Source organism: Odocoileus virginianus, chromosome 33 (assembly GCF_023699985.2).
Source record: "Odocoileus virginianus isolate 20LAN1187 ecotype Illinois chromosome 33, Ovbor_1.2, whole genome shotgun sequence".
Lineage (NCBI taxonomy): Eukaryota > Metazoa > Chordata > Mammalia > Artiodactyla > Cervidae > Odocoileus > Odocoileus virginianus.
The window spans coordinates 27,002,376-27,934,014 of record NC_069706.1 but is presented as its reverse complement, the minus strand read 5'-3'; the positions used below and the strand labels follow the sequence as shown (position 1 = coordinate 27,934,014).

Genomic DNA, 931,639 nt, shown 5'->3' with positions numbered 1-931,639 from the left:
CTGCAGCCAGTGTCCAATCAGCGTCCTCTTCACCCCACAGCATCCCCCATGGACCTGAAGGCTTGGGGGTGGCTGCCCAGTGGCCAAGGCAGAGAAAGGGATTTAGCTGTAGCCAGAGGAGGAGGAGAGAAAAGACAAGCAGGGTCCCTGGGGAGCCTTGGGTCTCAGTGCTTTGGGGGAATATGGAAGTTCCAGAGACCCACATCTCTGCATGATGACAGCAGGCTGCAAGCATCAGACCTGAGTTCTGACAATACTTGTGCATCTCCCTCCATCCACACAGTCCCCTCACATGGGTGCTGCCCACTCTCCTGTCTGGTGGCCAATTCCTTCTCTTTCATTGTTTCCCCTCGATTTATATGGGAAAAAAGTAACAGAGATGGTATTCCTGATCCAGGCCCAAGCCATCAAAGCTGATGCCTTTGAATGTGTTACTTCTCAAGTGTGTTAGTCGCTTAGTCATGTCCGACTCTTTGCAACCCCATGGGCTGTAGCACATCAAACTCCTATGTCCATGGAATTCTCCAGGCAAGAATGCTGGAATGGGTAGCCATTTTCTTCAGGGGAACTTCCTGATCTACGGATTAAACCTGGGTCTCCTGCATTATAGGCAGAGTCTTCACCATCTGAAGAATTGATGCTTTTGAACTGTGGTGTTAGAGAAGACTCTTGAGAGTCCCTTGGACAGCAAGAAGATCCAGCCAGTCCTTCCTAAAGGAAATCAGTCCTTAATATTCATTGGAAGGACTGATGATGAAGCTGAAACTCCAATACTTTGGCCACCTGATGCGAAGAACTGACTCATTTGAAAAGACCCTGATGCTGGGAAATACTGAAGGCAGGAGAAGGGGACAACAGAGGATAAGATGGCTGGATGGCATCACTGACTTGATGGGCATGAGTTTGAGTAAGCTCCGGGAGTTGGTGATGGACAGGGAAGCCTGGCGTGCTGAGGTCCATGGGGCTGCAAAGAGTCGGACAACACTAAGCAACTAAACTGAACCTACCATCTGAGTCGCCAGGGAACTGATTCAGGGGGCTAGAGAAGGAGAAGAAACAGGACAGAGACACCTCAGTTTGGGCCAGAAGCCACCATCATTAAGCCACAGCTCCAAGCCCTTTGACTTGGGTTTCTGAAGCCATGTTTTTTCAGCTGTATTTTTTTCATTAATCCTGAAAAGTAACCCTTTTTCACAAAGGACAAAAGTCAGGTCTGGGCAGAGCAGGCAATTCCCCAAGGCTGTCCAGTGATCAGTTGTCCCTGATTTGCATGCAATTTCGACTCCTTCCACTTCACTTTCGAGGGCTGCTCTGAGAGTGGCTGAGTGCCAGCAGCCCAGTGTGGACTGGGGAGGAGCTCAGGGTGCATGAGGAGCCAGCTGGTCCAGGGAGTCTGGAAACTGCCAGGTGGCCAGACTCAGGTTCCGGATCCCCACTCACTGCCAGCATGTCCGCCTCCTGCTTTGATTTGAGCTCCACAAGAGCAGCTGGGCTGGCTGATCACTGGCTCCTTATCCGCTGCCCCTTCCTCTCATCCGGAATGCAGATCTCTTGAGTCTCTCAGCACTCTGCTTCCTCACTCAAGTAAGTTTCAGAGAGCTCCATAGAGGGACCGGTTATTGTTGTTGTTCAGTCACTAAGTCGTGTCCAAGTCTTTACAACCGCATGGACTGCAGCACGCCAGCCTTCCCTGTCCTTCACCATCTCCCGGAGTTTGCTCAGATTCATATCCATCCAGTCGGTGATGTCATCCAACTGTTTCATCCTCTGTCGTCCCCTTCTCCTCCTGCCCTCAATCCTTCCCAGCATCAGAGTCTTTTCCAACGAGCCGGCTCTTCGCATCAGGCAGCCAACATGTTGGAGCTTCAGCATCAGTCCTTCCAGTGAATATTCAGGGTTGATTTCCTTTAGGATTGACTGGTTTGATTGCCTTGCTGTCCAAGGAACTCTCAAAGACTCCTCTCCAGCACCATAATTCGAAAGCATCAATTATTTGGCTCTCAGCCTTCTTTGTGGTCCAACTCTCACATCGGTACATGACTACTGGGAAAACCATAGCTTTGACTGTATGGACCTTTGTCAGCAAGGTGATGTCTCTGCTTTCTAACATGCTCTCTAGGTTTGTCATAGCTTTTCCGGGCCCCAAACTCTGGTTCAGTTCAACAAATATATTTGGACACCTATTCTGTGTCCTTTTTAAGACTACTTGGAGGGAGGGAAGAAGAAAGGGAAGGAAGCAGGGAGGGAGGGAGAGAGGAACAGAGGGAGGAAGGAAGAAAGAGAGGGAGGGAGCAAAAGAAGCAGCAGCTGAAAGATACTGAGCAAGTGGAAGGCACTGTGATGAATGATGACGGTCATGGTCTTTACCCTTTAAAGCTTATATCTGAAAGAAGAAAGCAGACAAAGGATATTGGGCCTCGCCACCCCTGGAGCTGGGGCGGTCATGAGACAGGATCTATGCCTATTGGCATAAATGGGTTCTTGGCATGTTAGCAGATTCCAGTGTTCTTTCCCCAAAGAGGCTCCAGCTGATGGAGGGACCTTACAGGTGTGGCTCTCACTTCTCTTCATCTGCTGCCTGCTGATGAGGGCCCCCAGCCCCATTCAAGGAAGAGGATGTGAGAAAGCCAGACAGGCATCACTGAGGCCACTGCTGGTTCCAGGACCCCGGAGGCTGTCAGGCTTGCCAGTCAGCATCACCCTTAGTAAATGGTTGGGCTTTCTTGTTACTCCAGGGTCAAAATACCATCTAATTCACTCTCCCATTGGATGTCCACCTACCTATCCAGGTAATTACTCAGCATCAGCTTGATAAACTCTAGAGTCAGCTCATCCCAGGGCGAAAAACTCTGACAGTGAACCAAGCAAAGTCTGAGTCTCACTAACCACTTCCCACTGTTCTGAAAACAAGTTCTGAAAACAAGATCAGGTATGAGAGAGGTGTGTGTGTATAAGCTCAGTCATGTCTGACTCTTTGCAACCCCATGGACCATAGCCCACCAGGCTCCTCTGTCCATGGAATTTTCCAGGCAAGAACACTGGAGCAGGTTGCCATTTCCTCCTCCAGGGGATCTTCCCAGTCCGGGGATTGAAGTCACATCTGTTGCACCTTCTGCATTGGCAGGCAGATTCTTTACCACTGAGCCACCTGGGAAGGTGGCTCATTCCCCTTTAACATCTGCCTGGCACCTTAAGTCAGGGCCCGCTTGGAGCTGTCATACTGCCGGTTGTCTCTGAGAGAGAAGCAACTGGTATTCTCCTGGCGGCAACTTTATCACGGACAGAACTCATCTCTGCCACCTGGTGAAGTGGTTCCCTTTCTTGGCTGGGAAGCCACGTTCCATGGGCCACAGACTGAAACTGCAATAGCACCAAACCCTGTGTTAGACTATATTTTCCCTATCCATACATACCTGTGACAAAGTTTATACATTAGACACAGTGAGAGATCAACAACAATAACTAGTAGTAACATAGAACAGGGTAAACGTCCCTGGTGGACCAGTGGTTAAGACTTTGCCTTCCAGTGCAGAGGGTATGAGTTTGATCCCTGGTTGGGGAGTTAGGATCCCACATGCCTCCTGGCCAAACAACCAAAACATAAAAACAGAAGGAGTGTTGTAATAAATGTCCAGGTTTTTATTAAATGTACAGGCTGCTCTGCTTAAAACATTCTTGCCAGACTTTTTTGCCCTAAAAAACACACAAAGAAAAGAATGCAACTTCCCCATGCTGGCCCAAGTCACCAAACCAAGCTTCTGGTGCCCAAATTCACATCTCCAGGTTTCTCCGCATCATTCCAGTCCTGACCTCTCTAATTCAGGATTCCAGATACTTGAGTCTATGTTTGCCTGGACATTTACTCTTATGAGCGAAGCTTAGAAAATGAAGGCTATTTAGCTGCATGGCTGCAGAATGCCCCCCGAGACTGCTTTGGATATATGTCCCACCACTCTGATATTTATACACATTTCTTGGATGTTCTGTGAAGCGTGTCCCCTATCCAGTGCCAAGGTGGAAACCAGAAAGAAGTTCTGGTTCCCATGTGGACTAAGAATTTATCTCCTTTCCACTGTATCACAATTCAGGGTCCCTTGGCCCCCAGAAGCCCAATCCTAATCTACTATGAATTTGCCCAAATAAGTGAGATTCTTAATTTGTCTTGGGACTGTTTCTAGAATTCGTTTCAAGGATGGAATTGTTGCCCCAGCCCCTGGAGTGAACCTGCATTTTTTCTGGAGCATTTTCCACGAGTTCCCATCAGTAACCAGCACAGCACTTGGAAGCAGGCAGGGAGCAGAGGAAACTGGTTCTCTGGACCAGCCTGGGTGAGAAAAGGCCAGAAACTTCCGCTTCCCATCCACCCTGCGCTCAGGAGGTCCCCCGCCTGACCCTGACCCTGACTGTGACCCCGAGGGGTCTCAGTTCTGGTGGCTCTCCCTGTGCCCATGGCAGTCTCCCAAAGTGGCAGACAGGTCCAGCACTTGGCAGCTGCGGGGCAAACGTCTCTGCGGAGATGCGGAGGAAGTAGCCTGCGCTTTCGGTCATCGCGGTGGGAAGTTTGTCATTGTTGCCGTTCTTTGGTTTTCTTCGGGGCTGAAGTTCTGGGGTTTAGTTTTAAATTTGCTGCTGAAAAACCTTTCTTATCCCCAAAAGAATTATCCAGAAGGATGAGGAGGTCTCCCACCGGTAGCTAAATTGGGCAAAGTTGAGCGTGGGGGAGAGTCTCTTTCAAGCACAAAGAGTGTTTGCTTTTGCTTTAGTTTTGCTATTTTTTGTTTGTTTGTTTCTACTGCTTTCCCTGGATTTTCACTGTTGCTGGGCTGGTTTCCTCACCAGTCTAGTGCTAATTGCTGATTCTGGGGTGAGGGTCGGGGAGGGGGTGGTATTTGCTGGCAGGAGAGGGCCGGCCATGTGCCTGTGAGTGGGGCACGAAAAATGTCATTGTCACCGTAACTATAATGGCCACCTTTATTTAAGCACGTGCTGTGTGCAGGCTGCAGACCAAGGCTTTTTTTTTTAACTGGAGAATGATTACTTTACAGCATTGTGATGGCTTCTGCCGCACATCAACATGGATCAGCCACAGGTATACATATGTCCGTTCCCTCTTGAACCTCCCTCCCCATCTACCCCTCTAGGTTGTCACAGAGCACCGGCGTTGGATTCCCTGCATCATCCAGCAAAGACTTTTACAAACACCCCCTCTCTTGATCGTCCCAGCGCCCTCCTGGCCAGGGCGATTGTTGTCTATTTACAGGTGAGGACACTAGGGCTCAGAGAGGTCCATTCCCAAAGTCACGGAGTCTGGAAGGAGCAGGTTTGCAATTCAAATTCACTCAAAAGCACTTGTTCCTAACCAATAGGCCACACTACCTGCCCAGCAGCTTTGCTCCAAGGCCTCTCCTCTAACACGAAAGCCTCTGAGAAGAGAAGAGGAGGAATGATGCAAATTAACTTATTTACAAAACAGAAACAGACTCTCAGACTTGGAGAACCAACCTACGTTGCCAGCGGGGGAAGGGCGGGGGGAAAGGGACAGTCAGGGCGTTTTCGATGAACATGTACACACTGCTACATTTAAAGTGGATAACCAACAAAGTCCTTCTGTATAGCACAGGGAACTATATTCCATATCTTATGATAAACCATAATGGAAAAAAATATAAGAAAGTGTATATATATATATATAACTGAGTCATTTTTCTGTACAGTAGAAATTAACACAGCATTGTAGATCAACTATACGTCAATAAAATAATTTAAAAACAAAAAAGAAAAAAAAAGAATCTCACCATCCAGAGAGACCCCCTCAAGCTACTGTTTTTTAAAAAACTTTTAATTTTGAACTGGGGTATAACTGATTAACAAACCATGTTGTGATAGTTTCAGGTGGAGAGTAAAGGGACCCAGCCATACAATTCATGGATCCTTTCCCCATTGCATTCACGAACATACTTTCCTACCTTTTCCTTGCATATGGGTAGCTATAGCTTCATGGATATCACACACAATGGGGTCATGACACAACGAAATATAATGGGATAAGTTGACGTTCCTGTACTTTGGTCTAAAAAGCCAGCTGGACCAATGTGTGCTGGGGGAGATAGAGCTTAGCAAGCATCAAGTATAAAACGAAACGGGCTTTATAAAATAGCTGCCTCGGTAGGGGTCAGCAGTCTCCAGAAGAAGTCAATGGGATCTTAGGATCTTAGGAAAATCCAGGAGGAGCGGGGGTCCTGCCACCTTGGAGTCCAATGAAAGGAGGGAAGCCGGGGGAGAATAGAGCCTGGACAGCATGCCTCATTAAGGAAGAAACCAAGTGTGTTGAACTTGGAGGAGACGGTCATTTCTTTGAAGACTCAGTGCTACGGGGGCGGGAGGAGGCGAATACCCATGGGAGACAGCTTGGAATTGTTTCTTTTTATGACCTGGAGACTCAGAATGGGGCCAAATGGATGGAAGCCAGGCTACAGCTTTGAGCTCATGGTAAGAATCTGCCTTTTTTTTTAGAATCTGCCTTTTTAACAGAGCCGTCCACCCAGAGCTGGGATCAGGTCTCAGGAGGGAGCGAGTCGTGTTCCTGGAGAAGTTCAAGCAGAATAGGTGCCCTTTAATGTTACTGCCAGTCCTGCGCTTATGTGAGTCCACTGGGGAACCTTCTGATGGCTCCCCATCGCAGCTTCCAGCGCTGGTAAGAAGGTGAGCTGTGTGCTGGCTGACAGAGGAGGGTGTCAGAAGAACGTCTTTTCGTGAAGATACACATGACAGCTGAGAGATCAAAGTGATCCTTGTCACATGTCACTTTTGACGAGAAGAACGCCTTGACAGTTCATAGTTTATTTAACAGGCTGGCTCACAAAGAAGAAAATAAAACATCATTTTTTTTTTCCAAAAGACATTGCTACATATTTAATGATGGGCCAAGTCAAAATGTGCATTCCTAAGTTTTTGCTTTCAAAAAATGAAACAGGCTTATTTTAGGTCTAGCAGTGAAAAGAAGAAATGATCACAGACTCATAGTCTTAAAATTTCTCCATGGGAAGAGACAAATCTCATGTACAGAAGAATTCCAAATAAATTATGGAGATTCTTCACTCTAAGAAGAGGGAGCCTAACTCCCCACTCCGTATTACTTGTGACATCCTTCCAAAGAACACAGTTTGGAAAGCAGAGCGGGGAGAAAAACTTCATGGTGGAGGAAACTGACAAACACTGCAGTAGGCAGGCGCTCAAGGTCAACGTGAGCAGAATAGATCCTATTGACCACAGAATGAGAAGGGCACTTTACCTCTCTGGTCTTCACCCAAAAAACCCACAACCACAGTCAAATCATTACTTAAAAAAAAAAAAAAAACTTTAGATGCATTGCACTAAAGAAGCATCTGAAAAATACCGGCCCAGCCCTCCTCAGAAACTATCAAGGTCATCCAGGAAGAAGATTGTCCGAGGAACTGTCAGTCAAGAGGCACTCAGGAGACATGAAAACTAAATGTAATGTGATGTCCTGGATGGGCTCCTAGAACAATAAAAAAGACATTGGGTTAAAAAAAAATTAAGGAAATCTGAATAAATTATGGACTGCAGTGAATAATGATATCAATATTGATTCATTAGTTATAACAAATATAATAATGTAAGGTGTTAAGAATAGGGGGAACTGTGTGTTTGGCGGTATATTATGAGAATTCTGTACTATCTGTTTCATTTTTCTGTAAATCTAAAACTGTTTTAAAATAAGTCTCCTGCTACTAAAATAAAATTTTAAAAAATGTGTTCCATAACTGGAGTATCAGGAGTAGAGAAGAGTCTTTGGGAACATTAAACTTTGGGAACAAATCAAATGTTGGTTGCAGATTTCCTTGATGTTATCTTTCTAACAAAAAGTGGTAATATCATAAGTCATCTTCCTTATTTTACAACAGGATCATAATGAATAAGCTTTACAAAATATTCAGTGGCTTCATCACTTTTCCCAAGGACCCTTCTGGATTCCTGATATTCCAGTTACGGAACACTTTTGTCTTAATAGAGAACAGACTTGGGATTGTGGAGGTGGAGGGGGGTGGGCGAGGGATGGATAGGGAGCTTGAGATTAGCAGATACAAGCTATTATATACAGGGTAGATAAACAACAAGGTCCTACTGTATAGCCCTGGGGACTATATTCAATATCCTGGGATAAACCATTATGGAAAAGAATATTAAAAAGAATGTATATACATGTATAACTGACTCCATTTGCTATACAGCAGAAATTAACACAACATTGAAAATCAATTATACATCAACAAGAAAATGAATTTTAAAAATTTAAAAAGACATGAGCATGGTCTTTTCCAATCATCTCAGGCATTGGATGCCAGAGTCTGGGAAGTGACTGTCCATCTGCCCGGGATAAGGCACTGCCACTCTCTTATACTTGGCCACTGTTAGCTGTAATAAAGACACAGTGGCCTGGGGATATCCTTCAACAGAGCCATAAAAGTGCAATGATACAGACAGTTTAGTCAATACCATTAACGGCTATTACAAAACAGCCACCTGGGATTTGGGTCTGTGGGAATGTATCGTTCTGCCCCTGGAGGCAGGGAGAGGATGTATTAGAGACTGCCATCTGCCTCCTCAATGTCCCGTCTTCTTCAATAATAGAACCTCAGGATTGCTGTGTAGAACAAGGCGCCCAGCTAGGAAACCACATTTTCCAGTCTCCTTTGAAGACAGAAAATATTCTTTAAAGAAGCCCATTCAGGTTGGAGAGGTACCTTTTGGTCCTCGCCCCTTTCTCTGCTGCTCAGAACATGGATGTGATGGCTGGAGCTGCAGCAACCATTTTAAATTAGAAGGTGACTTTGGGGGTACTGTGGCAAAAAATAATGGTACCTGGGCTACTAGTGAAGTCATCATCCTAACCCCAGGTTGCATACTTAAAGGTTTCTTTACATGAGAGAAAAATAAAGTGAAAAAATAAACCTCCTGTTTAAGTTCAGTTCAGTTGCTCAGTCGTGTCCAACTCTTTGCAACCCCATGGACTGCAGCATGCCAGGCTTCCCTGTCCATCACCAACTCCCAGAGCCTACTCAAACTCATGTCCATCATGTCAGTGATGCCATCCAACCATCTCATCCTCTGTCATCTCCTTCTCCTCCTGTCTTCAGTCTTTCCCAGCATCAGGGTTTTTTCCAATGAGTCCGTGCGAATCAGGTAGCCAAAATATTGGAGTTTCAACTTCAGCACCAGTCCTTCCAATGAATATTCAGGACTGATTTCCTTTAGGATTGACTGGTTTGATCTCCTTGTAGTCCAAGGGACTCTCAAGGAGTCTTCTCCAACACCACAGTTCAAAAGCATCAATTCTTTGGTGCTCAGCTTTCTTTATGGCCCTACTCTCACATCCATACATGACTACTGGAAAAACCATAGCCTTGACTAGATGGACCTTTATTGGCAAAGTAATGTCTCTGCTTTTTAATATGCTGTCTAGGTTGGTCATAGCTTTTCTTCCAAGGAGCAAGTGTTTATGCCACAGTTATTTGGCTTCTTGATATATGAATCCAATCTTTACTAATTTTGAAACAAAATCTCTGCTGATTCAGGAAACCTGGTTTAGATGGGTCTAAAATCTCCGGTGCTCAGGCTGCTCTTTGCAGCGGCTTCTCTCGTTGCAGAGCAGGTTCTAAGGTGCGCGAGGCTTCAGTAGCTGTGGCTCATGGGCTCAGCAGTTGCTGCTCCTGGGCCTTGGAGCACAGGCTCCGTAGTTGTGGCTCACGGTGTAGTTGCTCCTCAGCATGTGGGATCTTCCTGGATCAGAGACCCAATCCGTGTCTTTTGCTTTGGCAGGCAGATTCTTTACCACTGAACCACCAGGGAATCGCCCTGCCTTCACCAATCCTCCTTTCCATTTCTGGGCTGGACGCAGACAACAGTGGGGTCTCAAGGAACAGTGGAACCTTAAAGTGGAAGGACTCTCAGGCCCTGAAGAATTACATGAGACACCCTCTCATTGACCTGAATACTGACATAGAATTGTTTCACTGAACCATTGCGTGTTTAGGTCTATTTGTTATTGCACTTTAGCCTACCCTAGCTGATACAAGATCTTTCATGTACTATGTTAGTTATTTACTGCTGCATAGGAAACAGTCCTAAAACTCAGTCACATAAGATCATACATCCGTGATCCCACGGCTCCTGTGGCTCAGCTTCTGAAGGCAGTTGAGCTGGTCCCCTGCTTCAGGACCTTCAGGCTTCAATGAAGATGCTGGCTTCTGCTGGAATCATCTCAAAACTCAGCTGGTGGACAAGATCCTTCCAAGATCCATGGTTATTGGAAGGATTCAGTTGGACTGAAGGCCTCAGCTCTTTGCTGGCCGAGTTATTTGCCCTGTGGTCATCTTTATATGAAGTTCATGACCTGGCAGCTTCATCTGGGCAAGCAAGCAAGAGCACCAGAGAGAAAAAGAGTCAGTAAGATGGAAATCACAGTCTGGTGTAGCCCAGCCTCAGAAGTGAAAGCTCATCACTTCTGCCATTTTCCATTTGCTAGAAGCACTCACTAGGTCCAGTCCACCCTCAGGGAGGGGGTACACAGGGCCTGGGTGTCAAGAAGCAGTGATCACTGAAGCTGCCCACCAGGCATATTTAGGCCTCCCAAGAATCCTACTTAAATCCACTATTTACTCCGACTTGGTGAGGGCATTGAAATGAGGAAGCTGAGCCCCAGAGAGGTTCTGTAGCTAGTCCAGGATACCTGTCCTCAGTGGTAGACAGAGAGCCAGATGTGGGCGGCCAGCACCCGTGTTTGTCTTCCCACGGCCCCAGCCAGGGTGCAAGTGTATCAACCCCAGTGTGAGGCCGCCAGGAAACAGAAATCACTCACCTAGGAAAAGAGCGACTGCCCACCCACCCCCACCCCCAGCATAGACTCTGCTTTTATGAGCTTCAGGGTTGGCCCCAGCCCCAAAGAGCTGCCTGCAGCCTTAGGGGGGAATCGTGAGGGGGTGTGTGTGTGTGAGAGAGAGAGAGAAAGACAGAGAGAAGGAGGAAGGGAGAAGAAAGGAGAGAGGCAGAAAGAGACATATATAAGGAGAAAAAGAAACAGGCTCAGAATGACAGGGAGAAATAAGCAGAGTATTAGAAACGGCCACGAGAGAGACATTCCTACAGTAAAGTGACAAAGAGAAGAAGAAAAAACAAAAAGATGGAAGAGAAAGAGTGAGATAAGCAGAGAGTGTGATGGACAGGCAGATATTAAAAAAAAAAAAAAATAGGAGACAGCAGGCTGGCCACCTCCGATCTTTCAGGGCACATCTTTTCGGGGAAGGAGAAACGCAGGCGGCTCTCCTCGCACCTGCACGCCCAGCGCCCCCTGGTGGAAATTCGAGTTCCGTTCCTCCGCCTCAGGGACCCCGCGTCCCCCCCACCTGTTGAAAGGACAGAGAACGGTGGGGTCGGAAGGAACAGAGGATTGTAAGCCGGTTCCGGTTGCGGTGGCTCGGTCTGGCCCGTGGCTCGGTCTGGTGTGAGGTGGTTGCCATGGCTGCCAAGGACGGCGGCGCGCTGCGCAGCGTGGGAGGCGGGGAGTTGGTGGGTGGACGTGTGAAAAGATGCGGTCGGGCTCAGAGGCTGTCCTGCCTCCGTGCAGGCGCTCGGAGCGATGCGGCTGCACCCCCTGCCGGCGCCCGGCATTGATTTCCACGGCTCCTTTCCTCTGAAATGAGTTAAAGGGAACCAGGGGAAGTTGTGTCCCTTGAGAGATTCCCCGGGAGGTGGGAAGGAGGAGCGAGTCAAGGAGACCAGCATTCTCTGGGACCTTCGTGTGCCCTGGCCTCTGGTCTGATAGGTGGTACCAGCCTTCGCTGACCTTGTCCCTTCTGGCATTGTAGGGCTTGCCAGGGGCGGTTAACCTTTTCCATGCCACAGACCCTTTCGGCAGTCCATGGAAGTTTACAGACCCCTTCTTAGAATAACGTTTTAGAAATGTGTGAAATAACATACATAGGATTACCAATAAACCCTCTTAGATAGAAATATACAAATGTCATGATATAAAAATTTATACCATTTTAGGTATATGACATCACTGTAACTTATATACTTATAAAGTTGTATGGATTTAAGTATTATAAGATTTCTGCAACAACTAATTTGACATGAAACTATCTGTGATTTCTATTGGTGATTGAGGTACAGGTTCTTATCACCTATTGTGATTTGTTATCTCCTTTCACACTTGATTAGCAGTGTTAATTGCTCAGTCATTTACGACTCTTTGTGACCCCATGGTCTGTAGCCCACCAGGCTCCTCTGTCGGTGGAATTCTCAGGCAAGAATAGTGGAGTAGGTTGCCATTCCCTTCTCCAGGGGATCTTCCCGACCCGGGGATAGAACCCAGGTCTCCTGCATTGCAGGTAGATTCACAATTGAAGGAAATGGTAAATTTCATTTAGAGGTAAAAGAAACCAAGAGCATCATTCTCCTCTTATCTGAGTTCACAGGCTCCTGAATCCTACATATGGAACCCTTGGGAGTCCATGAACCTGAACTTAAGAAGCTGCATAGACAGGGATCTTGTTCATATCTCATCTCACCAAGGTACCACATGGTACAAGACAGGTTTTTTTGGAGTCATAACTCCCAAGTAAGTTAAAGGCACGCAGTGTTTCAGTGAATGGACCCCCTGGTCACTGACAATAAAGTATCAGCGTACACCTAAGGGGAAAAATGGCAACCAGAATGTCTTCTGTGCCAATACCATGCAGAAGCCTTCATCTCATTCAATCTGCCCACCCCAAGCTCTGTCACCAGTCCAGATAATCTGACAATATCCCAGCTGATTTCCTGGGTCATCATGGCCAGCCCCCAGCCCCAGGTCCCTAGAGGATGCAGGCCAGAAGGGAGTGTCTCAGCCACTGCAAGAGGGTCTCAGCCTAGAATTTGTTCTGGCAACTGACACTCCCCTGTTCTTTGCTCCCAGCCTTCTGGGTTCAAAATCCCACTTTGCCACACACTGGACCCCAGAGGGTGGCATATGTCATCTGATTCGATGACAGCTTTCAGCACGTTGGCCTCTGTCCCCCGGCTGCTCAGTTGTGCCCAACTCTTTGCGACCCCGTGAACTGTAGCCTGCCAGGCTCCTCTGTCCGTGGAATTCCCCAGGCAAGAATACTGGAGCGAACTGCCACTTCCTATTCCAGGGGACCTTCCTGACCCAAGAATCGGACCCGGGTCCCCTGCATTGCAGGCAGGTTCTTCACCACTGAGCCCCCTGGGAAGCCCCCGGATGTGAGAGCCCACCTTGCCAGGATGGTGACGCAAACACTGCAGCAGTGTCATCTAGTGGACAAGAGAGGAAGTGCCACAGTTCTCGGATGCGACTCGAATTGGTCCCTGAACTTCAGCGGCCAGAAAATGCTGACCTAGTCCACCTTCCCAGTCCCCTCAGCTCCACTAAACTTCAGAAAAAGTCCTTCCTGACTCTAAGCCCCTGACCTCCCTTTTCTTTTTCAGCCTCAGGATCACAACTGACATCATGGATGGTTTCAGCTCTGATAATCAGAGGCACCTTCTGGGCACAAAGGGGCCATCTCTGTGGCCACCTTATCCTGCCCCCAGACTCCTTCTGTACCATCCATCAGTCCCTTCGCTGATTCTGGGTCCCCACAAGGGTGCCTGCAGAGACTTCTGGGCTTCCTACAGACCTCACCGAGGCCATGGGGAAGAAGCCTTATCTCCCTTGCTGGGCTGGGGACTGATTCCACAGTGCTCTGGTCACATGCGGGGCTTCCGTGGTGGCTCAGTGGTAAAAAATTCACTTGCCAATGCAGGAGACTGAGGTTTGACCCCTGGGTGGGGAAGATCCCCCAGAGAAGGGAATGGTTACCCACTCCAGTATTCTTGCCAGGACAATCCCATGGACAGAGGAGCCTGGTGGGCTACAGTCCGTGAGGTCGCATAGTCAGATACAACTGAGCACATTGTCACTGGCCACGTGCTGATCCAGGGCATCCTGTGGGTAGTCTGTTCCCCAGGAAATTCCCCACGAAATTCCAAAGCCCTGTCTTCTTTGGCTTCTTCCTATTCTTCCTCCATCGCCAAATCTCCCCAGCACAACTCCATACTTGAAAGAGAAAGGGGGCTGCTGTCCTTCCAGGGTGGGGAAAGGGGAGCAGACAGGACCTCCGTGTACCGGAAACCACATGAAAGGCTAAATTCAGACCACCCAGCTTTGCCCTTGCTTTGTGAAGGGAGGCTGTTGGAGCCTAGGTATCCTCTTCTCTGTCAACAAAGCCTACAACTGTGAGCTTCCTATCGACCCAGAAAAGTGTAATTTGAAATACAGAACTAAACGAGGATGTGTCTGTCCCAGGCTTCACTAACCTCGCTTTGAAGCAATGACCCCTCTTATTTAATATGTGAGGGAGAGACCGGTGCAAGCAAGAATTAGGGGTTACTGAGAATGAAAACACAGTGGTTTATTATCTAAGAAAATGTGAGCCCTGGTTAAGCGCAATTTTGCATGTGTGTCCATTTGGGGGCGGTGGGGGGACAGGGAAAGGAGTTCAAAGTGTTTATTAAATTCTCAAAATATCAAATTGCCAAAAAGTTAAGAGCTTCTGTTTTAAGGCATCTATCTGGCTGGTCTTGAAGGTGTACTTTGCCCCACACGTTTGTAAAGGCTGTTACAGTTTCGATTTATAAAAATTAATTATAATTACCTTCTTGCACATTGGAGCCCCCCAGCATCTCTTCGTGGTGCTCAAGGCAGTATTATCCCCTCCCCCCAGCTTTACAGGTGAGAGAGCCAAAGCACTAATTTCCTCATTCTGGTCCAGCAAGTAGGGCCGTTGGCTAACTTCAGAAAAGGTATCAGAATCTAGAACATCAGACCGGGAAGGACCTTGGGGTATATCTCGGCCAATCATTTTTGTTTTTGGAGGAGAAAATGAAGTTCCATAAGAGAAAGGGACCTGTGTCCCTACCCTGTCACGACCAGTGACCACACAGACTGGCAGCCTCATAAATGGATCAGTCCTAGAAACGGGGCCCAGAGAAACAGAAACTCTAGCATCCTGGAAACAGAAGACCTTCTTGACAGTTTCTGTACCTGGAAACGTTGTTGCCAGCCGTAATTGGCAAGATCAAGGTTGGAAGGGGATTAAAAATAGCATTAAATACATTAAAAAAAACACAGTTAATAAAAGTTTTGTAAGGAATCTTGTCTCAAAACAAGTCAAAGTCCTTGGCATTAAAGACAGTCTTGCAGATAATCCTTTTCCTGAATCACTATCTTTAATGGCTCGGTAAATGCCAACGGCATCATGATCTGCTAAGGCAAATTTTCCTACAAGTATTATATAATGCAGAGCAAACTCTCCCCCCCCCCACTTAAAAAAAAATGTTTTTGTAACAGTCCCTGGGGCTTCCCAGCTGGTGCAGTGGTAAAGAATCCACCTGCCAATGCAGGAGATGCAAGAGACGCGGGTTCAATTCCTGGGTTGGGAAGATGCCTTGCAGTAGGAAGTAGCAACCCGCTCTAGCATTCTTGCCTGGGAAATCTCACGGACAGAGGCGCCATGGGGCCAAAAAGAGTGGAACACGACTGACCACAACAGTCGGTGCTGGCCTGAAAGTGAGTGTTTCTTCTATTGCACTCCTCTTTCCTCTCTCTTCCTTCCTACCTCTCTCCTTTCTCCCATCTCCTCCTTTTTATCCTCCTTGTTACTTTTTCCCTACAGGCCACTGCTCAAGGTTGTGATCCCGTGGGTGGCTTTTCATGACTGCAGCGTGTAGGTTCATGTCGCTGACTTGGTCTTGTCCTGGAACTTGTAACCCAGCACAGCCTTCTTGTCCCTGATGCCTAGTCCTTCCAGCAAGCTCCACAAGGTGGCGCACTGCCTTGATCTTGAATGCTTCTTTCCCACCGGGGCTGAACGGAGCTGTCTACAGTACTACAGGTTAAAAAAAAAGATTTAAAATATTTGGGGTAGGCATGAAACCGAGTTATTTCAAAATTTCCTTTGGAGAAGGCTTGTGCCTCCGGCTTGGTCTAACAGGGCCATTGGTAGATCCCATTGCTGCCCCTGGGGTGCTATTATTAATAACAATTCCTGTTCCTGGGCCCTACCCCAGCCCTACTGGGGAGAATCCCCGGGACACAGGCCCGAGCAACTGCTTTTATCAAGTTCCCCAGTGATTCCTAGGGGCTTCCCAGGTGGCGCTAGAAGTAAAGAACCCACCTGCCCACTCCAGTATTCTTGCCTGATTCGTATACAAGAAACCTCGAGAGCAAGCTGGTGAGAGGCAATCAGAGAAAGCATTGTGGGTTGCCACGGTTCCGGTGGTGCCTGAATATGTGTGTAAGGTTGGGCGGAGGGGAGGAGGGGGTGGAGACAGCGGGTGGAGTGGGGGAGAAAATGGGGGGAGGGGACCCGGAGCAGGTGTTTCCTCCAGGCTCCATTTCAGCCCCTCAGGCAATCGGCCTGGATACCAGGATTTGAGCCCTGTTCTCTAAATGCACCACTTGGTCTGACCACCCCGGTGGCTTCAGAGGGCGTGTCCCGGACACTTGGGGCTCGGGCTCCCATCAGTTTGATGAATGGAGTTCTGGCAGCAGGTCAGAGAGCTTATTGGAGGCCAAGTGCCTCCGCGGCTTTCGCCTTAGCCGGCCGCCTGCTTACTGGGTGGGTGACCACAAAACAGCTCTTTTCTCTTCAAGTGCTTTGTATAAACCTGATCGGCCTCACCCTCACCCCATAGAACAGTGTGTTGGGAACCCCCAGATCGCCCTTGAGTTCGATAACTCACAAGATAGGCTTTCAGAATCCAGAAGACGATTGTCGCCGCCCCCCCCCCCCACCCCCAACCACCAATGAAAAGACACAGATGGAAATCAGCAACAGAAAGAACGCCCAGAGGGCAGAGACCCGGAGAGATCAGGCCAGGGTCAGGGTTCACCTTAGCCGGGAGGCTGGCCTGAACACGGCCCAGGGCACAGGCGTGCGCCAGCCTGGTGCCAGGCAGTGCGTGTGGCTGTGTACACACACAGGCCTGAGGGCACAGGGTCGCGCTCTGCGAGGCTGGCGGCAGCAGAGGTGGGCCGAAGGTCCTCCTTCTTCCGTTTTGCCTGCGGTATTGTTAATTCCTGCTGTGATAACTGCTGCCTCAGTCCATCTTGTTCGTTTTTTAAATTTTTCAGATTTTTTGTAAAGGATATGTGTTATTATTTAATAAAGACAAAAATCTTTCACAGCGCAGGGTCCCAGGGAGTGCAACCCCGCGACAGCAGTCAATGGGAGCAGGGCCAGCGGCCGCTCAGTGATGGGCTGGGGGTCAGGGGTGTGTGCGGGGCGGAAACGCAGAGCTGCCGGCTGCGGGCGGCAGGGAGCACTGCTGGCCGCTAGAGGGCGCCGGCGGCCGCCGCGGGAAGCTGCTCAGAGCAGCCGGATCCCAGGGGGCGGCGGGAACGCCCTACTCCCAGCAGTGTGGTCCTCCCCGCCCACCACCCCCCTGGCTTCCCACCAGCCCTCGCGCTCTGGGCCACTCTGGCCGACCCGGCCCGGCCCCTCCTGAGGTCGCAGTAGGCGGGCGGTGGGCCCCGACTCGTTCAGGCTGGAGCACCTCCCCCGTGCAGCCCTCCTAGTCACACTCCGGACCTCTCTTTTGAGGTTGATCCCAGGGGCTCCTTACTGGGTCGGTCGGGCCATCTGCCTGATTCTGTGCCCAGCCATGGGTTCACACCTTTAGGGTTGACACCTGGCAGAATTGGGCACCCATGGCTCACAGGATGGCTCAGAGAGTTAATTGCATCCCCCGATGCGCCCACGCTGCTGGTGGGCAGAAATCTGTGCCAGTAGACACGGAGGGCCCCTGCCAGCCCCAGTCTGCCTTCCATCCTCTAGCTGCTCAATGTCACAGAAGAACGGAGCAAGCCTCTTAAGTTAAGGCCAGTGTCCTTAACTCCCGGCTAAGAAGGCAAAGAGAGGATGCTGGCTAAGAACCCCTTCTGCCGCAGAAATACCTGGAAGTCCACCCACCAGCCCTGAGAGAGGCCTGCTGTGTCCCCATGGGCGGGTACCCCTCTCCCCCCTCCCCCCTGCAGTCGTTGTCTTTGTGTACCTCAGACCCCATCTGTAAAGTCTTAATTTTAGTATATGATTTTCTAGGGCACTGGAGGGGGGAATCTCTATGAGGGCAAGCTTTGAATAAAGGCCATATAGGAAGAAAGGGAAGGAAGAAAGAAAGAAGCAAGGGAGAGAGAGAGGAAGCCTTGTGCCAGAAGCCCCGGCTTTGGGGACTTCGTGCCGGGACCTTGGGGACAGAATGGTGAATCTGGCCGTTCACCTTGGTGCCAACAAGTGTCTCATCCCCCCAGTGCCTCTCCACTGCCTTCTCGGGACTTCTAGAGGCAGCCTCCCTCGGTGGAGGAGCCAGCAGAGTGACCCTCCCAGCCTGGTGTCTGCCACGGATTCCCCAACCCGCCCTTCTCTGGGCCTCAGTTTCCCCGACCTGCCAAAAAGTTTCTGCTGATTTCTAAGTCCCTTTCTGCTGACATTTCAGGCATTCAAATGGTCCATGTTCTCGGCTTCCCCTGGTCCAGATGAAAACTCCCCAGGGAGCTTTAAACTCATGGCCAGGGCACTCCCCACCTCTTCCCACACCCAACCCCCAGTCACCTTTCTGATGTAACTGGTCTGTGGTGGAGTGCAGCATCTATATTTTTTCAGAGTTCCCCGGATGCTTTGAATGTGCAGCCAGGGCCGGGAAACCTCTGGCATCTAATTCCTGCCAAGAAATGTCTGCATTCTCATAAGAGACTCATCTGAAATCACTGTGGACAGTGACTATAGTCATGAAATTAAAAGATGCTTGCTCTCGGAAGGAAAGCTATGACAAACCTAGACAGTGTATTAAAAAGCAAAGACATCACTTTACCCACAAAGTATAGTCAAAGCTATGGTCTTTTCAGTAATCATGTACAGTTGTGAGAGTTGGACCATAAAGAAGGCAGAACGCTGAAGAACTGATGCTTTCGGAACATGGTGCTGGAGAAGACTATTGAAGAGTCCCTTAGACTGCAAGGAGATCAAACCAGTTAGTCCTAAAGGAAATCAAGCGTGAATACTCTTTGGAAGGACTAAGGCTGAAGCTGAGGCTCCAATACGTTGGCCACCTGTGCAAAGAACCGACTCATTGGAAAAGATCCTGATTCTGGGAAAGACTGAAGGCAGAAGGAGAAGAGGGTGACAGAGGATGAGATGGTTGGATGGCATCACCGATTCAATGGACATGAACTTGGGTAAACTCCAGGAGATGGTGAAGGGCAGGGAGGGAGGCCTGGCCTGATGCAGTCCATGGGGTCGGACGTGACTTAGTGACTCAACAACAACAACAAGGAGACTCCTGGAAACAGAAAAGTCTCCACTCCACTCAGCCATAGTGGTGGAATAACAGGCATCGTCACGACAGGGAGCAGCCACCCTGAAAGGCTCGAGCCTGTTGAACCTCCAAAAACTTTGGGTGGACAGCGGGCAGGACAGCAGTTTGAATATGCCATCCTACTGGCTTTGAGTCTTCAGGATCTCTCCTAAGGCATCAGCCGTTAGGTCCTAGTTTCTGTTTCCCCTGATGAGTTCAAGGAGAGAATAGTCGATGTCTCTAGGGTGCAGAGTTTCTGGCTCCCTGAAAAGGTGTAGGAAGTAGTGGCTAGTAGGGGACCCTTATTAGGTCAGAGAGGTGCCTCTATGCTGTAAGCTGGCTGAGGAGTCTCTACCAGTTGTAGCGTGGCAGAGTTGTCACGGCCCGGAATGTAGGATGTTAGTTGATTTCATCTGTTGTATTTCTTTATTCAATCTCACTGGTTCTGTGATTATTAGAAACTTCCCTTTAAACTCTTTGGTTTTCAGTGCTGTATTTTTCCACTTTTCCATCTTCATGATTATTTGAATGGAAATGGGGAGTAGGAAAATGCAGCATTATCTTTTAACCACACTTATAACTTCTTGAGTGGCTTTGACACCTGAGGTTGCAAAGAGTCGGACAAGACTAAGCGACTAACAACTGGAGAAGTAACGCAGCAATGAAATAAAGAAAAACGTGGAGAAAACGGCCATGACAAGAAACTGGAAGGTGGCTCCCTGTGAACGGCTGCCTTTCTTTGCTTCGTGGAATGGCCAACGGGAGGCTTGTCAGGCAGGGCCTGGTCCAATCTCTATGGGCGTCTATATCTCACAGTTGAGCTAAAATATATTTGAAAACTAAGGAACAGCCATATAAAGCCAGAAGACATTCCAATTATCAAGTTGTTCTGTGAGGTCTCAAATTTTTATATCAGCTCTTCCTAAAGGTTTCTGTCCTGACAGGTGAGTGTAGGGACTTCCCTGGTGGTCTAAGTGGTTGAGAGTCACTCTGTTCAACTCAGGGGACATGGGTTCAATCCCTGGTCTGGGAACTAGTATCCCACATGTCACAGGGCAACTGAGCCCATACACCTAGAGCCCACGCTCCACAATGAGAGAAGCCCCTGCAGGGAGAAACCCGTGCACCAGAACTAGACAAAGTGTGTGAGCCACAGTGAAGACAGAGAGCGGCCAAAAATAAATTAATTAGTTAATAAAAGCCAAACATGCCTTTAAAAAAAAGTAGGTGTAAAGTGATTCTCAGGGTCTTTAATATGCAGTTGTAGTGACAATGCTTGGGAAATGGCTCAGCGCTTACACTCTCATAAAAATTCTGAAGTCTCCCAACTGGCGGAGAGACGAAGACAGGGACAGCGGTCTTGCCAAAATGACTCAAACAAAGAACTTTCACTCTTTTATTTTTACCTCTGGGAAGGGAGTCCAAAGCATATTTTCTTGTGAAATCCGAGCGAGGGAAATTTGCTCCCATGCGATGGAGATTTGATTTTTCTACTTCTCGGGCAAGATAAACTCTTCTTCTGTGTGGGCTGATGCTCAGACTTTTTTTTACTTGCCAACATTCTATTTGAGTTTAATAGGATAGATTACCTCGGAGCTTCCTGGAGTCAAAACAAGCAACCCGCAGTGGTTATGGAAGGCAGAGCTGTGAGACCATCCAGGAATCACAGAGGAAGCTCACGTTAAAGAGCAAAACCGCACAAGTTCAACTTGATTTCAACCTTCCCATTTCCTGGAAATCATTTATGAAAACCCCGGTTTGGCAAGGAATCTGTTCAACAATAGAGCAAAGGTCAAGATGAATCAAGTGTGTGGCGGGACAGTGGGGTGGTGGGCCTGGGTGTGATTGACCAGCCGCGTAGGTGTCTACATTGTGAAAGGGCTTCCAGGCGTCTGTGCCCTCTGTTCGCCTGAATGGAGCAGAGCAGGGCTCTGAGTGTGACCATCTGACCCGACATCCACCACCTCTGCCTATTCAGACCCTAGGAAATCCCTGCAGCGTTTCTCCCCCATTTAGACCCTAGGAAATCCCTGCAGTTTCTCCCCCATTTTTTTTTTTTCTGCAAAGCTGTCAGTGATTGCAAAGAAACAATGACAAAGTCAGCAGCGGGGTCTCTTGCCATGTGGGCAATTGAGACGCCTTGCTGTGTCCCCATGGCACCAGCCTGCTTAGCACAGCTCAAAGGCTTTCTTCCCACCTTCTAGCCGGCCACTCACATGAAACTGTCTCATCTTCATAATCCCTGAAGAGCCAGTGCGTACCAGGTCTCCACGATACCAAAGAACTGAAGGGAAAGTGAGGAATCGCTTCACAAGAGGCATGGATGGATACAACTGAACATTTCAACTGTGGAAACCGCCCAAGGCAGGCTGCGGTTTTCTCTCTGGCCACAAGGTGGAGAAGGAAGGACTGGATGGGAGCGGTTTGAAAACAAACTTTTCTAGTTGGCTGCCTTTCTCCTCTAGAGGGACAGACAGACCAAATGGTCGCTTGTGTTTTGTTTTGAGAGTTGCAAGTTAAACTTTATTTGGGGCAAAATGAGGACTGCAGCCCAGAGACAGCCTCTCAGAGAGCTCTGAGAGGCTGCTCCCTGCTTTGTTTTCTGCAGCAAAAGTGATATAGCCCATACAGATCATCTGATCATCCGTAGGATACCCTAAAGGTAGCCCCAGTGAATCACGATCAATTAAATCTATGTCTCCCCCAACCCTTCTCAAACCAGAAAGTCGTGTCATCCCTGAGCCATTCTTCTCCGTCACACCACACACCAAATCAGTCCCCAAGTCCTACCGACTCTCTTTCCTCAATCTTCCCGGGTCCTGCCCTCTTTCTCCACTCCCGCTCTCCCCGTCCAAGCTTAAGTCACCATCGTTTCTCCTCTGGATTAGTAAAAGGCTTCACAACTGGTTTCTCAGCCAAGTGTGCCAGGCCTCTGGGCCTTTGCACATGCTGACTCTCTAGCTGCAAGTTGCTGTCCCCACTGCTCTGCGGACTTGTTTGTCCTTCAGTTCAGTCGCTCAGTTGTGTCCGACTCTTTGCAACCCCATGGACTGCAACGTGCCTGTCCATCACCAGCTCCCAGAGCTTCCTCAGACTCATCTCCATCTAGTCAGTGATGCCATCCAACCATCTCATCCTGTTGTCCCCTTCTCCTCCTGCCTTTGATCTTTCCCAGCATCAGGGTCTTTTCAAATGAGTCAGCTCTTCGCATCAGGTGGCCAAAGTATTGGAGTTTCATCTTCAGCATCAGTCCTTTCAATGAATATTCAGGATTGATTTCCTTTAGGATGGACTGGTTGAATCTCCTTGCAGTCCAAGGGACTCTCAAGAATCTTCTCCAACACCACAGTTCAAAAGCATCAATTCTTCAGTGCTCAGCTTTCTTTATGGTCCAACTCTCACATCCATACATGACTACTGCAAAAAACCATAGCTTTGACTAGATGGACCTTTGTTGGCAAAGTAATGTCTCTGCTTTTTAATATGCTGATCTAGGTTGGTCATAACTTTTCTTCTAAGGAGCAAGCGTCTTTTAATTTCATGGCTGCAGTCGCCATCTGCAGTGATTTTGGAGCCCCAAAAATAAAGTCTCTCACTGTTTCTACTGTTCCCTATTTATTTGCCGTGAAATGATGGAACCAGATGCCATGATCTTAGTTTTCTGAATGTTGAGTTTTAAGCCAACTTTTTCACTCTCCTCTTTCACTTTCATCAAGAGGCTCTTTAGTTCTCCTTCGCTTTCTGCCATAAGGGTGGTGTCATTTGCATATCTGAGGTTATTGATATTTCTCCTGGCTATCTTGATTCCAACTTGTGCTTCATCCAGTCCAGCATCTCGCATGATGTACTCTGCATATTAGTTAAATAAGCAGGGTGACAATATACAGACTTGACATACTCCTTTCCTGATTTGGAACCAGTCTATTGTTCCATGTCCAGTTCTACCTGTTGCTTCCTGACCTGCATACAGATTTCTCAGGAGGCAGGTCAGATGCTCTGGTATTCCCATCTCTTGAAGAATTTTCCAGAGTTGTTGTGATCCACACAGTCAGAGGCTTTGGCAAAGTCAATAAAGCGGAAGTAGATGTTTTTCTGCAACTCTCTTCCCTTTTTGATAATCCAACAGATGTTGGCAATTTGATCTCTGGTTCCTCTGCTTTTTCTAAATCCAGCTTGAACATCTGGAAGTACACGGTTCACGTACTGTTGAAGCCTGGCTTGGAGAATTTTGAGCATTATTTTGCCAGCATGTGAGATGAGTGCAATTGTGCAGTAGTTTGAACATTCTTTGGCATGGCCTCTCTTTGGGATTGGAATGAAAACTGACCTTTTCCAGTCCTGTGGCCACTGCTGAGTTTTCCAAATTTGCTGGCATATTGAGTGCAGCACTTTCACAGCATCATCTTTTAGGATTTGAAATAGCTCAATGGGAATTCCATCACCTCCACTAGCTTTGTTCGAAGTGATGCTTTCTAAGGCCCACTTGACTTCGCATTCCAGAGTGTCTGGCTCTAGCTGAGTGATCACCTGGGTGATTATCTGGGTCATGAAGATCTTTTTTGTACAGTTCCTCTGTGTAATCTTGCCACCTCTTCCTAGTATCTTCTTCTTCTGTTAGGTCTATATGATTTCTGTCCTTTATTGTGCCCATCTTTGCATGAAAAGTTCCCTTGGTATCTGTAATTTTCTTGAAGAAATCTCTAGTCTTTCCCATTCTATTGTTTTCCTCTATTTCTTTGCATTGATCACTGAGGAAGGCTTTCTTATCCCTCGTGGCTATTCTTTGGAACTCTACATTCAAATGGGTGTATCTTTCCTTTCCTCCTTTGCCTTTTGCTTCTCTTCTTTTCATAGCTGTTTGTAAAGCCTCCTCATACAATCATTTTTGCCTTTTTGCGTTTCTTTTCCTTGAGGATGGTCTTGATCACTGCCTCCTGTACAATGTCATGAACCTCCATCCATAGTTCATCAGGCACTCTGTCTATCAGATCTAGTCCCTTAAATCTATTTCTCACTTCCACTGCATAGTCATAAGGGATATGATTTAGGTCCTACCTGAATGGTCTAGTGGTTTTCCCTACTTTCTTCAATTTAAATCTGAATTTGGCACTAAGGAGTTCATGATCTGAGCCACAGTCTGCTCCTGGTCTTATTTTTGCTGACTGTATAGAGCTTCTCCATCTTTGGCTGCAAAGAATATAATCAATCTGATTTTGGTCTTGACGGTCTGGTGATGTCCGTGTAGAGTCTTCTGTTGTGTTGTTGGAAGAGGGTGTGTGCTGTGACCAGTGTGTTTTCTTGACAAAACTCTATTAGCCTTTGCCCTGCTTCAGTCTGTACTCCAAGGCCAAATTTGCCCATTACCCCAGGTGTTTGTTGACTTCCTACTTTTGCATTCCAGTCCGCTACAATGAAAAGGACATCTTTTTTGGGTGTTAGCTCTAGAAGGTCTTGTAGGTCTTCATAGAACTGTGCAACTTCTTTAGCATTATTGGTTGGGGCATAGACTTGGATTACTGTGATGTTGAATGGTTTGCCTTGGAGACAAACAGATCATTCTGTTGGTTTTGAGATTGCACCCAAGTACTTCATTTCAGACTCTTTTGTTGACTATTATGGCTACTCCATTTCTTCTAAGGGATTCTTGCCCACAGTAGTAGATATAATGGTCATCTGAGTTAAATTCACCCATTCTGGTCCATTTTAGTTCGCTGATTCCTAAAATGTTGATGTCACTCTTGCCATCTGTTTGACCACTTCCAATTTGCCTCGATTCATGCACACAACATTCCAGGTTCCTTTGTCCTACCCCTCCAAAAATCCCTCTACAGAAAAATACAGATAGGAATGATCAATTTCAGGAAGGTGGTCACATCAAATGAAGAAGGGGGAGGAAAAATGATAGGACCAGGCCAGAACATTAGCCATATCTCTAAGGTTTTAGTTCTTAAAAGAGAAACATGTCTCAGTGAAAACATTCATGGCTGTTACATGTGGGTGATGAATGTACTATTGTCTGTTATTTTGTGTGTTTGAGATATTTCATCATTAGATTCTTTTAAGTTTTAAAATGAGCAAAGCTCATTTTACCTCCTTTGTATCACTATGATGTTCTGTAGTGAATTTTTCCCCAGGCCTTCTGACCCTGGGCTGTGATTGCAGGATTACTTGTCTGTCTTTTCTGCTAGACTAGAAACTTGCGGTGCTTTGCTTATGTTTCTCTTTGAATCCCATCAGTACCTGGTAGACATTTGCTAGTCTCTTAAAGGAGCATCAGCCAGATAGTGAAAGCTGGTGCCCCACAGTGGGGCTGGCAGTTGACAGGTGTGATTCCGACCCCAGAGATGAGAGAGAGTTGAATAGAGCAGTTGGCAGGACCACATTCATCCCAGCCCGGGAGGGTGGTGTGTTTGAGGCTTGAAGACCTTAAGATCCCAGCATCAAACCAAACCAAGGGGACTGATGCTGTGGCTTTCAGGAAAGGTGATGGGCTTGTCTTCCAGCCAGAGGGAAGTCAAGCTCTGTGGCACCAAAGGCCAGTTGGGAGTGCCCTTAAGAAGAAACTGAAGGGGCTGAACTTGGTTCTTTAAAAAAAAAAATATTTATTTATGTGTTTGGTTGCATGGAACCTTAGTCGTGGCACGCAGGATCTTCGCTGCACCTTGTGGTTTTGTTGCAGCCTGCAGGCTTCTCTCTAGCTTGGTGCACAGGCCGCAGAGCGTGCAGGCTTAGCAGTTGTGGCATCCAGGCTTAGCTGCCCGAGGCATGTGGGGTCTTAATCCCTCTACCAGGGATGGAACCTGTGTCCCCTGCATCACAACATGGATTCCTAACCGCTGGACCACCAGGAAATTCCCTGAACTTGGTTCTTCAAAGAGGATAAAGAATTCCTGGATTGACTGCAGGAACTAAAAGCAAATAAGCCCTGTAAAGACAGGGCATACCTGGTTTTGACAAAGGCGGGGAACCAGGGGCATGAGAGGACAGGAGATAGAGGAATGCAGCTGAGAGAAAGAGGGCCCGGGAGCTTTGAGCCACTGGAGAGTCTGAGGATCTGAACACGGTGAGCTAATCTGCTGTTTATTCCTTTAGCAAAGATTTACTGAGCACCCACTATGTGATCAGTGCAATGCCAGGTGCTGGGAATCCAAAGATGAGCAGAATAAACCATCCTGCGGCTCAATAACCTTATGTTAGTGGCATGACTGAGGTCATTGTCCTTCCAGGGTCCCGGATAAACTGGAGTCTCGGCACAGCCTATCCCTGCCCTGTACACACAGCCCCATCTCCTCCCTTTGGGTGGCACTGCAGACACCTCCAGGGCCTCCTAACCCCCACATTCTCTTTCCAGAGTGGACACGTCATCCTTAGAGGAAACGGCTGGCGGAGGGATGGAGGGCTAGCCTTGGAGTGACACAGACCAAGGAAAAAGCAGTCCATGTGGTTCCTGGACCCTCACGAGGCTCAGGCCGGGTCCTCTTCCTTCTGACGGGGCTGGGGAGAGCTGAGGCTGAAGGATGGGGTGCTCGTGCCTGGCCGCATCGCTTCTGAGATGCAGGACTTTCTGCCTGAAGCAGTAGGGAAGCGCATGCCAGCTGTCCCAGGTGGTGACCCGAGGCTGCCAGACCCACAGGCGGCTCTGCGCCATCCCCAGCCTTCCAGCTCTGGCTTCTCTTCCTCTTTCAAAGCTGCACGTGTGCTCACGTTTTATAACAGCTTTAGAGAGATGTAATTCACACCCCAGACAATTCACTCCTTCTTTGTGCTCAGTTTTATCCTGCTCTCATCCCGGTGAATCTTAGGGGAACGTGGGAGGACGTCACTCATCCTGCGTGCTCCACCCCCACCCCCCGGCCTCCTAGCGACAAGCCTGGTGGCTGTGGCTTTGACGTCGTAAAGTCACTGAGAGTCTCCGGTTTATAACCAATGGAGAGCAGAGGTCTCTGCAGTCCACATGGGTCTCAGCTCTGTCCTGAGGGGATGTGGGCTACACTGCAGGTGATGACCTGGGGACCATGCCCAGGGAGTTCCTCCTGAGACCCGGGTGCTGGGAGCATTCCTGCAGGGCCACCAAAGAACATGAGGTGGTTGGACAGCATCACCGATTCAATGGGCATGAGTTTGAGCAAACCCCGGGAGACTGTGAAGGACAGGAAAGCCTGGCATGCCGCAGCCTGTGGGGTCGTAAAGAGTCGGACACGACTGAGTGACTGAACTGGCTCCTGATCTTGGCTTTCTGCGTCTAGTTGATGAGTTGACTCAAGCTCAAACCTCCGTTCCAAATATACCGGAGGGTTCCTGAAAGACCCCCACCCACAACCGTTTCTCCTGAGGTTCTGATCCCATAGATGTGCAGTGAGAGGCTCCGGCATTTCAACATCTATAAAGCACCCAGTGACTCTGATTATAATCATAATATATATTGATTCTGCCGTCCATCATTGTGAAAAAAGTGTCACTAAGAAGGAGGTGACACTGTTGGGGAGCATCACCCTCCAAGTCGCCTGCAGGGCTTGTTGTCTGTTTCACCCCCAGAATCTCAGATTCCATAGTCTGAGGTGTGTAGACCTAAAAAAATATTCACAACCTAAAATCGAGTTGTTGTTGTTTAGTTGCTAAGTCATGCCCGACTCTATTGCAGCCCCGTGGACTGTAGCCCGCCAGGCTCCTCTGTCCATAGGATTCCCCAGGCAAGCACACTGGAGCCGGTCACCACTTTCTTCCCAACCCAAGGATCGAACTGGCGTCTCCTGCACTGGCTGGCAGATTCTTTACCACTGAGCAACCAGGGAAGCCATAGTTGTGTTTTACTCAGTGGAAATTTTTAGGACTTCAAGCTTGGGAGGCAGCATCTCAAGTAACCCTGAGAGAATTGCTTGGAGGAGGCTAGGGGAGGAGCCAGGTTATATAGAATTTTTGTGACAAAGGGCAGATAGTCTGAATATCAAAAGATGATTGTTAATTAAAGAAACTCAGGTAGTCCAGATTAAGGAATTTAGGACTTTTATATATACGGGAAGATGCAAGAGTTTGGGCTCACTGAAATCATTCCTTTGATATGCACCTCAGCTGTCTGGGGCCAGTATCCTGCGTTCTCTTAGGGCTCACGGTAGGGAGTGGCTGCAGTCTGATGGCTGTTGACGGCAGGTGTTTTTTCCTTCCCAAGTGTCTCAGAGCTCACCGGCTCACGCTGGAGGGTCACAATTGCTGATGATTGTGACATCCTTGTTCACTGATAAAGTGAAAGTGAAAGTCGCTCAGTCGTGTCCAACTCTTTGCGAACCCGTGGACTGTATTCTCCAGGCCAGAATACTGGAGTGGGTAGCTGTTCCCATCTCCAGAGGATCTTCCTGACCCAGGGATGGAACCCAGGTCTCCCGCATTGCAGATAGATTCTTTACCAGCTGAGCTGCAGGGGAAACCCAAGAATACTGGAGTGGATAGCCTATCCCTTCTCCAGTGGCTCTTCCCAATCCAGGAATAGAACCAGTGTCTTCTGCACTGTAGGCAGATTCTTTACCACCTGAGATATCAGGGAAGCCTCCTGCCCTCTAGGGCAGGAAATGTTTCATGCAGCCTGAGGATTTGCCTTTCTAACAAGTTTCCAGGTTCTAGTTGAGGGACCACAGCTTGAAGGCCGTTGTGCCAACAGGTGGCACTAGGAGCACAGAATCTGCCTCCCAATGCAGGAGACACAAGACAGGCGGGTTCCATCCCTGGGTCGGGAAGATCCCCTGGAGGAGAAAATGGCAACCTGCCCCTATTTGTTTGGGGAATCCCATGCACAGAGGAGCCTGGTGGGCTACAGTCCATGGGGTCAGAGAGAGTCGAACATCACTGAGTGACTGAGCATAGCACAGTGCTAAGAGGACTGACCTGTTTCTCTGGAAATGACCCAAATCAGAAAGAGTAGGAACCTACTGCCTTGGTGCTTCACCCTGATGACAGTCACTTGGAGAGCGAGCATCCCTGAGCGCAGGCTGCATCCCAGAGCGATGGAATCATGGTATCTGGGGCTGGTGCCAAGACTTTGAATTTTTTTTTTAAAGTTCCCCAGGCAATTCCCATGTGCAACCAGGGTTGGGAACCACTGCCATGTTTAAAGCTCAGTTAACTTCAAACTCTCTTGACAGCATAGAAAAAAAAAAAATGGGGACAAAGGTTATGAGAGCCAGAGTGGGGCACCAAGCCCCAAAGTGTCTACCAGCCTGTCACCTTGGCACAGCCCTGTAGCATCAGTGGTACCTTTACTTCCTCATTCTAGGAAATTCAGAAGTGAGAGTGGGGCCTTGCTGCCTCTGAGCACTGCTACAGGGCTGGAGATGTCCCACGTCAAAAGAGTCTTGTGGCTACACACTGGCCTGTGTTTGGGGGCTAGAGCATGGCCCCACACACGATGGATGCCCCAGGACCTGGGGACGATTAGCCAGTGGGCTGGAGGACAGCCGCGTCCTCTCTTGGACCATCGCCATGAGTGAAGCACATGTGTACTGGGTTGAAGTAGAATCAGGGAGGGTGAGATCAACCTGGAAACATGGCCTCGGGTCCTCCATCAGGGTGGTCACTCATCCTTTGTCGTTCAAGGCCAGGCAACCTGCTACAGGTAGACCTTCCAGAACTGGCAGGAGAAGCGATGGGCACGGCTTTCTAGATTTTTTTTTTTTTAAAGACTTCTGACTTGGACCATTTTTAAAGTCTTTATTGAATTTGCTACAACATTGTTCCTGCTTTTTTAGATTTGGGGGTTTTTTGGCCACAAGGCATGCAGGATCCTAGCTCCCTGACTGTGGATTGAACCTGCTCCCCCTGCATTGGAAGATGAAGTCCCAACTACTGAACCACCAGGGAAGTCCCCAGCACGGCTTTAATTGTGCAGAGGGCCGCAGACATACCTTTGTTTGAAAGAAAAGCCTTTGAAATTCACTTACCTTAAAAAAAAGAAAAAGACAAAGGCATTCACTTATCACCAGAAGTATGGAAAAATCCCAATAAATTCAAAGATACTTTACCTTCTAAGGGATAGCTTTGTTTTGCACTGGATATTATCTCTGAGCCTTCAGGCTTCATGATCTCCATGGTCATGGGTCAGACTGGAGTTCTGTTCTCAGCCCTCTGGTGGGTCTTTTGTCCTGCAGGACACCCCCTGCTGGGTTCGGTACCCAGGAGAATGAATATTCATCACTAACTATTCCCTTATAATAAAAAATAATTCTTAAAACCCAGATCAGAGACTATAAAACCCAAGTTATTATCTCAGTGGAATTTGCCAGAGGCCCCCTTTAACAGAAGGGGAGGGGAAAAAAAAAAACATGTGCTTTTTGTAGAATGCTCTATATTTAGAATTTTTAAACAAAAAGCAAAGCTTAGTGATTTTACCTTGTTAAGTTTCCCCTGAGAAGGTATATAAGTTGCAGTACTCAGAACAGAGGGCCCTGAGACACTGGGAGATTCTACCCACAGGAAACTCAAGATTTTTTACTTAAGACATTTAGGAAGATCTCCTGGAGTAGGAAATGGCAACCCACTCCAGTATTCTTGCCTGGAAAATCCCATGGCCAGAGGAGCCTGGGGGGCTATAGTCCTTGAGGTTGCAAAGAGTCGGACATGACCGACAAAGTATAGCACAGCACATTCCCTTATATATATTATAAGGGAATGTGTGGTTTCTTTTCGTATGCCCAAGAAGCTTAACTAACATTAAAAATTCCAAATGTTTAAGCAAAAGTTAAGCAGTGCCTGAATACTAATATTGAGAAGGGTTTGGCAAATGGAATCCCAGAGGCTGACACCATTAGCTTGGGTGTCTGCAAAGGTTTCTTAATGAGACTGTCTGCTCCCCAGCCGGAAGCTGGTTCCTATTTCTCACCATATGCTCCGTAGCCGGCTTCCTGCCCCTGCTGTCAATCATTTCCCCTCGGAAGCCCCGCCAAAGACTAGATCCCCGGCAGCTTTGTCGCAGGCTCCTTGCTTCTTGGAAGGGGGTGATGTTGCTGGCCGGTCATCAGACAGATCTGCTTACCCTTCAGGGTCATGGAAATGAATTTCACGACCCTTTTGCAAATCACAGCCCCAGATAACAAGCTGAATCTCTCATCAAAAGAAAAAAAACTTTTATTTTTTTCTATTGCATAAATAATGGTAAATTAGACTCTTTTTTATACAGATTATATATTTACAGACAAGTTGGTTAGAGAAAACATCTGGTAAATATGGCAGTCAGGTTTCCTTTATACACTAAGATAACATAATAATAATATGTACTTCATGAGATCAGTAAGTTGCATGCCAAGTTAATTTATATTAATATTTACATTTTATATAAAGATTTTCATCTGACTAATCTGCTGACTCTCTCATTATTTAATAGCAGAAATCACCAATGAATACTGAATGGAAAAATAAAAGAGATGGAATATGAATGAGGTAAATGGGAAGATTGTGACCCAGGATTGCAGTCTTAGTGGCCCATTCTGGATAGGAGATCTGCGAAACTCTGGTCATTCTGCTTGTAATAATCCTCATCTGTGCTCCGATTTGCATCCCGCCATTTACCACTGTGCTTTGGAAAAAAACTCATGTCTCAATTCTAAGGACTCCTAGGATCACAACAACCCCCACCCCCAGCAGATGATAGCTTGCCAACTCATTCCCCAGCAAGATTTTGGGGCTGATTTTCCTCCAAAGGCATTGTCTTTGGTGAGTCCTTAGACAAATAGCTCCTTCCTAGATTTACAATTGAGGAAGAAAATCAAACCCCACTAAGAAGTCATTCAAAGACCCCCGAAGCCTGACTTCCAGATTAGAAAGAGCATTCTTTGATTTTTCTTGGAGACAGCTGACGGTGACTTGTGTCAGTTTCCACCAGGAGCTGAGAGGACCCTTCCCTGGCCAATCTGGGACTTTGCAGGAAAGAGCAGTTGGGGCTCACTAGAAAAACAATGACTGGGACCTCCATTTACTTCAGGAAAAGAAAAAAAAAATAGGAGAGAGACATAGAATTTTAGGTTGTCATGGGCAGAAGGGCCGGAGACTTGTGTGGACCCTCTGGCCGCCCTCTCTCTGCCCTTTATCCTTCATCATGGGTGGATCGCTTCTAACGCAGGCACCTGTTCTCAGCATCACATCAGCCATCTAAGGACCGCTGCCGGTGCCTGTCTCTCCAGACGGTTAATCGGATTTCTAACAATCCCCAGAGATCGTGACTCTCTCCCTTCTGCAGTGGTACAAATAATTACAAGCCACTATCACACGTACAGGATCTGCGGTTCCAAGGGTCAGAAAAATAAGCAAAGAAAGAAATGATCAGAAGTTGTGCTCTTTATATCTAGTAACTTCCAGTCAGGCTTTTTCAGATGGGGAAACTGCATCTTTTCCCGGAATCTGGCTTTCTTTTACCCTCCTTAGTCAGGAATTCTGATCCACGTGACCTGTGGTACAGTGACCCCATGCCCTTCATTTTGACACTGGCTCAGACAGGACACAAAGCCCTTCTTGGATGTTCCCTTGAATCAGCAAGTCCTCAGGGAACAAACAAAGCCTCCTGCCTACAAGACACACTTGACAGAGGCCTATTTGCATTGTTTCATCTACAGACAAAGGACACCAGGAGAGATGCTTTATTACAACAGCCTCTGGGGATTTGTATTTTAAAAAAAAGTTAATACAATTCATAGGGGACATAGGGACCCTATCAAGTGTGGGCATTCACTTTGATTTGTTTCAGATAGTCACAGGAGGAGGGCTCTTCTGAGTCATCAGGTTGACCTTTCCTCTTGTTTTAGAGATGAGAAGACTGAGGCTGGGAGGGGAAATCGCTAAGAATTATCTGACGGGTGGGTTGGCAGGGGCCACAGGGGCCACAGGGGCCACAGGGGCCCTGCCTCCTGTGATCTTTCTGGCTGACAGAGTTGCTTACATATCCAGTGCTAATGTCTTCTCTCCTAGCCTCAGTTCAACAGGTCTGAGCCCAGACAGAGCACTCTGGAAAAGGCATTTTGGGGTTTGGCAAATCAGCATCCCCCAAGGAAAGGTGAGCTACCAGTCCTCTCTTGAAGTTCCCAGTGCATGTGGTTGGGATCAGGTTGGTAGGCAACAGCCCTATGGCACTCAAGCCCATCTAGGCTCCCAGGGTAGACCAGATGTACATGGAAAATGTTCAGAGATCAGCCACAGCCACCTTTTAAAAACTTTGTCTCTCCCAGGTATAGAGATGAAGAAACATCATACTTAAATTTTGCATTCCCTGGAATATTCCTTCCTAATTATCCTACTGCTCTACTCCCCTGGAAAATTCCAGCTTTTGCCTCTGTTTCACTTGGACAATAATGTGTAATAATGAGAGATGCATGGGTTTGAAAGCCAAGCCAGCTTTCTCAAGGAAAAGAGGCAGATGAGAGCTACGCCCAGTATGGGGGGCACAGAATTGTGGCGGGGTGGGGAGGGGGGAGAATGTGCTCAATGGATAAGCTACCCAAGGCAGGGGCAGGAAGGCAGGATACTTGGCAAGTTTTTCCCAACTTCAGAGGACTGTCTTTGGGGGACTGGCAGAACCTGATTCTTTTGTGACTATATTTCAAGTCAACTGAATCAAATTAATTTTGCCTCCAAGGCTTTTTGAGTATTGTTATCTGGTCTCTTGAGACCTTATAAAGAGGGTCCTAAACCAATATTCACTAGAAACCATGGCTATTTCAGTGCCCATGTACTTAGCACAGAGCATAGGACACCAAGAGAAGTGCTTGCTGGTTTGCATGCCTGACCTTTCCCCTCCAAACCAAGTGTCTATGACAAGGCCACATAACGGAGGACAGCCCCCTGAGTGGCTTAGTCAAAGGAAGGAAGAAGTGAAGCTGAATAGTTCTGACATTTCAATTGTCATGGAGACAGGGTGCATAAGAGGCAGCCTGAACCCTGCTCTATTTTTCCATTGCTTTAAATAATTCAAATTGAAGACCTTAGCTGTGGAATAATGCTTCTTTTCTGTTCCTGATGGATATTTTTCCCCTTCTGGGGGAGTTGAGGTGGTGGTGAGGATGGCTAGAACCAGATCTTTAGGTTATGAACTCTTCGCCCTGGCGTGACTGCAGAAGAGGCCAAGGAGAAATCTGAGCTCATTTCAGATAAATGATCTCCAGGGAAGATGGCTCCACAGTCCTCCTGGCAACACAACCAGTATATTGCCCAAGTTTAGAAGCCCAAGTCCGTCTGTATCATCATGGTATTACAGAAAAAGGGGTCCCTTCTTTTTGCAGTCGGGTTCCAGACCTTCTGGGTATCTTAGTGGAATAGAATGAATAACACGATCACTGCAGGCTTTTGGACAAAGAGTCAGTGCAGTAAAATGACCCAATATGGTTTGAGGAGCAGAACTCAGTAGCTTCCATGGGGATAGAGCACAGAGCACAGCAGAACGGGGCTTCAAGGCGTGCAGCCACACACGGCCACGCCAGCCATGCCGAGGAGCTTGGTGGTCACACCCTGCATTTCTGGTCATGCCCTCAAACTGTCCCAGGGAGGCTGCTAGCTATTGGTTAAGAGCAAAGCTCTCATTGATTTATGACCTGAGTCTGGACTTAAGCCGAGAGAAGGCGTTTGGAATAAAGGATAAATTTCTCTCTCCCAGCTCTTCGGTACATCACTTTGTGATTCTGTGGATGGGAGGTTGGGATGGGGACATGATTATCAAAATAAGCGTGCAATCTTTCATTAGGTTGTTTTGGCTTAACGGCAGACAGGAGACCATTTGTCAGGTGCAAACTGAGACAGGAAGCAGGTTTCAAGACAGAAGACATGTTGTACAAATCTTGTTCTTGGCAAATCAAACACCTAGAAACTTCTGAAACCACTGGACTAGCCGAGGACCACATATAAACCTCAGTTCACTTTAGTTCACGTTTCTGGCTTGTGGGAAAGCTTCTCAACAGGCAAACAGATGCTTTTAAAGATGGGCTTAAAATATTTTTGTTTTCCAGATGGCATTCCTGCCTTTTTGCCCAGATTCATGGGGTCTTTGCTCTGGGTTCTCGGAGATGGGGAAGGTACCACCTGGCTCCTGTTCTCCTGAGCAAATAGAAGGACAGGTCCAAACAGAAGAGCAAAAGGCAGAGCTTCTTTCAGGCTAATTTCTCCCACCAGCGGGCTACGGAATCAGGGAGTCAGGATGCAAGCAGGCTGAGCCCAAGTGTTTGTTCTTTAAGGAAATGTTCCCTATTTTTGTGTGCCTTGGCACACTCAGGGTGGAATGCAAGGGTTGTCATGGCAACACCTTTTTTTTTTTTAACAGATTGGTGGTCATGTGGGACCCACGCACATGCTGGAAGCCACGGTTAATAGTTCCCGGGGCCGGGTCCTCTCTGGGGGCTCTGGGAGTGATGGGAGACAGCTTCTTTGGGGATCAGGGTCTGCACCCCTTGTCTCTCAAGCAAGTGACTCCCGAATCATCACTCGTGTGGTCGGAAGAGGTGGTGTAGAGGGCAAGAGTGAGCCAAGCTTGGTTTGGTTTCACTCAGCCACCCCACAGGAGACTCCTAAGTCTGCTCACCGGGAGGACAGTGTGAGAGGTGGGTTACTCCCTCTCAGTTTCTGCAGAGGTCCCCTCCATCAGGGGCCACATGGCACACTCGAGGACCGGGAACTCCTAGAGTCTTCGTTTGGGCACCCAGGCACTCCCACCGTGTGGAAGGTGTTGACTGGCTGGGAGTAGCATGGGCGTGGACAGGACTTGGAGTGGGACAGTGGGAAGCCAACAGCTTACACTCAATACCGTTGACAGGCCATCCAGGCAAAGCTGCCAGGGTGCAAGCTCTTAGCACCCAGAGCCTGCGGGTTGCCACTGCCTCTGGGCTGCTCCCACACACTCAGGTCCTGGCACAGTGTGTGAGGTTACCACGGTAGGAGGCTAACTTCAAGCCCATCAAAGAGAAGTCTACGGCTTCTTTCTTGTCCTCTCTCCTTAGCAACGTCGTTAGAAGTCATCCTCTCTAGGACACCTTCTCCTAGACTTTCTCCTGGGTAGGATGAACTTACTTCCTGGTCACTAGGAGAGATGAAAATGATCCTCTTTAGGAAGAGGATGCTGAGGACTTGTTGGGAAACAGGCTGTCGGTGTCTTTCTAGATTTCCTTGCTTACACAGCAGCTAATTTCTCTTCTAATTCCTCTAAGGTTTAACCCTCATATCCTTAAAGGTCACTTCCCCCCAGGAGGAGGCAGAAGAACTTGTACTTTACAGAAGTACTCTTTTTTTTTGCCCTGAAGTCCAGCATCACCTGCAGCACTGCCCTCTCATAGGGCAGGGTCCTTTAAGAATCATCCCTGGGGTCTTGATCCAGTCTACCTGGTGTCTCTCATACCCCTTTCCCCAGAAGGACATGGCTGAGTCATTCATAGAGTCCCTTTTACTTAAGTCCAGTTTAAAGAGAGAGAGAAGGAGCAAACTGCTTAGGGTGGAAACTAATGATGAACTTGTCCTGCACATTCATATTCTGCATTTGCACCTGTTCTTGTTCTGAAGTCTGGTCCTGAGGGATGGAGGTGAGTCAGGCAAGAGGGGAGAGAGGAGAGGCAGGCAGACAGACACACAGTGTCTGGCAGGGCTGGGCGAGCAGGAGGGATGGGCAGGTCACTGCCTTACTTGGCCTGGATGTGGGGGACCCCAGGCATTTTCACAGAGGGACTCACTCACAACCTCCCAGGCTCCAGGGAGCTGACTCCTGCTCCCCCCTCCATGCTATGGCTCAAACCCTATTTCTACTTGTGCTCATTGTGGATATTTGCAGTGGGGAAATTTTGAGAGCTGCTCCCGGGCTGTTGTCCAAAGTGCTTGCAGGGGTAATTTGGAAGAAGACCCCAAGCTGACAGCTTGGACACTCCAAGTCTGAGAAGACGAGAGGAAGAGGGCAGAAAGGGACAAGAGGCTTGAGGAGGGATTCCAAAACACACACCGCACCCCCAAAACCACTTGGTGCGGCAAAAGAGGAGCCTGGCACTTCCATACTGAATGAAAAGGGAAAAGGGAGGGAGGATAAGCTTGTAGCTCTAGGATGCAATGGAAAGAAAGAGGAGCAAGACAATCCCACCACAGAAATCAAGACCTGAGCTTGGAAACGTACAAAGGAAAGTACTACTACGAAAGATTACTGGCTAATCAGACTACTCGAGCTTGGGTGAGTGACGGCGGTGGATATGGCAACTAGGGAAAGTCCAGAAATCAGAGACTTGAGATGGGGTTGACTTCACTTCCCTTCCCCAACAGAAGTGTTTTACTTGTGGAGTCGGCTGAGCTTTATTAGCATCTTTTTGTTTTCTCGTGAAAATGAGTCAGTTGTAGAATCCAACTGCAGGACCACGTTACATAAAATACAATGGTTGGATCCTTCCATCTTTCCCATTGGGATGGTGTTTCTCTCTCTATCTGGGAAAGACAGACTAACAAAGCAAATCTGAAGATGAGAGAAAGGTGAGAGGCACAAGGACCTTGACTTACAGAGGTCTCTTACACATGGTGATGTGTTCAGACTCCATCACTCTGGACAGCTGGGGCGTGACTTGCAACAAACACCTCTTTCACCACCAGCCGCGGCCCCTCCCCGTCCCCACACGACCCACCCCAAGAGGCAGGGATGTGTGTCGGAGGACAGGCTTCTATCAGCAGTAAAGCGATGAGGGACGATGGATGGATGTCACACCTGAAGAAGCCCGATAGATACGTCTGTCTGTGTGTCTAGGTTATAGAGATGCCCACGGCTATGCTTCTCTGTTGTCTAAATGGCAGCACAGGCGGCAAAGCTGGGAGAGAGGCTCTCTGCAGATTCCAAAATGCTGGTGCGCGATGTGCTCTAGGAACAGAAAGCCAAGTGCCGACGGAAACCGAGAGCTCCCCAACTCTGCCAACAAGAGTCCCGTAGAAAAGGCAGTAGACCGGAAGCGGAGGGGGTGCACCCTGCAGACCGCCGGGGCGATGCACCCCCTTCAATGGCTTTCCCCTCACGTCTGGGCGGGGAGAGGGCTCCACTGGGTGGAGGAAGGAAGCCAGGGTGGGATGGGAACGTCCACTTCTGCAGCAACCCCGAAGCCAGCCTCTTGGGACTTGAGGGTCGCCCTAGGGTGGGGGTGGAGGTGGGGGGAGTCTCCAGTTGACCCCTGGGGAGAACGAAGGGGGCGCCGTGGTGACTACGTGGTCAGCCTCTCTCTTGCTCCCTCACACCGCCAACCTGGATGGCCATGGGAATTCCGAGATGAACGTTAAGTTTCTCTTTAGGAGGTCCTACCGGTGTTTGAAGCGGTCGTCCGGAACTCCTGGCTATTTATTGCATTTGGAAACAAGCCCATTAAAGCATTGAAGACAGCCCTTTTGTGTACCTGCCAAGGGGATGGAGTGGGTTTGCCACGACACGGGTTGCACTGCAACCTTGGGTTCTGCGCCGGACGGTGCGGCGTCTGCACCGTCCGCATCCGCTTGTGTGGAGGACGAGTCTGCCCGCGGGGCAAGCACATGCGCGGAGCCGGGAGCGCAGCTGCTGGGGAGGCGGCTACTCCATGCCGCTCCGGAGGATCTGGTTGGCCGCGATCAGCATGACGCTTATGATGAAGGCCATGGCGAAGGCGCAAATGAGGCTCTTCCGGACACAGGTCTGTCTGTTCTGCTTCTGAGAATGCACTGCGGGGAGGAGAGGAGAGAGGGGAACAGCGGGTCAGGAGGCGTGGAGGGAGGGTGGGGAGGGGAGAGAGAAATGACACCGTGAGAAGGGGTTGGGGACCCGGCACCTCTTCCCCAACAAACCCAGGGGCCAGCCCCCAGCATGAAGACTGGTCACTTCCATCAAAGCATCTCCAGGTCAGCTCTGGGAGGACACTGGGCATCCTGTGTCCTGGCAGGTGGTAGGAGGTGGCAAAACTTCTAGAACAAAAATCAACAGATGTGATGTTCAGAGTGAGGCACAGGCTTCTGGATGTGATAATGGAGCTACAGCGATTTCAGAGCGAGAAAATGGGCAACCTTTTAGAGTGAGTCTCACCAAAAGTCTCATTCAGGCTGGCTGTGCCCGATTTTTGCAGAGTGCCTGCCTCCCGTGTCTGAGGCAGCTGGTACAGACAGAACCAGGTTCCAGTGCTTCGCCGCAGACTCCTGCGGGGCTGGAAGCCACTTACCTTCCCTAGGATTGTTCCTAGGGTGGCTGGTGGTTGAAATGACTCTAAGCGACTTACAGCATTATGGCAGATACACATGTCAGTGTCTCAAGAACAGGGTTCCTGGGTGAGCAGCATGGCATCATCAGGAGCTTATTCAAATGCAGATTCTCAAGCCACCCCTGCATCCCGCAGATCTACTGAATGGGCAACTCTGGGAGTGGGTTCTTCCTAGATGGTGATAGTGGTAAAAAGAACCCGTCTGCCAATGCCGGAGACATAAGGGACTTGGTTCGATCCTTGGGTCAGGAAGATCCCCTGGAGTAGGAAATGGCAACCCACTTCAGAATTCTTGCCTGGAGAATCTCATGGCCCAAGGAGCCTGGCAGGCTACAGTCCATAGGGTCGCAAAGAGTCTGACACGACTGACGTGACTTAGCATGCACGCATGAGAGTTGGGCCAGTGATCATCCGTGTTTAACCAGGTGACCTGGTGCCTGATGAAATCTGAGACATGCAGACCACGAGCACTGTGGACAGCATGAAGCAGGGAGGCACAAACTCCTCTCAGACTTTTCAGAGGCAGGGTGTCCCTGCCCCCAGATTCTGTGGCCCCAAGGGTCTAACCTTGAATCCTGGGGTGGCACTCTCTTAATCTTTTTGTTGGGCTAGGTCTGTGTCACCATTTTTATAAGACCCACAATAAACCGTTAGTTGGTCTCGATCAGGAAGCATTAACGAATATGGGTTACGAACATGGGCCAGAAATAGGGAAATGGAAATAACAAGAAAGGAAAAGCTTTTTTTTTTTTTTTCTTGGCTGCTCAGCACATGGGGTCCTAGTGCCCCAACTAGGGATAGAACTCATACCCCCTGCATTGGAGGCATAGAGTCTTAACCACTGGACTGCCAGGGAAGTCCCGAGAAAGGAAAAGCTTTGAAAAAGAGAGGGACAGGTCTCTCCTCCAGGCCTTGTTTCCCATGACAGAATTTCTTTTCCTCCTTTTTCCTCTTTTCATCTCCACCTCCTTCTCTGTCCATTCCTGGTCCTGCAGTGACCTTTATACACAGTTTCCCACCTACCTTGAGGCAGAAATCCCTTCCTGCGAGGCTGGTGGGAAGGCTGCCTACCTCAGGGCTACTCACTGGATTAGCAGCATCAGCACCATCTGGGAATTTGTTATCAATGTGAATTCTCTGGCCCCTCCATAGAATGACTGAATCCAATCTGACTGATCCAATGACTGAATCCAGTGTGTGTGTGTGAGTGTGTGTGTGTATGTGCGTACGTGCACATGCATGCATATGCATACAAGCATTAGGGACATGGGGATGGGGGTGGGGTATTGTGGAAACCCAAGACCAGGACATTTTCAGATTATCTTCCATTTTGCAAAGGAGTCCTTCTGCTAGACATTCTATTGTACCTTGGTTTTTCTTTAGGCCAAATTAAGTGGAGAAAAGAAATATAATTTCCCTTAAAATTGTTCTCTGCTGGAAAGAAGCGTGGCAAAAGAAAACGGTCAAAGTAGGGTCCACATACCTTTTAAAAAAAACCTAAAAAAAAGTTCAAGTTCCTCTCCTCCTTGACATTCAATGGTTCATCTAAAGCCCTAGAAATAGCAGAGAAGAAGCAGGTAGCGTGTGATGTTTCTAGCTTCCCCTGAGACAAGGCGTCAAGGGGCCTCTAAAAATTACATCCACCAGAAAGCTCCTCTAGCAAGCCATACTTCACAGAGACCCAGCGCCCCCAGCACAGCTTCTGTCACCCTCCCCAAGACTTGTTGGATATTTCTGCCTTCGCCTATTAGGCCTCGTCTTGTTATCTTTAATCCTTCTGGGCCCACTGGTCTTCTGCTTCCCTCGGGTGATTGGAAGTATTTTTGGCTCTGTTCTCTACCACTTGCTCATCATGCCTGGGTCTTAGAATCTTATAAGTTCTTACCTGGAGGAAGAACATTTCCTTGGTGCGGAGATATGCCTGCCCCCAGGAATGGGCAAAACGTGAAAGATAGCAGTCCTCAGGAGGGAAAGGGGAGGTAGCGTTTGGGAAGGAAAGGACCCAGGCAGAAAATAAGATGAGGATGTGGAAGTGGCGTAGCTCACACTTTCTGAGGACTAGCTAATTTATTCTGAGCTGCTCCTCAGCACAGAAATGCTTCTGAAGGCAGACTTCTACCTTCCTATCCTGAGGGCTGGCGAAGGCTTAAGGGAAAGAAAAACTGTGATTGGGCTGAGGGGGGCATTTTTTGCCGAAGCCCTTCTTGGTGAAGGACACGCAGAAAACAAGGTTACAGGCAATAGGATTACCCCCCAGGATAGCGGCTGCACCTTTGATCTAAAAATCCTTCAAAGCGGTGGGAGAGGAAAGATAAGAAAGGAGGGAAGGCCTGGGGACCTAATAGTTGGTTCCTGAGGCCTTGTGAGTCTGGATCCAGACCCGAGCTCTGTGAGCAGAGGGAAGCCTCCAGCTCACACCTGGGTCGTTCTGAAACCCCTCATCATTGGAGTCTGTTTTTCAGACTCTGGACAAGAAGGAGACTCCTTTCACATTCAGCTTTGTTTTTTTAATATAATTGCTTTACTCTCTTTAAAAACACGTATTTATCCGTCTGTGTCAGGTCTTAGCTGCAGTGTGCAGGATCGTCATTGCATACCACAGGATCTTTCCTGGAGGCACACGGATCCTCCCGTCGTGGCGTCCGGGCTCAGCAGCTGTGGCATGTGGGCTCCGTGGCTCCACCGCTTCTGAGACCTTAGTTCCCAGACCAGGAACCAAACCTGTGTCTCCTGCACTGCAAGGCAGATCCTTAACCACTGGACCATCAGGGAAGTCACTCACAGGGAAGTGGCGTGGCAGAGTGAAAAAGTCATGACTTCTGGAGCCAGACCCAAATCTGAACCATGATTGTATTATCCCACACAGTAGCTGTGTGACCTTGGGCAAGCCAAGTTCTGTGGGCCTCGGTTTCCTCATCTGTAAAATGGGGCTTAATAAGACCTACCTTGTGGTGAGGACTAAGAACATAGGGAGGTACTGGGATGTCGTCTGCGCCCAGTGAGTTCTAATTCCCCTTTGTAAACCTTGAAAAAACTCTTTAGTTAGTGAACACCCACATCAGTGGGCAAGGTACACATTAGGTGCTTTATAGACGTCCTGGCAGAATTGATAGCGATAGTCCTTCATGAGTTGGGTACATCATCCTCATTCAGTAGGTGAGGGCTCTGAAGCTCAGGGAAGTAGAGTCCAGGATCATTTGACAAATGAAAAAGTGGGATTTGGACTCAGGTCTGATTTTAACATGCAGGTTCAAAAGTTCTATACAAACTCTTGATTGTTTTTTAGCAATAGAAAAGTATACCCATAGAAAGATATAAAGAAAATGCTTCAGTCTTCCCCAAAAGAGAATGTTAACTACACGCTGCTTTCATTTGTCTCAATTTTTAAACTTTAATTAAAAGGAAATGTACTTCAAACACTTGGTCAGCAGTTTAACCTGGCACTAATTAATATGCTTGTTGATAATAATTGAGTGCCTGTCTTTGGCTATCACATATTTGCCTTGCATTATACTTTGGTGTATTTATTCTCCATGTCTACGCATGGTTTCCCCAGCAGGATGGCAGGTCAGCCCAGGATGCACTGGGAGCTGGAGACGTGACTTCTCCTTACTGCACTGAGGAAGAACCCTGGGCAAAGAGGCTGAGCTTCTTTGAGGCTCAGTTTTTCTCTCTGTAAAAGGAGCCAATGATAACTGTTCTGCTAATGTCAAGAATTAGTTCTGAGATCAACCAGCTCATAATAAAGTAAAAGCTAGGTGCAACCATAACTTGAAATGCACACAGTTTCCTCCCTGTATCCTCTGAGGATCAGAGAAAAGAGGTGTTTCCCCCCCTGTTTCCTGCAGCCTTGAGTCCCCTGAGCCTACAGCAATGCTCCCAGAACTTTGCCTTGGTCTCGTCCCTGATTCATCCTGCACTGCCGCCAGACTCACCGTCTTGGAGCCATGCTTGCTATGCGTCACCATGCCCTGCAATCTCCCTGCAAAGCTCCCCCACCCCCTGCCTAGCTGGGGGAAGCAGTTCTGTCTAGCTCTTGAGCTCGACAGGTAGGACCATAGATCACCTCTTCTCTCCTTCTGTTTTGAGACCATGGCTCCTTCCCTCCCCCAGTAACCTCTGTCTCAGCCTAGAAGATTCTTCTCTACCTAAGACTCTGCAGCACCGTTCATACCTTTGCCTCTGCTAATGGTGCTTACCTACCTTCCCTCTCATTTCTTCCAGGCCTATCCCCAACTTTACTTTTCCATGAGACGTCTCCTGAACATCTGTCCTACTCTTAAAGTGCCTTATATTTAAATTTTTAAAAAAATAATGGAGCTCTTAATCTCTGAGCTAAGAGACTACCAATGCAGGAGGCTCTCGATGCAGGTTTGATCCTCGGGTCAGGAAGATCCCCTGGAGAAGGAAATGGCAACCTGTTCCAGTATTCTTGCCTGGAAAATTCCATGGACAAAGGAGGCTGGCAGGCTACAGTCCATGGGGTTGCAAAGAGTTGGACACAACAGGCAGGAGTGTTCTTCTTTGTACCAGCTCTTAATATTTACTTACTTTTAATTAAGGTAGAATCTATGGCATAAAATTCACCCCTCATCACTTTAAAAAGAAACACCAAACACATTAGAAGTCACTCCTCATCCCCTAGTCTCCCCAGCCCCTGGCAATTGCTGACCCACTTTCTGTTTCTATGGATTTGCCTTTTCTGGGCATTTCATATACACTGAACCATACACTCTGTGACCTTTTGTGTCTGGCTTCTATCACTTAACATCCTTTCCAGGTACATCCATGCTGTAGCACTGATGAGTACTTCATTCCTTTTTGTGGCTGAATAATATTCCATTGAATGGATGTGCCACATTCTGCTTATCCATTCACTGACATTTGGGTTGTTTCTGTTTTTTTGGATATTTTAAATAATGCTGCTATGAACATTCATGTACTGATACAAGTGTTTGTGTGGACGTGTTTTCAGTTCTCTTGGGTACAAATTTAGGAGCCAAATTGCTGGGTCATATGGTAACTCTGTGTTTAACTTCTCAAGGAATCTATTCCTTCTTGGATCTTATCGAACACTGAAAATGGCAAGAATGCATCATGCTGCTGGTGATATTTTCCATGTCTTTCTCCTGAGTGTGTGTGTGTGTGTGTGTATACATATATATAATTTTTTGGCTGTGTTGGGTCTTAATTGCAGCACGTAGGCTTAATTGCAGCATGTAGGGGCTTCTCATGTTGCAGAGCATGGACTCTAGAGCCCGTGGGCTTCAGTAGTTGTGGCATGTGGGCTTAGTCACCCTGCGGCACATGGGATCATAGCTCCTGGACTTAGTATGGGATTGAACTTCGGTCCCTGGCATTGGAGAGTATACTCTTAACCACTGGATCACCAGGGAGGTCCCCCAGGTGGATTTTGACCTCTTTCTACACAGTACATAGATGTCACAGTAGGAGTCCGGAAAATACATAGGGATGAAATGTGCACTGGGGGAGGCTGACACAGGAGGACATAGAAGCAAGGTGTCCTGTTTTCTTGAAAGCTCATTAATGAGTCTGTGCACCTCAGCAGACTCCTGACTGCTGTGACAGGACCTGGGTGTGTAAAGGTCTAGGGATAGACTGTTCCTTCCCCTTCTTATTTTAACAGAGATTCACGCAGCTCCACTGGACAAATGCCAGGCAGTGGCTCTTGAAGTTTTTCCCAGAGACAGGAGTCTACACCAATTTTGCCACTGATCAGCTGGGTGATCCTAGATAGAATGGGTTCAAAATCTTTCTGGCTTCAGTTTTCAGAGACACAGGCTCCCAAGTAAGGCAAATCAGGATCATAACAATTCTGACTAATTGCCCCAACATAGATCTACGTAAGTGATAGCCCTGGCAGGGAGTTTGGGGCCCAAGAAAATGGTAAAACAATATAAAACCCAGCTCAGGTGATTCTCACTCATAAACCAGACCTAGCAGGTCTGGGAGCTATTAGAGGTCTGTGATCCTTCCAAGTCTGACACTTTATGATTGTATGAAATTGGATAGTTCCACAGCCTAGAGTGGAGCTAATTAAGAGCTCATGAAAGACATTTTTCTATACGTCAGTGATAACAGAAATGGCCAGGCACCCACATAAGACCTGAAGTTAGAGGTGGAGGATGTGGCCTCTATGGAAACAGGACTGTGCATTTCACGATGCTTTTGTAGGAGGAGGACAGGCCATCTGTAATTGTGTGGGTGTGAGCTGGTCTCTTCTCCACAAAATCTTCTTGGGTTTCTAGAGGTCAGACAGCTGTGTCTGGCTTTGTGGGTCCTCCAGGGATCCTTGGCATGGTGTGGCCACGTGTTATTGTGGCCTTTCCAGTCGCCCTTCCCCCTCATGTAGCAAAATCCATCTTTTGGTTTAGGGGTCTCTGCCTTCACACCTGGTGGAATTCTCAATTCAGGCCCTCACCTTTCCCCCATAACAAACCAGACTGGCTAGTAGAGTACCCTGAGCTCTTAGCTTAGTCCAGAGGTAGGCACACAGGCCATGCAGATTTGATTGGAGTCCCTTTTTGGAATGGAACTGACTCTTAACAGTGAGAATCCTGTTGACCTTGGGGAGAGAGAGCCTGCCCAAGAATGATGCCCAGAGAGAGGACAGAACAAAGAGAGAGAGAGAGAGAGACAGTAAGACGAAGGGAGGGAGAGAATGTTGCTTGAACTCTTTGGGTCCAAGTCAGCCAAAGCTCATCCCTTTGACTTCCCCTATTATTTGAGCCAGTGCCTTTTAGTTTGCGGGGGTCTGGGTTGAGTTTCTGTTACTTACAAGCAAAAGTGTCTTGACCAATATTCATGGGAACTCCAATGTTGGCAAGGACTTGACTTTACACATCAAGAGGATATGGTTCAAGCCCTGTAAATTTGGTCCCTGGACCATTTTTCAAAGATGTGGTGTTCCAGCATTGCATACTCTGCAATGTCTCCAGGTTGAAAAATGCAAACAAGAAGAGAACTGGGGCCAGGGACTGGCCAGGTTTTTTTGGTTGTTTGTTTTGAGTGCTTTTGTTTGTCTGTTTCTTTTCAATCGTGCTCATGTTCAGTCATGTCTGCTTGTGACCCTTTGGACTGTAGCCTGCCAGGCTCTTCTGTCCATGGGACTTTTCAGGCAAGAATACCGGAGTGGGTTGCCATTTCCTTCTCCAGGGGATCTTCCTGACCCAGTGACTGAACTCTCGTCTCCTGTGTCTCCTCCACTGCAGGTGGATTCTTTATCGGCTGAGCCATGTGTCAGGCACTGTACTAGATACTTTCATGTGGAGAATAGCATTGAGACATATACATTACCATATGTAAAATAGATGACCGGTGTGAGTTTGATGCATGAAGTTGGGCACCCAAAGCCACTGCTCTGGGACAACTTTGAGGGAGAGAGTGGGGAGGAAGGTGAGAGGGGGTTTCAGGATGCGCAGGACACACGTATACCTATGTTGATTCATGTTGGTGTATGGCAAAAACCACCACAATATTGTAAAGGAATTGTCCTCCAATTAAAATAAATTATATGCTCATAACAACCATGTGAAGAAGGTCATGATATTCCCATTTCATAGATGAAAATAATTCAGTTCTTAGTATTTATTTAAGTGATTTGCTCATGTAACCTGTATGTGGTGAGGCAAGATTTTAAGAAAGCCAGGTCCAGAGCTCAGAGCAGGAGTTCTTAACCATCATACCAATTTATCAGAAATAAAGAGAGCATGCGGAGGGTAGAGACTGCCCCAGGACTCTATCGTGTATCTCAGAATCTCCTCACGCTTCACTCACGGCTCCAGAAAAACCTCCCTACAGGTTTGCTTTGATAGGTCCCCAAATAGTAGAAGAAAAATCCTTTTTTTTTTTTTTTCCCAAAGCCCCAACTTTCTTTCAAACTGTCTCCTGTCTCACTACCTGCCATGGACCTCACCTACCCCTTAACCTCCGACACCTACCCCAGGAGAACAGGTTTTATTTTAGTAAAGTTATCACCCCTGCTGAGCTGGGAGCAGATGCTGTCGATGACATGTCATGCCCTTTTCAGCTGGATGGGCATGCGATACCCAAGGTGCATGGCCAGGTCTCCAAATCCAGATGTCCATCTGACATCCAACAGAGACACTGTGACTTCAGCAGGGACGACTTGAGGAGACACAGCTGCAAAATTCTTTCTGACCTTTCAAGGAGCCCAGAAGTATTTGAATCTAGTTGTGACCACCATTGTCCAATCTTTCCATGGGATGGATGGAAAAAAAAAAAAAAGACTCAGAGAGTTGTTTTTTTTTTTCAGTCATTCAGCAAACATTTATTGAGCACCTGCTATGTGCATCATTGTGCTAATTGCAGGGGATTTTATTTTTTTTAATTTTATTTTTCATTGGAGGATAATTACTTTACAATATTATGTTGGTTTCTGCCATACATCAAAATGAACCAGCCATAGGTATACATATGTCCTCTCCTTCTTGAATCTCTTTCCCATCTCCCACCCTATCACACCCCTCTAGGTTGTCACCAAGCACCGGATTTGGGTTCCTTGCATCATAAAGCCAATTCCCACCAGCTACCTATTTTACAAATGGTAATGTATATGTTGGGCTTCCCTTGTGATCAGCTGGTAAAGAATCTGTCTGCAATGTGGGAGACCTGGGTTCGATCCCTGGGTTGGGAAGATACCCCGGAGAAGGGAAAGGCTACCCACTCCAGTATTCTGGCCGGGAGAATTCCATGGACTGTATAGTCCAAGGGGTCTCAAAGAGTCAGACATGACTGAGTGACTTTCACTTTCAATGTATGTTTCAATGCTACTCTCTCAAATTGTCCCAGCCTCTCCTTCCCCCACTGTGTCCAAAACTCTGTTCTTCATGTAGGCACAACTCAAGAGAGTTTTAAAATAAGTTCCCTGGATCACACAACTAGTCTACACAGGCCAGAGAAGAGAACCCAAATGACTGCATAGGAATCCTCTGGGGCTGCCTGGCCTGGGTCACCCCTCTGACAGTTGTTTCTCCTGTCCATCATGTTGAATGGTGTGGAAGAGCTCTGCTGTGGCTTTCAGAGAAACTATTGATTCCCCAAGTTGATGACTTTTGCTTGATTTCCCTCTCCCGTGCATGTTGTCAGAATGTCTACAAAACCCTGACAGCTGGTATTCCATTTAGGGACAACACTTGGGGATGTGCCTTGAAAGGGCTCAAACACAGATCCTGCTGCGTGCACTTCTGCTCAACTTCCAGATCTGTTAATAATATGATTTCATTTGAAGAAATGGAAAAGGAGTAAGGATGGTGAAGAGCCATTCTGTAAAGTGTCTTTGAAATGCCTAAGCTTGGGGAAATGACCCAGGACCACGAATGGAGAGCCAGGGCATGGTTTGGTCAGGTGGACCCAGATTCAGATCCATACTCGCTGTTAGACTTTGGATAAATGGCCACCTTGCTGAGCCTCGGTTTCCTCATCTGTTGCTTGGGGGCCACAGAACTGATCCCTCAGTCCCTGCCTACAGGTCAGTCCAGTGTGTTAACAAATGAACAGCACTTGGCAGGCATGCCAGCAGGCATCCCTCATCCCAATCCTCCTGGACTGGTCCATGTGAATGAAGCAGTAAACATTCTGGAAGCAAACACTACTGAACTTAACATTCAACATGATTTATTATAAGAACTCTGAAAAAGGTGTCAGTGATGGGAGAATAGACGATTCAAACACAAGGCCACTTAATTCCATATATGTCAGGTGACTGGAACCCAATAATAAAATGTGAAATTTGTCTCTTAGTATCACCAAGCGTATGTTCTCCAGAGTCAAAATAGCCAGTGATTACAGGTGGTCCAACCAAAGCAAACCATCTTAGACCTCCCTTATTAGCATGAATGGGTTTCCCGGCGGCTCAGTGGATAAAGAATCTGCCTCCAATGCAGGATATGCAGGAGATGAGGGTTTGATCCCTGGGTCGGGAAGATCCGCTGGAGTAGGCCAGAGCAACCCACTCCAATATTCTTGCCTGGAGAGTCCCATGGACAGAGGAGCCTGGCGGGCTGCAGTCTATAGGGTCACAAAGAGTTGGGCATGACTGAGTGACTGAGTGCGCACAATTGGGATGGATGGTGAGTGGGCACTGAGAGTGGCCACGGAGTCTCATATCTGACCTGTGTTGGCAGATGCTGACCTATTTATTCCACCAAATAACTGGGACACAAATACTGACAACACATTAGTACATTGGTTTATTCTATCTTAGTAAAGGAATTTTAAAAATGAGGGGTTGAGAGGGCCTGGAAGTTCAACTTTTAGTGACATAGTCTCCTTGGATTGCGGACACAGAGACTGCCAACTCTGGGTAACATCAGGGGGGCCCTGAACTTGGTGGGGTTAATGACCTGTTACCCAAAGCACCCAGGGTATGGATTGACACCTGGTCAAGTGTCTGTCTCAAGTTGATGATTTTCTCTCTATAAACCAGGTGTGGATGATGGGAAGTCCACATCAGAATCTTTGTGTTAGATTCTTCTAGAGTCTTCTAGTCTCTTCTCTGTCTTCCTGGGGTTTTCTGTAAATGACTTCTTCTGGGGCTCTAGGAAAATCACCCATGCTGTGAGGCCCTAATTCAGGACTTCCTGAAGATGTGAGGGAAACTTTCCTTATATGTAACTGGGAATTTCATCCTGTTTCCCTTGTCCTTTCTGTGGGAGAAGATGAGAAAAGTAATGCTTACCTAATGATCGCAGAGCCCTACCTACCATGACGATGAGGCAGATTGGATTGTGCGAAGGGCTGTGTGTGCATGAGGTGGGGTGGAGTGGGTTTGTTGTTTGTGTTGACCTAAAAATCCAACAAATAAAATGAAACTAAAGCAAAATGAAACCTAAAAAGTAGACAACTGTCCCCCTGAAACTTCTCCCATCAGAGGCACCTCACCCTTCGGACTCCTGACCTGTTTCTCCAAATTTTTCCATTCGTGTGGAATAATCAATACTTCCTAACTTAAGGATCAGAATCTGAACACATTTGTGAAAGTATCAGACCCAAGATTCATGAAAGTGAAAAATATAGCAACTGAGGGACTTCTCTGGTGGTTCAGTGACTAAGACCCCAGGCTCCCGATGTAGGGAGCCTGGGTTTGATCCCTGGTCAGGGAACTAGATCCCACATGCCACAACTAAAGATCCTGCATGCCTCAACTAAGACCTGTCACAGCCAAATAAACACACAAATATATATATTTTAAAAGCCTTCAGTGTTAAATGGGCTTCCCTGGTAGCTCAGATGGTAAAGAGTCTGCCTGCAATGCAAGGGACCTGGGTTTGATCCCTGGGTCAGAAAAATTCTCTGGAGAAGGGAGTGGCTACCTACTCCAGTATTCTTGCCTGGAGAATCCCATGGACAGAGGAGCCTGGTGGGCTACAGCCCACACAGCTGCAAAGAGTCGGACACGACTGAGTGACTGACACATTTTCACTGTTAAATAAATAAATAAAACGCTAGTGCCCTTTAAAAAAATACAGTCACTGACATAAAATGATGCTGACAGTCTTTGAAAACCCTCCTGTTAATTTCTAAGGGACTCACACTACAGCATTTTCAAACTTCCTTCACACTCCAGAAGCTCCAGTGTTGCTGAGCTCCAAGACATCTGACGTGGGCTTCTTCAGATTCTGACTCTGCTGCAAAATGCCTTTCCTTGGCTATCTTCTCCTTCTTTGCTCTGAGGCAGATGTACCCTTTCACCTTTTTAAGGCAAAGACTTCCTGCATCTTTAGGTTTTTATTCCTCCCTGATTCCTTCCTCTGATACCAAATAGAGCAGAATTTCCAAGCACCATGGATCACCCAGCTTTACAGGCGAGCTGATCGGCATGGGAATCTGCTGGCTTCAGCAAAGCTCTAAAAAGAGGAGGAGGAGAGAGCGTCCTGGGTGGGAGCAGCAAGAGGGGAGGTGGCCTGGGAGCAGGGCCCTGGGGTCTGGGGGAATGTCCCAGCTCCCTTTCTCCATCGGTCACTTGGGGTTGCTGAGAACATAAAATTTGGAGGGAGAAGAGTTCCATCGCGGGACTTCCCTGGCACTCCAGTGGTTAAGAATCCACCTGCCAGTGCAGGGGACAAGGGTTTGATCCCTGGTCCAGGAAGAGTCCGCATGCCACGGAGCAACTAAGCCCATGTGCCTCAACTACTGCACCTGTGCTCTAGAGCTCGGGAGCCGCAACTACTGAAGCCTGTGTCACCCAGAGCCCATGTTCTGTAACAAGAGAGGCCATTGAAATGAGAAGCCCATGCACTGCAACTAGAGAGTAGCCCCCACTCGCTGCAACTAGAGAAAGCCCTTGAGCAGCAACGAAGACCCAGCGCAGTCAAAAATAAACAAAGAGGTCCATCACTGAAAGAAAGGAAACCACCATGTCCCTTCAGAGTTAGATGCTGCATGTACCAGCCAAGACGTGTGGTGGTGGATACTGCCAGGTTGGTGGGGGATTCTGAGATGTTAGCTGCAGGCTCGCCTGTCCAGTCACTTCACCTGTAACGTGGATCAAGGGTGAGAGCAGACAGGAAGAGGTTGACTGCCGGCGGGATGCATCAGCCCAAACAGCTGCAGGTCAAGAATATTCAGGAAGCACAAGCCATGCAATTAGGCCATCAGACGGTGGTAGAAGCAGGGAGAAGCTCAAACTGCCAACAGGCCCCTGTTTGTGGGCAGCAGGCATAGGGGAAAGATGGAAGGGAGAAGGCCAAGGTCACCACAAGGTCTCAAATGGACTCTCTCAGTCCTAGGGCACCAGGGTGAATTCTGTGTCTGTGTGTCCATCTCTTTCCAGACACCTTTGCCCAGAGTAAAATCGGGGAGGCTCCTTCCTGAATCTGGGGAGAGCTGCAGGCATTATATAAATGTACTGGTGACACGGATCACATCCCAGGTTGGAAAAATCTTACCACTAAACACATGAGGTTGTGTTTGGAGCCAAAAAGCGCTGACGTACTTTAAAAACCCTCTCTGCCATGAAAATATATAAAAGGGATTGTGTAATCAAGGTCACATAGGTCACTCAAGAAAGCAAGGTGCTAATTACAAATAATATTTCTTTTATTAAATAAGACCATGAATTTCAAAGCACAGTTTCCCGGTCCTTATCAATCACCCCTAAATGGGAAACGTGGCTAATCCTATATGTACTAATCATTAAAGCAGACCCAGGAAACCCCTAAGTCAGCCATTTATTTTATTAATAGATGAGCTTTTGGGTAATAAAAAGACAGTGCTTAGAGTTCAGATGATTTCCCAGGGCAGTCTGACCTTTCTCAAATTACTAAGACTTATGACATTTCTCTGAATAAAACACCGATCCATAAACAAAGGCTCTTGTGGAAAAAAGCAGTGCCCAGAAATACTCTTCCTACCCGTCTCAAGAGTGTGTCTGACAGCTGGGGCCCACCCCCCAATGCTTCTACTGTTTGAGCACCGAGTCTATCAGCTAAGAACCAGATGGAACGGAGAAGCCAGGCCTGCTGTTATCCGAAATTTTAATCCAATCCCTGTCCTCCTCACCCTTGTTCGTCCTCCCTCTTCCCCTGCCTGCCCAGCTGTAAATGGCATTGGCTCTGACCTTCCTGCCCTGGTGTGGTCTATGTGGCTCCAACTCCAAATGTAGTCACTGATGCTATGGCCCAGGTCCCAAGCGGGGTGACCAAGCCACCTTCTGAACCACAAGTGGGTTTTGTTTGCTCTACGCAGCATGCATGCATGCCAAGTCCCTTCAGTCGTGTCTGGCTCATAGCAACCCTATGCGCTGTAGCCCGCCAGGCTCCTCTGTCCATGGGATTCTCCAGGCAAAAATACTGGCGTGGGTTGCCATGCCCTCTCCAAGGGGATCTTCCTGACCTAGGGATTGAACCTACGTCTCCTGCATTGGCAGATGGGTTCTTTACCTCTGGCACCACCTGGGAAGCCAGCACTTTTGAAATCTTTAAATGTGAACACCTTTAACAAGGATGCATTGCTCCTAAGTTTACCCCAGTCTCCTGCCTAGTTCCCAGACTTCGGTTAATTTTGCCATCGTGGAGAATAAGCCATTTCCTGCAACAGTTCAGCCCAGACAGGGCCCACAGGTGCCCAGGACTAACTCAGCCCCATGCTGTCTGCCTGTTGTGGGGTTCAGCCGGTTCTAATGCAGCAACTCCAAGACCAGGGAACCAAATTGCATTCTGGACTTTCTATGACAGCTTACCATCTGCACATATTGGCTTGTTGCAATATGTTCAGAAAAAAAAAAAAATAGAAGAAAGTAGTAGACCTTTTTAAAAAGTCTCAACCTTAAGTTAAAAATTGCTGGTAGCATGCTATGCTGTTTTAAGGTAATTTTTAAAAATATCTGTACATCAGAGTTTTAACAGCTCTGACTTTCAAAGTTGGAAAGAGGGACTCAATTATTTAACTTCCCTGGAACTCTTTACTGATTAGGGAATAAAGTAGGCTTTATTTTCCTTTCATGAACCCAAGAGAAATGACCTCTCATGATCTCATTTTTGGCCCTAGGAGAACCTATTTCTTCTGTAACTACTTGGTGGGGTTCATCAAAGTTATTCTCATGAGCATGGCTTTTTTTTTTTTTTTTTTTTTGCAAGTGTGTTCAGAGACCATAGTATAAAAAGTAATCCATTTCTAAGGATCTTGTGAAGTAGATGTAACTATCCTGATGTTTATGGGTGAGGATACACACTCAGAGAAGCTACACCCCTTGCCCAAGGTCACACAATTAGCCACTGGACTTGATCCAGTGGCTTGATCCAGGTTCACCAATAGCTGAAACAGGCTCTTTGCACCACCCAAGTGGCCTCCACTAACTAAAGGCCCACACCACTAAGCCCCTCAGCAAGTCACAGACCTCAGAGTCACCAAAGGAAGGAAGGGTCAACACAAGTCTTGCAAAAATGCAGAGTTTGAAGAAAAAATAGAAACCTACTACATATTTCCACAAAGGAGCTTTTAGCTTTGGTCCTGGACTTGTGGGTCCCATCCACGGCCACTTCACCCCAGGAGTCTGTAAACACATTTTTCATCCAGAGGATGTGGAGGCATTGGCCTCTTCCAAAGCAGGCAGAGAACAGAAGAAAAGGTACTTACCGGGAACTTCCCCAGTGGTCCAGTGGTTAGGAATCTGCCTTGCAATGTAGGGGATGTGGGTTCAACCCCTGGTCAGGAACTAAGTTGCTCCCATATGCTGTGGAGCAACCAAGCCCAAGCACCTCAACTACGGAGCCTGTGTACCACAACAGAAGATCCTGCATGATGCAACTAAGATCCCGTGTATGTTCTTCATTGTTCAATCATGTCCGACTCTTTGTGACCCCATGGACTGTACCCCACCAGGCTCCTCTGTCCATGGGGATTCTCCAGGCAAGAATACTGGAATGGATTGCCCTCCTCCAGGGGATCTTCCCAACCCAGGAATCGAACCCAGGTCTTCCACATTGCGGGCATATTCTTTACCATCTGAGCTACCAGGGAAGCTCAAGACCCTATGCAGTCAAATAAATAAATAAATATAAAAAATAAAATAAACATTTGCTTTTTAAATGAAGTACTGATGATTTTTAAAAAAGGGTACTTACCACCCTCAAACTCTGTCTGGCAGTTTCCCGAGGTCTCATTCAGGCTCTCCTCCTCATTGATGATGATGTTCTCAATGTCCTTCATCGTTAAGTGGTCCCGGAAGGCATGATAGAGAATGTGCTTCAACTCTTCCAGAGTTATCCTCTGCATGTCGAACTGTGGAGATAAAAGAGGCCTGAGCAGGTCTGGGCGCACGGGGCTGAGAACTCAGCGTGGGACATGACTGTGTATGACGCGTCGTTGCTTCAGACTGTGACCCCGTGGACTGTAGCCTGCCAGGCTCCTCTGTCCTGGGATTTTCCAGGCAAGAATCCTGGAGGGGGTTGCCCTGCCCTCCTCCAGGAGACCTTCCCCAAAATGTGTCCTGCAATTCAATCTTCTAGATCTTACATCTCCTGCCTTGGCAGATGGGTTCTTCATCACTAGCGCCACCTGGGACATGACTAGCAAGTCCCAAGCCTCCTCTATGCAAACTTGTCCCAGCTTTTCAAGACATCAGATGAGCAGTTTTCCGCCACACTCAGCTCCAAGCACACTTGTGAACTTGCAGGAACTTCTCAGAATTCAGGGAGTGCGACATTCCCCCCTCCGTCGAGACTCCTGGTGAAAAACACGCCACCTGCTCGTTTGGCTTCTTCCTGCTCATCCAGCCATCTGCTGTCACCCCTCCACACCTCACGTACTTTGGAGCTGTGTCACACTTCAGACAATGCATATGTCTCTAGAAAGTTTTAAACCTTCCAAGAAACCAGCAACTCTCATCTTACTCTAAGTATGTATCTTGTTCTAACAAGATAAAATGCACATTTGCACATTCAAAGTCATGCTCATGAAGAACAGCTGAGAAAAAGGTGTAACGTTTCCACTTATGTTCTTCCCCTATAAGGGAGATTAACCTTTCCACTCCATTTCTATCAGATTTGGTTCTATCACTTTTTTGGCCAATGAAATGAGAGTAGAACTCACATAGGGTATTATCGATTAGACGCCTTAAGGGCCGTCATGTGGTTCTAGTCTGTGACCTTTTCCTTCTGCAATGAGAACAGCATGCCCTAAAAAGAACAGGTCCCAGAATGAGGATAAAGTGGAGAAGACAGTCCATAAAGGAAAAGTAATGTGAGTAAGAAATGTCCTTTGTCATTATTAGCCACAGAGGTTTGGGGCTTCTTTATTACCATGGTATAACTTGGCTTGAGTCAACAATACAGAAATAAGTACATAGAACTGAGAAGCTACCATAACAAAAATTCTAAAATATGATGTGTGGATTCCTGGGTCAGGCAGGCAATGGGAAATAAGAAAGCAGTATTGGGGGCTTCCCTGGTGGTCCAGTGGTTAAGAGTCTACCTTGCAATGCAGGGGATACCAGTTTGATCCCTCGTCCAAGAAGATCCCACATGCCTCGGGGCAACTAAGCCCGTATTCTACAACTAGAGAGTGGCCCCTGCTCTCCGTAACTGGAGAAAGCCGGCACATAGTGACAAAGACCCAGTGCAACCACAATTAAAGAAAAAAAAAGAAAATGGTATTGGTGGCTGGGAAGGTAACAACCCATGTTACGCAGTAGCAAAACATTTGGTAAAATTGTTGCCTGTGATAACTCAGAGGGTAGATACATAATGAATGAGTCTCTGGCTTTAGGTAAAAAGTTTGGGAGGCAGCAGGGTCTGCTTGCAAGTTGCAACGGGTTGCTCATCTATAAGAAATAAATGAACTCAGAGTGAAATAAATCAGAGATGATACCTCACTGTAGTTTTGATTTGCAATTCTCTAATAGTAATGTGGAGCATCTTTTCATGTGTTTATTGGACATCTGTATGTCTTTTCTGGAGAAATGTCTGTTTAGGTCTTCTGCCCATTTTTTGATTAGACACTTTGTTTTCCTGATATTGAGCTGTATGAGCTACTTATATATTATGGAGATTAGCCCTTTGTCATATTGTTTCATTTGCAATTATTTTCTTCCATTCTGAGGATTGTCTTTTAATCTTATTTATTGTTTCCTTTGCTGTGCAAAAGCTTTGTCACCTCACACCAGTCAGAATGGCCATCATCAAAAAATCAACAAACAATAAATGCTGGACAGGATGTGGAGAAAAGGGAACCCTCCTACACGACTTACACACTTGTGTCTGAGTCTTCATGACCCCATGGACTGTGCCCTGACAGGCTCCTCTGTCCATGAAATATTCCAGGCAAGAATACTGGAGTGGGTAGCTATTCCCTTCTCCAGGGATCTTCCCAGCCCAGGGAGTGAACCCAGGTCTCCTGCATTGTAGGCAGATTCTTTATCATCTGAGCCACCAGGGAGACCCTCCAAAAAGTGGAAGCTGCTGTCATGTCCGACTTTGAGACCCCATGGACTGTGGCCCACCACGCTCCTCTGTCCATGGAATTCTCCAGGGAAGAACACTGGAGTGGGTAGCCATTCCCTGCTCTAGGAGAGCTTCTTGACCCAGGGAGCAAACCCAGGTTTCCTGCATTGCAGGCAGACTCTTCACCACCTGAGCCACCAGAAAGCAGAACTAGGGTCTAATCTAATCAAGTAACATCCTTCACCCCAAGGTCTGTTCAACAGGATTTCAGAATTGCTCTGAGGCTTTGACTGACGTGTATCTCCCACTGTTTGTTTTCTGGATGAGAATGTTCTTGGTGGTTAGCCCAGCTCTGCCATTATTATACGTGTTTGTACATGGTGGCAGGGGTGGGTAATTTGTGTCCGTAAGTTCATTTGTCTCCAGATCAAGAGAAGTCATGTACTTCTTGAGATTCTAGATCTTAAGTCTTCTGTTGTCATCAGGTGGGACTTCTGAGTGTCTTCCTTGGGGAGGGGATGAATACATTTTGTGGCCGAAGGGAGGGAAGTGAATATTTAGGAGCAAGATGTGGGCTGTAACAGGTTATATTATTTCCAATGATTTCTTCCCCTTTCCTGTCAGAGGCTCTACCCCTGCCCATTAGCACCAGGCTTTGGCCAATAAAATGAGAGTGAAATTTGTATATGAAAGTGATGGAATTCCAAGGAAAAGTTTCAAACCCATCAATGCGTCCTGCCGTTTCTCTTTTTCTTCTGCTACAAAAGCACATAAATAGGGGGTGTTCCTTCATCCTGGCTCCCAGAATGAATGCAACATGGAGCTAATCCACAAGGGGCGTGTAATTTGAGTGAGAAATAAACCCTGGTTGTCAGCCACTACGCCTTTGGGATTTTTGCAGTATAACTCACCCAAGACTGAATACAGAAGTCAATGATTGAAGTTAGTCTGGATCATAATGAAAGGAAGTTAGAGGCATTTTTTGAAAATGTCTTTTAAATTGTCTTTTTAAAAAAGACATTTTTTTTTTCTCCTTGATTTCTTGTAAAGTGATTGCCACCTTGCTTTCAATAATTTAATTGACAAATTAAATTGGGTTACTGGAACTTGCTGGAAACCTAAATGACTCAAGCTTAAAGCCATTTATAAGAGTGAGAATAATTGAAGGGGGAGTGTGTGTTTCAGTGGATTTGTTTTCTGCATCACAGTTTAATTGACTGTGAAAGTGAATTCCGAGATACACTTAGGGTTGACCCATGACATCATCTCCCTTTAGATTTGAGAGGAGAACGTGTGGTTGTTAGTCTGGATGTTGAGAGAAGCCTGGAAAAATGTATGGTGAGAATGATGGACCTCACAGATGGGAAATTTGGGGTCCTTCTGCCACGGTTAGAGACTAAGAATGACAACATCAAAGAGACTCTGAGAAAATGAGCAGCCAGTTCCTGGAAGACCAATCAAAGGACTGCAGTGTCTGAAAAATTCTCCCCAGCTGAGAATTTGCTGAAATTTAGGTATTAGGTGAAAAGAACTTCAATGACTGTAAAAAGAGAAGGAAAAATGGAGATTCCAGAAATCTATAGTTTTCCTTTTATTTGGTTCTCTGGGTCAGGTTGAATGTTAGAATACTATGATTTAAGCAAAATCAGTTGAGTAGAATTCCATGTTTTCTATATTGTCATAATAGATCTTTTACAAGTTTGAAAGAAGTCACTATAAAACAGTATGGGCACAGTGCCAACAAGTATTTTTTCCATCACAGGCAATCCATTTTTCCTGAGTCAATTTTGAAATTATGTCTTTTCTCAGAAAACCAGCAGAAAGGTTTTCATTATTGTTGGCATGGAACTATGCACAAAAGTACCACAATTTAAAATTTCTCTCAATACTTCTTATATCTCATTTTGTATTTTTAACCCTATTTGTCTTCCTTCTAGGTTTGATTTTTGTTGTTTCTTCTGTTTTTAGTGGATCGTGGTTAAAGAATGTAACCTGAACATCTGTTATTTTTAGTACTCTAGGGAGTTTCCCATTATGGTAAAGTCTCTGTAGAGTTAATTACACAAATATAATTGCCCTTGTTAATTATATTATGTAGCCTTATAATTATAATCTGTATCTCCTGTAACCTTATTTTCTTTGACTTGATTTGTCAAAGACCATGAGTAACGCATTACAGTCCGTAGAAAAGAATCACATCTCCAGATATTGTTTTCTTAGTCCTAATATTTTTTAAATGAGGCCTTCTTTTTGTAAGAAGACTGACTTCCTAATTCAACAAATGTTTATGGAGGCTAGCTCCACACCAGACACTGTGTGGAGACACAAAGATGAGTAAGACGTTGATCCTGCTCTCAAAAGACAAGCAAACGAGCAAGTTCAATTCAGTGGGATGACTGGCTGTGACAAGGGCGGCCCAGGATGGCTTGGAAACCCCTGGAAAATGTCCGTCAAACAGCCATATGTTGAGTTCGTCTAAGGACTTGGAGCAGAAGGTTTTTGGGGATGAGGTCAGAGTTGTGGTTGAGGTGCTAGTTGATAAATACCTGTATGCCATGATGAGGAGCTTGGTTGTTGCTGTTGTTTCTATTGAAGTCTGGTTGATTTACAGTGCTGTGTTAGTTTCAGGTGTAGGGCAAAGTGGTATAGTTATACACATATATCCATATACATATACATGTGTGAGTGTGTGTATATATATGTTCTTTCTCAGATCCTTTTTCATTATAGGTTATTATAAGACACTGAATATAGTTCCCAGTGCTATACAGTACGTCCTTGTTGTTTATTTTATATATAGCAGTATGCATCTTGTAATTCCAAATTCCTAATTTATCCCTCCCTCCCGCTCCCCTTTAGTACCTGTAAGTTTGTTTTCAATGTCTGTGAGTTTGTTTCTATTTTGTAAATAAGTTTGTTTGTATCTTTTTTTTAAAGATTCTACATATAAGTGACATCATAGGATATTTGTCTTTCACTGTCTGACTCATTTCACTTAGTAGGATAATCTAGGTCGATCCATAGCTTGTTGTTTGTTTGTCTTCCTGACTCCAGGGATTGAACCCGCATCTCCCATGACCGCATCTCCCGGATTCTTTACTGGTGAGCCACTGGGGAAGCTGCGAGGCCCAAGGTGAAGCCACTTCTACCTGAGGCATCACATTAACAAAGCAAAACCTACATAACTTTCATGTCCCTGTAAACACTTCTCTTGACCAGAAACCCAGGATGTCCAGTCAGCCAATTCCCAAATGCTAACCCAACTCTGGGCCTTCTCATCCCAAACAAGGGTGACCTTGTGACCCCAGCCAATCAGCTATTTCCTATGTTTCTCTTCCTTGTTCTTTATTCGTATCTTACAAAAGCTTCCTGCCTTCTGCCCCATGGTGTTGTTCTTAGAATGGAGACTGTCTGCTTCCTGAAGCATTAAATAAAGTTTGCTGATATCACTGGAACTGTCTTCTTTAATCATTTTTTAACCATGGGCTATGGCGACAGAGAGCATGCAAGAGCTGTGTAAGAAGGAGGTGGACAAGGTGAGTCACTGTGTGTGGAATCTGAAGCTGAATGAACCGGTCAGGATAACACCGGGTTTTATGTTCAGCTGAATGGGAACAGAGGGAGAACAGGCTTGAAGAGAAAGGTGACATGTGAACTTGTGGATGTGGGCATTGGAGGTTCCAGAGGGACAACCCAACAGAATAGCCCAAGAGGCAGTAGGTTGCACAGATATGGGCTGATGACCTGGAAGTCATTCACATACAGATGAAAGTAAAAGTCATCAGAAAGGATGGTAACACCTGGGAAGAGTGTACTGAATACGAAAAAGCCCAGGCACTGGGGGGATATCAAGATAAACAGACAGGCAGCCTCCATTACAGAATGGGCAAAGTGTGCACGATATTAGGAATTATAATAAGTATATATTTTGGTCTTCTGTCCATTGTTCCTGGCTCACAGCTCCTCAGACACTTGGAATTTCTTAAGTGAGAAGAGCAATGAAGTATCTTTGTTACCATATTTGGTCTCTTGTCCTCAGTTCCTGAGAAACATAAATGGGTATCTGGTTATTCGTAACAAGCCCCTGTCATCCACAACGGAGTTTATGTTACTGAGGTGACTTTTGGTGCCTCAGACGGTAAAGAATCTGTCTGCAATGTGGGAGACCAAGGTTCAATTGCTGGTTCGGGAAGATCCCCTGAAGAAAGGAATGGCAACCCACTCCAGTATTCTTGCCTGGAGAATTCCATGGACAGAGGAGCCTGTAGGCTACAGTCTGTGGGGTTGCAAAGAGTTGGACATGACTGAGCAAATCTCTGACTGACCAACGAAAGATGGAGATGGTCACCGGGAGAATCAGTCATAAATAGCTGGAACCCTCAGTCTTATCTCCTGCTATGCAGGGAAAGGAGAAGGACTGGATGTTGAATCACTCACTCATGGCCAATGATTTAATAAATCATGTTTATGTCATGAAACCTCATAATAATTCAAAAGGAAGGGGTTCAGAGAGCCTCTCAGTTAGTGAACCAGGAATGCATCCATACTCTGCCATCCCAGGTGCCCAGCTCCATAAGGATAGATGCTTCTTTGTTCCATATATCACCCTATGCATCAGGCCATCAATCTGTATCCTTTAACAGCCTTGTAATAAACTGGTAATCTAGCAAGTCATGAGAAATCCTGGGCTGGATGAATCACAAGCTGGAATCAAGATTGCCAGGAGAAATATCAACAAACTGAGATATGCAGGTGATACCACTCTAATGGCAGAAAGTGAACAGGAACTAAAAAGCCTCTTGATGAGGATGAAAGAGGAGAGTGAAAAAAACTGGCTTAAAACTCAACATTCAAACAACGATGATCATGGCATCCAGTCCCATCACTTCATGCCAAATTGAAGGGGAAAAAGTATAAACAGTGACAGATTTTATTTCCTTGGGCTCCAAAATTACTGGATGGTGGATTAGTGGATGGTGACTGAAACTATGAAATTAAAAGATGCTTGCTCTTTGGAAGGAAAGCTATGACAAACCTAGACAGTGTACTAAAAAACAGAGACACCACTTTGCCAACAAAGCTCCATATAGTCAAAACTATAGTTTTTCCAGTAGTCATGTACAGATGTGAGAGTTGGCCCATAAAGAAGGCTGAGCACTGAAAAACCGATGCTTTATAATTGTGGTGCTGGAGAAGACTCTTGAGAGTCTCTTGCACAGCAAGGAGATCCAACCAGTCCATCCTAAAGGAAATCAACCCCGAATATTCACTGGAAGGACTGATGCTGAAGCTGAAGCTCCAATACTTTGGCCACTGGATGCAAAGAACCAACTCATTGGAAAAGACCCTGATGCTGGGAAAGATTGAAGGCAGGAGGATAAGGGGATGACAGAGGATGAGATGGTTGGTTGGCATCACCGACTCAATGGACATGGGTTTGAGCAAACTCTGGGAGACAGTGAAGGACAGGGAAGCCTGGTGTGCTGCAGTCCACTGGGTCTCAGAGTTGGACACAACTTAGTGACTGAACAAGTAAGTAAACTGGTTTCCTGAGTTTTGTGAGCTGCTCTAGCAAATTAATAGAACCAAGGAGTGGGTTGTGGGAACATTTGATTTATAGCCAGTCAGTTAGAAGCACAGGTGACAATCTGGACTTATGACTGGCATCTGAGGTAGTGGAGTGGTGGGCAGTCTTGTGGGATTGGAATCTGATACTTCTGGAATCTGATACTGTCTTTGGGTAGATAGTGTCAGAATTGAGTTGAATGGTATGACACCCAGCTAATGATGGAGAATTGCTTGGTGGTGGGGGAAAAATCCACACATTGGAAATGGGTATAAAATTGTGGTGTGCCTTGTTATCAATATACCCAATCCATTATTAAAAAATATTTGAGTGCTGTTTGAAAAAAGTCAATTTTTACATCAACGTGGCTATGCTTGTTTTCTCTCTGTGTGCATTTTCTTTCTTTTTTAATTTTTTTTTCATTTATTTTATTAGTTGGAGGCTAATTAATTTACAATATTGTAGTGGTTTTTGCCATACATTGACATGAATCAGCCATGGATTTACATGTGTTCCCCATCCCAATCCCCCCTCCCGCCTCCCTCCCCATCCCATCCCTCCGGGTCTTCCCAGCGCACCAGCCCTGAGCACTTGTCTCATGCATCCAACCTGGGTTGGTGATCTGTTTCACCCTTGATAGTATACTTGTTTCAATGCTATTCTCTCAGAACATCCCACCCTCGCCTTCTCCCACAGAGTCCCAAAGTCTGTTCTGTAATCTGTGTCTCTTTTTCTGTTTTGCATATTGGGTTATCGTTACCATCTTTTAAAATTCCATATATATGCGTTAGTGTACTGTATTGGTCTTTATCTTTCTGGCTTACTTCACTCTGTATAATGGGCTCCAGTTTCATCCATCTCATTAGAACTTATTCAAATGAATTCTTTTTAATGGCTGAGTAATATTCCATTGTGTATATGTACCACAGCTTCATTATCCATTCATCTGCTGATGGGCATCTAGGTTGCTCCCATGTCCTGGCAATTATAAACAGTGCTGTGATGAACATTGGGGTGCACGTGTCTCTTTCAGATCTAGTTTCCTCGGTGTGTATGCCCAGAAGTGGTATTGCTGAGTCATATGGCAGTTCTATTTCCAGTTTTTTTAAGGAATCGCCACACTGTTCTCCACAGTGTCTGTACTAGGTTGCATTCCCACCAACAGTGTAAGAGGGTTCCCCCTTCTCCACACTCTCTCCAGCATTTATTGCTTGTAGACTTTTGGATAGCAGTCATGCTGACTGGCGTGTAATGGTACCTCATTGTGGTTTTGATTTGCATTTCTCTGATAATGAGTGATGTTGAGCATCTTTTCATGTGTTTTTTAGCCATCTGTATGTCTGCTTTGGAGAAATGTCTGTTTAGTTTTTGGCCCATTTTTTGATTAGGTCACTTATTTTTCTGGAATTGAGCTTCAGGAGCTTAAAGTCAGGAACAAGACAAGGGTGTCCACTCTCACCACTACTATTCAACATAGTTTTGGAAGTGTTAGCCACAGCAATCAGAGCAGAAAAAGAAATAAAAGGAATCCAGATAGGAAAAGAAGAAGTAAAACTCTCACTGTTTGCAGACGACATGATCCTCTACATAGAAAACCCTAAAGACTCTACCAGAAAATTACTATAGCTAATCAATGAATACAGTAATGTTGCAGGATATGCATTCCTATATGCTATCAATGAGAAAACAGAAAGAGAAATTAAGGAAACACTACCATTCATCATTGCAACAAAAAGAATAAAATACTTAGGAGTATATCTACCTAAAGAAATGAAAGACCTATATATAGAAAACTATAAAACACTGATGAAAGAAATCAAAAAGGACACAAATAGATAGAGAAATATACCATGTTCATGGATTGGAAGATTCAATATTGTCAAAATGGCTATACTACCCAAAGCAATCTATAGATTCAATGCAATCCCTATCAAGATACCAATGGTATTTTTCACAGAACTAGAACAAATAATTTCACAATTTGTATGGAAATACAAAAAAACCTCGAATAGTCAAAGCTATCTTGAGAAAGAAGAATGGAACTGGAGGAATCAACCTGCCTGACTTCAGGCTCTACTACAAAGCCACAGTCATCAAGACAGTAATATAGAAAAAAGACAGAAATATAGATCAATGGAACAGAATTGAAAGCCCAGAGATAAATCCACATACCTATGGACACCTTATCTTCGACAAAGGAGGCAAGGATATACAATGGAAAAAAGACAACCTCTTTAACAAGTGGTGCTGGGAAAACTGGTCAACCACTTGTAAAAGAATGAAACTAGAACACCTAACACCATACACAAAAATAAACTCAAAATGGATTAAAGATCTAAATGTAAGACCAGAAACTATAAAACTCCTAGAGGAGAACATAGGCAAAACACTCTCTGACATAAATCACAGCAGGATCCTCTATGACCCACCTCCCAGAATATTGGAAATAAAAGCAAAAATACACAAATGGGACCTAATGAAACTTAAAAGCTTTTGCACAACAAAGGAAACTATAAGCAAGGTGAAAAGACAGCCCTCAGATTGGGAGAAAATAATAGTAAATGAAGCAACAGACAAAGGATTTATCTCAAAAATATACATGCATTTTCTATTAAACATCTCTCTTCAGTTCAGTTGCTCAGTTGTGTCTGACTCTTTGCAAACCCCATGGACTGTAGCACACCAGGCTTCCCTGTCCTTTACCATCTCCTGAAGCTTGCTGAAACTCACATCTACTGAATCAGTGATGCCATCCAACCATCTCATCCTCTGTCATCCCCTTCTCCTCCTGCCTTCAATCTTTCCCAGCATCAGGGTCTTTTCCAATGAGTTGGCTCTTTGTATCAGGAGACCAAAGAACTTTGGCTTCAGCGTCAGTCCTTCAATGAATATTTAGAGTTGATTTCCTTTAGGATTGACTGGTTTGATCTCCTTATAATCCAAGGAACTCTCAAGAGTCTTCTCCAACACCACAGTCCAAAAGCATCAATTCTTCGGTTTTCAGCTTTCTTTATGGTCCAACTCTCACATCCATACATGACTACTGGAAAAACCATATCTTTGACTAGATGGACCTTTGTTGGCAAAGTAATGTCTGCTTTTTAATACACTGTCTAGGTTTGTCATAGCTTTTCTTCCAAGGAGCAAGCGTCTTTTAATTTCATGGCTGCAGTCACCATCTGCAGTGATTTTGGAGCCCAAGAAAATGAAGTCCGTCACTGTTCCCATTGTTTCCCCATCTATTTGCCATGAAGTGAGGGGACTGGATTCCATGATCTTAGTTTTTCGAATGTTGAGTTTCAAGTCAGCTTTTTCACTCTCCTCTTTCACTTTCATCAAGAGACTCTTTAATTCCTCTTTGCTTTCTGCCATAAGGGTGGTGTCATCTGCATATCTGAGGCTATTGATAGAAATGCCTCCTGTGTTATATTAAATACATTTCTTTAAAATGGTATGATTCTTGGCACAGACAGAACAAATGCATGAATACCAAGGGGAGAAGAGAGGGTGAGATGAATTAGGATATTGGGATTGACACATATACAGTACTGATACTGTGTATAAAATAGGTAACTGTGTATAAAATAGGTAACTAATGAGAACATACTGTGTAGCACAGGGATCTCTACTAGATGCTCTGGTGACTTAATAGAGAAGGAAGTCCAAAAAAGAGGGGATACATGTAAATGCATAAATGCATAGATGATTCATTTTGCCATACAGCAGAAACTTAACACAACATTGTAAAACAACTATATGCCAATAAAATTTTTTAAAATTCAAGTTCCACATATTAAATTATAAGAAACATGTTAATAAAAATAAAACATTTTTTATTTTCATAAAAACCAGGAAACAATTTACAATCAATGAGGACAACATACAAGGAACACCTAACTTACTAGGTAACAGGTATTATCCTAAACATTGAAGGAAATAAAGAACTCATGAGAATTAAGCTGAAAAATAAAAAGTATGACTCTTGGGAGGGATAAATTAGGAGTCTGGGATTAAAACATATACACTACTATATATAAAATAGATAACCAACAAAGACCTACTGTAGAGCACAGGGAACTATACTCAATATCTTGTAATAACCTATAATGGAAAAGAATCCAAAAAGGAATAAATATATAGAATAAATAAATAAATAAATAAATATATATATATATATATAAAACCAAGTCATTTTCTGTACACTTGAAACTGACCCAACATTGTAAATTAACTGTTTCAATAAAAATGTTTTTAAAACGTCAAAAAAGGCATGTTTCTTATAAAGACAATAGAGTTGGATTTAAAAAAAAATCTAACGAGATTCTTTGCCTTTAATGGTGGAGTCAAGTTACATTTTCATCTATTGTTTAAACAAATTTGACTATACTTTCGTTGTTTTATTTCCTGCTTTCTAGCCTTCAGATCTTCCTTATGCTTTCCTTGCCTTTTGTCTTTTAAAAAAGAAAACCTACAGTTTTCCTCATTTTGATTATAGTGGTGGATATCTTTCCATCTATCAAATGCGTTACTTAACTCATAATTTCTTATATTATCAAATTCAAGAAATTGAATTGCATTTTCTCATCTTTCTTTACATATGATAAGAAAATTAAAAAACCTTCATGTTCCTATCTCTTACCCTACACTTTAAACTCTTTGAGAGTTTAATTTGAGATTTATCATGGCACGTTTTCTACTATTTTCATCTTGTTCTAGAACAGTATTTGGCATCCGCATTTAATTTTGTAACAACATTTCTAACAGCTACTGCTGCTTCATTGTATCTTAATTGACTTCAATGCTCAGTTGCACTTTTCTATGACTTTCTTAACCCAGAGTACCTGATTTCCATCCAATTATCTGCTAAAAAACTTTAAAAAATAGTTTGACATTGAAACATTTGTGAACATTACCTTTTCTGAGTTCTTATAATCTGAAAATACTTAGCTCCGTTCTCCAATTCCCATGACAGACCACTTAAGTCTCGTAGAAAATTCTAGAATTGCACAAAATTTCCCCTCCAAGCTCCTTTGGAATATCTCCAGTTCCAGTGTTATTTATTGTGGGGGAGGAGCAAAGACATTGGCCTAACTCTTCACTTTGAAGATAATTTTTTTTTCTATCTAGATACTAGTAGGAATATTTTATTATCTGTGAAACTAAAAATAAATGTTTTCCATACTCTGCTAAATGATGTCTTTGCATTAATCTTGGCTGGAGTTTTGTGAGCAGGCTTTTATTAATAATTTTTACACTCATGCCATTTTCTGCCTCCTGTTTCCTGACAACCACTTTAGATCTTGTCTTTCTCCTGTTCTGATACCTTCCTTTCTTCAGAACACAAATGCTTCTTAGATTTCTTTGTTTCCAAAGTTTTCACCTTTTCTCTAATAATTTTCATCACTTTGTTTTGTATTTCATATAACTCTTTTTTTTTCTTTTGCACTGTTAATTCTGTTCCTACTATCTCTAGGGAAGATTTTAATTCTGCAGTGTAATTTTGTTTCCTTCCCTAATCTTATTACTTTATATCATTTATTGTATTATATATTATATTATTATTTTATTTATCCATTCCTTTTGTGCCCCACCCCCCATGGTTATAGTTACTGCTCCGAAAAATAAAAAAGCTCTAAAAGTCTCTTGCATCACTTTTTTTTTTAATTGGGGTACAGTTGCTTTACAATGTTGCGTTAGCTTCTGTTGTACAATGTATTGAGTCAGTTATGTATATACATACACCTTCTCCCTCTTGAGCCTCCCTCCCATCCCAACCCTATCCCAGTAGGGTCCTCTGTGATAAACCAGAGGATCAAGCTGAGATCCCTGACTATAGACAGCAGCTACCCACTAGCTATCTGTTTTACACATGGCAGGTGCACATAAATTAATCCCAATCTCCCAATTCATCCCACCCCCCCTTGTATCACTTTTAAAGATTAAAATATTAAGGAACATGGGACAGACCTCTTCTACAATTCTCACATGATTAACTCCTTCTCAGCGCTCCTTTCCTTAGACTTGCTAAACTGTAATGAATCCAGTGCTATGGTTATTATTGTTTCTAAATACACAAATGAGAAGATGGCGACCCAAATGCTGGATTTGCCAATGGAGAAAGTGATGAGGATGTTTTGGGGCCCTTACTGCCCAGACGGTTGTGGGGATTCTGACTGAGCATCAGGCACTGTGTGTGTGTCTGTGAGCTCAGTGCACAAGTTTCACAACCATTCCTCAGCTGCAGCTTTGTCATACAGATCATCTCTTGCTCAGGAAGTCTGGTTCTCTTTAAGCAGGAAGATGGCTGTTCACCCCTGATTCATCTAGCCCAGTGATTCTAAAGTGTGTTCCCTGGACCAGCAATCATCTGGAAACCAGTTGGAAATGCAAACTTCCAGCCCCATCCCTATTCCAGGGTTGAATCCTAAAGAAAATCAATCCAGAGTATTGATTGGAAAGACTGATGCTGAAGCTCCAATACAATCAGTCCTGGCTGTTCATTGGAAGGACTGATGTTGAGGCTGAAACTCCAATACTTTAGCCACCTGATGCGAAGAACTGACTCATTTGAAAAGACCCTGATGCTGGGAAAGATTGAAGGCAGGAGAAGGGGACAACAGAGGATGAGATGGTTGGATGGCATCACCGACTTGATGGACATGAGTTTGAGCAAGCTCCAGGAGACGGTGAAAGACAGGGAAGCCTGGCGTGCTGCAGTCCATGGGGTTGTGAAGAGTTGGATCCAACTGAGTGATTGAACAACAAAGCCCCATCCCAGACCTGCTGAATCACAGGCTCTAGGGGTGGGTCCCAGGAACCTATATCTAACAAGCTCTCCAGAAGATTCTGATGTTCACTCAAGGTAAAGAGGTAAATGTATTCACTCACATATACCTATGTTTGTACAAAGGTATATAAAGTTCTAGTTCAAAAAGGAGACCCTTCTCCCACCATGTGACTGCCCACCATGGTGGTGAAACATCCAAGCCTTCTGTGCTCTCCCCCTCATCATATGCTGGGAATCATCATCTCCAAATAGATGCATTGGGTGATTGTGATTGACATATACACATAATTGATACTACGTATAAAAGAGATAACTAACGAGAACCTACTATATAACCACAGGGAACTCGACTCAGTACTCTGTGGAGACCTGAATGGAAAAGAAATCCAAAAAGAAGGGATATATGTGTATGTATAGCTGATCCACTCTGCAGTAAAACCACAACCTTGCACAGAAATTATGTTCCAATAAAAATTAATTAAAAAAAATAAATAGATGCATAAACAGAGGAATTGATGGGTCATAGAAGACAGGCAGCTCCGGGCTCCAACAAAGATCCTTCTCTCAGGATCCCTTTTGTTTTTCTCTTCTGGGAAATTGATGTAGATGGTAGGGTGAGTCAAAGGATTCCCCTGGCCTTTTGGGGGGGTCATCTCTCTTGGTTGGACTCAGAAGAAGGAGCACGCAGTATCGGCTGGAAGCTGGACCCTCTAGACTCCCCCCTCCCTCCACCAGTTCAGAGCGTTAGAAGGCGGGCAGCCCTGGAGCCTCGGAACTCTTTATCGCTGTTCTTCCACTGGGAGTTACTTCTGTCTGCTTATTGGCCTCCGCCAGTAGCTGGTGAGGCCTCCGAGAGCATGCACGGTGCCCTACACAGCATTTATACCCCATCCTCTCACAGAGCCTGGTCCCAGCTGGATGTAGGACATGTGCTTGCTGAATGAATAACTGTGACTCTTCTACCGGCTCCAAAGCAGAGACTTCCCTGCAAGCCTTCGCTCACCCGCCCAGTACCGCCCCCACTACATCCATGAGAAGCCCAGGAAGAGCTCTCAGGGCAATGAAACCTCCCATGATCAGATCTCTATCTTTTCAAGGTGAAAAAGCCGAGAAATTGAATGCATTTTCCTGCTGAGAGAGGAACCTCAGGGGGGCCCTGCGCCTCTAGGCAAGTCCTGAATCCTTGATCAGATAAAATGCCAGACAGACCGCTGAAAGGAGGAGCCTCTGCTCTCTGCTGGGTGCTCTGGTCTCCAGATCTTCGGCCCCAGGTCCCACCCCTGCCTCAAGCTGGAGACCTGCACAGCTGGAGGCCACATCTTCCCCGACCAGCTTTTGGGTGAATCCTAACTCATTTCAACTTTCACAGAAGGTGTGAAATGAATTTGATGACACAGCCCTTTCTCCTCTGGGGGGAAGCAGTGGGACAGGCCCACATCTATTCTTTCCTCTGCTCATCTTCAGGAGGCATCATGCCCCCCAGACAGAGGGCTGCCGGGAAGGCCAGTGGGTCAGCGCTTCTCATCCAGGCATGGAAATGGTTACATTTGTCATGGTGGCGACCCCTGTAGTCTGGTCCCACCCACACGGCTCATCCATTTATCTCCGTGCAGCATAAAAGTATCAGTTCAGTTCAGTCACTCAGTCATGTCTGACTCTGCAACCCCATGGACTGCAGCACGCCAGGCCTCACAGTCCATCACCAACTCCCAGAGTTTACTCAAACTCATGCGCATTGAGTCGGTGATGCCATCCAACCATCTCATCCTCTGTTGTCCCCTTCTCCTCCTGCCTTCAATCTTTCCCAGCATCAGGGTCTTTTCAAGTGAGTCAGCTCTTCGCATCAGGTGGCTAAAGTATTGGAATTTCAGCCTCAACATCAGTCCTTCCAATGAACACCCAGGACTGATCTCCTTTAGGATGACTGGTTAGATCTCCTTGCAGTCCAAGGGACTCTCGAGTCTTCTCCAGCACCACAGTTCAAAAACATCAGTTCTTTGGCATTCAGCTTTCCTTATAGTTCAACTCTCACATCCATACATAAAAGTATAGCCATTTACTAAGTGTGCCCTGAGCCTCATGTGGCAAGGTCATGCAAGGTCATTAGAGCTACAGACCTTCCTGCCTGCACCTTTTGTTTCATGGCTGGCCCTGTATCATGGGCAACACAGCTTCCTCTGTCTAAGAAGGAGACCTTCCTGGGACTTCCTCATTGGTTCAGTGGTTAAGACTCCATCTCCCAATGCAGGGGATACAGGTTCGATGCCTGGCCGGGGAACTAAGATCCCATATGCGGTAGAATATGGTCAAAAATTAAAATAATAATAAAAAAATATAAAACTTGTTTAAAAAAATTTTTTAAAGATTTATTTTTTTAAAAAAGGAGAACTTCCCAGGTGTGTCCCACCATCAGCCTGCCAATGGTACCCAGATGTGAAGTGTAGGCAATGCCAGCATAACCAGGGAAACTCATAAAGTCCTTCCTGCTCCAAGATTTTTTCCATATGAAGAATTAAACAGTGAGACTGAAACGAAAGGCTTCAGGAGTCCCCTGCACGAACCATAAACAAAGAGGCAGGTACACCTGGAGCCTTGAACAAGGTGCACAGGTTGGGCACGGAATGGGAGGCTGGTAAAAGCACTGGGAAAAAAACCAAACAAACCAACAGTGGGTGCCAAGCTGGGATGGCACCATCTGGACTCAGGCATGTGTCCCTGCGCTTGGGACAGAGGCCATGAGGACACGGAGAGAAGGAAAGCACTGTGCTCTTTAGTTCTGTAAGGAATTGTTCAAATCAGCTCCTGGATTGGGTTGTAACACAGGATTCAGCCTCTGCGAACTCCCCCTGGAATGCAGTGGTGACTCAGAAGAAAGATGAAAACCCACAGTCACACCCAAACTGAGATTGAGCACCTATTTACCACCAAGGTCTGGAAGGAATTTTCCACTTCCTGCCAGCCCTGTGGGGCAGACATGTGACTCAGAGTCCGTAGCTGACACTGACACGCTTTGCCCTCTGGAAACGTCTCCATTCTGAATGAAGGCAAGAAGGGGGTGACACCCCCACGGCAGGGTCCCCTCCCCTGCCTCTGCTCCTGAAGCAGCTCAGATCCCAGCCCTACTGGTGAGCAATTCTCCCTCTGCTCCTCTTTGGAGCTCATGGACCACAGGGCCGCTGCAGGGGGTGCTGAGGAGGCCCATTTCTCCCCACCGCCCGTCCAGCACCTGAGGTGGGCTTTTGCTGTTCCCTCAGCTCTCATTTCCACGCCAGGCGGCTCTGCCCACTTGAGGCCGCAGTAGTGCCTCCAACTCCAAATTTCTTATATAGCGTGGCCCTGAACAAAAGACGGCCACATCAGTGATGCTCAGATGGAGGAATGACCTCCAAGCCCTGGAGGAAACTGTGCATGTACTGACACGCTATTGCCAAGAGTGCAGGGTCAGGTTGACTCTCTGTGACTGTTGCCCTGTGACAGAATTAGGCTCCACAGAAGATGTGTTTGACCACAGTGTGGGTAAGGGGAGGCTGCATTTCAACTGGCAAGTGCCATTCCAGATGAAGATCCGTAATATAGAGAACTGGCCTGGGAGCTGAGCTCATCAATGGGTCCTCTGGCTGCAGATCTGAGAAGGGATGTCCCCCAAGACTGGACTGTTTGGATACCAAACGCTCAGCATCCAGCTGGCCTGTCTGCTAGCAGGTAGGAGGAAAGGCTGGGGGCAGGGCAAGCTTCCTCTGTGCCAGGTGCATGGTAGACCTCATTTAAGCCTCACAGGGGTTAATGTATTCAAGGGCTGGACCTCACACTACACCCATCTTACAGATAAAGAGGGTGGAGCTCAGAGAGGTTAAACAATGTGGTGGAAGATAAGGAGCAAAGGGGTGGGATATATGATTTCAGATATGAACTGTCTGTGTGCACATGTGTAAACTTATGAGAGTTTGAGTTAGCCCTACTCCTGAAAAGTAGGTTTTATGGTGGATTGAATAATTGTTCTAAAGATACCCACATACTAGTCCCAGGAATTTATACATCTGCTCTTTTATGTGATAAAAGGGACTCTGCAGATGTGACTAAGTTAAGGACCTTGCAATGTGGGGTGGAGGTGGGCATTACCTTGGCTTATCTGGGTGGGCCCTAAGTATTATGCTTACTAGGGTCCTTCTGAGAGGAAGGCAGAGGGAGAAATGGCTAAAGAGGAGAGGCAGTATAACGAAGGAAGCAGAGACTGGAGTGATGCTCTTTTTATTTTTTTAAGTTTTACTTTCTGGCCACGCCATGCAGCATGTGAGATCTTAGTTCCCTGACCAGATTGAATCCGGTCAATTGGATGCACGGAGTCTTCACCAGACTGCCAGAGAAGTCCCTGGAGTGATGCCCTTGAAGATGGAGGAAGGGACCACAAGTCACAGGATGCAGGCAGTCATCAAAAGCTGGAAATGATGGGAAACAGAGTCTTCCCTCGGAGGCTTCAGAAAGAACACAGCCCTTTGGTTTCAGACCAGTGAAACTGATTTCAGACTTTTGGTCTCCAGAACTCTAGGAGAATAAATCTGTGTTGTTTTAAATCACAAAGCATGTGGTCTTTTGTTACAGCAGCAATAAGAATCTAATACAGGCATACATTTGTTTTTGTTTATAAAGTAAAACATTTAGGGATGGAAAGAAGTCATCTCATGTCTGTGAGTTTGGACGCAGGGTACGCTGTGGTTTGTTGGGTGAGGTGTCACAATTCCTGGATGCATAGTTTGGGGGCACAGGATAAACTGTGAGTGCTTTCCTGAAGACCTTGTTCCTCTGAGACACAGGAAGAGGGTCCTAATGGGGAGCTCACTCTGGCCAACTCCTGGGAGATGTTTGCAGAGTCTGTGGAGTCTGAGGATGATGCAATGGTGCCGGGAGCCGTTATAGGGGGTCCCGCCCATGACGAGGTCATGAAGAAAATACCAGGCAGGCAAGGCTGTCCAGGACCCCATCCATGATGAGGTCACGAGGGAAAAACCGGACAGGCAAGGCCGTCTAGATAAGGGACCCTCCAGGTTGGCCTCAGCCTCTACCCCACCCTGTATCCTCCCCCCTTATTTCTGCTGCTGTTCTTGTTTGCCCTGCTGCCGATTCTTGTGTTGCCTGCTGAAAGCTCTCCTGCTCCTCTTTCACTGAATAAAGACCAACTTAAAATCCTAATTAATAAATCTCCTGGACGCTGGTACCCTGTGAAGGGGCCAGGGATGAAGGAAATGCTTCAATTCAAACCCTTTTGCTGGCATTCTGGCTTGTGTGATATGTGCTCTCATTGCAAAAAATGCTCTTGATTGTTCTAAACATCCTAAGCACAGCACGCTAACAAAAGAAACTATTAAACATAGGCCCCTTCACAGGGTGAGAAAAGCTCCACAAATATGATAGCCACAAATGTGCCTAATAGAAAATACTTTAGATAGAGATTAGCTAGCGACTTCTTGCAGGTGGTTAACTTTTAGACTAAGAGCCTGTTTTGTGCCATATCTGCTGTTTCTGCAGTCCTTTACATTTCTGTAATCCCATCTAGTCCCATAGAGATGACGCTTATTAGAAAGAAAATAGATTACTTGTAAGAAAAACAGGGTCGGCTACTGATGTTGCTTAAGTCACACCAGGTGCAAGCCATAAAATGTTAGCAGGCCTGAAGGCCAAATGATAAGAAAGACTCTTGTGAACGAAAAAGTATGTGGGTGACATCCAGTTTCTGTTGAAGGTCAAGTTGCTGTAATGTTTTGAGATGCCCTGTGTGTAAGCAATATGCACTTCCCCCAAAGATGCTGTTAAGGGTATAAAGGAGCCGTGCAAAAATAAACTTCAGACTTAGCCCCGAGCTTTGTCTCACTCTCTCTCTCATTCACCGACGCCGTTCATCCTGAGGGTTCCCCTGGATCCTGCTGGGGCTGGACCCCGGCAGCGATGGGAAGATGGGAAACATGCAGGAGAGGATGGGAATAATATTCATTTCCTCATAGCAACTCTTGAGAATAAAAAACATACAAAATTCCCCTCTGCATGTCTAAAAGGATGTGCTGATGAGCCCAAGGGGTTCATGCTATTAATGTGAGATAGGGTGTTAATGCAAGACAGATATGACTGAAAGGGAAGGAAGGCATAATAAAGAAGCCTGTGTGTGTGTGTGCGCGCGCGCATGTGTTCTTGGTAGGAATAAATTGTGAAAAAGTCTGTAACCTTGATTTCTGTGTAGATTATGAAGATTACGTAGTTCTGTGGAGACTGTCACATACTGACTGTTATGATCCAGGGAAAGCTACTGAACTTTTCTATTCCTCAGTTTTCCCTATGAAAAACAGAGATAGGGACTTTCCAGCAGTCCGGTGGTTAAGACTCCGCGCTTCCACTGCAGGGGGCATGGGTTCGATTCCTGGTGGGGGAACTGAGATCCTGAACCCTGCATGCTAGAGTGGTGCAGCCAAAAAAAAAAAAAAAAAAAAAAGACAAAGGAAAATAGAGAGAATGTTATTCAAGTCATTGGGTTGCTATCTGGATAAAGGTCTTTTTATTCTAAAAGGCACAGTTCCTTGGACTTCATACATTTTGCTTCTCCAACCCTTTGTTTTGCTGTGGCTCACACATGAAAAGTTACATAGAACCTGAGTCACTGGGTAAGTTATCACAGATGGAACACTCAACTGATGCCTGCATGCCACGTCAAGTCCCTTCCGCACACTTTAGCTGGCAGTGGTGGCAGTTTCAGAAAATAAGGTTAATCAGCTGAGTTATCTGCACCATCACACAAATAAATACAAAAAGAGGTTCAGAGTATTTGGGGGGATTGATGGAAATGTCCTATGTGCAAAGACTCAACTCACTGCCTAGAATAGGTTCTGCCACTAGCTGAGTGTCCTTAGGCAGGTCACTTAATAGCTTGGACTCTATTTCTTCATCTGTTGAATAGATAATAGCAATAATAAAAATATAAGAATAGTAAAATGAGATACTAACAATAATAAAAGCAAGAAGAAGATCTGCCTTATCCACCTCATAGAGATTTTGTGAATATCCAATCAAATAAGAAAGGTTAAATCTTTTTAATGAAAACTGAAAGGCAACAGGAATATAAGGCAGAATTGTGATAGCCTGTTAATGATGGGCTATCCAATCTCATCTCTAATTTAGGCTCGTAGTATCCACATCTGCTCCAGGTTGGAGGTTGAAGTTGGCCAACACATAATTCTGTCTGAGAAGAGTGAGACTTAAGTTCCTCGTGGCCAGAGCACACCAGCTTTTCTTTCTCATTTTAGGAATGTCATTTAGGCTTTCAGGAAGCTCCTGACAGCCCCCATCTGGCTTTCAGCAAAGCAGTAAGATGATAGTCACTGTATCACTTGTCTCACTCTGGAACATTCCTTTGACTACACCCGTGACCCCAGACAAGTCATTCTTGGTGAGTACCTTCAGAGAGAGAAGAGAGCCATTTCTGAAAAGGGTGGGGGTGGGGTGGGGGAGCAGGGAGAGCCATACAGCAACCCCACTGCAAATATAGATAAGAAAATGTGGATCTTTGAGACTTCACTGATGGTCCAGGGGTTAAGATTCCGAGCTTCCAATGCAGGGGGTGAACATTTGACCCCTGTTCAGGGAACTAAGATCCCACATGCTATGCTGCACGACCAAATAAATGAACGTGTCTGTTAGAAAAAGAGAAAGTGTAGACCTTCTCAGGCTGTTCAAATAAATGAGGTTTGGATTTACCTTGATGCTGTCTGCATGAACTGTGACCATTCTAGACATGAATACTTATTCTGAAACAAGGTCAAGAAGTCAAGTTGACCTACTGAAAACCCTTCCATGACCCCCCTGGCACCTTCACCGTGGAGTCCAAAGTCTACAATGCAGCTTTCCACGTGCTTCTAGCATCTGGCCTTGCCATCCGCCCTGCCTCATCCAACCCCCTATACCTGAATCTTTCACTTGCCAACCATCCTAAGCTCCTCCAAGGCTGCCATATGCATTGGATACTCTTTCATCTCTGGGTTTTTGTCTATTCCCTCTCTCGAGAACAAACTCTCTACCCCATGTCCTCCTCTAAACAAATTCTTCCTTAAGGCCTCAACTTCTTTGACATTGCCATGGTCCGTCTTTTGGTGTTGCAAGAGGTTGAATGCTCTTCAACACCTACAACAATGTATGAAGATCACCAGCTGATGTTTCTGCTTTGTCCGCTAGACTACAAGATACTTTGGAATAAACCTGTTGGCAGTTTTATCTCCAAAGTACCTAGCAGAAGTTAGCCCTTGATCAGTATTTGTTAAATGAGAGAATGAATGCTTGTTGTCTTGAAAAATGGGTTAAATGCATTAATAACCAATGCATTGAGGAAAACCCCCATGCATGAAGAGAAATACATGGCAAATGAAAATATTCAACAAAAGGGGCCTTGAATGGATAGGACCATTGAACAAAAAGAGGAATGGGACAAGATCTAGTGACAATGAAGGGAGCTAGAGTATGGAAAATACAGGATGCAAATTGTATGAAGAAAAGATGACCAAATACGAGGCTAAAAAATCAGAAGACCCAAACCAAATGGGTCTAGGCTAAGTGGAGTGTAATAAACAAAAGGAGTATGTAGAAGTGAGCGAAAGCATGGCAGGGTAGGGCGGTGTGTCCCTTCCATGCCATAGAAATACTAGTATCAACTGTTAAAAATTAAGAGAACTAAGATACTTTGTTCTGAGATTGAGAAGTGAAACTAAGGTAGTTATTTTTTTCCTTAGAACCCGTAATTAGTTAGACTATCCTTGACCCAATTTTATTTCCCAGAGGAAACCCTGTGCAGTTCAGAGACCTCCTTCTTCCTCCAGGAAAGAGCCAGACAGGAGTTCAAGGTTAGGTCCATGGTCCTCTGTTCATCAACCAAATCACAAAGGTAGGCTGGGTTAAGCCATGTGCCTCTTTATTTCAGTAACTGGAACCCAAATATGGTGTGTGGGTATGTAGGAGGCACTCTGTTTTACTAACCAGACCACAGTCAAGGCACTTGGTTAAGCCCCTGGCCTTCTGTTTTAGAACAGATCACAAATGCAACAATGTGGTCAAGCTGCATGGTCACTTGTTCAGTAACCAGATCACAAACATGGCCCTTGGGTTAAATCATGCTTCCTTCTGTTTTCCTCACCAGATCACAAATGAGGCATGCGGTTACAAGTGACAACTCTGTTTTAGTAACCAGATCACAAACAGAGCATGTGGGTAACTGGTAGGACTTTTCAACTCAGGAACCAAAAGACAACCTCAGACCATGGTTAAGCAGTGGCCTCTCCCTGTTAATAAACAGATCACGCGGCTGGAGGGAAGCATTAACTCTCAGATCACAAATTGAGAGCCGGGCTAGGCTGCCGCAGTGCTGCCTTTATTGGATTCAATTATACATCCCAGTCTCATTTTTTAAAACTTTATTTGTTGCCTGTGAAACTCCAATTAGCTAAAGAAAAACAAACATTTTATAGAAATGAAATAACTGGGATCATAAAATCACCAGCTCCATAAAAGCACTAAAAAGCCAGGTGGAGATCGTTCGGAGGAAGTTACGGGGTTGAGGCAAAGGATTCCGGGAGAAACACACCAACTGCAGCAGACTGGGTGATGTGAGGACATCTAAGCAGCAGTGAGATAGGCTGTGGACAGTCCATTTGAAGCTCTTTTGAAATTGTGAATCACAGCATTGAAGAAGAGAGCCATATTATAATTTGAATTATTGCAAAGCAAATATTTACCCCTCCTCCCATTTCTACCATTGACTGGAGAATATTCCTGCCCCATTGGTGTTAGACTTGGTCAGGTGATTTGCTTTGGCCAATGAGACGGTAGTGGGTGTGGCATGAGCAGAGACAGTTGGGTACACCCTCCCAAACAATGACATACCCATGAGAAAAACTTCCCTGAGTTTCTGCTGCCTGGGCTCAGAATGAGCACATGTGGGGAAGACTTGAACCCAGTTACATGAGAAGCAGAGCCTCCCAGCTGAGGCTCAGCTGCCATACAGAGACATGAACATCTGTATCAGTGCTTCTTTTTTAGTCACTGAGTTTAGAGTCGGGGTGGGGGGCAGGCTTGTTGTGTAGCATCACTGTGAAACATTAATTGATATGCTTGGGATTTCCAAGGGCAAGAGACGCCCCATGACAGGAGTAGAAAGCAGCACAAAGGAAAAGGCCACTCAACTGGATGTGGCTCTGGAGTGGAGGTCAACCCCAAGAGAGACAGAGTCTTTCTCTGTCGGAAACACGTCCCCTGGCTTTACCCCGCTGGAGAAGCAGCCCCAAAGTGATGCACTTCCTTTAATGGATCAGCTCATGGTGTTGGCGCTCCCAAGAAATGTTGCTCCCTTACTGTTCATCGTAGCCAGGACGTGGAGACAACCTAAATGTCCATCAACAGAGGAATGGATACAGAAGATATAGTGTATGTATACAATGGACTACTCCTTAGTCATAAAAAAGAATGAAATAATGCCATCTGTAGCAACATGGATGGACCTAGACATTATCATACTAAGTGAAGTCAGAAAGAGAAACACAAGTACCATATGCTATCACTTATATGTGGAATCTAAAATACGACACAAATGAACTTATCTATGAAACAGAAACAGAATCATGGACATAGAGAACAGACCTGTGGTTGCCATGGGGAAAGAGGTGGGAGTTTGGGATTAGTAGATGCAAACTATTATATAGAGAGTAGGTAAACACAAGGTCCTACTGTGTAGCATAAAGAACTGTATTCAATATCCTGTGGTAAAACATAATGGAAAAGAATATGAAAAAGAAGACATATATATGTAACTGAAAAATGTTTTAAATAGATGGGGAGACAATGGAAACAGTGACATACTTGACTCCAAAATCACAGTAGATGGTGACTGCAGCCATGAAATTCAAAGACGCTTGCTCTTTGGAAGAAAAGCTATGACAAACCTAGACAGTGGATTAAAAAGCAGAGACGTTACTCTGCTGATAAAGGTCCATATAGTCAAAGCTATGGTTTTCCCAGTGGTCATGTATGGATGTGAGAGTTGGACCATAAAGAAGGCTGAACACCGAAGAATTGATGCTTTTGAGCTGTGGTGTTGGAGAAGACTCTTGAGAGTCCCTTGGACTGCAAGGAGATCAAACCAGTCCATCCTAAAGGAGATCAGTCCTGGGTGTTCATTAGAAGGACAGATGCTGAAGCTGAAACTCCCATACTTTGACCACCTGCTGCGGAGAGCTGACCCATTAGAAAACACCCTGATGCCGGGAAAGATTGAGGTCTGGAGGAGAAGGGGACAACAGAGGATGAAATGGTTGGATGGCATCACTGACTCAATGGATATGAGTTTGAGCAAGTTTTGGGAGATGGTAAAGGACAGGGAAGCCTGGTGTGCTGCAGCCTGTGGGGTCACAAAGAGTCGGACACGACTGAGTGGCTGAACAACAACAATAACTGAATCACTCTGCTGCGCAGCAGAAACGAACACAACACTATAAATCAATTGTACTTCAATAAAATAAGTTTTAAAAAGCAAAAAAAAAAAAAAAGTTGCTGCCTTAATGAGACTTATACTATTTTATGGCAAATTCTCTTCCATTACTTATCTTTCTTTCTTTATGCAAAAGATGTTTGTACTGAAGGAAATGAGAACAGACAAAATTTGCAATCTGTGAAAGGGATTCAAGACATAAAAATTGCAGGAGAACTGAACAAAATACAGACTGAAGAAAACATACTTTTGAAAAATGTTTATAGGGAATAAAAGTAAACTTTGTCTAGCCATTGTGTTATGCTTCCTGAAGTAGTCATAGGTTGGCCAAAAGTTTGTTTGAGTTTCCCAAATCATCTTCCAGAGACTCTGAATGAACTTTTTGGCCAACCCAATATATACACAAATTTGTTGATCAGAAGAAAACTGGTTACTATAAAAGAGGTAATATTTTAAGAGGGCTTCCTTGGTGACTCAAATGGTAAAGAATCTGCCTGCAGTGCAGGAGACCCAGGTTTGATGCTTGGGTTGAGAAGATCCACTGGAGTAGGTAATGGCAGCCCACTGCAGTATCCTTCCCTGGAGAATCCCATGGACAGAGGAGGCTGGTGGGCTACAGTCCATGGGGTCGCAAAGAGTCAGACATGACTGAGTGACTAACACTTTCACTTTTCAGTGTTTTAAGAATCTAATAACACCATAGCAGAAAGGAAAGAGAAGCAGTAAAGAGCAAGATTTACAGAAGAGAAAATGGACTCAGTGATTCAGATGGCAAAATAAATATCATTAGCTCTGACCTACAGAGAGAAGGATTCAGTGATGAAAAACATGTAAGAGATGGTAAACATGAAGAACGTAAAATAGAGATATACAGAAAATCATTATTTCTAAAGAAGAGCCAAGTAGCAGCAGAACAGAAGCAAGAACCAAAAGAAAAAAGAAAAAAAACAACCCACCCACTTCCTAAAAATTTAGTTCTCTGGATCTTTAGGACTTATTGTTAAGCAGGTAACATCATTTAAAACTGCCAACACAAATAGATGTATCTCAATGATGTGTTTGAAATGCAAGAATAAAGAGTAAAATTCTGCAAACATTTTGGCATGAAATGTGGGTGAACAGTAGGGTAAGAGAATCATGTCCTCTGCAACTCTTAACTCCAGGAGACAGTGGTGAGATGCAACAGAGATTTAGAGGAAAGAACTTTTCGAATTTGACACCTGGTGGGGTTATGGTTCATCTACAAAGGCAACAGAGCATAAATCAGCTATGCAAGCGCTCAGAAAGCAAAAAATTCAACACCCTTCATAAATAAATTATTGAAAATCCTATCAGCCCACTGAGAGATGAATCAAAAAAAGGAATCCAAGAAGGTAGAAATCATGGTATAATGGAAACTTTTCTGAGAACTGAAACCATTCAAATCTAAAATGTAATGAAATAAATGTACAGACTTGACTACAGAACCAAATGCAAATGAGGTGGCTACCTCTTAAAAGGGAAGATATAATACAAAACCCTAACAATTTAACCATAATCCATTGGATTTAAATCCCATACTCCGTAAACAGCTCTTTTAAAAAGTAGAAACTAGAGGAATAAAGAGGAGGGGAAAAAAAGTTCTATGTAATTTCTTTAAATAGGGGCAGAGTTCTTACTTAATTGCACTGGTTACTAGATGAATGTTAAATGACAATTTTGGTAATGGGCACATTTGTCATGTTTCTGATTTTAACAGAAATACCTTTAGAAGTTGTATATAATTGTACTGTTTTTTTCCAATTTTTTTTCTGTATAAAATAGTTCCAGGAAGCAAAATATTCTTCAACTGTACTCCACCTCTAAATTAAAAAAAAAATCTTTCATGGTGAATTTGAATGAGAAATGTGGCATATGATTTCCCTTACTGGAAATTAAAACTATAATTAGTATAAATGTTTCTGAGCTGTCTTGTACTGATAGTTAAAGAGATCAGTTTAACCTTTTATAGTGCAGTGTTTGCCATTAGTTAACCAGAGAAGCACAACATGGAATCAAGATTGCTGGGAGAAATATCAATAACCTCAGATATGCAGATGACACCACCCTTATGGCAGAAAGTGAAGAGGAACTAAAAAGCCTCTTGATGAAAGAGGAGAGTGAAAAAGTTGGCTTAAAACTCAACATTCAGAAAACTAAGATCATGGCATCTGGTCCCATCACCTCATGGGAAATAGATGGAGAAACAGTGGAAACAGTGTCAGACTTTATTTTTGGGGGCTCCAAAATCACTGCAGATGGTGATTGCAGCCATGAAATTAAAAGACCGCTTACTCCTTGGAAGGAGAGTTATGACCAACCTAGATAGCATATTAAAAAGCAGAGACATTACTTTGCCAATAAAGGTCCGTCTGGTCAAGGCTATGGTTTTTCTAGAGGTCATGTATGGATGTGAGAGTTGGACTGTGAACAAAGCTGAGTGCCAAAAAATTGATGCTTTTGAACTGTGGTGTTGGAGAAGACTCTTGAGAGTCCCTTGGACTGCAAGAAGATCCAACCAGTCCATCCTAAAGGAGATCAGTCCCGGGTATTCATTGGAAGGACTGACACTGAAGCTGAAACTCCAGTACTTTGGCCACTGATGCAAAGAGCTGACTCATTGGAAAAGACCCTGAGGCTGGGAGGGATTGGGGGCAGGAGGAGAAGGGGACGACAGAGGATGAGATGGCTGGATGGCATCACTGACTCGATGGGCATGAGTTTGAGTAAACTCCGGGAGTTTGTGATGGACAGGGAGGCCTGGCGTCTGCGATTCATGGGGTCGCAAAGAGTTGGACACGACTGAGCGACTGAACTGAACTGAACTGAACCAGAGAAATGTTTTCTTGGGTAATATTGTAGGTGACATTGTGTTTGACATGTAGCTGACATGTCCACTAACAACCATCCTGTTCCAGGTGGGCATGTGACCCATTTAAAAAACAACAACAACAACTGTATTTATTTATTTTTGGCTGTACTGAGTCTTGGTTGCTGCGCAGGCTTTTCTCTAGTTGTGAGTGGGGCTACTCTCTAGTTGCAGTGTGTGGGCTTCTCATTCCAGTGGCTTCTCTCGTTGCAGAGCACAGGCTCTAGGGCTCCTGGGCTTCACAGGTGCAGCCCCCGGACTCTAGAGAGCACAGGCTCAATAGCTGTGGCACACGGGCTTAGCTGCTCCACTGCATGTGGGATCTTCTTGGCCCAGGGATCGAACATGTGTCTCCTGCATTGGCAGGTGGATTCTTTACTACTGAGCCACCAGGAAGCCCTCATGTGACCCATTTTTAAAGACACATGCTGTGATGCCTGCTGAAGGTCTTTGGGAAGCATTATGTCCTTGTGGAGAGAGACAGAGTCACAGAAAGAGATGGCTCCTCTTTAATCTCTGCATACTGTCATGTCTACCTGTGATGTCATCTTGTTACCAGCGTGAAAGTGACCTTGTTCTGGGATCACAGTTTGTCTATGTTCTCTGGGACCTCATTTGCAAAGACTCAAAAACTGGAGCGACTCGACTACTGCTAAGTCACTTCAGTCGTGTCCGACTCTGTGTGACCCCGTAGATGGCAGCCCACCAGGCTCCGCTGTCCCTGGGATTCTCCAGGCAAGAACACTGGAGTGGGTTGCCATTTCCTTCAATGCATGAAAGTGAAAAGTGAAAGTGAAGTCATTCAGTTGTGTCTGACTCTTTGCCACCCCATGGACTACAGCCTATCAGGCTCCTCCGTCCATGGGGTTTTCCAGGCAAGAGTACTGGAGTGGGGTGCCATTGCCTTCTCCAGAGCGATTCGACAGTTGGGGCTAAATTACCTGAAGATTCGTTCACCCACGAGGCTGGCGGCAGGGTTAGGATTCCAGACCAGGATGGCCAACAACCTCCTCGTGGGGCTTAGCTTCCTCGCATCACGGCAGCCACAGGTGGCTGGACCTCTCACATGGCAACTCAGGGCTCCAAATGCAAGTGTCCCGGTACGCAGACAACACAGGCCTTAGCTGACCTAGCGTCAGCGGACCTGGAGGCATCACTTCCACTGCATTCTACTGGTTAAAAGAAGCCCGCCCAGACACAAAGGGCTGGGAGGTGGACTCCTCTATCAGTGCGAAGTCTGCCAAGGTCACATCACAGAAGAACAGAGCACGGAGGCAATATTTTGAGAATACAGTCTCCCCAGGTGTCACCATGAAGGAGGAGGAAGCGGAGCAAACCCATTGCCTCATCCAACTCTGAAGCTCATTCGGCTCTGAAGTTCTGTTTTCTGTGATAATTCCTTACCCTTTAAGCCAATTCGAATGGCTGTTTTTGCTACTTGCATCAAAAGCATTCTAACAGAAACAAACAGCTATTAACACCCCACAGAGCCAAGAGTGTGGAGAAAATTGCCTCGACAGTGTTTGTGTGCTTGTAAAGAATGCAGACATTTGAGGAAGACGGATGTGGAGATTTAGTTGCTGGGTCTTCTTGGGCATTTACAGAACCTCTCAGGGCTAAGCCTCAGTGTCCTTATCTGTAAAATGGGAACGTAGAGTTGTGAGGATGAAATGAACTGCATTTGTGACATGCTTAGTGCTGTGCCAGGACAGAGAACACAATAAATGATAGCCTTCACCGGCATTCATTTACCATGAAATATATGACATTTGGAGGAAAGAAGCATGTTTAGGATATATATCCTTTCTATATTTACTAGGATATGTCCATGTGTTTTAGGTGTTTATTAGACTAATCTTCTTTCCCCTCTGAAAGAGTGTGTTTTTGAACATAAAAAACTGTTGCTGGATCTGTCATAAAATGATAGCCGAGGGATCTTCAATGTCTTAGTGGAGAAATTTGGCAAAAACCCGGAAATCCATCCAAACGGAGTGAAGTAACAAACAAGGGCTGTTTTGGAAGGATAAGTGGGTGGGGAGATAGAGAATTACAAGGGAGGGGCTTCCCTGGTGGTCCAGTGGATAAGAATCCTCTTGCCAATGCAGGGAACACAGGTTCGAGCCTGGTCTGAGAAGACCCCACATGCTGTGGGGCAACTAAGCCCATGTGTTGCTGATCCTGAAGCCTGCATGGAGCCCGTGCTCCTCAGTGAGAAGCCTGCACGCCTCAACTAGAGTAGCCTCTGCTCGCCACGACTAGAGACAGCCTGCACGTGGCAATGAAGATCCAGCAGAGTCAAAAATAAATATATAAAATAAAGTTTAAAAAAGAATTATAAGAGAGAGAGTGAAGGATACAATTCTCAGGATCCAAGGGCAATCGAGACATCCACGATCCATAGAAAATGTGAACACAGAGCAAGAGGACCCCAGGAAGTCTGCTCCCTGTCCCCAGTCTGGGATTCTAAGACCCTCAACACTTCCTACTTCTCTGTGTCCACGACAGGAAAGGGCCCTGCACCTTTCAGTTCATGCCAACAAAGACTGACTAAGATCACTGAGGCTCAACTCCAAGAAGACAAGCATCTCCCAGTCCATGTCGGTCAAAGGCCCACCCGGGTTCTGGCTGTGACAGGAGGGAGACATGCGTTGCTTTGACCTCACTTGGAGAGGCAGGGGCAGGAGGTATATGGAGTCACATGTCTGCCTCAGAAGGACAGGGGTCACTGGGTGTGACATTTGGAGAATCACAGCGTGAGCATGGAACTCAGATGATTCAAGAAGGAAATGCCATGTTGCTTTGCTGGGGCTGTTTGTGGCTCCTCTGAGAGGAGTGGGGGTCCACCTTGAGGGCTTGGCACTGTTCTCCAGCCGACTCCAACTTGCCTGGTGTCCTTTCCAAATATCTCTTCTGATGTTGATAGCTGCTACCTTGTGTGGGTTCCCAGAGACTCAAAATCCATCTTTGGGGGATTCGACTCTTGTTTCAGAAAAATCAAAGATGATTCAGAGCTCTCAGTATTTTGTCCCTGTGGCTCAGCTGATCCTTCCTGGGACGTGGTGGCAGGGTCGGCGGCACAAGAGCAAGACATCCAAGTTTACAGTCAATTCTAAGTTCAGCAAACTTGCGTGCAGCTTGGAATCCAGCCAGTGAAATGCACTGGTACATTAGCTTCTGTTTCCATTTGCAGTCTTTACAGATGCCAACAAGCTGTGCTTTGATAACATGGTAATACACTTAGTGAAGTAAAAAAGAAACAATAGGGCCTCTTGGAGCTTTCCAGGGTTTGAACCCCAATAACTATAAGTACTTCTATAAGGAATTATCCGAAAGAGCCTACGGGTCTTTCCCTGAACCCTAGCACTGCCCAATTCCTTGGAATTCAGCTAGATTGTATTATAACTACTTTAGAATGAAATACTGTATTTTATCCAACCATAATTTATTTTGCATTTTTCTGCTGTCAGTGCTTCTTGGAAAATCAGTGAAGGAAAGTCCTGGACACCCAGAATTCTAGAGGGGTAAGAGGTTGTTAATTTTTTCTCTACTAGGCTTTAACAGACAGAAATACAAGGACTGGACATCCTCAAAGCAAGAAATGTAGGTAGTGACTTCCCTAGTGGTCTGGGGATTAGGACTCTGCATTTTCACTGCCCAGGGCACAGGTTCAATTCCTGGTCGGGGAACTAAGGGCACAAGCTGCACTGTGTGGCCAAAAAAGAAAGAAATGTGGGCAACAAACATAGTTTATAGCCATCTGATACATGTCTTAGGCTTATTCTCCCTCAGCCTTGATGAACACGGGGATATCAGGTCTTCCCTGGTGGTCCAGTAATTAAGATTCCAAGCTTCCAATGTGGGAGAAATAGGCCTGATCCCTGCTCAGGGAAATAAGATCCCTTATCCTGCACAGCATGGCCAAAAAAATAAAAATTTAAAAACAAACAAAAAAACAAAACAAGGGGATAGTCATATGCTCCTCTTTTCTATGTTTTTTCTATGGTTCCTGAAGATCTCTTAAAAGCTGAGGCAGCTGGTAGATGCACTGGGCCACCATCCTGACTCACAAGTACGGCTGTCAACTACACCAACACACCAATCACAAGTAAGAGCAAAAACTTAAAAAAAAAATTTTTAGGGGTTCTTTCTCCATTTAAAAACTGAATGCTTTAGAAATATAGATTGTCTTCATTTTGATCTGTCACAGTTTGAAATGCACTGGGCTCTTCGAATCCTAGAATCTTGGTCCAAGCCAGTTGGAGTGCTGAAGCAGGCCATTGTTTGTTCCTATGGCTTCTGTAGTGGGCAGCAGATACTTGGAGACTGATAATGGAATTGATGATTGCCTAGTCCTGGGCCTTGGCAGTGGGCAGCAGAGGCTTGGAGATTGATGCTGGAGTTGATGATTGTCTAATCCTGGGCCAACAGGACCTTGTTGCAGAGATCGTTTGTTGCCTAATCAAACCCTGCTCTCCCCTTTGTTCTATATCAGTCACTGCTATGACTAGGTGCCTACCCTCCCTCACAGTTCAGTTCAGTCCAGTCACTCAGTTGTGTCCGACTCTTTGCGACCCCATGAACCACAGCACTCCAGGCCTCCTTGTCCATCACCACCTCCCGGAGTCCACCCAAACCCATGTCCATCGAGTTGGTGATGCCATCCAACCATCTCATCCTCTGTCGTCCCCTTCTCCTCCTGCCCCCAATCCCTCCCAGCATCAGGGTCTTATCCAATGAGTCAGTTCTTTGCATCAGGTGGCCAAAGTATTGGAATTCCAGCTTCAACATCAGTCCCTCCAATGAACACCCAGGACTGATCTCCTTTAGGATAGACTGGTTGAATCTCCTTGCAGTCCAAGGGACTCTCAAGAGTCTTCTCCAACACCCCTACAGTTCAAAACCATCAGTTCTTCGGTGCTCAGCTTTCTTTATCATCCAACTCTCACATCCACACATGACCACTGGAAAAACCATAGCCTTGACTAGATGGACCTTTGTTGACAAAGTGATGTCTCTGCTTTTTAATAAGCTGTCTAGGTTGGTCATAACTTTTCTCCCAAGGAGCAAGTGTCTTTTAATTTCATGGCTGCAATCACCATCTGCAGTGATTTTGGAGCCCAGAAAAATAAAGTCAGCCACTGTTTCCACTGTTTCCCCATCTATTTGCCTTGAAGTGATGGGACCAGATGGCATGATCTTAGTTTTCTGAATGTTGAGTTTTAAGCCAACTTTTTCACTCTCCTCTTTTACTTTCATCAAGAGGCTTTCATTAAGAGGCCTCCCTCACAAATACAAAAGTAGTGAGTAGAGCTTGGAGTAACAGGAGGTGACTGTCGATGGGCAACCCTTTCCTCCCTCCTTCCACTTTCATCCTGCCTAGCCTTGATGGCTGGAGCAGCCATCTTAAGACAATGAAGAAGAAAGCAAGCAAATTACGGAGACCTCGACCTTGACTGTAACCCACAAGGCTCCCCTCTCCAGGGGATTTCCCAGGCAAGAATACTGGAGTGGGTTGCCATTTCCTTCTCCAGGGGATCTTCCCGACCCAGGGATCGAACCTGGGTCTCTGGCACTGCAGGCAGATTCTTTACTGTCTGGGCCACCAGGTACCCTCCTGCATGAATGTTGTGAGGGTTAAGTAAACAGTCCCTGACAACAGTATATAATAAGCAGTACAAGTTCCACATTCTTTTTGTTTATAAAGAGAGCTAAGCAAGGTTCTTCATGGTGAAGCTAAGCATTGGTGTCCTCATTTGCCAACTGCGGCTGATAGATGAAACTGACCTGTTATGCTCACTTCATGGGCCCCTGGGACATGAGATATGTTAAATTGCCTAGTCGTGTAGCAGCAGGCCCTCAGTAAATGTTCATTTCTTTCCCCGTGAGTCCCCTTTCTTCTTGTGTGGTGACTGAAGCCCACACAACAGATGCCCTGAGTAGCTCTACAGAGTGTAATTTATTTTCTGGACTCACAGACAAGAGAGAAGAAGTGGGGTCAGGGAAGCAGAACAGACACTAAAATGCAGGTGACTTAGGAATTATTTCAGCAGCCATGTAGTCAATGGGATGCCCTGGGCCTTCTGGCTTTGTAGAGATGGACCCTCAAGGCAGGAGAGTTATGTTTTATCTGTACAAGAAGCACATTGTGATGCATCTTCTATTCCTTTGGAGGGCCAGCCACTAAAAGAGGAGGCCTGATTTTCCAGGGGTGGAAAAGCTGTATTTCAGAAGCCTCAGGCTTGGGGGTGGAATCCTTTTCACATGGGATCCACTTCCTTCCTGATCAGATGTCACTTTGATCACCATACCACTCTTCCCAGGGAAATATGTTCCAGCAAGGCCCATATTCTTCTGATTCAGTCTTACTTCTTTATATTGGCTCAAAAACGGGTTGCTAGGGACTTCCCTGGTGGTCCAGTGGCCAAGAATCTATGCTCCCAATGCAAGGAGCCTGGGTTTGATCCCTGGTTAGGGATCAAGATCCCACGTGCCACAACTAAGACCCAGCACAGCCAAAAACATAAAAATAAATTTAAAATAAATATAAAAAATTGTATTGCTGTAGGATACAATGCAGGTTCTCAGTCTTTGCTCCACTTACCCTAGAAAAAGCTTGCTTACAGAGAACCAGCTTCTCAAGTATAAATTTGGTATTGAGCCTTTGAATATCTGTAAGCAGATAAATAACAAATGGGGAAATAATTCTGTCACTTAAATTGGAACAAATTCCCCAAATAATTTCTTGTTATCACTTTGATGAATCAGACTTCAGAGTTCCTAGGGAATATATCAAAATAGCTAATTAAAGTTTTTAAGGTGATGGAAAAGGATTAATATTGAATGGGCTGGAGGGAATTAAAGCACTGTGGGAAGGGTGGAAGAGAAAAGGAAGAAAATCTGGATAAACTAAGAATAACTTAGTTTATCCAGAATAACTGGATTAACTTACAGGTTCAAGGCTGCTAAATATGTTGGAAGAAGGGAAGAAATAGCATTGTAGAGTAAATTCCACCTTAAACTGAGGATCTATGACTTATTGAAAATATTACATTTTTAAAATTAATTAATTAATTAATTTGATGGCACCAGGTCTTTAGTTGTGGCACACAGTATCTTCCATCTTTGTTGAGGCATACAGGATCTTTAGTTGCAGCATGTGAACTCTTAGTTGTGGCATGTGGGATCTAGTTCCCTGACCAGGGATCAAACCCAGGCCCCCTGCATTGGGAGCATGGAGTCTTGCCCACTGGACCACCAGGGAAGTTCTGAAAATTTTACACGTTACAAACAAGAGAGAACATACTCCCCTATCCGTGCTCTCTAATTGTGTCTCATCAGTTAAGCTTCACATGGCTCGGCTCCCATCTCCTAAGTCTGAATATCAGTGTCAATTGAGCATTTCATACTTGACATCTATATTGACAGAACGCATTGCTCTTTCCAATTTGGCATACATGCTACCTGCCACAAGGACTGAGGCAGGAAGGCTTGGGTGGGTTCACACTTGTGTTCTCTTTAGGTGTGGTCTGGCCCTGTGTGTTTCAATAACCCACCCCATCTCCACTGTTAGAGGCCAGCATCCAATGTAAAAAATCTCTTGGCAACTTGGTGTGGTCCCTGGCCCATGTCCTGGTCTTCCTCTTGCTCACCCTTTGATGCCTGACTTCTGTGTGAAGCTTCTGACTTCCTGCCCTTTTCCCCAGCCCTGAGCTCTAATGCAGAGGTTCATCAGTATTGCCAGGAAACTTATTAGAAATGAACATTCTCAGGCCCCAGAGACTCTGGGGGCAGAGTGGGGTCCAGCATGAAGAATCTGGGTGATTCTGACACATCACTTCTGGTGCTGACCTGGGTTTTTCTGCTGGGTTGAGGCACTCTCTTCCTGGGTGCCCCCTGCTTCCAACCACACATGAGGAGGGCTGGATGTCAGGCACTGAGTGGGGCATTATGGGTATGCCAACAAAGAATCTCCCTGGGAGGTTAGATACACTTCATACTGGGCATATATTTAGGTCAAGGACTGTGGAGGTTGAACCCTCTCAGATGGTGTATCATTTGCAATTCTGATTCTCTTATTTAAGAGAGATTAGAGGACCTTTGGGAGATGTCAGAACTGGAGGTTAAGGCCAGAACAAGGCCCTGTCCGTGGTTACGAAAGTAACATGACTGATCCTTCATGATGAAAGAAGGGCTTTTGGTTGTCTGCTGACAGGAAAGGCACCAAGCATTGATCTTTGGCAAACTGCATTAGTGAGGGTTCTGGATTCTCCAGAGAAACAGAAGAAACAGGAGACAAAACGTTTATGCATTTGCCACAACTGTGTTTATCCATTCTCTTGTTGGTGGACATGTAGTTGGTGTCTAGTTTGTCAGTCTTTTCATCTTCAACTTTCTTTGTGGGCATGGAGTGGGTAATTCATGGCTGTTTTAATTTGCAATTTCTCTGAGATAGTCAATGTTGTACATCTTTCCACTTATTGTGCTTGTTGGCCATTTGTATGTTTCCCTTTGTGAAGTGACCAAATATTATGTACGTTGCTTATTGGGTTGTTTGTCTGCACCTTTCAGTTGTAAGTTTATACATACATATATCTGTGTGTGTATTTTCTCAGATATAGATATTAAAAATATTTTTTTCCTAATCTGTGACTTTCTTTTTCATACCCTTTAGTGGTTTTTGTTAAGGAACATAAGTTTTAAATTTTAATGAAGTTGAATGATTCAGGTTTTTCATGTTTAGAGATTTTTGTGTTCTGTCCAGAAAACTTTTTGCCTATCCCCAGGTTGAAAAGATATGCTCCTATTTCCTTCTTGTCTCTTTATAGTTCTGGCCTTTTGGATCTATGAATCACCCTAAATTAATTTATGTGTATGTGTGTAGGGTGTGAGGTAGGGGCCAAGCAGATGGTAGAATTTTAACTTAAATCTGGATCCTAGATTTTTGCTTAAAAAATATCTCCACAAAACATAGTCTAGAAGAAAACACTCCAAACCGATGACAGTGGTTTCTCCTGAAATGGCATGGAGTGGGGAGAGATACTTCTAGGGTAGGCTACGGTCTATGGCCTCTGTCCAGCAGGAAGAAGATTCAGAAGAAGAGACCTTTGGCCCCTTCTCTGTAAGAATAAGGATGTAGAGTCTTTCAGGGAGAATGAAACAGTTTGGGACCTGGGACCCCTTGCTGCAGTGCTGCAAAACTTGTATCTGGACACACCTCTCCTCGAACAACAGAATACAAAGAAACTATAGGGACTAAAAATAACCTTATGCCCATGCAGTTGGGGCAAATTCTGGACAAATGATACAAAAAGACCGAAAAAGCCAACTGCCACTTCTGAAAGGCCTGGAGCAAAAACAGAGTGTCCAGAGCAAAATCAGGGTACTACACATGCCCCCTGCACTCAACACCACCTAAGGGGTGGGCAAATCACCTAGCCACCCCTCCAGACTGACCCCTGGACACACCCCTATCCTCACCCTGTAAAAGGAACAAGCTCACCCCCCTTAGCGAGTCAGCAAGCAAGAGAACCTGTTGTTTGTTCTTGCTCCCCCACTGCTGCAGCAGGGGCCCAAATAAAGCCTTGCCTGAAAGAAAAGGAAGAGCATATAAAAGATGTATCAACTAGATCAGCAATGTATCACTTTTTTTAAGAGGAAAGAAAAGGTCAGAAGCAATTGTAGGAAGTTGGTGATGTTTTGCACAGTAACTACATTGTGTTTTTTGGAAAGGCATGCTCTTTTCCTTATTTAAAATTTTTTTTTTTTTTCATAATTAAAAGGAGGAAAAGTACATTATGATATAGCAATAAAGAAGTTATTTTGAACAATTAAGATTGGCAGCTTTATGTTAGACATTGCCAAATCTCTCAGGAAGGAGTACAGAAATTTTGAGACTTGGAGAAGCTATGTGGTTGACTCATTCTTTATGAATGTCTGTCACTCAGGAGGTGATATCTGTCAAGATACCAAGAGAAACTATTTAATATGAAGCTAAACATAATTCAGTTAAGCAAAGCAAAGAAACTATGGCTCTTCATAAATATGAATAGCAGGAAACCTCAGAATTCTTTGATACATCTCAAACTCAAAACAATACCTAAGTTGTCATAATGAGGGATATATATTGTAAAAAGCTGGCTGGTGTTCTGAGGTTCTGTCTAAAGAAATGTTGATGGCCAAAAGTGATTTAGGATTTAGGACAGAAAGTGATTCTCCATACCAAATATGAATACAGCTAAAACATAAACTTTGTGCTAATAAAAAAGAAAGTATCACATAATTGCTGCATCAATGTTGTATGTACCATGGTCAGTCAAAAATTAATATGTGTAATATTTGTTTTTCTCTTTCTGACTTACTTCACTCTGTATGACACTAGGTTCATCCACATCACTACAAATAACCCAGTTTTGTTTCTTTTCATGGCTGAATAATATTCAACCGTGTATTTGTACCAAATCTTCTTTATCCACTCATCTATTGATGGACATTTAGGTTACTTCCACACCTTAGCTATTGTAAATAGTGCTGAAATGAACATCAGGGTGCATACGTCTTTTTGAATTATGGCTTTCTCAGGGTAGAAGCCCAGTAGTGGAATTGTTGGGTCATGTGTGTGTGTGTGTGTGTGTGTGTGTGTGTGTGCGTGCCTGCATGCATGTGCACACGCACTCAGTCTGACTGTTTGCGACTCTATGAACTGGAACCTGCCAGGCTCTTCTGTCCATGGGATTCTTTAGGCAAGAATACTGGGAGTAGGTTGCCATGCCCTCCTCTAGGGGATCTTCCTAACCCAGGGATCGAACCTGCATCTTTTGTGTCTCCTACATTGCAAGTGGATTCTTCACCCACTGAACCACCTGGGAAGCCCTTGCTGGGTCATATGGTAGTTCTATTTTTAGTTTTTTAAGGAATCTCCTAAAATCTAGAAAGATGGAACAGATGAGCCTGTTTGCAGGGCAGGAATAGAGATGGAGACGTAGAAAATGAACATGTGGACACAGGGGAGGGGAGGGTGAGTCAAATTGGGAAAGTAGGATTAACATATATATACTGTGTGTATAAAATAGATGGCGAGTGGGAAGCTGCTGTATTGCCCAGGGAGCTCAGCTCAGGGCTCTGTGATGACCTAGGGGGTGGGATGGAGGGGAGTGGAGGGGAGGGGGGGATATATGTATACAGATAGCTGATTTGCTTTGTTGGACAGCAGAAACTAACATTGTAAAGCAATTATACTCCAATAAAAAATTTTAAAATAAACCAAAAAAATTAGGGTATGCTCGAGTGAAGTGTTTAAAGTGAGGTGTTTGGAAGGGCAGGATCAACATTACCTGAGTGCTCACTACGGATGCCAATCCACAAGTTTCACACCTGACCCACACAGTCTCAACTGGTGCTGCCAGGAATCCACGATTTATGAAGCTCTCCTGGGAATTCTTTTCTACTGTTGGAAAATTACTGCTATAGTGGAGATCTGACAATTTGTTTTTTGACAGAGGGCACCTATGATGGTTCATTTTCTGTATCAGCTTGACTTGGCTAAGGGATGCCTGGATAGCTGGTCAAAGCTTATTTCTGGGTGTGTCTGTGACAGTGTTTCTGGAAGAGATTAGCGTTTCAGCTGGTAGACTGAGCAAAGTTCACCCTCACCAACGTGGACATCATGCAACCTGCTGAGTGCCTGAATAGATCAAAAAGGTGCAGGAAGAGGGATTTGCTCTCTGCTTGAGCTGGGACATCCACCTCTTCCTCTCCTCAGACATCAGAGCTCCTAGTTCTTGGACATTTGGATTCAGAAAGAATTATACCACTGCTTTCCTGGGTTTCCAGCTTGCAGGTAGCAGATCGCAGGACATCTTAGCTTTTGTAATCACGTGAGCCAACTTCAATAATAAGTCTCCTCTTGTATATGTGTATTTGTGTGCATGCATATGCGTGCATGCATGCTAAGTTGCTTCAGTTGTGTCCAACTCTTTGAGATCTCATGGCCTGTAACCTGCCAAACTCCTCTGTTCATGGGATTCTCCAAGCAAGAAAACTGGAGTGGGTTGCCATGCCTTCCTCCAGGGGATCTTCCTGACCCAGGAATCAAACCTGTGTCTCCTGCAACTCCTGCATTGCAGGTGGATTCTTCACTGCTGAGCCACTGGGGAATCCCACATGTGTCGTATACACACATACATAAGGGGAGATTTATTATATCATATACATCTCTTATTGGTTCTGTTTCTCTGGAGAGCCCTCATACAGCACCTAAGCTTCCTTTCTGTGTTTGGAGCATCCTCCACCCTATGAGCCACGGGAAATATATCATCCATCACCTGAGAAATGCCAAAGACCATAAATGCCACCAGCTTCCCATGCAACTGCAATTCAGGCGTGTGACCCAGGCTTGGCCAGTCAGATGTACCACCCCAGACATCGGATCTGGAGCTAGAGCTGCAAAGAAGCCCGCTGGAGTCCTGTCTGACTTTGGGCGGTGCCGCTGTGACATAGAGTGGGACTGTGAGTCTAGGGCTGACTGGAGCAGTTCTACAGTGGTATCTGGGCTCTGGTGCCAGCTACACAGTCTCACTTATTTTGTTTACCTTCCCCAAGCCTGGTCCGCCAGCCTTCTTATCAATTCTATCAGATACCCAACATATGAAAATAAAATTACTTTATTTAAATTAGCTAGAGTTGGACTTCCCTGGTGGTCCAGTGGTTAAGAATCTGCCTGCTAATGCAGAGGACCTGGTCCAGGAAGGTTCCATATGCCATGGGGAAACTAAGCCCATGTGCCACAATCACTGAAGCCTGTGCACCCTAGAGCCTGTGCTCCGCAACAAGAGAAGCCGCTGCAGTGAGACGCCCATGCACTGCATCTAGAGAGTAGACCCCACTCACCACAACTAGAGAAAGCCCACACACAGCAATGTAGATCCAGTGCAGCCAAAAATAAATCAATAATAACAAATTTTAAATTAGCCAGGGTTGATTTCTGCGGCTGGCGCATAGCATCCTAACAACATGTGCATTTAATGCAGTGCTTAGTGATTTGTTTTACTTGTTTTTTCCCTCTAAAGGCTCTTTTTACTTTGATGGTATATTTTGGAGACAAAGGCATTTTAGAATGTTTTTAAAAAGTCATATATATGAAGAGACCCAATCTATATATGGAAGTAAAAAATCTGGAAAAAAGGAAACAGATTGCTCTGTTTTATTTTACATTTTACTGTATTTTATTATTTGTTTCCCCAGGAATATACATTAAGGTCCAAATAAAAAAATTAGAAACAGTTCTTATTTTTGGACAGGATCATAATGCCTGAATGCGTGTGGCATGTGATGTGAACTTCAAACTTATCAAGGCTTAGGTAGTGGAATCATGTTATTCAAATGGACCAGCCTTTTATCTTAAAAATATCAGAAAATCACACAAAGATTTATGTCAGTAATATCTAGTATAGTTATTTGTAATTAGCACAAAGGAAATGAGTTAAATCACCTCACAAATGGGCAAGAGCTACATAAATTTTGCTGTGTCCTTATTTAGAATCTTTTTTTTTTCTTATTTAGAATCTTATATGGCTATGAGATATTAGAATTTTGAAATGTTCCTTCCATGTCTTCACGCTTTCTGGCGCCATCAAAGCAAATGCCATCTTTCTGAGTTAAGAATTCAATATAAGGGACTCATAAGAAATTTGTGAAATGGGAATTCAGTCTGTGAATCAAAGAAAGTTAAAACGCTGGCTGGGACTGTGGCTCATCCATCCTGGCTGAGAGCTGTTGCCCGGGGCATCTCAAAGAGATGATCCCCTTGGAAAGCATCGGAGGAGGTCTGCACCCATCCATTCCTTCCTTCTAGACTCCAGCCAATTGGAGGTCTCACTGACTCGTTTGCCCTCCCCTGTCGTGCTCTCTGAGCTGCTCAGTTGCCCACGCTCATTTCATCAGACCAGCAGCCCAGGCCTCTGATCGCCCCAGGCAGAGAATCTGCAATACCTCGTGAATTCTAATGTAAAGTAAATTGTTTAATTTACTCCTTCCACTGGAGAAGGATCCAAGGACTGAGGTATCTTTAACCAAGATGATTTTTGAAAATATAAAACAATAAGTAGAAAAGGAACGGGCAGAATAAGTAATAGCTGAGTTTCTCATAGTTCAGAAGCTCCACAGACCACACAGCGTTCATAGGAACATCGCTCATTCTATTGTCAAGGAAGGAAAGGGAAAAAGTTGGACAGTAATAAAAATGTTACAGAAGATTTAAACTGATCAAGCGTCCCTAAACTCAGAGTGCCAGGGTTCCTCTCCTCAGGGGCAGTTTTCCCTTTCTCGATTCCTCCCATGACACCCAGTCAGCCAACGATCTGTGTGGTTGTGTTCCTATTACCCAATGCTGTCTTTGAAAGGAAGGTTTGTGGGTTTTTCCAATCAGAGGCGCCTATGAATTTTGATTTCTCCTTCAACTTCTAACTCCCAATTTACATCGTGACCCTTGGCTATATGAACCGATACTGGTGACAAGAATTCACTGTGGATAGAACGTGCTTCAATATGAGATTTATAAAGAAAAAAGAAAAACTAACTTGATGTCATAGAAAATATACTGCCAAACAAGGGGGTCACTTACGGGAAGACTCCAGGCAAGAGTCTATCTGTGCAACTGATTATAAAACTATGAATTTAGGAAATTGTGGCATCTGTAGCAATCTGCATCATCTAAATCTCCCCCTAGTGTTTTCATCAAGTCTCTGGAATTTACATTCCACCCCAGATAATGATTTCTCAATGTACATTTCCAGCTCTGATCTCTCCTTTGGGCTCCATGTATGTGTATCTAGCTGTGAACTCTGTTGGATGTCTAAACAGAATAGGAATCTAAAATTTAGCATGTCCCAAGTTAAGTTCTTCATTTCCACCTCCACGCTCTTTTTGGTCTCAGAAAATGTTACCGTCTTCCTTCTAATGACACCCAAATCCAATGACACCCAAATCCTATTCCATTGTCCACATAGCATAATCCTGAAAGATTGAGGGCAGGAGGAGAAGAGGGTGGCAGAGAATGAGATGGTTGGAGGGCATCACTGACTCCAAGGACATGAGTTTGGTCAAGCTCTGGGAGATAGTGAAGAACAGGGAAACCTGGCATGCTGCAGGCTATGGGATCGCAGAGTTGGACATGACTTAGCGACTGAACAACGGACAACAAATGCTAGTTTTATTTAAACTTAAATCAGATCTCCAACCCTGTAACTATGATCCTTCAAATAGCTTTTCATTGCAACAACAAAAAAGTACATTTTTCTCCATTTATGGCAAATAAAATTCTAAGATAATCCCCAATGACCCCCACCCTTCTATAATTCCCTTTTTAGTGCAGGATACCACTTCTATGATTAAGTTTCTAGCCAGTACATTTTGAATTCATCAGAGTCAATTACACTGGGAGACCCTGACCAAATCAGAGGATCCTTTAAAAGAAGGTGAAGTCAGAGAGCCAGCTGGCCTGGCAGAAAGCAAACATCCATGCTGTGAAATGACTATGTGGTCCACACGGCAAAACTGTGGGCAGACTCCAGGAGCTGAGAGTGGTTGCTGGCCCACAGCTAGGGAAAAAACAGGAACATCATTTCTGGAGCCACAAGAACAGAATTCTGACAACAAACCACAATGAGCCTGGCTGAGCCTGAATTCAAAATGAGCACCACACTGCAGCTGACACCTTGTGAAGCCCTGAGCAGAGAATCCAGCTGAGCCTTGCTCAGACTCCTGAGCAATGGGAACTGGGAGATAATAAATTTGTATTGTTTTAAGCCACTTAGTTTGGAGCAATCTCTTATGTGGCAATAGAAACTGAATATAGTGCGGTTCTCAAAGTCTTAATTTATTTGGTTCTTCCCTGCCTCTCTGGCTTTGTCTGCTATTACTCACCCTCCTCACTCATCATGCAGCTATTAAAACATAATTTCATCACATGGTTAACCTTGGAGGACACATAGAGGGCTTCCGGTGTATTGAAATATTCCATTTCTTGATCTGGATACTGTTTGGTCAGGTGTTTCATTTATAAAAATTCATTCAGAATTTCAATGTGCATTAAGATTTGTACACTTTTATTTATGTATGATAGATTCAATATAAAACTTATTTAAAGTTACTTTTTAGATTATTTAATGACATGACAAATGCTTATTTTTAATATTTAAGTGAAAAAAGTCCAAATAAAATTACCAATTTAGGAAAGAATAGCAAACAGAACTTAAAAATATATTAATAGCAGAGTTTATGAGGAATGCAAAAATTGTTTAATAGTAGGAAATTTGAGGTATTGATTACATACATTATGTATATTATGCAATACACACATTACATATGTGTATTATATATGTATATGCAATACACACATGTATTATATATAATATATGTAACTATGAAATAACACATATTACAGACATTTACCCCTACTTTTGCTATTTATTTTATATTAATTAACATAAACATGTAATAGGTTGAAAAATGCGAATAACTGATAAATTCTGGAAAGAGATTTGAAAAAAGGCAATGTTCAGTTCTGATTTTTAAACCTCTTACCAAGCTAATAATGGGGTGAACGGAGCCCTTAACATGACTGGGATTATCTAATTGAAACCACTAGTTAACATCCTACTGGATGTGGAAGCCTAGAAGTGGTGCAGTTCAAATCAAGGATAATACAGGATACCTTTCAACTTCAAAATACTCTAGAATTTCATTACTCTAGAATTTCAAACTAATATAGTATAGGCATAAAGTAGAAAAAAAAGATTTGTTATCAAAGTAAAGAGGAAGGATTACATTTAATTTTTAAAATAAATACATTTAATTAATATTTGCAGATATTTTGTCTACTAGAAAATCTAAGAGCACTTATAGTAACACTGAACTAGTAGAGAATGGTCTGAAATGAAAATAAACATACAAAATCAATAGCTATCTTACACATCAGAAGTCTATTAGAAAATACGAGGAAAAGATCCCATTGACAATAACATAAAAACTACAAAACACATCAAAATATCTTTAGAAGCATAAAAGACACTTAAGTCCACTAGCATTAGACCACATTTGACTCTGTTTGATGGTGGATTTTGGGAAAGATATCCTTTGGTGTTTTGCCATATGTCATATAAAACAAAACAGGCATTCAGTAGGTTTTGAATGTGAATTTGAAGTCAAGAAAGAGCAATTCAAGCTACTTTGCCACCATTTTAACCTGGGAATAATTTTACTCTTGTAACATATTGCATATATTTTAAAGTTTGTATGAGTAGTCTATGCCATACCCCATTCTTTCAGTTACTATGAAGGTAAAAAGGAATCTTATAATACAGTTGGAAAATGTCATAGAAAAGTAAGTGAGTGAAACTGATGACTGCTCCTATAGTGTACTGAGGATGGGGAGGTGGGGTCACCATCTCTGTGGGCTGGGCCTCAGCCTTGCTGAACAGACACCTAAGGTTTCTTCCTAGTGCCCAGGTGGCCAAACCCAGGTGACCACTGGTAAATGCATTGTAGGCAATAGCCAAGGACAGTAGTTATCTCTGAGGAGGGAGGGTGGGACAAGGGGTGGGCATGGGCTTTACCTGGATGTATAATATGATATTTGTTAAAAAAATAAAGAGGGACTTCCCTGGTGGCCTAGTGGTGAAGACTTCCTTCCATTGTGGGGGGTGCAGGTTCATCCCTGGTCAGGGAGCTGAGACCCCATATGCCTCCCAGCCAAAAAAACAAACAAACAAACAAAAAAACCCCAAACATAAAACAGAAGCAATACTGTAACAAATTCAATCAATACTTTTAAAATGGCCTACATAAAAAAAAAAGAAAAGAAAATCTTAAAAAAAGAATGCTCTAAAGCACATATAGCAAAATGTTAACATCTGCTAATCCGAGTTGCTTGTTTTTCTTTTCATACTTGTCTGTATGTTTGAAATGATTCATAAGTAGAGATTACTTTTTAAGAAAAAAAGCTGAAAAGAAAGACAAAATACTGTTAGCAGCTGTCTTTGAAAATGGATTTCCCCCCTTTTAAAATTTTCTGTATTTTCCAAAAATTTTACATTGAGTCTTTGTTACTTTTATAATTAGGAAAACAGTGCTCACTTCGGCAGCACATATACTAAAAAAATGGAATGATATAATTAGGAACACATAAATTCTGAAACAACTACTTTTATAATTAAGAAAAGCTTAAGTCATGTAACTCATCAACTGAGATAACTAGGAATGTACTGAGGAGTAAAATGAATCAAGGATGATGCTGATAACATAGCAAATGAAAAAGGCAGTGACAAAGCACAAAATGTGCCTAAATCTCATGAATCTGTCCTTTACTTATTCTGAATTAATTAGTGGACAATTGGGTTGGATCTTGCACAACTGGTGAGGAATGACTTTGCTTATCAGGACCAGGTGGCATTCTGTACTTGATTCGTACTCTCCTGTAGTCCAACCACACAGTTCCTCCACGCAGGGGATGTGTCTCCTACAAGTTTGGTTTCTCTTTCCATTCCAGAGATGTCTGGGCCCTAGACTGGCTGATGTGGAGGCGGCTTCCCAGTGGCTCACAGTAAAGAGTCCACCTGCAATGCACGAGACCCAGGTTTGACTCCTGGGTTGAGAAGATGCCCTGCAGAAGGAAATGGCTACCCACTCCAGTATTCTTGCCTGGAGAATCCACGGTATCCATGGACAGAGGAGCCTGGCGAGATACAGTTCATGTGGTCGCAAAGAGTCAGACATGACTGAGCAACTAACACTTAACACTGGACTGGCTGACAACCCACCCCTGGAAAGGAATGATTCAGCACAAAAGGGGAGCAAAATTGAAGGGAGATTCTCAACATACTTATGAGAACAAACTCTTCATAGCTGTTAGCTCATTAAGTGTTGAAATGTAAATATTGTAGCTAATTAAATACAGCTTTATTTATTCATTTTAGCAAGATCCAGTGGAACTTCAATTATAGAATAAATTTTTAATGAATAAAAGAGCTTTTCAAAAAACTATGTATTTGCCAACACTGACTGACCTCTTTTTTTTTAATCACTGGGAATGATTATAAAGCCTCATTTCCCCGGTATGTATGGCCTGTTGGACTCGCTCAGACAAAAATGGGGCACATTCAGATCACCCCCTACTCCAGGTCTGCACTCACACAGTTGGCTCTGGCTGGAGGAGAACACCCACTTGGGTTGCCTGGACTCACCAGAAATTCACCACCTCCATTCTCAATCCAGCCCTGGCTGGAGGGCAACCATGATTTCCTGTCCACCCTCTCCTCCTTCCCGAGACAAGGGATCACACCTTCTCTTCCCCTGCCCTCGCTCCCATTCCCCGCTCCATCCTCTGCTGATGACTGCACCTTCTACTTAACGAGAAAGCTTCAAACAGGCAGACCAGCACTTCGCCCAGATTCTACCCCTCCTCATTTCCCTGCACCAGAGCCAGCACACTGGCCTCCCTTCTGTGCCCTGCCAGGGCCCCCTTTCCTCTTGCCGGGCAGCTCAGCCCCGCTCATTTCTCCAGAAGTCTCCCTCCCCTCTGTCCCGCATCATCAATTTTCCTCTCTACTGGATCTTTCCCATCAGCATACAAATGAGCTATTATTTTTCTTACAAGAACAAAAACTCAAACCAAAGCCCGTTTTGACCCCATTTTCCCTCCAGCTACCTCTCTATTTCTTGTCTCAGCAACTCCTCTAAAGCTGATGCTGCTGAGCAACCACTTGTCCTCCATTCACTCAACCTCCCATCCCACCATGCCACTCCAATCCCCTGTCAAGGTCAGCGATGACCTCCACACTGTTAAATCCAATGATGCAATTTTTTAACTTGATCTAATCAGCAAGTTTTCAACATACATCGTATCTTGTAACGTGAATGTTGAGAATGAAGAAGGACACTATTAATAACTGTGACAGGATAACAGGTGGACTGTGAAATGTGTCTGGCAAATCAGGAAGGGGGTATGATTATCTGATGTAACAAAGTTTTGGACAGCTTGAAACATTTTCTTTTGTTTTCCAGGATGCCACACTCCTGGACCCCTTCCCTCTCTACCTCCTTTTCTGGTCCCTCCCTATCATTCAGACCTCATCACAGTCAAGTGCCCAGGAGGGTTCTTGGAACTTTTCTCAACCTACCATTACTTGTTGGTGACCTCATCCAGGTCTCATGGCCAAGACACAGTGATTATCAGAGATGTGCCTCTGGCTTGGACCTTCCTTCTAGACTCCAGATCCATGAATCCCATCGTCTCCTCCTCTTCTCCACCTTGATGTCTAACTGGCATTCCCATCTTACATGCTCTACATTAAACATGGGATTGTTTTCACCATGTCTTCTGGCTTCACAGTCTTGCACATCTCAGTAAATGGCAAGTCCATTCTGCCAGTTGCTCAGATCTCAAGCTTTAACACCAGTTGGCTCGGTCCTGACTCCGTTCCCTTATAGCCAGAAAATCTTGTCTCTACTTTCAAAGCATACTCAGAATCTCACCATCTTCCCACCTCATTGCTACCAAGCCAGTCACCATCATCCCTCATGTAGACTGGTAATTCTCCTAACTGGTCCTTGCTTCAGCCCTTGCCCTCTTTCTGTCTGTGCATCACACAACAGCAGGATGAACAAGAAGGGACGTCTTCCCTGTGGCAGTAAGATGGCACTTCCCACCTTACATCTCTGACTTCATCCCTACCATTCCCCACTTGGCGTGGGACTCCTCCTGTTCCTGAAGCACCCCAGATTTGGCTCCTCCTCTGGGCACTTATGCTTTCTGTTCCCTCTCCTAGAATGCTCTTCCCCATGATTTCCATGCTTTACTCTCCTCTTTTAGGTCCTTCCTCCCATGTCACCTTCTTAAGAGACATTCTCCAGATCAATTTAAATGACAACTACCCTACTCCTCACATGGCCTGTCACCCTGTCCCACTTTATTACCCACCAGAATATATTCCATCATATATCATAGTACAGATCATTATTGCCCAATAGAACTTTCTGCAATTGGACAATTTTCAGTGATATGTGGGATCTTAGTTCTCCAACCAGGGATTGAACCCTTGCCCCCTTCGATGGAAGCAAGGAGTCTTAACCACTGGGGCACCAGAGAAATCCTTAATGGTATTTGATTTTAAACAACTTAAGTTTAGGTAGCCAAGTGTGGCTTGTGGCTACTGTACTGCACAGAGTAAATCTATAATTTATTATACTTTACTGTAGCTTACTTATCTCCCTGCTAGTTTGTTCAAAGGTTGGTTACCTATAAATATGACCTTCATGACTATAACATCCATAATCTGCTCCACTACAATGTAATCTCTGCAAGAGCAGCTTTCTTCTATGCCTGCCCAGAATGGTTGTTAAATAAATATTTGCCGAAAGAGCAATTGTTACCTCAAGTTTATCATTTTTAAGTGCCAAAGTTTGTTTCTACTTTAAATATTTTTTAGCAACCATTCTAAGATCTAGCGAGTATGTCCTTTCCCTAACTTAGTACCAAAATATATGGTTTCCTTGCAATTTCAATGTCACTTTCTGTACAGAAATCATGATGTTGCAATAAATTGTGTCCTTAGAGACCATTAATGTCATCCTTTCATTAACTGCACCGGAGTGCTGGGTTTTTATAGTCTTTCTACTAACTGACTGTTTATCAGTAAGTAGTCCTGCTGCTGTCTCTAATATGCAGCTTATTTATTTTTCAACAGAAATAACTGGAAAAAAGGCTTGAGGGTGCTTCTCATCCTACAGAGTCAAATGCATAAGATTTGTGACTTTTGCTGTGGTTACACTCACGGCCTATTCGGAGAGGCTGGTTGCCTGCAAAAACAACCTTTGTGAAAATAATATCTATAATAACATAGACGGTTATGGCTGGTTCCCTTTGATAGACTGGAAAACAAAAATCAAAGGATTGAAACCTAAGGCCTCTGAGCTGGAATTAACACCCAAGTGCTTTCCTCTGAATCCAAAATTCTCTCATTGAATCCAGTTCTTCTCAAAAGTGCAGTTCACAACCATCTACTAAAAATCACTTGCCCTGGACTCTCCACTAGAGCAAATGGATCGATCTTGGGGGTGGGACCCAGAGATCAATAGATTTGATGCCTCACAGACTTTGAGGTCCTCTGTGCTAAGTTTACGTTCTGAACAGAAGTATAAGCCACCTTAAGTTTTTATTCTATAGGGGAAAGACTGGTACTCCTTTTATGATCTCCCTACTGATAAACTTGTAACAGCTCCTGTTTTACAAACCACACAAGCATTGATATGTAGGTTCAACTAATTTGCTGGTTGACGTTGTTGTTCATTTGCTAAGTCGTGTCCGACTCTTTGCAACCCCAAGGACTGCAGCATGTCAGGTTTCTCTGTCCTCCACTATCTCCTGGAGTTTGCTAAAGTTCAGGTCCACTGAGTCGGTGATGCTACCTAACCATCTTATTCTCTGCTATACTCTTCTCCTTTTGTTTTCAATCTTTCCCAGCATCAGGGTCTTTTCCAATGAGTCGGCTCTTTGAATCAGGTGGCCCAAGTATTGGAGCTTCAGCTTCAGCATCAGTCCTTCCAGTGAATATTCAGAGTTGATTTCCTTTAGGATTGACTGATTTGATCTCCTGGCAGTCCAAAGGACTCTCAAGAGCCTTCTCCAACACCACAGTTCGAAAGCATTAATTCTTTGTTGTTCAGCCTTTTAATTTGCCTGTACTGTACAGTAAGGACAGAAGTGATCAATAGAAAATGTGTTTCCATGACAGATTATACATCAGGAAATATTTCTAGATTCTTTCAGCACCTTCTGGGGAAGAGAGAGATCCATTTGTCAAGAATGAAGACCTAAGAGGATATCACTGACATCAAGACTAATAACAGGATTCTGAAAGGCGATTCTTCCTCGAGATAAACAAGGTCATGTATCGCAGAAGCAAGTACATGCACACCGCAGTTAAGTTCCCATTCTCCAGCTTGGTTTACAGAACAGGCGATAACTTTGCAATTCAAAGACAGTGTATATATGAAGTGGTGGTGACTTGTGTATGATCACCAGCCACTGCAGGTCAACCAGGTCTGGAGGACAAGAGAACAACTCTTTTTCTGTGACTCCCCTGGAATATTTTTATTTTTTAAGGGTTTTTTTTTTTTTTTTGATGTGGACCATTTTTAAGGTCTTTGTGCAATTTGTTACAACATTGCTTCTGTTTTATGTTTTGATTTTTTGGCCAAGAGACATGTGAGATCTTAGCATGTGGCATCTTCTTGACCAAGGATTGAACCTGCATGCCCTGCATTGGAAGGCAGAGTCTTAACCACTGGACTTCCAGGGACGTCCAACCCCTGAAACATTTCTAACAAGAAGAGTTTCCTGGCAATGCTTTTGGCTTTTACCGTGACTCTGAGTGGTGGAAGACAGGTCTGGAGGAGACCAGGGTTCAGTAAGGAGTTTAAATATATAAAGGCCCAGAGTGGAAAGCGAAGTCAAGGAGCTAAGACAAACAAGGTGGCATGCACAATCAGGAGAGCTGTGTGTGTTTTGGGATGGGGTTGGGGGTTGGTAGGGCTTCCCCAGTGGCGTTAGTGGTAAAGAATCCATCTGCCAATGCAGGAGACAAAAGAGACGTGGGTTTGATCACTGGGTCGGGAAGATCCCCTAGAGAAGGGCATGGCAAACAATACAGTATACTTGCCTGGAGAACCCCAAGGGCCGAAGAGCCTGGTGGGCTACAGTCCTTAGGGTCGCAAAGAGTTGGACACGACTGAAGCAACTTAGCACAAACGAGGGGTTGGTGATATGAGACGGTGGCAGGGACACAGTCAGAGAGATGAGATGGGAAGTACCACCTTACCGCCATGGGAGGATGTCCTTGCTCATTTGGAGTGGGACGGCAAGGCACAAATCTTATGCATTTGACTGACTGACTGGTTAGGCATCCAACTGTTGTGGGGTGCACAGACAGAACGGGGGCAAGGGCTGAAACAGGGACCAGTTAGATTTACCAGTCGTCTAAATAAGCGATGATGGTGACTTGGACCAGCATAGTAGCAATGAGGTGGGAAGATGGTTAAATTCTGGATGTGCTTCAAAAGTAGTGACAAGAGGATTTTCTGGATGTAAAGGAGCAGAATCAGGGCTGAGCCAGCTGGAGTTAAGGCTTGGGTGTGAGCAGTTGGCAGGACGGACCAGCCATTTGCTGAGGGCACCAGCTGTGCTACCGAGGTGCGAGTTCAAGGAATGATGCAGGAGTCGCTCTGTTTCCACAGATACTGGGAAGAGAGGATGAAGAGTGTGCCCCAAGTCCTCTGCTCAGCCACTGACCAAGCAGCTGCCTCCAGGGCACTCGGAGAATGATCTGGAGTGTGGGTCAGCAAGGAGCTGCTTGTCCTGCCCTGGAAGGAGAGAAAGGGGTGGGCTCATGGAGTCCATGTAAGTTCTCACCACACAGAAGAGGCTCAAGTTCCAGGGGCCCCTATACGTTTCTGTCCCTAGGAGATTCCACAGGGAGAATGAGGTCTGTTGGTACTTTCATCACTTCCTACTCAGTCCACTGCCATGGGGAAAAGGTCACGCCCATGGACCAGGGTCAACAGGAAGGGTGTGCTTGACTGTGAGCGCAGGCTCAAGGTCAACAGTCCAAAGGAAGCTTTCAACCTCCACCCAATGGGAACCTATTTATCAGAGGAGAGGTTGGGGCTGTTTGGCCAAGAAACCACACAAGTGACTTCCTCTGCTTCATGGTAGGTTAATTTTTGGCAGTTATCAAGGAAAAAGAAAAGCTTTTTTAATAAGAAAGTCCACAACTGAGAGCATGGAGCTAACTTTTTGCAATTCCCTGCAATTCTTTTTCCAATAACCCTATAATGAAGTAGATACACTATTCTCTGTTTAGTAAGAGGAAGCACGTGATTTAGAGAGAGGAAGCATGTAAGCAAAATGAATCCATATAAAATGGTTAGAAAAACACAGTAAAAATTCCAAAAAGGCTAGCCATTTTTACTGCCCAAAGCTGTCCAGGTTGCGAGTGGCAGAACTAAGAGCTGGACCCAGATCTGTCAGGCTCTGACCCTCTACACGATTACTGTTTCCAATTATTTTCTTTTTTACTTATTTTTTTTTTTAAGTTGAGCTGGTCAAAGAGGAAAGTGCTCCAAGAGTCATTTGCATACCTACATTTGTAGCTCATGTACAATAGAGGAGCCTAGCGGGCCCCAGTCCCTGGGGTCACAGAGTCGCACATGACTTACCAACTAAACAACAATTTGTATTTCAGCTTATCAGATTCATGTTGCTTTCCTCCCAGCCTCTTAGCTTCAGATAATTTACCCAAGTAAGTAATTAGAATCCCTTTTCTTCAGTGAAACTATTGAGACAGGAAAATTGATGGAGACAGTAACTTTTGTTTTATTCTTCCTATAGAAGGACACTCAAAAGAATGAGAAGAACACATTAAAAGGGAAAAAAAACATTAAAACATATAATAGATGTTGAAAAGACATTTGATCGAAATCAACAGCCATTCCTAATAAAACTCCAGATTAAAACTTGACTAGAGGGAAACCACTTAAATATAAATGCATAGGGTTCCATAAGATGTTACAGAAAAACTGGAATGAATGCTTTGGCGAACTCAATATTAATGACCACCAGAACCCAGCAATAAATATTATTCTAAGTGTTGAAACAGTAAAGCTATTTCAAATTAAATCAGGAACTAGACAGATACATTTGCTTTTGCTATTACTTTTTCAATGTTGTTCTATAGGTCCTAGTAAAAGCAGAAAACAAAATCAAGAAGGGTATACACATGGGAGAAAAAGAAATATGATCATCGTTTTGTTGACAATGTCATTGCTGGAAATGACAGACTATTGGAACTAAAGAGAGATTTTTAATAAAGTGACTATGTATAAGATAAAGATTTAGCTATCTTATAGTTTCCTTTCTAGTACAGAAATGGAATGGGAACAGTATTTAACCCCATGTAATTATCTCAAACTGTAATTATTTATATATAAATTTGATAAGCCAGGAAACAATTATTAAAAATGATAAAATCTAATGGATGACAAATGAAAAGACAGTTGTTTTCTCAAATATAAACACTTAATGCTATATAAATGCCAATTATCCCAACACTGATACTTTGGGTTGGCCAAAAATTTCATTTGGATTTTTCCATAAGATGTTAGGAAACATCTCTGGCCGACAAAACTTTGGCCATACAGACTTTTCTACCAACTGAATACAACTGACTGAAATTTTCCATTGGAAACACAAGTTGCTTTTTTTTTTTAATTGGATGAACTTATCTTAACATTCCTCTCCCAACTTTGAACCATGCAGATGACACATCCACTTATGGCAGAAAGAGAAGAAGAACTAAAGAGCCTCTTTCTGAAGATGAAAGAAGAGAGTGAAAAAGCTGACTTAAAACTAAACATGCAGAAAACGAAGATCATGGCATCTGGTCCCATCACTTCATGGCAGATAGATGGGGAAACAATGGAAACTGACAGACTTTATTTTCTTGGGCTCCAAAATCACTGCAGATGGTGACTGCAACCATGAAATTAAAAGATGCTTGCTCCTGAGAAGAAAAGCTATGACCAACCTAGACAGCATATTAAATAGCAGAGACATTACTTTGCTGACAAAGGTCCATCTAGTCAAAGCTATGGTTTTTCCAGTAGTCATGTATGGATATGAGAGTTGGATCATAAAGAAAGCTGAGCACCAAAGAATGGGTGCTTTTGAACTGTGGTGTTGGAAAAGACTCTTGAGAGTCCCTTGGACTTCAAGGAGATCCAACCAGTTATTCCTAAAGGAAATCAGTCCTGAATATTCATTGGAAGGACTGATGTTGAAGCTGAAACTCCAATACTGTGGCCACCTGATGTGAAAAGTCGACTTATTAGAAAAGACCGTGAGGCTGGAAAAGATTGAAGGCGGGAGGAGAAGGGGATGACAGAGGATGAGATGGTTGGATGGCATCACCAACTCAATGGCCATGAGCTTGAGAAAGCTCTGGGAGATGGTGAAGGATAGGGAAGCCTGGCGTGCTGCAGTCCATGGGGTCACACAGGGTCGGACACGACTGAGCAACTGAACAACAACAATCTTAATGTTCATTTGAAAGAACAAACACTCAAGAAGAGCCAAGAAAGTCTGAAATAAAAGACTATGAGGGAGGACTTCCCTTGTGGTTCTGTGGTTAAGAATCCACCTGTCAATGCAGGGCACATGGGCTTCATCCCTGGTCGGGGTGGATTCCACGTGCTGCAGAGCAACTAAGCCCATGAGCCACAGCTACTGAGCCCATGTGCCTCGAGCCTGTGCTCCACAACAAGAGAATTCACAGCAATGAGAAGCTAGAGCATGGCAGTGAGAGAGGAGCTCCTATTCGCAGCAACTAGAGAAAAGGCCCGCGTGCAGCAGCGAAGACCCAGTGCAGCCAGAAAAACAAGACTACATGGTGGGGTTTTGCTTTAAGAGAGAGTGCAACATAACCAGCCTATCTGAGAAAGCACATTTTAACGTTAGCTTGCACCAGAATCTGCTGGAGGGGAAAAAAAAAAAAAAGAACCTGCTGGAGGGCTTGTTAAAGTACAGATTCCCAGGCCCTTTCCAGAGTTTCCCATCCATTAAGTCTGGGGGTGGGGCCCAATTATTGGTATTTGTAGCAAGTTCCCAGGTGATGCAGCCTCTGCTGGGGTAGGGAATATTCTTTGAGAACTGTTACTGTAACAAATCTACATAATAATTAGCAATTAAATTAAATTAAAAAAAAAACCCAGTAGAATAGACTAGAGAAGCCAGAAACTAGCCTAATGTACATGAAAGTGAAAGTCGCTCAGTCGTGTCTGACTCTTTGTGAGCCCATGGACTATACAGACCATGGAATTCTCCAGAATACTGGAGTGGGTAGCCTATTCCTTTTCCAGCAGATCTTTCTGACCCAGGGTCTCTTGCATTGCAGAAGGATTCTTTACCAACTGAGCTATCAGGGAAGCTCTATACATGAATATTTAATAAATGGCAAAGGATATCTATGAGGTGTGACTGAATAAAAGTATGATGCATGAAAGTTTGTATAGTGTGGTCTCTAGAAAAAGGCAATACTCTGTGTGTGTAAATGTATGTGTTATGTGTATACATGGTTAACAGGAGTTGAGGGAAATGAAGATGGGAGAGAAGAGGAGGAGTAGGAGAGGCTGAAAGGAGAAGGAGTCCGAAAGGAAAAGAAAAAATAGCAGCGTCAAAAAGCTACCAACATATATGACATTATCACATTGACATATTTGCATAAAATTACACATGGCCATGATTAATGGTGTGTTTATGGCTATGGAGTTTGAACTGTGATCTAAAGACAACAGCAACTATGTTCCCAAGTGAGATGCCAGGCACTCCCATCCATCATTCACTCCACAAATAAATATTACATGGCTACGATGTATGAGGCTCTGATCTAGACAGCAAACACAATAAAGCCCTCTTTCATGGAGTTCACATTCTAGTGAATCTGTGCTATGGAGAATTTATCAAAAAGAAAGTAAGAGAAGCTTGTTACTGGGCCCACATTACAGGGGTTGGCACTGCTGGGAAGACAATGCTCAGAAACAGTCCCTCCCATTGGAAGAGGGAGGCACCTGCCCCTCCTCTTAAGCCTTGAGAAGGGTCTCCAGTGGGATTCCTGCAGCTCAGAAGCAGAGTGGACTGTGGTCTGATTTCCGCCTGGGAATCTAGCAGGCTTGCTAAGTGGCAGAGGAGGCTAGAGCGAAGGAAAGAGGGCTGTGTCGGGTATTCTCCACACCCAGAAGTTGTGGAAATAGTAGAGTGGCCACATAATTTTTTCATCCAAAACAGGACACTTTTAAGTGTGAAAATATTATGCTCAGAAAAGAGGCATAAATAGGATTGTCCTAGGCCAATGGGGTATACAGGTCCCTGTAGACACTGGATGAGTTTCTCATGGACCAGATGGGCCATGTGAGACAGAGTTGGTATGGGGCTGTCCACAGGGCCACTGTAAAATAATAGAATATATATGTATATAATATGTTGAATATATATTGATCTCTGATCCTGGCTCCTGGCACTGAGCTCCTGGAACCCTTATAATTTCCCAAGTGACAAGAACACTAAGATCATCTCTTATTCTAATATTTGGTCTTTGATCCTGGTTCCTGACACAGAGCTCCTAGCACCCTTGGAATGTCCTGTGTGATAGGACTGAGTTTTGTTCTATGAGGCGACTCTTGGTTGGCTCCGGGTAGCTTCAGAATTGGGGCTGGTCGCCAGAAAGACTATGCCATCAAAACTCAATGACATATCATCTCACAGTTGCTCAGTTCAGTTCAGTCACTTAGTCGCGTCTGACTCTTTGTGACCCCATGAATCGCAGCATGCCAGGCCTCCCTGTCCATCACCAACTCCCAGAGTCTACCCAAACCCATGTCCAACAAGTTGGTGGTGCCATCCAGCCATCTCATCCTCTGTCATCCCCTTTTCCTCCTGCCTCCAATCCCTCCCAGCATCAGGGTCTTTTCCAATGAGTCAGCTCTTCACATCAGGTGGCCAAAGTATTGGAGTTTCAGCTTCAGCATCAGTCCTTCCAATGAACACCCAGGACTGATCTCCTTTAGGAGGGACTGGTTGGATCTTCTTGCAGTCCAAGGGACTCTCAAGAGTCTTCTCCAACACCACAGTTCAAAAGCATCAATTCTTCAGTGCTCAGCTTTCTTCACCGTCCAACTCTCACATCCATACATGACTACTGGAAAAACCATAGCTTTGACTAGACGGACCTTTGTTGGCAATATCTCTGCTTTTAAGTATGCTATCTAGGTTGGTCATAACTTTCCTTCCAAGGAGTAAGCATCTTTTAATTTCATGGCTGCAATCACCATCTGCAGTGATTTTGGAGCCCCCCAAAATAAAGTCTGACACTGTTTCCACTGTTTCCCCATCTATTTCCCATGAAGTGATGGGACCAGATGCCATGATCTTAGTTTTCTGAATGTTAGGATGGCTATTATAAAAAATATAAGTGATAAACAAGGGACTTCCCTGGTGGCTAAGACTCTACACTCCCCTTGCAGGGGGCCTGGGTTCAATCCCTGGTCAGGAAACTAGATCCTATATGCTGCAACTAAGAGTTTGCATGCTGCAACTAAAGATTCTGCATATACATTACCACATGTAAAATATATAGCCAGTGGCATTTGCTATATGACGCAAAGAACCAAATCTGGTGCTCTGTGACAACCTAGGGAGGTGGGGTGGAATGGGAGGTAGGAGGGAGGTTCAAGAGGAAGAGGACGTATGTACACCTATGACCTATTCATGCTGATGTATGGCAGAAACCATCACAATATTCGAAAGTAATTATCATCCGATTAAAAATGAAGCAAAAAAAGATCCCACATTCCATAACAAAGATGTGAAGATACTGCATGCTTCACCTAACACCTGGCACAGACAAATAAATACATGAAATAAACAAATATTTATCAAAAAAGGAGAAAACAAGTGTTGGTGAGGATGTGAAGAAAAGAACCCTGCCTGGTGCACTGCTGGTGGGAATGTTAACTGGTACAGCCACTACAAAAAACAGTATGGAGGTTCCTCAAGAGATTAAAAACAATGATCACATGACTCAGTATTCTGGTATTCATCTATAGAAAATAAAATCACTATCTTGAAGAGGTATCTGTACCTATGAGTTCTTTGTGGCACTATTCCCAGTAGCCAAGATATGCAAACAAGCTAAGTGTCCATCAATTGATGAATGGATAAAGAATATGTGGTATGTGTATATAATGGCATTATTATTCAGCCCATAAGGAGAAGGAAATATGAAGCATTATGAATGAAGCATCATGAATGAAATTAGGCGGCACTATGCTAAGTGACCTGCCTGCCAATGCAGGAGACTAAGAAACAAGGTTTCAATCGTTGGGTCGGGAAGATCCCCTGGAGGAGGGCATAGCAACCCACTCCAGTATTCTTGTCTGGAGAATGTCATGGATAGAGGAGCCTGGTGGGCTACAGGCCACAGGGTCGCAGAGCTGGACACGACTGAAGTGACTCTGCACACATGCACAGGCTATGTGAGGAGGTTTTAACCCACTGGCAAGCCTGGAGAGCTGAGATGCCAGATCACCACAATGGTGCCAGTCAATAGAAACACCCCCTCCCCTTCCCTGCATTCCGGCCCTGCCTGGTCCCTGACGGCTCAGAAGCCACAGCTATGGGGCTGAAGGAGGAGCAGGAGAACCCGGTGGGAAGAGAGAGACATGTCACCTGAGCCTCTTCCCTAACAGTTGATTTCCTCCCAGCAACCCAGGAGAATGGTGACTTTAAATCAAATTTGCAATTTTGGTCAGACATGTTCACGACTAAATGGAGACTGTGTTACGTGACTTAAAGTGACGATAGCACAGAGCGTCCTTATTGTCTGAGAGGGACAGGAAAAATCTGCCCGAGTTTTCCCCTTATGTCAAGGGATAAAGCGGAAAGGACACTGAGAGATGAAAAAAGAATTGCTTTATTTCAAGAGAGCATTTGTTCAATCTAAGAGTTACATCAACTCACAAAATACGTAAATGAATTTCAATAGATAAAAACTGAGATGTACTTTTCTCTCCCCATTAGAAGAAGGTTACCTCTGCTCTGAGTTGGGGACACCATATCTTGGGGTCATTAATAGCTGAAGAGTTTCAACACCAAGAAATGGAAAGATCTGGTGTATGGAAGATAACCTCATCCACATTCCTATCTGAATGTTCTGTGGTGGATAGGCACTTCCTTTCCAGAGGCTGAGAAACGGCGTTTCTGAGAGTTGTAGAGATCTGACCTTTCTTGAAGAGGTGAGTGCAAGATAACTGTCAGGCTGGTCAATCTTTCCTCAGGCTCAGAGAATGATGTCCAAAAATTAAGGATACTCTGATGGGTCCAAGAGATGGCAGAGAGGAAGTTTCCAAGTATCATTCCACAGCAAAGGGCAAGAAGGTAACCATGGCAACCTTCATAGAAGGGCCAGAGGATCCTCCCAGGGCTTTGGGTACCACTTGGATTCTCACAGGCCTCTGGGAATGAGGAGGCACTCCTAGAACATGGCAGAGATTGAATTTCCTGACACTCTGGTGAAGGAAACTTAGAGCCAGATTAAATTTGATTGTGAGGTGAGTTAATAGATAATTGGGAACACAGTGGATTTTGGCTATATTCTTCGAGGCGCCGAACATGCACTATAAATGAAAGTCACAGAAAGCAGAAGAGTTTCACATTTTCCAACAATTACTCAAGGATGATTAGTTTGATCCTTAAATTGAGCTCATCAACCTAAGGTGAGGCTGGGAAAGAAATTAACCTGACACAGCGCTATTTCTACATTGGATGGCATTCTCCTAGGGTTGATTCTATTTTCTGGAGCAGCTTGGATGCCACCACAGGAGGAATGTAATTACTTCATCACTATCGTCGAGTGAACTTTGCTCTGCCTTTCTGTGGTTGCATGGCACAGGCTGGCCTCTAAATTCAGGAATGACCCTAAGCTCAGACCACCTCTACTCACCCCCTTTCCATCCCCTCCCTTTTCCCATCTGGTTCTCTGTGGATGACTCTTATACTTATTTCTCTGGTACAATCTCTTCCCTGATGAGATGGATAAGGCATGCCCTTCTTGTATTTTTCCTTTACTCTCACTCTATTTCCACACTCAAGATACTCCTGACATTAGATGTGCAGGTTTTTCCCACATCAAACAATTCCCTGTAGGACATCAGGAAAGTGTGTGGCACAAAATAGGGACTCTAAAGCACTTGATGCTGAATGAATAAATGAATGAACCTCCGTTTACCTAACAATGTAGAATGAAAACGGAATGAGAAGCTGCCTTTAAGAGCCCTCAGAACTCAGAAGCATAAGGTTCCTAAATTGTCAATTCCTCCTTTCCCCTTCCTCCTATTTCTTCTTAGGAATACGACGAGCAAGAGGTAACAGCCTAAGCAGCTTCCACACCTCAGGAGATTCGAGATGCCTCCCTCCCCTGTAGCAAGGCATTAGACAGGGCTGAAGAATCACCCTATCAAGCCCCAGAATTCCATGAAAATCAATGGAATGGGAAATGGGACAAAGGCTACAGGTCCTGGGGAAGGAGGAGGTGGGTAGTGGGCCATGAAGTCATCAAACTCCGTACTTGGGCGATGCTGGTCCATCAGTGGTGGGAGAATATGTTGGGGACAGATTCTTTAAAAAAAAAAAAAATAACACAGTCTCTTAGAAAGTGAGTTCTGTCTGGGCAGAGTGAGTAAACTCAGGGAAGTGCTGAGCTTAGCACATTTAACTACAAATGAAACAAATAAACAAGAGTGAGATGCGCTGACCTGAAGCAAAGAGACTTGCCAAATGTTTCTGACTATCACAGATCCCTGGTTCTCCATCCCTACGATTCTATTTTCATCCTTGCCCCTCTTTGGGGAGAAATTCACAGGAGTATTGCAAAGGTTGCCATACAGCCTGAAAATCAGGAAGGAACCACAGAAGTAATAAATTCATTTCCATAGTAACAGGCTCCAAACCATCCCTGCTGCCAGTAGAATGAACCGATCTGATTCATTCTAGCAAACGTATCCACAGGAATAGTGCAAAGAAGTCAGTCTGCGAGTCCAGAGAAATAGCTTGCTCAGAAATTCAGGGTGGGTTCCAAGTCCTAACAAACAATCTGACACAATTTTAACACAAATATGAAAGGAAGTAGCAAGTTTTCTCCACTTTGAAGGGAGTGATTCATCATCTCACTGTAACCCACAAAGCCCTCACCCCCTGAGGCAAATGTCCCTTTGAAAGCTTCATTATTAAATCCAGCTGAGAATTCAAAGTCACGGCACCCCAAGTGGCCCGAAGTGACCCAGAAGAGATTTCAGAGCCAGCCCTTCCTTTCAATGTCCAACATTTTCACCACTTCTGCTTCACCTAGCAGTCAAGTCCTTGTGTTGAAAGGGATGGAGACATAGGTTCACCTGCTCATTCATTCATTCAACAGTTCTTACATATCTTCTATTCTATGGGTGTGGTATTAAGCACTGAGGATCCCAACGGGCTGAGAAAGGGCACTTGTTCTTAAAGAACTCATATTCTGCTGGGGCACAGGGACATGTCACAAAGCCATAACAATGTGGAAATGTCAAAATAGGATCAGGAACTTAGAGGAGAGAATCTACCTCAACCTGAGGTGATGGAGTTGCATCTTACAGAATGGATGAGATTCTGCAAAGGGGAAATTCTTTTCTTTAAAAATTTTTTAATTGGATGATAATTGCTCTACAATATTGTGTTAGTTTCTGCTGTATAACAATGTGAATAAGCTCTTAATATATATATACATACATCCAAGGGCTTCCCAGTTGGTGCTAGTGGTAAAGAACTCGTTTGCCAATGCAGGAGACCTAAGAGATGCAGGTTCAATCCCAGGGTCAGGAAGATACCCTGGAGAAGGTATGGCAGCCCACTCCAGTATTCTTGCCTGGAGAATCCCACAGATAGAGGAGCCTGGTGGGCTAGCGTCCATAGGGTCACAAACAGTTGGACACAGCTAAAGTGATTTAGCATACACGCATGCATACATACATCCCCTCCCTCTTGAGTTTCCTTCTCCCCTTCCAATCCATCCCTCTAGTTCATCACAGAGCAATGAGCTGAGCTCCAAAGGGAAAATTCTTAACAGAGGAAATTCTAAAGTTTCAAACATGAAGACATAACTATAGGGAGTGGTGAGGATTGTGTGTGGTGGGATGGGGGTGTTGAAGGAGAGCTGTGTGAGGGTGGCTAGGCAGGTTAGGCTCTTCTCAGGCAGGATCCTGCAACTCTACTCAAGTCTGTGGGCTTGATCCATTAGGGCAAAAGTGCACTGGACAAACACTGCTGATGGTCTTTGGCCAGCAAGTTCGTGATGACGTCTGCAGTTTAGGAAGAGAGGCTGGACAGCAACTGTGGAGGCAGGGAGACTAGATGGCGGGGCTGGGGGTGGGTTCTAATCTGTAGGAGTCAAAGCAAGAGGTGATAAATGTGTGAACTAGGACAGTTGCCGCTGTCCAGAAAGAGAGATGGGATGCAGACAAGACACGTTTAGGAATTTAAAATCATCAGAACTAGGTGACAGGATGGAGTTGGAGGATGAGGGAGGAGGAGTACAGGATGCCATGGCTTACCCTCAGTGACAGAGTGAACAATGCTACCGAAAATGGATGTGCAGAACAAGCTGCATCGGAGGAAGCGCACCTCTGATGGTGGAAGAGGTGAGTGAGCTTGAAGCCTGAGCATCCTTCACTGCCCAGGACAGCCTCCCACTACAAAGAATTATCTGGCCTCCAAATGTCATGATGAAGCTGAACAAACTTCTTTTAACCTGATGGCTACAATCTAGGTAAAATGAGATCAAAATTAAATTGAGATTAAAACTAAAATAAGTTAAAATGAGATGTTTCTGGGATGTCTGAGGTTATGTTCAGAATTTCTTTCTTTAAACGTATTTCATTTCATTTCATTATTCATTGTTTCAGAAAATATTTATTTGACTGTGCTAGGTCTTAGTTGTGGCATGCCGGTGGCATGCACAATCTTCAGCTGTGACATGCAGTATCTTTTTTAGTTATGGCATGTGGGATCCAGTTCCTGGACTAGGGGTTGAACCTGGGCTCCCCTGCATTGAGAGCACAGAGTCTGAGCCACTGGAACCCAGGGAAGTCCCTATTATTCATCTATTATTATTTTTTTTGACCACACCACATGGCATGTGTGATCTTAATTCTCTGACTAGGGATCAAACCCGCGCCCTCTGCAGTGGAAGTGCAGAGTCTACCACTGGACCACGAAGGAAGTCCCAGCTTAGAATTTCAAAAATACAGTACTGTGAGATGCAGCCTTAGAATTCCCTCTGAGCCCTCTTCATTCTTCTCGAGATTTGAATCTTTGTGTGAATGGAAGGAAAGACTTAAGGAGAGGCTAAGGAAATAATACTGGGTCAAAGGTCATCTTGGAGCGCTCTGTGGATGCTTCCTCTGCCAATCAGCGTAGGGCTGCCTCCCATGGTGCTGCCCAGCAAGATATTATGAAGTTGATAAAACCTCCTAAGATTTATCAAGCTTGGAAAATTTGGTCTCTTCTACTTTGTCAAGTTGCCCAGGATTCAAAAATCCCATCACTACTGAAAATGGGTCCTGGCACCTTAATGCCCTAACCAGATTTCAAGTCCTACTCCTTCATCACATCCTCTGGTTGAATTTATATAGGGGTTTATTTCTGGACTAGCCCATCATTCTGTTGATTTCACTGATTTAAATCCTGTAGTGTTATAAAATGTTTTATTATCCTGTTGAAAACGTTAATTATTCTTTCCAGCAACACTCAACCCAAAGTTTCTTTTCCTCTTCATATTCTCAAGATTTTATCCTTCTAGATAGAATTAGAATACATCTGTCATTTCACTAAAAGTTCCATTGGTATTTTAATTCAGATTGCATTAAATTGTGCATTAACTTGAAAAAATAACCTCATATATTTACTATATTTATTTTGCTCTCTGAGAGATAGATATGCTTCTTTATTTAATCAAATCTTATTTTAACTGTTGGTAGTTAATTTATATTATTATTGTATATTTCTTATTAAGGTTATTCTTCTGTGCTTTATGTTTCTTTGTTCTTAGGAATGAGGTCATATTCCACATTTCTCATTGGTTTTTTCTAAATAAGGAAAACTGACTTTGTAATATTCATGTTGTATTGCGCTATATTGATGAATTCTAATTTTATTTCTAGCATTATATCTAGTGATTCTCTTGACAGTTTTATCACATTTTAATTGTTCTGCTTGTTTTTAGTTCATTGGATTGCCTAGAACTTTTAGATGAATGTCAAGTAATTATGATGATCATTATTTTTTATTCAGTCAACTAATGATTTATTTTGTTTCTGGTTTTGGTGGAAATGTTTCCCGTGCATCATCTTTAGCTGGGTTGATTTCTCCTCTTCCCTGGTGGGTGAAATTTCTGATTTGGTCTCATGGGGACTGAATTCTGATATAAATATTGCACTCATGCCAGGAGGCCACCAGAGTTGCCTCTAAGAGTTATGATAGAATAACAAAGTAATACGAAGGGGAACAAAATTACCTTGAAAAGAAAGAAATTGAGAGGAAGAATTAGGCCTTCCAGAAATGCACCCACTGGTTACAGCCAGCCAGAGTGTTCATGCTTGACTCCAGCCGAGTACAAAGCAACACGTAAATACTTCCGCAACATCGTTATCTTAGATGCTGAACTAGTTGGAGGGCTGTTACAAATTTCAATTGTTAATAAGCTTGGAACCATGCTGGCCATAAAAATATCTTGATATGCTTATTTCCTGAAAATAATGATCTCAGTAAGCCATCTAAAATAGGAGTCGAAAGCCTATATAATGCCTGCTGTGTCTCAGAAGTCAATTGAATTCTGCAAAGGGCACTGGTTATTGTGAAAATAACACATACAATGTCTTTCAGTTTCAATAATATATGCTTAATTTTTTAAAACAGTCTGTTCATGTGGAGGCATTACCCAGACGTGAGAAAGGGTGTGACTTGACTGGTAATGTCACATTTCTTTGCAGGACATGAAACCTCACAGACAACATGAATACTTAAAACTCTGGGACTCTATAAACTCGATAGTTGATGGCTGATTTGTCACAAACGATCATCTCTTTTTATTAAGTCAGCGTGTCCTGGGAGAATTTGGTTCCCTCTTGCAAGCTCAGCATTTTCTAATGTTTAATAAAAGATTAGGTTTCTAAGAAATAGCTGAGCTGGTTAAAATGGGATCCACTTACAAGTTCTGATGCAACAGTTTCCAAACTCTCACTAAAATACGTGTGAAAGAAAAAGAAACAATAAATGCTGTAATTAGACCAGAATCTTGAAGGAATCCACAGCTGAAGGCTTGTGGAGATGGATTAACAAACCTAAAAGGAGGCCTTGTGTAGGTCCATGAAATTTCTTCCTCTAGTATATGAACAGCAGGAGAAAAAGGTTTTGGAAAACCATCAGCATCTCCTTCAGGCCCTGAGAGCCAGAGACTAAATCAACAACAAAGCTGTTGAGGGTGGAAGAGATACGGGGAGGCTATTAGCCCCTCCCTATCTTCCCTTCCACCATCATCTCTCTCTCTGCCCTTGTGGAGTCTGCAACCCTCAAATAACACTCTGCTCCCAAGTTCAGGACTGGAGAGCTTCATGCAAGAAAGGTCCTCACCTGCAAAGCCCTACATGTGGACCAATCTGGAGACTGGAATGTGCTGAGGTAGAGGTTTTCCTGTACTTTACCTTTTCTCTGTTTCAGGAAACCAGAAAATAAGGCCATGAAAGTGAAAGTCGCTCAGTCATGTCCCACTGTTTGTGACCCCATGGATTATACACTCCATGGAATTCTCCAGGCCAGAATACTGGAGTGGGTAGCCTTTCCCTTGTCCAGGGGATCTTCCCAAACCAGGGTTTGAACCCAGGTCTCCTGCGTTGCAGGCAGGTTCTTTACCAGCTGAGCTACAAGGGAAGCCCAAATAAGGCCACAGGAAGACCTCATCTCAGTCCAATAGAAACTTACTAGATGAACACTGGTGAAAAACAAACAAAACACAAGTCCCTGGAAACCTGCAAGCAGCTCTGCAGACTTTGTGTCTGCATCCTCCAGACACAGATATGTCAGGGTTTTTCTACCAGCAGCCAAAGGGGCTTCCCTGGTAGCTTGGTGGTTAAGAATCCACTTGTCAATGTAGGAGACTTGGGTTCAATCTCTGGATTAGGAAGATCCCCTGGAGAAGGAAATGGCAACCCACTCCAGCATTCTTGCCTGGGAACTTCCATGGACAGAGGAGCCGGGTGGGCTATGGTCCGTGGGGTCACAAAGAGTCAGACATGACTTAGCAACTGAGGATGCACACACCAGCACCCAAAGTGTCAGTGAGCAGAGCCACGGATTTGCCGCCCGGGCCGTGTGTTGGTAAATACTAACTCTGCATACATGTCTTCTTGTTCAAGATCCAAAAAAAAAAAAAAAAAAAACCATTTTAAACTTACAATGAACCTATGGAAAGCTACTCTAACCCAAAGTAAAGGGGATATAACCATGAGTACTCAGGGTAAGTATGTATCTTTGATATATATATTTCCTAGAGATACAGAAGGCAATAAATCAAGTATTTGTTCAATATCAACAGGATACAAGGAGACCTTGTTCTGGGAAAGGAAAAGATGAGCTGGAGAAAGATAACATCTTTCCAGGCTTCAAAATATTTCAATACATAGTGTTCAAAGCCAAGGTCCAGCAAACATTCAAAAATAGTGTGGCAAATGAAGACAACACACCATGAGCCAGGACCAACAGAAATAAAAGAGAATATAAACAGACCTGCAGGGATTTCAACGTTGAGGTTATAGATACAGACTGTAAAACAATGAGACTTACAACACTCATGATGAAATAAACCAGGCCTGACAATTTTGCCAATGAATTGGAAACTGTCAATAAGAACACAGACATTGCAAATTTTAAGAAGAAACAGAGAACTAAAAGTCATAATCAGCAAACATTAAAAAGTCAATGGACGGGTTCAGGAGCAGATTTTACAGAGCTGATAGAAGGATTTATGAATTGAAATATAGGCCAGACAAATACTCCAGAATGAAATAGATAGAGGTAGAGGAGTATAAGAGACATAAAGGATACAGGGAGCAGATCTGACATAAGATAATTTGAGTGGCAGAAGGAGGGGAGAGAATGTGGCAGAGGTACTATGTGAGGATTTAAAGGCTCATATCGCAATCCATGGTTTGAAGAAGCCCAGTAGAGTTCAAGGAAGACACATAAAAAGAAATCTATGGGACTTCCCTGGTTTCCCTGGTGGTCCAGTGGCTAAGACTCTAAGCTCCCAATGCTGGGGGTTCAGATTCAACCCCTGGTCACGGAACTAGATTCCACATGCCACAGCTGAGAGTTTGAATGTTACAGTGAAGACCCAACAGCCAAATAAATAAATATTAAAAAAAAAAAAAAGAACCTGCCTTGCAATGCAGGGGACCTGGTTCAATCCCTGGTCAGGGAACTAAGATCCCACATCCTGCAGAGCAACTAAGCCCATGCACCGCGACTGCTGATCCCAAGCAATGAAATAACACTGCAATAGCCAGGAAATAGATAAATATGTACAAGCATATTTTTTTGTCTAAAGAAAGAAATCCACAACTAGGGACTTCCCTGGTGGTCCACTGGTTAAGAGTCAGCACTTTCAATGCAAGGGACCTAGGTTCAATCCTTGATCAGGGAACTAGATCCCACAAGCTGCAATTAAGAGTTCGCCTGATGAAGTATGGATGGAGGTTCATGACATTGTGCAGGAGACAGGGATTAAGACCATCCCCATGGAAAAGAAATGCAAAAAAGCAAAATGACTGTCTGAGGAGGCCTTACAAATAGCTGTGAAAAGAAGAGAAGTGAAAAGCAAAGGAGAAAAGGAAACTTATTCCCATTTGAATGCAGAGTTCCAAAGAATAGCCAGGAGAGATAAAAAAAAAAGCCTTCTTCAGCGATCAATGCAAAGAAATAGAGGAAAACAACAGAGTGGGAAAGACTAGAGATCTCTTCAAAAAAATGAGAGATACCAAGGGAACATTTCAGGCAAAGATGGGCTCGATAAAGGACAGAAATGGTATGGACCTAACAGAAGCAGAAGATATTAAGAAGAGGTGGCAAGACTACACAGAAGAACTGTACAAAAAAGATCTTCATGACCCAGATAATCATGATGGTGTGATCACTCACCTAGAGCCAGACATCCTGGAATGTGAAGTCAAGTGGGCCTTAGAAAGCATCAGTACGAACAAAGCTAGTGGAGGTGATGGAATTCTTGTTGAGCTATTTCAAACCCTGAAAGACGATGCTATGAAAGTGCTGCACTCAATATACCAGCAAATTTGGAGAACTCAGCAGTGGCCACAGGACTGGAAAAGGTCAGTTTTCATTCCAATCCCTAAGAAAGGCAATACCAAAGAATGCTTGAACTACCGTACAATTGCACTCATCTCACACACTAGTAAAGTAATGCTCAAAATTCTCCACCAGGCTTCAGCAATACGTGAACCGTGAATTTCCAGATGTTCAAGCTGGATTTAGAAAAGGCAGAGGAACCAGAGATCAAATTGTCAATATCCACTGGATCATAGAAAAAGAAAGAGTTCCAGAAAAACTTCTCTTCCTGCTTTATTGACTATGCCAAAGACTTTGACTGTGTGGATCACAATAAACTGTGGAAAATTCTTAAAGAGATGGGAATACCAGACCATCTGACCTGCCTCTTGAGAAACCTGTATGCAGGTCAGGAAGCAACAGTTAGAACTGGACATGGAACAACAGATTGATTCCAAATAGGAAAAGGAGTATGTCAAGGCTGTATATTGTCACCCTGCTTATTTAACTTATATGCAGAGTACATCATGAGAAACACTGGGCTGGAAGAAGCACAAGCTGGAATCAAGATTGCCAGAAGAACTATCAATAACCTCAGATATGCAGACAACACCACCCTTATGGCAGAAAGTGAAGGGGAACTAAAAAGCCTGTTGATGAAAGTGAAGGAGGAGAGTGAAAAAGTTGACTTAAAGCTCAACATTCAGAAAACTAAGATCAAGCCATCTGGTCCCATCACTTCATGGGAAATAGATGGGGAAACAGTGGAAACAGTGTCAGACTTTATTTTTTGGGGCTCCAAAATCACTGCAGATGGTGATTGCAGCCATGAAATTAAAAGATGCTTACTCCTTGGAAGGAAAGTTATGACCAACCTAGATAGCATATTTAAAAGCAGAGACATTACTTTGCCAACAAAGTTCCATCTAGTCAAAGCTATGGGTTTTCCAGTAGTCATCTATGGATGCAAGAGTTGGACGGTGAAGAAAGCTGAGCGCCAAAGAATTGATGCTTTTGAACTGTGGTGTTGGAGAAGACTCTTGAGAGTCCCTTGGACTGCGAGAAGATCCAACCAGTCCATCCTAAATGAAATCAGTCTTGGGTGTTCATTGGAAGGACTGATGCTGAAGCTGAAACTCCAATACTTTGGCCACCTCATGCTAACAGTTGACTCATTGGAAAAGACCCTGATGCTGGGAGGGACTGGGGGCAGAGGAGAAGGGGATGACAGAGGATGAGATGGCTGGATGGCATCACAGACTTGATGGAAGTGGGTTTGAGTAGACTCCGGGAGTTGGTGATGGACAGGGAGACCTGGCGTGCTGTGATTCATGGGGTTGCAAAGAATCAGACACGACTGAGTGACTGAACTGAACTGAATTGAACTGATGCTGCCACGAAAGATCCTGCATGCCACAAATAAGATGGAAGATCCTGTGTGCTGCAACTAAGATCTGGTCCAGTCAAATAAATATTTTTTAAAAATCCACAGCTAGACAAGTCATAGTAAAACTGCAAAATGCAAAGAGAGAGCATAACCCCCCAAAGCAGCCAGAAAAAATAATAATAGACAATCCTTAGAGAAGTAAAAAATAGAGAGCTGACAGATTACCCTCACAGAAATAATATTCATTGTCTTTTCAGCAACAACCGAAGCAAGAAGATGGAAGGAGCTATTTGCCTCGAAATTTATTTCAGAAATAAGGGGCACAACTATCAGAAATTTGAAGGCCAAAGTATAATTGCTGCTGCTGCTGCCAATTTGCTTCAGTCATGTCTGACTCTATGTGACCCCACAGATGGCAGCCCACGAGGCTCCCCTGTCCCTGGGATTTTCCAGGCAAGAACACTGGAGTGGGCTGCCATTTCCTTCTCCAATGCATGAAAGTGAAAAGTGAAGGTGAAGTCGCTCAGTCATGTCCGACTCTTTGTGACCCCATGGACTGCAGCCCACCAGGCTCCTCTGTTCGTGGGATTTTCCAGGTAAGAGTACTGGAGTGGGTTGCCATTGCCTTCTCCGATAATTGCTGAACTCTATATAATCATATATCTATGAAACCAAAAAGAATCAGATTCAATAGGATTAATGAAATTCAGTAAAATCCTGTAACTTCTCTAGAGCAATATGATAAAGAAAAGAATTCCACTCACCACACACAAACACACACACACACATACAAAAAAACTTCCCTCTTCTATCGGTGCTTCCCCTCCCAGACCTCCATCCACACACACACCCTTTATAAAATGTCAAGAAATAAAGCTAACAAGAAATATATGAGACTTTCATGGGAAATAGTGAAAATCTCTAATGAAATTTATAAAGGAAAAATACACATTTAGAGAGCCATCCACATTCTTGAACGGCAAAAGCCTATATCTTAAAGGTGCCAGCTCTTAGAGTAATTTAATAAACATGCCAATGATATTTACTTGGGAATTAGAAAAAGCATCCTAAAGTTGATATGAAAAATAAACATGGAATAATAATGTGAAAGGACTGAATCTCCAGGTATTAAAGCATAAAATATATTTCAGAATAATTGACAAGCTATGGTGATGATGGAGTAACCAACATATGTGTCCGTGGCCCAGAATATGCCTCAATGTATATAATGTATTCGGATATTTGGTTCTCTTGGGAAAAACTCAAGTGAAATACTCATCATGTAAATAAAAGTAAATTCTAGAAAGATTTAAGAATTTAATGTTTCTAAACCAAGCTATACAAAATAGACTTTCATGACCCAAATAACCATGATGGTGTGATCACTCACCTAGAGCCAGACATCCTGGAATGTGAAGTCGAGTGGGCCATAGGAAGCATCACTAACAAGCAAAGCTAGAGGAGGTGAAGGAATTCCAGTTGAGCTATTTCAAATCCTAAAAGATGCTGTGAAAGGGCTGCACTCAATATGCCAGCAAATTTGGAAAACTCAGCAGTGGCCACAGGACTGGAAAAGGTCAGTTTTCATTCCAATCTCAAAGAGAGACAATGCCAAAGAATGCTTAAACTACCATACAATTACACTCATCTCACATGCTAGCAAAGGAATGCTCAAAATTCTCCAAGCCAGGCTTCAACAGTATGTGAACCGAGAACTTCCAGATGTTCAAGCTGGATTTAGAAAAGGCAGAGGAACCAGAGATCAAATTGCCAACATCAGTTGGATCATCGAAAAAGGAAGAGAACTCCAGAAAAACATCTATTTCTGTTTTATTGACTATGCCAAAGCCTTTGACTGTGTGGATCACAATAAACTGTGGAAAATTCTGAAAGAGATGGGAATACCAGACCACCTGACCTACCTCTTCAAAAATCTGTATGCAGGTTAGAAAGCAACAATTAGAACTGGACATGAAACAACAGACTCATTCCAAATGGGGAAAGGAGTACATCAAGGCTGTATATTGTCACCCTGCTTATTTAACTTATATGCAGAGTACATCATGAGAAATGCTGGGCTGGATGAAGCACAAGCTGGAATCAAGATTGCCGGGAGAAATATCAATAACCTCAGATATGCAGATGATACCACCCTTACGGCAAAAAGCGTAGAACTAAAGAGCCTCTTGGTGAAAATGAAAGAGGAGAGTGAAAAAGTTACTTAAAGCTCAACATTCAGAACACTAAGATCATGGTATCCAGTCCCATCACTTCATGGCAAACAGATGGGAAAAAAATGGAAACAGTGAGAGACTTTTGGGGGGGGGGCTTCAAAATCATTGCAGATGGTGACTGCAGCCATGAAATTAAAAGATTCTTGCTCCTTGGAAGAAAAGCTATGACAAACCTAGACAGCATATTAAAAAGCAGAGACATCACTTTTCCAACAAAGGTCCATGTAGTCAAAGCTATGGTTTTTTCCAGTAGTCATGTATGGATGTGAGAGTTGGACTATGAAGAAAGCTGAGTGTCAAAGAATTGATGCTTTTGAACTGTGATGTTGGAGAAGACTCTTGAGAGTCCCTTGGACTGCAAGGAGATCTAAACAGTCAATCCTTAAGGAAATCAGTCTTGAATATTCATTGGAAGGACTGATTCTGAAGCTGAAACTCCAATACTTTGGCTCTCTGATGCGAAGAACTAACTCATTTGAAAAGACCCTGATGCTGGGAAAGATTGAAGGTGGGAGGAGAAGGAGACAACAGAGGATGAGATGGTTGAATGGCATCACTGACTCAATGGACATGAGTTTGAGCAAGCTCCAGGAGTTGGTGATGGACAGGGAAGCCTGGTGTGCTGCAGTCCATGGGGTCACGAAGAATCAGACACAACTGAGCAACTGAACTGAACTGAGCTAAACTGCAACCAAGCTATGGCAGGCTTCCATGGTGGGTCAGCTGTAAAGAATTCACCTGCAATGTGGGTTCCATCCCTGGGTAAGGAAGATCCCTTGGAGAAGGAAATGGCAGCCCACTGCAGTTTTCTTGCCTGGGAAATCGCATGGCTACAGGAGCCTAGTGAGCTACAGTCCATAGGGTCACAAAGAGTTGGACACGACTTAGTGACTGAAAAACAGTAACAACAAACCAAGCTATAAATCATAAAAGTTAGAAGGATAGCTATCTAAAAAAAAAAAAAAAAAAAAGAAGGATAGCTATCTAACTCATGACTAAATGGGGAAAGCATTTTTAATCATAAACACAATGGAGTAAATAACAAAATTAAATATTCCTGGTTCTGTCAACTTCAAATTTTTAAAACTTTACCATGACAAGAAATGAGAAACAAAACAACACCACAAAGGAAACTTGTAAAATATTCTCCATGATTGTGATAGCCATTTAACATCCTGAATCTTGGAGCTTTTGTACATTAATAAGTAAAACAGTTGCTCTTAAGAGATTAATAAGGAAAACAGTTTGGGTCACAGAAAAGAAAATGCAAGTAGCTCTGATTATCTTTTGAAATGGTGTATTTAAATGAGAAACTTAAAAAAAAATCAAATTGGTAAAACTTAAAATACATACACATATGCACATATATGTATTATTTTGACGTATATATTAACGCCGAGAGTGTTTAATGTTGTGAAATGGACACCCTCATGGCTCTTCTGGGGGCAGTGTGCTTGGTGTAACGTCTCCAACATGTTCTGTCGGTCATTACTATAAACACTTTTTGCTGTGGAGTTTGGCATCAGTTAAACATAACCGTCCATTCTCCAGGCTTTGGAAAGTGCAGTCCAGTTATAGACAATGTATTTCCGGGGCCAGGAGCTAGCAGGCAGTGAGGGAAACTAAGACACTGAGCCAGAGGCTTGGAATGTGTGGGGAACTGTTTACGGGGTTCAGAATTCAGGGCGGAATACAAAGCCCAGGACAGCAGGCACAGGTCCCAGTGAGGTTAAAATCAATGGGCATCTAGTTTCAGTTAAACAAGATGAATAAGCTTTAAAGACATGCTTCACAACAATGATCTTGGAGTCAACAATCAAGTACTGTACACTTGAAATCTGTTAAGAGGGTAAATCTCATGCTGTCTTTTTAACCACAATAAAATTAAAAACAAAAAATCATAAAATAATCTTGGGAGCCAAGAAGACAGCACGTAACGATGGCAGTTCAGCTGGATGGAAGAGCTTTGACTCAGCAAATAATAGAGAACAGGAGCTCTAGGCCAGGCCCTGCATCAGTGCTGTGAATCCAGTGGTAACAAGATTGATGCATTCTAGCACCAGGGAGCTGACAGCGCAGCAAGGGAGGCTGGAAACAAGATAAAAGTACCCCATCTGCCCCTTAAAGCAGGCAAACGGATAAAATAATGCAAGTTTCCATTGAGTGTGGTGAAGGAAACACATATGACACGGAGACAGAGGTAGGGTGTGGGCTCTAACTACAGAGTAAAAAAGAAGGGACAGAGGTGAGCCTGGCTGCAGCCCAGGTGCCAGTTGTGTTGTTCAGGAGGTAAACAGGTGCATGGCATCTCTCTTGGAGGAAGGACATGGCTGCCTGTATCTTCTTTTTCTTTTTTTTTTTTTAGTATAGTCAATCTACAATGTTGTGCCAGTTTCAGGTGGACAGCAAAGTGACTCAGTTATACATACACATATCTTCTTTCTTTTTAAGATTCTTTTCTCATATAAGTTATCACAGAATGTTGAGTTGAGTTCCCTGTGCTATAGAGTAGCTCCTTGTTGGTTATCTATCTTATGTATAGTAGTGTGCGTGTATTCATCCCCGGCTCATGATTTATTCCTCCCCTCTCCACTTTGGTCACCGTAAGTTTGTTTTTTATATCTGTAAGTCTTTCTTAAATAAGTGTTTAAATAAGCTCATCAGCTTCCTTTCTTTCTACTTTTTTCAATTAGATTTCACAAACGTGTGATACCTATGGTGTTCGTCTTTCCCTGTCTGACTGACTTAGGACGATCATCTCTAGGTCCATCTATGCTGCTGCAAACGACATTATCTCATTCTTCTTATGCTTGAGTAATAGTCCATTGTATATATGGACCGCATCTGCTTTACCCGCTCCTCCATCCATGGACGTTTAGGTTGCTCTCATGTCCTGGCTGTTGTGAGTAGTGCTGCTGGGAACAATGGGTGCGTGTATCCTTTCAGATTGTGGTTTTCTCTGGATATAGGCTGCATGGACTGTTGAGGCCCATAGCTCTGCTCCACTTACTGCCTTCAGGCATTTGGACGGGGAGGTGTCCTGCCTGGTTCGGGTGGTGGAGCTGGAGGGGAGGGCCTGAGGCTCCCACCCTGGGCGGGGCCCTGCTGGCTACGGAGCAGGAGCCGTGCTCTGGATGTGGTTTTGTGTGTGCTTCCTCAGGCCTTTGCTGCGTAGACTAATTGAACATTTAAGTGATTGTTCCACTTCATAAAGTATGGTCCAGGGAGGCACTGTGCAAAATGCTAAATCAATTTATTTCTAAACAGAAATGAGGTTTTTAAAAAAACCCAGCTACATGAAGTCTTGGTGTATTTCATCACAAGGGTCCACAGAACAGTGCACTTTCCTCCCTGTAAAGTCATGTTCACACATTCTTGCAGGGAAAAGCAAAATGATAAATTGGGGGAGGTGGGGTTTGAATGGTAACATTCTTTTTTCTCGCTTTCAAAGGTCAGTGATTCTCCATGCATAAACTATGAAGAACACCAGGCGGGGCTTCAATATCAGCAGAATAATATAGTGGGTAAGAACCTGGTTTGGAATCAGGAAAAAGAGACCTGAACTCTAATTTCAGTTCTTACATCGTGTGATTTTGAGGGCAAAATGCTTAACTTCTGGGCCTCAGTTTCCTCATGTCTGAAAAGCAGTAACACTTACTTTACCAGGTCTTGCTGAGAATTAGACGATTCATAATAACAGTAGTAATCAACCCATATTAAGCCCTTATTATGTGAGAGGCATAAAGGTTAGCACTCTGTGGATTCTCAGATGCAGATATCTCTGAAAGGTGAAAACAGTTCAATTCCTATTTTAGAGCTGGTATTTGTAATGCATAGAGCTGGTATTTGTAATGCATAGAGTTGGTATTTGTAATGCATAGGCTAGTTCTCCTACCAGTCTGTAAGATGACTAGTCATGCTCATATTTTGTATTCAAAAGTGTTAGGTTTGATGATATCTTGTCCCCAGAGATAAAAGACTAACAAAAAATGTATGTGTATGAGTATGTTTGCGCGTGAAAGATTATCGAATCAGAAAAGTTCCCACAGCAGATTACTATGGATTTCAGATATAGACTTCAAACTATTATTCTAATCATCTTTTGACATCTATTTTACTTTTTTTGGCCACCCGTGTGGCATGTGAAATCTTAAGTTCCCCTACCAGGGATCAAACCAGCACTCACTGCATTGGGAGCAAGTAGTCTTAACCACTGAACCTCCAGGGAAGTCCCTGTCCCAGTCATTTTTACTTGGTTCTGTAACCCTTAGGACACAAGATTTTTCTTGACTTCTCACTTTACATCTGCAATGAACTCATATTTAATCCTCCCTCTCATTCACTGACTCCCATTGCTCTCAACCTCCACCCCAAATTACCCCATTTTGGGTCCTTGCCTCCCACTAATTTAAGCTTCAAATGTTGCAAACTGGGACACTTCTATACTTACACCCTATAATTTTTTTTAAAAATCACATTGTTTTATTTTGGAATTATCTTTCTTCCAATTGAGACTCAATCACAGAGTGTAAGAGAATAGCTATTTCCAATGCCAAAGGAAGACAGAACATAAATCAAAAAGTTCATATCGAAAAGATACTGAGGTTCCTGGAGAAAGACCAAACCTAAAGGTGACCTGGGAAGTAGGGAAGCTCCAGGGATGGAAGACAAAAATTACTTGGCTTTAATTTTCAACATTCTCAAATTTAAGGGAAGAGCAGACAATAGTAAAGGACGCCGTGAAATGCACTGAACAACGCGTAACTAGGCTGCTTTGATCCAAAACTCTACTCTCTCTCCTGTCCCTGTTTGGTGTCTTGACCACATCCTTAAGATGGAGGGTTAGGCCCTTTTACCTTAAGAATAAAGCTGTAGAGTCTCTCTGTGGGGAATGAGTCCAACTGGGACTAGAACCCTGTGCTGCGGTGTCTGCACCTGGACACATTTCTCCAGCAACTCTCCTCCAGCAACAAAACACAAAGAAACTATATGGAACTAAAAATAGTTGTGTGCACACAGTTGCAGCAAATTCTGGACAAAAGATACAAAAAGACCAAAAAAAAAAGCTGAACTGCTACTTCTAAAGAGCCAGGAGCAAAAGCGGGGTACTGTGCCTGCCCCCTGCACCCAACATCACCTAAGGGGTGGGCAAACCACCTAAGCCACCCCTCTGGCCAGACCCCTCCCCTCCCCACCCCCATAAAGAACAAGCTTGCCCCCCTCAGGGAGCAAGTGAGCAAGGGAACCTGTTGCTTGTTCTCACTCCCCTCCTGCTGCAGCAGGGGCCCCCATAAAGTCTTGCCTGAATTTCTTTAAAAAAGAAAAGTGGGTAAGACAAGCGCAGAAATGTCTTCCTCGTTCAGCATTCAGAAAGGAAATGGAAACAGGGGCTCTAACAAGTGGTCAAACCGGCCTGCATACATCAGGAAAATCCATATCTGTATCATCCAGGGATGTCCATTAGGGGATCCAGCAACTTCGTTTTTTCTAACTTTTATTTTACATTGGGATATAGTTGATTAACAAAGATGTGTAGAATGGGCATCATCAAAGCATCTACAAACAATAAATGCTGGAGAGTTTGGAGAAAAGGGAACCCTTCTACACTGTTGGTAGGAATGTAAATTGGTACAGCCACTATGGAAAACAGGATGGAGGCTCCTTAAAAAACTAAGAACAGCGCTACCATAGGATCCAGCAATTCCACTCCTAGGTATGTGTCTGCAGAACACCACGGTTCAAAAGGACACACGCACCCCAATGTTCATCACAGCACTGTTTACAACAGTCAAGACATGGAAGCAACCTAAATGTCCGTTGACAGAAGAATGGATAACAACTTCTAGTCATACTTTTATGCTTCTTTCTGTTTCCTTTCTGGACATAAAACCTTAGGGTTATATAATCAATATCTTATTTTTATATGATATTTAATTTTGAGGTTCCCATTGTGTTAAACTAGATTTACCTGTCAGATCTAACTTCCTTGAGATGAAGTCATATTGTAAGGACAGGCGAAGGCTTCTCATACAAACACACCGTTGATTCCTCCTTTACACAAACACTTGCTGATTAAAAAACAAAGAACAAAACAAAAACAAAAACAAAAAAAACCTGTGCTGGCTGCTCCGGGAGGTATTTTGTGCCTGATATCTTAGACACATTACCTTCATTGCCCCATAGCAATCTCAATCTGTGCATCTCAGACTGAAGGGATGAAGTTGGCAGACACTCATCAGAACAGGATTGGGATGAAACACAGGCCACCCCATCTCTATGTCATACTGACGTCACCTCAAGCTGCAAGTCAGATTTCTCCCCAAGTTATATGGTGGACCTTTGATATCACTGGGTTCCCTTTATATGAACGCCCTTTATACCTCGTAAGTGGATGCATTGTTTAGGAGAATCTGGGTTATGCTGCTGTAACATGCCAAAGACCATCGATGACTGTCCCTCAGAGGCAGAGGTTCCATCAATTTATGATGCTGTCATGTGGACACAAGGCCCAAGGGTTTGCCTTGATTGGGGGAACATGTGCTGAGTCATCTAATGACTCTTAAATGTGTTCATCCCAGAGGCAACACACACTGATTCTGCTGAAGTTCATTTGCTAAATCAAGCCATATGGCCATGCCTAACTTCCAGGGGATGGGAAAGGTAATCCTCTCATGTGCTGAAATTCAAGATCAGGAAATCTTCATGAACACTAGGCATGTCTACATGCAAGACATTTGCTGGTGTGGGCCATTCAGCATCCTCACCTAACAGGGCAGGTAATCCAAGCTGGACCAGCTGGACCCTCCCTCCAGGGTTTCCAATCCACCAAATGCCTGAGCTGGCTCATCCCAATATTTATTTAGCCTGAAATACCAGTGAATGAGCTGAATCTGGAGATCAGAGTCTCTCCAGAAAACTTTGAGTGGAGTTCAAAAACAACAGGAACAAAAATGGGCTCGTTCATTCTAGCTGCCTCCCTCAGCTAATACTGTCAATTATGCTCTGTTATCTAGCCCGCCTTCCCCCAGAAGCTACCCTTGCTTTCTGCAAGGGTAGTATTTATTTATATATTTGACTGTGCCAGGTCTTAGTCGTGGCATGCGGTATCTTTAGTTGAGACCTGCAAACTTTTAGTTGTGACATGTGGGATCTACTTCCCTGATCAGGGATTGAATCCAGGCCCCCTCCACTAGATGCATGGAGTCTTAGCCACTGGATCACCAGGAAAGTCCCATTTTCTTCCCCTTTTCACTCAGCCTGTTTCATTAGCTTTTCTATGAATTTTGAACCCTACCAATAGCCCGTTCCAGTATTCTTGCCTGGAAAATTCCATGGACAGAGGAGCCTGGAGGGCTATAGTCCATGGGGTTGCAAAGAGCTGGACACGACTGAGTGAATAAACAACAAAACTTTCCCAATATATTCCCCTTCTGCTTAGTAACACAGGATTTTTGTTACCTCCATCTAAAATTTTCCAAACAGAAAAAAAGCTGAAAACAGAATGCCCAGCTGATGTGATCTGGGCATGACAGGATATACTGATGGGTATGTATTGGCTGGGAGATGCAGGAAAGAAAATCAGACTTGAAGCCAGGAAAATCGGGTCCCAGTTTCGGCTTTGTCATTTGTCCTGCTGAGCAAACCTGAGCGAACCCCAAAACTCATCTATATAATGAAGGTCTGGGACAAGTTGATCTTCAAAGCTCTTCCTGGCTCCAGTGAACCATGACTGTGTCATTTGGGGATTGCAAGCACAAACTCTATATTTTGGTTCCTGATTGAAACTAAAACCAGGCCCCACACTTTGATAAATAACTTGTCTACTCCACACGTTTGCCTGGAATCGCATTAGCCAAGGAATTCATGGATTGCTTATATTTTACATTTCAAATGCACAGACATCCTGACATCACTCTGGGGACAAGCCATCCTCCCTGGGAATTCACCTCAGCATCAGGGATGACATTCAATCCAAGTGATGATGCTCATCACTCACCTGATTCCTACTCAGCGTCAGTCACATACTTTAGGTTTTCAAGATAGAGTTGGGGGTGTCCTTCATGTCTATATCACCTTAGTAGCCATTCCCAAGAGGCAGAAGAACCTGATATTTCCAGAACATTGAGATGTATTAATAAAAGTAACGATTATAAAACTTTCAGGTCTTCGTCTCTGATTAGAAGAGCCCCAGGCACTGGGCAGAGAGAAAATCCCAAGTATTTCTCAGCAGGTGGGTGCACAGATGAAAAATGAGATGACTTTTCCTGTGAATAAGTACCACCTCTGATTAAAATTCTGCCTAGAAGAAAAGGATGATGTTACTGAGATATGAATGACTCACTAAATCAGAGGGGCCTTTCTGTACACATTATCCTTCCTGCCTTTAGCCAAAGTAGACTCTTCCCTCGCTCTTAGATTTATAAAAAGGGATTTTTCAAGATATTCAGCCCTGGCGAAGTAAGAATGAAGTCCAGGCATTACTGGGCATTGATGATGTTCGGTCTTGCACACACATGAAGGGGCTTCACCAAATCACAGCAGACGGTGGTTGGTGGAACCTCTGAGCTGTTGGTTCCGCATGCTGTGGTCAAAGACAACCTCTGGTAATGAGATTTTTTTTTGCCTCTCTGAAAAGCTATCCGAGTTGAAAGGGCTCAATCTAAAGGCTTGAGTGGTTGAGCAGAAGAAGCATTGGTTACCCATAGATTCCACAAGGTCCTGACAAGCCAGGGCCCCTTGTGTGAAACTTGAGACTTTCTGCTGGGCGCAAAATCCTGATGGAATTTGCCCAGCAAACACTCTCAGTTCATAATTTGAATGTCTGGTTGCTCTAGGAGCTCAGGTTCTCAAGTGTTTCAAAAAAGCTGTTTTTCTTTTTAATGTGTTTGCAACCTGCGGTCACTTATGAATAGAGAAACCACCCACGCAAAAGAGGTGCCTGTTTGTGTTTGATGTCGGAAATGTGGCTTGAAGCGTTTCCGTCTGTAATGCAGGGTAGGGGATTTTTTAAATGATTTGCTTCCCTCTCCACCCCCCTGTTCTGGCTACTTCCCAGCTAGGACTCACCCAGCAGATTAACTGAGTTCCTGCTGACCTTGGCAGGAAAGTACGAACCCAAGAATTTGGCAGAACGGAAGCTGTGTCGGTGCAACCCAAGAAGCAAGGAGTCCGGCTGGGGATGCAGTGCCTTGGGGTGGGGATTACCCTCTGGGCCTGGGAATCCAGTGTCCAATGATTCTGTCATGGCCTTCACCCTGGATCTGGCAGCTCTGAGGTGTGTTTTGCAGCATTGGGTTCCAGGACACCACCTTGTAAAAACAATCCACAAGTGGGATTCTCACAGACTCAGCACTTTCGGCTCAGACGGGCCTGACGAGCTGAGCCAAGGGTGCAACCGTGCCAGAAGCCCTCAGAGCGAAGGCTTGGGGTGCTGAGCTGGTAACAAGCCAGCCCTATAAAGTGGAGGCTGGGTGCAGCGTCCAGCACAAACATTCGCAGATGAGGCTCGAAAGAGTATTTCCCATTAAAGCCTGATGCTTGGACCAGATGTGCACCCGATCCCCAGGGCTACCTGCTCACCCCGGCTGGTTGCTGCTTCCCACCAAGAGGAAGAAGTGAAGTGATGAAGAAAAAAGAGCAATGGAGGGCTTGCCTGGCCGGGCATGGAGGCTGGCTTCCATTAGCTCCGACTTCCAGCAGTAAGGCACTCAGGGGTACTCTTTGCCTTGCTAGGCTGTCTTACAGCAACTCTTAAAGATTCTGCCATCTAGCTTCTGAAAACTCCTCTGGCTGGGGAATTACTCAAAATATCAGAGGGTCAGGAAGGACCTAGGGCCAGGGTTTCAGCTGAGGAAATAAACAGTCCATTCCTTGGGAGCAAATGCATTTTAGGTTAATGGTATGTGTTGCAAAAGGTTTCCCTTTGAGTTCTCCTCTGGCTCCAGATTCTTCACTTACAAAATGTGGATAATAATCTCTAATTTATTTAGAAAATAGGGTTAGCATAAGAACCAAATTGAATAATGTGTAGATGAGTGCTTTGTAAGGTGTACAGACATGGGTGCCTACCATTCATCCTTAACCAATAATGAAATACTAAAGATGCCCATATGTGCTGCCTGGCTGAATCATTTTCATGAAGGTCTGTGAGAAAAAAATGTCTCTGGTCATCCTTGTCCAGCTGAAGACTTCCCAAAGTGTCAGTCTGCTCTCCATGAAATGGCACATCTGGGTGTATCAGGGGTGTGAATCGGGGCTTCTCAATATTAAGCTGATCCAAGACTGAAATTGAACAGATATTAACATCTATGAGCCCCAAGTTGTTTCATCTCCAAAATGGGAACACGAACTCAGTCCTTTAGAATTTCTGATGATTAAAGGAAATAGTGTGGGACTTCTCTGGTGGTCTAGTGGTTGAGAATCTGCCTGCCAATGCAGGGGACATGGGTTTGATCCCTGGTCTGGGAAGAACTCACATGCCTCAGGCAACTATACCCACAACTAAGCTGATGCACGACAGCTACTGAAGCCTGCAGGCCTAGAGCCAGTGCTCCACAACAGGAGAAGCCACCACAATGAGAAGCCCCCTGCTCACTGCAACTAGAGAAAGCCAGCGTGCATCAATGAAGACCCAGTGCAGCCAAGAAAAGGCAGTGGTGAGTGCAGGCTGCTTTCTCACCAGGAGAGTGAGGCATGTTGAAGTTTTTGGTCCTTTGTTTGGTTTTGCATACAGGCACCAGAATGGGGAAACCCGGAGGGAAAGTTGGCCCTAGGCCTGAAATTCTTGAAGAAGAAGGTGTGGGGGACAAAGACACCCCTCACCTTCCCAGGCAGAAAGTACATGTCCCCGGGAGGGTGAGAACCAGCCTGGTCCATGAACACTGAGAGTCACCAGTTAGGGGCCCTTCTCGGTGTCCACCAGGTGCTAGATCCAGCCCCCACTTCCTTGGAATTCCATCCACCTCTTGAGGCCATTCTCAAGTCCTCCCTTCCTTTGTTAGATATTCCCAGACTTCCTCACTTAGAATTTCCATGATTTCTCTAATTCTCCCACCTTTCTTGGTCCTACTACCTTGAGAGCATCCTTATAGTTTTCATAGTTTATTATTTGTGTGCATCTTGGATTATCTCCCCTATGAGATTCCTGAGAGCAAGGAGTATGTATTTTTCATCTCTGTGTCCCTTACATTGCTCCATAATGATATCTGCTTTTTGAAATATATTTCAAACTCTCACCTCATCATCTGTCTTGAGCCAGTCCTATAAATAAGCAATGAGAGCTATCTTTCCCTCATCACATAATGCCTGGGATATTGCAGCACTTCTTTACAGACCTCTTGTCTTCAGACTGGCCTCCCCGATTCATCTTATTTGAATGCCATTTTAATATCGTATTTAAATTTTCCACTCAAAATATTTTAAAGGCTTCGCACTGCCTACATGAAAAAGTAAAAAACTTCAAAGCCTGGAGGGAAGACTTTCCACCAGCTGGCTCTAGTCCAGAGAGTAAAACTCTTCTAATGCATATATTCCCAAACCAGTGAGGCTGGTCAGATCGTTCACTTGCTCACTTTCCTGTCCATCCATCCATCCATCCATCCAACATGAGTTAAGTGCCTGCTCTACACCATCACTGTGTTAGATTGCAGAGATTTATATATAAAAAGGCACCATCCCTGATACCAATGTAATTACGATCCAGTGGATTGGCAGAAAGTAAATAAAATATTACAATTCTAAGGGATAAGAGATCCCAGCAGTGTAGAAAAGCCAGTGCCCAGGTTGGCCTAAGGGAGTCAGGGAAAACTCAGCAGAAAAGGGACCAAGTCAAAGTAGTTTTCCAGGAAGATCCGCTAAGGTGGGGTAAAGAGAGGGAATTCGATACATGGAGAAACGAACATGGAAGAAAACCATGGACATTAAGAGAACATGGTGTAAATTTATAGGTGGTTCAGGAAGACATATTTGGAGCTGAACTCAAACTAAAAAGGATCCTTGAGGTGTGTGAAGTAGTATTGATTATTTATGTTAGTATTGCTCAACTCGTGTTCCTGAACCCAATTCTGAGAAGCTATCAGGAAGACTGCCATCAGGATAAAAAACATTTTTAAGTGTCCTATGGTTAAAAATTTTGCAAAGTATTGGATTTGTCAGAAAGTTCATTCCAATTTGTCTGTAAGAGCTAGTGGCTAAACCTGAAGGAACATTTTGGCCATCCCAATAAATACATGCTGTCTTCCACTTTGGGAAGTTACAATGTTCCTAAGCAGATGAAAGGTTCTGCTAAGTCTTGCAGGAAAACATGCTGTTTAAAGTGTCTCAAATTTATCTATCCAAAGAAAATACCACCACTATGTATTCCCTGCAGGATGGGATCCAAGGATTGCCAACAGTATGGAAACACTGCTCTATACTCTACCCTCCACAAGGGCTTCAGGAACAAACACATTGGTTTTGAACATTATCTCCATCATTTCCTTACTGTTTGATCTTGGACAAGTTACTTAAATCTTTGATGGACAGTTTCCTCATCTGTAAAATGGACATAAAACATACTTTCTCTATAGGGTGGTTTCATTAAGCTCATCTGCCTGACTCATAACCTGAGCTTAAAGATGTCCCTTTCATTATCATTGGCTCAAGATTATGAATCAAAGACATTAGCTGAAACTTCTGAGTTATATAGCTAGTTTCTTGCCTTCAAATTCTAGTGCCATTTCTTTACAGTGGTTCTCAAATGGTTCTTGTTTACTGATACCCAAACGTCAGTCTAAAAGAATTCCCTGAAATATTTCAATTATAAAAATTATAATAGAAGAAAAACTAACCTTAATACATGTGTGATCAGGAACATACCCATCTTCTTACATAAGGTACCATAATGTTGGAGTAACCTGATGCTCTATAGTGACTGAAAAATAAGCTATATAAAATGTAGTCATGGAAACAGAAATATTTACCATGTTCAGTTCAGTCACTCAGTTGTGTCCGATTCTTTGCGACCCCATGAACCATAGCATGCCAGGCCTCCGTGTCCATCACCAGCTCCCAGAGTCCACCCAAACCCAAGCCCATCGTGTCGTGTTAGGATCAAGATTATGGTATGTTAGCGTTGGAAAGAATCTTAAACAGCAGATTTTGAAAAGTAGGTGAGGCAGCACTCTTTTCCATATATGGCCTAGAACACATGCTCTATCATTGACCTTGAAAAAACCCTTTCTCACTTTGCCTCACTGGGAAACTCCCACACATCCTTGAAGATACAGCCCAAGCAACATTTCTTTTGAACATCATCCTTGACTCCCCAGGTTGACTTATGTAAAAGCCTCTGGGCTTTCTGAGCACTTCCATTAGGCAACATTTAATGCTTTCTTACTATGTTGGGTGGCGCTAGTGGCAAAAAAGCTGTCTGCCAATGCAGGAGATATAAGACATGGGTTCAATCCCTGGGTCAGGAAGATCCCCTGGAGAAGGACATGGCAACCCGCTCCTGTATTCTTGCCTGGATAATCCCATGGACAGAGAAGTCTGGCAGGCTACGGTCCATAGGGTCGCAAAGAGTTGGACATAACTGAAGCAGCTTAGTACATATGCACACCATGTTGAAAAAAATTTTTTTCACAATGTGAGAGTGGCAAGTTAAGTTTTATTTGGGGCAAAATGAGGACTGCAGCCTGCGAGACAGCATTTCAGATAGCTCTGGGAAACTGCTCTGAGGAGGCAAGTGGGGAGCTAGGTTATACAGAAGGTGTTTTTTTTTTTTTTTCAAACTTCTTATTTTGTATTGGGGTATAGTCAATTAACAATATTGTGGTAGTTTTAGGTGAACAGCTAAGGGACTCAGCCATACATAGGCATGTATCCATTCTCTTCTAACTCCCACTCCCATCCAGGCTGGCACATAACATTGAGTAGAGTTCCATGTGCTATACAGTAGGCCCTTGTAGGTTATCTGTTTTGAATACAGCACTGTGTATATGACCTTCCCAAACTCCCTAACTATTCCTTCCCCTCGAGAAGTTTTGCAACAAAGAGCAGGTAGTCTGAACATCAAACGATTATTGTTAATTGAAGAAAACCAGATAACCCAAGTTAAGGAATTTAGCACTTTTCTGTATATGGGAAGACGCAAGAGTCTGGTCTCCCTGAGATCGCTCCTGTGATATGCACCTCAGCAATCTGGGGTCAGTATCCTGTTTGTTATTATTTTTTTTTTTTTTAGTATCTTGTTTTGTATTCTGAATTCCTTCAGAGCTCACTGTAGCAAGTGGCTGCAGTCTGATGGCTGCTAAATGGCAGATATTCTCTCCTTCCTGAACTTCCTCAGGGCTCACCAACTCACCATGCTTGTTGGCTATAATTGTTTATGACTGTGACATACTTGTTTACTAATATGGCAGGACGTTTTCATTTCTCTGCAAGTGGCTACTATGGCAGGGGATCCAAAGATGCAACTGAAGGCCAAACAGAGGTGGTCCTGCCCTCTGAGAGCTTCGAGCCTGATGGGACAACAGACACCAAACAGGTAAACAGCCAGGTAAAAGTATGTTGCACATTGAGAAAGTGCTATGAAGGAATAAAAGAGATGTGAGAATCAAGGCATTCTGTTTTAATGGTTTACCTTGCTGTCTTCTCTGCTGGTTGTGAAGTATCTGAGCATAATATCCGGTTCCCATTTGTATAATTTGGCATAGCATTGTACACACATCTATTGAGCATGCATCACCTCTGTACTGAGTAAGTGACTGCTGAATTCAATACGTGAAAACCGTGATATGTAGGTCTTGCCTGAGGTGACAACAAATTAGTGACAATTTAGGGCATTACTCTTGTTTAAAGTAGAAGAACACTTGTAAGTTCACAGCCAACCTCAGAATAATGACTTCGGTGTTCTGTTGATATTTGGGTTTATTTGACTGTTTGGTTCTCTCAGGCCCTGTAAAAACACAATCAATGGCTTCAAACTAGAATGGGCTCGAAGGAAGAATGCATTTTATTTAGGACATGGTGGCTTCCCCCCTGCACTTGTGATTAAAGACAGGAAGAAAATATGTATGATTCATCCAATTAACCTCAAAGGTGTGCCATTCAAGCGAGGTTCAGACAGTAGACTCACTCCATTATTCCAAAATCCTTCATTAAACCAGTTCTATCTGTAGCCCACACCTTCCTGCCTTCCATATGATTCCAAGGGCCAGACAGTGTGATCACCTAATTTAAATAAAGAGCTAGCTGCTTGTTTCCTCTGGGTGCCAAGAAGATTTAGAGCAATGACCTGGCTCAGGGATAATATCCTCATATACAATTTTCAGATTCTACGAAAAATTAGAAAGTGTACATAAAGACGTTCTCATCCCTCCAGGAGAGACATAGACAGACATGCGCACATTTTTTAAAGCATCACAAGAGACAACACAGCCCTCTCCCCCAAGGCCACTTGGTTTTTAAAAGCTATTGGTGTCAGCATCATCTCTGATGAGTCTGTAACCAGACACTCACAGCCTGAGACTAGGATTTCAGGTTTTTTTTGCTTTTTGCAGTGGCTGATAGAACTAACCCCACCTTTCTCAGAATCTACTTTTCCAGATACAGATTATATTTTATTGGTAGGAAATATGAAATTAAATAATTTCCAAAATTTTAATATAATAGCTAATATATATAAAAGAATGCAGGTATATTTCTTGTGACACTATGAAGCATTATAGACGTATGAGGCCATTGTCCACCTTAAGGCCCAGAAAATAACCAATACTCTTACCTTTATCTATACAGTCTTCCTCATTCCATCCTTTTGCATACTAGCTCAGATAAAATAATATTTGAATCCTGGAGAGAGCGTGAGGAAAAGGGAACCCTCCTACACTGTTGGTGGTAATGTAAACTGGTGCAGCCACTATGAACAGTATGGAGGTTCCTTAAAAACCTAAAAATAGAGTTACCATATGATCCAGCAATCCTGCTCCTGGGCACATATACAGAGAAAACTCTGATTCTAGTTTATGCACCATTATGTTCAGAGCAGCACTATTTACAAGAGTCAAGATATGGATACAACCTAAATGACCATCGATAGATAAATGGATAAAGAAGATGTGGCATATTTTTACAGTGGAATACTACTCAGTCATAAAAAAGAATAAATAATGCCATTTGCAGCAACCCAGATGGACTTAGTATCGTACTAAGTGAAGTAAGTCAGACAAAGACAAATACCATATGATATCACTTATATGTGGAATCTAAAATATGACACCCGTGAATTTGCCTATGAAACAGAAACAGACTCACAGGCATAGAGAACAAAGAAGAAGGGAGTAGGTGAAGGTTGGTTTGGGAGTTTGGGTTAGTAGATGTAAACTCTTACATATAGATAGAATGTATAAACAACAAAGTCCTACTGTTTAGTACAGGGAACTGTATTTAATACCCTGTGATAGAGCATAATGGAAAAGAATATTAAAAAAGAATATATATATGCATATATATATATACGCATATATATACTGAGCCTGGTGACTCAGTGGAAAATAATTCGCCTGCCAATGCAGGAGACGTGGGTTCAATCCCTGGGTCAGAAAGATCCCCGGGGAAGGAAATGACAACCCACTTCAGTATTCTTGCCTTTGAAATCCCATGGAGAGAGGAGCCTGGCCAGCTACAGACCATGGGGGTCACAAGAGAGTGTAACACAACTTAGAAACTAAACAACGATATGTATAACTGAGTCACTTTGCTGTACACCAAAAACTAACATAGCACTACAAATCAACTATACTTCAATTTTTTAAAAAAATCACCTGAGGGGTAGGAAACAATATTTGAAGATTGTATTTCTAATTTTTGTTTTTAAATGGCTGTTTTTTTTTCTTTGTCTGTATAAGATTTCCTTTTTTTCTGTCTGCCTTCCTGATTTCTCTTTACCTTGAAATTTCAGCATTTTGACTATGATTTCCCAAATTTCTAAGAATTCAATGCAACATCACACAGACTATAACCACCTGAAAACAGCCCTCATCCAAACTCTTCCCTCCCATCTTTTATTCTACTGTTGCTATGCATCTAACCTTACAAGTGCTACAAACACGCAAAACCTTACAACTATTTTTTCTGTAAAAGGCCAGTAGAGAATTCCCTGGTTGTCCAGGCATTAGGGCTTGACTCTTTCACTGCCCATTCCACAAGCTGTAGTGTGGCCAAAAATCAACAAAGGTCAACAAATCAACAAATTTTTAGAGTGATTAAAAATTAAATTTATATTGCCCTACATTTCAACTATTGCTAGAAATCTTCATTTTTACACATAGGTCCATGTTTCCCTCATTATCTTATCTGTTCTGCTTTAAGAACGTCCTTTTCATTTCTTGTCATACAGTTTCGCTGGTAATAATGTACATTCCTTTATGCTGAGAGACTTTTTAGAGTAAACATTCTAAGTCACACTGCTAGGCTCACAGAGATGTTAATAATTATGAGCCTTGGAGGAGTTGACGGGTGTCAGCTCCAGGGCCAGAGAACACAAGTGGGTGAAATACAGTGGGTGCGGGACACTCGAGTCAGCAAAGATGTAGGAAACTAGAAATGGATCTCAGTCCAAAGGTAGCAGCTATGCTCAGCTTCATTGAGGCTGCCATGTGGGAATGCAGGCCTGCTCTTTCCAGAACAGTTCATCTGAGTTGTTATATGAAACCACCCTATATTACAGAGCAAACAAATAAAATAACAAAAGAGAAGCAGACTCTCAGATACAGAATACAAACTAGTGGTCATCGGTGGGAAGAGGGGTCAGGGAGGGGCAAGTTGGGGTAGAGGATTAAGAAGTACAAAGTCCTACTTATAAAATAAACAGGATACAAGGACATATTGTACAGCACAGGGAATATAGCCAATATTTTGTAATAACTTTAAATGGAGTATAATCTATAAAAATATTGAATCACTATGCTGTACACCTGCAACTAATATAATATTATGCATCAACGATACTTTGATTTAAAACATAAAAAAGAAGTCACTCTATTTTAAAATGTTGGCAACCAATTAAAAAAATTTAACTTGTATTTGCCAGACTAAATAGGGCTTCAGGTTAGGTCTGGATCACGGGTCAGCGGTTTGCAGCCTCTGTCTGCAACAGTTTTCATGACAACCCAAAAGAAATGAATTACCAAAGAGAGATCATGTTTGATGAGAACTGTTCTTTTTTCTATCTCATATCTGAAAACGTTCTATCAAGAACGCCAAGTCCTAACCACTAGATCACCAGGAATGGTAAAAAAAACATTCTATTGACTGGACTTGATGGACATCCCAGGGAAAGTTGTTAGTATCCATGGGATATGTAAAGCTGAGGTCACCAGCGTAAACTGAGTCATCTCTGGGTCTGGGCTAGATGCAAATGCTTGGGAGGTCCAAGACAAGGCAGTGGTGGGGACTTTACCAGAGAACAACTAGACAGAGATCCACTAGCATTTATATCCATCCAGCAAAGGAGTAGTTTCAGATATCTGTAGACCAGAGAGGGTTGCAATGAAGAAAAGAGCAGGGGACAGAATAGAAATTATTTACAAGACTGAAAGAAAGACAAGGTAGGGACTTTCCTGGTTGTCCAGGAGTTAGGAATCTGCCTGCCAATGCAGAAGATGCAGGTTCGACCCCTGGTCTGGGAACTAACATCCCACATGCCATGGAACAACTAAGCCCATGCACCACAACTGCTGAAGCCTGCACCTCTGGGACTCGTGTGCTGCAGCTACTGAGGCTGCGACTTAACCCTAACCCTAACCCTAACTGAGAGGACGATCCAGATTAATAACGATGATTACGTTGTCAGACTTAGCTGGTGGTTCAGTGGTTAAGAATCCACGAGTTCTATATCTGGTCTGGGAAGATTCCACATGTCATGGGGCAACAAAGCCCAAGTGTTCCAACTACTGAAGCCCACACACCCTGGAACCCACGCCCTACAAGAAGAGAAGCCGCCACAATGAGAAGCCCATGCACCGCAACTAGAGTAGCTCCCACTCACTACAACTAGAGAAAGTCTGTGCACAGCAATGAAGACCCAGCGCAGCCAAAATAAAGAAATAAAATTTAAGAAAGAAAGACAAGGCAGTCACGGCCCCAGCAAGGAATGGAGAGATCTGTCTGCTAGGAGCTAGGCTGTCTGGTCATTGCACCACCAGCTGGCGAGGAGTGAATGAAAATGCACCCCTCCTGTCACTGTACACAGCACTGCTTTCCCTTCTCCCTCCTTTAGCTATGAGTGGAATGAACATGCTCATCTGGCCAGTGGTAACAGAGGACACTTGGTCACAAAAGGCAACCTACAGGAGAAAGGTGCATCCGGTTTTTGCTCTTCTCGGAACCTTTGCCTATAACCTCACTTCGACAACACAGGCAGAGCGGGAGTGCTGACTTGTCAGCGTAGTATAGACTCCCAGGTGTGCGGGGTGAAGTTGTGCAGAGGATTGGGAGATTCTTAAAATAATACCCTGGAAATTCTTCTCTGCACGACTCGAAACCATGTCAAGCCTCTAATGGCATAGCCTGCTGAGTTAGAAAAAGGCTTCTAGAAACCACAGTTTTAATCTAACAATAAACAGTCTCCCAGGGCCTCTTAGGCATGGCTGCATAAATCTGACTGCTTAAAAATAGAGGTGCACGGAACTCTGTTTCACTTCACTGGCATTGAACACTGAGCCAGAAGAGCCACTGAGACTACCCAACCACTCTCTGGGTCTGTGGGAACTTCTGGTGGGAGGTAAACGCTCACTCAGGGATCCAGGACACAGAACCCTCCATGTCGGATGCTGGACTGCAACAAAGACTCCACGTGGACATCTAGGTCTTGTCTGCCAAGCTGCTCTCATTTCCTTCATTGACCTTCATGAAAGCCATGCTCAGTATTGTTCTCCAGTCCCAAACTCCACTAGGCAGCTCTTTAAATATTCGAAGGCTGTGTCTAAGTCTCCTTCCTACTTGCTATTTTTTTAACAGAAAAAAAAAAAAAATCCAGGTCCCATCAACCACTACTCAAGTGAAGCAGAGACCATGGTTCCACCAGTCTGGTTGCCCTTTTTCAGAAGCACACACTTATTTTTATCCATGTCCATATTTATCCAACACAGATCCGTGCAGCACTCTGAGTGGTCCCTTGAAGGAGTCAGGGAAGGTTTGACATTGTAGGCGACATCAGACTTGAGGCTTGTAGAAGGAGGAGTTCAGCAGATAGAGTAGGCAATGAGCCCAAGAGATAAAAATCTGGAAGCATCATAGGGATGAGGGTTGCATGCTTTCCTGGTGCCAGAGTTCCCATTTACCATCCACCAAAAATGCTGGACCTTTATGCTCTACAGATAATTTCCAGACAGAGATAAGTAGCTGTCCCTACCCTGTCTAGAAAAAGAGTGTTTGTTGCTGTTCAGTGTTATATCCTCAGGGCCTGGAAGACAGAAGACACTCAACAAACATTTGGTAAATAAATGAGCAAATCAATGGAGTGAGGTAGGTGATAAGAAAGGCAGGAATCAGGGCAGGGTCATTCATCAACCCTCCAAGAACTTCCTATCAGGGAATACACTAGCCATAGAGTGTGTGTGGGTGGTGGGGGACAGGGGAGGGTGGATGAATGCGAATGTGAGGGATCTGAGAATGAAACCTAGCAGGATCCTGTGGGGCTCCTGGCACTGAAGTCTTTCCATGTCCCTCATTCCTTGTTTGCAGGGAACTAACTCCAGCCTCTATTTCTTTGCATTGATTGCTGAGGAAAGCTTTCTTATCTTTCCTTGCTATTCTTTGGAACTCCACATTCAAATGGGAATATCTTTCCTTTTCTCCTTTGCTTTTCACTTCTCTTCTTTTCACAACTAATTGTAAGGCCACCTCGGACAACCATTTTGCCTTTTTGCATTTCTTTTCCATGGGGATGATCTTGATCCCTGTCTCCTGTACAATGTCACGAACCTCCGTCCATAGTTCATTAGGCACTCTGTCTATCAGATCTAGTCCCTTAAATCTATTTCTCACTTCCACTGTATAGTCATATGGGATTTGATTTAGGTCATACCTGAATGGTCTAGTGGTTTTCCCTACTTTCTTCAATTTAAGTCTGAATTTGGCAATAAGGAGTTCATGATCTGAGCCACAGTCAGCTCCCAGTCTTGTTTTTGCTGATTGTATAGAGCTTCTCCATCCTTGGCTGCAAAGAATATAATCAATCTGATTTCCGTGTTGACCATCTGGTGATGTCCATGTGTAGAGTCTTCTCTTGTGTTGTTGGAAGAGGGTGTTTGCTATGACCAGTGTGTTCTCTTGGCAAAACTCTATTAGCCTTTGCCCTGCTTCATTCTGTACTCCAAGGCCAAATTTGCCTGTTACTCCAGGTGTGTCTTGACTTCCTACTTTTGCATTCCAGTCCCCTATAATGAAAAGGACATCTTTATTGGGTGTTAGTTCTAAAAGGTCTTGTAGGTCTTCATAGAACCATTCAACTTCAGCTTCTTCAGTGTTACTGGTTGGGGCATAGACTTGGATTACCGTGATACTGAATGGTTTGCCTTCGAAACGAAGAGAGATCATTCTGTCATTTTTGAGATTGCACCCAAGTACTACATTTTGGACTCTTTTGTTGACCATGATGGCTACTCCATTTCTTCTAAGGGATTCCTGCCCACAGTAGTAGATATAATGGTCATCTGAGTTAAATTCACCCATTCCAGTCCATTTTAGTTCACTGATTTCTAGAATGTCAACATTCACTCTTGCCACCTCCTGTTTAACCACTTCCAATTTGCCTTGATTCATGGACCTAACATTCCAGGTTCCTATGCAATATTGCTCTTTACAGCATTGGAAATACTAGAGATCTCTTCAAGAAAATTAGACATACTAAAGGAACATTTCACGCAAAGATGGGCTCAATAAAGGACAGAAATGGTATGGACCTAACAGAAGCAGAAGATATTAAGAAGAGGTGGCAAGAATACACAGAAGAACTGTACAAAAAAGATCTTCACGACCCAGATAATCATGATGGTGTGATAACTCACCTAGAGCCAGACATCCTGGAATGTGAAGTCAAGTGGGCCTTAGAAAGCATCAGTATGAACAAAGCTAGTGGAGGTGATGGAATTCCTGTCGAGCTATTTCAAATCCTAAAAGATGATGCTATGAAAGTGCTGCACTCAATATGCCAGCAAATTTGGAAAACTCAGCAGTGGCCACAGGACTGGAAAAGGTCAGTTTTCATTCCAATCCCTAAGAAAGGTAATCCCAAAGAATGTTCAAACTACTGCACAATTGCACTCATCTCATACACTAGTAAAGTAATGCTCAAAATTCTCCAAGCCAGGCTTCAGCAATACGTGAACCATGAACTTCCAGATGTTCAAGCTGGTTTTAGAAAAGGCAGAGGAACCAGAGACCAAATTGCCCACATCCGCTGGATCATAGAAAAAGCAAGAGTTCCAGAAAAACATCTCTTTCTGCTTTATTGACTATGCCAAAGCCTTTGACTGTGTGGATCGCAATAAACTGTGGGAAATTCTTTAAGAGATGGGAATACCAGACCACCTGACCTGTCTCTTGAGAAACCTATATGCAGGTCAGGAAGCAACAGTTAGAACTGGACATGGAACAACAGACTGGTTCCAAATAGGGAAAGGGGTACGTCAAGACTGTATATTGTCACCCTGCTTATTTAACTTATATGCAGAGTATATCATGAGAAATGCTGGGCTGGAGGAAGCACAAGTTGGAATCAGGATAGCCAGGAGAAATATCAATAACCTCAGATGATACCACCCTTATGGCAGAAAGTGAAGAGGAATTAAGAAGCCTCTTGATGAAAGTGAAGGAGGAGAGTGAAAAAGTTGGCTTAAAGCTCAACATTCAGAAAACTAAGATCATGCCACCTGGTCCCATCACTTCATGGGAAATAGATGGGGAAGCAGTGGAAACAGTGTCAGACTTTATTTTTGGGGGGCTCCAAAATCACTGCAGATGGTGACTGCAGCCATGAAATTAAAAGACGCTTACTCCTTGGAGGGAAAGTTATGACCAACCTAGACAGCATATTAAAAAGCAGAGACATTACTTTGCCAACAAAGGTCCGTCTAGTCAAGGCTATGGTTTTTCCAGTGGTCATGAATGGATGGGAGAGTTGGACGGTGAAGAAAGCTGAGCACCAAAGAATTGATGATTTTGAACTGCAGTGTTGGAGAAGACTCATGAGAGTCCCTTGGACTGCAAGGAGATCCAACCAGTCCATCCTAAAGGAGATCAGTCCTGGGTGTTCATTGGAAGGACTGATGTTGAAGCTGAAACTCCAGTACTTTGGCCACGTGATGCAAAGAGTTGACTCATTGGAAAAGACCCTGATGCTGGGAGGGATTGGGGGCAGGAGGAGAAGGGATGAGATGGCTGGATGGCATCACCAACTCAATGGACATGAGTTTGGGTAAACTCCGGGAGCTGGTGATGGACAGGGAGGCCTGGCGTGCTGTGATTCACGGGGTCGCAAAGAGTCAGACACGACTGAGCGACTGAACTGAATTAAACTGAACTGAACTCCAGCCTCTATGACCTTCCCTGAGTCCCAGTGGGCAGATTTAAACAGTTTCTAATCAGCAAAGGGAGGGGATGCAGAGACAAGTGAGGACAGCCAAGAAACAACAGTAGCCTTGGGGCAGGGTCCTGGTTCCATCTCAAGGGATACACCTAACAGAATCTCTGAGCTCTTTACAGAACTAAACACTCCTACAAATGGAAGATGTCAGCATTCTTCATTCCAGAGAAGACCACTTAATGCCAGGTTAAAGGAACCAGAGAAGCTCATCAAGAGATTACCTGAGACCAGATTAAAGCAGTGCAGGCCCTGCACACACCCTGAACCCTACCCTTGAACTATTACTATAAAACTCCTCACCAAATCCTCCTGAGTTGGGGCCACAATTTTCCAGGACAGGGGCCTACTGTGTCCCCTTTTTCCTGGAAAGGCAATAAAGCTATTCTTTTCTACTTCACCAAAACTGTCTCTGAGATTTGATTCAGCACCAGTGCCCAGAGGCCAAGTTTTTGGCATCAAGAGGAACAGTATGGGGACTTCCCTGGTGGTCCAGTGGCTAAGATGCCATGCTTCCAGTGTAGCGGGCCTGAGTTTAATCCCTGGTTGGTGAACTAGCTCCCACATGCCACAACTAAAGTTTCTGCGTGCTGCAAGTAAGATCTGGCATAGCCAAATGAATAAATAAATAAATATTAAACACAAAAAGATGAACAACATAAAGATGGTGCCTGCATATAGATCCATCTCGAGTCTAGAGAGGTGTGGTGGAATGGTAGGAGGGGAGAGAAGGCTTAGAAGAGCAAGAGACAGTCCAATACTTGCACTTACTGCTTTCAGGACAAGTGAATAAATGAATGCCTGAATCTTAAATGGAATGTTGGAAGGAAGCAAAATGATACCAGAAAAAAAAAAAAAGACTTTCAGCAAAGTGTTAATAAAAGAATAAGAGGGCAGAGTAAAAAGCAGGTATAAATATCAAGCTTCTTGCTACACAAATGGTAGGCAGGGGCAAGTCAGGTCAGGAAGCAACAATATTGGGCAATAGATAGGATTTAATCTGTGCTTACCACATGCTGGAGATGGTACTAGACATACAGTAGTGACCACAGTATTAATATACTTAGTGCTTGTAGATGATAGTTACAGTAGTGATGACGTGATAGAAGCTTCAGTTGTGTCTGACTGTCTGGGACCCCATGGACTGTAGCCCACCAGGCTCCTCTGTCCGTGGAATGAATTCTCCGGGCAAGAATACTGGAGTGGGTTGCCATTCCCTTCTCCAGGGGATCTTCCTAACCCAGGAATCAAACCTGGGTCTTCTGCATTGCAGGCGGATTCTTTACCATCTGAGCCATAATTCCTCCTATTCTATAGGTGGAGAAACTGGGGCAGGAGGAGGCAGTAAGATGCCCAGTTACACTGTGTGGAAGTGATGGAGCTGACTCTGGGACTCACAGACACTGTCCACCATATCACCCAGTGGGCTGCACTAGAAAACAACATGCTGAGATCCCAGGGTGGGGTTCTGGCTGCTGCTAAGGTGGAAATCTAACACAGACTGCTGGCCTCCTTCTTGAACCCATCATAGAGAGTTCCCAGGAGCAAGGATTGTATTGGCATTATACCTCTTAAGAGAAACACTGGATTTAAATTATAAATGGACATATGCTTTGACCTAGCAAATTCACCTCTACAAATGTATCCCTCTGTATACTTATATGTATATAAATGATAATCTACAAGGTTAATTGTTTTAAAGAACGTGTAGTAGCAAAATCCTGGAAACTCTGTCCATCAACAGAAGTTGATAATGAGATAAAAAGACTGTTGTCTCTAAAAAAATACCGAATCCACATCTCACACCATATGCTAGCATAAATTCCAAATGAATGTATATCTAAATGTAAAATATATATACTATAAGTACTAGAAAAACATGGAGTGAGGATGAATTTTTAACTATGACACAAAAGCCAAAAACCACGAAAGAAAAATTCATAAATTTGATTATATAAAAATTTTTAATAAAAACTTTTGCTTTGTCTTTAAAACCGTAAAATCCAACTGACACATACCAGAAAAATTGTTGTAGCTTAAATAACACAAAAAGCCCTAATTTACTTATTATATTAAAAGCTCCTATAAATTCATAAGACTGTATTTTCACATAAAAGACAGGTTTATATATTTTCAATAGAAACATCCAAATTAACAGCTAACAGAAAAAGAAAAAACTGGCATTTAAATATATAGATTCCATGTATTTTGATATGGCCTATTTTCATTTTCATTCAGTTCAAAACATTTTAAATTCTATTGTGGTTTCTTTTTGACCCATGGCTAATTTAGGAGTGTACTGGGGATTTCAAATTTCTCTTTTATTTATTGTTTTCTAACTTAAAGCCATTATGATCAGGGAATATACTTTATTATTTCACTTTTGAAATTTGTTGAAACTTGTTTTAAATTCCACCATCTGGTCTATATTGGTAAATGTTCCATATGCACTTGAAAACAATGTATAATCTGCAGTTGTTCAAAGAAATATTTTTATACATCGATTAAGTCATTAATTTGTTATTCATCATGCTGAAAGCTCCTGTGTCCTCACTGATTAATTGCTTGCTTCTTTTACCAGTTACTAAAAAGTATGTTGAAGTTTAGAAATATAACTGTGGATTTGTCTATTTCTCTTTTAGTTGAGTCAGATTTTATTTTCTGAATTTTGAAACTGCTATTAGGATGCATATAAATTTAGAACTGTGACATCCTTTTGTTGAATTGACCCTTTTATCTTTAGTAAGGCTTGTCTTAGTATACTTTGATATTGATATAACTACACCACTTTTTTTTTTGGTTCATGCTGGCTGAGTGCGTATGTTTCTGCCTTTATATTTGCAACATTTCTGCATCTTTATATTTAATTGTGTCCCTTGTAAGCTGCTTACTGTTGGATTTTGATTATTTTTAATTTTGAAAATCTTTATCTTTTATTAGAATACTTAGTCCACTTATTACTAGTGTAATTATTGACATATTTGGGCTTAAGTATACCTTGGTATTTGCATCCTGGAGTTATAAAAAATGATTTTGAATTAGTATACTCAGCACTTATGAGAAAAATGCAAAGACCTTACAATAGTTTAACCCAATCTACTTCCTTTCCTTTTTGTACTACTGGTGCCATGCTTTTAATTATGCATATTTAAAATCCTCTGTGATAAATGTTTAATCTTACACAAAGTTTCTCCATTATATTCAGAAGCATATGTCTAGAAGAATAGTAAGACCCCAAAGCTCAAATAACAAGTCAAAAAAAAAAAAAACCCATGGACATACTTATATCAATACTATAACTCTATTCAACAAAGGACACCATAGACAAAGTTAACCGATGCAGGGAAGACTGAGAGGCCATATCTGCAATCTCTAAAAGTAACCAACAGTTAGTACCCAGGACAAAACAAGATAGGAGATCCAGCATTAAAAATGGGCAAAAATCATGAATAGGCAATTCATGTAAAGGTAAAATAAATCACAAGTTTACAAAGAGATGTTCAATTTCATGAGTGAATAGAGAAATGCAAACAAGCAACAGAGATGTACCACTTTACAATTATCAGATTGGTAAAAATCAAAAAGTCAGATAAATATTATGAGAATAAAGAAGAGAGAACCTTCTACACTGACATCACCATTGAGACCAAGTTGGTATCACCATCTCATTAATCAATCTGACAGGCAGTATATACTTTATAACCCAGCAATCCTGTCCCAAGGGCTTTCCAGGTGGCTCAGTGGTAAAGAATCTGACTTCCAGGAAGAGAAGGAGATGCCACTTCAGTCCACTGGTTGAGAAGATCCCCTGTATAAGGAAGTGGCAACCCACTCCAGCATTCTTGCCTGGGAAATCCTATGGACAGAGGAGCCTGGAGGGCTACGGTCCGTGGGGTCGCAAAAGAGTTGGACACGGTTTAGCAACTAAACAACAATGATCCTGTTCCAAATGATGTTCCAGGTCTGTAAGGGGGCTTTTATGGGGATATTTATGTCAACAGGATTAGGGATCGGAAGACATTCTAAGTGTCTATCACTAAAGAAATTAAAGAGTAAACTGTGGTGGGCGGGGGGAGAGTAAACTGGGATGGATGTGTATGAGGGAATGCTATGTGGCAAACATGGACTAGAGGTACATTAAATTTAATTAACGAAATCATGTTAATTTAATTAACAAAATTAAAAGACGCGTGCTCCTTGGAAGAAAAGCTATGACCAACCTAGACAGCATATTAAAAAGCAGAAACATTGCCTACAAAGGTCCGTCTAGTCAAAGCTATGGTTTTTCCAGTAGTCATGTATGGACGTGAGAGTTGGACTATAAAGAAAGTTGAGCATCGAAGAATTGATGCTTTTGAACTGCAGTGTTGGAGAAGACTCTTGAGGGCCCCTTGGACTGCAAGGAGATTCAACCAGTCAATCCTAAAGGAAATCAGTCCTGAATATTCATTGGAAGGACTGATGCTGAAGCTAAAGCTCTAATACTTTGCCTGCCTGATGCAAAAAACTGACTCACTGGAAAAGACCCTTATGCTGGGAAAGACTGAAGGCAGGAGGAGAAGGGGACCACAGAGGATAAGATGGTTGGATGGTATCGCTGACTCAATGGACAGGAGTTTGAGCAAGCTCCAAGAGTTAATGATGGACAGGGAATCCTGGCATGCTGCAGTGTATAGGGTCACAAAGAGTCAGACACGACTGAGTGACTGAACTGAACTGAGAGGTACATTTAGCAATTGTTGAGATCTTAAAAACACAATGTAGAATTAAAAAAAGTAAGATATAGAAGGAGATCTATAGCAGTATAATATTCAAATACACTTTAAAAACATCAATACACAAAACAACACACAATTTTAAAATATATAGTAGATACGGTCTTGCAGAGTGCTTAGAGCTCAGGCTCCCAGCGTAAGTTGCCTGAGTGAATTCTCCCTCTGTGATGTGCTACATGGGAAAGTTACTTAATATATCTGTGTCTCAGTTTCCTCATCTGGTAAGGGAGAACAACAAAAAAATTTTGCTCTGGGGCTTCGCTGTTGGTCCAGTGGTTAAGAATTCACCTTGCAATACAGGGGTCCGTGGGTTCCATCTGTGGTCGGGGAATTAAGAGCCTACCTGCCTCGGAGCAATTAAACACGACTGCCACAACTACTGAGCCCATGTGCCACAACTAGAGAATCTGTGTGCTGCAATAAATGACTCTGCGTGACGCAACAGAGATCCCATGTGCCCCAGCTAAGACCCAAAGCAGCCAAATAGTTAAAAAAAGAATTTTTCTCACAGTGCCGTTGAGAGGATTAAAAGGGATAGAGTATGTAAAAGATGTTTAGGACAGGGCCCTGGTAAATTGCTTAAAGTTATCAATAATTATTGTTTTCAAAGACATTGACTAAAACTTTTAGAGTGGGTATGTAAAGGTAGGATGAAAACAAGGGAGTAAAGATGAAGATAAAAACAATAATGAAATAAATCAATGGCAGGGATGACAGTCTCTCATGTGCTGAAGGTATTATAGTGTGTCCTGAACCAAATAATAGTAATTAACTCAGCTTTCTGAGCCTGAGATGCCCCCAAACCTGAAAGAATTAAAACCAAGTCCTGTTCCTGAGTACTAAAGTGTTACCACCTTCTTCAGAGGTGTTCAGTGGTCTAAACTAAAATCTGACTTATATGACATGTCTGTGGGGTTGAACAAGACTGCTGAGTAAATTCATGAATAATTTTTCTACCGTGGCTGATTAAGTTATTTAAAAAGCTAATTTCTGTTTAACGAGTTAATAAATAATTATGAATTAGTCAATTACTTAATAAAAGTCTCACACCAAGGATCTGTTATGTTTACAAACACTTGCTAGCCTCCCTCTGATCTTTGAACTGTGTTCGTGAAGAAACTGGGTACTGATTTGGTACCTGTTGCTCAACATCTCCGGAAAAGAAGGGGGAGAAAACACACTAATGGTATCTCTTAGAGGCGACCACACTGAAATCCAGCAAAGTTAGCCAGACGCGAATGGCACAGTTCAGCCCTGAGACGAGGCAGAACCCGGGGAGTGCCAACAGACCAGAAGTGCCCCAGGAGCTCAGTCAGTAGTGGAGTGATGCCCTGGGAAGGTTTCTAAAGGATGTATCCACAAAACCGTCTTCTGCTGAGGAGAGGCAGGGGTCAAGGCCACTCTGGGGATGGCTCCTGGCAGAAGCCTGAAAGCCTGCTTTGTAGACCCAGCAGGCATCAGATTCCAAAATCATTTCTGGAAATAGTAGTCTCCAGGGAAATGGTAGACTCTGGGTTCATTTTCTTTTAATTAACTGAATCACATAACAAGAAAAAAAGTTCCTCCAAAGGAGGGAAATCAGGGTGTCTTCATACATTTCTATTTCTGTCTGTTTCCAAAGACCTTGAGTAACAAAATCCAATTCACATAAATAGAGCAGTGATGATAAAGGTAGCCTGAATTTATTTATTATCTTACATCCCGAGGGCTCCAAGAACTTTTAATACAAACACATACTTTTCCACACCTGTCTGACCGAGACAAGCACTGCACAGCCTTTTTTTCCGGAGATGGAAAATAGAGTTTGTGGCCTGTGGGTGATACCTGCCACACTAGAACGAGGCATCCTGCTTTTGAATCCCTGGTGAGGTCTGATGGCAGGGAAAACTCTAGTTTGCAGGAATCTGAAACCCGAAGGGAGTGGCTGCAGTTGCAAGTGATAACTGCCACCTACTATGCGCTAGCTCTTTGCTGGGAGTTTTCTGTTCATCTCAGTTGATGTGACCACACCATGAACCAAGGCAATTTTACTGAGAGGTCAGAATGGTAAAGCATTAAGTTACAATTTACAATACAGTTACAATACTTACAATAAGAACGAGACCAGGAATTTAATCCTAAAGACTCTCTTACCGCACAATTTCCCTGTGTTTGTTTTGGAATTTCTGAAAATATTATTGGACTTAAAAGTTTTTTTTATTGTACTGGAGTTATTTTTTTCCCCTAAGAATTTCCACATAAATCGGCTTGCTTTGTAATCCTCTTGCTGCAATGCAGCTACGATTAAGAAAATTATCAATTGTAAATGGCCATTTGTTGTTCAGGCGCTCTTTGCGATCCCATGGACTGTAGCATGCCAGGATTTCCTGTCCTTCACCATCTCCCGAAGCTTGCTCAGACTCATGTCCATTGAGTTGATGATGTCATCCCACCCTCTCATCCTCTGTCGCTCCCTTCTTTTGCCCTCAATCTTTCCCAGCATCAGGTTCTTTTCCAATGAGTCAGTTCTTCAGATCAGGTGGCCAAAGTATTGAAGCTTCAGCTTCAGCATCAGTCCTTCCAATGAATATTCGGGGTTGATTTCCCTTAAGATTGACTGATTTGATCTCCTTGCATTCCAAGGGACCCTCAAGAGTCTTCTCCAGCACCACATTTCAAAAGCATCAGTTCTTTGGTACTCAGCCTTACTTATTTAAATTCACCTCTTTGGGTGACCTTTGGTATCACCAACCTCTTGCTGTTGAAATACCCTTTGTTCTAAGGACCAATATTTAGAGATATTAAAGCTAGTGTTTCCCAATGATTCTAGAACCCACTGCTGCAGTCATAGGTCAGCCCTCTCTATTCCCTCAATACCTCAGAATCAGACCACCTTTAAGTTTGGGCTCAAGAAATCCTTCCTCCAAGAAAATGTCCATGCCACCTATGGGATTCTTGCTTCCTCTCTATTTAGGACTGGTTTATAGGAATACAGAAAGGGTAGATGTAGGGATGACTTTAAGACATCTAGTCCTGGGAACTCCCTGGTAGCCCAGTGGTTAGGGCCCAGGTTCAATCCCTGGTTGGGAAATTGAGATCATACAAGCCTTGAAGCAGAGCTAAAACAAACAAAAAATCATCTAGTTCCAAAGAAAGACATCTGATCCGACAAGAGGAAGGCCAACAGCATCATAGACAATAGAGATGAAGAAGCTTCCTAAGACAGCCGCCTCTTCCTTTCCTCCTGTCCAGGGAGGAAGGGATGAGGGTAAATCCAGTGATACATTCCCCGGGAGCCTGACTCCCAGCTTTTGTTCAGGTGATAACACATCTGCCAGGCTTGCAGAGGATGGGCTAGTGGAGCATGATGGGAAGGGGCTCACTGAGCAAGCACCTGCGGAAGAGGGTAGGAATTAGGTGACTCAGCGCCGGCTCTGGGTATGGTGTGTCTGCAGAGAAGGGGTTGTTCTGCATGGACTCTGCTCTGAGTTGGGGGCGGGGGTCCTGGTAACCCCTCCCCGAAAAAGAAAGTGAAGGTGTTAGTCACTTAGTTGTGTCTGACTCTTTGCGACCCCATGAACTGTTTAGCCTAGCCTGCCAGGCTCTTCTGTCCATGGGATATCCCAGGCAAGAATACTGGAGTGGGTTGCCATTTCCCTTCTCCAGGGGATTTTCCTAACCCAGGAATTGAACCCAGGTCTCTTGAATTGCCCACAGATTCTTTGCTGTCTGAGCCCCCCAAAAATATTGCTCCCAGGGCACATGGCAAATGAAAGCTGACTTGATGGGTCTTCAAAATGCTCCAGCTCCATGAAACTTGTATTTTACAAGGGTGCCATGACTACCGGGATGGAAGTAGCAAACACACGTGCGTCTGGACACCAATAGATTTTGTTTCCTATGCTGCCAGTTCGTCATTATTACAGTGCGATAATGATGGACATTCAGGACTGGCCATGAAGATGATGGACATTCAGAGGAAGGACACTGTTCCTTGACTGCCTGGAGAGGAGGCTCTTAAGGGATACTTGCTCACACTGGTTTTATCCTGCAGCTCAGACCTGGGTGAGTGACAAGAGATCCTGGATATAACCTGCTCCAACTCCATCATTTTACAGATGAGGAAACTGGAATGGGGGCGGGCGTCTAGTCCATGGTCACAGATGGACAGGTAGAAGGATTGAGAGTAGGATCTACATCTCTGGCTGTCACTGCCGTGCTTTTTGAAACTCTAGACTATTTCTTGCTCAAAGAATCTACTCCCTGAATCCCTCATACCCCAACCCCCAAAGCCACCAGAGTCAGCCTTTGGATGGATGGATTGGAAACCATGGATTCAATCAGGACAAACCTTTGTTTAAAGTCACAATGGCGTCCCACCAGAGGAAGAATAAAATCCAGACTCCTTGGTGGCCGGGACATTCCCTCTGAGTTGCCCTGTCCATCTGCTGCCTCACTGTGCTCGAGCCAGACAGGGTGTCTTGCTGTTCCAGGTACATGCCAAGTTCCCATCTTAGGACTTTGTGTTTGCTGTTTCTTCTTTGTTTTATAATTTAATTTTATTATTTGATTACACACAGGATCTTTAGTTGGGGCATGTGAACTCTTAGCTGCAGCATTTGAGATCTAGTTCCCTGTCCAGGGATCAAACCAGGGGCCCCTGCATTGGGAGCCTGGCGTCTTAGCCACTGGACCCCCAGGGAAGTCGAAGTACTTGCAGTTCCTTCTGCACAGAATGCCATTCCCACTGTTCTCCGGAAAGTTGGCTCCTTGATTCCTTTCCCAGTTACTCCACCTCCTTGGAGAAGCCTGCCCTGATCAGCTAATCCCAAGGAGCCCCGTTCTCTATCACCCTGCTTTATTTTCACCCTAGCACTTCTAAGTAAATTACAAGTTTATTGTTAGCTGTCTCTCCCTCTGTTCCATTCACCACTGGTGCTGAAGCCTACCTGGCAAACTGTGGGCTCTTAAGAGCTATGGGTTTAATGACTCTATTAAAGGATGACTACCGCGGCCACCCTTAGGACACAACACACTTTTTTGGATGGCATCCTGGAATTTGATCTAGCATCCAGTAGTTTCAGGAAAACACTTCAGTGAAGAAGTAAATAAGAGGAACAAGGCTTTCCAGCTTCCAAGAGAGCTCAGAGAGGAGTTTGGCTTGTTATAGCATCTCAAAATATGCTCTTTGGACTTGAAGGTGTCACATTCCATACAAGACCACACAGATAACAACCAGAAAACCAGCAGCTTTGGCTCGACGGCTTGTTCTGCTTGGTTCATCCAGCAGTTGAAATCATAGTCCTTGACTCTGAAATGCAGTCAAGTGACCTGAACAATTGCGGATCTTCTTTCTTGTTTTTTTTTCTGTGCTCTAGTTTGTCAAAACTGCTGCAGCCTTCCCCTCTCCACCCCCGCCCCAGGAGGCAGCCTCAGCCATCAATCACTTGCCCAAACTAACAGATGCAGCTGCTGATTGCAAAGTGAGAACGGGGGCAGGACCACCCCAGAATGGAGTCTGCTTTCTAGGGCATCTCGAAGGGAAACAATTGCTTGCTGAAGCATGAAAAATGAACAGCCTCGCCTTTGCAGCAACTTCCTTCTTGTGTCTCAATCAAGTCACTGATCTGGTGAATTAGATACGCTGAGTGCAACTGCTAAATGGAAGAAATCAGAGGCCGCTTGGCAGCACTTTCCTGAGCCATGACATCCTCGTGCTCATGCCCTCATATTTCTGGATCCACCCTGAGGCCTCAACTTCCTCCCCGTGGCCTCCTACATGTAACTGAGATCATTTCTTCCTCTACGACCTCTGTACCTGTCCTTCTCTGCCCTCCATCTACACGAGACCCTCTTAGTCCTTACCTGGATTCTTACAGGAGTATCCTTACTGATGCCCTAGGCTTTGGACCAGTCTTCCTTGCACAATCTGCTAGGATCATTCTTTCTGAAACTAAGTTCTCAACCTGCTCTTGTCAGCTCAGCACTGTGGGCCCCCTGCCTCCTTCTCACCTTCACATTCAAAATCCATCAGGAAAACCTGTCCAGCTTGTACTCAGCCCTCAAGTCACCTCCATAAAATCTGCTTTGCTTCGCTTAGTGGTAGGAAGTGTGTCCCCCCCTAAATGTTATAAATGCCTCTGCACTTCTTGTGCAGAGTCTCAGTCCTCCACCCTCTCTACCTTGACTTGTTGGTGCCCAAAGATTATTTCCTCCATTCTGTTCTTCTCTACATTCTCCACACAGCCGTGTGCCTTGCATTGTAGATGCGATCAGCACACATTTCTGTTAAGAGAATGGATTTATTATTTAGAGGGGTTAAATGATCACTTTAGGCAAATAAAATGGCTATATCACTGACAGAGGACAGATGCAATTACCTCTTTTTCTCCTTTACACATTATTAAGGCATTTCTGAAAGGTCTATTTCATTTTTAATATATATGGTTTTCATAGCGCTTTTAGCTTTCTAAGATGTTTTCACATCTGTTGTGGCATTTTATTTGCATACAATTCTTCCAAGATATGTGGGAAAGTGTTTTGAATAATTGTAAATAAAATTTCCTGAGAAAGAACTATGTACTGAGTGTCATTTATGTGTTAGGTATTGTGCTAGATATTAGGATTCCAATGGGTTAGGAGGGCCTGCAGGCTAATGACAGAGACTGACAAATACAGGAACAAATTCCGTATCATGTGGTCAGTGCTCTGATGGTGCAGATGTATGTTTCTAGGGACACACACGAAGGACCCCTCTCCCAGTGGAATATAACTAGGGACAACCTTGAAAAAGAGGGAGAATATGGTCTGGCAAGATGGGATTGGAGTCAACAGTGCGAAAAAGCCACAACTCATCTCCAGAGGAGAGAGGACCTGGCTTTTTGGAACAATTGCCATCAAATTATGATTGTTAGTAAAGCAAATATGAGAGGGGAATAGAGAATGACTGCTATTGTTTTTAGGGCAGTTATTATTACTCTCAAATTCACAATGCGGAAACTGAGACTCCGCAAAGGGAAGACACTCGGAAGAAATCCTCTAAAGAGCTGATGATTGCCCTCAAATCCCCTTGGGAAAGACCCCCATGAGATGCAGTTTCAATCACAGTCTGGGTGCAAACCAAGCTCGGCTCACATGCCCTTCCTATTATCTCTCACTTTACACCAGAGACTTCTTGAATCTTCTGATTTCTGTCACTCATTCTTTACTAAGAGAATTATCAAAAGACATCAGAAGAATTCTAAAAGACTGAGAGTGAAGTCTTTTATATATAAATTTGACTTTGGTTATTAAATGTCTCTTTAAAATGCTCTTAGTGGGTAGTTAGGATTCAATAAATGTGTAAAGAAAGTTTCCTTAGTCCTTTAAATCACTTTTCACTGGCCTCCAGATAATAAGAATATACAGTAACATAAAAACAATATTTTTTTTGGACTGGCACTTCATACTTTACAAATAATAATATAATAATTATAAAGATAGGCAACATTTATTGGTACCACCAAATACAGCTATAAGTGCTGGTGAGTTAACCACACTACAATCCTAAGAGATGGGTTCTATTAGCATCTTGCTTTACACTTGAAGAAACAGAGGCACAGAGGAGTAAGATAAGACACCCAAGGTCACAGGTTATACAACCAGAACACGTCCACATTAGCACCCTGCACCTCGTCACTATCCTAGATCTTTTATATAGAGCAAGCAATTGCATAACTATTACTTTTTGAACTTATCAACTCTGAGATCTTATATGTACCTCATTTGGGGCATATTTTGGAAATTAAGGTTCTGAAGCACAATGTGGCTTGTCCAGGGCCACTCATCCCATTCCTTAGCCTAGATGGCCCCCTCATCACCAGCTGTCCTTTCTGTTACAGTTGAGGAAAGATTTAGGCTGCCTCTCTAATTGCAAAAAAGAAGGAAAACCTTCCCAGAAGATAGCTATCCAGAGAGGGTAGAAGCAGGAATAACCTGGAACCTTCATTAATAATGATGATGATAGAATTAATGCCTTACACCTAGATAGCAATTTTAATGTTACTAAACACCTCCCACAATGTCCTTGGGAGGTGGCCATGAAAACTGGGCTTTTCCTCCATTTGGTTAGATGAGAAAACTGAGGCACTGCTTTCCTAACCTGCTGAACGAACTTATATTTCGGTGAAGGAAGACCGACGATGCATTAAGAAAAAGGCTTCACATTTTATGAAAGAATGTGAGGCATGCTTTGGGGAAAACGAAGGCAGGACAAGGGGGATAAGCAAGGCCAAGGAACGGACAGGAGGAAAGGAGATTCTACTGTAGATGGTGTGGTCAATGAAGGCCTCTCAGCCCCTGAAGAGAACAAGAACCTTTAGGTGTTTGGGGGAAGGATTTTCCACCCAGAGGAAATGGCAAATGCAAAGGTCCTGAGGTAGGTACCTGCTTATGGGAGAAGCAGCAAGGAAGCTGGCCTGGCTGCGGTAGGTGAAGGTGAAAATAGAAGGAAAGGCAGCATAGGCATACTGGGGAGGGTTTTTTTTTTTTTCTTTTATTTTTTAACATTTAAAAAATTGTATTATGTTGTGTTAGTTTCTGCTGTACCACAAAGTGAATCAGCTAGAAGTATACATTTATTCCCTCCCTCTTGAGCCTCTCCCCACACCCATCCCACCTCTCTAGGTCATCACAGAGCTCTGAGATGAGCTCCCTGAGTTACACTGCAGGTTCCCACTGGCTATCTATTTTACACCTGGTAATGTGTCAGTCCTAATCTCCCAATTCATCCCACCCTCTTCCTCCCCCACGGTATCTACATGTCCATTCCCTACATCTACAGCTCTATTCCTGCCCTAGAAATAGGTTCAAACAGATGAAGGGGGAGCAAAAGAGGGAAAAAGTCTGTCTCACATTGTAACATGATAACTCTGGTTGTGTTGGTCAAGCGGGGCAAGCAGGACCAGAAGCAGGACATCAGTGAAGAAACTCTTGCACTAATCCAGGCAAGAGATAATGGTGTTTTGAACCAGGAGGAGAGGGGAGAAGGAACCAGATTCTGAATTTGTTTTGAGAGGATTTGCTGGCAGATTGGATGTGGGGTGTGAAGACACAGTGGCAATAACAAAGTGAGGATGGGACTTCCCTCGTGGTCCAGTGGTTAAGAATCTGCTTGCCAATGGAGGGGACACAGGTTCGATTCCTGGTCTGGGAAGATTTTACATGCTGTGGGGCAACTAAGCCTGTGTGCCACTACTACTGAATCCATGTGCCACTACTACTGAGCCCACACACAACAAATACTGAAGCCTGTGTGCCTAGAGCCTGTGCTGCACAATGAGAGAAGCCACCACAATGAGAAACCCTTGCACCATAACTAGAGAAAGCACGCTTGTAACAATGAAGACTGAACACGGTCAAAAATAAAAATAAACAAATAAATAACCAAGTGCTGATGTCAGAGGAGTCTGGAGTTCAGGGCAGACGTCGGATGCACACATTTGGGGGTCTTTAGCATAAAGAGGTATTTAAATCCAAGGGCATGGGTAATTCCAGCAGCAAGAAGAATCAAGGCCCTCCAGGTTTAGCAGCAGGGGTGAGCAGGGCTCAGCAAAGGAGACAGAGAAGGAGGAGACAGAATGGGAGCACAAGCAATCCTGGAAGCCGAGTGAAGGGGGCATTTCAAGGACAGCATGGCTGACAGTGTTGGGCGCTGGAAGGTCAAGAATATAAGGATCAGACTTGACCTTTGGATTTAGCAACGTGAAGGTCATCCGTGACCTTCACTAGAGCCGTTTATGGAACAGTAGGAATGGAACTCTGGTCGATCAGAGGGGATTCAGGAGTCAGTGCAAGAAGGGAACTGGTGGCAGTGAGTGAGGCTAGACTACTCTCTGGAGGGTTTTCTGTGGAAAGAAGAGATAAGAGTTATAAGTCAGAGGGGGTGGGGTGTGAACAGAGTTTGTTTTGCTTGGTTTTCTTTTGTTTTTTTCCTTCTGGAGTTCAGTTGCTTTACAGTGTTATGCTTCTACTGTACAGTAAAGTAAATGAGCTACATGTATACATATATCCCCTCTATGCCATCACAGAGCATCGTGTAGAGTTCCTATGCTATATAGTAGATTCTCACTAATTATCTATTTTATACATAGTAGTGTAACTATTTTAATCCCAATCTACTAATTCATCCCACCCCCCAATTTCCCTCCCCTTGGTGTCCACACATTTGTTCTCTACATCTGAATCTCTATTTCTGCTTTGCAAATAGGTTCATCTGTATCATTTTTCTAGATTTCACATATATGTGTTCATATACAGTATTTGTTTTTCACTTTCTGACTTACTTCACTCTGTCTGAGTCTTGCTTGTTGCTTTTTAGGGTGAGGGTTGTCTTAAGATGTTTGTATCATCAAGCCAATGAATCTATTTGTTCTTTTCTTTCAGCCTCAAGATGCTCAGTGAGGTAGGCATGCTTCCCACTTTGTAAGTGAGCTCTGAAAACGAGTGAATTTAAAGATGACATAGTAAATGGCACAGCTGGAGTTCAAACCCAGGTCTGATAAGCTCCAACATGAGTGCTTTCCCACTGTTCCAAGTAGGACCTGGAACAGGCCACATGTCTCAGTTTTCTTCAAGTCAAAAACCAACGAATCCTACACTGCCGTGTGGAGAATAAACAGCTAGTGGGAAGCTGCTGTGGAGTTCTGGGAGCTCAGCTCAGTGCTTGTGGTGACCTGGGGGCCGGGATGGTGGGGGGTGGGAAGTCTAAGAGGGTGGGGTATATACATGTAGCTAATTCACTTCATTACGCAGCAGAAACTAACACAATATTGTAAAGCAATTATATTCCCAAACGAAACAAACAAATCAATATCAGGTCAGGATATGGGACAGACCTAAGGGTCCGGGGGATCCAAGCTCAATGGGCCTATGATTCCCTGGAACTCAGGGGAGCCACACAGGCCGGAGACAGATTCTAGCAGACCTGACTAGGATGTATTTAATGAGTGGATGATTGCCCCTAGGTGGAAGATCAGAAAAATAACATATTTCAAGAGGACCTGGGTGCTTGAGACTAAAGTCAGCTTGTACAGTCTGGCAGCCTGGTGGTCCCTCAGAATCCTAGAGCTGCAGTTTCACTGAAAGCCCCCAATCTGGAATGTGAAGAGCGAGCAGTCTGCATCTCTGACTTTTCAGTAGCAGAAAAGAACCCCTTTTGTGATGGCTGGGGTGACTGTGTTATGCTGTGGGGGAGGAGGAGCCAGCAAGGCAAAGCCTGCAGACACGGGTGTCTGGAAATTTTATGATTCTGTGTTATTTCAATTCAAAGTCTTGATTGAACTTAGCAATGCAGACACGGCGAGCCAGGAGCATTTATATTTTTTATTTTTTGATAGCCGGGCCCTTCATCTCCCTTTGCGGGAGCTTTATGAATCGGTGGAGAGTGGGGAAAGTTAAATGAGACACCGAGAGAGACTCTGAAATTAATCATCTTGTTTTTATCTCAGAGGAAGTCATGGTTTAAACACCCAAGCAATCTAACAGCCACTCAGGTTAGACTGACAATCCTCTTCCATTTTCTGTGAAAGGATTCTGATTTACCCTTTGGAGAAGGTTGATAGAAAGTGGGTGGGACTGTGACTCTTTGATTCATAGTTAAACCCAATACTTTTCTTGACTCCAAGACATTTATCATTATTGTTTCTGGAAAGATGAAAACATCAAGAAATCTGATATCAGAGCATTAAAAAGTAAAACAAAAAGGTTTGAAGAATAAAACAAAGACAGTCTTTTGCTGTAGAAAACTCAGGAAAGAAATAGTTCAAAAACGCAAAGACACTGCTCCCCAAACTTAGCTCCCTTCCTACCCCCTTGTAAAGGCCTCAGCCTACTGTCACCCATACAGATCACAGACAACCTAGGATGCTCTGCTCAGCTTTACAAATCGCAAGTCACTGATTAAGTAACTTCAGTTCTCAGCATACAGAGGCAATTTCCAGGAGGTGAGTGAGACAGAAATGAGTGGTTGATACTCTGGATTTTGTTGGTGGTGGTTTTATAAACAAAGGGGGTAGAAATGGAGTGTTTTTATTTTAAGACTGGGAAATTCTTCTTTGAATCTACTATGGTACATTTGGTGTTTGGGAAGTTTGCTGAGGTTACACTGACTGTTGTCTGTACCACTATCCCTTGTACAGCCTGCAGTAGCCTGTCTTCTTTCTTTTTTAATATTTCATTTATTTATTTGGCTGTGCTGACTCAGTTGCAGCACATGAGATCTTTGATCTTTGTTGTGGCATATGGAATCTTTAGTTGCAGCATGTGGGATCTAGTTCTCTGACCAGGAATTAAGCTCGGGCCCCCTGCACTGGAAGTGCAGAGTCTTAGCCACTGGACCACTAGGAAAGTCCCAGATCTTTTACTTTCGCTGAGACTCAATTGATCTTTCTACTTGTTTTCCTTTATGGGTTGTGCTTTTGTTGTCATGTCTAAGAACTCTTTGCCTAACCCAAGGTCATGAAGGTCTTCGCCTAACACCAAGGCCACAAATTCTTATCCACCCGTTGTATCTCCAACACTGGGTTCAGGTGACAAAGCCTCTGCAGTGCTATTTAGATCTGTCCCATGTGTGTGTGCCATCTGCCAGCCAGTCTGGAACCCGGGTGAAGGTCTATACTATGAATCAGTTCTCCAAGACTTTGGTTCAGGGTGAGATCCATGGCTGTGTAACCTGGGGGTGAACCTGGAAGTCCATACAAGTTCATCAGGTTGCTTTTCCGGGTCTCTCCTCTCCGTAGGTGCCCCGCAGCCCCCACCTTTCCTGCCCCTCTGGCTGAAAGGTAGAGCTTCAGCTTGTCCACTCTGCTATAATAGGTCCTACAACAGGTTCTGGGGGCCACTGGCCAGTGGAGGAGAGTTGGGGTGAGGAGAGCCCATCAGGAGGACACTAGTGGGCTGGGAGTTGGGCGCCCTGTCCTGTCCTCATCCTGACCCATCTGAAACGAGCTCATTGTTGATTGGATCTGCTCCCCTCTCAGAAGAACCTTGACTCTTGGCTTCCTCAGTTCCTGTTAGTCATTACAGAGACACATCAGACTATCTCAGTGTGGCCCCTGTGGATGGTCTTGCCGTTTGTTAAGGGCCTCATTGGTTGGCCCAAGACACTTGGATTACCCAGTTCTGGGCAGAAGGGAAGACCCTTTTCCTTCTTCTCTAAGGGACTTGACTCTCCCATCCATCTTAGGAAAGCTCTCTGAATTACACAAAAACAACAGAGTCTGCATTCTCCAGTCCTGTGTCTGTGATCCCCAAGAAAGGACAGGATACACAGGACAACTTGCTCACACTCTGTAATTGATCACAGAGTAACAGCCGCATTATGAAGTTCCCTCCATTAGACGTTGTCTGGCCATGTCTGTAAGACCCAGTAAAAGGGCAGCTCCTTCCCCACCAAGGGACCTGACCCATCACTGCCCACATTGACAGGCTCTATCTCCCACCCAGCCTCACAACAGACATCTCCCATAGCACTTTCCTGACTGAGAGATTAGACCCTTGGGTCACTTCCATACACATTAACTGGCCTCTCCAATTGGCTTTCTCCCTGATGGGTGACCTGGAGTGTCAAGCCCCACAGATGCTTCTACTTTGGGATACTTGTTAGTCACAACAGATAATCACAGACTGTTTCATCTACAGCAAACCACTCTACGGGAGGCTGTGGCATTATCAGAGGTTAGGACAAACTGTAAACTCAATGGTTCCCCTCCTCCAACTCCCTTTCAATCATGTTTAGTTGCATCCTCAGAATGTCTACCAAAATGACTAAGAATCTTTTCCCAGAACATGGAGAATTGAGGCATACCAATATTCCCAGTGAGTTTGAATACTATGTGTGCAGAAGAAACTTGGGAGTTTAGGACACCTCTATATATTTCAGGTATTTGATTTTTTTAACCCTTCTAGCTCTGGGGGAGGTGATGGATATGTGCAGGGAATATTCGCAGCAAAGGTAAGAGATGATTGCCACCCCACCCCTATCTCTACTGGTACAGGGGACCACAGCCAGACTCCATGGCTTATAATACCAGCATCTATTGCCACTCCTTGGCATACTGAATATAGTATGCCTTCACAGTTATATCCCTTAACTTTACCATCAAGGTGCAAACACCTGTATTTCTATCTGTCCAAGATACTAAGATCATTTATTTGAGTTTTACATAATAAGCAAAGTCACCTTAATTACCTCTGTAGTGGATGTGAATCCATTGAGTCCATACGAGAATATTTAAGACGCAGAAAGATCACTTCCAGTAAGCTCATTCACAATGGGAGGCACTGTGCTGGCTGCTGGGTATACAACGGCAAAGAAGACAGACGGGGTCAGAAATGGAGCCTGCATTCCCTCTCCTCTAAAGGGACCTCTCCTCTAAAGACAGACATTTAAATCGCAATAGAAATTTGCCTTTCAAATGTATTTATAAATAGCACCCAGTTGTGCTCAATGATAGCACATGAGATTTATCTGAGGAAAATGTTACTTATATTTCTACCTTGGGAGTCAGCCTCAGAGCCCAGCAATTCCCAATCTCTTTTCTGACATAAAACGCTTAGTAGATTATGTTCACACTTGTACCACATTCCCACGGGTACTGTTTAATGAAATTCTCAAACTTCTTTCTCTCCTTGTTAAAAAAAAAAAAATGAAATGAAAATGAATGCTGAAAATTCTCTATCTACCATCCCTCCAATCCATTTTCTGCACCTTCCTGTCCTAGGCCCTGGGAAGCTGGGTTAAGTCCTATTGTGGCATCTCCTACACAGCCTTGCTTCTTGGCTTCTGGCTGGGTTAGGCCAATGGGAAACAATGATGGAACTCTCAAGGAGAAGTGGGGATATTTCTCCTCTGTTTACGTCCTACTAGGGCTGTGTTGGAGGAGACTCTTGAGAGTCCCTTGGACTGCAAGGAAATCAAACCAGTCAAACCTAAAGGAAATCAACCCTGAATTTTCATTGGAAAAAACTGATGCTGAAGCTGAAGCTCCAATACTTCAGTCACCTGATGTGAAGAACTGACTCATTGGAAAAGACCCTGACTGATGCTGGGAAAGATAGAAAGCAGGAGGAGAAGGGGATGACAGAGGCCTAGATGGTTGGATGGCATCACTGACTCAATTGACATGAGTTTGACCAAGCTTCTGGAGATAGTGAAGGACAGGGAAGCCTGGTGTGCTGCAGTCCACGGGGAAGCAAAAATTCAGACACGACTGAGCGTCTGAAGGAAGGAAGGGCTGTGTTACCCTGGCAGAGGCTGTGTCCCTGGATGACCCCAGTTCCCACTGGGTGGCACTCTTCCAACTCTAATGGGGTTCCAGTAACCCTTTCCCTTCAGTCCTTGGTGGGATACGAATATCTTCCAGCTATATTAGTCCCTTAATCTCTTATTTCTTCCATCAACCTGCCTACACTATGTAAACAATCTCTTCATTAACACCTCCTCATTTGTATCTGAGTGTATTCTATTTCCTCATGAAATTCTGATACAAAATGCAAATGATGGAGGTAAATTATTATAGGAATAACCTGAATCCACTCACATATGCACACAAAAAAAATTGATGTAGTAGGAGTGAATAACTTGTAACAAACCTCACTCCACGTTGAGGAATGGCTGGCCATGACCCAGCTGTATTTGGTCCCTCTATGCTTGCTACCAATGTTTGGATGGACATTCTGCACTATACAAAGACTATTTCCCCTCCTTTTAACCCTTTATATTGTGAGATCGGGGACTCAAAACAGTGAGATTGACCAGGAAGATTTTAAATTCCACTAGAAGCCTTTGATTATTCAAAGACCTTTGAAAATTCCATCTTGGCTGCCTTGAGGAAAAGATTTCTCTTCTAAATCTTATCTACAAATGGCTGAAAATGTAAAACCAATTTTATTTATATGATGTCACAGCAAATGTTGATCACCAATGCCTGATTTGTTGGAAAAATAAAAAATGAGGTTAACAGTGACAAGAAAAGTGAAATCAGAAGCAATTGGCAGAGATTTCATCAATTCAACACAATGTCTAGGAACCTTGGAAGATTCAGGTACAATAAAGTCTTCCATAAGGATCTAAGTTTGGCTTTCAAATACTACAATGAGGGCAAACCCAGACATGGGTATTCAAGATTTGAAACTGTTATTGAAGTTTTAGAATATCTGATACCATGGAAACCTGGAAAGTGTGTTCTTACCAGTGTCGCAAATTAAAGTCACCTGCTCCTCATAGTAATCTCTAAGTAACTTTCTTCTTCCCTTTCTTATTTTTCCTCCTCCCTTCTTCTCCGAATCCCACTCCCTTCCCTCACCTCTTGATCATACACTCTAATGTGTTTGACACGTCTTTATTCATATTCTTTTGTAATAACAGTTATAATAGATAACACCTGTGGGTCACTTATGTTCTAGATGCTTCACTTACATTAGCTCATCTAACTGGGATGACAACACAGTTAGATACTGACATAACTGAGGCACAAAGAAACTAAGTAATTCACCTAAGCTGAGATTCAGACACAAGAAGTCTGGCCCCAGAATCCATAACCTTAAACTGTCCCTGGAACACTGCCTCAAAATACGTGTTAAGGGCCCACAGGCTTGACACTACATGAATGTAGCATGCTACGAACCCCACTGTTCTGTATACTTCTGAGATTCATCCTCATGGCTATATAAGTACACCTGAATTGTTGCAAGTGTTTCATATTATAAAAATGAACTAAACCATTCTGCTAGGGATGGACATAGGCTATCTCCAACTCAGTATCTCAAACAGACCGTGATTAGCATCCTTCTATATGTCCTGTGTGAGGACATCTGTAGGACAAATATCCAGCCTGGGATTTCTGGGCATATGCATACTTAATACCATTAAGCTCTTACAGATTGCTCAGGGAATTTTTTAACTCAGTCCAGGAAGTACTCTTTCAATCACCCATCTATGCATTCATTCATTGCCTACTGTGTGACAGCCATTAAGCAAGGACTGGAGGACATAAACAAGAAGACGTGGATTCTCATCAGACTGAGCTCAGGATCTGCATGCTAAGTCACTTCAGTGGTGTCTGACTCTTTGTGACTCCACGGGCTTCCCAGGTGGCACTAGTGGTAAAGAACCTACCTGCCAACGCAGGAGACGTAAGAGACGTGGGTTCAATCCCTGGGTCGAGAAGATTCCCTGGAGGAGGGCACAGCTACCCACTCCAGTATTCTTGCCTGGAGAATCCCATGGACAGAGGAGCTCAGGGTCTAGTCCTTGACAAATTAAAAGGGTTTCCATCAAAGGAAAAAAAGACAAACACTGTGCGATCTCCCTGAAATATAGATGTATTCAACTGATTGAATATTTCATTAATGCTTGTTTTCTTCTATATGAATCACAAGTCTGGGCTCCTCAGACAATATTCTAAATGAGGTAGGTGGTCTTTAGGTATGACTTCTCCAGTATTGAACAATACAATATTCTATCACCCTAAAGAGAACTCTCTATAGAATAACATGGTTTTATTGACGGGTTGACCTCTGAATCAGCACCCTAGCAGCGCTGCTGAATCTGAGTTGGTAGAAATAGTTTTTGAGATTCAGGGGAAAAAAGAATGGATTCTGGCTCACATTTTTCTAAAAGTGAGCTGTTAATTGCTTGGATATTACTTTTGGAAAAGCTCAGTCCTCTGTGTGTGCCCTTTCCTCCAACCTTCTGAAAGGAAAACTAAAAGCCTTTCTGTTTGCAGACAGCATGATTTTACCATCAGGAATTAGGATTAGTTTTTAACAGACACTGAATTCATTTTAGAAAGAAGGGCTTCCAACCTGCTATTAAAAAACAGTAACAACAAATAAACATTAAGTGCTTTTAAATGGCTTATAGTTAACTTCTTATGAAGCAAATCACCTTGCTCATTTCCCAGAGACTCATTTTCAATCACGACCACAGCCAAAAGCCATGCTGCTCAAAGTTCAGAGCTGGGTGTATGGGAATGACCATTTGTAGTATTTCCCAATTTTAAAATTATTGCAGCCTCGTTCTGAGACACAAAAGGGAACACCAGGATCACTCCATTGATCTCCAAATAACTTTGCAAAGATAACTTGATATTGACAAGCCTAGAAGATCTTCTTTTCTCTTTGAGGGAAAAGAGGGTAGCTTTCAGGTCAAGATCGTGGGCTTCTTAGAGCTTTCAACTGTTAAAGATACAGAGTTCTGCATATAACCATCAACAGTGTATATCTGCTCATACATCAGGGAGTGTAGCATTGAATTCCAACAAACACAATGGTCAACAGAAACCTACTGAGACAATGTTCATTTTTTCAGGTTATCCTGAAGGATATGTAATCCATCCCTTCTGCTGTAAAGGGTCAAGTGATAAATATTTTGTTCTGTGAGCCTCATGAGGTCTGTCCTAACTACTTTACTATTATGATGAAAAAGTATCCTTAGACAATACACACTAGTGTGGCTACATTGCCCTTACTAACAAAACAGGTGACAGGCTGGACTTGGCCTCTGGGCTATACTTTGTGGACTCCTGCTTTAGGAAAATTGTTCTTAACATTTCAGCAGGTGGGTGGGGCAAACAGTGGTCACTGTCTCCTTTGAAAGTCAGATGAAACTTATAGTTCTCCTCAAAACAATTCAACTGGATTAATTTTATGTGCAACTTCATAAATTTTAAAACCTCTAAGAACCTTCCCCTAGACACTCTAATCTATCACTGAATTCTGTCAGAACAAGAGAATAGAAGAGAGATATGCCCTTGGTTCAGCTTCCCCAATAGAAGGTGTTTCTTGAATATTCTTTGATACGATGTCATTGACTTTCACTAAGAAATGTTTGGGGAAAAATATCTTTGGAACTCATTTACATGTTTACTCTGATAATATAATATGTAAGCAATTAAAAATGGATTCAACCCAAATATTAAACCTAGAACAATTAAATGTATAGAAGAAAACATGAGATCCTGAGTTAGGCATAGATTTCTTAGCTAGAACACATAAAACATGAATCATAAAATAAATAGCAAATTCGACTTCACAAAAATTAAAGGCTTCTTTTTAAAAAGACACTGTTGAGACAATGAAAACAGCCATAATCTTGCATAAAATACTTGGAAAATAATACTTTCGGGTTTTTTTGCTTTTAAAAAACAAACAACAACAAAAAAACTGTGCAGAATATATAAAGAACTTCCCAAACTCGATCATAAGAAAATAGTCAGTACAGTAAAAAAACGGGTACAAGATTTGAACATACATATCACTAAGAAGATTAAGCAAATGAAAATCATAATGAGGTGACACTATATACCTACTAGAGTGGCTAAAAGGTAAGAAAAAAATCAAAGCTGAGAGATCAAGTGCTAGCAAGGATATCAAGCAACTGAAATGTTCATATACTGCTGATGGGAATTTAAGATGGTACAGCCATTTTGGAAAATATTCTGGTGCATATATATCAAGTGTATAAAAACAAATGGTCTTACTTAATGTGGTTTATGTACTTTTCACAGAATAATTATTTTTTAATCAAGGTATAGTGCACATAACAAAATAAACACATACATCCTAGAATATGTAATAAATCATAGCAATGTCTCCTCCTGGCACAGAAGAATAAAAGTGAAGGCCAAAAAAAATCATAATTCCATACCATCATGCAGGACCTAACATGTTTTATTCATTTCTGGATGCTCGCCTTTATGAAGATTGAGGAAACATGTTTTATTCATTTCTGGAGGCTTATTTTCACAAGAAATGAGAATCAAAGATAGCATTATTGGAAAAAAGTAAACAGAATGGTACACAGGAAACAGAGGAACAGAAAAGTTTATCTTGGAGAAGAAAAAAGACAGGGCAAATAAAAAAGCTGTCTCTAAATATTTTACACATTGTCAGGTAGAAGAGAGGATAATTAATTCTGACTTGTCCTTTTGAATTAGAAGTGAGACCAATGAGTATAGGCTGTACCAGGATCAATTGGAGTTTAATGTAAGAAATATGTATATTGAAAAAAAATTTTATTGAAGTCTAGTTGATTTAAAATATTCTGTTAGAGTCTGCTGTACAGCAAAGTGAATCAGTTATATGTACACCAACATCCACTCTTTTAAAAATTATTTTCCCACATAGGTCATTACAGAGTATTGAGATGAGTTGCCTGTGCTATACAGTAAGTCCTTATTACTTATCTATATTATATTGTATATGTGCATTCTGTGTGCTCAGTCATGTCCAACTCTTTACGACTCCATGGACTGTAGCCCTCCAGATCCCTCTATCCATGCGATTTTCCCAGCAAGAATACTGCAGTGGGTTGCCATGCCCTCCTCCAGGGGATCTTCCCAACCCAGGGATCGAGCCCATGTCTCCTGCATGGCAGGCAGATTCTTTACTGCTGAGCCACCCAGGGAAGCCCATTTTATATATAGTAGTGTGTATATTTCAATCCCAGTCTCCCAATTTATCCCTTTTCCTCTCTTTTCCCTCCCGGGAAACTTAAGTTTGTTTTCTACATCTGTGACTCTATTTTGTAAATAAGTTCATTTGTATAACTTTTATAGATTCCACATATAAGTGATATCATAAGGTATTTGTTTTTCCCTGACTTACTTCACTCAGTATGACAATCTCAAGGTCCATTCGTGTTAAGTAGTTTGCTTATTTATAGCATGTTTCTTTTTGAAAAATTAGTGGTGGACACATTTGGATCACATTTATACAGTTATAAAAAATAAAGATTTGATTTTGGTCATTCTTCAGAAAAAAAAAAAAAAAGAAATACATTTCTAGTGTAGAGAAAGAGTTTCTGGCAGTGGATACAACCAAACATAGGCTGGATAATCACTTGGCTAGGATCTCACATAAAGATTCATTTAGACACGTGTTTGCTCCCTTATAATCCCAGGATTCAACATTTATTTACTCCTCTGAGAAAACAATACCCTTACAATATGAAACAAACTTATTTTGACTCAGCAAAAACCATTATTTTCTTCCTCATCAATTTGTTTTGTTCCATTAAGTTGTATCATAACCCCAATATTTCAGGACAAGTTAAAAGGTTGTAGCAAGCAGATGTTCTTCCAGGCTCTTAAAAAACAAAATACAAAATTGTAACTAGAGTTTTACGACACATATTTGCAAAATACACCCTTTTCTTGCACAGCCAGCTGCCCTTTATTGCCCTCTGGAATCAGGCAGGCAAGACAGCACTCTCTGAATGGAAGTTAAAGTGATTTCCCACTTTGTCCTCCTGCTTTAACACTTAGGCAATAAAGCTCATGACATTTTCAATAAAAACCCAAGAAAAAGAAGCGCTACTTGTTCACGGAAGACCCCGAGCCAGCATCATCTGGCATTTTCCCATTTGAGGAAGCCCAGTCTTTGCCGAGCAGTCAGATCTACAATTTAAAACTCATGTCCATCAGCTCAAGGGACTGAGGGTTATGAGTTCTGAAAAACTGAGAGCTAATTTCAGGCTGGCTTGAATGCTTAGGTCCCAAGGCAGCGGAAGCCACTCCTCCCCATTCCCAGCAAACACAAGTAACTAGTGAAAAACATCCTGAAGGCAATTTAGGTCTGATAACAAAACTAGTAACTGAGCAAAAGAAAGAGTAAAAGCAACAGTAGGAGTGGGAATTGTAGGCACAGCTATAAAAAAAGACATGTAAGTGGGAGAATAGTATATTTTCCTAAAAGGCATAGTATAAAAGGGCTTCACAAGTGGTGCAGTGGTAAAGAATCCTCCTGCCAGTGCAGGAGATGCAGGATACACGGGTTCGACTCTTGGGCCAGGAAGATCTCCTGGAGAAGGAAATGGCAACCCACTCCAGTATTCTTGCCTGGGAAATCCCATGGACAGAGAAGCCTGGCGGGCTACAGTTGATGGTGTCGCAAAGAGTCTGACATGACCGAGTGCGCGCGTGCACACACACACACACACACACACACACAGTATAAAAGAGGCCAAAAACAAATGACTTGGATAGACATTTTTCCAAAGAAGACACACAGATGTATATGAAAAGGTAATGGACATCATTAATCCTCAGGGAAATGCAAATCAAAACCTCAGTGAGGTATTACCTCACACCTGTTAGTGTGGCCATTATCAAAAAGGCAAGAGATAACGAGTGTTGGAGAGGATGAGGAGAAAAGGGAACGCTGTACCCTGTTGGTGGAAATGTAAATTGGTGCAGCCACCATAGAAGACAGCAGGGAGGTTCCTCCAGAAATTAAAAATAGAATTTTCTCCAAATAAAGAGACCTACCATTAAAGATATCAACCCCACTTGGGGGGGTCTATATCTCATTGTTATTGCTATTGAGTCGCTAAGCCATGTGACTCTTTGTGACCCCCATGGGCTGCAGCCCTCCACACTCCTCTCTCCATGGGATTTCCCACGCAAGAATACTGGAGTGAGGATGCCATTTCCTTCTCCAGGGGATCTTCCCAACCCAGGGAGGAAACCCATGTCTCCGGCATTGGCAGGTAGATTCTTTATCATTGAGCTACCAGGGAAGCCCCCATATCTCATATACAGACATAATGGAATATTATTCAGCCATGAAAGAAGCAAATCCTGCCATTGGGGACAACATGGATGGATCTTGAGGGCAGGTCAGATAAAAATGAGTTAGAGAAAGACAAAGATGGTATGACCTAACTTATATGTGGAATCTGGAAAAGCTGAACTCTTAGAAATGGAGAGTGGATTTGTGGTTGCCAAGGAAAGGGGGAAATGGGGAGATGTCAGTCAAAGGGTACAAACTTCCGGTTATCAGATGACTAAGTTCTGGGGTTCTAAAGTATAGTATGTTGACTAAGGTTAACAACATAGTATTGTATACTTAAACATTGCTAAGAGAGTAGATCTTAAATGTTATCACAAAAACAACAATATTAAAAAGGTAACTATGAGAGGTGATGATGGAGGTCTTACTGAACCTTACTGTGAGAATCATTTCCCAATATATATGTGCATCAAATCATTGTGCTATACACCTTATGCGTACATATAGCATGAGGTGTCAGTCGGGGGACAAAGAAGCCAAAAAGAGGAGACAATTGATGATGTCAAAATGTACCTAACTCTCCACCCCAGGATTAACATCCTCCCAAAAACCAAAGCAAATCCTTCATAGCAAAGACTGCCAATACTTGCACAGATCTTAAGTTAGAAAGTTCCACAGAAGTATTAGCACATTAGAGGAGAAGTGGGAAGGACTCAAAACAAGAAACAAATATTCACTGAGCACCCACTATGCACTGAGGACCAAACTAGATATTTTATGTACCTTATTCATTTGATCTTCACAACGATTGCAAGAAACAGTATCATACTACTCTCCCCATTGTACAAGTGAAGAAACAAGAGCAAGGGAGTATTTAATCTAGCTGTCCAAGTTCAACCCAAATAAAAAGAGCAGAATACAGGCTCAATACCCACAGATGGAACCAGCAAATGGACACAGAAGGGCCTCCAGATATCTGGACCCTAATTATTAGAATTTCTGTAGCCCTCTGAAACTTTCAGCCTTCCAGGGCTACACAGGCCCAAAGCTCAACAATGACATCCAGCTAGTTCTGAATTCCCCATAGGATGCTTTAACAATGAGTATTTGCTTTCTGTTGCATGTGTGTGGAAAAGAAACTTAGTGTGTATCTGATGTCAAAGTTACTTTGCCCAGGGACTCCTCTGGCGGTCCAGTGGTTAAGAATCTGTCTTCCACGTAGAGAACAGACTTATGGACCGGGGAGGAAAAGGTGAGGTGTATGGAGAGAATAACATGGAAACTTAATTACCATATGTAAAATAGATAGCCAATGGGAATTTGCTGTGTGTCTCAGGGAACTCAATCAAGGTCTCTGTATCAACTTAGAGGGGTGGGATGGGCGAGGGATGGGAGGGAGATTCAAGAGGAAGGGGCACATGTATAACTATGGCTGATTCATGTTGAGGTTTGACAGAAAACAACAAAATTGTGTACAATTATCCTTCAATTTAAAAAAAACATAAAAGAATCTGTCTTCCAATGCAGGGCATGTGGGTTTGACCTCTAGTTGGGGAACTAAGATCCCACATGCTGCAACTACTGAGCCCTCAAGCCATAATTAGAAAGTCTGAACACCACAATGAAAAATCCCACATGATGCCATGAAGATCCTGTGTGCCTCAACCAAGACCTGATGCAGCCAAATTAATTAAGTTTTAAAAACTTACTTTGCCCAAAAGATATCAAGTTATGGGGGCTTCGCTGGAGAATCATGATATGGAAGTCCAATCCATTTTTTTTAATTGCTTTAGTTCATATCTGAAAGGAGAATGCTTTAATCTTTGTTTGTTTTTGTTTGCTAGGAGAGTTCAGTCACCTCTCCATAAGCAGAAGAGAAAAACAACAGAACCAAAGTGTGATCATTTGGCCAAAGGCGTGTCCACATCTCCATTCATAGTTTGTCCCAAGTGATAAATGGTGTCAGACAAAGCTGTCAGATGAGATTTAGAAGGTGTGCCGGGTAGGAGCAATCAATTTCCAGATCAGGGGAAGTTAGCTGGTTTTAATGAGCTCTTTGCCGCTGATTACCATACAGCTTTTGACGTCAAGCCTCACTGGCACATGTGCTTGGCCGTGATTGATAGGTGTTTTAATGCTTCTAATTTGATTCCTATAAAGCCATCAAGCATCTGCTGTTTCGGGCTGCAATCAGGAGAGGCTGGTTGGAGACCTGCAATGCACGTGGTTAGAGTATGATCTCAGATTCTGCAGTTCACAAAAAGGCCAGGTGTCCAGCGCCAAGTACCAGGAGATGCCCAGCAGGTCACAACCATGCTTACCCTTTGCCCTGCCATCATCCCCAGACTGGGTGGTGGATTCCTTGAGGGTAGTCTCATAGCAACCGACACAGGAAGGTACTCAACACAATTCTGAAAAAATTATCCTGCACTGCTTAACAGACACATTTCCTAAAATCTGAATTTTGCTTCAAGGATCGGTTTCTGATGCTCACACCACAGGAAAAAATGCATAAACTGGTAGATAAGGGTCTGTGAGCCAACAGACAGCAGACTCACTGTGTCGTCAGAACAGAAATGTGTCTTCTTTTTCTTTGCTTAAGACATAGGTTTTTAAAACCAAGGACACACTTATACACTGTAAACCTCCGTTAAGAATTTTAGACTTGGCAAATTTAGAATTTATGATAATTTGGTGCAAGTGTGGCTAAGTCTTCCCCTTCATTATCACTGGAAAAAAAAAAAAAGAGCTGCCTGGGCAAACAAATTGGGTAAACAAAATTACAGAGTTATGTTTAAGTAACTTGAGAAAAAAGAAAACTGCTAGGGACTTTGGCAGTTTAATTGAGGGGATAAGATGATGCTAATTACCAATGTCTCTCAGAGCTTCCACTTAAAAACACTTTTTAAAAAGTCTCAGTTAATTCCAATTACCTTCGATATTCAAAACTGTGGAGAAATGCCATGGTGAAACTCCATTTCTTAAAAATGCCTAAGTAATGAGCTATCACTAATGAGTGCAGGACGACTTTCCCTATACAGTCTGAAATGATGCAGTTCAAATATGTAGTCAACAACATAATCATCTTTTAAAAAAATATTTACTTATTTATTTGGCTGCACCGGGTCTTCACTGCTGCATGCAGGCTTTCTCTAGTTGCGGCAAGCGGGCTTCTCGTTGCTGTGGCTTCTCTTGTGGAGCGTGGGCTCTAGGGCGGGGGCTCAGTAGTTGTGGCACACCAGCTGAGTTGCCCTGTGGCATACATATGGAATCTTCCCGGAGCAGGAATTGAACCCGTATCCCCTATGTTGGCAGGTGGATTCTTAAGCACTGGACCACCAGGGAAGCCCAACAGCATAATCATGTTTATTAATTTGAATCATCCTTGCAGTCATCGTTCAGTGACTCAGTCGTGTCCGACTCTGTGACCCCATGGACTGCAGCACGCCAGGCTTCCCTGTCCTTCACTATCTCCCTGAGTTTGCTCAAACTCATGTCCATTGAGTCAGTGATGCCATCCAACCATCTCATCCTCTGTTGCCCCCTTCTCCTCTTGCCCTCAATCTTTCCCAGCATCAGTGTCTTTTCCAATGAGTTGGCTCTTCGCATCAGGTGGCCAAAGTATCGGAGCTTCAGCTTCAGCATCAGTCCTTCCAATGAATATTCAGGGTTGATTTCCTTTAAGATGGACTAGTTTGATCTCCTTGCTGCCCAAGGGACTCTCAAGAGTCTTCTCCAGCCGGTTAGGGTTAAGGTTAAGGCAGAACTACCATGCAGTCTGCTCGACTCCTGGGAAGGAATAAATGATCAGGTTCTGCCTGACTTTCAGGCCCTTGCTCCACTGATCCCTTGGGGGTTTTTTCCTGCTACTCTATTGACTGATCATTCCATCCCTAAGGGTTCTTGGATGGAATCTGTGGACAACAGTCACAGCTGTGATCCTCTGTGACCTGGATGAGTTGGCAAGAATAAGTGGGCAGTTATTCTGGCAAATTCTAAGAAATGAGCCAGCAGCAGAAACAGCTGTGACTCAGAAAATGTAGGAGCAGATGTTGTATTCTCCAGTCCTGCTGTCAATGGGAAGCAACCTCCCCAGCCCTGGGGGAGGAGAGCTGGTCACAGCCTGGTCCTGGCTCGGCTCACGGCCCTGTGGTCCCCACCAGGACCAGGCAGAGATGATCAGATTAGCAATTTGGTTGGAGGCCAGCACGGGCTCCAACTGGACAGCAGTTGTGGGAGCTGGGACGAAGGCTCCTGATATATTTTGTTCTGTGTTCTCATTAACCTTCGGTCTGGGGGAAGAAGGTCCTGTCCTCCAGCCAGGAGCCACAGTCGGGCTTCACATCTGCAGAGCCTTCCTCTTAACCCAATCAGTGCCTGGCTCAGTGCCTCTCCTCAGGAAGGAGGTGCTGTACACATAGACGTGTTTCTCTGTGCAGACGCACCCCAGGTAGACAGGCCCAGGAGAGGTGCTGTGGCTGGGGTGCACGTTTATGAGAGGAACTGAGGATATTTTAGCTTCTTTCCCACTTGGGCCCTGACTTTCATACCCTCTTATTCCTTCATCTTCTGCTCCTATCAGTTCCAGTATGAAACACAGTATTATCAGCTGTATTAAGGTGTTTCTATTTGAGATCTCAAGTACACTCTATACCAGACTTAGGGTTCCATGAGAGATAATTTCCAGCTACATACAACTGATTTAGAGGGTTCTTGAGATAAATATCTTTTTTTTTTTCTTTTTGGTACTTGGACTTAAGTCATCTCTTGATTTTGGACAGTGATTTCAGTCAAGAATAAAAAAGTGTCATGGGACAGAGGAGTGTGAAACATATGAGGGTGAAGAAAAAGCTGCCCAGCTGGTCATGCAGTGACTAAAGAGTCATGGACAAATAGTGTCCCCGGGTGGGGTAGACTAAGAAACCAGAGGAAGAGGCAAATTTGGCAGCTGGACTGGACACCCTAGGCAGTCCTTCCTTTACAGAGATGAGTGGCGAGGATGGTCTGGAACCACAAGCTCCCAGTGCTGAGTTCTGCTCATTCTCCCAGAGCAGTCCCCTCCCCAAACAGATACCAGGGGACTTTGTCTTCAAGCAATAGTATCCTCTACAGATTTCTTCATGGAACCTAGCTCAGGTTCATATCAACTGGAAAAAGAGAGCCAGGTGAGGAATGACTGAGATGTCCCCAGAGGTGGGAAGTGAACTGGGACACTTATCCTATTTGACAACACTTGTGCTTGGTGGTGAGGGCTTAAAGCCACAGAGAGGTTACCGGCTTCCTCCCACCAGATTTTACAGTCACAGGGACAGGTGTATGATACTCAGCTGACAGGCCTGTCCCATGGGTGATGGAACCTTCGGGGGTTTACCTGATACATATCTATACCATGGTGCTTACGAAAAGCAATGCAAAGGAAACATCACCTGTCTTCATGTCTACCAGCTCCTGAATCAAAGCCAAGCAGACTAATACACATAGTGGCTGCTATACACATATGTGTGCTAAAGCAAACAGGCTTAAAATCTGAATTTCCTTCTTTAAGTCTGGAAACTTCCCTACCATGAGTGTCTTGGTGGGAATCTGAACTCACTTCTCAGAATAAACCCTCAAAAATCAGCGTCTATGGCTAAGCCTCATTCAACCAGATGCAGTCATGCATCTCCAGCCCATGTTGAATCTTGAGACCTTGCTGCACAACATCAAGGACTCTTGAAAGCTCTTTACGGAGCTGGCAGAGGAGAAGCAGAGGACAATACCGAGGATGGAGGGAGCACCAGCGATGAGACTGGGCTCCTACTCAGGAGAGGAGGCCACGAGTTTCCAGCCATCCCTGGGGTTGAGAGAGCGCTAATTCTAGGGAGGCAAGAGAATGCAGGCACACCAGGGTATGGGCCAAGGCGCCCTTGGTGATGATCAGCATCACCCAAATTCTAGACAACAATCGTCAAGGATAGGAAAGAGACGGCCATGGTCTAACTTATTAGGATCCTGTAGATGCTAAGTAATTCTGAATTTTGTTGAAAATTCTTAAGCATATATTTTATATGTGAAATAACACAAATACAACTTATACAGGTGGCTCAGTGGTAAAGAATTTGCCTGCAATGCAGGAGACCTGGGTTTGATCCCTGGGTTGGGAAGATCCCCTGGAGGAGGGCATGGCAACCCACTCCAGTAATTTTTCCTGGAGAATCGCATGGACAGAGGAGCCTGACAGGCTACAGTCCATGGGGTTGCACAGAGCTGGACATGACTGAGCGCCTAAGCAGCAGCACTGCACAATGTATAGCTTTCAAGCAGGCAAGAAGAAAGGGAGTAACCTGTTCAATGGGTGACAATGTCATTGACCCAATGGTAAACAGAAAACACAAGATAAGGATTGTACAAATAAGTCCAAAATCATCTATAGTCCTTAAACATACACAAGCACACATGCCACATATGCAGAGAAAGTAGGCTAAACTTATCTATTTACAGACAGACAAACTGGTTGGGTTTTTTAAAATCCAGCTATATGCTACTTATAAAAACAAATCCAAGAAAAAATACACAGAAATGTTGAAAATACATAGACAGGAGCTATGTTAAAAGAGCAGACATTAATACATAAGAATCTAAAAAGTTGGAAAGATAATAAACCAAATCAAAAGATAACAGTAGCTAATCTTCTCTAAAAAAGTCTATATACTATTAAGCATCAAAAATTAATCAGAAGAAACTCTGTTGTGATGAGGTCAAGAAAAACATTATGTGAAGTCAGTGAAGTTATTAGGTTCAGGGAAAAGAGAACAAAACACATCCTCCGGGCCTTGCAGGAAAGTCAGAGCTCATTGGAGGATGCAGGGAAGAGCAAAAAAGAACAGACAGAAGTGTGAAATGGTTGGGATTCTTATGATCAATCATATAGTAGGAGGCTGAGAAAATAGTAGGAGTCCAACCAAGCAGGTTTAAATGCTCGATTAAGGCTGCAAGGTGTATAATCCATGCTAGGTTACCACAGCATTGGGAACACTCACCCCATGAAATAAACAGTAATTTGAAAAAAGATTTAGTGAGTCCCCCTTAAAGAATTACAATGGCAAAAATAGCAAAAGATAGTATTATGAAGGTAAACACTTTGAATTATATACGGAAGGGTTAATTTGTCCTCCCAGATTCAGAAAAGCATCTGGGAAATGCAGACCAGTTCCAACATACAGTGACATTGGCTATACCAGTGTAAGAAATAAACCATGGAGCTACCCATCCAGCAGTTACCGAGCCAGGCTATCTTGATTGTTTTACTCATTTCATCTAGATTCTGCTACCGAGGGAAAAATGGAAATTCTCTCTCTCCAGGGGATGTGGTGATTTGGTTTGAGTTTGTTATAATACAGGCTGAAATTATTCTACCTTTACTAGTACTCAGGAGAACTGAGTCACCCAGAAGTGGGAGTAGAAGAATGAGTCAAACAAATCAATAAGAAAAAAGACACACCACCAAATTGAAAATTTGGCAAAGAATATGAATGGGCAAAATGAAGGAACAAACTAGAAACATAGAAGTCCAAATAAATGAAAAGGAAATAGGCAAACTACCTGAAAAAGAATTCAGAATAATGATAGTAAAGATGATCAGAAACTTTGAGAGCAAAATGGAGAAAATGCAAGAATCAATTAACAAAGACCTAGAAGAATTAAAGAATAAACATGCAGAGACAAACAACACAATTACTGAAATTAAAAATACTCTAGAAGGAATCAATAGCAGAATATCTGAAGCACAAGAACAAATCAGTTAATCAGTTCAGAAATAACTTCTGAAGAGCAGAATAAAGCAAAAATAATGAAAAGAAATGAGGATAGTCTCAGAGACCTCTGGGACAATATCAAATGCACCAACATTTGAATAATAGGGGTCCCAGAAGAAGAGAAAAAGAATGGGTATGAGAAATTTTTTGAAGAGATTATAGTTGAAAATTTCCCCAACACAGAAAAGGAAATAGTCAATCAAGTCCAAGAGGCACAAAGAGTCCCATACAGGAAAAACCCAAGGAGAAACATGCCAAGACACATACTAATCAAACTAATTAAGACTAAACACAAAGAAAGAATATTAAAAGCAGCAAGGGAGAAGCAACAAGTAATATATCCATATGCTTAACAGCTGATCTTCCAGCAGAAACTCTGCAGGCCAGAAGGAAATGGCAGAATATATTTAAAGTACTGAAAGGGAAAAATCTACAACCAAGATTACTGTATCTGGCAAGGATCTCATTCAAAATTGATGGAGAAATCAAAAGCTTTTCAGACAAGCAAAAGTTAAGAGAATTCAGTACCACCAAACTAGCTTTACATCAAATGTTAAAGGGACTTACATAGTCAAGAAATACAAGAGAAGAAAAAAGATCTACAAAATCAACCCCAAACAATTAAGAAAACAGCAATAGGAACATATATTACTTTAAATGTAAATGGATTAAATGCTCTAACCAAAAGACATAGACTGGCTGGATGCATACAAAAACAAGACCCATATATATGCTGGCTACAAGAAACCCACTTTAAGCCTCAGGACACATATAAACTGAAAGTGAGAGGATGGAAAAATATATTTCACACAAATGGGAAGAAAAGAAAGCTGGACTAGCAATCCTCATATCAGACAAAATAGATCTTAAAATAAAGAAGATTATAAGAAATAAGGAAGGACACTACATAATGATCAAGGGATCAATCCAAGAGGAAGACATAACAATTGTAAATATCTATGCACCCAACATAGGAGCACCTCAATACATAAGACAAACACTAACAGACATAAAAGGAGAAATTGACAGTAACACAATAATAGTAGGAGACTTTAACACCCCACTCACACCAATGGACAGATCATCAAAACAGAAAATTAATAAGGAAACACAAGTCTTAAATGATACATTAGATGAGATGGATCTCATTGATATCTTCAAGACATTTCATCCAAATGCAGAAGAATACACCTTCTTCTCAAGTGCACATGGAACATTCTCCAGGATAGACTACATCTTGGGTCACAAATCAAACCTCAGTAAATTTAAGAAAACTGAAATCATATCAAGCATCTTCTCTGACCACAATGCTATGAGACTAGATATCAATTACAAGAAAAAAAACTGCAAGAAACAAAAACACATGGAGATTAAACATGTTTCTAAATAACCAGCAGGTTACTGAAGAAATCAAAAGGGAAATAAAAAAATTTCTAGAAACAAATGACAATGAAAACACAACTCAAAACCTATGGGATGCAGAAAAAGCAGTTCTAAGAGGTAAGTTTATAGCAATACAATCCTACTTTACGAAACAACAAAAACATCAAATAGACAGCCTAACTTTACACCTTGTAAAACAACTGGAAAAAGAAGAGCAAAAACCCCCCAAAATTAGTAGAGGGAAATAAATCATAAAGATCTGAACAGAAATAAATGAAAAGTAAATGAAATAAAAATAGCAAAGATTAATAAAACTAAAACCTGGTTCTTTGAGAAGATTAAAAAAATTGGCAAACCTTTAGCCAGACTCATCAAGAAAAAGAGAGAAGAATCAAATCGACAAAATTAGAAATGAAAAAGGAGAGGTTACAACAGACAATGAAGAAATACAAAGGACTATGAGACTATTATGAACAACTATATGGCAACAAAATGGATAACCTGGAAGAAATGGACAGATTCTTAGAAAAGTTCAATCTTCCAAGATGGAACCAGGAAGAGGCAAAAATTATGAACAACCCAATTACAAGCACTGAAATGGAAGCTGTGATCAAAAATCTCCCCAAAAAACAAAAGCCCAGGACCAGATGGCTTCACAGGAAAATTCTATCAAACATTTAGAGAAGAGCTGATGACTATCCTTCTAAAAACTCTTTCAAAAAATTGCAGAGGAAGGAACACTTCCAAACTCATTCTGCGAGGCCACCATCACCCTGATACCAAAACCAGACAAAGACAACACAAAAAAGAAAACTACAGGCCAATATCACTGATGAACATAGATGCAAAGACCCCTAACAAAATTTTAGCAAACAGAATTCAGCAACACATCAAAAAGTTCATACAGCATGATCAAGTTGGCTTTATTCCAGGAATGCAAGGATTCTTCAATATATGCAAATCAATCAATGTGATACACCATATTAACAAATTGAAAGATAAAAACCATATGATCATTTCAGTAGAAGCAGAAAAAGCCTTTGACAAAATTCAGCACCCATTTATGATTAAAACTCTTCAAAAGATGGGCATAGAAGGAATCTACCTCAACATAGTAAAGGCCATATATGATAAGCCTACAGCAAATATTGTTCTCAATGGTGAGAAACTGAAAGTATTCCCCCTAAGATGAGGAACAAGACAAGGGTATCCACCTTCACCACTATTATTCAACATAGTTCTGGAAGTCCAAGCTACAGCAATCAGAGAAGAACAAGAAACAAAAGGAATCCAGATCGGAAAAGAAGTAAAACTCTCAGTTTGTGGATGACATGATACTGTACATAGAAAACCCTAAAAAGAGTATCAGAAAATTACTGGAGCTAATTAGCAAACTTAGCAAAGTTGCAGGATACAAAATCAATACATAGAAATCACTTGCATTTCTATACACTAACAATGAAAACTCATGAAGAGAAATTAAGGAATCAATCCCATTCACCATTGCAACAAAAAGAATTAAAGATCTAGGAATAAACTTACCTAAGGAGACAAAAGAACTGTACATAGAAAATTATAAGACACTGATGAAAGACATTAAAGATGACATAAACAGATGTAGAGATATTCCATGTTCCTGGGTAGGAAGAATTAGTATTGTGAAAATGGTTATACTACCAAATGCAATCTACAGATTCAACACAATCACTTATCAAATTATCAATGGCATTTTTCACAGAACTAGAACAAAAACTTTCACAATTCATATGGAAACACAAAAGACCCTGAATAGCCAAAGCAGTCTTGAGAAAGAAGAATGGAACTGAAAGAATAAAACTTTTTGCCTTCAGATTATACTACAAAGCTACAGCCATCAAGACAGTATGGTACTGGCACAAAAACAGAAATACAGACCAATGGAACAAGATAGAAAGCCCAGAAATAAACCCACACACCTCTGGGTACCTTATTTTTGACAAAGGAGGCAAGAATATACAATGGGGCAAAGACAGCTTCTTTAATAAATGGTGCTGGGAAAACTGGACAGCTACATGTAAAAGAATGAAATTAGAATACTTCCTAACACCATACACAAAGATAAATTCAAAATGGATTAAAGGCCTAAAGACCAGAAACTATAAAACTCTTAGAGGAAAACATAGGCAGAACACTCGATGACATAAATCAAAGAAAGGTCCTCTATGACCCACCTCCTAGAGTAATGGAAATAAAAACCAAAGTAAACAAGTGGGACCTGACTAAACTTAAAAACTTTTGCACAGTAAAGGAAACTATAAGCAAGGTGAAAAGACAACCCTCAGAATGGGAGAAAATAATAGCAAATGAAACAACTGACAAAGGATTAATTTCCAAAATATACAAGCAGCTTATACAACTCAATACCAGGAAAACAAACAACCCAATCAAAAAGTGGGAAAAATACCTAAGCAGACATTTCTCCAAAGAAGACATACAGATGGCTAACAAACACATGAAAAGATGCTCAACATCACTTATTATTAGAGAAAGGCAAATTAAAACCACAATGAGATATCACGTCATACCAGTCAGAATGGCCATCATCAAAAAGTCTATAAACAATAAATACTGGAGAGGGAGTGGATAAAAGGGAAAGCTCTTTTACTACAGGTGGGAATGTTAATTGATACAGCCACTATGTAAGATGGTATGGAGGTTCCTTAAAAAACTAGGAATAAAACCACCATATGACCCAGCAATCCCACTCCTAGGCATATACCCTGAGGAAACCAGGGTTTAAAAAGACACATGTATCCCAATGTTCACTGCAGCGCTATTTACAATAGCTAGAACATGGAAGCAACCTAGATGCCCATCGACAGATGAATGGATAAAGAAGTTGTGGTACATATATACAATGGAATATTACTCAGTCACAAAAAGAACACATTTGAGTCAGGTCTGATGAGGTGGATGAAACTAGAACCTATAATACAGAGTGAAGTGAGTCAGAAAGAGAAAGACAAATATTATATTCTAACACACATATACCAAATCTAGAAAATGATTCTGAAGAATTTACTTACAGTGCAGCAGTGGAGAAACAGATATAGAGAATAGGCTTACAGACATGGGGAGAGGGGAGGAGAGGGCGAGATGTATGGAAAGAGTAACACGGAAACTTACATTACCATATGTAAAATAGATCACCAATGGGAATTTGCTGTATGGCTCAGGAAACTCAAGAATGGGCTCTGTATCAACCTAGAGGGGTGGGATGGGGAGGGAGGTGGGAGGGAGGTTCAAAAGGGAGGGGATATATGTGTACCTATGGCTGATTCATGTTGAGGTTTGACAGAAAACAGCAAAATTCTGCAAAGCAATTATCCTTCAATTAAAAAAAAAAAGGAATATGAACAGGAAAATCACAAAGGAGAAAACCCAAATGGCCAATATTCATAGGGGGAAAATGGTCATCCTCTCCTGTGTTACAGGCAGAACAAACTAAGACAACTATGAAATTACTATCTCACATGCTGCATGTTGGCAAAGATTGTTTCCAAGGATGAAGATAAGCAGGGCCAAATGAAATATGGGTAGGGTTGTGAATTGAAACAAGGTCTTAGAAAACAGTTGGAAAATTATTAACGGAGCTGACGATTTGTACCCCCAGAACACAGCAATTCTAATCCCAGGTATAAATCCTAGAGAAACTCATGCACAGGTACTTAAGGAGATTTTAATAGCAGCACTACCTTATAATAACAAAAACCTGGAAATAATCTAAGTGAGGAGGGTATGAGATGGATGACCTCACTGATGGTAAAATGGACTACTTCGCAGCATTTAAAATCATCTAGGTCTATACACATCAACATGGGTAAACCTTGAAAAGCATCTTGCATGAAAACAAAATCCCAGCTAGTTACAATACTACACCATTTAGATGAAACATTAAGATGAGATCTTGTTCTAGACACACACAGAGTGTGTAGGAAACTGGTTGAATAGAGATGAAAGTCTATGTGGGCTCCACCTCCATTTGATACCTTTTATGTAAAGCTATAAAATAAATGATTGTTTACAGAGCATACATACATAGTAAAAGTCTAAAAATATGAATAGAAAAGATAAAAATCAACTTTGGTATAATGGGCAAAAGGATGGAACATGACCCTGCGTCTATATTTAATTTCTTAAGAAATTCTGGAGCAAATATTGTATCATGTTACCATTTCTTCAGTATGGGTAATGTATTATTTAACATCATATTTGTTCTATTTGCTCTATGCTATCCATATCAGCAAAATATTTAATTCTTAAGACTTAAGAGTCTTGTCAACAAAAAGTCATGGGCTACCAGGGTTTTCTTCTAGGGCCAGTGAATGGGACCACTCTGAACATTTTAAAGGAGCAACAGAGGACAAAAAGCTATGCTTTGGTGATGTTTCAAGTGATGCTTACTCAGCATCCTGTTACCACAAGAAACCACTGCTTCAAGCAGATGGCCCACATGATGCCACATAAGCAGAGGCTGTGGGGACTGGGGAGCAGGTCCCCAAGGCTGGGCATGTCATTTGTTTCCCCAGTGGGGGCTGAAGGACATGCAGGCTATTCCCTTGGGTGGGGGGCCCAAGGGATTCCCCAAGTTTAGGGAGGCAGGCGGGAAGGGAGAGGCTATCTGGGCCAAGGGGAGCCCCAGTGGGAAGGCGTGGAGGCACAAGGAAGTGGTGTGTGTTTGGGACTCAGTAGTTTTGGAGTCTCACTGGTAGCTTGAACCCAGCCAGGGGCACTGGGTTCAAGGGGTTAGCAGGACAGATCAGAAGAAGCTTTGGAATCTGGACTCTGTCCTGAGGGAGAAGTACAGCCTTTGGAAGATTTTTGAGCACAGTCATGACCTTGAAGGATCACCTGTTCAGTTTCTTGCCTTTAGGCAGATAAATGTCTAAATCTTTCCACATGGCGGGCTTGTCTTTTTTGCAACGTCTCCAAGGACAGAGACTCTGCAGCCTCCATCCTTCATCTCTCACAGTGTTGGGGCAAATATAGCTGGAAATGGAGAAGGTGACTGCTGGAGGGCAAGGCAGACAGGGAAGGGAATCAGGTGCAATTCCAGGAGCCAAGAGGAACAGGGATGGGGGAGGGGAGGGTGATACAGCCATGAAGACTGCACTGGGCTGGACAGAAAGGGGTATGCCCAGAAGCAGGTCTGTAGCAGGAGGGTCTGATGTAGTGATGGTGGCGGCTACCATCAGCAGCAGCATCGTCACGGCAGCAAACACTGATACCTTGCTTGTCCTGTGTCAGGAAGTGATCTAAGAGCACCACACAATTCAGTTAACCCTATGAGGCAGGTACATCACTATCCTCATCTTAAATACAAGGAAAATGAAGCAGAGAGGAGGACATGAAATCTGATTTTGGTCCCACAGCTCATCAGAGGCAGATCTAGAATTCACAAGCAGCCTGTGATCCTAACCATTACACTACACTGCCTCTCAAAAAGGAACACTGAGAGAGTCCTGGTGGACACAGAAAAGTTGGCAGAGGGTGTATCTCAGGAGGATATTCAGTATCTCAAACCCACTGTCCACGTGGAAAGGGTCTCTCAAGATGAAGAGAATGGGGTCCAGGCACAGGACAGTGCCTGGGCCATGAGAGAAGGGATGACTGCAAGAAGTTTGTCTGAATGCTTGCTATTTCACTGTGGAGTATCAGAAACAGGAGGGGACTGAACTTACAAGCTCCTCAGAGGTGATTTCCATTTTATTCTCAATATCCCTGATGAACTGTGGTGCTGGAGAAGACTCTTGGGAATCCCTTGGACTGCAAAGAGATGAAACCAGTCAATCCTAAAGGAAATCTACCCTGAATATTCATTGGAAGGACTGATGCTGAAGCTGAAGCTCTAATACTTTGGCTACCTGATACAAAGAGCAGACTCATCAGAAAAGGCACTGATGCTAGGAAAGACAGAAGGCAGGAGGAGAATGGGACAACAGAGGATGAGATGGTTGGATGAACTCAGCGGACCAACTCAGCGGACATGAGTTTGAGCAAACTCCGGGAGATGGTGAAGGACAGGCAAGGTTGGTGTGCTGTAGTCCATGGGGTCACAAAGAGTGGGACACGACTGAGCGACTGGACAACAGCAACACCCCTGTCACGTGGATATTCCTATTACAGCTAAGGAAGCAGAGGCTCTGAGAGGTTGAGTAACGGGCTTACCATCACACAGCAAGCAAGAGGCAGATCTGGAGGAAGGCAGATTGCTCAAACCTCCTGGGCTTTTTTCTATTACTGCCTACTGCCTCTCTGGGAATTTCCCAAGTCTCCACCAACTGGATATAAGTGCTGGCCCAGAGTCAAACTACATTTGCTTGCTAATTTCCCCAAAGAATACACACAGGAGTAAATAAAAAGGAAAGCCAGCCCAGTACCAACTGTGAACTAAAGATAAGACCACAGGCCAAAATCTGGGAGGAATTTCCCCTAATTGCCATGGTCCTGGATATGAATGTGGAAAGAAACCACAAGATATACATACCCTTGAGCCACAAGAGGAAAACACAGTCCTGAAGAAGTTGGGAAACCACACTAAATAGCCTCTGTGTCCTGTGACCAATACCAGGACACTGTGGAAAATGGATTAGAGAAAAATGTTAGCACAGTACTTTTGAAAAGATAATGAAGATCAAGGGAAAATAAACATTATTCTGACTGGGGCAGTAAGGTGGGGGGTGGATAACTGAAAAAAAAAAATCATTGTTCAAAAATGATACCTTAAAATATCCAAGAGGATATGGTCACTATGAAATAGAAATAGGAAGCTATAGGAGAAAAATGTTGAAATAAAGAAACAGAAAAGAAAACAAAATGTTAAGAAACTCAAAAGCTAAGCGCAAAATTAAAATTACATTGAAGGTCACACAGGATTAATATGCAGAGGACCAACTTTAGATTTTCTCAGAGTTAGGATGGAAAAGGAATGAAACAGGAAGAGAGAAAGTGACAAACAAGAAGAAAGAGAACAGAAGTTCATCTTAAGAATTTTATGTTGCACAGTGAGGAAAACAAAACAATAAGAGAAGAAGCAATAATTAAAAAGATAGTAATAGCAAACAGTACTGGATGGAAGAAAGGCCTAAGCTCGCATATTAGACGAGCTCCCTGAAAGCCAGGCAAGGTAATAAAAAGACTCATTCTGCGCAATATATGATTTTAAATAAATAAGAAAGATTATAAGCACTGGGCAAAACAAAGCAGGTTCTCTGTGAGGGATATAATCATGCTATCCTCCAAATTTTTCCCTACAAAGTACAAAACACAATGGACAGACACCTAAAAGTATATCCAGTGATGCATTCTGCCCACCATTTTACGTAGAGGAAGATTGTGGTGGGCACCATTTGTAGTGTACCCAGCAGCCACTTACCTGCCACCCTACTTTCTTAAAGAAACCTGATTTAATTCAGGAGAACAATAAGTTGAACCCTGAGGGTAGATCATTACAGATTTAAGCTATTATATTCATCTCTGTCAGGTAGGTACCCATCTTCTCAGCCTCCTTTGCAGCTAGCAGTGATTTTGTTTAGTTGATGAGATTTAAAGGGAAAACTTTCCAGAGCCTTCTGAGAAAGTCTTTTCTTTGTAAGAAAGGGAATCATTCTCAGAAAAAGAGAGCTTTTACTGCCATCTCCACCCGATTCCTCATATAGTTATGGTGTGCAAAGCTGTAGCAGCCATCTTACAACCAGCAGGCAACATGGATGAAGATGTGCTTTCAACAGTCTGAGGATGACAGAAAGGAAGACTGAGGCTCAGAGACCTGGGCTGACATTACTGAGCCTCTGTCCCATCCTGACAGCCCACTCCAGACTTCTTACTTCTTACCATTGTCTACTATTTAATCTAGGGTTAGGTTTCCTATTCCTTATAACCGAAAACATTGTGAATATGTGTTAATAGGAAAAGCACAAAATGGAAGTCTACCATCATCAGTACATCAATAGGCTAAACAAAATTAAACAAGTTTCTCAAATGAAGGCAATAACAGAGTTTTTACTAAACTAATGGACATTCAGAAAACTAAGATCATGGCATTCAGTCCCATCACTTCATGGCAAATAGATGGGGAAACAGTGAAAACAATGACAGACTTTATTTTTGGGGGCTCCAAAATAACTGCAGATGGTGACTGAAGCCATGAAATTAAAATTGCTTACTCCTTGGAAGAAAAGTTATGACCAACCTGGACAGCATATTAAAAAGCAGAGACATTACTTTGCCAACAAAGGTCCACCTAGTCAAGTCTATGGTTTTCCCAGTAGTCATGTATGGATGTGAGAGTTGGACTATAAAGAAAGCTGTGTGCTGAAGAATTGATGCTTTTGAACTGTGGTGCTGGAGAAGGCTCTTGAGAGTCCCTTAGACTGCAAGAAGATCCAACCAGTCCATCCTAAAGGAATCAGTCTTGAATATTCATTGGAAGGACTGATGTTGAAGCTGAAACTCCAATAATTTGGCCACCTGATGCAAAGAACTGACTCATTTGAAAAGACCCTGATGCTGGGAAAGATTGAAGGGGACGACAGAGGATGAGATGGTTGGATGGCATCACCAACTCAACGGACATGAGTTTGAGTAAACTCCGAGAGTTGGTGATGGACAGGGAGGCCTCGCGTGCTGCAGTCCATGAGGTCACAAGGAGTCAGACACGACTGAGTGACTGACCTGAACTGAATGGATATTATGAATCTCCTAGAGGTGATCTGCTTGAAATAGGAAGCATTTCTATAATTTATTTGACAAAGGAACTTTCATTTTCCTTCTAGGAAACATCTGGAAAAGTTGAGTTCTATGTAAAACACTATGGAAAAGTATTAATAGGATATTGAGGTTAACATTTTATCACCCAAGAACTGTATATTCAACAATTTTTCTTTCATGGGCAAAGTTAACAAAAGGATATCTTTAAGTTTGCAGAGGGCTTGGAAAACACTTCTCTTCAGTAACTCTCTGATCCCCAGTATGAAAAATTACAAAGTTCTTCAGTCAACTGAGAAATGAATTACAATTAACAATTCAAATATAAGAATTTTAAAGGATAAAGAAATGACAATGTAAATAAAACCATTTAGAAAAATTAACTGTTATAAATGTAGTTACAAAAGTAAACACCAGACTTTAAAGGATCTATTTAATAATAATGGGATTTTAGCATAGGCAGGATTTTGAGATTTGTTTCTCCCTGCTATTCCCTGCCAGGTACAACTATAACCTGTGGAAATAATCTAAGATATAACCAAAGGAGACCTCCCAAAGGTGCTAAGAGGAAGGTGAACAAGCTTGGGAGCCAGCACTGGAGGAAAACCACAGTGGCAGAATATTTCAACCTTTACTCAATGGAAGAAAGCAACCCATATCTGACATTTTCTCTCCCGAAATCTAGCAACAGAAGGTAGGCTCATTCCTCCCCCAGACTGCATGGCTGAACGGGAGTCCCTTAGACCAGACCAAGGAAGCCCACAAAGGGCCATGGGGATCCACTGGGGGCCCCACTAGATAAGCAGCCAAGGGAAGTGCTTTCCTTCCCTGGCAGGCTTGAAATTGCCCTCAGTCATGGTGATTAACAAGGGAGCCCCAGCAAGAAGGATCTCCACCCAAATAAGGGCAGGACCCAGGAAACCTGTGTCTTCATGGGTTGGAGATTCTTTACTTCTGCCCAGAGATTGAGGGCAACAGCAAAATGGATCTCATTGTAGATTCACTGGATTAAATGGATCACAACAAGCACATGGCCTGGGAAACACCGTTTGACCCCCAGAGGCAGAGGAGATTCCCACCACAAGACATACTTAGCTAATGGAGCCTCTCCTTTCCTGCCTGAAGGTCTCATTCCCCAAGAAATGATACTTGTCAACCTGGCCTAAGGACATCTCCTTTCCGCCTCTTGAGTGACACAAGGAGGGCCCAAATGGGGGCCCTGCAGCATCAGATAGACTAAGTTGAACCAAGTATCATCCCAAATGCTCTGAAATAAAGGTGTCATTGGAGTCATGGTCCAAAAAAATGTAAGACAGGATCTACATGTTAAGCCCAAAAAGGATTGTTGTTTTTGTTTAGTTGCTAAATTGTGTCCAACCCTTTTGTGATCCATTGGACTGAAGCCCACCCGGCTCCTCTGTCCATGGGATTTCCCAGGCCAGAATACTGGAGTGGGTTCCATTTCCTTCTCCAGGGGATCTTCCTGACCCAGGGATCAAACCCACATCTTCTGCACTGGCAATTGTATTATCTGCCACTGAACCACCAGGGAAGCCTAAAGAGTATGATTATCTACTAAATAAATCTTTAAATACTAAAATCCATTAACATATAAGGCACAAATTCTAGCTTATAATAGAAAACCCCCTATCATATCAAAAACCAAGAAAATCACAACCTAAGTGAGAAAAGACACTCAACAGACACAAACACTGAGATGAATCAGATGTTGGAATTACCTGACAAGGATTTTAAAGGAGACATCATAAAAATCCTTCAATGATCAATCACAAGCTTTCTTAAAACAAATTAAAAATGAGGAAATCTCAACAAGGAAATAGAAGTTATTAAAAAAAAAGAACCCAATGAAAAGAATAGAACTGAAAAATATAACTGCAGAAATAAAAAATCTGCTAAACAGGAGAGTAAATTAGAGATGGCAGAGGTTAGAATCAATGAACTTGAGGATAGGTCAATAGAGTTCATACAATATGAACAGTAGAAAAAAATAGACTAAATGAAAAAAATAAAAGAAACTCAGGGACCTGTGCAACAATAAAAAAGTTACAACACTCATCTGTGTCCCAGGAGAGGGATCACAGAATGATAAACAAAGAATGATCGAAGAAGTGGCTAAAATTTTCCAAATTTGGTAAAAAAAAAAAGAAAGAAAAAAAATGAACCTACAAATTGAAGAAATTAATCATACCTCAAACTGGATGAACCCAAATAATTCCATTCTAAGACATTTCAGAATTAAAGTTTAAAAAATTAAAAACTCAGAAAAATTCTGGAAAGCAGCCAGAGAGAGATGCTGCATTACCTACAGTGAGAAAACAATTCAGATAACAACAGATTGCTTCTCTGAAATCATGGCAACCAGAAAGAAGTGGTGTAATGTTTTTCAAGTTCTGAGAAAGAAAGGAAAACAACTATCATCTGCAGGACACAACTGACAAAGTTATCCTCTAGGAATGAGGGCAAATCAAGACAGTCTCAGATGAATAAAAAGTAAAAGAATTTGCTGCTCGCAAATTTATCTTTGAAGACTGCCTAAAGGAAGTTCTTCAGACAAGAAAAGAAATGATGAAATAAAGAATCTTGAAGAATCAAAAAGGAAGATGGGATATTAAAAAGAATAAAAATATCCTAGGTCAATACAATAGACTGTTCTTTTATTCATGAATTTTATAAGCCATATTTAATGGTTGGGACAAAATTATAATACCATCTGATATTCATATTTCAAAGTAGAAAGGCAAAAGAAGTTAAACGTAAGTACTGTCTTCACAGTCCACTCAAAGAGGCAAAATGTTGATACCAGTAGATTGTGAAGACACAAATATGTACTGTAATGCCCAAATCAACAACTATGAAAACTATACAGAGATACACTCAAAACGACTATAAATAAATCAAGATGGGATTCTTTTAAGTGTTCAAGCAACCTGCAGAAAGATAAGAAAAACAGAGGAACAAGGACTAGAACAAACAAAAAGAAAACAAATAATAAAATGGCAAACATATACTTCAATAATTAAATAGGAATGGTCAAATTACAGCAATCAAGAAACAGAGATTGACAGAGTAGGTAAAAATACAGCCTCTTTCCTTTAAAAAATTCTTTTTCAGGTGTCCCTCTGTTTATAAGAATCATAGTGTCAGACTTGTCTTTATAAGCTGATCTGAGAGAATGTGTCTTTAAATAAAGTGGTTTAATCCACTGGTTTATAACTGATGTATATTCACAGTTCAGTTGTCATATTGTTTTGTTTTTTAGCTCTGTCCTTTGTTTTCTGTCTTTTGCTATATTGTTTTGTATGCTTTATCCTCTAAATTAAACATAAAGATAGCTCTCCTTGTTAAATTCCTACTCCTGATTTTTTACCTTTATGAAATATGCATTTTAAATTATATTTTCTGAATATTAAAGTGAAAGGAATAAAGAATTTCTGACATTCCCTTAAAGAAAAAATTGGCTTATATTTATTCTCTCATTTCTCTTCTCAATGTCTGTTAATATAATTTGGTATTATATATTCTGATTTTGTAACATTTTTATTGAAATGGTTGTAGATTCACATGTGGTGTTAAAAAATAATTCAGAAAGATCCACCCAATTTCCCCCAATGGCAACATTTTGCAAAGTCACAGTACATTATCATAAATGGGATTTTGACATTCATAAAATTCACCAGTATTCCTCATATTTCCCTTATTTTATGTGCACTCATATTCATGTATCTGTAGGTTCACTCCTCTACAGTTTTTTTCAGATGTGGAGGTTTCGTGTATCCAACACCACATTCAAGATAGTGAACAGTTTCATCATATTCTCATACGCCTACCCTCAATCCCTAACTGTAGCTAACCACTATTCAGTTTTTAGCTCATAAGATTTTGTCATTTTAAAATATTTTTATAAGTAGAATCATACAGTATGCTTTACCAACTGAGCTATCAGGGAAGCCCAATAGCAACAAAACCCTCAATTTAAAAATCTGGGACCATGGCTGTCCAAGAGAAAGACTACCATTTCCCAACATGCCTTGCTGCTGGGTGTGGCAGCATGACCGACTTCTGGTCAACCACGTGACTAGCTTCTGGCCAGTTAGACACAAATAGAAGCCCTGTATGCAGCTTCTTCAAAGACTTGTGCTCCATTTCCCTTTGTTGCCTTTCTGATGTGTGGGTGCAGATGTGGACGTAAGCTACCTGGATACGGTGATATTGCAGGATTTCAGAGCAACGAATCAGAGGGCAACAGAGAATTGAGTAAGAGTGATTTCTATTTGCTTCTATTCTGGTTGTACCACTGTTAATTTGGTTTCAATCACATTCTGCTGAATGTATATCCCAACATAGGACCTATAGTGTCTCACAAAAGCTGACCTTTACAGACATCCCCAACCTCATCTCCGACCACTTGCCCACCAAGCTCTAGTCAAGCTTGCCCCTCTTCAGGGTCCTAGAGTTTGCTGTTGCCTCCCCTTGGAGAACATTTACCCCGGAGGTTGCACGGCTGGTACTTTCTCATGATTTAAGTGTAAGTTCAAACGTCACCTCCTCAGAGAAGTCTTTTTTTCACCCTCTATTTAAAGTTGTGTAGTACCTACCCTGGGGATTCGCTGGTGAAATAAAAAAAAAAATAAACCCCTATCAATGCAGGAGACCTGGGTTTGAACCCTGGGTCAGGAAGATCCCCTGGAGAAGGAAATGGCAACCCACTCCAGTATTCTTGCTTCGAGAACCCTATGAACAGTATGAAAAGGCAGAAAGATAGAACACTGAAAGATGAACGCCCCAGGTCGGTAGGTGTGCAATATGCTACTGGAGATCAGGGGAGAAATAACTCCAGAAAGAATGAAGATACGGAGCCAAAGCAAAAACAACACTCAGCTGTGGATGTGACTGGTGATGGAGTAAAGTTCGATGCTGTAAAGAGCAAGACTGTATAGGAACCTGGAATGTTAGGTCCATGAAAAAAGGCAAATTGGAAGTCCTCAAACAGGCGATGGCAAGTGTGAACATCGACATTTTAGGAATCAGCGAACTAAAATGGACTGGAATGGGTGAATTTAACAGGGATGATCATGATATCTACTACTGTGGGCAAGAATCCCTTAGAAGAAATGAAATAGGCATCAAAGTCAACAAAAGAGTCAAAAATGCAGTACTTGGGTGCAATCTCAAAAATGACAGAATGATCTCTGTTCCTTTCCAAGGCAAACCATTCAATATCACAGTAATCCAAGTCTATGCCCCAATCAATCATGCTGAAGAAGCTGAAGTTGAACAGTTCTATGAAGACCCATAAGACCTTCTAGAACTAACACCCCCAAAAAGATGTCCTTTTCATTATAGGGGACTGGAATGCAAAAGTATGGAGTCAAGAGATACTTGGAATAACAGGTAAATTTGGCCTTAGAGTACAGAATAAAGCAAGGCAAAGGTTAATAGAGTTTTGCCAAGAGAACGCACTAATCATAGAAAATACCCTCTTCCAACAACACAAGAGAAGAATCTACACATGGACATTACCAGATGGTCAATACTGAAATCAGATTGATTATATTCTTTGCAGCCGAAGATGGAAAAGCTCTACACAGTCAGCAAAAACGAGATCGGGAGCAGACTGGCTTAGACCATGAACTCCTATTGCCAAATTCAGACTTAAATTGAAGAAAGTAGGGAAAACCACTAGACCATTCAGGTATGACCTAAATCAAATCCCTTATGATTATACAGTGGAAATGACAAATAGATTCAAGAGATTAGATCTGATAGAGTGCCTGAAGAACTATGGATGGAGGTTCATGACATTGTACAGGAGGCAGTGATCAAGACCATCCCCAAGAAAAAGAAATGCAAAAAGGCAAAATGGTTCTCTAAGGAGGCCTTAAAAATAGCTGTGAAAAGAGAAGCAAAAGAGAAAGGAGAAAAGGAAAGTTATTCCCATTTGAATGCAGAGTTCCAAAGAATAGCAAGGGGAGATAAGAAAGCTTTCCTCAGTAATCAGTGCAAAGAAATAGAGGAAAACAATAGAATGGGAAAGACTAGAGATCTCTTCAAGAAAATTAGAGATACCAAGGGAATAGTTCATGCAAAGGTAGGCTTAAAAGGGACAGAAATGATATGGACCTAACAGAAGCAGAAGATATTAAGAAGAGGTGGCAAGAATACACAGAAGAACTGTACAAAAAAGATCTTCACGACCCAGATAATCACGATGGTGTGATCACTCACCTAGAGCCAGACATCCTGGAATGCGAAGTCAATTGGGCTTTAGGAAGCGTCTCTATGAACAAAGCTAGTGGAGGTGATGGAATTCCAGTTGAGCTATTTCAAATCCTAAAAGATGATGCTGTGAAAGTGCTGCACTCAGTATGCCAGCAAATTTGGAAAACTCAGCATTGGCCACAGGACTGGAAAAGGTCAGTTTTCATTCCAATCCCAAAGAAAGGCAATGCCAAAGAATGTTCAAACTACTGCACAATTGCACTCATCTCACATGCTGGCAAAATAATGCTCAAGAGTCTCCAAGCCAGGCTTCAAGAGTACGTGAACCGTGAATGTGCAGATGTTCAAGCTAGATTTAGAAAAGGCAGAGGAACCAGAGAACAAACTGCCAACATCCGCTGGATCATTGAAAAAGGAAGAGAGCCCCAGAAAAACATCTACTCCTGCTTTATTGATTAGGCCAAAGCCTTTAACTCTGTGGATCACAAAAAACTGTGGAAAATTCTTTAAGAGAGTAATACCAGAACACCTGACCTGCCTCCTGAGAAATCTGTATGCAGGTCAAGAAGCAACAGTTAGAACTGGACATGGAACAACAGACTGGTTCCAAATTAGGAAAGGACTATGTCAAGGCTGTATATTGCCACCCTGTTTATTTAACTTATATGCAGAGTATATCATGAGAAATGCTGGACTGGATGAAGCACAAGCTAGAAACAAGATTGCCAGGAGAAATATCAATAACCCCAGATATGCAGATGACACCACCCTTATGGCAGAAAGTGAAGAAGAACAAAAGAGCCTCTTGATGAAAGTGAAAGAGGAGAGTGAAAAAGCTTAAAACTCAACATTCAGAAAACTAAGATCATGGCACCTGGTCCCATCACCTCATGGCAAATAGATGGGGAAACAATGCAAACAGTGACAGACTTTATTTTCTTGGGTGCCAAAATCACTGTAGATGGTGACTGCAGCCATGAAATTAAAAGACGCTTTCTCCTTTGAAGAAAAGTTATGACCAACCTAGACAGCAATATAACAGCATATATTAAAAAGCAAAGACATTACTTTGCCGACAATGGTCCGTCTAGTTGAAGTTATGGTTTTTCCATTGGTCATGTATGGGTGTGTGCCTAAAGAAGGCTGAGTGCCAAAGAATTGATGCTTTTGAACTGTGGTGCAGGAAAAGACTCTTAAGAGTCCCTTGGACAGCAAGGAGATCCAACCAGTCCATCCTAAAGGAAATCACTTCTGAATATTCATTGGAAGGACTGATGCTGAAGCTGAAACTCCAATACTTTGGCCACTTGATCCGAAGAAATGACTCATTTGAAAAGACCCTGATGCTGGGAAAGATTGAAGGCAGGAGGAGAAGGGGATGACAGAGGATAAGATTTTGGATGGCATCACAGATTCAATGAACATGAGTCTGAGTAAGCTCTGGGAGTTGTGATGGACAGGGAAGCCTGACATGCTGCATTCCATGGGGTCACAGAGTTGGAGATGACTGAGTGACTGAAGTGAACTGAACTGGCATTGTCTTTCTTTGGGATTGGAATGAAAACTGACCTTTTCCAGTCCTGTGGCCACTGTTGAATTTTCCAAATTTGCTGGCATATTAAGTGCAGCACTTTCACAGCATCATCTTTTAGGATTTGAAATAATTCACCTGGAGTTCTATTGCCTTCACTAGCTCTGTTCGTAGGGATGCTTCCTAAGGCCCGCTTGACTTAGCATTCCAGGATGTCTGACTCTAGGTGAGTGATCACACCATCATGGTTATCTAGGTCATGAAGATCTCTTTTGTATAGTTCTTCTGTGTATTCTTGCCACCTCTTCTTAATATCTTCTTGTGTTAGGTCCATACCATTTCTGTCCTTTCTTGTGTTCATCTTTGCATGAAATGTTCCCTTGGTATCTGTAATTTTCTTGAAGAGATCTCTCGTCTTTCCCATTCTATGCTTTCCTCTATTCCTTTGCATTGATCACTGAGGAAGGCTTTCTTATCTCTCCTTGCTATACTTTGGAACTCTGCATTCAAATGGGTATATCTTTCCTTTTCTCCTTTGCCTTTAGCTTCTCTTTTCACAGCTATTTGTAAGGCTTCCTCAGAGAACCATTTTGCCTTTTTGCATTTCTTTTTCTTGGGGATGGTCTTGATCACTGCCTCCTGTACAATGTCACAAACCGCCGTCCATAGTTCTTCAGGCACTCTATCAGATCTAATCCCTTGAATCTATTTGTCATTTCCACTGTATAATCATAAGGGATTTGATTTAGGTCAGACCTGAATGGTCTAGTGGTTTTCCCTAGATGGTTGGATGGCATCACCGACACGAGGGACGTGAGTTTGAGTAGGCTCTGGGAGTTGGTGTTGGACAGGGAAGCCTAGTGTGCTGCTGTCCATGGGTTGCAAAGGGTCAGACACGAGTGACTGACTGAACTGATCTGAACTGTGGATTTTAGAGGATTCATCAGCCTGATCCCAAGAGGTCTCCACCAGCTCCACACCTGCCTTGTTTCTTTCTCTCTTCCCTCTGAACTTGAATGGAAGATATTACTCTTACTAGACCTAGTCCCCATTTAGATAACTTTGAATGAAAATTCTATGCTTTCCTGAGGTCTACAGTATATTCACATTACACACAGACCCTGTGTGTTAGACTTTTAAGTAGATTAAATAAAGAAAATAACTTTACATGAAACATGGGAAAATTCCACTGGACATAAGAATTAAGTCACTGGTGCCATGACTTTTGGAGAAGGCAATGGCAACCCACTCCAGTACTCTTGCCTGGAAAATCCCATGGATGGAGGAGCCTGGTAGGCTGCAGTCCATGGAGTCGCTAGGAGTCGGACATGACTGAGTGACTTCACTTTCACTTTTCACTTTCATGCATTGGAGAAGGAAACGGCAACCCACTCCAGTGTTCTTGCCTGGAGAATCCCAGGGATGGGGGACCTGGTGGGCTGCCATCTATGGGGTTGCACAGAGTCGGACACGACTGAAGAGACTTAGCAGCAGCAGCAGCAGCAGCAGCCAGGACTTTCCTGGGTAATATGACCAGTGACGTTTTCTTCTTTTTGGCTGAAGTCACCTGTCAGCCCAACCCAACCACAAAGCTGAGAACCCATCATGAATTTATTTAGAAGGGATATTTAAAATTACTTTCAACTTATTATTTTTCTTCTGATTATGAAATCAATGCAGACATTGTTCTAAAGGGTGAGTTTTCGAAATACTAACTGGATATAAGGTGACTGATACATTGGGGAACTGCAGCTGGCCTCAGGCCTCCTGTGGCTTCTGCAACAAGTGGCCACCCAGCTGCTTGGGGTGACCACTGCTTCTCAGAGGTTTTGCCTGAATTCTTTTCCTCCAGGCAGCTGGCGGTCACCATTTTGATTGTAAACTTAAACTCTCACATAAATTTTGTGTGCTTTATTTACCATAGCAATGGACACATGTATTAGAAAGTCCAATTACTTTTTTTTTTTGCCACTGAAAACAGTTGTTTTACAATGTGATTTTGTTAACTTCATTGAATAATAACAGAATAGATCCTATGGCCTAATCGCAAAAATTTCAGAAACTACATACAAGGATAAAGAAAATTTACATTCACATTTATTCCAAGTCATAATAAACAGTATTGTCGGAATTACTACATTTTCCCCAGTTTTTGTCTTTGTATGAATATAAATGGATATATAATAGTTGTAGGACAAGGATGTAATTATACTGTAAATTAAAATCTCTAGATTTTAGAGTGAAAATATTATTTTAAAAAATTGCACAATATCCCATCTTTGTGAGCGCATTTTTCTACACCTCTAACTAATTTCATATGACAGAGTCTTAGACGTAGAATTATTTTTAATTATAGGGTTTAACATTGGAAAAGTTCTAGAAAACTATCTCCAAATAGTTTTCAGAAAAGTTTTAAAATTTACATTTCTACTGGTAGTATATGAGTTTGCCCATTTCCTCTCACTCTTGACAGTTTTATTCTTTTCCAACTTGATAGGTGAAAACTGTTATCCAATTTCTAATTTAGTAGATATTCCTTAGATTTCTAGTGAGGTTGAGAACTGTTTTAATGTTTGTTTAAAGTAAAGTATCCATCGAATGCTATTTCTTATCCCATTCATCTATTATCATTTCTAGAGGTTTCCATATTGTTTTAGAAATGCTCTCCGCATATACCTTAGTCTATTCCTGTATTTTTTCCTATTACTTTTTAAACTATTTATTTCTTTATTTATTTGGCTGTGTTGGGTCTTAGTCGCAGCATGCAGGATCTTTAGTTGTGGCATCTGGGAGCTAGTTCCCTGACCACTGAGAGAACCCAGCGCCACAGGATTGAGAGCACAGAGTCTTAACAAATCCCTGGACTGCCAGAGAAGTCTCCCAATTATTTTCAGAAACATCCTTTCAATAGTTTAATAGTTTTTATTTATGATTCTTTTGTTGCTTTAATGCTTAGAAAGGCATTTCCTACTTAGAAGATTAGCTACATATTGACATGTAATTCCTCCGTCTTTTAAAACAGTTAAAACATATACTGTTATATGGACTAAAGACCAATGATACTTATAAATATGGGTAAATGAGGGAAAACCCCAAATGACCAAGGTCTGAATCAGACCAGTAAGCCTTATTGGGTGCCTGCCCCATGTGCCAGGATCGCTGAAATCTCAGTGGCTCTCAATCTTGGGCGAGCATCAGAGCCACCTGGAGGGCAGATTGAACCCAAAAGCTCCAAAACCCAAAATCTCCAAAACCCAAAAGCTCCAAAATTCAAAAGCTCCAAAACCCAAAAGCTCCAAAACCCAGAAAGCTCCAAAACCCAAAAAGCTCCAAAACCCAAAAGCTCCAAAACCCAAAAGCTCCAAACCCAGAAAGCTCCAAAACCCCAAAGCTCCAAAACCCCAAAGCTCCAAAACCCAAAAGCTCCAAAACCCAGAAAGCCCCAAAACTCCAAAGCTCCAAAACCCAAAAGCTCCAAACCCAGAAAGCTCCAAAACCCAAAAGCTCCAAAACCCAAAAGCTCCAAATCCCGAAAGCTCCTAAACCCAAAAGCTCCAAACCCAGAAAGCTCCAAACCCAAAAGCTCCAAAACCCAGAAAGCTCCAAAATCCAGAAAGCTCCAAAACCCAAAAGCTCCAAACCCAGGAAGCTCCAAAACCCAGAAAGCTCCAAAGCCAGAAAGCTCCAAAACCCAGAAAGCTCCAAAACCCAGAAAGCTCCAAAATCCAGAAAGCTCCAAAACCCAAAAGCTCCAAACCCAGGAAGCTCCAAAACCCAGAAAGCTCCAAACCCAGAAAGCTCCAAAACCCAGAAAGCTCCAAAACCCAAAAGCTCCAAAACCCAGAAAGCTCCAAAACCCAAAAGCTCCAAACCCAGAAAGCTCCAAAACCCAAAAGCTCCAAACCCAGAAAGCTCCAAACCCAAAAGCTCCAAAACCCAGAAAGCTCCAAAATCCAGAAAGCTCCAAAACCCAAAAGCTCCAAACCCAGGAAGCTCCAAAACCCAGAAAGCTCCAAACCCAGAAAGCTCCAAAACCCAGAAAGCTCCAAAACCCAAAAGCTCCAAAACCCAGAAAGCTCCAAAACCCAAAAGCTCCAAACCCAGAAAGCTCCAAAACCCAAAAGCTCCACCCTGGAGCTTTTGATTCAATATTTCTGGGGTGGGGTCCAGGTGTTTGCATATCTAACAAGTCCCAGACAATGCTGCTGCTGCTGGTTCAGGAACAAGACTCTGAGAACCTCTGCTGAGTTTTCCATACTCCATATTTCACAGGCAGTAAAATCACTTTGGGGATTCAAGCATTCGCTGTCAATCTAACAGGCCTCGTGATGGGCATGGCTGCTGAAAGCTATTTAGGTTCCTAAGATGATTAAGAACAGCAGCTTTGATCCCAAACTTCGATAGAGTGGCACGTTGACAAAATATTGAGGAGAGAACCATTCTGTTGGTGCCAGATTTGATGTAAGAAGAGACTCTGCCTGCTGGAATGCAAGTTATCCTTAAAAGAACAAAAGTCAAAATCCTGGTATTTTCTAGGTCTTGGTCACATGCAACAAACACCTCATGTGAATGAATATAATTTCTTCTGTCTCACTTGCTTTCCCTGCAAGTTTTATCCAAGGTCGACCTCACAGGGCAGATAATTTACAATTTCACAGATGAACACATTGTAGATACATCATAGTTATTTGACTAGCTGGGGACTATATTTACTTTCCTTTCATCTTCTTTTTCTAATTATACAAATAATGCATGCCCATTGTCAAGCTATTGAAAAATATAGAAAGATATGATCACTCATCATGCTATCACATATGGAACGTCACTGTCAATATTCTGACGTATTTTTTCCAGTTCTTTTATGCATAACAGATTTGGCATCATATTGTACCTGGAGCTTTCTGGAGTGTTTCTTTTCTGAGCACACAGCTGTGAGATAAACTAGACCTATTTGTAAACAGGAAAGCAAAAGCTCACTCTGGAGCATGCACAAAGAGCAGGAAGCCCTGTGAGTTTCTTTGTTCTCAACCTCCAGCCCCAAACCTGTTTCCACACATCCAATGCCATCCATTGAACAGATCCATTTGCTTAAATATTGATGTGTTTCATTTCTTAAATCAGAAACTGTAAATTAGGCACTTCCCTGGTGATCCAGTAGTTAAAGATCCGCCTTGCAAATGCAGGGGATTCGGGTTTGATCCCTGATCAGGGAACCATGATCAGGGAACCCACATGCCGCAGGCCAACTAAGGCCCATGTGCTTACAACTACTGAGTCCACGCGCTTCAGAACTTGTGCTCTTCAACAAAAAAAGCCAATGAGCTACAATAAAGACCGAGCACAGCAAAAACAAACAAACAAACAAATAAACCTGTAAATTAGTCTTTTTTTTTTAATCCTTATGTATATTTGTTTTTATTCACTTTTCTGTTTCTATATTTTTTTACAATGAAACCTTTATAATAAAGAGACATACAAATATATCTTTTGCAGTTGTTGGAAACAGAAGAATGCTGTATATCCCCTCTGAAAGTGTTTATATGAAATACATGAAGCATCACAGCATGTAAAATACAAGTCAAAATTACATACTGTAAGGTAATAGATTCCTTTTAAAAACTGCAGTGTACCATAATGCCCATAAAAGTGACCCATCATCAGAAAGAAATACTGTGAGAAATTTCAACTAGCCATATACACTATGCAAATATTCATAATAACTAAAATGTTTAGTCAAGTCTTAATGAAGTTTGACTATACATAAGATAAAATGTGAGCCAAGGAGCCAAGGTGTTCCACCCGCACAGGTACAGATAAGTCCCAATGGCAAGACACCACTGGCTCCTCTCCTAGCTAATGGTGGGACTCATCTCTCTCTCTCTCTTCAAAGCGAGAAGAGTTTAACAGAAGTGCTGGTTGGACCTAGATCACCAGAGCAGCATGATCTCCTGCGATGCTGGTCATGACCAATGCCACTGGTCATGACCACTTCCTGGCAGGGAAGCATCTGTTGCAGCAGATACCTTCTTGGGTACAAGTGGCCTCGTGGTGTGTGGTGCGAGTGACTGGCAGAATAAAGTGACTCTGAGGACCCCGCTGCTCTGCAGTCGCATGGAGCTGAAGTGTTGAGCATGAAAGCCCTCCCCCGCCCCCACCCTGCATCTGGTCCTCTCACCCCTCCCTCCCCTGCTCTCCACCACTAACGTACACCAAGTTCTGCTCGACTACATCACAGCAATAACAGCCAACACACGGGACTTTGATGAATAAAGGGGAAAAATACAATAAAAATTCCACAAGTTATTATTTGCTACATAAGAGAGAGGTTCTGAACTGGCAGCCAAGAAATCTGTGAGCCTCACACCCAGAGGACTAAGTATCCAGGGAGGACAGAGACTCTGGGGCATGGCCCTCGTGTTAGTAGCCAATCAATTCCATCTTCACTGACACCAGTTTCCTGCAAAGAGCCAGGGGCTCAAAACTTTGGGGATGAGCACCAACTGATAAAGAGCCCTTTTTGCAGAATCTCATTTGATTTTCTTCTCCCCTTGGCCCTGCAGGCTAGAATGCCAGAAATGAGTGAGCCCTGGAGAGCAGACTTAATTTGCAAGGTGAGCCTAGGGCCTGGTGGGATCACTTAGAACACAGAGAACATCCATGGTCAGTTTTCCTCTAAGGTAGGGAGAAACCAAAACCTGAAAAAAATGAAAGGCCGTGACAGCAGTGTCAGGCCAGGAAGCTGAAGCCAACTTACAACCCCATTCCCCTTTGTGGTCGGCAGTCTCCGAGGTGGTCCTCAATGATCCCTCCTCTGTGTATTCACTGGGAGGAGTCCTCTCCCTCCACTGAATGCGGATGCCCTTTGTAACCAATAGGATCGAGGTATAGTTGAATTACAATGTTGCGTCAATTTCTGCTATAGAGCAAAGTGACTCCGTTACACATATATATACATTCTTTTTCATATTCTTTTCTACTGTGGTTTATCATAGAGTATTGAATATAGTTCCCTGTGCTATACAGTAGGACCTTGTTGTTTATCCTTTCTCCACATACCAGTTTGCATCTGCTAATCCCAAACTTCCAACTCAACTCTCCCCCACCCTCCTTCCCCTTACAACAACCACTTTATTCTCTATGAAGGACTGTCTTAAAAGTCTTTTGTAAAACCCATAGTGACTGTTAGACTACGGGATAAGTAACAAGTTCTTACTAAGTACTTGTTGGTTTTATGCAAGATGATAGCAGATTAAGACTAGAGACACACTCCCAGCTGCAGTCCTTAACTAGACGAGAAAAGCACCTTTGGTTAAGGAAGAAAAGCACATCAAGGAGTCAAAGAAACCACCCTGTGTTGGAACGGTATTTTACATGTCTAAACCATAATTCAATTTAACTTGACAAATCATACTCAAATTTTTAAAATAATTATTGATGAGCCATTCCCCAAATTCCATAATCACAAAGTAACATTCGTATTTTAAAATTAAAGAATATAAAGAAATGACTTATAGCACATCAAAATAATTCGAAGGTCATTGTTACTTGGAATTTCTAAGACAGCGTGCAGATAGAAACAGAAGCAAATTGAGACGTATCAAATACAAATTTTGAGCTAAAACCATTCTGTCCTCTTGAGAGATGGGATCCAAACACACAAGGCAATCATATCATCCTCTCAGCAAGGACCTCCTGAACCAGGAATGGCAGTGAGCACAGGTAATACCAATATGTCCTTCCTAAGTGTCTCCAGGAAAAAGGTTTTTATGAACCAGAAGAGGGGAAATCTCATTTCTCCAAAATGCAAAACTATTTTTGAAATAGGGAATAAATAGGGAGATATTTCACTCTTCTAAGACTTAAATGAGTATAGTTTTGATACTTGTTTTCAGGGGACCTAGTATGATCTCAACTTAGTTGTCCAGTTCAAGGAATGTATGTCAGTTGCGCCCAGAAGAGAGCTTCACATGCTGAACAGAAGCCCCAAATTCACAGCCAAATGTTAGTCCCAAACCCATGTTTACTATCAAATCTAATCTTTAAACAAAGTCTTAACTCACCTGCCAGAATATGCTGTCTATTGTGTTTCCAAGAAAACCATCGCGACCTTCTGAAGACACCAGTTTGGGGCCAAGAATGGTCATGAATTCATCAAAATCCACCTGGCCGTCCCCTGGAAGGAGAAGAAATAAATATGAGTTGAAAAGTAGCTGAAATTGACCTACCCAATGTTTATTTCATTATTTCACTGGAAATATGAAATAAACATCTCCATGAAATAAAATCATGGAATAACTTGAAATAATGAAATAAACATGAAATAAACATCTACATGCTTTTCTCCATGGCATGACCTTGATTAATGAAGAGCTGGAACCATTTCTGAAAATTGTGCAACATTCTTAAAATACTAGAAGACAACCAAGAAACTGGCAACAATTAGTACCTCCAATACCACCTATCCCTAATCATTTGTTAGTATTTATATCTAAATCCCAACCAACACCTCCCACAACCTCACAGGTGCTGTATTTCCTGGACCCCAAGTTGCCTAGCTATACAGGAGAGAAATCACATCTTCATCCCAATCTCTTCCTTCATACTGGTCAATCACACATAAATTTAGTCATCAACTCTTACTGATTTCATTTCTTAAATAGCTGTAGCTGCTTTACCTTCTTCATTAATTCAGTTGCTAATTCAGTTCCAAAAACACTGTGGTAGGAAAATGCTTCCAAGAATGTTCTAATAATAATTACAGTGTTACTAGTAAAATGACTTCAGTCCTCATATTCTCACCTCCACACTCCCTTCCACACAGTTGAGTTTACTTCTCCCAAAGCATATCTGATCCTGCTTTATAAACTTCAATGGCATCTCTGACCAAAAATAAGGAAGCCACCTCAGAACCCACCCACCTCAAGTCCCACTATGCCCTTTGACACCTTTTGCTCCCTACCTCAGCACAAGACGCCATGCTATTTCAGAGCTCCAGACCTCTGTACACGCTGTTCCCTCCATTTGTCTGCTGGGTGATCTCTAACTTGTTTCATAAGATGGAGCTGAAATATCATGTTCTCTTTTGGTATTTTTCCTGACCCTTTCTCATCTCACTAGACAGAGCTGGGCAAACTTCTGTCTCTCCTACTAACTTAACGTGCACCTGTTTAGAACTGATCACCCTCTATCTCAGCCACTAATGTGCATGCCTGTCTCCCACCTAGATTGTGAGCTCTGTAAGGCCAGGGACCCAGTCTGAAATGTCTCTATATTTGATACCATGGTAGGCACTCAATATGCCCTTAGAGAATGAATGATGTCTCTTGCTTGTATTTTCTTTGCTCAGTTCAACATGTGTTGGAACTTTCATGCTAGAGCTGACACTGGCCAGTTGGTGAACTTGGGCCAACTTAGACAAAAGTGGACCTTCAGGGTATTGCCTGAGCCCCCATGATTGATCAATGCGGCATTCTGCACCCTTAGGACTGCTTGGGAGGGTGTCTCCACCAACAGTCACCACACCTTGGCCCCAGGTGACAAAGACAGCCCAGGTGGCTGCATACAAACTTGCCAAAGTGCAGACACGTCAATCCACTCCCCAAGTGCAATAGCCTTCCATGAGCCTTTGCTGAAAACCTGCTTCCAAAATTCAGGCAGATGTCATCATCAAGATGTCAATAATTCATAAAAAGACAGTCCAGGAACAGATCCCAGTGTAGATTAAACTTCGAAGAGGATAGGAGAGGCATGACAAGTCAGTGGGAAAGGGAAGACTGAGCCACCAAATAGGGCGGGGCAGTCCAAGGACTACTGAGAAAGGGATGTACCTCTTACCGTTCAACAAGATGAAAGGATCTAAAACTTCACCCTGGCTGGTCATCATCAGTCAACAATAAGTTAGCATCTTGCCTTTCAAACTAGCAAATACTTCTAAAAAGAGTATTGTTCGATGCTGGCAGAGATGTGGAGAAGACATGAGCTCTCTTCTGCATCCCTGGTGTGCTCACCCTGAATACTGACTAGCAGGATTCAAGATGCTGTGTCCTGCTGGTTCCTTTTCACTTGATAACTTCACTTTTAAAGAAAAAGACAAAGCGAGGAAACTACCTTAAATGCAGTCCAGGAGGTTTACCCAAAGATGAATCATCCAGTATTTGTGAAAGTAGAAAGCTGGATGAAGCTGAGAATGGCCCAGTCTTGCTGGTATTCACACTGAGTGAGCACCACATGGCTCCCAGTCTAGGACAGTCACACTTGCTATATTCATGCACTAACCCGCTGCTCACCCCAAGTTGCTCCTGCTAGTCAAAGCTGGCACTGGGGACTTCCCTGGTGGCCCAGAGGTTAAGAATCAGCCTGCCAGTGCAGGGGACATGGGATCCTTGCTCTGGGGACTAACATGCTATAAGCCACAGGGCAGCTAAGCCCCTGAGCCAACTACTGAAGCCCAAGTGTCCTAGAGTCCATGCTCTGCAACAAGAGAAGCCACCATAATGAGAAGCCTGCATGCTGCAACTAGAGAGTAGCTTCTGCTCACCACAACTAGAGAAAGCCTCCATGTATCAGTGAAGAGCCTGTGTGCTGCAATGAAGACCCAGTGCAGCCATAAAAAAATAAACAAAAAGCTGGTGCTGGATGGCCAAAAAGTCTCAGACCAGAAGATGCATTCTCAAGAGAGAAAGTGTCACCTTCAGTGAGATGAAAAGTGATTCTTAGGGGACAAAAAATACCTTAGGCATTACAATGGTTAGTGGCCCTCCTAAGGTCGCAGTATGTAAAGAGACATATGCGCACTATATCTGTGCTTTTAAAATGTCATGGGGTTGGAGCAAGTAGAGAAACAAGTGTCTTAAAAGGCACCTGAGCAGGTGAGTGGCAGTACAAGAAGGAGGAGCAGGACAAGAGGAAGAAGAAGAGAAGGAAGAGGAAGTAGTTTGAGAAACACTAGATTAGATAGTGTCTCAAGTACAGTAAGTCCCCTTCATGCCAATCGTCAAGTTGTGAACATTCAAAGATGCAAACGTGCATCTGGTTCCAGCAAGGAACCAGAATCTGTGCCATCAACGTCAGGCGAGAGTGAAACGCAGCTTGCCCTCCATCTCCTATTGCTGACAGTCCTTCAGTCCCACCATCTCCCACCTCCTCTCCCTCCTCCAGCTGGTAACCCTGGATGCCAGCCCCTGGATGCCAGCCCCTGGACCCCAGCTGTTGTGCTGTACTAGTGTAAGATGAGAAATGTTTCCTTTATTTTTTGTGTTTGTTTTTTATGTATTAGTTGTGTGCAAAGTATTATAAACCTATTACAGTACAGTATGATATAGCTGATTGTGTTAGTTGGGTACCTATGAACAAATTAGACTTAAGAACAAATTGGACTTACTAATGAAACCTGTTCATATGCAGAGGACTTATTGTACTATGGTTCTCCTTCTGGGACCTCCTTATGGGACCTCCTTCTGAGGTGCTGGTCTAGTAACAGTGGGCATCGTCCCAACTGTCTGTCACCCAGGGCAACATCCAACAGTTCATAAAGGTTTAGAAGCTCGAGGGTGTGGATAATTTTTTTATAAAGAACTCATGAGACCCTATCTAAAATACATCCACTGGGCTGGGTCATACAAGCTCCTGGCCAGGTTATAGTAGGCACTACTTTCACTTGGGAGTGGAATAGAATGGGGATGGGGGGGTCCGGAGCATGTGCAATATATATATATTCTCAGTATATTAGGCACCTGAGCACCAGGAGGATGAGGCTGTTTTTAAACGATCTATCTTTCAGGTAAGGGGAGAGTGATCACCCACCTCTCTGAAACTTGCCCCTCAACCCAGGTGTTGGGAGAGCAGCATGTGGAACTGGGGTCCACATGGAACCCTAGTCAAAGTCATCAGGGAACACTCACAGATGGTGCCCTTGGCTGAGAACATCAGCCTCAAAGTTGACAAGTGGAAGAGACGCTTCCAACCACATCCTGACCTCAGCGAAGGGAGCAGCTTTTTTGCTACTGAAACCCTTGACTGCAAGGGAAGTGCTTGGGTCATGGTGGGCAACCCCAGGGGGGTGCTAGCTATAGCGCAGGGGCACAAGGGACTTGGCAGAGCCTTTCTGCTAGTTGGAGGAGAGGTCTGGTTCATGGAAGGATTTGTTTCGAGCTATTAAGCAGGAGACATTTGGAACCTCAGATTTTTTATTGGTCAAAATGTGATTCTCCACTGCCTTCCTCCATTTTTTTCCCCCACTATCAATGAGCCAAGGGAGATTCCTGTAGGCCCATAGTTGGAGAAATAAGAGGGATGCCTCTTTGACTTTATGTCTCTTGGAATCTTCTCAGCTCTGGCTCCTGAGCATGTATATATTGCACATTTTCTGCAGACTCTCAGTACACAAAGACTTCTCCCTCACATACACAGCTCAGCACTGGTCTTGCCAGGAGTACAAGATTCTATTCAGCTAGAGACTGAATAAAAATCCCCTTCAGCAGATCCTAGTTTAAAGGACAGGCAGGACTGGGAACACCCCCCATAAGCTATCAAAGCTGCTCCTAGCAGTCTTCCCCATGTCTCCCCACCCCACCCCACCCCACCCTGCATCCATCCCAGGAGTACTGAGATGAGTACAATTTCAGAGATATCTCCCTAAGTTCCTTATAAAAAAAACCAGCCACTGGCCAAGGCAAAGTCTGGGAAGTCTGGTGATGATCTTAACACCTAACATACTGAGAGATACCATGGCATCATTGAAAGACATTGCACAGCCTAGTTCATTGAAGTCTACCAGTGGCCCATTTTACAGATGAGAAAACTCATGCACAGAGAGGCTCAGTAACTTGCAGAAGCTCACACAGGGGAGCAGAGCAGTGATTCCCAACCCAGCAGTTTGCCTATGCTTTTGCTGCCTCTCAGGAGGCTGGGTGATGTATGACTCTGTCAGCAACACTCATTCATCTGACCCCAGCGTTCCCTGGCTGGGGAGTGCTGTGGCTCCTGGCACAAAGAGGCAAATTGAAATCTAAGTTGTCTTTTTGCCTAGATAGCGAGTCTCAGGTCAGCTGCTGGAGGCCTTTCTTAAGCATTTAAAAGAGTCATAAGTAATAGGAAATATTGATTTAACATTTACTATACACCAGACACTGAACTCAAGGTCTGACATATATTATTGTGTTTGATTCCATCCCAACCCTGTGAATAGGTTCTGCCCTTCCACATTCTACCCTTGAGAAAACTTCAGCAAGAAGAGGTTAAAAGGAGCTAGGTCAAGGCTCGGCAGCTAGCATATGCCTGCAGAGGGATCAGCTTGGAACTCTTGATATTAACTCCCATGTTGCAAAGCTTATGTCAGAGGTCCCAGTATGATTCCTGTCCCAGGTTCACACCTCTCTGCAACATCTGAGAGTATAATATGTTTTCCTACCTGAACTTTTAGGAAGGAATTTAGTGGGAACTGGGAAAATGGCCTTTAGAGGCTTTAACACAAATGACCACTGTCTGAAAGCTCTTTGTTCCCCAAATTGCCATTCTGCCTGCAATGAGGGTCTCAGTAATTCTCCTTGGAGGGTCAGTTCTCAGAGGACCCAGGTCTCTCCCATACAATCCTACAGGCACCCTATTCCACCACGCCTGGCAGGGTGACATCAGGCTAGCATTCTGGATTCACGTGTCCCCTAAAGACAAACTGGGCATCCTCCCAGACCACCCTCCCCTGACCCTTCACAGAATGCAGCGAACTCCGAATGCAAAAACTTCATTAGGTTAAATCATTTTACAAATCTTTAACAGTAAAGTAAGTGCAGAGGGAAACAATGAAACTCACTTCAACAAGGACTCATTCCTAACCTCCTCCATGCTTCCAATATCATGATCCACTTAGCAAGACAGGCAGGAAGCTAACCTGCCCAGGACCACATCTGATTGCTTCCCACTGCTATGTAAGTCAGAGTAATGAACTTGAACGAGGGCAAGAAGCGGCGGGAGGGCCAGAACTGCACGACATTCGTTAAGACCAACCAGCTGAAACTTTCACCGAGAGGTAAAATAACAACAAAAATCCCTGTGAAATAAAAGGAAGGAAAGTCATATACAGAAAAAATAATGGGTAAAGAAGGGTAATGAGGAGATAGCTTGGGAGGAAGAAGAAATGTCTGCTTGAGGCTCGGTTCCAATCAACCGACTCAATTCCAAAAGCACGGAGATGTGAGGTGTATGGTGGGGCAAGAGAGGGGTGAATAGACACAGGCTTACCCTCCAGGAGGTTGCAATCCATCACCCAGGGCAGAATCAAGTAGGGGCTGGGACTGACCTAAAAGCATTGAGCTAGGGCAGCTCCACGGTAGGAGCGAAGGCTCTAATTTGGAAATTCTCAATGGCTCAGGAGTGAGCTGAGAAATGGAATATTTCCTGCCATATCAGTAAACAAGGATATCACAGTCATCAGCAGTTGCAGCCCTCCAACATGAGCCGGTGAGCCCTGAGGAAATTCAGGACTGAAAAAAACATTTGCCATCTAGCAGCCATCAGATTGCAGGCACTCCCTGTGGTGAGCCCTGAGGGAACACAGGATGTGAAAATACAGGATTCTGGCCCCAGATAGCTCAGGTACATACTGAGGAATGATTTCAGTGAGCTTAGACTCTTGCATTTTCCCTACTTAGAAAAGTGCTAAATTCCTTAACTCAAGATATCTGGTTTTCTCCAATTATTAATAATCTTTTGATGTTCTTGATTACCTACCCTTTATTGAAATACTGTTGTTGTTGTTGTTGTTGTTTAGATGCTAAGTCAAGTCAGACTCTTTGTGACCCCACAGATTGTAACCCACCAGGCCCCTCTGTCCATGGGATTTCCCAGGAAAGAATACTGGAGTAGGTTGCCATTTCCTTCTCCAGGGGATCTTCCCAACCCAGAATCAAACCCATCTCCTGCCTTGGCAGGCAGATTCTTTACTGCTGAGCCACCAGGGAAGCCCCTTATTGCAAAATATCCTAGCTATATAGCCTATGTATTTAGTTCTTGCCCTGGTCTCCTCACAGTGGTTTCTCAGGGCTCTCTTTAATGCTGTCTCCTGGGCTATAGTCCTCATTTTGCCCCAAATAAAACTTGACTTGCAGCTCTCATGGTGTGCACATTCTTAAAAGTCAGTAGAACCCTTAACCCATAAGGGAGGGGAGGTTCTAACAAGCTGAAAGAGGAGATGAGCACCTTGACTACCTTGTGGACCCCAGGAAGGATGTCGTGTGACTGGAGCAGTAACCACCCTCCCTTCAGGCTGGAACAAGGACTCCTATGGGAAGAGAACAGGAGAAGATAAGCCCTGCTTGTCCCTGATGCAGTCAGTGGGAAGTGTCCAAGTGGGGAGTGAGAGCATCACCCCATCCACCAACTCCATCCAGTGAAATTTTTATTCCTAATGCTTCCACATCAACCTCTTACAATGTGTTAGGGACTGAATTGTGTCCTTCCAGAATTCATTGGTTGAAGCCCTAACTCCAAGTGTGACTATATTTGGAGACAGAGACTTGAAGGAAGTGATTAAGGTTAAGTGAGGTCATAAGGGTGGGGCCCTAATCCAATAGGATTGGTGTCCTTTTAAGAAGAGAAACAGGGACTTCCCTGCAGTCCAGTGGTTGGGACTCATGTGTCCACTATAGGGATCATGGGTTTGATCCCTGGTTAGGGATCTAATTTAGACTTCAAAGAGGCTGGTGACACAAGCAAGGGTCTTCCTTGTGAAGGCTTGACTGAGGGCAGCAGGCCAACTCAGCCACTATTTGGAAAGGACTAGCATGTTCTCTCCATCCTCTGCCTCTGCGCTCAGAATTTTACATACTTAAGTGCTCCTACTTCCCAAACTGCCCCATCCTCAACCTGCCTGTCAAAGCAGCACCAAGGCCCAGACAACCCCAAGCAATGCACCTGCCTCCAGCAAGCCAGCATGCTGGAAAGTCTGTTTCTCATGGAAGCTGGACATTAAGCTGAGCTTTAACATCTCTCATGTATCCTACAGTAACAGAAAAGATGCTTTTACTTCTGCTTTATATCCAAATGGGAAATTGCAGTTGACCACAGTAGAATGTGGGCTTCCCAGGTAGCACAAGTAGTAAAGAACCCACCTGCCAATGCAGGAGATGTAAGAGACATGGGTCTAATCTGTGGGTGGGGAAGATCCCCGGAGGAAGGCATGGAAACCCACTCCAGTATTCTTGCCTGAAGAATATTCTTGAAGAGTATTCTTGCCTCAGTCCCCTCCGTGGGGACTGAGGAGCCCTGAGGGTGGGCTACAGTCCACAGGGTCACAAAGAGTCGGGCACGACTGAAGCAACTTAGCATGCACACATGGACAATAGAAAGCTGAGGGATAGTGAGGATAAAGAAAGGAGCTGGTGGAGAGTGGAGGCATGTCCTAGCCTTGGCACTGCTCACTCTCACTCCCCTTCCAAATACGACCAGGAAGTAATCAATAAGGCTGGCTCTCAGGAAGTGTGCAAAGTTTGTGCTCACAGCTGGGGCCCATACTCCTTTGGTATTGTTGTTCATCTATGCTAGGGGTCCATCCAAGCCTGATCTGCTGAGAGTTAGCCCAGCTATCCTACCTCCTCTCTTATTTTCTACATAGGGATACAGACCATGAGCAAGCCTGAATATACATGGGCACTTTATTCCTTATTCCTACTGCTCTTATGCACATCTTCCTCAGGGATCCATGCAGAAGAGAAACTGCCAAGACAGACCATGCATCTTACTAGCACCAAACTCGACTTCTACTCCAATAGTTGCAAAGTCATTTCTAACCTTCAGAGAATAGTGTAGACTAGGAAGTCTTGGATCTGAAATACATTAGGGTGTAAGTTATGAGAAAATGGATTCAGTGACTTCAGAATAATCTTGACTTTAGGATCACAAAGAACAGATATTGAGCACCGTTTTATGGACTTGTTGGCTCTTTGGATAAATGTCTATTTAGTTCCTCTGCCCATTATTTGAAAATTTTTTCTACTTTATTTTTTACAGATGTTTTGGTGTGGACCATTTTAAACGTCTTTATTTAATTTGTTACAATACTACTTCTATTTTATGTTTTGTGCTTTTGGCTGCAAGGCACATAATGGATTTAAGCTCCCTGACCATAGAGGTAAGTCAGTCTCTCCTATCAGGAAGCTTCCATAAACCTCTTATCCTTATCCATCAGAGGGCAGACAAAATTAAAACCACAATCACAGAAAACTAATCAAACTGATCACATGGACCACAGTCTTGTTTAACTCAATGAAACTATGAGCCATGCCACATAGGACCACCCAAGACGGACAGGTCATGGTGGAGAGTTGTGACAAAACGTGATCCACTGGGGAAGGGAACAGCAAACCACTTTAGTATTCTTGCCTTGAGAACCCTATGAACAGTATGAAAAAGCAAAAAGATAGGACACTGAAAGATGAACTCCCTAGGTTGGTAGGTGCCCAATATGCTACTGGAGATCAGTGGAGAAATAACTCCAGAAAGAATGAAGAGGCAGGGCCAAAGCGAAAACAACACCCAGTTGTGGATGTGACTGGTAATGGAAGTAAAGTCCTATGCTGTAAAGAATAATATTGCATAGGAACCTGGAATGTTAGGTCCATGAATCGAGGCAAATTGGAAGTACTCAAACAGAGGATGGCAATAGTAAACATTGACATTTTAGGAATCAGCAAACTAAAATGGACTAGAATGGGTGACTGTAATTCAGATAACCATTATATCTACTACTGTGGGCAAGAACGCATTAGAAGCAATGGAGTAGCCACCATAGTCAACAAAAGAGTCTGAAATGCAGTACTTGGGTGCAATCTCAAAAATGACAGCATGATCTCTGTTCGTTTCAAAGTGAAACCATTCAATATCACAGTAATCCAAGTCTATGCCCTGACCAGTAACCCAGAAAAAACTGAAATTGAATGGTTCTATAAAGACCTATAAGACCTTCTAGAACTAACATCCCAAAAAGATGTCCTTTTCATTATAGGGGACTGGAATGCAAAAGTAGGACGTCAAGAGATACCTGGAGTAACAGGCAAATTTGGCCTTGGAATACAAAAAGAAGCAGGGTAAAGGCTAATAGAGTTTTGCCAAGAGAACACACTGGTCATAGCAAACACCCACTTCCAACAACACAAGAGAAGACTCTACACATGGACGTCACCAGATGGTCAATACTGAAATCAGATTGATTATATTCTTTGCAGACAAAGATGGAAAAGCTCTACACAGTCAGAAAAAAATGAGATCAGGAGCTGACTGTGGCTCAGACCATGAACTCCTTATTGCCAAATTCAGACTTAAATTGAAGAAAGTAGGGAAAACAATTAGACCATTCAGGTATGACCTAAATCAAATCCCTTATGATTATAAAGCAGAAGTGACAAATAGATTCAAGGGATTAGATCTGATAGACAGAGTGCCTGAAGAACTATGGATGGAGGTTCATGACACTGTACAGGAGGCAGTGATCAAGACCATCCCCAAGAAAAAGAAATGCAAAAAGGCAAAATGGTTGTCTGAGGAGGCCTTACAAAGAGCTGAGAAAAGACGAGAAGCAAAAGGCAAAGGAGAAAAGGAAAGATATTCCTATTCGAATGCAGAGTTCCAAAGAATAGCAAGGGGAGATAAGAAAGCCTTCCTCAGTGATCAATGCAAAGAAATAGAGGAAAACAATAGAATGGGAAAGACTAGAGATCTCTTCAAGAAAATTACAGATACCAAGGGAATAGTTCATGCAAAGATGGGAACTAGTAAAGGACAGAAATGGTATGGACCTAATAGAAGCAGAAGATATTAGGAAGAGGTGGCAAGAATACACAGAAGAACTATACAAAAAAGATCTTCCCGACCCAGATAATCACCCAGGTGATCACTCACCTAGAGCCAGACATCCTGGAATGCGAAGTCAAGTGGGCTTTAGGAAGCATCATTATGAACAAAGCTAGTGGGGGTGATGGAATTCCCGTTGAGCTATTTCAAATCCTAAAAGATGATGCTGTGAAAGTGCTGCACTCAACACAGAGTCAATATGCCAGCAAATCTGGAAAACTCAGCAGTGGCCACAGGACTGGAAAAGGTCAGTTTTCATTCCAATCCCAAAGAGAGGCAATACCAAAGAATGTTCAAACTACCACATAATTGCAGTCACCTCACACACTAGCAAAATAATGCTCAAGAGTCTCCAAGCCAGGCTTCCACAGTACATGAAACCGTGAACTTTCAGATGTTCAAGCTGGATTTAGAAAAGGCAGAGGAACCAGAGATCAAACTTGCCAACATCTGTTGGATCATTGAAAAAGCAAGAGAGTTCCAGAAAAACATCTACTTCTGCTTTATTGATAATGCTAAAGCCTTTGACTCTGTGGATCTCAACAAACTCTGGAAAATTCTTTAAGAGATGGGAATACCAGACCACCTGATCTGCCTCCTGAGAAATCTGTATGCAGGTCAAGAAGCAACAGTTAGAACTGGACGTGGAACAACAGACTGGTTCCAAATTGGGAAAGGAGTATGTCAAGGCTGTATATTGTCACTCTGCTTATTTAACTTATATGCAGAGTATATCATGCAAAATGCAGGGCTGGATGAAGCACAAGCTGGAATCAAGGTTGCCAGGAGAAATATCAATAACCTCAGATATGCAGATGACACCACCCTTATGGCAGAAAGTGAAGAGGAACTAAAGAGCCTCCTGATGAAAGTGAAAGAGGAGAGTGAAAAAGTTGGGTTAAAACTCAACATTCAAAAACTAAGATCATGGCACCTGGTCCCATCACTCCATTGGAAATAGATGGAAAAAGAATGGAAACAGTGACAGACTTTATTTTCTTGGGCTCCAAAATCACTGCAGGTGGTGACTGCGGCCATGAAATTAAAAGGCGCTTGCTCATTTGAAGAAAAGTTACGACCAACCTAGACATCATATGAAGAAGCAGAAACATTACTTTGCCAACAAAGGTCCATCTAGTCAAAGCTATGGTTTTTCCAGTAGTCACATATGGATATGAGAGTTAGACCATAAAGAATGCTGAGCACTGAAGCATTGATGCTTTTGAACTGTGGTGTTGGAGAAGACTCTCTAGAGTCCCTTGGACTGCAAGGAGAACAAACCAGTGAGTCCTAAAGGAAATCAGTCCTGAATATTCATTGGAAGGACTGATGCTGAAGCTGAAGCCACTTTGGCCACCTGATGCAAAGAACTGACTCATTTGAAAAAACCCTGATGCTGGGAAAGATTGAAGGCAGGAGGAGAAGGGGACGACAGAGGATGAGATGGTTGGATGGCATAACCAACTCAATGGACATGAGTCTGAGCAAGCTCTGGGAGTTGGTGATGGACAGGAAAGCCTGGTGTGCTGCAATCCACGGGGTGGCAAAGAGTCAGACACAATGAGCGACTGAACTGAACTGAACTGACCAGGGATTGAACTTGCATTTCCTTCACTGGAAGGTGATATCTTGACTACTGGATCCCCAAGGAAGTTCCCATTTTTCAATCCGATTATTTGGGTGTTTTGGTTAATGTGTTGGACAATATTGTTTAAGGATACAGACTTGCAACTAGTGGAGAAATAAGTCCCAGAAGTCTTATACACACTACAGTGATGGTAGCCAAAAAAGCTGTATTATAAACATTAAACTTGCTAAGAGACTAGATCTTAATTGTTCCCAAAACTGGACAAATAATTGTACGACATGACAGGTGTCAGCTAACACTACTCTAGTATATTCCATACTCCAGTAAAAGTGAATGTTGCTCAGTTGTGTCTGACTCTTTGCGACCCCATGAACTACATAGTCCATGGAATTCTCTAGGCCAGAATACTGGAGTGGATAGCCTTTCCCTTCTCCAGGGGATCTTCCCAATCCAGGGATTGAACCCAGGTCTCCCACATTTCCAGTATAAGTATATCGAATAAAAAAGAATGAGGATAATCTCTAATGTGTCTTCATTCAACTTTCTGTAAAAAAGTCCATGAAAGTAGAAAAAGACCAAAAAAAAAAAAAAATCACAGAAGTTCTAAAAGCTGAGGATAACCATCAACCACTTGAAAAAAATCTAAGGAAATGTTTGCCAGCCACAGTGCGAGTGAAGCAGATGGAGAAATAAAACGGGTCGTCTGTGCAGGCTGTGCTCTTGGAAAGGGAGCTGCAGCACCTGCCAAGAAGTGATAGGAAGAGGCATGAGCATCATTCTTGGTCCTCGCCAAGCTCGGAGACCCAGACTCTGCAAAACCTAGAGACCCAGGCAACCAGCTCCCAAGTGTGTGTGCCCAGTCTGCTAGGAAGTCTGACACCTTGCTCTTGTTTCTTGTCATCCCTTTTCTCTCCTTGTCTGCTGCCTCCATTTGTAGGTACAACCCCAGCATATCACACGAGGAGAAGTTCCAGCACTGGCCAGCATCGTGCTACAGGCTGCAGTCTCCACCTGTAAGTAGGGGGGAGCCTGTGGGAACCCAGAGCGTAATAAGTGTCCAGAATGGTTATCATTGTTTAATATGCTGCTGCTTCATCATGATTCTTATCTTTTAACTTTTTGCGGGGGCTGCATCCCAAAGCATGTGGGATATTAGTTCCATGCCCCCTGCATTGGAAGAGCAGAGTCTTAACCACTGGATCAAGGGAGGCCCTTTGATCATGATTCTTTAACCATAAATGCTTCTTAGATTTAAAGAAGTTGTGAGTGTAAGCATGAAAACAAACCCTGTCCAGTATTCTTTCATTGAATACTTACTAGTCACCAAAAACTACACGAGGTATGGCACACTTCCTCCCCATAAGTGGATATTCTGAAACTCAAGTGGGAAAAGAAGGTGGTCAGTGACACCCACACAAATGATAGTTGGCTAATTCCAGGAACCAGGTCTCCACATTAAGAACTGAAAACGAAGGGAAAAAATAGGGTTGAGTCCAAAAAGAGAGAAGAAACATTATCCTGACTACCCAAAGAAAAATTTACTCCTGAAACTCATTCACTATTAGAAAGAGAAGAAGGCTTAAGGAACACCTGCTTGTATTCCCAGTGTGATAGATGAAAGCAGCCCTGTGCAGGACTTCCCTGGTGGTCCGGTAGTTAAGACTCCTCGCTGCCAATTCAGGGGGCCCAGGCAGGGGGCCCAGGTTTGATCCCTGATCAGGGAACAAGATCCCACATGCTGTGACTAGAGATGAGGCATGCCACAACTAAGATCCTACATGCAGCAACAAAGATCACACATGCCCCAACTCGGCACAACCAAAGGGAAAAAAAGCAAAAAAAGAAAACAGTCCTATGCAATTAAGAGATTGTACAAACATATGAGGATGAGGTGAAGTGTATGAGTGGAAGGAAGAGGGACCCAGCTTCAGGGAGGAGAAAAGGTGAGGACATCATCAATGCTCTAGCAAAGTCAAGGTCTACTTGGGATCCATTGGCAGAAAACTATGACTTCTAACTCAAGCCAACAAATAGGTTCCCAGACCCACTGTGTAGAGTCATTGCGCTAGACCTGGGGATGCTACATGAACATGGAGGACATCAACACTATGATCTAGGAAATTCGAGTTCAGCTGGGAAGAGAGACAAACAAGGCATCACAAGTGTGTGTTGACTACAAAAGAAGTGTTACAGAGGCAAAAATCAGAGAAACTTGATATGATCTAGGACAGTAGATCCAAGGTAGGAGGAAGGAGAAAGGACACTCAAGAACACTCATTGTGGTGCCAGAAAAGAATATCACTCCCTCCTTATCTTTTTAATTTTTGGTATGTGTTAGAAGGTCCTTGTGGCTCATCTGGTAGAGAATCTGCCTGCAATGCAGGAGACCTGGGTTTGATCCCTGGGCTGGGAAGATCCCCTGGAGAAGGGAACGGCTCCTCACTCCAGTGGGTATCCACTGGGTTCCCACAGTCTCCCCCCTGCTTACGGGTGGAGACTGCAGCCTGTAGCACGATGCTGGCCAGTGCTGGAACTTCTCCTCGTGTGATATGCTGGGGTTGTACCTACAAATGGAGGTACCAGACAAGGAGAGAAAAGGGATAACAAGAAACAAGGCTATCCACTCCAGAATTCCATGGACTGTATAATCCATGGGGTCGCAAAGGGAATGAGCGACTTTTTCTTCACTTCACTTCACTTCAGAAGGTCCAAAATGTATTTGTAGAGTGGTGCCTGGATATAATATGATCAACAGGGAGGGGGCAAGGATGCATGAACTGAAAAGGGCAGAAAAGAGAGGTCATAGTATACTGGGAAAGCCAAAACCTGCACATAACAACTTGCTACTTATATGCTTCTTCTTGGTATATTCCTCTGTCTGTTACTTAAAGCAGTGTATTAGTATATTAATTTTACGTAGGCAAACATAAGTGTTATTTGGAAAATGTCATATTATGTGGGAGGGGAGAAGAGCAATTGAAGCAGCAGTAATAAAGTTAGCTGCAGCAGCAGCAGAAATAGTTGTAGGAATAACCTACAACCCTAAGTTACTCTAAATAAAGACGGAGGAAAATAAGAGAGAAAAGAAATAATGAAAGAGAAGACAATGGGAACTTCCCTGGTGATCCAGTAGCTAAGACTCCATACACCTAATGCAGGGGGTCCAGGTTCAATCCCTAATCAGGCAACTAGATTGAACATGCTGCAACTAAAGGTCCTGCATACTACCATGAAGATCCCACACACAGCAACTAAGATATGGTGCAGTCAAATAAGTAAAGATAGAAATTTTTTTTAAGTGGTGATCTCTATAGATATCACAAAGAAGCTGAATTAAATATAATATCTCATCAGGACTTTTTAAAACTGGGAAAAGAATGTGTGTTAGTTGTTCAGTCATGTCCGACTCTTTGCAACTCCATGGACTAGGGCCTGCCAGGCTCCTCTGGCCATGGAATTCTCCAGGCAAGAATACTGGAGTGGGTTGCCATTTCCTTCTCCATGGTAAAAGTAAGAGTGATCTTCTTAAAAAAGTAAGAGTGATCAGATTTAAGACAAGAACAGATATCCTCATACAGGGAGGAATCCCCATTCAGATAAGCAAGACCTAGGACACTTGCTATCATTTTCATTCAGTATTATTCTCAACGTGCTGGTCAATATCATGATGTGAAATGGAAGTGAGAAATAACCACCTCAGAAATGGAGAAGACAAGATTATCACTATTCAGAGGGCAGTATGATTGTCTAGAAAGAACAACAGTCATTCTGGGAAATTTAGTAACAGGGGCTGTGCACCAGACACACATTTAAAAATCAATAATTTTCTTGTGTGACAGCAATAACCATTTAGAAAACTTAACGGAAAAGAGCCCAGAGACTTCTGAGCCTGCAGCTATATCCCAACTGGCTCTCCCTCCCATCCTCCTGGCAGGTCTCCTCTGCTGTGGGCACAGACCCAGGTAGGCAGGGCTCCCAGAGATGATGGAGCACAGGTGGAGGGATGGTACAGAGAAGGTAGAGAGGGTCCTCAGTGCCCAGGGGCCGGCAGAAATGGGGCCGGCTTCACCTGGGAGTCTCCTGGAGAAAGGACCTCCCCTGTGTACATGAGCTGGATGGGTGGCAGGGGGCTCCTGAACCACTGACTCCCAGCATTTGGAGAAAAATTTGCTCTGTGGGCTAGGGTCTCCATGGTTCTGAGTAGGGAAACCGCCAGAGGGAGGGCTTCCCCTTGCATCCTCTCTGCTCAGCTACAAGATGGAAACTGAGACTTCTCTCTCCCTGTAGCTTTTTTATTGTAATTTAATTTTTATTTTATATTGCAGTGTAGTTGATCTACAGTGTTGTTAGTTTCAGGTGGACAGCTAGGTGACTCAGTTGTACAAATACATGGGTCTATTTTTTTTTTAAGATTCTTTGCCCAAATAGGTTATTACAGAATATTGAGTACCTTTCCCTGTGCTATACAGTAGGTCCTTGTTGGTTATTTATCTTATATATGTGTGTGTGTGTGTGTGTTCATCCCAAGTTTCCGATTAATCCTTCCCTCACAATGTTTACTCTTTGGTAACCATAAATTTATTTTTAATATCTATAAGTCTGTTTCTCTTTCGTGAATAAGTTCACTTGTTTCTTTTCTTTCTTATTTTTTCTAAATTAGATTCTATATATGAGTGATATCATATGGTATTTGTCTTTCTCTGTCTGACTTACTTCACTTAGTATGAAATCTCCAGGTCCATCCATATTGCTGCAAATGGCATTATTTCAATCTTTTGTATGGAAGAGTAATATTTCATTGTAGGGCTTCCCAGGTGTCTCAGTGGTAAAGAATCTGTCTACCAATGCAGGAGATGTGGGTTCGATCCCCAGGTCTGGAAGATCCCCCGCAGAAGGAAATGGCAACCCACTCTAGTATCCTTGCCTAGAAAATCCCACGGACAGAGGAGCCTGGAGGGCCACAGTCCATGGGGTCACAAAGAGTCAGACATGACTGAGCTCGCACACACACACATATGGTTTCCCAAGTGGTGAGTGGTAAAGAATCTGCCTGCTAATGCAGGAGATGTGGGCTTGATCCCTGGGTCAAGAAGACCCCTTGGAGTAGGAAATGGCAACCCACTCCAGTATTCTTGGTTGGAAAATTCCATGGACAGTGGAACCTGGTGGGCTACAGTCCATAGGGTCACAAAGAGTTGGACTACTTCACACATACATACATATGAATAAAGTGATTTCCTCATATGGATCCTAAATGCCATTTTCAAGTTTGCATGCACGATCAGTCGTGTCCAACCCTTTGTGACCCCATGGACTATAGTGCTCTATCCATGGGATTATCCTGGCAAGAATTCTGGAGTGGGTTGTCATTTCCTCCTCCAGAGGATCTTTCTGAGCCAGGGATGGAAATACATATGTGTGGGTATATATATATATATATTTATGTATACACACGTACAATTTTAGTGAAATATTTTAAAAGTCTTTAAAGACAATGGCAAATAATACCATGACTCTTGATGGAAAGATTATTGTAAGGATATTAATTTTTTCCAAGTTAATTTATATGTTTGAAGCAATTCCAGTAAGAGTCCCTGTGGAATTTTTCTGAAGCCTTCCCAGTGACTCTTAAGGTTATTTGGAAGAATAAGCAGGCAAGAAAAGCTTTAAAAGTAATTAAGAGCAATAATGCTGTATCAAATAATAAAATGTATTACAAAGCTACAGTAATGAAAAAAGGACTGGTGTAAGAATGAATAGGAGGTACAGGGTTACTGAGAAATAAGCTACAGGAAATATAGATAATAAACAGAAATAACTGAATAGAAAATAGGTTTATTTGACTAAAGGTGTTGGGAAGATAAGTTAAGAATTTAGAAAGAAAAATCAATTTTTGCTCCTAACATTCTATTTTACTCTAAAACCCTAAAGATATGTAGAGGAAATATATATGTGAAATAGGGAAAAACTTTTCTAAGCTTCAAATCAATACAAGAAAAAGCAGAAAAGATTCACAGACTTGATAACATACTCGTCATGTTAAAAAAATTCAGAGATGAAATTAATTATTTAGCAAAAAATGAGGAAAATTCTAAGTCATGAACTTGACAAAAGGGTAATACTGCTCAAATACAAAGAAATTCATTTAAAAGACATAAATGCTAAAGGATGTGAATAGATAATTCACAAAAGAAAATATGATTGTTAAACATGTGGGAATGTTCAACTTCAATAGTATGAAAATAAATGCAAATTAAAGCAATAATAAGATGGCATTTCCCACATCCCCAGTGCGTGAAGATTTTATTTTTAAGTGAGAAGACAGTGTGCAGTCTGCCGAGACTCCTCATCCCCCGTGATGGGAACAGGTCTTGGCAGAGCCTTTCTGGATATTAATTTGGCAATGCCATTTAGATAAAAAGTTCCTCTTTAATGTTTTTCTCTTTCATTCCATAATTTCTTTTCTGGAACCTGTCCTAAGGAATTAATCAGAAATTTGGATAACTATCTCTGCACTATGTAATTTATCAAGGCATTATTTATACTAACGAAAAATAGAAAAGAATAAAGAATACAAACAGGAAATGAAAAATCAACACACCACTCAGAAACAACATATGAGTCTTTTCTTCTAAGCAAATAAATAAAATAATTGAAATAATATTTTCCTGTCCTTTCTACTTGACACTCAATTGTGAACATTTCTCATGTTATTAAAAAATCTTTATAATATTGGTCATGTAACACCTTACAGGAATCCATAGTTTTTTCAATAAGTCTCACATTTTTGGAAAGTCTGAAAGTTTATATATGAGACTGTAATTGGGTTATAATAAAACAGGAAGCCATTTCTCTTGTTTAAAGCTTTTAAAAGGTCCATACAAAATAGTTCTTTTTTAATTTTTACTTTATATTGGGGGTATAGTTGATTTACAATGTTGTATTAGTTTCAGGTGTATAGCAAAGTGGTTTAGTTAGTTATGTATATACATATATCCATTCGTTTTCAGATTCTTTTCCCATAAAGGTTATTATAGAATATTGAGTAGAGTCTCATGTGCTATACGGTAGGTCCCTGTTGATTATCTATTTTATATACGTTGTTGTTTAGTCACTAAGTTGTGTCCAACTCTTTCAGACCCCATGGACTGTAGACCGCCAGGCTCCTCTATCCATGGGATTTCCCAGGCAAGAATACTGGAGTGGGTTGCGATTTCCTTCTCCAGGGGATCTTCCCATCTCCTGCATGGCAGATGGATTCTTTACCACTGAGCCACCTGGGAAGCCCATTTTATATACAGTAGTGTATATATGTTAATCCCAAACCCTATGTTAGGAACTATCTTATATATGTGTTATACATAGGATAGTTCTAAAGAGTTAATGGTTCTCCTGGAACAAGCATGCAGCTGAATCTTGAGGATTTCCTGTGTGGATCATGCACCACAGCTTTCTAAGTTGTGCAGAAGTAAGCTGTCCCTTGGCACCAACCTATCTTATATAGAATGCTACACAACCACCACCCAGATCATTTCATGCAAAATTAGAATTGTATAGAAAAATGTTCTTCTGGGGCCCCATCATTACACGACATATAAAAAAAAATTACAGCACATTAAATATCTCTATATGCTGCACATCTCATTGCAACGAGTCCCTTGATGATAATAAGTTCAATTGTTCTACCTCCAGAAGTTATTAGCTTGATTCAGTACAAAATAGGAGTAAATACTGTGGGGTGGCTGCTGGAGCTGATAAAGGCTGCAACCACCTGGACGCTTTAGCCCACAGCCAGGGGTGTCTCCAAAGAATGTGTCCACACACGGAGCAGAAGGCCAAGCAACAGTCCAGGACTCTGGAAGAGGGTGACTTCTGAACTGAAATAGCTGAGGAAAAGAACTTTACCAAATTCTCTATGAAAACTATGCCTTTGCCCCATGTAGATCACAGGCATTGGTCACAGTGAGAGACGAGGCAATACCAAAGGACAGTAATATGCAAAAGAACCTAAGACAGACTGCACTAAACAAAAAGAGTTAAAAATAATCAATTACTGGAATTGTCTGACTTTAAAATATGGTCATCAACAAGGGGACATATAACCATTTTGACATGTTTCCATTTCATTGAAGATTCAAGGTTTTAAATTTGGACTTAAAACCTAGATGTTATGCTTCCTGGATTGGGAACATCCAATTTCATATACATTTTTAAATGGAAACTTCAGAAGTATATGAAACAGTTCAGAAAATTCCAGGATATATAAGAGATATGCAGAATTTATCTCTTTTAAATGAACCCTTAAGAAATATTTATCAAGGAAAATTAACAAACCACTCTTCAGAATGTCACCCAATCTATGGATTTCAGAGTCTTTCTTTGTTCCTGTATTTCCAAGATTTGATATCCTAACCAAGGTCAGCAGGGATTACTTCCTCCCAACACCAACCCTTTCTCTTCCTTAGCAACACTACTGCAGGAATGGAGTATGAGAGCAACACTCAAGTGGGAATAGTAGAGATGAAGGTTTCTTCAAAAACACATGCCAAGGAAAGATGGACAGATTGAACCCAAAATCCTGACACTCCTCATACTTAGGGTGCTCTCTTAAGTATTCTGCACTGACAGAAGTTTCCTGAAGGAAAAATCCAGTATGTCAGTACTTAAATTAAATTTAATAGAAACTACGTATTTGGGAATGAGTTTGCTTTGAAATCTTATTATAAGCACAAAATTTACTCCGGAAAGAAATTGAATTATAATAGATTTCAGACAATGGCTGTCAATCATAGACCCAGGTGTTCACAGTGTACCAAAAGGGAAAGACTCATGAGAGCTGATATTCCTATTTCTGGTGGTCCTGGGGCATCACTCAGCATTTCATAGACCCCTGACTCTCCATTGCTCAGATATAGTGACTTCATTTGTGATGGAACACTCAATTCACCATGTAGGCTGAAGAGAATGTTTGTGAAAATTTTCCAAGTGTTTCTGGCTATGGGTAGATAGATTCCACCCGTATCTTGCACTGAACACAGCTATAAAATCTGGATAGCATGCCTGCAGCAGCAATTTGAAGATTCGGAGAAGTAAGCAATAGAAGAGGAATTAGGGAAGAAGACCTGAATTTGAAGTACCACCAAACCAGCAAAGAGTTTACTGTCTTTTTCCTGTGATGTTTCCAGGCAAGAGGCACTATGGTGGGAAGCCTGGAAGTGGACCTTGGCGTGGACAGTGAGAGCCCCAGAAGGCTCCCTACTGTTGGCTTTGGGTGTGGAAAGGGGGTCTGTCAGTGCTCAGAAAGTGTGGGGGAAATACTGAATGTTATTTCACTTCCCCATTTCCTCATGCCCCAATCTGTAGGTTCCAAAAATCTTTGAAGGGGATTAAAAAAAAAACAAAAAAACAAAAAACCTTCTGCTTTGATCAAAGGAGTCATTGTTTCAAGGAAGGAAAAATCCCTGATGATTTTCTCTTTCTGCTTTTCCACCATTTGAATCAAGTGGCTGCGCACGCAAAGTGCACAGTAAAATGGGACAAATAAAGATCCCAGTTTCTGACTGTAGGAATAAAAAAACAAAAGAATTGAAAAGTGTCAGGAAGGTCTGGGAGAGTGAAGAGCATGGCAAAGCTCCTCCATAGTATTAGTTATGAAACCCAGGCTTATTCACACACTGCTCATGCAGCAGACCCTGAACAGCTTACCATAAACTGAACTGGAAGATTGACCACTATTCAGATACCAGAAGGGCCAGTGGGGTGTGCACAAGCAGACAGATCTGAAGAGCTATGCAAAGGCGTTGGAAGCTGGTCAGTGGAACCACAATCCCAAGAAAATTGGTTAGAATTAGTGGCCTAAACCCAATCAAATCAACTCCCTTCTTAAACAAAAGTATCAACATTCTCCATAGGATGTAAATAAGCTCAGAGTCTCACAGGTAATATTCAAAATGTCTAGAAAATAATACAAACTTACACAACATATGAAGAATAACTTTCTATCCACACAAGAAAATACAAATAGCAGATGCCAATGACACATGTATTGGAATTATCTGAAAGAAGCTTGAACCAAACCATTATAGAAATACTGCAACAAGTGAGAGCAAATCCTAGAGAGAAAAAAAGACATAAAATTTCAACAAAGAAACAGATGATATAAATAAGAACCTAAATGATATTTTAGAGCTGGACAAAAAGCACCAATAACAAAACACCTCTATAGATAAGCTCAATTACAAAATGGAAATGATAGAAGAAAGAGTTAATGAACTTAATTAGTATCAGTAAAAATGATGGATCCTTCTCCTCTCCTGTGATTAATGTCAATTCTATCTGAGTCACACAAGGAGATGAGAAAAACTACAGAGAATAAAAAACATTTAAGGAAATAATGATTGAGAACTTTCCAAATTGGTTAGCCAAAATAAACCACTAGAGTTAAGAAACTCCATGAACCACAAATAGGGTAAACTTAAAGAAATACAAGCCCAGAGACATCATAATCAAATTGCTGATGAGTAAAGACAAAAAAAAAATTTAATTTTTGCCATAAGAATGCACTGGTCACAGCAAACACCCTCTTCCAACAACACAAGAGAAGACTCTACACATGGACATCACCAGATGGTCAACAGTGAAATCAGATTGATTATATTCTTTGCAGCCAAAGATGGAGAAGCTCTATACAGTCAGCAAAAACAAGACTGGGAGCAGACTGTGGCTCAGATCATGAACTCCTTATTGCCAAATTCAGACTTAAATTGAAGAAAGTAGGGAAAACCATCAGACCATTCAGGTAGCACCTAGATCAAATCCCTTATGATTATACAGTGGAAGTGAGAAATAAATTTAAGGGACTAGATCTGATAGAGTACCTGAGGAACTATGAACTATGTTCATGACATTGTACAGGAGACAGGGATCAAGACCATCCCCATGGAAAAGAAATGCAAAAAGGCAAAATGGTTGTCTGAGGAGGCCTTACAAATAGCTGTGAAAAGAAGAGAACCCGAAAAGCAAAGGAGAAAAGGAAAGATATTCCCATTTGAATGCAGAGTTCCAAAGAATAGCAAGGAGAGATAAGAAAGCCTTCCTCAGTGATCAATGAAAAGAAATAGAGGAAAACAATAGAATGGGAAAGACTAGAGATCTCTTCAAAAAAATTACAGATACCAAGGGAACATTTCATGCAAAGATGGGCACTATAAAGGACAGAAATGGTATGTACCTAACAGAAGCAGAAGATATTAAGAAGAGGCGGCAAGAATACACAGAAGAACTGTACAAAAAAGATCTTCACGACCCAGATAATCACGATGGTGTGATCACTCACCTAGAGCCAGACATCCTGGAATGCGAAGTCAATTGGGCTTTAGGAAGTGTCTCTATGAACAAAGCTAGTGGAGGTGATGGAATTCCCGTTGAGCTATTTCAAATCCTAAAAGATGATGCTGTGAAAGTGCTGCACTCAATATGCCAGCAAATCTGGAAAACTCAGCATTGGCCACAGGACTGGAAAAGGTCAGTTTTCATTCCAATCCCAAAGAAAGGCAATGCCAAAAATGCTCAAACTACTGCACAATTGTACTCATCTCTATTAAAGTAATGCTAGTAAAGTAATGCTCAAAATTCTCCAAGCCAGGCTTCAGCAATACATGAACCGAGAACTTCCAGATGTTCAAGCTGGTTTTAGAAAAGGCAGAGGAACCAGAGATCAAATTGTCAATATCCACTGGATCATCAAAAAAAGCAAGAGAGTTCCAGAAAAATATCTATTTCTGCTTTATTGACTATGCCAAAGCCTTTGACTGTGTGGATCACAATAAACTGTGGAAAATTCTTTAAGAGATGGGAATACCAAACCACCTGACCTGCCTCTTGAGAAACCTATATGCAGGTCAGGAAGCAACAGTTAGAACTGGACATGGAACAACAGACTGGTTCCAAATAGGAAAAGGAGTAGGTCAAGGATGTATAATGTCACCCTACTTATTTAACTTATATGCAGAGTACATCATGAGAAATGCTGGGCTGGAAGAAGCACAAGCTGGAATCAAGATTACCGGGAGAAATATCAATAACCTCAGATATGCAGATGACACCACCCTTATGGCAGAAAGTGAAGAGGAACTAAAAAGCCTCTTGATGAAAGTGAAAGAGGAGAGTGAAAAAGTTGGCTTAAAGCTCAACATTCAGAAAACTAAGATCATGGCATCCGGTCCCATCACTTCATGGGAAATAAATGGGGAAACAGTGGAAACAGTGTCAGACTTCATTTTGGGGGGCTCCAAAATCAATGCAGATGGTAATTGCAACCATGAAATTAAAAGATGCTTACTCCTTGGAAGGAAAGTTATGACCAACCTACATAGCATATTAAAAAGCAGAGACATTACTTTGCCAACAAAGGTCCATCTAGTCAAGGCTATAGTTTTTCCAGTGATCATGTATGGATGTGAGAGTTGGATGATAAAGAAAGCTGAGTGCCGAAGAATTGATGCTTTTGAACTGTGGTGTTGGAGAAGACTCTTGAGAGTCCCTTGGACTGCAAGGAGATCCAACCAGTCCATCCTAAAGGAGATAAGTCTTGGGTGTTCATTGGAAGGACTGATGCTGAAGCTGAAACTCCAATACTTTGGCCACCTCATGCAAAGAGCTGACTCATTGGAAAAGACTCTGATGCTGGGAGGGATTGGGGGCAGGAGGAGAAGGGGATGACAGAGGATGAGATGGCTGGATGGCATCACCGACTCAATGGACATGAGTTTGAGTAAACTCCAGGAGTTAGTGATGGACAGGGAGGCCTGGCATGCTGAAATTCATGGGGTCGCAAAGAGTCGGACACGACTGAGCGACTGAACTGAACTGAACTGAAAAGACAAAAAAGTCTAAAAATCAGCCAGAGTGAAAGGACGCATTCACCAACAGGGAAAAATGAAAGTTGCTCAGTCGTGTCCGACTCTTCGCGATCCCATGGACTACAGTCCATGATCCAGGCAAGAATACTGAAGTGGGTGGCCGTTCCCTTCTCCAGGGGATCTTCCCAACCCAGGGATCAAACCCAGGTCTCCCACATTGCAGGCAGATTCTCTACCAGCTGAGCCACAGGGAAACAACAAGTCAAATGTTGGTGAACTTCTCATCATGAAACATGGAGGTCTGCAGAAGAGGAACAGAGTATTTGCTAAGAGATGGACTTCCCAGTGATCCAGTGGTTCCATCTCTGGAATTAGGAGCTCCCAATTAGGAGGGGCAGGTTCCATCTCTCATTGGGGAACTAAGATCTCACATAGCACATGGCCAAAAATTTAAAAAGAAATCAATATGCTAGGAGAAAAGAATTGTCAATTCAGAATTCTACATCTATTGAAAATATCTTTCAGGGATGGAGGCAAAACAAAGACATTTTGGATGAAGGAAAACAGAGAAATTCATTGTCAGCAGACAAAGAAACTTCCTGAGAGAGAAAGAAAATTATATCAGAGGAGAACTTAGAACATCCAAAGTGAAGGAATGGTAATATCTGGGTAAAGGTGATAGACTATCCTTATCCCATTCTATTCTTTTAAAAAATGCTTGGGCCTGGTGCACTGGGAAGACCCAGAGGGATCGGGTAGAGAGGGAGGTGGGAGGGGGGATCGGGATGGGGAATACATGTAAATCCATGGCTGATTCATGTCAATGTATGACAAAAACCACTACAATATTGTAAAGTAATTAGCCTCCAACTAATAAAAACAAATGGAAAAAAAATTTTTTTAATAAATAAAATAAAATAAAAAATGCTTGCTGATTGAAAACCAAAAATTACAACATGTCCGGTGGAGTTTTCAATGTCAGTAGATACAATATATAAGCTCCAAGCAAGTAAGACAAAAGAAATGGATTGATTCCTTAGATAATACAGAACTCACCAAAAATGAATATAATGACATAAGCGGAATAGTCCTACTGAGGTAACTGCATTCATAATTTGAAATTTTCTGAAAAAGAAATCTCGAGGCCCAGATGGCTGCATTGGCAAATTCTACCAAGCATTTATGGAGAATAGTATCAATTCTACGCAATCTCTTCCAGAAAAATAAAAGAGGAAGGAACATTTCTCAGCTTATTTTATGAGGCTAACATTACCCTGAAACCAAACCCAGCCAAAGACATTACAAGGAAAACACACAAAAAACCAACAAACAATCTGGAGTCCAGTATCTCTCAGGAACTTAGATACAAAGGATTTGGGGGGCATGATCAAGCAGTTCTGTACTTTGAATGTGTTCATGGTTCGAAGAGCTGACTCATTGGAAAAGACCCTGATGTTGGGAAAGATTGAAGGCAGGAGGAGAAGGGGAAGACAGAGGATGAGATGGTTGGATGGCATCACAGACTCAATGGACATGAATTTGGGTAAACTCCGGGAGTTGGTGATGGACAGGGAGGCCTGGTGTGCTGTGGTTCATGGGGCCGCAAAGAGTCAGACATGACTGAGCATCTGAACTGAACTGATGGTTATGTGAATCTACACATATGTGTTAAAATTCACAGAACTGTACATCCAAAAGAAGTCATACTGTATGTTAATTTAAAAATCAAAATTAAAAAGATTAAATCTTCTAAGGCTGTAACTCTCAGACTGCATGACTTAGCAGGCTTTAACATCTGCAAAACCATGTAAAATCTTTCAAAATGGTACAAGGTGATGCAATGTAAGAAAAGGGAGTTGGTGGTCTTTTGGGAAAGGACTCGTCTGGAAAACTTTTGGAGAGAGGAGCCTGGTGGGCTACAGTCCATGCGGTCACAAAGAATCAGACACATCTGAGCACGCACACATGCCAGCCTTGAGTAGCTAAACTAAACCAGCCAGAAATTCTTATTATCTCCAGACTTATCGTGAGTGCTAATAAAAAGTTATATTATTCCATGTTCTGGCAGCTGAAAATGTCTAACTTGAAGAGTAAGCCTGGATGTATATTTGAACTACTCTGAACAGCTTTTATCGATGAATTGAATACACACCTTCTTGTTAACAGAAAATCAGGGAAAACCATGTTTTTCTCTATAAAGATTCTATAAACCATCAAGGTGTAATTGAACCTTTAACTGAGAAAACTATTCAAAGCCAATTAAGGTAACATAAAACGAATGACTTTTGGCAGACACTTTTGTTGTCCAGATGGACAATTCTAAACAATCCAATTAGATTGGGAAACTCACTGAATTAGGTAGGGAAGGGTTTGGGAGCCAGCTATGCTACGATGGTATAAACCTACTGAAAACTATATTTTGCAATAAATGTATGATTTTAATGTAGGAAGAGGTGTTTGTAAATCCTGGCATCAAATCTTCAGACTCAAGGTCATTTCCTTCATGCTCCTTGATGTAGGAACCCTACACGTCCAGTGAGTGCTTGCTCAGGCATTTAGCTGATTCCAAAGTCATCTTTGAAAGAAAATTCTGACCTTGGTTTTAGGTGGTTCTAGGGCTACTATTCTCCAATGATCTTTCCTGGAGAATCCCAGGGACGGGGGAGCCTGGTGGGCTGCCGTCTGTGGGGTCGCACAGAGTCGGACACGACTGAAGCAACTTAGCAGCAGCAGCAGCAGGGCTACTATTATGTGTGTGGGCATGTCAGGCTATTACATCAGGCTATTACATCTCAACGACCTTGGTCACTTACACATCTAGAATCTTAAAAAAAAAAAATCCACGAGCTACCTTCAAATCAACAACACAACCTATTCTTAAATCTTGGCCAACAATTTCAACTCCTAATTCTAAAAAACGTGTAGTGTGACTCACTCAATCGTGTCTGACTCTTTGTGACCTCATGGACTATAGCCTGCCAGGCTCCTCTGTCCATGGAATTCTCCAGGCAAAAACACTAGAGTGGGTAGCCCTTCCATTCTCCAGGGGATCTTCCCAACCCAGGGATAGAACCTGGTCTCCTTCATTGCAGGCAGAACCTTTACTGGCTGAGCCACTGAGAGGTGACTCTGAGGCACTGTTCTAAAGCGTGTTCCCACTATAATTCAGTTGTCCATGGATTGCTGGAAATGTTAGTATTGAAGAGTTATGGCACTTCTTCCTCTACATCAAACTTTGCTTTCCCAGAAGCGGCTTTCATCCATTGACTTTTGTTCTAGTCCTGAGGAGTCCCCCAGAAATCATTTAATTCTTCAATCATGACAGCCCTTTGACTATCAAATGCCAACCTAAAATATTTGAAGACAATTCTCATGACCTCCCGGAATCTTCTCGACAAAGCAAGCATTCCCAATTCCATCTGATGCATAAGAGAACATGATCTGGAGTCCAGCTAGCATCCTGGTCCTCCCCGCCACATGTGCTGTACGGGATCTTAAAATTAGGAGGCCAGGACTGAAACCCATACTTCATCTGTCCAAACAGTCAGGGGAGAGGCGGGTAATGACTTCTCTTGTTGTGACACAATACCTCTAATTGCACAGCCTGGAAGTACCATTCCATCGTTCTATGGATCCATGTCTAAGCCAGTGCCAAGCATCTGCACCTGTGCTGAGAGCTGTCCCTCTCTTGTCATGCTTTTTGCTTCCTATTCTTGTATCGCTGCTTGTTCGGAGGCAAGGGCAAGGCCTTACAATTGTTTCTGCTCAGTCTCAGCTTGTTGGATTCAGCCTAATTATTCCAGCCTGTCAAGACCTTTTTGGATCCTAATCCCATCATGCACTGGCTTCAGCAAATCACTGCAAAGATTTTTGAACAAAATAAAGTTGGTGGCAAAGCCCCACGGCGTGTTGCTGGGAACCTTCCCTTGAGCACAATTATTCATCCAGTTACAATTTACCTAATTTTAGTTTAGCATTCAGCCTATCCTTTTCTAGCTTGTCCATTAGTACTTTTCCATATAAAAATTAACTGGATGAATTTAGTGAAACTCAAATACACTCTTTCTAAGGCAGTCATTTCACATACTATTCAGGACATACATTTTTTTCAATAAAAGCAAATGCTTCCAAGATCAAGCATCCTTTTCTGTTTATTGCTGTTTGACCAAATTCAACCATACGTGAACTGATCTGCCTTTGGAGACAATCTCGCTGTGAATTTTAAAAAGGTTTCAAACCTTCACCAACAACAATAATACAATTATGATGGAATTCTGTGTGATTTGACTTCTACAAAGGCCAGTGGAAGTGTCAGAAGTCAGTAGGGACCAACCTTTGAGAACTCCCCACTCTAGGACACCTGTTTGTCCTGGGGTATCTGATGATACATGGAAACTATCTAAAGACTCCTGAGGGTCATTATGGACATTGCACACCATAGTGGAAAGAGACAAGCGCCCAGTGTCAGGGGAGCTCAGGTTCAGTGTGATCCAGGCACATGTTCCAGAAGAGGGCACCCCGCCAGACTGAAGGAGTTAAGAAGCACTAGATCCACACCTTTACTGAGCACTTTGACAACAGCAATGATAAAATGAGCTTACACCTTTGATCACTTATTATGTGACAGACACATAAGAAATTGAAACATCCAATTAATTTAATTCTCACAACAACCCTAGGAGGTTTATAGATAAGAAAGTGAGGCACAGAGCAGTCAAGAGTCACTGAAAAGGACTTACTCCGTATGTACTTACTCCTTCAAGTAGGCTGAGCTGAAATACTGGTTTGGCCAAAAGGTTTGTTCAGGTTTTCTGTAACACCCTAAGGAAAAACCTGAACAGACCTTTTGGCCAACCTAATAGAAAGACAGGCTACTTCGATGTTTTGGTCCAGTGATGGGAAGATGAGAAAACAGAGGCAGAAATTCAAGCTGTCTGAGGTCTACAGAACCAAAACGGGTCCTTCACATCTTCCAAGCTTCCAAAACACTTTAGAGAGCAACATTTTGTAGGGGAAAATTTATCTGTATCGGGTATCTCTCAAAAAAAAAAAAAAAAGGATAGAGAATTGGTCAATAAAGCCGCTTTGCTAAGGAGGAGTGGGCATGGGCTGCCCAGTGATGTACTGAACAGCCCACCCTGTCACGTGTCCATGCATCACATGATGTGGGCAGTGGTCCATCAAGGGTTGGCCTCAGTCCACCTCTGCCAATTCTCTCATTTTCATAAAGTGGTTGATACAAATCACAGGTCAAGGGAGAGGAAATTCAGCCAGTTCCATTCCACCTCCCAAACTTTGTGGAGTATCTTTATTTTTCAAAATTTAATCCCTCCATCTCTCTTTATGTCTAAGTGTGTTGTCTATTAGTCATTGTTTACACGTCTGGCTCCCCTACTAGACGATGAGTTAACTAGACTAATTCAGTCATCTCATTAGCACCTACTAATTTGTGTCCACACGTTCATGCATAAATATCATCCTGAATCAAACCTCAAATCATCTATTTTGAAAAAAAAATTCAGTGGAAATTTAAAAAAACAACAACATGTTTTGGCTAAAAAGGACAAGGATCGTGGAGAATAGCAATCTCTCTGCTCTTTAAAAAGTATGCACTTCCATCAGTAGAGGATTTGAAAACACACAGGACATTCAGTTACTCACAGATTAGATGCATGGACTGTTGTCAAATATTAACAAAGTTCAATGTTCTTCTTGATTTTAGATTAAAAATACATATGAGGAAGTCCTAGTACTTTCTTCCCACAACACAGTGGATTTTTTTCCACACCCCCTGGACTGCCTTCACACCACTTGGATTCCAGTGGTACAGACTGTGATGAACTTGAAGGGATCCTGGATGATAATCATGACTTTCCATTAATTACTTGTTGACCTGGGCCCAGTCATTCCTCCTCTTTTCACATCATTTTCCATATTTTTCTATTGGATTAATGCTCACTTAGATACCTTACTCAAGATAGTTAAAGAAAAAAAAATTCTGAAAAGGTTAAACCATACAATGATGCAAAATAATGCTATTTTAAAAAAATTTTTTAATGTGAACTATTCTCTAAAGTCTTTATTGAATTTGTTACAATATTACTTCAGTTTTATGTTTTGGTTTTTTGGCCTCAATGCATATGGGATCCTAGTTCCCAACCAGGGATGGAACCCACATTTCCTGCACTGGAAGTTCAAAGTCTTAACCACTGGTCCAGGGAAGTTCCAAATGCTATTTTTATGATCGTAATTTTTATATTGATAATTGCAGGAAAACTGAGGAGGAGGGGGAAGGCACATGGAGAACTCTCAGAAGTAGAAGTAGACTTATTCTAAGCTGCAATAGAGTTCAGAACAATTTTTGAGAACAGTGAAAATCACTTTCCCATTAAGGACAATTTGACTGGTCAAGCAGAACATCAGGTATCAAAGCACATGGGGAGCACAGGTGACATTGAGTGGCTGAGGGCCCATGGGGTGAATTAGACTTCACCGGAACCAGCCTGATCACCCTATCAGAACCCTCTGACTGTGGAACGGGTGGCCACAGAAGGTACTAGGTTCAAGCAGCTGCTGCTCGGGCAGACATCAATCAAGGCCAAGTGGGACGGTTGCCTGTAGGGAGTAGCTTCCTGTATAAGCTTCCTGTGGCGGCTATAACAAGTCATCACACACTTGGGGGCTTACAACAATAACAACTTCTCTGACAGTTCTGGAGGCCAGACACCCAAAGTCAGCATCACTGGGTCCAAATCAAGATCACTTCCTCCAGAAGCACTTCCAGGTTCTGGTGTCTGCCCGAGTTCCTCGGTGTGTGGCTCCATCGCTCTCATCTCCGTCTCTGTCTCCACGTGGCTTTCTACTCTGTATGTGCCAAATCTGAACTCTGCTTTCCTCTAACAACCCCATGCTCTGTGACAACCTAGAGGGGTGGGACGGGGTGGGAGGTGGGAGGGAGCTCAAGAAGGAGGCGACATATGTATACCTATGGCTGATACGTGTTGATGTACAGCAGAAACCAACATAATATTGTAAAGCAATTATCCTCCAATTAAAAATAAATGAATTTATTTTTTAAAAAAACTCCACCCCCCAACACAAAAACATAAGAATAGATGTGGGAGTTCCCTGGTGGCCCAGTGGTTGAGAATCTGCCTGTCAGTGCAGGGGACATGGGTTCCATCCCTGGGCCAGGAAGATCCCATGTACCGCAGAGCAACTAAACCCGGGCACTGCAACTCCTGGCCCCACGTGCTCTAGGGCCAGTGCTCCTCAGCAAGAGAAGTCATCTCGATGAGAAGCCTGAGCACCCCAAGGAAGGGCAATGCCTACTCGCCGCAACTAGAGAAAGTCTGCACGCAGCAACAAAGACCCAGCACAGACAAAAATAAGTAAATAAAATTTTTAAAAAGACGTTGATCTTTAAAAAGAAAAAAGGAATTGATGTGCAGGCACTTAGGGTCCAATCTGATCATATAGGATTATCTCCTCAGCTCAAGATTCTTCACTTAATCACATCTTTGAAGATCCTTTCCCCAAATAAGGTAACATTTTTCAAGTTTCAAGGCTTAGAACCTGCTGTCTTTGGAGGACCGCTTTTCTGTGTGCATTCTGCTCCCCAGTTCTCCTTAGCCTTTGTTAGGGAAATTAAATAAATAGTCTTGTTTAGGCTTCAGAGACAGAAGCAGAGCAGCCTCTGACCTTGCTTCTAACCTGCCTGGACATTGCCCTGACTGGCAGTGACCGGAGTGACTGCCTGCTGTGAGTGCAAGGCTGGACGCACCATATATAAGATGGGGGAGGACTCTTGAGATCGCGGAGACCCTGGAGGGGGTCTAGTCAATCAAGCCCCAGGCTTAGCAACATTCCAACTTTTACACAACAAAACAAACAGCATTATCAGGAAACCAGGCTTGCAGTTTGGTCACAGACTGATGATGATATCAGTTTGCTTCTGTGTGGGATTATAAACGGGAACTGGAACTGCAATCTGAGGTCTACCCACGAAGTGGATGTGCTGCCTGGGACCCTTTTCCCAACTGAGACTCCAAATGTGCTGTGACACAGGACTTCTCAACGCTAATTAAGTCTGGATGTTGGTTAAAACCCAATTTGGTGATGTATTCTCTGCTCTTTCTATTTCTCTTTTCTGTTAAGGTTAGTATGTTGAAAGGAATCTAGATAATTCTCTAATAAATATCTGTATTATTTATTTGTATATAATGAGTGGCTTATTTTGTTAACAAATCCTTTGAACCTGAGACGAAAGTGAAAACTTTCGGCAAAACACCCTGAGGTTCTATGATCGAATGGTTAATGCATATGCAACAGCACAAAAAAGTAGGGTGTTACATAAATGGCATAATGAGTTTAAAGCTGTCAGAGATGGAGGCAGAGCCGGACCGTGGCCTCCTGGGGGTGTACAGAGGTCCCCATAATGTCCTTCCCATGAACAGAGCATATGTCACTAAACCCCGTGGGGCACAGAGGACAGTCTTGATGCCTGACCGTTCTCAAGCAACTCCCTCCAGCCCTGGGCTGTCCCAACCTCTTCTCCCTTCCACCTGATCTTTTCTAATTGCTTGAGGAAAAACTCTTGTCACTAAAAAGCAAGAGGCCTCTCTGTCAAGACCAGTTTGGTCAGCCAACCACAATGACACATATGAAGGGAGACGGCAGATGAAGGTGAAATGCTGTCAGAAATGCCGAATACTCACTACATTCTCCATCTCTTTTCTTTCCAAAAAGTTAGAAGAAAACTTGCACTAGGTCATCATTTTCACACTGCTTCCTGAGGATTCCAGGCAAGAATAGGTGAGGTCTGCTCTGGGCCATAGAATTTGTCCAACTGTCCTAGGCTCCCTTTGAGGCTTCCCCTGGCCCAGGCTTCCCTCTGCAGGGAGGCCTCTGGGACCCAGTTGGGTTCCTTTCCATGATGGGGACCTCAAACACGGACTATATTCCTCCCACTCTGGATCACTGTGATTCATGAATCTCCTTTACCACTTTGGAATCCGCTTACATCTCTCCCTTCTCTCTTCTTCAAGAGGGAGGAGTTTCCTGAATATATTATGGGTCTATGAAGCAGGACTTACTTCTTGTATACAAAACTTCTCATTTGAGATCAAAGGGACCCCAAGGCACCAGTTTCAAAATCTGATGTATAATCCTGGGTTATAGATCTTAATTGTGTCCCCTCTTAGCTTTTGCAGCTTCTTTCTAAGAGGACCAGACTCTCATGTGGTTTTGTAAAATACACTCCCGCCCCACCCTGATGACTGTTTCTTAACTCTGACTGAAGGTTTGGTTCAATAAACCTTGTTGTGAAATTAAGCAGAAGTGCTTCCAATCCCAAGGCCTGATTGAACTCAGCTGGAAAGTCAAAACAAGCAGGTGGAGAGCCTCCCATCAGTCCTGATTTCTTTCTAGTTCCCCATGGCTCCAAGAATCTATAATTCCAGGCTATAAGTGTGGGTGTTAAACTTTAGCCTGGGGGGATGGGTATCATAAGATTATAACAGTGTTTCTCTGGGAAAAGAAGAGGTAGGATTAGAGTTTCATTTAGTCTCTCTTTCAAAAGTTTTTGTTTAGCACCTCCCAGGTAACCAAGGGAATCAAATGTCAATATGCCAGGTGCATGCATGCATGCTAAGTCGCTTCACTCGTGTTTGACTCTTGGCGACTCCATGGACTGCAGCCCACCAGGCTCCTCTGTCCATGGGATTCTCCAGGCAAGAATACTGGAGTGAGTTGCCATGCCCTCCTCCAGGGGATCTTCCTGACCCAGGGATCGAACCTGCGTCTTTTATGTCTCCTGCATTGATAGGTAGGTTCTTTACCACTACACCCACCTGGGAAGCCCTAATATGCCAGAACCCTATGCTTAAGATGCTGACCATACCAAATGGATAGAGAAAACATGTATACATATAAATATAGAAGTATGATTCAGCCTTAAAAGAGGAAATTTTGCCATTTGTGACAATATAAATGCTATTATGCTAAGTGAAATAAATCAAAGTCAAATACTATACAATCTCTTTATATGCAGAATTTAAAAGAAATCAAATGCATAGATAAATGAAACTCTAATCCTACCTCTTCTTTTCCCAGAGAACACTCTTATGATCTTATGATACCCATCCCCCCAGGCTAAAGTGGGTAAAAATTTACCATGTGGGTAAAATGGTGAAGGTAATCAAAAAGTACAAACTTCCTGAAGATAAATAGGTCCTGGGGAATCTAATGGACAGCATGGTGACTATAGTTAACAATACGGTATTGCATATTTGAAAGTTGCTAAGAGAGTAAATCTTAAAAGTTCTCATCACAAGGAAAAAAATGTAACTGCATATGGCGATGGATGGTAACCAAGCTTATTGTGGTAATCACATCACACTACATATCAAATCATTACACTGTACACCAAAAGCTCAATGTTATGTGCCAATTATAGCTTCATAAAAATTAATATATAAGAAAAGAAGCTGATTATCCCACAGAGGGCAATAAACATGAGTCCAACTTCCACATCAGTCTTTCTTAATGAGACAGGTAAGACCAGCCTTTGGCCAGTTAATTGAGAAGGTAAACCAGAGAGGTTACATCAAGTCATGCTAAGAGTTCAGAGAAAGAAAATATCACATTTGGACTCATGACTAAAACCACTTCTAGAGAGAAGATGCAGTCCAAGCTGGGCTGCGGAGGTGAGCTGGCGCCCTAGTGATACATGCAGGACCCCTCGGGGCCCACCTTGATGACCCTGTGTGGCCAGCTCCCCACCATAAAATGAATTGCACAGCTTCCCATTTTATGGGAAACCTGGCATCAGATATGGTTTCCTCACACATTGCTTGCCAAGTGCACAGACATTCATTTATTCTACTAATCAACAAATATTTACAGAGTATCTATCACATGTCAGGCACCATGCTAGGAGCCAGGGGTGCCAAATGTAAATTTGAGTAGATCATGCTTAGGAGAAGGTTAAAGTTTCATGAGACAAGACCTACTTAAAAAAAGATTTATTGGGGGCAGAAGGGACACATATATATGGATGGCTGAGTCTCTTTGGCATCCATCTGAAACTATCACAACACTTTTAATTGGCTATTGTTGTTCAGTAGCTAAGTTGCGTCCAAATCTTTTAGACTGTAGCCCAGCAGGCTCCTGTCTGCGGAATCTCCAAGGCAAGAATACTGGAATGGGTTGCCAGTTCCATTCTTCAGGGGATCTTCCCAACCCAGGAATCAAACCTGTGTCTCCTGCATTGGCAGGTGGATTCTTCACCACTGAGCCACCAGGAAATCCATAATTGGCTATGCTCTGATATAAAATAAAGAGTTTAAAGAAAGATATAAGGGTTACAGTTAGGTGCTATAAAAATTAAAGGAAGGAGACATTACTTCTAGCCAGGCAGGAAGGAATTAGAGAAGACTGTGGAGGAGAAAGCATCTGAAGATGTGAACTCACAGACATGGGAAAGAAAGATGCTTCAGGCAGAGGTAACAGTGATGTATTAGTCAAGGTTCTCCAGACAAGAAGGAAACTCCAGGACTGGAGATGTGCTGGAATAGGGAGGCACGGGGCATGCTGTGTGACCTGATTTGGACAGAGAATAGGGCAAGGGTACCCGAAGCAAGAAAGATGCCCACTCAATCTGGTGGGACACTCTGGATGAGTTCTGACCAGTCCTAGGATGAAAGGAGGGTTGTGCTCAGCACATCTGTGACATCAGGAAGGCAGCATCGGGCAGCTGTGAGCCGCTTGCTATGCTGTGGAAAGGTCTCATTGGCAAAGCTGGAGAACCACTTCCCCATTGACTGAAAGAGGCTTCGATGTCCCTGGACTGGACCAGGATCCTGGACCAGACAAAGGCAGGGAAAAGTTTAGAACCCACCTCAAAACGTCTCTAGTACTCTCTCTCTTTCGCACAAACCCTCAATTCCCAAATTCCCTTTCCTTAACAGGGATCTTGCCTTCCTTGGAAAAAAGTCTATAGGGATGAGTATGTGCGTGTGTTTATATCCCAGGGTCTCAAATAGACAGGCATGTGTCCAAGGAGACAAATGACACAGGTAAAATAGGAGCTCATTCACTGTGTTTGTATTTGACTGTCTTGCACCCAGTGACTGGAAGCCAGAGAACACCCAGAGCACTGCAGACTGTTTTCCAGTAAAATACTGTTCTTCCTATGTCCCTGGTGGCCCAGATGGTAGAATCTGCCTGCAATTTGGGAGACCCAGGTTCAATCCTTGGATCAAGAAGATCCCCTGAGAAGGGAAAGGCTACGCACTCCAGTACTCTTGCCTGGAGAATTCCATGGACAGAGGTTACAGTCCATGGGGTTGCAAAGAGCTGGACACAACTTAGCAACTAACACTTTCACTTTCCTATATCTACTTACCTGGTAATTATAACCTGCAGATGACTGGAAACCTCTAGGCCCCTTCTTGCCTAAAACCACCCTCCCTGTCAAGCTCCAGGAAGATCTTACAGGCTTCCAGACAGTTTCCAAAATGAAGTTGTGCAGGGCCCACAGGTCTGTGTCTGGAAGGCACCGTTACCATGGCAACCCTAGCTAATGAATAGGTATGTAAATGAGGGGGAAATTTATTCATCTTTTGCCAGTTGTGCTAAGTGCCTGCCCTTTCTGAGGCTTGGGGGAGTGAGGGGTGGAATGTGAGAAAAGCATATGTTTCCTAAAATTTTGGTGAAATGTTTGCGTTCAGAGTGTACCAGGAGAAATGATTATTTTTGGTGGTGCCCTCGTCAAGCAATTTATCTACAGCTACCTACTCGGAGAAGGGAACCAGGATTAAATAAAAACACATGGAACAGGCCACCTGTACTTAAGGCCACTCAGAAAAAAATGGCAGCAAGCATTTAAATCACAAGCAGTGAGCCCAAATTTTGATCCACGTGGGTGATTTGTGTCATAAGTAAGGCTTAAGAGACTCCAAGCTGTCCCGGCAGCCAGACTAACAGGGATTGCCTTCCCTCCCCTGATTCCTAATTAAAATGCCCTGAAAATCCACAAACACACAAAAACTGGCAACAGCAACTTATACGAGTGAAATCCAGAGGCCAAATCTGCAGAGTATCAAGTAAGCACGCTGCCTGGAGGTGGATCCGCTGGGTAAGAATATTTCAATCCTTGTGACAACTGGGAAGGAAACAGCCCCTCCTGCCCTGCAAATAAATTATGTTCCTGCAAGAATCCTCACCCGTATATTTTGGGAGACCTTAGGCAATTTATTTAGTATCTCTGTGCTTTTACTTTCTCACCTGGAAAATAACATCAGTGAAAGAACCTACTTCATAAGGTTGTGAGGATTGAAGAAGTTCAGATGGGTAAACTATTTCCCCACTGGATGGAAGCTCCACATAGGTGAGGATGTGGCTTGTTCAGTATCCCCACAGTTCAATGCCAAGTGCCTAGAATGCTGTGTGACACATACAGGAGGTATGGACAAAGAAGGTCACCTGTTACATCAGCAAACAAAGGATGTTGGGGACCATCAAGCCATCAACCTGTAGCTGCCCTGACTGTGCGACCTGAGGGGATTCAGGATGGAGAAAGACAAGACACTAGCCCTAGATAGGTAAGGTGAATATCAAAGGAATGATTTCAATGAGCCCAGACCCCTGTATTTTCCCACCCATAGAAAAGCACTAAGTTCATTAACTTGAGATGTCTGGTTTTCTTTGACAGTAATCTTTCAATGTTCTGACTTATCTGTTTTTTTTTTTTTTTTTTAACTCCTATTAATATATAACCTGGCTCCTCCCTTACCTCTTCAGAAGAGCCCCTCAAAGCTATCAGAGAGGCTGTTTCCCGGCTTAAGTCCTCAGCAAGTCCACTGAATAAAACACAATCCTCAACTTTTAGGTTGTGCTTTTTTTTGGTCAACAGGGGTTTCATAAGTGTCTAGGGAATGAATGAACCGACTGTTTACTAACATTGAATGCAACGGGGAAAGGGTGTGAGGCATGTACCAGGGGGAGTCCCCTGGGGTACTATGCCCTTGGGCCTTTGGCACAGGAGAGATGCCTGCACAGAGGTGAGGAAGTACCCGCAGAGCAGGGCACACCGGATGGAGATGTTCTGGAACAGAGAGGCACTTGTCATGGTGTTTGCTCTGATTTGACAGAGAACAGAGCAGGGGTACCTGGAGCAGGAATGAGGCCCACTCAATCCAGTGGGACACTCTGGATGAGCTCTGGCTAGTCTGGGGACAGGAAGAGGGCTGTGCTCAGTAGATCTGAGACACTGTCAGTGTGGGCCACAGGCAATCCATGGGGCCTCTCTTTTGGCAAATGTACAGCCTTCTTATTTGTTTCTCATTCGAGAACAGTGTTATGGCAGCTATAGTGTTCTATCTCTAGGAGTGGCTGAAAGAATTTTGCTTTAGGGTGGAAAAAGCAAATTTTACTGCAGAAACCACAAGAAATGTTTTTTAAAAAGGATTTACTTGTTCTCAGAGACGCCTAGAAATCATGGATGCTAAAACACAAAGCAAAAGAAACTAGAAGGATTGCATTTATGGTTGGAAAGTGGAAAGTCACAGAGACCACCCTCCTCACTTGTAATAAGAACAAACAGGATAAGTCAGAACGTCATAGTCTCTTTCTTTTTTTTAATTCCATCAGAGAGCTGAGGGATCAAAGAAACTTAAATGAACTAAATTCCAGGAAGTGATGAGCCCTTCCAAGCAGAGAAGCACAACTGTCTGCTTTCATTCATGGTGCATACTGGGTTGAGGAGGAATCAGCCTGACTTCTAACAAACTTGCAGGGGTCGTGTGTGGGCTGCTGCGACAGATTCGAATCCCAAGGAGCCCAGATGCAGAGCACTTACTCTCTACCACTTACCATCTGCATCCTCGGGGCCTTCACTGAGTGACTGAAGCAAATGAGGTGAAGGCTGGGGGGAGGGGGCAGGAGAGCTGAGAGAAATCCTTCTGAGGTCCCCAGGCTTCACAGAGTGTCTGCACTTGTTCTCCAAGGACCAGGAACAGGCAGCAGAACGAGGACAGAGCTCCTGCACATCTCAGAAAACCAGGCGAGCGAAGATAACTCCCCTTAAGCTGCAGAAGACCTGGCAGCTCAGCTCTGAAGCAAAAAGAGATCTGTGGGGTTCCATCAGGGCTCAGATCGCAGGCCCTGCGACAGGAAAGTCCTGACACTCACCTCAGAACCTTTGAGACCCTAGACTGGGAGTTCCCAGAGGTGGCAGTAATGGAATAATGGGGAGTTACTGCTTAAAGGCTACAGAGTTTCTGTTTGGGGTGATGGAAAAGTTTTAGAAATAGAGATTGGTGATGGCTATACCACATGGTGGACGTATTTAATGCTGCTGAATTGTACACTTAAAATGTCTAAAAAGGCAAATTTTATATTATATATATTTAATTACAATTTAAAAATTCAAAAATAAAGGACATTTCCTGTCAGTCAAAACCTAAGATTATTCTTCTCTTGTAGATGTATATAGTCAAAGACATGCTAGAAGACTTTTAGGTTGAAAGGAAATGAAACCAGAAGAAAGTTCAGATACACAAGAAGGAATAAAAAACACCAGAAGAGGTGAAAAGGTGATAAATACAATATAAAATATGGAGGTAAAATACACGACAACATTCATTTATATGTTGTAAGATTCTTAGATTGTTCAGGAAGTAGCATAAGATTATTCAAAGAAAGGTGTGATTAGTTAAAACGCACTTGTAATCTCTAAAGCAACCACTAGATATATATATATAAAATAATATGGCTAAAAAGGAAGTAAGAGGAATGAAATAAAATACTGAAACACTCTCACTTAACCCAAAGATGGCAGAAAAGGAGGAAGAGAAGAAAACAAGAATACATGGTTCTAACAGAAAATATAAATCCAGTCTTATCAACAAGTACATAAATTGTAAAGAGACACAATTTTTTTTTTTTAAATGGCTAGCTGGATAAAAAGGAAATCCAATTATTTGAAACTCCTAATAAACAGGTTTTAAATATAAAGGTGCTAATAACTGAGAAGTAAAACAGTTGAAAAAGCCTGCCAGACGCACGCTAAAGCAATAGAGCTAGTATGGCAGTATTTATATCATACAAAGTTGACTTCAAGACAAAGAGTATTATTAGACATTTCATAACAACAAAAATGTCAATTTATTAAAAAAACATAATTTTAAATGCATGTGCATCTAATAATAGACCATCAAAATATACACAAGAAAAAAATTATAGAACTAAAGGGAAAAACAGACAAGCCCACACAGAAAATTTAACACCTCTTGACAGTAATGATAGAAGAAAAAAAGTTTCAAGGAAATTATAGAAGATCTGAACTACTAAGTGTAAGGCTAGTGCAGAGAAAAAGAGAGCGAGCTGGGCAGTCAGGCAAGAAAAGGGAAATTTATTAGAGGGAAAAGAGAGGGTGACTGGCCCTTAAGGAGAACCAGCATCCTCCCTTTCTGTCGGGGTCTTTGTTATACTCTACCAATGAAAAACTCTCTGAAGGGATGGTCACATAGCCAGAGGTCTGGAATCTGGTGGTCTTGCAGCTTTGAGAAGATAGGCGCCAGTGAGATAACAGGATGTCATTTGGGTAATTTGGTCAGTCTCAAGGATCACTGTGATCTATTCTTTGTTTGCAAGGTCGACATAATGAACCATCTTATCAGTGAGACTCCATGTGGACCCTATCACTAAGCAGTGTAACCTAATAGACATTTATAGAATACTATATCCAAGAATGCAAAATATACATTCTCTTTAAGTGCATAAGGAAACACATGCTAGGCTGCAAAACAAGACATGGTAAATTTCAAAGGGTCTAATTCATACAAGGTATGTTTTCTGATGGCAATGATAATCAAATGATAATAGTAAAGATACTCTGATGACATTTTTTAACAATCGCAGTAAGATATCTATAAAACCTTCTATTGGTTAGAAATTAAGCATGGTATCTCTAACCCATTCAGGAGTCAGAGGCAAAAATAAAAAAGGAAACAACACAGGAAAGAAATTAGAAAAGATTTCAGGGACTTCCCTAGTGGTCCAGTGGTTAAGACTTTCAATGCAGGGGGTGTGGGTTTGATCCCTAGCTGGGGAGCTAAGATCCCATATGCCCTGCAGTCAAAAAACCAAAACATAAAACAGAAACAGTATTGTAACAAATTTAATAAAGACTTTTAAAACAGTCCACATCAAAAAAAAAATCTTTAACGAAAGACTGCAAGCTGAAAATTAAAAAAAATAAAACATCATATCAAGATTTATGGAATACAAAAGATGTTGAATGCCCGGAAAAGAGAATGCAGCATTCCTTATGCAGCCTGGAAGACTAGGCATGGTCTCTTCTGTCTCCATTTCCTCTTTCTCCCAAAACACATCTTTCCTGTGTGCAGCACACGCATGCACGCGCACACACACACACCTGATCATTACAGGAATACTGGAAAAACAGGTGAGAGGAAAGAAGTGAAGACAATTTCCAAACTTTAAAATATTCTTGTAGAAGCAAATAATTACTACCATTGTCATTCACGTGATTACAACATTCCAGGATCTGTCTTTTCTGGATAGCAGCAGGGAGGAGTGAGAATCCAGAAAGGATAGCAGTGAAGCCGCAGTCCCATTATTCTTCCAGGTCTGCAGTTTCCTGTGAGGTGTGTGAGTCACTGATTTGACTTCTGGTGTCCTCATCTGTAAAATGGGTGTGTGCTTACCCACTTACCATGTGAAGGAAGTCTTCAATCAATGTTAGTCTAACAGACTTCTTTTCTCTATTCAAATCAAACCTAATTCTCTGAACATGTAATAAAATTTACTATAATTTTCAAAAAAGGATTTATAGAATATGTCTAAAGTTTTAAATACTTGTATTAGAAAACAAAGGTCTAAAATCAATGATCTAAGTTTCCATTTGAACAAGCTGGATAAAGAAGATGAAATTAAACCCCTGTAAATCAGAAATCTGCCAGCAAACAAAAGCCCAGGACCAGATGGCTTCACAGCAGAATTCTACCAAAAATTTAGAGAAGAGCTAACACCTATCTTACTCAAACTCTTCCAGAAAATTGCAGAAGAAGGTAAACTTCCAAACTCATTCTATGAGGCCACCATCACCCTAATTCCAAAACCAGACAAAGATGCCACAGAAAAAGAAAACTACAGGCCAATATCACTGATGAACATAGATGCAAAAATCCTTAACAAAATTCTAGCAAACAGAATCCAACAACATATTAAAAAAAATCATACACCATGACTAAGTGGGCTTTATCCCAGGAATGCAAGGATTCTTTAATATCCACAAATCGATCAATGTAATACACCACATTAACAAACTGAAAGATAAAAACCATATGATTATCTCAATAGATGCAGAAAAAGCCTTTGACAAAATTCAACATCCATTTATGATTAAAACTCTCCAGAAAGCAGGAATAGAAGGAACATACCTCAACATAATAAAAGCTATATATGACAAACCCACAGCAAGCATTACCCTCAATGGTGAAAAGTTGAAAGCATTTCCCCTAAAATCAGGAACAAGACAAGGGTGCCCACTCTCACCACTACTATTTGACATAGTTTTGGAAGTGTTGGCCACAGCAATCAGGGCAGAAAAAGAAGTAAAAGGAATCCAGATAGGAAAAGAAGAAGTGAAACTCTCTCTGTTTGCAGATGACATGATCCTCTACATAGAAAACCCTAAAGACTCTATCAGAAAATTACTAGAGCTAATCAACAAATATAGTGAAGTTGCAGGATATAAAATTAACACACAGAAATCTCTTGCATTCCTATACACTAACAATGAGAAAACAGAAAGAGAAATTAAGGAAACAATACCATTCACCATTGCAACAAAAAGAATAAAATACTTAGGAGTATATCTACCTAAAGAAACAAAAGACTTATACATAGAAAACTATAAAGCACTGATGAAAGAAATCAAAGAGGACACAAACAGATGGAGAAATATACCGTGTTCATGGATTGGAAGAATCAATATTGTCAAAATGGCTATACTACCCAAAGCAATCTATAGATTCAATGCAATCCCTATCAAACTACCAACAGTATTTTTCACAGAACTAGAACAAATAATTTCACAATTTGTATGGAAATACAAAAAACCTCGAATAGCCAAAGTAATCCTGAGAAAGAAGAATGGAACTGGAGGAATCAATCTGCCTGACTTCAGACTCTACTACAAAGCCACAGTCATCAAGACAGTATGGTACTGGCACAAAGACAGAAATATAGATCAATGGAACAGAATAGAAAGCCCAGAGATAAATCCACGAACCTATGGTCACCTTATCTTCGACAAAGGAGGCAAGGATATACAATGGAAAAAAGACAACCTCTTTAACAAGTGGTGCTGGGAAAACTGGTCAACCACCTGTAAAAGAATGAAACTAGAACATTTTCTAACACCATGCACAAAAATAAACTCAAAATGGATTAAAGATCTAAATGTAAGACCAGAAACTATAAAACTCCTAGAGGAGAACATAGGCAAAACACTCTCCGACATAAATCACAGCAGGATCCTCTATGACCCACATCCCAGAATATTAGAAACAAAAGCAAAAATAAACAAATGGGACCTAATGAAACTTAAAAGCTTTTGCACAACAAAGGAAATTGAAAAAAAATAATTTTAAACTAAAAGCAGAAACCAATGAAATAAAAACAAACAGTAGAGAAAATTGTCAAGGTCAAAGTTAGTTTATAAAATGATTAAAAATTACTTTAAGAAAGTTTACGAGGAAAAAACAAAGTAAAAATAACTAACAATGTTAGGAATTAAAGGGTGGATCAGTGGTAAAAAATCCGCCTGCCAATACAGGAGACACAGGCAATGTGGGTTCAATCCCTGGGTCAAAAGGATCCCCTGGAGAAGGCAATGGTAACCCACTCCAGTATTCTTGCCTGAAAAATCCCATGCACAGAGGAGCCTGGCAGGCTACCATCCATGGGCCCGCAAAGAGTTGGATATAAGTGAGCAACAGAGTGTGCACGCACAGACATTAAAAAGATAATTAGAATATATTAAGAAACATCTGTGTCAATAAATTTGACAATTCACGAAAAGGAACAAACATCTTGAAACACAGAGGTGACAAAAATTAATGCAAGAAGAAACAGAAAATCTGAATAGCTCTATGACTTTGAAGAAAGTGTTTCATAATCAAAAAGCTTCTCACATAGAGATATGAATCAAAAATGATACAGCAAATATATCATTGTAAAATCAGTGTGACGAGTATATAGGTGCTCGTCACTGTACAAATTCATTCAACATTTCTGCATAATTGAAAAATTTTATCATATAAAAAATCCTTTCAACAAGGAAAATTCCAGGTCTAGAGAGCTTCAAATAAACACTTAAGGAAGCAAAATGCCAATTTTAAACAAACTCTTTCAGAACTTAAAAGAGAAAAAAATACTTTCCAACTCATTTTATAGGACCAGCATATACTTGATATCTTGGCAAAGAAAGTACAAGAAGATTATAGACCAATATGCCTCATAAACATAGAATCAAAAAGCCTTAGCAAAATATTAGCAAATCTAATTCAGAAATATCAGAAAAGGAAAATATATTATGAATCAATCTGGTATATGCTAGGAATATAGAGTTGGCTTAATGTGAAAATATATCAATGTAATTCCATATATTAGCAGAATATAAGAAAAAACATGATTGTTTTGATAGATGCAGAAAAAGAATTGAAAAATTCAATGCCTGTTCAAGATGAAAACTCAACAATCTGGATAGGGAAAAGGAAATCTGATAAAAGCATCAACAAAAAGCTTAATGGTGAAATATTTTCCCTAAGATCAAGAAAGAAATAAAAATGTCTCCTCTTATCACTTTAATCAATCCTAGCTGGTGTGGCAAGGCAAGAAAAGAAATACAGAAGACATAAAACTTAGATGGGAAGAATTAAAACTACTAGTCACGAACAACACCTTTGTGAATGTAAAAAAGCCCATGGAAGCTATTAAAAATTACTAGAACTAGCAAGACAACAGAATACAAATTCAATTTTAAAAGCCACTCTATTTCTACATACCAGAAGCAAACAAACTGAAAGTGAAATTTTGAAACAATACAATTTACAATGATATCAAAAATCATCAGTACCTAGGAATAAATCTAGGGTCTTCCTTGATGGCTCAGTCAGTAAAGAAACCGCTTGCAATACAAAAGACCCAGGTTTGATCCCTAGGTCAGGAAGATCCCCTGGAGAAGGGAATGGCAACCAACTCCAGTATTCTTGCCTGGAGAATCCCTTGGACAGAAGAGCCAGGTGAACTACAGTAGTCCAAGGAGTGGCAAAGAGTCACACATGACTGAGAGACTAACAGGAATAAATCTAACAAAAGATATGCAAGTCATTCAAAGCAAAACATATAGAATACCGTCAAGAGAAGTTCAATATGATCTAAAGATGTGGAGAGACAGATCCTTCTTATAGACTTACTGTTGTTAGTATATCTATTCTATTAAAATTCATCTACAGATTTAATACAATCAGTATCAAATCCCAGATAGCTCTGTTGACAAAACAGACAAGCTGATTTTAAAATCTGTGCAAAATGAAAAAGATCTAGAATAACCATAACAATTTTGGAAAAGATGAACAGTTTTAGGACCTATGTGATTTCAAGACTTGACATAAGGAACTTCCCTGGTGGTCCAGTGGTTAAGAGTCCAGTCTTTCAACACAGGGGGAGCAGATCTGATCCCTGATAGGGCAACTAAGATACCATGTACCCTTTGGCACGGCAAAAAAAAAGAGACAACATGAAACTAGAGAAATCGGGACAGTATGTTAGTGCAGAAAACAGAGCAAACAGATAAAGAGAGGAGAAGACAGATCCAGAAATAGACTGTCACATTTATGGTCAATCAATACCAAACCAAGGTTCCAAGTCAATTCAGTGACTTGGACAGAAAATTTGTTTTTAAAAAACAAATTGTGTTTAAAATAACCAAAAATTAGTACAGGGCAAACTGAACCGCAACTTCTACCACACTCCATACAAAAAAACGAATTTCACATGGATTGCAGACCTAAATTTAAAAGCTAGAATCATAAATCTTCTTGAAGAAAATGTAATGAAGTATTTTATAACATTATTGATGTAAGCAAAAGTTTTAGACAGGAATCAAAAAGCACTGAACATGAAAAAAGTGATAAACTGGATTTAATCAAAACAAAGTATCTGCTAATCAAAAGACTCTATCGAGAAATCAATATATAAACCACAGAGTAGGAAAATGTATTTCTCAAGGAACTAAAGACATTTTCTATATTTTATATTAGGGTATGAGTTATATAGCTGTCTAAACCCCTTAACTCACACACTCAAGAAACATGCATTTTAGATTATTTGAATTATGAATCAATTAAAAATTAGAAATCAGTTAGTAAAGGTGAAGTTGAAAAAGAAGCTGGAGAAAATAAAGAAAGAATACAGCAAAACTAAAAAACTACTAGCAGAAGTAAAATTCAAAATATAACCCCCCCCCCCCCCCCCCCCCCCGCCCCGGAAACTAAACTAATACCACTAAACAGTGATTCAGTTCTCTGAGAAAAAAAAAAATATATATATATATATATATATATATATTTATAAGGAAAATTATCCAGATGTCAAATTAAGAAAAAGAAAAGAAGTACTTATAAAACTAGAAATCACAAAGATGATGTATTTATAGATTAAAAGACATCAGAATATAAAGAATGACAAGTACACATTTACATTAACATTTTAAAACAAAAAGAAATGTGTGATTTTGGGGAACAAATAATCAAATTCACTAAAGAAAATGATAATTTGAATAATTAGTAAACATAATATAAACTAAATACTGATACAGAATACTCCCAAACTTTTGTTTACATATTTCACAGGAATATGTGTAAGAATATTGAGAAACAGTTATTTTATAATCGCTTCTAGTGCATAAAAAGATGGAAGTCTCCAATACCTTTATAAGTTCAGCAAAACCCTGATACAAAAACCTGCCAAATGGAAAGAAAAGGTAAAGGATCAATTACTTCTCATGGGTATACATACAAAAGCCTAAATAAAAGCCCAAAACAATAGTTAGTCAAACACAACAGGATGCTGTGACAGAAACTCATCTTGAAGAATCATGCCTGAACCATAGGAGATTTTTTAATGTTAGTAAATTCAATTGAATCATACATAGGATCAACAGGTGAAATAATAAAAGCTATATAATTACCTCAATAGATGTCAAAAAGTTACCTAATAGCCACAATTGCTTTAAAAGAGAAAAAGGTAAACCAAGAATAGGATATATTAGCTTAACATTATAACTAACATTCATATCAAACAGCAAGCAGTTCCATTTGCAAATTTAAGTTTAAACTCTGGGGCCTTTTCCATTAAAGTCAAAAACAAGAAAAAAATGTCTGAAATTATCGTTATTATTTGATCTAAAATTTCTAGCCACAGAAATTAGGCAAAAAAGAAAAACGCGATGGACCCACATAGCACAGACTCAGAAACTTCAGGGAGCATTTTTTTTTTTACAGGGATTCTAGGGATACTGGGCCAATCAGGGACACCTGCTTGGATTCTTCTTCTATTTTCCTAGGTTGCTAAGTACCGCCTATAATTCCCTTACACCACTTATTCTTTGCATAGCGCTAGAAGTGGATTTGCCTACTATCCTGTTCATCTCTGCTGAAGCCTAGTCCAACCTGATCCTGAGTCAGAATGAGGCGCTGGATCTGCCTCTGCTGGAAAACCAAGAGTTAGGCGCTGGATCTCCTCTACTGTGAAGGGATGCTGTGGCTCAAAAGTCACCAGCAGTTACTCAGAACTCAACAACTACCTCACCCTGAAATAGATGTGCCAAAGAATGTTGGAAAAGTATTCACTGTATTTCCTCAACAACATTGAGAAGATGTCTTATCAATCCAATTAGAAAATTGGCAAGAAAATAATCACAGAGATGAGAAGGCAGTGTCATAGAAACAAAAACCCAGTATAATTTTCAGCAGAAAACCTGAGTAGAAAAAAAATACACACATACACACACACACACACACACACACACACACACACATATATACATATACACACATACAAGAAATGCAGAAGACTGAAGAAAAAGAAGAAAAAACAAAAACTGTTGGAAGGGGAAATGCAGAGATCACCGTCCAGGATCTAAACTACCTAAGGCTAGAAAATTGAAAGTTGCCCAGTCATGTCCAAATCTCTGTGACCCTATGGACTATACAGTCCATGGAATTCTCCAGGCCAGAATATTGGAGTGGGTAGCCATTCCCTTCTCCAGGGGATCTTCCCAACCGAGGGATTGAACCCAGGTCTCCCACAGTGCAGGTGGATTCTTTACCAGCTAAGCCACAAGGGAACTCCAAGAATACTGGAGTGGGTAGCCTATCCCTTCTTCAGCAGCTCTTTCCAACCCAGGAATCGAACCGGGATCTCCTGCATTGCAGGTGGATTCTTTACCAACTGAGCTATCACGGAAGGCTAGAAAAAGAGACTGAAATCTGTGGAGCGAAAAGGGTGTAAAACAAAAAGGGTGAGAAAAAATATCTTCTAGGAAAAAACTTGAGAAAATGGAAAGAGTGACTCATTCCACAAGGATCCCTAACAGCAACAAAGCACCAACCTCTGTTAGCAACCATAACAGAGGGGAGTAAACAGATTGGTGAGGTGTTCATACTTCACAGATAATAACCACAACCTAAAAAAAGTAGATTTTTCACAATGAATAAACAGCAGGTTGGTCACGAACCTCTTGACAATATGTAAAACCAAAAATAATGGAGCACCGATTGTAGAACTTGAAAAGCAAAAGGCTGAAATCCAAGAATTCTATACCTAAAGCAACTTGTAATCTGTGCAGGTATCAAGAGAAAGATATTCTCAGATTTTAAACACTCAGCAGATTTCAAATTAAGGTAAACCTCCTCAAAAAAAAAATAACAATGAAATTTTAGAAAGTTTATGCAGGAACAAATGTATGTTAATTAAAATAAGAAGCAGAAAATGAGTTAAATATGGCTGTCTCTAAGCACTCAAACCAGTTAAATGTACAGGCAAAATAAGTGTTTCAAATATGATTATAAAATTGATAATATTCTTTAAATTGAAAATAATAAAAATTTTTTAAAAAAGAGGGAGGCATATTTGTAACGGCCATATATTGAAATTAAAAAAAGAATAGAAAAGAGAAAAAGTGAAAACAGTTAATTTCTCATCTTCCACAGGAGCAAATATTATCAATTTGTAACTGACGTTAGGAGTTAAATTCACAAAAATTTATGGCCATTACTAGAAAAATTGAAAGCAAGATATCTAACTTTCAAGCAACTGAGAGAGTACTATTTAAAAAAACAAAACAAAAGCACCCTTTCTATATGAAAAGGCAACCTACTGAATGGAAAAAAATACTTGGAAATCACATATTTGATAAGGGGTTAATTTTCCAAAATATATAGAGAGCTCATAAAAGTCAATCGCAAAAAAAAAAAAAAAAAAAGGAAGAAGAAAAGAAGTCTTATTTAAAAATGGACAGAGGATCTGCATAGACATTTTTCCAAAGAAGACACGCATTTTTCCAAAGATGGCCGACAGGGTCATGAAAAGATGCTCAAAATCACTAATTACCAGGGCAATACAAATCAATACCATAGTGAGATATCACTTTACACCGGTTTTAACGGCTATCATTAAAAAGATAAGAAATAAGAAGTGTTAGTGAGGGTTTCTCTTGTGGCTCAGATGGTAAAGAGTCTGCCTGCAGTGCGGGAGACCTGGGTTCAGTCCCTGGGTTGGGAAGATCCCCGGGAGGAGGGCATGGCAGCCCACTCCAGTATTCTTGCCTGGAGAATCCCCATGGACAGAGGAGCCTGGCGGGCTTCAGTCCATGGGGTCTCAAAGGGTCGGACACGACTGAGTGGCTAAGCACAGCACAGGGAGGGTGTGGAGAAAAGGAAACGCTTGTGCACTACTTGCGATAATGTAAAACTGGTGCGGCCACTAGGGAAGGCAGTATAGAAGTGCCTCAAAAAACAAAAATAGAAATATCATGTGATTCATCTGGATCCACTTCTGAGTATTTATCCGCAGAAAATGAAAACACTAACTCAGAAAGATACCTGCAATCCCTTTGTTTACTGCAGCATTGTTTAGAAGAGCCAAGATATGGAAACAAACTGTCCATCGACAGATGAATGGATAAAGAAAATGCAGTCTGCACACACACACACACACACACACACACACACACACACACACACACACAGGAATATTATTTAGCCATGAAAAAGAAAACCTTGCTATTTGTGACATCATGGATGGAACTTGAGGGCATCGGTGAAATAAGTCAGAGAAAGACAAATACCATATGATCTCATTCATATATGGAATCTTTAAAAACAAAAAAAAGTCAAGCTCATGAATACAGAGAACAGAGGTTCTCTGGTTGGTGGTTGCCAGAGGCAGGGGATGGGGAGGTGAAATGGGTGAAGGTAGTCAAAAGTTACAAACTTCCAATTATAAAAAAAACAAATCACTGGAATGTACTGTACAGCCTGGTGACTATGTGTGTGTGTGCTAAGTCACCTGAGTAGTGTCCAGCTGTTTGCCACCCTACGAAACGTAGCCTGCCAGGCTTCTCTGTCCAAGGGATTCTCTAGGCAAGAATAATGGACTGAGTTGCTGTTTCTTCCTCCAGGGGATTTTCCTGACCCAGGAATTGAACCCACCTCTCTTTATGTCTCCTGCATTGGCAGGTGGGTTCTTGACTACCAGTGCCACTGGGGAAGCCCCCATGGTGACTACAGTTAATAATAGTTCTGTATTGCATAACTGAAAGTTGCTAAGTATCTAAGAGAATAGATCTTAAAAGTTCTTATCAGGAGAAAAAATTCACTATGTACAGAGAATGGATGTTAACTAGACTTACTGTGGTGATCATTATGCAAAATAAATAAATATCAAATCATTACATTGTATAGCCAAAACTCAGTTGTATGTCAAATATCTTTCAATTTTAAAAAACCCACTGTAGTCAAAAAAAAGAAGACAAATTAAATACATTAATTTGCACATCAATTTAGTTCAGTCACGCCCGACTCTTTGCAACCCCATGAACTGCAGCACGCCAGGCCTCCCTGTCCATCACCAACTCCCAGAGCCTACCCAAACTCAGGTCCATTGAGTCAGTGATGCCATCCAACCATCTCATCCTCTGTTGCCCCCTTCTCCTCTTGCCCTCAATCTTTCTCAGCATCAGGGTCTTTTCAAATGAGTTAGCTCTTTGCATCAGGTGGCAAAAGTACTGGAGTGTCACCTTCAACATCAGTCCTTCCAATGAACACCCAGAACTGATCTCCTTTAGGATGGACTGGTTGGATCTCCTTGCAATCCAAGGGACTCTCAAGAGTCTTCTCCAACACCACAGTTCAAAACCATCAATTCTTCGGTGCTCAGCTTTCTTCAACATCCAACTCTCACATCCATACATGACTACTGGAAAAACCATAGCCTTAACTAGACAGATCTTTGTTGGCAAAGTAATGTCTCTGCTTTTTAATATGCTATCTAGTCTAAGTTGGTCACATGGTAACCAGCATAAAGCAAAATGATAGAAATTAAGACCCAGCTGAAAAGTTTGGAAATAAATGATAGGTTAAACTTTCTGACAAGAAGGCTTTCAGAATAATTATTATTTTTTTATTATTTTTTTTTTTCAGAAAAATTGAAACATAGTGGTACATATTGGTTTATACACCTAACAAAATCACACAGAAAGGGCATGAGTGCAGTATACCATGTTCCTGGAAGAAGTTCAATAACTGAGTATTCCCCAATGACCACACGTAACAATAAATGTTATGCAAACACAAGCGGAAAGGTTACATTGCAAAAATCAACAGAAAGCAAAAGCATAACTCAAAAGTGTTTCAAGAATATTTACATTGATAAGAGGTAAAATCCACTGTGAAGACAGACAGAGCATTGAAAATTAAAATGAAAGCTGTTGAAAGTAAACTGAGGAAGCAAGGTAACAGCAGTGGGAGATTTCAATACATGACAGTAACTTATCTTGGATAAAATAACTAAAAACAAAGGTGGAAGGGATATAGGTAATATGAAGATAACTTCTATGCATATATAAAGTCTTATACCATAGAGGCAACACCTTCATAAAAGTTCATCTTATTCTCACTTATAAGGAATATCCTAGTAAAGAGCAGGTGATATTAATTTTCCAATGTACAGCAAAAATAGAAGATTTAAATGTAAATTAGAAATTAAAAACCCTACTCACTTGGAAATTATAAAATACTTCTCTCAAAAAATTGTAGAAGAGCAGAGGAAGTTAAAAACTACAACAAAATATTATAAAGAAAACAATGGAACAATTAAAACTATCTATCAAGATTCTGAGATACTAGTAGTGTCTTCTCAGTGGAAAATTTATTGTCTTGGCTGCCTTAATTATTAAATAATGAAGAATTAAAATAAGTCATCTACCAAAGTTGCTAGAAATGTCAACAAATAAGTGGCACAGAAATAAAAACAGAAAATCAAAACATCTTATGATGAAAACTAAAGGAAATGAAGAACTGATTGTCACAGCAGTGAACAATGCCCACATCACACACTGGTCCATTTAGGTAGAATTGTGAACTCCCAAGTTGATAGTGACCAAGCTTGTCCATCAAGAGAGCAGGCAAGTGTAAGACAATAAGGACTGTTGGAGACTGTGGCATTTGCCCTTCCTAGAAAGGACAGCTACTCAACTTCACCAAATTATTGCAATGAAAGAATGCAAGTCCAGACTTGCCAAATTATCTGATATTTTTAAGAGGGAGAAATGCAGATTTTTAATATGATATTTTTTCTGCTTTATAAAATGACGTGTGAGCCAAATAAAACATGGCTAAGAGCTGAATTTGGCTGGTAGGCTATAAGTATGCAACTTCTGATTTAGACTACTTATTTCAGCTTGAATCAGTTTCAACAACTTATATTTTTCCAGAAATCTCCATTTCATGTAGACGTTCAAATGTATTTGCACAAAACTGCATCGCATATTCTTTTTTAAAAACTTCCATTTTTTTTCTCTTCTAGTTTAGTGATAACTCTCTTAATTCTTAATTAAATATTCTTTATTTGTCAATGTATTGCATTTTTCCCCCAAAAATCAGCTCTTGGATCTGTTTATTGAAAAAATTTTGGTTTTTCATTTAAAAATTTTCAAGTAGGTGGGATTCTTATTCAAACGTTTGTTATTATTTTTCAGTTTATTGCACTATAGTCAAAGAATGTGCCTATAATATTTGTCCTTTGGAATTTAATTAGGTTGTCTTTGTGGCCTAATACACAGCCATGTTTGTTAACCTTCCAGAATCATTTCAAAAGAAGAGTATTCTCTTTTCAAGGGAACAAAATTTATTGATATATTACATATATACACAGGCACACACTCACATACACACAGGTTCAGTGCCATTCAAATTTTGTTCCTAAGTTTTATCTACAGGATCAAGCTGAAAGGAATGTGTAAAACCTCTCATAATCATTTTTGCCCCTATTCATAATATTTCTAAAATTTTTTCCTGAGATAAAATTTTTGCAATAAATATTACATCCTAATGAAAAAAGAAAAGCCTAAAATCCTTACATCATCATTAGTGTTGTTCACCAAACATTTCCAGTTCATTCCATTCTAGTCCTGGAGTCAGATTTAATTTCCCAATAGCCCTTGATATGAGGCATGGCCACAGGACTTGCTGTAGCCAATGAGATGTGAACAGAAGTGACAGAAACTTTAAATAAGAGTCATCATGTAATTCACTCAGTCTCTTTCCCTTGCCACAGCTGTCATGGAAGCACAGACAGAAGCCTCCCTCTGCCAGGATTCCTGAGTGAGGATGACTAAGAGGAAACACCCAGCCAACCTTCAGTGGACACACAGCATGAGTGAGATGTTTTACTTTGTGATATTGAGCCACTGATATTCGGAGAGGATTATTTATTACTGCAGCATAACTTAGCCTGTCCTTACTGAAACAGATCAACAACAACAACAACAACAACAAAAATAGACAATCTGGAAAAGGAAAAAACAGAAAACTAATCAACATATTGAAAATACATAAAAAAAAAAAAAAAAGAAAATATATCATCTCACTTGTGAGTGAAAACTAAGTCCCCATTTTTTACCAACCACATTAGTAAAGATTTGTTAAATAATACTCAATACTGGTCAGGGTGTTCTGAGATAGGCATTTTCTTATATTCCTTTTAGTAAATTCTGTCTGAGTGAAATATTATTTATGTATAAAGGATTTCAGCAGGTTCTTCTCTTTCACATAAAACTCTCTCTCCTAGGAATTCAGCACAATCTCTGTTTTCACGATGACACAGTACATGGTACCAGGAGGAAACAAACTTTGCAACTGGGATTCTGAGATTGTCTTGCTTATCTATGATCTTAAATGAAGTAATGACTTTCTTCCTAACGAAAAATGGTATACTGTTATCTATGGCATGACCAGCATCATAATTAATTAAATGTCATCTGTGGTTTCTGGGGTAAAATAAGCATTGAAAGCAAGGCTTTCAAAGGCCTGTAGTTCCTAGGTTTGACCTTTATAGTAGCAATGATGACTACAGGGCTGTAGGGTGTAACGGCTGCTCTAACAAGCTCAGGCCTTGAAACTCTCAGCTAGGTTACAGTCAGAGAACTAGAGTGCTTCTAGGGTAAACCCCAAATCATCACTTACTTCTTACAACCTAAGGGAAGACCTCAAATTTAACTGGGTGGCCCATAGAATGATAATGAAATCACAGACTCATCAAGTCACTCAGGTGAAATTTAGGGTACTGGTTGGAAAGAAGTGGGACCTGAGACTTAGAATGGGGATTTCTGTGTGGATTCAGAAAATTGAATGATCAAGTCTCCCTGATGTCCACTCTGATATTTCTCTGAGGTCAGACAAGATCAGTCTGAAGAACTTGTGGATCATGAAGACTGGAAATAAACACAACTTCTGTGTTTGCCTTGAACAGAGATGCCCACTTTCAAGATCTATTCCTACCAAGTTTCACTGACTCTAAATCCATGGCTCCAATCAGATCAGCACATTCCAGGAGAAGTCTCAAGTCTGCCATGGGAGAGGAACACAGAGTCTCAAGATATTGCTAATTTGTATTGTTGTAAACCAGGGGTACCAGTGTAGCCATGAGTCCTAAGGTATTAAAATAAGAGAGACAGAATATAATACTGGATGCTCTTAATGAAATGGGTGCATGAACCAGAAATTCTGTTTTCATTATGTTGGATCGAGTGGCAGGAAATGGGTTGAACAGTTTAATCTTTAGCAGAAACTTAGGTTCATTGTGCACAACTGTCAATACAATTGAAACAGCAGAGTCTTCTTAGAAAAATGCAGAGGGAGGAGCTGCTTTGGGAGATAGGGATGTTGGAGTGGATTTGTCACAAATATCCACCATCACTACTTATCCCTAGAGGCCTGAAAGGACGCCCCTTTGCTAAAGCAACAAGAAACCCAAAGACACCATCTTCAGTTCATAAACTCCGCTCTAGAATCAGGCTTGACTCATTCAAGAATAACCTGGGGAGTGGCTGGAATTTATCATCCATCCAAAGCTGATGGCAGGAGACTATCTGGAACAGCAACTGATAACCAAAACACTCACATAGGTTTGAAATACCTACATGACATCGTGACTGAGTGTGTGTGCATGTGTGTCTGTGTCCTGTTAAGTCACTGCTTCAATGCCTCATTGTCAGCCTAAGTGACCTATATCCACTAAATCACAAAAAGAAAAACAACACATTGACAAGATATGTTGTCAAACAGTCGGACGTGACTGAGAGACTAAGCACACACACGCATAGTCTAAGGCGTACCGTCAGAAACAGGAAGCAACCCAATCGTGTTTCCTCGTTTGACAATCTCTCCCATGGAGTTCAGGCTAGATTCATGGAGCTCTTACTAGCAGTGTGACCTGGGCAAGTAACTTGAAACCTCTGTACTTCATTTTTCTCATCTATAAAATGAGAATCATATGAGTACCTATGACTCTTCTCATAACAGCTTATTAGTTAACTTATTAGTTAACTTCTTAACTTAAGTAAAGTGCCAGAATAGAAGTCTACAATGAAGACTCCACTGTGTTAGCTACTACTAATCATCACTCTAAGTTATTATTGGGAGCATGGTGAGCACTGCATAAGTAGTAGTTATCACTGTCATTACCTAGCTAAGATTTACCGTAATGAAGTCAAAATAAATTCAGCAGTAATTCCCTAACAGAATGAAATATGAAACAGTTTGATGCCAATCATGCTTATTCACAAATACAAACACAAAAAGAGAGAATTTCCTGTGACTGACCTTCACCAGGACTTTGTGAATTACTTCCAGCTTTTAAAGTTACACATCTTCCCCAAGGGTTAGTGGCAGGAGATTAAGGAAGGACTGCACTCCATGGAAAAGACTGTCAAACAAGAAATCATGGTTGGGTTGCTTCCTGTTTCTGACGGTATGCCTTAGACTCTGTGTGTGTGTGTGTGTGCGCGCGTTCAGTCATGTCGGACTCTTTTCAACTCCACAGACTGTAGCCCGACAGACTTCTCTGTCCATGGGATTTCCCAGGCAAGAATACTGGAGTGGGTTTCCATCTCCTTCTCCAGGCAATCTTCCCGACCCAGGGATTGAGCCTTCTCTCCTGTGTCTCCTGCACTGCAGGTGGATTCTTTACCTGCTGAGCCATCAGGAAAGCCCTTAGACTAGCACCTCTCAAACTCAACCATGCACATAAGTTCTTGTTAAAACGTAAGCTCTGAATCAGCAGGTCTCGGGTGGGCCTGAGGGTCAGCACTGCAAGTAAGCTCCCAGGATACGGTGATTCTGTGGGTCCCTGGACCACAGCTGGAGAAGGGAGGAAGCCAAGGCCCCAGCATACACAAGCATTGGGAAGGCCCCCACTTTCAAGCAGGACTGACTGACCAGTCCTGCTTCATCATATCTCCAGAGGAAATATATCCTTATTTGCTTTTCAGGCATTTACTCCCCCTCAGACCTTCTTGTTCATAAAAATACACAGGCTTGAAGATTTCCCTTCAGCCAAAAGTTTTCTTTTAACCAAAAGTCACCCAATGATGTTGATGGACACACTACTGTCCATAACCTGGCTAGATTGTTAAAGGATGAAGGTTCTTGTGCCTCACCCTGGGGATTCTGACTCGACGCATCTGTTTAGCATGTTTCCTTTTTTTCTTTTTTTCATGTGCACTCAAGTTCATGTACCTCTGCTTAATGCTAAAACCCCAGCTACTTCCACCAGATCATCCCCCTTCATGAAGTCTGTGGGTGAGCATCTTCCCTCACTACAGAAAGAAGTGTGAATATAGACGATGGAATATTACTCAGCCATAAAAAGAATGAAGTAATGCCATTTGCAGCAACATGGATGGACCTAGAGATTATCATACTAAGTGAAGTTAAGTCAGACAGAGAAAGACAAATATTATATGATATCACTTAGATGTGGAATCTAAAGAAATGATACCAATGAACTTATTCACAAAACAAAAACACATTCACGGCCATCAAAAGCAAACTTAAGAGTTACCAAAGGGGAAAGGGTGGGGGAAGGATGAATTAGAAGCCTAGGATTAACATATACACACTGCTATGTATAAAATAGGTAAACAGCAAGGTCTTACTGTTTAGCACAGGAAAATATATCAATATCTTGTTATAACCTATAATGGAAAAGAATTTTAAAAGGAATAGCTGTATGTGAATGTATAACTGAATCACTTTGCTGTGCACTTGAAACTAAATGCAACATTGCAAATCAACTATACTTCAACACAAAGAGAGAAAGAGAGAAGAAAGAAAGAAAAACAAGAGACACAAAAAAGAAAGGAAGGAATCATGTATTTGAAATCACAAAATAGACCTAGGCCTGTTCCAGAGCATCCACATGAGTACACTGACATGTTTGAATGTGAAGTGGAAATGAGCTGTACTGGGAATTAAGCATAGACTTTTCTGTCTTCTAGAAGATCACAAATGAAAATAGGAAAGTCATAATCATATGACTGATCAGCAAAGTGTCAACACATGTAATGAATGGGTAGGCAAAGAGGGAAGATACAGACACACAGGCTAACAATGCGGACCCTGCCAACTCTTTCATGTGACTCTGGCCATAATTTCATTCTTTGCAGCTCAGTGGTTTGCCTCAAAATGAAGCAAAAAGGCATCTTGCCAACTATAAAGTTAAGCAAATTCACACATAATGGACACCAGAAAAATCTTTTCTAAATGGGACAAAGCTGAATCATACTCACCATCCAGACAGTGGTGAACCTAAAAAAAAAAAAAGAAAAACAAACACAAAAAACCCTATAAACCTGCTGAGGGATAAGAATTCATTTCAAAACTCCAAATTTGTTAGAATTTCATAAGATTCTGCACCTTTGAGGCACAGAAGGAAAATTAAGAATGCAGAGGGCAAGGGCTGCATTTGTTTTGTTCCTTGAGTGCAGGAGAGGTGGAGACAGCTGGGAAAGGAAGATTGCATTAAGAAATATGAGCGGGGACCCAGGCATAAACCATGGGCTTCTGAAAGCATCTCCTGGCTTGATGGTTTCAGGAAACTACTTACAAAGCTGGCTGGGTTCACTCCAGATGCCCACAGTGGTGTAGTTGGTGAAACCATTACGATGCAGAAAAGAGTCAAAAATGTCCCTTTGGTCTTAAAGATACCAACCCCCTTTTCCCCAGAGGACAGTACAGGTGGCTCCGAGGGGCCCCAGGAACTGTTGTGGGAACCGCAGAGCTAATGAGAGCAGCAGGGGCATGGCAGAGCCCACAGTCACTTTCTCAACTTGCTTCTATAAAAGATTTAAGCTTTGGAGACGCTTTTGTAAGGTGACTATTTTATCATTTCTAAGGACGGTACATAACTGGTACTGCAATGCGCTGGAGAGAAATGGATTTCCCGATGCAAGGATTGCCTTAGGTCACTGAGCTTAAATGTTTCTAGAAAGCTGAGGAAGAGAGCCTCAGACTTCCAGAATCTGGGCTGAAGGTGAGAGGCTGGCAAAAGCATCTGGGAAACATGAGTCCTAGTCCCCAACTGATGTCAGGTCAGAAGCCACCTCAGCTGCAGAGGCTGAAAGAACCTTTGCAGCCATAAAGGAAGCACTGGGCAACTGGGCAGGAATTTGGGTTTTCTGTTTATTTAACTCGGGGCAGTTCAGCCTATGCAGTGTACACACACACAGGGTCAGTCCCAGCTCTTAAGTCAAATAGGCTATGGTCAGGAGAGCAATTCCAGACACTGCTACTGCCTGCCTTCCATTCTGCCCTCTGGAAAACCGGCTCCCCACAACACACACACACTGGAACTGTCTGGCTCCCACAGGCTCTGTGTCCAGGAAACCAACGAGCTCCCTAATCCAGGGAGATTACTGCTACACACAGAGTCGGCAAAGCACCCCACTCCCCGGGAACCACCTAATGAAAGCCTCATGGAGAGACTAAGGTTGTACAGACTTGGTCTAATTCCATCTGGGCCTCGTGCCGAAGGTATGACCTCACCAGCAGACAAACCGGCAGGGACCCCAGAGAGAATGGATCGGTGTGTGGGCCAGACCAGCCTCAAATCACAGCCAGCTGGGATGCACGGAGGCACTGCCATCTCTCCTGATGCCCTTGGATCCCAGGACCAGGGTCTGTCAGGAGGCACGGTCATCTTACAGAGAAGAATCCTAAGTTCTGGCCCAAAACCTTTGTGTGAGTGTGTGTGCGTGTGCGCGCATGCGGCATTATCCTCACAAAAATCTCTGCCGTTCCACAAGTTTCACACCAAAGAGAAGCTTAATTAGGTAGGGCCAAACGTCTGCAGAGAATCTCCAGTTACAGAAGCTGGGAGGAAGGATATAATTAGAACCTGACTTTAAAAAAAAAAACAAAAAAAACAGAATAGCTCAAAAGACCCCACTAAGAAAGGGACACTGAAAAACAGTCAATCCATGCATATGCAGAACTCAGAACCCAGAAATTTCACTTACCAGTGTCACTGACAAATCACATAAAGACGTTTCAGCCTCAGCCTGGGTATTTTTCCCTTAGCTCTTTTCATACTTAAGCATTTATTACATCGCAAAAGGCAATTCTTTTTGCCTGCACTGCTGCATTGTCTTCATTTGTTGTGTACTGATTCTTTTGTAGGCAACAAAATAAAAGTTTGAGGAAGCTGCATTTCAGATATATATGATTATGGCTGATTTGCATTGTTGTATGGCAGAAATTTTTTAAAAAACAAAAATTAATATATTTAAATAAATGAAGAAAAGTAAATAACTGTGCTTTCACCTGATGGGGTCACCATGAAAAAGCGGATGATTTAGGCTTCTGTTAAAGGAACTAATAGAAATTCTCTATACGCTTTGCTTGGAAGTCATGCCCTTGGCATTGGTCACTAAGGATGATGTTGCAAATGAATGGCTGAAATCGGGCATCTCTTAAGCTTCATCCCATTGGCTGCTTGAGTCCTAATGGGCTCCTGGAACAGCACCATCACCCGAGGGCCCCAGGGGACTCCAAGCCCTCCTGCAATCAAGGAGGATTTGCAATAATGTAAAAATTCCCCATGAGCCGGGGTCTGATGAGTGAATAGACAGGGAGCAAAGATGTACTTGGATGAAGACCCACAAAACTTCCATGGAAGTAACTCTCCCATGATAGCCCCCAGCTCATTTTGACTAAATGTTGCTAAGTCCATTTGCTTTTAGTCCATTTGACCATGTTTTATTTTGTTACGCTATGAGAGGAGACTCAAAGGCATTAAAAAAAAAAAAAAAAAAAACCTTCTTAATTCTACAAAGAGGGTAGGTTAAGATTTCTATTATTTTAAGGAAGAAACTCTTTTTTTCTGGAAGTGTTTCTCTGAAATGATGATGGGAATCCAGGGAAGAGATTTTGCTATACAACATGTGCTTTGCTCCAGTTTTTCAGAAATATTGGGTTAGCCAAAAGTTCATCTGGGTTTTCCCATAGGATGATGAAGAAAACCCAAAAGAATTTTTTGGCCAACCCAGTACCTCTAACTACAAAGCAAGGTCGCATCAGGCCTGCAAAGACCCAGAGAGTCACAATCAATCAGAGACATAAGGACAGGGCCAGCACTCCACGTACTACTGAACATCCCTGATAGAACATCTCTTTCCTGAACCAGAAGATAAATGCCACAGCTGCCCTTGGTGGTTGGCACTGGGGTCCAGTCACCATACGGTCACCATTAAATTATCATCTTTCCAACAAGCCTGGCAAGACAACAGGACACAGCTCTGTTCAGCTAGTCTGCAGGCCAAGCAAACCTCCCCCTACCAGGGTCTTCATCTGTCTCTCCCAAAAGACCCCCTGCCCCCATCCTCTGTTTCCTTTTACTTGGTCTTTCTAGAGGGGGAGGGTGTGTGTTGAAAAAACCAAATTAGGGGACTTTCCTGGCAGTCCGGCTGTTAAGACTTCACCTTCCAATGCAAGGGATGCAGGTTCAATCTCTGGCTGGGGAGCTAAGATCCCACATGACTTGTAACCAAAAACCCAAAACATAAAACAGAAGCAATATGATAACAAATTCAATAAAGATTTTTTAAACATGGTCCGCATTAAAAAAAAAAAAAAAACTAAAATAAGAAAGCTTCTTTCTGGACCTTTGGCCAAGGCAGGAAGGTCACAGCCAGTTTGGGATAAACTCCTAGGGTTTTAGAGCAGGAAAGAATCTTAAGGATCAGTAAATGCAGTCGTTTTCCAGAATTGTTTAAGGATAGTGAAACACTTTCCCCCATTGAGACTGTATGTAGAAACCAGTATGTAAAACAGAGAGAAAAGAAGCTGTTATAGCCAAAAAATGGAATGTGATTTGGCAATAAAATGCAAAGAAATAGTGATACATGCTACACTACGGATGAACCTTTCAAATATTATGGTAAGTGAAGGAAGTCAGTCACAAAGGACCGTGTATCCCATGATCCAGAAGAGCTAAGCCCATAGAGACAGAAAGTTGATTAGTGGTTGTCCAGGACTTGGTGGGGGATAGAGGGATAGCTTGGAGAATTCCATGGACAGAGGAGCCTGGTGGGCGACAGTCCATGGGGTCACCAAGAGTTGGACACGACTGAGCAACTAACATTTTCACTTTCAGAGGGAATGCAGGTGATAAATAAGAGGTACAGGGTTTCTTTTAGGGTGATGAAAATGTTATAAAATTGATAATGCTATTGGTTGCGCAAACCTGTGATACACACAAAGCCACTGAATTACACAGGTTGCACAGGTGAATCTTAGGGTGTGTGGATGCTGTCTCAACAAAGCTGTTTTGAAAATGAAACAGAATCATTCTCACTGCTCCACCAGCCAGGCCTCTCCGCCCGCCGCCCCCCCCCCCCCCCCAGCTCCCTCTAGTGGCCCCAGAGCCACCTCTGCAGACCCCTGGAGGTCTGTGCAATGTGGTTTGAAAAACCCAGACCTGGTTCAAGTTTCCAAGTTGCCTGGTCCAAGTTGCCTGAAATGTAAGCCAGGACATGAATCCAAGTTTTTTGACTCCAAGTCTTTTGACTCTTTTGAAAGGCCCTTCAAACGCAAGATCTCTGATGAGTCCTGGCTCATCCCAGGGGATGGGGTGGGGGGTGGGGATGCTGTGGGCCCCAGTCTTACCGTCCATGTCCAGGCGCTGCATGATGATGGCCAGCTCCACCTCGCTCGGCATGTACCCCAGGGAGCGCATGGCCATGCCCAGCTCCTGCTTGGAGATGAAGCCATTCCCATCTCGGTCCAGAACCCGGAAGGCCTCTCGGATCTCTACAACAGGAAAGCAGAGAAAGTCCAATGGTCACAAAGCGTGGTTGACTGCAGGGGTCCCCAGCCCCTGGTAGGAACTGGGCTGCACAACTGGACGTGAGCGGTGGGCTAGCAAGTGAAGTTTTATCTGTTGCTCCACATCCCTCATGTTACCACCTGAACCATACCTGCCCCCCACCCCACCATCCATGGAAAAACTGTCTTCTGTTGTCAAAAAGACTGGGGGCCACTGCTCTACTGCATTGAAATGATTGGCAACTGTCTGCAGAAAACTCCTAATTACTTTACAAAGAGTGATGTGTCAAAACCCTTTAACGCCACCCCCCCCCCCAAAAAAAAAGGTGGACAAAAGAGGAAGAAAAAAAGAAAGAAAAGAGAATGGGAGGAAAAGAGAGGGAGGGAAGGGGATTAAAAAAAAAACAAAACACCAAAAACAGAAAAACAGCTTTGGAAGGAGGAGATAACTAGTTCTGAGCAGCTAACACAACATAGCGTTGTGTTAGTCACTCAGTCGTGTCTGACTCTTTGCGACCCCATGGACTGTAGCCCGCCAGGCTCCTCTGTTCATGGAATTCTCCAGGCAAGAATACTGGAGTGGGTTGCCATTCCCTTCTCCGAGGGATCTTCCAACTCAGGGATCAAACCTGGGTCTACTGAATTGCAGGCAGATTCTTTGCCATCTGAGTCACCAGGGACACCCACACAAAGTGGGGGTGCACAGTTAGATAGTGGTCCCAGCTGGGAATCACATTAGCCATGGACACTTCCCAGTAAGGCTGAGGTTTTGCTTTCAGCAGGGAGAAGACAGGAAGGCAGCGACCTCTCAGCTTGGGCTAGGGAGGGAAGGAGAATGAGAGTCCCCCTTGTGGATGTACATTCAGCTCCCTGCTGCCACAGAGCTGTGCAGAAAGCTTTCTCAACCTCCTAGGAGGACAGGAGTTAAGTATCCTGCTGTTTTTACTTCATTCCTCTAATTTACAGCTGTTTTACGGCTATAAACAACCTCAGATCAATAAGAGTGTCATAAAAGCCCCAGAGGCATCTTTAATCACATTCTCTGGGGCTGGCAGAGAACTTGACTCTACCATCAAGAAGGCCATTTCCCCCAGCAGGGGGACGCCCATCCTCTTACCCCCGCCAGAGCTGCTCTGCTTTCCACCCAGAGTCCCTCCCTCCAGAGCCCTGATCTCTTTTCGCCTTCTGTTCATCATGGGTTGGCTGAGCACTTCCTAACACCTCACACTCCTGTGAGGCATGGGAATTCGATTTGAGATCACAGTCTGGAGATGAGAGGTACGTCAGTTGTATCTGAGCACCAGACATGGACAGCTTTGATTTTTCATCAATAAATTCAGTGTGAGCTCAGCTGCAGCAGCTGCCAGCATGCATCGGTCCATTCAACAAGCTGCCTTTACCTGAGGAGCACGGGAGTTAGGACTGCGGAGGATAAAGACAGTGATCTGCCAGGCATCGTGGTTCCCCGCCAGAGACCCACACTCCAGGTGGGAAGATAAGATCCAGTCAGAAACTTGCAGGAACTCTGAACTAATGCAAGACATCAGCCCTAGCCATTTACAGTTTCCCCCATATATCGGTAGGGGATTGGTTCCAGTACCCTGTGGATACCAAAATCCACATATATTCAAGTCCCCTAATAAAAAATGTATAAAATGGAATTGGGCAGCTAGACCTTGTAGCCACGGATTCAGCATCCACAAAGGGCTAACTGTAGTTACCACATCTCTAAATATCTAACTATCCTCCCAGCAAGCACATTGAACCCTGACCCAGGCAGGCTTTTCCTTTCCTCTTTGCATTAATTTCCTGTGGTTGCTTTAATCAATCACACAAATGTAGTAGCTTAAAACAACAGAAATTTATTCTCTCACAATATGGAGGCTAGAAATCTGAAACCAGGTGGAAAGAACCCTCCTGCCAAAGCCGGAAACGTAAGAGAGACACAGGTTCAATTCCTGGGTCAGGAAGATCCCTCGGAGGAGGGCATGGCAACCCATTCCAGTATTCTTGCCTGGAGAATCCTATGGACAGAGGAGCCTGGCAGGCTACAGTCCAAAGGGTACAAAGAGTCAGACAAGACTGAGTGATTTAATATGCATGCTCAGACCAAAATCAAGATGAGGACAGAACTGCCCTCCCCCAGAGGCTCCAGGTAAGATTCTTTTCCCATTTTTTCCTACAAGTCTACTTTCCTTAGCTTGTGGCCGCAAGGCTCCAGTCTCTGCCCTGGGGTTACCTTCTCTTCATCTGTCTGTGATCTCCCTTTGCCTGCCTCTTACAAGGACACTTGTGCTTGCATTTAGAGACCACCATATAATCCAGGATAAACTCCTCATCTCAAGATCCTTAATTTACTGGCAGCTACAAAGACCATTTTTCCCAAGTAACATTTATAAGTTTCTAGCCTTGGGGATCTGAATCCTTTGGGAATTGTTTTTCAGACCTCTGCACTCTCCCAGCCAGTGTTTCCATCTGAAACACCTTGCCATCCTCTTTACCTGCCCAAATCACATTAGTCCTCCCAGGCCAGGTCAGAGGTCGTGTGTTTCACAGCAATGCCCTCACTCACCACAGCCAAGTTACCTCCCTCACTGCTGACTGGCCAGCAGGACAGTTACCCCTGCCTCATGACATCCAGCCCACACCACCTAGAAATACAAAGAGAGCAAGGTGCCGAAATCATGGCTTCTGTGAGCTACAAGTGCCTTGTACATTTCATTCAAGGCTGTATGTTCCCACCTATGTGCTGAAGGAGGCACTAGACAGACAGCTAGCTGTTCAATGGATGCTGATTCTGAACAAGTAAGCACCAGATATCAGCAGCAGATTCATTATCAATACTAATTCAGCATGCTGGATGCGTTCCATGGATAAATGTGTGCTCCAGCAGAAGGAAGGCTAGTCTGGGAGTCAGGACCTTGGGCTCCTGGCCAGGCGTATTAGCGAATTAGGTCTGCAGCCAAACCCTGAGGCCTTGGTTTGTTCATGTGTAAAATGAGCCAGGTTGGCCAAGAGAATCCGTGAGGTCCTTTGAGCCCCTTTCTAAGGATCTGTGGACATCGTTACAGTATTTAAAAGAAGAATAGGAAGCCTGTGTTCTTTTTCATACCCTATTAATCTGCTGTTCAAACACCCCTCTTTTTTTCCACTGATGATACAGAAAACATTTTAGCCCTTTCCAAATTCTGAATTAAGGGGTTTGTCTGCATATTTAGACTTTTCTCATCAATGAAACATGCCCAAGATTATCTAAAGCAGCCATGTTTTCCAAGCACATGTCGGGTGGACCTAGATCAGCTTACAGCCAGTACTCAGCTTGAGATCCTGGCACACGGCACTCAAGGACACCAGGGCAGAGGTCATGCCTCACTCGGCCCAAGTCCAGACACTGAGGGTAGGGGATGCAGACAGAGGGTCTCCTGAGATGGGAATCAGCTCACAAAGAAGTCCATCCAGTCCCCATGATCGGGGAAGGCCTGTCCCTCAGCCTCAATGTCCCCATCTGAAAACTGGGTTGGGCTGGGTCTCCTTCCAGCCTCTGTGACGGGGTTTTACAACAGGTCTGACACAAACCGTGCAACAGTAGAAAATGTCAGATGATGACAGGGTCCCTGCTGGGGTCCCAGGTGGGCCAGCCTGATGGCCAGCTGCAGGCTGAGCCCTGCCCCTGCTCTCTGGACCACTTCCTTCCCAAGGCACCATCTCCTCTTCCTATCCCTCTGACTCCATCCTCAACCCTGGGCTGAGGCTGTCACACTGAAGGATGATCCCCTTCTGTTGACAGCGCCTAGCCTCACCCCTGTGGTCCCTCTGCATGCCCTAGATCTTAGCAGTGAAAGAGCCTACATCCTGACATTAGCTACTCCAGAGGGCTTGGTTAGGGATGTTTGAGAACTCGACCTGGAAATGAGGGCCTTGGTGGGTGTGCCTCCCGACCTTGACCTGGCTGCCTGGGCTACGCCCTAAGCTGCCTCACCTCTGGACTGTTGGATCTGGTAACTCAGACCCCAGACAGGGGTCCCTTCGGTGCCCTGCTTAAAGGAACATGCTCCTTCGAGGCCCCAAATCCCCATGGTTTTCCTGTTTGCAGTATGCATCCAGGCTGGCCCTGCTTCAGCCCAGGACAGGATGGAGAAGAAACAGCTCAGCTCAGAGTTCTGTTTTCTTTGGCCCCAGGTCAGTGGGACAAAGTCATCCTTCTCTGTTTGCTCCCAAGGGGACTTTCCCGGCAGTTCAGTGGTTAGGACTCCGAGCTTCCACTGCAGGGGATGCAGGTTTGATCTGTGATTGGGGAACTAAGATCCCACGTGCCATGTAATGCCACCAAAAAAAAAAAAAAAAAAGCTGGAGCTTTGGGGAAAAATCAACAAAATTGATAACTCTTAAGAAAGAATCAAGCAATAAGTTTTTTTTTTTTAAAGAATATCTACTTCTGTGTTGTGAGTGTGTGTGTGCGTGCGTGTGTGCGTGCACAGAGGCAGACAAAGCTCACTAACTTCTTTTTCTTTCAAAATAACAGAAGGGGTGAGGGGGAAAGTACAAAACTAGAAATCCATAATGGGAGCCTCTGGAGATTCAATCTTTCCAGTGAAGGGAAAGCCCAGGAAACGAGAAGCTTATTAGAAGGAAATGGGTCTTGCAGTCTGAGACATGTGATGTGTGCCTCATTTTGTTTTTAATAGCAGAACAGGGTGTGAGAAATATGCCCATAAAACGGCGGAGACATGGGAGCAGGCCGGATCTTTCTGCCTCCGGCTACAGACAGCCAGGGTGCAGCACGAAGGGGCTCTGGCCACCTTCCACATCCTCGGGAAGTGGAGACCACAGATCAAGTTTTCAGGAACAACTCAGTCATGTGGTGTGCTTTCCACTGGAACGTATCCCCTCTTTAGGCTAAAGTCCCTTATGCTTCAGAGTTATATAACCGTGCTTTTGGTCTTTGATTTCATTGCAGTCTCACACAACACGTGAACACCAGGCACCAGCATGGCCAATTCTACCCCCTCCAAGATGCCTGTGTGGGCCATAGGAGGGACATCTATGATGGTCACAGGAGCCTGTCCAGCTGTCATTGTGCAGAGTACAAAAGGTAACATGGTAAGACACATCTTCCAAAAAAAGGAATCCACTCTCTGCCTGTGGAATCTTCTAGAATCAAAGTCTGCACTCCCACATGGATCTCGGCCTCTCCTCCCTGGAATGAGGCTGATGTTCTGAAGCCAAGCAAGACCTGGGATAGAAATGGTCCTGCTCTAGAGACCGAGAGATGTATAGCGCATGATGCCAGCAAATCTATTTTCTTAGAAATATCTGGAGCCACCACTGGTACCCGCTACATTCTGACCCAATGCCCTCTGAGAACCATGCTTTGGATCCATGATGCTCTCTAGGGTCATAGCCAATTCAGGCAGGAACAATGGCGGAGGCACAGTGATCATACAGAACAGCCTCCTCAGTCAAGCCACCTAAACAGAGTATGTATCAGATGAAATCCAGATAGCAGGCAGAGTCAGTATTTATCTGCTAATGGTCTAGCTCTGAAGAATCAGCTGAAATTCTTTGTGCTAACTGGCAAACTCAAATTAGTAATGAAGAACAATGTTTCCTATCTGAGTCCTCATTAGCTTGAAATCTGTTTATTATCCACAGAAAGGTAAGTTTGGGAAGCACTGAGGTTTTAACCACAAAATGTGAAGGCTTTACAAATGAACAAGATGCCTTCTTTTGATTTGCATCATTGAGAAACTGCAAAACTGGAGAGATACAGCTCAGTAAGGCTAGGCAAGCAATTATTAACTAGTCACACAAACACCAAAGAATTGGTACTTTTGAACTGTGGTGTTGGAGAAGGTTCCTGAGAGTTCCCTGGACTGCAAGGAGATCAAACCAGTCAATACTAAAGGAAATCAGTCCTGAATATTCATTGGAAGCACTGATGCTGAAGCTGAAACTCCAATACTTTGGCCACCTGATGCGAAGAACTGACTCATTGGGAAAGACCCTGACGCTGGGAAAGACTGAAGGCAGGAGAAGGGGCAACAGAGGATGAGTTGATTGGATGGCATCACCAACTCGATGGACATGAGTTTGGGCAAGTTCCAGGAGTTGGTGATGGACAGGGAGGCCTGGTGTGATGCAGTCTACGGGGTCACAAAGAGTCGGACATGACTGAGTGACTGAACTGAACTGACTGAACTGACACAAACGCACCAGAAAATATAAGATACAAGTCTGGAGGTCTTTATTTGGGAGAAATAATAGGACAGGGGCTGAGCCAATGACAAAAGAGATTTAGAAAAGTTTCCCCCTTTTCGATGAAAAACAACAAATGCATATGTAGAAATGATTAATACAGTCATTTATTCACTGAAGAGTTGCTGCATAATTATTATATGCCAGATGCAATCCTAAGATACACAAGGAACCAAATAAACTTTCCAGGCTCTGAGAAGCTTACATTCTAGTTGGAGAGACAGAGGGTGACCAGATATTCAAAACAGAGAATGACAAGCACAATAATACAAGTCTACATAAATCTCATGGAAGTCCTTCCTTAGGACAGAGACAGCTCTGTGAAATCTTTTTAATCTTAAGGCCATGGAGAGAAGGGAAAGGAGACTGAGTGGGGAAAATGTACCAAGATGGGTATGTCGAACATCCTGGCTGCACAGTGGATATAGAAACATTGAGAGACAAAGGGGAAGAAGTGTGCCAAGATGTGCCAAGACAAGACTGAAAGAGCCTTAGAAGCCACCCAAGCTTTACCTTGCAGGCCAGGGGCTGGCAAATCTGTCTGTGTCCAAATCTGGTCTACCACCCTGTTTGTCAATAAAGCTTTATTGGAACACAGTCATGCCCATTTTCTGACATACAGCTGTCCATGGTCGACTGCTTTGGGACCACACAAACAGAACTAAGTCACTGGGATGGGGAAGGTTTGGCTCACAAAGCCTAAATGTTGACTTTGGCTTTTTAAAGTTTGTGGACACCTGCTGTAGGTCACAGAGAGTTCTCAGCAGTTCTAAATTTAAAAAGAGAGAGAGAGAGAGAAAGGATCAGATTAGTTTGTAAACCGAGGGCTGGCAAAGACTATGGTGACAAGGAATGAGAAGCAGAGCCCTCACCTGAGGCTGTCGCAGAGACCAAGTGGGGATACAGAACCTAGAGATGCCCCTAGAGCTGCTGGGAGGGGCAGAGAGACTTGTGAGTGGTCAGGTCAGGGCACCTGAGTGTCCCCAGGTTACGAGAGGGATGAGTTGAGGACGATGCTGAGGATTCTAGTATGCCTGATGGAGTGAGCAGTGACGATATTAACTGCGAGAATTCAGGAGGAAGCACAGGGTTTCAGAGAGGGGAGGAACATGGTATTTGGCCACCTGAAGTCCAGGGCCCTGAGAGATACCCAAGCAGTCAGGTCTGGTGAATACACAGGAATACACAACTAGCCTTTGGAGATGGTGATACTAAAAATATGATGAAGATGGAAAATAGGAATAGAATGACCATAATTGCATATAAAACGCTAGTTCAATCCCAGTGCAGGCTTTATGCGATTGAGTTCCAATTTAATCACAATCAATCAATCTGCAAATACAACTAATTGGTTTCAGTAATTAGGGAACGACAGAGGTGAGAGCTGAGACAGCAAGGTGGTAGGGCTCTGAAGGAAGAGGGAAACATGCTGGGAGGAGGCAGGGATGCAATGAGGAGTGTCCTGCATTGAATAGTGCTGATGCCAACAGATGGGAGCAAGATGGGGGTTATGCTGCTGCTTTTTTTAATTCACTTTTTAACCTGACTTTCTTGGTACATTTTAAAGTCGGTTAAAGGAGACTCCTGGTGGCTTGGAAGGTAAGGAATCTACCTGCAATGCAGGAGACCAGGGTTTGATTCCTGGGTCGGGAAGATCCCTGGGTCAGGAAGATCCCCTGGAGAAGGAAATGCCAAACCTATTCCAGTATTCTTGTCTGGGAAATCCCACGGACAGAAAAGCCTGGCGGGCTACAGCGCATGGGTTGCAAAGTGTTGGACACAACTTAGCGATTAAACAACGAAGGATCCTCACTCCTAGTTATTTGCTATTTGAGATGTGATTGCATTCATTTCAATAAATGCTCATTTATTGACTGTTCCTCCCTGAGACTATAACAGTATCTGGGATCTACAGTTAGAATTCAGGGTTGAGCACAGCTACTGTAGGTTCCCTGGCCACCCCCACTGGCTCCGGCTCATCAGGAATCACTGTTAACCCTGGGGGCAGGCAAGAGGCAGTGTTGGAAAAAAAAAAAAAAACAGTTCAAAGGCTCAGTGCTTGAGGCTGGTGGGACAGTGGTTCAAGGTTCATTCTGTGGATCCCTGGTGTCACCACGCTCCTGGCCTTTCTCCTTACCTCAGGGCTCAAATGGTACCTTGAATTCAAAAATCAAGCCAACTCCTTCCCTAGCTAGCATTTGGAAAGAAAAGCTTATTAGTAATTTACTAGGTGGAGAAATTACAGACCGAATAGGTCATGAAAAGTAATCATTCTTTCCTAACATAGGGCAGCAGAAAGCCAGGGGCATCTCTAAGTGTTTAGTAGCTAGATCAGAGTTTATTTGTCCCCAAAGTTTACATCTCCATAGATTAAGCTGAATTCATTTTAGCATGCCAGGTCTGTTGAAGCTAATTCCCCAACAGCAAAAGAACAAAGCAAATGAGAACTGAAAGCAACAATGAAAGCCCATCTGGACCATGGGCACCCAGTGATGGACTGACTGCCCAGCTCGGATGAAAGGAGAGCCATTAAAATGATCTGAATAAGGATGAGAGTGAGCATTGTCAGAGGGTCTCTGTATGGAAAAACAGGGTGATGAATGAAGAGAAGGGAAGAGGACATCAAGCAAGGCGGTAGTTTTCTTTGTCTTGAGAGGCTCTGGACTTGACCTCTGAGAAGGGGATAAGCCCGTCAGAAGACTGGAGCCAGGCCTTCAGAGGAATGCTACATTTTCTAGTAGCATTCCAGGTGCTAGTAGCCATCTACTAGCCATCTAGTAGCCATCCCAGGTGGCTGAGTGGTAAAGAAACTACCTGCCAATGCAGAAGACACAAGAGACACGGGTTCGATCTCTGGTTTGGGAAGATCCCCTGAAGTAGGAAATGGCAACCCACTCCAATATTTTTGCCTGGAAAATTCCATGGACAGAGGAGCCTGGCAGGCTACAGTCCTTGAGGTCACAAAAGAATCAGACATGACTGAGTGCAATATATTAATTGATATTTTTTACAAAAAAAGCCTCCAAAATGTATAAAGGAAAAAAATCTATAATTCACTGGCAAGCAATAACCATTGTTAATATATATTAGGGTGCTTTATTCCAAACTTTTTAACGTATATTCTTAATTAAATTGGGATCAAGCTCTCTCTAGAGCTTTATTTTTTTTCATTTAACACACTATCATTTCAATTTTCCATATTGTTGAGTAGTCTTTAAAATATCATTTTTGATGGCTGTGTAGCATTCCATTAAATCATGATAGCCAAATTGATATCACCAAACTCCTAGTGTGGGTCATTTAGATAATTTCTGATTTTAAATAATGCTGCAGTGGAAATCTTTTTACATAAATTTTCATGCATTTTGATGATTATCTCCTTCAGATGATATCCTAGGAACAGAACTATTAGGTCAAAGGCAAAAACTCTTTTAAGGTATTTAATATATATTGCCAAGTTGCCCTCTATGATTCGTTTCTACTCATACCACTTCTGACATCAAATGTGTCAGAGTTTTCCCCACACCAACTAATTCTCCAGTTCTCTAGATACTAATCTGTTGTCCAATGATTTAATCCAATTCTGACACTAACTACTTAGAGTCAGTGCAGACCCTGAAGTTTAACCCCCCAAAAACTGTCCTCATTTTAAATGCCAGTCACAAGTCTAGGTCATCTGGACTTATGACCAGCTGGCTATAATGTCAAGGGTTCCCACGAGTCCTCTTTGGATTTAATAATTTGCTAGAATAGCTCCCAGAATTCAGAAAAGCTGTTTATTTACATTGACTGGTTTATTATAAAAGGTAGAACTCAGGAACAGCCAAATGGAAGACACGCATAGGACCAGGTAAGGGAGGGAAGGCGGGGGTAGTGGTTGCAGAGCTTCCATATCCTTTCTGGGCTCACCACCCTCCCAGCACCTTGATGTACTCACCAACCTGAAAGCTCTCCAAACCCCATCATCTAGGGTTTTTATTGGAGGTCCCATTAGGTAAGCATAGTTGATTGAATCTTTGGCCACTGGCAACAGAATTCAATCTCCAGACCCTCTTCTCTCCCTGGAGGTCACTGAGTGAGTGAAAGATGCTCAGTCATGTCCAACTCTTTGCAACCCCATGGACTGTTGCCCACCAGGCTCCTCTGTCCATGGAATTCTCCAGGCAAGAATACTGGAGTGAGTTACCATTCCTTTCTCCAGGGGACTGTCACTTGATGGGGTTAAAAGTTCCAACCTTCCAATCATGCCTTGGTCTTTCTGTTCACTAGCCCCCATCCTAAAGCTATCTAGGGACCCCAGCCACCAGTCATTTCCTTAGCATACAAATTACACTCTCATCACTTCAGAGGTTCCAAGGGTTTCAGGAGTTTTGGGCTAGGAACTAGGGAGGAAGACCAAATACATATTTCTTATTATATCATCATATCACACTCTCCAAAAAAGGCAGTATCAGTCCTTACCATCCTCCATTTTCATCATTCCTATGCATAGAAACCCATCCTACCATTCTGAAGCTCAATATCCAGATGATTATAAAGGGAAGCTTCATGAAAAAGGAGACAATTCAGATACTGCCTCAAAAAGACCTGCAGGGTAACTGCAGGACCCCGTGTGGGCCCCATACTCAGCACAGAGCCCGGCCCAAAGGATGTCCCCAGAAAACACACTCATGGTTGAGATGAGGAAACTGAGGCTCAGAGAGAAGAAAGGGGCTCCCCTAACATGGGAGGAGCAGGGATCAGAGGGGAGAGAGCTGCCCTCCTGGCTTCAGGTCAGGACTGTTTCCAGGGTAGGATGCTGGGTCGTTCCTCTACGAGGAGATGGACCAACTCCCACAGCCCAGCAGACTAGCTGCATCCTGGGAACGAGCCTGGTGCTTCTCTCCCCAGAAGGAGTTATTTTTCACAAGGACCCATTTCTCCCACAGCAACAAGCACCTTCTCAGGGAAATAGCCCAAGGCAGAAAATAGGCATCGTTACCATTTGGCACATAAGGCAGTATTGCATGGATCTGCAAGCAGCAAATTGAGTGGAATTTATCTGTGAGCAACACGGTAATAATCAATAAATTTAATTTTTCATTAAGTCACACTGTTCCTAAGCTGAGTATCCTGAGATCAGAGACTAATAAGCATCTGAGAAAACAAGATCACTCTGTGGATTTAGCACCGATATGGTAGCCAGAAGAGCAAGATCCAAGCTCCAGAAATAAACCTGAAGCAAATTGAATGGAGGGAAGGAGAAGGCCTCTCAGGCACGGCTCAACCTTCCCCTCCCCGAGGTCTTGAAAATCCTCTGGAAAAACTAAGTTTATCTTCGTGTTCTTCAATTCAACTCAACCCAACAAATATTTCTTGGGCACCGACTGTGTCAGGCACCCTTCTGAGTGCCGCTGGAGACCAGGCCCCAGGAGACCAAGGTATAATAGCACACAGGGGACTTCCCTGGTGGCCCAGTGCTTGAGAATCCGTCTGCCAATGTGGAGGACACAGGTTCAATCCTTGGTCAGGGAACTAGGATCCCACATACTGCAGGGCATCTAAGCTCGTGTGCCACAACTACTGAACCCGAATGCTCTAGAGCCCATGCTCTGTAACAAGAGAAGCCACCACAATGAGAAGCCCCAGCACTGAGCACTGCAGCTAGAGAAAGCCCACACGCAGCAACAAACACCCAACACAACCAAATAAATAAATCTTTTAAAAAAATAATAATAGAAAACAGGACATCGGTCAGGCAGTGGTGGGGCCCTGACCGAGGCCCCCAGCAGGAAGGAACTATGTTGGATAGCTTAGTGGCTGGAACTCTGATTCTTTTTCTGGCTCTCACAAAGCATTATTCTAGAAACCAAGTCTTTCCCCTGACCTCTGGAATCTCTCCTAGGCTGAAAACAGAAAACAACTTTCCAACAGAAAACTAACAACTAAACCCAAGAAGCTGAAGCTCCAGTGCTTTGGCCACCTGATGCAAGGAGCCAACTAATCAGAAAAGACCCTGATGTTGGGAAAGACTGAGGTCAGGAGGAGAAGGGGATGACAGAGGATGAGGTGGTTGGATGGCATCACTGATACAATGGACGTGAGTTTGAGCAAACTCCAGAAGATGGTGAAGGACAGGGAAGCCTGACATGCTGCAGTCCATGGGGTCATAAAGAGTCAGACATGACTTAGCAACTGAACAACAACAAAATCTAAGAAAACAAAAGGGGCTCGCCTTTGGTTTTGTTTTTTAATGAGGCAAAAATTATTTTTAAATGAAATACAGCTTTGAATTTTTTGTGTGTTTTTATTTATTTATTTTCTTTTTTGTGTTTTATTTTTGTTTTTTAAATTTTGTTGGAGTATAGATGATTTACAATTTTGTTTTAGTTTCAGGTGTAAAGTGACTCAGTTATACATATACATATATCCACTCTTTCTTAGATTCTTTTTCCATATAGGCCATTAAAGAGTATTGAGTATAGTTCCCTGTGCTATACAGTAGGTCCTTGGTGGTTATCTATCTTATAGGAATACATAGTAGTGTGTACATGTATGTTAACACATTATTGATTGGACATGTACTATGTCTGTCAATAAATGCCACAGGTATTAGTTTCTGCAAAACCCCCTGGTCAATAATGTGCTAACTGCAGGCTCCTGATTTATCCCTCCCTCCTTTTGTTTCCCCTTTGGGAACCATAAGTTTGTTTTCAATGTAAGTTCTATTTCTGTTTTGTAAATAAGCTAATCTGTATCATTTCTAATTCGATTCCACATGAGTGATATTATATGATATTTGTGTTTGGCTTCCCTTAGTATGATAATCTCTAGGTCCATCCATGTTGTAATACAGCTTTGTTTTGATTCTATCACTCCAGGCTTAATGAAAAGACTTACAGCAGCCAGTGCACAGACTCAGGGAGCCAAGAAGGAGGCCTGGGGTGGCTCAGGAAGTGGACTCAGGACCTCCCTTGGAGCCCAGATGCTTCTGTGCACCACGAGGTAAGGGGGACCTCTAGGAAGACCAGCACCCAGTCCACTCTTCAGTGACACATGGAAGTGGGCTACAAAAAGACAGTCAAAGAGCATGTCATGGACCTTCAGAGCAAAACACCTATGGCAATATCACACTTGGTTATTAAAACTGATGCCTCATAGCCACTCCCTAGCCAGGGAAAGCCAAGACAGCACATAGCCTTTTTAATTCCAATTCACAGTAACAAATGCATTGTACATCATGACAGATGTGTAATATAGTTGTAATATACACAGGGGAGGTGTATGAGTATATTAGGTTGAACCATACAAAATTGCTTTTATATAGGCAAAAAAAAAAAAAAGGGGGGGGTGTCAAACAGCAGCAGTTTATTCTGGCTCCAACTACTATGTAAAAGCTAAATCTACTGTGTGTTTACTAGTACCAGGTACTGCTCTGAATGATCCTTGTCTATCAGCTCATTTATTCCTGGCAACAACCCATGGATGACTGCCCTTCATCTCAGGCCATGTGGTTCTAAGTGTCAGGACAGCGATTTGAGTGCACTCCTAAAGTTCATTGTTGCTCAGTTGCACAGTCGTGTCTGGCTCTTTGCAACCCCATGGACTGCAGCATGCCAGGCTTCCCTAAACTTCATAGTCTACCTCTTTAAACACATACTTCCCGAAAAAGACACACCCTTCCCACCTGTGACATATTTTATTTTCTAGTCTATTTATTTCTTCCCTTTTTTTCATGCATACCCCAATCAGCAAGTTTGATCTCCCTCCTCATGCATTGTTTAGGCCCCACACTTTGAGAAGCTCTGCCCTTGCCCTTGTCTGGGTTCCCCACAGCAGTCTCTATGACTCTCTGGTATGATTTCAGACTCTCCCGAGCAGCCTCCCAAGCTCTTCCTAGGATGCTCCGGGCATCTCTCTGTCTCCCCCGAATCAGTGCCCTCCTCCCTCACGGCTGCTGTCTTGGGACCATGTCATTTCCCACTTCTGCACTGACCAGTAAGCTCTCACTACTGCCCAGCTTTGTACCCCTGTTCACTTAACAGACATCTTTCTTGGGTCCCAGAGGGATGTTACATTCTAGAGACTCAGAGGAAAGTCTTTGTTTTTAGAACCCCCACAGGCTTACCAATCTTAAGACTCAAGACTTCCCCAGTGACAGGTTTAGTTTTAAGTCTAAAACCTCCCAATTGTGCCTCCAACCCAAATCTACTGCCTGCCCCTGCCCTCTGCCCCACCTGTAACAACCTCGGCCACAGGGTGTGAGCAACTTTTGGCAGGAAGAAGCTCTTTGCAGGAGGCCTCTTTGTCTTGTCACCAACCTCAAACCAGGCTCTTGTCATCTCCAGGCTCTAGCATTCCTTTCAAATCTCACTTTGCTTTTTCTTTTTTGGCCAAATCTATTGGCATATGAGATCTTAGTTCCCCAACCAGGGATCAAATCCAAGGCCCTTTCAGTAGAAGTTTGGAGTCTTAACCACTGGACTACTGGGAAAATTCCTCAGATCTTTTGATCACACAATACCTTGCCTAACTCATAGGTTCTTTCCATAGATCAAAGAAGTAGAAATGAAGAATAAGTAATTAACAGATGATCAGAGAGTTTCCCCTTCAATAATCTAATGAACAAATTATGTGAACAGGATAGGATCTAAAGAATACTCACAAGAAATCCACAGGCCTGTACACAGTGGGGGTGACCATGACTCTGACCTCCCCCATCCCAATGATTGACTCAGATTACCTCCCTTTTTCCTTTTAAAAGTTTTCACGGCAGAGCAGACTCTACAGAGATGGTTTTGGGGGACACTGAGTCCACCATCTCCCCAGATTGCCAGCATTCTGATTAAAAGCAACTTCCCTTTATACCAACATTTATCTCTCTCACGAGTATTGATTTTTTGAGAATCGAGCAGCCAGACCTGAGTTCAATACCAACTTTAGGGATGAGGCAGAAGCAGGCAGATTCTGCCAGTCATGGGGATTTACCAGTTTTACAGACCAAACCTGACAAAACAAGAGGACAGTGATGGTCACACGTGTGTAGCCTGACTTGCTTGCTCCTAATTATCCATATTCAGTGTCTTGGGCCAGAGCATCTCCAGCACCTAAAACATGGCCCCAAAGACAGGCTCAGCCCATGAAATAAAAATCCTCATACAGTCATCTTCCAAACAATTCATGGCACTAAGACTCAGGGCAAAATGACAAATGGTGGAAGTTGTAGGGATTGACTTGAATACAGGAAAGAATTCCTTTTCTGTTGTGAACTTTTTCAATTTTAACTCTTGTCAAACCTGTCCTTCCTTTGCGCACTGGCAAGGGTGCACGTAAGCACAGCCCAGTCTTGTTTCTCATGTGAAAACTCCAGCTGCCCCGGACTTGTTGCCTAGAGAGAGGCTGTTACGGTCACTCAGTTGCTAAGTCACATCCAACTCTGTGTGACCCCATGGACTGCAGCCCGCCAGGCTCCGCTGTCCATGGGATTGCCCAAGCAAGAATACTGGAGTGGGTTGCCAGTTCCTTCTCCAGGGGATCTTCCTAGAGCAGGGATCGAATCCGAATCTCTGGAATTCAAGACAACGTGAGGGACTTCCCATGTGGTCCAGTGGTTAAGAATCCTTCCAATGCAAAGGACATGGGTTCAATCCCTAGTTGGGAAACTAAGATCCCACATGCCACAGGACAGCTAAGATGGAGGGCCACAACTAGAGAGTCTGTGCACTCTAGAGCCAGCATGCTGCAACTGCTGAACCCATGCACCTCTACCAGAGAGCCTGTGTGACACAATGAAAGATCCCGCATGACACAACGAAGATCCTGATGCAGCCACTTAAATAAATAAACATGAAAAAAAAAAAACCCAAAAAAGATAAAGTGAGCCCAAGCCCCGCACTGAACTGTGCAAAGAAAAAGACAGGTTTGGACTGATTCAGACACTTGTGAGACGTCTGAGGAGCAACCCCCTCCAATAGCTCACCAAGCTCCTGCACACCTGTCCATCCCACTGCTTCCTACTCCACTGTGCCTTCCTGAGCGTGGATAAAGGGCCTGGGTATGAAAGGAATTGTTCTCCACTGCAGGTGACCCATTATCAATAGGAAGCAATTTATTGGCTTAAAATTTCCAACTTGCTCATTTTGTTTTAATGTGCTGCTTCTCTATCAAATTAAGTCTGCACCTCTGAAAAGACTATTTGCAAAGCCTGGCACTGGCCCCGGCTTGGGAAATAAAACTGAAATCCGCTGAGGCAGACTGATCCTGCGCCAACCTTCCAATATTACAAGGGCAGCTCAGGAAAGGGGAGAAATTGCTTTAGGAATTCTACCCAGATGCTAAATCCTAAGGGAGTCACAAAAGAATAAGCCAACCATTCCAGAACACACAAGTGCACCCACATGCACACACAGATCATTCCAGATTTCTCTTAAAGAAAGAGGTAACCTGGCTGGCAGTCAAGGCGGAAGCTGAGGGCCACGTCTGGCCGTGTGGCTATTTGGATCATGGAAGCGGACAGTGTGATAAAGGAAACATTTCAATCCGTGGAGGAAGAGAAAGAGGGCTTCATGCAGAGTGCTATAACAATCAGCTGAGAACTTGGAAAATACTAAGTTATAGACAAACTTCACACCATCTACCCAAACCTGCTTTTGAGAAATTAAAATACAGAGGGAATGAAAACTATAATAACTAAACAGCAAAAGAAGTTTTTTCTAAAGAACTGAAGGTTGGGAATTCCTAGCGGTCTGGTGGTTAGGACACTATGCTTTTACTAGTGAGGGCCTCGGTTCTAATCCCTGGTGGAAGAACTAAGATCCCACGAGTTGTGCAGCACAGTCAGAAAAAAAAACCAAAGGAAGCAGATTGATACATTAAGAAACCGGTAACTCAAATAAATAACCTAAAAAATAAACCAGGATGAATTGACATATGGCGAACAAAGGAATCATCATGGATATGTAAAAGGTTTTACTGGAAGGTTCCAACAGAACAATGGAAAAACACAAATGACTTGTTTCCAAGGGAAAAAATACAGACAGCCCCAAATCATATAAAATCAAGTTCCATCTCATTATTACTTTTTTTCATTTGTGGTACTTGTTACTATTAATTTTTTAGCACGAGTAGAACCATAATACACCATGCTTTGTCTCCTGGATTTATACTCAGCCAGTAAGGATTTGTTGGTGTCCACCATGTGCCAGCTATGTTCTAGAAGCTAGGCTTTGACAGGACCACAGGAAGATCCTCAATACTGTGTACTTATATTCCAAGGGAGCAGGGAGGAGACAGAATAAGCAACAGGCCTTTTGTAAAATGAATAACACCAGGTGTAGGAAGGTGATAAATGATAAAAGGTAGAGGGAACAGCGCTGCGGAACTGGGCAGGGAGGGGGACAGGGGGCTGCAAGGAACAGGTTCCTGAGTAAACAGAGGGAGGGTAATTGAGGTGCAACAAGAAGACATTTGAGCCAAGGCTTCAAAGCAAGGGCTGTAGCCATGGGCTTTGGGCAGAAGTGTTTCAGACAGAGGAAACAGTCAGGACTAAACCCCTAGGCGCCTGGAATGCTGGGAGGCTGGCCAGGGGGTCAAGTGACAGAGGTGGGATGGAGTGTCGGGGGGCATGGGATGCAGGGAGAAGCAGCAGGGATACTGGAGAGAGGAGGCGGGAAGGCAGATCATCAGGGCCTTGTAAGCCGTTATCAACACTTTGGATTTTACTTTGAGTGAGAAGGGAGCCACGGAGATTGTTGAACTGAGGTGTGACGTGGTCTCGCTTGTGTGTTAAAGGGATGCCTCTGTCCAAAGAAGACATAGAGGTGGCCAACGGCCACATAAAAGCAGCTCAACATCACTAATCATCGGGGACATGCAAATCTAAACCACAGTGAGGTATCACCTTGTACCTGTTAGGCTGGCTCTTATCACAAAGACAAGGGATAACAAGTGTCGGCAAGGATGTGGAGAAAAGGGACCCTTGTGCACTGCCAATGGGAATGTAAACTGGTGCAGTCACTATGGAAGACAGTAGGGGGGTTCCTCCAAAACTTAAAGGGAATGGGAGTTTGGGGTTTGTAGATGCAATCGACTACCTTTAGAATGGGTAAACAACAAGGTCCTACTGTATAGCATAGCGAACTATACTCAATATGCTATGATAGACCATAATGGAAAAGAATATGAAAAAAATGCATATTTGTGTATAACTGAGTCACTACGTTGTACAGCAGAGATTGGAACAACATTGTAAATCAACTATACTTCAAAAAATTGTGTGTGTATATAAATAATTATATTATATATATACATAATTTTTAAGTCTTTTTTAAAAAATCCTTAAAAATAGAACCACTGTATGAAATAGCAATTCTACTTCTATCGGCAAACCAATGTTCACTGTAGCATTAGGCACAAAAGTCAAGATATGGAAACAATCTAAGTGTCCATCAATGAAAGAATGGATACAGACAATGTGGCATATATATATACACAACAGACTATTATTCAGCCATAAAAAAGAAATCATGCCAATTGTGACAACATAGGTGGACCTTAAGAGCATTATGCTAAGTGAAATGTCAGAGAGAGAAAGGCAAATACTATATGATCTCACTTAGATGTGTAATTTAAAAATAAAAGCAATCAACTTGAATTCATAGATACAGAGAACAAATTGGTGGTTGCCACAGTCAGGTGGGGTGGGGGCAAAATGTGTAAAGGTGGTCAAAGAGGAAAAATTTCCAGTTATTAAGAAAATAACTCATAGGGATGTAACACATGGCATGATGGCTATAGTCAATAATGCTGAATTGCATATTTGGAAGTTGCTAAGAGCATAGATTTTAAAAGTACTCTTCACAAGGAAGAAAATTTTGTAACTATGGTGACAGATGTTTTCTAGACTTATTGTGGTGATCATTTTGCAATATATACAAATATCAAATCATTATGGTGTGCATCTGAAACAAATATAATGTTATACGTCAATTATATCTCAGTTTTTATAAAGGATGCCTCTGGCTGCTGGGTTGATAACAGACTATGGGGATAACATGAGAGCAGAGAGAGGATGTTGCAGTGATTCAGCTGGGAGAGCAAGCCAGGAGGGAGAAGAGGTTCTGGATGGATTTGAAGGTTGAGTCTGCACCAGAATGTCCTGAAAGATGGACAGAGTATGGGATGGAAAAGGAGAGGAGTGAGAGGATCCAAGGTTTCTGGCTGCAGCAACTGGAAGATCAGCTTCTGATCTTGGTGCTCAGATCTGATGACGTGCCCAGAATTAGCAAGACAAGATGGTGAAAGCAACTCCGCATCCTGCTGGTGGGAGTGCAATCTGGCTGCCTCTGTCTGCAGGGCAACCAGGCAGCAAGTGAAAGAGTTGCAGACCTAGAGAACAGACTTAAGGACACAGTGGGGGAAAGAGAGGGTGGAACGAACTGAGAGAGTAGCGTTGACTTATATACAGTGTACGTGTGTGTGCAGTCACATCAGTCGTGTCTGACTTTTTGCAATACATATATATACTGCCACCGTTTGGACGATTCAGTCGTGCCGACTCTATGCTACCCTATGGACTGCAGCCCACCAGGCTCCTGTGTCCATGGGATTCTCTAGGCAAGAGTCCTTGGGTGTGTGGCCATGCCCTCCTCCAGGGGATCTTCCTGACCAGGGGATCGAACCCTCTTCTCTTATGTCTCTTGCATTGGCAGGCGGATTCGTTACCGCTGAGCCAGCGGGGAAGCCCCATACACACACTCCCATTTGTTAAGTAGATAGCTAGTGGGAAGTTGCGGTATCACACCTGGAACTCAGCCCTGGTGCTCTGTGATGACCTAAAGGATGGGATGAGGGGGATGGGAGGGATATTGAACAGGAAGGGGATATACACACACACACCTATGGCTGATTTGCATTGTTGTATAGAAGAAACCAATCCAACATTGTAAAGCAATTATCCTCCAATTACAAAATCTAAACATGGACCTTGCTTGGATCCTAAATAGAGCAAATCTTAAATGGCCATTTTTGAGATACATAATATAGAAGTAAATGGATTTAAGTTAGAGAGCTATACTGATGGGATTATGGATGAAATGATTATGGATGTTCCTCTAAAATACTCCAGGAAAAGATGCAGGGGACAAGGGTGACAGAATAAAGACGACTGGTAAAATGTTGAAAATTCACTGAAGCCCAGTGGGGGCTATTTCAGGGTTTACACTCACCTATCTGTATTTCACTAACATTGATGATTTCCATAATAGAACTATCTTAAAGGCATACATATCTTTAGACCCAGCAATTCCTTTTGTGGAAATTTATTATGAAAAATATTTTAGGGTATTTGTGTATATAAAGATTTATTTACAGAGTTACTTATCACAGCCTTATTTTTATTTATTTTTATTTTTTAGCCTTATTTTTAATAATAAAAGTGGGAAATGACAAAAAATAGAGGTAACCTATTTAAACAAATGAAAAGAAATCATTCAATTGGAAGCAGTAGAAGGAACAGAAATTTGTCTGGATATGGACAGAAATTTAGTATATAATAAGAGTGACATTTCAAATAAAAGGAAAAGGTGGATTTAATAAGTAATTTTAGGACCAGTAAGTAGATATATGGAAAAAATAAAAAATGAGACTATACTCCACACTTTATACTGAGATATAGTTCCAAAGAACCAAAGACTAAATATGTTAAGATGAAGCCATAATTATAAGAGGAAACAAAACATGATGAAATTTTTTTTATAATATGAGTGAATAACACTACTTCTTAGGAAACAAACACCAAAAGCCATTAACTAAAAGACTGACAAATTCTAAGTAAAAATTTAAAACTTCCACATGGCAAAAATCGCTGTAAACTAAGTAAAAAATCAGAAACAAAATAAAAGTATTTGCAATTTATATTACATATTTTAAAAAGCTGGTATATATCAATTGAGAGGGCTGTGATTCCATACACAAGGAGGGCACCTGGTGGCTCAGATATAAAGAATCTGCCTGTAGTACAGGAGACCTGGGTTTGATCCCTGGGTCGGGAAGATCCCCTGGAGAAGGAAATGGTAACCCACTCCAGCATTCTTGCCTATGAAATTCCATGGACAGAAGAAGCTGGAGTGCTACAGTCCATGGGGTCTCAAAAGAGCTGGACAAGACTGATCGACTAACACTTTCACTTATATATCAATAAGAAAAAGAGCCAACCAAAAGAAAAATGTTCAAAGAATCTAGGCAGACAGTTAGTCCCCAGGAAAGAATTACAAATGGCTCTTAAACATACAAAACAAGGTTCAACCCAACTCAGAAAAAGAGGAATGCAAATTAAAATCACATTTGTATATTTTCACCTGTGAGGCAAGTAAAGATCAAGAAATGTGATAACATCCTGTATAGATAAAGCCATAAAGCCGAGAGGAAGCAGATCCTCTGAATCTTTGGTGGTAGAAGTGTAAATTAGTACAGTCTCTTTGAAGTGCAAAATGGCAATGTCTATTCTAGTCCATTCTGTCTATTCTATTAAAAAGGCGTGCTTTAGCTCAACAAACCGCTAGAAATGTATGTTACAGCTCCATTCACACATGTGGAATGAACCATGAACCAGGCTGTTGGTTGCAACAGGGATTATATATATGCTTTCTTTTTTAATTGGTTTATCTGCTGCTGCTAAGTTGCTACAGTTGTGTCCGACTCTGTGTGACCCCATAGACGGCAGCCCACCAGACTCCCCCGTCCCTAGGATTCTCTAGGCAAGAACACTGGAGTGGGTTGTCACTTCCTTCTCCAATGCATGAAAGTGAAAAGTGAAAGAGAAGTCGCTCAGTCGTGTCCAACTCTTTGGGACCCCATGGACTGTAGCCTGCCAGGCTCCTCTGTCCATGCGGATTCTCCAGGTAATCTATACTTAAACAATTCCAGGTGAAATGATAAGATATCTGGGATTTGCTTTAAAATAATACAGGGAAGAGGAGGGTTGGCAGAGGGGGTACAGTCAAAACAAGCTTGGTCCAAAATTATAGTTGGGTGATCAGCCCACAGGTGTTCATTACACTTGAATTTTCCATAATAAAACATCACAGCTTTAAAAGATCAGAATCAACTCAAATGCCCATAAAAAGAAAAGAAGTTCAATAAACCAGAGTACACCCAAGCAATGGAAGAGTATGCAGTTGTAAAAAGAGTAAGAATGTTCTTTATATCCTAATGTGGAATGATAGGCAAGATGAATTATTCAATGAGAAAAGCAAGATGCAGAAAGGTGTGTGTCACATGCTACCATTTGTGTAAAAAGAAGAAAGAAGAAAAAAAAAAAAGAGGACACAAACTTTCTTGTAAACATCCAGGATCTCACTGGATAAACATGTAGGATTCAAGAAAGCCTGGTTCCCCTGGGGAAGAGAACTAGGTGCGGAGGAAGGACAGGACAGACACTTTCACTATATACATTCTTCTTCCTTTTGAAATGTGTCTTACTAATGTATTATATATTCAAATAAAAAATAAAATGTATGATTGTTAAAATATTCAGTAAATCATTAATGGTAGCTGCTGTTGCGGGTTAAGGTTATAGGTTATTATTTTTCTTTTCCAAATATTCTACGTATCTCTGAAGTAATTTGGGGGAGAGATTAAGGTTATATTTGAAAAAGCAAAACCAGGAAATGACTTAATCAAAGAGCTTGACTCAACCATCAGACAGAAGGTGACCCACAGACTCCCCATGCCTGATGTTGCCACTGCCCTCTTTCTTCCCCCCCAATCCAGGGCCGTGCATTGAGCAGCCACAGGTCAGCAGGGACCAGCCTGGGTGAGGACCTAATGCTGATGAGATCTGGCTCTGCCCTTTAAGCTCTCATGATGGGGCAGCTGAGGAAAGAGGCAGAAACACAAACAGGCAATCACAGCACTGTGAGATAAGTGCTATGTTGTTGTTGTTCAGCCGCTAAGTTGTGTCTGACTCTTTACGACCCCCATGGACTGCATGCAGCATGCCAAGTGCTATAATAATCACAACTTAAGAAAGCTGCGGGTCAGGGCAGGGGAGTTTCCCAGTGTCATGGGAGGAAACTGATTCCTCAGTGGGGAAAATGCATAAGATTTTTTAAGATGGATGGTAATTGGATTCAGGATTATATGGTGATGATTCAGTCTAGGGTCAACGATGCAACGGCTGACCCTATTTGTTATTATAATTGGCCTCCCTTGGTGACTCAGCACTGAAACAGTTCCTAATCATCTACTTAGGTTCTCCAATGCAGAGCTGAGCTGAATCCACTCATCACTCCTCTTCAAGCTTTTTCACCTTGACCAGGTTAAAGAACAACAATCTCTCTACATTCCCAGACTTGCTCTTCTAAGTAAACTCACTATCCTTAGCCACTGCTTCTCGAATGTCTTTTACTTCTACTCCGCTCAAGAAACCCAACACCTGGCCACATTCTGGTCCTCGGCCTCATCCAACATCATCCAACTCTGAAACACGAAGCACTCACATTTCTTTCTCATACCACAACCTCATATTTTTCCCAACAGTCACTGCCACAAGCATGCTCTTTTACCTTTTTAAGACCTTAATTCCTCAGCATTTCTCCAGACTGTCAGCCCGCCCTTGTATTTCTTTCCTGTTCAGCCCCACTAGACAAACTACCTAGAGCCCCATTCAATTCATCCACTCTCTTCCCAATACTCTTACCATCACCTCCTAATTTCCTGTGAAGCCTGTTCTGTGCACCTCAAGCAGCCTCCCCATCTCCACAGTCAGACACAATACTTTCCCCATCATTCTATTCAAGATCTTCATCATTCTCTTCCAAATCCTATCCCATTTCCTAAAGCCATCCCCAAAGTTGCTCTTCAGAAAAGAAAGGAATTATCAGTCCAGAATGGTTCTAATTTTTCGCCGTTTTCCCCCTGTAAACTTACCTACCACAAAATACATTCTCATTCCCTCTCTTGTTTTAGATAAGAGGTATCCCATTCCATTCTACTGGACTATTCACTCCAGTAGTCATGTACGGATGTGAGAGTTGGACCACAAAAAAGGCTGAAAGCCAAAGAATTGATGCTTTCGAACTATGGTGCTGAAGAAGATTCTTGAGAGTCCCTTGGACTGCAAGGAGATCAAACCAGTCAATCTAAAGGAAATCAACCCTGAATATTCATTAGAAGGACTGATGCTGAAGCTAAAGCTCCAATACTTTGGCCACCTGATACAGAGAGCCAACTCATTAGAAAAGACCCTGATGCTGGGAAAGACTGAAGGCAAAAGGAGAAGAGGGCAGCAGAGGTTGAGATGGTTAGATAGCAATACCAACTCAACAGAAAGGAACTTCAGCAAACTCAGGGAGATGGTGGAGGACAGGGAAGCCTGGCGTGCTGCAGTCCATGGGACTGCAAAGAGTCAGACATGACTTGGCAACTGAACAACAACAATCCCATCCCATCTGTGTCGGCCTCATCTAATGGGATTCCCCAGGGTCTCTTGACCTCATCCCTCCTCCAAACTCTTGGCCACTTGCTTTGCTGTAGCTGTTGCCAGTATGGACTCAAATCAGAGTCCTTTAGGGCTCTGTGACCCCAGGCCTAAAGCCATGGCCAGGGTCTCTCATTCCACTGTGGTTTCTACATTTGGATGAAGCAACACAGAGTGTATGCAATCTGTCCTCCAAGGGGTGGCCAAATGGGTTTGATGACACTCCAGAAGTACAAGAGCATTCACTTCCTAAAAATTCAATTTTGACCAATTTAAAGAGAAGAAAGGAAAGAGCCAGGAAATAAACCTCCTCTCCATTCCTCTCTCTACTGGACTGTTTCCAAACAGTATTTCTCTACACTATCTGGAGACATAGCTGAGACATCTGCTATAGCTGAGACCTCATGACACAGTGGTCAACCTAGCAATGCATCCCTTGGTGTTTACTTTCCATTCTTCTTTCTCTCACTTCTCTTTTCCCATTCTTGCTACCCTATGTTTGCACCTCCCCGAAGACCTTCGTACTTAACCCTTGCTTCAGGCTCTGCCTTTTGGAGCTAATGTGCCATGCAGCTTATGAGTTCCATTACTTCCTTCTTACCAATGATGCACTGGCTAACCTCATTACTACCTTCTTGTTCAGAAACTTTGAACCTTAGTTACCCCCTTACTTCTATAGCATATCTTTTTGTAAATACAGAAAAGCCCAGGGAATGATATAAGCAAATCCTTAAAATCCCACAACCAAACTCTATCAAACCTTAACACTTTGCCATCTGGTTTAATTTCTTTAGAAAAACACAATGAAATTAGACATCACAGATACAAATGAAGCTCTCCATATCTCTCTCCTTGTTTTCCCATTTCTCTCATACTCAGATATAATCACTGTCTTGGTTTTGGTATTTATCATTCCCATTCATGTTTTCTAAAAATCTTTATTTCTTATAAAATGTTTCAAATGTAAGCACAAAAAAGGAAAATAAAATAGCAAAGGTTTACCTAATCCAGGCTAATCAAGTTTATATGAGATGTTTATTTCAGAGCTTGCTTTTTTTTTAAATGGTTTCATGGAAGTATAATTTACATTCAGTAGCTTGAAACCCCTTCCCTATAGACCACTTCCCAATTTTATTCCTTTCCTTTCAACCCAATAGTAATGGCCATAATGACTTCAGTAATTACTGTTGCTCAGGAGCACAGTGGTAAAAGAATTTGCCATCAAATGCAGGAGACGCAGGTTCAATTCATGGGTCAGGAAGATCCCCTGAAGCAGGAAATGGCAACCCACTCCAGTATTCTTGCCTGGAAGATTCCATGGACAGAGGAGCCTGGCAGGCTACAGTCCATGGGGTCCCAAAGAGTCAGACAAGACTGAGCACACAGCACACAGGACTTATTCCCCTTTATTCTGAATGTATACGCATTCGCGAGTGTGTGCCTGTGTATGGGGGTGGGTGGGTATGCATATCCAATATAAAGGACACACACACACACACACATATACATGTTGATTCATATAATGCTTATTCCCCTTTATTCTGAATGTATACGCATTCGCGAGTGTGTGCCTGTGTATGGGGGTGGGTGGGTATGAATATCCAATATAAAGGACACACACACACACACACATATACATGTTGATTCATATAATGCTTATTCCCCTTTATTCTGAATGTATATGCATTCGCGAGTGTGTGTATGTGTATGGGGTGGGTGGGTATGCATATCCAATATAAAGGACACACACACACACACATACATGTTGATTCATATAATGCTAGTTTAATGATTATGTAGTATTCCATCTCCAGTTGATTGGTATATATTAATAGGTTGCTAAAATTTTTTTATATGAAAGGTATCATCACAATGAATATTCTTGCATCCTGTGTAGACACTGCCTCTACTCTTAGCAGCTGCACAAAAGTTTCCGGTTGGGGACCAGGAAATGATTATGCCCAAATAATGCTGAGCTTGCTTCCACTTTTTGCGCCAGCTCTGTTTCTGATAATATTCTGTGTCCCTGCCTAATGAAATAAAGGCATTAGCATATGGGAGGGGTCTCTCTCAGACCACATCAGCCACCAGGAAGGCTGAAGCATCAAGCACATTTGATGGACACTGTGCAATTACTAAAACAATGTTGTAGATTCTTAGTTACATAAAAAACGTTCATAATTTATTGTCAAGTAGAAAAAATTTCCAAACTTCATGTGTTATGTGATCATCATATTGAATGACGAGATTATACCAAGAAGATCCAGGAATTAGTCTGAAGGGGGACTATTGGTAGCATCAAAATAAACACTCACAGAAAGAGATTGATGATCTATTACATAAAACATTCTGATATAAATGAAAGAATGAATGTGAATAAGAAAAGGCTCTTGCTTACAGTGTAATGCCTACAAATCTATAAGCAATGATGGACTTGGAAAAACCATCATTTGATAACTAGCACAATAATAATTGATTCAGGCAAGAATCAGTAATGGATACTAAACTAGTGGGTGTAAGTTTAATGAGGATCAGATATCTGAAGGGAAAGTCACTTTGCAGTGAGAAGCCTGGCAGACTAGCTTAATTCAGTGATCAAAGTTAATATCATCAGTAATGGGACAAACCATCATTATGTGTCACCTGGTCAGATGCCGTGAGAAAGACACATCATCATCACCTCTGTGACATTTCTGCCAAAGCCGCACAACTTAAATCTAACCACAAGGAAACATCAGACAAACCCAACATGAAGGTATGTTACAAAGTAATATCTTCAAAGATGTCCAGGTAGTGAAAATAAAATAACACAAAACCTGAGGGGCCTATTGAGACTGCAGAAAACTGAAAAGACATCATAGAGAAGTGCTAAATATGATCCTAGATGGCATGATTTAGCTATAAACAGCAGCACTTGAATAACTGGGAACACCTGAATGGAGACTATAGATTAGATGATGGTATTACACTATGTTTCCTGATTCTGATGATTATGTCATGGTTATGCAGGAAAGTGTGAAAAATATGCACAGAGAATTCAAGACTCATTGGAGCATCATATCTGCTGCTCACTCTAAAAACTGTATAGATTTAGAAGGGAGCAACACTGATAAAATAAATGTATTCAAATGTCATTAATCAGGGAACCTGGGTGAAGGACATACATACAATAGCTCGTTGTACTATTCTTGAAATTTTCCTCTCAATTTGAAGTTATCAAAAATAAAACAGTAAAAACAAAAAAGACTATGCAACATCAATTTCATTACATCCCTGTGATAGAATTTACACGTAATCAAGAAACACATTTATTAAGTGACACAAGAAAGCCTTTTTTCTTAAAACAACATTTGGATAAGAACTTATAAAGGCAACATGATTTTAAAATTATTTTTATTAATTTTTATTGGAGTATAGTTGCTTTACCGTGTTGTGTTAGCTTCTACTGCACAGCAAAGTGAATCAGCTACACATACACATGTTCCCTCTTTTCTGAGTTTCCTTCCCATTTAGGTCAGCACAGAGCACTGAGGAGAGTTCCCTGCACTAGACAGTAGGTTCGCATTAGTTATCCATTTTATACATAGTATCAACAGTGAAAATATGTCAATCCCAATCTCATAATTCATCCCACCCTCCCTTCCCCCTTGGTATCCATATGTTTGATCGCTAAGTCTGTGTCTCTATTTCTGATTTGCAAATAAGATCATCTATACCATTTTTCTACAGTCCACTATGATTTTAACAATTAAAACATTCCTAAGGATAAAAAGACAGAAAGGAAATACAACTGAATGTATAGGTAAATGATCGTGGAATGGCAGTATTCCAGATGATTGCAGGTAGTTGGGAGGGGTCATTAAATTTTCCTTTACGTGCCCATGTGTCTGATTTTTATAAGCACCATACGTGATTTTTAAAAACAAACCAAAGCCATGAATGCACTGAGGGCTGGAGGACAAACACTCTCTCCCTTCCGGGATCCGTTTTTCCTGGGACTCTATGAAATCTCCAACAGGAAACCACAAAACTCAAGGCATCTGTTTCATACCTGATTCCTTTGGAAACTCCTTTTTTCCTTCCAATTCATATTCATCAATTCAGCTGTGAGGAGCAAACTGGTCACAGACTCTGCCCTTTGAGGGGCTTCCAAGGTGCGTATTTTAGCATAGGCTGACAACTGAGTTAGCTAATCTCCAAAGAGGACGCCTGCCATCCCATTCAACAACATAAAAAGCAATTTGTATGTGGGGAGAAAAGCCATTTCAACATGAAAATTGGTTCACAACAATATACCTGATAAAAAAACATGACACGGAGGGGAATTGTTGGCAGCCCCACCTCCCCGCCTGCATCCTCCCTGTTTAACTCATCATCTTTTCTTTCAGATATGTCACCTCGAATAGAAAATGAAGGTCTCTCAATGGAGAAACAAGTTGGGACAATTTTTTAAATTCTAGAGCAGTGAACCGGGACTGTTCACACATTCTATGAGGAAAAAAAATATACATATACAAAAAACATTTCATTATTCTGCTCTTTCTCCCGAACACATTCTAAAAGTTTCAATGTCATTATCCACAATTCGACCTCAGAAACACTCCCTCGGCCCCTCCCCACTTGGCGACTGTACCCCCAACCATCCAGGGTGTTGGGTGTAAAACAAACAGCACATCCAACCACAGCTTGCTTGGCATCAGACTCCTCACTGCCTCCCTCCCGCTCATTCACTTAACAAGTATTGTTGCTGTTTTGTCCCTCAGCCGTGTCCCACTCTTCTGCGACCCCATGGACTGTAGGCCGCCAGGCTCCTCTGTTCATGGGATTTCACAGGCGAGAATACTGGAGTGGGTTGCCATTCCCTTCTCCAACCCAGGGATCAAACCCATGTCTCCTGCATGGGCAGGCAGATTCTTTACCACTGTAGCAAGTATTGGGTTGGCAAAAAAGTTCTTTAGGGTTTTTCTGGAACATCTTATGGAAAAACCCAAATGCACCTTTTGGCCAACCCGGTATTTATGGGGCTGCTGTCCAATGCCAGGCCAGAGCTCACTGTGATGGAGAAAGGCAGACCGCCCCCCACCCCAGCTTTGATGTGCCAGGTTCTTGCCAAACTGGGTCTCTTCCCACATCTCAGCATCCCTCACCCACTCCACACCAGATACTGCTTTTTGCTGTATCAGAACCAGATCTTTTCTTTCTAGACTACAGGCTATTTTGCTATTCAGAATACCCTCTTCCATTCGTCTTCTCCAAATGACAAATACCTATCGAATCTTTAGGATTTATAGCCGAAGTCAGGTTTCTTACCAAGCTCTCCTTGGGAAGGGAGAGGTGAGCTCTGACTCTCTCTGGAATCCTGTGGACTATTCCACGAGGGCAGCTAGGAAGTGTGCTCAGAAGTGCCCTGGGCTCAGCCCTGCCCCCCTCACCCCGGAACTTCCTGCTGGAGCTGTCCCAGTGCTTCTGCACAGGGGGCAATATAGGGGGACCTGCTCAGAGGAAATCCTGAGGACGGCATTTCCCCCGGCCCTTTGTCAAAGGATGGTAGACAAAGCAAGAAGGCCCCTCGGGGATGAAACCCCAGCCCTGCAGGTGTGATGCCGTTAGTCTGGGAGCAGTCAGTTCTGCCCAGGGAAGGAGCTCGGGGCACCCAAGGCCAGCCACCTGCCCGACGGCACTTCGGGAACACGTCCCCATAAGAGATGAAATATCGTCTCTTGCAACTGCTCCTGTGGCTACCGGCCCTCCCTCTGCTCCCCCACACGGAGGAGCTCAATAACTGTCTGTCTGTGGCAGAATAAGTGAATGACCGGGCAGCACTGGGTAGATCTCAAGTGGCATGAGCTGACCCCATGTGGGAATAGTAGGGTAGCCTCGGCAGGGCCCGGAAGCTGCATGCGGTGTCCTAGGTGGCAGGCTGCTGGAGCTCATGGACTCACAGAACAGGCTAGAATGTGGCTCTGACTCTGCACACACAGTCCTGGGGGCCCTGACTCCTGGGATGAGAAAGGGAGGATGTGTTGAGGCCAAGCACTGCTGCCCATCTCGGGGCACTGGGGCCTCGCCTGACAACCCTATGGCAGCTGGTGTTCAGGTGAGAGGAGGCAGGTGGCAGCCTTCTGAATCTCCCTCTAACAGAGGGTAGAGGATACCCACCTCCCAGTGGGGAACATGACAGACTCGGGCTACAGCAGCCCTGGGGAGTGAGCCTAACCTGGCACAGTATCATTTGACTGACCCAAGGCCACAGTCACTGACTCCAGCCTCTCTGCCTCCTGGGAAGGGTGGCAACAACTACCCAGTGGGAAAGTCAATTTCCCTGCCTCTCTTTTCCACTTACAGGCCCTCAGGAGGGAAGGCCTAGTATTACAGACTCCTTCAGTTTGTTGATACTGCAAAAGGGTTATAAGGACAGACAGTAGCTACTTTTTGTTTAGCAGAATATCTTCCCAAATCTGTTACCTATGCAAGATGGGGCCCAAGCTCCAATCAAGTTGTCAAAGTGAAAGTGTTAGTCGCTCAGTCATATACAACTCTTTGCCACCCCATGGACTGTGGCCCACCAGACTCCTCAGTCCATGGAATTCTCCAGGCAAGAATACTGGAGTGAGTAACCATTCCCTTCTCCAGGGGATCTTCCCAACCTAGGGATTGAAACCAGGTCTCCTGCATTGCAGGCAGATTCTTTACCATCTGAGCCACTTAGGGAAGCCTCCAGTCAGGTTGAGAAGGCCCCAATTATTTGATTCATTAAGTAAAGGGAACTGAGTTATTGAACATTGGGATAGAGGATTGAAGAAGCCAGGCAAGGTCCCTGTTCTCTTAAAACTTACATTCCAGTGGGTTAAGACAGGTGACTCATGAGTAAGCAAGAAGGAAGTTTCAGACAGTGGCGAGGGCTATAAAAAATAAAGTAAAACATGCAGTGTGTTGCCGGGAGCCGTTATGGGGGGTCCCGCCCGTGACGAGGTCATGAAGAAAATACCGGGCAGGCAAGGCCGTCTAGGATAAGGGACCCTCCAGGTTGGCCCCGGCCTCTACCCCACCCTGTATCCTCCCCTCTTTTCTGCTGTTGTTCTTGTTTGCCCTGCTGCGGATTCTTGTGTTGCCTGCCGAGAGCTCTCCTGCTCCTCTTTCACTGAATAAAGACCAACTTAAAACCCTAATTAATAAACCTCCTGGACGCTGGTACCCTATGAAGGGGCCAGGGATGAAGGAAATGCTTCAATTCAAACCCTTTTGCTGGCATTCTGGCTTGTGTAATAAATATGTGCTCTCATTGCAAAAAATGCTCTTGATTGTTCTAAACATCCTAAGCACAATACGCTAACAAAAGAAACTATTAAGCATAGGCCCCTTCACAGGGTGAGAAAAGCTCCACAAATATTATAGCCACAAATGTGCCTAATAGAAAATAGTTTAGATAGAGATTAGCTGGCGACTTCTTGCAGGTAGTTAACTTTTAGACTAAGAGCCTGTTTTGTGCCATATCTGCTGTTTCTGCAGTCCTTCGCATTTCTGTTCTGTAAAAATGTAATCCTATCTAGTTCCCATAGAGATGAGCTTATTAGAAAGAAAATAGATTAATTATAAGAAAAACAGGGTCAGGTACTGAAGTTGCTTAAGTCACACCAGGTGCAAGCCATAAAATGTTAGCAGGCCTGAAGGCCAAATGATAAGAAAGACTCTTGTGAACAGAAAAGTATGTGGGTGACATCCAGTTTCTGCTGAAGGTCCAGTTGTTGTAATGTTTTGAGATGACCTGTGTGTAAGCAATATGCACTTCCCCCAAAGATGCTGTTAAGGGTATAAAGGGGCCGTGCGAAAATAAACTTCAGACTTAGCCCCGAGCTTTGTCTCACTCTCTCTCTCATTCGCTGACGCCGTTCATCCTGAGGGTTCCCCTGGATCCTGCTGGGGCTGGACCCCGGCAGTGTGCGGAGATGACTAGGAGGAGAGTGAGAGGCCCTCACCAAAGACAAAGCATCAGGGCTGAGACCCAAAGAGATAAAGGAGCCCGCCATTCGGAAAGCTGGTGGGGCAGCAACCTAGGCAGGGGAGCAGCCAAGGCAAAGATCCTGAAAGGGTGAGCCTGATACTGAGAGAAGAGAAGGAAGGCGCGTAGACTGGAGACAGCGAGTGGCACTCACAGTGGCCACATTAACGAAACACTCAGGAACCATGGTTGCAAGAGTCCAGGAGCCCAATCACAGGAATAACTCAGAGAAATCCACAGTTATGTTCCTGGAAGCAGAAATCTGAGATGCTGCCAAGGCAAGCACAGGATTCCCTGGAGGAAGACTGGTCCTCAGACTTAACTGCCTGCCACCAACCAAGGGAGAGGGGCCCAGACAGGACTGGAGACTTTGCAAGTTCTCCTTAAGGCTCTGAATGTGATGGGAGCTTCCCCCAGGCTATGGACAAGTTCCCCTTAGGCTGTACATAAGATGACTCAGGTCTTCGCCAGCTGGGGAAGGTTAGCCAAGGTCATCCCATAGGGGAGAGATATAGGAAGCATAAACAACTCCAAATGAGGCACTGTTTGTCCCCAAACTGTCCCTGGTCACTTGGACAAATAAACCCAAATACACAGCTGTTTTCTCAGTGCCTGAAGCTATGTCCCTTCAGAACTGAGTATAAATCAAAACTCTCATCAGAGGAAGATAAAAACTCAGGGCTTACACTGGGCTCTCCAGGCAAGCAAATTGAGTCCCTTTGCCTACACATCAGTCTAAGATGGTGACTGTTAAGACTGACACTTTTAGCTTGCAGATCTGTATTCACTTCCAAGCAATGTATTTAAGGATCTGCCTCTAACACCTTTGGGCTGCAGCGGACCCACCAGCCAGTGTGACATCTACATGTGGGCTTCTACACCAGGAAGCGTGCCCATTGTGCCAACATGTCCTTCTGCACCCTGCTCTTTGGGAACATCTGGGGTGGGCATAGGGGTGGCTGAATCTTTAATCAGAATTGTCTGCCTGCTGCCAGCACTGGATTTCCAGAAAGTTGCCAGACAAGAGACTCTCAGGGTAGGAAGGTCTCCATTGTTCCCTGGGCCTGTGGCTTCCATCACAGGACATCATCTTTAGAACACTCTGAAGGCTTTGGTGTCCACAAACCACTTTCACAGTGTCTGTCTGGCTCTCTTGAGATGAGGCTCCCCTGTTTACTGGGTAGCCTAAGCCACTAACAATTCATATTCTAGCACAGTGGAGTGGACTTGGCCAGAAGTCACTTTTTTGAGACTTAGACCTTAGGATGGAAGTCCCTAGGACTGGGTGCTATGATGAGATGCCCTGGGATGGAGTTAGAAGCACCCTTTGAACAGTATAGCATCAGGCTGGATTGGAGAAAGCTGGCATGGGAAGATATAAAATGATTTTAACTTCTAGAAAGATGAAATCATGGCCAGGGACCTAACAAACTGCTTCCTTTACTAAAGACAGCAGTGGCTGGCGGGGATTAAGGGGGTGGGAGAAGAGGCAGTCTACCAGATTGCCTTAACCAAATGGAACTTCACCTAAGAACTTTGTACTTTTAACTCCCAACACTATCAGTATACTTTTCTGATGATTATCCCAGAGGGGTCACACTTGCCAACAGCAGACTGCCCAAACAAGTTCAGTGAAAAAACCCTCAACACCCCAGGTTAGTCTATGAAGCCCTGGATGACAGAAGCACGAGGTGAGTTCACATAGGGATTGCCTTAAGGACACTGTCACGAGGGCACCCATATTGCACTCTTATTTGCAAAGGTTACTGAGATCCCAGGCCATAAATGGCCTGAGGAACCTTTGCTCCTTCTGCTGATATAGGTAACTGCAGAGGGCCTGTATCATAGACTGAACTGCATCCCCACAAAACTCATATGTTAAATCCTTAGCCTCCCATGTGACTGAGAGATAACACTTTTAAAGAGGTACTTAGGGTTAACTGAGTTCATAAGGGTGGACCCTAATCCCATGTCCTTATAAGAAGAAGAGACATCAGCACACTCTCTCTTTCTATGCACGCACAGAGGAAAGGCCAGGACACAGCAAGAAGGTGGCCATCAGCAAGCTAAGAAGAGAGCCCTCACCAAAAGCCAACCTTGCTGGTACCTGAACTTGACCTTTCAGCCTCCAGAACAGTCAGAAAACACATTTCTGTTCTTTAAGCCACTCAGTCTGTGGTCTTCTGTTCTGGTAGCCCAAGTTGAATAACAGCCTCATTTGGGGTTCAAAAACTGAGTATCTCCTATTTGGCCAGACATAAACCCTTTGTACTAGGCCTGCTGCAACACCACAGTAGGGACAATATATTCATTTCCTATTTCGACTGTAGCAAATGACCATTAGCTTCGTGGCTTAATACAACACAAATTTATTCTCATACAGTTCTGGAGGTCAGAGGTTTGGTGTCTTTCAGGACTAAAATGAAGGTGTTGGGAGGGATGGCTGCTTCTGAAAACTCCAGGAAGAAGCCTTGCTTTTTCTAGCTTCTAGAGAATGTTCAGGGCCCCTTCCCTCCACCCTCAAAGCCAGTTGTGTAGCATCTTTTTTCTCTGAGCTCCTGCCTCCCTCTTCTAAGGGCCCTTGTGATTACATTGGACCCACCCAGATAATCCAGGAAAACCTCTTAATCACAACGGCAAAGTCCCTTTGCCATATAAGGTAACACAATTACAGGTCTCAGGGCCAGGATGTGAGTACTTTTGGGGGGCTGGCATTCAGCCTACCACAGACAACAGCTGGTCTATAAGCATTTGGGGGGGCGGGCAGGATTCTCCAGAAGAAGCCAAAGTCCAGAGGAATAGAGTCCTGTGAGGCCACCAGTGTTCAGCAGTGGCCTCTGAGTTTATGTGCAGGGCAGTTATGGGTTACCAGCCAATGGCTGGTCATTCCCCAGGGAAACCAGGAACAGAGGCACTGAAGGCAAAACTGTGGACAGGCCAGGACTGGCTGCTCCTCTCGAGAGGAACCCTGTGGGCAGCATGCCGGAAAGAGCCCCTTTGTCCTCAGGCTGTGCTGCAGGAGATGCTCCCTAGCAGCATCATGGGAAGCTGGACACACAGAGCCAAGACCCAGGCCACCAGGCATGGCTATAGCCCCGCACTGACAGGCCAGGAGGTCTGGCTCTGAAAGCGAAGAGGAACTAAAGAGCCTCTTGATAAAGGTGAAAGAGGAGAGTGAAAAACCTGGCTTAAATCCCAACATTCAAAAAACTAAGATCGTGGCATCCAGTCCCATCACTTCATGGCAAATAGATTGGGAAAAGTGGAAACAGTGACAGACTTTCTTTTCTTGAGCTCCTAAATCACTGTGGACGGTGACTGCAGCCATGAAACTTAAAGAGGCTTGCTCCTTGGAAGAAAAGCTATGACCAACCTAGACAGTGTATTAAAAAGCAGAGACATCACTTTCCTGACAAAGGTCAAAGTTATGGTTTTTCCAGGAGTCAGGTATGGATGTGAGGGTTGAGCCATAAAGAAGGCTAGGCACTGAAGAACTGATGCTTTTGAACTGCGGTGCTGGAGAAGACTTTTGAGAGGCCCTTGGACTCCAGAGAGATCAATACTAAAGGAAATCATCCCTGAGTATTCATTGGAAAGACTGATGCTGAAGCTGAAGTCCTTTGCTCACCTGATATGAAGAGCCAACTCACTGGAAAAGACCCTGATGCTGGGAAAGATTGAAGACAGAAGGAGAAGGGGACGGCAGAGGACAAAATGGTTGGATGGCATCACTGACTCAATGGACATGAGTTTGAGAAAGCTCTGGGAGATGGTGAAGGACAGGGAAGCCTAGTGTGATACAGTCCATGGAGTCACAAAGAGTCAGACATGATTTAGCAACTGAACAACATCACCACCAACATCAAAGAACCAGCCTGTAGAAACAAGCCCTCTGCTTCCCTTTTTGCCTTACCGATGACCTTCTGGAAAAGGTTTTGGTACAGTTCAAGCCAGGTAAACCAACACATCAAGACATGCTCTACATACCCTACAGACACAGATGCCCCACCAAGCAGAGTATTTGTTCTCTCTGTAACATGACCCCTCACTCTGACCACTCCTGGTGAATCCTCTGCACAGTAGGACCTACTAATGTACCTCAGGATGAGGGAATTAAACATCATGACCCTGTCTGACACAATGACCCTGCCCTTGATGTCCAGGGCCTCAGAGCCTCACAAACATGGGCTTTAAACCACACCAGGGAAACCCCATGCTGGTCCAGTAGTTAAGTGTTTGGCATTTCAAGACAGGAGGCATGGGTTCAATTCCTGGTTGGAAGCTATGATCAAACATGACTTTGGGCCAAAAATCCAAGACACAAATCAGAAGCAATATTGTAACAAATTCAATAAAGACTTAAAAGCAAATAAATTTAATTTAAAAATTAAAAAAAAAATAAACCATACAGCGGGACTTCCTTGGCAGTCCAATGGTTAAGACTCACTGCTTCCACTGCAGTGGGCATGGGTTCAATTCCTGGTAGGGAAACTAAGCTCCCACATGGCGAATGGTGCAACCAAAAGGAAACAAAACCACACACCATTTGATGAACTCCTAAATCTGTGTGTCAGAGGATGGTGCCTGTGCAGGGCTTGAGGGGACACCAAGATTACACACAGAGGGAGTGATCACCATGGAAGAGGCAAACATTCATGGAATGCTGACGGGAAAGATAAAATAACACCCTAAGTTGCTAATAAACACTGGCAGGATGAACAAACAAATGTACTGAGCCCACCTGTCCCAGTGGGAGAGCTTGACTGCCAATCTGGGGAGGAGGGGGGTCAGAGCTAACTCATTCATTCATTTACCCATCCGGCAAATATTTGTCTAATGTGTGGTGTGCCAAGTAACACACTCAGCAAAGATATACAAAGATGAATCAGGCATGGCTCTTGTCCTCACGAAACTCCTAATCCACAGAGATAAACAAGTACATTAAAAATGCCAATGTGAATGATAAAAACAGCAATAAACACATGTAAGAATGTAGCAGATATACAGAAAAGGGAGTGATTGACTTTGAAAATTGAAATTTTTAACTATTCAATCTGTCAGTCATACAATAAATATTTCTTGAGTGCCAACCATATACCAGGCTCTCTGTGGGCATTGGACATACGGGGTGACAGGACACACAATCACTGACCACACAAAGGTTATTTTCACCTATGAAATACCCAGAATTGCCACATTCATAGCAATAGCAAGAAGACTGGTAGTTGTCTAGGACTAGGGGGACTGGAAAAAAAGTGGGAAATAGCTGCTAATGGGTATGCATATTTGGAGGGAATGATTAAAAAATGTTCTGAAATTGATTGTAATGATGACTGCACAACTCTATGAATATATTCAGTTCAGTCCAGTTCAGTCGCTCAGTCGTGTCCGACTCTTTGCGACCCCATGAATCGCAGCACGCCAGGCCTCCTTGTCCATCACAAACTCCCAGAGTTTACTCAAACTCATGCCCATCGAGTCGGTGATGCCATCCAGCCATCTCATCCTCTGTCATCCCCTTCTTCTCCCACCCCCAATCCCTCCCAGAATCAGGGTCTTTTACAATGAGTCAACTCTTCGCACGAGGTAGCCAAAGTATTGGAGTTTCAGCTTCAGCATCAGTCCTTCCAATGAACACCCAGGACTGATCTCCTTTAGGATGGACTGGTTGGATCTCCTTGCAGTCCAAGGGACTCTCAAGGGTCTTCTCTAACAGCACAGTTCAAAAGCATCAATTTTTCGGCACTCAGCTTTCTTCAGTGAATATATTAGAAACAATTGAATTATACTTTCAAATAGGTGAATGTTTTGAATGTGAATACTACCTCAGTAAAGCTGAGTTTTTTAAATGATGGTGGTAGAGAAACATAATTAAGTGGTCACAATAGCTTGTGACGACTACAGGACGTAGAAGTCCAGGGGCTCCAACGTCTGGAAGATTTCCCGCAAAGGTGACACTGAAATTGAAATTTGTTTCTAGGGAAGGACTTAGGCAAAGTGAAAAGCTAAAACAGTTTTAGAGGGAAACATGGAGAGGGAAGAAAATGCATGGTGCATTTGAAAAACTGAAAAACATTTTAGAAAACTTGAGAAGAGGACAGATGTGAGGTGTGGGGGGAGGTACAAACACAGGTACAGATCATTTCACGAAAAGCCTTACAGTTTCCACAAGGCATGACCTCATCTCAGAGGCAAAGGGAATCCATTTGAAGGTTTTAAGGGGGGACTGATGGAACCAGGTCTGCATCTTAATCACTTAACCAACAAATGTCTAATGATAGCACCTTTGATATGGGAGACCTGGTCTCAGGCATAGTGTTGGGAACAGAACAAAGTCTCTTCCCTCAGGCAGTATGCATAATTATGAGAGATACTGACAATAAACAAGCAAAGAAATGAACCAGGTATCTATACACTTGTGGAAAGACTCCTCTGGTAGCAGGAATGGGGGAGAACAGATTGAAGGAGAGCAAGACTAGAAACACAGAGAAAGAATAGGAGGCTCTGGACATGGTCCAGGAGAGAGATGAGTGTGTATGTGTTAGATCCTATTACACACCTCTCTAAAATAACAGTCCCTCTATCTACATTACCCATCCTAATCTTCCTTCTGGCCAGAAGAAGCTGCCTTCCATTGTACCCATTGAACACACCAGAAACTCACTTTTCCAGCCTTCTTTAGCTAAGGCATGGATAAATGACTCAGTGATGACCACTGGGACCCAAGAGTAAGTCTGCAGAGGGACATCTTAGAAAGGACTTTCTCATGCATAAAAATGACACGCAAGCAGGACGTGTCCATCTTTGCTTCATGTGGTTGTGTCTGCGAGCCGAGAACTGTCACAGCCATCTTGTGACCCCAGGGGAATAACATTACTGATACATTAAGGATAGTGGAGTAGAAAGTGTGAAACCACTTGTGTCCTGATGATATTTATAATTCATTAAATTAGCCCTGGAACTGCCCTAACTCTTACTTCTTACCATGTTAGATTTACAGAGAAACAAACAAAAAAATCTCATAGATATTAAGTTGTTTTTTGTCAAGTATTTTATTTACTGCAATCCAAAACAGTGCAATGTTAGGATGCTGGCAGTGGAAGTTTAAAGAAGTGGGCAGATGCAAAATTATTTAGGAGGAAGAAACAACAGGGCTTGGTGATTAATTATCAGTGGAGAAACAGATGTCCCTGAAGTTTGTGACTTCGACAGCTCGCAAATAAGACTGTCATTGGCAATGTCAGGGAACACAAGAAGAGTATCAGATGAGGACAATGCGGAAGTTCCTTTGATATGTCCAAGTGAAGGCTGAATGAGAATGGACAGAGAGGCAAGAGCGACCAACCCAAATAAATCCAACAGACCTATACAATATTACATAGTATATGTAGTATTATATAGTGTGGTATTATAGTTAGCATAACATAGTTTGTAGTATAATAAATACACAGTATTATAGTACTATAATGGGCTTCCCAGGTGGTGCTAGTGGTAAAGAATCTGCAGGAGACAAGGGTTTGACCCCTGGGTCTGGAAGAATCCCCTGGGGTAGGAAATGGCAACTGGCTCCAGCATTCCTGCCTAGAAAATTCCATGGACAGAGAAGCCTTGTGAGCTACAGTTCATGGGACTGCAAAGAGTTGGACGTGACTGAGCATACCCATAGTACTATAATAGTATATACATATGAATACAGTATAATAGTATGTTGTAATAGTAATATTACATAATGTGATATATATATATAGCATATATCATACTAAAATATTTTACATCTCTATAACTAATATATATTTAGCTATTAACATATAATACATATGTACATATACTATATATAGATACAAATCTAAGAGCTAAACTTGTGTCAACTAATTATAGATCAGTCAACAGGTTCAGCTTCTAGATTTGTAGCTGGCTCATTATAAGGATTGGATGTTGTTTATTTTACATATATATACATATATGGGCTTCCCTGGTGGCTCAGATGGTAAAGAATCTGCCTGTAATGCAGGAGACCCAGGTTTGATCCCTGGGTTAGGAAGATCCCCTGGAGAAGGGAATGGCTACCTACTCCAGTTTTCTTGCCTGAAGAATTTCATGGACCAAGCAGCCTGGTAGGCTATAGTCCATGGGGTTGCAAAGAGTCGGACGTGACTGAGCAACTAACACACTTTCATATATATATGGAATATATACATATATATGGAAATGGTAGAAAAATTTCATATGTTGGTATGTGTTAGCTCCTTTTTGAAATTTTCACTGAAATTCTATAGGGAAGGGACAAATGTCCACTAAAGACAGCTGACCTTAAAGCAAAGAGAGAATAAAATATAGCTTTGCTATTACTCCATAACTTCAGCTTGGAATCAAATTTTACTGACAGCCACATAATCCATTGCCTTGGATTTTAAAAGTAAATTTCTGTGCCCTAAGCTAAACATATAAAAATTGCGGCAGAGAATATTTGTTCCAGTAATGGCAGACTAGCTTTTATCAATCTAACCCTCCCACAGGTAACAATAACTTCTAAATAAAATATAGAAAGTAAATACTTGAAAGCACAGGCTGGTGATCAAAAGCAGACAAAAACAAAATGGGATTGGACTCTTGAGGGGGTAAAAAAGGCTATAAGGAGAAAACCATGTTTATATTGCTTTTCTTCTGAGGCCACTCCTGAGTCTGTATCAGTCATAAGTGACTAAAACTATGGTAGAGAACCTAAAGTTTTAGTGGCTTGAGAGATTAGAGACAGAGTTTGGGGTCACCAGAAGAGTTGAAAATAGGAGATTATCCCAGAAAAAAAAAGAAACTACAAAGGGAAAAACACTTCAAATCCATGAATGACCTTCGAACTGGTCAGGCACAGGAAAGACTTTAAGAATTCCAACAGAACACAATTGCTATAGGCTGAAAGAGCTGAGCAGAGACTTCAGCTTCTCCCCTCCACAGCATGGGCAGAGTTTGGGTCCAAGTCACATCTAGCTGGAAGAACTGGTATGTATAAAGATTGAAATTTCCACTGAAACTCTAGAATGACTGACTGTTCCTCTTAATAAAGACTATATTCTGAGACTAATGGATTCATCCTAAGACCCAGGACAAAATTTAAATGAAAATGCCATAAGAAGTATAAAAGAAAACCTTCAAGTTCCAGGTGATTGGCCAACAGTTTGACTACCCGCTAGAATAAAAACATCATTCCAAAAAAAATTAACTAAAAGTTTCTACAAGGCATTATCTAAAATGTACAGTATACAACAAATATTGATTAAAGATGCAAAAAAACAAAAAAGTGTCCCACCGCTAATGGAAAAAATAGTCAATAGAAACCAAAGAAAACCCAGATATTGAAATTGGCAGACAAAGGCCTTAGAATAGCAATTATAAATAATTTCAAAGACTCAAAGGAAAATGTGTCCCAAGGAGTGAACAGATGGGGGAAGTTCAAAAGACAAAAACTATTAAATGAACCAAATAAAAATTCTAGACTCAACAGTATAATGTCAGTAATAAAAAATTCACTGAATGGGCTTAACAGAAAAATAGACGGGCACAAGAGTCATTGAACTGAAGACAGATCAATAGAAATCACTGAATCTGAAGAAGAAAAAGATACAGAAAAATATTACTAGAACCTCAGTGTCCTGTGAGATGTGTAGATATCTACAAAAATGTAATTGAAACCTAAAAGAGAAAGGGTAGAGATAAAAGGAAAAATATTTGAACATATAATGAATGAAAACTTCCGAAATTTAATGAAAAAAAATCAACCTACAGATACAAGATCAGAATACCCCTAGCAATTAGCATATGAAAACTATTATATATAGAATGGATAAACAACAAGGTCCTACTGTATAGCAGAGGGAACTATATTCAATATCCTGTGATAAACCATCATGGAAAAAAATATGAAAAAGAATATGTGTATATATGTGTGTGTGTGCGTGTGTGTAACTAAATCACTTTGCTGACAAATTAACACAGCATTGTAAATTAACACAAGCACAAATTAGCACAACATTGTAAATTAATGATACTTCAATAAAATAAATATTGTAAAAAAAAGAAAAAATCTCACCATCCAGAGAGAAAAATCAACCTAACATTATTAGTCATGATGGTAATATAAACCAAAATCATAATGGGGTATCAACACATACCCAATACATGGTCTAAAATCAAAAAGACAGACAATACCAAACATTGACAAGGATGTGAAACAACTGGATCTTTCATAATAGTTTGTGAGGGTATAAAATAATACAACAACTTTGGAGAACAGTTTGACAGGTCCTTACAAAAACCAACTTTATACCAATCTAGAAATTTGACCCCTAGGAAAAACAGAATATATAACCACCAAAATAAATGTCCACAAAAAATGATCAAAAAAGTTTTCTTCATAAGAGCCCCAAATGGAAAACAACCTAACTGCTCATCCTCAGGATACAGGATAAACAAATGAGATGCAATAGAATAATATGTATCCATTTAAAAAAGATGCACCCAACATTAAAGCACCTAAGTATACAAAGCAAATGGGAACAGATCTGAAAGGAGAAACAGAAAGCAATATAGTAACAGCTGAGGACTTCAAAACTCCACCTTCAACAATAGATAGATCACCCAAACAGAAAATCAATATGGAAACATAGTACTTGAACTGTATTGGGCTAAAAAGACTTAACAGATAAACACAGAATATTCTATCCATCAGCAGCCTCTCAAGGGCACACAGAACATTCTCCAGGACAGATCATACATTAGGCCACAAAACAAGTCTTAACAACTTTAAGGCTGAAATCATATCAGGTACCTTTTCTAACCACAATGGTATGAAACTGTAAATCAATAAAAGCAGGAATACTGGAAAATTCACAGACATGTGAAGATTAAACAACATGCTCCTGAACAACCAATAGGTTAAAGAAGAAATCAAATGGGAAATGAAAAAAATTTCTTGAGACAAGTGAAGGAAACACAATATACCAAAATGTATGGGATACAACAAAGACAGTACTAGGAGAGATTACGTGATAAATGCCTACATTAAGAAAAAAAAATGATCTCATATAAACAACCTAACTTTATATCTCAACAAACTAGTAAAAGAAGGGGAAAAAAAAAAAAAGCCCAAAGTTAGTAGAAGTGGGGAAATAAAAAGACCACAGCAGAAGTAAATGAAATAGACTAGAAAGACAAAAACACATCAACAAAACTGAGACTTTGTGTTTTGAAAAGATAAACAAAATTAAGAAAAAAAGAGAATATGTCAATAAATAAAATTAGATATGAAAGAGGAAAGATTACAGCTGATATCACAGAAATACAAAGGATCATAAGAGACTATACTATGAACAATTATACACCAACAAATTGTATAGCCTAGAAAAAAAAAGATACACTCTACCAAAACTGAATTATGAAGAAATAGAAAATCTGAACATAGCAATAACATGTCTGTGACTGCATCATTAATTAATGATTGCATCATTAATTTAAAAGTTCCCACAAAAGAAAAGTCTAGGAGTAGATGGCTTTACTGGTGAATTATCAATCCTTTTCAAACCCTTCCAAAAAAAAAATGATGGAAGCACTTCCAAGCTCATTTCACAAGTCCAGTATTAACCCTGATAACAAAACCAAACAAGTACACTACAAGAAAAGAAAACTACAACCTCATATCCCAGATGAACACAGAAGCAAAAAGCCTCAAAAAGTATCAGCAAACTAAGTTCAAAAATATACTAAAAGTCTAATACACCATAATCAAATAAAATTTTCTCCTGGGATGCAAGGATGCTTCAATATACATAAACCAATAAATGTAATAACATTAATAGAATGAAAAATAAAAACCATGTAATCTTCTTGACAGAAGAAGAATTTGACAAAATTCAACATCTTTTCATGATACTAAAAAAATGCTCTGAATGAATTCTATATAGAAGGAATATGCCTCAATAACAGAGGCCACATATAACAAGGTCACAGCTAATATCAAACTCAGTGGTGAAAAGCTGAAAGTTTTTCCTCTAATATCATGACCAAAACAAGAGTGCCCACTCTTACCACTTCTATTCAACAAAGTATTGGAACCCCAAAGTAGAGCAATTATGCAAGAATAAATAAAAGACATCCAAATTGGAAATGAAGAAATAAAATGACATCTGCAGATAATATGATCTTATTGACAACACAGAAGATTACACATACACAATGAAAATGTAATCTATAAATGTGAGAAAACATTTGCAAACTGTGTATGTGATAAGGGGTTAATATCCAAAATATATAAAGAACACATACAACTTAAGAGCAAAAAAAAAAAAAAAAAAACCCACACACATTTGTCCACAGACATACAAATGGCCAGTAGGTATTACATCAGTAATTATCAGAGAAATGCAAACCAAAACCATAGTAAGATATCATCTCACACCTGTTTAAGTGGTTATTAACAAAAACACAAGAGATAACAATTGTTGATGAAGATACAGGGAAGAGAACTTTTGAACATTTTTTATGAGAACATAAATTCGTAAAGCAATTATGGAAAACTGTATGCAGATTCCTCAATAAATTAAAACTACCATATGATCTGGCAATCTCACTTCTAGGCATATATCAGAAAGAAACAAAATCATTACCTCAAAGAGATATCTGCACTCCCACATTCACTGCAGCTTTATTCACAATATCTAAGATATGGAAGCAGCCTAAGTGTCCATCAACAGATGAATAAAGAATAGAATATTATTCAGTCATAAAAAGGAAATTCTGCCATATTTGACAACACGAATGAAACCGGAAGGCATTATATAAGTGAAACAAGCCAGGAAGAGAAAAAGAAAGAGAAAGGGAAACACAGTATGGTATCACTTTTATGGGAAATCTAAAAAAGTTGAACTCATACAAACAGAGAGTAAAACAGCAGTTGCCCAGGGCTGGCTATGCGGGAAACAGGGTGATATTAGTCAAAAGGTACAAACTTTCAGTTATAAGATGATTAAGTTCTGAAGAGTCAATGTATAGTTAATAATACTGCACTGTATACTTGAAATCTGCTAAGAGAGTAGATCTAAAGCATTCTCTACAGTATTTTTTTTAAAAGGTAATTATGTGAGATGAAGGATGTGTAAATTGATTATGGTAATCATCTCACAATGTGTATTCATATCAAATCACTATGTTACACACTTTAAATATGTTACAATTTTGTCAATTATACCTCAATAAATCTGGGGAGAAGAAGAATACAATTCTGGTTGCATCCCACAGACATTATGCTGAATGAATGAAGACAGACACAAAAGAGCACATACTGTAAGATTCCATTTATATGAAGTCCAAATACAGGCAAAACGAATCTACAGCGATAGAAAGCCACAGAGTGTTTGCCTATGGGAGGTGAGGATTGAACAGGAAGGGGGACTGATGGAACTTTCTGGGGTGTGGAAATGTCTTAACACAAGGCTCAGCAAACTATGACTCATTGGCCAAATCTAGCCCAGGTCCCATCGTATAAATAAAGTTTTATTGTAACACAGTCACACTCATTTGTTTACAAATGGTCTATGGCTGCTTTTAGGTGACAGAGGCGGAGCTGAGTAGCTGAAACAGAGTATGGCCCACAAACCATAAGATATTTGCATCTGGTCCTTTACAGGAAAAAAAAAGGGGGGGGGGGGTGTGCTGCTGACCTCTGTTCCAGTGTGTACACACTCTGTGGGATAACACAGTTACATGACTGTAAACATTTATATGGAGGGTTGGGTTGCATTATGTCCATCCCAGAATATATACAATATAGTGAAGTCTTAATGCCTACAATGTGAAATTATTTGGAAATAGGTTCACTGCCAATATTCCTGGCATCCTTATAAGAAGATAACCATGTGACAGTGAATGCCGTGGTTAGAGTTATGCAGCTACAGGATAAAGAATGCCAAAGATGACTGGAAACCCCCAGAAGCTAGGAATAAGCAAGGTAGGACCCCTGCCTACAGACTTCAGACTTTCAGCCTCCAGAACTGTGAGACAATAAACTTCTAATGTTATAAGCCATCCAGTTTGTGGCACTTTGTTACAGCAGCCCTGAGAAACTAGTATATGTGATTACATCATTTCAGTTCAGTTCAGTTCAGTCGCTCAGTCGTGTGACTCTTTGCGACCCCGTGAATCGCAGCACGCCAGGCCTCCCTGTCCATCACCAACTCCCAGAGTTTACCCAAACCCATGTCCATCGAGTCGGTGATGCCATCCAGCCATCTCATCCTCTGTTGTCCCCTTCTCCTCCTGCCCCCAATCCCTACCAGCATTAGAGTCTTTTCCAATGAGTCAATTATTCACATGAGGTGTCCAAAGTATTGGAGTTTCAGCTTCAGCATCAGTCCTTCCAATGAACACCCAGGACTGATCTCCTTTAGGATGGACTGGTTGGATCTCCTTGCAGTCCAAGGGACTCTCAAGAGTCTTCTCCAACACCACTGTTCAAAAGCATCAATTCTTCAGTGCTCAGCTTTCTTCACCGTCCAACTCTCACATCCATACATGACTACCGGAAAAACCATAGCTTTGACCAGACGGACCTTTGTTGGCAAAGTAATGTCTCTGCTTTTTAGTATGCTGTCTAGGTTGGTCATAATTTTCCTTCCAAGGAGGAAGCGTCTTTTAATTTCATGGCTGCAATCACCATCTGCAGTGATTTTGGAGCCCCCAAAAATAAAGTCTGACACTGTTTCCACTGTTTCCCCATCTATTTGCCATGAAGTGATGGGACCAGATGCTATGATCTTAGTTTTCTGGATGTTGAGCTTTAAGCCAACTTTTTCACTCTCCTCATTCACTTTCATCAACAGGCTTTTTAGTTCCCCTTCACTTTCTCCCATAAGGGTGGTGTCGTCTGCATATCTGAGGTTATTGATATTTCTCCTGGCAATCTTGATTCCAGCTTGTGCTTCTTCCAGCCCAGCATTTCTCATGATGTACTCTGCATATAAGTTAAATAAGCAGGATGACAATATATAGCCTTGACATACTCCTTTTCCTATTTGGAACCAGTCTGTTGTTCCATGTCCAGTTCTAACTGTTGCACATAGATATATGTATTTACTAGGTTACATGAATATACACATTTACCAAAACCCATCAAATTGTGCACTGAAGACCTGTGTGTTTCACTGTTTCTAAATTGGTAGTAAATGAGAGGGGGGACTGGGATGGGGAATACATGTAAATCCATGGCTAATTCATTTCAATGTATAACAAAAACTACTGTAATGATGTAAAGTAATTAGCCTCCAACTAATAAAAATTTTAAAAAAATAAAAAAAAAATAAAAAAAAAATTGGTAGTAAAAAGGGGAAAAAATTTTTTTAATATTTAAGCCAAGGAAGCAGATGCCTTACCAAGATACATGATCAAACTAGCAAGGCACAGATTCAGCATGATTTCTACCCACTGGAATCTATTGTTTCAAATTTCTTCAAGATAATTGCCCATAAATTTAGGTCTAAGAAGGCAGAACCCAGAAACTTACAGGAACAGATACGAATAATCAGATTTTTTAAATGATATCTAAGTAAGTTCTTTTGTTATTGTTGTTCAGTCGCTCAGTCATGTCCGACCCTTTGCCACCCCATGGACTGCAGTATGCCAGGCTTCCCTGTCCTTTACTATCTCCCGGAGTTTGCTCAAATGCATGTCCACTGAATTGATGATGCCATTCAACCATCTCATCGCCTGTCATCCCCTTCTCCACCTGCCTTCAATCTTTCCCAGCATCAGGTTCTTTTCCAGTGAGTCAGCTCTTTGCACCAAGCAGCCAATGTATTGGAGCTTCAGCTTCAGCATTAATCCTTCCAATGAGTATTCAGGGTTGATTTCCTTTAGGATTGACTGTTTTGATCTACTTGCAGTCCAAGGGACTCTCAAGAGTCTTCTCCAGCACTGCAGCTCGAAAGCAACAATTCTTCAGTGCTCAGTCTTCTTTATGGTCCAACTCTCAACAGTCGTACATGACTACTGGAAAAACCATAGCTTTGACTATGCAGACCTTTATCAGCAAAGTGATGTCTCTGCTTTTTAATACACTGTCTAAGTTTGTCATAGCTTTTCTTCCAAGGAGCAAGTGTCTTTTAATATCGTATAGGAAAAAGAGGGGGTGGCAAATGAATTATAAATATACCAAGTGTTCTTCGAAGGCTATGAGTGGATCTAAGTCTACTCATTGGCATCTTCTAGCATGAAAATACCAAAGTAAAAGCAGTTGGAACTTCCTTGGCAGTCCAGTGGTTAAGAATCTGCCCTCCAACGCAGGGGACATTGGTTCAATCCCTGGTCCTGGGGCAACTAAGCCCATGTGCTGCAACTACTGAGCCCATGTGCTCCAGAGCCCACATGCCACAACTAGAGAGAAGCCTGTGTGCTGAAACTAGAGAAGCTCGTGCACTGCAACTAATATCCAACACAGTCAAATGAATAGATTTTTTTTTTTAACTAAAGCAGTTTCTAATAAAAGCAGCAAGAAGAGAAGACAAATGAGAACTGTTAACATTTACTGATGGCTTACTAAGTTCCAAGTAATTTATATGCATTGCATTATCAATTCAGGTAGGAACACTTGTACCATGATAACGCTGAGAAACACGACCAAGTAAGGATTCTAGAGTCAACCAGCTATCTGGGACTGCTACCAAAATTATGTAGAAAAGAGCACCAGAATGAGAATCAGTAGATAAGCAGCAATCTAGCTTTAACACTACTACTTATGTGCTCTGTGAATTTGGAGAATTACTTAATATCTCTGGAATAGCTTTTCTTTTCTTTAAGGCAATTATCCACAGGGTCCACTTAAGATCTAACATTCTAATTTCCAACCTGTTTAGTCTGGTTTAAGTAACTTGGCTCAAGTAATTTGGCTAGATATATAACAATTCATAAAATATTTATGAAACAGCATAGTCCTGTCAAGGGAGCTATAGCAATTGATTATCTCAAGCTCCAAACACTTGGCACAAATGGTTAAGTCAGGATATAGACAACAGAATTCTGTCAATAAAGATAATAACTTCCTAAGAGCTCTCAACATGCTAATACAACAGCCATGAACTTAACGAGGAATTATTGTCCAGGTAAGATGTGACTTTGCTGTCACAGCTATTAACAGTCTACAGCCAAAAGTCAGTTTTATTTGATCTGGAGATACAGTGATGGTTTTTTTAGATAGTAAAATGACTTCTCCCCTGAAGTCAGCATTAAGTTAATTGACATGTTGTCAGGACACACATTTTTTTTGCAAAAAACAGACAAACAAAGAGTGACTTGGATCGTGAATTGGAAAGAAGGCCTGAGATGAAACTGTCATGTAGACAATTCACAAAATTGATAATCTTCAGGGCGAAGAAGCAAAAGTTGACTTTTTGTGAAGTATATGGTGAATACGTTGGAATAAAAAGTTATTCAAGCTGTAGAAAATTACAAGGATTTGTATTTATGTTTAGCATCAGTAGTAAAATTACATTTTCTAGTGAATCTACAGCTCAGGGCTTTAAGCATAGATCTTTTAAGATGCACCAAGCAGAATTCCAAGGATTACAAGAAATGTTTTATTTATAATGTTTGCATGAAACAAGACACTGTGCCCATCTGTCTCTTCCAATATATTTTTGAAACCAGATTTATGGACTATAACTAGAAAAGTAAAAAGGGACCGTGTTCTGACTTCCTCTCAGTGTAATTCAGTCTATTATTATATTTTTTCTTTGCTATAAACCTGCCAATACAATTTACCATAGTACCATTTATTTGTCAGTTTCATAGTAGTAAGCTTTGTGTCTTTTTAATGATAATTTCTTCAAAGATGCAGACAGTAATGTCAACATGTGATTTATCACCCCCTCCTCTACATTTCCACAAACTTGATGCAGTGGGAGAGATAATTTTTGAATGAAGGGCCAGAACTCTGACACTGCATCTCCTTATGAAAAGGACTTAAAAGAGAAAAATGCTCCCACCAAAAGAGAATTTCATTCTCTATGTCTGCTACTGGCCTTTTGTTTATACCCTCACTCTCTCTCTCACTTATTCTTTCGCTGCTGTTTAGTTCCACTCTCTTGTCTGCTTATGGCCTGGATTATTCTGAAGCTAGTCTAAAAAGCACCTCATAGTCTTCTAGCAATCATCATCCAGGCTTCAACCACAAAGAACTCCACATGAAGCCAAGCAGATGAGCAGCAGTCAGCAACCACTTGTAAGACAATGTTTAAAAGGATTTTTAACCACAATGGAAAAGAATATGAAAAAAGAATGTATACATATATGTATAAATATATAAATCACTTTGAGGTACAGCAAAAATTAAAACAATATTGTAAATCAACTATACTTCAATAAAAATATTAAAACTGAAAAAAATTAAGCAAAAAGGATTTTTAAAAGTTCATGGCCATTTTTAAGTAACTCAGTCAAAGTCTCAGGAATGTCAGGATGAATGTTAGTCCCAGAGGCATTGACTCTTACTCCCCCAGAGGACAGTAGGCATCAAGCATGAGGAAGAAAAGAAAAGAAAAAAAAGAGTGCGGAAGAACCCCAGACACAGGAGTGTATACTGTATGATTCCATTTATATAAAACTCTAGAAAATGAAAACTGATCTGTGCCTAAGAATGCAAATCAGTTGTGGACAAGGAAGAAGGTATGTGGAGGAAGGGATGAATTACAAGGGGAATAATGATGTTTTGGGATGAGATAGAAATCTTTGATGTCTTGATCATGGTGGTAGTTTCATAGTTGTGTATTTTGTCAAAATGCATCAAATTGCACATTTGAGGTGCATTTATTCTCTGCAAACTATATCTCAATACTTTTTCCAAAGTGATAAGAATAAACTAAAGCCAATTCAGAATAGGGTCAGGGAGCAAGAAAGCAATCCATCTAAGAAAAAAATGTGAAGATTCTTGGGGAACGTAATCACTGCCGTTAGGGATCTGGTGGGCAATCGAATTCAAGACCAAGGTAACCTGGTGAATCTGAAGGGCAACAAACTTCACCTGCAAATCAACAATGTCCTAACACAGAAGAATACTCTAAAAGTAGAACTGGCCACCATGTTGAAGAGGGAGTTTCTTGGTACTGGAGATATTCTTGGAGAAGCAGGGCCGACTAAGACTTCATAGAAACATTTTTGGAAAGGTAGAGATGAATTTTAAGGCTTCTTTCAACTTGAAGATTCTAGAATTCTGCAAGACTGAACATTCCCTGTTGTTTACTGTTAGTACAGAAAAGTCCAAAGATGGACTTCCCTGGTGGTCCAGTGGATAAGACTCCTCCTGCCAATGCAGGGGACATGGGTTCAATCCCTGGTGTGAGAAGATTCCACGTGCCTTGGAGCAACTAAGCTTGTGCACCAGGACTACTGAGCCTGCACGCTAAGACCCTGCTTCACAACAAAAGAAGCCACTGCAATGAGAAGCCCACGCACTGAAACAAATAGTAGCCCCTGCTCACTGCAACCAGAGAAAGCCTGCACACAGCAACGAAGACCCAGCGCAATCACAGATAATAAAAACAAATTATAGAAAAGGAACAGAAGCCCAAAGTCAACATCGTCTCCTTTTCCTGGATGATTTTCCCCAAAGACAATTAAAATGTCAGGATGGGATTAAGTAGGAATTTTCTACCCTCTTCATTTGGTATTCAACCTTGGTCTTTCTTTTGGTCCAGGAACACGTTCACTGAACATAGATGACATTTAAAAAATTTTTTTGATTTATTTATTTACTGGCTGTGCTGGGTCTTCGTTGCTGCACAGGCTTTTCTCTAGTTGGCGTGAGGGGGGCTAATCTCTAGAAGCGATACACCAGGCTTCTCATTGTGGTGGCTTCTCTTGTTGAGGAGCTCAGGGACTCAAGAGCTCTATGGCACTTGGGTTTCAGTAGTTGTAGCATGTGGGCTCAGAAATTGCAGCTCCCAAACCCTCGAGCACAGGCTCAGTAGTTGTGGCGCATGGACTTTGCTGCTCCACCACAACTAAGGATGTGGGATCCTCCTGGATCAGGGATCAAACCTGTGTCCCCTGCACTGGCAGGTGGATTCTTCACCACTGAGCTACCAGGGAAGCCCCCAGAGACGACTTCTGCTTGTACTCCTTTTCAAAAGCCCATATTATCATAAAAAAACTTGTCTGAAGCAAGCACACCCACTGGTGGAAACACTGAGTGTAATTTGTGGGTGTATTCTCAACATCACACTCATGCGACATTCACTCACATCTTCTTCTCATGCTGAAGCAGTGTGTTGCAGAGATACATGGGTGTCAGCCTTAGGCATCATGATAAACGACAAAAACTGCAAGAACTCGTTCATTCATTCAGTCTGTCAGTCAGCCAGTGAACACGTGGGTACGCTAATGCATCAGGACACTCTCCTCCCTGTTTTGACAGTGAGCGCTTCTCACTGTGATTTCAAATGATGAACCTGACTTTGGGAGGAGGAGACATGTTTAAGGATGTTGTATAGAAATAGACCTCCTGGGAGTTCAAGTAACTTAGGCCTGGCCGGAGGGTCAGTGTTAGACAGATAAATAATTCAGGATTTCCATTATTAATTTCTGATTATGCTCGAGAAGTTTGGGATTCATATCCTCGAAGCCAACCTTGCTATTGAAATGGGACAACTTCTGGAGATCTGATTCTAACATAGGATAAAGAGTCGTTTCCCAGGACCCCAGCCACCCAGGCACCCAAGCTCTGGTTCTCTCTTACCCCTGCTCTACCTCTCTCTTTTGTGGACAGGTCAGCGTTCATTCACAGCTTCGCCAGGGGCCGAGCAAGGGTGAAAAAAAGAACCCACTCAGATCCAACCATTTATCTTTCCCGCCAACTGCTCTCACTCACACAGGGAAGGCAGCAGCTCATTTGGTCAGTAGGCTTCATCTGAGTATTTTTAATTTCATTGATCTCACTGGCCCCAACTTAAGAGGATAATAGGAAGATGTGTTTACATTTAGGTCTTACAAATAGCACTGGGAAAGTGCAATGGAAAAATCCATAAGCTGTTCAGAGGGAGAATGAAGTCCAGTGTGCATTGGGTAAAGGAAACTGAATCCAGGAAGAATAAACAAAGGATTGGAAACAAAGGCAGAGTCAGGCCCAGGAGGAAAGGCCCTCCCCCCTTTTCCAGAAAATCCAGATCATGCTCTGGTCAGCACTGAGAATTATTTTAGCTCTGTATTAAAGCTCTACATTAACAACGGGAAGTGTGAGCTCTCTGGAAGGCTGCACTTAATCTTTGTGCAAGAGATTAAACTGAGTAACATCCACATATAATCACTAAGATTATTAATTTGAAAATGAATTCATTTTTTAATTTAGGGAGATGACAAATCTACCTAAAGCATCTTTTAGTATTAATAAACTTACATACTAATAAACATTGAAAATGGGTTCTTTGACATATTTTGTTTTTCACATGGTTAGTGCTTTTTAACATATCATTGATGTCTATTTCAATTAGAGACTACAAAATTCATTTTGTCAAATTTAGAGTTCATTTAAAAACAACTCAGTAAATTCTGAAATACTTTAACCCTGTATTTTACATGTGCTTGATAAACTCTGAAGTCTGAGCTTTCCCATATTTTAATGGTTTTTTGGTCTTTAGGCATCATGACTTAAAGACTAATTCTGAAACAACGATGGTTTTCTTTGAAACAATCAAGATGTTAAAGGAAAATTGGTAATTTTTTTGGACTAAAATTAACAGAGTAAAATTTAGATATCTTATCAAGTGCAAGTAAGTTCTTAGTTGGACTCAGACTACAGCTGGACTGTAAGCTGGAAAGTCGATCCGAATTAGAAATTCTTAAAAATAAATTCCTCATTATGACTTTCAAGGGCATTCAATAACATTAGGAAGTAGATAAGAAAAATGTTCTATTTATATATCTAACCAGGACAGCTCTGAAGACTAAATAAATTTCATGGGTAATTAATATCATTTGCATGAAAACTAACATGTCTGAAATTTAAAATTCTTTTTTAAAGAACATAGAATTTTCTTGAACGTCCCTACTCTGACTCAGAGTGATGGCTAGCCCTGGGGAACACAGGGGCAGCAGAACCTCTCTTGTGGCTCTTAGTTCTCACGATGACCCATTAGTCTTTGGACTTAACACACCAGGTATCTCATAAGTTTTATGACTTTAATCTATAATTATATGAAAGCTAAACTTACTTCCACTTAAAAATGATCAATAAGAACACAACTCTTCAGCTTATTCAATATATCTATATCATGAGAATTTACTGGATTCCAACTCTGTCTCAGGCACCGTGTAAGGTGGCTGGATGACAAAGACAGATAAAGCAAAGCCCTGTTCTTAAGAGGGATGGATTAGAGCTGCTGTTATGAGCACAGCATGCCGCCCATCAGCTCTTCAGAATCAGGTGGGAAGCTTGTCGTAAACCATTTATTGCTCGCCACAGATAAGAGTACAGATGTTTGCAAATGGCCTGCTTTTCTGAACAGTAAATAAGAAGTCTGGTGTCAGCCTTACAGTGCTGCCTATCTCAACGCATCTCAATATTCAGAAGGCCAGGAGGAGGACACAGTTGGAGCCTTGCACATGGCAGGGAGCCCCGTACATCTGCATCATTGATCAAGTGTGGCATAGACTGAAAAAAATGCACCTAGTAACATAAATGTATCATCAGATAAATATTAATATAATACAATGTGATATGTTCCCACAACGCTACAGGGATGTAGATAAGTCTGTGACTCAAACCATCTCAGTGAGAAAAGAAACAGGAGTCAGGTTTTGAACAATGACACAAAACCAGTGTTGATGAAAAGCAGGACAGGGCATTCTAGCAGGTATGAGCTTCTGCAAAGGCACAGACTTGTGACAGCCGTATGGACACAGCTGTAGGTTTCGAGTGGCCGGAAGACAGCGTGTGCCTGCAAAGCAGTGGAGAAAGGTGGGGTGGGGTGTGGTCAGGTGGTGAAAAAGCTGACAGCCAGGACAAGGTGTCTGTACACCATCAGGGAACCATCAAGGTTGTGAAGGCAGAATAATACGGTCGCATGTCCGTTTTAAAAGGGTAACTCAAGGGAAGCAGGGCAGGGGACATGAATAAGAAGGGAGAAAAAATACAGAAAAAAGATGAGTTGGAAGCTTACTATAGTCCTGGTGAAAAAGCATGAGGCCTAGAAGTATTACTGAATTTGCCAGGTAGAGCAAAGGAGGTTGAAATTGAATCAAAAAGCTTTACAAAAGTGAACCTTAAAAAAACCAAGTGACTGAGGACACGTGAGAAGTCGGGGAGAAAGAGACTAGAGGATGGCTGAGGTCTCTGAGGGTCAAGAAGCAGTAGCGGAATGGCAATTCCATTTACTAATGAGCCAAGTCAGAGTGCAAATGGATTAAGAATTCATATGGAGTGTGTTTGCCAATAGGCAGGTTGCAAAAAAACATCTCAGAGAAGTAAACTCTTCAGGATTTCCATCTTGAAAACACATTCAGAGCCACTAACATTTACAGCCTGTCTATGTTAAAAATTTAATGTTCTCCTTACTGTAGTAAATTATGAATGTCCACTTATACCAGGATGCTGTCCCTAGAGTCAAAGAAGAGTCCCAAATTTGAGGTCAAGGTTGCTTAGCAACCAGAGTACCCTTGAGCAGAGAAAAATGGACATTTTTTTCCCCAGTAAAGTCAGACCTCAAACAGATCTCAAACAGGAGCAGGGAGAAATGATCGTTAAAAACTGACCTTAGGACTTAGGTACCAAGAAAACAGAAGTTGTTCCACCAGCAGGGGGCATCGCACCTTCTCCAAAGCGTTAGTGGCTCGGTGGTGTGTGACTCTTTCTTTGTGACCTGGTTGAACTGTAGCCAACCAGGCTTCTCTGTCCATGGGATTTTCCAGGCAAGAATACTGGACTGGGTTGCTATTTCCTCTTCTAAGGGATCTGCCCCACCCAGGGATCGAACCTGGGTCTCCCGCATTACAGGCAGATTATTTACCATCTGAGCCACCAGTGATACCAACCTTCTCTAAAAAGCTTTCTAAAATCCTCAATACATATTAGTGTCCATTTCCCATCCTTGACTAACCCTGGCACACAATAATCTCTTCTCACTGATACCATCCTGGAGGCACAGCCCTGCACAGCGTTCAGCTGTCTTCTCCAAAAAGACTTGACATGTCCAAGGCCTTAATCTTATAGGCTTTAATCTTACAGACACAGGCTCTGGAGCCTGGCATTGAATCCTGGCTCTGGGCCTTACTTTCTGTCTGGCCATGAGCAATTCTTCAATGCCCCTGTGCCTCAGTTTCCTCATCTGTAAAATGGAGCTAGTAATAGTGCCCTCCCCCACCGTGAACATTAAATAAGTTAAAATATTTAAAGTGCTCGACACAGGCCTGGCACACAGTAAGCATCCAATAATTCTTGGCTAAGACTGGTGTTCTTATTACATGTGTCTTCTGCCATAACTCGGAGAAGGCAATGGCACCCCACTCCAGTCCTCTTGCCTGGAAAATCCCATGGACGGAGGCGCCTGGTGGGCTGCAGTCCATGGGGTCGTTAAGGTCAGACACAACTGAGCGGCTTCACCTTTACTTTTCACTTTCATGCATTGGAGAAGGAAATGGCAACCCACTCCAGTGTTCTTGCCTGGAGAATCCCAGGGACAGGGGAGCCTGCTGGGCTGCCGTCTATGGGGTCGCACAGAGTCGGACACGACTGAAGCGACTTAGCAGCAGCAGCTGCCGTAACTGGAGAGAGAAACACATAGCGTTGGTTATACAAACAATGAATGATTTTCCAGTCCTTTCCACACTGCATCTTACCCTTTGATTTCACTTTGTAGTAAAATATTCCAAAGGTGCCTCAGAAGCCGGGTGAGAATTCTGCAGGCATGTAGGGGACGAAGCAGTCAAGATGGACAGCCCGAGGCATCTCCTCATGGGTGTGAGGATTTTGCATCCTTTGGACAACAGGCCCAAAGAATCTTTTGTAACCGAGCAGCACCCTGTGGGTACCTCTGTCAAGTTTATGATTAACCTCCTGAACCTTTATTCCTTTTCTTGTTCAAAACTTGTTATCCTCAAGATTGAGGAATACCAAAGAACAGAGGGGAACTGTAACGAAACAGGACTATGGGGCGCTGGGGAGGAGGACAGGCCTTCCCCTGCATCCGCTGCTTTAGCTCCTCTCTGGAGTACCTAGATAATAGGATCTGAGGCACATTTCCTGAGTTGTTTTGCAGATGTAAACCCTCCCCGCCAACAACTGGAAGAAGCTAACTACTTGCTGACCATAAGCACATAGCCACAGGCCACCTGGAGCAGGTACATCCTGCTCCCTCACCATCAGTCAACCAGAGACTCGTGCACAAGCTGATCAAAGGCCCTGCGCCCGGCTTCCCTCACCTAGCCCTTAGAAGTGCTCTGCAGAAACCCTGCAGGGAGCTCCAGGCTTCTAAGGGCAGAGCCACCTCCTCTCTCCCTGCGTGGCCCTGCAACAAACCTTTCTCTGCCCCAAACTGCTACGTTTCAGTTTGTTTGGCCTCACTGTGCGTCGGACGCACAAACTTGCATTAACACTTTCTCTGGGTCAGCACCTCACCCAAAGAGTCCAAGCGTAGAGTTTCCTCTTTGGAAAACTGTACACCAACACATAAATGGAATATGTTCTGGAAATGCTGAAGACTGCCTTAAAGAAAAAGGAAGGACGAAAAGGAGGGTGAGTCTGTGACAAATGACTGCTAGTGCTCAGTCGTGTCCCACTGTTTGTGACCCCGTGGACTGCAGCCCACCAGGCTCCGCTGTCCATGGGATTCTCCAGGCAAGAATACTGGAGTGGGCTGCATTTCCTTCTCCAGGGGATCTTCCCAACCCAGGGATTGAACCCGTGTCTCCTGTGTCTCCTGCATTGGTAGGCAGATTCTTTACCACTGTGCCACCTGGGAAGCTCTGACAAATGAGTAGGTGGAGGAAATGAGAGATTTTTCAGGATCGTTTAAAAAGCTTTCCTGGAAAGACCCTGAGATGAGCAGAGGCAGGCACAGAATTCACCCTCTCAAGGCCAGCAAACCAGGGTGTGGTGAGTGGAATTGTGGCCCTCCAAAGTAGTCCACATCCTCTGATGATGTCACCTTCCACACAAAAGGGATTTTGTGGGTGTGATTTCAGGATTGTGAGATGGGGGCGATCCTCCTGAATTATCTGGGTGGGTCTAGTATAATCACAGGGTTCTTACTAAGAGGAAGACAGGGAGAGTCTGAGGAGAGGTGGGCAGGGAAGCAGAGTCACCGTGATGTGAGCCAGGAACCGAGGAACACAGGCAGCCTCGAGAGGCTGGAAACGGCCAGGGCTTCTCCACTAGATCCTCCAGACAAACACAGCTCTGCTGAGCCAGTTTAGACTTCTGACTTTCAGAAGCAGAGGGCAACAACTCTGCGTTGTAGTAAACCACCAAGATTGTGATCATTCTTAAAACAGTGACAGGAAACAAATGCCCAAACAGAAAATGGGAGGTCTGTGAATATGTCAGGAGAAGACAGGAGACGGCAAGAGACAAGCTAGGGCAAAGCAATGAGCATGCCATCGGCTAAAAAGTGATGGGATAGGAAGGTTGTTTATAAAAAGAGGAAAGTGAAACCTATTTGAGCCTAATGGAGTTTAGTCAAAGCATGTGACTGCTGTAGTCAGCTAGGAGTTGTGAGAGAGTATTATTATTATTACTATCCTGTTTTTTGTGGGGGAAAACTGTGAGACTGAAATGGATGAAAAGGATTCCTGGGTGTCTTGTCTAACACACTTTGCCAGGTTCTTTCAGTCTCTCATCAACTTTGAACTACTGTATAATCTGTAAGTTTTGGAAAATTATTAAGAATGCAAGTGATTCTTGCCCATAGAGTAGCACTGAGTGGAATGCAATCAGTGCCCAGTGGATGGACCACTTTGCATCCACTTGTAAATCCACATCAGCATTTCTTATTTGCCTGTATATGTCTGGTCCTTGGACTGTTTCTTAGAACAAGATGTATCATCTTACTGGCTCTCTCAACTGATGACTTAAATACAGTCTTCGATGCATGTTCATTTTATATCTGTTCTTGGTGGCTCAGATGGTGAAGAATCCGCCGGCAATGTGGGAGACCAGGGTTCAATCCCTGGGTTGGCAGCCCACTCCAGTATTCTTGCCTGGAGAATCCCCATGGACAGAAGAGCCTGGCGGGCTACAGTCCATGGGGTCACAAAGAGTCAGACACGACTGAGCGACTAAGCACTAGCACACAGATGACAGTCATGTGTTCACATTTTTCAAAACATACCCTGTAACATTTAACTAGGCTAGAACTGTAACATAGCTGATAAAATCAAAGTTGTCTTATGTCTGTCTGCATTCCTCCTTCCCAGGAGCTGACTTTAGTATACCAAACAGTACTGCCGCAAGGCCAGGTGCCATGAGGGCCAAAACCGTGGTACTTTGGCAAAGGATAAGGTTGACACTCGGCTTCCCCCGGGGCAGGGGACCTGCGACAGTGGATAACTGCTGCCTCTGGGACTATCACCGAAAGAAAGCTTGATACAGGAACTAGGTGGGTAAGCAGTGAGGGTCTCCAGTAGGAACCATCACTCCACAAGTCTCTCATCTTCATTGCCCCCCCACACACAGAGGATGTTCCCCCATCCTGGTCCAGAAGAGGCAAACAAGCATCTTCGCAACAAGACTCTCCCCGCCTTCAAGACTATGGGTCTGGCAGTGAGAACAACGAACAGAAGCAGGAAGAACAAAAGAGTGGTCCTTAGATGCTGTTGTATATAATCAGGGCTAAAAGAAAGAAAACTTTAATATAAATTATCTTCAGAAATGGTATAGACATAATCATGGGTGAGAATCCTCAGTGATTATCACCTACAGGAATTAGCCTGCTTATTAATATCCCAACCTGTGGAGTTGATGTCAAGGAGCCAAGAAGTTACATTATTTCTTCTGTGTCCAAATTTCCAAAATAATATTAATATACTATGAGGAAAATGGACATTTTTGCTTTACTCCTAGCGTTATGGAAAATGATTTTGTTTCTCTAGAAGCTAAAATTTGGCTCCTGGGTTCAAATAGGATTTTTTTATATTAGAATGATAAAGCTTTAGTTGGGAATAAGTATTGTACCTTATTAAATCATTTCAATAGGTATTGAGATTCTTTTCCTTCTCTTTCTTAAACTATTAATAAGATGTACTATGTCAATTATTTCATATTGAATTATCCGTGCATTTCTAAAATGAGCCTTCCTATCTTGGAGTGCCATACACTGAATGCACATAGCCAAATTCTGTCCCCTAGTAAATTTTTTTGGACTTTTGTGTCCACATAGCATTTTCTAAACTATTCAGCAGGATGCTATTAAATGTGTAATGATTTTTTTAAAAGGGTCTATTCTCAGGCTTGAGAGATGGTAGGTTAAAACAACATTAGCGGGTCTCTCCTGCATGAATACTCAGAGGCTGTAAAGTGCTGCGTGCTCTATGAAGCTCTAAAAGGGGGAAAGATCACGCTGTATTTCCCAAACTTATTTGACAACGGAACTTTTTCCCGGCACATCTATTTACATTTCCCAGAATGGTGCTCTACAGAACACCCGTTTTCAAATTGCAGGTTAATCAAAGAACAGACTTGTTTATTTGTTTCTGAAATTCCTTTACCAAGGTTTGGATTCAGGATCATGTTTTCATAATAGAACAAATTTTGTAAATGAGTCCATGAATCAGAAGGGCTTTTTAAATAGAGGAATCACCTTGAAAATTTGAAAGAATTCCCTGTAATTCCACAAAATGTCTCATGAGAAAGGGACCTTTTTTTTTTTTTTTTTGAGAAGTTTTATAAACTCTTTCCAATATTCATTGGAAGGACTGATGCTAAAGCTGAAACTCCTATACTTTGGCCACCTGGTGTGAAGAACTGATTCATTGGAAAAGATCCTGATGCTGGAAAAGACTGAAGGCAGGAGGAGAAGGGGACGAGAGAGGATGAGATGGTTGGATGGCATCACCGACTCAATGGACATGAGTTTGAGCAAGCTCTGGGAGATAGTGAAAGGCAGGAATTCTTGCCGTGCTGCAGTCCATGGGATTACAGAGTCGGACATGACAGAGAGACTGAGCTGAACTCAATAAAGTCTCACTCAGTACTTTTTTTACCCTGCCCTAGTCAAGTCTCCTACTTTTAGCAGGTTAATTGTTTTTCAGTTAAAAAAAGGATTCATTTGTTTAAAGATTAAAGCCTGATCAGCATTCAGTGGTATGTTCTCATGTTTAAATATGCCTTCTCACTGTTGTCTTATACACATTTTCATTTCTAACTTTGTTCAATCTTTTGCGAGTGTTCCTTGAACAAAGACTTTGAAGTGAGGACTACAGAGTAGAAGCCAGGCATGAAAATGGCTGTTATTATTTGCGGGAAACGCATGATCAGTGTGAGGGACAGACACACAAACAAATAATTACCATGCCTTGTAATAAGGGATGCAACTTGAATAAGGCAAACAGATTGCGAAGACAACCTTTAATGACTAACAGACTGAAGGAATTGATGCCATCTTCAAAAAGATTCTAAAAAGCCAATAGAGAATCACACAGCAGTTAGGAAGAGGCTACAGATCATGAGAAGAAAAGAGAGGGCAAGAGAAGAGAGGAAAATGGTGTGTGAATTAAGAATTGCTACACAGCATGGGGAACTCTACTCAATACCCTGTAATGATCTATACAGAAAAAGACGCTAATACATTTATATATAATGACAAAAGGTAGACTAGTTGCTTAGGGTTTGGGACAGGGGCCATGAGGAGTTGAGGGGAGGGAAGTCTAAGGGGTACAGGGTTTCTTTATCAAGCAATAAAAATGTAAAATTGATCATGCTGATGGACACACAACTATGTGCGACACTATGGGCAGTAAAGGGCCCTGGGAGATATTTTAAGCAGGAAAGTGACATGATAAGGTTAAAATGAAGAATTCTGATGGCGATACAAAAAGACAGCCTGGAGCAGCCACAGACTGGAGGCAAGGAGACCTGCTAAGATACCATACAGAGCGGGGCAAGTAAGTGGTTCCTAATAACCGAAACAAGTATAACTGACAGGACTTGATTGATTGAATGAGGAGGGTGATGCTATAAACCAGGATAGAAACTTGTTCCAAAGGGGAGCAGATTTGGACAGAGGGATTTTCTTACCTGATCCCTTCCCGTCTGTTCCTCCCTCCCCTCATTTTATACTTGTTTACATTAAAGTCAACTCCTCTGTCTACAATATAAGACACTTCATAGTCTGGCCTCTCCCCATGCCTCCAGCTGTATTTCTCACCATTCATCCCATTTCAACCCTCAACTGTCAGCCAAGTCAAATCACTTTATGGTTCCTGTTACCCAGTATAGCTCATCGTTAGCTGTCTTCAGGCATCCATTCATCCCACCACCACTGCCCTGATTGTCCAGCTGTGACTGTGCACACATACTCATTTGTTGAGCCTTTGTTCCTCTCTTCATTCCTTTATGGCCTTTCCAGGTAGAATGACCACTGCCCTCCCCCTATCAGTGAATCAGTTATGGGCTTCCCTTATTTAAATACAGGCACATACTTAGATCCCTAAATGTCCTGCAGTTGGAAAATAAGCATTCTGAAATCAAGAGCATATCTTATCATCCAATTCTTGGTGGCTAACATAGCATAGCACCTCAAAATAAATGTTCAATGAATGAATCAATGAAAAAAGATGAACAATAAAATAAAGCCATTATAAGTTGCAAGATGTCATATGTGGTCCATCAAAGGATGAATGAATAACCAAAACGTGGGATATCCATACAATAGAATATTATTCAATTATCAAAAGGAACGGAGTACCAACAATGCTACAACATGGATAAATCTCAAAAATGTTAGGTTGAGAGGAAGATGCCAGTCACCAAGACTACATATTGTATGATTTCATTTGTGTGAAATGTCCATAACAGTCAAATCCATAGAGACAGAAGGTGGATTAGTTGCTTAAGGCTGGGGGATGGGGGCCATGAGGACTTAAGGGGAGGGAAGTCTAAGGGGTATAGAGTTTCTTTATGAAGCAATAAAAATCTTGTAAAGTTGATCATGCTGAGGGACACACAACTATGTGACTGTACTAAATGCCGTTGAATTGTACACTTTAAGTGGGTGAGCTGTGCATTTGTGAATTCTACATCAATAAAGCTGTTACCAAAAAAAAAAAAGATGTCAAATTTGGAACCAAATATAATTCATTAATGAGAAAAAATTTTTAAAAGGTCAGAGAAGCACTGAGAGATAGACCCCACTGATGGTGGATGAAAATAGAGGAGTGAGTAAGAGTTAGCACATATTAAACTCCCACTGTGTCACTTACTATGCTATAGGGACTTTATCTGCTTTTTCTCCTTTAATTCCCATGAGCTAGATATTTTTATTCCTATTTAGATGTGAGAAAACTGAAGCAGGGTCTACCCTGGCAGTCCAGCGGTTAAGACTTCTTCCAGTGAAGACTTCTTCCCTGGTTGGGGAACTAAGATCCCATGTACCTCCTGGCCAAACAAAACAACAACAACAAAAAAAAACCAGAAGCAATATTGTGACAAACACTAAAAATGGTCCATGTCAAAACATCTTGAATGGAAAAAACTGAGGCAAAGATAATTCCAGTCACTTGCCTAACAGCACTCAGCAGTGTGCCTGGATTTAAATGCAAGCAGACTAGCTCCAAAATCCACATGCTTTGACCATTGTGCTTTGTTTATGGAATTGGTGGGTATGTTGGAGTTTTTCCTTTTCATTTCTTGCAGAGAAGTTTAATCCTTTTAAGTTCTTTGGCTGACTCATGTGTTGCTTTAATAATGGAAGTATTTAAATCTCTGAAATTACCTCCGTGTAATTTTTCAGTGAACTTCAGCTATATGTCCTTTGCACTGACCTCATTTTTTATTGTCCAAATAATTTGTTTTTTTCAATACTTGATTTTCTCTTGTTGATTTTTCATTATCAAATGGTAGCTTTGCTTCTTCAGACTAGGTTACCTTATTCCCAGAGAATGTGGCTGGCACAGTTTCTGCATTGAGGGATTTAATACATTTTCTTTGTGATCTAACATTATCAAGTTTTTTAAAAACCCCAGGGACTCTAGAAAAGAAGGTCCATTCTCCCTTTTACAGAGGAGGTGCCAAATGTTCCCCTGTTATAGTAAATATATTTTATCATTTACAGACCTTCAAAAGAGAAAATTCCAGTTTCCTCTTCAATTATTTTCAAAATAGCAATAGCCTTCACAATAATACATTCTTAATGCAAGCAACACACTTAGAAGTTAAAAGGGGAAGAATACATCTGAGTAATTCAAAAGGCCAGGAAGAACCTAGCCATTTGTAATCAGATATTTTGATACTGGCAAAGCTTTTAACTTCAGCACTATGAATGGCCATAAAAAGATATAAACCTTCTTGTAAAAGACTTGGCTTCCTCTGCTTTTTACATAATCAATTTGACATTTGAATTTTGGCAAAGGATCGCAAGTATCTTACTTTATTTATTACCTGAGATTAGATAAAAACATCACTGTTATCAAACCCTACCAGGCTTTTTCCTAAAATAATGTGCAATTTTTCAAGCAAGGATCACTTTGTCCTGACATCAAAGTCTACAGAACAGGATTTCCAAGTATATTATACATAGAAACCACTCTCCTCCCACCCCTCCTACCCTCTCTTCCCTGCCTGCTACACATCCCTCCCCTTAAAATAACCCACTCCCACCAATTCTGCCTTCTACCAACTGCTACATTTATAGTATGACACCAACCTAAAAAAGAACAAGGAAGTACACAAAGAATTCATCATCAAAATGGTGCCAGAGAAGAGTGGAAGGGTCCTCAGGCACTGTATTTGTCATTCCACACACTGAACAGACCATACTGAAAGGCACATAGATGCCCAGGGACCACATCCTTGCTGTTATCCGCACTGTGAAGATTTTGATCCCTGGGGACAATCTAAGCGGTGCTACCACCAGAGAAGGGTGTCAATAAGCCCTCACCAACCCCTATGGTGACCTCTGCACTCTCAAAGGCACCCCATGGAAGGGAGGGTCTTTCTAGAACCATCTGAAGAATAAGAACTAATGGCTTAAATGGTAGTATCTAATGCCCATTCTCCTAGCTTCCCGTGAAAGTCAAAATCCCAAAAGATGGGAGCTCAGCTCATCTTCAAAAACAAAGCTGATGGTTAAACTACAGCCCAACTCCAGATACAATCTCCCCACCTCATCCCTAGTTAGATGACTGATTTGACAAAAAGTACTCAGGTCTGGCTTCATGGTATCCCCAGCTCTGCTCATGAAATAAAGACAGTCATCTGGGAAAGTCAGCAGGATGCTTCAGCTGACCTCTACTTACTATCCACCCCTCTGTCTCAGTCTTCACAGAACAGAAAACTGTGCTGCAAAGAAATGAATTTCCCAGGACTTCTCTGGCAGTTCATGGTTAAGACTTCACCTTCCAGTGCGGTGGGGGGGGTGGGGGGGGAGGGTAGGTTCGATCCCTGGTCAGGGAGCTAAGACCCCACATGACTTGCAGCCAAGAAACCAAAATATAAAATGGAAGCAATATTGTAACAAATTTAATAAAGACTTTAAAAAATGGTCCACATTCAAAAAAATCTTTTAAAAAAGAAAAGAAATTGTGTTTATTTTTTTTTTAAAGAAATGAATTTCCCACCATCCAGGGCACTCTGCACCCCGGATTCTCCCTCCCTCCCTCACTATATCCCATCCTCTTTCTTCATACATTCTGATCAATTAACTCAAAAAAGAGCCAAATGAATATGAAATGTGGGAGTGGAGAGGATGGCAGTGACACAATGACACATTTCCAAGGCAGTCTGCATGGAGACATAATGGTGAGGAGTCCAGGTTTTGGAGCTGACTGCCTGGGGTGAGTCCTGGAGTCACGCCTATGAGCTGTGCGACCACGGTAAGTATCTAAACCTCTCAGGCCTTCCTTCCTGTCTGCGGATCAGAAATCTTGACTGCCTCCCTCATATTTTAAAACATGGGAAGTACACAGAACAGCACTTGGCCACAGTAAGCACTGAGGTTCCTAGCACTGGATAACGAGTCTCTCATACTATCTCATTTAATCACCACAAATATGTTTGGTGTCCCATTATACAGATGAACCAAGGCTCAGAAAAGCTATGAAACTAGCCAAGGCAATGGAGTGAGCAGAGAAAGAGCTGGGATTTGAATTGAGGGCTGACATCAAACTTAGCAGCTCTTGATCCACATACCATGCTCCCGCCCTCCATGGATGAAGTTCAGCATATGAGGACAAAGGAAATACCAAGCTGGGTAGCAGTATGTGGTGATGACAGTTGTTTTGCAAATGCAAACTGTAGGTTTAAAATAAAACAGAACCAGACACTGGGGACACGACAAGATGTCACCATGTCAAAGCAATATCTTTATCAGGCAAAAGTTGACTAGATTTGAGACCTAAGTCCACAATCTCTTAAATCACAATTGACTGTAGCTTTAGAAAGAGATCTGACTGCCCATCGCCCAAGTGGACGGAAGTGCAGCCCAGAACATTCCACATACCCTGGCAGTTGTCAGGAATACATTCAGACAGACCTTGTTTCAAAACAAAGAGTAAAACCCAACAGGGAGGTCTGTAAAACTACTCCAGAACAGTATCCTACAGTCCCAGGGGAAGAGCATGGCTTCAGAAAACTCAAGGACACACGAATTTCATGAAACAGGAGCAAAAATCTATAGCAAGAGAATAGCCTAAGAGAAAAAGAAAACAAGAGGAGATGAAAAGGGTTGTAATACAAGAATTATAAGAAGTCAAAATGTATTTAAATATCCACACGGAGGTAAGGAAAGACAGATACTGCAGAAAAATCTAATCAGGGATGTGAAGAATACACTTGAGAGGTTCCCCATGAATACGGAGGTAAAGGATCAAGAAATTAAAGTAATGAGAATGATAGACAAGGGAAAACCAATTTAAAAACTCCAATATAAAAATAATTGATTTTTTCAGAAGAATAGAAAAGAATAACAAACTAAAGGGAAAAAAGGAACAGAAAATACTTTCTCTTGACCTTTAGAAAAATCATATTCTATGAAAAGAGATCCTCACAGGGACTTATCTTAGCAAAATATTTATTAAAATGTTGGAAAAATCAAGACCATTCAAAGAGCTGAGGAGAAAAAATACTTAGATAAAAAAAATGATCAGAGCAATCCTAGACTCTCTGTAATAAAAAGTTCTAGAAAACACTGAAACACCATCTAACAGTTAAGGGGAAGGATTAGAGACCCAAGATTTTGAAAATGCACTTGTGTAGTCTGACATCTGTGAAGACAATGCTTGGCTTTTTTGAGAATATATACCACCAATTACCATCTTTTTTAAAAAATCAACTTAAACTTATGCCCCAAAATGAGCAGGTCATGCTATAATGGAATTGGGGGTTTTCCCTAATTAATTTGGGCTTCTCAGTTGGTGCTAATGGTAAAGAACCCACCTGCCAATGCAGGAGACAAAAGAGACATGGGTCGGGAAGATCCCCTGGAGGAGGGCATAGCAACCCACTCCAGTGTTCTTGCCTGGAGAATCCCATGGACAGAGGAGCCTGGAGGGCTACAGTCCAGTGGGTTGCAAAGAGTCGGACGGGATTGAAGTGATTTAGCATGCACATGCGCCTAGTTAATTTAGTCCCCAAACGCCAGCATCCAAGAGGGTTAAGCACTGTGGGGATGTTTCTGGATACCCTGGGCCAAGTATTCTGTGCAACTTCCTCTCTCTGTTCACTTCCCAGGACCAAGAACACATCCTACACCGACAGTTTGAACCACAGGTTCCCCACCACTTCAAACAATAGCAGGTGCGTCTCTGCTCCATTCTAATTAACAAAGCCTAAAGTATTCATACTGTTGCACATCATAGAAGAATAATACAAAGAGTTTGCTTCTCTTTCCCCCAAACAGGGCAACATAAACAGTTTAAAAGGTATTTTCATCATGAGACAACTTGGTTCTTATTTTCAGTTTATGACTTAATAATATTTTTTAATAAAATAGATAATTAATGAGAACTGACTGTATAGCACAGGAATTCTATTCAATGCTCTGTGGTGACCTAAATAGGAAGGAAATCTAAAAAAGAGGGGGTATAATGTATCACTGATTCACTTTGTTGTACAGAGAAAATTAACACAATGTTGTAAAGCAACTATATTCCAATTTAAAAACAAACATTTTTTTGAAATGCAGAAGCAAACCACATGCAATGCCAAAAATACAGACAAGCATCCATAATCCTGATGCTCCAAGAGAAACATTGCTACACCTACATGGTATTCGTGCATTTCCATGCACATCCCTCTTGAGTACTATTTTTCATATGAATGATTTAACTACACACAGCTCACTGTTTGCTTACAACGTATCATACAATTTTCAAAATTTCCAATCAAAAAATATTTTGAAGGTTCGTACAGCATTCCACTCCATGAATAATGGTGTTCACTTAATGAATTCCTGATTATTGAACAGTAGGAATTATATTATACAGTACATATTACACCATGCAATGAAACAACCATAGTTTAGATTCAGAAGCAAAACTTCCTGAGATCAAATCCTATTCCAGCACTTACAAGCCATGCAACATTAAGCAAATTAGATCAACAGTCTGTGCCTGTTTTCTCACAAGCGTAATGGGGATTATATGAATAACTGTGGGGATTACATTAACAACTGTACTTAACTCAGAGTTGTGTGGATGAAAAGAATTAATATATGTAAAGGTTTTAGAACACCCTGTGCAACATGGTAAACAATATGTGCCGTGCTTAGTCACTCAGTTGAGTCCAACTTTGTGACCCCACGGACTGTAGCCCCCCAGGCCCCTCTGTCCTTGGGGTTTCTCCAGGCAAGAATGCTGGAGAGGGTGGCCACGTGGGATCTTCCCAACTCAGGGACTGAACCCAGGTCTCCTGCACTGCGGGCAGATTCTTTACCAGCTAAGTTACTAGGGAAGCCTGGTAAACAGTGTATGTTTAGGTTATTCTTTTTCCAGTTCTCTGGTACAATGTGGAATGAACATCCTTTGGTATATATCTTAAAAGAAAAAAAAACCTAATACGATTATTTTTTGGATAAATTTCTAAATGGAATTGTTGGGTCCAGAGGCAATTCACTTTTAAACTTGTGTACACATTATTTAATTTCATATCAAGAAGTTGTACAATTTTATAATCCCAACCACAAATAAATCAAAATGCCTGTTTTCACACAGCCTGACCAATACTAGATATCTATTTTCTTCTCCTCCAACTCTGCTAACATAAAGGATAAAACTGACATTTTATTTCCTTATTTTGCATTTCTATTACCAATAAAGCTGACCATTTTTTCTGAAGGCTTATATGTGATTTTGATTTTATTCTGTTTACACAAAACCTGTTCATGTGCTTTGTCCACTTTTTGTTAAGGAGTATTTTTCTACTGATTGCCAAAAAATTTCATGTATTAGAAATAAATATTTACCTTATACGTTGGAAATATTTTACCTCGGTTTGTCATTAGCATTAGCTATTACAAACATTTGTTTATAATATTTTGTTTTTTAATGTTTTATATTTTACAACATCAAATCTACGAAACTTTTCCTTTATAATTAAAACTTTGAGGTTACAGTTGGAAAGGCATTCCCAAACTCAAGTTTAGATATATTTCACCTACACTATCATCTCTGACAGGTCTGTGGTTTCATATTTCATATTTTAACTCTATCTAAATTCAATTTATTTATGAATTAACATGAGGAAAGAAACTAACAATTTTCTCCCCATATATTAACAGACTTCCCCACCCATATTCACTAAATCTTTTTCTTAGTGATTTCATATCTTCCCCATGTATTAAACATGTAAACTCAAATATACCACTGGCTTCTCCTTTCCATTTTCATGTTTTTCTTATTCTGACAAGAGCCCCACTCTTCATTACAATAGTTTTCAAGTGAATTCTAATGTCTGGAAGAGCAAGTGCTCACTCACCATTTTGTTTTTGTTTTTTAAATGACTTAATTGGCTCTTCACAGCAATTTGTTCTCCAAATGAACTTAGAATAATTCTGTCACATTCCCCCCAAAAAAGCCCTGTGGGACTTTTGTTGCACAACAGCTGTTATTCTATTTGTTTTGGATTCTTCTTCCGAAGTATAAATTATCCACGTGTTGGATCTTCGCTGTCTGGCCTCTGTGTTCGTAACTTTTCAGATAAATTTTAACTTCTTATCCTTGTCCTATTCATTCTCAGGTTTTTCTCAAACCCATCTTCCTTATCACTAAATAGATTCATTTTCATATTAATTCTGCTCACTGGTGTTTGTAAAACTACCTACAGCTTTGGTCCCAAATGACTTGCTTCCTTGCATTCTCTTCTAAAGTTTTCATCTTGGTCTGCTGCCTTATCATCAAAGCTTATCTTTCTTATATTTGATCTCTTGTTTAGAGTCTATGGTTTCTTAAGTTTCCTTATGACTAAAACAGATGCTGACTAAAATTTGTTTTTGAAAAAAAAAAAATCTTTTTAAAAACATGCCCCTTCTTTACTTTGAGCAGGATGTGTTCACTTCCATTCATGCTGCAGGTTTGTTTATAGGTCCCATATTGAAGTGATAAATTCCTCATACTCAGTCTTCACTGAGAGTAGACTTGACTTGGCCTTTGATGATATTTTTCTCATCTGGCACCTGGAATCTGGGAATCATGTTGAATGACTGAGATCCCTATGTTTTCATAAGAAATAAAGACTAACCATCTACCCAAAGGCAGACGTTATCTGTTATTAACCTCTCCTTAATTTTTTTTTTTTTTGGCCAAGACACGCAGCACGTGGGATCTTAGCTCCCTGACCAGGGATTTAACCCATGCCCCTTGCCACAGAAGCACTGTATTCTAACCACTAGACTGCCAGGGAAGTCCTAACCCCTCTGTATATCACTGTCTAAACTGGAAAGTTTTCTGAACAGTTCCGCTATCATCTCTACATCGATATGTTTGATAAGATACAAATATCAAATCATTACAAAAAAAAAAGACTCTAAGCAACTACTCAAAACACAGGTAGGATCTGAACTTTGTACCATGGCTAACAAGGGCTTCCAGGATCTGGCCCCTCTCCTGCCTTTTCTTCTCCACTTTCTCCCCGACCCCAGCCACCCTGGCCTCTGTCTTTCAATCAAGCACAAACATATTCCCATCTTTGAGTTATGAGTTGAAAAGAATACTTTGCCTTTGGGTATTCCCATGGCAGACAACTTCTTCCTCTTCAGGTCTCTTTTCAAGTGTCCCTCCCTGACCATCATAACTGCCTGCCTTCCCATGTCATTCCTATCTCACCAGCCTGTTTTATTTGCCAGTACTCATGGCAGATGGTGACTGCAGTCATGAAATTAAAAGATGCTTACTCCTTGGAAGGAAAGTTATGACCAACCTAGATAGCATATTAAAAAGCAAAGACATTACTTTGCCAACAAAGGTCCATCTGGTCAAGGCTATGATTTTTCTAGTGGTCATGTATGGATGTGAGAGTTGGACTGTGAAGAGAGCTGAGTGCCAAAAAATTGATGCTTTTGAACTATGGTGTTGGAGAAGACTCTTGAGAGTCCCTTGGACTGCAAGGAGATCCAGCCAGTCCATCCTAAAGGAGATCAGTCCTGGGTATTCATTGGAAGGACTGATGATGAAGCTGAAACTCCAATACCGTGGCCACCTCATGCAAAGAGTTGACTCACTGGAAAAGACCCTGATGCTGGGAGGGATTGGGGGCCAGGAGGAGAAGGGGACGACACAGGAAGAGATAGCTGGATGGCATCACTGACTCAATGGACATGGGTTTGAGTAAACTCCGGGAGTTGATGATGGACAGGGAAGCCTCGCATGTTGTGATTCATGGGGTTGCAAAGAGTCGGACACGACTGAGCGACTGAACTGAACTGAACTGAACTGAAGGCTATCTTGCTTATTCGTTATCTTATATGTATATGTCCCCTATCAAAGAAATATGTAAGACTTGTCCATAGCAGTTTTGCCAATTGCCAAGGTATGGAAGGAGCCTAAGTGTCAGATGAATGAATATATAATATATATAGTGGAATACTACTCTGCCATAAAAAATGAAATTTTGCCCTTTGCAGCAGCATGGATGGACATGGAGGGCATTGTGCTAAGTGAAATAAGTCAGACAGAAAAAGGCAAATACTACATTATATCATTTATGTGTGGAATCTAAAACATACAACAAATGAGTGAATAAAACAAATAAATAAAAGAAGCAGACTCATGGATATAGAAAGCAAATCAGTGGGTACCAGTTGGGAGAGAAGCAATATAAGGCAGAGGAAAAAAGAGATTTTATATATACATATATATATATACATACATATATATCTGTAAAAGCATGGATTTTGTCTTTTCATCACTGCAACTCCAGAATCTAGAACAATTTTGTGTTAACAGAAGATATACTATGTTTGTTGACTGAATAATGATTATATGATAGGTGGGACTCTTAGTTTATTTTTCTCTTATTTGTCTTTACCTTTCATATTTTATAATGAATTACATTTACATTACTTTCATAGTTTTAAATGTGTATTTTAAAGCAAGAGAGTCTGTAATTTTTTTTTGAGAGTCTGTAATTTTTAAATGTACAACTAGATTTTGAACTTCTCAGCAGCAAGTCATTTTACAAAATCTGTGTGGATTATTCCAATACATAAAAGAGACAAAAGAAGTATTTTATTATTATCAGTGAGTTTTAAGGGCTTCCCTGGTGGCTCAGTGGTAAAGAACCCACCGGCCAATGCAGGAGACGCAGGTTCCATCCCTAGGTCAGGAAGATCCTCTGGAGAATGGAATGACAACCCACTTCAGTATTCTTGCCTGGAGAATCCCATGGACAAAGGAGCCTAGTGGGCTACAGTTCACCAGATGGCAAAGAGTCAGACATAACTTAGTGACTAGAAACAATGAGTTTTAAGGTCAGACTATGATACCTGCGTCTTCTAAAATCAACCAATAAAACAATGAGGCTATTTCAATGAAAACCTAAATTTTAAATTGAACAGTATGAATGAAAGTTTCTCTTATGACAATCTCAGATGACATTCATTTATTTTAATTTAGTCGTTTGGTATGGAGAAAAATTCTGATTCATGTAGATAGGTAGTTACAATAGTAACAGTTTATAGTAAGTCACTTGTTCTTGTGACATTCTTAAATTTAAAAGGATATCTAAAAGTTATCCTCAAGTTCATACCATCACAAATGAACCAAGCTATACAAATTTTCACACTAGTAGTTTCTAATAAATTTGGTTTATTATGCATTTGATTGTGTTATTTTTGTTACAGCTCTAAATAAACTGGAATATATTTAAAATACTAAATGTGGATATGACATTTACACAAACCACTGAAGCTTGTCCACAGAAGATGGCAGTTTCATGGAAAATATTTTAAAAACTAGAGGGGGATACCTCCTACTGGCAATTGTGTAGAAGTTAATATGCAGAGTCAAAATACTTGAAAAAAGTCACTAATATTAACAGTGGTTCTATCTGGGTTGTGAAATGTTTGGAGCTCTTTACTTCTTCTTCTTGCTTTTCTGTAATTTCCAGAGACTTTTTGGATGTATGTGTATTAATTTGTAATGGGGAAAAAAAACTATTCTTAAAAAAGCAAAGGGCATATGCAATATGTATGAATCTCACAAACAAAATGTTGAGCTGAATAAGCCAGACACAGTAGACCATTTGGTTCCTTTTACATAAAATGCAAAGACAGGAGAAGCAAATACACTGTGTTAGAAAAGAGGACTGTGTTACCCTCTGGGAAGACTTGGGACCTGGGAAGCACCACCACCTTAGCTCTGAAATCCTGGTCATCTACCCATGCACGATCCCATCCTTCCTTTCCTCTTTCTTTTTATTTTATATATTGAAGGTGTTTTTAGTACAGTTCAGTTCAGTTCAGTTGCTTAGTAGTGTCCGACTCTTTGCAACTCCATGAATTGCAGCACGCCAGGCCTCCCTGTCCATCACCAACTCCTGGAGTTTACTCAAACTCATGCCCATCGAGTCGATGATGCCATGCAGCCATCTCATCCTCTGTTGTCCCCTTCTCCTCCTGCCCCCAATCCCTCCCAGCATCAGGGTCTTTTCCAATGAGTCAACTCTTTGCATGAGGTGGCCAAAGTACTGGAGTTTCAGCTTCAGCATCAGTCCTTCCAATGAACACCCAGGACTGATCTCCTTTAGGATGGACTGGTTGGATCTCCTCGCAGTCCAAGGGACTCTCAAGAGTCTTCTCCAACACCACAGTTCAAAAGCATCAATTTTTCGGCGCTCAGCTCTCTTCACAGTCCAACTCTCACATCCATACATGACCACTGGAAAACCCATAGCCTTGACCAAACGGACCTTTGTTGGCAAAGTAATGTCTTTGCTTTTTAATATGCTATCTAGGTTGGTCATAACTTTCCTTCCAAGGAGTAAGCATCTTTTAATTTCATGGCTGCAGTCACCATCTGCAGTGATTTTGGAGCCCAAAAAAATGAAGTCTGACACTGTTTCCACTGTCTCCCCATCTGTTTCCCATGAGGTGATGGGACCAGATGCCATCTTAGAAAACTAAGGAGTTTTCTGAATGTTAAGCTTTAAGCCAACTTTTTCACTCTCCTCTTTCACTTTCATCAAGAGGCTGTTTAGTTCCTCTTCACTCTCTGCCACAAGGGTGGTGTCATCTGCATATCTGAGGTTGTTTTAGTACAGGTATGTGCATATCCAGTCATCATCACAGTCAACTTTAGAACATTTTCATCACTTGGAAAAGAAACCCCATGCCCTTAGGCTATCACCCTATCCATATCCCTAAGCAACCACCAATATATCTTCTACCTCTCTAGATACACCTATTCTGGACATTTTGTATACATGCAATCATACACCATGGGGCCTTTTATGTCTGGATTCTCTCTGTGAGCATCAGGTTTTCCAGGCTCATGTTCTGCTCCCTGAGACGGGTGCTGCTTATCCGACTTTGTGAAAATTCTCTGAGCTGTACACTACATTTTACATATTTCCTATGCATATAGGATACTTCGATAACAAATCCCAAACAAGAAAAATCAAACATGATGTCCAAAGAGCATGTTCCAGCAGTGTCCACCTGAGGCTGTTATTTCTGAAGATGCTTGTCCTCCCCATCCTCCTCCACGTTGCGGGGTTGGGGAAGGTCCTTTCTCAGTCTCCCTCTCCTACTGAGGACAATGGTAGGTGGTGAGGTTTGCTCATAGCCTTTTGACCTCTTCCCCTTTTGACCCCACCTCCCACCTCCTGCCATGCTAAACTCTGAACAGGCCCTCTGTTAGAACATTTTCATCACTTGGAAAAGAAACCCCCATGTCCTTTGGCTATCACTCCATCCAGAGCCCTAAGCAACCACCAATATATGTTCTAATGGCATGCTGGTAGTTCCTTACTTTCCTACCCCCCACCTTAATAAGACTCCTCTTGTGTGTATTCTATCCCTGACAGTCTTGATGCAAAATTATAAATTATCTTGTGTTAAGATATTTTGCGTTGTCAGGGTAGTCATTCTAAAAGGAAAATTTGATTGCTACACCTCTAATGAAATCTTTCCAAAGGCTCTCCATTGCCAACAAGATTAACTCGGGCTCCCAGCAGCCTGACCCTGCAGGCTGTCCTAATCTGCCCCTTTCCCAGCTTCACAGACCTCAGTCTTTGCACCTCTTTTCCTAACCTATCCCTGCTCCAAAGGGAACCCTTGTTTCCCAAATCGAAGCTTCTGACAAGGGGAGCCTTGGAGGGTTCCAGGGGAGCCTTGGAGGGTTCCCCAAATCCATACGCTCTTCCACACACCTTGGCTTTGGCTGAAGCTGCTCCTTTTGCCTCAAGTGCCCTTCCCTTCTATTCCCTTCCCTGGCTTCCGAGTAAACAATCATCTGTCTATCTATCTTTGGTGCCTTGTGTAAAACACCTCCTCCTGACTCCTCATAGCAGGGATGACCAGCTCTTCAGCAAAGTTCCATTTTGCCTATTTCATCACCTAAAAGGCCATGGGGAATAGCATGTCTCTTGGCTCCTGACTCTGGGCAGGTTGACTAAATCCCCCCTGAACCTTAGTGTGTCCATCAATAAACGACGTTAGTAACAGAAACAACTCTTTGGGGGATTTCCCTGGTCCACTGGTTAAGAATCCACCTGCCAATGCAGAGGATACGGGCTCGAATCCTGGTCGGGGAGGATCCCGTGCGCTACGAGACACCTAGGCCCTTGCGCCACAGCCGCTGAGCCCCTCCGCTAGGCTGTGCTCGGCAACAAGAGGAGCCAGCCTAATGACAAGCCCAACTAGAGAGCAGCCTCTGCTCACTGCAACTAGAGGAAGCCCGTGCACAGCAATGAGGACCCAGAGAAGTCAAAATACACAAATAAAAATCTTTTTAAAGGAAACAACTCTTGGGGTCCTTTGGAGAATGAAATGAGAGAACACACTTAAAGCAAGTTTCTGGCACATCATATGTGTTCAATGAATGCCAGCTATTATCACAAAACTTCACAGAATGCACCTGATCTATTTCCGTTCCATGTTTCTAAAATACGAGCCCCTGAGCGCCACCTTATTCATCTACATTGCCGCCAGTGATGACACATCCTGCAATGGCATCAGGCCTGGATTTGAGTTTATATCCAGCCACCCATTAGCTGGGCAGTTTCCACGTCTCTAAAGTGGAAACGTGCTGGTGTTGTTAAGAGGATTTAAAGGAGACGAGGAAAACACGCACTTGGCACACACTCAAGTCCACATTAAAGGCACAACAAATTGCCTTATATACCATTTAAGACCTGACTCATAATATACGCTTGAGAATAACCTTTGTCCTGGCTCCCAGACAGCAAATTGTTTTATATTTCAGAACCATTATTTTTTTAAACATCATAGAGGGGCTCAACGTGCCTGATATGAAAGCAACAGGGAAACCAAGGACTCTGGTGAAGGAATGCCCGCCCCCAGGCCTCCACCAAAGCTGTTCTGAATCAGCAGCCTACCCCCAGTGATGCCATGGGGTTAAGGTGTCAAAGCCCTGACTTAATACGAACACATTTCTAAAGAGGGTAGCACGTTACCCTGTAAAGGGTGACAGCACAGAACATCTTTCATTGAGGGAAATTTTTGACTGGGGGGGCCCCCAAATTGAAAAGAGACTCAACAGAATCACCAGAAAAAGCTCCCCTGATCAGAACCTAAGGGCCTTACTGACTCCCAAGCTCTCATTTCACAAAGCATGTGATCAGATGAGGAATTTCTGATCAGAATAAAAATCACTCTCAGGATACGAGGCCATTTCAGCAGAAACTGTTCAGGCACTAAGACACGTTCTATCCTGTCTCATCATGATCATTGTTAATGTATCTCATGTCCTAATTAAAAATAATTCAAATCTGTTCCCACGTCCTCTATCTCCACTTCTAGCAAGTTGCCCAGGATGGTAGCTCTTGCCTCCGAGTCAGAGGAGGCCAAGTGGCAATCCTTCAAGAGGAAGGACTTTTCTGCATCATTTGTTTTGGGTCTTAACATGGGTTCCTGAAACAACAAGGCCTGAGGCAAAATCTTATGGGGCAGAAAAGGCAAATCGAGAGAAGCAGAAAGCAGCTTAGTGGTTGCCGGGGGCTGGAACAGGAACAGGGAAGACGGGAAATGGCCCTGGGGATGTTTGGGGGAAGATGGAAATGTTTTAAAATTAGATTTTGGTGATGGTTGAGCAATGCTGTGAATTTTATGGTATATAAATGATACTTCAGTTAAGCTATTAAAAAAAAAACACACAACAAACCGGAATTCCCTGGCAGTCCAGTGGTTAGGACTCAGCCCTTTCAGTACTGTGGGTGTGAGTTTGATCCAATGTCTGGAAACCAAGATCCAGCAAGCTGGGCAGCACTGCCAAAAAAAATAGCTGAAGGGCTAACATTTTATTGAGAGACAGAGTCCAGAGAAGCAAGAGAAAAGGGATGGGCAATGAGGCAGGGAAGGGGGTACAGGCACTCAGGAAGATGGCCTGGCCAGACCTCCTTGCTGACACCTTTGTGAAGGTGGTCTATCTCTGAACTGTGGGTCCCAGGTAGGCAGGAAGAGGCGTGCACCCCCTCAGGCCCAGTCTACACCGCCCACCCCATACTACTAGGTTGCATATGAGCCCAAAGAGGGTCCAGCAGCATCGAGCACCTCAGGCGCTACAGAGACTAAGGGGAGAGACGAGGCTGCCGGGCACAGGCACTGTTGGGACGTGCGTTGAGCCAGCAGAGGGTCTAGGAGCGGCTGCCATGGGTAGTCTGTGGTCTGGAGTGGCAGGGGAGGTAGAAGGGTGGCTGTTACAATCAGAGGAGAAGCAGGGGTGGTGCTAGGGTGACCTAGCCTCACATGGCAAAGATCTGGGTACACAGATTTGGGTTATGCCTAAGCTGAATCTGGTCCATTCTGCAAAGCCTATACCACCAGATGACATCATATTTACAGAAACCTGGCCCAAACAGAAATGGCACCTGTCTCAAACATTCAAGTCAGAGGAGAGAAAAGGCAGTGAAGACCCAACAGGAATCACTGTTGTCCCATAATACTCTGAAAGACTTCAAACCAAGAGACAACTCCCAAAGTAGCTACTGTCTGCACAGAGTGGTCATGGATGCACTGCCAGGATCTCCCTTCAAGAAAGAATCTGGACTTCCTTGACAGTCCAGTGGCTAAGACTCCATGCTTCCAATGCACTGAGGCCTGGGTTCAAACCCTGGTCAGGGAATTAGATCCCACTTGCTGCAACTAAGACCCAGCACAGCCAAATTTTAAAAAAAAATTAATTAAAAAAAAAAAGAAAGATCTTTCCGACCCAGGGATCAAACCCAGGTCTTCTGCATTGCAGGCAGATTCATCCCCTGGAGAAGGAAATGGAAACCTACTCCAGCATTTCTGCCTGGGAAATCTCATGGACAGAGGAGCCTGGCAGATTACAGTCCATGGGGTTGCAAGAGTCAGACACAATTTAGTGACTAAACCACCACTACCTCTCACTAAACATAGTCAAGGACCTTTAGTTCCTTCTCAAGGGCTATGAATAATATTCTGAGCCATAGCCTGTGAGCTGTCTGTGGATACTGAAACCCCACCAGGTGGAAGAAGTTAACTATATGATGACCAGGCTGTACCCACAAAATAAGCTGCCACAGTTCCAGAATCGGCCTCAAAGGAGTGGAAGCAAACTGACCCTGGAACAGAAGATTAACCGCACCTAAAGCAACCACAATGACACCAGCCAGATCACTGATGACCGATTTCAGGATGACTATCAGAGCCGACTGTGCTGTTTCTGCATGCAGTCCCCTCTCTGTCTTTAAAAGCTGTTGCCACTGATTGTCAGTGCGGGGGAGCCAGCCTTTGGACAGACGTATTTCCCTCACCCACCCCTCCTCTGGTTGCCAACATCCAAAATAAAGCAAACTTTCCTTTTCACCAAAAAAAAAAAAGAAAGAAAGATCCTGCTTCAGCTCTGGGGCCATGGCCATAATCTTCCCAGGCAGCCCCAGCCAAGGGGGCTTGGGCCATTCCAATCAACACAGGACTCCTTGATGGGCAATATTTGCTTAGAGTTGCCCACTGGTCTGGCGAAGGCTTGGTCAGATCTTCATCGCAGTCTGCAGCTCTCCCTGCCCAGTTCTGCTCTGGCCCCTTATGTTTGACAGGCATTATTATCTCTGCCCGCTCCCCCATAAGCCCTGCACCCTCCATCTCAGCATCTGCTCCCAGGAAGACCCAGCTGACATGCCTGATGACCTTAAAAGTCATGGTGATGCCTCCTTTCTATGTACAAACCTAACTCTACAATCAGTCACAGTCTTACTTCTAAGGCAAGGGTTCTTGTCCTAAGGGTCATGAACCCACAAAGAGAGTCAGTTCATGAGGGACACAGTCTAAGGGGCTGGAGTCTCTTTAGTAGATGGCCAAATATTTGGAGGGGACCTAGAGGTGTGAATCAGTTTTCTATGGCTGCTGTAACAAACTGCTATAAACTTGGTGGCTTCTAACAACAGAAAAAAGTACTATCTTAGAGTTCTAGGGGTCAGAAGTCTGACACGGGCCTCACTGAGTGAAAATCAAGGTGTTGGCAAGGCTGAGTTCCTTCTAAGCCTGTAGTCTGTTTCTTGATTATCGCAATGGCCAGAGGTTGCCCACATCCCTTGGCTCTGGGGTCCCTCCTATCTTCAGAACCAGCAACACTGGATGAGTCTTTCTCCTTCTGTATCACTGATCCTGATTGTCCTACTTTCAGTTCTCAGGACTCTTTGATTATATCAGGCCTACCTGGATAATCCAACATGGTCTCTTTATATGGGGGTGAGTTGCCTAGCAACCTCAGTTCTATCTGTGATCTTAATTCCCCCGTGCCGTGTATAATAACTCTCAGGTGCTGGGGATTAGGACATGGGCATCTCTGGAGGTGCCATGATTCTGCCTACCACCGAGCACGCCTTGACCTTGGGAGGTGGAGAAGCATCAGCCTGGAGAAGAGAAGCCTAGGGTGAGCAGTTCTAACTTTCTCATCCCTTTCTTTCCCTCTCACCTGTCTTCTCACTCCTGAGGTCTGACATAAACTGGGGCTGGGGAGATCTTCTTGCTGGTGAATACTGGATACAAAAGTCAGGTAGGTCTGGTGCCCCTCAGATGCCCAGATAAAGCAAAGGACAGCATACCTGTGTAGTTCCTCTCCCCCAAGCTCTTTCTCCAAGAGGCACATTTTCAGCATTTTAAAAGCAATGTGTGAATGTGACAAGATGTTACAGGAAATAGTGAGAACGCCAGTGAGGACTCAGAGAGGTGGCAGTAAATGTCTTTTTGAAGGGTTTGCTTCCCTGCTGATGAAGATGCAGGCCTGTCCCACCCCCAGGTTCCCTCTAAGACGGCACCCTCCATCGGATGTGGCTAAACAGACAGGAGGGTTCCAGAAAAGCGAGCATCGTAGAGCAGAGTCCCCAGGTGGGTAGTAGAACTCAGGAGCCTCGGGGTGGCGGCAGGTCTGCAGCTGAGCATCCTGCTGCTCATAGTATGACTAACACCAGCTCCAAACATTATTTGAGAAAACAACTCTATAAAGCACTTGTCCACGCCAATAAAGCTCTCTGCCTGGCCCTGACATCACCGCTTCTATGGCAACCAGTGTACTTCAAAGAGCAAAGTGTGGGAGACTGAAAAACAGAATCAAAACCTGAAGGCACCAAGTCGTGCCAAATAAGTGAATTGGCCAGAAAGTCACGAAGAAAAGTTGAGAGGCTGTCATCAAGGAAGATCTGGAGAGATGTCACAGGCATCGTCAAGCCTGAACCAGAGTGTCCCAAGCAACGGTGAAGGGGTCTGTTGTTGTGATTGCTTGGTTTTCTGTTCTACGGGGTCGGGAACAGGGTGGGGGAAATCTCTACCCTCACCACACAGAAAATAGCATGTTCAATGAAGGAGTTTCCAAAAAATAAACATGATTTTGCTTTAGTATACAAGGTCTAAATAAATGTTAACTGTCCTTCAAAGAACAAAGGGCCACTGGTGGCAACGCTGGGACATGTAGGTGCAATGTGGTCACTAAGTCCTTCTTAGCCACATTAGTGGATGTGATCCAACAAACAGTAACAGTAAGAGTCTGCTCGGGCTGCTTTAACAAAATACCAGACTGGGTGGCTTAAACAGCAGATGTTTACTTCTCATGGTTCTGGATCATGGAAGTTTAAGATCAAGGTGACAGACCTGGCTTGCAGACTGACGCCTTCTTGCTGTGTCCTCACGTGGTAGAGAGAGGAAGTTTGTGGTATTTCTTCTTTTAAGGGCACTAAGCCCATCATGGGGACCTCATCTGAACTTAATCACCTCCCAAAGGCCTCATCTCCTATTACCATCGCCTTGGGTGGTTAGGACAACAACCTATGAATTCCGGGTGGACACAACCTTCAGTCCATAACAGGCATCATGTCTGCTTTTGGAGTCTCCTCCGTGGGGGGACAATGCCTCAAGATCCATTCAGTGATACTGATACTTTGACTCAACTCACCTCATCTGTTTTAGCCGGAAAAGTCAAAGATGAGCCACTACTCTGAAGGCAGCCTTTAACCAAAGGAGCTGGGGGTCTGGACTGGTGACCAACCCTTCTCCACCCACTCAGTCAGGATGCTCCCCACCTGCAGTCAGGAAGCAACACCCAACTCCTACCCAACGTCCCATTCAGAGCCCACTGCCCCGCTCTGTCCAGCCCAGCCACACCCTGCTCTGCACCATCTGGGGACGCTCTGCTCAGGGATGGGCCAGTATGGCTGCCCCAACCCCTGCAATAGACAGAGACTCTGGAACCCTCTGGGTCCCGTTTTTGGCCATTTGATCCTAGAGGTGCATAGGGGCCCCTTGGGTATCTGAATGGAAGGGCACGGAGGGAGGGAGGACTGTACCCCCGCAGTCTTGCCCTGCTGGTCAGGGGGCAGCTGCCCACCCTACACCACTCCTCACCGCAGGCTCCTGAGACAGCCAATTAAGCATTTTATAAATTATATTTTAGATACATGTTTCAAACTTGAAAAAAAAATCAAGGGGAAGAGAAGAGGTGCAGATCTGGCTGTTCCAAGAGGAGCTAGATGCAGAGAATTGCAGAAACCCCAGGCAGCACACAAGTGAAACAGGAAACATCCCCACCTGGGTTTCCCCACCGTGACTCTGAGTCTGCCAATGTGCAGTTTTATTGGATACACATTGTGTAAATGAGATCACAGCCGTTCTACTTCCTAACTACCTCTAGTCATTCTAAGATATGACCATGAGCACAGAACATACAAAATCCCTCTGGAGTGGCCACCACACAGCCATTCTTCATTGAGTCAAATGCCTTCTATTGAAGAGTCAACTCAACTTTTGAGTCAACATGGAAAGCACCACATAGTAAACCCTGACCCAACTCTCCATTAAAATCCACAAAGACACACACACACACACCTATACACATACACATGCACACTTACACACATGCATACTTAAATACACTCATAAACATGCATACATATCTATACACATACATGTGCCTGCATACATGTACACATAGACAACAGACTAAGAAAATAATGTATATAAGAGAATGTCACATGTAAACAGAAGACATTTCTATGGCTAAATTGTGAGTAGGGTCAATTTGAGAAACAAAATTCTGGAACAGGCAAGAACTACCTTCTAAACCAGAACAGTGTAGATATCAGAGAATGCATGAAAATACTTTGACTAACCCCTTATAGAAAAGAAAAAAATTCAACCCCACTTCTAATCAAAGTAAAACCAAAAGACAGTATTAATTAAAACTACCAAACTGGCACCAACTTTTAAAACTCTAAATATAATGTTGGTAAGAGAGAGTGAAATGGAATTTTCATACATGGTTGGGAGAAGTGGAAATTGAGCCTTTTTTTCAGGCAGCAATCTGGCCGTACATCACAAGAGCCCTAAAACAACATTTTACACACAGGGAACCAGTGTTTTCACTGGTCCAAGTCTGGATTTTAAAAAATGATCACAAGGAATTCCCTGGCAGACCAGTGGTTAGGTCTCTGGGCTTTCACTGCCAAGGACATGGGTTCAATCCCTGGTTGGGGAACTAAGATCCCGTGAGGCATGGCTAAATAAATAAAATATAAAATTAAAAATTTTAAAACAATCACAAATACAGGCAAAGATTTCTTCTACAGCAGCTCATCATGGCAGCACACGTGATCAGGGAAAACTGGAAATAGAGTTGAATGGTTGACAACAAGGGGAGGATTATATAAATGATGTTAAAGGTATCTCTCCATTAGCTGTGTTTTTCCAGGAAGCACTTCCTTTTAAGACCTGCCATTAACCCGTTTCTGCCCCCTTAGGCAAATCCTGACCCAAATCTGCTTCTGGCCTCCTGCTCAGGGCTGCAGTGAGTCTCACCAAGATAGGGAGTTGATTTTCTGAATCTGAGATGAATTGTGGTAAGCTGAAGCAAAAACATCCATGGGTGGGTTGGGGGATGAATAGAGGAAGGAACACAGGGTGCAGGAAGGCCAATCAACCTTACTCTTAAATTGAGATTTCTACTCTCGGGGTTCTTCCCAAAGGCTAAAGCGACTTGATTTCCCTATGAAACTAAACCCACACACAAAGAACAATTAACAATAAGAATGAAAGGGATGGAAAAGAGATAAAAGGGGCAGACATCTAGTTGCCACCAGACACTAGGGAGTGATTATTACAATCAGGTACCGAATTTAGCACTGTGGCTCCTGACAGTTTCAGCTGAATAGGAAACCCTTTGGGTAATAGAGTTCTTACTGTCTGATTAAAAACACAGAGAGAGAAAGAATGGTTCCATTGGAGAGACGCATTATTACCACGTACTAAAATAAGATGGAGATATTCATATTTTCTTCATATATGGCTTTATACAACAAGGATGAGAATTCATGGAGAAAGCTCCCCCTGGCCTCCTTGGACGTGAGCTCTCACACCTTTATACCTTCTCCGTGGTCCTGTGTCTCCTCCACTAGACAGTAAGGCTCAGAGGGCAGGAAGGGTCTAGTTCTTTCCGAATCTTCTCGTTTGTACCCTGAACCACCTTCAGAGAAGCACAACTGAGGCAGGGCTGGCGGGGACGCACTAGGCTCTCAGTCAGCAAAAGCTGACTCGGGTTCAAGTGGCATCTGACTGCTGTCTCTGAGACAGCATCCATTTCCCACTAGATGCCAAAGAAGAAACAAACCAACAGACCAAAAAATACCATAGAGGCATTTCTACAACCTACAAGTCAGAGGGATAGATTGGAAAACAGAGCTGGTGGCACACCCATGCCAGCCAAGATAAACGGAACCCCAGCTAAGGTTGCCCCACTCCCAAAACTCTCCCCAATGCCCCACTCCATCATCAACCCAGCCCACCACCAAAGTGCCAGCAAACCTTTCTGAATAACGATGCTTCACTACCAGGGTGCAGAATGGAACAATCACGGGAGGACTTTTGGTCGGGTGGCTGTCTGTGTGTGGGCTTTATGCCAATCCCGTGTCCATGCTTTCCCAGAGATGCTCTGTGTCAGAATCTGGGGCGTGCCACCAGCCCACATATGAGGACCTGCTCCCTGGTAATTATGGGGTGCACAGGGCTCCCACACAGGCACTTAGGAACATCACCACTACATGCACGGCTTGGATGGACAAGTGCTATTGCCCACCCGCCCTTCAGGACCTTTCTTTACACCACTTTCTGAGCAAGGGGACAGGTCGCCAGGGTGAGCCATGGGCTCCCGGGAAAGCTGTCAGTGCTGGGGCAGGGGCAGTCAACCAGAAGGAGGATGGCTGGTTTCCTCGCTGCTGGGTGCTTGGTGGGCTGTCAAGCAGAGGGGAGAAGAGATGATCTGGTTCTTGAGGGCCAGCAGAGCTGAACTTGATCTGAGATTGAGGCTGGAGCTGGGCACAGCATTCAACTACCAGGAGAACTACAGTCCCAAGGAATGACTTCCAAACACCCGGCAGAGGGAAAGCACAAACATTACCTATACACTGAAAAACTGGAAACGAGCCCACACAGAGAAACTGCTCCTTCTGATCACAGTAAGATGGAAGGTGGCGGCTTTTTTTTTAAGTACAGCTGAGTTACAATGTTGTGTTAGTTTCAGGTGTACAGCCAAGTGATTATATACACCATATATACTACACGGTACAATATCATTCACACATGTTATATAACTGATATTGCATATGTGTATGTGTGTGCATATATATATCTCGCCAAGGCCAAAGACATAAGAGATGTGGGTTTGATTCCTGGGTCGGGAAGATGGCAACCCACTCCAGTATTCTTGCCTGGAGAATCCTGTGGACAGAGGAGCCTGGCAACCTACAGTCCATAGGGTTGCACAGAGTCGGTCACAACTGAAGCTCCTTAGCACACATGCACATGTATAAATTCTTTATCAGATCAATTATAGGTCCTTATAAGATACTCAATACAATTCCCTGTGCTGTACAGTAGGTCCTTGCTGTTTATCTGTTTTATATACAGTAGTATGTATATGTTAATCCTAAACTCCTAATTTATCCAACCCCTCCCTTTCCCCTTTGGTAACAATAAGTGTGTTTTCTATGTCTGAGACTCTATTTGTTTTGAAAATAAGCTCATTTCGAAACTGATTCTTTGATAGACATTATAGGGGGGGTAAAGAAAACAGCTGTTTTCGCCCACGGCTGCTACACTTGTTTAGAAATAGAACCTACCAAACTGAAGGAAGACAGTTCTGCTGCTTAGAAAGAGCAGGATAGTCTCAGTACTTTCCCTGAAACTAGTTGTTCTTGGAGCCTTGGTGGTTCCAAACAGGCCCTCACCCAACGAGCTCAGGCAGACTCTGATGTCTCCTCATCTCAGGGAGGCTCCATCACTTGGATCAGCTGCAGGGGTGCTTTCTGGGCCAGCTGGGCAAACCTTGGGCAGACCCAGCCTCCAGTGCATCCCTGCATGCCCCTGCCCACCCCCTATTCCTCTTCTGTTCATGAGTGCTAAGTCACTCAGTCATGTCCAACTCTTCGACTCCATGGACTGTAGCCCACCAGGCTTCTCTGTCCATGGGATTCTCCAGGTAAGAACACTGAGGTGGGTTGACATTTCCTCCGCCAGGGGATCTTCCCAACCCAGGGATCAAACCTGAGTCTTATGTTGCCTTCATTGGCAGGCAGGTTCTTTACCACTAGCACCACCTGGGAAGCCCCTCTAAGTGACTTAGTATTCTAAGTGCCCATTCCCAGTCAGATGGGATGGGAAACGACACTCCAAAGGGGTCCTTTTCAAAAAGTGACCAAGGGATTTCAGCCACATTTGTGGATCTTCAAAAGGAGCAGACGGTTCAAAAGGATCATCTTCCATTTTCAGCACCCAAGACCAGCAACTCAACAGGAAGATCAGACATAGCTCAGTCTCTGAAGGCAGATAACTCAGTGTGTATTCCATTTTAAAGCCAAGCCCTCTGTGATACCTTGATGATTTTGTAGAATTTACACTGAAAGGGCAGAAAATGTCACACCATCTTGTGCATTCCCCACTTCCAAGTGCTCTTTGCAAGAAAATCAAACTCGGCTGCTTCTGAACCCGTGACAAGCACCCACATGCCTAAGGCGTGCGGTTTCAATTACGCACATTTTCTGTGAGCAAAAGGGTACCAGGAGAGAAAAAGCAGTGGGGATACCATTTCTTAATGGTATCCAGACTCTTCTGAACCACAATTTCTTCACCTGCAAAAGGAAGATGGGCCATGATGAAGATGAGAGGGGGAGGCACCAGAACGTGGGGGCAGCTCCTCCTGGGTCACAACGTGGATGCCAGACTGCTCATAGACTCCCTGACCCCTGATCTCATTTCAGCAGAGCCCTTCTAATGCCAGATTTCAGGTTCACAGCAAACAGGAACAGTTCAGAACAGGCTTTGGAATACTGAATATCTGCAGCACCCATCAATGCAGCTTTGCCCTTCCTTGTGGTGGGAACTTCCATCAATGCAACAGCCTAACCAGGGTTGAGCTCAAGCCAGGGAGCCATCCGTGGACCCAGTGGCTATTTGTCTCTTCTATTTAAATAGGCCAAAGAGACAAAGTAGTCTTTCTAAGGGCTAGAAAGCTTTCCTTCTCCCCACCCCCACATTACAGCCTCTGTGCTTCTGTAACACATCAGTAAGTATTCCTGAGCTGAGTGAATCATAGAACAATTAGTTTATAAATCTTGCTTCCCCTCTGGATTGGGATCTTCTCTAATGAAATTTTAGGGGTGATAGATATGTTCTGAAACTGGACCATGGTGATGTATGGACAACTCAGTAAATTTACAAAAAGTCATGGATTCATAAACCTAAAACAGGTGAATTTTACAGTATGTAAAGTATACATCATTCAAGCTATTTAAAAAAAAAAACAACTCTATGAACTTCCCTGGTGTTCCAGTGGCTAAGACTCCACTCCCCCAGTGCAGGGGGCCAGGGTTCAATCCCTTGTCAGGGAACTAGATCCCACATGCTGCAACTAAAGATTGTTCATGCCACAACGAAGATGGAAGATCCCGTGTGCTGCAACTAAGACCTGGCACAGCCAAATTAATTAGCTAATCAACTTTAAAAACCACTCTACCATCCATTAGTGCATGGTCTTGGGCAAATTACTTCTCTGGGCCTCAGTTTCCTCATCTGTAACCTGAGACAATAACTGAGATTATATAATTGTTTTGAGGTTTCGATGAGATTATGCCTGGCAAGCACCGAGCACAGGGTAAGCACTCCATGAGCGCTGGCTGCTATTATTATTGTCTTTTATTATGATGATCATTAGTCAACCACAAAAGATACAATTGAGAAAAAGGGAAAAATAACATGGAAGAAAACTTCAGGGCTATCCTAGGCAGAAAAATGACTCCCCAGAGATTCCTAACCCCCAGAACCCACCTATATTTTATCTTACATAGCAAAGGGACTTTTGCAGACATGACTGGATTAGGGAGCTTGAGATGGGGATGTTCTGGATTATCTCAATGGGCACAATGCAATCACAGGGGTTCTTAAAAGATGGAAAAGGAAAGTAGGAGAGTCAGAGGAGAGTCTGGAAGATGTTGCCCTGATGGCTTTGAAGTTGGAGGAAGAGGCCAGGAGCCAAGGAGTATGGGCAGTCTCTAAAAGCTAGAAAAGGCAAGGAAACAGATTCTTTCCCAGCATCCCCAGAAGGAACACAGCCCCACTGACATCTTGATTTTAGCCCAGCAAGACCCATTTCAAACTTCTTATTTCCAGAACTGTACGATACTAATTCTTTAATATTTTTAGCCACTACGTTTGTGGTAATGGTTTACAAGCAGTCATAGGAAACTAACACAGGGACCACACTGGAGAAATCCTTGACATTCAGGGTGAGAGCAGATTTAAGGGGAAGAGGGATAAACTGGAGCTATGTTTTGTGAGATTAATTTTTGGCAGCATGTAAGGTCCTCTAGAGCAACAGGAGGAAGGGAGCGGGGTGACCAGGCAGGACATTGTTCTTGTGAACTGTGACGAGCGGAACTGCTGGAGAATGAGGGGAGAGGGTAGATAAACCACACATGATCTGGTAACTTCCTGAATGCTGGGGCCAAAAGAGACTCCAAGAGATCCACCAGGCTGGCACAGTGATGCCATCCACCAGGTTGGGAAAGCTGGCTGCTGCAAGAGGGCAGAGGTACCAAGAGGAGGTAGAGACATGGATAAACCAATGGAGGCATCAAGCAAGAAGTTTACAAATTGGGTCAAAAGCCTGGGAGCTGCAAGTGCCAAGACGAAAGCCAAAAGTGACTGGGGTGGTGGAAGCAGATACCAGCACAGCAAGGCAGAGCCTGGAGGAGACAACTTAGGTCATGGGCACATTTAGGCATTAGAAGAAGCTGAAGTAGCAAATCAGGTGACAGAGTATGAGCCTGAGGAGGACAGGGTGCTGAGGTCATCCGGGACCCTCCCAGGGCTAATTCAGTGCTGGCATAATAGCGGGAATTGGATTGATGGGGATAACTGGAGTAAGAGATTGAAGGAAGATGACATATTATCTTTTTTTAATTTTAAAATGTTATTCCTTTTTAAAATTTTTAAAATTATTATTATCCTTAAAATTTTTATTGGAGCACAGTTGCTCTACAATGTCATGTTAGTTTCTGCCATGCAGCAAAGTGAATCAGCTATATATGTGTGTGTATATATATATATATCCCCTCTTTTTTGGATTTCCTTTCCATCTAGTTCACCACAGAGCAATGAGTAGAGTTCCCTGTGCTATACAATTGGTTCTCTTTAGTTATCTCTTTTATACATTGTACTGTATACACGTCAATTCCAATCTTCCAATTCATCCCATCTCCCCTTCCCCACTTGGTATTCAGAGGTGTTTTCTGCACCTCTGTCTCTCTTTCTGCTTTGCAAATAAGTTCACCTATACCATTTTTCTGGGCTTCCCTGCTGGCTCAGTGGTAAAGAACCGGCCTGCCAATGCAGAAGATGGGGATTCCATTCCTGGGTTAGGAAGATCCCCCGAGAAGGAAATGGCAACCCACTCCAGTATTCTTCTCTGGGAAATCCCATGGACAGAGGAGCCTGGTGGGCTACAGCTCATGGGGTCGCAAAAGAGTCAGACATGATTTAGTGACAAACAAAACAAAACACGCTTTTTCTAAATTCACATGAAGCAAGACGGAGAAAAGGAGAGGATTAAATAGTAGCCCGTCAGGGAGGTGAATAGAAGAAAAGTGTTTCTTACTATCAAAGGCTCCTGAACACACTTGAATTCTTGGGAGAAAGTAGGAGGGTGGATGATAGATTAGGATTGGGGGGCAGGGAGATGGGGTGTTAAGAGCTTGAGGAGAGATAAGGAGGTGGTGTAGGTGGTGCTAGTGGTAAGGAACCTGCCTGCCAATTCAGGAGACTTAAGAGCTGCAGGTTCAATCCCTGGGTGGGGAAGAGCCCCTGGAGGAGAGCATAGCAACTCACTCCAGTGTTCTTGCCTAGCAAATCCCATGGACAGAAAAGCCTGGTGGGCTATGTCCATAGGGTCACAAAGAGTCAGATATGACTGAAGTGACTTAGCATGCACACACAGGAGGTGGTGCGAACAAAGAGCCTTAAGTGAAGAGAGAGAGCATGACTAAAAAGGGATCAAACGATATTTACTAGGAAAAAAGTAAAGTTGAGAAGAACTCGCCTTGGACAGCCTCAATCTTTTCTGGCAAATAGAGAGGCTGTCAGAGCCTTGTGGAGAGCAGAGAGAAGCTGAGAGCTCAGTTTTGGATGTCAACAAGAGAAGAAAGGAAACACCCATCAGAGCCTGGCCAAGATTAGCCTCTATCTCAGTGCCTCCAGCCACTGGGTATCTCCCCCAAGAGTCTGACACAGCTGAGGCTGATCCATCACAGATCCTGAACTGTCGTTTCAACTGTTATCTGCAGCTGGTTTGTCTAATCTTCCCAACTTCTTGAGGACAGAGACCATCTCTAATTTAAGCTTGCATTCACCTTAGATCCTAGATCTCAGAAGTGGTCAAGGAGGACTCAGCGATGAGTGGCCAGGCATGGAAGAGAAGCCCATATTTAGAGAACAATATTCATGTCCAATACATTGCTTAAAACTTGCTTTAAAGAAACACAACTAAAAAAAAAAAGAAACACAGTAGATAAAAACTTATAAAACAGCCAAATTGAGATGACCCTGCCCTACAGAATGTCTTTAAACACTGAGTTCCACTAGGGCATTTTTTAGAGTCTGCTTTATTGAAATCCATTTGGGAGGCAACTCCTAAAGAAGTATCATCAGGGTGTAAAAATTATTTAACACCAGAACAGACAGTCTTGCAAATGAAACCCTTCACACACTCACCAGAAAGAGTCCCACACACCATGCTGTGCAACAGAGAAGGAAGCTAAAGCAGCCCTCATGGACTCCACTGTGAAAGGGCTCGCTCAGAACTCCACTCAGGGGACCTGGCACACTTCTAAAAGTATGAGAAAGCTCTCCATTTCCCCTGATGCTGGACTCTGCCATGATCTCTCTCACACAGTTGTCTTACGTTGTGATTAAATGTGTCAATCAAATCTCTGCCTCCTGTCCTCAACTTGGCCAGACAATCCTGGAAGGTCAAGTCAGGACGAGATTTCCCTCTAAGCTCTGCCCAGTCCTTGCCCCATTCTCACACACCTGCACCATTCCCACCTGTAAGATGAGTTACCAGCACCTGGTAGGATCGTGTCCTAATTAAGAACAAGCTCCAGAGTTCAGAGGCCTGATTTCACATCCTGGTCCCAGCCCTTACTAGTTGCAAAATCTCAGAAAAATCTCCTAATCTTTAAAAGTGGATAGTGGTCATCTAAGTTTAAGGGCTATTATGTACACAAGACGATGCCTGTCACAGAGTCAGTACTCATTAAGGTTCAGTATTACTATTAAGTCTTTAATGAATAATTTATTGGCTTATAGGGTTGAAGGCAAACACACAAAATACCCAGAGACAAAGTACTCAATAGCATCAGATTTACTCAATTAGTTCATCCACCATCCAGATCCACCAAAAAAGAAATCAACAAAATGGGGTGATCTCTCCCCAAGGAAATTCTTCTAAAGACACACAAAACAGAGGCTCAAATATTTTGAATAAAACAGGCAAGCAGTACTTCTGTCCATAAAGACACAGCAAAGACACAACGGGAAACCCAGTTCGTGCTATTCATCTGCATGCAATGGAAGTTCAGGGTTGCAGTTTATTGTTTGTTTGTTTGTTTGTTTTTGCTTTTGTATGAGAGCTGATAATACCAAGCCCTCCCCAAATCAGATTATCCCTATAATTTTTCTGAACGAAATACCCCAGAGCTATGGGGGAAGGTGAATAAGGGGGGTCATTTATTTTCAACCCAAACAATATAATGCAAGTCCTTGTGAGTTAGTTGCTATTATTTCATATGTAATGTTCATGGTTTGTATCAAAAGGGCAGGTTTATGTCCTATGGCACCCCTCAGGACCTAGAGTTCTGCCCAAGTTACTGGATGTGCAGAGAAGATGAAGTCTGACTAGTTGGGGGAATTCTTACTATGCTGATAGGAGGAAGTGGAATGGATCTGAGGTATCATGACATGCAGTCTTGCAAACATCTGGCAAACATCTGGAGGTCTGAATCCTCCGCCCCTGGCCGGAAGCTGCGGTCAGGGGTCCTCATTCCAGATGAGGGAGGTGAAGCGGAGAGCACAGGCCCAGAGAGGCAGCCACACCAAGAAGCCTGAGAACCAGAGAGAGTGGCAGACCAGGAGGGGCAGAGGCCAGAGCTAGATCACAGGAAGATCAGCACACAGAGCAGGGAGAGGTGACGGAGACCAGGCCCGAGCATCAGAACAAGGAGAAACCCTGAAGGCCCATCTGCAGGCAGTTGGGCCATGGAGGGGGGCTTTTTAAGGTGCTTGGGGCTATCTGTGGGTGGTTTGACTTCACTCAAGAGCCCTGAGCTGATGAAGTGCATCAAAATGCCTAACACAAAGGCAAAGAAGAAAGGGATCTGGGACTTCCCTGGCAGTCCAGTCTACTTCCAATGCAGTGGGTACAGATTGACTCCCTGGTAAGGGAACTAAGATTTTGCATGTGGTGTGCCACGGCCAAAATAAGTTTAAAAATATCTAAGAAAGGTGGAGATCCTTCTCTCCACCTTCCACCAACCCAAGTTCTGGCAGCTACTCGTGTGGAAATCTGTAAGAAAGACAAGAGTGCAGACACCAGGGGAATGGAACCATTCCACACAGAGTGCCCAAGAAATTTTACCAGGAAAAATGGAAGTGCCTGCAACATCATGGCCCTCTCTCTGCCTGGCACTGTTGGTCACGAATGCATAAGAGAAGAGACTTTTGCCTGAATAATGCATGTGCATAATCTAGCATCTTAAAGCATTTGAAGAACAGAGGTGGTTTCCAGAAGCTTGTCAGGGAAATGACCCCAAAAAAGGAGACCTGTGAAAGACAGGGGGATTCAGCAAGTTCCAGGTGAGGGCTGGCTGTCTAGGGATGGTGTGGTTTGGTTGTGGGAAGCACTAAAACTGTGCTCAGCGATAATTCAAGTTGGTTCTAAGGGCACATTGAAAAGGAGTCTCGATACTTGAACTTTTTTTCTTGGCCTTTTTCATTTTATGTAGAGCCTACTTTAGCAGTGAAATAAATTGCTAACAGGACAGGTAGCAAGGGGCCTGAGCTGCCAGCACTTATTTCAGAGGAGATCGGGGAATTAGGGGTACAGTAGAAGAAAAAGATTATAATGAGACAGACTTGTCCCACCATGGTCAGACACCTCCCACTGAAATAGACTAGGCTAATGCACCTGCAATGTGGGAGACCTGGGTTTGATCCTTGGGTTGGGAAGATCCCCTGGGAGAAGGGAAAGGCTACCCACTCCAGTATTCTGGCCTGGAGAATTCCATGGATTGTATAGTCCATGGGGTCGCAAAAAGTCGGACACAACTAAGCGACCTTTGCTTTCACGTTCACAAGAAGCAAGAGGGAGGGGCCTCAGATCTCTATGTCCCCCCAGCTGACAGTAAATTATGGTTGTGTCTAAACCCATCTGTGCCTTCACTTCCTCATCTGTCAGATAAGATGGAGCAGGTCATAAGTTCTTTCTTTTCTTTTTTTTTTTTTATTTATTTTATTTTTGGCTGCGTTGTGTCCTAGTTGTGGCTCTAGGTCTTATCTCCAGTTGTGGCCTGCAGGCTCAGTTGCTCTATGGCATGTGGGATCTTATTTTCCTGACCAGGGATTGAATCTGTGTCCCCTGCATTGAAACCACTGGACCACCAGGGAAGTCCCATGCCATGATTTCCAGAGCATCACCCATTTGAATGTTCAATGGTGTTCTGCCATCTCAGCTTCTCCACCAAGTGCAGGGACAATATTTTTCACTTCTGTTATATCCTGCATGAAATAATCCTGCATTCTAGTAGTATCAACATACAACAAAATTCAGTGCACTACAGTCCCAGATGGCTCAGTGGTAAAGAATCTGCCTGCCAATGCAGGAGATGCAAGAGACACAGGTTCAGTCCCTGGGTTCAGAAGATCCCCTGGAAGAGGAAATGGCAACCCACTCCAGTATTCTTTCCTGGAAAATTCTATGGACAGAGAAGCCTGACAGACTATAGTCCATGGGGTTGCAAAGAGTAAGACAAGACTGAGCACACACACATACATACTGTATTTTATATGAAAATAGCAAAATCTTTCTAAACTCTGAGAATCACATTTCTAGGTGTTCATTTTCAAAATCCCCAAGGTCAGTGGGCTGGTAGGTCAGCTGGCTCAGCAGGCTAATGTAATTCTACAGAAAAACCAAAGTGTGGCTTCAGCCCCTGCTGGTTGGCACTGAATGTGTCCTCAATGCCAGCAAGTTCAGAACAGACAATAGATATAGCTTAGATCAGCTCCATCTCCTTTATGAAACCAGTAGAACAAGCCTCAAGGCACCTGTCCTGCTGAAAGCAGGCGAGATTTGGACAATCACAGCCAGGAAAGGTGGGGACATGCAAAGTCAAGCCAAGGGTTACACAACTCGGTGGTTTCCAGTCCATGTCTGAACTGTGCCTGAGTCTCACTGCCATGCTGAAATCAAGTTTCAAGTTTAACCATGAGTGAGTCTTTCTTACAACCAGCTCATTGCTTACCCTAAAGTTCTGCTTTGACATGTGATGTCTTTAACACTCTCCAGTGAGCATGGGGGTCCTTTAAGGGGAGTCTCGCAGGATCTCGGCTGCTGCTGTTGCTCAAAACACTCAAGAAACCTTCTTCTGAATGTCCCTTAAAGCCAGTATCCAAGGAAGACAAATCAAGCTGGTTCCAGCGCCATCATGCCAGCAGTACTACCAGTTCAGTTGGTCAACTGGTCCACACAGTTTGACACAAAACACCATCAGTTAATGCTAAATCTCTCTCAAAAAAGAGAGAATTTGTTACTGGTCAGTATATTCTGAAGGGCTTCCCTGGTGGCTCAGATAGGAAAGAATCTGCCTGCAATGAGGGAGACCCAGGTTCGATCCCTGGGTCAGGAAGATCCCCTGGAGAAGGGAATGGCAACCCACTCCAGTATTCTTGCCTGAAGAATTCCATGGACAGAGGAGCCTGGTGGGCTACACTCTATGGGGTCGCAAAGAGTCGGATGCAACTGAGCGACTAAGCACAGCAGAGCACCCTCCTGGTTATGATCTGGTATCTATTCTGGAGAAACTAAGAGACACCATAAAAAACCCAAACAAACTCTACAATTTGTCATTGTGATATAAGTGAGGTGTAAGTCAACTTAGAACACAGAGAATAAATTATGTCTAGGTGGGATAAGGTTTTTGGGGTTTCATAGACAAGGTGGCAATTGAAAGAGAAGGGGGTTGGGGAGGATCCCAGCAGATAAAGAAACAGGCAGAGGGACATCCCTGGTGGTCCAGTGGCTAAGACTCCATGCTCCCAACGCAGGGGACCCAGATCCAATCCCTGGTTGGGGAACTAGATCCCACATGCCGCAACTAAGAGTTGGCATCCTGCCATGAAATAAAAGATATAAGATATAAGTCAAAGAAATAAAAAATAAATTTAAAAAAAAGTTTTATTAAATAAAATTTTTAAAAATTTCAAGGATGGGTAGAAAGGGCTGCCCAGACAGAAGAAAAATATTTATAAACACTTCGGAGATCAAAAATGTACTTTTTCTGTATTACTAATTGACAAAGGGGTGATCACTGCCTTTCTCAACCGTATCTAGCAATAACTTCTGTAACCTAGCACTTACATGGAAGAGAGAAAAACCTCAAATTACAGTTAATTAAATTACACCCAACCATTTTTGCCTTTTACCCCAACTCCCCATGGATTTATCCTTGTCGGGGCTAGGGCTTCTCCCAGAAGCGAAATCGATCAGGACATTAGTCAGCAGCAGCATGACCTTTCCCCATCCCCAAACATCACCTATGACATGTTCTCTAGGAGGAAGGTGCTTGAGTGAGGTGAGGCAGAGAAATCACTTCCCTCCAGAGGTGCTGGCAGGCTGATTATTTTCCCCACTCCTCCAATTAGTTCAAGTTGTCCTGCATGCCCTGTGTCAGGCAGCTGGGTCCACCCGTGGAAAGAACCATCATCACCCTAGCCATCCGTTACCAGGTGCTAGCGATGGGCCAGGCTTCACCCATAACACTAGCTGGTGTACTGGAATGTGAGTCATTTTAAAGTTGAGTAAACCGGGACTTCTCTGGTGGTTCAGTGGCTAAGACCCCACACGGGTTCGATCCCTGGTCAGGGAGCTAAATCCCACATGCCATAGCGTGGGATCAAAGACCCACCCCGTGCAGTCAAATAAATAAACCTTTTAAAAAATAAATAAAGCTGAGTATACCGAGAACCTGCCTGCCAATGCCAGAGATGTAAGAGACCTGGGTTCGATCCCTGGGTCAGGAAGATCCCCTGGAGGAGGGCATGGCAACCTACTCCAGTATTCTTACCTGGAGAATCCATCCCATGGTCAGAACAGCCTGGTGAGCTATAGTCCATGGGGTTGGAAAGAGTCAGACAAAACTAAAGTGACTTAGCACACACACAGGCACACACAAACCAAGATCAGAGAGTCAAAGTAACTTCCAAGATGTTAGTCAGCTAGAGGCAAAGCTGGGCTTCTCACTCAGGTCTACGTGATTCCAAAGCCAGGTCTTTGCTGTGCTGGAGCCTCAGACAATTCAAAAGCTCAGTTCTTTTCTCCACAGGAAGTATGTACAAGTGTTCTGCTAGTCACTGTCTCTACATTTGTTTTTCTGTTCCACCAGCAACAAACTGCCAAGAAATGCAGCTGCCCACAAAGTCTCCTGGTCCTTGGGACAATGCTTATATCATTATGCCTCCTCCACCTTTTTTAATTGGGGGGAAGAAAAAGTCACTATAAAACACAACTCAAACATCAGATGTACCTAGACTCTATTTATTTCTCCACACAGGGTCCCTTCTCCCACCCCTAGGGCCACAGTTTCATGTTATCTGATAGAAGTCCTTCCAGGTATTTTCCTCCTAAGTCCACTCATGTTTCGTCTTGGGGTGAATGAGCAAGTCCAGGCAGTGAGACCTCTGGACCATAGGAAGCCCTACCTCAAAAATGCCATCTTCCCTCACTCTCTCCTTCCTTCCCTCAAATACACCTGAAGTTCCTATCTTTGGCAGAGGACAGAAAGTATCATTTCAAACTTAAGAACTGGCCTGATAATGTTGATACCTTCGAGAGAGTCAAACTACTCCGGACTGACTCCAAGTATGAAGACTTGGCTCTGGGGGTAAGTGACCAACTGTGTCAGGGCTTCTTGGGTGGTGCTAGTGGTAAAGAACCTGCCTGCCAATGCAGGAGACTCAAGAGACAGGGGTTCAATCCCTGGGTCGGAAAGATCACCTGGAGAAGGGCATGACAACCCACTCCAGTATTCTTGCCTGGAGAATCTCATGGATAGAGGAAACTGGCAGGCTACATGTCCATGGCATTGCAAAGAGTCAGACACAACTAAGCGATGGAGCACACACACACAGCAAAGTACCACAAATAAATTTACTCTTGTAGAGTGCTGGAGGTCAGAAGTCCTAAAGTCAAGGTGTGAGGAGGGCTGCGTTTCTTCCAGAGGCTCTAGGGGTTAATCTACCTCTTTGCATTTTCCAGCTTCTAAAGACTGCCTGCATTCCTCAGTTTGAGTCCCCTTCCTCCACCTTCAAAGTCAGCAGCGTAGCAGCTTCCAGTCTTTCTCTCTGTTTGCTTTAATCCTCACGTCCCTTCTGACTCTGAGCCTCCTGTGTATGCGAGCTAAGTCGCCTCAGTTGCACCAGGTCCTTTGTGACACTATGGACTATAGCCCAGCAGGCTCCTCTGACCCTGGGAGTCTCCAAGTAAGAATACTGGCACGGGCTGCCGTTTCCTCCTTCAGGGGATCTTCCCAACCCAGGGATGGAACCCAGGTTCTCTTATGTCTCCTTCACTGGGAGGCGGGCTCTTTACCACTAGCGCCACCTGAGCCTCCTGCCTCCCACTTATAGGAACTCTTATGATTACATAAGCTCCCACCCAGGGTAATAGTCTTATCTCAAGATCATAATGTAATCACATTTGCAACAGACCATTCGCCATGTAAAGTGACATATTCATAGGAACTAGGAACAAGGACATGGGCATACTTGGTGGTGGGGGTGGGGGGTGTTATTCAGCCTACCAGAAGACCTGATAAATTTCAATCTGAATTTTGTTTTCAAAAATATCATTTCAATCACATTTTGAGAGTCAGTACAGTTCATAATAGATTACATTTTTGGTGCTGTGAGAGACATTTTCCAAAGGGTATTTTAAATTTGATGGTATTCCAATATACAAAAGAAAAGTAAAATTTAAAAAAAAATTTTATCAAGAATATGAAAGAAGAGCTAGGTAAAATAAAGAAAAAATCACATAAGCAAGTGGTAGATCACAGATTCCTTCATTAAAAAAAAATATTGGAAAATCACACAGCTTATGCAAAAAGCAACCAGAAATCCTATAGTTCCAAGTGACTTGATTAAGCACAGGACATGCCAATTCATCATTCTACCCAGTGCCTCCTCCTGGGTGGGGACTGACTCAGGCCACCACTGCCTAGCTCAGTGTCACTGCAGCCAAAACTCCAATGGACTCACCAGGCCCGTGCTGCAAGCTGCGAACCACAGAGGCACCAGCTTCCTGTACGAAGCACCAGCCACAAGCCAGTGCACATCCCAGAAGACCATCACCCTAACCCTGCGAAGAAGCCACTTGAGAGGCCACCCAAGCACATCCGCCCCCTCTGTCAGGTCTAGAAGTCAAGAGCTTGACCAAAGTCACATGCTTAATTACTGGAATAGGCAGAATCAGCCCAGAGACTACACCTTTCCCCAGGTAGCCATCAACACATCCACGGAATCTTCAACAATAATTAAACTTTCAATGAACCTTGCTGGGGCCTGGGAAGATCCTTCCTTTAATTCAGCCTCTTCTCCACAAGTTCCACAGTCCTCACTCCAAATCTTTCCTCTTCCCCTCCAGCTCCATCACACTCTCTCTGACACTCCCTCCTCAGATTCAACTACTAAATTCTATCCAAAGGCACTCAGATTTCTTTTTTCCTATCTACTGACTCCTCCCCTTAAAAAAAAATGAGTTTATTGGAAAGAGAAAGACAAATACCATATGATATCACTTATATGAGGAATCTAAAATAGGACACAGATGAACTTATCTACGAAACAGAAACAGACTCACAGGCATAGAGAACAGACTCGTGGTTGCCAAGGGGGAGAGGAGGCAGGGAAGGGATGGCAATTTGGGATGAACAGATGCATACCACATATATGGAGAGAATGGGTACACAAGAAAGTCCTACTGTGTAGCACAGGGAACTATATTTATATCCTGTTATAAACCATCATGGAGAAGAATGTGAAAAAGAATAGACAGATAATTGAATCACTTTGCCATATAGCAGAAATTTACACAACACTGTAAAACAACGATATTTCCATAAAATGTTTTTAAATGAACTTATCCTCTGAATCAGAATTATGAGAGGCTAAACCACCATTAAAGGTTAACACTGGGCGTGGGGGGGCATGGGAGGCAGACAGCCTGTCTTTGACCTGGCTGGTCCTCACAAGCTGTGTGACCTTGATGCAGTGACTTAACCTCTCTGTGCCTCAGTGGCCTCACCTGGAAATGAGAATCATAACAGCAAGGGCCTGGCAGAGAAGATGTGAGAACCGAATGAGAGGGATGCAGGGTGCACAGTGGGCTCCAGAGCCTCTGCTCTTAACCACTCAACACACTGAATTCACAACCTGGGCTTTTATTTCTCCTGCAGGTATTAGCTTTACATAACTGGTGCATTGGTTCTCATAACTTTCCTGTGTGAGGCAAGATTAATTCTGAGATAATGCCCATTTTACGGAGAGAGAAACTGACACTCAAGAAGCCTCTGTGCTATCTGTCTTGCCCAGTGCACTGCAGAGTTTCACTAGGAGGTTTCTCATTAGGTTTCCTCAGCCTGGAGATGGAGTTGTACAGCTGTCTTCTCTACATATCTCTGGGTTTGGGGGAAGGGGGGTTGTTTGGGGTTTTTTTGTTTGTTTGTTTAGCATTTCCCCAGGACTGGATCAAATCTGGGAAGAGCGTGAAGAACATGATTGTGAGAGTGGACTGGATTTGTCTCCGCCTGGCAGTTTGTTAAGGCCAAGAAGGTACGACGTGATGTGTGAACGCCCAGCCCTGGATCTGCAGTCTGCCATCCCCACTCATCAGCCTCCCAAGAGACTTGTAACCACGCCGAGCACATACACTGCGCCGCTTTCTCTATGAAGACAAATGTGTTTTGCCGTGAGTAGGCAATGCTTCTGAGCCAAAAAAACATATTATAATAAAAAACTATCATCAGAGGCTTGGAGGAAAACACGATCCCTCTACAGTTGTGTGTGTGTGTCTGTGCATGCCTGCACAAGGAGGGGACAGTCTATTTCCGAGCGCACAGGGGTGACAGGGCCACGAGTCAACCTGAAGCCATTAGCACCTAGCTTGAGTCTTATCTCCCTTAAATAAGTATTCTTTAAAGACAGAATATACTGAACAGATGGATAAGTTTCAAGATTTAACAACCTGTGGGGACATTATTACTGTTGTATTCAATGGCAGGCTTTACTACCTCTATGCTCCAAGAAAGACATTCCATCTTGAAGAGTTCTTGCCTTAATCATTGGCAAATGAGCCCTGGTCACACACAGATGATGCGGAAATGCACCGCAGGCCCTTTACCCCTGGGTATTACCCACATCTCAGCACTCCTACCTGGTTCTCCTGCAGCAGAACCAGTGTATGGCTGAGGGTCAAAGAAAAGGAAGGAGGAAATGAGAGCTGGATAAGTGAGGAGATGGAGGCGTTGGGATAATGATGATGACAAAGAATGACAGAGAAATAGCCTCCTGTGTGTATGAAATAAATATGAGTATAAATGTGGATTCCTCTGTCCTGCTTGCCCAGTTTTCAGCAAAATGTTATTGAATTGTAATTCCACATAATGATGATGGCATGTCAGGGGTGGAAGGGCCACTGTGGTCTGGGGAGTTCCAGATGTTCTATGAAGAAGGTTCAGAGTCCAGCCCAGAAAGTACCTGAGCCCTACGTATATACTCACACACCTGAAAACGATGTAAAGGTGACAACAAATTTCAGATTCACAGATGAGACTTAGTTTTGTTCATTCACTTTGAAACATCCTTCACCCTTCCTAATTTGCTTCAATCCAGTTTGGAAAAACTGGCTAGGGAGAAGAAAAAAAAAAGAAATTCAGACTTTCTCTCTCATCTTATTCCTTCCCCATAGCCTGCCGAGCAAGGATACTAACAGCCCCTATAGAGCACGCAGCCATGCCCATCATGTTACATGCTCTTCCCATAAGGTGGGAACTATATGACCGCATCTTATAGATGAGGACATGGAGATGTGTTTTTAAAATGTGCCAAAGGGCACAGAGATAATAAATATTAGGCTGAAGGTTTGAATCAAATTCAGGCTAATCCCAGAATCCCTGGAATTCGCCACTGCAGGCAAGAGTTCGAATTTTTTTTTTTTTTTAGATTGTGCTGCATGGCATGTGGGATCTTAGTTCTCCAGTCAGGGACTGAACCTATGCCCCCCTGCAGTAGAAGCACAGAGTCTTAACCACTGGACTGCCAAGGAAGTCCCAAGAAGTCAAGCTCTTTATCCTTGGCCTGAGAGTGGCTCAGGGAAATTCTCATTTTAGGTGAATGACATTTGGAGTAACACAGTCTATCTGTAGGTCTATTTAATGGAGAAAACTAGAGAGTATTTCTATGGTACCCTGAAAAAGAGATTTCTGTGGCCAGGAGCCAGTGTGCGAACTTCTTTTAAAATCTAAGACAGCTAGTGGGTTTTAGGCAAGTTTTTCACTTATAGAGTTTGACAAAGAGGGGGTTATCAATCAAACAATAAAGCAAATTAATTAAGCACAAATATGTCACCTATTTTTTTAACCCAAAGAGTACCTCCTCCTGATATGGGATTTTGGGCTTTTGAGAATATGAAGGATGCCATATCCTTCATAGAGCTACAGGACTAGCCATGACACATAAAGCACAGTTCAAGGACATGAAGGAGCTTAACTGGAGATGTGGTCCGTCCCAAACACCCAGTCACCAGTGACCGCCTGTGGTCCATGGAATGAATGGCTCTTGGGCCTTGGGTACTTGTCTTTGGCTCTCTTTCCTTTAATCCATCACTTCAAAATAATGAAGATTCCAAAATCTTTATCTTAAGGCTAATGAGGGCCAGAATTTAATATTCAAGGGCCCGTTGACTGTCTCCAGTGGGATGATCTTCAGTTCTTATCAGTTTCTTCTGATTCTGTTCAAACTCCCATGTCCCTGTTCTGTGACTGGCATCACCTACACCTAGTTACCTCATTAGTGAACCATACATCTGACTCCTCTTGTCCTCACCTGCTTCACATCCACACATCAAGACCTACAACGTGGAGACAGGATAGCATGGGAGTTAGTGCAGAGCGGGGGCTTTGGCATTGTTATTGTTGTTTAGTCGCTAAGTCATGTCCGACTCTTTGCAACTCCACAGACTGTAACCCACCAGGCTCCCCTGTCCATGGGATTCTCTGGGCAAGAATACTGGAGTGGGTTGCCATTTTCTTCTTCAGGGGATCTTCCCCATCCAGCGATTGAACCCACATTTCCTGCATTGCCAGGTGGATTCTTTACCACTGAGCCACCTGGGAAGCCCGGGCTTTGGCATTCAGTTCAGTTCAGTCGCTCAGTCGTGTCCGACTCTTTGCGACCCCATGAATTGCAGCACATCAGGCCTCCCTGTCTATCACCAACTCCTGGTGTTTACTCAAACTCATGTCCATCGAGTCGGTGATGCCATCCAGCCATCTCATCCTCTGTCGCCCCCTTCTCCTCCTGCCCTCAATGTTTCCCAGCATCAGGGTCTTTTCCAATGAGTCAACTCTTTGCATCAGGTGGCCAAAGTATTGGAGTTTCAGCTTCAGCATCAGTCCTTTCAATGAACACCCAGGACTGATCTCCTTTAGGGCTTTGGCATTAGAGGAAGTTAAATACAAATCCTAGTCCACTGACTATTATTTGTGTGACCTTGGGCAAGTAACTTCATCGCTTTCACATCAATCTCCCTCATCTGTATAATGAGGACAACAATGTCTGCAAGAGGTATTGAAAACATTAACATGGATAAAATGAACACTGCTGTGAGTATGTGCTAACTCACTTCAGTCATGTTCAACTTTTTGCAACCCTTTGGACTGTAGCCCACCAGCCTCCTCTGTCCATGGGATTCTCCAGGCAAGATCTATTGAAGTGGGTTTCCATGCCATTTTCCAGGGGATCTTCCCAATCCAGGGATCAAACCCGCATATCTTATGTCTCCTGGACTGGCAGTTGGGTTCTTCACCACGAGTGCCACCTGGGAAGCCCAAACAGTGCCAAGTGTCTGTATTTTTAACATCCCAAGCCCACTTCTCTCTGACTCACTGTCATTTGCTAAGCTTAACCCCTCACCACTTCTCTCCCGACAATGAGAGGCTAGTGATGCTCCAGCCTTTAGACTCACTCCCCTCATACCCCTTCTCCACATCACAAGTACAATCTTCATAAAGAACCTCCCCAGCATGCATGGGTGCACTTTGTCCAGTGTCCCAGAGGAAAGCAAAACAAAACCTTTATGGAGTAATGGGTATAAAATGTCCAGTTCAAGAGGTGTAGATAAGCAACTTGTGTTACCCTTTGTTGAATCCCTTCAAGAAAATAACAAGGGACTTCCCCAGTGGTCCAGTGATTAAGAAACCGCCTTGCAATGCAGGGGATACGGGTTCAATCCCTTGTCAGGGCACTAAGACCCAACATGCCGCGTGGCAACTAAGCCCATGTACCACAACTACTGAAGCCCTCGCGCTCCAGAGCCTGCGCTCCACCACAAGGGAAGACACTGCAAGAAGAAGCCCGCATACTGCAACTAGAGTAGCCGCTGATCGCTGCATCTAGAGAAAGCCCATAAGCGGCAGCAAAGACTCAGGACAGCCAAAAATAAGATGAAAAAAAAATACCTTATTAAATAAAAAAAGAACATGACAAAAGATATAGAGCTTCTCCCCAGGAAAAAAGCACTATGTATAAACATACAAAATAGTCAGAAGCTACAGGAGAGTCGGACACGACTGAAGCGACTTAGCAGCAGCAGCATAAGAGAGATACAGACCCCGGTTTTAAAATCCCTGACTTAGAACATTCTTCAGCCTGGCTTTTGATAACTTCATTGTTCATCCTAACCTGTCCTCCAGGTGGACTAACCTCAGTCACTGAGGTTTCAAAATCTGAAACAGCACATTTCTTCATGTGCATATTCAGGGTCCCCCAAATCCAGCAAGAAAATCTAGCAAGCAGCCGAAGACACTTTCCCCAGAAATAGGTGGCACCTTGGAAGGGGTCTTAAGTAGCATCAAATTATGATCAATCATGCACTTGAAACTCAGAAGTTTTTGCAGCCTCAGTAGGTGTGACTAAAAAAACTGTACTTGGCGGTCTGGGAAGAAGCACCAGGGAGGGGCAGGAAACACTGAACTCTCAGGTGTGTCCCCATGACTCCCCTTTCCCCAGCTCTCTCCACCTGAGCCCCAGATGGCAGAGAGACTGAGCTCTATAAAATCTCCTACAAGATGCTTAGGGGCATCAGACCAAGAACTTTAGAACCCATCCTTCCTATGCTTCTAGACAGAGATATTAAATTGCCGCCCAGATGGTTGAGGTGAACTATGTGTCCTGAGGCTCATTTTACTGGATACTAGCAGAGTAATAACCAGCAAAGCCAACTGGCACCAGCTTAAGAACCAGCCCTGTGCCTGAGCATGAAAATGGTAGCACATTCCTCAGGCCAGCATGACATAGGTCCTGGGGCCATTCGTTTTAGCAGGTTTACAGGGAGGAAAAAAAAAAACTACACTTTTTTTCACTATCACCATAAAACTTAAGTGTTACAAACAAACCATTAATACTGAAGTTGATGTTTCTAGTCTGGAAGAAACATTAAAACAAAAATAGCCTTGAATTTTAACCAGATGAGGTTAGGGAAAACCTAGGAGAGTGAGAAAAAGCCAGCAAAGGAAACGCAATAGGAAATGGTTAGAAAGTTACACTCAGCCAAACCGATGGCTAGACTCCTCCATTTCCAGAAATCATCACTAGTCCAACAAAGAGGAAGGAATGGAAGACTTCTTTTCAATGTGCTGAATTCAAAGAGCTGACAATGTCCCCTCCCAAGAGGGAATGGGTTCTGGTTAACTGGCCATGACTTCAGCCTTCCTGTCTCCCATTACCATCTCCCCTCCAACCCAAGGAATAAGTCTTGTGAGATATTTTTAAAAAGGAAATTTATGAGCATGTTCATTCCTGATCCTTGGAAGTGACAATGAGGAGTTGGAAGGCCTGAATTGTCAGTCACTCACAAAATTTTCCCACGTCTAATTCTATTTCTCAGGACAACCTAAGGTTTGAAAGCTGGTGTCACTAGCTCAAACTCTTAACCTTCATCCCAATGAGGGTAGAGTTTTTGAAAGGTAAAGTGCTGAGGTTAAAGCCAGAGGAGTAGGAAAGGCATCTTTATAGGCTTAAACACTGAGAATTGTGATGGGGTGTCCAGATTCTTCCACACTGAAAGGTCTTTCCAATTAGGGGCATTCACCTCCTGAAGTGAGCCTGTCTTGACAGGACAACTGCATAGGATACTAGCTCGTGTTTTACTCTCTCCTCCAAGGAGCCAATCTGCCCCAAGGTGGAAGTAATAATCCTGTCTGGATGTGTCTTGTCATTCTTGTAATGACCATCATCATCATTATTATCATAACAATAACAGCAGTAATTACTACTATTGATACTATTACTGTTACTATTTATTGGGTACTTACTATATACTAAATACAATAGTAACTCACTCTGCATATATTATCTCATAATATCCCTTTAAACTACATACTGTTATCCACATTGTACAGGCAAGAACATCTTACCTGGTGGCCCAGACAGGAAAGAGTCTGCCTGCAATGAGGGAGACCCAGGTTCAATCCCTGGGTCAGGAAGATCCCCTGGAGCAGGAAATGGCAACCCACTCCAGTATTCTTGCCTGGAGAATCCCATGGACGGAGGAGTCTGGCAGGCTACAGTCCATGGGGTCACAAAGAGTCGGACACAACTGAGCAACTGACACATACAGGTGAGAAAACCAAAACTCATGGAGTGTTGAAGTAGATCATTTGACTCTAAATGCCATGTATAATCAACCATATTTCACTACCAGATATATCATCCCAATTCTACTATCACTATAGAATGAATCAGTTCAGTTCAGTCACTCAGTCGTGTCTGACTCCTTGCGACCCCAGGGACTGCAGCACACCAGGCCTCCCTGTCCATCACCAACTCCTGGAGCTTACTCAAATCATGTCCATTGAGTCGGTGATGCCATCCAACCATCTCAATCTCTGTCGTCCCTTCTCCTCCCACCTTCAATCTTTTCCAGCATCAGGGTCTTTTCAAATGAGTCAGCTCTTTGCATCAGGTGGCCAAAGTATTGGAGTTTCAGCTTCAACATCAGTCCTTCCAATGAATATTCAGGACTGATTTCCTTTAGGATGGACTGGTTGGATCTCCTTGCAGTCCAAGGGACTCTTAAGAGTCTTCTCCAACACCACAGTTCAAAAGCATCAATTCTTCAGCACTCAGCTTTCTTTATAGTCCAGCTCTCACATCCATACATGACTACTGCTGCTGCTGCTGGAAAAACCATATCCTTGACAAGACAGACCTTTGTTGGCACAGTAATGTCTCTGCTTTTTAATATGCTGTCTAGGTTGGTCATAATTCTCCTTTCAAGGAGTAAGCATCTTTTAATTTCATAGAATGATTAATCAGGAGCAACTAGCTCACTTTGGGACAAATTTCATGACATTCACTTATTTAGCAAGTTTTTCTGGGGAACTTCCCCAGTGGTCTAGCGGTCAAGACACTGCAAGGGGCATGGGTTTGAGTCCTGCTTTGGGAACTAAAGCAAAAATGGATCCCACATGCCCCATGGTGCTGCCAAAAAAAAAAAGAAAGAGAGAGAAATCTGAATTTTTAAAAACAAATATTTCTGAGAACTCACTGTCTAAAAATTCATTACGTTTGCTCACAGGGATGAACATGGTGTATTTGGGCCCCGACCTCATAATGAAACACACCCAGCAGAAGTTAATGTTCTCCTGGAGGCATTTTGGGTCTCTGCCATCCAGCCTTCCCTGTTGGTCCAGCTCTTTCTGCCCTGCTGAACCTCTTCCTTTCACATTTCAACAGATGAACTTGAAATACAGTCTATATATGTTAGAAAAAGGACAAATTCCCATGCTTTGAAACTGTAGATCCATTATCTTTAATCTTATTCAACAATACTTTCTCCTTAAAAATAGTAAGGAGAAGATTCTTCAAAGTAGCATTATGTGTAAGACACTAATTTTAAAATGGGAAAATAGGTTTAGAGGTTGGATTAATTGTCTGTGGTCATATGGTTGCTGATTTGGTGGGTGTAGGTTTGGCTGTGAGTGAGAAAAACAAAACAGAAGCCAATTTCTCTCTGTTTCACTATCCTCAGGCACCCAGGGTCATTCTAGCTCACCACTCGGCCACCTTTGTCTTCATGGTGCCAAGTGATGACATTCCCACTCCAATAATAAGAAGGAGGAAAGGATATAGAAAGGGCAAAGTGCAGCAAAGTTGCCCAATGTCACTTCAGCTTAGGTGTCATTGGCCAGAATTTACTAATATGGCCATACCCAGTTCTTAAGGAGACTGGGAAATGTAGTCTTTATTTGAGCACACATTTGTCCAGCTAAAATTTCTTCTACTGAAGAACAAATGATATTGGGGAAGAGCTAACCCACTCTATTGTAGCTGCTAAGTAGTAAAATTTGGACAGTCCACACCTGTGGGACTGCTGAGACCCACTCTGTCAGGTCGGCTTTAATCCTTATTTTTGTAGCAAAGACTTTTGGCCCTCTCTTCCTCACTGCATAAAGAACTTGCTAAGTATGACTTTAGAACACTCTATAACATTTCATTAGCTTTCAATTCAATAGCTAGAAACCATCTCCAAGCTAATATGTGTGTGTTTTGGTGGTTTTAAAATACACCTGCTAATGCTTTGATATTCATCCCTTCAAAACTAAAGCCTAATTCCACTTACCTTAAGTGTAGGTTCTATTTGGTGACTCACTTTTAGCGAATATATGGGGCAAAAGTGACAATATGTGACATCTGAGACAAGATAATAAAAGGATCATTCATTTTAGAAAAAGTCAGATCCCATGTCATGAAGTCACTCAAGCAGTCCTATGGGGAGGCCCTCATGGAAGGTCCTGAGGCCTCCAGTCAACAGCCTTGGAAATGGCTTTGGATGGATTTCCCAGTCACAGTCAAACCTTCAGATGACTGCAGTCCCAGCAAGTGTCTTGACTATAACATTTTGAAAGACATGGGGCCAGACTAGCCATCTGTGCCACTCCTGAATTTCTGATCCACGGAAACTGTGAGATAAAAATGTTTGTTGTTCTAAACCAGCAACTTTGGGAGTACTTTGTCAGACAGCAATAAAGATCTTCCCAGTGGCTCAGCGGTAAAGAATTTGCCCGCAATGCAGGAGATGCAGGTTCAACCCCTGGACTGGGAAGATCCCCTGGAAAAGCAAATGGCAACCACTCCAGTATTCTTGCCTGGAGAATCCCATGGACAAAGAAGCGTGGTGGGCTACAGTCCAGGGGGTCAAAAAAGTCAGACTTAACTTGGTGACTAAGCTGCCACCACCACCACCACAATATAGGTCTCAGTGTAAATTCAGTGCTCTTCTGACTTGAGATTAGAGAAAGTAGAAAAGACCACCTTGATAGACAAAATCTGTATTTTAAATGGCTGTGTCCTAGCTCATGACCTGCTTTCAAATGTTTTGTAGATGTGTTTGGATGAGATGCTCTGGATACTCCTGTGAGGAGGAAAAACCAGTAAGCCATTCCTGCTAGAACATATTGCTAATATCACATCCCTGAGTAGTCCCAGGAAACAGCTGAACCTGCTGTTGGCCAATTACCACCAAGAGAAACAGCTCTGTATCAATGAAGCCAACATCGGAATGATGAGTTTTGGCAAACTTTCTTCAGTATCCAGATGGATTATGCTGAATAATTCTACCCAACAGGTTAACTTATTCAGTTATCTGGGGAAGCGCTGTGGAGCTTAATTACCTTAGCAGATCTGTTAGGATGCATTTCTGTTGAAAGTAGAGGCTTCCACAGGAAGAATATCAAGGTTATTTTATGATAGAGATGAATTGTTAGATCTTGTTCCGCAAATATCCCAAGTCAAAGGTCATGCTTCACAATGCAGGTCCTTGAACTTTCACACCAAGATATCACCTCTGCCTACTATCTCAAGCAGTGGGAGGGGGAAACCAGAGAAACATGTCCCAACACGGGTACTTGGCATCATCTGGTGGAAAGACTTTTCAAACTACAATCGTCCCTCCTCTCTCTGCGTCTGGAGTCTAAGATTAGCACCTAGTCCTTCACTGAGAAACACCATCATCAAAAGCCACGGTTACTAGGGAAAACAGGTTTCAAAAAACCTTCAGGAATTAGAGGTTGAGAAAAAGCTGAAACCTACCAACACCTCTGACATTACAATACAAAATGCTTGTATGTTGGGTATTTTTATTACGGACTTCCCTGGTGGCTCAGCTGGTAAAGAATCTGCCTGCAATGTGGGAGACCTGGCTTTGATCCCTGGGTTGGGAAGATCCCCTGGAAAAGGGAAAGGCTACCCACTCCAGTATTCTGACCTGGAGAATTCCATGGACTATATAGTCCATGAGGTTGCAAAGAGTCAGACACAACTGAGTGGCTATCACTTTCACTTTCAAGGAGCTCCTATTTAAAATATAGATGAGACGATGATTCTTCCAATAGGATCCTTGAAGGCTGTCATTGGAATAAGGTATGTTACCTTTTTTGCCCCAATCAATCGGAAGTTTGGAGCTAAATTTAATGCTCACAGTAAATGTATTAGTTTTAGGGGCTGTCATATTTTTTTCTTCCTCTTGGTATGTGAATTTTTATTTCCTATTTCTATTCCAACAGCCTCTGCAGTTTATGTTTCTTCTTTTATCATATGATGTCTCTATCACTTTGGGAAGTATGCGGCATATAAATTACCAATGAAGAAAATGAAAGTGGCAGGGATAGTACTCAGGTTTTCTTCTTGGCCACAGCTATCAAAAAGCACTTTCAGAACCAGATGCAGGGAACTCCAAGAAGACTTAGGCAAATGTCCCTTTAAGTAATGGGTCCTCAGAAGCAGCTACCATCAGAGAAATCTCTCGTTGGCACTGCTAACAAAGCTTCACAACTCTCCACAAAAGACTTACCCTCTCAAGGCTCCAAGGCAAGTCAAGCCTCCAGGAGAAAGTAGCCAGGTAGATAAAAGGCCCAGGTTGTAAGGCTAATTCCCAGCTCAGAAGCACAGCTGTCTATCTGGCACTCCCACTCCTGTTGGATGATGTGGCTCATTGTGTAGGTTTTATCGCCTCCTCTGGAGGAGAGAACTTTGAGCCATCAGCCTTCTCAGATAAGAGTTGAGAGCTTCTCTTCTTGTGACAGTAATGTTTCTGCCTTCTTAAAACCCCACTTGAGAAGCCTGGAGAGGGAAGGATCTCAAAAAAGGCAAGTAGGGTGCCTCTGGGATTTCTAAATCAACCATCAAAAGTAGAGGAGGGAAAAAAAGGCGGGTGGGAGGAGTCTTCTTTAAATGAAAATATATGATGGACCAGACAAGTGAGGATGGAAAGGGGCTCTTCAGAGCTCACAGCACAGAAGGCAGACCCCTTCCAGTGTGAACTCAAGCCCACCACCAGCCTTTTCCTGGGCTGCAGCGCACCTCTGCTCTTCATGAGAAATACATTGGGCTCACACAGAGCTTTAAAAATATCTCTCCACCCACTGAAAGTCTGATTAATCAGCCAAGTTCTCACCCAGGTGTCACAGCGGTGGCAGTGATATATATGATAGTGACATGAGGGTGCGGGGAAGGCACAAAGGATCTTACTTAGCAGGCGGGAGGATTCAGAGCACAGAACTTGAAAAGCATGAGCTCTGAAGCCAGGTGGCAGTCTGCATCCCAGTTTCAACACGTGCTAGTTACGCGACCTTGGAGAAGGTTATTATTGAACATATCCCTTTTCCACCTCTGCAAGAATGAGGTTCATAATAGCATCTGTATCACAGAATTACTGAGAGGGTTAAATGGATTAAATCATCTCCTGCATGTTGAACAGTTCCTGGCACATACTGAGCACTCAGTAAACTCCAGTTGTGATGATAGGATGAGGATAACAATGGACAATGTTGAAAGTTACAAAATGATTAGGTGTTTCCCAAGTACATAGAACATTCTTGAAAGAAGCAACTAAAATAAAGGCAGAGAAGCAAGAGAGATTGTGAGGCAGCAGGAAGCCATCTGGAAGGCAAGGTAGGGGTGAAGCAGACAAAAAGGAAGGGTCCAGGCCACATAGGGCTTCATACACTTTGTCACAGTGATGCACTGTAGCTAACACAGCTGTAGGCTGCAGACAGCCATTTCAGAATTATCAGCAGAAGTGAAACATTAAAGGGCAAAATGCTATAATGGTTGAAAATTACTTTTAACTGGTTCAGGTTTAAAAAAAAAAAATACTGATAATAAGCTTTTACTGTGACAAAGTAACCAGTATGAGAATAACCCTCCCACTGTGTACAAGCATAAACCTGAACAATATATATAAAGCAACTGTTTTCAGATCATAAACAACAGGCAGCACAAGACTGCAATTGAAGGGTGAGAGGAAATTCGTATGGTGAGCCCCATGTCCTCCCTGGCTAACTGCCCGGGGACAATTTCCCAACCATAGTTCTTATGTTGGGGTAGCAGAAGGGGCTGGAATCTATTGGGTCAGGCCACAGAGAGAAGAAAACTAGGCAGAGGGGGCCTCAGAAGCTTGTGTGTGGGTTCCCTATGAGTGACTGGCTGAAGACTGGGCAACCCAGTGCAAGCTGAGATTAAACCAGACTTACCAGGAAGCAGCCACTATGAGATTGAAAATGGAAGACAGATATGAACATTTAAGCATCTGTAGGGGATGTCTGAAAAATCTCATTAATACCCCAGGCGTCCAGACACTAGAAAGACCACAACTTAAAATATTCTGAAGGTCTCCATAAGATTCACCTGTACAAAACCTAAAACCAAGCCCTGACAAGATCCACAAGGGAGACAAGAGTTTGGAAGCTGAGTCCCTGTCAAGTTAGAGGGGCTTGGGAGCCAGCCACCTTGGGATTTCCAGAGATCTACCCTAACATAAAAACAAGAAATCAAACCAACAGAAGTTTAAGGAGGTCAGTTAGTAATTGAACTACCTATTAGAACCAAAAAAAATCAGCCCTCTTCAAAGAAATCTAACAGAACACAGTTGTTATAGCACAGCACTTACAAAGTTCAGTATACAGTCAAATATTAACAGGCATACAAAGAAACAAGAAAACTTGATCGTAATCTAAAAAAAGACTATAGAAATCAACCCTCACATGACCTAGAGCCTAGATGATGGATTTAGCACTAAAGACTTTAAAGAGCAATTATAAATTTAAGAAAATATGTCAAAAGAATTAAAGAAAATATTGTTTAAATCAGTAAACAGAATATCTCAGCAAAGAAATGGAAACTATAAAAGAAGAATCAAATTAAAACTCTAGAGTTGAAAAAACCGTGTGTGTGTGAGAGAGAAATGGAAAGAGAGAGAAAGAAAATGCTGCAATGTTAGCAATTGACAAAGGGTACACAGGTATTCACTGTCCTTTCTAGAATCTCTATAGATTAAAACATTTTTAGAAATGAATAAAGAAATATTAAATACATTATTGTTTTATGTATATATCTTTGTGTGTGTTTTTGTAGGACAAGAAGGAAAATGTGATAACTTAATCAAGTGTGTATTTGAGATGCATTCTTCCAGTGAAATGGAACTGAACTGATATACGGCTGGTATCCTGGATGAGGCACAAGATCACCTCTTGGTAACTGCAATTGTCTAGGAGGTGGGGGACCTGGCCCAAGAAAACAGCCACATGGCTGGAGAAGAAGAAAGTCAATCTGCGAGGCTTTGCCAATGCTATGTGCAGAGTAGGACCAAAGGAGGGGATCCAGGATGATCCCCAAATTACCATCATGGCTTACTGGGTTTAATAGGATATAATTATCTGGGAAAAAATCCAGAGGAGGGGCAATTTAAGAGAAAAAAAGAAAATCTGTTCATCTTTGGATATTGGAATTTAAGAAACTGTGTATAGGGCTACAAGTAGCAGGTCTAAAACTCAGGAGGGAGGCATGGATCAAATATATCTATCTTGAGGTGACTGGTACACAGTTGCTCCTGGGGAAGACAACAAAAATCAACCCCAGGAGACAACAGTGCATCAGGAGTGGGCAGAAGATGAGGGAAATTACAAAGAAGTAGAAAAGAGGAAGGAGGAGAGCCAGCTAGCGGCAAGGATGCCAAGACAGTGACAAACCAAAACCCAGGGTGTGAGCAACGTTGCCAGATGCCACAGAAAGTCTGGGATAAATGCTGAGTGTCCGCTGCATCGGGCAAACAGGAGGCCATGGAGGAAACTGGACTGTGCTGAGGCAGTGGGGCTGCTGCCGCCGCCAAGTCGCTTCAGTCGTGTCCGACTCTGTGCGACCCCACAGACGGCAGCCCACCAGGCTCCGCCATCTCTGGGACTCTCCAGGCAAGAACACTGGAGTGGGTCTAGAAGAGTCCAAATGGAGGCAGATAACTACTAAAGTGGTACTTCATGTTACAAAGTTGGATTGATACATCCATTCCGAAATTCAAATTAAAATATTCTCCAAAAAGGTACATAGGATAATGTATGCACATCCCCAGAAACATTTATTGTGAGATGGACACACATGTTAGAGGTTGAGGAGACATTTTCACTAGTTGCCACACCAGTGAAACTAGTGTAACATAATTTCCACCCACCACAGAGGCACGTTCAGAAGGCACGGGCTCATCACCATTATCTGCCCTGCTAGGGACCCAGAGGCTACACTGACCAGCAAATCAAGCAATCGATCTTTATTTCACAGCATGTGTTCTCCACGGTGATCTACTCTTCAACCCAAACCCACCTCGGCAACATCTGTTTTTTTTTAATTTTTATTTTATATTGCAGCACAGTTGACTAACAATGCTATGTTAATTTCAGGTGGACAGCAAAGTGATTCCATGATGCATATACATGTATCTATTCCTTTTCAAATTCTTCCCCCATTTAGGTTATTATAGAATATTGAAGAGCTCCCCGTGCTATACAGTAGGTCCTTGTTGGTTATCTATGTAGCAGCACCTCTTTTCTAAGCTCCTTTGGGGAACACAACTCTCTAAGGGTAACAGGAGCCATGGGTGAGTGTGTCTCATCCCCCTTTATTTGTGGGGGAGTGATGAGAACCCAAATGTACCAGAATGTTGACTACTAGCTTGGGAACAGGAAAGAGACCAGAAGCAGAGAAGAATAAAGGAACTAATAGAATTCTGTGGCATAAGGGAGCCAACTTAATAGGAAGGGCCATCAAGAATCCACTTCCGCCCAGCAGCCATGGACTAGAGGAACGTCTTCTAGAAACTGGACTCTCCAGTTGGGACTGAAAAGGGGACATTATCCCAGGTCTGGAATAAACTGAAGATAGAATGGAGAAAGCTAAAGGCTCTTTATAAACCTTGTTTGCTGACAGATCTTGGGTCTACAAAAAACTTCCATTGATGAGTCACAAAACAGAACAGAAAAGCAAAAGGGACCATATAAAACCATCTTCTAATGGAAAACAAAGGTAGCATCAGCTGGGAGACTTGGAGAAAAACAGATTTTTATTATAAAAAGATCTCTCTATATAATTTATGACAAGAAACAGAAGAGACTTGGATAACCTGTGTACAAGTTGTTCTCAATAAGACAAAGAGTTGGGAGAGAATAAAAAAATGTGACTTCAGTAAAAGACGAAGAAGTTGCCGTGAGAAGCGCACAGCCTAAGACTACAGCAGCAACACCAGCGACTACAGCCTAGGAGCTACCAATCGGAAAGAAACTGAATACCTGCCAAGGACAGAATGGACCAAAAAAGAGAATAGGATAGATAGGTGAACTTAGGTATTTACCTATCAAGAAACACCATATAACTCTGTGGGAGAAGGCAAGGGTGGGATGTTTCGAAAGAACAGCATGTATATTATCTATAGTGAAACAGATCACCAGCCCAGGTGGGATGCATGAGACAAGTGCTCGGGCCTGGTGCACTGGGAAGACCCAGAGGAATCGGGTGGAGAGGGAGGTGGGGGGGGTGGGAATCGGGATGGGGAATACATGTAACTCCATGGCTGATTCATGTCAATGTATGACAAAACCCACTGATGTGTTGTGAAGTAATTAGCCTCCAACTAATAAAAATAAATGAAAAAAAAAAGACTAGGGAGGGGATGATAGCTAAATGGTACAGGTTTACTTTTTGAAGTGATGAAAACATTCTAAAATTCATTGTACTGATGATAACATATATCTGTGAATATACTAAAAGCCATTGAATTATACATGCTAATGACTAAATTGTATGTTGTATATTTATATATCAATAAAGTTTTTCTTTTGACTTTCACTTGAAAAAAAAAAAAGAAACACCATATATTGATGAAAATGAATGAACTTCAACTACCCTCAAAAACATGGTTGAGCCTCACAAGTACAACGTGGAAGAAAAGAGTCTGGACAGAAAACCGCAAGTATAATGTGACCCCCTTGAGATGAGGGTAAAACACGAAGACAAACAATGATAGGTGACTGAGGAAGAGATAATAGGAAAAACTTCAAAGGTACTTCAGGGTGCTGGTAACACCTTACTCCTTAACCTGGGGGCTTGTTGCACGAGTGTTCATATTTGATAATAATTGAACTGTACTCTCAAACTTTTCTGTATCATACTTTGACCAAAATGTTAAAGGATAGCTACTGAAATAAAATCAAGCTACAATGAAACTGAAACTTTCAACCATAATTAAAATATGTTCTAAAGGCAATAGTAAAAATTGCTTTAAATGACTGCAAACAACTAAATCCATGAAGTGGTAGACAGACTCAAGTGTAAAAAAAGAGAAAAATGATTTGAGAAGAGACCCATTTTGTGGAAAATATCAAATGAAGATCTAGCGTTCGAATGGGAGGCACTCCTGAAGGAAAAAAAAAAAAAAAACAGAAATAACAACCATTCCAGATGTGAGAGCAAAGTAACCTAGGTAGAAAGAAGACCCAAGACATTAATCCAAGAAGCTGACGCTGTTTCTGGCAAGAATAACGTGAAACACCCACACTCGGACATTTCACAATGGTCATGGGGAGCCATGAAGAGAGCATTTTCAACATCACAGCTGCAACAGAACGGGAGGCTAACCTACATCCTAACAGCCCCAAACTGAAAACAACCCCAAACCACTTCCTGAATGGAATGGATACAGAAACTGAGATATACTTATACACAGTGGAACACCATACATTCATGAAAATGAGTAAACTTCAGATAGAAGCAAGTTTAGTTTAAGACAGCCTCACAAGATTATTCAATAAATAGCACTGAGAAAACTGTTTTTAAAATATTATAATTCATGTGTCTAATAAAATTCCACATGACACACTCTAAAAACACAAGATACTACTAATAAATTCTGTATATACATAAACTCCCTGGGTAGATTGTAAACTTCTTGGACCAGGCAACAAATATTATACTTCTTTGTATATTCCTCTGCCTAGAAAACATTTGGGTAAACATGCCTGTAATGAATGAGTGACTAGGAATGAATATATGAATAAACACAAATGAATGAATGAATGAATGAATGAACATTAAGATCTCAACCAAATCATCACTGCTGAGTTTGTTGGGTGATTTCCAACTCCAGTCTGACCAACTTGATGCAGCTTTGCATTATTTCCTCCTGAACTTTGTTTATAGAGAAGAAGTAGAAACTTCTCAGAGTAAATGGCAGAGGGAGGTAGCCTGCATGGCAAGTGGCCCTGTTCTCAGAGGATAACCTCTCATGGACTGGGTGACTCTGCTCCTTACACTGAAGGAAAGGGACACTCCATCCCCAGTGACAGTCACTTACCAGGTGAGGGAACCTGCCCTTGGTGATCCATAAGCCTGAGGCTGTAGCTATGGTGGGGTGGGGATGGTACCCAACTAACATCTGTGCCCAATGTGGCTGGACCACAGAGGATGCTTCAGTGTCCACCAGTGTCCAATATATCAACTCTCTATGCAACACCCTGTGTCCTGCAGGGATAAACGAGTGACCCCCAAACAGTAGGATGTTAGGGCTTGGCTGACACTAGGCAGTCCCAAGAGAACAGCAAACAGACAGTCTCAGAAACGGTAGTTTCCCTAAAAACCAACCTGCAGTCCTCTGAACCGATGCAAGCCAACGTAGAGCACCTGCTCAACACACAGAGCACGTGGTCACAGCCCTGCCACGGCCCCAAGATGCTTGCAACAAAGCGCGAACAGTCATAACTCAGGGTTCACCTTGGCGAAAATAAATAAATAAGGAGAAGGAATCTTCCAGCAGAAAATAAATGGCCTTTCTCTAGGCTCAGAGTATGGATTACCCTCCTAAAGGACAAACACAGTATTTTCCCCAGCCGACATCACACCACAAAGTCCAGCTTTACTCAACTAGGGACCCCTGACCCCCACCCCCTCGACACATATCCAGAGAAAACTATAATTCGAAAAGATACGTGGCACTCCAGTGTTCACTGCAGCAGCATTTACAACAGCCAAGACATGAAAACCACATGATGAACACCAGCAGATGAATGGATAAAGAAGACGTGGTCCATATACAGTGGAATATTAGTCATAAAAAAGAGTGACATAATGCCATTTGAAGCAACATGGATGCTAAGCAAAGTAAGCCAAAGACAAGTATCATATGATATCACCTACATGTGAAATAAAACCACGATACAAATGAACTTATATATAGAACAGAGACAGACCACAGACATGCAAAACAAACTATGGTTACCAAAAGGGAAAGGTAGGAGAAGTGTAAATTAAGAGTCTGAGATTAACATACATACAGACCACAAATGGCAACCCACTCCAGTATTCTTGCCCGGGAATTCCCATAGACAGAGGAGCCTGGCGGGCTACAGTCCATGGGCTCACAAAAGAGTCAGACACGACCTGAGAGACTGAACAACAATATACATAAAACAGATAGACAACAAGGACCTACTCTATAGCACAGGGAACTATATTTGATATTTCATAATAACTTACAAAGGAAAGAATATTTAAAAATAGATACATATGTATGTATAACTGAGTCACTTTACTGTATACCCGAAACTAATACAACACTGTAAATCAACTATACGTTAAAAAGAGAGAGAGAGTTGCTTGAAGCACATAGACTTTTGGCCCAGGTCTCATGGCTTCTGTTCCATGGGGCTCCATACACAGGAGGCTCTTGGTCCCTCCTGCAAACTGGTGACTGAATCTGGGGGAACCTACTCAAACACCAGCACCCCGCCCCCCAAATCTATGCGCCACTGTCCAGCTCTCCACTGGAGCAGACCCCTGCTCAGGACACGGGGAAGACTGGGCCTCACCTCACCTGCCAAACACCCACAGCTCAGCCTCAGTTTTCTTTGTGGCCATCAGGATGGGCTCATTTTGGAGGCAGTCAGGGCTCTACTTTTTGCTTCCAGGTCCTTGTCTGAATATCCTCTAGCCAACTAAAGGCCAGGAGACATGCAGGCACAGCTCTCCTCTCCAGCCCTCAGTCTGTCTGGACCACAGTGAGCAGCTGCTGGGCATGGGGAGCCTGGCTCTGGCCACATCACTTCCCTTCCTCTGACACCCTTCAGCCTCTCCCCCGGACCCAGCCCACTGGGCCCTGAGCTTCACTGCTTCATCATGGAAATAAGCAAGCCTCTACAGGGAGGCCTGGGAGATACCACGAGTTCAGTTCCAGGCCATTGCAATAAAGCTTATATTAATATCACAATGCAGGGAATCACTGAATCCTTTTAGTTTCCCAGTGCATGTAAAAGTTATGTTTATGGACTTCCCTGGTGGTCCAGTGGTTAAGACTCCATGCTTCCACTGCAGGAGGCATGGGTTCAATCTCTGGCTAGGGAACTCAGATCTCACAGGCCACAGGGAGCAGCCAAATAAGTAAAATAAAATATCTTTTTAAAAAAAGTTATGTTTACACTACATTGTGCAGTCTATTAAGTGTGCAATACATTATGTACAAATAGTGTATGTACCTTAATTAAAAAACATTTTAGCAACAAAAAATGTTAACCAGCATCTGACAATGTAGTGTTGCCACAAACCTTAGATTTGTTTAAAAAAAAAAAAAAAAGCAGTATCTGAGAAGTGCAATAAGGCAAAGTGTAATAAAATGTGGTATGACTGGCAAGAAGTAAGCAAACAACACGGGTGAGAGAGAAAGCTATCCGACGCCCCTGTCCTTGCTTGTCGCACCTCCTGCCCATCAACCGTGAAGCTAGTTCGGCTTCCCTGGCCCAGAACTGAAACTCCCCACCTTTCCCTTGGAAGAAATGTGGCAAGAGAAAGTGCACTGGTTCAGACTATTACACTTAAAAGCAAAGATACGGGCCATCTGAGGTAATTTCAACTTCCCTATTTTAGAAAGTAAATTTCAACTTCTTGTTTTAAAACAGTGTGTTACCAGGAACACAGCATTCCAAAATAAGACAGGAAACCGAGCTGGCTTGGCCTCAGCAGATGTAGTACCTAGGCAAACATCTGGCCGCATCAACCTAATTCTCTATCCTAAAAAAAAAAAAGAAAAAATTCTTTCTTCCTCATTTTAATTTTTTAATTAAGGAGTTGATTTCCCCAGGCTACAGAGGGGGCACTGTCCCAGGATGAATTCAGTCACCATGTTCTCTGGTTCGTTCCCAACCCTAAGGCAGGGTTACACTGTTACAGAGGCAATCAAAATAATTGCTGGCTATTTCCACCTGGACACAGATTTCAAATGATTCTGATCTGGACAGGATTCAAAGCACCATTCAAAGGCCTCAAGTCAAGAGACGGCCGTTAACAAGGCTACAATCTCGCCCACAGCTGGGCCCCATTGTGAACAAGAGGGAAATAGGGTCACACTATTGGTGATCAAGATTCCATCAACTGGAAAATAACACATGGGGAGCTGAAGGCTGTCTCCCCAGTTGGTATCCAAAGGAACCAAAACATTCACCACAGATTTTTCAGGCCACCAGGTCCACCTCACACAAAGAAGTCGTCTGGGCAAAAGTGATCTCTGAACTCTTTCCTGCCGCATCATGGTTAGACTTGGCCACAACTGATGGCCAGGGTCTTAGATGCACGACAGCCTCAGATGGCTCCCTTGGGTGGCTAACCTCCCAGGCAGGGTGGGCTCCTTACCGTCCAGCTCCTCCACGGAGATGTTAGCCAGCTGCTCACTGTCGCTGCCAGCGGAGAGAGATCGGTTGAGGTAATTCCCCTTGTACAACAGGCCAGCAGTCACATGGTGAAAAGGCATCTTCTCCCTGCTCGCAAGAGACGGGAGGTAGAGTGGAAAGAAAGACATCATTATCCATCCCTCTTTTCCTTCCCTGAAGGACCATCCCAGTGTTTGGACGGCCAGGGGTATTTTTTTAAATAACAGTAACGTTGGCAGAGGGAAAGTCAGAGAGTACCAGGGTCCCCATAGCTGGAACGATCCCCAAATGCCCCCAAATTCCGTCCCTTCCTTCACTATACATCTTACTATATTTTCCCCAGTTAATAATGAACTTAAGCCATGGGGTTCTGGCAGACTGTGGGATACCCTGGCATCAACCAGCTGTCTCTCCATGCAAACAAGGATGCACTCGCTCCTTTCTCCGGCTTCATAAACCCTTTCTCTGTCCTCATAAGAAAGGATTGAACACCCTAGAAATGTGAGTGCATCCAGGGACCAGATGTCTTAGCTAGGACTGTATAGAAATCCAAGTGTTTCATTTTCCCCAAGTAAAGCAGGTGTTGCACTTATACTGCACTCAAAGCAGGTCGGACATGCCAGGCTCTGAGTGAACACAGACAACAGCCTGCAACTCTGAGAAGCGGCCCTGCGCCTATTAGCACGAGTGGCTCGTGAGCACAGCCCTATGAGATGCCAATCACACCTGACCTGCCGGAAAGGTGGGCAGCATCTCAAGGTGTCTCAGAACAAAGCAGCTTCCAGGACTCCCACAGGAAATGAAAGCATCCCCTTAGACCAGACTAACAAACCCTCCAGGGTCCTCGGCCCAGAGCACTATGCCTGGGGGTGTGAAGTTCCCACCAGTGCAAGGTGGGCCAGAGGCTCCAGACTAATGTGAAAGGGAGGGACGAGAGATATAGTTAGAAAGTTGGGTCTCTCACAGCATGGACGCTCCTCAAACAACTGAAAACAGAGTTGCCAAATGATCCAGCGAACCCACCCCTGGACATATATGCAAACAAAACTCTAATTCAAAAAGATACATGCACCCCTGTGTTTACAGTGGCACTATTCACAATAGCCGAGATATGGGAACAACCTAAATGTCCATCAACAGATGAACGGGTAAGATGATACACACACACACACACACACACACACACACACACACAATGGAATACTACTCAGCCATTAAAAAGAATGGAATAATGCTATTTGCAACAACATGGATGGACCTAGCGATTATCAAAGTAAGTGAGTAAGAGAAAGACAAATATCAAATGATATCACGTATGTGGATCTAAAATATGACACAGATGAACTCATTTACAAAACAGACTCACAAGACACAAGAACAGACTTGTGATTGCCGAGCAGTAGGGGAAGCAGGGAAGAGTTTGCCTGGGAGTTTGGGGCATCTACTACATTTAGAATACATAAACAATAAGGTCCTACTGGGTAACACAGGGAACTATGTTCAATATCCTGTAATAAACCATAATGGATAAGAATATGAAAAAAGAGAGAGAGAGAAAGTTGGGTTTCCCCATAGTGGAAAGAGCAAGTTCTGTTATAGTGAGTGAGTCATGGGGCACACCTGGTTCTGCTTTCCCATCAGCAGAGAGGGCTAAGAGGAAAGAGAAGCCTCTGGGTGGAATTAAGGAACAGGCAGGAAGGATCAGGAGTCAATTCTAGGGTGCAGGTAGAGGACACCCTTTTAAAAGAGCTCCAGGAAGGTGAAGGGGTGATCTCCCCACCAAGGGGGGCATGCAAGCAGAGGTCGAGGCCCCCCTTGCCAGGGCTCCTGTGGGAGAGAAGCGGCCCCTATGCTGCCTCCCACACCCCGGTCATTCTCCGTGTGAGTCCCCCGTAGAGTCCCTCGGGGCATTAAAATCTGCATCTGTGTGTTAAGCCGGAGTGGTCCTAGCAGTCCCTTAAGGCACAGCTGAGCAACAAGGTGTAAATTACAGAAAGAGACAGCAGACAGAAGGCCAGTCTCTGGGGAGGACTGTTCAGGGCTTCCGGGCTCCCAAACCTTGTGTCCCTCAAGTCACACTCATGACAATCAACTGTCTCTGGTGATGGATGCCATGGGGGGAGGGCGCTGTCTTCTTTTCCCTGTAACACTGCTGAATGGCAGGCCAGCAGGATGCCCCTTCCTCTCTCTCCCTCCTGACTAGAGCCCACTCCAGCATACCCCTGAATGGACTGAGAGCTACCGACTTAGAGATAAACCCACGAGACTCCTAAGAGCTACAGGGCTTGACCAAGAGCGGGAAGCCGGTGATTGGAAGAATCCATTCTAGAACACAAGCCTCCTACGGGCTCTTTCAACCAAGCAGCCTCAGCTATCCACCGGACATTTCCACCCGGATGTCCAACCCTCATTTCAAACTTAAGATGTTGAAAAAGGAATTAATTATCTTCCTAAAAAATAGGCCACACTTTCTGATTTCTCTGTTTCTATCAAAGGTACTTTTCTCTCATCATAACAACTGGGACGATTCTCACAAATGTTCTGGGCCCTGAAAAGTAAAACAGACACATGGCTGAGGCTGGAGCCAGCCCCCAGCCTCCAATCCACCCTTAACTCTTTCCACGGCTAACAAACATACATTCCTCCATCCGCGGGCCGATCGCAAGTGACAGGAGGGAGTCACAGAGTATGCAAGCCTTTGACAGTTGCAAGGGGCACATCTTCAGCTAATTATAAGTCAGACTCTCCCCCTCCCAGCCAAATCTATCCTTATACATAAACGGGCAAGCATCTTTCTTTGGGTGACTTCCCTGTGGTCCAGTGGCAAAGACACCGAGCTCCCAGTGCAGGGGGTCTGGGTTCCATCCCTGGTCAGGGAACTAGATCCCACATGCCACAGTGAAAGATCCCACCTGCCACAGTGAAGACCCATTGCAACCAAATAAGGGAAATAAAATTTAAAAATAATAAAAATAAAAAATAATAATAATAAAAATAACAAAAAAAGTTTTTTTAAAGAAACTTTCTTTGGAAGACAACTTCAATTACCATCACCTCTTTTCTCAAAGTTAAATTCCAGACCAAACAGGTTTAAAGGTGAGAATCAGACGCACAAGGCAGGACCACTCTCCCTTTCCTACAGCTCACCCTGCTTAGGGGCACCATGTACCACCAAGGTCATTTCCGCCCAGACTGAGTCCCATGGTCCAGGGAGTGAGGCATCCATACTGGCTAACATTTCCTGTGTGGTTTCAGCATCCCTCTCAGCGCTGGCCCCAGGACCCAGTCCATCTGTTATTTTAACCATCATTTAAATCCTTCATAAACATGGGAAAGCACCCATACTGATCTCTAATTTTGCCACCTGGAAAGAGGCCCCACGGAGGTCAGTAAGGCATGGAAAGTATTTCTGCCCATGTCACCGCTCATGACTCCAGTGTCTCAGCATTTTTGTAAACATCTTCCCATGATCACCTTCTACTCGGTTGTCTGAAGCTCTGGCCCCACCACATGCATTTTTACAGCTGCCGTAACAAGGTTATACTCAAACACGTGTGTCCAAGCCACGTTCAGCTGCAGAAGAAATGCTGAGTACTCTACAGAGAAAACTGGTCGCAACTGAGTCCCACTCAATAGACCAACATAATTTGCTTCTGGAAAAAGCAGTCTACAAAATTAGGTACATATTCAGTTCATTCACCCGAAACGCTCAAAGTCTAGTGGGAAAGGAAACACGTGCAATTGAGCCATCCGTAGAGATAAATAAAGTCATGTTCAAGAATGGGAAGAACATTATCCCAAGTAAGCTAAAAACAGCCACTGCAATTAAAGACTAAATTTCACCCCGAGCCACCTGGGGAAATCCAGGCTTTTAAGGTTCTCTGTTTGGCTACAGAATGGAAACATATCAGTTCATCAGCAAAGACAGACGTGGTCCTGAACTAAAGCTTAGAGATGGATCCTTATATATTTTTTTAAATACTTATTTTACTCATTGAGAACTATTAAGTGACTGTTTATCATGTGAACATTTTTTTTCTGTATTTTCTGTGAATTCGTATAGTTTCCTGGCTACGAATCAGGACTATCTGGTCAAAAGCAGTGTTAGATTTAAATCCTAGCTCCGCACTGATTAGCCATGTAGGTAAATGAATTAAACTCTGTAGGCCTCAGCCTTCTCCTCTGTAAACTAGGGGTCTGACACATACTGCTTAGGATTCTTTTAACCATGAAATAAGATAAGATACAGAAAGCACTTGACTTAGCATCAGAAATGTTCTCAATAAATATCGTCAGTAATCATTTGCTAAGGATTACATGAAGTGGGATGCGGGGCAGAAGAAGGTCATGATAAGTCAGGTGGAAGGTAAAACACGCTGGCTTTTGAAGGAGGATCAGGAAGAACCTGGCCAAGGGTGAGTTTCAGAGAGAAGCTGGCTGGCATTGCATGCCATGAATGTGCCAAGCGACTTAAGTGTGTATACAACAGAGCACCAGGGGGCCCCAGCGCTGGGCGGTGTCAGCAAGCAGCTGACTATCAGGCTCTGCTCCTGCTTAGTCGCTCCGTCGTGTCCGACTTCGTAACCTCATAGACTGCAGCCCACCAGGCTCCTCTGTCCATGGGGTTCCCCAGGCAAGAATACTGGAGTGGGCTGCCATTCCCTTCTCCAGGGTATCTTCCTGACCCAGAGAGTGAACCCATGTCTCCCACATTGCAGGCAGATTCTTTACCATCTGAGCCACCAGGAGAGCCCGACTGTATCAGGAGGAGGGGGGCTATTTGAATGAAAAGCAGCAGAGATGGAAAAGAGTCTATTTCCTGGGTACCACCAGGCTCCACGGTCATATCAAAGATGAGTTGTCAGGAGGTAAAAACAAAAGAAGTTCCTGTTTTCAGGGTTGAGGAACTGGTACACTTCCTGGCAAAGTAACAAACCAAAGAGCCTCCCTCCCCTTGCCTTGAGACGATCTTCTTCAGAGGCAGCTAATTTTGTGTCGCCTTGACTGGATCACGGGCTGCCCAGATATTTGGTTATCCTGGGTATGTCTGGGAGAGTGTTTTGGGGTGAGATTAACATTTAAATTGGCAGTCTGAGTAAAGAAGACTGCCCTCCCCAAGGTGGTTGGGCCTGATCCAATCTGTTAGAGGTCTGAATAGAACAGAAAGGAAAAGTAAAGGAAAACTTGTTCTTTCTGTCTGAACGGTTTGAGCTAAGACACTGGTCTTCTCCTGCCTTTGGACTTGGGCTCAGGCTGGAGCTTACACCAACAGCTCTCCTGGGTCTCTGGCTCACCAGAGCAATTCCTTACAATAAACTTCTTTCTACGTGTGTGTGTGTGTGTGTATATATATATATATATTCTATTGGTTATACGTCTCTGAAAAAACATAGAGTAATATAACTTCCTTTTTTTTCCCCTCTGCAGTACCAAAGACCCAGGCACATTGCTGCAGGCTGATATTATTATTCTGAATAAAGAGTATTCCAGGACATAATTCTGCAGGGCCTCTGAAGCAGCACTACTCGAAGTGTAGTGTGTGGACCACCGCCAACTGAATATTATTTGCTGCTTGTCTGCAATGAGATAACGACAAGAATTGAATGAAAGCATTGAAATTTTTATACCAATTTGGAGCATTGTCCAAACACCTAAGCATGTGAACAGTGGCCTTGTTTTTTTTTTTTTTTATATCTCTGTTTCTTTATTTTTCCACTAATTCATTTTTTCTGCATTTTACGGAAATCAGTCTGCCAAGGACAGGGGCGTTGAACAAAAAATGGGAAAAAAACAAACAAAAAAGACAAAACACTAGTCCCTCCCCACAAACAATTTAGTGTGAGAAGTAATTCTCTCTAAACTACTTTGTTTCATCATTTGCTGGTAACGGGCTACAGAGAGAGAAGAAGAAAGACATCTAGAGAAATGCTCTTGAACTTCTTTCCGAAATTTTCTCAAAATTCAACTTAAAGTAGTTTAGAGAGAACTTCTCAAACTGACCATGCTGGAACTGCTTTTTCAAAGGAGTCTGGATGCAGTTTCTTCGGTCCTTAGCACCACTAGGAAGCAACAATCCCCGTCCTATGACTAGGCAGGGATCATCCCTCCCAGTCTGCAACACGGCTAGGAACAGAAGGGTCTGAGGCATGGGCTCTGCATGTGAAGATGTGGAATTTGCTGTAGGCTTTTCACATATTGCTTTTGATTAAGGAAGAACTGCATAAAACCTCAGATACCCTAGAAATGCATGTCTCCTCCTCAGAGTCCAAGAGTTAACTTACAGGTACAAGAAGATCTCTTCTTACTCCAGCAAAGATGCACTAGATGGATGCCAGCGGAGCGTTTGGCTAAGTACTCACAAAACAATTGTGTTCTCTTGTAAAGATCCTGCAGGGGCAGGCCAATTGGCAAGGAGGGTTTGGACAGAGCTCAAATCAGACAGGAATGAGTAAGCAGAAAACACCAACGTGAGGGGCTAAATAAAAGTTCTGCATCATTAGAGGAGGAAGCGCTTTCAAGAAGATGTACAGCCAAAAGCAGATTGTCAACAACAGTATGATACAAGAAAGAAGAAAATAAGTTTCTGGTTACATCCTTAAAAATAAATAAGAAAGCAGGGTGCCTTTGAAATAAGAATAAGAATGCAAATTCATGAGGAAATCTCAGAGTACAGTGAGGAGATATCAAGTCAAAGAGAAGACAGCTTGCTAAGAGGCAAGCTGATTTGGAAAAGGTGCAGGTCTTTGCAAAGCAAAGGAGAAATCCAAAAATAGTAGCAGAACGAAAATCTACATTAATGGCAACAAAGAATACTTCAAATAAACAGAATATGTAGCAAATAATATAATGAGCCATGGCCCCACCACCCAGACTGAATAAGGGCTAATATTTTTCCTCACTTGCTTTAGATTTCTTTTTAGAAATATCTTATAGTGAAGCCCTGCCCACCTATTGTATTTCTCCACTTTCTTCACTCTGCTGTGACAACACTATTCTGGAGGCAGAATGTATCATGGTTTTAATGTTCATGGTTTTAAATTTTCCTACATTTGGGTGTAATTATATAGAATATATTACAGTATTGCTCCAGGCTTCCCCAGTGGCTCAGATGGTAAAGAATCTGCCTGCAATGCAGGAGACCCAAGTTCAATCCCTGGAAAGATCCTCTGGAGAAGGAAATGACAACCCACTCTAGTATTCTTGTCTGGAGAATTCCACGGACAGAGGAGCCTGGGCTACAGCCCATGGGGCTGCAAAGTGTTGGACATGACTGAGCAACATACACACACACACAGTATTGCTGTATATATCTCTCAATTTACATAAATAATATCACAGTGTACATGTGCTCTTGCAATGTGCACGTTTCAATCTATCTTAGAGCTCAGGGACTTAGCCAAATCCGTATACACATACCTAATTTACTTTTAACTGTGCCATAGCTTTCCACCTTGCAATTTATTTATCTACTATCCAACTGAAAGAAAAGCATTCTGCAGTGAACATCCTCATGTGTGTCTCTTTGCATACACTTGGGGAAATTTCTCTAGCCTGCATACCTAGATCAAATATTACAGCATTTTTCCAAAGTGCTCTCCAAAGTGGTCGGCTTAGTTGTCTATCACTATATAACAACTTACCCTTGAACTTAGTGGCTTAAACAGCAAATGTCTATTATCTCACAGGTTCCATGGGTCGGGAATCAGGAGTTGCTTCTCTGGGTGGTTCTGGCTCAGATGGTCTTAGGAGGTTGCAGTCAAGACACTGACCAGGATTACCACCATCAGAAGGTATACCTGGGGCTATGGGATCCACTCCCAAGACGGCACTCATGGGGCTGTTCACAACATCCTTGGGGGACTCTCCAGAGAGCTGCTTGGATGTTCCTATGACAGGACAGCTGGCTTCCCCCAGCAGGTGTTCCAAGACACAGGAGGAGAGCGCTTTTATGAACTGGTCTCAGAAATACAGAGATGCAGGTCACAGTCATTTTCAACACGTTCTATTCATTAGAAGCAAGATGCTAAGTGAAGCCCACACTCATGGGGAAGGAAATTAGGCTCTATCTTCTGAAAGATGGAGTATCAGAGAATTTGTAGACATCTTTTAAAACCATCATCATGGTTGTGACAATTTGCAGAGCCACCATTAACCTATCAGCATGTCTATTTCCCCCAGAGCCTTGCTGACAGCGAGCATAAGCAGACCGTTTCATTTTTCTTAAATTAGATTTCCTTGACTGCTAGTTCAGGCATCTTTTTATATGATTTTTGGCCATTTCATTTATTTCATTGTAAGTCTATACTTCATCTGAGAATTTAAGTTTATATTTCTCTTATCGTGCTTTTAAGCATAGCCATGTTTAATAACTGGCTCATAAAATTCCTGAAAATTTAACAAGATCCACACCCCTGGCACGAGTGCCACACGCTTCACCAGTTGGGGCTTTCATGGGCTGGTATGAGCTGACTCCAGCACACCACTGGATGAAGGTCTTTTTCCTGACCATTTCTGGCTGTTTCTACAGGCAAGAAAAGTCACGCAAACATGATGCTTTCTTGCAACAGTATTCCTCTGCCCACTGTCTAGTTTCCTGGCTGTGAAGGAGTGGTCAGGTGTTGGCAGAAGAGTAATGGTTTCTGATTCCTCAGATGAACTTCAAGTTCGTCCTCCAGCCTTTGCGGGGTCAAGAGGAAGTGTTAGGAACAAGAAGCATAATCCAGGGGAGTCTCAGTGGCAGTAAACCTCCTAGAGTGTTGATCTGAATTATTCTGGGAGTCATTCTGGAGACTATCGAAAATCCAGTCCTTGAGCCCTTCAACAAATTTGTAAGCGTCAAATTCCCTGTATAAAATCCCTTCCTTCTTAAAATACCCAGTCCTTGAACTATACTGGTCCCGCACTAAACCTTAACTGATACTATATCTTCCAAGTTCCTTAAACTTTTTTAAATTTTCATTTTAAAAAATCTGTGTATCTATGTTATAAGCAATTTCTTCAAAATTATTTTTACATTGGCCTTCTTTTATTCAGTTGTAACTTAACTCACAGTTTAACCTGTCTGTTCAGTTTTCATGTAAATGATGATGTTTTTCATTTCTAGAAGTGTGATGTTTCTTTTATAAATCCATCTTTTATTTATGACTGAGCATAAATCTTTCATTATAATCTTTATTCTCTGTCCTTTTCACATTGTCTTTCGGAATGTCATTCTGTTACCTCAGTTTCTTAAGGCACTAAACTTTTTGGTGGTTCTCTGTCTGTTTACTAGCAGTAAACAGTTTCCAGATGTGATTTCGCCCTGTGGGCAGGAGCATCTTCTTCCCTCTGGCGCTGCATATGCGCAGCGATCCCCACCCATGGCACCGGTCCCTCCAGGCTGCACCAGTCGGGGACCAGTCTGTCCATTCATCCTTACCTTGGATGGCCTGCACCACGTGGGTTGTTTAGATGTCAACTACACACCACCCCACCCCTCCAGGCACAAGTTTAGGGTTCTGATTTGTCAGGTGTGCCTCTGCCTTTGGCAGCCATAGATCCTGGCAGACAAGCTTCTTGGCCACTTCGCTGAGCAGTGGGCTGACTGACTCTCATCCCCATGCACGAGATGGGCAGCCATCAGTAGAAGCAGGGTCTCAGTTCCTGTATCCTGCCTGCTGCGGATTTAAGCCCACGCCTTTCCTCCCTGCGTGGACATTAGGACTCCCAACTGCCAGTCTTACCCTGCAGCAGCACCCACCCCTACATTTTCACCTCTAGGCTCTGCGTCTCCTCTTCCTTTCTTTCACACTGGGTTATTTTAGTGTGAAAATAACAGGAAGAGTGTAGTCAGGAAAACAGAGCCTAGGTCAGCTAATTCATTCAAAGGATTTGAAAGAGTGAGCTACCTACTAAGCGGGCAGAAGGGCTGCAAAGCCCCCCAGAGCCTGGTTAGCAGAGATCAGCAATAGCAGAAAGTTATTCCCACCTCTAGTCTGGAGGCACATAAGGAAAGGGTGGTATTACCACGACCTCAAAGTTGGGGTGCCCAGAGGAACTAGAACTGGTAGAGGATGCCCAATAAGATCTGAGATGGTGCAAGGGAAAGTTCTGCTCTGCAAAGATCAAGGACAGGAACCCTTAAGAGAGAGAGAGGTACCATGGCAAATCCATCTTCACCTTCTCACCTCCTGCTGGCACCTCCCTCTGGTCAGGGAATCTGGAAATGTACTTTGCTTGAATGGACCTTACTATACAGAGTGAATTAGGAGCAAAGAGAAGGATAAATCTGTAAGCAAGCTGGCACACAACTGGTTGAGCTACAGAATTAACTTTTTTGTTATATTTTTATCCTGCATCTCTGTATTTATGGCAGGAAAACAATCCACGTGAGCTTAGTGACCATAGTGACAGAACCGGAAATCCTTATAACATTTTTGAATTTCAAAGGAAAATTCTTCTGAGCATCCAGGTTAGAAAAAAACAGGTTACCCACAAAAGATCAAGATGATGAACTCAACTCCCTTCACAATAGCAAGCAGCCCCAACAGAGAAACTATCCCCACCCACTGCTGCCTTTAAGGGTCACTTAAAGTAAAATGAGTAGAGAAATTTACCAATTAAATTATGGGAAAAAAACTTAAAGGCAAAGGTCAAAGAAAAGAAAGTTCTAACTGCAAAACAATTCAAAATGAAAAGCACTGAAAATATAGTAAAGGTCAGTGTACGCTTCAAAAGAGTAAAATCCAAAATAATCATATATTAGTCACAAACCTCTGTATCACATATCATATCATTATAAAGTAAAAATAATTTAAATACATTTTTTATATATTAAATGGGTGAATATTTTAAAGATACTCTCTAAGCCTTTGGCAAATCACCAGGACAAAAAAATAAAAACAAAGATATGAATGAGGTAGACATTTTTCTATGGAGGCTGATGTAATGTGTGTGTGTATGTATGTGTGTGTGTGTGCGTGTGTGTGTGTGTGTTCCCATTGCCCACCCATAGGTCACTTTTCAGATATCTACAAAACATGTACAGAAATTTATCAAATATAAGACCACAAAGCAAGCTTCAATAAAGGTCTTCAAAAGCAGGTCTGACACAATTGAATATAATAGAAACAATAATAAGTCAATATTTTAAACACTAAAACGGATATTTTTTCTAATTTTATTGAGCTATAACTGACATATAGCATTGGGTAAGTCTAAGCCATACAAGGTGTTGATACCCTTATATGTTGCAAAATGATGACCACCCCAGCTTTCCCTAACACCTCCATCATGTCACATAATTACCCATTTTTTGTAGTGAGAACATTTAAGATCTACTCTCTCAGCAGCTCTCAAGTATATAACACAGTGTTATTAACTATAATCACCACACTGGACCTTTGACCTCTAGAATTTATCCATTAAAACAGAAAATTTTAACATACTCCTATATCAAAACTTAAATTAAAATTTAAATTATAGGCTATATTTAAAATTTAAAAAGAGAAATGATTCTTATTAAAAAGCATATGAGGCATAACAAAGTAGCATTCAGATAAACTGTAAGGTCTTTTTAGTATTCTTAAGAGAAAAATGCAAACACTAAATAAGTCTTCAACACAAACTTTTTAGAAAACAAACAACAAAATAAATTAAGAAAACAAAAAAGAAATAATGAAAGAGATAAATTAGAAAACAGATAAATTAAAAAAGCTGGTTCTCTGAAACAAAAGCAATTAACCAGACAAATCTCTGACAAGTTTATTAAAACAAATAGAGAAAGCACAAATAGAACACAGACTGAAATATGAGAATTCTACGTGCAACTCTAGACTAATAAATTTAAAACATTGCTTACATGAACACTTTTTCTCTCAAAATACAGAAATTGGATTTTTATGGAAAGCTATGATTTGATATTATTCATGCTTACTGAAAATCTTGATATAACATTTTGTTATAGAGTGATCTGAAGATATGGTTTTAGGCTGTGTGTATGTCCATCCTTAACTTCTTCCATAACCAAAAATACACCTCAGAAAAATTTACAGATCCAAATGGAAGAAAAATGTCATTGTCAGTATTTACTAAATCATATTTGCTCTTCAATCCACCCCACAAACATGCCAAGATTTTTGCGATATCTGGCCGGTAAAGTTTCATCTCCCTTAATGTCAACAGATGATTTTGCAAACTGATGGAAGCGGTTGCATTTTCTTAGTTTTAACCAAAAATACTTGATCTCTTCACTTAGAAGATTCTTAAAAAATTAACAAAATTCTGTCTCCACATTTTTTAATTTCACAGATTTGAGCTTAAAGATAGCACACTCACAATATTTTTCTAATCACAAAATCACGTAATGGTTGAAACATTTCCAGAAACATCTATTCTCAAAACTGTTCTTTCCATAGCATGAATTTCCTTTAAAAAGCATTTATTTCCTCGGTCTTTGTTAAAATGCCATCTTTAAGTCTTCGTAGCAGACAGCATCTTGCCATCTCAGGAAAGATCACAAATGCAGACCATTTGCCTGTTTATGACAGAAAGTGTGTGATTCCAATTTTTGTTTGACAGCTCTTGGAAGAAATTTGCCCTGATAAAAGCTGCACACTTTATTGTTGGTACGAAAGTCACCTAGAATCATTTTCCATCTCATTTCAAAGATCAGGCCAGGTTTCATTATTCACGAAAGTGAATACAGATCAACATTTTAGACAGTATTTTAGAAGTTTTTTAATTGTTTTGGTCAACTTTTGCCCAGTCTGATGGCTTATCACTTTTACCCATAGAGTGGTTAATGAAGGTCTCCCTGGGAAGCACAGGAAATGCCAACTCAGCCATTGTCTTGTGGTCCACTTGAGCCCGCATGATCAGGATGATCCAAAAGCTGGGGCTCACTGGCAGATATCTTGTTTATTTTCTGGATATTAGTCTAGTTAAAATTGATTAATATAATCTCTAAATCTCCCTAGTCAGGCATTTGTGTCACAAGTAACTGGTAATAAGTGCACAGGGAAGATCCTATGGCAATGCCCTCCTTTATGGGACACCCACCTTCTTGAACATATCACACTTGTCACACCAGACTGGCACACATATGGCCAACTGAGGATGTAAGTGCCACTCTCGACAGTCGATATTAGCAAAGCTTAATTCCTTTCTTCATCTTTTTTTCCCATACACCCCAAAAGAACACTTCATACACCTCATTTTGAAAATCACTGCAGAGACATTGCCATTAAAACGAGAAAAAAGACAAGATGCCTATTACTTCTGCTATTAAGTAACACTTCCCTAAAAATTCTATTTAACACAGTCAGACATAAACAAAACCACAAGACTATTTAAAAGGAACAGACCAAAAAAAAATCAAATAATTAAAAACCTAGAGTGAAATATATGTAAATGTTTTACTCATCTTTTATAGTTAAAGGACATTCACAGTTTAAATATAGCTCAAGGAATACAAGGGAAAAGACTGAGAACCTTACTACTACAAAAACATAACCTTCTAATTGTTATAAACACCAAAAATAAAATGAGGTAAATGAGGAGTACATAAAGGACAGAGGCAAACAATTCACTAAACTGGAAAGACAATAACTAGTAAAACATATAAGGGGTTTCCCTGGTGGTCTGGTGGTTGTTAAGACGCTGCACTCCCAATTCGGGGTGCCCGGGTTAGATCTCTGGGAGGGGAACTCCCATATTGTAGCATCCCATATGCTACAACTAAGAGTTCACATGCCACAGCTAAAATATCCTGCATGTCGCAATAGATCAGAGATCCCAACTGCAACTAAGATCAAAGATCCCAACTGCTGCAACTAAGACCTAGAGAAGCCAAAATAAATAAACAAAAATAAACATAAAAGATATGAAAACAATAGCCGAACTCCTAACTAATCAAGAAGTGTAGTTTGTAGGCTGCTATCTGCTTTTTCAAGGCAGGTAGGGGTTACTTTTAACATGCTAGTTACACTGTATTGGGACTAGTACTTTGTAGCAGTTAAAACAACAGCTTGGAGAAAACAATTTGGTCATTAGGTATCCATTCAAAAAATGGTTCTCACCCTTTAACCCCCAAATTCTATTCTTTGAAATCTATCCAGAGATAAGGACAAAGACTTGTGCACCAAAAAAAAAAAAAAAAATGCATTGTGTTGTATTTAAATCAGAAAAACAAAGATAAGAAATGAAAAGAAAGGAAGAAAGAAGAAAACAAAACAGAAATCTAAAATCCTAGAAATCAATAAGCAAAATACATTTGTATCAGAGTATGCTGTGTATCAATGCTGTTTCCTAAATTTTTAATGCTGTAGAAATCTTCATAACATGCTCTCAACTCTACAAAGTATTTCAAGTAGGAAAACTGAACATATTTTTCTCTCCTAAAATCCCATTAAAATCATGGTATAAAGGGACAAAATGGAATAAAATCATAAAAGCTTTGAACGTGGAGAAGAGGGAGAACATAACTCCAAAACATCAGCAACTCTCTGGAAGGTAGAATTACTTGGCTCATTTGATGGACAAAATTGAGCAGAGTAATATATATACATGTGAAGTTGCTCAGTCATGTCCGACTCTTTGCAACCCACTGGACTGTAGCCTGCCAGGCTCCTCTGTCCATGGAATTTTCCAGGCAAGAATAATGGAGTGGGCAGCCTTTCCCTTCTCCAAGGGATCTTCCCTGGAAATTAAAAGATGCTTGCTCCTTGGAAGAAAAGCTATGACCAACCCAGACAGCATATTAAAAAGCAGAGACATTACTTTGCCAACAAAGGTCCGTCTAGTCAAAGCTATGGTTTTTCCAGTAGGCATGTATGGATGTGAGAGTTGGACTAGAAAGAAAGCTGAGCACCAAAAATTGATGCTTTTGAACTGTGGTGTTGGAGAAGACTCTTGAGAGTCCCTTGGACTGCAAGGAGATCCAACCAGTCCATCCTAAAGGAAATCAATCCTAAATATTCATTGAAAGGACAGATGCTGCACCTGAAACTCCAATACTTTGACCACCTGATGTGACGAACTGACTTTTAGAAAAGACCCTGACACTGGGAAAGATTGAAGGCAGGAGGAGAAGGGGACAACAGAGGATGAGATGGTTGGATGGCATCACTGACTTGATGGACATGAGTTTGAGCAAGCTTCAAGTTGGTGACGGACGGGAAGCCTGGCATGCTGCAATCTACGGGTTTGCAAAGAGTCAGATATGACTGCGCGACTGAACTGAACTGAACTGAGGGGACCTTCCTGACCCAGTGACCGAACCCTGGTCTCCCACACTGCAGACAGACTCTTCACCATCTGAGCCACAAGGGAAGCCAAGTGAGCAGAGCAAGGAAGGGCTGAAAGTGTGACAAGGGAACACCATGGTGGAGAGAGGAGTGGTGGGGTGCTACAGAGCACTCCCAAGTTGACTGGTACAAAGAACTAAATGGAGATGGGGTGGACCCCGGGGGGACTGATTAGAGCCCTTTACTTGGAGCACCGAGGGGAGTCTCCCATTCCGAGAACAAGGTCTTTTAAAGGAGAGATGTGCCTGAGGGCTGGTGGGGGTGCCCTGGGGTGAGACTCTCTTGCTCTGGCATTTGCATGGGGGCATCCTGTTCATCCCCTCAAGATGAATCTTGTTTATCAATATGGCCCATGCTCTGAAGGTTTGCTGCCATCTCTCAATTGAGGGGAGAAAGGTTTTCAAAGGAAACCTGACTCTCGTTGGCATATTTCATTCAGACTAGTTAGGAATGCCAAGGGCCAAACAAGAATTGTCAGACACTTCAGGAAAATCAGCATTACCAAAAAAGGTGACCCTGGAAATAACAAGGATGATTCCAGAAAAAGTAGACAATTATTAATAGAAAGAATATTCACATAATACTTCAGGTAGATCTGAAAGGCTGCCATGAAAAATTTGCAGTCTGAGATTAAGAAGTCAGGGAAGTGAAAATTTTGGTTGGAGAAAAAAAAAAACAGAAGAACTAGAGGAACAAGTCACGGAAAACACAGACAATATAGCAAAATAGAAATAGCAATTTTAATTAATAAACAGTAAAGATTAACAAAGAGGGGCCACACCCACCTAAGAAGCATTTCAGAAAGAGAGAACACAGAGGAAAGGAAGTAACAGAAGAAAAAGCTTCAAGAGCCAATGATATGAACCTTCAGACTGAAAAGGCCTGTCATAGAGCCAAAACTTCATCAATCATCCAAAACTTCGTAATGTTTCAGAACACAAGCATAAAGAAAGCACTGTCAAGCTTCTAACAGAGACGAGACAACTTGCTAATGAATGACAATCATACAGGCATCAGGTGCATATCAGCATCATCAGATACTAGTTGACAGTGAAACAAGTCCTTTAGCCTCACAGTAAAAATTCACACCCAGTCAACATCCAACCGAGAGAGAGGCTTAGAAAGCTTTACGTCCATGGACACTTTCAAACAGGATTACTCAGAAAATTATTTCAGCAAAATACAAAGAAATCCAAGAGATCAGAATGTGGGATGAATATCATGGGTGAAATCTAAGGATGAGGAGTGATCCTGGAGGACCACCATGGGGGCAAGTCGGACCGAGTCTGGAGGGTGGGAAGAAAAGGGACCCACAGCAGCCTACAGTGGCTGAAGCTGAATCATCTGCCCAAGAAGAAGGAGAGGCCAAATATCCATAACAAATTTCAAACATAAAGAGATACATGTACCCCAATGCTCATTGCAGCATTTTTTACAATAGCCAAGACGTGGAAGCAACCCAGTGTCATCAACAAGTAAATGGATAAAGATGTGGTATACACATACAATGTGATATTACTCCACCATAAAAAAGAATGAAATTCTGCCATTTACAACAGTGAAGATGGACCTATAGAGTATTAAGCTTAGTGAAATAAGTTAGAGAAAGATAAATACTATACGTTATCACTTATATGAGGAAGCTAAAAAATAAACAAACCAATGTATAGAATAAAAAAAAAAAATACAGACTTACAGATACAGAGAACAAATGAGTATTTATCAGTGGAAAGAGGGAAGGGAGAGAGACAAAAACAGGGATAGGGAATTAAGAGATATAAACTACTACATACAAAATACATATGCAAAGGAGACTTCCCTGCTGGTCCAATGGTTAAGACTCTGTGCTTCCAATGCAGGGAGCATGGGTTCAATTCCCGGTGGAGGAACTAAGATCCTACACACATCATGGTATGGTCAAAAGTTCTTTTAAAAAATTAAAACAAAGAAACCAAAAAATAGATAAGCAACTGTACAACACAAGGAAATACAGTCATTGTTTTGTAATAACTTTAAATGGAGTATAATCTACAAAAATATTGAATCACCATGTTGTACACCTATCTGAAACTAACGTTGTAAATCAATTACACTTCAAATGGAAATACTATTTATGTTATCAATTCAAAACAAAACTTCTAAAACACTTCTAAAAAATGTCAAATATAAACAGAGTGGACTTCCCCTCCCTCCTTCACTCTTTCTTCCAAGTTATGATTTGTTTGGATCTTTTTTATACATTTCTCCTATAAATGGCACAGGGTTAATGATACAGTGTTTGTTTCTGCAGGGGAAAATATTTCCATAATCATAGTATTAGAAACACTATTTTATTTTTGAATCTGAAATCGATAGACAAATCATGGAAGTTTCAATTCTAGACAAAGAACAGAGTGTAAATGCTTGACCCTCTGATGGTCCAGTGATTGTTATTGCTTAGTCGCTAAGTTGTGTCTGACTCTTTGCAACCCCATGGACTGCAGTACACCAGGCCTCCCTGTCCTTCATCATCTCTCAGAGTTTTCCCAAGTTCATGTCCATTGTGATAAAAGTGATTTAAAAAAAGGAAAAAGGATTGTGGTGTGTGAAGTACCTCATCTTTCATGATGGAGGGTCAAACGCTACTGTTTAAAGTGAACAAAGCAATAAAGATTTAAGCAGGTGAGCTGAAGCAATAAAGCTATTTAAAGATTTAAAAATAAAAATCACTGTCTGGACTTCCTGGGGGTCCAGAGGCTAAGACTCCATACTCCCAATGCAGGGGGCCCAGGTTCCACCCCTGGTCAAGGAACTAGATCCCACATGCCGCAACAAAGAATTCAAATGTCATAACTAATTTTAAAAAAGATCCCATGTGCCTCAACTAAGACCCGGCATGGCCAAATAAATAGTAAATATTTTTTAAATACACTAAAAATTGGTAAAAATAAAATAAAAATAAAAATCAGTGTAAGGTGAAAGGGAAATGAGTGAAAATGGCTCAGTCGTGTCCGACTCTTTGCAACCCCATGTACTATACAGTCCGTGGAATTCTCCAGGCCAGAATACTGGAGTGGGTAGCCTTTCCCTTCTCCAGAGGATCTTCCCAACCTAGGGATTGAACCCAGGTCTCCCGCATTGCGGGCAGATTCTTTACCAGCTGAGCCACAAGGGAAGTCCAAGAATACTGGAGTGAGTAGACTATCCCTTCTCCAGGGATCTTCCCGATCCAGGAATCACACCAAGGTCTCCTGCACTGCAGGCAGATTCGTTACCAACTGAGCTATCAGGGAAGCCCCAGGTAAAAGGGAGGAGTGCTGTAAAGTGACAGGGATCTATCATTCATAAGACAGGATGGAGAGATTCCATTTAAGGTGGAGAAGCAAAAACACAGAAGCACTTATCTGGAGCGATTTCATCCACCACAGGCCCTCACAATGAAAATAATTGAAAATAGTCGTCTCTGACACATAAATAAAGTTTGGCTGTTAAGAACTCTTACATTTCAAGTATACCCATTTCTATTGTTTTTTTATTATCTTATTCTTGTATTACTTTTATAAGGTCAGGCCATAAAGTTATATGGAGAATGTAATTCTAAGCATATAAATATAATTACCTAGTCACACATATATAGATATATTAATACATACATATTCATAGGAAAAGTTATTAGAAGGAAATCAACTAAAATGTAAATACCAGTCACTGATGAGTGTTGGGTTTACTGTTATTGTATTCTTATTTATTTAAACTTTTCACACTTAGTGTGTACATGCATGCGAAGTTGCTTCAGTTGTGTCCAACTCTTTGCAATCCTATGGACCATAGCCCGCCAGGCTCCTCTGTCCATGGGATTCTTCAGGCAAGAATACTGGAGTGGGTTGCCATGCCCTCCTCCATGGGATCTTCCAGATCCAGGGATTGAATCTGAGGCGCTTACATCTCCTGAATTGGCAGGCAGGTTCTTTACCACTAGCACCACTTGGCAAGCCCTCCACACTTAGTACCATGGGTCTATTTCATTTTTAGAGCTAGAGCTAGAAAGAAACTAACAGGATTTTACAAACTAAAGAGCCTGCCTGGAACTCCCTCCACATGGGGGGAGGGTGCTAGGGAATCTGAAGGCAAGACCAAGGCTGCTTTGAGGTCAGGACTCAAATGACCCAGAGCCATCAAGCACATGATGTGGCTACAGCACAGGCCCTTGAAGAGAAAGCATTGACTGGAGGACATTAAGGGCTAGTGTCAACAACAGGCTGTGTCAACAAGAACGGATGTGTATCTCCTAAACCAATCTTGATTTTGAGTGGCACTGTATCTCCGAGAATTTCCAAGGATCGAGAGCCTGCGGGTAATTAGATGAATGCACCTGCTGGAAGAAGCGGTACACCAGCATCACAGGGATGCTGAAGCTATCCTGCCAACAGAGATGCTTCTGGCAGATGATTTTGAGTTGTTCTTTCTGAATGTAATTACACAAAAAGTTCAACTGCTTTTCAAGGCTCCTTCTGAAGGCTATTATAATCTTTTTTAATTAATAAGTTGAATATGAAAGGACTTGATTTTAATATATTTTTATGTCTCTTCCCCTGCAATCCTTATATATATATATATATCCTGCTACCTCTTCTAGACATTTCTGGCAGCTGGGGCATCTGTATCTTCACAGACACCTTTCTGCAAAGATGTGGGCTCCTGTAGGCTGAGTTGGAAGCCCTCCACCCAAGACAGTGTGAAGCAAGAGACTGCTGGATCTGTGGGAAATAGCTGGGCATGGTCCCCAATGTTGATTGTAAAGAGGTCTCCAGAATGGCCCTTCCAGTTCTTTACTAGCTGCCAAAGCAAAATATCTTAGACTGGGTAGCTTAAACAACAGAAATTTGTTTTCTCACAGTTACAGAAGCTAGAAGTTCAGGGTCAAGGCATCTGCTTTCTCATTGTGTCCACACATGGTGAAGGAGACAGAGAGCAAGCAAACTGTGGGGGCTCTTCTTATAAGGGCACTAATCCCATCACTAACCTCATGACCTCATCTAAACATAATGATCTTCCAAAGTCCCCACCTCCAATGACCACCCCACTAGGGAATAGGGCTTCAACATATGAATTTTGGAAGGGATACAATTCCTTCCACAGCACTAACCAAGTTGAGAGTAAATATATTTGAAGATGGACGAGACTAAGCAGGGGCTTCCCAGGTCTTCCCAGGTGGCTTGGGGGTAAAGAATCTGCCTGCCAATGCAGGAGGCACAAGAGCCTCGGGTTCAATCCAGGGGTCAGCAAGATTCCTCGGAGGAGGGCCCGTCAACCCCTCCAGTATTCCCACCTGGGAAATCCCATAGTTAGAGGAATCCGGCAGGCTACAGTCTGTGGCACTGCGAGAGAGTTGGACATGACTTAGCAACTAAACAACAAAACCAAGCAGAAGTCTAACAATCTGCTGCTTCCCATTATTTTTTTCAAACTTGAATTAGCCCTAACTTATGCAGAAGAGGCTATATGAGATAGACAGACAAGGGTACAGGACCCCAGGAGACTGAACGACATTTGGGCCAATTTACATGAAAAGCATGTAAATTAGATTCATTCAATCCATCATTTGAATGGAAAGTGGCTTGAGATTTAACTATTATTTTGGAGTTGAGAGCATAAGAATATTTGGAAATAAGTCAATAGCACTGAGGGCAAGGACTTCATTTTTTCCTAAGATTTCTTTTCATTCTGCTATAAAACTGAGGATATGCTCAGGGATGGTGTTTGGGGTAGAGGGCTGAAGCAGATCTAGCCGCAAGGAAGGTCAGTTCATCCAATTCAGCTGTTGGGGCAGTATGGACTTAAATCACCTAGAATGCTATGACCCAAGATGGTGTTACAGAGGAAGGCACAGCCCATGTCCTCAAGAGTAAGGACTATCTGAGCCATGCAACCGCTTGAGAATTGCCACCTTAAAAAATATTCACAACCTAAAAGTTGAGAGTTATGTTTTATTTGGTGGAAATGTTTAGGACTTCAAGCCTGGGAGACAGCAACTCAAGTAACCCTGAGAGAACTGCTCAGAGTAGATGAGGGGAGAAGCCAGGTTATATAGAAGTTTTGCAACAAAGGACAGGTAGCCTGAACATCAAAAGATTATTGCTAATTAAAGAAAACCAGCTATCCCAAGTAAAGGAATTCAGTGCTTTTCTATATATGGGAAGATGCAAGAGTCTGGGCTCACTGAATTATTCCTTTGATATGCATCTCAGCTATCTGGGGCCAGTATTCTGTGCTTTTCACATCCTGAGTTTTCTTGAGGCTCACCATAAGGAGTGGCTGCAGTTTGACGGCTGCTAGATGGCAGGTATTCTTTTCCTTCCTGTGTTCCCTCAAGACTCACCACCTCATATTGGAGGGCTGTCATCGCTGATGACTGTGACATCCTCATTTACTGATGTGGCAGGAAATATTATATTTCTCAGAACCATCCACTTAGAAAGAAGCAAGCATCCTGACTGAGCCTGTGGTCCAGGTGGTATCTGGAAGCTGACACCAGGCATAGGCCTCTCACCTGCAGGCTAGACACTGAAGCCCTGCAGGCAGCCATGCCCAAGATAGCGCATGGCCCCAGGAATGTCACAAACAGGATAAAAGGGTCACCCTGGCAGCAGGGCAGAGGACAGCGAAGGCAGGAAGGCGGTCACCTCAGGAATATCTGCTGGCAAGAGGAGAGTCCTTGCTGATTGGAAAAGTCACATGCAGAGACCAAAAATGAACATAACCCAAGATGCTGAGTTCAGCGGGAGGACATCCCACAAAGCCTCTCCATCATAATCAAACCTTCACAAACACTCCGTGGTGGAGAGGAGTCTTTATGACTGTTTGATATTTAGTATATCTACTAAAAGAAATGAAAAGCTATTTTATGCTCAAGAGACAAGAAAAACCAGACAGCATCAGCAACAACAAAAATCCATAAAGTAGGGAGTTCCCTGGCAGTTCAGTGACTGGGATTCTACACTTCCACTACTGGGGGTATGGGTTCAATCCTTGGTTGGGGAACTAAGATCCATCATGCCACACAGCCAAAAAAAAGAAAAAGAAAATTTCCTGAACGGAATGAAAATGAAAACACAACCTATCAACTTTTTTAAAAATTGTATTTAAAAAAATCCAGAAAGTACAACCAGACACTGAGCTCTTCAAACACAGTGTTGCCCAAGCATTGAGCCCAGCATCAGCCATAGAAGGAGTACTCAAAATATCTGTTGGATGAGTGCATATATGAATGGACAAATGAATGAATGATATGGAGAAGCTTGTCCTCCGGAGAACCAACATGACAGAGAGGAAATAAAATGATTCCCCTGGAGTTACTATCCTTTCACCATGGACCTAGGATGAAACACATCCCTGGGGCCATTAGAGGCAGAAAAGAAAAACTCAGGAATGAGAATTCTCATGTAGCCATAAGGATGCTAGAAGTTTCTCTGGGGACCATGCCCATCTGTCCTGAACATACCAAAGGAAAATTTCTGAGAATAGGTCAGGCATAAACAGAGTGACTATTTTTAGAGTGCTTACTGTGTGATAGGCAATTCTAATTAAGCAATGTTAAGTAATGTCTCGGTTACACTTTGCTAGGCAGGATTAATATTATCCCCATTTTACAGATGAGGAAAATGCAGTTATAAAATTTACAACTGCTCCAAAGAGTGCAGAGTGTATCAGTGGTAGAGCAGGAACTCAAACCAAGTGGCCTGGCCCCAGAGGTCACACCTTAAGACAACCTCCCCAGCTGCCTCCTAAGACAGCGACCTAGAGACAGGATCCTGTGAGAGAATGTTCAGAACTCATCCTGGGACAGACAAGGAACAACAGTGAAGGTATTCGTTTATTCTAGAAATGTGTATTTGCCTTTCTGATGCCATAATATGAGAGAGGACCTCTGTTTTGTGAGATGTACAGTCTGTCTACAAAGAAATACACTGGAGGACTTACTACCTCATGGTCCAATGGTTAAGAATATGCCTGCCAATACAGGGGACACAGGTTTGATCACTGGTCTGGGAATATTCCACATGCTGTGGGGCAACTAAGCCCAAGCTCTACAGCAAGAGAAGCCCCCTCATTTAGAAGCCCGTGCACTATAACTAGAGAGTAGCCCCTGCTCACCACAGCTGGAGAAAGACCGTGCACAGCAATGAAGACCCAGCACAGTAAAAAATAAATAAATTATTTTTTAAAATAGAAATACACTGGAGACCAGTGTGAGACTCAAAAGGTCCAAGAAATTCAGGAATTTCTCCTTTAACAAAGGGTCCCAGCCAAGGTCACGTGGGTTGGAAACACAAACCTATCAGGTGTACAAGGTGGTACCAAAAACAGGGTAGAGGGGGAAGCATTAACATCAGTTAACAAATGGGGACTCCTGGAATGCAGGGAAGTGACCATGATGGAGGAAAGGAAGCCACCTTCAAGAGCCCTTGGCTGCAGGCATCAGAGGGAAGCTGATGGATCAGGAGTGGCAGGCAGGGAAGGGCACCAAGAGGCAAACAAACCTGAGCACAAGGTCCCCCACTGTTTGCTGTCTTCTTCTGTCCTCCAGTCAGCCAGGAAAAGCAACACTGGATCACTTCCCACACTGCACTCCCAGCCAAAGAGGTACAAAAGCCAACCTAATTTAGTCATCTTCTCCTCACTCTCTCCTAAAATGACCTTACTCACCAGGGCCAGGGAGATGGTCCAACTCTGAATGAGGATGTGCTTTGCCTGGGCTTCCTGCTTCAAGGATGCCCAGGGGTAGGGAGGTTTTCAGACCTGGAGGGTGAAGTGTTGACACCTCCAAAAGGACATACGCCAGCCCTCTCCCACCTCAGTGCCCTACCAGAGTTTCCTATCATGCCCCACCTACTGCCCCTTCAGGTCATCAGCCTCTGACTGCTGCTTGTGGCTCTTCCCTATGTCCACCTTAAGGACCTGCTCGGGGAGGAGGCCTTTGCCTTCAACCTCTAAGTACTCACACAGAGGCAGCATAGCTGACAGGCATTCAAGCCAAACAGACCCCTAACCCAGTCCTGGCTCTGCCACATTCTAGTGGTAAGGCCCTACCAACACCATCTTTCTGAGTCTTAGTTTTCTCCATCCATGAAATGGGAATCAAAGGTATTGGGCAGTGATGGGTGCTGCCTGGGATTCTCCAGAAAATACTTAGGGCAGAGCCTGGCGCATGGAACACATCTGCTCCTGGTTCTCAGGATCCTATCACTCACAGCAATGACCTCATTCACTAACATCAGTGGGTCAGGAAGGTCCAAGGGGGGAGAGGAAAGAGCAAAAAGAACGTGACCTCAGTGGCTACAATGCTGATACCTCCCTGGTGCCGTCTTAGACAAGACCTTGGAGAGCTCCAGACCTCAATCAGCAACTGGGATGGAGGTTGGGAAATCTAATGACTCTGGAATTGAAACACATCGGGAAGAGTGTGACATTTTAGAAGTGGCCAACAAGGAAAATGCAGACAGTCTACTATGAAAGGATCAAAAAACATGGAATATATATGCTGTTGTTCAGTCGCCCAGTCGTGTCCAACTCTTTGTGATCCCACGGACTGCAGCATTCAGGCCTCTCTGTCCCTCACCATCTCCCAAAGTTTGCCCAAGTTCACGTCCATTACATCGGTGATGCCATCCAATCATCTTACCCTCTGTTGCCCGCTTCTCCTTCTGCCTGCAATCTTCCCCAGCATCAGGGACTTTTCCAATGACTCAGCTGTTCACATCAGATGACCAAAGTACCGGAGCCTCAGCATCAGCATAAGTCCTTCCAGTGAGTATTCAGAGTTGATTTCCCTTCAGACTGACTGGCTTGACCTCCTTGCAGTCCAAGGAATTCTCAAGAGCCTTCTACAGTCCCACAGCTCGAAAGCACCAATTCTTTGGCATTCAGCGGACTTTACGTCTTTTTGGGTTGGCCAAAAGTTTGTGTGGGTTATTCCATAAGATGTTACAGAGAAACTGAAAGAACATTTTGGCCAACCAAATACATGTGTGTGTGTGTGTGTGTGTGTGTGTGTGTGTGTGTGTGTGTATTTTAAAGAGGAGAAAGTTGACCTGTAAAGGTTCTGATGCTATGCATGCGTGCATGCTAAGTCCCTTCAGTCGTGTCCAACTCATTGTGCCCCTATAGACTGTAGCCTGCCAAGCTCCTCTGTCCATGGGATTCTCCAGGAAAGAATACTGGAGTGGGATACCATACCCTCCTCCAGTATATCTTCCTGACCCAGGGATCGAACCCCCGTCTCCTGAATCTCGTGCATTGCAGGCAGATTCTTGACTGCTAAGCCACCGAGGAAGCCCTTGGATACCATGGCCAAGCTCAGACTTTAAAGAAAAATATGGATGACCCCAGGGAATAGGAAAGACGCACAGGAAAGTGGTGATGAAACAGGGGAGGAGCAAACCAAAGATGACAGAAGGCACCTGCCACAAGGCAGCCATTTCCAGCCACGTAAGATCCACTCACGCCTGCAACATTCAGTTGACTTCTCCCAGCATTGCCAAGGGCCACCTGCCCAGACTACAAGGAGAAGTCTGGTTCCAATGGATCACTCCTTTATGGTGTGGTGATTTTTGCTTTCAAACGCAGGCTGTACCCACTAGCTGTGTTCCCCTTAACAGACAGCACTTGGAACCTAAGGGGACAGAAGACTGGATTACAGGTAAAACCATGCAGAGTTTACCTGCACACCAAGAAATCCCCATTCCAGGGGAATTTTTGTTTTTGCAATATAATTTTTAAAAATATAACTTCATTAAAGATGCCTGAGGTTTAGAAAATTCAGGAAGGACAAGTCAGTCAAAGAAACAAATGACAACTGCATCCTTTAAAAAGTAGGATGCAGTGCCCACAAGGATGTAGGGGCCAGTCTGTACAAAGGACTGGAGGAGTAATGAGACCTGATGGCATAATTCCCGCACCCAAGCTCCTTGGCCCCTGCCACATACAGCAACTCCCAAGGACATCAACGGACTTCTGTACCACTTGGTCTTAGAAGCCACTGAATGCTACTCAACTTTTAGCTCTGTGTAATATGCTATATTAATGATTTTTTTTAATTAGAAGGAAAACGTTAAATTTAGAATATTTATGCAGTCTTAGTTGTGAGGAAACATACACTATGCATGACTTTCAAACTTAAATATTTAAAGGAGGAGGATAAAAATTTGATTAAAACATCATCAAGAACCCAGTAAGTTAAATATAATATAAAAGAAATAAAAAGGTAAACAACAAACTTGGAAATTTTTGCAACATAGAATAAACAAAGGGTGCTGTTCTTCCTTTTATAGTTCTTAATAGTTCTAAATTAGTTCTAAATATAGTTCTAAATTGTTTTTTAGACATAGATATATCAATACATAATTCACAAAAGGAAAAATCAAACAGCCAATAAGCACATGAAAAAATGTGCATGTTTGCTTATGGTTCCAGAAATCCAGAATAAAACAATAATATAAAACCACCCGGCTACCAAATTTCAAAAATGAGTTAATGCCCATAGCGAATGGTGAGAATATATAGAAATAAGTCATCGGAATGAGCCATCCCACATTATCAGAAGTGGGAATGGGAAAAAAAAAATTTTTTTTAATAAAGGTTCCCAAATCCTTGACCTGTTCATTCCACATCTAAGAATTTATCCTTAGAAAAATAACACGTGTCAAAAACAACACACAGCACAGCCATTTGTGGAATAGAATGCATTCATTAAAAATGATGAGGTGGGAACACATATAACAACCTGGAGAGACATCCGCAACATATTCAGTTTAAGAAAAAAAAACAGCTTATACAAAAGTATTCACATCATGACTCCTTCAAATAAATAGAAGAATACTTCGTAAATACATATAAAACACCCCCACGTACAAATACAAATTCTGAGAGCTTTTATCCTCAAACTGTGATCCTTGAGTTATCTCTGGGTCCACAGGATTAAGAGTAAATTTTATTGTCTTCTCTTCACTTGTTCTCCAAAGCTTGACAGCACGTTTTTTACTTTTGTACTTAGAGCAACAGTTTAATACAAGACAGTCAAGACCAGATGGCAGGAATTTACTCCTTCAGAGGGCCCCGTGGGGTTGGGGAGTCTGAGTGCTCATCATCCCACAGGGGAATTTACTCCCAAGTGTTTCTAAACCAAGATTGAATGCATCTAAACTGGGTGGTTTGGTGCTACGACTGTTTGCACGACTCTGCTCACTCCTCCTGGCTGACTCCACCAGGGGACCGATGGCAGCCAGCATCTGGCAGGACAGGATGACAGGACAGCAAATGATGGGGACAGAGCTCCTGACCCCCAAACAGTCCTGGTCTAGGAAGTGCCCCACAGATACAGCCAGGAGCTCTGAGCCAGAGGAAAGAAAGGGGCGAGGGGTGTGCACATTTCTTTCAGCTCCTCCAGGGGAAAGGATTCAAGGACCTTCCAAGAGGTACCACTGACCACCAGCCCTGGTGAATGCAGGGACCCAAAGGTTTTTCTTTCCAGCCACACCATGCAGCATGTGTGATCTTAGTTCCCCGAATAGGAATCCAATTCGGGCCCCCTACATTGGAAGTGCAGAGGCTTAACCACTGGACCACCAGGGGAAGTCCCCCAAAGACTTTCTTGATAACTGAAATGCAGAGATCCATGCATGCACTGGAAAGATGGAAAGAAGAATGTTAAACCACCACACCCTTTCTTGCCTGGAGAATCCCATGGACAGAGGAGCCTGGCAGGCTACAGTCTATGTGATTGCAAAAGGGTCAGACATGACTTAACAACTAAGCAACAATAGGTTAAACCGTATTTCCCAATGATCTGCACTGTAATATCCGACCTGTGCCATTATTTCTGATTGGGCTTCCTCTTGCTGTTCATGGGGATGGTTTCCCCTGCCCTCAACTCCCTCTGTCAATTACCTAATGATCTAGAAACCTCACTCAAATTCAGGAGGGGAGTTCATTTTTAAGAGGACCCTACAGTGAATTATTTGATTTCAGTGCAATAATGCCTCCCTTATTTATCTGTTCAGATTCAAAGGTCCCTTTAAAAAGCACCTTAATTTTCCTTTGTTTCCTTTCCTGCCTCTTCTGTGGGAATTCAAGGACCAGAAAGAAGTGGTTTTTTAAAAATTCATTTCCATTCCTCCTCTGCTAGCCCCCATCATCTCCATCTTCAACGACAGCAAATAATCACCAAGCAAGTGATGGAGACAAAGGTTACTAGCAGTGAGAATCATCTTGCCAACCAACATAGGTCTGTTCTTCCAACATTAATATCCATATCTTAAGGCCACAGAGGGTCAAATGCACAGCTAGATCCCCACAGCACTTACCTCCAATTAAAATTAAGAAACATCTCCTAACGTCTTACAGGCAAAGCAATGTGCCAAAAACAGTGGAGAAAACATACAAATACACACACACACACATGCATCTACACACACACACACACCACCAACCCTCTCCACCAGAGACATAACAGCAGGTTAATTTGTTGAGGGACTATATCCTCCTTGGAAGAAAGCAGATACCTTCTGAAATCCCTTTATTTTTTACTTTTCCAGGACTCTGAACTTCTAAATATATCTAGCCCAAGCCAATAAGCATTAGTAAATGTCGAGGTAACAAACATATTTGTATAATAAAAACCACACAAACATAGAGGAAGGAGAAATTAAATCCATCATGGGGATCAAGGAACACTCCACTGGGAAAGTCAGATTTAACTGCCTTGAAATGTCAAGGGGCTTCTAGGCTGCAGAAGCAGCTGGCGCAGAGACACACATGGATCGTGAAAGTGACAGCGGTCAACTGCCAAGGAGACCAAATGAAAGGCACTAAGGAGTTGGAATTTCAACCTCAGTGAGATGCAGTTGGAAGGTTCTAGAAGTCCTGAGCGGCATGACTCCCATCGTGTTTCCAGTGGATGGACCTGGAGGAACAGGCTCAAGTCCAGGCCAAAGTAACAGCCGTACCAGTGGGGTTGGAATGTTGGTGCCCGTAACACACCCATCAATCACAGGTGGGTGGGGACAGAGGACCAGAGATGACAACCAGCATCTTATCCTGATCATCTTTGGGGCTCGGGGCTGGGGGCCAGGAAGGAGAATGTGCTGTGTGTTGTGGAGGAAATGGTCCATTGTGTTTGGGACACGCTGAGTTTGGAGTGCCTATGAGAATATTTACATCTCATGTCTGATAAGAGGTGATGTTACAAGAGCTAATTAAAGTGTGGAGGGAAAGAAGATTGTTCCAAGAGAGAAACTAGAGAGAGCATGAAAAGACAGGGGCCAAGGCTCAAGAGGAAGGGGACCTATGTATACCTATGACTGATTCATGCTGACGTATGGGAGAAACCATCACAATATTGTAAAGCGACAATCCTCCAATTAAAAATAAATAAATTTTAAAAAAGAAAGGGGCCAAGGCATGGAGTTTGGGAACAGCTACATTTGAAGGGTAGAAAGGGAAAACACAGGGCTTCCCAAGTGGCTCAGTGGTAAAGAATCTGCCTGCAGTGCAGGAGACTCAAAAGGTGTGGGTTCAATCCCTGGATCAGAAAGATCCCTTGGAGAAGGAAGTGGCAACCCACTCCAGTATTCTTGCCCGGAAGATTCCATGGACAGAGGAGTCTGGTGGGCTGCAATCCACCTGATGGGCTACAATCTATCTGGTGGGTTGCAAAAGAGTTGGACACAACTGAATGACTGAGCACATACACATATACAAGGGGAAATATGGAGATAGAAAAGTGTTACGGCAGAATGGTGCCTTTCCCCCAAATTCATATTTGAAGTCCTAACCTCAGAGTGTACCTTAGAATGTGACCATGTCTGGAGATGGGTTTTAAAGAGGTAATTAAGTTAAAATGAGGTCATCTGAGTGGGTCTTCATCCAATACGAATGGTATCCTCATAAGAAAGAGAACACTGGTCACAGACACAGACAAGGGAAGATCATCTGAAGACGGAGAGAAGGCGCTGTCCGCAGACCAAGGAAAGAGACCCGAAGCGGATCCTTCCCTCAACCTCTTAGGGATCTTAGGACCTGCAAAGCCCAAACCTGAAACCAACCCTGCTGATACCTTGATCCTGGACTTCAGCCTCCAGAAGCATGAGAAAATAAATCTCTGTTGTTTAATCCACTCAGCCTGGGGTGCTTTGTTACAGCAGCCCTAGCAGACTCATATTAAAAGCTAAGAGGTGAGAATAAAACCAAGAGAGTTCACTCAGTGGGGAGGTACCTGAGGAAAGGGTGACTGATGGTATCATGTATTGCCAAGCATGAGAAGTGAGTCCACATCATTAGATTTTTAAATGAGGATGTCAGTGACCTTTCAAAAAGCAAGTTTACAGTATGTTAAGTATTTAAGACTTACTCTCATAGGGGCCCAACAGTAGGGTCAGCCAGCAGCCAAGGGTTAATAGAAAAGACAAGAATAAGGTCAACGAGTAAGAGTGACGGGGCAGAGCCTTCTTTTCAGAAACTTCCCTTTAAAGAGCAGAAGTGAAACAGGATGGCAGCCCAGGGAGGTGGCAGGGTCAAGCAGAGTTTTACAGAGACTTTCAACGATGAGATAAAGGAAGGAAAATTTGAGATCTGACAAAGGAGAAACAGAAGCATATGAGATTCATGGCACAGTCAAGTTTTCCTTATAAAAGAGTAAGGATACAGCTTCCTTTGAAACGGGAAGAAAGGAGAAATTTTGAAGCAGAAATGATGGAGAATGTTGAGATCAAGGGAAGAGGCAAAGCGGTACAGGCCCCAATCTCTCAAAGCAGGAAGCAAGGATATCTGCCAAGAACACACGTGGGAGAGGAGAGAAGGAAACTGAGAGGAGAGACTCAAGGATACGGCCATTGTATTTCTGGTCAAGAAACCAGCAAGAATTCAATACAAGGATTTGCAGAAAGAATTTAAGACCTACCTGTTGTTGAACAACCTACATTTTTAGTGGAATCAATTTAGTTGACCGAGAACTTGAAAAAGTGAATGGGTGGTTTTATTCAAGGTCAAGGTTGCAAAGTGAATATAGCAATAGGTCAGGAAGGTCAACACGTACAGGGAATGCAGAATAGAAATCATGGTGCAGGGTTCTAGGCTACCCATGCCAAGGACCTCTGAAGAGACAGAATCATTGCAGGCTGAAGTCTTAGAAAGAGGCAGACAACAGGCATTCTGTAGCAGGGGTTAGAAAACTACAATTATGAGCCAAAATCCAGCCCACCCTCTGCTTCTGTAAATAAAGTGTTATCACAACACACCTACTAATCAGTTCAGTTCACTCAGTCGTGTCTGACTCTTTGCGACCCCATGGACTACAGCACACCAGGCTTCCCTGTCCATCACCAAGTCCTAGAGCTTGCTCAAACTCACGTCCACCGAGTCGCTGATGCCATCCAACCATCTCATCCTCTGTTGTCCCCTTCTCCTCCTGCCTTCAATCTTTCCCAGCATCAGGGTCTTTCCCAGTGAATCAGTTCTTTGCATCATTTACACTTGTCCATAGTTACTTTCCAGCTACAACAGAACTGAGTCACTGCAACAGGGATCTTAGGACCTGCAAAGCCCAAAATATTTGACAGAAAAAGTTTCCTAACCCCTAAGGAATGGACATGAAAATCAGACAGCAACACCAGACAGGCAGAAAGAGAGGGAGAAACAAAATCAGGCTAAGCTGATGACTGAGGCAATGGGTATGGGCTGAAGAGAATGAAACATGAGGGCCCCCAGGCCCACAGCCAAGGGCAGAGCAATCATGGCACCACTTAGGCAAGGACTGGACCCAGGAGATCCAGACCAGAGAGCAGGCCTGAAGAAAGGGAGAACTCAGGGTGTCCCATCAGCCTGCACAGAACACCCAGTGGAAGCTCATGTTAGGGGGATAATATCAACCAATATGAACAGTTCCGCAAGGATGAGGCAGAGACTAAGGCAGAGTTCTCACCCCTGAGTTTAATGGAAAGATGAAAGCCAGAACTGAGTATGTGCGTGGCAGACATTGGAAAGCAGAAGTCTGAAAATCAAGTAGGACACAAGTATCTGATGCTTCCATATACACAGTTGCCCCAAAAGACATGCCAAACCTACATATTGAATTCTCTTGTTTGTGAACTAGGGTTTGCCCAGAGGTGGGCCCATCATGGACACATCTACAGAGAGCTAGAAAGGCAAAGATGGGGGAAACAGGACAGAGCCAATGTCATCAGCATCCACTCCAGCAGTATGAGGGAGCAGCCTCCACTCAAATGTCAAAGGGCACTCCAGGAGGGGAATGGCGGACTTGGGGTCCAGGTGACAATGTCCCGTGGAAGTCGTCCGCAGCCCCTGGCATGTCTTGGGCAATCAAAGTCACAGAGGCAGTATAGCCTGGTGACTTGAGGACATGAGTCTTAGAGTCATGAGTCAAGCTTCAGTACTCATTATCTGTGGGACCTTCAATAAAGTACTTAGCCTCTCTGTGGTTTGGGGTCCTCATCCACACAAATGGAGACAGTTGCAGTATCTACTTCATTAAAGCTTCACTGAAAGAATTGAAGGAGTTAACATACACAAAGTACTCAGAAAGGAGGACTTACATAACCATTAGCTATAATTACACTGCCTCATCTTTCTACTAACTTTCATGTGCCCCTAAGTCGTCTCCCACTCTGTTTAAAGACTTGACCTTTTAGGGCAAAATACGCACACCCTGAGAAAGCAGTGTCCATCTCAGCCCTTGAGTTTCACACTCACTGGTCTTCATCTCAAGTTAGTTTCTGAAGCATAAAAGTGACAAGAAGGAAAATGTCCCTGCCAACGCTGACATGCTGAAACAGGTGTCTGGAGTTGAAAAAACTGGGGAAAAAAAAGGATCCAACAAAATATAATTTATTAGTCATCACCTGCTGAACATGTCATGGCTGGGTGATAAATGCCAAGAACATCAATTATGAACTATTCTTACAGCAGGTTTAACATAATCCACCACGACATCCAGAAACCTATATGCTGAGAATGTTCTTTATTTGTTTGGACCACAGGAGGAAAATATTTGGAGTAGAAATGGTAAATGTAATTATTTTGCATGATGTAGGGCAGCCTGCGTCAGCATCCCTCCTGGGACCGGGCTGTTGAACATCTGTCAACGTGTCAACTCTAACCACAGAAGCAAAGCACTTAGTCGCGCTTCTGCATCCTTACCTGAAGCCGCAAGGAGAGGATGGAGAAACACAGATATTATTGGCAGTAATATTTCTGGATTTTGAGACATTTTGATGGAAAAACACAGGTATTGGCAGCAATGGTTCTAGACTGTGAAACAGGTGTTTGAACATGACTATAACTAGCCATCTTTCTGGATGCCTGTGTCGTGTGATTCCCCTGCTCCAGGAACAGCATGGGGTGGGGGTGGGGAGGGTCTTCTCCCCAGGATTCATCCTCCCATGTCCTTCCTCCTGGTCTCGCATCCACAGCAGCCCCGGCCTGATGATCTGTTTCTCTGGACAAACCTCTCTGAGTCTTAGCAGCCCCCTCTCCATAACTGAGTGGTTTAGACAAAATAATTCCTACGGTCCTTTCCAGCAGGCGGAGCCTCTGATTCTGACTCTATAAATGCTGACCAGGGACAGGACAACGTTCTAGATACAGAAAGACAAAAATAATGCAAGTGATTTGTAATCATGATGCTAACTTTTGGGCTCTAATACCTGAGCAATAACGTTTCAATGTTCAGAGATGAACTTTTAATGAATATTCAATTGCTCTATTGTTCTTTATAAGAATACAAAGTGGAAAAGGCAGGATCCGGGCCCCTTGCTCTCCAACCCTACCTCGGATGACCTAAGGAGACCATACTCTCATGAAAAAGCGATGATCCCAGAAGCCCTCCTTGTGAGGCTAAGTAAGTCTGGAACATATGTCTTCTAACTGGGCCCTGCTCTCTGGCAGCACCTCAGTTCAGCTCAGTTCAGTCGCTCAGTCGTGTCCGACTCTTTGCGACCCCGTGGCAGCACCTGGAGCTGGTTAAAAATGCAGGCTCTCAGCCTGCCCCAGACCCGGCATCAGAACTTGCACTTGAACAAGATCCTCAGGCGATTGGCAGGCACTCTCCTTAGAGGAAAGCAAGTTGGCAGTACAGTGGAATCACCTGGGGTGGGGGTGGGGAGAGAACCCTGTCCCATTTCCCTCCTTCCCCCACCCCCACAGCGATGATTCAGATTTCATTGGCCTGGGATGTGATGGGGCACTGGGACATTTTTAAGGTTTCCCAGGGAACTCTAACATGCAGCAAAGTCTGAGAAGCACTGAACTAAACTCTCAAGTTCAGGTTCTAAAATTCAAATCCAGAGCCAGCCAAAGAAAAAGTGAAAGTCACTCAGTCACGTCCAACTCTTTGCGACCCCATGGACTAAACAGATGATGGAATTCTCCAGGCCAGAGTACTGGAGTGGGTAGCCTTTCCCTTCATTGAGAGGATATTCTCAACACAGGGATCGAACCCAGGTCTCCCTCCTTGCAGGCGGATTCTTTACCAGCTGAGCCACAAGGGAGGCCCAGAGCCAGCCAACCTCCCCCTAGAAATCTGCATCACCTTTCCCAAGACCACAGCAGGGTCACCCACTCCCTGGAGCTCTACCTGATGAAGGGTCACCATCCCAAGTCAGCCCCCGACTCTGGCATCCACCTTTGTGCCTAAGGTCATGGCCCTGTAGCCCCCAAGGTCCTGCAGGACATGGCCACTCCCGGGGGAAGCTCCCTGGCAGCACTGACTCGCTATTTCTTTCTTTCTCTCTCTCTCTCTCTCTCTCTCATGACAACCACAATACTCCAAATCAGAGGAAAGAATTCACCTCTTCAGCAACACCTCTCATGCAAGGATCTCCAAGCACACGGAACCCTCCGGACAGCGGCTGGAACTCAGGCAGCCAGGAGAGTCCAGGGCACATTGTCCCTGGCCTCAGTCCCTTCCACTGTGCCAGATTCAGAGTCAGCCTGCGTCAGAATGAATGACTGAAGCCTGAGGTCTCTGCGTGAGGACCCACTGACAGTACCCACCAGCATCTGTTTCCCTCCTTTGCAATTATATGATTCCTCCCTGTTGCCTACTGCCCTTTGAAGGCTCCGTGGATTCTGTGCTTCTGGGTTTTTGAAAGACACCTCTACCTCCTTGGGTGTGAGAAGCTGAGAACTCTGGTGTTTATGTGAACACCAAAGGAGCCTGTAGGAGCCCACATGTAAACACCCTGTAGGAGCCAAGCTGGGAGCCAGCAGTTCTTGGATACACCGGGGCTCACAGGTTGCTTAGTGCTGGCACAGCTAACTTGAGAGTTAAGTCTTCAAATGAAAAGAGAACCCAACAGCCTCAGCTAAGGGCAGATGATACGTGTGGACCAGCTACCGCCAAGTGACTCGGGAAGGAAAGGGATGGACAACTCACCAAACAGACTTGGAAATGCCATCCCCTCGGAGGACTCTTGGCAGCTCTATGTTCATGAGTTGAGTTTGGCCGAAAGAAAAGTGATTTGACTAAAGTGATTTCACAAAGTCACACCTGATCTTTGTGGCAGAAAGTCTGCTTCTCTTTGGGAGAAAAGGGAAGGTGGAGATTTAACTAGTGAGTTTCACATCTCTAGAGGGGAGTCTACAGTGTAGCGGTTCCCATCCATCACTGGGACCCTGGGACCCAAACCTGGGACCCTGAGTTGTCTGTTCATTTCTTCATCTGTAAACTGGGGGAAATGCTCATAATCAGAGAATGGATGACACGTAGTAAGTACGATGCAAGTTTCCTAATATTACTTGTCACTTCCCGCTGGATCTGGAGTGTGTGTTTATGTGTCTGTGCATCAAATGAATCATCTACCATAGACCAGATGAAATAACAGAGCAACTGGTTTTAAGAATGAGCAGTGGCATGCTGGAGGCTGAACGGCTCCATCAATGTGCAGTACAGATGTTTTGAGGTTTTCTTACCAGGCTATAAAAATGTTTACACAGTAATTAGGCCTGTTATCAGTACACAAACAGATTACACTTTACAGAATGAATGAACAGCACAAAAACCCTCCCATTTTTCATCAGGTTCAGCATGCTTTCCTAATTCTTGGGTTTACCAAAATAAATTCATTTTTCTGACAACACAGTGCGGGTGCTGCGTGCAGGGAAGAGGCGCTGGGGTGGGGAAATTGACTCTGTTTAACAGAACGCATGTCATGTGCTCTCTCCAGTCCTTCCTCCTCCCCATCTGTAAAAGGAGATAACCAAGGTCCCTGCTCACTCATCAACTCCATGGTTCTATTACTTTTCAAGCATTCTCTTCTAAGCATGTCTTCCCTTTAAAGAACTGATGGGAAAGGTAGTAATTCTGCTGAATCACATGAGTCTCCCATCCAACACAGGAGCACGGAGTTGATGGCAGTTCAATCCTGACACTTCAGCTCCCAAGGCCAGTCTGCACAGTGAGACCACAAAGCACTTCCCAAACACATCCATGGCTCTAAGTAACACTCCATGGAATGCGTTGCTTTTCGTGTTTTCAAAGGATAGCATTCCAAGGTGATAAACATGTCACCAAAATAATGAACCACGCTCCCTGACTTGCACTTTCAAGTTTTCATAGGAGCAAACTTGTGTTAATGAAACAAAAGAAAGGATTTGTAATCATAGACCCAACTTTGGGGCTCTAACACTATAGAGTAATATTGTTTAAATGCTCAGAGATGAACTTTTAATGAATATTTAATTGCTCCATTTTTTATAAGTATAAAGTATGCTTTCAGTGAACACTCGGAATACTGAAAAGGCAAGAGGCTGTTTCTCCCAGCTAAGTGATATGTTCAAGTTTCTTAATGATTTTGTTTCAAGGGGGTAAAGGTCATTAAGGTTTCAAGCTCTAGAGGAAGGAGTCTAGGAGAGTCATTTGGAGAAAGGGTGACTTATTACAGCAATATTCCAAAATCCTTCAACAAAATATAGATGGAGGTATTTGAAATGCTGAGGAAGAAAATCTAATGATACATGTACAAAAATATGAACGATCTGGGGAAGGAGAATGCAGAAAGGTGCTTTCATTTTTTAATGTAACATTTCCATATGGCTTTAATTTCTCTTTTTAAAAAAAGAATGTTTGCTTTCATAACAAAAATATTTTTTAAGCATAAAACAAAGAGCCACCCACTGGACAGCTTGTACAAGGTTAAGTACCCTAATTTCTGCCCCAACCAGAACCCATGGGTTTTTCACATTAAAATTTCCAGAAATAAAATGGTAGGAAAAAAAAGTGTATAGTTGATATAGTCTCAAAACACCCCATCCACGACATTGGTGGTCATCAGTGTATACATTAAAAAAAAAAAAATTGGTTCTGATTATAAAAGAAATTTGAGCTTGTTTCAAAAAGAAATCATTCATAATGCCAATTCCTTTGGACAAGCACTGTTAACATTCTTAGTCCACTTCTTTCTATTATTCTTCTATACCACATTTTTAAACAAAACAAATCATACTAGAAATGTGGTTTTGTCCATACCCACATTTAATTGGTACATGAGAAACCACTAAATTAAGGTCACCAAAGCATTTTCTCTCCATCTGTTACTCTCAAATACTACATTTCCTTTTAGACTCTGATGAATAGAGACTCACACTCTTGCACTACGGTAGCACACCCAGGAGGCACAGCTGCCAGGGTGATCTTTGGAAAACAGAAATTGGATCATGTCCATCTGCTGTTTAAAACCCCTCCTGGTCCTCCTAACTAATTCAGTATCAAATCCAAACTCTGCAGGGTGACCTCCGAGGCCCCCCGTGAACTAGCCCCTACTTCTCAGTACACATCTCCTTCCTGTTCCTCAACACACCCAGCGGTTCCTACCTCAGGGCCTTTGCACTGGCAGATGCCACTGCCTGGAAGTTCTCGCCTAGACCTTCCCCCAACTTACCCAGCGTAACTGTGACTCCTCAGTGAGAACTTTCTTGACCACCCAATCTGAAGAAACCCCTGCCTTTGCCTCCGTGATATCACCTAATTTTATTTTCCATTTTTATTTTCTCATTGTCTTACACCACTAGAATATAAGAGTACCACCTCTATCTAATTGGCCATTGTCCCTGGTACCTGGTACAGAGATGCTCAATAAATGCAGGATGAATGAATGGAAATGCTTTCAAAACTACCCAGATTTGTGGGGCATGAGCTAAAGTAACCTATTTAAACAGGCCTTATTCTCAGCAGCACTGCCCCTCAATGAGACTTTTTTAAATAGGCCGTTGCCTTCTCCCGCGGCCTGGTCACGGAAAGCTGCCCACAGCTCTGCCAGTGGGGAAACAAGTGAGTGGTTTAGTCTGGGCCGGACTTTCATTTTGTTTATCCACCTCGTTACCTATGCTGGAAACTCTGTGGTCATGCTGCACCCTTCCCTTCTTCTCCTAATGCTCCTACCCAGTCAATCAGTGAGTCCCACCAACTGCCCCTCCTGTGGAGGACATGCCCAAGTCTTCTAGCAGATTCACTCCAGCTTCCTTTCAGAAAAATTACCTCTTCCCATTCCAATGAAATTTCAGAAAGCTATTCCTGATATGAAGACCCAAAGCTTTGCCAGTGAGAGATTTCCTCTGAGCATTTTGAATGTAGCAGAACAACAACAACAATAAGATGATGGTGATGATGATGATGGAGGGAAAGGGTAGAGATCATTTACTTTCATAGCATCACCTGAGAGAAACCATAAGACTACTCTAGCCACCAAGATCCCCTCGACTGCCTGATTCCCATCTGCTCCAAGCCTGGCTCTTCAGGCGTGTCCCGAGCCCTGTGAATTTCCATCAGTGCTCGTACAACTTTCTCCTTATTGGTTTTAGTTGCTAGCTGGAGCTGGTTTCTGTTGCTTGCAACCCACAAACCCTAACTGAGAATTCTCCTAAATGTTTGCTCAATTCATCTCTTCTCCTCCATAGTTCCCACCACAGCCTCAGCCCCAGCCACCTCACCAGTATCTACGCCTCTGGACTTCTCACTGCCAAATCCATTCTCCACAAGGTCTCCAACCAGACTTACCTAAAACTCCAATCTGACCTTGCCACTCGCCCCCTAGTCCTTCTACCATTCCAGCCTCTTCTCTCGTCCTTTCCTGCCTCACTCTTGAAGCTCCAGAAGGTCCGAATTACCAGTTGCTTTGTCATATCTTCCATGTGTTTTCTTACCTCTCCCATAACATCCTCTGCCTGGGATACCCATGGCAGACTGGCTACTTCATGACCATCCTTCAAGCTCAGCTCAGACATCAGTGTCACACTAGACTGACTGCCTCCCATCTCTGCTCACAAATGTGTATCCCTCACACGTGGTCTGCCTTCCCCATTAATGTGTGAATTTTCTGATGGTAGCCACTGTGTCATATTCATCTCATATTCATTCCTATATCTGTACCACATAATAGGCACTGAATACATTTTTGTTCAATGTTAAATGATTAAAAACATCATTCACTCAGAAAGCCCCAGGTTGGATGCCACAACTGTGCTTTCATTTTCCTCCTTTCAAACCACATGCAGAATTAGCCTCCAATGGAGCCACCGAGGGGTCAGCTAATGCCCTGCCCATCTTGAAGGGCAGTTTCATCGCTTGCGAGTTGGGATGCACTCTGTCTTAACAAGCACAGGAGGCTGTGGCTCGTTGTGCCGCCTAATGGTTCTCCATCACGAAAAGACATTTCAGACACTGGCTACATCAGGTTAAGCCTCAAGGGAAGGGCAAAGATGTCACCCAATCCCATACCACTGTGGGCGCAGAGGGGGAACGTGCAACCAAAGGCGCCGCCGTCTATAATTAAGCCAACGTGGGCTTGAGCCCCACGTGGCTCCAGTGTGGGCACACGTGTAGGGCAAGGCCTCCCCCTCACCCCGACCCACTGCACAAGACAGAGCTCCCTCCATGCCTGAGTTTCCTTGTTGGGAATAAGTAATGAGATGCTGCCCTGGGTTCACTCAGCAAACACAGACCCACCTTGGGTCTGACCCTCGAAAGGCACTGAAGGTCAAAGGTTACTAAAACACTCCTCAGATCATAAGCAGCAGTGTGCAAAGAGCCCTGGACCTACAATCAGGAACACTAGCCTCTGAGAATCAAACCTTAACCCTGCCTCTTACCCACAAACTACCTGCTCACATGAAAGTTGGTTACCCGCCTTCAGCGTCAGTTTTCCAAATATGAAACACGAAGGTTACGTGAGCTCCAATGTGTAGAAGTGTCTGACATCAAGAAGGGTCGCAGAAATCTGAATTAAGAGGGTGTGCAAAGACCTTAAACGTCCAAAGTTCTCTTTGAACCACCGGAATTCTCTCTATGTAAGAACTAGCGCCCCCTTCTGCCACCCACTGGGCACTGCAGAGGCTGTCGGAGCCGGAATGGGCTGCCAAATCTAGCCAGCAGACGCGGTGCGAGAACCAAGGACCAGCCCTCAGACAGGTCTCTCCCACTGTTGACCCAGGAGCACACCGTCCCTCCCAAAGCCACTTGCAACGGAAAATAATTTCTAGACGGCCGCCTAACCTTTCCCAATGCTTGGGCACTGATCAGAGGCCTCCCACTGCGGAGATAAATTTTAACCAAGCAGCCGTCACATCTGCACCCTCACCTCACCGCAATCCCCACCACCCCTTCGCGAGGAAAGGGAGCCGTGGGTCTCCATCACGTCCCGCCCATCGTGTTCTCCATGGAACCAGCTGAATGAAATTATTTTCTTTCTGCAAAGCCCTTTGCTGCACCCTCACTGAAGGCCTGATTACTGGCAGTAGTTACAGTCCGAGTTCAGAGAAAGGTGATCTCAATGAACAATTCTAAGAGGATTTAGCGCTCCTCCAATAAAACATCCGAGGGATTGGGTTTCCAGAGAGTTTTGTTTTCATTACTCCACTTGGATACAGTCAGTAACCAACATCAGTGGTGTAGACCAGCTTCTCCGTAAACATAGCTGTTTTTCAGGCAGCTACTGCCATGAAAAACCCACATGTCTGCAGTGAGCTCAGAAGGGGCGGGGGGGGGGGGGGGGGGTTCAGCTGGGCCTCCGTTAGAACAGGCCGGGAGAACACCGCCCCGTGGCATCCATCGGGCATGTGGGGGGGGCCAGCTGCCTAAGGAACTACCAAAGTTTTGCAGCTCCTGGAGCCCAGGAATCCATCCTTAGCCGGGGGTGTCCCAAGAGAGCAGCAAACACAGGAGAGGTCCGAGCTGCCTCCAGACTTCAGAGCCTCAAAGAACCAAGTAGCAAAGACAATGGAGATTCCATCAACACCTTCTTCTACCTGCAACACTTTTTTTTTCCCCAAAAAAATAGATAAAATGAAAACCACCAACAAACCAAGGAGAAGAGCTGCGGTCAGGGTTGGATGAAAGCCGTGTCCTCCTCTGGCCCCAAGACAATTTCACACCACATGGCTTTAAAACCCTTTCCAAGGCTCTGAGGCCTGAACTGAAAGAGTTTATCTTTTCGACTGCGAGTCAGCAGTTAAGGAAGCAGAACGTGGAAATCCTAAGAGTTATGAGTTTTCACTTTTGCACAAATGCTCTGTGTGTCTGGACACAAGAAGCGAAGAAATCTACCCATTCCTTCTAGAGAAGGTTAACCCCAACTCCATCCCCGGGGCTGTTCTTATATAGTTATTATTAGCACTAATCAGACTTCAGTGGACACGACCTAACACAGCCACACACACCGGCACTGAGCAAGCTCTCCTGCGAGCCCAGCAAGGTGTCCTTTTAGGCAAAATATGGAGCTCAAGGCCTGGGGATGGCGCCCCAGGCTTGGGGCCTCAGGAACTGCAGGTATCATTTCACCGGGGTAAAGGACTTCATCAATACAAGGAAGGTGCTTTCCCCCCACACACACTAGCCCTCAAAGAAAAAATGCAGAGGGAAATGATGCTGGGGATGGGGGCAGAGGGCGCACGTGGCTGGCGCCTAGATAGCAAAAAGTAGCCCTCGCTCCACGCTCAGCACCCCATCCCGTCCGGGTGAGGCGTCCTCCGCTCTCCCTGGCCCCGAGGCCGTCCCCAGAACTACCTGCTGCTGCCTAGGCGCCCTCAGGCCAAGTCTGAAGAAGTTCACTCCCCGTCGCGCCAGTCCGGGGACGCTGGGGCATCCGGTAAACCCAGACTGCCCGGCGGAGTCGGCGCCCGCCTCTGCCGGGGCGCGGGACTCCGGAAGCTGCCGGGGACCCAGAGGCCAGCTTAGTGCAGCCAGGTTCCACGCTGGGCTGCCGGAGGCCTCCGGGTGATCCCGCGCTCCCCAGGGCCGGCGGACACGGGGCGGTGGCGGCGAGGAGCGTGCGCCCCGGAGGGCGAGTAGCCCTCGCCGTGGCTGGAGGTGGAGGGAATCCTCCCCAGAATGCCAGGACTCCCGGCTTCCCGGGTACCTGGAAGCCGCCCGGCTCTCCACCTGGGCTGCCGTGCAGTTCCTCTCCCTTCCACCGCCCAGGCACCCGCGGCCGGGGGCGCGCAGACAAGCGGCTACCGGCGCCGGCGACTCGGCGAAAGGGGCACAGCCTGCAGCCCGCACAGTTCTGGGACACCCGGGTGGGACACACGTCGCCCTGACCGGACCCCACGCCCCCAGGCGGGCGGACACCCGCCACCCCCAGGGAAAGCAAGGAGGCTCGGGCAACCCCCAGCCGCCCGGTGCCCTCTCCCAGCGCCAACAGGTATGGGAGGCGTTGTCGCCAGCCCGCCCACTCCGGGGCCAGGGCCCGCCACAGCCCCGGGCTTTGGGCACGGTGCAGAGGGGCGGACGGAGGGAAGAGGCGAGGGCGGGAGCGAGCGGGCGGCGGCACTCACCTCTGGCTGGGCCGGGGCCGGCCGCGCGGGCCCGCCGCCCCGAAGCCCGGGTTCCGAGGCGCCTCCGCGCGCGCCGGGGTCTTCCTCCGAGGCCCGCAGGGAGGAGGTGGCGCGGGGGGAGGCGCCGGCGGGCAGCGCTCAGCCTCACGCTCACACCCCCGGCCGGCCGCCGCGGCCCCGCGCCGGCATCCTAGCTGCCGCCGGCTCCCACGGCGCCCCGGGCTGCTCCCCAAGCGCGCGCCGGGGTCGGCGCGAGCCCCTCGTCGGCTCGGAGCGCGATCTGGGCGCGCTCCTCTTGTCCTTGTCCTCGGCTCCCGTCTGGGGACGCTGCCCCGCACCCCGGCTCGGCGCGCGGCTCTACCCCTCCCGCTCCCGCTGGCCGTGCAGAGCCCCGGCGCGCGGACTCAGCCCATGTGCGCGGCTGCCTCTCTGCGCCCCGAAGCCTAGTGGCCGAGGCCCCGCCGGAGTTGCGCGCCCTAGAAACTCCATGCAGCTCCGGCCTCCTCCCCGGCTCCTCCCCGGCGGGCCCCCCGGGGCCTTGAGGCAGCCCGCGGCGCTGTCCCCGCCCTGCCTTCGCCCGCGTCAGGAGCCGGGTTTCTGGGCGCGCCTCGCCTTGGAGGGTCGGGGAGCCCCCACCCCCACCCCTCCGCCTCGCCAATGGCTCCCTCGGTTTCCAGGCAGCGCAACCTGAGGAACGCCTCGGCGCGCGCGCACTCACACTCGCGCGCGCACATACACACACACACACACACACACACACACACGCACTGCACACACAGGCACACGCGCGCGGGGGGCGAACTGGAGCTTGGCAGACGGTCCTCCTTCCTTCCTCCCCAAAGAAGCTGCCCACGTTAACTCCGGCAAACTGCTGTTCCCCGTATTGGACAACTCACCGAAGCGCCCCCCACCTTAACTACTTCATCCCCGGCGCCAGGATCACACCTGCATCCGCTCCCAGGGCGAGGGCGGGCGCCGAGTCAAGGTGCTGGCGGCCCGAACTGGGGGAGGAGGAGGGTTCGGGGTGCCCACCGCAGTACCACCTAGGAAGGCACTTATGCAGCGACCGCATGCCGACCTTTGATCCCTCTCCCCGGGGTCTGAGAACACGAGGTTTGGCCCCCCACCTCCATCCCCAAGGTCACAGAATGGATTCGATGAGGGGGGTGAGGGTGCCTGGACACAGGTGTGAGCTTGACATCTCGAAGACTGTCTGCAACCTGCCCTGACACTGCCCGCTGCCAAGTCCATACCGAGACAGGCCTCTTGCCTCCCCTGCCCCATGCCTCAAGGGCAACTCTTTAACTGAGAGCCTCCAGTCACCTTCTCTGGTCCCCCACCTGTCTACCTCTCATACGCCCAGAAGCTGACAGAATACACAGTGCTACCCACGTTTGTGTTGAAAAAGAAAAACATGAAAAACACCGAGAGGCATTTCAGTCTGTCCCATAGACAGAGTCAAACACCTACCGGTCTCCTTCTGCCCCTCCCAAGGGTGTGCCACAGGAGAAGGAACCCACCTGGCTGGAGCAGACTAGTCTTTCCTGACAGCACCCTCTTTTCCAAGGTCCCCACTTTCTTGCCCCCCTCTAGGTGGCAGAAAGACTATGCCACCCGCTCAGATTCTTCCAATTCCCAGAATCAAAGAAAAGATATACACAAAAATCCTCACACCAATCAGAAGCAAAGCAGGCAATACTGCCCTAAGCCTCTGGTCCAAACAGCTCAGCAATCACCTCTCTTCTGGCTGGTGCAGCTGCCAAGAGAATGTGGGCATTGGTGCTGCCAGCCAGGGGCACAAGTTAATCAGGGTCCCCTCCTTGCCTGCACCTCCTGGTTTGTGCCCTGAGTGTGGTTCCTCTGAGCCCCAGTGATACACTCATTGCTGATACCACACCTTTGGCATTCAGCCTTTGCTACCCTGTATTCTCACTATTTTTTCTTGTACCTGCCCTACTTCCCAAGTTATCTTCTTAAGCCACTGGCCGAATCTTAGGTACATAGTTCAAAGATGTACATAGAAGTCATTTCCAGAAGTTTCTCTGAAGGGTCACAGGCACATGAACTAGTAGAGTTGGTAGAGTCTCAGAACCATCTTTCCCTCTGAACGTTTGGATGAAAGCTTCATCTTCTAGCAATGTTTCCTCCCCTAGCAATCAGTTGTTTTGCCATTTTCTGGATGGCAACCAGGTCACCAATGTGCCTTAAGCGAGTCTATAAACACACATGGAGTTCCTGGTACAAAGTAGATTTAACCCTTTAACCAGAGGAGGACACGTCTATCAGATCTCTGCCCTCATTGCCTGTGTGAATTTGGATAAGTTGTTTGTTCTCTCTAAATCTTACTGTCCTCCATAAAGAATGAACTGTGGACTCAGAGGGGAAGGGAGAGGGTGGGATGAACTGAGAGAGCAGAGCTGACATATACACCCCTGCGTGTGACATAGCTGGTGGGAAGCTGCTGCCCATCACAGGGAGCTCAGCTCGTTGCTCTGTGATGACCCAGAGGGCGCGGCGGGGGTCGGAGGGACACTCACGAAGGAGGGGATATGTGTGTACATAGAGCGGATTCATATTGTTGTCCCACAGAAACTAACACAACTTGTAAAGCAAATATAATCCAATTAAATAAGTAAACAAAAACCTCACTGCCCCCAGTGAGATAAAAATGGGGATTTTTTCACTTCTACCCAAGCCCTTCCCTTGTCTTTCCTTCTTTTGTTTTACCTTCAATAAATATATTTACTTCAAGTGCCCAAGGCAGTCAAGGGTAGGGGGCGATGAAGGGGTCTGTTGCATTCTGAAAAGAAATGAGTAGAAAAAGAAAAAACTATTTGGGCACATGTTGGAGGACAACGTTTTCCGTGTATCTTATCAAAGTGCAGACTATGGAATGCATTGGCTTCTTTACAACACATGTTCTTTACTTTGTGGCAAGAGGTTTTAGAGTGGTTTGCTAGGCAGCAACAGATAATCAAAACGAAATTCGGTAACTGGAAGTAGACTGCTGCTGTAACAAACGCTTAAAACATTGGCTCTGGGACTGGACAATGAACAGAAGCTAGATGTGCCTCATAAGACTGTTAGTGAAAGCTGCAAGGGCCTCAGGAAGACTCTTGGAGAGGACTTGAAGGACACTGCGAACACTGTTTCTGGGGAAAAAGGGGCACGTAAGTCATGGACTGGTGGGTCAGTTAGAAGACATGACAGATGAGAAGGCAACCTAGTGAATTCATGGACCTGACTAGGAGAGTTCCAAGTAGAGCACAGAAGAAGCCAACTGGGCATTGAGATGCCGATGATGAAAGACAAGCAGAGATTAATTAAAGCAGAAATTATTCCGCTTTTGGTGGTAGAATTTAGAGGAAATAGAACCAGGACTTGCTGGATTAGAGAGGAGAACTGTTCCTCCTGATTCTGACATTTCCTGGCAAAAACATTCAAATCCTGGGGGCAGTAAAATGTGGTCTGCAGATAAAGATGAAGTTGGGGATGGGGCAGTCAGAACTGTAGTTAAGACCTCACAAAAGGACTCCCCTGGTGGTCCAGTGGTTAAGAATCCTCCTGCTAATGCAGGCGACACAGGTTTGATCCCTGTCCATGAAATAAGATCCCACATGCCACAGGCCAACTGAAGCCCATGTGCCACTAGTGAAGCCCACGCGCCTTATTAGAGAGTAGCCCTCACGCAGCAGCAAGGGGCCTAGAGTGCTGCCGCCAAGAGCCAGCACAATTAAAAAAACAAAAACCTCATGCATATTAAGTGCAGGCCTAAATGAGCTTTCAAGAATCTTAGAGACATGGTGCCTCAGCCACCTCAATAGTAGCTTGAATCACAAGAAGTCCTCAGTGGTTTTAAAGAAAACATATCAGTTTGGGACTAAAAGGGACAGAGGTGGTACAAAAGGAAAGAAGGCCTCTGGATCCCCAACCCCCAGTGGCTGCACAGAGGAGCCATTTCTTCTGAGAGAGGGAGAAGGACTCTTGGAGGAACCAACAGCCCAAAAGATAAAGCCAAGAGCCGTGAAGAATCATTCCCAAGGAGCAGGACTGGGTCTGAATTAAAGAACTGATGACACGTTCCCAGCTGGATTTCAGAACTGCTGTGAGCTGGAGTGACTGCTACTGTAAATACCACCTACCTCCTCCCTTACTGAATGGGCTGTCTGTCGCAGCTGGGCTTCCCCCAGGGCTCAGTGGGTAAAGAATTCATCTGCAATGCAGGAGACACAGAAGATGGGTTCGATCCCTGCGTTGGGAAGATCCCCTGGAGGAGGAAATGGCAACCCACTCCAGTATTCTTACCTGAAAAAATCCCATGGACAGAAGGAGATTAGCGGACTAGATTCCATGGGTTGCAAAGAGTCACTCAGTCATGACAGAGGCTGGTAGTCACTCCGTAAACGCTATCGCAGTCCCTATCTCTCTGCCTCTCTGCTGTAGGTGGGGTGTTCAGAGAGGCGAAAGGAGCTTACAGATCTTCAGACTGAGAAAACCTGCCCTGAACCTGCTTTAGATAAATAGATCCAGGACCTGAGCATGGTGCCCACAAGGAGATGAGACTTTTTGGAACTTGTGAATGTGTCTGGATATGTTTTATGTTAGAAGAATATAAATAATGCTTGGCTGAAGGCGAATTTTTGACTGTGTTGAATTAAAGATGGCTTTAAATTCTTTAATATTCCTGTCATCAAATTGGAATCTACGGGACTTCTCTGGTGACTAAGACTCCACGCTCCCAATGCAGGGGGGCTGGGTTCATCCCCTGGTCAGAGAACTAAGAGTTCACATGCCACAACCAACAATCCTGCATACCACAACTATAAAACCCTGCATTCTGCAAGTAAAGATCCCACATGGTGCAACTAAGACCCAGGCCAGGCAAATAAATAAACTTTTTTTAAAAAATTGGAATCTACATCACTCTTCCCTTGAAACTGGACTATCTGGACTCCCCTGATACCCTGGACTATCGAGGATATGTTACTTCTTCAATCGAATAAAGAATTAAAGTTATTGTTGTGCCAGGCTCCAGGTTTAGGACTTAGACCAGAAGCTCTTGTTTTCTGTCTCCTGGAACACTCGCTTAGGGCTCTAAGTCACCACGTGAGAAGTCCAATTACCCACATCCACCATGCTGCAAGGCAGCTCAAGCTAGCTGTGTGGAGGGAAGGCGGTTGGGAGGTAAGGAAGGAGAAATGGGGGCAGTGTTGAAGGAGAGAGAGATCTGGTCAGTCCTCAGTTATTCTAGCCCCTGCTGTTAACAGTCCTCCCAGCTGAGGACCCATATTGTAGGGCAGACAGAAGCCATCCCCACTGGACCCTGTATGAACTCCTGGCCTACAGACTAAAAGAAGTAGTAATACATTGATGTTTTAAGCCATTTAATTTTGGGGTGATTTGTTATGCAGCTGTAGATAACCAGAAAGAATGTGCTAAGTTGGAAAGATTTCCAAACTGTATTGTAGAGTGAATTGCAAAATAACACACATGACACCATTTTTGAAAAAGAAAACTTTGTACATAGTGTCCATATATGCATAATATAACTGGAATGCTATGTGTTACCTAACTCATTCTGGAGAATCAGTACTAAGAAGATTTCTACTTTTAGATATACATTCTGTGAACATTTATTCTATAACAAAGATTTTTTGTATTGGCTTAAATTTTAAATGAGAAAATATCCCATATTTAATTTATCTCAAAGCAATAAACACATTGTATACGACCATAAAAAGAATAACACACTCTCTGGTTTTTAAAAAAAACAAAGGGTTTACTCTGTGACTAGATTATTAATGAAAAGAGATTATATTGATACATGTGTTGATAATTCTTTTGATCTCTAGGATAAAGAAAATTTAAGTTCTCAACAAAGCAAAAACAAGTTATCAACAAAGCAAGGGGAAAAGACTGGCTTCAGGAGTGTATGTAACACTAGATCACAGAATTAAAATGAGCCAATAAACAGAGGATAACTGTCCTCTTGTAGGACTTCTACATATATTTAGGTTGTTAATAGTTTCCAAATGAAACAAATAAGGAAATAAATGGCCTTTTTTTTTTTACATATTCTGGAAAAATATTCAAAGATGTGCATTAGCCAATTAAAAAAAAAAAAAAAAGGAATCAAAGTGAAGAACTCAAGAATGGGGCCAGGAATCCAGAGAGAAGGAAAGGGCATTGGTGTGAACCTGAAATTCTCTGCTGCCTTTGATTTTGAAACATTACCTGATTTCCAAGTTGCATTGTACCAAAAGGCCAAAAGGAAACTACTCTCAGAAATTTTGAGAATATCACAGACTTAGAGAGAAATTAATCAGCTTCCAGTACTACCAAGACAGTCAGGACCTGAAGGACTAAAATCCAAGGAAAGAAAACCTCAGAAAAGTGAATGTATTATTCTGCTCCACTCTCCCCCTAAAGGCACTTGCCTGTTTTTAAGAAGCACGGAGTGAAAAATGAGGAAAAGAAACCAAGCAGAGGCTAAGTCGCCACACAGTGAAGGAGGATACTTAGGAACCTCACAATGCCAGCAGAATAAAAAACTGGAGCTTAGAACCTGACAAGGAGGACAGCGCGAATAAATACCCCAGGGTTTCATCTGAAGCTCTTGAAAGACAATGTGTATTAAGATGAATAGCAAACCAGAAGTTTTAAGAGAATCAAATTCACCTTCAGATTATCTCAATTATTGATTAGTAAAAGTTGATCTACATCTCTCCTAACTGCCTGCTAGATGAAAATTGGCATCTCACTGAGGAGACAGAACAACATGTAGAACCGCAAAAGATTTCAAATATAATATCTGGCATTTAATTTTTTAATTGCCGAACATGTCAGGTAATGAGGCCAAATTAAGAAAAACCAACAGAAAAACCAACAGACAGTAAAAACATAGGTGATCCAGATACTTGAGTTATATAAAATGAACATTAAAACAACTGTCATACATGTTCAAGAAAATGAATGATAAGACAAACAAATTTACCAGGGAAGAACTAGAATTTATTTTGAAAATAGAATAAAATGGTAATTCTGGAACCAAAAAAAAAAGAAATTCATTCAATAGATGTTCTTAAAGCAGGACCAACACAACAAAAGAGACCAGTGAACTGTTAATTAAGTCAGGAGAAAATATCTTATTGAAGTATGAAGAGAGGAAACAATGAAAAATAAAGAGCTTAAGAGATACATAGAAGATCATGAATGGTCAAACATGTAATTGAAGTCTGAAAAAAAAGGAGGGGTTTGTGGACAGAATGTGGACAGATAAAATCTTGGCTGAGAATTTTCCAAAGACTGATTAAGCCACAATTTCAGGAAGTCCTAATAACTCAAAGCAGGATATGTGCAAAGAAAGACACACGTAGGCAATCATAATTACATTATTAAAAGAAGCCAGTCCCTCCTCTTTACACACACACACACACACACACACACTACTTTCAAAGGAACAACAGATGACTTCTCAACCAAAATGACAAATGTTAGTATAACTTACAAACATTGTTATAATCTTTAATGTGTTAAAAGAAAAATAACTGTCCATCTAAAATTCTGAATGCAGTGAAAATATTCATAAAAAAGAACGCTGAGGAATTTTTGCTTCTGAGCTAGCACTAGACTTACCGCCACCTGACCCTCTGCACTGTTACCACTAGAAAACTTCATATAAAAATAGCTAAATTAACTGTTTTCAATAATTGGACAACAACCAGTGAAGGACTGTAATCCACATGCGGACAGAGAGAAATAAGACGCGCCCTACAGTGGCCGGGTCTCTGCCTGGAGTCACTTTCTGTACCCTGCAGAGGAAACGGAAACGAAAACGCAGCACAGAGGTCTCCCTGAGCCGAGGAATCAGAGATGACTCTTCATGGGGGCTTAGGGAGCTGGAACTTGTCAGGCAGATCATTGGAGAGAGAAAACTGCAGCAAAGAGCTGAGAAAATCTTTATAATAGGGATTTCTTTGAGCTCTGGGTTGATAACTAAGATGTACACTCACAGGGTAAAATTCCACATGGTCAGGCAAAGAAGAGCTGGTAGACAGCTTAAGTTGAACAATTCCTAGAGCTAAGAAAGAACTGGAAGACATTTAAGTTCTGATGAGCCTGAGTAGACAAAACACCTGTGATTCTAGTAGAGACCCCCAGGTAGATTGTACGTTAGAAGTAGGACTGAATGAACTAGCCTTAGGATAGAAGTTATTCTACTGCCATAACCGAGCTTTAAAAATCATCAGATAAATCAAGCCAATTCGCAAGTAAACTCACCTGGGCAACAAACAAACTTCAAAACTGTTTAAGGACAGCAACAAAATCCAGATATTTGAAAAACAATTAACACTAAAGAAGGCATACAAGAGGAAAGAGGAAAGAACAGACAGGACAATAGAAAATAAACATCAGGCTAGTAGATTGAAAACTAAATACACTGTGAATTACATTTAATTTAAAGAGTTTAATGCTATAATTAAAGGGCAGAAAACATCAGCTGGATAAAAATACAATAAGACCCAAATATAGACTGTTTACAAAAATGCACTCTTTAAATATACAAACACAGATAGGTTAAAAGTTCAAGGATAGAAAAATGTACAAGAATGAAAATGTACAAGAAAAAAGTACAAAGATGAAAATATTAATCATAAGAAATCTGGAACAATTATATTAAATATTGGACAAAATGTATTGCCAGACATTGAGTTAATTAATAAAGATAAAAAGCCAATTCATTAAGAAAATATAATAATCCAAAATGTACCCATAATAAAGCTTTTATAATACATGAAGTGCAATACATGAAGTAAAAAACAAATCCACCCACATAATGAACACACCTCCCTCAGCATGGATAAAACATGTAAAGGTACAGGAGATTTGTCAAACACTAGGAAATAACTTGGCCAACCTGAATTTATAAAGCGCTGCATTAGCCACTGCCAGATACACAGTCTTTTCAGGTACACGTGGAATGTCCATAAAAGACCATATGTTGGGCCTCAGAATGATTCTCAGTAAATTAAAAAATATTGAGATCACACAGAAAGCATTCTCTGCCCACATGGAAATGTATTAGAAATAAATAACAATAAGGCATTTAGAACATTCTCAAATATTTTATAAGTAAAACACAGTTTACATAATGCACAAGCCAAAGAATAAAAAACAAAGGATAAAAAGCCAAAAGGAGAAAAAAACTTTTTTAATTTTTAGAGCAAATGAAATGAAAATGCAAGGTGTTAAACTTTGTAGAATGCAGCTAGAACAGTGCTTAAAGAGAAAATTATAACTTAAAATATTTATTTTAGAAAAAGAAAGATTTAAAAGTAATATTCTAAGATTTCACTCTAAGAAGCTAGGAAAAAAAAAAAACAAGTTAAATCCAAAGAAGACAGAAGGAAGGAAATAATAAAGGTAAGAGAAGAAATCAATGAAATAGAAAAGGTACAAATAATAGAGAAAATCAAAGAAAATATAAGTAAAATTGGTAACTCTCTAACCTGATTTTAAAATCTGGAGAAAATACAAATTACCAAGATCAGGCCTAATGGAAGGGACTACAGTGTAAATCCTAAAGACATTAAAAATAACAAAGAAATATTATAAATAACTTTATTCCAGAAAAACTTGACAACTTAGACAAAAGAGAGAAAACTCCTTGAAAAATAGACACAAGAAGAGATAGAAAATATGAATAGTTTCATACCTTTTAAAGAAATTTAATTCATAATTAATAACTTCCTCCTTCCAAAAACAAAACAAATCCCTTTATGCTCAGATGACTTCTCTGTTGAATCCTAACACACATTTAACAAAGAACAAACACCAATCTTATAAAATCTTTCATGAAATAGAGAGTGACACATCTCAAGTCATTTTATGAGGGCAGTGTTACTCCATTACCAAAATCAGATAAAAGCTTTACAAGAAAATAAAACAAATATAAATGCAAAAGTTTTAACAATGTATTAGCAAATGGAACTCAACAATGTATAAAAAGAATGATACATCTTGGCAAAATGGGATCTTTCCCCAGCATACAAAGTTGGTTTAATTTTTTTTAATTAATCAGTGTAATTTTTCATATTCAGAGAAGAAAAAAATCATGATCATCTTAATGCATACATACAGAGCATTTGACAAAGTTAACACTCATGCACAACTAAAAATTCTCAGAAAAGTAGGAATAGAAAGGGAAATTTCCTCCATGTGATAAGACATTACAAAAAATGGATAGCTACCATTATACCAAATGGTCAAAGATTGAACACTGTTTCTAGGAAACCAGAAAGAAGGCTTCTATGGAATATTTGCTGGGGGGCTCCAGCCAGTGAAGTAAATCATTTAAGATAAATAAAATGCAAACAAATTAGTAAGAAAAAAGTAAAACCATCTTTATTCAAAGTCAACATGATTGTATATGTATAAAATCTTAAGGAATCTACCAACGACAACAACAACAAAAAAAAACAAGCTTTTAGAAATAATCAGTAACTTTAGCAAGGTCACATTCTGTGAGATCAGCACTACAAATAAGCAACTGGAAAATGAAATTGGAAAAATAGCAACATTCACAATAATATCAAAACCGTGAAATATTATGGATACATTTAACAAATAAGTCAAAGGTCTGTATACCTAAAACTACAAAACACTGGTGAGAGAAATTTTAAAAAGATCGAAACTAAATGGAAAGATATAACATATTCATGATTTGTTGGAGTTTTGATATTTTTAAGATGTTAATTCTTCCACAAATCGATCTATAGGTTCAATGTAATGCAAATCCAAATGCCAGAAAGTTTTTCTTCAGAATCTAAAATTTATATATAAATGCAAAATTGTATTGATATACATACACACAAGAGCCAAAACAATTTTTAAAAAGAAGAAAGTTGGAAAGGATTGCCTGATTTTAAGACTTACTATAAAACTAATTAAGGGAGTGTGGCTTTGGCAAAAGAATAGACATTCAGACCCAAGGAAATAATAGATCAGGAACAGATCGACATGTATGTGATCAACTGACCTCTGACAAAAGTGCCAAATTAACTCTTACCTTATCCCATACACAAACGTAACTCAAAATTAGATCATAAACCACAGAACTTTTAAAAGAAAATATAGGAGAAAATCTTTGCAACTTTGAGCAAGTAGAGTAGATATTTTAGAAATGGACATAAAAAGCACAAATTATCAAAGGAAAAACACTGACACTTTTACTACCTTAAAATAAAAAGCTTCTACTCCAGAAGACATCTTTGAAAAAAATGAAAAAAGCCACAGATAGGGAAAAATTGGGAATTCCCTAGCAGTCCAGCGGTTAGGACTCAGTCCTTTCACTACCGTGGCCTGGTTTCGATCCCTGGTCTGGGAATTAAGATCCACAAGCTGCACAGCAGGACCAAAAAGAAAAAAAAAAGGGCCACAGACAGTGAAAAGTTACGTACATATAATTTATATTCCTACATGACATGTAATTTGTATGTATATAATGCTATATCATCTGGCAAAAATTTGAATTAAGACTATATCAAGAAATCTGGGGGGCTTCCCTGGTGGCTCAGTGGTGAAAAGTCCACCCGCCAATGAAGAGTCATGGGTTCGATGCCTGATCCAGGAGGCTCCCACATTTGGAGGAGAAACTAGGCTATTGTGTCACAGCTGTTGAGCCTGTGCTCGAGAGACCGGGAGCTGCAGCTGCTGAGCCCATGTGCAGCCATTACTGGAGCCCCCACGCCCGGGAGCCCCCGCTCCACAAGCAGAGAAGCCACTGCGATGAGGCCAGCCACTGCAACGGAGAGTGGCCCCCACTCGCCTCGACTGGGGAGAAGCCCGTGCAGTAACAAAGACCCAGCACAGCCAAAAAGAAAGAAATAAAAATTTTAAGAGAAATCTTGTAACTCAATAAAATGAAAATAATTCAGTTTTTAAATGAGAGAGTGATAGGACCTTACTTCACAAGAAAGAGGAATGGCCAATTGCATATGAAAAATGGTCAACTGTGTTAGTCAGCAGGGAATGCAAAGTAAAACCACAATGGAATATTGCTACACAATCAGTACAATAGATAAATTTTAAACACCCAACAGAACCAAGTTCTGGTAAAAATGTGGAGCCACTGGAACTCTCCTACATGTTGTTGGGAATATAAAATAGTTCACTCATTTTGAAAAACTTTCCATTCCTTGTAAAGTTAAACACACAGTTACACTATGATTCAGCAATTTCAGTTGTAGGTGATTTTCTTAAAGAAATGAAGTCCACACTGTGACTTTTACATGAATGTTCATAGCAGCCTTATTCATAACTGTCCCAGACTGAAAATAATCCAAATGTTCATCACTAAATGAATGGGTAAACAATTGATGGCATATGCATACACTGACATACTGCTCAGCAATTAAAAGGAACAAAACTAGAGACCTACCACATCATGGCTGAATCTCAAAAATGTTATCCTGAGCGAAAGAAGCCAGACACAAAAGAGTATAGATTCCATTATTTCATTCTTACAAGATTCTAGAACAGGAAAAATAAATCTAGAGTGACAGAAAGTAAATCAATGGATGCCTAGGGTAGAGACTGGGGTGGGGGGTAGTGTTGACTGCCAACGGGCACCAAGGAATTTTTTAGGGTTGATGGAAATGGTTATTTCTTTACTGATGGTTATACAAATGTGTATACATTTGTCAAAACTCATCTAACTGTACACATAAAATGATTGCATGTTAGTGTATATAAATTGTCATCACCAAACCTAATTTTAAAAGAAAAAAGTGAAGCCTTAAAAATATTATGTTTAAAAAATTTGTGAAATAAATACATCTTAAACATACAGATAGAAAATTTTTCACCAACACCCATCCTAAAAGAAATGCTAGACTGAATTGTTCAGGCAGAAGAAATAAGAGTCCAGATAGAAGAATGTAGACAGGTGAATAGAGAGCTTGGAAATAATAAATAGGTGGTAAATTTAAATAGCAATTATTATATTTTAATCTTCTAATAATACATCTTAATAATGATGTTTGGTACGTTGCTAAATATATAAAGAAATAAAATCCATGATAACAACTGTACAAAAGATGGGAGTGAATATGGTTAAAAGTATTCTCAGGTCCTTACATCATATTGAAGTGATAAAGGTATTCATTTAAGATCTATACCAGTGGGTCAAGGATATACATTGCAATTTCTAGGGTAATCGCTAAAAGAATAATAAAAGGATGTATAATTAGTAGCGGGGAATGTAATGATAAAAACACTTGATTGAATTTCAAAAAAAGGGAAGAAGAGAGGAAAAGGGGAACACAGGACAGATTTGATGAGCAGAAAGTAAATCATTGATTGAAAGCCAAATAAATCAGCAGTTGCATTCAATATTACCAGACTAAATATATTCTAACCTCCAGACAAAGACTGTTAGATTATTTACAAATAGATTAGATATAGATTTTGCTCATAATGAACACATATTAAATAGGAGGCTGCAAGATTTTCAAACATGAAAGGGTGGTACATGCAATCACTGTCTGAAAGAAAGTTGGAACAGGTGTGCTAATATCAAACAGAATGAATTTTAAGGCAAGAAGAGACTTGGGGCTTTTCTCTGGGTAAGAAGGAAGCCAGGATGCAGAATGCATGCCATGAAGGTGGCAGGTATGTTTAGTAGGTAGCAGTCAATGTTATTTTTACATAAATCTTTGTTGACTTTGCCACTGATGACAGATGGAGAGGAATCAATAAATTGCACTTTTTCCTCTCTCCGGTTGACTTTTTTTTAATGCTGGGGCCAGGCAGACAGAGATCAAAATGTCAGCTTCCGTATGCTGCACGCAGAAGTAGATAATTTACCACCTGGCCAGTCACAGGGGGTGATGGGCCAGTGAAAGCTCAAGGCCGGCAGTGCTTTTCGCAGATAAGAATAGCCCATGAGAGAAAGAAGGAAAGGCTGAGCTATCAGCATTTTTCTTCCTCCAAACTTACCAACTGGAGATGTGAGTGAGAAGACAGCAATTCTAGTAGTAGTAGCAATACTAATTGCTATCACTCCGTGTGGAAACATGAAATCAAAGAAAAGATTTCCTACCATTTACTTTTCCCTCAGTATTCCTATAAACATATTTCTCCACACTTCTGCCAATATTGAGTGCTATGAATACTTAAATTTTTACCTATTGATTAGGCTAAAAATGTTATCTTGTTAGAGAGAAATTTTCCAACGTCAGTTATTGCCTGGGCCTCATTTTGTAAGATTCAGATTTGGTTGGTTTAGCATGACACATTTAAAATATTTTAAAACATTCAAAAATCTCATCCCTGACAATCATGTTATACAGCTAAGATGGAGAAAGCACTGACATTTTATTGGGGGGAAGCATGAACTGGTGACAGCAAATGTCTCTCTCTGCCTTGGATGTTCTGCTTTGATTAGAAATTTGCTTTATTTCCAGTCGAATTCCTCCCTTTTCCAATCAGAAAGCCAGGATATGTGAAAATTGGTGATGCCCGGACACAGAAGCCCCCCCAACTCCTCTTCCCTAGCCTCTCTGTTGTAGCTGATCTGAGGTGAAGGGAGGCCTGGCTCCTTCTGAACCCACCCACCTCTCCAGATCTCTGCTCTGGTTCGGGGTGGGAGACACTATCGGGATGTTCTCTGGCTGACAGCTCTGTGCTGGTTCTCAAGCTCAGGAAACTTGATCAACCCCCAGCATCCTATTTCATTTTGGTTCCAGTTGTGCTGTGTCTGGCAACGATTCTTTAGCATTTGCAGAGAAAGGATAAGGTTGTCCCCAAGTTTCGGCTTAGTTTTCATTTTAGTTGGTAACGCCTCTGTTGATTTTGTAAGTTTCAAGGAAGAGGCTTTAAAAATGTCTACTTATGCTGCCCTATTTCCTGGAAGTCCCTCCTTCCTGCCCTGAATTTAAAAAATAAGCTCAGAAGTATTTACGTTGAAAAGCAATAAATTCTTGCTCCAGGCTTTTTCACCCGCCCCGAGGCAACTATGTTTAAACAGATCTTTTTCAACATGTACAGACTAAATAAGAGGCTCAGACTTTCTCCCTTAATTTACAGATATTATATATTTTGATTCTTTTATATTTTGATTTATGGGGTTTTTTTACATCTTTGACTATTTACTGTATTGCTTGGGTTGGACTAGGGTATGTGTCCAGTTCTATCAATTTTGCTTTATGTATTGGGTTGACCAAAAAGTTCACTCAGGTTTATCACTAACATCTTACAGAAAAACACAATGAGCTTTTTGGCCAACCCAATATTTTGAGCATAAGTTATTAGGTGTTTCCAATCCATCTCTAAGTCCCCTCACGTAATTCAAAATTCCAAAGTAAAGAACAATATTCAGGAAAGCTCCCTTCTACCTGTCTACCAGACACGGCTCTCCTCCCATCAAGCATGATTACTAACTTCTTGTGTGTCCTTCCGGGCACACTGTACAGGTATATGCTGCTTCTTTCTATAAAAGTTACCACACTGTATAGACTGTTTTGCACCATCCTTCTTCACTTAGCAGGATGCTGTTTTTAGGTAAACTTTACATCGAGCAAGGTGCCTGTATCTTACGTGTGCCCCTTGGATGACTTTCGTTAATGATAAGCCAATGCGGCTTCCCAGCCAGCTCAGCAGTAAAGGATCTGCCCGCCAGTGCAGGAGATGCAGGCTTGATCCCTGGGTTGGAAAGATCCCCTGGAGAAGGAAACGGCAACCCATCTGGTATTCTTGTCGGGGAAAGCCCAGGGGCAGAGGAGCCTGGTGGGCTACAGTCCATGGGGTCACAAAGAGTTGGACACAACTTAGGGACTAAACAACAATGGCAACATCTATGTGACCACCTCAAAATCACGATTCAAATATTTCCATTAGTTTCACGCTGTAAGTAGTTCTCAGTTTGTTACCTTGTCTCCATAGCCAATAGAACACTCTGTTCAAGGTGCCAACCTTTCTCTACCAGCTTATCCGGTGGCCCAGTGATGGGGCTCCCAGCATGGAACTCCAACAGAGTGGTTTTCTCAAACGCTCATTTGGTCTGGGCATTACCTTATTTATAAAATACACTGTGTGACTTTCTTCACTCTCTGGAGGAAAATGTAAATTCTTCCATGGACAGAGTGGTTTTCTCAAACGCTCATTTGGTCTGGGCATTACCTTATTTATAAAATACACTTGTGTGACTTTCTTCACTCTCTGGAGGAAAATGTAAATTCTTCCATGGACAATGCCCACCACCCGCCCCTCCCCTGCAGTGGCCTGGTTCGATGACCTCTTCGTGCTTCTCTGATACTATTTTTCACTGTGTGTTTGTTCTGCCTTTCCACACTACTGGCCATCACTGAGTTCTGCCTGTGTGCCTGGTTCCTACCCATCTCTCAGGTGTTCCCCTGGGTTCCTTTGACTTCAGGGCGGTGCTCTTCCAGCCCCATCTTCACAAAACTCATAGTGCTTACTCTCTGAATCTCAGCCATCACTTCTTCAGGGCAGCATTCATTTCCTGCTGACCTCCCTGACCAGCGCATATCGCTCTGTTAAATGCTCCCCCTTTACAGAACTAATTGTAACTGAAAGTTTACGTTAATTTATGAGACCCCATGAGAAGGTGAATTCCATGGGGATGTGGGCTATATCTACTTATGCTCAACATTGCATCCCCAGGGATTAGCACAGTCTGCACTCTATACATTCTAACTGAAAAATAAATTAACACATTCAGCATTTTTTGCAGCCATTAAAAAATGGAAACAGATCCATAACTTCATAATAACTTCATATTGATTCCAAAGACATTTTCTAAAAGGGAGGAAAAGAAGGACAGCTCTTTTTGCAGAGAAATGCCAACTAATAAACATAAAAGGAATAACAGAAGTTTAAGTCATCACTTCACAACCACTGCAGTCATGATTGGTATAGGCAAGAACTGTCAGTCTGTCTGTTTATGTATAGCTCTCCAGCCAAGAATGGTTTCACATTTCACATTTTTTCACATTTTTAATGGTTGGAGGAGAAAGGAATATGTGATGGAGATCTTATGCAGTCTGCAAAAACCTAAAATATGTACGATCTAACCCTTTACAGAAAAGTTTGCCTACCTCTGCATTAGATGAAAGATAGCTGGAGAATAGAATATGGAGAAATCTGGCAGGCATGACTTTAACTAATGATTAAATGTAACATAACAAATAATGGGGCATGCTGGCATGTAGGTCTGAACATGATACACTGATAGAATAACATCATGTATGGACTATTTCTGCCAAAAATAACCTGATTCCAAACACAAGGAAACATCATACAAACTCAAACTGAGGGGCCTTTTGCTCAACAACTGACCTCAACTCTGCAAAAATGTCAATGCCATAAAATACGTGAAAAGAGGCTAGGAAACTGTTCTGTATTAAAGACCTGACAACTTACATGTAATGTGTAATTATGATTGCATCTTGGATTTAAAACAAACAAACAACTGTAAAGGATATGATGGCAATTATGGCAACAATCAGGGAAATTTTATGTTGGTCTGTATTTACTTTACTATATCAATGTTAAATTCCTTGAGTATGATAATTATATTGTGGTCATATAAAGGAATGCAATTGTTCTTAAGAAATATATGCTGGATATTTAGGGGTGAAGTCTATTGTGATGTCTTCAATTTATTTTCATCTAATAAAGGTTCAGTAGAGAGAGAGAAACAGACAGAATGGAGGGGGTGATATGAAGGGGTAGGGTTTGTTTTGTTTTTAAATTTTTGCAATTTTCCTCTAGATTTTACCTTTTTTAATTAAAAAATTAGATAAAGAATGCAAACATCATTCATGCTTATATAAGCATTTTAAAAATGAGTTTAATAAAAACCAGGCTGATAACATCGGTTGTCAGTCATCTCTGGTGGCAGGGTAGAGTGGGGTGGCATTTGAAAGAAGGGTAACTACCATAACATTCCTTATCCTTTTTTCCCCCCTATTTTTTTGTCATGCTGCATACATGTGGGATCTTAGGTCCCAGACCAGCAATCTAACCTGTGCCCCCTGCAGTGAACTGTGGTATTTTAACCACTGGACCACCAGGAAAGTTCCAACATCCTTCATTCTATTTACTTCTACATTGCTGGCATTTGTTACAATAAGAATGTATTTTTTAAAAATATTTTGTATTTTAAAAAGCTTAGTTTTCATAACTTTAAAAAAAATCTCCATTGTTTATTCATGCTTAAATTAGGAGTGAAAGCATTAGTGGCTCAGTCGTGTCCGACTCTTTGCGACCCCATGGACTGTAGTTCATCAGGCTTCTCTGTCCACGGAATTCTCCAGGCAAGAATACTGGAGTGGATTGCCATTCCCTTCTCCAGGAGATCTTCCCGACCCAGGGATGGAACCCAGGTCTCCTGCGTTGCAGGCAGATTCTTTACCAGCTGAGCCACCAGGGGAAGCCCAAATCAGGATTAAACATCGATGATTATGCATGTTTAATCATGACTAACACCCAGTCTCTCTCACCCCACTTCTGGAGCCCATGGGTTTCCCTGACTGGCAACCAGGGCCCAGCAAGAAGCTTCTAGAACCCTGGTCCCTAGGGCTGGATGCTAAGTATTTGACTATCACTTCCCATGAAATCCACTGGGGCTTCCCAGGTGGCGCAGTTGTTAAAGAATCCACCTGCCAAGGCAAGAGACACAAGAGTTTGATACCTGGATTGGGAAGATCCCCTGGAGTAGGAAGTGGCAACCCACTTCAGTATTCTTGCCTGGAGGATTCCATGGGCAGAGGAGCCAGGGGCGGGCTAGACCCCAGGAGTCGCAAAGACTCAGACACAACTGAGTGCATACAGACAGACAGACATATAAGACGAATGTTAAAGATTCCGCCTATCCAGAGGTTAGCTTATAGATGTTTTTTAATTCTGCCTATCCAGAGGTTAGCTTATAGATGTTTTTTAAAATGTTTACCGTGATATCATACCTTGTATGTTCACACTTACATGATAGACTACGTTATCATAGTTTACCAGGTTACCATACGCTGGACTCAGAAAGAGGGGGAGGAAAAGGAGGAGAAATAAGAACAGTTGGAAGAATATAATCTGTTTCCTATTCTTTCAGAGGAAAATTTCAAATAGGACCTATTTCATTTCAAGCTGTTTAATTGAAAAACATGCTTCAGCATGTAAATTAAAGTTATAAATTAGTGGAACTAAATATCCATATATATATATATACATTCCAAATCACCAAAGTGAAAAAAATTTTTAATTATATGACATATTATTTTTTAGAAGACAAATGCACATAAAACTCACCTTTTAAAAGAAAAAAGTATCAGGCTAGGTTTTGTATTTTAAGATACAAAGAGTTGAAAGTAAAAGAACTGATAGCAGGCATTGGTGGGAATATACATGAGTTAAATGTTTTAAAGAGCTGTTTACAATATATGGGCTTATAAATATTTATTTACAATATATGGGCTTTCCTGGTGACTCAGACAGTAAAGAATTCACCAGCAATGCAGGAGAGTCAGGTTCAATCCCTGGGTTGGGAAGATCCCCTGGAAAAGGGAATGGCTACCCACTCCAGGAGTCTTGCCTGGAGAATTCCATGGACAGAGGAGCCTGATAGGCTGCAGTCCATGGGGTCGCAAAGAGTCGGACATGACGGAGCGACTAGCACTTTACAGTATATGTTAACAATTAAAATGCATGTATCCTTTCATTCATGTTTCTCTTATAGGAATTTCTTTCTGTATTCCTTTGTATGTGTTTGTATATTTGAGCAAGTGCATAACTATGTTCATGGAAACATTGTGGTGATTTCCAAAAGAAGGGAAGGAAACCTTGAGACAACCCTAATTAGCCACTAAGTCATTTGGGGGGTATTTTGTTTTTGTTTTTAATTTTAGAAAATAAGCAGTAGTACATTTAATACAACAGTTTAAAATAATGAGGTCAAGATTGGTTTATATGTAGTGATATAGACAGAGGCCAAAATAAATGATTAACTGAAAAAAGGAAGTTACAAGACAGTATGTTAAATTTAGTGGCATTTGCCTGAAAAGCAATTTTGTTTATATGCTAATATGTGCACAGAAAACAACTCTAGAAGAACATTCCCTCAATTTTAGCAGTGGTCAGCTCTGCACTGGGGGATTAAGAGTAACTTTTGCTTTCTATACATTTTATGTGTTTTACATAAGTGCTGTATCAATATAATAAGGAAGCTGTCTGAACTTTGTTCACCAGTTCCTGGCACAGAGCTCCTAAAACTCTTGGAATTTCCCGAATGATAAGAGTGTCCTTGCCATTCCCGAGCCCCTGGATCACCCTTGAGTTTATGCTAATTAGGTGAGTCATGGTGAGCCCCATCATAGCTTCACAACAGAGGCTGGTCAACAGAAAGAGCAATCTCATGATTGGAGGGTTGGAACTCTGAGCCAGCCTGACCTGAGGGAAGAAGCTGGAGGTTGAGTTAAAGCATGTAGCCAATGATTTAAACAACCATGCCTATGGAAAGAAACTCCAATAAAAACTCTGGACACCAAGGCTTAATAGAGTTTCTGGTTGGTGAACACATCAGTGTTCCCTGGGAGGGTGAAATGCCCTGATTCCATGGGGAGAAAGCACAGAAGCTGTACATTCCAAACTCCCCCTACATGTCTGTTTCTGAGTTATATAGTTTGTAGCCACCTGTATAAGCACTTCCTAAGTTCTAGGAGTCATTCTAGCAAATTATTGGACCTAAATTCAGATTTAAATTGAAGAAAGTAGGGGAAACCACCAGACCATTCAGGTATGACCTAAATCAAATCCCTTATGATTATACAGTGGAAGGGACAAATAGATTCAAAGGATCAGATCTGATAGACAGAGTGCCCGATGAACTGTGGACAGAGGTTTGTGACATTGCACAGGAGTCAGTGATCAAGACCATCCCCAAGAAAAAGAAATGCAAAAAGGCAAAATGGTTGTCTGAGGAGGCCTTACAAATAGCTGTGAAGAGAAGAGAAGTGAAAGGCAAAGGAGAAAAGGAAAGATATACTCATTTGAATGCAGAGTTCCAAAGAATAGCAAGGAGAGATAAGAAAGCCTTCCTCAGTGATCAATGCAAAGAAGTAGAGGAAAACAATAGAATGGGAAAGACTAGAGATCTCTTCAAGAAAATTAGAGATACCAAGGGAACTTTTCATGCAAAGATGGGCACAATAAAGGACAGAAATGGTATGGACCTAACAGAAGCAGAAGATATTAAGAAGCCGTGGCAAGAATACACAGAAGAACTATACAAAAAAAGATCTTCACGACCCAAATAATCATGATAGTGTGATCACTCACCTAGAACCAGACATCCTGGAATGCGAAGTCAAGTGGGCCTTAGGAAGCATCACTATGAACAAAGCTAGTGAAGGTGATGGAATTCCAGTTGAGCTATTTCAAATCCTAAAACATGGTGCTGTGAAAGTGCTGCACTCAATATACCAGCAAATTTGAAAAACTCAGCAGTGGCCACAGGACTGGAAAAGGTCAGTTTTCATTCCAATCCCAAAGAAAGGAAATGTCAAAAAATGCTCAAACTATTGCACAATTGCACTCATCTCTATTAAAGTAATGCTAGTAAAGTAATGCTCAAAATTCTCCAAGCCAGGCTTCAACAGTACATGAACTGTGAACTTCCAGATGTTCAAGCTGGATTTAGAAAAGGCAGAGGAACCAGAGATCAAATTGCCAATATCTGTTGGATCATTGAAAAAGCAAGAGAGTTCCAGAAAAAACATCTACTTCTGCTTTATTGACTATGCCAAAGCCTTTGACTGTGTGGATCACAACAAACTGTGGAAAATTCTGAAAGAGATGGGAATACCAGACCACCTGACCTGCCTCCTGAGAAATCTGTATGCAGGTCAAGAAGCAACAGTCAGAACTGGACATGGAACAACAGACTGGTTCCAAATTGGGAAAGGAGTACGTCAAGGCCGTATATTGTCACCCTGCTTATTTAAGTTACATGCAGAGTACATCATGAGAAATTCTAGACTGGATGAAGCACAAGCTAGAATCAAGGTTGCTGGGAGAAATATTAATAACTTCAGATATGCAGATGACACCACCCTTATGGCAGAAAGTGAAGAAGAACTAAAGAGCCTCTTGACGAAAGTGAGAGGAGAGTGAAAAAGTTGGCTTAAAGCTCAACATTCAGAAAACTAAGATCATGGCATCTGGTCCCATCACTTCATGGCAAATAGATGGGGAAACAAAGGAAAGAGGTTCAGACTTTATTTTTGAGAGCTCCGAAATCGCTGCAGATGATGGCTGCAGCCATGAAATTAAAAGATGCTTGCTCCTTGGAAGAAAAGTTGTGACCAACCTAGACAGCATATTAAAAAGCAAAGACATTACTTTGCCAACAAAGGTCCATCTAGTCAAAGCTATGGTTTTTCTAGTATTCATGTATGGATGTGAGAACTGGACTATAAAGAAAGGTGAGTGATGAAGAACTGGTGCTTTTGAACTGTGGTGTTGGAGAAGACTCTTGAGAGTCCCTTGGACTGCAAGGAGATCCAACCAGTCCATCCTAAAGGAGATCAGTCCTGAGTGTTCATTGGAAGGACTGATGTTGAAGCTGAAACTCCAATACTTTGGCCACCTGATGTGAAGAGCTGACTCACTGGAAAAGACCCTGATGTTGGGAAAGATTGAAGGCAGGAAGAGAAGGGGATGACAGAGGATGAAATGGTTGGATGGCATCACCGACTCAATGGACATAAGTTTGAGTAAACTCTGGGAGTTGGTGATGGACAGGGAGGCCTGGTGTGCTGCAGTTCATGGGGTTGCAAAGAGTTGGACATGACTGAACGACTGAACTGAAATGAACTGAACTGAAGCATCCTGGGAATTCCATGAACTTGAAACTGATGTCTGAAGTAGGGACAGTCTTAAATAGGACTGAGCCCTTTGACTGTGGGGTCTGCACTAACTCCAGGGGTTACGATCAGAACTGAACTTCAGTAATCAACTGGAATTAGAACAGAGCAGTTGGTGTTTAAATAACAAGCATATACTATTTTGTAATAGAAATAAAAAGTTTTAAGTGAAAGCACGGATAATGTTGGCCAGTTCAAATAAGGAAATGAAATTCATAGTTTAAATATCAGAGAAAATTCGAGATGAAAATTGTTAAACAGGATAAAGAGAGCCACTTAGTAAGGATAAAGAGTACAATCCACACTGGAAATATTTCTAATGTACAAATATAATGTACAAATGCAACAAATAACCTAAGAATAAATCAATTGAAAAACTATTATAAACAATATTCACTTAGGTGAGAGGTTATAGAAATATGTGCCAAGATCAATAGCTTTCTTATATACAACAATAACAAGGTATGAAACATGATGAAAGCAAAATAAAATTCCATTTACAATAGAAACCAAAAAATAATCTATATGGAGAAAATGTTTAAATTCTACTAAGGGATCTATAGGATACAAATGAATAAAGAAAACTTAAGTAGAGAAGCCCACATGACCATTAGAAAAGACAAAATAAAAAACACTGTAAAGAGGTCAAATCCCCCAAAATTAATTTCAAAATTCAGGCAATCACAATCCAGATCCCAGTGGGACTGACATTGGAATTTGATCAAATGGTTCAAAAGTTCATCTGTAAGATTCAATGTTTCCAAATAGTTACAAAATTTCAAATGTGAAAAATTATCTGTAGCTGGTGTTAAAATATACCCTAAATCTATAGTAGTAAAAACCTCATTAACTAATTCAGGAGATAAAATAAAAGTAATGTGTATGGTTTATTATCTGTCTTTATATCTCCCTCTGAAAGTTAAGCTCCATGAAGAAAGGAGTTTCACTTCTTTTTTTAACTGATGTAGCTCCAGTGTTTAGAAAGTGTCTGGCACTAAGTATTTATTGGATGAGTGGATAAACAAAGCACTAGAATTGAGTTCTCAGTAAAGAAACAGACTTACAGAGATACTCAGGGATTTTGGATACTGATAAATTGATATTTCATATTAGAGCAGAAACAATCAATTAAAGTGTTGGATCAACTGGTTAGCTGTTTCGAAAGGAATTAAACTAAATTCTTTATTCCATATGGTAAAAAAGATTCCAGGTAGATCAAAGGTGTAAATATAAAAAAATACAATGATAATACACTAAAAGAAAAACACAGTAGTTCTATTATAATCCTAAAGGGCAAGAATCCTTTTAAAATATGAAACAAAAACTATAAAGGCAAAGATTTTAAAAGTTGATCCCATTTAAAGAAAAAGCAAAACAGTAACAACAACAATAAAACATGTGTCCCCCCAAAACACCCAAACCAGCAGCCACAATACATGCACCCAAATTAAAAGGTAAGTAAAAGCCTGAAATAATTGTTCGCAACACAGATGAGTCAAAGGATTATTTTCCTCAGCATATAAAGAATGCATATAAATCAATGATTAAAAGGTAACAATAAGATAATGAGCAGAGTATATAAAATGAGGAACACATTTATAACAAGATATTTAAATTCACTAATAAACAAATATAACAATGCAAAATTTGAAGTTATTCTTCTCTTATCAGATTGACAGAAGTTAAAAATATAGAGAAAATTCACAGTGAGTGAAGAGATGGGAAAATGTTGCCTTTAGTCAATGTTAGTGAGATTGTACCCCTTTTCAAGAAGGAAATTGGACAATGTGCATCATAATTCAAATGTACATGGCCATACCCTTGGAGGCAGAATTTCAGTTCTAAGCATTTATCCTGAAGTGATAACCAGTGAATATCAAAAAGACATGCTTATAAGGATATGAAACAGAGCTTATTATTGAAAAACTGAAAGCAAAGTAGAAGTCCATCAATAACAACTAAATGATTAAAACCTGGTACACCCATATAGTGAATAATATTAATTGACATGGAAAGATGTCTATAAGTTATTGTTCAGTGATTAACACAAGTTACAAAACAGTTTGTCTAATATGATATCATTTATTCAGTTATATACATTTAAGTTACATGTATAAGACCCAGCAATTTCTTTCATAAGTATATAACTAATAAAAAAAATATGTACACAAGCTCATGAAAGACATGCACTCAAATATTTATAGCAGCATTATTCATAATAGCCCCAAACTTGAAACCACCCAGATGCCGGCCAACAATAAAATGGATAAATAAGTTATGCTATATTCACCCAAGGGAGAAAGAATGAACCTCCATTGTGAATGAACTGCAACACTGAAGCCTTATAGATGAACCTCACAAATGTAATGTTGAATGAAAATAGACAAATAAAGCAGAATACATGCTTCCTAATTACATTTAAATAAAATTTTGAACCTGGAAAAAGTAATCTTTTTCATTAGAAGTCAAGACAGTAGTTGAATCGGGAGATTGAAACTCACATATACACACTACCATGTGTATAACAGAGCTAGTGAGAAACTGCTGTATAGCACGGGGAGCTCAGTCAGTCCAGGGCTCTGTGAGGACCTGGGGGGTGGAACGGGGGTGCAGGGGGGAAGTGCAAGGAGAGGGGATATATGTATACATATAGCTGATTCACTTCATTGTACAGCAGAAATCAACATTGTAACATTGTGAAATAACTATATCCAAATAAAAATAAATAATCTTTTTCAAAAACCATCTAAGGAAAGAAAAATAGGCAGTAGTTATCTTTGATTTGGTGAAGAATAGGCTATGACTAGGAGTGGATATAAAGATGCCTTCTGGAAGGCGGCAAGGTTTTGTTAACTGATTGAATCCTAGTTACCTGGGTATGTTCAGTTTGCGGTGATCTGTACACTTATGATGTGTGTACTTTTCTGGACACACGCAAACACACTCAAAGTATATATATGCACAGAAAGATGTCAGGAAGGATACTGGCAGAAATGTTAATAGTGGTTTTATCTGATGAAGGAGATCAGCATGATTTGGCTACTTTCTGTATAATTTGTATCACTGGATTTATATACAGAAAAACCCAATCTAACTGAAGGAATGAAAATAAATTTACTGAACATTCACTTCAAGAAGTTAGAAAAATAAATAATCAAAATGGGGACAGGGTTGAATGAAGTAATCAAGATAAGAGCTAGGTAACAATCAGATAATATGGAGGTAGACTGAAAGGACTTGATACACTTGCTTTCAAATGGCCGCTAATGAACTTACAGTATTTTACGGAAAAAGACACAGTGGAAAATAGCATTTTAACCATAAACCAAAGAACTGGAGGGATTTCTCCTGATTTCACCATCACAGAGAATGATTTGAAAACTCATTTTAAAAACAGGCTTATTGAGGTATAATTTACATAAAATAAACTGCCTATAAAGTGTACAATTTGATGTGTTCAATGCATGTGTACACCTGTGAAACAATTGCCACAATCAAGATGAAAAATATACTCACTGCCCTCAAGTTTCCTCATATCTCTTTGCAATTCTTCTTCCTTCACCTTCACCCTTCATCCATAAGAATCATTAAAGCTTCTATTTTCTGGAATTTTACAGGAATTATAGCGTTGTACTATACGTGCTTTTGTTGTCTGGCTTCTTTATTAAAGCATAATGATTTTTAAAATCATCCATAATCTTGTATGTAACAATAGTTTGCTGAGTAACATTAAATTGTATGAATAGGTAGCAATTGGTCCATCACTAACCTAATTCCAGTTTTGACTATTACAAACAAAGTTGCAATGAGCAGTCACGTTTAGTCTTTGTAGGAACATGTGCTTTCACTTATATAGGTTAAATATCTAGAAGTGGAATGGCAGATCATATGGCCATGTATTCATATGGCATGTATAAAGAATGCAAAAAGTAATGTATTAAGATGTATGTTTAACTGTTTTTTTTTTTTAAAGCCAAATTGTTACACAGTGACTGTACCATTTTACATTCCCACCAGCAGTGTATGAGCAGTCCAGTGGCTTTGCTTTCTCATTATCACTTTGTATAGACAGTCATTGTAATTTTATATGTTTTAATAGAACTTGGTCTACTGGGGGAGGAAGTGGAAACCTACTCCAGTGTTCTTGCATGGAGAACCTTGTGGATAGTGTGAAAGGGCAAAAAGATTCGAAACTGGAAGATGAGTCTCCAGGTCTGAAGGTGCATAATAGCATCTCGTTGTATTGTTGATTTGCATTTCCCTAAGGTGGCACAGTGGTAAAGAATCCGCCTACCAATGCAGGATATGCAAGAGACGTGGGTTTGATCCCTGGATCAGGAAGATCCCCTGGAGTAGGAAACGGCAACCCACTCCAGTATTCTTGTCTGAAAACTCCCATGAGCAGAGAAGGGTGGCGGGTTGCAGTCCACGGGGTTGCAAAGAGTTGGATGCAACTGAGTGACTGTGCATAAGCACAAGTGCAGTGATTGATGATGTTGAAAATCTTCTCAGGTGCTCATTTGCTATCTGTATATCTTCTTTGGTGAATTATCTGTTTACATCTTTCAGTCGTGCCTGATTCTTTGTGATCCCGTGGACTGCAGCAAGCCAGGCTTCTCTGTCCTTCACCATTTCCCAGAACTTGTTCAAACTCATGTCCATCGAGTCGGTGATGCCATCCAACCATCTCATCCTCTGTCATCTCCTCCTCCTGCCTTCAATCTTTCCCAGCATCAGGGTCTTTTCCAGTGAGTCAGCTCTTTGCATCAGGTGACTAAAGTATTGGAGCTTCAGCTTCAGCATCAGTCCTTCCAGTGAATATTCAGGATTGATTTCCTTTAGGATTGACTGGTTTGATCTCCTTGCAGTCCAAGGGACTCTCAAGAGTCTTCTCCAACACCACAGTTTTAAAGGCATCAATTCTCCAGCACTCAGCCTTCTTCATGGCCCAACTCTCACATCCATACATGACTACTGGAAAAACCATAACTTTGACTATACAGACCTTTGTTGGCAAAGTAATGTCTGCTTTTTAATACGATGTCTAGGTTTGTCATAGCTTTTCATCCAAGGAGCAAGCGTTTTTTAATTTCATGGCTGCAGTCACCATCTGCAGTGATTTTACAGCCTGAGAAAATAGTCTTAAGTGACTTCCAAAAAGAAAGTCCTTAACTTTGATCAAGTCTAATTTATTAATTTGTGCTTTTATGGATCATTCTTTTGGGGTCATATTTTTAAAATATTCACCTAATCCAAAGTCATAAAGGTTTTCTCTTATGTTTCCTTCTAAAAATTCTATAAAATTTTTTTAATGTAGGTCTATGATTCATCATGAGTTGAGTTGTATATACAAGTAGATGTAGAGACTGAAGAATATATGTATGCAAGTATTACATATGGGTATCCAGGTGTTTCAACAAGCTTTGTTGACAAAACTATGCTTTCTCCATTGAATTGCCTTTTCACTTTTTTTTAAATAATCAATTTACCAGGCTTTCCACTTCTGGGTAAGATGAAGTTAAGTATACTCCACCTATATCTTCCACTGAATGCAGCCTAAGATCAGAGCAGAATGCATGGAGCAGTTAATTGAGGACTCTGAAAATAGCTCCTAACAGGCAGATTGGGGAAGAACATGAAAACTCAAAGGATCATCAACTGGTGGTGAATTTAATCCTTTCTTTTTTTTCTGGTATTTACAGGTTTGAATTCAAGGCAACCTGAAACTTGAAAATGAGCATTAGCACAATAGAGGAGGTCCTAGAAGATGCCTCAGGTTCTCGGGGGGGATGAATAGGAAAGTTGTTACCTAACACACAGAAGAATGGAAATTCCCCACCATTCTTTCTTTTCCCTCTGTGCTCTTGGGCCTCAGCCCCTGACAGGAAACTTGGAAGCAGAAACGGTAGTGGCAATGACAGCCAGTTCAGGTGTAGTCATGCATGATCAGTCATCTCCAACTCTCTGTAACCCTAGGGACTGTAGCCCGCCAAGCTCCTCTGTTCATGGAATTTTCCAGGCAAGAATACTGGGGTGGATTACCATTTCCTACTCCAGGGGATCTTCCCGACTCAGGGATCAAACCCGGGTCTCTTGCACTGCAGGAGGATTCTTTATCACAAAGCCACCTGGGAAGCCCATGAGAGCTGGCGGTGTTGTTCAGTCACCAAGTCCTGCCCGACTCTTTGCAACTCCACGGACTGCAGCACACCAGGTTTCCCTGTCCCTCACCATCTCCCAGAGTTTGCCCAAGTTCATGTCGCTTGAATCAGTGATGCCATCCAACCATCTCATCCTCTGACACCCTCTTCTCCTTCTGCCTTCAATCTTTCCCAGCCTCAAGGTCTTTTCCAATGAGTCAGCTGTTCTGACCAAAGGTGGCCAAAGTATTGGAGCTTCAGCTTCAGCATCAGTCCTTCCAAAAGTATTTAGGATTTATTTCCTTTAAGACTGGCTGAAAGCCAGTAGCAACCTAAAATTCTGAGGAAGGAGAACCGTACTCTCTGATAGGATATGTGGTCCCTAAAGGGTGGGAAGGATCTCCATTTCTTTTTGTCTCCCTCCATCCTCCCTTGGCTTGTCCCGGACACAAGTGCAGTCGCACAAAGGGTACAGTAAATTGGGGTCAAGTTGCAGCTTTCTAACTAGAGAACCAAATTAGAGAGTAACAAGAAAATATTAATAAAAGGATAGTGTTGTTCAACTCAAGTCTGAAATAGTGTTAAGCTCTCCAACTATGATTGTTTCTCCTGAAAGTCCTATAAGTTTTTACTCCATGTATTTCAGTTTTATTTCTTTTTTAGCCTTTGTTTCATTTTGTTTTGGCTGTGCTAGTTCTTACGGCAGCACTCAGGATCTTCTATCTTTGTTGCAGCACATGAGATATTTAGTTACCTTAAGCGAACTCTTAGTTGCAGCTTGTGGGATCTAGTTCCCTGACCAGGAACTGAATTCAGACCCCCTGCATTGGGAGCACAGAGTCTTAGCCACTGGACATCCAGGGAAGTCCCCTACACTATGTATTTTAAACCTCTGCTATTCCCAAGTTCCTCCTTCCTGCACTGAGGCCTGGAAATTCTTCAGGCAGTAACTTGGGACAATCGTAGGACTCATTTTGTTTCCTATTTCTCATGTCTCCCTATTCTTCATTCTTCATATAATACCTTGAAAACCACTGTTGCATACACTTCTCAGTTTTCTGTTGTTGTTATTACTGTTTCAGGGGAAGCCAATCAGATGATGTTGTAACATGTAGGAAGGGAAACATCCTTAAGGTTCAAGAAAAGAGCCTGTTCTTGAAGATACCAACTTAAGAAACAGAAGTAAATTTTAGAAACCATGTCTTCAGGGTCGTCATAAAGATAAAGAAGGCATGAACTTTGTGAGACAGGGACACAGAAAGAACAAACCAAGGTGAAGACAAAGAGGCAAACGGGGAAAGGAGAAAAAAGGAAAGAAACATCTTGCAGAATGAAAGCCCTCATCAGAAGCAATGATGACCCAGTTTCATCCCTTTTCATGGCTGAGTAATATTCCATTGAGTATATGTACCACATCTTCTTTATCCATTCCTCTGTTGATGCACATTTAGGTTGCTTCCAAGATCTGGCTATTGTATAAATAACCAATGAGAACATACTGTACAGCACAGGGAACTCTGCTCAGGGCTCTATGGTCACTTGAATGGGAAGGAAGTCCAAAAGGGAAAGGGTTTATGTATATGCATAACTCATCCATTTTGCTGGACAGTAGAAACACAACACTGTAAAGCAACTATACTCTAATAAAAACAAACTTTAAGAAAGAAGCAATAAAAAGTAGATGTTTCACTGGAAAATAAATCAAAGCTTTGATACGAGAGAAAAATTAGAAGCACTCAGAATGCAGAAGGAAAGAACAAGGATATAAATATGTTGAGAGAAAAAATATATTATATACACAGGGAAAAGAAATGGAGATGCAACCTGAGAATTATAGGTGTTACCAAGAAATAAATCAATACTATAGAAAAGCCATCATAGCAAAAAAAAAAAATTTTTTTTTAAACTAGTTAAAGAGTAAGAATGAAGATCATAGTGGATCACATATTCCTGGCACAGTTAATAAGAAGAGACTCACACATAGAGATGTACTGATAAATTTTTTTAAATTCAAGGACAAGGAGGTAAAAAAAATCATTGGACTGTACAGGCAATATACAACACAACACACACACAAACACACACAAAAACTCCAAGCCTCTTGGAAGGACTATAAGATGAATCAAAATTGTATGTGCTGGTGATAAGCCCTCCAGCTGATTGAAGTTCATGGGCATGGTCCAGCCATGGCCCAGCACCAGCCACACCAGGAATAGAAACTTTCCGGTCAGGCATCAGAGGTTTACAAGAGAGGAGGTATCACCTTGATGATGAAAGATGATAAGAAGAGAATTATGTCAACTGTCAGGCGGCAGTCAAGACAACCTGTGTGCACAGACATGTGAGAAACACCTCTAGAGACACTGGGGAGCTTAAGTTCCCCAAGAATGAGTGGCAGGCAGTCAGAAAAATGCTACTTGATGACTGTTCTCATCACTGCATTTAAATATCAGGTCTGTTAGTATGTGAGGCCTGGAGAGCAGAACCTATATGATACTATCTTCACTTTTGTGCCCCATAGCTAGCACAGAAGGTCCTTGTGTAGTTCCAAATACACAAACTTGTTCATACCCCTTGGAGGTTGTTCTGGGAAGGCGTGGGGGTAGTTTTTACACCAAAGAGGAGAAAAGCCCTATAAAAACATTGAGTCCTTTCCATCTAGAGAAACAACAGGGATTTCACAGCTAATTTCCAATCCAGTGTAGCTAAAGGTGGGGATATAAAGCAGGTTGATCCTGTTGAAACATGATCATCACAACAGTCCTCATTTCTTGTGCATAATTGCATCCATGAGAATGACCCAGAGAGAGAAGGAGGCAAAAAGCTTTCTCCACTATGGGTAGGGGACATTTTGCAGATTATGTTGCCCTTAATAAAATAGTGCTCATCTTTGATAAGGACCTATACTAAACTATCTCTGGGAATTACTGTTTGTCCCTGAGAGGGGAGTGCTCACAAATGTGAGCATGCATGTAGATTCTCTCCAAAATTCCCCCCTTGTAGACCAGAAGACCACAGGGAGAATGAAAGCATATGCAGATTTCAACAGAGCAAGAAAAATTGGATGTCCATATGCAAAAAAAAAAAAAAAAACAAGATACAGAAATTATACCTTTCATAAAAATTCAAAATGAATCATAGACATGAATGTAAAATGCAAAACTATAAAATCTTTAGAAGAAAATATAGGAAAATCTAGATAATCTTGCATTTGGTAATGATCTTTCTGGTAAAAGCATAATCCATGAAAGAAAAACTAGGTATGTTGAATTTTATTAAGATTAAAATCTGCTCTACAAAACACCATCAAGAGAATGAAAAGAGAAAACAACAGACTGGGAGAAAATATCTGTAAAACAAGTATCTGATAAAGGAGTTATAGCCAAAATATACAAAGAAATCTTGATATTCATTGATTAGAAAACAAACAACCCAGTGAAATAGATGGGACAATTCCTGAATAGACACCTCACCAAAGGAAATATACAGATGGTAAACAAGCATATGAAAAGATACCCACATCACATGTCATCAGGAAATACAAATTAAAATGAGATACCACTGCACACCTATCAGAATGGCTAAAACCAAAACCAAACATGACAATACCAATTGCTATAAAAAAAAATAATAAAGCAAAAGGAACTTCTGTCCTGCTGGTGTAATATAATTATGATACAGCCACCTTGGAAGAAAGCTGGGAAGTTTCTTAGAAAGCTACAGATAGTCTTAGCATACTCCTAGGTATTTAGCCAACTAATTTGAAATCTAATGTTCACAAAAAACCTGCATGCAGATTTATATCAGTTCAGTTCAGTTGCTCAGTTGTGTCCAACTCTTTGCAACCCCATGGACTGCAGCACGCCAGGTTTCCCTGTCCATCACCAACTCCCAGAACTTATTCAAACTCATGTCCATCAAGTCAGTGATGCCATCCAACCATCTTATCCTCTGTCATCCCCTTCTCCTCCTGCCTTCAGTCTTTCCCAGCATCAGGGTCTTTTCCTGACCTGAGTCAGGAAAGAATGAGTCAGTTCTTTGCATCAGGTGGCCAAAGTATACAGCATATTTACTTGTAAATATATTTATATATACATATGCAAATCTAAAATATATAGATTTATATATATATTTATTTATATATAGTGCTATAATATATATAGCACTTTTATTCATAATCACCAAAACATTGGATGCAACAAAGATGTCCTTTAATAGGTGAATAAACTATGGTGCATCTATGAAATGAAACATTACTCAGCAATAAAAAGAAATGAGATACCAACCCACAAAAAGACACCAGTGGATCTTAAATGGATATATGTAAATGAAAGGAGCCAATGTAAAAAGGCTACATACGGTATGTCTCCAATTGTTTGACACTTTGGAAAAGACAAAAATATTGAGATTGAAAAGGTCTGTGGTTGCCAGAAGTTCAGAAATCAAAGAGAAAGGTTGAATAGGTGAAGTTCAGGGTATTTTTAGGGCAGCAAAACTATTAATATTCCATATGATATTATAATTGGGGATACATGACAATATACACTTGTCAAAATCCATTTAACTTCAGCACAACGATTGAACCTTACTGTATGCAAATTTTTTAAAAAATCACTTGGGAGATCAATAGATTTTCAGGATGGAATACAGAATGGGACGGATTAAGCTGTATTATACATGTATATGAAACAACCTCACAGAAGAGACAGGGAAAGTGCTGGTAACTCTGGAAATGAGCGGACTCTGGCAAACTAAAGGCAACTGCACTATAAAGAACTTTAGTTGGTAAAACTGTTTCCCACAGGGGAATGTGTTAACAATTCTGATACATACTGCTCTACATGTTACCACAGTTAAACAAGTAGGGATTTCCCTGGTGGACCAGTGGTTAAGAACCTGCCTTCCCATGCAGGGGATACAGGTTCAATCCCTGGGGAACGAAGATCCCACATGCCTCAGGGCAGCTAAGCCTGGGCATCATGACTAGAGAAGCTCAAGCGCCGAAACGAAGACCCAGCGCAGCCAAAACAAAAAAAAAACAGAAAAAAAAAATTAAGTAAATGGATGGTGGATGGTAGGAGCCAGATTTCTCTCTGTTGGAGTGGGAGTTTACAGGTAAGAAAGGGGAGCATGCTAGAAGGATCCTGTGTTAATGGAGTTGAGTTGGAAACATCAGAATAAAGCTATATTTAGCTTGATACAAGTACAGATGTTACATATAGAAATATACATAGATATACGTATATATATAGGTTAATATTTACATAAATATTTTCTTGTTCTGTCAGGTGACAGGGCCTAGAAGCAACAATGCTTCAACAGCAACAAGCACGCCTAGGGCTCAGATCTTGGTTTTTAACACCATTCTCTAATAAAAGAAACCAGGCCAGGAAACTGGGTCAGGAAATACACAAGATGAGTTTGGAGCATCCTGTCATGCCAGGAAGTAAGAAAGTGTTCAAAAGGCAAGGGCCAAGAGCGCCCAGTGACCAAGGCTGCAACCACTTGAGCCACAAAGCTAAGTTGTATGGCATCATCACCGACATATAAGTGCCCATGAGTTCATACTACAAAAATACATGGTTGCAAAACTAAATGGGGAAAAAGATAAAATCCCCTGTACAAAATAATGCCAAATAATCTATGTAGATGTTCTGCCTTCATGGAGATGGGGCACGACTCCTCATTTCTTGTGTGGCCAGTGCAGCAACTTCTTTCCAAAGAATACAGTATGGAAAAAAGAGAACAATTAGTAACTTTGCAGTGGAGAATTGTGACAAACACACCTCTCTTCTGGGGATTCCTTGGCGTTGCCCCTGTGACCGACCAGCCGCCTCCTCATTCAGTGTCTCTGCCCACAGAGACTCAGTGAGATTCGGGGGATCTGCCTCAATCTACTCTCCACACACTGAACCAGACCAGAGATGACGTCCTGGGGCAGGGGCCATGTCTGGTGGGCTCCCAAGGTCCCCCAAGAAGGAGTGAGGCCAGAGCCTCTGTCCTCAGTGCTGACCTCAGGCAGCCTCTGGGCGCCAAGAGAGATGGAAGCAGTGCATCCCTTCTCTCTCCTGCCTCTTTCTCATTTCTACTCCTCCCCCCAACTTTTGACGAGAAACTGAAAAGAAGCCAGGAAAAGAGCTAAGAAATGCACCAGGGGTTCTGAGGGACTCTCACTCTTGGAGGCTCAAGGACAGAATCAAGGGGCCCATGAATTTGGGTGGGAAAGAGTATACCTTTATTTTCATCAGTCTCTAAATGGAATCTAGCATTTCCTTCCATTATGAACGCAAGTCTCATGGCCCAGTGGAATTAGCTGTACTGTGGCTTTGCCACTAATATTTTCCTACCAGGTTACAGTTGTCAGAATTATCTCCCCATGTTGTTTACACTTACAGCCACAGTATTTCAAAATTATGATTGTTATTACACCCACTGCCAGATCTTATTATTTAACACATCAACAAGGAAGCACATGTATTATTATATCACCCATTTGTTTTGTTTAATATTGCCACACTGTACTTAAAAATAATTGATTTCCTTTATTGGCCCCTTGAATAGTCTATTTCATGCATTTAAAAACAAAATTCACAGGCTTCACCAGACTGCCAAAGGGATGCAAGCATGAAAAGTCCCTCTAAAAATATTTTTATTTTTTCTAAGATTTCTTTATAGATGGTAGTTTTTCCCTACCTTGAAATTATTTTTCTGACTCTAAGAAGATTTCTTTGTAGATGGCAAATTTTCCCTACATCAGTTATTCCCAAACCTTCAGTAAAATCTGTGATTTATATCCATCTGCTGTGTGATGATGGCTGGGTGGGACATTGAAAGGAGGCAAAGAAAATCGCACACTTATGCCAGTACTGCCCCTCCACGGGTTGGTGACTCTGTAGCTGCTGCTTACCGGGAGAATATGGTGGCCCCCGTGTGACTGGAAGTGAAGTTTCGCCAAGCTGAGATGGTGCTAAGCCCTTATACAGGGGCAGGAACCAGAATCAGCAGGTGGACTGACTCACATGCAGACCCAAGGCCTAATCTGTTAACCCTGAAATGTAATATGAGGAGATGGCCCTGGTAAGGGAATGAGACAGACATCTGACCAATAACAGCGCAGTGGTACCAACCATTGCTTTTCTTTAAGTAAGTCCCATCAAAGCTCTGTGTGACCAGGGCCCAATTAATTATACTCTGAGTGCCCCCCTAGAGTTGTGGAGTGGGCCACTTTTTATATTGATTGATTAATCAATTTTGGTTGTACTGCATGGCATGTGGGATCTTAGTTCCCCAACCAGGGGTCAAACCCATGCCCCTACATTGGGAACACACAGATTCTTAACCACCGAACCACCAGAGAAGTCTCTGGAGTAGACCACTTGCATCATGATATAGGTGGTCGAGCCACTGGCTCTCCTGGAACATACTTATTAATTTTCCTGAAACCCTGTCCTGGTTAATGTCTCTGCCCAGGTGGCAAAACTTCCTTTACTGGCTAATGTGGATCTTTCCACCCAGTTCCTTTTTCCTCCTGGAGTCTGGCACACACCACATGAGGGTAATTTAAAGGAAGACAAATACTTTCCTAACATAATCATGTTCTGAGTTATGCACAGGATTCTCTGATCATTGGGAAGACCCTTTATCTTGACTCTCCCTGCCCCAACCAGCATCCTATTCTTCCCTGCTGCTCGGCAAGAATCCAGAAGATGCTAAAAGAAGTGCAACACTGGGAGCATGTAACAGAAGGATCCAGGATCCATGAAGGCAAAGTGTGGGAGTTTTGAAATGTGGTTCCCAAATTCTTTTTAATCTCCTCACCACTGATATGTGCTCTCTATGCCTCCACCCCCTGAATCCAGGAGGATTTGGACTGCTTTGACTGCCATAACATGCCAGAAGTGATGCTTCCAAGGCCAAGTCATAAAAGGCCAACCAGGTCCCAGCTGGTGCTCTTGGAAGGCTCATCTCTAGATGCTTGTCTTAGAAGCCAGATGCCACGCTGGGCAAAGCACAAGCCATGTGGAGATGTCATATGTAGATACTCCCAGCTGAGCTGGTCCTTCAGCCAGCCCAGGCACCAAACATATGAGTCACCCAATGAGTCTACCCCCAGCCAGCTGAGTCTTTCCAATAGAGGCACCAGACATCGCAGAGCAGATAAACCCCCAATGAGTTCCTGACCCAGAGTCTCCATGAGCGTAAAATGTTTGTTGGTTTACACCACCGAGTTTGGGGTGGTTTATGCAAAGCTGTAGTAGACAGACTAAGAAGAGACAAGAGGTCCAGGAAGAAAAGATTCCTGCAATGGCCACATGTGGACCAGACAGAGAGCTGGATGTGGCTCCGGGGGTCAGTCTGGGGAAGGGGCACCTGGCAGACAGGCCTGAGGGTCCGTTGTGTCCCTCCAGTCCCCTTTGAACTCTGTGATGGAGAGGACTAGCTTAACCTTAAGGGAAAGTGCTGTTTTCTATAGTCTTCTGCTGACAGCAAGTCTGTTAGGGCATAGATTCCACTGCCTCCCCCTCCCCCTGCCCCACTTTCCCAGTAGGAGTAAAATGCTCAAATTAAAATTTGATACAAACACAGGGAGTGTGCTTGATGAGTTAGATTGGGTCCGGGAATCCTCCATTTTTCTATAAAAGAGCTTCTGATAAAGAAGAGAATAATGAGGTGATAAACCATAACATCCCCCTGCAATCAAGAACCTGCTTTTGAAGGCCAAGATTTTTGTCTTAAAAACTGGTGTCCTGCACAAGAACATATCAAGCATTGTTTTAATATTAAACCATCTTCAATTACCTGTCATAAGGTGAAGTGAACATTGCATAAATGGGTATCCTGTTTATCCAATGATGCTAGACATCCTCTGATCCATTGCAGCATCCACCATGCAAATGCCAGGAGGACAAGCATATAGCATCCTGATACCCAATGCTCTGTCAAAGAAATAAGATTCCTAGGGGCCAACTGTGTTACTGACAATGGGGCACTTTTAGAGGAATGCTTATTAATGTCAGTATTAAACATCAATTTGTGGCATGTTTCATTAAAAAAGAATGAAATAATGCCATTTGCGGCAACATGAATGGACCTAGAGATTATCACATGAAGTAAGCCAGACAAATATTACATAATATTACTTATATGTGGAGCCTAAAGAAAGGATACAAATGAACTTACGTACAAAAGAGACTCACAGACTTTGAAAACAAATTTATGCTTACTACAGAGGAAAAGTGGGGGATGGATAAATTAGAAATTTGAGATTAACATATACATATTACTATATATAAACTATTTAATAGATAATGAACAAGGACCTACTGGTATAGCACAGAGAACTCTACTCAATACCCTGTAGACCTGTGTGGGAAAAGAACCCGAAACAGAATGGATCTATGTATATGTGTAACTGGATCACTCAGCTGTACATCTGAAGCTAACTCAACATTGTAAACCAACTGTACTCCAATATAAAATATTTTTAAATTTTGAAGCATTTTTTCTGAGAAAAATCATGCAGGAAATAGTGGATCTTGAATGAAAGGAGATTTCCAAGAGGCTGAGTTAGAGAATCTCCAGGAGAGTGCAAGAGTGATCAAAAATTCTCAGCTAAGATCATTTGTAATATTCTCTGCAGAGTCCAGAATTTATACTTTGGCTGTACATGTAGAAATTTTTTTTTCATGAAGACTGTGTTCTTGATCCCATGCCCCCTCTCTTCCTAAGAGACAGTACTCCATTAATTATCACCTTCAAGCCCTTCTCCTCTCTTGCCTCCTTCCCCTCCATTCCAGTGTCCCCTGTCCTCAGAAGCCATTCCCTTAGGTAATTTGGTACCTAATTCTGGAGAGCAATTTGGCAAACCTAGCAAAAGGAAAAAAAAATGTATATACTTTCTGACCCAGAAATTTCACTTCTAGAAAATTTATATTTAGATATACTTGCACAAGTTCATAAGCATAAATAGAGCTGCTCATTACAGCACTGCTTGTGAGAGCAAAAACCACAGCCTAAACTGCCAGAGAGGGGACTGGTGAAATCAATCACAGTACAACAGAAAAGGATGTTGGTAATAAATTGTTGAGAGAAAAAAACCTTGTGGGGTAATGTGACCACATCAATGAGAACAAACTGCATATTTAGGTGGATATAGGTTTATTTATTCTAGGAATATTACACAACTTCAGGGGATGACATTCACATTGTATTTTTGTTTTATAAGTGAATGGCATACCCTGGAGCTGCACAACTGCCTAGGGGTGTGTGTGTGTGTGTGTGTGTGTGTGTGTGTGTGTGTGGTGATGCTTCAAGGCACGCCCTGTGCATGAATTTATCCTAACACATAAACACTATGGTGAGTATCAATCCATCTTTTCCATGAGCCTATAACCTATAAGAGGAAAGGAATTATTCATTTCAATTCCCAACACCCAGCACAAAGCCTGGCACATCAATTATTGTTGTTTTTGTGAATATATGGGTGTTAGCATTCCTTGGACCCAGGGTATACCAGTTACGTAACATTTCCATAGAACTAGGCATGCCCTAGGAAGAGGAAATAAACACTTAATAGGTGGTTTCTTCACCTTTACACACACCTATACACACATATTTACTCATATCCAGTGCTCCAGGCTCAAACTGTGTTTGGAAAAGTTGATTTAAGCCAAGATAAATCATTTTCTTTGCCGTAGGCTATCTCTAGGATTTTAGTATGCACTTATGTTCTCTAACAAGTAGATACGGTGAGGAGCATCATCTGAATTTTACTGACCATGAAGCACTTTTAGAGGAATATTTATTAACATTGATGTCTGAGGATCATCAATTTGGAACATGCTGTATTAGAAGCATCACAAAGGAAGTAACTAGGTCCTGAGTGAAAGGAAGATTTCCATGAGATAGGGTCAGACAAGCTCCAGAAGAATGAAAAAGTGATTAAAAGTTTCTTAGCCAAGATCATTTGAAATTCAAACTGGATGGCTGGACCTGCTAAAGGGAAAAGGAAAAGATTTGACCATCCTAATAAGAGTGAGTGAAGCATGCTTGCTGATGTGAAATTGTGTCAGCAGAGGAGAGAGGAGATGTGTGCTCAGTTGTGTCTGACACTTCACGACTCCATGGATTGTAGCCCACCAGTCTCCTCTGTCCATGAGACCCTCCCAATTCTTCTGGGGACCTGGGTGGGCTATTGCTGAAGGTCTCAGGGAGAAGGGAATTGGGGCAACAGATTCCTGGGTCCTGCTTGAAAATTTTATGATTTAGTAATACACACATAGATTTTGTACCAGATACATTTTGACTACACCTTGGCATTGGTCCTTCTACTTTAACACCCTCCCTTGTTCCAGTCAGAGCAGGATCAGTGGCCTGATGGGTGCAGAGACCAGATCACAGCGAGGGAGGGCTGAGTAGTGGATGAAAAATGGAGAGATGGAGCAAGTGTAGGCAATTTTTTCAAGAAGTTCAAAGAACTTAAAAAAGTTCATATCAGGGCTTCCCTTATGGTCCAGTGGTTAAGAATCTCCCTCGCGACGCAGGGGACACAGGTTCAATCCCCGGTCCGGAAAGACCCCACATCTAAGCGCACAGCTAAGCCCATGCACAACTGCTGAGCCCATGCTCTGGAGTCCATAAGTCCAACTGCTGAGCCCATGCTCTGGAGTCCATAAGCCCAACTGCTGAGCCCATGCTCTGGAGTCCATAAGTCCAACTGCTGAGCCCATGCTCTGGAGTCCATAAGCCCAACTGCTGAGCCCATGCTCTGGAGTCCATAAGTCCAACTGCTGAGCCCATGCTCTGGAGTCCATAAGCCCAACTGCTGAGCCCATGCTCTGGAGTCCATAAGCCCAACTGCTGAGCCCATGCTCTGGAGTCCATAAGCCCAACTGCTGAGCCCATGCTCTGGAGTCCATAAGCCCAACTGCTGAGCCCATGCTCTGGAGTCCATAAGCCCAACTGCTGAGCCCACGTGCAGCAACCACTGAAGCCCGTGTGCCCTAGAGCCCACGCTCCACCACAAAGAAGGCAGTGCAACGAGAAATGCACACACACTGCGACTAGAGAGGGGCCTTCACTCCCCACAACTAGAGCAACAAAGACCCAGTACAGCCAAAAATAAACAGATAAAATGTTGTTTTTTAAAAAGTTCATATCAGCCGTTTACTTTTTTTCAAGATAAGGTGCATCAGAACAAACGTTTCTGCTTAGGGGAAGAAGAATGAGGTTGAAGAATAACCAAGGAGGAACAATTGATGAAATAAGGTCCCTGAAGAGAGGATGACAGAGAACAGATGTCTAGGTTCATGCGGCAGGTGGTCCTCAACCTGGTGAAAGGCATCCTCCTCTACTATAATGGGCAGGGAGTGGCAAAGATGAACTTGGATGCAGAAAATGTGACAGAGGTGCTCAGGAAGTTGAGAAGTTTCCTCCTGGGGCCTTTGTTTTATTTGTGAATGAGGAAACGGCATCATTCTTAGATGAGTGGGTAGGGGGTGAAGCAGTCATGGTGGAGAATGAGGAAGAGACCTGGCTGCTAGAAGAATCTCTGAGTCCCAGTGAGGACCCACTGGATTGAAAGCTATGGGTTTTGAGGGCCACCTACCCATGTTCTGTATCCATGTGAGTTTCTCTCTACATCCTGAAGTAGGAATAACAGTGTCAAACATCAGCAAGGAGGTTGTCAAAGAGGAGAGCGTTGCAGTGTGAGTTCTCTGCAGTTGAATTTGAGGAAACATGAGATAGAACTGTTGGTTGGTCATCTACACGGTTTTAGCTTCCTCCTATCAGGACTCTGGGCAGATGAAAGACAGAAGCACTAAGATATTCAAGGAGCATGGGGGTGAGAGGTGATGTGCTATGAAGGTTGAGCAACAGACCCCGTGAGTGAAAAGTCTCACTGTTCATTTCAAGGGTCCTGAAAGACCTCCCCACCCTCCCAAACACATGCAAACCTTGATCCAACCAGAATGGGTCGTCTCTTTTTTGTTCTACATACTGGGATTTCCCCAGGAGACTTATCTAGAAAGGTTTTGTTAGCAAAAACAAGCAAACAAACAAACAAACCCTGAGCACCACTAATGAGATGTAACCCTTCCATTCAACCCAATAATGAGCCTGAGGTGCCCAACATAATAAAAGCTATATATGACAAACCCACAGCAAGCATCACCCTCAATGGTGAAAAATTGAAAGCATTTCCCCGGAAATCAGGAACAAGACAAGGGTGCCCACTCGCACCACTACTATTCAACATAGTTTTGGAAGTTTTGGCCACAGCAATCAGGGCAGAAAAAGAAGTAAAAGGAATCCAGATAGGAAAAGAAGAAGTGAAACTCTCTCTGTTTGCAGATGACATGATCCTCTACATAGAAAACCCTAAAGACTCTACCAGAAAATTACTAGAGCTAATCAATGAATACAGTAAAGTTGCAGGATATAAAATTAACACACAGAAATCTCTTGCATTCCTATACACTAACAATGAGAAAACAGAAAGAGAAATTAAGGAAACAATACCATTCACCATTGCAACAAAAAGAATAAAATACTTAGGAGTATATCTACCTAAAGAAACAAAAGACCTATACATAGAAAACTATAAAACACTGATGAAAGAAATCAAAGAGGACACAAACAGATGGAGAAATATACCGTGTTCATGGATTGGAAGAATCAATATTGTCAAAATGGCTATACTACCCAAAGCAATCTATAGATTCAATGCAATCCCTATCAAACTACCAACGGTATTTTTCACAGAACTAGAACAAATAATTTCACAATTTGTATGGAAATACAAAAAACCTCGAATAGCCAAAGTAATCCTGAGAAAGAAGAATGGAACTGGAGGAATCAATCTGCCTGACTTCAGACTCTACTACAAAGCCACAGTCATCAAGACAGTATGGTACTGGCACAAAGACAGAAATATAGATCAACGGAACAGAATAGAAAGCCTAGAGATAAATCCACCAAACTATGGTCACCTTATCTTCAACAAAGGAGGCAAGGATATACAATGGAAAAAAGATAACCTCTTTAACAAGTGGTGCTGGGAAAACTGGTCAACCACCTGTAAAAGAATGAAACTAGAACACTTTCTAACACCATACACAAAAATAAACTCAAAATGGATTAAAGATCTAAATGTAAGACCAGAAACTATAAAACTCCTAGAGGAGAACATAGGCAAAACACTCTCTGACATAAATCACAGCAGGATCCTCTATGACCCACATCCCAGAATTTTAGAAATAAAAGCAAAAATAAACAAATGGGACCTAATGAAACTTAAAAGCTTTTGCACAACAAAGGAAACTATAAGCAAGGTGAAAAGATAGCCCTCAGATTGGGAGAAAATAATAGCAAACGAAGCAACAGACAAAGGATTAATCTCAAAAATATACAAGCAACTCCTCCAGCTCAACTCCAGAAAAATAAATGACCCAATCAAAAAATGGGCCAAAGAACTCAACAGACATTTCTCCAAGGAAGACATACAGATGGCTAACAAACACATGAAAAGATGCTCAACATCACTCATTATCAGAGAAACGCAAATCAAAACCACAATGAGGTACCATTATACGCCAGTCAGGATGGCTGCTATCCAAAAGTCTACAAGCAATAAATGCTGGAGAGGGTGTGGAGAAAAGGGAACCCTCTTACACTGTTGGTGGGAATGCAAATTAGTACAGCCACTATGGAAAACAGTGTGGAGATTTCTTAAAAAGCTGGAAATAGAACTGCCGTATGACACAGAAATCCCACTTCTGGGCATACACACCAAGGAAACCAGATCTGAAAGAGACACGTGCACCCCAATGTTCATCGCAGCACTGTTTATAATAGCCAGGACATGGAAGCAACCCAGATGCCCATCAGCAGACGAATGGATGAGGAAGCTGTGGTACATATACACCATGGAATATTACTCAGCCATTAAAAAGAATTCATTTGAATCAGTTCTAATGAGATGGATGAAACTGGAGCCCATTATACAGAGCGAAGTAAGCCAGAAAGATAAAGACCATTACAGTATACTAACACATATATATGGACTTTAGAAAGATGGTAACGATAACCCTATATGCAAAACAGAAAAAGAGACTCAGATGTATAGAACAGACTTGTGGACTCTGGGAGAAGGCGAGGGTGGGATGTTTCAAGAGAACAGCATTGAAACATGTATATTATCTAGGGTGAAACAGATCACCAGCCCAGGTTGGGTGCATGAGACAAGTGCTCGGGCCTGGTGCACTGGGAAGACCCAGAGGGATCGGATGGAGAGGGAGGTGGGAGGGGGGACCGGGATGGGGAATACATGTAAATCCATGGCTAATTCATTTCAATGTATGACAAAACTACTGTAATGATGTAAAGTAATTAGCCTCCAACTAATAAAAATAAATGGAAGAAAAAAAAAATGAGCCTGAGGTGCCCAGTGAGCTGATGGAGGTGCCCACGGCTGCATCCCTCCACAAAACCATCCAGTGTGTGATCTCTCAAGGATGTAGCCCCAGAGTTGATGCTCGGTGATGAGACATCCTTATTAGGGCTGGTGATGTGAGTGCTGCTGAGGTCCAACAGAACTCTGCATTGTGGGGAGGGAGGATCAGTGGCCACAGTGGGGCCATGGAATTCCCTGGGCACCTTTTAGGGACCTGAGGAGGAGAAATGAGGATGGGCGGGTCATGGAGGGTGGGGAACTCAGGTTGATGATTCCAACCTAACTAGGGAATCCAGCTTAGTAATCAGGCAATAAAACTTTGACTTCCATCTGCCTCTCACTGCGCAGGACCTTAAATCATGGAGGAGTTTATGGGTCCTGTTTATGAAGAGACTCTTTTCATAAGCTATTCAGAGAAGGGGTGGGAGGGAAAAATAGGGAGAGAAAGATTCCCTTTGAATTCCCATTGCTTTCAGAGTCAGCAATTTAATGAGTCATACATTCTAAATCCTTGCTTTGTCTACACATTTTCATTTCAAAATACTAAAAAACAATTTGTTTGGAACATGGGCTATTTTTAGCTCATATATCAAGAGTGCACATCCATTTCTCCCTATATTAGAAAAGCTCCCTTCAGGTTGGGTTGGAGGAGCACCACGCTGGTGGGGCTGTTTATTAGCAGTAGATTGTTGAAGCTACTGGGCAGCTCTCTGTTCCCTGGGACTCTCTTCCAGTTGATCTCCTAGACCTGCTGACCACTCATGAGTCAGCTCCAGACTCAGAAGAGTAACAGATTTCAGAATCTGCACAAAGGGGAAGAGCATCTTTTCAAGCCTCCAGTCTAAAAAGTTAATATCTGGGTGGACCAGAGACAAGCAGGGATCCACTGCTGTGGGTCCTTGCGAGACTCTTCAGAGTAGAAGAGAAGGAACACCCCCATCTATAGGTCATCTCCTCCAGATCCATCAAGAGAAAGCCTGGCCAAGACCTAGGAATAGACAAACTGGGGAGTCTGGTAAGCTGCCAAGCTGACAAGCAGGAGGATAGGTGGGGAGGAGGCTCCTGGGTTCTACACCTCTCCAGTTCCTGCCTCTGCGTGAGGTCTCTCTCCACAGGTCACTGTGGTGCCCCCAGCCAGCTCCACCGACCCCACTGTTTTCATCCCATCAGTAATCATTCACTCCTCTGGGTCTCCTGGTGGCCACCTTCTTTTAAAGGCTCCAAGGACTTCCTTGGCAGTGCAGTGGTTAAGACGCTGTGCTTCCACTGCAGGGGGCCAGGGTTCAATCCCTGATCAGGGTATGCCATGCGGCATAGCAAAAAAAAAAAAAAAAAAAAGCATTCAAAACTGCCTATTCCTAGTTTCCACTTAAATTGATATCGTCTACAATTTAAAATGTCCATGCTGCTGCTGCTGCTAAGTCACTTCAGTCATGTCTGACTCTGTGCAACCCCATAGACGGCAGCCCACGAGGCTCCCCTGTCCCTGGGATTCTCCAGGCAAGAACACTGGAGTGGGTTGCCATTTCCTTCTCCAATGCAGGAAAGTGAAAAGTGAGAGTGAAGTCACTCAGTTGTGTCCGACTTTTAGCGACCCCATGGACTGCAGCCTACCAGGCTCCTCCATCCATGGGATTTTCCAGGCAAGAGTACTGGAGTGGGTTGCCATTACCTTCTCCAACGTCTATAGATTATCTTCAAATTAATACATAAACACAAATGAATGTTAGACTTCCCTGGCGGTCCAGTGGTTAAGACTCTGTGCTTCCAATTCAGGGAATGCAAGTACAGTCCCTGGTCAGGGAATTAACACTCTATGGGCCATGCAAAGCAGCAAAAAACAAACAAACAAAAAATAATAAAGGCAAAACTGTATAAATAAAGTCACTAACTTAGAGCATGACTAGCAAGTATCTTACCAGCACTTCATGGATAGTTGACCAACTTCAAGAATGGAATACAAAACCATTATGTGAAGGACCTGGGGCGAGGAGCTGCTCGACTCCTCTGGTTGTTGTCTTGCCACCACTTCCATCCATGTATTTATAGTGGAAGCAGCCACGCTCATACCCACCGACCCTCCTCCCCTAGACAGTGTCAACTTCATCAGGAGAGGCAGCTATGAGGGCTTCCAGGTGGCACTGGTGGTAAAGAATCTGCCTGCTACTGCAGGAGATGTGAGAGATGTACATTCGAACCCAGGGTCAAGAAGATACCCTAGAGGAGGAAACGGCATCCCACTCCAGTATTCTTGCCTGGAAAATTCCATGGACAGAAGCACCTGGCAGGCTACAGTTCGTGGGGTCATGAAGAGTCAGACACAATGGAGTGCTCATGGATGGGCAGCTATGAGCCTGTTCCCCAGGGAATTTTGAATTGAGACCATACAAGTTCCCAGTTGAGGCTGACTGCCAAATTGGTAGCTATTTGAAAGGACTAATTTTCACATGGACAGAGAAACCAGAGAGATGAAGACCAGCAGAAAACTTCCATGGATTTTCTACATCCCCGAGGCTTTGGATTCTCTGAGACATGTTCCCCCACCATCCACCCTTGCCTGGATCCTCTGTTGGAACGTTAGATGTTTCTCTTTTCACTGAGGAAAGTTCTACTGGACTTCCATTACTAGCAACCAAAATGGTACCAGGAGTTGGGAAAATGATCCAGGGCAGGAAAATGAGACGTATGGAGGAGATTCCCTCTGACTTTCTAATTTGCTGACCCTGCCCACACCAACCACAGCCACATGGGCCCAGACAGTTTTTCAGGTCTGAGGCCCCTGATGCCCTGTAAGCAAAACCCAATACCCATACTTTATCTGAAGGAGGCCCCTAGCAAAGGAACTGGAGGACAAGGAGACGATGTACTCTGCAAGAACTCACTGCTGGAAAGTGATATGAAAACATGTTCCAGGTGAGCTGTGTTCCCTCTCCCCTCCACATCCAAGCCCTGGCACAGAGACTGTGACCACTATCCATCTCCTGTTCCTATCTCACCCCTCTTCGTTTTAGCTGTCTCTCTCTCTCTGCCGATTGCATAAAGAAATCTTTGAGAAGTGTGCACTTGCCCCCAAAGAAGGCGTAAACAAGTGTTATGTGCACTGTGTATGAGTGTGGGTGTGAATATGTGATGAGAACAAGCCAGAGACTCTCAGCCCTGGGGTCCAAGTAGAGTTCTTACTCTCCCCAAAAGGAGAAGTTGATGGCTTGGGAGAAGCAGATTCATTCCTCTTAGGCTACTGCTGTCCCCAGGGACAAGGGAAACTAACCTGCCTAATTCATGCCCATCAGGAGAGGGCAGCTATGAGGGCTTCCCAGGTGGCGCTGGCGGTAAAGAAGCTGCCTGCTACTGCAGGAGATGTGACAGATGTACGTTCAAACCCAGGGTCAAGAAGATACCCTAGAGGAGGAAACGGCATCCCACTCCAGTATCACAGTATCACAGCCCCAAAACTCGAAAACCCAAAGTCACCAGAACAAATAGGGAGATATTTTTAATGTGGGTGTATGTTGAGTAAAAAGGGTTTCTGACTCCATCTGACTTCTCTGTCTGTTTGCTGCATCATATCTTCACATTCACTAAGGTGGGCAACTCTCTGTATCCTCTGTAGCATCAGCCTCATCTGTCATTTGCCACAGACTCTGTAGGACATACAGAACCATTTCTCTGTCCCAATCCTTACCTTCTTCCCTCAACACCACCCATCTCCCAGGGCAAGTGCCCAGGATGGCACCGCTTATCCCAGCCAGAGAATAAACCAACCAGGAATTTCATCTTGGACTGGACTGTGCCTCCTGCTGGGGCTTCTCTTTGGCTGCGGAGGCCCAGGCCAAGTTGTTCTCTGACCCCTGACCAGCCTTCCGAAGCAGACCCTTCCTCTGAGCCTGCCTTCAGTGTATGGCATTCCAGTTTCATGTTGCCCTGTTCCAGACCTGTCCTCAGAGCTAATGAGAAGGGCTCACCTGCAGGTCAGCATGCCCTTGGCCAGGGGTTCTGTCAGCCCCCACACTGATTTCCCAAATAGTGAGCTGTATTGGAGAAGGTTCTGGATAGAATCTTACAGTACCCTGCGCTGGGCCCTGCAGTCCAGCTCCCAGTTACGGAGAGAGAGCGCCGAAGATCGGGAGCTCTAGTCATCAGCAATGTGTTCACTTCCCTTGGCTTCCCTTGTGGCTCAGATGGTCAGGAATGTGCCTGTAATGCAGGAGACCTGAGTTTGATCCCCGGGGTCACGACGATCCTATGAAGAAAGGAATGGCAACCCACTCCAGTTTTCTTGCCTGAAAAATCCCAAGGACAGAGGAGCCTGGCAGGCTGCAGTCCATGGGGTCGCAGAGACTCAGACCTCCTCTAGTTCGCCATAACCCTAATCATGAACTCATGGCCCCCACCATGAACACTCGTGGCCCCCGCTAGGAGCTGGTGACAGAGAGGGCTGGAGATCCCATTCCAAACAACCTTGGGGAGACCACAGCAGAACATAGCCATTTAAAGGACTCACCCAGACCAACTCCTTGATGTCAGCATCACATAGATCAACATTTCCTTCTACACAAAACCACCCAGAGTTAAAATTCCTCTTGAGTTTTTACAGCCATGAAAAACCAAGAAAAAGAAAGAGCTCAAACCTTGGGAAGCCTGTAGCTCAGAACACACACAACCCCTCCCCCTGAGCTGACCTCCTCACCCATAAGCAGGGGAGTGGCAGGGTGATCTAATGGTTAGGAACAAGTTTTTTTATTCAGAGGTATGGGTAGGAGTCCTGGATTGACCTTTGTCTTTGTGATATGGCCTATGTGATGCCGTTTACCAACTGTCTTACTTTTCTCCTGTACAAATGGGGTTAATAACACCCATATGGGGTTGTTGTGCAGGTTAACTGAAATTATCTCTGCAGAGCTCCCACTTCTATGCTGCCATGGAATATGCACTCTATAAAATGTATCTGTTGCTTTTTTTTCTAACAAGCACCCCCTCCAACTTGATCAGTCCCTGATAGCGTCAGCTTTCAAACCCGTCTCCTCACCCGTCCACACAGCTCAGATTTAACCAATGAACAGCTGTCAGGCTCAAGACAGATCATCAAATCTCTGGCCCCGCTGGGACATGCATCCCCTTGGGACCCCTCCCGGGTGTCCTGTCCCTGGACACTCAGCACAAAGGCTCCCAGCCCCCACACCACCCCCTACCTGCGGGCTGAACACAATCAACTCCTGAGCAAACATTCGAGAAAGCTCGTTTCTCCGGGGGTTTGGGGGGAGAAGACTTGCCAAGTGGGGAAGTCGGGGGCCTGGGTCCTCGGCGGCTCCTCTCCCCCTCCAGGGGCTCCTCTGCCCCCCTTTTCCTCATTCTCGGGCTTCCCCTCTCCGGGTTGCTCGGGCAGCCGCATCGGGGGTCCAGGGCGATGTTTTCAGAGAGATTTGTGAGCACATCAAGGGAACGTCAGCGGAGACACTGAGACTCTGCAAGGAGTTGACAGAAACTTACTGCCTGCACAGTGCTGATGGGTTATTTACTCAAAGTCAGTTGCCTAAATAATTCACACCCTCCCTTCCGTGTTTAAACAGGACAATGATTAGAAACACAATCCTGGCACAAGAAATATAATTACAGTTGTGACAGATGTTTAGTTATTAATAAGGCCTCAATGTCACCAGAGGGTATTATTGCACAAGAAAGCAATAATATGCCTTTGGAACTGACCTTCATATTTACAGGTTCTTTTCCACTCCCACTCCCATGGGCTTTCCCGTGGTGTAAGCTATGCAGAGGGAGCCTGAATAGCCAATGTGATTGCAACTTACAAGAAAGCCAGCACCTTTCCAGGAGAATTTGTTTCCTGGCAGTTGACATCGACAGAGCCACAGAAACAAAGTGTATATGTGTGGGGAGGGGTGCAGAGGAGTTTGCATAGCCATCTAATGGAGTGGACTCTTGCCAAAGCTCTTAAGCTTGTGATGCTGCTCGCCAACCCAACACAACGTCATCCTAACTTCCTTAGACAAAGCAAAGAGCATCCCAGACTAAGTGGCCCTCTACCAGCTCTGGTCTAGACTTGCCTCTCATGTGTATGGAGCCTCTGGGTTGGCTTAATGCCACCAAGTGGTGACTTCCTCTCACTCCTCCCCTGACTCCAGACATCTGGTCAACCCCTTCCTTTACAACACTGCTTAGGTTAAGGCACCCCCAACTGTGCCTATATCTGCTGTCATCCATGGCCTCCCTCCCTCCCTCCATCCATCCCCACAACACTGCACTGAGAAAAGCTCCAGGTATGGAATCATTCAGATGCATGTTGTGCCACCTGGGCCCAGGCTGAGACAATCTGAGAATAACTGGTGATCAATAAAACACTTATTGAACTAACTATTTAATCGATACTGGTTCTCTTTGGTTTCATACTGAAGTTTAAAAACATGATAATAAAACAAAGAATCTCCAGAGATGTGAAGTATGGGGAAGTTAATTGGAAGAATCTTGGTGATGGAAAGAAGGAGCCCTGACACCATGGATGGAGCACCTGCCTGAGAAAGCTGGTCCCCGAGGGGACGCTGCACATGGCAGTGGGTGGCAGCCTCTTCCAGAGATAGGCAGATGAGTCTCCATCCCTCAGGGCTCGGCCCCAGCACCTCGCCTCCTGGGAAAAGGCTCCCTACTCTACCTGCAGCCTTCTGATTCTGACCAGAGGCACATTTCCAAGCTTGGGAAGTATTCTCCTGGAAAAGCCAGCCCATAGTAGAAGAGGCTCCGAAAACAGTCTTAGGAAGCATGAGGCCGTGGATGTGTGCAAACGTGATCACTGTCGTAAATTATGGTTGCAAATCTGTACATGTGGTGGGGTGCCACATGTACAGGGCACCCTGGGGTAGCAGGCCAGCCCTACCCCAGGCCAAATAGGACAGGCTCAGCCCTAAGCCTAAGGTGTGTCAGTTACTACAATGAACAACACACAGACCATCTGCATGCTTTGTACCTTCCATTTTGAGCAGAAACCTCCATCATCTAGTTCTGGCTGTGCCAGAGTGTGTCTAGTTGCTCACGATCTATAGTATCTCTGATTCTCTGAAGTTTGTGGCAAGGAGTTGGGTCCTCCCAAAATGAGGCACTGGATCTCCTATGACTGGGCTGTGTGTGCCAAGTCACTTCAGTCATGTCCAACTCTTTGCGACCCTATGGACTGCAGCCTGCCAGGTTCCTCTGTCCATGGATTCTCCAGGCAAGAATTCTGGGATGGGTTGCTATTTCCTTCTTCCCACAGGATCTTCCCAACGCAGGTATTGAACCTGTGTCTCTTCTGTCTCCTGCATTGGCAGGTGGGTTCTCTACCATAAGTGCCACCTGGGAAGCCACGACTGGGCTGGAACCTCCCAAAAGTTGGGACAACAGAGATATGCTATAGTGACAAAGCTTCCTGAAGGCTTGTGTCACCAAATGAAAGTATAATACATCCAGGCAAGAGCATTTGTCTGCAGACTCACCTCCCCCAACACTGCTCGTCTTCAGGCACACACACACACACACACAGTCACAGATCAGTCTTCAAACATTCACAGCCCATGTGTGATCTCAACCCCAAAGTCAGCCCTTAACCTTGGACAGACACACAAAGGGGACTCACCGACAGCCACACACCTGCATATACACGACCCCCATCAACATGAGCACCTGTACACACCCTCACGTATACACACACACAACTCACATGTTCACACACACTACAACACCCACTTGCCCACATGTGCTGCACTCACACCTATACTCTTTGAGTCTCTAGTTAAGTTAAAAATGAAAAACAAGTTTCCTGTGTCATTATACTAGAAATGCAAAAGAAAAGTGACATTTTATTTTCAGATATGCTTTTAGTTGCCATGACAGTGCCAGCACCGTGAAAAGCTGTGATTGGTGGCAAATGCAGATTTCTAAAGAGAGTAATTAGCTCCCCATACACAAGAATATCCAAAGGGTGCCCTCCCTCATCAGTTGCCTCCAGGCCCAGTGGACACCAGGACAGGGGCAGCCCCCAGTGCTATTCTGGCTTCCAGGATGGCAGGTGACGGGACCTGCCAGGAGCACTTAGCAAGGATGTCCAAGCTGATGGTCACAGCAGCTTCAGAACCCAATCCACTTAATTACTTGGAACTTGCTCACAGCTCAATAGGAGCGTGGCACTGGAGCTGGCAGCTCCCCACAAGGAACAACAGCTCCTGCTGCTCGACTGGCCTCTGGTGCCCTTCACTGCAGCACCTGGGATGTGCCAGAGAAACACAAAGCCAGGGGCTGGTCCCTCAGCCAAAAAGGGAGCTGGCTCCCCCAGCCAGGAGCCATCTCACCAGAATGCTCCTCTCTAGGTCACGACTGGTCTGACACACAATGGCGGAAGCCAAGCCACCTTCCACAGGATAGGACTGACTGCCCACTGCCAACTAACGAACAACCCTGAGTCAGAATCTGGATAGAAGATGGACCTGCATCTCCCCATGTCGCCAGGAGCTTCTCAAAGACTGAGCCGTGGTACATGCACCACCAAGTCACCAATGGCCTTATGCACCTTGGGACCCACAGTACATACCAATAGGAATTACTCTTTGCCCCCAAATTAACTGGTTACCTCATTTCCTCTTGAGACACCCAAGGGCAATAAATTTCCAGAATTTCTCCTCTGAGTCCATTTGCCAGTTATCTTTATTGTCATCATCTGAAAGATTGGCCAGGAGCTGGTTTTTGAGCCCAAACCTTGAAGTCAGAACTTTGGACTAATTCCTGGACCCATATGAGTGTTGTCTTCAGCATTTCATTTCAGCAAATGACCCACCTACATCCTTCAGCACCTAAAATGTTGCCTGAGCACTGGCCAATAAGTGTGAGTCACCCTGGGCTCCCCAACATGTGATCCTATCTTCATCCTACCCTCAAGGTACTCCATTGACCCCACTGCAACCTATAATGTTCAGAGACCAAGGTAGTGGCATAGTTAAGAACATAGCTAGTTGAACTAGACCATGAAGCCCAAACCCTGGCTCTGCCACATGCGGGCTGTGTGACCGTAGACAGCCTGCTTTACTCTCTGTGCTTCAGTTTCCTCACCTGCAAAATAGGTGTGATAAATAATACCTACTTTGTAGGTTAATGTAAAGTGTTTAGCACAGAGTAAGTACCATATGCGCTAGCTATCATTATTCATTCCTTCCTTTTGCACTTAATAGGCAGTGGCTAAGCACCTACTCTGCTCAGATGGTGCTAGACTGACCCCATGGAGTCAGGCAGGGAGAGGCAGAAGTGAATCCACTACAGGCACAGCCCCACAGAGCTCAGAATCAAGCTGGGGACACAGACACAAACATAGACCAGAGAAGGAAGCTGCTCCTACTCCTTCAGTGTGAAGAGTCAGTTTGTCCCTGAGGGTATTTGGGTGGGGAGGTTTTGAGTCTCCTCCTCAGTGCCACCAAGTATGTCCTGAAATGGATCCCAAGCCTACCTCTGAGCAAGGGGTCATATGGATATAGTCTGGGAGAAATGGTCAACCTCATCATTCTAGCATCTGTGGCTCTGAGCATCCAGTTAGGTACACAGGTCACAGGCAAACTTAATCTTCACAGATTTTTGTCCCTGCTGGAATATCTAAAACTACAATCACGTGGGAGCAGGGGATGGATGAAAATCTAATGTGTGTGAACAGAGTGTATGAGCCAGCATTGTTTATTGGCATGAATAATTCATAAATATGGGGTAGCTGGTGCTATTTAGTTTCTGGAAAACCCAACAAACAACACTTCTCAGGCTGATATTCTAAGACCCAGTTTAAACATCCACCAAAAACCACTCCATTCTATTGTGATCATACTGGGCATCAGGTTAGAGACTCTTGTGTCTTGTGTTCCCTAATATAGTTGGCAGCTGTTGACAGCCACATTATACTGAATAATTATAACTGCGTCCTCTGTTCCTGTTTGACAAGGGTTTTGCATGTGGGTCTTTTCTATCAAAACCCTCTATATAGGTGTCAGACTTGATTCACAAATAAAATTTATTTTTGTTATAACTGAATATAATCCTGCTTTCTGTTCACCTATTTTAATAAGTTTCTTATTTTAGCATACTTCAAGTATACATTATTATTAACTAGTCATCGAACTGTACATTAGGTCTCCAGAACTTAGCCATCTTGTAACTGAAAGTTTGTACCCTAAGGTCAATATTTTCCCTTTGTCCCCACCCCTTAAAGCCTGATAACTACCATTCTACTCTGTTACCGTGAGCTTAATTTTTTTTTTTTTAAGATTCCATATGGAAGTGAGATCATGAAGTATTTGCTATTCTGAGTCTGTCTTAATTCACTTAACATAATGTCTTCCTGGTTCACCCATGTTGTTGCAAATGACAAGATTTCCTTCTTTTTTATGGCCAACTGATATTCCACTGTATGTAAACACCACATTTTCTATATCTACTCATCTGTTGATGGACACTTGGGTTATTTCCATATCTTGGTTGCTGTGTATAATGTTGCAATGAACACCAGACAGAAACTATCTCTTCAAGATAATGACTTTATTTCCTTTGGTTACATACCCAGAAGTGGGATTGCTGGATCTTATAGTGGTTCTATTTTAATTTTTTTAGAAACCTCCATACCATTTTTAGTAGTGGCTATACCAATTTACGCTCTTACCAACAGTGCACAAATGTTTCTGTTAATATAATTCTGTTTTGAAGGCACCTTCTGGACAAAGTGTGGAATGGAGAGAGTCATGCCACGTGGGATTTGGCGAGGAACAACTTGCCAAGAGTAAAAAGTCAGAGACATAGTGTGAGGTCCAGTCAGCCCCCAAGCTAAGTGCTGCCTTCACTGGAACGTGTGAACACTGGAGCTCCTCTGTAGAGGAGAGATGCTTAAAGAGATGATGAGCAAAAAAGTCTGTGCCGGTGTTTACTGACTCTGAGACGCTGTCATTCTGGGAGGTAATTGTTCACCAGCCTCTTAAGTATTTTAATACTAAAGAGCATGCAAAAGCACAAATAAAAATATAAAATAACCTGCTTGTTTACACATAGGAAATCTCCACTGAGTTCCTGAAAAATGCAAAAGCCCCTGCTAAGTGCTCCTTTCATTGTGACATAAAAATGAAAGTTCCTTTTCTCTCGGTCTTGTCCAATATCAAGAAAATAAAATGTATACCCAGGTAAAGCCAAGATTCTAAGCCCAAGTCAGAAAACTATTAATAAAACTAGTTTTATTAATAAAACTGCAACACAATCCTGCGAGTGCTACGTCTCAGGAGCCCCAATGTCCCTTCACATTGCTGGCTCAGACTCACACAAGCAAAACATTCTAAATCCTAGATCCTCAAAATGAAAACCAGGAACTGTAAACAGATCAGAGCAATTTAAGTTGAAAACCACAATAAAATAGGAAACAATGAATATTTCTTTAATATAAATACATACATCCACAACAGTTCAAAAGCCAGCACCCAGTTTCTTACTTCTGAGAAATATCAGAGATTCAATTGCTAAAATTAGGAAAAAGTCACTGTCACCACCACTATCCACTGTACTGTTCACTGTCTCCTCTACTATAAACACTGCATTGTGGTCATTAACCAACATGACTAGACAAGCAATTAGAGGCATAAGATTGGACAGGAAGAAACAAAATAAAATTAATCTCTCCTTGAAGATGATATGATTATATATCTGGAAAATCCAAAAGAATTCATGAAAAAAACCTATTATAAACAATTTACTGGCACTAAAATAGACACACAGATCAATGGAACAGAATAGAGAGCCCAGAAATGAACCCACATTAATATGGGCAATTAATCTACAAAAAGGATGCAAGGATATATAATGGAGAACAAACAGCCTCTTCAAAAAATGGTGCTGGGAAAACTGGACAGCTCCATACAAATGAATCAAATTGGACTATTCCTTCACACCACACAGAAAAATAAATTCAAAATGGATTAAAGACTTAAATGTATGACCTTAAATCATAAAACTTCTAGATGAAAACATGGGTTATAAGCCCTTTAACATTGTTCTTAGTAATATTCTTTTTTTGATATGTCTTTTCAAGCAAGGGAAACAAAAGCAAAAATAAACAAATGGGACCACAACAAATTAAAAAACTTCTGCACACTGAAAGAAACTATCAGCAAAATGAAAAGACCACCTACTGAGTGCGAGAAGATATTTGCAAATGATATATCTGATAAGGGATTGATATCCAAAATACACAAAAACACTCATACAAATCAGTATCAAACACACACACATACACACACCATAGAGATGGCCAACAGGCACAAGAAAAGACACTCAACACCACTAATTGTCAGAGGAATGCAAATCAAAAGCACAATGAGATTATCAACTCACACCTGTCAGAAAGGTTATTATCAAAAAGACAACAAATAACAGTTGCTAGCGAGGATGTGGAAAAAAGGGAACCCTTGCGCACTGTTGGTAGGAATGTAAATTGGTGTAACCATTATGGAAAACAGTAGGGAAATTACCCAAAAAATAAAAAACAGAACTACCATATGGTCCAGCAATTACACTCCTAGGTATTTATCTGAAGAAAATAAAAACAGCAATGCAAAAAGATACATGCACCTCTATGTTCATCGCAGCATTATTTATAATAGCCAAGATATGGAAGCACCTAAATGCCCATCAATAGGTGAATAGATAAAGAAGAGTGTATATATACAATGGATTACTACTCAGCTGCAAAAAAAGAATGAAGGCTTGCCATTTATGGCAACATGGTAGACCTAGAGGGTATTGAAAGAGAAAAGTGAAAGTGTTAGTCGTTCAGTCATGTTCAACTCTTTGCAACCCCACGGACTGTAGCCTGCCAGGCTCCTCTGTCCATGGGATTTCTCAGGCAAGAATACTGGAGTGGATTGTCATTCCTTCCTCCAGGGGATCTTCCTGACCCAAGGATCAACCCCAGGTTTCCTGCATTGCAGGTGGATTCATTACCATCTGAGCCACAAGGAATTCCCATTATGTTAAGTGAAATAAGTCCAACAAAGACAAGTGTATGATTTCACATATAAGTAGAATCTAAAAACCAAAACAAATGAACAAACATAACAAAACAAAAACAGAGTTATAGATAGAGAGGACAAACAGGTGGGTTGAGGGGTGAGGAAAGAAAACAAGTAGGTGAGAGAGATTAAGAGGTATAAACTTCCAGTTGCAAATTAAATGAATTATAGGTATTAAATGTACATTGTGGGAAATACAGTCAAAAACCATGTAATACTTTTTATGGTGACAGATAACACCTGGAGTTACCAGAGTAATCATTTTGAAATGTATAGAAATATTGAGTCACAACCTTGTGTAACAGGAACTAAAATACTGTTGTAGAACAATTATACTTCAAAAACAAATAAACACAAAACTCATAGAACCAGAGAGAGATTTTTGGTTACCAGAGGCAGGGCTTGAGGGAGAGTGGTAATTAGATGAAGGCAGTCAAAAGGTAGAAACTTCCAGTTGTAAGATAAAGTACTAGGGATGTGATGGAAAACTTGATAAATAAAATTAACACTGCTATATGTTATATAGATTCCCAGGTGGCCCAGTGGTAAAGAACCACCTGCCAATGCAGGAGACTCAGGCTCAATCCCTGGGTCAGGGAGCTCCCCTGGAGAAGGGAATGGCTACACGCTCCTGTATTCTTGCCTGGAGAACCCCATGGACAGAGGAGCCTGGCCGTCTCCTGGGGTCTACAGTCCTACAGTCCTGGGGTCACAAGGAGTCGGACACAACTGAGTGACTGCACACATACATGAGTTACGAGAAGAATAAATCCCAGGACTTCTCATTACAGGAGAATATGTCATCTATTTCTTTAATTTTGTATCTGTATAAGATGATGGATGTTTAATAAACTTACCGTGACAATGATCTCATGGTGTATGTAAGCCAAATCATTATGCTGTACAGTTTATATTTATACAATGCTGTAAATCAACGATAGGGTTTCCCAGGCGGCTTAGTGGTAAACAACCCACCTGCCAAAGCAGGAGACATGGGTTCAACCCTTGGGTTGGGAAGATCCCCTGGAGAAGAAAATGGCAACCCACCCCAGTATTCCTGCCTGGAAAATTCCATGGACAGAGGAACCTGGTAGGATACAGTCCATACGGGTGCAAAGATTTGGACATGACTTAACAACTAAACAACAACAACAATGTCATCTATAGCTCAATAAAACTGAAAGAAAAAAAGTTTTAAGAAAAACCAATTACAAATAATAAGAGAATTTAGTAAACTTGTAGGGTGTAAAATTAACATGTATTAATAGAACTTATTATACATCATGTAAAGAAATAATACTTGGTTAAAAGAAGCAATATATGAGTAGAACCTATTTACAAAGGCAAAATAAACAAATTAGAATTGCTACATATTTTTAAAATTATATCAAGAGGAGAAGTAAAGCAATTTCTAAAAACAGAAAATAAATGAAAACATGCAAACACAACTTATTTCAGGTTAATGGCTTGAGTACAGAAAGAAGAATTCTTTCAAATTACTTTAACACATAATTTTTTGTCTCTAAATGCCAAATGAGACATATCCTAAGGACAAAAACAAACAAAAAAACCCTAGAGAAAGTATACATAACTAATGTCATTAGGAATCAAGATTTTCAGTGTTAGAGAAAAGAAACATAAATATAAAATTTTAAAGCAAAATAAAAACCCTGAAATGTAATATCAATAAGGATATTAGTATGAATGCAGGATTTATTTTTCTTTTTCAAGATAATGTAGGTCCCAGTTTTGTCTCTATAAAAGGTTTAATGAGCACCATTAGCAGGACCGTGGTCTCTAAATACCATTTCTAGCTGTTAAGTAATCAGCTCCAGGGGATGAAATGTAAAACTCAGTCTGGGACTTCTTATCAAGGCTGAATACAGGTAAACTCCCAGTGATGCCAAGTGACAGAGAAACAATTTGAAGAAATGTCTAACGGCCAGATATGGGAAAATTTGTTATCTTGAAAACAGTTACGAATGCAACTGCTGAGGCACCAACTAATTATTATTTTTAAAAAATGACAAATGAAAGAAGCAATAACTCTACCTTTTCTATATAGACTGTATTATAGACAAAGTTCTTCTTTAGCGAGGAATCACAGCTAAGAAATTAAGAAGGAATGATAGAATGAGAACATCCCATTTTATTACCTCAAATGAAGTAATAACTCTAGGGAATCATCATCAGTGGCTACTAAACCATTAGGTGTAAGACTGATCGTGAACTTGATCATGGATGAATCAGGCTGACAGAACCTCAATCTTAATTAACATCAACAAAGTGGGACAACCAGATATGAAGTGCCTTCTGATGTGAGGCAAGAGAAAGCGTATGGCATGACCTAGAAGTGTTCTTCATATAAAGAATAGAATACAAATCTAATCAAGCCCTCGGTTATATATATAAGGTCACAAGAGCGTAGAGAAATAATGTTCAACAACACGTGAAGATAGAGGAAGTGAAAACCAGAATGTGGGAAGTTTACAGGAAAATTATACCATTTCTATAACAGATTCATGGTATGGAAAGAAAAGAAGGACAATGATGATGGGTTAAAAGATACTGAACAGAACTATCACCAACTGCAACATGCAGACCCAGTATGAATCCAGACGTGAATAAAGTACATAACTGAGGCGGGCTTCCCAGGTGGTGCTAGTGGTAAAGAACCTGCCTGCCAATGCCGGAGGAAGAAAGCACGGAGGGCGTGGGGGAGAACATGGCAACACACCCCAGAAGTCTTGCCTGGAGAACACCCATGGACAGAGGAGCCTGGGGGGCTACAGTCCATAGGGTCCCACAGAGTTGGACCCAACTGAAGCGACTTAGCACGAACACACGCACGTAACTGAGGCAACAGGGAAAACTGAACACAGAGGTGATATGAAGAATTGTTAATTCTGTTGGGACTGACAATAGTAATTTAGTTGTAGTAAGTAAAAGGCATCTTTATCTGTTAGAGATACATAATGAAATATTTACATGTAAATTACATGTTATAAGAAGAAAAATAAAACAAGATTGAAAGAACATCAGTAATTACTAAAGTCTGTGTTTGGACACATTAGTTTCATTATACTAGTCTCTCTTAATTTGGTGTATATCTGAAAATTTCCATAGTATGAAGTTTTCAAACGGTTGGAAACAGAGCCTGATGGACCTGGATCTTGGCATGGTATCTTACGTGTCTTAAAAGAAAAGAAATACACTCCGGACACATAAGATCAGTTGTGCATTCAAGTGGGGCTGACGTTTAACAGCATTTACTAAACTGAGTAGTTATGGAGGTGGGGAAGCCAGGTTAGAAACTAGGGCTCGAGGACTTCCCTGGTGGTCCAGGGCTTTAGAATCTGCCTTGCAAAGGGGACGTGGTTTCAGTCGCTGGTCCGGGGACTAAGATCCCACAAACCGCAGCGCAACTGAGCCTGCACACCACAACTATTGAGCCCTAGCACCACTACTAGAGAGTCCACGTGCCACAGTGAAAGGTCCCACATGCTGCAACTAAGGCCTGATGCACCCAAATAACTAAATATTTAGAAACCAGGGCGCAAGACAGGGGTCTCTTAGCTTTCTTGGGCTGGGTAGGATATCATTGCTCGGCCTGTCCCTACAAGTATGCTCAGAGCTTGGCATCAGCAGACATCTAGCAAACGTTTGTTGAATGAATGCCAGACATTATCAAGTCAGTCATCTATCGGAAGTGCTGTAATACGTTTTAAGCAACCCACCCCTGCTCACACTAGCCTATGACAATGGCTCTAACTTCTGTAATCATAGTTGCTAATCATAGTTGCTCCCTCGGTCCCTGGAATTGTTACAGCAATTGTTCTCAAATGTGGGGTCTCTACACAACAAACTGTCATCATTGGTCCTAAGGTAAATGGCAAGTAAGTTGTTACTAAAATAGTAAAAACTAATAATAATAAGAAGAAGAAAAGTAAATTGTGAGTCTTACTTCATAGTACCAGGATATTAACATAACCAGAGAGTCTTGCATGGAACAGCACAGTTAGGAGGCAACATCTATCTACTGCCTCTTCAAAGGCCCTAGGAGGCTCAGTCCTGCTCGAGGTCCAAGTACAACAGGCAGAATGTCTCTTCCCCCAGGCCAGCAGCCCCAGCAGGACTTGGATTCCACCAGCCCCAGCCTCTTGGGCCCAGTTATTCTGCTGGGACCCCAAGCTGCTGCCTCACCACGTTACTCTCACATCCATCCTCTGACCCGAGGACATGGAACCTGAAGCGTCTCGAAGTCAGATGGTGTCCTGCTTGCTGGCTTCCCTGTAGGCAGGCCTCCTTTGCCCTGATCCCCTCATCAACACCAACTGGTTCCATCTATCGTCAGTTCCAAGACTCATTATTTCATGATTTAACAGCTTTGAAATCAAAGTACAATCACTGTCATCTTGAATTGGATGAAATAGCTAATAATCATTACACAAATTGAACACTTACTCCATGCCAGGCATACTTTGAGGAGCTTTACATGAATTTACTCATTTAATCCTCATAATACCCTGATGAGGCAGGTGCTAAGGTTAATACTGTCCCCATTTTAGAGATGAAAAAACCGAGGCCCAGAGGTGGGCAGAATGGCAAGCTGTACTCCCACATACCGCTCCTCACCCGAGCTGCCCGCTTAGCAGTTTTCCCCCAACCCCAAGGGGGGCCCCCAGAACATCCTGGCAGGGTCACTCTGGTCACCAGCAGCTCCGCTCTTTACCTAGCGCTCTGTACATATGTAGCTACTTCTTACCCGTGCCGTAGCCTGAACATGGTTGGCAAACACTGCATACACTACCTCTCAAGCACCTCAAGCACGTCAAGGGGCCGGGGTGTGCTCTCTGCTTTCAGGTTCTCAGCATCCTGTCGTGAATGCTGGTGTGGGCCCTGGTGCCTTCACTGCTCCACCCTGTTCCCCTCACAGGGATGAGGCTCAGGGTACCCAGGCTCCCAGCTGGGATCAGGGCCCTGTGGAGTTTCATTGTCTGAGGACAATGAAAGGTACTGAGATGAGTCCCAAATCTGCGCTCAGAGTGCTGCCTGCCTGCTGGACCCCACCCCGGCACAAACGGGCCCCAGCTGTCACCTGCAGCACCGCTGAGCCTGCCATTTCCTTTGGTTTCAGTGCCCTCCCCCAGGGCCAGACACTGGATGAGGTGACCCCCAGCCCCTCTCTCCCAACCCTGCCCCACTGAACCTAGAATAAACAAACTGGAACAGCAAACACATCCCATATTCTGCATCAAACTCCAGGCCTTTGTCAAAGTCCTTTGTCCCCATCCCCAAGAAAACTTTCCAGAGCCAGCCAACCATGGGACAGAGGAAACCCCAGTGTCCCCAGCTCTCCCAGGAGGATCACTCTCCTTACCTACGGCCGCCCAGCCCAGAAAAACTCCCAGACCACAGAGGCGACAGCCCGGGCCTGGCTTTCCCTAAAGGAAAATGTTCAGCTACTTGCCTCCCGGCCACAGCTGGTCCTGCTCCTGCCAGCTTCCTGAGGATGCTCCATGAAGGCCATGCAGGCTGGCACCCAGGCCCCACCTAGAGCAGAGCAGTCCCACCTTCAGATCTGGGGGCCGCCTCACGCATGGACAGGTGTCAACGTCTGCTTCTTCACTGCCAGGCATACTGGCGGAGGTTACAGAGCCAGGTCCCGCTACACATGTGCACACACACACACACACACACACACACACACACTCCCCCCCTTCTGCTTCCAGCATGTCTTTGCTGTCTCTAAGGCTTTCTGTTTTTAGGAGTCCCCTGTTAAAATTAAAATACTCCTGAGAGCAATGAAGCTTTGGCAGCTAGTAACTTAATTATCAGCTAATACATCTTCTCATCACCCTCACCAGGTGGTGAGCAGTGAGGTAGGAAGCTGACTCATGGGCTGGAGTCAGACTGTGGAAGGATGTGCGATCAGGGAGTTTAGCAGGAGGCCCAGAACAGCCCGTGGTGGGACTGAAGTCAGACCATCCATTTTGTGTGTCCACTCAGAGCTGGGTCCTTAACGAGGGCTTAAAATTATGTGCTAAAGGGAGTTCCCTGGTGGTCCAGTGGTTAAAAACCCACCTGCCAACGCCGGGAACATGGGTTGGATCCTTGATCCGGGATGATCCCACGTCCTGCAGGGCAACTAAGCCTGTGTGCCACAGCTACTGAGCCTGCACTATACAGTCGGTGCTCTGAAACAAGAGAAGCCGCCACGACGAGAAGCCTGAGCGCTGCAGCCAGAGAAAGCCTGTCTACAGCAACAAAGACCCAGCACAGTCAAAAAGAAATAAATCTTTTTTAGAAATTATGTGCTAAAATCAAACATGCAACCAGAGAAAGGGACCAATCTGGTCCCTCCACCCCCAAGTTCACAACTGGGGAGACTGAAACTCAGAGAGGTCAATCCATTTCTAAAGGTCACACCCCCAGAGGGATGGGGTGGGGAGGGAGGCGGGAGAGGGGATCGGGATGGAGAACACATGTAAATCCATGGCTTATTCATGTCAATGTATGGCAAAAACCACTACAATATCGTAAAGTAATTAGCCTCCAACTAATAAAAATAAATGAAAAAAAATTAAATAAATAAATAAAGGTCACACAGCTTCTCTCTCAGGCCAGAGGCCTTCCTGACACAAGCCCAGGAGCTCTTGCACTGGGTGGTAGAAGGACGCTCATACCATCTTCCCAGAACCCCCCACTGCAATCACCCTCATCCCAATATGGGAGCTTAAAACTTTCCAAAGATATGAAAAAAGAGCAGAATTTGGAAATGTCCAAGGTAAACTGCCAACATGTGGCTCAGGGTGATCTCTGCCCTCAGCCTTCCTGGCTGCTGAGTATCTTTCACAAGCAGCTCTTTCCATTTTTGTGAAATGCCTGGATGGCCTGAGACTCCATTCGTCATTTAATTTCCCGTTCCTGTGACTGTTCTCTTGCCTCCAAATGTATATCCTGAATTCCAGGTAGGCTGTAGACTATAACTGTGTCCCCCTACCCCACCACCCAAATTCATGCACTGTGGCCCTAACCCTCAACATGACCATATATGCGACAGGCCTTTAAATAAGTAATCAAGGGTAAATGAGGTCATAAGGGAAAGGTCCTAATACAACAGAACTGTGGTTTTAAGAGAAGAGGAAGGGAGGATGTCCCTGGTGGTCCAGTGGTTAAGACTTCACCTTCCAGTTCGGGGGCAGGGGTAAAGGTTCAATCCCTGGTCAGGGAAATAAGATCCCACATGCTTCACAGCCAAAAAGCCAAAACATAAAGCAAAAAATAAAAAAGAAACATTATTGGAACAGATCCAATGAGGACTTTAAAAATGGTCCTCACCAAAAAAAAAAAAAAAAACAAACTTAAAAAAAGAAGAGGAAGTGATCTATCTCTTTCTCCTTCTGTCTCTCTCTTTCTGCCATGTGAGAAGGTGGACATCTCCAAGTCAGGAAGAGAGCCATCACCAGAAGCTGACCATACTGGCACCCTGATCTCAGACTTCCAGCCTCCAGAACTATGAGAAAATAAATGTTGTTTAGGCCACCCAGTCGATGGTACTTTGTTACGCAGCCCCAGCTAATACAGAAGGTTAGCGTCCTTCTCTTTGCTAGGGCACTAGAATCTAATTCATACTAGTGTCTGACCCACTGCTGATTCATCAATATTATTTCCTTCTTACTATGAGATGAGGGATGGTGACTCCAAAGCCTTCAGGCACTGGGCAGTAGCAGAGAGGCAAAGCAGCCAGTGTCAAGAAAGTGGGTGACCACAGTGGAATGGTTCACCCTGTCCAAAGGGGTGGCCACAGCTCCTGGCCAACTATGGTGTGAGGGAATCTGGCCCAGCATGGCTGGATGTATGTTTAAAGAGAAGCCAGAAATCTGGACAGTTAAAACAATAAATCAACAGATTTTTAAGGGCTGGCAACTACTTCAAAGATTTAAAACACTTTATGGGAAAACAACAAAATTAAAAAATGCAACAACACAAAACCAAGCAACAGGGGCTTCCCTGGCAGTCCAGCGGTTAAGACTCTGCCATCAACATGGGGGACTCAGGTTCAAATCCCGGTCAGCGTAATAAGGTCCCACATGTTGTGGGGTGCAACCAAAAGTTAAATAAATAAAACAAATGCATTTCTTAAAAAAATAGACAAACAAAACACCAAACAACAACAATGGCAAACCTCTCTATGAGCTGGCTCTGGCCCCGGAAGCCACCAGTTCAAAATCTCATTTTAGAAGCAGCTCCTGGGAAGTTCAGGAAGCCGGGGCAGTGACTAAGGTGCTGGGAGCCCAGGAGGTGGGAAGAGGCCTTGGACAGAAGGTATGGCCGCAGGGCACAAAGTGGGTCACTGGCCTCACCATGGCGACCCGGCTGGGTGGAGAAATCGAGCTGTCACCTGTGGCTTCCTTCTACAGTGCTCACCCTGATGCCTGCCTCTGATGTATCCCTTGGGGTCCAGGATTGTCCATCAAAAGGCAGCACAAAAACCAACAAACAGCCTTGGTCCCCCACTCAAATTTCTTTCCACACTGTAGCGGAAGCTTCTTCTTCCAGAAGCTTACCATTGATGCCTACATGGGCCCTTTCACCCAACCCTTGACACTTGGCAAGCCTCGCCCTGGAACTCCACACCCAGTTAAAGACTGAGCTGGGCTGGGCTGGCTTGTTCAGGAGGCATGGAAGTGCAGGGTGGCAGCAAGAAGCTGCAGGGAACTCAAGGCATTGGTCCAGGGGCCAAAACACGCTTCAGGTGCTGGGTCAGCTGCTGGAAGGGGCTCATCTTCTCAGGGATCCCCTGAGAGACCTCAATCTTCATGCAAGCTGGGGTGCAGGAGTATGCTCCATGAGTATAGCTGAGGGGGTCCAGACTGGATCTGGAGGCCAGAGTTTGGGAAGCACCAGTGCTATTTGATGCCTTCCACCCACCTTTCCAGGTGGTGTTAGTGGTAAAGAACCCACCTGCCAATGCAGAAGACATAGAGACATGGGTTCAATCCCTGGGTCGGGAATATCCCTTGGAGGAGGGCATGGCAACCCACTCCAGTATTCTGAACTAGAGAATCCATGGACAAGGGAGCCTGGCCAGTTACTGTCCATAGCGTCACAAAGACACAAGACTGAAGTGACTTAGCAGGCACATACCCACCTTCCCAGCAAATTTGGCTGCCCAGAATGTTGAGGGCTGTGGTCATCAGGACACCAAAAACATCCTGCAACCCCTGCTCTACCTCTCCAACCCAAGCGAGACAAAGATTAAACACCAGACAACAACCAGGGTCAGAGCCATCCACAGTTTGTGTGGACAAGACATCAGAGCAGGAGTCAGTAGATGAGGACCTAAACTAAAAGTGACAAGGACAGCAGCAATAGGCCTGTGGGGGCTTCATTCCCATGTGTTGCAGCCCCAGGCTCCGCGAGCCCCACTCTCTTAGCTGCCATCCTCCCCTGCTGGCGCTGGTTCCACTGTGTGTTTGAATGTATTCATTACATTTTAATATGATTATGTTCAATCCAGTAGACTGAGACAGATTTGTCCAGATGTATAATTAGTTTCTAAGTGCCTGTTATTCTTGGTGGCAGTGTTGGCAGAGGTTTGAAGAATGGAGAGGAGTCCATTAGCTCTTCGTGTCCATTAGTCATGGCTGTGGGGGCCTCATCAATGGGTCTGGGGGTCACCCTGTCTGCCCTGGGATGTATGGACCTTAGACTCCATCACAGTGATTGCTGGTTCATCAAGTTCTACCCAGAGCCCCCCTCTCTCTGCCTGCTCTTCCCCATTCCTTATCTTTGGTGGAGTTGTCCCTGCCACTCCCACCCCAGAGCTCTGAATGATGGCAGTCCCTACCCTACAGGATGTCCCTGGCACATGGAACAATGCATATTCATATCTGGAGGTAACAATTCTCTCTCCAGGTGAGAAAGCTGTCCTCAGGGGTGACCACTCTTCTGATCAATTTCCTCTGGATGGGCCCCCAGTGGTTCAGATTCTTCACATCCCCAAATGGTATTAATAACTTCGCCTTGTGACAGATCCCAACCCACAGAGGAACCTGGAAGAAAGAAGATCCCGAAGAACACTTGGTCTTTTCAATGGTGCCCAGTGGTGCCTTTGGGCAGGGCATTTGCTGGTCATCTTTAACTCAGTGCTCAGGTCTGGGTTGTGTTGGGTAGTCCTCTAGACTGGGTTTAGGCAATGCTGTGCGTGTGTGCCAAGTCACTTCAGGTTGTGTCTGACTCTTTGCAACCCCATGCACTGTAGCCTGCCAGGCTCCTCTGTCCAAGGGATTCTCCAGGCGAGAATACAGGAGTGGGTTGCCATGCCCTCCTCCAAGGGATCTTCCCAACCCAGGGATCGAACCTGCGTCTCTTACATCTCCTGCACTACTCCTCTTAGTCCTGACTTTGGGGATACTGGTGTTCCAGATCCCACTCTTTCCTCCAAGATAGTGCTGGAGTCATCCTGGAGACCCCCCCTATTTTCCCAGCATGCCTAGGGTGGATATGGAGATGAGGTGCTTGCTATCACCCTAATCCTGTCCCTAAGCCTAACCTTAGGGTTGTATGAAGACATAACCAGCAACCAGTTGGGAAAAAGAAGGCAAGTCACAGTCAGGCATAAAAGTTTTTGACGTGACCACACTCCATCTTGGCTGTGCTCCAGGCTAGGATGAAATAAGTCCCCAATCTCACCCCATGCCCTGCAGGCAACACCACCTCCTACAGCCCCAGACAGACAACTTGTTGGCTTTCCCCTAGGCGGATGCTGCCCAAGAGGCCTCAGTTACTGCAGATGGAGATGTGAGTTTCAGGGCTTTACCCGTAACTGTCACAGGAGACAGGAGCTGCAGGGGTCCAGGGCAGCTTTTGGTTCCTCCCCGGAGCATCACCATGCTTTCAAGAGGGGCTCTGCTCAGAGAACCAGCTGGTTACAAACCTGCTTCCCACTTCCTCTGCCCCAACAGATCCCTCTCTTTAGGGGACCATCAGCCCCACAGAGCCCCACTCTGCTTTCAGTACCAAGTCCCAGGGCATCGAGCTCTTGGTCAACTTCTTAAAACATTCCTTGCCAGTGAGATTCGATGTCAATGCCCATTTATGTTTTAAATTCTTCTTCCTGACCCTTCAGGTAAATCTCCACCTTTTTAACTTGTTCCTTTTTGCTGTTATTGTTAATGTGGACCATTTTTAAAGTCTTCACTGAATTCGTTAAGGCCTCAAGGCACGTAGGATCTTAGCTCCCCTACTGGGACTTCCTTGGTGGCTTTGACGGTAAAGAATCTGCTCGCAATGCAGAAGACCTGGGTAGGGAAGATCCCCTGGAGGAGACCATGGCAACCCACTACAGTATTCCTGCCTGGAGAATCCACAAGGACAAGAGGAGCCTGGCGGGCTGCAGTCCATGGGGTTGCAAAGAGTCGGACACAACTGAATGACTAAGCATAGCACATGGCACCAGGTGTTGAACTCTCCCTGCACTGGAAGGTGAATTCTTAGCCTCTAGACCACCACTATACCAACAAAGGTCCGTCTAGGAAAAGCTATGGTTTTCCAGTAGTCATGTATGGATATGAGAGTTGGACCATAAAGAAAGCTAAGTGCCAAAGAATTGATGTTTTTGAACTGTGGTGTTGAAGACTCTTGAGAGTCCCTTGGACTGCAAGGAAATCAAACCAGTCCATCCTAAAGGAAATCAGTCCTGAATATTCATTGGAAGGACTGATGGTGAAGCTGAAGTCCCAATACTTTGACCACCTGATGCAAACAACTGACTCATAGGAAAAGACCCTGATGCTGGGAAAGATTGAAGGCAGGAGGAGAAGGGGACAACAGAGGATAAGATAGTTTGGATGGCATCACCGACTCGATGGACACAAGTTTGAGCAAGCTCCAGGAATTGGTGAAGGACAGAGAAGCCTGGCGTGCTGCAGTCCATGAGGTCGCAAAGGGTCAGATACGACTGAGTGACTGAACAGAACAGAGACCACCAGAGAAGTTCCCATCTTGTTCCTCTCTTTTAACCTTCCCATTAACTTCATGTCTTGGTTTTATCTCAGACACCACTCTGATCAGTTTTATTGTATTTGTATCACTCAATCTTTATCTTACTGTGAGTTCAGGTATTCAGAGCTTGCATTTCTATTTTGTGCTTTTCTCTTTAGCTCCTCTTATTTTTCTTTCAATCTCCAGTTTCAAGTTCCCCACTTTCTACCATGCCCATCATTGTATACTTAGGCTTCCTTTATTTTTCTTCAGCACTCTTTTCTTTTTTGCTTCACCGACCACCCCAAAGACAGTCTAGCCCAAGTCAGGGAGTGAGGGGCTGCACACAGGAGAGGCAGGAGGCATCTTTCCTTCTCTCCAGATAATCTGACCCCCTGCCACCCACAGAGACCCCTGAGATGGTGCCCCTGGGGAAGGGTAGCAATTCTTACCTCCCTACAGGGGATATGCTCTGCAGAAAGGGCCTCGCACCCTGGTGTTCCACGGCACACAGCTGGCTTCGAAGGAGGCCTCCCATCTTAGAATCCAGCTTCTCTGCAAAATTTGTTGTTATCATTGCTGAGTTACTAAATCATGTCTGACTCTTTGTGATCGTATGGACTGTAGCCCACCAGGCTTCTCTGTCCATGGCAAGAATACTGGAGCAGGTTGCCATTTCCTTCTCCAGGGGACCTTCTCTACCCAGTGATTGAACCTGTGTCTTCTGCTTGGCAGGTGGATTCTTTACCACTGAGCCACCTGGGAAGCCCTCTCTGCAAAATACCTGCATTCAAATGTGTGCCCTCCCGAGAGAAGGAGCAGGAGAGGCCTGGCTTCCTGCCGCAGATCAGGAGAGCCCCCAGGACGACTCTGTCACTGTTGAATTCCAGACTGAAACCTCGTGTTTTGTGAGATTTGAAAAGGCACTTCCGCTGGGCAGCCCCTTCAGGCTTCCCTTCCTCCACCTTCAAGCGTAGCAGAGGCCAGCGTATTCTGTCCAGTGCACTCCTAAAACACAGGCTCAACAGTAGGGCAGCAATAACATCTGAGGCTCTTCCATTTTTCGAGGATCTTAAGGTTTCCATTTTTTAGAATTGAGAGCTAATGCTTCTAGTGCCTCAATCTGATGGTACTTTTAAAGTATGACTATGAATTCTGGACAAGATAAACCCACCCAACATTTCTGAACCATCTCACCTCCAAACCATGGGCCCCCATCAAAAATATGAATGGAAAGTGGGCTTGTTCTTGCCGTCCTTCTTATTTTCTACCTCTTTATTTTTGGCCATGCCATGTGATTTTGTGGGATCTCAGCTCCCCAACTAGAGATGGAGCCCAGATCCACAGCACTGAAAACCCGCTTCTTAACCCCTGGACCAGCGAAGAATTCCTTTATTTTTATAACTTGATGCCCATCTGAGATGAAATGCCTCGTTCTCAGGATTCTGGCCCATGGGTGAGGCAACTGTTGATGACTTAATGCACACTTAGGCTCTGGGCCTCACTGACATGATCCCCCCAGGAGCATCTGCACTGCTGCAAAATCTCAGAAAGAGGGAACTGGGACTTCCCTGGCAGTCCACAGGTTAGGATTCCACACTTCCACTGCAGGGCACAGAAGTTTGATCCCTGGTCAGGGAACTAAGATCCCACATGCAGCCAACGAAAAGAGAGAGCTGACTGCCATGTCCATCCCACCTGCACAATCTCACTAAGGGCCCCTCCTGTCAAGTTTCTACAAGGGACTGTCTTCCTCGAGCCACAGATGCCCCTGGTGGTACTGCTCATGGGTCACTATTTCCAGGACACCTCCAGGCCATTCTTGTTTGCATGACACCGTGAATTCTTTCTTTCTCAGGTGGGTCGGCTATCCTGAATTATGAAAATGAATATGTATCATCATTACTAAAGCTGCTAACATTGATGGAGCGCTTCCTATCACCAATCTTGTTGAGCACTTTGCAGATCATCACTTCATTCAGTATCTCCTCTGTTCCTCACAGCCATCCCATGAAACAGGAAGAATTCCTGATCCCACTGACAGACAAAGAAATGGGGATGAGAGAGGTTACAGAATGTGGCTGAGGACAGGCTTCCAGATTTGAATCCAGGCCTGTCTATGCACAGAGTCCAAAACCTGGGCTTCCCACTGCCCCTCTCAGCCCAGAGAGATGCTCTCTGCTGGGTTCAGGACCCCATTATCAAAACTGGTGATGTTCCTCCTCCCAGGATGCCCTCGGAAAGGGTTAAACACATCAAGGAGCCTGGCTGAGAGGGAGGAAAATGCCTCAGACTTAAGATGAGCTGCTGCCCCAGTTGGGGGCTTCTCTGTTGGGCTGCACTAGTACCCGCACTTAGGCCAGGAGCCAGGAGGGATTTTCTGCCGTTAGCTTCTAGAAATGGAAGGATAACAGCAGGATATGAGCTCCAGACTTGAATCCGCATAGCGTTGGGCTGAATAGAAGAGCTTCACCTGGGCAGAGGAACCAGAAAGGGGTGCGGGCCTGGCACAGTCCGGTTTCCGATGAGGCTGTTGGCCCAGATCATGGCTACTGATTCTCTGCTTGAAAAACTGTGAGTCTGAATTCCCCAGAAAGCCAGACAGGGCTGTTCTACTATGACCACTGAGCTGAACTGATCACTCCAGGAGTGGTCTCTTAGGAACCACTTCTGACAGCCTCACCGAGATCTTTTTCCTAGGGATAGTGACCAACTATGGTCAGCACTGACCCTGGTGCCTGCCGCTCTTTCAGATTCCCCACTGCTGGGCCCATTGTCCATGGGACAGAGGTCTCTTGTAGACCAATACTCTTGCCCAAGCCTCCATTCTCCTGATCTAGATGACCAGAGCTGCCTCCTTCCACTCCTGCCTGTTCTCCAAAGAGTCAGAGCAATCTTTGCAAAGCATAATAGATCACAGGCTGTCTTGTTTAAAATCCTCCGTGATAGGACTTCCCTGGCAGTCCATTGGTTAAGAATCTGCTTTCCAATGTAGAGTACACGGGTTTCATGCCTGGTTGGGGAACTAAGATCCCATATGCTGCAAGGCAACTAAGCCCACACACATCATCTAGAGAAGCCCCAACATGCTGCAAGGAAGACCCAACACAACCAAAAGCAAAAAACAAAACAAAACAAAATCCTCTGTGATTTTCAATCATACATAGAGTAAAATGCCAATGCCCTACCATGAACTGAGAGCCTCTATACGATCTAGCCTCTGACTACTGCTCTCTTGTTCCCATTGCTTGATCCCTGCCTCTCCTGAACACCCAGCTCATTCTTGCCTGGGTAGCTGTATACCTAGTGCTCCCTCTGGAGAGCTCATGCCAGATCCATGAACATCTGGCTTCTTCTTATCATTCAGGTCTCAGCTCAATGTCACCTCCTAAGAGAGGCTCTTCCCAATCACTCAGGTGAAGTGCCCCCTCCACATACACACTCCAGACACTCTGTCGTATTTTTTTTTCCATCATCGCTTTTATCACTATCTGAAATGATCTTATCTATCTATCTACTTGCTAAATTTGGAAGTCTACTTATAATAATTGCAGAGCAGCTCATAGAAGACTAACTCTCCTGCAAATAACAATCATGAATTCTGGGCAATATCTAAAAGACAATGTTCAAAGTCATTGAGAGTGACACAAAACAGGAAGAAACTGATAGGAAGTTGATATTTGGGGCAGAGAAAGTGATTTCCCATTTTTATGGTTTTCATCTGAAGGCAACCCCTGTCTGTGCCCTGAGAAGCTAGAAGCTGAAGTCTTATTTTTAAGGAAACAGAAAACAGAGTTCGGGTAATCAACAACAGCTAAAAAGTATGAGGGATGAACCAGAATGGAGAGTCACAAAAGTGAGACTCAAATATCCCTAATAACTCAGCTGTGGTTTACCAGGAGCTATACACCCAGGGCAGACTCAGGCAGCCCAGCTAAGCCTCAGAGAATGGAATGGACATTTCTGCTCCTGTCCAGCCAAGTTAATGTCCTGCCAAAACAAACTGACAAACAAGTCGATACTCTTCAGATGCACATAACAGAACCCAGAGTCTCTGCCATGTGTGATGCACAATGCCCAGGACTCAACTTAAAAATCACCAGATGTACAAACAGGAAAATGTGACCTGAACTCAAGAGAAAAGGTACTTTATGGACACCAAGCTCAAGCGGATTCAAATACTGGAACTGGCTTAAAGACATAAAAGAAAATATTTACTAAATTTTCATTGTCCGTTTCTCCTTACTAGAACATGAGCTCCTGTAAGTGTGGGAACCTTATCAGTTCTGTTCTTTGCTCTAACCCAGCACCCAGAATAGCAAACTGTGCATAGAAAGCACCCCAAAATATGAACATGATGTAAAGAAGGACTGTATTTCTTCCTCTTTATTTTTTCTTTATAACTTGAGGCCCCTCTTAGATGAACTGAACACAGACAGGGAACAGAATGATCATTATTCTCCTCTGAACAGAGGGCATGGTTTTATGATATGACTTCGTAGTGGCTGTTATAGACAAGAGGCTTTGATCTCTAATTATTGCCAAAAAGAAAGTATGTAGATCAGCTACTCTGAAACCCAGTGTCATCATTTTTTCAGAAAACGTTCTTCATCACTTAACTGCCTTGGAGTCAAAAATATGGATATAAAATTAGCTCATTCCGGGACCTACAAGTTTAATTTGTGGCCAGTTTATTTCAGAGGAAATGATGAAGTCTTAACTTAAATATAACAGGTTTTTCATGGGTAGGTTCATCACTGAGGTGGACGTTTACATTTTTTCTGGATTAAAAGTTTTTCCTTCCAGAGTCAGAGCTGGGGGAGTTGTTAGACCCTTGGTCTGGACTCTACAGGGCACCCCAAATTCCCCTTGAAGAGTTTTTCAGATCTGCTGCATGCCGGGTGATGTTGAAAAGGAGTAACAACGCATAGGGCACAAGCCCTGGCCAATCATAGTGGACGCTAGTCGGTCACCAACCAACCAAAGAGAAATCAGCTAGAAAGGGGCCCGTACATCATAGATGCATCCCCAAAAGCCTTCTATTCAGGAAGGTGTCCTGGTCACCTCCTCAGTTTCCGTAAGAGGATTCCAGGGCCCCCTCCAGCGCCACCACCTGTTACAGCATATGGGACTGTACCCAACCAGCCGCCCAGGGCAGCTGCCCTCCGAGTACTTGTCAAGGAGAATTACCTCAAAATTCGTCACCCGGTGTTCACGCTGTTTGGAAAACAACCGCCCATCAAATTAAGTTAAACCATTTCCCTAAACCATGATTTTCAAACTATCATGACTGGTATGGAAACCCTTGCTTCAAGTAAATGTTATGAGGAATCCCAATATGAAAAATGACGGGGATAAAGCTGAGGGTTTGGGGTAGGTAAAACTCTGAGCACATCCCTTTTTTCATCCTCCCAACACACACACACACACACACGCGCGCGCACCCTGTTAAACACTGCAGCAGCCTCTGATGCCACGCCTTGGAATCATCATCATGGAGAAAGGCTTGAAGGGAAGGCAGCCTATCACAGATCATCTCAGTTCTGATTGAGTCAGACCTCCAGACAGTGTTTTGGGGCAGCTCTATCTCCCTAATCATCCCCACTACCATGAGGAATATTCTAAGAGGCAGCCCTATTAAACTTCTTGCTACATGGACAGTAAGGCCATGCAGGACACTGCAGTTTGTATTACACCATGTCCTCTCTCTAAGGACCCATGAGGAATATTTCTCTCTGCCTCTTTCCTGATACGGAGAAGGCAATGGCCACCCACTCCAGTACTCTTGCCTGGAAAATCCCATGGATGGAGAAGCCTGGTAGGCTGCAGTCCATGGGGTTGCTAAGAGTCGGACACGACTGAGTGACTTCACTTTCACTTTTCACTTTCATGCACTGGAGAAGGAAATGGCAACCCACTCCAGTGTTCTTGCCTGGAGAATCCCAGGGACAGGGGAGCCTGGTGGACTGCCATCCATGGGGTCGCACAGAGTCGGACATGACTGAAGCAACTGTGCAGCAGCAGCAGGTTCCCTGATAGCTCAGTTGGTAAATAATCCACCTGCAACGCAGGAGACCTGGGTTCAATCCCTGGGTTGGGAAGATCCACTGGAGAAGGGAAAGGTTATCCATTCCAGTATTCTGGCCTGGAGAATTCCATGGATTATATGACTCAAACACGAGTGAGCAACTTCCACTTTCACTTTCTTTCCAGTAACAGGAATAGCTGTCCCTTCTCTGAGCAGTTGGTTTGCTCTTATGGCATGGATAATGGGTCTTTAATAAAGTCTGTTTCCTTCTCTGGGTAGGCTGGCAGAAAGTTCAGGGCTGCCCCAGATTTCCACTTCTAGCAAATGCACAGGATCTGATGTCATGCATTTTGTGTCCTAACCCCATTCCTGGCTCCATTCTTGCTTTTGCTGTCTTATTTTCCCTGTCTTATATTTCTTTGTCCACTTATTTTTTCATTTAATTATGTCTTGCAGTTGGATATGCATCATTGCAAAACCGCCTTGCATCCTTCCTGGAACAAGGGGATGAAGATATAAATGGATCCTAAATGTGGGGTTTCTGCAGTGCACCATGGCTCTCATAAGTTGGCCACTTTATGACTGACTTCAGCAGGGACCAGCTCTCACATCGGCAATTTCACTGTCTTTTAAAACCAGGAAATCACTCTGCCTGGCCAAAGAGATGATGCTGATCAACTAACTAGATTTCACTTTATTACATATTCATGTAATCTTGTTAGCGCCTGTGTGCTGACACAACCATGCCAAGAGGAGGTGGGAAAGGAATAAACCCATCACTTTGTTTGAATCCAAACATTTGTTGCTTTCCCACATGGACTATCCTGAGGCTTTGATGGGGCAGAGGAAAGGAAAGGGAGATTTTGAAGTGTTAGACAGTCACTGAAGCTTAGATGTCTCACATTTTTCCTAGTCTAATTTCATCTTCCTCTAAATCAGTGACTAGAGGGGAGAAGCCATCTGCACCACCATTCAGTAGTCTTAAAACTATATAGGTCATGCTCCCCCAACTTCCCACTCAAATGGCAGTCTTAGTGACCTAGGGTCAAAAAAAAAAAAAAAAAAACACAACACTAGTGTCCCAACAAGAGCAGTATACCCACAGGAAAGGAGAAACACCATCACTGGGTCTCCCTGGCTGCTAATATGAGGGTGAGCCCTGAGGCTTAGGCATCAGTTATACGCACAGGAATAAACAGAAACAGGCTGGAGGAAAACTTCTCCCAGAGGGACTGTAAAAACAAGGAGATCTCCCATACTAGCTCTGGGTTTTTCAGTTCATCATGGAATATACAGATCATAGCAAAGCTGGGAGCCCCCTAAACTCAGGGCCTAATCCCCCCAGGATTCCATGACAGTGCATGTGGTTCCTGGTATGTTATGGGTGGAAATCCTCAAAGAAACAGTGGGTTGATGAGACCCATGGCAGAGATGCAAGAAAACTCTCAGTCTTAGCAGTTTGAAAACACTCTGAGCTTTTCTTTTTCACTTTTGCTCAGGCAGAGGTGTCTCTGGGTTCAGGTCAATTTACAGTCTAGCTGGTCTCGAGGTGGCAATAAGAACCCAAGGCTAAAAACCAATGAGGATGGCGCCCAAAAGCACCTCTGAGGGAGTTGGAGCCAGGATCAAGACAGCACCTGGAGGACTTCCCCAATGGTCCAGTGGTTAAGACTCTGTCTTTCATCGCAGAGGGGCATGGTTCTTATCGGGGGGTTAAGGCCCCACATGCTGATGGATGCAGTCAAAAAAATTTTTTTTAAAAAGACAGAAACCTGGGAGTTGGTTCAAAATGCACAGTGGAAATCAGGGATCCCCAACTCCATCCTAAGGTCTCGAGGGAGCATCTTTCTCTGCAACAGAGGAAACCTTGTCCTCTTGCTTCCCGTAGAATTGAGCAGCAGAGAAAACACCCTCATCTCATTTCTGGAGAATGCTTGTAAGACCCAGACAGCACAGGTGGTGACGGAACCACTGGGAAAAAGCCTTAGCTGAGCAGAGGAAAATTTGGCCCCTTGATTCGGTTCTCAAGAAATGCCTAAGGATATGGCAGAAGAGAACATGGTAGAAGCCCACAGACAGCGTTTTCCATTCCATCCCAGGATTAAAGAGCGGGGAGAACCCAGGCCTCCTGAGCGTAAACAATGGTGAGACACCAGGCCGGAGTAGCCACGGCTCCCTCGGCCTCCCCGGGACTCCCGTGAGGTGGACAGATGGGTTGCCCTCCCGTGGAACCGTGACCTGCAGCCCCAGAGAGCCCTGGGCACCACCAGGGAGGGGCAGTAGCCATCAGCGAGAGGCAAGTCGTGCTCTCCATGAATCTGTGAATTTGTTGCCCCACTGGGACTCTCTGGAGAATTCCAGGAGCCAACTCTCAGCCTCCCTTTGACAGAGTCACTTTTCATCTTCTCTGGCTTCGGGCGCCAGCCAAACGCACACAGGCAAAAATCAGTTAATAACTATGCACGTTTTATAATAAATTTTAACAATTTAAGGGTCTAGTACAGCTTTATTATAGTTTTTATTTCACCACACTAATTCAGTGCGTAATAACCTGCCAGACACACGGAATTCACTTGACATATGCTCTGAGAGCCAAGATAATGGAATACGAGGAGGGAAAACCTTGGGTCACATCGAGCGAGGCATTCGTCCCTCCCCTGGGCGTCAGGGAGGGGAAGCAGCTCTCAGAAGGCTGGGAGTACACTACGACCTGGGTCCACGCTGCGGGCTTCCCTGCGGTTCTGTTCCCTGGGGAAGGACGGGCAGGAGGGATAGACTAGCCCGGACTGTGCTGTATTTAAGGACGACCTGACTCCGCGGGGACTTGTCTCAGAGCACACTGCCTGCCCCACCGCATTCCTCGGCTCTTTTGGTGGCTAAAAGGTTGAGTGGCTCATCTTCTTGGGGTTGGCAGCGGGCCATCCTCCTCCCCCCATAATTCAGGCCTGACCTGAGGAAAATGAGATCAGACCAAAAGAAAACCTCCTAGGAACCAGATCTAGCTTCCCTCCCTGCCTTCCCTGCCCACAGCACCTCCCCAGCAGGGTTCTCAGTGCTTCCCCAGACCAGCACCTGTGCATCACCTGGGACGCTGTTAGACAAGCAAATTCTCAGCTCCACCTCAGTCCTACCTAATCTGACACTCTGAGGGTGGGGCTCAGAGAGCCTGTGTCTTAATGAACCCCCCAGGTGATTTTGGTGCATGCTGGGATTTGAGAAATACTCAAGTGTGAGAGATCAAAAGGGAATGTTCTGGAAATGCCCACTGAAGCTGTGATCCAGCAATCCAGAGATCTGGGGTGAGCTCAGCACTGCTGTCTCTATGCTGCCAGGAAAACATAGGCCTCAGTCTCCTCATTTGGAAAAATAAGGACACAGACCGGACACTCGCTAAGGCAGCCCTGACATCCTGGGACAGATGGCTGAAATGAAGCCCAGCAGGTGCCCCACAGTGCCCCTTGCTTCAGGGAGAAGCCTAAGTGGATCACATCCTACAGCCCCCAGTGGGGTATGTGGTTGCTAAAGCATCTCATCTTCAAAATAAAGGAGAAAAATGGCAAGGAGAGGAGTTGTTGACCAGAAAAAGTGAAGGAGGGATGAGTCAGGTTGAGCTGAGTGTGTGAGTGTGTGTGTGTCTGCACATGTGCACCAGGAGAATTTAGCCTGGTCCTTGCTCCTTTAATTTTCTTTGCTCTCCCCTTTATCTCTTTCCTCTGTGTCTTGGCCATCTATTTCCCTGAGAACATGATTAAGCCTCTCCCATTCTATTGAGAAGGAAACATAATGTTTTCTGAGGTTTTGCGACTCCCTCTGTCTGCCATCCTCTCTCTCCTTCCCATGAGAATACACCCCCTCGAAACGGCGGTCTCCACTCAAAGCCATCATGTCACCAGAGGTCAGCTCCAGTGAACTCCCTCAATCTGGCTTCCAGGAAACTAGGAAACTGTGCCGGGTGCCTCCTACTTTCCAAATCAGAGTGTTGCTCCCTGGCCTCACTCATATCCATAGTATCCCTTCCTCTCCAGATTCTGCCTCCTGATGCTAAATAACTGCCACCCTTTGAACTTCAGTATCCTTAATTTAAATTTTTATATTTTATATACATTTATATGTGTGTATATATTTCAGTACATACACATGCATAAGTTAATACTACCCAAAATATGCTATGGAAATAGACAAGGTATAGTCTATCCAATTTTTTCAGTGTCCCTTAAATGAAACTCCAGAAGAAAATATTCTTTTAGAACTAAATGCCAGAAATTTTTCCTTTTTCTTCATTGTCTACCTCATGGACAATAAAACTCAAGAAGCAATTCCCAAAAAAGTCTGAAGCAGGCAAATCGACAATGTCAGTCCCTGTGGAGAGAGGGGGAATCTGGGGTGTGAATACTGTCCTAGTTCTTGATTTGAGTGCTGCTTAGATAGTGTGTTCAGTTGGTAAAAATGTATGAAGCCTCATAAATAATGACATGAGAACTTTGGGCATATATATTGTACTTCAGTAAATATTTTAAGGATTTCCCATTTTTCTTTTTTTAAAAATTGAAATGTAGCTGATTTACAATATTATGTTAGTTTCAGGTGTAGAGCAAAATGATGTAAATATATATCCTTTTTAAGATCCTTTTCCATTATAGCTTATTATAAGATGTTCAGTATAGTTCCCTGCGCCAGTAGGTACTTATTGGCCTATTTTCCTTTTTTCTGACCAGAAGTTCTTATCAGATTGGTGGCTCAATTATATTCTTTTTTTTCTACTGTGTGGCATGCTGGATCTTAGTTCCAGGAATTTAACCCGTGACCCCTGCAGTGGAAGTACAGAATCCTAACTGCTGGGTGACCAGGGAAGTCTCTCAGTTATATTGTTATACAACACTTTGACCTTTAATTGTGCAGTCTATCTTTTTCTGATCCTGCTCTTCTAAACTGTATGTTCCTTGGTACAAAATGTTTGTCCTTAGTTTCTGATTTAGATATTTTCTATGTCACTATATATCTACTACCAAAATGCTATCCAAAATGCTTTATGAAAGTAGGCAAAGTAGAAATTAATAGATCTTCTTTCAGGTGAAGAAAGTCTATTTTTTGTCTCTACATCCTTCATGCCTGGCATATAGTAGTTATTCGATTAACGCTGAAAGAAAGAAAAGTCTATCTGTAAAGGAAAAGAGAAAAATAGGGCAAAAGTAAATGGAGATCTTAGGAGTCAAGAAAGGTTCTTTTTAAGATGAAAGAGACCTGAGCAGGTTTCTAAACATGTTGGGAAGAAACCAAGAGAAAAAGACAAGTTGAAAATGGGGAAAGTGATCTATGAGCCTTGCTCCTGGGAGACTAGAGGAGATAGAACACAGGAAGGGGCTGAATTGTCTTAAACAGAAGAGACACCTCTTCTTCCGTCTCTGTGACCAGTTTCACCTCTTTAACCTGTAAATGGTTGTAACATCTCAGAATTCAGGCCTGAGTCCTCTCCATCCGTAATCAGTCTCCTGATGATCTCAACAGCTTTAAATACCATCTGGATTCATGGCTCCCCATACTGCATCCAGCCCAGATCCCTTCTGTGAACTCAGGGCAGCCCACTCAACATCTCTGCCGGGATGTTCGACAGACGTCTCAAAGTTAGCAGAAGAAATACCAACTCCTGATCTTCTCCCAAACCTGCTCCACCCACAGCCATCCTCATCGGAGGCCAAAGAAGCTTGAGTCATCCTTGACTCATCTCTTCATCTCACACAACTACCCAATTCATCAGCAAATCTCATGGGCTCCATCCTTTAAAAGAAAAAAAAAATCAAGAATCCTAACAGTTTGCACATGTCCACTGTTACCCCCTGTCGAGGCATCGTCCCTTCCCACTGGGGTTTGGTAATCCCCTCCCAGCTGGTCTTCCAGCTTCCCTTGCCCCCCATCATTTCCCAACACAATAGTTAGACGAATCATTTTTTAATGTCTCTCCTCTGCTGAGAACCCAGCACAAATTTCCCATCTTGCTCAAAGTCAGAGCCCAGGGATCTCCCGGATGGTCCAGTGGTTAAGACGTTGAGCTCCCATAGCAGGGGGCATGGGTTCAGTTCCTGGTTGGGGAACTAAGATCCCATATGCTATAGGGTGTGGCCAGAAAAAAAAAAGTCAGACCCCAAGTTCTGACGACTCCATCAAGAGCCAAGTGCCACTTTCTCCCCATATCCTGTTTGGGATCGCACACCCCCAGGCCCAGCACTCTCCCTGGACCCTAACCTCCTTCTCTCCAGCTCTATTTCTCTCCAGAACATGCTGTTTACAATTCACCTTTCTCTTGCTTATTTGTTGTCTTTTCCGATGACTGAAAGTTTCACAAAAGCGGGGCTTTCAGTCTGGTTTGTTAACTGCTGTATCACCATTGCCTAGAACACAACTTGGTATATGCTTGGTGCTCAATATACACTGGTTGAACTCTGTTTTCCCAAGTGGTTCTTCTTCTTATGTCCTTTAGAATGAAGTCCCCTCCTCTGCAGGTACCCAAGGCCTTCCGCAGCGTGGTTCCTGCCCACCTCTCCAGCCTCCCCTCTCACCACCTGGCACTCAGAACACGGCCAGATGGGATCACCCACCACCACCGTCCCAGAGCCTGTTCTACCTCTGGCCTTTGCTTATGTCACCTCCTCTGCCAAGAATGCTCTTCCAAAGCCACCTCCCAGGGGACTCACTTTGGCGGTCATGTAAATAAGTGACCTGAGCCTGAGTCAGGGCAAGCCCCTCTGCTGTGGTCCCCCAGGCTCCCACCTCTCATAGCCTCACTGTCTGCATGGTCCCACTTTGCCCACTTGTCTGCCCCCTACTTGAGAGCAGAGGAGCTGTCACCCTGGGGTTGATGCCCTCGGTGAATGTTAGGTGGTGATATCAGCTATTATTATTATTACTATTATTTTTGACAATGATTTATTAAATCAGTGACTCTCCCCAGGAACTTACTTGGTGGTCCGGTGGTTCAGAATACACCTCCCAATGCAGGGCACGCAGGTTCGATCCCTGGTTGGAGAACTAAGATCCCTCGTGCCATGCAGCACAACTAGTGAGCCGGCAGCTAGAGAGAATCCCTTGGGCTGCGCAACCACTGAGCCTGTAAGCCACAACTAGAGAAAAGACCTCGGGCCATAAGGAAGGTCCCACGTGCTGCAACTAAGACACGGCAGAGCCAAATACACAAATATTTTAAAAAATGACTCTCCCCGATAGGCACTATCAACATACGGATCAACTTATTGATGAACTGACTGATCTGTTAATTGACTTGTCCTTCACACCAGAGTGACAGAGCGAGTTTCCCTTTTCAGGGAAACTTCAAACATGTTCTTCAAACATGACAGAGAAGGGGTGGCCCACAATGAAGGGAGGCAGAGATGACCTTGACACTCAGCAAGTAGAATGGTTTCCAGGACATGCCTGGAGTCCACGGGCTCCTGCTCCAGGTCCTACTACAGGAGACATTTTGTATGACAGTTCAGATTTCCCCACAAAAGGTCATATTTGAGTCCCAATTTATGACAGTCACAGGGTTTTTTGATGTGCCAGACTCTGCTACATCTCTTAAGTAAACTGAGTGAGCAGGGGTTTGACTTCACCATTAAAAGATCACCTATACTGAAGGTTACAGGTCCACAGACCATTGTGTATTCGTTCAATAAACCTTCATGTAATTTCAGGGCCACACCAGGCCCCATGATGGCAGAGACAAGGTCGTCCCTGCCCTCAGAAGAAGGCATGGGCCAGCAGTCAGTTAAGGAGACATTTGAGCCATTTAAATAGCTCTGTCCTTTGTGATGGGCTTCCCAGGTGGCGCCAGTGGTAAAGAACCCTCCTGCCAATGCAGGAGATGTAACAGAGGTGAGTTCTATCGCTGGGTCAGGAAGATCCCCTGGAGGAGGGCATGGAAACCCACTCCAGTATTCTTGCCTGGAGAATCCCATGGACAGAAGAGCCTGGTGAGTTATGGGTCATAGGGTCGCGAAGAGTCAGTCATGACTGAAGCAACTTAGCACAGCGCAGCACACATCCTTTGTGATACAGCTTTTAAACTGAAGGCGGTTGCCTTCATTGGAAGGAAAGAAAAGATTTCTTGTGTTCCTGCTGTGTTCCCAGACCTTAGCTAAATTATTCCATTGAATCCTGACAACTTTACTGTGTCACAGATGAAGAAACTGAAGCTCATTAGGTAACTGGCACAGGCCACATGCTAGTAAGCAGTGGAGCTGAGGTTCCGGCAGAGATCTGTCCTATCCCGAAGACCACGTCCTTTCCGCTCCATCACCCTGGTAATAGAGAGCCCGCCAAGGCCATTAAATGACTACCCGTGGGCCACAGAACTCTACGAAGCTGCCAGGTCTAAACAAACTCCACTGGGACCTCTTTATAGCTTCTTGAAAGCCAGCAGCCATCCAATAAATTTAAAAATACACAGGCACACACATTCACATACATACATCATTAAGCTGAAAAGAAAAACTGACACAAAGGAGCAGACTAACTATTTACTTATTGTTCATCGGCCTGGCCCGTCCGAGGACATGCTGTGTGACATCCATTCAGGCCTCTGCCTGCCCTGGGAGGGATTCTGTGAAGCCCACGTTCTTTTGGCTCCCTCTAGAAAATGGAGGAAGAAGGGTGTTGACCCTTGGGCAATCAGACCTGGAGAGGCAGAGGGCTTCTGACCATTAGGCCTCAAGGGGGTGAAGGGAGAAGGGAAGAAAAGCAACCCATCTCTGTATGAAGTGCACCCAGGTTGGACCATCTGTCTTTGAGCTCAGGAAAGTACTCGCCTTGCCATGACCACAGTCCCACCTAGCATCTCACCTGAGGCCAACACTCAGCCATGCCATACACAGACCAGCTGAAAGCAAAGCCAGAAAGAGGGTACCAACCCCCTAGAGGGCTCCCCCCAACTCCATCCTGCTTCCCAGGTGGCTTTCAGTTTACAGGAAACATCTCTCCCTGGATACCTCCCTCAGAACCTCCAACTTATTACCCACATCCACAATGGGCACAGTGATTAGGAATTCCATATCAAGGGCTTCACTTGTAGTCTCTGAATAGTCTCTCCTAACCGGAGTGTTGCTGTCACAGTTGAGAGTTTTATTATCCTGAGAATACAAATCATACTGCAACCCCGGTCTCTGGGAGGCAGAGATGCTGACTTCCACACCGTCTACCCAGAGAAAGTTCCCATCCTTTGCTGGGGGATTGGAATGGATTTCACTGTACACGCTCTAACTACTGTCAGTGTAAACAATTGGTGACTCTGCAAGGAATGACTTTGGGGGAGGAATCCCCACTCCCATGAGCTGTATTTTGGCCCCAATCCCTCTAAAGACTTGAACAGCAGCATTCATCATCCAGAGTGTGGAAAAGCCTCTATAAACATCAGTAAAAGTGCTCTGTCTCCTAAGCTACTTTCCCGGGTTAGGGCTTGCAAGCCTTCTCTCAAGGCATAGTGACCCCATGTTTCAGGTTCTCGGGGACTGGTACCCAAGACGATGAAAATGGCTCCCTCCTCCAGGGCCTGGCTTTCAGGGACATCTGTGAAGTCGTGTCAAGCTGATTAAGAGGAAACCCTTCCTTTAGATACAACTCGAGAAGAGTGTTTCACCCAGAAGGAAGCCGTGGGGGCGAAAGCAAATCAATGAAAGATTTGCAGATAGATGTTCTCTGGGCCCGAGTACAATTTACAAAATGCAATGGAAAAGAAGATAAATCTCCTTCCTCTCTCTGCCAGCCTACAGCAGATTCCTGAAGAAAAACAACTCTTTGCCACAGAACCTTAGCCTCAGTGAGAAGTGAGTTTCCTCAAAAGGCACGGGGAAAGGGTTATGGATTCCTGAAATCCTACAGCAAGCGTTTTAATCGAGCAGCATCTAGAGTAAAGGGGACGGGAGGTGCCAGCACGGTGTTCCTGCCGGGACAATTTACAGAGAGAAAGTTCTATGCAATGAGTTTTCCAATAACACCGGGGCACGGCAATCGTCAGACTGACCGAGAGTGGCAGGTCATCGATTTAAGAAGCAAGCCAAAGTCAGGCTTATGCCCTTTTCATGCTGACCCAAGGAAGGGGACCCGGCCAGGCAGGAAATGGTTTGGCAGCAGCCCGAGCTTGAAGAAACACATTCCCTGGCTCCCCCAAGCCACTTGGGCAGCTAGGTGAAGCCAGGGCCAGAACAAACACATTGGGAGTTCCCTCCAGACCCCAGCCCCTCCCCTTCCTCCAAAACCCATGAAAACTTGATTTGTCTCAACTAAACACAAGCTGGGAAATTGGAGAGGCAGAGGGGAAGCAGGAAAGAAAGGGGGGCCAGGCAGCGTCCATGCAGTCAGTTGTGTTATTGATTTAGAGCCACACAAGCCCCAGAGTGCCATTGACAAGGATCATACCTCCTGCTGATCTCGGGGGAAATTCTCCAAGATCCATGGCTGGGAGTTAAGGAGAATCTCTAAGCCATCAGGAAGAAGCGGGGCACTGCAGCTCCTCAGAATGATGGACCAGGGCGAGCTTTAATTAACAGGGTCTGATGCCTCTTCTTTTTTGGTAACTGAGCAGATTTAAAGGGCTAGAGTCCCAATTTGGAGGGTGCCGGTGCTGCTCCTGCTGCCGCCTTTGCTGCTGCTCCGGCCGCTGCTCCTGGCTGCTGGAACAGTTTCCTGCAGAACCTCTCTCTTCAGCAAGGAAGCGGAGCAGTGAAGGTGGAGAGGTGCAGCCAGGAACCCCGGGGGGTCTTGGGCTACGTGGCCTGAATCAGAACTGCAGGACTGTGGACCCAGGCTGCTGTCCATCCAAGTGAGTGCCACATCCTGCACGCGGTCTCCCAAGCCCGGGGAGAAGCGCTGGGCTCCTGGTGTGCAGGTGCCCCGAGGAACCCCCTCTCCAGACGTGGGACTGGAGGGACAGTGCCAGAGAAGTGAGCAGCACGGGCTCGGCTGTGTGTCCCTCCTGAGAGGACCGCTGGGTGACAGCCACCGTGTACGCTGCACACACGTACCCTGCTCGTGAATACACATATCTGTCCATATACACACGCATGCCTGCTCATGTACACACACATACCTGTGCATGTACACACGTCTGCCCAGGTACACACATATCTGTCCATGTACACACATGCCTTCCCGGGTACACATACATGCCTGCCCAGGTACACACACACCTGCCCAGGTACACACAAGTACACACACATGCCCATCTTCCAGACACCCAGGTACAAAGACCCATGACCTGAGTGAGTCAAATATCCTGTCCCTACATCTGTATTTTACAGGCAGATCAACAAGAGAAATAGTTGTAATACAGAGGGAGCCTGGGGCAAGGTGGTAGGGGACAAGGTTGGGGGTCCCTACCGCCATGCTGCATTTGGGGAGCAGAGCCCTGGGTCAGGGAGAGTGTCAGTTCAAGACCACGATCCCTAAGGCCATACAGCCTCTCTCCACCCACTTCTGCTGTCCGTTTGTGAAGCCTCACCTTGGATAAGACCTCACAGTTTCATCCTCGCACTCACCTATCCCGGGCTTGGCATCCTTACAAGAGCTGATTTTCTCTGTGACACTTCAGCCAATATAGTAGCACCTTGTGCAATATTTTTAATGCCACTTCCCCCCAGTAAGCACACCAAGGACATCCAGCCAACTGGAGCTCAGCAAACTCAGGGCCCAGCTCTTGGGGGCGGGGGGAGCTGCGCTGCAGGACGGGGTGAATATCAGATCCCGCCCAGCTCTGCCACAAGCACAGCTGTGACCCTCTCCTCATCCTGACCCTGGATTTCCTCATCTGCAAATAACCGAGTTAAACCGGGCCAGCAGCACACTTCCCAAAGAGGGGACGCAAGGAGGGCACCATGTGGACCCTCAGAAAGCAAGCTCCGCTATCCAAACACCAAGCTGGACCATGTCTACTCGGCGGATGGGGACGGCACACTGCAGAGGGCATCCACTAAAAAATCTACAGAAACACTGTGCGGAGTTCTCTCCAAGGGCCTTCGAGTTACTGAGGGGTGGGGTGGGGTGGACACACTCTCCCTGATCACAGCCTCTCCTCTGAGCCAGGGGTCCTGCAAGGAGCCAGCTCTTGCTGACCAAGGTCAGGAAGAGACCACTTGCAAATTCCAGCTGCAGCTCAGGTAAAACCACTGACAGTTCCAGTCTCTCCCCACCAGTCCAGCCAGTCTCTCTTTTGCTCCCACTGTACCCCTGCCCAGCACCCTCTTCTCACCTTCAGACTCCAGCTCCCTTAAGCCCCCTGGCAATATAAACCCTGGTCCCAGCAAAGACCGTGCTATATCTCCCACGTAGATAGCAATTCCACATAACTTCCTGTCTCCATCCTCCAGGGAGACGTGCATATGGCAGTTTCTCTCTCCTTGAAAGAGAGCAAGCAAGAAAAGAAGAGGGGTCAGGGCTGGGGGATGATGTGGGGGATATGTGCCCAGCACGAAGAAGGTCCCCCCCAGACTCACAGCCCCAGGGCCCTCTGGCACCTCAGGACATCTCTGAGGAACGTGGCCTCTGGGGTCAGTAGAGCTGGTGCAGCAGAGACACATTCAAGAAAACCACACAATAAAAAAGCATTGGAGAGGACAGGCTCCATTTCTACCATCAGATTCTTGGGGGTCTCTTTCCCAGTTTTCATGAATAAAATCAAGTCCTACATTTTTTAGATAGGCAACAAAGAGAGTGCTTCCATGGGGAGGAACGGTGGCCTCTATACCCTCACTCAGGGAACCCCAGGTATTCTTCCCCTGGACCATACTACACCACAACAGCCTCATGGCCCTGGGTGCCCTGTGATGCCACAGTTCATGTCTTTCCCGGGAACAAAGGGCTATGAACCCAGACAGAAAGCTAGGCCCCCAGGGCCGAGCTCTGCCACAGCCCCCAGCTGGCCCTTAGGAGGGGAGGTCATCCCAGCCCCCACCATGGGGAAGTGCCTCATGATGATGCTGACCTCTCCAAGTCCAAACAGAAGAGACCATGGTCTAGAAAGAAGGGCGGACACCCCCCCATCCCCGCCCTGCCACCAGTCTGAGGTCCACCATTTCTATCCCTTTGCTCCAAATGATGACCTGCCTCTTCTCCAGTGATTGACAAATGGGAAAGTCCAGTCTCTTCATTACTAGCTGCAGAAGCTTAACTTTATCTGACTTCTGCAAGATAAGCTTATCAGAATACCACTCAGGAAGCCTCACTCTGTAGACAGTGGGAATGATTCCATGGAGCCTTGAAACTGGCCTGGCCCCAAATCTGCTTTTGTGAATCTGGTTATTCACCCTGGCCCCTCTGCATGGGCCAGCTGCAGACACTGCCATTCTGGGACTTGGCTCTCTAGACCACTGTCACCAGGTACCCCTGGCTCCTGGTTTCCAGTTCGTTCAGCCAAAGGAGGACTCGAGGGAGATGAGAAAGCCAGGAGGGAGAAAAAGCAGAGAGATGGCTCCCGCCACCAGATTTCTTTGTTCCTGCTAAGACCAGACCTCACTGCATCCCTTCAAAGGTCTAGCACCAGCTTTGCTGGCCTCACAGAAGTACCAGTGGCTGGGTCATGCTCCACTGCAATCAGACCACCAGCCATCCACCCCACCCCACTCCTCCCCACTCCCATGTCCCCTTGCCTGTGGTCCTGCTGGGTTGATGCCTCCGGCAGGGCCCCTCTTAGTACAGGTAAGATCACCTCTTCTCTTGTGTCCCCAGCCCTAGAGATGGTAGCTGTTCTTGCAGTGATTAATTCTTGGACTGTTTCAGCTTTCCAGTTCCTGTGTAACTAATCCTCTGTGTTAAATACCATCTGTTTGAAATATCTAGTGTGGTTTTGTTTTCCTGACTGGACAGGAATTTTCCTTGGAGATCCCAAATTGGAGTGTTCTGATAGTCATGTCCAAGTCAGAGTCTGAACATTCTGGCACATAGCACACATTTTGGAAATCAGTGTTAACATTTGCAGGTTAAAAGAAATTACAAGAGAAAGAAGAAAGTTCTAAGATCGTTCTTCATGCTGGAACTCACTGGCACAGCCTTATGTTACATATTTGTCATTTATTACACCAAATTTGCAGATATCAAAAAGAAGAGAAAATACTGCTGGTCTAATGTTAGATCTACTGAATTCAAAATAAAAGATTCTTCAGGGCAACTTAGGAAGTCAACCTCAGAATGGAACTGAATGTCAGCCCAGGACTCGGGGTAACTTACACATGATTGTTCTGCCTCCTGTTCAACTATGTTAGGTGCATTGGGTGAATCTTAGTATGTTTCACTAATATTTTGGAACCTGAGTGATGTAGGCTATTAGGGAATTGGAGGGCCTTAATTCGTCTCTCATTTCATCCCCTTGGGGGTCTGATCTGAGAACAGAGAGCAAGACAGAATTATTCCTCTTCTACAGGCAGGGGTGAGAATGTGGGGAAAGGGGGAAAACTGTTTTTGCGTCCATCACATCATCTTGACCTCTGCCCACTCTCCCAGGATGCTACACCAGCATGGTCAGAGTGTACTACCCTGGAGATACAGGCCTGTGCAGCCCTCCCCCCTCCACTCCCAATGCAGGGACGCCACACAAGCCCTTTTCTCTCTCAGCTGGTGTCCTACAAGAAATTTCTAAATGAATCTCTCTCCTTTCCTCCATTCACCAATGATGCCCAGTGTCCTGCAAGGCACTGGAGATACGGGGGCAGACAGCGCAGATGCAGCCCAGCCTTTGGGGAGCCCAGAAGCTTGAGAAAGACAAATACCAAGTGCAAAGGGGAACAAAGGCAAAGAATAAGAAATGCCTAGGTCCTGCTCTGAGGACTGACTTATCTGTGGGAATAGGTGAAGGCTTCTGCGGAGGGAGCTAGAGGACGCTCCAGGTTGATGCTGTGACAGGGGAGGGATGGCTCTCAACAGACAGAACAGGCTCCAAGGCACCAGGCACAGGCAAGGAGCATGCCAACACTGACCAAGCGGAGGCACTGGTTTGTAGTCAGAGGGAGAGGCAAGTAAGCAAGGGACTCCCATGAAGCCTGCAGTCTTCACAGTCAGGGAAGGAAAAGCTGCTGCAGGGCTAACTGGATAGCGACATGGTGAGATGTCCCTTTAAAAATGGTCCTTCATCAATATGCAATAGCTACGGAATCTGCTGTACAGTCCAAGTGAGCAATGAAGAAAACGTGAACAAGGCTTGACAATTAGAGCACAGGTGGTCAATGGGTCTAGAATACAAAACATTTGTTGCTCACGGTGTTTGAGATAAAACCAAACCCCTTAATCTACGTAAAAGGCCCTTTGTCAACTGCTGACACCAATCTACCTTTCATCCTCTCTCATCTCCTCCCAAGCGCCCTCCTAACAGACATCAATTGGCTCCAGCCACATGAAACCACTTGCAACTCCCAGAAGAGGCCCCCCTCATGCGTCGAGGCCAGCCTCACTCACCACCCTTAGTGCGGCTGTGTCTCCAGCCTGGAATGTCCTTCCTTGCTGCCCTGGTGAACTCCTACTTATCCATCAAAGCCCTACCCTGATGTCACCTCTCTGGAAAACTTCTACCAAGGATCACCTTTCCTTCCACCTTTCCTTCCTCCCAGCAGAGAGGGGGTCCAACCTCCCCTGTAACATCCCCTCCCTGAATAGCTACATGACTGTCTCCCACTCTATAAGAAGAGCAGCAGGTGTCCTCCTATTCTTAGGGCTGGTACAGATTCTACTTAAAATGAACTAAAGAATATATTTCCACATTAACAAGCTTAGCTCCCTAGTGTAAAATGGAAACTTTGTAAAACTCACATCTGTGAAGTTCAAATAAAATGTCAATAATCTGGGATCCACTAATGGCCTACAATCAAGGGATAGTCTGCTCAATAAACAAATAGTTGTCTTGGGACTTCCCTGGTAGTCCAGTGGTCAAGACTCCATGCTCCCAATACAGGGGGCCCAGGTTCAATCCCTGGTCAAGGAAATAGATCCCACATGCCACAACTAAAGATCCCACGTGCCACAACGAAGACCAGCCAGCCAAATAAGTAAATAACTTTTTAAAAAATAAATTGCTGTCTTATTTGTTAGAATAAATCACAAGTAATGATTTATTGATTTTCTCATTTTCTGCACATTAGTCAATTTTCTAGAGTGGTTTCAATATGTCCCTGCCGGCAGAAGTAGGCTAGACCCATCCAGTGCAAGAACCAGAGGCCCCTGCTCCTACAGAGCTACCAAAACAAAGTATATGCGTAGGGTCCCAATTTAAAGGGGAAGTGTTCCAACATGGCACAGCACCCACATGTATGGGATATGGGTGTGCAAGATTTGGAGCCACTAGCTTATGAAAGTGCCAAAGTCAGGGGACTTCCTTAGTGGTCCAGTAACTCTGCCTTCCAATGCAGGGCATGCAGGTCCAATCCCTGCAGTCAGGGAACTAAGATCTCATATGCCATGCACTTCCAAAAAAATAAAGTGCCAAAGTCCAAACATCAACATACAGCCTTCTCCCGGAAGGTAAAAAGATGTCCCCCTCACTCCTCAATAGTAAAGCAGAAATGCAGATCCCCAAGCTTACTGCCCCAGGATTTTTGTGAGCCCATGGGATCAACTGGATAAATGTAAGGTCTTGGTTGAAGACTTCTCTTGAGTCCCAGCTTTAACTTCTTGATCAGCTCTCAGGCCCTGTTCTCTGACACATCATGGCCCAGCCTTCATGGCCACATTTACCTGGTGGATGTGGATGTGGATCAGAAGTTGCTCTTCCCCCTACCCCCAATCCCCCACTACAGAGTACAGAGCTTTGATTTCCTTAATCACTGGTGTAGCTGAATTCTGCTTCACCACCCTGAAGTTAGAGGGCTCAGAGGATCTTGAAATTAGCAGATGGGCAAGACTACTTTGTTCTCTCCAAGCAGCCAAATTCCTCTCTCCAGCTCCCCCTCCCTCCTCCTTCCTTCTCTCTGCCATTCCAGGGTTGAGCGAGTGGCACACCTGTGCCACAAACACCCTGTGAGAGGGCATGACACACGCAAAGCACACGAGAAGTTATCAGTGAAATCTGTTCCCAGACTGCAGGGTTCAGGGCCTCGGGAGCCCCCTCTGAGTCCAGACACAGAGGTGCAGCCTGGGCAGACGCTGGGCTCCCAAGCTGCTCACTGGCCAACACAGTGGGCTGGGGAGGCAGGGAGACATCCCCAGGTGAACTTTCTGGAGATGATGAATGGCTCACAGCTGGATGGACAGTTTTGCTCCGTCCCCCTGACCTTGGGCATCAGCACAGCTGGCCATCCTGCCCAAGCCTCTAGGAAGAGAGCAGCCCCGCAGGGTGCTCTGGACAATGGATATCTGTGCATCAGTGTCATTTCCCTAAATCACACTGCCACCACTTGCCAAGGCCACCTACCGACATACAAAGGCCCGACTTCCTCTTCCTAACTCATAGCTGGACGAGATGCCAAACTCAACAATGAAATCACTGGCTTCTAAGAACACAAACCAGTCAGACAAGGCTATGTGTACAGATGCTAGCTGAGACCAGAAGTGAAGCAGAGCAATGTCTACAGCCCAAGAATCCTGGCTCCAAACACAGAAAATGCACTGCAGAGAGAGGGCTACAGTCAAGCTGTGAGATTCCAGGCAAAGGGCAGCCCCGCCAGTGGCATGAGTGGCCACTAGCCAGTCCTACCTCCAGGGTCTTTTCTGGCCGAGAGATGGGAGCTGTACAAGGAAGCTTGAGCAGGGAATGAATTAGGAGCTTCCAGGATGCCCAAAGTACCCACTCCCCTTCCCAAACCAAAAGACCCCCATGTGGCTCACTTCAGTCCAGCTCACTGTCATAGGCCACTCTGAGATTTCCCTGGCCAGAGTCCTTGTTAATCCCTATGCAATTTCAACACAACTGATGCACACTCATCTTTAAAAGTTAGAAAACGCAGAAGAGAATCTTTTCAAATGCCACTATACAAGGGTCACCACCAAGAAAATTTATTTATTTCCAATGAGCACCTGGCAAAAGCTTTCTTCCCCAACACCTGCTTCTTTATAAACTGTGACCAGACACTAAAGTGATTGGGTTCTGAGTCTCTCCTGGAGGATCCAGCCTGCTTGCACCCCACCTGCCAAGCCAGCAAGGGCAGAGGCTGGGCCACAGAGGTTCAACATCTGCTTGGGTAGGCTGTCTGTGAGGTCAAGACCAGAACCCCCTTCATCTGCCTTCTCAGGTTCAAGAACTAGCACATTTTCAGGTTGGTTAAAGACCAACCTGGAGCCAACTACCACTTCTTCTAGAAACTCAGAGAACTCCAAGAATCTAAGGACCGCTCAGAGGGGAATGAGGAAGATCACTACAAGTGATCAGTACAAGTACAGTGGAGTGGAGGATCACTATAAGCCTAAAGGAAAAAACATGGCAGGCCCTGAAATTGCTGAATCCGCATTGGTGAGGAATGGGACAGATCTGGTCTCTTACTGAGTCCCTCCCTCATTGTTGGTTACAGCCAACTGTCCCCACCCTCCACTACCCCAGGGGGGCTGTGCAGAAGGGGTAAATGTTCATATGGTCCCCCTTCCACCTTGAAAACCAGTGATGTCAAGGGCTCTGCTGTGTCTTTGTACAACCATGAATAGATGGGTATCTCTTGATTGGGTTCTGTCTGCAATTGGACTCAGGGACACAGCTAGAAGCTAGGGCAAAGAAGGTATAATGTTACTTGGCAAAATAATAAAAAATACCAGCCTTATTTTGTATATTATTGTCCCCAGCCGAGCTAGACCACAAGACCCCTCAACAGTAATAACAATAAGAATAAATGAGTCTCTCCCTTGAATTCATGTTATAATAGTGGCCAAATAGCAATATTAGGCATATCCATCCCAACAGCATCCCACTGTTAGCCCGTTCCTTCATGCTAACCCCACATATTCCCGACTTTTTCATCTTGCCCTCTGTTTCATGAAGCCAAGTTCCCACAAGCCCTTAAGCTAATTCCTCCTAAGCCCATCTGAGATTGTTCATTGAACTTGGCAGAGCAAAGCCCACTCTAGACTCTCCAATAGGTAAGAGCGTAGCCTGAATGACTCCAGCTTTGGGAAGAACACACTGGAGCCAAGTTAGATCATCATCCCAAGCTCCCTCCTCAACCACAGGAGGAACCATGAGCGTGGCTTACGGCTCCCATTTGGATTCCAAAATTCTAGTCCTTGGGATGGACGCCATCACATAGCAAAGGTGCTGAGGGTGGAAACCACCAATACCCTATGTCCCAAACTGGGATCCATCTCATATCTGAGAATCTCTTGGAGACAAATCAGGAGTGGTGCACCTATGGAAACCCCAAGGCTTTTCAAGAACCTCCAATCCCTCTAGAGTTCTCCACATCTGCCTAAGGTCAGAGAGAAATAGCCATGGTACAGTACCTCTGTCCAGCTAATGCTTCAGAAGGTTATGAAACCAAATTATCCTGGACAAGGCACAGGAGGGCATCTGAGATGTCTCTCTAGTGTCTTCAAAACTTAAGAGACAGAAGAGAATTTGGGGATCAGGGTGCAGACGGATACTCTCCTGGATAACTTTTATTCGCTCTTCATGGCTCCACCAGACATCACCTTATCCAGGAAGTCTTCCTTCATGCACAAGATTAGGCCCCCATTCTCTGTGCTCTATAAGCATCATGTACATCCCCTTTTAGATTTAATACACCACATTTTAAATTTCCATTGGCCTTTCTGCTCCCAAACACAGCCTAGGAGCTGTGTCTTACTCACCCGATGGGAAGCTATATCCATGACCTCCTGCACCTGTCATTGGCCTGGCTACTCCCAACCCAAAACTTGATCTTTAAGACCTGGCTTGAGCTGAGCACCGAAAAATTGATGCTTTTGAACTGTGGTGTTGGAGAAGACTCTTGAGAGTCCCTTGGACTGCAAGGAGATCCAACCAGTCCATCCTGAAGGAGATAAGTCCTGGGTGTTCGTTGGAAGGACTGATGCTGAAGCTGAAACTCCAATATTTTGGCCACCTGATGCGAAGAGCTGACTCACTGGGAAAGACCCTGATGCTGGGAGGGATTGGGGGCAGGAGGAGAAGGGGACAACAGAGGATGAGATGGCTGGATGGCATCACCGACTCGATGGACATGAGTTTGAGTAAACTCCAGGAGTTGGTGATGGATAGGGAGGCCTGGCGTGCTGCAATTCATGGGGTCGCAAAGAGTCGGACACGACTGAGCGACTGAACTGAACTGAACTGAACTGTGTTTATCCACACCAAGATTAATAGCTTTCCTTTCACCCCCAGCCCTAATTGCTGCAACTAGGGGAAAATTAGAAGTGGGAATTTAAAACAGAGCTCTTCAAGGCCAAACCAATAGAATAGGGTTTTATAATGTCACAGTCAAGGTTGGGAAAGAGACAGACACTCTTCTAGCATAATAAAGTGCAAAAATTATGCTAGCAGGAAGACATGAATCTTATATGTAGATCACTGAAGTCTGTGGGCAGGAGATTAACACTTGCAGTGTAAGTGATGTGTTGTTTAAAAGAGTTTGCAGTGATCATAAAGGAACAGAAAGAAAAAGCAAGCTTCCACCCAGAGGGAAGGGTCCCCTCCCTTCTCTTGTCTGACTGCCAGGCTCCAAAGTCTCCCCCTCACTCTGAACAGTGAGAAAATGAATGGGAACTCTAATACTGATGAGGAGCTAGGACACCCCAACCAAGGGAAGAGACCTCACCGAGGCAAGAAGAAAAGCAAAATAGAGTAGAATGAGGATGAGAAACAGGTCCAAGTGGGAGATCTGGTCAGCCAAGAGGACATTCACTTGGGGACCAAGAGCTTTTACAAGTCTGGTCAGGGAGACACCTGGCTCACACGGTGCAAGGGTTTGACACTCTTAGTTTGGAGCCACCATGCTCATCCCTCAGCCCACCGCCACCTCAGTTCTGTGTAGTTTAGATTTCATCACAGGGACCCGGATTGAAGAGAAGACTGAACTTCCCATGAGGTCGTGTGTGAATGTATGTTTGCACACAAGTGTGAACAAGTACTTGCCTGGCAAAGTAAGAGAAGGAACTAGTCCCCCTTCCCCAGGTCAATAGCAGGCTCCACAGACAACTATCGGGTCACTGATGTAGGTAAGAGGGCCCCCGGAAGAGGGCACCCAGCCACAAGGAAGTACATGGTCTAATGTACATTTATAATCAAGTATAGAAAATGCTATGTAAGAAGTGCAAGATGCTTTGAGGACACAGAGAAAGAGCACCTTAGGACTTGGGAAGGCTTCCTACAGAAGGTGATCTCTGTGTTAAGCTCTAAAGATCAGGCAGAAGTTAGCCAGAAGCATGTCCATGAAATGTCCCCCACCTTTACCCTCAGAGAACAGCTACAAGCCCTCTTATGGGTCTCAGATAAGGAGATTAGCGTGGGTCACACCTAACTCAGATGTGTTAGAGCCAGTCTAGTCCCTTGGTGAGGCCCCAGAGCCCGGACACTCTTACTTACCTGTGTCCCCGGAGGTGGTCTCAATCCCTTTTCCTGGAGCTGCCAAAGTGGTCCTAATCCTGCCAGCTGCGCTAAGAAAAAGGATTTGCAGTGTCTGCAGAGCTGAGGAGCCCCACTCCAGAGCTGGCCCTGGCCTGGCCCCTTGGAGCCCACTGAAGGTGTGCCAGACCCTGGCGAGGCAAGCTGCTCGGGCTGCAAGAGGGAGAAAAGAGCCGCGAGCTCCCTGGATGCTGGCCAGGATCGCTGGCCAGCCAGACAGGTGGAGGAGGAGTTGGAGAGAGCCTGATAAAACCTCCAGAGGATCAGCTTAACTCAGGGGAAGCCCAGGGGGTGATCTAAGGAGCCCACTGCAGAACCCCACCCGGGCAGGAGTGGGTGGATCTCCCTCTGGAGAGGTTGCTGCTTAAATCTGAGCTTGACTTCCTGCCCCACCCCCATCAGACACACACCCTGGGTAGAGTCCTATGGGACTGGCTGTTGTCTCACTCTAATCTTTTTTGCTTTTTAATATATCTTTATTGAAGTAAAATTCACACAACATAAAATTAACCTTTTTAAAGTGAGGAATTCAGTAGCATTCAATATATCCACTATGTTATGCAACCACCACCTCTATCTAGTTGCAAAATGTGTTCATGGACCACCAAAGGAAACCCTATATCTATTAAGCACTTAACTTCCCATTCCTTCCAACCCCCAGCCCCTGACAACCACAATCCGTGTTCGATCTCCATGGATTTGCCTATTCTAGATATTTCATATAAATGTAATCATATAATATGTGACCTTTTGCGTCTGGTCTCTTTCATAATGTCTTCAAGGTTCAAGGCATAATGTCTCAAGGTTCATTTACTTTGTTGTACCAGGCATCAGTACTTCATCCCTTTTAATGACCAAATAATATTTCATTGTATGTATACCCATAATTTGTTTATCCATGCATCCATTGATGGACATTTGGTTTGCTTCCACCTTTTGAGATTAGGTACAAGTATTTGATATCTGTTTTCATTTCTTTGGTGTATAGATCTAAGAGAGAAATCACTAGGTTATATAATAATAATATGTTTAACTTTTTGAGGAACCACCAGTGTTTTCCATAGTGACTGAACCATTTTACATTCCCACCAGCAATGTACATGAGTTCCAAATTCTCCACATTCTCACCAACAATAATCTTTTTTTCTCAATAATTACATCATTGTGACTGTGAGGTGTGATCTCGTTGGGGTTTTGATTTGCATTTTTCAAACAATATATTTATTTTATTTTTATTTGATTTGGCTGCACCAGGTCTTAGTTACAGCACATGAGATCTTTAGTATCTAGCTCCCGGACCAGGAACCAAACTCAGGTGGCGAGCACTGGGAGCGCAATGTCAGACAAAGGGCCGCCAGGAAGTCCCTGCATTTCTATAATGACTAATGACGCTGAGCATCTTTTCATGTGAGTGTTGGCCATTTGCATATCTTCTTTGAAGAAACGTCTATTCAAATCCTTTGCCCATTTTTAGATTGGATTGTCTTTTGCTGATGAATGATAAGAGTTCTTTATATATTCCAGACCCTTATCAGATATATGATTTGCCAGTACTTTCTCCCACTCTGTAGGCTGTCTTTTCATTTACTTGATAATGTTCTGTAATGCACAAAGTTTTAAATTTTGATAAAGTCCAATTTATCTATATTTTTCTTTTGTTGTTTGCATTTTTTGTGTCATATATAAGAATACATTGCCAAATACAAGGTCATGAATATTTACTCCTTTGCTCTCTTCTAAGAGTTTTATGGTTTTAGCATTTATATTCAGGTCTTTGATCCACCATGAGTCAATTTTTGGGCTTCCCAGGTGGCGCCAGTGGTAAAGAACCCACTTGCCAAAGCAGGGGACATAGGAGACCTAGGTTCAATCCCTGGGCCCAGAAGATCCGCTGGAGGAGGGCATGGCAACCACTCCAGTATTCTTGCCTGGAGAATCCCATGGACAGAGGAGCCTGGCTGGCTACAGTCTATAGAGTCACAAAGAGTCGGACATGACTGAAGCAACTTAGCATGCATACATGAGTTAATTTTTGTAGAGATAGGGAGGTCCAAATTCATTCTTTTCCCTTTTCTTTTCTTTTTAAAAACACAATAGAACTTTCTCACTTAATGGATGCCCTAAATGAGTGTTTATGATTGGTGGGTAGCTCTTCTTCAAGGGGTGGTGATAGGGACAGAATAGGATGATCAAATATTTAGCTTAGAAACCCCATTAGGGAGACCACAATAAGACTAATGATCACTCAAGAAAGTAATGGAAAATTTTGGAAACAATGTGGGCTTGCTTGAATCCTATCACTTAGCATCAAAGTCAGATTGACTTGCTTAATGATAAAATAAAGCTAGCTTGCTTAGTAACAAAACCATACAACAGAAGCAGGAGACATGCCCCATAACAAGAAAACAATGGTAGCATGAGACCTACACACTGCCCAGTGAGTTGATAACCCCCAAAGCGTGTTCTTTGGCCCCGAAAACATCTTCTTTGCACAATGCCCCCAAACAATAAAATAGTAGAAAATAAGGCCTACAACCTGCCCAGTGGTATCATCCAGTTAATGACCCCCAAAACAGGTTTTGTGCACACAAAAAAGCAATCATTTATGGAAAGGTGACTTTTCAAAACGAAAGACCCTCATTGTACTGAGACCTGAAAATATTTTTCCAAAGTGCTTTGAGAGTCCTGCTCTGACTATATAGGTAGGCACAAGTAAACTTCCCTGCCCTACCTGGGGGAGGAACTGTTGATGGAGAAGTGATATCTACTTAAGAAAGACAAAGATCTCCTTCCCATCTCCTCTCCTCCTCCGATTACAAAAACATAACCCACTGAGGACCCAGGGCATCGCAACGCTTGCTTGCCTACCTGTGAACCTTACAAGCGTCCTATTGTGATAAATCATTCTCGTCTGTCACTGTGCCTCTCACTGAAGTCCCTTCTGCATTGAGACATAAAGGACTATGGTGCCAGAGCTCTTCGGAGCCCTGGAAATAACACCTAAACAATTTCAGTGGGTCAAGCGTCTTCTACCTTTGGTTATTCAACAAATGGCTCCAAGGTTTCTGTATTTGTGTGTATCAAGTGGAAGGAGAAATTAACAGAGAAGGTGTACAGGCCAGGCTTAGAAGAGACACACATCAGTCCTGCCCACATTCCATTGCCTAGAACCCAGTCAATCGGTGTGGTAGCCAAAAAAATGCACCTTCTGGGCTCCGAGTGTAGGAAGAATAAATGACTGACAGCCCAGCTGCTGCTGTCCACCTGGATTTAGCATCAGTTTCATGCAGAGGGAGGCCATGCTCCTGGGCTGCTCCCAGCCAATGACTAATCATGGCAGAGGTTTTATTCTTAATCAAAATACAGCTCATGTATAATATTATCTCAGCTTCAGGTGTACTACATAGTGATTTGACATCTGGATATATTATGAAATGATCACCACAATGAGTCTAGTAACCACTTGTCCCCATACAAAGTTTTTACAATACCATGATCATACTCCTTATGTGGTATATTACATTACCCATGGCTTATTTATTTTACAACTGGAGGTTTGTACCTCTCAATCCCCTTCATCTGTTTCACCCCCTCAACTCCCTCCCCGCTGGCAACCACCTATTTGCTCTCTGTATCTATGAGTCTGTTTCTGTTTTGTTATAGTCATTCGTTGTTGGTTTTTTTTTTTTTTAGATTCCATATATAAGTGAGATTGTATTCTATTTATCTTTCTCTATCTGACTTATTTCACTTAACCTAACACCCTCTTTATCCATCCATGTTGTCACAAATGACAAAGTTTCATTTCTGTGTGACTGTGTAATATTCCATTGTATATGTGTACCACATCTTCTTTATCCATTTGTCTATCAACAGACACTTAGGTTACTTCCATATTTTGGCTATTGTAAACAACACTGCAGTGAACATGGGGGTGCATATATCTTTTCCAGTGTTTATGTTTTCTTTGGGTAAATACCCAGAGGTGAAACTATTGGATCTTATGGTAGTTCTATTTTTAATTTTCTGAGGAAATTCCACATTGTTTTCCATAGTGGCTGTGCCAATTCACCTTCCCACCAAGAGTGCACAAATTTCCTTTTTTCCACATCCTCACCAACACTTGTTATTTCTTGACATTCAGACAGGTGTGAGGTGGTATCTCACTGTGGTTTTGATAAGCTTTTCTCTGATGATTAGTGATGTTGAGCTTTTTTTCATGTGTCTGTTGGCTATCTGCATGTTTTCTTTGGGGAAAATGACTATTCAGATCCTCAGCCATTTTTAATTGCATTGTCTAGTGTTTTGGATGCTAAATTGTATGAGTTCTTTGAATATTTGGATATTAACCCCTTATTAGATACATTGTTTGCAAATCTCTTCTCCCATTCAGTAGGCTGCCTTTTCATTTTGTTGATAGCTTCCTTTGCTATACAAAAGCTTTTTAGTTTGATGTGGTCCCATTTGTTTATTTTTGTTTTTGTTTCCCTTGCCTTAGGATGAAGGATGGATGTGGTCACTTCAGTCCTGTCTGACTCTTTATGGCCCCATGGATGGTAGCCTGCCATGTCTCCAGACAAGAATGCTGAAGTGGGTTGCCATTTCCTCCTCCAGGGGATCTTCCATCCCAGGGACTGAACCCGGGTCTCTTACATCTCTTGCATTGGTAGGTGGGTTCTTCACCACTAGTGCCACTTGGGAAGCCCTTAGAAAACAATTTCAAAAAAAGGCAAGTGCAGGAATTGCTACCTTCCATTCTCCATAAAAGCAGGAGGTATCATGAAGTGAAAAGAATGTGGGCATGGGTGGGTTTCAAGCCCAATTCTGAAGTTACTAGCTTTTAGTCTTGGGCAATGTATCCTCTCTGGCCTTCGGTCTCATCTTGGTAGAAAATGGGCTGTTGTGAGAACTGCGTATGTGCAACAATGTACATAAAACATCTGGCCCAGAGTACCTGCTCAGTAAATAGAATGAAGTGGAACTGGGAAATGACCATGGAAACATGACGCATCCTGACTATGCCAAGATCTGATATACCCACTCTGGAAGAGTGTGCATTAAGGGTAGATCTCCTGATTGCTTTAAATTCATCACAGGCACACCCTGGGTCAGGCCAGGCAGCACAAGAGACAACACTGGTCTTTTTTAACATGTCTTCACCTCCTTTGCTGTAAATGAGCTTCTTTACTAATTAATAAATGAATGAATTAAAAGTCTTCTGTGAGATATCATAATGATGTAACAGGGAAGAGTTAATTTTGACTCTTTCATGCTAGATCTGTTTCTTGGACTTTAACCCTTGTTTTGTCACTTTTGTTGTTATAATAATACGTAAGGGATGGCCTCAGAGAATCCTGCCCCTCTGCCTGATTGTTAAGTTCAAGTGCCTATGTTCAGAACCCTGTCCACCTGTAGATGGCAGTAAGGAAGAAATTAACACAAACCCCTGCCTGAGGCTTGCCATTCTAGGAGATATTTGCGAGATTAAATGGCCTTTTTACTTTGTTTCTTTACCATCCCCCTGTCTCTGATCCATAAAAGAACCTGGCATCCAGACTCTGACAAGATGGTTAATTTGACACATTAGTCTGCCATCTTCTCGGTCTGCCAGCTCTCCAAATAAAGTCATATTCCTTGCCTCAACACCCTGTCTCCAATTCATTGGCCTGTCGTGCAGCAAGCGGGGCAAGCTTGGATTCAGTACCAATGGTAAGCAAGGCTTTCTGCAATCCATAAATAATGCTGTCAGAAGCTTGGTGAATTGGGAAGGCAAATACAGGATGAGGGTCTATTTCAGTGATAACCAATCCCTGTATCCTCCCTGATGGAAGGGATCCAATATAACTAATCACCTACATTTCTATTATTAAAAAAAAAAAAGAGGCAAGACAGAGCTCAAGGGGTTAATCTAACTGCTTCTCAGAATTTCTGTTGTGTGAAACATCCCTAGAGGTTCAGGTAAATACCTGAATGAAGACAGATATATTGAACTGGACCCTCCTTTGGAGAGGGAGCCCATTATGGACCTGGAAACCTCCAGGGGAAACCTTCAGGGCTGCACGGCATCTGGCCTGAGTCAAGTATTGCAGAGAGATGCCAACAGTCAGTAGTGTTTATCCCTGGACCTCCCTGAGAAACCCACCTCATCACTGGGCACAGGCTGGCCTGTACTGCTTCTGAAGGTTAGGTGTATCTGCACCACCCTCGCCAAAGTGGAAGACATGTGGTCCCTGCCTATGGGATCACACACTTCCAAACCAAAGTTTGTCCAGGGTACCTGTGACAGGGTACCTGGCAGAGCCTCAGTCACATGCTTGCCTCCAGCTGCGAGGACTGCTGCAGAAGCTTATTCCTCAGTTTTGTGTTGGAAAGGCACCAACACACCATGGGAGGAATTCTCCCAGTACAGATTGGGTGGTCAGAGGAGCTGAGTGCTGAGTTGTTCACTACTCAGGGTGTCTTAATGAGGTCCTATTTAACTCTGGTAAACAGAAGACTGCTTTCTGTTCTCAATCACACTGCAGCAAAGGCAGGGAAATGGGTCAATAGAAAAATGAGACATGACAGGATCACCTTTGCTAGCCCTATCAACCACAGTCACGGAAACCCTCCTTCCTGCAGTGATACATCCTTGCACTGGGTAAATGAATAAGTGAATGGACAAATGAGACAGTGCAGGCAGATCTCCTTTGCCTCTGCAATGATATCTGGCACATCTGGGACTGAGCCCTAGGAGCTACGGTCCTGTGCTATAGCCGTCCTACACTCATCTGTTCCCTACCCACGGGCCAAATCTAAAATGAGGTGCTTTTGCCTTATTTTCAGTTCTCCATTGGGATGTCCTGTAGCCTGAACACCCCTGCTAACCACCCACAAGAGGCTGGATGCAGCCTGTATCCCTAGAGGTTGGCCAGCTGTTGGCTCAAGGCCTGCTTCCAGGAGATTTACATCTATCTAACAATATAGGGAGGTAGGGATGTTACTAGGGGTCTGACTTTGATATCACCTATTGTGGGGAATCCTCCTGTCTGTCCTATCCCCATCGGGCTAGAGTCGACACTGGCCCCAATCAATCCCAGTGCACCCACATCGAGATGAGTCAGCTTTCCTGTGACTATGCTCACTATCCCTCACCATCAGCCAAAGCTGCCAAGGTCCCAGAGTATCACCTGAGTCACAACACTCCCTGGTAATCCCCAGAGTAACCTTTCCAATGATCTCAGGAGCTGAGCGTCCCCAGGCCTTTAAGACTGAGAAAATGGCTCCAGCCTTTCCAGTTCCATCACTCACTCTTTCACAGGGATTTTGGCTAAAACACTGCCATCAAAGTATGACTTTCAGAGTGAACACGATTCTCACACAAAAGTAGAATGAAAACACGTCAAAGACGTATTTAACTTATTAACGAGAAGATCAGAGCTTGAGTAAAGCTGATTGAGAAGGCATTTGAGGAACTGAGTGTTTACAGGTTTTTGACAAAAGAATAAAGTTGTTCGGTTAGATACAACACTGGTCCATGTCCTGATAGTTCACTAAGATCGTAACATTTGGATTTATCTTTCTTGCCAGGCAAAAATCAATTGTATCTCCACTAGGAAAACAAAACATTGGGTTAACGTGTAACTCCACAGTATCTGGGCTCTCAACCAATGATGAAACAGTGAGTCAAAGAAAGGTACATTCCCCTATAATTAAAAAATGCTCAGGGGACTTGTAGAACAATGCCCTTGTGTGATGCTGAAAGAAGATATTGTCCTTTCTTTGCCTTATTTTCAAGATTTAGATTTTTTTTTTTAACTTTGTGGATGGGTTGTGAATGTCTCCCTAAGACCTGAGAAAAAGAGCCTCTCAGGAATGTCATAAAACATGAACCTGCAGACTTTAGAACCCTGTAATGAAACATCATGCCCTTCAAAGACAAAGACCAACTCTTGGGCAGGATACCCACAGCCCTGCCTGTCCTGAGCCCTTCACCAGCCCGCTTCTTGCCACTTCTGCACAGGCACCCAGAACTCTGACCCATGCACACCCCTGAACACACTGGCTTTTTTCATCCTTGGCTTTGCCAGAATCTCATTATACCCTGCGCCACCATGGAGAGAGGAGCCTGGCAGGCTACAGTCCATGGGGTCGCAAAGAGTTAGACACGACTGAGCAACTGAGGATGTGCGCACACACGCACATTATACCCTTGAACCTGAAACACTCTTTACCCAACTGTCCATCAGGATGATTCCTGTGCTAGAGATGTTTATTCCGGAAATCCTTCCTCAGCTTGGGGAATCAAGCCCTCCCCATACAGTACTTACAGTGGTAATTCTGGCAACATGACAGACAACTGGGTCCTTAACACATGCTAGTTTTTGTTCTAAATAATTTATTGATCTTACCCAATTTAAACCTGACATGAATGGCTGAATAAAGATAATTTTATCCCACTTTCCATTTAAAGATCACATAGTTGGAAAGTGGTCAAGGCAAGACTCAAACACAGATCTTCCGGATGCATAACTATATTTGTTCTTCTACTCCAGAATGCCTTATTTTTCACACTGTTAATGCCAATTTTCATGAATTCAAGGAAATGAGTTCTGTGCCACATGTCCCCAGCACAAAATGCCCAAGACTATCTGAAAAAATTGGACAAGCCCAGCTCCCACAGAGAGATAGGAAGGACATGGAAAAAGAATATCTACTGTGGAGCTGGTTGAGAGTCCTGGGAGTTTGGGCATGATCTCAGTTGGCAGAGTCTAGCCCTTGGGTGAAGTGTAGCAGAGTGCAGCGAGTCACTTTCTGATGGAGATCTCTGAGGTCACCCTGAAGATAGTGGAATTCTGCTGGGTGCGCCCATATCACATTTCATCCTGAGGCTGCCAGCACCCTAATGGCCTGCACAACCTCACCTTCAAACACAATCAATCTGTACCATTCAGGGATGCCTCTCCAGCCACTCTTCAAACTGTTCGTTCATTCCGTCATTCATTCATTCCACACAAAGCTGCTAAACACTTACCTTGTGCCAAACACCAATACTAGGAGCTGAAGGTGGGAAAGGTTAGCAAAACTTTTTTCTTACATCTTTACCTTACCCATTGATTTCTAAGCTCCATTAAGACAGGAATTGTGTGGTATTCATCTTTATACCCTCAAGGCCTTGCACATACCCTAGAACAGAATAGCCAGTAAATGAATGATTGATTTGAGTATAACTAAAGGTGAACATCTGTAAGCAGGATATGACATGGGCAGCCCAGTCATTCTGAACAAGAGTCATCTCAATGAGGGTAACAAGCTCAGAGGAAGACCTTGACATCTCAGAGTTTAGTGAGGGTGCCTGGCCTCCCGTCTTCACTGCCCACCACTGATTCCTCTCCAATTAGTATGGTGTCTGACACGCTGGTGTGCAGGGGCAAATTGTGAGTATATCATAAATAATTGGGCTCCAAAAACAAAATCAACATTTGCGAATAATGTAATTAAAACAATAAATCACAGGGGGTGTACTGTAGGTTGAATGTGCATGTCCTTAAAGACTAATGTATGGATCTTTTACTAACGAGCTTATTTGCTATGCTTATGGGTCCTTTTTTAAATTTTTGCTAATATATTTAATGGTTTTTTGTTTTGTTTTTATTGGGGTATAGTTGCTTTACAATGTTGTGTTAATTTCTGCTGTACAACAAAGTAAATCAACTATAAGGAGATATACATATATCTCCTCCCCCTTGGACCTCCCCTCCCACCCCCTGCCCCCACCCCCATCCAGGCATCTGGGTTACCACAGAGGACCAAGCTGAGATCCCTGTATTATATACAGCAGGTTCCCACTAGCTATCTGCTTTCCATGTGGCAGTGCACATACGTCACCCCAGTCTCCCAGTATCTCCCAGTTTAACCCACTCCCTCGCTTCTCCTCGCGTCTACCCATTTGTTCTATACATCTGTGCCTATTCCTGCCCTGCACATAGGTTCATCTGGACCACGTTTCTAGATTCCATGTATTTGTGTTACTATATGATATTTGTTTTTCTCTTTCTGACTTACTTCACTCTGTATGACAGACTCTAGGTTCATCTGTGTTTCTACAAATGATCCAATATTGTTCCTTTTTATGACTGAGTAATGTACCATTGTATATATATACCACATCTTCTTAGTGAAGTGTGTATTCATATATTTTACCCATTTTAATGGGTTGTTTGTTTCCTTATTATTATATTTTGAAAGTTTTTATATATTCTGGATATGAGACTTTTTAAAAACATATTTCTCCCACAAATATGCTTCTGTACCTAGCCTTTTAACAGTATCTTATAGATGGGTGAATTTTTAAAATTTTGATGAACAAATTTATCAATTTGTATTTGTATGGATCATGTTTTTGATAGTAAATTAAATTTTGCCTCTGTGACTGACATTTCATTTAGCATGGTGTTTTCTAGCTCCATCCATGTTGTTGTAAATGGTAGGATTTCCTTCTTTTTAAAGGCTGAATAATATTCCTTACATGTGTTTTCTTTATCCATTTACATGTTGATGGAAATTTAACTTCCTTTATATAAGGTATCAGAACTGTGAAATTTATAGAAGCGAAAAAATAGACTGGTGGTTTTCAGAGGAAGGAGGAAGGAAGAAATAGGGAGTTGTTGTTCAATGGGTATAAATTTACAGTTATATAAGATGAATAAGTTCTAGAGACCTGTGCAACATAAAGCCTACAGTCAAAGACAGTGTTGTGACTTAAAAAAAATTTTAAGAGTGTAGATCTCATGTTAAGTGTTTTTACTACACACACAAGAAAAAAAAGGGACACAAGGAAATTTTTGGAAGTGATGGATACTTTTATCACCTTAATTGTGATGATGGTATCTGGATGTATACATACATCCAAATTCATCAAATTATATATATTAAAATGTGCAGTTTTTTGTACACAAATTATACCTCATTGTGCTGGAAAAAAGTTGAAAGTTGCAAAGACTTTCTCGTATGTTTTCTTATAGAAATGTTATAATTTTAGGTTTTATATTTGGGTCTTTGACTCACTTTGATTCACTTTACCTATGATATAAGGTTTGGATTTAAGTTCCTTTTTTGCATATGGATATTCAATTGTTACAGCACTATTTTAATAACTAGACTGTACCAGCCTTTGTCCACAAAATTGTCTTTACACTTCTGTCGAAAGTTAATTGTCTATATGTGAAGTGAAAGTCACTCAGTCATGTCCGACTCTTTGCGACCCCATGGACTCTATAGTCCATGGAATTCTCCAGGCCAGAATACTGGAATGGGTAGCCTTTCCCTTCTCCAGGGGATCCTCCCTACCCAGAGATGGAACCCAGGTCTCCCACACTGCAGGCAGATTCTTCACCAGCTGAGTCTTACGGGAAGCCCAAGAATACTGGAGTGGGAAGCCTATCCTTTCCCCAGTGGAGCTTCCTGAACCAGGAGTCGAACTAGGGTCTCCTGCATTGCAGATGGATTCTTTACCAACTGAGCTATGATGGAAGCAGTGAAGGTATATTTCTGGACTTTCTATTTTATTCCATTGAAGTTTTGTCTACTTTTATGCAAATGAAATACTATCTTAACTATCTAGCTTTATAATAAGCCTTGGGATTGAGAGTGTTAGTTTTCCAACTTTATTATTTTTTTTTTACAATGTCTTTGTCTTGTTTTGGTATCAGGGTAATCAGTTGGGATATACTTTCTCACTTTCAATTGCCCAGAAGAATTTACATGAATTGGCATTATTTCTTCATTAAATGTACAGTACAGTTCACCAATGAAGATGTTTACTCTTATCTATGTCACCACTTTTGATGCACCATTAGTAGTTATGATCATCTGTCACAGAATTTATCTTGAAATTTGTCACTATTTTAATTAAAGGTACTTCCCTGGTGGCTCAGTTGGTTAAGAATCTGCCTGCAATGCGGGAGACCTGGGTTCAATCCCTGAGTTGAGAAGATCCCTTGGAGAAGGGAATGGCTACCCACTCCAGTATTCCAGCCTGGAGAATCCCATGGACTGTCCCATGGATTGTACAATTTTAATTAAAACATTTTTTTAAATTATGCATAAATCTCATTAAAAATAAGGAACTGATGAGTTTAAGTGGTGCTATCTACATACATGTTGTGTATAAGGTAGATTGATCCATGGTCATTTTGCATAATTTGAAGTGAGCTGTTACTAGACCAAATATAGATATAATAACAATGCAAATGGAATTCTCAACAAAGGTACTATGGTAATAATAAATGTAAATCTTTAAATCGTATCATTTTCTACAATACAATAAGATTTGTTCATGCTATCTCTTCACTATATATAGTATTAAAAACAAAATTAACGTTTTAACTTTTATTACCACCATTTATTTTTTCCTTCATAGCCCTTTTTCATTTAACCATTTATTCAACAAATATTCATTGATTGCCTACTACTGTAGTAAAACACCAAGTTTAATTAAATTAATGGCTACTTTAATTACAAAGTTATAAAATGCATCTGGGGCAACCTTTCTTTGCTTCTCTAAAAAAACATTATGGCATTCAAAATCCAGGGATATTCATGGGAGTGTAGTGTCCAGGTGCACACGATGCATCATGCATGTGTCACATGTAAACATAATCATCATTGATGTGGATGTGTCTCTATTTGCTTTTTGATGTGGGTCAGAGATGGATAAAGATCTACAGAAACAGACAATTTGGGAAGAGTGTTATGAAAAAAGAAAAGATGAGTAGGCACAGAAGAAGAATCAAAAGGAGGTTATAGGACTTCCCTGGTGGCCCAGTGGCTAAAACTCCAGACTCCAAACTCCCAATGCAGGGGGCTCGTATTCAATCCCTGGTCAGGGGACTAGATCCCACATACTGCAACAAAGATTAAAGACCCTGTGTGCCCAAACTAAGGCTCGGTGCAGCCAAATAAATAATAATTATAATAATAATAAAATTTTTAAAACAGATCCCCCAAAAAAAGGACGTTATAAAGGTTTGACACACATGGCAAAGACTGGAGAAACTTCTTCTGGACATTGACTCTAGAAAAGAAAACTCTGCCTTAGGGGATGAGAAAGTAAGACCAGCATGGAGGGCAGCGGAGGGTAGGTTCAAGGTCGAATACTTTGGAAGTTACTGGAGGTCAGAGGAGCCGAGCCTCATCTCCCCTCCTTTCTCCAGGATAGTAGCTGATAAGAGAGCACACACAACAGTTCAGTTCAGTTCAGTTCAGTTCAGTTCAGTCACTCAGTCAAATCCGACTCTTTGCGACCCCATGAATCGCAGCACGCCAGGCCTCCCTGTCCATCACAAACTCCCGGAGTTCACTCAGACTCATGCCCATCGAGTCAGTGATGCCATCTAGCCATCTTATCCTCTGTCGTCCCCTTCTCCTCCTGCCCCCAATCCCTCCCAGAATCAGGGTCTTTTCCAATGAGTCAACTCTTTGCTTGAGGTGGCCAAAGTACTGGAGCTTCAGCTTCAGCATCAGTCCTTCCAATGAACACCCAGGACTGATCTCCTTTAGGATGGACTGGTTGGATCTCCTTGCAGTCCAAGGGACTCTCAAGAGTCTTCTCCAACACCACAGTTCAAAAGCATCAATTTTTCAGTGCTCAGCTTTCTTCACAGTCCAACTCTCACATCCATACATGACCACTGGAAAAACCATAGCCTTGACCAGATGGACCTTTGTTGGCAAATTAATGTCTCTGCTTTTTAATATGCTATCCAAGTTGGTCATAACTTTCCTTCCAAGGAGTAAGCGTCTTTTAATTTTATGGCTGCAGTCACCATCTGCAGTGATTTTTGGAGCCCAAAAAATGAAGTCTGACACTGTTTCCACTGTCTCCCCATCTATTTCCCAGAGGTGATGGGACCAGATGCCATGATCTTAGTTTTCTGAATGTTAAGCTTTAAGCCAACTTTTTCACTCTCCTCTTTCACTTTCATCAAGAGGCTTTTGAGTTCCTCTTCACTTTCTGCCATAAGGGTGGTGTCATCTGCATATCTGAGGTTATTGATATTTCTCCCGGCAATCTTGATTCCAGCTTGTGCTTCTTCCAGCCCAGTGTTACTCATGATGTACTCTGCATATAAGTTAAATAGGTAGGGTGACAATATACAGCCTTGACGTACTCCTTTTCCTATTTGGAACCAGTCTGTTGTTCCATGTCCAGTTCTAACTGTTGCTTCCTGACCTGCATACAGGTTTCTCAAGAGGCAGGTCAGGTGGTTTGGTATTCCCATTTCTTTCAGAATTTTCCACAGTTTATTGTGATCCACACAGTCGAAGGCTTTTGCGTAGTCAATAAAGCAGAAATAGATGTTTTTCTGGAGCTCCCTTGCTTTTTCGATGATCCAGCAGATGTTGGCAATTTGATCTCTGGCTCCTCAGCCTTTTCTAAAACCAGCTTGAACATCTGGAAGTTCTCGGTTCACGTATTGCTGAAGCCTGGCTTGGAGAATTTTGAGCATTACTTCACTAACGTGTGAGATGAGTGTAATTGTGCGGTAGTTTGAGCATTCTTTGGCATTTCCTTTCTTAGGGATTGGAATGAAAACTGACCTTTTCCAGTCCTGTGGCCACTGCTGAGTTTTCCAAACTTGCTGGCCTATTGAGTGCAGTACTTTCACAGCATCATCTTTCAGGATTTGAAATAGCTCAATTGGAATTCCATCACATCCACTAGCTTTGTTCATAGTGATGCTTTCTAAGGCCCACTTGACTTCACATTCCAGGATGTCTGGCTCTAGGTCAGTGATCACATCATTGTGATTGTCTGGGTCATGAAGATCTTTTTTGTGCAGTTCTTCTGTGTATTCTTGCCATCTCTTCTTAATATCTTCTGCTTCTGTTAGGTCCATAACATTTCTTTCCTTTATTGAACCCATCTTTGCCTGAAATGTTCCCTTGATATCTCTAATTTTCTTGAAGAAATCTCTAGTCTTTCCCATTCTGTTGTTTTGGCTTTCTTATCTCTCCTGGCTATTCTTTGGAACTCCGCATTCAAATGGGAATATCTTTCCTTTTCTCCTTTGCCTTTTGCTTCTCTTCTTTCACAGCTATTTGTAAGGCCTCCTCAGACAACCATTTTGCCTTTTTGCATTTCTATTCCTTGGGGATGGTCTTGATCCCTGTCTCCTGTACAATGTCATGAACCTCCATCCATAGTTCATCAGACTCTCTATCAGATCTAGTCCCTTAAATCTATTTCTCGCTTCCACTGTGTAGTCATAAGGGATTTGATTTAGGTCATACCTGAATGGTCTAGTGATTTTCCCTACTTTCTTCAGTTTAAGTCTGAATTTGGCAATAAGGAGTTCATGATCTGAGCCACAGTCTGCTCCCAGTCTTGTTTTTGTTGACTGTATAGAGCTTCTCCATCTTTGGCTGCAAAGAATACAATCAATCTGATTTCGGTGTTGACCATCTGGTGATGCCCATGTGTAGAGTCTTGTGTTGTTGGAAGAGGGTGTTTGCTAGGACCAGTGCATTCTCTTTAACAGGAGGGGCCAAATGAATACCAGAAGATTATTTTTACTAGTGGGCCAGATAGTACCCATGACTCCAAAGAACAGGACTTTCTGCTAAACTACGTTAGCACACGTGCCTTGGACCATGTGGGTCTGCTCTCATTGTTTAGTCCCTAAGTTATGTCCAGCTGTTTGTGACCCCATGGACTGCAGCACACCAAGCCTCCCTGTCCTTCACCATCTCCCAGAGTTTGTTCAAACTCACGTCCATTGAGTCAGTGATGACACCCAACCATCTCGTCTTCTGTCTTTCCCTTCTCCTCCTGCCTTCAATCTTTCCCAGCATCAGGGTCTGGTCTTTTCCAATAAATTGGCTCTTCACATCAAGTGGCCAAAGTATTGGAGTTTCAGCTTCAACATCAGTTCTTCCAGTGAATATTCAGGGTTGATTTCCTTTAGGACTGACTACTTAATCTCTTCTTATCCCACCAACTTCAGGGTTGATTTTCTTTAGAAGTGACTGGTTTGGTCTCCTCTTAACCCCACCAGCTTCATGGAGGATCAAGGATCCCAGGCTGGCCTCACATACCCAATTACTTCTCAAAACTGACCCCTGCCCTGACCCAGGTGTGCTCCCTCACAGAGCCAGAAGCCAAGGGGAGCCCATGGACTCTCTTACCCACCCAGGAGGCAGATGGTCTAGAGAGATGTAGTGGAATATTTTTTGCTTCTGAAGTACAGTAACTCAATCCCTGATTATGTGGATCAAGCCCTGTTGGGTTCCAAGAGCCCATCAGCCACTCCCTGCCCAGACAAAGAGCCCAGTAAGTGGTGAGAACGGGTGTGGAAGTTTTCATCCCAACACTCCTCCTCCAGCACACAGGCCAGAGGGCATCTCCACTTTGGAAACATGCAACAACAACAACAAAAAGGTGAAAATGACTCTCCCTTTACCAGAAGGAATCATTACAGCTTCTCTAACTTCAATTCAAGACACATTTGCTGAGTACCTGTGGTCCTGGCCCTCCTGAGGCTTGGATTTTGGACACAATCTTATCTGTAAATAGTCTTAGCAGAAGTCAGAAAGCAGAGTTCAGAGCTTTTTACTTTTTAAGTCACATTTTCCTTATAACATTTTTCTCACAGCTTAAGCCTGATGTGCTAGGAAGTTGAGGGATCAGGCCCAGGATGGTCTAATCTCAGAGCAGAGCTTCTCTCTATTAAAGGGGCTGAATCCCATCAGTCTGGCTGGTTGCTGGATCGGCAGAATGAAATGTGACTTCTTGGCTGTTGGCCTCAAGGGAGCCTCTTGAAAGAGCCTTTACTTGATGTTCCTGAAAACTGGAAGGCTGGGGGCCAGGAGTGGCAATAGAGCAAGCTCCAGGAGTCAGTGAGGATGAGAGGGAAGGCCTGGTGGGGTAGCACCCTGTACAGGGTAGGTGGGCCCATCCTGCAGTCCCAGGCTGCAGCCCCCTGCCTGGGCAGGGATGCTTGCAGACTCACAAGGTGGAGTCTGGCTGCATTCCGTACAGGGGCCTCACACAGGCCCTTCCTCAGTACTCCCCCATTTCAAGGCTGCTGGGACATGTACCTCAATGTCGTTTTTTTTTTTATTTTTGGCTGTGCTTGGTGTTCGTTGCTGTGTGAGCAGGCTTTCTCTAGTTGCAACGAGTGGGAGCTACTCTAGTTGTGGTGCGTGTGCTTCTCATTTCGGCGGCTTCTCCTGTTGCAGAGCACGGGCTCTAGGGCATACAGGTTTCAGCAGTTGTGCCGCATGGACTTAATTGCCCCATGGCATTGTGGAATCCTCTCAGACAAGGAGTCAAACCCATGTCCCCTACATTGGCAGGAGGATTCCCAACAAGTGGACCACTGGGGAAGTCCACCAGTGTCTTAATTATATGCGGGAGCCCATACACGCCTGAGCCTGCATACATGGCCAAGCCTCCTGGCTGCTGGCCATGGCTCTCTGGACAGCCCCATGGTGATCATCTCAGATACAGATAACTCTCTTAAGCCTTTGCTTTTTAGACAAAGGAATTGCAAGTAAAGCTTCAAGAGATTACGGACTGAAGAAAGATTGAAAAAGAGACCCACCCTCTCTTCTCCCTGCCAAATAGAAAAAGGCTTGCCACCTTGGTAGAATGCATGAGCATTCCCTAGAAATGGTTTCTATCGGATGGATTCCTGCAGAGATCCAGCAGCCAAGAACACTTGAGGGCTTGGGTGTCTGGCAGGTTGGATACCCCTCAGAAAACACAGTAGGGCCACAATTATGCAAGGATAAAAGGAAACAAAGAACCATGCAGGCAAAAAGACTGGCAGAGAGAGCACTGCAAAATGTTAGGGAATTAGATTACATATGGCAACGACCCTGGAGTCATCCAGCCTTGGATGCTCATCTCGGCTCTGCCACTTACCGGCTGTGATGCCTTGGGCATGTTGTCTAACTTCTCTAAACCTCAGTTTTTGTCTCTGCAGAGGGAAGTAATAGCGCACACTTCTGAGAGTTGTTGTGAAAATTACATTACGTAATGTTTGCAATTACCCAGCAGAGTGTCTAGTCCTAAAAATAATGCTCAAAAATTGGAAACGATCGATTATTGTGGCTTCTAAGCAGTGAGACTACAGGTAACTTGTTCTTTTCTTTGCTTGTATCAACCACATTTTATATGATAAACATGTATTATATATGCTGAATCACAGCTCGGCAGTCAAGAAAGGTTCTTTCCATCTAGGGTTTATTCAGTGAGGCTCATCAAAAGGGTCTTCAGGCCTGCTGAGTGCAAACCATGCTTCTGCTGGAAGAACCTCTGCATGGGGACCAGTGGATAATGGGACCCAGAGGACCAGAAAGGAGGGTCTCTGAAGACAACTGCATTGTTTTCCTCTCACTTAAGTAACCAACGATCCTGAAAGAACACCCAGCATCTCTACATGCAAGTAGCAAGAAAACACTGAGATGCTCTTTCAAGCACTATGCTCTCCTCTCCAAGATGCTCTGAGCTACGTTCCTTTCCTGCCAATGTCACATAATGGGCACAATTTCCCTGTAGCCTGAGATATGGGGCAAACTCTGGGAGGCCAAACAAGAGACTCAAGCAGTCAAATGCAGGTTCTACAGACTGGTGGACACAGCATGGGAAAGGAGAGGGTGGAGCAATTGAGAGAGTAGCATTGACATATACACACTTCCATGTGTAAAACAGATAGCTAGTGGGAAGCTGCTGTATAGCACAGAGACCTCAGCTCTGTGATGAGGGGCAGGATGGAGGCTCAAAAGAGGATATACATATACAAACAGCTGATTCACTTTGTTGTATAGCAGAAATTAATACAACATTGTAAAGCAATCATACTTCCAATGAAAAATACATTTTTAATCTCAATCTGTTTTTTTTTTTTTTTTTTCATTTATTTTTATTAGTTGGAGTTTTTTTTTTTTTTAAGGCAGTTTTTCCAAGCCCCGTCACTCCCCCAGCCTCACCCTTCCTGTAGGGCACAAAGGCTCAGGCACTTCAGGCACCTGGGCAGTAGGCAAAGTTGCCAAAGCTTTTCAAACTACAGTAATTGCAAACAGCAGAGACAGCAAACAGGAAAGAGACAAGTGGAGATTCACTGCCTTTTCTGTTGGCCCCCAACAGTAGAACTACATTTATTCCCAAGGGTGTAAATCAATAGCTCATAGAAGTTAGAACTGAGGATGACCTTGCAGTTCCAAGCCTTGATTCCCATATGAAATTTGATTTACTGACATGCCCAAGGTCAGTGAGAACTCAGGGAGTGATCTTGGTCAATTCAAACAGTAAAGCCAGGACCAGAAGCCAAGCCTCCTAATCCCTAGGCAGGGAAGCTTCCTCCAAAGATGGATATTGAGTGAGTGTCTGTTGCTCAGTCATGTCCAACTCTTTGTGACCCCATGTACTATAGCCCACCATGCTCCTCTATCCAGGGGATTCTCGAGGCAAGAATACTGAAGTGGGTTGCCATTTCCTCCCCCAGGGGATCTTCCTCACCTGAGGATTAAACTCACATCTCCTGTGGCTCCTGCATTACAGGTACCTTCTTACCCCACAGCGGGACAAGTAGCTAGAATGAAAACACTGACTTCTCTCCCAGCCGGGTCATTATCTGTCAGTGGGAACAATGGATGGGGCCCTCACAACACCATGACAATGATCAGAAAACAGACTGAATGCCAAATGCTGGAACAGATGTCTCTACACAGGTGCTATCCATAATGTCTGGACAATGATACATTCAGTCCTTAAAAAGTCATCATCTCCATCACTGATGTCTAACATATTTTCAGAGACTAAACCAGGGGGATAGACAAGATGAACATAAATATTTACCTGAACATCATTAACTATTTTTGAAAGCTTTGAAATATAATTCACAAACCATGCTATTCATCCATTAAAAGTATACAATTCAATGGTTTTTAATAGATTCACCTAATTTTACAACCATTATCCCAACCTAATCTTAGAGCATTTTTATCACCCCCCAAAGAAACTCTGCATCCCCTATCCTCCCCAATCTTCTCCTGTCCTGGGCCCCCACTAATCTACTTTCTCTCTCCTCAGATTTGCCTATCTTAGACATTCCATAGCAACAGAGTCACAGTATGTGGTCCTTCGTAATTGGCCTTTTTCATTTAGCGTAATGTTGTCAAGGTTCATTTATGCTCTGTATTAATTCTTTACACAGCTCTTACAGCATCTTTTCTGGATCTTGCAAGGTTTTCTAGGCCATCTTCAAACATTTTGGTTACTACTGGAAATCAGAATGAAAATAAATTCTATTTATCTAAACTTTTTGTGTGCTAATGGAAGTGCATGAGAGCTAAGTCGCTTCAGTCATGTCCATCTCTCTGTGATCCCATGGACTGTAGCCCACTAAACTGCTCTGTCCACGGGATTCTCCAGGCAAGAATACAGGAATGGGTTGCCATGCCCTCCTCCAGAGGATCTACCTGACCCAGGAATCAAAGCCACATTTTCTGTGCCTCTTGCATTGCAGGCAGATTCTTTACTGCTGAGCCACTGGGGAAGCCCCGTTGATGGAGTGGCATTGTATTATTTCTAAGATGAAGTAAATCGATTTGTATATCTGTAGCAGAGTCACTAGATACCTCAGCTTCAGAAATGTTTAGCTGTGTTTTGTGGGTATAGTTTTCTGGTCATATATCAGTCTAGGACTTATTGCACGATAAAAAATACCACCAAAATAACAGAGCCATGGAACTTGGGAAATCTCCCTATTTCAAAAGAGGACTCTTCATGCATCTCAGGGATGCACTATACTGCCCTCTGCTGAGTAGTACGTCAGGAAGACTAAAAATCAAAAGAATATGAAAAGACACCCAAGCCAGAGGACCTGTTTCTGACAAATACTTTTATTTGTTCATTATTCAAAAACCATTTTAAAGAGCATCTACACTGTGTCAGGTACTGAGCTGGTACAAACATGTGGCAGTAATTTTTGTCCTCCAGGAAATCCTTGACCTTGAGGAGTTTTCTCTGTCACATGCTGGAAATCCGGTCCAACACAACCTCCTCAACTTTAGGAATTCACCAGACCTGAATGCTGCCCAGAACATTTGTCTCTGGTTTTATGTCAAAAGCAAGCCAGAGGAAGATGATAAAATATAAAAACATCATAGATCCTTAGAGCTAATGAGAACTGGAGAGATTCCATAGTTCCAAATCTCTGTCTCCTGCATTAGCAGGCAGATTCTTTTCCACTGAGACACCTGAGAATCTCCATCTCAAAGGTTATGTGTAACAAATCACCCTAAAAAACAAGTAACTTAAAACAATAATAGTAATTAATTATCTCTCAAACTTTCCATGGTCAGGAACTCAGGATCTGCTCAGTGGGTCATTCTGGTTCAGGGTCTCTCGCGAGGATTATAGTCAGATGTCAGCTGGGGCTAGAATCATCTGAAAGTCTGACTGGGACAGAAGGGTTTGCTTCCTGGGTGGCCCACTCCCATAGTTAGTAAGCTGATATTGTCGAGATTGTTCCTCTCCACGTGGTCCTCCCACTGCACTCTTTGAGGGTCCTTACCACATGAGGGCTGGCTTCCCCCAAAGTGAGTAATGTAAGAGACCAAGCTGAAAGCTGCAATGCTTTCTAAGACCTGGTTTTAGTCACCTATCATGAACTGCCACCATATTGTACGGGTCACGCAGCCAGACCTAATTCAGTGCGGGAAGGACCTACACAAGGAAATGAAAAACAGGAGGCAAGAGTCGTTGAGGGCCATCTCAGACTGGCTACCACATTATTATTCAGTTTTAGGTTTTTTTCTTTTTCTTCCACCCTGAAGGTCAAAGTCCAAATTCCTAGCTTCAGGAATTTGTTGGACCAGGTTGCTGCCCAGAACATTTGTCTCTGGTGCTTCGTCAAAAGCAATCCAGAGGAAGATGACAAAATGTAAAAACACCATAGATCCTTAGAGCTAAAGAGAATTGGAATGAGATTCCAGGTATTCACTCAGTCACTGACTGAATCCTTCTGGGCAGGAGTTCAAGGTCCTCCAGCTCTGACTGCTCTGTCCTCAGATGGCCCTGACATCCTCTGCATGTTGAGTCAGTTCTTCCTCTGTGTGAGACCTTCAAATGCTTATCAAGAGCAACCATGTTCTGCCAACAGACACTGATTTAGACTTACTCAGCATCAGAGCCAGTGTGACAGCTACTGGGGATACAGCAGTGAACAGAATACAGTTTTTGCCTCCCAATAGCTCATTTCAGTTTAGCTTCCTCACTCTACTCTAGGAGGCCCACGCCATACCCCATGAGCAAGGGACCCCTTGTCCACCTTCTCTATATCTGATCTCAGAGAAATCTCTTTTGCTAAAGCTCTTCTGATAGCAAATAACAGAGAACAAAATTAAGATTGCTTCAAGAAACCAGATAAAAAGAATTAGGATGGTAAAGTTGTTCCAAATCTGACACAATCTCTGATGTTCTTAAAGCATAGTTTAAGAGACCTGAAGTTGATGTAGGGAAAGTAACAGATTTTTAAAATATTGTTCTAATACCTAGCATCCTTCCTTAACTTTTACTACAATTAAAGTTTTTTTTTCTATAGATGATTTTGCATTTTCATATCATCTTCAAATAACTCCAATTCTATTTCTTCCTTTCCAATTCAGATACCATTTCTTTCTTTCTTATTTTATTCCACTTGTTAGGACCTCCAGTATAATATGGAATGATATGATTTAAACTAAGTGATAAATATGTTACAGGGTTTCATGAGCAAAATGGATACACTAGAGGAAGAGAAAGAATCTCAAAAAAGATATGGAAACTCTTAAAAAGGTATCAAGTAGAATCTTTAGAACTGAAAAATACAGTATATGAAATTTTTTTAAATACCATAACATGAAATTAAGAGATGATTGAATGGGGGGTAGTAGAAAGATTATTACTGATTTAAAGACAAATACATAGAAATTATCCAAAATGAATCAGTAAAAGTAACATATTTAGAAAATAGATGTATAGAACTTCCATATCAAATACCAAATAGAGCCATGGTATCAAACATTTTTACATATACTTAATTGGGGTTTCAGAAGATAGGGAGAGGATAGAGAATAAGAAATATTTGGAGGACTATTTGCCAAAAAGTTTCCAAACTTAATTATAAACATCAGACATTGTATGTAAGAAGCTTAAAAAACCTCTAAAAAGAATCAAAACCAAAACCAAACCAAAACAAAGCAAAAAAACAACCTGTACCTAGCCACATCACAGATAAAAATCAAAGTGAAATAGAAAATCTTACAAGCAAGCAGGCAGAAAGGACGTATCATATATAGGGGAAGAAGTGAAGTGAAGTGAAAGTCACTCAATTGTGTCCAAGTCTTTGCGACCCCATGGACTATACAGACCATGGAATTCTCCAGGCCAGAATACTGGAGTGGGTAGCCTTTTCCTTCTCCAAGGGATCTTCCCAACTCAGGGATCGAACCCAAGTCTCCCGCATTGCAGTCAGATTCTTTACCAGCTGAGCCACAAGAGAAGCCCAAGAATACTGGAGTGGGTAGCCTATCTCTTTTCCAGCAGATATTTCTGAACTAGGAATCAAACCAGGCTCTCCTGCATTGCAGGTGGATTCTTTACTGAGTTATCAGGGAAGCCCATATGGGGAATGACCGACAGCCAACTTCTCATCCAATAAATGGAGTACAGAAGACAAAGAAACAATATCTTTAACGTGTGGGAAGAGAAAACTGTTAACTCAGAAGTCTATACCCAGTAAAACCATTCTTCAAAACTGAAAACAAAGATATTTTAGATACATCAAAGTTGAGATAATTTGTTGCCAGCAGATCTGCTCTGGGAAAAGTGCTAGGGAAAGTTCTTTAAGCTGAAGGAAATGACACTATTGAAAATTTGAACCTATAAAAAGACATGAGGAGTACTGGAAATGGTTAATATGTGGGCAAATATACAAGAACAATTGTTTCTAAAAGGAATGAGCCTTTTTCTCCTAGATATGGCTTTAATCAAGCAATGAACAGATCATCCAGGAAGATACAGTTTCATATAATAAAGCCTGCCCTCCAGAGTTGCATTTTTTAATCAAAACAACTTGAGTATGTGAGGGAAAAATTTGTTTTCATATAGAAACTAAGTATATGATTTTCCAGCTCAACTACCTCTCTTCCCAAATCAGTTTATGTAAATAGTGCTGTTCATTCATTTGAAAATTAGTTACGACTAATTTTAGTCATCTAACATTAAAGCCACCATCAGTTATAATTTTTGCTGTAAGTTTCCAGCTCTAAGTTCCTGTGCCTCTTTTGTGGGCCTCATAGACTTACTTTCAGATCATTTCTGCTCCTTCTGACCTCCCTTTCCCTACCAATACCCTCCTCTGCTTATATAACCTCTCTAAATCCTTTGAACCCAGCCCTTATTACTTTAATGGATGACATCTTGTTTCTTAAAATTAAAAAAAAAAAAGAAATACGTAAAGCAAACATGAAAACCTGGTAGCATAGATTAATTCTCAGTGACAAAGCACTGGTGTTATTATTTATTCCCTGTGCATTTCTACTTTAAAGACTTCTTATTAAAAATTTCCAGTGATTTCCATTTCAGAATCACTATGTATGGATCAATTTCTCTTAAGTCATTTTTTTCTCAAAATAGTAATAATTTATATGTGTGATTCCATAAAGTATTTATATGAAAACATTCAAAAGAACAATACCTAAGTTACCACATTACTTATTTACCATAATGAGGAATATGCTCATAGTAAGTGTTTGCATTTGTGATGAGAATGAAATTCATTGACTAATAAATAGTCTCAGCACTTCTCTCTACTTTTTTACCTACTGAAGACAATTCTATCTTTCCTCTCTGCCCACACCCTCCAAGAAGAACCTTGGTGAGATGAAATCAGGAGAGTGGGTAGAAAGACATCAGAATTGGAGAGGTAAAATGCTTAGGGAAGTTGGGGTAAAGGGTGAATAACTGAAGGTTTCAAGGTTAGGTGACTCAAGTGATTAGCAGTAAGAGGGAATCTCAGTGGAGAGAATCAGGAACTCTAAGAACAGAGGAACCCATTATAACATTCTTTAAATAAGTAAACACTGGAATTAAAATCTTTTTAATTGCTGACTATGGTTTCCTTATTGTACCTAGGGTGTCAAGATTCATTTGAGTTCCATGCTTATCAATGACTGAAATGTATCTTCCTGCCGTACTGTTGGGGAAATCTTTATAACCTTGAGAAGAGGTGGTCAGAATACTACATTGTCCTTGCTGAATTTGATTTAAATACAGTGATAGTAGATGTTTGGCTGTGGAACCTTCAGAACATTTTATGATTAAGGTCTGAAAATATAAGGTATAATTTCTTAAACATCTGAGCACTTTAACATATTTTTCAAGCTGTGAAAGCCTCTCCATTTTAGGTATGTGCAGATATACACACCTATTGTATATAATACATATTATATATAATTATAATTCAGACACCTTATTATGTATTATCAATGACTATTACACACATTCAAAACTTTAAATTCCCCCATTATCACTCCACAGAGTAAATACTTTCACCATTTGGCACCATTTTCACATTATAGAATGGCACATTTATCCTGTTTCTTTCTTGAGTTTTAAGTATTAACTACTGACTTCGTAGTGAGTACTTAAAACTACTGACCTTAAGTATTAACTACTGAGTCTTAAGTATCAAATACTTGAAGATGAAGATTTAACTTTCTTAGGAAACTTTCCTCATGTCCTTACAATTTCGGGTGAAATCAATATTCAGTACCAATGCAAATATGACTCAAGGCTGAGTGGTGTACTTGGAAACAATTTCTCCTTTAGGCAACATCACCTTGAAGTCAGTCATGATTGTCTCATTATTTTATCTCTTATTTTCTACACCTATCAGTAATTGTATATAAATGTATAATTTTGAGTTATTCTAAGTGGCAGATGGAAGGCAAGGATCGTTATGCTATACCATTCGGGGTGTCGATTTGTACGTAATCCCCCTGTGTTCACTGTAGTACCTGGCCCAGTGCCCCAGAGTCCAGATTTCACTTACATCAAGATCTCCAAATGTTACCGAGCCCAAGTTCATTTTGCTCGCCACAGGAGAGGCCAACAAAACGGCAGACGAGTTGTTCAAACACCAAATAACGACTTTACTGGGAAAAGTAGCAAACTGAGAAGATTGCAGACTCGCTTCTCAAAAAACGGTCTTCCCTCAGTCCAAAGTCAGGCTCCTTTTAAACACAAGAGCGGGGGGCGGGGCCCTCTGTGGCACTGACCAATGGCTGAGCAGGACAACCAACGGTCGCTAGTTGACAGTTGCTCACGAAGTCGCTGGCTTCGGGGAGGAGCCCTCTGTGGCGCCAGCCAATGGCTGAGCGGCTGCTTGTAGCTGGTGCCTGCCTCACTGCCACCGCACCAGGAGCAGAAAGGTGCGACTCCAGAAAGTGGCCCGGTTTGAAGAAGTACCCAACCCCTCCAGCAATGTCATCTTCCAGCTCTAGGTGGATGGAGGCATTCAGGAAGCAGAGTCCACAGTGGCCACGTAGAGGCGGTTGACTTTCAGTGATCACTGTCTGAGGCAGCAGGCGCCGCCATAGGCTCAGCCCACCATGGCCCCACCAGCCAGCCCATGACTGCCGAGATGGCCCTGGAGCTGATGCCCTCGGAGCAGAACTCCCAGCTGCCCACTTGCACAGTGGGCGGGCAGCAGGAGCAGGTCAGCCTGGTGGGCGAGGCTGGGCCACACACAGAGAGGTGCAGTGGAGTGGCCCCTGCCTCAACGGAGCATGCGGGCTGGCATCAGGGAAGGAGGAGGGGAGATCCCATCAGCCTTGGCTTGGGGCTGGAAAGTCCACCACTACACAAGGAGGAGCCCTGCAAGTTTCCACTAAGGGGGACAGGGTCACCGCAGGCCCGGGTGTGGTGGAGGACATAGACAACTTCTCTCTACAGACTTTCCACCAACCCTCCTGTCTTGAACCCAAGCTGTATCCCCACTTTGAGAGAGACCTGTGGCCTCTGGAGTTCAGACAGGCACTCCCATGTTATTCTCAGCCTTTCTCCTCTGCAAGCTTGAGTCTCTGCTCTCTCTGGTTTGCTAAGTTCCTTTCCATTTTTTCTTATTTCCACCATCCCATACTTTGTTTCTATCATGACTTCTGAAAATCAATCCATCCAGTACCAGTAACGGTCTCTGAGTCTGCCTCCCCATCGATGAAATGAAAGTCATGCTCTCCTCCTGGACCTGAATCCTGGGGCATCCTGGGTTCACACGCATCATCCCGGCATCCTCCCACGGGCTCTGAACATCTCTGAGGGTTGATGGCCAGAGCTGAGGACATGCCAGAAATGCTAACGCTGGACTGATGCTTTGCTAATGGTCAAGGTAGAAATGTCTTGGTTTCTCAATGACTCCCTGAGAGACTGCACAAAGACTTCTTTCATTCATATTTTTGGATACTGCTTCTATATCCCAGAGTTCTGGAAACAAGCTGAGTCACCCATAGAGGGGTTGAAGGAGAAAGAAGAGAAGGGAGAGAAAATGGGGCCGAAAAGGGGGAAATGGGGAAAAGAGGAGAACACAAGGCAAACAGACTGATGTTCTGCTGTGTCTGACTCCCCATCCCTCCCCTCATGCACATGTTGATGTCCCAAGTGGGGAGACCCCCATATCGCGGTAAATGCCTATGGCAACCAGGACTGAGGTTCAGGCTGAGATGCCCGCAATATAAAGTTTAAGGTGATGACAGCAAACTGACTGCTCTGCTTAACCTGGGTTTGGGGCTGGGGGTGGGGGGTTGTGTCATAAACTGCCTACTGATTCTTCCTACTTTCTCTCTGATGAACCTATTTTCATGATGAAATATTACTCCCCAAGCCCAGCTGGCTGATGGATTGGGAAACTTACAACACTAACTTCAATGAGTCCTTTGAAGTAGATGGAAACACGGGCTTTGTCAAAATGATCATGTTTCAAGGTTGGCAGCCTAATTTTCTTTCATCACACAGGTCTTCACTTGGTCCTTCGAGTTACTTTGCCTCTGTCTGCCAATGAGTTTCCTACTCCCTCCCAGAAGAGCCCACGGTCCTCCCATCTCTCTCTCCCTCTTCCCACACACATGGGGTGGGCAGGGTCTCACCCCATAGCTCTAAGGTCATGGAAGGAAAGCCACAGGCGACCCCAGTCACTCCAGACCACCTCTACATGGAAATTCAGGGAAGAAGTTCACAAAAGGCATCCTTTAGGAGAAAAGAGGTTGCAATGGGGTAGCATTTGGGAGCTGAGAACAGAGAAGGCCAGTGCCCCAGATCTTTGGTCTTCTGTGGTATCAAGAAATCTCAGTCTTTTTATTATTATTTGTGTTGGAATATAGTTGATTTATAATGTTGTGTTGTTTTCTGCTGTTCAGCAAAGTGAATCAAGCCATATGTATACCTATATCACCTCTTTTTTGGATTTCCTTCCTGTGTAGGTTACCACAGAGCCCTGAGTACAGTTCCCTGTGCTATATGGTCGGTTCTCAGGAGTTATCCATTTTAAACATAGTAGCGTAAGTATGTCAATTCCAGCCTCCCAATTCATCCCACATCCTCCCTTTCCCCACGTGGTGTCCATACGTTTCTTCTCTACATCTGTGTCTCTATAAGAAATGTCAGTCTTTATTACCAGTTGCCAGTCTCTACTGACTGCTGAGTGAACTTTCTAGTGGTGCTAGTGGTAAAGAACCCACCTGCCAATGCAGGAGAAATCAGAGGTACGGGTTTTATCCCTGGGTCAGAAAGATCCCCGGAAGGAGGGCGCAGCAACCCAGTATCCTTGCCTGGAGAATCCCATGGACAGAGGAGCCTGGCAGGCTACAGTCCATAGGGTAACAGAGAGTCAGACATGACTTAGCAACTAATGCTTTCACTCTTCTTTTCAGTGTTAGTACATGAATAGATAAACAGACTAATGGAAAAGAACAGAATATCCAAAAATAAGTGCAACTACATGTAGAATTTTAATGTATGATAGAAGTGACAGACACCTCTAACCAGTACGGCCACAAAGAGGACTTTTCTTGAGTCTTTTTATCAGGGGAGGCAAACTGGTCTTGCCCCTAACACACCCAGATATTAAAAGTGCCTGCATCAGCACTTCCAAAACAAGTGTCCTCAGCTTACAAGAAAAACATGTCAACACAAGCTATAGAGAACAGTTAGCTGAGGACAAGGAGAGTGGATGAGATGAAAGAGATGTTTAACAATAGTCCCAAGCAAGAATAAAAAGCATGTGGGACTTCCATAGTGGTCCAGTGGTTAGGAATTTGCCTGCCAATGCAGGGGACATGGGTTCGAAACCTGGTCCAGGAACTAACATCCCAGATTCTGTGGGGCAACTAAGTTCAGGTGCCGTAACTACTGAGCCCACACTCCTCAACAAGAAAAGTCACTGCCATAGTAAGCCTGCATACCGCAACTAGAGAGTAGCCCCTGATTGCTGCAACTAGAGAAAGCCAGTGAGTTGGCTCATCTGGCTCTTTTGCAGAAATTGAGACCCTGGTCTGAAAGTCACATGAAAATCCAAAAAGACCCAGGAGTTGGAGCATTTACAACTCCTGATTTCAAAACTTATTATAATATTAGTGCAGTAAGTTTTTCCAGTAAGTGGTATTAGTATAGAGATAGGTAGATAAATAGATAGAAAAAAATTGAGATATTCCCCCAAAATAAATCTCTACAGTTACAGTCAATTGATTTTCAACAAAGATTCCAAGAAAATTCAGTGAGAAAAGAATAACCCTTTTAACAAATGGTGCTGGGAAAGTTGTGTGTCACGTGAAAAAAAAAAAGATGAATTTGGACTCCTTCCTGACACTATACACAAAACTAACTCAAATGCATCAAAAATTCAAATGTAAGAGCTAAAACCCTAAAAGCCTCAGAAGACAGAGGAGAAGATCTTCATAATCTTGAGTTAGGCAATGGTTTCTTAGCTATGACACTAAAAGCACAAGCAATTAAGGAAAAAATTGATAAGCTGGCTTTCATCAAAAGTTAAAGCATTTATGCTACAAACAGTACCATTAATAAAGTAAAAAGACAGCTTATAGAATGGGAGGAAAATTTTGCAAATCATATATCTGATAAAGCATTTGTATCCAGAATATTTGAAGAACTCTTACAACTCAATAATAAAAAGTTAAATAATTTTAAAATAAGAAAATAATCTCTCTTTGTCCAAAGAAATGGCAAATCTACACAGTCAAAAAGTAAACTAGCAATTGCCTACAATGCAAGCTGAGAATGGGGAATCAGTGTAAACTGGCTAGAGGATTCTTTTGGAGTGATGGGAATGGTCTCAAATTAGACTGTGACAGTGTTTGCATAGTTCTGTAAATACGCTAGCAATCATTTAACTGTACATTTTAAATGGATGGATTTTATATTATGTAAATTACATTGGGGGGAATTACATTACATTGAAAGTGGACAGGCTCTGCATAATTGCAAAACCAGCCAAAGAGCCCAGCACCAATGGCTGTTGCTCTTTAATGGATTCTTGTTAAAAATATTGCCTCACCTACGCTCTTAATGGTTCATAAAACTGTGGGAAAATCATGCACATTAATGACACTGAGTTAAAACGTGACTCAGAAAGTGAACTCTGATTGTGAAGAAGTAGTCATTAACCCAATGGTGCTCAAAGTGTGGTTCCTGGACCAGCAGCATCAGCTTTCCCTGTAACAGTACAAATCTGGGGCTCCACTGAATCAGACTTCCCAAGTCAGAAAGGCTGGGAGTTCAGCTCAGCAACCTGTGTCTTAACAAATACTCCAGGTGATAATCAGGGATGCTCCAGTTTGAGAACCCATGCCTTATCAGTCATTTCACTTATATTTTTCTTTTCATGTAGGTATAAGAGAAAGATGGGCCTTCCCAGGTAGCAGAGTGGTAAAGAATCCGCCTGCCAATGCAGCAGACTCCAGTTTGATAACTGGGTTGGGAAGATCCCCTGGAGAAGGGAATGGCTACCTGCTCCAGTATTCTTGCCTGGATAATTCCATAGACAGAGGAGTCTGGCGGGCTACAGTCCATGGGGTCACAAAGAGTCACACACAACTGAGCAACTCAAACACACACACATATATATACATACATACATATACACACACATGAATACATACACCTACATATATATACACATATATATACACACACATATCAATACATACACCTACATATATAAACACAGAGATATAATTTTCTATATAATCTTAATTATTTTCTCTCTAAAATCTTTAGCAAAATGGGCAAAGGAATAGTTCTATGTATGTCTCCCTTTTATGGGAGTATAATTTATTAGTCAGGGATTCAAATTCTCAAAATGTCCCAATTTTTTTTTTGTTTGACCTCTTGAGTCTCTTGACTGATTCTTAAGAGATTCTGGATTCATTTCTAGCTCAGGCAACTCCTTTGGAAGTATAAAAATCAATCAACTTAGGTTTTTTTTTTTTCCTTGAAGCATTTTTGTTATTGTTCTTTTGTTTTAGCATTATAAGGCATGGAAGGGAGCTCTGGTCGTTAAAACAATGAACTGGAAAGCAGCTACGTAACTACAATATACCAGTCCTGCCATTTCCACCATCAATCCTTTTTTTTCTAAGGAAAAAAAATAGTGAATAATAGATTTGTTCTATAATTACCTATAAAATTTTAAGAAATTAAAAAGATATAACTACAAGGGGTCTTCATTTCTTCTTAGTTTCTCCTGGTGTGGGTTTATTTCATTTGTAGCTTTGGTTCTGGAGAAAATTCTGTATCTGTTCTTCCCTTATACACATATTCCTTTTTCTCTGTCACTAGAACTCCCATTATTTGGATGCTGGACTGCTTCCAATAGTCCTTGAATTTTCTCATCTTTTCCTCTCCTATTTACCCTCTCCTATTGCTCTACGTTATGGGAGGTTTCCTAATTTTATCTTTCATTCTATCAAGTTTGTCATGTCTTCTATTATGCTTTTAATTTCAACATGTTCCTTTTTGTTCTGTGTCCCCCTCTTTTCCTTAAAGTAGCATCCTGTTCTGTTCTTGCTTAATGAATGTATTGTGCTCTCTTACTTCTCTGAGGTTATTAATGATTGTTCTTTTTAAAACTTCTTTTTTCCTGAATTGTTTCTGTTTCCTCCTAGGTGCCTGCTAGTTGTTTGCGTAATAAAATTTCACATTAGAGCATTTCCTTAGCCTGATGTTTTGGTAATTCTACTCATGTTTAGAAACTGAGGACAAAGAAGCTATTGGAATGCATGAACCCACAGACTGTTGTCTTGCACGGAAGGTGATCTGACTGGGCCATTTCATTGGAATACCCAAGTGTCAGGCCTAAGTCTTTTTCTTGAGTTGATCAGTACTGTCAGCAGGAAGCTGCCTAAATATGGGGGCTCAGTAACAGGAGAGGACTAGCGATGAGTCTCTGTATTCAGAATCTAAATAATCATTTTTATCAGTATGCAATTCTCCTGCCTTCAGCTGGGATAATGGCCCCCATCCACCACAGCCCGTACATACTTCTCAGAAAATAAACCTCTGGTCTTTCCCAGATGGAGGAAGAACCTGATGGGCTGTACAGCAGGGTGGGAGTGGGGATCAAAGATCTGACTGCTTTTTTTCTTTTTCTTTCCACTTTGAAATAATTTTAGACTTACATCAAAGTTACTAAAACAGTGTAGAGAGTTCTGTACATGCTTCACTCAGCTTCCCCCAGCGGAATCGTAGTACAGTGATCAAATTAGAACCAGCCAAAAGAAGAAACACACAGGGCAGAGTCTGTAAGTCATTTTTCCCTGTGGAGTCATGGACAATGTCATATCTTCTGAGCCAGGATGTGTGACAACACACATCCCCAAAGGCCAACCAGGCAGCCTGGAAAACTAATACACTGGGAATTCAGCTTTTGGAAGGTTTTGAGCTACAACTGCAATGTCTTGAATAGTTATGGAAATATTAAGAGTATCTCTTTCAGGAGTTATGTCTCATATTAGGAAGCTAAGGTACAAAAAATAAAACTAATCATTCCTAAATTACAGACCAAGTAGATGGGAAAGTAGGGATTCACACTTAAGCCACTTAATCTCAGGGTTCATATTTTAAAATTTATTTTATATCTCACACAATTTTTACTAGGTTTTTCATTAAAATTATATACAATATTAAAATAAAACAAATAAGTATTTTTCAACCAAAAGTACCTATTTCAGCTTGACTTAGCTTTAGTCATTTGTAGTTTTTGAAGGAACTAGTCCATTTTCTAGATTATCAAGTTTATGATGCAAAGATTTATTTCCTTCTTATTTCTTAAATTTATTTATTTATTTATGAGTTGTATAGTGATGTCTCCCCTTTCATTTCTGATATTAGTCATTTGTGTCCTCTCTCTTTTTATCTTTGCCAAATTTCTTTGAGAGAAATTTATTAATTTTAACAGTCTTTTCAGAGGATGAATTTTCTGTTTCATTGATTTTTTTTTCCCCTACTGTTTCCCTCTTTCTGCTTGATTTGGGTTTATTTTGATCGTCTTTCTCTAATTCTTGATGTGGAACTTTCAATTATTGCTTTAAGGCATTTTTCCTTTTTTCCATTATGAACATTCATTATTATAAACACCCTTCTAAGCCCTGCTTAGAAAGTTAAATGCTGATATATGTTATTTTCATTTTAATTCAGTTCAAAAATAGTTTCTGATTTCTCTTCTGATTTATTCTTTGACCCAGGTATTATTTAGAAATCTGTTAGTTTCCAAATATGTGAGGTTTTCCAGATATCTTTCTGTAATAAATTTCTAATCTAACAACACTGTAATCAGAGGCTATACTTTGTATTAATTGCATCTTTTTGTATGTATCAAACTTCTGGCCTAGAATATGGTCTATTCTGAACAGAATGTATATTTTGCTGCTGTTAAGTGTTCAGAATTGCCATCCCAAAATATGCTGCTTTGGAATATTGATTATTTTGAGCTGAAGGGACTTGAGACACAGCAGATGAGAAGGGCGCTCTGACCTTCCCCCTTTTACATAAAAGCAGGCATCAAGTTTCCCATGAGAAAGGCAACCTCCCTGTACCAGGAAGAGAAGACTATTCTTATGATCAGAGATTGGGAGTCAATGCCAAAATGCACCTGTTCAAACAAACTTACTGAAATAACCCTCATCTTCCAATAGCTTCCTCATATACTTTCTGGTCCCTGTTTTACAATTTACTGCCCTAAGCTCAGGTCCCTTTACTTTGTCCTATTCACACAATTTACTGTCCTTTGTGTAAAAAGGTAATAAGCCTTGGGGCCTAACAGCCTCTTCAGATCTTTTCCTTTCTGGAGACTCCTATCTGCATCTTAAAGTGTTAAATAAATCTGTACACCTTTTCTCCTGTATTAATGCATATTTATGGAATCCAGAAAAATGGTACTGATGAACATATTTGCAGGGCAGGAATAGAGACGTAGAGAACAGACTCTGAGACACAGCGGGGAAAGGAGAAGGTGGGATGAACTGAGAGAGTAGCATTGCCATAGACACACTACCATGTGTAAACTAGGTAACTAGTAGGAAGCTGCTGAATAACACAAGGAGCTCAGCCTGGTCCTCTGTGATGACATAGAGGGGCGGAATGGGTGGGGGATGGAGGTTGAAGAGGGTACTGTGTACTTACAGCTGATTCACGATGTTGTGCAGCAGAAACCAATACAATGTTGTGAAGTAATTATCCTCCAAGGAAAAAACAAATTTAAAAACATCTTCCTATGTCAGTTTAACTCTTAGGCCAGCCACAGAAACTCAGTCAAAGGGATGTTTTTTCCCTATACTGTTGCTGAATGGAGTGTTTTATAAATAAAGTCAAGCTGATTGATAATGTTGTTTAAGTTCTCTTACATCCTTACTGATTTTCTGTCTTCTTGTTTTATCAGTTATGGAGAAGATTGTTGATACATCCAACTATAATGGTGGTTACAGCCATTTCTGCCTGCATTGCTATTGGGTTTTGCTTCATGTATTTATTTCAAAGCTCTCTTTTTTAGATTCATAAGTGTTTAGGATCATTTTGTCTTCCTAATGCATTGAGTTCTTAATCATTATGAAATGACCTTTTCATCTCTGGTAATAATCTTTGCTCTGATATCTACTGTTTGATATTAATATAACTACTCAGCTTTTCTGGTAGTTGGATTTGGCATGGTATATTTATTTCCTTCTTTTTACTTTTAACTTATTTGTGTGTCTTTATATTTAAAGTGGGTTTCTTGAAGACAGGATACAGTGAGGCAATAATTTTTGGTCCAATTTGACCATCTCTGCCTTTTAACTAAAAGGATGTCTATGTATGCCTTTTCATTTAAAAGGTGTTAATACTGTTTATATTAAATGTGATAGTGATTAGTGATATGGTAGAATTTCATTCTACCATTTTGTTACTTGTTTTCACTTTACCCCATATATTTTCTTTGTTCTATTTTTCTCACCACTATGGTAAAATTCTTCTTAGTACTCTATCCAGTGCTAGTATGGCTGGTGGGAAAAGGAACTCTTCATGTTCCTGTTGGACCCCTGTAGATTGTTCCTGTCAATATTTTCAAAGGATTATTTCCCATCACCAAGTAGTTCCTCACATTCTTTGGAGTTCAGCTAAAGACTAAGTCCCTTTGTTAGACCTCTGGCGTTCTCTCTCTGTGTAGCTATCTTCTCTGCAATACCCTGCCCTGAAAACTCTATAATACATCTTGGTCCCCCCAGGACTCCCAGCCCCATGTCCTCAAGGCAAGAAGACTCTTGAGCTCTGCCTGGTTTCCCCTCCAGGCACCATAGCCTGGAACTCTCTCCTCAGAATACAGGTTATAGCAACCCTGGGACTCATTTCATGGCTTTCTTGTCTTTCAGGGATTATTATTCTTCATTTCAGCCTGGTGTCATCTGTCTTCACTAATTTGTATATTTTGTCTGTTTTTATATTTTATATAAAAATATACTTTGGATATTTTGCCCAATTTTTGGTTGTTTCAGGCAAGTGGGTAAATCCAATACCTGTTACTTCCTCTTGGCCAATAACAAAAAGTCAGACATATACAAATTTTATTTTGAAATAATTTTAAATCTGCAGAAAAATTACAAAGACAAAATGGAGAGTTTCCAAATACTCTTCACCCATTTCCCCCTAATGTCATCATACATTATCACAGTAGTTTTTGTCAAACTGAGAAGCCAACATTTCTGTTAAACTGAACTCTAGACCTTATTCTGATTTCACCAATTTTTCTACTAAGGTCATTTTTCTCCCTGTTCAGGATTTGATATATCTAATTTAAAAAATGTTACTTTAAAAAACTTATATTTTGACTATGTAAAAATTATTTCTTCAAAAATGCAAAAACTGAGAAACTGAAAAATTGAGGAAAATATTTCAAAGGAAACAAAAGAGCAATAGCTTTCAAAATCAATTACTTCCTAACCAGTATGTAAAATACTAACCCACCAACAAAAACATAAAATGGTCAAAGGACATGCAACAATTCAAAAAAGAAGAAATACTATTTATTGGCTAATGAACATAAGGAATTTTAAACTTGACTGGTAATCAAAGATTTTTTTTTTAACCAACCATACTGGCAAGGACTTAAGGAATAACTCTAGTCAATATCATTAGACAGGTCCTCCATACACAGATAGGGAGAGTATGATGTCTTACAACTGATCTGAAAAGCCTTAAAAATGAAGCCGCTTGGACGCATTCGCTTCCCCAGCAGTTCAGCAGTAAAGAATCCACCTGCAATGCAGGAGACTCAGGTTCAATCCCTGGGTCAGGAAGATCCCCTGGAGGAGGGCATGGCAACCCACTCCAGTACTCTTACCTAGAGAATCCCATGGACAGAGGAGCCTGGCGGCTTTAGTCCACAGGGCTGCAAACAATCAGACATGACTGGATCGACTGAGCACGAACCCATTAAGTTCATACAAAGGAATTAATCAGAAATGGGGGCAAAACTCACTGGGTACACTGCCACCAAGTCCTCCATGTGGCCCCTCTTTCCCTTGCCAGCCTGCTGCCCCAAATTCTGGGTAAGGCCATCCTCACTGTAGGATAAGAAGCAAGATGGGGAAGAGAAGGGACAGAAAAAGAGGAAGGAAAGAGAATATGAGAAGGAAAGAGAAAAAGGGAAAGGGAGAACAGTACTTCTATTTAATGGACAAAAGAGAAATAATCTAGATATCCAGCAATAGGCAGATGTTAGAATATATATATATATGAGTCAGCCATTAAAAATAGGTTTTTATAGAACATTTGATTGCATGGAGAAAATGTTCATTATAAATTTAAGTGGAAAATATAGGCTAAAAACTATCATTCTCATTTTTCTAATGATTTTTAGACATTTATTTGGCTGTGCCAGGGTTTAGCTGCAGCATTCGGGATCTTGGTTTCAGCATGCAGGATGTCTTTTTAGCTGCAGCAAGCAAACTCTTAGTTGCGACATGTGGGATCTAGCTCCCTGGGCAGGAATCAAACCCAGGCCCCCAGCATTGGGAACACAAAGTCTTAGTCACTGGGCCACCAGGGAAGTCCCTCATTCTCATTTTTCAAAAGTTAAAAAGTATATGTTTATGCAAGCAAAGAAACTCTAACCATGGTTTTATTGGGGCTATTGAGTTATAGATCATGATATTTACTGTCATCTTTGTGTTTTTTCATACTATCTAAATACTGTACAATAAATATGATCAAAAATAAGACTGATTATTTCCTTTTAATTTCTACATGACTTGCATGTGGCTTATGGGACTGACAATATGTTTCTTATTCCAATATCACCTTTTTGGTCCCAATGTTCCTACCTGTCAGGAGCCCTCCTTCTGTGCAAGTGATTAAGTGCATAGATTTTTCTTTTGAACAAAAAGGCAATGTTTTCAAAAGTTCTTAGGAGACCCATCCAGAAGAAATAAATAAATTCCCTAAAGAAAAAAGAGACAGTGCACCATCTGTGTTTGCTACTTTTCTCTCTTTTTTCCTTGTCTTTCCTCTTCCCTCCCTTCCTCTTCCCCCTCCCCCTCTTTTCCTCCTCTTTCTCTCCTGTGTTCAAGACTTGGAACAAACCCTGAGGCCAAGTCTAGCAGACTAACTGGTTTGGATGGAAAGACAATGAGCTTCCCAGGTGGCATTAGTGGTAAAGAACCCGCCAGTCTGCCAACACAGGAGATATAAAGGACACGGGTTTAATTCCCGGGTCAAGAAGATCCCCTGGAGGAGGGCACGGCAACCCACTCCAGTATTCTTGACTGGAGAATCCCATGAGCAGAGAAGCCTGATGGGCTATGGTCTACAGGGTTGCAAAGAGTCAGACACGACTAAAGCAACTTAGCACGCACACAAGGAGACCTAAGGAGACATGAGGAAGACTCCAGAGGGCCATCTGAGGACAGATGGGAGGACAACTGTCCTGCAGACACCCCAAGAATGAGTTTGGGTTGGACTAGATCTTTATGATATCCTGGAAAAGAGATTTTGGTCCATATCATTTAAAAACACATCAAGGGTACATACAATGGAACATTACTCAACCATGAAAAGGAATGATACTGGGCCATTTGTAGAGACGTGGATGGACTTAGAGTCTGTCATACAGGGGTAAAGTAAGTCAGAAAGAGAAAAATAAATATTCTGTATATTAACACATATACGTGGAATCTAGAAAAATGATATAGATGAACATATTTGCAGGGCAGGAATAGGTATGCAGATGTAGAGAACAGACATGCAGATATGGGGCAGGGAAAAGGAGGGTTGGGACGAAATGGGAGATTAGGACTGATGTATGTAAACATACCACTGGGCTTCCCAGGTGGCACTAGTGGTAAAGAACCTATCTCCCAATGAAGGAGAATGCCATGGACAGAGAAGCCTGGCAGGCTACAGTCCACAGGGTCACAGAGTCAGACACAACTGAAGCCACTCAGCATGCACACGTATACACCACTGTGTGTGAGACACCCAGCTAGTGGGAAGCTACTGTATAGCGGAGGGGGCTCGGGTCCATGTTCTGTGGTGGTCTAGAGGGGTGGGGTGAGGGAGGGGTGGAAGGCAGGTTCAAGAGGGAGGGGGTAAATGTATACATACAGCTGATTCACTTTATTCTGCAGCAGAAACTAGCACAACATTGTAAAACAACTATACCCCATTTAGGAAAAAAAAAACACATCAGGAGGTTTAAAGACATATAAAGAGACTCTAAAGTTAATTTAGGCAGTGACTGCAAAATTTACCTTCTAGACTTGGAGAATCTCCATGTATATATTTGAGCAGTCCTTGATTTTCTTTATCAGTATTTCTCAAAGTAGTCTGAAGACACTAAACATTAGAATCATCATGGCTAATTCAAAATGTTGACTCCAGAATCACCTCCAGACCTACCAAAGGTGAATCTCTGGGCCGTGGAGCTTGGGAATCTGAATTTTACATACCAAGAAGACTGATAAACATTTACACTCTGAGAAACATTTTTCCATATTCTGCTATTATCCATCAGTGCAGAAAAGTGGCCAAGGCTAGTCAGATGTGAAGAGAATTTCATTTTTTCCATACAATATCCAATATAGCCAATATCCATACAATATCCAATATATATCTGTATTTCCATACAACATCCAATATAATCTGTATTTCCTACTATGTGTCAGGCAATGAGTCAAGTTCCATCAGATCATAGTCTAGGAGGAAAGGACGTGTATGCTTATAATGAGGAGCAATTAATTTTCATTGGGAAGATTGCATTAGTGACGAATATTCAGCGCAAGTTATAGCCAAAAGCAGCTTTAAATTACAGACATTTAATTATCTATAGAATCAAAAGGTGTAGAGGGTAAGGATTCTGGATTTGATGAGGAGGTCAACAGCATCATCACAGTTCTTGGCCCCTTAGCCGGCTGCCAGAGTGGAGAAAATGTCACCTCCTTTGCCTTAGATGAAATATTTCTTTTAATTTAACCTGAGGTCACATTAACTTCTTTTTTTTTTTGGCAGCCACATCCAGTCTGACTCACATGATGTCAACTACTACTCTTAGTTTTTTAATATGTGCTGCTTCTAAGCCACTTACTCTGGCATGTATTTTGCACAAATTTGGTTCTGTTTTGCTGTGCTGTTTTTTATTTAAATTTCTTAATTTAATTAAAAAACTTAAAATTAGCTTTTCCAAGACTGATCCCCTGCTGGATAGCCTCACAGAAAACGGAGCTCCTGAAAAGCACAGAAACTAACTACAGCCCAGTGTTTATAGCAATCAGTCCCACTCAACCACAAGGCTTGGACCTCAATCTCCCCAACATGCATCACAGGAGAAGGTGCTGCCTCAACTCTGTGTTCTATGATAAACCCCACCAGTGGCAACTGCAGGAATAATCCCTAGCCTCCAGATCATGCCAGGATAGGAGATGATGCCCATTCCCCCAAACACACATCTTTAGCTGGTAGGATAGGGCTAAACCTAAGATTCTGTTATATCATACTGTTTATCCTAGCCATAGTGAAGTGTATGTTTTGCCGGCTGCTTTTCTAAGTATGTAGCTTAAAAATCCCTCATCCTGAGAGTGTGGGGAGATGAAGGCAGTCAGAGTTTGCAGAACCAAGTAAAAGAAAGGAGAGAGTGATACAGAAAGATAACCTCAGGGATCTGTAGGAAGTTCCCCTGGGGAATCCATCCAAATTGGTCGGCACATTAGTGTAGGGAAAATTGCCTGAAGCTGGGGAAAGAATCATCCAAAAAGATAGAGCAAGTGGTGCCTGGTGCTCACACAGACACAGGGACAATGCCTGTTGCCACGAGACAGGTGGGAAAAAAGCACCTATAACTCATGAGCCTAGAGTAGAGTGTTCAGAAAGGTCTTGCCTCAATAATGAGGAATCATTACCCTCAACTGAACACTGCTGATTCCATCTAATAAATCTTAAAAGCAAGATTGTTAAAGGAGCAAACTGTTTCCAAGTTGCTTCACTGCAATCCAGAACAAAAGTCAAGAATATAGGAATAAAAAAAACTCCAGCATCCAATAAGGTAAAATTTACAATGTCTTAGATCCAATCAAATATTTTGACAAAGCATGCAGAAAGAAGGCAGAAAACAGGACCCATTGGGAGAAGAAAAGGCAATCAACTAAAAATGCCCAGAACTGACAAAGATACTAGAATTATCAGACAGGAATATTAGAACAGTCTTATAATTATATTATGTAAGTTCAAAAAGTTAAGTAGAGACATGAGAGATATTTTTAAAAAGATGAAAACTGCAGTATCTAAGATGAAAATTTCAGTGGATGGGATTAATGATAGATTAGACATAGCAGAAGAAAAGAAAGCTTAGTGATTAGAAAGAGAAATTATCCAAAATGAAATATACAGAGAAAAATGAATTTTAAAAAATGAAAAGAGCATCAGTGAGGTGTTGGAACACTTCAAGTGGTCAATATACATGTAATTATAATCCCCAAAGCAGGGGAAAGGACAGAAAAAATACTTGAAGAAATAACTGAAAAATTTACTACTCTGATGAAAACTATAAACTAAAGCATATCATTATCAGTTGCTGAAAACCAGGGATAAAAAAGAAAGCCTTAAAAGCAGCAGCAGAGAAAAAAGGACATGTCACACACACAAGGACAAGGATAAAATTACAGCAGATTTCTTGTCAGAAATAAACAAGATGACAATAAAGCAACATCTTTATAGTAATGAAAGAAAAAAGACAGAGAACCTAGAATTCCATACCCAGCAAGAATGGTTTTCAAAAAATGAAGGTTTTCAGACATAGAAAGGCTAAAAAAAACTAATTATTAACTGAGCTAATAATTGTTGTTAAAGGAATTTTTCAGGCAGAAGGAAGTATATACCAAATGCAAGTATGAATCTACACAAAGAAAGAAAGAATACCAGAGACGATAAATATATCATGTTGTTGTTGTACAGATATATTTGAAAGATAACTGACAGAGCATACAAAATAAAAGCAAGGTATTCTGGAGTTTATAGCATATGTAAAAATAAATCATAGGGCAGCAGTAGCATAAAGGTTATGGGGGAGAAATGGAGGTCTGTTCTTAAAAGGTTCTTATCCTATATGTGAAGTCATATAATATCACTTAATGTATTCGATAAATCCTGAAGCAGCCACTAAAATCTTTAAAAAGTGTTAAGACTTAATGAGCCAACAAAGGAGATAAAATGAGATCACAAAAAATACTCATTAAATCAAAAGAAGGCAGAAAAAGAGGAAAAGAAACCAAGAATAGACAGGAAACATAGACAATAAATAGTGAATTGATAGATTTAAGCCTAAAAAATTAATAACCCATTAAATCTAAATTGCTGTAAACATGCCACAAAAAAATCAGAGATAGTCACATTGGGTAAAAAAGCAAGACCTAATTATATGCTGCCCTTAAACTGCACTCAAATATAGACAAATAGAATAAATATAAATAAAAAAGCAAATGCATTTTAAAAGATATACCATGTACAAGTAGTCAAAAGAAAGCTGGAACAGCTATGTTAATATCAGGCAAAGTAGATCTCAGCACAATTGAATATTACCAAGAAGGTCATTTCATAATGATTTCAGGGGTCAATTAATCAGAGGGCATGACAATTCTAAATGTGAATAATAAATGTTTTAAAATAAATGAAGCAAAACCTTGGAGATTGCAAGAAGAAGTAGAAAAATTACAGGCATATATTTCAATGCCCATTCTCTCAGTAACTGACAGAAATAGAATCAGCAAGGATACAGTAGATTTGAACAATATTAATTTGATTTGATTGACATTTGAGAGCACTTTACCCCCAACTGCAGCAGACCGTGTATTATTTTCAGGTGCTCAGAGAACATTTATTGAGACAGACCATAGTCTAGGCCATAAAGCACATCACAATAAATTTAGAAGGAATCAAGTCATACATAGATAAGAAGACATTCAGAATGAGACAGATAATGTCACTACAGATTGAACAGATATGATAAGGATTAAAAGGAAATATTATGAACAAGTTTATGCTTATTGATTCAACCACTTAGATGAAATGCACAAACTTTTTGAAAGTCACAAAGTTCATTGAAGAAGAAACAAGTAACCTGAAAAGTTCATATCAAAGAAAATTGAATCTGTAGTTTTAAAACCTCATACAAAGAAATCACTTGGCTGAGATGAGTTCACTGTTGAAGTCTACCACCTATCAAAAAAATAAGACCAATTCTGCTCAATCTCTACCAGAAAACTGAATGACAAATACTTCTCAACCAAACCTATGAGTCCAAAATTATTCTAATACCAAAACTAGACAAGGACATTATAAGAAAATAAACTATACAGCCCAATATCCATTATAAATATAGTTGCAAAAAATTAACAAAACTTTAGAAAATTCAATTCAATGATATATAAAAAAGAATACATCATGACCAAGTGAGGTTTAACCCAGGAATATATAGTTGGTTTATCATTCAAAAACCAATCAGTGTAATTCATCATATTAACAGACTAAATGAAAAAGGAAAACCATACAAATATCCCAGAAGATGCAGAGAAGTATTTTATCAAATCCAGTATCCATTCCTAATTAAAACTCACATCAAACTAGAAATAGAAGGGAATTTCTTCAGCCCTGAAAAGAGGTATCTACAAAATACTATAGCTAAATCATACTTAATCGTGATTGAACAGTTTTCCTCTAAGATCAGGGAGATGACATTTCTGCTCTTACCACAATTCAACAGTGTACTCTAACCAGTGGAATAAACAAGAGAATGAAATGAAAGTCACCCAGATTAGAAAGGAATAAGTAAAACTCTCTTCATTCACAAGCGACATGATTATTGGAATCTACAAAAAAGCTAGAACTAATAAATGGGTTTTGTGAGTTTGCAGAATACAAGATCAAAAAAAAATACAACTGTGTTTCTACACACTAGCAATAAACAACTGGAAACCAAAATAAATGAAATAAATGCTATACACATAGCATCAATAAAATATGAACGGAACAAACAATCTGATTTTCAAATAGGCTTAGAACATGAAAGGACATTTCTCTCAAAGAAGACACGCAGATGGCCATCAGGTACATGAAAAGGTGCTCAGCATCACTCATCATCAGGGAAATGCAAATCAAAACCACAAAGTGATACTATCTCACAACAGTTGTCAAAAAGACATGATAAGTGTTGGTGAGGATGTGGAGAAACAGGAGCACTGGTGCACTGCTGGTGGGAATGTAAACAAGAACGTGGATGGATCTCAAAGTAAATACACTGAGTAAAATTTTAAAAAGCCAGAAAATAAAGAGTACATACCATATAATTCCACTTATATAAAGCTCCATAAAATGCAAACGAATCTTTAGTGACAGAAAGCAGACCAGGAGTTGCCTGGCAGGGAATAGAGGAGAGTTTATAAAGGATACAAGGAGATTTTAGGGGGTGATGGACTGTCCACTATCTTAATTGAGGTGATAGTTTCATGGATGTATTAGGTTGACCAGAAAGTTCATTCAGGTTTTCCTATAACACCTTATGGGAAAATTTGAATTAACTTTTTAGCCAACCCAGTATATACACATAGGTCGTATTGATCAAACTGTCCACTTCAAACATGTGCAGTTTGCTGTGGGTCAATTATACCTTAATAAATGCATCAACAATTTTTAAAAGGTCCTCGGGTCAAGGACTGGGGTCCCACCGCTGGAGCCTGAAGTCCTCAGCAGGTCCAGTGTGTGTGCCTCACGGTCCTCCATCCTTGTTTGCACACCTGCGTGTACCAAGAGCAAGAGGAGGCTGTTACCTGAGGGAATGCAGAGGCCGTGGTTTCCAAACTGGCTGGCCTTCAAACTCTCGAAGTGGAGGGAGGGGCCGCCCTGCTCAGGAAACTGGAGCTCCTGGTTTTCCTTAGAGACTGATGAGCAGAATGTGCCAGAAATCCAAGAAGACCTGAGCCCTTTTCACGTGGGCAACAGTGGGAGCAACTGGTTATTAGTCCAGAGCAGAAAACCTCAGGGAGCAGCTTCATCCGCCTTTTAACTCCCCAGTTGTGAGAACCAGGCCCAGACCTGAGAGCTACTGGCAAAGAGTCATCTCAACTCAACCAGAGGGATCTCTCACTAATGGTTTCATCCCTCAGGGTGGTGGTAAGGTCTCCATCACCAGAGGCATTCTGTTCTGGGCTGGACAACACCACGTTAGGATTCTGTAGAAATAACAGAAACACTGGGGAAGTTGGGCTTCATGACTTTGACGGTCCCTGCCAGGCCTTTAACTCTTTGATTTTCTAAAATCTACATGTGCTCTGTATGATGTGCTGACTAAAAGGTTATTATTACCTTGACATTGGGACAATTCCATAGGAAAGACTTGAAAGAACCACACACACACACACACACACACACGTTATTAAAAGCCTCAACCTCAAAAACTCAATTTGCTGAATGTTATTAGCCCTCATCACATTGCCTTCCGCTAGAAGTCTGGAAAGTGATCCTGAAAGAGATGTGCCTGCCTCTAAATCGGAGCTTGGAGGCTGGGGAGCAGATGACAGGAGTTGATACCCTTATACCAGGAAAAAGTACAGTAGGGGCTCTTTTCGAAGCTGTAACAGAGTCCAGTGAGCCAGCATTCCGATGCCCAGTCCAGCACTCTGCTCCACACGAAAGGAGAGGAACATTCACGGGGACGCATAAAATGGAACCACTGCCCATCTCAGGATGCTCAAAGCACCACGACAGCTATGACTCTTGAACGAAGCTGCCTGGGGAGGTCTCCTCCCAGGAAAGCAGATGGGAAGAGACTGACAGAAACTGATCATAAACATGAACACAATTCTCTTAATATTCCTTCAAAATTACTCACGGTCTTTCAGTTCATTTTGGGAATCCATCTATTCGTGACAAAATAGGACAGGCTCTCTCTCGAGGGGGCGCTTTGGTTTCTGAGGTCTAAGGAGAGGACAGAGACTAACCCACCCCGCCCCTTCCTGCCCCCAGCAATGCTCTCACATTTCCTTCTGTGGCAATAATGAGAAAATCAGGTTCAGAGGGCTGCCGGCAATCAAATTGAGAAACATCAAATAATTCTAGGGCATTTTCTTTCCTCTAATTTCCATTTGTACCTGAGAGGAAATGAACATCTTAACAGCCTGAGAGAGTGAAAACTGTCAGATGCTGTTGCCAGAACGGGAGAGAGAAACAAGAAGCTTTCTGAGTTGGTCGGGCGTGGGGGGTGGGAGGGCCTCCGTCCCATGAAATCTGCAAAGACCTGTGACACCCAGGGAGGCGGGCTCCTCACAGGAAGGCTGGAAGGGGTCGCTCCCTCAGAACTTCTGTGTCTCAGACTTCAGTGGGGGGCAGCCTTGGGGGCCCTGAAGCTCTCAAATCGCAGCCCTACCTCCAACCCTCTCCAGTTCCTTGGCCCAACACACATCTGGCTGCAAGAAGTCTGTCTTGGTTTCCCCTGGAAGGTCCAACCCAGCCCTGCTCCAATAAGGCACTCACTCCCGCCCACTCCTGCCACCCACCTTCTTCTGGATTCTTCTTCCAACCTTCCTTCCTTATTCCAGGTGCTGATGAGAGTCCGACTAACAACGGATAACCCCGAGATCATGCTGTGGAGGCCTTGGTACCCCTGTTACGGGCTGTGTATCCCCACCTCAACTGAGCCTCCCCAGAAGTGGTTTTGCTCCCCACGTCTTCTCAGGCTGCTGGCATTTCTTCATCAGCCCATTCCTTGGGGACAGGCCTTGGGGCTGCATCTGGCTTTCTTCTTGAGATGGTTAATGTTATGTGTCTACCCAATTGGCCACAGGATGCCCAGATGAAACGTTATTTCCAGGTTGTCTATTAGGTGGTTTTTTCTTTCTTTTTTTTTTTTTTTTTGCTGAGTCACAAAGCTTGTGGGATCTTAGTTCCCCAACCAAGGACCAAACCCGTGCCCCTGGCAGTGGGAGCACTGAGTCCTAATCACTGGACCACCAGGGAACTCCCCATATGAAGTTGTTTCCAATGAGATTAGCATCTGCATCAGTGGACTCAGTATAAGTTGATCTGTCCTCCCCAGTGTGGCTAGGCAACATCTAAGCCACTGAAGTTCTAAATAGAATAAAAGGCTGAGGAAGCAGGAATTCGCCCCTTTTTGTTTCTCTGCCTCACAGCTTCATCAGGCATATGTCATCTTCTCCTGTCCCTGGCCTGGGACTTATCCCACTAGCTGCCCTGGTTCCTAGGCCTTCAGACTCTGACTGAATTACATCACTGCTCTTCCGGGTCTCCAGCTTGCAGACAGTAGATCGTGGGACTTCTCTGGCCACATAATTGCTTGAGCTAACTTCTTTTTTTGTTTAATATATATTTATTTTATTTGGCTGGACCATGTCTTAGTTATAGCACACAGGATCTTCAATCTTTGTTTTGGCATGCAAGGTTTTAGTTGTAGCCCATGGGATCTAGTTCCCTGACCAAGGATCAAACCCAGGCCCCCTGCACTGGGAGTGTGGATACTTAGCCACTGGACCACCAGACAGAAAAGGCCCTAAGTTAATTTCTTTTAATCAATATTTCCAACTTCCTATTGGTTCTCTTTCTCTTGAGAACCCTGACAGTCCACCCACCTCCCTACCTGGCAGGTCCATGTTGCTGAGACCCTCTTGTTCCATCTCAAATTCAAGTTCTCCAGCCCAGGATGCCCACACGTGGCACAGGTATGGGTCATTGCTCCCATCTGCCCTGGTTTGGTGCTGAGTCAGGTGTGAGCGTATAAAGTTACCAGGACATTTATTTCCAAAGCCCACTGTTGAATCTTCTTTAAAAAAAAAAAGCAGGTGAAAAAAAAAATTCTGATGTAGCTCTTTGGTGAAACAAATCAACAACCCAAACCTAGACTTCTATGTAAGAAAGAGAAGATGCACTTGCCAGTCTTGACAGAGCTGTTTGCACTAATTTTGATTCAATGACCTCAAAATACACATGATTCATCAGAGTATCTGGGGTTGCTGGTTCCAAGACGTAGGTGATCCAAGTGACACACAGGGCGGACCCCTGATCAAGACACATTCTCCACAAAGTACCACCGAGAGGCTGCTGCACTGTGTGGAGTGGGGCTCAGTTGGATGGGGGGAGCTCTTCCCATATATATGCGATCCCCTTGCAGTGGGACACGCTCTGAGGAATCCTTCCTCCCCTTCTCCTCTGGCAGCAGGTATAGTAACATCTCCTTGTACTTAAACAGACTCCTTGGTCTACAGACCCTTTAGTCTTAGGACATTTTGCCTTCATCTTTACCTTAGGTAACAAAGCTACAGAAGATAAGATGAGGTTTCTGAGGTCCGAAGAGGAAGTAAAAATTGCTTCCCTCATCCCTTTCGAGGATTTTCCAGTTTCTGTTCCCAAACGTGTGTTGCTATGGTGATGGGAGAAACGGCTGCCAAGAGTGGGAGATGGTGACAAGTTGCGATGGGAAATAGGGTTTTGAAGGTTTAATGAGTCTTCTCCAAAATGCACCCCTTTTAACAACCTAACAGGCATCCCAGGATCCAATGGGCAAGTAAGGAAACCTCCTTAGAGTTTTCAACATATAAATCTCCATCTTCTCTGCATGACCAGCAGCATCCCTATCGGTCTGATTTTGCCATGCAGTGCTGTGCCATGGCAATTTTCTGGTGTGCAGTTGTTTCAGTCGCGTCTGACTCTGTGCGACCCCATGGACTGTAGCCCACCAGGCTCCTCTGTCCATGGGATTCTCCAGGCAAGAATACTGGAGTGGGTTGCCATTTCCTCCTCCAGGGGATCTTCCCAACCCAGGGATCGAACCTGGGTCTCCTGTGGCTTCTGCACTGCAGGCAGACCTTTTACCACTGAGCCACCTGGGGAAGCCCAAAGTATGTCATATCTGTTCGTATACCAATGGCCAAAGTAAGTCCAACAGCCAAGCCGGAAGCCAGCGGGACAGGAGGGTATCTATCCCTCCCATGGAGAAGACAATGGGGAGGATGCTCAAGAGATGGGCCGTGAGTATGTGGACAAATCATGTTAACTACCTCGGCCCTCAAGGAAGACACGGTCCCTTGAAAGAGGGTCCTGGTCTGCAGACACCACATATCAGGGCAAAAAATATCAAAGGTACAAAATTTTTTTTAATCCACTGGAAGAGAACTGCAATACAGATATTATGAGTCATTCAGAAATGTTCTCGCTGCAGATCTGTAAAAGGAAAAATCGGTCCCGCTCAAACTCAGAAAACTGTTTAGGGCCTTTCAAAAACCAGGAGAGGTGCTCAGGCATTTTGAAAGAGGCCATTAGTGATAGATGTGGCAAGTTACCCCTGACTTATTAAAAAAGAGAATGACTTTAGAAATGAGCCCATTAGGAAGGACTTGTGAGATATTAGGGCCCCAAGAACTGGTTAAATAGGAGGGAGGGGAAATAATGAGGGAGGTCAGAAATCTATTATTTGGTGAGTCTGCCAAAGGAAATCATTCCTATGATTACTCTTCACGCCGGTGATAATGACTTTGCAAGAGGTTTGCCCAGAGCTGGGCACTGTCAGGGAAGGTGATGGGGACACAGTGTCTCTCTGCCGGGGGAGGGGAGGCAAACATTTAGACCAATAAAGGACAACTCCACATGCAATGGACCATATGACACTTGTATACAAAGGGGCAGCTCCCTGGGGTGGCGGGCACGGAGGGCACCCAAGGGGCCCTCCTATCTTGGACATGGGTTGAAGGGTGAACAGCTCATCCTTCTATAAGGGAGGGTGGGAGGGGACTCAGGTGAGGGAACCTTGGGACTTCCCTGGTGGTCCAATGGTCCTTGCTTCCAATGCAGGTGACTTGAGTTCAATCCCTGGTCAGGGAACTAAGATCCCACATGTTGCATGGTGCAGCCAAAAAAAAAAAAAAAGGTAAGGGTACCTCGAAGACAGTTGGCTAAACAAGCTCATGATTCAGGGGAGAACCCAGGGTTAGAGCCATCCACATGGAAGTGATCAAGACCTGAGGGGGCGAGGAAGGCTGAGGTCACAGCGTGGGGTCGAGAGAAAGGGGAGATGGAAAACCCGGGTGAGAATCACCTGGGCCGTCAGGAGGTGCCAGTGAAGGGGGAGGGGAGAGCAAAGCAGTTCTGGGACCGGAAGCTAGAGAGTCAAATGGGATGCAGGGAAGCATCAGTTGGACTTGAGGTTGAGGCATCCCCGGGGACTATGCTGAACTGGATTCAGTGGCATGAGCAGAACAGATGAGGCAGAGAACTAACTGGAGGTGAGAAAGGGGATTTCTTCACCTTGCCTGACTTTTTATTCATCAGGATGGGAAAAACAAAGCTTGATTTCAGGGGGAAATTTCCAATTGTTGCTTGGGGGAAACCTGAAATGACTAGGGACATGCTCATGAAATAGAGAATGTGCTGGAAAGCTTTTTAACCACAGAAGGAGGGTGGTGGAGGCTTTGGCACGCCGGGAGAAGGGAGCCCACCCAGCACATGAAGAAGCACCCCAATGCCTGCCTCCCCACCCCCACAATGTTCACACCCTACCAGGTCAGAGAAGTGGTGGATTAATGAGAGAAAATCTAAAGGCATTATAAACACACTTTATTTCTAGTCATGTTTGTGTGAGGCAGTGATGGCGGGGGGGGGCAGTGTATTTCTTATTTTCCAATAAAATTAAACACACAGGATCTTTGGTAAACAGCACAGTAAAAGGAGTATGCAGGGATGAGGGCTTGATGTGACTTTCTCTTGGTTTTTAATGAAATAAGTTTTAGTCCTCTCTTCACCCCCTGCCCTGCAGCAGACAGCATCGCTATTCCACCCCACGCATAATATCTGTAACATGATGAATTACATCAGCATCCTCTCCTCCTGCAAGATGGGCTGACTCTTTCGGAGGGGATGTGGGGAAGAGTGGGGTAGGATGCTGGGGCCAAAGAAATGACCAATTTGAGATTCTGAGTCATGAACTGTCATAATTAGGAGGCAGACAGAGTGTGTTGCTGTTGCTGTATTTGCTGCCTGTTCCTTGTAAAAGCTTCGGGAATTAAAATAATAGGCTTAAAAAAAAAAAAAAAAACAACCAGCCAGCTAGGGCTCTACCTAATGGCCTGCACACGGCCCGTTAGCAGCAGACAGACCCAGACAGACCTCTGGCCGACTGGTCCTGGAGAAGATAGATTGAAATGTCACCTCCGGGAACCTCCCCCTCTGTCCCAGGCAAAGGAACAAGAAAAAACCCAAAAAGAGAGAACCCTCCTTACTCCTGGGAACAAACCAGGGATGAGTCCCTGCCAGGAAGGGTTTGGGAATTGGGATGACCTCCTGGGGAAGGATAACTTTGTGATCACAAACTCAACTGCTCAAGGACAAACACCCAACTCTTGACCACCCTCTTAGGAGACCAGGGTCCTGCTGAGATGATTGGTGGAAGTAGGGTAGGCCTGGGAAGAGGGGAGGCTGGCTGGGGGAAGGGAAATTGCCTGCTCTGTGAACCAGATAGCCCACCATGGTGACAACCCCGCATCACCAGCATTCTCCATCAGCAAGAGCCTGGCCTGGCCCTGCTCACAACAAAACCACCATTTCATACTTACGTGACCTGAGAAGGGGGCAGAGGGAAGGCTGGGTTGGGAAGCCCAACCTTCCTGCCTTTTAGGTCTCTACCCATCAACCCCAGGAAATTTGTTTTTTAATATTTATTTATTTGGCTGTGCCAGGTCTTAGATGCAGCACGTGGGATCTTTAGCTGCTGCATGGGAATTCTTAGTTGAGTGCGGCATGTGGGATCTACTTCCCTGACCAGGGATTGAACCTGGGCCGCCTGCATTGGGAGTATGGAGTCTTAGCCACTGAACCACCAGGGAAGTCCCAACAACTCCAGCGTTTTTTATAGCCCTTGTGGACGAAGACTTTTGAAAAGGTTACTTTGGGTACCCAGCTTTCTGACTCCCCTCCTCCTTGCAGGGTGCTGAGAGGTGCATCAGACCCAACACTGAGTTGCATCCTGCCCACCCCCCGACACACACACATCTCACTCCTCCAACATACCTTCCAAAGGCAAGACTCGGCAGGAGATGAATAGAAGGGGCTAACTTCTCATTGGTCCAGAAAGTCCAGTGGCCATGAAGGGTGGGAGCTGCCAAGGCTACATCTCCCCCTCTTCCTGCTCATACAATCCCAATTTTGCTCAAGTACCAGGTGGAGATGGTTCTGGCCACAGAGATGTACAGAGAAGTCTGCTGGAGGCTTCTGGGAAAGGCATTCACCCTCTGAAGGGCAAGAGCCAAGCAAGTAAAAAGTTTTTTTGCTGCCCTGGCTTCCCTGCCTTTGAATGTGGCTGTCACGCCTGGAGCTACGGTGACAGTAAAACGACTGGAGTCCTGTTGGTATCGTTGAGCCACCAAAGGAAATGCAGAGTACACCTCCAGATGCCGTACCACGTGAGATGATTAAGTGCCTGCTGTGCTTAATGACCATTGATGCGGGATTGTTACCTGCAGCCAAACGCACCCTGATGGACCTGTGTGGTCTCCTCTTCCGATCAGCCCATCACTGATGCTTACGCTTGCCCATCTCTAGTTCAGATGCTCCCCAGGTACCCAGCCTGAGAGTTTCACCTGTGCCTCCTAGGTCAGCTGGCCATTAAGAGCAAGTGGTGGCAAAACTTAGGACTCAGAATGGAACCTGGGGTAACCCTGGCTCATGGCCAGGCCAGCTGAGACTGTGGGAGTCCGAAGACTTGGGGTTCCAAAGAGAAAACTAGTGGGAGGTTGCCATCACGTCCCAAAGACATGCTGGGCCTAAGTCCTCATTAGTTTCCTGAATTCTTATAGCAAAGCAGAAGTGACGGTTGGCCTAGGAAGGGGCAGGATCTAGGCCTTTTTTTATGGAGCCAGTGGGACAGTGTAGGGGGATCTAGTGGGACAGCCTCCAAAGCTGTCTTGGAAGGTTGTAGAAGTAGCAGCCGCCCCAGGACTGGCCTGGGACTGGCCTCTGGATCTGAAGCTTCCACTGTCACGTGTTGTCATTTGAAGGGCATGAGAAGCCCACTCTCCCCCAAGAAGCCCCCTCGGAAGTCTGAAACATCAGCACTGACCATAAAGTCTTTGGGATTAAGCTGCGCTCTCCTTCTTGTCCCCTGAAAATCCGAAGTCCCCACGCTGGAGCAGCACGAGGGGTGTGCCTTTCTCTGGGAGATTCGGGTGGAACGGAAGTCACCAGAAACCAAAGGGGAAAGGGCACAGCAGGGTCTGCAAACATCTTCTGTAAACAATAAATCATTTAGGCACTGAGAAGTCCTATGGTCTCTGTCACAGCAGTTCACCCGCGGCTACTGCAGTGCGAAAGCAGCCACAGACAATATGCAAATAGATGGGCGTGGCTGTGTTGCAACCAGTCTTTACTTATAGACACAGAGATGTGAACTTCATACGATTCTCACACGCCATGAAATATCATACTGGGTGCTAAGTTGCTTCAGTCATGTCCAACTCTGCAACCCTATGGACTGTAGCCTGCCAGGCTCCTCTGTCCATGGGATTCTCCAAGCAAGAATAGTGGAGTGGGTTGCCATGCCCTCCTCCAGGGGATCTTCCCGACCCAGGGATCGAACCCAAGTGTCATATCTCCTGATTGGCAGGCAGGTTCTTTATCACTAGCGCCACCTGGATCACCCTTCTGATTTTTTTTCAACCATTTGAAATTGTAAAACCTATTTTACAAAAGGTCGCCTTGCAGCTGTACAAAAATAGGACTCAAGCTAGATGTGGCTCATGGGGCCTGGTTCGCCAATCCCTTTGATAGGAGGTTTTTTGTTTTTGTTTTTTTAAAGGAATTCAGCTTGAATCAGATTTATTTTTAATTTATTTATTTTTGGTTCTGTTGGGTCTTGGCTGTGGCCCGCAGGCTCAGTAGTTGTGGTGGGCGAGCATAGTTGTCCTGCGGCATGTGGGATCTTAAGTTTTCCAACCAGGGGTCAAACCTGTGTTCCCTGCATTGGAAGGCGGATTCTTAACCACTAGACCAGGGAAGTCTCCATAGGAGGGTGTTCTGTTCAGGAGAAGAAAATGAGGAATTGAGAAGTCATTCATCTGAGTATAGAGTAATCTTGTTGATGAAGCTTGGAGAGACTCCAGCTGAGACAGGCTGCCCAGAGAAGGGAGCTCCTGGGCCAGACGAGGTCATCAAGGGTTGTTGATTTTCTCTGCTGCTCTGTGCTCTGGCTCACATGTCAGCAAGGTGATGGGCTCCCCTGGCGAGCAGACCACAGGCCCAGGGAAACGTGTGAACATCCCAAAGGAGTGACAGTGAAAAGCAGAGGGAGTTTTATCACCTGTACAGGCTCCAGCTGCACATGGGGGAACTTCCTGGATGAGACAGACCCCACGTAGCAGTGGGATGACAGGGACCTGCACGCCTGGGCCACTGTGGCCACAGGAGCCACTGGCTGGCTTGGAGCGAAAGAAGCCACAGAGGGAAGGTCTTGGAGAAACAGGAGAAGAGATGCCAAGCCAGCCCTCCCAGGAGTTTGTCCTCCAACCAGACTCAGTAAGACAGAAGAGAAGGCCTCACTGGGGACAGGGACATTACCAGGAGAGGTGGCAGCCAGGCAGCAGACAGTGTGCTTTCGCTAATGATGTGTGCTAGTAGATTAGCCAAGACTTTATTGCAAGTGATAAAACCAGCTCCAATGAACCCAAGTGGGAAAGGTGATTTGTCGCTCTCATAATGGGATGCGTAGGGAAGCTGTGCAGAGATGCCTGGATATGGGCTTGGAGCCCTGGCAGGACACGGGCTCCATCTCTCAGATCAGCCTCTGCAGGCTGGACTTCAAGAAGTCCAGGGAAGGCCTTCAATCGGTCCTGCTCACATCTGGACTCATCACCATACCCAGCGGGTGGGCATAGCCACTGCCTGGTTCAGGTCGTATGGCCAACGTGAAGGCCAGCAGGGGTGGGGGTGCAGGGAGAGACTAAGCACAACCTCTACAAGACATCCCCCCACCCCCATACAGGGGTGAGGGTCAGGGCCTCCTCCAATAGTGGGGGTGTCACTGTGGGTTGAATGAAGAACAAATGCCCCCACAGAGCAGCCCACACCACCCATGGCAGGCATGAAGGACTTCATGTCCTTCTGAATGAAGACTCCCCAGGTGGAATGAGCACACATCACTGTCACTCTCAGATCAGCCAAATGGGTCCTGAGGCTCAGCTCTGGTTAAGGGTGGCACTCCTTCAGAGCCAGGGTGGTGATGGAGGAGGTGGTGGTCAATAAAACCAAAGCAGGCTTTTGCACAGCTCTGAATCTGCCCTCATTGCCCCCTGGTCAGAATTGGCCTTTTCTTGTTTCTTTCCCCTGGTAAACTCCTATTCATCCTTCAAGACACAGTTCAAATGTCACCTCTTCCATGAAGCTCTCCATTCTCCAAAACCAAGATTGCTTCTCAGTTCTGCTCCTAGGAGTTCTGAGAGTGTTTTGCATTTAATTTGCTAATTTTTAACCTCTAGCTCATGAATACAGCTTCTCTCCAGGACAGGGCAGGGACTGAACCAGATGATGTGAAGCTTCGCTTCTAGCACCCACAGCAAGAATCTGGCTCTTAGCAGGTGCTCTGTACTTGTTTGGTGGATGATGCAAGATATACATTCTCTGTGGCAGAGGGAGTTGTTGTCCACTTTTTTCCCTCCTAATAGAGCCCCTCTCTCACATTAGAGGCTAAAAATGTCAGACACTTGTGTTCTCAGCCTCCCTTGCAACTGGAGGTTGTCAAATGACCCATTATGGTTAATAAAACTTAAAGAGAAGTCTATAAGGTGTTCTTCCCTTTTTGATTAATAGAGCAACTCAACAGAAGAGAGCTCTCTTCCTCATCCTTTTCCTACCAAGCTCTGAATACAACAGTGAGAGAATGTGATGCCTGGAGCTGTGGCAGCCATTTTGAGACCATGGGGCAACAGTCTGAAAATAAAAGTCAGCATATCTACAGGGTGTGGTGTAAAGCTTGGAAACTGCCTGAGTCTTTGATTATTCATCCCTAGATTCAACCTGGAACCACCTACTTTCAGATTGCTTACATGAAACAATAAAAAATCCCTATTGTTCAAAACCACTAGTTCAGAACCATTAATTCTGTTACCGGTAGCTGAGAGCATGCTGAGTGCTACATGCTTTCATGACATGACAGCAGTTAGGGACTCTACAGTATAAACATCTTTTTCCATCTAATAGCAATTTAGAATAATTAGAGGACAAAACCACCTAAAAATAAAGCATCATGAAAATTTTTATCCCCAACTATCAACCATTTCGAGTACAAAGTGATCAATAATGTACTGTGGCTTAAGCATAAATCCAGAGGTCAGAACTCTTGAGCATGTGCATCTAAGCAAAACTGCTCAGTGTGGCTCATGTCCTTTGGGGGACCATTAAAGTCCACCCCAAGACTCCAACCCTAAAGACAGGGCAATATGAATAAGGATGCTCTGCCAAAGGCTATGAGTTCTGCAAATGTGTTGAAATACTCTGGGTGAAAAAACTCAAGGACAATGAGTACTTGAACCAGCTAACCAATAAAATAATCTGAATGAGGTTAATCACAAATCACAAACACAGAAGTCTGAGTTTAGAAGCTGAGCAGGAGCTGGTTAGGGGGCTGGATATTACAGATGAAGCAGTGGCATAAACAGTTCTCCAGGACCAGGTGGTGAGGTGAGTCAGGCTGAGGAGTTGACAGTGGGCTTGGAGGAAGCATGAGAAGGTTTAGGCGGAAGGGACACAGTCAGATGTGCATTCAACAACCTTCTCTCTGGCAGCCTGCCTGAGAGAGTTGGACAGAGTTTGAGGTGGGGCAGAAAGTTAACAGCTCTGACCAGGGCCTGCCATTTAACCCCCAATCCTGGAGGCAGAGGCCATGCCCACAGCCTGGCGTATAATGAGGCAGGAAAGACAGGATCGGGCCCAAGGACAGCCTCCTCATGCATACAAATTAGGCAGAAGGCAAAGCCACCTCCTTGCTTCACATTTCCTGAGGCCATGACACATGGAGGAATGGCATCTAAGGCAGAACCTTTACAGCATCTGAACAAGAAACTCTGACCATGAAAACCATGGAGCATGTGCAATAAAAGTGTACAGGTTGTTGATGACCCTGAACAACCTTCCACCTGTGGCTGCTCGACTAGTGAGAGACAATTTAAGGAAAAACAGCTCTTCAGTTCAGTTCAGTCGCTCAGTTGTGTCTGACTCTTTGCAACCCAATGGACTCCAGCATGCCAGGCTTCCCTGTCCATCACCAACTCCCAGAGCTTACTCAAATCATGTCCATAGAGTCGGTGATGCCATCCAACCATCTCATCCTCTGTCGTCCCCTTCTCCTCCTGCCTTCAATCTTTCCCAGCATCAGGGTCTTTTCCAATGAGTCAGCTCTTCGCATCACATGGCCAAAGTATTGGAGTTTCAGCTTCAGCATCAGTCCTTCCAATGAATATTCAGGACTGACTTCCTTTAGGATGGACTGGTTGGATCTCCTTGCAGTCCAAGGGACTCTCAAGAGTCTTCTCCATGACCACAGTTCAAAAGCATCAATTCTTCGGTGCTCAGTTTTCCTTATAGTCCAACTCTCACATTCAGTCTCTCTATGTGACTACTGGAAAAATCATAGCTTTGACTAGACGGACCTTTGTTGGCAAAGTAATGTCTCTGCTTTTAAATATGCTGTCTAGGTTGGTCATAGCTTTTCAAACAGCTCTTAACAGTGCATATAATGGTGACTTCAGGAGACAAACGCACAGGTGCAACCTGCAGCCATCCAGGCCTCACCTCGACTCTCCCGTCAATGAATATTCTACCTCCTAATCAAATGACCCCCTGCCATTCAAGGGCCTAAAATAAGGTAAAAGGGGGGAATCAACAACTCTGCAGTGTACCCCCCAAATTTCGAGGATGCCTGCACTCGAAAAGTGTATCCTTTGCTTTTGCCTCAATAAACTGCTTCTTTGTTCTTTTTGCTCCTCAGCGTTAGCGTGTGTGTTTCTTTGAGTTTTTTGTTCCTTGCCTACATTCTTTCGAATGCACTGAACAAGAGTCTGGACTTTCGATAAATGTTTTCTGGAAAATAGGAAAGTGTAAGTTGTTCAGTTGTGTCTGACTCTTTGTGACTCATGGACTGTAGCCAGGCAAGGCTCCCTTTGTTCATGGAATTCTCCAGGCAAGAATACTGGAGTGGTGTGGCCATTCCTTTCTCCAGGGGATCTTCCCAATCCAGGGATCAAACCCAGGTCTTCAGCATTGCAGGCAGATTCTTTACTGTCTGAGCCACCAGGGAAGCCAGGGTTCTCAATAAATGGCCAGGAATTATTTCTCTGATTTTGTGTCCCTCCAGCACCATGTGCAGACTGATGCCTAAAGAGAGCACATCCACCAGATGAACACTGGTGGGTTCTATCTGCCAGGAAAAACAATCCAACCCCAACCACACGGCACACACTTGCCAAGAATCTGCATCCATGTGCTCTAAGCTGCACCCTCCCCTCCAGGGACATCTTCACCTTCACTGTCCCCCAAACACGAGGCATTGCTTTTCAGACTGAACCCCTGTCCCCAGCTCCCACACTGCTGCTCAGGAGCTGACTGTGCTACCGAGGAAGTGCGGAGTCCTGGTCCCCTGGGAAGGGGCCAGGTCAGAGACAAGTCAGAAGAGCTCAAATTCCTGGCTATTAAGGCCTTAGTAGTAATGTTAGTCACTCAATAGTGTCCAACTCTTTGTGACCCATGGACTGTAGCCTGCCAGGCTCCGCTGTGGATGAAATTCTCCAGGCAAGAATACTGGACTGGGTTGCCATTTCCTTCTCCAGGATTAAGGCCTTACGTAAGGGCTTGCCCCAAGAATCCCTACTGCTGTGCACAGCAGGTGACTGGCAGGAGTTCCAAGCCCAGCTGGCACCCCGCAAACACCATAACCTGACCACAGGGCTCCCCTGCTCAACCCAGATGTGCCCAATACCCCCAAAGCAGTGCTCAGGTCGGCTTAACCCTCTCGGCACAATCTCAGAAAGCCCCTTCTGCCTCGCTGCCCCGGGGTGAGGCTCCTGGGCCCTCCTCTATGGCCTCAGCTCCCCCTCCTCTGGAGGCAGGTGGGAGGGTGTGAACACGGTGAAACTGGCATTTGCTAATCCCTCCCGGAGCTGGGGTCCTGCGTTGGGGGACAGTCCAGGCCCTCTTTCCTGCCCGAGTGATGGGCAGATCAGGGAACTGCAGGCTCCTCCTGGCAGGAGCGTGGAGGGGAGGGACCAGGTGCTTAAAAAATAAACTTCAATTCTTCCACAGTCCAAGTGATTTTATCCCACTTCTCCTTAGCCAGCAATCAGAGTACAAATGTCTAGTAGTCCTCAGTGAGAACCAGTTAATTAGCTACACAATTAATCTGCTTCCTCAATAAGGAGGAAGGTGAAAGCATTAGCTGGAGTTTCACAGCACTTGATAAGAACTGGGAAGATTCCCTGAAGAAGGGAATGGCAACCCGCTCCAGTATTCTTGCCTGAAGAATCCCATGGACTGAGGAGCCTGGCGGGCTCCAGTCCAAGGGGTCACATAGAGTCAGACACGACTGAGCGACTTCAGACCAGACCAGAGAAGAAATCACAAAATGTCTGCCTGGTCCAATTTTCTGCAAATACACACTCCTTTCTCACCCAGAAGTGGGTAGCTGCCCTCACAGTCCGCTGCAAACTGACTTGCCTTAGATTGAGGACTGTGGCCACTATAAGGTCTCTAACATCGAGGCTGGAATTCCTGAAATCAGTGAGGAGAAATCTAACCACGCAAGAGCTCCTTCCAAATAAGAGGGTCTTTTTCTCCAGAAAAGGCAAGAAAATTTACAACTCTGTACCAAACAGCTTGAAAACCTAGTCATGAGAGCAACATACTTTATTATATTGAATGAAAGGAAATCAGTAAAGGACAAGAACATCACGCAGGCTAATAGCCAATGAGATTAGTCACTGCCAACTTGCGTTAAATCAACAGTGCCCTGGGAAGGGTTCATCAATTTGTATTTAAATAAAAGGTGAAAAAAAGCAACCCAACACACTGAAAGAAAAACAAAAAAGAGTAAATAACCTTTCAGCTGACAAAATATGCTGTTTGGAATAGATTTAACTCCAACTATAGGCTGAATTCCCGGAGAAGGCAATGGCACCCCACTCCAGTACTCAGAGGGGCCTGGTGGGCTGCAGTCCATGGGTTCGCTAAGAGTCAGACACGACTGAGCGACTTCCCTTTCACTCTTCACTTTCGTGCATTGGAGAAGGAAATGGCAACCCACTCCAGTGTTCTTGCCTGGAGAATCCCAGGGACGGGGGAGCCTGGTGGGCTGCCGTCTATGGGGTCGCACAGAGTCGGACACGACCAAAGCGACGTACGCCGCAGCAGCAGCACAGGCTGAATTCCAACTTCAGGATCTTATTTAAGGAAAAAGTTTAAAGGCTGACTCCACAAGGTAGAAAACACATTTCCTCATACCTTTTACAGTGCTAGACTAATTAAAATAATAGATGTTCACTTATTGGTTGTTTCAGACATAGGATTTTTACATAATTACGATGATAACTGGGATTTTGTATTCTGAGTTTTAAACTCAGCATTATATCATAAGCATCTTCTGCCAGTAAAAAGTCTTCAACTGTTTGTTCTCTATGTCTGTGTCTCTATTTGTTTGGCAAATAAGATCATCTAAACCGTTGTTCTAGATTCTACAGATTGATACTGAGTATAAATAGGTATATAACGAGAACTTACTGCTTACAGCTCAGGGAACCCTACGCAGTGCCCTGCAGTGGCCTAAATGGGAAGGAAATCCAAACAAGAGGGGCTGTGTGTGTACATACGGGCTTCCCTGGGCTCAAACACTGGAGTCTGCCTGCAATGCAGGAGATCCGGGTTCAGTCCCACGGTCAGGAAGCTCCCCTGGAGAAGGGAGTGGCTACCCACTCCAGTATTCTTGCCTGGAGAAATCCATGGACAGCCCATGAGGCCTCAAAGAGTCAGACACAACTGAGTGACGTGCACTTTTAACATGGCTAAATATATCTGATTCACTTTGCTGTAAACTAACACAATGTTGTAAAGCAACTATACTCCAATAAAAAGTAATTTTTTAAAAAGGCCTTCAAATACTTTCACTGGTGGGCACACTGCCCTGTTAAGTATTGATTAGGACCCCCATCCAAGGGATGGTCCTCGGTGACTCACTTCTCACTGCCTCTGAAATTGTTCTCCAGTCTTTTCTTGATCTATCCCCACCCCTCACCACAGGTTCCTGTGGTTCCACAGGTCGGGTTATCCTCCTGTCTCCTCTGTTGAAGATTCAGGGGACTTTCTTTCCTGTCCCACCCCTACCTGCTAGAAGTCCTAGAGGTGTGACCTCTCCTCTCCTCACTTTACACTCTCTTCTAAGGTAACTTTGGCCCCTCTTAAGTATAAGAAGTATACTTGGCTCTTCTCCAAGAATAACCTACACCAATGACTGTTCATTTCTTCCACCCCAGACGTGTATGCCTGACTGCCGGCTCGACCTTCCCCTTGGAAGCCTTGGGTGGTTCCAAGCCCACACGTCCACAGACAAACTCAGGATCTCCCCCAGGCCTGGCCCCCTTCCAGTCTCAGCCAGCCTGCAGAGCAGCACCGTCATCTCTGCTGCTCTCAAGCCAGAAACCCAGGAGTCAGCCTTGACGACTCATCCCTCCCGCCTCCCTGCTCTCCACCCTCCCCCACCCATCAGTGGCCAAATCCATCACTGTTTCCTTCTAAGGTCTCTTTCAAATCCACCCACTCTCCTCCATCCCAACCACCAGGGCAGCACACAAGGACGTGCACTGCTGAAAGGCTACCTCCCGGGCCATCACCTCTGGCCTGTTCTACAAGAACACCCATCAACTCATTGCCTTCCCTTTTTGGTCTCTCCAGGCCATCTTCCAACCAGAAGCTAGAGTGATCTTATTAACATGCAAATCTAATCACGCTGTTCCTTTGCATAATTGCTCTTAGGGCTTGGACTGGCCTACATCTCCCTGAGTCATCACCATTCTGTTTTCCTGGTTCCCCTGAGTGGCTGGGCTCTTTCCTTCAGCTTCCGCAGTATCCTCCAGCCCCTGCGGCCTGCCTACAGCTACTCAAAGGTGCCACGATCCTTCCCTACCTGGTCTTTGGGCATCCTCAGTCCTCTATCTGCAATGTTCTTCCTCCCCCAACTTCTGTAACTCTTATACCACTTTTGTATCTATGAGAGGTTCTGAAAGTGTGGTCTCTTAGCAGCATTTGTAAAACACAGGAAACTGTTAGAAAGGCAAATTCTTCTGCATTGCACACCTGCAATATCAGAAACTCTAGAGGTCCAGAAATCTTTTTTAACAAGCGCTCCAGATGATTCTGGGACTTCCCAGGTGGCACTAGTGGTAAAGAACCCGCCTGCCAACACAGGACATACGAGACGTGGGTTCAATTCCTGGGTCAGGAAGACCCACTCGGGTAGGAAGTAGCAACCCATTCCGGCATTCTTGCCTGAAAAATCCCATGGACAGAGAAGCCTGGTGGGCAATCCGTGGGGTTGCAAAGAGTCGGACATGACTGAGTGCGCGCACACACACACACACACACACACCCCCAGGTGATTCTAATGCATGAGAGAGCTGGAAGCCATTGGTCAAGAAAGGCCATCACTCAAGGTTTCTTCTGAGATTTTTGTTTCATTTTTTTGGTATTTAGTATAAACATAAAAATACATAATTTTTCTCCAAAATTTCCACTGATTTTATCCTATATTGGTTTCATAAAGCTCACCTCTGTGTTTTTAAAACACTTGTATTGAGATATATCTCATATACCTAAAAATCTACCCCCTTAAATTGTACAGTATAGCTTTTAGTATAATCACAATGCATCTCTTTTAGTATATTTACAAAACTGCATTCACAGCTGATTTTAACTATTTGCACTTTCCTGTTTTCTTGGTGAGCCTAGCTAAAGGTCTGCCAAGTTTGTTGATTTTTTCAAAGAACCAACTTTTAGCTTCACTAATTTTTTCTTTTGCTTTTCTTTCTTTCGTTTATTTTTGCCCTGGTGTTTATTATTTTCTTCCTTTAGTTCACTTGGGCTTCCCTGGTGGCTCAGAGGGCAAAAGCGTCTGCCTGCAGTGGGGGAGACCTGGATTCCATTCCTGGGTCAGGAAGATCCCCTGGAGAAGGAAATGGCAACCCACTGCAGTGCCCTTCCCTAGAAAATCCCATGGACTGAGAAGCCTGGTAGGCTACAGTCCATGGGGTCGCAAATAGTCGGACTGAGCGACTTCACTTTAGTTCACTTTGGGTTTAGTTGTTCCTTTTTCTAGTTCCTTAAGGTGGAAGGTCTGGTTATTAATTTGAGATGCATCTTCTTTTTAATGAAGGCATTTACAGCTATAAATTTTCCTCTAAGCACAACACTAGCAGCATCCCATTAAGTTCTGGTATGTTGTATATTCATTTTCATTCATTTCAGAATCTTTCCTAATTGCCCTGTGACTTTCTCTTTGACCCACTGTTTGTTTAGGATGTTGGGTAATTTCAATGTATATTTTTTTTTGATGTATGAATTTTCCAAATTTTCTTCTGCTATTGCTTTCTAACTTCATTCCATTAGTCAGAGAATATACTTTGTATAATTTCAATCCTTTTAAATTTATTGAGACTTGTTTTCTGACCTAACATATGGTCTGTTACTGGGGAATGTTCCACAGGCACTTGAGAAGGAGGTGTTTTCAGTGGAGTGTTCTAAGAGGTCTGTTGGGGTACTTGTTTCACAGTGTTGCTCAAATCTCACTTGCTTGTCAGTCTTTGGCCGAGTTGCTCTATCCATTATTGTAAGTGGGTTATGCAAGTCTCCAGTTACTACTGAATCATCTCCCGTCAATTCAGTCAGGTTTTGTTTCACATATTTTGAGGCGCTATTGCTAGGTCCATTCATGCTTACAATCATTACCAATAATGATTACAATCTTTCTAATAAGATGGAATTATAAATAATTATAATAATTAAAATTTATCACTATAAAACATCCCTTTGGTCCCTAGTAATTTTTTGTATTAAAGTCTATGTTTTTGACCAATACAGTATATTAATGCATATATATGGAATTTAGAAAGATGGTAACAATGACTCTATATGCAAGACAGCAAAAGAGACACAGATGTAAAGAACAGTCTTTTGGACTCTGTGGGAGAAGGTGAGGGTGGGATGATTTGAGAGAATAGCATTGAAATACGTTATTATATGTGAAACAGATCGCCAGTCTAGGTTTGATGCATGAGACAGGATGCTCAGGGCTGGTCACTGGGATGACCCAGAGGGATGGGATGAGGAGGGAGGTGGGAGGGGGCTTCAGGATGGGGAACACATGTCACCCATGGCTGATTCATGTCAGTGTATGGCAAAAACCATTACAATACTGTAAAGTAATTAGCCTCCAATTAAATTAATAAATTTTTAAATAAAAAATAAATAAAGCCTATGTTTTTTACATTAGTAGTCACTCCAGCTCTCTTTTGGTCACTGCTTCCATGCTATATCTGTCTCAATTCCTTTAGTCTTTTAATCTAAAATGTGTCTACTGTAGACAGCATATAATTGGATTTAGAAGAAAAATACATTCTGCCTCTTTTGATTAGGGTATTTAATCTACTTACATAATATACTTACCAATAAGGTAAGATTTATGCCTGGCATTTTTGCTTTTTTTGAATCTCTTAGATCCGTGTTGTTTTATTCCTATTGCTGTCTTCTTTTGTGCTAAACAGGTATTTTCTAGTATACCTTTTAAATTCTCTTGTGATACTGTGATTTATAATAAGAAATATATATTTGGTCTTCGTCCTAGTTCCTAGCATTGAGCTCCTAAAACACCTGGAATGTTCTAAGTGATGAGAGCAATAACAACAAAAGGAGTCATTCACTGTTAATGAGGTGACTTTTGGAAAGCCCTTAGGTAGCTAAAGGAGAGAGCTCATTGCTAGGGCATTCCACCAAGTGATTAGAGGGTTGGGAACTTTCAGACCCATGCCTGGACCTCCAGAGAGGGGAGAAGGGCTGGAGATCAAGGTCAATCACCAATGGCCAATGATGTAACAAACCATGATAAGGTAATAAAACCTCTATATAAAACCCTAAAATAACTGGGTTTGGAGAGCTTCCAGATTGGTGTTCAAATGGAGATTTGGGGAGAGTGGTGTGCGTGCAGAAGGCATGTAAGCCCTGTCTTCCTTCCCACATACCTTGCCCTGTGTATCTCTTCCATCTGGCTGTTTCTGAGTTATATCCTTTTATAATAAATCAGTAATCTAGTAAGTAAAATGTTGCTCTGAATTCTGTGAGCTGCTCTAGCACATTAATCAAACCCAAGGGAACCTCCAGTTTATACCTGTGCTTCCAGCTGATCAGAAGCACAGGTGACAAAGTGGACTTGTGATTGGCATCTGAAGCTGGGGGGCTGGGCACTTAATCTATGGGATCTCATGCTACTTCCAGGCAATGTCAGAATTAAGCTGAAGCTGGTACTGGAAAATTGTTTGGTGTGAGAGTTAAAAATCCACACATTGAAACTGGAAGCAAAAACATTTTTTACTGTAATTTTTAAAATTCATTCTTATGGCCATTCTAGAGATTACAATTAGCATCTTAAAACAATTCATTTTGGAAACATACTCAATTTCAACAGTGGGTAATCAAGACTTGCTCCAGTATAGCTTGGTTCCCCCCTCACACTCCTCTTGTGCTATGACTGTCATACAAATTACATCTTTATACATTCTAAGTCCATTAACTCAATTTTTATAAATATTGCTTTACATAGTTGTCTTATAAAACAGACAGAAGAGTTACAAACAAAAATACACACTTATATTGTCTTTTATAAAACTTACATAGGTACTTTCACCAATGCTCTTTCTTGGCATGATTTCAAGTTAGTGGCTAACATACTTTTGTTAAGGCCTGAGGACTCCTCCTTGTAGGCAGGTGTGCTGGTGATGAATTCTTACTTCGTGCTTATCTGGAAATGTCTTAATTTCTTCTTTAATTTTGAAGGAAAATTTAGCTAGATATAGAATTTTTGGTAGGAAGTCTTTTCTTCCAGCTTTTTAAAGACATCATCCCACTGTCTTCTGGCCTCTAAGCTTTCTTATGAGAAGTAAACTGTTAATTTTCATTGAGGTTCAGTAGTTTCTCTTAAAAGATGATTTTCAGCTCATGGTTGAACTGTCAAGAGTTCTACAGTTCATGGGCTTCCCAGGTAGTGCAGTGGTAAAGAATCCACCTGCCAATGCAGGAAACACAGGTTTGATCCCTGGGTCAGAAAGATTCCCTGCAGGAGGAAATGGCAACCCACTCCAGTATTCTTGCCTGGAAAATCCCATGGACAGAGGAGCCTGGTGGGCTACAGTCCTCGGGGTCACAAAGAGTTGGACATGACTGAGTAAGCGCACAGGCTACAGTTCACTGGTTTTAGTTTTTTTGCCCGTATTTTCACTGTTTTGGAGGGAGAGTGAGTTCACTGAGGTTCTTACTCTGTCATTTTGGAAGCTGATTTCTTGTTTCATGTTGTTTTAATTATTTTAGACAACATGATTTAATAGCTTGCAAAGGGATTTTCCTTGAATAATGATTTTTCTAGAATATTTGTAACTATTTTCACTGGCTGGTTTTTTTCAGCAGAACGTAAGACTCACTGGCTCAAACTCCAACAAAGAACTTCCACTGGACATCTAGAATGCTATTTTCTAAGCAGCTTACCTTCTAAGAACATTCAACCTTCCCATCTTTTCTACTCGAATACTGCTCAGCAAATGCTGAAATTTTTTCACACGGATTCTACTGTATTTTTTTTTCCCCTAGGCATTTAAATTTCTCTGCTGTGTCTGTGAACCAGGATTAATATGCCATGCTATTTTTTAAAAATATAAAGCAAACACTTCCTGGATGGCAGGGGGAGAAAAACTGCTCATTTGTGTACTTAAAGCTAATGGCATCAGGAGGGTTCTTCAGGAGGTGAGAGGTTTGTTGTATGTTTTCCCTTTGAAGCAACAGAATATTTGTGTTCAAATTAAATTGTGAGCAGAACCTCAATGCATGAAAAAATAAAAGCAGAGGTGCCCGGCTGAAGAGGAGGCTGAGGGACAGTCCAAAGTCAACCAGGCCCTGCCACCTGCCCTGCTCCTCACAGCAGCCCCTCAAGTGTTTCCAAGAGCTGTGTGCTCAGCTGCCTGTCAGACAGCAGCCAATCTGTGCGCTCCACAGCATGAGCGCTGACCATATCACGCTGCTTTACTTCACGGTGATTTTCCATCTCTGCTCAGTGACCACTAACACATCCGAGCTTCGCTGAGATCTTGCCTCACTGTCCTGGATCACTCCCGTCCCTTGTCTGTCTCAGGAGTTAACGGAACATGGGATGTGAGGATGTGGTGGGCTGACGCAGAACATCAGATTTCACCGTATGGCACAACAGAGAGACATGTTTTGACTCTATCACTCAGATATAAATACAGTGCCCAGTTTTCAACTAAATGAGTAGGTAGATTATATCATTATGAACTTCAGCAGAGAATACAGGAAGAATATATGGGTGTGGTGGGGGATGGGTCTGATGGGACTTAGAGACACAGGACTAGAAGCATCTTTAAAATAAGCTCTCAAAAGAAAATGTGTGGTCCAAGTCCTTACAAAAGATATTTATTAGATTTTTAGGATAAAGGAATTTTTAATATAACTAATACTGTAAAAAATCACTGAGTATTTAGTGATGTTTTCAACTAGAAAAAAAAACTGAGCCTTAAAAAAACACACGGCAGAAAGTAGCGAGGGCACAAGAGTGAAAGAAGATGGAAACCTGCTAGAAGGGTAGTGATGAGTTTACACGCTGACTTTTCAAAGCAAAAGCAAACTGTACTCGTTTCACAGTGTGTGAGACTATCCAGTGACATCACATGACAATTCCCCTTATAGAAGATTTTACTCTACTCCAGCTCACATGCTACCTTCTCTGGCAATCTGTACGGGAACAATGAAATCTAGTACAGTTTTAGATCTGATTCAATTTCTACAGGCTTGGAACTAAGCAAAAATTTAAAAAATCTATGTGGTATTTAAAGTAATTGAGAATGATGACAATTTAAATTACTTTCAGGAGGCGTTATCATCAGACGTAAGAAAGGGATGGAGATCTTACAGTGAGCAGACACGTGGACCTCAAGGTAGTACAATCGAAAGAAGACCAACAGCCCACGATGAGGGAAGAGAAACAGAAATTCACACTGTACAACACTCCCATGGATGGCATCCCAGCGAGTCTTCCTAGTTGTAATTCAAAACTAATCATGCTCATGGACTTGCCCATCAAGATGGTTTTCTTTCAGAAGTAAATTCAGAAAAGGGACTGAATTCTGGAAAGAGATGGTGAGGCCAACTCCCAGGCACTCCAGTGTGGCTGCTCTCTCCTGAGCCCTGGGACATGACTTGTATCCCCGTGTTCTTCCTCACATCCTTCTCTATGTGTAATATTATTTGCGTAACCTGTCCTTGGAAAAAAATCACACTGGAGTCTGAGAACCTTCTGTCGCCATCAGTTCGTGTCCTTCAGTATCCTAAATTCAGACAATCTCAACATCCAGAAATATCCTTTGATTTGTTCTTTCTCTGATATCTGGTATCCTTGGGATCAAAGCCTCTTTCGTTGGCACCAAATAAGGCCCAGTGAGGCGTTCTGGCCATATAATCCTTTGCGCTGAAAGTTTTTGATCCGCCACTATCTTCATATTCCTGAATAAGCTCCTGGAAGCGGCTGTAATCGATCCACGTCCACCATTCTCTGCCAATCTTAAACTAGCAAGAAAAAAAGGAGTCAGGTCAGAACTGAAAATAGCTGTAAAGCCTGTCAAGTAAGTATCGGAACATCAAAAACAAGCCTGATCTTTTCTCCTTATCATGTTAAAATTCTTTCATGCTCCAGACACGGTTCCATATCAAAGCAGAATGTTCTATAAACCGTCAAAGGTGAATTTCTTTTTCCTTAGGACCACTGCCATGCTGAGCCTGGAAGACCCAATCACTGAATAAAGAATACATCCCAGAACTGAAAGTCAAGTTTATCTTGAGCAGTATCACTGAAAGAAGTTTAATGAAGTTTTTTGGCATTATCATGTGTAATTCAAATTCCTCTTGTTGCCACTTTTTCCCTCATATGAATTTTCATGGTTGTTACTAAATTTTGCTTGAGTTGTTAGGGAAACTTTCATTGATGACTCCAATTCCGAAACACTACCTTAATTAATCCAACTAGCCTTTTTGGCCTAACATGGATACCATAATTCATTAATGGAAAGCCTAATTAAGAATTTCAATTCAATAAAGAGGAGTAATACAATTTGTACTCTTTTTAAGAAACTGCTTCTCAAAAGTCACTGTAGAATAATGACCACGAATAAAGAAAACAGAGTGTGTTCAGGAGGCTCTGAAGGAAGTAAAAATTGAATTGCGAAGGCTTTTAATTCAAAGCAACTGCTTGGCATTTCATCATGTAAATGTATAATACATTGATACCTGATTTATAAACAGACAAATCCTTGTTTTGCCACCTTCTCTTTTAAAAACCTGATTATGAGTCAAGGTGAGTAACAATTTCATGTTCTAGCTGAGAAAAATATTGAAAATATATAGCTTCCTGGATTTAGAATAATAAAACCTGCTGAATTTAAATAACATCTAATATTTTACCCAACAGTTGGGGGCTTTCTAAAGAAAAAAAAAAAAAAAAGCCAAACAAATGGAAAACTTTACCTATGAAGCATGAGAAATGCTCTAGTAAGGCCATTCCTTGAAAAGCTGCCCTAAGAGCTCTATGAATTCTACAACTCAAGATGTAAGATCCATATCTCCCCATCACTTTCCCTCCCAAGGCTGACTGCTCTTGAATGTTCTCTACTGCTAGGAAAGTAATGACTGTTTTCCCTGGGTGCTGAACCCCAAAACGAGCCGAAGGTGCCCCTCCCTCCCCTGGCCTCTTACACCCCAAACACGGTCAGGCCTCACTGATTCTTCCTTCGCTGCATTTGCACAGCCACATTCCGGCGCTGCCCTAAGGCAGGTCCTCGCTTCTAGGACTCGGCAACAGTCTGCCAGCTGATTGATTGTCTGAGTCCAGTTTTGGCTGCTGCCAGCTTCTGCAGGCTGCCTGAGATGACTATGTTTACAGCAGAATGGAGCCCTGCTACCTAGGACGTACGGTCTAAATATCTAATCTCCACTGGAAGCTGTTCAATGAGCTACCTACCCCCTCATGTGACCCCCACGCTGCTCTTAAGACTCTTAATGAACGCCGACTTAAGACTCAGGCTGGCTTCCCTGCTGGCTCAGCAGTGCAGGAGATTCGGGTTCAATCCCTGGGTTGGGAAGATCCCCTGTAGAAGGAAATGGCAACCCACTCCAGTAATCCTGCCTGGGAAATCCCATGGACAGAGGAGCCTGGTGGGCTACAGTTCATGGGGTCTCACAATTAGACATGACTTAGTGACTAAACAACAGTCTCTTCATAAATGTCCTTTGCTCTGCGAAGTCCTCCTGAATCCCTCTGGATGACCATGACAGTCCTCTGCCACAGAACCTCACTGTACCCTGAACTTGTCCAACAAGAGCACATTATACTGGTCTTTGTAGTCACCCCACCCATCCTCACCCTCCCAAGACTACTGGTTTCATGAACATACCTAACTTATTCTTCTCTGCCCTGTATCTTTCCCTTTTGGGGTTTAGATCTCTAGGTCAGAATTCTGAACCCTCAGAGTCCACAATCCTGGTCCTCCTTTTCCTTCAAATTCTAACAATAATCACCTGCCATGGATATTTTAAGAGCGTCTAAAAGATTATCTTAGATTAGAGCAACAGATTTAAAATCTTTTGCCACAACCTACAGTAAGAAACACATTTTATATCTTGATCTAGTACACACAGTCACACATACATACTCTGGAAATACAACTTTCACAAAACCATAGGCAATGTATTTCATTTAAAAAACTGCCAGCTGCAACCTACTGCACTGATTTCCTAACTCCTATTACAGTTTGAAGATCTGGTCTCTTCTAACTACAAAACTTTACCAGGTCTTAAAAAGGAAGAAATTAGTTGCAAGGATATGAAAATTACAACCTAACATCTGACAACTGACAATTCTTCTTAGATTGCCAATGTCTAAGAAAACAAACTAGAAGATCAAGTAAATGTAACAAAAGGTTGAGTGTGTTAGTTTGCCTGGCTGTGTAACAAAATAACACAGACTGGGCGTCCTAAATCATAAAAATTTATTTCCTCATAGTTCTGGATGCTAGAATTCTAAGGTGAAAGTTCCAGCAGATAGCCCCCTTCTCACTAAGGTTCCACATGCCATCTTCTCCACTAAGGTTCCATGGGAGGGGACTGGGGTGGGGGTGCTCTGGTGTCTCCACTAATAAGGACACCAACCCACCAGATCAGGGACTCACCCTTATGACCTCATTTAACCTTCACTGCTTCCTTAGAGACTCCATCTCAAATAAGGCCATACTTAGGACTTCAACACAGGAATTTTCAAGGGACATAAACCTTGAGTCTATAACCACAGGTCACTCTTAAATTAACACTGAGCCATAAGAGTCCGAAGACAAAACCTCATGACACATACCCCTTCTCAAAACAATCTGAGAATAACCACATATTGAATAATAGCTCAGACGAAGTCAAAGTGTTCCATGCAAAAGGCAGAAGCTGAAAGGGCAAATTTTAGTATGACTGGCACACAAATAAAGCTGAAAGACAGAGCTGCCTAAACAGAGGAATGAAACTTCAAATCACAGAATTTAAGGTTAAGTATGCAGGGACATGAGGTCACCCAGCTTCAAGAGTTCTTCAAATCCAACAGTAAGGGAAGAGGCAAATCTATGCAGAATTACAAGTAAACTCACCTCAAAGTTCACATATAGAGAACAAAGTACAATGATACAAAAATAAGAATCACACATACCACTTTCATTTTCACACTTCTTCAGAAGGGCTTTTATGTGATTTCAGTATCAATTATTTTCTAGTTGGCTCCTCCAAACATACAGTAATACTCAGGAACCAAACAACTAGAAAAGCACTGCTTAAGGGATGGAAGGGGGCTCTGCCAAAGGAGCAGAGGGAGTCCAGGGCAGTTAGAGGGAGAAGCGATTTTGCAACACACACCAAAGGGTGCTACATCAATGCTTTCTGAATTTCCCAGAGTTATGAGTTCTGTTTTTACCTGTTGCATCTACAAATGCATTGTCTGTTCTCTGGGTAAGAGGAAGCCAAGATCCCAAAGACAGGCTTCAAAGCGACCTGACTTGCCTGCCACAGTGAGATGCTGGGCCATCTTCCTCTGAGTTTACTGGTGATAAGCAGCTCGTCCATGGCACAGCTGCCTGGGGAACCGTTTGGGGAGGTAAAATTATAATGTAACTGATTTCTAGATCTATGCAAGGACAGTTAATACATCTTTATCTGGACACTCAGTTTCTGGAGTTTTCATCTTAATCCCCCATTCTGCTGGAGTAGCACTAAGCCCTCTAGGTAGTGTCACCAAATTGCCAATTTTCTCTGACATTCTTCTGAAAGTAATTACCTGGAATACTCAGGGCCTCCGATAAGAATGAGTTCCACATGTAACACAGAGGAGGAAATATTCAGTCAGTAGGTTTTGTTAGGAAAACACTGCACTAAACCCTAATGGAGACATACGGTTCCCTTCTTATTCCAAGAGGGGGAGGTGGGAGGTGACAGCTCTTCATCCCCTCCCTTTACAGACTGCGAGCTTATAATACATCCAAGAGGGAGGCCTCTGTGATCAGTGCTTAATTACTTACAGGGCCTCAGATTCAGCAAAATCTTTTTCAGTGATGATGATCTTGGAGGAGATGGTGCCTGATGAGTGGGGGATGGGAATCCACACCTTGTTTCCCAGGGACCCTTCCGTTTCCCCACCCTTTTGCTGACTGCTCTGTGGCATTTGAGAGACAGCATAATATAGTGGTCCAAAGTAGGCTTTGTGGGACTTCTCAGATGGTCCAGTGGTTAAGAATCCACCTTCGAGTGCAGGGGATGGGGGTTCAATCTCTGATCATGGAACTAAGATCTCACATGCCATGGGTCAACTAAGCCTGCAGCATACAGCTCTGAGCCCAGGCGCCATAACTGGGGAGCCTGTGTGCGACAATGAAGATCACTCCTGATGCAACCAGGACCTGACACAGCCAAAAATAAATAATTTTTTTAAAAAGTAGGCTTTGTATTTTGAAAGATATGGAATTGAATTCTAACTGCGCCCTATTTGTGCTTGGCCAAGATTTGTACTTTCTTAGCCTGAGATTCTTCCTTTGGAATATGAGGAAAAATAGCATGACTCATAAGATTTTTGTAAGGATTCAATGAATTAATGCATGCATAGTGTAATCAAAGTGACCTTAATAAATGTTACTGGTTGTTGAGTTTATTTATCAGCAGATACTAAGGAATGACACCAGACAGCTCAGCGATGGTGAAAGATGCTACAAGATAATGGAAAGATTATGCTGGAAGACAACAAAATGACACTTTTAAAGCGCTGAAAGGAAATACCTCATGCAAGGGCAAAATGAAATAAAGATGTTTCAGAGGGAAAAAAGACTAAGTTTACCACTTATGTCATCAAGAAGGAAACCGCACCCAGGAGTAAAAATTAGGCTGCAAATAGGATTTACATGGATTCATCAATATATGCATTAACTGCAGGGAAGAGTACTAGTAACTCCTTGTATTATGTAGAAGGGGTGCAGCAATGTCAATTAATTTCAGAATTAAACTAAGTATAAACTTTTAAAACATAAGAGTACAGGATTCAGGGAAGATGGTGGCGTAGGAAGCATTAAGAATACTTCTCTCAACCCAGACAAAAATTATACTGGCAGAATCTTGTCTGACATAACCATTTAGGAACTCTGAAGTCTATTGAAAGTTTGTAAGTTTGAGGGGAAAGTTTGGGCTGTAAATTGCAGCTAATTTCAGTCAATTTCAGTTTAGACAGCCCCCCCACCCCCACCCCATAGCAGGCAGCTGTGAACACGTTACTGGAGCAGCCTGCATGCAACCTGTGGGAGACAGAATGGGCATTGAGGACTCTGTCCTTCAAACACTGGATATCAGTCTTCTGACCATTAACTGCTGCTTCTGATCAGAGGTGTAAATGGATTAAACTCTCCAATCAAAAAACAAGAGATTGGAGAAATGGATTAAAAAAACCCATAACCCAACTACATGCTGTTTACAAGAGCTTTACTTTATATCCAATGACACAAATAGGTTGGAAGGCAAAGGATGAAAAATACTATTCCATGCCAACAGTAACCAAAAGAAAGTAGAGGTGGCTATACCAATATCACACAAAATAGATCAAATCAAAAAGGTTACAGGAGACAAAGACATTATATATCAGTAAAAGGTTCAATATAGCAAGACAAGGTAACAATTACAAACATTTATGTACCTAATCACAGATCATCAAAATATATGAAGCAGATATTGGCAGAATTGAAGGGAGGAATAGACAGTTCTACAGTAAGAGTTGGGGACTTTAATATCTCCTACTCAATAGTGTACAGAACAACCAAACAAATGATAACTACAGAAACAAAGGACTTGAACTTCCCTGGTAATACAACAATTAAGAATCCACCTGCCAATGCAGGGGACATAGGTTCAATCCCTGGTCTAGGAAGATTCCACAAGTTGCTGCAAGGCAACTAAGTCTGTACACAACTACTGAGCCCATGTCCTAGAGCCCATGCTACCCAAGAGAAGCCACCGCACTGCAACCAGAGAGTAGCTACTGCTCGCCACAACTAGAGAAAGCCCACATGCCACAACAAAGACCCAGCACAGCTAAAAATAAATGTAATTAATTTTTTTAAAAAGAATTTGATCCACACAATAAATCAATTAGATCAATAGGCAGACATATATAAAAGTACCAGACAGAGCAAGAAAAAGGAAAAAATGTATCCAAACAAGAAATGAAGAAGTAAAATTATCTCTTCAGAGACGATACAATTTTATACATAGGCAAGACTTCTCTTGAGAATCTGGCAGTTGAGATTGAATCAAGTCTCGTTGGTGGATGCTTGAGGTAAATGGGGGCTACAGTAGCCATAACAAGTGGTTTTGAAAATGAAGACGCAAAAGAAGAGAGAGGAAGGGAGGAAGGGAATAATGCCCTTTGTTATCTTCTAGAAATTTCACAGTGTTATATTTTATGTTTAGGTCTAAGGTACGTTTGAAAGTTGTAAGACCATCTCAAAAGACACAGAAAAAAGCATCTGATAAAATTCAACATTCATTCATGAAAAAAACTCTTAGCAAATTAGGAAGAGAAAAAATATATTTCAACATAATAAAGGCCATACCAGGCAAGCCTATAATCAATGGCAAAAGGCAGAAAGCACTTCTGCTAAGATCAGGAACAAAACAAGGATGCTTATTCTCACCACTCTACTCAGTACAGAACCAGAAGTCCTAGGCAGAGCAATCAGGCAAGAAAAAAATAAAAGGTGTCAAAATTGGAAAGGAGGAAGTAAAATTGTCTCTATTTGCTGATCACGTGAACCATAAAAGAAAAACTGATTAAGCTGGACTTTATTAAAATGAGAAACATTTGTTCTGAAATAGGTACAGTTATGAGAATGAAGAGTCAAAGTTATGTAGACTGGGAGAAAATATTTGCAAAACATATCTGATAAATGACTTATATTCAAAATACATTTTAAAAACTCTTAAAATTCAACAATAACAAAACAACTAGCCAAACTTAAAAATGGGCAAAAGATCTGACCACCTATCCAAAGATATACAGATGACAAACAAGCATAAGAAAAGACGTTCAATCACGTTTTCATTATAATATGTGCTTTTCAAAACCTACAGGACTTTATAGCATAAATACTGAATCTTAAAGTATGTGGTTTAAGTTTAAAAAATCACTTAGGAGGTCAGGGGAAACCAGGAAGAGGTACAGACTGTGACAAGAGCATCTAACTAAATTACAAGTTAGTGAAACAACTTCAGTGAAGGGAAGGGAGTGGAAAGGGTACTGACCTAAGTAATTTTGAAAATAAGTGGAGCCTGTAAGACTAAAGGCAAAAGAAACTACATACAAACATTGTATGCTAGGGTTAAAAATTTTGTTACTGCCATATACGTCTACTGAAATTGAACAATTAAGTAAATAGCTGACTGATAATAGAAGCTAGCATTAGATTCTCGCTCTTGGAGGTGTGAATTTACAAATATGCAGGGAGAGGACACCAGAATGAGTTATATGGTAATAAAAGTTTGAGACAACAGTACATTCAGCTGAGTACAGACACAAGAGGTACATACAGAAATAGTTTCCTACATGTGTATATACAAAAGTTAGTGTATACATATATACACATATATATGTCCTTGCTCTGTCATCTAAGAGGGCCTAAAACAAACAACATCCCAAACAATGAGCACACCTTCACCTTCTGATTTCTAGCACCACTCTCCAAGAAAAGAAGCCACAATCCTGAGAAAAATGGCTGACTCTGGGACTGAGGCAGGAAATAAACAAGATGAGCCTGGAGTTTCCTGAAGCACCAGAAAGGAAAGTGATCAAAATGAACAAAAACTCCCTCCCCACCCCTCCACCCCTCACGCCCCACACACACCCCCAAACACACATATTAATGGGGATAAAAGAAACATTGGAACCAACTAAAAGAACTACTAGTGGCCAAAGCTAGAACAAGGTGGGCAAAAGTAATTAAGCTGAATTGGATAACAACCCAAAGTTATAAAATAAGTACCCATGAGTCTACAGTGATATAAAAAATCACTGATTGAATAAATTAATAAATAGGAAGAAAAGACAAACCTATGTAGAAGAATTCCAAATAATTTGTGCATATATTTAACTTTCACTCCTTTGATATGGGCTGAACATAGGCTTCCTTCCAAAGGAGAGAGGGAGGGGAAAGAATAGTTTTCCTATAGAAAAGGAGAGGGAAGAGTAACTTTACAGTGGAGAAACCTCACAAACACTACCACAGCTTGCGGATCAAGGTCAAAATCAAGGGAGCTTGACATGATGTGATAAAAATGGCACTTTACTTCTGTGATCTTCCTCCTAAAAACCTACAATCCAAGTCTCATGAGAAAAACACTGGACACATTTCAGTAGTGGTGCATCCTGCAAAATACTCATGAGTACTCTTCAAAGTTGCCAAGGTCATCAAATTAAAGAAAGTCTGAGAAACTGCCATAGCCAAGGGGTATATAAAGAAACATGACAACTAAATGTAATGTGTTATCCTGGATGGGATCCTAGGACAGAAGCACATTCAGTAAAACCTAAGAAAATCTAAACTATGGACTTCAGTTAATGACGATGTGTCAGTATTAGTTTACTGATTGTAATACATGTGTTCTATACCAATATAAGATGTTAATAATAGACAAATTCAGGGTATATAATAGCTCTCTGTGCTATCTCCTCAATTTTTCTGTAAATTTCGAACTACTAAAATATAAAGCCTGTTCTTTAAAACAATTAAGAATTAGTTTTTTGTTTTTTTTTAAGAATTAGTTTTAAAGCAATGCTATGTAGATTCTGCAAGCCATGCATACAACCCACCACTTGGTTTTCATAGGCAGTGATCCACTCTAATGGGGTATCGCCAATATGCTGAAAGAACTTCACAGTTTCTGAACTAAGATGATCAAAGTGTATTGGACTCATTATGGTCTTACTAGTTTGCAGACTGACAGGATCATGGGTACATTTAAGTTGTGAGGCTGGAAACCCAGAAACATAAGGCTGACTGTGCCTCCTTATTCCAGCTGAGCCCTCCTGACCCTTCCAAAGCACACAGCCAGGCAGACCCTCCTCCTGCCAATGATCTCCTGTGGGAAATTATAGTCCTCTCTGCGTCTCTCCAGCTCAACCCTGGAACCAGCATATGCTGACGTACTGATCTTAATGTGAGTCTTCTTTATCTTTCCTTTGTTCAAAGTCAGAGATATTCACTCAACTTTATGAAGTACCCACCTATTCTTCCACCTAGTTTAAGAAGCAACTTATCAACAGCAGAAACTCCTTTATGTTTAGCCTAAACATTGCTTCTAAATGATAAAACTATTCTATAAAGATATTAAAAAAACAATCATCCATTTAAAAAAATTCCACTAGTAGAATTAAAAAAAAAATGCTTTGCATGTAGTGGAACATATGGCAGTGACAAGATCACTGCACTGCAAATGACCACAGAGTATTCTGGGAACGGACAGGGTACAAATTATAACACTCTCTAGAGGCTATTTCATGTTGTGAAAATCTTACAAATTTAATGCAGGATCTTGAAAGGTCATCTATTTACAGTCAACCAGTGCTTGGGATCACTCTAGATTTTTTTTCTTCTTTTTTTTTTTTTAAAGATTCACCTTATATTTTGAGCTTTCCTGGCTCAGAGAGAATTTCAAATTTTTGAAATTGGTAAAGAAAGAAATGCTGCACTTTCTGGCAGTGTTCTTATTTTTACTAGCCAACTTTACTAGAATCAGAAAAGTACAGTCAAGTAGGCAGGAGAGACTTTCAAAAATACAAGAGGGCATCAATTTCCTGCTGCAGGAAAAAAAATAATGGTAAATGGAAAACAACGGGATTTAACAACTAGCAGGTTACTGATGACCTATAAAATAGCAAACTCGGTAGAATAAATACTCATTGAATGACTGACTCAGTATATAAATATAAGGAAGAAGGGAAATAGGTACCAAAACTAGCAAGAAGATGGGACAGTATCTCTGATTTCAGAAGGCAAGATGATGAATAAGGAGAGAAAATGAAGGTAAAGAGTTTGCTAATTCACTAAGCAAACACTAAGAACCTAGAATGTATCAGGTACTCTAGGAAGTGCTGGGAATGACAGTCCTTGTGTTCCGGAACCTTGGCTTCTTAGAGAAAACAGCATCATAGATGTGCACACAGCTCTGAAAGAAGTGGTCCCCAAGGAGGTTTGTTTTATAGTTTTAAGAGCAGAAGTTCACCAGGTGAAGTGAGATAAGGAGAGGAGGTCTAGCAGTAGAGAAACCTTAGTTGGGCAAACAGATAAGAGGAAGGAAATAATATGGCAGTGCCTTGTCAAGGCCCCAGGAGGAGGCATGAAATGAAGCTGAAAGGACTTGATTGTAAAGGCCATTAAAATCAAATAAATGTTTAGGCTTTTCTCCTGCACATTTTGTAAGATGTCACGTGTTTCAAAACTACAGCGGAGAAATAATAAACTGGGAGCTGGCAGCATAAACAATGAGGATGTTGAATTGTCAGTGCTCACTCTAAATTATTTGTAGACTAAATGATTTGTTTTATGGATTTTGTTTTCGCCTTTTTTTCCATTTCTTTCCTTTGTTTGTCTTTTGGTTATAACTCTGCTTTTAGTACCCTTAAAAAGGCATTCATCCGTAAATTGCTAGCCTAGTTATTAAATGGGATTTGATGGGATCTGATTAAGATTAGAAAAAGATCTTTTCATACAAGTTTCAGAAAAAAATCTTCCAGTAACACAACAGACACAGCTGTGCAACCACACTGGGTGACACTTTAAAGATAAGAAAAGAAAATGAGTTTACATGGAAATAATCTAATAACAAATAGTGCCAGGTGTACTGGTATTACTATTCACTGGGGAGATAGTAAAATAAAAAGTATAAATGTCAAAAACTGTGTAGTCATAAGACTTCTGGTTCCAGATGAGAACTGTATTTCTATAGCTAGAACCCCTAGATATTATATATAAAACAAATAGAAGAAGACTCTGAAAGGTGGAGATAAGAAGGCAGATTGGCTAGGGTTATAAAATTAATCCTATCTCTACAGAATTCAATGAACATGTGCAACTGAAATTAAAAACATAATACCATTTATAATTGCTAAAATAGAAAAATACTTAGGTATAAATCTAGGGCTTCCCTGATAGCTCATTTGGCAAAGAATCCACCTGCAGTGCAGCAGACTCCAGTTTGATTCCTGGGTCGGGAAGATCTGCTGGAGAAGGAATATACTACCCACTCCAGTATTCTTGGGCTTCCCTTGTGGTTCAGCTGGTAAAGAATCTGCCTGCAATGTGGAGAACCTGGGTTTGATCCCTGGGTTGGGAAGATCCCCTAGAGAAGGAAAAGGCTACCCACTCCAGTATTCTGGCCTGGAGAATTCCATGGACTGTATAGTCCATGGGGTTGCAGAGTCGGACATGACTGAGCAACTTTCACTTTCTTTACATAAATCTAACAAAGTACAGGACTTATATGCTAAAAACTATAAAATGATTTTTTAAAAAAATCAAAGATCTAAATAGACAGATCATGTTCATGATGTCAATAATTAAGATCCAATGAGATCATGACAAACCCATTAGAACAGCTAACCTAAAAAATGACAATACTAGGTGCTGGTTAGAATGCAAAAAATCTGGATTTTTCATGCACGGCTGGCAGAAATGGAAAACAGCATTTTGTTGTTGTTTAGTTACTAAATTGTGCCCGAATCTTATGACTTCATGTACTGTAACCCACCAGGCTCCTCTGCCCACAGGATTTCCCAGGCAAGAGTACTGGAGTGGGTTGTCATTTCCTTCACCAGGGCATATTCCCAACCCAGGGATCAAACCTGCATCTCCTGCTTAGCAGACGGATTCTTTACCATTAAGCCACTTGGGAAACCTGTAAAATAACATACAGCCAGTCTATAAAATAGTTTGACTTTTTTTTTTTTTTAAGAAAACCTACAAGATACATTAACTATATGACCTAGAAATTACATTCCTGTGCATTTAGCCCTGAGAAACAAAAACTTATGTTTACACAAAAACCTGTACAAGAATGTTCAAAGCAGCTGAAATGGTAACAGCCCAAAACAGGGAAAAACCTTTAACAGTTAAATGGTTAAACAAACCATGGTACATCATCCTTACCATGGAATATTACTCAGCAATAAAAAGGAATAAACTACTAACATGTGCAGCGAGTCACATGGAACTCAAGGGTATTATGATGAGTGAAAATGTTGATCTCAAAAAGTCACTTTTTCATGATTTTATTTATATGTGATTCCCAAGATCATAAACTTATAAAGATAGAAAATAGGTTAGTGGTTGACAGAGCTTATAGGTAGTTGGGGATGGAGGGTAGGTTGGGTTGGACTCAAAAGGGGTATAAGGATCTTTGTAGCAACAGACTAGTTTTGCAACTTGATGGTGGTGGTGATTAGGTGAATCTACATGTGATAAAATGGCAAATGAATTTGTCTTGAAAACAACACAAATGAAGGTGTTGAAAACTGGTGAAATCAGAACAAGGTTTGCTGATTGCATTCATGTCTATTTCCTGGTTGGCTGTTGTCTGTTTCCTGGCTGTGACAATGTCCTTTACTCATGAGAGATATTTATATCGCCAGGGTAAAGCAGGTAACAGGTACATGAGAGTTTCTGGACTATTTTTGCAGTTTTCCATGAATCTGTAATCATTTCAAAATAAAAGGACATGATATTCCAATCTCTTCTCTGGCTGTCTTCTGGTATTACAGTAAAACAACAGCAATGCAACTGCAGCTTACCCTCCTGTTCTGAAGCCCTAGGATTACAGGAGAACTTTCCTGAGAAAATAGGGAATGATAAACAGTTGTTGATGATTCTGACCTTTCAAGTGACCCTTCCCAGCTTGTAAGTCAAAAGAAAGAGCCACTCCAACAAGTGTGAGAAGTGGCTACTTCATAAGAAGTTATATTTTCATCTCTTACACTAGGCACTACCCTAAGAACAGAGGATAGGAAGTAACTGGAAAATTATGAGGTCTGCACACTTCAATACCAACAATGTAAAAGAAAAGAAGCACCAAAAAATAAATACATAATGGGGAACAATCCAAATGAGATTTCTATTTCCCTTTGGATGGGTGTCTGTGTTGTTTCCTTAGAGTGGTGGCTTGCAAAACATGAGTGCAGAATACCCACCGCAATATTTTAAACTCTGGAGGGAAGGGCAGTGATACTGGATATCTGCTGGGTATCACGTCAACCAGTAGCTTGAGAGAGTTCACAGTTTCAACATTAGGTTATGCTACGTTTCTTTCAATTATGTCCTGATAGATGGAACTGCTGGTTCTTTCTTTTAACCTATGGTTCTTGTGGAGAAGTTACTGAGGCACTAGGGAACGATGAACGAGAAAGTGACCAGAAAATTACTAGAGCTAATCAATGAATATAGTAAAGTTGCAGGATATAAAATTAACACACAGAAATCCCTTGCATTCCTATACACTAACAATGAGAAAACAGAAAGAGAAATCAAGGAAACAATACAATTCACCACTGCAACAAAAAGAATAAAATACTTAGGAGTATATCTACCTAAAGAAACAAAAGACCTATACATAGAAAACTATGAAACACTGATGAAAGAAATCAAAGAGGACACAAACAGATGGAGAAATATACCGTGTTCATGGATTGGAAGAATCAATATTGTCAAAATGAGTATACTACCCAAAGCAATCTATAGATTCACTGCAATCCCTATCAAGCTATCAACGGTATTCTTCACAGAACTAGAACAAAAAATTTCACAATTTGTATGGAAATACAAAAAACCTTTAACAGCCAAAGCAATCTTGAGAAAGAAGAATGGAACTGGAGGAATCAACCTGCCTGACTTCAGGCTCTATTACAAAGCCACAGTCATCAGGACAGTATGGTACTGGCACAAAGACAGAAATATAGATCAATGGAACAGAATAGAAAGCCCAGAGATAAATCCACGAACCTACAGACACCTTATCTTCGACAAAGGAGGCAAGAATATACAATGGAAAAAAAGACAAACTCTTTAACAAGTGGTGCTGGGAAAACTGGTCAACCACTTGTAAAAGAATGAAACTAGAACACCTTCTAACACCATACACAAAAATAAACTCAAAATGGATTAAAGATCTAAATGTAAGACCAGAAACTATAAAACTCCTAGAGGAGAACATAGGCAACACACTCTCCGACATAAATCACAGCAGGATCCTCTATGACCCACCTCCCAGAATATTGGAAATAAAAGCAAAAATAAACAAATGGGACCTAATGAAACTTAAAAGCTTTTGCACAACAAAGGAAACTATAAGCAAGGTGAAAAGAAAGCCTTCAGAATGGGAGAAAATAATAGTAAATGAAAAAACAGACAACGGATTAATCTCAAAAATATACAAGCAACTCCTACAGCTCAATTCCAGAAAAATAAATGACCCAATCAAAAAATGGGCCAAGGAACTAAACAGACATTTCTCCAAAGAAGACATACAGATGGCTAACAAACACATGAAAAGATGCTCAACATCACTCATTATCAGAGAAATGCAAATCAAAACCTCAATGAGGTACCATTACACACCAGTCAGGATGGCTGCTATCCAAAAGTCTACAAGCAATAAATGCTGGAGAGGGTGTGGAGAAAAGGGAACCCTCTTACACTGTTGGTGGGAATGCAAACTAGTACAGCCACTATGGAGAAGAGTGTGGAGATTCCTTAAAAAACTGGAAACAGAATTACCATATGACCCAGCAATCCCACTTCTGGGCATACACACCGAGGAAACCAGATCTGAAAGAGACACATGTACCCAAATGTTCATTGCAGCACTGTTTATAATTGCCAGGACATGGAAGCAACCTAGATGCCCATCAGCAGACAAATGGATAAGGAAGCTGTGGTAAATATACACTATGGAATATTACTCAGCCATTAAAAAGAATTCATTTGAATCAGTTCTAATGAGATGGATGAAACTGGAGTCCATTATACAGAGTGAAGTAAGCCAGAAAGATAAAGACCAATACAGTATACTAATGCATATATATGGAATTTTAAAAAGTGATAACAATAACCCTATATACAAAACAGAAAAAGAGACACAGATGTACAGAACAGACTTTTAGACTCTGTGGGAGAAGGCAAGAGTGGGATGTTCTGAGAGAAGAGCATTGAAACAAGTATACTATCAAGGATGAAACAGATCACCAGCCCAGGTTGGATGCATGAGACAAGTGCTCAGGGCTGGTGCACTGGGAAGACCCAGAGGGATGGGATGGAGAGGGAGGCAGGAGGGGGGGTTGGGAAGGGGAACACATGTAAATCTATGGCTGATTCATGTCAATGTATGGCAAAAACCACTACAATATTGAAAAATAATTAGCCTCCAACTAATAAAAATAAATGGGGAAAAAAAAAGAGAGAGAGAAAATGAGAGTGCTCTGTGCTAGGGTACAGACACCTCAGGGTGAGCATACTGGAGTTCTCACCTTGACCACCTCTCTCACTGACCGTGCTTTCTAAGCACAACTTGTTGACTCCATCATCTGATATCTATATTCTACTGGAACTGCTTGCTGATACTACAGTGAACTTATCCACTCCCTACCCTACGTCCCTAACAAACCAATAAAAAGCAATATGCAAAGAGTACGACCTCAGTGAAGTTCACAGTCACTATCAACCACGTACTGAAGTCAGAAACCAGGGGGTCACGCTTGACTCCGCAGACTCTTTAATGTAACAGCCCTCACTCAGTACTTCCCCAAGACCACCTCCTCCCCACTCTTCCCCTTCACACCAATTTGCTTCAGACCCTCAGCATTTAGCCCTCAGACTGCTGGACTTTCACAACCCGTTTTAACTGGTTTCTCTGTCTTGCTATTCATCCTTTATAATGTTGCTAGAGAAATTTTTCTGCAATTCCAATCTGATCATGTCACTCCCCTACTTAAAACTCTTAGGTGCCTGCCCACACCATATGGAAAAAAGCACATTTAGGATATCATTCAATGCCATCAGTGATCTTGCCCCTGCCAAATCACCCCTGCTCCTTTTAGCCCTTCTCTTGATCTCCTGCCACACCAAACTACTTTGGAGTTGTTCCAATGTGTCAGGGCTCCACACTTCCTCATGGACCACATCTTGGCCATCATCTAAGACCCAATCAAACAGCAACTCCTCTGTAAAATCTCTCCTGATAGTACCATAGTCCCAAGTATGCTCTCCTTTGGGCTCCATTCTAATCTTTCATCATTGATCTAAAATAATTTGCGGGCATTTATTTGTTTAGATGTTTGTCTTTTTTGGTAGACTATTCTCAAAGGCAGGGATCTTTTTTTTAAACTCATCTTTATGTCAACACAGTGCTTGACACATCTGGATACACACATTAAAGAAAATAATGAAGGTCAATCTCAGACTCTCTCTTCTGTCTGGCGTGTACTTTCTACCTATGTCTGTTGTTGCATTTATCACACTAGATTTCAGTAATTTGCTTGGCCATCTTCTGAGGGCTCCCTGTGGATATGCGCAGGCCAATAAAAGCATCAGTAACAACTATTATTTACGAACTGCTGATTTTATTTTAGGTTCCCTTCTGAGTACTTCAAATATATTAACTTTATTCTTAACAATAACATCTAAAGTCAGTATTATTAGTCTCAGTTTCGAGATGAAGTTTAGAGAGGCTTAATTGAGTGCAGAAGAGAAGAAAACAATCAGGCAATATAGGACAGCAGTTCAAAATAATTATGTACAGAATGCATGTTAATAGTAATCTTTAGTACATCCACTAAAAGAATAGAAAAAGTATACAATTCCCAGCCTACCTGGAGCAAAACTAAGGCCTACTATGGCTGAGAAAAGGAAAAAAAGTGCAGAAAGGGAAGGAAGAGGGGTTCCAGAAGAAGCTGGAGAGGCAGACAGAGACTGATCACACATGATGCTGGGAGCCACATTACAGGATTTTGATTTTCATACTAAAAGCAATGGGAGGTCAATCAAAGGGAGCAAGAGATCTACGCTCTACAAAGACTTCTTTGGCTATGGTGTGAAGACCAGACTTAAGGGAGGAAGAGAGAACTTTGCCACCATTGTCAGGACTATTTCCAGGGCACTGCCCATCCAATCAAGTAATTTTTTTAAAGGTACTATCTTACCTGAAAAAGAAACAGTGATTAAAAAGCTAGAAAATAAAATTCTGGTTTTTGGCTTTAATTTTTTAAGATTTACTTTGTAAGTTAACTGTCTTTGCAGCTACTTTAATGAACATTTCAAATACTAGGCGGCTTTTATTTCTTTGTTCCCTGATACTCCTAGAACACATTCTTCTGTCTAAATATTTAAGTTTGACAGATCATTAGGTCAGATATATATAATCTCACTGCGACTAAGGCATGAGGGCCTTTAACCTCCTGTTTGTTTGAGCCTAGATCAAGTGACATTTTAATTGAGCACTTCTAATATTATTAAATATCATTAACCTATGAAGCTGTTCTGGAAGCCGCTTAGGTTGTAGGGAGGAAAAAGTGAGACTCATGTTTGAATTGATGAAGCCTGACTTGACTCGCATAAAAAACATTTTTATAAGAAAAGGTAAGCCCATTCTTTAACCTTTTTGGTATTAATTTATTCTTATAGTGATATAATTCACAAACCATAAAATTCAACTTTTACAGTATACAATTCGGTAGGTTTTCATACAGCCACAAAGTTGTGCAACCAACACTACTATGTAATTCCAGAGCATTTTCATAACCCAAAAATAAATCCCATACCTATTAGCAGTTACTTTCTGACCTGCTCTTCCCCCAACCCCCATCAACCACTAAACCACGTTCTGACTCTAAGGATTGATCTGTCTGGACATTTCATATAAACAGAATCATATATCATGTGGCCTTTTGTGTCCATTTTGCATCTGGAATAATGTTTTCAAGGTTCAACCATGTCCACTTTTTTTAAAAAAGGAAAATATGAACAACAAAAAAAAGAAAGTATAAATAGAAAACTCAGCAGAGAAGTAAAATGAGCCTCTATGTATCCATCAGTTAGCCTCAAAAGCCCTCAGCCCATCAACACACCCATATACTTCTCACCTAATACCATTTTGAATCAAACCCAAGATACTGTGCTATTTCTGTATAAATATTTCAGTAAGGGCATATCAGTATGATTGCTACTCTAACACTGGACTTCTGATTGGGTATTTTTTTCTTTTTAAGAGCCTACCTCTACCAAAAACTGAATTTTTCCTTTGCTAGGCATTATTTACTTTAAAAAATACATTAAATTTAGGTACTTTTTCTGTGTACTAAAAACACTAAAGAAGAAAAAGGAAAACCAACATCCCAGAAACATTTCTGCAGAGGCCGGGATTCAAAGTGATCTAAAATTTGATAAACACCTCAATATTTCTTCTGACAGCAAAAAACCGTCATATGAGGGTTGTTTACTATTTTAGCTTTCCCTTGTCATTCTGGGTAAAGGACTAGAGGTTATTACAAGGGTGTTTTGTTTTGTATCTCAGGATGCGCCAGTTACAAGCCAGAAGGCACTTCAAGTGCCTGAGTGAGGGCTGAAAATGAAGCACTCTCACACAGAAAAGAGGGTTTATGAGTCCAACAGACAGAATTCAGGGTTTTCTTAAAGTTCATTATAGGAAAGGTAGCAAACAAGTAGAATTTCATTATAATAAGGTGAGGGGAACAATAAAGAGAAAAGAGAAGGGAGCAAGAAGGACAAGGGTGATGGAAGAACGCATACCTGAGCTGTTCTTACCTTCTTGTGAGCTATTAGAAGACAGTTGGAATGCTCGTGTTCACAAGCGATTTCATAGTCGGGGATCAGATCCACCAACTCACAGACAAAGCGCACCACCTCCTCATGCCAGGGCACGTTGGCCATGGTAAGACTGCTCGCCGAACTCTCTCCACAGTAGGTAACACCCTGTGGAAACAGAGACAGTTATGGGCCTATTCAGATGTCACAGATTAAGAGCTTCAGACCCAGACATGCTTCTAGAGGTCATCCAACAAACCAATCCAGGGCTTCCCTGGTGGCTCAGATGGTAAAGAATCTGCCTGCAATGCAGGAGACCCGGGTTCAATCCCTGGGTTGGGGAGATCCCTTGGAGAAGGGAATGTCTACCCACTCCAGTATTCTTGCGTGGAGAATTCCATGGACAGAGGAGCCTGGCGGGCTACAGTTCCTGGGGTCATAAAGGAACCAGACATGACTGAGCAACTAACACACTTTCAAACCAATCCAAGCCAATCCAATCTATATTTTAAAGTGAAGAAAAAGTAATACAAAGATGATAAAATTGGCTTAGAAGCTCATACAAGTAGCAAGTGACAAAGATAGCATGGGGGTTCCCAGGCCAAGGCTCTCTGCGCTCTGACAAAGCTGGGGGCGTGCGTACCTGTGCTTTCTGCTACATCGCCATGTGCACAGTCTACTCACGATAATACTTTTCGCCCGATAGTGTGCCTTTCCAATCAGGTTCACTCATGCAGTATAAGAGATTGACTGCCATGGGATTATAATAATGAGGGCATAGCTGACACCCACAAAAATTCAATGAATAATTTACTGACTGGGGAAATAAAATGAGCTCCCATTTCTAGTATAGTTTAGATTTGAGGTTGGTAAGAAAGTGAAAGTCGCTCAGTCGTGTCCAACTCTTTGCAACCCCATGGACAATACATTTCATGGAATTCTCCAGGCCAGAATACTGGAGTAGGTAGCCTTTCCCTTCTCCAGGGGATCTTCCCAACCCAGGGATTGAACTCAGGTCTCCCACACTGCAGGTGGATTCTTTACCAGCTGAGCCACAAGAGAAGCCCAAGAATACTGGAGTGAGTAGCCTATGCCTTCTCCAGTGGATCTTTCTGAACCAGGAATGGAACCAGGGTCTCCTGCATTGCAGGCAGATTCTTTATCAACTGAGCTATCAGGGAAACCTGAGGCTGATAAACTTTCTGTAAAGGGCCAGATAGGGAATCCTTTCAAATTATTCTCTAAAGAGATCGCTTTGTAATATATTTTGCATGTGGATGTGTATTGGGTTGGCCAAAAAGTTCGTTCAAGTTTTTCACATGATATTATGGGAAAACTCAAACAAACTTTTTGGCCAACCCAATATAAACACACAATCATGCCAAAATGAAAATACGTTTGTAGAAATACATATATATATATACACACACACACATATATACATGTATCCACCCCTACAGAGATTTTCTCATTCAGTACAAAAGCATTAAGATAAATTGATTTTTAACTCTTTTGAATTCTACCTAATAGCCCAAGCATCTAAGACCCAAAAGTTCCATAACTAATTTCTTTGACTGGTAAGTTACATAGTGATAAGCGAGTAATGACTAATTTTCAATAATAAGGAATATCTTAACTTTGTAGGCTCTCTAAATACCTAAGAAATCAAACTTACTTGAAAAAAATATTTGAATAGTCTAGATATGCTGCTACTAAGTAGAGAATAACTAAAATTAAAAAAGATGCTCTCTCTGAGACACACACATACACAGACTGGAGGGGATAGAAAGACTTTAAATGAAAAGCTCACAATGGGCAAAGCAGAGTGATCGTGACCCTACAGATGGCAGAGCTGGGAGGGGGCCAAAAATGCAGATGAGTTCTGCAAAACCCTCCACTCCAGCTGGCTGTTCAAAGACTACTGTACACTACACTGAGATGACCTTAGCTGAACATAAACTAGAGGCAACCCAGCTTAATTTCAATAAACTAAAGAATCTTCTCTATTAGCCCAATGATTTACAGAATTCATATAAACTGAGTTAGGGTTTTAGCTGAATAAAAAAAGCAAAGAGTAGTTTAAAAAATCTTTAAGAAAGCGTAGTTGGAAAACTGTACTGAACTTGCCCAAATGTATTAAAACACACAAAAGTGATTTATTCATAAGTCAAATTAGCCATAAATATGAATTTTACTTCACTTTAAATACTGTTTATGATGGACGAATTATATGAATAACCAAGCAGATAGTGGCTAATTCAGAGGAATTTATTTTTAATATTTACCTTAATTCACTGAAGCAGGGGTTTTAGGTAAGATCTTATATCCATGACAATGGCTTTGGAAAATAGCTTAATTGATTTAGCCATGCCGCTGGTGTAGTAGTTATCATGCAAGATTCCTGGGTGGTGCAGATTATGCTCTGTACTTGGGCTTCCCTTGAGATTCAGCTGGAAAGGAATTACCTGCAATGCAGGAGACCTTGGTTCGATTCCTGGATTGGGAAGATCCCCTGCAGAAGGGATAGGTTACCCACTCCAGTATTCTTGGGCTTCCCTTGTAGCTCAGCTGATAAGATTCTGCCTGCAATGCAGGAAACCTCGGTTCGATCCCTGGGTTAGGAAGATCCCCTAGAGAAGGGAAAGGCTACCCACTCCAGTATTCTGGCCTGGAGAATTTCATGGACTGTATACCCTATGGGGTTGCAAAGAGTCGGACACGATTGAGCCATTTTCACTTAACATTGATTATTCAGCAATAATAAAGCACAATATGCTAAGGAGGGATTTGGTTTGGAAAGGAAATGAAAGAGTGACTGTCACAGGTCATCACTTGGCCTTCACTAATACTTTCTCTATATGTTCACATTACAGCTTTTAATTAACAAAGCATTTTCTTGTAAAAATTCTCTTCTTAGCCAAACAAAATCCTCAGAGGTGGGCAGTATGGGTTACTTCCTGAGCCAACTACAGAGCCCAAGCCTTCATCATGACACAGCTGCAACAGGTAGAAACCGGCCCCAGTAAACCGGGGCCTTCCCTGGTGGCTCAGAGGGTAAAGAATCCACCTGCAGTGAGGGAGACCTGGGTTCGATCCCTGGGTTGGGAAGATCCCCTGGAGGAGGGCATGGCAACCCACTCCAGCATTCTTGCCTGGAGAGTCCCCACGGACAGAGGAGCCTGGCGGGCTACAACACATGGGGTTGCAAAGAGTCGGACACGACTGTGCAAGGAAGCAGGTACCCAGCAGTGAGCTGGTCTCCCGCAGCTGCCCCTCCGGCGCTCCCCACTCTGCTCGGGCTACTTCACATCACGCCACACTCCTGTCTACCGGTGACCCGCCTGGACCTGATTCCTGATCGCACTTGCCCCTGAACTGTCTCAAGATGTTTCATTTTCCCTCATACCTCAGCTCTCTGCCGCCTTCTCCTAGCAGCACGACCCCACCCCATTTATCACCAGCACCGTGTTCTTTCCTCACAACTCTGAAAAAACAGCGTCCTTAAGGAAATAAATGGGAACGATGTGGCGGCTGAAAGCACTCGCTCCAGATATCTGCAGGCTGAGCAGTGACAGGCAGACCCAGAGAAAGTTCCCCAGGAGCAGGACCACTTACGTGTCTTCATATTTGCGGTGAAAAGCACCACCCACACCATTCCATTTGGAGAAGGAAACAGCGACCCACTCTAAGTATTCTGGCCTGGAGAATCCCAAGGACAGAGAAGCCTGGTGGGCTACAGTTCCTGGGGTCACAGAGAGTCGGACACAACTAAGTGACTCACACACACACGCACACACCATTACAGTATACTGATGTCTTCTGGAGGGACCACTCTGCTCAAGGAGATGGGGACCACCAGGTCTTTTTTATAGGCTGCTTAGAAAGTTCACCTGAGGATTCAAAGTCTATGGGAAGAGCAGTATTTTGGCTCTTGAAATTCTAATTATACTGACTGGGTATCAAAAAGCTTCTGATATTATTCTTTTGTCCTTGATCATCTGAGGACAGAAGAAATGTCTTTGTGATTTTTTGCAGCAATACATGTCACTCTTTTAAAAATGCTTCAATCACTGCCCACCCCCCCCACCCCCAAAACCAGCCCAAATTTCTCAGCATAGCACCTGAGGCCTTTCTTACTAGACTCAGCATCTAGTCTTTCCCCAGCTAAATTCTCCACATTTCTTTGATCTTCGGCCAGGAACCCCCATCCCATCTAATCCCAAATTCATCATGTCTTATGCATATCTCTTATCACATAACAGGCATAAATCCTGAGCTCTCAAAGGGCAGAAACTGTACCTTGTTCTTCTCTGTACCCTCAACCAATCTGTTCTAAGATCAAGTCACAGATTTCTTCCATGACATTAGACTTCATAACTCTTTTCTAATACAAAATTTCCTTCATATGTTTCATGACTTTTCTGCTCTTTAATGGTTATGAACCAACTGAAACCACTGCTCAGGTACTGCTGCATACTTGAACAACTAACAGTTGTAAGGAATCTGACCAATATGACCAATATTCCTTACATTTGTGTGCAGAAAGAGGGCGAGTTATGCTAAGCCATTTATTTTGCAAGGTGCATTCTGCAAGGACTGAGCTCTGTCGAGAGTCACAGTACTAACAGGAGGAAGGTTTTAAATCATTTGACAACAAATAATTACTGCACTTACTCATCTCAAGGTGCAGTGCTAGGCACAGAATACAAAGACAGTATTTCATTTACAAAATGGATTGTGCTATGAAAGCTTCTCAATAAGGCAGATGTTTACAACGCCGAACACATTTTCTTAAACAAGTAAGCATATAACGATGGTTAACTTTCTCAGGCTAGCAAATAGAGGCCCATTTAAGCCTAATGAACCCAAAATACATGATAATTTACAGGGAATGGAACAGAGAGATATTTTATGAGACTAAAACTGAAAGTAAAGAGAAAATCAATATAATAAGCAGCCTCTATTGATTCATTTTTAATAATATGCTTGATGGAAAGTGATCTAAGCAGTTATTGAACCCAGGCATATGTTACCCCCTTGAATTCTCAACCAAAGCTATTAAATTGAAATTATTAGTCTAATTTTAATACTGAGGAAATTTAGGCTCAATGTAGGTAAGTAATCTGTCCCAGGTGACATCAGTACCTTTTAAGAATACAGCAAAGTTCACATATCTTCCCCACTGGAGACTACGAGAGACACTGCTACACCCTCCACATTCACACACACATCCAGGAAATCCAGGGAAAGGATATGAATGGTATCTGAGAGCCCCAGGTATATCACTATCCCAGGGTCATCCTGTATTATCAATTTCACATCTTCGGGGCATTCATGTGAGCTTGAGGTACTATTAAGCTTTAACACTAGCTCCTTTTGAAGGTTAGACCCTGGGAGACATTTTTTTTTTTTAACAAGAGATAGGTAAGGGATGGGCTTCTCTGCTGGCTCAGACGGTAAAGAATCTGCCTGCCCATGAAGGAGATGCGGGTTCATCCCTGTGTCAGGAAGATACTCTGGAGAAGGAATGGTTACCCACTCCAGTATTCTTGCCTGGAAAATCCCATGGACAGAGGAGGCTGGTGGGCTACAATCTGCAGGGTCACAAAAAGTTGGACACAACTGTGCGACTAACACTTCACTTCACAGGTAGGAGATAAATCTCTAGGTGCCACTTGGTGTCAGCGTGCGAATATTTTCCTAATTCGTCTGTTTGCTAAAGGTCAAAGGGCCTAGTCTTCTGCCTTCACACCCACATCCTGTCTCTACTGGAGCTGTGGAGTGAGTACCGCCCGGCAGTCTCCCTTCTTCCAGCCCCTAGGGAATTCCCTTACAGGCCTGACAGATTGACAGCTCTCTCAAAAGTATGTTTACCGTAATGCTTACCTCTAAAAGTTTGTTTTTGGAGCAAGCTGAGGTTATCTTAAGCTGCCGTACTGCTGTCTCTTATCAGTTGTTTTTTGGAGTGGGTTTATTGTTATTATTTTTAAAACTCTTCCACTTTAGAAAAATTTAACTTTAATAAGAAAAAACAACAAAAAGTTCCCTTTTCAGGCATGAAATACTTGAACTCTACTTAACAGGAAAGCAGGCCTTCTCCATTTACTGATTTCGCTTCAGTCATGTGAATTATAAAAAGTAATGCATGCTCACTGCAACAATCCAACACAACACAGAAATATGAAAAGTAAAACAAGCCTTTCCTTCTCCCAAATAGAACAGTTAACAGTCTGATATGTATCCTTCCACACTTTCCTTATATAAATGTATGTAAACATATACTGTGAAAATTTACTCAAACAATAATCATTCTATAACTTGCTTTGCTTCTTAATAATATACTATCTTCTATAAACATTCCTTTCCCTATTTCAGTTGAATAAAAACATACTTCATTGACTTGCTGGACAAATGAGAGATGAATTTAATAAACTATGTGATCTAATCCTCAAAGGCCCAGGTACTTGAGGGGCTTCCCTGGTGGTGGTCTGGTGGTTGAGAATTCGCCCTGCAATGCATCTTGAGATGAGTAAGTGCAGTAATTATTTGTTGTCAATGCAAGGGACACTGGTTCAACCCCTAGTCCGGGAAGATCCCACATGCCATGGGGCAACTGAGCCCACAAGTCACAGCTACTGATGTCTTTGGGCCCAGAGCCCAGGCTCCACAACAAGAGATACCACCACAACGAGATCGCCCGCACACAAGAACGAAGACCCAGCACAGCCAAAAATCAACCAATCAATATTAAAAAAATGCCCAGGTACGTGATATTACAGAGTCAAGTGACCATCACATACTTTCTCCTGATACAACACAAACTGTTTTTTATTACCCTACATTTAAAAAATTTAAATATGGCATTTTACATCGTGATTAGATTACACACTTCTCCAAGAATTTTTCAATTAAAAAGAAAAAGTCTCTCCAAGTAGCTCATTTTACTTCTGTAGATGTGGCCTTGCTCAGCAAGACATCCATTTCCCAAATAGCATATCCAAATTTAGGCACAAACTCTATACCTATGGTGCTTTGACGAGGCCTGGCGCGTGGAGAGAGCACAGAAATATTTGTTAAACGCAGGGATAAAACAGTAAAATGGAAATCTTGTTTGAAAGAAACTATGTTATTATAACATCTCAGCTACAGGCAAGAAGGCTTCATCTATTTCCGAGTCATAGTAATAGTTTATCCAAATACAAAATGCCCATCAGAGAATTACACTGTTTACAAAGTGGTCATCTTTCATTAAAAAATAATTATGGTTGATTCTTTTCAGATTATAAAATATCTTGTTCATTACAGAAAACATCACTGCAAAGAAAGAAGGAAGGAGAAAAAAAGGTGATGGTGTGATCCAGCCAAGTTGCTTAATAATAGATGTTTTACTGCAATATAATTTGAAGCAACATTCTTTAATAGCTAAGTCATAAATTAAACCACCACTAATCATTGACACTGGCAAAGTTTTGTTAAGCCAAGGCATATATTTAAGATGTAGTTTGTATCTCTGCATCATTAGAGTTCTTGCCAAGAGGAGCCTTTTGAAATTAAGAACAACTTTAAAAGTGTCTTTGACCTGACTAGAGATTGCTACACACTCAGACAGCAATATTTCATCTGCTCCAACCTCCCCATCCCTACAGAAGACAGTCATACAGAATGCTGAACTTACTAAAAGATAGCTCTAAAACTGAAATATCCTTTGATATAACAGAGTGCACCCAGCTTCATAAACATGAACTGAAGAGTGGAGCTCTGACAGACTAGGTGAATTTTCTGGTCACTTGCTCTCATTTTTGCATATTCTTAGTTGTCCATGAAAGCCTAGCATACTATCTGCCTCTTAATATTCTACAGCTTTAACTACTTACTATCTCACGCTGATGACTTCCAAGTCATTATTGCCAGGCCTGTCTCATCCCCAGGACTCCAGGCTCATATAACCTATGGCTTATTTGAACCTACCCTTAGATATTTAAAAGCTATCTCAAATTACTCAGGCTGACACAAAAACTCATGAAATCGCTCCCCAAATCGGTCTCCCTTCCCCATTGGTCTTTTCCACATCAGCAAACTGTGCCACATCCACACAGTTGCTTAAGCCAAGAACCTAGGTACTATTTTGATTCCTTTTGTTCTGTCATTCCCTACATCATCTAACAAGTTTGGTTGGATCTACTTTCAAAATTCATCATGAAAGCACCCACTCCTCTCCAACTATATCACCAAAGACCTTCCCCAAGCCATCACACCTCTTCCTTGGCAAAAGTTTTGTTACTGGTCTACCTACTTCTACTACTGCCCTTGTAACCAACTCACGGCAACAGCAGGGTGATCTTTTAAAATCATAAATCAGATCTCATCACTCTCTAGCTTTTAAAATCCTTTCCAAGTACACCAGGTATAAAAAAAAGTTTTATCATTAAACTTAGTATAAAATCTGATTCTCTCATCCTTGTGTGAAAGGCCCAACAAAATCTGGCCCCAGCCCCCTTCTCTGATTCATCCTGTACCACAGGCAACTCCAACAGCCCCAGAGGTCACAAAGGCCCTCTTGCAGACTAGCTGTGTCATCTGCCCAGAATTCTCTGACCCCAAGCCTTTGAATATTGTGTTGCTTCTTCTTACTCAAGTATCAATTTTTAAGAGTCATCTCCTCAAAAAACCTTCCTGCTTATGAAATCTAAAACAGTCAACCACAATATCTAGCAAAACAGCATATCCATGTATCCTCTCACACATCAGTCCACTTACAGGTATCTATTCCAAAGAAACACTGGCAAAAACATGACATTAAATGCCGCCTGCTGGAAATCACCACCAATGAAATAGTCTTGAAATGCAAACACACACACTCACACACACACTCACACACACACACACACACACATGATCAATCTTCTTTTGATCTAATTACCAACCCACAGAAAATATATGGGGCAGAAGAATATGTAATAGGTCAAAAAATAAATTTTTGTTTTAAAATTTAAATACAGGGAACTAACCAGGATAAATGACCCATTTTTTCCAATGACATAAATTACTAGGGGAACAAAAAACCCATGGAAGCAGAACTAATAGCCTAAAAAAATTAAAGACAGAAACAATCCAATTCTAACCCTTACTTGGATCTAGATTTTCAAATAACCAAGACAGTTGGTTTAAGAGGATATGATGTACATACACACAATGAAATATTACTCAGGCATTAAAAAGAATGAAATATTACCATTTGCAGTAACATAGATCATCTAGAGAATATCATACTAAGTGAAGTAAGTAAAAAAAAGACAAATGTTACAGGGGATCATTTATGTGAAGAATCTTGAAAAAAATACAAATGAATCTACATACAAATAGAAACAGACTCACAGACATAGAAAACAAACTTAGTTATTACCAAAGGGGAAAGGGAAGAGTAAATTACGAGTATAGGATTAATAAACAAACACTGCTATACATAAAATAGACAAGCAACAAGGATTTACTATATAACACAGGGAACTATATTCAATATCTTATAATAAGCTATAATAAAAAAGAACCTGAAAAAATATATATAACTGAATTACTTTGCTGTATACCTGAAACTAATACAATATTGTAAACCAACTCTATTTCAACTAAAAAAATATTGTTAATTGGTTGAGTTTGAAACCTTATATGCCCCAAAACTTAAGAAATTACGATTAAAACTATTTAGTTGTAAGAACAGTACTCTGAATAAGTGCTTAAAGTGAGTGCATATCTTTCAAAAATACACACTGAATCAGCTATAGGTAATGGTATAATGTGAGGATTTGCTTGAAAATAATAGGTAAGGGCAGGAAAATGGGTAGGAGTACAGTTGAAACATGAGCTGGTAATTTTTGAAGCTGGGTAATGGATGGATGGGGGTTCATTACATCAGTCTCTCTACTTTTGTATATATTTGAAGTTTTCCATAGCAAAGGTTTATTTAAAAGTCAATTACTCACTCTAACACTGTTCTACTTCTCCGCATATTAAAGTTACTATGCAGTGGACAGTATATTTATTTTCTCTTGACAGTCTATGGCTCGCTAAAATAGAAGGTTTTTATATGTGAGAGCAAATGCTTGGTCTTTACTGTTCTTATCCCCAATGGCTAGAACAGTGCCAGGATCTTGATTAATATTTTTGCATGAATAAATCAAACATCCAGGACCTCATGTAGGGTTTTAGAAGGGCTTCCCTGGTAGCTCAGACGGTAAAGCGTCTGCCTACAATGTGGGAGACCCAGGTTCGATCCCTGGGTCAGGAAGATCCCCTGGAGAAGGAAATGGCAACCCACTCCAGTATTCTTGCCTGGAAAATCCCATGGACTGAGGATCCTGGTAGGCTAAAGTCCATGGGGTCGCAAAGAGTCGGAAACGACGGAGTGACTTCACTTCACTTCAACTCCACCGTAGCCAGCAAAGTGTCAGGGGAAGTGTGCCCAGCACTGGCCAGCAGGGGCTTACCTTCACCTCGATGAAGTCAGGGTTCCCCAGGGACACCAGCTCGGCATAGGCCTGGAGCTCATCCACATTCCATGCCTTCACTAGAGTCAGTCTGTAGACAGTACGTTGTTGCTAGAAGACAGGAAAAGACAACTTTGTTTTTAATCACCTTGGAAGATTTTCAAATTTCAACCCACAGAAAACCCAGGCAATGTGAAATCCGGTATGAACTTTTAAAAATTGAAGTTTACACTTTGTAGAAAGATGAAAAAAAAGTAAACAATATCATAAGACTCCCAGAAGCCTTATAGGCACAAATATCGGCATATTTCTCTTCTCTCACTAATAGTATCTAACACTAGATAAGTGCTAGTTGCTCAGTCATTTCTGACTCTTTGCAACCCCATGGACTGTAGCCCGCCAGGCTCTCTGTCCATGGGATTCTCCAGACAAGACTACTGTACTGGTTAGCCCTTATTCCCTTCTCCAGGGGATTTCCTGACTCAGGGATAGAACCTGGGTCTCCTGCATTGCAGGCAAATTCTTTACTGTCTGAGTCATTAACACTAGATAAGACACCCAAAAGTTTCTTAACAAATACACTGATTCCATTTGGTCAGAAATAGTAAATTGACTAAATAGTTTTAGACTGTCAAAAATGAATTCAAATAACCTTCAGGCTCTCCGTTATCAATCACTCAAACTATTTATGATAAGGATTTTTAACTTACACTTTTCCTCTTTCCTGCTTTCTTACTATTTAATGATCCCTAGTCGGCAGAAAAGGCACACTGATGAACTGTCAGTGTTGCCATTTGTCTGTCTATCGTGTAAAAAAAAAGGTACTGATTTTCTGAAAAGCAACTAGACGACAGTCATGCAAGCCTTTAAAAACTTTATACACTTTGACTTCTCCTTCCAGGACCCTAGACAAACTGTTAAAAGTTCAAGGACTAACTCAAACATCTCAAAACAACATGATTAATGGTAGTTTAAAATCTACAACAAGAGTGGGGGCAGAACCTATGACTTGCCCATAACCAGTAGATACGGCAAAGGTGATTGGTGCCTGTGGTTATGTGCGCATGATTGCATCCATGTGGAGCAAGTTCCTGGGCAGTATCCATGCTGCTAAACCTCAAATCATGCTTTAAGTAGCAAGGCTCATTATACTCAAGAGAAAGACAAAGTGAGATGAGAGCTGAAAAGAATGATACCAATCTCTACATGCCCCCCAACGGCCACAGCAGCATTTATTTACAATTCCCAAGATATGGAAGCAACTTAAATGTCCACCGAAAGATGAGTGGATAAAGATGTGGTATATATAAACAACAGAATATTACTCAGCCATACAAAATGATGAAACTTTACCATTTGGAATACCATGGTTGAACTTGGAGGAGACTATGCCAAGTGAAATAAGGCGGTCAGAGAAAAACAAACACTGAAAGATATCACTTATATGTGCAATCTAAAAAAAACACAACAAACCAGTGAATATAACAAAACAGAAATGGATATAGAGGATAAATTAGTGGTTACCAGGGGCGAGAGGAAAGGAGGGAGGAGGGAGACAGGGGTAGGGGACTAAAAGATATAAAGCATTATGTATAAAATAATCCACAAGGATATATTGTACAGCACAGGGGAATATAGCCAATATTTTATAATAACTATAAATGGAGTATGATCTTTTTGCAAATTGCTATATTGTACACCTGAAACTTACATAATATTGCACATCAACTATACTTCAATTAAAAGAATACCAATCTCTCTACTTTTAATTATATCTGAAGATAACCAAGAGATGAAGAGATGAATATCATTAGGTGGCCATTTTAGAAAATGCACTCAAAACTTATTTTTAAAATGCAGCATAAAGAAAAGAAAAGAAAGTGAAGTCGCTCAGTCGTGTCTGACTCTTTGCGACCCCATGGACTGCAGCCTACCAGGCTCCTCCCTCCATGGGATTCTCCATGCAAGAGTACTAGAGTGGGTTGCCATTTCCTTCTCTAGGGGATCTTGCCAACTCAGGGATTGAACCCAGGTCTCCCGCATTCCAGGCAGACGCTTTAACCTCTGAGCCACCAGGGAAGCCCCAAAATGCAGCATATAAAGCATGAAAAGACACACTTCTTCCAGATTCCCTTTACATAGCTAGAATTCACCCAATGCCAAAACCTAACAAAAATGGTAGAGAACTGCAGGCCAATCTCACTTGTATTTATACATGCAAAAGTCTTACCAAAATTTTAGCAAAAGAAATTCAGCATTATGTTAAAAATTATAGAAAAGGAGAGATGATTCAATATTAGTGAAGTCACTTAGTCATGCCTGACTCTTTGCAACCCATGGACTGTAGCCCACCAGGATCCTCTGTCCATGGAATTCTCCATGGACACTGGCGTGGGTTGCCATTTCCTTCTCCAGGGGATCTTTCCCACCCAGGGATTGAACCTGGGTCTCCTGTATGTCAGGTGGATTCTTTACCATCTGAGCCACCAGGGAAGCCCATTCAATATTAGGTTATGTATTAATATTAATATAATTCATCACATTAATATTGTGACACAGAAAAATCAATCAGTCATCTTATAGATATAGTTTAAAGTCCATCCCTGATTTTAAAACAAAATAGAATGAACTGAAAAACCATTTGGTAAACTCAAAAATTAAAACATTTACCATTAACATAAAGAAAACACCCTTGAGTCAATAGTCCATGTCATTCTTATAGATGTAAAAAAGAGGTATTTCTATTTAATCAGACTAACAGCAGAATGTCCACTCTATTATCTTTATAAACACTTTTCTGAAAGTTAAAATCAAAGCAATAAGGCAAGAACAAGACTAATTGAATAGTACACCAAAAAAAAAGTATAGTATATCACTAAAAAAATTAAAAAGTGATAGTATATTACTTTAAAAAAGTGATAGTATATCACTTGCAAATGATGTAGTCAGCTTCCTGGAAACCTAAGAAAATCAACTAAAAATCACATTAAGTCAAATTGGCCAGTGACCAAATAAAAATAGAAAAATAAGCAGCTTTCCTAACATAGAGTGGTAGGATAGATGTGGACTCTGAAAGTGAAAGTCGGTCCAGCTCTTTGCAACTCCATGGACTATACAGTCCATAGAATTCTCCAGGCCAGAATACTGGAGTGGGTAGCCTTTCCCTTCTCCAGGGATCTTCCCACCCAGGGATCAAACCCAGGTCTCCAGCATTGCAGGCGGATTCTTTACCAGCTGAGTCACAAGGGAAGTCCAAGAATACTGGAGAGGGTAGCCTATCCCTTCTCCAGGGGATCTTCCTGACCCAGGAATCAAACCAGGGTCTCCTGCATTGCAGGCAGATTCTTTACCAACTGAGCTATCAGGGAAGCCAGGCCAGACTGAATCCCAAACCACATACTAGCCATCTTTAACTCTGACTCAGTCCCTCCCTGTGTGAAATGCAGGTTTTGCACAGGACTGCAAGTGTTCATCGACGTAATGCTTCGGCTTCCCTGGTGGCTCAGCTGGTAAAGAATCCACCTGCAATGCAGAAGGATCAATGTTTGATCCCTGGGTTGGGAAGACGCCCTGGAGAAGGGAACGGCTACCCACTCCAGTATACTGGCCCAAAGAATTCCATGGACTCTATAGTCCACGGGGTTGCAAAGAGTCAAACATGACTGAACAACTTTCACTACTACATAATACTTAGATCCATGCTGGCAGCAGGAAGTCATAATATGTATTAGCTATTATATGCCATATATATGCTACACATATACTATATATACATATATCTATATAGCATATACATATATATTACAAAGCACAAATTCTACTTTACAAAATACAACTATAAAATACTTGATGATTATTTATGAAATAACATGGACAGTGAAGAGAGGAAACATTTCCGAGACTATAACAAAAAACTAGCCTACACGGAGAGCCATGATAGATTTCTAAATATAATGTAATTCCAATAGGAGTTAAAAATTCTTTTCAACAAATAAACTAGCAATGATACCAACAAAAACAATAGCAGGAGTTGGCAATGAGTCAGCCCTTACTATGTGCCAGCTGTTGTGTTTAGTATCTTAGCAAAGATTCCAATATTTGTCTCTTCTTTGCAACAAATCTTATAAAATAGGTTTATTATCTTCACATTATAGATATGAAATTGAGGCCCAGTGCTGCTAAATAAATTTCCCAAAGTTACACAGTTGGAAAGCAGCAGAGCTCGGATATGAACCCAAGCAGAATGAATCCAAGGCAGACTCTATCTCTCATTGCTAAACCTTCTCAAATTGTGAAATAAATCATGCGAAGAGAAATGTACATAAAACACAAATGTATTGCCCAAGGGATTAACACAAAGAAATATCCATCGCCCACCCAGAACCATCCATTCCCTTCACCTGAAAGCTATCTGATATTCCGACTTCAACATTAAATTTTAGACTTGTGCCTATGTTTGAAATGTATATACAAAGAACCATATATTCTTTTGTGTCTTGCTTTTCTCACACAACATGGTGTTTATACACTTTATCCATGTTGCTGTATGTTAGGATCTGCTCATTTTGTTATCTAACATTCCATTACATGAGTATACAATAATTCATTCAGCCATATCCCCACTGATCGACATCTTGATTATTTCTACCTTTTAGCTGTTGTAAAACAGTGCTGCAAATTTATGGTTCCTGGGGGGGGGGGGGGGGGGGATAAGTTGGAAGATTGGGATTGATGCATACACAACACTATATATAAAATAGTAACTAATAAGGACCTACTGTATAGCACAGGGATCTCTCAATACTCTATAAAGGCCTATGTGGGAAAAGAAGTATATAAATATATATACAATATAAATTTTATATATTAATAATAATATATAATTTATATATTATATAAATTATATATTTATATTTTTTTCTATATATTATATGTAAATTTATTTTAAATATAATATATATAAAACTGATTCACCTTGCTGCACACTTGAAAATAACCCAACACTGTAAATTAACTATACTCCAATAAAAATTAAAAGAAAAACAATGCTGTTATCTCTCATAACACTAGAGTTTAGCTTTTTCTACTTTAGGGAATTTTATGGAATGCTCTTATGACACGTGTTCTTCTATGTCTGCTTCTTTTACTGAATTTAATTCACTGAATTTGATGGTGACTCTGGCTTTAGATATATTTTTACTGCTGTTTAGTACTCCAGTATACGAAAATATTAACTACCAGTGAAAGTTGTTGGTTGGTTGGTTGTTTTCCTAGCATGGACTCTTACAAAACATCATTGCAAAGAGTGTTACTGTACCTGACTCCTGATAGACATTTTTCTTTGATGTTCCTAAGAGTGGAAAAGTTGGATCAGAGGAAGAGCAGGTATTTAGCCAGACTGGTTTTCAAGGTCATTTCACCACACATCCACTTGCGGTAGATCAGAGTTCCAGCTGCTTCTCATCTTCAACAACTCTTGTTGGTAGTCTTTTAAAACTTCAGCCATTTCCATACTGTTCTATTTTGTATCTGTCTGTTGACTGATGAAGTTGAGTATGTTTTTGGCCATTCTGATCTCTACTTTTGTGAAGTATTTGTTCGAGTGTCTTGAATATTTCTCTATGGGGATAATGGTCTTTTTACTACCCGGGTTTTTCAAATTCTTTATATATCCTGGCTATAAGAACTCATATAACTGCATCAGAAATATTTTCATTTGCTTTAAGGCGTTCCTTTTTACTTTCTGCATATATTTTGATCAACAGAAGTAACTGATTGTAGTACATTTACCTTTTATCTGTAGCATACTAATGTTCAGATGATTAAAGACAAAGAAAAGCACTACTATGGGATTACAAAAAAAGGAATGTCATTAGATTTTATTTCAAATGATCAGATTCACATTCTGGGTTTCACTGTATCTGTAGGGAGCCTGCTCAATGGGACAGTTTTGGAGACTTTAAAGTCTATGTAAAATTAGTTAAAGCAATTCCTAAAGTCTATAGAAGAAAGTGGAGTTATACTCCAGTTAGATCAAATTAAAACAAAAACTGAGTATAGATGATGCTTGAGAGGTGAGAGCTGGAATTGCCTTTGCAAAGGACACACTTAACACTTCATATTATCCTTTTAGATAAAAAAGAAAAGAAAAGAAAGAGGGGAGAGAGAGAGAGGGAAAACTGGAGTACAAACTGGATTTGTAGTAATTTAATTCAAACAAAAAATATTTTTCCCCAATTTGGGGATTTAATTAGTAAATTTCATTTGTATAGGTTCTGGATTAGTTATTACTGCAGGATTTTCTGAATGTGTCATGTTATCTAGCAGGGGACATGGATGGTGTGATATTGGGTCAGTCAAAAAGTACATTCAGGGTTTTTTGTTACATCTTATGGAAAAACCCAAATGAACTTTTTGGCCAATCCAATACTATGGATGCTGAAGCTGAAACTCCAATACTTTGGCCACCTGATGAGAAGAACTGACTCATAGGTCCTGATGCTGGGAAAGATTGAAGGCAGGAGAAGGGGATGATAGAAGATAAGATGGCTGGATGGCATCATCAACTAGATGAACACGAGTTTGAGCAAGCTCCGGGAGTTGGTGATGGACAGGGAAGCCTGGAGTGCTGCAGTCCATGGGGTCGCAAAGAGTCAGACACAAATGAGCAACTAAACTGAACTGAATACTATGGAATGTAAAAATGAAGATGAAAAGTATCCAGTTAGGCAAAAAGTTTAGCTACTTTCTGTTCAAGCTACAATGTGATTTGTGAAATGTCACAATGTGAGTTGTTAAAAAAAAATATCAAGTATCTGGCATGTTATAATTTCATGTATTATTGGGGTTTTTCAATCATTAAATTTATTCATTTTTAATTGAAGGATAATTGCTCTACAATATTGTGTTGGCTTCTGCCAAACCTCAACATGACATGTATTTGTTTAATTTAAGCGTCTAATATACTTTTCCCCTAGTGGTGAGAACAGACACAATAAATGGGAGGCGGGGTGATCTGAAAGTTACATCAAAACAAATGTGCAGCTGGGCTGTGCAGTGAGAGACCTAGACCTTCACCTCTAGACTTAAGATTAGATCTTTGTGACAGATTTTAAATTTGAGTTTCAACTTACTATGTTTCTTAGAGGGAAGCAATACATGGACTGAAAATACATGAAGTGAAAATTGAGGTCAAAATTCCAAAGGTAAATGTTAAATGCTTATCAAAGGGAACTGCATGGGGAGGCGGGGAGGCAGGCAGTATAAAGAATCAAGTACAAAGTAGAAAAGGCCTGAGTGAAGAAAAGAGGAAAAAAGTATAAAATGAGGAAAAGAGTACACAGTAGCAATGAAGGTACTGGACCCCTGAGTCAACTGTGCAAGCTTAGGTGTGCTCTTTGTCCCTCTGTCAAATAGGAAGAGTAACAGTGTCTGTATCTCATAGTATTATTGTTAAATTAGAAGAACTAAGACAAAGAACCTAGAACACAGTCCCCGCAGACAGAAAACTATGAAGAAATTTCGGCTACCACCACCACCAGCAGTTACACAGATCCATTCACTTGATCACACAGATATCAACTCAACCAACAGTCACCAGGTGTTAACACTAGGTGCTGAAGATACAGCAGTGAACGAAGCAACCACAGTGTCAACTGTTGTATAATCTACATTCTATTCTAGTAAATGAACAAACTCAAGTCAGAAAAGACATTAGCAACAATGGTTAATACCAAAAGAGGAGAGGAGCCAGGAAACCATCAAGGCAAGACTTCCACACTCCTGCCTGGCTCCACAAGCCATGAAAACCAAATAGAATACTGACCAGATCATATCATGCTTGTCAAAAAAATGATTCTGAACTCCTTAAAACAAAAAACAACTTAAAATTGAAACAACCCCTCACTGACAGCCATTGTTTCTAAAATCAAAGGAATATGTGTTCGCCAATACTAGAAAATGGGTGATGATTCTTTTAAAGACCTTAGAAAGCATACCTGTTCTTAAAATGGCTTTAATTAGCCAAGAGTTATTTTTTTGCTTTTTGTTTTTGTTTGGTTTTGTGCGGCTATGCCAGGTCTTAGCTGCAGCATGCAGGATCTTTAGTAGTGGTGTGCAAGCTCTTAGTTGTGGCATGCGGGAGCTAGTCCCCTGACCAAGAACTGAACCCAGGCCTCCTGCATTAGAAGCACAGAAACTTAACCACTGGACCACCGGGGAAGTCCCTTAATTAAGTCTAATACTGTTCATGGGAGACAAAACAAAATGTGTCAATCTGATAGGTCAAGTAACGCAAAAAAGTAGAAAATAAATTCAAAGATATAACTCATGATGCAGCTAAGTGAAGTATTCTTTATATTCAAAGACAGGAAGGAAAACTATTACAGAATTATTCCCAAAATAAATTAACTAAGCAACCAACTAATTTAAACTTTTATGAGTAATGGAAAATGTAGATCAAGGAAAGATGGCAAGGACAGTTTTATAAGACTCAGTGAAGAAAATCCAACAGGAAAAGAAATCATAAAGGAAACACATCAAGCCATTAATAGTGCTTACTTATAAGGGTCAGAAGGGTTGTAGGTTTATTTACATTCCTCTTTAAACACCTGTGAAAGTGTTAGTTGTTCAGTCATGTCCGACTCTGTGTGACCCCACGGACTGGAGCCTGCCAGGCTCCTCTGTCCATGGAATTCACCAGGGAAGAATACTGGAAAGGATTAAAGTGTTTAACATACACGTTAAGAGTCTCAGAAGGAGAGGTGAAAATGACAGCTAAGATCATGGTTACATAGGAATTCCCTGTATTATCCTCTCTTCTCTTGAATGTTTTAAAAATGTGTATTAAAAAGGTTGAACAATTTATCTTGACAGATACAATTCAAGACAAACTTGAGCTGAGGCTGTGTCAAAACAAGATAAAATGGTCTCCTAAAACATGGCTCTGAGTTACCAGTAATCAAAGAAATGTAAATTGAAGCAGTAATGAGGTACCATTTTGGCTTATCAGATTGGCAAAGATTTTTTTTAAATAGCAATATTCACTGCTGCCTAGAGTATAGCAAGACAGAGAAATTCATTCACTGATGGTAAAAGCATAATTCACTACAAACATTTTGGGAAGTAGCATGGCAACATGATTAAAGTCTCTGAAAAATACTCAAATCTGTTGATCCAATAACTACATTTCTAAAGATGTAAGCCTTTGGAAATGATAAAATTTGTGGACAAATACTGATGAATAAGAAGGTTCATTCCAGCTTTATTTGTAATAATGAAATACTATAAATATCTCAATCCCAAGAAATACCTAGATGATTTACGATATAGCTATTTAACACTAAAGATGGTTATTTCAGAACAGCGGTTATGAATCTGAACATGGCAGAGAAACATACTCCTAACAGTGAGAGTTCCATACAGATGTGCTTCTCAGAAAAAAGGAAGGAAGGAGGTGGGAGACCTGTTTTTCTTTTGTACCTTTGCTCCTATTGAGAATAACTGTTTTAAAAGAAAGTTTAATAATAAGGGGTAATTTTTATGTAACAGCATCAAAATTTTTAAAAGTTAAAAAGAAAATTGTACACGTACTACACAGTATTAGTGACATAAATACATATACACAGTAGAAACACAAAAATTTGAGAAGGAAACACAAGAAAAGTTGTGGGGTCAGAAAAGCTGTGAGTGCACACACACACACATATATTTTTTAATATTAATAGTATTGACTCTTTAGATGAGAATGGATCAGTTTAAAAGTTTCTTGATATGCCTAATCTTTATCCTTAAACAGATCCCTCAAATAAAATTCTCTGCTCAAAAACCAGAAATCTGGTAAAGGAAGTAGAAAAAAATTTGCCTTAGGTTCAGCTGAGCCTCAGAAGACCATGCAAATCAACTTGAATATGAGACAGTGTGGCCTGAATTTGAAGAGTCATGGACCTCTGTGTTACTTATAATAGCAAAGAGGAAAAAAAAAAAACGGCTTAACATCCTCCTGGTAACATGGTTAATATGAAGGAAGATGTTGCTTGTGTGAAGGAGTAGAAGGAAGGTGAAATCACATATAATTTAAAAAATTTTATATATATACACATACATGTACACACACACACACAATCACATTATAATGTATGCATATAGTCAACACTAAATATTCATGGGTTGGTTCTAAAACAACCGCAGATACAAAATCTTCAGATGTTCAAATCTCTAATATAAAATGGCACAGTATTTGCATATAACGCATGCACATCCTCCTGTACATTTTAAATCATCTCTAGAGTACTTATAATACCTAATACAATGTATATTATGTAAATAGTTGGAAATACCATGTAAATGCGATGTAAACAGTTGCAAGGCAAATTTCAGTTTTCCTTTTTGAAACTCTCTGGAATTTTTTGTTTTCCCCAAACGTTTTTGCTCTGCAGTTGGTTGAATCTGAGGATGAGGACCTGGCAGACATGGAGTGTACTGCATAGTGGATGTATGGTCAAAGGGGAACTGTAAGTTCATCTCTTGAAAAACAACAAGAAGAGGAAGCTGAGGAGTGCAAAATGCAAACACAGAAGAGACTAAGAACAGGGGTAGCTGTACAAAGAGAAACTGTACGTAAGTAAGAGCAGGAAAAACAAACCCCACGAGAGGATTTTTTAAAAAGGCAGTAGTATTTACACATCGGAAAAGCAAATGAGTAATACGGAGCAGTGTTTTTCCATCTCTCGGAGGTTAGGATAGAATGGAAGAGATAAAGCTCTACTGGCATTTTGAACAGAACTGTTCTCAGTGTAAAAATGACTACTGCCCTGTGTCAACTACAAACTGACACTTGCCACTGGCACTGGCCATCTGCCTCTACAAGGATTAAATCGTGAGCTACTGCAGCAGCTGATTTTCAACACCCTATGAAAGGAGTTCAGGGCAGAGAGGAGAAACGAGGCACTCTGTGCTAGGGGAACGATCGGCACGACAGGTCTTCAGACAGTTCGATTATTTTCAGGAGCCGATTTTATGCACCCAATTCTTGCACTTCCTCATATCTAGAAAAGCATTAAAATCCTTCAAGGTGATGGCTGTTCCTCATGACTAGCAGAAACCTTCTACAAAAAAATACGTGTTTGATTGCATGCACTCCCCCTTCACCAAAATCACACATACACTTACTTACCTTCCCCCCATCTCTTTGGAGGAGCTTCTCGGAGCTATCGGAAATGCTGTCTCCCAAGCTGCAGTCCTCATTTACAGAAATGTATCAATAAAACATGGGATTGCAAGGAAAAGGAAAGAAACAAGAACAAAGGGGGGCGGGGAAGATGATTAATAAGAGAGACAGAATGTAAAGAGCTCAAGACGAAACCAAAAAAATGAAAGAGAATAAACAAAATGCTAAGATTTCTATAAAGAAAGCTGAGCGCTGAATAATTGATGCTTTTGAACTGTGGTGTTGGAGAAGACTCTTCAGAGTCCCTTGGATTGCAAAGAGATCCAACCAGTCCATCCTAAAGGAAATCAGTCTTGAATATTCATTGGCAGGACTGATGCTGAAGCTGAAACTCCAATACTTTGGCCACCTGATGCAAAGAACCAACTCACTGGAAAACACCCTGATGCTGGAAAGATTGAAGGCAAGAGGAGAAGGGGATGACAGAGGATGAGATGTTTGGATGGCATCACCAACTCAATGGACATGAGTTTGAGTAAACTCCAGGAATTGGTGATGGACAGGAAGGCCTGGCGTGCTGCGGTCCATGGGGTCGCAGAGTCAGACACAACTAGTGACTGAACCGAACTTAACTGAAGATTTCTACAGAAGAAAGGTGTGAGTACAAAATTATGGGGCCGCTATCACAAGGTGAATGAGAGAGGCAGCCTATCTACATAAGAATAAGCGGAAGTCAGAGAAACAATGTTATGCAAATCGATAAGCAGAAGATTTTGTGAAGGCCTACACCAGGGTGGCATATATAGATGCAGTCACCTAAGTAGCCCATCGACTTCAAAGTCTGAGGATATTGACAGGGAAGTAAAATCTCTGACAAAGTTCCCTCAGGCAACCATCTCTCCATCATCCTGCAGCAGACACAGACAGAAACACTGGGAGTGTGCAGAGGACGGAACGAGAAGGACATCTGGACATACCCAAAGCATATCTTATTAATACAAAACCACTGAGACAAAGCAAATGTGAAAGGAATAACAGGGCAACCAGAAACCACACAACTCTAAAACCAATAAGTCCTATAGATCTATTTCTCCAGAAATATTACTTGTGACAATTCACAAGATCAAGCCCCAAATGTTAAATGGTAAAGGCTCCCTTCCTGGGGAATTAACCGTCCAAATGTATATGCTTTTACAGTCGAGGGATGTTCAGACTGTCTTTAATCTACCATTAACAATCTCCCTGTACCTAAGCTTGGCTCTGCAAAAAAAAAAAAAAAAAAAACCCACACAAAAACCAAAAAGCAAAACCGGACTCATTAGAAGGTGACTCAGTCCTTGAAGTAAGCCTATAAAGCTTCCTCCCTGGAAAGCTCGTTAGTGACAAGATGAGACTGAGTGTACAGCACTTTACCTCATGTGTGACTCACAAGAAAGTGAATCTGGAATGATGGATGGCAAGAAGAGCCTGGAAGAAGGGTATCTGGTGCTTGCTATAGACACAAAAATACCAAAAATTAAGCCTTTCATCCAAAACCCCCTTACTTATCTAATGTGCATAATTTACCAATAAATGAATGTACAAAGGTGTACCTTAAGCTCACTTCTTGAGCCAGCCCCTGCTGCAGGGATACATAGAAGAAATGAAAACTGAAAATCCAATAGATAAAGCTGGCTAAAAATATACAATGAAACAGCCTCGTGACCAGGAATTGGACCTAGCCGCCTGTTAGAGCGCACATGTGAGCAAAAACAACCACCTACTCAAGAAGAGCCTGCAAACAATTCCAAGAGATGTGTGGAAATGTAACATTTCACAAAGACAGCCAACAGAATCTACAATTAGAAGATAAATTTCAGTCAAAAAAAAAAAATTAAAGTGACAGAACAAGTGACTTTAAACCAAAGACATGACTTCATAAAGATGGCAATTTTCCCAAATTAAACTATAAATTCAATGCAATTCCAATCAATATCTGAAAGTTATGTGCATATGTGGGTGTGTGTGTGGGGTGTGAAAACTGACAAAATGATTCTAAAATAAATATGATAATGTATTAAGGGGCTAAGAATAAGCAAGAACAATTTTGAAGAAGAGGGGTCTTTTGCACTAAATATCAATCTTATAGTAACTCAGTGTGCTAATGGAGCAAGATTTAAAAAAAAAAAAAAACAATATAACAGAGTAGAAAGTTGAGAAACATCCATGAATACATGAAAACTTGATTACGACAAGCAGCCATTACAAATCATGGGGTAAAGGATAAATTATTCAACAATGATGCAGCTCCAATCAATAATCCATAAAGGAGAAAAAGAAGCCCTGTCTCGTACCACACTTAAAAAAATAAATATAGATATGTACCTACATATACATGTTATGTGTGTATCTGTATACATATAGAAAGAGATCATTAAGTCTTTAATTAAAAGTATTTGGAGTCAATGAAAATCACAAACATCTCAAAAGCAAAAAATAGTAACAAATCAAAACAGTACAAACTTTCAGCTATAAGTAAGTACTAGGGATATGATGCTAATGATAAATACAATTAACACTGCTGAATGTTACACATGAAAGTTGTTATGTGAGTAAATCCAAAGAGTTCTCCTCACAAGGAAAATATATTTTTTCTATTTCTTTCATTTTTGTATCCATATGAGACAAGGAATGTTCATTAGACTTCCAATGGTGATCATTTCATGACGTCTGTAAGTCAGTCACCAGTTCCTTGTTTGTAAAATCCTACCACTTGTAGATTTATTCCTATATATATTTTCCTTTGCTGTGAACATTTGAAGGACCTTGTACAGGGATTTTGAATCATGACTACTGGATATGTTAGGGAAAAAAGGATCTAGATATTAGTGAAAGACAAAAAAAGGATAGAAAATAAAAAGTAGAACAGTGAAGGTTTTTGGATTATAGTCATGAGTAATAATTAAAAAGACAAACACAGGCCATAAACCTGCATCTTAGAACCTATCAGTTCAGTTCAGTTCAGTTGTGTCCAGCTCTCTGTGACCCCATGGACTGCAGCATGCTGGGCTTCCCTGTCCATCACCAACTCCCAGAGCTTGCTCAACCTCATGACCATCGAGGCGGTGATGCCATCCAACCATCTCATCCTCTTGTTGTCCCCTTCCCCTTCTGCCTTCAATTTCACTAAATTCTGGTGAGGTCTGGTGTAAAGTTACTATGGGTGGCACACAGGTAGTTAACTCTGTGTGTTGAGGAAGACATTGTAAAACATGGTAAACTAAATAGGTTAAATACAATTTATCCCCAGGCTTTTCATCTCAAGCATCAAATTCTCTGGCTTTTTGACCTACAGTGGAAGTTAAAAGTCAATTTAGTCATGGGTGAGACAGGAAAGAAAAAAACAAATCCTTCATTTACTACACACAAGCAAATTTGCAATTACCATGTGGTTGCTGTAGAGGAGTCTGAGATGTTACTGCAAACAAGGAACAGAGAAGTAAAAATTAGCTGAACAGTACCCAATACTAACTAAAGATCTGTAAAATGTTACTAACATTCACCGTATTCAATATGATTTCCTTTGTCCTTCTACTTAATGAACACAGTACTTAGAAGGGATTTCACTGATTCGCTCTAATTCCCAGCTTCAATCTAAATTTTCCTTTTAAGTGCTAAATTCTTCAAACATGCCTTTTCCTATTGCATGAATATTTTTAGGACATAAAATTGACTTTTGGTCAAGTAACCACCATATTCAAAACAGAGCTCCATTAAATGGGACCATCTTAAAAAAATGGGCAGGAGGTGGTCTGTGTACCCTAACGCCCTCTTAGAGATGATGAGGAGTAAGTTCTGGAAAATAAGATGGTCTCCATCCTTTCTCCTATCCTTGTCTTCAGTCTCTACATCCTACTACTCCTAGAAACTGGTGACCAGAAGTCCAAAAAATAATCACTGCTTTTCCCCTGGGGAAGATGTACTTGAATTGTAACAGGTTATAATTATACAAGTAGAACTACAACTAAAGGATTTTCCAGCATCTAGCAGGTATTTTCAAAGTACATACAGTCAAAAGATGACAATTTCCAGCATGAACCAGGAAGAGAAAAACAAAAAAACAGAAATGTTCTTTATGGTAATATAAAATGGAAGTTCTCTTCAATCACTGGACCAGGTCAGGGTCTCCCGACATCCTGAGATACATGCAGTTCATGAATCAGCAGGAAGATGAATGACATATCTCCTTTTTGATTTGGGTTTTTCTATCTGTTTCACAAACCCCAAAGCTAGAAGACACACCATCAGAAAGACTCTAAACCTCGTGGAAATAAAGCTAATAAATTCCAAAGGTTAATCAAATTCTATTTACATGATTTTTAATATTTCTAACTTGTCATTGGCAAAACATCATTTTTTTCTTTCCCCACTGTGTGGCTGGATGACGTGAAGGTGCAAATGGCTACATATAAATGGTATTTATTTCAATTCAATATCTCAGACTATGAAGGAACTAACGGCATAAATTTTTACTCCTATGATGTGGCAAATGAGTTTCTGCCATACATACTAGTTTCTGGGCCACATCAAAGAAGCAAATTATCTTCATGTTGCCATAAGTCAAACAGAATTCAGGTTCCACTATCTTCACTTTGCAAATACACTAATAAGGGTCTTCAAATGTCCAACGTGCTTCCTTCTTTCTGGTTTCAATAAGCAAGAAATTAGCTACTGCCCATTTTTTTAACATCCCTTTTCTCCACACTCTTTTCACAAATCAAATACAATGATTCTCATGAAAAGGTCCAATTCTAATGTCCAAAATAACAATAGCTAAGCTAAAATTTTAAAATAAGCTTCGAGATGAATGGCCTTAAATGATTCCATTTGGAATATATTAAAGAGGATGAAATCTGTGCAGCCGCAGGAAAAAATGCTTACTGGTCTCTTAGTGATGGGTGAGGGGGAGGGGGGAACTGGTGATTTCCTTCATTTGTGGCAGCGGATCTCAATCACATTTAACCCCAAACCACTTTTGATAAACATGAACATTTTCCTTTAATGCTGTTTGAAATGTCAAAGCAAATATCACTAAAACCAAATTGAAAGTGGTGGTTCTTTTTGAAAATGTCTGTTCAAACCACCTGGGTGTCCCTCTCTAGCCCTTTGTCGGAAGAAAATCCATTACCTTTGTACATTAGGACAAATATACGTACCTTGCAATGAACCCTGGTAAGTGACCTCGGTTCTAACTTGTCTAGGACTAACTTTTTTTAAAATCTTTTTTAAAACACTGTGCTGAGTGAATGTAACACATATATCACAAGAATATATGTGTTCTTGAGACACTGATACAAGTATTAGTCTAGAAATTAGAAGTAAAACATACCTCTTCCTGAGAGGTATATGAAGATCAACCCTCTCTCACACATCTTCCTTTCTACCTACACGTTCATGTTCAGGCTTCCTCACTTCAAACAACAAGGAACACCCCGAAACAAACCCTAAATCCTTCTTCTGTCTCCTTTTCAAGGAGTCACCTGTTTTCTGTCTTTAGAAATGCTATACAATCTGCCTTCCATCTCTAGCAAGCCATTAAGATTACTTTGATGATGAGCATCAATAACATTCCATATGCCCAATATTTGGGGGGTTTTACCCTCAAATTAATTGATCTTTTTTTACCTTGATTATTTCCTCCTTCCTAATAGCCTTATTTTATTGCTACTTGCTTAACATTCAAACTTAATGCTTAGTTCATTGATATAGATTGCTAGTCTCCTACCAAAACTCATTCACCTTTCTTCCTTATAAACATAATGTCTGAACTACTTGGGGACAACAGTATTCTCAGCTAAAAGATTACATTTCCCAGCCTCCCTTAGGAGGATGTAGTCAAGGGACTAATTTCAGGCCAAAAAGATGTAAAAGAAAGAGTTATATAAATTATCTTAAAAAGAAAAACATGTGCTCCTCTAATACCCATCCTTGTCCGGCCTGCTCAAAATGAAGGCTGGAAGGGCAACATGATGGCTGGAGCTCTAGCAAGCATTTTGGACCATGAAGTAAACTTCAGAATGAGAGTCATATGTTGACTGTCAGACAGGAACCTGGGTCTCTGAAAACACCGTGAAAATACTGAAAATGAAAAACTCACACTCTCTCCTGCGTTTCTCCTTTACTTTCACACTACTACCATATTTACAACACTTCTGATGCCAGAGGTGTGGGTTTTTCTCCCATATCAAGCAAGAATGTGACACCATCTGAGGATCCTCCAATTCAACTCAATTCTGACACTATCTACCTGGAGACAGCATCAGGTCCCCAGGGTTAAGGGCTCATGCCCTCCAGACTGCCCCAACCATACTTCAGATTCTAAGTGCAAATTAGGGTTGTGACCTGTACTTCTCACCGATCAGTTATAAACTGGTGATTTCCACAACCTCTTCAGGTTCAATTAATTTTCTAGAACAATTCACAGAACTAAGGAAAGCAATTTAGTTACTATATGCCAGTTTATTATAAAAGGATATGACAGAGAATACAGATGACCCTGCAGATGGATAGCTGAGTAGGACAAGATAAGTGGGAAGGGGTGAGGAGTCTACATGCTTACCAGGCACTACTGTCTCAGCACCTCCATGTCTTCAATAACCCAGAAGCTCCCTGAACCCTGTGCCTTTGGGATGTTTATAAAGGCTTCATCACGTAGGCATGATTGATCATTAATTTGTAGCCCCTCTCTCCTTCCTACAAGATATGGGTATAGGGTGAAAGTTCTAAGTGTCTAAGTTTGACTTGGTCTTTCTAGTGATCAGTTTCCATCCACAAGCCCACCAAAAGCCACCTCATGAGAACAAAATACATCCATGAAATTCCAAGGGATTTAGGGATTCTGTGTCAAGAACCAGGGTCAAAAACCAATATTAGAATAAAAGATGCTCTTATCACTTAGGAAATTACAAGAGTTTCAGGAGATCAATGCCAGGAACCGAAGACAAAAAACCAATCTATATTCTTTTCCAGTATCTCACAGCCACTGCATCAGTTCTTGGTGATGGTGGTTTAGTCAGTAAGTCATGTCCGACTCCTATGACCCCATGGACTGTAGCCTGCCAGGCTCCTCTGTCCACAGAATTTCCCAGGCAAAATACTGGAGTGGGTTGCCATTTCCTTCTCCAGGGAATCTTCCCAATCCAGGGATTGAACCCATGTCTCCTGCATTGCAGGCAGATTCTTTACTATCTGAGTCATCAGGGAAGCCATAACAGTCCTTGGTTCACCTTTATTTGAGTTTCTGTGACATGAGAAGAAAAGGATTTCTAACTTGATTATCCCACTCACTGTTTGGGGGTGTCTGTTATACATAGTTAATCTGAATCCCAAGTGATATAATTCATCTTTGGTTTAATTCTGGATATTGTCATGCAGTATTCTGACTTCGTCTAGTCTACATATATCTGAAATTGTAGTCTTGATTTCCTTTCATCTAATGAAAATTAAAAGTTACTCCATGAACTATCAAGTTATTGAGCCTTGTTCATTTAAACTTTTGTTCTTATCACATTATGTTTGGTGGGCTATAAATGGCAAAATTTTTTAATCCATTTGTTTTCTGTCTCTCCTTTTCTCCTAACAGAGAACAGGAGCCTTGTGTGTCTTATTCACTGATCCCCAGTGTCTAGAAGAGTTCTTAAAATATTGAGCAAAATATATACTTGCTGAATGACTGACTGAATGCAATTTGTGTAGTTTATATCTTTTAAACATTTGTTTATGATCCAGTATATTAAATTTTATGCACACATAAGGAACCATCATAAAAATAAAAATACAAGGGAAAACTGATAAATATTAGAGGAAGGTGATCCATCATTATCAGTGAATAGTAGAACAAGATTATATCACAGCACAGAAAAATATTTAAGCTGCAAAGCACATAAAGTTATACATAGAGTATGATTACACTATGCTACCAAAAACTCAAACTTATGTCTAAATAAGAACTACAAGGATAACAAAAAAAGAACATAAACCATGCTTCCCTGAAAACTGTAAATTTGAAAATACAATTTAAAATATACTGGGAAGCAGAAAGACATTCGGAGACAAAAAATGGCCACAGGAAACACACACCCAATATATTTCAAGACTCATAATCACTAATTAATTAAAAAGGATGGAACTACAGTAACACAGGCATCTCCCAGCTAAGAGCAGTAATCTGTTCCTGGAATCTAATAGCATGCATAAAAATGCTAAATGAAGCATATTTCCCATTATTTTAAATGGGAAAAATTAAAATGTATTACAGATCAGTTCAGAGCCTCCAAAGGCTTTCTTAAAATGAAACTAAAACAGGGTAAAATGCCCACAAATGTAACAACTATTATGTTAGCCTGTAAAATGTATAAAACACTACTTTCCGATTTAACAATGGAAGACAAACAAGGTAAACAGCAATTGCTCAGTAAAGGCAAGTGGCGTCCCTCCAGGCTGGCACCCCTCGGCTCACATGATGAGCTTTCCCATTACCTACACCTGGCTCTGATGATTTACCAATTGTACTTGGGACGTCATTCAAGACTTCCCTTGCATATCATTTTGCTTTTATTAAATTTTGGAAATTAAGTATAAATTTTGCTCTTGTAAGGGCTTCCTCAGGGGCTCAGCAGTAAAGAATCCACTGGCAACGGAGGAAATGCAGGTTCCATCCTTGTATTGGGACAATCCCCTGGAGGAGGAAATGGCAACCCACTCCAGTATTCTTGCCTGGAAAATCCCACAGACAGAGAAGTCTGGTGGGCTACAGTCCAGGGAGTCAGAAAAGAGCCGGACACGACTGAGCACACTGCCATCGTTGCCCTTGTAAATGTCAATTTAAAACACTGTACTGAAAATCATCTACACTGTAAGTGTTTGGGTATTAGAAACAAAAAGGTGGAAATCAACATCTGACAGGGGGACGGTCTGCAGGGTGTGCCTGTATTTAGAAGAGATGTCTCTTCTTATATCCTTCAGTGGATCCGATAATATGAACTGAAGGTCAAAGGGTGGATAAAACCCTCTTAACTTGTGGATAACTAGATCTTTAAAATCATTTCTCATTTTTTGAGCTATAGCATGTCAGTATTATTCACTATTATTCAAGCCACGACCTACCTGGGGCTGACCTTAATACACAAGTGAGCTTCATGTAAAAGATAGTTCCTCAAATGGAACTATCCACCCAAAACTGATACTACTCTGTGGATGGACCTGGTTGTTTAGGCCATCAATTATCCACTGTTACATTCATGACATATAAAATTAGAGCAAATTTTTATCACCCATGCCTGCATAATTATACAACTCTTAATAATGTTTTTGCTCAATGTAAGTAAAAAAAAAAGCATCTCATTAGTATATATTTTTCCAGCTTTAGTTAAATGACATATCGAGTGTTTTTAGAACCACAGAATTACTTTAACAGATTTTTCAAAACTCTGTTGATGTGCTAGGCATTATTAACCTATGGAGGACTAGATCTTTAAGGCTAATTTTTTTTAGTAATTTTACTTATTTTTGGCTGTGCTGGGTCTTCGTTGCTGCAAGGGCTTTTCTCTAGTTGTGGCTTATGGGGCACAGCGTGCAGGCTTCTCATTGCAATGACTTCTCTTGTTGTGGAGCACAGGCTCTAGGGCTTGAAGATTTCAGTAGTTTCAGCTCGTGGGCTGAACAGATGCAGTTCCTGGACTAGAGCACAGCCTCAATAGCTGTGGTGCACGGGCTTAGTTGCTCTGAGGCAGGCGGGATCCCAGACCAGGGATCGAACCCATGTCTCCGGAATTGGCAGGCAGATTCTGTACCACTAAGTCACCAGGGAAGCCCCCTGACCATTTCTTGTTTTTTGAGTAATACAGATCCTTCCCAACTCTGATCCCAGTGTCTCTCCTGAGCCTGTGCACACCCCTTCCCAGCACTTGTCTCCACATGCTGAAATTGTCTATGTGTCTAAAGGCAGACCTCAGAGGCACCTCAGGCTTAGCTCCAGACCACTGCCATAAAGCTAATATCACAAAAAAGCGAGTCTCGTGAATTCTTCGGTTTCTCAGTGCACAGAAGAGTAATGCTTACACAATCCTATGGTCTATTAATTGTGCACAGTATCATGGTTAAAAAAATGTACATATCTTTATCAAAAAAGTACTTCATTGTTAAAAAATGCTATCATGTGAGTTTTCAGGTAGCTGTAGTAGTAACATCAAAGATTACTGATCACAGATCACCGTAACAACTACATTAGTAATGAAAAAATATGAAACATTGTCAGAGTTACCAAAATGTGACAAAGAAACACAAAGTGAGCAAACGCTGTTGGAAAAAGGATGCTGACAGACTTGCTTGACACATGGTTGCCACAAACCTTCAACTTGTAAAAAACACAGTATCTGCAAAGCGCAACAAAGTGCAGTGCAGTGAAGCAAGGTATGCCTGTATTTGTCCCCAGAAGCCTGTGATCCCCCTAGGGCTTGGACCACATCCTAGATATAATTATACTCGGGGCCTTGCACAGGACTTGAAACATAATAAGCTCCAAGTGAGAGCTGGCTGAAATGAATGCAGTAAAAACAAACTCTTCCAAGTGTTAAGATTCAATTTGTAACCAAAAATTATTCCAAGAGGCAAAGGATCACTCCTTAGATTAGAACTAATTTTATTAATCATCTATACCACTAACATTACTGAGGCCATGTGCCAAGCAATGTACTAAGAGTTTTCCTTGTGTTACATCATTTAACCCCTCAACTCAATCTGGTGAGTTAGGAACTGTTTTAATGCTGCTGAACTGGTGAGGAAGCAAAGGCCTTACAGAGGTTGAGTGCCTTCACCGAGGTCATGGAGTTGGTACAGTACCACAGTGGAGTCACATATGTCCACTATGCTTACTTTCCAAGAACTAGAAACATCCCCCATGAAGTTCTAATCAAACACTTTAACAAAACACTAACTACAATCACTGCCTGAAAGCTTCTAAAGGGTGAAAATACACACACAAAAATAAGAGGAGATGGAGCATGAAAGCAAATTCAATGTTTTTTAGTAAACATTATATCAAATGATGATCAAATAATATGTTTAAGATGACTAATTACTAGTGTTAAGTCTTGGGAAATTATATTATGTGCTGGTTAGAATATTTAGGAAAAACAAATGTGTGTAATGTTGATGAAATAAGAGCTCAAAGTGAAAATGTTTGTACATGAGACAATTAACATACCCACTTTCTGTAACTCACTGTGATCTGACTTCAATCAAATTTTTGTTCTCTGCTAGGGACTTTTTAGCTTCTATACCACTTTCTCTGCTTTACTCAAGCTTCAATAATGATTGTTACTACTTACTAGAAAGAAGAATATAAAACAATTTTTACAGTTCTTTTCCCTAGAAAAAAGTATTTGCTTGGGGCAGCTTCTGATAGTTATCCTTTTTAAAATTAAGAACACTCTGAAAGGGCTTTCCAGGTGGTGCAGTAGTTAAGAATTTGCCTTCCAAAGGCAGGAGATGTAAGAGACACGGGTTCAATCCCTGTATTGGGAAAATCCCCTGGAGAAGGAAATAGCAACTCATTCCACTATTCTAGCCTGGAGAATCCCATGGACAGAGAAACCCTGGGGGCTACAGTCCATAGGGTTGCAACAAGTCAGACATGACTGAGAACTCACAACACACAGCACTCTGAAAAGGTACAAAGGGGAAAACAGCCAGAGAGATCCCTCTACCACTAGGCACTCAAGTTAAAAAGAAGTCAAATGTATAGATGTACCACAATTTATTTAATCGGCTCACTACTGATGGATATTTAGTTTGCTTCCAATCATTTGTGACTATAAATAATGTCACAGTGAATAATCTTGTATATATCTCACTTAGTTTACTTCGTGTGGATGGAAGTACGTCTCAGGGTAAACTACTCGATATAAATTGCTCACTCAAAAGGCGTATGTACTTTTTATTTTAATAGAAAGCATAAGAGTGCCCTTCAAAAATGAGGTTGTACCAATTTACATTCTCACCAGAGATTCATACATGAGAATCCTTGTTTCCTCACTGTTATTTTCATTTGCATTTAAAAGCATTTGTAGTCCATGTTCTATTATGGGTTTTTAATCTTTGGACTCAATGGACATGAGGATAAACAAACTCTAGAAGGCAGTGAAGAACAGGGAAGCCTGGCGTGCTGCAGTCCATGGGGACACGAGTTAGCAACTGAACAACATCAATCTTTGGCTTATGTTCCTATTGTTTTATTGGGCTTTTTCTTAATGATTGTGTAGTAGCATTTTCATTAAATTCAGTACTTTTTAAGCTTTACTAACTATTCACTTTATTGCTGTTGCTGTTTAGTCACTCAGTCGTGTCCAGCTCTTTTCCAGGGACTGTAGCCCTCCAGGCCCCACTGTCCATGGGATTTCCCAGCCAAGAATACGGGAGTGGGTTGCTGTTTCCTTCTCCAAGGGGATCTTCCTGACCCAGGGATCGAACCCAAGTCTCCTGTATTAGCAGGCAGATTCTTTACCACTGACCACTAGGGAAGCCTGTTCACTTTATTAAGTTTATTTTAAAACTTAACCTAAAAATCTTTTTTTTTTTTTTTTCAGAACTATGCTTATCCTAAGACGCACCATTATAAAACAGAAAAATTCAAGGAAAGAAACAAGATGCTTGATCAGTATTTTTCTGAGGTCTAAAAGCAAATTTAAGGTATCTTATCCCTCTAACAGTAACAGATCATGAAGCAAAATGATGATTCATGAAGATAGTTCTAAGAGGAAACAGAATTTTTTTCATAAGGTGATCATTACAGTTTCTAGTGTTTGGGGATTTACATTTTTTATTTGGAGATACTGTATAAAATATATAGGTATATTTTATACAATATAAAAATGTGTATTTTATATATACTATATATATGTGTGTGTGTGTGTGTGAGTAAATAGGGAGATACCACAAAAAAATATATACACACACACATGTATATAAACATAGACTGTACGCATGTGTCCATATATACTTGCTTCAAGTATTACAAACATCTGTTCCATTTTAAAATTCAAGATAAAAATGATCTGCAGATAAATACACATGAAGTAAGGCAACAGGGAAGATTATGGACTGCAGGTATTTGTATCAAAATTCTTTTCAAACCCCCTCTTGCAATGAAGTTCTGCTTAGAGTTTCAGAGTTCAAACAAACGCAATTTCTGGTCTTGAGAATACACATTCAAAGCAGACACCAGATAAACTCAGAATACTTTGAAATGTTCATACCCAAAATAGATATAAGTTTAAGTAGCTGAATAATTTGTATTTCAAAGAATATATATATTTTAAAACTGAGGGCATAAATTCCTCAGCATGACATATAGGTTATAAATTCTCACTAACCCACTTTGGAAGCATATAAATACGTTTTCATTTATTAAGTCTTATTTGGTCTTACAGGTCATTCCAGTAAGCACGTTCCACGGTAATTCACTTAATCCTCAAAACAAGCCTATGTGGTTAAGTGCTCCTTTATCCCCATTTTACAGATAAAGGAATTGAAATTCAGTGCTCATAGAGCTCTAAGGAGATCACAGAACTCTAAGGAGTGGACCCAGTTTTCAAACGCAAGCACTGTGGCGCCAGAGCATGGCAGGCCATGCATGTATTATCTAGATTGTACTATCGATGCTGAACATCAGGATAGACTTTAAACAGTGACGGAGTTCACGACTGCAAGAGCATCCAGCTACCCAGTTAATAACCCCTACCGCCCTTCAGCACCTTGAGCACGTGCTGTGGCGCCGGCCCACTCGTGAGGACTCTGCCAGGTGCAAGGAGACGGGTCAGGGCCAAGCCTGCATGCAGCAGAGGGCACCCCAGATATTCAGCCACTAATGAGAGGGATGGAAAATAAAACCACAGGTCTTGGTAAACATCAAGTCATATACATCAGACTGGCAAAACTTAAAAAAGCATATTTATATTTTTATTTCTTTAGCTAGATGGTAGGTATATTGGGAGTTATCACCTTATTTACTTTATCTTTTTTATCTCCAAAATATTTAATCACACATACAACATTGGTGAGAGAGTGTATATTTTAAAATATAAACCCAAGCACTCATTTTTAACTGTATATGCTTTCTAAACTAGGTCAGCATGCTCTTAAATCCATTCAACAAGATTGATAATATGAGCTCCTGACCAATATTAGCAGGCATGATGTAGAGACAGATTCCAGCATTAGCAGTCTATTAGATCCAAATATTTAACAGCTGTACCAAGACAATGAAAAACACAAAGAAGAGAGATAAATAATTGCCAATTTACAACTTTATAAGTGGCAATCGTGTGTCACACTGCGAGAGCTGAGAAAAGAAATGAGAAAAGAATGTACAACGGTGCTTCTGAGGGATCTTTATTCGCAAAAAGAATGTAATAACTAGCAGTAAACTACATGAGCATGATTGGCATGCACAAGATCACAATGCCGTGGCATAAGTGCTGATCCAGATGGGACGGGGAGGTAGAGGAGACAGTGAATAAAGCAAAGACAAGACTGCAACTCAAATTATGACTGCAGCTCCAGATGATATGCACCCAGAAATAATGGCGCTGAGTGTTATTTGTATATTGAAAAATGTCTGCCGACACACTGCTATTGGGAAAAGAAAGGTCAAAATCAACAAAGTACAGCATCCTCGAATGAACTGCTACGTATTGGGTCAAGATACAATAAGTTATCCAATCAGTGCATAGAATAGTATTCAATAATATACCAGGTGACTAATAAAAGTAAAAGAAAATTGTATTCATTGATTAGAGTCAGATTTTTAAATCAGCCTAAAAGCAGGAAATACCTAATTTTTTATAGCCGGACGTTTATGGGCAGGACTTTTATAGCACGTCACTAAGCAGAATTCACAAGAGCAGAGGACTATACTTGAAGAAACTAGATGGACCATTAGAGAACCATTCAAAGTTTAATTACCCCAACTGCTTCTCATACAATAAAAAATATATTTGGAGTGATCAAGGCTGTTCGACTTCTGTCCTTCAGAAGAGATGACTAGCAATTCTTCCAAAACAAGACACCATCGGAGACGATTCTGGCTAATGGGAAGGTGAGCTGAGCCATCCATCACTCTGTGAGGAAGAGACACATTGTATAGTCAGGAACTCCTGCCATCCCCTTCTCCAGTAACACCACTTGGGCTCTGCTTCCAACAGGAAGAGATCAGCGCCTCCCTCCTCCCAGGGACAGGTGGCATTTGATGGAGCCTCCTCACCTTCCTTGGTTACAGGTGGCTGTTGTCCTCCGAATCTTCCAACTTCTACACACTCTGCTCTCTGAGAAGTCTCCATTCCGGTCATCCTTCAGAGTCTTCAGGAACTCGCTCTTCCTGTCAGTAGTTCGGCGGGTCAACTTGGTCAGACGAGAGGAGCTGATCTCAATCGGAGGAGTGGTGCTGGCGGGGCTCTCTTTGGGAGAGCTTAAAACTACACCACCAGCCAGTACTACTGGTTTGGTAACAGAGACTGGACTGGTAAAAGCGGACTCTCGGCTAGAGGAAAGGGGTCCTGATTTGTGTTCCATTCTGTTAGCTTTCCATGCACTGGCCTTGGATGGAGGTGGTACAGGCTTAGGAACCAGGTTCTTATAGACACTTGGAACCATGGTTGACGATTTGTTTCCGTTTGCATGGTGAGATCCTGGTGAGGTGAATGCAGCAGAGAAGGCAGCAGCAGGATCTTCTTTGGAAACTTTTTTGATGACTAGCATTTTGGAGGGTTGCTTGGCACTAGGTGGGTTTTCCCACACTCCAGAAGGGGTCCCAATAGGTCTGCATGGCTGATTCTGTTTGCCAGCTTCTGGATTCAAAGAAGGAAAGTCTTCCTCTTCAAACTGCAACTTTTCCACCTTATCTTCTTTCTTCTCTTCCCTAATATCTGTAGGTGGCTTTTCCTGAAAGACACAGCCTTTCCGGGAGTGGAAGCTGCCATTCCAATGGCGATGGATTCCTGTGCCACCCCCACTACGCTGGTTCATGCCATCATGACCTCGTGAAGAGCCATGCCAACCAGATAGGTTCCCTGTGATTCCAGCATATGCTCCCTTAGAGACACCAGAGTCCACAGAATCATGGCGGAACAGGGAGGGCTGGTGCCAAGAATCTCCTGTCGTTCGAAGAGGTCCATTGTTGAAAAAGCCATCAGAGGAATTATGTCTACGACGGCTTACTCCAAATCTACCATCTCCTCGGGGTAGGTGCTCTCCGTGTTTTTCCAAAGTCGCTGTAGGTGACTTAGCTGACTGTGGTGTTGAGAAATTTAGCCAAGCAGGAACAAAGTCATGCTGCGCCATTTAGGTCCAGTGTCTCTTTTCAACAAGGTGAGGCATCCAACCTCATGGCCAGGATCCCAGAGTATAACCTCTGTGGTCCTGCTTCCTGAACTTCTTGAGTTGCCAGCTGGATTTCCACGAGGTTCTCTTCTTAAAAGGATACTTAATTAGGCTGGCCAGCACAACACCTTACGATGAAGCAAAAAGAATCCAGGCTCTGTGTGGATCAATCTGTCAGTCCCCTCAATTGCTCATCTTAAACTATCTAGTTCCTGACACGTTTCCCAAAGGGGAAGGGGAAAGGGGAAGGGGGAGGGGAACATAAAAAGTATTTGTTACATTTAAAAAATGGGGGGAAGGGGAAAGAGCTATATCAATGTTCACCTCATTCAACTTCCTTGAGTGATGGCACTATGATGTTGCTTAAATAGATAATACATGGACATTTGCACTGTGAATGCAAATACTGTTCATAACAAGGTCATAGCTTAGAAAGACAGAATGACTTTTGTTTGGTCAAATAATGTCATTGAAGTGATAGATCAAAAATAAAACACTGACGAGCTATAAAAGATCTGAGTGGTCAGTCAACTCTAGGAGCAAAACATCTACATTACAAAGCCCTTAATTTATAAATCTCATTATTCTTACACAGCTGGTAAAAATAGTCTGCAGGTATGAGTTTATATTTGTCTTATCCTTCAAAATCTAAGGACATAAGAAAGCTTGTTAAAAAAAACCCAAAAAACAGACAGGAACTTGATATGCTTTTCCCTCCAAGAATAGCAGCTTTCAAGGCAAGTTTTCTTGGTATAAAGCTCTCAAATGTTTCTTCTATTTCTTTGGTCTTCACTATTTATAAATTCACAGCAAAATTAAAACAAGTAGAAAGGCAGGGCTTAAGAACAGTCACAGAGAAACTTCCAAAGTGAGGTTTTCTTCTCTTCAGTTTTCTGTATTTCACTCGTTCTGCCCGTTCCCAAAGACTAAACTGAGTTAATGGAAGGTAATAAGAATCTTCTGCTTCAGTAGATAAGTCACTTTGGATCCATTTTCATTGTTATTCAATCATTTAAAAGGCCACAGGAATCTATCACCAAAGAATTCCATGGACAGAGGAGCCTGGTAGGCTGGCTACAGTCCACTGGGTTACAGAGTCGGATGCGACTGAAGAGGCCTGGCTCGCACACGCACACACAGGGCGGGGCGTAAACAACAGGAAAAAAATGCGGGCAGTGGAGGGGCTACAGTTAGGGACCAGTCGCGGCGTCTGAGGGTGCGTCCCCAGCTTCCTGATCCGGCAGAAGTGGAGAGCCCACAACCATAACAAAGGTCTTCCCAAAATCTATATTTTTATTTCTTTAGCTAGATGGTAGGTATATTGGGAGTCATCACCTTATTTACTTTATCTTTTTATCTCCAAAATATTTAATCACACATACAACATTGGTGAGAGAGTGTATATTTTAAAATATAAACCCAAGCACCCCATGTTTTTACATGTTTCTTTCTAGACCTAGGAGGTCAGCACTGCTCTTAATCCCATTTCACAGATGAGAAAACTGAGTCCCTTGACCAATATTAGCCAGGAAGTGGTAGAGACAGGATTCCAGCATGAGCAGTCTCATTTAAGAATCCCAAACTCTTAACTGCTACACAAGACAGACGGTTAACAATGAAATACACACCAAGAGGAAGAGAGATAAATCTAATTTGCTCATTTACCAAACATTTATCATGTGGCAATTGTGTGTCACACTGCGATGAGCTGGGAAAACGACAATGAGCAAAAACGACATGACTGACATACACGGTGCCTTGTCTGAGGAACCTTTCAGTTCGCAAGAAGAAAGACAATTAACTAAGCAGTCACAACCTACCATGCAAGCATGATGATGGCCTGCTACAAGATCACACAAGGCACGGCTGGCATATAAGTGCTGAATACAGACTGGGGACGGGGAGGAGGAAGGAGACAGGGAAAGAAGCCAAAGACAAGACCTGCAAACTAAATTATGAGATGCGCAGAATGAGATATCACCCAGACAATAAGAATGGCGCTGAAGTGTTATATGTACTACTGTGGAAAAATGTCTGCGACACACTGCTAATGGGGAAAGAAAGGTCAAAATCAACACATACAGCATCTCCTTGGAATGAACTGGCACCGATATGTTTCAAGATACAATAAGCTTATCAAATCAGTGCATGAGAAATAGATAATTCAATAAATGATACCGGGTGACTAAATAAAAGTAAATATAAAATTGTATCTCAATTGGATTAAAGAGTCAAGATTTTTAAAATCAGGCCATGAAAGAGCAGGAAAATACACATAAATATTTTTATAAGCCAGGACGGGTTGGGGAGGACTTTTTAAGCACGTCACTAAGGGCAGAATTCACAAAGAGCAAGAGGACTATATCTTGAAGGAAAAAGCTAGAAGATGGACATAGAGAACCAATTCAAAGTTTAAATTAACCCCAACCTGCTATCTCATACCATATATAAAAATATATTTGAGAGTGACATCCCACAGGCTGTTCCTGACTTCTGTCCCTCTCAGAAGAAGACTGACTAGCAACTCTTCCAAAACAAGACACCACGGAGAGAATTCTGGAATGGGGAAGGTGAGGCTGAAGCACATCCAGCACCATGGAGACCACGAGACAGCGATGGAAGGCCAGAGAAACAGCAGTGCGCTGACCACACCGCCCCTCCTCCAGGCCAGGGCAGCACCACTTCAGAGTCTCTGGTTGCTCCAACAGGAAAAGAGAATCCAGCACCCTCCCTGCCCCCAGGATCATGGGTGGTTTTGTGGGAGCCCCCACCCTGACCTTGCACCATGGGGACAGGAGGAGACTCTTCAGTGGTGACTGCTCTTTGGGGGGAGGGGCCTGCAACAGCCAGCACGTGGGCCTTGGGAGACGGAGTTCATTCCCGCAGTGTCCAAGCAGTAACCCCATCTGTTACCAAAAGGCAAGTCCGTGTGCCCATCACACAGAGGGGCCAAACAATACCAAAATGTCAGAGTTTGGAGCAGACAAAGGTTTACGGAGGGCCCTGCAAGGAGAGGTGGGTTTATGCCTTAAAAAGTCCAAACTGCCCCAAAGCTCTCAGCTAAGCCCATTTCTAGCAAAGGTGGGAGAGGGGCGTGTTTAGCTGTTCTAAGTCTTGGTATCAGATCCTTTGTTCTTGAGGTCAGGCAGGTCATGGTTCTGTATGTTCCTGTATATTCCACCAAAGGAATGTTATTCTCTGTTTTGACAAGAAAGCACCAGGTCCCAAGGCACAACATTCACCCTCTGAGGTCCAGCTGTCAACACTGAGGGATCCAGGCACCCAGGACCCAACTGGCCCCCAGGTTCCTCAGGTCGCCCGGACAGCGGGGGCCCAGTCACACACACTGCATCCTATGCAGATAGCCGCTGCCATGAGGTCGCAGAGACGGGGATGGGGAAGAGAGTCACGGCCACCTCAAGGCCTGGGCCTGGCCAGTTGGGTGGCCTTGGTGAGGGCTCTGGAGCCCTGCAGGACACAGCTCCCAGCCTGACCCAAGGCCGGGTGAGCTGGAGGACCCCAGGGAGAAGGCTGGGATTCGCCTCTTATCTCACTCTCTGCCCGAGGACCACCACTCCTCTGACCTCTGGCTGAATAGCCCACTAACAGTGGCTCCTTGATAGCTGGTTGCCTGGGGGCAGGGCCCATTGTGGCGCTGACCAATGGCTAAGCAGGACCACTAATCGTTCCATGGTAACCACTGCCTAGAAAAGGGATGCAGGGTGATGGCGCACAGCAACTGTTGCATGCTAAGGGCTGCACAGGGCTGCGCTCTACTAAAAACTACTTACTCCTTCCTCTGGGCTGTACTTTGGTCTAGAGAGGCCTCCCCAGGTCAGGTAACCCCCTCAAGAGGAACCAATGCCCAGCCTACCTAGTCTGGGCTCTGGCCAGTGGGAGCATCAGTTGAGAAGGGAAGAGAAAGGGCCTCTTCTCTCCTTGCAAGGCTGTGGCTGTGGCCCAGGACAAAACATCACAGAACACTACTACCTTCTCCAGATGACCTGCTCTACAGTACTCTCCCCTCCTCCCAGGTTGCAGTAACCTCTCCTCCCCCTTCTCCCTTTGACTCCTGGGATGGTAATGTTCTAGTGCTGCTGGCCCCAGGATTCTTGGCACTCTCCCCCTGGTCCCCATATTCCTCCCACACACTTGCATAATTAAGCCCTTAGTAAATAAACCCTCCTCAAATTATCCTAAAAAAATTAATTTGAGATGATTCATAGATCCAAATGTGAAAGAAAAACTAATAAAGCTCTTACTAAAAAAAATTAGCAAATATCTTCATGACCTTGGGGTAGGCAAAGATTTCATGAACAGGAAGGACATGAAAATCACTAACCATGAAACTTCAACAAATCAGTATTTGGGCTTTGTTAAAATGAAGAACTTCTGCTCATCAAAAGATATCAACAACAATGGCTAAGTTTTTTAAAGTGGGGAGGAGGTCAGAGAGCACAGAATAACTGACCCTCTCATACAATGTTGGGGGAAGTATAAATTGGCATAGTTAATTTGGAAAACTGGCAACACCTACTAAAGTGGGACATACACTTATCCTGTAATCTAACAAATCTGGTGTACATATCTATCCAACAGAAATGCACGTATATTTACATATACACAAGAATGTCCAAAAAAATTATCCATAATAGTCAAAACCATAAAATAACTCAATTGTCCACCAAAGGTAGAAACACTAAAACATCTGTTGTATAGTCATATTCTGTAGGGCAGTAAAAATGAATGAACCGTTACCAAAACATCATAGAGATATCGCAAACATGATACCAAGGAGAGAAAAAGACACACAATAAAACATAAAAATGGTTCTATTTGTATGAAGTTAAAAAAAAATAGTCAAATAAGAAAAGTTCAAGAACAGGCAAAATTAATCTATGGTGATGGAAGATGACACAGTTTTCAAGATAATGTTAAATAAAAAGTACAGTTGCAAAAATATGTAAAATTGCATTTTATAAGTAAGACATACACATACACATGAATTAAAACTCTGGAAGAAAAACAGCATCATAGTAATAGTGTTTTTGTCTTTGAATTCTGGTGGCATTCAAGTCATCTTATTTTCATTATGGGGATATTTATTTTCTAATTTGTTTTTAGTACATATGCTTATCTAATTTTAACCTAATAAAAGGAAATGCCTTTATTTTCTTCATTAAACAGTATTATTGCTCTGGGTTCAAAAAGTTACTATTCACTACATTAATATCTATTGTTCACTCTTCCGACTTCCATTCTTCCACTTGACCCACTACACAATGGCTTCTATGCAAAACACTATATTCCACTATTTGACACAGTTGTTAAGAGGTCAACTGGTAAACCAAGTTTCTTTTTCATTACCCCTTAACCGTCCCTCAGTAACTTCATGAAAACTCAATTTCTTTGAATTGTATGTAATACACCATACGTGCATGGGATTGTAAAAACACTGTTACCAAACTCACCACATACCACACCAGACTCACTCTCTACATACGTGCCTCATCTTGAAAGCTTCAAAATTTGTCTGCCCTAAGGCTCCTTCTTTGGCCCTCTTTAGACATTTCTTAGACAATTCCATCTACCTTCTTGCCTTCATCTGAAATCTACTGCTACAGAGATGACTTCTAAGAAACCTACATATTCACACTCCAACATTCCTCTGAGTCTCCAAGTCATCTAAGCAACTATCTACTTAGCTACAAGACATCACTTGATGCCTCAACATGAACCTAAGATGCAACATGCTCATCTTTCCATAATAAGCTTATGCAGAAGTCAGGTCTGGAGAAAATCTATTCTCTATTCACTAGGGATCTTCCTAGGACTGAGGAGAGTCAACCAGTTTGCAGCTCTCCCCACTGGCTCAGTGGTAAAGGGATTCCCTTGTGGCTCAGCTGGTAGAGAATCTGCCCGCAATGCGGGAGACCTGGGTTCGATCCCTGGGTTGGGAAGATCCCCTGGAGAAGGGAAAGGCTACCCACTCTAGTATTCTGGCCTGGAGAATTCCATGGACTGTCCATGGGGTCACAAAGAGTCAGACACGACTGAGGCACCTTCACGTTCACTTTTCTGTTCAGTGGTAAAGAATCTGCCTGCAATCCAGGAGACACGGTAGGAGCCTCAAGCTCAACGCCTGGGAGGGGAAGATCCCCTGGAGGAGGAAATGGTAACCCACTCTAGTATTTTTGCCTGGGAAATCCCATGGACAGAGGAGCCTGGCAGCTATGGTCCATGGAGTTATAAAAGAGTCAGACATGACTTAGCCACTAGACAACAACAAAAACAACAACTGGAGAGATCAAATCAAATCTCTTGGTCTGAAATCAAATCAGTCCTGGTCTGATTTCTAGAGTGGCTAAAACCAGAATACCCTCTTAGCCAGGCAGAAGAGGGCGAAATGGCACTAAATCAAGGCTGGATGGGATCAACACCCTGGGAGATCTATGCGTACAGAGAGGATACACGCAGGTTACATAAACGTAAAGGGCAAGATAAAGTCTAAGAAAAGGTAATAATAAGAAACAGATATCCAGACTACAGCCAGATGGACTAAGGCTCAAGAGAAGACTTTGGCATCAATGATGGGAAGCAGAAATTAACCAAAGAGGTCAATAAGCAGGGCAATTAGTCAGAATGAGAGAGAAGAGATTAGTTTGTTCTAAAAAGGAAGGAGGGAAGAAGAATGTGCTATTTAACTGGTGGCTCAGATGGTAAAGAATCTGCCTGCAATGCAGGAGACCCAGGTTTGATCCCTGGGTCGGGAAGATCCCCTGGAGGAGGAAATGGCAACCCACTCCAGTATTCTTGCCTGAAGAATCCCATGGACAGAGGAGACTGGCAGGTTACAATCCAGGGGGCCATAAACAATCAGATACAACTGAGCGACTCACACACACAAGATTTTCTACATTGTAAGACACACAATTATTTTATGTACCATTATTTTATGTCTCTCCTCTATGAAAATAACAAAGCTACCAACTGAATATGACATGCCATCTCTAGCTGCATCTGACTTTAGGAGTGTTAGAAAGTAACGAAATGTTCCTGTTGCAACCGGAGAGCAGCAGAGACTCAAGGCTCCCTCCCAAGTGTGCTCGGGACAGGAACCTGATCTACACCCAGGCCCCCACGATACCAAGCAGCAGGCTGGAACGCAGTCTGGTGAGACCCTGATACCGGCCAACAAGCAGGAAGCTAAGGGAGGAGGGGAAAACTCAGGTTTCCCTCCCCTGGGTTTTTTACCATTTTACATTACCATTCACACACAACACACCACTTCTGACACTTCTGGTCACATGTGTGAGGGATGTTCCCCCACCAAACTATTCTCTGCAACATGAGCTGGGTGTCCCACCAATTAACTCACTTCCGACACTACACCTACTTCAGGGGCCAGTCCCAACTCCAGGCTGTCGCCTGTGCTCCTGGTTGATGGGCTCTAAATCAGAGGTCCCAGGGCCCCCTCCTCTGGTTTGACTAACCTGCTAGAGCAGCTCAGAGGGCTCAGGGCAACACTGACCTACATTCACAAGTTTATTAAATGGTACAGATGAACAGATGCATAATGCATGGTCTTGGGAGGGTCCTGAGCACAGGCACTTCTGTCCCCATGGAGATGGGGCCGCATCGCCCTCCCAATATGTGGTTGTGTTCACCAACCTGGAAGCTTCCCAAACCCCCGAGTGGGATTTCTATAGAGGCTTCTTCTTGTAGGCACAATCAATCATTGACTTCACTTCTAGCCCTTCTCCGTGTGTGTGTGTGTGTGTGTGTGTTGGGGAGTGCTATAGAGGCTTCTTCTTGTAGGCACAATCATTGATTTCACTTCTAGCCCTTCTCCGTGTGTGTGTGTGTGTGTGTGTGTGTGTGTGTGTGTGTTGGGGAGTGCTATACAGGCTTCTTCTTGTAGGCACAATCATCATTACTTCACTTCTAGCCCTTCTCCGTGTGCATGCGTGCGTGCGTGTGTGTGTGTGTGTGTGTGTGTGTGTGTGTTTGTTGGGGAGTGCTGATAATTTCAAGCTTCTAATTACGGTTTAGTCACCCTGCTGACCAGTCCTCAAGCAGGATCCATCCAGGAGCCCACCCAAAATTGCCTTATGGAAACAAAAGATGCTTCTAGTGTTCTTATCACTTAGAAAACTATAAGGGCTTTAGGAGCTCTGTGCCAGGAACTAGGGACAGAGACCAATATATATATTTTCTACTATTTCACACTGTTACTGATGAAAAACTATACTGGCTTTAACCTGAAGGTCAAAGAGAATTTTTATTAGAATGGAAAAATGCTCATGATCCAGGGTTAACAACAAAGAGCAACATACAAAACTGAATCACAGATGCAAAACAAAACACCCTCCGCCAAAGGATGAACAGAACTACTTCACAATCTCAGTAGTAGTTGTCTCAAAATCCTGGAATCATGGGTAACTTCTTTTTTCTTTTCTTCCCCCACCTTTCTATAATCAACATGTAATATTTTTATAATCAGATAAGGACAAATATTAAATGTTTGTTTTTTAAAACCTGCCAGTCATAGGCCACATGGATACTTTGGTTTATTTAAATATTAGATACAGAGCCATCTCATTAATGTACCGCTTCCCTGGTAGCTCAGATGTAAAAAATCCGCCGGCAATGCGGGAGATGTGGATTTGATCCCTGGGTTGGGAAGATCCCCTGGAGAAGGGCATGGCAACTCCAGTTTTCTTGCCTGGACAATCCACATGGATAGAGGAGCCTGGCTCAGTCCATGGGGGTCGCAAAGAGTCGGACACGACTGAGTCACTAAGCAAGCACGCGTGCAAACCCTTTTTAACAGTAAGACATCACTCCAAGAACATCAGCTCAATGCATAGTCATATCCATAGAACTAATGTTCATTTTGGACATCCAAGAATGTGTAATGCAGGGAATTAATTCTGTCTTTCAAACATGAGGTTTCAAGAATATCAATATTATTGCTCAAACATGGGGAAAGATTAATTACTTTCATTTCCTACTGGATCTTCAAGTTGGCATAATAATGGACCAGCAGAAACACATCTGGTCACACTGCTGATGAAAAGTCTATTGCCAAAGGTAGGCAGTGTTGTCTTGCACAAAATGAATTTCTCTTTTTTTTTTTTTTAAAAAAAGACTTTGACAAGTAGCTGCCATGTCCAGAAACTGAAGCTAACACATTTTATGCTGTGTTATCTTGACGAAATTGCTTTTTAGCCCTACATACTCAAATACCAATATATTTCTCCCCTCATATTTGAAAAGGAACATTTTGACAAAGGATAAAAATCTTGAAATGTAAACATTATACTTGCCAAGAGTAATAAAGCAAAATATGCTACCTTCTAAAAACTTGGGAAAAATCAGATTTCTGTTTATAAAGTTTAAGAAATTCTTCAAATGCTTTTCCTTGCACAGGTATATTAAATGCGCAAACAGGTAACAGGAGATAATATTATGGGTGTTCTAATTGAAGTATCACTTTTATTGTAAAGTTTTCATTTAAAAACTCAAATGATATGAGATTATAGTAATCCTATATTTGGCCCCAGTGAAAAAGTATAGCCACAACATAAATGTCTTATTTTCTAGTATTAATCAGCAGTAAAGCTGACCTTTCTTGATAATTATCTAATATGCCAATCATATCAGATATTCAAAAGGAAATAACATAGCTTGAGTTAAAGAAAACTTTTTATTTTGACAGCAGCTTCCTGCCACAGATCTTTCCTAAATGACAATATAAACAATGGAAGAATGGGAAACAAACACTACAAAATGCTTAGAAAGCAATTATCCTAAACTGCAGGCAGCTAGTTTAAATAGCCCAAGAAAACTTTTCCAACTAGAGTTACATGGACACAAATACGATGTTATATGTAAGAAGCTCATGGGTTAGAAAATAGTGTAGAACTTAAAGTTACTACATGGCTAACAATGAGTCAATCCAGACTACTTACAATTGAATTGGACATTCAAATGCTTGTAACTTCAAGATAAGAATTCATTTTGTGTTGCTTTGAAGCAGGAATTGCCTTCCGTATTTTTGCTAAATTTCCATACTGGGCCAAAGACATCCTCACGTTCTTCCAGAAGATGTAGAACTTATATATCATGGAATACCACTCAGTCATTAAAAAGAACAGTGCTATTTGCAGCAATGTAGATACAACTGTCTTACTAAGTGAAGTAAGTCAGAAACAGACAAATACCTTATGATATCACTGACATGTGGAAGCTAAAATAGGACACCAATGAACCTTTCTACAAAACAGAAACAAGACTCATGGAGAACAGACATGTGGTTGCCAAGGAGGTAAGGTAGAGAGGGATGGATGGGGAGTTTGGGGTGAGCAGATGCAAACTATGGCATTTAGAGCAGATAAACAACAGGGCCTACTGTACAGCACAGGGAACTATACCCAATCTCCCAGGATAAATCATAATGGAAAAGAATATTAAGTATCTAGATACATAACTGAGTCACTTCACTGCACTGCAGAAATGAGCACAACACTGTAAACCAGGATACATCAATAAATAATTAAAGAAGGCATTTGTGGAAACTTTTGGCCAAAAGGAAAAAAGTAGACTATAGAGCCAGTCTGCAAATGCCTACTTGTCAACTTCCACACTCTGGCTCAGACAGGCCTGTGTAACAATCTCATATGTGTTTGATATTTTTTTCATTTTTATTGGAGTACAGTTGACTTACAATGCTGTGTTAGTTTCAGATGTACAGCAAAGTAATTCAGTTAGTTACACATATAAATATTCCACTCTTTTTCAGATTCTTTTTGCATTCAGGCCATTACAGAATACTGAGTAGTTCCTTACACTATACAGTAGGCCCTTATTAGTTTTCTATTTTATACAGAGTTATGTGTATCATATGTGTTTGATATTGCCAACCCTGCTGTTTACTTCCATTTAAACCCATTCTGATTTTTATGTGCTGTATCTCCTGTCTCAGCAACAAGCGAAGAGGATACACCTGAATTTAAAGTCCACACCCAAAGAGAACTTAGCAACCAAGCCAGATGTTAACTTGCTAGTTTTATAAATAATCCAAGATGGATCAGAAACTAATGCCTATTTTTCATGTCTCACATAATGTCAGTGTTAATCACCAAAAAAGGCACTGATTTAATTTCTCAAGCATAAAATTGGGTGGGGGGGGATAGGAGCGAGTATGGAATGTGATCAGCTGAAAAATAAAGATAATATATACAGTACCTCTCACCACTACAGAGCTCTGGTGAGTCTCATTCATTCTTTTAACAAACATTTGTCAAATGCCCTGGTGGCTCAGATGGTAAAGAATCCACCTGCAATGCAGGTGACCTGGGTTTGATCCCTGGGTGGGGAAGATCCCCTGGAGGAGGGCATGGCAACCCACTCCAGTATTCCCGCCTGGGGAATCCCCACAGACAGAGGAACCTGGCAGGCTATAGTCCATGGGGTCACAAAGAATCGGACACGACTGAATGACTAAGCATAGCACACAAATACCATCAAGTGTGCTATGTTAGATAAAATTCAGATATGAGTAAGGAATCCAGTTCGGGGGAGGGAAGCTAGGATAAAACAGAGGAAATGAAGTGTATTTACAGATATGAAACTCAGGAAGGGAGACGGGGCAGCTATCTGCAACTGGAGAAGGCTTCACAGCAGAGGCAGTAAGGAAGCTGAGACCTGAAGGTTGCATAGAATTTCTGCAGGTCAAAGAAATGGAAAGAAAGGACAGTCTGGGCTCTCAAGAAAAGTGCTGGGCACACCTGCGGAAATGGCAAGATGAGTAGAGATGTGTAGCATTCCTGGGGAATATGGTGAACGATGAGCCTGGAAATGTCTACTGCAGTCAGACAGCCATGGGGCAGGAAGGGCAAAGGAGGGCAGGGCAGGTTTTCTGGGACACTGACTCCCATCTTTGGCTACACATCAAAAGTCCCCCGAGATGTTTAAAATGCAGATTCTCAAATCCCACTAGGAATAGGAAACTCCATTTTTTAAGCTCCTACAGTGGTCGTCAATATCAGATCTGGGCAGAGCATGAGGGACTGCAGGGCAGAAGCAAAGAGAACAAGAAAGGGGAAAACGGCTACAAAAGAATAAGAGGCAGAGCAAGGGACTTCCCTGGTGGCCCAGTGGTTAAGAATCCACATTCCAATGAAGAGGACACAGGTTTGATCCCACGTAGGGGAACTAAGATCCCATATGCCGCGGGGCAACTGAGCCCACACACAGCAATTAAGAGAGTCCATGCACACACAAAGACCCAGCACACCCAAATTTTTTTTTAATTAATTTTTTTAAAGGTAGAACTAACAGAAAATATCCAATACTGACAGTGGGCCAATGGAGAAAAACCAGTACTTTAGGTCTAAAAGAATACGGAGATTTAAGAAGGAGCAAAGGTTTGCAGGAAAAGACATCAGATTTGGACGCTTTGGGGCTGAGTTCCTTACTGGGTAGTTAATTTTGTTCTAGAAATTCAGGAAAACTAAGTTCATATTTAAACATATTCTAGGGTTGCTACGTACTGCGGCTTAACTGTGTTTAATTAGCTTTGGGGTTTTGCATCCCTCTCTAAATACGTGAAATACACATATATAAGGCACAGTGCTAGAAACTTAAGAGGAAGTTGATAAATAAATATTTACTGAATAATAAAAGTAGAAGTCTAAAAAAAGTTGTAGATTTTAGTCTTTTTTAGAAAGAAAAGAAAACCCTCTCCTTTTTTTTTAAAGATGTCATAACTCTTACCTTTGCAGCCAAGGCTTTTAAACTATCGAGGAATCTTTGCCAGAAATCCTTGAAGAGCGGGCGGTCAATTTTCTTCAGGCTGTCTTTGGTGCTAGCGTCCACACTGACGTAGAGCTGGGTAACTGGTTTGAGGTCCCTTGGTAATTGAAAATTTAAAAACAAAAACAAACACAACAGAAGAAAATTATGCATAAGTCAGGCTCTTCACAATGCTAAACTTACAATCTGTAATAGATGCGGTGCTTAAATATGTCACTGGGTCTAGAGACTTCTACTTCTTCCAGAAATTGAAGGTATGATTTGTTTCACTGGTGGCTCAGCTGGTGGGCTTCCCTCATAGCTCAGTTGGTGAAGAATCTGCCTCAATGCAGGAGAGCCTGGCTCGACTCCTGGGTCGGGAAAATCCTCTGGAGAAGGGACAGGCTACCCACGCCAGTATTCTTGGGCTTCCCTTGTGGCTCAGCTGGTAAAGAATCCACAAGTGTTGAGGGAGACCTGGGCTCGATCCCTGGGTTGGGAAGATTCCTTGGAGTAGGGAAAGGCTACCCACTCCAGTATTCTGGCCTGGAGAATTCCATGGACTGTGTGGTCCATAGGGTTGCAAAGAGGCAGACACGACTGAGGACTTTCATTTTCACTTTCAATGCAGAAGATGCAAGAGATGCAAGTTCAATGGGTCGGGAAGATCCCTTAGAGAAGGAAATGGCAACCTACTCCAGTCTTCTTGCCTGGGAAATCCCATGGACAGAGAAGCCTGGTGAGCTAAGTCCACAGGGTGATAAACAGTCAAGATAGGACTGAGCATGTGCGACACTGTAACAGAATAAAATATCAGTTGTTTATTTTTTAAAATGACTGGACACCATCCCTAATGAACTGAAAACATTTGATTACTTAAAACTGGCCTCTCTTCAAACAGGTGTTTCAGGAGAAAATAAAACAAGATCAAGCTTTAGGTCTGGCACTTTCAGCTCAATTACAAGGGGCTCTCAGACCAAAGCTTCTCTAAAAACTCTGCCGCTAAGACTTCTCCAGGGGTCTGTGCTGATGGGCCACCTCCCATCATCAATATGCTGATGGGGTTTTCTAAGGAACAAGAACAAATCTTCTCTGAAGCACAGAGCCACACCAAGGCCTCACCTAGGCCTCTGAGAGCAGGAGTGGATTGACAGTCAAGCCTTGCGTGGACAATGACCTACTCTGAGGGCCATCAGTAAAAAAGAGCGAGCAGAAGGGCAGCCACATATTCACAAAAGAGCACAACCCAGAAGAAAAACACATGTTGCAGATTTTTATCTGTCTTTGCCTTTTTAATCTGCATCCGTCAGTACCACTCATTCCCCACTCTTCTCAAACTCACTGGCTCATTTCACAAAGTAATCATCTACCACATTTCTGCCAGTTATGTTTCAAGCTCAGATTGTACTTTTTCCAAAGCCTCTCTGTTCTCCCTGCCAATGGGTCTCATAATTCACTCTCTTCAGTGAATTTCGAGAAAGAAAGAAATTGCCCCTTAATAATCCTAACTAAATTCTCATTATTAATTTCCTATAACTATTCCATAATTTATATTTACCTCGAGAATGTTATTTATGTGTTTTTTTGGTTTCAAAGCCTATGCCCTTTTAAAAACTGACACATAATTCACATGCCATAAAACTCACCATCAAAGGAGTTTATGTGCTTTTTAGATCTATCAGGGTTGGCCTTACAACTTTCCTTGACGGACAGAAACTCTATTTTTCTTTTTACCCAGTCATATCAGTAGACACTGAAAGCTACTTTTCAGTGGATATTGTTGACTTCAACTGACAGAACTTTTAAAGGAATGTAGGCCAAACGAATGCTTGTAATGATCTGGCTTAGTGACATATGGAAAAACCAGAAGGGGCTAAAGTCAAAGTTGTTAAAAGTGGGGAAGCTTTGATCAAAGCTAGGGATGAATGATTAAAACACGACAGACTCTCATTGCTTTAATCCCTCTCCAGTGCTGATATGATATCTAAAAGGAATCCTTAAAAGTTCAATAATGCGTCACTGCTGAGCAAAGGACATCGATTACTGGAAACGCAGAACGACTGCACACTATAAGGGCAGCAACGTGTCTCACCGCCCCTTTTGCTGGGGGCCTCTTTAATAAGATAGCTACTCTAACTGGACTTTGTGTTTTACAAAACTAAAAAAGACCGTCTTAATGGATACTGCAGGCTATCATCATCTAATAACTCTCAGGACTTTGTGTCATAAAGCTACCTGATGCAAAATGGGAACCGGCCTGACCTTTCCACTACACCTCCATTCCTGCTTTTAGATTATGAACAGTAAATTCCAAAGGCCTTAGTTGTTTTACAAGCCTCCATCACTTCACCAAAAAAAGGCCTGGACATTGACACTAACAATAAGGAATTTTGTCAATACTAGATGCTATAATCAAGGAACTTTATAGATTTTTTTCCAAGGAGCAGAGGAAGAATGGAGAAGAGGAAAAGTCCCTAGGAGCTGTGGAGTGCATTCCTGAGTGGCTCAAAAGCAATAGAAGGACCATGGAGAAACGTTCTGAGTCTCAGGGGTCTTATGCCTGCCTGCTATTGGCCTCTGCTCCCTGAAAAAACAGGCAATGAGGCTCCAAGCTCAGTCATTTGTCTGCCTCCATTCTATACAGAGATAGGATGGTTTTAGTCACATCCTTAAGTAAGTAAGTAAAGTTGCTCAGTCGTGTCCAACTCTTTGTGATCCCATGAACTGTAGCCTACCAGGCTTCTCTGTCCGTGGGATTTTCCAGGCAAATGTACTGGAGTGGGTGGCCATTTCCTTCTCCAGGAGATCTTCCTGACCCAGGGATCAAACCCGGGTCTCCAGCATTGCAGACTGACGCTTTACCATCTGAGCAACCAGGGAAGCCCGTCACATCCTTAAAACCATCATCATAATTCCTGAGGCTCAGAATCTCACAATGCTGTTGAGAATAATTAAAAACTATACAATGAAAAGGATATAAAGCGGGAGCCCAATCCCCAGTGAAAATATCCTGTCAATCTTGATATGATTATTGTGATGACCTTTCATCCTGCTAATTTTAAACCTGAGTTATAAATGATCGTATATAGAAACACACAGTCACTGAAAATAAAAATCCTCTCTTTCTTCCTTTCTTTAGAGATCAGGCCTCATTCTACCCAGAATAATCTCAATAATTATATCAAGGTCCTACCTAAAATGAACCTATTCATCTCTATAGAAAGGAAAAAAGGGAGAAAAATTCATATTTGTAAGAAATCAAGGAGATCAAACCAGTCAATCCTAAAGGAAATCAACCCTGAATATTCACTGGAAAGACTGATGTTGAAGCTCAAATAACTTTGGCCACCTGATGTGAAGAGATGACTCATTGGAACCTTTCCTGATGCTAGGAAAGGTTGAAGGCAGGAGAAGAAGAGGGTGACAGAGGATGAGATGATTGGATAGCATCACCATCTCAATAGACCTAAGTTTAAGCAAACTTTGGGAAATAGTGAAGGACAGGGAAGCCTGGTGTGCTGCAGTTTACGGGGTTGCAGGGAGTTGAAAATGACTTAGCAACCGAACAACAAGAAATCAAGGGAATTCAGTAGTAACTTTGATGCTCCTATTAATAAAAAAATAACCAAAGTGACCATAAGCAAGTGAGAAGTGCACTAAGTTATACACATATTAGAATATTCTAGTTATCTTTAACTACTGATTCATAGTTTAATGGCCTTGTGTTCAGATACTGTGCTCTAAATTATTTCAATACTTTCTTGAAACCTGCTGTAGTGCCCAGTTGACTGTTCTGAGAGCAAGTTCGGTGCTCTTAAGAGGAATTTATATTCCAAAGGTTCAAGCTTCAGTACTCTATTTCTGCCATATAGGCTAAACTTGTTAATTTAGTTGTTCAAACCTTCACTACTTTTACTGATTTCGATTTGCTTGTTTTATCCACTTGAGAGAAGCATGTTAAAAACCTGCTCTTTCTCCTTAGAGTTCTGTCCATTCTGAGATTATATTACTGAGTGTCTATAGATTCTGACATATATACAAACATATTGCTTTATGTTCCTAGTGGGTTTAATATTTTATTATTAAGAATGCCCCATCTCATCTCAAGTAGTGGTTCTTGCCTTAAAGTACACCTCACTGATATTACATAGCCTACCTTTCCAATGGTGTTTTTCATATATTATGTCATGCACTAACAATGTCACTACAAGGTGGTCGTTATTACTGTGATCATTTTACAGATGAGTAAACTAGACACAGAGAAGTTATCTTCCACATGTCAGAAAGACAATAAGAAAGCAAGTCAAGATTCAAATTCAGATCTCTTCTAGACAGAGCCCAACCAAGCTCTTCATCATTTCACTGTGCTGCCTCTCTCTCTCTTTTTAGCTCATCCAGAAAAGCATAGTTCTGAAAGGTATTCCATCAATTCACAGACAAAAAAGAAGACTATATTTTAAACTTAAAACAAACAAAATAGTGGCAGATTTTTTTCTTGGGCTCCAAAATCACTGCTGACGGTGACTGCAGCCACAGAATTAAAAGATGCACCTCGGAAGAAAAGCTATGACAAACCTAGACAGCGTATTAAAAGGCAGAAACATTACTTTGCCAACAAAGGTCCATATAGTCAAAGCTATGGCTTTTGCAGTAGTCGTGTACGGATGTGAGAGTCGGACCATAAAGAAAGCTGAGCACCAAAAAATTGATGCTTTTGAACTATGGTGCTGGAGAAGACTCTTGAGAGTCTCCTGGACTGCAAGGAGATCAAACCAGTCCATCCTAAAGGAAATCAACTGTGAATTTCATTGGAAGGACTGGTGCTGAAGCTGAAGCTCCAATACTTTGGCCACCTGATGGGAAGAGCCGACTCACTGGAAAAGACTCTGATACTGGGAAAGATTGCGGGCAGGAGGAGAAGGGGGCAACAGAGGATGAGATGGCTGGATGGCATCACTGACTCACTGGACATGAGTTTGAGCAAACTCCAGAAGATCATGAAAGACAGGGAAGCCTGGCATGCTCAGTCCATAGGGTCGCAAAGAGTCGGACGTGACTTAGTGACTGAACAACAAAAAACCAAACAAAACAGGCTAAGAGGAAATAAAAAACTTCTGTGGAAAGGAGCAAGTAGTATTTATAACCAATCTTCATTTCATTGCAGCTGTTATCTATAGCCACTTTGAGCTGATAAACACAAGAAAACTTTATTAAAATTCATGCATTTCTTCAAACATTTACTAAGTAATATGTGAAGAGATGTCCAATTTACAGAGTTTCTCTAACACATACAGTGACTCTCTTATTAATAGCAAAAACACAAAGCAAGCAAAGTAACAGAAGCACAAGTAGAAGCAGCAGAAGAAAGAGAATGAAGCTCACACATAGTTTTGATGAAGATGCTCAAAAGTAAACACACACAGGGACAAATTTCGTGGTGGTGGAGGAGGTGTGGGAAGTTAAATGTTAATTGTGTCATAGTTAAAAATGGAACAGAGCTCTGTCTTCTTACAATAAGCCTGCTGGCAGTGAGTAAGCTTTGAATTCGAAAAAGAAAAAATATAAGATTTTAAACGTAAACTTAAAAACAATGGACAAGAAAATCATGTAGAGGTGAGCTAAAGATGAAGCTAAGAGTGAGGCAGTCTACATAGGGCTGTACACTTGACTCTACACCCTCTAATACACTCATAAAGAGGGAGACAGTTTTAGGATTCAAACACCCACAAAGGAAAGGACCCACTAGGTTGAGGGGACTTCCCTTGTGGTGCAGTGGCTAAAAATCTGCCTTGCGATGAAGAGGACATGGGTTTGATTCCTGGTCAGGGAACTAAGAACCCACATGCTGTGGGGCAATGAAGCCCACACAAAGCAACTACTGAGCCCGTGTACTCTGGAGCCTGCGTGCCACAATTAGCTTGCACACCGCAAGTAGAGGGTCTGTGAACTCACATGCCACAAGTAAGACCCATGCAGCCAAATAAATGAATAGAAGGAAAAAAAAAACTGGGTTCAGTGTTGTGGAACATCACCCTCAACACCTTCCTTATTCTACTGCCTGGTCTGCTTTGAGCAAGATGTCTCAAGGAGGTCTTTGACACTTTAGCACAGAACAGTTTACAGGGAGGAACAACATGCAGTGATCTAGTGGGACAGCATTATCCAGGTGCCATGGGCCTTTCTGACGGCAGGGCTGAATGTCAGCATAGATCACGCAGTCTCCAGAATTAAAGAGTCCTAAACTCACATGCCTGCAGGAGCCAAGGATACGCTGCGAGTCAAACAAGCCACTTCTAAACGAAAAAGAGGTTCTCTGGACACCGAACCACAGACTGTGTGAAACACTGAAGAATATTCTTGCCTTACCCCAAGCAATCGGCTTCCATTTTTCTGATATGCGGTGTTCTGTCTACCTTCCGTTGTTTTAGGCCTGTTAGAAATGCTGACGGAAATTTCTCTGCTGTAAGGGATTCAACAGTACGATTCCTCTGACAAGTAGCAGATGACGCTCAGCCTCAGGGCTGAAGAGACAGCCAAGCGGTGGAGAGCACGGCAGACTGAAAAGTACGGGCTTCACTGAACAGATAACCATCCCTGATGTGATACTGTCAGACAGTAAGAAACAGACGCTTGGTCTTTGTCCCTAATTCCTGGCACAGAGCTCCTAAATCTTGGTATTTCTTGAGTGACAGAGTTGAGAGAATTGGTTTTTTTTTTTGAGAGAATTGTTTTTTGTTATCTCTAATGAGCCCCTCTCCACCCAACAAGAATTTATATTAATGAGGTGACTTGGTGGGCCCCTGGACAGCTTCAGGACAGGTGCTGGTGCCAAAAGAACCAACCCGATGATTAGAGGGTTGGCACTTTCAGCCCCACCCACAACCTCTAAGAAAGGGAGACGAGCTAGATAAGAGACTGAGTTCATCACCAATGATCGATCACAATGATTTCAATCGATCCCAATGATTTCAATCGATCCTGTTCCCCAGCTGGCCTGAGTGGTAAAGAACCTGTCTGCCAATGCAGGAGACCCAAGAGACGTGGCTTGAAATTCTGTGGGTGGGCTGGGAGGTCCTTTCATCTTGGCTGCCTTTGCTAGTCTCAGCTGGCACATCTGCTGGGCTGGCTGGTTTATGACGGCCTCAGCTGGGACAGGTGGGGCCTCTGTGTGTGCAGCCTCTTATCCCCCAGCAAGTCTGAAGTTGGCCACATGGTGGCAGGGTTTCAGAGAGCAGCAAGAAAGAGTAAGCCTCGATGCACAGACATCATTCAAGCCTCTGCTTCTGTCACCTTCGCTCACTTCCCCTTGGCCAAAGCAAGTCACGTGGCCGAGCTTGGAGTCAATGGGGGGACACTCAGAGCTACAGCACAAAGGATCATGGATACTAGGAGAGGGAGAATTTATGGCCACTGTTTGTAGTCTGCTGTAGCGCAAATCAGACTGTACTTTGTACCCTGTACAAGGAGGATGGTCTTTAACCTACTGGGACTCAAGTCTTTTTCAGGAATTCAATTTAAAAAAAAAAATCAGAGCTATGTTGGAAGGCCTGGAGGGTTCTTAAGACTGGAAATCTCAAACTGGCAATTGATAAGGAATAGGTTTTATTTGTCCAGCTCCACCTTTAGAAACTTTTCTCTTTTTTTGAGCCAACATTTACAATCCTGAGATTTTGCATAAAAGAAATGTCTTTTGGAAATCTTTGGAAAGAAAGACAATCTGGCAAAAATTGCTAAGAACCAAGTATGAAGTGCTGTTTTTACGACATTAGATCACTTCAGAACACTCTTATCTGGTTTTTGACTCACAACACTTCTGACACCAGATGTGTGGTTCCTCTCCACACCAAAGAGTCCTGTAGTTCTCTGCAGACACCAGCTAGGTGTCCTGTGTTCAATTCTATTCTGACAGTAAATCCCTGGAGTCAGCACAGACCTCCCGGGTCAGGACTCAGTCCCAAGCTGCCCCTGCTTCTGACACCAGTCACGGTCCCAGGTTGCCACCTGTGCTTCTGATCAACTGCCTGTGGATCTGGGCACCCTATGACCCCCTCCTTGGGTTCGATAATCTGCTAGAACAGCTCTCAGAGTTCAGGGAAAACAGTTTACTTTCTATTACTAGTTTATTTTCAAGATTACAACTCAGAAAACTGCCGGATAAAAAGATGAGGGGGAAAGGGCACTTGGCATCTCTACTCTCTCTAGATGCATCAGCTTCCCACCACCTAAAGTATTCGCTGACCTGGAAACCAAACGAATGGTGGAGAGTTTGAGTGACTCAGTTCCAAGGAAAATGACTACAGCAAAAGATAACTGATACATGCTGTGGTACCTCAGTTAATGCCTATCAAAAATACTACTATAAAAACACTTGTTTTTTAACTCAAAATGGATTAAAGATCTAAATGTAAGACCAGAAACTATAAAACTCCTAGAGAAAAACATAGGCAAAACACTCTCCGACATAAATCACAGCAGGATCCTCTGACCCACCTCCCAGAATGTTGGAAATAAAAGCAAAAATAAACAAATGGGACCTAATGAAACTTAAAAGCTTTTGCACAACAAAGGAAACTATAAGCAAGGTGAAAAGACAGCCCTCAGATTGGGAGAAAATAATAGCAAACGAAGCAACAGACAAAGGATTAATCCCAAAAATATACAAGCAACTCCTACAGCTCAATTCCAGAAAAATAAATGACCCAATCAAAAATGGGCCAAAGAACTAAACAGACATTTCTCCAAAGAAGACATACAGATGGCTAACAAACACATGAAAAGATGCTCAACATCACTCATTATCAGAGAAATGCAAATCAAAACCACAATGAGGTACCATTACACGCCAGTCAGGATGGCTGCTATCCAAAAGTCTACAAGCAATAAATGCTGGAGAGGGTGTGGAGAAAAGGGAACCCTCTTACACTGTTGGTGGGAATGCAAACTAGTACAGCCACTATGGAGAACAGTGTGGAGATTTCTTAAAAAACTGGAAATAGAACTGCCATATGACCCAGCAATACCACTTCTGGGCATACACACCGAGGAAACCAGATCTGAAAGAGACACGTGCACCCCAATGTTCATCGCAGCACTGTTTATAATAGCCAGGACATGGAAGCAACCTAGATGCCCGTCAGCAGACGAATGGACAAGGAAGCTGTGGTACATATACATATCAGCCATTAAAAAGAATTCATTTGAATCAGTTCTAATGAGATGGATGAAACTGGAGCCCATCATACAGAGTGAAGTAAGCCAGAAAGATAAAGAACATTACAGCATACTAACACATATATATGGAATTTAGAAAGATGGTAATGATAACCCTATATGCAAAACAGAAAAAGAGACACAGATGTACAGAACAGAATTTTGGACTCTGTGGGAGAAGGCGAGGGTGGGATGTTTCGAGAGAACAGCATCGAAACATGTATATTATCTATAGTGAAACAGATCACCAGCCCAGGTTGGATGCATGAGACAAGTGCTCGGGCCTGGTGCACTGGGAAGACCCAGAGGGATTGGGTAGAGAGGGAGGTGGGAGGGGGGATCAGGATGGGGAATACATGTAAATCCATGGCTGATTCATGTCAATGTATGACAAAATCCACTACAGTATTGTAAAGTAGTTAGCCTCCAACTAATAAAAATAAATGAAGAAAAAAAAAACACACTTGCTTTTGTGGAACTAAGAGGACTTTTTCTCAAGAGAAGGGTTTTTTGTTGTTGTTTAGTCATCAACAGCTCTATTGTTCAGTGTCACATTCTGGTCACTTTTATTAGCCGCCATGTTGACAAATAAAAACATAAAGCTTTCTCATCTGCCTATGGTGTTTTTTTCCTATCTTCCATAAATCCTCAAGGACCACTCACTGTGAAAACTCCCTTCTTGTGGGAGAACTGTCAGCGAAGAACCCTATGCGTTGGAGCTGGAGGAGAAACTGAGATCCTCTTAAAGAAAAGTTAAGTATCCCGAAAAGGCCACTAGCCTGAATGTGACGCTTGTATGTAGGTCAAGGGAAGACCAGCTAACAAAGTCAAGAGTTCCTTTGATCAGAGTATGGGCGATCCCTCTGCTGTTACAGGGCCCCACAATCCTATCAATCAACCTGGCCAGAACTTTCCCAGTCATCAGCTAAGTCCTCCTCTATGCAGGGCTCACAGAGCCATCCAGCTTGCCAAGCTTATTGATCTATCATGCCTCAATGACACCTTTTTTTTTTCTCTTCCTTTTTTATTTTTTAAATTATGAAAGTATGACAACACATATACAGCAGACTTGGAAAACACAGAACAAAGTGACATATAGTTCCACTATATATTACAATTATTTTTTTAAGTAGAAAAATTAAGATTTTTAGTTGGAGTTTCAATATCAAACTCTCAAAAATTAACAGAATGAATAGACAGAAAAGTAGAAGGATGTGGTAGATCCAAAAAGCACCATGAACCAACTCAACATAATTAAGATTTATACAATTTTCACACAACAGTAGGATACAAATTCAGGTTCCCATAGACGATAAACTAGGAGACACTGGACTATATCCAAGGACATAAAACAAGGTGAAAAATTTCATAGTCTAAACGTATTGAAATCACAGTATCTGTTCTCTTACCACTGTGGAATTATGTTAGAAATCAATATATCAAAAGATATCTGAAAATAATCCACATATTTTCAAGTATAATGTCAATGACACCTTTTTGAAGACTCCTCATTCTGTCTTCCTTTCATCCTTACAACTCTTAAACAAACCTTACCATCTCCTATCCAGTTTCCTGTTTCCTGGCCCTCCCACTTTATACAAACATGCTGGCAGATTACTCTGCAGAAAGCAAGATCTTCCTAAAGAACAGCATTTGAAGTCATCGCCCCAACCTATTCAAGTTGGTTTCCAGTTGCCAGGCTCTTTTGCACCCTCTGTGGTCCAAATCAACTAAATTTACATAATGGTATCCCAAAGACCCCAATTCTGTATCTTTCTCAGGCAGTTCTTATTAAAAACCAACAGTTTCCTATCTCCTCAAGTACCAATCCCAGCCATATTTTTAAAATTTATTATATTTTTTTAAATTAGGTTTCCCTGGTAGCTCAGTTGGTAAAGAATCTGACTGCAACGCAGGAGACCCAGGTTTAATTCCTGGGTCGGGAAGATCTGCTGGAAAAGGGATAGGCTGCCCACTCCAGTATTCCTGGGCTTCCCTGGCGGCTCAGCTGGTAAAGAATCTGCCTGCAATGCAGGAGACCTGGCTTCAATCCCTGGGTTGGGAAGATCCCCTGGAGAAAGGAAAGGCTATTAAAAACCTACAGTTTCCTATCTCCCCAAGTACCAATCCCAGCCATATTGTTAAAATTTATTTTTTTAATTAGGATAATTACTATCTCGCTGTATCTCACTGTCTGCTGAACCCAGTGCAGGCAAGGTATGGGCAGGGAAGCTGGAAGAAGATGCAAGGAGCCATATAAACTGCGGACATGCTTTATTGGCTCATGGCTGATGCAGCAGCAACTCAACTCAGCACAACTCTACTCTGCCTCTAAGAGCTTTTCAGGTGGTGCTCACACACACAGGACCACACCACCACGCACATGCGCAGTGCCACAGATGATCCCAGCTAGTAGGACGTGAGGGGAGTGGGGCAAGAGAGCCTGACCACCGCCACCTGGCCAATTGCTCTCTCCCTACAATTACTTTACAATATCGTGTCGGTTTCTGCCATACATCAACATGAATCAGCCATAGGTATCCACATGTTCCCTCCCTCTAGAACCTCCCTCCCCGCCTTCTAGGTTGTCACTGCCATATTTTGAGACCCAAATTTAATAAGCCTTCTCAGAGAAGTTTTTACCCCACTTCTCCTATTTTAAAAAAAAAGAAAAACTTCTCTGTTGAACTCCCCCAGCAATTTTTTTTTGCCTCTGTTCTTTAAACAAATGTTATCTTTCCCAATAGAATCGATGTTTAGGAGCAGGTGCTCTGACCCCTCAAAGCCAACATTTATACATTGTTAGAAATGAGTAAATCCTTTCTGAATCAATACCTGTTAGTTTTACCTCTTAGTTAAACACAGATTCAAGAAGCATCATCTTGACAGGTGAGACCACTCACCTGATTTCTGCAGGGAACTGTGCATTTGTGACCAGGAAACTGGAGATTTTACACTCGTGAAGTAGCTTCAAAAATTTGTTGATTTCTGGGTACATGATGGGCTCTCCCACGAGGGACAACGCACAGTGCTTTACTGTCATTCCTTCCTCAAAGCGTTCTTCTTTGACGCCTGGCACTCCTGGAAGACAGTGGAAAGGATCATGTTCAATAAGGTACAAATAGAGGATGTCACTTTTATTTTCCATAATTAAAAAATTTTTATTTTTCTTAATGGTTCTTTAATTTTAGAGGGAAAAGTCATTTTTGATACCAGCCAAATAATACAAAACAAGGGCTGGGGGGAGGGCCCTTAAAAATTATTGAAAGTGAAATCACTCAGTCATGTCCGACTCTTTGTGACCCCATGGACCGTAGCCTGCCAGACTCCTCCACGCATGGGATTTTCCAGGCAAGAATACTGGAGTGCATTGCCATTTCCTTCTCTGAGGGATCTTTCCAACCCAGGGATCAAACCCAGGTCTCCCGCATTGCAGACAGATTCTTTAACAGCTGAGCCACATTAAGTCAGAAAAAAAAGGAAAAACCTAGAATTATTAAACCAGCAATCTCATCCTTGGTTTTAATACTATTTAAACTATATCAATAAAGCAGGCAAAGCAAATTGTATTATTAGCTAATTATTTGGAACACAGAATACATTACTTTCCATAATTTGCTTAGCTCTGCGTTCCATCATGTTGGTCTAAGAAAATGAACTCAGTATAGCTACATAAGGCAAGTGAAGTGAAAATCGCTCAGTCGTGTCCAACTCTTTGCGACCCCATGGACTGTGTATAGTCTACGGAATTCTCTAGGCCAGAATACTGGAGTGGGTAACCTTTCCCTTCTCCAGGGGATCTTCCCAACCCAGGTCTCCCACATTGCAGGCAGATTCTTTACCAAGAGAACCACAAGGGAAGCCCAAGAATAGCCTCTCCTATACTAATCATTGTCTCCCTTCGTCCTTCGAGTATTCTGAATTAAGAGTGTGGAAAACTAGAGCCACCAAGATCCAGCACCAAAGGTTCTATTTAACTGGAGTGGGTGCAAGCCAGGGTCATGGGAGCTTTAACAGTTTCTCAGGTGATTCTAATGTGCAGCCAAGGTAAAAAACCACTGCACAGAGACTTCCCTGCTGGTCCAGCGGCTAAGACTCTGCGCTCCTAATGCAGGAGGCCCAGGTTCCATCCCTGGTCCGGGAACTAGATCCCATGTGCCACAACTCAGACCCAGTGCAGGCAAACAAATAAATAACTTTTCTTTTTAAATTTCTATCAGTTTAAAACCATTTTTTAAAAAAAGAAAACCACTGTATTAAACCAGCGGTCTCCAAACTTAGAAATACACTGGAATCACCTGGGACTATCTTCAAAGTTCCAAACTCCAGGCCACAGCCCAGGCCAATAAAATCACCATCTCTGGGGGAGGGGCCTGGGCATCAGGAGTTTTTGAAGCTCCCCAGGTGATCCCAATGTGCAGTCAAGCTTAGGGACCCACTGGCACACACCATGGATTTCCACTGTAGGTAGACGTTGAGAAATAACCTAAAGAATTTTTTTAAAATCTCAGCATCCAGGCAGTATCCCAAGCCAATTAAATCTTGATCTTTGGGGATGAGCTTGAGACATTGGTATTTATTAAATGCCCCCCATGTGACTCGAGTGGACTGCATAGGTCAAGTAGTACTGCTTTTGACTCAATGCAAAAAGCATTCATGGGGAAAAAAAAAAAGAAAAAAATTATTTTTAATAAATAGAAAGCATTCATTAGTGTCCCTCAATCTAACCCGAGTTGGAAAGGCTTGGAAAGAGCATAAGAAGGCCAATAAAAATAAACCTTCTTTACTTCAGACATTTCTGTCCATTATCTCTCAGTTCTTTTTTATTATTACTATTTATTTTTCATTGGAGGATAATTACAATACTGTGTTGGTTTCTGCCATACAGCAACATGAATCAGCCACAGGTATAAATATGCCTCCTCCCTCTTGAACTTCCCTCTCACCTCCCACCCCACCCACCCCAGCCCTCCCTAGGTTGTCACAGAACACCGGATTTGAGCTCCCTGCATCACATAGCAAATTCCCACTGGATATCTGTTTTACATATGGTAATGTCTCCTTAGTGGTCTAATGGTTAGGATTTGGTGCTCTCTCTAGGTTCTTTATTTTTTAAGATTTATTTATTTTTAATTGATTGACGATTGATTTACAATACTGGTTTCATTTCTGACATACATCATGATAACCACTCAATCACATCTCTTTGTGACCTCATGGACTGCGCACGCCAGGCTTCCCTTCTCCCAGAACTTGCTCAAATTCATGTCCATTGAGTCAGTGATGCCATCCAACCATCTCATCCTCTGCTGTCCCCTTCTCCTCCTGCTTTCAATCTTTCCCAGCACCACAGTCTTCTCTAATAAATCGGTTCTTTGCATCAGGTGGCCAAAGTATTGGAGCTTCAGCTTCAGCATCAGTCCTTCCAGTGAATATTCAGAACTGATTTCCTTTAGGACTGACTGGTTTGATCTCCTTGAAGTCCAAGGGAGTTAACCACAGATTATACATATGTCCCCTCCCTCTTGAATCTCCCTCCCAGCTCCAGTCCATTCCCACGCCTCTAGGTTATTACAGAGCCCCAGTTTGAGTTCCCTGAGTCATACAAGAGATTCCCATTGGCTATCTATTTACATATGTTAGTGTATATGAATCCATGCTACTTTCTCCAGGTATTTTTTGAAAATTATATTCTTTCTAAAGAGTATAATATTCCTCACCAAGATTGGAAGTGGGGAGGAGCATATTCATACACCTTCTCAGTCATTTCTTAGTCATCTCTGAAATGCAGTTTTCTTCACTATAAGAAGTATTTACCCCAAAGAATGTTTGTTAAAATTAAATGAGATAATGCATGGAAAGGCTTTAGCAGATGGCCTACCACACACACACACACACACAAATTCATTAAGGATGTGTTTTTATCATCACCTTTATCCTGGTTTCTTAAAATAATTAAATCCCAGTCACTATCACCTTAAGGAAGAACAAATCTGGAGAAAATAAAGTTAGCTTTCACTGCTTGCTTGTGCTTTAGTTTCCAGGAGGTGACTTTATTTTACACACACACACACACACACACACATAATCTACTTGGAAATAAGCAAATGCAAGTAAACACCCAAGCCATCAAAATCAACATAATACAGGCTAAAATCAGAACAATCTAAAAGTGGAAGGTTTATCTTCTTTTATGACTACCTAACTGCAATTCTAAGAATGTATTTCATGTCAGTATTGGAGATGGGTAATTTTTTAAGTTACTGAAATCTAAAATCTTAAGTGAATCAAGGTTTTACATAAAAACTTGATACTTAACTCACTCTGTGTTGCCAAGACAACTCAGCATTAAGTATAAAATCTTCTTTTTGTAAAAAAAAGAAAGAAACATCATTAATCTCCCCATTAGGAGAAGAGCTGAAGGGCAGATTTAATCTGAAGTGGCAAACTTAACCTAGAACTCAGAAAGAAGAATGACTGAGCCTGGCAAGGCAGTCAGATGCACCGGAAGTCAGATGTACCAGGTTCAAACTCTGGCTCTACCACTAGGGTTGTGTCCTGAGTCAAGTCACTCACCCCCTCTACACCTATTCCCTGATGTATAACATGGGGAATTCACACACACACACACACAGGCACACAGTTGTGAGAATTCAATGAAATAAGCCACATGAAATAACTAGTTTGGTACCAAGCCCAACACATAAGCATTTTCAAAAAATCTTAGCTGCAATTATTTTATTATGATAATTATTTCATGAATTGTAATATAAATTCAATTATTTTCTATTTTAAATAAAATGGTAATTCCATTCAATTCAACATACAGTTGATCTTTGAACAACAAAGTTTGGAAGAGTGCAGGCCCACATGTATGTGGTTTTTTCTACATACACACATACACATATATATATAGTTCTTTTATATATATATATATATATATATACACATAAAATTTTTGGAAATTTCTATTTATATAAAAGTTTTTGAAGATTTGTGACAATTTGAAAAGTCTCACAGATACACCCCATAACATAGTAATATCAAAAAAAATTAAGAAAAACTTAGGTGTATCATGAATGCATAAAATACATGTAGATACAACTCTATCATTTACTATCATAAAATATACATGTTTTTTAAAGTTAAAATGTATCAAAATGTACTCACACAAACAGACCAGTACAGAACCACTCCCAGTTGACAGAAATGTAAACAAAGGTAAAGATGCAGTATAGACTGTAACACTGTAAAAATTTCCTAGCACCTCCTATTGCTACAGCCCTGAGCACAAATGCTGCAAGTATCTGTTTGAAACTCCACGTGAGATTCATCATCATGTGACCAGTTGTCTCTCTAGTCAATTTCCTTGCAGTACGAAATTGAGTTTTAAGCTCTCTCACAGTTTTCATCATGTTTAGTGCAATACCGTAAACCTTGAATAACAGCACGGACCCATATGATATGTGATGCTGGAAGTGCTCCCAAGAAGCAGAGAAAAGTGACAAAAGGGTAAATGGCTTGATATGTGCCGAGAGTCAAGTCTGCAGCTGTGGTTGCCCGCCACTTCAAGACAAATGAGTTCAGTGGAAGGACCATTGTAAAAAAAGAAAAAGAAAAGGAAATTCATGAAGCTGTTGCTGCAGCTACAGCAGGTGTGAAAACCTTGAGCTTTTTGTAAAACGCCTTTTTATCTCATATTGAAAATGTAGCTTTTATGTGTGGGGCAGGATTGTTACAAGAAAGACATACCTACAGATGAATATGATTCAAAAGGTGAAGTCATTATATGACAACTCAGAGCAAAAGGAAGGTGAAGGATCTAAAGCTGGAGAATGGAATGCCAGCAAAGGATGGTTTGATGATTTTAAAAAGAGGTCTGACTTTTAAAATGTCAAGATAACAGGAGGAGAGCTTCTGCCAACCAAGAGGCAGCAAAGGAATTCCCAGCAAAGAAAATCATTGAGAAGAAAGGATATCTGCCAGAACAGGTTTTTAATGTAGTCAAAAGTGCCCTATGCTGGGGTGCAAAGAAAGCTTCAAAGGACATTTTATTAGTAAGGAAGAGGAGCCAGCACCAGGATTTAAGGCAGGAATGAGCAGGCTAATGCCAAGGTGCTAGGCAAATGCAGTCAGGTTTATGATTATGATTGCTCTTCTCTATAAAGTTGTTAACCCCTGAGCCTTCAACGGATAAGATAAACACCAGCTGCCAGTCTTCTGGTTGTACAAAAAGAAAGTGTGGACAATGGGAAGACTTTTTCTGGATTGGTTCCATGGATGCTCTGTCCCTGAAGTCAGGAAGTACCTTGCTGGCAAGGGACCGTCTTTTAAAGTTCTTTTGATATTGGACAATGCCTCATATTGGACAATGGCCAATCCAGACCCCATGAGTTCAACACCACAGGCACCCGAATGGTTTACTTGCCCCCAAACACAACGTCTCTAATTCAGCCTCTAGACTGGGGGTAAAGACCTTGGGCTTCTATGTGGTGCTAGCAGTAAAGAACTGCTGGCCAGTGCAGGAAACAAGAGGTGAAGGTTCGATCCCTGGGTCGGGAAGATCCCCTGGAGGAGGGCATGGCAACCCACTCCAGTATTCTTGCTTAGAAAATCCCCATGGAGAATGCAAACTAGTACAGCCACTATGGAGAACAGTGTGGAGATTTCTTTAAAAACTGGAAATAGAACTGCCATATGACCCAGCAATACCACTTCTGGGCATACACACCGAGGAAACCAGATCTGAAAGAGACACGTGCACCCCAATGTTCATCGCAGCACTGTTTATAATAGCCAGGACATGGAAGCAACCTAGATGCCCATCAGCAGATGAATGGATAAGGAAGCTGTGGTACATATACACCATGGAATATTACTCAGCCATTAAAAAGAATTCATTTGAATCAGTACTAATGAGATGGATGAAACTGGAGCCCATCATACAGAGTGAAGTAAGCCAGAAAGATAAAGAACATTACAGCATACTAACACATATATATGGAATTTAGAAAGATGGTAATGATAACCCTATATGCAAAACAGAAAAAGAGACACAGATGTACAGAACAGACTTTTGGACTCTGTGGGAGAAGGCGAGGGTGGGATGTTTCGAGAGAACAGCATCGAAACATGTATATTATCTATAGTGAAACAGATTGCCAGCCCAGGTTGGATGCATGAGACAAGTGCTCAGACCTGGTGCACTGGGAAGACCCAGAGGGATTGGGTAGAGAGGGAGGTGGGAGGGGGGATCGGGATGGGGAATACATGTAAATCCATGGCTGATTCATGTCAATGTATGACAAAACCCACTACAATACTGTAAAGTAATTGGCCTCCAACTAATAAAAATAAATGAAAAATAAATAAATAAATAAGCCATGGAGATGTCAAAAAAAAAATTTTTTTTAATTAAATGCCAAAACTCTAAAAAAAAAAAAAGAAAGAAAGAAAATCCCCGTGGACACAGGAGACTGGCTGGCTGCAGTCGTAAAGAATTGGACATGACTGAAGCAACTGAGCATGCATGCATGCACTTTATATCACTGAAAGATGCTGAAGCAGAAACTTAAGATTCCAGAATTTTTATCCTAAGGTCATACAATAAGCTGAATAACCCAGAAAAATGACATAAGGTTCAACACCAAGTATTCCTATTTCTTTGGGGTTTTTGAGAAGGTGAGGGGGCATTGGTTAATAATGAACCTTTATTCTTTTAATAATTTTTATGTCTTTTTTTAAATTGAGGTATAACTGACAAATATGAGTACTCCTATTTCTAAAGATTGGACCAATCAGAAATAAAACATTCTTTCTTCTCAAATAATGATACCATTCCTGGCCAAAGATCTTCCTAAGTACCCCTCCTGGCTGAAAGTCACAAACAATAGATCTTTGATCCAGCCACTTCTATTGTGACATTTATTTCATAAACAAGCTTCAGAAAACAATTAGCTCGTGGTATTCTTTTCCTGGCTTCCACATTCCTTTTGGATGTGTACTTTAGCACACCTTGTTCCTGAGGCCCATCTATTAGAGACCATTTATTTTTTGCATTAAACAATAGATAAAATCACCGAGCAACAAATGATGTCTTCTTCATCTTTGCACTTTCAGCCCTGAGCACATTCTTCCCTAAGAATGTTCATTCACTTGATCTCAGCTGAACTGATGGGAAACTGAGTTAAAGAAACCTGAACCTGAGACTTCCATGGTGGTCGAGTGGCTAAGGCACCATGCTCCCAAGGCAGGGGGCCCAGGTTCATTCCCCGGTCAGGGAACTAGAACCCACATGCCACAATGAAAATCGAAGATCCTGTGTGCCGCAACTAAGAACCAGCACAGACAAATACACAAATTTAACTAAGGAAAAAAACAAAAAGAAACCTCAACCCCATTCTCTGAAGCCTGTGTCTCCCTGCCATGGTGGTATCTGGAGGGGGGCAGTGAGCATTTTGAAAAGATGCTGAGATGTACTTTAATCCCGACCCACTTGTAATCAGTGTGAAGTTAATTTTACATTGTGCATATAAAGGGGAAAGCTAACAAAGGTCATGGGAAGAAGACTGTTTAATGATCAATAAAATAACTGAAAAGACAATGATTACCCTTGAGGTTGAGAACAGAAGCACAAAAAAGAAACGTTGAAAAGATCAGAATGTCTTCAAAATGTGCTGAAGGCTGGCCACTGAGCCAAAAGCTGGAAGTAAGTGTTAGTAAGTGTTAGTCGCTCAGTCGTGCCCAACTCTTTGTGACCCCATGGACTGCAGCCCACCAGGCTCCTGTGTCCATGAGATTTTCCAGGCAAGGATACTGGAGTGGGTTGCCATTTCCGTCTCCAGGGGATCTTCCCGACCCAGGGATCAAATCCAGGTCTCCTGCACTGCAGGCAGATTCTTTACTGACTGAGCTACAAGGGAAGCCCCAAAAGCTGGAAACTCAGAGGCAAAAACAATACCCACAACAAGCCTCATCCCATACAAAAATCAGATCATCGAATGACTGGACCAGACCCAGGAAGGGAGTGGGAAAGGAAACAAAGAACTCCACAGCAGAGTGAGGGGAAACATCAGTGAGTTAAGAGTGAGATCCAAGGAGAGGTGGGAGTGGAAAAATATAACAAACTAGGAAGAAAACAGCTACAAACCTTCGAAAATTGCCTGTAACTTTCAACTTATGAGTCCTGTTTCCTAAATTTCTGTTGAAATCTGAAATTCATATTCCTCCAGATATAATGCTATTAAAACGGAGATGAAGTTACCATTCAAACCCCGACCATCCCCGCCAACATCAAATTAATCTGTAATATACCTAAACTATGAGCTTCCCCGGTGGCACTAGTGGTGAAGAACCCACCTGCCAACACAGGAGATGTGAGAGACTCGGGTTCGATCCCTGGGTCAGGAAGATCCCCAAAGAGGAAACGGCAAGCCACACTGGCACTCTTGCCTGGAGAAATCCTACGGCTACAGTCCATGGAGTCACCACAAGTCAGACACGACTGAAGCAACCTAGCACAGCACATACCTAAACTATAGCACTACCAGGCCATTTCAACATCACCTAATCAAATTCAATTTTTTTTTTTCCTATAGGAAAATGTATCCCAAGTTCCAACTGAAGAAACCAGAAACACACTTTTACTTTTGGCTTTTTGTTTTGTTTTTCTTTTTTGTAAGCCACAAGGGGACACATGGTAATAACAACAGGGCTTTAACAGGGAAATTCTAAAAGGGATGTGGAAGAAGAGAAAGCAGAACTAATTTCCTGTAGGGCATCTGTGAGTAATTCTACATTTGAGATTAAGCCACTTCTCCAGGCCAGTCTCTAATAAGGAGTTCTGATTTGGGGAAGACAGACTAGACTCTTCACCAGGGGCTGAAATGAAATCTAGAGTGACATTCCTGCATCTTTAGCACCCAGAACTGGAACGTGTGTCAGAGCATCACCCAGGAATGGTACTCAGTTCAGAAGAGGTAGAGTGACTTCATTAGTCTCACCATCCTCACTTTGAAACTGACTATCCAGAAAGGACAGTCACCTGTTTCATTAATATTTACACCCTTAGAGATCTCTTCAAGAAAATTAGAGATACCAAGGGAACATTTCATGCAAAGATGTGCACAATAAAGGACAGAAATCGTATGGACCTAACAGAAGCAGAAGATATTAAGAAGTAGTAGCAAGAATACACTGAAGAACTATACAAAAAAGATCTTCATGACCCAGATAACCTAGGTGTGATCACTCACCTACAGTCAGATATCCTGGAATGCAAAGTGGGCCATAGGAAGCATCACTACGAACAAAGCTAGTGGAGGGGATGGAATTCCAGTTGAGCTATTCCAAATCCTAAAAGATGATGCTATGAAACTGCTGAACTCAATAAGCCAACAAATTTGGAAAACTCAGCAGTGGCCACCAAACTGGAAAAGGTCAGTTTTCATTCCAATCCCAAAGAAAGGAAATGCCAAAGAATGTTCAAACTACTGCACAATTGCACTCATCTCACACACTAGCTCAAAATTCTCTAAGCCAGGCTTCAACAGTACGTGAACTGTGAACTTCAAGATGTTCAAGCTGGATTTAGAAAAGGCAGAGGAACCAGAGATCAAATTGCCAACATCCGTTGGATCATCAAAAAAGCAAAAGAGTTCCAGAAAAACATCTACTTTTGCTTTACTGACCATGCCAAAGCCTTTGACTGTGTGGATCACAACAAACTGTGGAAAATTCTGAAACAGATGGGAGTATCAGACCACCTTACCTGCCTTCTGAGAAATCTGTATGCAGGTCAAGAAGTAACAGTTAGAACTGGACATGGAACAACACACTGGTTCCAAACTGGGAAAGGAGTACGTCAAGGCTGTATATTGTCACCCTGCTTATTTAACTTATACGCAGAATACATCATGGGAAATGCTGGGCTGGATGAAGCATAAGCTGGAATCAAGATTGCCAGGAGAAATATCAATAACCTCAGAAATGCAGATAACACCACCCTTATGGCAGAAAACGAAGAAGAACTAAAGAGCCTCTTGATAAAAGTGAAAGAGGAGAGTGAAAAAGTTGACTTAACACTCAACACTCAGAAAACTAAGATCATGACATCTGGTCCCATCACTTCATGGCAAATAGATGGGGAAACAATGGAAACAGTGACAGACTTAATTTTGGGGGGCTCCAAAATCACTGCAGATGGTGACTGCAGCCATGACATTAAAAGACGCTTACTCCTTGGGAGGAAAGTTATGACCAACCTGGATAGAATATTAAAAAGCAGGGACATTACTTTGCCAACAAAGGTCTGTCTAATCAAAGCTATGGTTTTTTTCAGTAGTCATGTATGGGTGTGAGAGTTGGACTATAAAGAAGACTGAGCGCCAAAGAATTGATGCTTTTGAACTGTGGTGTTGGAGAAGACTCTTGAGAGTCCCTTGGGCTGCAAGGAGATCCAACCCGTCCATCCTAAAGGAAATCAGTCTGGAATATTCATTGGAAGGACTGATGCTGAAGCTGAAGCTCCAATACTCTGGCCACCTGATGCGAAGAACAGATTCATTTGAAAAGACCTTGATGCTGGGAAAGATTGAACGTGGGAGGAGAAGGGGGCGACAGAGGATGAGGTGGTTGGATGGCATCACTGACTTGATGGACATGAGTCTGAGTAAGCTCCGGGAGTTGGTGATGGACAGGGAGGCCTGGTGTACTACAGTCCATGCGGTCACAAAGAGTCGGACACAACTGAGTGACTAAACTGAACTGAACTTAGGGATGAATGAGAGACAGAACACAGGGATTTCACTGATTGCAGGAGGAATTCGGGTTCATTAAAAAAGAAAACTTTAGATTATAACCATTAATAAAAACTGAGTGAAGTTAGAAAATCTCACTGCCTAGCTGAATGGCCACAGTAAACAACCATTAACTTTTACATTTCAGGTTACTTTCTGCCAAGAGCCAAAAAGACAGAAAACATATCTTCTAATACTATAGTCTCACAGTAAGATTTGCTGCAGTTATTAAAACAATGAGACAGATTTTCAAAAAAGTAATGTCTTGATTAAGCCCAGAACGAAGTAAGAAGCATTAACAAACAGTCACCACCATCTAAAAAATTGGAAACTAAGGGAGTTCTCATTCTTAGTGAAAATACAATGAATCAGAGCTCCTTTAAGCCCATGTGCAGACCTGTGCCCATGTGCCCACCACACCTTCAAAAATACTTTTTTCTACTACTGTAAAGAAAAACTGTTTTCAGCATTCTGAAGAGTGTCAGTGTACAAGTATCAACCAGTTCCAATTTGAAAACCTTTCAAGAAAATTTACTGTTGATTAAATAAAGAGATGTTTTGCTGACGTGGTAACATTTGTCAAGGCAATTAATTAAGGTATGCAAAAAGCATCCTTTGTGAGAATTACAAGGGCAAGGTAGATACTCTATGAAAGCTGTTTTTAAGGGTGAATGAATGGCAGCTGCTGTATTTCAGGGGTCACCCCCACCCTCTTGGGCATTCTCACCCCGACTCAGGATTCACTTATTCACAGACAAGCTCTGTTCTTTCTCCCTACAATCCTATATCTGTCCCTCCCCTGCAAGACAATATATATACTTTAAAACGCTTTTGTCTCTTATGCCACAGGTACCTGAAGACAAACCGTCTAAGAGGCCTACTGATTAAAGCAAGCACAAGGTTACTAACCAGGGACACCTTTCTGCACAGGACAAACCCTCCAACAAGCTAGGCAGACAACAAAGACTACGTGCTCACCAAGCTCACCTAACACATGTTATTAACATGAAGAAAGGCGGCCTCATGATTTATTCATCTCTTATTTCCATTTAAAGTACATTTACAAAAATGCTCCTGTCAGAAAAATCACTATCAAAACTCAGGTTGTCACTCTGTATCAAGGACATCTCAGGATGGAAAAATGCATGTCTACTCCTCGGGGCTGCTTCCACCCATACAAAATGCCTGGCACACAATTTATTCAGGGAGCTTCCTAGATATCCATGAAACACACATCCTCGGCCATTACCCCATTATTTAAGGATTCAACTGCTTCTTTAAGCACAAAATAAAAACATACTGATTACACTAAAAAGGTAAAATTACTGGTGTTTGCCTGCTTCTGATATGACTATCTAGGATGGCTAACTTTACATGTCAACTTGGCTGGGCCATGGTGCCCAGTTTGGTCAAACGTTATTCTGGATGTTAGATGGTTAAGATGTCTTCTGGGTGATATTAACATTTAGGTCAATGGACTTTGGGTAAAGCAGACTGCCCTTTCTAATGCAGATGAGCCTCATCAAATCAACTGAAAGCCTTAAAGAAGAAAGGATGACAGCCCCCAAGCAAGAAGGAATTCTGCAAGCATACTGCCTCTGGATTTGAACTGCAAATGCTTCCTTAAATCTCCAGCCTGCTGGTCAATCCCATCAGATTATTTTTATCTTTTTGATTGACCAAGTCTGTACAATTCCATGATCCAACTCTTTAAGCCAATCTCACTCTATCAATCTCTCTCTCTCTCCCTCTAAACACACCCACACAGCATCCTGATGACTCTGTTTCTCTGAAGAACTCTGACTAGTAACTAAGTATCCAAAAGAAAGTAAGACTTTGCCGTGACATTAACTTAAAAGGCTTAAAGGTTTATTTGAAGATCAACAATTGATAATATTAACTAAATCAACAAAGCATCTAAGAAAAGCTAGTAAATTCCTAATGTAGAGACTTACTGGTTTTTTACTACATGGTTTCATTTAATTTTCCAAAAGGCTGGTAAGAGACACTGCTTTTTCCAAATAAGAGAAAATAACTTGTTTCCAAAAAAAAAAATTCTTGAGACTAAAAACCAAGATGAAATATTAAAATATTTATTAGCATCTCTGCAGATGTACAAGTTGGCACATACATATGCACATATATATGTATAGGGCAATTTTCCTTAGAAAACTCATAAAGAGTAATATAAATTTATAAATTACTTTTATAAATTATTATTGCTCTTGCATCACTATTTGCATTACTTTCCCAATTTCTCCTAGGAAGTCAGAATAGTACTAAGAAATACCATGGTAAAAAATGAGAAATAGATTTGGTCTTTGCTCTGGTTCCTGGCACAAAGCTCCTATAACCCCTGGGATTTTCTGAGCGGAGGGAGTACCTTTTGCATTCAGAAGGACCCCTTTGGGAACTTCCCTCGCGGTCTGGGGTTAAGACTCCGTGCTTCAGCCGCAGGGGACACGACACCTGGCCGGGGAACTAAGATCCCAAATGTCAGGCAGCACAGCCAAAAAATAAACAAGGAGCCCCTTTTAAGTACACCTAAGGACATTTGTGCAAATGGGGTGACAGAGGGCAGGACTCCTAAACAGCCTCAGGATGGGGCTGGTCACCATAAAGACCAAGTGTTCAAAGGATTAGAATTTTTAATCACACCCATGGACCGGTGAGAAGGGGAAGGGGGACTGACATATTAAGCTCTATAAAAACTCTTGAACAAGATTTGATGAGCTTCTGGGTTGGTGAATGTATCCATGTGCTAGGAGGGTGGTGCACCCCAGTTCCATGGGGACAGAAGCTCCTGGCCTCAGGACCCTCCCAGACCGACCCTATACTTCTCCATCTGGCTGTTCACCTGTGGTCTCTATAATATCCTTTATAGCAAACTGGTAAACATAAGTAGATGCTTCTCTGTTCTGCGAGTCACTCTAATAAACTAACAGAATCTGAGGAGGTCGTGGGAACTTCTGATTTACAGACAGTCGATCCGAAACACAGGTAACATCCCAGGCTTTCCACTGGCATCTGAAGTGGGGCACACAGGACTGAACCCCTAACCTGTGGGTCTGATATTATCTCCAGACTGTGCCAGGACTGAATTACATTTGTTGGACACCCAGGCACTGTCTATTGAGACCTGGAGAACTGCTTGATGGAAGAAAAACATCAGAAACACTGTGATCTCAAGAAGCAGTGATCTGGCAGAACCAACTTCTCTGCATGAAAGAACTATCTGATCGTCAAAATGCTAATTACTGGGGTTTATAAAGACTCCCACTTACGATGCAAGAGTGCTGATGCCAAACCCACCTTGGTTGGAATTCACTTTTGTTGTATATGAAAGGAAAGGAGAATAAAGGAAACAGGACTGACAAGTGGTGGGTGGAGACAGAGGCATGCACATTTAACAGGGAACCTAACACATTTCAGTCGATCACCTGCAATTGTCTTTAAAAAGCCATTCTTTTATTGGGTTGGCCAAAAAATTTGTTCAGGTTTTTCCTTACGCTGCTATGGGAAAGCCCAAAGAACTTTTTGGCCAACCCAATACAAGTCCTCCACATCTATCTACAGTGAGGGGTCTCAAAGAATAGTTCCCAGTTTAACAACAGGGTTACCAGAAAATGTGTAAGTGATATACATTCTAGCTCCCTCCCTCAGACTTTCTGAATCAATCCGTGGGGAAGGAGATCGAGAATCTCTATTTTAATGATCAATTCTGATGCACACTAAAGCTTAAGAACCAGCCATCTCCAGTAGAGTCAAATACCTTGAACTATGAGACACAGCTAGATCAGGAAATTCTAGAAGCTGAGTAGCAGAATTCTATACATCACTGTGGATCATGTGGAGGAAATCTGATTAAAATTAACCCTCCTTTTTTTGTACAGCATTTATTCAAAAATGCCTTCCTAATACTATGTAACTGGTATTACTTATCAGTTGAATGATGTACAATTATCAGTCGAATCACAAGGTGGCTTTGTATCCAACACAGAACAATAGCAAAAGTTTTTAGAAGGAATGATGATACATTCCCAGCCAAAATTTACAAGCTGAGTGCACTGTATTAAAAGTAGCTGAGCTTCGAATTAATTTTTTAGTTCTCCCATTATACGATATACAAAGTTATCAGTGAAAACTACAAAGGCCAAAGCATATATAGTATTTCTACAAAGTTTTCGATTTCCTACAGGAGAATTTGCCAGCAGGGACAACATTCTGCCAAAGGAGGCAATTCCTCTGCCAATTTAATTCAGGCTATTAGCATTCCTTTGTAGAGGGAAGATAAATACCTTTAAACTGCTTGATCATGTTCTGATGGTTTTCAATGGCTTCCTTCAAGATCATTTCAGGCTGGTCCATCTTCCACCGCCATTCAGTACCCACTGGATTGGTGTGGTGCCTAGAAAAAAAAGAGGCAAAAGTTCTTTAGAACTCTGTTAAATCTCAGCTAGTCACCCTCTATGAGGGAGTCCCTATAATTATAAAATCCAAGATGGTTTTCTCCTAAAAGCTGAGCTATCTATAGCTATATTTTACAACTTATTTTGAGTCATGACATCTAGGAGAGACAGACAGATGGACAAGGGAAATGCTTGGCCAAGACTGAGGCTTAATCAGATTAATACAAAACATGTACCCCTCTCTCCCAGCCACATACCACCAGGCTAACAAGCATCCAGCAATGACCACCAGTACAATATTGTTTCAAGACTCTCTCTGAGAGGCAATGGAAGACCTAAACCTTAGGATGGATCAGATATAGAGGGAAAAACCTCCAGCAAACCCCAGGCAACATGCAAGGTATCTCTAAAGGACACCAGAAAGGAAAGGGGTGCCAATTTCCCTACAGAAAAAACATTCATCTCAGTCTCTAACAATGTTGGACTTCAAAAAAAAAAATAAGAGGCATACAAAAAAGCAAGAAAACAACACATTTCCAACAGACAAAGCAATCAACAAAACCGAACTCTTCTGACACAAGGGGTGAAAGAATCTGACAGGTTGTATTTTTAGCACTATGATTACCACATGTTACAAGCCCTAATAGAAAGAGTAAACAACATGAAGACCAAATGGGCAAGTTCAGCACAGAGACGAAACTTACAATCAAACAGAAACACTAAATATGAAAAAACGGGACTCCGACAGGCTCAACAGTAAACTACAACAGCTAAGGAAAGAGTAAAAAAAAAAACTTGGAGAGGAAAAATAAGCCAACTAAAACACACATAAAATTTTAAGTGGGGAAAAAAAAACACACAGCATCCAAGAGCTGTGGGACAATTATCAAAAGGTCCAAAATATACATAATTGGAATCCCAGAGCCAAAGTACAATAATTAAAATCCCAGAAGGAAAACACAAAATAAAGTAGAAAAAGATGTAGAAAAATTATGGCCAACAATTTCCCAAAGCTAATGAGAAACAATTAACCACAGATCCAGGAAGTTTGCAGAACAACCAGAATATTTGAAGACAGTGTAAAAATACAGTATCTAAGCTAATGAAAAGAAAAGAAAATCAGAAAATCTTTAAGAGAAAAAGGACACATTACTTAAGGACACAGATTGATATTACTTCTGACAACTCACCAGAAAACAAGTAAGCCAGATGAAACTATAATGACACCTGAAAGAATGCTTAAAGGAAATAAACTTGTCAACTCAGAATTCTATACCCAGTGCAAGTATCTTTCCAAAAATGGAGTAAGAAAGACTTTTGCAGACAAAAATCTGAAAATTTTCCTTGTTGGCAAGCCTATACTACAGAATATATTAAAGGGAATCATTCAGGCAAAAGAAATAGACACCAGATAGTAACTTAGATTACTCAAAGAAATGATGAGTGCTGAAAAAAGAAAAAAATATGGGAAAATAGTTTATTTTTCCTTTAATCACTCTAAAAACAACTGACAGTACAACTAAAACAGAGTACTGATACACTGTGTTTACAGCTTATATAAAAGTAAAATTTATGCCAACAGCAGCCAAAAAATATAATAGAAATAGCAAATATACTGTTGTGAAGCTCTTATGCTACACATCCCTGGACCACTACACACAGAACTTTTCAACCTCAGCACAACTGGCAGTTTGAACTCAATGACTCTTTGCTGTGGAGGGCTGTCCTGTGTGTTACAGGGTGTGTAAGAGCATCCCTGGCCCCTACGCACGAGACACCAGCAGCTCCTCCCTCTGTTACAACAATCGAAAATGTCTCCAGACACAGTCAAATGCCCTAAGTTTCCCCCTGGGATGAAAAAATAGAAACTTTGCCCCAGTTGAGAACCAATGACTTAACAGAATTTCTGAAAATATATTTTTCAGTTTTTGTTTTTGTTTTTTTACTATATCCCTAGATAACTAGAAAAGGGAAACCATGTAGAAGAACTTATGATGGGATGATGATACTAGATTCTTTTTTTTAGGCCTTTTTTAAAAATATTATCTGTCAATCAAAGTAGGTATAAGATAAAACAATAATAGCTGAGATTTGCATCGAAATAGTGAGAACCAGGGTAAGTAAATGGAACATGACTGGAAATGTGTTAACAAACGTACATAGAGATTCATTATACTATTCACTCTATTTTTGTTCAAAATATATCCATAATTAAAGTCAGAAGTACTCCCTAATATGATATGCTGAGAGGTTACATCACTTCTATGGGTTTTTGTCCCAAAATCCAAATATACCTAACTAAGACTCTTCAAAAGTGTCAAGGTCACGATAGACAAGGAAAGACTAAAGAACTGTAGACAGCTAGAGAGACATGACACCTGAGACCTAAATTTGATGTAGGACCCTGAACTGAATCTAGTGGGAAAATCAATGAAACTGAGTTTCCAATTTCATTAATAATACTGCATCAATGTTAATTTCTTGATTTTGATAGTTGTTCCATGGTTACATAAGGTCTGAACATTAACAGAAGTTGGAAAATTTCTTTGGAAATCTTCTGTAAGCTAAAATTGTTTCAAAATAAAAAGCTTATGTATATAAAATTCTAATGACAGAGAAAGAGTCTTATACTTAAAAAATAAAAGCAGGATATAAAACAAAGTAGAAAATGCTCTCAGCTATATTTTTAAAAACAAAAGACTCTGGGAGAAAAAAAAAACACCAGAAAGCAAATACTACAAAGCATTAAAAGTGTTTTCCCTGGATGCTTGAATTGTTGCTTTTCTTTATAACTTCTAATGGTTTTTAAAATTTTCTATGTAAGTCTAGAGTACTTTTATGATTCAGTGGAACTTTTTTTTAAAAAAAGGATGAAATAATGAGAACCTAAAATACAATCAATTGAATTAGCTACATAAACAGATATAGTGAGTTAGAGAAAGTAGAGATTTTCAGTCTAAACCAATCTACACCACTGAATAGCTAATGAGACCACTATCAGAATAGGAAAGAACAGGTTAACAGAGAGCATAATAAACTCCTAGGATTTTTCAGCCTCAGCACAACATTACACATTTGATCACCATGGCCATTCATTTTTACTTACCGCCAGCAGAAGACGCATTTATTTGCGCACGCCAAGCTCGGGGTAGTTTCCATGCAACGATGGCTCTCAATGCCATAGAACGTATGTTTATAGCAACCTCCTCTCCCTCGGAGCATGGACTGTGAACACAAAAAACAAATAATTTGAAAAAGATCCTCAAAGCAAGGAAACAAAATACCAGGGCATCATTTTAAAGAAGAAACCAAGTGTTTCAGGAGTATAAATACCCCTACCAGTATCTGCATGAGACAGAAAACCAACATTATAACATTAGATTGCTTTGATGGTGTTTGGGTTTTGATAGTGCTCCGGGTTTTCCAAACCCTAATGAGATAAATCTATGATTCATTAATTTTGAAAGCTCCACAGGCAGGACCATGGATACTTTCATTTTCAAATCCATTCACCTGCCTCAAATATTAGTACAATAATATATAATGCCAAAGGAGAAATAAGGCTCCCAGAAAAGAGGGAAGGACATTCACCTGAAAGAGTTATCTCCATATTGAATAAAGGAGGGTGAGTAAGGAAATGAAACCTGGAGCACATTCTATGTCAACCCAACAGTAGAAGTTGAACACAGAGGGGAGTTGAGACTGTTGAGGGGACAAGCTGCATGTATACAAAGAAATAGATTATTCCAGAAAGAAAAACACAATGTGATTGGTAAAACCACTGTAAGAATGGTAACTTGAAGAAATACTGAAGATCAACTCAGGGTTGGGACCACCAGATACCATGGTGCTTCCTGTGGTAACCATTAGAAAGATCCACCCAGGAGCTCTGTGTTAGATGGGCTTGGTTCAGTACAAAGTGAAACCTGTAAGGAGGTCATGCAAGAAAGGACCTGGTGACTTTGCTCTAACATTGGTGGAGGAGAGGCAAAGGGAACTTAAGAGGTCCCAATTAGAGGGACAAACATAGGAAGTTGTTCAAGATAACTGAGATTTTGAGCTAAGTGACTGAAATACTACGGAATTAACAAGAGGAACAACAAACGAGGAAACACAGCTGGCAAGCCTTCATACATATGGATCAGTGTACATTACATGTCGGTGTAATGATATTACAACGCTGCCCACATAAAATCTACCAGCTTGTTGCTATGTCAGTTGACCAAAGAGTCTTATTTTTTATCCTAATAAAAGAGGTTCCCCTGTCCATTTCACTTAGCCCTTTCACTAAAAAAAACAAAAAACAAAAAAAAAGGACTGAAGGGAAAATGCTGTTCAGGATAACTGTTTCTACAAACGCTCTTCCAAGTTCCCAAGAAAATATTCAAGAACGCAAACAAAATATTCATATCTTCCAAAGCAGCACTGAAAACTAAAATGTCCACCATATGCAAAAGTTACAGAATAATTACCACTAAATATTACGGCAATGGAGAAACAAAGTTGAAGACCTGCGTGTTTCATTCATTATTTACCAATCAGTTAATGTACTTCAAGCATACTGTGTGTTGAATGTACAATGACTAATAAGACAGATCCCCTACCCATGGAGGGGCTAGTTGGAGGAAATGGCAAGTAAGCAAGAAAAATGTGCAATACTATTATGATAATCTGATTAAATCAGTTAAGATTCTTCTGCAAGCAATAGAAATGGAGTCTAGCTAAAGAAAAAAAGGAATTTATTGAAAGGATCTCACAGCTCAATGATCCATTAAAAAGGCAATAATGAAGGAAAGCCAGCAGCAGGACCACCACTCAATCCCCCAGACGTTATACACTATAGACACCATGCCCCCTCTCCTGATACCATCAGCAGCACCACCCCTGAACTGCAGATGGCTGCTGCCACCAGCACAAGAATGAATTCTCCATGTCCCAGTTCCTTTCTTTCACTCACCCCATATTCAAAGTCTCCGGCTGAAAAGAATGACTATCCTAGATGACACTTTTATACCCAAGTTACTAGGACATGGTACCAGGAAACAGTATCTGTCATCCTTAGCTTCTATAGCAGGCAGTGGTCCCTCATACCAACCAAAGCCCATTTAATGAGAAATTTCCCAAATATGAAAAGACTAAGATGTTGGGCAAGCAGAGAAAAGACAAATGTCCAGCATGCTGTTACTGGAGCCTCTGGGACAGATGATCAGCCCAGCTTCCAGGACCAGTGAGAACTCCTCAGAGGTGAGCTATCCAAACTGAACACTGAAGGGCAAAAAGGATAAAGGGATGGACACAAGTGAGGAGGACGGCACATTTTTCTTTAAAACTATTTTCTTTGAATTTTATAGTTTCATACTTTAGATTTTAGGTCTTGATCTATTTAACTCAAAATGTGTGTGTGTGTGTACTTTCGTGCACGTGGTTTGGTGGCAGAGGTTTCTTTGCCTGTGGTTTTTGGCCTATGGATGGTGCTGGTTGCCGTAGCACCATTAGTTGGAAAGGTTATCCTTTCTCCAAGGAATTGCTTTTGAACCTCTGTAAAAAATCAGTTAAGCATATTTGTGAGTTTATTTTTGGGACCTCCATTCTGTTCTATTGACCTATATGTCCATCCCTCTACTAATAACATATGTTCTTGATAACTGTAGCAATCAGTAAGCTGTAATATCAGGATGTATGACTCCTCCCGTTTTATTCTTCCACAATACCGTTCAAGCTATTTTACATTCCCATGCCTTTCCTTATAAATTTTGTAATAAACTGTCTACTTCTACAAAAACCTTCCTGGGACTTTAATAGGAATTGCATTAAACCCATACATCGATTTGATGTTTTACTCCATTGAGTCTTCCAATCCATGAACATTTATTTAGATTTACATTTAGATTTTTACTTACACTTACTTAGATTTTTATTGGTTTCTGATTTGACATCTTTCCTCATTTCTAACATAAGCATACATTGCTGGAAATTTCTCTCTGAGCACTGCCTGAGCTGCATCATTTACAATTTTTTTACTATCATTCAGTTCTACACATTTTTTCATTTCCTTTGAGACTTCCTCTTTGACCCAAGGCTTATTTAGAAATGTGTTGTTTAATTTCCACATATTTATAGAGATTTTCCTTTTGTTTTTATTATTGATTTCTAGTTTGATTCCATTATGATCACAAAACACACTGTGTATGATTTTAACACTTTTAAATCTGCTGAGATTTGTTCTATGGCCTAGAACATGGTCTACCTTGGTGAGTGTTCCATAGGCACTTGCAAGAAATGCATATTCTGCTATTGCTGGGTGGTATATTCCTTATATGTCAACTAGCTTCTACTGACTAACTCACCATTTTACTCAACCTACCTATGTCATTGAATTTGATGTAAGTTTTCTGTAAACATCCTATATTTGGGTCATTTTTTAAATCCATTCTGCCAATCTTTATCATTTGATTGACAGATTTAGAATATTTACATTTGAAGTAATTAGTTATGCACTAAAATAGCCTACCATTTTATTATTTGTTTCCTGCTTATTCCCTCTCATTCACACTCCTGTTATTCTTTTGATTTCCTGCAGGTTTCTTTAACATTTTCAGGATTCCATCTTTATTTTTTGTTTTGATTTTATCTCTATGTATAGTGTTTGTGGGCTTTCCTCATAGCTCTTCCATCATCACTCAGTCTGTAAAGAATCTGCCTGCAGTGCAGGAGACTCAGGTTCAATTCCTGGGTCGGGAAGATCCCCTGGAGAAGGAAATGGCAACCCACTCCAGTATTCCTGCCTGGAGAATCCCACAGACAGAGGAGCCTGATGGGCTACAGTCCATGGGGTCGTAAGAGTCGGACACAACTGAGTGACTTTCACTGAGATGGTGTTTGTAGTGGTTGTTCTGAGTATAAAACTATACATACATGACCCATCAAGTCTACTAGTAAAAAAATTTTACCAGCTTCAAGTGAAGTGTGGAAACATCACTTCCATTCAGATCACTTTAATTTTCTTTTAAATTATATATCATTGTCCTGAGTATCACGTGGTGTTAAAATTTTTGTTTCAGGACTTCCCTGGTGGTCCAGTGGCTAAGACTCCAAGCTCCCAGTGCAGGGGGCCCAGGTTCAATCCCTGGTCAGGGAACTAGATCCCACATGCTGCAACTAAGAGTCTGCATGCCTCAACTAAAGGTTCTGTATGCTGCAATGAAGACTGAAGATCCCACCTGCTGCAACTAAGACCCAGTGTAGCCAAATAAAAATAAATAAAAATGTTTAAAAAGTATTCTGCTTCAATCATCAAATATGATTATAAAAATTATGAGGAAAATGATCAGCTACTATATGTACTCATATTTTTGCTCTTTTCATCACTCTACCTTCCTTTCTCATGCTTTAAGAATCTTTCTTTCATCACTTCATTAGGTTTGAATAGCTTCCTTTAACTATCTTTAAGGCAGACTTGCTAGAAAAAGACTCAGTTTTCTTTAATCTGATAATGTGTTTAGTCAATCTTCATTTTGGAGGATAGTTTTGCCAGACACAGAAATCATGATTGACAGGTATTTTCTTTCAACACTTGAACATGTGCCACTTCTCTCTGGCCTCCATGATTTCAGATGAGAGATTTGATGTCAAATTGATGTTAGTTCATGGTTTCTCTCTAGCATCTTTCAAGATCTTTTTCTTCTTTAACTTCCAGATCATTAACTGTAAGGTATCTTCATGTGGATTTCCTTGGTTCTGTCCTACGTGGAGTTTATTCTCTCTGCTATCCAGGTTGGGTAAATTCTATTGACTTGCCCTGGTCACAGATCATTCTGTCAATTGGTAAACTCCCCGGCTCTATCCTCTGTCATCTCTACTCTATTACTGCACCCATTCAGTGAGTTTTTATTTCTGTTACTGTATTTTTTCAATTGTATAATTCCTTCTTGGTTCCTTTTATAACTTCCATTTCTCTGCTGAGATTTTTTATTTTTTCATTTGTTTCAAGAGACTTTGTAAGTGATTGCTGAAGCATTTTTATGACAGCTGCTTTAAAATCCTTGTCAGATGACTCCACCATCTGATTCATCTGGTGTTGGTGTCAGTTCATTATCTTTTTTTGCTCAAGTTGTGATTTTCATGGTTCTTGGAATGACAGGTGATTTTTTTCACTGCATCCTAGACATTTTGTCTACTATGTTAGGAGGCTCTAAATTCTATTTCATTCTTTCATTTTAGCAGCAGGCACTTAGTTTAGGTTGAGCTTGCAGGTCCTGGACTATTTTGTATGCTGTGGCTCCAATGGCAGTTTAATTTTCAGAGGCTTTGCAATGTAATTTTGCTTGGGCTCCCACTGATCTTGGCTAGTACCGTCAGAGGGGGTGAAAGAGGTTTCACATGGAGGAGGGGAATCTCAGGCCAGCAGGCTTCCCATATAGGCGGCTTATTTGGCAGAGTTGCTCTGGCCGATGGGCCTGGGTAGCCCCAGTAACTCTTGAATGGGAGAGTGGAGTCTCAGGACAAGAATAAAAAGACCTGGCTTCCCTAGACAGGCCACTTCTTATGGAGGGGACTGCCACCCAACCACCATGCTATCTCTCAGTGAAGGAAAGGAGTCTTGGGCCCAGCAGGCACAGAGAACGTTTCACAGGCCAGGTCGATTACTGCAGGAGTAAGGTGGTAAGGAGGTTTCTCTCTTTCCATTTTTTACTTGACCATCTGATATCTCTTAGCAGGAGGGGGGAATTCATGGTCCAACAGGGAAGAAGAGCATTTGTCCCAGCTGCTTATTATTGGTGGGGCTCCCAGTTGATCCCCTTTGCGAGTGGTTCTGGGCTCACCAGAATCTGTTAGAGGGACTCTCATTGCATACAAGGGAGGAACAAAGCTAACCAAGGGGGCTTCTGCTGCTAGATTAAGACTTAGTAAACACAGAGTGTGGGTAAAATTTCAGTCTTCCATTTTTGACAGGGGATGAAGAGTTCAATGCAGTGTTCAATATACTGCAGCCCATGGGCCAAAATCAGGCTGCAGCTTGTCTCTGCAGGTAAGGTTTTGTTGGAATACTGTGGCCCACATTTGTTTACTTATATCTATGGTTGCTTTGGGGCTAAAATGGCATGGTTGAAAAGCTGTAACAAGATCATATGAACCACAAACTTAAAAAGTCACCATCTGGCCCTTTAAGAAAAGGTTTGCTAACCCCTGATTTAGAGATTTATTCCTTACTACAGAGCAAAATGGCTTCCCTGGTGGCTCAGAGGTTAAAGCATCTGCCTGAAATGCGGGAGACCTGGGTTCGATCCCTGGGTTGGAAAGATCCCCTGGAGAAGGAAATGGCAACCCATTCCAGTATTCTTGCCTGGAGAATCCCATGACGGAGGAGCCTGGTGGGCTACAGTCCACGGGGTCGCAAAGAGTCGGACACGACTAAGTGACTACACACACACACACACACACACACACACAGCAAACAAATTCTAAACTGGTTAAGCAAACTGTTAAAAAAAAAAAAGTGCAAACAGGAGGAGGACTTAGGGAGGAGAGAGGCACAGGAAGCATCACCTGGTCGTGAATCTCAATCTGCCTGTTGTTTGTCTTTGACCTAGGAGTCCTGGGTTCTCTACCAGCATCTGTGAAACTCTACCAGGTGAATATGTTGGCTTGTAAGCAGGCTGAAAGAGACCCTCCACAGTTCTTGACAGTTAATACTAGCCCCTGGTTCCTTTGAGCGCCTCATGTTCCAGAAACAAAAATTTTCTCAGGAACCAAGGGGCCCTCCAAGACATCTCTTTGTGTGTGTGTTCTCAGTAGTGTCTCACTCTTTGTGATCCCATGGACTGCAGCCCACCAGGCTCCTCTGTCTATGGGATTTTTCAGGCAAGAACACTGGAACAGGCTACCATTCCCTCCTCCAGGAGTTCTTCCCAACCCAGGGATCAAACTCATGTATCCTGTGTCTCCTGCATTGCCGGTGGATTCTTTACCCCTGAGCCACCTGGGAAGCCCTTAGAATTCTCCTTTACAGTCGCAGAAGTTCAGAGAAGATTACAGGAGGAGCCATTAGTGGCTCAGACTCCTCACTGACAGAATCACTCATCTTTGCAAAGAAGCATCATATTGAGGTGGTGATACAGCACAAAGGAAATGTGGCCTGCCTCGTGGAGGAAGGAAGTTAGAAATACCAACCATGACCAGGTGACCAACTGCAAATATGAGCAGTTACAAATATACATACTGTCTTCTTTGCTTGGATATACATAATTATCTTTCCTCCCCTCCAACTATTTTATATAGGACAGGTAAGTGGTGGTCAACTTTATAATGTCATCCCTAGGTAAAAGATCTCAACAGAGTGAAGGGAGAGAATGAATACATCCTCCCTTGCATGAGTAATAATTATAACACTTTAGGGAGAAGCAGATGTTTTGTTCTTATCACGGTTTGAAAATGTGAATACAGGTAAAAGAGTGTGTACAGATGCTGAGCATCTAAAGAGGTAGACAGTGCTATTAATACTGAGTCCTGTGCCTCCCCTTGTAAGTAGGGGCTAAGAAGCCCTTATACCGTATTTCTCAGATTCCCTTGTCTGAGGGGTTCTGATTAGACTCCACCAGTGAGCCAAGACTTAGATGGCGAGAAAGGAGAAATCGTTATTCTTCACTGGCGGCAGCTGGCAGACACAAGGGCATACAACAAACACTAAGTCCGAAGCGGCTTCAAGCGAGCTCCTGGGACACATTTGCTTTAATGTTGCCAGCGTTTCAGGTCACTTCCAGCAGTGTCCTGTGAGCCCAGCACTTCTCGACTTTCACCAAGCAAGGAGCAGTTCTCTCTGACCTTCATTACCCCAGGCCTTTCAATGGCTTTGTAAGCATTCAGTTAATTTACTTTATTAAATCTGTTCTTGCAAAAATACCCAGGGTGGTTTCTGTTTTCCTGGCTGGGACAGATGGGAAGGATTCAGCCAGGTGGAGATCAGAGTGGGGAAGAGAGGCAGCACAGGATGTATGAAGGTGAAAACAGAAAACAAAGCTGAACAAGTAGATCAGAACTATACTAGAGAGGGTCTTCCTCAGGTTTGGGGTTTAATATAATTTTGTCATCTGACAAACGTTTACTAAGCAATTACTACCGGCTAGGCTCTGTTTTCAGTATTGGAAAGAAAAATGGAGACTCTTGGGTTGGGGAGGAGATGAGAAGGGAAAGAGGAGACCTAATCTGTTAGTTGGTAATAAGTGCTATGGAGAGATTCCAAGCAGTGTTAGGGGACCGGGGGAAGGCTGTTATTTTTAAAAGGTGGTCAAGGGAGAGCCTCTCTGATAGAGACTCACTGAGCAGAGATCTAAGTAAGCAGACACGAGACCAGAAGGCCAGGGAGGAGTCTGAGTTCAGTGTATTCAGGTAACAGCAAGAAGGCCAGTAAGGTGAGATGAAGCATGGAAGATCAGATCCTTGGAGGCCTCTGTAAGGACTCAGGGTTTGGTCCTGAGAGAGATTAGAACCCCTGGGAGTTCTGAGTAAAAGAGTTACATGATCTGAGGCATCCGACTGCTGTGTAGGGAACAGCAGTGGAGATGACTGAGTGGAACCAGGAACAGCAGTTAGGAGATCACTTACGACAATAAAAGGAACATATGACAGTGACTTGGATCCAGGCATAGCAGTATAAATGCTGAAAAGCAGTTATACTCCGGATATAGTTTGAAAAGATGTGCTCACGGAATAGATGTGGGAGGGTAAAAAAGAAAACAGAAAAACAACAGAAGAACAGAAATGATTCCCAGGTTTCTGGCCTGAGTAACTGAAAGGACAGTGTTGTCATAAATCGCTGGAATGAAGACTGAGGAGAACAGATTTAGGAGAGGAAATCAGGAATTCTACTTCTGACACATTAAGTTTAAGATACCTATTACACATCCCAATTGATACATTGAGTAAGAAGTAATGAGGAGCTACCATAAGGCTTCAGAGAAAACGGCTAAATGAGAACTGAGCTTCAGAGATTAACCTGGTTAATATCGGATAAATTGAGCAGGTGGAGGAAGGGATTCACTGGCAGTCAGAAGTAGACAGGAAAAAAACCTAGCTGCAGTGGTTAGGAGGACAACCTGAACTTCAAGGATGGCAATGAAAATGGACTGGGGCGGAGGTTCTCAATGGGGTCAACACTATCTGGGGGTATTCTGGAAATTCACTGAAATACTGTTGCTATCAAAATGGTTGGGAGGCACTTCTGGCAATAAGTGAGGGAAGAGGCAAGACTGTCACACCTCCTGTAATGTTTAAGATAGCCCCCCATCCCCCCACCCTCCCACACATACAAAGGGTCTTATAAGCTACTTCCTTTCAAATGACTCACTACATCTCCATACTTGTGGAAAACCTGACTATAATCATCCACGCTTAGATTCCAACTTCATTTTACAGATAAAGTATTTTCTGAACATTCTACCATACACTGAATTTTCCAGGAATGTAGCTACTATGGAAAATGAGAACAGAAAACACTTTCTTTGATGTGAAGCTTTTGTAAGAAATTTCACCATTTTGAAAACCCACACCACGGAGAATAATGCTGCTTCTAATATTTAAGTCACTAACACAATACATGTATCCCATGTTATATGTGTAGGTGTCACATAAATACAATACAGAAGAGATTTGAGATGCTTTTGGTAGACTTGAAACCAAATATTAAGTTAACATGTGAAATATTAAGACATGAAATACAGGATTTTCACAAATCAAAGTTGTTTAAGAAGTTATTGTGGTCATTTTATGTACTGCTAATTTTTATAGCACAATGATGAGAAATCTATCTTGCAATAATTATTTGAAATTAAACTTATTATTTGAGGACTGCCTGTCATCTTTAAATCTTACTCTGAAAGTGTCACCAGAGGCCCACCTCACTTCCTTTAACCACTCTTACTACCATTTCTGTTTCCAATCCACCCACATAGATCAAAGGAACAGAAATGAGAACTCAGAAATAAATCTACACTTATATGATCAACGAATCTATGACAGAGGAGGCAAGAATACACAAAAGGGAAAAGACAGCCTCTTCAGTAAATGATGTTGGGAATACTGGACAGCTAGCTGCAAAAGAATCAAAATGAACTATTTCCTCACACCATATACAAAAATAAACTCAAAATGGATCAAAGACTTAAATGTAAGGCCTGAAACTATAAAACTCCTAGAGGAAAACTTCAGCACCACACTCTTCAACATCAGTTTTAGCAATATTTTTTGGATATGTCTCCTAAGGCAAGGGAAACAAAAGCATAAAAATAAATAAGTGGGACTATATCGAACCAAAAAGCTTTTACACAGTGAAGGAAACTCTCAACAACCAAAAAAGCAGCCTACTAAAATGGGAGAATATATTTGCAAACAATATATCCAATAAGGGGTTGACATCCAAAATATATAAAAATATATACAACTCAGTAGCAGCAACAAACAAACACCCAACTAAAGGATGGGCAGGGGACCTGAAAACATTTTTCCAGAGAGGAAATGCAGACAGCCAACAGACACATGGAAAGACGCTCAATATCACCAATTATCACGGAAATGCAAATCAAAACCACAGTGAGACACCACCTAACATATTTCAGAATCATTATCATCAAAAAGGCAACAAATAAGCGCTGGTGAGGATGTGGAGAAAAGGGAACCCTCGTGCACGGCTGGTGTGACTGTGAATGGGTGCAGCCACTATGGAAAACAGTTATGGAGGTTCCTCAAAAAATCAAAAATAGAACTTCTATACGACCCAGCGATTTTACTACTGAACATTTACCCAAAGAAAACAAGAACAGTAATCAGAAAAGATACATGTACTCCAATGTTCAATGCAGCTTTATTTACGAGAGCCAAGATACAGATGGAAATTTAGTGTCTATAGATAGAGGAATGAATAAACAAACTGTGATATAGATAGATATATATAGACACACACACATACATACATGCACACAGTAATATTACTCAGCCATAAAAAGAATGAAATCTTGACGTTTGCAGCAACATGGATGGACCTTGAGGCTACCATGGTAAGTAAAGTAAGTCAGAGAAACAAAGACAAACACCACATGAACTTAGTTCATATGTGCAATCTATAAAACAAAACAAACAAATAAAATGAAAACAGACTCAGATACAGGGAATTGGTCATGGTCAGAAGGGAGAGAAGGGAGGGGAGAGAGGGTGGACAAAATAGATGAAGGAACTAAGAGGTTCAAACCTCCAGTTTTATAATAAACAAATCACAGGGATACAATATACAACAGAAAGAATATCATCAACAAAGCGTAATAACTTTGTATGGGGACATATGGTTACTAGACTTATTGTGGTGAGCCTTTCATAATGTAGGCAAATGTCAACTATGTCATATGCCTGAAACTAACATAATATTGTACATCACTGCATTTTCATCAGAAAACACAGTAATTCTAATGATATCCTATTTGTACCCATGGGAATTTAATTCACAAGGGTGACTGAGTGCCAACACAGGCCAATGATATTGAAGGAAGATATTACTTACATATTCCGAGAGAAAGGCGCACACCATAGCCCACAGGGTTTGTTCAGGAGGCAGAGGGAAGTGAGGGGAAAGCCTGGGCCACAGCCCTTACTGGAGTCTCCTTAGGACAGGAAAGGCAGAGCAGGGTGAATGATGCTGGACTGGCTGATATGAACTATTCCAGTGGGCTCTGGACTACAGGGCTATCTCTAGCTTTCTGTATCAGGCCCTGGCATGATTTAGGGCAGGGAAGATATTGGCTTGGTGTGTGAGAGAGTCAGATAAGGAGGTAGCTGAAGGCTATGATTTAGAATCACATATGAAGGTATGTTCAAGGCAAGCTGCTGTTAATCTTTAGGAATTAGCCCTGGGAGGGGCAGTCTCTATGAGCCTGCCAGAGCATCAAGAATACAGAAAATAAGGACCTCCCTGGTGGTCCAGGGGTTGAGAATCCACCTGTCAATGCAGGGGACACGGATCTGATCCCTGGTCCAGGAAGATTCCACATGGCCCAGGGCAACAAAGCCCATGCGCCACAACTGCTGAGGCACTGTGCCCTAAAGCCCATGCCCCACAACAAGAGGAGCCACGCAATGAGAAGCCCGTCCACCACAACCAGAGAGTAAGTAGCCCTTGCTCGCCGCAACTGGAGAAAGCCTATGCGTGGCAACAAAGACCCAGCACGGCCAAAAACGAAAAACAATAATAATGAAACATTTTTTTACTACAGAAAGAAATTATAGTTATGTAATTGGCCCTGAGATAGAGATGACAAATAGACAAATACAGAAGATAAGAAAACAGAATCAATATATACAATAGAAATTCATAGACTGATTCTAAAATGTATATGGAAATACAAAAGACCCAGAAGAGAAGAAACAATCTTGAAAATTAAAAACCAAGACAGAGAACTTATACTGATGATTTCAAACTTATTACAAAACCACAGTAATCAAGCCAATTGTGGTATTGGCTTAAGGACAAACACATCAATGCAACAGAATAAGAGTAGTCCAGAAACAGGCCTTCCTATATACAGCTGACTGACTTTTCTACAAAGACCTAAAAGTAATTCAGTGGTGAAAGGAAAATCCTTCTTAACAAATGGTGCTAAAACATCAGAATATCCATGTAGGTGATAGGTGGTGGAAAGGAACAATCTTGATCCTTACCTCACACCATTCATATAAATTAATTCAAGACCTAAACATAAAGGTTAAAAGTATATATGAAGCTTCCAGAAGAAAACATAAACTATCTTTGTGACCTTCAAGTTGACAAAGACTTCTTAACATATGAAAAGTACTAACCAAAAGAGAAAAAAGGATAAATTAGACTTTATTCACATTAAAAACTTCAAAGGATACCATTAGGGAAATGAAAGAAGAAGCCACAGACTAAGAGAAAATAACAACAGTGTGCATCAGGCAAAACTCTCATATCCACAATATATAAAGAACTCCTACAAATCAATAATACAAAGTCAAACAATTCAGTTTGGGTAAAATACCTCAACAGAGGCAGCAAGGGCTACTGTCCAGAGACAGTCATAAGTAAACTTGTAGGGGTGAGGAAAATAGTCTACAGCTTAATTCAGGTGTTTGATAAGAATTTTTTATATCCATCAAAATATGCTAACTCATGTAACTAATTCATTCAAAATCATTACACTTTATTAAATGTAAATTAACCCTTTAAAATGGTAAAACGCATTGCATATAACAGCCATATAAAAGTTGCCTAAAACAGAAATAATATTTGAACAAAAACAAATACCTTTGTCCATCTGCAAAGCTTCACCCCAGAGTGGCTCCCAATCAACTGATAACCTGAATGAAAAAACAGTGAACACAAAATTAAAATGATTCAAAGCCTTATATCAAAGTGATTTTATATATATGTACATTATTATACAAGTGATTATAAAACTGTAGCAAAGTCATTTTTCTTCATTTAAATAATAATAGACAACAATCCCCAAGGCCACTAAGGTTTAATTGACCAGGACAATACAACAATTTAAAATACGTAATGCCTCTAATAACACAGGCTCAAAATACATAAAGAAACAATAAGCCAATCCAAAATCACAGGAAGTGATTTTAAGATCTCTCAGTATCTAACAGATCTCATAGGTCAAAACTCAGTGGAACCCCACAATCTGAAGCAACATAGTAAACTTGATCAAGGGCACAGAGATAGAGACTGCACTCAACAACTACAGGATGTACATGCTTTACAAGTTCCCAAGGAACATTTATATAGATAAAAAAGAACCAGGTACTGCAACAAACAGCAAAAGCAAGGAACCATACATTTCTTTACAAAAAATGACTGGGGAACTGTCACCAATAATCTTCAAAAATAAATAAGGAATCAGATGGGCAAGAGGAGATTAAAAGAAAGAAATATTTTCCTTAAAAGTGGGAAAATAAAATTCTAGGAACCTGACATGAATTCTCAGCACCCTCCACAACCTAGCATTAAATTTTTTGAGCCACATGAGACATGAAAAGCATGGAAAAGCTATGCCAAAGCAATCACATTTCCTTATTTTAACACACTGGTGGAGCAAACAAGTAGAACATACTGATTTCAGAAAGCATTTATAAGTTTCTCATGAGGCTTCAAGTAACAAACCACAATTACCATGAGTCTCTTGCACAAAAAGACCCTTGACTTGCAGACAAATGAGGTAAATGGAGAAATACAGCCTGGATGATGGCATAAGCGGATCAGTGGCTAGTTAAACACCCACGTTCACAGTGTGATGATTAATGGAACAAAGTCAATTTGGATTACAAGTCTCTAGTGGCAATATTATGAGGCTTTGTCTTTTATCCTCTTCCACATTTATGTAAACATCTTGCATATAAATAAAGAACTGCTTATCTACTTGAAGATGGAACCAAGTCCAAATGAATAGCTAATCTCAGATATAGAATAAGCATTTTATAGATTCCTGGAGAAAATTCTAGCTTTTTTGGACTCCTACATTATATGTTGCTCACAGCACTATCATAGAAACCACACTCTACTAGTTTTTTACATCTTTCTCTCCCAAGATACACAGGGTTCTACAAAATTCTGCATTTGGGTAGGTAAAGACTGTATAGCACAGGATGAAACAACCTTAGTTGACCACAGTTCACACTATGCAGTTGCTAAGAATCCAAGTGCAGGATTTTTCTTCTTCCCAAGATGGAGTAACAGAGGGTTTACCCCCACTTGAAATACCAAAACTGGACAAAATAGATGAAACGACAGTTTTCAAGACATGAAACATCTGGCAACAAAGGACAATGATCCAACAGAGATGGGAAACAAACAAGGTTGAGACTTACCATTACCCAAGCTTATTGTCTTGGAAGTTTCCAGGCTATGCAGCAGGAGGGAGAACCTAAGTAGAGCTCAGCATTCTCCCTGCGCTGAGAACACAGAAGTAGAGTCTAGGAAACCCCTGTGGCTAAAGTTTGCAGGATTGAGTTCAGCGGAGACAAGGGCTACAGAGACTGAACTCTGCAGAGGATTCCTATACTGCTTAGTGCATACATGAGAGAAAAACTACCTAACAATGGGAAAGGACCATCTGAAAAGATTAAAAGCATGCCTGGTACTCACAGCCAGCTGGGAACTGTGCCTGTTTCTACCAGGCAGACAGATAACCTCAAGATTCCCAAGGCACTGGACAGAGCACATAGACGGGTTCTGCCTCAATGGTGGGGGGAAAAATTACTTCTGGTCTCATCCAACAAATCATAAAAGCAAGATTAAAGGGCTCAAATTGTTTCAAAATAGTTTATCTTTGTCCCAGAATAAATCTCAAAAATGTTTTCAGGAATACAAAAATATCCAGCACTCCAAAAGGTAAAATTAGATCTGATATCCAATCAGATACCAGACTCATTAGAAAAGACCCTGATGCTGGGAAAGACTGAAGGCAAAAGAGGAAGAGGGCAGCAGTGGATGTGATGGTTGGATGGCATCACTGATTCAATGGACATGAACTTGGGTGAATTCCAGGAGATAGTGAGGGACAGAGAGGCCGGGCATATTGTAGTCCATGGGGTCACAGAGTTAAAAACGACTTAGCAAGCCAACAACAATAACATCCAAAGAATACCAAGCATGCAAAAAAACTCGGAAAATATGACCAGTAATGAGGAAAACACTCCAGTAACAAAAACTAAATCAGTTAAAATTGTATTCCACAGGCTTCAAAAGTTAAGTGGAGACATGGAAGATAGAAAAAGACCTAAACTGACCTTCTAGAGATGAAAACTACCTCTAAGTTGGAACATACACTGGATAGAAGTAATGAAAGATTCAACATTAGAGAAGAAAAGATTACTGAGTTAAACTTGAAGACAGCAATAGAAATTATCCAATAATGTATAGCAGGACAGACAAAATAGTTTTAAAATATGAAAAACACATCTGTGAGCTGTGGGTCAAATTCAAGAGGCCTATTTATTGGAGTCCCCAGGGAAGACGAAAGAGACAGGGTAGTGGAAAAATACTTGAAGAAACAATGGTCAAAATTTGTCCAAATTCAATTAAAACTACATATCCACAGAAGTAAGAACCTCAACAAATCTCAAATAAAGAAACATGAAGAAAGCTACATTGAGACATAATTAAAATAACTCAAAATCAGTAGTTAGAAGAAAATCTTAAAATTAGCCAGGGGGTAAAAAACATTACATTTGAAAAGAACAAGCAAAAGATGACTACAGAGGCCTCATGAGAAGCAATGTGAGCCACTGGACAGTGGAATAACACCCGTCAAGTGCAAAAAAGAAGAAAACTGCCAACCTACAATTTTGAGGGCTGGAAAGATCCCCTGGAGGAGGCCATGGCAACCCACTCCAGTGTTCTTGCCTGGGAAATCCGTGGACACTCTGAGAAGCCCAGCAGGCTACAGTGCATGGAGTCACAAAGAATTGGACACAACCATGAAACTTCATAATTCTAGACACATCAATAAATATCCTTCAAAAATTAAATAACAAAAAAAAAAACCTTCAAAAATGAAGGCAAAAGAAAGTCTTTTTCTGATATACAAAAGGTGAAATAATTCACCAGCAAGCCCACACTACAAGAAATGCTAAAAGGAGTCCTCCAGGCAGAAAGAAAAGGCCATCAGACAGAATATGGATCTACACAGAGGAATGCAAAGTACCAAGAGTGGAAACTACATGAGTCAATATATAAGATTTTTTCCTAATTACTTAAATGTGTAATAGATAAATGGCTGTCTGAATCAAAAGAATAACAATGTACTACAGGGCTGAAAACATATGTAAAAGTAAAATGTATGAAAACAACTGCATAGAGGTTTGTGGGGAAGAAACAGAAGTATTGAAGGTTCTACTTTACATAAAGTTGTGTAACACCATGTGATGATATACTGTGATACCGGACAGTATAAAACCTCAAGAAACCACTAATGAACAAAACAAAGCTACAGTTAATAAGCCAACAAAGCAGGATCATTAAAAAAAAAATCTAAAAGAAGATAGTTAAGAGAAAGGAAATCAAAGAATCCACGAGACAAGTAGAAAACAAACAGCAAGATGACAGATTGAAACCTATTATAAAATCACTTTCATTTACTCTAATTAAAAGACACAGGGACTTCCCTGGTGGTCCAGGGCTTAAGACTTCACCTTCTCATGCAGGGGTGTGGGCTGGAGCCCTGGCCAGGAAGCTAAGATCCCACAGGCCTTGTGGCCAACAAAACCAAAACAGAAAACAGAAACAACATTGTAACAAATTCGATAAAGACTTTTAAAATGGTCCACGTTTAAAAAAAAAAAACTTAAAAAGTTAAAAAAAGAAAAAGCATATGTATCTCTGTGTACAAAATCTGTATATTCTTGTCTGTCTCCTCTAATAGGTCCAGAGTTCCATGAAGGAGATAACTTCAAGCATCTTAAGTTCCTCTGTACAACCAAATCTGTCACATAAAAGGATCTCAATAATTATAGAAAGAGGGAGGGAGGTAAGGAAGTCAGTCTACTCACCCCCAATTTATTATTCTTCCTTCTACAAGCAAACCAGGATTATTCATTCATTCAACTGCAGCCTTCTTTATAAGGTAGGACCACAAAAATCCACACATACTTCTACATAAAACATTTCTAATTAACCCAGCCTAACATCATATGGTCTTTTTTTGCATTTAATAATTTTTTAATAGACAATGATATGTAAAGAAGCCAGTGACTGCATCTTCCATCTGCATACCTGAGCCTCACTGATGGTCAAGTACCAACCCAATAAACCAAGCAGAGAGGAAGCTTGCTGGTCCAAGCAGCCCACACAACAGTGACCCACAGAAACAAGACTGTGGTTCCCTAAACAGCTACAGTTGCCACGGCCACACACAGCTGAGCCAACCGTAGCGGGGCTTATCTTTTTTCCTCTTGGCAATCCCTATTTTATGTTTCCTTTTTTAAGTGATAAATGAGAACACTTAAGGGCTTTCCCCGTGGCGCAGTGGTAAAGGATCCGCCTGCAATGCAGGAGCTGTGGGTTCGATCCCTGGGGTGGGAAGATCCCCTGGAGGAGGAAATGGCAACCCACTCCCGTATTCTTGCCTGGAGAATCCCATGGACAGAAGAGCCTGGCAGGCCATAGTCCACACGGTCACAAAGAGTCAGACACAACTGAAGAGACTTAGTATGCATGCACTCAGAAGGCTTAAGAGTGTAGCATTTTAACAGTTCCTGAGGACTCTTACCTTGTTTAGTAAGGGCTTCTCGGAGAGCAGGAGTGATCATAGCTCTTCTTTCACTGGCTTCGCTCTTTACCGTGCTTCTGGTCACACCCGTTTCCCCTTCCTGTTGCTCCTTTTCTCTCTATATTAAAAAGAAATGAATGAAACCCAGCATTGATCATGTGCGGGGGAAATAAGAGCACGACAGTCGTCCACACGTGGCATGGATAAAAGTGCTCCTCACAAACCTGTTTTCTCCCAAGTGATCACATTTCCAGTCCCACAGTGAGCTAAAGAAATACCAGCACCTTTTCTTTCCCCTATAAAAGGTGACTACATAGTCAAACACACATATTCGCAAAACATAAATTGATAATCCACTTATCTGGATGTCAAACAGTGTTCACAATCTGAGTACAGACAGCTGCCCAACTTTCACAAGTTATTTCTCTGAATTTCAATTTTCTCACCTGAAAAGGAAGAAAATATCCATGGAGCAGGATTGTGTTGAAGATTAAATGAAATGAAATGACCTGGCATGATGCCTGATACATGATAGGACTTCACTAAATTATGACTACTGCTGATTGTAACATCTGCAAACCCCCCAAAAAAGTTCAAAAATCACTCTGAGCTGCCCAGACGGCCATCTGCTCACAAGTCAAGTTAGTCCACCACCTCCACCTGTAGCCCCAAAGGCTTCTTTTAGAAGATCCCATGGTGGAAATTTGTCTTCGGTGATAGAAATCTGAAGGATAATATGAACCTGGCTTTCCTTTTGCCTCTGACCACTAGAAAATTCACAGCCCAGCTCTGATCGCTGCCTCGGACCTTGCATCGTGCTTGTCCTATAGTCTCCGTCAGTGACATCATATTACAATGACCCTCATTCACTATTTCCATTGATTTCTTCCTCTCTTCTTGCTTTTTTTAAAGAGGCAAGATAGTAGCTACAGGATAGACTCCTTTTTTTTCTTATTTTTAATATTTATTTATTTGGCTGTTGGGTCTCAGCTGTGGCACGCAAATCTTCATTGCATCACATGGCATCCTTCTTTGTGCTGCACGGACTTCCTCGTTGTGGCCCCGGGGCCCAGTACCTGCAGCACGTGGGATCTTTGTTCCGCAACTAGGGATCCAACCTGCATTCCCTGCATTGCACAGCAGATGCTTAACCACTGGATCATCAGGGAAGTTCTTGATTTCTTCTCCTCTTTTTAAATCTCATTACATGTGTATACATGTGTATACAGTGTCTTTCTGGAAGATGGTTTAAGTGCTCATCAATAATTTTGAGACAACACACAAAGACTTGTGTCACACTTTAAAGGAGACACGCATCAGACCTCACTCAGAGCTACAGAAATCCAGAGTAACTCACCTGGGCAGAAAGCCGACCACCAAGCCCTAAACCACCCTCAGGACCTGTTCATTTCCATGTCCAGCCCCCAGTGAATCAGTGAAGACACTCACAGCAATGCCCCTTGCTACCTAAGAGAAACAGCTCACAGATGACATACTGTCTCAGGTCTATGTCAGACTAATACAGAAAGGAGAAAGATGGTCCATGTTTGAAGCTGGGCAGGAAGGGAATAGGGATTCGCTGTCTCGTTCTGCCTATTCTAGAGAATGCTCAAAGTTCTCTATTCATAAAATGTAGAACAAGATTAAACGTTAAAAAAGAAAGAGAGGGACTTCCCTGGTGGTCCAGTGATTAAGAATCTGCTTGCCAATTCTAGGACAGAGGTTTGATCCCTGCTCCAGGAAGATCCCACATGCCACAGGGCAACTAAGCTGGTGCCCCACAACTACTGAGCCCATGTGCTGCAACTACTGAAGCCCACATGCCCGAGAGCCTGCGCTCTGCAACAAGAGAAACCACCACAATGAGATGTCCACACACTGCAACCAGAGTAGCCCCGCCCCGGTCACCACAACTAGAGAAAGCCCTCACACAGCAATGAAGACCCAGCGAAGCCAAAAATAAATAAAATTCTTTTTTTAAAGAGAGAGCAAGTACACCAATGAAATTCAGAATTAACCTCTCTACCTTCTATTGTTCCAGGGACGTTTCCAAAATAGGAAGTCAGTGAAAAAGCACGTTAGAGTAGTCAAATATACTAAATGAGACACCCAAATCCCACAGTGAGTTTATACACGTCCTAAAAGTTAGCATTCCAGATCATTAAATATAATCAAACAGCAAAGTTAATGAAAAGTTTTACTGCTAATAGAGCTCTCCAAGACACTTTTCCAGATGGAACTAAAAAAATTTATAAACAAACATCAATCATTTGTTCTTATCTATTAGGAAAGTAATCAATTTTAATGCTGGGCATTTGCTTTAAAAAATGTACAGCTATGATTTTGCTAAAATATTTAAAAATAAAAGAATTCTTTGGCTTTTTTTAAAGTATGTTTCAGACCCCAAAGCAAAGATGTGAGCTTGAGAAGGAAGTCTCATGGTGGAGCAAAGTGAACTAACCTTGACCTTGAGAGTATTTAAATGTCTCTGAAGTCATTCCACAGCAAGTTACTGTAATTCCCTACTCCATGCCAGAATTGACAGTAGGTGGCAATAGCTGGCCTCCAAAGCCTGTCACTGTAAAACATCACCAGCTTATCTTCTTACCCTCAAGGCCACACAAATCCAAAGCTGGACCCAGCATGACACTGGCCTCTGACCACCATGCTCAGAGCTCCACAGACAACCCCTTATGGTTTTATGAACTATTTTTTTGGTTGTACTGGGTCTTTATTGCTCCACAAAAGCTTTCTCTAGTTGCAGTGAGTGGGGGCTATTCTTCATTGTGATGTGCGGGGGTTGCCTGGATTTCTCACTGGGGTAGCACTTCTCACTCTCTTGTTGCAGAGTATGGACCTTGGACCACGTGGGCTTCAGCAGTTGTGCACACGGGGTTAGTTGCTCTGCCGTATGCAGAATCTTCCTGGACCAGGGATTGAACTCATGTCCCCTGCAGGCAGATTCCTATCCACTGTACCACCAGGGAAGTCCACCCTTCTGGCTTTAAACGTAAACTTCTAACCACTATATAATGAACACACTCTTTAAAGAATGGCCATGGGACACCATCCACGTCCCATCACTGGAGAAATTATCTATTATAAATCGTGAGCGCAGCTACTCCAGATTCAATCATCTGAACACATAGTTCGTATGGAAAGAGATGGGCAGCTGTGATTAAAGGTCTTGAGCATCCAGGACAAACATTCTTCATTCCTTCCCTCTATGGCAAGTTAATTCTATCTTCCCTATGCAACAGTAATTTCCTTTCTGAAAAGATATACAATGGTACATAACACTCTCCAAGGAAGTGCAGAGCCCCTTTCAAATTCTAATTCTAATCTCCTAGGTGCAGATATTTTTCCCTGTTTGCCCAGACTATAACAACTGACACAGGGCCTGTATATTTTTATTTTTTTATAGCCCTTTCATAGGCTTAGCAGAAATAAATGAAGGTCCCAGAACTGGTCAATCTGGATTCCTCCCTCTCCTGCAACCCCACTGAACAACAAGTGACAAAATTCTAAACTTTTAATTCCCAACCTATGAGACCTCTCCATCCAACATGTCACAGCTTCTGACCACAGCCATGGTTTCCTCTAAGGAACAATTACAACGGCCGAACTCAAGTCTCCTTGTCTCCAACCTTTCACACCTTCCCAACAGTCAAACCCGTCATGCTTGTCTTGAAAGAAAATGCATACCCTGGGACTTCCCTGGTAGTCAGGTGGTTAAGAATCCACCTGCCAATGCGGAGGATGTGGGTTCGATCCCTGGTCCAGGAACTAAGATCCCACATGCCATGGGGCAACTAAGCCTGTGTGCCACAACTAGTGAGCCCACATGCTGCAACTACTGAAGCTCGAGAGCCCTAGAGCCTGTGCTCTGCAACAAGAGGATCCACTGCAATGAGAAGCCCACGCGCCGCAACTAGAGAAGGCCATGCAGAGCAACAAAGACCCAGCACAACCAAAAATAAATAGCTTTTTTTAAAGTTAATTAAAAAAAAAAAAAAACGCATGCCCTCTCCAAGCTGCTATTTCCTGATATGCAAAATGAAAAGCCGATTATAAGTTCACCTCCTAGGCACTTGGGAAAATGACTATAAATAAGTGAAAAGTTCTTTCTAAACAGGCAGCAATATATGAATCTGACATAATTAAGGGGAGCCAAAAAGTAGTACAAATTCTCTTTATTTAAAAAAAAAGATATTATACAATATTACCTAATTCATCTTCACATCTTCATCCCAGAAACCACAGTACCACCCCAATACTGCCTAGGATAAAAACAGGACAAACAGGAATTTGTTTTAAGATTTTAAGATAAAAGTTCCATCTAGTTGGTTAAATGCCAAACAGATGTATTGCAGCAAGGAGGCCATCTTTCTGATTGATTAAATTGTTTAAGTCTGTCTTTTGGGGTTTTTTTCATATTCATTTACTTATTCATTTGGCTGCATAGGGACTTAGTTGCTCCACAAACTCGTGGGGTCTTGGTTCACCAACCAGGGATCAAATCAACATGTGCTTCGATGGAAGACAGTCTTAACCAATGGACCATCGGGGAAGTCCCTGTTTGGTTATTTTATTGATCTTTGTTTATGATCCAGTGACTCCCTTCAATACCAATTCATGCAGAAAACACTGGATACAGAATCCCCAGTTAAGGTCATTCTCACCTGCAATCAGCCTGAAGCCAGGCCGGCACAGCCAACACTGATATTCAGGAAATGCTGGCTGAATAAATGAATAAATGCCTCAAAGCTACCAGATAGCTATTTCCAGCTTTACAAGAGCAGATCTGGATTCTAAACCAGGCAACTTTCAATAGTAAAAACCCTTCCTTGAGTGTAACTACAACTCCACCTTCTGCAATTCCACCCCACTTCTAAGTGTTCCTAACCCTCTAATAAAGGAATCACCCACACACCACTCACCTGTCATAGGTGAGTTTTTAAATGACCAATTTCCAACAAGACTCAAAGCTTTCTGTGTACACTAGGTTTTAAGGATGCTTTTGGAACATTTCAAAAAGCACGTTGACCAGGTGTGTCAAGAGCTTTAAAATGGCTTTCCTCTGGCCTCATAATTCTATTTTGGATAACCTGACTAAGGAAAATAACCCCAGAACTCACCATTAAGTCCTCCTGGCTGTATTCAGCCCATACAGCTGAATCAGGCTGTTTTAAAGACGGGGTCTTGGGGTTGCACAGATGTCACCTTACATTTGAGGGTGAATTTAACACATAAAGCCTTCAAACTAATTATGAAAGGAGAACCGGCTTCTCGCGATTACACTGCAGCACTAAGAGACCTTCTAATCAAAACTGGGCACAATGAGCTCTTTTTGTAAATTGAAATCTTTCTCTGGTGAGTAATTACCAAGCATCCGCCATTGATTTCCAAACTAATGATACTGATATCACTGTTTGTCTGCTTAACCAGAATACACCATGGGGAGCATTTGAGCAACATTTATTTACTGCAGGAAAAAAACAAGTAGCAATCTGCTTTAGATTTACAAGCACAACACGAGAGAAACAGAAAAGAAACAACCTGGGCATTGTCCGGCTCTTCCTGACTCCTTGTTCTTCAGTCAAACTCAGCAGCCTCCCTCCTGGAAACTACTACTTCTCTGTTTTGTTGTTCAGCCACTAAGTCATATCTCTTCCCGACCCCACGGCCTGCAGCACGCCACGCTCCTCTGTCCTTCACCATCTCCTGGAGCTTGCTCAAATCCAAGTCCATTGAGTCAGTGATGCCATCCAACCATCTCATCCCCTACCACCCCCTTATCCTTTTGCCTTCAATCTTTCCCAGAATCAGGGTCTTTTCCAAGAAGCTGGCTCTTCACATCAGGGGGCCAAAGTATTGGAGCTTCAGCTTCAGCAACAATCCTTTCAATGAATATTCAGGGTTGATTTCCTTCAGGATTGACTAGTTTGAGCTCCTTGCAGTCCCAAGGGACTCTGAAGAGTCTTCTCCAGTACCACAATTTGAAAGCATCCATTCTTTGGTGCTCAGCGTTCTATATGGTCCAACTCATATATCATACATGACTACTGGGAAAACCATAGCTTTGACTATACAGATCTTTGTCAACAAAGTGATGTCTCTGCTTTTTAATACACTGCCTAGGTTTGTCATTGCTTCTCCTCCGGAGAGACGGCAAAGGGGAGTGAAACAAAGAGACAGAGACTGGGCTTGGCCCCACCACTAACTAGGCAGCCATCTAACTATAGACAAATTGATTTACTTCCCTAAGCTTGTGTCTTACCCTGTAAAATGGTAAAATGGAGGTAACAAGAGTATAGATATCAGGGTCAGAGTGAGGACTGAATGAGATCATCCAATGTGTACTATGATTTCTCCTAACCCGCTGAACCTACCCTGGAGCTCTCTCCCCACACCTCCAACCCACCCATCCTATTCAATCAAACCACACTGCTTTTCACTGCCTTGAGCACAGAGCCCACACCCCTATGGCGGAGCATGAAAGCGCCTCCAGGACCCTACCCCTGCCCTCCCTGTCTATTTCAGCTCCTTATACATCCCACCCAATTCCACTCTCAACGTACCAAACGCTTACAGGACTCCCCAAACTTGCCAGGTTCCCCCAACACCCACTCCCTCCACATGTGCAGTGCTTCAAATTCTGGCTCTCTTGTTCTTGGTTCCCACTCCCACCACTCAAATTCTCTTTGGCTTTACATCCTGCTGCAGAGGGAGGGAGACAGAAAACCGTCGTGGTATTCTAATCAGTATCCCATTAGAAAACATCTTCTTAGACAATGACAGCTATTAGTTATCAAGGACATACTATGTGGCAGACAGTAAAATAAAGGCTTTCGATGGATTAACTTACTGCATCTTTATAACAACTTTATACAGCAGTTAATGTTATTACCTCCCACTGAAACATAGAGAGTGAAATAACGTGCCCAGACAGACAAGCTGAGATTGTGTGACTCCATGAAAACTAGTGAAAATTATTCAAAAAGAGGTCTTCCGGTAGGAGTGTTGTGGTCCAATTCTACAGCTGATGCTCCTAAGGACTAGAGCATCCTGTTTCCTCTATAGTAACAACTAAGGCAATTTAGTGTGAAGCAGAATGATGATCAGGCAGAAAGCAGCCTGGGAATATGTATGGATGAACCCCCAAAGAAAATCCCCCAAAAATATAAAAAAGAAGAGCCAAGCGATAAGAAATCCATCACTGAATTTAATACACTGTGCCCTATATAAAGTGAACACACGGGACACAAGTGGGAGCTCTGCTGCGACCACATAATAATGAACAAAAACTGGTGGCTTATTTTCATGCTGCACTTAAGTTGGAAATAAATATATATGTATGTATTTTTCCCCCCAAATCTGATGACTTTATGAGATTTCTATGAGAAACCTGAAATATCTTAAGCCAGCTGCTTGAAGTTCATAAAGTCCAGAACCATTTCATTTCAAAAAATAATTTACATGTATGTCCAAATTTTTCCTTGGTGCTTTTTCTCCAGTGCCCTCTAATGGACATAAGATGAAAAGGCAAAGAAAAAATACACCCACAAACTATTCCAAAACCTTACAGTACGTGTGAAATCTGCTAAAAGTAGATTTTGTGTGTTCTCCACACACACACACACACACACACACACACACCACACACGCACACACCACACACACACATATACAGTGTTTCCTATAAGAAATGGTGAAGGTGTTAACGTGACCATGGAAAGCATTTCACAATGTATACATATATTAAATCATCACATTATACACCTAAAAAGAATCACATTATCCAACCTAAGAATATAAAATTTTGTCAATCATATCTCAATGAAGTTGGAAAAAATTATCCCACAAATCTTCATCCACTACAAAGCAAGCTGTAAATGTGCTCAGTTGCTCAGTCATATATAACTCTTTGCAGCCCCATGGACTGTAGCCCACCAGGTTCCTCTGTCCATGGGATTTCCTAGGCAAGAATACTGGAGTGGGGGGTTGCCACTTCCTACTCCAGGGATCTTCCTGACCCAGGAATCGAACCTGCATCTCTTGCATCTCTCGCACTGGCAGGTGCATTCTTTACCACTAGCGCCACCTGGGAAGCCCTAAAGCTATAAATATCTGCTCTTAACTTGGCAGATCCAGAAATCTACCTAAATCAGGCACTCACACACTGAAATTTATCCTATTTTAAGACAATTTCACTGTGAAAATTACTCAGATTTTTATTAAGTCATAAAATTATACATTTGCTTTGACCCAGTAACTCAACTCAGGGAAAATGTAAACAAAGAAAACATCAATACTTCATTCTAAGTAAAAAAGGTCTCAGACCAGTGCTATTTACAACAGCAGAAAAGCTAAAACAGACTAAATGACCAACTCCAGCAGAACGCCTAAGCAAATGTAAAATGTCTAAGCATATTTACTTCTCATTTCAATCTGTCAGGCTTTCGGAGATTATAATGCATTTGCACACACAGGTTCTCACCTCACTCAGTGCTGTGAGGAGGGCAGAGGTGAAGGTCCACGTTTCTCAGACAAGGGGATTAAGACCAGAGAAGATTAAGCATTGCCCTTAAGGCACCAAGTTACAAACCAGCTGGCCCAGAACCTGGACCTACATCTCACACACTTGTCATTCTTAATAACTTCTCTGCAGGGCTTCTAAAGGCTTTCCGGGTGGCTCAGTGGTGAAGAATCCACCTGTGATGCAGGTTCCATACCTGGGTCAGGAAGATTCCCCTGGAGGAGAGCAAGGCAACCCACTCCAGTATTCTTGCTTGGAGAATCCCATGAACAGAGGAGTCTGGAGGGCTACAATCCATAGGGTCACACAGAGTTGGACACGACTGAAGCAACTTAGCATGCACACATGCAGGGTTTCTAAAATACAAAAGCTACTAAAACTGACAGCAGCAATACCAACACACAGAAGTATCAGGAAGAAAGGAACAAAATGCTACAACAGGAACAATCGCAATTTTAAATTTGGAAAATAATTTCATTGTAGTTTAGAGTCTTACACACAGTATTTTGGGGTTATGAACTTTACCAAAGAAGCCAAATAAGACAATATAAGCATGGGCAGAGGATACTGTTTAATAAAGAATTTTGCCTTGGGACCTCCTTGGCTGCCCAGCGGTTAAGACTTCACCTTCCAATGCAGGGGATGCAGTCTGATCCCTGGCTGGGGAGCAAAGATCTCACATCCCTTGCAGCCAAAAACCCAAAACATAAAACAGAAGCAATACAGTAACAAATTCAATAAAGATTTTTAAAATGGTCCACATCAGAAAGAAAAAAAGGGTCTTCCCCAGTAGTCGAGTGGTTAAGAATCTGCCTGCCAATGCAGGGGACACGTGCTCAATCCCTGCTCGTAGGAGATCCCATGGTATAACTAAGCCCGTTAACCACAATTACTGAGCCAGCATCAACAGCTCTTGAGCCACGACTACCGAACCCACGCAGCCTAGAGCCTGTGCTCTGCAAAAAGAGAAGCCCCCACAATGAGAAGCACACACACCACAACCAAGAGTAGCCCTCATCAGAATGCTTCCCAGAATACTGTGTGTCTCCTCCTTCAGCTGACTATTCTGCCCATGACTATTCTGCAGCCATGAACTGCAATGGTGAGGATGAGCGCTTTCAGTGAGTCCTGTGAGTCTTTCTAACAAATGATCAAATCTAATTTAGGGCAGGTCCTAAAAACCACCCCCCACCACCAAAGCTGCAGTGGTGTCAGAAGTGAAACCAGTCTCGGGAACTACGCCCTCAGACTTTGTAAGCTATCTAACACCAGGGAGACAGAAAGAGACGCTTCACGGGAGAAAAAAAAAACACAATGGATTTAACTCAAAATTAAAGAAATGCAAACTACTACTTTTTTAAGGTTATGGTTTTTCACCTTTCAGGTGCCAAGATTTAAAAGACTGAGAATATCTGGGGGTTGGCAAGGGTTCAGAGAAACAAGCATTCTTGTGTCTCTCTTACACTGTGAGAAGAAATTAAAACATTTTCAACTTCTCACAGAGCCATTTTGAAATATCACCAAAATGATAAAATTCTCTTCGATCCAGAAATTTTTACAAAGTTAGTTTTACAGATTGAGTAAATTTACTCAAGATAAATTTATATCAGCCACGAAAAATATAAGAGCAAGAGGGTTCATTAGAGGGAGTTCCCTGGTGGCCTAGTGGTTAGAATTCAGCGCAGACACTGCTGTGGACCAGGTTCAATCCCTGGTTGGGGAACTCCCATGAGCTGCATGGCGTGGCCAAAAAGAAGGGCTTCCCCGGGGGTGCAGATGGTAAAGAATCGGGGTGGCGGGGAGGGGGAAGCACCATTCAGGGCTTAAAAACATGTTTAAAAAAAAAGTGTTCATCATAGAAATTAGAAAACACCTAAATGTTAATCAACAAGAGTCAACTAACAATGGGACGTAACTGTGGACTGCTACAGAGGCATTAAAATTAATTAGGCAGATTTCACTCACAAGGCTTTGGAAAGAAAGCTGTCACATAAAACAAAAAAGCAGTCTGCAGACTTGGAGTACAAAATGATTCCATCTGCATAGCCTGAAACATGAAGTTATACCAAAATGCAGGTGTGTTTGTAAAGGCAGTAAAATAAATACCTAAAATAGTGCCAAAGTGTAAATTGCGGTTACCTGTGGGTTTAAAAAGAAAAAGGACAGACGGTTGTATTCTGTGAATTTTTTGAACATATGTAAACAGAGTATTAAATTAAAGGAAGCACCAAAGAGAGGGTCAGATCAAGTTATAAATGTTTAAAGGAAATATCTGAGAACCAGTTTAACAACTTTTTTGGGGGGCCACACTGTGTAGCATGCAGGATCTAAGTTCCTCGACCAGGGACTGAACCTGCGCCCCTTTGCAATAGAAGAGTGGGGTCTTAACCACTGGACCACCAGGGAAGTCCTCAATTTAACAACCTTAAGAGTGCTTCCCTCACGTCAAGGATATGAACAGGTAGAGAGTATGGAGATAAGGAGAGCAGATTCTTGAGGAATTCTTCAGAGAACATCAGTAAGGTATTTTGAGCTCCATCTGCCTCAAATGAAGAGATGTTTGGGGGTGTCGGAGGATGCTTCTCACCTCAAGCCCCAGGAAAGAGGCTCCAGGAGGGTTCCTCAGAGAAGCTACAATGTGTCCCCTGCACTCAGACTGGCGAATCACCCCTGCCCAGGATATCCAGAAAGCCCGACAGGTGGCTTAGCAAGTGAGCACTGCTGCTGGAGAGCAACTGATCTGTGCCCCCAGCAGAAGGAACTCAGGAGCACCCCCTTGGGAGGGGGAGAGGGGATGGGCCAGATCTCAGATCCTGACCCACTGGGCAACCAGAGAGGAGAACAGACGAAAGACCTCAAGAGAGGAAACCAGAGGCTCAGAGAAGGAGCGCACATCAGAGGCACATCTCCCAGTGTACTCAGCGCTCAGCGCAAGGGCCAGGCTGGGAGACAGCCCAGGACAATGTCTCCAAAGGCACGCTGAACACGTCCCCGGGAAGAGAGGCAAGCCTAACCTCCGAAGAGGAGAGAGCACAAAGTCTGGGACTGACGTATATACACTGCTATGTATAAAACAGGGGGGCTTCCCAGGTCGTGCCAGTGGTAAAGAACCCGCCTGCCCATGCAGGAGACTAAGAGATGTGGGTTCAATCCCTAGGTTGGGATGATTCCCCGAAGGAGGGCATAGCAACCCACTCCAGTTTTCCTGCCTGGAGAATCCCATGGACAGAGGAGCCTGGCGGGCTACAGTCCATGGGGCCGCACAGAGTCAGACACGACTGAAGTGACTCAGCACAACGGCACATGTATAAAATAGATGACTAATGAGAGCCTGCTGGACAACACACAGAACTCTACTTGGTGCTCTGCGGTGACCTAAGTGGGGAGGAAATCCAAAAGAGAGGAGATATATGTACACGTGTGGCCAATTCACCTTGCTATACGGTAGAAACTGACACAGCAGAGTGAAGCAGCAATACTTCAATTTTTTTAAAAAAAGGTTTTCACAAAGCTCATGTTACAACAGCAAAAAAAAAAGTATAAAACTGGCAAAATAGGAGGAAAAGAAACAAAACTGTCCAATTATGAGCTCAGATGGACCAAGAGATGATGCTAGCTGTCAACCAACTGTAGGATCCCAGCTCACCATTTCCCAAAATTACGGTACCTTTTCTTTCGTCACATGACCCATAATCCTGCCGAGGTCTTCAACATCAACGACTGAATTTCGGCTCTGACGGTCCTCAGCATCAGACTCTTCCTCACTGCTGCTCTCAAAGGGCTCTTCCTCCTGGAACATCAATTGTAAAAAGTAGCAAAGTGTCTAATCATCCTTCCCAAATTGTGAATTCATTGGATGGACTTGAGATATTTTAGGCTAGAGGCCAGCCAGTTCCAAGTCAAATCTAAAGAAGCCCATCACTTACACATCATCAAGGGTTACTTTAAGAATATGGCAGAACTGATGCTGCAACAGGAACAGTATGGCCCACAAAGCCGGAAATATTTACCAGCTGGCCCGTTACCAAAAATGTTTCCTGACCCTTGATTTAAACAAAGAAGCAACCAGACTTCAGTGAGGAATTAAATGAGGAAAAGGGAGGAATCGAGAATGGCTCTTTGGTTTCTTTTCCTAAGTAACGGAGATGGTGGTGGTGTTTCCTAAGATGAAAAAAACTTGCAGAGAGACAGACCGGAAGAGTAGAGAGGAAGAGTTCCATTTTGAATTTGTCAAAGAGGAGCTACCTTAGACATCCAAGGAGGGATTTTAAAGAGGCAACTGCATACATGGAACGACAGGAACAAGGGTGGAGAGAAAGACAGGAAGTGAGAATGCAAAGTTGTTCCCGAAAGACACAAGCGACCAGATGGCCCAAAGGCAACAGGAGTGATACAGCCTGACAACACACGCCTCAAAGGAACTGGGGTGTCCGAAGGAAGAAGAAAGAGACATGTTTAGAACGTGAGGGATCAAAGAAAGGAATCTGGGATGACTCACAGCCTTTAAGTTTGAATGATCGGAGTCATTAAATAAGAAGACAACGGGAGGAGTATGTGGTTAAAGGGTAAAAAGATAATGAGCTCAGCTCTGGGCACATTTAACTTCTCCAGGATTGTTTCCTCACCTGCACACTTGGGTAGAAACCTACTGGACTCTAGCAAGGCAACAATTAGAGAACACGTTACGGACAGCACCCAGCCCAACATGGCTTAACCCAAGACCCCGCTCCCTCTAGAACACACCCCATGTGAGTTTCAGCTCTTCCTTCCAACCGAAAGCCAAGAAAAGCATTTCTCAGGACAGAGGAAGAGTTCAGCATCTCCAAATTCAAGAGGGAAACAGGGAGACATGGACCCGTGGGCTCCATACCTCGGCGTCTCTGTGATGCAACTCCTCCTGCGCGTGGGACCCTGGCTCCGCCGCCTCTGAGCCGCGCCGGCTGGACTCGCACTTGCCCTTCTTGCAGCTGCCCCTGCAGCGCTTTCCCTCTCCTTTGCGGAGCGCCTGCAGCCGGGAGATGAACTTGGCCTTCCAAGCGGTGAAGTCGGCCTCAATGCTGCCGTGTTTGCTTTTCACCACGTTGCCGTCGCCCTCCCCTCGGGTCATCACGCGACGAGCACCGAGCATCCAGAGCCACTTGTCCACGTTCTTCCCCACCTGCGGGAGAAAGGGACAGGTGAGCGAGAACAGCCCTCCGGACGAGAAGATGCCAGTCTGCGCTGGGGGCCTGTCCCCGGTGGCTGCTGGGAAGAAGGAATCGCTCCGTCGAAAGGGCTTCAGGGTACAGATGTAGAAAACATAGGGACACAGTGGGGGAAGGAGAGCGGGGTGAACTGAGACAGCAGCACTGGCACACACACACTACCATGTGTCAAACAGACAGTCAGCGGGAAGCTGCTGCGCAGCAGAGGGAACTGAGCTCGGAGCTCTGTGATGACCGGGAGTGGCAGGGTGAAGGGTGGGAGTGCGGCGCAAGAGGGGGGATACATACACACACAGCCGATTCACACCGTGGTATGGCAGGAACTAAAACAACACTGTAAAGCAATTATATTCCAATCTAAAAAAATGTTGAACAGGAGGAAATAGAAGGGGCCAGGTGCCCTCCAGCCCCATCCATCCAGGGGTGCAGTTGATATATTCAGATAAGATTCTGCAGAAGTTTGTTTTTTTTTTAAATAAAGGGGTGGACAAACTCTTTTCTTAAACTAGGAGCTAGTACCTAAAGAAGAACTTGAAAACGAATCCTCTAAGTAATGGTCAGAATGGAACCACTCGGTAGCAAAATCAGTTTCTTCCAAAATGTAATAACGCCTCTGGGGCCAAAGACCATGAAACAGCAAGGTACAAACTGAACCCATCTGGCAAGACTCATGACTTCGTAGCCAGAAATGTGTTTTATTATAGTAGGAAGCACTTCAGCTGAGGCACAGGAGTTATCAAGAAGCAGTGAAGACTTCAAAACCTCAACAGGCTTCCTGAGTGGCAAGGCAGTAAACAAAATACTTAGGTATCTGAATTTTTCCTTTGGCCTAATTCCTTCGAAAATATGGAGGCGGGGGCAAGTGGAGAACACACATCTTGAAAAGATGTCTGGATGAAAATGTACCTACCTTGTTGAAGTGGCTCACGTACACAGAATTTCCCAGGCCAAACACTGCATATCTCATCCCCTTCAGGTATGTTTTGCCAAATCGAAAGTCATTGGCTGCTTCCTCCAGCCACTTGCAGAACCACTCGGCGCTCTCAGGCGGCTGACCGTCAGTGTAGGTGGCAACCAGGAAGGCACAAACATTTTTACTGGTAACCTAACCAAGAAAAGTCGTTATTTCAGAAGAGTGGCCAAGACATAAGCTATCTCAATCAAGAAAATCCTTTCTGAAATGCTGACATTCACATCGCAGTAGCCTCTAAGGGTGCTTTTAGAAATGTTACTTATTTTCAGAGGAGGAAGAAAACACAGCCAGGGGAGAAAACCCAGCCCTCCGTTCCTGCCAACACACCTCCTGGTGCCCTTCACCATACACTCCATCCCATTTCCCAGACTATAAATTCCTATCAGCTCCCATTTGTCATATTAGAAACTAAAGCCAAATCAGTCAGGAAGAAATATAGAAAGAGCTCTAAAAAATTCCCTGAAAAATTAAAACAATAAAACGTTAAGTGTAAAGTGACTTAACACTTGGCATCAACATCTCCTTGGGAAACAAAAAACCACATCAACAGTCCTATGAGCCATAGAATTTCATCTGCTTGAGTATATCTTCGCAGATCCAAGTCAGGAACTAAGTTATAAGTTGTTGCTGTTGTTTAGTCGCTAAGTCATGTCTGACTCTGAGACCCCCACGGACTGCAGCACACCAGGCTTCCCTGTCCTTCACTATCTCCTGGAGTTTGCTCAAACTCCTGTCCATTGAGTCAGTGATGCCACCCTACCACCTTATCCTCTGTCACCCCCAAGTAATGCTTTACGATAATTAAGTACCCAAGCTTGTTAACAATTTTTTTAATTTATGTATTTGGCCACGTTGGGTCTTAGTTGCAGCACTCAGGATCTTGAGCTGTGGCTCACGGACCCTCTATTAGTGGTGCTTGGGCTCCAGAGCACATGGGATCCGAGTTCCCCACCAGGGATCGAACTCACATCCCCTGCATTGCAAGGTGGATTCTTAACTAGTGGGCCACCAAGAAAGTCCTGCTAATAATTTTTTAACAAATAATTTCAAGCAGATTCAAGCTCACTCACTTGCATTCCAATGTGCTCTTGGGGGAAAAGGAAATGGACATGTACAGCCAAGAGTTTCTCCACTAAGAAAGGACTAGCAAACTACAGCCCAGAGGCCCAATCCTGCTTGCTGCCTGCTTTTGTAAACAAAATTTTACTGGAACAGTGTCACACTCACCCGCACTGTCTCTGGCTGCTTTGTCTCAAAGGCAGAACTCCATAGCTGCCTGGCCCAGAAAGCTCAACATGTTTACCATGTGGCCCTTTATAGAAAAGGTTTGTGGACGCCTGTTCCAAGGGCTTCTCCAGCTTGAGCTGCTCCAGAATCACCTGGGGCACTTGTTCAAACACAGCCCCACCATGTCCAGACTCTGCTTCGGGGGCGGGGGGGCCAGGACCTGAGATTCTGCAATCCTGATGAGTCCCCAGGAGAGGCTGATGCTGCCAGTTCAAGGACCACACCTGGACAACCTCTGCTGTCGGGCCAACCTCCCTACCTGGGCGTGGCTGGAGGAGGGGGCGGGGCATTCCTCAGGTGAAGAAATTAAGCTCTCACAGATACGATGGAATGCATGGTGGTCACAAAGGCAGTATGAGATTTCTCTAACTCCAAAACCCACACTACTTCTGTCATCCAAGTGGCCCCGACCTTTCAGTAGGCTGACATGTGGTTCACACACCCGGCACCCGGCCATGAGTGACAAACCTCCTTGATTATGAGATTCAAAGCACAAGCTCTCAGTCTAACACCCCAGAGGGACCAGCCCCAACCACTTCCGAGTCAGCACCCTCACCACACACTCGGCCCCTCTCACCGACCCTGAAAAGTCAAGCAGTGGAAATCCCTTAGCGTGAAAATTAAATTTTATCTGAAGAGTCTATTTATCCCAGAACACAGGCGGTCAATTAAAATTGAAAGCTGTGACCAAAGGAAAAATAAGACAATTACCAACCTCTTCCGCGAGATGGTCATCTGGGTCATAGTCCTTCAGATTAATCACTGCCACAGGCAGATCAAGGGAGCTAAGTGCTTCAGCCAGAATTGTCGCAAATCCCTAATAGGAGGGGGAAAAAAAATCAAATATAGTCTCCAATAAACTAAATAAGCGAAAAACACAGTCTTCATTTACTCCTGTTGGCCGGGGAAGGAGACGTTTATCAGGAAAAACTTTCCCAGTGACTGACAGTTATCATCATAAACACAAATACTATTCTCACTTCTACTGTTTTCTCGAGCATCTTTACAGAGATCAATCATTCAACTGTGCTGTTCTCGCTCTACAAGTACACAGGTGGGATTCGATCTCAATTGGCTTTCCGACATTCAGGCTGCTTTGCCCTTCTACAATAAACATATAGACGGAGAAGAAATACTAAAGAGGGGATAGAATGAGAAATGTGAGAACTGTGAACACAATTCTGGAAGGGAGAAACCAAACAGAAGTAGATTGACAGGCAGGAGGAAGCCTCAGGGGAAACAGAAAACCAGAGGGGCTCTGGGATCTGTCAGTCACTATGACAAAAATGGGAGGGAGCCATGGGCCACAAAGGAACCAGTCAGCAGAGAACCTATATATAGGACCAGTGAACCCAGAGCTATTGTGTGAGTTCACCTTTTACCTACAGGCAGACTCCGGCAAGCTCTTTTCCAAACAAAATGAACCAACGTTTGGAGAAGACTACAACTTCTAGCCAGATGTTGGCACCCCAGGAAAAACCTCCTCCTCTTTTTGCTTGGTAGTCTAATACTTGGCTCACCACCTGCAGGGACTAAAGCTAAGCCTGCTCTACAGGGATCAGCAGACTAAGGCCTGCAGGCAAAACCCAGCCCTCTGTCTTTACAAGTGAAGGTTACTGGAATACCTGTTGCTCAGATGGTAAAGAATCTGCCTGCAGTGTGGGAGACCCGGGTTCAATCCCTGAGTTGGGAAGATCCCCTGGAGAAGGGGATGGAAGCCCACTCCAGTATTCTTCCCTGGAGAATCCCGTGGACAGAGGAGCCTAGCGGGTGGCGGTCCATGGGATCTCAAAGAGTTGGACACGACTGAGTGATGAACACTATTGCAATACAGTCATGCTCATTTATTTACAAATTAGCTATGGCCTCTTCCACAGGGCATCAGCAGAGCCGAACAGCTTCAGCAAAGACCACACAGTTTGTAAAACCTAAAAATCTAAAAAATTACATGCCAAATAAAATATCTAGCCCTTTATAGAAAAACTCTGATAAACAGAACTGAAAGCTCTAGATAACATGATCCCTTGAGAGGGAAGTGAGTGCAGATAAAGACACAGTCTGAAGAACTGTACCCTAAGATGCTCCTATCTTTGGAGGGCAAGAAGATGGGTAGAAATCAGCCAATGATAGTGAGGAAGGTGAACCTCGGCATAGGAGGAGGAGAACCTAGAGACAAGTGTCCCAAAGTACAATGAACAAAGTATGTCAATAAGGAAGGCATTGTCGTGCAGCTAACACATCAAGGAAGATGAAGACTGAGGATGAATTAGCCACGTGCAAGTCACTGGGAACAGGCTGGGGCACGCAAGCCTACCTGGAGTGGGTCAAGAAAAACAGGAGAAGAAAAACCAGAGATGGCAAGCATAGACAACACTTTCAAGGAATACTACACACACACAAAAAAAATCAAGGTGGTAGTTAGAGGGGGATGTGAGGCCAATAGGCAACAGGTCACACGGCATACCCTGACCCACCTCGCACAGAGCATCCAGGGAGAACTTACAACTGGAGAAAACAAATCTATTTGGAGTTGAGAAAATCCACACCAGTTACCCCATCGTTTCACCCCCAATATGAACAGAAAACCACGGATCACCAAGACCATGATGAGAACAAGCAGCAGGAAAGAGAAATATCAGCAGCAGAAACTCTGAGGAAGTGGCTAAATCACAGAACCCACAAAGGAACTCACTGAAATGTATTTTTAAATTATGAAACAGATGCTATAAAAATTGCACAGGATGTAATTTTTACAATAAAAACACTATAACCAAACTAAGACATTAAAAAAAAAAAAGGTTTGGGGGACTTCTCTGGTGGCCCGGTGGCTAAGACTCCACACTCCCAACGCAGGGAACCTGGATTTAATCTCTAGTCAGAGAACTAGACCCCACATACCCAAATGAAGATCCTGCATACCTCATCTAAGACCCAGCTCAGCCAAATAAATAAATAAATAAATTTTTTTAAAGGTTTGGAGTTGAAATTCAAGAAAAAGTATGAGAGAAAGGATTTGAAATGCAGCATGCATGCATGCATGCTAAGATGCTTTAGTCATGTCCAACTCTCTGCAACCCTATGGACTGTAGCCCGCCAGGCTCCTCTGTCCAAGGGATTCTCCAGACAAGAATACTGGAGTGGGTTGCCATGCTCTCCTCCAGGGGATCTTCCCAACCCAGGGATCGAACCCACGACTCTTACATCTCCTGCACTGGGAGGCGGGTTCTTTACCACTGTGACTCCACTGAAACACAGGCCATCCAAAAGGTCCAACATTCAACAGAGTCCCAGAATAAAGAACAGAGAAAACAGAAAGGAAAAAAAAGTTGACCCAAGAAATATTAGCAGAATTAATGCACACAAAATCTCCAAAACAAAGCAGCACAACTATTCAACACTATGTCTGAAAAAGATCCACCCTAGACCCTGTCTCACACAAGCTCCAAACATCAAGGACAAACAAATGATTCTAAAAGCTTCCAGGAACAACCAAAAAAAAAAAAAAAAAATTCATCTATGAAGGAATGAGGCAACCAGCCTCCTCTTCAGCAACGCTGCCTGCTAAAGACAAGGAAGTGATACTATCAAAGTTGGAAGGAAAAACTTTTGACCGAGTCTACTATACTCAGCCAAATATGAATCAACCAAATTCAAAGACAGAACAAAGAAATTCAGATAGCACACCTTTAAGGAAAGCCATTGAACTCATATCAACTATGTGCGCAACAACATTAGGGCGCTGCGATCTGAGGAACTGATTGATTAAAGGAGTCAATAACTTTTATCTAATTGGAATAAATCTAGAAACGTGGCCCAGCAGGTTCAAGAAGTAACCCTCAGAGGAACTAAAAACATAAAATAGTTAAAACGGATTCTCTGAAGTGTACTTTCATTATGAACCCTCTGTACGAATGGATTTGTTACTATCTGCAAGTATTACCTGGATCTTTTTTTTTTTAATGTAAAAGCATGCATAGAAGAGGCTAGGAATGAGCTCTTTCATGAGACACAAAAAAGGGACTCTGTTTTGGCAGCCCAGATGCCTTTCTTACATTTCTTCCTGTTTCACTCTCTGTTGTTTACAGTTGAACTGAATTAATAGTGACCTTCAATTAGGATCTACAGCACAAAGTACTGAGAACTTTTTTAAAAGTAGTATTCTACAAAACATACACAAGAGGGCAGTAAAACTCTATAATACTCTACCAAAATAGCAACTTGAAATTTTCAATTTATTTTCATGTTAGCCTTAGATTCTTTTCCTAGAAAGCAATAAATAGCTGTGACTTTCATAACAAAAAAAGCAGGCAGCATTCAGATACAACTAAAGCATCTTTCAGCTCTATATCTGCATTTTGTATCTATACAGTATTCAATGTACGTCATTAATACTTTTAACACTGTTAGAAATCAAAACAGATTTTAATTAAATAGATGTGTGAAGTTGTGAACATCAGGGCCCATACTGGACACTACCGCAGCCAGTTCTCACTAGTCTCTACTTCCACAGCCGATAATGGACTTGGAACTCCAAGTCTCCATTCTGCTGAGCAGAAGCAAGTTTCGGAACAAAGATCCTGCAAGACAGTGGCCACCAGACACTAAAGAACACTTTCCAGAGATTATCTTAGAAGATTAGGAAACCCAAGGAAAAGTGTCATATAAAGTTCTTACCTTTGCTGTGCCAGTCTGAGAACCATAAAATATCTTCACTCCAGACACAAAGACTTCCTTCTTTGGACGAGAGATATAGCCATTCGTCATCAAATCCTGAGATGCTCTTGGAACGGTTTTCTCCTGTGAGTTCTTGTTCTTGAAATAAACACAAAATCCATCAAGTTTCAATATTCTCCCAACTTTATTAGGGATGAACATTAGCTCAGATACTGACCCATTTTATTCTCTTAATCTTTTGATTGTACTCCTCAAATACTGACTCCTTGATATAATTAGGTTCTTTAAAACCAGGGACCACATTTCTTAAGACTATAATGATTCCCATTCCCTCCAGGATAAAATATTACACATACTTTCACCTATGATGTGTTTTAGTGGAGTAATAGTACAAATTTATTTTCTGATTCTAATTAGTGGAAAGAAAAGAGACTACTATCCCTTAAAGGTGCTGAGCAGATTTTTGGTATTTGCAAAATTTAATTTTTCATTACAAAATCCTCCTGTATCTTAAGAATGTGATGTCCACAGTCCAGCAAAGAAAAGCTAAATAACTTAGTCTATAAAAATTGACAAGAGGGATTTCCCTGGTGGGCCAGTGGCTAGGACTCTACGCTCCCAATGCAGGGGGCCCCCCGTTCAATCCCTCGTCAGGGAACTAGATCCCACATGCCACAGCTAAGACCCAGTGGAACCAAATAAATAAATAAAAACACTTTTTTTAATTGACAAGAAAAAAATGGGGGCATGAAAAAAGTATGTCTAGAGACCAATGTGAAAGTAATCAAAAGTTCTTTTTAGAAATTCCATATTTTTTCTGGAAGCCTTAGAAAATCTGCACTCTGAAGTCTCTATAAAATCTGATGCCAAATACTCTCCTGTAAAAAAAAAACACAACAACTCCACTCACCTGCTTCCTGATGACAATCTGGAAACAAATCCAAAGGCTAAAACCAAAGGCAAAGCCCAAGTATATGTAAAACCTGTTTATCCATAACGATATTAAAGGTGAGGAGAAGTCCCATGTATCCAAAGTGGGATCTAAATTTAAAATGATCCATATAAACAATTTTATTTATAAAGTTACACATACAATGCTGCCCATCCTTATAAGCATTATAAAAGAAAAGCCAACCTTCATATTCAAAAACCCTGCTCAGAAATCTATAAAATGCAACTCTAATAAAACAACACATACACATTATGTGATAACATGACATAATTACCATAATGATAAAATGCTAATTCAAAAAATAAAAATTTTTATTTTCATCTAGATATAGCATTTGAAAGGAAAGGAATATAAAGTCAAAACATTGAATTTGGAATTATGAGTTAATTTTTCTTTTTGTTAGCTGCTCCATCAGAAAAGCTTAAAATAATACTAAAAGTATTCCTTTTTTTTTTTTCCTAATTTTATTCTTAGAGACCCAAAGCTACTTGCAAAGGATTCTCAAACAACTGACCTCAAGCCCCACAGTTTTTAAGGGAGATTTGGATGGACCTGGCCTCAAAAGCTGAGTCTGGGGGCAATTTAAAAAGACGAAGTCTAAAATTTGGGGTTTACAGATGCCACTCTGCCCTGGAAAGGACCAAAAGTCCTCAACACACGTGGGTAATCGGGAAAGGCAGTTTTCTCTGCGTTTTACCTGAGGGCAGAAGCACAATTCTAAATTCATCTCCTAGCCTCAGAAGGCAAAAGCCAGGTCACAAGCATGGATCAGTCCTCCCAAGCGCCCAGCGGCACCGATCCTAGCCGGAAAAGGGCAACACATTCTAGAGGAAGGGGCCCGAGGGTCTCAGAAAAATGATTTCCTCCCTTCCTGGCCCCACGAAACTTGCCCGTCTGGGGCCCTTACCCATTCTCCTCAGAGCCTGAGCCCTGTGGCCCGACAAGAGACCAGATCTGCGGACCTAAGAAACTTAGGGTCCGGTGTGAATACTAGGAGGCCGCCAGAACTACCTCGCAGCACTAGCTGTGTGCCCGGAGACAGAGGAGCTGAGGACAGCCATGCCAGTTGCAGATCGTCCCGATTGGCTCAGAGGGGGAAGGGGCGGGCCGAGGGGGAAGCTCCGCCCAGAGTTCGGTGGGAGAAAGCCAGAGCCCCCCGGGCCCTGCTCGGATTGGCTCAGAGGATAAAGGGGCGTGCCCAAAGAAAAGCACCGCCCAGAGCTCCGGGCGAGTTAGCGGGAGGGTTCCCAGCCCCAAACAAATGACCCTGAGGAGGAAGGCCTGGGTGTTGACAAAGCACGGATGGAGAAGGAGACTTGTTCAGTCACTCAGTCACGTCCTACTCTTTGCGACCCCATGAACTACAGCACTCCAGGCTCCCTTCCCTTCGCTATCTCCCCGAGTTTGCTCAAACTCATCTCCATTGAGTCGATGATACCATCCAACCATCTCATCCTCTGTCTTCCCCCTTCTGCCCTCAATCTTTCCCAGCATCAGGGTCTTTTCCAGTGAGTCGGCTGTTTGCATCAAGTGACCAAAGTACTGGAGCTTCAGCATCATCCTTCCAACTGATATATTATATCCAACTCATATATATAGTCCTTCCAACTGATATATACCAACATTCAGGATTGATTTCCTTTAGGATTGACTGGTTGGATCTCCTTGCTGTCCAAGGGACTCAAGAGTCTTCTCCAGCACCACAGTTCAAAAGCATCAATTCTTTGGCACTCAGCCTTCTTTAAGCTCCAACTCTCAGATCCGTACGTGACTACTGGAAAAACAGGAGTAGTTTGCGGTGGAGGGAAGGTTGGAGGGGCGAGAGAAGAGGTCTGCGTTAAGAGATTAAGGGCGTCATTAACCAAATGCAACGTGTGAGCCCGTTTGAATCTCAATTGAAACACACAGACTGTAAAAAGTCATTATTTAGGGGAAAATTAATTATGGACTGGCTAGGAGATGCTATTAAGGGATTATAGTTAATCTTGTTGGATTTATCTGTTGGAAATTTAGCTCTTATGACGATTTGCCTTAATATACTCCAACAAAAAAAATGAGGGAGAATGAAACAAGAATGGCAAAATGTTGATAACTGTTGAAGCGGGGTGATGGGTATATGGCAGTTCATTACACTTTTTTCTCTATGTTTTTGGTGTTAAACTTTTTCCATCATGAAAAGTTAAGATGGACTCTGAAATCGGCGGAACTGTGAGGAGTCAAGCACTGCGTTTCCACCCGGTCACCAAACTTCGGCTCCACCAACCAATCGGAGTTGTTTCGTTGAAGAAAGAGCATTACGTCAAGAAAGAGCGCCTCTCTTTCCCGGCGCGGAACAATGCCGTAAAAGTCAAAATGCGCAGACGTTATTGGTCCCTCTTCCTCTCCGGGTTTCCGCAGCACCTGACGCCTGCGCAATAAGTTGGGTGGCTGTATTGTGGCGGCCGCGTTAGTTTACGGCGCCGCGCAGTCTGCGGGCGTTACTGGGCTGCGCGCCGCCGAGTAGTTACATCTAGGTGCGGGTGGCCCTGTGGCCAGCGGCGCGGGCCTGCCTTTGTTCGCCGGCCCCAAGATCTGTGAGCGGCCAAGATGTCGATCTTCACCCCCACAAACCAGATCCGCCTGACCAATGTGGCCGTGGTACGGATGAAGCGAGCCGGGAAGCGCTTCGAAATCGCCTGCTACAAAAACAAGGTCGTGGGCTGGCGGAGCGGCGTGTGAGTGACCCTCTCCCTCTGGGCCTTGGCCGGAGCGGGTAGCCTCGGAAGCGGCCTCCCTCTGGTCGTCTAATGAACCGGCCAAACTGGGGTTTTGTCAGCGAAGGAGAATAGGAAACTTGATTTCCTGCTGTCTGGGCTTCGCGTCTAAACCAAACGTTTCCTTTTATCATTGGTAGTTTTGGTTTGGGGCTTGGTTATACTTTGCTTTGTTGGTGTCATAAAAACTACAGCAAGAAACCTCCATAATCGGAGTCCTTTTCTCAAAATAATCATCACGACAAAGGGCGTAGTGTTCCAGGTACTTCTGTAGTTAGTGCGTCTGTCACAGTTCTCTGCCCAGTAGTTTCACCATCACTGCTGCCATCTAGGGATCGGAATTCCTTGGCACTAGTCGGACCCCACCCCTCAGTGATTCACCCATATTCCCACGACGTTTTTCCCCTATAAGTGAAAGCGAATCCAAACGGAGTTCTGGGTTTTGAAAATGTCACCGAGAGTCATTTAGGAGTATTTGTTGTTTCTTACATTATCATTGCCCATCTTGTCTTTTAAGTGTGAACGAACGTCCAGCTTTCAAGAGTACTCACATAGGACTTTCTCTTCTATCCTCACAAGGGAAAAAGACCTTGATGAAGTGCTACAGACCCACTCAGTGTTTGTAAATGTCTCCAAAGGTCAGGTTGCAAAGAAGGAAGATCTCATCAGTGCGTTTGGAACAGATGACCAGACTGAAATCTGTAAGCAGGTGAGTTCTCAGGGCCGCAGCATCATTGACCCTGATATCCGTTAGCATTAGGTATTGTGTTACAGGTATGTTAAGGTTTAATAATTTACTTTTTTTTTTTTTGGAGTGAACATTTACTTTGCAATAATTTGATCTGTACATCACTTTTCATAATTAAGGGCATGGATTCTTTTTATATTTATTTATTTGGCTGGGTTGGGTCTTAATTGCATCACGGGCTTAGTTGCTCAGTGGCACGGGGGATCTTTGTTCCCCCATCAAGGAACGAACCTGCATCCCCTGCATTGCAAGGCGGACTCTTAACCAGTGGGCCACCATGGAAGTCCCAGAACATGGGTGTTTTTTGCAAAAGCCTCCAGAAATCAGATTATCTGCTAAACTGCCTTTTTTGGTCCACTTATATATTTCTTTAGTGTAATAAACCTGAAAAGATAATTTCTTTTCAAGTATTTCATCATTTCCACCCTCTGCTAGGATTGCCTTTACCCCTTCCCCCGTCTAAATAAGTAAGATTTCAAAACAAGGTAATCCAGTGCCTCTTTTAGGCAGAGCTCAAATTGTTACCAAATATCAGTAGCTGAAGAGAATGAAATTTAATTTTCTCCCCCAGTATTTCATTCCTGTGGTTAGTTAACAAATAGTGTGGAACAAAGACATTGCTTTCTTAAACTTGTTGGCTTTGTTGTTTTGGGTTTTTTTTTAAAGATTTTGACTAAAGGAGAGGTTCAAGTGTCAGATAAGGAACGGCACACGCAGCTGGAGCAGATGTTTAGGGACATTGCAACTATTGTGGCCGACAAATGTGTGAACCCTGAAACAAAGAGACCATACACCGTTATCCTTATTGAGAGAGCCATGAAGGACATCCACTATTCAGTCAAACCCAACAAGAGCACGAAACAGCAGGTGAGTTGTTTTATATATATATAATAATTTTATTCATTTTTATTTTTGGCTGTGCTGGGTCTTTGTTGCTGCACACACTTTCCTCTAGTTTCAGTGCATGGGCTTCTCATTGCAGTGGCTTCTCTTGTTTCAGAGCGTGGGCTTTTGAGCACAGGCTGAATAGTTGTGGCACACAGGCTCAGTTGCTCTGCGGCATGGGATCTTCCCAGATCAGGAATCAAACCCATGTCTCCTGCATTTGAATTCTTTATCACTGGGCCATCAGGGAAGCCCAAGACTTCTCGGGCTTCTTGGATACTAGTATCCAAGTATCTTGTGTATCTTGTAGTAGTATACCAAGTAGTAGTATCTTGGATACTAGTACCCAATCAAATGCATGATTTGCCCATATTTTCTCATATTCTGTGGGTTGTCTTTTCACTTTCTTGATAGTTTTTTGAATCACAAAAGTTTTAGTTTTGAAGTTCAGTTTATTTTTTTCCCTGTAGTTGCAAATGTTCTTCATGTCATCTAAAAAAACCATTGCCCGGTCCAGCTAGAAGGAAACTGCTTCATTTTGAATACCTTCCTCAGTTATGCATCAGAAGAGAAAAAGAAGTTGCAAACATTTTTTCATTTTGTCTTGATAGGCTTTGGAAGTGATAAAGCAGTTAAAAGAGAAAATGAAGATAGAACGCGCTCACATGAGACTTCGGTTCATCCTTCCAGTGAATGAAGGGAAGAAGCTGAAAGAAAAACTCAAGCCACTGATCAAGGTTATCGAAAGTGAAGACTACGGTCAACAGTTAGAAATTGTAAGATTAGCGTACTCTTGTTTCTTTGCTTCCTCATGACCAAAATAGTTTCTTCTGTAGTCATAAATGTGGCCCAGACATTTAGAAAGTTTAACAGTAAGACATTTCCTGAAACATCTTAACCTAGAACTAGGTAAAAAGGTCAAGATCCCCGTAGAACCAGATTGTAGTTAAGAACACTTAAGATTTCTTTGTGTTTGTTTTTTAGTTAAATGATTCCCAGTAAGCGGGTATGGGTCATGCTCGTTTTTGATGAGAGAGTATGTTTTACAATGAATCTTCTTTCAGTCTCATTTACCACAGAACGTTTTTAAAAAGCAGCAAAAACATCATGTCTTTGGGTCCTCACCCCACAGCTTCAGATAATATGTAAATTCAGCTGTCTGCAAACCCACATCTTAGAGCTTTACAGCTTCCTGACAAATAAATGAGCTCTAGAGCAGGATCTAATGCCTGATGATCTGAAGTGGCGCGGATGTGATAGAAATAGAGTGTGCAATAAGTGTACTGTGCCTGAATCATCCTGAAGCCTCCCCGCCCCCATCCGTGGAAAAATTATCTTCCATGTAACTGGTCCCAGGTGCCAGAAAGGCCGGGAACTGTTCTAGAGGATTGTTGAACTTCCCACTGCAGATGTGAAACAACGAAACTCTCCAAAGTTCTAAAATCTTTGCAAAACTTTGCGCATGGTTTCTAAATAGGCCTTCCACCCCCTTATTTTTTTTCCCTTCAAATGTGGCTCCAGAGAGATGATTTCGTTGAACTATAAATTTCAATGCTAAATTTAGTACGTAGAAGACCACAGCCTTCTAATCCAACCACGTCATTTTACAGCTGAGGAATCTGGAAACATCCTCAGTAGGGAAATCAGGGCCTCATCACAGGGGCCTGTGTGCGTAATGAAGGGCAGAGGCTAGACTAGAAGCTAGCCCCATCCCATGCAGTCAGAGAGAGACCTGGAAAGTGTGGCATATTCATCTCAGAGCAAATTACAGCTTCGTCACTTATAGCTGATTCACTGTGTTGTACAACAGAAACTAATACAACTTTGTACTGCAACTGTACTCCAATTTAAAAAATTTTTTTTGAAAATGAAAGAAAAGGTAAAGCTGTGTCCATACTGTGGTACCACTCTTCCTCATGTGGTCAGCAGCTGTTTTCAATGTTTCAGGTGTGTCTCATTGACCCCGGCTGCTTCAGAGAAATCGATGAGCTCATAAAAAAGGAGACAAAGGGCAAGGGCTCCTTGGAAGTACTCAACTTGAAAGACGTGGAAGAAGGAGACGAGAAATTCGAGTGACCGTCACCCATCTCTTCAGCTAGCAAACACTAAAGCGTTTTCATTTCCCACAGTCCTGTTTTCTTTGTGTGATCAGCCAAATACTTGTTCAGATGAGTTGCTGTTTTGCATCTTTGTGGCAAACGTGTACACAAAAAGACGTTCCTCAGTAAGTATGATGTGGGATTCATTCAGTTTTAATTATAAAATGGGGTTTTAGGCAAAAGTGAAAATCCAAGATAAAAGTCCAGAGAAGTATTCAGTTGCTGCCTCATGCCTTTGTAGCTTTCCCAGGTGAAAGTTATTTGAGACAACTCTTTCGGATAAAAAGTTAAATTTTGTACATTGTAAGAAATTAGGAGGGTATATCTGTATGACCGAAAAGGAGGATTTGCCAAAAAAGAAAACAGAATGTCTTATTTCTACTTAGTGAAATGTGTGTATGGGGGTAACTGTATCATGACATAATATAAAACTTGGATGATGACTTCCTGATTTTCTGAAAAATAGATATATGATGACTGCAGGACTTTAATATTCATCAAACATGCTGCCATAACTTAGATTATTCTTGGTAAAATATAAAGTCATTTATTTCTAATTCCGAAAGTTTATAATATATATTATTAGAGCTGAAATCTTATGTAAATCAATAAACCACTTTTTATTTTTGTTAAGCTATGGCTTGTATTTCTAGACAGCTTCCTAACTCCCTTTATTTTCTCTGCCTTTTGTCTGGTAGAATGGGCGAGTATGGGCAAGTTCTTAGCAGGATTAAACTTGTTTGTTTGGGGGGAGGGGGTTGTTCGAGGCGGGCATGTTCTGTTAAATACCTGGTAAATCTTAGTGAAAATAATTTGGGATGTAATTGAATTTGAGTATTAGTATTTAAGCACTTAAATAGACAGCGTAAAAGTTGTTTAAAATCTGCTTATCTTCAAAAGAGATAGTCTAAAACATAAAGTAGGGTTTCACTCAAAATAAATATACAGATCAGATGTATTTTATGGACGGAAGTATTTTTAAGTGCAAAAGATTTCTTGACCTGAAGAAGTCTTGATTGGTTTTATAAGCACATAGAATCCACTGCTAATACAAGCTCTCAGAAGTGCCCCAATTTAAAGAAACTTCAATTGAAATGATGAACTCATAACGTTCATCATTCATTCTCAAATTTTTTTGAGAAAAAAAATTATCATCAAATTTTTTCTCATAACGTTAGAAGAAATATTTTTGTTGTTGAATAACATGGGACACACACTTTAATGCTGAAATCTGATACAGTCTTCAAGATCCCCCTCACTGATTCCGTTTTACTTATATAATTTGTTTTTAATGAAGATAATCGAAACTTGAAATCCTGGCAAGAAATTTGAACCAATGAGGTTTACATTTTTTATTTTTAGCTTAAACAGATAAAGCTATGTTTCAGATCAGAAGTCATAATTGCTAAAAATGTTCAACAGCTGCATATCAAAGAGAAAAAGATAAATGTTACTACAACACTGCCTTAAGTTTTTCCCGTTCTCATACTCATTTCTTCTAAAAAGCTGGAACTTCAAGAAATGTCAAATGTAGACCAATCTGAGTCATGTTTCTGAACCTATGACAAATAAAAAAATGTTTACCTTATATTAATTTCATTATTCAAAATAATTAAAAAGTTTGGTTCATAATCATTTTCCCAGTACTACTGCTGAAATGGATTACCTTAAGGATTATTGGTTTATTTTGTTTTTTTCAATGCAAACTTTACTGTGTACATTGGTCAGGATGACATTCAGAATTCAGCCTCTTCTATTTTCAGAGCTTTTTTCTTTTTATTAGTAATTTTCTAGTGTTTATTTATTTGGCTGCACCAAGTCTCCATGGCATGCAGAATCTTTTATTGCGGCATGTGGGCTCTAGTTCCCTGACCAGGGATTGAACCTGGGCACGTGCATTGGGAGCATAGAGTCTTTGTAGCTTCCCTTATTTCCATACACAATTATTTGCTCCAGCCTGTGTAACCTCATATATTTTGAAATTCCCCATTTGGCCTTGGTTTTTGCCCAACTGTGTGTTATAGAGAGGGCTTCCCAAGTGACTCAGTGATAAAGAATCCATCCCCCAATGCAGGAGATGCAAGAGACATGGATCTGATCCCTGGGTCAGGAAGATCCCCTGGAGGAGGAAATGGCTACTCACTCCAGTATTCTTGCCTGGAAAATTCCATGGAGAGAGGAGCCTGGCAGGCTACATACAGTCCATGGGGTCAAAAAAGTCAGACACAACTGAGCATACACAGTGTTACAAAGAGCTGCTTAAACATCTGCCTGGCACGCTAGATGGTGAGCAGCTCAAGGGCTGGAGATGAGCCAGCTCTGTATCCCACCATGGTTTGGACCTCGTAGAATAGACATCTGGGGAGTATAATAAGCATACTCTCAGTGGGGGTTCATGCCATCAGAAGTGAGGATGAGTAATGACAAATTTGGCTGACTGATGACTTTTTCAAATCCATCAGTAAAGCTCGATTGAGTTTTGTCAGCTAAGCCAGAGCTTCCATTGTTCATACCCATGCGTGCTGGTGTGCCGCTGGTGGTTTCTGTCTGCACATATCCCCTCAGCCCTCAGGGCCTTAATGTCAGCCAGCAAGCAGCCTCTCACACTGACCCCACGGTGTCTACATACACGTGCCCTGGGCTGTGATGGGGGGAAATAGCTCAGTACTCATTACTGTAAGCAGAAGCCACACACTCGATTTTAACCTGCATGCTACCCTCAAACCCCCATTGTGAGGTCCCTATGATTTTGGTAGTCATAAGTTTCCTTATCTAGAGATTTTTGCATCCCTGCTCTTAAATTACTGAAATGCAACATACTGATTATTTGAAAATACTTTGCTGCTGCTACATATTAGAGGTGGTTGTGTATACCTAGTTGGCCACTAACAGCCTTTAATGGCTGAGATGATGGAGGTCACTGATTTTCATCTACACATGTATATTAACAGTACCTACAAAATTAGCGAGTCTAAATGTAATTTTGTAGCAGCAGCAATTCTTGTGAGCCAAAAGTACAATCCAGACTCATTCTTTACCAGCTCGATTACTTCAAAAATGGTTTTACAACACTCTGAGCATGTGTACTTAAAGGAGCTCAAGACCCCTTCCAAATACCTCAGGAAGAGTCATCAGTGTCACCAGATTGCTACATCTTTTCAGTTGGCAGAGAATGGAAATAAATGGATTATGGAGGAACTAAAAAGAACAGTCATTTTTACTGCAGGAAGGAGCAGACCTGTCTTCTACACTCAATGCCATTCATATCTTAGGAGATTTTTTCATGTGGTGATACACTAGAATGCCAAAAGATTCTTGAGTGGCACTCTTCCTGGCAAATAAGCATAGTTGACGTACTTTTCAAGGGAAAAGGGCCACAAGCTTACTTATTTATCACTATCATGCAGAAATACGATGAAGACTAGGAATCTTGCATTTAATCAAGGAATCTTGCAGGTAAAATGGTTTGTGTATTTAAAGTTAAAACTTTTTAGATTATAGGAGGGTTTTGGACATACACAAGCATGACAAAAGGTAATAGTAAAGAAAGCATTTCTTGGGACTTTCCTGGTGATCCAGTGGTTAAGAATCTGTCTTGCAATGCACAAGACCTGGGTTCAATCCCTGGTGGGGGAACTAGGATCCCATATGTTGGGGTAAGCAACTAAGCCTGCATGCACACAGCAACTACAGAGCCCATGTCCCACTGCTAGAGAGCCTGCATGACGCAACAAGAGATCCCACATGATGCAACTAAAACCCAATGCAGCCAAATAATTTTTTTCATTGTGGCACTATTTATTTTAATTGGAGGGTAATTAGAATATTGTGATGGTTTTTGCTTATATCACTATGAATCAGCCATAGGCATACATGTGTCCCCTCCTGAATCTGCCTCCACCCTCCTTCCCCACCCCATCCCTCCAGGTTGTAACAGAGCACCGGCTTTGGGTTCCCTGAAAGTGTTTCTTAGTGAAATTTATATAAAGAGAGATTTGTGTAAAGCTTAAATGATAACTACTTGATTTTCTCAGTGACATGGTGATTGTCAGGAGTTCAGTAATTGGGTTGAACATGCTGACATAATTAAGGTTTCATAATAGTGTAGGATATTATTTTTTAAAGGGCTTGTCATTTCTGCAGTTGGGATATTTCTTATGAGTAAAAACAATTAAAGAACTATACCACTGTGTAAATGGGATCATCCCTGTTACCAATCAAGCAAAAGCAGTGAGATGGATCTTCTCCAGATACAGAGGGTATAACTTGAAATTTTCATGAAACTTACTTTGGGGGCCCCTCTAAGAGAGGCAGACATCCTCCAGAGCATTGGGAACCAGGTACATTGAAGCCATTCTGAGTTCGTTCCAGAAAGCTGAATGAGCCTCATATTAAATGCACATGGACACAGAAGACAGATTTTTTGTGTATATGAGCTCCCCTATCCAGAGTCCACAGTAACACGGGCAATAAGTCACTTGTATTGAGTCACCGCAAAGCCGCTTCTCACAGGGGCAGCTCTGTGTATTCTTGTGTCCAAAAGGTCAGGAATTTATTTATAGTAGTTCATTTTCCCAAACAACCCAGGGAAGCCAGTTAGTCCTTATTAAAAAGTTTGTACCCAAACTACAAAATCCTTACTGTCAACAGTAGTCCTAGAGTTTGAAAGCAATAGCCTAAGAACTTTTATTAAACGTTTAGTATAAGACTTAAAATATTTAGAAATTTTTAATGGAATGTTTGCACTCCCACCTAACTGTTGAAACAACTTCAAAATTACTACCAAAATCACCGTTGTTGTTTAGTCACTAAGTTGTGTCCAACTCTTTTGGGACCCCATGGACTATAGCCTGCCATGTCCCTCTGTCCATGGAATTCTCCAGGAAAGAATACTGGAGTGGGTTGCCATTTCCTTCTCCAGGGGATCTTCACAACCCAGGAATCGAACCTGCATTGGACCAAAATCACTGTGGCTGTCATATAAGAGACTAGAAGAAAGTCTGGATAAGGATTGCCCAGACAATTTTGAAAAAGATTAATCAAAAGAAATTGTCTCACCAAATAATGAAACTTTAAGTAACTATGATCAAGCCAACATAGAATTGGCAATATAGAATAAGACATATCCATCAATAATCTAGAGCCCAGAGGTGTGGACCCTAGACCCCAAATAGATTAAAGTATGAAATGCAACTCCAGTAAGCAGAAATGTGCCCCCACTCACCCACCCACACACCCACCAAACCAAAAGATGCCTGTACCCTAATCTCTGGAGCCTGTGAATATTAGGAGTACTTCCCTCCATCCCTGGTCAGGCAACTAAGGTCCCACCTGCCACAGGGTATGGCCAAAATTTTTTTGCAAAAGGGAAGCAGAACGAGCGATTCAAAGAGATGAAATGAAGGGAGAAGGGGCAGGAGCGATTAGAACTGTGAGAGGCCCTTCACCCACCACTGCTGATGTCTAAAATGGAGGAATGGGACCATGACCCAGACCATCCAGGCAGCTTCCAGAGGCTGGGAAGGACCCCCAGCTGACAGCCATCAAGGAAATGGGGACCTGAAAAGAATTAAATTCTACCAAAACAACCTGAAAGTGAGGAATTGGATTCTCCCTTAGAGCTCGCAGGATGAAACAGAGCTGACCCTGTGATTTTAGCCTAGTGAGATCTGAACTGGGCTTCTGACACATTGAACCGTAAGGTAACAAGTTTACGCATTTTTTGTTCTTTTGTTTTGTTTTTTCTGGGCAGCATGTGGGATCTCTAATTCCCCATCACGGATTAAACCCACACCCCTGGCATTGGAAGCACCAAAGTACTAGAAACTGTAGATTATGGATGTTTCAGTATGACAAGCATAAAGAGCTGATTTGCTTAAAGACATCTGCATAGCTGTCTAACAGAACTAAACTACATCATAACATAAAGAATATTAATTTTACTAGAATTATAGAACTAGGTGTAAAAATAAACACTGAGAAAATGTAGGAAATAAAGTGTTAGAAAATATAGGAAAATATTTAACCCAAGAGTAAAAGAGACTTTTATAAAGGAAACCTAGAAATTACAAAGGAAAATACTAAAGGATTTAACCACATAAAAATGTGAAATTTCTGACTTCAAGAAAGCATAGAGATGGGACTTTCCTGGTGGTTCAGTGGTTAAGATTCCTGACTCCCAGTGCAGAGGGCCTGGGTTCTATCCTTGGTCAGGGAACTAGATCCCACATGCTCCAACTGAGACCTGGCACAGCCAAACAAGTAAATAAAAATATTTTTTTAAAAAAAGCATAGAGAAAATATAATTGCAAGAAAATACATACAGTATTTAAGACAGGTGGCATGTCAGCAAGTCAGGACAAACCAATTAAACGGTCTTATGCTCAACCCCAAGCACTAGAAATAATATGCAAAATAAGATGATCAACTTCTTTCAGAGAAATGTGAAAAATAATTTTCTATCCATCATATTGAGAAAAAGGTAAAAAAAAAATTCTGATGGTGGCAAGGATGAAGATGGAACCAACACTTTCACACTTTTACTGATGTAAGTATAAATTGCTACTCTTTTAGGAAAGCAACTTGATGGTATCTTTAACAATTTAAATATATATATATACCTTAGATTTAGATATCTGTCCTCCAGAAATAAATTATCTAAATTCAAAGGATATACATGTAAGGATGTTTTCTGCAGTAGAAGACCTGAAAATGACTTAATCATCCATAGCATGTAGGTAAATAAATTGAGATACCTCCTTATTGTGAAGTATTAACGTAGTTTTTACAAATGAGAGGTACTTAACCTGTTATCCATGATAATAAAAGGTCGAGGCGAGGCAAGCGGGTGGGTGAAGGGAAACACTTCATAGAGCAATGAGTTACAGTCTGATCCCATTCTTAGACATTTTGGGGGGTGTAGGAGAGAGAGACTTCTTTCTCTTGTGCATTCTTTTGTTGATTGGATCATTAACTTGACACAAGACATTAAAAGGAGAAAAACAAATTTCACACAGCTGAGAACTCATACGAATGTGAGACACATTCGTCAAGAAGTTGACCGATGCAGGCAGCTTTTGTACCTTTTAGACAAGGAAACAATATGTTGTGAAGCATTGATAAGACAGGGTTTGAACCGGGGATAGCAAATCAGTGAAGTAATAAGGTTTGTTCATACAGCCTTTGGGGCCCTGAATTCCCTGTTTCCTGTGATAAGAGTGCCTTCCACCCTTCTGGTACAGGGAGACACATGTCACATGGGAAATTTATTTCCTGCTTTCCAGGGGGACAAAAGATGTCAAGTGTCCTTGCACTGACTGTTTCTTTTTTTTTTTTTTTTTTTTTTGCACTGACTGTTTCTTAAGTAACTTTAATTCAGAATAATCGGTGTGCCCAAGTGGCATATTTTGGGCTGGCATGTCCCTACTCCCCTTCAGAAGAAAACCCTTAAGTATGTGTGCATAGATTGATACACGTTTGAAAGAGCATAGAGGAATTTGTGCAAGGTATATGTATGACTCACAGGCCTACTACAGCCAGCAAAATTATTTTGGAAATTAAAAAAGTTTTCAAGAATAAGATAATGCTAATTTTAAGCTGTTGTATCTTGAATACTGTGTAAGTGCTCAGTCATGCCTGACTCTCTGCAACCCTATGAACTGTAGCCCACCAGGTTCCTTTGTCCATGGGATTTTCCAGGCAAAAATGCTGGAGTGGGTTGCCGTTTCCTATTCTGGGATCTTTCCGATTGAGGGATGAAACCTGAGTCTCCTGCATTGTAGGCAGATTCTTTACCACTGAGCCCCTTGGGAAGCCAGTGGACCCAATTCCACTCAAGCTGGACCCAAATTATAAGGCAATTTAAAATAATCCAAACACTCAACTTATAAAATAGAAATAAATTGGCAAGGGAGGGACTTCCCTGGTGATCCAAGGGTTAGGACCCCATGCTTTCAATGCAGGAGACATAGATTCAATCCCCGGTCCAGGAAGAACCCACATATTGCGCAAAAACTAAGCCCATGGGCCACAATTACTGAGCCTGTGCTCTAGAGCCTGCAATCTGCAACTGCTGAAGCCCATGTGCCTAGAGCCCGTGCCTCGCAATAAGAGACGCCACCACAATGAGAAGCCGGTGCACCACAAATAGAGAGTTTGCCCCTACTCGCCACAATTAGAGAAAGCCTGCACACAGCAATGACCCAGCACAACAAAAAGTAAATGTTTTAAAAAGAGCATACCCAACATAACATTTACCATGTTCACCTTTTAAATAAGATCGTTCGGTAAACCACAAGCTGTCAGTGTTAACGAGAAGAGGGAGTGAGTACTGGGGTGGGCATTTTTGCCTAATTTGGGGTCAAGATGCTGTCCAGTAAGAATCAGGGGAATTTTGGCAATAGTTACAATGGGACTCAGTCCAGTCTGGAGGTGACGTGGTTCTGGGCTCCTCGTCTATGGCCTTGGTAAGGAAGTCCATGCTATACTAAATTTCTCAGCAAATTAAGGGATCCTTACTAGGAAAATCCCTTCCCTGTGGCTTGTAGTTGAGCCTTGTTCTGGGGGACATTGGAAGTTAGAGGCTTAGCATGAGAGTGTGCAAAGGATATGACTCTAGTGGGACAGGTTCTGATGGGTTCAGGTGAGGAAGAAGCAGGGACACTTTCAGGGAAAAACCAAAGTTCAGTGAGAGAATTTGAATGAGGAAGAGGAGGGTATGAAGGAGGTGGGGATGGAGACACAGGATGGAAAAGGGGAGAAAGGTTTTTTTTTCTTTTGTCTTCTTTCAATTGTTGGTTCACATTGATTACTTTAGAAATAATATTTTGTAAAGAGGCAATTCTAGAGTCTCAAATATGCTTAGAAGCCTCAAGATACCAATTGAAAATGGTGTCCCATTTGTTCCAATTGAAAATGGTGTCCCATTTGTTTGATTTTACAGCTTCAGTCTCCTAATCTGGTTCTAAGAGAAGCAAGTCTGAGGAAATCAAAAGTTCCCATAATGGCAATTGGAGTTCTAAATTGTTTTTGGTTAAGTTGGTCCAATTAGTTTAAAATGTGTATATGATGTTTTTTTGGTTTGGTTTTTTATTCAAGTCTAGTTGACTTACAATGTAATTTTCAGGTGTATAGCCAAGTGATCCAGTTTTTTAGATAGTGTGTATATATATCATTTTCCAAATCTTTTCCATTAGAGGTTATTACAAGATATTGAATATAGTTTCCTGTGCTATACAGTAGGTCCTTGTTGTTTATTTTATAATTGCCTGTATCTGTTAATCCAAGCTCCTAATTTGTCCTTCCCCTAGCCCCTTTTCCCTTTGGTAATGATTAGTTTTCTATGTCTATAAGTCTGTTTCTGTTTTGTAAATAAGTTCATTTGTATGATTTTTAGATTCCACATATCAGTTGAGTCACTCAGTCGTGTCTGACTCCTTGCAACCCCATGGGCTGTGGCACGCCAGGCTTCCCTGTCCATCACCAACTCCTAGAGCATACTCAAACTCATGTCCATATAAGTGATATCAAAAAATGTGTGCAAGTTTTTTAAACATAAAACCTGCTGGGATCTCAGAAAGAAGACCCTCCTGAGAAAATTTAACAGATTAAGATGCCATTACTCAAACCCAGAGGTTCAAAAAAACAAATGAGCATACACCAGAAAGGGCAGACCTTTAAACAGATCCCAAGTAAAACCAGAGCTCAACTGAAAGGAGGGAGCTTGCATCTGAGAGGAGACTTACCAAGAGGAAGAAGTCAACTCACAGAAACAGAGGGCAGAAAGGGCCTGACTGGGTGCCTCCCACGGTTGCAGGGTTTGTTAACTTCTCAGGGGTTTGTCTCCTTTGGACTCAACTTCTGGCCACCACGTAATACTGACCTTTATAAAACAAAAGAGTCAGTATGGTACCAGCAAAATCAGTTTATTCATGAGCTGCAGAGATTGCAATCAGGATATACAAGACATGGCAAACCATGGGCGAGAACAGACGACAGGGACTTGTTTTTATAGAGGAAAGTGTAACCGAACCAGGGCCTTTTGCCCAGTGTGCATGAAGCCAAACACTGAGACGTCAATGTTTGTTGTAAAGAAAGGGTTTACTCATGAGGCAGCCGTGCGAGAAGATGGGAGAGGAAGTGTCAGATCTGCTTCCCTGAAGGTGGGGTGTGGAGGGGGCCTCGAGGTATTTTTGGGTAAAGAGTAGAGAGTTGTCAGAGGTGCAGGGGAGGCAACTGGAAGCAGGAAAGTGAAAAGTCTCTTAGTTGTGTCCGACTCTTTGCAACCTCATGGACTGTAGCCCGCCAGGCTCCTGGGTCCATGGAATTCTCCAGGCCAGAATACTGGAGTGGATAGCTGTTCCCTTCTCCAGGGGATCTTCCCAACCCAGGGATCGAACCCAGGTCTCCTGCAGTGCAGGCGGATTCTTTACCTTCTGAGCCATCAGAAAAGGTGGGGTACTTTTTTTCTGTGCAGGTGGAACTGAGTATCAGGCTTCATAGAAAGCATTTCAGGAAATGGCAGCTTTAGCGTGATCTGAGGGTAGGGTATTTGGCCCCCTGACATCAAAAGGTCATCCACCGGACATTCACATAGGCCCAGCTGAATGGTGGGTGGTCTCAACCAGTTTGAGTTGGACAAGAATTAGTTTTTAAAAAACAACTTAGGCAACTGTTACTGTGACCCATACATCAGAGGCGTTACCTACAGGAGGCGGTCGAGAGTCCTGTGACATCCTGTCTAAGCTTCGTGAAGCTTGGAGGGTGTGCTGTTTTTCCATAGTGGCAGCACCAGGTTCCTTTCCGACCCACCCTGTAGGAGGGGTCTCTTCTCTCCACACCCTCTCCAGCATTTGTTTGTAGACTTTTTCACCATGGGCCATTCTAACTGATAGGAAGTGATACCTCATTTTAGTCGTTTTCACTAATAATTAGTGATGTTCAGCATCTTTTCATTTGCCTGTTGGCCACCTGTATGTCGTCTTTGGAGAAATGACTCTTCAGGTCTTCTGCCTATTTTTAAATCTGGTTGTCTGTTTGATATGGAGTTGTGGGAGCTGTTTATATATCTTGGATGTTAACCCTTTATCACTCATACATATTTGCAAATATTTTTTCCCATTCAGTAGGTTGTCTTTTTGTTAATGGTTTCCTTTGCTATGCAAAAGCTTTCAAGTTTAATTAGGTCCCTTTTGTTTGTTTTTACTGTTGTTTCCTTTGCCTTTGGAGACATCCCCCCCAAAATATTGCTACAAGTAATGTCAAAGAGTGTTGTGCCTATGTTCTCTTCTATGAGTTTTATGGTCCTTAATCCATTTTGAGTTTATTTTTTATGTATGTTGTGAGGAAATATTCTAATTTCATTCTTTAACATGTAGCTGTCTAGATTTCTCAGCACCACTTATTGAGGAGATGTCTTTTCCCATTTGTATATTCTTGCCTCCTTTGCCACAGATTAATTGGCCATATGTGTGTGTTTACTTCTGGACTCTGTATTTCGTTCCATGTCTGTTTTTGTGCCAGTATCACACTGTTGCGATGAGTATAGCTTTGTCATCAAAAGTCAGGGAGTGTGATATTTCCTGCTCTGTTCTCCCTTATCAAGATTTCTCTGGTTATTTGAGAACTTTTGATTCCATACAAATTTTAGAATTATTTGTCCTAGTTCTGTGAAACATGCCATTGGTATTTTGATAGAGATTGCATTGAGCCTATAGACTGCCTCAGGCAGTATGGTCATTTTAACATTTGAATCCTTCAGTCTGCAAACAGTTGTCTTTCCGTCTATACCGTCAATTTCTTTCATCAAAGTCTTGTACTATTTTGAGTACAAAACTTTTACATCCTTTGTTGTTGTTCAGTCGCTAAGTCATGTCCAATTCTTTGTTACCCCAGGGACTGCAGCATGCCCAACTCCTCTGTCCTCCACTGTCTCCCGGAGCTTGCTCAAATTCATGTCCATTGAGATGGTGATGCCATCTAACCATCTCCTCCTCTGCAGCCCGTCTCCCTTTTTTTAAAATTAATTTATTTTTTATTGAAGGATAATTGCTTTACAGAATTTTGTTGTTTTCTGTCAAACCTCTCATTTTTTTTGCCTTAAATCTTTCCCAGCATCAGGGTCTTCTCCAGTGAGTCAGTTCTTCGCATCAAGTGGCCAAAGTATTGGAGCTTTCTTAGTTAGATTTATTCCTGGATATTTCTTCTTTTTGATCAGATGTAAAATGGAGTTATTTTCTTGCTTTCTCCTTCTCATAATTCATTATTAGTATATAGAAAAGCAATAGATCTCATTATATTAATTTTGTATCCTGCAACTTTACTGAATGCATTGATGAACTCTACTAGTTTTTTTGGTGGAAACTTCAGAGTTTTCCATACATAATGTCATCTACAGATAGTTTTTACTTCTCCCCTTCCAATTTGGATGCCTTTCATTTCTTTTTTGTGTCTGATTACTGTGGCCAGGTCTTCCAATACTACATTAAATAGAATTGGCAAGAGTTGGCATCTTTGTCTTGTTCCTGATTTTAGAGAAAGATTTTCAGCTTTTAACCATTGAGTATTATGTTAGCTGTAAATTTGTCATAAGTGGCCATTATTATGTTGAGATGTTCTCTGTATGCCAGCTTTGAGAGTTGCCTTGAACACATGCATTGAATTTTGTCAGATCCTTTTTCTGCATCTATTGAGATCATATGGATTTTAAACTGATGACCTTCTTGGGAGGCTAAAAAGGACGAGAAAAAGTATCAAACAGCTTTCTTCAAAGCATCAGAGGGGCAGGAAAAGCCCAGAGTCTGTTTGAAAAAGTGGGATAAACAGAAATTTAAGCTTTACTAGTTGTGTGAACTTGGTATTGTTTGCGTGGAATCTGACTTTCAATGTTTCTCACGTGGAGAGACTCTTGCAACCATATTTGTGTGCCTGGCTCCAGGCCCTTCTAAGAAATTGCAGTTGTTTTTCTAAGGAGTTTAGAATTGAGACAGAGGAGCAATCAGGTTTTGCAAGTGCAAATAATATATGACTATAATATAATATATAATATTAATATATCAATATAATATATTACCATTATGATATAGATTATAAAGTATATATTAATATATAATATAATTATTATATATTATATATTAATATGTAATGTATAGTATATAATTATATATAATATAATACATAAATATGTATAATTTTATTATATCTTATTAATATGTATAATTAATAATGTAATATATAATTATATAATATATTCATATATAATCATATATGAATATATTATATAATTAATATATAATATAATCATATATGTTATTATATAATATATATATTATAGCACTTTCCTGTAATATGTGACTTGAGCTGTGGAGCGGCTATTATTCTCTACACAGATGAGAATGTCAAGAAAAAGAAACCATTCTGCAGGAGAGAATCATGGGTGTGTTCCCTGGGTTCCCAGCGCTTTACTGATTTGAACTCAATACCTTCCTGGGTCTAGCGCCAAGTCTGCCTTTGGGTTGTGCAGAAGATCCTGGGATTCTTTGTTTTCCCCAACTCTTTTATTTTTTAATTCTCATTGTTCTTTACAATTCCTGTCCAACGTGTGTTACAACGTGCAACAGAATGACTCAGTCTCGTGGACGCACATACCCCTCCCTTTGGGCCTCCTCCCCGCTTAGGCCGCCTCCGAGCCGAGTCGAGTCCCCTGTGCGCACATCGGGTCTCACTAGGCACCTGCGTTATGTGTAGCATCGGTGGTGTATGTGTCGACCCCAGTCTCCCAGTCCCCCTACCCACCTCCTTCCCGCCTTGGTGTCCATGTATTTGTTCTCTACGTCTGTGTCTCTGTATCTGGTCTGCAAATAAGACCACAGCACTATTTTTCTAGACTCCATACATATGCATGAATATAAACAGCCCTCCTTGCCCCTCCCCTACCTTTTTTCCTTTACAAAATTAAGCCTCGGTTGGTTTGTGACTCGCAAGCAGAGAGTCTGCTAAGAACGTGTTAGCAGTTTCCTGATCTCACTGTTTCGGTGTCTGTGTTTATGAAAGGAGGCTCAGAATATCCACCTCATCGACTGGCGATGAGCTCTGTGCTACCCCGCTGCTCTGGGGCAGAAGGACGAGCGTGGCTCCTGGGCCTGTTACCTAGCCTCCACCCAGAAGCCCGGGCATCCACAGATAACTTGTCCGGATTGGCGAGGAAGTGGTAAGGTACCTTTCAGTGATTTCAACCTCTGGACAGGTGTTTTCGAAAAACTGCTTTCCTTTCTAAGATTAGTCTTCCTGGGTCTTTTAGAACAAACTTTTCAAATAACAAAAGAGAACTTTTGCTTCCTTGATTTAAAACTAATCAATGGTCAAGACCATATGCTGAGGCCACGGTGGCAAGCAGGACGCACTCTTGCCCTCAAGGAGCCCACAGGCAATAAAGGAGATGACAGTAGTCGCCTTTTATCTGCGGTTCCGCATTCTGCCATTTCAGGTACCTGCAGTCAACTGCAGTTCAAAAATATTCAATGGAAAATTCTGGAACTGAACAACTCATCAGTTATAAACTGCTTGTTGTTTTAAGTCATGTGGTGAAATCTCACATCAGCTCTGTCCCACCCAGAACATGAATCATACCTCTGTCCAGCATATCCACCACCCGTTAGTTACTTAGTAGCCAGCTCTGTTATCAGTTATGTTCAAGTGACCCTTACGTGACTTAATAATGACTCCAGAGTGCAAGAGGAGTGAAGATGGCGATCTGTGCCAAAGAGAAGCCATACAGTGTTTCCTTTATGTGAAAGTGTGAAAGTCCTCTACTTAATAAGGAAAAGAAAGAATATCATATGGTGAGGTTCCTAAGATTTATGGTAAGAATAAATCAGTCCATGACATTGTGGAAAAGGAAAAAAGAAATTCGTGTTACCTTTACTGTCCACCTCAAACTGCAAAAGTCACGGCCATAGCACATACGTCCTTGGTTAAGACAGAAAAGGCATGAAATCTGTGCAATAAGATATTTTGAAAGACAGACTACATTCACATAACCTTTATTACAGTATATTTTTATAATTGTTCTACCTTGTTTCTTTTTTTAATCCAGATTTTATTCTGATGTCCTCTGTTTTCCCCTAATGTCCTTTATCTTTTCCAGGATCCCCTCCAGGATACATTACATTTATTTGTCATGACTCCTTGAGGTGCTTCTTGGCCCTGATGGTTTCTCACACTTTCCTTGTTTTTTTCTGGTGGGGGGGTATTGTTTTGTTTTGTTTTGTTTTTGTTTTTAATTTTCTAGATGCATCATGCAGCATGTGGGATCTTAGTTCCCCAACCAGGGATCAAACCTGTAGGCCCCTGCACTGGAAGCACAGTCAACCACTGAACCACCAAGGAAGTCCCTTTTGGTTATTGTTAACCTCTTACAGTACCTAATTTATGAATTAAAACTCATCATAGTATGAATGGGGTTTGGTACTGTTTGAGCTCCAGGTATGTATCCCCCTCAGGTAGCGGGTGCGTGCATGCGTACTCAGCTGCTCAATCGTGTCTGACTCTGCGACCCCGTGGACTGTAGCCCACCAGGCTCCTCTGTCCATGGGATTCTGCAGGCGAGAACACTGGAGTGGGTTGCCATTTCTTCCTCCAGGGGATCTTCCCAACCCAGAGTTTCAACCTGCGTCTCCTGCATTGGCAGGCAGATACTTTACCACTGAGCCACCTAGGAAGCCCGTGGGGGTGACTACTGTATATCTAAAAATACATCATTGCATCACATCCCATTGTCATGAGACAGATACAGGTTTTACTCTGTAATGCTCAAGTCAATCCGACCCCCAGGACACACTAAAAAATCAGATGTGCCTACTTCTTTCTCTTGTAGGAAGTATTTTGTGGATTGTTCCATTCAAAAGATTTATTTGGAGGTAAACAATTTCGGGGACTTCCCTCATAGCTCAGTTGGTAAAGAATCTGCCTGCAATGCAGGAGACCTGGGTTTAATTCCTGGGTCAGGAAGATCCCCGCTGGAGAAGGAAATGGCAATCCACTCCAGTATTCTTGCCTGGAAAATCCCATAGAGAGAGGAGCCTGGTGGGCTGCAGTCCATGGGGTTGCAAGAGTCTGACATGATTTAGCGACTTAAAACCACCACCACCACCACCACCACCAAACAATTATGGATGCTGTAAATGTGAATTCCTTTGGCATTCACATCAAGTAAAAGAGCTACCTGGTTTTATTTTGCTACAAAATAATAAATCATGTGAAGCCACTCAGTCGTGTCCGACTCTTTGGGACCCCATGGACTGTAGCATGCCAGGATCCTCTGTCCATGAGATTTTCCAGGCAAGAATACTGGAGTGGGTTGCTATAAATCATGGTGAATGTTAAATAGAATTTCCACTAGAATATGGAGGCAGAGAAGAAAAATATTAGAAAGCCTTCTAATTTTACTTCCAGGCAAATAATAGAGATGGACTGTCTTTGAAAGTGAAAGTGTTCGGTTGCGTCTGACTCTTTGTGACCCCATGGACTGTAGCCTGCAAGCTACATGGGATTCTGTCCCTGGGATGCTCCAGACACGAATACTAGAGTGAGTAGCCATTCCCTTCCCCAGTGGATCTTCCCGACCCAGAGATTGAACCCTTTCCTCCTGCATTGCAGGTGGATTCTTTACTGTCTGAGCCACCAGGGAAGCCCTTATATCTTATGTATAGACTGCCTCAATAGAGCGTTTCCATGGGAAAGTGAGTTGGAACTGTCCCTGGAGCAGAGGCTGGGGTTTCTAGAATCATCCTTGCCTCATCCTCCCTGGTACCTCTCAGGAGCTGTGTGGCCGGAACAAAGCAGGGTCTGGGGCACAGAGCCTGCGGTCGGTCATGGGTCACCAGGGGCTGCCCTGGCTTGCCTCACAGGGGGTGAGGTGGCTGGGGAATTTTGGAATGTCCTCCTGCCAGAGCCTTGGTTACCACATTGATCTTAACCAAGTCCAAGCTTCCCAAACCTGAACAGCTTCCAAGAAAAATAAACTGCCCGAAGGGAGCTGTTGTAAAAATTTCAGACTCACTGAAATGTGCGTCTACAAGTGACAAAAGCTTTGGGGATTTTCTTGAGAAAGGCTGGCTCAGACTTTCACTGTCCATCAAACCCTGGGCCCAGCTGGACTAGCGGTGAACACCTGTCCCCATGAGAGTCGACGCCCCCACAAGGAGGGTAGCAACTGGTGTCAGGCCCAGAACCTCAGCCCCCTCCTTCCCGCTGCTTCCCCAGGAGGGAGGTGGGTCTACGGGGTGGAAGGGATCCTGGGGTCAGACGGCAGATTCCAGCACTGCCAACTGCCAGCCTTGGCAACCTCTTGCTTCCCGTGAGGGGCTCTCAGTTGCCCCCTCTTGTGGATGGAGGTTAGAATCGCCACACTACCTTTCGGGAGAAACTGTTACATGAAAGTCATTTTGAACTTGGTGCATGTTGCTAACAGTTTATGAGCCCTTTACCCTCTGCCCAGCTTGTCCCCAGAGCTTTCCCAGTGGCTCAGCCCTAAAGAACCCGCCTGCCATGCAAGAGATGTGGCAGGAGTCAGGGGTTCGACTCCTGGGTTGGGAAGATCCCCTGGAGAAGGAAATCACAACCCACTTCAGTATTCTTACCTGGAGAGTCCCTTGGACAGAGGAGCCTGGCGGGCTACAGTCCATGGGGTCGCAAAAGAGTTGGACACAACTTAGGACTAAAAACAACAAAAACTTGTCTGCACACAGCTCACAGGGAATTACAAAACGTGTGGCAATGACACAGTGCTGAGATGGACCTTCCATCCCCAGTGTCTGAGGAATCCACTGGACTGCTAAACACTGTGTCTCTGGAGAAGCCCCCCACCCCCACTGGGTCCTCAGGCCACCTGCAAAACCACCTTTAAGCCAAACACACTTTTTCATGACCAGTCTTCATTCTAACCCCAACCCCCCAGAAGTCCTGTAATGACAGATAGCCAGGGACTGGAAACCAAGGGTCATATAAGGTCATAGAGATGACAGGTTTACTCGAGGAAAAGATAAAAAGGGACCCTAGAAAAGGAATGTGGTACTTCCCTGGGAGTCCAGTGGTTAAGGCTTCACCATCCAATGCAGGCAGCACAGATTCGATCCCTGGTCAGGGAACTAAGATTTCACAGGCCTCATGACCAAAAAACAGAATATAAAATAGAAATAATATTGTAACAAATTCAGTAAAGACTTTAAAAATGGTCCACATCAAAAAATTAATAAAAAGATGAATAAAATTTAAAAGGATGTGATGTCCTGAGGTAACTGTCTTCCCAGTCAGAGAGCACAACCGTGAGCCCGGACACCTGAGGTCAGCAGAATGTCCCACCCAGACAGGCACTAAAGAGAAAAAAGACCTCGATGTTTTGTTTTATTTTTCCCAAGGAAGCTCCCTGCCCTTTGACCTTTGTCACCCTAATTGTCTCCGGATGCAGGTTTCTCCTAGAACTCAATGCAAACAGCCCTAACCTTTTCACATGAAATGATCCATAAATATATTCCATAAACAGCCACTCAAACCACCCTGAAAAGAAAAACTCAGGCACACGTGGAAAAGTGCCTGACACCTCCAGTCAGATGAGACTGAATTTCCATGAAACACACCCAGTGAGAGGGAAGTAAAGGATGCCAGACATTTCTAAATCTCATGCAATTTTCAAATCATTCATCTCGACTTCATCCCTGTAGAACAAGTCAGTGATTATACTTGCTATTTCCCAAAGTCTGGGGCCTAACCGCCATCATTTTGTTTTTAAGCTGTTATTTTGCCCTTAATAATATGCCTGAAATGATCTGAGCTTCAGTGGTGCCTGTTTTGGATTTTGTTTTAGTTTAACAGGTCTAATATTTCATTATCCATGAAGTCTGTGAAGAGATTTTCTATTTCACATGAAATGGCCTCCCATGGGCAAAGGGACAGGGCAGCTCCGTTGCCAGGGGCCCTGGGGCCGCTGCTCAGGAGCTAAGTCGTGTCCAACGCCATGGACTGGAGCCCGCCAGACTCCTCTGTCCGTGGGATCTCCCGGGCAACCCCCATGGAGTGGGTTGCCATTTCCTCCTCCAGGGGATCTTCCCAGTCCAGAGATTGAACCCACATCTCTTGTGCACTGGAGGCAGGCAGATTCTTTTACCACTGGTGCCACCTACAGTCATGCCCTATAATTTTGCTGTTCAGTCACTAAGTCAATCTAACTCTTTTTGACCCCATAGACTGCAGCATGCTGGGCTTCCCTGTCCTTCATCATCTCCTGGAGTTTGCTCAAACTCATGTCCACTGAGTCAGTGATGCCATCCAACCATCTCATCTTCTGTCGTCCCCTTCTCCTCCCACCTTCAATCTTTCCCAGCATCAGGGTCTTTTCCAGTGAGTCAGCTCTTTGCATCAGGTGGCCAGCATATTGGAGTTTCAGCATCAGTCCTTCTAATTCAATATTCAGGGTTGATTTCCTTTAGGATTGACTTATCTCCTTGCTGTCCAAAGGACTCTCAAGAGTCTTCTCCAACACCACAGTTCGAAAGCATCAATTCTTTGGTGCTCAACCTTCCTTATGCTCCAGCTCTCACATCTGTTACATGACTACTGAATAGCTTTGACTATGTGGACCTTTGTCAGCAAAATGATGTCTCTGTGTCTTAATGCACTGTCTAGGTTTGTCATAGCTTGTCTTCCAAAGAGCAAACATCTTTTAATTTCATGGTGGCAGTCACTGGCTGCAGTGATTTTTGAGCCCAAGAAAATAGTCTGTTGCTGTTTACTTTTTTCCCCGCATCTATTTGCCATGAAGTGATGGGATAGGATGCCATGATTTTAGTTTCTTGAATGTTGAGTTTTAAGCCAGCTTTTTCACTCTCCTCTTTCACCTTCATCAGGAAAATAACCCCACTATCAGCTTCAGGAATGTTAATTTTCTCAGCACTGCATATCAAAAGCATAATTTTTTTAAGGAATTATAAATTTCTGGTGCATGTAGTAACATTAACTTCACGTTTAATATCACAAAAGCTAAAGTATGGATCAAACAGACCTGGTTCTATCATTTAATAGCATGAAGCCTCCAGAAGGTTCCTTAACCTCTCTGAGCCCTGGTTTCATCATTTAAAAAAAGATGGAGTTCTACCTGGAGAAGGAAATGGCAACCCACTCCAGTATTCTTGCCTGGAAAAGTCCATAGACAGAGGAGCCTGGCAGGCTGCAGTCCATGGGGTTATACGACTGAGCATGTGTGCACGAGGGTGGAGGGAGATGGGTTGGTAGCAATAAAGTGGTAGAACTGAAAAAAAAAAAAAAGATGGAGTTCTCATCTTTGGACAGAACTCTCAATTGAAGACCTATTTTGTAGTCTTTATTTCTGCCTTTATATGATTGTTATTATCAAGGCTACTTGCCTATCATGGAATCAGGTCCAAGACTGGATGTGCCATCCAATAATAACCAGACAGCAGGTACCAGGCACATCTCATTTCTTAGTGTAAGAAAGTCAATCTTAGAGTAAGATTGAGCATTATAAAGTCTGTATCTATCCCTTGACGATGAGATGTGAGGCAATGATGTGTTTTTATATATGCAGTAGGGCTTCCCTGGTGGTTCAGATGGTAAAGAATCTGCCCGCAATGCAGGAGACCTGGGTTCAATCCCTAGGTCAGGAAGATCCTCTGGAGAAGTGAATGGCAACCCACTCCAGTATTCTTGCCTGGAAAATCCCATGGACAGAGGAGCCTGGCCAGCTACAGTCCATGGGGTCACAAAGAGTTGGACACGACTAACACTTTCACTTTCAGTCACCCCTTACCTGAGGGGGATACATCCCAGGACCCCCAGTGGATACCTGAGACCTGGAATAATACCAACCCCATATCACTATGATGAAGTTTAATTTATAAATTAGGTAATGTAGGAGATTAGCAATAATTAATAATAAAGTGAAACAATTATAAAAATAGATCGTAAGAAGTTATGTGAATGTGTCTGACTTTCAAAATATCTTAAGATCCTAGTGTGTCTGTGTCTGTGTGTGTACACACATATAATACATGTCATATCTTCTTTATCTGTTGTTGAACATCTAGATTTTTTTTCATATCTTGGCTATAGTAAATAATGCCGCCATGAACATAGAAGTGCATGTTTCTTTACAAATTAGTGTTTATGTATTCCTTGGCTGATATGAATAAGTGCTACAGCTGAATCATATGGTGGTTCTGTTCTTAATATTTTTGAGGAGTCCCCATCCCGTTTTCCATAGTGGCTGCACTAATTTACATTCCCACTGACACTGCATGCAGTTTCCCTTTTCTCCACCTCCTTACCAATACTGATTTCTTGCTTTTTTTAAGAATATCCATTTTAACAGGCATGAAGTGATATCTCACTGGGGTTTTGACTTGCATTTCCCTAATAACTAGTGATATTGAACATCATTCATGTACCTGTTGGCCATCTATATATCATCTCTGGAAAAAATGTCTGTTTAGCTTCTCTCCTCATTTTTTAATCAAGTTGTTTATTTTTTCTCATTGATTTGCATGAATTCTTTATATATTTTGAATGTTAACCCCTTATCAGATAATACTGGGCTTCCCTGCTGGCTCAGACAGTAAAGAATCTGCCTTCAATGCAGAAGACCAGGCTTTGACCCCTGGGTCGGAAAGATCCCCTGGAGAAGGAAATGGCTACCCAGTCCAGTATTCTTGCCTGGAGAATCCCATGGACAGAGGAGCCTGGCAGGCTACAGTCCATGGGTTCACAAAAAGTTGGACACAACTGAGCAATAACACTTTCATATGATATTGGGTTGGCCAAAAAATTCATTTGGCTCTTCTGTAAAATGGCCAGATGGACTTTTTGGACAACCCAATATATCATTTGCAGATATCTTCTCTCATTCTATGGGTTGTTTTTTGTTTTATTGATAGTTTCCTTTCCTATGCAAAGCTTTTTATTTTTGTATAATCTCATTTGTTTATTTTTGCTCTTGATTCCCTTGCCTGAGTAGAAATATCTAAAAAGTTATTCTTAAAACCGTTATCAAAGAATGTATTGCTTATGTTTTCTTCTAGAGTTTTATGATTTCAGGTCTTCCATTCAAGTCTTTAATCAGTTATAAGTTGATCTTTGTGTATGGTGTCAGATAGTGGTGTAGTTTTATTTTTTTGCATGTGACTGACCAGTTTTCCCAAAACCATTTAGTGAAGAGACTGTCCTTTCTCCATTGTATGTTCTTTACTGTCTTGTTAAATATTAGTGCCCATATATGCATGAGTTTATTTCTGGGTTCTCAGTTCTGTTCCATTGATCTTTGTATCTGTTTTTCTGCCAATACCATGCTGTTTTGGTTACTGTGCTTTTGTAATAATAGATTGAAATCAGGGAGTGATTTGTCCTTTTTTCTCAGGATGATTTTGTTTGGGGTCTTTTGTGGTTCCACATATATTTTAGAATTTTTTGCTCTATTTCTGTGAAAAATGTCCTTGAGATATTGATGGCGAATGCACTTTATCTGTAGATTATAAAAATGCCCGTATCACCTAAGGCAATGTTAATTCTTCAAATCCAATAGCACAGGTATCTTCCCATTTATTTGCATCTTCTTTAATGTCTTTTAACAATGCCTTATAGTTTTCAGTATACAAGTCTTTTTTGTGCGTGTGTGTGTTTAATTTTTTTTTCCATTTATTTTTATTAGTTGGAGGCTAATTACTTTACATCATTGCAGTGGTTTTTGTCATACATTGAAATGAATTAGCCATGGATTTACATGTATTCCCCATCCCGTTCCCCCCTCCCACCTCCCTCTCCACCCTATCCCTCTGGGTCTTCCCAGTGCACCAGGCCCGAGCACTTGTCTCATGCACCCAACCTGGGCTGGTGATCTGTTTCACCATAGATAATATACATGTTTCGATGCTGTTCTCTTGAAACATCCCACCCTCGCCTTCTCCCAGAGTCCACAAGTCTGTTCTATACATCTGAGTCTCTTTTTCTGTTTTGCATATAGGGTTATCGTTACCATCTTTCTAAATTCCATATATATGTGTTAGTTCAGTATACAAGTCTTTTAACTCCTTGGTTAAGTTTATTCCTGGTAAGTTTTCCTTTTTTGTAAATGAAAATGTCAATTTCTCTTCCTGGTAGCTCATTGTTAATGTATAGAAATGCAATATATTTTTGTATGTTGATTTTTTTACCCTGTGACTATACTATATTTGCTTATTTTTTCTAACAGACTTTCAATGGAGTCTTTAGGGTTTTCTATACATAAAATCATGTAATCCTCAAAAAATGACAGTTTTACTTCTTCTTTTCCGATTTGGATGCCCCCCGCCCTGTTTTTGACTAATTGCTCTGGGTAGAAATGTCAACATACATTGAATAAGAATGGCAAGAGTGAACATTCTTTTCTTGTTCCGGATTTTACAGGGATGGCATTCAGTTTTTCACCACTGAAGATGATGTTAGCTGTGGGTTTGTCATATGTAGCCTTTATTATGTTGATGTACATTCCTTCTATACCCACTTTATTGAGAGTTTTTAAATCATAAACTGGTGTTGAATCTTGTCAACTGCTTTTTCTGCATCTGTTGAGATGATCATATGGTTTTTATCCTTCATTTTGTATATGCACTGTAGCATATTGATTTTGCAGGTGTTGGAGTATCCTTGCATCTCTGTGATAAATCCCACTTGATTGTGATATGCGATTTGGTTTGCTAATGTCTTGATGATTTTTGTACCTGTGTTCATCAGAAATATTGGCCTGTAATTTTCTTTTTTGGTGTTGTCCTCGTCTGGTTTTGGTATTAGGGTGATGGTGGCCTCATAAAATAAGTTAAGAAATGTTCCCTCCTCTTCAGTTTTCTGGAGGAGTTTGAGAAGGCATTAAATCTTCTTTGAATATGTGGTAGCCACCTTCACCTGTGAAGCTTTCTAGTCCTGAGTTTTGTTTGGGAGGAGCGTTTTATTTACTATTTCAATCTCTACACTAGTGCCAGTCTGTTCAGACTTTCTATTTCTTCCTGATCCAGTATTGGATGGTTGTATGATTCTAAGAATTTGTCCATTTCTTCTAGGTTGTGTGATTTGTTTGGCATATAGCTGTTCACAAAGCTGTCTTAATCCTTCCTATCTTTGTGCTATTTATTGTTATTTCTCCTCTTTGCTTTCTAATATTACTTGTCATAGACTTCTTACTTTTTCTTAGTGAAGCTAGCTAAAAGTTTATCGATTTTATCTTTTAAAAAAAAAACAGATATTAGTTTCATTGATCTTTTCTATTAGCTCTGTTTCATTTCTTTTCTGATCTCTATTATTTTCTTCCTTCTACCAACTTTTGACTTCATTTGTTCTTCTTTCCCTGGCTCCTTTAGTTATAAGGTTAGATTGTTTATTTGATTTTTCTTGTTTATTGAGGTCATTTGTTCTTCTTTCCCTGGTTCCTTTAGTTATAATGTTAGATTGTTTATTTGAGTTTTTCTTGTTTATTGAGGTGGGCCTGCTCAGTAAGTTTCTCTCTTAGTACTGTTTTTCTTGCACCCCATAGATCTTTTGTTGCATTTTCATTTGTCTTTGAGTAATTTTTTATTTCTCCTTTGATTTTTTTCATTGACTCAATAGTTGTTCAATTGCAAGTTGTTCAATCTCCACATATTTGTAATTTTTTCAGCTTTCTTCTTGTGGTTGATTTCTAGTTCATACCATTGTGATTGGAGAAGATGCTTGATATGATCTCAGTCTTCTTAATCTTATAGAGACTTGTTCTGTGTCCCAATAGATGGTCTATCCTTGAGAAAGTTCCATATGCATTTGAGAACTATGTGTATTTTTCTGCCTTTGGATGGAATGTCCTGTATAAATCCATTAAATCTGATCTGACCTAATGTTTCATCTAAGGAAAGCATTTCCTTGTTGATCTATCCATTGATGTAAATGGGGGTGTTAAAGTCCCCTCCTTATTATTGTGTTGCTGTCAGTTTTACCCTTCAGGTCTATTAGTTACTTTTTTAATATGTTTTGGTGTCCCTATGTGAGATGCATATATACTAATTACTGTATGTCATCTTGATGAACTGTCCCCTTTATCACTATATACTGTCTATCTTTGTCTCTTGTTACCTTTTTTCACTTTAATTCATCTGGTACAAGTATGACTATACCCACTTACTTTGGGCTTCCATTTTTTGGAGAATCATCTTCTTTCCCTTTGCTTATAGCCTATATTTGCCTTTAGAGCTGAGATGAGTTTCCTGGAGGCAGCATATAGTTGCATCTTGTTTTTTAATTCATACAGCCATTCTGTGTCTTTTGATAAGTGAATTTAATCCATTTATGTTTAGGGTGATTATTGATAGAGGAAAACTTAGTACTGCCATTTTATCTTTTCTAGTTGCTCCATATTTTCACTGTTGCTTTATCCTCGTGTTTCTCTCTGCCATTTGGTTTGGTGGGGATTTACAATGTTTTCCCTTTTTCTTTCCTTTTTTTTTTTTTTAAAGATTTTGTGTCTCTTCTTTAGACTTATATTTTGGCTACCATGAAAGTTTTATAAAATGTCTCATAGATAAAATAGCTCTTTTTATGTTGATAATATCTTTTAAAGTCTTTATTTAATTTGTTAAAATATTGCTTGTGTTTTTCATGTGTGGTTTTTTGGCTGCAAGGCATATGGATCTTAGCTCCCTGACTAGGGATCAAGATCTAGGGATCTAGATCCCTTGCACTAGAAGGCAAAGTCTCAACCACGAGACCACCAGGGAGGTCCCACTGCTGATAACATCATATATTCGTTCATCTATATAAGTTCTGTTCTTTCCTTTTTCCCTTTTGTGATTTTCTTGTCTCAAAATATCCCTTTTTATTCTGTGGGTTTGTTACCAAATTGAAGTATCTATAGTTTATTTTTCTACTCCCTCTTTTAACCTTTATACTACAATAAAGTGTTTAAAAAACAATTCTGATAAGGAATCACAATTTTCTGATTCTCTATTTATCAGCTTACTCAAAGTTTTGTATACTTTTGCCTAAAAGGAAACAAAAGAAGAGATGAGTTAGAAAAGTTTGTTTTAACATTTTTTTGTAAGACAAGGTCTAGTATTGATGAATTGTCTCAGCTTTTGTTTTTCTGGAAAAGTCTTTTTCTCTCCTCTACATCTGAATGATAAGTCTTCTGACAGAGTATTTTGGGGTGACCATTTCCATCTTTCAGTAGTTTTTTGAGGTTATTCCACTTCCTTCTGGCCTGTAGAGTTTCTGCTGAGAAATCTGTTGATAACCTAATAGGGGTTCTTTGTCGGTTTACCATCCTTTTTTCCTCCTTTGCCTTAAATTCTTTGGCATTGACTTCTGACAATTTTAATGCAGTGTGTCTTGAAAAAGACCTGTTTACATTGAGATTATTAGGTGTTCTTTTAGCTTCACGAACTTCTATATCCAGTTCCTTCCCCAGGTTCGGGAAGTTCTCAGCTACTATTTCTTTAAATAAACTCTCTATTCCCTTTTTCCCTCTCTTCTCCCTCTGGGATATCCATTATTCTAATGTTGCCCTTCTGAAATAGTTGGAAACTCTCACAGAATTTCTTTATTTTTTAATATCTTGTTTCTCTTTCCTCTTCATTTCTAAATTTCTGTCTTGAAGCTTACTAATTCTCTCTTCCATATGGTCTGCTCTATTTCCAATGCTTGCTAATGAATACTTCATCTCATTTATTGAATTTTTCAGCTCCAGAATTTCTGTTTGGTTCTTTTATTATTATTATTTATTTACTTATTTAGCCACACTCCAAGGCATGTGGGATCTTACTTCCCTGACAAGGGATCGAACCCGCATCTCCTGCATTGGAAGCATGGAACCTTAGCCACTGGATGGCCAGGGAAGTCCCAGTTTGGTTCTTTTTAGAATTTCAGTCTCTTTGGTAAAGTATTCCTTCTATTCATTTTATTTTTTAGCTCATTGAGTTTCATGCTCACAGTTATTTTGAATTTTCTATGTTAGATTGCAATTTTCTATAAATTTAAGATTGGTTTCTGGAGAATTGTAATTTTCATTTTGCAGTACATTGTTACTGAGTGTCTCCATGGTTCTTGATGAATTGTTCATTTACTGGCACATTTGGAATAACAAAAACCTTTTTAAAGTTAATTTTTATTGGAGTTTAGTTGCTTTACAATTTTGTGCTAGTTTCTGCTGTACAACAAAATAAATCAGCTATGCATATACACGTGTCTCTTTTTCGGAAAAGAAAAAACCTTTTTTAATTCTAAAGTTTAGAATGTAGAGGCCTTTCTTTTGCTTTCCAGCAGGTGGCGCTAAAGCACAGTTCTTTGGTTGCTCTTCCTGCGCTGCCTTAGGCGGTTGGAATCCGCGCCCTCCGCTGTCCGTAGCCTTTTTCAGAGGTGTTGCCTGTACCCCCGTTGTTGCTTCTTGTGCCTCTGTGGTCTTTAGCACCAGGCTTCCAGTGTCCCTGGTGTCCTGGCCTGGAGCATCCGCATGGCGGGCTCCTTTTGCCATGCCCGAGGTCCCCTGATTCACAGGCTCTGCTGCTGCCGGCGGTGTGTGCGGGTGAAGTAGCGCCTGGAATGGTGAGGGGCACCCCTGCTGTGTGCGGTGTTGTAAGGTTTGGGGGGGGCGCCACTGTGGGGCGTGCAGGCAGGGGCCGGCGTTTGGGCACCTCGGCCGCCGAAGAACTGGGTCCCAGGCCCCACTGCCGACACTCCCTAGGTACCTGTGGCTGCAGATGCTGTTGCCGCCTGAGGCTGGAGCCGCGTGGACCTCTCCTCCCGCGGCTCCCAGGTTCTCTGGGCTCAGCTGCCCGAGCCAGAGGCCAGGATCGCAGGAACCAGGCGCGTGGTTTCCCTGGGTCCCCCTCCTCGGTGGGTTCCAGCCCGCCCACCTTCACGGTCAGATGTGCGGCCTGCTCTGGGGCTGGGCGGGGGTGTCTTTGAGTTGTGGATGCCCTGCTGGTTGTAGAGTGAAAGGGACGGACAAAAGGAGCGTTTCGACCTGCCGACACCACTCTGCCACCATTCTGCTTCTGCCTCCATGCTACTGACTGTTCTAAGCTCTGCACGTAAATGGAATTGCACAGTATTTGTCTCTGTGACTTATTTGACCGAGCCTTGTGTCCTCAAGGTCATCCGCTTTGTAGTCTGTCAGAATTTCCTTTTCTTTAGATGATTGATATTTCATCGTATTATATGCCACATTTTGCTTATCCATCCATTTGTCCATGGACACTGGGTTGATTCCACGAATTTCCTGGTTCCAGAGTGCCAATGTACAGCAGCATAAAGGTTCAGAGATGTCCAGGAGTTAGAAGACTGTATTTATATATATTAAACATACTTCTGTGTATGGGCAGAGATAAGGACTCCTCCTCCTCTTTGTCTTCTTCCTCCTTCTCCTTACTTTTTAAACATACTTACTGAAAACATTGCCCTGCCCTGCTCTTTCTCATGTGGTAAAAAAAAAAACACACACACACAACATAAATTTACCCTCTTAAATTTTAAGTGTATTGTATTGTTGTCATTCAATCACTAAGTTGGGTCTGACTCTTTGCAACCCCATGGACTGCAGCACACCAGGCTTACCTGTCCTTCACTAGCTCACGGTGTTTACTCAAACTCATGTCCATTGGGACAGTGATGCCATTCAACCATCTCATCCTCTGTCGCCCCCTTCTCCTCCTGCCCACAATCTTGCCCAGCAAGCAGGGTCTTTTCCAATGAGTTAGCACTCTGCATCAAGTGGCCAAAGTATTGGAGCTTCAGCATCAGTCCTCCCAATGACTATTCAGAGTTGATTTTCTTTAGGATGCCAGGTTTGATCTCCTTGCTGTCCAAGGGACTCTCAAGAGCATTCTTTAGCACCACAGTTCAAAAGCATCAATTCTTTGGTGCTTAGCCTTCGTTATGGTCCAATTTCATATCCATACATGACTATTGGGGAAAACCAGAGCTTTGACTATACAGACCTTTGTGGTCAAAGTGATGTCTCTGCTTTTTAATTTGCTGTCATAGCTTTTCTTCCAAGGAGCAAGCATCTTTTAATTTCATGACTGCAGTCACCATCCAGTGATTTTGGAGCCCAAGAAGATAAAATCTGTCACTGTTTCCACTTTTCCCCCATCTATTTGCCTTGAAGTGATGGGACTGGATGCCATGATCTTTGTTTTTTGAATGTTGAGTTTTAAGCTAGCTTTTTCACTCTCGTCTTTCACCCTCATCAAGAGACTCTTTAGTTCCTCTCTGCTTTCTGCAATTAGAATGGTATCTTCTGCATATCTGAGATTGTTGATATTTTTCCTAGCAATCTTGATTCCAGTTTGTGCTTCATCCAGCCTGGCATTTTGCATAATGTACTCTGCATAGAAGTTAAATAAGCAGGACAACAATATACAGCCTTGACATACTCCTTTCCGAATTTGGAACCAGTCTGTTGTTCCATGTCCAGGTCTAACTGTTGCTTCCTGACCTGAATTTAGGTCTCACAGGAGGCAGGTAAGGTGGTCCGGTATTCCCATCTGTTGAAGAATTTTGCACAGTTTGTTGTGATCTACACACAACAAACTTTCCTGTAGTCAGTGAAGCAGTAGATGTTTTTCTGGAATTCCCTTGTTTTTCAGTGATCCAGTGGATGCTGGTAATTTGATCTCTGGCTCCTCTGCCTTTTCTAAATCCAGCTTGTACATCTGGAAGTTTTTGGTTCATGTACTGCTGAAGCCTAGCTTGAAGGATTTTTGACCTTAATCTTGCCAGTATGTGAAATGAGTGCAAATGTATGGTAGCTTAAACATTCTTTGGCATTGCCTTTATTTGGAATTGGAATAAAAAGTTACCTTTTCCAGTTGTATGGTGCTGAGTTTTCCAAACTAGATGGCATTTTGAATACAGTACTTAAATAGCATCGTCTCTTAGGATTTTAAATGGCTCAACTGGAATTCCATCACATCCACTAGCTTTGTTCGTAGCAATACTTCCTAAGGTCCATTTGACTTCACACTCTAGGGTGTCTGGCTCTAGGTGAGTGACCACACCATTGTGGTTATGGGGTCATTAAGAGCTTTTTTGTATAGTTCTGTGTATTCTTGCCACCTCTCCTTTTTTTTTCTTTTGGCTTTTATTTATTTTTCCATTTATTTGTATTAGTTGGAGGCTAATTACTTTACAATATTGAAGTGTTTTTTTGCCATACATTGACATGAATCAGCCATGGATTTACATGTATTCCCCATCCCGGTCCCCCCTCCCACCTCCCTCTCCACCCGATCCCTCTGGGTCTTCCCAGTGCACCAGCCCCGAGCACTTGTCTCATGCACCCAACCTGGGCTGGTGATCTGCTTCACCCTTCTTATTGCCACCTCTTCTTAATCTCTTCTGCTTCTGTTAGGTCCATACTGTATCTGTCCTTTACTGTGCCCATCTTTGCATGAAATGTTCCCTTTGTGTCTCCTATTTTCTTGAAGAGATCTCTGGTGGTGGTTTAGTTGCTAAGTCACGTTCAACTCTTGTGACCCCATGGACTGTAGTTTGCCAGATCTGTCCATTGAATTTCCCAGGCAAAAATACTGGAGTGGGTTGCTATTTCCTTCTGCAGGGGATCTTCCCTTCCCAGGAATTGAACTGAGGTCTTCTGCATTACAGGCAGATTCTTTACTGCCTGAGCTAAAAGGGAAGCCCTCCCAGTCTATTTTTTTCCCCTCTATTTCTTTGCATTGTTCACTTAAGAAGGCTTTCTTATCTCTCCTTGCTTTTTAATTTTTTAATTTATTGTACTGTTAACTATATCACGCTGTTATACAACAGATATCAATAATTTTCATCTTGCATAACTGAAACCCTATTGTGAACAGTGCTGCATTGAACATAGGGGTGCATATATCTTTTCAAATTGGTATTTTAGAATTCTATGGATAAATACTCAGAAGTTGATAGCTGGATTATATGATAGTTCTATTCTTAATTTTTTGATGAATCTCCATGCTGTTTTCCGTAGTGAGAACACCAATTTACATTCCTGTCAACACTGTCTGAGGGGTCCCTTTCCTCCACCTCCTCACCAACCCAGGTTATTTCTTGCCTATTTGGTAATCGCCATTCTAGCAGGCATGAGGTGACTTTGATTTGCATTCCCCTAATAATCGGTGAGGTTGAACATCTTTTCATGTGTGGGAGAAACAACAGGGTTCACTGGAGGATGGAGACATAGGCTCGGAATGGACAGGAATCCAGCACCTTTAGGGGAAGGCGCAGTAGTAGGAACTGCTCAACAGTCATGCCTTGGGAGTTACTTCCGGGGTGGCTTTGGTCATTTTTCTACCCTGTGTCACTGCCTTTGAGAGATGCAGTCCCACGACAGACATACTGATGAGCTACATGTAGATCAAGTCCTTGGCTTGGAGGGGAGAGTAAGTGACCAGTGAAGGGACCACATGGTTTCTATAGAGGAAGGGCAGGTGACTTGGATTTGCAATCCCAGCAATATGACACACGGTGGCAGAGAGGCTTTCTCAAAGCAGAATAATGTGCTGTCACCTATAAAGGCTTAGGTGACCTCAAAATGGCAAATTCCTGTTCTGGTTTGAGCAAGGTGCCAGGTTGAGTGAAGCTCAGAGTCTTAACCAAAAGGACTGGGATTCAGTGAGGATGAAAGGGACCATCAAGTAGGGGACATTCTCAACCCAGAAAGCCTCTGGACTCTGTTAACTCTTGGGGTCTCAGGTAGTCAGGCTCTGGCATGTGGCATGGACGGGTGGCATTGTTGGGAAGTGTCAGTGGCATTGCCAACCCAGGGGCCCCTCACCTGCTTGACACCACAGCACTTTCAAATGCACTTGATCCTGGGCATACATGTCATATCCAATCCTCGTCAAGTCTGAGGATGTCTTAAACAGCTTATAGGGTCCAGCAGGGCCACAGTGCTGGGAAATAGCAAGGGTGGAAGCGTGGAGCCTGGAAGAAGCAAAGCTCGGAGCACAGTGTGTGGATTCAGGAAAGGTGAGGTGGCTGGGCCATCTGGTGGTCTCCATAGACCACTGAGAAGACAGTCTTGCCATTTGAGATGTTCTCTTAATGAAAAGCTTTAAAATTAGGAATAAAATGACACTCTCTACATGAACTTCATACAGCTTTCATCAGCAAACATTTCTTTCTGTGCCTTTGAGGGATATGGTGGAAAACACAACTGACAGAGTCCCAGCCTTCCTAGAAAGGAGATAGAAAATAAGCAAGAATGGTAGTCTTTTAAAATATATATATATATATTATTTATTTATTTTAATGGAAGGATAATTGCTTTACAGAATTTTGTTGTTTTCTGTCAAACATCAGCGTAGATCAGCCAGAGGTGTACATATGTCCCCTCCATCTTGAGAGAGTGGTGGTCTTAAAACATGGCCCCCCCTTCTCTGGCACTCCTAAGGAGAGGTGGAGTTGATAACCGCTCCATCCTGAATCTGGGCAGGCCTGGGACTGCTTCAGACATTAGAGAAGGGCACAAGTGACCCCAGACTAGCTCATAGAAGGCCGCGTCTCTTGGGACACTCGCTCTGCTGAGACGCCTCTTCGGGTGTGCCTGCCTGCTCAGCGGCTCGGTCGTGCCTGACTCTTTGCGGCCCCATGGACTGTAGCCTGCCAGGCTCCTCTGTCCGTGGATTCTCCAGGCAAGAATACTGGAGTGGGTTGCTATGCCCTCCTCCTGGGGATCTTCCCCACCCAAGGATCCAACCCACGTGTCTTACATCTCCTGCATCGGCAGGCAGGTTCTTTACCAGGCAGGTTCTTTACCACGAGCGCCAGACGCACCTGCAGATGCTCTCAGAAGGGCAACCCTGGTGGAAAGGCCACAAGGTGGCGCTGTACTCAAAGCCCCAAGTGAGCATCCTTTCCAGTCCTCACTTGATGCTAGCCGCCAGCATCCCTCCCCACCTCCGCCCTCCCACAGCCTGGAGCGGAAACAATTTATCCCTGCCTTGTCCAGATTCTGACCCACAGAACTCGTGATCGCAACGGAATGATTATTGCCTCACTACATTTGATATGGTTTCTTATGGGGCAGTATATAGTCAGAACAAGCAAATAATACAATGTTCGTGTTACACAGCGTCAATGTTATAAAGAAAGTCAGGGCCGAGAAGTGCTGATGAGCAGAGTGGCAAATGAAGTGAATTCAACCAAATCTGTTAAAAAAAAAAAAGTGAACCAGAATGAGGGCAGAGCAAGAGCGGAGAACGTTCCTAGGAGGGCGTGTGAACCTGCTTGCCTCAGTTCACAGCTACTCGGGGCAGCCCCTTCCCAGTGACCTGAGCGCGGAGAACCACATATCCTGGTTCCTAAGTTCAGGCCAGCTGCCTTTTTGGGGAAATCAACCAAATTTAAACTTTTTTTCTAATCCTGGGTTACTTCAGGGATCTTTGTGGGTGCTTTTCAGTTCAGTTGCTCAGTTCTGTCCGACTCTTTGCGACCCAATGGACAACGGCACGCCAGGCCTCCCTGTCCATCACCAACTCCCAGAGCTTGCTCAAACTCATGTCCATCGAGTCGGTGATGCCATCCAACCATCTCATCCTCTTTCACCCTCTTCTGCCTTCAATCTTTCCCAGCATCAGGGTCTCATCCATTGAGTCAGCTCTTCGCATCAGGTGGCCAAAGTATTAGTGTTCCACCTTCAGCATCAGTCTTTCCAATGAATATGCAGGACTTATTTCCTTTAGGATGGACTGGTTGGATCTCCTTGCAGTCCAAGGGACTCTCAAGTCTTCTCTAACACCACAGTTCAAAAGCATCAATTCTTTGGCGCTCAGCTTTCTTTATGGTCCAACTCTCACATCCATACATGACTACTAGAAAAACCAATAGCTTTGACTAAATGGACATTTGTCAGCAAAGTAATGTCTCCTACTTTTTAATATGCTGTCTAGGTTGGTCATAGCTTTTCTTCCAAGGAGCAAGCATCTTTTAATTTCATGGCTGCAGTCACCATCTGCAGTGATTTTGCAGCCCAATAAAATAAAGCCTGTCACTGTTTCCATTGTCTCCCCATCTATTTGCCATGAAGTGTGATAGGACTGGATGCCATGATCTTAGTTTTTCTGAATGTTGAGTTTTAAGCCAGCTTTTTTACTCTCCTCTTTCACTTTCATCAAGTGCTTTTTGATTAATAATAATAAAAGGCAGGGGTATGCTTTTGACCAACTGCAATTTTCTTTCTTTTTTTCCTATTTCTTTTTCTTTTTCAGCCATGCCACACATGTCGGGGTTCTTAGTTCTCCAACAAAGAATCAAACCTGTACTTTCTGCAGTGGAAGTGAGTTAAGACTTTAACCATTGGACTGCCAGGGAGAACCCCCAACTGCAATTTTCCTACCCACCTTTTATATAATTTACTTTTTGCACATGCTATAAAATTCAAAAGATACAAAAGTTCAGAGCAGAAAGTCTCCGTCCCACTCCTGAGCCCACCCCCACTCAGTTACCCTCCCCTTGAGGCAGCTCTCTGACCAGCCTTGAGAGGTGTCTTTCCCGAAGCAGCCTCAGCATTTACAATGACACAAAAGCAGATAACACCTGTCATTCTACACCTGGATTTTTTTCACTAATGCCTTGGAGTTTTCTCCATATCATTCCATAGACATCTTTCTCATTCTTTAACACTTTTTTGCTTTGGAATAATTTTAGTTTTCAGAAAAATTGCAGACAGTAGCAGTTGCTGTCTATATACCTTTCACCCAGCTTCCCTGATATCAACATCTAACAACTGTAGCACACTTGTCAAAACTAAGAAATTATCATTAGTAAAATACTATAATATCAATGAAGTGATATAATTTATTCCAATTTCCCTAGTTTTTCCACTAAGAGCCGTTTTTTGTTCTGAAACCCAACTCAGGATACCCCTAGCATCTAGTTATCGTGTGTCTCCTTAGCCTTTTCCAACCTGTGACAATTTCTCAATCTATTCATATCCTGAGGACCTTAACACTTTTGAAGAATATTGGCTAAGTATTTTGTAGAATGTCCTGCAAATTTTCTGATGAGTTCTTGTGATTAGAATGGGGCTGTATGTTTTTGGAAAGAATACTTCAAAGTGAAATACCCTTCTTAATGCATCATATTAAGGTATTGACAGCACAACATTAATGGCAATATAACCTTAATCAGTAGGCTAAGATTGTGTCTGCTAGGTTTCTCCACATAATTTTTTTTCTTTTTGAACTTTATTCCTTAGAAGTGAGTCACTCAACCCAGATCACACACAAGGGGAAAGGAATTAAGTTCCATCTCCCAGAAGGGGTCAGCAAGCATTTACACACATTATTTGGAATTCCATGTGAAAGATTTGTCCCTTTTCCCCTTTTAATCATCATTCAGTCATTTTTTCAAAAGTAAAATATAATAATTAGTTTCAGAGGTACAACACTGATTCAAAAATTTTATATTATAAACTTTTATAGTATAGTATAAATTTTACAGTATAGTATAAGACTTCTATAGTATGGTATAAACTTTTTTTATAGTTTATAGTATAAATTTTTTATACTACATTTTATAGTGTGAAATATACTTCACTTGAAGTTCTTACAAAATGTTGACTGTATTCTCTGTAGCTTATTTATTTTCTATATAGTGGTTTGTGTCTCATAATCCCCTAAACCTTTTCCTTCTCCCCACTGATAACCAGTAGTTTGTTCTCTGCATTTGTTCCTGATTGTTCATATTCATCCTGTTTTTTTAGATTACAAATATAAGTGTTAACATACAGAATTTGTCTTTGTCTGATTAATTTCACTAGGCTTAATACCCTCCAGGTCCATCTATGTTGGTATGATGGCAAGTGTTCATTCTTTTTTATTGTTGAGTAACAGTCCATTGTGTGTGTGTGTGTGTGTGTGTGTGTCTGTGTGTGTACACTACACTTCTTTATCCATTCACTTGTTCATAGATGCTTAGGCTGCTTCCACTTCTTGGCTGTTGTAAGTCATGCTGCTATGAACATTGGGATGCGTGTATCTTCTGGAATTATTGTCTTCATTTTCTTCAGATATATACCCAGTGGTAGAATTGCTGGATCATACGGTAGTTCTAATTTTAGCTTTTTGAGAAACCTCCACAGTGCTTTCAACAGTGTCTGCACCAATGTACATTTCCACCAACAGTGTACCAGAGTTCCCTTTTCTCACATCCTCACCAGCATTTGTTTGTGATCCTTTTTGATGGTAACTGTTCTGATGGGTGTGAGGTACTATCTCATCATGGGTTTGATTAGCATTTTCCTGGTGATTAGTGATGCTGAGCATGTTTTCATGTGTCTGCTGGCCCTCTATGTCTTTGGAAAAATGTCTATTCAGGTCTTCTCATTTTAAAAATCAGGCTGTTTGTTTGATATCGAGCTATATGAAGTGTTTATATGTTTTGGATGTTAACCCTTATCAGTCATATCACTTGCAAGTATTTTCTTCCATTTAGCAGGCTGTCTTTTGTTTTGTTGATAGTTTCCTTTGCTGTGCAAAAGCTTTTAAGTTTAATTAGGCCCCACTTGTTTATTTTTGCTTTTTTTAAAAGTTTTTTTTTTATTTTTGCTTTTTTTCCATTTTCCTTAGGAGACAGATCCAGAAAACCATTGCTCTGATTTATGTCAAAGAGTGTTCTGCCTATGTTTTCTTCTAGTTTTATGGTTTCTGGTCTTAACACATTATTGACTGGTGATGTATTAAAACATCTTTTGTTAGCCGAACATTATTGACCAGAGATGATTTAGTATTCACCTACATAACAAATCGCTGGCCACAGGTGTTAGTTTCTATGAAAATTCCCTGGTTAATAATGTATTAAATTTAGGACTTTAATCCATTTTGAGTTTATTTTTGTGTACAGTGTGAGAAAATTAGCACATTTTCTAATTTCATTGATTTATATGAATCTGTCCTGTTTGCCCAGCATCACGTATTGAAGAGACTGTCTTTTCCCCACTGGATGTTTTTGCCTCCTTTGTCATAGATCAATTGGCTACAAGTGTGTGAGTTATTGCTGGGCTCTCTATCCTATTCCACTGACCTATATGTCTGTTTGTGGGCCAGTACCATACTGGGTTTTGTGGTTTTTTTAAAATATTTGTTTATGGCTGCGTCAGGTCTTAGTTGCAGCAGGCGGGGTCTTTTGTGGCTCACGGGCTCCAGAGCGCGTGGGCGCTGTAGTTGCCGCACACGGCCTTAGTTGCCCCTCACACGTGGGATCTTAGTTCCCACACCAGTGGTCTTATTTCTTGTTGCAGCCTTTTCGTTTCCACTTAGGAAAGACCCTGTAACATGGTTTTTAGGGTGGGTTTAGTATTGATTAGCTTTTAGTTTTTACTTGTCTGACAAGTTCTTTACATGTCCTTCCATTCTAGATGGGCTTCCCTCCTAGCTCTAGTTGGTAAAGAATCCGCGTGCAATGCAGAAGGTGCCGGTTCAATTCCTGTGTCGGGAAGATCCCCTAGAGAAGGGAAAGGCTACCCACTCCAGTATCCTTGGGCTTCCTTTGTGGCTCAGCTGGTAAAGAATCCACCTGCAATGAGGGAGACCTGGATTTCATCCCTGAGTTGGGAAGATCTCCTGGAGAAGGGAACAGCTACCCACTCCCGTATTCTGGCCTGGAGAACTCTATGGACTGTATAGTCCATGGTGTCGCAAAGAGTCAGACACAACTGGGCGACTTTCACTTTTCACTTTTGTTTATGACTTTTTTCTCTGCATCCCTTTAGAATTTTCTTTTTAGCTTCTGCCATCTTAATTATGATATATGTTGGCATGGATCTCTTTGGATTCATCTTTTCTGGGGCCCTCTATACTTCTTCTACCTGGATATCCGTTTCCTTCTTCAGGTTCAGGATGTTTTCACCCATAATTTCACCAAATACATTTTTGACCCTTTTCTGTCTCTTCTTCTTTTGGGATCTCTGTTATGTAAATGTTGGTACAATTGATGTTGTCCCAGAGGTCCCTTAAACTGTTCTTATTTTTAAAATTTGTTTTGCCTTTTTCTGACCGGATGATTTCCATTATTCTATCCTCCAAATTACTTCTGCATTCTTCTGTGTCACGTAGTCTCCTGTTAACTCCTTCTAGTGTTTTTTTTGTTATAGTTATTATAATTTTCAGATTTGACCAGATTTTCTTTTTATATTTTGTAATTCCTTACTAAAATTATCACTGTGTTCATCTATTCTTTTCCCTATATTAATTGGCTTTCTTATTACTAAGTCTTTGAGCTTTTTTCCTTGTAAATTATTTATCTCTGTTTCATTACTTGTTTTTCTTGTTCTTGCTTTTGAAACAAATTCCTCTGTCCTCTCATTCTGATTAAATGTCTCTGTCTCCGTGGAATTAGGTGAAACAGTTACCTATCCTGGTCTTGTGTGAGAGCAACCCAGTACAGTCCGTGTGTGCCCAGTGGCTTTTCTGGGAGAGCTGGGTCTGACACGCGTGCATGTGTGCAAAGTCGCTCAGTAGCGCCTGACTCTTTGTAACTCTATGGTCTGTAGCCTGCCAGGCTTCTCTGTCCATGAGATTCTCCAGGGATTGCCATGCCCTCCTCCAGGGGGTCTTCCCAGCCCAGGGGTGGAACCCAAGTCTGTTGCCTCCTGCATTGGCAGGCTGGTCCTCCCCACTAGCGCCACCTGGTGGAAGCCTGAGCACAAGTCATCACCCCCAGGGTGTGCGGCCGTCATCACCTTGACAGGAAGTGAGGCTAGAAACTAGAGTCTAGGGCTGGAGCCTGGTGTGAGCTGGGGCATCTCTTCGGTCAGTGACCAGCACATCCCTTTCGGGTGTGGGTCGGGCCCCACGCTGCTGGAGCAGCAGTCCTGAGCACCAGGTCCCGGCTGTCTGTCCCCTCTGTGTGTGCGCTCCCTGCTCCCCGCATTGGCACCTTTGTCCTAAAGGGGAGCAGTGCTGGGCAAGAGGGGCTGGCGTGGGCGCTCAGCGTGGGCTGGGGCACGGGCTGGGGCAGGCTCTGCACCAGTCAGAGTTCCTGTTCCCTCCCTCTCTGCTGCCTGCGGAAGCACCAAAAATGGCTTCCCTCACCTGTCCAGGTGCTGTGCGGGGTCTGAGCTGGCTCTGTCCCCCACAGCCCTGCCGTCCCCCAGCCGGGGCAGCCTCCGCCCTGGTGTGGAGCTGAGCCACGGGGCAAGAGGGGCCGCGCAGACACTCAGCTCGGGCCGGGGCCCCACTGGGACATTGCAGAGAGACTGGCCAGAGTCCCAGACAGCTTTAATCTGTTCCTTCTGCCTTGGTTTTGGAAAGCAGCAGGTGCGTGTGCAGCCTTCAGGAGCAGTCTAGGTTTCTCACAGCCCGGCTGTCTGCCCCACTGGTTCCCAAACTAGTTTAGGGGACTCATTCTCCCAGGGTCAGGCCCCCAAGCCTGGGATGCCCAGTATCGCCAGGGGATATCTCCAAGGTCATGTAATCCCCCTCCTCTTCTGTGTCCCCTCCCAGGGGTGCAGATCGCCACCTGATCACTTTTCTTCCCTTCCTGCCTGATTCTGTGTGAATCTTTCTTACAGCCTTGGTGGTATGTGTCTTTCGCTGCTCTCCAGTTTTTCAGTGAGAACTGCTCCACCTCACGTGCATTTTTGATGTGTTCAAGGGGGTAGGTGAGATTGTGTCCTCCTGTTCCACCATCTTGATGTGCTCCAACTTCATTTTTTAAGGATAGTCTTTCTGCAAATAGAATTCTTGGTTGACAGTTTTTCTTCTAGTTCTTTAAATATGCCACTCCAGGGCTTCCGTGGTGGCTCAGTGATAAAGAATCACCTGCCAAAAGAGGAGATGCAGGTTCCATCCTTGGGTCGGGAAGATCCCCAGGAGAAGAAAACGGCTACCCACTCCAGTATCCTTTTTTTTTTTTTAATTTATTTTTTTCCATTTATTTATGTTAGTTGGAGGCTAATTACTTTACAATATTGTAGTGGTTTTTGCCATACATTAACCCCAAGCACTTGTCTCATGCATCCAACCTGGGCTGGTGATCTGTTTCACCCTTGATAATATATATGTTTCGATGCTGTTCTCTCTAAACATCCCACCCTCACCTTCTCCTACAGAGTCCAAAAATCTGTTCTGTACATCTGTATCTCTTTTTCTGTTTTGCATATAGGGTTATCATTACCATATTTCTAAATTCCATATATATGCGTTAGTATACTGTGTTGGTGTTTATCTTTCTGGCTCACTTCACTCTGTATAATGGGCTCCAGTTTCATCCATCTCATTAGAACTGATTCAAATGAATTCTTTTTAATGGCTGAGTAATATTCCATGGTGTATATGTACCACAGCTTCCTTATCCATTCGTCTGCTGATGGGCATCTAGGTTGCTTCCATGTCCTGGCTGTTATAAACAGTGCTGCGATGAACATTGGGGTGCATGTGTCTCTTTCAGATCTGGTTTCCTCCACTCCAGTATTCTTGCCTGAGAAATCCCATGGACAGAGGAGCCCAGTGGGCTACAGTCCATGGGGCCACAAAGAGTCAGACACAACAGTGTCTAAACAACAACAACCATATGCCACTCCACTGTCTTCTTCCATTGCTTCTGAGAAGCCAGTTGTTAATCGCACTGTTCCCTTGAGTCATTTTTCTCTTGCTGCTTTTTGACCTTTCCTTGTTCTTTCATGGGCTTCCCTGGTAGCTCTGACAGTAAAGCATCTGCCTGCAATGTGGGAGACCCGGGTTCAATCCCTGGGTCGGGAGGATCCCTTGGAGAAGGAAATGGCAACCCACTCCTGTACTCTTGCCTAGAAAATTCCATTGACTGAGGAGCCTGGTAGGCTACAGTCCATGGAGTTGCAAAGAGTCGGACGTGACTTCTCTTTCACTTGCTTTCTTTGTTCTTTTATGGTATATTTAGGGAGGGATCTCTTTGTGTTGATTTAACTTGGGATTCATTGATATTCTTGGATCTGCAGATTTAGTGATCTTTATCAAATCTGAAAGTTTGAGGGCTATTATTTCTTCAAATGTTTTTTCTGTCCCTGTTTTTAACCTCCTTTTTTTCTGTGACTACCATTTCCTGTGTTGATATACTTGACGTTGCCCATGGGTCCTGAGGCTCTGTTCATTTTTCTTCAATCTTTTTTTCTGTCGAGTATTCATGCTTGGGTGATTTTTACGATCTGTGTTCACGTTCGTTGATTCTTCTGCCATCTCACATCTATTGTTAAGATCATCTAGTGGGAGTTCCCTGGTGGTGCAGTGGTTAAGACCTGCACTCACACTACAGGGGGCATAGGTTTGATTCCTGGTTGGGGAGCTAAGATCCTTCATTCTGTGCAGCATGGCCCAAAAGAAAAAAAGGATCCCTCCTGCTGTTCTTTTATGGCCATACCCACACCCCCACTTCCAACTCCTGAAAACTATAAAGAAATGTTATCCAATTCTATAATTGTCATTTCAAGAAAGTGATATAAGAGAAATAATATAGTATGTGAACACTTAAGACTGGCTTCTTTTACTTAGCACAATGCCTTTGAGATCTATCCCAGCTGTTGCATGTATCAAGAGTTCATTCCTGGGTGTCCCTGCTGGTCCAGTGGTTGAGAATATGCCTGTCAAGGCAGAGGACACAGGCTCAATCCCTTGTCCAGGAAGATTTCACATGCTACAGGGCAACTAAGCCCAAGTGCCACAACTACTGAAGCCTACACACCCTAGGACCTGTGCTCAGCAACCAGAGAAGCTGCTGTAATAAGCCTGCACAGCGCAACTAGAGAGTAGCCCCCACTCTCCACAACCAGAGAAAGCCTGAACAGAGCAAAGAAGACCCAGCAAGCCACAAATAAAGTAAGCAAATAACATTTAAAAGAAAGAATCCATTCTTTTTGGAACCTTCCTACACTGTTGGTGGGAATGTAAATTGGTGCAACCACTATGGAAAACAGTATGAAAGCTCCTTAAGAAAACTAAAAATAGTTGCCATATGATCCAGGAATTCTATCCCTGCACATACATCTGGCCAAAACTCTTAATTTAAAAAGATACATGCACCCCAGTGTTCATAGCAGCACTATTTACAACAGCTAAGACATGGGAGCAACCTAAATGTCCACTGACAGACAAATGGATAAAGAGAATGTGATGTATATAATAATAATACATGTTACATGTATAGACACATATATACTGGAATACTGCTGCTGCTGCTAAGTCGCCTCAGTCGTATCCGACTCTGTGCGACCCCAGAGACGGCAGCCCACCAGGCTCCCCCGTCCCTGGGATTCTCCAGGCAAGAACACTGGAGTGGGTTGCCATTTCCTTCTCCAGTGCATGAAAGGAGAAGTGAAAGTGAAGTCGCTTAGTCGTGTCTGACTCTTAGCGACCCCATGGACTGCAGCCTACCAGGCTCCTCCATCCATGGGGTTTTGCAGGCGAGGGTACTGGAGTGGGTGCCATTGCCTTCTCTGAGACTGGAATACTACTCAGTCATAAAAAGAAACAATGCCACTTGCGACAACATGGAAGGACCTACAGCTAGTCACACTGAGTGAAGTAATTCAGACAGAGAAAGACAAGCACCATACAACATCACTCACAGGTGGCATAGCAAATATGATACAAATGAGCTTACTCATAAAACAGAAACTGATTCACAGACATAGAAGACATGCTTATGGTTACCGAGGGGGAAACAGGCAGTGAAAGTGTTAGTTGCTCTGTTGTGGCCAATTCTTTGCAACCCCTGGGACTGTAGCCTGCCAGGCTCCTCTGTCCCTGGAATTCTCCAAGCAATAATACTGGAATGGGTAGCCATTCCCTTCTCTAGGGGATTTTCCTGACCCAGGGATGGAACCTGGGTCTCCTGCATGGCAGGCAGATGCTTAACCATCTGAGGCATCAGGGAAGCATGAAAGAGGCATGAGGAGAGAGAAATTAGGAGTTTGGGGATTAGCAGGTACAAACTACTATACATGCAAACTACTACAGAAGAAGGTCTATCTTCTATGATATACACAAGGTATATCAGAGGGAACTATATTCAATATCCTATAATAATAATGGAAAAGAATATATATCATATTCTATTCTATTATATATATATATATATATATATATATATATATAAATCAAATCGCTTTGCTGTATACCAGAAACTAACACAACATTATAAATAACTACAAGAAAAAATATATTTCTGGGACTTCCCTTGTGGCCCAGCGGTTTAAGACTTCACCTTCCAGTCCAGGGGGCGTAGGTTTGAGCCCTCTTTGGGGAACCTAAGATCCCACATGCTGTGTAGCATGGCCAACAAAAAAGAATGTATTCCTTTTTATTACTGAAGAGTGTTTCATGGGATGAGCGTACCACAGTGCTGTAGATTAAACTTTTGTGTTGCTATATGGAGAAACTGAGCCCAATATAACAGTATTTAGAGGTGGGACTTTGGGGAAATGATTTGGTCGTGAAGGCAGGACACTTAAGAATGGGATTAACACCCTTATAAAAGAAACTCCAGGCTTTCCTGGTGGCTCAGCAGAAAAGAATCTGCCTGCCAATGCAGGAGACACATGTTCAATCCCTGGATTGGGAAGATGCCCCGGAGAAGGACATGGCAACCCACTCCAGTACTCTTTCCTGGGAAATCCCATGGACAGAGGACCGTTGTGGGCTACAGTCCATGGGATCACAGAGTTGGACATGAGCTAGTGACTTAACAACAACAAATGAAATTCCATAAGAGGAAGCAGGCATCAGGTCTGCTGGAGCCTGGATCTTGGACTTCCCACTCTCGAAATGTGAGAAATAAGTTTCTGTTGTTTATAAGCCTGCCTGCCTATGGTAATTTGTTATAGCATCCCAAACCGACTAACACACACAATTTGTTGAACCATCCATTCACCCACTAAAGAACATGCCGAATCATTTCTGGTTTTTGATTATTACAAATAAAGCTGCTATGAACATTCATGCACAAGATTTTTTCTTCTTGTTTTAAGATTTGTTTATTTTTTATTTTATCTCTGGCTGTGCTGGGTCTTCATGACTTTCTCTAGTTACGATGAGCAGAGGCTACCCTCCAGCTGCAGTGTTAAGGGCTTGTCATTACAGTGGCTTCCCTCGTGGTGGCTCCCAGACTCTAGAGCACAGACTTACTAGTTGTGGCGCACGAGGCTTAGTTGCTCCGCGGCATGTGGTACCTTTTTGGACTAGGGATCAAACCTGTGTCCCCTGCATTGGCAGGCTGATTCTTAACCACTGAGCCATCAGGCAAGCCCATGCACAGGTTTTTATGTGAACATACATTTTTATTTCTCTGGGATTCCTGGTTGTATGGTAATTGCACATTTAGTTTTATAAGAAATTCCACAGTTTTCTGGAGTATGCGTGCCATTTTACATCCCCCCAGCAATGTGTGAGTAACTCAGTTTCTCTGTGTCCTTACTAGCATTTGATATTGTCACTATTTTTTTTTGTAATTTTAGTGATTCTGGTAGGTGCGTAGTAACATCTCATTGTGGTTTATTTATTTGGTTGCATCAGGTCTTAGTTGCTGCGTGGGTTCTCTAGTTATGGCCCATGGGCTTAGGTGCCCTGCGGCCTGTGGGATCTTCCCACACCAGGGATCGAACCCATGTCCTCTGCATTGAAAGGCAGATTCTTTACCACTGGACTACCCCGGACATCCCTCACTGTGGTTTTAATTTGCATTTCCTTAATGGCTAAAGATGTTCAATATCTTTCAGCGTGCTTATGTGAAATCTGTAAATCTTCTTCAGTGAGATGCCTGTTCCTGTTTTCTGCTCATTTTCTAATTGGATTGTTGGGTGATTTGGGGTTTTGTTTTGCCTTTACTGTTGAATTTTGGGAGTCTTTATATTCTAGAAAGTAGTCCTTTGTTGGATATATGGTTTGCAAATATTTTCTCCAACTCTGTAGCTTACCTCTTCTTCCTCTTGACTGTCTTCCACAGAGCAGCAAGAGTTTTACATTAAAAAAAAGATTTATTTGACTGCATGGGGTCTCAGTTGCAGCACACAGAACCTTTGATCTTCTTTTGCGACATGTGGGATCTAGTTTCTGGACCAGGAATCGACCCTGAGCCTCCTGCATTGAGCCACTGAACCACCAGGGCCATAAAGAAGGGTGAGCACAGAAGAACTGATGTTTGACATTTTGTTGTCATTGTTCAGTTGCTAAGTTGTGTCCGACTCTTTGCAATGCAATGGACTGTAGCACGCCAGGTTTCCCTGTCCTTCACTATCTTCTGGAGTTCAGTGAAACTCATGTCCACTGAATTGGTGATACTATCTAACCGTCTCATCCTCTGCCGCCCCCTTCTCCTTTTGCCTTCAGTCTTTCCCAGCATCAAGGTCTTTTCCAATGAATTGGTTCTTTGCATCAGGTGGCCAAAGTATTGGAGCTTCAGCATCAGTCCTTCCAATGAATATTCAGGACTGATTTCCTTTAGGATGGACTGGTTTGATCTCCTTGCAGTCCAAGGGAGTCAAGAGTCTTCACCAACACCAAAGTTCAAAAGCATCAATTCTTCGGCACTCAGCTTTCTTTGTAGTCAAACTCTCACATCCATACATGACTACTGGAAAAACCATAGCTTTGACTAGATGGACCTTTGTCAGCAAAGTGATAGCTCTGCTTTTTAATATGCTGTCTAGGTTTGTCATAACTTTTTGTCCAAGGAAAAAGCGTCTTTTAATTTCATGGCTGCAGTCACCGCCCACAGTGATTTTGGAGTTCAAGAAAATAAAGCCTGTTACTGTTTCCATTTTTCCCCCATCTATTTGCCATGAAGTGATGGGACTGGATACCATGATCTTAGTTTTTTTGAATGTTGAGTTTTTTAAACCAGCATTTTCACTCTCCTCTTTCAACTTCATCAGGAGGCTTTTTAGTTCCTCTTCACTTTCTTCCATTAGAGTGGTGTCATCTGCATATCTGAGGTTGTTGATATTTCTCCCGGCAATCTTAATTCCAGCTTGAGCTTCATCCAGCCCAGCATTTCACATGATGTACTCTGTATATAGGTTAAATAAGCAGGGTGACAATATACAGCCTTGACATACTCCTTTCCCAGTTTTGAACCAGCTATTGTTCCATGTCCGGTTCTGTTACTTCTTGACCTTCATACAGGTTTCTCAGGAGTCAGGTTAGGTGGTCAGGTATTCCCATCTCTTTAAGAATTTTCCAGTTTGTTGTGATCCACACAAAGGCTTTAGCATAGTCAGTGAAGTGGAAGTAGATGTTTTGTCTGAAACTCTTTTGATGATCCAATGGGTGTTGGCAATTTGATCCCTGGTTCCTCTGCCTTTTCTAAATTCAGCTAGTACATCTGGAAGTTCTCGGTTCACATACTGTTGAGGCCTAACTTGATGGATTTTTAGCATTACCTTGCTAGAATGCAAAGCAATGAATAGTAGTTTGAACATTATTTGGCTTTGTCCTTCTTTGGGACTGGAATGAAAACTGACCTTTTCCAGTCCTGCGGCCACTGCTGAGTTTTCCAAATTTGCTGGCATATTGAGTGCAGCACATTCATAGCATCATCTTTTACGATTTTAAACAGCTCAGCTGGAATTCCATCACCTCCACTAGCTTTGCTTGTAGTAATGCTTCCTAAGGCCCACTCAACTTCACATTCCAGGGTGTCTGGCTCTAGGTGAGTGATCACACCTTCGTGGTTATCTGGGTCATTAAGACCTTTCTTGTATTGTTCTCCTGTGTATTCTTGCCACCTCTTCTTAAAATCTCTTCTGCTTCTGTTAGGTCTTTACCATTTCTGTCCTTTGTCATGCCCATCTTTAGTTTTTCCTAACCTCCATCCATAGTTTTTCAGGCCCTCTGTCTACCAGATCTAATCCTTTGATCTATTTGTCACTTACACTAAAATCATAAGGGAGTTGATTTAGGTCATACCTGAAAGGCCTAGTCGTTTTCCTTACTTTCTTAAACTTAAGTCTGCATTTTGCAATAAGGAGCTGATGATCTGAGTCAGGTCTTGTTTTTGCTGACTGTATAGAGCTTCTCTATTTTTGGTTGCAAAGAATATAATCAGCCTTATTTCCATATTGACCATCTGGTGATGTCCATGTGTAGAGTCATCTCTTGTGTTGTTGGAAGGTGTTTGCTATGACTAATGGGTTCTCTGTTAGCCTTTGCCCTGCTTCATTTTGAACTCCAAGGCCAAACTTACCTGTTACTCCAGATATCTCCTGAGTTCCTACTTTTGTATTCCAGTCCTATGATGAAACAGACATTTTTTTTTTGGTGTTAGTTCTAGAAGGTCTTTTAGGTCATCATAGAACCATTCAACTTCAGCTTCTTCAGCATTAGTGGTTGGGGCAGAGACTTGGATTACTGCGATATTGAATGGTTTGCTTTGGAAACGAACCAAAATCGTTCTGTTGTTTTTGAGATTGCACACGAGAACTGCATTTCAGACTCTTTTGTTGACTATGAGGGCTACTTCATTTCTTCTAAGGGATTCTTGTGCACAGTAGTAGATATAATGGTCATCTGAATTAAAGTTGCCCATTCCCATCCATTTTAGTTCACTGATTCCTAAAATAAAAATGTTCACTCTTGCCATCTCCTGTTTGACCACATCCAATTTGCCTTGATTCGTGGACCTAACATTCCAGGTTCCTATGCAATATTGCTCTTCACAGCATCGGACTTTGCTTCTATCACCAGTCACATCCACAGCTGGGCGTGGTTTCCACTTTGGCTCAGCCTCTTCATTCTTTCTGGAGCTATTTCACCACTCTTCTCCGGTAGCAGTAGCTACATTTTGATAAGGTCTAATTTGTCAGTTTTTCCTTTTATGGATTGTGCTTCTGATGTCATATCTACGGTTCCTTTACCTAGCCCTGGACATTAAAGATTCTCTGTTTTTCCCTAAAGTTTTATATTTTACATGATCCATTTTGAGTTAATTTTTGCATAACTTATGGGGATTTAGGGGCTTCCCAGGTGGTACTAGTGGTAAGGAATCTGCCTGCCAATGCAGGAGACATAAGAGGTGCCAGTTAGATCCCTGGGTCGGGAAGAACCCCTGGAGTTGGAAATAAATGGCAACCTGCTACAGTATTCTTGCCTGGAGAATCCTATGGACAGAGGAACCAGACGGGCTACAGTCCATGGGGTCGCAAGGAGTTGGTCATGACTCAGCAACTCAAGACACACACACACACACACACACACACACACGGTACTGTATTTTTAATTTTGGTTTTTATTTTTTGTTGAAAACTGGACATTTAAGCTAATATATTGTAGTAACTGTGGATTCTGATTCCCCCCTGAGGCTGTTATTGTTTCATTTTTAGTAAATAGCCTATACTCAATTTGTAGAAACTATCTTCTCCATGATATGTAACCCATGATGTCTCTGCTCAGTTTAACTTATATTTTGTTTTTTTGTAAAATAAAAACCTTCGAAGAGATTGCCCTTAGGTCTACATAGCATAGAAGTCAGGCAATGCCTGGTTAGAGGTTCTGCTCAAACATCTTGACATTTGCCTATAGGTCTGGGGGCGAGTGGGGAAGCCTATTCAAAATTCAGTCTGTTTTCAAGTCTATCCCAACTTCTAATACTTCCCAGTACAGAGCTTGAATCCTTGGGTCTCCCCTGTGTGTGCACGTGCCCTCCCATTCTCCCAGGGATGTGTGGAACCTCTTTGGTTCTTTTCCAGGAGTTTCTTGGTAAATTCCTCTAGAGTCTGCCACCCACCCCAAGCTTTCTCCTTTCACTTCCTATCAAGTTCGCTATTTTCACAAACAATGCCACTGAACAAGAGTTTTTCAGCGAGCAAGCCCAACAATGAAGCTGCTAGCTTTTAAAGACACCTTCACCCTGGTAACACTCTAAGCTAGGGATGAGGGAGAAAATGGAAACAGCTCCAGGCGAAATACTTAGTGTTCTTTCTGGAAGTCCAGCCATCTTTCCATAAACAGTTGCATCTCAATTTTTTTTTTTTTAACTTACTTGCCTTGAGTCAACTTTCAGAGCCCTGAAGTGGTTATCTTGACAATTTCACCCTGTTTTACAGTTGCCCGACACTTTGCCAGAAATACTCAGACACCCCTAAACCTCTGGGAACCCAGACTCCAACCTCCTCATTTCAGCCCCAGTGGATAAACCCGGCTTCTTAAGGTAGACCTCCCTCCACAGGTGAGCGAAGACTCAAGCTTTCGGGTCGAACTTGCAGGACCAGAACTCAGTACATAACTAGCAGCCTCCAACATCACCCCGCCCTGCAATCCAAGGCACCTGATTTTACCAGTGGACACTCATGATTGCAGACGAGTCCTAGCCTCTCCCTCCTCCGTCAGAGCTCATGAGGAATGTCAACTTTCACATAGCTCAATGGGCCCGATCACTGCTCAAGTTGCCCGATTAACCTTTAACTTTTCCAGGGACCAAAGTAGGGAGGGTGTGACTAGGACAGTAGGCGGGGCTTGTGGGCTCAGTTCTGGTCTCGTTTCTCTCAACTGACCCCCAAGTGCTAGACTCCACGCCACCACCGCATTCCCTGCATGGAGGGGATCTAAGTAAGCAGGCTGATTCCAGGCCTCCACAACTATAACATTTATCATCTGTCTCTGCTGCTGACTAATGTAAGTCGCTCAGTCGTGTCTGACTCTTTGTGATTCCATGGACTGTAACCAGATAGGCTCCTCTGTCCATGGAATTCACCAGGCAAGAATACTGGAGTGGGTAGCCATTCCCTTCTCCAGGGAATATTCCTGACCCAGGGATTGAACCTGGGTCTCCCACACTGCAGGCAGATGCTATAGGCTCCACATATTTTGATTCACTGAATCTTCACAAGTCTAGGAAGTAAACCCTATTACTCCTCACTTTTACAGATGAAAAAATGGAGGCAGAGAGTATAAATTAAATTTGCCCAAGGCTTTCCAAGAGAAAAGTTGGCAGTGCCAGAATTTGAACCCAGACAATCCAACTCCTGATCCTAAACCCAAACTCCTAAACACGAGGTTCTAGTGCCTCCCAACATGATACTATCTGTTCACAATCTGGTCACTGTGACTGCTGGCACTAGAACAGTGCTTTTATTTTTTTTTTTCCCATTTATTTTTATTAGTTGGAGGCTAATTACTTTATAAAATTGTAGTGCTTTTAAAATAGCAGGCTGCCTTCCTTGAAGTTGGCCATGCAATCGATTTAGTGGTTAAGCCCAGTTTTTCAATTAGATAGAAGAAACTAAAAATGTTAATTAGCAATGCATGTCCTATGTGATAAGCGTGCTTTTCACTTCATGAAATGTGTTATATACACTTTCTTTGCACATCAGTTTTCATCAGATTATAGGAACCTAATACAAGGGCAATACCGCTGTTGACAAAGACTAGAGCTTGGAGGAGATCTCTCTGCTTTGCTAGTTCTCACCTATCAAACCAGAGGTGACCCACCAGCCTCGCTCTTGGACACCAACCACCCCCCCCCCAAATTCATTATGTTTACAGAGCACCACATACTGTTCCATTGTTAACCTGCTCAGTCCTCACTGGATTCAGGTGCCTACTGTTATCCTTCCTTTACAGATGGGAAATGGACACAGGTTAAGCCACTCAGCCTAAGTTACATGGCCCGTTGTGAATCGGGGCCAGAGCTCAGACCTGCCACGCTGACTGAGAACACCCTGCATGGACCAGATGGCGGTAAGACATCTCCCTACAGAGACTGCAGGGTCACCCCGGCAGCAGCCTGGAGGCATCTTGTCCTCCGGTGGGAAGACAGATCCCTGTGGGACCCCATTCTCCACCCATCATAAGCCAGGGCCCTGGGAGCAGTCTCTGCCCTCTGCCTGGAATGCCCCAGGCTAGCACTCACCACTCTCTGTGTGACTTCAAAGTGTACCTCTTTTCAAGATGCCTCCTGTGATCACCGCAGCTGAGGCATCACGGCCCTCATCCTCTGTCCCAAGAACCCTTACCCCATCGCTAGCTGCCATTACATCAGAAATATATTTCTGTCTTTATTCACTGTCTCCCCCACCAGAAGGAAGCACCCAGAGGGCAAGCATTTTGTCTGTGGGCTGCTGCGCCTCTAGTTCCTAGATGGACGACAGCGCTTAAGAACCCCAGAAAAACGTGTTATTGGGTGAGCAAGAGTCTGGAGTAAAGAGGGTGAGTAACATGAAAAGCAAAACCTAATCTCCTCACCCCCTGGACAAGGCACTGTCAACCTGCCGTCTGTTCTTGCAATGGTCAGACCACCACTGTTCATCCACCAGCAACACCTAGCGCGGTGTAAGGGGTTTGGGGCCTACAGAGGGGAAAAACAGATGGGCAGAGAGGTTTGTTCAAGACAGGAAGTAAGTTCACGAGCTGGACCCAACTCCGCAGTGCACCTTGGGTCTATGCAGTCACTCTGCTTCTCCCGAGACCTGTGGAGACGGTCCTGTGTGTCTGAGACTCACCGACAAGGAGATGCTTATGAAGCACCATCTCTAATGGACTTGAGGAACGGGGTCTATGTCAGATTTTATAGATGATGAGAAGGAAGATGCAGGCTGTTACTCCCCAAGGGCTTCCGCACCGTGATGGAGAGAGAACGCCACAGCCGAACCTCCGAGTCCGAGGAGGCAGCAGCGAGTGGCAGAAGGCATGGCGAGTTGTGCTCCACCCACTAGAGAGAGAAGGCAGGACCAGGCGTGGGCGGTGGAGACGAGAGCCCGCTGAGGGTCCCGTTCCCACCGGGGCACCTGGAGGCTGACCCCCTCACTGCCTGGCACCTGCGGGGGATTGACGAAGGGAAGACCCATAGAGCCCCAGCCTCCCGGGAAATGGGAAGAATTCACATCAGTGAACACCCTGCCCTTTACAAATAACTACAGGTTAACTGCGGAGGATGCCTTTCCTGACAAAGCAGGCCTGGCCTGTGTGGTAGCTCTGTTCCGGGGAGTCAGGGCCGGCCCTGGTACCTCGGGCCGAGACCACACCAAGAGCGTGTGAACCAAGAAGGGTGTCTGTAAACCCCATCCCCATTCAAACACTCCTACTGCCCTGTATCTCTTCCTTCTTCCGGGCAGGAGTTGGGTCAGGTCTGTGAGCACTTAGTCCAGCGCATTAAGGTTCTGTACTCTTGGGGAGAAGACCTGGGTGCTTGGCGGAGCCAGCTTGGTAGGAAATAGTGCCTGCCCCTCATCCTGACGACAGGTGACACTTAAGAACAGCTTGCAAAACATCCCCACTGACTTATCATGTATGTTCTCCCCTCAGAAAACACCCAGCAGATAGGAGGAAATGGAGACACAGCGAATAAATTCAGATGTTTTATTCTGGAAAGCACATGTGCACAGAGTTTCAACACAGAAAATTAACCTGGGAGTGAATGCCGGAACAGATCGGCTACCGACCATCATGCAGCAAGGTGAGTGACACGGACCCGCTGGCCCTCGGAACCCCACAGTGCCTGCGGGAGGGTGAAAAGCCAGGAGGCTGAACCCCTACACACTGCCCAAGAGAACGCAACAGAAGTGGCAAGGCTCCTAATGACGAGAACAACTTACAAATAGAATCAAAACTGATTCAAGTCATACAGTGAAAGGACAAAAGGAAAAGGGAAAGAGATCAATATGATCTGAAACAACTGTTTTAATAGTAAGTTGCTGACCTTTTGTTGGACTCCAGTCCAAGATGCCCGAGGACGGGCCAGTGCTTCTGCACGGGGTCGCCCCTGGAGGGGAGACAGGCCCTGTCTACGATCCTCTGCTCATCCTGAGGGCCCCGCCCGCCCACTGAGGGACACAGAGGACAGGGCCTGGTCTGTCAGCGCCCGGAGAGTAACGGGTCCTCTGGACTTGCTGAGGGTCAGCGGACCCAGCACCCCTGGCATCCCCAGCCTTCCTGTGTACACCCGACTGGGCTTCTGTAAGATCTGAGATCACCTGCAAGGGGAGAATGCTGGGTGTCAAAGTGTGTGTCCTGGCCTCGTGACAAGTCATACTGTCCAGGCATTTTTGGCACTTCCTTTCCTTGTGCCTAACAGAGTCCCTCCTCCCCTGCCAGCTGATGCCAGCCAGTCCCTGTAATTAACACAAGGGTCATTAATATTAGCAACAAGCTGGACCCAACGAACCAGTGAAACTGACTTTTTTCACCTGTCTTCCTTTTATATTACTCTGCCAGTTAATAATCTATTCCTGTAACTCTACTTCCTTGGGATTTTACTAATTCAGCAGCAGCTTCATCTAAAACCTGTTTGTCTTAATGATACTGATGTCTCTAAAGGCCAAGCAAATGGCTCTTTCTCAATCTTGTCTTGTGAGAGTCTCAAAGTCTCTAAAGAGAAAACTAAATTAACTGATTAGCTATGCATCAGGTAAGCAACTCATATCATTAAAAAAAACCAGATACACAAGTCTGATTACTGTGCTTGAAATGTACTAAAAGAAAAAAAAAAGTATTAACATCAAGTTACTATGATGATTATTTTAATAACCTTCAGTAAAAGCCCACAAATGTTTTCCATTCAAGAATGCCTGGGACTTAAAAAACAAACAAACAAACAAAAAAAAAAAAACTTGGGATAAAATATTCTAGGCCAATATATTTCAGACTGCAGGGCTGGTTCTAATTTAGAACTGACTACAGACCTGGAGTTAAGGGAAAGAAGTGCTGACAGTCACGCCCAAGACTGTTAACTGCCCTTTTGCTCTATCACTGCTTGGGAGAACTTTCAGAAATCATTAATGACTGTGAGTTAGTAAGGCAAAAAGCTGTGAAGAAAAATGGTAATAAGAACACAAGTGATAAAGGGCTAGAAAAGATGCACAACCGTTTTAAAATGAAGATGGCTTGGAAGGAAAAAGGGATAAAAGAATTATATCATCCAAATGTTATAAGAAAAAAAATGCTTTTGGTTTTCCTGATAAATGGCAAATCAGAATCATTTTCCCTCAGATTTCACAGCCAACGTTTTCTTAATGTTGTATCTACAAGTTGCCATTTCCTTCCAAGTACATTAACTGCATAAAAATGAAACACCTCCCCATAAAACACCCGGGAAAGAAAAATCTCCTCCCTTCTCAAAGAAAACGAGAGACCCTTTCATGACAATTAGACCGAACTATCACCCTCTCCTTCCCATACTGTCATTTGCATTTCAGAGAAGAGAACGAATGGCTCGTTTTCACTCTAGAGCCACTTGTGCTTCATTTTTGAAGCTCTCTGGAGCAAGGAAGCTGTTTCAACTTTTATAACAGAGGTAAGGGACAACAGAGAAGAAAAAGGACAGTGGAACACTCTGAGCCAACTCAACTCAAACAAGACCAAGCTCCTCGCTGTCCATGTGGAACATGAAACTTTGATCTTTACCAAGTAAGTGACTTTTAAATATTTAACTTTTTACTCAAGATAAAAGCACAAACCTCTCCTAACTAGAGTAGTATTAAAATGTGACTATTTTTTCTTCAAAGGGGAAAAGAGGGGGATTAAAAAAAAAAAGGTATGTCTCCTTGCAAGCAAAACAGAGAAAAAGGTATTGTTGTTGTTACTATAATTATTAAGCCACAGACACATAAAATCCACAAACTGGATTGGGGTGGCTTTGGAAATGCAGTATCATATCAAAGGGGCAGACTGTTTTGAACATTCTGTACAGATCTGGCTGAACAAGAACCAAAGCAAACCTCCCCCACAGCGGTGACACGCCTCGGGCCCCGGGAAAGATAGCACGGCCTGCTCCAGCAGCGAGGTTGCGAATCCCCTTGGGCACCGCGTGGGTCATCCCGCCGAGTCTGCAGGTGAGGCTGAAGGGTTCTGGCGGTACCCAGTGCGAAGCACGTGCATCACTGGACCAATTTCTGAATGGACTTTTATAAATATATACAAATCAGTTACAGGCACTTGAAATGTCTTTGGCTGGAATAACCCAACATTGCAAGATAATGTATTCACAGAGTGTCCAGGCCCAGGCTGGCTTCAGCAGGCGATGATTATGGTTCTTTCGGTCTCTCTTGGCAAACGGCAGCTGCAGGATTAGGCGTCTGCCAAAGCCACCTAGGAGACAGCAAGACGGCCAGCGGGTCACGCAGCAACGCCCAGGTAACTCAGCCCCACCAGCTCTCCTACGGAGGCCCTGGGCCCAGCCCCCAACCCAGGGAGCCACACACATGCATCTGCAAGACAGGGCAATGACCTAAAAAGATCACGCTCATCTAGGAGGTAACGGATAGAAGTCAGCTGATCTCGGGAAGCGCCATGCTGAGATGGGCCAAGTGTCAGCACCCCGGGAAGTGACCAGCACACTGACCCACGTGGAAGGGGGCAGCCCTAAGGGTTAGCCGTTCTCCAGTGGGGAACTGTTTTTAATACATAATTTTTTAAAGTAGTTTTTTTTTAATTATTTTATTTGGCTGGACCAGGGCTCAGTGGCAGCATGTGGGATCTAGTTCCCTGATCAGGGATTGAACCCAGATCCCCTGCACTGGGAGTACAGTCTTAGCCACTGGGCCACCAGGGAAGTCCCTACTACATAATTTGTTAACGATCTAATTTTCATTTTGCTTGTTTTTTGGCCACATGGTGTAGCATGTGGGGTCTTAGTTCCCTGACCAGAACACTGGAAGGACCGAGTCCCAGCCGCTGGACCCAGGGAAGTCCCTCCAGTGGGGATGTGAGAATGGTTTTTTCCCACAAAAGACGGGTATGTGGTTGAAAAGGCAACACCATGTTATAGGCTGAGGGGCAATGGCTGCTGATAGACAGGAACTAAGTTCCCCAGAGAAAAGGCATCACCCACAGTAAGTGGAAATAGGACTAACTGGGACTTTACCCAGAGACCTCCAGAGCAGTCCTGGGCCAGACCCCACCCACCGCTCACCTTCTCAGGACAGAATTCAGGATTGCTCTGACGCAGTTTGCTGGGTCTGCCTTTGATAACCGCGTAGCAAAACATCGTTATCACCATCACGAAGAGGAAGTAACTGGTGTGCATGAGGTGCAAGTTTATTAACGAGCGGTCATCCTAAACAAAGAGAGCCAATCAGAGATGTCCGCACTGAGTCACTGAGATTTTAAGGCTGGCTTCCTGAAATCTGGGGGCACAACCTCTAGGCTTGCCTCAACATTCCTTCTCACATGGGAACCGAAGGTTCTCCTCCTATCTTCTCAAGGAGGAAAGCTGGAGATCACGGTGTTCCAGACACCCACCCACATCCTCCCTTCCTAAACCGGTACTCTGCTCAAATTCCCCCCGGAGCCTTTAACCCCTGCCCTTCCGTCTCTTTTAAAAAGATGTTCTCACAGCCCTCAAGCTGCACAGCTGACCCCCCAAGTCTGTGTTCCTAACCCCTAGCTACTCCTCCCCAGAGAGGGTGCAGCCTTTCCCCACGTGGATGAGCCCCTGGCTGGAAACGCCAGCCGTGACTCATGCCTTTGATCCCCACAGGCGCCCGGCCAGCTGTTGAGATTCCAGCCAGGCCTCCACTCCTGTTCCTTCTCACAGCTCCAGGCCTCAGGCTCCATCCCATTTTGTGTATCGGGGGGTAGACCAGTCTTCCTGACACACTGCTTTACAAATTTCCTACAGCCCAAATGCAGGCAGTGCTGGCCGCCTCCTCCAGGGAGATCGAAACGCCTCAGTGAGGCCCAGGGGGCCTTCGGGAACCTGGCCCCTGCCCACCACACAGTCTCAGCTCCACTGCGCGCTCCTGCAGGCCCTGCTGTTCCAATGCCCACAACTCGATACAAGTGAGACATAAGGAAAGAGAGCGACCAGGCAGAAAGAAAAGAAATCCACCTGGCATGTACTGACAGAAGAGAAGAACATTTACAAAAATTCAGTGCAATCTTTTAAAAGTGGGCTCCAGTCTGAGGAGCAAACAAAATCGGCAAATCACCCACTAGCTCAGAGGACAGGGCCTTCCCTCTGTCTTCTCTTTGTAAAGTCAAAGCCTATCCAGGCATCAATATTTAGCCAGAGTCCTCTCCTCCTATTTTCATCTGCCTCTCTGAATCCCACACTATGTACTGCTCCTACTGCCACTAACCACAGATGCTTCAGCAAGGGGCGTGTGCAAGAGGAAGGTTGGCCAGCCTCTCCTGCAGCCCCTCTGAGTTAGGCACACAGCTGCAATCAATACATAACTGCTGCTGGACAAAGCGGAAAATGAAGAACAGAAGCAAAGGGGTGGCATGTTTCGGCAAGTCTCCACCTTCCCCAGCCTGGTCTCCCCACCCGGCTGGACATCGAGAACGGCAGGAGCTAAGCTAACCCAAGGACGGAGGTAAGCGGGGTCTGCCCTAACAGTTCCTGGACACACACGGACACACAGGATTCTTCTCACTTACGTCTGGAACAATAACTGTAAGCTTGGGGTTTAAAGCATGGTAGACTTTTCCAATGGCCCCCTTGTAACACCAGAAAGGGTTGTAGTCTTGAGCGTATTTTGTGTTGGCATCCCTGGCCGTGGTGAAGATCTTATACCAGAGCGTAGCGTTGCTGTAGGTGTCAGGAACACAGTGCGGCGGCTGTCTGCAGGAGAAGGGGGCGAGACACGGCGCTGAGCAGGCCTCATGTGGGGAAGGAGAAGTCGGAGACAGCCATATTTTCTTGAGATAAGGCCTATTATGTTTTTGGTTCAGTGATTTTTTTAAATTAATGAACACAACAGAATAAGAACTAGGCATCGATACTTGAGAGTTTGGGTGTTAGAATTTTGCTTTCAGAATTCAATCCTAGGTCCTCTCACCAGAAAGGAGTCACTCCTTTTAAGCCCATTTTCTCATATAAGCTAAACTTTCAGTCACCACTGGAAGTTTTCCATACAAACTTCTCTATCACCTGTTACAACCAACAGCAAATAATGCTGAACTTGGCCTACAAACCTCCAAACATCTAAAACAGATTAATCCCAGGACAATTATTTGAAAACGACTCACCCTAACATCCTTAAATAGGCTCTGCTTTGTGTATTTCATGTATTTATAGATCATTACCTCCTTTACAGAGAAAGCAGAGGCAAGAACAGCCTTAAAGGCAAAGTGGTTAACACTGACAAGTGCTCAAAAAAAAAAAAAAAAGAAACAGAAGTTTCAGCAACAGTAACTGTTTCATGGAAAATAAGGTTCAATTTATACTATCAATTTAAAAAATAACTCTTCCTGGATAATGGAGATGAACAAAATACTGTTCAGAAGCCGTCATTATGGGTCATTATGGTCACAGGATCAGTTCTTACACATCTTTCCTGTGGCTTCTGCTGCCAACAGGAAAGGAAGTCTAAGACCTGCAAACACAGCCAGATGCTTTATGACGTTACTGAAACACTAACCCGCTGATATTTACATGCAGAAGTTTTACCTCAGAAAAGCAAGTTAAACTGAATCCTATAGACAAGTCCCAGCGATGACAATTCTACAAGGTAACGTGACACCAGCTGTCCTGAGAATTTGCTGCTAAAGCATTCTAGTCACGTTCACGGTAAATAGCCTCACACACGTCCACGGGGGTCAGGGAGCACTCACACGGTGACGGGGAACACGCCGGGGTGAGCTGTGAGGGTCATGCAGGCTGTGAACACCACCTGTTCACAATGCCCGTGAAGGGCACAGTCGTCCGAGCTCCAGGATGTGGGCAGGGTGAAGGTAATATTTATCTCCTCCTGGGCTTCCCTGCCTGGAAAAAGAAATCAGTGTTTTGGTAAATAAGGCAAGAAATCATACATTTATGATTCTCTGGGATTTGACTGAATTCTGAAATCAAACCCACCCAGGAATCCCATCAACCCAGGGAGGTGGGACCCCTGCCTTTGCGGGGGTTTCAGGAATAACAGTGGTTGTTCCGAGCCAGACTCTGAGGCCTGCTCAGCGGGCAAACCCACGGTGCGGCAAACACAGCCGGGCCGCTTCCGGCCGCCGCCTGGAGAGGCCACGCCAAGGCCCGGCCATGCCTGAGTGGGACGGCTGGGGCTGTGTAAGTCCTCACACTGGCACAGAGCTGGCACAGCACTCACCACTGTCACTCTGCTTTTATATGTGTTACTTCACTTGGTGGGCCACTATCCCGTGAACAAGACCAAAGAAGTGTTTCTGCAACCTTTTCACATAGGATCAGCAGGTCAGACTTAAGAAAGGTCATGGGACAGGTGAGTGATAAAGTGCAAATGAATACCAAGGTATTAAACATTCAACATCACAGCAAAAGAAAAAAGTCCACCCGCTACATGGAAAACCCAGATGTTGCCCTTACCGCCTTACATGGGAACACCTCTCACCAGGAGCAGCCAGTAGGGGGCTGCCAGGTACTCCCCAGTTCCTTGAAGGACTTTCAAAGGTTCTTGGTAACCAAAGATGATTCCTCTGAGGCCCAAGTCTCTGGCACAAAGCCTGTCCTGATCATTCTAGCTTCCACTACTTCAACTTCCTCCTGATTCACCTACAGTCTGTCCTGGGTTTAGTACTAGTCCGAGGGCAGCGCTCAATGTTCTACAGATGTTTAATATTATTTCACAAGCATTTATACAGCATTTCCAGTCTGCCAGGAACTACTCTTAAGTGCTTGATGAATATTAACTCATGTTATGCTTGTCTCTTTCATATCCCAAAACTGCAAAGGGAAGAGGCCAGATCTTCGGCTTTTTCTAATTCCTAGCATTCAGCCCAGTGTGTTCAAAAAAAAAAAAACTTAAGACTAACAGCAATATCTGTAGTATGTACAAAATTCCAACATGATGAACCAGAATTTAGACAATCTGTGTTTAACAGACACACAGATACAGAGAACAGACTTGTGGTTGCCTCTGCTGATCCCAAACTCCCAATCCTTCCCTCCCCTCCAGCAAACTATTATACAGAATGGATAGACAACAAGGTCTTACTGCACAGTACAAGGAACTGCATTCGCTGCTCTGTGACAAACCATAATAGAAAAGAAATGATAAAATGTATATGTATGACTGAGTTACCTTGCTCTAAAGCAGAAATTAACACGACACTGTAAATCAACTATACTTCAATAAAATTAAAAAATACAAATAAAAAGATGTGCACTTAAGAATGTTAAGACCATAAATAGGCCTTATAGTTTCTTCCCAGTCTCCCACTCTTATAAGCTTTCATTGAGCACCTACTGCGTACCAAGCACTTGAATAAGCAAAGATGTAGTAGAAATGGTTCCTCCCTGATTTTGTTTAGTTCAAACTCAACAAAAGGGAAGACATATACAAAAACTAAGGAACAGTCTGAGGAGGAAAACCGGACACTCTAATACTCTGTGTTTTAACAGCTGTGGCCAGAGAAAGCCTGGGGGAGCTGGCTCCCACTCACGTACCCGAGAGTCCGATCTGATGCCCGAGGATGGTGGAATACAGATGTGTGACATTTCGCGAGTACCCGCCAAAGGGTTTGAGTGGGTCCAGGGTGAGGGTGATGGCTACTGAGATGTTCACTGGGCCCGCATCCTCCAGGGACTGTGGGGACTGCGTGGACGTCCTGGCCTGGCCGCTAGTCACTGTGCTTTCCAGAGCTGCGGTGTCGTTTGTGAGATGCTTTAACGTTTCATTCTCTGAGACACACAAGTCCAAGTCATTAAACCGCAGGAGAAAAGTATTCCAGTCCTTTGGTAAAACGAAAGAGAAACAAGGGTGAGACGTCTGAAAGTGCTGCCGGCACAGCGGCACAGTCACGACCCTCCGTATGGTGTCGCACACGGCCCACTGGGCCCCAGTCAGTCCCTCAAAACGAGGGGAGATAGCCTTCAGCTTCCTGCGCTGCCGTTACTGTGTGGAATTCCAAACACTCTCACATTCAAAATCTAAAATATGAACTCTCCATTGGCATGACCTACTAAATAAACTGAGTTGAAACAACTCAGGAAAATATGTGAAGGAAAAAAAGTATATCATACTCACAGAAAATCATCTAGCCTCAAGACGACTTGAACAAAAGTAGTAAAACATTCAAAGTATTAACCTAAACTCATTCAGCAGTTACAGTTAGCTACTTTTATATTTTAATTCAAGGATAACTGCTTTACCACACTGTGTTGGTTTCTGCCACATAACAGTGTGAATGAGTCACAAGTACACATATGTCCCCGCCTTCCTAAACCTTCCTCTCACACCCCCCACCCCTCTGGGTACAACTAGCTATTTTTTAAAAATTAAGGCTGCCTTAAAATATTTCCTTAAAAGGTCCCTTTTCTAAACCGAGCTCCTTCTCTCTTGAGAACATGAAACCGCAGTAAATACCCACTCTGATGTTAATACTTTCTCCCCCTCATCATGGACCCTGGGTGCCACTTTAGGACAGAAACAGTTTCAAAAGGGAGGAGAAAAGATGTTCTCAAGCTTCTCTTTATATCTATATTGATGGTTTAAACTATAAATAGTTTTAAAACTGATACCAACACAGTAAAGTACCCACCAGGGTGTTTTTTCATTTAAGCAGAAACCCAAAGATGAACTCAGGCTAGAATGGCAACAACAAATCAACCTAGGCTGTTCCACACAACTCCTTTCTTCCAAGTAACATTATCTACAGAAAGCTGCCAAATGTGAAGACAAACCAAATGACACAGCCAATAACTGTAATGTTAATTAAAAATTCTATTCAAGTAATTCCCCAAGTCTACCAGTTTATCAGTATTGGGCGTTTAGTAAGAGGGCAACCAGCAATTTCACATTACACTCTCTTTAACACCTAAAAACTCAGCAGACCATTCAAGAACATTAGAGCTGAGAATGAATATTCTAGCCTTGCCCCTTCATATTCCAGACATGAGCAAACTGAGGCCCACAGCAAAGTGGGGACTGTCCAATTCCAGCTGAGGTGAAAGCAGGAAGAATCAAAACTAATTTTATGATTCACAGTCCCAAACTTTCCCTATATACCCAGGCTCCTTAACTGAAAATAAAATCCCTAAATTAAATCATAAAGTTCTGCAGCGTCCTGCAGCTCTGCTTTCCTGCAGAGTTCGAGTCCGTTTTGAAGTTGGCTAAGGCCAATGTCAGGCCCCATTCTGCTTATCAAGGGCTAATTATCCATGCTACATCTTAACCTCTGGCCTTGGCTGAGCATTCAACATGGACTTGAGCTTGGAGGGAGAGGAATGCCAGGATGCTGCAGAACTTTGGTTGTGACTAGAATGTTCATTTTCAGCCCTAAAGACTCGGCAGGGTCAGAAAAGGGAGAATTAAGCCAGTCCGTAGGTTTCCTGGTAAGAAACTCTTTGGAAGGGTTTAGTGGGAGAAATAGCGCAAACTTGTTGCTCTGTGTCAGAGAAGGTGGTTCCTCTTGCCAAGATCATCTATAATCCAGAATGGCACAGTGAGCACCATCCCCACGCCACTGAGTGGAACTCTGTTCTCCATCCCGAGGCGCGCACACTGTGACAATCATGCAATCCCTACCCCACCCCCATTCCCACCAAGGAATACACCCAAGAAGAAAATGCAGGAGAAGGCACTCAAAGAATCCACTAAAATGGAAACTAGTTTGTCCTAAAGGAAACTCATCCACCAGGAAATTCACCGTATCAGTGGTTTGGCATAATGTAAACTTATTAACAGGTATATTGTCATTCACCTCTATTAAACAAGATTATTAACTCTGTATTGTTTTCTGATATGCAGGAACATGCTTTTTGGGGCAGGGACGGGGGCTCTGTGCTGCATGGCTTGTGGGATCTTAGTTCGACCACAGACTGAACCCAGGCCCTTGGCAGTAAAATCACTGAGTCACCCGCTGGACCTCTAGGTAATTTCCAAAAACATATAAAATCTGTACTATGACCATTCAAAAACTACTATACGCCTAGATTAACAATTAAAGAGCAATGCCCAAATAATTCATTTAAACTGACCAAAAAACAAAATCTGTAAGGCAAGTTTGTAGATAACTAAAATTTTCCTTGATAAGAAGAAGAGAAATATATTTGGAAATAAGATCCTGCTTTCTAATTTTTTAGAATTCTTTCTTTCCAATGAAAAAGCTTTCAGTACAGTGTAAAACTCCATGACAATATATGGTTTTAAAATAAATGCTTAGTTTCTTTAAATAGCAATTAGCTAATTTAATGTAAATAGCAAAAAGTTAGTTCTTGAACTTCTTGACACACACACTTTACAAATATACTTCCTAAAATACATGCTTTGTTGCTGAAACAGTCTAACTAAAGCTGGGAGCATTATTTAAATCAGTAACTATCTGACTAGATTATTTCCTACCAAAGTGAGTCACTGCAAGATGGAAGGCCAAAAATTCTGAATAAATATGACTCCTCACTGGGATAAATAAAAGTCACAAACCAAAGAAAGGTATGTGGAGAGCCAAAAGGTGTTTTCCCACCCTACAAAGGTCCAGTCCATCTGAGAGGAGAACTGAGAGTTTACTGTACCTCTGCCATTTCTGGTGACTTGATCTCCTTGATCTTGAAGAAATAGCCCAAGGTCAGGAAAGCGATTGCCATGGCGCTGACACTGATCATAAACACCACCAAGGGGGGCCGGCTGCTGATGTACAGCTTCAGGTTCTCCAGGGGGTTGATGTTGAACATTATTCTGATCAGCTCCACCTGAAAGGAATTCATCAGAATCACTGACAGACTCGCTGAAAGAAAACCTATGACTCACATGTTTCTTTATTGGGGTTGGGGGGGTGAGGAGGTCACATGTTATTGAACTTGAAAACTGTTTGATCATAAATCCATTCAAAAAGACTAGAAGGGGAAAAAAAACAAACACGAAATATTAACTGTTATTATTTCCAAATGGTAGGATTTTGAAAGACAGACATTCTTTTGGTTGGAATTTTCTAATTATTCTTTAAGGAACACTTGCTACCTCCACATTACTTCAGAAATCAGGTAAGTAGGTCAGTGATACGACACAAATACATGCCAACATGTACAAAAATAAGCTGAGGATGCTCTCATTTCCTACCACTGAAGAGCGGAATTCTATTTATTCAACGTTCTGTCCTGTTCATCACACTCTTGCCCGTTCCAGCACCTTGCAGAGAGTAGGCACTCAACAAACACTGAATTTTATCACACTCCTGCTTGAATCCCTTCTGTGGCGTCCTACTGAGGCTTCCTGTCAAGGCCCACAGGGTGTCATGATCCAGAAGCCCTGCCAGCCTCAGCAACTCCATTGCCACCAACATTCCCTCCCCCATTCACTGGGCACTGGCCACACTCATCTTTTCTCAGGAGCAGCACGTCAATTTCTACAGGGAAGTGAGCTGAGACTTAGACAGGGATGACCCTGAACCTGCAGATCAGTCTGGGGAGTACTGCCGCTTTAACAATATTTGTCTTCCAGTCCACAAACCTGGGGTGTCTCTCCAATGATTTATGTTCTCTTTCATTTATTTCAGTATTTTGCAGTTTTCAAAGCACATATTTGCACTCCTTTTGCTAATGTACCCTTGGAATTTTTGAACATATCCTACCTGAAGGCTTTTACCTCTGCCTAGAGTCCTTTCCCCCTTAAATTTCCACACGCTTGCTCTTCTTCAAAAGTAGGTTTCTGCTCAGCAGTCAGCTCCTCAGAGAGGCCCTCCATGATCACCCTCCACCCCCGACCTCCCAGAACCCTGCCTCAATTCCTTCCCGCTGTTCAGTTAAATTTTGACTTGTTTACAGTCTTACCATCCCTCTTTCTGACTCCATGAGAGCAGACGTGCTGCCTGTCTTGTTCACTGCCACAGCCCCGGCTCCTGGCCCCGAGAACAGCAGAGGCACATGATAAGGTCTTGTATGTATGATCAGGCTACAGTACTAAAAACTATTTTTAAAGTATGTGCCAGCTTTTAAAGTTGAGAGAGAAAAAGATGCATCAACAGCACCTAAGAACAAAGAGCAACCACTTGCAACAAGCCAGGCTGTGTACCTGTCTGTTTTCACAAGACTTTTGACTCAACCTTCTGTTTTTGAGACATAATCTGTTGACCCAGTTCACTGGGTTTACCTACTGTATACGATGCAACTGTATCACAGTTATCTTGGGTTCTTCCCACTGTGTCACTCACAAAGGACACCACAGCAGGCACAAGTGGTTCTAACACAAAGAGGTCACCAGTAGGCCCATCTGCAACCTGACTAACCGTCAGACTCTCCCAGGAAGTCATCCCAGTTTATATTCCTCTCCCCAGCCCCCCACCTGCAAGGAAAGCACTCGCTCCATTTCCCAACATTCATGCCAACATTTGATATTCTATGTGAAACTGTATCTCACCATTATTTTAAATTACATCTCTCTGAAGAGTATCTTTCTACTTCTTTATCAGCCATATATTCTTCCTAGGTGACTGCCTGAATCTCTGGGCATTCACCAGTAGGATGTTTGTCTGTGTCTTATTAACATTAGAAAGTTTTTTGTTTTTGGATATTTTAGACACTGGACCTTTTTTCCAATTTTTTCTAAACATTATATATAACTACTCCAAGTCTGTGGGTTTTCCTTAAATATGGTTTATGGTATTTTTGGCCCTATGACAGGTTCTTCATTTTTTTAATGGCTTTATTAAGACAAAATTTGCACACCATGTAATCTACTCATTTAAAATATACAATTCAGTTCACAGATTGGAAAACCATCACCATAGTCAATTTTCAAACATTTTCATCATTTTCTAAAGAAACCTCATGTCCTCTAGCAGTAAATTCTATTTGGGTCCACTTTCTTTTTCAACAGTTTTTTAAAATTTTCTCTTAATCATCTTGTTGGATTGATTCAAAGATAATTTATGTAGCTACTACCACTGACAGTATCCTTCTAAAAATGTCATTTTCCCTTGTTATTAGTTTATACAACAGCAATAGACTTCTGTATATTGATCTCAATTCCAGACACTTTGCTAAAATCTTTCAAATTCAAATTAGACTGTTTGTAGCTTCTCTTGACAGTAACTCCACAAGGAATAACAGTGTTTCTTTCCAATCCTTGTTTCATCTTCTTTTCTTTTTCTTAACTTTGACTAGAACCTTCAGTGAAATGAACAGAAGCAGCAATAATAGGAATCCTTGCCTCACTCTTGACTTTAAAGGAAATGCTTCTGACACTTCACTAATAAATACGGTATATGCTAAAGATTTCTGAAAGAAATTCCTCATCAGGTTAAGGAAGTACCCTCTATTTCAAATTTGCAAAGAGAATTTCACTATAACTGTTACATTTTAATGAATGCTTTATCTGCAACCTCTGAACAATCAATTTTTCTCCTTTAATCTGTTAACATGAACTATGCTCATTGATTTTTTTTTCACGATTCATTTGCATTCCTTAAATAAATTTAATATAATCATGATCTTTTAAAACTATACTGCTGACTTATGTTTGCTAAATTTTACTCTGAATTTCCACATCTATTCACAAGTGAGATAAAAAAAATTATAAGCCAAAATCATTCTCTCCTCGGCTATATATACTCCCTGACTAGTACGGTTAGGTCATTCTAATATCATAGGATTAACTGACTGTGTTCACTCCTATTTTCTAGAACAACATATATAAGATATCTGCTTCTTTTTCTGGTAAGCTTGATAGAGTGAAAATCACTCAGTCGTGTCTGACTCTTTGCAACCCCATGGATTATACAGCTCTATTCTATAGGCCAGAATACTGGAGTGAGGAGCCTTTCCCTTCCCCAGGGGATCTTCCCAACCCAGGGATCGAACCCAGGTCTCCCGTCTTGCAGGTGGATTCTTTACCAGCTGAGCCACAAGGGAAGCCCCAAAGTTTGATATACCTTGACCAAGAAAACATCTGGACTCAAGTTTCTTTTAGTTTTGTATTTTGATGGGCTATCTTAACTACTTATTCATGCTTTAAAAATAAGTTTGACTTCCCTGGTGGTCCAGTGGTTGGCATCTGCCTGCCAATGAAGGGGACACAGGTTCGACCCCTGGTCTGGGAAGATTCCACATGCCTTGGGACAGCAAAACCCATGTGCCATAACTATCTGAGCCCATGTGCTGCAGCTACTGAAGCCCTCACACCCTAGAGCCCCTGTTCTGAAACAAGAAGCCGCCGCAGCAAGAAGCCCTCGCACCGAAACTAGAGCAGCCTCTGCTCACTGAGATTAGAGAAAGCCCGCTCGTAGCAACGGAGACCCAGCACAGCCAAAAATAAATACATAATTTTTAAAAAAAAATCTATGTCTTCTATTTCTAGTAATTTTGATAAGACATATTATTTTAGGAAACTGCCCATGTTATATTGGTTTTTAACATTTCTGGCACAGTATTATCTTGTGATTTGTTCAATTTTTACTTGTGAAAGGGAAAGTATTTGTCGCTCAGTCATGTCTGATTCTTTATAACCCCGTGGACTGCGGCCTGCCAGGCTCCTCTGTCCATGGGATTCTCCAGGCAAGAATACTGGAGTGGGTAGGCATTCCCTTCTCCAGGAGATCTTTCTGATCCAGGGATCGAACCTGAGTCTCCTGCAATGCAGGCAGATTCTGTTCTGCCTGAGCCACCAGGGAAGCCACTATTATCTGGTGATTTGTTCAATTTTTACTTGTAGTCCTGTTCTTTTTCATTACAAATGTTGTGATGTGTTTGTCTTCTCTCTCCTTTTAATCAGTCTTACCAGAGCTATATTGTATTTGTGTTTTCAAAGAAAAGCATTATTTGGGTTTATAGATTACACCTAGATAATTTCTTTTCTTTTTTAGTAATTTCTACATTAAAAAAAAATTATTTTTCTGCACTGGCCTTCTTTGGGTTAGCTCAGCTTGGTTTTTCTAACCTCTGCAGCTGGAATCTTATCTCAGATTTTTTTATTCTTTTTTAGTGGAAGCATTTCAAAATGTAAACTTTTCTCAACATACTCCTCCTTTACCTGCATTCTTTTCCCTCACCACTATCATCAATCTAATCCATCAGCAAATCTTGTGGATTTTCTTGCCAAAATAATGTCTCAGGTCTACCTGCTATGTTCCATCTTCTTAAGATGATGGAGACTGACCACTGCATCAGTTCTCCACGTGTCCCACAGCCCTAAGACCACTGCATCCACGTGCCCACTGACTGCCCCTGTACCTACATATTCTGCATGTCCAAACCTGAACTAACCTGCATTCCTGCCCAATCTGATTCTTCCTCCTGTATTCCATCTCAACCCAGGCCTTTGGAAAACATCCTGGATTACTGCTGCCCCATACCCAAGCAACTATTAAGAGCTAAAGATTCCATTTCTTCAACATCTCTTAGTTCTGACTCTTCTTTTCCATACTCCTCTGATACTCCCCTTAGTTCAGGCCCTCATCATCTTCACCTGCAGCTATTGCTAACAGTCTCAACTGGATCTTCCTGCTATGGGTCAAATAATTCATCTTCCTGTCAGTGACTTTTTTCAAATGCAAATCTAATCTTGTCACTGCTTAATTAACTCAGAGTTCCAAATGACCTAGGGGTAAAGTCCAAGTTCCTTATAATGGCAGTCCACCATAAATTCTGTCTTGTCTGCTTCTTAATGGTTTGCTAACTGCCTACGATTCCTGGAACATATTAGACAATCCTATAGTTGCAGGTCTTGTGAGTCCACAGGTCCTCCTGACCGACATATGCCATTTCTCACTACTTCAACCCCTCTTTCAAGTCCCGGCTGAGGGCTTACCTCATCCTATGAAACATTTCCCACCTCTAGCAGTCCCTTAGGGAGAAGTGACTTTCACCTTTACGTCCCCACATACACCAAAAATTTCTCACACAGAATGAAATACCTTACTGCAGCTGCCCGTGTACATGTCTACCTTCCCAACCAAGCTGTAAGCCTCTCACAGGTAGATACGACATCTTATTGTCTCTACTTTATCAATATCTAAACAGAAAGTAGGTAATTTTATTTTATTTTTTTAAAGTAGGTAATTTAAAAATGTATGTTTATTAAATGAATCAAATGAATCCAGACTTACACTGAAAAATAAATTAGAAAGTAATTTCAGTAAGATTGCAGAATACAAGGCTAACATACAAAAGCCAGTTGTTCTTCTATGTTCCAACAAGGAACAAGTTGAGTTTGAAATTAAAAACCACAGTATCACTTACATTAGCACTCCCCTTGCCACATACTTAAGTGTAAATCTAACAAATATGTACAAGATCTACATGAGGAAAACTTCAAAACTCCCATGAACAAAATCAAAGAACTAAATAAATGGAGAGATAATTTTATGTTCATCAATACAACGGTTCAGTAGGTCAAGAAGTCAGTTCCTCCCAACTTGACCTACAGATTCAACACAATCCCAATCAAAATCCCAGCAAACTATTTTGTGGGTATCAAGAAACTTCCTCTACAGTTTATATGGAGAGGTAAAAAACCGAAACAGCTAATACTGAAGGAGAAGAGCAAAGTGGGAGGGTTGACTCTACTTGACTTCAAGACTTACTATAAAGCTACTTAATCAAGACAGTGTGGTACTGGCAAAAGAATAACTGGATCAATGAAGCAGCAGAGAACTCAGAAACAGACCAACATAAATACAGTAGGCTGATCTTTGAGAAAGGACCAAAGTCAATACAATGACGCAAAGACAAGTCTTTCGGCAAATACTGCTGGAACAACTGGACATACACACGCCAAAAAAGATGAATCTAGGCACAGACTTTACACTCTTAACAAAAGCGAGCTCAAAATGGACCACAGACCTGACAGTAAATGCAAAACTACGAAACTCCTAGAAGGCACACTGGGGAAAACCCTGAGTTTGGTGATGACTTTTAAGATAGGGATATCAAAAGCACCATTCATGAAAAAAGGAAGTGGTACGCTAGACTTCCTTAGAATGAAGGATTTCTGCTCCACAAAAGACACTACCCAGAGAATGAGAGATAAGCACAGGCTGGGATAAAGCAGTTGCAGAAGACATCTGATAAAGGGCTGCTCTCCAAAACACGGAAGGACTACTAAAATTCAACAATAAGAAAAGAAACAACACAACCTAAAAATTAGCCACAGCGCTTCATAGACATGTTGACAAAGATTTTTCAGATGGCAAATGAGCATATGAAAAGATGCTCCCACATCATATGTCAGCAGGAAATGCAAATTAAAACAAGATACCAGGACACATTTATTCGTAAGGCCAAAACTCAGAACACTGACAACACCAAATACTGGCAAGGATGCGGAGCAATAGTACTCTCTATTCATTAAATAGGATTCAAACAACAAATGTTGGTGAGGACACAGAGAAAAGGGAACTCTAGTAAACCATTGGTGGGAATGTAAATTGATGCAGTCATTATGGAAAACAGTACAGAAGTTCCTCAGAAAACTAAAAATAGAACTACCAATATGATCCACCAATTCCACTCCTGGGTATATATCTGAAGAAAATGAAAATAATAATTCAAAAAGACACACACATAATTAAAAAAAAAAAAAAAGACACACTCACCCCAATGTTCATAGCAGTACCATTTACAATAGCGAGGACATGGAAGCAACCTATGTCCTAAGTGCCCATCAACAGATGAACGAATAAAAGAAGATATCCCATATACATATAATGGGTTATTACTCAGCCATAAAAAAGAATGAATTTTGACACTTGCAACAACACAGGTGGACCTGGAGGGTCTTATGTTTAGTGAGATAAGTCAGAGAAAGACAAATGCTGTATGTTATCACTTATAGGTACAATCTAAAAAGTGAAACAAATAAATATAACAAAACTGAAACAGACTCACAGATACACCAAACTAGTGGTTACCAGTGGGAAGAGAGAAGGGGAGAGGAGCAAAATAGCAGTAAGAGTTAAGAGTTACAAATCACCATATATAAATAAGCTACAGAGATGTAATGGACAGTACAGGGGATACAGCCAATATTTTATGAGACTTCTAAACAGAGTATAATCTATAAAAATATTAAATCACGTTGTATACCTGAAACTAATATTATAGATCAACTATAATTCAATTAAAAAATAAAATATTACTAAGTTTCAGAAACAAAATGTCAACAATAAATTAGAGCTCCATTTATTAAGAAAACAATGAAATCTGAATTGCATATAAAATAATTAGGAACTATTCACCACCTGGAACTAAATAGTGAAATATTTAGAAAAACAAAAAAATTTGAATTCCCTTCTAGATAAAGCTATTATTAAAACCATATCACTCTAGAATATAAACACACACACATATAACCACATACACATATAAACACACATATACATATAAACACATATATATCTCAACATAACCACAAATTAGCAAGCAATGTCAACATACACCAATTTAATTAGAGCAAGTTCCAGAGGAGGCCTATTGGATTCACTTAAAAAGTAAAAATAGTTTTGTGGTTTTTTAGTGAAATTATTAAAAGTCCAAATACTTCATAAACTTAAAATTCCTTTCCACCATTCACAAGTGTTTTCAAAGATGAATTAACAAGGGCTCAACAAATTTATTTCCCCTGCAAAGAATTACAAGAAAATTTCCGTCATCCTCTCAACAGTAAATGTCTCACTTTTAATTAAAAAGTAAGTTAAGCTCTATGGGGAGGAGGAAGTGGGTGGAGAGAAAGCACACGAGCTGACCTCTCTCCCCTACACTCACGCATCCCAACCCCAATCAGAGACGTTCACCAGGATGGAGATAAGAACTGACCTGGGCTGTGGACCTGCCTCTCTACAAAGTCTAACGAGGTAAGTAACACAGAACACAGTTAAGGGCCAACTTCACAGGTGTGAGCGCACACGACTAAAGTCCATCAATTCAGTACCCAGAGCTCTGAGACTAGTTTAATGATAACACTAAACATCAGGTTGTAGTTTTTTAAGTAAGCAAAAGGCAGTGCTAAGATTATCCTAGGGTTAAGTCCAGCAACCCACAAGTTAGGAGATCCTAAAAAGGGGGAGAGGAGGCTGTTACAAACTTTCTGGAGACCAGCCTGGCCACACATGCCAACAGCACTAAAACTCAGCACACTCTCACTTCTGTGACTCTGCCTCTAAAAAGTGAACCTGAGAAAACCCTCACTGTTGAAAACAAAGACTTAACTACTATGACAGTCATCTTAGGAGTATATAAAATTTTAAGAACTGGAAAACCAGCTATCTAACAATAGGAGGGAAATGATTAAAGTATAATATAGCCCCAGAAGGAAAACTATGTAGCTGTTAACACAGATCTAAAACACACAAAATGAGGTTATTTTAGGTTTTTAAAATATGAGAGCTACACAAGCACCCATATGGGAAAAAAATACATAACACACCCTCAAATGCAAACAAGGGTGATTACTTTTAGATGGTGAGATTATATGTCTTTAACATTTCCATTATGAGAATGTATTTCTTTTATAATAATTTCTAAATAAAATTTATAATTGACTGCCAATCGACCCTGCTGGTCTCCTGGTCTAAACAAAGTTTCATTAAACCTTAATTCTATTCATTCTCTTCATTAATAAAGGCAACAAACAGGAAAGAAAATTTGTTAAACCCACCTAGAGGGGAAAAAACCCACAAAACAAAAAAACAGGACAGTTGTTTAGTATGTCCTGGTGCTAAAGGAAGGCAAAGCTCAACTTGTGGCAATCTGTGTTTGGATTTATGAGAAACCAAAACTAAAATCAGAACATTGACTAGACTCCTCCAAACAACCCGGTACTGCGTGCTCTTAGGGCAGGTAGTGCAGAGAGCTTCCCCAGACAAGCGTGGGCTCCTCCATTAGGGAAGAGGGTGGGAGAGCCTGGGGTTGGGGTGGGGTGACCTTGAGCTAAATGGGTGCCCAGGATGGTGAAGGGTCCTACAAGGCCTAGGAGAAGAGTGTCAAGGAGGAAGTATCAGCCAAATATTGCTGAGACGTGTAACAAAAGAAACAGTAACAAAAGAAAGGGTCTCTGAGCTTCTCCGTGTTTTAGAAAGTACTCAGGTGAACTTGAGCTTGCATGAACACAATCCCCCACCTGGAGAGATCACTGGAGATCCCTGAAACCTCGCTCTCGCTGGGGGGAATCAGACAGTAAAGAGATGATAACAGGGGGTCAGCACTGGTTCCAGTGAGAGGGAGGAAGCCAACACATCCACAGGCAGAGAAACAGCCAGTAAAAGAGGAAGGCCTCCCAAGGGGACAGTGAGGGCAGAAGTAGATAATTTAGCAATTATAATATTTTATTGAAAAGGAAGTAAATTAACATTCATCATGCCAGATACACGAGTCCTCTCTGCATCTCTCTCCCCCTCTCCACAGCCCACATACTTCAAAGGATACCACGTGGCAACCTGTTCCAGTTTAAAAGTAGAATCTTTGCACAGGATGGGAATTCCACACTCCCAGATGACATTTCCTAAACAGTTCCTGACTTATTTTAAGTTACACTAAACCACTACTTGTGACGCAGATCAAAAAGTTCACTTCACATGAACAACAAAACCACCATTAAACTGAATTTTCGACCTTAGGCTAAATGAGAAATTCCTTAAAACTTTCTTATATAAAAGTCACACCCTTTTCAAAGTTCTGAGGAGACTAGGAGTCAGGGAAGTGGTGGAAGAACCCACGGGGGGACTGTGCGGGGAGGGTGAGGGAGGCAAGCTTTTTCTAACACCCACTGAGGGAAATATGCTGGTCTTATGCTAAGAGAAAAGGCCAGGCAGTCACCTTGATGTGGAAGAGGCTCATTCTGAGTGTAAAAATTAAAGCAGCCTTTCTCAAGTAGCCTGTGATGTTTGACATAGTCAAAGGGCTTTAAGGCTGGTTGCTATAAACCCTAAGGCTAATAAAGAACATTAATGGACGCAATGCTGGATTATCCAAGACTCAGCAGAGATGAGGACACGGGCTCATGTCACAGAAACCTTGGGCAATCTCAACACCCAGCTCTCCAGCACTGAGAAATCACCTCCTTCCCGGACAAAAAAGTGAATGCAAATAGAAAAGACCCTCAGAGAGGCAAATCCAGAGCAACGAAGTCTAAGAGAAATGTCAAGGTCTCCACAAAGGTCTCGACACTAAAGCCGCAGTCTGGGTCTCAGTCCTTATTACCTCCCGGTGCGATGGACACCAAGGGCCACCCCACCTTCCAGCTGCCAGGACCTCCTCTCCTGGCTGCTCTTCCTTCTCACTCTTCTTCAAAACTTGGGGTCCCCCCGGGCTCCAGTTGGGCCTCTGCTCAAGATGAACACACTCATTCACAGCTTCCTGTCAATTTCACCTACTTCCTCACTCCAGATGGAAACATCCATCTACTGAACATTCCACGGAGAGGACCCGCAGGCACCTTGAACCACCCACCCAGGTCAAAGCCTATCCAGCGTCTCCACATCAGCTCCTCTCTACCCAGGGACTCCTGCCAGCCATTCTGGGCTCTCTCCTACACCCCAACAGTCAGCGGTTACCAGCCCCGCTGCTCCCACGGCTGCAGTCTCTCTCAACAGTGGCTTTTCTCCAGCCCCACTGCCTCCTTCAGGCCAACTGGACTCCAAAGGCATCCTGCTCCTATGGGCTCTCATTCCTGTGACGCCGTTTCTGCACACCTCCTCCCTCGGGCAGGGCCTGGCCCTGGGAAGGTGCTCAACAGTAACATCTAACATTACCACCCACTTTCATGAGTGAAGCACGATGTTCTAAGAGTTTTGCACATATTTTATCCTCATGACATCTGTACTTTACAGATGAGGAAATTCAGGCATAAGGCAGTTGGCTAAGCTGCCCCAAGTCCTAAATGAACCTGGATTCAAGTCCAGTCAGACTTCAGGGCCTGGACATTAACCAAGTGCTCCACCGGCTCCCAGGAGATGTTAGGGGTTTGAATACAGAGTCCACCCCATCAAATGAGACACACACTGAATAGCAGTCATACAATTTTGCAATTAAGACATCAACAGCGATATAAGTAGAAACCTCTCTCATTAGGGGTTAAGGATCATGTTTAGTAGCCACCATTTAAAATGGGCTGAGGGCCCGTGCCAAGTGCTTTACATACATATTTTCTAATCCGCACAACACTGCTAAGTAAATATGCCTATCCTCATTTTACCCAAGAGGAAACTGAAATCAAAAGGGGGTAATTTCAGATCTGAAAGAGACACGTGCACCCCAATGTTCATCGCAGCACTGTTTATAATAGCCAGGACATGGAAGCAACCTAGATGCCCATCAGCAGACGAATGGATGAGGAAGCTGTGGTACATATACACCATGGAATATTACTCAGCCATTAAAAAGAATTCATTTGAATCAGTTCTAATGAGATGGATGAAACTGGAGCCCATTATACAGAGCGAAGTAAGCCAGAAAGATAAAAGACCATTACAGTATACTAACACATATATATGGAATTTAGAAAGATGGTAACGATAAGCCTATATGCAAAACAGAAAAAGAGACTCAGATGTATAGAACAGACTTGTGGACTCTGGGAGAAGGCGAGGGTGGGATATTTCAAGAGAACAGCATTGAAACATGTATATTATCTAGGGTGAAACAGATCACCAGCCCAGGTTGGGTGCATGAGACAAGTGCTCGGGCCTGGTGCACTGGGAAGACCCAGAGGGATCAGGTGGAGAGGGAGGTGGGAGGGGGGACCGGGATGGGGAATACATGTAAATCCATGGCTAATTCATTTCAATGTATGACAAAAACTACTGTAATGATGTAAAGTAATTAGCCTCCAACTAATAAAAATAAATGGAAAAAAAAAGGGGGTAATTTACACAAGATTATATTACAAAACAGTCACAGGAAGTACTCAATTAAGATTCTGACTTAATTCACCTGACCTCAAAACCTGTGCCATCAATCACAATACCAGGGTTGGTAAGTAGTTTTCAAGTCAAATGCCTGATAGGAAAAAAAAAATTCACATACCTTGGATAGTGTATTTTAGCTGACTTCAATATGAGCACAATTAAGATTGATTTTTTCTGAAGTTTAAAACGGTTACTTTATTTCCCATCTCTTTATCAAGGCAACTCCCACTTGAGCACTTTCACCAGGGTATAAAGCAAAGATAAGTGGAATCTCCTGCCAATAGTTTGTTTCTTAATCTAATACAACTTACAATGCAGAAGAGACTCTCAAAAACTTGTTTCACCCAACAAGTTTGATCAAAAGGGAAATAACAGAAAGCATAAAGTTTCAGTTGCTAAATGTGCATTTTAGGCAATAACAGTACTCAAATAAAAACAAAAGGAAAACAATGTGCTGCTGCTGCTAAGTCGCTTCAGTCGTGTCCAACTCTGTGCAACCCCACAGACAGCAGCCCACCAAGGCTCCCCCGTCCCTGGGATTCTCCAGGCAAGAACACTGGAGTGGGTTGCCATTTCCTTCTCCAATGCATGAAAGTGAAAAGTGAAAGTGAAGTCGCTTAATCGTGTCCGACTCTTGGTGACCCCATGCACTGCAGCCCACCAGGCTCCTCCATCCATGGGATTTTCCAGGCAAGAGTACTGGAGTGGGGTGCCATCGCCTTCTCCGAAAACAATGTGGGCTGATATAATTTCATGACTTATTTTCCAAAATTCAGACTTTGGCTGTATTTCTTCTCATTTGTAACTACTTAATGCATTACTCTGTTTTCAAAATCATGACATAAAATCATGGGAATTTCCAACAAGATATCTCTTTTTAACAAATAAATTCATCTTAGTCCCAAAATTGAAAATAACTCACCTCTTTGTTCTTAAGTTTTTTTAACTGCCGACCTACTTAAAAACCACACTGAAAGTATCTTTGGATTGAGATGTAATGATTTGGGGTTTAATTAACAGATACTTAAGAAAACAAATCATGAGTGATGACAAAATTAAATGAACACAACATGGAATCATAACATCTGAACACAGTGTAAAGATTGGGATATGTTCTGAAAACAGCATTTTAAAACAAATAGCACAAAATGGCAAATGACAGTACTCTGCAAACTATCACCATCAGACATTGTTCTACAGTCCCCAGGTTTATATTTATACACAGAAAGAGTAGCATACCTCTGGTATGGGAATAATAATTTAAGGAATTGTACATTTACCCAACAAATCCTAAATGGAAATTTAATTTGCTAAAAACTCATAATCTTTCCTCCATTACCTTTTTTTCATTTTAATTGGAATGTCTCAGTGAAAAAAAAATGTTTAACTTTTCTTAAAAAATTCTAAAGTCCTCTCACAAGTCAGTATCACTCTGTAGCAGGTTGACAGTGACAAAAACATCCCATAGATCTGCCATCCCTGCCAGGACCACTCTTTTTCAGACACTTGACTGTAACAAGGAGGAGACAGAGCAGTGGGGAGAGAGGGGAAAAGAGTCAAAAAGCAGGAGTAAAAGTTTAGCTGGTCCCTAGTATGTTTAAAGAAAAGCTAAGGGTGAAGCCAGTGAAGTCCTAAGACTAATCATAACATTCCAGGGCAATTACATGGTGTCTTGTTTGAACAGCCTCAACAGTTCTTCAACAACTGGGTAATAGAAACAAAGAGCATCTCTGTGAAGTGAACTAAGTGTCATTAAAAACACTCAGGTGATGACTAAAAGTCTGTCATTCATCACTGGGCTGCAGCCAGAGTGGCAGAGATGTTACTAGATCTGTGTTCTTGCAAACTAAACACAAGCACATAAACCACTCGAGGACAGCAAATTTAATTCCCTGATTGTTAATACCAGACAGGAACTACAATCAGCATCTTTTTTCATTGCCCTTAAAATGAGTTAAGCACCTGCTTCATGTCATTGGCTGTGTAACAGAACAAGACACACACATCAAATGCAAACAATTCTCTGTAACCCAGAAAACCACCAGAAGCCAGACTCAGTAGCCTGTGTTTTTCTGAAGCGGAAAAGCATTTAACCCTTAACCAGCTGCCTCTCCCAATACTGCCAGACACCTACTGCCCAGCTACCTAGACCTGGTGCCCTTCCGCCAAAGGCCCACGCTTTTTCATTTCCCAGCAAATCTGTAATGACCCAAACCCTCCCCATCCTTCCAGGTCCACCTCAAAAGTCACTTCCTTCAAGGTTATGTGGCAGCCTGGATGGGACAGGACTAGAGGGAGAATGGATACATGTACATGTGTGCCTGAGTCCCTTCACTGTTCGTCTCAAACTATCACAACATAGTTTGTTAGTCGGCTGTACCCCAACAAAAAATTAAAAAGTTTTAAAAAAGTCACTTCCGTTACGAAGGTTTTCTGATCCTCATCAGAAGGAAATCTCTAATAGCTGGTATCTCTGTATGGCAATAAAGTCCTGCCACGTTTTATCGCCCATCCCTTTCTCTAATTAAGTCCCTTGCCAGCAGAAACTATATTTGCACTTAGGTCTGTCTCGCTTCCCTGCAGCAGCTGCAGCTCCCGCCCCGACAGCGCAGGTGCGCTCCATCAGCATTTGCGATCCTAGTAGCCAGACGCCGGCGGCAGCCCTGATTCCAGTCCATCTCAATTAGGCCACAGAAATTCTTTCCGAACCTTTACTAGGAAGTCAACAAACGGCCTCCTTACTCCCAGAGTAAACACGCTTGGAGTCATAAAGTGTATCTCAGTTGCACAACAGGTCTATTTCCTTTGAGACTTCTTAGATGCAGTGAGGGAGCAGGAGGGTGCTTTTATCATTCAAGCCTTAACCGAGCACTCATCTACAGACGGGATACAAAAAGCTCAGACTCCAAGCTCACCAAAAAGAGTGCTACAAGGGCAAACCAACAGTCATCACCAACCCTGGGGTCGTGCCTCCCGCTACCTCCCGGAGAGGGCTCACCTTTGAGGCGAGAAAGTAGCAATTCAGCAACCACAAGCTTTCCCTGCTTTCAGGAAGACCGCAAAGCAGCTCATCATTCAACACTCAGCCAAGGCTGTCAGCGGCTGAGAACTAAACTACAGACACCGGATTCTTCAACAAAGGCCCCCTCACCAGCTGTCCACCGATTATGGTGTTTACACGATTGAAAACAGCACAACAGGCCTCGTCTTATTCCAGAGGGTGCCTATCAAGGGAACTAGAATTACCGGCCTCTAGATTACCTTGAAGCCACTCAATTTAGTTTATTAAAATGAGTGAGGATGAAAAAATATATATATAAGTGAAGATGATAATCCACCCCCGCTCTGGTTAGTTACCAAGCTTGACACAAAAAAATTCCACTAGTTCACTTCAAGTGTCTGCACATACGAAAGTCTCTCCCTCTCATCTTGAAATGCGTATCCTTCGCAAGCGGAATAACGCAAACGCGACCCAAAGTCAACAAAGGCAAACTACCAACACGTTCCCCGTGCCAAATCCAAATTATCCAGGCCTCGGCTCCAGAAGGGGGAAGTCCTGCCATCTCGAGGGCCTCCAGGCAACGCTGGCTCCGGGGACGCGAGTGGACAAACACCGGTGGCGGCCGGCCGAGGCCACCAGCCTAGGCCGGACAAGGACCAACCCCCATTGGCAGCTGGAGCGGGGGCTGCAGCCCGAGACGCGAGGGCGAAAGCCGGCCAGCTCATCCCCTCCCGGCCCGCGTCAGCCCCGGCCGAGCCCCGACCCCCGCCCGCCCTGGCTCACCCCGCCCCGGTGGGCAGCGGCGCGCCCCGGGCCCGACCGGGCCAGCTGCTCGCCGGACGCCCGCGGCCGCTCGGAGCTCACTAGCGGCGGCGCGCGGCCGGCCCGGGGCCGCTCGGCACCATTCTCCCCGCCGCGCCGGGAACAGCGTCCGGCTCCGCGGGGCCGAAGCGAGGACCAGAGGCCAGTCGGGCTCCCGCCGCCGCGACACGGTCTCGTCACCAGGTCCGGCTTCCGTGGTTTCCGGGTAGAAAAAACGCCACGGCCAACGCCGCCTTGACCTCCGACACCTGCCGTCCGACGGCGGCGCGGCGGGGACAAGACTCCTCAGTCGCCAGAGGCGGAGGCCACGCTTCCTGACTGGGCCACGTGGGGGGGGGGGGGGGGCCTCGCGTGAGCACGTGGGCTGCGTGCGTGCAAGCGTGGAGTGCGGGACGTTCTTTTGCGTGTTGTGTGTAAGAGTAGTGTGTCGTGAGTGTGTGGAGTATGCGTGCGTGGTGCATGTTTGTGGATCTGTGAGTGTCCGTGTGCTTTTTGTACGAGGCTGCAGGCGGTGCAATGTATATGATGTTTAGTGTTGGATGGGTGTGTGTGTAAAGTGTGTGCTTGCGTGTAAATGGTGTGCGGGTGTGCGTGTGTGTCTGTGTGTCTCTCTGCTCCGGGATTCATCATTGCTGATAAAAGTATCCCTTGCTAAAATCAAAATTATGAAATGAATTTTTTAAATGATTTTAGATATTTTTGTAAAATAAATTGGCATTGTCCAGTAAATTTGAAGATGTACATTATCTCCGGAGATGTTACCCTGGAGAAACACTTGCACGTCTGCACAAATTGACCTGGGCACGTTTATAGCACCACTATTTTGTTTGTTTGTTTTTTGTTTTGGTTGTTAATGGCACATGTGTTGCCTTACAATAGTTGTGTTGGTTTCTGCTGTACGACAATGTGAATTAGGCATATGTATGCATATGTATTGGAGAAGGAAATGGCAACCCACTCCAGTATTCTTGCCTGGAAAATCCCATGGACTGAGGATCCTGGTAGGCTACAGTCCATGGGGTCGCAAAGAGTCGGACACGACTGAGCGGCTTCACTTCACTACTATGCATAATATATCCCTTCCCTCTGGAGTCTCCCTCCCACCACCCCCACCCACCCCAGACCACTACTTGTAATCACTAAGAATTAAGGGAAGGGGGAAAACAAATGCTTATACAGTCAAATGCAAGCCTGGAAACCTTAGGTATATTCATATATAGTCAAATACAATACGAAAGAGCAATGAAAATAATTGAAAACTGCTGACACAGCAAAGAAGCTCAATCTCTGGGACCAAGTCACACAGTGATACATTGAAGCATAATTCCATTGTAAAAAAAAAAAAATTCCAAACATGCTAATATAATGGACATATTGTTTAGTGATGCATACATAATTGGTAGAACTCTGACAAAAAACCATGAGAAAAAGATGCACAGGATTTCCCTGGTGGCACAGTGGGTAAGAATTTGCCTGCCAATGCAGGGGACACGGGTTTGATCCCTGGTCAGGGAAGATTCCACATGCCATGAAGCAGCTAAGCCACAACTACAGAGGCTTTGCTCTAGAGCCTGCGAGCCTCAACTACTGAAGCCTGCGTGCTGCAACTGCTGAAGCCCATGCTCCACAACAAGTGAAACCACCGCAATTAGAAGCCTGTGCACCGCAATGAAGAGTAGCCCCCGCTCACTGCAACTGGAGAAAGCCGGCACAAAGCAATGAAGACCCAGAACAACCAAAAATAAAATTAAATAAAAATTTTAAACAATTAATCATGAAGAAAAAGATGCACAATTTTCATGCTAAGTGTTAAAATGATGGACTAGGGGAAGATCACACAAGCTAATTCAAAGGTAATGGGAATGTTCCCTATCTTAAAAAGGGTCATGAGTACACAGCTATTTAACAAATTTAAGTCATTGTTTATATTTTATGCATAACTTAAAATTTTTATTTTGTATCTACTAGATAGCTAATAAAAATGGAAAACCCTGTGATTCGCCATTGAACTATAAAGTTGTTGAGTGTGAAGATGGTTTATCATGAGACAGAGGCAGCAGAAGCTGCTACGTATGTTAAAGTAGGTCAAACCCAGGAGGTGCCACTGTGAAGCCACTCAAGAGTCGTGAAACAGAACGACTGTACCCTGAAACACTTATCTTTGACAAAAGTATTAATAGCTTTCAGCTGGCTTTCAAAAGAAGCTGCTTAACTTCCAGTAGAAAATAATTAAACCAAAGATAAAATTTTCATCCTCAAGATTATACTTTCAACCTTAAAGTTGGTAAAGTCAATCAAATTACAAGTGGAGGCTTTGACAAGTATGCCAATGCAAGCAATGAATAGCTACAAGTGGTCGTAGGTTCTTTAAATCAGTTGGTGAATATAGATTAAACTTAAACCTGGATTGTGAAAGTGAAGAGCAGTGTGGTAGGTCATTGTGTCAGGATAAATATATGCTGTTGTAAATTAAAAATAAGTCATGTCAATTCTGTGCATTGAAGTCCAAAAAGAAATAAAAACAATTAACTCCACTGTTTTCATACACACTTTGTAATTCTTTTTCTGAAAAGCTGTTATTGAATCAACGAACATCTTACACTCAATGAAATATCAGAATCAATAAACACTTGTTGCAAAAGTGAAAGAACAGTAAACATTTTATAAAAGAAAAAATATGAATTCCAACAGATAGAAAAGGATGTCATTGGTGATAATGATGAGGGACTCACTGAGGATAAATAATTTGCTGGGAGAGAAGGTATACCTTGACAGCAGAAAGGAGAGTAGGAGACTCTGGTTGGAGGTGGGATTTGGGGTCTAGTCCTGGCTTTGCGGTTCACTGTGTGGATCCCTTTGAGTAAGTCACAAACACTCCAAACCTCAGGCTCTTCATTCCTAAGGTGGAGAAGATAACATCCACTTACTCAAGTCGAAGACCATAAAGAAAACTGAGCACTGAAGAATTGATGCTTTCAAACTGTGGTGCTGGAGAAGACTTTTGAGAGTCCCTTAGACTGCAAGGAGATCAAACCAGTCAATCCTAAAGGAAACCAACCCTGAATATTCATTAGAAGGACTGATGGTGAAGCTGAAGCTCCAATACTTTGGCCATTTGATGCAAGTAGCCAGCTCACTGGAAAAGACCCTGATGCTGGGAAAGATTGAGGGCAGGAGAAAAAAGGGGTGGCAGAGGATGAGATGGCTGGATGGCATCACAGACTCAGTGGACATGAGTTTGAGCAAACTCTGGGAGATGGTGAAGGACAGGGAAGCCTGGCGTGGTGCAGTCCATGGGGTCACAAAGAGTCAGACACAACTTAACGACTGAATAACAACAAAAAATCCTCCAAATGTTCTGTAAACTGTAAAATTCTGTCAAAAGATAAGATATGTGCTGTGACAGTTAACCATGGTAAGACCACAAGAAACTTTAACTGTTTTGTGAACGTTCAAGCAGGATCCCAACCCCTGGTCATCATATTGATGAAGTGTTGGTTTGTAACCCTTGGGTTCAAGGAGGTTTAGAATAGTTTATGTCAGCTTCTCAGCATTATTTATTGATAATAATCAGACTGATAATTTACACCTGGTCTTCTTGAGGCTCCACAGAGGGCTCTGGCATTGGGGAATGTGCCTAAGTGACCGCCAAGATCTTTAAAGGACTCTGCTTTGGGCTCCCTGTTCCAAAGTTTTCATGCACATGTTGATGGTTCCTGATCCAAAAGAAAAAGTGATTTCTGTCTTGGTTCTTATAAAAAATGGACAATAGGACCTGGTCTTTCCATGCCTTTTGCTATGGAATAGCCTTTGGCTATACTGCATGTCCTTACTTTAACACTGTTGCTGTTTATTTTTTTTCCTGTAATAAACTGTAGCATTGCCCGTGAGTTTCCTGAACAACTGAACCCTGTTGAGTGAAAGTGAAAGTCTGTCAGTTGTGTCCGACTCTTCGCGATCACATGGACTATAGTCCATGGAATTCTGCAGGCCAGAATACTGGAATGGGTAGCCAGGGGATCTTCCCAATCCAGGGATTGAACCCAGGTCTCCACATTGCTGGCAGATTCTTTACCAGCTGAGCCACAAGGGAAGCCCAAGAATACTGGAGTGGGTAGCCTATCCCTTCTCCTTCTTAATTGCCACCATTCATGCAGCTGGTGTCTGAAGTAGGACTTACTGAAAGCCTCCTCATTCTTAATGGCTAAGGCATAAAAGGATAGGACTTCCCTGGTGGTCCGGGGGTTAAGAACCTGCCTTGCAATGCAGGGGACTCGGATTCAATCCCTGGTCAGGGAACTAAGATCCCACATGCCACTGGGCAACTAAGCCACAACTCGAGACTGTTCACTGCATGAGAAAACAAAGTCCTGTGTGCTGCAGCTGAGGCCAGATGCAGCCAATAATAAGTAACTTAACAATAAATAAACAAACGCAGGTCCTAAAAAGATAATTCTGATAAAGCAGATGAAAATGAACAAGCCATCCTTGGTTTGAAATAGCACAGATTTTGAAATGAGATACTTATTAATAATAAGACTATCCAGTGAAACCTGGAAATGAAAGAATCCAAACTTCAGGAGCTTAAATGGATCAGAAGGGAAATGCAAACCAATGTCAAGTCAGCTACAAATTCAGTCCCATGGTTGCTGCTTTGAGCAGTAGCCAAATGAAAGCAAACTCAGAATCTCCATGGGTTGAGTTCTGCCCTCTCTGGCTGGGGCTCGCTATAATTTTTGATGAATCAGCTAAGCCTGTGACACCCATGACGACTCAGAAGATAATTCAAGTGGGGCAAGGTGAGAGTGGAGGGCAGGAAGCCATGGAAATAAAGGATTATTCAGTAAAGGAATGGAGACATTTTGTAGACCATCACAGACATCATCCTAATAAACATTTGTGGAAATGACCCTCCCAAGACCCTTAGAATTGGGTCTCTGTCCCTGCTTTGAAGTCTGCTAGCCAGAGGGGGAGTATCTGGGCCACCCCCACCCCATCCTCTGTTGGCTAATACCTTTGTGAGGATGGTTCATGAGGAAGCCCCTAGATTAACGGAATGAATAAAGAAAAGGGTCCCTTCATACATATCCAGAGAAGGGTAACTTTATTGCCCCTCCCTTTATCCACGAAAACTGAAGATGCCGAAACACTGCAGGTGCAGCCAGGATTGGGCTATGTATATAATTATGGAATCAAGTCACCAGGCTGTAACCAAAACCATAATGGAAGGAATCCCACCGGCATTGGCACCATCTACTACTTTACTACTGAGTCCACGGAGAATGTGAAAGAAGGAGCCTCAAAGTCTTTATCCCAGTGACCCCACTGGGAATTTTTTTTTTAAAAGTTAGAAGGTGTAGCCACTTAGGAAAACAGATTGGCAATTCCTCAAAAAGTTAAGCATTGAGTTCGTATTTGACCCTGTAATTCCACTCCTAGAGACTCAACAGACTGGAAGACATGTTGACGCAAAAAGATATACCCAGATGTTCACAACAGCGATATCATAGCCCAAAAGTGGAAACAGCTCAAATGTTCACCAAATGATGAATGGATAAACAAAATGAGCTATATCCATGCAATGGAATATTCAGTTCAGTTCAGTTCAATCGCTCAGTCATGTCCAACTCTTTGCTACCCTGTGAACTGCAGCACGCCAGGCCTCCCTGTCCATCACCAACTCCCAGAGTCCACCCAAACCCATGTCCGTTGAGTCGGTGATGCCATCCAACCATCTCATCCTCTGTCATCCCCGTCTCCTCCTGCCTTCAGTCTTTCCCAGCATCAGGGTCTTTTCCAATGAGTCAGCTCTTCGCATGAGGTGGCCAAAGTATTGGAGTTTCAGCTTCAACATCAGTCCTTCCAATGAACACCCAGGACTGATCTCCTTTAGGATGGATTGGTTAGATCTCCTTGCAGTCCCAGGGACTCTCAAGAGTCTTCTCCAACAACACAGTTCAAAAGCATCAATTCTTCAGCACTCAGATTTCTTTATAGTCCAACTCTCACATCCATACATGACCATTGGAAAAACTATAGCCTTGACTAGACAGACCTTTGTTGACAAAGTAATGTCTGCTTTTTAATATGCTGTCGAGGTTGGTCATAACACTCCTTCCAAGGAGTAAGTGTCTTTTAATTTCATGGGTGCAATCACAATCTGCAGTGATTTTGGAGCCCAGAAAAATAAAGTCAGCCAGTGTTTTCACTGTTTCCCCATCTATTTGCCATGAAGTGATGGGACCAGATGCCATGATCTTAGTTTTCTGAATGTTGAGCTTTAAGCCAACTTTTCTATTCTCCTCTTTCACTTTCATCAAGAGGCTCTTTAGTTCCTCTTCACTTTCTGCCATAAGGGTGGTGTCATCTGCATATCTGAGGTTATTGATATTTCTCCCGGCAATCTTGATTCCAGCTTGTGCTTCTTCCATCCCAGCATTTCTCATGATGTACTCTGCATATATGTTAAATAAGCAGGGTGACAATATACAGCCTCGATGTACTCCTTTTCCTATTTGGAACCAGTCTGTTGTTTCATGTCTAGTTCTAACTGTTGCTTCCTGACCTGCACACAGGTTTCTCAAGAGGCAGGTCAGGTGGTCTGGTATTCCCATCTCTTGAAGAATTTTCCAGTTTGTTGTGACCCACACAGTCAAAGGCTTTGGTATAGTCAATAAAGCAGAAATAGATGTCTTTCTGGAACTCTCTTGCTTTTTTGATGATCCAGCGGATGTTGGCAATTGATCTCTGGTTCCTCTGCCTTTTCTAAAACCAGCTTGAACATGTGGATGTTCACAGTTCACATATTGCTGAAGCCTGGCTTGGAGAATTTTAAGCATCACTTTACTAGTGTATGAGATGAGTGCAATTGTGTGGTAGTTTGGGCATTCTTTGGGATTGCCTTTCTTTGGGATTGGAATGAAAACTGACCTTTTCCAGTCCTGTGGCCACTGCTGAGTTTTCCAAATTTTCTGGCATATTGAGTGCAGCATTTTCATAGCATCATCTTTCAGGATTTGAAATAGTTCAACTGGAATTCCATCACCTCTACTGGCTTTGTTCGTAGTGATGCTTCCTAAGGCCCACTTGACTTCACATTCCAGGATGTCTGGCTCTAGGTGAGTGATCACACCATCGTGATTATCTGGGTCGTGAAGATCTTTTTTGTACAGTTCTTCTGTGTATTGTTGCCACCTCTTCTTAATATCTTCTGCTTCTGTTAGGTCCCTACCATTTCTGTCCTTTTTTGGAATATTATTCACCCATAAAGGGGAAAAGAGTACTGATACATGCTGTAATATAGATGAACCTTGGAAACATACTAAGTGAAAGAAGCCAGAAACAAAAGACCATGGATTATATGATTCCATTGACATGAAGTGTCCAGAATAAGCAAATCTATGGACACAGAAACTAGACTAAAGGCTGGTGGGAGGCAACTGAAGGTTGATAAGTAAAGGGGAGTTTCTTTGGGGACAATGAAAATGTTCAAAAATTTATTGTGGTCATGGTTGCACAAGTCTGTGAATATAATGGAAACCACTGAACTGTACATTTTAACTGTATGAATTGTGTGGTATATGAATTCTCTCTCAATAAAGCTGTTTTCAAAACATTAAGACTTTACAAAAGAAAATGAAAATAAGGCAGGGAGTAACTTTCAAGGCTCTAATCCTGTGAAAATCTTTAGACAGTTAATGTTTAAATGAAAATAAAAAAGGAGGAAATAGACAAAGTGCCATCATAACCTTGATAGAAATTTTACAGGAATCTGAGTTTCCCACAACTAAGTCACCTCAAAGCCCCTAGGATATAAAATTCCAAGGCTTAGAGAAGTTCCTGAAAGAAAAGGATTCCAACAAGCCTATGTCATCAAACTCCAAAATACCCACTTTTAATATAAAGGCAGTAGTTCTTTGTCTCATACTTGCTAATTTTCCTTAAGATCGAGATTATTTCAAATTTTAAAATAATTGACATTTCTTAGTTAAAAAAAAAAAATCAAGGCCATAATGAAGGAAGGTTGGCATAAAGGCTGAGATGTGGACCTTAGCCTTTTTGATGTGGACCATTTTATTTTAGTGAGAGTAGCTCGCTTTCACTAAAATGTCCGACTCTTTTCAACCCCATGGACTATACAGTCCATGGAATTCTCCAGGCCAGAATATTGGAGTGGGTAGCCGTTCCCTTCTCTAGGGGATTTTGCCAACTCAGGGACCCAGGTCTCCCACATTGCAGGCAGATTCTTTGCCAGCTGAGACACTAGGGAAGCCCAAGACTTAAAAAAAAAATAAGTCTTCATTGAATTTGTTACAATACTGCTTCTGTTTTATGTTTTGGTTTTTTGGCTGTGAGGCATGTAGGATCTTAGCTCCCTGCCCAGGGATTGAACCATCACCCTCTGCATTGGAAGGCAAAGTCTTAACCACTGGATCCCCAGGCAAGTCCCACACTGGGGTCTCTTGAACCAAATCCCTGTGGGGCTCCTAAGGCCTTTTACTCACATGTGGGTGAAATGACCAGGGGTAGAGAAATAAGTCCTCAAGTTCTATTGGGTACAAGAGCAGTTACAGCACTGCCTAGGCCTGCCTGTGAGCCCCTGGATGGGGGGAGGCAACAGAATTAATCCAGGGAGCTATGGGGATGCTCCTGAGAGGGGTCAGAATAAAAATCTGAGGGCTTCCCTGCTGGCTCAGTGGTAAACAATTTGCCTGCCATTGCAGGGGATACAGGTTCCATCCCTCCAGGAGGATCCTATGGAACAGCTAAGCGCACGCGCCACAACTACTGAGCCCGAGCTCTAGAGCCCTGGAGCTGCAACTCCTGAAGCCCGAGCACCCTAAAGCCCGTGCTCCGCAACCAGAGAAGCCAGCGCAACGAGCAGCTCATGCGCCGCAAGTAGAGAACAGTCCCCGCTCTCTGCAACTGGAGACAAGCCTGAGGAGCAGCAAACACCCAGTGCAGCCAAAACATAAATAAGGAACCTTTAAAAATGAAAGTCTGCAGACTCCCCGGTGGTCCAGTGGCTAAGACTCTGAGCTCTCAATGCGGGGGCCCTGGGTCTGATCCCTGGTCAGGGAACTAGATCCCGAATGTCACAACTAAGACCTTGCACGGCCAAATAAATAAAAATGAATATTTGTTTTTTTAAATAAAAGTCTGGTTGAAAGTTGGAATACATGATTTTTTTTAAAGTACACTGTGCTGGTGTCTCCCTTATCACTATGCTCTTACAGTGGAACTGGGGTTAAAGGGCATGACAGAGAAACTTCAGAATCTTCCTTGCTGTACCCCAGTTCATTGACCTATTTCATATTGATAAAATTTTCTTCTTCAGTATCGGACCTGGTTGTCTCTGTGCTGGAACTACAGTCAAGGGCTCCAGAGGCTGGAATATTTCTTCACAAGATACCACCTCTGTTAATTGTGACTTAACTGCAAGAATTCCAAATGATTCGTGGGACTCATGGTCCTTTCCCCACACTCTGCCACGCTGGAGCTGACAACAGAGAGGGTTTTGTTGCCTAGTGGTCAGGATAGTTGTATTACTCTGCATCTAACCAATCAGAGCCTCAGGATGAAATGACGTGGAGGTCCTTCTGAGACTTCCTCTTGCTAGCAGCCATACAACTTGCCCAGTGTGGAACCAGAAAGTCCTGCTTCAAAGAGGGGAAAATGGATTGGAATTAAAGATACATGGAAGAAGATGAGCTTGCTGCTGAAGGAGAGGGAGAGAATAAATCGTTGATAATGTGGATGCTTTTTGAGGAGCTTAGAACAAGGGAATAACTGTCTCTCAGTTCTGACTCACACAATCCTTGGGGCAAAGTACATGTTTGCCAAAACCTTTTCCTTTTTTAAACAGCCAACAAAGTGATCTGACCGATGTGGAAAACAGTTTGGCCTCAGAAAGTTAAACATATAATTATCATTTGATCCAACAAATCTCTTCTTAGGTACACACTCAAAAGAATTAAAAGCAGGAACTAAAACATACTTGTGTAACAATGTTCATTGCACCATTATTTGCAAGAACCAAAAGGCAGTGAAACCTAGGTATCTACCACAGGTGCATCAACAAAACGATATAAATATCAGTTCAGTTCAGTTCAGTCACTCAGTCATGTCCAACTCTTTGTGACCCCATGGACTGCAGGACACCAGGCTTCCCTGTCCATCACCAACTCCTTGAGCTTACTCAAATTCATGTCCATGGAGTTGGTGATGCCATCCAACAATCTCATCTTCTGTCATCCCCTTCTCCTCTTGCTTTCAATTTTTCACAGCATCAGGGGCTTTTCCAATGAGTCAGTTCTTCGCATCAGGTGGCCAAATTATTGGAGTTTCAGCTTCAACATCAGTCCTTCCAATGAACACGCAGAACTGATCTCCTTTAGGATGGACTGATTGGGTCTCCTTGCAGTCCAAGGGACTCTCAAGAGTCTTCTCCAATACCATAGTTCAAAAGCATCAATTCTTCAGCTCTCAGCTTTCTTTATAGTCCAACTCTCACATCCATACATGACCACTGGAAAAACCATAGCTTTGACTAGACGAACGTTTGTTGGCAAAGTAATGTCTGTGCTTTTTAATATGCTGTCTAGGTTGGTCATAGCTTTTCTTCCAAGGAGCAAGTGTCTTTGAATTTCATGGCTGCAGTTAACATTTGCAGTGATTTTGAAGCCCCAAAAAATAGTCTCTTGCTGTTTCCATTTTTTCCCCATCTATTTGCCATGAAGTGATGGGACCAGATGCCATGATCTTAGTTCTCTGAATGTTGAGTTTGAAGCCAAATTTTTTACTCTCCTCTTTCACTTTCATCAAGAGGCTCTTTATTTCTTCTTCACTTTCTGCCATAAGGGTGGTGTCATCTGCATATCTGAGGTTATTGTTATTTCTCCCAGCAATCTTGATTCCAGCTTGTGCTTCATCTAGCCCAGCATTTTTCATGATGTACTCTGCATAGAAGTTAAATAAGCAGGGTGACAATATACAGCCTTGGTGTACTCCTTGCCCTATTTGGAACCATTCTGTTGTTCCATGTCCAGTTCTAACTGTTGCTTCTTGACCTGCATACAGAATTCTCAGGAGGCAGGTAAGGTGGTCTAGTATTCCTGCCTCTTTAAGAATTTTCCACAGTTTATTGTGATCCACACAGTCAAAGGCTTGGTATAGTTAATAAAGCAGAAGTAGATGTTTTTCTGGAACTCTCTTGCTTTTTCGATGATCCAATGGATGCTGACAATTTGATCTCTCGTTCCTCTGCCTTTTCTAAATCCAGCTTGAACATCTGAAATTTCACGGGTCATGTACTGTTGAAGCCTGGCTTGGAGAATTTTGAGCATTACTTTGCAAGTGTGTGAGATTGAATGCAGTTATGTAGTAGTTTGAACATTCTTTGGCATTTCCTTTCTTTGGGATTGGAATGAAAACTGAACTTTTCCAGTCCTGTGGCCACTGCTGAGTTTTTCAAATTTGCTGGCATACTGAGTGCAGCACTTTCACAGCATCATCTTTCAGGATTTGAAATAGCTCAACTGAATTCCATCACCTCCACTAGCTCTGTTTGTAGTGATGCTTTCTAACGCCCACTTGACTTCGTATTCCAGGATGTCTGGCTCTAGGTGAGTGATCACACCATTGTGCTTATCTGGGTCATGAAGATCTTTTTTGTATAGTTCTGTGTTTTGTTGCCACCTCTTCTTAATATCTTCTGCTTCTGTTAGGTCCTTACCATTTCTGTCCTTTAATGTGCCCATCTTTGCATGAAATGTTCCCTTGGCATCTCTAATTGTCTTGAAGAGATCTCTAGTCTTTCCCATTCTATTGTTTTCCTCTATTTCTTTGCATTGATCACTGAAGAAGTCTTTCTTATCTCTTCTTGCTATTCTTTGGAGCTCTGCATTCAAACGGGTATATCTTTCCTTTTCTCCTTTACCTTTAGCTTCTCTTCTTTTCTCAGCTATTTGTAAGGCTTTCTCAGACAATCATTTTGCCTTTTTGCGTTTCTTTTTCTTGGGGGTGGTCTTGATCACCGCCTCCTGTACAATGTCATGAACCTCCGTCCATAGTTCTTCAGGCACTCTGTCTATCAAATCTAATCCTTTGAATCTGTGTGTCACTTTCACTGTATCATTGTAAGGGATTTGATTCAGGTAATACCTGAATGGTCTAGTGGTCTTCCTACTTTCTTCAATTTAAGTCTGAATTTTTTAAGTCTGATATACACATAGAATGAAATTTAATCTTAAAAAGGAAAGAAATTCTGATACTTGCAACAGCAAGGATTAGCCTTGAAAACATTATGATCAATGAAATAAGTCAGAAACAAAAGAATATATATAGTATGATTTCCCTTAAGGAAGGAGCTAGAATAGGCAAATTGATTAGGACAGAAAGTGGAATAGAGGTTCCTGGGAACTGTAGGGGGTGGGGAGTGAGGAGCTATTGTTTAATGGGTACCAAGTTTCTGCCTGAGATGATGAACAAATTCTAGAAACGTATAGTGGCACCACATTTGTGAATGTGCCTTAATGACACTGAATTGTGCACTTGAAAATGGTCAGTTTTACGTTACAGACAGTCCACCAAAATTTTTTTTTAAAGTGAGCTGACAGCTTGGTACCTAGTGAACTTCTAGGCATGGTCTATGTCCTCACAATGGACAAACAGGTGGGAGGTCTGACTGTGTAACTGTCTGGACCAGGACAAACGTGGTTATGCCTTCAGGTTCCCATTTCCTTTATTTATGTAAGTATAGATAATCTACGTTGGGACATTTCTCTCATGTCCAACTGAGGACTCATGGGCCTTGTTGAGAGATTACTCTTGCTGGGAACCAATATCTGTCAAAGTACGTGACCCAAGAAAAGAAGTCTGGTTATATTCTCAAGATGTTTTGAACCTAAAACAACAGAGACAAAGCCTCAAACCTATATTCCCATGAGAAATAATATATGGTACATGAGAAAAGGTACATTTTGTTGGAAGGGGCAAAAAAAATCAGTGATAGATTACTTATGGCTTAATCAGTCAAAAGAAAGACCCCCAAAAGTATAGATTGTTATTGATCAGGGAGGAAAAGAACTGCAAGTATTAAAAAAAAAACCGTCCATGCTGGTGGTACTGGATGGAGCAGCTGTCTGTTTAAATGAATACCAACCCTCAAATGACTGCAAACATTGGGAATATGTGTGCACATCTAGATTCTCTACATGAACAGGTCCTGTTCCCAGGTGTTCTGTGCACATAGGGTGACAGCCTTTGGCTGTGATACCGTTCCTTACATTAATGTGTTGCTATCTTGTACCCTTTTCCTGAGATAAACTCTAGATTTGTAAGCATTGCCAAATTGAGTCCTGTCGTTTGTGTGTCTTTAGCAATTTAAACCTGTTTACCACCATTGGGGTAGTTTTCCTGCATTAACAACAAGTCTCCTGATGGGGGCGCTGACAAGGACAAAGACCCTCTGTGGGACTCCTGCCGGCAACCACGAAAACACAAATCCTGTTTGTTGTTCAGTCGTTTAGTTGTATCTGACTCTTTTGAGACCCCATGGACTGCAGCGTGCCAGGCTTCCCTGTCACTATCTCATGGAGTTTGCTCAAACTCATGTCCATTGAATCAATGATGCCATCCAACCATCTCATCCTCTGCCGCCCCCTTCTCCTCCTGCCCTCAATCTTTCCTAGCATCAGGGTCTTTTCCAGTGAGTCGGCTCTTCACATCAGGTGGCCAAAGTATTGGAGCTTCAGCTTCAGCGTCAGTCCTTCCAATGAAAACTCAAATCTAGTCACCATGAAATGATCAAACAAATCCCGGATGAGTGACGTTCTCTAAACATCGAGCCCACCCTCTAATATATACCAATGTCATGAAAAACGAAAATCCTCATGTACACATTAAATTTCACAATCACCCTCATGTACACATTAAACATCCTACAGTTTTGTCAACTGTATCAATAAAGCTGAAAAAACACACTTAAGCAAAATAAGGCTGGCCATTATTTATATTAAAGGAGACTAAAAAGACATGACCAATAAATGTGATAATTAATTCTGCACATGAAACTGGATTTTACAAAAAAAAAATCTATTAAAGACACAATTTGGAGAATTTGGTCTGTTTATTGTCTCAAAGTTAAATTTTCATTGTTATGTAAAAGACTGTCCTTATTCTTAGGAGATATATATCTAACGTATTTAGGAATATAAAATTATGATATCTGCACCTAACAAGTACTGCAGCCAGAATGGGAGGAGGGGCAGGGGAGAAAGGAAAAGAGGGTGAGAGAGGAAAAGCAAACGTGGCAAAATGTTAAGGATCAGATCAAGGAGAAGGGCATGTAGGTTGTTCATTATTCTTCCAATATTTCTGTAGAGTTGACATTTTTCAAAATCAAAAATTTAGGAGAAAAAATTAACAATCACTGTACTACATTAGACCAGAGGTCAACAAACTTTTCTGCAAAAAATATTTTAGGTTTTACAGGCCATAGGAACTTCATTCTAACTATTCATCTCTGCCATGTAGTATGAAAGCAACAGAATGAATGGGAGTGGCAGTGTTCTAATAAAACTTTATTTACAAAAGCAGGGGGTGGACCAGATTTGGCTGCTGGCCACACTTTTTGACCCCTAATTAAGGCTGTGAGCAACTCAAGGCTGCACCCCAGGGTCGACTGGCAATTCATGGCTGAAATTGATAAAATTCTCTTAAAACATGAATCAAATACTGTAGCTTGAAATGCTATAATCCTAATTGCCTAATAATGAATACAGCCACACCCCACGTCACACCTCTCCTCTTTTTCATCTTTTCTCTAATAAAAACTCTTCAAACTTCATTATCTTCCTGAAGCCCAAAAACTCTCTCTTTACCAACGTCTCTCTTCTCAGTTCTCTGAGATCTTGGGGAGAGTTGATATAAAATGGTGCTTTGAAGTGGAGACTCTGTGGGAATGTAAAATGGTACAACTGCTATGAAAAACAGTATGGTGGCTCCCCAAAATTAACAAGAGACCAGCCATATGATCCAGTACTTCCAGGATTATATTCAACAGAACAGAATCAGGACAAATGGAAGTCTGAACTGTGTTCACTGCAACACTAGTCACAGTTGCTGACAGGTGGGAAAAAACCTAAATGTCCAAGAGATGAATCGACAAAGAAAATGTGTATACATACGATGGAATGCTACTCAGCCTTTAAAAAAAATAAGGAAATTCTGAGACTTCCCTGCTGGTCCAATGGTTAGGACTCTGTACCTCCACTGCAAGGGGCTTAGGTTTAATCCCTGGTTGGGGAACTAAAGATCCTGCATGCTGAGCAGCCTGGCCAAAATATTAAAAAATAATTAAGAAAATTCTGTGCAAGTTATTATATATAAGATGGATTAACAACAAGGTCCTACTGTATAGCACAGGGAACTGTATTCAACAACTTATGATAAACCACAATGGAAAAGAATATGAAAAAGAATGTGTGTGTGTGTGTGTATATATATATATATATATATATATATGTCTAATGAATCACTTTGCTGTCCAGTAGAAATTAACACAGCATTGTAAACCAACTATACTTCAATAAAATAAATTTTAAAGAATTTTTAAAAAGGAAATAAAAAAATTTTTACTGCAGAATTCTGCAACAGGGAACATGGATGGACCTTAAGGACATAGGCTAAGTGAAATAAGCCAGACTCGGAAAGACATGTACTGCCTAATTCCATTTCCAGGAGGTATCTGAAACAACCAAATTCACAAAATCAAAGATAGGAAATGGCGGTTACCAGGGGCTGGGGAAATGGGAGATGGGGTCATTCATCAGTAGGCGTAAAGTTTCAGTTAAACAAGATGAATAAGCTCTAGAGATCGGCTATGCAACACTGTACCTAGAATCAACAATCCTGTACCAAATTTAACCCAAAATTAAACACACAAAAGATTCAGAGGATAGATCTCACATTAAGAGAATAGATCTCATTTTAAGTATTCTTACCGCAATACAAAGTAAATATAGAACAAGAAGACTGGGGCTTTGGAGCTAGACAGCCCGGGTTTGAATCCTGGTTCCCCACTTCAGCTCTGTGATCTTGGGCAAGACACTCACATTTTGGAGCAGCAGCCTCATTTCTGTGCCTCGGAATAACAAGTAATACTTCCCTGCAGGCTTCCTGAGAAGGTTCAATGTATGTTGTTATGTTAAGCACTTAGCACAATGCCTAGCATGTATTAAGCACTAATTAAGTCTACCTATTATTATTCCTGTTAGTCCAGGTTTATTAGGGTTTCCCCAGTGGCTCAGTGGTAAAGAATCCACCTGCCTATGCAGGAGATAGGGATTCGATCCCTGGTCCAGGAAGATCCCACACACTGCGGAGCAAACTCAGCCCACGCACAACTACGCAGTCTGTGCTCTAGGGCCCGGGAGCCACACTACTGAAGCCCGCATGCCGCAGCTACCGAAACCCGTGCGCAGTACAGCCTGCGCTCCACGAGAGAAGCCCCCGCAGCAATGAAGATTCAGCACAGCCAAAAAGAAAGAAAGACAATGATTAGATAGGTTTATTAGAGACATTCAAGAGGTAGCACATTTTAAATGCTTGCTTAGCACGGGACCTTGTACATAAGGGCTGAATACACTTGAGATACCATGATTATTCCCCAGGGCAGTTAAGCCTTAATAACAGAATATGGTGCCTTGTCACTTCCATTATATCTTATGGTCAACTAAGTCTTGAGCTATTTAACTTATCATATTTTTAGAGCTTCCTTTTTCTACTGGATTGTAAGCTGAAGGCAAAGTCCAGGCCATGTACCTTTTCACAGCCCTCCAGCACCATTCTTCACTTGTAGTCTGGGCTCCACATATATTTAGGGCAGAAAATTAGTACATGTTAAAGAAAGATGCTTCTGCAGACCACCTTGTCCAGCCCCTCACTAATCAGTTCACCCAAACACCCACAAAGGGCTCATTTCAGAATGAGTCACTCTTATTTTGGGGAGGAAAAAGTTTCCACTTTAAATAGTGACCATGACCCCCCCCTTTCCAAATCAGGAGAAAAATGACCAGATGCTTCCCGCAACCCACCTGTCCACTGCCCAGAGCTGATGCCACTGAAATTTCAGGTTAATTCTGACAACAGACTCTTCCTAGTGCTTAGAGAGGCCTCCACATTTAAGAATGCTTACCGGGTCTTCTGGCTGCTACCTCAATCCAAGAAACTAGATTTCTTTCAGCTTCATTGACTTTTTGCTAAGGGAGCAAGCAATTTTCTTCTGGCAGGGAAACCATTTGACAGGTGCATACTCCTGTAGAGGAAATTTAAGCCAGAGACCTACCCCTGCGGACAACTCATTATTCTTTTACGGGGCAGAGCAGCCAAGGGCTTGATTCCACCCCTAGAGGTAGCATTCTGTATTGGCAACCACCAAGAGGTTGCCTGGGAAACCCTGCTCAGAGACAGATGTGTCACTTTTAAAACAAACTTCTCCCTTGAGAAGGCGAGGGTGGGATGTTTCAAGAGAACAGCACTGAAACATGTATATTATCTAGGGTGAAAGAGATCACCAGCCCAGGTTGGGTGCATGAGACAAGTGCTCGGGCCTGGTGCACTGGGAAGACCCAGAGGGATCGGGTGGAGAGGGAGGTGGGAGGGGGGACCGGGATGGGGAATACATGTAAATCCATGGCTAATTCATTTCAATGTATAACAAAAACTACTGTAATGATGTAAAGTAATTAGCCTCCAACTAATAAAAAAAAAAAAGAAAGAAAAAAAAAATAAATAAATAAATGCAAAAAAAAAAAAAAGAGCTGCTGCTGCTAAGTCACTTCAGCCTGTCCGACTCTGTGTGACCCCATAGACAGCAGCCCACCAGGCTCCCCTGTCCCTGGGATTCTCCAGGCAAGAACACAGGGGTGGGTTGCTATTTCCTTCTCCAATGCATGAAAGTGAAAAGAGAAAGTGAAGTCGCTCAGTCGTGTCTGACTCTTAGCGACCCCATGGACTGCAGCCTGCCAGGCTCCTCTGTCCATGGGATTTTCCAGGCAAGAGTACTGGAGTGGGGTGTCATTGCCTTCTCCACTTTAAGAGCTAATGTGTGGGAAAAAAAAAAAAAAAAGAGCTAATGTGTGCTAATACAATTCTGTCATGCAGTAGTTTGAAGCTTTTCTTTTTATACTGAGAATTTTTTTTTTTTTTTTTTTTTTTTTTTTTTTAGTTTTCTGATGATAAAACTACCATGCTATTGTATAAAGTTAAGACTAAGGAAATATCAAAAAGGAAAATTAAAACCATCTATAACCCCCACACCCAATGATAATTACTGATGAGACTTGTTTTTTTTCTCTAGCACTGCTTGGAATTTTAAAACAGATTTGGAAATAGGCTTAATATTATGTGAGGGTAGCTTTCTGCACAATTATTCTTTAATTGAAACATCCCCCTCTACACAATTTAAACACTGAATTTTTAAACTTCTGTGCTTAATGTTTTTATATAAGTTTTTATTTTTTTTAAATTATTTTCTGGGGCTTTCCCGAAGGCTCAGAGGGTAAAGAATCCACCTGCAGAACTCAGAGTGGAACTCTGTAATAACCTTAGACACGTGGGATGGGGAGGGAAGTGGGAGGGAGGTTCAAGAGAAAGCGGACATAAGTATACCTATGGCTGATTCATGCTGATGTTTGGCAGAAACCAACACAATACTGTAAAGCAATTATCCTTCAACTTAAAAAAATAAATTTTAAAAAAAGAATCTGCCTGCAATTCAGAAGACACAGGAGCCTCGGGTTCAATCCCTGAGTCGGGAAGATCCTCTGGAGGAAATGACCACTCACTCCAGTCTTCTCACCTGAAAAGTCCCATGGACAGAGGAGCCTGGTTGGCTACAGTTCACACGGTCACAAAGAGTCTGACAAGACTGAGCGGCTGAGCACAAGCACATTGTTTTCTTAGCATCGCTAATTATAGAGATAGGGTTACCGTGCAATTAAAGTACAAAGATTTTTAAGGCTCTTGACACACAGCCCTGATTCGCTGTCTGGAAATGCTATAATCTGTGCTTTCATCAGTGAGGCACATTTCTCTATATACTCATAAAGTGCTACATTTGCTATAAAATGTTCACCTTTGCCAATGTGACAAGAAAAAACATTGTTACTGAATTCTTTTCTATTTCTTTGGTTACTAATGAGGGTGAGTGTTTTTCATCTGGTGTCCATTTAAAAAAATTTACGATCACTTATTAACAAACTTCTATATATAATTGGCAGAATGGTGAATGCCATTGATCTGTTTCTGATCTCTCAAAGCACATCTCTTCATATTCAAAACTGTGTAAGCAGGTGAAATGCCAAGAAAATCTGATGCTTTCTTAGTCACAAGAAACCACGTACACCTCAGGGAAAACAAAGAACATTCCCAGACAAATCATTCTCCATTTTTAAGTCTATATGGTGAATTGTTCATGTCCTTTGTCGCATTTTTAAATGTTCAAAATTTTACAGTTCCTTATTTGAAGAAGTAACTTTTTTCCCCATGTTTGTATTGATTTGTCTTTCTTCTGTCTTTCTGCCAGCTTTCTGGTGTGTGCTGTTCCATCTGACTCTCTGCAGCCCAGGCTCCTCTGTCCATGGGACTCTCCAGACAAGAACACTGCAGTGGGTTGCCATCTCCTTCTCCAGGAGAGCTTCTCAGTCCAGGGATTGAACCCACATCTCTTGCACTGGTAGGTGGATTCTATACCACTGTACCAACTGGGAAGCCCAACTTTATACTATATAATTGATATCTCATTGTGTAAGTTTAAGCTATACAACATTTTGACTTTATACAACATAAACACTGTGAAATGATTACCACAATATACTTAAGTAACACATTCATCATTTTACATACGACTTTTTTTTTTTTTTGGTGAGAAATTTAACATCTATTGTCTCACCAACTTTACACAGTACTTATAAAAGAATTTTGTAAGTCTTTAAAAAATATTTTCTTAAAACATTTACTTATTTGGCTGCACCAGATCTTAGTCACAGCACAGTACGTGGGATCTTCTATCTTCTTTGCGGCATGCAGGATATTTAGTTGCAGCATGCAAACTCTTAGTTTTGGCATGTGGGACCTAGTTCCCTGACCAGGAATTGAACCTGGGTCCCCTACATTGGGAGCAAAGGACACGCCAGCCGGGAAGTCCCTCTTGTTCTTCATTTAAATTAATTTAATGTCTTTCGTTTTTAAGTATGATAACGACCACTGTGGTTTAAAAGGGAAACCTTTATAACATGAGAATATTAATACCGTGTATTTTCCTAAGATGAAGAACCAAAAATCAACCTATTTGGAAGAGGAATGGATTAGGAAACTTTATTGATAAGAACGTCTGTTCCAATAACATTTATAGTACATAAAATATCAGTACTTTCTGGTTGAGAAAACAGAAACCCTGGCTATGATATTGATGCTGACTTAAGAGAGACTGTAAGGCAAGAGTCCAAATAAGAAGAATTCAACCAATAAGATATTAAAAAAAAAAATTCAACAATTTATACACAGGTAAGAAGTCAAAAGAAGACAGTTTTTTGGGGGAGGCTGATATGCACATTTTATTTAATAAACATAATGTACAATGACTAAAAGAACGGTATATTCCCAGGAGAAGTAAGAGTGTGTATGTATACCTGGATTAGCACCTAGAAAGTACATAGAAAAGAAAAAAAGGGGAAAGCTCTCTACGAAGACCATCTGGGCCCGGGTTTCTATGAGCACATTCTCCAGACACTTGGTAATATTCCAAGTGAGCTTGGTGATCAGCTGACTCAGTTAACTGCTTCATTCTTCAGTGCTTTAGGACAATAGATGTATCAACGTGATGCATTTTAGACATTAATTTAAGAAAGGGATAATAAGTTTTACACCCACCCTAGTTTTATTCCAAAACTATTGCACTACACATCTGTGGTACACCATGAGGAAGATACTGGAAACGCAAAGGAAGCTTTCTTAACTGCTTGTGTGATGTGATCTTGTGCAAAAATGGTGCCCTGGGAATTACAATTTCCCAGGTACTCTGAGAGTCTGCAGACATCAGATTGTGAGGAGCATCATGATGGTGTATTTAGTTGTGAAAGGCTCCACCAGGATTAGACAAGGCTCCACGCTGCCAGGGGCTGGAGAGCTTTACCGAATGAGCTCTGAGTTCACATTTCACTGTACATTTGGCGCCATTTTCTTTGGTTATATCATATTAACCATCAGGAGGAAAACGCCTTTGCTTACAAAACAGATCAGCAGTCCCTAGCTGGGGGCAATTCTGTCCCCCAGGAGATATCTGGCAATGTTTGGAGACGATTTTTCACAACTGGGGGGCTGCTACTGGTGTCTAGTGGGCGTAGACACCAGCAACACCACTAAATACAATACACGAGGTGGCGCCAAATAAAATGTCCTCAGGCTCCAAATAGTACTGAGGTTGAGAAACCCTGAAAGAGGCTTATGTGACATGTGACTGGGCTGTCCATAGTCACAAGCACACTATGGAAGCAGAGATGCCTCCCTCTCTTGCCTCTACACTTTAAAGCTCAGAGAGATGTTCCATTAGCTCTCACCTGCAGAGACCTATTCATTCCTGGCTTCTGACTCAAGACTTAGGGCCACCACCCTAACCAAGAGCTCAGGGAGTATCTGCTGAATGGAAGGAGGACAGAGGCGCTGGAAGCACGGTTCAGTCTCCAATCGACTGTACTGAACAGTAACTTCTCATGACTGAAAACGTGATTCAATGGTGTCATGTTCTCTGACTGAACAGGACCTCAAAGTTAGGGCTAACACATTGTTAAAGCTGGAGCCAACATTTCAGGGACAGTGTGTCTAAGTATTTCTGCATTCATTTTAGTGGGGCAAACCAAATAAAACAGTGTTAAAAGGCAAATATTCAATATACTTCATTTCAAACAAACAAAAAGAAATGGAATTAACACATGAAAATGCCATGCACAGCGGACATCATTCCTTTTTTTTTTTACATATTTACAATTTTACATATTTACTTAGCAATATATCTTCTATCTTTACAATTATAAAAGTATGTCAAACTGTAGAACAGCGGTACCACATACATTTTTTGTAGCATTCATTTGTTTTCTCCTTTAAAAGGCAATTATTTAACCAAATGCAAAAACACAGTGAATGCCACAGAGGAAGCACATAGGAAAACCATGGAGAAAAAAATAGATTTATAGACAAACTTTTCACACAAGCCTTAAATGAATCTATTTCAGTGACTCAATAAATAGTACTTTATTATTTACTAAGCCTCCCCTGACAGGAAAACAAAACGAGCAAAACAATCCCCACAAACTGTACCTTTAAAAACACTGTGATACTTCTAAGCAATTAAGTTATACTCTAGACCCCAATCAGTGGACTGCAGGAAGGGCTGGCTACAATTCAGGCTCAAATAAATACTATCCATGTTAAGTTTTCATCATCCTGCATAAACTTGAGGTTGCAACGGTGGAGGAAGTTTATCATTTTCAACATTTTCAGAGTCAATAGCTGCTACAGACTGATTTGGGGGTCTAATTTCAAGTGGGTATTTCTCAACAATGTCTTGAACCTCTTTTGCGATTCCATCTGTCCAATCTATGAGGTCTTTCTCAAGTTTCTTAGCTTCATTCATAATCCTTTCCTGTCGTTCATTCAACTGAGACAGGAGGTCCAAATTCTTGTACATCTGCTTCACACCTAAGCAAGCATCAGGAGACCAACTCTCAGATTCCTGCTTCCTTGGAGAAGTCTGGCCAGACATGTATCGATCAAAATCTTCCTGACTTAAATTCAAAGACTGAGCATCTAATTTCTCAATGAAAGCCACGGCACAGCACTATAAAAAGAAGAGAAAGTCATTTATTATAGTTATATAGGAGAGCTACAAACATTCAAAGAGAAGATAAAAAAATCCATTTATTACAAAGAATTTAAACAGAGTAAAAACTTGACAAGATAATCTTATGAACCTCCATGGACTTCAGCTTCAAAAATTACCATGGCCATTTATGTTGTTTCCTTTATACTCCCATTTGCAATAATGCATTTCTTCCTTTAAAAAAATTAAATCTAACTGCCAAGTTCATTGAGCCAGAAATTCAGTCCTCTCCTGGGGTGGTCCAAGGTCCTAGGGTCTTGTACAGAATGAAATATCTGAAGAGGCACCTTTAGTATTCATTCCACAATGGTTATCACAGAGCTTCCTGTATGCTTCCTTGAAGTCAGAGGCGCTCTGCTTCCCTGCCACGCTGTGGGGCAGAGGAATCACGGTGTGGCCTGGAGTTCCAGGGCCACGGCCCACGAGGCCCTTCCCAGCTCTGCAGATCCACCCAGCGCACGGCCTGCCACTGAGCATCTCTGCAAGCACTGGTGGTCCTCAGAGATGTTTTAACGTCAAACAGTTAAAAAATATATACTTTGATACAAGTCAACCTGAGTGAAATGTCACCTCTATCAACTGATAGCCCAGAGCTGTGTGACCCTAGAAAAGTTACCTAAGCTCTCTAAGGTTCCCACATTTGTAAAATGCGGGAAATACCACCCAGAGTTATTGTGAGAATTAAATAATGTAGCACGTGTCTCGGGCTTAGCTCACAGGTCTGTAGTAAGCAATGAATAAATGGTAGCAATCATTAGTACAGAAATGCTGGGGGAAATGCTGGGTGACACAGATGTCTTAGTTATATTCCCTTAACTAATTTCTTCTAGAACATACCTAGAATTATATCTATAGAAATATATATAGAATTCTAGAATATAAACATACCATTTTCACACTTTTTTTTAATAAAGTATTTTCATGAGAAAGACATGAAAAATATAACAGGAGAAAATAGGCAGCTCTCAGAATTTCTTTTGAGAAACTCGTTCATAGGATCTTACCTTATTATTCATAAAAAAGCGAATCTCCTTAAAGAATATTTAGCAAATCTATTTCAACAGCCTCATCTGACAAGAACGGGCCTGTCTGACCCTCACCACCGGTTCACACTATGTGTGTGGAATCACTGCAGCCTATTTTCTGGAAAGAAGAGGCAGATAATTCTGAGGTTCCTGGCCTAGGGGAGTAGATACATGGTACTGCCACTAATGGAAACAGTACATAACGGAAAAGAAAGAAACATTTGATGGGAAAGTAGCTTCAGTTCTGAACAGATTAAATCTGAAGCACAATAAATTAGCTGGGAAGCTCAGAGTGAAGTCAAAACTGCAGGTCATCACTGTGCAGGTGACCAGCAGCGCTAGGACCAGAGGAGACGGTCTAGGCAGAGAGGTGCACAGAGGACAGAGCCCCCAGGGAGTGACACGTTCAAGGGGACAAGGAGGACACCAGGCCCCCAAAACCCAGGGAGGTGGAGTGGAATCGCGGACGCTGAGGCACCCGAGACGTTCCGGAAGGAAGGCCTCACCAGGGGTGTTAAAGGAAGGAACCGAAGCAGAGGCCCTAAGGCATGTGGCAGCGGGCTGATTTTTTTACTTTTGCCACAGTGGTTTCACTGGGGCCATGACTCTGACTCTGGCAAGAAGAGGATGAAGAAAAATGGTGTGCACACAGTTAAGGCTGTGGGTCAGGGGGCCGGGAAGAGCTGCAGAGTGCAGGTGATTCAAGGATCCATCTTTTTAGACAATTTACCAGAAACGCTTCCTTATGTAACCTGGCCTCCCCTCCCTACCTATTGCCCTGTATAGCTTCCAGCACAGGAAACAAAGACCATAAGGTGTCTTGAGGCTCAAATTCATGAGTGTGACAATAAATCTATTCTAACACAAACGAGAAGTCCAGCGGTCAACGGTCAGTCATGTGGCCTCAGGCCTTAGATGTGCGTACCTCATGACTGTTCTGCCTAGTGTTAATTAGCACTGTAAAAAAACAAGAGCTGAAAATCACTGCATATCCTCTATGCATCAGCATCTCAGTATTCAGTTTTAAGAGGGAATTTGCAGAAATGAAACAAAAAATAAATAGTAAGTCTTTTAATAAAGGAATCAGCCCAAGATCTGATTTATTCATGGTTGAAACAAGCAAGTAAATGAGCGTTCTTACAGCCGGGTCTCCGGGCAGTGACAGCCAATAGCAGCAAAGACACTCAATGTGGCCATCACGTGTCCTGTAGGGAAACCACAGTGGCTCAGTCCTGGGAGGTGGAATGTGTGCCTGGCCTGGTCACATGTGCTCTGTGATACCAAGCACACATCCTCAGCTATGCTGACCCCTCAACTCCAGAGCACGCACGTATCACCGGCCTGTGAGAGCCCTTGTCACATCCTTCAAATGAATACCTTCTGGGTTCTTCTCCACACCACCACCAAGTCAAGTCCTTACCAGATTAGTGAAATAGTAGCCATCCTCGCCCGTCATCAGCCGGCTTGGGTTGCAGAAGCGGGTGATGTACTGAATGTTGGACTGAAGGCGTGGGGGGTTGCCCTTCAAGACAATGTAGATGAGCGTGGGTAAGAAGTCATCGGCTGAAGCCGGCTCGCTCTTGGTGATCTTGATGGCATTGAAGATGTGCTTGCTGCACCTGGTGATGCAGGCCAGCTTATCCCGGGGCACACGCTTCGAATCCATCTCAATGATATCTACAACGGAGAAGGGACGCTGCTTCCAGTGAGGAGACTGTTACACCAAAGAGGTGTCGGGATCATCCTATTTCGTCTCTTAAGTTACAGAGGTGCCCTCGCTAACCCTTTCTCCACTAGTTAACTTAGCATATGAGAAAGCCTGCAACAACAGTAGACACTAGCTCACACTTGGGCACATGTGCCCATCAGCCAGGCCCTACTCTGCATGCTCTACAAGCATACTCTCTCCATCCCCAGGGTATGCATGTGCACTATTATCATTAAGGGAGCTGAGGTTCAGAGAGGGTCAATGATTTGCCCAAGATTATACAATAAAAAGGCTCATAGCAGGGATCTGAAGCCAAGCCTACCTGAGTTGAAAGTGCATTCTTTAAGTCATGATGTAAAATGCTTATGAGCTCCCCAGAGAAATAAGCAGAGTCCTTTCACTGTTTTTGTTCCTTGTAAATACATTGTAAAACTCAGTTCAGAAGGCCTCATTTGCATACAGCTTTTTAGAAATGTGGCTATTTTACAAGGCATCTCTGAGCTAGATATTAAAGTGCAAGTGGCTGAAATCCATCACACAGAGGTCCACAGTGGCCAATCCTCACGGCATATAAATCTCCCAATAGCAGTAAGTATCTAACAACAGCTTTATGACACTTATAACCTGCTGGGTAGCAGCAAAATTATTTCACTGCCCTTCACTACCACTAAGTCCAACTAACAGGCTCTTACAAGTTCACATTCTTGTCACAAGGACTAGGAGGCAATGAGGAAGGGTCAAGCTTGAACTCTGCACTCTCAGAACCACACAAAAGGAGGGCAGGAGGGTGCCTCTGGACAGACCTGCCTACAGTCTAGAACACCATGAAAGAAAAGAGCTGAAGTGGTTTAATTTGACACCAATTTCTTGCTATTAGCAGAAATAAAAGTTTCAGATTTAGGTGGTTTGGTGGTACATGCCAGAGTTTTGTTCTGCTCTCAGCTCTCATCCCTGGGGTCAGCTACCTGGGGAAGTTCTCACAGGACCATCAGCCATGGAAGACTAACATGTGGGAGACAGGAACACTGGACAGTGCTGAGACCTTATTTTAATTTACTAATATTTTTATCCCTCCCTACTTACCTGCCTATTGTATGAATTATATAATTTTTGTTTTATTGTTTAAATTTTTATTCTGGGTTTTAATTACTGTTACTATGTCTCAGTCTATTTATTTTTCTTTTTCTATTTAAATACAACTTATTACCAAAAAGATCTGGGGGAATGTCTATATATATATATTTTATTTAGCCTTCTGTCTTTTACTGTTGGTTTACATTCTCCATATCAAATATTTAACCATGTTCTCATTAATCTTTATTCCTTAAGTTTTAAAATGAATTAAAAGTGAATTATAGGCACATATTTTATTGCGCTTCACAGATACTGCATTTTTTTTTTTTTTTTTTTTTTTACAGATTGAAGGTTTTCGACAACCTATGTTGAGCATCTTTCAGCACCATTTTTCCAACAGCATTTGCTTATTAATTACTCTGTGTCACATTTTGATATTTCTTGCATATTTCAAACCTTTTCATTATTATTATATCTGTTACATGATCTGAAGATGATGACTGAAGATCTCAATGTTACCATGGTGCTTTGGCATTTTTAGCAATAGAGTCTTTTTAAAATAAAGTATGCATATTGCTCTTTAGACATAATGCTACTGCACACTGAAGAGACTACAGTACCATGTAAATAGAACTTTTATCAGCACTGGGAAACCAAAACATCCGTGTGGCTCACTTTACAATGGTGTTTGCTTTATTGCGGTGATTGGGAACCAAACCTGTAGAATCTCTGAGGCATGCCTGTATTTTCTATCTGGACACGTGTGTAGCTGCCCTGCCAAGGAGCAGGGCCAGCAGTGTAAAAAGAAAAAGAGAAGAGAAGAAAAAGGAAGGAAAATAAAGGGGAAAACAAAACCCAAGGGACTTCTTCCACACTCTCCATCTGGTAGTGAACCCCACCCTTCCCCAGTATCTTGAGTCTGAGAAAAGTTTCTTTTTGCTTTTGGACCACCCATCCCCAGGAGCAGTTCCATGATTTGTGCTGCCCTGAAGTCTAAACTAGGAGATGTGGAAAGAAAAGTAAACAACACAGGAAACTCACGACTGCGTTAGCTGTTCCTCTAGTAATGACTTCCCTTTCCAATCTATCTGCTATGACTTACTTCTCAGAATCCTCAGATACTGCTTTGTTTTCTGTTCAAGGCTTTTGAAAAAAGTGAAAGCATTAGTTTCTCAGTCATGCCTGACTCTTTGTGACCCCATGGACTGTAGCCTGCTCGGCTCCCTTGTCCATGGAATTCTCCAGGCAAGAACACTGGAGTGATTGCCATTCCCTTCTCCAGGGGATCTTCCCAACTCAGGGATCCAACCCAGGTCTCCTGCACTGCAGGCAAATTCTTTACTGTCTGAGCCACCAGGGGCCAGGAGGAAAGATAGGGTTGAGGGTGGGGACTCTATCTTAGCAGATGTCCAGACTTATCTTTAATGGGGTTTTGAAAGCAAAGTAGGCAGTACTCCCAGGTCAGTCAAACTGGGTGCTAGTGACATTTTGGCCAGATGATTCTGCTGCAGGGACTGTTCTGCACACTGCAGGGTGTTTAGTAGCACTCGGGGGTTCTACCCACTAGACGATGGATGCCAACTGAAGTGGCACGGGCCTCAGTGCAGTGTATTTATAAACAAAAAAGACAGTCCTGATTAGAAGCAGACAGTGATTTGGAGAAAGTTCAGAGATTATCTCCACATTTAAGACTATTGTTAGCGACTGTCCTTTTGAAGGTTGACAAGTTTATAGCGTAGGAAGAAAGTGATCATATCAACTCTGGTCCTCAGTGGCAGAATGTGGCAGCTCTTGGATTGGCAAGAAGAGGGAGCTAAGATGAGAGCATAAGAAGGCTTTTAAAATTTCGTGGCTATACTTTTACTATCAAAAGATCTCTTCAAACTTCATCTTAGATGCCAAGAGAGCCAAGTCCCACAGCTCAAATTCTGTTAACAAACTGCTGATATATTACTGACATCTTCTTTCTTATTTTTATTTTTCAGTAAACAATGATTTGGCACTTGTAGTTTCTGGTTTTATAAGGTCTGTCCTGTGGCTTTTCAGAAAAGAGTCCCCAACATAAATTCCTATGAAGTACTTTAAATTTAAACAGTTGATCTTGAACTTACTAGTAAGAGTCTTTGGGGGAAAACATAAGTACAAGTTTCAGGCTTCACTTTCAATCTCTTATGGATATCCCCTGAGCAAAAGGCAGGGGTGGGGGTTGGGCCTTGACCCAAAACGGTCATTCATGGGACCCATGAGGAGCTTAGCAGAAAAGCTCTGAGCAACAAAGAGGATGGTATTTAGTGAGGACAATTAAACTCTACGCAGGGAGTTACAGAAAATAATACATTTTATACTGAGAGCTGAAATGTGAAAAAGTACAAAGAGAAGCAGAACCTGAGAAAGTGGAAGAATCATGTTAGCTAGAAGATAATTTAGTCCCTGAAGGGACCTTGGAGCTAAGTTTCTGTAACAGCCTCGCCTCCTTTCCAACCCTGATAATATCTTAAGCAAACCCTCATTTCTTACTGCAACTCGAGTCTCTGGTTCTTATAACCAAAGGAGACTACTTAATGGCATGCCTCCAGCACTGCTAACATCAGCTGACCCACTTTCCTTCCCAGCAGAATTTCATTAAAAATCTCTAAATTGGTACTCTCTTTCCAACTCTTCTCCTTAATTAAGGAGAAGTTGGACAAGTTGGATGTCTTCTCCACCAGTTCTGTTTTAAAACTTTTGTGTTGCACTTCTGCTGGGTTATTCCTTGATTAAGAAACAGAAACCTTATTAGGTGAATGTTGGAGCCACATCGATTTATGGCACTTCATTTACTTCTCCAGCTAACCAGAAAAGAAATTCAAAGCACATCTCTGATTAACAACCAACTACAGGCATCATCGGAAAAGGCAACAGCACCCCACTCCAGTACTCTTGCCTGGAAAATCCCACGGACAGAGGAGCCTGGTGGGCTGCAGTCCATGGGGTCGCGAAGAGTTGGACATGACTGAGCGACTTCACTTTCACTTTTCACTTTCATGCATTGGAAAAAGAAATGGCAACCCACTCCAGTGTTCTTGCCTGGAGAATCCCAGGGACGGGGGAGCCTGGTGGGCTGCCGTCTATGGGGTCGCACAGAGTCAGACACAACTGAAGCAACTTAGCAGCAGCAGCAGCAGCAGAAACATCATTTTAATATATAATTCTAGCTTGGGGTTAACCATGCCTCACCAATTTCATCTCTCGAACTTATTTTGATATATAAATACAGTTGAGTTTTAAGAAATTTACCTAGTTGACTTTAGGTCAATGCTCAAGAAATAAGAAATGGTCATGGAAAATGAAGGGGGAGAGTGGTTTAGTTGCTGATCTGAAAATGTTTCAAATTCATAAACCTAACACTCTTAAATCACTTTTACTACATTCCAATATAGCTTTGGCAATCTGCATTTTAGAAGTATTTTAGAAATACTATCTTTTTGCTCACTGAAATAAGTACAGATTTATAAAGCAAAATGCTAACTTCTAGGGGAAAACATCCAAATACAAAAGTTCTTAGTTTCACTGACCTGTAATTGCTTTCACCACCATGTCGGACACTTCTGGAATTTCTTCATTGACAGGGACACAAAGCATCTGCGGTGTAACCCAGTGCAGGGCTCTACCAAGAGAGAGAGACAGACAAGTGAAAAAAAAACGTCCAAGGATGGACTGTAATCATTTATCATGTTATTTCCTCAGTGATAGGAAAAGACGGGGCACCACTGGCTCATCAGGCAATCCAAGCCCCTGCACATACTAACGGCTCAGCTGATGTGCCAGGCAACTGGAATCCTATGATGAGGCTTCTCTTCTTCACTTATCACAAGAAAGCAGAAGACAATTTTTCCAGTTGAAATGAAATTATACTACATTGGAAAAGCACTGGATATTTGAGAATGAAGATGTGGGAAGAACCTGCTGCTCCCTGTCCTCACTGCCCACATTTCAGGCTCTCCCCTTGACTTCTGAGGCACACCAGAGCCCAAGTCAGAGATCATCAGGCATATGGCACTTCTGCCTGAACTGCTGAGATTTCTGGTCATGTGGTGATTCCACTCATGAAATTCTGCTGCCAATCTTCACCACATGCTTGACTAACGCTCTCACCTCAGTCTAAAGCCCACTGAGTTACTTCTGGTTTCCTCCCTTATCTTCCCAAGATCAATTCCACACTTCCGATGAGACATCACTAAGTTCAGAGCTACGGATTACCAATCCCGCTGTCCAGGAACCCCACTTGTGATCCGAGCTCCCTCTCCTCCAGAACCCCTTTTCAGCTCAGGCCTGGCCCTGTGCCCACACATCGATGGCCTCTCTCCCCAGTGCTCCGCGGCCACTGGGGACTCAGTCTACTGGCCATGGAGGAGTGGGTGCTTTGCACAGTGTTAGCCATCCAGGCTAGTGGAAAGAGGCAGCAGCAGAAATGGCTGAATCACCCCTGGGAATAACAAAGAAAGACAACACACACTGTCTTTATACGGATTTTCACAGCTTCCTGCCTGACAAGACAGTTAGTGCAGTGAAATGAGAAAACAATGAAATTTCCTCTTGTTCCTTGGAAATTTTGGAGATCCGAACAGTCTCAAATACCAGGCATGGTTCTCATCTAAAGCTGCCTGGATTCAAACAGATGAGCAAGATGGAGACCTGAGTCTTTTCCTCTTGTCAATTTACCACATTCCTTTTCTTTCTGACATCACAAAGGAGTTTATATGCTAAGGATGGCTCACACCTTAGCTGTTACTTGCACCCAAGGTCTGAAACTCAAGGGCCCTGTTTTCTCAGATGTATTCTTCCAACAGGAGGCAGTAAATACAACAAGGAAAAGCACAACAACCAACTACCTGATCCTCTTCTGAATAGCAAGATCTTTCTTCTCATCATCAGTAGTTTCTGGGCAGAACACGTATTTATAGAGACGAGTCATGATGTACTTTTCAATCTGATCCATTATCTTCTCAACTCTTTCTGGAGGCACTGAAATATTCAAAAGGATATTTGAATGAAGGATGAACATTTGAAATGAAGAGTGATATTTTCATAGTACTTTCAATGCAGCAGAAAACTAATTTATCAGAAATACATTAAAAACACTCAAACAAAAGTATAAGATATTAAAAAACACTCTAAAAAATTACCCCAACTTTTGGGGCTGCCTTTTACAGAATCCCTACTTCTAGCTGAAGCTGTCTGGCAGGACCTAACAGGTGTACACCCTGCTTAAAGAGAAGACCGTAGCAAGGTGCTACTTTAGAAAAGCACTTGAAATTCCCAAGACTGGCAAGTGCTGGCAAGACTCACCCTTTCGCTTTTCAGAGGTCTACTATATGACCTTAGGGGTCACTCTAAAGTAAACAAATGAGGCAGATTTCTCACCAAAATGGCAATTCTGAGATGAGGGTTTTATTTAGAAGCCTCCCAAGGGGTTTTAACTGACTCTGTCCCTATTCCCAATGAAATTATTAAATATTGCTCAAGAAATTATCCAATTGCCTGATTATCTTGGAATGATATACGTGGTAGTATTCAAAAATACTGCTGAGTATAAAACCAACTATCTGAATGCTAGTGAAGTAAGCTACAGTACAGAGCAGGCAAACCAACAAAAGACTTGAGAAAGAGAGAAACTACTGAGAGACTCAGCAGGAGGGCTGTCCAACTACCAGCAGGCCCTCAGAGGCAGGCTAACAAAGGATTACCTTTTCCACGAGTCTGCATTCTTTCAGCCACATTCTGGTAAAAATCCTGAGTACATTCTGACTGCTCCTCAATGCTTAAGTCCTGAAACAAAGGGACAAAGAGGCTGCTAAGTAACTGAAAGACAGATCATGAGGAAAGCTCTAAATTTACAAAACCTACTCCTTGAACTAATCCCAGAAGTACTTAAGAATTCAATTACTGCTGCAGGGAAGAAAAGCCTGTCCTTTAATATTCTTTACCACATTCCATGACTTCTCATTTCTTTTTGCTGTATACACATATTCTTACATGGGTATAATGCATATTTTGAAATTTTACATGTATATGTATGTTCTGACTTACCTAGTCTATTTAATCATTTGATGGCTTTATAATATTCCATTATATTAGCCAATTTATTTAACCATCTTCTACCACTGTGTGCCATGGGTTCTTACTCTTTTTTCACTAATTATATATTGCAGCTATAAACAACTGTGTGAAGATAGTTTATTTTGGGTTATTTCTTTGTAATTAATTTACAAAAGTGGCATTAACTGCTTAAAAAATATGAACAACTTTACAGCTCTAAATACCTGTTGCTAGATACAATCCTCAGAAACTCCAAGTACAGACATTAGCCATGTATGTGTGCCTATCTCTCCACAGCCCCTCCAGTACTGGGCATCGTAATTTTTATTTAGGTTTTACTGATTTTACAGGTGTAACATGCGTATTAGTATTTATTCCCCACTTTTTCCAAAGAATATTTGAAGTCTATATGAGAGATAAACCCAGTTCAGCACAACCTAGAAAAATAAGGAAACAAGACAAAACATGACCAGCCCAGGTTGGATGCATGAGACAAGTGCTCGGGCCTGGTGCACTGGGAAGACCCAGAGGGATAGGGTGGAGAGGGAGGTGGGAGGGGGGACCGGGATGGGGAATACATGTAAATCCATGGCTAATTCATTTCAATGTATGACAAAAACCACTGCAATGTTGTAAAGTAATTAGCCTCCAACTAATAAAAATAAATGGAAAAAAAAAAAAAGACAAAACATGGCGAGAAACAGAAAGCAGAGCTGCAAAGATAACACTAAAATGTCTTCCTTGAAGATACAGAAGTTAGTAAAAAAAAAATCAGCCCGTAAATTTGTCTAACTAAGCTGTCTAGCAATCATCAGTAAGATGAAAACAGTCACACAACTTAGTGTCCAAATATAAAAGCAGTTTCTTAGGTGAAATTCTGACTCCAAAATCAGGAATTTCTCCAAGGGTTCTCATGAAGATGTCATCTCAGGAGGGCATGGATATGCGCAAGACAAATTCCACAGGACTCAGACCACCTCTGCACGGGCCAGTGACATGGGTCAATAAAGCCCCGACCAAGCACACAGTCCCTGACGCTCCGGCTGATTCAGAAAAGATGGCCTGGCGTAAGGGATAGTGAGCAAACCTTGCCTACCCGCCTTCACAATGTCTCGTCCATCCTTCCCTGGTTTGGGTTCTCATTACCTCTCCCCTGGAGTTCAGCTGCTCTTCCCACTTTTGATCTTTCCTTTCTTTTTCAACTGAACACCTTAGATCACGATCTGGTCCCCACATACCCTGCTAGGTTTCCTATTGTTGAGAATCTGCACTTAGCTTTCCCTCCTCTCTAACAGTGTAAAATTATTCTCTGCCCAGATTACTTCTGCTCCTCTCCAATCCTCCAGAAGCTGCACAAGGAGGTACCACAGGGTCTCATTCAAGGCTCGGTCCCCATCTCGCCTCCTCTGGGAAGATGTCCCCTCCATTCCCTTGGTCAAAATAACCTTGCAGGCCTCACAGCACTCAGCAGTGCCCTGTCGTACCTTAACTGTTGCACTCCTCAACTGCCAGAAGGTTTAATACCATTAAACCTTTTTCCTGATTATTAAGAAAAATTTTCAACAGTTCCAATTGTAGCTCCTCTCTGTAGATGAAATAATTTGATGATGAAATAAATCTTATTTTGCTTTCTTCTAAGGTTTCTCATTCTTAGCTCTTTTATTTGGTGGGCATGTAAGGTTCATATCAAACACAGACCTTAAATAATCTGCACACAAACTTCCCTGTCTTCTTCAGCAGCAATTAGTAAAAAGCAATCCTGTTCCCCCTTGTTTTTCTAATTCTCATGTAATTTGCTCCCGAGAAACTGAATTTATTTCTGAAATCCCTGGTTTATTTTACCATTCTCTCTTTTTTTCTATATATGAAAATCATATTTAATTGTGGTAACTTTCATTTTAGTAAATTCTGAAGTGTCTGCTACATTTAGAAACTTCCCCTCCCAAACTCCTGCTACCTTCTTTTACTAGAATAAACAATGTAACATTGTAATTTAATATTTTAAGTGTTCATACTGACCTGAAAGGTATCTTTATCTGTAAATTTATCTTTTTGTTTTCCTCAGCTAGATCCAAGATATCTGTACTTCCTCAGCTAAATCCAAGATAAAATCCAGAAACAGTCTTTTAATTCTTTGAATAAACCTCTTTCTGTATTAAATTATCATTTAATATTTAATCTCTTTATAGTTATTATCTTTAAAAATTGCCCTTTTTAAAAAGTCTGCTAGGCTCTCTAGCTTTTCATCTCTGGCGTCTTGTACTGTAACTGAATTTTGTGGGTTTATCTTACCATGCTGCTAAATTTATCTCTATTGGTATTCTGTTTTCTCAGATTTTCCAGTAAGATTGTTTCCCCCCAATTTCCAGAAAATTATATTTCTATTCATTCTGAAAACATTTATTACATGGCTAATAGAATTCCAGCCACTATACCAGGCAATAACATAAAAAATAATAATTCTCAGAGGGCATTCAGATTGAACAGGCAGACTGAATGCAAATAATTCAATACTTTCTGCAATGGCTTATCTCCTTAGGTAGCTTAGAGGAAGAGACAGACAATGAACTGATTTATAATATTTATAAACATGGCTAACTTTCACTCACATCAAATCTTAAAAGTAAGAACACATTTCTTTCTTAAGACTATTACCAGTACTCACTCTTAGCTAGAAACTATGGCCTCCTTTTAAAGGTCTAAATAGCCTGTTTTATAGGTGGCAATGGGTCACCTAATTCCTCCCCCAGCTCCACACAATCACTGTAATTTTGTTACAGTTCAGAAAACTCCATTTTCTATTTCTATTGCACAGATTTACACGTTAGCACAACATTTATTTTGCAATGTGAACTAACTCTCCTGCCACTCTGTTTTCTTAGCCTGCTTTAGATTCTTCAGAGGACTAACCACAGTTGTATATTATAAATTAGTTTACTGCCTATCTCCTCCACTAAAAAGTCAGTTCCCTGAGGGTGCTGTTTACTGTCACGTCCCTGGAAGATACCACAGAGCCAGGCATAGAAAGAATGCAAGGGGACATGCCTATGGCTAATTCATGCTGATATAAGGCAGAAACCAACACAATATTGTAGAGCAATTATCCTCCAATTAAAAATAAATTTTTTAAAAAAGAATTCAAGTGGCCATTTATTACTCCCTTTATACTATTGTAAAGACGCGGGGAGACAGTTCTGTGTTGATCTCTCCTATCTCTGCACATCTTGTGAGGAGACACTGGTGGCCTCTCTTCTGCACCCTCTTCCAGGATAGCTGTATAGCGGACAGGCCGTGAAAACAGGGTTGGGGCCGCACTCAAGTGAAAAGGGTAGGCTGTCACTGTCTAATATAAAAAGGTTTCTCTCTGGAGCAAAAGTCAGGCAGGCTCATAGCCCTATAAAAGATACTCTTCCTTAGCATAACTCACTGCCTATACAGGGATTACCTGGTCCTCTCTGCATGCCCTGTGGGCACTGATATGTAGGGACCCAGTACAAATGCACTAGTTTGTACATTTACATGTATTGATCTACTAGGGCCACTCTGCCATCATGAACTGGCTTTTTTTTTGTTTTCCTGACCCAGGAAGCTTGTGTCTTCTGCCAGTATTCATGGAATCATGAAAGTGAAAGCATAGTTGCTCAGTCGTGTTCAACTCTTTGCGACCCCATTGACTGTAGCCCTCCAGGCTCTTCTGTTCATGGAATTCTGCAAGCAAGAATACTGGAGTAGGTTGCCATTCCCTTCTCCAGGGGAATCTTCCCAACCTAGGGAGCAAACCTGAGTCTCCGGCATTACTGGTGGATTCTTTACCAAGTGAGCCACCAGGGAAGCCCACGAAACTATGGCAAGCTAACTTTTAACTTGCAAGTAGAGTACATCTCAGATCCTTCGAAGTTCTTCCCAAAGGAGCTAAGTGATATAATAGCACATTTGTGCTGGTAAATTCTTTTAGGTTTTACAAAATTCTAAAAGGTTATTCAAAATTTCCTAAGAAAAAACACAGTCTAGCAGTATAAATTACTTCTTTTCTTTAAGCATTCTTTACCAATCCCTGGGATAGTCTTCTCTATAATGTCTGTGAAAAGTCATTTTATTTTTTTTCCAAAAAAAAGAAAAGAAAATTGTCTGGCTGAGGTCTTTTTTCCACCCCTAGCTTTCAAAATCTTTGATTATTTCCTTAATTACGTTTTCTGTGTATTTTATCTTTAGAAACTAGATCTCCATGACCTATTTTCTAGATTGTTTCTTTTGTACTACAGTTCCCTGTTTGATCTATTTAGGTTTTAACTTTTAATGTTCATATTTTTTGTACTGCTAGTCTCTGCTGCCTTCAATAATTTTTTTCCCCAGGAAATTAAACATATTAGGGCTTTAAGCCTTCTAAATACATGTTTAATTTTAAGTTTTAAAGTATGTCGCCAAGCATGTAGTCCTCAGATTTTTAAGACAGTCCACTTTACAAGGGAATATACCCTGTGGTCGTGAAGCTAGTTGAATATACGTTGAAACACTTGTTCATTCAGATGAACAAAACAGAGCAAAAGTACCTGGTTTTTGTCAAATTCAGTAACTGGCAAAATGAAGGTGGTAAGAACTATCAAGGTAGGTGAGTTCACTTTATCACTCTAAGGAAAAGCCAGTAGTAGTCAGTCACTTTTAGGAGCTAGACAGTTACTAATGACAAACTACTCAAATGTGCTTTTCACAAACATTACCATGTAATTTTTCAGCAAGAGAAATGTTTAACTTTTGCCTTTGCTTCAGTGAATGAAATGTGTAATGGGTAAGTGTTCCAGTAACTCACATTCTGAGACTCCGAAAGGACAGCACAGTTGGTGCAGCCAGGTAGGCAAATTCTGCAGAATTCCCAAAGATGCTACATTCATTTAAAACACTCTGAGGGCACCAGAGTCTGAGCAAATACAGTGTTATTCATGATACTCCAGAGGTCCAACAGTGTCCTGTCAGTGGCTTCTGCAAGTACCTAACATTACTAAACGTGTAGTCTTAAAAATCAATGAACAGACTCCGGAGTTCATTAATACAACTGTACATTTAGCCATTGGTTACCCGAGTTTTCCAACAAGGTTTAGGAAAAGATCAAAAGTACTCACAGATGAGTCAAGTGAACCAGGCTTTTCAAATAGTATAGCAGCTAGTTTTTAAAAAAATCTCTTTAAGCATTGCTTTGAAATACTTCAGTGTGTGGGAATTATGCAGGTGCAAAGAGGTACATTTTGGGGATGAGGAAGTATTTTTAAAAACTCTCAGTGCATATATAAAGTATTTCCTGATAAAGATAAAATGGCTGAAAAATATTTTAACGCAATTCTGAAAATACTTGATTTTTCTAGACTTGACGTGTTATGTGGAAAAAAGGCTGCTCATCACTGGTATACTCTAAGACTGGAGAAAATAGGAATGAAGAGGAAAAAGGTCAAGAGTGGTTCACTGTTGAAACCATGGGTTAGAAATTACAGGTTAAAGACACACATGGAGAGGACACAAGCTGTTGTCCAAGTGACCCTGGATAAGTCACTCATCCTCTCTGGCTCTCAACTTCCCTACCTGTACAATAAATGGGCAGAAGTTGCTATGGTCCTTTTCATTGTCTAAATTTTAGCTTTCACTTCTCTACCTGAGCAAGGACAGGAAAATTAAAAATCAAAATACAAAACCAAACCGAAAAAAAAAATCCTAAATGATTATTCTCGGTCTAATGATTATTACTTAAGAGTTCAAGGTCTACTATGGCCCTCTTGGCAGCTTATTATTTACAAGGTAACAAGTTAGGAAGGCTTATTAAAAGGACACAGACTTATAAAGGACACAGTACAAGTGGCTTTGATGTCAAACTTTTCACATGAAGATGATCCAAATACCATTGAGCTGCAGTGGCAAAGTATTAGCCTCAGAGTCATGTTTAACTTGGTTCAGTGACATTTCTCAGGTAAGTGACAACATTTCTGGGTCTTTATTTTCTCAGTTGGAAAATGACAAAGTTTCACTAGATTATCACTAAGACCTTTCCTAAAACCAAAACTCTACATTTCTAGGTGGTTCTCAACCTACCCTTTTGTAATGCATTGCTTCCAAAAACAGCTTGGTCTGCTTATAGATTTCTTGGCCTGTCTTGTGGAAGGTCTTGAGAAATTCTATGAACTCTTTAGACACTCTATCCGTTTCAATGCTGGTTTGCCGGTTTATGGAAGGACTGGGAGCTTTTGCTTCCTGAATTTCTGCTGGGAAAATTAAACATAGTAAGTTTTATTACACAGAAGATCCATGCATGGAATTACTTTAAGTATCTAATTTAAGATTATTTAAATTATGCTAAATCAAAGTTAAACTTGAATTTAAGTTATTTTATGTTTAAATATTTGCATTTTCCTTGTTTGTTTAACACTAAGTCGTGTCTGACTCTTTTGCAACCCCATGAACTGTAGCCCACCAGGCTCCTCTGTCCCTGGGATTTCCCAGGGAAGTATACTGGAGTGGGTTGCCATTTCCTTCTCCAGATGATCTTCCCAACCCAGGAATCGAACCCCTGTCTCTGCATTGCAGGCGGATTCTTTACCCCTGAGTCACCAGGGAAGCCCATGCACCTAGTAACACAGCTTTAAAACACATGAAACATAAAGAGAAGAAATTTAAAAATTCATAATTTTAATAGGATAATTCAATGCTCCTTTCTTGGTAATCAATATTATAGATAATACAAAACAGTCAGTAAGGACAGAATACCTGAACAATGTTATCAAACAGCTTGAAGTAACTGATATTATAGAACACTCCACCCAACAAAAACAGAATACACATGCAATCTGACAAACTAACAGTGGTAACAGTTTACATACAGCAAATGTTTATTATGTGCTAAGTACTTTCCTGATACTTTGTTGTATAATCCTCACAACTCTATAAGCTAAGGCTTGAGAACATTAATTAACTTGGATGATGCTGTGGCTATTTAAGTGGTACAAGCTGGAATCTGCACCCAGGACTCTGTGCCTTAACTCTGCAGCCTGAGCTCTTTACTATGCAGTATCTGCCTCAGCATGTCAGAGTGGCCCGAGGACTCTCCAGGGAACACCATGCCCTGAGACTTTGGATCTGCAAGCCAGCAAGGGCAGGAGAACTCTAATCATCTCTCTTTTTGCCTTACTTGTGCACACTCTCTCCCCTCAACAAATACTATTCTCCAAAGACAGATGATTTTGACTTTTAAAAAATACTCTTTCAAAATGCTAATCAAAGATACTCTGTATGATACTATAATGGTAAATACATATCATTATACATTTGTCCAAATCAACCGAACGTACAATGCCAAGAATGAATCCTTATGTAGACTACATACTTATGAAAATCATGTGTCAATGTAGGTTCAGCAATTGTAACACAAATGGACCACTCTGGTGGGGGATGTTGATATTGGAGGAGACTGTGCATGTGTGGAGGCATAGCACCTATGGGTAATCTCTGTATCATCCTTTCAATTTTATGTGAACCCTAAAACAACTTTAAAAAAACTTAAAAGATAAAAAGATGAACTGCATTCACTAGCTATGAATTAGTATGTGCATGAATGCTAAGTCACTTCAGTTGTGTCCGACTCTCTGTGACGCTATGGCTCATAGTTCACCAGACTCTTCTGTCCATGGAATTCTCCCAAAGAATCCCCTTCTACCCACTATCCAGATTCACAAAGTTTTAACATTTTGCTCCATGTCTATGTGCATTTTTTTCTAAATTTTTTCAGAGTAGATGGTATGTATCATGCTCTTTATCCCTTAGTTTGGGTATTTCTTAGCAACAAGGATATTCTGTTGCTAACTATAGTTACTGGAAAAATAAGCATTTTTTTTTTAAAAACACAAGATCAAACTGAGGGTCATACATTTATTTAGTGGTCATACAATCTCCTCTAACCTGGAAATGTGTCTTTGTTTTTCATGACACTGACAATTTTGAAGAATACAAGCCAGTTATTTTTACTGAATGTGCCTCAATTTGGGTTTCTCTACTGTTTCCTCATGACTAGATGTTAGGTTATAAATTTTCAGCTTAAATATTACACAATTGATGTTGTGTTCTCCTCAAATTATCATATCTAGAGGCACAGAATGTCCATTTCCCACATTGTAATATAGCTATCATTTCTCTATTTGTCATCAGTAAATAAGTTGTGGGAGTTAACCTGAATCAAGGTTCACAACTTGTTCCTCAGGAAACTCCCTCCTCTCACCCCAGATGCAGCATCCACTGGTGAAACCTGTCTGAACTAGTTCCTACCAGGATGACTATAAAATGGTGATTTTCTAGTGCTCGGGCCTGGTGCACTGGGAAGACCCAGAGGGATCGGGTGGAGAGGGAGGTGGGAGGGGGGACCGGGATGGGGAATACATGTAAATCCATGGCTAATTCATTTCAATGTATGACAAGAACCACTGCAATGATGTAAAGTAATTAGCCTCCAACTAATAAAAATAAATGGAAAAAAAAAATAAAAATGAAAGAAAGAACAGCTAAAAAAAAAAAAATGATTTTCTATCTCTATTACTCCTATATTTGTTAATCAACACTCTATGGTAAGCAAGAGTTTTCTTCCCTTCTTTATTTATCTATTTTATTAGTTGGATGGACTAATGGATTATTGTTTTATTCATCTGCAGTCCATCTATTGTCTTTGTTTTGATACCCAAATTTGGTCAGTGGGAACCCATTCAAGCTGACCTCTGGATGTTTGACATGTCCCCAACATTTCTGAGGGGCCCTCCTTTCCCAGTTCCAGAATCAGTCATTTCTCCAAGGAACCCAAATTCACTTCAGTGTAGGAGAGTATTTAGAATCTAAGGTCTGAGTAGAAAGATTGGCATCTTAATTCTTAAAAAAAAAAAGAAAAATTGTTTTTTAAAGACAGCCTTCCTTAATCCCTCCTTAGAGCACTACTTTTAGATTATTTGTAAAAGATGAACACAAGATTCTACTCAGGGTGACATCTATTTGAGCTCTAAAGAAAAAGGGCATTTTAGAATGTATGAGCAAGTATTTCAACTTGGCTGACCCACTGTGATTTACTCTAAACTACAGCTCACTCAACCCTGCTTTGGAGATTAAAAAACTGAAAGTAAATTCTCTGAGTCTTTACAGTCAAGCTGTCCCATTAATCTTCTCTGAAGACACAGCCAATTCTAACAGGAAGTTAAAATATTTTTCAAATCCCTTAGAAGGTTATTTGTGTTCTATGTACCACCAACCTGCCCTGGCTTAAGAGCTTTCTTTCATACCATCAATAGAAGCAAGTAAAATATCAAGAGCAAGGACATATTGTATTAACAAAGTAAAATAAAGAACACAGAACATAAAAGGCCTATTGTAGTCTAGACTCAATAAATGAAAACTGCATTTAGTATAGGCTAACTTCATCCATATGCAAAGGCCAAAAAAATAATCACCCTGAAATGCGGAGTTCATCTGGCAGAGTTTCGTAAACAATCTGCAAAACAAAGATCCAATAGCAGCCTCTTTTCTAATACACACACATCAATTTTCTTCCCAACATTCTGAGGTCTTTCTCACTACATGCTTTCTACAGACATAAAACAGCTAAAGATCAAAAAAAAAACAAAAAACTATCATTCTAAAGAAATTTAAAAAGTTAAGAACTATTCCACATGAAAGTTTTTAAGAAAAAAATCACTTGAAATTTTTCTTTTAAAGTACAAATCTTCTTTCCATAATACAGTGTACACTGTACAGGAGCTGCTAGGACATGATTTTTAAAAGTGCCAAGTACAGTCATGAATGTGTGTGACTATTATGCACTTACCTATCTACATAGATACAAACACAGATATAGTTATAGGTGAACACATACATATCTGAGGTCAAGGGATATAAGGGGGAAAAGCTTAACCAGGACTTAGGAGACCTGAGCTCTAATATAGCAGCTCATTATATGACCTTGGGTAAATAAATTCACCTTATGGGCTTTCACACTGTCATCTGTAAAATGTGACAGTTAGAGCTGATGGCGTTATAATTCTTTACCATTTCACTTGTGGTCACATATCGTTTCACCAGACATCTATAAATGTACAAGGTTAATCAGACTTCCCCAAAGCAGGAAACAATGCAAACTAAACAGGAATGAATGGCTTTGATCAATACCTTTGAGTTCCTTACCAGCAGAGATTATTCTATCAAATCAACAGCATGCATCTTAAAATAGCTGACACTTACTGGAGACTTACTACGTGTGTCAGGTACTGAGCTAAAACGCTGTACACACATCAGCTCATTTACTCCTCAAGACACGCCAATGATAGGCATTACTATCCCTCAGAATAGACAGGGCTTAAAGAGATTAGCCTGCTCAAGGTCACACAGCTAACAAACTGCAAGGCTGAGACTCAAACCAGGGTGACTCCAAAGCATACACTTTTAATCACCCTACTATACTACCTCCTTATAAATAAATCATAAGCCAAATACATTCTTATCAAACACATTTAATCTGTAACAGGTATTGATTATTCCCCTTCTTACCGCTGTACAGAAAACTGTTGACAGAGAGCCAAGCAAGAACAACTCCAAATGGGAACATGTGAATAAAAAAGACGGCTTAAAGGTTTGCCTTTACTAAAGAGAAGTGCTGTATTTTTTGATAAACAATCGTTCCTTCTAATAAAAAACAACAGTCATTAAATCCAAAAGATCAGCAAAGATCTTTAGGTGTGATACTATTATTTCCCTTCCTGCAGGCAGACCAAAAACCTAAGGACAATTATCCCAGGTTGGGGTGGAGGGAGTGGAAGTGTCCAAGAGAACAGCTCTCTGACAGCATCAGTGTTGGTTATCAACACAGAGGTAGAGAGACTAAGGTCTAACAAGAGACATTCTTTCTTGCTTCCTGCTAGGTCATTTCAACTAGCTTATCAGCTCACTGGTAGAACAAGTGTGACTTTAGCGAGAATTTTCCTGCTGGTTATAATGTGGAATTTTAAGCAGTAGGATGAAAAAGGTCAAGTACATACAAAAGTGAGCCTTTCCTATATGTTCTCTAAATAGTAATTCCTATCTAGACACAAGCTGCCTCTCAAGCTTTCAGAAAACTTCTCTTTTAGATAACTTTAAGATAACTTGAAGCAGTCATTTCTGATACGGTATGGATAGTGAGGATATTAAACAAAGGAGAGTAAACCAATATTCAAAAACTGAAGGCACAAAAAATAAAACATCCAAGTAGATACGATGGGTATAAATTTTATAAACAAAACTCTATGTTTCAACTATCTTTATTCCTCGATAGAGTAAAAATAAATTTTCTTAAACACAATGTCCTCCAACCAATGAGATTTCATTTGTCATCTGCACCTCCAACCCAACATCTCAAGTCTGCGTTGATATCTCTGAATGCTTACAGAAAAAGCTAAGCCCACACACATTCTGTGTCTCATTGGGCACAGAAGGAAAAAGAGAATCAGAAAAATTACCCTTCTTTGCTCCAACCCTGGATGAAGCACTGAAGAATTTCTTCACTGTGGTAACCTTGCGGGTCTTCTCATTGGTTTTCTTCTCTTCAAACTTGGAAAATGTGAGGGATTGGGCCCCTTGGCTGCTCTGACTGCTGGCAAAGGCCTCTTCTTCCTCCCGCTGCAGACTGTAATTCAAGAAGAGATCAAGAGTAACCCTGACAATTCACCAAGTTTTCCTTGCATCTACAGGTAATAACTCGATGAACTGGGGAACTAAAACGTTCAGAATTAGAGGTTAAATACCAAAGAGGTCTGAGGTCTCTGATAGCAAACTATCCTATGTGCCACTACAAACTTCAAAAGGGACCTTCTCCATGGATCGAGTTCATTCAGCAGTTGTACGAGGATTACACAAAAGAAAGTCTAGTCCTCTTCCCTGACAACCTCAAAGGTGGAAGAGAGAAAGAGCTAAGTCAGTAACTACCACATAATGTGACAGCGCCTAAAGTAGACAGCAAAACCCTAGTGCTATGAGAATACAGGGGGAAAAAACCTAAATCTGCTCAGAGTCCAAGAAGGTTTTTTGTTTTAAATTTATTTTATTATTTTTGGCTGTGCCAGGTCTTTGTTACTATGAGCAGGCTTTCTTTAGTTGCAGCAAGCAGGGGCTACTTTCTAGTTGTGGTACACCGGCTTTTCACCGCAGTGGTTTCTCTTTTTGGAGAGCGTCTGCTCCAGGGCATAGGCTTCAACAGCTGGGGTACACAGGGTTAGATGCCCCACTGCATGTGGAATCTTCCCAGATGAGGGATTGAAACTGTGTCCCCTGCATTGGCAGACGGATTCTTAACCACTGGACCACCAGGGAAGTCCCAAAAGTTTTTATAATGGTGATATTCAGGCCAGTCTTAGAAGGATCAAGAGGATTCCGCCAAGTGAAAGGGCATTCCAGAAAGAAGGTACTACTACAAATGGGAAGGATGTGACTTGTGTTGAGGACCAAGTTCATTCAATGTAGTCAGATCACTGATGATGTGGTGGACTCTGATGTTGGATGTACAGGTAGGCGCCAGGTGGTAAGAAACCTTGACTGCCAAGCCTGCTATAATCCTGGACTTCATCATGTGGTGGGGAAATCAAGAAAGACTATAATCCAATACCATTATCTGATCTGTGCTTTAAACATAATGCAAGTAGCTGTGTGACACCTGGAGGGGCAGACAGACTAGGGACAGAGACAGTAATTAAGAACAGAGTACACAGATTTAAGAGAGAGAAATAAGAACCTGGAAATAGGAGAGGATGGAATTCAAAAGAGACCTCTCTGAGCTGAAATAAGCAGAACATGCTCAATTAGTTGTAACCAGTGTGTGGGAGGTGAAGGAGAAATTAAGAGTGATTGATGTCTTTTAGTCAACTGAATAAACAGTGATGTCATTAACTGATACAAGAGGAGGGATAGGAGGAACTGCTGGGAGTGGGGATTAGAGTAAATGAAAGCAAGGAATTTGGCCTTGGACCAGCTGAATTTGAGGTATTTATAATAAATCTCAAAAGTTATCCATAGAACTATGATTCTCAAAGTGTGATTCCCCAGATAGCAGCATCAGCATCGCCTGGGAACAACCTAAAACTGCAAAACCTGGGGACTCCCCTGGTGGTCCAGTGGTATTATTCATGGCATTTTATTAGCTCCTGTGCTCACTAGACATTCTGTGTTTTAATTTTTATCGCAGTCACATTCCTGGATAATACTAACAAATGCCACTTCTTAATGAAAAGTTAAATTTCTGTACTTTCAGGACCATGGATACAAATCAACAGGTCTCTACTACTGTGCGCTTGTCACTGTGCCAGATGTCATACCGGGTATATTAAAAGAATGAGGAAAATAATGCTTGATGAAAGTCCATAAGCCAAGTCCTGAGCACTCACATCTATAACCTCATTTAATCTTCACCATAAAGTATGCTTATTTTCATTCAAAGGAACTTATTGTCTACATTAGAGAACTAAGACTTAACTCATCCCAAACACAAAACAATTAAAAGTTAAGACAAAGTGAAGAAATCACTGAAAGCTATTTGCTAAGTGCTGAACAAAAGAATATATCCATTTCTCTTAAAATTAAGCTGACTTGCTGATAGCTCAAAAGAGAAGTGAAAAATGTATCCCGCCATGCTGCATATCCAGTTACATCATTGTCTAAAACCCCAAGTTAAGTCCTTTTACCGCTCTGCCAGTTCCCAATCCTCCTGAATCTGCTTCTGCCTGGCTTTGTGGTACTCCTCCCTCCAGCACTTGGAGCAGAAACCCTGCCAAGCAGGGTTGCCGTAGTAACCACATCCTTTCTTGCAGAGGAGTTCTGATTGATCCACATGAATTCCTCGGCGTTCAGACTTAAGGCTCATCTTCCTCCTGCTAATCAAAGAGCAAACAAGAAAGTGTTGTTGAAAATGAATTCACTATCACTCTGCTCACAGCAAAGCAATTAAGAAAAAAAAATGAATGAGTTTATCAACTTAAGGCTGTCAGAGAAGGAAAGGGAGAAAGAGGGGAAAAGAAGGTTTCAATATGGCAAATTCCTGTCATACTGAAGAACAAACTTCTTATTCCTGCCCAATAATAAAGCATACTTTAAGAAAGGACCAATTGGATTAAATACCTAAACGTAAGACATGAAACTATAAAACTCCTAGAACAAAATATAGGGGGAAAACTTCACAACATTAGATTTGGTGACAATTTCTTGGATATGACACCAAAAGCATAAGAAACAAGAGCAAAAATAGACAAATGGGGCTACATCAAACTTAAAAACTTCTGCACAGAAAAGGAATCAACAGAGGGAAAAGGCAACCTATGGAATGGGATAAAATATTTGCAAACCATTTATATGATAAGAGCTTAATATTCAGAATATGTAAAGAACTAAAACTCAACAACAACAATAAAAATCCAATTAAAAATCAGCAAAGGCCGTGAACAGACAATTCTCCAAAGAAGATATGTGTGTTAGTGTTAGTTGCTCAGTTGTGTCCAACTCTTTGCGGCCCCGTGGACTGTAGCCAACCAGGCTCCTCTGTCCATAGAATCCTCCAGGCAAGAATACTGGAGTGGGTAGCCATTTCCTTCTCTGGGGGATCTTCCTGACCCAAGGATTGAACCTGGGTTTCCTGCATCATAGGCATATTCTTGGCCATCTGAGCCATGAAGAATACAAACAGCCCACTAACACGTGAAAAGATGTTTAACATCACTAATTATTAGGTAAATGCAAACCCAAACCACAATGACATATCACCACATGCCTGTCAGAATGGTTATCATCAAAAAGAACACAAACAACAGGTGTTGACAAGGATGTATAGAAATCGGAACCCTTGTGTACAGTTGGTGGGAAGGTAAAATGACACAGTCACTGTGGAAAACACTATGTAGGGGCCTCAAAAAATCAGAAACAAAATTATCCAGCAATCTCACTGGGTATATTCCCCAAAGAACTGAAAACAGGATCTTGAAGAGATATCTGCATGCTCATGCTCACTGAGCATTATTTACAATAGCCAAGAGCTAGAAGTAATCTAAATATCCATTAAAGGATGAATGAATGAAGAAAATGTGGTATACACGATGGAATATTATTCAGCCTCCAAAAGGAAGGAAATTCTATCATATGCTACAACATGGATGAAGTTTGAGGACATTATGTCAAGTAGAATAAGCCAATCACAAAAAGACAAATCAAAGACATGATTCCACCTACATGAGGTATCTAAGTAAGTCAAACTCTTCAAACCAGAAAGTAGAATGATGGTTGCCAGGGGCTAGGGGGAGGGAGGCAAAGAGGAGTTGCTGTTCAATGGGAGAGACTTTCAGTTTTGCCAGACAAAAAGGTTCTAGAGATCTGTTGCACAAGGTACATATAGTTAACACTTCTATATTACACACTTTGAAAATGGTTAAGATGGGGCTTCCCTGCAGCACAGTGACAAAGAATCTGCCTGCCAATGCAGGGGACACAGGTTTCATCCCTGGTCCAAGAAGATCCCACATGTGGTGGGGCAGCTAAGCCCAACTACTACAACTACTGAAGCCCACGCACCTACAGCCCGAGCTCTGCAACAAGAGAAACCACTGCAGTGAGAAGCCTGTGCGCCACAACTAAAGAGGCATGCACCAAGCATTACTTCCGAGGATTCTCAAGGCAAAGGGGAGGAGGAAAATTAAGGAAGAAGACCAGAACTCACTGTATCACCGAACCCCCATTCAGGTTACCCTTTCTCCCCTCCACTATCACCAAGTCAACCCAGAAATGCATGCCAGGGCACAGAGCGCTCCTTTAGTTCTGGCTCAAAGAATGAGAATAGAAACTCCTAACACTGAGAGGAAATATGAAAATCCCTCCATTTTCTTGTCTTCTCCCCCCTTCTCTTGAGCCACTGGCAATCACACGATGTCCACAGAAGTGACTGGAATGAGACACTGCAGGAGCCACCCTCTGAGTAAAGGGAACTACCAATTTTTCCCTCTCTCGAGCCTCCCAGACAGTGATGGGAGTACAAGACAGAGCAGGGTGACTGCTTCCGCAGCTCTTCATCAGAAGAGAGAAGACAAGCCCCGAGGGAACTTAAAAAATACAGGAGGAATCACTGAGGAGGATTCAAGAAAGCAAGCTGTAAACACCCCAGCCCATGCATGCATGGATAGGTCTGATGCTACTCAGGACCAAAAACTAAAACTCACACTAATAGAGACCACTGCACAGGTTTCAGACTGGCACGCACCAGGAAACAGGTTGAAATAGCAATGTGAAGCCTCTGAAAAATGAACTGACACGGGAACCACAGCTCACAGAAGTAGGGTTGGAACCAGCAGCCTGAGCTTGTCAGCAAAATGAGAAACTTTCACTCTGCAAATGACACTGTGAGAAAAATGAAAATACAAACTACAGACTGGGATAAAATACTGGCAAATCATATATCTGACAAAGGACTTGCACCCAGGATATGTATAATTCTCAAAACTCAATAGAAAGGAAAACCATCTGATTTTTTTAAAATGGGCAAAAGACGTGAACAGACTTATCCAAAGAAGATAAACACATAGGAGATAATTCTCCATGGTTTCTCACATTTCTGTACAAGGGGCCTTTGTAATTACGACTGTCTCTTCAAGAAGGTTTGCATATCTAACATTCTCAGAAGGAAGCAATCACTGCCTCCCTTCAGAGCAGAAAACAACTTTTTTGTCAAGTAAAATAGACAGAATATTAATTACCCTCCAGGTCAAAAGTCAGCTGGCTCTGTTTGCTGCCCACTGTGAAGAATTTGAGTTCCTTAAGCTTAGGTTCCTCAGTTGTGACACCAGCGCCATGGGGCTTGGGACCAAAGGCAGCCCACATGAGATGAAGCTTACTTTACTGATGTCCTGTGAATAATGAAGTCCTTTGTCTCCGACTCCAGAGTCTCATGACTTCTGCCAGCATCTATGAAACTGGCAGGCTAACTGGTTACATTTCAGACGGTAATAAGCCATGTCAGTCACATCACCTTGACAACGTGGCAGCTAAGCACATGAAAAGTAGTTCAACATCATCCATCAGAGAAGTGCAAATTGAAACCACCATGAGACATCAATACACACCTACTAGGAAAGGCTAAAATTAAGAACAATACCAAGTGGAAGCAAGGATGCAGAGCAACTAGAACCCTCCTGCTGCTACTGCTGCTAAGTCGCATCAGTCGTGTCCGACTGTGCGACCCCATAGACGGCAGCCCACCAGGCTTCCCCGTCCCTGGGATTCTCCAGGCAAGAACACTGGAGTGGGCTGCCATTTCCTTCTCCAGTGCATGAAAGTGAAAAGTGAAAGTGAAGTCGCTCAGTTGTGCCCAACTCTTAGCGACCCCATGGACCGCAGCCTACCAGGCTCCTCCATCCATGGGATTCTCCAGGCAAGAGTACTGGAGTGGGGTACCATGAGAACCCTCCTAGTGGGATGCAAAATAGTACATCTACCATGGTAAACGATTTGGTAATTTCATTAAGAGTTAGATACACTTACCATACAACCCAGCAGTCCAGTTCCCAGTTACTTCCTCCAGAGAAATAAAACTGATGTTCACTCAAAAATCTATACAACGTTTCTAGTGACATTATTTATAACCTTTTAAAAATGGAAACAATAAAATATCCTTCAGTAGATGAATGATAAACAAACTGTGTGGTACATCCATGCAATGGAATGCTACTTAGAAAAAAAAAGTAAGTGATGCCATACCGAACAACTTGGGATGAATTCCCAAATGCTTTATGCTGAGTGAATGAAGCCAGTTTTAAAATTTTATGTACTGTATAATCAGTGTGTTAGAAACTGATGTTAGGGCGGCAGTCTATAAATGAACAGCACAAGAAACTTTTTTAGAGGTAATAGAACTGTACTGAGATGTATTATGGAGGTGTTTACATAAATCTATACTTTTTTTTCCTGGCTTCCCAGGCAGCTCAGTGGTAAAGAAGCCATGTGCCAAAGCAATGAGCCACAGAAATGCAGGTTAGATCCCTGGGTTGGGAAGACACCCTGGAGAAGGAAATGGCAACCCACTCCAGTGTTCTTGCCTGGGAAATCTCATGGACAGGAGAGCCTGGCAGGCTATAGTCCATAGGGTCCCAAGAGTCAGACATGACTTGGCGACTAAACCGTCACCACCACCAAGGACAGACAGGATTTAGATTTTATCATACTTATCTTTTAATAAATGAGGCTGAGCTAGAAAGAATGTTAACAAAGTCAAGAGTCTAGAATGTTAAATTGAGAAACTTTAAAGACCATCTACTTTCTTCTATTATAATACAGATAAAGACACTGAGACTGTGAAGCTATAGTCTGCTCCACCAAAAAGGTAGTAAGTGGCAGGGACATCACAAAAGCCTAAACTTGTACCATGTCCTGAATTCCATCAAACTATTTTGAGAGTCTGAGCTAAACTCACCATCATCAGCCTGTGGTCCTTCTTCAATTTCAAGAGGAGTAGGCAAAAAGAAATATCTACTTTTTTCCTTGTATTGATTCAGTAAGTTTAAAAATTTTTATACTACAAAGACGATAGCACAGCTGTGTTACTAAAATGAACATATTTTAGGGAGGCTACCTAACATATGTGTCAGCAACTTCCCTTTCCTTGGGGAAGTGTTCTCCAAATGTAAATCTCTAAATCTACAGGTTGCCATGTTTGTATACGTGCAGTCCCCCTCCCCCCAGCTTCAGGGTCACAGCTGACTGAACCAGACGTGGATACATGACCCAAAATGAAGTTCTGGAAATGAGACTGAGTCTGGATTGTTCTTTTGAATGATGGAGAAGGTGAGGCAGGACCACCTTCCAACAAGCAGTCTGAGTAACAGGATAATCAGTCTGCAGACTGAAGTAAACGCGCAACAAGAAGCAGAGAGAAGCGGTAGAAGAAAAACTCTCTTCAGGTCCTGAGGGGTTTCCATTTCTCAGTTCCAACCCTTTGCTAAGGTCTGCCTGCTTGACTGCCTTCAGATTCTGAAACACGCCCCTTGATCCCTGACTGCTTTTTCCTTTTGCCAACTCCAGTACAGCCTATTTGCACCCAAAGACTTGCCCAAGTACTATGCTAGAGCTCAAAAAACGTAGCTGGGAAGACTACTTCACATACACTAAGGGCTCAACAGGTTAACATGAAAACAACAATAACAGCTATGAGTCTATGAAGACCAGCTTGATGTATACATGAGAACATGGAGATCGGTCAAACATGCACTCAAATCTCAGCTCTGCAATGTGACTTTGGACAAATTAATATTTCTGAAACTTCTAATCCTACCCCTCTATCCAACTTCTGTTCCTACCATTCTCTACCTTTTCACAAATCTAAGCCTCATAGGTCCTGTGCCCCCATGACATTCACTCTGTTGTGAACCTGTGATTATGCTACCTCAGGTGGCCAAAAAAAAAAAAAAAAAAAAAAAATTTCCAGATAATTAAGATTACTAATCAGTTGACCTTAAAATAGAGATTATCCTGATTTTCCAGGCAGACCTAATATAAGCACATGAACCCCAAATGCAGAAGAGAACAGGAACCCAGAAGAGTTGAAACAATCATGAAAAACAATGTAGGAGGATTTACATTACCAATTTAAAAACTTACTACAAATCCATGATAATCAAAACAGCATGGAACTGGTACAAGGACAGACATGTGGATCAATGGGATAGAACTGTGAGTTCAGAAATAAACCCACCAAACTATGGTCACAACTATCAAATGGAAGAGTCTTCAACAAATGATGCTGAAACACCACACATACAGAATGAGGTCACACCTTTGCCTTATACCATACACAGAAATTAAAAATTGATCAAAGAGCTAAATGCAGGGACTACCTTGGTGGTCCAGTAGCTGAGACTCTGTGCTCCCAATGCAGGGGGCCCAGGTTCAATCCTCAGCCAGGGAATTAGATCCCATGTGCCACAAATAAGAGTTGGCATGTGTAACTAAAGATCCCACAAGCTGCAACAGAGACTGAAGATCCCACGTGCCACAATTAAGAACCAGTACAGCCAAAATAAAGAAATAAATGAATAAATATATTTTTTAAAAAGAACTAAATGCAAAAACTAAAACTATAAAAACTCTTGGGAAAAAGGACAGGTCAAATTTCATGATTTTAAATTTGCCAAAGATTCTTAGATGACACCAAAAGCATAAACAAAAGAAAAGATAGACAAATTGTACCTCATGAGAACTAAATGGTTCCAAGAACCCCATCAAGAGAGTGAAAAGACAACCCACAGAATCGGAGAAAATATTTGCTAATCATGAATTTGATAAAGAACGTGTATCCAGAATATATAAGGAACTGCTACAACTCAATATTTTAAAAGATAAATATTCCAGTTATCAAAATGGGTAAAAGATCTGAAGACACTTCTCCAAGGAAGATATACCAGTGGTCAACAAGCACATTAAATGACTTCTGACATCATTAGTCATTAGGAAAATGAAAAACCACTTCACACCAATTAGATGGCTAGTATTAAAAAGTGAGATAATAACAAATGTTGAAAAACATGTGGAGAAACTGAAACATTCACACACTGCTGATGGGAATGTAAAATGGTGCACCTGCTTTTGGAAACCATCTGACAGTTTCTCAAATGATTTTAATTAGAGTTACTGAGCAATTCCACTCCAAGGTATATGCCCAAGAGAAATGAAAACCTATGTCCACATAAAAACGTGTAAATGAATGTTTATATCAGCAATTCCCATAATAGCCTAATGATGTTGAAAACAACCCAAATGTTCACCAAATGATAAATCGACAAAATGTAATATATTCACACAATAAAAGTATCAATATTATTCAGTCATAAAGAGGAATTAAGTACTGATACATGCCACAACAGGACTAACCATGAAAACATTTGCTAACTGAAAGAAGCCAGTCATAAAAAGACAACACATTATATGATCCCATTTGTATGAATGTTCAGAACAGGGAGAAAGCAGAATAATGGTAGCTTTAGAACTCAGGGGGGGAGAGAGAGAGAGAATGAAATAAGGAGATAGCTAAAGGGCATGGAGTTTCTTTCTGAGGTGATGAAAATGTTCTAAAGTTGGTGTGGTCAAGGCTGCTTTTGAATTGTGCTCTTTAAATGGGTGAATCCTATGGTATGTGAACTCTATTTCAAGAGAATTGTTTTTAAAATATAAAGCAAAAAAGGAGGACAGAGAAGTCAAAGAGAGTCAAAGAACCCTTGTTGGCTTTGAAGGTAGAGAAAAATGTAAGAAACGTGGGTGGCTTCTAGAAGCTGAGAATGACCCCTGGCTGACAACCATCAAGGAAATGACAAACTCAGTCATAAAACTTTATTGAACTCAATTCTACCAACATTTGAGTATGCCTAGAGGCAGATTCTCCCCATAACCTCCAGAGAAAAGCCCAGATCATATGACATCTTAACTTTGATCTCCTGAGAGCCTTCACAGAGCACCAGCTGAGCTGGCTAGGAGTTCTGACTTACAGAACTTTGGGTGCTGTTTTAAGCTGCTGAGTTTGTGGTAATTCATTATGGCAACAACAGAAAGCTAATATAGGACTCCTTTCAAGTTCTCTCTTCTGGGGACCTTTGCAAGTGTGTTCTAATTCCTAGAAGCTGTGACTCTGTTCATAAGCTCCCTCTCATCAGTTAAGTCTCAGCTTTCACTCTTTCTAAAGTAGTACCTACCCCAACCAACCCAAGCCTCACCTCCACCCTGGGCCCACAATTATTTCTCCACATCCTATTTCTAACAAGGGAGGGTAAGGAAAGGTATGCAAGAAGAGTTAACAAGCAAGCCTGAGTTGCTCAAATCATGCACGTTCTCATTTTCAGAAGGGGCTGCTTGTGCGGCTGACTCTTGGCCAGCTCCTGGGAACTGAGGTCTTAAGAGTGCCCTTACAGACTAACTGATAAGGGTGTTCTGTATGCTGTAGCCTTGATCCACATTGTACCAACCTGTCTAAACAGTCTGTGCAGACTCTGTGCACAGTATGGTTTGTACTATACGAGGTATGGTGAATACTGCTTTCCTTCTGGGGGTCAGTCATAAAGGTGCCTGTGCCTATGTGACCAGCGTCCGATAAAAACCCTGGAATCTTAGTCTTAAACAAACTTTCCCAACAGATAATTTCACACCTGGCCCTAGAGTTTACTGCTGAGGGATTAAAAACATTCTGTCAACTCCACTGGTAGATGACTTTTGGAAGCTCATGTCTGGTATCCTCCAAATTCTGCTCAATGCACTGTTTTCCTTCATCGATCCTGGTTCCTTCATCATCCTTTCACTGTAATAAAACAACCAGCAATACAGGAGTTCTTCAAGTCCTTCTGTGAATTACAAGACCTGGGGAGCAGTCCTGGGGTCTACCCATACACGATGTGATTACAAAGGGGTAGCATAAGGGAGCTGTTAGTGGTAATAGTTCAGTATCTTGACTATGGTGGTGGTTACAGGAATCTACATGTGTGATAAAATGGCACAGAACTATAATACACATTGAAACATGTCAACTTACTACAACTGTACTACAGCTAGCCTTGTAAGACACAACAATTGGGGCAAACTAGGTGAAAAGAATACAGGACCTCTCCAGGTAATTTCTGCAACTTCCTGCTAATCTGTAATTTCAAATTAAAATCTTTAAAAAAAATTCCACTTAAAATCTATTAAATAAAAACACCTATGACTGAACAGGGAAGCCTGGCATGCTGCAGTCCGTGGGGTCACAAAGAGTCGGACACGACTGGGCGACTGAACAACAACATGATTGAACCAATGTGTTTCAGACAGTTGTACATATAGCACTCAGATCACTTCTGTTCCTAAGTATGAAAAACAAAGCAAGCAAGTGAGACACCAAAAAGAAAGTACATCCCATGATCCGAAGGTTATGTAGCAGTAACAAAGCTGTTCTGGTGGGCAAAGAAGGTACGGTCAGCACACCCAAGTTAGATATCAGAGCTACAGAGACACCATACCCTCTTCAGCTATGGAGAAACACAGGGGATCAATTCTGAGACTCAATTCTGTTTTTCCTGGGCAGAAAGACCTATCCCTCGCCAGATGGGCCACAACCCAGAGGTGAGCGACCATCAGTACTGCACCCAGGAGGGAGGTCAGGGGGGACCACACCCAGTTCCTGCTCGAGCTCTGCACACCAACAAGGAGACTTTTACTGAGCAACCTGGGCAAAGAAAACGCATAATTCAACTGGGCTACTCATAGCAGGGAGGATGGAGTAAGAATGAGACCTACTGCTGAGACAGCCGAGACTGCTGTGAGTCCTGCCGCAGGGCTAGGATTCAATCTGGACTGAGGCACCCTGAAAAGGGTCAGAGGTATGCAAAGTCTACAGAGTTGTGTCTGTTCTTCCTTAAGGCTCTGCATGCAAACCAGGTTCATTTCGTAAAACCAAACCAAAAAATACTCTAGATCTGAGTAGCTTCCCACTATCTTCCTTGTGAGAGGCCTGCTTCCTTTTCTTAGGTTCAATGTCATGTCCTCACAGATTATTCCTCTGGGCAATACAACTGGGATTTACAGAAAACATCCAGTCAACTCTACTAAAGCAATAAATTACCCTTGAACCTCAGGTAAGAAACAGAATTTAAAGTTAAGCTTTTTCCCTTAAATTTTTTTTTCTAGTTATAGAAGTAAAAGATGGTTACTCTAAAAAACCTGAGATACATACACCCATAGAAAATAAAGAAAACATTACTCCCAGACAGTCACTATGTCCTCATAGCGCTTTCTCTACTCATCATGACCTCGTTTATTTATTCAACAAGTATTTATATACCGATTTATACTACATGACAGGCACTTAGGATACAAATATAAGTAAAAATAATGTTTCAGTCCTCATAGCACTTACTGTCTAGAAAATGTGACTATATACCTAGAAGCCCTGAAAGAAGAAATTAAAACACTATGAACATTGAGGAGTTAATTTTAAAATTACTAAATTTCATAAAAGAATTTTTATTTACATGAAAAAGCTACATATGTGTACATGAAATCTATGAAACTCTTATAATAACCTAACTATAAATTAGAAAATACAAAAAGAGATCTCATTCCCAATAGTATCAAAATGTAAAAACATCTAGGAACTATTTTAATAAGAAAATTAGGGACTTTCCCTGGTTAAGACTCTGTACTTTCACTGTATGTGCGGGGGTAGCAGAGGGGGGTGGGGAGTCAATCCCTGATTGAGGAACTAACATCCTGCATGCTGTACGGCTTGGTTAAAAAAAAAAATATATATAGATATATATAGATATATATATAATAAAAATAATTATTCATCTGCATAAAAATACTGAGATATAAAGAAGGCTTAAGCAGTTGGCAAGACATACCAAGACATAGTATGAGAAAATTAAATATTTTATAAATGAGCAAACGTTTCCAAATTTTTAAGTTTCCGATAAATAACAATAAAATTCCAAAAGACTCTTTTGAACTTGACAAAATTATTCCATATTTGGGGACTTCCCTGGTGGTCCAGCAGTTAGGACTCCACGTTTCCACTGTCCACTGCACGGGGTGAGTGACAAATCCTAGCCAGGGAACTAAGATTCTACATACCAAACAACACAGTAAAAAAAAAAAATTCCACGTTTTATCAGCAATAATACATAAGCAAGAATTTTAAAAAATATTCTAAATTAATTCAATTTACTGAACTTTAATTTTCTGCAAACTAGTTAAAATATGTGAACTTAGCAAGAGAACTAGCAAGTCACTACAGTTGACCCCCAAATTAATTGCTAATACATAAAATAATTTACTGCTAATATAATATAATATAATAATTTTAATATATTCTGTGCTTCTAATATAATAATTAGAGGAAGGAGAAGGGAAGAATGTTCAATAAACAATGTTGGAATTACTGGTCAGCAATCTACTTACCCCCCAAAGTTAACTACAGGTAACGTAAAGTGTTAAAGTTCTTTAAAGACAAGTGAAAAAATAGAAAGAACTAAAATTAAGTATTTATAAACTTCTAATGACGTTGAGGGCTATCTAAGCTTACAAGCTGCAGGATAAATCAGAAAGGAAACAGATTTGAATAACTAAACTGAAACATCTACCTAGTTTTTAAAAGGCCCCATCTTAGAACCAAAATACAAAGGCAAATAAGAGACCGGGAGGACTATTTCAAGTAAAGAGGACAAGAGAGTATTTTATCATATTTAGGAATTATATTAATAAAATTTATAAATCTAAGGATTTGAGCAGACCATTTGCAAAATGGAAACAGCTTCCTAGGAACAGACATGGAATGTCAAAAGGTGTATGCCTTGTAAAGTTTGATTTATATCCCCAAACTGGTCTTACAAAAAGGTCATACCTATTTACATTCCCACCTACAATGATCTACTTTGACAAAAACTCATAAAAACTGCATTATTAGTCTTTAATTGTTGCCAATCTGAAAGGCAAAAAAGGAGAAGCATTTTTTTGTTTTAACACATATGTCCTTAAATTAACCATCTTTATAGATACTTATTGGTCATTAGCATGCTTTCTCTGAAGAATTAAACTGTTCCTAAAAAAAAAAAAAAGAAACTGTTCCTGTTCTTTGCTCATTTTCTCTTTTAACAGGTGCTCTTTTTATGTCATCTTTTAGTCCTTGACTTTACATGTTATGAAGATACTCTAACTTTAATCAAAGACTGTATACATGTTTCACTCACTTTCATAGTACACAAAGTATACAAAGACTGTATACTTTCATAGTATACATTGAAATACATTGAAAATGAAATGAAATACATTGCCTCCAAAATGAATGTCAATGTCACACAGAGAATTAGTGGCAGAGTTCCAATGTTAAATAAAACTAGACAAAGTATCCAAACAACAGTGTGACCAAATAATTTCAAACAATCATCAACCCCATGGAGCATAACCTGCAGTTTCTGTTGCTGGAATGAGCAGAGCCAGCAGAGCAGCTTTCTTCAGGAACGAACCCCAGGCGACAGCCTTCTGTTGTATTGTCACACCCTCGTCAGTGAAGTGAAGTTTTCACTCCAATCTGAGTGTGCCATTCCCGAGGCCAGTAACTCAAAATTACACGCAAAATAACCGGGTTGCTCAAGTCTACTTCTAACAGGCTCTATCCCTTCTTCCACAGAAACAGCCATCTCTCAACTGGTCAATAACACAAAGTAACAGCAAACCACAATACATAAAGGTGGCTTCAGTGATTAAAGGGTTTTGGTTTTGCAAAGTTATATCTTAGTTTTAGCTTTGCTGCAGCCATTTCATGCTTTGCCAGTTGCTATCACTGGGCTAGACATACATGTATCTATGAGATAAGTACAAAAAACAACTGCCTGGAATGAAATGTATTTATTCAGCCTTGTTACAGGGCTCAATCAAATAAATATTTGTATTATATTCTAAGCTTGTGAGAAAAATGCATTGTTGTGTAACAATAAATTAAACTGTAGAAACTTTCAAAAGCTGCTAAAACCATTCCACCTGCTGTGGGTTGAACTATGACCTCCCAAAAGATAGGCTGGACCCCAATAATGTGAATGCGACTAGATTTGGAAACAATGACTTTGCAGATGTAATTAACATGAAGTCATACTGTATTAGTTCAGTTCAGTTCAGTCACTCAGTCAGTTCTGACTCTTTGCAACCCCAAGAACCGGAGCATGCCAGGCCTCCCTGTCCATCACCAACTCCCAGAGTCCACCCAAACCCATGTCCATTGTGTCAGTGATGCCATCCAACCATCTCATTCTCTGTCGTCCCCTTCTCCTCCTGCCCTCAATCTTTCCCAGCATCAAGGTCTTCTCAAATGAGTCAGCTCTTCACATCAGGTAGCCAAAGTATTGGAGTTTCGGCTTCAGCATCAGTCCCTCCAATGAACATCCAGGACTGATCTCCCTTAGGATGGACTGGTTAGATCTCCTTGCAGTCCAAGGAACTCTCAAGAGTCTTCTCCAACACCACAGTTCAAAAGTATCAATTCTTCGGTGCTCAGCTTTCTTTATAGACCAACTAACTCTCACATCCAAACATGACTGCTGGAAAAACCATAGCCTTGACTAGACGGACCTTTGCTGGAAAAGTAATGTCTCTGCTCTTTAATATGCTGTCTAGGTTGGTCATAACTTTCCTTCCAAGGAGCAAGTGTCTTTTAATTTCATGGCTGCAATTACCATCCGCAGTGATTTTGGAGTCCCCAAAAATAAAGTCTGTCACCGTTTCCACTGTTTCCCCATCTATTTGCCATGAAGTGATGGGACTGGATTAGAGTGGGCCCTAAATCCAATGACTGGTATCCTTATAGAAGGTCCTGGGAGAGACAGAAACACGCAGAGGCCACATGGCCACAGAGGCAGAGATTGGAAGAACATAGTAAACTTCAAGGCCTGCAGCAACCATCTTCCCTACAGCCTTCGGAGAGAGCATGGCCCTTGCTTTTAGACGTCTAGACTACAGAACTACAAAAAAAAAATTAATTTATGTTGTTTTAAGCACCTGATTTGTGGTGATTTGTTACAGCAGTCCTGTAAACCAATTAGAACACTTGTGAATTCCAGAAATAATTGAAAGAAATGAGTCTTTCACTAGTTGATACAGACCTGTGGATCCACAGCATCACTTCCTCTTTACAAATAGGCTGATCATACATCCCAGTTAATGAGAACAGTCCTGGCATAAAAGCATCCCTTTGGTTCTCAAAAGTGACCTGTTTTCAATAATAAGGTACATAGTCATCCTATTCACGAACAAGTCTAGAATACCCTTCTATTCATCTGCCTTCAAATCCCACCCTATTTCAAATAATGTCTGACTCCCCTTTCCCCACTGACAGAGTAATTTCATCTCTCTGGCTCCTATAGCATTTTTGTAAAGATTTATTTACTTATTAATCTGACTGTGTCAGGTTTCAGGTGCGGCACATGGGGCCTTCACCGCAGGCTATTCTGCTGTGGCACAAGGACGCTTCTGTTGCAGGGCACTAGCTCCGCTGTTCTGCGGCAGCACGTGGGGTCTTAGTTCCCTGACCAAGGGTCAAACCCATGTCCCCAGCACCGCAAGCCAGATTCTCAACCAGAGAAGTCCCCCTAGAGCATCTCATAGCTACAGCTATCACAACACTCACGCTCTGTTACAATTCCTTGCTAACCTGTCCTTCCATGTGTGCAGACAACACAGCACCAGGAAGAGTGAGTGCTCAGTAGGTACCTTCTAGATTTACTCAATGACATTCACAAGACTCACAAAGTACCTGCTTGGAGAGTTTTCTTTCCCTTTTGTCCCTTGTGAAAAATTAAAACACATAAAAAGGAAATCTCAACTGAAATGGGTATCAGGAAGGCCTGTAAAGTGAGCTCTCACGTGCTACTACTACCCTCATCATCCTCATCAATTACCTCAGACAGGAAGCATCAATTACCCTGCCGGAAAGACGTCAGTTACTGACTGCAACAGGAAGAGATGTACCTTGCACTCCCAAACAGGAAGTGCACTACTTTATTACGTCAGCAAGAGAAAGACTTCCTTCTTTCCCAGCAACAGGCCTAGCCAAAAGAAAATGCTGTAGCTCAACCAATGAGAAGCTAGGGTCACCTGAGCTTTTACTTTCCTCCCATGACCTTTCATTTTTCCGTGCTAATGACGACTTCCTTTCCTGTCCCCCCTCCTTACCACAGAAGCCTTCCATGTTGTGTAACCTCTCAAAGTATCTCTTTGCCGACGAGATGCGGCCTGATTCATGAATCATTTGATAATGCCAATTATATCTTCATTTACTCAATTTTGGTTTTAACACCCCTGTATACTCTCTAGCGTTCAACTGTAGGAGGTAGCAGAAACTTAAACAGCCAAACAATTAATTTATAAGGCAGTGGTTCTCATATTTTAGCATGCGTAAGTATCACTTGGAAGACTTGTTACAACATGGATTCAGGTGGTCTGGGGGTAGGGAGGGCCTGAGAATTTGCATTCTTAAGTTTCCAGGTGATGTGGCTAGGAGCTCCTTGAGAACCACTGCTCTAAATTAAAGTAACTTTCCCTGATGGCTCAGACAATAAAGAATCTGCCTGCAATGTGGGAGACACAGGTTTGATCTCTGGGTTGGGAGGATCCCCTGGAGAAAGGAATGGCTACCTGCTCCAGTATTCTTGCCTGGAGAATTCCATGGACAGAGACTGGCTATAAAGCAAGCACCACAATTATAAAAAGATTAATTTCTTCTTATAACTTCATTCCTCACGGGAAACTCTCTTTTCTGAATATGACAAAGTAGCTTGTGGCAGACCAACACTGCTACTGAGAATTAGGAAAGTCAGCAACATTTTAAAAACCAATGTTTAAATGCATCAGAAAGCAGCTGAAACAACCAAGACTAGAAGGCTCTAGATTCTGGAAAAAGAGAGGAACTGTAGAGAATCCAAATGACGTACTGCTGATTGGGGCAAAAAAGCTGAGAATCAAGACTTTCCTTCTGCGGAGGAACCATGAGAGCTTTTGGAAGAGATGAAAAACAAGACTCCACAGGTCAAGATCCCAGTGAGAGAGGAGAGTCGAAGAACCGGGCCTGACAAAAGGCTGGCCTTCTCCTGAAGACATTTACCAAATTCTGCCGTTGCACAAAGAGGGCTTCAAAACAAAACTAAAAGCCTCTGAAAATCAAGAGTAGAGTTTTCAACAATCTCACTGCTCTCAGCAAAGATCAGAGCAGAGAAGCTACCAGGAGGAGGGATCCCTGTGAATTTATGAGTATCAGTTGGAAGCCCTGGATGGCTGGCTACTTGCTAGCGTTAAAGGCAAACAGCATTAAAGACAAACTAGAGAGAAGCCCTGCCGTACCAAACCGCCAACACAACCTCAACTACTAACTCAGTCCCTAACAGGATTAGGTAATGAGCCCCTACTCTACCCGACTAGCAAAGAGGAGGAGTGATTTCCTCTCTGAAAAAGAGCAGCAGCATCTGGAACTTCATTTTATTCATAATGCTCAGCATTCCTATAACTGAAAACCAAAAGGAAAGAACAGAAACAGATTCACATAATCTAGACATTGAAGTTAACGGGAAGACTTTTAAATAACGATGGCTATTTAAATTTCCTATTTTAAATAACAGGGGAAGAAAGAGGAAAGAACATATAAAAAGATGAAGAATTTCAACTGAGAACTGGAATCTGTAAGAATCAAGTTGAAATTCTAGATCTGAAAAGTATATTAACTAAAACTAAGAATTCAAAGGGTAGATTTAAGTGCAGATCAAGGACTTCCCTGGTGGTCCAGTGGTTAAGACTCCACACTTACACTGCAGGGGACATGGGTTCAATCCCTGGTGGGGGAACAAAGATCCTCCACGCCACATGGTATGGCCAAAAAAAAAGAAAAAGGAGCAGGTTGGGGGACACTGTGAAAAAGTCTACCAGGTGTGTAACTAGAGTTCCAAAAGGAGAGGAGACAGGAAACAGGGCAGAAGTAATACTAAGAGGAAAGAATGAAAATTTCCAAATATAGTAACAATTACACTAATAGACTAATGATTCTAATTCAAAGACTAAAACAGTCAGACTAAAGAAATAAAAAACTAAGTCTAACTTCATGATGCTTTTCTAGGACAAAGAAGGTTGGAACATATAAGGATGGAAAAAAGATACAGCATGCAACATTCATCAAGAGAAAGCAAAGAAAGCTATACTGGTATCAAAGCAGACATTAAGGCAAAAAGCACTACTAATGATTTCAGGATAACAGTGTCAATTCACCAAGAAAATTCTTTTTCTTTTTTTAAAGAAAATTCTAATGTGAGCCAAGTGGTTAGAAATTAGCCATCACTGGGAGCTAAGAAGAACACACTGGCTGAAACCAATTTTGTTAAGTAAACCTATGACAGCTCAAAGGACAGAACTACAAAGTAACATGGAGTTTAAATACCAGTCTTCTTTGCAATACAATAAAACCCACATATGTACCTTACGGTGAGTTCTGAAATGCTTACACAAAATATTAAAACTTTAAAATCACAAAATATCAGGTAGACAGTTGAAGACCACACACACACACACACACACACACACACACACTGAAAAGGCAATGTACTGAAAAGGTAAAAATAATTCTTCAGGGAAACAGCCTACAACCTCTCACGGGTAACATCAGCAACAAAATGTGCCTGCAATCTGTCCTCAAGCACATGTAAGAACAAAAGTAAGCTCCTGAAATGAACTTATTTACAAAACAGAAATAATCACAGATGTAGAAAACAAACTTACTGTGAGCAGAGGGGAAGAGGAGAGGGATGAACTGGGAGACTGGGACCGACGTACACACATATCATGAAGCGTAACTAGTAAGGACCTACTCATAGCACAGGGGACTCTACGCAGTACTCTGTAATGGCCTACATGGGAAAGGAAACTGAAAACTGATTCACTTTGCTGTACACTTGAAACTAACACAAGACTGTAAATCAACTCTATGTCAATAAGAGATAAGATAAAGGGGCTTCCCTGGTGGTCCAGCAGTTAAGAATCCCGCCTGCCAACACAAGGGACACGGATTTGACTCCTGGTCCGGGAAGATCCCATGTGCCGCAGGGCAGTAAAGCCTATGCCCCACAACTACTGAAGCCCAAGTGCCTCTAGCCTGCGCTCTGCAACAGAAGCAGCCCCGGCAAGGAAGCCCAAGCCCACAACTAGAGTAGCCCCCACCCTCCACAACTCCAGAATGCCCACTTGCAGCAATGAAGACCCAGCACAGCCATAAATAAATAAATAAATAAAATTTTTAAAAAATAAAATGAAAGTAGGCTTTGGGAGAAAGTGGTGTCTCCATACAGTGGACATTCAAGGGACTTAAATATTGAATTTCAATATTGTCTCTCATCAGACATTCTATTTCCTGGAGCAGATGTCCTGTAAACATCACATGATGTTCTGTAAAGGTATCAGCAGCTAGCATATGGTATGAAAATACTTTGCCCCCTGATTATTGCTTATAAATGACATTTAAAATGTGTCCATTCACAACTATACAACATTTGAAACTCCAGACAAATGAAATCTACACACTTATCACACTACTGTCCCAACCACAAAGGCTAATTTATTTCTATAAATAAAAAAGTAATCTAATTCACTAGGTAAAAGCCAAGCATATTACTTCTTAAGACATTAATTATAATGGGTTTTGGACACTGTTTCATCAGCCTACTTTTTTTGTTGTTGTTTTCACAATTTTTGTATTCTTCTTATAATATCCTATTCAAAACTTAGGTGACTAGCCCAACTAATTTTTCAGGAACCTATTTAACTACAATGACAAAAGCACTATGGAAATGCAATTAAGGAAACACCATGTTACATAACTATATTTAGACAAGGATAGTTCCACCCATTGTTTACTAATAAGGATGAATAAGGATGTTCTCTACTCTTTAGTTCTGTAGGCTAGGTCACAATTTACAATATCCTGGAGGAACTATATTACAATACTTCAAAATAAAATCATGTGAAATTAAACTGGAATAGTCTCATATGAAAACTCACAAAAAATAATGGTTTACTTATCTGTACAACTCTAAAATGCAATACACTTCCGAATAAAACACAAAATGAGATTAATAACGCATACACCTCACAGTATCACTATAAAAGTATAACCTAAATTTGTCCTAAATTATAGCAGTGGGATCACCAGCTAAAGTTTTGCTCTAAAATATAAATATAGACCTCTCTTCCAGAATGGCACACTATCTTTACAACTATATCATCGTGGTTTTCCTGCTCTCAAGAGACAAATTTATAACAACAAAAAAAAAGTATAAGCATTTTAGATATACACAAATGCATAAAATAATATTCCCATTTCTCTAATCCTGCCAGATGCCTAGAAGGCATATTTTTTCCCAGCTGTACAGACTATGGCCAAATGCCCTGAACTTGTAGCTCTCAGCTCATTTTCTGGATGGAAAGTTCAGAATGGTTCAAAGCCCTTTTGCAAGGATGGGTTATAATACTTGCCAATGTGTTTACCTCTATTGAGTGTATCGTGTAGCCCCACCTGTGGGCCTAGACTAGCCCACCTTACGTTTTATAGTAGAAAGTCATTGGTGTGGACCACTGAGTCTGTCAGATTACTGAAGTTAAATTTTACCTAAATTCAAATCTCCATCACTTTTTGTATGACCTGGAACAAGTTACTGCTCTGAACCACATTTCTTTATATTTTTCTTTGAAGAAAAGGAATAAAGGAGTAGGACAACACTGTGACAATGCATGTAAAGAGCTTATTATTAGCACATGCCTGGCTCATGCTAGCACTTGATAAGTTTGAACTAATTACTTAAAAGGTCAACTTTTTAGCTTGGGGAAAAGGCAGATATATTAATTTACTGGACACTACACCTAGGATGAGCCAAGTGGATTCGTCCCTTCTTAAATATAAATTATATGCCTGGACTTTACAAGCCAATGCTCTCTGCGTTGAAGCTAACACCCTAAACCTACTTCCAGTAATGAGTCTTGGTTTTTCCTCAGTTTATCTACATGTGGAGGCAAGGTAACTTTTATTTAAATGTTTATCCTTGGCAGTCTCCTCCATTTTCATACCCTCCATGATAAAGCACACCTGATAAAAATATGGCTCTGTGATTAACCAACAACAAAAAAATAAATGTACTCAAAGAACTTGTCAGGAAGCACAAACCCAAACCTCCCTGCTAATAAATTAATAAAAAAAGCTCCACGGAGAAACAAAACACTTACAAAAGGTAACCTGAAAACTGTATCATCCCCATTTACACACCTAGATAATGTAAAACAGATCCTTAAATTACATCAGTCTCGGGAGCTTAATGCTTAATCCACATTTTTTTTTTTGCCAGCACCAGAACTGTTTTTATTGAATTATGTTTTGATCTTATGTCATTAACCTACACAATGAACCAACGAGGAATTTTACTAAAAAACAAAACACAGCCCTCTGAAATGCATGCTACTTAAGGATGTAGTTGAGGAGTTTCTCAGAACAAGGAATCTTTGGGGATCCAAAGCAGAAGTTGGGTCTTATCTTATGGTCAGTGAACCATGTAACTGATTACATTTCTTTCTGAACTGGCTACTAAAAGGCAGTCAAATTTGGGGCCCTCTAACAAGGCAATGGCACCCCACTCCAGTCCTCTTGCCTGGAAAATCCCATGGACGGAGGAGCCTGGTAGGCTACAGTCCATGGGGTCACAAAGAGGCGGACATGACTGAGCGACTTCACTCCAACAAATGCTTAAGACTGCAGTCCAAGGACTTTGTGTACAGATCTCAATTCTGTTCCCACCTTCATTTTTCTCCCACAGTCCTGAACTCATTACCTTCTTCTGTTTCCAACAGTTAGTTGTACATATTTTTGTAAGTCATTATGAATCCTTTCGGGAACAAGGTGTGATATAAACAAATGATATGCCCCACTTTATTTTATTTATTTTTTTAATGGTTCTAAGAACTCTCTTAAGGGAAATGATTTTTTTTTTCATTTATTTTTATTAGTTGGAGGCTAATTACTTTACAATATTGTAGTGGTTTTTGCCATACACTGACATGAATCAGCCATGGATTTACATGTGTTCCCCATCCAGATCCCCCCTCCCGCCTCCCTCTCCATCCCACCCCTCTGGGTCTTCCCAGTGCACCAGCCCCGAGCACTTGTCTCATGCATCCAACCTGGGCTGGTGATCTGCTTCACCCTTGATAGTATACTTGTTTCAGTGCTGTTCTCTCTGAACATCCCACCCTTGCCTTCTCCCATAGAGTCCAAAAGTCTGTTCTATACATCTGAGTCTCTTTTTCTGTTTTGCATATAGGGTTATCGTTACCATCTTTCTAAAGTCCATATATATGGGTTAGTATACTGTATTGGTCTTTATCTTTCTGGCTTACTTCACTCTGTATAATAGGCTCCAGTTTCATCCATCTCATTAGAACTGATTCAAATGAATTCTTTTAAATGGCTGAGCAATATTCCATTGTGTATATGTACCAAAGTTTCCTTATCCATTTGTCTGCTGATGGGCATCTAGGTTGCTTCCATGTCCTGGCTATTATAAACAGTGCTGCGATGAACATTGGGGTGAATGTGTCTCTTTCAGATCTGGTTTCCTCAGTGTGTATGCCCAGGAGTGGGATTGCGGGGTCATATTATGCTCCACTTTAAAAAAAAAAACAGTAGAGCACAGAAGATATTTTCTTCCATTAATAAACATTTATGAGCTCAATTTCTAGAGGCATTATCTTTCTTGAGCTCCCAAAGAACAAAAGCAAGTGTTGTAACCAACGCTATATTTAAAATTAGGAAAGTCTAATGACAGAGGAACTATCAAAATAAGACACTTTCATTATGTATTTTTAACTGGGGTGCACAAAGAAATTTGCAAATATATCCCCTGTAAAAATCCCCCAAAAGTCATTTTTAAAATACAGATGAAATCACCACAAATGCAGGTGTATTTGCATACTGACTCCGAATGAGAACTGAACCAACTAGCTTCAAAAATTATTTATAAAATTTCTATCCGGCTCCTTCCGGGCTGCCCTCTGCCTAGCACAGGGAATGCTGCCAACCATTCTGTACTGTGAAACAGCATGGAATTTAGAGCCCTAAATGCTCTTGCTACATTCCTGCTTCTGGGATTTCAGAAATCTCATTGCTGTCACTTGAAGAAAACAAAAAGCTTAAGACTCTTAATGGGTAAAATTTTACTCTATCATGCACTCATACTTAACATTCTGATTATAACTTCTAATTATAAATTTATCTAATTAATTGATTATAATTATAGTCCTTCACCCACCTAGTGACCATAAACAAGTGAGCTATGCTACCAGAGATGTAAAAAAATGTTTCACTACATAATAAAAATTACGCTTCCTATCCCACCGACAGTAACTTCATCAACAACAGGAATCTCACAGGGTAACTTGAAAGCAGCATCATCAAGTACAGCATTTTCTTAAGGCATGTTAGAAGCTTTATTCAAACAACAAACAGACAAAAGAAGAGCTACATAATAGTACGTGGGGAAAAGATGAGTCAACTATTATTGTTTTTCCTAAATGTTTACTCAACAACAGTCTAGATTATTTCAAGACATTTCAGTCAAACAAACAATATACATAATGTTTCCACAATTCTTTAGGACAAAAATGAACATTTAATATGACTTTCAAAATGCCTGGCCTCTGTTGTGAAACTTTTTTAGGGTCAGTGCTGGGTTAAGAAGCCACTTAATAGCATCTCTATTCTATGTCACAAAACAGACAAGTATGTTACACAGACATCTCCAATATTTTAGGCATGGATCATCTCTGCTGGAGATGTCTACTTTGCAACCAACATAAGCACATGTGCCAAAAGTGAAACTTGCATTGTCAAGACAGAAATTCTGCTTCTACCCAAAGACTGACAAAAGTTAAGTAAAAACAAGCTCTTAGTTCTTCCATTTGTAGCTATCTAAATAAGTACCGATTAATTTTTTTCACTGAAAATCAACATCAGAAATCCATGATATCAAGTCCTCCTGGAACACTCGGTGAATGCCTGACTTGGATTGAGATGCAAAGAGATAAAAGCAGAATTCCTGTTTATAGAAGTTTACTAATAAGCAAGGTCAGACACACTCAAACAATTAGTAAACGAACAGACAATTCAATTCAAACACTCAAAACACAAGCTAGCACAGAATCAAGCACGCTCCTGATCAGCCTGTTAAGACCGACATAAAAACTGCATGTTAACCAGGCAAATAAACTGCCTCAAAATCCTTCCCTGGTTCTGTCACCGTCAGAGAAAAGGCCCAGGAAACTCCTGGGCCCAGGAAAAGGCCCTGCATCTCTGCCCCTCTCTCCTGGGCATTTTCTCCCTTTTAAAAAACCACCTCCAAAAAAATTAAAAAATTAAAAATCACCTCCTGGGGAGTTACTCTCCTTTCCTCCTTTAGCTGCCCCACCCCCACATTCCCACTACCCCTAAAATTCTCACCCCTCCTTGTCAGTCTGAATATTACTCATTCTTCAGGACATTTCCGGAAATATTCCCAGGTACCTCCCTCCACACCCTGCAGTCCCTTGGGGCACCTGGGGTGTGGTTCCCCACCCCACTCCACCCCTACTCTTAGCTCACGCTGCTCACCACACTGTATCTTCGCAGTCCCCCTCTCTTAAAGTAGCTAACTTCTACAGAGAGAAGAAAATGAGTGCTTGGGAGGTCAATAAAAATTCAAATCCTGAACACTTCCTAATCTTCTACCTAAGAACCAGTAACTCTTAAAATTATCGTTATTTACCATTAAATGGATTAAATCAAATAAAATCTAAGGGCATCTCTGGAAAGCTTTCTTGGTACAACTATTTTAATTAGTAACTTTTATAGACTTTTTTGGGTTTGCTCTGCCGTTTTAGATTACAGAAAAAAAAAGGTACAACTATTTTTACACACAAAACACAAAACTCCCCAGATCCAAAAAACTACTTCCCAGGTGATGCTGTAAGCTCATCCTGACAAATGTTCCTGACACCTAATCAATCTCAGGGCAAAACGAGGCCCGGCGCCCACTGACACATTTCCCAACCACAGGGCTTGGTCACTGGCGCTGAGACATCACCAGCAGGCTCTGACCTACTCTCTCCCCCCCGCCAACTAAACTTCCGTGATGGGCATCTCCTCCCAGACAGTTCGGAAGCAGGGACTTCTGTTCCTAAAAGCCCAGGCCACAACTTCGCCCTCAACCACCGGGCCAAAGTTAGGACCAGTCTTCAGTCCCCGCGCTGGAAGCATTCTCCCAGCTCCGGGACCTTTCCCTCCCCAACACCGACGTGGGTCCCCCAAGTACCTGGCGCCCCTGCGAGGCCGGGCTGCGACGGGGTCCCCCAGGGGCCCAGGGCATGACCCACCCGGCCGCCACCAGAGGTGTCCCTCGGCACTCCAGCGACTGGACAGTGAGGAGGGACCCGGCCGGGGGGCAGCCATCCCGCGAGGCGGGGACGGTGGCAGAAGGCGGCCAGGAAACTAGACGCGCGTCGGTCTGCCGTCGAAGTTGGGCAGGGCCGCAGAGAACTTGGCGACGAGCTCCCGAAACCGGCAGTCCGAGTACGGCAGAGGATGAAGGACGACTACCTGGGACCGGCCAGGGCCGCGCCGCCAGCCCCGGGGCTGAGACGGAGGGCAGCAGGAGATACCGGAGCGAGATGGCCCCAGCAGGGTGGACAGCCCGGACCAATGACCCAGCAACCCCCCCCGCCGGGACGGCGCCGCCGCCACGCCGCCCCGAGCCAAGAACCGTGCCGCCCTCGCCCCCAACCCGTCTGCCCCGTACCTCGCCTGCGGCTCCACCGGCGTCAGGTCAGCCGCTCTCCGCGCGTCGCTAGAGGAGGTGGCCGGTACTTGTCCACAACCCGCCCTCACGCCGGCCCTCCCTCTCGCAGCCCCGCCTCCAGCGCCGCGAACGCACGCCACGCACGCACGCACGTCACTTCCGGGGCCTCGGCGCTGGCAGGATTCCGCCCTGGGTGGAGATGGCGTGGATTCCTGCAGCCGCAAAGCCTAAAGGCGAGGGAAAGGAGACGGCTTCTACCCTGATCCTCGGGCGCTGATCTGGAGCTTTTGGGAGCCGGCGGAAAAGCCGGTGTTTCATTGTCTTTTTCTAGGAGTAGGCGGAGGATGATGCGGCCCCTCTGACACGGCCCCTCCCGTTCTTGGCTTGGAATGGGAGGCGACGGCTGCCAAGACGCTCGGAGAGCAGTGTTTGGGCCCGTGGATGGTACCAGACCGCAGGAAATGAGGCTGCCTGAGAAGCTCATGAATCCCACCGCTTCACCCGGATCTTAGGATTCTAAAAGTTCTTGAGTTAAAGGACCTTAACGAGAGTGGTTGAAAGAGAAAGCGGTTTTACAGCTGAGCCTGAGTTCCAGGAGTTAAAAAGTTAGCCAGTGTCTCGTTATCAGTGGTCGAGTCATAAATGGAATCCAGTTCTCTGTGATTCCCATTTCAGGAATGTTGGAGACAGCAGCTGCCTCTGTATTCTGGATGCCATCTATGGCACAAAGTGCAGCCACGACTGGGAAAAAAAAAAGGGGGGGAGAGAAAAAAAAGAGAAAATACAGTAAGGTGTCTGGGAGGGAGATCTGGATTGGAATCCCAGGTTTGCTAAATGCTGCCTCAGTGATCTCGGACAGGTTGCCTAATTTCTCAGTCTTTGCTCATTATTTATAAACTGGAGATTGGTTCTTCCTCAGATTACTCCTAAATGCTGGAGGGTAGTACAATATGCCACCCCAAAGTATGCTTCTTTGGCATAAGAATTATTCTGAGAAAGAGACACAGAAGCCCTGAAAACAAACTAGAAGTTAACCTTTCGTAAGGGAAACGTACATTTATGAAGGAAATGGCCATTTATAAGTGTCTCCCACTCTGTACCTAGCAGAGGACAACTCTAATACATCACTAGTGACTCATCAATGGAGAAGACACTGGCTTAAACTGTATAACAGACTTTTAAACTTGTTTTTCTTCCCCTAGTCACCTCCATAAGTGGTCTCCACCCTCCCCTCGCGCCCCCCGCCCCCCCCAACATCTTTTCTCTTTTGTCTTTACTGGAAAATGGTATTTAGGTTGGCATTCTAAGCCTTTTCCCTGGGTAGCTCCTGTGTACATGTGAAGGATACATGTTAATAAATTTGTTTTTCTCTTGCCACTCTTTTATTTTATAAGGACTTGAACCAACAACTCAGAAAAGCAGAGAGAAAATTATTTTCCCTCCCCTACCACACCTAAAGTGTGCTCTGCTGAGGATAACAGACTATTTAAAAAAAAAAAAGAGTACCTAGGCTGAGAAGCTTACATTCTAGGGGAGAGGTGCAGGAGCCATTAATAAGTCATTTACAATAATACATAGGATAGTGATCATTGCTATGGAGAAAAATAATGCAAGGGAGAGGGTTAGCGAGTCCAATAAAGAAATTTGACATTTTAGGGTGAACAAGAAAGCCCTGGCTGAGAAGGTGACTAGAGCAAAGGGTGAGGGAGCTAGCTATACCATTGGGTTGGCCAAAAAGTTCATTTGGGTTGTAACATCATACAGAAAAACCTGAACAAACTTTCTGGCTAACTCAGTACTATGCAAGTATTTGGGCAAGAATGTTTTAGGCACAGGGAAGAGCAAGCCCAAATGCCCTCCTGACACCAACTTGAATAGCTGTAGCAGAGTGAATTGAAGGAAGGGAGGAAGGAGAAGAGACCAAAGGGTAATGGGCAAAGCAAGTAAGGGGCTAACCCCAAAGTCAGAGTGGGAGGGGACTACCAAAAAAGACACTAGGTCTGAGGCCATTAGTGGAACAACTAGCACAAAACTACCACATTCCCCCCGGAGAAGGGATGGTGGTGGTGGAGACTACTGGAAAAGGCAACAAAGGTATAGTTAACTGAGGAAGCAATGTTTCAGCTCTTGAGTTGGATGACAGTTACATAGATATTCATTGTTTTAATCTTTATTTCAGTGTATGTTTTTGCCTGTGTGTGTGTTAGTCGCTCAGTCGTGTCCGACTCTTTGTGACCCCATGGACTATACAGCCCACCAGGCTCTTGCGTCCATGGGATTTTCCAGGCAAGGATACTGGAGTGGGTTGCCATTTCCTTCTCCAGGGGATCTTCCCGACCCAGGGATTGAACCTGGGTCTCTTGCATTGTAGGCAGATGCTTTATCATCTGAGCTACTAGGGAAGCCCTGTTTTTGCATACTAACTTATAAAAATCAGTCCCACTGGGAGAACTGAAAATCGGGTAAGAGTAAATCCTGGAGTGGGTCAGAAGGAAAAGAGTCAGCAAAGAAGGAAAAAAAAGCAAAAAGAAGAAAACTAGAAAAGAGGAGTAACATGGAAGCTAAGAGGAGAAAGCCAAGGGACTGATCAGAAAGTCAAATTCTACAGAAAGGTTAGATAAGATGAATCTACCCAAGAGAAGTGAAAACATACTAATAGAAGTGATTAAAGTACGCATCCTCGCATTGTTGCCAACCTCGGTGAAAAAACTTTCAGTCTTTCACCATGGTGTGATGTTACCAGTGGGTTTTTCATACATGGCCTTTATCATGTTGAGAAGTTTCTTGCTATTTCTAGTTTACTGGGTGTTTTTTATCATCAAAGTATATTAATTTTTAATGTCATTTTTATTGTAAAATAGAATGTGAAATTTACATGCAAAAGAATGAAGTTGGACCCTTACATAAGACTGTATACAAAAAATTAACTCAAAATGGATCAAAGACCTAAATGTAACAGAGAAAATTTAGAAGGAAACACAGGGGAGAAAAGCTTCATTACACTGGATTTTGCAATAATTTCCTAGATATACACCAAAGGCACAGGTAATAAAAGAAAAAATAGACATATTGGACTTACCAAAATTTAAAACTTTTGTGTATCCAAGGTAACAGTCAATAGAGTATAAAGTCAGCTCACAGAATAGGAAAAAGTTTTTGCAAATCCCTACCTGTGATAAGGGATTGTTATCCAGAATACATAGAGAACTCCTAAAATTCAACAAACCAATTTACATGGTATGTCTTTCCATTTGTCTTCTTTCATCAATGGTTTTGCCATTTTCAGTCTTTCACCTCCTTGATTAAATTAACTCCTAAGTATTTTATTCTTTTTGATGTTATTTTAAATGGAATTCTTTCCCTACTTTCCCCTTTGTTATTAGAAATGCAATTGATTTCAGTGTGTTGATTTTGTACTACTACATTGCTTGATTCATCTATTGGTTCTAACAGATTTGTGTGTGTGTGTGTGTGTGTGTGTGTGTGTGTGTGTGTGTGAGTCCTTAGGGTTTTCTACTATAAGATCACATCATCTTCAGAGAGATGAATTTTACTCCTTCCTTTCCAGTTTGGATGCCTTTTCTTTTTCTCGCCTAGTTGCTCTAACTAGAACTTCCAATACTACATTGAATAGAATTGGCAAAAACAGGCATCCTTAATCTGCTTTCTTATTTTAGCAGATAAACTTTTAACCTTTCATCATTGTGTATAGTGTTAGCTATGTGGTTTATATATGTGGCTTTCTTTTATTTATATTCCTAGCTTTTTAAGTGTTTTTATTATGAAAGGGTATTGAATTGTGTCACAAGCTTTTTCTGCATCAATGAGAAGACTGGGTAGTTTTTTTAGTATCAGTTCAGTTTAGTCACTCAGTCGTGTCTGACTCTGTGACCCCTTGGACTGCAGCACGCCAGGCTTCCCTGTCCATCCCCAACTCCCGGAGCTTGCTCAAACTTCAAACTCATGTCCATCGAGTCAGTGATGCCATCGAGTTGGTGATTCAATATAGTGAATAACATATGATTAATTTTTATATGTTGAACCATCCTTGTATATTCCAGGAATACAGTTCACTTGATCACAGTATGTAGCTTTTTTTTACATGCTGCTGAATTCATTAGTATTTTGTTGAGAATTTTTATATTAGTGTTCTTAAGGAATGTTGGTCTGTATAGTTTCCTTGTAGTGCCTTTATCTGACTCAGTATTAGGGCAATGCTGGCTTCACTGAATATGTTAGAAAGCATTCTCTCCACTTTCTTTTTTTTTTTTTTTTTGGAAGACTTTGAGAAGGACTGATATTAGTTCTTTAAAACTTATGGTAGAATTCACTGGCAAAGCCATAAAGTCCAGGGCTTCTATTTGTTGGGAGGGTTTTGACTATGGATTCAATCTCCTTACTAGTTACAAGTATTTTCAGATTTTCTATTTCTTTGTGATTCAGAGTTGGTAGGATTTGTGTTTCTAGGAATTAGTTCATTTAGTTATTCAATTTGTTGGTGCACAAATATTCACAGAATTCTCATAAATCTTTTCATTTATGTAAATAGTAATGACCCATTCTTTCCGATTTTAGCAAATTGAGTTCTCTCTTTTTTGTAGTCAATCTAGCTCAAGACTTACCAATTCTAATGATCTTTAAAAAAAAAACCTTTTTGTTTTGTTGATTTTCCATATTCTCTTGTTATCCTATTCTCCATTCCATTTATTGCTGCTAAGCTGCTAAATAGTTTCAGTTGTGTCCGACTCTGTGCAACCCCATAGACAGCAGCCCACCCAGGCTCTGCCGTCCCTGGGATCCTCCAGGCAAGAACACTGAAGTGGGTTGCCATTTCCTTCTCCAATGCATGGAAGTGAAAAGTGAAAGTGAAGTCATGCAGTCATGTCCGACTCTTCATGACCCCATGGACTGCAGCCTACCAGGCTCCTGTGTCCATGGGATTCTCCAGGCAAGAGTACTGGAGTGGGTTGCCATTGCCTTCTCCGCCATTTATTGCTACTCTAATCTTTACCTTCTGTCTTCTGCTAGCTTTGGCTCAATTTGCTCTTCATTTTTCTGGTTCCTTTAAAGTGTATTGGGGCTTCCCTGGTGGCTCAGATGGTAAAGAATTTGCCTGCAATGTGGGAGACCTAGGTTCGATACCTGGGTAGGGAAGATCCCCTGGAGAAGGGAACAGCTGCCCACTCCATCATTCTGGCTTCAAGAATTCCATGGACAGAGGAGCCTGGAAGCTACAGTCCATGGGGTTGCAAAGAGTCAGACACGACTGAGCGACTTTCACTTATGGTGTATAGTTATAGATTTGAGATCTGTTTTTTAATAATTTTATTTTTTTGGCTGTACTGTGGGTCTTCCTTGCTTCGTGGGCTTTTCTGTAGTTGTGGGGAGTTTCTAATGTCCTTATCTCTTGTAACCTTTTTAAATGTAAAATCTAGTCTGTTTAATAATATAACCACCTCCACTTTCCTTTGGTTACTGTTTTCATGGAATATATTTTTCCATTATTTTACTTTCAATCTCTTTGTGTCTTTATTAAAGGTAAGTTTCTTATAGACAGCAGATAGATGGAGCGTTTTAGGAAATACATTCTGCCAGTCTTTGGCTTTAAACTGGAAAGTTTAATCTACTTACATTTGAAGTAATTGCTGCTAAATAATGACTTTACATCTGCCATTTTGCTACCTGTTTTCTAAACCTCTTATATGTTTTTTCCCCTCAATCTTTCATTACTGCATTTTTTGGGTATTTAAATGTTTTTCTGTAGTCTACTCTTTTCATTTTCTGTAAATTTTTAGTTATTTTATTCGTGCTTACTTTTGGGATTACAATTAACATTTTGAACTTAAAACAACTTAGTTTGAATAATACCAACTTTATTGAAAATAGTATGTACTGTGCTTCCAAAACAACTATGTCCTCCTCATTTTATCCTGTTATTATCAGATTTCATCTCTATAAATTGTTTGCCTATCAGCACAGGTTTATAATTAGTGTTTTATGCATATGACTTTAAAATCATATAGGGAAGTTGTTGTTTAGTCACTAAGTCATGTCTGACTCTTTTGGAAACCTACGGCCTGTAGCCCACCAGGCTCCTCTGTCCCTGGAATTTCCCAGGCAAAAATACTGGAATGGGTTGCCATTTCCTTTTCCAGGGGATCTTCTCCACTCAGGGATCAAACCCGAATCTCCTGCATTGGCAGGCGGATTCTTTGCCACTGAGCCACTGGGAAGCTCATAGAAGAAGAAAAGAGAGGAGTTATAAACGTTTAGTACAATGACATTGACCTTTACATTTACTTAGGTTTTCATCTTTATTGGTATTGTTTACTTCCTCATATGACTTCTAGTGTCCTTTTTTCTTCAGTTTGAAGAAGTCCTTCTAGCATTTCTTATAGAGCAGGTCTACTAATGACAAATCCCCTTCTCTTGATGCTTTCAAGATTCTTTTTCTTTGGCTTGCTACACTTTGATTATAATCTGTTTTCTGTGGGTCTCTGAATTAATCTTACAAGGAGTTTTTTTAATTTCCTGAATTTGTAGATCTGTCCAATTTCTTTCTTTTGTGCTCTCTTTCTCTCCCTTTTTTCCTGAAGAATTTAAGACTAAGTTGCAAACACCTACATATTTCAGTGTGTGTTTCCTAATAATAAAGATAATCTCTGAGAAAAACCAAAGCAAAATTATCAAAATCAAGAAAGTTAACATTGATAAAATCCTCTAACTTAATCTATAACCCTTATTTAATTTTCATCAATTGTGCCCAAAATGCCCGTTATAGCTGTTGTTTCCCTGGTCCCAAGTCTAACCCAGGATCACTTAATTGTCATGTCTCTTTGGCAGTCTTTAATGTGGAATAGTTCTTCCATTTAAATGTCTTCCATAATCTTGACATTTTTGTAAAGTATAAGTGAAGTGACAGTTGCTCACTTGTGTCCAACTCTCTGCGACTCCATGGACTATACAGTCCATGGAATTCTCCAGGCCAGAATATTGGAATGGGTCGCCTTCCCTTTTCCAGGGGATCTTCCCAACCCAGGGATCAAACCCAGGTCTCCTGCATTGCAGGCAGATTCTTTTACCAGCCGAGCCACAAGGGAAGCCCAGAAGTATAAGATGGTCATTCTAAAATATGTCGTTCACTTTGGGTTTCTCTGATTTTTTTCTCATGATTAGATTCATGCTACTCATTTTTTTTGGCAGAAAAATCACATGATGTTGTGTTCTTCTCCAGGCACTAAGATAGGTGATGTACATGATGTCTATTTGTCCCATTTTGGCTAACGACACTGATTAATGATGAAAGTGGAGTCCTCCAGGTGTCTCCACTGTGAAGTTACTATTTTTACTTTATAATTATTTAGTAATTTGTAGGAAAATACTTTGAGACTATGTAAGGATCCTATTTTTCTTAAAAATTTAGAGTCCATTGATGATTGATGGATTCAGTTCTAATTATGATGTTTACAAAATAGAGTTTTTAAATGGGGGTTTTCTAATGCCATCATTCTTTCTATATTAGCTGACATTTTATGCTAATTAAGAACTTTCCTTTCTATCTCTTTTATGCCATTACTTATTCATTTGTATCAATATGAATTCATGGATTCTTATTTTATTCAATGGGTTATAACCCATGTGTATAATTATTTATTTATTTTAAAAATTTATTTATTTGGCTGCACTGGGTCTTAGCTGTGACATGCAAGACCTTCTGTCTTCATGGCATGTGGGTTCTTTAATTGCAGCATGCAAACTCTCCATTGCAGCCCATTGGATCTAGTAATAAATAGTTCCCCGAGCAGGGATCGAACCTGGGCCCCCTCCACTGGGAGTGTGAAGTCTTAACCACTCGACCACCAGGGAAATCCCTATAATGATTTAGTTAGATGTTCAAACTGTCTCATTTCAAATTTTAATAATGTGTGCCTAAGACAGGAATTTTGACTTAACACTGAGCCATTATTTTCTACAATAATTATACAGTCCCCTGTGCTATACAGTAGGACCTTGCTATCCATTCTAAATTTAATCGTTTGCATCTACAAATCCTAAATTCCCAGTCCATCCCTCTCCCTCCCCCACTCCTATCCCCAGCAACCACAAGTCTGATCTCTTGTGTCTGTGAGTCTGAGTCTCTTCTGTAAATAGGTTCATTTGTACCATATTTTAGATTCCACGTATAAGCGAGACACTGCAAGGGGAGAGATGTTTCCTTTCTGGTTCTGGTGTGCTTGCTCACAGCTCATAGAGCTTCTCCAGCACCCAGCTCCTGCCATACAAGGGGATCTGCAGTCACAAAGAGCTTTCCCCAGCACTCCCAGGGGTGGTTTTGTAGTAGAGGGCCTCTGGCAAGACACCTCCTAAAGAACAGATTTTTTCCAGCACCCCAGAGGGTAGATTTCCAGCAAGTGTCAACAGCACGGCACCCCCATGACTTCTCTGTCATTCAGCGAACCTGGCCATGCCTTGTCCAAAAAGATCTGGATATCAGCTCTTGGGGGAGGGGGTATGCATCCTTGGACCCTCTATCTCAGCCTTAGTGGCTGCTTCTTGGCTATTCCTATATTCTTTATAGTTATCTCTACTCTTTATTAGCCAATCCTTCATTCCTCCAATCGTATTATAATTAGTAATTATTTATATTCAAGATATAAATTATTCAAATTACTGTGTAGTTTTGTTCTTTCTTTTTTCTCCTGACTGACACAAATGACTCCAAATGCAATTCAGGCACAGAGACCTTATAGGTTGATATGTCAGAGGTAAGGTCCCAAGAAGTCTCTGTTATTTCCCATTTTGAATGGGTGGGACGTGAAGGCACATGGATGGCAAAGAGGTGAGCAGGAGGTCAGCTTCCTCCCCTGGCATGCCCATCAGCTGCTGTAAGAGAATACTGTCCCTTTTCATGTCCACTCTGGGAAGCTCTGAGTTTTGGCTGGTCTCTGCTGCACAGGTGGCTCAATGCAAGAGAGACACAAGTTCAATCCCTGGGTTGGGAAGATTCCCTGGAGAAGGGCATGGCAACCCACTCCAGCATTCTTGCTTGGAGAGTTCCATGCACAGAGGAGCCGGGCAGGCTATGACTGGGCAGAGCAACTAAGCACTGCTGCAGTGGGTACCTGCCTGCACTTTGCAGTGGCTTCTCTCAGCTGCAACCAGAGCTGGATTCCTCTGCTGGCCTCTTGGGGTCTTGTACATTTAACGGAGCCTCTTCTGAAGCCAAAGAGTTTGAAAAACCGGACCCGCCCTCATTGTGTGAGCCAAGTTGCCAGTTTCACCTTGACCGCCCCAGACACTCCCTGTAGGGGTTCTTTCCCAAGGTGCCTCTGGACTTGACTCTGTTTATTATATTGCAACTCTCATACCTGGAAGGATCGCCGGCCTCAACCAACTCCAGCATCATGAAGATGTAGGGACAAGGGCCAGAGGCTACGCATGCTGGCGCCTCCTTGTGACCCCCACCAAGGCACTGGAGTGTGTCTTGGGGGTGCAGGCCCAGGACAGGAGAAAAGAGGTATAGGGCTTTCAGCAATGAGAATTCTGGGTCCTCAGTGAAGCATCAGGTGAACCCGCTTCCTAAAAAGATAGAATGGTCAAGGGAGGAAGTTGAGGGTCGTGAACAAGTGGTCAGTACTGCATAAAAACCCCAGAAATCCAGGGGCACAGGTGGGAATGCCTACTGGGACAGAGACCAGCTGAGGGTAACTGCAGAGGGACCTCCAGGGGGGCCCATCCCCCTTTAACTTCACGTCTGGGTGGAAGTTCAGCCGCATGTCTCAGGGAAGGGTCTGCTTGATTTAGCATGGCAGCCCCAAACATACCACGTTTCAAGCAGAAATCAACACATTCGCTGGCAGCCTGGAGGGCGAAGGAGGGATGAGGATACGTCTCTAAATAAGAAAAGCACAACACCCAGGTTCTAGTTCTTGACTTTAATGCTAGGTGAGTGTACCAAGGCTCTGTGGATCAAAGCGCTCACAGACAGGAAAATGAACAAACACAGGCAGCATTATACGGTGTTCACAAACCCAACACTACAGAAGGAAGACGAAGGACACGTGACCTCCCACACCCAGAGGCAACTGCCTGCTCCTCCTCTTGGTCTCTGTTCCCACCTCCCCGACCCTTCAGCCAGCCCACCCCTCCCCCAGTTAACGTATGTGTGTACACATATGATTCTTCGGAAATTCCAAAAAGTGCCTCTCCCACCCCTGCTCCCACCACTCTGGCTTCTGATGAATAAACCCTCTGTTGTAAGCATGAGGCAGGCACCACCTTCTTGGAAGAGCCACAGCAAAATGGTACCTGAGAGAGCGTAATCACTTACAGTGCAATCAAATACAGACAGAAGGTATGCAGAAGGAAGATATCTGAAATCCTAACGGGGATCAAAATGCTGGGTGTGAGTGGTTTCTGTTTTCGTGTTGTTATCTGTCTTAACCATTGGAGGATCCAGCTTAGACCAAGATGACACCTTGAGGCTCCCCGACGCTGTGGCTTGCAGTTGTCAATTTCCCAGTCCTCCAATGAGCGACCCAGAACAGGAAGATGACACCACCTGAGCAGCCGGAGGCACAAGACTCCAGACAGCTCCCAGAATGTCCCAAATCCCAGGGAGAAAGACAGAAAATTGCAGAGCACAGTCGACTGCCTTCCACATGCTAAGCACTGGACAGCCTGGTGAGTTCACCACAAGTTGAATAAAGATGGTGACGATCCCTTTATTTCTTCGATTTAGAGCGTCACCCAAAGAATTCCCCCCACTTGGGATGGTGGGAGGGGTCTCACTGGTTGTGTTTCAATCTTTGCAAACTGAGTTGCCGTTAAGTTTTTCAATCTTACTAAATTGCAGCTAGCATTGCACCATGCAGTCCTATCTCCTAAAACTTGCACCGTCCCAACCACTGAGCAGAGCTCCTGGGAGAAAAGGTACCCAAAGTCAAACGTAAGGGAGGCTTCAAAGGCAAGCCCTTTGGTTTGACCAACCGACATTATGCACAAGAATTCCATGCGCGCAGACTTCCTTTCACTCTAGGAAGCAGTTGTCCTCTGGAGCCCTCCTTCCTGACCCAACCCTTCCTATGCTCTGGGCCTGGCCACTGACAGCCGAAAAGGGAACCCAACTGGGAGAGGTCACTTCCTCAGAGATGACCTTTATTTGGAGGCCATCGCCACAAACCCCCACATCCAAGAGCACTTTGCAGCCTGGCCTTGGCTCCTCATGAGAGGATGGCCCAATGTGACCATCAAATTCTTTCACCCCATGTGGAAAGAGCTCTAAGCTGGCTGCTGGTATCCCTGCTCAGCCTGGTCTACCAGTCTACAGCCGTGTCTCCCCACGAAGGTACAGAGCATACCACCCCAAGGACAACTCGGGGAGCAGAGAAACAGGGGTGTCTCCAGCAAGAGGCGCAGGGACAGTGTTCTTATTCAGGGCCCCTGGAGCCCCTAGCAAGTCGTAAGGGCCTGATTTTGAGCAAACCCGCATTTGCGTGAATCAATCGCTCCCAGTCTGACAAGTGTGGACTCTAAGCAACTGAATGCTGTGATGCTCTGGGCTGAGGAGGGAGAGAGCAGGGGTGTCGGCTCCAGAAAAGTGACAGTCTGTTTACAGATGAGAACAGGAGGGGACGCATTACCTCGGAACCTGAAGCACTGACTGGACCACCCCCTCAGATGCTGGCCTGGACGCCTGCTCCATGCACACAAGAATACGGTGTACAAGTCGGAGCCCACGCCCTGGAATCTCCTCACACAGGGGCCAAGGGGTCCCTGGCCGTGAGGGAACTTAAGGTCTGGCCTGCTTCTCCTCAGCTCCCGCCCCCCTCCTCACCAGTCTCCTCCTGGAAGAATGAGACCGATGAGGCTCACAGAAAAAAAATCTTACAAGAGCACTGGGGAGCAGTTAAGTTCAATCGTGATAGCAGGGAGCAGCCCTACACGTGGTGTGGGAACACCCACTCCAACGACTGGGGCTGCAGAGTATTTCCCAGGGACGCGGGCCCACTCTCCCGCTTGGCGGGCAGCCCCAGGCTGCAGACGGCGCAAGAAGGAAACACGGGGAAGCAGAAGCTGCTGGATCTTTTTCTCTCCAAACTGGCTTCCTGCTTGTCATCCCTCAGTTTCAAGGACAGCTGCACCTCTCCCCCAGCCCTTTCTTCCCTTCCCCAAGACAATCTCCTGGAAGGAGAACACTGACCGGGAAAAAGCAACAGGGGATCCTCGTCCAGGGAGGTTCACCGTAAACTGGATCCTAACACATGGAATAGCGGCCAAGCAGGGATTCTGAGCCTCTAGAATGGATGTTACATCTCAGAGAAGATCTAGGCATCCTGCCTGCTTGACTGACTTCAGAAGGAGTTCCTGAAATGTGCACTCCAGCCCTGGAGGCCACCACCCTTCAAGCAAGGCAGGTTGGTGGAAAGGAGGAGAAGCCCAGGCCCTGAGGCAGGGCTGTAAACACTGTGCTTTTCTAAGGCCAACCTGGTGCATGGCTTTGGCAACTAGGGTAACGTCTCAAAAAGGTGGTGAAAAGTATGTCTTGGGAGGAAAAGTCTTTCCACATCCTAAAATGAAGCGTGGGGCTATCTCTGGGGGAAGAAGGAAAGAAGATGCTCCTTCTTCAGCCAGGGGCTGTGGGGGGTGGGCTGTGGGCAAATTCCCCCCTACCATGTTCTAGGTTCATACTGAGACAATGAGCACAAGGATGGAGGAGTGGTTACGCCTACATCAGCTTGGCAACGTGGCTCTAAAAGGGCACAAACTCTCTTGCAAGGTCAAGAAAATGACTAAACCTCTCTGGACTTGCCGGTCAAGCCCTCGCTAACCGGACCCCATCAGCCTCAGGCAGAGACCACCGTGCCTTGAGGTCCCCCGGGGGCCACCAGCCTCGAGTCTGGTCCCGAGGTGTAGCCGGGGAGACCGGGGCTGCCCCTCCGTCCCCCTGGAGCCGAGCCTCAGGACCCGTCCTCACCTCAGGAGGTGCTGGGGCAGCCAGGAACCCCTCCAGGGACCTCGCTCCCAGAGCCACCAAGGGGACCAGCTACCCTCCCTGACGGGACTCTGCTCCCTGCCAGCGCTACTCACCACCACGTGATCTTGAACTCATAGATGGGGCGCTTGCAGTAGTAGTGGTTGACGAGGTGCTTGTCGCACACCCCAATGCACTGGTGGTCCACGGTGAGGCCCTGGGCCGACAGGTCCGTGACCAGGCAGTGCAGCAGGTCGTAAACGTCAGCCACGGCCTCCCAGGGCCCGAAAGACACGTCCACTTCACAGTGGTGCTCAAAGAGCTGCCCGTCACTCTCGCTCCGCTCGAAGCGCAGCGAGTTCAGCAGCGGGCACTCGTAGGGGGTGATGGGCATCTCCTCCTTGAAGACGCAGACCTTGAGCTTGGCAAAGCGGGCCTTCCGCTGGACGGCGCGCAGCCGAGCGATCTCCACGATCCGCTCCAAGTGGTCTACGAGGGGTGAACACAGAGCCCATCACTGGACACAGCTGGGAGGTGGGGCAGGGAGCAGAGAGACCACCCCAGTGACGGTGGACCCTGGAGAGAAGAGACAGACCCCCAGGGAGGGCGCTGCGTGGGCCCACGAGGGGCACAAACTTCACCAGGGCTGGCGGGCAGTTCTGCAGGGCCAAAGGAAACCAATGGGACAGGATGAGGGTCTCTTTCTGAAATGCAATTTAATGACGCTGCAGGCAAGGTGGGCCCTATTTCACCTGAGTCTCCCCCCGGTGACTGAGAGGACGGCAGGAAGGGAAGCGGGACTCTCTCCCATCCCAAGTTCGACAGGTGTGTAGGAAGCCGTGACCCCCTCTCTCCTGGTGGAGATCCTGACACTGACAGATGCCTCGCAACCCTCCCTCCTCGCACCCCAACTGCGCGGGTCGTGGCCCCCTCACCTTTGTAGTAGGGCATGAGCCCCAGGAATGCCTGGCGCACCTTCTCCCCCTTCAGTGGCTGCATGTTCTCCAGCTGCTCCAGGAGGGGCCCAATGGCGTAGTACTGGGCCTCCTTGTACACGGCCCGCACGTGCTCCCGCGGTGGCAGGTCCCCCGAGCGCAGGAAGTTCAGCACATCGCTGAGCAGGAAAGAAAGAGGGTGGGTGAGGAGGAGCTGATGAACCTGGACAGGGCCACCCAGAGGTTAGAGCATAGGCTCTGGACCCAGGCGGCCTGCTGTGTAACCTCAGGTAAGAGAATTTAATCTCTCTGTGCCTTGATTTTCTACTCTGTAAAATGGGGAGAGAGTCAGAAAACTACCCCATCATGTTATGAGGGGGTTAAATAAGTTAACATAAAAAATGTGCTTAGAAAACACACAGCACAATGACTTCCAGTGGTTAAGACTCCATGCTCCCAATGCAGGGGCCATGGGTTCAATTCCTGGTTGGGGAAGTAAGATCCCACATGCTGCATGGTGTGGCCAAGAAAGAAAGACATCTGGCACAGAGTAAGCCCTCAATAAGTGTTAGTGGTTGTTATCAGTACCATTATTAATATAATTATTAAGTACATATAGGAAAAATGAAAAGATATATTTAACCTCTTTATATATTTTAATTGAGGTATAGTTAATATTACCTATGAATATACCCATAACAACCACCACCTACATCAAGATACAGAACATTCCCATCTCCTAAAAGTTTCCTTGGGCCTCTTCCCAGCCAATCACTAGAGAGGCAAATGGTCTAACTTCTATCAACAAAGAGTACTTTTACCTCTTCTTGAAATTCATGTAAGTGGAATCATACAGTAGTCCTCTTTTGTGCCTGGCTCCTTCCCTTCAACCTAGTGTTTTTTAGATTGATTTCCTATGTTGTATGCAGCAGAATTTCCCTTCCTTTGTCTCTTTTCTTTCTTTTATTGCTAAGTATCACACCATTATATGGGTGTGCTATAAACTACTTACCCATTCTCCTGCTGATGGACATTTGAATTGTTTCTGGTTTGGGGTCTCTTAAGAGTAAAGCTGTGATAAATATTCCCTGTAAACTTTTTGTGGACTTGGGGACCAATCCCTCTTAAGTAAATGTCAGCAGGAGAACTTTTTGGTCATAAATGCCTGTTTGACAAAGTGGTTGTAGCATTTCATTCCCACTAGCCATGTGGACGAGTTCTGCACCCCCAACCCATCCCGGCCATCAGTATTATGCTATATGGAGAAGATGACTGCCTAGCCCTGACACCTGAACAAACTGGTTTCAGGTGAATAAAAATGACATGCTGTATTTTCTTAAAATAAAAATTCAGCTCTTTCAGTTCTCTCTTTAGATTCTGCAGTGCTAAGAGTAATTGGACCTGTCACCGGTAGGTGTGGGAGGGCTCTTCTGTGAGAGTGTATGAGTAAACGCCAACATCAAGCTGTTACCTCAATAGTTTAGTCAATGGCCATGATGCAACACCAGCCAGCACTCACTAAGTAATAATCTGTGTCAGCCACTACTCAGGTGTTATCCCATATAATCCCTTCAATCACATGGGGTACGTGCTCTTGCGTCCATTTTATAAATGAGGAAAAACTGGGGCTCAGAGAGCTTAAGGAACACTCTTACTAAAGGAGCCATGGCTAGCTGGAGGCCCAGACGCAGACACAGGTGACTGCAAGCTCATGCCCACAATGGTCCAGACTTTAGTCCAAAGTGCTATGTAATGAGCCCAACCGGAAACCAGTCCGGGGGAGGCCCACGAAGCCTCCTCAGTGGGTGCTGGCCCATGTGCTCACCCACAGAAAAAAGCCCTAAACTCTTTTATCTGAATCTTTCCACAGCTTCACATGCTGCTGGTGAATCACAGGCCACTGGAGTCCAGTAGCCTGAGGATGAATGCCACAGTATCCTGTTTTCTGCCACACCCTTGCCTGGTCCTGCCACTCTCCAGCTGTGGCCCATGCTGAGCATGGGCACAGCAGCCCAGGGCCACACCTAGTGCCCCCTCCCCATCACCCCTTCCAAAATTAGTCCTTTAGGCTTGAGGACAAACCTCAGTGAGCTCTGAAAAACATAACCCCAGGGCCAGGCCCAGCAAGGAGTGCTGTGGGAGATGCCAGCTGGGGCCAGCACTTTCCTCCCCCAAACAGCCTGCAAACAAAAATCTTTTTATAGCTCTGCAGAGAGATGTGACACTTTGTTTTCTCAGCATTGGAGGCAGCTGACAGCCCAATGGGGAAACCCAGATGCTTCAAAGCAAATTATTTGACCAGAGGCTCCTTTCTGAGGATGAAAAATGACCCTCCTCCCGGTATGGGCAAGCCTACTTGGAGGCCAGCACAGAGATGTAGCAGTTGGAGGGTTTTCTTTTGTTCAAGGTCAAGGCCCATGCTAGTTCTCCAGTCATCTCCAAAGTTAGATGGATGGGGCAAAGAGCTTCAGCCATATACTCAGAGGACCTGGCCAGAGGTCACACCAAGAGTCTATTTAATCCACATGACAAGCCTGCAAAGCAGCTATAATTATTTCTCATTTCACAAACAAGGAAACCGAAACACAAAGTTTTTAACTTGTGTGTAAAGTTGTCAGAAGTTATTTCTGGGAAAGACTTTTTTTTTTTTTGAGATTATGTCTTCCCATGGCTTACTGTTAAAATGACAGTAACAACTGAAGCTATTTTTTGTTTTTTTTTTTTTAAAAAGACTTGGCAATACTATAGGATGGCAACCCTATGTTGGTCCTTCCCTTACCTGTTTTATTTGTATTTATTCATTTATTGCTGCACTGTGCAGCTTGTGGGATCTTTAGTTCCCCAACCAGGGACTGAATCCAGGCCCTTGTCAGGGAGAGCATGGCGTCCTAACCACTAAACCACGAGGGAACTAACTCCCTGTTTGTTTGAAACTATTGAAAGAAGTCTGGGAACCACTGCCACACGCCATGTTCCTCCCTAACGGTGATGCTGACGCTGGTGGAATTCCACTCTCCAGTCTTTGCATAGCAGAGAAGCGGTTTCATCACACCTACCCAACATGTGTTACCTGGGATATCTGGGGCTGTCCTTGCCTCCTCTGGGAAAGAAACTAAGAGGTCCGATCCAGTTCAGAGTGCACATGTATTAAATCCCACCAGCAGGTTATCTCCTCTTCCGGCTGTTAGGGAAGGTGTCACAGTCCTGGGCCCCAGCCCAGGCCACTCACTCACCAGGACGATGCAGGTGACGGCAGAGGGAAGGACGTACCCGAAGTGTGTGCCGTCGCGGTCGATGAAGTAGCGGCCCTCGGCGTCGGTGGGGATGTAGTGTCGCCCGCTGAACATGGCGGCCAGCATGGTGTCCTCGTAGCGCCGCAGGGTGGACAGGCGTGTGGTGAAGTGAGCCCCTCCGATGTTAAGGGGGACGACCTCAGGGAACTGGGGAGGAATCACCGGCGCTTTCAGTCCGGCAGCTGGGGAGGCGAGCCCTGGCTGCCCGAAACCTGGGCGTCTTTCTGACTGCTTCTCTCCCCATCCCCCCACCCCACTCATCAGTTACCAAGTCCTCCCCCTCCTCCTTCCACAGCTCTTAAATCAGGTCTCCTCCCTGCAGTCCTCCTACCTCTGCTCCAGAGTTCAAAGCCTTCGCCGTCCTCCTTCTGCTTTCTGAATTTCCCATCTTTGTGCCTTTGCTCATGTCCCCAGTGCTCCTGCCACTCCTGTCCATTCAGCAAAAGCAACTGCCCCATACGGCAGTGTGTGATGTTCACTGCGCAAGTGCACCTGGGTGAGCAGGCTCCACTAGCCCAGCTGTGCGCCCTTCTGCTAATTTACAGTAAGGCACCTACGGGTTAGCAGCATCTACTCATTTAAGAGCTTCTATTCAAGATCCCCTGCTTTGTGAGAAATTTTTTCCTTTAACTTTCTTTCAAATATTTATTTATTTGGCTGCACAGGAGTCTTAGTCACAGCATGCGGGTCTAGTTCCCTGACGACGCATCTAACCAGTGCATTAGGAGCACTGAGTCTCAACCACTGGATCATCAGGGAAGTCCTGCGTGAGCGATTCTACTCTATCATCCCTTGCCTGCCCCAAGATAGGTTTAACTAAACACTCCCACCATTGTGCCTTCACTATACCCACATTCTCCTCTATAATAGTGCCTTACACAATAGGTGCTTTGTACTGTTGGTGGTTATTTATTACTGCCCAAGTTTTCCGAGGGCAGGGACAGCATCTTGTTCACCTATTCTGAGGCCACCCAGAGCAGGGCTCACAGATGCTTGTTGAATAACACCAGGCATCCACTCCTCACCCTCTTTACCTCTCTGCTTCCCTCAATCTGTGCAGTGAGATTAGTCCTCAGTCCAGTTACAGTTCTGAAATCAAGGGCAGGGAATGAGGGTACCAACATTTGCCCTGAGAAGCTCTAGGTTCTCTAATATGCTCAGGGTCTTCTTTTTTTTTTTTCCTCCCCCTAATCTCTTCACTGCTTGTGGCTTTGAAAGAAACCAGGCCAATTCTCTCTAATTTTCCCACAAACCTCCTCCAGATTAACTAAAATTGTATCCCACTGCATACTTTTCAATATTACGACATCGCTCTGGCTCTGTGAAAGTCTGTGTGTATTTATCTAGACAGTCCTTTCTCCCAACATTCATAATCCTTTTGTGAAATGAAAGTAGGAACAAACACACTACATCAAAGTGGTCCAGGGTCTTGTGCAGTGTGCCTGGCTCATAGTAAAACCCTAAATAAGCATCGAATGAATGGATGAATCAGACAGACAGGCATTTACATTCTGTGAATGTAGGTGATACTCGTCTGCACCCAGAGGACATAGGAAATGCCTTCTGCTTATTCAACAGCTAGCTCGTCTAAAACTATTCTATGTGCACACCAAGGACTCAAATATTATTTGCGGATAATAATACTTTACATTACTCATATGAAGCCATGCAACATTTTACATTACTCACATGGAGCCATGTAATCTGTGAAAGAGCAGGCACTAGAGTGCTGGCCTATAGTCTCCAGGTCCTATGCTTTTTCTCTCAAAACAGACTGTTTCCCAGTGACAGTGCACAAAAAAAGAAAAAAAGGGGGGGGGCACCCTGTGTCTCCAATGGCTCTTTTCTTTCTTCAATTACAAAAGTCCTCCTGGAGTTTTGCCCATTTCACAAGTGCCCCATGATGTTCAGAGCACAGCCTCCTAACCCCAAGAGGACACTACAACTTCCCAACAGCCTCACCCAGGCCCACCTTGCCCTTCTGGGGCTGAGTCCCTTCATCTAGAATGCCACCTGTCACATGCTTCCATGTCTGCCACTACCTTAGCCACTATTTCCTAGCCTCTGTCTTCAGTGCCCAGCCGGGCCCCTCCTTCTTTAATCCGGAGGGTCATTTCAGGTGTTCACATGATAGTGTCACATGCGTTCAGTAAGACCAGTGGAAGCCACTGTGCATCACAGCACAGCACCTAGGAGGCAGAGCCGTGGAGCTGTCCGGTGGGTAAGGCAACATCTATGAACTGGCCTGCTTTACATCTGCACGCTGCCCCTGACCCACACTCTCTGGGCAGCTGGAGGCTGGGTCTGCACAACTACCCAGGCATCTTCTTGGATTTTCTAGAAAACACTATCATCTCTTGGGGCTCCAAGGGCCCCTTCCCATGGCCTACCCGCCCTCCTCCAGTAGATAAGGGTGGGACAAAGGGATGGGAGTACCAACCCAGGAGGCAGTGAATCCTGGAAGGAGGGGGATGGGAGGGCCAGGTGCCTCCGGGGACGGGGAAGACACACCTGGTGCTTTTGATAAGGGGTAAGGAGGATCGGTGGGTGGTGGGAGCAGGGTGGGTAGCGGAGCAGAGAGGACTGGTGCCGCCCTCGGCCCGACCCCCACCCTCCACCTCCGCGCTGCTCACATCCCAAGGTCAGCTCTGCCGGACACTGGCTCCTCATTCTGCACCCCTTCCCGCGCCCCCAACCCCTCCCCGGGTCCAGGTACCTCCTGAGGCAGCAGAGGCAGTGCGTGCCCCGCCTGCGTGGCCGTTGGGGTGGCCGGCTCCAGAAAGTCGTCTTCGGCGTCGGAGCTGGACATGGCACCGTCCGGGCGACGGCTGTCTGGCTCCCGCCCCGTGACTACCACCATCCCTCTGGCTCTGGGCAGTGGGCGCGGCTTCGGGCGGGCGGGCGGGCGGGAGGGCGGCGGCCCGGGCACTAGCACCCAGCAGCTCCTGGCATGACGCGGCGCGGCCGACAGGCGGGGCCGGAGGGGCCGAGAGCGCGGCGCGCACAGGCTGGAGGGCGGCCACTCCCTCAGCGCCGACCGGCTCGCCGACTGGCTAGCCGACCACTGTGGGGACCACAGGGCCACTGGCCTGACCCAGTTGCCTCACGCTATTGGCCGAACCCCGCTAGCTTCCGCCCCCGATTGGCAGGAAGCTCGACCAATCTCAGGGCAGACAGAGCTTTCAGCCCGCGCCTTAGTAGCCATCAGGTGCCAGACCGCTGGCCTGCGCTGCTCTGATTGGCCGTCTGATCAGCGGGCTCGCCCTCTCCACCCGCTAACACTCGCTCGGCGCAACGGGCGCGCGCGCGGCCACCACCTCTAAGCCGGGCCTTCTTGTTGGCGTGGAGGGTGGCTCCGCATCTCAGTCGACACCTAGAAACTTGAGGAGAGAGAGGGCTTATGATTTAATCGTTCGTACGTTTCCAGGGCAACGGGTCCTGTGCATCCTTGGGCGTCGAAAGCCGGGGAAATCCGAATCCGGGAGGACCGGGTCACCTCAGTGGAGAACCTGAGCATCACCTGAGGGAGGACGGCTGAGGTCACTGAGGTTGTAGGAGAGGAAGGGCAGCACTGCGACAGGGGCTGGCCCGCTTCTAACCGCAGAGACAGAACCTGGGTTTCCAGTCTTTCCCGGCTGACTCAAGCAGCAATCCGAAAAAGAAAATTCAAAACGGGGGCAATTGAGTTCAATTAAGAATGGCTGTAACTCTCCACCCTCTACGCGTCAGGTCTTCCTCTGGACATCTGGAGACACAGATGGAGACACGCCCTGTCCAAATAAGCTCACAGGCTGCCGAGGCAGAGTCCAGCCTGGCCCAACACGTCTGTCTGCAGCCTTGGATGCCGTGTCCCCTGGTATGACAGAGTCAGCTCAGGGACTTTCCTAGGGGATCAAGATTTTAGCTCTTTCAAACCATTTTTACAACCGGCTCTTCATTTGAATCTCACATTGTTGGGTCAGAAAAGGAAACTGAGGCCTAGAGGATTAGAACAGCTTCAGGGAGGTCAGCCTTGAGCAAGAGGCCCAACACTTCCTCTGTTGGACCGATCACATTCCCAGTTGTAGCAGTCTCCTAGGTCAGTGTTTTCTCTAAATACAGTTGCATCAAAATTACTGGAGGGAGAATTTCTTAAAAAAACAGATTCCCAGCCCCGTTGCTCAGTCGTGTCCAATTCTTTGTGACTCCATGGATTGTAGCCTGCCAGACTTCTCTCTTGGTAGGATTCTCCAGGCAGGAATAGTGGAGTGAGTTGCCATTCCTTTCTTCACGGGATCTTCCCCTTCCTGGGATGGAATGCGGGTCTCCCGCATTGCACGCAGATTCTTTATCATCTGAGCCACTTGGGAAGCCCTTCTCCAAGTATAGTTACTGGAGGGTTAAATACAGATTCCCAGCCTCGCCTCCAGAGACTGATTTGGTGCATGTGGGGTGAAGCCCTTTAATTTGCATTCCTAACAAATGCCCAGGTAATTCTGATGTTGCAAGTCCCTGAACCATATTTTGAGTAGCACGGCCCTGATGAAGGCCGCTTGAGGCCATCTCTTAGCTCTCACTACCTGCTCCAGCCCTTCTGGACAACATCTATAACAAAATTTCCTCTTTCCATCCTCAGGAAGTTTCAGCTGTAAGAGAAATTGTAACCAAAGGTTGCTTAAATCAGTGGTCCTTTTTTGCACGAGGGACCAGTTTTGTGGAAGACAATTTTTCCGTGGATGGCATGGTTTCTGGATGATTCAAGCACATTACATTTATTGTGCACTTTATTTCTATTATTATTGCATCAGCTTCACCTCAGATCATCAGACATTAGATCCCAGAGGTTGGGGATCACTAGCTTAAATAATAGGAGAAGCTTATTATCTTATGTAACAAGAAGTCTGAGTAGATCCTGGGTTGGTTCAGTAGGTAACGCAACATGGAGTTACCTGGACCAGCTTGCTTCATTTATCCCCTCTGCCAGATGGCCTCTCCTCCCCTAGGAATCCATGGAGAAAACCAGAGAGCTAAGGGCTATCAGGGTGACATTTATTCCTACACCTTAAAGCAAGGCTGTATAAGAAGAATAGGAAGGGAGCCCCAGAGGCTCGGGATGTAGGAAAATCCATGTGCCATCATGGTTACATTACTGAATGTGTTTGAGTTTTCATCTTCCTTTTCACTTGAGGAATATATTTCCTTCCAGAATATAGTTTCCCAGTTGGTTCTGTTTACACGGTGGGGGGACATCCAAGATCAGCTGCCTGGAATGAGGACTTGCTGAGCAAGTAGGCAGGGGTTGGAGCAGGTTTTCTGGGAAGGCAGGGCACTTCGCTGGTAGCGGCTACCCTCAGCCTGCAGTGAAATGATTTCCAGGCCAGTCCGCATGAGGTCTGGAGGAAAGGGTCAATGAGCCTTGGAGGGGGCATGGCGTGCAGGGGTGGGTTCTGCTTTCAGAACACAGGCACTTATAGTGCTGGGATTATTTTTCCTCCAGGAGTCACTCAAACAGATAGTCCTACAGGCATGGGACCCTGCAATTTGTCTATTGGATTCTATCCTCCATGCCTCATTAAAGAAAAGACCTTTTGAATGGCAACAGATTTCCAAAGTACTGATTCAACTACTGAATTTTCTCTCCTGATTCTAATTCAGCGAATAAGAACAATAAAGGAAATAAAAATGGGAACAAAAGCATCCATCTTCTTTTCCTTCCAGTTGAAGGACTGGCCTTTCCTTTCTCTCCCAGCTTTGAGGAGGAGGCTGTTTGCCAGCAGCTTCCCAAGTCCCAAGGCACAAAAGCTTGGCTAAGGATGCACTTGCTCAGAACTCAGGTCAGCTCTCCCTCACCCTCTGAGGCACCCCCATTCATTAACCACTGCTGTTCCTTAGCCTTACCCACTGTCCACTTGATACATGTGGCTGGTGTTCAGATTGGCTCTCTCATTTCTTTTCTGAATCCCAGCCACCCCCCAACAAGTGTGCCTCACTGAATGCCAGAACCTTGAAATCTAAAAGCTACTTTTCCATAGTATCTTGAATCCTGGGTTCTACAGGTGGCTTAAGTTTCACCAAGCAGATCCCTGCAGTTGAGATTTGGAGGGGGAAAGTGGACCCTGAGTTGGAGGCCTGCTTCTTGCTCTTTCAGCAGACCATCTCGGATGTGGAAGTGTTAAAACTTTTCTTTTTTTGCTGTGGTGCAGCAGAGGTACCCTGTTGGTCTTTACCTTCCTGGATTTTCAGAACTAGGGTGAGGGCATCCATTTTGCTGTCTTATTCATCTCTGTAATCAGCCTCCGTGGTCCAGAACAATGCCTGACATAGAGTAGGAACTCAACAGATGAATACTTGAAAGAAATTTGGCCTGTAATCATGTTCAAATAATTACTTCTCTCCATAGATTTTTTTTTCTCCAGTATTTTATTGGTATTATTAGTATATAAAGGCATGGGTTGTTATTGATATCATAGAGATAGGGAATTTCAGGATGGCATCATGCTGGGTTGGTGAGAAGGGGCTCCCCTCAAGTTGTGAAAGGTCCTGGGGGTATTATCCAGGGCAGAACATTCAGTGGGGAGGGCTCTTTGGTTTGAAGTGCATGTTGGTAACCATGGTAACTGGTAACCATATTTTCACTGTGCAAGATGACATGGGCCCCAAAGTGTTCTCATCCTAAGCTCTTTGTATGTCAGTTTTTTTTTCACGAATTAATTATAAAAAAACAACATAAAATACAGATGCAAAAGTAACTCACATCCAACAGTAGAGACTAGCACAACACTGTAAATCAGCTATACACCAATAAAAGTTAATGGAAAACAAAGAAACAAACAAACTTGGGACTTTGCTGGCAGTCCAGCGGTTAAGACTTCCACTGCAGAGGGTGCCAGTTCAATCCCTGGTTGGGGAACCAAGATCCCACATGCCACATGGTGCAGACAAAAGGTATAAATTAAAATAATGATAACAATCACATCCAGAATCCTACGAAAATAGTGTTTTATTATTATTTTTAAAATTATCTATTTATTTGGCTGTGCCAGGTCTTAGTTGCAAGCATGTGGAATCTAGTCCCCTGACCAAGGATTGACCCCGGACCCTCTGCATTAGGAGTGCAGAGTCTTAGCCGCTGGACCACCAGGGAAGTCCCCTGAAAATAGTGTTTTATTAATTTGGTTTGAGGGCTTCCCAGGTGGTGCTAGTGATGATGAACCTGCCTGTCAATGCAGAAGACATAAGAGATGCATAAGGTTCAATCCCTGGGTCAGGAAGATCCCCTGGAGGATGGCATAGCGACCCACTCCAGTATTCCCTACTGGAGAATCCCATGGACAGAAGACCTGGTGGATTACAGTCCATGGGGTCATAAAGTCAGACACGACTGAGGCGACTTAGCATGCACCCAATTTGGTTTGAGTTGGTAGCTGTCCTACCAACTGCTGCCGATCACTCTCTTGCCCCTTTATGTCTCTAAGTGAACTCTTGTTCCAGTCACCTCTGGAAGCGTTACAGTCAAATCTCACTGGTGGCTGACTGAGTTACTTGGAGCCACATCCCTAGTTCTCCCTCCCATCCTCTTGACTGGTGTTTTCACTAGTCTATCAGTTCAGGTTTAAGCACTTCACAGTTTAAAAATCTTTTATTCAATGTGATTCCATCAAGTGGAAAAAATTTATCGGAAAATATAATCCCCTGCGCCCTGATAAAATGCACCTTGTCTGCTAGTGTCCCTATCTTTTGGGATAGCGCCACCATTCCACAGCCTTTCTCCCCCGCAGGGACCCCCGCCGCTTAGAAACCGCCCTAGATTTGAGGTTAGGAGTGGCCTGCTTCTCTGAGGCAGTAAAAGAGTATCGGGAAAAAAAACAATTTGCCATTGGGGGGCTTCCTAGCACTGATATTTGTTCTGACATTTGTTTGGAACTGTCAGCTAAGAGTCCTTTGGTGAAACAGTAAAATATCCTGAGGCAATATAGGGTTAAAATAAGCTATAAGAGTAGGGGGTCTGAAAACTTCTGTAAAGGGCCAGAGAGTAAATATTTT

The 931,639-nt window shown here is 42.6% G+C and overlaps 6 protein-coding genes, 1 long non-coding RNA gene and 1 pseudogene across 21 annotated transcripts; 2 read left to right on the top strand and 6 right to left on the bottom strand.

The window, feature by feature from the left end:
* Positions 1–31,509: 31,509 nt before the first annotated feature.
* Positions 31,510–529,316, bottom strand: CALN1 (calneuron 1). 3 transcript variants are annotated; one of them, XM_070461280.1, is made up of 6 exons: positions 529,078–529,316; positions 399,955–400,079; positions 277,635–277,778; positions 213,588–213,700; positions 55,208–55,364; positions 31,510–39,072 (listed from the first exon to the last, which is right to left on the bottom strand). In XM_070461280.1, exons 2-6 carry the CDS (start codon positions 400,070–400,072, stop codon positions 38,945–38,947), a joined length of 660 nt encoding a protein of 219 aa, XP_070317381.1. In that variant the 5' UTR covers positions 400,073–400,079; positions 529,078–529,316; the 3' UTR covers positions 31,510–38,944. The 3 variants fall into 3 exon arrangements, with proteins under 3 accessions (XP_070317381.1, XP_070317382.1, XP_070317384.1); XM_070461281.1 differs by lacking the exon at positions 529,078–529,316 and adding an exon at positions 492,789–492,812; XM_070461283.1 differs by lacking the exon at positions 529,078–529,316 and adding an exon at positions 443,072–443,468.
* Positions 529,317–605,876: 76,560 nt separating this feature from the next.
* On the bottom strand, positions 605,877–750,280 carry LOC110125218 (S-adenosyl-L-methionine-dependent tRNA 4-demethylwyosine synthase TYW1). Of its 3 annotated transcripts, XM_070461277.1 has the most exons (16): positions 750,089–750,280; positions 749,140–749,270; positions 748,230–748,367; positions 744,271–744,372; positions 742,206–742,400; positions 740,962–741,249; positions 739,759–739,881; positions 727,553–727,670; positions 722,584–722,636; positions 709,387–709,505; positions 706,170–706,279; positions 690,979–691,156; positions 678,848–678,983; positions 638,488–638,598; positions 628,004–628,171; positions 605,877–609,152 (listed from the first exon to the last, which is right to left on the bottom strand). In XM_070461277.1, the coding sequence occupies exons 1-16, from the start codon at positions 750,090–750,092 to the stop codon at positions 608,931–608,933; spliced, it is 2,196 nt and encodes a 731-aa protein (XP_070317378.1). In that variant the 5' UTR covers positions 750,093–750,280; the 3' UTR covers positions 605,877–608,930. The 3 variants fall into 3 exon arrangements, with proteins under 3 accessions (XP_070317378.1, XP_070317379.1, XP_070317380.1); XM_070461278.1 differs by lacking the exons at positions 739,759–739,881; positions 740,962–741,249; positions 742,206–742,400; ... (2 more) ...; positions 749,140–749,270; positions 750,089–750,280 and adding an exon at positions 730,014–730,193; XM_070461279.1 differs by lacking the exons at positions 605,877–609,152; positions 628,004–628,171; positions 638,488–638,598; ... (4 more) ...; positions 722,584–722,636; positions 727,553–727,670 and adding an exon at positions 731,731–731,832 and having other exon boundaries at positions 750,089–750,279.
* LOC139032850 (vasculin-like protein 1 pseudogene) lies at positions 664,777–667,131 on the bottom strand (annotated as a pseudogene).
* A 1,267-nt stretch (positions 750,281–751,547) lies between the features above and the next one.
* SBDS (SBDS ribosome maturation factor) lies at positions 751,548–757,254 on the top strand. Its single transcript, XM_020874109.2, has 5 exons — positions 751,548–751,895; positions 752,514–752,643; positions 753,349–753,549; positions 754,179–754,343; positions 755,515–757,254. Exons 1-5 carry the CDS (start codon positions 751,768–751,770, stop codon positions 755,641–755,643), a joined length of 753 nt encoding a protein of 250 aa, XP_020729768.1. The 5' UTR covers positions 751,548–751,767; the 3' UTR covers positions 755,644–757,254.
* A 47,475-nt stretch (positions 757,255–804,729) lies between these two features.
* Positions 804,730–810,178, top strand: LOC110125195 (uncharacterized). The gene is made up of 4 exons (XR_002309995.2): positions 804,730–805,291; positions 806,240–806,356; positions 806,697–806,824; positions 807,920–810,178. It is a non-coding gene; the product is annotated as an uncharacterized lncRNA (long non-coding RNA).
* On the bottom strand, positions 807,960–852,582 carry TMEM248 (transmembrane protein 248). Of its 4 annotated transcripts, none has more exons than XM_070461276.1 (7): positions 835,143–835,439; positions 819,039–819,215; positions 815,973–816,258; positions 814,169–814,319; positions 812,993–813,176; positions 811,524–811,667; positions 807,960–810,700 (listed from the first exon to the last, which is right to left on the bottom strand). In XM_070461276.1, exons 2-7 carry the CDS (start codon positions 819,195–819,197, stop codon positions 810,680–810,682), a joined length of 945 nt encoding a protein of 314 aa, XP_070317377.1. In that variant the 5' UTR covers positions 819,198–819,215; positions 835,143–835,439; the 3' UTR covers positions 807,960–810,679. The 4 variants fall into 4 exon arrangements, with proteins under 4 accessions (XP_070317377.1, XP_070317375.1, XP_070317376.1 ...); XM_070461274.1 differs by lacking the exons at positions 807,960–810,700; positions 835,143–835,439 and adding exons at positions 810,715–810,819; positions 852,379–852,582; XM_070461275.1 differs by lacking the exons at positions 807,960–810,700; positions 835,143–835,439 and adding exons at positions 810,715–810,819; positions 837,949–837,971.
* Positions 852,583–857,112: 4,530 nt separating this feature from the next.
* RABGEF1 (RAB guanine nucleotide exchange factor 1) lies at positions 857,113–915,871 on the bottom strand. Of its 7 annotated transcripts, XM_070461270.1 has the most exons (10): positions 915,785–915,871; positions 906,417–907,157; positions 881,721–881,909; positions 879,507–879,673; positions 874,081–874,250; positions 867,654–867,735; positions 866,799–866,931; positions 865,482–865,573; positions 860,566–860,822; positions 857,113–858,078 (listed from the first exon to the last, which is right to left on the bottom strand). In XM_070461270.1, the coding sequence occupies exons 3-10, from the start codon at positions 881,897–881,899 to the stop codon at positions 857,680–857,682; spliced, it is 1,479 nt and encodes a 492-aa protein (XP_070317371.1). In that variant the 5' UTR covers positions 881,900–881,909; positions 906,417–907,157; positions 915,785–915,871; the 3' UTR covers positions 857,113–857,679. The 7 variants fall into 7 exon arrangements, with proteins under 7 accessions (XP_070317371.1, XP_020729688.1, XP_020729696.1 ...); XM_020874029.2 differs by lacking the exon at positions 915,785–915,871 and having other exon boundaries at positions 906,417–908,741; XM_020874037.2 differs by lacking the exon at positions 915,785–915,871 and having other exon boundaries at positions 881,721–881,906; positions 906,417–908,741.
* On the bottom strand, positions 909,245–926,698 carry KCTD7 (potassium channel tetramerization domain containing 7). 2 transcript variants are annotated; one of them, XM_020874070.2, is made up of 5 exons: positions 926,334–926,698; positions 923,595–923,764; positions 920,325–920,503; positions 919,506–919,878; positions 909,245–915,995 (listed from the first exon to the last, which is right to left on the bottom strand). In XM_020874070.2, the coding sequence occupies exons 1-5, from the start codon at positions 926,475–926,477 to the stop codon at positions 915,968–915,970; spliced, it is 894 nt and encodes a 297-aa protein (XP_020729729.1). In that variant the 5' UTR covers positions 926,478–926,698; the 3' UTR covers positions 909,245–915,967. The 2 variants fall into 2 exon arrangements, with proteins under 2 accessions (XP_020729729.1, XP_020729717.1); XM_020874058.2 differs by lacking the exon at positions 909,245–915,995 and adding an exon at positions 916,337–916,940.
* Between the last annotated feature and the right edge of the window lie 4,941 nt (positions 926,699–931,639).

Coding starts and splice junctions, on each gene's coding strand:
- CALN1 (XM_070461280.1), bottom strand. CDS start 400,072: ATGCCTTTTCACCATGTGACTGCTGGCCTGTTGTACAAGGGGAATTAC. Junction 277,779..399,954: donor CTCCGTGGAGGAGCTGGACG/GTAAGGAGCCCA, acceptor TTCCTGTTGTAG/AGATCCGAGAGGCCTTCCGG. Junction 55,365..213,587: donor TAGACAGCATATTCTGGCAG/GTGAGTTAAGAC, acceptor TTATCTCCACAG/TTCGACATGCAGAGGATAAC.
- LOC110125218 (XM_070461277.1), bottom strand. Junction 744,373..748,229: donor CTCAGACTGGCACAGCAAAG/GTAAGAACTTTA, acceptor CCCTCCTATTAG/GGATTTGCGACAATTCTGGC. Junction 722,637..727,552: donor AGAAGCCCTTACTAAACAAG/GTAAGAGTCCTC, acceptor TTTTTCATTCAG/GTTATCAGTTGATTGGGAGC.
- SBDS (XM_020874109.2), top strand. CDS start 751,768: ATGTCGATCTTCACCCCCACAAACCAGATCCGCCTGACCAATGTGGCC. Junction 751,896..752,513: donor GTGGGCTGGCGGAGCGGCGT/GTGAGTGACCCT, acceptor TATCCTCACAAG/GGAAAAAGACCTTGATGAAG. Junction 752,644..753,348: donor AGACTGAAATCTGTAAGCAG/GTGAGTTCTCAG, acceptor TTTTTTTTAAAG/ATTTTGACTAAAGGAGAGGT.
- TMEM248 (XM_070461274.1), bottom strand. CDS start 819,197: ATGTTCAACATCAACCCCCTGGAGAACCTGAAGCTGTACATCAGCAGC. Junction 813,177..814,168: donor GGCGTGTTCCCCGTCACCGT/GTGAGTGCTCCC, acceptor CTTCTCCTGCAG/ACAGCCGCCGCACTGTGTTC. Junction 811,668..812,992: donor TTACAGTTATTGTTCCAGAC/GTAAGTGAGAAG, acceptor CTCTTTGTTTAG/GATGACCGCTCGTTAATAAA.
- RABGEF1 (XM_070461270.1), bottom strand. CDS start 881,899: ATGAGCCTTAAGTCTGAACGCCGAGGAATTCATGTGGATCAATCAGAA. Junction 879,674..881,720: donor GATTGGGAACTGGCAGAGCG/GTAAAAGGACTT, acceptor CTTGAATTACAG/TCTGCAGCGGGAGGAAGAAG. Junction 858,079..860,565: donor GCTACTATTTCACTAATCTG/GTAAGGACTTGA, acceptor TTCTTTTTATAG/TGCTGTGCCGTGGCTTTCAT.
- KCTD7 (XM_020874058.2), bottom strand. CDS start 926,477: ATGGTGGTAGTCACGGGGCGGGAGCCAGACAGCCGTCGCCCGGACGGT. Junction 923,765..926,333: donor TGCCTCTGCTGCCTCAGGAG/GTACCTGGACCC, acceptor ATTCCTCCCCAG/TTCCCTGAGGTCGTCCCCCT. Junction 916,941..919,505: donor GAGTTCAAGATCACGTGGTG/GTGAGTAGCGCT, acceptor CGCTCATTGGAG/GACTGGGAAATTGACAACTG.